This window comes from Ovis canadensis, chromosome 9, assembly GCF_042477335.2.
Source record: "Ovis canadensis isolate MfBH-ARS-UI-01 breed Bighorn chromosome 9, ARS-UI_OviCan_v2, whole genome shotgun sequence".
Classification (NCBI taxonomy): domain Eukaryota; kingdom Metazoa; phylum Chordata; class Mammalia; order Artiodactyla; family Bovidae; genus Ovis; species Ovis canadensis.
The window spans coordinates 84960619-86104463 of record NC_091253.1 but is presented as its reverse complement, the minus strand read 5'-3'; the positions used below and the strand labels follow the sequence as shown (position 1 = coordinate 86104463).

Below are 1143845 nucleotides of genomic sequence, written 5' to 3'. Positions count from 1 at the left end.
ACCATTCTTTTTGTGATTAGGATAATTAAAGCTGCTAGTCTTTTTTTTTTTTTTTTTAATTGGAGAAGGCAATGGCAGTACTCCAGTACTCTTGCCTGGAAAATCCCATGGACAGAGAGCCTGGTAGGCTGCAGTCCATGGGGTCACGAAGAGTCAGACACGACTGAGTGACTTCACTTTCACTTTTCACCTTCAGGCGTTGGAGAAGGAAATGGCAACCCACTCCAGTGTTCTTGCCTGGAGAATCCCAGGGATGGCGGAGCATGGTGGGCTGCCGTCTAGGGGGGTCGCACAGAGTCGGATACGACTGAAGCCACTCAACAGCAGCAGTCTTTTAATGGGTTTCTAGTAGTTTCGGGCAGTTTTTCCTACAAGGCATCCTAGAACACATGCCACTTCAGTTCAGTTCAGTTCAGTCACTCAGTCGTGTCCGACTCTTTGTGACCCCATGAGTCGCAGCACGCCAGGCCTTCCTGACCATCACCAACTCTTGGAGTTCACCCAAACCCACATCCATCGAGTCAGTGATGCCATCCAGCCATCTCGTCCTCGGTCATCCCCTTCTCCTCCCGCCCCCAATCCCTCCCAGCATCAGAGTCTTTTCCAATGAGTCAACTCTTCGCATCAGGTGGCCCAGGTATTGGAGTTTCAGCTTTAGCATCAGTCCTTCCAAAGAACACCTAGGACTGATCTCCTTTAGGATGGATCTCCTAGGTTGGATGTCCTTGCAGTCCATTATTGATAAGCAATTTATTCCAAGAAAGTAACTATTTAGCATAAAATGGTAACTATTAATACAGACATTTTTATAACAACAGTGGTTAAAATAATAAAAAATTATGATTAACTTAAATGCTCAAAAATGAGGATATCCATCTAGCAAAATAACTGTACAAATGCTGTTTGGGGACCTCCCTGGTGGCACAGTGGATAAGAATCTGCCTGCCAGTGCTGGGAACGCTGGTTCGATCCCTGATGCGGGAAGATCCCACATGCCTTGGAGCAACTAACCCCCAGGTGCCACAACTGGTGAGCGCTCACTCTAGAGCCTGGGAGCTGCAGCTACTGAAGTGTGAGTGCTGTGCTCCACAAGAGAAACCACCGCAATGAGAAGACTGAGCACCGCAATGAATAGTAGCCCCTGACTCGCCACACCCAGAGAAAGCCCTCACAAAGCAACGAGAACCAGTGCAGCCAAAAACAAAGAAAGAAAATAATTTAAATGCTGTTGTGGAAGAATTTGCAAAGGCATGTATGTAAAGATATTTCCATTTTTATATGTACAATAACTATTCCTTGGTTAGATAGGTTAGTACTACTCTGAACAAATCAAAGGAGATTATGCTGCCAACATTTTATATCTGAAGCTACCTATATTACTCAGAACTTCTTTTGCTTGCAGAGTAAGCTCATGGGATAAGAAAGGTCTTTCTTTCCCTCATTTCATTTAACAGTATTAAAATATTTTAATACCTCCTGCTCCCTCTCCCCCTCCCCTCGTTAGACCCTGTGCTGTGCTTAAAGTTTGCTCAGTTGTGTCGACTCTGTGACCCCAGGGACTGTAGCCTGCCAGGCTCCTCTGTCCATGGGAATTCTCCAGGCAAGAATACTAGATTGCGTTGCCATGCCCTCCTCCAGGGATCTTCCCAACCCAAGGATTGAACCCAGGTCTTCTGCATTTCAGGCAGATTCTTTACCATCTGAGCCACCAGGGAAGCCCCGTTAGACCCTACATGAGGCCAGGTTTGTGCCAGCCGCTCTGTTAGAGACTGCAGAATTTTTTTCATTCACTCATTTTGTGAATGTTTACTGAGTGTCTAATGTGTGCTGGGCTCTGGGGATAAAACAGGGAAAGAGACAGGAACACTCCTGTGCACAGAGCTTGTAGCTTAGCCGGGAAAGTCAGACAATTAAGGAGGACAGCAATTACAACAGATTGTAACAGTGCTATGATAAGGTGCCGTGGGGGTCCCCAAACAGGGCCCGGGCTTGGTCTAGAGGTGTCAGGGAAGGCCTCCGAGAGCAAATGCTGCTTGTTTAAGGCTGGCTGGGCTCAAAGGTTGAGTGGGACTCAGCTAAGGTAAGGAAGAGAGAATGGAGAAAATGGGATTCTGAGTGGAAGTTCAAGCACGTGACTGCCTGGGTATTCAGTATGGGGCTCTGCGGGGCTGAATGTTCCTATGGCTGAAGCGTGGAGCTGTGGAGAGCGGAGAGACAAGGGAAGCCAGGGACTTCTCAGTTCTCTTCACCCCTTACACACACACACACACACACACACACACACACACACACACACCTTTTGCTGCACTGGGTTTTCACTGGGGGTACTCTGGATTCTCTACTTACCTCCACTAGACTTGGTTACTCCTCAACATGTGGGATCTTAGTTCCCCGACCAGGGACTGAACCTGTGTCCCTTGCACTGGAAAGCAGAACCTTAACCACTGAGCTACTAGAGAATTTTTAACAGAAAAAATTTCCAGCATATGCTGAAATAGAGAGAATAACATTATAAACCCCTAAACTCAGCATGCAGCTTCAGTAATTATCAGCTCATGGTCAGTTACGTTCTCAACACATCTTCTGCTTTACCGACTTCCCCCTCCTTCACCCCCGGGGTTATTTTGAAGCAAATCTCAGACATTGTTTCATTTGTAAGTATTCTTATATATATATATATATATGTGTGTATATATATATATATATATTTTTTTTTTTTTTCCTGTATTGCTTCTTCTCCAGCTCCTGGTACAGTATCTGCTCAGGGTAGGTGCTCAGCAAATAAATTGATTCATTGGCTAAACCAATCTACAGTTGCATGGACAGGCAGGTGACGAGTTTGGACTCAGTTCTGCAGGCACTGGGAAGGCCTACAGGGTCTTGAGTCAGGGAGTGACATATAACGGTCACTTTGCTGAAAGTGGAGGGAGAATCTAGGCTGGATGTTGCCACATGAGGAATTTTTAGGAAGCTGTTGTACAAAACCCAGCAACCAGATTACAGTTATGTGTGGAGAGAGAAGAAGCTGGAAGAAGGTAGGGAAAAACAAGGCAGAAAGAAAAACCCAAAAAACCCAAACAGAGGAAGAGGAAGGAAAGTAGACAGTGAGACAGAACAAGGAAGCAAGTCAGGGAAAGATGAAGGCACAGTATAAAAGGGGAGGATGCTGAGAAGAGCTGAGGGAGGGGGCACACAGGGTGGCTGGGGGCAAGGGGTTCTGATGGGGGTCCTCGCTGGGCCAGGCCAGGCTGGTGCCGGTGGCAGGGCACATTTCCTGCCAGCTCTCTTTGCTGCTGTGGGTGAAGTGCCAGCATCGCTCAAGGCGAGAAGTCTGGCTTCAGTAATTGACCCAAGGAGAGAGGAGCAGGGAGGGGGCGGAGGACGGACAGAAGGGCTGCATGGTGGTTCTTGGGGTCTCCTGGGTGTCCAAGGAGCAGCCAGGCAATGTGGGGGGAGGGAAATGCAGGCAGGAGAAGAGCGGGCAGAAAGCAGGCTGAGAGGAGAGCATCTCCGGCCAAGTCCTCTCCCCAAGGGAGCTGGAATGGGAGCCGAGCACCGGGGCTCTGGGCAGATGACCGTCCTGGGCACGTCCAAGTGAAGAAGTGAAGTCACTCAGTCATGTCCACCTCTTTGCGACCCCATGGACTGTAGCATACCAGGCTACCAGAATTTTTCAGGCAAGAGTACTGGAGTAGGATGATGCCATTTCCTTCTCCAGGGGATCTTCCCGATCCAGGGATCAAACCCAGGTCTCCCACACTGCAGGCAGATGCTTTCTTGTCTGAGCCACGAGGGAACCCCGGGCACATCCAAGTGCTGCTTAATAGAATGTCAGTATCTCAAGGATACCCCACTCCAGTACTTTTGCCTGGAAAATCCCATGAACGGAGGAGCCTGGTAGGCTGCAGTCCATGGGGTTGCTAGAGTTGGACATGACTGAGCAACTTCACTTTCACTTTTCACTTTCATGCATTGGAGAAGGAAATGGCAAACCACTCCAGTGTTCTTGCCCGGAGAATACCAGGGACTGAGAAGCCTAGTGGGGTGCTGTCTATGGGGTCGCATAGAATCGGACACGACTGAAGCGACTTAGCAGCAGCAGCAGCAGCAGCAGCAGCTCAAGGATACCACAAACAGTGGTGGCAGCAAGGGAGGGGGCAGCCACCCTGCCCCCAGGACACACGCCCAGTGCAGGAGTCCAGCCAGACCTTCGGGCTCAGGCCGTGGGAGAAGCAGATCTTGAGGTGAACCACCTTTCAAACCCAAAGCTTGGCAGGCAGGGTACCCAATATTTGAGATATGCCTATTTTCTTTCCATTTCTTTCTTTCTTTTATTTTTTTTTTCCATGCTGTGTGGCAAGTGGGATCTAGTTCCCCGACCAGGGTTTGAACCTGTACCCCCTCCACTGGGAGTGCAGAGTCCACTAGACCACCAGGGAAGTCTGAGGTATCCTGTTTCCTAAACTGGCAAGATTTAGTAAGGGCTGGGCTGGAAGAAGCACAAGCTGGAATCAAGATTGCAGAAGAAAGATCAATAACCTCAGATATGCAGACGACATTACCCTTATGGCAGAAAGTGAAGAGGAACTAAAAAGCCTCCTGATGAAAGTGAAAGAGGAAAGTGAAAAAGTTGGCTTAAAGCTCAACATTCAGAAAACGAAGATCATGGCATCTGGTCCCATCACTTCATGGCAAATAGATGGGGAAACAGTGGAAACAGTGGCTGACTTTATTTTGGGGGCTCCAAAATCATTGCAGATGGTGACTGCAGCCATGAAATTAAAAGATGCTTACTCCTTGGAAGAAAAGTTATGACCAACCTAGATAGCATATTCAAAAGCAGAGACATTACTTTGCCAACAAAGTCCGTCTAGTCAAGGCTATGGTTTTTCCTGTGGTCATGTATGGATGTGAGAGTTGGATGGTGAAGAAAGCTGAGTGCCGAAGAATTGATGCTTTTGAACTGTGGTGTTGGAGAAGACTCTTGAGAGTCCCTTGGACTGCAAGGAGATCCAACCAATCTATTCTGAAGGAAATCAGCCCTGGGATTTCTTTGGAAGGAATGATGCTAAAGCTGAAACTCCAGTACTTTGGCCACCTCGTGGGAAGAGTTGACTCATTGGAAAAGACTCTGATGCTGGGAGGGATTGAGGGCAGGAGGAGAAGGGGACGACAGAGGATGAGATGGCTGGATGGCATCACTGACTCAATGGACGTGAGTCTGAGTAAACTCTGGGAGTTGGCGATTCATGGGGTCGCAAAGAGTCAGACCCAACTGAGTGACTGACTGAATTGAACTGAACCTTTGTGAGTATTCATTTTCAGTTTAGTTCAGTCACTCTGTGTCGGACTCTTTTCGACTCCATGGAGTACAACATGCCAGGCTTACCTGTCCACCACCAACTCCCGGAGCTTGCTCAGACTTGCGTCCACCACTTCATTTGTTTGAGGGGTTGACAAACATGGGAGCCAGATCCTGTGTTTGAGCCAGAGACTGCTGGGGAGAATTTCCCTCAGTACAGCTGCCCTCTTAGCCCAGCTGTTCCTCTGGTCTGAGGTGAGCGAGTCCTTGGAGAGTGGATGGCAGTGGTTGGTCTGTGTTCATTTACTGGGAGGAACGATCTCCCACAGCTCATGAGTGTGCGTGGATAGAGTTTGTTCTTGGTTTTCATTTTCTTTTCAGATCGGCTGGAAGCTGCCACCTGGAAATCTATTTGCAGATGCCATCTTCCCCTGGAGGGGTGGCGGTGGGTGGACCTTGGACTGGAGTTTGCAGGCCCAGAGCTATGCTCCCTAACCTAGCTTGTATCAGCAGCAAAAGTGGATTTGGTTTGCTCTCTGCCCTTCTCCAGTCCAGAACTTGGGTACTTGCTCTTCTTGGGCCTGGGAAGAACTGGAGAAGGCTACGTGTAGGCAAGACTTAGCCTCTAGCAGAAGATGTCTTGGCTCCCTTAGTGACTTGGTTACTCTCTCAGGGATGGTGGTGAGATCCACTGACACTGGCTTCTTGGCGACACACACAAGTTTCTTATTTGTGACATGCACACACAACTTTCTCCCGAGCTCTGTGGGGAGACATTGGGATCAAAAGAGAAAATAACAGGAATAGAAAACCAAAGGGGCCCTAAGCAAGGGCTTGGTGGATGTCATCTGTAATTCCCTCAGTGCAAACCACATATATCTAGTAGGCGAGAGAACAGCACACTTAGTTTTTCTCGCTCAAGAATGTTGGGCATAATCTACTGTGCACTTCGTTTCTGTAAGAACGACGGTCTGCGACATTGTAGGTGCCAGGAGCTTCAGGCTGCTCTTTGACGTTTTTGCTGCTTCTCCCCTTGTCCCTCCAGATGGGGCTAGATCAGATCCAGGGGGAACCTCTGCTCTGTGGTCTGAATGTCTGTGCTTCAAGCTGGTGCCCCTAATGGTGCAAACAGTAACAGCTCATCAAGCATTAGTGGAGAATGGTGCTAGAGAGGGAGCTTTTCTCTGAAACATGACAAATTCCTGAAATTTATAGCTTGTAGCCATTCTAGAAAGAAAACGTTCAACAACATGTACTCATTCAGTTCAGTTCAGTCGCTCAGTCGTGTCTGACTCTTTGTGACCCCATGAATTGCAGCACGTCAGGCCTCCCTGTCCATCACCATCTCCCGGAGTTCACTCAGACTCACGTCCATCGAGTCAGTGATGCCATCCAGCCATCTCATCCTCCGTTGTCCCCTTCTCCTCCTGCCCCCAACCCCTCCCAGCATCAGAGTCTTTTCCAATGAGTCAACTCTTCCCATGAGGTGGCCAAAGTACTGGAGTTTCAGCTTTAGCATCATTCCTTCCAAAGAAATCCCAGGGCTGATCTCCTTCAGAATGGACTGGTTGGATCTCCTTGCAGTCCAAGGGACTCTCAAGAGTCTTCTCCAACACCACAGTTCAAAAGCATCAATTCTTCGGCACTCAGCTTTCTTCACCATCCAACTCTCACATCCATACATGATCACAGGAAAAACTATAGCCTTGACTAGACGGACTTTGTTGGCAAAGTAATGTCTCTGCTTTTGAATATGCTATCTAGGTTGGTCATAACTTTTCTTCCAAGGAGTAAACATCTTTTAATTTCATGGCTGCAGTCACCATCTGCAATGATTTTGGAGCCCCCAAAATAAAGTCAGCCACTGTTTCCACTGTTTCCCCATCTATTTGCCATGAAGTGATGGGACCAGATGCCATGTTCTTCGTTTTCTGAATGTTGAGCTTTAAGCCAACTTTTTCACTCTCTTCTTTCACTTTCATTACTCTGCCTTAGTTAACAGAATGAGTGAAGCATAATTTGAAGTTCAGTTAACGTAGGATTGCTGTTGATACCCTGTTCTGCCTGTGGAGAAACACGGTCTGTCTTTTCCCTGAATTCCGAGAGATTACCTCCACCAGTCGAAGCAGCAGCCATCTTTGTCCCTGCTTCTATTTTAGTCGTTTAAGTTTAGCAGTTTAAGCTTAATAGCTTAAGAGTTAAGTTTAAGACTTTTGCATCAGTCTCCCTTTAGTAGGCTCTCTAAACCTCCAGATATTCATAGAATGAGAATTTTTAGAGCTAGAAGCAAATGGGAGCCTCTAGTCTTTGACTGTTACTGAGGGCAGAACTGCAGGTTGCCAAGGAAACCAGAGAATTCAGTGTTGTTTGTAACACGAAGTTGAAATTGTTCTCTGTGCATCTGAAGGAATAAAGTATCAAGACTTTGTCACAGTTGCCATTGTTGTGGTCAGAGTCTTTTAAGCTAATTTACAGCTTATTTTCATGGCCACTGTAAATCTGGAACCAGGCCCAGATTCTTCGCCCTTTGTAAGGGAACAATCTCTGTTCCCATCTAAGTCTAACAAGCCTCTGGAGTCACTGTCAGATGCAGCCATAGGTAACTCTGGGTACTTAGGAGCTTATCCGAAGTAGTCCAAGTGGAAGATTGGGGCATTATGATGGGAAGAGAGGCGCACTCAGATTCACCAGACATTCCAAAGTGAGGATTGGTAGGTTTGGTGTCTGGTTTCTGAATAAAGTGGGGTGGGGCGAGTTGTCCCAGATAAGCCAGCAATCTAACTTGGCTATGACACAAACCAGCATTTAAAGCACAAAGATAAGAGCTCCTGTAAAAGTGCAAATAGTAGGCTTCTCTTTGTATGTGGGTTTGAGGGGACATGCAGGGAAAATACGTCATCCCTGGCTTAACAAGCTTTCAGATCACAGCAGTTCTAAAAGATATTTAAGGAACTGCCCTGACTGTGAAGATCAGGAGGTGGAAAGACACGGGATGTTTGTTCTCTTGGGGCCACGTTCTTCCACTAACCAGCCATGTTCCCTTAAGCAGGTCATAGTTTTCTGGAACTTCCATTTGTTAAAAAGTGGCTAAAAAGAATATTTTCTAAGTGCGTTTTAACTGTGATATCTATGTGCTTTGATTTGCTCCATCTCCTTTTCCAGCATGGTGTTACTTATTTTTTTCAGTCAATATGTTTGTGCATACAAAGACAGCTGTGTCGATCTGTCTCACGGATTTCTCAGTCAAGTTCATTAGAAGCCCGTGACTCTGTCAGTATGCTGCTTTCCTGGTAGGGATCGAACCTAGCACATTGTGTTTCTTTCTATTTTTGTGATTTCTCTTTCTGGTACTTCGTTGTTAGTGTAGAGAAATGCTACAGATTTCTGTATATTAATTTTGTATCCTGCAACTTTTCCAAATTCCTTGATGAGCTCTAGTAGACTTCTGGTAGTGTCTTTAGGATTTTGTTTGTTGACTAAAAAAAAGATGTACAGCTTGAGAGTTGTGAGTTAAGTTTTATTTGGGGCAAAATGAGAACTGCTGCCCGGGAGGCAGCATCTCAGATACCTCTGAGAGACTGCTGCAAAGCAGCAGTGGGGGAGAGACACTATATAAGGTTTTGGTGAAGGGGGGGAGTTCAATACCATGAAGCACTTGTTTTACAAAAGGCTTTTTGTTAGTCAAGAGGATCTGATGTCACCATGACAGGATGTAGGGGTTCTCTAGACATGAGGAGATGCAAGGATTGAGATCATAAAACCTGTTCCTAAAAATGTCCGACTATCTGAAGACCTGTCCCATCAGATTCCTGGGAGCGCAGAGCGCCTCCCTCCACCCTGAACCCCCTCAGGGGTTGTTGGAGGGAGCAGATATCGCAGCGTGGGGTTCAGTCTCCATAGAGGCAGGTGGCAAACGCCCTTGTGGTTCAGTAATTGGCAATGCTCTTGGTAAGTGCCAGTTTGTAACTGACATGTTACTTTCTAAAATAGTGACAGGACTAGAGCCCTATGCTAGGTCACTTGCTAAACTGTCTCTGGGGCTTATTTGTTATTACACAACCTTAGGAAGGATTTTTTCTTTTTCTTTGAATTGTGGTTAAAAAAAGAACAACATCATGTAACATGAAATTCGCCATTTAACCATTTTAAAGTGTGCAGTTCAGTGGCTTCTGGTACATTCACAGTGTTGTGCAGTCATCATCATTATCTAGTTTCAGAAGGTTTTATCATCCCCAAAGGAAATCCCAGCCTTGTTAAGCAGTCAGCCTCCATTTCCCCCTCCCCCAGCCCCTGACCATCACTCATCTGCCTTCTGTTTCTGTTTGTCTGTTCTGGACATTTTATATGAATGGAATCTGTGCAATATGTGTCCTTTTGTGTCTGGCTTTGGCTCAGATGGTAAAGCGTCTGCCTACAATGTGGGAGACCCAGGTTCGATCCCTGGGTTGGGAAGATTCTCTGGAGAAGGAAATGGCAACCCACTCTAGTACTCTTGCCTGGAAAATCCCATGGATGGAGGAGCCTGGTAGGCTACAGTCCATGGGGTCACGAAGAGTCAGACACAACGGAACGACTTCACCTCACCTCTTTCACTTTAACATGTTTTCAGGGTTCACTTATCTTGTAATGTGTATCAGAACTTCATTCCTTTTTATGGCTGAATAATATTACATTGCGTGACCTGCCATATGTAGTTTATCCATGCATTGGTTGGTGGACATTTGAGTGGGGCCCACCTTTTGGCAACTGTGAGTAGTGCAGTTATGAACATCTGTGTACAAGTTTTTGTTTGAACACCTGTTTTCTTCAGTTCTTTGGGGTATACAATTGGGAATGGAATTTCTGGGTCACGTGGTAATTCTGTGTTTAACTTTTTGAAGAACTGCCAAACTGTTTTCCACAGCAGCCAAACCATTTTACACATCTACCATTTTCCTCTTTGTGCTGTGAATGGTTTCCGGCACAGCCAAGTTGGAGTGCTGGCTTATCTGGGATGACTCGCTCCCCCCTACTTCACCTAGAAACCAGTCATTTAACCTACCATCCCACCAGCAATGCGGGAGAGTTCTAGCGTCTCTATATTCTCACTAATACTTATTATTTTTGAATTTTTTGATTATAACCATCCTTCGGGGTGTGAAGTAGTATCTCATTTTGGTTTGGATTTGCACTTTCCCAGTGACTAATGATATTGATTATCTTTTCATGTCCTTTTCAGTCATTTGTATATCTGTCTATTGAGATCTTTTGCCCATTTTTTTTCATTGAATTGGTTGCCTTTCTGTTGTTGAGTTGTAAGAGTTCTTTATATATTCTGAATATTAACCCTTATTAGATAAATGATTTGCATATATTTCTCCAATTCTGCTGATAGTCTTTTCATTTACCTAACGGTGTCTTTTGATGCACAGAAGTTTTTAATTTTATCTATTAACATTATCTATTATCTATTAACATTATCTATTTTCCTTTGTTTCTTGTGTTTTTTGGTGTCACATCAAAGAAATCATTGCCAAATCCAAAGCCATGAAAATGTACCTTTTTGTTTTCTCCTGAGAGTTTTATACTTTTAGTTTTTATATTTATGTCTTTGATCTATTTTGAGTTAACTTTTGTATATGGTCTGAGGTAGTGGTCCAACTTCTTATTTTCCATGTGTATATGTAGTTGCCTTGGCGACACATGGAAGGTGTTTACACTATTGGTTTAATTCCACAGAGGCTGACCATATTAACGGTGTTATGATTTACATACATGTGCCCATGTGTAGTGAATTATTATGATTTACATACATGTGCCCATGTGTAGTGAATTATGATTTACATACATGTGCCCATGTGTAGTGAATTATGATTTACATACATGTGCCCGTGTGTAGTGAATTATGATTTACATACATGTGCCCATGTGTAGTGAACACGATTGGTTTTTTGCTAGTATTATTCCTTCTTTCTTTCTGATGGAATCCTATTTTTGGTTAGGTATCTATTTCTCTCCCATGTGATTCAGGGTAAAGGTTCCCTACCTTGTGCTCCGATCCTGATGTTCTCATAGTATTATCCCCAGGACCCCTTCAGTCGTTTCTTGAGATCAACCATTTTCATAACTATACAAGGCATCATCTGCTCTTTTCATTGTAGCTGACATTTGCAGGGATGATGCGTAAACGTTGGTGGGTAAGACTGCTGGTGCTTTAGTGCCAGTCATGTCAGTGGCACTTACTATACACACCGTAGTTGTATTGATGTATTCTTGCATTCCACCATTTAGTTGCAGTGGGGAAAAAAAGCAACAGAAAAACCCAACCAGTTGCATAAATGTCTTTCTTTTGGGCCATGAGGCACAGCTTATGGGATCTGAGTTTATCTACCAGGGATTGAATCCTGGGCCATCAGCAAAGTGCCAAGTACTAACCACTTGGACCACCAGGGAATTCCCTTAATGTCCTTAATGAAGTAAAATAATTTTAATCCTATTAAAATTTGGTCCTTGGACCTACTATATAGCACATGGAACTCTGCTCAATGTTATGTGGCAGCCTGCAGGGGAGGGGAGTTTGGGGGAGAATGGATACATGTATATGTATGGCTGAATCCCTTTGCTGTTCACCTGAAACTATCACAAGACTGTTAATCAGCTATACTCCAACATAAAATTAAAAGTTTAAAAAATTTGATCCTTGAATACACATTTTTTGATACCTGTAAGAAAAAACCGACAAGTATTCATAAATCCTTTTTCTGCATATGATGATCACCTTGAGGGAAAGCACTTGTGTGATTGTTGGGTTATTGTGAGTTATTTCAGCTCTTTTTTACTTGAAAAAATGATGAATAAACTATGGTTACTTATACTTGAGTATTTGGTGGATATTATCTGGAATTTGAACAAACTGAACCACTTCAGGGAAAGCAATGGATAGTATTTGCTATCAGTGATAAGGTCAAGCTTTTGAACAAAATTAGAATTTTGGAAAATTTGCTTATGTACTTGACAGCTTCCCAATATTTGCTGATAGTTTCCCAATATTTAAAGACTTTTCTAAGACCAGTGGTGATATTAACTAATCTGATGATTTTGACATGGTGTAATGAAATGTCTCAAAGATGTGCATAACTCAGTCAACTAATATTTTTGAAATGACCAATGACTTTACAAAATCATACATAGAATAAAGATCCATTTGGGATTCCCAGGTGGTGCTAGTGGTAAACAACCCACCTGCCAATTCAGGAGACATAAGAGATGTGGGTTCAATCTCTGGGTCAGGAAGATCCCCTGGAGGAAGGCATGGAAACCCACTCTAGTATCCTTGCCTAGAGAATCCCATGGACAGAGGAGCCTGCCAGACTACAGTCCATGGGGTTGTGAAGAGTTGGAGATGGCTCAAGCTACTTAGCATGCAAAGATCCATTCAAGATGTAAGATATAGACCAATGGGTATTAATACCATATGATAGAATATAAAATGCTTTTGATATTGTTTCAGATCCACATTATAACTAATCTTCAGGAAACTGGTCTTAAATTTGAGTGTACTATCAAAGAACATCAACAATTTTATGTAAAGGCTATTAAAATACTTTTCCCTTTTATAACAAAGTATGTTTAAGACCAAATGTCTCCCATGTACCTCTTCCAAAACAACATTGAATATTCCTCTGTTTTAGTTTTTACTACAACAAATATTAATAAATATAACCCACATAACCAGTGTAAAGGGATCCTAAGACCAAAAGTTTTAAGAATTGCTGGTCTAAGCCATAACGGTATCATTGAATCAGTAATTTTACTATTCCTAGAGCTTGCCCTAGTTCTGTTTATCTCATTTAGAATCATATTAACTTTTTAAAGTTTCCTATTGCTTACAGTCTAAAGCATTCTAAATGATACAGCATAGTACATATTTTAAATCAATAGATTATTTTTCTCTGATGACATTGTATCTGATATTAAATATTTTTAGCTATTTTTGCTTTCTGTGTTCTTCAAAGGTATTTCATCATGTATTTCTGTAACATAAGCAGCCTAATTATTTAAGTCTAAGTAATTTAATTCTTATTATCTACCTTCTACAAAATAAGGTGAGCTGAAGACTACATTTACTTCCTTCTGGTCAGCTCCTGTTTTTCTCAGCTTCTTCAAGATGTTATGGCTAATGTTTTTATCATTCTATCTGCATCTCTCAAATTCTTCCAATTCCTGAGCCCTTTTGGAGTAAGGCAAAAAATAGCTCATGAACTTAGCTTAGAATCCAGTGGGGTCTATAATAGAAAGATATTTGCTGCTGTTTACATGGAGTTGGTGCGTTGTGGTGAGTTCTGGGCTTTAAAGAGCTTTCCTTGCTGTTATGTTCTCTGACTCTGTCTCCTTGTTGGTTTCCTGTCTAACTCATCAGTTTCCTATGAATCCAGTAGTGGTCACCCAAGCTTTTTTTGCCTACTAAGCATCCATACTGCTGCTTCTAGAAACAGGTTAGCAGCATTCTGATTTTCCTTTGAGAAACCAACTCTTCACTGAATGCATGCATTTTTCTGGGGACTATTATTCAAGGTACTCTGTCCATCATCTGCCAAAGTGAAGGTGAGTGGCCCAAGCTACATCATCAGTCTCTCTCTCTCTCCTTGGAAACTGAATCTTGGTTGAAAACAGAAAAGGAGAGAAAACTGAGAAGTTGACACTGGCAAGAGATTTTTCCCTTTGTTCTTGCCACGTGAATTCTCAGAATTGCCCAAATTCCTCTCCCTTCTGAGGGCTGAATGTTCTCACGTTTTCCATAGACTTGTGAACCACCTGTGTTTTTAGTAAATTATTTTTTGCTTAAGGGAGCTAGAATCGGGATCTGTTGCTTTTGACCAAGAACTTGGACAGAGATATGGAGAGCTGCTCTGAACACGCTCTTAATTGGCTGGGACTCTGATGCTCTCCCTATCTTGCTGGGACTCCTGTGGCTCTCACCTGTGGATCAGGGACTTATGAATGACATTGTCAATGGACAGTGGATGGAAGTTAATTAACTTCCAACTACCTGCCTGGTGAAACATTCAGCATCCATCCATCGGATCACATCACTGTGAACATGGATTTCCTCTCTGGGCCAAGCCTGCTCCCTGTGTTCAGTCAGAGAGTGTAAGGTACCAAATTGAATGTCTCCTTGAGAACTGAGTACAGCCCAGCCCCAATTCCTTTCCTTCCCCACCAGTTCTGTGCTTATGAGTCCCAACATTCTTCAGACCCAAGACATCAATACACTTATAGTAGAGAAAAGATGCATACCTGTTTTATAAACATCTTCAGCGTTGGAAAGAACATGGGACCCAGCCCAAGAACGCTGATGACCCTGCTGGTCGCTCAGTCGTGTCCAGCTCTTTGCGACATGGGGAACACATGTACACCCGTGGTGGATTCATGTCAATGTATAGCAGGACCACACACACACACACAAAAACACTGATATGTTAGTTACAGATGCACAGCAAAGTGATTCAGTTATGCCCATAGCATGAATGCTGGAGTGGGTTGTCATGCCCTTCTCCAGGGAATCTTCCCGACCCAGGGATCGAACCCACGTCTCTTACATCTCCTTCATAGGCAGCCTGTTCTTTACCACTACTGCCACCTGGGAAGTCCAGTCATGGCCATACAAGTACCCATTCTGAGTTTCAAAGGATCAGATCTGTCTTTTACCTGCATTCCAAGTATGTAGTGTGACACCTAATTCATAGCAAACACTTTCCATGTGTTGGTTGAATTAATCACTTCGTGTGAGAGCTCAATGAGAATCTGGGACTAAACCGGCGATAGATATTGAAGAGCAGATCTGGGAGCATGGGCTTCATTGTTCTGTCGTCTTCCTTGTGGGCTCCTCTTTCAGGGCCCTTTATAGTTTTTGCCACACTGAAAACCTGAGGTTTTTCCCCTCACCCAGTTGCCAGTGAAATCGAAACTGCCTGAAAGAACAGCTGAGCAATTCCTCAGGCTCTTGTGGCTAAGAGGGAGCTGCTGGTCCAGTCTACATGGGATTTCTAATGACACACAGGCTCCAGTGGGGCTGTTGCGATTTCACGGTCACACGTTATACGGACATCATTCTAAGCCTGCATGAAAGATTTCGTTAAGCCCAGTTGTCTTGAGCTTTGCATCAGCCGTTTGGGCAAACTGCCGGCCCCTCTGCCACATTCTTTCCAGACCACAAAGATTGTTGAGTATCCCTCACAGATTTTTCTGTAGTGAAACAATCCAGCAGATAGAGGTATATGTGTCCTTGAACTGAGGATAATGGAATTTTTGTTGCTAATTAAAATTTTAGTTTCATCCAGGTAAAATTTATATGCAATAATACTCAGAGATCTTCGGTGTACAACAGGATAAGCTCTTTCAAATGTGTATACCTAACCAGACAGTAACGGAGAAGGCAATGGCACCCCACTCCAGTACTCCTGCTTGGAAAATCCCACGGGTGGAGGAGCCTGGTGGGCTGCAGTCCATGGGGTCGCGAAGAGTCGGACACTATTGAGTGGCTTCACTTTCACTTTCATGCATTAGAGAAGGAAATGGCAACCCACTCCAGTGTTCTTGCCTGGAGAATCCCAGGGACGGGGGAGCCTGGTGGGCTGCCGTCCATGGGGTTGCACAGAGTCGGAAACGACTGAAGCAACTTAGCAGCAGCAGCAGCAGCAGCAACCAGACAGTAAAGTATCTCAGACGGTAAAGCAGCTGCCTGCAGTGCAGGAGACCTGGGTTCAATCCCTGAATCGGGAAGATCCCCTGGAAAAGGAAATGGCAATCCACTCTAGTATTCTGGCCTGGAGAGTTCCACAGACAGAGGAGCCTGGCCGACTATTGTCCATGGGGTTGCCAAGAGTTGGACACCACTGAGCAACTAATACATGTACACATATACCTAACCAGCTCCCCAAATAACATATAGGACATTTCTGTCACCCCAAAAGTTGTCTTCTGTTCCCTTCAACTCCTGCCCCACCCACTACGCAGCAATTTTCTTATCTTCTGAAACCATCCGTTAGGTTTTTTTGTTTTCTAGAACTTCGTATAAATGGAATCATGCAGTGTGCCTTTTTTTGATCTGCTTTTTTGTGTCTGGATTCTTGTTTTTGAGATTTATCCTTGTTGTTGCATGTATCCATAGCTTATTTTAATTGCTGACTAATATTTCATTGTATAAATGTACCACAATTTGTTTATCCATAGTTTTTGAGATATATTCTTGTTTTTGTGTGTATCAACCTTCTGCTATTTTTTATTGTTGAGTAATGTTCCATTGTGCAAATGTATTGTAATTTGTGTGTCTCTTCCCTCGTTGAGGGACATCTTGAGTGGTTTCTAGTTTTTGGCTTTATGAATAAAACTGCTTTAAAGATCCCTGTAAAAGTCTTTTTGAGGAAGTATCTTTTACCTAAGAGTAGAATTGCTGGGTCACACAGTAAGTGTCTGTTTAACTTCAGAAGAAACTGTCAGACCTCTGTAAATCATAGTTGTACCATTTTACATTCCTGCGTGCTGTGCTGTGCTAAGTCACTTCAGTCGTGTCTGACCCCATGGACTGTAACCCTCTAGGCTCCTCTGTCCATGGGGTTTTTCAGGCAAGGATACTGGAGTGGGTTGCCATGCCCTCCTCTGGGGAATCTTCCCAGCCTAGGGATCGAACCCACATCTCTTATGTCTCCTGCATTGGCAGGCGGGTCCTTTACCATTAGTTCCACCTGGAAAGCCCTTTACATTCCTATCAGCACTATATAAAGCTATAGTTGTTCCACATCCTCGCTTACACTTGTCTTTCACTTTAATCATTTTAGTGGAAGTAACATGATTGGTATCTCTTTGGGTCAGTGAGGTTTTACTGGAATTTTGTATACTGCTACACACAATTCTAGGCAAGACAGATGAGAGCAATAGGAGGACCCTGGCGGTACTCAAGAGTCTTGGTACTTCACACTCACTGTATCCCTGCCCTTCACCAAGTTCCACTAATTTTTCCTTCATAGGCTCCCCCACATCTGGCCTTTTTCCATTTTCAGAATTATCACTACAGTTAGTGCTTTAATGGTTTCTATTTTGTGAGTTAAATCCCTGAACCCAGGCCAAACTCCAGCTCCTGTCCAGGAGAGAGGGGATCCTTGAGGGAAAATGACGTTCAAAAAAGTGCCTCCCTCTCACCTCCACCTCATCTCGGGCTTTTGGCCTCCTTCAGGATTATAACCTCACTGGAATACACAAGAGAGAGCAGACACATGGTTGTTCTATCATGTGGAACAGGGAGTTCTTTGGGTATTGAAGTTGAGTTCCAGGAATCAGAGAACTTAATCCGGTTATCATCAGAGCTTCATCATAAAAATACAGTCAAGGATGACTTCAAGGTTTTGAGTTTAAAAGGCTTTCTGTACAGACCCTTAGACTTTCATCTTTAGAAAACTGTTGGTTTATAGGAGCTCTCCAGGGTACTGGACTTCTGCCTGAAAACATCTCTGACACAGAAGACTTAAGGTTCCGTGCCTGCATGTAACTAATATTTCTCTTTGATGTGAACATTGTGCTCCTTATGTGTGCGAGCATGCACGTGTGTGTGTCTGTCACTTCAGTTGTGTCTGACTCTTTGTGACCTTATGGCCTGTAGCCCGCCAGGCTTCTCTATCCATGGAATTCTCCAGGCAAGAATCCTGGAGTGGGTGGCCATGCCCTCCTCCAGGGGGTCTTCCCAACCCAGGGATCGAACCACGTCTCTTACGTCTCCTGCCTTGGCAGGTAGGTTCCTTACCACTAGCGCCACCCAGGAAGCCCTCTCCTTCTGATTCCAGCTTTTAATTCTAGTGCAAATTGTGCATGCCTGTGATTATGTGTAAAATATCCCTTCTACTTTTCCATCTCCCAGCCACTTTGTTCGGCCAAGCTACCATGGTCTTCCAACTTAGAGCTTCTCAAACTTTAATGTGCAAATGAATCACTTGGGAATCTTGTTAGAATGCAGATTCCAATTCCAGGCTTGGGGAGGGACCGACATTCTGCATTCCCAACCAGCTCTCAAGTCAGTTTGTGCTGCTGATCTGTGGACCACATGAGTAGCAAGTCTCTAATTTTCTCACTTCCACCCTTGCCTCTCAACACTAGTTATCATTTTGAAGACATAAAACCTTTCAGTGACTTCTTGTTATACTTAGGATGAAATCTAGACTTGTTATTGTGACCAGAAAAATCCTGCCCTGGGGACTAGCATGTTTACCTTCCTTTCCACATTAGATGCACCCTTCCCCTCAGTCTCTACACTACAGCCACAATGGATTAAAAAAGAAAGTTTATTTTTATTTTTTTATTTGGCCGAGCTGGGTCTCAGTTGTGGTATGCAGGATCTTCAGTTGCAGCATGCAAGCTCTTAGTTGCTGCATGTGGGATCTAGTTCCCTGACTGGGGATTGAACCCACACCCCCTGCACTGGGAGTGTGGAGTCTTAGCCACTGGACCACCAGGGGAATCTCAGTCACATTGGACTTACAATGTCCTCTGCACTTACAGAGGACCACGTTCATCCCAACCCCAGGGGTTTGTGCATGCCATTTTCTCTCCATGGAACCCCTCCTCTCTTGTGTAAGACTGCCTCTTCCTAATTCTTTAGGGCTCAGCTTAAAGGTTCCCTTCTTAGAAACACCCAACCAGAAGGTAATCTCCATGGCATTGAGACATGTCTATTTATTCACTGTTGTACTCCTACCATGTGGCACACATTCAATAAATATTTGAGTAACTAAGTAGAAATACCACAAACTTTACCAAACTAGTCTTGGTTAACTCAGTGTTTCATCAGTTACAAATAGATACCTTGGTTTTCTGTCTGATACACCAGTCACTGATTAACGTATCCCTGAACACTTGCCCGTAGCTTTCTAACTGTATCTCTAGAATTTCCTGCTTATTCAATCATCATATTCTCCATCATCAGTAAATGAACCGGAAGCACCTGAATATGTTTATGTCCTAATGCCCAGAGCCTCTTATTCTGGTGCCGCACATGGCAAAAGGGATATTGCATATGTGACTAAGAACTTTGAGATGGGAAGATTTTCCCAGATTATCTACGATCAGAGTCAAAAGAAATGTGATGACAGAAACAAAACTAGAGAGAGAGAAAGAGATTTGGAGTTGCTTTGAAGATGGAGGAGAAGCGGTCATGAGCCAAGGAACGCAGATGGCTTCTGAAGTTTGAAAAGGCAAGGACATGGATTACTGTCTAGAGCCTCTGAAAGAATACAGTCCTGCTGACCTATTTTAGACTTCTGACCTCCAGAACTGTAAGATAAGAAAAACATGTTGTTTTGAGCCACTGTATTTTTGCAATTTGTTATATCCGGGGCTTCCCTGATGACTCAGATGGTAAAGAATCTGCCTGCAATTCAGGAGACCCAGGTTTAATCCCTGGGTTGGGAAGATCCTCTAGAGAAGGGAATGGCAACCCATACGAGAATTCCACGGACAGAGGAACCTGGTGGGCTATAGTCCATGGGATCGCAAGAGGCGGACACAGCTGAGCTGCTAACACTAACACTGCATCTGCAATAGAAAACTAATACAGTTAATAACACCAGGGGCACTCCAGAAACCAAGTTCCCATCCAAGGGGCAGCTCTGTGAGCAGGTCCTTCTAAACAGAAATATCAAGCCAGCAACATTAACTCTTTCTTGCGCAAGCCAATAGCCAGCCAATTACCAAACAGATGTGAGAAACCAGCCAAGATTAGCAGAGCTGCTCATCCAATCCACTATGACTGAGCTCAGCCAAGACAAAAAGCACTTCGTGGAACAGTTATTATCATGGGCAAAAGTAAGTGCTTATTAAGTCACTGAGTTTTATGATGATTTGTTACACAACAATAGCTAGCTAAGTTATATGCCATTTAAGGTCTTCGATAGGAATTCATGAGCCCAAGCCACACATCCCATCTTATATCTTGTTTAAGAACTGTTGTATTTATACTGGTCTATTTCATGTCACCCAAACAAACCTTGTTCCTTCCTGTCCCTGTACTTTCCTCCATGTGATCACTTTATTTGGAGAGCCTTTTCCATTCACATCTTTGCCTCCTATTTCAGAATGTAATTGACAAGCACTTGGCATGTACTTTCTTGAGCATCTGAGCTTCCAAGTCTAGTCAATTGATTGCATTTGGAATTTGATTAGGATCATGCAGTGTGTTACTAGTATTAAAAAGGTTTTTAAGGCATTGCCATCTGTAGGCCCTCAAAAGAACAAATACTTAGAAAACACTTTCTCTTAGGTGAGAAAGTAGAATTGGTGAGAGAGCTTCCAAAGTTATTTCTTTCTGTTATTGAGAAGCAGATTTATTGACTTTTTAAATGCTTTGTTGTTTTCGTTCAGTCACTAAGTTGTGTCTGACTCTGCGACCCCATGGACTGCAGCACGCCAAGCTTCCCTGTCCTTCACTGTCTCCCGGAGTTTGCTCAGGTTCATGTCCACTGAGTACTTATGGAACTCTTGTTTCCTAGGCCTCATAGGCAAAGATTATGGTACTCTCACTGGCACTTTATTATTGTATTTATAAAAGCTATAAGTGCATGTCTGGCTCAAAGTTAGGCAACTTGTGACATTTTGTTGGCATCTTAAGAGTTAAGCTAGCTACAGAGTCTTGAAAGCAGGTAAGAGCTGCAAATCTTTTTGACAATCACAAAATTGCCCGTCGGCAAATGCTCTCATTGGGTTGTAAAAAAGAAACACAACAGCTAATATTTATGGAGTGCTTACTCTTCACCAAGCCTTGGGCTCACTCATGGGGGTACAGAAGTGAATAATACAGAAAAAGTCCCTAACCTTGTGGAATTTGTAATAGAATGTAAACACAGTAATAGTTAAAGTCAGAAGGAAATATCTCCTGAGGTCAGCAATGACATATAAAGGCATTTGAAGGTGAAAAAATCAGATAATTATTGTGTAATACCAAGAATATCCTTATGTCTTTTGTATAATAAAAACTACTTCTAAATTTTGTGTCAGTATTCCTCTACACAACAAATATTTACTGAGTGCTAATTATATTATAGGCATCCTATCTGACACCATGAAGACATGGAAAAGACCAATACAATCCCTGCCCTCTTGTATTGGATTCCGTCTAAACATTAACAGCACCGGGTCAAGATATCTGGGGCCATAAAAATGTGGTTTATAGTGCATTATTTGTCTATTTTGCTTTATTGAAATTTGTATATTTTGTTAAATCATCTGAAAGTGAAAGTTGCTCAGTCATGTCCAGCTCTTTGCGGTCCCAGGACTATACAGTCCATGGAATTCTCCAGGCCAGAATACTGGAGTGGGTGGCCTTTCCCTTCTCCAGGGGATCTTCCCAAACCCAGGTCTCCTGCATTGCAGGCGAATTCTTTACCAGCTAAACTACCAGGGGAGCCCCATCTGACATACTCCTAAAACTTAGTTCTTTTCTGGCTAAACTCTTTGATAGAGAGACATGTATATATATATATATTATTTAATTGGAGGATAATTGCAATATTGTGATGGCTTTTGCCAAACATAAACATGAATCGACCACAAGTATACATATCCCCTCCTTCCTGAACCCCCTTCCAACCCTGTCCCTCCAGGTTGTCACAGAGCACCGGCTTTGGGTTCCCTGCATCATACATCAAACTCCCACTGGCTATTTTGCATATGGTAATATATATGATTCAATGCTATTGAGACACATACATATTAATCAGATGGTCAGAATTAGATTATGAATGAGCTGCAAGAATAAAAGAGCTAACCCTGGGACTTCCAGTGATGTTTTCAATGGATTCCCCATGTATCTCACTATTTGTTTGGTGAATGTTGTGAAAGAGTTCTGGACTTGAAATCCAGAGTTCTAGTTTCCATTTTTCCATGAAACAAGGCTGTATAATTTAGGGGCAAATCACTTCACTTCTTGTCTCCTAAGAGATAGGAATTTTAGCTCTGCTCAGCCCCAGTGACCCATAGCTCTCTGAGCCATTTTCCCATACAGGTGTTACCTGTATTTCTCTGAAAGTTTAAGTTTGTTAGAGAGAACCAGCTATTCTGAGATAGCACTGCCCTGTGAGGTTAACATCGTGTCTTATGATCACTCATTTCAACAGCAAGAACATAAAGCAACAAAGAAGGCTTCTTTTTGTTTAGACAAGCAAGGTTTAGGGTACAAGCCACAATCCACGAGATCTCAGACTGTGAAAGCCTGTTCTAACCCCTGTCTCAGAAAGGACACTTGGCTTTGATTTCAGGATGTTAGCCCTGACCTGGGAACCAGTACAAAGAGGGGTGGGGCCAGGGCATGAGAAGCTTTGGTCATTCTGCTCACCTACAGACCCATGGGCAGAAAATGGTGCATGGATTTGACCTTTGAATTTCTTCTCTGCTGTGGAGCTGGAATCATTCAGTTTTAACAGCCAGGAACCTCTGGGGGCTCAGGCTTGGCAACTTATAACAGCAGCCACCAGGGGTAGGTTAGGGGGATTTCTTAACTCGAAGACGTAAGGAAGAATCAAACCAAATGAAAATACGATACTATTCTTAAAATCCTCTGAACTAATAATGCTTTAAGAGTTTAAGGATCCTGGTTAGAGGGAACCCGTCTGATTGCTTCTCACTAAGAAATCTTGCATGTAAAATTTCTGACAGCACTAGACTGATGGCTCATTCCTTAAACTCTGCGTGAAGAATGATGACATGCGTGCTCAGTCACTTCAGTCGTGTCTAACTCTGAGACCCTATGGACTGTAGCCCGCCAGGCTTCCCTGTCTGTGAGATTCTCCAGGCAAGAATACTGGAGTAGGTTGCCACACCCTCCTCCAGGGGATCTTCCCAACCCAGGGATGGAGTCCGCGTCATCATTGACAGGTGGGTTCTTTACCACTAGTGCCACTTGAGAAGCCCAAGAATGATGACAAGGGGAATAAATATTCATGAGACTATCTGGGACATCAGGATGTATGGAGAACCATTAATGCATTAAATTCAGAGGGCCGTTTTTCAAGTCTTTTTTGAATTTGTTATTCAGTTCAGTTCAGTCAGTCGTATCCGACTCTTTGCAACCCCATGGACTGCAGCACACCAGGCCTTCCTGTCTATCACCAACTCCCAGAGTTTGCTCAGAGTCATGTCCATTGAGTCGGTGATGCCATCCAACCATCTCATCCTCTGTCATCCCCTTCTCCTCCCATCTTCAGTCTTTCCCAGCATCAAGGTCTTTTCAAAAGAGTCAGCTCTTCCCATCAGGTGGCCAAAGTATTGGAGTTTCAGCTTCAACATCAGTCCTTCCAATCAATATTCAGGACTGATCTCCTTTAGGATGGACCGGTTGGATGTCCTTGCAGTCCAAGGGACTCTCAAGAGTCTTCTCCAGTTTGTTATTATATTGTGTCTATTTTCTGTTTTGGGTGTTTGGTCATGAGGCATGTGGGATCTTAGCTGACTGACCAGGGATTGAATCTCCCCCTGTCTTGGAAGGAGAAGTCTTACTGGACCGCCAGGGAAGTCCCTTGACAGGTGTTTACAAAGCTATTGGCAGGGCTAAAGGCTTAAGGACAAGGGAGATAGCAGCGGGATGGGGCTACTGACAGTATAACCATGGAAGGGGTTTACAGAACCCAGAAAGTGGGTTGGGGGGGCTGTGTGGGGAGGCCGCCCTCACAGGAGCTGTGGCCGGGTTGAAAGAGGACTAGTCCACAAGATCGGAAAGGCAGGAGCATCAGACCCTGGGGAATAAATGCTCCCCCATCACTTCCCTTCTCTCTCCCTCAATATCCTGCCAGTACCTCCTTATGGCTGAACCCAACTATAAACAAACCCATTTTTACAGCTTGTGTGGGTCAACACGCCAGGGCCCAGAGCAGGATGGAGAGACAAAGCAGAAAGTACCCAGTAGAGTCAGTAGTAAGATCTCTATTCCAACTAGCTGAGGAGACAACCAGTCAATCTAGGCTAGAAAGACCTCTGAACCATCAATCACCCAATGGAGACCCAGCGTGGGAAACAGGCGAGTCCCCGGGTGGTTCACCTCAATAAGTAAATATGAAACCACTTCCAACTAGTAGCTCAGTTTTATGTAGAGAGTACTTCTAAACCCCCAGAGAGTTTGAAGACCGTTTGTTCTCTTTAGTGATGTATGCTTTCTCTTTTACAAAGTCTCCTGCATTGGCAGGTGGGTTCTTTACCACTAATGCCACCTGGGAAACCCATATTAAACTCGTGGCCCCTTAAAAAAACTCTTAGCACTGGCATACACAGTGCTCAAAATGTAATGCCTATGTTTTGTGGTTTCCCACTGGGAACAAGAAAAGATGTCCATTGTGACCACCATCTTGAAAACTCCACCACCTCTGTCTCCCACAGTCGCTCAGCTCCATATTCCTCTGACCTCTGGGGAGGGGAAGCAATAACAGAGGCGACCACAGCACCTCCGTTAGCAGTGTCCCTGCCTTTGCTGTAGGTTTAACCACAGTTTCCCAGCTGTGCCCTACCTCAGCTGCATATTTTTAGTTATTACCCCTGTTCCTCTTTGCAGCATGCATATTCCCGAAGAGCAAATCCAAGGACATTTCTCAGTCTTCATCCTCCTTGGCAAGAAGCATGGTTATTGCATGAAGAAGACTTAGAGCTGTGTGATTTAAGAAAAAGAATGAAAATGATGAATTCATATCATTTGTACATATAAAGCATCTGCTTTCATCAAAGCAGAAGGTAAAAGAACATTCCTAATCTGCTTCAAATTATTTGAAGTTCTATTCTTATAACAATAATAGAGTCAAAAGATTTGCTTATAATTCATTGACCAAGTTCTACTCCATTTTAAATCAGCATTTCTCGAACCATGCTCTGTGGAATACCTTTTCTGAAGACTGTTGGGAGTTAACACAACATTAAAAAGAATCCCTTGCTAGCAAAATAGGAGAGAAGGTGGGCTTAATAAAATTTAAACTGTAGGACCTCTCAGAGCTTTGAAATGAAAAGTATATACTGCAAATCTCTAAGGGAGGTTGTGGCATGCATTATTTTCCAAATTAGTTTTCAAGCTCTGTTTGTGAGAAACATCTGCTAGGACTCGTGTTCTTCTAAATGCACTTTGAAAAACAGATATAAACCCAAGGAAGATGAAACCACATTTACAGTGGTTCTGTAAAATGAAAAGGGAAAGTAAAGCTGAAAATGACATGGTTGAGGACAGTCAGAGAATCTGTCCTGTTGCCAGAAGGATCCTTAAGAGGGAGGAGAGGATAGTGGTTAGTGATGGGCCAACCAGTCAAATGGGGGCAGGTCTGGGGACAAAGCTGCACACATGTAGAGAACTTTTCTGCTGTGGATGCTTGACATGGGAAGGGAAAATAAAATGTGCCTAAACAGAATCTACACCACACAAACGCGGCATGAGGGAGCGGGTAAAGTGGGGTGTGTGTGTGTGTGTGTGAGAGTGGTATATTCCTCTGTTTAGATTTTTGGAAATACGATAGAACTGTGCAAAGAAATTAAGCCAGTTCTATAAAGTATTAAATAAAAAGTCCAATTATATATTTCTGCAATAGTATACAAAAACCACAAAATATTTAACCATGTGGAAAACAAAAAAGAAAGATATGAGCACGTCACTTATGCCTTATTTTGATTGATCACTACTAAATCCGCATAACTTGTACCTCTTGCCCAGGCCCCTCCACATTTCAGTCAGGCTGTCCCAACATGTGCGACCTTGTTACTTGCTTACCGATATTTACCTTCACTTCTGTGTCTCATCCCGAATGCAGATAAGCTATATCATTTTATTTAGGGGTATTTCACTTGCCTATGGCAACAGACAAACAGAATAAAAATTAGAAACAAAGCCTGGCTTGACCAAAAAGGAAATGTCTTGTATTACCTGAAGTTCAGAAGAGTTTGGTTTCAGGCACAGCTTTGAGAGGACCTCAAACACTGTGATCAGGGCCTAGGTATTCTCCCCATCTTTTAGCTCTGCTGCCCTATGTGTTGACTTTATCCTTTAGCTCCACAGCCCCGCGAGATGGCTGCAGTTGCTCCTCACACTCCTCCAACTCCAAGTCCACCAGATAAAGTGGTCTTTTACCCAGAAGTCCCTGCAATGGTCACCACTGAATCTCATGGACTCTGATTGGGTCCAGTCTCTGGGCTTAGGGAATGGGGTGCTCTGATTGGTCTAGACTTGGGTCACATGCTCCACCACTCCACCCAGAGCAGAGGATGAGACTGGAGAAGGAACTGATTTCCCAGAGGAAAATCAGTGCTCTATTTAAGTACCAGGAGAGAGCAAATGACTGCTGGAGGGCCCAAACAGGGGACATTCACCATATTAGCCTTGAGAGATCATATAGTGCTACAGTCTGAATGCTTATGTCCACCACCCACCCCCAAATTCTTATGGCGCGATCCTAGCTTCCAAAGATGATGGTATTAGAAGGTAGGCCCTGCTTAGTTCATGAGGGCAGAGCTCTACTGACGGGGATTAGTGCTTATAAAAGTCTTCAGCGAGATTCCCAGCATCTCCCACCATGTGAGGGCACAGTGAGAAGTAGGCAATCTGCAACCCAAGAAGGGGGCTTTCCTTTGCCAAATACAACCCTGGCAGTACCATGACCTTGAACTTCGAGGAGTAAATTGCTGCTGCTTATAAGCCACCTGGTCTGTAGGATTTTGTTATAGCTGCCCAAATGGACTAAGACGTTTACTGTACAGGTGGTCCCCGATGTATGATGGCTTGACTTGGGGTTTTTTGACTTTGAACGGTGGCACCTTCTCAGCTCCAGGCCTCCACGCTCTCTCAGCTGCCTGGCTCGCCTGGTCAGTGTCGAACCCCCTGGTTCTGAGAGAAGACTCTGATTGGTCCAGTTCATCCAATCCTGCTAGGTCAAAAGGGAATTCTTTTTCAGAGTTTTCTTCCCTGTGAATTATAAACGTCGAAAGGAAAGAGACATGATGCTCTCATTCACCACTCTGTCCCCAGTACACAGAGCTTGGCACGTGGTTGGGCCTCACAAGGTAATTGCTACCTGAAAAGATGCCAGCTTGTGGAAGCATTCCCTTCATCTGGTCGGCTGTGGACATGAGGGACAGTGGGCTCAAGAGGGTAGTAAGGGCCCTGGACACAGACAGTATCCTCTGCAGAGTCAGTAGGCATAAGGCGCAGTGACTGACATCTTTAATGTCTGTGAGATCATTACATCACTGGCTTGCTGGGTTAGTCTTGGTAGCTATAAAGCTGGTATCTAGATTTGGGGTTTAATTTTAGCAACTATCTTCAGTTTGCGCTTCCCTGGTGGTTCAGACGGTAAAGAATCCACCTGCAATGCAGGAGACCTGGATTCAATCCCTGAGTTGGGAAGATCCCCGGGAGGAGGGCATTGCTACCCACTCCAGTATTCTTGCCTGGAGAATCCCATGAACAGAAGAGCCTGGTGGGCTGCAGTCTATGGGGTCACAAAGAGTCGGACACGACTTAGCGACTAAGCACGCACGCTCACACATCTTCAGTTTAGATTTTTCCTAGACAAGCCTTCCTATCTGTCTGTTCCTTGGTTGACCTACCACTGTATCCAAAATTTTATGAATTTTTTGTTAATGATTATTTCAATGACCCATTGCCTGTGTGTCTTTGCGAACTTCCTATATCTTTAAAATTTTTTATTTATTTTTAGATTCTATTTTTAAAATTTGTTTTATTTATGTTTGGCTGTGCTAGGTCTTTGCTGCTTTGGGCGGGCTTTCTCGAGTTGCAGCGAGCGGTGGCGCTGGCCTCTCTCTGTCGAGGTGCACGGGCTTCTCATTGCAGTGGCTTCTCTTGTTTCGGGGAATGTGCTCGAGGCCCTCAGGCTTCAGTAGTTGTGGCACACAGGCTCAGTAGCTGCCACTCTCGGCCTCTGGAGCATGGGCTCGGCTGTTGTGGTGAATGGGCTTAATTTCTCCCCTGCGTGCAGAGTCTTCCCAGAATAGGGGTCGAACCTGTGTCCCCTGCATTGACAAGTTGTTTCTTATCCACTGTGCCACTAGTGAACTTCCTTTATCTTAGAAGAAGCTATAGATCTTAACAAAATAATACCAGCCGTAAATAACAGGTTGGAGACAGATGATTCAAGGCCATGAAGACCGGAGACTCTGCTTGGTTTGAGGGGCACACGAGAGTGACTCTACATGCCAGGCCCTGAAGGAGAGTGAGGGCTGTCCCCTTCCTTCACCTGCAGGGGATGTTGGGCTCTGCGGGTCAAATCTGATGCAAACAGAGTAAACACAGGCTCTCTGATCAAACTAGTAGTGGAGCAGAGGCGGGTGCTTTCTCCTAAATACATTTGTCTCCTATCTGATCTTTAGAATATTCTAAAAACCTTCAGTTTTACCTTTCAACCACACGCTGGGGGTTCATTATAGGATTAACCAGGCTAACACGCATAATGGCTGGCGTGAATTTTGTGGCTGGGACTACGTTCCGGATGTTCTCATTCTGTGCCAGTGATATTCTGGATCCAGCCTTCACCTCGCAAGATAGCTCCTGTCCCCTGCTACCCCAGACTCCCCAGTTCACCAGCATCCCTGTCCTTCATCCCACCTCGGCTCATCTTCTGTGCCTCCCCTCAACCCTCCTCCTGACTGCCTTGCACCCTCTAGGAGTGCATGGTGTCTACTGTCATGGTGGCTACAAACTTTTTATTGAGAACTATACTACTGGAGCTGATGGGATCATTTTAATTTCTTCCAGTTTCTCTGAAAGAGAAGTTCTACCCCAGGTAGAAGGGACATGCCAAGTCTCCTTTGCAACTGGATGGCAAATATGACTTTAGCAGGATCGCATTCCCAGGTCATGGGATAAAGCCCTGGAGACAGGAGATGCCCAGGATAAGGGACCTGAGGCACCAAGGTACCATGGTGTACCACCATGTGGTAGGGTTCCCCTTAGAATCTTCCTGGCCATTGGTGACAGGGTACTGTGTTGTTCCTGCAGCCTCTTCGGAGGAAGCCTTGGAGAGATGCGCCCATCTCTCCCCGACCCCCGTCCCGGGTCCCCCTGCTGGCAGCACGGCATGGAGACACATACGCAGGGCAACCCGCACCCACACCATCCCGTTGCCTTAGCAACGAGACTGAGAAAGTTGGGTTTCCTGGTATCCAAGGCTACACTGTGTTCAGCCAACTGCTACATACTACACGTACGTATGGCCCCACAGTTGGTTGGATGAGAGGAAGTTTAATTGTACACAGGTGTATGCTGGTGACTCATCGAATCTGGGGCTGATCACGAAATTTCCTTTCCTTTATAAAGAGAGCTCAGGGTGTTAACTGGGAACATTTTGCAATGTTTCTTGTGATCTTCCTCAGTCAACAGAGAGAGCTTTCTCCCCAGGAGGATGGGAAGTGGGTTCTTAAAGGCAGGGATGAGAAGTGGGGAGAGGGTGGGTTGAGAGAGAGGAGGAATGCTATTAATTACTTTTTAAATTCATTAACATGGACTTATGAAAGAAGAGGAGGGAGGACCTTAGTACCTTACAGTTCATAGCCCCAGGTGCTATTCCTACGGGTCCCACAGAGCATCTCCCCCACAATAGCCAAGGTCAAATTTGTAGTTCAAGGGACACACAGCTCATTCCAGATCTTGGGATCTGAGCAGAGGCAGCAGGCCCTCAGCCATGAGCTGCGGTCCTCAGCCATGAGCTGCGGTGCTCAGCCCTGCACCACCCTCCCAGATTCTCCTGCAGCGAAGGGGCCGCCCTGAGCCCCGGCCTTTCTGTGCCTGTGGCCTCTCAGCCTAGCTCAGCTACACAGGCATCTCAGCCAGGCTCCTGTCCAGGTTCTTGGGCCCTCGGGTTCAGGGCACCTGGCTCCCAGCTCAGTTCACAACAGAACAGCTTCACAGACATCACATATGATCTTGCAAAAATTCAAGGGGGAGGAAGGTATTTTCAGGCTCATTTGGCAGGTGAGGCAACAATGCACTTGTTAGCTTGGCGCCTCAACTGGACCTTGGTGCCTCAGGTCCCTTATCCTGGGCATCTCCTGTCTCCAGGGCTTTATCCCATGACCTGGGAATGCGATCCTGCTAAAGTCATATTTGCCATCCAGTTGCAAAGGAGACTTGGCATGTCCCTTCTACCTGGGGTAGAACTTCTCTTTCAGAGAAACTGGAAGAAATTAAAATGATCCCATCAGCTCCAGTAGTATAGTTCTCAATAAAAAGTTTGTAGCCACCATGACAGTATTTCCAGACTCAAATCTAACACATGTGGTCTCCCCAAGTATTCTTGCTAATATCTCTGAATTTGGTTTTAATGAAAAAGAAAGCTCATAAAATTTAAATCTCATTGAGCTACGCATTTAACCAACTGCCCTCAGTGGAAAAAATAAAATGACTTGAATCAAGATTATCCAAAAACTCTGAGACAATTGAGGCTGTATTTATTATGCTATGTGGTATATAGCCATGCTTACTATTTTAATAATAAAAAGTTCTCTGTGGAAGGCTAAAGTGATTTATAAACAACTTCTAGTAATTCTTTTGTGAATATGGAAATTCAGTTCAATAGAAATTGGTTGCTTATTAGATTTCTTCAAAGAGATCTGTCAGAAATAATATTTAAGAGGAACTGTAGGATTCCGATGGTTAATTATACTTTCTAAAAAAATTTTTTTTTAATTCAGATTAGGAAATTAGCAACTGTTCAAACTTGAAAACAAATGTGACCTTTGATTTATGTCATGATCCATTTTCACATGTTTTAAAGGAAATTTTATTCCACTTTTCAGTCCCTGCCCCATCCCCCTGCTCCCCTGGTTTCCTCCCAAGGAAGTTTCTGAAGGATTTAGTAAACATCTAGGTCAGGTAAATGCCTGGAATTTCTTCCTTTCTTCTTTTTAAACATTTATTTATTTGGCTGCCTCAGGGCTTATCTGCAGCATGAAGGATCTTTAGTTGTGGCTAGTGAACTCTTAGCTGTGGCACGTGGTGGCTAGGTTCCTGATGAGGGACTGAACATGGGTCCCCTGCATTCTGAGCGCAGAGTCTTAGCCTCTGGACCACCAGGGAAGTCCCCTGTCTGGAATTTCTAAGAATGAGACTGTAAATCGTTTGCTACCAGAGCTCTCCTTAAAAGGAAATCTGGCAATGGCAGTGTGCCAACAACTTTATTTTATGGCAGTTAGAAATAGTGAGATTTTAGTGTTAATTTGATTAAGCTCAGCTCCAGAAACACCAGCAGCCACATATTTCTTTCAGGTTTTAAAATGAATAAAGACGTAATTGCAGTACAATTTGCTGACATTTCTACCTTGCTTATAAAATTATAATTATATAAATATGGGAATAGACTTCGTTAGTTGAGTCTTCCCATTTTATGCCGCTCTTGGAACCATTTATCCTCCATTATAACAGTAAGCACTTTTAAGTTGCCTATTTTACAACATCAATAAAATTAAACTCCCTGTTTGTCTTAACCTAGACTAGTTTGCAGGAAGCCACTCTTAAGATTTAGTGAGTGTTTTACAATTTAAAGGAAATCTAAATAAATAGAGTCACATGATACGTTTTAAAAATAAGATTTGCATTCTCTCTCTGCAGGTGACTATAAAAAAAATAAAAAATAAAAACCAATGAAAACTTGGAACCATAGCAAGTGTTATAGTCGCTAAAGCTACACAGTGCCTTCCCACACTCGCCTGTTCTTGCTTAACCTTTACAATCGTAAATTACCAACCGCTGTGTCCAGTGGCACTCATGGCCACGTGTCCAGGAGCTTAATTTTCTTCCACTTTGGAGATGCCTTGTGTGGAGCTTATTTACATCCAGGTTCAGGACTCGAAAGGCGCCTGTGGCTACAAAGTCAAATCCTTCCTTGCATCTGATTGATGTTACCTGTTCTCACTCTGAACAGGAGAGGCACATGGTCTCTTCCTGGTTGGGGGCAATGGAGCTTTAGTAACCACGCACCAGAGAGAAACTGACAGAGAATGAGATGGTTGAATGGCATCACTGATTCAACGGATGTACGTGGACAAACTCCAAGAGATGGTGAGGGACAGGGAAGCCTGGCGTGCTGCAGTCCATGGGGTCGCAAAGAGTTGGACACGACTTGGCAACTGAACAACAGCAACAGAGAGAAACCTGGTACCAAACATCCAAGTGGAACTGGATTCTAAAAACAGCCACCACATTTGCCCAGATTTGACTCTGACACACACGGCCAGCTGCAGTTAAAATGGGTCACAGACACGGCTTGTGTTACAGCAGCGGCCAGGCTTGGGCACTGCACCAGCGTCTTCCTTTTCCCTTTTCTGCTCCTTGCTTTATCTCTTGGCCACAGCAAAGTCTCCACACCAGCACAACTGGGCCTCTGTTTGGCTGCCCACCCAGCAAAGTCAGTGGGGCTGCCAATTCTTGTGTTTTTCCTCCATCTGCACAGAAACAGCCCTCCTCCTAGTCTCTAAATCAAGATTCATGCCGTGGGCAGCAGCTTTTGCTAATAGAACTTGAACTTGAAGGATGAAAGAGGAAACAGAATTGAGTTGTCTTTTGGAAGGTTAATTGAAATTAATCCTGGGTGGAATGAATGGCTTGAATGTCATCGCTCTCTTCTTCCCCACCCCAGCCCTCTCCTGCCCCACACTCTGTCCCCAAGGCTGGGAGGCCTGGCTCTAGACACACAGTCCTAATGCCAGCTTCTCTCCAGAGCCTCTGCACAGCACATCCATTCTCTCCAGTCCACAGTTGCCAGTTCAGTCAGTCATTTATGAGTTTAGTACTTTCCCTAGGTTTTCCTATGGACCAGGCATTCCGCTGGGAATGCTATCAATCACTTATCCATATTTGTTAAATGACTCTTAGGTGATCTAGGTATCAATTACACAGCAGAAAACCAAACAGCCTTCATGGAGTTTATAACCTACAGGGAAGGTGATGGAGACTGAGGACCAACTTACACACATAAATTTAGATTATGTTAGAGAAATGCCTAAAGGGAAATACTGGGAGACGTACGGGCTGTGTTTGGTGGGGCATCCAGAAGGCCACACTGCAATGATGACTTAAATAAAGACCTGCGGGGGGTGACGAAGCATGCCATGTAGACATCTGGGGCAGAACTGTCTAGACAGAAAGCCGTGCAAAGGCCCTGAGGCAGATTGTGCTTGGTGCGATCACTCAGGAGTCGTTAACATGGCAGGGGCTTTGATTGTGAGGAGGGCAGTCATAGGAGATGAGATCAGAGAAATAAGAGGTGGAGGTAGGTAACATAGGTCTTATAAGATACACAAAAAACTGTGACTTTACCATCGAGTGAAATGGGGGCCATCTAGGGGTTCAGGGCTGAGGAGGGACAGATTTGCTGTGGTGACAATCGACTGGTTGGGGTGGGAGGGAAGGGTATAAGCAAGACCAGAGCAGTGATACAAGGGAGAGCTGATGGGATACAGGCATCCCAAGTCTGGGTAGGTTTTGAGGAGAGATCTGGTGGGATTTTTTTTTTTAACTTTAAGTCAGCATTATTGTTGCTTTTGAATCCTCCAGGAAAAAGATGCACCCCTACTGCTTACGGGAGGATGGATGCTCCCACTGACCTTTTTCCTTTGGTGAAGCATTGGGTGTCGCCATTTGTTTGACCAGGATACCTTAAAGATAGGTCACTGATCTTTACTTAGCAACCATGGTTTTGGTGGGATTTGCTATGGATCGGATATGGGATGTGGGAAAAAAGAGAGGGGCCTGAAAGCTGAGAAATAAGACTGGGATATGATACCTGCCCCAGAAGAGCCTACAGTCTAACAATGGCCTCGTGTGCTGTGGGAGATGTTGTGTAGGATGCTGGAGAGGGTGCGGAGTAGGCACTGAGCTGAGCTGTGAGGCAGGAGCAAGAGTGAGCCAGGCTGGCGAGGTGTGGAGGAGCGTCCAAGCCGAAACCCCACAGAAGGGCAGGCAGCTCCGGGAGCCCTGTGTGAACCCCACCATGCTGGGCAGCGAGCAGGGGGCCTCCTATGGCCTTAGCGGTCCCAGGATGACTGGGATCCTCCTCCCCTCACATCTTAACCATGACTGCACAGGCTAGATCCCCACCTTAACCGTGTCCGTTGCAGGTGGGAGTGACCAGGTGACACAGTTCCAGCCAATGACACGTATGCTTGTATCTGGCTGGGGTTTGCAACAGAAACACACGTTATTCTCCTAACGAAGGAGACAGTCGTGGCTACTGATGGGGAACTCGTATTCCTGTATTCTTGTCCTGTGTTCCTCGAATACAGTCGTGATGTGGAGCTTCAGCAAACAGCTTGCAGCCTTGAGGCAATAAACTCACCTGCAGGGAGGGGAGTGGGAAGCGGGGAGGAGAAGGAGTCTCGAGGGCGAGCCGCTGGTCCAGCTCCAGTCGCCTCCATCCAGACCACCCCTGTGCTTAGTCGCTCAGTCGTGTCCGACTCTTTGTGACCCAGGGACTGTAGCCCGCCAGGCTCCTCTGACCATGGGGATTCTCCAAGCAAGAATACTGAAGTGGGTTGCCATGCCCTCCTCTAGGGGATCTTCCCAACCCAGGGATCGAGCCTAGGTCTCCCGCACTACAGGTGGATTCTTTATCATCTGAGCCAGCAGGGAAGCCCAGACCACTCCTGTGTAAGGTAGGAAGTGTCCGTCAGCCTGTGCGAGTCAGATGTGCGAGACGTGTGCCAAAGATTCCAGAGTCCTAGGGTCAGCGTCCCCTTGCAGATTTCACTGGGCAGATCTGACTTGTGGGTGGGGGGAACCACTGAAGGGATAATGAGGGACTTTTTATTTTAGAGAAATCCCTCTGGCAACAATATGGAGCTGGATTAGAGGCTGGAGGCAGGGAGGCCCAGGAGGAGGCTGCCTTGCCTGATCAGCTGAGCTCAAGGTCGGGGGCTCGAGAGGAGCTTCTCGCCATCCTGCGGGCCTGTCCTCTCCAACCTCCTGCTCTCTGCACTCCCCCTTGTGCGGGGCTCTCCCTTGGGCTCCCCTGCGGTCCACCCAGGAGGAGGCGGGGGCTGCTCTCCTCTCCCATCTGGGCCACTGACCCTTCCCGCCTTCTGCCGCATCCACCCACACTGGGGACTGTGGAGCAGAAGGTCCTGCTAGGAGGCCAGGGGGCCGGATTCCAGCCCAGGCCCTGACCTTATTGTGCTGAGGAGCCTCCCACAGGCTACTCTGCAGCCTGAGTGCCTTTTGCTTGTTTATTTATCATTTGGCGATGCTGGGTCTTAGTTGTGGCATGTGGGATCTAATCCCCTGACCAGGGATGAAACTGGGGCCCCCTGCATTGGGAGGGCAGGATCTTAGCCAGCCCAGGCTTTAACCCCTGGTGGAGCCAGAGTTGTGGAGAGCTGGTGCACAGGAAGCTGGAAGATACTTAACCTCCAGGCCTCCTCCTTGCCTTCTCTAAGTGCTGTCTCTACAGGTAGGGGAAACAGGAAAGGGCCAAGAAGAATTCTAACCTCTGCCCTTTCTCACTGAGGTAGCTTCTAGGCTGCATAACAAACAATTGGGCTGACCAAAAAACGTGTGCGTGGGTTTTTCCATAAAATGGTACAGAAAAACCCAAACAAATTTTTTGGCCAAGCAAATACCACAGACATCGCAGTTTAAAACCATACCCGTTTATCATCTCGGATGGAGCTTCTGTGGGTCAGGGCACTGTGTAGCCGAGGTCTCTGCTCAGGGGTTCACCAGGCTGAGATCAACACGTCGGCTGGGGCCACAGTCTCACGAGCTGGGCATCCTGTCCCGTGCTCATCCAGTTTGTTGGCAGAATTGAGTTCTGGGGGGTGCAGGACTGAGGTTTCTGCCTTCTCGCCCGCGGCTGCCTGGAGTGTCTCTCAGCTCCTGGAGGCCTCCGTCAGGTCCTGGACACCTGGCCCCATAGGCAGTCCTGCACACAGCAGTGTGCTTCCCTCTTGGAGGGGATGAGATGGGCACACATCCTGGAAGTGGAAGCTTGGGGGGCCACATAGAACTCTGACTCCTCTCCCGCTGTCGTCTCCCACTCTCGTCTTCCCCCTGATCTCCACACTCTCTCAGGACTTCAACTTTATGTACTTTCTGCCTCTACAAACAGGTGAGTCATAGTTTAGGATAGGAATTTTATCATCAGAAGGGTGTTTGAAGTGAATCAAAGGATTTCCAATAGAACTGAACCTCCCTTGTCGGCTGATCCGAAGTCTACTACCAGATTTACTTACTGAACCAGGGTATTCACTGTGTTCTAGGTATTGCTGTCAAATGCTGTGTATACAGACGTGATTTTATTGAATACCCCCCCCCCCCGCCGCCAACATGAGGGGGCATTGGTGCCCTCATTTTACGGACGAAGAACCCAAGACTCAAAATGGACTGACTCAGGCCCCCCCAGGTAGCAAGAAGAGGAGGCAAGCCTGCTTATGTTGCCTCTGGCTGCCACCTCCCCAGGGGCCGCGCGGAGAGGGTGGGGTGAGGAGCAAGACACCTCTCAGAGTGACATAGCTCCTCGTACTGAACAGGAGACTGCGCCGCTTGCAGAGCCATACACGTCTGGGGCATCAGACAGCCCGCTTTGGCCTCTCTTTTCATAGCTGATGGAGTCTGACATTTTCCAATTAGCCTTCAGGCATTTTCATTAGAAGCACAACTTTGAATAAGAGAAGAATAATCTTAAACCTCAAGAATCAGAACAAAGGGACTTCCCTGGTGGTCCAGTGGCTAAAACTACAAGCTCCCAATGTAGGGGACACAAGTGGTTCGATCCCTGGTTAGGGTACTAGATCCCGAATGCCACAAAGCACCAAGATCCCATCTTCTGCAACTAAGACCTGGTGCAGCCAAATAAATATTTTAAACAACAACAACAACAAAAAGAATCAAAAAGAAGAGACTGTGTGTAGATTAAACCCGAGGCAGAGCTTCCAGCTTTCAGGACTTGTATACATTCTGGCTAGAAATCAATGGAGCGTGAAGCAAGAATGCTGAGTGACCTCCAAGCAAAGTGCACCCCTTCCCGAGGCTGACTGCCCGGGTCTCTGCACCAGCCAACAGTGCCTGGCATTGCTTCCTTAGAATCTAGCTTGTGATCGGTTGTGGCGGGGATTTTGACCAAAGCTTACAAAGGAGGCAGGAAGCTACTGGCACAAAACGGCCACATCACTTTGTTTTAGAATCTTTGTCTACACTCCTGGACCAAGAGAACACCGCGGGAAGCAACTTAGCACAGTGGTTAAGACCAAAGATGTTGGCCCAGCTTCTGTGTTTAAATACGAGCTTTCCTATCTGATAATTGTTTGACTTAGGGAAGTATTTTTTTTTAATGTTACAACTTTATTTCATTCACTGTTATACTGCTATAAATATAAAGTGAGTACCGATCTTTTCTTTTATGGACATATAATTGACATATAACATTATATTAGTTTCAACACAGGGACTGGGTGTTTAAATGTGTTGCAAAGTGATCATCACAGTAGATCATCACGGTAAGTCCTGTTAACATCCATCACATACAGAGAAACAGATTTTTTTTGACAAGAATTTTATGACTTTTTTTAAGCACCTATCACATATACAGTATAAATATATATATTTATATTGACAGTTGCTAAACACAGTTTTAAAAGTTCTCATCGAGATTTAAAAAATCTGTTACTTTATATGTGATGGATGTTAACAAGACTTATCATGATAAGTCTTTGCAACATATTAAACACACTTTTTTACTAACTGTCAAATATCCAATATAGTAATATTAACTATGGGGCTGCCCAGGTGGCACAGTGGTAAGAACCCACCTGCCAGTGCAGGAGGAGGAAGAGACTCTGGTTTGATCCCTGGGTCAGGAAGATCCCTGGAGGAGGGCATGGCAACCCACTCCAGTATTCCTGCTGGTAAAAATCCCATGAACAGAGAGGCCTGGTGGGCTACAGTCCATGGAGTTGCAAAGAGTCGGACACGACTGAGTGATTAAGAATACACACACAATATTAACTAGAGTCACTGTGCTTTACATTCATCCCCATTTAGGGAATTTTTTTTTTTTTAACCCTCTTTCAGCCTCAGTTTTCTTATCTGTAAGCTGGGCACAGGAATACCTGCCTTGGAGGGAATTTACATGAGCTATTAAATTCCCTAGCCCTCTTGTACTGTCCCTGCCCGCAACAGTTGTTTGATAAGGGACAATATATGTTATATCGCTTTTGCTGCTCTGTTTTCCTGCTCCGCATTGTCTGCCAAATTCTAGCAAACTTACTTCCATGCCCCAGTGGCAGCTTAGTCAGATTGCAAGCAGGAAGTGTCACATGGCCTAAGAAACCTTCTTTTAAGTGAAGCTCCTAACCAAGCCTGGGGGTGTCAAAGAAACTTAGTGTTGGAGGAGGCTCAGAGATACACTGCTGGATGCATAGGAGTCAGCAAAAGAACAGAGTACAGAGAGAGGCTCCAGGGAGAAGGCGCAGCAGGAGCGAAGATCCGGCAGTGAGTCACGGGGCATCCGTCATGCTCCGTGCTTTGTTATTGCCAGGACTTAAGTCTCTGTGTTTACCTGCCCTGATGTCAGAAGAATGTGTGTAGGAGTCTAAAACTTGTGCAAATGTCACCATCTATATCACTTAGAGATTTGGGTGTTTGAAAAATTTTATGTGTATGTGAGCAAGACACACACATACACACAAATATAATTACTTCAGTGGCTCAGACAGTAAAGACTCTGCCTGCAATGCAGGAGACCCATGTTCGATCCCTGGGTCATGAAGATCCCATGGAGAAGGGAATGGCTACCCACTCCAGTATTCTTGCCTGGAGAATTCTATGGACAGAGGAGCCTGGCGGGCTACAGTCCACAGGGTCACAAAGAGTCAGACACAACTGAGCGACTAACACGCATAATCAAGGGAACGTTCTCCAGAAGTTCAGTGGCGAGTCCAATCTTAGGAATCAACCTATTTTACAGACCGGGACCCAGAGAAAGCAATCCCACTGCCCTTTTATGCAGCTACCCTTGGGAACAAAACTTCTGCTGCATTTTAAAGTAGCAAACCCAAGATCCAGGCCCTGTGGACGGCACTTTACCTGTGTGATGCCAGCCCTGCTATTGTTCATCTGTTTTCCCTTAACACTGTCTGTAGGCCATTTCCTTTCCTGGGGACACAGACCATTTCGTGGGGAAGAGCGTGCCTGATTTGGCCACCAGGGATGCTGCTGTTTGTTTATTGCTCTTATTGTTTCTGAAGCCTCTTGAATGGAGGCTTTTTGTAGCCATGGCCTTGTGACCTGGAAGGGACAGTGACCAAAGGACTGTTCGCACCAGTGAAGGGGACAGGATGCTCTTAGCCTCAGGATGCTGCAGCTATTCATATCCGACTCTTTGATTTCATCCCTGTATCATATTTTGCTTTGTTTGCTTCCTGTCTCTTTCAAAAGATGCCACCGAATGATGTCATCTGAAAACAGAAGAACAAAAGAAAGAAAGAGTTAGAAAGTGCTTGTGTCAGTCAAGTGAAAACCAGGGCAATGTCACTGTTCTTGGACCTCCAGGCTCTGTAACTTACAGGCAAATACAGCTGCAAAAGAAACCACAGACCACCAAACCCTGAGGACCCGGATCAGACCCTCCTGGCAGGGCCAGCCCTGTGGCCAGCCAGCCTGGCCAACCAAGCCCCTCTCTCCACACACTGCTCTGAAGCTTTGGGACTTCTGCATTTTCATCCCCTTCTCTCTGGAGTCTGCTGTTCACACGCAGGGGTTGCTATGGTAATAGAAAATCCCTGTTGAGTTAGAAATTTTGTAGAAATATAATTTAGGAAGAAGCGTGAAACTGGTGTGTTTATCTTTTTATGGGAATTGGAGCCTGGATCCTGAGTTTCCAGGGGAGTTGGAGGAAATCTGGTCTGAACAGAGCTGTCTAAGCCTCCTAGGTCATCATTTGGGCCATTGGGCCAGAATGGACTGTCAGACCAGGGTGAAGTGGAAACAGCTTAGAGTGGGGCAGGGGCCAGCAGCCCTGAGCCTCCCTCCTCTCAGTAAACTGTCAGCCTCCGGGTGTGCTCATCATCCCTGCACCTGAGAAATCTTTACAAGTGAATGAATGAGAACTGAGATTCGGGGGCGGGCCACAGGGTTAAGTGAGGCACTTCCCTAGTTGTCCAGTGGTTAAGACTCAGTGTTTCCACTGCAGGGGTATGGGTTTGACTCCTGATCAGGGAACAAAGATACTGCATGCCACTAGATGTGGCTAAGAAAAAAAAAAAAAGAATAATTAAACACAGGGCTTTACTTTCTGTTCATCTCCACACTCTCTCTTTCTCCCCTGAAGAGTGATATGGGGGGAGGAGGCTGGATACAGAGCTTCTAGAGACCAGGGCCTGAAGGTTACTTGGCTTTCCCTGCCTCTTTCCCTATTCCTCATCCAGCCCTCATTCTAGGCTTAGTGGATGCTTGATAAATATTAATACTTCTGTTGACTCTCCCCACCGCCCTGGAGACGAGGGAAGAAGGTCTCAGCAGAGCTGTGAAGGGAGTCAGGCACACAGACAGCCTCCTCTGCAGGGAACACGTGCACAGAGCTCCCAGGACGAAAGGGGCTTTGGGACAGCTCGTGAGTCTGCAGACATCGCTCTAGAGGGGCTGGGAAAGTGACCACCCCCTCCTCCCCCAAGCAACCCAGGGCATCTCGCAATGACTCTGTTACGCAAAACATTTCTGTGACTCACGACAGAACCACCCAACATATCTCCTCCACCCCCAGTCCCCCACCTTCCCCCATTTTTAAGGCTAATTATCTTTTCCTTTGCTTGGCAGCATGAATCACAGGGAAGAGGCTGAGCTGTTCACACCAGCATTTTGTAGAAATCATAGTCTCACGGAACGTAAGCATTGCCACGGATCTGGGAGGTTACCTGGGTCATTGACAGTCTTCTTTCCACCCAACACTCTACAGGGATGAGATGCACTTCTGTCCGCAGGAGATCTTCTGTAGCAGTGATTCGAGCCCGGATGGGACCAGGAGGTCACACCTGGGATCTCAGAGGGTGGGGGAGGGGGGCCTGTCAAATTTGTTTTCTGTCATCTAGAAGGTAGAGGTGACATAGGACTGCTGCTGCTGCTGCTAAGTCACTTCAGTTGTGTCCGACTCTGTGTGACCCCATAGATAGCCCACCAGGCTCCCCCATCCCTGGGATTCTCCAGGCAAGAACACGGGAGTGGGTTGCCATTTCCTTCTCCAATGCATGAAAGTGAAAAGTGAAAGGGAAGTCACTCAGTCATGTCTGACTCTTCGCAACCCTATGGACTGCAGCCCACCAGGCTCCTCCGTCCATGGGATTTTCCAGGCAAGAGTACTGGAGTGGGATGCCATTGCCTTCTCCTGACATAGGACAGATACCTTTTAATAAAGGTGATCAAGAATAGTCTGGACCACACAGTTGGAAAGAATCCTGAATTCCCTACATCCCATGATTCTGATACCCTTTTTTGTTTATGTTGAAAATCACTGATCAAGCCAACATCTCTTTTTTAAAAAAAAATTTTTTTATTGGAGTATAGCTGATTTATAATGTTGTGTTAGTTTCAGGTGTACAGCAAAGTGAATCAGCTGCACATATAAATATATTCAAATATCTGTTTTTGAGGTGTGGGAAGCCAGGGAGACCCAAAGACATGAAGTAGGAGGGAGACTTCCCTGGTGGTCCAGTGGGTAGGGCTGTGCACCGCCACTGCAGGGAGCCTGGGTTCCATCCCTGGTCTGAGACCTAAGACCTCCCACGCCATATGGTTTGCCCGAAAAGAAAAAGGGAAAAGCCAGAAATACGCAGTTACAGACAAGGCTGTGTGTCAATCACGCCCATGTGTCCTAACTCCCAACCCAAGTCAGGATGTAGCACAACACCTAACCCTCTAAAATAAAGAACTCTGCTTTCTGAAGGAGAGGGGAGGGGGGTAAAGGACATTGATCTGCTCACTGATTAGATTAAAATATGGGACGAAGGAGGAGCCAAGGACGTTCTTGAAAAGAAGCTGAAGAAGGCGGAGAGCCTGGGTGCCAGCTAGAGGCAGAAGAGCAGGACGGGTGCTCGGACGGAGGAAGCCTGCTGTGTGTGTGAGCGGGGGCTGCTCTGCAGGATTAGGGGCTGGCAAGGGGGGTGCAGGCATGCTGGTCAAGGCTTAACAGAACTTCCTGCGATGATGGAAGTGTTCCAGATCTGTGCTGTACCTAGCGATATCACTTAGCCACAGGTGGCTATGAAGCTCTTGAAAGTGCTTGAAATGTGGCTCGTGTGATTGCCAAGCTGACTTTTAAATTTTTGCTTAATTTTAATTTATGTTTGAATAGCCACATCTGGTCTGTGACTATTGTATCAGCATGTGTCTAGGGCAGCCTTTTTAGCACCAGGGACTGATTTTGTGGAAGACAGTTTTCCCATGGACCGTGAGTGGGGGCAGGGGATGGTTTGGGGCTGATTCAAGCCCATTACATATATTGGGCACTTTGTTTCTATTAACAATCTAACACTGTCACTGATCTGACAGGAGGTACTGGTCTGTGGCCTGGAGGTTGGGGACCCTTGGTCTAGAGGACAATCCGATCTTTTTGTCTCCTCTTCACAGACTTAAAATGTATTCTGACTTGTCATAAACCAAAGCGTGCATGCACGCCAAGTCCTTTCAATCGTGTCCGACTCTTTGCGACCCCATGGACTGTAGCCTGCCAGGCTCCTCTGTCCATGGGATTCTCCAGGCAAGAATACTGGAGTGGGGTGCCATGCCCTCCTCCAGGGATCTTCCTGACCCAGGGATTGAGACGTCTCCTGAATCCTGCATCTCCTGCATTGCAGGCGGATTCCTTACTATTGAGCCAGGGGAACCCATAAACCAAAGGTTGAGGGCTAATAAGGAAACAGAGTAGGGTGAAAACCCAGACTTTTGACAATCCCCTTTCACCTGTTTCTCTGGAAGAAAATCGTGAGGTTGGAGGATCATGTCTCAAAGCAGATGCCATTCATAAGAGAGTCCCACCTGCAGGACTCACAAATCACAGATTTATAAGACTTGTGCCACTCAGGATGCTCAGAGATCTTGTAATAAGTCCAGATAAAATTATTCCTTTTTTTTTTTTTTGGTAAAGTCCTTCTAAATCCAAGCTACTTTAATACCCCTTGCTCTTCTTTTAGCCACATGTTCTTAGAGATGCTATTTCCCTCAACCTTGAGTTTATAAGGTCGTCATGAGAGGTTGAGAGCCATATCCTTTGGAGGGGACATTAAATACACTCTCCTAGGAGAGAATGTTGGTTAAGAACTGTTTGCGGTGTGGGCAAAGAAATCACGATTTCTTCTGCATAAAGGATTCAGTCAGGCTGTCCACACCGACGGACAATTATGCAGTTTTTCTGCTGTTGTTGAGACAAAGGGTGCAGGTTGGTGACAGACTAGAGCTTGGGCTTTGAGGCTGCCTTGACCTGGACTGGATGCCTGTGTCTTCCTCTATGCGGCTGTGAGACTTTGGGTTCATGAGTTGATCTTTTCCCATGTATAAAGTAGGCATAATAATAATAATATCTAAGGACTTCCCTGGTGTTCAGCAGTTAAGAATCTGCCTGGCAGTGCAGGGGACACGGGTTCATCCCTGGTCCGGGAAGATCCCACCTGCCATGGAGAAACTAAGCCCGAGAGCCAGAGATGCTGAGTCTGCAAGCCTGTGCTCCCCAAAGAGAAACCACTGCAATGAGAAACCCCTGCACTGCAGCTGGAGAGAAGCCATCCCTGCTCTCTGCAACTAGAGAAAGCCTGAGGGCAGCAACGAAGACCCAGGGCTGGCATCAGTTCAGTTCAGTCACTCAGTTGTGTCTGACTCCATGACCTCATGCACTGCAGCATACTAGGCTTCCCTGTCCATCACCAACTAACTTCCAGAGCTTACTCAAACTCATGTCCATTGAGTCAGGGTGCCATCCAACCATCTCATCCTCTATCGTCCCCTCCTCCTTCCACCTTCAATCTTTCCCAGCATCAGGGTCTTTTCTAGTGAGTCAGTTCTTCACATCAGGTGGCCAAAGTATTGGAGTTTCAGCTTTAGCATAAGTCCTTCCAATGAATATTCAGAACTGATTTCCTTTAGAATAGACTTGTTGCATCTCCTTGCAGGCCAAGGGACTCTCAAGAGTCTTCTCCAACACCACAGTTCAAAAGCATCAATTCTTCGGCACTGAGCTTTCTTTATGGTCCAACTCTAACATCTATACATTACTACTGGAAAAACCATAGGTTTGACTAGACAGACCTTTGTTGGAAAAGTAATGTCTCTGCTTTTTAATATGCTGTCTAGGTTGATCATAGCTTTCCTTCCAAGAAGCAAGCGTCTTTTAATTTCATGGTTGCAGTCACCATCTGCAGTGATTTTGCAGCCCCCCAAGATACTTTCACTTTTCATTTTCTTGCATTGGAGAAGGAAATGGCAACCCATTCCAGTGTTCTTGCCTGGAGAATCCCAGGGACAGGGGAACCTGGTGGGCTGCCGTCTATGGGGTCGCACAGAGTCGGACACGACTGAAGCGACTTAGCAGCATCAGCAGCAGCAAGATAAAGTCTCTCGCTGTTTCTATTGTTTCCCCAACTATTTGCCGTGAAATGATTGGACTAGATGCCATGGTCTTAGTCTTCTGAATGTTTAGTTTTAAGCCAACTTTTTTATTCTCCTCTTTCACTTTCATTAAGAGGCTCTTTAATTCTTCACTTTCTGCCATAAGGGTGGTGTCATCTGCATACCTGAGGTTATTGATATTTCTCCCAGCAATCTTGATTCCACCTTGTGCTTCATCCAGCCTGGCATTTCTCATGATGTACTCTGCATATAAGTTAAATAAGCAGGGTGACAGTATGCAGCCTTGACATACTCCTTTCCTAATTTGAAACCAGTCTGTTGTTCCATGTCTGGTTCTAACTGTTGCTTCTTGGTCTGCCTACAGATTTCTCAGGAGGCAGGTCAGGTGGTCTGGTATTCCCATCTCTTTAAGAGTTTTCTATGCTGGCATAAATACATTAATATTTAAAAAATAAATTTTAAAAAAGGTTAAAAAAGTAACACCCGTTCCAGTGTTCTTGCCTGGAGAATCCCATGGACAGAGGAGTCTGGTGGGCTACAGTCCATGGGGTCACAGGGTCAGACACGACAGCAACTGAGCCCCACCTGTCCTGTAGCAGTGGTGTCAAGAGTAGATGAAGCAGTGGAGGGACAGGCCAGCATATGCCTGGCACTTAGCAGATATTATTGTCTTCACATTGTCATCGACAGATCCAAGTTCCATTTCCAGCTTGGCCATTTACTAATTGAGCCACCTTGGCCAAGTTGCTTAACCTGTCAGAATTTCCTCACTTTTACACTGAAAATATTATCGACCTGGAAAGACTGTAAGAAAAATAATCTGCAGGCAGTCCTTGGTATGCAAAAAGTACTAATTATGTACGTCAATGATTATTATAACTATTTTTCCATCTAGTGATAGTCACGTTTGAAGAATGTAACAAATACTTCAAGACTTAATTTTTCTTTCTCTCTGTTGAAAAATACCAGGTCTCTCTGAAATCACTTTAGTGGACTCTGAAAGGTGTGCAGTGTTCTATGAAGATATGTCAGGGATATGCTCTAATTTGACTTTAAAACAATATTTATTTACTTATTTACTTTTGGCTGTGCTGGGTCTTTGCTGTGCTTGGTCTTTCTCGATTTGCAGAGAGCAGGGGCTACTCTTCCTAGAGGTGCGTGGGTTTCTCGCTGAGGTGCCGTCTTTTGTTGTAAAGCATGGACTTTCTCAGGCATGTGGGCTCAGTAGTTGCAGCTCTCAGGCTCAGTAGCTGTGGTACACAGGCTTAGTTGCTCCTCAGCATATGGGATCTTCCCTGACTGGGGATTGAACCCATGTCTCCTGCACTGCAAGGTGGAGTCTTAACCACTGGACCACCAGGGAAGTCCTGACTTCTTGTTTTTACAGACTGTAGTGTCAGGGATAAATTGTGTGTGTTAATTTCACTCATATTTGGTGCATACTCATTTCCATTTCGGAGAAGGCAATGGCACCCCACTCCAGTACTCTTGCCTGGAAAATCCCATGGACGGAGGAGCCTGGTGGGCTGCAGTCCATGGGGTCGCTAAGAGTCAGACATGACTGAGCGACTCCACTTTCACTTTTCACTTTCATGCATTGGAGAAGGAAATGGCAACCCACTCCAGTGTTCTTGCCTGGAGAACCCCAGGGACGGGGAAGCCCGGTGGGCTGCCGTCTATGGGGTTGCACAGAGTTGGACACGACTGAAGCGACTTAGCAGCAGTAGCAGCATTTCCCTTTCAGGGATGAGGAGTCTGGATGAGGAATAAACAAACACTATTTGAGCATTTTGTGTCCAGCACTGGGTCCAGATTTACCTGTACAATCTTATGTTGTCTTCACAGCAATCCTTTGTTATTCTTCTAAGAGGCTATTATCACACCCATTTCACAGACAGAGAAACTGAGGCAAAGAGTTGGAAGTCACACAAGGCAAAGCCAAGTTGCAGAGCCAGGCTGTCTCCCTTCAGACTCCCAGCAGTTACTTCATCAGTCTGCTAACTTCCTGCACTTTTCTCTCTTCCTCAAGAATCTCTACACTGATGAAACTTTATCAAAATGAGTCTCAAAAACATACATCAAACAGCCCTGGCCAGGCTGAGGAGGGTGAGTGGAGGTGGGCAGACATCCCTGCCCAGGGTCAATCCAGGGTCTGAGTGAGGCCTCCCCTTGGCCAGGCCAGACTCAGCCCTCCTTTGAGTTCCTTTGCTCTCTTCCCCTTGAACCACAGGGTCCCAGCAGCAGTTCAGGCCCCAGGCCTCCCTCCCGTCAAGGTCTAGGCGGATGGCAGTTGTCCCTACTTGCCACCCCATGGGGACGGCCCCCGTGCTTGCTTTTCTGCAGTTCAGAGCTCAGTAAAGCGTATAATGTGATAATGGATTTTCAGTTGCTTTAGTAACATCTTGGTAAATTGATTTCCTGGTTCGGGTTCTACCACAGGCCTTTGCCATTGTGATGAAGACCAGGTGGGTGAAGATGGGTGGATAAGTGGGAAGGCAGGGTGATTGCTGTGTGTGAGGCAGGGGGTCAAAAGCAAGGTTGCAGGTGGGTCTAGTCTTTGTCTGTCTCTCTTTTTCTTGGTTTCTCTCTCCAGCACACTGAACATGTTGCAGGAAGTAGGACCCCTTCCAGGGCCTGAGAGTGGGCTCTTGTCTAACACTCAGAAATGAATTGTCCAAGGAGACACACGAGCTGACAAAGCAAGAGACTTTCTTGGGAAGGGGTGCCTGGGCAAAGAACGGGAGGGTAAGGGAACCCAGGAGAACTGCTTGACCGCGTGGCTCAGGTTTTATGGAGACGGAATGAGTTTCCAGATTGTCTCTGGCCAATCATTCTGACTCAGGGTCCCTCCTGGTGGTGCACGCATTGCTCAGCCAAGATGGATGCCACTGAGGATTCTGGGAGGTGGTAGGATATGTGGTGTCTCCTTTTGACCTTTCCTGAATTCTTCTGGTAGGTGGTGGCTTATGAGTTCTGTGTTCCTTACCAGGATCTCCTGTCGTGAAATAACTCACAAGGTTACCATGGTCCCTGGCCGGCATGGGCAGTCTCAGTCGGTGTGCTTCCCCTAACAAACACGTGTTATTTCATGAACACAGTTGTTGCAATATCCCTTTTTTTTTAAAAAGCAAGATGGCTGCTATTTCCAGGCTTGCTACAGTGGGTTGAACAAGAACCACCCATGGACTGGGTCCTGCCTGCATGCAGGTCACATAATTTGCATTTTAGCTTCCTGAGTCACTGTCGTTACCTAACCTTCCCAGGGAGCCAACAGCGTGTGGGCGTAGATGGACAGGAAATCAGATAAGGCCCATCTGTGTGCACATCTGCTCGGGGACCTCTTTTCCTGATTCTGGGCAAAGAGCTTTGCATTGCAAGCAATATGACCGAAAAATTCTTGCCTGAATTTCTAAATCCCTTGCTGGAGAGTCAGTGGACGTTTCTGGACTGGAAGACACAGGGCTGCCGCGAAAGGCTGGATCAATCTGAAGGCAGAAAGCTTCAATCCAAGACCTCTTTAACTGGAGTGAAACATCAGAGGTCAAACTAGTCACTGGCTGTAAAATTATTCTCGGAGAGAGACTCATTCTCCAAATCTAGTCTTCATTCCAAACCCATTCTTTCTCTTTGACCTCACAACTGTTGGGAGATTCCCCTTCAGTACCCGCTCCAGCCCTCTTCCAATAGGAAACTTACTCTCGGAGGTTATCCTGGAGTGACAGAAGATGTCACTGGCTCCTCTCCCAGCTGCCCCCATGACCTCTCCCTTCATCCGTGCCCTGCTGGTTTGTGTAGAAAGCCTGAATACGAAATGAGCCTGTGAGGGTTTTCCAGGTGGGCAGAGAGGATGAGATGCATCAGAGTGGGGGTGTCCATCACACCCCACAGTGGTTGCTTTGTGAGGTCCAGGTTTAGGATGTTTTGGGACACCCGTGCTCTCCTGAGGAATTCATTGGCTTCTTTCCTCAGGGCCCTGTCAACTCACTCCAGGGTCACAGACTCAAACGTCTATGAGAAGAAACCTTTTCCCTTCATGGAGCCAAGTAACTCTATGTTAGCACCAAACATACATTATTTTCACTGGGAATCCATTTTTTATTGCACGTTCAGATGTCCCTCTCTGCTTTTTTGTAACATTAACTGCAATGATGTTCTTCTTGGAATGCATGAAAATATAATTAAAGGAGATTTTTAACTATATTAAACAGGTGCGGAACGTGGGGTGAGAAGTGAGTACGTCAGCTCCAGCCGGCCGTCGCCAGGTGGGAGGGCAGGCCCAGTGCTCCTCCATCTTCTGAATTTTTTAGTGGGAAGCCAGAAATACTTTTGAACAACCTTAAAATAGCCACCCCCCCCTCCTTTTTTAAGATTGGCAAGCAACCAACTGAAAAATAAACAATCCTGGAAAGGCCCAAGTAGAATTTATTCACGGGCTGCATTTGGCCCACAAGCCACCACTTGCAACTTCTGGCAAGACTTCCTTGCCCGTGCTAAGTCGATTCAGTCATGTCTGACTCTTTGCAACCCTATGGACTGTAGCCTGCCAGGCTCCTCTGTCTGTAGGATTCTCTAGGCAAGAATGCTGAAGTGGATTGCCATTTCCTTCTCCAGGGGATCTTCCCGACCCAGGGATCGAACCCCGGTCTCTTATGTCTCCTACATTGGCAGTCAGGTTCTTTACCACTAGCTCCACCTGGGAATCCCAGATCCCCCCTCCCCCCCTCCCCGCCCTGACTGCTAAGACCATGTTGCTGACTCCTTTGCAAGCCCAGAGGAGGTCATGCTGTGCATTTTTTTATACTTGATCATATTTTGAGCTTCCTTTCATGTGTCCTTGGTTTTTGTTTTTGTTGTTTTGCTCCATCCTCATCACTTAATCCTGTTAAATATAATCTTATTAAATTGCACCAGTCACTGAAGGGGGCTTTTTGTCTTTTTTTTTTTTTTTTGGCTGTGTTACTCAGCATGCAGGGTCTTAGTTCCCTGACCAGGGACTAAACTCCTGCCCCTGCCAGGGGTCTTCACCACCAGACTGCCAGGGAAGCCCTCCAAAAGGGAGCCTTTTGGAATAAGAAAGGGGAGTCATCAATTGCTTATCTGCAGCAGGCCTTTCTTTCCTGCACTTCCAGGCCCATCTGTTTGAACCGGTCTTCAGGTGAACGCTGATTAGCCTAAGACAATCCATGCCCCTTGCCTGGTCCTGTGACATAACTCTGGCCAATGAGATGTAAGATAAAGTCTGGGGCAGGGGTGTGCACTCTGGAAAAGTTTTCCTTGATGAAAAAGGTACCGAGTCTTGATGCCATCTTGAGTCTCAGAGCTAGACTCCTGGACCCCCTGCCTCTGCCCCTCGCTAGCTGAGATAATTAATTTTCCTTCTTATTCAAGCTAATTTTAGTCTGGTGTTTCTGTTGTTTATAGTCTAAAATGCTTGAACTGATAGAAAAGAGAACACTTCTCGGTCTCTAACTATGCTCCACTCATGAGATCAGGCTATTCACCTATCAGCAGGTATGGCTGGCTGCCCCTCTTGAGGGCCATTTTATCAAGACCAACTTGAAGGGCTTCCCTGGTGGTCCAGTGGTTAAGAGTTTGCCTGCTGGTGCCAGGTATACGGGTTCAATCTCTGGTCCGGGAGGATCCCACAGGCTGCAGAGCAACTGAGCCTGTGCGCCACAGCTACTGAAGCGCATGCGCCTGGAGCTGGTGCTCTACGACAAGAGAAGCCACCGCGGTGAGAAGCCTGACCACTGCCATGGGGAGAAGTCCCTGCTCGCTGCAGCTAGAGAGAGCTCATGCACAGTAACGAAGACACGGCACAGCCAAAAAATAAATCAAAATAAATCTGTTTTTAAAACCCCTCATTTGCTTAATAATTATATATATGTATACACACATATATACATATATATGTATACACACATACACATATATGCATATATAAATATATGTGTATACATACGTGTGTGTGCTTACATGTACATATATACATATGTATGTATATGTACACATATATTATATAAAGAATGCTCAAACTACCGCACAATTGCACTCATCTCACACACTACTAAAGTAATGCTCAAAATTCTCCAAGGCAGGCTTCAGCAATACATGAACCGTGAACTTCCTGATGTTCAAGCTGGTTTTAGAAAAGGCAGAGGAACCAGAGATCAAATGGCCAACATCCTCTGGATCATGGAAAAAGCAAGAGAGTTCCAGAAAAACATCTATTTCTGCTTTCTTGACTATGCTAAAGCCTTTAACTGTGTGGATCACAATAAACTGTGGAAAATTCTGAAAGAGATGGGAATACCAGACCACCTGACCTGCTTCTTGAGAAATCTGTATGCAGGCCAGGAAGCAACAGTTCGAACTGGACATGGAACAACAGACTGGTTCCAAATAGGAAAAAGAGTACGTTAGGGGTGTATATTGTCACCCTGCTTATTTAACTTCTATGCAGAGTACATCATGAGAAACGCTGGACTGGAAGAAACACAAGCTGGAATCAAGATTGCTGGGAGAAACATCAATAACCTCAGATATGCAGATGACACCACCCTTATGGCAGAAAGTGTAGAGGAACTAAAAAGCCTCTTGATGAAAGTGAAAGAGGAGAGGAGAGTGAAAAAGTTGGCTTAAAGCTCAACATTCAGAAAACGAAGATCATGGCATCCAGTCCCATCACTTCATGGGAAATAGATGGGAAAACAGTGGAAACAGTGTAAGACTTTATTTTTTGGGCTCCAAAATCACTGTAGATGGTGACTGCAGCCATGAAATTAAAAGACGCTTACTTCTTGGAAGAAAAGTTATGAGCAACCTAGATAGCATATTGAAAAGCAGAGACATTACTTTGCCGACTAAGGTCCATCTAGTCAAGGCTATGGTTTTTCCTGTGGTCATGTATGGATGTGAGAGTTGGACTGTGAAGAAGGCAGAGCGCCGAAGAATTGATGCTTTTGAACTGTGGTGCTGGAGAAGACTCTTGAGAGTCCCTGGACTGCAAGGAGATCCAACCAGTCCATTCTGAAAGAGACTAGCCCTGGGATTTCTTTGGAAGGAATGATGCTAAAGCTGAAACTCCAGTACTTTGGTCACCTCATGCGAAGAGTTGACTCATTGGAAAAGACTTTGATGCTGGGAGGGATTGGGGGCAGGAGGAGAAGGGGACGACAGAGGATGAGATGGCTGGATGGCATCACTGACTCGATGGACGTGAGTCTGAGTGAACTCCGGGAGTTGGTGACGGACAGGGAGGCCTGGCGTGCTGCGATTCACAGGGTCGCAAAGAGTCGGACACGACTGAGCAACTGAACTGAACTGATGCATACATATATATACGTATATGTATGTATATATGTATATGTGTGTATATATGTATATGTATGTATATATATGTGTGTGTGTATGTATATGTATGTATTTGTATGTATATATGTATGCATACCTATATATAAGACCAAACTGAAGTCTCTTGCCCTCTCCTGTTACTGCCAGTGGTGGAAACAGATGACAGGCGTCTTTATTCCATAACGTCTACTCAGTACCCACAAGGGTAACCTTCGTCTCCAACCGCCTCCTGGCTGTAAGCTGTATTTAGTGACAGCCTCGCAGAACTCCAGAGACAAAAGCTGAAGGGAGTGATGGTGGGAAAGGTCACATTTCCATCTCATAACCTGTCAGGCAGGATTCCTGAGCTGTCAGGATTTGTCCTTTTTTTTTTTTTTAACTTGTTTTCTTTCATCAACATTTCAACTCTATTTGACCCTCTTACTCCCCAAAGAAAGAAAAAAAGTGAAGTCACTCAGTCATGTCTGACTCTTTGTGACCCCATGGACTGTAGCCCACCAGGCTCCTCCATCCATGGGATTTTCCAGGCAAGAATACTGGAGTGGGTTGCCATTTCCTTCTCCAGGGGATCTTCCTAACCCAGGGATCAAACTCGGGTCTCTGGCATTGCAGGCAAATGCTCAACCGTCTGAGCCACCAGGGACAAGAAGCTAGGAAACGTGATCTGTGACACCAGCAGAGGCCCCAGGGACTCGGACACCCTTGAAGGCTGTACAGTGAGATGAAGTGGAGGGTGTTCACTACGTTCCCAGTGGCCACTGTGCCCAGAGGCGTGTCCTCTGGTCTGGGAGCCTCTTCTCTAGTTCTGGGTTCCTTCCAGCACATTCTATTTCTTGAGCCCATCAAGGCTGCAAACATGACTCATGATAATGATGATGATGGCAGGAGCCAACCCACACTGACCTGGCGTCAGACACTGTTCTCTTGTTTCCGGCTGCACTTGGTCTTTGCTGCAGTACATGGACTTTCTCTGGCTGTGGTATGGGCTCCAGATCCAGAGCTCAGGGGTCAGTAGTTTTGACGTGTGGGCTTAGTTGCTCCAAGGCATGCAGGATCTTAGTTCCCAGCCCAGGGCTTGAACCTGTGTCCCCTGGGTCAGAAGATGGATTCTTAACCACTGGACCACCAGGGAAGCCCCTAGATGCTGTTCTAAATGCTTTACGTTTATTAACTAACTCTCACAACAAACATGAGGTGAGTTATCCTTATTTTACAGATGAGGGAACTGAGGCCAGAATCTCATAGCGGGTCCCCCAGCAAAGCTGGGAGTCAGTGCCAGACAGTCTGTTTCCAGGGTTTGTGTCAGCAAGGGGCCTCCCTGCGTGTTGACAGTGCGCACTGCTAGGCATGGAAGGAGTGGGTGAGGGGGTGTCTGCCTCTCAGCCTGCATTATTTAGAGTTTTAAATCTTGAATCTGTACTACTTTTTGCCGAGTTAAAAGTATTAGATGTGACAGCCAGCACATACTCTTGGGAGTTTTTGTCTAAAGACTATTCACCAAACCTCCAATGTGCCATCCCTCATGAAAGCCTCTGTGTCTCATGCCTATAAACCTCCACCTCTCTCCCCACTCACCAGAGGCTGGGAGACATGAAGGGTGGATTCTACAGTAAGAGTTTGGGGCCTTCCTGTGGTTCCTGGGTAACCCCAGCTGCAACACCTCTGACTTGGAGGAAAGGAGAGAGAAATCAGTCAAGACAGGGAGGCGAGTTCAGGCGGGGGGTTTATCGCGGCTACTAGATTGCAGGACTTACAATACGAGACTTGGGGCTGGTGATATTTTTACAAAATGAACATGCGACTTTCTGGGTTGGATGTCTTTCTTCATTAGATGACATTGGGTGCGCATGTTCCAGCAACTTGGGCTGTGTGACCGTTTGCCCCTAAATTTAGTGGCATCAAACAGCCATGTGTCATACTCATGGGTTCTGTGGGTCAGGAGTCTGGTCAGGGCAGAGTGAGGATGGCTGGCTTGTGTCCACTTTACAGAGACTGAGCCTCAGCTGGAGGCCTCGAAGCCTTGAAGACGGGACTGGCACCTTCTGAAGGCTTGTTCTTTCACACGACTGGTGGTGGATGCTGGCTCTTGGCTGAAGGCCTCTCTTGGCTTTTCTCCTTCTGTCTCTCTGCCTGAACTAGTTTGGGCTTCCTCAGTACACAGAGGCTGGTTTCCCAAGGTGAGCTTAGAAGGTGGTGGGGAGAAATGTGAACATTAGGTGGAAACCATGACCTTCTTCTCCTGTAGCCTCTGAAGGCCCATAGCATCACTCTCAACATTTCTCCAGTGGCTCCCTAGGCTAGCGCCTAGACTCAAGGGGAGGAAAAATGGGCCCACCTCTCAGTGGGCGGGGGCACCAGGCACATGGTGAGGGAGCCCACGCGTGAGATAGATAGCTCCATCCTTGGAAAGTAAGGTCTGCCCAGCGTGCGGGCAGTGGCCGCCGTGGAGGTAATGGCACCTTGACCGTCCTTCCCACATCTACCAGAGACTACCCACCCCTGTTACAGTCTGGGAAAGACCCCCAAGGCTAGTTTTAACAGCGGCTCATCCTGTCTATCTCTTTCTATCACAGCCTTGTTCTGAGCCGGTTGATCTGAGGAACCGTGTCTTCCTCATCCCAGGAGACACGTTGGCAGTTAGCAGGAAGAGACGTGACCACTTCGCCTGGAAAGTGACTTCACCACGGCCCCAGAGGACGAGAGTGGGCACCAGTGGCTCTCTTCTGGTGCCCGTCAGTTCACACTGAGTAGGTCGCCACCTGTCTCCCCAGACGCAAAGGTGGATCTGTGTGACATTCCAACTAAAGCAAGTACCTAAAGCAAGCAAAGCAACTAAGTGCAAGTACCCCACAACATGAACTTGGAGGAGTGGTTTATTTTCTGGGTGAAAAATCTCCCTTTGGATCTGGAAAACAGTATCATGATGAAAAAAATAATTGTGTTTGGGTAGTGGAACTAAGGGTCATTTTTGTTCCCTAATTTTCTCCACTTCCTTTTTTTCTCGCCATGTGTTTGCATTATTTTTATAGTAAAAATTTTAAATTGTTATTTTTTAAATTTTCATCAGTAAGAGACCGGAAAATGGTAAACCTGGGCTCCAACCTTCCTGCGTCACTATCCGCGGGTAACATCTGCCAGGACCCTTGGTGGCTTTGTGGCTTCATTTCCATAAATGCCAACGTTGGAACTGCCTCACAAGACTGCTGTGATTATCTTGTGAGTGAGCGGATGCAAAGCATTTGGGAAAAGGCATCGTCTTCAAAAATTGCTTTCCAACATTGCTAGTTTCTGCTGTACACAAAGTGAATCAGCTATATGTATATATTTATCCCCTCCCTCTTGGACCTCCCTTCCACCCCACCCCATCCCACCCCTCTAGGTCATCACAGGGCACTGAGCTGAGCTCCCGGTGCTACGCAGCAGCTTCCCACGAGCTATTTCACACATCGTAGTGTACATAGGTCAAACCTAATCTCCCAGTTCATCCTCCCCTTCCCTTCCTGCTCTGTATTCACACATCTGTTCTTTACATCTGCATTTCTTTCCCTGCCCTGGAACTAGGAGAATGGAAAAAGGCATCATTGCCTTTGCTTTCCAAAAAAAACACCTTGACTTCATCAAAACAATGAAAGTGAGACCAAGTTGCTTACTTGTTTACTCTAACAGGCAAGGCCATTATGCAGCAAAATCTAAGGCTGGAATGTAGGATCCACAACATGTTTTGAAATCCTGCCCCTGATGTCACGAACAAACACACACACACACATTAGATGTGATACATGGTTAATGGAGAGAGGGTTTCAAAGACACCACACTCACGAACAGAAATTTCCTTTAGCATTTTCTTCTCCAGCCTTCCTGACATCTATCTCAGAACTAGACGTGGCACCTGTGAGCTAATAAATAATGTATCTGAAGAATTCTGCAAATCCAGAGTGGTCGCTGTGTGTGCATCTGTCTGGCAAGGGAAATTTTTGGTTCAAACCAAGAAAGCAAGTTTATTTTGGGGGCGGATGGCTTAGAATAAGAGCTGCAAAAAAAAAGGTGGGGGGGGGGTGGATAAAGAGCTGCTACTTAATCTTCTTTCTAAATAGTCATTCAAAGTCCATCTTTGATCAAATTTGATTGGTCTTAATGGGCAAAATCTTGCCAGATGGGGCCAAGGAGACAGGGAAAGCAGAGAACCTGGAGTCCGGAGCTGCTGGATATGTACAAGCACTGGTTAGGAGCTGAGGGTCGGCCCAGCCTACAGTGGGGGGGCCTCAAGCCCCCCTTGCCTGTGGCACACCTCAGGACAGGAACGATGCTGCAGAAACCAGGGCCACTCTCCCCACCCCCTCCTTGGCTCCCAGAGCAGTCCTCATGGAGGCCCTAAGCCCCGTGTGGAATCCACCCCCATCCCCAGGCAGGGATGGGAGGACAATGACTGACTTCAGCCCCAGGGTCTTTTTTGTTTTTTTGGCCGCACTGTTCTTTGTTCTGGCAAGTAGGCTTTTCTCTAATCGCAGCACTCGGGCTATAGAGGGCAGGGGTTCAGTAGTAGCGGGCGGGCATGCCAGCTTAGTTGCCCCAAGGCACATGGAAACTTAGTTACTGACTGGGGATCACATGTCCCCTGCATTGGAAGGTGAATGCTTAACCACGGGCCATCAGGGAAGTCCCCCCACTGTTTCTCATGAGGTTCACCCCACTGATCCCACCCTTAACCCCAGCTCCGGCCAGCCTGTCCCCGCCCTTCCCATGACCTTCCACAAGCATCCTCGACATAGACGCGTCAGCGTCCCCCGAGGGAGATAACGACAGCCCCATTCTCTGAATGAAGGAACTCTAACTTCGAGAGAGGTCCAAGGACTTGCCAAAAGCCCACCCAAGTGGTTGAAGCAAGCAGCCTCGGCCCCAGTCCCTCCCTTGAGATGTTGCTGTCCTCCTCCCCTAGGCTTCTGTTGACCCCCTACCCAGCCACATGCTCGTCTCAGCCCCACCACGCCCTGCCCACCTGGGCTCAGGGCTGGTTTGCAGGTTCACACCCTCCAGGGCGCTTCACTGATGCCTCCTGTGTCCTGTGGCTTAGACATTTTGGGGGCATAATCGCGGGGTGCCAGTCAATTTGGCCTTGAGATATTTCACCTTTGTCGGAGGAAAGGATCCTTCCATCCTTTCCTCAACCAAAACAAACAAAGGTCATGGCTGGGGTTCACAGTATTGGTCCTTTCCCTTTCTCTCCAGGCCATGGGACTCACTTGGAGCTCGGGCTGTGGTTTCAACTCCTAGCCCAGGCCTTCAACATCGGGCCCAGGGCACAGCCTATTCCTTGCATAACCAGGGCCCCTTCTAGGGAAGCTGGCTCCCTGACCTTGGAAGAGCCTGTTACCCCCACTTACAGCGACTACCACAAGTGAAAAAACCTCAGACAGGGAAAAGCTAAAGCCTGGGCACCACTGACCTCACCTTCCTCCAGCGTGGTGGTGGTCCCACGGAGGTGGAGCCACGACAGGTCCGATGTGTGTTGCTTTCAAATGCCTGGGTTTCATCTGTTTTCAGTCAGAGTAGCCTAGTCAACCACAAGCAAAGCCTCACCTGGCTAAAAATGTATGCAAATGCCCAGCCAGTTTTTAAAATTCAAAATTGGACAGTCGGCCCAGAAATCTCACTCTACTAGGGAAGAATGTGTGCAGCTGTGTACCTGTCTCAGTACTTGAGAACAGACTCCCAGATCTTAGAGCCAAAGGCCTCGGATCCCAGAGGCTGCACTGGTCTGGCTCCTGACAACCCTTGGATTTCAGCTGCTGATCTGTTACAGGCCTCACGGTGGACAGACTACACTCAAAATGTCTTCAAAGGCAGTGTTGTAGCATTGCACGGGCTGGCTGTTTTCTAGACTCAAATTAACTGCTTGATCGCGTGAACTGTCCTCCCTAGAGAAGCAGAGTTATCCCACTCCAGCTCTTTCATCACTCTTTGGATTAGGCTTGATCAAACTTTCTGAAGGGCAATTGATTTTAAATTAGCCATAGGCTCAAGTGAAGTCTATGAAACACACACTTACTCCACTGCTGTGGGTAAGCACACATAAAACTGTGAGTGGCTCAGAGAAGGCAAGAGAGTGGAGGGTCAGCTCAGGACAGGAAGAGAATAATACACCGGTCCACAGATTACATAATCCACAATTACATAATGTATTAGAAGGACCACATGAGATCCCAAACTCTTGTGGAGGAAAAAAGTAATTTGTTTTTCTTCTCCCTTGTCATTTTTTCCCCTCTTAAATCTGAAAACAAGTTATGATGAAAAAATCAAATTACTTTAAAACTGGTAATCAACACCCACACTTGGAGACAGTGTCCAAACAAGCAGGGAATGAGTGAGTGTCCTCCGTTTGATTCCTCCCGTAGTGCCGTTGCTATAACTACCACTAGAAACTGTTACATCGGAATAGGCGTTCTCAGATTACAAAGCTTTCTTATTCCACCTGTCACCACCAACAGCTCTGGAAGGCCTCATTCCCATTGTGCCTGCTTCAGGGATGAGTCACCGCTTTATCACTATGGGGAGTGGGGCGGTCCCCGTCCACGCCCTTGGATGATGCTCTGGACTGGGATTTAAGGATGGTGCCCATTTCCACCCTCGACCCACCGGAAAGCGGCTGGTGCACAGAGGACGTGGGACACAGTCTCTGCCACAACTTGTGGAGCAGGAATTCAGGGAGGACTTGACCGGGTGATACTGCTGCTGCCCGTGGAGTGGGCTGGGACATTGGTGGTATTTGGTTGGCCACTGGGCTGGTCTAGAAGGTCCGAGGCAGCTTGCTCACACACCTAGTGCCTCGGTCAGGCTGCACTCAGTTCAGCTTCTCTCCTCTCGGTTACCTCTGGGCCTCTCCATGGGTCTCTCCAGCAAGGCAGAGAGAGACACTTCTTGTGTGGAAGATCAGGGCCCCCAGGGCCAGCGTTCTGAGAGACGGAAGCGAACACTGCCTGACTCTTGAGGCCTGGGCCTGAGGGATGGCAAATGTATCCAATGTCTGCATGGCCCTGTGAAGCCAGGCAGGGCCTGAACAGATACCATCTGATGATTACAGCAGATGGAATACCTGTCTAGAAATGGATGCTCACAGTTTTGAAGCTTTTCTACTCTTAGGGAAGGGAAGAATACATGTTATCTGCTTTGGGGCCCACAAATTCCTGCCCTTTGATAAATGACCAGCTCTGGGTTTTGCCGGGGCACAGTGTATGTAAATGTCCATTGAACATCCCCAGACAGAAATTAAAGGGGCTTCCCTGGTGGCTCAGTGGTAAAGAACCCACCTACCAAGGCAGGAGATGTGGGTTTGATCCCTGGGTCAGGAAGATCCCCTGGAGAAGGGAATGGCAACCCACTCCAGTATTCTTGCCTGGGAAATCCCATGGAGAGAGGAGCCTGGCTGGCTACAGTCTATGGGGTTGCAAAGAATCAGACATGGCTTAGTGTCTAAACAACAACAGGAAGACTTTAAGAGAGGAGACAGTTCTGAGGTGGTTTGTGAGGCCTTGATTTCCAGTAGTTCATTCCTTCCTTCCCAGGAAAGGAATTCAGAATTTTTCAACCTCTGAGAAATGTCTGAGTCCTAGTTCCCTGAAACTGTGCATGTCAGCACTCATGGCAGGAGAAACTTGTAGATGTGTTTAGGGTAAAGATGTTGAGATGAGGAGATTATTCTGGAGTTCGATATAACCACAAGCGTCTTCCTATCAGGGATACAGGAGATCAGAGTGGAGAGTAAAGCTGTAATGACAGGGCAAGAGGTCTGAGTGACGTGAGGAGGGGCCATGAGCCAAGGAATGAAGGCAGCCTCTAGAAGCGGGAGAAGGTGGGGTTGAAGTTCTCAGCCAGAGCCTCCGGAAGGAACCATGCTGGCCAACAACTCGATTTTAATTCTGTAAGACTCATTTTGGACTTCTGATCTCTAGACCTGTAAGACAGTAAAGCTGTGTTGCTTTCCACGTGTGCGGTGCTTTGTTACAGTAGCAATAGAAACTAATACACTGCCTAAAGCATCGCTAAGAAATTGCCTCTGACACCCTGTGGGTTTTACATCAACAAAGGGCTTGACCTGGTAAATAATACAGTGCAGTGAAACCTCTTTCTGCTCAGAGATAAATTACAATACAGCATCCTGCCTCTGACTACATCCCAGTGAACACACTTTGGTTTTTTGCTTTCCTTTTTCTCTCCTCTTTTCTTTCTAAGTGAACAGCTTCCATAGAAAAAGAATCAAAACTAACCAAGAGCTGGGGACTTCGCTGGTGGTCCAGTGGTAAAGAATTCACCTTCCAGTGCAGGGGACATGCGTTCAAGCCCTGGTCAGGGAACTAAAATCCCACACGCCAGGGAGCTACTGAATCCCCTTGCCACAACTACTGAGCCCACGTACTTTGGAGCCTACGCAAAGCAACAAGAGAAGTCCACACATTGCAGTGAAGACCCAGCAAACACACAAACAAACAAAAAAACTGAACAACAGCTAAAGGCCATCCTCTAATGACTTCTAAACTCGAAAGAGCAGTTTAATGCTTTTTGGGGGGCGGAGGAGGTGGCAGACACTGTTTTCTTTTAAGAACAAGGCCATGAAACATGAAACGCATTTCTTCAGAAAGATCTGGGTGGTTCAGTTGACTTCACATCAGAGAACCAAGCTCAACGAATAACTTTTTTTTACAGGGGAAATACTGGAGGTTTATGTAATAATGTTTATTTACTTTTGGCAAGTATTTTCACAGGCCTCTCTCTGTGAATTTTGAGGCTCCTAACCAGCAAGCTTGCCTTTCCTGAGGCGACGTTCGTCCAGACCCCAGACAGTCACAAGGAGCAGATCTGGGTTGAATCTGAGCCTGAGACTCACACGCCTTCCGCTAAACCTCTCAGGTCAATGTCAAAGGGAAACCTCACCTACTTCCCTGCCCTCCTTCCAACAAGAAAGGTTGGGGAGTTGAAGTGGGTTAAATGGAAAATCAGTAAAGGGTATATCAAGTAACAATCTGATCTCAGTTTAAGAGAAGTGACGTCTGAGATACAGAAATATGAGTATGAGCTAATGAGGTATTTGTTGTTGTTGAGTCGCTCAGTCATATCCAACTCTTTGTGACCCCATGGACTGCAACACGTCGGCCTTCTCTGTTCATCACCAACACCCAGAGCTTGATCAAACTCATATCCATTGAGTCGGTGATGCCATCCAACCATCTCATCCTCTGTCGTCCCCTTCTCCTCCTGCCTTCAATCTTTCCCAGCATCAGGGGCTTTTCCAATGAGTCACTTGTTTGCATCAGGTGGCCAAAGTATTGGAGCTGTTTCAACTGCAGCATCAGTCCTTCCAATGAATATTCAAGGTTAATTTCCTTTAGGATTGACTGGTTTGATCTCTATGCTATCCAAGGGACTGTCAAAGAGTCTTCTCCAGCACCACAGTTTGAAAGTATCAGTTCTTCGGCGCTCAGCCTTCTTTATGGTCCAACTCTTACATCTGTACATGACTACTGGAAATGTGTATTAGAGGATAAAGAATTGGTGGTTGGGAATCCCCTGGTGGTCTAGTGGTTAGGACACAATGCTTTCACTGTCGGGGCCCGGGATCAATCCCTGGTCGGGGAACTAAGATCTGGCAAGCTATGCAGCATGGCCAAAAAAAAAAAAAGAAAAGAGAAGGACTTTTATGCTGGCTATATTTAAAAGTTCTAAAAGTTTGATATCCCTCTGACACATTTATGTGTAAAATGATAAGTTGTCTGAAATGTGCTTTAAATTTGCCACCCTTGCCCTCTGGAATTAATGACAAGAGATGACATAAGATTGGCAACTTGTCACAACTGGGTGAGGGGGCCCATGGGGCTTCACTTTACTATTCTTTCTATTTTTGTATATGAGTTGAATTTTCCATGATTAAAAGTAAAGAGAAAGAGAGAACCGTGGCCTTGGGTGCCAAGATGAATACGATGGCGACCCCATTACACAGTCTCTCCTCCTAGCATGTCTGTCCCAGCTGGGATCCTCAGACTGGCCTCCTTCAACATCTCGGTGCCTGAGAGCAAAGACCTTACCTGGACCAGGAGCCTGAGGGAGGTGGAGGGGGAGAGTCACTCCCAGTCAGCATTTCAAAGAAGGGGGAGGACAATGTCCAGCTTGTCTGAAAGAGAAACAAGGAGATGCTCATGGGCAGCCAAGCATTCTCTGTCCCCCGCTCCCTGTCAGGCGCCCATGGAGATGGCCCATCTGTGTCCCCACGAAGGCAGAGGTTGGGTTAGCAGCTGAGGGCTGGAATCCCTCAGGCTCCCCTGTGACCACTCATGACGTCCCAGATCTAATCTGAAGACCCCACCCCCTTAAAGATCCTTTGATGAGTTCCAGAGGAAAAGGGGAGAGGCAGGCAGCTGAGGCTCAAGGTCAGAAGAGAAGCAGCTCAAGGGGGTCACCCTGGGGAGAAAAAGGGTGCTCCTTACACTAAGACATAGAAATGGGAGGACAGCCCCTACTTCTGGGCAGGCCGCTCCAGTGGCCCCATGCAGGGGCAGGATGGGGCAGTGGTCATGCTTCCCCTGATCCTCAGAGAAGCGGGGCGGTTCACCAGCCCTCCACCAAGTGTCTCCTGGCTGGCTCAGTGGGTTCTGCTGCCCAACTTGCCTGGGTTCCGGGTAGCAGCCTGGGACAGGGCCTCCATCAGCACCAGAAAGAGTCCCTTTTCATTTAGCTTTGGGATAATTCCCTACCAAGGGGCATGCTTTTTTGCTTAGCTATTTGGAATTAAGGGTTATCAACGCTGGCTATGCACCAGGATTATATGAGAGACTTAAAACCCCCAGTGCCCGGACCCCACCCTGACCAGTTAAGTCAGCAGGCTCTGGGTGGGCCCAGGCTCCAGTGTGGTTAAGGTGTCCCAGATGATTTCAAGGTGCGCCTGAGGCTGGAGCCACCTACTTAGAATCATTCAGGCCTCTGCTCACGGGTCGCCTCCCCAGAAAGGCTCTCAGACCTGCCTGCTGAAAGAGCTGGCTTCGTTTTCCTTCTGAGCACATGTTAGAAACAGCCATTACATGACAGTTATCATTGTTTTTACTGGACTTCATCTAATCATCTGTTTCGCTCAGCTCTCTCTCCCCAGCTCTGAGAATTGTGCCAGGCACATGGGAAGCACCACTGAGCTGTTGCTGAGAATGAATTCCTCAGTGGGAGGCAGTTTTATGCATTTATGATCTACGCCCAGGCTTGTGGTCGATGCATAATGTCTTGTAGATTGCAGGGGAGAATGAATCAGAGTGGAGACTGGTCCTAACTCCAGGCTTTGGGGGGTCACACTCTTCTGTTTGAGGGTTGGTGTTGAGTTGCTGATTAGTCTCTAAGTAGTGTCCCACTTTTGTGATCCCATGGACTGTAGCCCACCAGGCTCCTCTGTCCATGGGATTCTCCAGGCAAGAATGCTAGAGTGGGTTGCCATTCCCTTCTCCAGGGCATCTTCCTGACCCAGGGATGGAACCCAGGTCTCCCGCATTGCTGGCAGATTCTTTACCGCCTGAGACCCCAGGAATGGGCTCCCAAGTGGCGCTGGTGTCAAGAACCCGCCTGCCAATGTAGGAGACGTTAGAGACACGGGTTCGATCTCTGGGTCGGGAAGATCCCGTGGAGGCGGGCATGGCAACCCACTCCAGTATTCTTGCCTGGAGAATCCCATGGACAGAGGAGCCTGGTGATCTACAGTCTGTAGAGTCGCAAAGAGCCGGCCAAGACCGAAGCGATTTAGCGGGCAGCGAGCACGTTGCTCTACAGAGCGTGGTGCACAGCGCCATCTGCTGGATAAAGTGTAGAACTGGGCTTATTTTTCTAAGCCGGGAGGGTTACTTCCAAGCAGCTCTTCTCGGGAAAGAGCCGCAGGCAATCCTCATCCTGGACAGGTTCGCTAGTTTGGTTGCAAGCCATTGTGGATGTGAGTGTGAGTGTGTGAGTATACTGTGTGAGTGAGTGTGTATGAGTGTGTGAGTATACTGTGTGTGTGTGTATACTGTGTGTGTGTGTATCAATGTGTGTGAGTATACTGTGTATGTGTGTCTGTGTTTATGTAGATGGAGACAGTGATTGAGATTTTTTACCTAATGCCCAAAAGCAAAGCCACAAACCCCACTATTCTTTAGGATTGATCCAGGCAATGAAGAATCTCCGGCTGTGCCAGAAAAATACAGACTTAAAAAATCATCAAATAATTCTAAAGACTAAAAAATGCCAAGCCTTGAACTCTGTGGGAGGCACCGCACTCTCTCTGTCTCTCTCAACATTTATTGCTCTGAGGCCAGACTGAGGTGACCACATAAAGGCTTATTTTCGGTCTTTGATCAGTTTCCTAGAGCTCAAATGACACAGGACCCAGCTGTGAGAAGAGCTATTCCAAGTATTTAAGTGGGTTTCCAAATGCTTACCTTATGTTCATTAAATTTTAGACTGCTTTGGGTTTTTTTTTTTTTAATACTGTAACCTGATCTTTAGAATGGAACCTCCATAAAAATGGAAATTCCACAATCTCTGTATCTCACTCTCTCTCTTATACACACACGCAGGGTTTAATATATGGAGACGATTCTCTTAGATCCTTACAATAACTTTTTTTCTGGTTGCACTGGGTCGTGGTTGCTTCAGTCAGGCTTTCTCTGGCTGCGGCGAGCAGGGGCTACTCTTCCTTGTGGTGCCCAGGTTTCTGATCGCAGCAGCGTCTCTTGTTGCCAAGCACAGGCTCTAGGCACACAGGCTCCAGTAGCTGCAGCACATGGGCTCAGTAGTTGAGGCCCACGGGCTTAGTGGCTCCGAGGCATGCGGAATCTCAGACCAGGGAGTGAACGCATGTCCCCGGCACTGCCAGGCGGATTCTCCTCCACTGTGCCACCAGGGAAGTCCTAGACCCTTACACGAGTATTGTTTCCTCCTTCAAATGGAAAACACTGGACAAGGCTAGAAATAATCCCTGGGACAACTGAGGGAGATTCAACCCAGAGGGGAGAAAACAGATTTAACAAAACTTCAGATGAAGAGCAGGCCTCAATTAGGTAGAAATAGGGCTGAAAGGCGCGAGGCTAGTTACACCATTGGGGCGCCCGCTTTTCGGGGTTCTGTTTAGGAGACATCGGCTACGTGTGTTAGCAAATGTCTTGTGACAGAGTTCTGAGTTCTATCAAGAGTCGTTGCCCTGAATGTGGGCGCCCACTGTTCTCCAAAGTACGGAGGTGGCGCCACCAGTACCAAAGTAAGCTGATAAAGTGGCAGGAGGAGCTAAGTTAGACATCAGGAAAACGTCTTACTAGCATAGATTCTAGACCAAGTCGTGGAGCGGAGCTGTGAAATACAATTTTCTGTGGTTCTTAGGAGTTGGAGGCGATAAAAAATTAAGTAAGCTCTGCAGTCATTTAGCCAGAGAAGGAAATGGCAACCCACTTCAGTGTTCTTGCCTGGAGAATCCCAGGGATGGGGGAGCCTGGTGGGCTGCCGTCTATGGGGTCGCACAGAGTCAGACATGACTGAAGCGACTTGGCGGCAGCAGCAGCAGTCATTTAGCAAATATTTAAGGAGTACCTGGTGTCTGTCAGGCCCAGTCCTGGTCTTTGGGGGCATGCAAGCTTGTCCTGGACTAGTCCTGCCCCCTTGGGGGTGAGGGTGGGCAGGGTAGTGAGGAATGATGCAAATAAGTGTTAAACAAACGCCTCAGGAGAGTGACCAGCTTATCCTTGACTTGAGCCTGGAAGGACAGCTGGGAGCAAGGCGGGGCAGGTGCAGACAGGCCAAGGCGACGCTGAGATTGAAGACCCAGGCCTAGGAATACACAAGTCAGCTTGAAAGGATGGTTGGTGGGTCATTTGGGCTGGAGAAGAGCTGTGTGGCAGGAGGCGGTGATACATGAGTTGGGAAAGGTCGTTGTGCATGGCCTTGAAGGTCAAACTAAGGAATTTGAACTTTGTTCTGTGAGCAACGAGATATTTGTTCTGCCCTTCAAGTTACCAAGGGATGGTATGACCCACATGTTCTGAGTCTGTGTCTTATTCTGCTGCGTGTTGGGTCTCCCCAGGGTCCCTTCTGTGTCCTGGTACATCTGACGACAGGCGCAAGGGAGCTGACCGGGACCTCCTTCAGTAGACTCGGTCGCTGGGACACAGGAAGAGGCGTGGTCCGCCAAGCACGCCTGAAACCAGCTCAGAAGGCATAACCTAATCAGCACTGCATGAAAGCGTCATAAACCGATTTCTACTTTATTATGTTTGTAAATTATAATCTTACCCAGATAATAGATCTGCTAACCTAGAGACTGAGAGATCTACAAACCTCTGACTATTTTTCTAGGTGGAATACCTTCCTTTGGTATTTTGGGAAAGGCTACCCTCTCCAGTATTCTGGCCTGGAGAATTCCATGGACTATAAGTCCATGGGGTAGCAGAGTTGGACACGACTGAGCGACTTTCACATTCAACATTCAAAATTATCTTCCTTATTTGAGATTTCTACCTATTGTATCGGCTCCCTCTGATAGACCTGGTGCTTTTTGGAGACATTTAAAAAACTGAAGTCATTTCAGTGTTTCTGGGATAACAGTAACAAAGTGGTTAAAGCTGGGCTTTGGAGTCAGACTTCCTGTGTTCACAGGACTTCCCTGGTGGCTCAGTGGTAAAGAATTTGTCTGGAATGCAGGAGATCCAAGTTTGATCTCTGGGTCAGAAAGATCCCCTGAAGAAGGGAATGGCTACCCACTCCAGTATTCTGGCCTGGAGAATCTCATGGACAGAGGAGCCTGGTGGGCTACAGTCCATGGTGTTGCAAAGAGTTGGACACGACTGAGTGACTAACACTTCCTGTGTTCACATCTTAAAAAAACCATATTGTGGGCATATTGCTTATGCTCTCTAGGTCTAGGTTATCTCATGTGCAAAATGGGCATAATAATGGTTGCTGCTGCTGCTGCTGCTAAGTCGCTTCAGTCGTGTCCGACCCTTAGCGACCACATAGATGGCAGCCCACCAGCCTCCACCATCCCTGGGATCCTCCAGGCAAGAACACTGGAGTGGGTTGCCATTTTCTTCTCCAATGCATGAAAGTGAAAAGTGGAAATGAAGTCACTCAGTCGTGTCCGACTCTTTGAGACCCCATGGACTGTAGCCTACCGGGCTCCTCTGCCCATGGGATTTTCCAGGCAAGAGGACTAGAGTGGGGTGCCATTGCCTTCTCCATAATAATGGTGTTACTACCTGAAAAGTGATAACCACGCATAAAGTGATTATAACATTACCTTACACAGAGTCAAAGCCCCATAAATGCTTTTTCCATGATTTTACTTCCTGTCCTTGGGTCAGCCTGTCTCTGTTAACGTTGTTCCTGGCTCTGAGCTGGCTTGGGGCTCTGGTTCTTGTCACAAAGCCCTCTCCTGCCAGCCTCCTGCACCTCCTAGACCTCAGGTCCCACCTCTTCCTTTATAGTCCTCACTTGGTGTTACCAAACTCTGCTTCCCTAGACACGTGCGCTCCTCCATACTGCCATGCGTTTGCACATGTCTTCAGGACTTTTAAGTCTCCTCTCTGTCCTTCCAATACAGCAGAGGCCATCTTCCCCACGGGCAGGGCTGTCCACATCACCCTTCATCACGGCACACTGCACCACACTGCCCCAAACCTCAGGCAGGGTGGGTGTGTCATCTGCGGCAACAGCCTGGGCTTCACTCCTATTCCTATCACTGCATCCATTGCACTGATGGGGAAGTACATCTTTACACACCCGTCTCCCCAGTGTGCTGTCAGCCCCCTAAAGGCAAGGACCACGTCTTCTTCATTCTGTGTTTGTAAGCCCCAGCCAAAAGGGAGGCAGAGCAGTCGCCTTAGAAGCGCTGTTCACCCAAACTAGGTCGTGCTGAGAAGATTCACACGCAACCTGTGGCTCCTAGTGTGTAGCAAGGGCTGTCTCGGGTGCTTTGAGGGGCACACAAGCTCAATAATAGCGTTCCGTGAAGCCGATGGATGCATTACGGACTTCTTAGATCTGTAGATGACAAGGCTCACAAGAAGTGAAAGGACAAGATAAATAAGCACAAAATCGAGTAGGGCCGAGCAAAACCAGGCAAAAGTAACTGAAGGTGAGATGGGGTCAATCTGAGGGTGGAGATGAGGGAAGCAAAGACTTAGGTGGTAAAGGCAGGGCCAGTAGGATTCTGGGTTAAGGATGGCCTTGGAGAACCACGCATCTCAGAGGCAGGTCAGTAACCCATGAGAGGAGCCAGGGGAAGCCAGGCCTTCGAAGTAAGAATTAGATGGGGAGGACTAACCCGTACATTCTTTGGCATGGGACTGTCTGAGACACGCCTTATTCTGCTAACTGTCGGGTTCCTTTAATGTGAGCCTTTAGTAATTGGTTGTAGAGTGAACCGCAAGGAAGGGAACAAGATGCTAAAGAAAGAAGATGGATTGCGCACTCAAACACCCGGGTTCGGAGCCCATCTCCACTGCTTGCTAGTTTTCCAGTCGTGTTGCTCACCTTTCATGAAGCCCCGGTTTTCTCACCTGTCAGTTGAGGATGATACAGGCTTCATTTTGGGGTCAGGTCAGTTTTATTGAGCTTTCACTTGCATACAATAAACATCCACCAATTTTAAGTATTCAATTAGGAGAGTTTTATCCTGTGTTTGTAATTGTGTAAACAGCACCGCAAGAAAGGTATTGAATGTTTTAATCTTCCTCCCAAATTCTTTGTGGCCTGTAGTCATGTGCGTGTGTGTGTGTGTGTGTGTGTGTGTGTGTGCTAAGTCACTTCAGTCGTGTCTAACTCTTTGCGACCCTATGGACTATGGCCCGCCAGGTTCCCCTGTCCACTGGATTTTCTAGGCAAGAATTCTGGAGTGAGTTGCCATGCACTTCTGCAGAGGATCTTCCCATCCAGGGATCCAAACGACATCTCTTATGCCTCCTGCTTTGGCAGGTGAGTTCTTTACCACTAGCACAACCTGGAAAGGCCTATAGTCAGTCTTCGTAAATTTTGATGAACTCTCCAATTTATTATTATTTTTCTTTTGTTGCTCATGTTTCTTGCGCCCTATTTAAGAAATCTTTCCCCAACCCAAGTCACTAAGATATTGTCCTGTGTTCTGTTCTAAAGTTTTTATAGCATTAGCTCCTACACTTCGGAGACGGCAATGGCACCTCACTCCAGTACTCTTGCCTGGAAAATCCCATGGGCAGAGGAGCCTGGTAGACTGCAGTTCATGGGGTCGCAAAGAGTCAGACACAACTGAGCGACTTCACTTTCACTCTTCACTTTCATGCATTGGAGAAGGAAATGGCAACCCACTCCAGTGTTCTTGCCTGGAGAATCCCAGGGACGGGGGAACCTGGTGGGCTGCCGTCTATGGGGTCGCACAGAGTCGGACATGACTGAAGGGACTTAGCAGCAGCAGCTCCTACACTTAGGCCTCTGATCCACTTGGGTTTACGCTTCATATACAGTGTGCAGTAAGTGTTAAGATTCCTTTTCTTATGTAGGATAACCAACTGTTCCAGTACAATTTGTGGAAAAGATTGTTCTTTTCCCATTATATTTCCTTGGCTTCTTTTCAAAAAGCAAGGGGTCGTATATGTGTAGAACAATTTCTGAACTCTCTAGTCTGTTCCATTGATCTATATACCTATCTTTATACCAATACCACTATTATTTTTACATGCAACTTTTTTCCATTATGATTTATATTCCAAGCTAGAGCCTAAGTTCCTTGAAGATACCACTCTGATAATCAGTTCGGGAATATTATGCAGATTAAATTAAGTTACGTGTGAAACTAACCAGCCCTGAGTTTGGTGTCTACAGATGCATAACAGATGTTCATTGCTTGTTTACAAGTTCATGGTTTTTTCTGTTCATTTAGTAAGTGTCTACTTGCCCGGCACCATAAAAGGAATCGAAAGGCAAGAGTCTCAGACAGAGCTGACGTCTAAGATGGTAACTGAGATATGTCATCCGTGTAGCAACGTGAAGTTATCATATTTTAAACTCTGCAGTTCTGCTGGCAAGTGGTGGTATTTTTGCCACAGCCCACATCAAAGTCCAGATGGAGTGAGGGAGGGATGGAAATGGGGCCCCATAACCCCCAGGAACTCTTGAGATTTCATCTCCTAAGTAGTATGGTCCATCTGTTTCTGTAACTTCCTTAGCAACTTAGCAAGTAAATCCTTTAATAGTAACTGCCAGCAATATTTTAGCTTTTAAAATTTCTTCCTAGGTGCAAGAGCTATGAAGGACCTGTACCACTCTTGGAGTTGTCTGCTCCTCTGGACCCACATGCCCCCCCTTTTGTCTCTAAAGGGAGATCTAGGCAGATGAGCCAATGCTCACACACCCTTTGTTTCTGCCAGTCGAGCACCCAGTACCCCTTCCTTAGGCAGCAACTCCCTGACTTTCCTTGGGTCCCCTTCCAATCTCAGACTACATGGTTTGGGTGAAGATGGTACCCCTCAGAGAACTGTTCTGAGAAGCACATCCCCTTCTAAAAGAAATATGTAACAATAATGTTTGTTCTTTCGACTTTGATCTCCTAGATGGTCCTACCTTTGAAGAGTCTTCCAAAAAAAAAAAACCTACAGAGAAAATATTTTGCTACCCATTGAGGTTTGATTGGAAGTCTTCTGGCCAGGTCTGGGAGCTGGATGAGTGTGTTCAGACATCAGACTTCTTGTCTTAGATGATGTTTTTCCAATCAGAGCTTTTTTTTTTTTGCTTTTATTTGATGTTTCCTTTAACATGACTCAGCCTGCAGTCACCACCGGAGTGTTTACCGTTCAAACTCCGCAGCAGCTAGAATCCAGCCCTCGGAAAGTATGAGCGTACCCACACTGCCCACCACCGAGGGGTGACCCCAGCTGACTGGACCCAGAGCCTTCATCTTCTTCATCTTGGTTCTCAGCACATGTGAAGCCCAGAAATGATGACCATAGAAATTTCAGATGTTTCAGTCCTGATTTTAAAAATGCCCTTTGTTACCAACCGTATCTGGTCAACCATCTGCCTTGATGTTTGGGATTGGGATCTAAAGGTTTCATTGTAAGATACACTTGGTTTCATCACCTGGATTCCTGGCCCCCCCATCCCACCTCTCCTCCTTGCGTCCCTCTTGCTCTTCCTGCTTCTGGAGTGTGGGTTTTTTACTTTGGGCCCTTCTTTTGGGAAACCAATGAACTTCTATCTTGACAATCATTGTAATAGGCAATGCCATGCTTTTTCTGCCTCACCTTGGGTCTCTTTAAAAAGTTATTTTGGTGTGCTCTTAATCACACAAAGATATACACAACAGTGGAAGTGCTACGGAGTATCTGTCCCCTCCTCCACACCCCCAAGGTCATTAGACTGTCAGTGTGGGAACACGAGAGCCCAGCTTGGCCTGGGACAGCTCTGAGATGATGCTTATTCTCACAGCTGGGACAGCTCTGAGATGATGCTTATTCTCACAGCTGCCCCGAGGGGTGAGGCTGCAGGAGCCTTTGCTTGGTGTAGTGGGTTGAATTTTGTCCCAGCAAAATTCACTTGTTGAAATACTAATCTCTGGTATCTCAGAATGTTTATTTGGAAATAGGCTCATTACAGATATAATTAACAAAGATGAGGTTTTACTGGAGTCAGGTGAGCCCTGATCCAATATGATTGGTGCCTTTATAAAAAGTTTGAACACAAATTTAGAAATTTGGACAGAACTACATACACACACACACAGTACGTGAACCAAGAACTTCCAGACGTTCAAGCTAGATTTAGAAAAGGCAGAGGAACCAGAGATCAAATTGTCAACATCCACTGGATCATCGAAAAAGTAAGAGAATTCCAGAAAAACATCTACTTCTGCTTATTGATTATGCCAAAGCCTTTGACTGTGTAGATCACAACAAACTGTGGAAAACTCTTTCAGAGATAGAATACCAGACCCCCTGACCTGTCTCCTGAGAAATCTGTATGCAGGTCAAGAAGCAACACTTAGAACCAGACATGGAACAATGGACTGGTTCCAAATTGAGAAAGAAGTGCATCAAGGCTGTATATTGTGACCTTGATTATTTAACTTATATGTGGAGTACATCATGTGGAATGCCGAGCTGGATGAAGCACAAGCTAGAATCAAGATTGCCCTGGAGAAATATCAATAACCTAAGATATGCAGACAACACCACCCTTATGGCAGAACTGAAGAGCCTCCTGATGAAAGTGAAAGAGGAGAGTGAAAAAGCTGGCTTAAAACTCAACTTTCAAAAGACTAAGATCATGGCATCCGGTCACATCATTTTACAGCAAATAGATGGGGAAACAATGGAAACAGTGAGACTTTATTTTCTTGGTCTCCAAAATCACTGCAGACGGTGACTTTAGCCATGAAATTAAAAGATGCTTGCTCCTTGGAAGGAAAGCCATGACAAACCTAGACAGCATATTAAAACGCAGAGACATTCTTAACTGACAAAGGCTCACATAGTTGAAACTATAACAGTGGTCATGTATGGATGAGAGAGCTGGACCATAAAGAAGACTGAGCGCCGAAGAACTGATGCTTTTGAACTGTGGTGCTGTAGAGAACTCTTGAGAGTCCCTGGGACTGCAAGGAGATCAAGCCAGTCCATCCTAAAGGAAATCAGTCCTGAATATTCACTGGAAGGACTGATGCTGAAGCTGAAACTCCAACACGCTGGCCACCTGATGCGAAGAACGGACTCATTGGAAAAGACCCTGATGCTGGGAAAGATTGAAGGCAGGAGGTGAAGGGGATGACAGAGGATGAGATGGTTGGATGGCATCACCAACTCAAAGGGCGTGAGTTTCAGCAAACTCCAGGAGATAGTGAAGAACGGGGAGCCCAGTGTGCTACAGTTCATGGGGTGGCAAAGAGTCAGACATGACTGAGCGACTGAACTGAACTGAACACACACACACACAGAGAATGCCATGTGAATGTTAAGTCAGAGGTTGGAGCGATGCACCTATAAGCAAAGGAATACCAAAGACTGCCAGCAAACCAGCAGAAGCTAAGAAAGAGGCATGGAACCTAACCTGCCTGGACCTTGGACTCCTAGCCTCCAGACTTGTGAGGCAATACATTTCTGTTGCTTACGCCACGTGCTACGAAGATGGCAGTGCTTTGTTATGGCAGTCCTGGGAAACAAATCTACTTGCTTCTCATCCCTCCCTGTTCCACTTCCCACTCCCTTCTGGTCTCCCCCTGGGAGTGTTGCCATGGTGAACCATTCACATGTGGGTCCTTCTCTCAGCGCCTACTTCCTGGGAACCTTAGACAGATGTGAGACAGAAGTCATACATCCCTCGCCAGGCTGGATCTCTCTGCAGACTGCAGGACTAGCTGCCAACTGAGCCCCTCCACCTGGACAGGCCTCAGATATTTTATTTTGAAGTTTTTTTGTTGTTGTTCATTGTTTGGTCATTCAGGGATGTCCAACTCTTTGCGACCCCGTGGACAGCAGACCACCAGGCTTCCCTGTCCTTCACTGTCTCTTGGAGTTTGCTCAGACTCATGTCCACTGCGTTGATGATGCCATCCAACCATCTCATCCTCTTTACATTTTTTTAAAGGTTTTTAAAAGTATTGATTATTTTTGGTCATGCTTTGTCTTTGCTGCTGCCTGTGGGCTTTTTCTAATTGAGGTGAGCAGGGGCTACTGTCTAGGCGGGGTCTGTGGGCTTCTCATTTCGATGGCTTTCTTGTTGCAGAGCACCAAGCCTAGGGTGCACGGGCTTCAGCAGTCGCGGATCGCATGCTCTAGAGCTTGGGCTCATAGTTGCGGTGCAGTAGCCTAGTTGCCCATGTGGAGCCTTCCTGGACCAGGAATCGAAACCATGTCCCCTGCATTGGCAACCAGACTTTTAACCACTGGACCACCAGGAAGTCCTAAGGTCGTTTTTGTTTTCTTGATGTGGACCACTTTTAAAGTCTTTAGTCAATTTGTCACAATACTGCTGGTTTGTGTCCTGGTTTTTTGGCCACGAGGGATATGGGATCCCAGCTCCTCGACCACCTCAACCTCCTCGATCCAGCCCACACACCCTGAATTGGAAGGCGAAATCTTAACCACTGGATGGCCAGGGAAGCCCTAACCCTTAGATATTTTAAATTCAAGATGAAAAAGCCAGACTCTTCACTGTTAAAGTCTCCACGTTCTGCAACCTCGCTCCTTGAAGGTGTAATGGCACCTTTAAGCTTCACATGGCTCATGTCGGAAATCCAACAACTCCCCTTGCCCCCTCTCCTCTCTCCCTCCACTGACGCCTGTCATTGTTCAAAGTCTGTCGGCTTCCCCTTAGCCTCCAAGTCCGGGCTCCCGACTCCTTTCCAAGTTGCTGGCAGTGGGGATGAAGACTCGGACTTAGTTGTGTCTCTTGGATCATTACATTCATCTTCTCTCTCCAGCCTTCTCTCTTGTGCCCCCCTCAAGAATTTTTCCATGACACAATCCAACCATGAGACTCTCCCTCTGAAAACTCATCAATGGCTCCCTATGCCCTGGAGATGAGATCCAAGCTCCATAGCAGCACAAGCCCGTTCCCTGCCCCACACGGTGCCTTCCTCATGGGCCTCCCTGAACCACCAGCACTTTCCCAGGCCGTAGCTGTGCTCTCCCCTGCCTGCCTCCTGCTCTACACTTGTTCTCAAGTCTAGGAGCTCTCCCGTTTCACCCCCTGGCTCCCTAACTCCCAGTGGCCCTCCAGATCTCTCCAGCAGCTCAACCCACTCCATGGAACCTCCCACACTCCCCACCCAACTCCTGTGCGTGGATGCCTTGGCTGTGCTCAGGATGCAGCCCATCACTCCAGGCTGTATTTCTCTGCCCACCGGATGGTGAGCTCTGTGAGGAGCAGAGGAGAAAACGCTGAATCAGGGCGAGGGGGCTGGGTGGAGCCCGGAGGAAACCTTTCCAAGACCTGCTTTCGCTGTTGGCTTGAAAAGCTCCCGGGAGAAGCCTGAATTCCGTGAGAGTGTCACAAATTTGCTTGAAAGGTAAACCAAGCTCTTTGTTATCGCACCAGAGGTGTTTTCTTTTTCTCTTTTTTAAAAATAATTTCATTTTTAAATTTATTTTTGGTTGTGCTGGGTCTTCGTGGCTGGGCTGGCTTTTCTCTAGGTGTGGCAAGTGGAGGCTACTCTAGTTGTGGTACGCAGGCTTCTCATTGCGGTGGTTCTCTTGCTGCAGAGCATGGGCCCTCGGACTCAGTCTTCGGTAGTTGCAGCTTTCGGGCTCAGCAGTTGTGGAATACAGGCTCAGTTGCTCTGAAGCACGTGGGATCTTCTGGACCAGGGATGGAACCCATGTTCCTTGCATTGGCAGACGGCTTCTTACCCACTGGACCACCAGGGAAGTCCAGAGGTGTTTTCTTTGACATAACCTTGCTAAACATCACAAGTCTAGAATCCATCTCATCCCCAGGCCCCTCTCCTTCCCTCTAGTGGTGCCAGCCTTTGCTTGGGACAGGTCGACAATCATGCCCACTGCTCTCTTGTGGCAAAGGAAAGACAGACTTCCTTCTACAGCCTCAGGATTACAGCTGCCTTCTTGGGTGAGCAAAAGGGTTGCAATCAGAACTCAGGAAGGTGAGATTAAGCTCAACTGTAGCCCACTCATCTTCTACTTTCTTCCTCTTGTCTACTGTTTTAATGTAAAGGGCTCATCCTTAAAGAAATAGAAGTTTTCTGGACTTAGAAGTCTCTGGTTTAGAATGTAGGTGATCAGTGTCCTCAATGTTCTACTCATATAAAAGGCACTTGAGTCAGAAAATATTCTGACTCAGACACTCCATGTATAGGGAAGAAATTGGACAGATATAAAGATACATAAGCATATTCATAGTCATGTTATAGTCAAGAAACTGAAAAACCTTTTAATAGGGAATTCATTAAGTGAGTTATGATATTAATAGAGTAAAACAAGTTAATAAATTTTTTAAAAAGGCATTTTATTTTTATACTCTCAGAGTTACACTGAAAAGTTTGTCTCCTATGACTCTCTGACACAATGATCATTTACTTTGCAGGCATTTACTGAGCACCTGGGCTTCCCTGATAGCTCAGTTGGTAAAGAATCCACCTGCAATGCAGGGGACCCTGGTTTGATTCCTGGATCAGGAAGATCTGCTGGAGAAGGGATAAGCTACCTACTCCAGTATCTTTGGTCTTCCCTTGTGGCTCAGCTGGTAAAGAATCTGCCTGCAATGCGGGAGACCTGGGTTCTATCCATGGGCTGGGAAGATCCCCTGGAGAAGGGAAAGGCTACCCACTCCTGTATTCTGGCCTGAAGAATTCCATGGAATGTATAGTCCTTGGGGTCTCAAAGAGTCGGACACAACTGAGCGACTTGAACTTCACTCACTGAGCACCTACTATGTTCTGGGCACTGGGCTTGATTCTGAGAATACAAAAGGGACGAAGGAGCTGTACGTCTGCACGCACAGACACTGAGACACAGAAGGGAAGTGGGGTGACTGGCAGCTGTCCATTTGTTCCCCAAGCTCCCTTCTCCCCTTCTTCACAGGAAGAGTTTCTCAGCTTCTCTGTGTCCCCGGGGCACAGAGGGAGCCTGGAGCTGGAGCTCTGAGAAGCCGGGAAGAAGGAGGAAGGGTGTGGTGGGTGGTGGAAACAGGGGTAGTTTCCAAGAGCAGAGAGGAAGGAACCTTTGCAGCCATAACGCGTGACCTAACTGCAGGTCTTCAGACCCATTCCATAAGTGCTGGTTCAAGTTTATTTTACAATCCTAAATTTTATGCTTATGAAAGGTAATGGGGCAAGTTTGCTTGGTCATGAGAATGACCCACAGATTTGAGTTTGTTCTATAACACAGTGCAGCCCAGCTGAACCATCCAGGCCTCGTGTTTATGGCAGATTTGTTAATAGCTTTAAAATAAATAGAGACATTGGCACTTCAAAGGAATATGAATTCTCAGGGTTCTCCTAAAACCTCCACCTAGACTTTCTTCCTTTAATCTGCCCTGTGCTGAAAAAAAAAAAAAAAAGAATTTGTTTCCAATACCAAAGCCTTCCTCTGAAATAAATTGCTAGTAGCTATTTTGTGGTCTCTATTCTGTGATTTCAGTCTGGGTTTCCCAGTCAGTCCTCAAACTCTTCAGGCTTCAGTATCTTCCTTTATTTCTTCTAATTTCTTCTAAAATGAATAAAAGAGCAGTTGGATCTTTGAATGGAGGTACCTCTCCTCCAAGTTAAGGCATCTCCATCTCAGGGAACTCGCGTTCCTTGCCTCCTGTGATTTTCCTAGTTGAAACCCATTTTTAAGCTCCCTGTCAGGGTCATATTCCTGCCTCACTCCTCTTCAAGTCCAGGGATTCAGAAGTGGAGAAGCATCTCCAAGAGGCCATCTACTCCCTCCTCTGACCCCCACTCAAGCTGCAGGAAGCAAATCCAGAGAAGAGATATTTCGTGCTTTCTTTTTAGTTTAAAAAAAGTGCTTTCTTCTTCATTTTAATTTTCATTTAAATGCATTACAGTTTCACTATCTGAGGCTTTGATTTAACTGTACTTCAAGGCTATTCAGGATTCAAAGGCTAATCTTCCTGTCTCCTGTTTTTGTTTTACCATTTGGATTAGTCAGACAAAGCTCTTTCCTTCTAAGGAAATTATCTTTATAACTTGGGGGCTAGTCATCTCCTAAAAATATTCTTGGGACACATAAAAAGCTATAAATACATGCATGATATGCTCAGCTAGTAAATACAGAACCACGGAAATTTTGCGTGTAATTTCCACCATCCAACTATTTACAGGTTCGTGGTTTCTTATTCTGCTTTAACTTTCATTCATTATACTACGGAAACTCTCATTTCTTTCAACGACTGACAAATAGAGTTCCTAATGAGTTGTTTCTCTGAGTTACGTGAAAGTTACCAAAATGGTATCAATGATGATCAATGTCCAAACAAGCCCATAATATAATACATAACCCTAGAACCACCCAGAATATTCTTGGATCTTTCTTTGATGATTCAGAAATTCTCAGTTTTGCAATGTACTCAGGGTATGTTCTGCTGATTATCCACACTGGAAGCAGTATCTCAATTAGTTGAGCTTCTTAGAAGTTAGCATTCTGGATGACTACAAGTTTATTCTAAAACATATCAGTAAATGTGTTGATGTTTAAATAACCACATTTTAAACAGGTTAAATGTTAACAGATAAGGAATGATTTGTCCTTATAATAGAGAAAAAGAGTTACAGATGATTAGATCGAATTCCTTTATTTTTCCTTTTTAGGATGGAAGGCAGGAAGAAGTGCAACCAGTTAGCCATCTAAACTCTGGAGTCCACCTTCACTGTTTTCTGAAAATTTTAAGTACAGACACTATGAGGTCAGCTTATAATTATCCTGGCTACTCATTTATATATTCCATCTTCTAAGAATGTTTAGTGCTAAAATTGTTCTGATACTATGTCTGGAATCTTCAGCTGACATCCCTGCATGGCCAATCAGCTAATAGTCTTTCTCATTTATGGGATATATGTTTTGATTAGCTGGGCTCATGACATACAAGTTGTTAAATATTTTGAGTAACATCCTTGCCTTATAAAATTGTAATAGGATCAGTTCAGTTCAGTTCAGTTCAGTCTCTCAGTCGTGTCTGACTCTGTGACCCCATAGCCTGCAGCATGCCAGGCCTCCCAGTCCATCACCAACTCCCAGAGTTTACTCAAACCCATGTCCATTGAGTCGGTGATGTCATCCAACCATCTCATCCTCTGTCGTTCCCTTCTCCCCCTGCCCTCAATCTTTCCCAGCATCAGAGTCTTTACAAATGAGTCAGCTCTTCATATCAGGTGGCCAAAGTATTGGAGTTTCAGCTTCAACATCAGTCCTTCCAATGAATATTCAGGACTGGTTTCCTTTAGGATGGACTGGTTGTATCTCCTTGCAGTCCAAGGGACTCTCAAGCATCTTCTCCAACACCACAGTTCAAAAGCATCAGTTCTTTGGTGCTCAGCTTTCTTTATAGTCCAACTCTCACATCCATACATGACTACTGGAAAAACCATAGCTTTGACTAAATGGACCTTTGTTGGCAAAGTAATGTCTCTGCTTTTTAATATGCTACCTAGGTTGGTCATAACTTTTCTTCCAAGGAGTAAGCGTCTTTTAATTTCATGGCTGAAGTCACCATCTGCAGTGATTTTGGAGCCTGAAAAAAAAAAAAAAAAGTCTGCCACTGTTTCCACTGTTTCCCCATCTATTTGCCATGAAGTGATGCCATGATGGGACCAGATGCCATGATTTTTGTTTTCTGAATGTTGAGCTTTAAGCCAACTGTTTCACTCTCTTCTTTCACTTTCATCAAGAGGCTTTTTAGTTCCTCTTCACTTTCTGCCATAAAGGTGGTGTCATCTGCATATCTGAGGTTATTGATATTGCTCCAGGCAATCTTGATTCCAGCTTGTGCTTCATCCAGCCCAGCGTTTCTCGTGATGTACTCTGCATAGAAGTTAAATAAGCAGGGTGAAAATGTACAGCCTTGACGTACTCCTTTTCTTATTTGGAACCAGTCTGTTGTTGCATGTCCAGTTCTAACTGTTGCTTTCTGACCTGCATACAGATTTCTCAGGAGGCAGGTCAGGTGGTCTGGTATTCCCATCTCTTTCAGAATTTCCCAGAGTTTATTGTGATCCACACAGTCAAAGGCTTTGGCATAGTCAATAAAGCAGAAATGGATGTTTTCCTGGAACTCGCTTGCTTTTTCCATGATCCAGCGGATGCTGGCAATTTGATCTCTGGTAATAGGGTAGTGGTTTGTAACAGCAACAAAAGTTTGCATGTTTTTTCTTTTCTTTTCCCCTCGGGAATCTCACTGTGCTCTTGGTACTTCCTTAATCAGTTTACAAGAGTATCATACTGTTTTATGAGACAGTGCAGGTTAGACTATGCTATAGGAACAAACAGCTTCAAAAACTTCAGTGGTTTAACACAACTACAGTTTATTTCTAACTCATGCTACATATCCAGGGAGCATTAGTGAAGATCTCTGCTCCACACAGTCACTCAGGGATTCAGAGATGCTGTTGTCTGGTAGCTGCACCATTGGGGTGCATGTGTTCCTAGGCAACCACAGCAGAAGAGAACACCTGGGGGGTTGCACATGGGCAGGAAACTGACACTCAACACTTGTGCTCACATTTCAAAGCCAGAACTAGTCGTGACACCATCTAACTGCAAGGTGCTGGGAGAGACAGGGCATCAAGTGGAAGTTTACCTCAGGGAAGAGAAGACCCAGCAGAAATTTGGAGAAAAGAAAAAAAAAGCCAGCTGAGTTTCAGAATAAACTATCAATATATATGTAAAAATAAACCCTCACAGACACAGAAAACAAACTTGTGATTACCAAAAGAGGGAGGGAAGGGGGGAGGGTTTAATTAGGGGTATGGGATTAAGAGATACAAGCTACTATGTATATAATAGATAAGCACAAAGATACATTGTATAGTATTATATATACATTATATAAGTATATAGGTACTTATAGTCATTAGCTTGTAATAATCTATAATGGAGTCTATTCTGTAAAAATAATAAGCATGTAGCACACAGGAAATGAATATCATTCTGTAAATCTCCCTCAATTAAAAAAAAATAAGCTATCAACATATTTGGTAATGAGAATACCTTGGGGATAAAAAGGTATGGAATTGCAAGCACCCAGGCACTGAGCCTCAGAAACCATACCTAAAGAACTCAAGAAAAAAAAAATCCATAAAAATAGACTGAGAAGGACTTCCCTGGTGGTCCACTGGTGAAGACTTAGTGCTTCCACCGCCGAAGGCCTTGGGTTCGATCCCCAGTCAGGGAACTAGGATCCTGTATGCTGGGTGGCGTGGCCAGGAAAAATATGTATATGGAGAGAGAGACTGGAGAGACCATAGGTGAAGAGTTCTAATGATTGCTGACCAAGAGATGATGATAGGTATAGAGGAAATTTGGTGAACGAGTGTATATTTAGTTAACAGAATGGTTGGTCTCTTAATGAAAGGAGACTAAACCAAGGGATGTAGTAAATTACTTGTGCTATGCACCATCTGTAATCTATTTATTTTGCAGGACTTCACCATCAGTATTCTTGTTTCCAGTGAACAGATGAGGAAACTGAGGCTCAGATTTACACAGCTAATGGGAAGGGGGGGATTGTGACGCCAGGTATCTCTCATGATTTCTCTAACTGTGTTTATCACTAGATAACAAATCTGTTATTTTCTTTCTACAGTTCTTATTTATCAACTGTAGAAGTCAAAGCAAATTAAACAATAAAGGACAAGTTCGTGGTTTCTTATTTTAAATAGATGTATCTTTCTGAAGAATTCGATAAAGGAAATGTAATCAGAAATTGCTGCTTTCCTGGGTGATGTTGCGAACTGCCGGGCTTATTTTGGATTGGAAGACACGTTGCAATAATCTGTGTTTAATTTAAAGGTGGTAGCTAATACATATTCTGCTCACAATCTTTTATGCACCCAGTTGCACTGTGATGTTTTAGTCAGCAGGTGGCGATGTTGCGTCACAAGGGACATCCAACGTTCTTTGCTGATGAGGTAAATGGTGATTTTATTTCCGTATCAATAGCTCTATTTTAAAATAAGACAATGGGCTACGGTCTGATAGCTGGAATCTTGTCTCTTCACAGGGACAAAGCAACACAGATATTTCAAGGAGTTCTTTGGGCGCGGTGTTCAGACTTTAGCAGCCGCCGGTGATGAGGAATGGGACCTGCCTTCTCAGCCTCAGATCTTCCGTGTTCTGAGGACGACTTCCTGCCTCCTGAAAGCAGGTGCTAGACACAGCGTTGAGTCAGCTAGCAGAAGGGTAGGTTCTTCTAACGACGATGGATATTATAGCCACTTCTCACTTTGGAGATCCCCAATGCAATTATTTCAGCTCTCAAGATCCCATTCAAAAAGTGGAATAAGGTCGGGGGGTGGGGGAGCATTTACAGCAAAAGAATTGGTTGCAGAACTGATAGAAACTGTAAGTCGTTCAGTCGTGTCCGAATCTCTGGGACCCTGTAGTGCGTAGCCCCCAGGCTCCCCTGCCCATGGAATTCTCCAGGCACGAATAGTGGAGTGGGTAGTCATTCCCTTCTCCAGGGGATCTTCCCCACCCAGGGATCGAACCTGGGTTTCTCACATTGTGGGCAGATTTTTTAGCCTCTGAGCTGCAGAGGCAAATTCGTGTAACTTATGCTTGAAAGAGACACAAAGCTTTTTTTTTTTTTTTTTAATTAGGGGCTGTTATCATTTTGGACATAATTCTAATCAGGCTACTTAGTTTTCTGCTTTATATGGATTGAAAATCAGCTGTTTGGAAGAGGGGGAAAAAAGCTAAAGTATAATACAAAGATGAACTTGAGTTCAAAACTCAGGGTAGTAAGACGGAGCACGGAAACATGAAGAAAATAAGGACTTAAAAGCCTGGGACTGCGGTGCAGGGACAGAGAGTGCCCGGGGGCGTCACTGTGGCAACGCTCGGCCTGCTTGTAAAGGAGACCCCGAGCCTTGATCTGAGTTAGTAGCGCATCATCCATAAAGCAAGCAGGTGCATAACGAGATGGAGATGAAGAGGTTTCTCCCAGTGGAGGGAGTACAAAAAGATGGTTTGCTGCAGAGCACAGTTCCAGTGACTGGGAAAATGAACTCCTGGCCCGCTGAAGAGCAGCTACAAGCTCTTGGGCTCTGGAAGCAGACAGACCTGAACGCAGATACCAGCTGACATGTCTTACAGGAGCATCAGCAGGTTACTCAAGCTCCCTGAGGCTCAGTTTCCTCATCTGTAAAATGGGGATTAAGTGAGGGTTTGGGTGAGGATACAGAGAAGGAAATGGCAACCACTCCAGTATTCTTGCCTGGAGAATCCCATGGACGGAGGAGTCTGGTGGGCTACAGTCCACTGGTTGCAAAGAATCGGACAGGACTGAGCGACTTCACTTTCACTTTCACTTTGAGGATGCACAGCGCTGAGCCCAGGCCAGACACACGTCAATCCCTGGTAACATTTTTTTATTCCAGGTAAAGTGAAAATTGAATGGTTTTTCCAGTAGTCATGTGTGGATGCGAGAGTTGGACTATAAAGAAAGCTGACCACTGAAGAATTGATGCTTTTGAACTGTGGTGTTGGAGAAGACTCTTGAGAGTCCCTTGGACTGACTGCAAGGAGATCCAACCAGCCCATCCTAAAGGATATCAGTCCTGAATTTTCATTGGAAGGACTGATGCTGAAGTTGAAGCTCCAGTACTTTGGCTACCTGATGCGAAGAGCTGACACATTAGAAAAGATCCCAGTGCTGCAAAAGATTGAAGGCAAAAGGGATGACAGAAGATGAGATGGTTGGATGTGATCACCGACTCAGTGGATATGAAGTTGAGCAAACTCTGGGAGACAGTGAAGGACAGGGAAGCCTGGTGTGCTGCGGACCATGGAATCGGCAAGAGTCGAACACAACTCAGTTGAACAGCAACAAAAAGTGAAAAGTGAGCGTGTCACTCAGTCGTGTCCGACTCTTTGCGACCCTCTGTCCGTGGGATTCTCCAGGCAAGAATACTGAAGTGGGCTGCCATTTCCTTCTCCAGGGGATCTTTCCGACCCAGAGATAAAACCTGGGTCTCCTGCATTGCAGGCAGATTCTTCGCCATCTGAGCCACCAGAGAAGCCAAAGGGTAAATGTGTCATGACTTCTACCCGTGTTGGGATACGAGGACCACAGACACATCTTGGGTTTCTCTCTGGGTCCCACCTCTGGGTGCAAGATTCTGGCTGTAACCCACAGCACACTGTGCTTGCCTCAAAGGGGTGCCGCCCCACCTCTGACCACACAGCCGGTCTCCCCACCACCCACATCCCTGGTCATTCTGCCCCCACCGCGTTCTCTCTGAGTGCTTTCTCCACCTTGTGCCTGGATCTTGCCATTCCAGCCCGCCCGCAGGGTCCTCACGGAGACCCCACATCACAGAGCCTGTGCTTCCAGCGTCCAGCAGCGGCTCAGCAGAGCAGTATCACAAGATGGAGCCGAGACTCACGGACCACACTGACCCCAGGATGAGTGCTCCCCGCCCAGGCTGGGCTTGCCCCCTTCTTTCTGTGATCCTTCATCCCCCACATCACCCTTCCCTGCTTCCCCAGGAAAGTATTTACCTGCTGGCTTTGATGACAGCTCGGGGTTCCCACACTGTACAGTCCAACCCTGGGGGTGCCTGGTTCCTCCCAAATCTGTGGTATAACAGATTCCCACAAGTTCGGTGGCTTAAAACAACAGAATTTTATTCTCTCAGCTCTGGAGTCAAGGTGTCGGCAGGGCCATGCTGCCTCTGAAGTCTCCAGCGGAGAATCCCTTTTTTTTTTCCTCTTCCTGGATTTCTGGGGACTCCATGCAGCCTTTGTCTTGTGGCTCATTCTTGCCCCCATCTGCATATGACCTCCTCCTCCTGTGTGTGCACGTCCTCTCCTCTGTCTCTTATACAAACACTGGCGACTGGATTTAGGGCCCTCCAGGGCAATCCAGGGTGACCTCAACTCTAGAACCTGAACTTAATTACATCTGCAAAACCCATTTTCCAAATAAGGTCACATCCATAGGTTCCAGGACACTTGGATGCACCGTGTCGTGGCCGTCATTCAACCCACTGTACACGCAATGCCTTGATGCCACCGTTCAGCCCACTACACACACAGAGCCTTGATGACCTCTGAAGGTGGCGGAGAGCCGGCGGAGAGCCCTGTAGGGTGGCTCTGAAGTTTCTGGTTGTGGATGACTTCCCCGGGCTTTCACACAAATCCCCTGGAGGCACCTTCTCACCCTTGCACCACCCCACCTCCCTCTTCCTCCTCGGTGGTAGTGTCCCCTACCAATCCAGACTATCTTCACACACACGCTGAGAACTGATTGGAAAGATCTTTAGGGGCTTCCCTGGTGGCCCAGTGGTTAAGACATGTACTTCCAATCCAGGGGCATGAATTCCATCCATGGTTGGGGAACTAAGATCCCACAGGCCACAGAGTGTGGCCAAAAGAGAAAAAGGAAAGTTCTTTCTAAAAAAAAAAAAAATTTTAATGGAAGGATAATTGCTTTACAGAATTGTGTTGGTTTCTGCCAAACATCAACATGAATCAGCCGTAGGTGTACCTATGTCCCCTCCCTCTCAAACCTCCCTCCCACCTCCCTGCCCGTCCCACCCCTCTAGGTTGTTGCAGAGCCGTGGTATGTGGACAAACACAGAGAACAGACGTGTGGACATGGAGCGGGAAGGAAGGAGAGCGTGGGATGCACGGAGAGAGCGGCCTGGAAACATACACTACCACATGCAGAAAAGAAAAGGAAAGATCTGCCCATGGGAGACACTCTACAGCCACCCTCATCCCACACAGTTTCCCCAAACCAGGGCCTTGTGAGTTCCGCTAGGAAAGCCCCTGCCTCACCCTGCAATGCCTTTACCCTGAACTTGTGAGGCTGGGCTGAGGCCCCAGTGCCCTTCCTTGGACGTTGACTTCACCCTGTGAACATCCAGCTGCAGCTCCTCAGCCTCTGTGTATCAAACCAGCCCCACCCGTTTCAGTTCTATCAAAAGTCCTTTAGCATCTAAAGTGTACTCGTCACACACACACACACACACACACACACACATACACACACACACACCTCAATGACTCAAACTGGAATGTAGCACCATTAATGCCCACAGGTATTTTCCTGGGAAAGATTGAAGGCATGAGGAGAAAGGGATGACAGAGGATGAGATGGTTGGATGGCATCACCAACTCGATGAACATGAGTTTGAGCAAGCTCCAGAAGTTGGTGATGGACAGGGAAGCCTGGTGTGCTGCAGTCCATGGGGTTGCAAAGAGTCGGGCATGATTGAGCAACTGAGCTGAACGGCTTCTGAAAGATTATATCCAAATCAGAGACTGATTTTTCTATTTTCCTGTGGATTTTCAATATTTTAGCGATGATCCTGTCTCATTACTTTTCTCATAATTTAGAAGTTTCTGTGCAACTCAAGATGTGACTGTACATATTAAAGTGAACAGTCAAAAGTCTTTCAGGAGGAGGGACTTCCCTGGTGGCCCAGTGGCTAAGACCCCGAACTCCCAATGCAGGGGGGCCTGGGTTCAATCCCTGGTCAGGGAACTAGATCCCACATGCCATTACTAAAGGTCCTGCACACCACAGTGAAGACCCGGCACAGCCAAATAAAGAAATAAATATATATATATATATATTTTAAAAGTCTTGCAGGAGAAGAGACAGTTTTTTGGACTGACACACACACTGTAGAATGTCTCTGCCCCTCCCCCACTCACACGCCAGCAGCCCCTCCCCATCAGTGATGAGTGACAGCCAAGGGCACCTCTGTGAGCACAGTGGGACAGGCAGTAGGCCCAGGAATGAGCTCCTTCCCTCCGAGGGAGCAGGTGAGACATCCTGTGTGCAGCTGTCGGGACCAAGCTCCCAGAACTCCCCAGGGCTTGTATTGGTTTCTCTGAGTTTTTTTCCTAAGAACCATTTCTAAGAGGACTCCATACTATTTAGATAACTGCGGACCGTGGTTCTCCGATGCTGATCTTGATGTCTGTTTGTTGGCTGTGCTGATGGGTGCTGAATAGTCTTTGGTGTTTATGTTCAGTCATGCTCGACTCGTTGCAACCCCATGAACTGTAGCCCGCCAGGCTCCTCTGTCTGTGGGATTTCCCAGGCAAGAATACTGGAGTGGGTTGCCATTTCCTAATCAAGGGGATCTTCCCGACTTAGAGATTGAACCCTCTCTTGTATCTCGTGCGTTGGCAGGAGGATTCTTTACTACTGCACCACCTGGGAAGCCCCAAATAGTCTTTAGGTTTCAATCTGACAATAATCTGAAGGTCTGCTAGGTCTTTATGTTTATATATATGGAAATTTACCTGTATGCAAATGACCACATCTGCTGAGCCCAAATGCAAAACAACTGTTTGGATCTTACAAAGGCTTGGGGGAGCCTCTGAAAGAGTTGGATAAGCAAAATCCACAGATCTTTGCCTCAGGGAGAACTGCTGGGTGCTGTCAGATTTCTAACTCCGCAGATCAAGATGTCTGGGGGCGCCTTTCAACGAGACCCATAGCTTTGTTTTTCAAAGTGCATCGCTAATGACCCAAATTCTCAGTGGGGCTGTGTACCCTTAGAGTTTGGAAGAGCTCTTAGAATTTTCACTCTTTGGAGCAAGATTATCAATCTACCAGCAACCAGCTGATCCCAGACTTGCCCCAAGGAGCCTGCTTTCACCACGCCTTGCTCAGCCAGCCAGACACCCAGAAGCTGTAAACAGGGGGGAAAACAGAGCTCTTTCCGCTGGGTAAATATTGATTTGTGGTTTGGTATCCTGGCCATCAAGGCCTCTCTTGTCCTGGCCTGCCACAGGCGGGACCCCCTTCTACACACTGCCCCCCGCCATTCTATTTCACAGACCTTTACATTTTCCATAGTAAGCTGAAAATTAAGGATTAAAAAAAACCTCTATATTGTTCCTTTGAGTCTTCTGGATTCTCTTTCCTCTGCTTTTCAGCCTGGCAGAAGCTTCCTCCCACTTCCAGGCCTCAGGGCCCAGCCTGGCTAAGACTCTGCCCCACACAGCATCACTTCCTGCACAGTCTAAGCAGGACCAGCCTTCCCAGCTTTGGGCAGCCTTCCTTTGGGAGCCTGGGTGAGCTGCTCCTCATATGTGCTGCCTTAGCAACCTGGACAGACAAACCATCAAAGCACCATCTGACTCACTGTGTCACAACGACCCCTTTGCTATTGGCAAGGTTATGCACTTCTAGAGGGCAGGATCATGTTTTTGTTTGATTGCTTGCTCTTGTGACCCCAATTCTTAGCAAAGCGGCTAGCACAGAGAATATGAGCTCCACTCAAGCTGATTAGAATTTCAAAGCTGAAGGAAACGTCAGCTCCTCCAGATGATCACAGGTCCAGAGCGACAAAGTGGCTCGATTATCCTTACTATCAACCGTTGGCAGAGTGAAGGCTAAACCAAGTGCAATGAGTCAATGGTTCTAGGTCACTTGCTTTTTGTTAAGCCCTCTTCACAGCATCATGAGATCAAAAGAAAAACAATACAAAAATTTTTTCCATAAGAAACTTACACTGCAACCCACTAGAGCTAGGTCCACCGATTGTATTGCAGGTAACCCTCAACAAAGGTTTACTGATGACTCAGTGAATAGACCAATGGATGAATGAATGACATAATTTTATTACTTAACTTCTTCAATGTTAAATACACACATATACAGAAAAATGCACCGGTTATAAGTATACAACACAAAATTCTAACAAAGCGAACACTTATTTAACTACCACTCATGTCAAGAAATAAAACGAGGCCAGGACTCAAAAGCCTTCTTTATATTCTATCTCAACTATTGCCTATCCCCTCCTCTCTAAAAGTAACCAGTTTCCCAACTTAACTGTAGATTTGTTTGGCCAGCTTTTTTATCTTTATGTAAGTGGAATAATACCTTTAATGGATCAAAGCTTTGTTGTGGTGAAGTGGCCTTCATAACTCAGTGAAGCTATGAGTCAAGCTGTGCAGGGCCACCCAAGATGGACGGATCATAGTGAAGAGTTCTGACAAAATGTGGTCCCCTGGGGAAGGAAATGGTAACCCACTATAGTATTCTTGCCTAGAGAGCCTCAAGGGCAGTATCAAAAGGCAAAAAGATATGTCACTGAAAGATGAGGACCGCCCCGCCTCCAGGTCAGAAGGTGTCCAATATGCTACTGGGGAAGTGTAGAGGGCAATCCCTAATAGCTGCAGAAAGAATGGAGCTGCTGGACCAAAGTGAAAATGATGCCCAATTGTGGACATGTCTAGTGGTGAAAGTAAAGTCCAATGCTGGAAAGAATAACATTGCATAGAAACATGGAATGTGAGGTCCATGAATCAAGGTAAATTGGACATGGTCAAGCAGGAGATGGCAAGATTGAACATCAACATCTTAAGAATCAGTAAACTAAAATGGACGGGAATGGGCAACTTTAATTCAGATGACTATTTTATCTACTACCGCGGGCAAGAATCCCTTTGAAGAAATGGAGTAGACCTCATAGCCAACAAAAGAGTCTGAAATGCAGTACTTGGGTGCAATCCATAAACAATAGAACGATCTCGGTTCGTTTCCAGTGCAAACCATTCATCACAGTAATCCAAGTCTATGCCCCAACCACTGATGCTGAGGAAGTTAAAGTTGACCAGTTCTATGAAGATCTATGGAGTAAGAAATGGCAAGTCATTCCAGTATATTTGCCTGGGAAATGGAAGAGGGAGCCTGATGGGCTATGCTCCATGGGATTGCAGAGTCAGACACAACTGAGCGACTGGACACGCACAAATGAAGACCTACAACATCCTCCAGAACTAACACCAAAAAAGGGTGTCTTTTCATCATAGCAGGTTAGCATGCAAAAGTAGGAAGTCAAGAGATACCCAGAATAACAGGCAAGTTTGGCTTTGGAGTACGAAATGAAGCAGGGCAAAGACTAGCAGAGTTTTGTTAAGAGAACATACTGGTCATAGCAAACATCCTTTTCCAACAGCACAAGCGGTGATTCTCCACATGGACATCACCAGATGGTCAATACCAAAATCAGATTGATTGTCTTCTTTTCAGCCAAAGATGAAGAAGCTCTATACAATCAGTAAAAACAAAACCTGGAGCTGACTGTGGCTCAGACCATGAGCTCCTTAATGCAAAATTCAATTAAATTTAAGAAAGTAGGGAAAAGCTTAAATTGAAGAAAGTAGGGAAAACCACTAGGCCATTCAAGTGTGAGCTAAATCAAGTCCCTTATGATTATACAGCAGAGATGAAAAATTGATTCAAGGGAATAGATCTGTAGACAGAGTGCCTGAAGAACTATGATGGAGGTTTGTAACATTGTAGAGGACATGGTGTGGGGCTTCCAGGTGGCACAGTGGTGAAGAACCTGCCAGTGCAGGAGACCTAAGAGACCCAGCTTCGATCCCTGGGTTGGAAAGATCCGCTGGAGTAGGAAATGGCAACCCACTCCAGTATTCTTGCCTGAAAATTCCAAGGACAGAATATCCTGGTGGACTACAGTCCATAGGATCTCAAAGAGTCGGACACAATTGAGCAAGTGAGCACAGCACAGGAGATAGTGACCAAAACCATTTCAAGGGAAAAGAAATGCAAGAAGGCAAAGTGGTTGCCTGAGGAGGCTTTATAAATAGCCGAGGAAAGAAAAGAAGCAAGAAGCAAGGGAGAAAAGGAAAGATATACTCCAGTGAATGCAGAGTTCCAGAGAATAGCAAAGAGAGATAAGAAGGCCTTCTTAAACAAACAATGCAAAGAAATAGAGGAAAACAATAGAATGGGAAAGACCAGAAATCTCTTCAAGAAAATTTGAGATATCAAGGGCCTATTTCATGCAAGGATGGGCACAATAAAGGACAGAAACAGTAAGGACCTAACAGAAGCAGAAGAGATTAAGAAGAGGTGGCAAGAATACACAGAAGAACTATACAAAAAAGGTTTTAATGACCAAGATAACCACAACGGTGTGGTCACTCACCTAGAGCTGTAGTGTGAAGTCAAGTAGGCCTGAGGAAGCATTGCTACAAACAAAGCTAGTGGAAGTGATGGAATTCCAGCTGAGCTATTGAAAATACTAAAAGATGATGTTGTTAATATGCCAGAAAATTTAGAAAACTCAGCAGTGGCAACAGGACTGGAAAAGGTGAGTTTTCATTCCAACCCCAAAGAAGGGCAATGCCAAAGAATGTTCAAACTACTGCACAATTGCATTCATTTCACATGCTAGCAAGGTTATACTCAAAATCCTTCAAGCTCAGCTATAGCAGTATGTGAACTGAGAACTTTCAGATATACAAGCTGAGTTTCAAAGAGGTGGAGGAACTAGAGATCAAATTGCCAGCATTTGTTGGATCATGGAGAAAGCAAGGGAATTCCAGAAGAGCATCTCCTGTTTCACTGACTATGGGAAAGCCTTTGACTGGATCACAATAAATTGCGGAAGATTCCTAAAGAGATGGGAATACCAGATCACCTTACCTGTCTCCTGGGGCTTCCCTGGTGGCTCAGATGGTAAAGCGTCTGCCTGCAATGTGGGAGACCTGGGTTCAATCCCTGGGTCGGGAAGATCCCCTGGAGAAGGAAATGACAACCCACTCCAGTACTCTTGCCTGGAAAATTCCATGGATGGAGGAGCCTGGTGGACTATAGTCCACGGGGTCACAGAGACGGACAAGACTGAGTGATTTCACTTTCTTTCTTTCTTTTCCTGTCTCCTGAGAAACCTGTATGCAGGTCAAGAAGCAACAGTTAGAACCTTACATGGGATGACTGACTGGTTCAAAATTGGGAAAGGAGTACATCAAGGCTGTATATTGTCACCGTGCTTATTTAACTTATATGCAGAGTACGTCATGTGAAATGCTGGGCTGGATGAATCACAAGATGGAATCAAGATTGCAGGGAGAAATATTAGCAACTTCAATATGCAGATGATACCACTCTAATGGCAGAAAGTGAAGAGGAACGATAGAGTCTCTTGAGGGTGAAAGAGAGTGAAAAAGCTGACTTCAAACCCAACATTCAAAAAACAAAGATCTTGGCATCTGGTCCCATCACTTCATGACAAATAGATGGGGGGAAAGTGGAAGCACTGACAGATTTTCTTTTCTTGTTTTCTCCAAAATCACTGTGGATGGCGACTGAAGCCATGAAATGGAAAGATCTTTGCTTCTTGGAAGGAAAGTTGTGACAAATCTCGTTCAGTTGAGTCACTCAGTCTTGTCCGACTCTTTGTGATCCCATGAACTGCAGCGCGCCAGGCCTCCCTGTCCATCACCAATTCCCAGAGTCCACCCAAACCCACGTCCATTGAGTCGGTGATGCCATCCAACCATCTCATCCTCTGTCGTCCCCTTCTCCTGCCTTCAATCTTTCCCAACATCAGGGTCTTTTCAAGTGAGTCAACTCTTTGCATGATGTGGCCAAAATATTGGAATTTCAGCTTCAGCATCAGTCCTTCCAATGAACACCCAGGACTGATTTCCTTTAGGATGGACTGGGTGGATCTCCTTGCTGTCCAAGGAACTTTCAAGAGTCCCACAGTTCAAAAGCATCAATTCTTCTCCACTCAGCTTTCTTTATAGTCCAACTTTCACATCCATACATGACTACTGGAAAAACCATAGCCTTGACTAGACAGACCTTTGTTGACAAGTAATGTCTCTGCTTTTCAATACGCTGTCTAGGTTGGTCATAACTTTTCTTCCAAGGAGTAAGTGTCTTTTAATTTCATGGCTGCAATCACCATCTGCAGTGATTTTTGGAGCCCCCCAAAATAAAATCTGCCACTATTTCCACTGTTTCCCCATCTATTTGCCATGAAGATATAACCATTGGGTTATATCTTCACCAACATTTGATATTGTTGGTCATTTTAATGTCAACTGCTTTATATTAAAAATTTATGTGGGAACACAAAAGACCCTGAATAGCCAAAGCAATCTTTTTATATATAATTTCACTCACTCATTTATTTATTCATTTTTGGCTGTGTTGGGGCTTCATTGCTGCCCTCTAATTGTGGCTAGTGGGGCTACTCGCTAGTTGCAATGTGCAGGATTCTCATTGTAGTGGCTTCTCTTGCTGCAGAGCACGAACTCTAGGGCACAAGAACGGAATAGTTGCTGCTCCTGGGCTCTAGAGCACAAGCTTAATAGTTGTGGCCATGGGCTTAGTTGCCCAGTTGTATGTGGGGTCTTCCTGGATCAAGGATGGAACCTTTGTCTCCGGCATTGACAGGCAGATTCTCTATCACTGAGCCACCAGGGGAGCCCTGAAAAGGCAAAGTAATCTTGAGAAAGAAAAACAGTTGGAGGAATCTGACTCCCTGACTTCAGACTATACTACAAAGCAACATTAATCAAAACAGTATCATACTGGCACAAAAACAGACATATAGGTCACTGGAACAGGAGAGATAGCCCAGAAACAAACCCATGTACCTATAGTCAATTAGTCTATCACAAAGGAGGCAAGAATAGACAATGGGAAAAGGTGGTCCCGTCACTAAGTGGTGCTGGGAAATCTGAACAGCTACGTGTAAATGAAATTAGAGCATTCTTTAAGACTTACCTAGTGGTCCAGTTGTTAAGAATCTGCCTGCCAAGGAAGGGGACATGGGTTCAATCTCGGATCCAGAAAGATTCCATGTGCTGTGGGGCAAATAAGCCTGTGTTCTAGAACCTACAAGCAACTGGAGAGTAGCCCCCACTCTCTGTAAACAGAGGAAGCCTGAATGCAGCAGTGAAGACCCAGCACATCCAAAAATAAAACAAAAATAAATACAAATTTTAAAAATAGCATTCTTTAACACCACATACAAAAATAAACTCAGAGTGGATTAAAGACCTAAATATAAGACTGGATATGATAAAACTCCTAGAGGAAAATACAAGCATATATCTCAACAATATCTTTTTGTATCCTCTCTTAGAGTAATGGAGATAAAAAATAAATACATAAGTAAACAAATGGGACCTAATTAAACTTAAACGCTTTTGCACGGCAAGGGAAACCATAAACAAATGAGAAGATAGCCTACGGAATGGGGGAAAATATTTGCAAATGATGTGACTAACAAGAGATTAATTTCCAAAATAAACAAATGGCTCATATAGCTTGATATTAAAAAAAAACAGACAATCCAATCCAAAAATGGGTAGAAGATCTAAACAGATATTTTTCCAAAGAAGACACACAGATAGCCAGTAGACACTTGAAAAAATGCTCAACACCAGTTATTAGAGAAATGCAAATCAAAATTACAATGAGGTATCATCTCATTCTGGTCAGAAGGGCCATCATCAAAAAGTCTGTAAATAATAAATGCTGGAGAGAGTGTGAAGAAAAAGGAACCCTCCTACACTATTGGTGGGAATGTAAACTGTTACAGTCACTGTGGAGAAGACCCTGGAAGTTCCTTAAATAATTAAAAAGCAAAGCTACTGTATGAGCCCCTGCAATCCTACTCTGTGCATATATAAAGAGAAAACCATAATTCGAAAAGATACATGCACCCTAATGTTCATTGCAGCACTGTTTACAATAACCAAGACATGGAAGTAACCGAAATGTCCATCAACAGATGAATGGATAAAGAAGATGTGATGTATATATATGTAATGGACTAGTACTCAGCCTTAAAAAAGAATGAAACAATGCCATTTTCAGCAATATGGATACACCAAGAGATTGTCAGACTAAATGAAGTAAGCCAGACGAAGATAAATATCATATGTCACTTATTTGTAGAATTTGAAAAAAAATGACACAAATGAACTTATTTATGAAACAGAGGATCAGAGACATAGAAAATAAACATATGATTACCAAAGAGGAAAGGGTCGGGGGAGGGATAAATAAGGAGTTTGAGATTAACATATACACACTGATATATATAAAACAGATAACCAACAAAGGCCTACTGTATAGCACAGGGAACTATAGTCAACATTTTATAACAACCTATAAGGGAAAAGAATCTGAAAAAGAATCTATATATGTATGTGTATATATATATATATATGTATATAACCAAACCACTGTGCTGTACCCCTGAAACTAACATATATTATAAATCAAGCACACTTAAATGAAAAAAAAATGCAGAAAAAAGAAATGAGGTGAATGAATTTAAAAAAAAGTGAAATAATGCCATTTGCAGCAACATGGATGGACCTAGAAATTATTATGCTTAGTGAAATAAGTCAGACCTGGAAAGATAAATACTGATGAGATCACTTATATGTGTAATTTTAAAAGTGATACAAACAAATGTATATGCAAAACAGAAGCAGACTCACAGATATAGAAAACAAAGTGTGGTTATCAAAGAAGAGAGAGAGGGGGAGGGGCAAGATGGGTTATGAGGTTAAGAAATAAAAACTACGCTGTATAAAATAGAGAAGCAGCAAGGATAGATTGTAGAGCATAGGGAATCCTAGACATTATCTTGTAATTATTATAATCTGCACAAGTACTGAATGACTATGTTGTATACCTGAAACTAATATAATATTGTAAATCAGCTATACTTCAATTTTACAAAAAGAAATTAGGCAAACTACTTTTAAGTCATTTCCCCACCCAGTCTTCCAACACGGTGAAATTATTTTACAATTTGTTTTTCCAAACAATTCAGAGAAAACTGACAGTGCTAGGCAGCATATATGTATCTTTCACTGATGAAAAAAGTATATTTATTATTTGGTCATAATGCATACAGGAAACATGAATACATGATATACAGGGTGCCAAATCTACACCATGGTTCACCTATAGATTTGAGATAAGGTTTGAAGATAAAATTTTCTACTTTTAACTGTTCAAAGCCTTACCTCTGTTCTGCTTGACTCTTGGTAGAACTGTAGATTTTTTTCTTTCTTTAAGGTGACAGTTTAATCATTTTTGCTTATGAATGTAGATCAAAAGGGACCAACCAGTATACCACAGGGAAATATATTCAGTATCTTGTACTAATCTATAACGGGAAGGAATCTGAAAAGGAATATATAGCATAACTGAGTTCCTTTTTAAAAATATGGACAAGCCAGTTCCCATCATGTTGGAATTTGAATGTGATTTCTACCACATTCAACCCACAAACCATGCTCTGGGTAATGACTTCCAGTAATGGTAACACAGTGGACATAATTACATGCTCATAATATTCATGGGCTACATTTTCCATGATACTGGTTTCTTATTTTCTCTGGGGTTATAAGGCCCCATGTCCATGAGGTTCACCTTCTGTCTCAAGTACTTTTGTGCTTGGCTAAGTCAGCAGTGGGCCTGGGCCCTCCACCTCCCAGCTCAGTAGGAAGAGAAGGTGTGGAATTCTGGTGCTGTCTCCAGGGCTACAGCCAGAGGTGCGCTGAAGCCAGATTATGACGGCTTGTTAAACCCAATTACACATATCTCTTCCCAATTCCGTGTTTGGTGATCTCACGTTGATAGCTTGAAGATTGGCCATGGTGGGTTTACTTACACCGAGGGAATTTTCTTTTTGAAGAGACTGATGTTAAACATTAACCAGCACAGCACTGGCTGAAGTCTTTGGAGCTGAGACCACAGCCTGTTAGGAAAGGAGAGGGGACCTTGAAAAGGCTGGGCTGACCCCTTCAGCCATGACTTACCTGGTTCCACTGCAGGAAAGAATCCAACATAAGGATCGAGCTGGCAGGACTGTTCCAGAGAGCCCAAATCAGCAGCTTGGCTGATACTTACAGGCTAAGGTCGAACTAGATTTGTTAAGTATGATTTCATTTCCCACCCAGCTGTTTGGGGGAGAACAGAAGCACTTGAAGCAGACCTGGCCCTCACGAGGGCTAAAAAGATGTCAGTGTGTCCTATAGTGAAAATAGATCCCTGTTTGTTTTTTTTTTACAAAAATCATATGATCCCTTTTGATATTAGCTATCATTTGTGATTCTTCCATGTCTAAACAATGAAAAAAAAGATTAAGTGAGGAACGAAATTTTCCTTGAAAAGAGTAGGAAAAAGCCTGAATCAAACGTTTGTTATGTCTTTATCATGCTATGAAGCTGTGACCTTAATTTTCCCCTTGCCTTTGCATGTGTTTGTGTATCCCAGCAGAAGGCATAAATGAAAACGGCTATGAATGTTACAAGCACTGTCACTCTTGGTGGATTTGGATGGATGAATATGTGCTGGTTAAATAAATGTTGAAAAGTCCTGAGTTAAATATTTATTGGATACTCTGTCCTTGCCGTTATTACCTCCGCTGATTTGAAATCTAAATGTGCTGCTCCCATTCCGGCTGACATTATCAGAACCAAACAGAGAAGATGATGGATTGAAGCCACTTAGCCAAATGACATAGACAAAGTGATACCCAGAAATGTGTAGTTTTAAATAGCTTTGTCTGAAAAAAATGAAAGAATTCTTTTTTTTCTTTCAAAACTAATATCTGGTTTCCAGACTCATTAAACTATCATTTTTTAATCCAAAACTGAGATCGCCAGTCACATCAATTTTATTCACACTTAAAATTGTGAATGTTGAAAAAAAGTCACATAAAACTCCCCCTTCAGAAATGTCTGGAGATTTTTTTTTAAATTTCAGTCTAAATATGTATGGAGAAGTGTTTGGGCTAATAGCTGTAGGAGTGTGAGAAATAGATAGCATTTAATTAAGTGTTTTCTGGGTGTTTGGAGAAAACATTTTGGATTTATTCCGTATTTCCACAGTGGCCGTCTTTGCAGCCCACAGCAAATGTTGCTCTCTGGAGAAGAAAGCCCCTAATCTCAGAACATATTAAATGCTAAATACCTTGCTGGAGGAAAGATAGAGGCTTAGAATGTCAATTCCAAAATCATAAAATTCTGGAGTCCTCATGGCAATGTCAATTTGCTCTTACATTAGCATTTTAACATTAGTGAAAGTTACTGCTAACAGACTGGGATGAGGAAGCTCCGTCTGAGTGGTGTTGGATAAGCTCATCTTAAAAAAAAAATTATTTATGTATTTTAATTGGAGGCTAATTACTTTACAATATTGTGGTTTTTGCCATACACTGACATGAATCAGCCATGGGTGTACGTTTCCCCCATCCTGAGCCCCCCTCGCACCTCCCTCTCCATCCATCCCTCTGGGTCGTCCCAGGGCACCGGCTTTGAGTGCCCTGCTTCATGCATTGAACTTGGACGGGCAATCTAGTTCACATACGGTAATATACGTGTTTCAATGCTATTCTCTCAAATCATCCCACCCTCACCTTCTCCCACAGAGTCCAAAAATCTGTTCTTTATATCTGTGTCTCTTTTGCTGTCTCGAATATAGGGTCGTCATGACCATCTTTCTAAATTCCATATATATGCAGTAATATACTGTATTGGTGTTTTTCTTTCTGACTTACTTCACTCTGTATAATAGGCTCCAGTTCCATCACCTCATTAGAACTGATTCAAATGCATTCTTTTAAATAGCTGAGTAATATTCTATTGTGTATATGTACCACAACTTTCTGGGTACGCTCACCTTAATTAAACTGGCTTCCTCCATTAACTGGCTCGACTCAGAAAAGAGTTCACTGGCGTGACAGAACAAGAAGTTGAACTGGGTAGACACCTATGGAAGCATCCAGAAGACAGAAATGCTCCTGGAAAGGCTCTGAGCTCACAAGGGCCATGACCACCATGCCAGTCATGTATCATGAAGCAAGTCAATGGCAACCGAATTTTATGCCTGCACCACCCACAGGAAGTAAGTGTCCTTGGCACTCTGAGGGGCTTGGAATCCCACAGCCCAGAGTCTGCTTTAGTGTGGATTAAGATGCAAAGTTTTGTTCAATGGGCCTTAATCCCTGACTCACTCCTAAACGATGGCTAATGCCATTGGTTTCAGATCTATTCCTCTGTCCTGCTTCCAGTTGACCATTAATATAAAACTGCTAAAAATGGCACTCAAGTCAATGGCTAAATCTAAAATAAACCTTCCAGGGACTTCCCTACTGATCCAGTGGCTAAGACTCTGTGCTTCCAATGAAGGAAGCCCAGGTTCAATCCCTGCACAGGGAACTAGATCCCACATGCCTCAACTAAGAGTTAACATGCTGCAACTAAGACCCAGTGTAACCAAATAAATAAATAAATACTAAACAACAACAACAAAAAAAAACAATGAATTTTCCTTTCAATGCAGGCAACACAGGTTCAATCCCAGGTTGGGGAACTAAGATCCCACCTGCTTCACAGCAGCTAAACCTGTGTGCCACAACCAGAGGAACCTGTGAATCGCAGCAGAGACCCAGAAGAGCCAAGACAAATACATAAAATGATAGAATGAAAGAAACCTTTGAGATAAATTGATGCAAGTATCTCAAAATCGACCTGGACAGGTTAAATGCCCAAGTCACCAGGACCGGGGCTTTGTTGGTTCCCCAGGCCTTGCTGGTTAACTGTATGGTTCTGGACCCATCCTTGAAATCTCTAACTTGGATCTCATGTGAAATAGAGACAATGATACCTATTCCATATGTGTTTGCATGTATGAAATACAATGAAATAATGAATTATAAATACTTAATCAGGTATCTGGCCTAAAACATTATGATTTATTCCCTCAGACTTCCTCCCATTCCTACCCTATGCCCTCTTCTGCCTGGCTAGATACACATGCTGTTTGTTCTAAAAGGATTTTAAAGGGAATGCTTTATACATTGTTTTTGCTTCTTTCTCTTCCTATCTTCAAATTCTTTGTTTATCTGCCAACCTAGGGTTTCTTGTTTGGAAAGAACAACAACAACAACAACAACAAAATGTTGTTAAAATTATGTTTGACTGGCCAGCATTCCTTACACCTAAAGACATCCGAACTGCTACTTCTGCATCCTTTGAACCCATAAAGCATTTCTACTGGGATCAAATCCAAGCAATTACCAGTGGTGGGTTGGTGGTTTGCTTGTTTTTTAACTTTTTAAGGAGTGCAGTTGATGAACAATGCTGTGTTAGTGGACCTCCCTGGTGGGCCACTGGTTGAGTCTGCCTGCCAATGCAGAGGACATGGGTTCGGTCCCTGGGCTGGGAAGATCCCACACACCACTGGCATCTAAGCCTGTGCGCCACAACTGCTGAGCCCTTGCTCTAGAGCCTATGAGCCTCAACCATTGAAGCTTTCAGGCGGAAGCCAATGCCATGGGAAGCCCATTCACCACAACAAATGGTAAGCCCCACTCCCCGCAACCAGAGAAAGCCTGCACACAAGAATGAAGAGCCAGCACAGCCAAAAATAAATCAAATTTTAAAAACGGCAACGTTGTGTTTCAGATGTATAGCAGAGTGACTCAGTTATACATATACATTTATTTATTCAAATTCTCTTCCCATTTTTTAAACTTTTTATTTTGTATTGGAGTATAGCCGATTAACAATGTTGTGATAGATGAACAACGTTGTGATAGTTTCAGATGGGCAGCAAAGGGACTCAGCCATACATACACATCCATTCATTTTCCCCCAAACTCCCCGCCCATCCAGGCTTCCACAAAACACTGAGCAGAGTTCCCTGTGCTGTATAGTAGATCCTTGTTGGCTACCCATTTTAAGTAGAGCAGTGTATATATGTCCATCCCTAACTCTCAATCTGTCCCTTTCTCCCACCTCATCAGAAGCATAAGTTTGTTCTCTAAGTCTCTGAGTCTGTTTCTGTTTTGTAAATAAGTTCATCTGTATCTCTCTCTTTTTTTTTTAGATTTCACATATAAGCATTATCACATATTTCGCCTTCTCTGACTTACTTCACTCAGTATGACAATCTCTAGGTCCATCCATGTTGCAAATGGCTTTATTCCATTCTGTTTGTTTTTCTTTTCTAAAAATACTTATTTGGCCGTGTGAGGTCTTGGGTGTGGCATGCAGGATTGTCGTTGCATCATTCGGGATCGTTCTTTGAGGCACCCGGACCCTACAGTTGTGGCTCTCAGGCTCCAAGGCACGTGGGCTTTAGTAGCTGCAGTGCACAGGCTTAGTTGCTCCACACCATGTGGGATCTTAGTTCCCTGACCAGGGGACCAGGGATCAAACCAGTATCCCTTGCATTACAAGGTGGACCCCCAGGAGAATCCCTATTCCATTCTTTTTTTTTCCCTACACTGGGTCTTCATTGCTACATTCAGGGTTCCTCTAGTTGTGGAGACTCGGGACTACTCTCTGGTTGCGTGGGCTTCTCATTGCGGTGGTTTCTGTTGTTGAAGAGCTTGCAGACTTCAGAGCTGTGGTGTGTGGTCTATTTTGTTCTTTTTAATAGTGGCGTGTCAGCGGTGGTTTGAGTATATTCCTTAGAGAACTAATCATGGGCAATCCATAAATTAATGAAGTGATTCTCCACCACGGCCACACATCATGATCCACCAGAAGCTTCTAGAAATACTGATGCCTGTATGAATCAAGACTCTTTAAAATTTTCACAGCATGTGACTTGGAAATTCCACCTCTAAGAATCCATCTGTTTTCAGAGAGTAGAGATGTGGACAAAAATATATGACCAAATCATCTCATGTGTGTTTTCTTTAAAGAATCTTCCAAGTTCAGTTAAAGGACGGAGAGGGTTGATTACATTAAATATGATACATTCACAAACTATTGCAGCTCCATTAAGGATTATACTTACATTACCATTTGGAAGTCAGGATACCATTACCCTTGAGGTAGGGATAGAACCAGGAGGTGGTATATAGGAGGAATAAAGGGGGCTTATGGGGGCTGGTAATATTTCATTTCTTCACACAGGTACTAGTTATACAAGTGTGTTCACTTTGTAAAAATTCATCAAGTTGTATATATATACATATATATATATACTCTTTAAAAATTGTGGGACAATACACGTAACATAAAATTCACTGTCTTAATGATATTTAACTATATACTTCATTAGGATTAAGTACTTTCACATTGTTGTGCAACCAATTTCCAGAACTCTTTTCATCTTACAAAACTGAAATTCTATACCCATTAAACAATAACTCCTCATCTGCCCCTCCCCTCAGTCCCTGGCAACCACCACTCTACTTTCTATATGTAAGAATTTGACTACTCTAGGTACCTGAGTGGAATTGTTAACACTTGTCTTTGTATTTTTGTGACATGGTCCTTATTTCAGCTTTTGCCAGGACGAGTGCATAAGACTGGTCTTTCTACCCCTGGAACAAGTAGGTAGACGCCTTCATGATAAGAGTGAAGGAATAGCCAGGAGGGCCTCCCCAACACATACATAGAAAACATTGCTCCCCGTAGCTTCTCAAAAGTCTTCTCTTCCTTTTGCATTTGTATTTAAACCATATGAATGCTTGCCAAAAAGTGAAAACCTCTTTTAAAAACCAACTGAACCTGGAAGGTTATAAGTAGATTATCAGCCATTCAAACCATATTGTGAATTAGTTCAAATAGATGCTTTTCAATCACACAGCTATGATGTCAGTACATGCCAGCAAGGTTTTCAGTTTCAGTCCTGGTGACATTTTGGGCTGGATAATTCTTTGATGCGGGGAGCTGTCCTGTGCCTTGTCGGGTGTTTAGCAACATCTCTGACCTCTACTTACAGAGGATGCTGGTAGCATTCCAGTCCCCAGTTAGAATCACTACGAATGTCTCCAGATACTGACAAATGTCCTTTGGGTGCAAAATCCCTTCTACCTGAGAACCACTATACTGAAGGAATGGGATTTTGATGGAAGAAGGGAGGAAGAAGATATTTTGCAACACAGGAAGGTTTAGAGGAGGCCAGGCCTGGGGAAGTTTGGGGGTAGATGTTAATACCCTCTTACTTCTCATGGTCCACTTATATCTCAGCCCCAGAAAACCCTCCTCACTGGGTGGGAGTCAGGTCGCCAGGAGACACAGGTGTGCGCTGAAGACCAAGCCCCTCCGCGTGGACTAGCACCTTGCGCCTGCGTGGGCTCTCTGCCTCCTCTGGTGGCCTGTTGTCTCCTCCTCACTTCCTTCCTGCTGCAAAACATGAAATGTTGTGCAACTGAGGTTTATAAAGGGATCCACCCTTCCCTGCCCCCTCACCCTGAAGAAAATATTTCCAGCTTTTCACGACGACAAAGCTACCTCTTGTGGATGCCATAAATATGGTTCATGCATGGACACGACATCGTGTCCTTTTTCACGTGTGAGACCTCAGGACGCATTCCCAAGGTTCTTTAGTTCTCATCTGCCCAAACTCTGAAGGCCTCTGTGGTGTGGAAGCGACAGACAGAGAGGCATTGCTGGCCAAGGGTGAGACCTGCTTTCCAGAGCGACCAGGACCCTGAGCACACCACTCTCTTTTTTCTCAGGTCCTTTCCCCACCTTGGAACAAGAATCTTAAAAGCTATTTACAAGGCCTCTCGCTGACAGGGCGTGTTTTATGCCTTTTGTCTTTCCATTGTGTTCTCTTCACCTCAGGTCTCCACTTTGTTGGGGTTATAGAACCCCAACCCCTCTCTGCGAGGGACCTGCAGTCCACGCGTTCTCAGCAGGCAGCGCAGCCAGCACCCCTGCGGACGCAGGCACCGCCCCTCTCCTCCGCTTTCCCCGTCCCCGCCCCACCCAGCTAAAGGGGCGGCCATTTTGCAATGAAAGACGCTGAGTAAACACAGCGTCGGCCTGGGGAGATTGGCTCGGACTAAATAGAGGATGTGTGCAGGCTTTCAGGGCTCCTCGGCCCACAGGCTTTAACCACTGTTCAAACTGATTTAGAACACTAAAGCCCGACTGTTTGCTTAGGGCCTGTGTTGACTCAATTCCCGCCTCCAAGGCAGGTGGCCTCCCTATTGAGAGTTCCTTTCTTTATTTCACTTTCTGCCCCTTGAAAAGCCAGGCAATCAGTTCATGCTTGCCGGTGTAGTGTTTCATTTTAAAAGAGGCATATTTGACTGCAGTCAGAATTTTCAGTGTTGAGTTGGGTTTGTTGGGTAAGAGGGACTTTTCTAATTTCCTCTTGGAAAGCAAAGAGCTGATTTCCTGGTGACAACACTTGCCATTGTTCTAGTACATTAACTCTTCCCAACCCTGGGGCCTCTGGCTAACGGCTTCCCAAGTGCCCTAATGTCTAATCAAGTTGAACCAAAGAGCTTCTACAGACCTCCAGTAGTGCCTTGTCTCCACTGTGAGAGCTGTGAATCTGACCCAAAGTGGCAACCCGGAAGAAAGAAATGGTGATCCTACTCTTTCAGTGGAACAATAATATCATCTATTGAGCATACAGTTTGTGCAGAGTGCTGTACATAGGTTTTGTTTTTTTTTTTTAAGATGCATTTATACTTTTGATAGTCCCCATAAGCTTTTGTGCTAGGTACCATAGCACATTCCTTTGTCAGATGGGGAAGCCAAGGATGGATCCATTAAACAGCTCACCCACAGCTCTTAGTGTCTGGAGGCAGAGCAGGAATTTCAGCCCCAGTCTGTTTGACTCCAAGGCTGCTCCCTCTCTCTGCCTGACCACTTCCCTCTTCACCTCCCTTGGACTAGAAGAGAAGGAAACCCCACAGGACCCCAGGGAGGGGCAGCACTCATGGGAGTGGTCCAGGAAGCCAGGTGGGTGGTGGCCCCAGTGGGTTTGCTCTGCTCCCTCCCTTCAGAGTCCTCTTGGCACAGAGCTGACCTCCTCCCTCTCCGTGGCCAGCGCTGTCCTTGGACAGCTTCCTTAAGCTTTCTCATTGGAGGGCAGAGCTCAGGTGTCACTTGATCTGGCTGCCAGTAAAGCAAGTTGGGAGCAGCACACAAACTCACACATTCACTCGTGGGCACATGTTCAGTAAGACACACATAGGTGCACTCACCCCTCCCCCCCCACACACACATTTATGTGCACACACATCCACATTCGTTCAGACACACATCCACACACGTTTACTCTCAATACTTTCACTCATACACTCATTCACACTCACACACACACACATGCATATATACACCTTCACATCCATCACCCACACACGCTCACATATGCATTCATGGGGTCACAACACCTCCGCTTACGTAAATTCATACCACATGCTCACATGCACTCACACACGTGTGCATATGACTCACATGCACACTCACACAATGCACACTCCCACACTCACACACATGTACTCCTCTCACTTCCTGTGGAGGAGCTGAGGACGCCTGGTGGTGTGAGGTCAGAAGGCCAATACCCAAGACAATAAACCCCGGGGATGGGCGAGAATTATGCTGTGGGATTTGATGACTGCAAAGCCACTTGAAATAAGTGGAGGGCTTACCGCAGGGACACCGGATCTGCCCTAAGGAACTGGAGGCTCTAGCCTATCTTTAATTGCCCTCAGTGTTCATGAGTCAGATTTTTGGCACCAGGCCCTTTGTTCAGAACATCTACTTTGGAGCCTCACACACGAGCTCTGTGACCTTGGGTGAGTAACTTAACTTCTCCTTGCCTCCATTTCCTCATCTGTAAAATATTGCCTGTCTTAGGGAGTTATGCACTATCTGGACTGAAACACATGAAGCTCATAAACCAGTTAGGGCACGTATGTGTTCAGGGACAGCGGGTCCTTAGTGGCTTGGGTTGGCTCATCATTAACAAGTGAGAAGGTGACCAAAGGTGGACATCAGTTTGGGATTTTGATATCAAAATGGGATCCAAGAAGAGATTTACTAAGTTTTAAGTTCTTTTTTTTTTTTTTTTTTGCCAAAATGGCTGCAATTTATAAGCCTTTACACTTAAAAACCCTTCCAGGCAGGGGACAGCTATCCTTTTTCCTTCCCAGGCTCAGAATATCCTTGACTCCTTAGGTCAGCAGGTGATAAATTCAGTCCCCTGGGTTAAATGGGCAGCATCTCAGGTTTCTACAAAGGCCAGGTCTGCACCTTACTGTCCCTGGTCCCCTCAGTTAAACTGATCCTCATCTTGTGAAAATTTTGCTCAACCCAGCTGGAGAAGAAGCCATGCAACAAATCAGAATTTTATTTTTATGCTCAGTTTCCTTGTAAACAAATAGAGTCTAAGAATTAGCACTTTTAATCTGTGGTTCCAAGACATTTCTTTAACATGATAGAAGAAGTTGAAATCGTGTTAAGTAAAAGCAGTTAGACCAACGACACACTATTTTATTCTATTTCTTTTCTTTGGTCACATCCAGGATCATTTTTCAAAACCTTCAAGAATTCATTCTCCCAGTCATCTTGCTTTTCCCTCAGGCCCCCTAGCAGTTTATTGCTTTGGCAGTAATGCAGAGGCATAATTCCTCTTCCCTTCTCTGCTCTGTGATGCTCTACATCTTGGCCCTTTCTTTCCTTGAGAAAATCCCCAAGGGGAACTAGAAGCTGTTCCCCACCTTCCCATCCCACCTCCCCATCCCACCTCCCACCTCCCACCTCCGACCTCTGAGTTAGGCCTACTGTTTGATCCAAAAGGCACTATTTGCCTTAGAATTCCAACTATTTTGTTATCAGAGCACTCATCTCATCAGGGGAAGGACCAGAAAGAGGCTCTTTTACAATCTCTGAGCACAAGTTCCTCTCTCTCCTGCACCACAGAGATGAGCAGAGATCTCCCAAGCACGTTCCTTTGTCATTTGTCTTTCAAGTTTGCACTCGTGTTTACAAAATAATTCCTGCCCCTGCCTAGAGATGTGTTGGAATGAAAGTTTCTTAATGCTCATAACGGGCTTCCCAGGTGGCTCAGCTGAAAAGAATCTGCCTGCCAATGCAGGAGCTGCAGGAAACTCGAGTTGGATCCCTGGGTAGGGAAGATCCCCTGGAGGAAGGCATGGCAACCCACTCCAGTATTCTTGTCTGGAGAATCCTATGGACAGAGGAGCCTGGTGGGCTACAGTCCATGGGGTTGAAAAAGAGTTGGATACGACTGAAGCAATTTAGCATGCACACATGCTCATAACAGTTACTTGGGGGAAGTGAGATGGGGGTGATTTTTATTTAATATATTGATTTTCACTCTGTACTGATCTGTATCAGTTGACTTAAAATTGAACACACATCATTTTTGTAAAAAGAAAAGGCATTTTGAGAGGTTTTATAAACATACGGAACAATTATGACAATGCTATTTTTCAAATGCTTTGAAATGTGGTGGGTTTTTTTCCCATGGTAGTTTCTGAACACGCTGCTCAGCTGCCCAGTTAAATAGCACCTTTCTGAGCTCTGCTGAAGGGGAGTTTTGAGTTGCAAAAAAAGTTACTCTGAACATGGAGCCAACACTTTCCTTCATTTTGGACGGCATTGTTGAATTATCAGCTCATAAATCTTTTGTAAAATGTGTCTTATGGGCTTATCTTTTTTATTGATCACATTTTATTGATCACATGTGTTTAAAGACAACCAAAATGGTCAGTTGGGAAAAGAGTGTTCAGAGGTTGCAGTGTATGGGCTCTTTCCAGTGTGTGGGCACCTCTGATAAGAAAGGGAAGTGAAGTGAAGTGAAACTCGCTCCGTCAGTCCAACTCTTTGCGATCCCATGGACTAAATAATCCATGGAATTCTTCAGGCCAGAAACCTGGAGTGGGTAACCTTTCCCTTCTCCAGGGGATCTTCCCAACCCAGGGATCGAAGCCAGGCCTCCCACATTGCAGGCAGATTCTTTACCAGCTAAGCCACGGAGTCCTTTGGGAAATGTCTGTCTCCCTTAGTGAACAGTATCATATATATTTGGTCTATACATCCTTGGAGTTGATTTTAACTTTTCATTGAAATCTAGTTTCTTTCATTTAAACTCATGAATCTGAAATCCATTGATTTTTGGGTGTACTTGTAGATCACTCACTTTCTGTGCTACTAGGATTCTTTCGTGTGACCATAAGATGATTCACTTATCTGTTCTACTGTGGATGGTCATTTGGGTAGTTGCCTGTGTTGAGCTGTTATGATCCATGAGATGATCCATGAGGCTTTCATGATTCTAGTACATGTCTTTTGATAAACATATGTTTGCTTTTCAGTTTGGTTTGTGTATAGGAAATAGGATGTGGAAATATTCAGCTTTACTAGGTACTACTAACTAGTTTTCCAAAATGGTTATACCAGTTTGTATTCCCAACAAGAAATATGAAGATTTAAACAGTTTTTTTTTCTTGCAAGATTTGTGATGGATGATAACCCTGGAGATAAATATTTGCTTGAACAAACAGATGCTAATGCACATGAGTCTTTCCAAGAAGTCCAAGGCGCCATTCATTTTTCACATTAGTTTTCAGAGCAAGTCATCCCTGGGAAATAGATATGTGTTATGCCATTTCCTCCTGAAGCTAAGGAAATATACAGAAACAACTGAAATGCTTTTTCTAAACCCTGCTAAGCTCCATATCATCTACTCTAGCCTTAGAGCTTAGCTTTTAGGTTCAAATGCCTACTCGTGAATTTGTTACGGAAATGTCACGCTCATGCTAGCGTTTTTGCATTATTAGTTTCAAATAACAAAGCCTAATGCCATGAACCTTCATAGAGTTTTCCAGGCAGTCGTCCAGCAAAAAGGGGGATGTTCATAAGCTCTCAGGCCTGACCTTGAAGGTCTTTTGACCGTTTTATAATGGAAAAGAGAAGCCTGTCCAGATATCCTGGCTTGGCTGCTCCTCAGATTCACCTGGGCAGCTTTTCAAAATACAGAATTCCCACCCCCACTCTGGGCTTCCCAGGTGGTGCTAGTGGTAAAGAACCCGCCTGCCAGTGCAGGAGACATAAGAGACACGGGTTCGGTCCATGGGTCAGGAGGATCCCCTGGAGGAAGGCATGGCAACCCACTCAGTATTCATTCCCGGAGAGTCCCATGAACAGAGGAACCTGGCAGGCTGCAGTCCACAGGGTCGCAAAGAGTCAGACGTGGCTGAGGTGACTCAGCAGGCATGCAGATGTCCCCCCTCCAGAATAATTGGATTGATTTGCTCCCTGTTGGGACTTGGAAGTCTGTATATTTTAAAGTTCTTAAGTGATTCTGATTCAACTGGAGATCACTGGTTAGTCTCTGGAATCACTGTTGTCCCTAGATCAATTTAAAAAATGACAGCCATACAAATACCAATACAATAGCAAAATCCTGAAAATAAGAAGGAAAAGTGAGTAAAAGATCAGGCTTTTCCCCCTACTCCAGAATATTCTCTCAAAGTACAATGTTTTGCCAAATGAAACAGATGAGAGTGTTCTGATGAACATGGCTGATTCCCCGGTGATAATACCTAAAGTAACGATTATGTGGTACTTATTTGTTGAATGGTGTCACATTTATCATTTCACTTACTCAAGATTTCTTTAAGGTAGAAATAATAAACCCCAATTAAATGGGAGTTAGTTGGCAAACCCAAGCTTCCTGCTTCCAATCGTATTTCCAATCATATTTCTCATTATGCCCCAGGACTCCAGGAGACAAGAAGCTACCTGAAGGTCAACAAGAGTTAAGTGTTTCAACAATTCTGAATGAGGTTCAGGAGTCTTTTTGGACCACTTCCCTCCTCCCTTTTCTATTCTCCTTTCCTTCATTGTGCTTAAAAAAATTTTTTTTTACTTATTTATTTACTTATTTGGCTGTACTGGGTCTTAGTTGCCATACGTGGAATCTTCAATCTTCCTTGTAGCTTATGAGATCTACTTCCCTGACCAAGGATGGAACCTGGGCCCCCAGCACTGGAAGTGCAGAGTTTTAGCTACTTGTCCCCCAGGGAAGTCCCATCCTTTATGCTTTTAATGTCTCCCATGCTACAGGTAATCTGCAGTATACTAGGGAATCAGAGATAGAAAGAAAAGTCTTTACCCTCAAAAAGTTCACATTCCAGTGGAGAGATTGGACCAATCACTGTGCGATGATGCACTGAATGTCACAGTCATATGCAGTCAAACGACAGAGGTGGGGAGAGGAGATCCAACTGGGATGTGGGTTCAGAGTCTCCACTCAGACAGAAGGTCCAGATCCTTAAAGGCAATAGCTTCTCTGATGTATTCTCACTTCAAAGGGGGACTGTTTTGTTTTGGAACAAGCCCCACGGCCTCCAATATTTGTTAGCACCCTCTTCAAAATGTGTCTTCAGATCTCTCGTCTACATTCTATCACACGTGTTTACCTTTTCCTGACTAAACTGAGAAGTAAGCTGTCTAACTAGTGGTTCATTTATATAGTCTTTAAAGAATCATCAAAAGAGGTACAGAGACCTTAAATAAGTGTAGGGAGGGACCCAGGGGATTCCCTTCCTGGGTTGGTGCATAGGGAAAACAGCTCTTGATATACCAGGAAACAGCTTTGTTTATATTCAGCAACTGGGTTAGATAGAATGGGGTAGGTAGGGTATTTGTATTCACATGTGTGTGGCTGAGGTTGGTGGCAGATGGATTTCTTTAACACACTATTTCATTCAGTTCAGTTCAGTTCAGTCACTCAGTCATGTCCAACTCTCCGCGACCCCATGAATAGCAGCATGCCAGGCCTCCCTGTCCATCACCAACTCCCAGAGTTCACTCAGACTCACGTCCATCAAGTCAGTGATGCCATCCAGCTATCTCATCCTCTGTCATCCCCTTCTCCTCCTGCCCCCAATCCCTCCCAGCATCAGAGTCTTTTCCAATGAGTCAACTCTTCGCATGAGGTGGCCAAAGTACTGGAGTTTCAGCTTTAACATCAGTCCTTCCAATGAACACCCAGGGCTGATTTCCTTTAGAATGGACTGGTTGGAGCTCCTTGCAGTCCAAGGGACTCTCAAGAGTCTTCTCCAATGCCACAGATCAAAAGCATCAATTCTTCAGCTCTCAGCTTTCATCACAGTCTAACTTTCACATCCATACACGACCACTGGAAAAACCATAGCCTTGACTAGACTGACCTTTGCTGGCAAAGTAATGTCTCTGCTTTTGAGTATGCTATCTAGGTTGGTCATAACTTTTCTTCCAAGGAGTAAGCATCTTTTAATTTCATGGCTGCAATCACCATCTGCAGTGATTTTGGAGCCCAAAAAAATAAAGTCTGACACTGTTTCCACTGTTTCCCCATCTATTTCCCATGAAGTGATGGGACCAGATGCCATGATCTTCGTTTTCTGAATGTTAAGCCAACTTTTTCACTCTCCTCTTTCACTTTCATCAAGAGGCTTTTGAGTTCCTCTTCAGTTTCTGCCATAAGGGTGGTGTCATCTGCATATCTGAGGTTATTGATATTTCTCCCGGCAATCTTGATTCCAGTTTGTGCTTCTTCCAGCCCAGCGTTTCTCATGATGTACTTAGTGACAATAAATTACTGACTTTATTTTCAAACACCTAAGACTTATTCAGCGGGCTTCCCAGGTGGTTCAGTGGGTAAAGACTCCACCTGCAGTGCAGGAGAGCAGGAGACATGGGTTCGATCCCTGGGTCTGGAAGAGTCCCTGGAGAAGGACATGGCGACCCACTCCAGCATTCTTGCCTGGAAAGTCCCACAGACAGAGGAGCCTGGTGGGCTATAGTCCATAGGGTTGCAAAGAATCAGACACGACTGAAGCAACTGAGCACAGCGCATAACACAAAAGACTTATTCAACAATAATAGGGCTTCCCTGATGATCCAGTGGTTGGGAGTCTGCCTTGAAATGCAGGGGACCAGTTCGATCCCTGGTCCGGGAGGATCCCACATGCCACGGGGCAACTAAGCCCATTTACCACAACTACTGAGCTGCTTGCCCCAATTACTGAAGGCCATGCCCCCTAGAGCTTGTGCTGCAACAAGAGAAGTTACCCCCCTGAGAAGCCCGCATGCAGCAATGAAGACCCAGCACAGCCAAAAATAAAAATTAAGAATAAATAAAAATAAATTATTTTTTAATTCACTTATAAAAAAGCAATAATAAATGAGTGTCAGATGCCCAGTGAGTACCGAAAGCTTCTTAAGCCCAGGGTCCACAGTGACAAAGGAGGCAGATACATTCCTGCCCCTGCTCCCTGATTTCTGAGTAGACTGCTGATGACCTGTGGATCATTTCTGGAAGAGTGGATGTGAGCGTTGCTCTGGAATCTGATGCTTTATATCATCATTTAATCCGCTCGACATTTCTGAAGCAGTGCACATTTTGTGCACGTGTTCACCCTTTGGTTCTGTGCCAGTTCTCATTTTTCTGAATGCTTGGTCTCCTTCTTGTCTTCATTATGTCTCCTCTGGACAGCTGTGGCTTCCTCTTCCCCTCTCTCCCTGCTCCAGGATCTCCAATTTATGATTTAGTACTCTCTTTCACTTTTTTTTTTAATTGAAATAGTCTATATCGTCAAAGTTACGGTCTTTCTGGTAGACATGCACAAATGTGAGAGTTGGACCATAAAGAAGGCTGAAGGTCAAGAACCAATGCTTTCAAACTGTGGTGCTGGAGAAGACTCTTGAGAGTCCCTTGGACTGCAGGGAGATCAAACCAGTCAATCCTAAAGAAAACCAATCCTGAATATTTGTTGGAATGACTGATGCTGAAGCTGAAGCTCCAATACTTTGGCCACCTGATGCAAAGAGCCAACTCACTGGAAAAGACTTGATGCTGGGAAAGGTTGAAGGCAAAAGGAGAAGTGGGTAGCAGAGGATGAGACGGTTGGATGGCATCACTGATTCAATGGACATGAACTTGCACAAAACTATGGGAGATGGTGAAGGACAGGGAGGCCTGGCGTGCTGTAGTCCCTGGTGTTACAGTCATGAGGGCATGACTTAGCAACTGAACAATGACAATAACAAATACTTGATTTATAATATTGTATTAGTTTCAGGTGCACAGAAAAGTATTCAATAATATATACAAATATTTTTTCAGATTACCTTCCATTGTAGGTTAATATAAGATACTGAATATAACTCCTTGTGCAATAGTGTACCCTTGTTGCTTACCTATTTTATGTATAGTGCTTTGTATCTGTTACTCTCATACTCCTAATTTAACCTTCCCACCTACCTGTCTTTCTCCTTTGGTAACCACTGGACCAGCCTCAGTACATACAGCTGGGGTTGGTAAGACACCATGCCTATCACACAGAAGGAAGGTACGCATTTAAGTGTTTGTTGATTCAGACAGTGTCTGAATCTGTGTGTCTGACTTTCCTATGTCTGTGAGTCTATTTCTCTTTTGTGTGTAGATTAAAGTGAAAATGAAAGTGTTAGGTGTGTCCAGCTCTTTGCGATCCCATGGACTGTAGCCTGCCAGGCTCCTCTGTCCATGGAATTCTCCAGGCAAGAGTACTGAAGTGGGTTGCTATTTCCTCATCCAGGGGATCTTCCCAACCCAGGGATTGAACCCAGGTCTCTTGCATTGCAGGCAGATTCTTTACCATCTGAGTCACTAGGGAAACCTGGTGTGTAGATTAATTTGTAATATTTTCTAGATTCTACATCTAAGTTCATCTTTCACTTTTTCACTAGACTTATGTGTTTTTTTTCTTTCCAACTCTAAACAATAATAATTAACAATAATATGGGTTTTAGAAACATATGCATAGAAAGTTCCATCCATTGTCTGAATCAACAAACACTTAAATGTGTACCTTCCTTCTGTATGATAGGCATGGTGCCTAGTACCAACCCCAGCTGTACGTATGAGACTGGTCCAAGATAACACAACCAGGATGGGGCAGGCTCAGACACAGTCTTCTCATCCTTGACTCTGGTTCCTTTCAGCTCTTGCAAGGTGGGTCCCTAGGAAGCAGACCCTGAGATGCCACTTAGTGTACAGGAACACTCTTGGGACCAGAGCCTGTAGAAGAGGAGGGAAGGAAGCAGGATTGGGCAGAGGAAGAAGTTGAATGACATTGCAGTTTCAACAGAAACTTAAGTTAAGATGGCATTCCAGAACTGCTTGCTTTTGAAGTAAGACTGATAACTAAAGGTTGTCTGACTGTAGCATTCATATCAGGGTGAGGAGAGGGGGAATTGGTGAGTTCTGCAGTCATGAAGCGAGGGACAGGCTGGGGGCATTCCAGTGTTCACCACACCTCTCATTGCTAATGTTCACTGGAGATGACCAACTTGATTTGCTGGCTTGAGCCTTAGAATAAAGGGATCAGAGCTCATGGAGAAAGAGCCGAGTTCCTGCAGCCAGGACCTTCGCCCCACATTGTAGCAGAGCAGAAAGAGGGTGGAATAAACCTGGTCAAGTCCCACCAGACCATTGAACAAAGGCCAAGGTCATGTCAAGAAAGCCAACTCTACTTCCTGCCTCATGTTTTCCTTTACAGGGACTGTCCCTTTGGCCTGGAATGTTCTTCACTCAGTGTCTCTGATACATGTGTCATCCTTTGTGCTGTCTCCTTGGGCCCAACCTAAATAAAGATCCTGGAGATGCACTTGCTTAATATCCTGAACTTGACCTTTGTCACACTATTCTGAGCTTGACCTATGGCCAACTCACTCTATGGCCTGTTGGGGAACCATTTACTCAATATTTCCTTTCCTATTTTACTGAAAGCCTCATAAAGGCAGATAGTCTTTTTTTTTTCACTGTGTAATCCCCTATAACTAGTGGGGGTGCCTGACACATAGTAGACCCTCAGTAAGCACGTTTAAACTGTTTTAATCAAAACGAAAGTGGGAACACATCAGGTTTCTTTGTTTGCAAGCAACAGAAACTGACACTGGCACAATTAAGCAAAAAACAAACAAACAAAGGGACATGGAAAGAAAGTGGGGAGCCCCACATAGAGACCAGGGGTTTAGGGAACACCATCAGTTCTGAGAGTGAGGGATTAGGGAGAGAGTGGGAAGGAGTGCTCATGAGGCGGGAGCTGCTGGACAGAGCAACCATTTGTGATTTTTGCCATTCAGTTCAAGAGTCAATTTCCACTGGGAAAGTAAGGGTCTACTTGGTTCGATCTGGCTCATATGCTGGTCCCCTGGCTGGGAGGGGACAACTGACAAAACTCCCATGAAACTGTATCCAAAAGAAAATTGGAGGAGACTAAAGATATTTCTGTTTTATTGACTATGTCAAAGATTTTAACTGTGTGGATAAACTGTGGAAAATTCTGAAAGAGATGGGAATACCAGACCACCTGACCTCCCTCTTGAGAAACTTGTATGCAGGTCAGGAAGCAACAGTTAGAACTGGACATGGAACAACAGACTGGTTCCAAATAGGAAAAGGAGTATGTCAAGGCTGTATATTGTCACCCTGCTTATTTAACTTATATGCAGAGTACATCACGAGAAACGCTGGGCTGGTGGAAGCACAAGCTGGAATCAAGATTGCCAGGAGAAATATCAATAACCTCAGATATGCAGATGATACCACCCTTATGGCAGAAAGTGAAGAACTAAAGAGCCTCTTGATGAAAGTGAAAGAGGAGAGCGAAAAAGTTGGCTTAAAGCTCAACATTCAGAAAACAAAGATCATGGCATCTGGTCCCATCACTTCATGGCAAACAGATGGGGAAACAGTGGCTGACTTTATTTTTCTGGGCTGCAAAATCACTGCCGATTGTGCTTGCAGCCATTGAAATTAAAAGATGCTTACTCCTTGGAAGGAAAGTTATGACCAACCTAGACAGCATATTAAAAAGCAGAGACGTTACTTTGCCAACAAAGGTCCGTCTAGTCAAGGCTATGGTTTTTCCAGTGGTCATGTATGGATGTGAGAGTTGGACTATAAAGAAACCTGAGTGCCAAAGAATTGGTGCTTTTGAACTGTGGTGTTGGAGAAGACTCTTCAGAGTCCCTTGGACTGCAAGGAGATCCAACCAGTCCATCCTAAAGGAGATTTGTCCTGGGTGTTCATTGGTAGGACTGATGTTGAGACTGAAACTCCAATACTTTTGTCACCTAATGCAAAGAGCTGACTCATTTGAAAAGACCCTGATGCTGGGAAAGATTGAGGGCAGGAGAAGAAGGGGACGACAGAGAATGAGGTGGTTGGGTGGCATCACTGACTCAATGGACATGGGTTTGGGTGGACTCTGGGAGTTGGTGATGACAAGGAGGCCTGGCGTGCTGTGGTTCATGGGGTCGCATAGAGTCGGACACGACTGAGCGACTGAACTGAACGAAAGATATGAGGGCTTCCCTGTTGGCTTTGTGGTAAAGAATCTGCCTGCCAATGCAGGGGATGCAGATTCAATCCCTGGGTGAAATGGAAAGTTCTTGGTGAAAATGAAAAACACGTCTTTTATTTTTACTTTAAAATGGAAGGAATTTTTTGGCCAACCCAATACATTAGTTTCAGATCCTGAAGGGCTGAGAAGGAAGTGGCAATCTGCTCCAATATTCTTGCCTGGGAAATCTCCTGGACAGAGGAGTCTGGCTGGCTACAGTCCATGTGGTCGCAAAAGAGTCAGACATGACTTAGTGACTAAACAGCAACAACCAAAAATAGGAAGTGGATTAAGGGGAGCACTTCCCTGTAGCTCAGACAGCAAAGAATCTGCCTGCAAAGTGGGAGACATGGGTTTGATCCCTAGATAGGGAAGATCCCCTGGAGAAGGGAATGGCAACCCACTCCAGTATTCTTGCCTGGAGAATCCCATGGACAGGGGAGCCTGGTGGCTACAGCCCTTGGGATCACAAAGAATCGGACACAACTGAGCGACTAACAATACAATACAGGACAACAAAGCAAACAAAAAACATTTCCATATGTGAGCCAGAGGGAGAAAGGAGTGTCCTGATTACCTGGGTTATCAGGGAAGAATCTACAAAGGCAGGTGACCTGGTCTACCTCTTTCCCAGTGTGAGTGTTATAGCCGCCATCCTGCTTCTAGTGATCTACAAAGTTCTGAGTCATATGTCTGATCTCTTTGAATACAGTCAGCACACTTCTCGTAAAATCTCCAATAACTTCATTTTCTGTATCTCCTCTGATTCTGTTTCTATCGTCTCATGTGTCTCATGGATTTTAGTAATATAATCCGGTCTCACTGTGTGACTGGTCGTTTTTTGTTAAGTTTCAGACATTGTATATGCACGATGATGATAGGATAATTTAAGGACTATACGGAGGCCATCTTTTCTCAGAGAGAATTTATATTTGTTTCTCAGAGGGAGTTTAAAGTTGTACCAATCAAGGATAACCTAATCTGGTTTTAGGGTTGGAGATGATTGGAAGCTGTGTTCTGTGTGAAGACTCATCCATCTCCACACTAACTGTGCAAGTTCAGCCCTTCAGGATCTGAAACTAATGTATTGGGTTGGGCAAAAAGTTCCTTCCATTTAAAAGTAAAAATAAAAGACACATTTTTCTTTTTCATCAAGAACTTTGCTGAATAGTGTATTCACTGTTTTGTTCCACTGAGTTGAATTAGTTGTTCAGTAATGCCCAGCTCTTTATGACTGCAGGGAGTGCAGCCCATGAGGCGCCTCTGTCCATGGGATTTCCCAGGCAAGAATACCGGAGTGGTTTGCCATTTCCTTTGTTCCACTACCTTCTGCCATTTTTCAGGCAACTTCATAGTTCCACCTTTCCCAAACTTTTTATCTTTTTGAGCAAAGAACTTTTCCAGGTGCCTTTTACAGTCTTCCAGGAAACTGATTTTTTTTTTCCATTAAGAGAATTTCGTAAAGATTAAAATAAATGGAAAGTGCAATGTCTGGTGAACACAGTGGATGAATCAGAACTTCCCAGCCAAGCTGTAACAGTTTTTGCCTGGTCATCAAAGAAATACATGGTCTTGCATTATCTTGATGGAATATTATGTGTTTTCTGTTGACTAATCCCTGACACTTTTTGTCAAATCCTGCTTTCAGTTGGTCTAATTAGGAGTAATTTTTGTTGGAATTGTTTGGTTTTCCAGAAGGAACTCATAGTAGAGGACTCCCTTCTAATCCCACCGGACACTCAACATCACCTTATTTGGATGGAGACAGGCCTTTGGCGCAGTTGGAGGTGGTTCATTTCTCTTGCCCACGATCTCTTCCATTCCACATTATCATACAGTACTCACTTTTCATCGCTCATCACAATTTGCTTTTAAAATGGAATGTTTTCATTATGTCTAAGTAGAGAAGCACCTTCAGAAATATAGTCAAGAAGATTTTTTTGCTTAACTTTTAAGGAACCCAAACATCAAAGTGATGAATATAACAAAGCTGGTGCAGATGACTTTCAACACTTGATTTAGGTATTTTGAGTGTATTGGCTCTCTCCCATGTGGCATAATGTTGATTGTTCTCAGCTAGTGTTTTCGTTTGAACTCTATAAATTTCAACAGGTCTACACAACCATGTAGCACTATCCAATGATAAATCTCCAGGATGAAACTTTGCAAACCACTTTTTACACATTTGATCAGTCACAGCACCTTCTGTATTCACTTCACAAATCTTTCTTTGCACTTTGATTGCTTTTCTACCTTTCTTGAAATAACAAGGCATCATATGCTGAAAATGTTGCTTTTTTTTCTTCCACCTTTAATATTAAAATAGCTACACAAAAATTCACCAATTTTGATAAGTTTTTAAAAGTGCATGCTGATATGACAGCTGTCAGAGTACAATCTTAAAAAAATGTTTTGAAGTTAAAGACAGCTAAGTGCTACTAGAGCCATCTTGTGGAAAAGCAGAATGGACTTTTGGGCCAACCCAATATTAGCACGTAACTAGAGGCTTTCCTTCTCAATTATTCTTATACTCCAATATTTGTTCCTTTAGCTCCACAAGGCTCTCACAGTGGTGCTGTATGCAACCCTACCTGTGAGATACCTCCTGGAAACATCTGAGAGTGGGTTCCTGTGTTAGATCAGGTATTCCAGAAGCAGTGTGTGTGTGCTAAGTCACTTCAGTTGTGTCTCTGGACTCTTTGAGGCGCTATGGACCATAGCCTGCCCAGCTTCTCGTTCCAGGGGATTCTCCAGGCAAGAATACTAGAGTGGGTTGCCATGCCCTCCTCCAGGAGAATCTTCCTGACCCAGGGATTAAACCCACATCTCTTAAATCTCCTGCATCAGCAGGAAGGTTCTTTACCACTAGCACCACCTGGGGAGTCCCTTCAAGAAGCAGACATCCTGTCAAAGTTAAACCTGTAAGGAATTGATTGAGGGCAATGCCCTCCAATGAAGGTAAAATCCTTCACATGGACATGCCTGACCCCTGTGAAGTAAGAAAAGTCTCAGACTTCAGGCCAGGTCTCAGGTGGTTTCAGCCAGGCTGATGGGGAGTCCTGGGGCCAACATCTGCTGGTTGGGTAGTCCCATGTCGTGCCCTGCTAAGAACCCCGCCATGTCCATTCCCTGGCTGGGAGTACCCATGGGAAACAGCCAGGATACATACGTGACATAGACACACAGGGGCAACGTTGGAGTCTTCAGACAATCATCCTTCCATGGAGAGAGGTCTAAGCAGTTCATCTTCGTGGTTACCACGGCGCTATACCAGCTGATGAGGCCAGCATAGAGAAATATCATTTGTTACAGTCTGTGAGATCATAATCTTAACCCCACATTTTAACCCCAGGCTGATTTATCTACATGGAGAAATTTGGGTTGCAGTGGTTACAAACTGCAGAACTCTTCTGGGGGTTCAAGAGTTATACTTAGTTTTCTGGGCTCCTTTATCCAAAACTGAGGCGCCTCTATAGTGGAGGGCACTATAGATAAGGTCCTATAGAGGTCCTGGAATTGTCAACAACCTATGCAACGCTGGTCAAAATGAGATTTTTTTTTTTTTTTAGCCTCAGAATATGGAAAGATAACAGATTGTTTGCATTTCTTTAAATGGGTATGGAGTTAACTAGAATGATAAAGGAGAGACTATGTGAAGGAACCCGAGTAAGAGAGGGGGCACAGCCAAGACCCCCTACTCCAGCTGCTTGGCCATCAAAGGAATTAGAAAAACTACTCGCATGCCAGAGATTTCAGAACAATGGTGAGAGGAAGGGCTTTAAGGGACTGAAAACCTGAACCAGTGTGCATCTGGGGTGACATCACAGGTCAGGGGCGGTCAGTTCAAGAATTATTTGTTCAACTGGTGCTTCAGGCACATCAGGTTGAGCTTGTCCCCCAGCTGGCAACATCTAGGTGACCCCGGAAAGTGCGAGATGTAAATACAGGACAGAGAAAGGAAGTGGGAGTGACTTACTGAACTTGTTCTGTCAAGCGGTGATGACAACCGCTTGACAACAAAAACACGAATAGCATCTCTATTAGAAAGTTTAGCTAAGTTCATGCCTGACAGATCACTAGCTGGGAGTTGAGGGTGCCATGCTCTGATCCTTTGAGGGTGACATTGAACAGATTGTCCTGTTTGTCTCTCAAACAGAGGCCTCTGCAAAAGCCAGATTGCTGGATCAGATGTATGATGGTTCTGACTTCAGTATTTTCAAGTGAATGAATGAAAGACAGTGAGGGAATTCTAAGGCAGCTGTTTACTCCTGTGGTTGTGCTGCCTTCAGAGCACTTCTTTTTTGTTTTTTAAGCTTTTTATTTTGTATTGGGGTATAGCCAACTAACAATGCTGGGATAGTTTCAGGTGGGCAGCAAAGGGACTCAGCCATACAAATACATGTATCCATTCTCCCCCAAACTCCCCTCCCATCCGGGCTGCCGTATAACCCTGATCAGAATTCCATGGAGCATCACAGTTCTGTTAGCGGAACAGACTCTTCAATCCAAAAGACAAATGTCATGACAAATGGGCACCTCCCAGGCATCTTCATTTGCTCAGCTCTAGAGCAATGGCACCCCACTCCAGTACTCTTGCCTGGAAAATCCCGTGGATGGAGGAGACTGGTAGGCTGCAGTCCATGGGGTCGCACAGAGTTGGACAAGACTGAAGTGACTTAGCAACAGTAGCAGAGGACCCTGAAGGCCACCCTGTTTGTGAGTTTCCTCTCACGCAAGATGTTAAACAAGAGGCTGGACCATCTAGCAGAACCGAAGTTGTTGCAGCCTTTTTCAAGCAGGGGGTTCTAACCTGTGGAAAGGGAGCAGCTCTGATTGAAGTGATGGTGGGGAGAGGACTGGGGGCTGAGTGCAGACAGCAGGTGGCCTGTGCCCATCCTCCTTTTCTGTCCTCACTGAAGTCCCTGTGAATGGACCTTCTCCACTCATCAAACCAGATGTCTGGTGCCACTGTGACAAAGGAAATCAGTGTATTTTGAGTTGGACTGGGTGATCAGGGACACCCATCCAGGACTACATGTTTGACTGTGTGATTATGAATACCACACCACACATGGCAGTCAGAATTCTCTGGTGATGGCAGACAGACTTCTCAACAAGGTGACCTGCACAGAGCAAGAGCTTTGGAGTCAGAAGACCCGGGTTCTAGTCTTGACTTACTAGCTTTGTGACTTCTGCGACTCCAAGTCTCAGTTTTCTGGTCTTTACAATGGGGAGAATAAGAATCCCCACCCCACCACCCCACCCCCCAAAGAACTGTATGGAAAAGGAAGGACCAGCTGGGTTGTCTTGGCCTAGAAAGGGCAGTCCTGCTCACACAAACCTTCTTCAGGAGCTCTTATCTGGTTTTCTGATGGCCCTTTGTGCTTTGATTCCCAGCATTGCCCCCAGGCCTCCAACTTTGGTAACCGACTTGGAATACACATTGAGCCCCAGTGTCAGTGTTTCCTGGGACCCAATGCTGATAGTCACCCCTTGACTCAGCCTATACAACCATGGGTCCAAGATATCATGTCACTCCTCAGACTGGCCTATCAGGACTCTGGCCGCTGGGGGTAGTGGGGGGACGGGGGTGTAATGGCAGGTAGGCTCGAGGCCCTAAGGCCTGCTTGGCTTCTGATCTGGCTCAGAGTCACCCTTTCTCCTGGGACTTGGGTTCTGGGCCCAACTCAAGCTGAAAGAGCCTACAGTGACTCCTCACGCTGTACCATAAAGCCTTTTGCCAGTCAGACTTGGGCAGCCCAGTTCTTCAGCCAACGAAGCTCCTGTGCTGACCGCAGGCCACTGTGGGCTGTCTTTAGGTCTGCGGAGGATGGCAAGCATGCAGGAGGCCAAACAATGGCCAGGACACAAGGGTGAGCAGACAGGTCGGGCTCCCCAGATGAGTCCTGGCTGCCCAGGACAATCAGAAATGGCACTGCGGAGAATCCACTACAGCCACCATCAGGAAGAGCAACAAGAGCTGTAAGAGGAGAGGGGTAGTGGCCTGAGAAACAAGAGACCCGGGCTCTGATCTCAGCTTGGGTGGAATTCAGTTGTCACCATACTTCATGGTTTCCTCATCAGCAAAAAGAACACCTTTGATAAAAAGATCCCATATGTTCATAGGAAAGAACATATGTGTACAAGAGCTTGAGTCACATGTGTTATTTACTCCCCAGCAGCCCCTATATGGGCACAGGAAAGATAAGGCTTCCAATCTGGCTTATATGGAGAAGAGACCCTCAGTTCCTAAGAACTCAACTGGAAGCAACACTTATCATACTTGATGCCTTATCACACCTGATGCTAACCAGTACCTCGCTGATCTCTATAACACATGTGCTCGTAATTCCTGACCTCAGTGGATAGGACACCTTCTGCTTACTGTGAAGGTGTTAGCAGGCGTGAAAGGGTGTGGGTAGCCAGCCTTCGGAAAAGCAGGTTTGTCAAGCACCATCACCGTGGATGCCTGGTAATTTAATCTTCAGAATATCAAATAAGCAAACAAATCTCTTAATGGGAGGAAACAAAGTCTGGGCTCAGAAACCAAGAAGGGAGAATGGGCAGCTATTAAAGAGCCCTTTCCTCTCCAGAGGCCATCGTTTCTATCTTCTTGCTGATAAAGAGGAAGAATCAGGCATTTAATTCTACCTGGAAGAGGACGCGGTATTTCAACCACGTGTTTCAAATGTGGAGAAGCCTGACAGGAAACCAGCATCACGGAATTTGGCAGAAAGGAGGTGGGAAGACAAGAAGCAAGAATCCCAGGGATTCAGGGAGAGAATCAAAGCAGCCAAACATACGCTGCCTCTGGGCTTAGCGTGGTGGGCTTTGGGGCAGGACAGGGTCCCAGCTGGTGGGAAGGGCCCATGGGGAGCATCTCCACAGTCTCCCTCCAGCCTGCACCTGGTCTCTCCTCAGTGGAGGAATTTCATGACAATCCAAGCCCATTTCACCATCATTTGATCAAATTGCTTATGTGAGAATTCTTTATATATGTCTATGCCAAGTATTGGAGAAGGCAATGGCACCCCACTCCAGTACTCTTGCCTGGAAAATCCCATGGACGGAGGAGCATGGTAGGCTGCAGTCCATGGGGTGGCTAAGAGTCGGACACGACTGAGCGACTTCACTTTCACTTTTCACTTTCATGCATTGGAGAAGGAAATGGCAACCTACTCCAGTGTTCTTGCCTAGAGAATCCCAAGGATGGAGGAGCCTGGTAGGCTGCCATCTCTGGGGTTGCACAGAGTCGGACACGACTGAAGCGACTTAGCAATAGCAGCATGCCAAGTATGCATGTTATTAGGCTTACTGTTTCAGGCCTGTCTTCAGAATATTTTTGGATATTAGGGAACCAATGAATAATAATAATGAAGAAGATGATGATCAGTTTAGTTCAGTCACTCAGTTGTGGCCAACTCCTTGCGCCCCCATGGACTGCAGCACGCCAGGCCTCCCTATTCACACCAACTCCCGGAGTTTACTCAAACTCATGTCCATTGAGTCCGTGATGCCATCCAACCATCTCATCCTCTGTCATCCCCTTCTCCTCCCCCTTCAATCTTTCCCAGCATCAGGGTCTTATCCAATGAGTCAGCTCTTCGCATCAGGTGGCCAAAGTATTGGAGTTTCAGCTTCAGCATCAGTCCTTCCAACATGATGATGATAACAGCTGAATACTGAAAACTCTCCCAAGCACTTTAAATACATTTCCTCACCAAATCCTCACAACTGCCCCCTTAGTATAAGAGGTATTGTTCTCACTATTTTACAAGTAAGAAAACAGAAGCTTAGAGTTGAAGGAAATTTGCTCAAGGTTTCAAGGCTACTTAGTGGTGAAGCTAGAAGTCAAATCTAGAACTGCTTGCACTCAAATCCACACTCTCAGTTAATATGCTTGACGATGTAGCCAATGGCCGGCAGGAGCATTTAATAAACACTGGTGTACAGTACTGGCAACCCACTCCAGTGTTCTTGCCTGGAGGATCCCAGGGACGGGGGAGCCTGATGGGCTGCCATCTATGGGGTCGCACAGAGTCGGACACGACTGAAGTGACTTAGCCGCTGGTATTGCAGGCCATGGTGTTGCAGAGTTAGACACAACTTAGCCACTGAACAACACCAACACCACCATGAATGCTCAGCTCTCTCCAGCACTGTGTCTCAATTTGGTGTTGCTGTTTAGTCGCACAGTCATGTCTGACTCTTTGTAACACCACGAACTGTAACACACCAGGTTTCCCCAGAGGTTGCCCAAACTCATGTCCGTTGAGTCAGTGATGCCATCCAACCATCTCACCCTCTGTTGTCCCCTTCTCCTTTTGACTTCAGTCTTACCCAGCATCACGGTTGCTTTCCAGTGAGGCGGCTCTTCGCATTGGGTGGCCAAAGTATTGTAGCTTCAGCTTCAGCATCAGTCCTTCCAATGAATATTCAAGGTTGATTTCCTTTAGGATTGACTGGTTTGATCTCCTTGCAGTCCAAGGGACTCTCAAGAGTCTTCTCCAGTATCACAATTCAAAAACATCAGTTCATTGGCACGCAACCTTCTTTGTGGTCTAATTCTCACATCTGTACATGACTATTGGAAAAACCATAGCGTTGACTAGACGAACTTTTGTCAGTAAAGTGATGTCTCTGCTTTTTTTTTTTTTTTAACTTTATTTTACTTTACAATACTGTATTGGTTTTGCCATGCATCAACATGAATCCACCACGGGTATACACATGTTCCCAATCCTGAACCCCCCTCCCACCTCCCTCCCCATACCATCCCTCTGGGTCATCCCAGGGCACCAGCCCCAAGCATCCTGTATCCTGCATAGAACCTAGACTGGCGATTTATTTCTTATATGATATTATACATGTTTCAATGCCATTCTCCCAATGCCACCCTCTCCCTCTCCCTCTCCCACAGAGTCCAAAAGACTGTTCTATACATCTGTGTCTCTTTTGCTGTCTCGCATACAGGGTTATCGTTACCATCCTTCTAAATTCCATATATATGCATTAGTATACTGTATTGGTGTTTTTATTTCTGGCTTACTTCACTCTGTATAATAGGCTCCAGTTTCATCCACCTCATTAGAACTGATTCAAATGTATTCTTTTCAATGGCTGAGTAATACTCTATTGTGTATATGTACCACAGCTTTCTTATCCATTCATCTGCTGATGTCTCTGCTTTTTAATATACTCTCTAAGCTGGTCATAACTCTCCTTCCAAGGAGCAAGAGCCTTCTAATTTCATGGTGGCAGTCACCATCCATGGTGATTTTGGAGCCCAAGAAAATTAAATCTGTCACTGCTTCCACTTTTCCCCCTTCTGTTTGCCTTGATGTGATGGGACTAGATGCCATGATCTTAGTTTTTTGAATGTTGAGTTTTAAGCCAGATTTTTCAATCTTCTCTTTGACCCTCATCAAGGAGATTTTTACTTCCTCTTCTCTTTCTGCCATTAGAATGGTATCATCTGTGTATCTGAGGTTGTTGATATTTCTTTTGGCAATCTTGATTCCAGCTTGTGCTTCATCCAGCCTGGCGTTTCACATGATGTACTCTGCATATAAGTTAAATAAGCGGGGTGACAATATACAGCCTTGTTGTACTCCTTTCCCAATTTTGAACCAGTCAGTTGTTCCATGTCTGGTTCTAGCTGTTGCTTCTTGACCTGCATACAGGTTTCTCAGGAGACAGGTAAGGTGATCTGGTATTCCCATCTCTTTAAGAATTTTCCAGTTTATTCTGATCCACACAAAGGCTTTAGTGCAGTCAGTGAAACAGACGTAGATGTTTTTCTGGAATTCTCTTACTTTCTCTATGATCCAGGGAATGTTGGCAATGTGATCTCTGGTTCTAAATGCTCACATTAGGGACTTTCCTGGTGGTCTAGTGGTCTAGACTCTGTGCTTCCAGTGTAGAGGGCCATAAGGTGGATCCCTGGTTCAGGAATTAAGATCCCATGGGCCTGTCAGCAAGGCTCCCCAAACTATTAAATGTCCACAGCAACCCATAGCTGTACTATATTTGTCATTATTTTAAAAAATATTGTTATTATTACAGAAGAAAGCAGTGAGACTTGAGAAGTTCAGTAACTTGCCTGGGAAATTCAAATAGTAGATTTTGGATGCAACCCCGGGGCAGCCTGACTCCCAGGCTCACACTGTGACACTGAGTCACATTTAGGATGTGCCCTGACTCATGGACCCAGTGGAACACACACGGTGTTGCCAATAAGTGGAATTTCCAGGGTAAATTCTATCTGTTTGGCAAGTTCAGTTTTATGTGTTAGCTGCCTAGAGCCTTTCCCACATGAGTAATGCTTGGCACCTGTTGATCACCAGTAGTATAGATCTTTCAGTTTCTCCTCTCTTGGGCTTGAAGTATTTTCTGCCCATCCCTAGGAACTCCCCAAGTGACAGCCCTGTGTGAATTAAAGGATAATGAGCTTGACACCCTCCCACTCCTGCCCCCATGAAACTTTGTGTAAACCTTCCTGAAATCACTCTGTGGCCAGCTGCATACCTTGCTCCTGTTTACTACCCCGTCAGGATGTGAGCCTGTCACTAGTAAGGGCCAAGTTCTCAGAACAATGCTAGTTTTTGTTTTTTTTTTTTAACTTTTGACTGTGGCCGGTCTTAGATGCAGAAGTTGGCTTAGCTTTCCCGCGGCACGTGGGGTCTCAGCTCCCTGTTGTTGCCTTTCAGTTGCTCAGTCGTGTCCAACTCTTTGAGACCCCAAGGACTATAGCATGCCAGGCTTCCTTGTCCTTCCCTGTCTCCCAAAGTTTGCTCAGACTCATGTCCGTTGAGTTGGTGATGCCCTCCAACCAACTCATCCTCTGTCACCCCTTCTCCTGCCCTCAGTCTTTCCCAACATAAGGGAAAGATTCTTTTCCAGTGAGGCAGCTCTTTGCATTAGGTGGCTATATCATTAGAGCTTCAGCTTCAGCATCAACCCTTCCCATGAATAATCAGGGGTATTCACCACAATTCAAAAGCATCAAGTCTTGGGTGCTCAACCTTCTTTATGGTCCAATTCTCATATTTGTGCATGTAGTCAATTCCCTGACTGGCGATCAGACCCATGTCCCCTGCACTGGAAGACAGATTCTTAACCACTGGACCACCAGGGAAATCCGGATGCTGGCTATTCTAAGTCAAGACTGTTCTAAAAGGCTTTGGGATTTTCTGACACCTGGCCTCCATTTGTCTGAAAGTTCCCATCTCTCCCAGGTTCCCTTTCCCCAGTCACAGCATTGCCTCACCCCTCCCAGACCTCCTACTCTTGAAAAGGCCACTAAAGCGTTTCTAATGTCCGCCTCCATTTCCTGCAGCATGTTTGAATGTGAGTTTCCTGGAGTCTTATCAGCATGAAGAATCTGAAGTCTTTTCTGGTGTTCTCTGCCTACCTCCCAAATCCTCATCAAGCCCTCATAATTTGACTCCAGATTAAGAAAATAGCAATTTTGCCACACAAATGAAGGCAGTGTACCCCCAGGGTGTCACAATTTCTTTGTCCTTGTCTTAAATGCATTATCCTCTGCCATTTGAGGAAGAAATTCCTTTTTCATCCTTAATCTTTTGTTTATTTTTCATTGTTTTTGTCCCTTTGGATGCTTCCAAATGGCCATTTACTTTCTTTCTATAACAATGTTTTTCCTTTTTGAACCAGGACTTGGCTAAGCTTTAATTTTCTCATCTGTTAAGGAGTTGGACTAAGTCAGGGCCAGAAACCTTTTCATGCAAAGGGCCAAATAGTATTTTTGGCTTGTGGGCCATGAGGTCTCTGTTGCTGTTTTTCAGTCGCTCAGTCATGTCTAACTCTTTGCAACCCCATGAACGGCAGCTTGCCAGGCTTCCCTGACCTTCACCATCTCCCAGAGTGTGCTCAAACTCATGTCCATTGAGTTGGTGATGCCATCCAACCATCTCATCCTCTGTCGACCCTTCTCTTCCTGCCTTTAGTCTTTTTCATCATCAGGGTCTTTTCCAATAAGTCATCTCTTCGCATCAGGGGGCCAAAGTGTTGGAGCTTCAGCTTCAGCATCAGTCCTTTCAATGAATATTCACAGTTGAGGTCTCTATAGCAACTGCTCAAGTCCGCCATTGTAGTAGGAAAGCAGCCAGAGACAATACAGGAGCAAGTGAGTGTGGCAGTGTGACAATAAAACTTTATGTGTGTCACTGAGATTAGAATTGCATATAATTTCACCTTTTATGAGATCCTCTTTTGCCAACCAGGTAAAATGTAGAAGCCATTCCTAGCGTGAGATGTATAAAATCAAGCAGTGGGCCAAGTTTGTCTTCAGACTAGATGATTCTGTTTCCTCCTTAATCTTAGCACTATGATATTTCAGAATTGGTGGGTGGGGGGAGGGCTTTAGTTCAGCTCAGTTCAGTTGCTCAGTCGTATCCGAACCTTTGTGACCCCATGAATCGCAGCAGGCCAGGCCTCCCTGTCCATCACCAACTCCTGGAGTTCACTCAGACTCACGTCCATTGAGTCAGTGATGCCATCCAGCCATCTCATCCTTGGTTGTCCCCTTCTCCTCCTGCCCCCAATCCCTCCCAGCATCAGAGTATTTTCCAATGAGTCAACTCTTCGCATGAGGTGGCCAGAGTACTGGAATTTCAGCTTTAGCATCATTCCTTCCAAAGAAATCCCAGGGCTGATCTCCTTCAGAATGGATTAGTTGGATCTCCTTGCAGTCCAAGGGACTCTCAAGAGTCTTCTCCAACACCACAGTTCAAAAGCATCAATTCTTCGGTGCTCAGCCTTCTTCACAGTCCAACTCTCGAATCCATACATGACCACAGGAAAAACCATAGCCTTGACTAGATGGACCTTAGTTGGCAAAGTGATGTCTCTGCTTTTGAATATGCTATCTAGGTTGCTCATAACTTTTCTTCCAAGGAGTAAGCGTCTTTTAATTTCATGGCTGCAGTCACCATGGGGAGGGCTTAGAAGCTATCAAATCCAAATGCCCTGGGTACCACAGAAGGAAAGAGTGGCCCAGAAAGACAAAGTGACTGACCCCTGTTCACACAGCTCAGGACCACAGTTTGAGTCTCTTGGCTCACAGTCTGGGTCACTGCCATCCCTGTGCACTGCCCCCCAGGACTGAAACAGATACTGGGTTCCATTTATTGGCAGAATGAGATCATTTCATTTATTTATTTATTTTTTTAAGTCCACCAATGGGGGGAAAAAAAATTATATTTGGCTGCACCAGATCTTTGTTGTGGCACTCAGAATCTTTAGTTGTGGCATATGGGATCTTGTTCCCAGACCGGTGATCGAACCCTAGCCCCCTGCATTGGGAGCATGTAGTCTTAGTCACTGAACCACCAGGGAAGTCCCAGAATGAGATAACTTCAAAGAGTTACAAGTTTGGGGAACACTCCTTGCTCTTGCCTGGAAATTTTATACCCCAACATTTAAATAAAAACGTGATTGTGAACACGTTATTTGAATGAACATATAAACTACTTGCATCTATAAAACACTAAAGAGTTTGCTTTTTTGTGGTTGTTATGATTAAGGTCAATTTAGACAATGGCTTAAATTGACTCAGAGCAATTTACAGATACTCTCAACTTATGACACGTGAATGAAAAAAAAAAAAAGTAAAGTCAATGTACCTAGAAAATTTTCTGGGATGAATTGGATGGAAGTACTAACTAAAGAATAATCTCACATATATATAAGCGCACAAAAGGAAAAAAATTGGTACATCTCCTAAAAGACAGGTAAAATTAGCACAGATAGGTTAAAAGCTGCCCCTAGATGAGCTGTGTACAGAGTATGCCTCTTCCATCCTCCAAGAAGTCCTACAGAGTATTTGTGACAAGAGCCTGATTCTGAAGCAAGATTGATTCAATCACAGAGCAGCCAGCTTAAAATATGAAGCCCTATTTCAAAATTTAACAGTCTTCATCCAAATGGATTGACCAGGCAATAAAGAGGGAATTCCCTGCTGGTCCAGTGGTAAAGAATCTGCCTTTCAATGCAGGGGACATGGGTTTGAGCCCTGGTCAGGGAACTAAGATCCCACTTGCCACTGGGCAACCAAGCCCACACGCCACAACTAGAGGGGCTCTCAAGCCACACTGAAGACCAATAAATGAATAAAATTGTTTTTTTTAAAAAAAAGATAGGTTATCGAAACCCCTGTCCTTTCCTTTCCCTGTTTATCTGCTAACAATGGGTTTAGGGTTTTAGAAGGGTGTGTGTGTGTGTGTGTGTGTGTGTGTGTGTTCACATGGGGACTGGGCAACTGCTTTAAAAATTCAGTGCTTCCATTACCATCCGTAAAATAGATAGCCCATGGGAATTTGCTATATGACTCAGGGAACTCAAACTGGGGCTCTGTAACAACCTAGAGGGGCGGGATGGGTAGGCAGGTGGGGGGGAAGTTTAAGAGGGAGGGGACATGTGTAAACCTCTGGCTGATTCATGTTGATGTTTGGCAGAAAACAACACAGTTCTATAAAACAACTATCCTTCAATTAAAGAAATACATAAATTTAAAATTAAAAAAAAAAAAGAGGAAGACAGAGACATTAATCCCTTCAACAGTGAAAAAAAAAAAAAAAATCTGTGCTTCTCCTTCCCTTTTTGGTATCCAGGCAGGATAAGAAGGAATTTCATTTAAAGTAGCCCATGATGACGAGTTTTAGACAGATAGTAGAAAGAGAAGAAGGTGGCCCAGAAAGAAAAGACTGTTCCAGGATTTCCATCTGGAACTCGGTTTATGCTTCCTAAATCTTCACACTATTTCTGCAGTTTCTCAACTTGCAGGAGAGTCCCTGCCTTGGCAGCCAACTCTGGCAAGTGGTCTAGGGAGAGACACTACAGCAAAGAGAGCGCGGGGAGAGAGACTGCGAGGAGCTTTCCGGATGGCTCACTGTTCCCCTCATCACCCTGCTGCGGACGGCTGGCTCCTCCACCTTCCCGAACTCTTCCCTGCGCCTGTTTGCACGCTCGCCTGGAAAGAAACGGAACTGCCTCTGGCAGCGGCAGCGCCAGTGATGCAAGCTCGGGTCTCTACCTACTAGACTCAAAGCTGACCTCGATCCTAGTCAGCCAGATACACGGACGCTTCCAGCCAGCACTTGGGGTCCCCCCATGTGTGAACCTGCTCTCGCAGGTGCCAAACTATTTCTTCCTCTCCCTGGAGCTTTCAGGAGTTCAAGTCTCCATCTCACAAAAGAAAAGGAGCTGGGCTTTTTACTTTGCAGAGGAGGAAGTGAGTGGCTTGACTTTTCCTCTACGGGTAAAGAAACCTTGACCTTGGTTTATCATCTCCTTCTGTTTCCTTAACCACACACAACACACAGTCATCACCTGGAAGGTGGATTTGGGCATCCCACGTCCACTCAGGTAGAAGTCCTAGACATTCTCATTTTCTGTTCACCTGGTCCATTCTTGGGCATGTTTGACTCCTGACCTCTCAGTTTTATCCCCCTTTCCCTACCTATCTCTAGATCTTTTATACACGTTTGTTAATTAATTAATTTATTTCTGCCACCAGTATTGGGTGCGGCCATGTGCAGGCACCGTGCCAGAGCTGGTGAAGACAAGATAAAGGTCTCTGTGTGCCTGCGACTTGAGATGCGACAATGAACAGGGTAGTCGAGAAATAATTACCTAAGTATCCATAGCCTTACTGGGTGGTGAGCGCTGTGAAGGATATTTGCTCACTAAATATTTGTAAGGAGCTACTCATGCCAGGCTGGGGGCACAGTGCTGATCATCAAGAGACACCCCCTGCCTGTTTTCATGGAAATAGATCATCAAGCTCACAATCGCACTCATAAATGCTACAGTTACAGTCTCAGGATATAATAGGGTAGTCAGGGGTGGCTGCTGGGAGGCAGTGGTGTCCAAGCAGAGACCTGAAGCCCAGCTAACTTGCTTGGCTTCTCTGCCATCTACCCAGGAGTGGGTGTGATGCCCTGGCCTTTTGCTGTACCTGGTCTTCTTGCCAGGGAACCACTCGGACTAATCCAAGCCTTCCCCTGGGACCACCCCAAGGTCCCTGACAGTGGGTGTCTGACACGTGGACCATCCAATTGCTTCAGCTTTGCTCACCACCTAGCACAGGGCCTGCCCATAGTAACCATTCACTGAATATTAATATTTCATATAAAGTAAAGAATTTCCATTTCTTTAGTAACTAGCTCCACCCCTCTGTGGTTGGAGGTCTCCTCTCACCTTATTTTCACATTCCTTCGCCCTCTGGGGACAACTAGTGCTAGCTGACTTCTAACTTCTGTAATCATCGTGTTGTTATAGTTGTTCAGTCACTCAGCCGTGTCCGACTCTTTGTGACCCCATGGACTGCAGCACGCCAGGCCTCCCTGTCCTTCACCATCTCCCAGAGCTTGCTCAAACTCATGTCCATTGAGCTGGTGATGCCATCCAACCATCTCATCCTCTGTCATCCCCTTCTTCTCCTGCCCTCAATCTTTCCCAGCATCAGGGTGGTTTTTGTTTTTTTTTTACTATCTGCCAACACAAGGCCAATTGCTAATTTACATTTCAGCCTCTGGGTTGGGTGTCTCATCACTTTGATGAACTGAAATCCGTAGCAGTCCTTCCTTCCTGGCCTCTGTCACACTTGCTTCAGCAGCCCCTAGACTTCCTGGCCTCTGTTTGCACAGCTGGAAGATTAAGCGGGAGGAATAGGCATGGCTTCAAGGGTTTGCAACAACAGGAGGCTCAGAAGCGTGACTGCTCTCTGGGGTAGAACTTGGCTCCCCAGTTCTCATCTCCTTTCACTACTTATTCTTCGCTCACCTGAAGCATCAGCGGGGCCTGGTGAACTAAGAATCGTTCAGAGCCCAGGAACACAAAGTTCTGATTGCAGGCCTCCTCCCAGGGGGCATCTGAGCAACTGCTTGGCAACCATTGCACCTTGGCTACAAGAAGAGCCAACCAGCCCCGGAATGGAATCCTCATTAAGACACTTTGCAGACACTTAGCAGAGTTGAAGTTCAGGGTCAGTGCTCAGCGTGGCTCCTAATAAACGTCTTGGAGCTTTTAGGAGAAGAGCTGCTGAGGAAGGGCGAGAGCTTCAGGGCCCTACCGGGGAGGGGCAAGGGAGGGCAGTGCTGGGCGGCTGGACATTTGCCATCACTGGGAGGACACGGCCTAGCCTCACTGGCTGTTTTGAAGCTGTTTCACGGTGTTATTTCTGCAGTGGTAGCAGGCTGCCAGATCTGACCCTGTGCAAGTGGTCACCTGGTTCTCCTCTTGGGCGTGATGCAGGGACTGTCATTCATGGCCCCAGCTGGCGGGTGGGTGTCGCCTTGATGCCAACAACCACTTTCCAATTAATCCTCAGGTTGACTCTTTCCTTCCTTTAAGGTATGTGATCTGTGATGACTCGAGGAGCTCCAAGAAACTGCTCAGCCTAGAGCTTAAGGAGAATTGTTTAAAATCATATATATAATATAACCACATTTTCGCAATAAAATAGAAAAAATTAAGGGAAAACACACATGATCTTGTTAACTTGACAATTTACTCCTGTTGCCATTTTGATGTGTTTCCTTCATCTTTTGCAAATGCACTTTTTTACAATGCTTTAATAATGTATGTTAAAGTCAGTGTCCTGTTTTGCTTTTTTTCCTATCCAGTCTTCATAATAATGCCTTTGATTGGCTAGATACTATGTCTTGAAAGACTAGCTCAGAGTTATCCTAATTGTCCCTTACAGCTTTAGATTTTCTTGCATCCAGTGTTCCCACTGGCGGAATGGCTCTGGAAGCCATGTTTTTATACAGTATCCACGGTACAGTCCTAGGAAACAGCTCATGTCACATGGCAAAGTAACTCTCTCTGCTGAAGGCTGGCTTAAGTGAAGGAGGCCATCTGGGATATCTGGACTGAGGCTAACTGTATATCAGTCAGGCAGTGCTCCATATGGTAGATGAGACTCTGTCTCAGATCCTGGATTTGTAACCTGTCTCATTTCTATCTCTACAAACACCCAGTTCAACGCTCTCTCCACTTCCATGAACACATGATAGATGAAACATGGCTATTCCTGAGCTCCTGGGTTCAAGTCACCTTTCAAGAAATTCTGTCTCTTAATCCTCATTCTAAATTCCACACAGAGGGAATCTGAAGGCCCTATTAGGCTTGGTCTAGCTCTCCTCTCTTCTGTCAAACACAGTCAGGGAGGTAGGGTCAGCTAGTACCCACTGGAAACCCACTCTATCACTGTTACACATGATATATCCTTGCCCCGATCGAAGGCTACCCCTTCTAACTGTGCCCTGCCTCCCACTCCCTCTCACCTGCTCAAGGACAGGACTCCTGCAACTAATCTGTTTCTCTTCTGGGTCTCAATTTCTCCCATCTTTTATACCCTTTTGTTTGTCAGCAAACATGTTCAGGTATCTTTCAATTTAAGGCAAATAAAAAACCTCCCCTGACCCCGTGTCTTTCTCCGTTTAACACCCAATCGCTCTGCTTCTGTTGACTGATAATCTCCATTTAACACCCAATCGCTCTGCTTCTGTTGACTGATAAGATTCTCAAGCGAATAGTCTCTACCCTGTCTCCAGTCAACCACAGACGGGCACTTGGCATGGGCACTTGCCATCCACCTCTCCGAGGGTTAGATCAAGTGCTGCTGCAGCTGCCGATCTTCAATAGCCCCTGAAGGGAGTTCACCGTCAGGAATGAGGCACTCTATACGCTGGAAAACTGGCGGAACAGGTCTTCGGATCAGTTTAGTTGCTCAGTCGTATCCGACTCTTTGCAACCCCATGGACTGCAGCACGCCAGGCTTCCCTGCCCTTCACACCTCCCTGAGTTTGCTCAAACTCATGTCCATTGAGTCTATGGTGTCATCCAACCATCTCCTTCTCTGTCGTCCCCTCTTCTCCTGCCCTCAATCTTTCCCAGCATCAGGGTCTTTTCCAATGAGTCAGCTCTTTGCATCGGGTGGCCAAAGTATTGGAGCTTCAGCTTCAGCATCCGTCCTTGAGGATACCATCTATAATTGATGCTCAGCCATGCTACCCAGATTCCCTAGCAGAACTAAGGAACTGCTTCCCCTAGTTGTTAGGCATGTTGGTCCATCTTGGAATTGTCCTCAGAAGGGCAGACTTGCTTTGTCCTTCCCAGGGACAGCCCATAGCCAAGGACTGGTGGATGTGAGGATACAAAGCATCAATGTGAGACAATGCTGAAGGACTCCCAGTTGGCCTGGACACGTGGAGGCTTCTGCTGCAACCACATCACATTAGAATTTCTCCCTCTGCCCAATCCTGCTTCCCTCATTTCCTCCCTTCAAGGTGCTGTTCCTGAGATCTCCCAAATCTATACCTCGGAATCAGCATCCAGGGGACCTGACCTAGGACAATAAAGTCTTCCGGTTTTCCTCACCTCATTCTGCCACCTGACTTATTAGAAGCTCCTTCCTGATTTCTGCCACAGCAATTTCAAAATACCCCTTTCTCTCTCTCTTTCGCTCCTTCTATTCTCTCTTTAGCCTTTTTTGTTTGTTTGGATTGTCTGGTTGTTACAGGTGCTTTGGTAAGCTGATAAGAAAATCATCCCACTCTTAACAGTTTTCCTTAGAAATAACCACGCTACCCAATGACTGTCTACAACTCTTCTGAAATCTACGGAAGAGAGAGATTACAGGATGGATTTTATCCACTGGGTTAGATAAAATAAATGCTGCATTATCTGTTCTCTCGTAATTGGTTAGCTAAGAAGCAAATCAGATCAAACCAGTGAGGTGGAATTAGGTACTTAGGTGCTATTTTGCTGTAAGTATATTTTATTATTTCTCTTAATTCAGTTCTAAAATAACAAAGTAAACGACCAAAAGTTTGGGTTTGCAACAGCTGTAAACTTCCCAGCAGAGCAAAAGGGGACTGAACACTTTTTCACAAGAGTTTCACAAGGTGAGGAACTAAGAGGCAATTGAATTCCTAGGTGCAGTGGTAAAGAATCCGCCCACCAGTGCAAGAGGCACAGGAGACACCGGTTCGATCCTGGGTCAGGAAGATCCTCTGGAGAAGGAAATGGCCACCCACTCCAGTATTCTTGCCTGGGAAATCCAATGGACAGAGAGGAGCCTTGTGGGCTATAGTCCATGGGGTCGCAGAGAGTCAGACACGACTCAGCACATACACACTGGGTCAAGCCGCAGAGCTGGTTGTTGTACATAATCCAGACTACTACGTACAAATGAGATCATCTAGAAAACCAGAAAATGTTCATTACCTAACACAGTGCTCATATATTAAAAGCACCTCTACAACCAACGTTGACCTCTTAGTTTTGGCACCTGAACTCTGGTTATGTAAGACTTCAGTATTAGGAGAGGACAGGGGAGCTCCCTGCCCTGGCCCTGCAACTTTTCTGTAAATCTCAAATCAAAAGCTTAAATAGAACACAGTTTAACATGTCAGCCCAATTTGATTAGCAAGCAATTGAGAAGAACCTCTGTATGCTGAAACTGGGTATTTGATGATGCCAGTCATTCAGAGTATAGCTCTGAACACTGAAGTCAGACAAAAGGCCTTTGAACCCCTCAAAGTTCTCAGGAACTCTTAGGTAAGGCAGGCCTGCTCAGAGCAGTTGTGCATGAAGATACTGACAAGACCAGAAGCTGCCAAGCCATCCAGACTATGGCAAGTAGTGCTAGAAGGAAAACTAATAATACATGCACAGCTGGCTGGGGACACGATGGAGAGGCAAACAGAGCCGGGCATGTCACGGAGTGTGATGGGCCTATAATGCATTTCAACGGAGGGCATTCGTGGTGATGTTTTGGGGTGACAAATAAAGGCTGCATTTATTTTTGGCTTAGGTAGGAAAGACTTCTTAGAATTCCTGCTCCTCTCCGTCCGCATACCTTCCTTCCCAGGAGGAAATGCAGTGGAGGCAGAAGAATATGAGCTTTGGGGTCCACATCCCACACTGTTCCTTCATCTTTCTGAGTCTTGGTTTCTCTGCCTATCAAATGAGAACACTGATAGGTATCCTGCAAAGGTTGCCATGACGATTCTGTATGAGACTCTATGAAACAGCAAAAGCCTGGCCCTCGGCGGATACGAGGGGTTCTGGGAGGTAATGGATGCACATCTGACTGAGATTGGATCCTGCTTCTCAGATCACCCTGCCAGTTGCAGCACTTTGAGGCTCCACTCTGTTCTGTCTCTGAGCACAAGACGGGCCCAGTCAACGACCTTCTTAAGCCCAAGCAACCAGGATGAAACTTATGAGTTGAGGAGTGAAGAGTCTCGAGGCTCCAGCACCTTTGTGGTCTTGGCCTGACTTTGCGTCATCATATTTCCGTGTTCTTTCTCCTCCCAGAAGTCCCCATGAGGCTAGCAGAGTGGATGCTTCTGGGGCTGCCGTTACTCTCCATCTCCAAGGTGGTGGTGCATTGCTCAGGCCAGCTCTGCTCTGAGCTTTAAGGAGAAGTCATCTTTCTGTATGGACTTTTCTTTGGATTAACCATTCCTGACCTTCTCAACCTAAGAGTGATAAGCTCCAGAAGGCTAAGATCAGGGACCAAGAAAGCCATTAGCCTGGTTTAAATGTCGGTCAATAGGGCCTGTCTATTCGAGTCCTCTCAGTCCCCTGTGATCCACCCTCATTCATCAGGGACAAAGGCTTCCGGTGGTCATTGGAACCAGTGCCTAGAACAGGATCTCCTCCACAGAGCTCTCTCAGCAGCCTCAGTGTAGGAAACAAGCGAAGGGTTCTTTCATGACTAGTAAGGTCCCTGGAACTCCCCCTAATCTGCAGCCATTATTTGAACTTCCTAGAGGGATGTCCTGGGCTTCCCTGGTGGCCCTAGTTGTAAAGAACCCACCTGCCAATGCAGGAGACATAAGAGATGCTGGTTTGATCCCTGGTCAGGAACATCCCCTGGAGGAGAGCATGACAACCCACTCCAGTATTCTTGTCTGGAGAATCCCATGGACAGAGGAGCCTGGCGGGCTACAGTCCATAAGATTGAAAAGAGTCGGACAAGACTGAGCGACAAACACACACAGAAGGACATTCTGGTTCAGGGAGTCCTAGGTTTTAGCCACCGTGTTTCCATGGGCTGAGAAGGTGGGGTTCACTGAGGCACAGCTGGCCTCCTCCACTTTTCTGTGGGGAGAATCCTCTCAGGAAGGTTACTTGCAAAGTAGGCTCTCCTATTTCACTACCTGATATGTCTATGACTTCCTGCCCCTAAGACCTGCTGTGATTACACCAGGGGCCAGCTGACCCTCTCCTCAACACTGGACTAGAATCCTCTAAGAAGACACCAGGACATTTCTTCAAGAGTATTCTATACAAAAGCTGAGCATCTCATAAAATGGCAATTCCACCCTTCCAGTTGCTCAGGCTAAAACCTTGAGGAGTTCGTGATGATTCCTTTCCTCTCACATCCCACTTTCAGTCCATCAGCAAAGCGTTTTTGTTCCAGCTTCAAAGTGACCACTTCTCTCCATCCCTGTATCACTGCACCTCATCCAAGCCACCATCATCCCTCACTGAGAGTTTTGCAGAAGGCTCCTAACGGGTCTCCTGGCTTCCACGCTTGCCCTTCAGCGACCTAGTCTCAGCACAGCACTCAGTGGGGTCCTTGGCTACCCATGAGCAGCACTCCTTTGCTACAAATGCTCCCAGGGCCTCACCAGCCTCTTTCCTGCTTCTCAAAGGCATCAACACCCTTCTGCCTCAAAACCTTTGCTCTTGCTCTGCCCTCACGGTAGGACACGCTTCCCTCAGAAATTGATCAGCTCCATCCTCACCTCCTTCCTGCCTCTACTGATAAGGCTGCCGTATCAGGAGAGTCTTCCCTCGTCACCCCCTGCCAACCCTGGCCCAGCTTTCTGGTTTGCTTTCCACCTCTCTGGCTCATGTATTTAATGGCTTCGTTTTGGCAGTCTCACCCAGTGGAAGGCTAGCTCGGTGAAGTCAAAAGCTTTGTCTTTTTTATTTGCTGGTGCATTTCCAGACGCAGGGACTGGAGGTACTCAGGAAATACTTTTGAATGGCTGAGGGAACAGAAACTATTAATAATTGGGAGGGAATTCCCCAGTGATCCAGTGCTTAGGATTCAGTGCTCTCACTGCGGGGGCCTGGGTTCAAGCCCTGATCAGGAAACTAGGATCCCACAAACCACATCGCACAGCCAAAAAAATAAAATGAAAGAACTGAGTTGGGGCACTGTGGAGTATAGTGAGGTATGGGGTAATCTAGAGCCAAAACTCTGGTTTTCAAGCCTTCCTTAATTTCAGAAGTCTTTAAGTGAAACCAGAAGGTTGAAGGGAGAGGGATCATTGAGGAACGGGGGGCCCATTCTTGGGACTCTCCTCCTGCTCTTCAAAGAAGTCCCTGACATACCATGGCTGAACCTGCAGGCAGCTCAGCAGCACAAATAAAGGCCAGTGATCCAGCAGCTCATTTTAATGTTGTAGCTCATTTTAGTGTTGATGATGGTTTAGAGAACTTTTGGTCCTTTAACTATCATTTTGGGTCTGCATATGAGTTCTTTTAAGATATTCTCCAATTGAATCCCTTTACCTCAAAAGATTACCTTCCTTCTCAGAAAATATTTGTATCCATCAACTTTATGATACAGTTTTCTGGAATATTATGCGGTAAAAAGCAAAGACTTCTTGTGATGGCATTTTGGCCAGGCATCATTGAACCAGGAAATGTTTAGACTTCAGTATTTGGTGATAGGTGAAGAATAAGAAACTGAGATATTCATTATTCGAACAAACATTTACAAAGTGGCTGTCTCATACCAGGCACCTCTAGATGCTGAAGGTTCTGTTAAGAACTAGAAGGGATCCATGCCCATGGCGATTACATTTGAGAGGGCCAGGCTGATAGGAAACACATAAAAGTGACTTGTTTATTTTCAGATATTATTACAGGTCATAAAGAAAATAAACGAAGACTATGTCACAGAGAAAGACTAGGGCTTTGTCAAATAACCATGGTCTTCTTTGCTGTTCAATTTTCCCAGAGAATTAATCAAGCCAATTTCCTTATTTCAAGACTGAACAGTGAAATTTCGTGTTTAGAATGATTGTCCAGAATATATGAAAGATTAAATTCTATTCATTTTTAAGAAAAGAAAGAGAAAATATAGGAGGGAGAAAGGAATAAAGGAGGAAAAGAAGGATATAACTATGTTCTAGGAAAAACTCCTTAGGTGAGTGAAAAGGCGGTGAAAATCCAACTAACCAAAACATGCCATTCCCAAAGAATCTCAGCTAATCAAGGATCCATTGACTCAATTAGAGTTGTATCTTACCACTTTGACTATTTGGACTGAAAGTCTAAGAAATAGTGCTTATATCTATTTATTTTCCCTGACTTTGAAAATTATCTTCTCTTTGTCCTGGAGAGAATCCTGGTGTGGTGTTTATAATTGCTGTTTTGATTTCACATATCTCTCACTCCATAATCTAGTTCCTTTTGGATATAGGAATGACATGAGTCATCTGTGGTCTTTATATAACTGGGAAAAAATATGTCTGCAAAAATGACAGGAAGAAAGCTACAATATTTTTTAGATCAAAGCAGTTCAATTTCAAACTGATTCAGAACATGTAATTACTGACCTTGGAAAGGGCTCAGGGTCCATCCTGGACCACATGATTGTTTCTGTTTTCGATCAACTAATAAAAGGCAGATACATCCTTCTCAGAGTGAGTCCAGTTAAACTGACCACAACACAGGCAGGGCCTGCATAACTGAGATTCCCTTCCTATCTATAAATACAGCTTATAAAGTCAAGGAAAAAGGACATGTTGAGGCACTCTGGAATGTTCCTGGGCAGGGTGGCACCAGTCTAGACAGATGTACAATCAGAACAGTGTAACTAGTCAGGTCTGGAGTTTTGAATCACGGTTCCAGGGGAGATGCCTGAACCATGGTTGAAAGTTGATTTATCCTTTCTTCTACCATCAGACCCTCATATAATAACTGCTAACTTTGGAGAAGGCAATGGCACCCCACTCCAGTACTCTTGCCTGGAAAATCCCATGGGTGGAGGAGCCTGGTAGGCTGCAGTCCATGGGGTCGCAAAGAGTTGGACACGACTGAGCGACTTCACTTTCAGTTTCATGCATTGGAGAAGGAAATGGCAACCCACTCCAGTGTTCTTGCCTGGAGAATCCCAGGGACGGGGGAGCCTGGTGGGCTGCCATCTATGGGGTCACACAGAGTCGGACATGACTGAAGCAACTTAGCAGCAGCAGCAACCTCTGGGTACACAGTAGGTGCCTCTGTTATATTCATTAGCTCATGCAACTATTTTGTCATATGTATATCATTATTATGTCCATTTTGAAGATGCAAAAAATTGAAGCTTAGTCAGATAATTTGCACAGTCTCACTTGCTAGTAACTGAAAGAGTCAGAATTTCAACTGAGGAGAATGACTCTAGAAGATGCATTCATAAACACTTTTCTTTGATACCATCATGCGTTGGCATTTCTTGGACAGTTTTGTTAAAAGAGAAAAAATGGATTAGGTTGTTATAACAAACCACCCACTCTCCAAACCAGGCTTAAAGACCACCCACTTAGAGTAATCAGAGCATCTCTATCTTGCCGCTGTACCTGGCAAAGGGGTAATTGTAATCTGCAGAGAGGTTGAACCTTTGTCCTAGGAAAGGGGCTTAGAGCCTTCTCAATGAGCCCAGACTCCTAGATAGATGATAATGAAAAGGAGGAGACGGTGGCAATGATTAATAGAAACCAACCCCCACATTTATTGAGTGCTTGCTCTGTGCTAGGCATTAAGGTGTTATGCTAAGCTCCGTAGGTGGATTATCCCCATTGATCCTTCCTCAAACCTTCTGAGTCAGTACTGTTATCATTCTGAATGTTAAAAGGAGGAAACTCAGATTTAAACTGTGTGCTCTGCCTAAGGTCATGCAGAATTCCTAAATGACAGATATTTAAACCTTCATCTACCTGATTGCAGCGGCTGGATCCTTAACCACTAGACTGTATGCAGCCCAAGGTCAAGCCAAGCTGAACGTTGGGGTCAGGGGAACTGCCTGAGTCAGAAACGGAAAGATGAATCAGCTAAGAAGGAAGTGGAGTAAGCCTACATGCTCAGATGTGTCTGACTCTGGGAACTCCATGGACTGTTGCTCGCCAGGCTCCTCTTTCCATGGGATTTCCCAGGCAAAAATACTGCAGTGGGTTGCCATTTCCTACTCTGGGGGGGTCTTCCCAACCCAGGGATGGAACCTGTGTCCTCTGCTTTGGCAGTTGGATTCTATGCCAGGGAGCCTCCTAGGAAGCCCAAGGCTACAGCAATTTAGAATGTATTCATCAAGCCATTGATTCACTCAATTCTTTAACAAATATTTCTTGCACGCTCACTATTTGTTAAGCTCAGCTAGTTCCACTCATGAGCTCTTTAATTTGTTCAGTAAACATTTACTGAATGCTTCATCTTGAAGAGATAAAGATAAATAAGTCCCTGTCCCCAGAAGCTCCTGTTTAGCAGAGAAGTTGTATTGACAAATTGCTAAGAAAAAAAAAAAATCACTTACCCAAACAAATAAATCGACCCCCAACCCCCAGGGGCTTGCTTTCTGGACCACCCCCACTCCATTCACAGAGTCTGGCTGCACAAGGCGCTTGCCCCTGCCTGGGGATGCAGGAAGCTGGTTTCAGAGCACCTGCTGCTCATGTGCGCTGCCAAGGCGGGTGGATCTGTGGAGGCAGCACTGTTTTATTCATTCATGAGGCCTGGATATCCAAAGACAAACCCAGGTCTTAGTGAGGGGAGGTAACCCAGACTCAAACACAGGGACAGGATGGGAATGAGGGGGAGGGGGGGCGATGCCTGGTGGATGAAGAGAGTATATGCAAATACTGATATGCCTCAGGGTAAGATAAGCCCTGTCTCAGGGCAGATATCTAAGGGAGCTCTCTGTGGGCTATAGCTGAAGCCAAGGAATAGTTGGTAGAATTATGGAACACTGCTATTTCATACATACTTTTAAGTGGCTGCCTACATGATGCTTCAAAGCGAAAGCATGGAAGTGTTAGTCCCTCAGCTGTGTCTGACTCTTTGGGACCCCATGAACTGTAGCCCGCCAGGCTCCTCCGTCCATGGGATTCTCCATGGATACTGGAGTGGGGAGCCATACCCTTCCAGGGGATCTTTCCAACCCAGGGGCTCAACCCAGGTCTCCTGCCTCGCAGGCAGATTCTATACCATTTGAACCACAAGGGAAGCTCATATGGTGCTTGACTGCAGTCTAGTCCTTCTCTTCCTGAAACCACTAAAAGTCCGGAATTCTACTGTTACCTTTGGGAAGGAGAGAAAAGAGCTGCTCTGAGGATCCCACAGGCAGCAGGGAGGCTGGATGCCGGCTGAGTGTGGGACCGGCAGCACCCAGATAGGCTCAGAAACGCTGGGCCAGGAGTTGAACTTGTGAGTCTAAAATAGACAAGGAGGCTGTGGTAAGGATCCAGAGTCAGGAGACCTGGGAGAGCGGACTCAGCTGCTGAGGCTCAAGTACTTCTGAAGTCCAGTTGACTGGGGTGACTTTGCAGACACTACTACCCTGGGGATGAGGGGAGGCAATTTGGGCTATAAATAAAGGACGTTGGGCCAGTGCAATACAGTAAGAGCTAAAAAGAGATTTTCCAGGGAGGAGACATAAGAGACCCAGGTTTAGTCCTTGGGTTGGGAAGATCCCCTGGAGAAGGGCATGGCAACACACTCCAGCATTCTTGCCTAGAGAATCCCATGGACAGAGGAGCCTTGCGGGCTATAGTCAATGGGGTCACAGAGAGTTGGACACGACTGAAGCAGCTTAGCATGCACGCACGCATGGAACCTAGAGCCTTTGTGGAAGTGGGGGCTGGGGCACAGGGCAGGAAGGTTTCGCAGCCCAGCATTTCCTGGGTGAGATCATGCCTAGGCTGGACCTTGGGGACAAGTGAGAGCTGCCCGGTAGAGTAAAGCAGCATGGGCATTCCAGGCAAATGGAAGAGAGAGAATAAGGCAGTGGGCAGGGAGAGCAAGGTCTGCGGGAGAAGTGTAAGAGCCCCTGGTTCCAGATGGGCTGGGTGGGAGGTGGGAGGAGTGGTCGGTGGAAGAGGTCAGGGCCGGAAGGTCAGGTCCATCCACAGGCCCACGGTTCCCAGTCTGCCATGAATGGAGTTTTCACAGGTCCTACTGAAATGAGAAGAACACGGACATCTGTTTCCTTTAGGACTTCTCCATCCCCCTAAAATATAGTCTTCTTCCTCTTCTTCTTTTTTTTTTTTTTAATTCTTTGGTTACAATGACCTTTCTTTCATGAAAAGATAGCGATCATTAAATGATTACTGCTTTCGAATGACTTATTTGGCAAAAGAGAAAGTTGGCAGCTCCAATATTATTCTGTGTAACGTATATTTTGTTTCATTTCATTTCATCGGTTTAATTTATTTCTTTTAAGTCACCCTGTGGAGTCCTGGGTAGAGGGAAATGGAAAGGCCTTTAGCCAGGGAGAGACACAGATGTGCATTTTGGAGTGAAAACTGATCGGGATATGAGGATGACGTCAGGAGGATGGGGCGGTGGCTGGGAGATGAGGAGCCTGGAGCTGCAGCCAACGTGTGGCAGAGGCTGAGCCAGGGCATGACAGGAAGGGCAGGGTGCAGAGGGTAAAAGAAAGACACACATGGGTGGTAAGGCTCCAGAAGCTGAAGAGCTTGTTGTATTGACCTCCGGAATCCAGGTGCCTAGTGCAGCTGGTGACCAGTGCAGCTTGTGGATGAATGAATGGACTGATTAAATATGGAAGTGAGAGACAGAAGGGCCAGCTGTATTCCCGCTTGTATGGCTGGGTGGATGGTGATGCCCAAGACTGAGATGGAGGAAACTGGGGAGGAAGGCAAGACTGGGGTGATGACAACTGCTTTCAAGGTGTTGGGTGTTAGGGGCTTAAGGTACATCTGGGCATGTAAGCGTGTATGACTCTTTGCCACCCCATGGACTCCCACCAGGCTCCTCTGTCCACAGAATTCTCCAAGCAAGAATATTGAAGTGAGTAATCATTCTCTTCTTCAGGGCAATCTTCCCCACCCAGGGATTGAACTCTGGTCTCCAGCACAGCTGGTGGCCCATCACAGGCTTGAGTTTCTGGAGAGAGATCCAGGCTGGACTTGAACCTGAGACCAGTCCCTGACGCCCCGAGGGTGTAGCCATCTGGATGGGGAGAGAGAGGGAGTGCTATTATGGGATGTTGAAGGAGCTTTCTGACATGACTCTAACTCTGCCAGCTGACTGAGTCTTCCAGAACACATCTGTATAGAAATACCCGTCATACTCAGTTTTGAAGTGCACCCTGGTGGCTGTCACTGCTGATATATGGGGACTTTGAGATGTGCCTGCTATCCCTGCCCCCATTCCCTAGGATCATCTCTATCAATGCATCCTTGGCATCACTCAACAACCTGCAACAAGCGTCAGTGTCCCCTAATTTTGCTTTTTATGAAATTCAAATATTGAATTTTCATGGAAACTTTACAAAAGATGAGAAGATATTTTAAATAATTAAATCTATACTTCATAGGCTTCATCAGACACATAGTCTAACAAGGTTGGGAAATAAAAAGTTGAGGTTATTCTTTCCTTTCCTCCCAAACCCAGACCTTGCATGTTAACCCCAGTTTCTTCTGCCAGGCTTGTGTGAAATTGACTCTAACCTGGTTTTATTGAAAATGTTGGCAGAAAGAAACAGATGAGTGACTAATGGCAGGGATGAGGAAAGATGCCTTCTTCAAGGGCTTGATGGTTGGCAGGCACTGTGCTGGGCACTTGAAAGAGACTCTTTCATTAGTTTTTGCAAGTGCCCTGCTGGGAGGCGACATCAAGCCTTACAAAACAAGGACCAAGGAGCAGAGCAGCTTGACCTCAGCCTTGCGGTCAGGAAAGTAGTAGAAATGAGATTTGAACTCAAGTCTGTCCAGTTGTAAAGCCCTTGGGATGGGCCACCATACATTCTGATTTCCCCTCTGCCATGGCCTCAGGTCCCATAGGTAAGTCCCAGATCCAAAGAGAACTCTGCTCTGGGCTTACAAGGTCTTGATTTGAGAGGTCCCCTGAAGGGAATCTTCTCCCCAGCCCCTCCACCATTAGATTATTTTACTGAACTCCAAAAAGAGGAGGAGAGGGAAAGAGAGAAAGTCTGTGAAAGCCGACATGTTTAGTGCCCAGCCTCGCAGGACACTGTGATCGTCGCCAGGCCAGGAGCCCTATAGAGGGCAAAGACTGGAGCAAAGGTGACCTGTCCAGGCAGGTGGGCGGGGCCCCAGGGAGCAGTCGGGGAGGCTCTGCAACCACCATCCAGACCCAGCTGCCTTCACCGGATGAAGTAGTAGGGGAAGGAAAGGAGGGGCTTTCAAAGGAACTACAATGAGGCATGTGGCCAGCATTTGCAGAAATGTTGAAAACCTGGACTCCAAGGACAATAGAAGCTGTCACTATGGAGCCTATTTACTCATTTCTTTCCTTTCATTCCTTTTTCTATTGTCTATTTATTGAAGGATAGCAGATTTGCAATGCTGTGTTAGTTTCTGGTGTACAGCAATGTATTCATACATATTCTTTTTCAAATTCTTTTCCATTATAGGTTAGTGCAAGCTATTGAACATTATTCCCTGTGCTATACAATAGGACCTTGTTTTTTTATCTGTTTTATATAGAGTATCTATCTGTTAATCCCATCACCCTTGTCTTTAACAAGTGTTTTTTGTGTGTCTATTTACGGCTGGCAGTGAGACCACTAGTGGTGAGTAAAACAGACATGGACTTTTGCCTTTGCCAAGTTTATAATCTGGGAATGGATATAGAAGATCGGTACATAAGTACAATGGAATATTACTCAGTCATGAAAGAAAGAATAATGCCATTTCAACAACATACATGGACCTAGAGATTATCATACTTAGTGAGGTAGGTTAGACACAGAAAGACAAATATTAGTATATATGATATCACGTATTGATGGAATCTTAAAAAAGGGTACAAACACACTTATTTACAAAACAGAAGAAAAGTCACAGGTTAGAAAACACACCTACGGCTCCCAGGGGATCAGTGGGGGAGGAATAATTGAAAGATTGGGATTGACACGTACACACTAGTCTGGCACTGATGGTGGAAGAATCCAGACTTGCAAGTTAGCCCAGTTTCTTCTTCTAGGCTGGTGTGAAATTTACTCTAACCTAGTTTTACTGAAAATATTAGTGGAAAGAAATAGATGAATGAGGAATGACAGGAGACATGAGGGATGTGGGTTCGATCCCTGGGTCAGGAAGATCCCCTGGAGGAGGAAATGGCAACCCACGCCAGTATTCTTGCCTGGAGAATCCCATGGTCAGGGGAGCCTGAAGGGCTACAGTCCATGCACTCGAGAAGAGTCAGACACGACTGAGCAAACATGTCTACATAAAATAGGTAACTAATAAGAACCTACTGTTAGAAGAGGGAATGCTACTCAGTACTCTTTAATGGCTTCTATGGGAAAAGAATCTAAAAAAGAGTGGACGTATGTCTGTGTATAACCGATTCACTTTGCTATACACCTGCCACTTGACATAAGATTGCAAATCAACTAAATTCTAGGGGAAAAAATTTTTTTAAACTACAGTCTAGGGTCTTCCCTGGTAGTCCTGTGACTAAGACGCTAAGCATGCTGCAACTAAAGATTCCACATGTTGTGACAAAGATCAAAGATCCCAAGTGCCACAGCTAAGACAAAATGCAACAACAACAAAAAAAACAACCAATAAAAAGTCTTTACAAAAAAAGTTATGGTCTGGAAAAGAAGACCTAGATAATAAACAAATCCAAATTATAAAACTGTGAATTATAATCATCACTCTGGAGAGACAGTGGCACCAGAGGTCAGGAGTCATCCATTCCGGTCACGATCATTGGGAGGCCCTGTAGTGAGGGGCGTGAGGTACCCTGCAAGGCTTGCTTGAAAAGATAGTTTTGTCAGAACCAGCTCAGCTGCCTGAGCAATCATATGTAGGTGACAGTTTGTGCTAAAAGAGATTGCCTTGGAGGAAACAGAAGGTGGCCTGAGAAGACACTGTTTGGACCCTGGGGTCTGGGGGAGTGTAGGTAGGATAGATGGAGCTGGAGTCCCCAGGCTGTTCTTAGGCTGTTCTCAGGGAAGGACAATGTTCATGAACTTTAGGCAGTAGATTAGATGGCTGGTGGTGACGGGTGGTAAGGGAAAAACTGACGCTTTTGAACTGTGGTGCTGGAGAAGGCTCTTGAGAGTCCCTTAGACTGCAAGGAGATCCAACCAGTCCATCCTAAAGGAAATAAGTCCTAAATATTCATTGGAAGGATTGATACTGAAGCTGAAGCTCCAATACTTTGGCCACCTGATGAGAAGAACTAACTCATTGGAAAAGACCCTGATGCTGGGAAAGATTGAAGGCAAGAGGAGAATGGGACAACAGAAGATGGGATGGTTGGATGGCATCACTGACTCAATGGACACGATTTTGAGTAAACTCTAGGAGTTGGTGATAGACAGGGAGGCCTGGTGTGCTGCAGTCCATGGGGTTGCAAAAAGTCATATGACTGAGTAACTGAACTGAGATGGCTGGTTGTTCGAGACTATTCACTCCTTCCATCTCCGTGTTAAGCACCCATTTCCCTGTCCCTTGACTTTGGGCTCAGCTGTGAGACGCTGTGGTCAGTGGGTTGTGAACAGATGTCACGCAGACCCAGACAGTGAGACTGGCCTCCTGCTCCTCTGTCGTAGCCATGAACAGAGCTTTCCCTGGATAGCAGCTTCCCTTCAACCTGGGCTGCAGGGTGAATGCACAGACCAAAATCCAACCCTTGCCAAGGAGCCCAGCCCACCCCAGCCGGAGCTCATGCAGTCATGTGACCCACAGAAGCCCCCGCAGCCTGGCGAGCATGACAACAAGTGCTGGCCTGGGAAGCCCTGAGGTCTGCAGTGGTTTGTTACACAACGTTATGTGGCAATAGCCCAGTGATATAACCAGTTACAGTGCCAAGGGGTGGTTGGAAGAATCAGTCCCCTCTTGCCCAAGTCACCCCAAAACAAGCAATCTAAGCGAAAACAACGAATGTACCCTGCAAATGCAGCATTTAAAAAGTCCCTTAGTGATGGCCTTCCTACCGTATTCCAGCTCCCACGGGAATTCTGGAGCGGCCAGTCTTGACCACAGCCTCTGCCTCTGAAAGTGGGCACTGCTGCTTGGACAGGACTATCTCCAGGGGCACCGCTGACTCTTCTTCATGCCAGTCCTTGGCCTCATGGTGGCTCTGACTTTCAGATTAAAGGCAGAAGCTTTCATTCCCACTGTGATGTGATGTGTTTGAATCCCTGCGGGGGATAAGCCAAGGCAGGTAAAATCCATCCAGGTCTCACCTGCAGTCCCTGAAGTCCAAAGGAGCTGTCACCTCCTGGCCGAGTGCTGCTAGCTGCCAAATCTCTCGTCCTGTCCCGGAGCAAGATTTGGAATCTGCTGTCTGGAACATCGCAGATGATCTGTTTCTCTGGTTCTCTGTAAGTATCCATTACCTCCTTCTCATCCAGTGTATTTGTTTCCTCTGGCTTGTGCTGCATGTCTCTTAATCTGGGCATCTGTCTTTCTTTTAAAATTATTTATTTGGCTACACTGGGTCTTAAGGCATACAGGATCTAGCTCCCTGACCAAGGATTGAACCCGACCTCCCTGCCTTGGGAGCATGGAGTCTTAGCTGCTGGACCACCAGCGAAGTCCCCTGGCCATCTCTCTTGCTGCTTCTTGTCTCCTACCTTTCTTCATTTCCCCCTTCTCTTCTTTCCCTCCTCTTCTTCCTTCTCTGTTCTCTCTCTCTCTCTTTTACTTCTCCTTACCTCCACACTGGCATCACCAACTCAATAGACTGGAGTTTGAGCAAGCTCTGAGAGATGGTGAAGGACAGGGAAGCCTGGCGTGCTGCAGTCCATGGGGTCGCAGAGTGGGACACAACTGACTGAGTGAGTGAGCAACCCCCACATTCACTGTGAAGGGGCTCTGATTGGTTCTATGTATATCAAATGGACATCTCTGGTCCAATCAACGGGGCCCAGCGTGCACAACCATGTTGACTAAACATTTATTTATTTGAATACATATATATATTTTTTTAAATTTTCTTTTGGTTGCTCTGTGTCTTTGTTGCAGTGCACAGGCTTCTCTAGCTGTGGTGCTCGAGTTTCTCTTGTTGCAGAACACAAGCTCCAGTAGTTGCAGCATGCAGGCTTAGTTGCCCTGCCACATGTGGGCTCTTAGTTCCCTGACCAGGAATCGAACCAGAGTCTCCTGCATTGGAAGGCAGATTCTCAACCATTGGACCACCAGGGAAATCCCTTGATGAAGCATTTCTGTAAGGAGCCGGCTTTCTGTGAATGTGTGAAGTTAAGGGAAAGTTAAGGGGACACTGAACTTGGGCAAAACTCCGCAGAGCAGTCTATCCTGGGCAGGGCCATCTCTGCCATTCCTTCATGTCTACATAGCATGTTATACAGCGCTGAGCACACGTGTGATCTGTGGAAGCTGCAGGCTGATTGATTGATTACTGTAATGTTTTTACACTAGGAAAGAAAATCTACCACAGCAGTGACAAGGCAGTATTAGGGGATCAAGATTTCTCAGCCTCCCCAAGTAAAATGGGACAAACAGCCAGTTAGAGGAACAGTCTCAATACTCAGACCCACGCTTTTCTCCTTTCTCTTTCTTACTCCTCCTTTTCCCCCTCTTTTTACTTCCTATGTTTCAGCATCTACCCTTCCATTTTTCATTAACATTTTTGCTTTATCTCTTCCAAGCTCCGCAAGTCAGAGTTATAAAGGGGAAAAAAAAAAAAACTAAAGCAAATCAGTGGGCAGAGTACTAACATGTTAATCTAGTTTTGGCTTTAGCACAATCTAGTTGTGTGACCTTGGGCAAATTACTGGATTTCTCAGGGCTTTTATTTCCTCAACCATAAAAGAGGGAACATGGTGGTTTGCAGCTTGGAGTCTTAGGGGTCAGCTGAAGTGCATCAGGGGCACTTCCTACAGGGTAGGAAGGCTGATGGAGGGGCCCAGCCTCAACTCCAACTTTAGGTTTACCAGGAGGCATAAGATATAGTTGCTCAGTCATGTCCGACTCTTTGTAACCCCATGCACTGTAGCCCACCAGGCTCCTTTGTCCATGGAATTCTCCAGGCAAGAATACTGGAGTGGGCAGCCATTTCCTTCTTAGTGATCTCTCCTACCCAGGGATGGAACCCAGGTGTCCTGCATTGCAGGCAGATTCTTTACCATACCGTCTAGGCCATCAGGGAAGAGTTCTGCTCTATACAAACTAGTTGACCTCAAAGATTCTTTTCCATATTAGGTAAGAATTTTGTTTGATAGCAAGGTAAATGGTTACAAGGACTTTAAAGAGAGAGGAGGTGGGCCACTTTTCTGTCATGTGAAAAGAGAATGAATGGATTTCAGGGTCAGGACGGTTGCTCCACAACATCAGTATTGACCTTCATTCTTCCTGCTCCACCGTTCTTTGCACTGGCTATTTTAAAAAATATTTATTTATTTGCCTGTGATGGGTCTCAGCTGTGGCATGCAGATCTTTGATCCTTGTTGCAGAATGTAGGATCATTAGTTGCGGCATGTGGGAACCAATTCCCTGTCCAGGGATAGAACCCAGACCCACTGCAATGGGAGCTTAGAGTCTTAGCCATTGGACCCCCAGGGAAGTTCCAGCACCAGCTATTGCTTCCCATCCCATCACAGGTGCTAAACATTTACTAAGCACCTGTCTATAAGTGGGGGCTTCCCTAGCGGCTCAGATGCTAAAGAATCTGCCTGCAGTGCAGGAGACCTGGGTTCGATGCCTGGGTCAGGAAGATCCCCTGGAGAAGGAAATAGCTGCTCACTCCAGTATTCTTGCCTGGAGAATCCCATGGATAGAGGAGCCTGGTGGGCTACAGTCCACGGGGTTCCAAAGAGTCGGACACAACTGAGCAACTGGCACACTTGTTTCTAAGTGCTTGAATGCTCACATGCATAGAAGAGACCTCCAGGAGCCCTGCCCTTGACATCTTCCACTGGCAGAATTAGTCATTCCCACCTCTGCTGCCCATTCCACTTTGTTTATATATGCCGAGTACTGTGTCTACCGTATTGTGTATTTGTTCTCTTTCTGTATGCTGGACAGATCTGGGCTGTTGATAGCGGGCCCCGTGTGTTACTCCTCTTTGGTTCCCTGGTGCCTAACCCAGTGCTCGGCATCCAGCAGGAGCATGGTGTTTGGGGAATGGACGAGCAGATGCGTGAGCCAATGCTTCATTCCATCCTCAGCTCCCACAGCCCATCTCTAAGGACTGAGGAGTAGATTGTTTGGGCCCGTTTGTGTCCCAAGGGGAAAAGGAGAGGAGGGACAGGACACAGCTGATTATCTACAGGTCTGTGGCTCCAGAAGACCGCTAAGCTGGAGGTGCATTTGAGAATCCTCAACAAACATGTGGAAGTTCAACCGACATGATGGATCGATTGAGATCACAGAGTGGGTCAGTGGAGAGAAGAAGAAAAGGGGGCTCTAGGGAACATCCATAGTTAAGAAGTGGGAAAAAAAGAGGCCCCAGCAAGGGAGACTGAGCAGAAATGCAAAATTAGGAAGAGAACTGAGGCAGGGGAGAGCTTCGGAAGGAAAACATGGTCAGCACTTGAGAGATGCAAGGAGGTCAAAAGCCTGTGTGGTCCTCTTTTGACAAGTCTCTAGAATTATAGGGGACCCACAGAACTGAACCCCATTCTCACTCTCAATCCTCTCTGCAAAAGGGCCATTTTCCAGAATATCAGAGGAATCTATTCTCAGCACCCAGCTCCCTCCACCATCACAACTAAACCTCCTTTGCTATAAAGTAATTTTATCTATAGCAAAAGCCACTTACCACTAATATATATATAAGACAGCTCTTGCTGTAGAGGATTTATACATGGATAGGCATAGCTTGGGTCTGTCCTGGGATAACAAGGTCAAAAATCAAACTGTGAGTCAAGGGAGCAATCAGAATCTGAGCCAGTCCTCCAGGCTGGTGTTAACAAATAGAGCAATGTTTCCCAAAGTCAATGCCAAGACTGGCCTCCCTTGTTATAGGGAGATGATGAGAAAAATAACAACAAAATCTTGATTAAATAGTAAGAACCAGGAGGTGAGATTGAGCTTGCTGAGCCAGAGACTGGGAGGGAGAAGCTCAGAATCAAGAGAGAGAGAAGAAGCTCCAGAGCTGGGGGTCGGCCAGTGGGGCAGCAAGACAGCCCTGCCGGGTAGAAATTGTAAGAGTGATCGAGATGTCTCTGGTGGTCCAGCATTTCAGGCTGTGCACTCCCACTGCAAGGAAGTGTGAGTTCAATCCCTGGTCAGAGAACTAAGGTCCCACATGCCACATGGCCAAAAAAAAAAAAAAAAAAACACAACTACCAGCAATAGAGTGCTGAGCAAGCCCTGGGGAAAGAGAGATGATTCATACCAGGGACTCCAGGACAACCCCCAGATTGGGAGGGGCGCCGAGCAAGCAGAATGCGTTCCTGCAGAACCAATAATGTAAGGCGGATTTCAGCTGCACTTGGAAGAATGGCAGCTGCAGAGGTGGGAAAGTCACTCTGGGCAGAAGACAATACCTGAACAATCAACAGCCTGATCTGAGGTTAGCTCTGCTCCACATGGTTGGAAAGGGGGAGAAAGGGTAAGCCTTAGCTCTGCACAGTCTCAGCAGCTCCCCAGGGAAGGGAGAGCTACTTTCAGCCTCATGCTGTTTCAGGGCACAAGCTCTGGAATGAAACCAGACCCAGCTCCCTCATCAATGCTGGCTTTTGACTGAGAGCGGCCGAGACCTGGGCTAGGCAGCCCAAATTCCCGCCTGGACAAAGCGGGCACCCGGACTCTCCTGGCCTGCCACCTGCGTGGGGCGTGTTCAGTCGAGCGCAGAGTCCCCATTACTCCACGTTGCAGGCTCCCAGGCAGCGTCCCAGCCGCTTTGTTCACGCTGCTCCTCCGAGTGAGGACGGCGACGCTGTATCTCCTCCCAGACTCTCGCTTTGTTCAGCCGGACAGCCCCGCCACTGTGCGCTCTGTCACGTTCTCAAGCCTCCCTCCTGGTCCAGGCTCCAGGCCAAGGGAGCAGGAGGTGCTGTGTCCTCAGTTTAAAGGGCTTGTGAGCTCTTGGGTGGGCAGAGAGTGCAGAAAAAAGTACAGAGTGAGAACATCGATATATTGGGCAAAAGCCCAGCCCCGAGCCTTCTGGATAGACCTCCACTGAAGCCTCACATTCATAACACAAAACAAAAATAGAAAACAACAACAAAAAAAGGAAAGTTTAACAGTCGCTTTATGAGAGACTGAAGAAGGCGGCTACTGCTGCTGCTAAGTCGCTTCAGTCGTGTCCAACTCTGTGCGACCCCATAGACGGCAGCCCACCAGACTCCCCCGTCCCTGGGATTCTCCAGGCAAGAACACTGGAGTGGGTTGCCATTTCCTTCTCCAATACATGAAAGTGAAAAGTGAAAGTGAAGTCGCTCAGTCGTGTCCAACTCTTAGCAACCCCGTGGACTGCAGCCCACCAGGCTCCTCCGTCCATGGGATTTTCAGGTGCAATTGGAGGCCTTAATTAAAGAGTCAGAATCATTTTCCAACTTCCTCTGGTGCTGACCTTTAATTCCTTGGTAGTCCTATTAAGCTCCTAACAGTTTTTCCTGCCTGTAAAATGGGTCACCTCGGCCCACAAGTCCTCGTGCAGCTATTGTGACAAATAAGGAAAGTGTCGATAAAGACACTGAGAGGGTGACGATGTCTGGTGAAGACTGAAACAGATGAGCTAATTCCTCCATCCTACTTGATCCTCCCAGGGAGTGAATCGCAGCTGCTTGCTAGAGATAAGCAGCAGGTTACTTCAGCAGGAAATCAGGGAGACTCTCTGGGCTGCAGCCTTGGCCTGCCATCTACCTGCTGTTCAAGCTAGGTCAAAGCATCAGTACTTAACTCAGTATCTTCTTTATTTAAATGGAGATAATCACATCTACTTTAAGAGTAGTTGTGAAGAGTCAGTGAAATAAAGGGTATGAAGCCTAGCATCTGAGAAGTGCTTGAGAGCCATTAGTCACTCAGCGTGACAGTCCCTCCCCTCCACATCAGGGCTGTCTCTTTACACAAAACAGATGGGAACACGCATTCACAGACCTCGATCCGGTAATTCCTCTCTCAGGAATTCACCTTAAGTAACTCTATGCCCAAGAGGAAATGAGATACAGACATAATTTTATTCTTTACAAACTTAATAACACAAAATAGACTGGAACAGTTAACTGATGAAGTGCATTTATTGTATAACATCCATTTTATGAACTATTCTGCAACCGTTAAAAATTGTCACAAAGAGGGAATTCTCTGGTGGTCCAGTGGTTAGGACTTGACACTTTCACTGCCCAGCTGCATAGGGGTTTAAATCCCTGGTTGGGGAACTAAAATCCTACAAGCCATGAGGCATGGCCAATATATATATATAGATATATAACAAAGAATAGCCAAAATAATCTTTAAAAAGAAAAACGTTGGAGGATTTGCACAGCCTGATTTTAAGACTTACTTTAAGGCTACAGAAATCAAGACAGTACGGTATTGGCATAAGGACAGGCGTGAATGAATCAAAACTGGGATTCCGAAAGTTAACTGTTACATTTATCAGTTGATTTTTTTTTAATTGGGGTATAATTGCCTTACAGTGTTGTACAACAAAATGAATCAGCCGTATGTGTGTGTATATATATCTCCTTTCCTTTTGGGCCTTCCCCTGCACCACCCATCCCACCCCTCTAGGCCATCACAGAGCACTGAGCTAAGCTCCCCGTGTTAGACAGCGGGTTCCCACTGGCTATTTTACACACACCTCACTCCTAATCTCCAGTCTCCGCTTCATTCTACCCTCTCCCCGACTAGTCCACACATCCACTCTCTTCATCTGAGTCTCTGCTCTTGTCCTGCAAATAGGTACCATCCGCACCATTTTTTTCTAGATTCCACATGTATGCATTAATATATGGCATTTGTTTTTCTCTTTCGACTTATGAAAGTGTGAAGGCGATTTGATGAGGGAAAAGTCTTTTCAACAAATGGTGGTGAGACATTGGCTATCCACATGCAAAAAAATAAAAGAACAGAACAAGAACATAGACCTCATAGTATACTAGACACAAAAATTCACTTTAAATGGACCACAGGCCTCAAAATAAGAACAAAACTGTAGGATATCACAGAGGAGAAAAATCTTTGTGACTTTGAGTTAGGCAAAGATTTCTTAAGCATGATGCTAAAAGCATGATCTATAAAAGAAAAATTTTGAGAAATTTGACTTCATCAAAATGAAAAACTTTTCCTCTTCAAAAAAAATGTGAGAGTTGGAGCATAAAGCAGGCTGAGCATCGAAGTACTGATGCTTTTGAACTTCGGTGCTGAAGAAGACTGAGAGTCCCTTGGACTGCAAGGAGATCACACCAGTCAATCCTAAAAGATATCGACCTTGAATATTCATTGGAAGGACCCATGCTGAAACTAAAGCTCCAATACTTTGACCACCTGATGCAAAGAGCCAGCTCATTAGAAAAGACCCTGATGCTGGAAAAGATTGAAGGCAGGAGGAGAAGGGGATGACAGAGGATGAGATGGTTGGATGGCATCACTGACTCAATGGACATGAGTTTGAGCAAGCTCTGGGAGATGGTGAAGGATAGGGAAGCCTGGCGTGCTGCAGTCCATGGGGTTGCAAAGAGTCGGACACGACGGAGTGACTCAACAACAACAATGAAAATAAAAGTCACAGGTTGGGAGAAAGTACTTGCAAATCATCTCTAACAAAGAACATAAGTTCAGGCTATATCAAAAACTCTTACAACTCACTAACAAGACAAACAACCTAATTTTAAAATGAGCAAAAGATTTGAATAATTATTTCAGCAAAGGCTTCCCTGGTGATTCAGATGGTAAAGAGTCTGCCTTCAATGCGGGAGACCTGGGTTCGATCCCTGGGTTGGGAAGATCCCCTGGAGAAGGAAATGGCAACCCACTCTAGTACTCTTGCCTGAAAAATCCCATAAGTGGAGGAGCCTGGTGGGCTACAGTCCATGGGGCCGTAGAGTCGGATACGACTGAGCGACTTCACTTTTCAGCAAAGAAGATATAAAAAAGGCTGCTGCTGCTGCTAAGTCGCTTCAGCCGTGTCCAACTCTGTGCGACCCCATAGACAGCAGCCCACCAGGCTCCCCTGTCCCTGGGATTCTCCAGGCAAGAACACTGCAGTGGGTTGCCATTTCCTTCTCCAATGCAGGAAAGTGAAAAGTGAAAGTGAAGTCGCTCAGTCATGTCCGACTCTGCGACCCTGTGGACTGCAGCCCACCAGGCTCCTCCGTCCATGGGATTTTCCAGGCAAGAGTACTGGAGTGGGGTGCCATTGCCACATGAAAAGATGTTCTACACTAGTTAGGAAAATACAAGTTGAAATCAATGAAATACCATTTCCCACCCACTTTGAAGGCAATAATCAAAACGAGAGACAATAACAAGTATTGGCAAGGATGCGGAGAAATTGAAAACTTTACACATTACTGGCAGGAATGTAAAGTAGTGCAGCCTCTTTGGAACAGTTTAATTGTTTCTTTAGAAAGTAAAACGTAGAGTTACCATATGACTCAGCGATTCCACTCCCAGTCATCTGGTCAAAAAAGATGAAAACATATGTTCCCACAGACATGCCATTCATAGCTGCAGTATTCATAACAGCCCCAAATTGGAAACAATCCAAGTGTTGATCGCTTGGTGAGTCCTGTATGGTATAACCATTCAATAGGATATTATTCAGCAACAAAAAGGAGCAAACGATTGATACATACTACAACAGGGATGATCCTCAAAAACACTTTGCTAAGTGCAGTAAGCCAGACCATACACAAATTTACATAAAATTTCTAGGAAATACAAAGCTGTGGCAGAAAGCAGTTTCCTAGGATGGGGGATGAAAACCCACGAACTGCAAACAGGCACAAGAAAATGTGGCTGAGAGGTGATGGAAATAGTCTAAAACTGGCTTTCCAGCAGTTCTATAAATTTACTAAAAGTCTTTGGGTCACTAAATTAAGACTAAAATGGGCTAATTTTATGCTATACAAATTTACGTGAATATAATACTTTAAACATGAGTTTGAGCAAACTCTGGGAGATGGTGAAGGTCAGGGAAGCCTAGCATGCTGCAGTACACAGGGTCACAAAGAGTCAGACCCGACTTAGAGACGAAACAACAATACTTTAAAAACTGTTATGAAGATTGTGTACCAACATGAACACACTATACAATAGACATCTTAAGGAAACACAAACAAGCTAATGCAAAATACGTAAGTATCAATATTTAAAATACAAAGTAGGTAAATGATCATAACCATGGATGGATGAGAATAAAGATGAAGAAACTGTGGAGCACTCAAGGTGCCATATTAGCAAAATGGAGAATTTTCTTTTTTGTCTTTTTAACAAAATGTTCTTTAATCTTGTTGTTGTTGTTGTTATAGTAAAACAGATAAACACCTAAGGCAGACTGTTCTGTGTTTGGTCTTTTAGGTTTGCATGTGGTGGCGGGGGGGAGTGGGGGAGATTCTAACACCTGCTAGCTTTCCACTTCTTTACTTCTGCTTTGCTAGAGAGCTTTACAGACATTAGCTCATTAATCCTCAACAATCCACCAGGTAGCCAGGGAATAATATTACCTCCCCCACCTTGCTTATTCTGGTTCATTTAAAGGTATAATTGTTTTGAATTTATAATGAGGGCTTTATGTGAGGCAAGCTATAATCATATTTTTACATGTTATAAATCCCCGCAGATGTACGCACCAGAAAGAACGGATTACATTTTAACCACCACTTTGGAACTAGGTTATGTCTCCTCCACTCTCTTTGTGCTCTTATCCGTTCGGAGCTTAGGCTGAGGAGTCATGTTACCTTAGCTCCCAAACACAAAACACTGGGCCTGCTAAATGCTTCTGGTGGGCCAAAATGGGAATTTCTCTTTTTGTGTTTTATCCTTCCGTTCTCCAGACAGTAGGAATGCATGTCCAGGCACTAGCTTATCGAGCTGATTAATGGCATCTCGCTTTGTTTGGTTAGGAACTTACTTTCTCTCCATCACGACCCAGGTCAGGTCCTGTGTCGCAGAACAAATGGCTCCTAGAAAACAAACCCTGAAGAATGTCCTTGCCACCCACAAATTCCACCGTGAGTGCCATCCCCTTGCCTAAGAAGCCCTGTTCCTCCTTACTTACGAAGTAATTGATCTTCCTTGGTCTTTTCAGGACTAGTATACTTTATAACCCCTCCCCATTTTCTCCTTTACGTCTCTCCCATATGGTAAAGCATTCCTTCTCTTGTGCTTTTATGGGTATGGTGCATACCTTTATTTTTGTCCTTAGCTTGGATTATAAAGTAGGGCTTCCCTGGTGGCTCAGATAGTAGAGAATCCTCCTGCAATGCGGGAGACCTAGGTTTGATCCCTGGGTTGGGAAGATCCCCTGGAGAAGGGCATGGCAACCAATTCCAATATTCTTGCCTGGAAAAACCCCATGGACAGAAAAGCCTGGTGGGCTACAGCCCATGGGGTTACAAAGAGTCAGACACGACTGTATTACAAAATATATTTGTCTATAAGCTTGTCTCCCTCACATTATGAATTCACTGAAAAAGAATTAACAGCATAATCATTTTTGAGTCCCCGCACATGGAGATGGTAATGATGATACTGATGATGTTGAAGACGATTGTATTAGTCTGTTAGGGCTGCGGTAACGAACACCACAGACTAGGTGGCTTAAAAAACAGGAATGTATTCCCCTGCAATTCAGAGGCTAGAAATCTACGATGAAGATGCCAGCAGGGTTAATTTCATTCAAGGGCTTGTCTCCTTGGCTTGTAGTTGGCTGTCTTCTCCTTGGCTGTCTTCTCCCTGTATCTTCACACATCTTCCCCCGTGTATTTTCGTGTCCGCATTACCTCTTCCTCTAAGGATACTGGTCATATTGGATAAGCACCCGCCCGTATGGCTTCACTTTACCTTAATCACATGTTTAAAGGGACTAGTTCCAAATACAGCCATATTCTGACCCACTGAGGATTGCAACTCAACATACAAATTTGGCGGGGGACACAATTCAGTCTGTAACAATGGTTACAAAGAGAATGATAACAGCTACAATTTATTGGATGCTTAATGTATTCTGTTATTGACCTTCCACCTGTTATCTCTTTCAATTGTCAATAGCCCTATAATTATAATATACTGTCATTCCTGGTTTATAGATAAAGGAGCCAAAGCTTACAGAGATTAAGTCACTTAGCCAGGGTCATAGAGCTAATGTACAATGAAAACAGGATTCAACCCCAAATTATTTTGCCTCCAGAATTACATGCAATCATGTTCTACTACCTGGTACATAATAGGTGCACAGTGCATTTTTGAAGAAAAAAATGGCCAGGTAAATGAATGAAAAAAATGCGTAACATGGGATTTCCCCAAGGGCTCGGTGGTAAAGAATCCACCTGCCAATGCAGGAGACATGGGTTCAAACTCTGGCCCAGAAAGATTCCACATGCTGTGGAGTAGCTGAACCCATGTGCCACAACTATTGAGCCTGTGCTCCGGAGCCTGGGAGCCGCAGCTGCTCTGCAACAAGGGAAACTTGTGCGCTCAGTCGCTCAGTCGTGTCTGACTCTTTGTGACCCCATGTACTGTAGCCCGCCAGGCTCCTCTGTCGCTGAGATTTTCCATGTAAGAATACCAGAGTGGGTTGCCATTTCCTTCTCCAGGGTATCTTCCCAACTCAGGGATTGAACCCAGGTCTCCTGCACTGCAGGCAAATTTTCTTTTTTTTAACCACCTAAGCCACTAAATAAATAAACAAATAATTTTAAATTGATTCATATGGGCAAGTGACATTTCAATTCAGGTGTACCATAGACCATATTGTAGTTTCCAGAAAATTTACAGAAATTGCACATAGATGATTATCCCAAAGGTAACTTTATTCTTGTCTTCTAATGCCAGATTTTTAAAGGGATTCAATCAAATTTAAATTTAGCACTTTTTTTGTTTAAAAAAATAAAAACTGAAGTCATACAGTCAACGAATTTCAGAGGTGGTAGAATTTTCACAAAATATCCAGTTCAAACTCTGTCTTTTCCAAATGAGAAAGTAAAGGCTCAATGAGATTAGCTGACCTGATCCTGTGTTAAGTCACTCAGTGGTGTCTGACTCTTTCGCTACCCCATGGACTGCAGCCCACCAGCTCCTCGGTCCATGGGATTTTCTAAAACTGAAGTGGAGTGCCATTTCCTACTCCACGGGGATCTTCCTGACCCAGGGGTCGAACTGGTGTCCCATGTCCCTGTCTCCTGCACTGGCAGGCAGGTTCTTTACCACTAGTGCCAGCTGGGAAGCCCCGAGATTAGCTGAGTTGCCATGATTTTATTAGACTGACAGCATGTTATTAGCGGTAGAGAATCTGCCGTGTCTCTTGCATTGCAGGTGAATTCTTTACCACTGTGCCACCTAGGAGAAGCCGCTGCAATAAGAAGCCCGTGCACCACAGCTAGAGAGTAGCCCCCACTAGCCACAACTTGAGAAAAGTCCGCACAGCAACGAAGACCCAGCACAGCCAAAGTGTGCTAGCGTTAAAGTGTGTTACTGTTATAACGTTGCTCAGTCGTGTCTGACTCAAGAGTCAGATACTACTGAGATACAGCATGCATGCATGCATGTGATCAATTATGCACCATTGCCGTTATTTATCATCACTGCACTCTAAGGTGTGGGGGAATCAGATCAGGTTTTCCTTTTCTCAGGATCTCTCCAGAGTAGTTGGGGTGAAATCAGCAACATTTCAAAGCCACCTTCCAAATTCCTTTGTCCAGTAGCTTTTTTTTCCACCGCAGTTCATCCAAACGAGGGAAAGGAGGTTTTTGCATTCAGATACTGGCTGGGAGGCATATTCCCTAAACATTGCTCATGAAAGGAGCAGCAAAGGCCTGCAAAGCTCCCAGATTAGGCACGTGTATCAACTGGTGCTAGAGAACCACCTGGAGCTCAAGGCCACACTGCGTGTGAGCCTGGCAATAGAATCTTAGAAAACTTACAGATCATTAGGGAGGAACTCAGAGCCTGTTGAGTCCAGCTTCTTCTGATGAGGAAATGAAATTGTAGGAGGTGAGTGATTAACCCAAAACGGATCAGCCAATTAAGGAGAGTGTTGGAACCAATCGGCCTCTTCCAGGAATGAACTGGGCATAAAGCTGCACTCACATCTAACCTCTTCCTTATCACTGAGTAGGATTTCCCAAAATGTAGTCTGCATGCCAATCATGGTTACACAAGAAGTTTTTAGTTATTTTTTTTAATGGGCCAACATTGTTTTCTGTTTATATTAGCTATGTATTGTTTCAACTGATATCAGAAAAAAATAGCCCATAAAAGCTAAAAATTCACATACAGATTTTGAAGATATTGACAATGTTATAAAAAATATTCTATTTAGATTTTAAAAAAAGTGAGTTGACAAAGAGAATAAATCAGTAAAGAATACTACAGCTGGAATGATGATATAGCAAAAATTGTGAGGCAGTGTGCAAGTCATGGGACACACTGAACTAAGATAATTCTCTTTCTGTCAATGTATTAACTAATACGTGGAGAGGAGAGAGGATCTGCTCACGAATAGGACAAAAATACTTTTACTTACAGTTGAGAGATCCTTCAAAAAAGGCAATCCCAAAGAATGCTCAAACTACCACACAATTGCACTCGTCTCACATGTTAGTAAAGTAATGGTCAAAATTCTCCAAACCAGGCTTCAACAGTATGTGAACTGTGAACTTCCAGATGTTCAAGCTGGTTTTAGAAAAGGCAGAGGAACCAGAGATCAAATTGCCAACATCCACTGGATCATCGAAAAAGCAAGAGCATTCCAGAAAAACATCTATTTCTGCTTTATTGACTATGCCAAAGCCTTTGACTGTGTGGATCACAATAAACTGTGGAAAATTCTTCAAGAGATGGGAATACCAGACCACCTGACCTGCCTCTTGAGAAACCTATATGCAGATCAGGAAACAACAATTGAAATTGGACATAGAACAACAAACTGGTTCCAAATAGGAAAAGGAGTGTGTTAAGGCTGTATATTGTCACCCTGCTTATTTAACTTATATGCAGAGTACATCATGAGAAACACTGGGCTGGAGGAAACACAAGCTGGAATCAAGATTGCTGGGAGAAATATCAATAACCTCAGATATACAGATGACACCACACAGAATAAAGTGTGGCAGAAAGTGAAGAAGGACTAAAGAGCCTCTTGATGAAAGTAAAAGTGGAGAGTGAAAAAGTTGGCTTAATGCTCAACACTCAGAAAACTAAGATCATGGCATCTGGTCCCATCACTTCATGGGAAATAGATGGGGAAATAGTGAAAACAGTGGCAGACTTTCTTTTTTGGGCTCCAAAATCACTTCAGATGGTGACTGTAGCCATGAAATTAAAAGACACTTGCTCCTTGGAAGGAAAGTTATGACCAACCTAGACAGCATACTAAAAAGCAGAGACATTACTTTGCCAACAAAGGTCTGTCTAGTCAAGGCTGTGGTTTTTCCAGTAGGCATGTGTGGATGTGAGAGTTGAACTATAAAGAAAGCTTAGTGCCAAAGAATTGATGCTTTTGAACTGTGGTGTTGGAGAAGACTCTTGAGAGTCCCTTGGACTGCAGGGAGATCCAACCAGTCCATCCTACAGGAAATCAGTCCTGAATGTTCATTGGAAGGACTGATGCTGAAGCTGAAACTCCAAAACTTTGGCCATCTGATGTGAAGAACTGACTCATTTGAAAAGACCCTGATGCTGGGAAAGATAGAAGGTGGGAGGAGAAGGGGATGACAGAGGATGAGATGGTTGGATGACATCACTGACTCAATGGACATGAGTTTGAGTAAACTCCTGGAGTTGGTGATGGACAGAGAGGCCTGGCCTGCTGCAGTCCATGGGGTCGCAAAGAGTCAGACACAACTGAGCAACTGAACTGAAAGATCCCTATCCTTACAAGCAAGTCCTGAAGTGAAGTGTTAGTTGCTCAGTCATGTCTGACTCTTTGCGACACCATGGACTATAGCCCACCAGACTCCTCTGTGCATGGGATTCTCTAGGCAAGAACACTGGAGTGGCTGGCCATTTCCTTCTCAAGGGGATCTTCTCAACCCAGGGATTAAAGCTCTGTCTCCTGCACTGCAGGCAAATTCTTTACCATCTAAGCCAATGCAAGGAAAGAAGTCCACCAGCAAGTACCAGGACGGCTCATTTATGTTTGATGGGTCATGACGACTGCCATCAAACAGAGCTCCCCTGCTTTAGATAAATACAAATACACTGTGAGAACAGCAGCTGTCTTGAACTTGTATTAATACACTCATATGGTTGGGGATGGAATAATGAACCAGAAAAGATCTCGGTGCAAATGTTCTCATGGTAAGCTGTCACTTATCAGATCCCCGTCTTTCATCTGCAAATTGGCAGATTGGACAGTAACCAGTCTACACTTGTCCTGTATAGCTGCTGCTCTGACATGTTTACTATGAACAAATACATTTTGTTTTTATAGGGTGAATAATATCCTGAAAGAGCAACTTAGGTTTCTCATCGCTCAATTTAAGCTGGCCCCCAGATCTCCTTAACCTTGAAGTAATTCCTTTCTTTATTTAAAATGCCTCATTAAATCCTCAAAATTCACAAAGCTGAGTAATGAATTAAGGTAAGGCTTTCTGCAGAGTTTTTCTGTGGTTGTTTCTGTTATTCACAAAGTTCTCACCTCAGGGATCTGTATCTGGAACATTTGTAATCAACCAGCAGAGGCTTAACCCTCCTTCGAAGAAGGATCAGTCATTAATTCTCAGATGTGAAGTGTGTGGGCCTGAAAATCTGGGCCCAGAATCTTCTTCATAATGCAGTCCCTGGAGGCTCTTGGGTAAGCCATTAAACCTCCTCCTCCGGAAGAGAGATTTGTGCTAATGTTTTCTTGGAGACACTACTCAAACTAGGAAGATTCTAGTCCAGTCCTGGGGTTGGGTCTCACTGGCATGTGAATGGATCCAAGATTACAACAAATCACGGGGAAATCCCCAGGTTGGCTTTCAAAACTTCCCAGAAACATTATTTCCAAGACCTTTCTAGAATATTCCACCCTCCCATGTGTTAAATATGGCTTAAGACATTTTCCTGGTCTTTGAAACACATTCTCTTTCTTTCTCTTGAACCTCCCTTTAGCCAGAGGTCATGAGAATATAGTGGTTAAGAATTTATAAGTTTCCAAACTAAATATAAGGGCTTTCCTGGTAGTTCAGATGGTGCCTGCAATACAGGAGACCTGAGTTTGATCCTTGGGTCAGGAAGATCCCTTGGAGAAGAGAATGGCTACCCACTCCAGTATTCTTGCCTGGAGAATTCCATGGACAGAGGAGCCTGGCAGGCTACAGTCCATGGGGTCACAAGGAGTCGGACATGACTGAAGTGACTAATGCTTTATGCTTTCAGGAATTTTATACAACACATCTGAAGACCCAGTTACTTCAAGTCAACATTCAGAAGGGAAATTTCCATCATCTCATAGGAGATCTTCAAGGGAAATCCACAACCTAAAGTATTTGGGTTGGAAATACAACCCTTGTTTGTGTGAGTGTTAGTCGTCCAGTCATGTCTGACTCTTTGTGACCCCACGGACTGTGGCCCACCATGCTCCGTGGTCCATGGGATTTCACAGGCAGGAATGGGTTGCCATTTCCTTCCCCAGGGGATCTTCCAGATCCAGGGATTGAACCTGGGTCTCCTGCTTTGCAGGCAGATTCTTTACCGTCTAAGCAACCAGGGAAGCCTGATATACAACCCTTGGATATTCTCTTTTAAGGACTGGAAGAAAACGGTGAGAAAACATACTTTGAAGGAGATGTTTAATCTATAAGGATATATCTTATATTTTTGTATCATCACAGGTAAAATGTCTCCTACCAAATTTTGCTAGTTTCCTAAGCAGTCTCCATCGCCTGCTGAGTGGGCAATAAACCAGGTAAGCCTGTCCCCAGACTCAGCTAGCTTTTTATACCTGGTTAGGACCCAGATCTCAGGGATGGGCCAATGGTAGCAAGTGGCATAGCCTGGCTCAATGGCCAAGTCAGTCGAATTCTTCTCTGAGGATTTAGGTAAAAATGTCGAGAAGGAAGTTTAGTTATGGTTGTTGAACCTGGAAGGTCGTGCATATCTGGAGACTGCAATGGCCATCTGGAGCCATGTGTAGAAAAATAACCAGAAATAGCCAGGTGGCAAGGAAGAAGATACAGGAGGTGATATATAGAGCAAGACTTTGCTGTGAGAACAAGAGTTAACAATGTAAAAAAAGCATATCACAGAGCTGCCTTGATACCTGCCTTTCCTGAGGCTTGTTTTTTTGGTTCTTCCAAGACTCCCATGCATACATGTCCTTTCAATAAATCCCATTATTTCTGGAACAACTTGAATGAGTCTCTTTTTCTGATAATGACAAAACCATGGTGGAAGCACTGAGTAAATTAGCCTTGATGGACACTAACCTGAGTGACCACCAGAGCTCTTTTCAAGGGCAGGTTGATTAGTGACTCTAGGTTAGTGTTGACTTGGACACCAGCCCAGGGAATGGAACCCATCCATGTTGAGCCCTCACACCAAGACTCTTGCCTCTGCCATTTTGGTTTAAAGGATCTCAGTTCAGTTCAGCCACTCAGCTGTGTCCGACTCCTTGTAACCCCATGGACTGCAGCATGCCAGGCTTCCCTGCCCATCACCAACTCTCAGATCCTACTCAAATTCATGTCCATCACATCGGTAATGCCACCAACCATCTCATTCTCTGTTGTCCATCCCCTTCTCCTCCTGCTTTCAGTCTTTCCCAGCATCAGGGTCTTTTCTGATGAGTTGGTTCTTCACATCAGGTGTCTAATACACTGGAGTTTCAGCTTTAGCATCAGTCCTTTCAGTGAATATTCAGGACTGATTTCCTTTAGGATGGATGGACTGGTTGGATCTCCTTGCAGTCCAAGGGACTCTCAAGAGTCTTCTCCAACACCACAGTTCAAAAGCATCAATTCTTTGGTGCTCAGCTGAAGGATCTGCACATCCTTAAACCTCTCTCATATAGAATCATAACCTCTCAACATGGGAAAGAAATGAGGGCATCATATCCAACCACTCTCTCCATAGTTGAATCATCCCTGTAAATCCCTGGACTGTGATTTTCGAGTTCATACTTGAATACTTCCTGAGACAGGAAATTATAATCAAATCATTTCCATAGCTTCCATTGATTGCACACCTACCATGTGTATTTCTCTTCACAAATGCTCTCTCATGTTATACACTGAAACCTCCCGGGATTATTTTCAAATGAAGGAACCGGGGCTCAGAGGGGTCAAATTGTTTCCCAGACCATAGCCACAGATCTAGATTATGGCTGTATCGGTTAGGATATCTTGTTCACAACAGGAAAATGTTTCTATTAACTTAAAAATAGAATTTACTGGGGAGACAGAGGACGCTCAAGAAATTGAGAGGATGTTGAAGATTAGGACCAGGGAGGATAATTATTCTTCAAGGGCAAACCACATTGTAAGGAATTTAGATTGGAGGTATAATCCTTGGAGATTCTCTTTAAAGACTGGATGAAGATGGTGTGGAAATTGAGCTAGTAGGGGATGTTTAATGTATAAGAATGTGTCTTGTATTTGGTATCTTCATTGGTCAGGGCACTATTCAGGGAAGAGTCCCCTCCAGTCATCTTACCACCCTCATGTGACTCTATTCAAAATAGAGCATCCTGGGAAAAAGAATCTGACTGGGCCAGCTTGGGTCACACATTCAAATCCTGGGAGAGGAGTGAATAGAACAGCTTGAAAGATTATCCCACCAAGACAGTTTGCAATGGGGAAATGTTATTTCCCCAAAGACAATCAGGCCATCGCTTTCTGAATAAAGAGGAAAGAACCCTGGAAAGCAAAAACAGCAAATGCTTACCGCAGTGATGGGACTGGCATTTCAACTGTCCTTCCACTGCTTTCCAGTTAAAGGGATAACAAATTCATCTTTATATGGATCAAAATCTGTTTCTTTCCAAATTCTTCTTATTGGTCCTGGTTTTCCAGCTTGGGGCTACACAGCACTAGCATGTTTTGACAGCCCTCCAATTATTTGAAAGCAATTAGCATACTCTTCCTCCCCGGTCCCTAGTTCTATTCACTCCTGGCTATTCACTCCTGTTTCTGGTTCCTTAAACTTTTCTTCACATGACATGCCTTGAGTGTCTTTTCCACCCTGCTTGTTCTTTTTTTAAAATTTATACATATTTATTTGGTTGTGCTGGGTCTTAGTTGTAGCATGTGGGATCTAGTTCCCTCATCAGGGATCAAACCCAGGCCCTCTGCAACAGGAACCCAGAATCTTAGCCACTGGACCACCAGGGAAGTCCTCAGGTTTTTCTTTTTAAAACCTGCTTCAGATTGTTTCTTTTCCAACGTAAAGCACAGTGATCAGAGGAGCCCAAGGTGACATTCCTGATATGCTTTGTTTAAAGCAGGGTAGACTAGAGAGCATCTTGGAATCAGAAAACCTTAAAGACTAAGTGGAAATTTGCTTCCACCTCCTGCCTGAGTCAGGCTCTAGCACCTGATGGGTCTAGTTCTGCACCTTAGCATTGCCATTTTTCAGCTTCATTGATGCTTTGTGAATAGGCTTCTTCACCGTTACCTGTAATCATAAAATGTACTTACCAGTAAATGGCCTGGGAAAATCCCGTGAATCCCATGAACAGAGGAACCTGGTAGGCCATGGTCCATGGGGTCACAAAGAGTCAGACATGACTAAAGCAACTGAGCACACACACACACACACACACACACACACACATGGCCACTGTAATTATTAGAGGAGAGAACACATGTAGACCGTGTGGCATGGTTTCTGGCCCATCGTAGGCCCTCAGTACAGTTATCACCATTGCCATGTGCCACTATTATTCCTCTACACCAAGTAAGCAGCCATTCAGTCTTTCCATGGCCACTGAAGGTGGGTCATTGCCAGAGAAGCCGTATCTGTCCTTTAGAGTTTGCTCAAAGGCACACAAGGAGTGGCCTGGTCGAAGAGCACAGAGTTCGGGATTTGTACACACCATCAGAAGGAAGTATTATCATTTGGGAAATAAGAATGACCTTGCAGGTAAGTGTAGTGCTGCAGGGGAAGGAGACCGCTTTGAGGGACTTCCCTTCGCGTAGGTAAAGTGCAAGCTAATTTTGCTTTTTTTTCTCCAGGATCTGAAGGAAGCAGTCGTTATGTCTGAATCTGTGAAGATCAGTGCAGTTATCAAGGGGTGAAAACCAACACACAAATATTTGTTATTGATAAGATACTTAGTAATCAGAGTGGCTTCTTACACCCAGGGTAAGCTCTGCTCACAGGGCTTTTGAACTTGAATTTGCTTCTCCCATGTTAATTAGGCAAGTGAGACAATGCAGGCCTGGAATATACATAAGTATATGGCCACCGTCCTTTGCAGCACCAAAACTCTTCTACTGAGAGTGTCTCAGCCTGGCTGGGGCAAGGCAGAGGTGAAGGTCATGGTCTCTGGCATGGTACTCAGTGGCATCAGAGACAATGACAGACTTCAAAATATGTGCACCACGAAGAGGCTGTCTGATAGTTAAGAGAACTGGTATTGGAGTCAGAAACAATCAGATCTTCCTTGACTTATGATGGGTTACATCCCAATAAATCCATTGTAAGCTGAAAATCACGTAGGTCGAAAATGTATTTAACATACTAACCTAAGGGACATCACAGCTTCTTCTCGCCTCCCTTAAAATGTGCTCAGAACACTTACACAAGTCTACAGTTGAGCAAAACCATCTAACATAAAGTCTATTTCATAATAAACTATTGAATATCTTATATAATTCACTTAATAGTGTGCTAAAAATGAGAAACAATGATTGTCTGGGGACAAGATGGTTGTCAGCATATCAGCCGTTGATCCTCATGGATCACGTGGCTGACCTGGAACCAAGTTTCAAGGTCACTGCCTGACCTCACCAGGGAGGACCACAGCACACACCACAAGCCCAAGGAAAGATCAAAATTCATATTTTAAAGTGTGGTTTCTACTGAGTAAGTATTGCTTTTGCACCATCATAGAGTAAAAAAATCAAACACTGAGCCGTCATAAGTCAGGGACCGTCTGTAATCAGATTCTGTTTAGTCCAATTTGTCCATGAAGGACCAACCCTAAGAGTTCCTCTTGGTCTAGTGAACCCCGGCACTGTGCCTGTCTCGGAGTGGGAGTTCAGAACTAGGAATGAATGAGCAAAGTACCTGGGTTCAGATCCTAGCATGGCCCGAGGCAAGTTCTGGAACCTCTCTGTGACTTCATCTCCTGGACTGTAAAAAGGAGAGCATGACACTTGCTGTCTCAGGATGGTTGTGGAGATGAAATGAGAAAATACAGCTAGTCAAGTACAGCACAGAGCATATAGCAAGAGCTCAGTAACGGTAAGTTGTTGTTGTTGTGACTTTTCATTATTATTATAACTTACCTTTGATTAATTCTGATAAAAGATCTGTACACAATAACTTTCACATTTACATAAATACCCAGAGAGTTAAATTGCCATATTAGCGGCTGTCTTACCACCACCAAGAGTCAACAATGAGACACCGAAGCTTTTGTTTGCTTGTTTGTTCCTGGCAATTGAATTTTAAGATCTCCAGCTTCCCTATAATTAACTCTTTGAACTGGCTAGGTGCTTGCAGGGTAATCACCAGCTGCCCAGGTCTTGCCTGCCTCTCTCACCACACTCCCGGGCCCGCGGTGATGGTATCCTGGGCTCTGCCTCGGGTCGTCAAGGCGCTGAGAGCACAGAGAGCAGTGGGAGACACCTATCTTTCATTTGGAGGGACTCGAATAATTTCTGCACTGAAGAGAGCAGAGGAGAAAGAGATTTTATTTTTTAGAAAACTAACTTGGTAAAAGCAAAGCAAAACAAAAGTGTGAAAGTGTTAGTTGCTCAGAAAGTGTTAGTCGCTCAGTTGTGTCTGACTCTTTGTGACCCCATAGACTGTAACCCTCCAGGCTCCTCTGTCCTTGGAATTCTCCAGGCAAGAATAGTGGATTGTTATTCCCTTCTCCAGAGGATCTTCCTAACCCAGGTCTCCTGGATTGCAGGCAGATTCTTTGCCGTCTGAAACAAAATATAAACCCTTGGGATTCCCTGGCAGTCCAGTGATTAGAACTCCACACTTCCACTGCTGGAGGCCTAGGTTTGATCCCTAGTTGGGGAACTAAGACTCCACAAACCGTATGGCACAGCAAAAACAGAACAACAACAACAACAAAAAACTAACTTGGTAAATGTTTTAAAACTGGAAATTTTCAAAGAATTTTGAGTTTGTTTGAGCAATGCTCCCTGCTGCTGCTGCTGCTAAGTCATTTCAGTCCCTATAGCATCACAATTTTCAGGTCCCAATCTCCCTGGACTTGGTTTCCTCCCTTCTCATCAATGATGAATATGATACAGGAAGTTGAAGTGATCTATCTCAAATCCCAAGTCAAAAAGAAGTCACTTTATGTATGTGGGTTTGTGCCCAGGTAGATGCTCCATTATACTGTATATTATGTATATGATATTATTCTAATATCCTATTATTTTAAACACCAGATTACCTTCTTTAATTATATGTATTGAAACTTTTAACTTTCAAAAAATATACATACTGCGTACAATTCATGGAGGGAAAAAAAAAACCCGGAACTTTGCACTCCTGAGTGTCTTCCGCAGCTGTACAAAGAAAACCAGCAAACATTTCTAGACTGCCTTAAGCCAGACACCACGCTTCTAGGAGCCCATCTTTTGCTCCCAATAATATTATGATCTCTTTCAAAAGGAAAGGTCAGGACAGGGGGTGTGACTCTTCATTCTATTATCTTTGGTGTTTTGTACCAGTCTGGGGTTTCTCAAGTCTGGAGACAAGAAGCACATATTCGCTTTAGACATTAAAAAAAAAAGAAGAAGAAGTTCTGAATGCCTTTGCAGTTTCTTCCTTGAGCTGTCTAGAGGGAACTATTTATTTTGCTTCTTTACCTTGCAAATAGCTAACGGCTTCCAGCCAGGGCTCAACCCAACCCTTTTGTGCCCTGCAGTCATCGCTGCGTCTTTAAAAGAAAAGCGATCCGTTGGAATGCTGTGCGTGCACATGCCTGTCGGACTCAGCGGGCCCCACCTGCTGAGCAGGTAAACCAGATCCTCCGACCGGCCTCTGCAGCCACATTCCAGCCAGGCAAGCTCCTACTCTCTAATTGTTACCTGTCAAACAGGTCAACCAGGCACTTGGGTCTGGTCCAAACATGCGCATGTTCCCACGAAACCCTAACCCTGCCAACCTTTGACCTTTCCGTCGTTCCCAAGTTCCCCTGATGATTTCAACCGGGGCTGATGTCAGTGCGAGTGATGACTTTTTAACGGGCACACAAGTTCTTTTTTTCTCCCTCACTGTGGATAGTAAAACCGATCACACACAGTTTGGGGTTTCTAGACTAGCACACTGGGGTCACTCAAGATGACCCCGGAAGGCATAAGGTCAGGGTAGCTAGGGCTTCTGAAATGAAATCCACAAGTCCTAAATCACTCATGGAAATTGCAAGCTGTCCACCCTGACTGAATGGAGAGTTCCCTTGAGTGGATAGAATCAGAGGTGACTCACAGTTGGCAGATCCCCTTACTCTCCTCTCTGGCACTGACCAGGGTCAGTGGGCTCAGCCTCAAGCCTGCTTACAGGTAAGACCATGAGCAAGTCACGTGACCTGTGTGGGCCTCAGCATCGCCCCCCCCCCCTTTCCCCACCACCCAGCAAAGAGAAGCAAGGGGAACTACACAGACTGTAAGGCCTATTCCAGCACCATTTCTATTTTCTTTCCTTTCATTGCTGCCACTCAAAGTAGGGGGATCATGTAAGAGGAATGCTGATGCTTCTTCACCCTTGATATCTAGGGCTGGGTAGGGTGCTTAAGCACTGCTGGAGGGACCCTGGTTGAGCTGAGGGCCCCTTTTGATTAGCTGCCCAGGTCTAAAGATTTCCCTCAAGTGTGGAAAAACCCTGGGCTCCTCCTCTGGAGACATCTGGATAGAATACAGAGAATCCATCGTAACCTCAGTTCCCCTTCTGTATCTCATCCAGTGAGTTCAATCATTTTTATTGGGAAATGTGGTTATTTTCTGTGTCTGGGTAGCATAGACTATCCTTGTTTATTCTACTGATGAGGAATACAGAATCCAAACTACAGGCTCACTGAATCCAACCACTGCATTTTACAGACCAAGAGCCCCCAGGGAACGGGTGTGAGCTGCCATACATACATCCTGCAAGGAGTCAGGCTTCTTGCTTAAGCGACCATGGGAGTTGGGGAACACTGTGGGCTCCCTAAATCGTTGCCAGAGCAGTGACATCAGAAGATGCTCCCAAAGGCCGCTCCAGTGAGGGAATTTCAAAACTCCAGGCCAAGAACCCGAGCTCTGGAGCAGGTTTCTGAGATGGGCGGTGCTGTCAGGCCAGTTTGCTGGGGGAGGGGTTTCTCCTCCTGGGCTGGACAGGTTATTCTACAGAAAGCTCAGGATCATCGCGTGGAGAGCAGGAACTGGCACTTCCTGCTCGTTCATCCAGCTCAGACTTGTCCACCAGAGCCAAACCGTTGGGGCCAGGCTCCAGGAGAGAAACTTCCTCGGGGCTGTGGGACGGTGGAGTCAGGCAGTCTGCAGGCCTGCTGAGCATCCTTCTCATGGGCTGTTCACTCTAGGGAGAGCCAGGTGTAGAGCGCCTGGGCTCACGGAGAAGAAACTCAACCAGAAGCCTGCCTGGCTTGTTCTCTGGGATGCCATTAACTCACAAGGGCTGGCCTATGCCGTGGGGGGCCATGACCCCCCCCCCCACCACCACCACTGAGGGGCTGGACATCCTGGAGAGGCCTTCAGAGGGCAAACTGGATAAACAGGCGCTTCCACTTATGAAGCCCTCTGGGAACATGGAGATCACAGTGTGATTACTTTAAAACAGATATCAAATGGTATTTACACAACACACCTGATTAGCATTATTTTCTCATTATCAAACACCAAATATTTGACAAACAATAAATTGTTTATAGCTATCAGCATCTATTCAACGCAAACATCCTAATTTTCATGCTCTTCCCTTGGTTCACTCCACCACACATTGGCTGTGGAGTAAGCTACATTGGCTTTCCGAACCTCAACTTTCTCATCTGCAAAATAGGAACACTTGTCCTATTTTTCTCGAGGCACCATTTGTAGAATAAGTGAAATAAAGTTCCTGGCCTGCTGTGGGGCCTCGCATATAACATACATTTAACATCAACTATTTTGGTTGCTATTATGGATTTTTAAAAAAGCGTATTAAAATAGTGACTCACATGACCCAGTTGCAGAATGGTATTCTGATGATTAAAAGTAACTTCAGAATAACTCAGGGTTCTTTATTCATTTTCTCCAACATTGTGGGGAAAATGGTTCTGGTTCTTCACACAGCATAGCTGTTGCCTATTCTTTGTTTTGCTGTTGTTTAGTCACTAAGTCGTGTCTGACTCTGCGACCCTGTGGACTGTAGCCTCCCAAGTTCCTCGGTCCATGGGATTTGCCAGGCAAGAATACTGGAGCAGGTTGCCATTTCCTTCTCTAGGGGATTTTCCCAACCCAGGGATCGACCCTGTGTCTCCATTGCAGGCAGATTTTTTACCACTGAGCCACCGGGGAGGCCCTCTCTGTTCAACTACTACCTTAAATTCTAGGCTCCATCCCTTGTCATTCCTCATACTTCTAACTGCCTCCATTTGCCACTTGTTGGTAAAGATTCAGGGGTTTAAAACAGATTTTAGCATCATAGAATCCACAGCAAGATTAGAACAGGTAGGGGGCTTCTCAGGTGGTCCAGTGTCTAAGAATCCACTTTGCAGGGCAGGTAACCTGGTTCCATCCCTTGTTTGGGAAGATTTCACATGTCCAGAGCAACCAGGTCCATATGCCGCAACTCTTGAGGCCCCACGCCGCAACTAGAGAGTCCATGTGCCACAGTGAGAGATCTCTCGCATGATGCAATGAAGCTCTTGCGTGTTGCAACTAAGACCCAATGCACCCTAATAAATATGCTAAAGAGAACATCAACAGACACAATGTGGTTATGAGAAGAAAGTACCAGAGAAAAATATTCAAGGAAAAAAATAGCTGAAACTTACCAGATGTGATAAAAATCTGCACACCCAAGAAGCTCAAGGCAGGGGGGTGGGGGGGAGATTAGAACAGGCACTGTGAAGGAGAGGGTACTTTTGGATTATTGCTCAGGAGTCTTTTCCACCACAATCCCCCTCCACTGGCTCAGCTCATTCAAATGACTGGATGGCAGTAGTTACGCTGTTGGTAACTATCTCTCTCCAACCATTTCTTTAGGTCACTGATTACAACGCAGGCTTTCAAAGAAAGATGAGTCTGAAGACAGAGAGAATCTACTCATCAGCTAATTAACTCCCAAATCCTCAAGTGTTGACAGCTCTCTTCAAAGTCCTGGCTTTTCTAAAACAGGAATAGCCCAGGGCCACCCCAGACACACTCGGCACGGCCCGCCCCCAGCAAAAGCAACCTGGGCCCTGGGGACGGATGAGGATGGACCCATCGAGAGAGGCTTGCTGGACATTTGGCCTAGAGGTTGATAAGCAGTCAAGCTTCTGCAAGGAACTGATGGTGTCCTCAACAGTGGTTGAATCCTTTCTGACTAAACCCAGGATGTCCAATGAGTCACCAAATCCTGTCAACTCTACCTCCTAAATCTCGCTTAAATCCATTGACTCCTTCACATCCTCATTGCTTTGTCTCCGCTTTAGAGCACTCGGGCTTTGCATTTGAATTAATGAAGCAGCCTCCTAACTGGTCTGCCAAGAATGGTTCACGGAGGCCTTTGATTCTCTCCAGCCCCACTCCTGGCCTCGCCCCCTCGGTGCTCCAGGGCACACTGCACACCTGCTGTTCCCTCTGCCTGGAACACGCTCCCTGCCCAGCCCTCCTCAGCCTTCAGGGACCTGCTTAAACAGCCATTTCTACAGTGATGACTACACTACCACAGCCTGTCTGTAGCCCCCTCCCAGGCCCTAAGCATCGCGATGACAGGCACGCCTTCCTTACTGGTCCCCACGGCAGCCTGTTCAACACGCTGTTCAGTGTGTGTGTGTGTGTTCTCATTTAATTTGCACGAATGCCCTAGAACACACCTAGGACCACGCCTATTCAACAGATGAAGAAACCGAAGTTTCAAGACGTGAAATAACTCACCTGTGGTCACCCAGCTCGGAGAGAGGCAGAATCTATGTTTTAATCCAGGCCTACGAGTTTAGCTTCTACAAGAAGCTGCCCCTGGAATACTCTGTTCACTCCATAATTAAACAAGTCAGGGGTCAAATAGTTTAGTTAATGAGGTTCTGAGTCAGTAATGAAGGGAATCAAAAGGTGCCAGCTCCCCTCAAATTCAAATTCAAGCAAACCTGTGACTTCTCAGAGGCAGGTGTGCAGCACCCCCCTGGGAGCAGCTGCTGTTTGAGATGGAACCATTTTTACCCTCAGATGTGTTTAAAAGACTCCTTTAGGGCCATATTCTGAAAAATGTTTCTATGATGGTTGAAAAAGAAGTTTGAATGCAGATACGCATTTTGCTTTCTGCTTAGACCCTGAGCAGTAAGCAAGTTTTATGTAAGAGTGAGGTCTGAAGGGGAGGTCTCCAACTGCAGAAATGTTGGGGGTGGCCTGGAGTGGCCTCAGGGAAGAGACAGCCCTAGGGACAGTAACAGCGGAAGAGCTCTGGGCTGGCAGTGTAGAGAGGATGCAGGAATGCAAACAGCCTCCAGAAACCCCCAGAGCTCCCGACCTCGGAGGAGAGACACTACTAAACTTAGTGCAAAGAAAACAAGACAGCCCCAGACAGGTGATGGTTAGAGAGATAGCAGAGGGAGCTGGGGCGGGGGAGTTTTAGCCAGTTTGGAAAGGACACCAAAGGAATATGAAGCAAAGGCTCCCTAGGTCTCACCCAGGGACTCCTGAGAGGGTATCAGGATTGAATATCTGAGTTAAAAGTCATGAAGGACAGGAGGCCATCAACTGCTGTGACCTCCTACACTTGAAGAGAAGGAGAGTCAACAGTATTTGGCCAAGGACTTTCATTAGATGGGGCTTCCCCAGTGGCTCAGTCAGAAAAGAATCTACCTACAATGTAGGAGATGTGGGTTTGATCCCTGGGTCAGGAAGATCAGGGCATGGCAACCTACTCCAGTATTCTTGCCAGGAAAATCCCATGATCAGAGGAGCTTGGCAGGTTACAGTCCATAAAGAGTTGGACACGACTGAAGCAGCTGAGCGCACGTTTGGTTAAAAGTAAGTATGAACAGAAGCAGATGAGCTTCTGAGTGCAAAGGGAGCCAGACCCATTTGCTCCAGCTCCTTCCCTCCTGCCTCTTTGTCCCACGGCCATCTCCTGCCTCACCTCTGGTTCTGCTCAGGGGAGGGGAGCATCCAAGACCCTGAGCCATGGATAAGATTATAAATTAGAAACTTACAGAATGCAGTCAGATGTGAGAGAAAAGGACATTTTTCTTCAACTAGCCATCCTAAGTCCTTTCCAGGACAAGCTAAGGTACAAAACAGTGAAATAAAATAAAACTTAATATTGAAAGTAAAAAAGGAGGGTGGTGATGGTGTTTATAAAAATTCCTAGAGTATATGAATATAGAACTAGAATCCACCAAGTCATCAGTAGCACCCACTGGCTAGCTAAAGAAAAAAATCATGGGACTTCTCTGGTAGTTCAGTAACTGAGACTCCCAGCTCCCAGGGCAGGGTTTCATCCTCGGTCAGGGAACTAGATTGCACACGCTGCAACTAAAGATCCTGCAGGCTACAGCTAAGACCTAGCACAGCCAAAAAAAAAAAAAAAAAAAAATCATGTCAGAAGGGGAAACAGTCTCTTTTTATTGGGAGTATATTTGCTTTTCAATGCTACGTTAGTTTCTAATGTACAGCGAAGTGAACCAGCTATATCTATACATGGAACCCCTCTTTTTTGGATTTCCTTCCAATTTAGGTCACCACAGAGCACTGAGTAGAGTTCCCTGTGCTGTACAGTGGCTTCTCATTAGTTATCAACGAAAGGGGAAACATTCTTTACAGGAAAAATGATGAGGAGCTGCAAAAATCAGTTCGTGCTTTAAGAGCGAGCATCATACAGGAACTCGAGGGCCACATGCCCAAGTGGAAGGTATTGCTCCTGTTTATGGAAGCTATATGTCCAAACTTGAATGTCAGCAAACTAGGTGAATCAATTAGCGGCTGAATGAAGCAATTGAAATGCATCCAACTTCCTACTTGGAAAAGGCAATAATGTTTCATAATAATGAATGTTAATAACCTGTGATGGTATGTGAATAGACTGGCCAGTGTCAAAGAGAAGGGCTTTGTGTTTTTGTTTTGTTTTGTTTTTTTAATAAACACATATAGCCACACGTACTCTCTCACACACACCCATAAGGGTTTGTGCACTTCAATTACTTTAACAGGAAGTCCCTCCATGGAAAAAGTAATAGGACTAAAGACCCATCTGCGTCCAAGGCAAATCAATGGTGACCTCATTGGGACCTTTGGAGAGAAATGAACCATATCATGGAGTTAATTGGCTAAAGTCAGTTATAGAGAAACACTAGTCTAACTTCTCTGCGGAAGGAAATGTTACCCTGCCCGGGTTTTCATTAATACATTTATAGAACATACTAAGAAAGTACAATTCTTAGGTTAGCAAAATTTCAAAGAGACTTTATGATTTCAAGCAGAAAAAAATATTCCTACCAGTCTGTTGTGTATCCTTGAACTTGCCAAGGACTTTCTGAGATTAAGGAAATAGAAGGGACCATCAGTTCCCTCCAATTTTTAATCTAATTGGGTTCAGTTCAGTTCAGTTCAGTCGCTCAGTCATGTCCGACTCTTCGCAACCCCATGAACTGCAGCACACCAGGCCTCCCTGTCCATCACCATCTCCCGGAGTTCACTCAGACTCACGTCCATCAAGTCCATGATGCCATCCAGCCATCTCATCCTGGGTCATCCCCTTCTTCTCCTGCCCCCAGTCCCTTCCAGCATCAGAGTCTTTTCCAATGAATCAGCTCTTCGCGTGAGGTGGCCAAAGTACTGGAGCTTCAGCTTTAGCATCATTCCTTCCAAAGAAATCCCAGGGCTGATCTCCTTCAGAATGGACAGAAGAAAGACAAATTAAAGCAATGGGAAAGTGAAGGAAATCTGGGGAAGCTGGGTTGCCTGGGGATGCAGAGTCAGCAGAAGAGCATGGGCCATGAAACTAGCCAGACAGGTTCCATAACGTAAGAGAATCTTAAGATGCTACTTGGACTGGACGTATCCCAGTTCTGACCAGGATATCCAAGTAAACCATCACGAGGACACTTGCTGAGGATCTCCAGGGCTTATTACATTGTAGGACTTCCAATATGCAAAGTACTTGATGGGTGTCATCCCATTTAATTCTCACACAGCCACCAAAGGCAGGTTCAAACACCATCCCAGTTTTTCAGATGAGGAAACAGAAGCACAGAGAGGATAACTACCCTGCCCGAAGTGACAGAACTAGTAAGGAGCCTGCAATATGGAGCACTGCTCTCTACTAGCTGGACAGCAACTGCTCAGTAAATAAGGAGGCTTCTGGTCAAGCAGGAAAACTCTTGCAAGTGTTAGGTTTAACCTCAAGACTTCCGCTAAAGTAACAACTGCTTTAAAACACGAAATTTAGCTTGGAAATCTCATGGATATCAGTGCATCACACAACATAGCTACTGTACAAAGGATTTTCTGTGATCTGCTACCACTCAGGATATTTGCCAATCAAATACTGAAGTTTTCTCTAAACATTCCATTCGGCTTACAATGCTGATTATAAAAAGCAGAGTTTCAGCAAAATTTCATTCTTTACCAAACCAGGACATCTGATTCTGCCTGGTTTTGTCAACAGAGGTTAGGCTTAACGCATACAGCCTGGTTTCTTGAACCAGATTTAGTGTTTGCTCCGATTGAACTCATTAGAGGTTCAGCTAAGATCGACAGAATTGAAAGTCTTACCCAAAGGCATTTTGGAGCAAACCAAGACTTATGTATTCACTGAGGTTTCACTCAGGGTGATCTAATGGTCCCTGCTGGAGACCACTTCACCTGTTAAAATTTAACCTGATAAGGAATTCCCTGGCAGTCTGGTGGTTAGGATTCACCCATTCACTGCTGAGGGCCCAGGTTCAATCCCTCACCAAGGAACTAAGATCCTATAAGCCTCATGTAATGGCAAAGGAAAAAAAAAAAAAAAACTCAACCTGATACAGTATAGGGATTAAATGACACTGAGATCCTAAGATTCCTAACTCTCTCAGAGGCATTAAGGGTATATTAGATTGTTTACTTATAGCCACTTACACATATGACTTGGGCAACATTATTAAAGTCAATGTATTACGAATCACTTGGATTTTTCTTTTTTGTGTGTATTGCTGTGAAAGTACCCATCATGTAAAAACACATGAGCAATGAGACATAAGGGGCTTCCCTGGTGGTTCAGTGATAATCTGTGAGCCAAGCTGAAGATGTGGGTTCCATCTCTGTGTCAGGAAGTTTCCCTGGAGAAGGAAATGGCAACCAACTCCAGTATTCTTGCCTCGTAAATCTCATGGACAGAGGAGCCTCTCGGGCTACAGTCTATGGGGTCACAAAGAGTCAGACAATGAGACCTGAGGGATACAGCTAATAGATCAGAGGGTATGCTTATCTCAGATAAGTTCTCACACAGGACACGCAAGGAGACATTCACAGGGATGGATCCTGCAGTGTGAGGGTCCTGGGGAGCTGGGAGCAACGTGGGTGAATATCACTGGGGGTGGATGGGAAAATGTGGTGGAAGCACGGACTGGGAGCCTCTGCAGGAGTTAGGAACACCAGACAGGATGTACCCAGAGCAATATGGTAGCAGTGGTACTGTTAGTTGCTCAGTTGTGTCTGACTCTTTGAGACCTCGTGGACTATGGCCCGCCAGGCTCCTCCTCCATCAGTGGGATTCTCCAGGCAAGAATACTGGAGTGGATCGCCATTCCCTTCTCCAGAAGATCTTCCCGACCCAGGGATCGAACACAGGTCTCCTGCATTGCAGGCAGATTCTTTACCGTCTGAGCTACAGAGAAGATCCAAAGCAACATGGATGGAGTGAAAAAATTAACAGTCAGAATGAGTCAAGAGCACAATACATTTACATAAAACAAAAGTACAGGTGTAAAAACCAGTGAAACACATTTTTACAAAAAGGTACATAAACACAAGCAAATATTGTATATATATCCAATGTATTAGGATGGTTGTCTGTAGTGGGGGACCCATTCCAGTATTATTGCCTGGAGAATCCCGTGGACAGAGGAGCCTGGTGGGCTGCCGTCTATGGGGTCGTGCAGAGTCAGACACGACTGAAGTGACTTAGCGTGCATGCATGCATTGGAGAAGGAAATGGCAACCCACTCCAGTATTCTTGCCTGGAGAATCCCAGGGACGGGGGAACCTGGTGGGCTGCTGTCTAAGGGGTCTCGCAGAGTCAGACACAACTGAAGGGACTTAGCAGCAGCAGCAGCCGCTGTGACAGTGAAGAGACGGCTTAGACAAGAGGGCCTTGCCTGGGCTAATGAAGGCAATATGCTTGGACTTATGGATCTGACCAACTCAACTCTGCCTCTGAGGTCCAGAAACTAGCAAAGACAGACATTCAGCCCAACAAGGTTTTCATCATAGGTGCTTAGCCCCATGGCTCCTGAACGAGGTGTTTAAAGAGTGAGGTTAATGATTGCCAGGTGGGTTTCTTAAGCTCGGTGGATGTGCTTGGATGCTCCTTAGGCCAGAGACTCTCAACCTTGGCTGCACCTGAAAGACAGCTGGGGCAAAGTAAAAACATCCCATTGCTGGAACTCAACCCAGAGATTCTTTTTAAGAAATCTGGTGAGGCCCAGGCATCAGTATTTTTCCAGAGCTCCTCAGGTGATTTTACTGACATCCAGGATTGAGAACTGTTACATTAGGTTTTTGCATTTTTCATTCTAGTTGCAAACATTGCATTCTTTGGCATTTGAAAAAAAAACCCACAAAATCAGATTATTTTCCTTTTGCCAAATATAAATTCACTGATTAGCAGAGAGGACCAAAGATAGTATAATATATCTACTTGCTGGATCATACAGTTAAAGCTTTCAGCTGAGCCACATGTATGTTTTGGTGGGCACTGCATAATTCTGTACTTAGTTGCTCAGTCATGTCTGACTCTTTGCAACCCCATGGACTATAGCCAGTCTCCTCTGTCCATGGGGATTCTTCAGGCAAGAATACTGGAGTGGGTTGCCGTGCCCAGGGATCCAACCCATGTCTTCTTCATTGCAGGCAGATTCTTTACCATCTGAACCGCCAGGGCGGCTCCCCCAAAGTCATACCTTTCCTGACCGGGATTTGGACTCTGGCTGTGGCAGTGGAAGTTCTGAATCCTAGCCACTAGACCTGTGTCCACAGTGTATCTTATGCAGATGGAGCCCCTTGGAGCTGATCAGGGCACGACCTGTTCTGTGTACACAGCAGGCTGTTCTAGTCCCACCCCCTGTGCTGGGCTGTGTCTTGGCTACACTGGTGACAAGACGATGTGGTCACAGACCTGGTGGAACACCTATACTTCAGGGAAGGTGGTCACATGCAAGGTTTCCATGAGGTGTGACTGTGCTAGGGTGGGAGGGGCACTTCAGGAGCTCAGGTCAGGGCCCCTCACTCAGTCCAGGGGTCAGGCAGGACTTGCTAGAAGAAATGAACATGAGCCCAAACCCAAGAACAAGAATGGAGGGAGGTCTGGAGGTGTAGTAGAAGGAGGGTGCTGTCCACCCAGAAAGAACATCCCAGAAAGGGCAGAGAAATTTTACCGTGCTCATAACAGAGCTGAAAGAAACTCAGAAGGGGTGTGATGGGCAGGGTTAAGAAATCCGGACTCCAGGACTTCCCTGGTGGCTCAGAATCCGCCTGCCAATGCAGGAGAGACGGGTTCAATCCCTGGTCCAGGAAGATTCCCATATGCTGTGGAACAGCTAAAGCCCCTGTAACCACAGATTTTGAGCCTGTGTCCTAGAGCCCAGGCTCCACAACCAGAGAAGCCATGGCAACAAGAAGCCCATGTACCAGAAGCAGAGAGCAGCCTCCGCTCCCTGAAACTACAGAAAACCCACTTGGCCATGAAGACACAACACAGCCAATAAATAAATAAAAATTGATTTTAAAAAAAGAAAAAAATGTGGACTTCAAAGCAAAGTCTAGTTGCAAAGGCTGCTGCAGGCCAGCTTAAGAAGTCTAGCTTTACGATATGGCAATGGCAAAGGAGCTCATCGAACATGAGCATGCTGGCAACAAGTGGAGCTGAGGCTGCAGAGAGTATGGAGGACCAGTCATAGGATTCCGTGCTGATGGGGGCGGCTGGTTGAGGGTGGCCTGGGGAAGGAGGGACATGTATGAAAGATGAACAGACATGTCTGAAGGATGTCCGGGAGAGACAGAATGTAGAGAGTGCCTGAGGGCGTGGAGGTGCCATCCACTGAGGTCAGGCATGAAGCAGAGGGCTCAGGAGGATGACAACTCTGCCTTGAACATGCTGGCTTTGGGGGGCTAGTCTTACAGGTCGAGTTCCTGGGAAGCAGGCTCTGAGACGCAGTTTAGTGAGCAGGATAGTTTTGCAGGTGTGCTTTTGATGGCTACGTCACAGACGGGAGGGGAAGAAGACAGCAACAGGCGGAGGGAAAGATGGAGATGCAGGGCCCACCTATGGACACGCCTGTGGCCGTGGCAGGTCATACTCTCCCAAGCTGGCTGCACCGACTTGCACCCCAGTCTACGTGTTCTTCTTACAGTGTGATGCTGATGCTCCTCCGTGGAGAGGCGCACACTCCACACTCTTGAACCTGGGTGGACTCCTATAACTGCTCAATCAGAGTGCTGCTATACGGCTTTGGAGGCTAGGTCACGAAAGGCAATATGGCTTCTTCCTGGCTTCTTCTCTTGGGGTATGTACTTTGGGAGCCCCGAGTCACCAAGTAAGAAGCCTGGCTCTCCTGGTGCCTTTGTGCCAGAGAGGGCATGTGGAGAGGTCATACGGAGAACGAGATGCCCAGGAAGCCAGGGGTTCCGGCCCCCAGCAGTGTGAGTGTGCACGGTCCACACGCCAGACACGTGCGTGAGGCAGTGAACTTTGCATTGTGTCCAGGCCCAACTCCAAGTCAGACCAGCAGACACCGAGTGGAGCAGAGACGAACGACCTCTTTGTCCACTCTCCTACCTGGTACCTGGCCCAGATGCATCAGCAAAGTGAATGTCGTTGTTTAAAGCCATATTCCATTCTGCAGTGGTTTATGATGCAGCAAGAGATAAAGGGCACATCAGCTCTCCCCTCTGGGAGTCCCAGAATGTGGATGGCCTTTCAAAGCTCTTCCAAATAGGGCCAGAAGGCTGAGCCTTTATATTCCTGCTCTGATCAGTGATTGGACTCAGGCCGCCTCAAGAAGCCACATGAACTTGGACAAGGAGGTTCTCTCCAGCTGAGGCCATCCTGGAAGGGGCTGACAGCCGCGTGTTGGAGGCAGATAGAATTCCCTGCCACTGAAGCAGAAAGGCCTTTCCCGAAGGGAGTTCTGGGCAGCATGCCTGGTGACGGCTGCAGTCAAAGGAACAGAAGCCGCTTCCATGGTGGGCAGTTGGCAGTTCCAGTCTGGAGCTTGGAAGGGCTCAGTATTGGGGGATATCAGCCTATGACACAGTGCCCCATCCTGTGGTGTGAGACTCGGGGGACGGCCTGCACTAAGTCATCAGAATGCAGCGCCTCCCGTGAGCAGAATCAGGAGTCTGGGTCATCACCAGGCTCCCTCAGCCCAGCCTCCTGCCCACTAACATCAAGAGGCTCTGGATAAAGATGAGGTCAAACCACCAGGCAGTGGCTGAGTGCCCAGGGAGACTCCTAAGGGTGAAATGACAGCCCTGGATCACCACCGTTTGGGCAGAAGAGGCTGCGAAGGAGATGGGCTGAGGGAGGAATTGGGGGCACAAGGGGTTTCCGGTGGGAGTGGTCACTAGAGGCAGATTCAGACTGAGTCCAAGTTGGATGAGAACACCTAGCACCCCCGAATTCACAGTCATTCACAGAGTGACTGTGAATGATATGAAACAGCCCTGGTGGTGTTCATCCTTGGCTGCTTCTCAGCTGAGGCTCCTGGAGCAGAGGAAGGAACTAGAATGCAGAAGGACCCAGGAAGACTAGATGGAGTTGTCTTGAAGTGGGCCCTTCGCTCAGAGCAAAAAGGAAAGGACTGATGGGACAAGGCAAGGAAGAGTAAGACAGGACAACGTAAATGAGTAAGAAGCTGAAAGGAAAAGAAACTACCTACTAGGGAGCCTAGGGACCAGCTGAAGGAGCAAAACTCAGCCCAACGTTCACTCAGCAAGAACCCTCCGGTCTGTACAACCCACACGAGACAACATAGGGGAGGCACTCCATTGGATAGTCTAAATAGTCGCTTTCATAGCCATGAGAGCAAACGTGTTTGGAATCAATGGATTTGGGTTTGGTTCCCAGCATCACAGAGGAGTATCTCCTTGGAAAGCATTTCAGTTTTCTTTTTAAACAATTTATGTATTTATTGTTGGTCGCGCTGGGTCTTCACTGCTGCACTGAGGCTTTCTCTAGTTGCAGTAAGCTGAGGCTACTCCTCGTTGCCATGCTCGGGCTTCTCATTGCCACGGCTTCTCTCGTTGCAGAGCGCAGGCTCAGTAGCTGGGGCACACAGGTTCTAGTTGCTGCAAGGATGTGGGATATTCCTGGACCAGGGATCGAACCTGTGTCCCCTGCATTGGCAAGCAGATTTCTATTCATTGTACCACCAGGGAAGTCCCCATTTCAGTTTTCTAAGCATCCAGTTCCTTATCTGTAAAATGAGATAATAGTGCCTCATTTGCTGCTTTGCTGCAAGGACCGTACCTCATTCATTCATTTATTCAATGAGTATTTAATCATGAGCCAGACATAACGCAAGATATGGTGATACAAGGGCAAACAGCGCAGACGCGGCCCTTCGCCTCCTGGAGATAAACATTAAATAGATTATAACGTGAATGACACCTCTACAACTGCTAGAAGGGAAAAGAAAGATGAAGCATGTTAGATACTAAATATGTAATACCCGGGACATAGTAGGTGCTGAAGAAATGATATTTCTGGGAAGATATTTAAAGGGATCACACACAGCACAATTGTGAAAAGAGATACTCTACATTCAGTATCCACAGTTTTCCTCTCTCTGCTGTTTTCCTCTCCTGAGGAACTCTGGCATTTCAAGTTTTTCATATCAAAGTTAGCACTTATCTGGCACCATTAAATAGCTCCAGGAAGAAGTCAGCAGAACTGGGGGAGAGGGGGCATTGTTTCAGGGTCTTCAGAACGGCTCTTTGTGGCAACAACCTCTGAGAACACTGGTAGCCTACACTGTCATTCACTACATCCACTCACTCTTGAATTTCTTACACATAAAAACAAAGGTTTGAAAAGCATTTTCTCCTCAGGCATTAGAAGCAGCATAAAGGTGCTTTCTTGCGAGGGTAATCTGCGTAGTATCTTGGCACCTCTTTTGTTTAAAAAAAAAAAAAATTTGGAGCAATAAGGACACAAAGCTGACTCACTTGGAAGTAAAGGTTGCCAGTAGGAATGAGGAGTCAGTAGGAGAGGCATCTTACAACTGGTAACAACGCTGTCGGGACAGCGTGTTCACATCCAGCAGGGGCTGGGACGCCGCACGACTCCTGACACGTACCTGCAATAGAGCGGCTCACCCGGCTGGACCCAGGCCGGGCGTTTCCCAAAGCCTGGCCCACCACAGCGCACTTCTGCACAACAGGACGAAACCAGAAGGGGGCCACAATGTCGGGGGAGGGGGACGCGGCTGGGAGGGGCCAGACCCAGGCTCCCGCCCTTCATCTCAGCCCGTCTTCGGTGAGCAGCCCCCAGGCCCACGTACATACAGGCGTTGACTCAGGGCCCAGTGACCAGGCTCAGAGGGAAACCAGGAGGCAGCGGCTAAAGGAAGCCTGGGCCTGGGAAAATGCTGCCAGGCCAGGCCTGGAACAAAGGCGGGCAGGTTAGTACAGCTGCAGGTGCTCTGCCAGAAGCATTTTGTGCAGGTGAGAGAGAGACTGAGTGTGTGTGCGTGAGAGAGAGAGAGGGAAAGTATGAGTGCATGTGAAGGTGTGGATGTGTGAGTGTTACGTGAGCTGGTGTGTGTTTTTGCACATAGGCAGCAAGCGTGTCATCAGCCAGAACGTGTTCAAGGGTGCATGTGTCTGGGGGCACGTGAGAATGTAGGTTGTGTGTGAGACTGTGTGTGTGTGTGAGAGAGAGAAAGAGTGAGAGAGAGAGGTTGCCTGTATGAAGAGTCCACCTGAAGATGTTTAGAGATAAAGCAGCTTTAGCTGCCCTGGGTTACAACTCTGAGGCACGCCCAGTCCCGATGAGCAAGCACACTACAATTGTCATGAATTCTCGTTACGGGAAAATCTGAAGCAGCAGAGTCCCAGAGTTCCCTGAGCCACTTATCCCTGGGAGTGAAATTCCTACACACCAGCAGGTATCATGTAGAGTCTTTCCCAATTAGCAATCATAACACCTGAAGCTTTGAACAGTTGTTGTATGTTTATCTTTCTCCTCAAGCTCACTCTGCTGGCTCTCATAACCAAGTTCAGACAACCTTCTGTCTGCCAGCCACAAAGACAACGCCCACAGCCCCCACGCCAGATGGAGATCGGAGCCATTTCCATGATCGCGGTGTGTGTTCTGCCGCCTTTTTATTTAATTGTGCTTTATGATGTGCCTGCTCCCATCAAGGATTTGCAGAGGCTTACAATATTAAAAAAAAAAAAAAACACACACATCCAACAGAAATGTTTCGGAAACACCCAAAACTCAGAACAAAACTCAAGCCATAGGAAGGGAAAGATGTTCCAACGTGTGTGTTCCATGACTTAATTTTTCACGTGTGGTAAAACAGAGTCATGAGAAGCGCAATACGGAGTAATAGCTAGGAAGGTGTCTTTAGGAGTTTTACTCTGTCTGGATTTTAATTATTGTGCTGTTTGCTTAAATTCTCCAGGTCTCACTCTTCCCATCACTAAAAACAAGGACAACAGCCCTACCTCATAGGATTGAGAACAAAGTAAGATAGTACATTAAGTGCTTAATACACTGCCTGGCACACAGCAAGCAATACGCTGAGTGGTGCTGTTGTCATTTTCTTTTTTTAAATTCTTTTTATTGCAGTAAAAGTCATATAATATAAAACATACTATTTTAACCATATTTAACTGTATAGTTCAGAGGCACTAAGTACATTCCCATTGTTGGGAAGCTCTCACTGTCATCCATCTCCTGAATTTTTCACTTTCTTAAACTGAAACTATGGCCCCATTAAACATAGACTCCCCATTTTCCCTCTATCTCCCACACACCCCACTTCTGGCATTTACCAGTGCACTTTCTGACTCAATGAATTTCACTACTCTAGGTACCTCGTATAAGTGGAATCCATGTTGTTGTCATTGTCACTGACATTGTAGGATTTCACTCACACCCTAGTTGCCCCTCTTTGGGGCTGCTTGCACAGATCAAGGGGAAACTTTCCGCTCTCTGGTCTAATGCAAAGAGCACTGAGGTGAATGTACCTGCACTCCTGGCATTCAGAGCCCAGGAGTGGGCGCTGCATGGCCCACTGTCACCCACGGCAGCAAGGTTCTTCAGGCTGCACGGGAGACTACATGACTCGGTATTTCTTTCATTTCCTTTTACAGTTTTGGTTTTGTTTACAAGCTCTGTTGGACATTTGCATGAGCTGTTTGGCCTGTGGGCTCTGTGATCACCAGGCATGGAACTGAGCTGAGCTGCAGAGAAGCCGTGTGCTCAGCTGCAGGTCAGGCTGCACTGACACCATGCCAGGGCTGTGGAGGACCACGGGCCCCCGTGGGGCAGCCGGTCTCAGAGACTGCTGCTGGCCTATTTGATGGACAGGGCCAATAGCTAAAACACCTCCATGTGGGTTCTCCACTCAACCCAAGATACCTAGACACAGGATACATCCACTCTTCATGTCTCCAGTGGGCAGGTGAGAGGGGCTCCATGCTCTCCTCAAACAGCAGTCAATGCTCAAGAGAATCCCACTGAGCCCTCTTACCTGTTCAAGAACTATGCTCTATCTCCCAGCTTTCCCTTGGCATGGGCTCGGTTTCCCAGGCTCCTGAGGAGTGCACCATCTAGTCGGGACTGTGCTTGGGACTTACCTCGAGAGCCATCAACCTCATCTTGCCCAGTATTTGTTTTCCATGTGGATGTCGATCTTCCGTCCTCTTCCTCCACTCATCAAAGTTGGTTCAAAGGCTGCAGTGATTCATTGTTTATTTCTGCATCTCCCTCCTCATCTCTCAGCCCAGGTCTACTTGGTGCTCACCACCTAAGTGCCTTATAAATATTATATTTATAAATATTTGTAAATAGGTGCTATGCAAGTATTATTGGGTCAGAGCATGAAAGTAAGTGAACAAAGGAATAAAGCATTGCACAGAATGAGAAAGATGTTGAGGCAAAAATAAACCTTGGAGCCCGTTTGATGAAGCACCCACATATAATAACAATCAAGGAGACGGAGGTGGCAGCTCCCTGAGACGCGGTGAAACTCAGCGGCAGGACGGGAGTCCAGGCGTCCCACTCCTGCTGGACCCCCTGATGCTTCTCAGTTCCTCGAGGTCTTCATCGACCACTCTTCTCCAGGAGTCTCCCAGGGTCTCTGTCAGCTCCTCCTCTCGCTGAATCGCTAGTTCATTAACCAGGGTACAGCTCAGCCCCGCCTCACTGCAAACCAAATCAATAAATATTGATTGAGTGCCTACTATGTCGACAGCCGGGTGCGAACGAGCGAAGGCAGGAAGCACAGGATAGAGAGGCAGTGTGCAGCTTATCTACCTTATTGATGGTCAGTCTGACACCCAGGTCACGTCCATAGCACAGTCCAAGAAGGCAGCAGACGTGTGCGGGCTTTCAGCTGGAAAAGATAAGGGGCTGGGGGAGGGTCTCTACGGGCTCCAGAGAAAGCCCCTTTCTCCCTCGGGCAAGAGGGAGAGGAGAATGTTGTGTAAATAATGAGTGCATACTACACTCTGTTCATGCACAAGAATTCCAAGAATGATTAAACTCGACTGTGGCTCTAGGATAAACAGAAGTTTAAGGCTGCTTAGTGTACTTTGTCTCTCTCTGTTGCACATGTACTCACACACACACACGCACACACACACACAGTAAGCACATCTGCTACCTTATAACTGGTTCATAAGGAATGCAGTTTAGTCTGATGGAAAAGAAACAGTAGGAGCAGCCAAAAGACTTGACATTGTCTGTGCTCAGCAATTCACTCACTGTGATCCTGGATCTATCAGTTAATCACTCCAGGCCTCCACTTGTCCATTTATAAAAAATATTTTACTAATGTCACTGGCTATCTGCTTTACAGTGATGCTGTGATTACACAGATATAAACAGTCCTTTAGAAGTTGAACTACTGTCGGCTTCACACAGCTGAAGTATTCTTCAGAGCTGACTTAAGGATTCCATATCCCATTGAGATCACAAGGAAGTAGAAGACCTTAACAACACTATAAACCAACTAGATCTAACAGACATCTAGAGAGCACTCTACTCAACAAGTATTCCAAGCACACATGGAACATTCTCCAGGATAAACCGTATGCTAGGTCACTGCTATGGACTGAATTATGTCCAACCCCAAATTCATATCTTAAATGTCTAACCCCCCAAGGTAGGCCTATTTTGGAGTCAGGAAGTAATTAAGGTTAAATGAAGTCATAGGTGGGGCCCTGATCTGATAGGATTAGTATGTTTATAAGAGGAAATACCAATGTCAAAGAGCATATTGCCTATATTTTTTTAGAAGTTTTATGGTTTGAGGTCTTATACTTAAGTCTTTAATCCATTTTGAATTTGTTGCTGTATATGTTGTGAGAGATTAACTCTATTTGAATCACATACATGCTAATGTCCACTTTTCCCAGCACCATTTATTAAAGAGGCTATCTTTTCTCCATTGTATAGTTTTGCTTCCTATGTCACAGATAATTTGCTTATATAAGTGTGGGTTCATTTCTGGGTTCTCTATTCAGTTCCATTGATCTGAGTATATTTTTGTGTCAATACCATACTGTTTTGATTACAGTAGCTTTGTAATACAGTTTGTAAACAGGAAGCATGATACCTCCAGCTTCGTTCTTTCTCAGGATTGTTGTGGCTCTTGTTTTTCATGGTTTCATACAAATTTAGAATTATTTCTTTTAGTTCTATGAAAAATGGCATCGATATTTTTGATTGCATTGAATCTGTAGATTGCCTTGGGTAGTATGATCATTTTAAAGATATTAATTCTTCCAATGCATGAATATGGTATGTCTTTCCAACTGTGTTGTCTTCTTTCATCAACGTACAGGTGTTTAACCTGCTTACTTAGATGTATTCCTAGCTATTCTGTTCTTTTTGATGTGATTGTAAGTAGCACTGTATTCTTAATTTATCTTTCTGACAGTTAGTTTGCTGTTAGTGTATGGAAGTGCAACAGGTTTTTGTATATTAATTTTGTGTCCTGCAAGTTTATTGAATTTGTTGATGAATTCTAGTGTTTATTTATTTTTTTGTGGTGTCTTTAGGGTTTTCTGTGCATAGCATCGGAGAAGGCAATGGCACCCCACTCCAGTACTCTTGCCTGGAAAATCCCATGGATGGAGGAGCCTGGTAGGTTGCAGTCCATGGGGTCGCTAAGAGTCGGACAGGACTGAGCAACTTCCCTTTCACTTTTCACTTTCATGCATTGGAGAAGGAAATGGCAACCCACTCCAGTGTTCTTGCCTTGAGAGTCCCAGGGACGGGGGAGCCTGGTGGGCTGCCGTCTATGCGGTAGCACAGAGTCGGACATGACTGAAGTGACTTAGCAGCAGTGCATAGTATCATGTCATCTGTAAACGGTGAGGAGTTTCACTTCTCCGTTTCCAATTTGGATTCTTTTTATTTCTTTTTCTCATTGATAGTATTAGAAGCGGCTAGGACTTCCAATACTATGTTGAATAACAGTGGTGACAGTGCATCCTGTCTTCTTCCTGATCTTAGAAAAAGCGCTTTCAGCTTTTCACTGTTGAGTATAATGCTGGCCATGGGCTTGTCATATTTGGCCTTTACTGTGTTGTAGTATATTCCCTCTATACCCACTTTGTTGGACATTTTTCCCAACAGGCCCATGAAAAGATGCTCAGTATCATTAATCATCAGGGAAACACAAATCAAAACCACAGTGAGGCATCACCCCACTCCTGTCCTAATGGCTAGGACCCAAAAGACAACAAGTAACAAGTCAGAGAGAATGTGGAGAAAAGGGAACTCTCGTGCACTATTGGTGGGAATGTAAATTGGTGCAGTCACTATGGGAAACAGTTTGAAGACTCCTCAAGAAATTAAAATAGAACAGCTGCATAATCCAGCAGCTCCATCCAAAGAAAATGAAAACACAAATTTGAAAAGATGTAAGGAGCCCTATGTCCACCGCAGCATTATTTACAGCAGCCAAGATAGGAGAGTAACCTAAGGAGACATCGCGTTACATTGCTCAGTCATGTCTGATTCTTTGTGACCCCAGGGACTGTAGCCTGCCAGGCTCTCCTGTCCATGGGGATTCTCCAGGCCAGAATACTGGAGTGGTTTGCCATGCCCTTCTCCAAGGGATCTTCCCAACCCAGGGATCGAATCCAGGTCCCCCAAGTTGCAGGCAGATTCTTTACCATCTGAGCCACCAGGGAAGCCCACAATAGAGTATTACTCAGCCATAAAAAATAATGAAATCTTGGAACAACACGGATGGACCCAGAGGGTGTTATGTTAAGTGAAATAATTTAGGCAAATATTGTATGATTTCACTTACATGTAGAATCTAACAAAGCAAAACAAATGGACAAACATAATCAAACAGAAACAGTTATAGATACAGAGAAAAAACAGCTGGTTGCCAGAGGAGAGGAAGGTAGAAAGAGAAAAAAAAAACAGATGAGTGAGTGAGATTAAGAGGTAAAAATTTCCAGTTGCAAAATAAATGAGTCATGGGAATGATATGTACAGTGTGGGGTATGTAGTCAGTAACAATGTAATATCTTTGTATGGTGACAGATTGTAACTAGACTTATTACATGATCCTTTTGAAATGTACAGAAGTATCGAATCACTATGTCCTGTGCCAGGAACTAACATAATGTTATGCTTCAAAAACAACAAAAAAATAAACTCATAGAAAAAGAGATCAGATTTGCGGTTTTGAGAGGCAAGGCATGACGGGAGGGGAAATTGGATGAAAGTGGTCAAGAGGTAGAAACTTTCAGATAAATATAAGATAAATAAGTACTAGTAAGATAAATAAGTACTAGGGATATAATGTCGGAGAAGGCAATGGCACCCCACTCCAGTACTCTTGCCTGTAAAATCCCATGGACGGAGGAGCCTGGTGGGCTGCAGTCCATGGGGTCGCTAAGGGTCGGACACGACTGAGCGACTTCACTTTCACTTTTCACTTTCATACATTGGAAAAGGAAATGGCAACCCACTCCAGTGATTTTGCCTGGAGAATCCCAGGGACAGGGGAGCCTGGTGGGCTGCCGTCTATGGGGTCACGTAGAGTCGGACACAACTGAAGTGACTTAGCAGTAGCAGTAGGGATATAATGTCCATGATAAATATAATTAATACTGCTGTATGTTATCGATAAGAGTTGTTAAGAGTAAATCTTAAGAGTTCTCGTCATAAGAAAATGTTTTTCTGTGTTTTTAGTTTTGTGTCTATATGAGATGATAGATGTTCACTAAACATACAGTGGTCGTCATTTCATGATGTATATAATTCAAATCATTATACTATGCACCTTGAAATTATATAGTGCTGTTTGTCAATTATATCTCAATAAAATTAGAAGTAAAATAAAAAGAAATGCCTGCAAGCTGGCGCTCTCTCTCTCTCTCTACTGTGTGAGGAAGGTGGCCATCTATAAGCCAGGGAGACAGTTTTCATCAGGAACTAAACAGGCTAACTAACACCTTGATCATAGATTTCCCAGCATCCAGAACTAAGAAAACAAATTCATTTTGTTTTAAGCTACCCAGTCTGTGCTATTTTGTTATGGCAGTCACAAAACAAACTAAACAAACCTCAATACACTTAAACGGAGAGAAATCATACAAAGTATGGCCTCTGACTACAGTGAAATGATATTAGAAATCACCAGCAGGGAAAAATTGGGGAAACTCAGAAATATGTGGAAATTAAACAGAATACTCCTAAATAACCAATGGGTCAAAGGAGAAATCAAAAGAAATCAGAAAATCCTTTGGGATGGATGCAAATGAACACACAATGTATTGAAATGTACAGAATTCAGTTAAAGCCCTCCTTAAAGGGTGATGTAGAGTGACGAATGCTTACATTAAGAAAGGAGAAAGATCTCAAGTCAGTAACCTGAACTTCCATAATAAGACACTGGAACAAGAAGAACAAGCCTAAGCAAGCAGAAGGAAGGAAATAATAAAGACTAGAGTCAAAATTCAATGAAATAGAGACAAGAAAGATCATAGAGAAAAATCAATGAAACCAAAAGCTGGTACCGAAAGACCAACAAAAAAGACAAATACTGGACTTCCCTGGTGGTCCAGTGGTTAAGAATCTGCCTGCCAATGCAGGGGACACAGGTTTGATCCCTGGTCTGGGAAGATTCCACCTGTCTTGGGGAAATTAAGCTCATGTGTCACAACTACTAAAGCATCTGGGCTGGGCAATGAGAAGCCACTGCAACGAGAAGCCCCTCACACCACAACTAGAGAAAGCTTGCTGCAACTAGAGAAAGCCTGTGAGTAGCAACAAAGATCCAGTGCAGCCAAAAGCGTAAATTAAAAAATAATTAACTTTAAGAAACAGACAAATGTTTAGTAGATTGACCAAAAGTCATGTCTAAACAGACTTCACTGAGGAGAGAGCCCTCAGACCACCCATCCTATAAAACAGCCAAAGAGGTCGAGGCTTTAAGCCTGGGCAGTAAGGACAAGGCAGAGGCAAGACTGGAAACCAAATAGGCTGACCCAACCTGGGGCTTCTGATGCTTGCCAAATGAATGCTCGCATACCAACCTATATTTGAAAGACAATAGGAAAGCCAAAGAAGAGAACTGTGCTATGTCTTAAAATAAGAAACCCTTGAGTGAGTCAATCATTGCCTCCTACTTTGTCTTCCTGCATGAATCAAAAAGGGTTTTATTTTGACTCACTCGAAGTAGGGATTCCTCCAAGCGTTAGACTTGTTTTCTCTGGTTTCAGAAGAACAATCCACAGCTGTAATAGATGTGGCAGGAGAGAGGTGAAATCTTACTTCTATAAATGGTCATGATGACTGTTTCAGAATTATAATCCTGGATAGGAAGACAAATGGGAGGTGGAAGAGCCAGGGCACACACTGCATTAGAAAACATGGTGGGTCTTGGAATCAGGATTCCCCAGACCATGCCCTGTGTCTCTTGTAGCATCGTAGAAGCGCCGAGTGTGTGGCAGAACCTGAGGTGATCCTGTTCTAGGTGATTTTAGAGAGAATGCTTGTTTCTCTCAGGGAAAGATGAGTCTAAGGACACAATTAAAACCTTAGGATAACACTCTTGTTTTCTTTTTTTTTTTTTAATATTTATTTATTTGGTTGCACCAGGTCTTGGTTGCAGAAGGCAGAATCTTTGATCTTCACTAGAGCATGCAGGATCTTTCATTGCAGCATGTGGGATCTAGTTCCCTGAATGCGGATTGAACCTGGGTCCCCTGCATTCAGAACTCGGCGTCTTAGCCACTGGACCACCAGGGAAGTCCACATTGTTCTCTTTCTTGAGCAAGCAGTTTATGGCAGTCCCACGTGGGGGCATGACAACTCACACATCTAGATTTTGCCGTCCTTAAGATTTTCTCACAGGATTCCAGCAACAGACTTGCCTTTACAACACCAGTTGAGCTTGCTCTTCCCCTCGATATAAATTTCATTCAGCTAATGGGATAGTAGGACCTGAAGGTAGAGAGGTGTTTTTGGTTGTAGTTAAATGAACTGAAGTAAAAAGGAAGAAACCTTGCAATCACAATAATAACAGGTAATATTTATTGAGCACTTGTAGCCAAGCAGTGTTCAAAGTACTTCACATGGATTAACTCATTTAATCTCAAAAATGTTGTGATGCTGGTACTATTACTGACTCCATTTTACAGGTAAGAAAATCAAGGCAGTTAGGTAATCTGCCCAAGGTCACAAGAGACTGAGCTCCATTAAGTCTGTATTCTTATCCAGCCCCTTCAGGGAGTCAGCTTTAAGATTCGGATCTACAAAGTGCTGTTATTTATTATTTATCTACTTATTCAGCCTTTTTCAAATTCCTACATAATTCCTCCAGCTGTAATCCTCTTCAGGAATTTGAGTGATAAACAAATTCAGGGTCATAATATGCTAGAAAATAAAAACTGGGAGAGATCTTTGAAAATACATAATCTAAGCCTCTTCCATTCAGTGGAGACTGAGGTTCATAGTTTCACACAGTATTAATGGTAAAAGAATTATTTAGTTAAAGCACAACCACATAGTTCTAGTTTCAGTGGAGACCACTAAACAACAAATCTATTTTTTAGATTCTTCTAAACTAATTCTGGATCTTCTTGGGAAAACATAGAGCCTGCCCAAGAAGTCTAGACCTGCCCACGGATTAGAATCACCCGAAACACTTTTTACACATACTTAAGCTTGGGCCCCTTGAATCAGAACACCTGGGGCAGAGTTTGGACAATTATGTGTTTCTATAATTATCCCAGGTGAACCCCGTGCATAGTAAAAGAAGAAAATCATTTATTTAGTCAACATTTGATGTGCTCTTGGTGATGGTGGAATCGCTTTTCATTCCATAGGGAGTCCTTCCTACAATAGTCTGGGCATCTTAGAAAGGCAAAGACAGTGTGGCTGTTCCTTTCTGAGTTCTTTCTGTGAGTCAAGAATCACTTTCAGGACTTTCTTGGTGGTCCAGTGGTTAAGAATCTACCTGTCAATGCAGAGGACACAGGTTCAATCCCTTGTCCGGGAAGATCCCACATGCTATGGAGGGGACTAAGCTTATGCGTCAAAACTACGGAAGCCTGCATGCCTAGAGCTGATGCTCTGCAACAAGAGGGGCCATTGCAATGAGAAGCCTACGCAGCACAACTAGAGAAAGCCTGTGTGTAGCAACGAAGACCAAGCATACCCAAAAATAAACAAATAAAAAGTGAATCACTTTATAGCATGTAACTATGCTATGAAACGGGCTTCCCCGGGGACTCAGATGGTAAAGAATACTCCAATGTGGGATTGGACCCTGGGTCCAATCCCTGGGTTGGGAAGATCCCCTGGAGGAGGGCATGGCAACCCACTTCAGTATTCTTGCCTGGAGAATCCCCATGGACAGGAGAGGCTGGGGGACTACAGACCCTGGGGTTGCAAAGAGTCGGACGTGACTGAGCGACTAAGCACAGCCCAGCACGTGCTATGAAATTCCCAATATTCCATAAGCCTGGTATTAAGTTTAAGGAGATGAGTGTGCTGGAGAAAACACAAGCTTTTTGAAGTTGGTTAGTGTGTCTTTGTCTAATCTAGAAAAGCATCATCTGATGCCTTTATGTCTGATAGGTATCCACGCACAAGCCAACCTTGGCTTTCCCTCCCTTGGCATGCAAACGCCTGAGGGTCCCAGACCAACTCTCTAGCCTCAAGCTAAAATCAGGCTAAAATCTAAAGATATTTAGTTATTAAAAAAAAAAAAAAGAGGAGGATGGGGAAAGAAAAAAAGTAAAGTGTGGATCAAATAAATGGCAGATTGTCTTCCCACAGAAATAATCAGCTCGCCTGCCCAGAGAGCAAGTCCTAAGGTCCAGGAGCAAGTCCTGTGGAGTAAGTGGGAGGCGACAGAATGCCAAAGCCGAAACCTGCCCCCTCAACCACCCCCACTCCCACCCCCCACCTGTCAGTCTTCCTGCACTAAATAAACAAACATCCATTTGAATTACTTTACTTCTTTCTATGCTGCCCATCTCTATACCAACTCAATGGATGTGAGTTTGAGCAAACTCCGGGAGAAGCTGAAGGACTGGCTTGCTGCAGTCTGTGGGGTCGCAGAGTGGCACACAACTTTGCGACTGAAAACAAATAGTGTTTTGTGGCAAGAGTTGTGTAAAACTGCATTTTGTTAGTTTGAATAAGTCAATTTGAATGACTCAATTTTTGTTTTAAAGCCTGAGATCAAACAGAGGTGAAGGAAAGAGGGGGCTGGGGTGGGGTTAAATGGTGCATTTGAGATGTTTGCCTTGGGGGATACGAGAGGGAAAGGAAGGAAAGCAGGCCATGAACCACGGGGAGGTGCAGGGCTCCCCCAGCCCCTGTAGCACCTTACAGCAGAGAGAGGCACTGCGTTAGCACCAATGAGGACTCAAGGAAGAGTGCTGGAATCCAATGCTGTTTTCTAAGATAGGAACAGCCAGAAGATGTGAAGTAATGAAAGCTCTTTGATGAGCAGTGACTAAAGCATCAGGGTCCGAAGAAAAATTGCAATTGGAAAATGTAGCCGAAATTGTTTCCTAAACTGGTAAATAAAAGCAAAGCGTGTGCCGAGAACGTAAATACCTTAGTGAGCTGTACCTGTAATCAGCTTGTATTGATGAGAGAGGGTCGGAGAAGGCAATCGCACCCCACTCCAGTACTCTTGCCTGGAAAATCCCATGGGTGGAGGAGCCTGGTGGGCTGCAGTCCACCGGGTTGAGAAGAGTCGACTGAGCGACTTCCCTTTCACTTTTCACTTTCATGCATTGGAGAAGGAAATGGCAACCCACTCCAGTGTTCTTGCCTGGAGAATCCCAGGGACGGGGGAGCCTGGTGGGCTGCCATCTATGGGGTCGCACAGAGTCGGACACAACTGAAGTGACTTAGCAGTAGCAGATGAGAGAGGGTACTAATAAAATGACCACAGTAAAAGAAGGCTGAGCATTGAACAATTGATGCTTTTGAACCGTGTTGTTGGAGAAGATTCTTTAGAGTTCCTTGGACAGCAAGGAGATCAAACCAGTCTATCCTAAAGGAAATCAACCCTGAATATTCATTGGAAGGATTGATGCTGAAGCTGAAGCTCCACTGTTTTGGCCACCTGATATGAAGAGCCAACCTGGGAAAGACCCTGTTGCTGGGAAAAAGGAGAAGAGGGGCAGCAGAGGATGAGATGGTTAGATAGCATCACCAACAACAGACATGAATTTGAGCAAACTCCGGGATAGTGAGGGACACGGGAGCCTGGTGTGCTGCAGTCCATGCGGTCGCAAAGAGTCAGACATGACTTAGCGACCAAACAACAGTTCGGTTGCTGAGTTATCGATCTTGCTTGGATTCTTGAAGAGAATGCTTCTGGATTCTGAAATCAGGGTGGATTTTTAAGAATTGCCCTCTTTTTTTGCACATTTCACAGCATGCTGGAAGACCAAGCTACAATCCTGCCATTCCCCACTCCCCAACCTTCCTCCTTCCTTTTAAGTTTTGGTTTCTGTGCTAATGACAAAGGGAGCCCCTAGACGGAGCTTATTCAAGCCAAACTCCTTGGGTGCCCAGCATGGGCTGCAGTCAGAAGGAGGGGATTCACCTCCACTAGAGACAGAGCGTCTCAAACAGGAGCCTCTGCCTTTTTCCTAAGATGGAAAGCCCTGGAGATAAGGCTGATCTTAAGAGAGATAGGGATGCCACTGACCAAGCTTTCTTAACTTGTCTTTATTTTTGGTTTGCATATTCACCAACAAAAATCCTCATTGTTACAAAGCAGTCTGAAACCTTTTGCATGCATTTAAGCAGAGTGAATTTGCTTCCTTTAATCCCCAGGAAGAAGGAGGAGAATCAATATTTATTAAATGCTTAATGTAAGCCAAGTCCCTCACAAACACCCTCATTTTAAATCCTGTAACTACCCAATGAGTCAGTTTTATTTGTTGCCTATTATACTTAACCAAAACTAAAGCTCAGAGAGGGAAGGTAGCTTTTCTAAGGTCATACAGTAAAGCCGCAGTGGAGCCGGGTTTCAAGCCTAAGTATCCCAGGCTCCAGGATCCTCACTCCTGTTCTCAATGCTAGGCAGCCTTCCTCCTGCCACTTTCTCTTGGCCCATCATTATCTTTCTCTAAATCTACCTCTAGTTCTGAAGGATGGTTTTACCAACAGCATCTTCCCCCACACTCTTCTTATTGCTAAAGACAGGGCAGGTGCCTCTGACTCCCCCAAGGACATTGCTAAGAGTGTGGGAATTTCTGAACAATTTCTTGTGACATTTTATGACCAAAAGAATCAACAATAGACTCTCTTCTGATATTTTCACCTTGCATTTTTCTAACTATTCTTATGCTCCTTGATGTTAGGATGACATTTCTTTTCCATCTTAGTACAAACAGGTTAAAAGCCTGGGCTCTGGGATAAGAGAGAGCTAAAGTAAAATGCCCTAGGGGGCTTTGTGTGAGTGATTTCAGGGTGTAAAATGAGGGTCTGCGTGTGTTAATCACTCAGTCGTGTCCAGCTCTTTGCGACCCCATGGACTGTAGCCCGCCAGACTCCTCTGACAATTTTCCAGGCAAGAATACTGGAGTGAGTTGCCATGCCCATCCCCAAGGGATCTTCCCAAACCAGGGATCAAACCTGGGTCTCTCTTTACAGTCTGAGCCACCAGGGAAGCCCCAAGAATCCTGGAGAGGGTAGGCATTCCCTTCTCCAGGGGATTTTCCCAAACCAGGGATCGAACTTAGGTCTCCTGAATTGCAGGTGGATTCTGTACTGTCTGAGCCACCAGATAATCACCCATTTTTGTGAGTAGTATGTGAAATAACGCAAAGAGCTTAGAGAAGTGACTGGCACATAAAAGGTACCTCTGCAATATTTCTCCTCATTCTCACTTCTTTCCTCCTTCTTCTCTTTATTATTGCAACTATTCCCCCTAGAAATTGGAGGCAGAGCAGGATGGCACAATTGCGTCAGGCCCAGGCAGGTCTTGGCGATCAGCAGGCTCTCAGGGAAGCTAAGCAGGGGTCAGTGGAGGCAAGCCCTCTTGGTTTTGCCATTTTTTACTGTCTCCAGAGATCTCACTGGTAACAGGAGTAAGAATTGAGGGTGGAGACTGGAGGGCTGGAGGAAGCAGAGCAGATGGGGCTACCGCAATTGGAGCTTATGTGAAATACAACAGTATGAGGCACAGTGAAAATCATGTGGGCTTTGAATCTAACTAAATATGCTTGAGTTTGCCTCCACTGCTTATGAGCTCTTTGTCTTTGGGCACATTAGTTCGCCTCTCTCAATCTCAGTCTCTTCATCTTAATGTTTACTGAGCTGCTACCATACGCCAGGCACTTTGTTGAATATATAAATATATGTATGTATTTTGTATACTATATGAAAGGGTATTCACATGCACTCTGCAAGGTGTTATTAGCAACCCAGTGTATTTCACTCCTGTGATTCTTATCTCCCTGTTTAGCCAATATCTATGAAGCCATGTATAGGGCTTCCCTGCTGGCTCAGCAGTAAAGAATCCATCTGCAATGCAGCAGACTTGGGTTTGATCCCTGGGTGGGGAAGATCCCCTGGAGAAGGAAATGACAACCCACTCTAGTATTCTTGCCTGGAAAATCCCCTGGACAGAGGAGCCTGGCAGACTACAGTCTGTCCATGGGGTCACAGAAGAGCTGGACACGGCTTGCAACTAAACAGACAAATGAAGCCACATACTGTGCTGGGAACAGTGATACACTAAGTGAAGAATGGGACTTGTATTCTGGCAGTAATTTGAGGTATGCGGGGTTGGGGCTGGGTGGTCAGCACGCCCAGCACATATGCATCTTCAGTAAATGTCAGTTCCCTGCTCCTGTGTCCTAATTCATCCCATTGTGCTCCACAGAGGTCAGCTATTCCATTGAATCACATACAGTGGACATTTTTAGAACAAAAAGTGGTTCAAAAGCAGTTGCATGTGATCCAGCAGAACCCAGAAGGGAGGCAGCCTGCCTGGGTTACCGCAGGAGCAGCCACCTCCCAGTGGAGGCTCGAGTGGGCTCGTTTCCCTTGACTTCCCAGGAAGGCAATTCCATTCCTTACCTTGTTAAACCCCGTTCTAAAAGCAAAGCATTAAAACAGACTGTGGCATGCTCACTGAGGTAGAAAACCAGCACCCAGCAGCAGTGCCCCTCACCGGGAGTCAATGGCTGGAAACAAGCGCACACGAGACAGCAGAGGAGGCAGGCGAGGAGGCTGCCCCGGAAAGACTGATGGTGGCCACCAGCCTTTCTGTCTCCCCTCCCACCGCCGGGCAGGGGCATGCTGCTGGGCTCTCTCCTTTCCTGAAGTCAACTCAAGCAAGAAGATACTCCCAGCTGGAACTCAGGCAAAGCACCACCATCAAGGGGGACACCCAGAAAAGGAGTACTCTGCCCAAAGTCATTACTTTGCAAAGACTGGGCGGCTCAAGGAATTCGACCCCATTAATATCTGAATGCCTCTGAACAACCATTTGACTATCTCATCTCATTACTAGGGGCTCTCAGCTCAGTTGGTAAAGAATCCGCCTGTAATGCAGGAGACACCGGTTCGATTCCTGGGTCGGGAAGATCCCCTGGAGAAGGAATAGGCTACCCACTCCAGTATTCCGGCCTGGAGAATCCCATGGACTGTACAGTCTGTGCGGTTGCAAAGAGTCGGATACGACTGAGCGACTTTCACTCCACTTTCACTTGAGGACAATCGCTTACCGTGATCGATGCCTTACTCATGTTGATTAGGATGATGATTTCCAGTATAAATGGCTTCCCTGGTCGCTCAGTCGGTAAAGAGTCTGCCTGCAATGTGGGGGATCTGGCTATGATCCCTGGGTTGGGAAAAGCCCCTGGAATAGAGAATGGCAACCCACTCCAGTGTTCTTGCCTGGAGAATTCCATGGACAGAGGAGCCTGGTGGGCTACAGTCCATGGGGTCACCAAGAGTTGAACACGACTGAATGAGTAACTTTATCCAGTATAAATAAAGTCTTCACTAATTTCAGTTGTGTACAATGAACAGCCCTTTTTTTTTTTTTAATTTCCCTCTTTTTTCTCTTTCCCCCTAGGCTTCTTTGCCCTGAATTAACTCTGGTTCCTGAAGTGTGGAAAGAGTAAACAAGGTTTTGTTTGGATTCTACCCTTAGTTTCTCTGGACTGAAACACACAAAAGTGCCAGAATTATCCCGTGATATGATAATAGTTTCACAAAAATGTTATACAACAACAACAAAAATTCCAGAGGTTTTACAATTAAAAAGATAGGGGTGCAGGTAAACTGTTCAGTCTATTTCCAATTGCTGTGTATTTTCATAAAAGCTAAACAAAAAATTCATGCTAAATGAAATCAACGCAAACTCATTTTAACTTTAGCCAAATGAGTATCCAGGTCATTGAAAACAGAATCCCAAGTGGTAGATTAAATATTTCACATGCTCATATCAAATTCTGATATAAGAACTTAAAATAATCAGTATAAAATTTCTGAAAGATGAGATAAAACAAATATTAAGGACTTAAAAACACACAAGAATACACACAAAAAAACACAAAGAAACAAAACCACCTAAATAAGTGATCTTAGTCTTTCTTTGTGGCCCTTACGGATCCACTTGAAGGAGTTCAGTTAGTAAGGTGACTTACCTGTGTGAACTGTGCTAATTGTTCCCAATGTACAGGTGTCCCTCACGTGACAACATCAACTTGTGTCTGGAGAAGCTGCCAGCCAAGCAGTCAGATGTGGGCTCCAGGCCTGGATTATGGAAACAAGAACATCTCCCTAGCCTGTTCCGAACTCTGTTTTGGTTTGGTGTGTGTGTGTGTTGGGGGGCGGGGGTGTTGTTTGTTTTTTTCTTTGGTTTATTTATTTTTGCCTGTACTGCATGGCTTGTGGGATATTAGTTCCCCAACCAGGGCTTGAACCCATTCCCTTGGCAGTGTAAGTGAAGAATCCTAACCACTGCACCAGCAGGGAATTCCAAAAGGCATAATTCTATTTTTTGCGTGGCCGTGTCACAGAATCTCAATTCCCCAACCAGGCACTAAACCCAGGCCAAGGCAATGAAAGCCCGGAATCTTAACCACTAGGCCACCAGTGAACTCCTGAACCCTGTTTTGAGGCTAACGCAGAGCAAAACTTATGAAATGGTTTGAAGATCTAGGACAGAAAATAACTTGAGACAAAAATGCCAACAGTTGAGTGGTTAGATTATGAGTGATTATTGTATTTCTTTCTCTCAACAGACTATTGAAATGAATCTCATTACTTTTGTAGTACAAATAGGAAATTAGAAAAAATATAGTGCTACATAAGGTAACTTAAAAAAAATCTTATGTTAGTCGGCCCACTTATGGGGGGTTTTATAATGGTTAATGGGCTTCTCTTGTGGCTTGGCTGGTAAAGAATCTGCCTGCAGTGCAGGAGACCTGGGTTCGATCCCTGGGTTGGGAAGATCCCCTGTGGGAGGGAAAGGCTACCCACTCCAGTATTTTGGCCTGGAGAATTCCTGAACTATACAGTCCATGGTGTTGCAAAGAGCCGGACACGACTGAGCGACTTTCACTTTTACTTTCATAATGGTTAATTCTATTTCTATTTGTTTATAGAAGCTTGTATAATGCATGGTAGACCTATAAAGGTACTCCAAAAATCTATAAAACCTCTCTTCTATCAGCCATTATAAGGAAAAAAACTTTTCCCCTTTTCTAAACCTCTTTTATTAATAAAATCCTTGAATATTCTCTCCAGTACATTCTTAATAAATACCAAAAATATACAGAGGGTAAATAGCATGCAAATAAACCTTTAAAACATACATTTCCACCTTAATTATAAAAAGGAATATAAGGAATTCCCTAGTGGTCCAGTGGCTAGGATCTGTTGTTTACATTGCTGGGGTCCAGGTTCAATCCCTGGTTGGAGAACTAAGATCTGCAAGGTACATGGCGAAGCTGGAAAAAAAAAGTGAAAAGTAATATAAGCCCTTGTAAATGCAGGAAACTATAAAATAGAACCTAAAAAAAAATTTACCCCCAAACCTACCAATTGGAATCAACCTTTGTCCATATTTCTGTGTAATAGGCAGGAAGCCACCACTGCTGGGGGTTCCTTTCCAGAAGACTTGGGGCTCCTCAGCTGAGTGGCACGCGTGTACTAGGGTGAGCAGTGTTTGTCACCATACTGCTTATGACCCTTATAATGGAAGTGATTTACTTGAACACCACATAAATTAAGGAAATCTGAGTGAGAAAACAAAGAGAGTTGTTTCTTTTCTTTTTCTAAGAGAGTTGTTTCTATGCGAACTAGATTGAAGGCTTCGGAAAGATGCCATAGACAAGATTTTTTAAATAAAAGGGGGGAAAAAAAAAAGAAAAAAAAAAGGAAAAATAAATAAATAAATAAAAGGGTTCTGCCCTCAGGAGGCCTTGCAAGGGTCTGCCCTGAGTGGTGCTGTCCTAGGTGTGTGTCTCACCTTCTAGGACCATGCTGGGCAGGGTGGGCACAAGGGGCGGACGCAGCCACGTGGCTCATCACAGGCTGGCTGCTTCCATCCACTAAATGAGGATCCGGAAATGAACACTGTGTGACTGACCTTGTGTTCTCTCCCTTTGAGACAGGACCACTGGGCTGGAAATCTCCAGAGCTAAAGGACTGGAGACTCTCAAGGAGACCTGTGAGTTCCGTACACTGTGAGGCTATCCTCCGTCTGGGTCCTCAGGTCAGTGACTCACGGGATAAATTGGCTATAGCGTTAACTAAGCACCAGCTCAAGTTTCCCCTGCTGCCCCAAGGAAAGGACCTTGCTTTTCCTTCTGGCTTCCGTGATTTGGAATGTGCCCCAGGATATTTAGGCATCAGTCAGATTCAGCCAAAACTGTGTTGGTTAAGATTCCCATCTAGATGCCCTATTTAAGAAGGTCGGGGAGCAGGAAGCACTCCTGGATGGAGTCCCAGCTCAGTCCCATGGCTGGAGAGGCCTCTGTCTGTCCCGGGTGCCTGCGTAGGGAGCTTCCCATAAACTTTTGGGCAAGATGAATGGCCCAGGCAGAGGCCACCTCATTTACCATCCACCTCACCACCGGCATCACTGCCCTGACGGTCCAGAGGGCTCTCGCATTGGGCTCTGTTGTCCTTGCCTGTCTGGACTCATCCCAGCATTGCTGTGGGGACCCCGTCCTCATCCCACTGGATGCCCTTTGGTGGGACAATCCATCAAGGTGTGGGGGTGGGAGGCAGGGGGCCATTTGACCAGAGTGAGGCCAGTGAGAGGCCTTCTCCTGGGATCTGAATTTTGAGCTAAAGGCAGAAACTGGTGGGACAGCATCCGAGGGAGACCATCCCCTCATTCCTGCTGACTGTGAACCCGAGAGCAGCCCCAGCTCCTGTCCCTCCTGAGCCTGGAGGTTTAGATTTCTCTTTGATTCTGTCAGCTACCCATAGGTTCCACTGAGATGTGTTTGTGTTAGAGTAGCCAGAGCTAAGTACTTCCGACTGTAAGCGAAGAATCCTGAGGGACATAACTCACAGTAGTGTGTGTGTGTCTGTATGTATGCAAACACGTGTGTGTGTTCTGCCCTGGAAGCACAGCTTGGGTCTGCATTTTCAGCACCGACCATGCAACACATGTATATTCAGTTTACCACATATATTTCTTCCACTAATATCTAGGCCATTGAGTTAGTATACAAAACAAAAAAGGGAATAAAATTCAATACTTTGTTTCAGGGCTATGGCGTGTATGTGTTTACACTTAGCCAGGAGGAAAATCACCCCAATATATTACACCACATCTCGTGAACACCTGTTGGATTATGAGCCAAGTCCTTCCATATGAGTGGGGTGGTGGTTGGTGGTGAGGGGTTGGATAGGGAGTATGGCTGTTTCTCCTGCATGCCCTTGCCCACCAGCAAACAACTGATTGTTCCACAGGGTCAACGCTGATCTAATCTAGGCCAATCATATTTTTCTCCTAGGCACTCAGAATGGGGATGGGGCCAGAGGGGAGGGCAGGGCTGGAGAGAGGAAGGGAGAAAGACAGAGAGAAAGGTGGAAAGAGTCGGTTTCCTCCAGGTGCTCAACCATGAACACTTGAGTGGGGTGGGAAGCTGCCTTCTGCCCACCAGGGGTCAAATAGCCAAACCATGTAGTCTGTTAAGGAAGAATGAAGGGACTGCCAGAGAGAAACCAGAGAGGCAGCCACCCACCCAGCTGCTGGCCACAGCTTTCTTTTGGTACCCAGCTGCGTGCCTGTCTTGGGATTCTGTGAGAACCTTGGGTCCTAATAATGTATTCCTATGTGTATAACCAGCTCAGGGGGGTTTCTGTGCTTGCAACTCAGAACCCAACCAATACAAGCATAAATTCCACGTGCTGTGGAAACCCAACCTACAGAATGACCTTCTCAAGGAGTAAGGAGAGGTTCCAAGGCCCCTGCAGAAAGGAGGGACTTCATTCCTCTTCCTTTAGAACCACATCATTCACCATTCCTTAAGCACCAAGATGCTTGTCTCAGGGCTGTTCAGTTCAGTTCAGTTCAGTTGCTCAGTCATGTCCAACTCTCTGCAACCCCATGAACAGTAGCACGTCAGGCCTCCCTGTCCATCACCAACTTCCAGAGTTTACCCAAACTCAAGTCCATTGAGTCAGTGATACCATCCAACCATTTCATCCTCTGTCATCCCCTTCTCCTCCCGCCTTCAATCTTTCCCAGCATCAGGGTCTTTTCAAATGAGTCAGTTCTTCGCATCAGATGGCCAAAGTATTGGAGTTTCAGCTTCAGCATCAGTCCTTCCAATGAATATTCAGGACTGATTTCCTGTAGGATGGACTGGTTGGATCTCCTTGCAGTCCAAGGGACTCTCAAGAGTCTTCTCCAACACCAAAGTTCAAAAGCATCAATTCTTCGGCTCTCAGCTTTCTTTGTAGTCCAACTTTCACATCCATACATGACTACTGGAAAAACCATAGCTTTGACTAGATGGACATTTGTTGGTAAAGTAATGTCTCTGTTTCTTAATATGCTGTCTAGGTTGGCCATAACTTTCCTTCCAAGGAGCAAGTGCCTTTTAATTTCATGGCTGCAGTCACTATCTGCAGTGATTTTGGAGCCCCTCCCAAAATAAAGTCTGTCACTGTTTCCACTGTTTCCCCATCTATTTGCCATGAAGTGATGGGACTGGATGCCATGATCTTAGTTTTCTGAATGTTGAGTTTTAAACCAGTTTTTTCACTCTCCTCTTTCACTTTCATCAAGAGGCTCTTTAGTTCTTCACTTTCTGCCATAAGGGTGGTGTCATCTGCATATCTGAGATTATTGATATCTCTCCCGGCAATCTTGATTTCAGCTTATGCTTCATCCAGCTCAGCATTTCTCATGATGTACTCTGCATATAAGTTAAATAAGCAGTGTAACAATATACAGCCTTGACGTACTCCTTTTCCTATTTGGAACCAGTCTGTTGTTCCATGTCCAGTTCTAACTGTTGCTTGCTAACCTGCATACAGGTTTCTCAAGAGTCTGTATCTCCATTGAATCTTCTAAAGGAGATTAGTTGAATTCTATTTCATAGCAGGAAACAACTACATACAAATATAGGTGCCTATTTTTATATTTAGGATAACTACTCCCAAGAGACTCACAGAATTAGATATGGAGAAGGCAATGGCAACCCACTCCAGTACTCTTGCCTGGAGAATCCCAGGGACGGGAGCCTGGTGGGTTGCCGTCTATGGGGTCACACAGAGTCGGACAAGACTGAAGCGACTTAGCAGCAGCAGCACTCCCAAGAGACTCACAGAATTAGATATTCTAATATTAGCACATGACGCTTTGGTAGACACATCGTACTGTGGTTCAACAGCTTCCATCAGCCTGTTCCATGAATGGAAAACATGTTACCATCATAGAGGAAGATATGAAGCAAGCCTGACATGGTCCTGTCCCTCACACGAGCACCATCAGAGGTCACACTTAGAGAGTTTTACTGGTGTAGACTTATTACTGGACAAAGTCTTTTCCTGTCAGAGTCGCCATGTCTGGGACTCCCCTAGTGGTCCAGTGGTTAAGACTGTGCTTCCAATGCAGGTGACCAGGGTTCCATCCCTGGTTGAGGAACTCTGATCCTGCATGCCATGTTATGAGGCCAAAGGAAAACAACAACAAACCAAACCAAAGACCCCTCCGTTGCCACGTCTAAGAATTCTAGGCTCCCATCTAAGATCTCACTAACGTCATGGTAGAGCTAATTGAGAGGCATTGTTTAGACCTGTGTTCTTGTCCCTAGGGCACACCTTTAGTGATTTTAGAGTGACTTACCTGATTTGAAAATGTGGGGAGATTAACTAAACATGTTATTTCAGCTTCTCGATGTCTTTCATCCCCTTGAACAGTACTGTGGGCAGAACTGGCTTTCTTTGCTCTTCCATAGAGCATTTTGCAGGCCTGGGACCAGGTGGGGACCAGAACTCAATTCAGGTTGCAGGCCCAATTTCATTCTTCCACTAAGTCACAAACTTGTGTGTACCTCTCTCATAGGAGGGATGACATTCGGCCTCCACCTTTAACCTTTATTTTGTGTCTCATCTTGTTTAGAACCTAGGTGAAAAAAAGCAGTGTAATTTAATGGGGACCTCTTTGGAGACCTCAAAAACGGTTCCTCCGATTTTCCCAGTGCTATCTTGTACATGCTGAGTTTCACTGTATCCCAGCTGCTAGTAAGGGAAGATATAGTTTGCTATGTTCAAGAGATGCTTTAATAAAACCATCATCTGTAAAAGATTTAAAAGTCCTGACATAAAATTCATAATATCATTTTGCAGCAACTTTATTCACTTGTAAAAATGAACTCTTTGACATGTTCTTCTTTTTTCAGTTTGATAGCATTATCATTCTTTATCATCTCATTTATCTTAGTTCTTATTATGTTTTTTATGACAATTATTCATTTGTTTTTCAGATAGTGTCATTCTTTTTCTTCTTCCAGTTTTACTGAGATATAATTGTCATATAACACTAAGTTTAAGGTGTACAGCATAATGATTTGATTTATATACCTCATGAAATGATTATCACAATAAGTTTAGTGAACGTCCATCATCTCATATAGATATAACATTAAAGAAATAGAAAAATATTCCTGGGATGAGAACTCAAGATTTACTCTCAATTATTTTTATATGTAATATATAGCAGTGTTAGAGGAGGGCATGGAAACCCACTCCAGTGTCCCTGCCTGGAGAACCCCTGGCGGGCTGCAGTCCATAGGGTTGCAGAGTCGGACACGACTGAAGCGACTTAGCATGCACACATGCAGCATGAATGCCTCAGTGTTAATTGCATTTGTCATGTACATTATACCCCTAGTGCTTATTTATCCTGTAACTAGAAATGTGTACCTTTGGATTGCCTTCATCAGTTCCCTCTCCTCCAACCCCACATCTGGTAACCTCAAATCTGCTCTTTTTCTATGAGTTTGTTGAAGTATAATTGACCTGTATTATGTTAGTTTCAATCACAAGACAGTGATTGAATTTTTCTATACTTTTCAAAATGATGACCATGATAAGTCTAGTTGTCACCTGTCATCATTCAAAGATAGCATATAATTATGGACTATACAATCCACAGTGTACATTTCATACCCACGGCTAATTTATTTTGCATCTGGGGGATTGCATGCCCTAATCTTTCTCACCTAATTCTTCTCCTCCCACACCTCCCCACACCTCTTCTCTCTGGCAATCATCTCTTTGTTCTCACAGACATGAAAGTCGCTCATTTGTGTCCAACTCTGTACAACCTCATAGACTATACAGAATTCTCCAGGCCAGAATACTGGAATGGGAAGCCTTTCCCTTCTCTAGGGGATCTTCGCAACCTAGGGATCGAACCCAGGTCTCCCGCATTGCAGGCGGATTCTTTACCAGCTGAGCCACCAGGAAAGCCCAAGAATAGTGGAGTGGGTAAGCCATCCCTTTTCCAGGGGACCTTCCAGACCCAGGAATCAAACTGGGGTATCCTGCTTTGCAGGAGGATTCTTTACCAGCTGAGCTTCCAGGGACACTCTCTCACAGATATAGTCATTATTATTATTATTATTGCTGTGGGATCTTAGTTCCCCAACCTGGGATTGACCCAGTGCCCCCTGAATTGGAAGCATGGAGCTTTAAACATTGCACAGCCAGGGAAGTCCCAATCTTTCTTTACATAATAGACAATATTTTTTATTTCCACAGAGAAATAGACTCAATACTTTTCTGAAAATTGGTGGTCTTCTCAGTCTAAAATTTTCCCCAACTTACGATAAAGGCATAGGAGCAAAACAATATTAGAAAAATAGTGGAAGAATGATTAGAAATGGCAGCTGACACTAAGCCCGAGGGTTGTAGAGATGCAGAACATGAGTAAACAGGAGGCAACGATCTTTGCTTAAGGCCATTAAGGCACATGGGCCCAGAGCTGCCAGGTCATCTGATTTCCAAAGTGAAGCTGAAATCACATTTTTACATTAAATTTCACTAAAAAATAAAATACTACCTCAATTTTAAAAAGAATCACTGAGCATATCCACAAAATACATTTTTTGGCAGAATCCTTCATAATCCCATTGGGGCTGCCAGTTTATTATCAGAAGTCACAGGGAGCTTCTAAGGTGGTTGGACATAGCTGACTACCTGTGTTATGAGATCTGTTTGGGGAAGACTGGGCCCCTCTTAGGAACGGGCTGTCTTCCTCTGTAAGGGCTGAGACGCTTGGAACAGGGGACAGAGCAGGTGGGGATGGTGGGATGATCCTGGCTAAACACCTAGTTTGCTTTTAGCCTGGGGCAGCCAAGGCTGCAGGTGACTCCCCAGTACTTTCTTGGAGATTCCAAGCTGACCATGTCCACTTGCAGGCTTTCTTTCCCTGAATTTTTCTTTCCTTCCAACCTGGCCATTCTCACTGCTTCCATTGAAAACCAGAGCAGTTCAGCTGCAGTTTCAGGTTCTGGAGATTGGTGAGTACTTGGTAAATTTTAGTCACTGTGGGACATGGCTAAACAGCTGGACCAAGGACAGCAGTAACTAACCAGAAAGGCAGAATATCTGGGATGAAATATAGCAGCCGGAAAAAACAGAACAGCATTTCATTTGCTGTGGAGAAAATATAATCATTCAAGAGCCCCAAATGAAGACTACTACTTTTTTTTTTTAAAATCTTTTGTCCACTCTCTGTGGCATGTGGGATCTTAGTTCCCAAACCAGGGATAGAACCCACACCCCCAGCATTGGCGGCACGGACTCTTAACCACTGGACTGCCAGGGAAAGCCTGAAAACTACTTTTTATGAGAAACATGTAGAACACGTTGTGCTCTCCTCTAAAACTGAGTGGCCTTTCTGAGAAGATGTGTACACATAATACACACTTAACACGTTACACACTGTTTTCACGCAGGTATACTATTTTAATAAGACTTTTGTTTTAATAAATTGTATTAAAAATATGTTTTTGAGTACATTTCTGTTAAGTGATTATTTGGATATCCACTTTTGAAAAATTGCTTATCCAAGTTTATTGGGTCACATCCAATTGCATTATCTTTTCTTATGGATTTGTAGAAGTCTGGATTCTTTTGTTCTTTCTCTCTCTCTCCCTCTTTTTTTTTTTTTTTTTGGTGTGTGGTCTACTCCAAGGTCAGGCTTTCCTGGGTCTCAGATGGTAAATTATCCATCCGCCTGCAATGCTGGAGAGGCAGGTTCCATTCCTGGGTCAGGAAGATGCCCTGGAAAACCATGGCAACCCACTCCAGTATTTTTGCCTGGAGAATTCTGTGGACAGAGGAACCTGCTGGGCTACAGTCCATGGGGTCATGAAGAGTCAGACACAACTGAATAACTAACACACACACTCCAAGGTCATGCCGATATTTTTCTGTTATCTGCTTCTGGAAGGTTTACTGTTTTACATTTAATATTTAAAACTATAATCCACTTGGAATTAACTTCTTGTGTGTGAGGTAGGGGTCAAGTCCTTCTTTGCTTCCTTCCCTTTCCATGTCCCTTCCTCCTTCATCTGGACATCCTATTGGCCTAAAGTCCCTTACTAAAAAGACTGTCCTGTTCCCACTACACTGTATATAACTTTGTCATAAAGAAAGATGTGTGAGTCTATTCATTTTTCAAGTTTTTTTTAAAAATAATTTTTTGTAAGCTTTAAAACCCACCCATATGCGGTAGGTAGTCTCCAAGATGGCCCCCAAAGCTCTTACCTCCTGATATTTACACCCTAGCGTAGTTCCCTCCCACATTGCACCAAGATTGGTTTGTGTGACTCATAACATACAGCAGAAAAGATGGAAGGTCACCTTCAAAATTAAGTTATAAAAGATACCAAGATCTCCCTCTCTCTCTCTTTCTCACTTGTTTTTGGGGAAGCCAGCAGTCATTTCTGAAGGATACTCACACAACCTTGTGGAGAGATTCACATGGCAAGTAATTGAGCCCTTCGTCCAACAGTCCATGGAACAAGCGTTTGAGTGAACTCGGGAAGAGATCCTCTGGCCTTCAGGTACTGTGGACCTGGCTGACGGCTTGACCACAGCCTCGTAAGAGACCACAGCCAGAACCACCCAGCAGAGCTGCTGCCACATTCCTGACTCTCAAAACCAAGTGAGACAATAAGTTTTTGTTGTTTCAAGTCGCTAAGTTTTGGGGTAGATTGTCCCACAGCATGCATGTGTGCTAAGTCACTTCAGTCATGTCCGACTCTTTGTGACTCCCACGGACTTTAGGCCCCTCCCAGGTTCCTCTGTCCATAGAATTTTCCTGGCAAGAATACTGGAGTGGGTTGCCATGCCCTCCTCCAGGGGATCTTCCCTACCCAAGGATCGAACCTGCGTCTCCTGTAACTCCTTCATTGCAGGCAGATTCTTAACCACTGAGCCACTGGGGAGACCCTGTTACACAGCAATAGATAACAAATATATCATTATTCCATTTACAAATATGTTTACATATTCAAAAATACAAGCAGAGCTCCTAAAATTTTCACTTTATTATGAGTTCTTGAAATGATAAAGGCACTTGTAAAGCAGAGGTTTCGGTTCAGTTCAGTTCAGTTCAGTCACTCGGTCGTGTCCGACTTTTTGCGACCCCATGAATCGCAGCACGCCATGCCTCCCTGTCCATCACCAACTCCTGGAGTTCACTCAGACTCACATCCACCGAGTCAGTGATGCCATCCAGCCATCTCATCCTCTGTCCTCCCCTTCTCCTCCTGCCCCCAATCCCTCCCAGCATCAGAGTCTTTTCCAATGAGTCAGCTCTTCGCATGAGGTGGCCAAAGTACTGGAGTTTCAGCTTTAGCATCATTCCTTCCAAAGAAATCCCAGGGCTGATCTCCTTCAGAATGGACTGGTTGGATTTCCTTGCAGTCCAAGGGACTCTCAAGAGTCTTCTCCAACTCCACAGTTCAAAAGCATCAATTCTTTGGTGTTCAGCTTTCTTCACAGTCCAACTCTCACATCCATACATGACCACTGGAAAAACCATAGCCTTGACTAGACGGACCTTAGTCAGCAAAGTAATGTCTCTGCTTTTGAATATGCTATCTAGGTTGGTCATAACTTTTCTTCCGAGGAGTAAGTGTCTTTTAATTTCATGGCTGCAGTCACTATCTGCATTGATTTTGGAGCCCCAAAAAATAAAGTCTGACATTGTTTCCACTGTTTCCCCATCTATTTCCCATGAAGTGATGAGACCGGATGCCATGATCTTCATTTTCTGAATGTTGAGATTTAAGCCAATTTTTTCACTCTCCACTTTCACTTTCATCAATAGGCTTTTTAGCTCCTCTTCACTTTCTGCCATAAGGTGGTGTCATCTGCATATCTGAGGTTATTGATATTTCTCCCGGCAATCTTGATTCCAGCTTATGCTTCTTCCAGCCCAGCGTTTCTCATGATATACTCTGCATAGCGGTTAAATAAGCAGGGTGACAATATACAGCCTTGATGTACTCCTTTTCCTATTTGGAACCAGTCTGTTGTTCCATGTCCAGTTCTAACTGTTGCTTCCTGACCTGTATATAGGGTTCTCAAGAGACAGGTCAGGTGGTCTGGTATTCCCATCTCTTTCAGAATTTTCCACAGTTTATTGTGATCCACACAGTCAAAGGCTTTGGTATAGTCAATAAAGCAGAAATAGATGTTTTTCTGGAACTCTTTTGCTTTTTCCATGATCCAGCAGATGTTGGCAATACTTAATGACTAATGACTTACACTTCTGCTTCATTGACTACGCTGAAGCCTTTGACTCCGTGGATCACAACAAACTGTGGGAAATTCTTCAAGATTTTTGGAGTATAAAATACCAGACCACCTTACTTTCCTCCTGAGAAATCTGTATGCAGGTAAAGAAGTAATAGTTAGAACTGGACATGGAACAATAGACTGGTTCCAAATAGGAGAAAGAGTATGTCAAGGCTGTATATTGTCACCCTGCTTATTTAATTTGTAATGCAGAGTACATCATGTGAAATCCCAGGCTGGATGAAGCACAAGCTGAAATCAAGATTGCTGGGAGAAATATCAATAATCCCAGATATGTAGATGACACCACCCTTAAGGCAGAAAGTGAAGAGGAACTAAAGAGCCTCTTGATGAAAGTGAAAGAGGAGAATGAAAAAGCTGGCTTAAAATTCGACTTTCAAAAAACTAAGATCACATCATCTGGTCCTATCAGTTCATGGCAAATAGATGGGGTAACAATGGAAACAGTGACAGACTTTATTTTTTTGGACACCAAAATCACTGCAGATAGTGACTGCAGCCATGAAATTAAAAGACATTTGCTCCTTGGAAGAAAAGTTAAGACAAACTAAATAGCATATTAAGAAGCAGAGACATTACTTTGCCAACAAAGGTCCATATAGTCAAAGCTATGGATTTTTCATTAGTTATGTATGGATGTAAGAGTTGGACCATGAAGAAAGCTGAGCCTCGAAGAACTGATGCTTTTGAACTGTGGTTTTGGAGAAGACTCTTGAGAGTCCCTTGGACTGCAGGGAGATCCAACCAGTCCATCCTAAAGGAAATCAGTCTTGAATATTCATTGGAAGGACTGATGCTAAAGCTGAAACTCCAAAACTTTGGCCATCTGATGCGAAGAACTGACTCATTTGAAAAGACCCTGATGCTGAGAAAGATTGAAGGCAGGAGGAGAAGGGGACGACAGAGGATGAGATGGTTGGATCCATCACTGACTTGATGGACGTGAGTTTGAGTGAGCTCTGGAAGTTGGTGACGGACAGGGAAGCCTGGTCTGTTGCAGCCCATGGGGTCTCCAAGAGTTAGACATGACTGAGCCACTGAACTGAACTGAATGCCTTACATGTCACAAAATCACAGGCAGTTCTGACTTCAAGCCACCAGAGCTATAGAAAGTATGCGGCAGCCAGAGATAGAATGAGAAATGCAAGATTAAATCTGGGATTCCAGGATAATTTCTGTGGGTCCCTCCTTCTGGACAATTTATGATTCTGGTAGAAGCCAAAGAACTCTATTTCTATAAAATCCTTAAGATAAAGAGTGGTCACCTTTCTTCTCTCTTCATTCCTACAGCTGTCTTAAGTTATTAAATTGCTTTAAATACCAGCTGGAAAATGCAATGAGTATTTAGGATACAATGTGCAGTGCACTTTGCCTGGGGCACATAGTCAATGAAAGGAAGTCTTAGGAGGTAAAACTGAGTAAGCTTAAGTCTTTTTGGTAAATTGATGTCTTTTTGCTCTTGGCCATTAGAGCTGGGAAGAGCCATACAGCAGCCATGCACCAGCTGGCCCAATGAAGTGGTAGATTCCTAAAGGCAACCTTATAGTTCCTCAGGCCTGTGGTCTTGGTACCACTGTTTGCCTGTTGTAAAAAAAAAAAAAACCCTGGGCATACGGAAGGGCGTGTTACAAATACAGATTCCTGAGCCTCACCTCAGGGCATTCTAACTCATTCAGTTAGAGGTCGGGTCAGGAAATGTGCATTCGAGACAGCCTCTTATGGAGATTCTATGGACATCCAGGTTTGAGAACAAGTTCTAAGAGATTCTCGGTGGGCTGGCTCTGTTACCTCCTAGTCTTACGTGCTCATTCTCTCTATCTCTCAATCCAAAGCCTCATCATAAAACGGTCCCTGATAATTCCTGAGACTCTTTGGTTTCTGGGGACCTACATGGCTTTGGGGCACCTTGTTTCTTATAGAGTTTCTGCTCTTTTTGCTTTTTTGGTTTGGGCATCACCTGGTATTTAGGGAAAGAACTTCCCTACTCCAAACTTGGTCCTTGGGAACTTCACCCTCAGTTTGGTCCTCACCAGCTCCCAGGGAAGAATCATATCATTTTGCTTAAATGTCATATTTTAAAACTGAGTGCCTCCCTCAATGCACACACACACACACACACACACACACACACATACACATACACACTTGCCACGCTCTCTCCCACCCAGGCAGGGGCCAGTGGAGGATGGAGAAGCCAGCTGGTTCCACATTCAGGTTCTTGAAAGCCTTGTCTGAAGCCTTCCATACTCACTTCCATCCGTCCATTCCCTTCCCTGTAGTATCACGGTCAAATGAATGTGGACACTGAGCTCTGGATTTTGTTGCTTTCAAAAACATTTTTGGGGGTACAAAAAAAATTAAACTCACACAGTAAGTAGAGAGAACAATACAACGAATCCTCATAGACCCATTCACCCAAATTCAGTAATTATGAACAAATTTGCCACATTTACTTTATCTACTCTTTTTCTCCCTTCTGTTGAATTCTTTCCTTTCGAGCCAGCTTCAGACATTTCAGACATCTAAACTGGGCAATACTATGAGGCTGTCTTTCTGGTAAATCTTCTGTCTTCCTGTCTGGAAAACTACTACTTGAGAGACCAATCATGGCCTCCTTCATATGCTTCTGCATCCAATGCCCAAGCCCATGATGTCAATGTGCATCTCCATATTACAGTTTACATTTCTTAAACATGTTTCTTGTCTAAATCAAGATCCAAACCAGGTCCACCAATTACGTTTAGTGGTTTGTCTTTTATACCCATTTTAATGTAGATTTCTCCCCACCCCACAAGCCGTTGACTTGTTGCAGTAATTAAGTCTGTTTCCCACAGCCTTCCCAACATTCTATTGTGTCGGTGTGGCTCCTTTGGAGTCATTCAACTTGCTTCCCTCTCTTCCTTGTTTCCAGAGGCTTGATTAGGTTGCTTCAGTTTTTTAGGCAATAGGTGATGCCACAGGCTTTTTCATGGAATACCTCAGAAAGCCTGTAGTATCTGGTTGTTTTGCTTTTAATGATGCTAAGATCGTTCAGTGGCTTTAGGGAATGACCAACATGATAGCTCATTCTAAACTTTCCCAGCACCGGTTCATCATGTTAGTTTCATCCATTGACAATCCCAAGTGAGTTCTGAAGAATTCCTGCTGCAACAGCACAACTGATCCACTGGTTAAATTCACCTACAGTCATCCATTGTACTTCTTTGATCTGAACCTCCAGGAGATGCGGCTTCCTCTCATGACTGCATCGCCAAACTCTAGAAAACTGCTTCTTAAACCTTTAATGTGCATATAAATCCTATTAAAATATAGGTCTAATTTAGGAGGCTTGAGGTTCTATATTTCTAACCAGCTTCCAGGCTATTCCAATATTGCTGATCTGTGGCTATGCTTTGCTGAGCAAGGCCCTAGGGCATCTCTAATAACTAAAATCCCGCAGGAACCAGAAGGAGCTATGTACAGGCCACTCAGAGATTTTCAAGAAACCAGCCCTGAGAATCAGGGAGTACATCTAAACTGGGCAACGCTATAGGGCTGTCTTTCTGGCAAATCTTCTGTTTTCCAATCTGGGAAACTGCTACTTCAAGACCAGTCATGGCCTCCTCATATGTCTTCTGCATGCCAATGCCCAAGCCCATGATGAGGCCCTTCTCACTAGGCTGGACCACTTAGATTTAGCCTCTTCCTTCTCCTCTCCTTGTGCATATTTCTGCTCTTAAGTTCTGCAACAAGAGATGGAAAAAGTGCAGTTAAAAGTGTTCTATGCTCTGGTTGTCTCCAGAACGTAGTATACTGGGAAGTACATGGACCAGCATGTGCCATAGAGGACTGTCTGCTATCTCCAGAGTACCTTGGAAAAGGTCAGGGCCTTTGGCCAGACCCCCCTGGAAGAATTGACAACTTGTGATGCAGGGGAGGGAAGGGGCTGTACCAAGACCAGGGTAATAAAAGCAAATTGTCCCCAGCAGAGAAAGTCGTCTGATCCCATAGACGACTGCCCTAGAGATTTTGCTGTCCAAATCTCAGTGCTTCCAACTGGCATCCACTCACTCATATCTCTTGGCTTGATGTCCTAGATCATGTACTAGTTTTGAGATCTCCTAAGGCTTCTCTGGTGGCTCAGATGGTAAAGAAACTGCCTGTAATGGGGTAGACCCATGTTTGACCCATGTACAGTTCTAAATTGGGCAACACTATAGGGCTGTCTTTCTGGCAAATCCTAGGTCAGAACGATCCCCTGGAGAAGGGAATGGCTACCCACTCCAGTATTCTGGCCCGGAGAATTCCATGGACAGAGGAGCCTGGTGGGCTACAATCAACCTAATTACAAAGAGTCGGACACAACTGAGTCACTAACACTTTAACTCACTCACTTAAGCTTTAAGGTCCTTCCAGATATCCTCTCTGGTATTTTTGGATTCATCTTCCAATTTCATGCATGCTTTATGGCTCTGCTTACACTTGTGATTATGGTGGGGGGATGATCACAAGCCTTGGACAAAGACACCTCCCTCCTACATGTCGCCCTGCACACTCCACATCCGGCCATTTTCAACTCAGGTCTCTGAGTGCAGAAGACCAGTTGGGATGAATTGGAGCAACTGGAGTTAGATTGGGAAACATCTTAATTCCTAGATGAGGTTGCCCTGTGTGTACTGAGGAACTGCTGAAGGTTATGAAGCAGGAAACCAGCAGTTCCGTGATATTAGGTTATTTGAATATGTTTTCCAGGTTGAGACATTTTTAAGAGTATTTTGAGACATCAACAACATGCCTCATTAAAAATTTCAGAACATTCTGTCTTCCTGTAGCCCAGCCATGGTCTCTGGGTTCTCACTGTGACATTTTCCCCCAGGTAAATGTCTTCTTGTCTCAGTTTATTTATAGTTCATTTAGACCATCAAAGCAATAATAATTCCCAAAATAGAGAGTGATGCTCTGATGATCAATGGGATATATGAAAAGCAGTTTAATATAAGAATAAAAATGAAAAGGGTGTTTTTCGTGGGTTTTTTTTTTTTTTTTGGCTGCACTAGGTTTTCATTGTTGCATGGGTTCAGTAGTCAGGGAGCTCTGACTTAGTTGCCCTGTGGCGTGTGGGATATTAGTTCCCTGATGAGGGATCAAACCCATGTCCCTTGCATTGTAAGGTGGATTCTTCTTTTTTTTTTTTTTGTAAGGTGGATTCTTAACCACTGGGCCTCCAAGCAAGTCCAAGAGAGTGGTTTTAATATAACTAATAACTTCCCTCTCATTCACTCCATCAACTCAATTTGTATTATTTCTTTCAAGACCATGCCTAAAAAATGTTTCTTCTGTGAAGCCATTCCTGACTAAATCTACCACATCTTGAATCAGAAAGAACTTTACATTTAAAGCTAGGAGGTATCATGATACAGACTTTAGAATAAAGCAGATAAAGATTTGAATCCCAGATCTGTTACTTACATTATCTTAAATGAAGGTCAAAATTATCATCTGTATTATGAAGCTATCAATTCTTTGTTATCTCTATTACCATTTATTTTTAACTCAGTGGCAGTCTCCCACTACTTTCTTGTTAAGATAACCCAGATCTATTCCAATATTGAGTGAAGATTTCTTGATCTCATGAAAGATGGATCCAGCTCCTGATTTGTATGGACCATGTGACCCAGTTCTGGCCAGTGAGATACAAGGTGAAGTCTGATGGGGGCTTCTGGGAAAGATTTTCATCCCTAAAGTACATGCTCTATCTTCCTTCTTCCTGCTTTTAAACTTGGTTGTGTAAGAACATGAAAGTTTCTACTGTGAGAGGCAGATGAGTGCCAAGACACTGACTCAGAACTCTGAGTTATGAAACTGCTGACCAAATGCCAGCAATGGTATTAAGTGCTGGGGAGACAATGAAGAGCCAGTAACAGATATCATCTCCACCCTCCTGAAGCTCAGAGTCTAGTGGAAGGCGATGGCCAGCGATCAAACACTGTGCAAGTAAATATGAAATCACAACTGTGACAAGTGTTTTCAAAAAGAGGAACATTTTTAATCATTAATCTCCTGGATTAATAAATCATGGAGAAATATATCTTCCCTCTACATGATCTGGGAGAGTAGATGATGCTTCTCTGGGGATGAAATGATAGAGCACGATCTGAAGGAAGGTTAGGAGCTAGTCGGATGAGGGATTAAAGAGACCAGGAGGTTTAGGGATACAGGACAGCAAATGCAAAGACCCTGGGAAAGAGGGAACATGATATATTTGCAATTGTACTTTTATTTTTTAATTTAATTTTATTTGATCCAAGTTGTATATTTGTGGATGTAAACTATAATGCATATAAACTATATGTAGTTTTAAAAGTCAAATAATTACCTTCAGTTGATGCTTTTGAACTGTGGTGTTGAAGAAGACTCTTGAGAGTCCCTTGGACTGCAAGGAGATCCAACCAGTCCATTCTGAAGGAGATCAGCCCTGGGATTTCTTTGGAAGGAATGATGCTAAAGCTGAAACTCCAGTACTCTGGCCACCTCATGTGAAGAGCTGACTCACTGGAAAAGACTCTGATGCTGGGAGGGATTGGGGGCAGGAGGAGAAGGGGACGACAGAGGATGAGATGGCTGGATGGCATCACCGACTCGATGGGTCTGAGTGAACTCTGGGAGTTGGTGATGGACAGGGAGGCCTGGTGTGCTGCGATTCATGGGGTTGCAAAGAGTCGGACACGACTGAGCGACTGAACTGAACTGAACTGAATAATATTGAAAATGATACAGGTTAATATCATTAAAAAAATCAATCCATGCCTCACTCCTCCCCACTTTCCAATCCCACTCCTCAGAGGCAACTGTTTTTCATCATTTAAGCTTTCTTTTTCAAATTCTGTCATTCACTTCTATATTTCTAAGTAGTATGCTGACTGGCCAACCCAGAACACAGTTCTGTGACCCAGGTCTGGCCAATGAGATCGAGGCATATAGGAGGCTTCTCGCGTCAGTGCTGGCATTTCTTTCTTCATAAATGACTTAGTTGAGGTAAGCAACACCCTCTCCTCCTCCTTACTGTCTTAAGCATAGATGTAACGGCTAATGTTGATGGGGTCGTCTTGTGTCCACATGAAAAAGGCCAAGAGACTCTCAGAGATACCACAACTGAGTGTTGGGACCAATGCTAACTTTCAGACCTTTTTTTTTTTTTTTTCCAAATGAGAAAAACTAAATCCTATCTTTCTAAACTACTGTTAATCAGCCTTGATATTACTAGCAGCCAAAAGCATTTCTAATTGATGTTTAGTTGCTAGTTTCTGATTTATGAATTTTGGGCAATAAGTATTGACTTTCTGTTATAGAAGATGACTATTTTGAGCTTCCCAGGTGACACTAGTGGTAAAGAACCCGCCTGTCAATGCACAAGATGTAAGAGAAGGGGGTTCAGTCCTTGGGTTGGGAAGATCCCCTGGAGGAGGGCATGGCAGCATAATCCAGTACTCTTGCCTGGAAAATCCCACAGACGTGGGGCCTGGTGGGCTGCAGTCCATGGGATCGCAGTGAGTCAGACATGACTGAGCGACAAAGTACGTGTGCAAGCAGATGATAATTTAACTCTCACAATCTCCCTCATCGTCGTCACCCACCCAATACCAGTATCTTCCTCCTTTCATCTTCCCAGTTTATCACCAGTTTTAGTAAATTATCATCCAGAAATTCTATTATGAAGATCATATGAATATTATTCACTGTTGAACCAAGTATGTAGTAAGATTAATTTGATAATATTTCCAGTCTTGTATAATTTTCCCCCAGAGTTACTGAATGTTAAATATTTAGTTTTCTCTGTACCTATTCCTAATACTTTTCATACCCTCAAAGAGCATCTCAATATAATTTTCCATAATGTTAAACTTAATTGTTGGGTTCAACCCTTCACCCCCACCCCAAGACCTCTGTTGGATGAGAGAATTTAGTTGCTCTCTAAGCCTGCTAAGCCATTATCATTTTCTGCCATCCCTCTAACTTTCTCCTCTGTTGCCTCCTCTCTTTCCTGAATCTTAAGACTATCTCTTTCTTGGTTCTTTCTGTTTTTCCATGTCTTAATAGAGTACATTGTCTAGTATTTTTTTGAGAAAGGATGCAAGGTTTTAGAACTTGAGCTTCTGGAATTGAATTTTATTCTACTTTCATACTTCACTGATAACTTGTCTAGGTATATAATTCAGCATTTAAAGGTTTTTGTCCCCACTAATATCTTGATTATACAGTGGAAGTGACAAATAGATTTAAGGGACTAGATCTGATAGAGTGCCTGATGAACTATGGACTGAGGTTCTTGACATGGTACAGGAGACAGGGATCAAGACCATCCCCATGGAAAAGAAATGCAAAAAAGTAAAATGGCTGTCTGGGGAGGCCTTACAAATAGCTGTGAAAGAAGAGAAGTGAAAAGCAAAGGAGAAAAGGAAAGATATAAGCATCTGAATGCAGAGTTCCAAAGAATAGCAAAAGAGATAAGAAAGCCTTCCTTAGCGATCAATGCAAAGGAATAGAGGAAAAGAACAGAAAGGGAAAGACTAGAGATCTCTTCAAGAAAATTAGAGATACCAAGGGAACATTTCATGCAAAGATGGGATCGATAAAGGACAGAAATGGTATGGACCTAACAGAAGCAGAAGACATTAAGAAGAGGTGGCAAGAATACACAGAAGAACTGTACAAAAAAGATCTTCAAGACCAAGATAATCACGATGGTGTGATCACTCACCTAGAGCCAGACATCCTGAAATGTCAAGTCAAGTGGGCCTTAGAAAGCATCACTACGAACAAAGCTAGTGGAGGTGATGGAATTCCAGTTGAGCTGTTTCAAATGCTGAACGATGATGCTGTGAAAGTGCTACACTCAATATGCCAGCAAATTTGGAAAACTCAGCAGTGGCCACAGGACTGGAAAAGGTCAGTTTTCATTCCAATCCCAAAGAAGGGCAATGCCAAAGAATGCTCAAACTACCACACAATTGCACTCATCTCACATGCTAGTAAAGTAATTCTCAAAATTCTCCAAGTCAGGCTTCAGCAATACATGAACCATGAACTTCCTGATGTTCAAGCTGGTTTTAGAAAAGGCAGAGGAACAAGAGATCAAATTGCCAACATCTGCTGGATCATGGAAAAAGCAAGAAAGTTCCAGAAAAACATCTATTTCTGCTTTATTGACTATACCAAAGCCTTTGACTGTGTGGATCACAATAAACTGTGGAAAATTCTGAAAGAGATGGGAATACCAGACCACCTGACCTGCCTCTTGAGAACCCTATATACAGGTCAGGAAGCAACAGTTAGAACTGGACATGGAACAACAGACTGGTTTCAAATAGGAAAAGGAGTATATCAAGGTTGTATATTGTCACCCTGTTTATTTAACTTCTATGCAGAGTACATCATGAGAAACGCTGGGCTGGAAGAAGCACAAGCTGGAACCAAGATTGCTGGGAGAAATATCAATAACCTCAGATATGCAGATGACACCACCTTATGGCAGAAAGTGAAGAGGAGCTAAAAAGCCTATTGATGAAAGTGAAAGTGGAGAGTGAAAAAATTGGCTTAAATCTCAACATTCAGAAAACGAAGATCATGGCATCTGGTCCCATCACTTCATGGGAAATAGATGGGGAAATAGTGGAAACAGTGTCAGACTTTATTTCGGGGGGCTCTAAAATCACTGCAGATGGTGACTGCAGCCATGAAATTAAAAGACGCTTACTCCTTGGAAGAAAAGTTATGACCAACCTAGATAGCATATTCAAAAGCAGAGACATTACTTTGCTGACTAAGGTCCATCTAGTCAAGGCTATGGTTTTTCCTGTGGTCACGTGTGGATGTGAGAGTTGGACTGTGAAGAAAGCTGAGCGCTGAAGAATTGATGCTTTTGAACTGTGGTGTTGAAGAAGACTCTTGAGCATCCCTTGGACTGCAAGGAAATCCAACCAGTCTATTCTGAAGGAGATCAGCCCTGGGATTTCTTTGGAAGGAATGATGCTAAAGGTGAAGCTCCAGTACTTTGGCCACCTCATGAGAAGAACTGACTCATTGGAAAAGACTCTGATGCTGGGAGGGATTGGGGGCAGGAGGAGAAGGGGATGACAGAGGATGAGATGGCTGGATGGCATCACTGACTCGATGGATGTGAGTCTGAGTGAACTCTGGGAGTTGGTGATGGACAGGGAGGCGTGGCATGCTGCGATTCATGGGGTCGCAAAGAGTCGAACACAACTTAGCGACTGAACTCAAATGACTGAATATCTTGAAGCTGGCAGTATTGTTGAATGAGCTAATATATTCTGATTCTTCTTTTTTTTTGGCCATGCCCCACAGCTTGTGGGATCTAGTTCACCGACTATGGCCACTGCAGGCTGTGGAAGCTCGGAATCCTAACCACTAGACCACCAGGGACTTCCATTTTTTCCCCTTTCTTTTTTTTTCTTATTGTTGATCTTTTGTGTCTGAGCAGTTTCCTCTTTGCTTGCTTCATTTTATTTTCATTTCATTTCTCTGGGCTAGAAAGATCAGCCCAGACATTTTATGATAATTGCTTCAATTTACATCATTTAGAACCGACTGTGCTGACCACTGTGTGGGTCATACCAATTAGAAGACTTAAAATACTTAAGCTCTTTAAAAATTATATTTTGTCTTTTCTCTGATAATTTTCTTCCCAACGTTTTTCCATTCTCTTTTTCTGAAATACCTATTAGTCATGTATTAGATCTACCTGTCTGACCTTACAATTGTTAATTTTTTTTCTCTTTTACTCTCTATTTTGTCTTTTTTTCCTACTTTATGGGAGATTTCCTAGATTCTATCTTCAAATATACCATGGAAGGCTCTTTTTAGGCTTTCTTTTTAGGCTCTTTTTAGGCTTTCATATTGATATTTTAATGTCTATGAGCCCTTTTTGACTCCCTGATGGTTGTTTCATTGTTTTAAATAGTATGCTGCTCACTGCCGCAGCACATATGCTAAAGCTGGAACAATGTAGAGAAGATGAGCATGGCAAGTGTACAAGGATGACAAGCAAATTCATGAAGCATTCCATAAAAAAATTTAAAAAAATAAGTAGTACGCTGTTCTTATTTCATGGATGCAATGTTTTCTCATATTTTAATTATACAATCTTTATTCCATCTTTGTACCATCTGTTTTTCTTAAAATCACTCTTTTAGTTACATTTTGGTCAAGTCTTCATTTTGGAGGCTTTTCTCAAATGTCTGACCTCTAACCTCTTATCTATATTTAAGAGTGTAGCAGAAAGAGCTCCTTAGAAAATCTCTGTATGAAGGTAGGACTTGTTGACTGATGGACTTTGTTGAAAGCAGATGTATTAGAGAATGGCCCTCTTTTTCCTTTCTTTCTTTGCTTTCTTTCATTTCTTCCTTCCTTCCTTTTCCCCTCTCTTTTCTTTCTTCTCTTTCTTCTTTTTTTCCCCACTCTCTCTTTCTTCCTGATTGGGAAACACGCACATCAGTATCTGCAGATCTTTTCTCTAAGACCTTACAATTAATCCAAAGAAAGATCTTCTGATCTCCTGCTTTGAGAAAAGGCGTGGCTGCTGGTGGGATAAGCTTGGTTCCTGGCTCACTGGGCTGGGTGGAGGAAACCAGGAGATGGTATCTCACTGATTAGCATATGGCCTTCACAAACTCTCCTTGTTATAGGTCCAGTGCCTCACTCCTGATGATTCCCTCGATACACCCAAGTCTGCAGTCTTCCTGGTTCACTTCGTCTAGAATACACTCCTGTCTCCTGCCAGAATGAGGAGGGATGGTGTTACGGGCTGAATTGTGCCCCCCACCTAAATTCATAGATTGAGGTCCTAACCCTTGGCAGTGGCATACTCCATTTTATTGCACTTCACTTTATTGGGCTTTGTGTGCATTTTTTTTTTAAACAAACAGAAGGCTTGTGGCAACCCTGCATCAGGCAAGTCTGTTGGCACCATTTTTCCAATGGCATTTGACCACTTTGTGTCTCCATGTCACATTTTCACGATTTTTGCAATATTTCAAACTTTTCAATTATTATTATATTTGCTACAGTGATGCGTGATGTGCTCTTTTAAAACTTCTATTTATTTATCTATTTGGCTGTGCTGGGTCTCGGTGCTGCGTGGGCTTTTGTCTGGTTGCAGTGAGCCAGGGCTACTCTTCCTCGAAGTGCATGGGCTTCTCACAGCAGTGGCTTCTCTTACTGCAGAGCACGGGCTCCAGGCACATGGGCTTCCATAGCTGCGGCATGGGCTCAGTAGCTGTGATTCCCAGGCTCTGGAGCAGGTTCAATAGTTGGGTGCTTGGGCTTGATTGCTCCGTGGCACGTGGGATCTTCCCAGACCAGGATCGAATCCATGCTTCTTGCATTGGCAAGTGGATTCTTTACCACTGAATTGCCAGGAAAGCCCAAAAAGTGACCTTCAATGCTACTATTGTAATTGTTATGGTGGCACCATGAACTGTGCCCATATAAGATGGCCAACTTAATTGATAAATGTGTGTGTGTTCTAATGTCTCCATTGATGGGTCATTCCCCCATCTCTCTCAGGCCCCCCTATTCCCTGAGACCCAACAATATTGTTATCAGGCCACTTAATAACCCTACAGTGGCCTCTAAGTGTCCAAATGAAAGGACAAATCACATGTGTCTCATTTTAAATTAAACCTGAAAATTATTAAGTTCAGTGAGAAAGGCATATAGAAAGCTGAGTCAAGCCAAAAGCTAGGCCTCTTGTGCCAAATAATTAGCTAAGTTGTAAATGCAAAAAAAAAAAAAAAAAAAAGAGTTCCTGAAGGAAATTAAAAGTGCTACTCCAGTGAACACAGAAATGATAAGAAAGTGAAAAACTTATTGCTGATATGAAGCAAGTTTTAGTGGTCTAGATAGATCAAACCAACCACCACATTGTCTTAAATCAAAGCCTCCTCCAGAGCAAGGCTCTGCTGCTGCTGCTGCTGCTAAATCGCTTCAGTCGTGTCCAACTCTGTGCGACCCCATAGACGGCAGCCCACCAGGCTCCACCGTCCCTGGGATTCTCCAAGCAAGAATACTGGAGTGGGTTGCCATTTCCTTCTCCAATGCATGAAAGTGAAAAGTGAAAGTGCTCTAATTCTCTTCAGTTCTGTGAAGGCTGATGGAGGTGGGGAAGCTGTAGAAGAAAAGTCTGAAGCTAGCAGAGCTGGTTCATGAGCTTTAAGGAAAGAAGCTGTCTCTGTTACATAAACGTGCAAGATGAAGCAACAAGTGCTGATGTAGAAGCTGCAGCAAGTTATACAGAAGATCTAGCTAAGATAATTATCAAAGACGGCTACATTAAACATCAAACTTTCGGTGTAGATGAAAAACCCTTATATTGGAAGAAGATGCCATCTAGAACTTTCACGGCTAGAGAGAAGTCAACAACTGGCTTCAAAGCTTCAAAGGACAGGCAAACTCTCATAAAAGAGGTTTATACAGCTGGTGACTTGACGTTGAAGTCAATGCTCATCAACCACTCTGAAAATCCTCAGGCCCTTAAGAACTATCCTAAATCTACTTTGACTGTGCTCAAGGAACAAAGAGCTTGTATGATTGCATATGTGTTTACAACATGGCTAACTGCATGTTCTAAGACTCTGTTGCAGAGAAGGCAATGGCAACCCTCTCCAGTACTCTTGCCTGGAAAATCCCATGGACGGGGGAGCCTGGTGGGCTGCTGTCTATGGGGTCGCACAGAGTCAGACATGACTGAAGCGACTTAGCAGAAGCAGCAGCAGCAGCAGCAGCAAGCCACTGTTGAGACCTACTGCTCAGATAAAAAGAGATTAATTTCAAAATATTGATGCTCACTGAAAATGCACCTGGTTACCTAAGATCTCTGATGGAGGCATACAAAGAGATGAACGTTTCATGCCTCCTAAGACGATATCCATTTTGCAGCCCATGGATCAAGGAGTCATTTCAACCTTCAAGTCTTACTAATTAAGAAATACACCGTGTAAGACTAAAGCTGCCATAGACAATAATTCTTCTCATGAATCTGGACAAAGTAAATGGAAAACCTTCAGGAAAGGATTCGTCATTCTGGATGCCATTAAAAACAGTCATTAAGAACATTAAGATGAGGTGACTCACAGAAAAAAGGTCAAAATATCAACATTAACAGGAGTTAGGAAGGACTTCTCTGATGACCCAGTGGTTAAGAATCCGCCTGTCAATGCAAGGGACAGACATGGGTTTGATCCCTGGTGAGGGGAGATCCCACATGCTGTGGAGTAACTAACCCTGTGTGCCATGACTACGGAAGCCCACACACCTAGAGGCTGTGCTCTGCAATAAGAGAAGCCACCGTGAGAAGCCTGCACACCACAGGGAAGAGTATGCCTTGCCCACCACAACTGGACAGAAGCCTGTGAGCAGCAACAGAGACCCAGCGCAGTCAAAAAACAAAATTAATTAAAAAACCAAAAAACAAAAACAGGAGTTGGGTAAAGGTTGGTTCCAACCCTCATGAATGACTTTGAGGCATTCAAGATTTCAGAGAAGGCTCTTTGACATAAATCACAGCAAGATCTTCTTTGACCTACCTCCTTGAGTAATGGAAATAAAAACAAAACTAAACAAATGGGACTTAATTAAACTTAAAAGCTTCTGCACACCAAAGGAAAATGAAAACAAATATGAACAAAATGAAAAGACAACCCTCAGAATGGAAGAAAATAATTGCAAATGAAGCAGTTGACAAAGGATTAATCTCCAAAATATACAAGTGGCTCATGCAGCTCAATATCAGAAAAACAAACAGTCTCCAATCAAAAAAATGGGCAGAAGACCTAAACAGACATTTCTCTGAAGAAGACATACAGATGTTCAACATCGCTTATTATTAGAGAAATTCAAGTCAAAACTACAATGAAATATCACCTCACATGGTCAGAATGGCCATCATCAAAAAATTTACAAACAATAAATGCTGGAGAGGATGTGGAGAAAATGGAACCCTCTTACACTGTTGGTGGGAATGTAAATTGATGTAGTCATTATGAAGAACAGTATGGAGAATCCTTAAAAAAACAGGAATAAAACTACCATATGACCCAACACTCCTACTACTGAGCATATACCCTAAAATAGCTCAGTCATGTCCGACTCTTTGCGACTGTACCCTATCAGGCTCCTGAGAAAAACCATTATTCAGAAACACACATGTATCCCAACATTCATTGCAGCATGGCCAGTACAGGGAAGTAACTTAGATGTTCATTGACAGATGAATGGATAAAGCAATTGTGGTACATATATACATTACAATATTACTCAGCCATAAAAAGGAATACATGTCAAAAAAAAAAAAAAGGAATACATTTCAGCCAGTTGAATTGAGATGGATGAACCTAGAGCCTGTTATAGAGTAAAGTCAGGAAAACAAATATCACATATTAATGCATATGTATGGAATCTAGAAAAAGTACTGATGAACCTATTTGGAGGGCAGTATGGAGATGCAGACATAGAGAACAGACTTGTGTACACAGTGGGGGAAGGAGAGGGTGGGAAGAATTGAGACAATAGCATTGAAACATATGCATTACCACATGTAAAACAGATAGCTGTTGGGAAGCTGCTATAAAACACAGGGAGCTCAATCTGGTGCTCTGTGACAACTTAGACCAGTGGGATGGGGATGGGTGGGAGGGAGGTTCAAGAGGGAGGGGATATATGTATACTTATAGCTGATTCATGTTGTTATATGGCAGAAACCAACACAACATTGTAAAGCAATTACTCTGATCAAAAACAAATTTAAAAAAAGATTTCTGTGAAGGAAATAACTGCAGATGTGCTGGAAATAGCAAGAGAATCAGAAACAGAAGGAGAACCTGAAGATGTGACTGAGTTGCTGCAATCTCATGATAAAACTTTCATGAATGCCGAGTTGCTTCTTATGGTTGAGCAAAGAAAGTGATTTCTTGAGATGGAATCTACCCCTGGTGAAGATGCTATGAAGATTGTTGAAATGACAAGGGTTTAAAATATGACAAAAACTTAGCTGGTAAAGCAATAGCAGGACTTGAGAGGATTGACTCTAGTTTTAAAGGAAGTTCTTGCTATTAAACAGTACTGCATGCTACCAAGCAATTTCTTTGGGAAAGGAAGAGTCAATTGATGTAGCAAACTTTACTCTTGTCTTATTTTAAGTCATCACAGCCACCCAAACCTTCAGCAACCACCACTCTGATTAGTCAGCAGCCATCAATACCTAGGTAAGACTCCCCACCAACAAAAAGATTACTTAATGAACGCTTAGATGATGGCTAGCATTTTAATAATAAAGTATTTTTTTAAGCAATAAATTGTGGTATTCTACATGAAAATAAACAGAGAAGATGATGGCAGCCCACTCCAGTACTCTTGCCTGGCAAATCCCATGGATGGAGGAGCCTGACAGGTTGCAGTCCATGGGCTCTTGAAGAATCAGACATGACTGAGCGACTTCACTTTCACTTTTCACTTTCATGCATTGGAGAAGGAAATGGCAATACTCCAGTGTCCTTGCCTGGAGAATCCCAGGGATGGGGGAGCCTGGTGGGCTGCCGTCTATGGGGTCACACAGAGTTGGACACGACTGAAGCGACTTAGCAGCAGTAGCAGCAGCACATGAAAATAAAAGGTACAAAACGTCTTATTTCAACATAAAAACTAAACTATTTTTTCTGGAGTACGTCTTGATCTGGGAAAAGGATAGATATGCTGGAAGAAAAAAAAAAAGAAAAGAAAAGACAACCCATTCTTTAGTCCTATGCTGTTGAGCAGCGGATGACTTCAATGAAGTATTTTTTACTTAAAAGTATGCACATTGTTTTCTTAGACATAATGCCATTGCACAATTAATAGACTACAATATAGTGTAAATGGAGCTTTTGTATGTACTGGGAAACCAAAGAATTCATGTGACTTGCATTATTGCAATATTCACTTTATTGAGGTGCTCTGGAACTAAACCTCCAATAACTCCGAGGTACGGCCTTACCTCCGAGTGTGACTGTATTTGGAGACAGGGCTTCTAAAAAGGCAATTAAGGTAAAATGGGGTCATATGGGTGGGCCCTAATTCAACATCACCAGTATCCTTATAAGAAGAGACGATTAGGACACGTGCATGTTCACAGTGAACAGGCTCTGTGAGGATAGAGCCAGTGATGGCCACCTGTAAGTCAAGCAGAGAGGCTTCAGAATGAAGCAAACCCTGCTGAAACCTTAACCTTGGACTTGTAACCTCCAGACCCGTGAGAAAATATATTTCTCTTGTTTAATCCACATGATGTGTGGTATTTTTTATGGTAGCCCTAGCTTTGCCAACAAAGGTCCGTATAGTCAAAGCTATGGTTTTTCTAGTAGCCATGTACAGATGTAAGAGTTGGACTGTAAAGAAGGCTGAGTGCCAAAAAATTGATGCTTTCAAATTATGGTGCTGGAAAAGACTCTTGAGAGTCCCTTGAACTGCAATATCAAACCAATCAATCCTCAAAGAAATCTACACTGAATATTCACTGGAAGGACTGATGCTGAAGTTGAAGCTCCAAAACTGTGGCCACCTGATGCGAAGGGCTCACTCACTGGGAAAGACCCTGATGCTGGGAAAGACTGAAGGCAGGAGGATGATGGGGGTGATGACAGAGGACGAGCTGGTTGGATGGTATCACCGATTCAATGGACATGAGTTTGAGCAAACTCTGGGAGATGGTGAAGGACAGAGGAGCCTGGCATACTATAGTCCATGGGGTCACAAAGAGTTTGACATGACTTAGTAATTGAATGACAAGCAAATTAATACAGATAGAAGCTTGATTATACCAGGGGTGGGGGGGGGGGGGCAAGGGGACCTAGAGGGTCTAACAGCTTTGAATTAAAAATGTTAATCTATTCCTCTGGTTTCAGTCCTTCCACTTGCTCCCACCTTCAATGACAATTAGAAACTTGATTTTCTATGTCTTTATGAGGTTCTATAGCCTAAACAGGCTTGATCCTGTCTACAGATGCTCTGGTTCATCTTTCTCAGTTCAGCTAAATCAGTGTCTACTCCTTTAGTCACTTTCCACTTTTTTTCCACCTTCCAAATTTTGTTATCTTGAACCATCTCATCTCCTTTCTTATTCTTCCATCAATGGGACTTCAGGAAGAAGTAGAGATAAAGATATGTATTCAATACAGTATGTTTTAACAGGACCATCTTTCTGTTGAAGAGTTACCAATGACCAGCCCAAGAAACAGAAACCTTCACTTCCCTGAAGGAGATGTGCTTACTTCAGGCTACTAGCTAAAGTCCACACTGCTAGTTTCAGAGTCTTCATGGAAGCAGTGTCAATGCAAATATACGTATCCATACAACTATGGAAAATAGAAGTGGCCCCAAACAGTAAGAAAAGTGCCATTTAAAGCTTAGTTGGTTAAGTTATATATGTCTATGTTGATTTCAAATTCAGACACCCAGGTACATTTCATTCTTTACAAGGTTACTTCTTGGGGATAAAAGCCAAACAAAAAAACAGTATTTTTATAGTGTGAAGCAACCTAGGAGATACCACCAGTCATCTACCACAGTAGATTCAATGTGCTTTAGTGGCTCTGTATATGACATTCAGTGGGTGAAAAGCAGCAAAGCAGATTCAACTGATGGTTCCTAGAAACCTGGTATTTTTAGGAACTTCTTGGAGAAGGAAATAGCAACCCACTCCAGTATTCTTGCCTGGAGAATCCCATGGACGGAGAAGCCTGGTGGGCTACAGTCCACAGGGTTGCACAGTCGGACACGACTGAGCGACTTAACTTTCACTTTCACTAACTCTGGTGGCCCAGTGATTAAAAACCATCTTTCATGTAGGGGACACAGGTTCAATCCCTGGTCTGGGAACTAAGATCCTACATACTGCAGGGCAACTAAGTCCATGTGCTGCACCTAAGACCTGATGCAGCCAAATAGATAAATATAATACATATATTAATATATATAAATTATATATATGTATATACATACGATTTAAAAACAAACTTGGTATTTCTGCCCATATGCCACAGAAGCAGCATTCTTCTCCTCACATCTCATTATAAGAGATTTAACATCGGATGGCTGTTCTTCTCACTCCCTGGAGCCTTAGGTAGTGGGTTTTAATACATCATATATCTAAACTGACTTGTCTTCACTCAGGGCACTATGGGGATGAGTTGGCTATGGGGTAGCATCTACTGATTTTTGTGGAGTCAAAACAACCGAGGGGGGAAAAAAGACATAATAAAGTAACAATTTGGTAGCAAATACTAAAGTTTTAATTTAGGAAAATGGCATTGGCCATTATAATAGATGCTAAAAATCACCATTAAAATTATAACAGAAGTAAACATTAAAATGATAATGGAAGTTTTTCTCCCCTAGAAATTTAACTAAAACTTTAATCTCATAAATGAAATAGTTTAAAAACACTAGCTTTTTCTTATCGCTAGCTTTTTACATGAGAATTTACTTTGTTGCTGCCACATAAAATGACATCAGACACTAACCTGTGCTGAAATTCCTAAAGGTATGACAAATAATGTAGGAGATCACAGGCTGTTTTTAAAAAATGCACTAACTGCTCCAATTTAGAATAACAGTCAACCATTATATAAACAGTCACTAGATTAGGAATAAAATAATCCAGACAGGTAAAATCGACTGCCTACCCCATGGTTGCTACATGTTGCTGGAAAACTCCAAATTCAGCATAATTTACAATGATGGCTTTCAATGGCTGCTGAGGTGCTACTTCCTCCAATCAGCATTTGGTACTGATGTGTTTCAAACTCTAACCTGCATCAGAATCACCTGGAGGACTTGCTAGACACACAGACTGCTGTCCACCTCCATGAGTTTCTTGAGGCCTGGGGTGAGTCGGTGAATTTGCATTTTTCACAAGCTCCCAGGTAATCTGATGTTGATGGTCCATCCAGGGACCACACATTGGGAATGACTGCTGCACTTAAGAGTTTATGGAGAAAGATGTTTGAGAAAGAGAGAGAAGTACATTCTCATGTTGGGTGTGGCAAGGTTTCAGAGTCACTTAGAACTATTTTGCCAACAGAATCAAAGCAATTGGGTAACCTGAGGCTTCCTTGGTGGCTCACTGTAAAGAATCTGCCTGCCAATGCAGGAGACATGGGTTTGATCCCTGGTCTTGGAAGATTCCACATGCTTTGAAGCAACTAAGCCCGAGCACCACAACTTGAGCCTGTACTCCAGAGCCCAGGAACCGCAGCTACTGAGCCCACACATGGGAATTACTGAAGCCCGTGTGCCCTAGAGCCTGTGTTCCTCCACAAGAGAAGCCACCGCAGTGAGAAGCCCAAGCACCGCAGCAAAGAGTAGACAGCCCCCAGCCCAACCCCTGCAACTAGAAAAATCCCGTGCAGCAATGAAGGCCCAGCACAGTTAAAAATAAGTAAATAAATAAATAGTATACATATGGCTGAGTCCCTCCACTGTTCACCTGAAACTATCACAACATTGTTAATACCCCAATGTTAATACAAAATAAAAAGTTTAAAAAGAAATAAAAATTAAAAAAAAAACCCTTCAATTGGGTAACAGAGTTAACTTCATGGTTGATGATTTTAAATTGTTCACGAGGACCTTCTCCTTCATGAATCTAACCAAACAATATAGCAGTAGGTAGTCAAACAGGGCATACTAAGCAATGCAGTCAAGGCTGAGTTGTTAGATATTGGTGAGAAAGAAAGGAATCTTGGGCACCACTGATCAAGAAAAGGCATGGTTGGCTCATAAATTCTAGTTTTGTTTGCACAAACAAATTTGGGACAGTTTGGTAAAAGTTCTTTTGACATGGATGGTTTTGGAAATGGCTTCAGATTAAAGATGGCAGATGGACCCATACTTGTTTATGTTCATTGTCTCCTGAAAAGGACAGTAAAGGAAAGTAAGAGGATAAATTCACAGGGACAAAGAGGATGGAGGTGGAGTCATCTGCAAAAGATCTGTCTCAACACAATTCTGGAAGATGGGGATGAACGGAAGAGTGGAAATTGGTTTAACAGAATGTCAGAAGCTACTCTAATGACATCCTAGAGGTCAGTATAGAAACAGCCCAAGAGATTCTTCTATAAAACATCGGATTAGGCCGGGTCTTGGAGATGCCAGAAATCATGAGAGAGATGCTGAGGAGAGGGCGCAGGATCTCAGAAGTGAGAGGGAGGCGAGAGGCTGAGTGAGCGAGTGTGGATATTTGGGCTTGTTAGAGCCTCAGGTCCCCTGTCCCACTTCTTGCAGCCAGGTGATTACAGTGACGGTGGGAAATACAGGAGAGAGGCTTGTACATCCGGCAGAAAGAAGGGCAGGAGTAAAATACCTACAGGAAAGAAAGAAGCTGCATGCTGAGCAGTGACTGCTCTGGATCTCTTCTGACCTGTTCTGAGAATACCAGCAGCCAGGTGAATGTACCCTCAGTCAAGGGATGGCAGATATTTCTCTTGAGATGCTGAAGAGCCCACCAGAAAAGACATCTCATTTATGATATTTGGGGAATCTTCCTAAGGAAAGATGAACTTTTAACATGACAGAGAAATGGGGCTCTTACTCTGGAGATGACGGATTGTTCCAAGATGACAACTGAGTAGCAGGTCCAGAGGGGAACTCATCTCCATTGGAACAAAAGGGCAGTGGACTTTCGGAAGGATGTTTGGGGGTGTTGGGGGTAGGATTGATTGATCATTTGAAAAATAAATGTGACAGTCATTTGATAGACATGTAGAAAAAAAATATCAGACCGGAAACATCACAAACTAAGTAAATAGATAAAAGCTTGTTTTAAAAATAAGAAGACAAGCATAGTACAGTAGCTGGTTCTGTTGTGACTAGTATTTGCACACTCACTGACTACTTGCTGTGCCTAAGCTGTGAAAGAGATACATTGGAAAATGGTGGAAGATGAAACTGGACAGGGTTTGAAAGAGCTAAGTCCTTATCTAAGGCAACAGGTGGTCAAAGCACCTGTTATCAAAATTGATAAATCAAGGGATAGCTGTGTAAATTACTAGAAATAGGAAGGTAATGACAGAATAGACAGCTAAAAGTGGAATTTGGTAGCCTCTAGACAGGAGGTTAAGAAGGTACATGAAAGTAGGTATTGCATTACCTTAAAGTATTGTATTATCTTAAAAAAGATAGTGTGTATGCTTATACTGTATTTAAAAAGAAAAAAAAATCCTGAAATTCATTTGTTGAGAATGAAACATGGAGCAGCCAAACCTTGCCTCATGATATCATATGCAGGAAATATATGATCCATACAGATTAAAATGGAAGTTGTTTCATCTCTGCCAACATAGTAATAACTCGAAATAAATTATGATAAAATTTCCATGCCCTCTTTATTTCTACAATTAATATGCATGGGCTACATTACTGTCAGAATTTACACAAGTACTCATTGGAAGGATTGGTTATAAATTACAGGTTTGCAAATTCGCTGCTTTCAACCAGGGGCAACAAAACTGCAAAAAGTCAGTTTCATCCTGAATTGTTTCCGTAGCAACCATATTAAGCTGGAAGGATAAAGCACCTTTGTAGTTGCTGCCTCTATTGAATTACAATGTAAATGTTGATGCCTGCCTGGAAACGTCAAATGACAATAGGTTTATGGAAAGGATTCAGTGGTTTGCAGCTCTGCAATCCTGGGCTGCAGAATTGAGATGGAAGAGTTGCGCTTGAGCCATTTGACTGTTCAACCAAATTTCTTCATCCCGTCAAAACCAGCCACTCCCTACCCGCCGAGGTCAAGAAAGGATGCTGTTGCTGCTGTTCGGTCGCTAAGTCGTGTCTGCTTATCTATTTATAAGTCTAGCCGTCTACCATATCTTTTACACATTGGGACATGACATGTTGTTTGTTGTGGATAAGAATGTTAAAAATGCAATTACGTAACAGACTTGGCGATCTTTGCGCTTTTCGACCCCTCGGAGCACAACGTAAACTTCAGTCCCGTACTTTTCCGACACTGTCCAACCTGTCCTCTTAATGTGGATATTAAAAGCCTCGTGGTTGTGCTGCGCATTTGATTCCGGTTGGCTTGGGACACCTGAGTTCAGCTCTCCTTAGTCCTTCCGTTCGACCCACAATCCCTAGTGGTTGCAGGTGTTGGGTTGTATTTTTTTCCTGGTTAACTTCTCTCCTTCAAGGTCCCCCAACCCCTCACCCTAGGCCGGCCTCCGGGAAGAAGGGAAACAGCACGAAGTCTGCTCCAAGCACCGACCCTCAGCTCCCACGGCCCGCCGCTGGGCCGCAAGCGTGCCGCCGCTCCACTCAGGTAAACTTCGGAGTGAGTTACCTGCACTTGGAGAAGGGCCTTACCTGAGCACGCCTCTGCCAATGGCAGCTCACCTGAGGGAGCCCCGCAGCCAATCACCGCGCAGCTCGTCCCTCGGGCTCGTACCCTTTAGTGAAAGAATTCAGCTCCTTGCGAGAAAGTTACCTGTGGCCGCCCAAGTCCGCCACTTTCTGCTCTGTGGCTGCCCATTGCCACCATTCGGGAGGGACTCCGCGCCGCCCGGCCGCCTCCGAGCTCGGGCCCCATGTGAGGGGGCCCCCCCCTTATCCCACCTTTCCGGCTAGGTGAGGGCGCGAGCGGGCGAGCGAGCGAGAGTGGTGAGGGGGGACGGAAAAGCAGAATTACCTGTAGCTCTTGTTCTGCCATCTCGGGCGCTCTCACACACCTTCACCTGCACAGACTTGAAAGTCCAGTTTCACCAGAGGCTGAGGCTCCAGGAAAAGGGGAGCGAGTTCATTGGATCAAACATGTCACAAGAGTCGGACAAGTAAGTGGATCACACGCGCCGGCTGCTGCTACTACCACTTTGGGCTGATGGCAACTGGTTTGTTATTTTTTTTTTTTAAGTTGCTATTGTTGGTATTTTTTTTTTCTTTCTTTTTCTTTTTGGTGTATCCAGACTTTTCCAGATTATGTTTCTACCCTGGTTAAGGGGAGAAACCCTGCAAGAATGTGAATGTTTAATATCCCCTTTGGGCCTTGATAGTAAAAATAGGTTTTCCTCTTTCCTTCCTCCCTTTACGAATGATCTCAGCCCCGGTCTCCCAGGACGAATCCTTGGATATTGGCAGAGGTTTCGGTAGAAGGGGGCGGGAGGCCTCTTATTCCCCTTCTGTTTTAGTCGCTCCCACCGCTTCGGGCTCCCAGGGCCATTTGGAAAATTCAGCTGCGTTCCTTCGATTTGCCCAAAGGGCCTGCTGGAAAAGCGGGTCTTGGCGGCTTTTGTGTGAGCGCAACAAAGAGCCTTTATCCTGAAAGCAGAAACGGCCATCTTCCCGCACCGGGCCGGACGGTGTGCGTGTGTGCGCCCCCGACGGGAGGCCAGACGCCGGCCGGCCGCGGTCTCGGGGGCCACGGGCGCCAAACCCACCCGCGTCCCCGGGCCTCCCCGCCCCTCCTGCCCGCCCCCGCATTGTTTGGCCACCTTACGCAGGTGCGGGAGGACGGGGGCCTTTCGGAAACGAGGGGGATCGACTTGAGGCCAGAGTTTGTGCCACGGTTGGGCGCGAAGGGGCGCGTGCGACTTAGGGAGTCCCCTCCACGCCCGGCAGGCCTCCGCCGCCCCGACGGCCGGGGCGCCGCGCGCTGGAGGCCGCCACCTCGGGCGTGGCTAGCGGGACGGCGCGAGTGCGCCTGGCCTCCCCGGGGGACTGTCGCCGAAAAGGCGGGGGGCCCGGCTTCCCGCGCCTCCTAAGGCCAGCTGGGGGGAGCGTCCGCCCCGTCCGGGACTGGAACTGGAGACGCGCCGGGTCACGGCGGCCGGAGCCGCGGGGCGCCGGGCCCCGGTCCAGTCTCGTCCGGGCGGCCTCCCAGCAGGCCTGGCCCCCGCCTCCGGGCCGGCTTTGTGCAGGCTGGGGGAGGTGGGGCCGAGGGCGGGAGCGAGGGGGAGCCGGAGGTGGGTCCCGCGGCCTTTCCTGGGATTCGGTGGCGACACTCCCTTCCCCCTCCTGTCGGGCGCGTCCCCGGCTGGGAACGGGCTGCGTCCTATTGGAGTGCATAGGGGCCACCTTCCCGCCTTGCCCGGTCGTTTTATCTCGGCGGTGTGGCCACCTCAAGGAGACCTTCCTCAGGGCGCTTCTCCTGGCAAGGTGGCCCTGGACCTTCTCGGATTGAGGGACCTTGACTGGGGAGCGCGAATGCCCCGCGGACCTATCGAGGGATGGAGGGGACCGTCCGCAAAGTTAAGCCCCGGGTAGGGTAGGCGTAGTTAACATCACAGGCTAGCATATTTAAAAAAAACAAAACTAGGTATTAGTACCACTTTACTCATTAGTGAAAAATAAGCTGCTGCGACTACATACACCGGAGGGTTGGACCTAGTTGCAAACGATGAGAAGAGGGCGGGAGAAGGGTAGGACCGGGGTAGTGATTGAGTGTATTCTCGTTTCCTCCCCCTAAATTCTCTCTAACCTTTAAGAACTCACTACTCTGAGTTTGAAAACTTCAGTAACCAAAAGCCGAGATGGCAGCAGGGTTTTTTGTTTGTTTTCATCTTCTTGTCAAAAACGGTCGCAAATCTAGTGAATATTGGATAAGACTTACTGTAATTCCTTAATTAAATCATATAAAGTTGGTCGCACCCCTTTGTTTTGTGATACAACGGGACTCAAAGGAATTTAGGGTGAAATCAGATGGGCTTATATTTTAACCGGTTGTACTTAGCACCAATAAAGATAATTTATTTAGTGTTGAAGATAAGTTCTAATATAGTCAATAATGTTGTGTTAACTTTGGTGACGGACAGGAACTACATTTATTGTTCGGATAATTTTGTAACGTATTAGTCCACAGGCTTCCCAGGTGGCTCAGTGGTAAAGTGTCCCGGTGCCCATGCAGGAGACTCAGGAGACATGGGTTCAATCCCTAGGTAGGGAAGATCTTCTGAAGGAGGAAATGGCAACCCGCTCCAATTTTCTTGCCTGTAAAATTCTATGGACAGAGGAGCCTGATGGGCTGCAGTCCATGGAGTGGCAAAGATACAACTTAGCCACTGAGTGTGCAGTATGTAGACATCAAATCACTGCGTTGTGTGCTTGAAACTAATACCATATTGACTGTGAATTATATGTCAATTAAAAATAAATTTAAAGAATAAGTTCAGAACACTAGCAATCTAGTCTATCGCTGTGATACATTACCAAATTTCTATGGAAAAAACTATCTAGGGTTATATATACTTACATTTAATGAAAGTAACTTTTATCTAGTCATGTTTTCCAAGACTTCATTTTGTTTCCGGGGAAAAGAAATACTAACAGTACCCCAAAGAGACTGTTGAACCCCATTCGCCTCTCTTTGCTGGGACTATGGAGAAATGCTTGACATTAAAAAATGATCTTTGGATCGTTTTTGCAGATTCTAGCCTAGTTTTCTTAATGTTAATATTCTAATGGAGGGCTGTCAGGATGGGTCTAGGTTTTTATGAGCTTGAAGCTTATGCAATTGTGTGTGTTAGGTGGAGTAGGGGTGAGGTCTCAAAAGAAAAAAAAAAAAAACAACCCACACACATTAGCCTGTTTTCTGGAGGTTCCTGCCAGAACAAACGGGGATCCTGAAGCTTGAACTTGATCAGCTTCACGGTAAATCTGTGTAGGAGGCCTGTCTGTATTTTCTGGAACTAACCTGAAAGAATACACACAGGATTTTTTTTTTTTTTCTATAAACCCATCAAAGTGTAGGTAAGCTTTTGGATAGCACAGGAAGATAATTCCAGTTAGCAAGTCTGGACTGAAGTAGCATCATCTTTTTTATAGCTGTGAACTTTTCAGATGCAAACGATCTACTTTTTATGTTCTGCAATGTTGATGCTATCGCTATTTAAAACAAAGTATTTTTAGGACAGTTTGTCTTTGTACATATTTAAAATTTTTCTACTCCCCCTTTCTAACATTTTATGAAGATTTATGGTCTTTGTCAACAACCATGTATGTTCTAGCAGCAGAGTGATGGATTTAGAAACTTTTACATTACTGCCAAAATATTCAGAATATATATGATTTGAAACTCACAGGTGTTTTTCATTACCTATATGTGTTTTCTGATTACTTACTATTTGCAACACATTCAGATAAGTATATAGGAGAATAAAAAGATGCATAATGTGGGCTATGTCCTCAAGGGACTTTCACAATCCAGCAGAAGATGAGACTTGAACAGATATTATAAAAGTCCCCCTTCTCTCTACCCACCCCACTTTAGCTTTAGGGCAATTACCTTTAGTCTTTCGGTGCATTTTATCTAGGGAGTCCGGCCATAATTCTAGAAAGAAAAATAAATTTATAGATGCCTTATGTGGGTGGGTAATCTTTCAATTAATGGAGTGAAACATTTTAATTAATCTTTCTACCTAGATAGCATATTCAAAAGCAGAGACATTACTTTGCCAACAAAAGTCCGTCAAGTCAAGGCTATGGTTTTTCCAGTAGTCATGTGTGGATGTGAGAGTTGGACTGTGAAGAAAGCTGAGCGCTGGAGAACTGATGCTTTTGAACTGTGGTGTTGGAGAAGACTCTTGAGAGTCCCTTGGACTGCAAGGAGATCCAACCAGTCCATCCTAAAGGGGATCAGTCCTGGGTGTTCTTTGGAAGGAATGATGCTAAAGCTGAAACTCCAGTACTTTGGCCACCTCATGCGAAGAGTTGTCTCACTGGAAAAGACTGATGCTGGGAGGGATTGGAGGCAGGAGAAGGGGATGACAGAGGATGAGATGGCTGGATGGCATCACCGACTCGATGGACGTGAGTCTGAGTGAACTCCGGGAGTTGGTGATGGACAGGGAGGCGTGGCGTTCTGCGATTCATGGGGTCACAAAGAGTCGGACAGGACTGAGCGACTGAACTGACTGACTGACTGACTCTTTGGTTTTATAAATGTATATGTTCCTATTTGGCTATATACTTTTTTTTTGACCATGCCATAGGGCTTGCAGGATCTTAGTTCCCTGACTAGGGATAGAACCTGGGCAAGGGCAGTGACAATGCAGAGTCCTAACCACTGGATTGCGAGGGAATTCCCTAAAATATCTTTTAAGATCACAAACACCAAGTTAACCATATCTTCCTCAAAGCACTATAAATACCCACTCATTTATTCAACAAATATATCTTGAGTGCCACTATATACTGAACAATGCCATTGATCCTGGCATTGAGATTCATTAGCAAATAGAACAAACTCCTTGCCATCATGGTGCTACCATTGTAGTGCCAGGAAACAGAGGAAATCTATAAAGAAGTAAATATATAACAAGTTAGACGATGATAAACGCTACAAAGGAAAGCAAAGCAGGCTAAAGGGATTGCAAATAATGGGAATTATGTTATATAAGGTGGTCAGGGATGGCCTTTCTGATGAGATGACTTTTGAGCAGATAGCTGAAATGAGGGCTCAAGCACCGAAGATACTTGGGATAAGAGTGTTACAGGCAGATGGGAGAGCAAGTGCAAAGGCCCTGAGGCAGGAGAGTGCTTAGCATATTCTAGGATCAGAAAGGAGACCAGTGTGGGTGAGTCAGAGATGTAGACAGACAGCGGTCCCATTAAATAAACTAACATAATCAACTCCTTACTTAATAGTCCAGACACTTGTACACTCAAAACCAGACAACACTATACTTATAAATGGTCGTGGCAGTCAAGGGGGTAGTAAATAAAGAATTAGCCAATAGTGTCAAGTCTTGTTTCTTTCCTCAGATATCACTAGTTTAATGGCTAGAGTCCATTCCCTGCAATGGATTAAATCTTGCACATGTCTTAATTTAGGGATGAAAAAATGTATACGTTCTGGATGACCCCAGGGAATTAGAACTGAAGGAGAGGGTCCTGCATGGTATTGCTCTGACATTCCTGTCTAAACCTCGTATTTTAAGCTACCACCCGTCCTGGCTATCTCAACCCTAAACTGTGTATGTGTGTTAGTCATTTATTTGTGTCCAACTCTTTGTGACCCTCTGGACTGTAGCCCGCCAGGGTCCTCTGTCTGTGGGATTCTCCAGGCAAGAGTACTGGAGTGGATTGCCATTTCCTTCTCCGGGGAATCTTCCTGAGCCAGGGACTGAACCCTGGTCTCCTGCATTGCAGGCAGATTTCTTACCATCTGTGCTATAGAGGAGTCCCAACCCTAAAGTAACCTCCAGCGAAATAAGGCCTGCCCTTTCTCTTGCCCTCATTCAATTTCTGCAAGCCTGTATCTGTCAGAAAACAGACTGGTCCACTGTGTTCTGAAGTGAGACACTGCAAACAGTGTGCTTTCCTTAGTTTTGCATCTTCGGTGAAATAAACCAATATACAGGCAAAATTAACCTACCTGAAAAATAAGAAACTGCTAGACAATAACACAAAAGTCTAGATTGATTGGGGAAAAAAGGTTGAAGATAATCATGTATGTGCTTAGTAACAGGAATGTCCGTAGGAATTCTTTAAATCACTGCAAACTCATCTGATCACAAAAATATCACCTGAGGCACTTGGTGAAACTACATTCCATGTGCCCCACCCCAGAGCTGTGGGGAGAGGGGCCAGGGCATCTACACTGGATTATTTAACAAACTAATGCTTTAGTGAATACTTTAATAAATTCGATTCATAAGCAACTTTTCAGGTGTATATTCGCTTATGTGAAATGAAGTCTGTCGGCTTTGTTTTACCTTCAGTATTACTGCTTCTAAATGATTAGCTTCTAACATTTTAACTTGGGTTTAAGAGTTTTTTGGAGAAGGAAATGGCAACCCACTCCAGTATTCTTGCCTGGAAAATCCCATGGATGGAGGAGCCTGTGTAGGCTACAGTCCATGGGGTCGCAGAGTTAGACATGACTGAGTGACTTCTCTTTCTTTCTCTTTTCTAAGAGTTCTTCATTAAGAGTTCTTAGGCCTTCTCTCAATGTCATTCACTTTCATTGTTTTGCTGAGCTGTCCCTTCTGGAAGAATGGGACCCTTTTGACAGGTCATACATTTCCAGATCTGCTAAACACCTGATTTGGAGTGATGTCACCCCACGGGGTCTTCTGCCAGGCCCAGAGCTGAAAGGTCAAGCTCAGATTTTAGGCTGGATCCCACTCACTAGGGAGCTGAGTTGGAGTTAGAAGGCCAACCTCATTCTTCCATAATTTCACATTACAGCATAAAATTGGTGTTCATTTTTCTGGGCATAGTTATTTTGTTAAAATTAGGTCTGTTTTATAGCACAAAGTCAAAGATAACAAGTTCTGATCTGTATGATCTGATGTTGGTCCTTGGTGAAATATTTAATGGGATGGTGGCTGCAGTTTCATTTCTAGGGCTGCTTTAAGTATTTAAGTAGGCTGCTTTAAGATGGTAGCTTTAAGTATTACCTTGATAAGATGGCACTAGGCCCTCTGTTGATCTGTAATTAGATCCTATTTTAAACTGACTGCAGAGACTAGGTCACTCAAATGTACCCAGTGCCATCTGATTTAAAGGAGGATTAAAAGTCAGTGCTAGAGCAGTGCTGAAGAGCTGTATCTAGCAATTTGTACTATATTCTGCAAAATCAAAAAGAGAATTTAAACATATAGCCAAGTAAGTCAAACATACATAGAAACATTTATGCACAAACACAAAGAACCCCACAAAGTATTTGTTTAAAATCTACAGATACTTTAAACAAGATTATTATTTTGATGTTAGGTTATTAAAACTAGTTGTTAAGAAGTCCTAGGTAACTCAAACAAATGCTTTGGTTCCTCTCTGTGACTTTGATACAACTAGGCATACATTTCAGGTTAAAAAATAAACAATTTGGTTAAATAGTATTTTCCCTCTTATTTCATCCTGAATCTGACACAATATTTTTTCCCCATTTTTCCCTCCTTTGCTCCCTTCTTGGTCTGTCTCCTGATGCCACTTTCCTGATTTTTTTTTTTTTTTTGTGATAGGAATTGTCACATGCATGTCTTCTGTGCAGAGAGATAAATATGAATCTGATTTTAAACGTTCCTTTAGTCAGTGAACTTTGATGTGTTCTTTTAGCCTTGTAAGCATCAGCAGACCATCCTTGTTACCTGAGCCAAGAGTTAAGATGATGGCTGTAGATGATGCCACCCAATCTAGTTCAAGTCAACTGAGTTTAACCTTGGGAAATGTTTACTTTTAACTTCTTCTTAGTTTAAGGCAAGCCTTGTCCTAGAGTCCTAACTCATGATCCCTGCCATTCACTTTGGGGTGTGTACACTCTTCCTTTTCAAAAGGTATTCAAGGATTCCTGCTCAATTATAAAAACATTAGGTCTAAGCTGAAACAGGGTAGTGATTGGTTTGGCAAACGTGTCCAGGAAAAATTCCTTAGCGAGCAGCAACAGGCTGAATAGGAATTTCTGCTTCGGGCCACGAGGATGAGTGGGTTGCTTAGTAACAACAACATATACGTAGGAGTCCCTCAGACAGCTTCACAAGTCTTCAAATTTAGGCCTCCAAGATTCAGATTCATTCTCCCCATCATGTGCCCTGTGTATTTCCATCCACTAAAGTAGCCCTTAGTTCCATTTTATTTATTTATCTGTCCATCCATCCATCCTATATCCATCCATCACCAGAAAATTACATTTTGTGCCATGTCTTTTAATGGTCTATGGTAAAAAGGACTGGAGTATAAAGGGGCAGGTTGGATAGAAACAGAAAGTACCACCTTGGGGATTTACCCCCACATCCCACCCCCATTTATATTGGGAAAAGAATTAAGTGTTTTAGCTTGATGTATTCTGGGGAGTAACAGGATTAAAGTAATATTATTTTTAAAAGCATATTTTGATTTATTACTTAAAATACCCACCAAACAAACATTTTTTGAGTGCTATGGAAGGCACTAAAAAAGCTGGTGCATTTCAGCGGATTTTGATGTACATTTTGACAATCTGTTGGGGTTATGGAGATTGACCATGTATTTGAAATGGGCATTCAGCAGAAAGCCATCGCTGCCTGTGGCGATGAAGAGGCTTTATTTTACTTTGTAATGAACAGGGCAGTGAACTTTGTGGGGTGCACTTTTAAAGTGATCTGACTTCACATTCACTCCCAAGGAAATGCTTCCTTTACAAGTGTGAATGCAGACACCCTCCAGAGCAGAAAAGGACAGCAAGATTCGCCTGTTGCTTCTTTTTATTTTGATGCCTGCCTTTCTTCCCAGTGCTGAATGTATATGTATAACAACCCTCCTTCCCCAGAGTCTCTTTTTTTAAGACTCCTGAGTTTAGATCGAGATTTTAGAAAAGGGGGAAAGGTTGAAGTGAAGGGGAGAAGAATGGAGAAAAGAGAGGAAGAAAAAAGGAGCAGAAGGAAACCGTGCTTTAGCCGCTACTGAGCTGCAGGCTTTTCTCAGTAGATGAGAGTTGCCTGGCTCAGCCTGCAGAGCTGGGGTCTAGGAGAAGATGACCAAGTGCTGTTTGTCTTCCTGGGCAAGTGATTCTTACTTGATGCCTTGAATCTGAGGTCTAGGATGAACCTTCCAGATCTTACAGGTGAACCTTCCAGACCTTATAGGATGAACCATCCAGGTCTATGAGTACCCAAGTGTAGGATTTGGAGCTAAAAGTTTGGTTTGAAGATAAAAGAGCCTTAATTCTTTCTTGAGTGTTGCATACCAGTGTTGTAAGAATTGAAAATCTGAGGTTTTGATAAATTAAAAAAATACACTGCTTTTTATGGGTAGGGAGATTGAGAACAGGGGAGGTGTCGCCTATTTGCTTCTTAAAATATGAACATGACTGTATGAAATACCTAGTTAAGATTTCGACAGCGTTTCTGTTAGAACACTTTCCTTCCCACACTCACCCCAAATCATTGGTTTTGGTTCTCAGTTCAGTGAGCCTCAGAAAATAACTGCTTTCTGTACTTCTTGGATCTAACTTTTCAAAGAAGCAAGGAACAAAGGTAGCTTTAGCCTCTTTCCTGTATTGCCAGTAAGATAATTAACATAAGATCAGAGGGTTCTTCTTTCATTATTTTTCACCTGTAAAATGAAGTTGAACTAAATGATCTCTGAGGATAATCACTTACTCCAACATTCTGCGGGTTTCATTTTTTCCCTTCCAGAGGGGTCTGGGCTGCTGGCAGCTCACAGAAAGATGACGTTAACAAGATAGGAGAGGACCCAGCACAGTGGGACCTGCTTCTGTTCCCATGCCCTCCCCCACTCAATCATTTTATTTTAGCAAAATAAAAGGTGGTTTAAGATGACAAACAGACTTCTGGCAGGCAGGAGAAATTCAGAGAGCCACGCGGAATTCAGAAGGGCAGCTAGGCTGTGAGATCAGTGGTTTACCAAGTGGACCCCTGAACAGCCTCAATGGGCAGGTACAAGAAAATCAGATAAAAAGCGCTGGTAGTTTCTCGGAGAACTCTCTTGCCAGAGAGCGCCCAGGAAGTGGTGTATTCTGTGCAGGCTCGTGGAGTGAGAGGTAATGTTGGAATGCACAGGACACTGAATAAAATTTAGTAAATTGCAAACAGCAGCAAAAAGGACAAAGGGGTCTCCTCTTTGCTCTTCCTGCCCTTTCCTCTCCTCCCCATCCTCCTCCTCCCTCACCCCTCCTCCCCCCCTCCCCCCCCCCCGCCCCCACTTCCTGATTCCTCCTCCTCTTAATAAGACATAATTCAGGGAAACCCATTGTCAACCAGATTGCCAAACCAGTGGTTTGATAAGAGTTCAGAAAAGGTATTAAATAATATACGGACAAGAATAGCACCTGCAGTTTCTCCTCGATTATAAGACAATATATTATTTCACTCCAGGGCACACAAATGACTATTCATTTAGGTCAGGAATAAAATCTCCTTTTCTGGTATCCTATTGTGTTATAAGATTTAAAAGTCTCTGAAGTTCATTGTCTCTGAAGCCAGTATTGGTACCAAGACAAAATGGACTATAGCCCCTGGAAGATTCTCAGGGTGGAGGACTTCTGATAGGTTATAAGGCCCTGTGAATACATTTATGCTTCTTGTGAAGACCACGGTTTTTAGCTGTTTTGGCATCTTGGTGGCTAGTTTTAAAACTATGTCTATCTTATACATAGTTTTGAAAACATTTTTCAAAAGAACACATGTCGCAATGGAAATATGGTCCATAACCATGAGTAGACAGTTCACAAAAGCTACAAGCAGTTAATAAGCAGATGAAATAATATTTAGCTTATTAATAATCCAAGAAATACAGATGATAGAACAGGGAAGCTCGAGGTTTCCCTGTCAAATGGGCCAAGATTAACAAAATTGGGTTTGAGTGAAATACATTTCTAGGAGGATTATAAATTATTACAAACTTTGTGAGACAGTTTGGTTAAAGTGGTTGAAATGGGGCTATCTTTTGACATCTGAACTCCGGTTTTAGGGCTTTATTTTAAAGATGTAATCAAGGATATTAATTGTAGAAATATTTAAAAAGAAATATTTTCCTGAAAAATCAGGAAAGCTCCAAGTGTCCAGGTACAGAGGATTGGTTTAAATCCTCTGCTTGGACATGTTAAGCATTATAAATCATGTTATGGAAAAATATTTAATAACGGAAAAAAATGTCATGGTGTATTATGTTAGAATGTTTACAGGGTTAGAAAACAAAATATAGTAATAAAACCACAATAGGTTAACAGTGGTTTGCTCTCTGCATGGAGAAATTACAGACACTTCCGTGTCTTATTTGTGCTTCTCTGTATTTTTCTAGTTTGCAAAAAGTGAGCTTGTACTGTTTTTGTAATTAAAGAGACCCGTTTAAAGGTTCTTTCTAAAGAATAGTCATTTGGCCATACAGACGTGTAAAAATAGCACACACATACCCTAAATAAAAGGGGAGAGAGAGTCAGCTTGCTTAGCTGTTGCAGGTAGAATTCATCCGCTCCCTCCCTCCTATCCAAGCATGCCGCTCTACTCATCACGGCTGGTACGCCACGTGTGTCTTGCACTATGCCTCACTCACCTGGACATTTTTGGGTTGGTCTCAACAACCCTGTCTCTTTGGGTTGGCCCAATTATCAAGTCCAACTGTTTTTCAAAACAGCACAAATAGGTGTGGGAGTTTCCAACCTCTGTGTAACTTGGAGCTGGGGGGGTCGAGGGTGACTAAGCAGAAGAGAAACGTTTTCATCTACTCAGTAGGCTGCCTGCGCGCCTGCGCAGTTTCCCTTGGAGGAAATTCTCTGTGGGCGGGGCTGCCTTCCAGGCCTTCTCAGACCTCACTGAGTGCGTGTTCTTGGGAGCGACTCGGTGGTGGGTCCGGGTGTATGTAATCTTTTGCAGGAATAAAGAGAACCCAGAATATGACTTCCTTTGAAAACAAAAGGTAGATGTAGGCACGGTTGAGTTTTCATTAATTTTTTTTTTAACAGCAACTTACTTTTTCCATAACATAGACTTGCTTTTTCCCTGGAGGGCCGAGCCTGTGACTCATCTACCTGCTTCTACAAGCTGGTTCATAGATCATGCCAGACGCGAGCTGGAGTCTGTTAGTTAAGCTGTGGAGAGATTGCATCACTGGATTTCCTGCAGGCGTCTTTCAGGGTGGTTTTGTCGCAGATGTGAAGTTATTTACTTAACATGTCCAAGGAGCATCCACAGCAGGGAACAAAAAGTACACGAGGTGAACTTGAGGGAGAAAGTGGCCTCACAGAATCACTCAAGTTGCCAAAAATATGTCAGGAAAAGCGGGGTAGGGGGGGTGAGGGGGTTGGAGAGGGCGAGGTTTAAAAAAAAATGTTAAACTTTGCCTTCGTGAACAAAACCTAAGCATCGTTAGCTTGTGGGAATCAACACCGTTTATGACACAGGAACTCTAAAGATACATACTTCTTGGTTGTGGGTTCCACAGTGAAGTATGCCGTTGTTCCTTTCTCTCCCACCCCAGCCTGGCTTCCCCTTGCCCATACTTTTCTTCTCATATTGCAGAAATTCATCAGGTCTTAAATACTGTACCTTACATTTTCAAAAATCATTATCTTTGGACGTTGGAAGTCTAAAGGTGGACATCTTTGTAGGTCTTGTGAGAGGGAGATAAGGAAAGGCTACTTTTTTTATCCTGTGTTTATCTGCAGTTTCCAGTAAACATCGGAAAAGGTGTGGTTTGTATTCAGCCACACAAAACCACAAATTTGCTTGTTGAGCCTGCCCACAAATCTTGGGACACAGTTCATTTATCATTTCTAGTATCCTGAAGTTGAATTGACCAGTGGTTGTAGCTGGTTCTCTTATCTTTTCCTCATTTAAATGACCCACACACACATGCTATTTTTTGGTTTCCTGGTCCTTCTTAAACAATAAAATGCCTGTGTGGTCAATACCCAGGACGAATTTAATTGCAAATTGGGAGTTTTCCTCTTGCAGCATAACCCATGGTTAGCCAGGTGAACCGAATTGAACGTGCTATGCTAAGCTTTCAGGACTAACCAGATTTTGCTATTTTTGTGCCAGATATTCCTGGAATATGGAAGACATTATAATGTTTTTATGATTCTCAGACTTCTTTTTTATTGTACTTAGTATTTGATGGATTATTTTATAAATCACTGTTTTGAAGCATTTCGGAATGGCCTACCTCACTGCTATCAACACTATGGCGCAGGCTGACTTTTGCTGCAACTATTTTATGGTACAGTTTTGTATTTGTAGTGTGTTTTCTTTGTAAAGCATCATATCTTGAGGCTTTTTTAAATGATTATGAAGATAATATAAGTTCACAAGTGAAAAAAACTGAAAACTAGAGAAAGGTATAGAGAAGAGAAGCCACTCGTAATTCCTGGGCCCCGACACTTCATATGGGCTTCCCTAGCAGCTCTGTGGTAAAGAGAGTCTGCAGTTGAAGAGTTGTGGGTTCCATTCTTGGATTGGGAAGATCCCTTGGAGAAGGAAATGGCAACCCACTCCAGTATTCTTGCCTGGGAAATCCCATGGTCAGAGAAGCATGGAGGGCTACAGTCCATGGGGTTGCAAGAGTCAGACATGACTTAGTGACTAAATAATAGCAACACGTCATATATTTCATGCAGTATCTAACATGAATATGATTATAAAAGTATACAAATTATGATCTCCCATTTTTATATCATTCATGCTGTTCTGCATTTTCTACTTAATGCTGTATTATTGGTGTTTTATTAGTCTCTGAAGTATTCTATATATCATTTAAAGATGAAATATATCATCTCTTTTTTTTATATTTAGGTTGTTTTGCTTTTTCATTATTATAAATCATGATTGTACATAAATCTTGGTATCTCTGGTTATTACTTTAGAATAGTCTTCTGAAAGTACAAGAACAAAAGATAAACATTTTTAGGTTCTTGATTCATACTTTGAAAATGACTAGTAGATAGGTTGTAAACATTTATGTTTTCTACCAACAGTGTTTCAGTGTGTCTTTCTCACATCTTGTCACCAGTATATGATAATTATAATTTTTTTTGGTCAACTTGAAAAGCAAAGAAAAGGTACAGTTTTGTTTTAGATTGCAGTCTGATAATTAATGAGGTTAAACGTTTTCTCAGATGTTTGTTGATCATTTAAATTTCTTCTTTTACCAAAGTTCCTGCTTTTGCCTTGGCTACTTACTACATATGGGTGTTTTGCTGTGTCCTGGTTGAGGGGACCTTGGGGCTGAGAGTCAGCTATGCTTCCCCTTGGCTGCTGCCCAGGGAAAAGAGTGCCTTCCCACATCTGTACAAATGCACCATATGTGTTAGAAGTGGTCTGTTCTTAATTTTCACTTTTTTAAAAAAAATTGGGATGCTGATATTTTTATGACTGATTTGTGAGAGCTTTTTTGTTGTTGTTTAGTCACTAAGTCGTGTCCACCCAGGGATGGACTGTAGCCCATCAGGCTCCTCTGTCCATGGATTGTCCAGGCAAGAAAACTGGAGTGGGTTGCCATTTCCTTCTCCAGGAGATCTTCCCCACCCAGTGATCGAACCCTTGATTGTTGCATTGCCAGGCGGATTCCTTATCACTGAGCCACTTTTACACACCTAAAATGATTAACTCTTTCATCAAAATTCTGCTTATAATTTTCTCAAATTTTTGGTTACCACTTAATTTCATGATTTAAAAAATGTTCGAAGCTTTAAATTTTTTCAAATATATTATTCTTGTTTTTTCAAATATATTATTCTTATGTGTGAGAGTGCTTTCACTGCTTTCAAATGTAGAAAGTTTGAGATCAACCTTTATGGATTTAGCTCATTAAATTTTTTCTTTTATTTTAGCCTTATTTTTATGGTTCTTTAAAAGACCCTTTAAAGATGATTAATTCATACTTAATTTTCAAAAACATTACAGAATGCAACTACTCTCCAAACTACCACTCAAAGATGTTAATAGTAACATTGCTAACAATTTGATATCTATATTTTCACTTTTTTCTGTGCCTGTACATATTGTGTATACAGAAATGAGAGTAATTTATTTATATACTGTTTAGCAACTTAATTTTTAAGTTAATATTGGTCACAAAGAGCTTTTCATGGTGGTAAATATTTTTAATGGCTCTGAATTTTACATTGAATGGAAATGTCCAGATTGATTTAACGAGTTCCTTGTTGAATATTTAAATTTTTCATGTTTTTACTATTAAAGTCAATATTTGGATGGCATATCTGAATCTTAACATACTTCTTAGTTGTGTCTTTGTAATAAATTCCAATGAATAGACATCCCTAATCAAAAGGCGTCCTCTTTTTAAAATTATCTGGTTCGTATTTCCAAATTTCCACCCAAAAATCCTCTCTTCATTAACACTCCCACAAACAATGTATTTGAAGGAGGATTTCACCTCCCCAGCAATTCATAGTATCCTCTTTATTTTTTAAATTGAAGTATAGTTGATTTGCAATGTTGCATTAGTTTCAAGTGTACAGCAAAATGATTCAGCTTCATATATATACTATTTTTTTAAGACTCTTTTTCTGTAGAGGTTGTTACCAAATATTGACTGTAGTTCCCTGTGCTATACACTAGGTCCTTTTTGGTTATCTATTTGGAGTGTGTTTATGTTCTTCTTTTTAGTTTTTGCCAGTTTGATAGGTGAAATGGTAACTTGTTCTGAATTTACTTCCCATTTACTTAAATTGTATTTTCTATTTCAGGAGGACATAATATATATTTTTTATATATATATAGTATTTTGATATCTTAAAAGCTCTTCTTGAGGTTTCTAGAGTTCAGTGTTAGTAAAACGAGTTTATCAACAAGAGGCCCAGCCATGGTCTCTTCTGTGGGTGCAAGTCATTGGTTCTGAGAACTGTCCTTAGTTCACAGCTTCCATCCTTTGCCAGTGAGAGCAGTGACTCAGGCCTTCACTCAAGCTCCCTAATCAAAGGCCACAAGTTCATGGAACTTACTCATCCAAATACTGACATGAAAAATTCAAATGTTCGACAGGGAACTGGTTAAATTAATCTGGATTCCATTCAATGTAAAACTCAGGGCCAGTATGTCCAAGCTGCCTGGTGATGACTAAACTCAGGATGAATATGTCCAAACGGCAAATGAGTGGTCACCACACATATCTGTTCCACTGCTTTACTGAGTGCCTTCAGGCCTGGTACAGAGCCGGCCGGGCACCATGCCAGGCACAGAGAGCACAAAGATCAGACAGACTACGAGTTTAAGGTTTGAGAACCTTAAACAATATAATTAGGTGAAACACAATTTACTTTAGAAACTGCACATCCATCTTTCATTTCTGAGGTAATTAGTTGTGGGAGAAATAGAGGCAGGCAGGTCCAAAATAAGACAAAATCCTGTGAGTCTTCAAATTTTCTGCTTTATGTTGATTTGAAAAAATCTGCCACTGTTTTTCATTTCTCAGGTTTGGTTAGGCTTGCATCCATTTCCTCTCTCCCCCCACCACCCCCACTCCTTTTTTGGTCTATTATTAGTGGTTAAGAAACACTGGTCATTTATCTAAATAGTAGGACTATTTGAAGTGGCATTACTTTTCAAAGATAAATCTTCAGCACTCTGTAATTAAACTTTGTATTAAAAACTTTTCTAGAGCTATCGATTCAAACATCTGTTTATATTCCTTCTCATACATATATATATTGCTTGTAGCATTAAAAGGGAACATCTGTGGAATCTGGCAATTTATGAAAAGTAATTTGGTACTTTTCTAAACTGAGATATAAAATTAAAACATCTAGGACAATGAGAAATTTATTTTTAAAATGTTGGTGACATTAGAGCCAGCTGCATTAATCGGGAACTCATTATCTGGTCTGTGAATTATCCAGGCTGTTTTCTTCAGCCTTCCTCTTACGGTTAACCTTTTAGATATATAGTTTTTTTTTCTCTCTACAGATCTAACAGAGAGGGCGTGAAGAGGAAAGTTCAACTTAATTAGACTACTGATTAAAAGGAAAAAAAAGTATCTAATTCCAGTAGAAGTTTGAACTCATTATTTAAAATAAATTCTTGGCTTATCTAAAATTTCATGTGATACATGTTACACCTTCTCCCTTTTTCTCGAATGTTCTTGAAGCTGTAAATTTAAGGATTGTTTGATTAGGAATTCCAGAATTTGCAAGGTGTAAATAATAGTCTTTCCTTATGAAACCTAAAAAGTACAATGCCAATGAAGGGAAACTTTTAAGTAATTGGTCATATTGCATATTTTTCTTTTTCCCAAACAAATTTTATAATATAAATATTTGGCCATGATTTTATGATGTTTTTCTAAATAATTGAATAGCTGCAGAGCATGGTGTGCTGTGGATTTACTATCATTGACTTCCATTTAGGTTTCATGTAGTTGGTTGCCATAGTTTTCACTATTATAAAATCATACTTAAAAGAATTTTTTAATCTTTTGGCTGAGCAGCATGTGGGATCTTTGTTCCCCAGCCAGGGATCAAACCCACGCCCCCTGTATTGGCAGCGTGGCGTCTTAACCATTGGACCACCAGGGAAGTCCCCAAATCATACTTTCTTAAAAATCTTTAGACTTAAAACCTTTCAAGGTTTTAGATCATTTTCTAGAACAAGTTTCTACAAGTGGAAATTTCTGGATTGAAAGTCACAAATATTAAGAAAATTTTGTTAAATAGTAGCTGTAAATTTATGGAGAAAAAGAATAAACACCTCTTTTATAATTCTTTGTCTTCTATTATTTTCAGCAGAATTTTGACAGTTTACTGGATAGCCTTCTAGGTGTGTTTCTAGGTATTATATCCCATATGCATGTGTATGTAGTTGAGAATTTAAAAAATTTCACAGATTATTTTACATATCTTGTTTTATGATTTTGATTGTTCTCTGCAGGTAATACCAAATCATCTTTTTGGTTACACAGTATTCCACAGTATGAATACGGTGACTAAAGGATATCTTTATAGAAGTGGAACTTCTGGGGCAAAGATTTTTCGTATTGAAATCTTAGATTGTTCTCCAAAAATGCGACTTTTATTTATACTCCAATCAATAATGTTAGCATATGCTTATTTCTGCCAACCCTGCGTCAATGATTTTATCAGTCTACCAAGTTTTTGCCTACATGAAAAATTATTCACATAATTTACATTTCTAGAATTCTTTCCACATATTTAAAAGCTGCTTGTATTTTTCCACAGTGTGGACTGTGAATGTTCTTTGTCTATTTCTCTGTTTTGTTGTTGGCCTTTTAATTTATTTATGAAAATTTTTACTCGTTTTACGCTGTGCTAGGTCTTTGTTGCTGCATGGGTTTTTCTCTAGTTGCGGTGGGTCATGGCTACTCTAGTTGCCTGTGGGTTTCTCACTGTGGTGGCTTCTCTTGTTGCGGAGCACGGGGTCTAGGAAGTGCAAGCTTCAGTGGTTGCGGCACGTGGTCGAGGCACGTGGTCGCTGTGGCTCCCGGGCTCTAGAGCACAGGCTTAATAGTTGTGGTGCAGGAACTTAGTTGCTCCGCAGCATGTATGATCCTTCCAGACCAAGGATCGAACCCATGTCTCCTGCATTGGCAGGTGGATTCTTTGCCACTGAGCCACCTGGGAAGTCTCCATTGTTGGCCTTTTTAAAGAGAAGTTTTATTTATTGAGGTATAATTAACACACAAAGAAGTGCATATATTTAATGTGTGCAGAGAGTTTGTACTTATGCAAACACCTGTGATTCTATCATCACAATCAAGGTAATAGACATGTTCAGCACCTCCCAGAGTTTCCCGGTATCCCCGTGTGTATGTGTTTGTGTGTATGTGTGTGTTAAGAACACTTAGCATGAGATTTACCTTCTTAGCAAATTTTGAAATGTGTAACACTATATTAACTGCAGACACTCTGTTGTACAGCAGGTCTCCAGAACTTATTCATCTACCATAACTGAGAGTTTAAACCCGCTGTATAACAACTCATTTCACTCTCTCTGCAATTGCTGGCAATCACTATTGTATGCTCTCCTGTGTGAATCAGTTTGACTACTTCACATCCTTCACAGAAGTGGAGTCCTGTGGTATTGTCCTTCTGCATCTGGCTTTTTTCACTTTAACATAATGTCCTCCAGATTCAGCCACATTATTGAAATTGGCAGGATTTCCTTTTTAAAGGCTGAATAATATTCCACATTATGTGCATGCCACATGTTATCTATTCATCTGTCGGTGGACACTGGGGCTGTGTCCATATCCTGGCTATTGTAAATAGTGCTGCAGTGGACATGGGAGTGCAGACATCCTTTTAGGATCCTGATTTCTGTTCTTCCAGTTACTCAGCAGTGGAGTTGCTAGATCATGTGGTGTTCTTGGTCTTTCCTTGATGCTTTTTAAGAGATGTGGTTGTACTGAGAGATTAATTAGCCTGTTGTCTACCAGTTTGTTGACATTTGACTATGTTGTATTTTTGCTCTGTAGAGGTTTTAAAAATTTAGGTAGCCAAATTCAGCTGTTTTCTTAAGTGGCTTCTAGGTTTTCTGTCTTACTTAGGAAGGCTTTCTCTGTTCTAAAGTTACAAACAACCTCTACCCCAATATTGTGTGTTAGCTGCTTAGTTGTGTCTGACTCTTTGTGAGTCCATGGACTGTAGCCTGCCAGGCTCCTCTGTCCATGGAATTCTCCAGGCAAGAATACTGGAGTGGGTTGCCATTTCCTCCTCCAGGGGTCTTCCCAACCCATGGATCAAACCTGAGTCTCCTGCATTGCAGGCAGATGCTTTACTGTCTGAGGTACTAGGGAAGCCCCTTCTCCAGACCCCAATATTAACTTCTCTCAAATTGTATTCTATCTTTCTATGACTTAAGAGTTCACATTACCATGGAAAACTTTGATCCATTTGGAATTTATTTGATGAAGAAATGAGGTAGGCTCCTTAATTATTTTTTTAGATGGTTCCCCTATTTTGTCCATAGTGTTTATTGAATAATACTGTTCCTACTATAATAATATTTATTGCACTTATTTGAAATCCAACCCATATCATATATTAAATATCTGTATATATTTGGGACCATTTCCTAACTCTTCATTACATTACATTGATCTACCTATTTATGTTTCAAAAGCAGCTATCTACCTAACTTATTTATTTATCTTTCTAAAATGTTTTCATCTCTGAAAGTGCTATGCCATCTCATTACTCCTTTTTTTAAAGAATATTACTGGTTATTTTTCCTTTTTTTAAAGTATACATTTTTGAATCAGCTTTTGTAGTTCTTAAGAAATCCTGATTTGAGGGTGGGGAAGAAGAGAGGGAATACATTAAATTTTATGAGTAACTTTGGTATAGAGTTGATATATTACTATTGTATCTTCCTATTTAAGAACAGGGTGTGTTTTGCTCTATTATTTAAATCTTTGATGTTCCTCAATATCGTTAAAACATTTTCTTCATATAGATCATGTACTTTTATTGTTAAGTTTATTAAAAAAGTTTGTTTACTCAAAAATATGTTATCTTTTCGGTACTGTTTTAAGTGGGATATTTTTTTAAAAATATGTTTTAGCTAATTCTTTTTGAGTAAGAAAGGTATTGACTTTAAAATATTATTTTGTATCCAGCCACCTTACTTCATTTCTCTTTTAGAGGTTATAGTTGTTCAGTTGACTCTCTTGGGGATCAGCCTTGCTGCCATATCGTGTGCAAATGCTTTTTATTCATCTCTTCCAGTTTTTATACTTTTATTTCATTCTCATCTCTAAGTGTATCAACCTATCACTATCGAAAAATGTTAGTTAATACTATTAGGTGCGAGAGTAGACCTTCTTGTCTAATGTCCTTAGGATTTCAGCATTAAATATGATCTGGTCTTTGAAAAGCTTTTGGGTTTATATGATCTTCTATCTGACCACCCAGCTGAACTCCTCTGTTCTAATATCTATCTAGCCATTCATCTCCCTTTCCCCTCTTTCTCTTTTATTGAATCTCAAATTGTCCAGTAATTAGATTGTCTACAAATAATGATTATTTTTTCTCCTTTCTAGTATTTAGATTTATTAGATTGTTCTCTTTTATTATATAGCTCAGGATGTCACGTAAATGTTGGCAAGTAGGATGGCAGAGGACCTTCCGTGAAGGAAGTGGTATTAATGTCTCACTTTTAAAAGCAATGGTATTGTAGGTTTCTTGGCTATCAAGAATGATTTTCATGTTGGATTTTTTATTCTCTAGATGTAATGATATTCATAAATAAATTTCCTAATTTTTTTCAGAGCAGTCTTGTATTCCTGGGATAAGCCTTATGTGGTCATGATGTAAAAACATATCAATAGATTCAGTTCATCTGTATTATTTTGAGGAATTTTATATCTGTATTCATCCCAGTCCCACCTGCTTACTGGTGACATGACCTTGGGTAAGTTATTTAATCCCTCTGTGCCCTTAGTTTCCCTCTATAAAACAGAGATAATGGTAAGAGATCTTATTTCCTAGTATTGGGGTGAGGTAGATAACTTGTATAGAACAGTCTGTGGTACACAGAAAACACCCAATAAATGTTAGCTGTCATCATTATTGCTATTTGTGTGCGGGTGTATGTACGTGGATGCTTGCTATCTGTGTTGTATTTTGATATCCATGTTATGCTAGCTGATTAAAATGAGTTGGGAAACTTTCCATGTCATATTATGCTCTGCAGTAATTCAAACAATGGTGGAATGATCTATTCCTTGAAGGTTGCCTGGGCTCAGTGAAGGTCCTTGACTAACCTTTCAGTTTCTTCTATGCTTCCTTTGTCTCTTTATTCTTTATACTCCAGGCAAGTTTGAGCATTTATATTTTCCAGGAAATCATCAGTTTCAGATTTCCTTTTTATCTGTGGTTATTATGTTGCTCCTTGGAAGAAAAGTTATGACCAACCTAAATAGCATATTAAAAAGCAGTAAAAAAAACCTTTGCCAACAAAGGTTTGCCCAGTCAAAGCTATGGTTTTTCCAGTAGTCATGTATGGATGTGAGAGTTGGACTATAAAGAAAGCTAAGCCCCGAAGAATTGATGCTTTTGAGCTGTGTTGTTGGAGATGGACTGCGAGGAGGTCCAACCAGTCCATCCTAAAGAAAATCAGTCCTGAATATTCATTGGAAGGACTGATGCAGAAGCTGAAGCTCCAGTACTTTGGCAACCTGATGCAAAGAGCCGACTCATTAGAAAAGACCCTGATCCTGGGAAAGATTGAAGGCAGGAGGAGAAGGGGACGACAGAGGACGAGATGGTTGGATGGCATCACTGACTCAATGGACATGAGTTTGAGCAAGCTCCGGGAGATGGTGAAGGACAGGGAAGCCTGGCGTGCGGCAGTCCATGGGGTCATAAAGAGCCAGACCCGACTGAGTGAACAACAACAACAGGCGTCCTAGAGCTGACAGGTGCAGAGCTGGGATTGGAACCCCTGCGGTCAGACGTCACCATCTGAATTTAGTCATCATGCTTTCTTGCCTGACCTCCTTCTCAAGAGATTCCTCACCTACTTTCTCTTGCCAGAAGCTTGGTGGTTCAGTGGGTAAAGCTGGCCATCATTGGCTACATCTGGTCTCGGATATATTTCAAAGGACCCAATAGTATCAATATTTTAACATTTATTTTGTATTTTTAGCAAAGAAATGTATTTAGTTTAAGATGTATCTAGTTTAGTTTAAAATGTATTTAGTTGAAAATTATTTAATACAAAAAAAGACTTATGAAAAATAGTGGTTTCCTGAGCCCTGCTCCACTCCCTGGTTTCCATCTCCTCTGGTCTCAGAGGTGGCTATGCTCCTCTCTTTTGTACTTATTCCCATACGTCTCAATGCTAAATACTGTCATTTCTCCATCTGCCCATTTAAGACCTTAGATATTGACTTCCCAACATGAAGATAAAGATCTTTTTCTTTTGCTAACCAAAAAAAAAAAAAAAAAGGTTATTAATTCTTGTGTCTCTGAAGCATGGGATAAAAGGGAGAAAAGAAAAAAAGGAAACTGCTCTTCTCACATTTCAGTCCCGATTCAGGTCAAGGGGCTGATTGACCCTGCAGGCAGTAGAGGCCCAAAGGCCAAGTCAGGCCCTCTCCCAAATCCTTTGGCCTCTTTAGCTGTCTTCTTTTTTTTTTTTCATTTTCTAAAAATTTATTTTTAATTGGAGGATAATTGCTTTACAATGTTATGTTGGTTTCTGCTGTACAACAGTGTGAATCAGCTGTAAGTATACATATATCCTCTCCATCTTGAACCCCCCTCCCACCCTCTCCCCCATCCCACCCCTCTAGGTTGTCAGAGAACGCTGGGCTGAGCTCCCTGTGTTTAACCATCATTTTTTTTTTTTAGTTTTTAATATGTATATATTTTATGTAGTTGACTTATGTTTCAGATGCACAGCAAGGTGATTCAGTTGTATATATGCATTATTTTTGAGATTATTTTCCTTATAGGTTATTATAAGATATTGACTGTAATTCCCTGTGCTATACAGTAAACTTTTGTTGCTTGTTGCGTATATATATTTTTAAAATTAGAAATCTAGCATTTTATTCAAGCATTTACAAGTAGCATTTAACAAAGAGAATTAGAATGTCATAAGTTTTTTAGTTAGGGAAAAATTCATAAGCTTTCTAAAACATATACATACTATTTATATTTATGTATAGAAAAGCTTTTCTCCTATGCCTAATAAAGGCTTGAGAAAGAACATCAGAAAAAAGAAGAGATGGAGAAATTGGGAAGCACACACTAAATGAAATGGGAGCACTGAATATGAAATAGAAAAAGTGAAATAAGCTAGATAAAAAGTAAAAGATCATCACATAGTCCAGTTGTTTTTAAACATGGCTGCTCATTAGAAACATATCTGGAGCTTTGGCGAAAAAACCTGGGCATTTGTATTTTTCAAAAAATTTCAAGATAATTCTGATATACATCTGGATTTTTGAACGTGATTACTGGTTTTTGTATTAATAGCCATCACTTTAATGGGGTTTCAGCAAAGATGTTCGGCCTGCCGCAGCAACCAGAAGTGTCTGTGTACTGTCACTGTGAGAGGCCTTTGTCTTTTTTTTGTTTGGTGTTCTACTTCAGCAACACTTATCTCCATATTTGTTCCTCTTTGTCCCTGATTATCTATTGTCTAATGCTTGTAATTTCTCTCTTTCTCTTCTGCGATCACTGTGATTATCTCAAGCCTTTCCTTTGTCAGTAATTCTGTTTTCAGTTCTGGCATGCTGTTGTTTCGGTCTTTCTTTTCTTAGCTCTACAATTTTCCTTTTTTACCTAATTCTGTTGTGCCGTCAACTTTGCACTTTTTGTTTTCTTGAATTCATGTTTTTTATGTTTTATAGTATAAAACAAATTCTGGGATTTGAGAGGGTTAATTCAATCAACTATAGTTAATTAATTTTGGTTAATTTAATTTTCTTATGTGTGCTATGTTCTTTAATTATTCATCTGATTTCCGGTAGTATTTTTGCTCTATTGCTGTGCCATTTCTTTTTGACTTGTTCGTGCTTGATGTGTTCTTGTCAAACCTCCTTTTGTTATGCTGCAGTCAAAGCGAATGATTTCTTTACCGTCTTTCTGCCATCTGAGTCGTGTTTGCTTGCCCTTTCAAGGTTGGCTTGGAGCCTGGGCATTTGAAGATGGGGCAGCATGGGAAGGCTCAGCTGGCCTTGTATAGCCTCTGAGTGACTTGGTTAAATGTCCTGTATCAAGTTCACGCCCCATCTGAAGGAGGGCATTCTCTTTCCTGCCTTTGGGTTTTAAGTCTGTCCCCTACTTGACCTTGGGGTCGTGGGGCTTCCACTTCTGCTGGAGACAGTCGCCTTGGTTGATCATGTCTCTCCTTTCCTTTCTCACTCCCATCAGTCACTAGGGTTGAAAGAAAAGAGTGCCTGAGAGTGTTGGAAAGTTGTCGTTCACACTGGAAAGTTCATCTGGAGCTTTTGACAAGCTTCTGCCTGCCCCTTCCTCAGTTTCCCCTCCTCTAAAGGGTCTTACTGTGTTTACCTATCATTTTGTATCTATCATCAGTTCTGTTTTTCCTCACTGCTGGGGATATTTAGTGCCAGCTACTTCTTCCACTCACCCTCCCTTCTCTGGCTGGACCAGAGCAGTCAAGATAAAGATGGTGGGGAGTGTCCAGACAGCTGCTCCTATAACCCCACCGAGTCTCAGAGACCACCGAGACCACGGGTTATGCTGTCACTCAGTGGCTTTCTCTGCCAAAAAAATCAGGCTGCTCACTGTGTCAGATTGGGCTCTGCAGGACACTTTTATTGGGCAATATTCTAACATTTGTTGGGGAGTCTGTAATTTTTAAAAATGCTCACTTTCCTCAGAGACAAAGCAGACAAAGGTCAAAGAAAGTCAAATAATAGAAAAAAGTACAACACCGATACTTGTTTCTTCTTCAGAGTTCCAAGAACATTTGCAGCAGTCTGATACAAGCTTCAAAGCATTGCACTTAAATGACTGATTCCTGGAAAATTTTCTGCCTCTTGCAATCCCACCTCTCTTTCTAACAGGTTTAAGCACAAGTTCGGTTAGTGTCTGCTTGGTGTGGCTGAGGTTGGGAAATAGAGCTGCATGTTTTCATGTGGTGAAACCAGTTAGAAGAGGCAAGGCAACAACTTGGGTTCCTTAATATCTATGACCTTATCACACGGTCAGCAGGAGAGTCGACGTGCTATAGAATCCTAAATGTTCTAGACCTTTCAGGCTCAAGATAGTCTTCTTTACTTACAACACAGGCTCATCCCTTGTGATGGGCTGTGTCCAGATTACTGCATGGCCCACTCTGAACTGTCCTGCACATCTTATGCTATTGTGGGGACACCCACATTCCATATTGCCCTCCTCCTAATTATTACTTATTATACTTACATGTCGGAGAAGGCAATGGCACCCCACTCCAGTACTCTTGCCTGGAAAATCCCATGGACGGAGGAGCCTGGTGGGCCGCAGTCCATGGGGTCGCTAAGAGTCGGACACGACTGAGTGACTTCACTTTCACTTTTCACTTTCATGCATTGGAGAAGGAAATGGCAACCCACTCCAGTGTTCTTGCCTGGAGAATCCCAGGGACGGGGGAGCCTGGTGGGCTGCCGTCTATGGGGTCACACAGAGTCGGACACAACTGAAGCAACTTAGCAGCAGTAGCAGCAGCATACTTACATGTGACTTTTCCTATTATACAACTAAAAGTACGGCTTTATAAGTGATGCCCTCACAGCATCTCCTCTTCACTTGGTTCTGTCTTTCCTCCTCTGTTTGGTCACGAGAACCCTTCTGCAGGCTCCTGGTCCTCTTTAGGATGTTTCTGCCAGTGCCTCCTTGCTAGTCACCAAGACAACACATTACCCTTCTATTAATGTCCCTTCAGTACAGAATGATGCACTCGTAGCCAATGACAGATACCTCTACATGGTTGAGATCATTTTGTGTCTCCTGTCTTTTCTCCCAGACTACAAAGATCCCAAGTTCTTGCCGTTTCTCCTGAAGTCTGATGGGGGAGGTACTGATTTTTCTCAAAGGGTTTTCCTAAACCGTTATTCAAGCTGTATTTGTATATGTGGTTGAATATTAAACATAAGTAAAGAGTTGCTTGGGATTTCTTGTAATAGTTTCAGGTAAGAATCTTATTTAAATAAGTAAGCACACAAATGAAACCCAACACCTTAACTACTTACTCCAGTATCGTTTATTGGAAGAGAAATTCTTTCGATTCCCTTCTTTCCTTCTTCCCTCCCATCATCCCTGTCTCCTTTTTGTCCTTCCTTCTTCCTGTAAAATTTCTTTACATGTACCTAATTTTGCACACACACACAACATATATAAAGTATGTAAATTCATAATTTATATAAATGCACGAGTGTGATCATATTATGCACAACGTGTTTGGGTACCTTCCTCTTTCCATTTCTTGTCTCTTCTCTCCACTCCTACTCCCTGTCACCCACCTCACACATTCTACCACCCCAGCCCTAAGGATGTATATGTAAAGATTTATGTATATGTACATTCTTACATTCATATACACTCACATAGCAGGTACAAGTTTAAGATTAATTTTTAACTTCAAGCACAGATCTAAGGCCAAAGGAATAACTTTGAGTGCTTTTGATTATTGTCTAGAAGAGGAAAAACAAGTATGTAACCGACTGTTATTTTCCTGATAGAGTTCTCAGAAGCCCATCTGAATTCTAATAAGGCAAATTAAAGCTTAACTGGTTTTGGTTATTTCCAGCAATTTTGTTTTAGGTCAAGTTTATTATAGAGCAGAGCCCATTCATATGCCCTGCTTTGTTTTGCAGAAGGAACTTCTTATTCAATCATTACGTTTAGTGTGGATTCTGTATGGGCTTTTCCATTACTTCATTGTGTAACCTTTGTGGCTATCTGATTTATTTCCTTATATACTGGAGATTTATTTCCTTATCTACTGAAGTTGGATTCTAAGGTTTTTATCAATGAATATTTCTGCTAATATCGGAAAAAATAGACTAACTCACATGCTATGTATAATTACAAATTGAGTAAGACATAATAGCCACTTGCATAAAGATAGTAGAAGTTAAAACTTGTAGCTGAATAAAGAGTAAGGCATAGAATATTGAATGCCTTCAGATAAAGAAATGGGCTATGTACTCTCAAGGGAAACACTATGAAAATGATTTTTTTAAGCCTGTTTCCTAATCTCCTAGTATTCACCCCCTGCTCCCCCCACCCAAATCCATCCACTGCAGCCACAGTGCCCTTTTTAAAAACACACATTTAACCAAGTTGGTCTGTTGCTAAGGATCTTGCCTGCCTTTCCAATGCATTAGAATAAAACTTAAAATCCTTAAAGTGAATTACAAATCTTTGCATAATCTGGCCTCTGCCTATCTCTTAAGTTTCATCAGACACTGCTATCTTCCTTCTTAAAACATTATGGTCCAGCTACACTGACCCTTATTTAGTTCCTCAGTTGGACAAAGCTGCACACTGCCTCAGGGGCCTTGCACTGGCTGCTCATGTTATTCGCTGCTTCGCCTCTCCATTTCTTTTCCACCTGACTAATTCCTCCTCCTTCAAGTCTCACTTTAAGTGTCACTTCCCCTATAATCCACTCTTATGCAGCCCCATCTCTGTCTAAATTAGACCTGTGTTAGTCTGGGCTCTCCAAGCTAAAGACTCCACCATGGGATTAAGTTGGCAAGAATTCGGGCTCCCCTGGTAGCTCAGCTGGTATGGAATCTGCCTGCAATGCAGGAGACTCCAGTTCAATTCCTGGGTTAGAAAGATCCCCCAAAGGAGGGTGTGGCAAACCTCTCTGGTATTCTTGCCTGGAGAATCCTCGTGGACAGAGGAGCCTGGCGGGCTACAGTCCACGCAGTTGCAAAGAGTTGGACACGACTGAGCGACTAAAAGCACATCGCATAGCACAGCATGTATGATGTATTTTTTATTAAGTTTTAATTTGAAATTTTTCCTTGCATTTTTTTAATCTGTATTTGGAAGAGTATCTTATAATTTCTAAACATGCAATGTTTAACGTTCATCTTTTTGTTATTGGCTTACAATTTAATTATAATGTGGTCAGAGAATTTAGTCTGTTTCATAAGAATTCTTTGAAATGGGTGGTCTTGCTTAATGGCTTGATACAGGATCAATCGTCTTATGTATGATGGGTGCTTAAAAAGAATACTCCTGTCTTTTTAAAATTCAGCTTGAAAAAAATCTCTTAAAAGTAGAGTTAACTCATTTTCACTTATTGCAGTGCTGAAATTATGAGGTCTTATTTTTCACAGGTTATTTTGTCATTTTTATTTTTGCTTACTTCTGTTTCATTGATCAATATTTCTTTTTTTCCATTATTTTTCTCTAGTGATTTTCTAGTAGAGTGATCTTCAAACTGTTTGTTCTCAGAATCCCTTTACGCTCTTAAATTGTTGAAGTCCCTAAAACATGTGTTTGTGTGAGTTTTATATGGACTGTAGTCTGCTGGGCTCCTCTGTCCATGAGATTGTCCAGGCAGAGATACTGGAGTGGGTTGGCATACCCTCCTCCAGGGGATCTTCCCAACCCAGGGATTGAACCTGCCATCTCATTATGTCTCCTGTATTGGCAGGCAGTTTCTTTACCACTAGTGCCACCATATATATATATGTGTATACGTATACACACACATATATATATTACAATTTACCAATCTAGAAATTAGAGATGAAAAATATAAAATACATTTTATTATTCAGTTAAAATAATGATTATAAACCCACTGCATATTAACATAACATTTAAAAAATGAAAAGTAATTAAAATTTCCAAAACGAGTAAGTTAGTGAGAAGTGCTGTGTTGTGCTCAGTTGCTCTGTCCATGGGACTCTCCAGGGTTGCCATGCCCTCCTCCAGGGGGTCTTCCCAACCCAGGGGTCAAACCCAGGTTTCCTTCATTGCAGGCAGATTCTTTACCGTCTGAGCCACCAGGGAAGCCCCTTAGAAGAGTGGTATTGATTTATATTTTTGCAATTCTCTTTAATGTCTGGTTTCATAGATGACAGCTAGATTCTCATATCTGCTTCTTTCAGTGTGTTGCAAAATGTTATTTTGGTTCAAGTATATGTGAAGAAAATCCTGCTTCACACTGATAGTTGGAAAAGAAAGATGTATCTTCAAAGCCTTTTCAGATAATTGTAGATACTTGGACACTGCATCAAAACTTGGCAGGTGGGCTCATTCCTAGGGTGGACTGTTCTCTTAAATGTAAGGAGTGCTCAAGGGTGCAGAGGGTATCTGGAGGTTTCCTTTGCATAGGTACAGGTGAAGTGCAGGGGGGCAAACTGAAGGTAGGACTCAGTGGCGGATTTCTTGCTGTTTTAAAGCTGAATTTCCCTCTGTGCTCCTCCCACAACCCCCTTTGTTTCATTTGGTAATTTGAAATTACTCTAGGCATTTTCCCAAGCTGTTTTTCTCTCTGGTTCTAGGACCCTTCCAAAGACTGGTCCTTTCTGTATTCAAGAAGTGAACACGTAGCTAGTTGGTATGACTGGCTTGGTTATAGATGCTGAAGACTCTGAGTTAGAGTTTTCCAGGCTCAGTGGGAAAACCAGTTCTCACTTATGCAGTAAGTGGGGGTGCAGCGCTCCCGACTTTGGTTTCTCCTCTATTCCAGTCTTCTGCTTTCTGTCTTCTAAAACTGCACAAAATTTCTGTTTTCACATTGACTACACATTATTACGGGTCTCAGTTCAGGGAAACCTTTGAAGGAAAAGTAAACACATGAAATGCTCATGAGAGAGAAATCTGTCCTGCAGCCTTTTAAGAGGCTCTTATTTATTTTTTATTTTTTTCCTGCTGGAGATTTGAGCATGACAAGTGTCTCTAAAGAACTGATTCTCTTTTTAATTTCTGAAACTGATTTGGCTTTAAGATGATTTTTTTTGTTTGTTTAAAAATTGAATTTTGGTCACTATTGAAATATAATGTTTCTAATATTTCCTAATTAATTTAATGTATGTTTTTATTATGTCAATTACTTAACATTTTCTACAGGATATTTAAAAACAGATGGCCTCTAACTGTGTCACACTAAAGATGGATAAGGTGTAGTAGTGATTCCCCTCTCCATATGCAGTTTATTTGTGTTACCTGCCTAATACGCATCCCACAGAAAATTTCAGCACCTTGAAATTCTACAGATAATTCAGACACATAACCTCTGTCTTCAAGGAGCTTATAGACTTCCACTTTGTGCAATATTTTTAGAACTGTGGATTTCGATGTTGTTTCATTTACTTCCACGTAAGAAAATCCCCTGTCACATGGGTCTCTTGTATCTGGTCTGTTTTCTAGTTCCTTCTTTTCAAGTAACTCTTTGGATTGTGAAAGTAGAGCGTAGTCAAGAATTGAAAACAAGGAAGAAGAATGCTTAAGAGCTCAGGCTCTGGGATGCCATCCTGGTCTAAGCTGACTGCTACGTGACCCTAGGCATGTAACTTAGCACTTTGTTCAACGTCCCTGTCTGTGTAAAGGGCTTGGTTACCTTGTCCGACTTTATGGCCCCAGGAAAGAATAAATGTACTAACTCATGTCAGAGGCTTAGAGCACTATCTGGCATATAGTAGGGGCTCAATAAGTGTGTGTGCTGCTGCTGCTGCTGCTAAGTCACGTCAGTCGTGTCTGACTCTGTGTGACCCCATAGACGGGCAGGCTCCCCCGTCCCTGGGGTTCTCCAGGCAAGAACACTGGAGTGAATTGTAAGTATGTGTGACTTATTAAAGACTATTTGAAAAGTGAAAAAGAAAAATTCACCCATAATCCCTGTTAATATTTTGGATTTTGACTTACATACACACAATTTTAACCACTTTTAATTATTTCATAGATTGTAAACTATACAAATTCTCTCCATTTAAAAAATTATTTTCTTGTCCTCTTTCTTTCGCTTTCCATTTTGGTATCTTTTTCCTCCTGTTTGTTTCTACTGCTTGATGATGCTTCTTAATTACATCCCTAATCCTCTAAGTCCTTGATTAATTAGTAGGTGGACGAAGGATGCGTGTGTGTGTGTGTGTGTGTGTATACTCCGCTGCTCAGTCGTGTCTGAGTCTCTGTGACCCCACGGACCGTAGCCCATGGGCGCTAGCAAACCTAGGCCCCGGGCGAGAGAGACCTTCAGTCAACGCATCAGTGTATTCTGCAGCTAATACATTTTAAGTGGAACTATCTTAATTTTAATAAACAAGCTTTGTTTTAAAATCCACTTATTTTTAAGAACTGTGCATTTTATATGGTTTATATGCATTTTATATGAGAACATTATAATATTTTCACTGAATTAATCAAAACTCTCTTTGTCCAATATAAACCATCTTCAACATAAGACTATCGATGTCACCCCAGACTTTTGGATTCGTTTGATTTCCTTTGACTTATATATGGATTTGGTCAAGGGCAAAAAGTTAGAGTCATTAAGGACAAATGCTCAGTGCAGAAACTTCCTAATCAATTTCAACCCTTGTTCCAACATGGAAAGTATCTGTTATCTCTTGTGATTTGCCTCTAGCAAGCACCAAAAGGAGGGATTTATTGAAAGTAGCTACTAGTGAAATGACTAACATCATTGGCATTTAAATTGTGACATTACCCCTGGTCAGGATGGTTGGTTCATTAGTTTCCATTTGAAACTCATATTCTGTTACTGGAGAAAATGCCAGGATTTCCAAAGAAAGAGTGACTGTCAGTTCTTAAATCTTGCCCTTAAGTTTAAGATCTGAATATAGTCTTTTTTTTTTTTTTGTCTTTTTGGCTGAGAAGCTAAAGTGATTGATTATATGTGAATAAGCAGTTATGTTAAATCAGCTGCAAGAAATTAAAGTGGATGAAGATTAAATTCCAAGTGCTGAAGACTCAGTATAAGAAGAGGCATTCTATTTAGAAAATAGAATTCATATAATCTCAAGATAAAGGTTGTATGTGTGTGATAGAGACAGACAGACAGATAGTCAGAGAGAAGGAGGGGGATATTGAGACAGAGAACATAGCGTGAAATCCTGAGAATCATTTTAAAACGTCACTTCTTTTTTTAATTGAAGTATGGTTGATTTACACTATTTCAAAGCAAAGTGTTTCAGTTATATATATGCGTGTGTTTGTGTGTATAATATACATGTTGCTGCTGCTGCTGCTAAGTCGCTTCAGTTGTGTCCAACTCTGTGCGATCCCATAGACAGCAGCCCACCAGGCTCCCCCGTCCCTGGGATTCTCCAGGCAAGAACACTGGAGTGGGTTGCCGTTTCCTTCTCCAGTGCATGAAAGTGAAAAGTGAAAGTGAAGTCGCTCAGTCGTGTCCGACTTCGAGACCCCATGGACTGTGGCCCACCAGGCTCCTCCATCCATGGGATTTTCCAGGCAAGAGTACTGGAGTGGGGTGCCGTTGCCTTCTCCATAATATATACACACACACATATATATTCTTTTTCAGATTCTGTTTTGTTATAGGTTATTACTGTGCCATGCAGTAGGTTTGTTTATCTATTTTATATATTTAGTAGTGTGTATCTTTTAATCCCATACTTCTAATTTATTCCTCTTCCCCACGTTTCTCTGCTGGTTACCGTAAGTTTGTTTTCTATGTCTGCGGGTTTATTTCTGTTTTGTAAGTAAGTTCATTGTGTCATTTTTTTAGATTCCATATGTAAGTGACATCATATGGTATTTGTCTTTGTCTATCTGACTTACTCCACTTAATAGGATAATCTCTAGGTAAAACTTCACTTTTTCTTCCTTTTGGCTGTGTTGCAAGACATGCAGGATCTTCCCAGGGATGGAACCTGTCTGCCCTCCGCACCCCCGCCCCCACCCCAACACACACAGTGGGAACAGAGTCTTAATCACTAGACCAACTGGGAAGTCCCAAAACCTCACTTCTTAAAGAGAGGTGAAAAAATTCTTTTGTCTCCAACTCGGAAAAGGCAATGGCACCCCACTCCAGTACTCTTGCCTGGCAAATCCCATGGACAGAGGAGCCTGGTAGGCTGCAGTCCATGGGGTCACTAGGAGTCGGACACAACTGAGCTACTTCACTTTCACTTTTCACTTTCATGCACTGGAGAAGGAAATGGCAACCCACTCCAGTGTTCTTGCCTGGAGGATCCCAGGGACAGGGGAGCCTGGTGGGCTGCTGTCTATGGGGTCGCACAGAGTCGGACATGACTGAAGCGACTTAGCAGCAGCAGCAAGTCAGTACTGGGAATGATAGACAACAGGTGGGAGGAGGAGTCATGCAATCGCAGACCTTTGCTGGGTAGAGCTCAGTCCTCTAGTTTTGCCTCTGGTCTCCAAATAAGTCTGCTTGATTTCCTAGTGTGTAGCTCATATTTTGGGGCTTCCCAGGGGCACTCGTGGTAAAGAACCTGTCTGCGAATGCAGGAGACCTAAGACATGCGGGTTCAATCCCTGGGTTGGGAAGATCCCCTGGAGGAGGGCACGACAGCCCTCTCTATTCTTGCCTGGAGAATCCCCTGGACAGAGGAGCCTGGTAAGCTTCAGTCCATAGCGTTGCAGAGTTGCACACAACTGAAGCGACTTAGCCTGCACTCACGACTCTTATTGCAGGAGAACAGAAGAATGAATCCTCATTTTGTTTAATGTGAAGGTGAAAATTAAGAGTTGAGAGAAGGACACTTTAGGATCAATACTTGTTAAATTAATTTTACAATTCTGCTTCTTACAATTAAGGCATCTTGCATTTGTGTAGCCCTTTACAGTTCACAACCAATTTACAAATATACTATAAACTGATTTTATCAAAATGGAAAAAATAGCTCCCCAATCCCTTCATAGTACTTGACTCTTTACTTTTTAACCTTAAAAAAAATTAATTTTTATTGGGGTATAGTTTATTTACAATGTTGTGATCTTCGTAGTACTTTAAACTCCAACTTACACTTCAATTCTTCAGCTGAACTTTTATTCACTCATTCAACAAATTTAATTGAGTGGCAGGCATCGTTCAATGCTTGTGATACATCCATGAGGGGGAAAAAAAAAAGAATCTCCATCCCATGGAGCTTACTTTCTCATGGGGGTAGATAGACCATGAACACAGAACATAGTAAGTAGGCGACATTGTATGAGCAGATGGTGACTACCAGGGAAGAAAGGAGAAAGGATTTCCCTGGTAGTCCAGTGGCTCAGACTCTGCACTCCCAATGCTGGAAAGGGGGTGATGGTTTGATTCTTGGTTGGGGAGCTAAATCCCACATGCCACCCCTGGGGATCCTACATGCTGCAACTAAGACCCAGCACAGTCAAATAGATAAATACTTTTTAAAAAAGAATAGAAGCTGTATAAGGGAGATGAAAAGTTTGGAGGAATTGAGATTTTTAGGGCAGGTGGTATCACGACTCAGTGGACATGAATTTGAGCAAACTCCAGGAGATGGTGAAGGACAGGGAAGGCTGATGTGCTGCAGTCTTTGGGGTCACAGAGTTGGACGTGACTTAGTGATTGAACAACAACGAGGGTGGGTGGAGGCAGGTCACTGCATTAATAAAGGTAGCCAGGATTAAGTCTCACTGTGGTGAGATCTGGGGAGAAGTTTAGAGGCAGCGAGAGAGTTATGCGGGGATACTGGGGGAAAGAGCATTCCAGAAAGATGAAAAAACAGCTGGCGCCAAGATCCAAAGGTAGAGACATGGAGACCCAGGAAGAGGATCAGAATGAGGGCGGAGGATGACAAGGGGAGAGAGCACCAGGAGGAAAGCTGGGGGAAGTAACGGAGGAGAGGTTCTGTAGGACCTGGAAGGCTGCGGGAAGGACCTTGACCTCTAAGGAAAATGGGGATAATATAGGACTAAGGATTGGAGTAGCCTGATCTGATTTATGTCTTAATGGGATTTCTCTAGATGCTGCTTTGTTGAGAATAGACTGGAGGGAAGGGGGGGACAATGGTGAAAGCTGGGAGCTTTATTCAGAAACAGTATTAGCTCTCTGTTGCTGGGTAACATAATATCTAAAAACTTAGCAGCTAACATTATCTTACAGTTTCTGATGGTCAGCAGTCTAAGAGGAGCTTAGCTGGAGATGGCTGTGGCTCAGGGTCTCTGTAAGGCTGCACTCAGGCTGTCATCTGGGGCTATAACTGATTTCGCACTTGACTTTGACTGCAGGGTGTTCTAAGCTCCCTCATGGGTTGGTGGTGGTCTTCAGTTTCTCACTAATTGTTAGTCAAGGCTTCAGTTCCTCACCATAATACGGCAGTTTGGTTTCCCCAGAATAAGCGAGGAGGAAGAGAGAGAAAGAGAGAGACTTACCAAAATGGAAGACTTTCATTATCTAATCCTAGGAGTGCCATACTGTCACTCTTGCCATCTGCTATTGATCATATCAAAGTCTGGTACAGCGTGGATGGGCACTCCACAAGGCTGTGAGTTCTAGGAGGCAAGGACTGTTGGGAGCCCATAGTGGAGGTTGCCGACCTCAGAGACGATTGCGGTAATCCACCTAGAAGATGATGGCGGCTTGCAGCAGCATACTTGCAGTGGGGTAGTGAGAAGCGGTCACAGTCTAGGTATATTTTGAAGGTAATATCTATAGGATTTTTAAATGAAGTGGATGGAAGAAAATAAAGGTTCACGGATGACTCTACATTAGCTGCCTTTTAAGAGATAAGTGCCTAGGGCCAGTCCAGGTGTCTAGGTGTTCTCCTTGACTCAGGGAGGGGTGTGTGTGTGTGTGTGTGTGTGTGTATGTGTGATAGAGTGGGGACTAGTGCTTTCGAAAGAAAGCCAGTGCAAAGTTGGAGAAGAGGGATTCGCAGATCTTTGAGTGAAGTCGGGCAGGCTGGGAATCCAAGGCAGGTCGGGGATGTGGTATAGGATAGACTGGACTATGTACGGGAACTCCTGGCTTTTTGATTAACAAATGCTACTTTCTTGGAGTAGTTGGTGGCTCTAACAGCTGAATAACAGTGTTCTCTCCATAACTGGTATTCTTTGCATAGTAAAAATTAAATGGTAGAATATGTAGTAAATGGGCTTCCCTGGTAGCTCAGCTGGTAAAGAATCTGCCTGCAATGCAGGAGATCCTGGTTCAATTCCTGGGTCAGGAAAATCCCCTGGAGAAGGGATAGGCTACCCACTCCAGTATTCTTGAGCTTCCCTGGTGGTTCAGATGGTAAAGAATCTGCCTGCAGTGCGGGACCTGGGTTTGATCTCTGGGTTGGGAAGATCCCTGGAGGAGGGCATGGCTACCCACTCCAGTATTCTTGCCTAGAGAATCCCCATGGACAGAGGAGCCTGGTGGGTTACAGTCCATGGGGTCACAAAGAGTTGGACATGACTGAGAGACTTAGCACAGCACAGCACATATAGTAAATAGTATACATACTGTAGGAGTTTGTAGTATAGGAAAACCCTTAAAAACTCAAATAGGAACAATCAGGGAGTATTTTCTGCAAGATGGGATGTTGGAGCTGGACTTTGCTAAGAGTAGAGTTTAGATGGAGAGAAGCAGGAAGGCAATTTCAGGCAGGGGAACAGTCTGAGCAAAAGCATGGATACAGAAATGGGGCTTCTTTGCGGAATTTCAGCTAAATGGTTCAACTCCTTATGCTAAGCAAGTAGGAATAAATTTTGAGAGGTAGGTAGGGGCCTGATAATGGAGAATCCTAAGTATCAGATGAAGGATTTTGGACTCGATATTACAGGTGGTGAAGAAACATAGAACACTCTTGAAAGTAATTAACTATGAAGGTGATTCCATAGGGCTTCAGTAGAGATTGAACAGGGGGAGAGCTGAAGGATAACGAGACCACTTGGAGGCGTGAAGAGATAAGACTAAAACTGTGATCATGGATATGGTGACTGACTCCATAGAAAGTATAATAGCTAACACACATGCTACTTTTATACTGTGTCAATTTTAATTCTGAGAAAAACCTAGAGAGTGGATATTATTATTCTGTTTCATTTGAGAGTGCATCTCAGTTGTCCCCTCCCACCTCCCTGCCCACAGAGTCTATATTTTAAACCAGTACATAAGATTTGGCTCTGGATAACTAGGGACAGGTGATGATGAGTTGTGCTCAACTGAGAAATGATGGTTACCTTAGTTCTGGACTGAGTTTAAGTTGACAACGGGCATCTAAGAGAGAAGGCAGAACCGGCTCTTAGGTGATACATGTCTGTTAGACGTGAAAGTGGAGGATGAACGAAAGCCGTGTGGATCAACAAGGGAGAGAAAAGAACCAAGGGCCCAGGAATGATGAGAGTTAGGGAACAGGAAGAGGAGAGTAGACTGTAGGCTTTGCAGGTGGCGCTCGTGGTAAAGAACCGCTTGCCAATGCAGGAGATGTAGGAGATGGGGGTTTGATCCCTGAATTGGGAAGATCCCCTGGAGAAGTGTATGGCAGCCCACTCCAGTATACCTGCCTGGAGAATCCCATGGACAGAGGAGCCTGGTGGGCTACAGTCCATAGGGTTGCAAAGAGTCAGACATGACTGAAGCGACTTCTCATGCCCGCAGAGTAGCAATTGGAAAAGAATGTTTGGCTGCAGAGGAGAACTGCCTTGGTACAGTATCTTAGAAGCCAGGCCAGGCAAGATTTTACAGAAGTGAGAAATGGCCAAGAAAATCCAAGGAGATTAAGAACGGAGAGCCGTCTGTTGGATTTTGAGTGGAGGTCATTAATAGAATCCGTTCTAAAGAGAATACTTCTAACTATTATTTATTGAAGATCTGTAATGTACCAGGCTCATTGTATGTGAATATCTGAGTTTACCTTTAGAACAACACTGTAAGTCTGATATGATACAGAGGAAGAAACAGAAGCTTGAAGAAGTAAAGTACCTCATCCAAATTCACAAATTGACAGAGCTGAGATGAAAACTGAAGTTTAACCATTCTCCCCCTAGATTAAGGCAAAAAGCTCCCAAACAACCCTGCCCACAAAGAAAGACTACAGCTCTTCTAGGAATTGTTTTTTTTTAAAGAATGGTAAGAAATGAATTGAAACTGATAATTTGACGTGAAAACTTCACTGTCCTGGTTTTTTGTGCTCCCAAGTGAAATGAATTTATGTCTGAATTTGTTGACTATTACTGCACATATTTTTAGGAGGTGAAGGCACTATGTGTTAAGTTCTGTGTGCTTCTCCCCAGCAAAGCATTCCCTCTGTTCCTCTTCCTAATGCCCCAGGGCCTGGTAGGTTGTGGTGGAGTGATCTGGAGTTTTTCTTGACCTGTTGGTTATGATCTCAGTCTCATGAATGCTCCACCTCTTTCACTACTTCAGCTGATGACTCACTCATCTGTTAGTTTTTCTCCCAGCATCAACAAAATGAAGTAGTGGATTAAAGAAACAAATGAAAGACAAAAAAAAAAAAAAATCTATGATCTAACAAGGCCTTTAGCCTTGCTGGGAATACTCAGGTGCTAATGTAAACTTTCCTCCAAGGAAGAACAGGGATCAGGTTTATAGTTGATGTAGTCTGTGTTCAAGGCAACTCAGAAAATTGCACACCTAAAGCTACTGAAAGGATATTTAAAAAGCTGACCGGTGCATGATTAGAACTTCCATTCCAAAAAAGCAATGATGAAACTCACCTTCAGAGAGTGTTGCAAACTTTGGTAAAAGCTGTTCTGTGAAAACTTTCCTTTCTTTACAGGTCTACATTTTTGCTCAGTGTACCAGAGAGATTGTTCTGTTTTTATTAAACCAAGCTTTATTCAACAGTGCTCTGTACTGGAGAGATTATAATCTAAGGGAAAAAAAACCAAAGTCATTATGCAGTTAAAGGGAAGAGCATAAAACTCCTTTAGCCATCAAAAAATGTGAACAGAAACAGCTAGCAAGGTTGTACTATCCCAGAATATTTTTTTCTATTGATCATGTAAAGATTCATCAAACAGTTCTTCATAGAAAAGCTGATAAATCTAGATTTATGAGTGAACGTTTGTGCTGGGAACATATGAAATCAGCAATCCAGGGGACTCAGCAGGATGGAGAAAAAGGAAGACTCAAGGAGCAAAATCTCTCCAGTGAATGAGGACGCTACTTAGTGTAAATCAAGAGTTGGCTCTTATCCTTCACCCTGGGGCTTCCTGCTAAATTTTGGAAATTAGCCAGTGTTGTAATTAACACTCCACCCCCACCCTACCCCCACCCCGCCTCCCAGCTTTTCTTAAGTAAGGAGAGTCAAATCCCCATCTTTTTCAGTGGTGAGGTCACTACAAGTAACATAAAGCTCTTCCTTCCTGCTGGGTGGTTTTAGGAAGTATACACGATGTGTGGGCACTCCTGGGCAGCAAATAGGATTCAGATTCCTCTGTTTTGCCCTCTAACTGAAGGCTGCAGAGTGGCTTCTTCTAAGCGACTGGGCTGGGGGGGGGGGGGGTGGTAATGGCACTGCCCCATGGCCCGCCAGCACAGCCTTCCTTCTTGGTCCTCCCAGAGACTTCATTTCTCCCGCTTACAGACTCTTAGGAGTCCGCCAAAATTCTGTCTCTAAATCCAACTCCTCTGTGATTAGTAATGTCCACAACATGGAAATGCTGTTTTATCATTAAATCAAAATGTGTAAATTTCTTTTTTTTTTTACATTGAGGAGTAGTTGATTTATGATGTCGTATTAATTTCTACTGTGCAGCGAAGAGATTCAGTTATACATATACGTACACATTCTTTTTATATATCCTTTCCCATTATGGTTTATCACAAGATATTGAATATAGGGCCCTGTGCTATCCAGTAGGGCTTTGGTGTTTAGCCGTTCTCTATCTACTAGTTTGCATTGCTAACCCCAGACTCCCACCCCATCCCTCCCCCACCTCGCCTGCCACTAGCAATCACAAGTCTGTTCTCTGAGTCTGTGAGTGTGTTTCTGCTTTTGTAGATAACTCCATTTGTGTCATATTTGAGACTCCACACATAAGGGGTATCGTATAGTATCTGTCTTTCTCTGACTTTCTCACTTAGTATGATCGTCTCTAGGTCCATCCGTGTTGCTGCAAATGGCACTATTTCCTTCTTTTTTATGACAAATACGCCATTGTATATAAAAAATGTAAATTTCCTGGACTCTCCAAAATGAATACAAATGTGCTCCTTTTGTCGGATAATCCCATTAGTTTGCATTACCAATACACTCGTCACTTAAATTTTTTTTTTCTCACATCTGCCCATTTCACCCCTGACCAGCACTCTCCTGCCTTTCCTTCAGGTCTTTGTGGAAGCTTTGCTTCCTCCTGGGTCCTCTGGCTAGGTTAGTCCCCTCTGTCATAAACCCTCACTCATGACCCTGTTCATTTCTCACGCTCATCACTCGTGTAACACTGGTGCTTGCTTTCCCTCCCTGGAGGCTACGTGGGCTGCAGGGCAGTGCCCATGTCCTTTGCCATCACACCCTCCCCATATAGCATGATATTTGGTGTCTGTTGGGTTCTTATGGAAAATAGCTAAGTAAACAACTTCAGACTCCCTTAATTAAGCATTTCTACCTTGAGCACTTCTATGTTATAACCAAAAGTTGCTATGCCCTCAAACTTTATAGGAATATAGAACTGTGCCGTGAGAGTAATACTTGTTGTTCAGTTTACAGTTGTTTTATCCATTATCTTATTGAGTTCTCACAGTCATACTGTGAGGTTAGTAGGGTAGGCATTGCTGTGCTTGGTGTTTTAACTTTCTGTTTTATATTGGAGTGGAGTTGATTAACAATGTTGTGTTAGTGTCAGTCGGACCACAGAGTGATTCACTTATACAGATACATGTCTCCTTTTTTCAGATTCTTTGCCCAGTTAGGTTGTTCCATGATATTAAGCAGAGTTCCCTGTGCTAAACAGTTGGTTCTTGTTGGTTATTCATTCACATCAGTCAGATGGCTGTCATCAAAAAATCCAGAAGCAATAGATGCTGGAGAGGGTGTGGAGAGAGAAGGGAAGCCACCTACACCCTTGGGGAGAATGTAAATTGGTGCAGCCACTAAGGAAGAAGGGCTTCCCTCCGAGCTCAGTTGGTAAAAGAATCCACCAGCCATGCAGGAGATCCTGGTCCGATTCCTGGCTTGGGAAAATCCCCTGGAGAAGGGATAGGCTACCCACTCCAGTATTCTGGTCTGGAGAATTCCATGGATTATACAGTCCAAGGGGGTCACAAACAGTTGGACACAACTGAGCAACTTTCACTCACTTCACTAAGGAAAGAACAGTCTGGAGGTTCCTTAAGAAACTAAAAATAGTGCTGACTTTATGTAAGGCATGAAGAAACCGAACCTCAGGCAGCATTCCTCTTCAGTAAACAGTGAACAGAGACTCACTTCCAGGGCCTGTGCTGCTCCACGTCACCACTCAGCTGATTGGGTAGAAAGGCCTTCCACCAGGGTTTTCCCGTTTACTTCCAGAAACTTGGTTTTTACCCTTTTAATTCAGTTCATGTACAGTTGGGTCATTATTTTCTCTTTCCTCCCAATCAGTTCCACCAAGCCACTGGCACAAAGAGTTCAAACCATCTAAAATTTGGAGACCATCTAAAGTTCCACTCTGCTCAATGTGGATTTCCCGCCCCCCTCCCCCCAATATATGTCACCAATGTCAGTGTTATTTTCTGACCCTCCGTCGATGCATGACACCATGCCTCCACACAAAGCATCCTCAACACAGCCTTTGTTGTGAGTTCACACCAATCTTCCACCACAAAGTGAGCTGGAAGACCATCTACCATTAGAGGGCCCTGCAGGAATATCAGCAAAAAGGTTTGTCTTTACTGAATGACCGTCGGAAGGCTCTTGCTGGATGCATTTCCACTGATTGGCATACATGCTGCCTTCGCAGTCCTGCCACTTGTCTATGTCACGTTACCCTGAGTAGACCCAGGTGTTACTGAAATACAACGTCTCATTATTACTTTCTGATTTCATTTCAATGAACAAGGCTGGCGTGTGCTGCTGAGGACTGTGGTGGTTTAAGGGTGAAAGTGAAAGTCATTCAGTCGTGTCCAACTCTTTGCAACCCCGTGGACTATAGCCCACCAGGTTCCTCTATCCGTGGAATTATCCAGGCAAGAATACTGGAGGGGGTAGCCATTCCCTTCTTCAGGGGATCTTCTCGACCTAGGGATCAAACCCGGGTGAGTCACCTGCATTGCAGGCGGATTTTTTACCATCTGAGCCACCAGGTACTTGAGTTAGTATTGAATCCTCCTTAAAAAATTGCTTTGATGGTCACTTGCTGCTTTACCTGAGTGGCTTGGTTAGGACTGACAAACAACTCTAACCCCTCTTGTCTGCTGAAGATTCTCCAGGTGCCCTCCTTACTCTCTGTGATGACCTTTTATGATCTGTAGCTTCGATGTCCTTTAAATATGGTAGGATCCCATGGAACACAGGACTCATGTACAGAGTTCATCTCTTTCCTGTTGCTTGCCACCCGTATGATGCATCATATCTGCAGGACGTCTTGTGCCTTGTTTCTGTAGCTTCTATTGCCTTTTAAATTAAAGGACTTGGATTGGTCTATAGACCAATTTGCTAGCAGATACAGTGTGAATTACACTAGATGAAATTATTTTTTAACCGCCATTGACATGCCAATTACTTATAATGTGTTGCACATATTTATGCACTAGAACTTACAGCATTAAATGAAACGTGTTCCCTCCCAGGGTTTCATTCTAATATATATGAATGAAGGATAATCAAAATGAGTTGGCTCCTGACCTGATTGGTTATGAAAAGCCGAGTGTGAAAGGAGTCAACTTACACTACTTCTACACTACCTTTTAAAGGCCATTATTACCTCTCCTGGACAGTAAAGAAATAAATCAGTGGCTTTATCAGTGTGACGTGGCCATTACCTTGGTCTCAATCTTCCTTCTCTTCCATTCTGGGGAAGCACAAGTGAACCAAATCACGTGCGCATTTGTATTCCACGTGTATATTTAGTGGGAAAAAAGAACACTTCTCTGATCAGGAATCTCGCATTTCTCTTGCTTTCGCAGTAATAAACGACTGGTGGCCTTAGTGCCCATGCCCAGTGAGCCTCCATTTAATACCCGAAGAGCCTACACCAGTGAGGATGAAGCCTGGAAGTCGTATTTGGAGAACCCCCTGACGGCGGCCACCAAGGCAATGATGAGCATCAACGGAGATGAGGACAGCGCGGCCGCGCTTGGCCTGCTGTACGACTACTACAAGGTAGACCGCGGAGCCCCGCCTCCCTCCACCCTCGGCCCCTAGGACCGCCCCTCTCTGTGGGCAGAGAGGACAAACTTCGTTCCAGGCCAGAGAACCAAGGGTATCTCCACACTCACCGTGGAACTCAGCCTCTTCCTTGTCTCATTGCTCCCCTGCTTTCCCATCTATGAAGCCCAACTTCAGCCCTGCTCAGAGGGAGTTTTCCTTTTCGGATACTGACTCCGTGCCCTCTGTTTACAAGCATACATAGTATCTACATTTAATGCCTGCAAGGCCAGAGACCTGTGTTTGATTCCTGGGTGGGGAAGATCCACTGGAGAAGGGATAGGCTACCCACTCCAGTGTTCTTGGGCTGCCCTTGTGGCTCAACTGGTAAAGAAAAGGCCTGCAATGCAGGAGACATGAGTTCAATCCCTGGGCTGGGAAGATCCCCTGGAGAAGGGAAAGGCTACCCACTCCAGTATTCTGGCTTGCAGAAGTCCGTGGGTTGCAGAGTCGGACACAACTGAGCGACTTTCACTTTCACATTTAATTCCTGCTTCACATCATATTGCAGTACTTTGCTGCCATTTTTACTTTATGACTTTTGGTGAACAAAGAACATTACATTGTGTGGCTGTATCGTAATTTAGTCATTGCTGTTTTGGGGCATTGAAGCTGGTTTTATTTCTTATTTTATTTTATTAGTATTTTTAAATTAATTAATGTGGGACTTCCCTGGCAATCAGTGGTTAAGACTCTGTGCTTCCATTGCAGGGGGCGTGGGTTCCATCCCTGGTTGAGAAACTAAGATCCCTCATGATGCATGGTGCAGCCAAAAATAAATAAATTAATAAAATGAAATAAATAAATGGAATAATGAGAACCTTGATGTTTTTATTTATTTATATTTTGGCTGAACCCTGTGATGTGCAGGATCTTAGTTCCCCGACCAGGGACTGAACCCAGTCCCATCAGTGAAAGCAGCAGTACAAGTCCCAAGTCCTAACCACTGGAGTGCCAGGGAACTCCCTAGTTTGCTTTTAGATATTCCATTTTATAAGAAACATCAGGATTTCTAGATTTTTCACTTTTGTAAGAAATATACCAATGAATGGTCTTATGGTAGACTTTTGCAGCAATTCCAAAATCTGTCTCCCTTTGTTTCACCGGGCACTCAGTATTTATTTTGAAAAATCCTTAAAACAAAATGAATGTAATTCACTTGCATTACAAAAATACTTGTCATAGGTACCTTCAAAACAGGAGTATTTCAGGAAATCAAACGACAAACATTGGTCTGTCTCTACTATAAAGGACTATATCTGGTATGACCTGCTTCCTTAGAACCATTGAAATGTAAAAAGTCAACAAGTATTTACTGATTGAGGATATTTATTGCCTGATTTGATTGTAAACACCTGGGCTTATGCTGGGATTGGCACAAAGGTGAAAATGGCTGTGTTTATTTTGCTGGTTGGGCACCACTCTTTAGAATAAGAACTAAATCCTCCTCTTGCCCTCTCCCTCCATCAGGAGAAAATCATACAGGAGGAATTTTTCTTTTAGTTAAGTCAGTCTCAGTTTCCTGCTTCCTTCCTGCATCCCAGTTCCTGTTTCCTTCCAGCAGGCTCCAGCATTGCAAGTTGTGCTGCCTCCTGTGTCTCTCCTAAACCAGAATTTTCATGCTTTCCAAGGATCAGTGGCAACCCACTCCAGTACTCTTGCCTGGAAAATCCCATGGACAGAGGAGCCTGGTAGGCTGCAGTCCATGGGTCTCTAAGAGTCAGGCACGACTGAGCAACTTCACTTTCACTTTTCACTTTCATGCATTGGAGAAGGAAATGCAACCCACTCCAGTGTTCTTGCCTGGAGAATCCCAGGGACAGAGGAGCCTAGTGGGCTGCCGTCTATGGGGTTGCACAGAGTCAGACATGACTGAAGTGACTTAGAAGAAGGATCTCCCACCAACACCAATACCAGTACCAACCCTGGCACTGCCCGACCACCCCCAAGCCTACTCTTTGACCAATGTTCTCTAAAATTACTCATTCCTTTTCCAGCTTCCTCTAATTTTCTCTATTAGAACACTAAGGAGGGCTCCCTCTGTGGGGAGAGAAAATAAAGTCAAGCCAAGTTGTGCTTGTTAGCCTCTCAGCTGCGTCCGACTCTATGCAACCTTATGGACTGTACTGCCAGGCTCCGCTATCCATGGAATTTTCCAGGCAAGAATACTAGACTGGGTTACTGCTCCCTTCTCCAGGGAATCTTCCCGACCCAGGGATCAAACCCGGCTGGGTCTCCTACACTGCAGGCAGATTCCTTACCATCTGAGACACCAGGGAAGTTCCGAGTTGTGCTTATCAAAGATGAGATATTGGGCTGGCCAAAAAGTTGGTTCGAGTTTTTCCGTAAGCTGTTACAAGCAAACATTTTGGCCAACCTGATAGGAGGTATGAGTCCTGTATTAAAGGTAGTGTTTTAATAGAGATAGTTTGGCCCATCCAGGCTATTTTAAATGAGGATATTATTGACTCAAATAAATGCATCTTTTATGGTTAGAAAGTGCTGGAGAAATAAAGGAAAGGCATTCTACTTGCACCCTTGCAGTCTAGGTTGACTTCTCCCCCTTACTAAGAGAGCTGGAATTGGCAGATTTCACAGCTCTCTTGTGAAGGTGTACAATTCCCAACATGACTCCTGACTTGGCAAAAAGGGGCTTTCACTTTGGGAACTGGGGTCCACATGAAAGGATGTAGGGGCTAATCTCCATTTCATGCAAGTAGGGCAGTTTCCTACACTGAAAGGAAGCACCTGAAAACAACTGAGCCTGAAAACCAAAGATGCTTTCTTGGCAGGCTTTCGTTTCTTCTTTTGTTTGTGACTGTTTTATATATTTTGACTGAGAAGCTAATTTGAAAAACACAAGGATGATTTCTAAACGTTTTGGGGTGAACCTTTTCAGAAAGTATTGAGGATGGTACAGAACTTATCATGTTAGACTGTTTCCTGTTCTAGGCTATTTCTTGAGGGTTTCAATTTATTAGACTTTTGTGTTAATACTTAATGTTTGAAAATGACCTCATCCCTGGAAAGAAATTGCAAAGCTATTTTTATCTATTATAAAAAATAGTTAAGCTTGACACATTAAAATCTGGTAACATCATTAAAGTGACTATGATTTAATCACTTGGGTCATTAAAGCTTTTTGGTAACCTTTATAACTTCATTAAGCAGATATGTTAGTTTTATAAGACTAGGAAGAAATATATTAAGATAATTTTGAAGAAATATATTGTTCTTATTTTTTAAAAACAGATTTTATTCCACTACTGTGAAATGGACATAATTTCAGATATTTTTATTAGATGAAAGTTCTTTCATATTAATGAAAAAGAGAAATATACCTTGAAACACAACTCATTAGTAATTTGGGAAAGAATTTAATTTCCCATAGACTCCAAGGGTAAAGTATTGGTAAATATGGTACCTAGATTACCTCTCCTTTTGCACATTATTACTATTAAAAGGAAAGTTGAAATTCTGCTTAAGATACAGAGTAGGGAGTTTACATAAAACTCTGTTTGAGGATATGGAGAAAATGGAACCCTCCTATGCTGTTGGTGGGAATGTAAATTGGTTCAACAATTGGAAAATGGAGGTTTCTCAAAAAACTAAAAATAGAACTACCATATGACCCCACAGTTCCACTCTCATATATTAGAAAAAACCCAAAACACTAATTCACAGATATGTGTACCTCACTGTTCATAGCAACATTATTGACAATTGCTAAGATACAGAAGCAACCTAAGTGTCCATCAATGGATGGGTAAAGATGTGGGGTGTGTGTGTGTGTGCGCGCGCACACACACACACACACAGTGGAATACTAGTCAGTCATAAAAAATGAAAATTTGCCATTTGTAACAACATGGATGGACTTAGAGGATATTATGCTTAGTGAAATGTTATAGAAAGACAAATGCTATATAATGTCACTTATATGTGAAATCTAAAAGATAAAAATACACCAGTGAATATAGCAAAAAAGAAACATACTTAGATATAGAGAACAAATTGATAGTTACCAGTGGGGAGATGGAAGAGAGGAGGGGCAAATTTGGGGTGGGGATTAAAAGTTATAAACTACTATGTATAAAATAAATAAGCTACAAAGATCAATTGTATAACACAGGGGATAGCACCAATATTTTATAATAACTAAATGTGGTATGATCTTTAGAAACTGGAAATTACTGTGTTGTACACCTGAAACTTATATAACATTGTACATCAACCAGACCTCAAATAAAAAAGTAAATAGTCATCACTACTTGCTCCCACCCCCCCAAAAAGAACCCTCAATCTATAAACAAGTCTAAACTCCTACTGTTGAATTTATATTTTCCTAGATTAATTTATTAATTTAGAATATAAAATATTCCAATAAAATGTTTTCTAAGACTGCTTGGACTAGCAGAGTTACATAGCTCATTTATTTCCCTCAAGCTTCACTATATTTTTGCTTGAAACTTTAAACATTAAAGAATTAGCCTTGTTTCTAAAAACTCTGTGTGCAAATGATCATTTTCAGGCCTCAGCCCTCTCTTGTTTACAGTTTGTATACGCTGGTAGTAAAGTTATAACAAAGTTAAATCTACTTTGAGAATGGACTTTCTTTCTGTAGTAAAGTGTTAAGGGAAAAAAAAATATAGATTCTATTTTTTTGAATATAAACTTGGGGAAGTCAGATTACTGTAGCTATTGCTACTGTGGTATCATTTAAATTCTGTAGACTTTTTATACCTCTTTGGAAATAAAAATCGATCCTTTTTGTAAAACATACCGTTTTCCCCTCACTGCTGAGGCTGGAGTACATCACCTCTCTGGACAGTAGAGAGAGGAATGTGTGTGACATGCAGCAGGCATTCAAAAGAAATGGTGGTCCCTGTCCTTGGAAACTGCACAAGTGTAGCTTGGTGTAACACTTTTTTCACTACAAAGTCTTTCCACCTGTATTGTAAAACTGTCCCCATAGGATCACTGGAGTGAATCCAATCAGGTCTTTTATTTTCAGCTCAGGCAACTAAGTGGAATTTGCAAAGGTCCCAGGGCAATCCTGTACATGCCCAATATCTATGTCATTAGGCTGTCTCAGTTAGTCTTCTTGGGCTGCTGAGACAGAATATCACAGACTGGGGGCCTTAAACAACAGAGATTTATTTTCTTACAGTTCTGGAGACTAAAGTCCAAGACCAAGGTGCTGACAGCGTTGGTTTCTGGAGAGGCCTCGCTTCCTTCCCATCTTGCAGATGGCTCCCTTCTTGCTGTGGCCTCACGTGGCATTTCCTCTGTGCACACATGCTCCTGGCATCTCTTCCTCTTCCTAGAAGGGCATTAGTCCTGTCGGATTAGGGCCACAGCTTTAGAAAGTCATTTACCCTTAGGCGCTCAGTCTCTCAGTTGTGTCCAACTAAGTAGCCCCATGGACTGTAGCCCCCCAGGCTTCTCTGTCCATGGGATTTCCCAGGCAAGAATACTGGAGTGGTTTGTCATTTCCTACCCCAGGGGATCTTCCTGACACAGGGATCAAACCCACATCTCTTGTGTCTCATGCATTGGCAGGTGGATTCTGTATCACTAGCACCACCTGGGAAGCCCCATTTAATCTTAACCACATTGGAGACTAGGGTTTTAACATACAAACATTGGAGGCATACAGTTCAGTCCATAGCACTCTACCCTGTTTAAAAAATGCTTTAATGGAATCCATTTGAAAATATGCTCAAAACTTTAAAATATGCATTTGAAGCTTAGATGAAATCTATTGTAAAAATAACCAAAATGCTAGACTTTGTCGTAATTTAAAGACTCAGATACTAGCCTCGTTCTCTATTGGGTTTAAGCGACTCACCAACAACAGCTCTGAAGTCACTTGTGACCTTTTGATTAATTTCAGGCATGACAGAAAAATATGACAGATTTCATTTGTTATTTTTATGCGGTTTGATTTACTCTGGCTTACTTTACTTTTCCCCTGAAGAAGCTGTTGATTCGTAATCATCTGATTCTAGCTCTGGTGAAAATGTTCTTCCCCGGCCAGTTGGTTCCCCTCTATTCTGTTGACCTGGTGCTGATGGACACCAAGATGTTTGTTTGTCTAACCATTGGTCATCCATTTATTCATCCATCCATCCAACAAGTGCTAATTCACCACGACCTTCCAGCAATGGTGATAGATACTAGGGGGGTGGGTTGAGTATCCAAAGGCAGATGGGACCCAATTTAAGACCTTGGTGAGGTCACAGTCCAGGACCTCTGTAACAGTCCTGTAAACCTATAACCACAGTGCATGGCAGTAAACACTATGAAGGTGATGTGCTCCAGGTGCAGTGAGGAGGGTGTGCCAGCCTTCCAGAGAGCTCAGGTTTTCCAGAGCTGTGCTCAGTCGCTCAGTCATGTCCAACTCCTTGCGACCCCATGGACTGAAACTGGTGGTGCTAGCTGTAAAGAACCCACCTGCCAATGCAGGAGACATAAGAGATGGGAAGCAGTGCCTATTCTACGGGGAAGCAGAGGAGAGTTTTTCAGGTAGGCATACAGAGAGGGAGCATTTTAGGCAAAGCAAACAGGAGACGAGAAAACGTGGGAGGTCAGACTCCAGGATGCATTCAGTGAAATCCAAGGAATCAGCCTTGCTGCACTGTGGAGGTGAGTGAGGGGGAGGGCAGTCAAGGTTGGTTAGGAAGGCAGCGACTCCTTATGGAAGTGACCAGGCTGGTGGGCTGGGCTTTATTCCCCCAAGAGGGGGTGCAGGGCTAGGTACATGGCCTTGTTTTTTTTTGCTCGATGAATGAGTGAATAAATTATTTAATAAATATTCATAAGCTTTAGAAATTTTTGAAAAAAGTCTTTATTTTTAATTTAAAAATAAAGCCTTTTGTTTTCATTTTATATACAGTGTAGAAAATGGATAGAAGCTTAAAGAAAATGAAATTTCCTGTAATTTTTCTATTATATTCTTTGACATCATTTTCTCTATTACTGAAGGATTTTTGAACATTGGCCTGGTAGACTGGAGACATGATTTACACATGTTATAGCAACAGCAGCCGCAGGGAGATGGATTATGAGCAGAGAATCCAGTGAACAGGTTGTTGCGATTGTCCAGATAAAAAAGAATGAAGCCCTAAAGTAAGACCTAATGGTAGCTATTCCCTGGATCAGCATTTGTGAGCTTCTTTCTAAATCAGCCACTCTACTTAGTCAGTCACGGAACACGGAAACAAAGCAGTATGTTCAGGAGATCACTGAGTATTTGTTTGGATAAAAGTTGGCAACTGATTCTGTGTGTGTGTGTGTGTGTGTGTGTGTGTGTGTGAGAGAGAGAGAGAGAGAGAGAGAGAGAGAGAGAGAGAGAGATTTGATGAGAGAACTCTTTAACTAGGATCATAGTAGCTCAGCTGATGCTCAAATTAACCAAGGCGGAGTACAGAAGAAGCGCTTTGGGGAAAAGGATAATTGTATGTTGAGTCTGAAGTGCTTGTAGGATATTCAGGTAGGGATGTACAGTGGTGAGTCTAGACTCGAGGAAGGGGCCTGAGTTCAGAGGTCTCAGTTTCTCTAAGAAGGACAATCTTTGGGAAGCCAAAAGTTAACATGGTTCAGGGTGGCCCAGATGGGAGGGAGAAAATCTGAAGGCATGGTGGGGTCCGACTGAAAGATCACTCTGGTTCTTCTTAATGGAGCCAGATGGATTTGCAGGGACTAAGTGAAGGAGAGGAGAGACCAGTTAGCTGACGCAATAACCCAGGCAAAAGAGGTGGGGGGCCGAGCCAGGAGGCAGGCCTCCACGGGGAAGCGGATGGATCCGAGTCACATGGGATTCAGAGGGATGTCTTTAAGACTCAGTCATATTATAGCATGTATCAGAATGTCATCTTTAAGACTGAATAATATTCCATTGTGTGTGTGTGTGTGTGCATAACACATTTTGTTTATTCATTCATCTGTAGATGGACATTTGAGTCATTTACACCTTTTGGCTGTTGTGAATTATGCTGCTGTGACCGTGGGTTTGCTTGGTATTAAAATGTTGTGATTATCTGTCACCTTCAGTAGATGATGGTTTTGTTTTACTCATTTTGTTTCTTGTTTAGCATGTAGTAATGCTGCTACTCTGTAGACCCTCAACATTGATATGTTCATGAAGGACTTAAAATTGATTTACTTTATTTTTATTTAGCAGACGCTCATAAATTTCCATGCTAAGTGCCTTTAAAAAATTAACTCTTCTAATTTTACTGAACACCCTGTAAGGTATAGAACCACCACTATTCCTTTTTTACAGCTGAGGAAACTGAGGCAGAGTTAGTTTGTGGTAGAGCTGAGATTTGAACCCAAACGATCAGGTCGAGGTCTGGACTCTTAGTCACTCAGCTGTGTTGCCTCTTTCACCCAGCTGGCTGGGCTTGCAGACACATTTGGGTGAGTGGAAACCATCCATGAGGACTGCAAGAGGAGTCCAGAAAAGAGAGACTTCTCATAAACACTCTTTTATGTCAAAATAGTACAGGGTGCATTTTCAGTGCAAAGGTGTGTGGCTAGAAGGAAGATCTGGAGATTTAGGGAAAAAACAAAATTGATTAAAAAAAAATCAAAAACATCCAACCAGCCAAACAAATCTAAACCCACAGTTCATGTATTGGAGAACTGTGGTAGAGATAGAAAAGCAATCCATAGTGCCGTCAGGTGATTAGATGATGCTCAGAAACACAGCTGGTCAGGGTGTCCCTTCTCTCAAGTAACGCTTTTTCAATAATCTTTTAGGTAATGAGTTGGCACTGTAGTTGTGAAGTCCATAATAAAAGTGCATTAGAAGAAGAAGGGTGGAAGGCAAGCCGTGAGCTATGTAGGGAGGGTGGATAAAGGTGGCCCAGGTATTAGATGTTGCCTCATCACTGAACGGTGCAGCCCACTCCCCAGTTTGCCCCTCTACATGTCAGCATAGAGTCCCTCATCACAATGGAGGGTCAGTCCTGTTCCTTAATGGGATACTTGTAGCTCCAAGATGCTTTCTGTCTGCTCCAGAGTACAGATACCCTTTCCCCTCATCTGTGCCGAACCAAGGAGGGGAGGACTCAAGAGGTGCTCAGGTCCAGCGATAACTGCCTGTGTCCGCAGAGCACAGCACAATCAGGAACGCTGTGACCTTGCATCAGTCATCACCGTTTTGTGTCTGGTCCACTGTCATTGCTACTCAGGCTTCCCACCTTTAACCATCTCCTGGCCATTGCAAATTTGCCACCTTTCTCCAGAGAATGTTCCGTTTCATTTTCTTTGCTTATGCTGGTGTCAAGCTCTCTGCACAAGGTCACAGTTGCGTCTATGTAAGTCTGACTGATGGTTGGTCATGATTTCAGGTTCCTCGAGACAAGAGGCTACTGTCTGTAAGCAAAGCCACCGACAGCCAAGAAGACCAGGATAAGAGGTATGATGATATATACAGGAATATGCCTGACTCTCCAGATAACTCCTTTTTTGTTTTTGACAATAATATTAAACTATAACTTTTGTTCTTGAGAGGATATGAGAGTTAAGAAGCTTAATGTCTGCTCCCTGTCTTTTGGAGCCTGGACCAAAACTGGATTTCTCAGTTGGGAGAGCAAATTGTAGTTTTTGGTTTTGCAATTTGCAGAGGTTCATCAGTGTCTTCCAAGGAGGCTGCAAATCTGAAGAGACAGAGGTGATATCCTGGCAAGATAGCCCACTGCTAGTGTGAACTTTTCTGTTAATTCAGTGGCTGTGTAACTGTGATGAGGCTCTTGAGGGAGTGAGACATTTGAAGATGACCTTTGGTAAGGGGGAGAGGAAGGAGGCCAGGCTCATCTCAGTCCAGGGAGGAGCTGGTAGGGAGCCACGGGTGGCAGAGGACACTGTCAGGGGCAGGAAAGATGTTAGGAGACCATAGGTAACACTCTTTCCCTTCAATCCTGAATTAAGAACCAGTTGTAAAACAAGACACAGATTGAAATTAAAAAGGAGAAAAAAATCAATTTTATTTCTGATGAAGCTAATTAGAGAATGTGATTTTGAACGGGCAATTTGTAACGTTATCAGTACTGACTTAGATATGACCTATCATCCAGTCCCAGGCAGGACTTCAGGCCTCCCTGAAGGGACGTATGGCCTGGCCAAGGTGACTAGAGTGTCTGTCCCCTTTCTTTGGCCAAGATGATCCAGACATAAAGGAGGACCCATAAAAGTCCGAACCATCTTGCTCAGCTACTTTTCCCAAAGTAGCTCCCAAACACAACCAATCAAGTATATCTCTTCCCCTGCAGAGGAATGGAGAAGCCACAGTGCTTCTGTTGAAGGGTTTTCTACTTGGAAACATAAAGCCAAGAGAAATGAAGTCTCCTACTAAAACAGATGTCAGAATCTTTTCTGCCCTTGATAGGAACTGCTTGTGACCCTGTGATCTTGTCATGTGACTAGCACTGGAGACCACCCCGCCAGCCAGTGGTATTGTGCTGTGTGTCAACTCCAGGGCATACCCCCAGCAGAAGGTGAAGGCTGTCTGCATAGGATTTGCTGTTCCAAGGGGATCTTCTGGAACTTTATGCTGCTTTGGGGACCCGGGCACTAGTTAGTAGCAGTGATGACAGGGAGAAAGAGGCTGATACTCTTTAGGTCTAATAACTTTTCCTCCATCCAGTCAGTATTGAATAAGTTAAAGAAGTTTAAATCCTACACCGGTAATCACAGAAAGATTAGGGACGCATGCAGGAGGTGGAGATGGGGAGAATGAATTTAAAATGTGTGCTCTGTATGTATCATAATAGATACAAGAGGCCATGTTTTGGTAAAGTATCTTTTAGAGCAACCCTAAAGACCGACAGCTGCCCATTGTACTTTAAAGGCCGTTTTTATGATATATACAGAGTGCCTTAAAAAAGCTGGCAGTGAGGTATAGACAAATTACCTTGTATAGACTAATTATGACTTTGTAGACTTCTGGTTAAATGTAATTTGGAAGGATATCATTTGGTCTGCAGTGTACTCATGAATTAAGGTGCCGTGGGCTGGCATAATATCATTACAAATGTTTGTATACAGAAGTCACCACTTTGAAAAGTAATCTCAAGGACAGGAGTCCAGTTTTGTTTTTTTTTTTTAAGAGTATATTTTCATGCACCATTCTTAGCATTGCATTTTTGCCTCAAGTTATAATGTTTGGTTCAATTTTAAATTCTATTTCAAGTGAGTCAGTATCTTACAATTGCTCTTAACTTTGTTCAGATCACCCATTTTTGGGGATGACTTTCAAAGTTCTCTGGCATCAGCTTTTAAAGTCAGTGCTATCTGCAGAGGCACTGTTACACATTATAGGACAGTGCTGAATCTATTATTTCCTTGTCTCGTGGTAAAGAAGATTCAACTATATTGGCATGACTCTATTCACTTGCTTATTTATTTATAAGAATGCCCAAAATATTTTGACTTGTGTTTCTTGTTTAGCATCCAAGTGTTTTACATGAAATACAGACTTAAGAAATTGGGACTGAAATGGACTCTGACAGTAGAGGAGTTGATTAATTTAGAATATTTTGGCCAAGTCAGTAAGACCATGCTTGTGCAAAGCCCAGAAGTGTGAAAAAAGTAGATAATTGCTTTGGTAGCTACTGAACATAGACCAGCCCTTCTACACTCAACTTGCAGGATATTATCCAAAGGGTACTGCATAAAACGAGTTTGAGAGATTCTGGGTTCCAGTTAAACATTTGGAGGAACCCCTTGGGGCCCTTACTGTGTTCATGGCTGTGACCCACCAGGGTGGTCTTCTTGTTGTGGCAATAGCTGTTTTTAAAAAAAATATTGATTTTTATCATGGACTCCTTTCTTGAGGAACATGTATTAACATGCCATGTGATGTTCTAAGCAACAAGGTTTAGGAAATACTGATATAAATGGGTGGTCTGGGTTTTGGCATCATCTGTTCACTGGATTCAGATTAAACGTAATATCTAATTTTCACTGTGCCTTAGACACAGATTCATTGTATTGATTTGGCCACGAAAGCAGGTTATTACTGAAAGCCAGAATGTTTATAGACTTGTGATTTTATTCTCTAAAGGATTCCTTTCTAGAGTGGTTTCTTTAGGTCTGTGACTGACTCAGAGAGGTTCAGGTATTTTTCTGTTGGTTTTGCTCATGAGGAGCCATTTTCTCCCCAAGCTTCCCTTTGAAGTTTTATCTGAAAAATCAAAGCTAAAAATACCAAGCCCTGTTTGAGAGTTAGGCAAGTTCAGAGGCCAGTTGACTTCCTTTACAGAGAGGAGCCAGAGAGCTCAATTCTTAGAAGAACCAATTTTGTTCAAATATTTCTCCTGATGAAAAATGCCTATAAACCCGAGAAAGCCCCTGCTGGTTTAAAAAAAGCAGACACCAGGGACAGGGCTGCATACAAAACATGCATTTTCTTTCTGTCATTCAGGATAATCTATAAATAAGTAAGGGATGGCCTCAAACCTTACTGACTACTAGGACTTTGTTAGTAAAATCATTTTGCTGTCAACAGTGCTCATTTAGTAAGAATTTCCTCTTTGCTTCTGCTCTCACTCAAAATCCTGCAGTATAGATGCAAATGGTTCATCCTATCCTGGTAAGAATTAATTTTCTAAATCCTTTTTTTCTCTTTGTACCAGTCAGAAGGTGTGAGATCTGAGAGCTCTTGTCTTACATAAGCCCAGTTACACCACTTCCTTAAGTCCTGATAGTAATTCAATGCTAAGGATATCAATGAGCTCATGCTTTTTCTCAATTTAGTGAAAATATTTTAATGACAAGTTCTCATAATCTTATTTTTATCTGCAAAGGGTTTAGCCTGCAGAACAGTGAAAACTATTCTTCCCAATCGTCTCCTTCAACCTATTGTTCCGCCCCTATTTTTAAAATTACTGTGAATTTTTTAAAAAATATTTTTAATTGAAAGATAATTGCTTTACCAGTATTTACCAAGACCACAAAACCAGTATTGTATTGGTTTCTACCAAATCCCTGTGTTTTTAAAAAAGGCTATTTAAATTTTTTTTCTTTTGAAAGCTTTTAAACATATTAAAAAAAATGGTGATATAATGAACCCCCAAAGACCCATTCCATCCTCCAGATTCAGTACTTGATAACTTTTCCTTATACCTATTTATTCTTCACCATTTCTTTCTTTCCCTTTTTTATTTCTTTAAAAAATTTTTTTTATTGCAATAGTATTTAAAATAAGTTCCTGGCTTACTTTATGTCATTTCACCTGTGACATGACATATTTAGAGGTCCATATCCATTTGATATGGATCTCTAAATAAACAAGTACTTTTTATTACATAATCTCAAAATCATTATCATATCTAAGTGAATGAACAGTACTTCTTTAACATCAGCTAACTTTCAGTTCATTTTGATTGTCTCAAAAATCCCATTGCCTCACAAATACCTCTTTGGTTTTTTAGATCGGGATCCAAACAAGATCTGCTCATCTTATGTGGTTGTCATGCCTTTTAAATCTCTTAACCTAGAACAAGTCTCCCACCTTTCTTTCTTTTTTCATGCCTCTGACTTATTGAGAAAACCAGGTCAGTAAGATGTGTGATATTCTGGTTTGTGTGATTGTTTCTTTTCAGTGTTGTTTAAATTATTCTTCCAGCTCCCATACAGCCTAAGAACTGGAAATTAGATATAAAGCTTGGTTTGATTTAGAGTCAGCATTTGTTTTTTGTTGAGCATTTTCTAGGTGGGGCTGATTGCATGTTACCAGGAGGCACATGGAGGTGCTTGTCCTACTTCTAGTGATGGAAAGATCCATTTCATTCCATTGTAAAGTTCACCATCATTTCCCCCCCCCCCCCCCCCAATGCATTAGCATCCACTGATTCTTGCTTGCATCAGTTATTAGGAGTTGTGAAGTGACGACTTTTCTAACTCTACCCTGTTGCTGGGGGGCGGGTTTCAATACGCAGAAACTGTCTCGGCACAAGTGAAGCCCAGAGTAATTCGAGCGGAGGAGAAAACCGAGCTCAGGTCCTGAAGACTGCTCCAGTGAACCTTTGCCTGAATCAAGGCCACCTGGAGAATTCTAAGCGGGAGCAGTACAGCACGAACGTCCCCGAGAGCCCAGCCATCATCCCCGTGTCAGGAATCACAGTGGTGAAGGCTGAAGAGTTCACCCCGGTTTTCATGACCCCACCTGTGCACTATCCCCGGGGAGAAGGGGAGGAGCAACGCGTGGTTATCTTTGAACAGACTCAGTATGGCGTGCCGTCCATGGCCGGCCATAGCACCTACCTCAAGGACGACCAGCGGAGCACCCCGGACAGCACTTACAGCGAGAGCTTCAAAGATGGAAACGCAGAGGTGAGTTCCTGGCTCTTAAAAAAAAAAAAAAAAAAGTATTTATTTCTTTTCGGCTGCACGGGATCTTCATTGCTGCATGCTGGCTCTCTCTAGCTGCGGTGCCTCGGCTTCTCATTGCGGTGGGCTCTCTTGTTGAAGAGCACGGGCTTTAGGGGACCCAGGCTTCAGTAGTTGCAACGAATGGGCTCTATAGCACAGGCTCGATACGTGTGGCCCCTGGGCTTAGCTGTTCCACGGCACGTGGGATCTTCCTGGACCGGGGATAGAACTCCTGTCTCCAGCATTGGAGATGGATTCTTTACCACTGAGCCCCCCAGAGAAGCCCTTTATTTGCTTTTTATGTGGGATGAGTGGATTCAACTGTGAGTTCATGTTTTTTGTTTTTTTAAAAAACATGTTTGCTTCCTTCTTTATAAACAGATTTTATTAAAACATTGGTTGTGTGGAGGAATATTCCCATTTTCCTGACTCTGAGATGACAGATTCCTCTATTGGCTTTAGTTTTACAATCACATATTTGTGAAGAACAGAGCTGTTTGTGTGGAAGTTTCCTACTTTTTAAAGTTTTCACCTTGACTTCTAGTTTGTAAGCTTCCAAATGGCAGCCAAAGGTGTTGCCTGCTCATCATTTTTTAAAAACAAAGCAACTCTTCTTTAAAAACTTATTTATTTTTAATTGAAGGATAATTGCTTTACGATATTGTGTTGGTTCCTGCCATACAGCGGCATGAATCTGCCATAGGGATACATAGGTCCCTTCCCTCTTGACCCTCATTCCCACCCCACGAGGCCATCACAGAGCACCAGGTTTGAGCTCCCTGAGTCGTACAGCAGATTCCCATTGGTTATTTTACATATGGTAGTGTATATGTCGGAGAAGGTGATGGCACCCCACTCCAGTACTCTTGCCTGGAAAGTCCCATGGACGGAGGAGCCTGATGGGCTGCAGTCCCTGGGGTCGCCAAGAGTCAGAAACGACTGAGCGACTTCACTTTCACTTTTCACTTTCATGCATTGGAGAGGGAAATGGCAACCCACTCCAGTGTTCTTGCCTAGAGAATCCCAGGGATGGGGGAGCCTGGTGGGCTGCCGTCTATGGGGTCGCACAGAGTTGGACATGACTGAAGTGACTTAGCAGCAGCAGCAGCAGCAGCAGCAGCAGTGTATATGTTTCCATGATACTCTCCATTCGCCCCACCCCCTCCTTCCCCCACTGTGTCCACAAGTCTGGTCTCTATGTCTGCATCTCCATTCCTGCCCTGCAAATAGGTTTATCAGTACCATCTTTCTAGATTCCATATATATGTGTTAATATACGATACTTTTTTTCTCTTTCTGACTTACTTCACTCTGTATAATAGGCTCTAGGTTTATCTACCACATTAGAACTGACTCAAATGTGTTCTTTTTATGGCTATGTAACCTTAAATAATAATATCTTAAAATAATAAGCATTTGATGAGCACTTACTCTGTGCTGGGCATCATTCTATGTAATATGGACTCATGTAATCCTCCCAAAACTCCACGAGGTAGTACTATTATTGTCATCTCTATTTTCCAAATGAGATGCATAAGGGCAGCTGTGAACATACCACAGTAAGTGGCAGAGATGGGACTTGCCACAAGCTGTTGGTCTCCAGGGCCAATGGCCTTGACCCTTACCTCTATACTCAGAGACAACGTGGGGCCTTCTGGTTCCCAGGAGTTCCGTTGCTGAACATAGTACCTTACCCAGATGCGTTCATTTTTTAATCTGAGTGTTCTTTATCCATGTCGTTAGCTGTTTCTCATCTTTCATATGACAATGAGAGGGACAAAAGGGGCCAGCTCTCTTCAGCGTTGGTAGGGGCTCACAGTAGACAAGTCACGCTAGCAGCCCTTCCTTTCCTGGCTCATCATTCCTGAATGCCTGCTGCTTTCTATGAGCTTGGGGAAAGAGCAGAGCAAGACGGGATAGATTCGCTGTGCTCATCAGGGTTCCATATTTTTTGGGTTCTGGTAGCTCTACATCAAGCATTCAGTGTCCTTGTAGTGACAATGTTATCTTCAGGTTTGCTTCTTTGCTTCCTGTGTGGCTGAAAATCATCCACACGCTTCCTCTCCCCGCTCCCCTCTCCTTCTTTTCCTGTGGTTACTGGCGCGAGCGGGGGCCGCTTCCTAGCTGCGGTGCCTGGGCTTCCCCCTGCAGTATCCTCTCTTGTTGCGGAACACGGGCTCTAGGCGCGCAGGCTTCAGCAGCTGCAGCAGGCTTGGCAGTTGTGGTGCATGGGTTTAGCTGCTCCGAGGGTTATGGCATCTTCCCAGATCAGGGATTGACCTGTATGCCCTGCATTGGCAGGTGGGTTCTTAACCACTGGGCTACCAAGGAAGTCCCCCTTCTTCTTTTCTTTTCTTTTTTTTTTTCAAACTGAGCAAGGGATCTTGTAGGGTTTTGGTATTGTTGAATATTTGATTTGCCCTCGAGCAGTCAGGGGTGCTTCTGTAGGCAAAAGCAAATCACTCCACAAAGGAATGTGAGGTGCATACTTTTTCACTAAAGGGTTGCTACTAATGCTTTTCTCACACAGTGCAGAAATATTCCATTAGTCACAGAAGAGTCCATGGATGTGGTCCAATGTCAACGGAACCGTCACCCTATTTGGGGGATGTGTTATCAGTTGTGCTTGTGTTGTAGATAAAGAGGCTTATGAAAGGAAGCTATTGTATTCGGGGTTTTATTTTGAAGTGAAGGAGAAAGCAACTTACCAGAAGCTAAATGTGAAAATTATTTCCGTTGAATTTAGTTTAGGTGCTCTCCTAGTCTTGGAAATCAGTGTTTACATTGCATAAGGTATTTCAATGTGATGTAAATTAGTTGAAATGATCTATGGTGATCTTCAGCCATGGCATTGTTAACAAGTTATAAGATTAGGTGATTTCAGAGTGATTTCACTAAGTAAATTTCACTAAGGAAAATTTGTCTAAAACCTAGTACTTCCTTTAGGCAAACTGTTAAAATCCCTACTACTTGTTGAATTAGCAAGTTTCATTTGCTATTACAGATGACTTCTTCTCTCTCTATATGTGTGTGTGTGTGTGTGTGTGTGTGTGTGTGTACTGATACCAAGGAAGGGAGCAGTTTCGTTCAATTCAAGCCAGTAGCATTAAAAAGTTCTTTAATGAATTTATTTAGCTAATTTGATTTATATTTTATTCTATATCCTCTTTGTAGTCACATTTGGTAAATATTTGTTTATACTGGGTGTTAGGCATTTTGCTAAATGTGGGAGTAGAGAGAAGGGGGTGTGCCTTGGTTTCTGTGCTCTAGAAGGTTACTATATAATCTGTGAAGAGACATAACAATAGTTGCTGTTTATTGAGTACTACTGTGTGCCAGGCATTGTGGCTTACACATTTTATTTAATATTTATTATACCACAATTCTGCAAGGAAGGTATTATTTTTTCCCACTTTACAGATGAAAAAAGCAGATGCAGAGAGCTTATGAATGTGCCAACTGCCACACAGCTAACAAGCAAACAGTCGAGTTGATAAATACAAATCAGGGTAGTATTGACACCCATCGGGTTTCTAAAGCGAAAGTGAAAGTCGCTCAGTCGTGTCTGACTCATTGCAACCCCATGGACGACTATACAGTCCATGGAATTCTCCAGGCCAGAATACTGGAGTCGGTAGGCTTTCCCTTCTCCAGGGAATCTTCCCAACCCAGAGATCGAACTCAGGTCTCCTGCATTGCAGGCAGATTCTCACTGCAGGCAGAATTCCCTGCAATTCCCTCATTGTAGGGAATTCTCAGATTCCCAGCTGAGCCACAAGGGAAGCCCCAGCAGGTTTCTAGGAAACCTGTAAAACTTGAGAGAGGGAAGAAAGAGTTTTTATAGAAAAGTCATGTGTATTGTCCTTATAAAAATCAAAGAGGAAGAATGAATTTGCTTATTCTAGTCTACAATTTTGTTTAAGTCAGTTAACAGAAGTCTAACTAGCTGTAGGAATGAAGAAACTCCAGATCTTAGTGATATGAGACAGTGAAATTTTATTTCTTGCTAATAATCTTGATACCAGTCTATAGACCCCTCTTCTGATCAGGAATCCAGGTTCTCTCCATCGTGTGATGTTACCATCTCTGTATGTGACTTCAGGATCACCCTGGCTGGGGAAGAGAGACCATGGAGATGGCACACTGGCTTGTAAACACTTTGATCTGAAAGTGGTACTGCTCCCCCTGTTCGCATTTCACTGATTAGAACTAGTCGCATGGTCTCAACTAACTGCAAGAGGGCTGAGAAGTCGATTTCCCATTTAGTCCTCCAGTTTGCTCAGGAGTGAGAACCATTGGGTTAGCCAAAAACTTTATTCAAGTTTTCCCATAATATCTGAAAATATAAAATATGAACATATATTTCATATAATATATTAAATATTTCATGTAATATATCAATAATAATTATCATTATATCAATGTATATAATAATTGATATCATATATAATATATATTCAGATTTCCCCATAATATCTGGAAATTTATAAATATGGAAATACAATATATATTATATAACTTCCCTGGTGGCTCAGATGTTAAAGCGTCTGCCTATGATGTGGGAGACCTGGGTTTGATCCCTGGGTTGGGAAGATCCCCTGGAGAAGGAAATGGCAACCCACTCCAGTATTATATGCTGCTGCTGCTGGGGCTGCTAAGTCGCTTCAGTCATGTCCGACTCTGTGTGACCCCATGGACGGCAGCCCACCAGGCTCCCCATCCCTGGGATTCTCCAGGCAACAACACTGGAGTGGGTTGCTATTTCCTTCTCCAATGCATGAAAGTGAAAAGTGAAAGTGAAGTCACTCAGTCGAGTCCGACTCTTCGCGACCCCATGGACTGTAGCCCACCAGGCTCCTCCGTCCATGGGATTTTCCAGGCAAGAATACTGGAGTGGGGTGCCATTGCCTTCTCTGATTATATTATATACATGTATATAAATATAATGTCTTATGGAAAAACCTAATGAACTTTTTGGCCCACCCAATATTTACAGGGAAGATGAGATATCTCTACCTTGTATTTCATTACTTAGCCCTTGGTAAGTTAATTGTCAAATTAATGTAGTTTGCAGAGAATCCTGTAATGAAATCAAAGAATTATTATTTGTCATACCCAACAGACTTATGATGGTTATGTCCATTGATGTCCTATTCATCTGTAGACTGATACAGAAAGTTACCCTGGATCTAAACACTGTCTAATGTGATTTTTAAATGGTAGTTCATTTCCTCCCCTAACTGAAGAATAAAACCTTCAAAATGTTGATTCAGTTACTACAATGGATCATGGCTTTGCTTTTGATTAGTGCAACCAATTTTATTACTTTTTATTTCAAATACTCGAAATAGTGCATGTAGTACCACTAAAACGTCTATCATTTATTATTTTGTTCTTGAACCAAGAAAAATTTTGGAAAATCCTTAGAATGCAAGTTTTATACTTTGGGAAGATTTAGGTTTCTCTGTATGTGCTGTGCTGTGCTGAGTGGCTTCAGTTGTGTCCGACTTTTTGCAACCCGATGGACTGTAACCCGCCTGGCTCCTCTGTCCATGGGCAAGAATACTGGGACTGGTGGCCATGCCCCGCTCTGGGGATCTTCCCAGCCCAGGGCTTGAACCCGTGTCTCTTACATCTCCTGCATCAGCAGGCGGGTTGCTTACTACTAGTGCCCCCTGGGAAGCCCTTAGTTTTCTCTGTTTGTAGTCAAAGTTGATGAGAATTGGATGTCGCGTTATTCCGGCCCTTGCTGCTGCTGCTGCTGCTAAGTCGCTTCAGTCGTGTCCGACTCTGTGCGACCCCACAGACGGCAGCCCACCAGGCTCCCCCGTCCCTGGGATTCTCCAGGCAAGAACACTGGAGTGGGTTGCCATTTCCTTCTCCAATGCATGAAAGTGAAAAGTGAAAGTGAAGTTGCTCAGTCGTGTCCGACTCTTAGCGACCCCATGGACTGCAGCCTACCAGGCTCCTCCGTCCGTGGGATTTTCCTGGCAAGAGTGCTGGAGTGGGCTGCCATTGTAGGAGCCCTCTATCCAACTCTTGCATAGAATGGATCTGGAAATCCCCTTTCTGTTAAAGCTGTTACTTGGCAGCACCATTTGATACTTTGATACTTTACTTGCCTCTTGAAGAAGTTTTTGGCTTTATGCCCATAGCTCAGTTACCATCTATGCCCTGAATACTTTGCACACTTTTTTCTCTAGTCCAGTTATCTCTGCATCCTATACCTTTGTGCCCAACTGCCTGTTTGACTTTGAAAAGTAAAAGTGAAAGCTGCTCAGTTGTGTCCAACTCTTTGTGACCCTATGGACTATAGCCTACCAGGCTCCTCTGTCCATGGAATTCTCCAGACCAGAATACTGGAGTGGGTAGCCATTTCCTTTCCAGGGGATCTTCCCAGCCTAGGGATTGAACCCAGGTTTCCCACATTGCAAGCAGATTCTTTACCATCTGAGCCACCAGGGAAGCCCCTAGTTTGACTTTCCACCTATACAAAACCTGGTTTGCAAATTATTTTCCACCCTAGTGGAGTGACACCACCATCTTTCTGGTGTTTGAAGAAACTAGGGTTTTTTTTCCTGCATACTTGCTCTCTTATCATCCTGGTCTAAGTCATTATCAGTTCTATCAACTTCTCTTTTTTTAAAAAATATTTTAATACACTTATTTGGCTGGGCCAGCTGTTAGTTGAACTTGGGCCCTTTTTAGTTGCATCTAGCAGGATCTTCCAGGTGTGGCATCTGAACTCTTAGTTGCAGCATGTGGGATCTACTTCCCTGACCAGGGATTGAACTCACACCCCCTGCATTGGGAGCACATAGTCTTAGCCACTGACCCACCAGGAAAAGTCTCCGACTTCACTTGCTTACACCTCTCTGAAATCCTTCCTTTGTCTCCATTCTGCTTCCACCTTACTGACTCAAGCTATCATTATCTCTGGTCTGTAAAACAGTCCCCTTTTGTACACTGTACCTGGAATGGTCTTTTCAAAATTATAATCTGATCATGACACCCTCTTATTGAAATCCCATTGTTTCTAGGATCAAGATCTAAATCTGTAACTGGGCTTCAGGGCCTTGCGCGTTCTGTTTCTCCTCCACCTTTCCCGCCTCCACCTTGCCCATCTTTGCCCTTGGTGCCCTCTGCTCTGAGCTTCATTCAGTTCTGTGAGCCTAATATGCTCCTCCTGCCTCAAGACCCCTATGAATGCTGCTCCATGGTTCAGATCTGTGCTGTGCAGTAGGTACTGTAGTCACTAGCCACGTGCAGCTATTAAAATTGGATAAAATTTAAAATTTAATTCCTCAGTTATCTCCATTCTAAGTGCTCAGTAGACACATGTGGCTAGTGGCTGCTGTATCAGACAGTGAAGATATACAACATTTCCATCTTTGTATAAAGTTCTGTTGAACAGTGTTATTTCTAGAATATTCTTTACTACCTTCCACACCCTTCCTCCTGTGTGACTTTCTTAGGGAAGACCTCCTTGTCCTCTCCTTTCAATTTCTAGTAAAATCAGTTTTATTTGGATCTAAGTCCACCAGCCAAAGACTACCACAAACATATTTGTAGTCACAGTTGCATTTATTTAGTCTGTTTCTGCAGGGGAGCCTTAGGGACAGACAGCTCATAAGAGAGAATTAGGAGGAGCTCTTGATAGTGTTTGGGCTTGTGCTGGATGAATCTAAGAAGGGATCATGGAAGTGACAACTAGTTCTGGACTGTGTATATCAAGATGTTGGGGGCGGTCTAGAAACTGGGTGTCTCTGTTGTCACTGTTCAGAGGAGGTGATGAACAAAGCGAGGCTGAGGATATCTTTGCTAGGAAAGCATCAGTCCCACAGGAGGAGGGAGCGTTGCTCACTTGTGTAGCTGTGTTGCTGTCTTCTGGGCTTCTGTTGGGAGCACTGCTTATCTTCTGTTAGTCTTCTCTGTTGTGCCACTGGAAACAGTACATCCTGTTAGAACCATCTAGGCTGGTTGTCATGGGGCTGATTTCTACTTTCTCAGTTGTGATGTACTGTCCTAGAACTCTGTTGCTGTTCCTCAGAGTGTTTGCACATGGTTTATAAATTTTTAAATGAATGATTATTTGGCTAATATTTTCCATCTACTAGACCAGAAGCTTCATGAGAACAGGGCCTGCATCTTTTCTTTTCCACCGTGGTATCCATAGCACCTAGCATGGTATCTGATACAAAGTAGATGCTCAGTAAATATTTACTGAAAGAGTGGATGAATGAATACATCAATAAGACCTAAAAATTGGTGACTGATTAAAGACATGGAATTATATAGCTATATCTGATATACATATAAACTGTGATGTAAGGGTCCACTGTGTTCTAGAGATGGTGGTTGGAAAATAAACCACCATCCTAGAGATAGTGGTTAGAGATGGTGGCTGGAAAATAGCTGGGGCTAACCCTTTCTTGGGGATGACAGAGGATGAGATGCACGGATAGCATCACTGACTCAATGGACATGAGTTGGAGCAAACTCCCGGGGATAGTGAAGAATAGAGAAGCCTGGCGTGGGGTCGCGAAGTGTTGGACGCAACTTAGCAACTGAACAACACCACCAAACCCTTTCCTGAGAAGGAAATCTTTGAATTACTTGTCAAAGAATGAACATTTATGACAGAGAAAGGAGAAGCAAGAAGGTTGTTTCTTAGAGAGACTAGAAAAAAGGCCACAGTGGAAGGTCCAAATGTATGTGATCCACCAAGTGCTTTTTCTTCGAAGTTCTGTTATATTCACTTTAGGATCAAGAGTTAGCGCTTTTGTGCATCTGCTTGAAAAGGTTCTAAAATGTAGTAAAATGCATCCAACTTGCACTAAATATACAACAACTGATGTCTGTGAACCCAAACCTCCTCATGTGTAATATTATGACTTAGAGTTTCCTCTGCAGACTCACCCTTAACAATGTTGCGATAATGAAGATCTTAGAGAAGGGCACCAGATATGGTCAAGTGGTCACTACAGAACAGAATTTCATACAGGTAGATAGAGCTCGCCACATTCCAGGAACTGTTCTTACTAGTTCACTGCTAATAATGCAGTTAATTCTTCTCATCACTACAGCTATGCATTTTCCAGCTGAAGAAAATATGGCACTTGCCCCAGTCTACACAGGCAGCAGGTAAAAGAACTAGAACCTGACTCTAGACAGTCTTGCTCCCGAAACTATGCTCCTAACACTCTCAATAGGGCTTATGATATGCTGTGTGGCCTCCTTGTATTCAGTGTTCCATTAACTCAGAATTCGTGACTTTTGGAATAGTGTTGGAGATAAGAAAATAGAAGAGATGTTTAAATGTTTGAGGAAACAGTTTCCAGTACCTGAAAGCACCTGTGAATATGTGAAGAAAAGTACCAATACATTTTATGTTGAATATAATTGTCAATGTGCAGGTACTATGTCAGTTCTGTATACAAATGGTAACTATTTTCACTGTAGTTGAAAACACAATACCAAAAAAATGTGTAATTTTCCTTTCTAAAACAAGGAAAAGACAATTTGGATACCTTTGCCACTTTGGTGTGGGGCGGGGAGCATAGTGACTCACCTATTGGTTTTAATTTTGATGACTTTTTGTATTTTGCAGAAATTCCGGAGTGCTTCAGTTGGGGCTGAGGAGTACATGTACGATCAGACATCAAGGTAGGTTTCCAGGAGATGCCCCTAGACACTGATGCACCAATAACTGTTTAAATGTTTCTTCAAGTTATACTTCTGCACCTTTAAAATAAAGTCTTCTTCTCTGCACAATGACTTCTTAATTATTATTTCCAATCTTGATCAGTTTTCTGAGGCCCATACTCTTTTCTTTGTCCTTTAGTTGGCTAGATATCCCTTCTTAGGTGTTCCTCTGAACATCAGACACTTGGGCCTCCAACACAACATGTACATAATGGAACTCTCTTTTTTTCTCCCCTTTTCTCCTTCCTTTTTGACTTCTTTCACATCTGTCCTTCCACTTTTATTCCCTCTTTTTAAAAATTAATTAATTATTTCTGTTTTTTGGCTGTGCTGGGTCTTCATTGCTGCGTACAGTCTTTCTCTAGTTTTGGCCAGCAGGGCCTACTCTCTAGTTGCCGTGTATGGACTTCTCATTGTGGTGGCTTCTCTTGTTGTGGAACATGGGCTTCAGGAGTTCCAGGACACAGGCTTCCTTGCCCTATGGCATGTGGGATCTTCCTGGACCAGGGATAGAGCCCATGTCTTCTGCACTGGCAGGCAGATTCTTAACCACTGGACCAACAGGAAGTCCCGCTTTTGTTTCTTGTTATGCGTAATGATGTAGCCATCCTCCTAGCCACACACTCCAGAGGTGCCTGAAGACGGGAGAGAAGGGCGTAAATGAATGAATCTCTCCCATTTGCGAATCTTACCAGCGATTTCACCATTTCAGATAGAATAAAACACAAATTCCTGATGAAGGTGGTTAGAGCCCTCCATGCTTTGTAAGCCTCCTCTCCCACTGTGTTTCTTGACCCTTTACTTTTATATGTATGACCCTCTTTTCTTCTGTCTGTTTTCTCTTAAAGTCTTTCTGCTCCTTCAGGGTCTTGTTCCAACCTTAGGCTCCCCAGTCATCCTCTCCAGATTGTTCCAGACAGAAATTGGCTGTGCAGTGGTGGCGGCGAAGGGTAGGGAAAAGGCAGAGAAGAAAGTTTCGAATCAACTTCTAAAATATGGAAATGCATGGGTAATTTACATGCTATCCATCCAGATAACCATGCAACCAGCTATTGGGCCATTAAAAAGCACTGACCTACCGTTTTCCTGCCCTGTTTTCGCTTTCTGCTGCTGTCATTGTCCCCTAGAGTGAGTGAGTTTCTCAGCCTCTTCTCAGCTGTGAAATGAAGAAGGTGGTTCTTATCTTGTGCTGTGGATCAGCCTGGGGGGCGTGAATCATTTGTGTTCATATGTGCTTTTATCTGGGGAGAAAGTTCACGGATTTCTTCATGTTTTTCAAGCAGGGATTCCTAATATCCTGTCTAGGTCTCAGATTTTCTGATTCAGTGGTTATCTCAAAATTGCTTTTTCCAGGCAAAATGACAGTGGAATAGATTCTATCTTGAATGATTTATTTCCCACCTTATTCTAAGACGCATATTCTGGAATTTACTTTGTTTATCAGCTTTAACCTAAGATTTTTTTTTATCAAATAAGAGAAATATTATTTTGTCCTTCAGATTTATTTTTCATTATATAAGCTAAAAGATATGAAACATTGCAGAAATATTCAACATAGAAAGCAAGAGTCCCCCGTAATCTTATAGGTAGATCATTTTAGGAAGCAAACTTTGAATCTTTTTGTACCTAGTCTTTCACAGACTGAAATTTAAAGGGCTAAAAAAATAGACACAGTGAAGAGTTTCTGATGATCCAGAAAACAGACAAAGCATTTGCAATTGGATCATCATCTGTGCCATCCTGCAGGGTGGCAGAAATAAATATTCTGAATGAGCATCTTAAATAAAAAAGATGGTGGTTCATATTTGTTGCTCATTTTAAACAATGGCTATGTTTTTCAAAGTTGGGAAAGTCTGTTTTCATTTTACAAGTTAAATTATATTTGTCAAATATTAGGGAAATTATTACGAGCAGGGATCTGCAAACTTTTTTTCTGTAATAGGCTAGATATTAAGTATTTTAGTTTTAGAGAATTACACAGTCTCTGTCGAAACTACTCAGCTGGGCTATGGCAGTGCAAAAGCAGCCATGAGGAGATAAAAACAGATGAGTGTAGCTGTGGGCCAGTAAAACTTTATTTACAAAAACAGCCAGCCAACTGGCTCTAGCCCAGGGACCATTGTTTGCAACCTCCTGCTTTAGAGCAGTAACCTTGTCGTGAGTTCTTCTGCAGGCTTAGAAAACAAGACCCCCAAATCAAAAAATAATCCCTATTATGAAACTAGATTCCCTAGAGGTTTCAGTAATGAGTGTTGAGTTCTAGATTTTTATATTCTGAGATATTTTAAAGTGGGATGTAGTTATGTGCAACACCTCAGTTAGACAAAAGAAGGTTAAGTATATGGATCGATTGAACAAATGTACTCACACCTATGGCTTATTGCTAGCATGAAAGAAGCAAGTCCTGTCTAAGTTCAGGCATTGCAAAGTGCCAGCTAAAACCTAACAGAGGCTCCCCTGGCCCTGCCTGGCTCAGTGGGATGGGCATGCCGTGGACTTTCTCCCTTCTTAACCATCTGGTTTATGGGCCACTAATAGAAATGTTATGTGCCCTGTACTAGCAGTGACCTTTGGTATGGTCTCATCTCTTTTGCCACATGCTGTGTTTTGTCTGTGAAATGGAGTAAACGTTGGTTAATGTTCATACAAAATGTTATCGATGTGAAATTGATCTTAAAGGCAGAAATGTCTGAGTGAATCTGACCACTATTTGCTTTCTGTTCACAGTGGCACGTTTCAGTACACCCTGGAAGCCACCAAATCTCTCCGTCAGAAGCAAGGGGAGGGCCCGATGACCTACCTCAACAAGGGACAGTTCTATGCCATCACGCTCAGTGAGACAGGGGACAACAAGTGCTTCCGACACCCCATCAGCAAAGTCAGGGTAGGAGCCTCCTTTCTCAAATAAAGCATGGAGGGATCAGATGAAAGCATTGTTAGTTACCAGCCTTGTGGAAGGGCATGGAAAAAAATTCCAAAGTAAATAATTCTAGAACAAATGTCAGAATTGGGGCACAAGAACTTATTGGCTTGCAGTTTATCATTTTAATCAGTAACCAATAAACCCCAGGGAACAGACATGGTGGGAACATGCTTTCTGACTGTATCCAAGGAATTTTCTCAGCTTCATTCATTGCCCACGTGGTATCTAGTTACTATCATTATTGTTTTCAATCAAATGATGTTCATTTTTCCAGTAAGCTTATCTGTGGGTGGGAAAGAGCTGGGCTTTCTTCTGTAAAAGAGGGTGCAATTCATATGTGTCCCTAGGCCCTTTGCAGCCCTGCTTAAAAGCCTGCTGCAGCCCAGTGCTTACTAAGGAGTCAAGGGGTCCAGTTCAGTCGCTCAGTTGTGTCCGACTCTTTGCGACTCCATGGACTGCAGCACTCCAGGCCTCTCCTGGAGCTTACTCAAACTCATGTCCATCGAGTCGGTGATGCCATCCAACCATCTCATCCTCCGTTGTCCCCTTCTCCTCCTGCCTTCAATCTTTCCCAGCATCAGGGTCTTTTCAAATGAGTCAGTTCTTCTCATCAGGTGGCCAAAGTATTGGAGTTTCAGCTTCAGCATCAGTCTTTACAATGAATATTCAGGACTGATTTCCTTTAGTATTGATTGGTTGGATCTCCTTACAGTCTAAGGGACTCTCAAAGAGTCTTCTCCAACACCGCTGTTCAAAAGCATCAATTCTTTGGAGCTCAGCTTTCTTTATAGTTCTACTCTCACATCCATACATGACCACTGGAAAAAACGTAGCTTTGACTAGATGGACCTTTGTTGGCAAAGTAATGTCTCTGCTTTTTAATATGCTATCTAGGTTGGTCATGGCTTTTCTTCCAAGGAGCAAGCATCTTTTAATTTCATGGCTACAGTCACCATCTGCAGTGATTTTTCGAGCCCCTCAAAATAAAGTCTGTCACTGTTTCCATTGTTTCCCCATCTATTTGTCGTGAAGTGATGGGACTGGATGCCATGATCTTAGTTTTCTGAATGTTGAGTTTTAAGCCAACTTTTTCACTCTCTTTTACTTATATCAGGTCCACCATAGTTTGGTCTCAGGTCAAACAAAAGGGAGGGAACACAGCCCCGCCCATCAACAGAAAATTGGATTAAAGATTTACTGAGCATGGCCCTGCCCATCGCAACAAGACCCAGTTTTCCCCACAGTCATTCTCTCCCATTAGGAAGCTTCCATAAGCCTCTTATCCTTATCCCTCAGAGGGCAGACAGAATGAAAACCAGAATCACAGAAAACTAATCAAACTGATCACATGGACCACAGCCTGGTGTAAGTCAGTGAAACTATGAGCCGAGCCATGCCATTTAGGGCCACCCAACATGGGTCATGGTGGAGAGTTCCGACAAAACATGCTCCACTGGAGAAGGGAATGGCAAACCACTTCAGTATTCTTGCCCTGAGAACCCCACGAACAGTATGAAAAGTCAAGGAGTGGGCATGATATGATCCCTATCTGGAGTGACTTGAAAGAATTTTCACATCCATGAGGGTTAGTTCTATTTGTGGGAAATGAAACTGTCTTGGAAGTCCGCCAGCTTCTGGCATTCTTAACCCTGCCAAGAAGGGCGGGAACTGGTAATGCTTCTCTACTGAAAAGGAAAATTATATACACAAGAGCTCTGAAAAGAGGTTGAAGGACTTTCCTGCTCTGTTGTAAAATGATTTATGCTGCTGTGTACGTGCCTCCTTATTTTATCATAACTGCCTCCTCCTAAGCTGCTTCTTCAGTACACTGAGAAAGGAATGCTGTGCTCTGCTGGGCCCAGTTCACCCCATCTCAAGTTCCCATGCAAAGGGTAAAACATGGGGTTGCAGAGAAAAGCATATCTGGGCACCTGCTGGTTGACTTGCCTGTTACTAGCTTTAGGTAAAATCATTACAGTGGCGTGCTCTTGAATCAGCCAGGTTTTATGACATTGTTTCCATGAGAAAGGCAAGGAAGAACTGCTCCTCCTTTGTCCAATAGGCCTTCCTCCCTTCAAGACTGTCCTGGTTCCAGATTGGAGCTTCAGGAGACAGGGCGGTTGAGAGTGAAGGGAAGGATGGAGAGGGAGGCTCTGGGACTAATGTCCTACCTGAGGCTGCACTCCGGGGCAGGTGCAAAGGTGCCCAGTGTGCTGTGTGCCTCCAGGGGGCTTAGTATGTCCCAAGCCTGTGGTCAAGCCTGTGGTGGAGGGATGCCGTCCTTATCCCCATCGTCCCAACAACCAGATCCACAATAGAACAGCTAGTATTTATTGTGGGTGTACGTTGAACACTGTACATAGAGTAACTCTCTGAAACTAACAACAACCCTATGCCATAGGCATTACTTCTATAATGTTCCAGATGAGGAAACTTGGCCTTTCAGAAGTCAGCAACTGGCTAAGGTCACACAGCTCAAATGTGAGGGAGCCAGGTTCTATCCCAATCAGACTTCTAACCTACTCTCTTAACACCCAAGTGTACAGTACTGAGTAGCATGGAGGCCTGAAAGGCGTAGGCTCCACCTCTGGAAATTGACCCTAGTGTGCCCTATGCCATCATATATGAATGCCTGGTGAGGAGACGCTGGATACCTCTTCTTTTTCAAAAAAATCTTGCCAATTACAAGGTAGTGTATAACTCATATATACCTTGGTAATAACAGCATTATCATCACCCTGAAAAGATGACGTCAGTAATCTAAGGCCATGGCAGCAGCTTGGAGTACAGCGACTTTTCCAAGAATTTTCTTTCATTGAAATCATGAAAATAATGTAGTTTATTTTATCTCCTTTTGTTCCATTTTGCCTAAAACAAAGAGCCTTCCTTCTTTTAAAGTCTTCAATCTAACAGCCTTGGAGAGCAGGATGGTCCTTCTCGAGTGGGTCTTTCTTACTCCTCTTACTCCTCACTCTGGGAGAGCAAGCCGCCTGGAGGAACGAGGGATGCACTTAGAATCTCTGAGCACTGATTTCTGCAAACAGGGCTACATCCCAAGTCAGAGCCTGTAGCCTTGGTAATAGCAGTTTCAAACTGCCTTTTTCTTTATCACTGAAAAAATACATTTCCATACCAAGAATAGGCCATAGCTTATGCTAATTTAGTCATTGTCTAGAAAAAAGTCCCCCGAAACATTATTTTTATTTTGGGACAGACAGAAATAAACAGCAGGAGGCTGTGCAGTGAATGTTTACAGAGAAATAGAAAGACCTGAGGAAGGGGAAGGGGGAAGGATGGAGGGAGGCCGAGCCCGGGTTCCACCAGCACAGCCGATGGGTCCCTTTCTCGTCAGCTCTCCTGCACGCCTTTGTGAGTCATGCTGCTTGTGGGTTCGAATAATATGGATGCATTGTTTCTAAACCAGCTTTTCTAACAAACCTCTGCTTTTTTTGTGCGACAAATGTTTACATACCACTGGGAATAAGCCAGATCTTGACTTGACACTACGGGTACTATCAATACTTGGTATCTCTTATTTGTCAGGCACTAGGGACACGGTGAATTATACGATATCCCCGCCCTTATTAACATAAGCCACTGCCGTGGACTGAGTAACTGTAAGTAATTAGGTAGATATGTGTCAAATGCTACAGGGGACAGGGCATTAAGGAATAAGAGTCGATGACTATTCTCTTGAAATAGCAGAAAATTGTCTATGAGGTATTTTGGATATGGAATGAAATGGAGAGTATATTCCTGGATACAGTATTCCTCATGCTGTAATTAAAGGGTTGTAAGTTGGTTGTTGATTTTTTTTTTTTTTTTTTTTGGTTTGTTTGTTTGGTGATTTTGGGTACCTTCTCCATCTCGTAAATGACCATGACTTAACATATTTAGTTTAGCAAAACAGTTTGTAACTTAGAAGTGGAAGTCATTTGGGATTCTTATTTCTACAGATATAATTAGTTTCATGGGCTCATTTAAAAGTATATCCACATATTTAAGGAAATCATATGGTTGACTTTGTATCTTTTGGTCCGTGATGTATCTTTATTTTATATCATTGTTCATCAGTGTGAGCTCATCTTTTAGAATTTCTCTCAGTACCATCACCGATCCAGTCAGAGGCACTTAATTAGGCCAGAAACACATATTTGCTCTTTTACAAAAGCACCAAATTCTGTGTTTAAGGATATAACATTTCAAAAATGGCCTTGTATTCAATGAAAGAAAAAAATCTTTTTCGGTATTCCCACTCACCTCACAAAATAATACATTTGCTGATAAATTGGTTAATCCAATTGTGTTAGTCATGGCAAAGATAAGGTAGCATTCTTTTTTATTCTGTGCTGTTTTCATTTCCCATTTATTTTCTAAAAAGTAGGCCTATTTTGAAACAAAATAAACCCTACAACTGAGCTTATCTAAAGCAAGAAAAGCAAATTTATAGAAATTAAGGCAACACACCTCTGGTAGCATTCCCAGAACTGGACACTGTGGAGCAGGAGGGGCTGAATGGAAAGTAAGCTGTGTGGTTCTCCCTGCCCTACAGAGCGTGGTGATGGTGGTCTTCAGTGAAGACAAAAACCGGGATGAGCAGCTGAAATACTGGAAGTACTGGCACTCTCGACAGCACACTGCAAAGCAGAGGGTCCTTGACATTGGTAAGTTGACCTTGACCTTGACCTTCTTTCATGGTCTTTGGTAAACCTCCATGTTGCCTTGATGCAAAGAAGAGCCCAGAAATCACAGCTGAGACCTACATCACTCCTGTGATGTGCCTGGCACTAGTCTGTGCACCTTTCCAATATTTCAGTACATTTAGTACAAATAAGGCTGAGAAGTCAAGATCAGGCTAAGCTGAGAGCAAAGCACTTTGTGTCCCATAGAAGTCAAGTGTGTCTCATATAATAATAGATTTAGATTTACCATGGCCATGCCAGTTTCTGAAACATATTTCCAGGCCCTCTTGTGTTTGAGCCTAATAACTGGCAGGCAGGCCAGAGGAACTCTTTTTCCTTCCTGTAACACAGGTAACCTGGGCTCATTTGGTTCTAAGGTACTCGTGACGATCACGGGACTAGATAGAGCTTTCTAGTTCTCTAATTTTCCATCTTGTGTTCCGTCCATCCAAACACACATCTAGTGCAAAGAATGCTAGATGACCAGACTAACGCAGAGTTCGAGAGAGCGTTCTTGGCAGTAGAGAAGGAATGACCTGCCCAGTGCATTTCCTGGAGTCTGTGTATTCCTAAACATCATGCTGTTCTTTAGCTGTTCTTTAGAGATTTGGAGCCCCCTGGGTGGGACTCAAGAGTCCAGTCAAGAGAACAGAGCCCATACCAAGTGGTTCCATGGAGAGGATTCATTGCCAAGGTTGGGAGGGTGGAAGGCCCCATGAGGCCTTGAGAGAGGAGCCACAGCAAGAACTTGCTGCTAGTTGCTGGAGGGCCGAAGGATCAAAGGAGAAGGGGTGGGGGTTGGGAGAGCCCCCAGGCAGGGACAGGATCAGCCGGAGCCACAGCTGGGACCGCGGAAGGGGCAGCTGTCTTAAAGCAGTGAGAACACGGACCCCAGAGGGAGCAGGTATCTTAGAATAGCGAGAACTGCAGAGAATCTGCCAGAAACACCCCTCAGTGTAGAGCGGGGGGAGATGGCACGCCCTGCCCCCCAGCCTCCCCTAGCGCTTTCCATTGACCCCATTAGCCCGAAAAGGAGGGCACACCTCCCTGGCACATGCACTTTGCAGGAATCAACCTCTAGACGCAGAGCAAAGCAGGGGGTGTCAGGGATTGGTCTTAAAGTGTCTAGAAATAACTTAAGACCACAGTAATTATATGTGTTTATAAATAATTTTAACAGTTCATCTACATCCTGCTTCCATAAGAAACTATTTCTCATTTATAGGCTTTATTTTCACGTTTCCCAGACCTCGAGGCACAGTCCCAGTGAGGACAGGCCAAGTCCAGTGAGGAAGGTTTCTGCTGTGTTGGACACCAGAGTTGATAATGAACCGCTAGAAGGATGTTTACTTTGATTTCTTTCACATTGTAACAGAGGACTTTTTCAAACCTTTTAGCTCACACTTGCTGGGACCCTTTGACCAATAGTAGAGGAACTAAGGTAGGGTTGGAGACTCGCTGTAGAAGATATGGAAACTAATTTGCTGGTTTTTCTTGGAAAATGGCTACACCACTCCTTATGTCTACCACAGATACACTCACACACGTCTCCTTTCAACTAGTCAAACGAATTTATTCAATAAACAAGGAAACCAAGGCCTACTGACCCACCTTTCCTTTCCTCCCATAATTAGTGCAAGAATTAGTGCAAGCGCTGGAATAAAAGCAATCTTCCTCACCCAGGTCACACCCTGAAGCCCCAAGATCGACCAGCTGGGAAGAAGGGTTTGGGAATACTTGCTGTAACCTGCTTTGGAGGCAGTCTGCCCAGAGCAGAGGAACAATTTTATTTTATTTGAAAAGTTAGCCTTATAATTATTGCCCAAGAAAGGAGCAATTAAGTAGAAATGTGGCCTAGGTCCAAATAAGGCAAATAATAAACACGTTTTACTGGCATACCTGTGGGTTCAACTTTGATGTTGTTACAGGGTTTACTTTTCTTAGCCCAGAATGATCTCTCAGGTCTCATAGGATTTCAGATCTTATCTCTCTTCTTTATCACCTCCTGGCTGCTTTGTCTCCCTCATGTAACCCTTTGCACATGTGTGTGTGCACACAAACACATACACATTTATCACTGAGATTTGTGACTTTGACTCAGTAGCTTCATGGCCACCTGGGCTATTTGCTGACTCTGAGATTAAGGCATTGAATCAGCCTCTTAGGTTCAAATGAAAAATCAATCTTCTGACCATAGTCTCTACCCCTCACCTCAATCTGACAGGATGAGGAAAGATGGAAGAAATTCCTCTAATTCATTCTTGTACCAGATTTTTGGAAAGTCAAGCAACTTGTTCCTCTGTCAGTGGGCGGTTGATACCATTTCCAATAGAAAGGGTGGGGGGTGAGGTTGCTGTGGCGACTCCATCCGTGTGCTGTGAGCCCTCCTGGGGGTAACTCTGCAGGGCTGTGTCGAGAACGTCTGTGAGGCTGCACCTGGGCTCAGCCAGGGGGTTACCAATGCCTGCTGAGGGGGGAGGAGGCCCAAGAGTGCGTTTATGCTATGCCTTTGTCAGTTTGGGTGGAGAACCTTCTAGTGGCTGGCCTGCAAGAGAAAAGGAAAAATCCAGAAGTGTTTAATGTGTTATTTTTCTTTACCTGTATGCACTGGAGATTAAAGCTGGGTCTCCCAAGTTGGAGTTCCCCAAGCCTCTCCTAGCCAATGTGGTTAGCAAGTCCAACTAAAGCCTGTAGGTAGTGACTTTGAAGTTGGCATTAGAGACTGAGATGAGGACCTTTTTCGCTAAAACGAGCGTTCGTAACCTGAGTCCTTGGGGGTCTGTGGGTGGGCTTTGGGGAGCCTCCACTCCTCAAATTCTGTGCACTACCACTCTGCGTTTGGATGTACAGGTCCTTTCACCTTCTTTCCAGGGGTGCCCAGGACAGCCCTACCTCCCTCAATCTCCTTGCTTCCCTTCCAAGCGGCACCCAGTGGAGCTCTCACCTCTCTGTGTCTCCTTCTTCAACATCCCCTCAGAACTCGCGTGCTCAATCGACTCTCGCGACGCCATGGACTGTAGCCCACCAGGCTCCTCTGTCCATGGGATTTCCCAGGCAAGCATACTGGAGTGGCTTCTATTTCCTTCTCCAGGGAGCTCAGCACTCATGCTCGAGGGCCATCCTGTCTCCTCTGGGCCCTGGTATAATCGTGCCTGGAGAACATGCTCCATCTTTCCCTACATAAATCGTCTCCTCTGGACTAGACTGTCGGTTGTTCTTTGTGGCCCCGCCTCATCGCCCACGTACTCCTGCTCCTCTGAGTAACCCGTGTGTGCCGGCTGCCTGATGGGAGAGGACCCTCAGTGTCCCTGTTGGAGTCCCCATCTGTGGAAAGACCATCCACGGAAAGTGGAGGGCCAGGGGACAGAGCTGCTTTTCAGAGCAGGGGGCACCTCAGCTGCCAGCTTCCTGAGTGCTGAGCAGAGTTCCTGGCGAGGCCCTTCCTGCCTCACACCAGTCACATCCCTCCCTGGGCAGACACTCATATGTTGCCTGACTTGTTCCCTCACTTCTTGGAGGCCTTTGCTTGTCGTCACCATAACAGAGAGACCTTCCCTCTCGTCTCACCCAAACATCATGCCCTCGTCACTCTCAAGCTCCCGTATCTCTACTCCACTGCAGAGCCCTGTCGCCACCAAACATGTTATGAATGCGTGTTTCTGTTTCTTCTTGTGTCCCCCCTCCTGCTACACTAAGCCCCAGAAGAGACGACACTTGTCTGTTTTCTTTTCTGCTCCAGGCCCGATGTCTCTCACAGAGCCTGAGTCACCGTGAGCATTTGGTAAATATTTCCTGAAGGAATGAATGGATGTATGAATGAATGAATGAATGACCACACGTAAGGATGACACTCTTACTGCAGTGATAGGAAGCTGGCTTTCAAAGGCGCGGACTGTGTCTTAGTAACAGCTCCCATGTGTCTGTTGCCTTTTGTGTACCGGGTTCTTTCTATACATCAGACATAAGCATTTTGTCCTTCATCCTGAAAACAACTTATTTTATTGCTGAAAAGCTGAGAGGGTGAGGTGTGAAGAATTTTACCCAGAATCAAAGCCCTGGTAAGTGGTGAAGATGGAAATTCAGGCTTGCTGGACTGTGCACGCCTTGTTTTTTAATTATTGTGTGTCTTCACTCCACTGTCTCTCATCTTTGTATCTTAACCTCTAGATAGTTCTGGGCCCCCCGCCACCCCCAATCACATGCAGAGTAACTGCAAGCTGTCATGAATTGACCTAGCGTTGAGGTCCTGCCTCTCCCTTCTGCGCCTTCCTTTCCAGATGCTGAGAACGCTTTGCACTCTGGGTGGCAGGACTCGGCTGCTGCTAGTTCTGACATTTCTAAAAGCCAGTTCAGATGTGTGGTTCTTGTACATGAGGCCATAAACTATGCTGGTGGGGAAGGAAACATTAGCAATTAGCTCTTGCTGGATATAAGTAAAACAAACAAACCCCAGCCCAAGTGCACTCTGCTGCTCTCCAAAGCACATAAGTAGAGTTCTCCAAGTTACACAAGTTCTTTCTTGTGAGCTCATCAGATAACAACAGTTAGTCTAGGTCATCAATATGTTCACATTCTGCAGCCCAAAGAGTTCCCGCACTGATTGTACCTACTGTATGGAATCACCACTTTGATGGTATTCTGTCCTTTGCTCGTCTCTGAGTGTGAAAGCCCCTTTCTCAAAGGACATGGAGTCAGTGTTGATCCCATCTTAGTTACCACCAGCTTGCAGAAAGACAGAGCGATTCCACATTCACTCAGCAACCGACCCTTCATTAGGAAATGGTGATTCAGAGATAAATAAGTAAGGCAGAGCCCCATCTTCAAGCTGCTCCAGACTGGAGGCAAGAAGATGACTGGCTGATGTTATCACATGGTGAGAGGCAGATGGGAGAAATATTTGCTGTAGACGTTTCTAAGTCCCCTCTGAAAAGATAACCAGAATATGTGAGGAGGTCAAAAAGGTGGGGGAGGGTGCTGCGAGCCAGGGAAGCAGCCCATGCAGAGGTATAGGAATCAAGACAGGAAAACCAAAGTGAGATTGGTATGCGATTTTATAAAATCTGATAAAACTGTTGGCAAAAATGGGAGGGGTGGAAACTCTCGTGCATGCTGGTGGGAGTATCATTGATTCAACTTACACAGTGGGTGGGGAGACAAGTAAACTGGGAATAAACTGGGCTGAGAAAAGGAGCTGGAAGGCTGTGGGAGTTGTGGAGAGGCTTGATTTTTAGGGGAATTTTAGAGTAACCTGGTGGCTCAGTGAAGCATCTGCCTGCAATGCAGGAGACCTGGGTTCGATGCCTGGGTTGGGAAGATCCTGTGGAGAAGGGAATGGTTACCCACTCCAGTATTCTTGGCTGGAGAATCCTATGGACAGAGGAGCCTGGTGGGCTGCAGTCATGGGGTCACTGAGTCGGACATGACTGAGTGGCTAACACTTTCTTAGAGTGACAGGGGTAGGAAGTATAGATGGGATTTGCAGGTCTCAAGCTGTAAGAGGAGACCCATGTAAAGCTGTTCCAACGAGGTACAGATTGCAGCTCTGGGTCTCCCATGGAGGCTGAATGAGCCCAGCAGGGTGTTTTGGGATCCAAAGCCCAGAAAGTTCCTGGTACGAGAGGGCTGTTGATTCCGACCATACGTATCCTGGTGGTCAACTCAGAGCTGCAGGCGCAATGCTGGGGAAATGCTCTCAGGCCGTTGGGTGGGTCTTTGCAGAGGAGCAGCACCACACCAGATACTGAGGGGATCTGAGCTCAGAGTTTCTCGTCTTCTGCCGCTTTGGCACTAGCTTGGCTCCACAGAACCTTGCTTTGCAGTTTTGTTGGGGAGATTTTCAAGATGTGTGTACTTATGCTTTTTTTATATTGAGGTGTAACATGCATAGTTTGTTTTTCATTAATCCATGTTTTTCTCTTGTTGAACAGAGTGGGCTTCAGAGATGCAGGAATATATAAGTGAGGGCCCATAAAAGATGTCACTCATCCAGGGGAGTGTTCCATTTGCCCATCGGTCCTCCCAGAACTCTGACAAGGGGGAGACTGGGCAGAAATACAGGCAAATGGAATTCTGTGATGAGGCGACATTTCTCTTTATTGAGTTGCAGGGTTTGATTTGGGAGACTTTGCTCAGCTGCTGAGGATTTTCAGCAGGACAGTGGTATCTGTCTTTCAGAGAGGTGGTTCTGGGCCAGGGTCCAGGTGGGATGAAGTGAGGGAGAGACTGGTTATAGCTGGGGAGAGACCTGGAGGAGTAAGCTGTAAAGGAGAGATGCAAAATTAACTCAGGAATGAGAGATGAATTCTAGAACTGGTAGACTTTCAGAACTGACTGGCTGTAGGGATAAAGGAGAAGAAAAAGATCACAGAAAGAAAGTGCAGCTTTGCCAACGGGGTAGGGGTTGGGAGTAGCAGCAAGCATGGTACCCCAGGTGCCAGGGGAGTGGGGGCTGACTGATGCTGAGTCCAGCCAGGGGCACAATGACTTTTAGGCACCGTTTACACATTAAACAGGCTGGGAGTTCCCCGGGGACTCATTTGCACAGTGGAGAGATCCAGTTTTGCCCCATGTAATGACTTACCAGCAGCAGCGGCCGCAAGCCATTTAAAAAATATTTGAAAAGGACTACCAATCACAAAATGAACCAGAATGCGTAGCAAGTCTACTCAAAGCATGAATAATTACAGAACCACTTTCTTGGGAAGGAATGTTTTTCTGTTTCCTTTCAAGCAAGGAAGGAAAATTATAAGACATTCAACAACTGACATTGATTTATAGAATGAAAAATCAGAAGCTACAGCAGATACATTGAGACTCATTCAAATATAGTGTCTCTCTACTGAACAGAATTAAGAATTACTTGCTTGCTTTACAATGCAGCTTTTTCAAAATAATGAGCATCACAGTTTTTGCAGTTTCCGAAAGGGTGGTATGGATGGTGACGTAATGAGACTAATTCCCCAAGCACATCCGAATGAGCAAAATTACTTGATAGTCACATCTAATGTAATCGGTATTGACATCATTTTGCTGTTAATTGTGAAACCAACCATTTGCTCTTTATTCAATCTGTCTTTGATTTTGGTTCCCAGAACGTAATCTTTCCCTGTATTAGTACGTATTAAATTATTAATATTAATCCCATTGTTTTCCATGGTAATTGACAGGCAGTTATAGTCTCCTTGGTTATTAGTATGTGATTATAGGATTTTCATCTGTGCCCTAATACAAATGTATGTCTTTCTTTTAAAATTGTGCTGTTGATAGCAATCTTGTATTAAGATAAATTTTTCATGAATCCTTAAGTTCTGATGAAATCAAAACAGTTTTTCAAGTTTAGGTCTTGATAGTTTTCTTTGAGGGTCAAAGAGAAGCCTTTCGGGAGATTCTCAAATACAGAATTTTGTTGACCACTGTGACTTACTCAGCTTGGCTCATCTGTCCAGGGCTGGGAGCTCTCTTCTATGTGGAATTGTACTCCACTTTCAATAGGAATTGCGAATAAAATGAATTTACACCTTTAGTTTTTCCTTTGAGCTTTCTAGAGGAGCCTGGCTTTGGATGTGCCTTACAAGTGTGCTTTCTTGCAGTTTTTATAGTCAAATGCTGGCTTGGGCTACTCAAAGCTGTGCAGAAAAGTTTGGGCGGGGGGGCTGGTGTAGAGATTGGTGGGCTGGGAGAGGCATCTGCTGGTTTTCAAGAGGTCAGGTAGCCAAGTAGTCAGCATGGATCTGTGGCCCAAATGGGCCTCGATTCAGGCATGAGTAAGATGTGGGGTAGGAAGTGACTCCTCTTTCAAGAAACATGGATGGAAGGAAAGGAAGGAAATCTGCCAGGACCAGGGCCTGGATGTGTGTTCATTTGGTGAACTCTGACCTCGTCCTGGCCCCTTCCCTTGTGGGGAAGGCTGGGGGAACCCCAGATCACCGCTGGGTGCCCTGCAGCTTGCCACTCTCTTCCCCAGGGTTGCCCACTCTGCCACAGAGTTTTGTTCTGTGGTGAGCTCTCCTCCCCCAGCACTGAACAAACCTGCCCTCTCCCAGCAGTTGGGAGAGTGTGGGACTTCCCTCCTTTAAAAATAACTCAAGGAAATGGAATTTTAATTTTTGATATTTCCTAGACTCTTTCCACACTTCTGAATAGATATGAAAAGTAAATTTGATTCAAAACCAAACCAAACCCCTTGAGAGCCCTCAACTTAAAAAATAAATAAATAATAACCCAACCCAGGGCTGGTTGGTGAGAGTCAGGGCAGTGAGTGAGTCAGAGCTGAGATGGTGGAGCAGCCTTGACCCCTGCTTCCTGCACGGATTGGGGCAGGGAGGAGGGGGTGGGGGTGTGGCCCCGGCTCTGCTCCGCCTATTGTTTGATCATCAGCTCTGGTTGTTGCTACAGTCACAGGCAGTGCGAGGCACCCTCTGATTTACAGAGAAGCGCTGTAGACAGCTACTGGACAACTATTTTCATCAGCAACTTTGGTTAGAAAACATGGCCGTGATAAAAATGGTAGGCGGTTAATGCTCTGTATTTAAAAGATGATACACTGCAAATATTCTTTAAACTTTAATCTTAGTTCAGGCAGAACATACTCATTTTCAATAAAAACTGAACCACTGTGAGTTTTTCTTTATTGCATGCGTGTCTCCATATGAGTGTTAGGAGCTGATTCTTTTGGGGACAGCACCTCTTGGGAGAATCATTTCCTCCTTGGCGTGTGTGCCTAGGGTGATGGAGAGTTCCCTCAGCCTTCCCCCGAGACAGGGCCAGAGTTCACCAACTGTCCACACATCCAGGCAGATTTCCTTCCAAACTATTGCTGGGTCTTTGTCTTTCCTTACAATCCATGTTTCTTAAAAGAGGCATCACTTCCAAACCTCGCATCTTACTCATGTCTGAATCCAGCATAATCTGCCTTTTATTAAGATTTCTTTTTTAAAAAACTGGAGTATTGTTGCTTTACAATACTGTGTTAGTTTCTGCCGCACCACGAAATGAATCGGCTGTATGTATACATATCTCCCTCTTTTCCGGATTTCCTTCACATTTGGGGGCAGAGAGCACAGAGTAGAGCTCTCTGTGCTGTGCATGCCCGTTAGTTATCCATGTTAAACACGTAGTGTGTGAGTCAGTCCCCGTCGCTCCATCCCATTGCCTCTCTTCCATCCTTGGCACCCTTATGCTTGTTCTCTACATCTGCATCTCTAGTCCTGCTTTGCAAATAAGGTCCTCTGTACCATTTTTCTAGGTTCCACATATGAAAGTGAAAGTCGCTCAGTCGTGTCCAATTCTTTGTGACCCCATGGACTATACACTTTTTGGAATTCTCCAGGCCAGAATACTGGAGTGGGTAGCCTTTCCCTCCTCCAGGGGATCTTCCCAACGCAGGGATTGAACCCAGGTTTCCCACATTGCAGGCAGATTCTTTACCAGATGAGCCACGAGGGACCCCAAAATATGTGTTATATATTTATTTTTCTCTTTCTGACTTCACTCTGTGACAGTCTCTTAAGTCCATCCATACCTCTGCAAATGGCACAATTGCATCCCTTTTAATGGCTGAGTAATATTCCAGTGTGTGTGTGTGTGTGTGTGTGTGTGTGTGTGTATACATATATGTGTGTGTATATATATGCCACACCTTTATCCACCCCTCCATTGATGGACATTTAAGTTGTGTCCATGCCCTGGTTATTGTAAATAGCGCTGCAATGAACTTTGGGGGGTGTGTATCTTTCTTAATATTCAAATTTCTTAATGCCACATCTGTAGGTCTGTTTCACCCCTAGGTTACTTCCAACCTCCCCTTCATTTCTCCTCTAGGGCTCTCCTTGCCTAGAATGGCCCTTCCTCCCTCCTTTCCCTGGCAGTCATCTCACTCCTAAGACCTTGTTCCACAACCTACTTAGGTGAGATCTTCCTAATCTTTCAGACATCAGCTGCTTCCTCCACAGATTTTAGTTTGTACTTAGACTGTACCATTGCTGGGTTTCACTTGGTTTATCAGTTTGCATTCTGTCCATTCCGCTAAATGCCAAGCTTCTCGAGGGGAGAGAAAATTTTTTTCTGTAACTTTTGTATGAGCAGCACCTGGTGCAGTGCCTGGCACAGAAAAATGCTCAACTAGTGCTGACTAGTTGATGAACAAACTTCCGTGTATTGTTCTGTGTATGTAGGTAACACCATGGTAAGGGAATATGTGCCTTGTTAACAGGGAAGTCAGGGTGGGGTTGGGCTTTGTCCTCTTCTGTGATGAAAGAATCAGTATTGGTCGTATTTTTCTGGATCCCAGCTAAATGTGCATTTGGTACTTTGATTTCTTATATTTTAAAAATTGTTGCATTATTCTATAGACTTTTTCATGAACCATGATTAACTCCAAGACTTAATTGCTAACATAGAAATATAATACTGACATTAATAAACCAAGGGGGAACTTCTCCTTTTTAACTTGGGGGCTTCATTAATAAATTTCTCCTTTTAAACTTAACTGGAAATTATTGTTATTTCCCTGAAACAAACAGAAATTTGTTTTAAAGCAAACTTTACCAAGAAAAAATTTGGAAATTAAAAATTATAATTAATCTGGTCTTTAATTTGGGTTAAATTTTTTTTTTTTTCACTGCTCCTGGGAAATGTGTTTGCCTGGTTGTAGGCATTATTAAGAAACCTTTTCTGCAGAAGTACTTGCCCACTGCTGGCAATTTTAAAACCCTGAGTGGTTAACCAGAAGGAATGTTACAGAGAAGATTAAAGTAGGAATGGGTGCTTGCAGGGCATCTATTGAGTGGATGCTCTGAGAACCTGTTTCAGTGAAAGGCTGAAACTTTCTCATAACGAGATCGTGGTTTACATGATGAGCTTTCAAAATGAACACACACACGCACAGAGCTAAAACCACTCAACAGACCTATCATATTTAATACTGTAAATACTTTAATTTCCTGTCTTCCACCGTTTTCTTTTTCCCATTTACTGGATGCCACATTGCTTTCTCCTACTGGGTCGGACCTTTCCTGTATCTTTAGCTATATTTGACCATGACGTCATCTCAAACATGTAATCTGTGCTCTCTATTTGATTTTATGTCTTTAAAAAATATTTATTTATTTGGCCCCGTCAGGTCTCAGTTGCAGCACCCAGGATCTTCATTGCAGCATGCAGGCTTCTCAAGTTGCAACCTGCACGCTTAATTGTCCCCTGGAATGTGGGATCTTAGTTCCCCGACCAGGGATCAAACCCATGTCCCCTGCCTGGGAAGGCAGATTCTTAACCGCTGGACCACCAGGGAAGTCCCTGATTCATGTTTTTTGCTTGGGGCCTAATTATTTTCTTTCTTTAGAGATGCATTTAGTGAAACCTCGGCCTAATAGTCTCACATTTTTTAGTGTTACTTGGTTGACTTAAGAGTTACGAAAAAAGAAACCCTGGCAAGACAGTCTGATAGTGTCACGAGACTCATCTAATTACTGAACAGAACTACAGAGCTGGTCTTTTCAGCCACGCTCCAGCAGGGACTGGAAACCTCTCTCTCACCCTGCCTTTCAGCAGGAACAAATGCATGTCTTCCTTGTCTTTGCAGTACCCACAAGTGTGGAATTAGGCAAATGTAAAGTTTTTCTTCCCTGTTTACAAAATCTAAAACTTGCCAAGAGAAAGTTTTTTCTGTACAACAGAAAAAACAGAGTTTTTTATGCTGTGAGGCCAGCACTGTGTTATCTCCATTTCACAGATCAAGGAGCCAACTTTCTTTTCTAAGGTGGCTGTTGATTTCCTCTGGGTGCACACCTGCAGTCCTCAGATGCTGTGATTCAGCATCTCCAAGGAGAATGGTAACAGCAGGAACTGCATCCCTCCTTTGAAGGACACATTTATCTTCTTGAAGAAATATATGTAAGAGAATTGGAATTTCCATTTTGAAATAATATGTAAATCCTCTAATAATTGTTGAAAAATAAGTAAACAGGAATAGCAACGTGAGTAATTCTAATAGTTGCTGCTACTGCTGAGTCGCTTCAGTCATGTCCAACGCTGTGCGACTTCAGAGATGGCAGCCCACCAGGCTCCGCCACCCCTGGAATCCTCCAGGCAAGAACACTGGAGTGGGTTGCCATTTCCTTCTCCAATGCATGAAAGTGAAAAGTGAAAGAAGTCGCTTAGTTGTGTCCGATTCTCTGCAACCCCATGGACTGCAGCCCACCAGGCTCCTCCGTCCATGGGATTTTCCAGGCAAGAGTACTGGAGTGGGGTGCCATTGCCCTAACTGCAGTTAATGCAAAAATCCCTCATATAACAAACACCCCCCACCCCCATCGTCCGCATAACAAACTTACCTTCCTTTATCTGTAGACCAGTTTGGTGAGTGACTGGGCAGCCAAGGGCTAATGGGAAAGTTGAAAGTGGAGGTTGCTTTTAATGCATCTTGAGCTACTGAAAGAATTGGGTTTGTAATTTCTGGTTGATCAAAGAGTAATCCACGTGAAGATTGACAGTTCTTGCAGTGTGTCTGTGTCCTGCACCCCCAGTTACCAAAAATTCATTTCCTTTTTTTGAATCTATTCAACTCAAAAGGGCAGTTATAGGTGCTGGAAAATCATTTCTGACATTGAGGGCTACTAGATACTAGAATGAGACTTTGAGAGAGACTGGAATGTGTTAGGACAGAAAAGCAATTCTAAAGACTGTTGCTAATAATAAAGTACCATCGTTTGAGAAAGAGTTCCATTGTCCTTCATAAATTAGACTTGGTTTAACTAGGAAAGTGTCATACTTTCCGGAAATGTCAACTGACTTGGGGAAAGCTTGGGGACTTGTCCTAGAGGAGGGGAGCCTGGTGTGTAGGTCTGACATGATTTTGGCTGAATAGCCACTCTGGGCAGTAACTTCTAATCCTAGATGTCTATAACATCTTGTCCTCTGCCTTCTTCTAAGAGTGTTAGCATATTAAGTAATGAAATAAAGAATGGAAAATTGAAATAAAACATGAATAGTTCCCACAGTACACAAATAAATTATATACCAAAGCACTACTCCTGTCTTCATTCATTTAGTGAACTGTCAGGATGTATTAGGCACTTTGGTGTTTTCACAAATTTAAAAGACACATAGTTTAAAAAGACATAATAGGTAGATTGAATTTAAATCTCACTGAGTAACAGATTGCTGAGAAGAGTTTAATTTTAAGCCCATCCCAGTTGATTTAAATTCAGAGCTAGAAGTCATGTTGTATGTGTGTATGGGCGTGTGTGTGTGTATATATATATATACATAAAAGTGAAAGTATTACTCAATTGTGTCCGACTCTTTGTAAACCCTTGGACTGTAACCTGCCAGGCTCCTCTACATGGGATTTCTCAGGCAAGAATACTGGAGTGGGTTGTCATTCCCTTCTCTAGGACATATGTGTATGTGTGCCTACAAACAGAATATGACCTACTTTCAATCTGAAGTCAAGTTTATGGGTCAGGACCAGCATTCTTTTTCCCTGTTTTCCCATTATGGTTTGCTAGGCTTCCCTGGTGGCTCAGATGGTAAAGAATCTGCCTACAATGCAGGAGACCTAGGTTTGATCCCTGGGTCGGGAAGATTCCCTGGAGAAGGGAATGGCTACCCAGGATATTGAATATGGTTCCCTGTGCTATACAGTAGGACCTTGTTGTTTATCTCTTTTATATACACTAGTTTGCATCTGCTAATCCCAAACTCCCAGCCCTTCGCTTCCCCAACCCCCTCCGCCTTGGGAATCATAAGTTTGTTCTCTGTATCTGTGAGTCCATTTTTGTTTGGCAGATAAGTTCATTTGTGTCTTATTTCAGATATATGTAAGTGATATCACATAGTATTTGCCTTTCTCTTTGTGGCTTGCCTTGGTTAGTATGATCATCCCTAGGTCCATACATGTAACTGTGAATGGCATTATTTCATTCTTTTTTATGACTGAGTAATATCCCATTGTATGTATAAACATCGCATTTTCTTTACCCATTCATCCACTGATGGATATATAGGTGGCTTGCATGTTCTGGCTGTTGTAAATAGAGCTACACTGAACATAGGGGTGTATGTATCTGTTTGAATTATAGTTCTGCCTGGATACACGCCCAGAAGTGAGATTGGTGGATCATATGTCCCTTTTCACCACATCCTCTCCAATGTTTGTTATTTGTAGACTTTTTAATAATGGCCATTCTGACTGGTGTGATACCTCCTTGTAGTTTTGATTTGCATTTCTTGAATAATTAGTGATACTGAGCATCTTTTCATGTGTCTGTTGGCCATCTGTATGTCTTCTCTGGAGAAACAGCTTTAGGTCTTCAGGACCAGCATTCTTAAGTAATGAAATCAAACAGAATAAAAATATTGGGTTGGCCAAAAAGTTCATTTGGGGTTTTCCGTATCATTGGGGTGGCCAAAAAGTTCGTTCAGGTTTTTCTGGATGATGTAAAAGTGAACGAACCTTTTTGCCAACTCAATACTAGCATATCTGGAATGCAGTAACGGGTTGCACTGTAAATGCTTTTCTTATTCTATGTTAAGGGCAATTGAAAGCTATCTCACAGGCCTGTATAATTCTTTCTCTAGGAATAGAAGGGTGAGTCAAACAAATAAAATATTAGGCTTCTCCTAATGGGAAAACTCCAAGAAAGAGTTCATCTTAAATGATATATGAAGGGTAAACATCATAACAATATTAGTAACTCCAGCTTTAATAGTGCCAAAGAGTCACTCTACACCAGTCACAATTCTGTGAGTCATAAATTTTATTTTCATAATGTCAGACCCTTTTGTTCTGGATTATATATGGAAAGGTGCTCATTGTAAAGGTTATATACTACAGAACTTCTTAGGTTTCAATCCTACCTTGTCCCTTTCAGAACTAAGGGACTGCCAGGAAGGGGAGGTACTTGATGCATTTGCCCATTATACCAAGTAGGAATAATTTTAAAAAGCTACTAATCAGAATTATCTGAGGTTGTGTTCATGAAATATGTGTATTTAGCACACACTCAGCTCTCAAAAACTGGTGACTGTTCCTAACTGTTTGCTCAGGACCCAGTGGTGGAAATACATTTAGTGCCTCTAAAAATCAGCTCAAGTGTCAACACCCTTAAGGAAACCCAGGTCACCTCCAACTTGGTAAAAATATACAAAGGAAATCATGAACTCAGATTTCTTGTGAGTCATTCAGATTTTAAGAAGCTGATTCTTTAGTTTTGAAAACAGAAAAAAAAAAATCTAAGAACTTACTTCAACTACGGTTTATTTATTTTTCATATTTCAAGTCAGAGCGAATACCCTTAGAATGACCCTCGACTGTTTCCGAAATTTGAACTGATCCCATTTGTCATTGCAGATAGAGGGACACAGATGTTTGAGGACAGAAGGGATGGGGGAAAGTAGGGACCAGCGTTGTTTCTGTCACCGACCACAGGACCAGTGAGGTCTGTTCTCTTAGACATTGTCTCTCTTTAATGGCTGAGGAAATACAAGTGCAGTAATTCACTGGCGGTCTCAGGCTTTGGTGAGAGGAGGATAAATTTAATTCAGGTCTAGGTGTCTCCCCTGCCAGTGTTTTTTCTCTCTGTGCTTTGAGCACCACTGTATAAATGGACTCCTTGTAGCATCCTGACCCCAAATGTGTAAGATGCATAGACTACCACAGGTCCTTCTTGGCTTTTCAAAAGAAGCATCTTCCTGGGCTGTGATGTATTGCACACTGAGTTGGTACTAGTGCCTTGAGCCATTTTCAGCATTCTGGCTTCATTATTATACCAGTCCAGGCAGAATGCACACCTTTCAAAAGAGAAGCAATTTTTGCATTAATTATACCACTTCTTTTAATCTCCAACAATATATACAAAAATAATAAGGAGTAGTTATAATTTACCAAGCACATGAACTTAATTAAGGTAAAGGAATTACTAGTTCCTTTGACAGCATTCCAGAATCACACTCACACATACAATCAGTTTGAAGAAAACAACAAAAGTCTGAATTTAAAGACCTTTTGGGACTTCCCTGGTGGTCCAGTGGTTAAGACTCCTTGCTCCCAAAGCAGGGGGCCCACGTTCGATCCCTGTTCAGGGAACTAGAGCCCACATTCCACAACTATGAGTTTGCATGCCACAGCTAAAGGATCCTGCTGCTATGACTGAAGACCCAGAGCAGTCAAATGAATAAATAAATGAATAAACAAATGTTTTTTAAAATGAAAAAATAAAGGCCTTTTAACAGACCAGTATTTATATGCAAAAATATAAAAAGGACATAACAAAGGAATTCACTGGTCTGCTTTCCATAGCAATTAAAATAGAGTGGATACCTATAATATCAGCACAGAATATAACTTGCCAAAAACATATGGAAACTATTGCATATCCATGCTTGTCTAGCAGTCTTTTGCTGATAACACTGTGAAGTTTGTCATCTCCCCCCTGGTGGCTCAGATGGTAAAGAATCCACCTGCAATAGGTGAGACCTGGGTTCAACCCCTGGGTTGGGAAGATCCCCTGGAGGAGGGCATGGCAACCCACTCCAGTATTCTTCCTTGGAGAATCCCTGTGGACAGAGGAGCCTGGCGGGCTAGAGTCCTTGCAGTCACAGAGTCGGACACGACTGAACAACTAAGCACACACACCTCCGTGGCTTTCTTAGAGGGCTAATTTGTGAGCTTTCTTTCCATCCTCCCAGGGTCTGCAGGGTATGGAGATGTGTTCTTTGCTTTCTCTTCACTGCAACATCCCTGACTTTGTCCTGGTTTGTCCAGGCATTTGCAATGGTCCAAAAATGTCCAGACTCTCCTCCTCATCAAACTTCTGTCCTCCAGCACTTCTCTACCAGCTAGTTTCCACATAGGCTATGCTATGAGTTTTCTCTGTAAGATGTTAGAGTCTGGTGGCCATTTCTTGTTTAATTTGCAAGATAAACTTACAAGATAAATATAGGTAGTGGTTAAAACTATGGCTTTTGGCATTAAACAGACCTAGATTCAAATCACAGGTTGTTCTGATACCAGCCAGGTTGCTTTGCACAAGCAGCTTAACTTCTCTTTAGAAGAGAATGCTGATACCTATCTCCTGGAGCTGTGGTGAGGATGCTTCCCTGGTGGCTCAGAGGTTAAAGCGTCTGCCTGCCATGCAGGAGACCTGGGTTCGATCCCTGGGTCAGGAAGATCTGCTGGAGAAGGAAATGGCAACCCACTCCAGTGTTCTTGCCTGGAGAATCCCATGGACGGAGGAGCCTGATGGGCTACAGTCCACGGGGTCGCAAAGAGTCGGACACGACTGAGCGACTTCACTTTGTGTCAGGAGAAGGTTTGGCATTTGGTAAGAGCTCACTTTACGGCAGGTATTCGTGTCCCAAGAGCACTTGCATTTTCATGTCAGGAGATGACAGTGTTTGTTCCCAAAGAGAGTCCTAGGATGGGATTCCAGGCCAGTAGAGGTCTTGGAGCAGGTGGGCCCCGGGTCTTACCATGTAGGTAGCTGCCTGGTCCTCTTGTATGTATGTGGTGTTGGCATCTACCTAAGAGGGGAGACTTGAGGATGAAGACTGTCTGTCTCATGGACATCATGGATAATAATGTGGGACATCACTGTAGATGGAGTGCTTTCTAAGTCTATATGTGAAATAAATTGAATGCACAAAAAGGATTCAGTCATTTCAATTTGCTGTAGATCCGTGCTACCCAGTCTGGTCTCCAGACCAGCAGCATCAGCCCTGCCTGGGACCTCATTAAAAAGGCAGCTTCTTTGCCACATCCCAGACCTACTGAATGAAAATCTCTGGGAGGTGGCTCAGTCATCTCCATTTTACCAAAGTTCTCATGGTGATTCTGATGCACCCCAGCACTCGAGAGTCACTATAACAGAATATCCGCACAAGGCTATAAACCATGAGAATCCAGAAACTATCGGTCTACGTCTTTGGAGGCTATCCTAACAGGCCCTAGAGAATCTTCATGGCTGTGCGTTCCCATACGCTTCACTTTGACATTTCAAGGACACACCCAGCCTGAGAACAGACCCTGGAAAGTTTGACTCTATTACCAGACATGACATTAACATGAGATCAACATCACCCTTAATTCATCAGATTCTCATTTCTTCTTTCCATGGTTTTGTTCTTTTTGATGCTTTGAGCTGGTTGTGTACTTTAGGGCTATCCCTTTGCATGTAAATCACTAAGATTAATAAGAAGTACCTTCTTAACTCAGATGCATTTGACATGCATGTGTTTGTTTTTTTTAGAAACCTGTTTTAGCCACTTGTAGTTTTGTTCCATCATGCCAGTTTTGGGAAACATCTAAGCCATATTTCTATTTATATCTCCATGCTCATCAAGTAGATGTTTATATTCTATAGATATTTACAAACTAGTGTACAAGTAGCTTGTGTGTTGCCTCATCATCTTTTTTAGGAAAGTGCATTCAGAATGTAACACAGTGTTTTACTGGGCTTCAGTTTCTGGTGCTTTACAGATAAAGCTTTTTTAAAAATTGGATGTTTGTGGCAACCCTGCGTGGAACAAGTCTGTTGGCACCATTTTTCCAGCAGCATCTGCCTATGCCACATCTTGGTAATTTTCTCCATATTTCAGACTTCTTCATCATTGTTGTATTTGATATGGTGGTCTGTGATCAGTGATCTTTGACGTTGCTATTGTGATTGTTTTGGGACATCACAAACCACATCCATATACGATGGCAAGCTTAATTGATAAATGGATGTGTTATGATTTCTCTACCAACAAGCCATCCCCCCATCTCTCCCTCTCTTCAGGCCTGCCTGTGCCTGGAGACAAAATATTGAAAGTAGGCCAGTTAATACCCCCAACAGTGGTCTCTTAAGTGTTCAAGTGAAAGGACAAACCTTACCTCTCTCACTTTCGTTTTCTTTTTTCAAAATTCTTTTTTTTTATTTTTTAAATTCTGAAAGTATGATAATACATTTACAGAAAAAAATTACATATAGTCCCACTATATATTACAATTATTTTTACGTAGTAAATTAAAATTTTAGTTGGAGTTTCAATATCAAACTCTCAAAAATTAATAGAATGAACATACAGAAAAGTAGAAGGGTACAGTAGACCTGAAAAGCATCACGAACCAAGTCAACATAGTTAAGACTTACACAATTTTCACACAACAATGAGATATACATCTATCCAAGTTCTCATAGACTATAAGCTAGGAGACACCAGAACATATCCAGGGACATAAAACAGGGTGCAAAAATTTCATGGTTTAAAGATATTGAAAGCATACAGAGTCTGTTCTCTTATCACTGTGTTGCTGCTGCTGCTGCTGCTGCTGCTAAGTCGCTTCAGTCGTGTCCCACTCTGCGACCCCATAGATGGCAGCCCACCAGGCTCCCCCATCCCTGGGATTCTCCAGGCAAGAACACTGGAGTGGGTTGCCACTTCCTTCTCCAATGCATGAAGTGAAAAGTGAAAGTGAAGTCGCTTAGTCGTGTCCAACTCTTAGCGACCCCATGGACTGCAGCCCACCAGGCTCCTCTGTCCATGGGATTTTCCAGGCAAGAGTACTGGAATGGGGTGCCATTGCCTTCTCCATCACTGTGTTAGAATTATCAAAAGATAATTATGCTACAAACAAATTATCAAAGAGATTTGAAAATAACCCACACATTTTCAAGTGCAGTGTGACATTTACCAAGAGAATCATGTCTCTCACTAGAAATCGTTAAGCTTAGTGAGGAAAGCATGTCAAAAGCCAGGAGAGGCCAGAAGTTAGGTCTCTTGCCCCAAGCAGTTAGCCAGGCTGTGAACACAAAGGAAAAGTTCTTGGCGGAAATTAAAAGTGCTAATCCAGTGGGCACACAAACGATAAGAAAACAAAACAGCCTATTGCTGACATGGAGAGTTTTACTGCTCTGGGTAGAAAATCAAAACAGCCACGACATTTCTGTAAGCCAAAACCCAATCAGAGCAAAGCCCTGACTCTCTTCCATTCTATGACAGCTGAGAGAGGTGAGAAAGCTAGGGAATCAGAGTTTGAAGCTAGCAGAAGTCAGTGTATGAGGTTTAAGAAAAGATGTCATCTCATTAACTTATAAAATTGTGAGGTGAAGCAGCCAGTGCTGATGTAGAAGCTGCAGCAAGTTGCCCAGAAGATCTAACTAAGATAATTCATGAAGGTGGCTACACGAAGTGAAAGTGGCTCAGTCGTGTCCGACTCTTTGCGACCCCATGGACTTTACGGTCCATGGAATTCTCCAGGCCAGAATACTGGAGCAGGTAGCCTTTCCCTTCTCTAGGGTATCTTCCCAACCCAGGGATCAAACCCAGGTCTCCTGCATTGCAGGCGGATTCTTTACCAGTTGAGCCACAAGGGAAGCCTAAGAATACTGGAGTGGGTAGCCTATCCCTTCTCCAGCAGATCTTCCTGACCCAGGAATTGAACCAGGGTCTCCTGCATTGCAGGTGGATTCTTTACCAACTGAGCTATCAGGGAAGCCCCCAGTTATCAATGTAGATCAAAAGAAAATGCCATCTAGGACCTGCATAGCTATAAATGCAACAACGAAGCCTGGATGACAGCACATGTGTTTATGACATGGTTTATTGAATATTTTAAGCCCACTGTTGGAACCTACTGTTCAGAAAAAAAGACTCCTTTCAAAATATTGTTATTGTCCATTGACGATGCATCAGGTCACCTGAGAGCAAGGACTGAGAGATACCACAAGATTATTGTTATATTCATGCCTACTAACACAACATCCATTCTGTAGTCCATGGATCAAAGAGTAGTTTCAACTTTCCAATCTTATTATTTAATAAATACATTTTTAAGACAATAGCTGCCATAGATAGTGATTCCTTTGATGAATCTGGACAAGATTGATGACCTTCTGGAAAGGATTCACCATTCTAGATGGCTTTAAGAATGTGGTTCGTGGAAAGAGGTCAAAATATCAACATTAACATGAGTTGGGAAGATATTGATTCCAGTCTTCATGGGATACTTTGAGGGCTTCAAGATTCAGTGGAAGAAGTAACTGCAGATGTGGTGAAAATTGCAAGAGAATAGAAGTGGAGCCTGGAGATGTGACTGACTTGCTGCAATCTCATGATAAAACTCTCATGAATGTGTAGTTGCTTCTTACGGATGAGCAAAGTATGTGGCTTCTTGAGATAGAATCTGCTCCTGGTTACGATGTTGTGAAGACTGCTGAAATGATAACAAAGATTTAGGCTATCATAAAAACTCAGTTGATAAAGCAGCAGGAGGGTTTGAGAGGATTGACTCCAGTCCCGGAAGAAATGCTATTGTGGGAAAAATGGCACAAGAGTGTTGTGCTCTGCAGCACAGCATTGTGTGCTACAGAGAAACCATTCTTGAAAAATAGAGTCAATCAGTTCGGCTCATTTTAAGGAATTGTCTCATTTTAAGAAATTGCCACAACCACCCCACCCTTCACCACTCTAATCAGTCAGCAGCCATCAACTCCAAGCAAGACACTCCACCTGCAAAAAGATTTAAAAAAAGATTATAACTCACCGAAGGGCCAGATGATGGTTAGCATGTTTAGCAATAAAGTTTTTTGAATTAAGGTATGTAATTAACTGTGTTAACTGTATGTATTAACTGTACCTGAATTAAGGTACAGTTTTTTAGACATAATGCTATTGTGTACTTAACAGACTACAGGGTAAATGTTATTTTTATATACACCAGAAAACCAAAATATTGGCATGATTCCCTTTATTTCAGTATTTGCTATATTGAGGCTTTCTAGAGCCAAACCCCATAAAATCTCTGAGACGTGCCTATATGTTCACCATGAAATGCTTTAAAAGAAAGTGTTATGACTTTTTAGCTACAGTGGCTCTCATACAAGAACAAGCTATGCATTCAAATCATAGGACTTCCAATCATAGGAGGGAATCGCAGATACAGGGGTTGATGATAACTCTCTCAAAAATTATATGTTCATATCCTAAGTACTAGATCCTGTAAATACGACCTTGTTGGGGGAAAAGGTCTTTGCAGGTATAGTAAGTTAAGTATCTCTAGATGAGATCATCCTGGATTATGGTGGGCCTTAAATCCAATGACAAATCCTTAGAAGAGAATAAAAAGGGGGAAGAGACACAGAAACACGGAAGGGAACGCCACACACAGACAGAGGCAGGTTAGAATGCTGGGTCTGCAAGTCCAGGGACGCCAAGCATTGCCAGCAACCACCAGAAGCCAGGAGAGCTAGGAACCTTCAGAAGGTGCCAACCCTGCCAACACCTTCACTTGGAACGTCTGGCCCCAGAACTATGAGAGAAGAGTTTCTGTGGTTTTAAACTTCCAAGTCTGTGTTATTTGTTATAGCAGCTCTAGGAATATAAACTCATGACACCAGCTCATGACACTCCCTTTTTTTGCAGCTACCAACACTTATAAACCTTAGGTTCGGGACACTTTCTTGAGGAAATAGATTCAGGAAGAGTAACAATAGGTTTGTTGCTGTTTAGTCACTAAGTCGTGTCTGACTCTTTGTGACCTCATGGACTGTAGCCCGCCAGGCTGCTCTGCCCATGGGATTCTCCAGGCAAGAATACTGGAGTGGGTTGCCGTTTCCTTCTCCAGGGGATCTTCCCGACCCGGGGATTGAACCTGCGTCTCCTGCATTGGCAGGTGGATTCTTTACCACTGAGCCACCTGGGAAGCCCCTCTAACAACAGGTTGCTGAGGTTTTATTCCTGCACCAAGGATCATGAACCTTAAGCCAGCAACACTCATCAGAGGACATTAAGACAGTGTTCAGAAACAGGAGACATATGTATTAGCGTTCTGTTTATTGGACTGACATGCATGTGGACAAAGCAGTATCATTGTGTATAAGTCATGTCAAAACTTTGACTGTCAGCATGTGATAGCAGGGCTGTTTTGCCGTCTATAGGTGAATGGCTTAGAGACGAACAACAAAGGGAGTCAAGAAGAACAGGTCTTTCTTGCATAAGGTCAAACAGGAGTGTGTGACGCTGGTGTCTTAGTTTTGTTTTTTGTTACACTATTCATGGAACCATTATTCATTTTTTACTTAAACAATTTATGAAATGAATCTTATCTGGATAATGTCAAACACCGAGAAGGCAGCAGTATTAATGACAAGTTCCTTGCCTTCGTGTACATGTGTAGCTAATGAGAAATGATAGTGATAAATAAGCAAACAAAATATTGATGTGTGGTATGAAGGAAATGAGTAAATAATTTAACAACCTAGTAAAAGGTAGCCTTGCCAGTCTTGTTTTTGGCATAAAGTGAAAGTGAAAGTCGCACAGTCATGTCCAACTCTTTGCGACCGCATGGACTGTAGTCCATAGAATTCTCCAGTTCAGAATACTGGAATGGGTAGCCATTCCCTTCTCCAGGGGATCACCCCAATCCAGAGATAAAACCCAGGTCTCCCACATTGCAGATGGAATCTTTACCAGCTGAGCCACCAGGGAAGGCCGCCCCCTTTTCTTTGAAGCATATTAAATATAATGGTGTAATGGTGTTGTTCATTTATTTATTAATCTACTTAATTATATTCTGTCTCCTTCTGAACTGTAAGCACCACGAGATCAGGGACCTCGTCTTCTCTGCTGATCTCAAGTGTAAGGATGCTGCCTGGTATATAGGGAACACAGAGCAAATATTTATTCAATGTATTTGTGGACTGAGTAAGGGAAATTGGATTCCCAGGCAGCTCAGTGGTAAAGAGTTCACCTGCAATGCAGGAGACTCAGGTTTGATCCCTGGGTTGGGAAGGTTCCCTGGAGAAGGAAATGGCAACCCAGTATTCTGCCCATGGACAGAGGAGCCTGGTGGGCCATGGGGTTGCAGAAGAGTTGGACAGGCCTTACAAGAGAACATGATGGAGAGAAACTGGCAGATTCCCTGGGCAAAACTAGGGGACCCAGAATGAATTTTATTTGTATTTGTATTGCCTTTGTTTTTAAAATTCTTTACTTTTCTAAGCTAACATTTTTTTAGGGGAGAAATTTTTCAGGTAGAGAAGGTATGGAAAAATAAAAACTTGTAAGATCTAGAATAAGTGCTTGACCAAACCACTTTTATTTATTTCTCTTTATTGCTAGATATGGTATTTGTTTTTTAAATTTATGATTGATTGATGATTTTTAAAAGGCTTGTAAGACTATTTTTTAAAACAGATAGCATGAAGAATCAGGGAACTCTATTTGTTTAAGTTCAGTGATCTTTCCTCATTTCAAAATTTAAGAAATTGGCCTGCTGAAAACACAGGTTTGTGTTTAAAATCATCTGAAATATAGTCATAAAGACTTGTAAAATTTTAGGATATAAAATGGTTTTCCTTTGATTTCTGTTTTATCTCTTTAACTTTAAATATTTACTTTAAATCAAGAAAATTTGAATTCCCTTAGAGAAAAATGAGCAAAAGACAGAATAATAAACTGTTGCAATAAATGAGTAAAATTTAAAAACAAAGAGAAAGAATATAAAGAAACACAAAGAACCAGAAGCCAAATGGAAGACTGTTCTATTCTTTAACAATCAAGGAACTGCAAATAAAATAATGTAACCTGCTTTGCATACCAACTTGGAAAGAGACAGTTTGAGGAAACAGGAAGTCATACAGTTATTGTGAATATAAACTGTTTTAACCTTTCCAGGAGCAATTTGCCAAATGAATTATAAGCCTCGAAAATATTTTGCTTTTGACCTATTAATTTCACTTCTGAGAGTATATATTAATGAAAAAGTGAAGTATATATGGCTATTTGGCCATGAAGATAATTAGATGAAGTGCTATTTACGGTAGCAAAGTATTAGACATCATTTACAAGATCAAGAAGAGCAAATAAAGTTTATAGCATTTTATCTTAATCCAATATAATAGTACTTAGCCATTAAGACTATTATCAACAAGTTTATTTAGTGATGTGGGAAGATGCTGAAGATGTATTACAGGGGGAAAGTAGCAAATTAAAAAATAATTGTTACAATATTGTATAAAATATTTACATATTTTAGAGAAAGGGAGACAGAGACTGAGGTAGGAAAAATGAAGGCTACACAGATGTGTTTGTAGTGGGTGAGAAAATTATGCCTGCTTTTCAATATTTTTCTTATTTGTTCATGGTCTGTGACTTTCCTATGGTGATCACACAAGCGTCTATGTTAAAACGTGTGTGCTTTATTTAAAATGTGAAGATCCATAGTCTTGCCTTAAAGTTTCCCCGGAGAAATGAATAAAATTATGGACAAAGGGCGTGAATAGGCAGTTTATGTAAGGAGATACCTGCTTGGCTATCCTGGATGTGAAGAGATGCTTGAACTCATAGGTGATGGAAGAAATGCAATTGTAATGTCATTGAGATACCACTTTGTACCCATTGAATTGGCCCCCAAAGGAGAAATTTGGTGAGAAAGAAGGGAACTAGAATTCTGGTCAGAGTCGAGATCAACATTACCCTTTACAGGAAATGCATCCAAGGCCATTCTGAGAGCACATCGAGGTAGGTTTTCCTGCAGTTAACCATCAATCCAGGTCCCAGTAATAATAAGAATTTTTTTTTTCTTTTAAACACAAAAGCAAACTGACTTTGTTATATTCTGGATTATTTTGAGCTCATTAGTATTATGGACTTTATTTTATTCGGAGAAGGCAATGGCACCCCACTCCAGTACTCTTGCCTGGAAACTCCCACAGATGGAGGAGCCTGGTAGGCTGCAGTCCATGGGGTTTCGAATAGTCAGACATGACTGAGCGACTTTACTTTCACTTTTCACTTTCATGCATTGGAGAAGGAAATGGCAACCCACTCCAGTGTTCTTGCCTGGAGAATCCCAGGGATGGGGGGAGCCTGGTGGGCTGCCGTCTATGGGGTCGCACAGAGTCGGACACGACTGAAGCGACTTAGCAGCAGCTGTAGCATGGATAGAAAAATAGGAGTCTTACTTCTCTCAGTCTAATTCACACAAAGTCTGTTGTATGAATAAGAAAAAGTAAGTAAAATTTTGTCAAGTGATCACATGAATTTAGATTTTGTGATAAATGAGGAGAAAATGGTTTAAACGATCAGATATATGAATTTTAGGAAAGCAGACTTCAAAAATTTGCAGCATTCACATAGAGAACTTGCTGAAACCTCAAGAAACCACCAACCCTCGAGTCGCAGAGCCACTTAGGACACAGGTGAGGAAATGACCATTTGACTAGAAACATGTCAGATATTATAGACAAAGAATGCTTTATACACCCTGAAAGTCAGTCATCACAACTCACTCCTAACTTAGAAAAACATTCGCAAAGATTTTATAAACAAAAAAGACTTCAGTACGGTCAGCATTGTGCCTTGCTCTGACCCCCACTGTGGGGCCGGAGTATGAGCAGAGAGAAGTATGCAGGGCCTGATTGTGAAGAATAGTGTAGGTCATGGTGTATGTTTTAGCCTTAAAAAATTATTAAAAGCATGTAATTAGAGTTTTCATTTTAGAAAATAATTATAGAAATTTAGATTAAAAGAACATACATGATTAGGTGATCAAGCTGTGAATGAAACAGATCTCAAAGAAAAGCAGATGGGCCTTACCATGATGCCAGCCAAGCAAGACGTGGCCGGTGTTTATTTCGTACACAAGAGATGGAGTGAAGGTAGGCTGTCATATCCAAGGAGGCCAAGAGTAGAGGGAAAATCCAGATGGTGAGCATAAGCTAAAGCCTCAGGAAGTAGTAGTGGGAATTAAGAGTAAGAATATCATGTCTACCCCTGAAGACCAACTAAGGCAGTGACAGTACAGACAGAAGACCAAGGATTTTTATCACAGTGTTGTCTGCGGTCCCGGAGAGCTGGAAACTACTGAAGGCTCATCTCTGGGGAGAGGGGATAAGTAAATGTGGTTGACGGTCACCATGGAATTCTGTGCAGCCACAGCCAGGATGAGGCACGCAACCAGTAAAGTGGTTACATCGGGAAAGGCCCATAGTGAGGGTTGCCAGATAAAATGGAGAGTTAAGTTTGAATTTCGGACAAACAACAAATACTTTTTTAGAGTATGGTCCAAATATTTGCTAAATCTGGCAGCCCTGGTCATAGCATGGCACAGTTTGTGAAAATGAAAGCTATGTACACAGACAGATCGACCCAATGTATTTCATAAGGATATAGAGCAAACATGTCAATAGCTATTGTGGGGGCAGGGGGACAGAGGAGATAAAAAGGAATAAATAAATATTACATAAATAAATGAGAGGGCCTTAAGTTGACAGGTGGATGGTAATGAACTGAATCAGATTCACTCAATTCTCTGTACCTAAATCCAAAAAGAAGTAAAAAAATATAAATTTTTCTGCACTCTCCTGGATTTCTTTACTGAAGCCCTGAAGACACTGCCTGGCTGATAGATTATTCTGTCCTGCAAAACGATCCCTATAAAATAGTCTGGCATTGCTGGCAAAATTAAGTGGCAGAAAAGAGAGTAGGAGAAGGAGTGGGTACGTGACGAGGGACTCGGGGGGAAGAAGTTTATAAACCAAATGAAAAATGAAACTAATGAACAAGTCATTTAGGAACACTGCTTCTCCCAGGTTTACCGTTTTAATACAGGAATGGGCTCACATTCTTATAGAGTAAATAGTAGTAAAAGATTATCCATAAGCACAAATCCTTAACTGTTGCCATGGCAACAGTCAGCCGAATAGACAAAGTTGCAATTTCCCCATTGGAAAATGATGCTTCAATACATGTCACCAGTAACACTGACTCTTAATTTTTTTTTTTTTTTCATGTCACAGCTGATTACAAGGAGAGCTTTAATACGATTGGCAACATCGAAGAGATTGCCTATAATGCTGTTTCCTTCACCTGGGATGTGAATGAAGAAGCAAAAGTGAGTGAGAAAGTAGCATTGACTCATTGGTCATACCTTTTAAGTATCACAGCCTTTCTCTGCAGCGGATTCTTTGACAAAAGCCTCTGTGAGTAGAGAAAGATCTGTTAACTTGAGCCAGAAAAACGGGAAAAGAACCTATTGGATTTCTCTAGAAGTCACACACATTCAGTTACCGAGAAGCTAAATCAATTGCCTTTTGACAGGCAAAGGGGTGTACCTGTTTCTCTGGGGCCTCCCGCTGAAAGGGCCAGGCCCCTTGTCCCTCCCAATTCCTCCAGGCCCCCAAGCTCCATTTTATCACTTGGGGCTGACAGGACCGGGCTTAAAAATCTTTTCTCCCTGTACTGAAGTTTCCCCAAACACCTCTGCAACTGCCTCCTTCTTCAGAGGCAGGATGGCGTTCAGAGCTTCTGTCTGCACAGGTAAGCAGCTGGACGATCCCACCCTGACTCCTGCCCCTTCCAGGCTTCACCTGGTCAAGGGAAGAAGCAGGGCTGCAGGTCTCTGAACTTCACTCCCTGAGAAAAAGCCATCACTGTGACCTTGAGCCATTTCTTTCCTGTTGACCTTAGGCTTTTCTTATTTCTCTCTGGTGCCAGCACAGTTAAGAAGGGCAAAGGTAAAAATCTCTGGAGGATAGACATCCACCATTGCATGGATTTGGGTAAAAAAATGCAAGAATTGCGGATACTCAGACTTGCTTTCCAGCCATGAGTCTCTGAGTGTATGGATACTGAACTTTGTGGCTGTGCCCACACTTCATCCTGGGTTCTGTACCTTCTGATTCTCAAGCTTCGTTTTGCACCAAAGGGAAGGTTTCAGATGAACCCTAAGCTGTTTTCTGCTTCGGTTACTTACCATCTAGGCAGGCGTTAGAAGACTTTGTCTTCGAATTAATGAAAAGGTCAACGTAAACAACCGCTTTCAATGCTTCATTGTCTGCGAGCAGGGGAAGGCCGGGTGAGAAAGGAAACTGGATGGGAGTTCGTGGGCATGATTTAGAGATGAAGATGAATTGCTCAGTGTCTCATTTCACTCAGGTATAAAACAAAGTAAATGAAACTGGCGTTAGGCCCAAGAAAGGTGACCTAAATGGGCAAGCAGAAACAGAGCTCCAGAGCGGCTGAGGGAACGTTCCGGGGGCTCGGTGCGTCCGAGGGAAGGAGGGAGGCCTTGCGATGCATTGGGAACTCAGGGACCTCACAGAAGGGCAGGAAGAGCTTTTCCTCAAGGCTTTCCTCTGCTTCCGCTTCAAGTTCCTCACCCGAGCCCGGGGCCTCCTCCTTGTGGTCCTTCACTTCTCCCAGAGGCTAGATTACTGGGCTGGGTAAGGGAGAGGCAGCCTGTGCGGTGGTGTCAGGGCCTGGAGTTGGAATCCTTGGCAAGGCATCTGACCCCTCTGGGCTTCAGTTCCCTCACACAAAGCAAAAACAAAACAACTTTTCCGATCGTCTCTGCTGTACCAAGCATGTGCTTGGGGGGTTTGATGTGTGAAAACTCAGCCTCCGAGGGAGGTGGGGGTCAGCAGTGTGTGAGGAGTGAGAGGCAGGTCCAAGAACAGCCATCCACTGTGAAGACAATGGGATCCCACCTTTGGAATACCTTGTCAAGGTACAGCCAGCTGAAACTGCACCCCTCATTTTCCTTTTCATGGAATCTGATAATAAGTTGCTAGAATGTGCATGTATTAACTGTCACCAGTCAATAGAACCTTTTAAAGAAAATGTCGAAACCGGAAGGGACATCTTAAATGATGGTGGCTCTCTGGTCAACCAATGAGATAATTAATTTGGTGTAGCTGACTCTTCTTTCATTCCCCATAGGCAGGGCTCACTTGTCTTGTTTAAATATGTGTGTTTGTATGTGTGCATTGCTCCAGGCTGACACATTTACGCTCACCTATGCTTTGACAAATGGCAGTACTTGCTTGTTGTAGCATAATTTGTTTCTTTAATACATATTTTTAGTAGCTATTATTTGGTAGTTGTAATCGTGTACAGTCTGGATAAGTAATAGAAATAGTTCCAAAGGATTTTGCTGAACTAGTGGGAGAACTTTTAAAGAAAAACCATAAAAGTTAAATTCGTTTCTTTAGGTAGGCTGAGAAGATTTCTTTTTTCAGGCTGCAGGACATAAGGTTTTTCTTTAAATATAACTGATTTTATAATAAGCAGGCTGCAAAAATAACCCCACAATTACACAACTGGGAAAAAGTTTTCAACAAAGCAAGGCACATAAAGGGCTTCCCAGCTGGCTCAGTGGTAAAGAATCCACCTGCCAATGCAGGAGAGGCAGGAGACGTGGGTTTGATCCCTCATTTGGAAGATCCCCTGGAGAAGGAAAAGTCCACCCACTCCAGTATTCTTGCCTGGGAAATCCCATGGACAGAGGAGCCTGCCAGGCTTCAGTCCACGGGGTCCCAAAAGAGATGGACATGACTTAGTGATGAAACAACAACAAAGCAAGGCATGAAAGGTGTCCCTCTCACGGTGGAATTGTTTATAATTCATTTTGTGGACTTCTCAGAAGCAGTTGCCTTGGCCTACGAGTTCCTGTTGGTAACAGCCACACAGAAATCCACTGGAGGCTTCGGGATCGGTGCCCCATTCAATGTCACCTGCTGCTTTGGTTATGGTGTGGCCAGAGGACACAAATTTGTGACCCACCACCTTCATATGGTCCACATAACATAAATGTATGTGGGTTTCATGCACTTTAAGTACTTTTATTCCAAATTTTAAAATATTTTGCCCGCGTTTAATAATCAGATTTTTGTTTTTTAAATCCAAGTTTCCAGATTCTTTTGGACTCTGGCAACATTAGCCTGAGTGTTTGCAAGGCTGTGAGTGGCTCTTGTGAGGCACCAACTGTTCTCTTGAATGCTTTCTCTGCCTTTCTCCCTCCTGGAACTTCCCTTGCCTGGTCCTCATGAACATTTGAGTTTCCATGCCTGAATCACACCCGCTCAAGCAACCGAATATGCAGTTTACCTCTTTATTGGCTTTCAGGTTTAGGGGAAGCAGTGACACAGGGAGGTTGACACAGGGAGGAACGGGGCAGTCAGCAACGCCATCACCCTCCGCTGGCTCCTCTGGCAGCAGGTCGCACAGAGGCTGAGTTGGTGCCCGTACAGAGAGTTGCAGTGCCTACCTTTGGAACACACACAGTGTAGTAAATCTTGATCTTTGAACGTATTAAAAAAAAAATCAGAATCACTTGGGTCCAAATGTAAATATATACCAACAATTTGAATAATACCATTTCAAGGGTAAAAATTATATATATATAATTTATTAAATTTATATATGCCTATATAAGTTTACATATACAAATACATATATATACACAAACACATATACATACACATATATAAATATACATATATACATGTATATATAAGATATGCATGCAAATGTACATACATACATATAAATAAATATACACATATAAATTGACATATACATATACAAATATAAACATACATACATACAAATATATATATATTTGCACAAGACCAGCTTTGAAGTATGCTATATCTGAAGAAACGTTACGAATGTTCTTTGAGACATGTAAGCATCATTTGAGAAAACCATGTGTCTTCCCAAGGTAGCTTTTGTTTGGACATTTGGCTTCTCTGGTGGTTCAGATAGTTAAGAATCTGCCTGCAATGCTAGAGACCGAGGTTCAGTCCCTGGGTCAAGAAGACCCCTGGAGAAGGGAATGGCTACCCACTCCAGTATTCTTGCTGGGAGAAACCCATGAACGGAGGAGTCTGGTGGACCACAGTCCACGAGTTCACAAAAGAGTCAGACACGACTGAGCGGCTTTCACTTTCACTTTTGGTTTTGGTGCATTTACTAAAAGAACAGAATAAAACAGCCTGATATTTGGTAGTCTCCCCACGCACACATCATCAAGACCTGATGACAAAATTTATGGATTTTTTCCAGAACACTGCTCGTCTTTTGTTGCCGACCCACATTCTGTTCTTACCTCTCCTGTAGTGGGAACAGAAGTAAAGAAAGAACGTGAAACTGTAATCACTTAGTTTAATTTAATTACAGGGGAAAATTTGGCCAGGGAACGTGTTAACACTGTTCGTTGCCAGTCTCAAGGGCAGTGTGGTTCTGGCAGAATTCCTGCAGAGTTTTTCCTCCCAGAACCGGTTCTGCTGGTTACACCACAGTGTCTCTGCACAATGACGCCTGCTGGCCAGAGCCGTTTCCCACTGTCTAGAAGCTCTTGTTGGAGAAAGAAATGGCAACCCACTCCAGTATTCTTGCCTGGAGAATCCCAGGGACAGAGGAGCCTGGTGGGCTGCCGTCTATGGGGTCGCACAGAGTCGGACACGACTGAAGCGACTTAGCAGCAGCAGAAGCTCTTGTAATGTGAACGGGTGTCCCAGGGTCCCTGGGAATGACCTAGGTGGCATCCAGGTAGGTGAGTTCTGAGCATCCTTGCAGTCACAGTTTGGAAATTGATGGGGCGGGGCACAGGATAATAAAGAAGATAGAACACTGAAATGGGGCTCAGGCCGCCAGGTCTCCGGGCATAGGAATAGCCGGTTTTGTGTCTTCCCCCTTCTTAGCTTTAGCTTCTCAGCTGGAAAATGACAGGAAGGGGAACCGCACAGGGCTGACAAAGTATTAAAGTTCCATCCTTGTGATTCTAGTGGAGGACTACAGGGCTAAGTTTCTTCACGTGACTCCCACTTGCAAGGTCATTTCAGTGTTTCTTTCTCCCCACAGCCAATCCAGTACCTACAAAGTAGATTTGTTGCTCACTAATTCCCAAGATGAGAAATTCCCAGGCAAGCCCCTATTGAATTATTAAAGAGCGGTAAGCTCTGATTCCTGGCACCGAACGCCGGTGATGACATCATCCCAGAGCAGGAGCTCACAAACCCTAATTACAGGCTCCCTTTTCTCCCTAATTTCTAAGGAGATTCTTGAAACCAGGCCCCTTAGTTTTGTCCACAGCCCTTTTCTCGGTTCACAGTGATTTCAAGATGAAACCAGTCTCGATGCGCTACAAAGGCCTCTCTCATGTGACCACAGAGAATTACCTGAATGTTAAGATGCTGCTTAGTGCTCGGAGGAACAGGTTTCTATTTTGGTCTTTTCACTGGAATCAGTTCAGTTCAGTTCAGTCACTCACTTGTGTCTGACTCTTTGTGACCCTATGAACTGCACCATGCCAGGCCTCCCTGTCCATCACCAACTCCTGGAGTTTACTCAAACTCATGTCCATTGGGTCGGTGATACCATTCAACCATCTCATCCTCTGTCGTCCCCTTCTCCCGCCTTCAATCTTTCCCAGCATCAGGGTCTTTTCAAATGAGTCAGCTCTTCGCATCAGGTGGCCAAAGTATTGGAGTTTCAGCTTCAATATCAGTCCTTCCAATGAATACCCAGGACTGCTCTCCCCCAGGATGGACTAGTTGGATCTCCTTGCAGTCCAAGGGACTCTCAAGAGTCTTCTCCAACACCACAGTTCAAAAGCATCAATTCTTTGGCGCTCAGCTTTCTTCACAGTCCAACTCTCACATCCATACATGACCACTGGAAAAACCATAGCCTTGACTAGACGGACCTTTGTTGACAAAGTAATGTCTCTACTTTTTAATATGCTATCTAGGTTGGTCATAACTTTCCTTCCAAGGAGTAAGCATCTTTTAATTTCATGGCTGTAATCACCATCTGCAGTGATTTTTGAGCCCCCCCCCTCCAAAAATAAAGTCAGCCACTGTTTCCACTGTTTCCCCATCTATTTGCCATGAAGTGATGGGAACAGATGCCATGATCTTAGTTTTCTGAATGTTGAGCTTTAAGCCAACTTTTCCACTCTCCTCTTTCATTTTCATCAAGAGACTCTTTAGTTCTTCTTCACTTTCTGTCATAAAGGTGGTGTCATCTGCATATCTGAGGTTATTGATATTTCTCTTGGAAATCTTGATCCCAACTGTGCTTCATCCAGCCCAGCGTTTCTCATGATGTACTCTGCATATAAGTTAAATAAGCAGGGTGACAATATACAGCCCTGACATACTCCTTTTCCTCTTTGGAACCAGTCTGTTGTTCCATGTCGAGTTCTAGCTGTTGCTTCCTGACCTGCATATAGGTTTCTCAAGAGGCAGGTCAGGTGGTCTGGTATTCTCATCTCTTTCAGAATTTTCCACAGTTTATTATGGTCCACACAGTCAAAGGCTTTGGCATAGTCAATAAAACAGACATAGGTGTTTTTCTGGAACTCTCTTGCTTTTTCCACGATCCAGCAGATGTTGGCAATTTGATCTCTGGTTCCTCTGCCTTTTCTAAAACCAGCTTGACCATCTGGAAGTTCACGGTTCATGTATTGCTGAAGCCTGGCTTGGAGAATTTTGAGCATTCCTTTACTGGACATAATTGGATGTGGTCCGTGTCATGAGCTGCTTCATACTGTGAGACATAAATAAAGCTCTCGTATTGGGTGACTTGCTTTTGTCACGTGAGGTCCAGGTTTCTTCCTTTTCTTCCTGGGTGGGTCAGCCCTTTCTCTTTCCAGTGCTGTCTTTTCCAGGTACAGCCAGTGGTCCGCTAGCCAAGCGTGGCTCTACTCCATGTACTCCTGATGAGAAGGAAACCAGCCCCTCAGGTGAGATCCTCAGGTCTCAGTGTTGGTAGCATCAGAGACAGGATGGTGCCAGTGCCAGGGCTGTGGTCACAGCTTATGAAAAGGCAGTAAACTGGAGGAAATGCAGGTTTTCTAACCTTCTTGAACCCTGCAAATTGTTCAGTCTTTGTTAAAAGTAAGGTTATTGAAAGACTTTTAGCACCAAATCATGGCAGAGCTATTAAAATTGTCCCCAATTTATCTCACCCTTCTTCCTTTTCTCTTTCTCTCAACACTTGTTTTTTGTCTAAACATTTAATCAGTTTTTATGGGGCTCCACTGTGTGTCAAGCAAAGCGCTTCGGAAAGTTACAGTTTCGATAGTCTTGATGAATCATGTCTTCCAAGGGGATGCTTCCGAATGAACTGTGTTCCCTTCCTACCAAACTCTAGTGCCTGATACCAGGGAGAAGGGGAGATGTGTAAATACTGATTTGAGGGATTAAAAGGGAACCCAAAGAACTGGTCAAAGGAAACCACACTCCTGAGTGTCCATGGGTTCATGATCTAGTTTGCTTCCCTGACCCTGACCTCCTGTCAGCAGTCCAGGGAGTCCTCTTTCTGCGTATCAGACAGTCCAGGACGAAATTGAGTTGATGGATATTACTAATTCAGAAAAAGTTGCATCTTAATGTGTGTGCATGTGTGCTCAATTGAGTCTGATTCTTTTTGACCTGCCATGGACTAACCTGCCAGGCTCCTCTGTTCATGGAACTCTCCAGGCAGGAATCCTAGAGGTGAGTTGCCATTTCCTCCTCCAGGGGATCCTCCTCCAGGGCATCTTCCCAACCCAGGGACTGAAACCATGTCTCTTGTGTCTCCCGCATTGGCAGGTGGGTTCTTTACCACCAGCGCCACCTGGAAAGTCCCTTATGTCCTAATGTTTTGCCTAAGTAGAGCCCAGGTTTCAACAGGTCATCCTATGGAAGAAGAGAAATATTATAAGGCATCTTCCTTGGTCTCCAAAGTAAACAAAGTATTGAGAGGCTCCTGGGAGGAGTCTTGAGGGGCTAAGATACACACTGCAAAGCAGGGCAAATGGCATTTTTATGTGTTTGCTGGGGCGTGGTGTGGATGAAGGCAGCTTTAAAAGGGAAAGGTAAACATTTGCTGGAGTCTTTGTTATTGAACTTCAACAAAGCCATACCTTTGTTCCAGTTTTATAAGGTAATGGATGGCAGAAAAAGCTATAAAGCTGGAGTTAAGTCACATTTGGAAGGAATAATCTTTGGAAAGCATCTCACCAGAGCTATCAACAGCTTGATCTTTTGTTAGAATGTGGAGTATCCATGGCTTTTGGCCTGAATTCTGCTGAGGGCTCGTAACTCACATGCATGAACTGTTGTGTGCATGCGGAGAGTGAGACTGCAGACAGATTTCATAGACTGATATGTGTGTGTGTGTGTGTGCACCATGGTTAATATTTATTCAGTGCTTACTTATTGGTATATACCAGGCAGTCTGCCAGTTGTTTATATGCCTTATGCAATATTCGTATTTTAAGTGGCTATTATTTTTCATTTAAACAATGAAGAGACTGAAGTCCACAGAGCTTACACGGTGAATGCATAGTAGAGCGGAGACTCCCACCCTGGGAATGTCTGTCTGAAGCACGTGTTCTTTCCATACTGCCTTTTTGTCTTGGGAGGAGTGGTCATAGTGTCTTCAGCCTTGTCTCTGGTGAAGGGGCTGGCATCCCCTTGAAGCAGCCTGCTTGCTGTGCGTCACGTGCTGGGCCCGGCAGTGGGGATTTACAGGCAAAAAGCCAAGCAGGGTGTCTGCAGCTCTCAGAGGCCATCCTGGCTGGGCTGAGGACTCAGACACCTCTGTACATGACTGTCAAATGAGGAGGAAAGCGACAAAGCCTCTAGTAAAAACAGAATTAAAGGGTGAGGAGAGTTCTGGACAGGACGGTAGCCCTGATGTTTTGGGTTTTTTTAAATCACAAAATTAAAAATTTTTCTTGAGCACAAATAAGTATCCACAAGGATTGTTTGCAAGTATTCTCTCCCATTCTGAGGCTTGTCTTTTTGTCTTTGTTTATGGTTAGTAGCCAGGAACTTTTTGGTAACTTAATGTTTTAAGCCATTTTTTGGAAACTGAAGTATAGTTGATTTACAATGTTGTGTTAATTTCAGGTGTATAGCAAAGTGATACAGTTGTATATGTTGTGATTCTTTTCAGATTCTTTTCTAATTCTTTCTAATAACCATTATAGATGATTAGAAAATAGTGAATATAATTCCCTGTATTATACAATAGGTCCCTGTTGATTATTTGTTTTATATATGGTGGTGTGTATATGTTAGTCCCAAACTCCTAATTTACACCTTCCTCCTTCCCCTTTGGTAACCAGAAGATTGTTTTCTATGTCCATGAGTCTATTTCTGCTTTGTAAACAGTTTCATCTTTTAATTCGTTTTATTTTTATAAAAGCATTTCTATTACATTTTTAATTTAAAAGTTCCCCCAATGTCTTATTTTAAAAGCTTGCAAATGAAAAGTTGAAAGATATTAATACAGTTATGACCACATACCATAGAGAGGGTAGACAGGTAGAGAGGGTACCAGCGGTGTGGGATCAGGGAAGACCCAAGGGAGGGCGTGGTGCGTGAGCGGCATCTGAGAGGGGGCCGGGAAGGGGCTCCAGGTAGCAGGACAGGGCACTCGCAGGCGCAGAGACTAGGCAGCACAGCGCAACCTGGAGCGGCGGAGCTCCACGCGAAGTGGCTGTGGAGGGGCGCGAGAGACGTTGCAAGACGGGCGAAATGCCGCGGGGAGGCTTGGAGGGTGGATGAAAGAGGCTCAAGGTGGGAACTTTAGACCCACCCATTAGGGGACGTGGAGGAGGAGGAAGCAGAGAGGGACGGAGTGGTCAGTAAGGACAGGACAGAAGGGTACGGGAGAGCAGGACAGAAGGAGGAAGTGACCGGGGAAGTGGGTGACGCAGGCGGTGGTTTCTCACAGCCGGAACCTCTGAAAGCAGCAGCAAGTTGGGAAATGGTTACAAATGCAGATACTTGGACCTCCCACCTGGGACCCAGAGGGCAGAGTCATGACAGGTTTGAACAGCATACCCCTGCTTGTAAGGATGCTACCTGGAGGGAAGCAATCTCAGTGAAGACCGAGGTCAGGTTAAAACTGTGGGGGTCAGGCCTTTACTTACGGTCCCTAATTTATACGTGCTCATGTTGAAAGCTTGCATTGCAGCATGGTTTACAAGATGAAGAGGCTAAAAACAGCCTCGTGTTAAAGAAATTGTTACTCCATATTCATGGGTTTTTGTTTTTTTTTTTTTAAAGAGAAAGAAAGGACTCTCTTCAGAATGTCCTGTCAAGTGAAAAAAAAAAAAAGCAGGCTGCAGAACTGTGTTGACCATGCTGCCATTTGTGTTGGAAAGAAAAGGATATGAATTTGCATAGAAGGTTTCTAGAAGGATACACTAGAAACTGTGACGGATACCCAAGAAACTGTTGGTTGGGGAGCAATGCTGATAGGGGAGGGGGTGTGGTTTCCACGTTTTACCGTTTTGAATTTTGTGCTAGATTCAGCTATGACAAACTCAAAACAAGTTTTCAGTGTTAAACGCGAATAGAAGAGGCTTAAAGTCATAACTGATAACCAGAAATCTGAGTGAGTGGCTCTTTCAGTCTGTTTTGCTTCTTCCTCCCACTGAGAGCTCATTATTTATGAAACAGCCCCGCCCGTTGTTACACAATATCCAGATTCTTCCTTGTTCTGAGGTGCTGCTTCACAAGACCTGTTCAGGTGACAGAGCCGAGTGGCCGAGACTGGCCGTCTGCAGAGCCACGAGGGTTCTGCTCCGGAGGGTACACCTTCGCTTTCTCCCCAGCGAAGCCTGCGACTCCTCCTCTCTGAAAGGGTCACACAGAGATAGAGTTTGTGCTTTCCAGATCAATTCACCTTCATAAAATATCTCTCTGTTCAAGTTAATGTGAATATAGCCACTCTGGAACCATTTGGAATCAAATGCCTGGAGAGAGTCTGGACAGGGAGCTCTTGGAGTGGTCTGGTCGGAAGGAGGGCTTGAACTGGGGACTGCAGTTGCAGAGGGTGTACGTATGGGGCAGTACTTTGTGGACTGTGCTGTGGGGGCGAGGAGGAGCTTGGAGTCTCTGAGTAGGACTGGCAGGGTGACCAGGAATCTGAGAAGATGGAGACTGTGGTGGTCATAGGAAGTTGCCGAAGATTTTCATGGCATCTTATAGTTGAAAAATGAGACCTCAGTCTCCATATCTGACTGAGATCGTGTACAGCAGAAACTAGCACAACCTTGTAAAGCAGCTATACGTGCATAAAAATTAATTCAAAAAACAATACATTTTTAAAAACGTGATCTTGAAGTATCACAGTATTAAGCTAGAGATTGTTATACTTATTTAAAAGAAGAGGCCAATGAGGCCCAGAAAGGTTCAATTGTTAGTCCAAGGCCACAGAGTCAGCATTTGTACCAGGGACATAATTTTGAGCCTCTTGTACTTTTTTTTTTTTTCTTTCTTGCTGTGATTTCCTCTCATTTTGCCCTCCAGCGTCATAGAAAGCTCCTTCTTCTCAACAGAACTTCACCTGTGAGCTGATCCCATTTAATCCCTGTTTCCAGGACTCTCAGCTCCCACAGGGCCTCCTTCCACAGCCTTGCAGCCTTCTGTTCCTCCTCTCTGCTGTGTGACCACCCGTCCATCCTGGGAGAACACCTCTGCATGGCCCCGCTGCGCATGCTCCTGCCCATCCTGCTTCTGCCAGACTCCCCAGCTAGGTGCTCCCTCCCCATCTTCACATCCTGGCTCCCTCACCCCAGCAAACTAGCTTCCTGTCCTTGCCTCCGGAGGTCTGGCCTCTGGAAGGGGTGCAGACCCTCGATTTCTGATCCTCCTGGTCTTTTCTCAGCCTTCACTCTGTCCTCTCGGTAATTTGGATGTTGGATACTGTGGCCACAGGTCTATCTGCCCTTGGCCTCAGTGATACACACTTGACTTCATCAAGGGTCCGTGACTCGATCACAAGGATACAGACATCTTGGTTGGTGTCTTCCCTCCCCAACTGCCTTTTCTCAGGCTCCTTCTGAACCTCCTCAGCACTAACCCCCCTCTCCCATTAGCCTGGCCTCTTTCCTCTTTTGAGAACAGCATGCACGATCTTCTCCTCCATTTCTCTTCCTTCTAGCTCAGCACTCCTATAGGAAATCCTCCCTGGTTGAGCTGTCTCCTTCTTTTTCAGGTTCTCATAGTATGTATACCCTGAGATATTCACCCCAGTTCCTATTTTTATACACCCCATCACAATGAGAATGTTGTAGCTGCCCTTTTCCTCAAGGGCAATGCCCCACCTTAGATTTCTGTTTCTCCTTTAACATCCATGTGCATCATCTTCATTAGCTTGTATACATGGACATACATGATATGTACATATATACATTCATACTTGACTATATAGTTGGGGCTTGATTTGGGTTTGTTGATATACAGCTAGATAACATTTTTTTTGAGGATAAATCTGGTCAGAGCAACCAACTCTGCTGCATTTTATCTTGACAACTTCAGCTACTCATTCAGAGCATTCTTGGCTCTTAGAACATTTTGCTTATGAAAGCAAGAACACTGATAAAGGAGGAACTGTGTATTTAGAAAAGTAATTTTCTCTTAATTTGTTAGACAAATATTTGTTGAGTATCTTCCATGAGCCTGGCGTTGGGAACAGAAGGAGCTTGAGGCAGACAAGGCCCCTCCTCTTATGGGTTTAGAGCTGCATGGGGCAGACAGATAATTAAGTACTAAACAGATAAAAGACAAGATAAATCCAGATAAAGTTCAGTACTGTGAAGAAACCAAGAAAGAGCAGCATCCTAAGGTGAGCTACTCGTTGTGGGAGGAGGAGAAGGAAGACAACTCTAGATGGTCAGGGCGGCGATTTCTGAAAAGTTGGCATTGGACTGAAATCTGAATGAGAGGAAGGACAGGCAGTGTGATCATCTATGGGGTCAGCTTTGGGGGTAGAGGGCACTGCCCATAGCAAAGTCTGGCAGCTGGAAACAAGCCTGGTATATTCTGGAAATGGAGAATATTGAGTACTAAAGGAATATGGAAGATGTGGTAGAATATGTGAGTAAAGCAAAAATGTATCTGTGCCTACTCACGGTATCTGTAGGAGAAAATAAAGACATATTTATTCAGGTTGTAATCATTTCCTAAAGGTGTTATATAAATGGAGGCATCAGGAAATCTAGGAGTTTCATAGATTCTCAACAAAATTGCAAGCTCTCTGAGAGCAGGGAGTCTGTCTCAGCATTCTTATGTTCCGCCTCGTAGCATAATGGCAGACACAGGGAAAAGATATTCAGTAAATATTTGATGAATGAATGCATAGAGGAAACAAATAATTGCCTAAGACTAAGATTTCACATGTTAATATTATTTGCTTTCAGTTTATCTTTGTGTCTCAGCTTGGCATTGCACTTGCACCAGATGCAATCATATAAATGGGAAAAAAATGCTAAGACGTAAGAAAACCATCTATAAGGTCGTTAATAATTCTAAGAACCAAGAAGAAAAGAGTAGAGAAACTGGCAAGAGCACATTTAACGCGTTTATATATTCTTTGTGTTTTATGGTGAAAATATGGATTTCTTGGTGTATGTCGTGTCCCTGTAATTTGGAGGCTAATGTGTGCAATTTCTTGTAAAAGAGCTCTTTAGAGTCTCAACCTTAGGAAATAAGTAGCTTTCTTGGTCTCTAATCAGGGGATCTTGAAAACACAAAATACAATTATTTAAAGAGGAAAATAAACACTTTCCATCAAACCATAGACCTTATGATTTTTTAAGTCCCAAATTGCTTTGTAGATCAAGATTGGCCTATTTATTGTAATGGCAAGCTCTCGGAAAAATCTTGGAAGTTAATAATCAAGTTAATGTAGCACTTCTACAGCACACTAATTCTTCATTTATTTTAATAAATCTTATTATACCCATGATACACAACAGAGAGGTATTATAACCCAGATAAAGTCACTTTTCTTGTGTAGGAACTACAAAATGGGAGTTGTAATTCATGTGTCAAAAAGTGACTTTTATTAAAAATTGTCAATTGTCATGAGACTGCTTCCGTTTCTGAAAAGGTCTTGGTACCTTTCCAAACGATCTCTCTGTTGGAATCAATCTTTGAACCAATGACAAAATTAAAATTGTATCTATTATCCGCCTGGATACAGTTGATTCAGTTAACATTTTTCTAAAAAATAAATTACGTGCTGTAAGAATTATAGGAAAACAACATTTACAGCTCTTGGTTGACAGACTAATTGTTCACAACATTTCTTTACATAATTAGGGCTTCTACTAAAGTTAAAAAGAACTTTCTGTGCTTGACATTTGGATTAACATTTAGTGAGGGAAAGTGTACCTTTTCCCCAAGTTTCTGTAATACACGTTTACAAACGGTGCTTTGTAGATAAACTTCCAAGAAATTCATTGTCACATTTGCCTGCTGTGTCTAGAGCTGGGACATGGTTGGGTTTGCAAGATGAAACAAATGAATGCTAGGTTTTCATTAATGTCCTTCCATGCTCCCCTCCCACATTCTACCACCCACTGCAGTTAAAGTTCAACCATTCGGGTTTTAAGTGCAGCACAGCGAGACCTCAATTGATACCATCAAGCACACAGAGCGTGCTTTGCTAGCGGGTCAGACAGCCAGGCAAGAAGAAAGCAGTGCCAACCCTATTATAAAATCCCTACTTGTTAGGATAATTCTGGTAACATAACACAGCAGAAAAAGAAGGTAGGGTCTTGTGTTGTTTACATTTTTGTAGAACCAGGCTGCCATGAATCAAAGAGGGCCCACTGGATCTTCTACTAAGGACCTATCTCCTTGAAGAGGACCTAAGTCTAACTGTCTCCTGGTAGGGTCCAGGGTGCTGTAGCTCATTTCACCATTAAGACCTTCTCTACTGGGTGGCTCGTTGTTACAGCTCCTCCAAGGACGAGTTAGTGCATGTATTGCAGAATATTGCCAGTAAGCATCTATTATTTCCATAGATCTGTCCTTCTCAAGTGGCCCGTGTAAATATACATATTTCATCAGCTAAGCTTTCTTAGCCCAGACCTTGGGCTGACAAGGCCACAATTAATACTGCTTCCTGCCTGTCTGGGTGTATGTCCATGGCGAGTAAGCATATGGATCAATCACTGAGCCAACCATGAATCCTATTAGCTTGGGAAAATACCAAATAGTTTTCTCTTCTGGCTTCTGCAGGACTCGGGAGGCTTTATGAGGGAAAGGGGAAAAAACCCAGTCTGGTTGAGGACTCTGTCAATCATAGCCACCAACAGGAAGATTTCTACATGAAATACACAGCCCCAAATTGGAACAACTGCATAGCTCACCAGAGTGAGCATTGATTTGCTGACATAAAGCTGTGTTTAGTTATACATTCTGGCCAAGAAAAACCCCATCGCCAGTAATGATAATCACAATTTAAGAAGTCAAGTGTTCCTAGAAAAGTATGCTTTCCTTTTCTGACCTAAAGATTGGTTTCAGTGAAGTTATTGTAATCTTTCATGTGTGTGTTTGCTCAGTCACTCAGTCGTATCTGACTCTTTGTAACCATATGGACTTTAGCCCTCCAGGCTCCTCTGTCCAGGGGATTCTCCAGGCAAGAATACTGGAGTGGGTTGCTATTTCCTCCTCCAGGGGATCTTCCCAACCCAGGGATCTAACCTGCATCTCCTGCATTGCGGGCAGATTCTTTACCCCTGAGCCACTGAGGAAGCTAGCCTCAAACTTCTGTGATTGCAGGGACTGTTGTTGTTGTACCTATGCTGGTACCCAGCACAGCCTCAGAGACATGGTTCCGTTCAGTTCAGTTCAGTCGCTCAGTCGTGTCCGACTCTTTGCGACCCCATGAATCGCAGCACGCCAGGCCTCCCTGTCCATCACCAACTCCCGGAGTTTACTCAGATTCACGTCCATCGAGTCAGTGATGCCATCCAGCCATCTCATCCTCTGTCGTCCCCTTCTCCTCCTGCCCCCAATCCCTCCCAGCATCAGAGTCTTTTCCAGTGAGTCAACTCTTCGCATGAGGTGGCCAAAGTACTGGAGTTTCAGCTTTAGCATCATTCCTTCCAGAGAAATCCCAGGGCTGATCTCCTTCAGAATGGACTGGTTGGATCTCCTTGCAGTCATGGTAGATACGTAAAAATATCTGTGGTGTGAGTGACTATTCTCTGCAGTCAGGACATCTTCTGTCTCCTTTTACCCTGAAAGTTCAGTAGGAAAAACCAGCATGGAATCTTCCTTCTGAGTGGTCTTCATCATTTAGCTCTCCTAAATCACTGGACTTTTGCATCTCTAGTTACTCTTTGTCTTTATCTTCCTAAATAATAAACAAGTATTTATGGAATCCCTGATCTTAGCCCAGTATCTCTGTGGGTTGTGTATTTCACTTGTGTCTTTCAACTTCAGTATTCTGTGTTCTTATGGCCTCTGTACACATCTCTGTCTGGGGAGCCCTGGCCACTCTGTATTGATCGTTGCTGGATTGCTCATCTGTCTTCCCCTTGGACTGTTAGCTCCATGAGACTGGGATCTGCTTTCTTCTGTATCCTCAGTGTCTAACGTGTTTGAACTACTGTGAGCTTGTGTTGATCTTTGTAGAATGAATGAATGAAAAGGCATGAATGAATGGAATGCCCATATTTATGGTTAGATCATCTTTAGGCACTTGTTTCCGGATGTAGCTAGAGAAGTGAGATCCTGTGTCATGGTGTCCACAGTTGTGATTAGCATGTCACTAAGATGTGTCTTCTGGGCTTGGCTGCTATTGATGTGGTGTGCTGCCTTGCTAATGTGTCTCTATTGCCAAGCAAGGGGCTCAGAAAAAGGCGATCTTTATATAAAGCGAAGTCGCTCAGTCGTGTCCGACTCTGCGACCCATGGACTGTAGCCTACCAGCCTCCTCCGTCCATGGGATTCTCCAGACAAGAGTACTGGAGTGGGTTGCCGTTTCCTGCTCCAGGAGATCTTCCCAACCCAGGGATCGAACCCGGGTCTCCCGCATTGCAGGCAGACTCTTTACCATCTGAGCCACCAGGGAAGACTCTGATCTTTATATAGATATAGCACTAACAATGAGAGATTCAGTTGTATGGATTACAAAAGGCCAACCAGGGATATGGCCTGAAATGAATTAGATCAAAAATTTGAATGACTTTTAAAATGCAGCTCCTGGAAGTGGCTCTTTGCTTTCTGCAGGGTGTTTTCTGGGGGTGTTGCTATGATATGAAAGGCTTTAGGACAAGGGTTTGAAGGTGAATAAAGATTTCAAAGGGACCAAATAAAACAAGAGTCAGATAATACATCTGATGAAATGGTTTTCAGAATATATAACTGTACAATTTTAAAACAGTGAGTTTAAAGTTTTCTGTTGAATACAAATAATACGTAGTATTAACTGAAAATAGTATCAAGGATGTAATCTCTTGTGCCTGTTTTTCCCCAGAGACTGCCTCTTCTATTCATGTAGTCACCAGATAAATCGAGGTGCTGTCCTTATATCCCTGTGTGCGTGCTGTCGCTCAGTCATGACTGACTCTTTGCGACCCGATGGACTGTAGCCACCTGGCTCCCCCGTCCATGGGATTCTCTAGGCAAGAGTACTGGAGTGGGTTGCTATGCCCTCCTCCAGGGGATCTTTCTGACCCAGGAGTCAAACTGGAGTCTGTTACATCTCCTGCTTTGGCAGGCGAGTTCTTTACTACTAGCATACCACCTGGAAAGCCCCCTTATATCCCTAGTCCTTGATAAAGTGGTATATATTGACATCTATATACTATAGAAAAGGAGGATAAATCTAATCATTTGTATTCCTCCTATTCCTCTCAGTATTTTATAATGAGATTATTATTTTTAGTTCTCCTGGGCAGTTCCATTTTTTCAGATTCATGTCGTTTTGCTTGTCTCGATACCTCATGTTGTAAGATGAGAATGCTGATGTCTTTACTACCCGTCCCTCCTCCTGTTCCATGTCTTACTTTGCCAGCTCTTTTACTTTTTCACTAAGTTCAAAGCATCTTAGCATTTATAGTCTATTCTTTGGAGAGGGTTTAAGAATGATTTAATGGGAAAATTGAAAACCAAAGACTAGAAATGGCTTGATTGAGATCTGGTTAATGTTAGAGCTGGGACTAAAACCTGGGGCTTTTGACTCTCAGTCTAGTGGGCTTTCTAGATAAATTCATTGACCTCATTCATCAGATGTTTATTGAGTGCTTATTCTCTGCTAGGCACTACATTAAGTACCAGTAATACAAAAATAATAAAAAATTGTCTCAAATCTCATACTTTCATGAAAATAAGAAAGATAGATGTGTAAACAAATAACTATGTTTTGATGCAATAAGATGCAAAGGAAGATGTTGTGTAGCTTTTTTTTTTTACCCCACAGGTCAGAGATTTTAGAAATCGATGTAATTACTAAAAGTTACAGTTTTAATATGTTGAGAGGAGATAGTGTTTCACCCAACTAACTTATGCATGTTTGGAAAATAAGGCATTGCTGATATAAAGATAAATTTAAATGGTCTGTTTCAAGTTGAAATATAAAGGCAAAACTTTTATAAATTTATAACTAGAAATTATAATAAATCAGTTTCATGTCTTCAATAAGTTTTATGTGAGACTATCCACATATTCTTTAGTTGTCCTTTTAGGTTTGTCTAATATTCTAGTTTTAAGTCTAAGGCTTATGCATTTTTTAATAGATCTTTTTTATGGTGACTTGTGACCTTTTCCCTTTCTTCCTTCCTCCCTCAGATTTTCATCACCGTGAACTGCCTGAGTACAGATTTCTCCTCCCAGAAAGGAGTGAAAGGACTTCCTCTGATGATTCAGATTGATACATACAGTTACAATAATCGTAGCAATAAACCCATCCATAGAGCTTACTGCCAGATCAAGGTCTTCTGCGACAAAGTGAGTAAAGATGACCGTTTGTCATAAAGGTGCTTTTGTTATTAGATATTACTTTTGAGGACATTTCCCCCTTGTCACATTTTCTTGTCTAGTGGTGTCCAAATAATCACTTTCCAATCACTATGGGAGTGGTAATCTTTCAATTCAGTTCTTGTGAGCTATCTAGGGAGCCATCAACTGTATTTTTTTTTTCAGTCAATCATTCTACCACTAATTTAATGACTGACATTGTCCTGTGCTATGAGTCTGATTCACATAGATATAGCTGATCTAATAGATGGATAGTTTTTAGTGGGTAGGTAGATCCTGTCCCAGAACATGCTAATATAACCTATTTTATGGGTTAAATGGGGTCTCATCTAGAACCTTTTGGAATGGACACAGCACCTTTTAAGTATGTTCATTAGCAAACATGCTTCAGGAGGACATGTAGTTTTTGAATCTTCTTGAATTCCCCTGTATGAGATAGATCAATTAGAATAGCAAAGATTAAAATCCCATGATTATGTGATGAGAGACCCTTACAAATCCCAAATGTGAATGGGACCAAGCATCCACAGTTTCAGAACCTGTATGATGTCAGCATCGTAAAGGAAAATGATGGACCCACTTCATGACCAAAGAACAGGACACCACCAAGTGGTCCAAATAGCAGAGAGTGAAGTGGGCCGTCGGAGGACATCTGGTGAGACTGGGGTAAAAGGGGATGGGTTGTGCAGACTTGAGTTTACTGGTGGGTGGGTGCAAGGGGACAAAACATTGGAGTGTTTGGAGCTCTATTAACTTGGGAAAGTTATAAATTGAAGTTCCCTTCTAGGATAAAAATCCTGCTCCGAGAAAAGGCTGCTGGGAGTAGAATCCAAGTTGAGTTAGACAAAAACAAAACAAAGGTTCAAAGGAATGAGAAGGTCCAATTAAAAAGGAAGAGGGGAAAGAAAACAGAGTAGTCAGATCTCGGGAAATCCAGGACGATTTTCTGTGATCACTTTGTGAACACAACTAAAGTAGGAGCATGAGGACCATCAAGCTAGAAGAATTATCCTAGCTTACTCATTTCACTTAGAAATGACCAACAGAAAAGTGCTGAATCCCATACAATGTCGCATGAAAAATATAACTAAGGTTAAACTAACTTCTTGTGGACCATGGATGTATGCCAGAAAGACATGCCCCTCAAACAGGTGATCATATTATATGTCCTTGTATCTATAGCCTACTGTTCCAGATGGGCTTAGAATTAACAAAATTTTAAAATATGAAGTTAACAAAATCATGAAACTTATGATGAACAACATAAACCACAATTTGAAAAACTCAGACATGAGATGTTTGGAGAACAGAATGACTGGAAAAGAGATATAGTAGAATTCAGGAAGGAATTTAGAAATGGAAGATTAAAATGTTTCAGAAGTAAAGACTCCTACAAGTAACACGGGAGTAAATAAATGTAAAAGATAATTCCTTAAGAAAAATATAAGTATAAAATGGCAAAATTTTAAAGACTTCAAATGAGGAAACATTTAAGAGAAAATAATAGATACAGAAGAGAGGGAAAGAAGATACAAAGACATATAATATGTATCTTTGTGGGAGAAAACATAAACAATGGAACAGAAGAAAAACTGAAAAAGGATAAATCAGGAAAACTTAAAAAGAACACATTTTTAAATGAACTGCCAGGCACTTGGGAACGTTGATTGAGGATAGCCAATATCAAAAGCCACTGGACTTTAAAAATATTCTTTGGGCATCTAAGAAAAATAAAATAGACAATGGGTCATTAATGTTTTTCATTAATTTTTACTGGAGTATAGTTGGTTTATAGTGTTGTCCTGGTTCCAGGTGCACAGCAAAGTGAGTCAGCCACACACACATATATCTACTCTCTTCCGGACTTTCCTCCCATATAGGCCACCGCAGAGGGTTGAGCTGAGTTCCCTGTGCTATGCAGTAGGTCCCTATTAGCCATCTACTTTATATATGGTAGACAGTGGGAATCATTTATAAGGAAACCTTTATTATCAAGCTTTTCAACAGCAATGCCTTGTCAGAAGACAATGATATTTAAAGTAACCAAGTAAAGAAAATGTGAGCCAAGGATTTTACATCCAGCCAAGCTGATTTTCAAGTATAAAGAAAACGGGCAAATAGGAAACAAAATAAAGCAAGGAAACAAATCCACCAGTGAACAAACAACCACATGGGCAAAAACCCAGGAATATTTCTGCTTGAGGAATCTATAAAAAAAACTCTGTTTAGACACCAATATGACTGTAAAGACATTGATAAAAGGACTGACGGTGAGCATTCCGTGTGTTTTTATCTTGGATCTAATGCTAAAATGATGGGAGAGACAGGAATGGCAATATGATATGTTCTGACAATAATCAAGACATAATTATTTAGCAATTGGGTAGGGTGGGGAGAGAATATGAAAAATAGAATAAGATGGCAACTGCTGTTGCTGTTATTTTAGTTTCTAAGTCATGTCCAATTCTTTTGTGACCCCATGGACTGTAGCCTGCCAGGCTCCTCTGTTCATGGGATTTCCCAGGCAAGAATACTAGGGTGAGCTGTCATTTCCTTCTCTAGGGGATCTTCCCAACCCAGGGATTGAACCCGAGTCTCCTGCATTGCAGGCAGACTCTTTACTACTGAGCCGCCAGGGAGTTGGCTGGATGTGAAAGAGTAGGAGTTCAGTTAGATCCTGGGGAGAAGAGAGAAAGGGGGAAAAGAGGTTAGTGGCTGATTCAGAACTGCCAGCGCTCTTAACGGTGCTGCAGTCAGATGGAGATCAAAGAGCTACAGGGCCATTAAAATGTCTGAGTTGTCGTTTAGCAGAGTTGGAGAGGAGGAAGAAGTGGGCATCTGTGAACAGAAGGCAGAGATGGTCATGAGACGAGAGAAGGAAGCAAATTAACTCGAACTGCACTGAGTTTAGGGACATGTGGCATAATGGAAAATGTCTCTAAAATCTCGATAGCGTTTCAAGTTGCAATGATTTCAATCAGTGCTACTCGTCAGAGCAGCACAGCCCTCTCAGGCCCAGTTAGGCAGCTTCCATGATATAGAGGCAGCACAGTTAGGTCGGTAGACACAGCTGTTATGTAGATGAGAAAATTGCCAGTGAGCGCAGGTAACCCACCAGAGTCATGCGGTGAAAAAGCGGAGTAGCTGCATATAAATCCGTGTCTGATTCCAAACTCATATTTCTTATATCTTTAATTCAGCATATTAAACGTTAAGAAAGCATTTTCAAATGAGGTACAAGGTGGAATTTTTAAAGTACGCATGGGAGAACAATGAAATGATTTGAATTCCCTTCTTTTATTCCAGAAGTTTCAAGGGGAATAGTAGAATCCCCCTCCCTGAATCTCCTTCTTGGAAGGAAGGAGGAAGATTAGGAGCAAGGAGAAAAGGAAGGAAGGGTGGAACGGAGGCCCTGGGCCATCTGTTTACCTTTATGTCACAGCTGGAATTGAAAGTATGAAAAAGAAGGCTTAAGGGATGCTTGTATGATTATTTGTTTCAAGTGGTGATATAATAAATACTAAAATCAAAATAAAGCATAAAATGCAGAATAAACAGAATGTGCCATATTGCTGTTCACTATGCCCTAGAATGAGAGGAACTCCAAGGAACTAGTGATGTAAAGAGTCTCTAGAGGGTCGTTTTTTAGTTAACATGATGATGAGGATCAGGAAACTCATAGGGAAGGAATCTCATGAGATAAGCAGAGTATGTTAATCTTAACTGCTCTTAATTATTCCGATAAGCTAAATGCAAAATCTTTTGCTCTGATTTGTCATTATATTTGTAGCCACGATTTCAAAATACAGGCAAAACTCACTCCTGGGACATTTTAATTCTTGCACTTTCAAGTGGGTGTGTAAATGCAGAAGATTAATTTGAATCATCCTCTAAAGCAAAAGAATTAAGAGCTACTCCATTTTAAACCTGTGAATTTCCCACAGTTTAGAGTTTTAAACAGATGGAATTTTGTACTATTTATATTTCCCCAGGTTGATTTCTAATTAATGCACCTGTAAGATTGCAGATGAAAATAAAGGACTTCTCTCCCTTTTTTTGATATTAAAATTTCTTTTATTGAAATACATATGTTTATGAATTAAAAATTCAGGATCTGCTATATGGCTATATCTTTATCAATACTTTTGTCTGTATTTTTATGGGCGCAGTCACTCAGTCGTGTCCAGCTCTTTGTGATCCCATGAACTGTAGCCAGACAGGCTTCTCTGTCAATGGAATTTTCCAGGCAAGAATACTAGAGTGACTTGCCATTTCCTACTCCAGGGGATCTTCCCAACCCAGGGTTTGAACCTGCGTCTCTTGTGTCTCCTGTGTTGGCAGATGGATTCTTTACTACTACGCCACCTGGGGAGCAGATATCTTTATATCTGTATTTCATTCAGTTATCTTTCATGAAAAACAAGAATCATAATTACTGCAAAGAGCAACTATATATTGTTCAAAACTTGAAAATAAAGCCACCGTCTTGTAAGAATTCCCCCCCCCCCTTTATTAATTCTTGCTTAGAATTATCTTGGAGATTATAAAAAACTAAAGATATTCTTCCAAAATACCTTCTTGGTATCTTGGCCAACTTTAAATAGGTTAAGGCCACATTCGCTTTAAGTAGCAAATACAAATGTAAAGATAGCCATCACCTCTCAAGAGGCAGCAAAGGTGATCACAGTATAATCAGGAAATCCTCTGGCATCTTTTTTTCTTTTTTGCAAATTTAACACTTCATAATGAACATCTAAGTGGGGGAAATTATTTTCAAATGATAAATTTGGTATTTGTAGCAAATTATACCCTTCTGGAAGAAGCAGACTTTTTAACATTTTAATGAGAGTGAAAATATTTTCCAGAAGCTTTGGGTCACAAATAATCAAAAAAAGGAAAGGAATTCTTGGAAGGTCATATTCAAGGATGCGTTCTTCATCATAATTGAATGTATCAAAGCTGCCCTGGGTCACTGTGAATCAAACCATTATTTTAAATGAGGATGGTGGCCCTCCTAAGTTTGGATACTATCAGAACTGTTTTGGAGTGCTGATATCTGGGCCTTCTGGGACGGAAGTTTCTTACATAGATGTGGTACCCAGATTAGGCTCTACGGAAAATGACTCTGTGTTTTATGTTAATCCTTCAGGTTTGGCATATCAAAGAATACCTGTAAAATAATAAGCAGGAGACTTTATTTCTTAAAAATTGACATTGAACATATATAAATCTTGGAACGGTAATTTCAGAACTTTTCTTCACATAAATTGTACAAGACAAAGACTAATTTTAAAATAAAATTGCTCGACAAACTCTGGGATGTGTCTTCAGTGAGTTATAATTTATGTAGGTATATTTTGACTTACATACAATACTATATTGTACAGAACTTCAAATACAGGAAAAAAGTCTTACATGGACACAAGCACAAATAAATAAGGGCCTTTTGCTTATATATCACACCCATTTGAACAAAGTCATGTTTGTGCATTTAGCACTTTATTTTTTTTCTGAAAGTATTATACCTTATCTAGACAAAAATCTCTATAAAACTTTTAGTATCTCTTGAGGACACTTTCCAAGGAAATATTTTTATATTTTATCTCCTTCTTTCTATGAAATTTCTATGGGTTATAAACATCAGTGACAATTTAAAACTTAAAAATAGAGCACTATAAATGATTAGTCTCTTTTTGGAGTAAGAAGCTTTTTGACATAAAAATGCTTATTTATAATATCTGTTTAAACTATTATAAGCATCCATATCTTACCAACGTAAAGTTCTTAGAACTCTCCTGGCACCAAGGAAGTGCTATATCTGATTAGCTGTCGTCACTTGTTCATCAAGAATTAGCTCTAAAGCCGCGTCCTTTACGCTGCATGCCTTCATTGGCCACATGGCTCCATTGTGTCATGGCCTTACTTTGGCCAGAATTGGGAATATGTTGTTTTTTTTTGTTTTAAAGCCAGTTTGATAAGCAAAATCTATATTTTAATGTTTTACTTCTAAACCATTAGCGTGTCCCTTTCTGTGAATTGCCTTCATGACTCTTGTCCATTTTTTAACTGGTATGTTAGTTGCTGTTTTCTTTTTAAATTTGAATCATTATTTATATGTTATTGATTTAACACTTTATATGAGATTTTATGGGCTTCCCTGGTTGCTCAGGCAGTAAAGAATCCGCCTGCAATGTGGGAGACCTGGGTTCGATCCCTGGGTTGGGAAGATCCCCTGGAGAAGGGCAGGGCAGCCCACTCCAGTGTTCTGGCCTGGAGAATCCCCAAGGACAGAAGCACCTGGCGGGCTACAGTTCATGGGATCACAAAAGGTCAGACACGACTGAGTGATGAAGCCCAGCCCAGCACAGCACATGAGATTTATATAGCAAGTATTTCCACCAACTTGTCCCTTCCTTTTTAATCTGTGTGCGTTTTGCAGAAGGATTAAATTGTATATTCTCAGATCTATCTCTTGTGTGTGATAACTTGGGGATTTTCTAGGGGTAGAGTTTTCTGACCAGTCCATACTTAGCTATTTTTCAAATGTGCTGCCACAAAGGGCAGAAATAGTCAATGTGGATTTGAAATGTAGGGGAGGAGTTTAGGCTGGGAGAGTCTATCTGGGTGTCACCTGTCTAGAGCACCTTGGAAATATGGGTATAGATGGACTTCTCTGCCACAAGAATGGAGAGAGGGAAAGGAAAAGGGAACTAAGTTGAAATGTCTGTATTTGGGGCGTGAGAAGAGGAAAATGAGTCAGCAAAGCTGACATCGAAGGGTGACCAAAAAGAGAAGAGGGTAATCAAGAATCGTGGAAGACCAAGAGACGTGGGTGATGGTCAGCTGGTTAATTTGGATGGAGTTGGCAAGAGATGCCAACGAAAAAGTCAAATTACAAGGAACAGGAGCAAAAAGTCAAATTGAATGCCATTTCCAAGAGCATATGAACATATTAAGACAAAACCCCAGACTGTACTTGTATATAGAAAATCTCACACCCTGTGTAGTTTGCTTCAGCCTTACCTCATTTCCCCTTCTGTAATAATTTTTTAAAGTTCCATACCAAGGAGCAAAGGAAAAGTTCTATAGGAAATTCACACTCAACTTTCATGCCCAACACGCCAATGCTTCATCCTACGACATTTTATTTTAAATAAATATCACTAAAATTACTTAACCGGCTTCACTGGGATAGGGAACTGAGTCTGGCCTTTCTGTAGCAATTCAAAATTGGAGTTGTTTAAATAGGCAAGATACCAAAAAAGGGGAGACTTTGGGAGGAGTGGGGTCCCTCCCTCCCCCAGGAGGTCAGCAACATTGGGTAGGCTAAGAGGCGGTCGACCTCGCTGGAGGATGGAGCCGCGGCTGCCGGCCTCCCCTCCCCACGTTTAATTTCTTATCCCTGTGACTTGGGTGCGCGCAGTTGTTTTGCACTCTCTGGTAACATGCCTGGCATCGTGTGTATTTGTTTTTCCCTGTCAGGGAGCAGAAAGAAAAATCCGAGATGAAGAGAGGAAGCAGAACAGGAAGAAGGGGAAAGGCCAGGCCTCCCAGACCCAGTGCAACAACTGTGAGTGTGTCTGAGAAGGGGGGTGGGTTTCAGCCGGGCCAGGGCCACCAAGGAATGGGTGGAAAGAAGTGGGTTGCAGGTAAAATATGCACATCCAAGTTATGGCTGGGCTTCCCTGGTGGCTCAGACAGTAATGAATCCGCCTGCAATGACAGAGACCTGGGTTCGACCTCTGGGTTGGGAAGTTCTTCTGGAAGAGGGCATAGCAACCCACTCCAGTATTCTTGCCTGGAGAATCCCCATGGACAGAGGAGCCTGGCGGGCTTCAGTCCATGTAGTTGCAAAGAGTCAAATACAACTGAGCAAATAAGCACAGCACAAGTTATGGCTAGGCATGGCGATGGGGTGAGCCATCCCTGTGAAACGCAAATGGAATCATTAGAGCTAGGAGGGAGGTTCTAACACTCCAGAGACCAACATCCTCCTTCTCCAGACATGAAATCTAGGGTGCAGAGAGCGACAAGAGGGCACCCCTTCAGGAGTGTTCACTCCAGGTCCACACTCTTTCTGCTGGTCTGGTGATGGGAGAGGGGAGGCTTTTAAAGTGTGTTCACATATATGGCATTTGGGAAGCTTCTTAGGAGACCATTGCAAACTTTACCCAAGAGCTTACAAGTGAGAGATCTTAAGCCATCCATGACCCTTGCGCTTATGGGTTTTGTGATCGTGTCCAGCCTCTGATGGGAAGTTGGCAGCGATACCGTTGCAGAAGAAGAGTGACATCACCTACTTCAAGACAATGCCGGATCTGCACTCCCAGCCCGTCCTCTTCATACCTGACGTTCACTTCTCGAACCTGCAGAGAACAGGACAGGTATGGCCGACCCGCTCACATCCACCTGCCATCCATCCACTCACCAGGTAGAGCCTTAAGAGACCATCACTTCAGGAGCTATTGACCTGAAAAATAAAACCCATACGTTTGACCAAAAGCCAGCCACTTCCTACAGAAAATGTAATTTTATAGAAAGGAATGTCTCAGGAGAGGAAACCAACTTACTAAGGGGAAGGCGAGAGTGAGCTGATAATAGTGAAGTGTTGACAAAGCAGTGAAAGAGGAAGAAAGTAAGAAGGCTGATAACCTGTAAGGCAAGTTTTGTGAGTTTTGTTCTGTGGGATCCGCATGATGCAATAGGGCTCCATCTAATGGTGGGAAATTGAACTGCACCCTTTGGAAAGTTGCTTAAGAGGAAAATTCTTTGATTAAATAAACTCTGGTAAAAACTTTTTCTTAGTAAATTGACAGTTACTGTTGAATAGGTAAATTATTTTAAACCAAAAGAAAAATGAGATTGTAGACAAGCCTTTTAAAAGATAATTCCTATCTTCTAGTTCTAGTTACAAGTGAAATTATAGAGATAATATTATAATACATAAACATCCAATAATTAGCTCCTTATGGTAGCTCACGGTAATGATATGTTATGCAGCCACTAAAATTATAATTAGGAAAACTATGTAGCACATAGGAACTAGTTATCATAACGTTCAGTGGGGAAAAGGTAGAGTATTCATTTGTGTCTATACTGTGATTCCAAATACTGGGTTGGCCTAAAAGTTCATTTGGGTTTTTTGCAAGATGTTACAAGAAAAATTGTAATACTTGATCAGTAAGCTTAAGAGATGGATAATTTTTTTTTCTTTTTGTAATGTCTTAATATTGTCTATTTTATGTGATAAATTAAAATTGTGCGAAAAAAATTACTTCCCTAGCTTTAGCCAGAATTGTCTTTCTGTTGAGAAATAGGTGCATACTGACACATTCAAGTTTTTCTTCCGTTCTAGTGTTCAGGTACTCACTGGAATTGACCTTAGTCTAGGAGCAGAAATTATTATTGGCTTAACTTTCTTTTTCTTGAGAATATTTTGTCCCTGGGCCATTTCATTTTGTGTATGAGACAAAACAGTTAAACAACCAGGACTTTTTAGTTGGTGTTTTTCACGCCAGGGGGTAGCAGAATGCCCCCTAGCTCTTTTTCTTAGAGTGCATCACATTAAAATTTAGCATTCTCGTCGCGTCTTACTTGTCTGATAGGAAAAAGACACAAAGATAAAAGGAAGAACGTTATGATTTGTTAAGACATGAGTGCCAGCCCCTAATTTTATTTTTTAATTCCCAAGAACATGGTGATTTGTGTATTTACAGCCTTTGTAAATACATGGTATGTTTTGAAGCTAGGTAGTCACACTTTTAGGAAAGCGGGGATGGTTGAGTTAAATTGCTCTCATTGTTTACTGTTGGGATTCTGGCTTCAGCCCTGTGTCAAAGCTGACAGCCTGACCTGTTCTCTTGGCAAGATTTCTCTGAAATACACAAAGCTGTAAATGAATCTTAAGAGGAAAACTGACCAAAGGGGCGGCTTGTGACTGTCTCTGGCCTCACGTGCCCCCTCGGTGTCCTGAGCGGGACTCCTAGCCCGTGGCTGGGCAGAAGAAAAGTGTAGTCTTTCCCATTTGTTGGTTTCAGCAGTTTGCAAAGCAGCCCAATCAGTATCGCCTGAGGCATCAGCAAAGTTAAGTCCTGCTGTCCTTGAAGAGCCTCAGGCTTTCCCTGTGGCTTTGGAGTCAGAATGTAGGGAGTCGGTGAGGGAGCCTGCCTGAGCCCCGGGTGACAAAGGAACGCACTCTTCTGTGCCCTGGGACAGTGTGCGAACATCCCGTATTTGATCAACGTGCTTGGCTGAAGGAAAAGAGCACCTGCGGTAGCTGGTCAGGACTAGAAAGGCTGCCTTTCCTTAGAAGAGTTAGGAGTTTTAGGGGATGAGTCCAGAGGCAGGAGGGAAGAGAGCAGTGCTGTGATGTTGGAAGTGGGCAAGGGACAGAGCGTGGCGAGCTTCGACAGGCCAAACAACAGCCAGCTGTGGCAGGTCGTGAGCTGGCCCAGTTCTCCCATAAAGGAGCAGAGATGGAAGGGAGGAAGGCAGGTGATGGTGTGATGCTCAGTGACCGCTGCTGCTGTGGACCTGGCAAAGTCAGCCGCGTGGCAGCCCTTCAGCTGCAGAGCAAGCCGCCGGCTAGCTTTCCCTGCCAGCCCACATGTCCCCTTCTCCCTCACTGTCTCCTTGATTCACTCGTGGGTTGAAATAGTCACCGGGTGGTTATCAAAAACTCACAGGAGGACACTGTTACTGAGTCTGTGCTCACTCCGCCCCCTGCACCACAGGCCAGTAAATCAGAGACGAGGAATGTGGAGGCAAGGATACGACATCGTTCAGAAAGCAAGAAGGTGGCAGAGCAGTATCTCCAAATGACCATCTTCTCTGGGCCTGGATGCCAGTTTCTGTTATAGGACAGAGATGGGGAGGAGGTGAGGAAGCAAAACAAAAAGGTCATAAGTCTTGCCAGTATCTCCTGGAATGGCCAGCCTGAGGGGGGAAGTGGGATGGGGACAGGTTGTGTTAATATCTTCTTTTTTTGTAAAATTCAGGCAGAGGGGCAGGGTTCCCCAGGCAGGACTTTTAGTAAACAGAAGCAACGAGGGGGAAGCAAAAGGTAAAGAAACAGATCCACTATGGAGGCAGATTTTGTTGTCCCCTGAAACAGCATGAACCCAGCGTGCAGGCACTGTGGAGGTCTTTGGTTTCCCTCTCCTCGCATTAAAGCCCAGAAGATCCAACCAGTCCATTCTAAAGGAGATCAGTCCTGGGTGTTCATTGGAAGGACTGATGCTGAAGCTGAAACTCCAATACTTTGGCCACCTCATGCAAAGAGTTGACTCACTGGAAAAGACCCTGATGCTGGGAGGGATTAGGGGCAGGAGGAGAAGGGGATGACAGAGGATGAGATGGCTGGATGGCATCACCGACTCAATGGACATGAGCTTGAGTGAACTCCGGGAGTTGGTGATGGACAGGGAGGCCTGGCATGCTGCGATTCATGGGGTCGCAGAGTCAGACACGACTGAGCGACTAAACTGAACTGATGCATGGTGACTTTTGTCAAGAACCCTTGAAAAAAGAAGTGATAGAGGAGCTTGGGAGAAATTGTGGGATGCACAGGCATCATTCTTCTGAATCATGTGTACTTGGCAGGTACCAGCCTTCCTCAAGGCACCTGAACCCAGGGAGGACATCCCTTCTCCCTCACACCCTCGAGAACTGTCTCCCTGACTTGTGGCTTGTCAACCACCTCCACTCAAATCACAGGCGTTCTTGATAAGAATTCAGGTTCCCAAGGTTCATTCCAGATCTTTCAAATTAAAATCTCCAAAGGGGAGCCTGGAAATTTGTGTTTATGAGAAGTTCTCCAGATCGTTTTTATGTATTCCGAAGTTTGAGAACACTATCTAAAAATTAAATTTGTGCAATAAGCACTAGGGCCGACTAGGAAGAAATGGTGGGTCACCCTGTGAGGAGGAGGAGAAGTGGCAGTGCGGGGAGGCGCCGGGGGCAGCGCAGTAGAGGCTGCGCAGGGAGCCAGGGGGACACTTAAGAGAAGGCTGCTTCTGGTTCTGGGTCACCAGGCACCTTCACAGAGAGCTGGCCGTTAACCCTACCTGGGCAGTGAAGCAGGGTGGGTGTGTTATGCCACATTTAAAGAAAGCAGCAAAAAACCAAGTCAACAGCAGGCACTTTCCCCCAAATCTAGTCTTGAGTCCAGTGCTGTGGCCCAGGCTCCCTGGCTTATGTGGGTCCCTCTTATACATCTAAATAAATAGTCCATTATGAGCATAACCCAGTGCTCCGATGCCACACGGAAGCTTGGGGCGTGGGGAGGAAACGTCTTCCCTTCATTGCCTTGTGTTTAAGAAGAAAGAATACAGTACAACCATAGACATTAAAAAGTTTCAGAGGAAAAAGTTCCCCATGGAAATCTCAGCTAATGGCTAATATGACTCATTCCCGAAGAGTTCCAGGTAACGAACTCTGTTGTATAACTAAGTCTGGGCTTGGCGGCATCCTGGAAACTGGCACGAGCCTTTGAGAAAGTTTATACAGAGGGTGTCATGGCTGGGGCAGGGACATTGATGAAATGGACTGGCACCCAGAGGTGATTTTTGAAGTTAGTTGGATACTAACTAGTGTCATTCTTCACCCAAATGAAAATGATCCTGAAGCACATAGTTAAAGCTCTTGAAAGGCCCACAATTAATTGCCATAAATAACTGGGTGAAGAGAACTTGACATACACGGCAGCTCCCCCTCTGGATTTCCAGAGATGCATAAAACAATAAGGATGCTTCATAATGTCTTTAAATCCGATTCGGCCTGTTGCCATGCTGACTGCCTAAAGAAGTCTCTTTCCCTTCTGGCCAGAACACCTCTTATAGCCAGAAACACCTCCTAGGGCTAGGTGACATTTCCTGGCCTGAAGATAGTCGACTCCTAGATTTTTGTGGTCATGGGACTAGGGTAGCCCAAGTCCCTTTGGGAAATAAACAAAGGCCTGGGCTTACTCCCTGGAACTTGCTTCCCTCCCTTTACCAAAGTATACCAGTCTGGAATCAGCTCACCTGTGGACTGGATGGGATTGGTTACTTACAGGCCCTGTGCCAAGACCTTTCTAAGCGATGATTTTTAGATCTTGCTAAAATAGTTCCTTAATGTGTAAAGCAAGGTTTGGCTTTGAGCTATAAGGTAATCTGATCAGACTGAATTGAGCTAGAAATAGTCAGATTTCTAATTTTAGTTCATTAATGTCTAAGAATTAACCCTAGGAGACTGTTGAAGAGGTTAAATTTGTATTAGACACATACAAATGATTAAACAGATTTGTCTTTTTTAAGAGAGAGTATAATGTCTTAGGAAAGTCTGTGCATCACGTAATATATTTCCATTTCTTGTGCCTGACCTACAGTAAATCTGCTGTTTTGTTCCACAGGTGTATTACAACACAGATGATGAACGAGAAGGGTAAGACACTCAGGCTTTTCACTTCAACACCCAAAGTCAGTTCCTGTCAGTAGAGATGGGTTTCCAAGCACAGGGTAATGGGACAGGGAGTGGGCACGTCCTTTCAGCCCCCAGACTCAGAGCTAGAAAAGCTTTGACTCCAAGGATTGTCTGGGAGAAGCCTGGGGAGTACCATTCTCCTTCCAAGTTTCTCTCTTTTTTATTTTTATTTTTGGCCGCACCTCACAGCATGTGGGATCTTCTCCAACCAGGGATCGAACCTGTGGCCCTTGCATTGGAGGCATGGAGTTGTAACCACTGGACTGCCAGAGAAGTCCCCAGGTTTCTCTTTACCCCTCTCTCCTTCCTGTGATCTGCCTTTGAAGTGGTGCATCTCTTTGATTCCACCCTTTCACTGCTAATCCAGTTACTGAAATCTTTGGCCCCAACACAAGATCGAGTCGAGCTCAAGGCAGGAGCCAAGGAGACAGCCTGTCCTTTCAGTGCTACCTGGACCCCCCTCCCCACCCCGCACATCCCTCACGCTGGGGAGTGAGCTGCCTGGGCTCATGGCGAGGCTGGTTTAGATGGAGGCTAGGAAGACTGAGAACCTTGTCACTGTCTTCAGGACTGTAGGGAAGAGAGGGTTTACACAGGGGCACTGAAGGCTCCCAGGGTCTTGGGTATCAAGTCGCTGCATACTGCTTTTCTGCTCATTAACTCATTGTATAGACCCCTAGAATTTTGGAGCCAAAAAGGAACCTTCAAGGTCGTTTAGCTGATCATATTCCCAGGCAATACAGCACAATATACCACATCCTTGATAGGGGGTCAGCTAACTTCCACTTGAATGTTCCCAGTGATGGGAATATTCTGAATATTCTCATTTTAGGAGGTAGCTCATGACACTATTGGACAATTCCGGGTCCAAAAAGTTAGTTTGCTGAACCAATGTTGCCTTCTTTTGACTGATATGCATGGGCTGTAGTTCTTTCTGGATAAGTCTCAACCTTTCCTCCTCATTCACATGTCATGTTACCTCTTAACATCTTAATTCTCCCGCCAGGGGGTACCACCAGATTTGTTACTGGTCTCCTTAAAATTGGCTCTCAGAAGTACACGTGTTCTGAACCACCTGAGTTGGAGATTATATTGAGATCATTTCTTCTTGCCACCTGGATGCTGTTTGTCTCTTTAAAGCAATCTAGAACTACATTCATTTTTCATCATGTTACACCACTTACAACTAAAATCTTGGTTTGCACTAATTACATGTGTATAACTAAACTCTCTAGATCACTTTTTTTCAAACTATGGTCAAACCAGGGCTTCCCTATTCTTAGGCAGCATTTTCTTGTGCAACATTTCAAAATGAAGTCAAGTGGAGCAGATAGTCCTGGGTTCTCTTCCAAAGCGGAGCTTGGCAAACTGTAGCCTAAGGCCCAAATTGAGCACCCCCCGCCGCCCCCACAGTGCGGCACTTCTTTTTGCACTGTCTGCATATTTTCAAATGGTTGGAAAAGTCCAAAAGAAGGATAATATTGCCTAACATTGGAAAATTATGAGATTCAAGTGCACACAGTCACATTTAATTGGCATGCAGCCACATGAACGCCTCCAAGTCTTGTCTCTGGCTGCCTTGGTGCTTCAATAGCAGAGCTTCAGCAGAGCTCAGTGGAGAGATGCTGTTGCAACAGAGACTGTCTAGCCTGGAAAGCCTAACTGTTTACTTCCCAGCAGAAGTGTGCCACCCTCTGTCCTAAAGGATAGAGAATCTCAAAAGAGCCTAATAATTCCCAGTTGGTCAGGAACAGAGCCTCGTCCAGGATCTGACCTCCAAATTCGGAGTTCCAAATTTTCTAAATACCTAGTTTGATTGCTCTTTTCATCTTGGTACAGAGGTTGTATGTTCCAGCAGCAGGAATGAACAGAAACAATTAGCACCAATCAGTTTTACTCTGTTGTTCACTTGGTTCACAAAGGACAGGGTGGCGTCATGGAAGGAATGATAACTCTGAGCCAGGAAGCCCACGTTCTCCTGGGCTGCTGCTCCCCGGTGGGAAGCCTGGGGCTGCACCCTGACCTCTCGACTTTGGTGTTCTCCATTGTAAAAGGAGGATTTTGTAGAAGAGGATCTGTGAGACCTCTCATGAGGAGACTGAGGATCGGGGGATCTAGTCTCCATCTCCATCTGACCCCTAGTTCCTGGAAGACCCTTCTTGCCTTGATCCTCTGTGCACACTCATCCCCACTGGGATGCCCACCTTCCAACCTTCCGTGAGGTCCCCTCAAGTCTTGCATTTCTGTGGCTCACACACTGCATTCGGGATACAGGGTTTCTTGGTGAATTTGGGCATCCTTAAGTCTGGAAAAACAGTGATTTCCCTGCAAGAACTTGCCATCCCCTAATGCCACATGGGGCACTCAGACCGCAATCCTTTCTAAGAATTTCTCTTATTTTTGCTTCTTCTCAAAGGCATGCCACTATCTCCTTTGGGCCCATCTTGTATAATCCCCTCAAAGGCTGGTAGGTAGGTTTAGTCCCTAAGTCACACCCGACTCTTGAAGCCCTATGGACTGTAGCCCACTAGGCTCCTCTGTCCATGAGCTTCTCCAGGCAAGAATACTAGAGTGGGTTGCCATTTCCTTCTCCAGTGGATCTTCCCCAACCAGGGATCGAATCCATGTCTCCTGCATTGCAGGCAGACTCTTGACTGATGAGCCACCAGGGAAGCCTTAAAGACTGAGTCTTTAGGAAAATGAAAGCCAGAAGAAGACAAATGTAGAGCACAGCAAGTCTGACTTTGGTTCCATCGCAGCTCAGAGAGTCAGCTCTCCAAAGTGACTTCACTCAACCTCTGAATGACTGGAGCAGAGGGCCATGCCTTTCCTCTCATAGATGCTGTCAGACCAAACCCTGAGCTTGGTTACTTGGTGTTGCTGAGCAAGAGGCAGTTCTGGGTGGTTATCTTCCACCCAGGACACTTTGGCCAAAATTCAATGCACTTTGGAGATGTTAGAGATTGTTGACCAATCACCAGTGAGTACATTTAATCAGCATAATATTAAACCTAAGTATTCATCACACGGTGTTCATCAGCACAAAATAAAGTTCTTCTAGAATTCTGCCCTATTTCTCTTAAAGGAGCAATTTCCTGGAGGACCAAGCACTCTTTTTGGATAAGGTCCTCAGGGATGCTAAGCAAACCATGAGCTATAGGACATGGTGGGTTATGTCTTAACCACATATACACAGGTGATCACAAATACAGGACAATTTCCCCAGGAGAATATGAAAACATAAGCTTTGGGGCCACCTTGAATAAGTAAACTTTTTTGAATATAGCCAAAAGAATCAACGGTCTGTTGATACTTTTTTTGTTGTTGTTAATTTACTTTGTTTAACATGCATTTAAAATACAACATAATTTAGACATATCTCACATTTTGTGAAACTTTTATTCAAATTCTTCACAATTCATGACATCAGTATCTTTCTCATCCTTCAAGTTACTTTTTATGTCATCTCATACTATTTGTCAAAGCAATTCTTTGCTACCTTCAAAGTTGAGATACAGAACTTAGAAATTCTGTCCTGCTGCTGCTCCTAAGTCACTTCAGTCGTGTCCGACTCTGTGCGACCCCATAGACAGCAGCCCACCAGGCTGCCCCGTCCCTGGGATTCTCCAGGCAAGAACACTGGAGTGGGTTGCCATTTCCTTCTCCAATGCATGAAAGTGAAAAGTGAAAGTGAAGTCACTCAGTCCTGTCTGACACTTAGCGACCCCATGGACTGCAGCCTACCAGGCTCCTCCATCCATGGGATTTTCCAGGCAAGAGTACTGGAGTGGGTTGCCATTGCCTTCTCTGAGAAATTCTGTCTTAAGCCACAAATATTGATTCATGTAATATTAGTTATATAAGTGACTGCCACCATGTTGCCTCTTATTTTAAAATTTTGTTTTTAATTAAACCCTTTTATTTCAAGATAATCACTGATTCACATGCAGCTGTAAGAAACCCACCCCCTTTTCTTTTATGTTTTTTTTTTTTTTTTTGCCGCACTGCACAGCCTGCAGGATCTTAGTCTCTCCAATAGGGATTGAACCCAGGCCCATAGCAGTGAAAGTGCCAAGTCTGAACCACTGAACCACCAGAGAATTCCCAGGACCATCTCCTTTTCAATGGATATATTTTTATTTTTACTGATAGGTATTGCAGTGAAAATCCACCCAGTAATATTCAAATCTGCATCAGATTCACAAGGGAGATTTTTAGAAAATATTTAAGAAAATGAAAATCTTCTTTACCATCCATTAGAGTAGCAGATTTTTATCAGTTTCTTATATTAGTTCCACTTATTCTTATATACCTGTTAGACATTTTGCAAATTGGAAGATTTGAACTAAATACTCATAAACTGCGCTTTACCTCCTTTTATGAATTTAACCTACCTTTACCCTTTCTGTTGTGCTTCATTCCTTTATTTCTGTTTTTCTTTGATATCCTTTTCCATTATTTTTTATTGTGTTTGATTTCTTTTTTCTTTATTTATTTTTAATTGGAGAGTAATTGCTTTCCAATATTATGTTGGTTTCTGCCATATAGCAACATGAGTCCGCCACAGGTATACATATGCCCCCTCCCTCCTGAACCTCCTTCCCATCTCCTACCCATCCACCCCTCTAGGTTGTCACAAAGTACTGGTTTGAGCTCCCTGATTTATACAGCAAATTCCCACTGGCTGTCTATTTTATGTGTGATAATGTATATGTTTCCATGCTCCTCTCTCAATTTGGCCCACCCTCTCCTTCCCCTCGCTGTGTCTGCAAGTCTGTTCTCTATGTTTGCGACTCCACTGCAGCCCTGCAGATAGGTTGATCAGTACCATCTTTCTAGATTCCATATATATATGACATTGGTTTTTCTAACTTACTTTACCCTGTATAATAGGCTCTAGGTTCATTTACCTCAATTAGAACGGACTCAAATGCATTCCTTTTCATGGCTGAATAATATTCCATTGTATACATGTACCTCAACTTCTTTATCAATTCATCTGTTGATGGAAATCAATCAATGTGATACACCATATTAACAAAGTAAAAGATAAAATCATTTGATAATCTCAGTAGATGCAAAAAAAGCTCTTGACAAAATTCAGCACACATTTATGATAAAAACTCTTTAAAAAATGGGCATAGAAGGAACCTACTTCAAGATAATAAAGGCCATATATGATACACCCTTAGCAAACATTATTCTCAATGGTGAAAAGCCGAAGGCATTTCCTCTAAGTTCAGGAACAAGATAAGGTTGCTCACTCTCGCCACTGTTATTCAATATAGTTTTGGAAGCCCTAGCCACTGCAGTTAAAGCAGAAAAAGAAATAAAAGGAATCTGGATTGGAAAAGAAAAAGGAAAACTCTCACTGTTTACAGATGACATGATACTATACGTAGAAAACCCTAAAGATACTATCAGAGAACTACTAGAGCTAAATCAGTGAATTTAAGTCACAGAATACAAAATTAATACACAAAAGTCACTTGCATTCCTACACACTAACAATGAAAAATCAGAAAGAGAAATTAAGGAATCAATCCCATTTACCATAGCAACAAAAAGAATAAAATACTTAAGAATAAACCTATCTAAGAATACAAAAGAGCTTTTCCATTATTTATTCATTTGGCTACATGTCCTGGGAGAGCTCACCAGCAATCCAACTGGGGCACCCTGAATTAGAAGTGCAGTTTCTTAACCAACTGGACCACCAGGGAATTCCCTCACCATTTAAAAAATTTTTAATTTTATTTACTTTTAAACTTTATTTTATATTGGGGTATAGCAGATTAACAATGTTGTAATAGTTTCAGGTGAACAGCAAATGGATTCAGCCGAACGTATCTGTATATTCACTCTCCCCAAACCTTCCCTCCCATTCAAGCTGCCACATAATATTGTACATGCTGCTATATTAAAATGGATGATCAATAAGACCTGCTGTATAGCACATGGAACTCTGCCCCACCATTTTTCAAAAACTGAAATAGAGTTGGCTTACAATGTTGAGTTAGTTTCTAAGTATTTGGCAAAGTGATTCAGTTATACATGGGCTCCTTTTTCTGTTGCCCGAAGAATTCTGTTTAATTGTTCTTTCATTGTGGAACTTTTGGCAAAGAATCCTTTCATATTTGTTTATTTGTTGTAAGCATTTTTATTTGGTCGTCGTTTTTCTAGCATATTTTTGTTTTATTGTCTTTGTCTTGTGCAGCTTAAGAATCTGGCAAAGACCTAGGAAGGGATACTGCAGTGTCTGGCTCACTTCTCTTGCTCCTCTTCTCTCTGGAAGTTTTCCCATTAGTCCTGAATACCTTTCCACTCCTAAACACCAACTTCTGTTTCTCTAACAACATGAGATTGCCCAAAGCTGTGCAGGCTTCTTTGCCCTTAAGTATGTGCATCTGCTGGGATCACCATCCTCTGCTCCCAGTTGAGAAATGGCAAATTCTTCAGGGGAAAGTGGCTCACTGACTATCAGCCCACCTCTCTGCACTTTTCTCCTCTAGGATCTTAGCTCTCAGGTTCTGGCTGACTCAACAGCAGTCTCCAATACCTTCAATAAGATTAAATATTAACATATATATATATATATACATACACACACACACATACACACAGTTACTTACGTTGTTCTTGGCTGGAACATTGCTTGGTTTGCCACAACTGCAACATCTTAGCCACAAACAGAAATATCTGTATTTCCTCTTAAAATGATCCTTCTTGGGCCTACTGACCTAATTATTTACTGCTTTCAATTGTAAGCTCTTAACTACCGTAATTGGAAAAGACTTTGATGCTGGGAGGGATTGGGGGCAGGAGAAGAAGGGGACGACCGAGGATGAGATGGCTGGATGGCATCCCTGACTCGATGAACGCGAGTCTGAGTGAACTCCAGAAGTTGGTGATGGACAGGGAGGCCTGGCGTGCTGCAATTCATGGGGTCGCAAAGAGTCGGACACGACTGAGCGACTGAAATGAACTGAACTGAACTGAACTGATCTACCGTAATTGTAACTAAATATATGTGGGGTTTGTTTGCTTTTTGACTTTGGTTTGTTTTTACTGACTGTGTCAGATGAATTCTACCAAGACCCTGAACTAGCATTGATTAAAGTCATTTGGAGATGACAGATTCTTCCCCAAAGAGTGATTTATTGTTGCAGACAAATTGAGATTCTACTCCGTTATGTGAGAGCCTTTGTGAGGACTTGAACATAAGAGGACCTCCATTTTTCTGAGGCCAATAAAGGGTTGTGGTGGTGTTCGTCTCTCAGTTGTGTCTGACTCTTTGTGATCCCATGGACTGTAACCCACCAGGCTCCTCTGTCCATGGGTTTCTCCAGACAAGAATTCTGGGGTGGGTTGCCAGTCCCTTCTCCTGGGGAATCTTCCCGACCCAGGGAGTGAACCTGGATCTCCCACATTGCAGGCAGATTCTTTACCATCTGAGCCACCAGGGAAACCAACAAAGGGTAGGGACATTCATTTCTTTAGGGCGGATGTGGTCGCCAGCCTACATGGGCCATAAGCAGAGCTGTGAACTAGACAAACTGCCTCCATGGTGCCGGCAGCTCCTTTCTGGGTTTTATTCTGACACCTCCTCACTAGGTACTGATGTCTGGTGTGACTCAGCCTGACAGGTAGGGCTCAACATTGCCAAGTATGTCCAGAGACGCAGACTTCAGACCCAGGCACCTTACCAGTTTTTTTCTGATGAAATAGCTATCCTTTGTTTATACCTCAAGGACTGGCTGTCCCTGAAATTGACCCCATAAAACAATAGCTTCATAAGTTGCTGGGTCTGGAGTCTCTCCACACGTTAACCTAACACACTGTGCCCAAAAGGTGTGGGTTGAAGGAAGAAGATTGGTGTCAGAGAAAGCACCTTCTCCTTGTTCTCATCCTTTTGCGGAGCAATCTGCTGTAATTGAACAGGACATCAGGAGACCTGAAATCTGTGCTCTTTCCATCTATCAACTGGGCAGTCATTTCTGCCCTTCTTTTCTCACCTTGTCTTGAAAAGAAATGAAACCACTGAATTCAGACCACACGAGCTATTGACTCCCACTGGGTTTATAGATTTGGAAGTATGAAAAAGCATTTCTGAACTACTAAGAGAAATGTGGTTTATCCAAGATGTTATTTTAATGACAAAGTTTGTCATGGCTCAGAGTGAGGTGCTGTCAAAAGTCAACAGAACTGGAAAAATATAGATAAATCTTCCTTGGTGAGAAAAAGAAAATTGCTAGTTAAGGAACCCTGACACCGCGTGAGTGTCTGGTGATATTTCAGGCTGTTTACCCATTATTAACCTCCTGGTCACTGACTGTCAAGTCAATGAATTTTTAATCTTCTGCTTCTGGTCAGGCCAGATTCAAGACATGACAGAATAATATGACCCACTTTTATGATTTTAAAGAAAAGTGAGGGGAAGATCGAGGAAACAGGGCTCTCTAAACCTATTACCACCCTCAACTGGGACTTGACCTTGAGTTTTTCCTCTAGCTCTTTCCATGATTTGATTACCATGGGATAAAACAGAATGCTGACTCTTCATATCATTTCCCATACTCTCACTCAGTGTTATCTCAGTTTTATTGGGTACTTTATCATGAGGTTGTCCCTCAGAGCTGGGTTCTCTTAACAGTCTGACTCACTGTTTAGCTGCATTGCCCAGCATAAGACACGGCAGCTGTGCCTTAGTTTGGTCATCACTGAGTAGGGATAAGATTAGTTCTCGCCCTGCTGGCTCACAGAGTGTTCAAGAGACTTAATTTATTAAGGAGATGAAAAGTGCTTTATAAAACGTGGTCTTCTTAAGGGCTGGTACACATAATTTTGGACCATCTAGAGCAGCAATCCCCAACCTTTTTGGCCCCAGGGACTGGTTTTATGGAGGATGATTTTCAATGCATCTTGGAGGAGGGGGGATTGGTTTCAGGATGGTTCAAGCGCATTATACCTATTTGTACTTCATTTCTATTATATTGGCTCCACATCAGATCATCAGGCATTAGATTCCGGAGTCTGGGGACCCCTGCTCTAGAGTGTGATCTAGTTGGCTTCCCTGGTAGCTCAGTTGGTAAAGAATCCGCCTGCAGTGCAGGAGAACCCAGTTTGATCCCTGGACTGGGAAGATCCCCTGAAGAAGGTATAGGCTACCCACTCCAGTATTCTTGCCTGGAGAATTCCATGGACAGAGGAGCCTGGCGGGCTACGTGGGATTGCAACGAGTCAGACACGACTGAACGACTTTCACAGTCACAGATCTAGAGTGTGAGATGGTCAATTAAAGCGTTGTTGGTTTAATAATTTAAACCATTAGAATTAATAGAAATGCTGTTTGGACAGTTTTATCCCATGTGCTCTTTCTACCACTGGATCCCACCATTAACTTGACTTGAGAATTGATGAAATAAAAGCTTCTTAATGACAGCGATGCCAGTAGAGGTTTGGTTTTGGAACAGAGTTTTATATTATTAATATCTTGGAGGCTTGGGATTGATACAGTGTCAATCGCCAATGCAGGAAGTTTTTCCAACTTTAGCCCTTAATTTGGACCAGAGAGGTAGTTTGGACTATTTGCTATATGATGGTAAATAGGAACTTTGAGCTTTTTCAACTTATCTGCCTTCTGTCCTCTGGCCCGTATCTCTCTTCCTCAGATCTCTCCCTCGTTCATTCTTATGATCATCATGACGGATCTCTAATAACACTTCAGTCCTTACAGTGTGTCAGACAGCTGGGAGTGCTTCACATACATTGAATTCATTTACTCCTCTCAACAGCCTCCTTTTAAAGACAAGCAGGCTGAGTCTCAGGGCAGCTGAAGGACTTGTCCATGCTTCCAAAGCTAGTAGATTGCAAAGCACGGGGTTATTATTTTTCTTAATTTTTATTGAAATATGGTTGATTTATTGTGTGGTGTTAGTTTCAAGTGTCCAGCAAAGTGATTCAGTTATATATATAATTTTTCAGAATCTTTTCCATTGTAGGTTATTACAAGATATTGAGTAGAGGTCCCTGTGCTCTATAGTAGGTCCCTGTTGGTTATCTATTTTAGATTTTAACCCCAAATTCCTAATTTATTGGCCCCCCTTGCCCCTTCGGTGGCCATAAGCTTGTTTTCTACGTCTGTGAGTCTGCAAAGCAGGGGTTTAAACCATGGTGGTCTATACCCAGGGTTCGTGTCTAGACAATACCGCTGAGCTGCCCATCTGTCATTGCTTCATGTGCCTGGGTCCAGGAATCCCCAGAGATGAAAGTTTTCTGAAAACATGCACCCGCTCTCTTGAGGGCTTAAAGGACAGTAAGACGCCACGCAGGACCATTGGCTCGGTGTTTTGGTCAGTTTGGGTTGCTGTAACAAAACACCGTAAACTAGGTAGCTCAGATAGCAGAGCGTGCGTCTCACAGTTTGAGAGGCTGGAAGTCTCTAGAAGGAGAGACTGGAAGAGATCAGAATGCCAGTGTGGCTGCCGTCTGGTGAGGACCCTCTTCTGGCCTGCAGACCACCATCCTCTTGCTGTGTCCTCACATGGCAGAGAGAGGGCATCCGCTCCTTAAAAGATGCTCCCATCATGCGGGGCTCCGCCCGCAGTGTCTAATTGCCTCTGAATGCCCTTCTCCTTGGGGCTTGGGTTTCAGCCTCTGAGTCTGAGGGGACACATGTGCCGGCTGCGACTCTCAGCAGCGACGACTACTGTTCTTCCGGGTTCCTTCCTCCCGAACAGCTCTCCCTTCCTTAGAAGGCCCGCAGTGGACAGGGCCTTGGGGAGGAAATGTGGAGCTACCAGAACTTGCTGACTGAGGACCTGTGGGCCCTCAGGAAGAGGGGCTGAAACCCTCTCCTGGAGGAAGGGAGGGCTGGATCTAGGAACCCTCCACCACTGCAGTCTCCTCTGTCGCAAGCTGATGGAGCCGTGGAACAGCAGGGTCTGAGGGCGACCTCATAACTGAGACCCACTGAGGCAGGCCTGGGGCCTTCCCAGGTGGTGCCAGAGGTAAAGAGCCTGCCTGCCAATGCAGGAGACATAAGAGATGTGGGTTCGATCCCTGGGTTGAGAAGATCCGCTGGGGGAGGACATGGCAACACACTCCAGTATTCTTGCCTGGAGAATCCCACGGACGGGGAGCCTGGCGGGTTCACAAAGAGTCGGACACGACTGAAGTGATTTAGCACGCACGCACAAGGGAAGCCTGTGCCCTTTCCAGACAGAGGTCATGCCGTGCCCTCGGGGCTGGTGAGAGGGTGCAAGACACCCAGATGCTAGCTAGCTGGGAGGGGCTGGGTAACTTGGAGGCCATACAGACACAGGGCTCACATCGCCTCCCTAATCCTAGACATTTGAACAGGAAGGGGATGATGTGCAGGACAGAGTGGGTGAAACCCAGGGGTCTCCCCTGGCGGATCCATATTTAGGACAAGGAGAATGTCTCGGGGCCACGTGGTAGAGACATTGGGGTGTGTGTTCTGTCCCACACACCCACTCGGGACCTGCGACCCGAAGGCGGGAGGTTGGTGCATGGATCCAGTTGTGACGAGGGATGGTATACACAACGGGAAAAGATTTTTGTTGGCACCCCGCATACTTTAATGAATGAACACTTTCTCATCTTTTCTAGCAGCAGTGTCCTTGTGAAACGGATGTTCAGGCCCATGGAAGAGGAGTTTGGTCCAGCACCCTCTAAGCAGATGAAAGAAGAAGGGATGAAGCGAGGTACCGCTCGCCCTGGGGCCCTGCCCTCCTTGGCCTCGCTGTCATGAGGAAGAGTAGGGGACGATTCACGCAGAGAGCTCACATTCTGTCTGGGCCCTACGGTTCCGTGCTGGCCTGGAGATGCTCTTATTGACACAGGAAGTCCACAGTATCCTCCTTAGCTTTCAACCTTGCCTCTTTAAACACCCTAAGCAAACATTTATTCTTTCTGGGAGCTGGTTCTTTCCTTTACCTTGAGGGCAATGTAATGAATATATTGACTCATCCAGCAGTGAGATAAAAAGTTAAAAAGAAACCGCGCTGTGTTTGACAGTAGCCTCTCATGAGCACCAAGAGCTGAGACTTGTTCAATAGACGCCAATGATCGATCATGGTACAAGTAAATGAATCTATTTTCTGTGACATCACAACTTAACTCATTTTCTCTTGGTCAAGGATATTATTCCCCTTCGCCAAGAGGGTAAGAAAGGAAGCATGGGCATGTTAGTGTCTTGTTCGGTATCTCAGTGCTTTGCTGGCCCACTGTCCTTCCTGGGAGTAAGAGGAAGGGGTGAAGGGGGCGTACCCTGCACACTCTGCTGTAGCCAACACCATGAGCTTCCAGGACTTCCGGCTTATGCAGCACTGGACTGTTAATGAGGCAGGTTGCTGTACGCCCACCATCTGCACAGGCTTGAGGCTTTTGTTATTGAGAATTTTTCCCCTATTTGTTAAAATGGGTTTGTATAGTGGAAAGAGCCTCCCCTCTGCAGCCTCCCTCAGCCTTGTCACACTGAATGACCTTGGGAAGGTCCTCTGCGCATTGCAGTCCTCACTTGTAAAATGGGGACCACAAGGATACCTGCATCACAGAGTGAGGACTGAAGAGTCAGTGTACGTAAAGCACTAAACTCAAGTGCCCAGTGCATAGTAAGCACTCCATCTTCACTATTATTAGTTTCGTTTTTAGGCCTGGATCTAGTTAAGGTGTATCATCATAATTATGATTGAGTAATGAGCATTTCAGAATTCAAAGAGCATAAATAACTGAGTAGTGTTGGTTGCAACAGTAATACTCAAACCTTTAAAGGGTTTTCAGATTTCCCAGGCTCACCATCAAATATCTGAGTCCATTTTGAGCTCGGTTCCTGCATGCCTTTTATTTCTCATCCTTTAAAAGGAGGGCAGTGTTGAATGGAAATCAAGAATCACACAGGCCAAAGTGATTGCAGCTTAGATCCATAGTTAGTGAGTGTGACTGGTTTAAAGTTTGTGTTTTTCAAATTATTTTGAGGTGGTGAAGTCAGCACAAAAATTGCCACCAGAATGTGTATTGGGCTGTGACGAGACACGGTTATGGCCTTTGAAACATCTCAATCGTAGGGACACATGAGGGCGCTGCAATCTTCCAGCAATAGAGAACTCCCAGGAGTGGCTTGTCTTTGGAAAAGGACTGTGGAGTTCCTGAGCCCCTCCGCCAGGACTCCTACTCTTGAGCTGGGCTTTGATGAGCACAAGGAGCCAGGGTCAGTGATGGTGCCCACTGTTTGTTAGAAGTTCTCCAGGAAAGGGAGTGAGCATAATTATCACCAATGCCGCTGTTTGCTGCTTTGTCTTTGTAGCCACTTCTCAGGGTGGCTCCCTTGGAGTCACCAGGGGCTGGCCCCCCCCGTGGCTGGCTGCCTTTGTCTGTAGGAGGTCTTGGATGTGCGGTAATGGTTATTGCTATCATTAGCGGAGTGATTATTATCTGCAGACACACAGTTAATGAGAGCTGTCTCTCTGGGCAAGCCGTGGGGGTGAGCTGTAAGCCCAGCACTGCCAGTGTGGCTGTCAACAAGCCCAGCAGGAGACGGTGGCACAGTTTGCAGCCGGTCAACCTGCCGCCACGCCCCCTTTAACCCTTTCCAGGGACTCCTGCAGCAGGAGCGGCAGCTGTACTATCTCAGATCCGGTGGAAGTGGCACTCACTTTAATAGAACATGGTTTGGGGTTTCCTTAGGGTACTGGAGATTGTGTTTTTCTGTTGAGGGTCCATGGGAAGAAGTTACAGAACGTTCATCTGTAAGATGCACTGGTGGGGATTTTTGTATTTTTCTGTTTTGTTCTTTTTTACTTTAATTTCCCCCATCTAGTAGTAATTGAGGCCCTGTGGTCTAATTATTTCTCACTGTGCTGCTAACATTGAGTCCTCTTACGGTAGCATTAGGTCACTAGATCATTGTAGCTGAAATGGGGGCTATCCAGTATTGGAGATACTATTCCCCAATCTATTTCCTTGGTATTTTATTTTTATACCTGATGAAGAGAAGAAACTGCAGTGCTTAAGGTTTTGTTTTTTTTCTTTCTGGAGTGTCATACAGAAACTGAACCTCTGGCTGCAAAAGGAAAATGCGGGCAGAGCCTGTGTGCACCCATAGACGCTGCTGTTACAAAGCAGCAACTTTAATGATGTCCCTGGGCACTGGGCAGGAGGAGAAGAAGGGGTGGGAGTTTGGATTAGAGCTGATTTCATTTCCCAGCTCCAGCTTCACTCTTTCAGGCTGGTGGTGACCGCGGCTCCGTGGGTATCTGACGGCGGTCAGGATCCGGGCTCAACAGGGCTTCTGACCTGTGCATTCTTCCTGTCGTGGCCAGGTGCATGGGGCTTCAGCCTCGGCCCCTTCCTTCCCTCTGAAGGTAGAAGCAGGAGCCAGGTCATCACCAGGAGGAGGGAACGAAGGGGCAGGCAGTTCACGGGGCCTGGAGAGTCGCATCTGAAGAGCGCTCCCCAGTTCTTCCCTGGAGCTAAGCCTGGTGCGGTTGCTGTAAGGGTAGGTCTGCAGTAACTGTGTCTTTACCTCCCTGAGGACCCCTGGGGTCCCTGCCATCTCTTGTATTCTGTGCATTGCTGGATTCAGTATGTTAGGTTATAGAGGAATGAGCAGAAAACTGCATATGCCTTCTCCGAGGGAACCAGCACCATCACTACAGTTGCTTTATAATGACCCCAGAGATGGAGGAATTGGGGGTGCCGCCTGTGTGCCTGGTGCCCACGGCTGCTGTTTCATTCAGCCGTCTCAGCAGCCCCACGAGGGAGGTATCGTCCTCAGCTTGGAGGTGTTGGACGACCAGGGCCCCCCAGCAGGCTGAACCGGGCTCAAAGGCAGATCAGGTTCTCAGCTCCTCCCTCAGCTTGCCTCTGACTTGCCCTGTCTCCCTGCGGGCCTGTTGGTCTGTCCACCTGGGGGTCGCCTCCCTGTCCTCTCTCTCCCACTCTCCTCACTCCCATGGCCTGCACTGATGCGTCTACACCCTCCACAACTCAGATCTCTCCTTCAGAGTAGCCTTCTGGGAGCCCTCCCTCCCCACCCCCTTGAAAAAGCTCAGGCCTTACAAGCCCCCGCTTATGGTTCTTTTCCTTCATACCTCTGACACCTGTCTGCTCATCTGAGGAATGCCTGCCTCTCTAAGTGGACTACGGACTTCTGAAGGGCAGGCTCTGTCTTAACTCATTACTGCAACCCAGCTCCTGTCACACCGCCTGGGGCCTTGGGCCCAGATGGATATCCAGTAATATTTGTTGAATGATCAAATAAAATAGAAGATAGAGGTCACAGAAAGATGGGCCATAAAGAGATCGTGTGCCCGCCTTAAAGGAATTCAAATGTGATGGGTGTGATGTGACGACGTCTTACACCCTACTGTCGGCTTCTTTCATTGAATCCTCATTAACAGTCCCTAGCTGTAGGCGCCTTGTCACCCGGGTGGGCTGTCGTGTGGGTCAGGGGTCGCATGATGGCAGCCTCTGACCCCTGTGTGAGGGGAGCAGTCTCCAGGGCAGCCGCGTGGGCTCTGCGGTCATGGCTTCCCGCCCTTCTCTTGCAGTGCTTCTGTACGTGAGGAAGGAGACAGATGACGTGTTTGATGCCTTGATGTTGAAATCCCCCACCGTGAAAGGCCTGATGGAAGCGGTAAGCATGAGCCCCCTTCAGCCCCCAAGAAACCAGCATGCAGTCTCCTATGGGCTGGAATCCGTTTATTAAAAGGCAGACTTCGAGGTTGGCTCTGGAATGAGCTTTATGTAAGAAAAATGAAAAGTGGAGATTTATGGAGACACTGATTTCTATCCTTAAGGAGAAGGAAATTGAAAAATGGCCAATTCCCTGTTAGTTTAAGGCTAATCAGAGTAAAGATGCCATAGAGGAAGGTTAAATTGTGGGTTTCTATCAGTCTCTTTGCGAGAAACCAAATTAGATGTGCTTAATTTCCAAATATGGGCTTCCCAGGTGGCACCAGTGATAAAGAACCTACCTGCCAATGCAGGAGACGTAAAAGATGAGGGTTCAATCCTGGGTCGGGACGATCCCCTAGAGGAGGGCATGGCAACCCACTCCAGTATTCTTGCCTGGAGAATCCCATGGACAGGGAAGCCTGGTGGGCTACAGTCCATAGGGTCTCAAAGACTCAGACACGACTGAAGCGACTTAGCGTGCAACTTCCAAATAGGTACGGAACAAAACTAATTAGGAAGTGTCTCACCAGCTGTGATAGTGTAATCCAAAATAAATTATGACTTCTTTTGGTTAAGGAAACAATACATATTGCATAGTTATAATAATTTAAGTAAGATTCTAAAGTTCCTCCCTCCCTTCTCACCCCCAATTTAAATGAAGATATTTTATATTTTATGTATTATCTATGTGAATGTGACTCTACCTTGAATATGATTTCTGACTCCCCTGTACATTTATGTTATAGAAGATACAGATTTTTTTATAGTGGTGGAGTGGAGGAGGAAATGGTAACCCACTCCAGTATTCTTGCCTACGGAAGCCCATGGACAGAGGAGCCTGGCAGGCCACAGTCTATGGGGTCCCAAGAGTCAGACACGACTGAGTGACTAAGCACAGCATAGCACATAGTGATGGAGACAATAGGATTGCTAAGGGCCAGTCCAGAAGTTTAGTCTGGAAAACTGCTACATTGAAACAGCATTTTGGGCTATGGAGTAATATGTCAAAATGTATATATAAAACAGTGCCTGTGAGTGGAATCAGGCAGTGTGTTGTCTTTTGTGGAAGGCTTATTTCACTTAGCATGTTTTTGAGGTTCATCAAGGTCAGTTTTCATCCCATTCCCAAAGAAAGGCAATGCAAAGAATGCTCAAACTACGGCACAATTGCACTCATCTCACACTCTAGTAAAGTAATCCTCAAAATTCTCCAAGCCAGGCTTCAGCAATACGTGAACTGTGAACTCCCTGATGTTCAAGCTGGTTTTAGAAAAGGCAGAGGAACCAGAGATCAAATTGCCAACATCCGCTAGATCGTGGAAAAAGCAAGAGAGTTCCAGAAAAACATCTATTTCTGCTTTATTGACTATGCCAAAGCCTTTGACTGTGTGGATCATAATAAACTGTGGAAAATTCTGAAAGAGATGAGAATACCAGACCACCTGACCTGCCTCTTGAGAAACCTATATGCAGGTCAGGAAGCAACAGCTAGAACTGGACATGGAACAACAGACTGGTTCCAAATAGGAAAAGGAGTGTGTCAAGGCTGTATATTGTCACCCTGCTTATTTAACTTCTATGCAGAGTACATCATGAGAAACGCTGGGCTGGGAGAAACACTGGGCTGGAAGAAACACAAGCTGGAATCAAGATTGCTGGGAGAAATATCAATAACCTCAGATATGCAGATGACACCACCCTTATGGCAGAAAGGGAAGAGGAACTAAAAAGCCTCTTGATGAAAGTGAAAGAGGAGAGTGAAAAAGTTGGCTTAAAGCTCAACATTCAGAAAACGAAGATCATGACATCTGGTCCCATCACTTCATGGGAAATAGATGAGGAAACAGTGGAAACAGTGTCAGACTTTATTTTGAGGGCCTCCAAAATCACTGCAGATGGTGATTACAGCCATGAAATTAAAAGACACTTACTCCTTGGAAGGAAAGTTACGACCAACCTAGATAGCATATTCAAAAGCAGAGACATTACTTTGCCAACAAAGGTCCATCTAGTCAAGGCTATGGTTTTTCCTGTGGTCACGTATGGATGTGAGAATTGGACTGTGAAGAAACCTGAGTGCCGAAGAATTGATGCTTTTGGACTGTGGTGTTGGAGAAGACTCTTGAGAGTCCCTTGGATTACAAGGAGATCCAACCAGTCCATTCTAAAGGAGATCAGTCCTGGGTGTTTTTTGGAAGGAATGATGCTAAAGCTGAAACTCCAGTACTTTGGCCACCTCATGTGAGGAGTTAACTCACTGGAAAAGACTTTGATTCTGGGAGGGATTGGGGGCAGGAGGAGAAGGAGACGACAGAGGATGAGGTGGCTGGATGGCATCGATGGACGTGAGTCTGAGTGAACTCGGGGAAATGGTGATGGACAGGGAGGCCTGGCTTGCTGCGATTCATGGGGTTGCAGAGTCGGACACGACTGAGTGACTGAGCTGAACTGAATGTTGTACTATAAACCAGTACTTCATTCTTTTTAATGGCTGAGTAATATTCCATTGTATGAATATACCCATTTCATTTTCCCATTCACCAGTTGATGGACATTTGGGTTTTCACCTCCACATTTTAGCTATTGTGAATAGTGCTGCCATAAGCATCCGGTTTTTTTTTTTTTTGAATACTTGGTTTTTTCAATTTTGGGGGATATATATGAGGAATGGAATTGCTAGCCAGACACAAAAGATCACATCGTATGATTCAATTTTTAGGAAATATCAAGAATAAACAGATCCATAGAGACAGAAAGCAGATTCGTTGTTGCCAGGAGTTTGATGAAAGGTCAATGAGGAAAGACTATTTTGTGAGTTTCCTTCTAGGCTGATGAATTGTTCTGAAATTACATAGTCCTGATGTTTGCAGAACATCGTGAATGCCCTAAATACTACTGAATTGCACACTTGAAATGATTTAAGTGGGGAATTGTGTGACATGCAAAAAGAATTATTTGTTCACCTGAAATTTTTTTTAAAAAGCATAAGAATGTTACCGATGCACACTGGCCCCCTGTGGTTGGCATTGTTCGGCAATGCAGAGCAGGGCATGGAGGACCTCCCTCCAGGAAAACACGTGAATGCCCGGCTTGGTAGTCTCTTCTGTTCTCAGGATTTGCCATTGGAATGGAGTTTGTCGTTGCTGAATCTGCCCCTGTAAAGGGAAAACACATCCAGAAATGAACACAACAAAAAGTGTGAGCTCTACCTCTTCAAAAGAACCAAGATTCTTTAAATGACCCTAAAATCACTGGAAGATTGATTTATGAACTAGAGGGACCCTTTGGATAGAGTTCATACCCTTCATACCCTGTGTGCCTGCATGCTAAGTCGCTTCAGTCGTGTCCGACTCTGCGACCCCATGGACTATAGCCTGTCGGGCTCCTCTGTCCATGGGATCCTTCAGGCAAGAATAGTGGGTTGCCAGGTCCTCCTCCAGGGAATCTTCCCCACCCTGAGATCAAACCTGACTCTCTTATGTCTCCTGCATTGGCAGGGGGATTCTTTACCACTAGCGCCACCTGGGAAGCCCTTCATACCCTTACTGCTGCTGCTACTGCTAAGTCGCTTCAGTTGTGTCTGACCTTGTGTGACCCCATAGATGGCAGCCATTCAGGCTCCCCCGTCGCTGGGATTCTCCAGGCAAGAACACTGGAGTGGGTTGCCATTTCCTTCTCCAATGCATGAAAGTGAAAAGTGAAAGTGAAGTCACTCAGTCGTGTCCGACCCTCAGCGGCCCCATGGACTGCAGCCTTCCAGGCTCCTCCGTCCATGGGATTTTCCAGGCAAGAGTACTGGACTGGGGTGCCATTGCCTTCTCCGTTCATGCCCTTAACCTGGCCTTTAAGATCATATTACTGAAACTGACTTAGCTGTTTCAAGTGCACAAACCTAGACCTCAACCCAGATTCCAGTTCTGCTGAATTGGAGGTGGGATGGGGATGGAGCTGCAGGAAACTATATTTTTAACAGTTCTTCAGGGAATTCTTAGATCAACCAGTTGTGAGAACCACTGATCTAGACCAATTCTAAACTGATTGATCACACCTTTTCCTTGGTGTCTTCCTTTCCTGTCTGTGACATCTGTTCAGTGCTGCAAGTGTTTGGTAGTTGTGGTCTCGCTGGATCACAGTGGGGCTCGATATCACCTTCACTTCCACCCGCACTGTGACTAACTCTGTTAATTTGTTTCTCTCTTCCCCAGTGGAATGTGAAGTTCTTGAGAACAGGGACTTTGCTCTTGCTGTCTTCTGTGTGTCCCCAGGTCTTTAAGCATAAGTGTTATGCTTGATTGACTGAATCGAGCATGCCGCCATGCCGAGTACTATGGGTGGCGCATATTCCACGTGCACTGTTCTCATTTGATCCTCAGAATATCCCTGTAAACTTGGGAGGTCAGATGTCATCACCATCCTTTACAGGTGTGGGTGTCCTGAGAGGTCTGATAGCTCTACAGAGTGGCAGAGCCAACTTAAGCCCTTGAGCAACTTAAGTCCACTTAGGGAGATGTCCACACATGCAAAGTTATTACAAGAAGAACAGACATTCCAAGCCACAGCTCACATCAACTAAAGGAAAGAAGCTTGGGCAATAGTGAGCCATCAGGCAAGAAGTGTGTGTGTACTGCTTTGAACCACACAGTCAGGGTTCAAGTCCTGGCTCTGACACTTCAGGGTAGTGGGCAAATTTCTCAGCCTCTCTCTACACCCCAGGTTTATCACTTCTGAAACCAGGGTAATGATAATATGGCCTATTATTATGAAGATAATGATAAAACGAGATGTAGAGTTGTTGTGAGGATTAAGTGAGTTCATAGCCGTGTTTAAAGCAACACGTAGAGTACTCGATAGGTGAGTATTTATGTATAGCAGTTGACTGTATGTGCTATGGGGTGGGGAGGCAGACAGCATCCCTCTAACCAAAGGGGCTAAAAATAAGGGTGTTCTTCCATGGTGAAGCTGGCTAGGGTGCACAAAGAAAGGAGGGTTCATGAACCTGGGAGCACCCACTTCTATGCTGCTGACTCATTCATGCATGAAGATACAAGCCTGTCCCCCCTGATTCTATTGACATCAAATGCAGTCACCTAGAAAGTATCTGCAAGCAAGAGTCACCGGGTTTTAAAAAGTGCATCTTAGAGCCCACACTCAGCACTTTACAACCCCACAGAAAAGTCACTGGCTTCCAGGACTGGCAGCTGTGTTAGATGCCTCTAGACCAGGCAGATGGAGTCCTGCATTGGTGAAAACCAATGGGGAATTTGTTCCGCCTGTCACAGGTCAGAGGTTTCTGGGAAAACAGAACTCAGCACTGAGTGAAAGTCTAAATGTTCCAGACCATCAGGTAGCCAGTAACATGTTGATGAGATATGTCCAGGACCTGGGAGCCTCCTGGGCGCCAAGGAAATCTTGTGTGTGTGTGTGTGTGTGTGTGTGTGTGTGCGTGTGCTCAGTCGTGTCTGACTCTTTGTGACCCCAGGGACTGTAGTCTGCCAGGTTCCTCTGTCCATGGCGTTCTCTAGGCAAGAATACTGGAGTGGGTCACCATGCCCTCCTCCAGGGGGTCTTCCCAACCCAAGGATTGTGTCTCCTGCATCTGTCAGGAACCTGCATCTCCTGCATTGGCAGGCGGTTTCTTTACCACTAGCGCCACCTGGGAAGCCTGCCAAGGAAGTCTTAAGTGAAGTCTCTCAGTCGTGTCCGACTCTTTGTGACCCCACGGACCGTAGCCTACCAGGCTTCTCTGTCCATGGGATTCTCCAGGCAAGAGTACTGGAGTGGGTTGCCATTTCCTTCTCCAAGGAAGTCTTAGGGATCCTTAAAAATATTCATCACGGGCTTTTAAAAATGATGGATGTGTTTGGGCAGCTCAGACGACTTGAAAAACAGAGAAAAAACTAAGCACTCTTAATGCCTTGCTCTGAGAACTGCTGCAAAGCAGACGCTTTCCACACACACGGAAGGGGGATGCTGCGGTGAGATCACCCAGCTCCTGGGCAGAACGATTCCTTTCTGTAACCTCCCGACAGATGGCCAGCTTCCTCCACATGCTATCCGGCATGGTCTCGCTTCTTTCCAGGCTTCTGGGTTTGGCAAAGCACACTTCCTTGCCTGGCGTGGAGGCAGAGGATGCAGTGTGAAGGTGGCATTTTATCCAGTTGCCTTTGCCTTTGATGCTTGCACAGAGGCCAGGGCTTTGCCCTCCTGGAGACTATTGCCCTTGGCACCCTGATGCCCGGGCCCACTTTGCCAGTCTCTTCTTGGAGCCCTGCTCCAAACAGTTCCAACATATGCCTCTTTTCTCTGTAAGTTTAGAATCCAAAACCAGACTGCCAGACTGTTACCCTTTTAAATCTTGTCTCTGTCACTTCTTAGCTGAGGCACCCTGGGCAAGTTACTTAATGACTCTAAGCTTGAGTTTCCTTGCCTGAGAAACAGGTCTCATAAAAGCACCTGTTCTGTTTCAGTGATTCAAGGACTGAGCGAGTTAATAGATACAGAGCTCCCCATGCCCATATGCTAAGCACTTAGTAAGCACTTGGAAAATGCAGGCTGCTGCTGCTGCTCCAGGCAGACCCAAATCGAAACTGGAGTAATGCAGATTTATGCAAATTTCCTCACTGTTATCAACTGATTTGTGAGCTGAGTATATGCATTCATGCTTTGGAAACTGGGAGTCAAACCCCTGAAAAGGGAAAATCCAAGAATCAGATTCACTTCTCTTTCAGAAAAGATGTGAACTTGCTGATGTTGAGGAGAAAATAGAACACCTTTTCCTTTATTTATCCATTTCATTTTAAAAACAAGTTCTAAATGACACCAACCAAAAGTCAAAACCCAACGCTAGCAGGTCAAGCAACTCATAACGAAAAACTTTTTATTTATTTATTTCACTTTGTGGCTTCCTCTTTCTGTTTAGTTTTGCAGCTGGATTAAATCAATGTTTTCCACCTTTTCTTGGAAATTATTCTTTAGTTTAGTATAGTCGCTCAGTCGTGTCCGACTCTTTGTGACCCCATGAATCACAGCACGCCAGGCCTCCCTGTCTAGCACCAACTCCCGGAGTTCACTCAGATTCATGTCCATCGAGTCCGTGATGCCATCCAGCCATCTCATCCTCTGTGGTCCCCTTCTCCTCCTGCCCCCAATTCCTCCCAGCATCAGAGTCTTTTCCAATGAGTCACTTCTTTGCATGAGGTGGCCGAAGTACTGGAGTTTCAGCTTTAGCATCATTCCTTCCAAAGAAATCCCAGGGCTGATCTCCTTTAGAATGGATCTCCTTGCAGTCCAAGGGACTCTCAAAAGTCTTCTCCAACACCACAGTTCAAAAGCATCAATTCTTCGGCGCTCAGCCTTCTTCACAGTCCAACTCTCACATCCATACATGACTACTGGAAAAACCATAGCCACGACTAGATGGACCTTAGTCAGCAAAGTAATGTCTCTGCTTTTGAATATGCTATCTAAGTTGATCATAACTTTCCTTCCAAGGAGTAAGCATCTTTTAATTTCATGGCTGCAGTCACCATCTACAGTGATTTTGGAGCCCCCAAAATAAAGTCTGACACTGTTTCCTCATCTATTTCCCATGAAGTGATGGGACCAGATGCCATGATCTTCATTTTCTGAATGTTGAGCTTTAAGCCAACTTTTTCACTCTCCTCTTTCACTTTCATCAAGAGGCTTTTTAGTTCCTCTTCCCTTTCTGCCATAAGGGTGGTGTCATCTGCATATCTGAGGTTATTGATATTTCTCCCGGCAATCTTGATTCCAGCTTGTGTTTCTTCCAGCCCAGCGTTTCTCATGATGTACTCTGCATAGAAGTTAAATAAGCAGGGTGACAATATACAGCCTTGATGTACTCCTTTTCCTATTTGGAACCAGCCTGTTGTTCCATGTCCAGTTCTAACTGTTGCTTCCTGACCTGCATGCAGATTTCTCAAGAAGCAGGTCGGGTGGTCTGGTATTCCCATCTCTCTCAGAATTTTCCACAGTTTATTGTGATCCACACTTTTCCTAAATTGTTTCCATCTCTTCTCCTTATTGTGCTGTGATTTGAAAATAAATTTTCAACTGTCTTCTGAACCCCTGCTCTCTAGCTCCCCGACCCACTGGGTGAGAGGAGTCTTCTAGAGCCCTGAAATGTTTACCGCGCACTGCCCCCACACATGCCAGGCTTCTGGATGTTCCTAAAGTAGTTTATTGCTTTCTCTCTAGGACACGATTAGATTTTCCCTCCCATTGTGTTCTTTTCACTTCAAGAACCCTTATTTAACACTTATTTCACTTCCCCAGTCCATTTACCTGTGTATGTATATAGATACATCTATCTATATATATATGAGCTTCCCTGCTGGCTCAGATGGTAAAGCATCTGCCTGCAACGTGGGAGACCAGAGTTCGATCCCTGGGTGGGGAAGATCTCCTGGAGAAGGAAATGGCAACCCAATCCAGTACTCTTGCCTGGAGAATCCCACGGACGGAGGAGCCTGGTGGGCTACAGTCCATGGGGTCACAAAGAGTCACTGGTATGTGTGTGTGTTAGTTGCTCAGTCATGTCAGACTCTTTGCGACCCCATGGACAGCCCACCAGGCTCCTCTGTCCATAGAATTCTCCAGGCAAGAATACTGGGGTGGGTTGCCATTTCCGTCTCCAGAATATATTATATACATATCTATAATTCTATATCTATATATGAACTATATATATGTATATAAAGAGTTGTGTATAGAGAACTATAGTTATCTAGCCATATATAATATATATAGATATATGGAGTATGTCTCTCTCAATGTGTGTAAGTGTGTATATATATATGTATATTTTTTAATTTAATGGTATAACACTGGTCACTTGTTTCTTCCCCCTTTGCTTTGCTGAAGTCTTCGTTCTTTTGTGTGTTCTGTTCAGCTAGAGATCTTATGAGTATTTTCTTCAAATGGGATTTTTGGAATGAAATGTGTTTGTTAAATGCCATTCTTTAACCTGAGTGTTGAGGGAGAGCTTGTCTGTGTACAGAACTCGTGGGGTGACATCCCTTTTTTCAGTAGGCTGTAGTGGTTATTCCACTTTGGTTTCCAGTTTTGCAGATGAGAAGATTGAAGCCAGGTCCATTCTTTTTCTTTTCTTTTTTTAGTATTAGTGTTAATGCTAATAACTTGTACTTTCTGTCTGGGAGGTTCCAGGGTGTTTTATTATTATTCTTACCTTTGGAGATCTGGCACTTTTCAGAATGGCCAGACACATGGCTGTTTTCTCACTGATCCCTTCTAGGATTCAGGATACCTCTCCTGTCTAAAAATGTGGTCTTCTATTATTTAATTGTTTTCTCATCTCCATTTGCTCCTTTTTCTCTGCCTGGTACTTTGAAAGTTTGAAAGTGTTAATTTTTCAGTCGTGTCTGACTCTTTGCAACCCCATGGAGTGTAGCCTGCCATGCTCCTCTGTTCATGGAATTCTCCAGGCAAGAATACTGGAGTGGATAGCTATTCCCCTCTCCAGGGATCGAGCCTGGGATTCCAGTGTTGCAGGCGGATTCTTTACCGTCTGAGCCATGTCCCTGACATCTGATATGGTTGCCTCTATTCTTCAGATCTCCCTCCCTCCGTCCCGCTCTCCTTGTATTCCCTTCCCGATTTCTGTCTATGCTGTGTGTCTTTGCTTTGCACTTGAAATGGTTTTCCTAATTGACCTTTCCTAACTCGATTGGTTTGCTGGATCAACCACCTAGCCTTCAACTCATTTACTGAACCTGCAGATCTTTTAGTTCAGTCATATTTTTAGATCAGGATTTTGCACGTGTGTGTGCTATACAGCAGTCTTCCTAAGTGCTCTTTTATGGTCTGTTCACATGGATGCCTTCCGCACAAGTTCTGTACATGTTCTTTGCCACCCCACAGGCCAGGTTCTTTTCTGTGCTGGGCTCATGTGGGCTCCAGTGCGGCCATGGGGCAGTCCCATCAGTGACGGCGCGGTGGGGGCCACAGGCGGGCTGTTCGTCTCCCAGTCCCCCTTTGCTGTCTCAGCCCTCAGCCCAGCTGTCCTGCGCCTTTGGAGCTTGGGGGGAGGGGGGGAGGTCTTCCTATGTATGAGGGATGGGCAGGTGGGAATCTATGATTCTCTGGAGAATAAGCTCTTCCCAGGAGACAAAGCTATCCCACCTTTGCCCCGGAGCTATTTGGGCTCTTTCCCCAGGCCCTGCTAGACCACCGGGTAGTCAGAGTCCCAAACCTCACCAGCGCCAGCCGTTTGTGCACCGCGCCAGCCACTGGACTCGAGAAGTGGGTGGATTGGATTTGGGAGAGAGAAAGTATTTTGAGTAAGTCTCTGCGGAACGCCGTCTCCAAGCTACTGTTATACTGTTTTATATTTATGAAGATAAGTCACAGTCACGGTAAAAGCAAACAGGACAGAATTATGCAAAGTGAAGAGAAAAATAATCTTGGTTTTGTCCATTTTTCCAGGGTAGCCACTGATAATAGATCGATGGGTCTTTCAGATGTTTTCTGTTTACTTACATGTGTGCATGCGTGCTAAGTCACTTGAGTTGTGTCCTACTCTGTGCAGCCCTGTGGATTGTAAGCCCTCCAGGTTTCTCTGTCTATGGGATTCTCCAGGCAAGAATACTGGAGTGGATTGCCATGCCCTCCTCCATGGGATCTTCCTGACCCAGGGATCAAACCTGTGTCTCTTATGTTTCCTGCATTGGCAGGTGGGTTCCTCACCACTAGCACCACCCAGGAAGCCCATTTACTTACACACATATTTTTAAAAATATACAAGCAGGATCATACAATATACACTGTTTTTCTATTTGTGTTTTTTCACTTAATATGTTTCCATGGGGTCGCAAAAAGTCAGACTTGACTGAGCAACTGAACTGAACTTAATATGTTAAGGACTTCTTTTTGTTTTTCATATAGGCATTGTGCATCTCTTTGATTATATGACTTCATGGTTTTTAACTGAGCAAATATCAAAGTGTGCTTAATGGATGTTTTCTGTGTTATGAACAGCGATACTTTCAAGATATATGTACTTACATACATCTGACTGTATTTCTGTAGACCTGATTACTGGATGTGGACTATTTGGGTCAAGCGATATATGCCTTTGAAACTTCAATATCTTCCGCCAAACTTGCCTCCAGAAAGGTGGAGCTCGCTGCTCTCCTGTTTACGGACTAAGCGAGCTGCCGTTCCTTCCCCTCCGGCTGCCACTGTAGTATCACGCTTTCGGTTTTTGTTGCCCTGATAGAGAAATCTTCCGGTTGCTTTACTCTGCATTTTTAAGTTAGTGCGGTGGTGCACTTTTTCATTTGAGTATTGTCCTATTGCATTTATCTGAAATTACTTATGTTGTTTTCTTCCTTTTTTTCACTGAACTGTCTTTTTTTTTTTAATTGAAGCATGATTGATTTACGATATTATGTTCGTTTTAGGACATTTTAGGTGTACAGCAAAATGGTTCAGATATATATCTTTTCAGATTATTTTCCACTATAAGTTGTTATAAGATGTATTGAATATAGTTTCCTGTGCTATACAGTCTGTCCTATTGTTTATTTTATATACAATAGTATATATTTGTTAATCCCAGACTCCTAATTTATCCCTCCCTCTCCCCTTCTCACTTCCCCTGGTAACCATCAGTTTGTTTTCTATGTCTTGGAGCCTGTCTCTGTCTTGTAAATGAATTCATTTGTATTAAAGGATATGGACTGACTCAGGAGCCTGCGTATCATCCTTGTGCAGGGGCCGTGCTCATCTTTTCTGTATCAATTTTAGTGTGGTGGTGATTTCGTTGCTAAGTCGTGTCCAACTCTTGCAACCCCATAGATAGTAGCCCGCCAGGCTCCTCTGTCCATGGGATTCTCCAGGCAAGAATACTGGAATAGGTTGCCATTTCCTTCTCCACAATTTTAGTGTATGTGCTGCCAAAGTGAGCTCGTGTGTGGTATGCTCAGTGGCTCAGTCGTGTCCGACTCTTCGAGACCCCATGGACTACAGCCCGCCAGGCTCCTCGGTCCGTGGGATTCTCCAGACGGGAATACTGGAGTGGGGTGCCAAGCTCTCTTGCAGGGGATCTTCCTGACCCAGGCATCCAACCCGAGTCTCCTGCATTGGCAGGCGGGATTTTTGCCACCAGCGCCACCTGGGAGCACATCAGTCCTCCATCTATTTGTTTTGGCTGTGCTCGGTCTTCCCTGCTGCACGGGCCTTTCTCCAGTTCCGGTGACGGGGGAGCCTGCTCTTCCCGCAGTGCACCGGCTTCTCACCGCAGTGACTTCTTTTGTTTCGGGGCACAAGCTCTAGGGCACTCAAGCTTCAGTAGTTGCAGCTCATGAGCTCAGTACTTGTGGTTCCTGGACTCTACAGCTCAGGCTCAACAGTTGTAGCTCACAGGCTTCGTTGCTCCGTGGCGTATGGAATCTTCCCAGATCAGAGGTGAAACCTGTGTCTCCTGCGTTGGTTAGCGGACTTCTCACCCCTGAGCCACCAGGGAAGCCCTAGCCTTTTGCTTGCATTCCTAGATGTTCTTTCTAACTGAAGGACGTTAGTTCCACATCTGTCATTTCTGTTGCCCACAGAAATGTTTCCCAGTGTATTGTCTGTCCTCAGTTTTTTAAAAGGTAATTTTTGCTATACCGGTATTTTAAGTATTATGCTGTTTTATCAACGTTTTGGCCTTTTGTCTTTAGGTTTCGTACTTGCTTGGAAAGACCTTCCTTATCTAAAGAGAATATCCATACAAAGAACTGATTCCTGGTTGCTTCTTGCATGGTTTCATCTTTCACATGTAAATCTTTGATGATGTTTATTCTGATGGAAGGAGTAGAGAAAGGATCCAGCGTAACTTGTTAATTTTTTTTTTACCTATTTAATCCAACATCATGACTACAGTCCATCTTTTTCTGACTGAACTGAAATGACACCTTTATCATAGATCAGAGTCTCGTGGGACTGAATCTTTTGCTGATTGCTTTGTGGTGTGTCCAAAGGGAGAGCCTTGCAAATGAGTCTTTCTGAAAAGCTTGACTCGCGAGTGAAGGCCACTGGCACCCAGGAACATCTGCAAGGACAGTGATGTTGGAACTTTCTCTCTTGCTTCTGCTCGGTTCCCCTTCCACACTCATCTGCCTTTTTGTTACTGGTTGCAGATTTCTGAGAAATATGGGCTGCCCGTGGAGAAGATTGCAAAGCTTTACAAGAAAAGCAAAAAAGGGTAAGAAAGAAACCGAATTTCAATTGACTTCTAAATCAGATATGTCTACACAGTGCCTTTATGAAAACAAGATGGCACCCTTCTTTTGTTAGTTCTGTTGTTCGCCTTTTATAAAAATTGTGTGTCATCTTCCCGGAGGAGTGCTGAGCAGCCTACCCATGCCGAGCATTTTCAGGATCTTTAATGGGAGAAAGAGGAGTGAGAGTGTGTTGCCATGGTATCAGCTGAGATGTCCCCTCCACGACAGCATTAGTGGGTAGAGCAGAGGGGTAGGAAGTGGGGAGAGTGGCCCTTGGGCAGAGAGCCAAGTTTGTTGGGAATCACGTGCTGCCCTTAAGCTCGGTCTCGAGGCAGCACAGTAGGAATACAAAGGATTCAGGACATCAGGGATTCTTCTGGGGTCGTTATTAACAGAATGATCGAAGTGATTACTGAACCTGCTTGTTCTCAGTGTTAAGAACAATAGCTCTCAGTTATCTCGTCTTCGGTAGGTTCTGGGTCCCCTGCTAAGTTCTGTTATTCCTTTTCACTCAGTGAGGTAGATTCTTATCCCTAATTTACTTCTGAGGAAATCGAGCCAGATGGAGGCTAAGCATTTTGCCCGAAGTCTCGTGTTCAGTAGGTGAAATGCAGATTTAACCCAAGTAAACTTCCGTGGCCCCAAAGCCCAAGTGTTTAGCTTGCACATTCTACTGTCTGCTGCCTCCAGCCCTCTTGGGGCCTCCTGTGAATGAAGCTATAAGCATAGTGGCCGTGGAACAGGGTTTAGTACTGGAAAAGGGTCTCCAGTGAGTCAGCTTTTGGATCCATTTTCTTACAAAAAGCAGAAAGTTGACCTTTAAAGTCTTCTCTGGGCCTTTTTTCATAGAAGAAATTGATGATCTGGGATACTGGGGACTTCCAAGTAATGGGGTCTCTCAGTTAATTTGCAGTCAAGCGGGAAACCCTTTCCATTTGAGCCCTGGTTGAAAAGCTCACTAAAACGCATGTTCTTTCCAAAGTCACTACAAGAGGCTGAGTGGATTCCTTTGATGGTGAGATCTGAGTGGTGTCTCAGGGTCTCATGCTGAGCAGAAGCCCTGAGTGCTGATGTGCATGCGATGGTAGCATTTCACTTCCACGGGGTCCGGTGTCAGGCCCTGGGCTAAATACTTTAATCCTAACCACAACCCTTTAAAGCAGGGTTGTTATTCTTATTTTTGTGGAAGAATAAACCGAGACTCTCAAAGGCTAAACAACTTGCCTGATGACACATAGCTGTAAAATGATAGTCACTTCTCAAACGAAGGTCTGTCTGACTTCAAAGAAGGGGATTGGCTCAAGGACTTGTCTCATGGACAGGCCCTGAAAGTTGTTGGTTTTTTTAAGATGAAACCCAGCTCAGATGGTTAACTAAGGGCTAGGTCCCATGTGATAGAGTATGAACTTCACAGTGAGGCAAAGCTAGTACCCAAACCGAGCTCAGCCTTGAACCGGCTGAGTGAACTTGAGGACATGATCTAACCTCGCTGAACTCAGGCTACTCAATTGCAACGTGGCGGTGATCGCACCTGCCTCCCTGGTTGCCGTGAGGACTGAACACAGGTTTGCGGAACAGACTCCATGCTCGAGGAAGGGTAGCCGCAGCTCTGGTTTATTTTCCTCTTGTAAGTGCAGAGGAAAAGATGTTTTCAAGAGGCAATATGGTTTAATAAAAAGAGTTAGGAGACCTAACTCTTTAGATCCAGTCTCCGTCAATAGTTAGCTCTGTGATTTCAGGCTCTGTTAACTTTTTCTAGGCTTCAGTTTACCAGTCTAGAGAGCCAAAGGTTTGAGTTGAATGATCTGTGACATCCCATCTCATAAGAAGTTCTGAGAAATCGAGGTTTTACTTCCCTCTAACTGATTTCTGGGAAAGAAATACGGTGAGGGCCTCTCTCCCTGCCTGTCCCCTCTCCCTTCCACCCCCTACCCACCTCCTTGGCCTCCCTTGTGAAAGAATGGCTGAGGGGACCCCAGCCTGGAGCCTGCCCTTCACTGAGCACCTCGGTCATGGCATCTTTGTTTCTCCCTGCACTCACCCCCGCAGCATCCTGGTGAATATGGACGACAACATCATTGAGCACTACTCGAATGAGGACACCTTCATCCTCAACATGGAGAGCATGGTGGAAGGCTTCAAGATCACACTCATGGAAATCTGAGCCCCACTCTGGGCTGCAGCCCTCAGGGCCTTCCTCCCCGGGGAAGTCGGAGGCCCCGGCCCCCAGGCCCCGCAGGCCCACCTCACCCACCGACGACTGCTGTTACACGACTGCGCTGGGGAGCGGGGTGAGGCCCGAAGACCTGGGCTGGGATCCCTGCGTTTGGGCCACCCAAGCCCCTCGGGACAGGGCCTTGAGCCTGTCACATCCTTATTTATTGTCCACCTTTTCTCCGGAGCCCGGGGCCCAGGGCCCACCAGGACTCTGCAGGTCACTGCTGGCTCCAGCTGACATGGGCCGGAGCTCTCCCTTTCAGTCCATTGATCCTGAAGAGCCTGAGGGAGCTCCCTCCTGCCATCTCACCCCCGACGTCTCCTGAGTGGCTGGACAGAACGAGCCGCTTCCTTTGTCCAAGGTGAGGGGGGAGGTGGACACCCCTTCCTGATCAGAAGCCTTCAGTCTGCTCTGAGGAAGGTCATTGGCAGGTACCCCCAGGGGTTCCTAGCGAGGCCGTGTACAGGAAGACATTTGGCCACCGTGTAATTAGTAAGTAACCCCGAAAGTGTGCCTGGCTATCATGTACATAGTGTTTATAATATCGCAGTAATATATTTTACCTGTGGTATGTGGGCATGTTTACTGCCGCAGGCCTGGGGGAGGCGCATACCTGGAGAACCCCGCTTTCTCCAAGAGGTTTCTGCCTCCATGCTGTTCAGAAGACATGCTGGGCGAGGGACACGGTCTTGAGGGTGTCAGGCAGTGGGTGCCAAGATGGTTGCCCCCCGTGGGCACACCTGAGGCACCACGTTCCCTCTCTATGGGTACTACCTGCCCTGAAGGCCCGCTGAGTTTGTCTCATGGCGATGAGCTTTGCCTGACTCTCCCTCTGAGCTATCTGTGGGAAAGGTCGGATTGTCTGAGGTCCCACCTCTTCCAGCTTTGGGGTTGGTGCCGCCTGAACTTTCTGGAGAGGCCACAGGGACTTGCCGTCAGGGTTCCATCACTGGGTCTGCCACAGAACTCCTGGGCTTTTGTGAGGACCCGGCCACTGTGCAGCGTCTCACAGTTTACAAGCACATCCTCGTCTCAAGTGGCTCCCTGGAGGCCCAGCTGCAGTCCAGAGAGTGGCGCCAACGGCTCAGCTCTGGCCGCCAGGCTTGGGCTGCCTTCTGGGGCTCAGCCGGCTCGTAGAGGCTGGGCTGCGGATGCTGGATGGGTGTGAGAAGACCCCGGGAGCTCTGGCGCTTCTGAAACCAGCGTCTGGAAGATGGAGAGAGAACGCTTGTCCTCCTACCGGGTGTCCTGGCAGATGAAGAGGAGGTGAAATGCTTCCCCAAACAGTCGCAACATCATGTACCATCTGGGCCACAGTTCTCTTTGAGGGGACAGGTACACGGTCTAGGGGTTCGGGTTCAGCTTTGTGAGCTGAAGCACAGGTTTCTGGTAGCCACACTCCCTAGGAGGTCCCAGATCTAGGGCAAGTTCTATAGAAGGGCCCAGATTTGTTTGTGAAGCACTTTGATGTCTTACCTGGGGGCTTTCTCTCCAAGGGCTCCCTGCCTCCCTGCCCGCCGAGGCCCAGAGTAGGACAGAAGGGCTGCTTTCAGCCCAGCTCTCTGTCCTTGAGGCTGCAGAGGATTCAAATGGGCTGGAGGGCAGGTGCATGCCCAGGAAGATCCCTAGGTGTGGTGAGGGGGCACCTTTCTGTGTGTCTTCTGGACGCGTTACTCCTCCCTGCGGTGCCAAACGTCGCATCCCGGATTTAGCTCTGCTCCAGTCTGTCCCCTCGTCCTCCACTCTGTGACTGTCACATCCTGGACCAGCATGTGGTGCTGATGGGACTCAGTATTGGAAATGCATGATGTCCAATGTGCCACCATGCTCCTTGCCTAAGGGGTGATTTCAGACACGATTGCCAAGCCCAGTGGTAAATACTATCAGGCCAGGGCGTAGGACTCCAGAGTAGGGAAGAGAGAAAATCTTGGGCAATCAGACATGGCTTCCCTGACCTCTCCCCAGCCTCTGTGGACAAAATGTTTCTGGTCCTGCCTCTGTGGACAAAATGTTTCTGGTCCTGCCCTAGGCAGAAGATGAACCCAAGATACTTTTGCCTTTGTCCTAGGGCCCTGGGCAATCATTGTGGTGGCCACTGCCAGAACAAAGTATATGAGGTCAGTGCCAGCAAAGGGTGGCACACAGTGTGCCCTCCCATCCAATCTGTCCCCATCTCACCACGTCGTCCTCTCTGCACTCAGCGTGCCCGTGGCTCAGCTTCGCTGTGGCCTTCACTGTGTGTGAGCAGAGCTTTGATGAGCAAAATTGTCCAAGGGGAGAAAAAAAAAACACTCCAGAGAAATGGGAAAACTTGCCCTTTTTTTTTTGGTTTCTTAATCAGACTCAAATAAATAAGCTTTAAAAATTCCATGTAAGATGAGGGCCATATGCATCAAGTGTTTTTCTTATACTTACCCCAGATGCTTAGACTTTCTGGGAAATTGGGTCCAACAGAAAAATGCAGTCAGATGTCATCTTGGAATTGGATCCTAAAAGACTAAGGCATGTCCAAACCCAGAAACTTAAGAAGCATGAACTGAATCAAACATTTATTTTCCTTCTTATTTAAAATTATGAAAATGCAACAGAAGCAGGGGGTTTGTGCCAAATTCTACGAACAGCCCTTTCGTAAAGACAAGCAAAGGAGATTGCGAGATGGACAATTTGTGCTCATGTTTTTTTTTTTTTTTTAAAGGCAAATGTAACTTAATAGTTTTGTAAATGGGAGAGGGGGAATCTATAAACTATAAATACAGTTATTTTATTTTTTGTACATTTTTAAGAAGAAAAAAATAAATATTCATAATGTAAGAGTAAACTTCAAGTGTCCCGTGTTTTCTGTGAGGTGGGTGTTGGGGCTCTTTGTCTGATTGGGAAGAAGCCTCTGTGTGCCCTGGGAAGGTTCTGGGCTCCAACACAGCAGGCATTTCCGGTTGCCCCATTGTGCCTCCACCCCAAGGTTGAGAAGAGGCTGAAGATGTCACCACGCCTCCAGTGTGACCACAACAGGCCACAGGACAGCTGTCCTTTCAGTTCCTGGGGTAGGGAGCAGGCTCTGTCCGTCGCTTGTCTTCCTCACTCCCCACTTAAATTACCACAAGAACCTTTCATGTCCTTTAATTCATCGTCACCCACCTTTTCACAGATGCTAAAACCACGTGGCTGAAACACCAAGCTCATCACAACAGTCTTTTGCCCTGGAACCCACCGCCTCGCTAGCATCCGCCAGCTCAAATCCCAGTATTTCTCGGCATTTCCTCAGTGGCCACCCACCCACTGCTTCAACTGTCCTCCATGATCTCCCAAGAGCCTCTCTGTTCCAAACAAGTAGCGGCTTCTGTGTCTTCCACATCTCACCTTTTATGTCCACAGCTTTCAAATCTTGGCTAAACATCCACCTTGGGAAAGCTTTCTCTGACCAACTTCAACCCTGTTGGCATCCTTGGCAGCCTCCACACCTGGACCACTGGGCATTAAAGAGGAGGCTGGGAGAAGCGCTTGTTGAGGAGGCTTCTGGAGGGATCATGGGTCAGAAATGGGCAGGCCCCTTTGCCGTGATCTGTGTTCCCCAGTATCAGTAGGAGGTCTCTGAATGTGCTCCCCCCACCTCCACCCCTGCCCGAGAACGTCCTGCCGGGCATTCGCTAGCCTCGCCTCCTCTCCTGAGGCAGTTCTCCCTGGACTCCTGGCAGCTCTGGTCCTGCTGTGAACGCAGCTCCCCACATGTGGCACCCCACCCCCACCTCCCTGTCCTGGGACTCTGGGTGGGCGACGATGGCCAACTGTCAGGCCCCAGGGTCCAGGACTGGCTCTTGCTCTCATCTTCATCTCTACACCAACTCAGCTCAGTTACCATGGGCCAGCCACTGTGCCTGGCGCTGGGGACGGAGAGGCAGGTTAGATGCAGTCCATCCTCAGAGGCCGGGATGTGCCTGGCATCATCAGTGCCAGGATAGCGGTTCACTTTCAGAGAGGCAGGGCTTGGCAGTCACCCCAGTCCCAGGGCATACAAGCCCCTCTTACCCTTAGACTTCCACAACGTGATGAGAGGTCACCAAACTCTAACCTCGGTTTGGGAAGGTTGCCCACTCAAGTGTCTGCACCCCTGTGTCTGAGGATCGATGGCATCTTAGCAGCCAGGGCAGCAAGTGCCCAGGACCTAGACACATAGTCATCATTCAAGTGTAGAGAAATCTGAAATGCATATATCATTGGTTAGATACGAAATAGATCATTGGCTCTTGGCGTGGACATCTTTTCACTCTACAGTAATCTTTCTATTGTAGGTGGGTTTGACTGATACTCTGCTGCCTTGGCAAATACAATATTCTCTCGTTTCTTCATCCACCTGAAAAACCAGAATACTTCAGGAGAATGCAGGCATATGCCTGACAAAGACGAGAGGCTTGTTGAAGCATCTCCATTTTTCCTAAAGAAAGCAGTCGTGATTTCCCCTTACCTTGACTGAGAACACACGGACTCCTTCTTCCCTGGCCAGTGGCTCCCTCCCCACACCTGAACTAGACTGACAGGGAGTCCAGGGTTGGGTTGGGGTGTTGGAACAGTACCCTCAAGATAGGCGTTTCAGGCCTGAACATTTGCTGGAAATTAACCAGTTAACCTCTAACAGGTGTGCGAGTGAAGACTCCTCATCAGGTTGGAGGGTCCCAGCCACCTGCTCACCATCACTGCCATGAATGACATGGTGTTCCTCATGCTCACGCGGTCCTCATAGGCATCAGGACCACTGTGGAACCATAAAGAGAAACTGAGGTACAAAAGGACTCTCCTCCAGGCCAACTCACTCCAGCATGAAGTCTGGTCGGCCGATGAGACGCCTACTATAGCTGACTTTCAGTCTCTTTTTCCTACATTCATGACCCCTGTGCTGGAGGCACAGCCAGTGACAGCAATAACAGACACCGTGATTGGAATTGGCTTTGAGGCTGTGGGCTCTGTATCATGTCATCTTTTCTATCAACTCTTCTCCAGACAGAGAGGTCCGGGGGTTGGGGGGGAGGATGCTAATTTCCCACTGAAGAGGAAGGTGCCTCCGTTTCTCCGTCCATTGCACCTAACCTTGAGACTAGAGTTTACAGCTCCAGTCAGTTGTGAGGAAGAAGAGGTAAGAAGAGAGTGAAGGCCATGAGTGGAGGGAAGTAAAGACGCCCACATGTAGCCCTAGGATGCACTTGGACAATGCTGTAGGCCCACAGACCCTCTCATCCTCTTTCACAAACCCTGCTTCCTTGTGCTTCCAGGGCTGAAACCGTACCCAGAAGGAGGCCAGCACAGCATCCGGACCCTCACTCAGGCACAGATTCAGCTGGAGCAGTTTAGGCACAGAAAGCTCAGGTCCCAGACAATCATATTAAACAATCAACATGCTCGAATGCCAAGCTAGAGAGACCCAAAGTCAACTGATGCGGGACCCACTCCATAGGAAAGGATTCATAAATATATCGATATACATAGATATAGATATATATTATTAAATTCCCCTGTGGAAAGTGTCCCTGGGGTGTATCAATGTGATGGGACTGCACCCTCAGCATCCCTTCCCCATCCTAAACAAGGGTATGAATAGTCGACCAGTCTGTATCATCCTTCAAGTCGTAAACCACTTTATTCCAGTCCCTTGAACATCACAGGCTGAGCTGCTTTCAGACAAAACAGACTCCATTTCCAGAGGTCCCTCAACACAGCAGTGACAATGAACAGCCCAGCTCAGGAGTGACATAAGCGTTTAGGCATTCAGCCTTTGGGTGCTGCTGAGTCCCTTGGCCACACAGTGCATTGGATCAGACATACAAAGGCCTGCCTAGGAAGGAGAAAAATGAGAAAAACAACCCTCAGAAAAACACAGTCAGGGTCAGTGGCAGGCCAGGACAAGGACTACTTTCCAACCAGCCCGGGCATATCAGCATTCATCAGCCCTGTGTCTGTTCTGTTTTTTAACAGCTGGAGATGTGCTCCCCTGCTTTTTACCCCAGCTCTAGGCTCTAATGAGCAGTGTGAGTCCGGCTCAGTAAGATGTCATGACTTAGGATGGAGTCCTAATGGGCTTGCCCCGACATTAACCAACTCTACCATTAAGGAAAACTAAAGGAGGAATTAGGTCTTCAGTCAAGATCAGGAGAAAGTGGGATGCAGCTCACGAACATCACCTGTAGAATGCTAGGTCCCCATGCCACTGTGCATGCCACTAGGTGAATTCCCTAGTTTTCAAAACCAGATTTTACCACTTGGCCAATGGAGGAACTCCGAAAGTCTCAAGGTGTAAAACCACTGTTAGAAAAAGCTGACACTCAGAGCAAGAGGATTATTTTACTAAGTCCAGGTCTCAAAATTTCACCTAGCAAAGTTCGTTCGTTTTGGTCAACAACACAAATGCAGATTTTTACTATCAGTTTAAATGGAACTGAGTAATACCCAGGAATCTGGAGGGTAGAACAGGCTCAGCATCGTTTCCCTTCGAAGTTTATCTTTGTGTGGTTCATGGTCTGTAGACGTAGCTGGGCTGCAGCCCAGGGAACCTGTCTGCCTTCTCCTGGGGCAAGATCTCCTCATCTACACCCTTGAGTGCATGGCTTCCACTTGCCTACTGCTTGTGAAAATGTGACTTACCTGAGACCAGCGCCTTGGACTCCTACCTTTCAACACAAAGGTCATCAGACCAAACAGCAACTCAAATTTGTGTTGTCACTTCTGGAAACAGAAATCTGCTTTCAGAGAACACAATGATGGAAAATATTTTTTGGATTCTTTATAGTGGGCCTTGGAAATCAGATACAGTGGCTTATGCCTTCTTCAAGATGAACCAGATGACTGCCTAACCTCTGACTCTCTTAAGGGTCACTGGGAGCATGGAAAAGTCAACATTCCAGCTATGGCTTCCTAACTATACATGTGGATTAAAGCATCAGGAAACCCCCAGAATTTATGCTATTTGGGGTGAGGGAGGGTGGGAAAATCTACAGAACATCACCTGCTCAGAAAAGCAGCACACCTCCAATCCAGTACTACAGCAGTGGGCTGCTTGGCTGGTGGGCAAACACACATCTCTAGATAAGAACCTTCTGGCGCTCCTCTTGACACATTCCACTCAAACCTGCCCCACTTCTGGTCCCTTGGCAGTACACTGGAAAAGCACTCAAAATTAAGCTCGGGCCCTGGTCTGGTTACTTTGTACTTTTCTGGAGTATATAAAATATACCTGCTGATGGGTGCATTTGTGCAAAGACAGATATGACTTTATAATAAGACATAGACATTCATTACAGCTGGCTGACTTTACAATAAGCTACAGAAAACAGTCTTCTGTAATAAGATTGTATTAGTGCTCACTAAACATGCATTTAAACAAGGCAAAACAATTTGGTCTGCAATACCCAATATTTTATATACAGCAATCTTTTTTTTTTTTTTTAAACCACAATAGGCAACAAGATGGGTCTGGTTTTGGAATATGTTACCATTTGCATTTAATTTCCAAAGAAACTCAGCTCAACTAGTGTAAACCTGGCAAGAAATAGCTGAGCCATCTTTTTCTTCTTCTCTATGAATTTACCTTGAAATGTTCACAGCTTAGAAACTACAGCCTATTTGGGAAGAGGGTGGGGTGGGCCTCTGGGGGGGATCCCCCAGGTCCCTTTAAGAGTCTGGCCCCAGAGGATTCCTGGTCCCTGGGGAATCCAGGAAGTGGTGCCACCACCCCTAGGGCATGTATGACTCCAGACCCAGGTGGCAAGTTTTGTTTTTCCAACAGGCCCCTCAAGTTTGCAACAGAATCACTTGACTGGATTGTTTTCCCTTCCCTCACCTCCCCGAATCTTCATTAGAACACAGACTTTCGAATCAAAGGAAAAATAATAATAATAATGAAGATGAAAAATCGTCAGAACAACAAACACCAAAGTCTGTGCACGACAGCGCTGTCCATGCTTCCACAAGCGCGGGGGTCTAGACATTCCCACGAAGCATCCACGACAGAGAAGCTGAAGGCGGCACGGAAGGAGGCGCATCCGACCACAGGGGGAACAGCATCACTGTCAATATCTTTTGGCCAAAGGGGAAAAAAAAAAAAATCCAAAGGGAACACAGGCAGCTCTACAGTTGGTGGCGCCGGGCTCAGAACTGGCCGGCGCTGCTCGGGTCACACTGCAGGAGGCGCACAATGGACGGGTCGCTCTTGGCCCCTCGGATGAACTCTTCCAGGGAGAGTTTCCCTGAAAAGCAAGAGGACCGGTGAGTGTTGGCCGACGGCAGCCTGATGAACCGGGTTTTCCCGATGCATCTCCAGGGCGGCGGCAGCGCACCCTTTCCCCGGGTCTCACACCAGCCGTGAGCCCCACCTTCTGTCTTTCGGAGCTGAGAGGCACCCCACCCCCGCCCCGGGGGCCGTGGGTCGTTCAGCATTGCACAGCCCAGCACGCGGCTTACTGAGAGCTCACCGTGTGCCCGGCCCTGGCTCTGGAAGCCGGTGGGGTGGGTGGGTGCTGGGTGCCCCCAACGTGATCCCTGCCCTCGTGGCCCTTCCAGCTACAGGCCACCGCAGGGCCTCAGCGTCCATGGAAGAGATGGCGCTAGCGCCTTTCAGAGAGTGAGCTGGGTTCCTGCTGCACATCCCACGGGGTACTACTGGGCCCTCAGGGCTCCTTCGGGTCATCTGGGTACACCTAGGTTGGCCTGTGAGCAGAGGGGTCTGAAGAGACACGTGGGGTGAGGGCCACTTCTTTTGGACAAGGTGTGAAGAGGGCTGCCCTTCCCACCCGCGGTGAGGGAATTCTAAAACAGAGAGAGGACTCCTCAGTCTGGACTCTTTCCTCTTACCCCGATGGGCTGCGGGAGGGAGACTGGCTGGCTGAGATTCCACTCCTATTCCAGGTCCTTTTCCTTTCTACCTAGGCTAGAGTATGTATTAAGTTTCCTTCCAGAAGTTTCCTCAGTCATACTGCCAGTGGGGAGGCAAAGCTTCTCTCCATTTCTGGGGGTGGGAGGTGGGGGCAGAGCGAAGCCTATATTCAGCGAAGTCTTGCTTCCTCCAGTAACCTGCGAGCTTCAGAAATGGCTTCGGAGCTAACTTCCTGGGGACCCAGACTTTTCAAGTTACAGGCTGGGTGGTAGATGCAAAGAACTTCTTCAGGAGGAATCTAACCACCGGAGACTCTAGATGAGGCCTCTGCTCCGGGCTCCAGCCTTTGGGTCTAAAAGCCCAGGGCGGAAGCACCAAGTCTCCTGGTTGGGCCGAATCTGACCCCCTGCAGACTTAAACCCCTCCCTTAAACCCCTCCCTGTATGGCTCTGGGGCTTCCCTCATAGCTCAGCTGGGAAAGTATCCACCTGCAATGAAGGAGATGAGGTAAGCTGGAGAAGGGATAGGCAACCCACTCCAGTATTCTTGAGCTTCCCTTGTGGCTCAGCTAGTAAACAATCTGCCCACAGCGCGGGAGACCTGGGTTCAGTCCCTGGGTTGGGAAGATCCCCTGGAGAAGGAAAAGACTACCCACTCCAGTATTCTGGCCTGGAGAATTCCATGGACTATACAGTCTATGGGGTCGCACAGAGTTGGACACGACTGAGCGACTTTCACTGTATGGCTCTAACTTCTCCTCCCCATCTTTTTCTTAATCAAGGCTTGCCATTAGGAAAACACAGGGCTTTTAGCAATAAGATGCATTTGAGTAATGCAGACCCTGTTGGGGCTCTGTGAGCCCACTGTGGCCAAGTCCCCTAGCAGAAGCTCTCACTTCTGGCAGGGAGGGTTTGATCCTGCATGTCTGGATCTTCTCCCATCCTTCACCTCTACTCTAAAGAGGAGGCCAGGTTACAGGCAGGACACAAGCCCCCTGTGCTCCCTTGGAACATTAGGAAAATGTGCAGTTTAATGTCAGGGCCTTTACTCTTCTATTAAAAGAATCCTGTTTGTTTAGTCTTTGCAAGACAAACTATTAGCTGTGAATCAAGGCACACAAAGAAACAGGATGTAATGGCACCTTTGTGAAGGAACAAGCAAACAAACAGATTAGCTTGTACCCTGCAAACCCAGATTCTCACGCCACTGGTGCCCCAGAGGGCACAGGTATAGAAATTGAGGCTTGCTCTGACACAAAGCCTTCATCAGGGCTATATGAGTAACTTAGCTCATATATTTGATAAGAATTGCTGGGATGCCCAGCAGAACAGGCAAGCTGGAAATAACAGCAGGAGCCAGAGATGACTCAGGGCTTTTTATGGGCCAGGGTCTGTGTCAACTCAGGTATTACATCTAACTAGGGTTGTCAGCGGAGAAGGCAATGGCAGCCCACTCCAGTACTCTTGCCTGGAAAATCCCATGGACGGAGGAGCCTGGTAGGCTGCAGTCCATGGGGTCGCTAAGAGTCAGACACAACTGAGTGACTTCACTTTCACTTTTCACTTTCATGCATTGGAGAAGGAAATGGCAACCCACTCCAGTGTTCTTGCCTGGAGAATCCCAGGGACGGGGGAGCCTGGTGGGCTGCCGTTTATGGGGTCACACAGAGTCAGACATGACTAAAGCGACTTAGCAGCAGCAGCAACAGGGTTGTCAGAGGGGCATCCCTGGTGGTTCAGATGGTAAAGAATCTGCCTGCAATGCAGGAGACCTGGGTTCAATCTCTGGGTCGGGAAGATTCTCTGAAGACGGGAATGGCTACCCACTCCAGTATTCTTGCCTGGAGAAATCCATGGACAGAGGAGGCTGGCAGGCTACCATCCATGAGGCTGCAGTTAGTCGGACACAGCTAAGCAATTAACACACATACACACACACACAGGGCTGCCAGATTTGGCAAATAAAATACATGATGCCCAGTTAGCCTTCAATTTCAAATAAACAATAATTTTTTAGTATGTTTCAAATATTGCATAGGGCATACTTATACTAAAAAAATCATTTGTTATATATCCAAAAATCAAATTCAAGTGTACCTCTTTATTCTATCTGGCAATCCAGCATCTAAAGGTCCACTGTTTTCGAGTCTGAAATCCATCTTTCCTTTCATTTTAGTTTGCTTTGTACCCCCTTGCTGGGTTTGAATTGTGGGTGGCTCTCTTGGGGTGAAATCTGCTGGCCTAACCCCTTAAAAGCTGAGGGGCCCCACTTGGTTCTGGGAAACCCTACACTTTGGAGCATGTGCAGGAAACCCCCTGGGCAGGCTAGGAGGAAGCTTCCAGGGTCTGAGTGGATACCAAGCCCCTCCCCTTTCTGATTAGCTAGCCTGCAGGATCCAGCCTACTGCGAACCGCTCGGGTCCTCCTCTGTCCTCTTATTGCAGGGAGCATGCAACAAGAGCCACTTTCACCAAGGACCCTGAGCCAGATCCTGTGGCCAATAAATTGTCCTCGAGTGGCATTTCCATGCCTGGGTGATCTAGACCCTCCAGCAGTCCCCACTCTGAGCAAAACCAAGCAAAGTAGCCGTGGCCTCCTACCATCTCGATTGGTGTCCATCTGGCGGAAGATCTTTTCTGTCCGCTTCTCTGGGGTCGACTCGTCTTCAGGCATTTTCATTACGGAGGAAACCATCTTATAGATCGCCTGGGGACAAGAAGCAACAAGGTGGGGAGACGGAAACACGGTTTGGTTTTGCACCCAACGGCCCTATTATTAAACCTCCCAAAGGCAGGGGGAAGGGAGTGCCTTCCCTTCACACAGAGAGCAGGCTCTGTTCTTGCTTCTTGCTTGTTGTGGAAATCAGGCGTGAGAGCAGCCAGACCAGCAGAGCGTGTCCAGGGGTAAGGACCTTCAGGACCGACAGCTGACCGGAAGATCCACTAACGCACCCCCTAGTCCATGTCTCTAATCTCATTGTGCATATGAACCCCCTGGGAATCTTGTGAGAAGGAGAAGCTGACTGAGTAGGGTGGGTTGAGAAATGCGGGTCATAAGATTCTATATTTCTAACAGGGATCCCGTGTGATGCTGTTGCTAATTTTGGGGTTCCCACTCTCAGGCTGTAGATGACATTTCTCGGGCCAGACAGACAGGTCAGGGTCTACTCCCTGGGTCCCTGGAGGATGATAAACACTGTAAGGGCCTGCCCTCCTCCAGACATTACCAATCCATCCCAATGCCCTCTCCACTTGTGTGTGGCAGTCGTCTTGCATCCCTTGTCAGCACACTGTCAGTTATCCCCCAGGATGGGAACCATCTGCCACTTGAGCACTGGATGAAATAAACTGCACAATAAAAGTAAAGAAGGCTGGATCTTAATGAAGGCTGAGCCCTGAAGAATTGATGCTTTCGAATTGTGGTGCTGGAGAAGACTCTTGAGAGTTCCTTGGACTATAAGGAGACCAAAACAGGCAATCCTAAAGGAGACTAACCCTGAATATTCACTGGATGATCTAATGCTGAAGCTGAAGAGTCAATACTTTGGCCACCTGTTAAGAAGAGCTGACTCATTGGAAATGACCCTGTTGCTGGGAAAGATTGAAGGCAAGGGGAGAAAGGGATGACAGAGGATGAGATGGTTGGATGGCATCACCAACTCAATGGACATGAGTTTGTGCAAGCTCCAGGAGATAGTGAAGGACAGGGAAGCCTGGTGGGCTGCAGTTCATGGGGTTGTGAAGAGCCAGATACAACTTAGCAACTGAACAAGTGTATAATCTCTGCTTGAGATAAACTGAGTATGTCTGAAATCTGATGATCAAAAGAGTTTTTGACTGAAACCCTGAAAAACTGAAGAGGTTTTTGAGCAGTACTGAAACTATCTCCCCTAAAACCTGTGGACCCCACACCCCAACCCCAGATGCTCAGGGCCTGGAAGACCTCAGCTATCAGATGTTTTTATTTTGGAAGAATAATGTAAAGTCATTGTTTTTATCCCCAGACCATGGTTTTTGCTACTCAGATTCACTTTGGGAACTTTGGCCCTGGGAAGGAGTTTAAGAAAAAGTGGAATTTCCCAGAGGGTGGAGGGTGGGGTAGAAATCTGGAAAGTTCTGGAACTTTGGATGCAGAGGGAGGAGAAAAAGGAAGGCAGCTGAGGGAAAGTAGTCTCCAAAGGGGAAATGTGGAAACAAAAAGGATGGTAGAAAGAGATAAAGGCTAAGCTCTGCTGCTTTACAGTCTTGTTCAGATCAACCTGCCTGAAGTTCCTAAAATAGTCTGGAGAAATGGAGATAAATATTACAATCTCAGTTGCTAAAACAGGAATGAAAATGGACTCAGCCAGTGTGCTGACTCTTGGGCTGATCCCACCCCACAGGGACCCCTTAGGCCAGGCTCCCCTAGTCTGACTTGAACCCACCCAGAGCCCTTGCTGAACTGAAGGGCTGCCTCCACAGTGACTCTGGGAGGAAGGGCAAGCTGGAAGTTGTGGCTCTGCCTGGGGGTAAGCAAGCTGGGCCACAGACAGCTATCCCAAGAAGCACTCACTGAAGTGCGCTCCACAGGCAAGAGGCAAATCTCACTCTGTCTTCCTCATGGTCCCCTCGAGCTATCCCCTCCAGCCCGGGACTACCCTGCCATCTGTGCTGAGATTATAGAGCCACCTGCCAAGCTGGTGGGGACATCTGCATCCTTGGGGGAATTAGAAAAGGCCATATTACTACTACTACTACTACTGCTAAGTCGCTTCAGTCGTGTCCGACTCTGTGCGACCCCATAGACGGCAGCCCACCAGGCTCCCCCGTCCCTGGGATTCTCCAGGCAAGAACACTGGAGTGGGTTGCCATTTCCTTCTCCAGTTTTCCTTTAAAACTGGAGTAAGTTACAGTGAGACTTTTTTTTTTTAACAAATGGGAAAACAGAGATGCTGAGCTTTCAGGTCCACATGAATATTTAGTAACAAAAGCAGATAGCAGGAGACTCTCCATACCACCTACGTCCTGAGGTCTAGCGCCTCTCCTCGGCTTTCTTTGCTCCCACGTGGAAGCTTTTCTGTAACTCTTGACCCAAAGAGTATCTGGTGGCACAAACGGATGAACATGCACACACACACACACCTCACCTGGATTTCAGACTTACGCAATCTGAAATATTTTGTGAATTCATAAGCCCAGGTATCTTTTAGAACAACAACAAAATAGTATCTATTTGTCAGTATCTCATTAGATCCCAGGTACACCCATTTAAAGGTGTAAGAACTCCACAACATTTCAGGAGTTATAGAGGTCATGAGGGAGGGGCATAAGTATTAAGTTTAGTTTTAGCTATTTGCTGTTGTTGTTCAGTTGCTCAGTCGTGTCTAGCTCTTTGCGACCCCATGAACTGCAGCATGCCAGGCTTCCCTATACTTCACTATCTCTCAAACTCCTATCCATTGAGTCAATTATGCCATCCAACCATTTCCTCCTCTGTTGCCCCCTTCTCCTCCTGCCCCCAATTTTCCCCAGCATCAGGGTCTTTCCCAATGAGTCAACTTTTCGCTTCAGGTGGCCAAAGTATAGGAGCTTCAGCTTCACCATCAGTCCTTCCAGTGAGTATTAATAGAAGCCTTAAGGATGTTGTGTAATCAACCTTCTTTGGGGCTGAGCTGTTCCTTCCCCTGGTCTTTTTGGGCCTCAGTAAGGTCCCATAGTAGCAAGGATAACCCACTGGTTTGGAATACTCCTTGGAGCTCTCAGCCTATAAGACTTGAGGCTCATGAAATTCTCCTTCTTGGGATCCTGAAGGGACGTCAATGATATGATAATCTAGAGATCATTCTCTTAATACTCTGGTTGAATAAGTGAATGAAGGACCAAGCCAACAGATGACTGTGTGTTTGAAGTAAAGGTTCTTGTACCCAACAGAAAATCTTCAATAGTTTAGTCTTTGGCTGTCAGTCTAAAGGAGTAGGGCTGGGGCCAAGAAATGAGGATGGGTTAGTACGAGAAAGAACCCATAAGCAAACAAGAATTACAATGTCTGAGTGTACGGAGGGGCTGAAGAGGAAGAGAGAGCACCTTTAAGAGGCTCACATTTCTAAATAGCTCTTTCGTTGCATTCAAACTAGATTTCCCCCCCCTTTTTTTGTATGTGCACCAACTCACAGAAAAGGATGAATAAATTATTCAGAATACCAGGTCTATGAACATGGGTGTACTAGGGCAGGGAGCAAAGAGACAGGGTGACAAGTCCCAGGGGTCTTAAGAGTGAGTGGGTGGGTGACATCCCTGCGACACCTCAGCGGGGTTAGGGTTAGTGTTCTTGCATGGTCTCCGTAAGTCAGCACTGACTGTGTTGCATCTAGGACTCCACAGAGCAGGGGGAGAAAAAGCCCAGACAGCACTTGAAACAAATCGTGTCGTATTAGCTCCAGTTTCTGTACATCCCCCCAACCCCGCCAATTTAATGGGATTAAATCATGAAGAGGCCAGGCTATTTCCCTACTTTATTTTTAGCAATGTCAGTGAGAGGCCCAGCAGGGACATCCTGTTTTCAATTAAACTTGAAGAGCCCTATTCTTGTCTGTGTGTAAATACAAAGCTATGAGACACCCAGGAGTCCAGCTCTGGCTTGACCCTAGGCAGACCCAGGACAGCACCACCTGTGGCCGGGGGTCTTACCAGCTTCCTCATGGCCTAGGATTTTTTTTTGTTTTTCTTTATCCCTCTGAATGAACCACCTCTCAGAATGTTGCAAAGGAAGGCCTCAAGTCTGAACTGATAAAGGTTGTGGGATTAACTGAGGGCAGGCACAATTCCAAGAGCTAAAGTTCACTCTTCCCTCTGAAGGAAACCAGGCTGACTTTTCATCAGAAGACATAGGGTTTTCTAACAGGACACCCAAGCCCCACAACAACCCACCAAGGGCAAAAGAAGTTAAGTGGCATAGGGCAGTTTCTAGGTTATCGGTAAAGAAGAGCACCCTCCTTAGAAAGACACTGCATAGCAGGAAAGGAGGGTAGAAAGAGGCCAGGAGGATCTTTCTTGTAAATGCTCTTAAAATGGTATCAATATCTATGTATCAGCACTTTCTTGTTTAGAGCTAGAAGAATACAAGAAAGTCAGTAAATCCATAATGTTTACCAAAGTGCTCCCTGCCTTTCACAGACAGGGAGGGCTAGGGGAAAATAAGGGCCCTACCCCTTCTTTCCAGCAAAGCAGCTCCGTTCTTATATTAGTTTTCTCAGAAGATTTCATTAATACTTGAAACTCATTACTACCCAGTCCCCCTGCCACCACTCGTTTGTTTGTTTCTTGGTAAATAGCCCTACCATCCACTATCTGTAATCAACTCAAAGGCATCTTTAATACCTCTCTACCATCTGTCTCCACACGCAGGTGGTCAATTAGCCCTATCAAATCTGCTTCCGTAATATTTTTCTTAATTTATCATTCTTGCCCATTCCTCCCTCCACTGTCTTGTTTCAAGTCAATGGTGGTACCCCTCATTTTTAGATCTGGGCAATTACTATTTGTTTCAGTCTTATATGAAGCACTCTGCAAAGGCTGCTTCAAACAACCCCTTCCAAAGATCCCATTTCCTCTCCTAAAAAGGCATTCTGGAGCTGCCGTGCTTTAGGACTTCACATTTTGGGGGGTGATCCTGAGTTTGTTTCTGGAATGTTTGATTGTGAGGTACCACTGCAATGTCTTAGTGGAGAGAGATGTCCATTAACAGCTGGACAGAGTAGAGGTGAAGGCCTGGAAGTACTCTGTTTCTTCATCCATAAAATGGGGCTAAGAAGGTTATCATGAGGATTAAATAAGATAATACACAGGTACCAGGTGGACCAATGTCCTGCAAAAATTCATGTTCACTCAAAACCTGTAAATGTGACTTTATTTGGAAGTAGGGTCTTTGTAGAAATAATCAAGTTAAAATGAGAGTCTACTGGATTAGGGTGGGCCCCAATCCAATGATGTATCCTTATAGGAAGAAGAAATTTATACACAGATACACAGAGAAAATGTTATGTGATGATAGAGAAACAAATCCCCAAACACCAAGGATCGCCAGCTACTGCCAGAAGCTAGGAGAGAGGCATGGAGCAGATCCCCCGCCAGCCCCGCCAGGAGTCTCTGGAAGGAACCAACCTTGCCCACACCTTGATGTTGGACTTCTGGCCTCCGGAACTATGATAGGATAAATGTTTTGTTGTTTGAAACTGCCTAGTTTATGGTAATTTGTTACAGTAACCCCAGGAAACAGCATGAAAAATACTTAACCCAATGCTTGGCCCATAACAAGCACTGAGAAGATGAGATGTCCCAGAAGGAAAAAAAAAAGGAAAAGAGGGCTAAGGCTGGAACTCTGCTTGGGAATATCTTTGTTTAGGGGACAGGAGAAGGAAGAGTCCACAGAGGAGACCTGGACAGCACAGCCCAGAGGGGGCCTTTGGTTAGTAGGCATTCGTTTGTCTTGCCAGATGTATAGCTTCAACTCTTAAACTATAATGTGGCTTGCCATGGTATGATTAATGCCCGCATGAGGAAGGGATAAGCCAAATATAACTGATAAACAAACACTAAGGTTAGTTCTTAGAGAAAGTCACTAGCCTGGACAAATGCTTTAAAGAATTTTCTTTCCTGCAGAAAATGAAGTTGAATTTAGTGTAACATCTGTGGTCCACACTTGTAATTGAGTATTAGGCCAGAGTTTGGTGCTGAATCCCCAAGGGCCATGTCAAGATGGACTAGAAGCTCTCACTACCACCCTTACTTCCTTTTTTTTTTTCACAATCAGAAAAGAACAGTGTTTCAGGTCTTCAAGGCACATATTACAAATGACTTGGTGTCTACGACACAAATTTAGAAAGATCTTTGGGAGAAAAAAACCACTCAGGAAGTGGTTCTAGAAAAAAACGTAACCGAATCTTTCTGGCCCTGATTTAGATATGTTGTGACACAAATACGCACGATCTGGTTTGCCTGAACTGGTCACAGTTGGTGCTCTTGAGACTAGGTCAGATTAATTTGTGAGTCTGTTTGGTGTTTGGGGACAGCAACCCTTTGTATGACCAACACCACAATCTCCCTTCCTCTTCATCTCATTGCTGCATAGAAACATGTAACTTACTCTGATGAGTGCATCAGGAAAAAAAATCCCCATGTTGAGAAATAAACAAAGCAGTGCACTCTTCCTAGACTGCCAGCATAAGCCCACTTCCTTCCTTTCGTTTTCATCCATTCAAAAGATGTGGAGCTGTAGACTAGGGTGTTATGAAGCTCACTCGCCTCCATGAAAAGAGCCAATCAACCTTGAATCACAACTAGGAGGCAGAGTCTGATCCTAAGACAACACGCATTTGAACACCAAGTAGTGTAAAGCCATCATTACCATCCAAGGAATGAATATGCTAACTAGAAATTATTCCAACCTGGTCATTAAAGTGAGTTCCCCGAGAACTGCTAAGGGTAACATTGTGTTAGCCTCTATATTCCTCTGGGAAAGCCTCTAGTTGGAACTTGAGAATGAATCCAGACTCTGTGCCCCAATAGTCTGAATGTATGAGGTGCACCCATGAACTCAGGGCAACAGCTGAGATTTGGGGAATTCCTGGTGCCAACCACACTGTCTCCTGGAATGGTAGCTCTTTCTGTTACTTAAATCCCATAAGCATCAGAGCAGCCCAGAAGTTTTGGTTTCTTCCCAGCTGGGCTCATGTTTGGTGAGAAAGACAACAGCTGAAGCAGCCTAGGTGCTCCTAAAGCTATCTGTACAAGCACATCTCTTCTGTGGGTTCCACCCTTGTTTGTGAACATACAAACCCAACTTGCATGTTGGGTTTGTGAACATACATTTTATGATGAGGTAAACTTACCATGGCATCTGGTCCCTGCCCTGGTGGCTCAGAGGTTAAAGCATCTGCCTGCAATGTGGGAGACCTTGGTTCGATCCTTCGGTCAGGAAGTTCCCTTGGAGAAGGAAATGGCAACCCACTCCAGTATTCTTGCCGGGAGAATCCCAAGGATGGAGGAACCTGGTGGGCTTCAGTTCACGGGGTTGCAAAGAGTTGGACACGACTGAGTGACTTCACTTTAAACTTACCATAAAACTTAATGGAAGACTCTGTAACTTTGTCCTTTGAATGGGAAATGACCTCCCTTTATTTTGCATGGGAACATCCTGTCCCAGCTCTACAAACTTCTATAGAATAGCAGTAGCCAGGATTTACTGAGTAATACCCTATGAGAGATATTATTATTATGGTTACCCTGTTTATTTAAGTTATATGCAGAGCACATTTTGCGAAATGCCGAGTTGGATGAGTTATAAGCTGGAATCAAGATTGCTGGGAGAAGTATCCAGATATGTGGATGATACCACTCTAATGGCAGAAAGAGAAGAGGAACTAAAGAGCCTTGATGAAGGTGGAGGAGAGTGAAAAATTCGACTTAAAACTCAGTATTAAAAACTAAGATCATGGCATCCAGTCCCATCACTTCACGGCAAATAGAAGGGGGAAAGGTGGGAGCAGTGACAGATCTCCTCTTCCTGGGCTCTAAAATCACTGCAGATGGTGACTGCATGAAATTAGAAGATGATTGCTTCTTGCAGGAAAGCTATGACAGTGTGTTAAAAAGCAAAGACATCACTTTGCCGACAAAGGTCCATATGGTCAAGGCTATGGTTTTTCCAGCAGTCACTTACAGATGTGAGAGCTAGATAGCAAAGAAAGCAGAGCACTGAAGAATTGATGCTTTTGAACTGTGGTGCTGGAGAAGACTATTGAGAGTCCCTGGACAGCAAGGAGATCCAACCAGTCAATCCTTAAAGAAATCAGCCCTGAATACTCTTTGGAAGGACTAATGCTGAAGCTGAAGCTCCAATACTTTGGTCACCTAATGCAAACAGCTGACTCATTGGAAAAGACCCTATGCTGGGAAAGATTGAGGGCAAGAGAAGGGGACGACAGAGGATGAGATGGTTGGATGGCATCTCCGATTCAATGGACATGAAATTAGGCAAACTCCAGGAGACAGTGAGAGGGAAGCCTGGTGTGCTGCAGTCCATGGGGCTGCAAAGAGCTGGACACGACTGAGCGACTGAATAGCAACAACAACCCCGTGAGAGGCGCGGGGTTGTACCTAGAAAAGTACTCTACTTGTCATAACTGTTCTACGATTACTCTAGAGGCAGGTGCTATGATTAGTTCCAGTTCACAAATCATGAGGACAATGTACAGAAAGGTTAAATAACTTACCTGAGGAGAAGAAGGAAAAGGAGACAGAAAAACAAGAGAGAGAGAGGCAAGATGATACTGACCCACCTTGCCCAAGACACCAACTCTCACATGCCAATTCTTCCCTTCCTTTATCTTTAGTTGGGATACAGGTGATCAATTTTTTTCTAAGCTTGTGATTTTCATTCAGATAAAGAGTAAAGCAATACAGCTTGTGTACTCCTACCTAATGACAGTCCTGTAGTTATTGGATTTGTTTGGATTGAATTTGTTGAATTTGGATTGAATTTGTTCCTTCAAGGGTCCTAGCTACTTTTTGAGAGCAGAAGAGAGTCAGTTTCACTCCCTGTTCTTCCTGCATTCTCCCCTGCTCCCAGGGAGGGCTGTGGTCCTGTCGACGAATCTCCAAGTTCAAGTTCCTTCACCCCCAAGATCCAGAAAGCATCTGAACATTCATGTTAACTGGCAATGCTACTTACATGCTCCCTGGCCCGTTCCACAAACACAGCCTGTTGGACTGGGTGTGGGTGTTTAGACCTGCCTCTGGTTGGGCTCAGGGACAGAGAAATATGTGAGGCCGGAAGGCTTCTCCTTCTTGCAGTGATGAGCTGACACCAGTGCCCCCCTGAGGAGAGGATCTGCTGTCACAGGAGGAAACTTCAGAACTGTGATCTGGCTTGAGACTCATGAGAGATGGTTTTGATGGAATAATAAAATATTGGGTCTAAATCATGTTCCTAAGTTTGCTAATTAAAAAAACAAACACATAGACATGAAAATCTTTATGTAAGATTCTAAAAATAAATCTGTATGTGGCTTTTTCTTTTTTGCCCAGATGTTGATATAGCACAAAATAACTTTTTTGGAAAAAGGAACATAAGTGCACTTCGACATATGCAGTAGGCTGAGTAACAGCACCCCCCCCCCCCCCCCCGCGATGTGCCTGTCCAAGTCCCAGAAACCTGTAGATACATTACCTTCCAGAATAAAAGGAACTTGAGCTGCGGGGGAGGGGACTATTCTGAATTATCTGGGTGGTTCTAGTGTACTCACAGGGCTCTTTATGAGTGGAAGGGAGAAGCAGAATGAGATACCCAGAGAAACGGCAACATGAGAAGAACTCAATCCATCGCTGCTGGCTTTGAAGATAGATATAAAGGGTTACAAGTCAAGGAATGTTTCAGAAAATAGGAAAGGCAAGGGAACAGACTTTCTCCCAAAACCTCCAGACCGAATGCAAGTTGTCCTACACCTTGAGTTTAGCCCAGTGAAACCGCTTTCAGATCTCTGACCTCCAGAACCATCAGATAACAACTCTGAATTGTTATAAGCCACTACACGCATGGCCCTTCATTATAGCAAAAAGAGGAGACTAATAGTGTATTTCAGTGTCACAAAGCCCACCACAAAATCCTTCCTACCAATGCCAGGAGAAACCAGGGGATTCCAGTCTGTTAGCACCAACAATACTCAGTGGATACCAAAGTTAAACCATGGAGAACAACATTAGGAAAGAAAAACTAGAAAATTTATGGGGTCCCAATCCCCATTCCCTAGGATAGCAGGGAGATCAAACCAGTAAATCTTAAAGGAAATCTACCCTGAATGATCACTGGAAGGACTGATGCTGAAGCTCCAATACTTTGGTTACCGGATACAAAAGAAAAGGTCATTGGAAAAGATCCTGATCCTGGGAAATTTTGAAGGCAGAAGGAGAAGAGCACAGCAGAGGATGAGATGGTTGGATGGCATCAATGTCCACGGATTCAATGGACATGAACTTGGGCAAACTCCAGGAGATAGTGAGGGATAGGGAAGCCTGGTGTGCTGCGGTCCACGGGGTCTCAAAGAACTGAACATGACTTGGTGACTGAAAAACAACTACCCTCATTCATTGACAAGTCTATTATAAACTTGTTTGGACCCCAATCTTCACCCTGACCAATTATTAGTATTTGAAGGTGAACATCATGAATTTGCATTTTACACTGCTGTTGTTTAGCTGCTAAGTCATGTCCAACTCTTTGCACCCCCATGACTGCAGCACACCAGGTTCCTTTGTCCATGGGATTTCCCAGGCAAGAATACTGGAGTAGGTTGCCATTTCCTTCTCCAGGGGATCTTTCTGACCCCAGGGTGGAACCCACGTCTCCTGCATTGACAGGTGGATTCTTTACCACTGAGCCACTGGGGCTTCCCTTAAATGGCTTGAATTTCTGAGTCTTGGAGGGACAAAAGTTCAGCCAGGAATTTATGGGCTGATACTTGTAGCTGAGCTGCAGTTTCACTTACTTGAACAAATACAACCTTAATTTCTGTAGGATTCTGTTGGCCCACAGCTTGCCTCCATCTCATCACTTTCAAATAGATATTTTCCCAGATCCCTAAAGGATATCTACAGTATGTGAAATGTGAACTTCCAGATGTTCAAGCTGGATTTAGAAAAGGCAGAGGAACCAGAGATCAAATTGCCATCTGCTGGGTCATCGAAAAAGTGAAAGAGTTCCAGAAAAACATCTACTTTTACTTTATTGATTATGTCAAAGCCTTTGACTGTGTGGATCACAACAAACTGTGGAAAATTCTGAAAGAGATGGGAATACCAGACCACCTGACCTGTCTCCTGAGAATCTGTATGCAGGTCAAGAAGCAACAGTTAAAACTGGACATGGAACAACAGACTGGTTCCAAATAGGGAAAGGAGTACGTCAAGGCTGTATATTGTCACCTTGCTTATTTAACTTATATGCAGAGTACTTAGCAGCAGCAGAGTACATCATGAGAAACTCTGGGCTGGATGAAGCACAAGCTGGAATCAAGATTGCCAGGATGAATATCAATAACCTCAGATACACAGATGACACCATCCTTATGGCAGAAAGCAAAGAAGAACTAAAGAGCCTCTTGATGAAAACTACGATCATGGCATCTGGTCCCATCATTTCACGGCAAATAGATGGGGAAACAATGGAAACATTGACAGACTTTATTTTGAGGGGCTCCAAAATCACTGCAGATGGTAACTGCAGCCATGAAATTAAAAGATGCTTGCTCCTTGGAAGAAAAGCTATGACCAACCTAGACAGCATACTAAGAAGCAGAGACATTACTTTATCAACAAAGGTTCGTCTAGTCAAAGCTACGGTTTTTCCAGTAGTCATGTATGGATGTGAGAGTTGGACTATAAAGAAAGCTGAGTGCCGAAGATTTGATGCTTTTGAACTGTGGTGTTGGAGAAGACTCTTGAGAGTCCCTCGGACTGCAAGGAGATCCAACCAGTCCATCCTAAAGGAAATCAGTCCTGAATATTCATTGGAAGGACTGATGCTGAAGCTGAAGCTCTAATACTTTGGCCACCTGATGTGAAGAGCTGACTCATTAGATAAGACCCTGATGCTGGGAAAGACTGAAGGTGGGAGGAGAAGGGGATGACAGAGGATGAGATGGTTGGATAGCATCACTGATGTGATGGACATGAGTTTGAGTAGGCTCTGGGAGTTGGTGATGGACAGGGAAGCCTGGCCTGCTGCAGTCCATGGGGTCACAAAGAGTTGAACGTGACTGAGCGACTGAACTGAAAGGATACCTAAAGCAACTGTAGCGTCTGCTAACATGCATTTTCTTAAATGGTGAAGACCAGCTAGAACCAAATAATGAGAATACCCATAGGGCTCCTTGGGACGGTAACAAGGCCTGGCGTGTAGACTTTCACAGAAGAGGGGGTGGAGAAAGGAAAGGAAAGTAGGGAGTTTAGTAATATCCTACAGCAAATTCCAATTCATCCAGAAACAATGAAAACCGGGGGATTAGCATAAGAATAAGATAGAATACATGAATTATCAGTTTGCAATGCAGCAGAATGGGATAAAATAGCCCTTAATAGGAAAATGGTTCTAAATTTAATTTAATCTCACTGACAATTTGAAAGGTGCCTCACGGGGCTGCAAGGTTTCCTCTCCACGATCATGAATATTAATCATCAGGGTGCGTTTGCATTACTATGGAAAACAATTCAGGAAATTTGAACTTCCATTTGCAGGGTGCTTAAGAACCCTGAATATGAAAGCTTTATTAAGGAATCTGTATCCTTCCAATTATGACCTGCAGACTGACCGTGGGCCTGCGAGTAGAGGGAGCTGCTTTATAGTAGAGAAAGTACCTTGTTAGGGGGAATGCCCCTTCATTTTTGTGGTCACTTTCTGAACACAGGGTCAGCAAGGGCTCAGCAAGTGTCTACCAGTACCTTTTGCGCCTTCTCTGCTGCGTTCCAGCCTCCCTTGCAGAGTGGGTTCAGTAGCACAGGGAGTGTCTATTTTCCTCCTTATATTTTTCCCCGGTGCTGACTATCTAGTAGGTATTTTACCACAGGTGTGGAAGGAGTTTGTGAATAACTCTTGATTTCTATAATCCCAGGTAATGGGGACCATCCTCCCTGGCTGGGGATCTACATCTTCAGTACTGGCCACCACACCATTGCAGCCAGGAGAACTGTGCAAAAAGTGTTAAACACGTGAAAACAAGATGGTTGATGGGAAAAAAAAATTTTTTTTCTTAGATCTCAATCAGGAAGCAATTCTCTCCAAAAAGAAGGTACCCATCCCATTCACTGCAGGGAGGCAGGGACCGAGGGCAGAGCACCACACTCCCAGGTAAAAAGGAGAGACAAAAGAAGGCTAATTAAAATTGCATGCTCAAGCAGTCGTGTCTGACTCTGTGACTCCATGGACAGCAATCCACCAGGCTCCTCTGTTCATGGAATTTTCCAGGCAAGAATATTGCAGTGGATAGCCATTTCCTTCACCAGGGGATCTTCTAGACCCAGGGATCGAACCTGCTTCTCCTGCACTGGCATGCAGCTTCTTTAACACTGAGTCACCTGGGAAGCCCAAATTAAAATTAAAAGCCACATTTTAAATTTGAAGTTTTGTTTAAGCAGCAAAGGTTCAGAACAACTGGAGAGGTGCAAAGATAGGGGGCACCCTTCACTCACTTCAGAGGTACATTTGGAAAAACAATTTGGCAGACTGTCTCAAGAGTCTTAGAAAGAAATGCTTATTCCCTTTGGCCCAGTAATTGCACTTCTGGGAATCCATTCTTAGGAAATAATCCTAAATATAGAAAAAGCTTCATGCATAAGAATCACGTATTTGTTATTTCATTTTTAAAGCTATAGTGTTATGTATAACAAAGACTGGATACAACTTAAATATCCAATAAGGGAAAATTAGGTACGTTATGCTATGTTGTATGACTATTATGCAGCCTTTAAAATGTTTGTATTGAAAGTTTCAGTAGTATGAGAAATGCTTATGTTTTAATTATGTTAAGTGAAAAATGGCAAGGTATAGAATTTCACATGCATTATGAAATCAATTAGATATTTTTAAATACATGGAAATAGAACCAGGAAGATATATTAGAAAATTATTAGCAATGATTCCGTTTGTAGGTGAAGTGGGATTATGGAGAATTTTTCTTTTTCTTTTCTTTTCTTCTATACTCCTTATATTTTTATGTGAGTGTGTGTGTTGGTCACTCAGTCATGTCCGACTCTTTGTGACTCCAAGGACTGTATATAGCCAGCAAGCTTCTCTGTGCATGGAATTCTCCAGGCAAGAATACTGGAGTGGGTAGCCATTCCCTTCTTCAGGGGACCTTCCCGAGCCAGGGATCAAACCCAGGTCTCCTGCATTGCAGGCAGACTCTTTACTGTCTGAGCCACCAGGGAAGCCCTACATTTTTATAGTAGACATTATATTTTTCATATATTTATCCTTGGGGAAAGAGAGAAATCCTTTATTCTTTAAGATTCTTGTCTCTGGGGGATCCATTCAACACAACTTATTCAGATAGTTACTGTTTGGGGGCGAGGGAAAGCCACTGGTGGCCCAGGCAGAAAGGAGAGGGGGCTGGAGGATCTGGGAGAGCTCGTCTGGTTTCCTGACTGCCCCGGGGGTCTCAGTCCCACTCCCAGGAGCAGACCCCGGGCCTCAGCCACAGGCTCAACAGCAGGTGAGTCTTGTTGCTCTCCCCCAGGCTCCGTCCTCAGTTCCTGTAACTCAGTTCCATTTTCGATGGATCCTTAAAAGCAGGTGTCACACAGCTCCACCCTCATCCCCTCCTTACTGTAATGTAGCTGAGTTCTTTCTGTCCCCTGTCTCTTTGTATTACACCCTCTGCCACCGTTCCAGCACCCACTAGGTCTCCCGGGGGCCGCAGCTCTATCTCTGAACCCAGCCTGTCCTGGGATGAAGTCTCCGAGATGAGCCCTCCAGGAAGCCAGATGACCACTTTCTTGTGCCTGCTACTTGCTGCCAGATACTTCCTTCGTGTGTCCTACACACCTGCCAAAATGCAGCCTCCTCCCTGGGCTGCTTGCCCGCGTAGGTGTTTCTCCTGCAGCCGAGGCTCTTCTGACCCCGCCTACGCTGTGTTTCAGTCTCCTGAGCTTGGTCTCCGGGCCCCACCCTCTGCTGACGAAGCTGTCGCTGCCATGCCTGTGGCTCCTTCAGCTCCTCCTCTGCAAAGCTTGCTGGGACCCCAGAGGAAAATGTGGCCAACACTAGGGCCCCTTTTCCTGTTCTTTTAGGAAATTCACTCTGCGTGAGTGGTTTGGGGAAATAAAATGGAGAACTTCCCATTAAAGTGATGGAGGCCTTGATTCTGCACTGTTCATATCTCTAATGAGACAGAAACTAGACTAGAGATCTCTACTTTTATTCAAGAGTCTAGGGAATTCCCTGATAGTCCAGAGGTTAGGACTTGGCAGTTTCACTGCAGGGGCTTGGGTTTGATCCCTGGTCAGGGAATTAAGATCCCCCAAACTGTGCCGTGTGACCAAGAAAAAAAAGTCTAATAAAGTTGGAAATTAATGCCGCTGCTGATAACTAGTTATATATATGTATATAACTGGCACTGTGCTAAGCACTGAACAAGGAGAATCAATCTAAAAATAATCCCACAGCAGTGGGTACTTTTGTGGTTCCATTTTACAGATAAGGACACTGAGGCTTACTTAGGTGAACTAACTTGGTTAAAGTCACAGACATAGTGACTGAAAGAAGTAGGATTTGAAGCCAGGTCAGAGTTTGGTCATAAACATTACTCTAGGCTCTGGGTCCAAGCAGGTCATTGCAATGAGTGGATGGAGTGCCCCCAGTGATCACGACCACCTGAGGAGTGTGTGTCCCTCAGCAGGGGAGAGTCACCACAAAGCCCCTGGTGACCTATTCCAGAATGTGGGTCTAGTGTTGGCAGGGCTCCTGAGTTCCTAAGAGATGCTAACCAGTCTGCATTGCTATGTGTAATCTCCGGGTTTCATATATGGGTTCCACATTTTCAAAGACTCTGGCTAGCCGAAATTAATGCCCAGGCAGGCCACCAGCTTGCAATCTCTCCACTAAGCTGTACTGTGGGCTTTCGAGTGCTTCCTGTGACTCGCACTCTCCCCTTTCTAAAGGGCAGGGTATACGTACCTGCACAATCTCGAGCATCTCTGCCTTGCTGATGTAGCCATTTCCGTCTAGGTCATACATGCTGAAGGCCCATTTCAGCTTCTGCTCCAGCTTCCCCCTTGACGTTACGCTCAGGGCTATGATGAATTCTCTAAAGTCTATCGTCCCATCTCCGTTGGCATCGAAGGTGCGGAAGACGTGCTCTGCAAACTTGGAAGCATCCCCGTAAGGGAAAAAGTTCCCGTAAATTTTCTTAAACTCCTCCATTGACAAGTGTCCGCTGGGGCAGTCTCTCAAGAAGCCTTTGTACCATTCCTGGATCTCGTGCTCCGTGAAGTCCGTGCTTTCCAGCAAGTCTTGCATGACCTCTGGGCGCAGCTTGCTGTTCTGTTTTCCCATCTTGACAGCAAGAATTCAGCTGCAGACAGAAAAGAATACAATATAGAGAGTTTCCTAAACCTGTTCTTCAGAGGCACATTTTATAATCTGTGATTATTCTTTTGGGAAAAAGAAAAGAAAGTGTGACTTCAATAACATTGTCTAGGGCTTTCCAACCTTGTGGTCAGCCCAGCAAAATGTAGAAAAAGGGGCTGGCAGAAGATGCAGAGCAGAAATATCAGTGAAAACTGATACTTCTTTGACATAGAGCCAAATAAAAGACAGGAGATTTATAATGAAAAAGAAACACACACACACACACACACACACACACACACACACAGAGAAATGATTACTTAGTGCTGCCATATCTATTTGCAAGAGGTTGAGCCTGGCTTTAGAAAGACCAGGGTTCTAATACCCAAACCAAGTATTAGTAGGGGGAATTAAAGGAAAGGATCAAAAAGAGAGAGCAAAAGAGATAATGTCACATGCTTTAGAGTATTTGCAAATAAAGTGCTTGGGTATTTTCTGAATATTATAAAGACAGACATAAGTAAGGGAAGTAGAAACTCATCTAATTCCATGAAACGCTACCAAGCTTGGTCAGTTATTTAAAGCCAAAAAGTCAAATCACTGTCAACATTGTGTTTATAAAGTAAAGATGATGTTTCATAAGGTTATGTCCTATGGTTGTGGCTTATGAAACCGGCCAAATTTTTCTTTTTAAGATACAAAAAACTTATATCACGGTAATAGCACATCCATAGTAAAATAGCAAACAACACAGCAATACACACAGGAAAGTCAGCATCATTTCAAATCTTAACACTTGAACATTGCCAGCAATTTGGTGTGTGTCCTTCTAGATTTTTCATGTGTACCCTTATCTAAAATGCTATTAATATATGTTTTAATATGTTTATATTTCAAAAAACAAGAAAATATACCCTTTGTTACTTATTTTAAAACTTAATATAAAGTAGGGAATAAAGGCAACTTTTATTAGAAAAAACCCTGTAATTACCATCTTCCCATTCACAGAGCCAGTCGATATTAACCACATGCCATATATCAGGGATGTTTCTGGCACTGTGGATGCAAAAAGTAAGATGCGACCCTCCTCCTTAAGGGACACCCAGCTGCCTATATCTGGAAGAGGACAGCACAATAAACATTCAAAAGGCGGTATCAGGGGAATGGACGTGGTGCTGTGAAAATACATGGACAGGACCCCCAAGCCAAAGGGGGATCTGCATGCTATCAGGGAGGCCTTCTTGGAGGAGGTGAGCTTAGTTCCCATATCCAAAGTCTTATGATATAAGCATGGTAAAGGTAAGTCCCTTCTAACAAAGGGGCTCTACACTTGTATTTTACATTTTTCTTGTATTAGAGACTTACAGAATATATAAAAGATTTTAACCCCCATTTTAATAACGACTCCCAATTTCTTTGAGATTCTCAAATTTGTGGTGTTTGTTTATGTCTGCCCCTCTCCCAATGCAGGGTGAGCCCCTTGAGATGGAGTCTTGTTGAGGTTACTCTGTCTCCCTAGGGCCCACCATATATAACTTAGGTGAATGAAGAAATGACTCAGATAAATAATTACAACATGGAAACATGGAACAATCTTCTTGGAAAAGGAGTCTTTTTGCTCCAAACATGAGGCCCTGGCTTTCAGAACGTTATTTGAGACACTAAAGCTATTTGGTAGTTAAGACTCGGTCTTGGGATCGCTTTTCTTCACTTCTCCACTAGTTTTATTGAGACATAATTGACATAGAACATTGCATAAGTTTAAGGCATATGACATAAGACCCGATATACGTTTATACTGGGAAATGCTCACCACAGTAAGTCTGGTTAACACACATACCCTCACATGGTTACAGAAATTTTTCTTCTGTTGAGAACTTTTAAGACCTACTCTCTTAGCATCTTTCAAATATACAATACAGTACTGTTAATGATGCTGGTGCTGAAGCTGAAGCTTCAATACTTTGGTCCCCTGATGCGAAGAACCGACTCATTGGAAAAGACCCTGATGCTGGGAAAGATTGAAGGCAGGAGGAGAAGGGGACGACAGAAGATGATATGGTTGGATGGCATCACCCACTCAATGGACATGAGTTTGAGCTAACTCCAGGAGATAGAGAAGGACAAGGAGGCTTGTCATGCTGCAGTCCATGGGATTGCAAAGAGTTGGACACAATTTAGTGACTGAACAACAACAAATTGTTAACTGTAGTTACCATGCTGCATGATGCATGCCCAGAACTTATCTGAGGCTTTTACTTGTTGACCACCTTCAGTGAACTCCCCCTCCCCTCACCCTTGGGATCTGTTAAAACTGAATTGCCTGTGTGCCTATCTGTTGCCACCACTATAAATTCCTTGAAGGCAAGGAAACTTCTTTTATTATATGCACAGTTCAGGAAATGACAAGCAATCCTTGTGACTTGCCAAGCTGATTGATTTTGCTCCCTGAGTTCTGCACAGAGCAGAATCAGCCCTGCTCTGTCTCTGAGGCAGGTGCCCCAGGAAGGGTGGAACAACAATTCTGTTCCCATCAGCATGACCAACAGCTGCCTGAAGGAGCTCACTTTCAGAGGTGACACTCTACGGAGAATCAGACCAATGTCATTTTACGTAAGAGCAAACGTAAACCACAGCTCCAAGCACAACACAAACAGAATTTATAAACTGAACCTTTGAATAACTTTCACTTCCCTCTTGCATCTTTTTTTCTCCCCACCTTGAGAAAAAAAGTGAAGCAGGAGAGACTGGTTTGTATTAGAATTTCAAAACGGCATTTAGTTGCTAAGTTGGCAATTTGCCAGAGGCAAGAATTCAGAAACACAAGGTAATACATAATACATGGATTTATAGAGCTCCGAAACATTTTATGGAATTTACAAGTAATGCTGAGTTTTCCTTTTGGGGAGTGCTTTAGAGAAGAGCCTTTTGGTGTGGCATTCAATCAAATCACTGTGAGAACCCTTTGGTTCTGTGCAAATCACTGAGTGCAAGGCCTTGGGAAAAAAATGCCACTTTGATATTAAAATCTGCTCTCTTAAAGAATGATTTATTTCCCAGGATGTAGAAAGCACTGTTTCTTAAAAACCAAACTTGAGTTCCTTTCCCAATGTTTAAAAAGTGTGTCTCATTTATTAGCTGTTTTTGCACTAGAAACAAATTGCTTCAACATTTTGGCTAAGGCTCCCACTGAGACTGATCTGTGTGCAGCTATTTTTCCCGTAAACAGTAATTAAACCGCATTTACAAATTCATTAGCACAGAAAGGCCATAACACAAACAAGGCAGAAGAACATGGAATAAGTTATCTGGGAAGCGGGTGTTTGCAATTTAGGCCAGAATTTGTTTCAGTAGATAACTACAAACACTTTACTAAGTATGATATCCGAACTTGAGGGAACCATCTGGACATGGTTAGGCCGTACAACAAAAATCTCCGGGGACAAAAGATACCGTTTCTTCCTTTGAGGGAGAGAGGGAAGGATAGAAAATGCCTGACAATACCTTTTTCTTTTGGAAGACAGGAATTTTGTTGGAGTTGAAGGATTGGGGAGGGGACCTTAAGGGAAATGCTACATTAATTAGCAGTCTAAAGAAAACAAATCATCCAGAGAGAGAAGTTTCACCTCAGGTCAAATCCTTTTAATTGCTCCATTTGGTCATTAAAATGTTTATTTTGTGCCAGTAGAACAGGGCATGGAATAAAAATGCTCGGGTTCAAAGACTGGCTCTATTGTTGACCAGCTCTTGGGTAATTCCCTTCAATTCTTAGCACACTTCAGTTTTCTCATGTGTGAAATGAGGTCAGTTGTCCGAGTTCTTATCTCACTGATTCTATGTGAGAATTAAACGAGACAGTCATATATGTAAACCTCCAGCGTTGAGTCAGGGACAGATGCTCCAGTCAGTGAAAATTACATCTTACTCCTTTTTTTTTTTTAATGAGTGAATTTAAATATTAAAGGTAAAGTGGTGTGAAACTAGAATTTGTTTTTTTTCTCTGTTTAAGAGGACAACATTTTTATTTTATTATTATTAAACTTTGCATTTTGTATTGTAGTATAGCTGATTAACAATGCTGTGATTGTTTCAAGTGGACAGCAAAGGAACTCAGCTATACATACGCTATATCCCATCCCTGACTGCACCTCATACATCACTCTACTGAGCCTTCACAGCCACTCTGAGGGATAGGTAGGGCAGATTCCACTCTTTTATGAGAAAGAGAGAGAAAGAAGAAAAGGAAGAAAGAAAACTCAGAGAGGCACAGTGACTTGTCCTGATTCCCACAGCTTGTGAGTGAGGGAGACAGACAGGAAGCTCAATTTGCATGCGACTGTCAAGTGTCATCTTTTTTTTTTCATTGTGTCTGACTAGCTTCAGAGACAAGCAAATATAGAAATTAAGACAAAAGCTTTATAAAATGCCACGAAGCAGTAGTTAAGAGGGAAGAAAGTTGCTCAGTCGTGTCTGTCTCTTCGCGACCCCATGGATTGTATAGTCTGCCAGACTCCTCTGTCCCTGGGATTCTCCAAGCAAGAATACTGGAATAGGGAGCCATTCCCTTCTCCAGGAGATCTTCCTGACCCAGGGATTGAACCTGGGTCTCCTGCATTGCAGGCAGATTCTTTATGGTCTGAGAGAACCTGCAATGCCAGTGCAGGAGACGTAAGAGATCTGAGTTGGATCCCTGGGTTGGGAAGATCCCCTGGCATCTTCCCAAGTGTGTATGGCAACACACTCCAGTATTCTTGCCTGGAGAATCCCATGAACAGAGAAGCCTGGCAGGCTACAGTCCATGGGGTTGCAAAGAGTCGGACATGACTGAAGCAGTTTAGCACACAGGCCATCAGGGAAGCCCAAGAGGAGAGAGATAACACACCCATTCCACAAATATGGGCAAAGTGTCTATCAGGACGGAGGCATGGCTCAGGGCACTGGGGATTCAGCTGGGAACAGACAGGCAAAACTCCTGTCCTCGTGGAGACTACAGCCTCTTGGGAAGAGATACACAGTCAATAAGCGAAATATGAGATGTGCCACGGAGAATAGCAGAGTGGGTGGGGAATGCCAGGAGTGGATGGGTAGGTGTTAACAGTTTAAAGAAAAAGCCCCATTAAGAAAGTGATGTGTGAAAAAGACCAGGGAGGTAGGGATGTAGCCATGGAGATGACTGGGAGAAGACTATTCCAGGCAGAGAAAACAGCAGATGAGAAGGTCTTCACGGGAGAGTGCTTAGCACACTCAAGGACAGGGCTGGAACAAGGGTGGGAAGAAACAAAGGATATGAGATCAGAAGAGCAACGAGGACTAGATGATGTGTGACCAGGAGGGAACCGTGAGCTCTGGCTTGCACTCTGAGTGAGATGCAGCCGTTGCAGGATTCTTAGCAGAGAAGTGCTAGGAGAGATTTATATTCTAACAGGATCTTGCTGTTGTGTGGACAGAAAGCTAAAGAAGGATAAGGGCAGCAGTGGGAAGACCACTGCAATGACCCAGGCCAGAGAGGATGGTGGGTGAAGCCAGGGGAGCAGAGGAGGTGAGAATTGCTGGGATTCGGCACCGCTGGCAAGGTGGAAGCTGACAGTTACTGAAATAAGAAAAATGCAGGAGAAGCAGGGCTTAGGGGTGAGGTAGGGGACTTCACTGTGTGCGTCTGTTAATTCTCAGATGCTGACCCGAGATGTTGAGCAGGTAGTTGGATGTGTCTACAGTTAGAGAAAGTGGTCCAGGAGGCTGTTTACATTTGGGAGTCGTCAGCATATAGATCGTATTTACAGCCAAAGACTGGAAGTGAATGAGGATAGAAAAGAAAAGAGGATAAGCACCAAGCCCTTGGTCACCCTGCCATTTAGAATCTTTGCCAATAGAAAGAGGAGAAGGCACCAGCAAGGGAGAAGGAGAAGGACGGGCAGACACAGAGGCTGAGACCACATTCTCCACTGTTCCGTCCTTCACGCCAGCTCAAGGGGGCTCATGAACGTGCTAAAGGCAGCCGCACAGGAGGGCTGGGCTCCTGGTTTCCTCTGGACCTTGTGCTGTCTCCTCCACCCCAGCCTGTCCTGTCTCCCTAAAGGTTGTCATCTTGTGCCCAGTTGTTCACTCCCAAACCCAAGGACTCACCCGTGATTCCCTTCACTTTTGTTCCATAAGCAGGAGCTGTCCAAACTTGCCTCTGTCTCTAAAATTTGTCCCAGATCCATTCACTTGCACATCTCTACTGTCATGCCTCAGTCTGAACCTCCATCACCTCCTTCTTGAACATCTATAACACCCTCTTCTCTGGATTCTCTCTTCACTTTTATCCTCCTTCTCCCTGCCTGGCTGTCCACTCAGATCCCCAGAGTGAGTTTATAAAAACATAAAACAGACCAGGTCCCTCCTCTGCTTAGAGCTTTATGTGGCCTTCCTAACACACAGAGAACACCAACCCAGACTTCCTCCTGTGGTTCAAAAGCTCTGAGCTACCCTGGCCATCCCTGACTTCCTTTCAGTCCCCCTTACCCAGGTACTCTGACCTCCTGCATGCTCCAGCTTTTACCTCTTAAAGACTTTTCTTCAGAGCCTTGAAGAATACATAGATAGGTGTGTATAAAGTAATATATATATATGTATAATTTTTTACTTTTTATACTTTCTTGACTTCATATCATGGCCATCTTCATTTCATCTTCCCCATCTCACGTGGGATCTCATTCACCAACCAGGGATTGAATCTGTGCCCTCCTACACTGGAAGATCAGAGTCTCAATCACTGGACCACCAGGGAAGTCCCTCGAAAAATACTTTTACGTAGCAATTGGGTCCTCAGCCCTTTCAAGTTCATATACCCTGTAAGATCATTCTATGTACCTATCTACTATAAGATACATATATAATATATATTCATCTGTGTTGAATCTCAACTGCATTTTTTTTTCTTTTTTTTTAATTTTTAGTTTTTTATTTTTTAAATTTTAAAATCTTTAATTCTTACATGCATTCCCAAACATGAACCCCCCTCCTACCTCCCTCCCCAGAACATCTTTCTGGGTCATCCCCATGCACCAGCCCCAAGCATGCTGCATCCTGCGTCAGACATAGACTGGCGATTCAATTCACATGATAGTATACATGTTAGAATGAAACACACATGTATTCTATTAGACACCGGCATTCTGTTATTCAGTAGTTTAACCTGAGATGGGCAATGTGAAATTTCCCAACTTATTTTGGGAAACATCCAGTCATCCAGTGTCCAAAATATAAATCTGGGGTTAATATTGACCACAGATGACAAAGGAAAAATACACAAGACACCAAACCACCAACAAAAGACCACGCACAGGAATCTAAACTATGAAATTAACTTTCCATCTAAAAAGAACTAAAAAGGGAATAACCCTAGAAATGATGCCGCAGGGAAAGGAAATGGCGAGGAGGATCAACCTTTCGACATGCACATGCTCCCGTCTATGTATTTTGTATCTGGGGAGTGGAAAGAGCTGCAGCATTTCATTTCTGCCATTCCTCATAAGGTTCCAAAACTCGGTGAGTTAATTCTCAACCCCCAGAGTTAGATTTTCCAGGGAAAAAGTCCATAACTTAACCTGGACAGTCTGGTTAACCTCAGAGGAAGTTGCAATGCAAACTGCACTGAGTTCTTCTAAAATAGAATTTACAAGAAATTAGCAACTAAAGTCACATTTAGCTGCAGCAAGGAACATAGAGCTCACAGTGGTTTCCGAAAGAGGCCAGGTTAATTAAAATGTTTGCCTCTTTGAAACATGTAACCTTGTCCTCTAAGAGTTGCTTTGAATTTCCAACCAATGGAATGTCTAAATTATGAAAACATAACTAAAAAAAGGCTCCTAAAATGTAAGGAAGGAAATGATAAAAGTTATAGGTTAATGGGAGGAAGCATTCATTTACCATGACCGAGACATCATTGTTTTGGCCATCTGAATTTTACAGGCGGCTAAAATCCAGCAAATTCATTTCAAGGTCAGTTGTCCTTACTTCTCACTGGGAGAAAAAAAAATGACTCAATAAAAACCTGAAGAGCACAATGCTTCAGAAATTTCTCTTCAGTGGAATTTGCCTCTCAGTGGGAGTTTGAAAGGAGACCGTATATATAAACTGACATATTTATATATAGTGAGCAAATTAGGAAATGAAACGCAGTGGGGCAGAAAGAGAAAAAAAATTAAAATATTACAGAAGGAGAATTGAAGTTATGTAACACCCACTCCAGTACTCTTGCCTGGAAAATCCTATGGACAGAGGAGCCTACGGGGCTATATAGTCCATGGGGTCGCAGAGAGTCGGATGCGACTTAGCAACTTAAAAACAAAAAAACCAACACTCTCGATAGCTTAGTTGCCTTGACCAGAGAATGCTCTGCCTGCCAGTCTTTGGTGAGATGGGCTCCTATGAGGAAGCAAGACGTCCTTCTATACCCTCATCTGGATCGCAAAATGGCTTTGCTGGAACTGCCTGAAATCTGTCATGAAGTCACTGCCTGCAGGGAGGCCTTCTTCCTGAAGAGAATGGGGTGTTTGGACCCACATCTCCTGGTTGTCTTGTCATACCTGTAACACCTGGTCACACACCTGCACTCGCTCCCCCCGCAGAGAGGTGACAGGCGTGAGATGAGAACTTAACTGGTTCAAAAGAGACTGTGAGCCTAGAGCCTTCGTAGGCTCTGAGATAAAGCCCACAAAACCCCTCCAGTCTTCCCAGGGTGCGCAGTGGTCACGGACTCTGAAGTATCTGGGCCCTGGTTCTACAGAGCCTGAATTTCAGACTAGACAGGGCCTGGCCTTGGGCTTTTTTTCCAAGTTTTATTTTCCATAAAAAATAAAGTACAACCCACATTATTGCCAATAAAACACATATTTCTGATAGACTCTGAGTAGAACATTATCCAATAACAACCCTTTCCCTTGTCTTCCAAAATGGAAATATTTTTAGTTCTGCTGACTGCTAAAGTACTACATTACTATTGCAAAAAATGTAAGTAATAAAGGGATACCAAAACTAGAATGTGAACACCCTCACTCTGATCCAATAGTAGTCCATAAGAAATAACCACTACTAACAGTTTTATGGAGAAGGAAATGGCAACCCGCTCCAGTGTTCTTGCCTGGAGGAGAATCCCAGGGACAGGGGAGCCTGGTGGGCTGCCGTCTCTGGGGTTGCACAGAGTCGGGCATGACTGAAGCGACTTAGCAGCAGTAGCAGCAGCAACAGTTTTATGTATATATAACAGTTTTATAAATATATACATATATAAATTATACATTTAAATGCATATATATGAAATCTGTGGGGCTTCGCTGGTGGCTCAGTGGTAAAGAATTTGCAGGCAATGTAGGAAATGCAGGTTCAATCTCTGGGTCAGGAAGATCCCCTGAAGAAGGAAATGGCAACCCACTTCAGTATTCTTGCCTGGAAAATCCTATGGACTGAGGAGTCTGGTGGGCTACAGTCACAAAAGAGTTGGACACGACTTAGAGACTAAACAATATGAACTCTGTACACACCAACCATAAACGGGATTGTTTTCACTTAAAAATATATTGTGGATATTCTTCCATGTGGATGTATCTCATTTTTTAAAATTGTTGAATTTTGATTAGTTGATTCAACAGATGGTATTGAACACTGACCTAGGGCCAAGCATTGATCAGCTGACAGGATACTTAGTAACATGAGGCTCACAGTTCATTGCACGACATTTACTTAACAAAGCACCCCGATGGTCATTCTGGTTGACCCCATTTTTCTTTGATTCCCTCGGCATTTTACCTTGGTCATGGTCCTGGATTCCTCGGGCAGTATTTTTTACAAACAGGTTCTTGATGTCATTGACAAGTACCATGATCTCTAGACACTCCCTTATGGTTTCATCAAACAAGCCTTTACATGCCAACCATGTATTCTGTAAGGGCTGATACACCAGCTAGGATTAGAATTGAATCGGATTTGGAATTGGAGTTGGAATTTCACCCCACCCCCTCAGCCTGTGTTACAGGCACACACATGCAAGTTTGACATTAGTTATTCTTGTGCCTAGGAGGCCAAGGCCACGTTCACCCTGGTCTTTAAAGAGTGCTCTACTGTCACCATGTAAATGCCCCCTTTTAGCCTAAAGACTATTTTATGCACACAGCACTCTAAATCCTCCCCTGGTCAATACTTACCTCCTGACTTTTCATGCCCACTCCTTCCTCCTTACTTCAAGTCCAGCTAATGGCTGACTCCCCCGACACCCCTCTCAGATTGCCAGCAATTGGAGGTGAACTTACATTGCAAGCTTAAAGTGCCCTTAGGTAAGTGGCCTTGAGTAAATGGACAGGGGCCATACTAAACCACACGCAGAAACTACAAAGCTGATCCAACAAAAGACACTGTCCGAGTGCCTGAAGTCAAGGGCTTCAGATGAAGTGCACGGGTCCCCTTGCCATCAGCACACTTGGCCAGCAGACCACAGCATCAGAGCTGCCTGTCTGGGCCACCTCGTGCCAGACGCAGGGAGGAAAAGAGGGGGAAGCTCTGAGGGCCCCCATGCATTCTCCAGGGCTGTACAGGCTAAGAGCCTACCTTGGCTGACTTCCATGGAATTCCTAATGATACATTTCTGCTTAGCTAGATGTACTAAGTTTTCTCTTATTTATTTATTTATCTGTCTAGCTATTGGCCTTGTGGCATGGCAGGCGGGATCTTCCTTCCCTAACCAAGATCAAACCTGTGCCTCCGGCAGTGGCAGTGTGCAGCCTTAACCGCTGGACTGCCAGGGAAGTCCAATAGTCTCTTATTTGAAAGATAAGAATGACTACTTTGAGTTTTGATAAGACCACAAAACAGAAGACTGAGCCAGCAAGGACTCCGGAGGCCAAACGGATCAGCTACAGGGATCCAGGCCTCCTCACATGACCCGCAGCCAGAGGCACACAAGCAGCTCCAGTCTCCATTTGTAGACATTCTCCAGGGGCCACAAATGCATTCAGCTAATTGATGCAAGCGCCTCCACGGAATCCAAGAATAGTTCTTAATTCTTTTTTATTTATTCAGCAAACATGTGTTTAACATCTACTGTTTCCTGGCTTGAAATGAATATTCCTACAAAAATAGCATCCTACATAAGATAGGGAAAGGAAGCGAGGGAGTCTGGGATTCCAGTTGCAGCTCAGAGCATTTTCATTAATACTGCATCTTTACAATTCTTCTGTGGAGTTGATGAGAGGGATGTTATATCTTGGTTTTACTCCAAGGGGCTAAGAGGGGCTTTGAGAAGCTAACCATAGTGACAAATTCATGCAGCTAGTGGCCCCAGGGGAGTAGTGTGGGAACCACCCTCCCCACTTCCATCCCTCCCACATCTCTGGCTAGGTCACTTTTGGTGCTTCTGTTGGAAGGTACTGATCCATCAGTCTGTATCCTGGCCAATGTGGCTGAAATATTGATGCTCGTCCATCAAACTTATGTACAAGTAAGAAGTTCAGTAACTGAATGACAAGGAGAGACTGTGAAGTACCTTTTCTTTACTTCTTGCAACTTTTGCATCCCCCAGCAAGACGTATGGAAAGAGAATTGGATTTGGTAGCAGAGGAAGTGAATTGAAGTCCTTATTGCAGTCCAGTGTTATGTGACTTTGGAAAAGTCATCTGACCTCCCTAAGGCCTCATTCCTCTACAGTAAAATAGACATAGTGATACCTCTTCATGCGGCTGTTTGGTGAAAATACGAAATGAGAAAAAGAAAGCCTCATGAGTGAGGGAAAACTCAGCACTGTGTCTGGCATCTAGTAGGTGCTCAGAAAACATTGACTATTAATCTGAGAGAGATAAGGATTCAGCTTGGTGGGCTGTTTACAAAGAGGAGCCGTCCAGAGCTCGGGACATTATACCCCTTGCTTTAGCTTCATGAAGAATTAGAACAAAAGCAAGAATGTGACACGAGAGAATGAAAGAAAGAGAATGACTGCTAGCTTTATCCCTTGGATCACTTGCCAGATAGGAAAGACATTTGGGATCTGCACCCAGAGAGGACTCCTGCCAGACCCCTGGCTGAATGTTTTCTCTGCATAGCAGTCATTATTCTAACCAGAAATTAAGCAAAGAAGTCCGATTGGAGAAGCAGCTGATGGTGAGTAGGACACTTTTTTTCTCTGGTTTCCTTCCTGAGGCTGGGACGTACAACTGGGGCAGAATCCTCTTCAGAGGAGCCCCATGGCAATGGGACGATCAGCCTTCCTGCAGTGGGATGGTCTGGCTTGTGCAAGAGGGACTTGTAACCTGTTCTCAGGGTCTGGCTAGATAAGAATGTAATTTTCAGAACTGGATACCACTGAAAAAACAGGATATCAATGACTGATTGAATCAATTCTTTTTTACCTGGGGGAAGAAATGATTCTTTGTTGCTTTATTACTTTTTTTTAAAGCCATCTTTTCTAAGATCAGAGGTGAAAAAGAAATAAATTGGTTTTTTTAAAAAATAAAACCATTTATCATTAGGGCAGAAAAAAATGGCCATAGGAAAATCCTTGTCTCGCAACTTATTTCCAATTACTGCCACCATTTCTTAATGCAGACCTTACCTCTCATCTGAATTCAGAAATATTAACTGTTCTCCAGTCTTAAGACTCTGCATCTGATTATGTCATTTCTCAAAAATCTTCCATGTTCCATATTGATGACAGATTAGAGGTGAAAGCCCATTGCTTGGTCCTCAGCAGCCTTAAGGTTGTACCCCAACCTCATCAGAACCACAAAATTTGTCATTCTAACCCTCAACTTGACACATTTATTTTCACTCCAGTCCTCACAGTGGTCCAGGGAATGAAGCTTACGAGAAAATAAAACTTAAACCCTTTGTAAACACTGAAATATTTCAAGTAGTCACTATTATGATTCTCTCCTTCTCTACTTGTTGATATCTTACTTGGTGTCAGGTGGAGATTATTGTAATACTTCCTACACTCAGCCACCCTTTCTCTTCTAAGTGAGTGTGAGGCCTATCTATGGAGTTTTGTTGGGGCCTCTCTTTACAGCTCTGAGAATGATGTTGGCATGTGGTAGGTGCTTAAGAAACAATGGCTCTGTTCTGTGGAGCTTATTTTCTGTCGATCCTAGAGGGTATTGCATTGCTTGTGTAACTTTAAAGAACGCCACTAATGTTTACAGAACTCCAGGTGCACGCAGGCCACTACACCAGCGGCCCAGTGCCACAAACTAAATAAAGCACAGCCTGCCTGCCCCTTGCATGTTTATGGGGCTTTCAGCATAATGTTTCAGCAGATCTCTGAAATACTGTTGAGAGAGGAAGAGGCAAGATCACTTACTTACAATAAAGAAATTGAGGGTGACGATGTAAGCATTTCCCCAAGGTTCCAGGGCTGATGAGTTTCAAAGGGGGATGCAGGACACAGGGCTTTGTCCTCTGTCCTCTCAGCGCAGCACCTCATGGTGGGAGACAGAGCAGAGCCTCAGGGAGGATGCTGCCAGGGGCGGCAGGCTGTGTGCATGTTTGTGTGCTCAAGAAAAGCCTTCCTGTCTAGTTATTTACACTCCGGTTACTATTTCCTTTTCTTGCTCAGAGACAGTGAAAATGGAAGCGTAATCTGAAAAGAGGGAAGGTGAAAATATATCCACAAAGTGATAGCAATGCAATAAATTCAAACAAAGGATCCAACCAGCTCTGAGAGAGGGTCTGTGTCCGCCCAGGTCAGCCCCCTCCTTGTTTGGGCTTTGCAGGCGGTGCTAGTGGTAAAGAACCCACCTGCCAATGCAGGACATATAAGCTACAACATAAGCTCCCTGGATCGGGAAGATCCCCTGCAGTAGGAAATGGCAACCCACTCCAGAATTCTTCCCTGGGAAATCTCATGGACAGGGGAGCCTGGTGGGCTACAGTCCATGGGCCACACAGAGTTGGACACGACTGAGTGACGAAGCACACACACCTCCTCGTTTAGACTGTGTGTGCCTGGGTGGGTTTTCTAACTTATCCTGCACACCCTACCCCCTTGCCAGTGGGGACCCTCCTAACCTTTTCCCTATTTCTTTTTAAAAAAATATTTTTATTTATTTGGCTGCACAGGGTCTTAGTTGCATTATGGGGGATCTAGTTCCCTGACCAGAGATTAAACCTGGGCTCCCTGCAATGGGACTGTGAAGTCTCAGCTACGGGACTACCAGGGACATCCCTTCACTATGTCTAAATTCTGATCAGAGTGGCTCACTTCTATTGACCTTATTTTACACCTTATATTATAGCAAACACTTAAGACCAGTGTAGTATCAGTGTAAAAAACGTTCACAAAATATGCCAAAGTTGTTCAAAAAAGCTGGCAGCATATTCCTGGCGGGTCAGTTGCCGCGAGAGGGTCAGGGGAAGCAGTATCAGGTTGACCCCAGGTGATTACCGTGGCGAGGACAGCTGAGGCGGCATCCTGTGCCCCACGCCGTGCACACGCACAGAAGCCCACTTCACAGTGCCAGGGCCGCCAAACCAGAGTGTCCTGACTTCATCAGCAGACACTATAAAGAAAATTACCTTCTGCCTTTTCCTGAATAATGTGACTTCTGGCCTTTCCTACTTATTCTTGCAGCACCGAAGGGCTTATTGGTACACAGAGCTTAGTAATTATGGCGACAGCAAGTACAGCCTCAGTGTGAAGCTGCAGAGATGAACTAAAGAGAGGAGACTTTCGGGCTATGCATTCATCATGGGTCACTAGCAAAACACCTTATATTTATGAAACAGGCAAACCTGTTTCATAACAAACATGTTTCTGAATCCAAACAGCATGGATTCAGAACTATCAATATATAACAAATGGCTGGATCTGACAACCTAAATTTTTCTCGTTGATGACAGATCCAGAGATTCAAATATGCTTACTCCTACATAAAATTTGGGCTTTGTGGATGGGGTTGGAACAAAAATGATTATAGTAAAAAAAAATTAATGAAAATCTGAAATTTACCCAAATAATTTCACTGAAGGAGAATGCAATAATGGAAGAGTGTTGTACTATATGTAACTGTTCTATTTGAATAATGATGAAGATAAAATTGCCAGTACTCCTCTTTCCCTTCATTAACAAATTATGATGTGCAGCAGTGTATAAAATGATAGAGAACGTTATTCCAATCCTTCAAGCCAATTGCTTGTTTCTTTAAGAGAAACATTTCCTACTATAAGAAAATTATGCAAAATTAGAATTTGATTGTATTCATACAGGAAGTGATAACAAAAGAACATGGAAGTGAAGTAAAAGCACCAGAATTAACACACTTCAGTAATCAAAACTGAGTTGGATCCATTTTTATATAAAAGCCAAAAATAAAGACAAGCATCTAAATTTCAACAGTGATGGGCATGTAGTTTAAATCATTTCTTTCATTTAGATTATAAGAATTTTAAATATGCATTAAAATGTATATTTTTAAATGTTTAAATTTATCCCCAGTAGATCAAATAATGCAATTGAGAACTTAGAACAAGCACTATTCCTAGAATAAAACTGTGAGTTGGGTATCTAGGAAAAGCTTAGAGTAATGTCTTCATTCAAGGAGGTCCTATCTCCTTGTGAATTACTTCGCCAGAAGTGAAGTCCTTGTGCCTAGGACTGTGCAAGATATGACAATGGATTCAAAGAATAATATAGGATGAAATGGCAGAGAGACTAATCAGCTGGCAAACTAGATAGACTATTATTCCACATAAAAGACATGGTCTCTATACTCAAGGAGCATTATCCAAGCAAGGTAATAACACGTCACATGTAAACAATAAGGACAGGTGTTCTTTTCACCGTGTGGTTGGGTTAAGAAGTATTTAGAAAGACTCAATTTTGCCTATAACCCTACCTGTTAAAAGACATAAAGGTGATTTTATGGTCACATGGGAAGTAGATACAGGTGAGACAAAGAGAAAGTGATGCTTTTCTCTTGAACCTTCCCTGCCCTTCATTCTTCTGACTGTCTCCAAAAGCTCTGTGCTATAAAGGGACACTGTAAATTCTGAGGCTGTTTTCATTAGTCTTAGACACCAGAAGAAATAGGATGACAAACTAATTTCTTCTTAGATTTACAAAGACATCATATCAGATTAAAACTATAAATGTGCCCTGAGGATGAAGCTAAAAGGTAAAGCTCTGGAAATAGTATCTCAAGACCAAATTTCACGTGAGATCTGTTCCTCTCTTCTTGGGTGGGAATGCAAATAGGGTGAATACTTGGAATAACAACAGTAAGTGGGAAAGGATCCTTTGGACCAAGATGTTGGATGGGAAATCACAAAGGAGTGTGAGTCCTCACTCAACTCCTGAAAGAAGGTAGAGAGCACGTGGCATTGGCTTGGAGGAAGGACTCACATGCTTCGCAAGGAGAATATGGATTGTTGGTGGACGGGTCAGAGACCCACCAAGGCTCAGACCAGGATTCACCACTTTGTCTTCATCTCCCCTTTCTCTTTTCTCAACTCCTACCTTCCCTGGCATTAAGGTTCCCCACGATCATTCTCTCAACTCCCACTCCTCCACCCAACCTTCCTTCTGCCATGCTTACCACATCCCACCACTGTTCGCCTGCTGGAGGCAGTGTAGCATGGCAGTTGTGAACCTGATCTTTTTGGATAGATCTCAGTTGGAATCCTCGGAGAAGGCAATGGCACCCCACTCCAGTACTCTTGCCTGGAAAATCCCATGGACGGAGGAGCCTGGTAGACTGCAGTCCATGGGGTCGCACAGAGTTGGACACGACTGAGCGACTTCACTTTCACTTTTCACTTTCATTCATTGGAGAAGGAAATGGCAACCCACTCCAGTGTTCTTGCCTGGAGAATCCCAGGGACGGGGGAGCCTGGCGGGCTGTCGTCTATGGGGTCGCACAGAGTCGGACATGACTGAGCAACTTAGCAGCAACTGGAATCCTAGCTCCGCTTCACCAGCAAACTATCCCTTACCCCACTTCTCCCCAAAGCAAAAAAAAAGTTAGCTTTTTGAAACTAGAGCATTTTAAACAATTGCATTTCCAAAGAGAACCATGGCTTTACATTTGCACAATTCAGACTTCACTTGGGTGTTTTTCATAGTCAAAGAAACAAGCCCAAAGTAATAGAGGAGCTCCACCTCTAGAAAGACAGGTTGTATTTGCAGATTTTCAAGTAACTTAAAAAAAAATCTGCCTGCAATGTGGGAGACTTGGGTTCGATCCCTGGGTTGGTAAGATCCCCTGGAGAGGGGAAAGGCTACCCACTCCAGTATTCTGGCCTGGAGAATTCCATGGATTGTAGAGTCGATGGGGTTGCAAAGAGTCAGACACGACTGAGTGACTCTCACTCTCACTTGAAAAATAAAAGCTTTTCCCTATCAAGGTTTAAAAAATCTTAGGCTCAAAGTTTCAGGCTGAGCAGGGATCCTGTTTGACTACTAGTTTATCTACCACATGTCTGCATTTTTAGGGTCAAGCTCAGTCAAGAAATACCGGTGAGAAGTTCTACTCAGGTCCTGCTGTGGAGGCAGGACACAGGGATGACTTCAGTGTCTCTTAGCACCCTGGGAGAGGACACTATTTATGCAGCACCCTGGGGATGGTAGATGAGGGTGCTGGATGGACACCTGTGCCACCGGGAGGACTGAGGAATCAATGCCACACCACCCACAGCTCACCCATGGGCCCCACACCTGGGCTTAGATGATCAAAGTAAAATTTACTAATTGTAGGAAAGAGGACATCTCATGACTCCATTACGAATGCCTCACCACTGACTTAGAACTCGGTTGTTTTTCTTCTGATGGGACACACTTCCCCATGTCAGGCTGTTGTCCCTTATTGTTCAAAATGCATATATGCCCAGACTCATACTTACTCATCATGCGCTAGCAAATTGGATAGAAATGGACTTTGAAATTTGGTCACCGAAATTTAGAGGAAGACAATCAGTCATCAGAATATTTTCTTTTCATCTCACAGCCTGACCCATGTGAGTCAAGTTTTCTTTCAATATACAAAATCAGATCTATGGAAACCGGGGAGTATAGCACAGCAGTCTTTCTCTGCACTGGGCAATGGCTAGAGTTCATTAGAGTCCGGTATAGCTAGGGCTCAGTCAAAACAATTCTTTTGTGGGGAAAGACCTAATTACAAAGTGATATCATGTGAGTTAGTGAGACGATCCTGTTCCCATAAATCTGTTCTTTCCCAGTCCTTTGGCATTATCACAATCACTTGCTGTGTAATCAGTCTCCAACTCATCAAGGACCTCTTAGTGTCCCCAGGCCAATGATGCCTCCACATGATCAGGTTAGATGTCCACAATGTGTAAAAGCATATTACCTCATTTAATCTTGATGGCAATCTTATGGGGCCTTCTAGGTGGCGTTCGTGATAATGAATCTGCCTGCCAATGCAGGAGGCCTAAGAGATGAGGGTTTGATCCCTAGGTTGGGAAGACCCTCTGGAGGAGGCATGGCAACCCATCTCCTGCCTGGAGAGTCCCATGGACAAAGGAGCCTGGCAGGCTACAGTCCATGGGGTCACAGAGTTGGACATGACTGAAGTGACTTAGCATACACACGTGCACAGCAATCTTTCGAGAGGAGAACAACTCACCCATTTCACAGATGAGCGGACTGAGGTTTAAGGAGAATAAGTTCTCCCAGTTCAGGCAGAAAATAAATGGTGGAGCTTAGTTAGCATCCCCAGACTCTCAGGGGATTTTATCATTATGCAGCACTGTGTCACATTTAAAGAATGGCAGCTAGTGATGAGGAATAACCCTCACTTGTGTAATACTTGACAGTTTTACAAATGACTTTCACATCCATTATCTTACTGAAATAACTCTGCAAACTATTGTCATCCCCACTTTATAGATAAGAAAGTTAAGGCTCAGACAGGGAATCATTGAGCCAGAAATCCAGAGAAGCTTCAGGTCTCCCATGACAAGATGAAATTCGGAAATAATGACATTGAGGTTAACACTGTGATATCACTTTGCAACAGTGAGATTGCATGATGGTAAGGTATGAACATGGACTTAGAGGTCAAATCTGTGCAATCTTGCTGACTGCTCCTAGGTAGCTGTGAGCATGCCAAATCTGAGATGCTATGACCCCCTCCTAGAACTTCAACCTGGTTGTAGAATAACTCCTGTTATTCCCGTGGATGTTAATGGGATAAGAGATTCATCTGAAGCAATGAATATGTGCTGAGTAACAGATGTGATTCAATCTCAACGAAGTCAGTACAATATAGCACCCACAGCAGCCAACCCTACAATAACCAACTGAAGTTGTTTCAACGGGATCCGGCAAGAAGCCCCGTTTAGACACCTCTACTTTTGCAAGTCACCGAGGCACATACTGTTGGATGCATACCCAGCAGCTCTGTCCTTGCTCCATGCCAGCAGAGCCTTGCTATGGTTCTGATGCCTCCTCCTCTTCCCCATTGTAAGTTGAGCAAATTCTGACTAGTCTAAGCCAATGGCGGCGGTTGTATTCCTCATGCACAGAATTGATTGGGGAAGGCATGAGCCTCAGTTTTGGCCAGTGAAACGTTAGTGGAAGGCTGCAGGAAGCTTTGGGGACAGGCTTTCCTTGCTGACAAAACGGGCGCATGTTAAGTTGCTTCAGTCCTGTCCAACTCTTTGTGACTCTATGGAGTATAGCCCACCAGCTTTCCCTGTCCACGGGATTCTCCAGGCAAGAATACTGGAGTGGATTGCTATGCCCTCCTCCAAGGGATCTTCCCAACCCAGGGATCAAACCCACATCTCTGATGTCTCCTGCACTGGCATTTACCACTGGTGCCACATGGAAAACCCGATAAAATGGGGGAACAGGAAAAGAAATGGTCTTCTCCCGCAGCTTCATGTGATGGTGGAACCTGCTGTTGTCATCCTGTGACCACAAAACATGAAGATAATGTGATACTGAGGACACGAGAAAAGAGAAAAATCCTTGAGGACATTATTGAGCCGCTCACTGGGTTGTTGCCCATAACTTCCAGTGGAGTGAGATAGATTTCACCTATGGCAAGCCAGGGTTGGAGCTCTTGAGACTCACGGCTGGCAGCATCCTAACTGGGCACCAGGAAAACAATCACAGTTCTATGTCTCTGCAGATGCCTTCCTGCTACTGCTGCTGCCCAGTTGCTCAGTTGTGTCTGACTCTTTGGGACTCTTTGGACTGTGGCCCTCCAGGCTCCTCTGTCCATGGGATTTTCCAGGCAAGAATACTGGAGTGGGTGGACTTTTCCTTCTCCAAGGTATCTTCCTGATCAGGGATTGAACCTGCATCTCCTGTTTGGCAGGCGGGTTCTTTACCACTGAGCCACCTGGGAAGCCCAGATGGTTTCCTCCTGAAGTCTATTTTCCAGGAGCCCCTTTTCCCACTGAGCTTGGGGGAATATGGTTATATGCTAATAGCTGTATTTTAAAAAAAGCTTGCATTTGAAGGATGTGCCACCAGCAACACAGACCTTCCTCCTCTAATGAAATGAGACATGTCCACTTCATGAAACACCCCAAAGGCATGGGTTTGATCCCAGATTGTGAAGGAGGTCTGGCTAGCTTCCTTTTTGTATGTCCCAGTGGCTTGTGAGAAAGTGAGAGGACACGCCAAAACAGAATTCCAAAAATCGTGATGTACTCCAGGTACTCATGTTTAGCAAATTCATGCTTTTACGATACTTGTAAAAATTCAAAGCTCTTTAATTATACTATTTGGAAGTGAGTTGGTTGGTTGGTTTAGTTGCTAGGTTGTGTCCAATTCTTGTGACCCCATGGACTGTAGCCCGCCAGGCTCCTCCATCCATGGGATTTTCCAGGCAAGAATACTGGAGTAGGTTACCATTTCCTTCTTCAGGGGATCTTCCTGACCCAGGGATTGACTCAGGTCTCCTGCAGTGCAGGCTGATTCTTTACCCACTGAGCCACCAAGGAAGCCCCATATTTAGAAGTGAGTTACAGGATTCATAAAGAATGTTAAATCATAGTGCACCATGGATGCAGTGGTCCAGGGACCCCATCAAAGTGGCATTATGAACTTCCCATCCATCAGTCTCATCAGTCTAACTCTGTGACTTAATGTGTAAACTGAAGTGGGGATAAATGATGACAAGAGTATGAGTGTATGATCCTTTGTAAATATGAGGCCCAGATTATAAAAAGCAAAAACAAAACACTTTCCCCCACCTGTCTCCTCTCTCACCCATGGCAGGCTCTGGTTGGCTGCTGTGATATTTTGTTACACACCATATTTCTATAGGGGCTTCCCTGAGAACTCAGTGGGTAAAGAATCTGCCTGCAGTGCAGCAGACCCTGGTTCAATTCCTAGGTCAGGAAGATCCCCTGGAGAAGTGATAGGCTACCCACTCCAGTGTTCTGGGCTGGAGAATTCCATGGACTATATGGTCCATGGAGTCACAAAGAGTCGACATGACTGAGCAACTTTCACCTTCACATTTCTATAGAGCACCCCCAATGGATCAGTGCTTTACACACCCTAGCTCATCTGATCCTCAGAACAACCCTCTGAAGGAGGTCCTACCATCATCCTCACTGTACAGGTGGAGAAACTGAAGCGAGAAGTTAAGTTAAGTGAGAAGTTAAGTGAGTTATTCAAGACCACACAGCTAAGAAGTGGTAGAGACAGGATTAAGATGCAGGTCCACAGCTCCAGAATTCATATTCTTAACCAGTCTGTTATGCAGTCTCTGTGCTGATACAACCAAAAAACCATGGGGGTTAAGAGAAGTGAACCTGGAGGGAAGAACTGGGTAAGGCTCTCTCAGTGCTAAAGAACACGTGAGCTTTGTTAGTGTCACAGTATAATCACTGTGTAAGGCGGATGTTATGGCTCAGCTGGTAAAGAATCCACCTGCAATGCAAGAGACCTGTGTTCAATCCCTGGGTCGGGAAGATCCCCTGGAGAAGGGAAAGGCTACACACTCCAGTATTCTGACCTGGAGAAGTCCATGGACTGTATAGTCATGGCCTCGCAAACAGTCAGACGTGACTGAGTGACTTCCACTTTCACTTCTCTCAAGGTGGCTGTGGTCGCCTCTGCTCCTTTCGCCCTGGAGTGTGTGCACACATGTATTGCTCCTGTGTGTTTTCTGCACACCAGGCATCAATGGAATTGTGTAGCAGCATTGTCAACTATGTGGGTTTAACTCCCTAAGCTCTTACAATCTCCTCAGTGAAACTTTTCAAAGCCACTGTTTTGCTAACAATTATTTCTAACCAGGCTTTGACTGTGGCATAGAAAGAAACCCTTAAAATAATTACATTATCCTGAAATAAGGTCATTTGTCTTTTTCTTTTAAAGCAATTTTCATGTTATAATCACTTCAATTGTTTCTAAATTAGGACTCATAAATGGTTCTGTAGAACGGATGGTCTCCGTGGTCAGAAATGCTTCCCCAAAGAACCAAAGTGAATTACTGGAATTGACAGGAGTGACCTTCTCCCCAGTGAACAGGATCAGGAAGAGGGCGGATGAGGACAAGTGCTGTAGGGCCTGTGGTACTCTTTCTAGGGCCAATTTTGACAAAAGGAGTATTATGGAATAACTGTCCGACTGCAGACCATGGTGTCCAACAGATCTAGGTCCAATTCGTACTCTGGCACTCAGTGTACGGCAGGTCATTCATGGACAATCTCAGAGCCTCGGTATCATCTCTGCAGAAGAGCGCTGATAACAAGTGTGCAGTGCGGGACACACGTTATAAAAGAAATGTGTACAAAGGACCTTTACACACAGAGAAGGAGGAGCAGTTTGCCCTCTCTCTGCCTCTATTTGGGTCCCTCCCCAGGAAACACTAATGTCACTGGTTAAGTTTCCAGCTACTAATTTGCCAAAAGCCAGGAGCAGTTTGCAGAAGTTCAATACATTCTCTCTGCTCCTTGCTTTGCCCTGGCTCTAGAGATAAGCAGAAACCTCCAGCACTTTCTCTATCATCCCTCTGCTTACTCATAGTACAGTGACTATTCCCCCCAGCTCAGGAGCTGAGAGGGTGGAGGAGGCCTCACCTGGGCCTTGAGCTCGAACCATCTACTCCAACCTGATCACCAGAGAGACCTGCCCTTGTGTCCGGCTAGTGATAAGAGGCATTTTGATTTCCTGAGGTCTGTGTATTTATAGGTCTTCCCAGGTGGCGCTAGTGGTAAAGAGCCCGTCTGCCAATGCAGGAGACAGGAGAGACGTGAGGTCAATCCCTGGTTGGAAAGATGCCCTGGAGGAGGGCATGGCAACCCACGGCCAGTATTCTTGCCTGGAGAATCCCATGGACAGAGGAGCTGGCAGGCTACAGTCCATGGGGTCACAAAGAGTCGGACACAACTGAAGCGACTTAGCATGGAGGCACATGTATTTATAGCTCCAGGGAAACCCCATGTGGGAGGAGAGAGGACCTGCAGGACAGGATTTGGAGACTTCCAGGTCTCTGGCTACAACGTCAGCTAGCACTACCTCTCGGAATACAACGGCAGCCAGCACACACCAAAAAGAAGCCCCTCTCTCCTGAAGGAAGACCGTGGAAATTCTCCTCCGAGTTGCTTCAGTTCCAGAGATAGGGACACTTCCACTCTCCTTTTAAAAGTCCTTTCCTAACAGCGAGCAGACAGTCCTTGGCTGGAGTTTTCTGACAGACACTCAGAAGCCCTTCTTGCCTGGGAGTGTCTGGTGGGAAGAGGGTGGCCCCTGCTTCTGGTCTTTGCCAGGCGATGAGGCAGGGCTCTTTCCTGGGAGGTGTTTGCACTTGGCTCGGAGAAATAAATACCAACTGTAAAGAGGTCTCCACTCAGTGACACCCTCCCACGCTAGCAGGCTCTCTTTTCTAGCACGGCAGTCAGACTTCTGTTTTTGGTGATAACATCTAGGTTTCTTTATTTCATTAGAAACAGATACAAATGCAGAAATGGCCAGAGCGTCATCACATGTTCCCACGCTCTATTGAAAACTACACATAACCCAAAGGCAGAAACAACGCAGACGCCCATCATCAGATCCGTGGATAAGTAAGACATGCTTTACATATGCAGTGGAATATTATTCGGCCTGCTGTTCCATGGATGAATCTTACAGACATTATGATAAATGAATGAAGCCAGACACAAAAGGACAGAAACTGCATGATTCCACTTATATGAGTACACAGAAAAGGTGAATTTCCAGACAGAGAAAGTAGAATAGCGGTTACTAGGCTAGGAGAAAGAAGGTGAGTGGGGAATTAGTGCTTATGGGCATAGCAATGAAGCAGGGGCAGTGAAGAAGTTATAGATGGACAGTAGCTATGGTTACACCATATTATCAGTGTACTTAATGCCACTGAATTGTACAGCCAAGAATGGGTAAAGTGGTAAACTTGATGTTACGCATATTTTTCTACAATAGAAAGAGATAGAGAAAGGAAGGCAGGGAGGGAGGAAGAAAGAGAAAGAAAGGAAGAAAGAAGGAAAGGGAAAGAAAGGACCATCAAGCAGGCCTGGGATAACAAGTCCTTAGAAAGGGAGGGTCCAGCCCTGCTTCCAGATGTCACAGGCACAGCGCTTTTCCGAGTGACCAAGAGAAAAATCAAAGCCAGAGGAACCACTGCTCTTGACAAGATCAGGCAAAAGGCACTTACGAAAGCAGTGCTCCTGACAAAATAATGGACTCTGCAATTTTTTTCTGTTCATTTGTGGGGTGGGGTCAGCCTGCCCCAGAGGTGGGGGTGGGGCAACAGGACTCCCCTTCCCAAGGCCCCAAAGCCATTCGACCAGATAGTAACCAAGTGAGCCTATTGTCATTTTCAGCACATGATTCGTGAACATAGATATTATTCATTTCTAAGTTATAACTGTTAAGTCCTCCAGCCATTTCTTAAAAAGATGACTGTCTTCAAACAATGGCATTTTCCAGCTGCCATAACTGTAAAATTCAATTCCCTCATTTTTGCTCAAGAAATTAAAAAGTTTCTGACTTCACTGTTCCATTGTAAACAGATTTCCTGCTAAATATTTTCTGGAATGTGTTAATTTCTTGGCCTTCTAAATAATCCTAGCTAAGAATACAATAAATAATAAAAATATGCGTGTGTGCATGCATGCTAAGTCACTTCAGTCCAGTCCGATTTTTTGTGATCCTTTGGACTGTAGCCCACCAATCTCCTCTATCCATAGGATTCTCCAGACAAGAATACTGGAGTGGGTTGTCATTTAACCAAAATGTATCCAACACATTTGAAATGATCATTTCAATATGTAATTGATTTAAAAATTATTAATTAAACATTTTACATTCCTCCTTTTATTTGTCCTAATTCTTAAAATTCAAAGTATATTTTGTACTAAGACCACATTTCAGTTTGGGCCAGCCATGTTTCAGGTGGTCACATGTGGCTAATGCTACTACTATATTTTGGACAGAGAGGAGAGCGAGGTATAGAAAATATATGAAAAGCTCAAAAGCAAGATTGCTCCTTAGCAGGGATATAAAGAATCATACATAAAACATCTGGGGCATTTCAAAGAGGTGGTTGCATCTGAATTGACCTTTGAGAATTTTTAAGTTAGGAAATGCTATACTCAGGCATTATATGAAGAGCTGACTGGAAGCTGATTGGATGGTTGGGAAAAGGATAGAAGGATTTGAGAGTCTAGGCAAGAAAGTCGGGAACTGGGGCAAAGACCACGGTGGATTTAAGAGGTCCTTTGGAGGTGGAATTAGGACTAGAAATAGAGTAGAAGACACTGTAGGCGGTCACCCAGCAGCCATTTCTTTTTCTTTCCTGTTAACAAGAGATTGATTCTGTTCAGGTGCTCTGTATCCTCTGCAATATCTTGTTATTTGTAGGGCAGCAAGGGGCAATGCAATGGCACCCCACTCCAGGACTCTTGCCTGGAAAATCCCATGGATGGAGGAGCCTGGTGGGCTGCAGTCCAGGGGGTCGCTACGAGTTGACTGAGCGACTTCATTTTCACTTTTTACTTTCATGCATTGGAGAAGGAAATGGCAACCCACTCCAGTGTTCTTGCCTGGACAGTCTCAGGGACGGGGGAGCCTGGTGGGCTGCGTCTCTGGGGTCACACAGAGTTGGACACGACTGAAGTGACTTGGCAGTAGCAGTAGCAGGGGGCAATGAGAGGAGAGAAGAGGATAGGATTCCCAGCCCCAGGAGAGTGGATCTTGATGTTGTTTCTTCACTAAGTCACGTCCAACTCTTGTGATCCCAAGGACTGTAGCCCCAACAGGCTCCTCCGTCTATGGGATTTCCCAGGCGAGAATACTGGAGTGGGTGCCATTTCCTTCTTCAGGGGTCTTCCCAACCCAGGGATGGAACCTGCATCTTGTGCACTGGCAGGTGGATTCTTTACCACCGGGCCACCAGATCTTGCTTAGCATAAGCCAATTATAGTTACTTTATCATTGACTGGCTTAGAAATGGACATGGAATCCAGTTTTGGCCAGTTGAGACTTACTGGTTATACTGCAAGGAGGGACTTCTTAGCTATTAAGGAAAAATGCAAGGAAGAGACGATTTCTTTCTGCCTCTCGTGTGTGATGAGATGAGGAGGTGGTATCTGTCATCCTGAAGTGAGTCCGCTGACATCTGAGACAGGCAGGGAGGAAATATGGACTCTTGATGACATCATCAAAGCACAGAATTAGCCAATCCTGGAAACACTCCACCTCTGGACTTGTTGTTTTGTGAGAGAATATTTTTACTGATTATTCAAGAACCGTGGGGTTATCTCTTACTTGTAGGTTAGTTTTCTAACAGATAAGGGAAAAAGTCAGATAATGCCCCAACCACTAGTAACAGCCATAATATCTTTCCTTTGTTCAGCAGGATGTATAGTATGTGGAGCTCTTGCACCTAATGTCTTCACGGAATCCCTCTAACAGCCCAGGGCGATGTTTAGGCAGATACCATGGTCTACTCTCATCCATCTCTCTCTCCCCAATTTTCCTTTGCATTCCCAGAAACTAGTACAGTACCTGGAACAATAAGAATAATCGCGATCATTTCTCAAACTTTTTCTATGTATTTGAAATGGTTCAATATTTTATATACAAAATCTGACTTTACTTCCTCACTTACAAGAGCTTACCACAGCTCTATGTTGGGTTATTATCATCACACAACAGATGAGAAAACTGAAGCTCAGAGAGTTTAAGTGACAAGTTCAAGCCTCAGTTAGTGACAGAGCTGCAACTTGACCCCAAGTATGTCTCTGTAAAGGTTTTGTTCTTTACCCCTGTGATACAATGGCACAGAGCAAATCCTTGTGTTTACTGAATGAATCAATCACTCAATTCAACAAAATAAATGGCTGCCCAAAGAGAGTAAGTGCCTTGCATAAAATCATCCAGTTAAAGATAAATCCATGACTTAACACCCGTGTTCTGCCCTCAAGGCCATTGCTCTTTCTACCAAAGCCTATGACTATCATTTTTCCCAGCTTTGTTGAGGTGTCAATGACAAACCAGGACTATTATTTATTTGGTGCTTGGTTAGACATTATGTTAAATGATTCCTGGCAATTTCTTTGTGTGTGAGTCTTTTCTCTATGGCCGATTGTCAGTTCCTTGAGGTGGCAGTTTTTTGGTTTTTTTTTTTTCCAGCTCCCACAAATATAAGAACAATGCATTTTCATAGTTAATAGCTCAATTTTTAAATATAGTGTTAGTGTTGTGATGTTGGTCACTCAGTCATGTCCGACTCTTTGTGACCCCATGGTCTGTAGCCTGCCAGGCTCCCCTGACCATGGGGATTCTCCAGGCAAGAATACTGAAGTGGGTTCCCATTCCCTTTTCCAGGGGATTTAAATATAGCATCTTCAAAATATAGATCTATCCTGGTTAGGATAACCATAACTCTTGGTGTGCCTATAATGTCCTGGTTTACACCTGTTACCCTGGCTTTATCAGTAGTAGAGTAATATTAATACCCTCCAAAATAGTCCTGTTTGGACAATAAATTGCCATGATTTATGGTAAATCCGAGCTTAGTTTGTCCTGTTTAGCTATGCTTTGTCAAGCACACCCAGTACCACTGCCTTTAGATAAAGGAGGATCCAACAGCCGTCAAGGTTCATATTTAACAGAGAGATTTCAAGCACAGCACCTATCACACTTCACCACCCCTTCTGTCTACCACTCATCCCATTCTCTCCTTTCTTTCAAAAATCTCTTTTTCTTTATTTTACTGGTCTCCTTTCCAGCAGCCTCCTACCAGCCTGCATCTCACATCGTAAGTCTTGCTGGCAGAAATGAGGTAATAGGTTTTGAAAAGCTAGGGAAATACATTACTGGCTAGCTTCTATTTTTGGCTGAAATCCTCTTCAACTAAGGATCAGTGTGGAATAAGCAAACCTTTTATGGGTAACCTTTTGGCCTCTATGTCCCATGCAAGATTGTTATGTTTGGGAATGTGGGGCTATGTGGCAAACTGGAGTTGTTGTGGTTGTTGTTTTAGCCAGTGAACATGTACAGCAGTGGCAACAAGAGACTCTCAGTATGTTAATCCCACTATGGTCTAAGCTTGAATTATGAATCCTTTGAATTCTGGAATTATGACTGACATGCAGAGAGTAAGAAGCAAACTAATTCTTAAACACACTATACAAACTAAGGTGTCTTACAGAGGAGATCTGTTGGAGATTAAATGTTTGTTCCCCCTCTTTTTTTAAAGATGAGTTCCTGTCAGTTATTTTTTTCAATCTTTTTTAGTTTTTTTAATTCTAGTCTTTTGGGGCTATGCCATGCATCATGCAGGGTCTTCATTCCCCAACCAGGGATCGAAGCTGTGCCCTCTGCATTGGGAGCATGGAGTCTTAACTACTGGACCCCCAGGGACGTCTCTCTCCTGCCTCATTTTTATTAAGACAAATGGAAAAATCAGATCAGAAGTGGCCTCATTTGTGAGTATAAATGGAGAGCTAGTGGCCATATTGTCTATGGAAAGAAGTATTTCAAGATCCTTCATGCTGAGGATTTAATAGAGGAGCAGGTACTCTATTTGGGTGAAAGACTTGAGAAAAAGATGCCATGAGGTGGTAGATGCTTAGAGGCTTTGACTCAGCACAACTGGGGCTGATCTGTGTTCTGAAGAGTTTTCATAGGTGCACCTTCTTGGTTGGGATGCTCTCTTGGCCTGAGTGATCAGCAGGAGTAGCTAGGATTCCCCACAGCAATGGACAAGCAGAGACTGTCAGACTGCATGGGACCAGCGTTCGACATCACCACTGTGTGACAGTGAGAAGCAAGAACACAGCAGGCCAGTGAGTCCTCAGCAACCTAGGTGAGGCACGTGGAAGATGAGCAGTGCCGTGGAGCTGAATGAGCCTTGGAGAATGTTGAACAATTAAGGGAAGGGGTCAGACCAAGAGAGATATACTGATTTGCCTGCTAATAGGGTGTATGAGAGTTCCAAAGATTTAAGTAAAAATCAGGAGGAATGCAACTTCACTTAAACCCCAGTTTGTAGAATAATTCTCACTAGTTACAAATGCATCTGATGAGAAAGAATCTGGCTGGCTGAGATTATCCTGGTAAGAAACTGGCTCAAACACACACTCTACAAAGTGTGTTTTCTTTCATGATTATTAAATGCATCCCACTAGAAACTTTACCATTTAATATATAAGTTATATTGACTCTTATTCACCCATGACAATAAATTATGCCACATAGCCATCTTTCCAACAAAAGTGTTGCTAGTAACTTCTGGAAGAATTCACAAAGTCAAAGACAATAGACTCATATGTCTCTGTCTTCTTTTTAAGATTTTGTTATTCTTTCGTGAACATCTTTCCAATGAGCAGAAACTATCTCACGCTGTAATTCTTTTTCCTCTCCTTGTTTCCTCTTAGGTTCCATCTAAATATTTACACATCACCACTCCAGCTCCAACTGTTTACCTAACATAGCCTTCAGATTCCGTCCTCAACATCTCATCAGATAACTTCATGTTTTCCGTTATCTGATATCACGTCTCATAACATTTCCACCTTGATGAGGAAAACAACCTTCCAAAGTCAAAATCTGGTCTCTCTTTTAAAAAGAAAATTAGTTAAAACATTCAAGGTGTCATGAGAGTATGGTCCAAAGCCGTTGATTGCTTTTTCACGGGTCACTCCGTTTTCATGATCTCTTTGGGAGACAATATAGAACCTGACTTCACCCCCAAAGGCTGCTGGACCAGCTGCTCAGAGAGGGCTTGCCACTACTGGCCCCTGCAATTCACCGCTTCCCCCCCCCCCGTCCCCCCCCCCCCACCACCAAAGAGTAAGATGGAGGGGAGGAGAAAGGCTAGGAGAGAAATGGCTGTCTTTCTTTCCTAGTGCTGATGAAGTATGTTTGAATTCCAGGGGTCTGAAAGATCTCATTTTCCCATGAAATTATTTCTCACTTGTCATTCGCCATCACCTTGTGTTCCAAATAGTCATCAGTTCTTATCAGTTCTATCTCAGAAAAATGTATGAAATGTATGGCATTGTTTTCTCTTTCTCTATCTTTTGGCGACTCTGGCTTTATTTGTTCTCAGAGAAATGCCCAGATGCAGAGGCTTTCACCAAGTACAAACAGTGAATGTGAACGCAATATCTTGCTTGCACTAGTGTATTCATTTCCTAACGAGCTTCCCCTCTAGACTATTTCCCCTGCAGCTATCCGATGGCTATCAGCTATCAGCTAAAACTCACATCTCTATGCTGCCTTCTTGCTTGCAAATAGCAGTGACACCCTACTTTAATGTCAAGTCTAATCCCTCAGTCTGACATTACAAATCGCTGAGCAATCTGGCCCCAACCTGTCTTTTCTAAAGCTCTCGACCCTCTCTCCACTCACTCCTGCCCTCCTGGGAGGAGCAGGCTCTTTTTACGTGTCCTGTGCTCCCATCTCACCTCAGGTGTCTCCTGCATGGTCTACGACTCTTCCTCATACTGCCCAGACACCTACCAATAAAGCCTGAATCAACTGCTTACTCTTAAGCTACAAATGAGTATTCATGGGGCGTGTTCTAGGTGTCAAACACTGTTGGGAACACATTACATGCCATTCTAATGTTCCTTTGAATCCCAAATAACAACAGTCAGGCTTTAATTCATTCACTAACTTGTTTACCCAGTTGATAATGACATCTGGAATCAAAGGTCAGGCGCTTGTACTCTTCAGGTATATGATATCCCACCCACCCTGTCCCATTGCCTCCCCCACCATATGCCTCCAGCACATATCTTTGCAATAGTGCTTTCAGTTCAGTTCAGTTCAGTTGCTCAGTCGTGTCCGACTCTTTGCGACCAGATGACAAAGAGAGCTGCAGTTGACTGGTGAATGCTCTCTGGAGGAATTATGAACACCTCAATAGCAAGGCTGGTCCTTACAAATCTGCATATCTCTAGTGCTTAGCATACTGCTGGCACGAAGGGTGTGCAGAACACTTTTTTTTTTTTTTTTTTTGGTAACTGAATTTGAATCTATGCATCCAATAATACGAAAAAGCTCTGTCCCAACTGAATAGGGTAGTCAAGCCATATGTAGCTCTCAGAGTTCTTTTACCTAGAAAGAATAATCCAGTGACTCAACTGGATAATAAGGAAGCTTTCTCCACTTTTATCTGTAACCTATTTCATAAATATTTTTAACTCACCTACAGGAACTTGGCGTTGTCACATTCATGGCAACCATCTGCAATTCAACCAAGCAGGCAAGCAGAAACTGCCCACACTTTCAATATCAGCATTGCTTAATCTGAAGTACTTTTTGGAAGACAAAGAAGCATTCATAAAATGGAACAGCAGTGAAGGTTGATAATGAGAAAGTTTTACGACAAAATGTCTTGCTGACTTCCACAGTGCTTCCATGCCACTGGCTAGAAGAAATTTTTACAAAGATTCTCTCTGCAAAGCATAGGCAACACGCCAGAGAGGTTGTCAGAGTCTTTAAAAGACAAGAAAACTGAGGGACAGAGGAGAGGACAAGAGAGGGAGGAGGAAGGGAGAGGCAGTGGGAAAGACTTGCCTTTAATCCCCTGCTACAGACGGGAAATTCTAAGCAGGAAAATGAAGACAATGCACCGTTTATTCTCCTGTTAGGAGCTCTCATCTGAATTTCAGGTGGGTCTTGAGAAAATACCAGGTGCCTGCCTAATCTCAGCCAGGGACAGCAATGTCTTCTTTTCTACTCTTATTTTGATTCAACCATGAAACAAAGCGTTCTGGAAAGCAAGCAGCAGAGTGCTAAATGCACATTCCCAAGAAGACCAGAGAAAGTCGCTGAAGTTTCAGGCCGCCCAGTTGAATTTCCAGGTGCTACAGCCACTATTATTTCTTTACTGTGTATGGAAAAATGTGAAAATGTATAGGTACTCTCAGTGTATGACTTGGGCAGCAACATCTGATGCTAATGTGTGCACATCCATGCTCAGTCACTTCAGTGATGTCCAACTTTGTGCGACCCTATGGACTGTAGCCCGCCAGGCTCCTCGGTCCATGGGATTCTCCAGGCAAGAACCTTGGAGTGGGTTACCATGCCCTCCTTCAGGGGATCTTCCCGACCCAGGGATTGAACCCAAAGCCTCCTGAGTCTTTTGCATCGCAGGCAGATTCTTTACTGCTGAGCCACCAGGAAAGCTGCTGGATAAAAATGTATCATCAGTAGACCACATCAAAGGAGAGAGACTGACCTGGTCCCTGATTAAACAGTTCCCAATACTTACTCTCCCTTATAAATTCAATAAAGGGCAACCACTCCTGCCTTCTAACTGAATTTCCAAGGCCAGACCAGACCTCAGTCAAGATGGTGGTCTGTAAACAAGGTCCCATTAGCCCGATCCTGAAATGAGTCTCCAAGAGCTACTGACTGATAATACACAGATTAGGCTTGGTTAGAGGACAGCTTATCCCGTCTCTACCAATGGAACACCTCAGATACTGATAATTTGTCATGCCAAGAACATGTAACCTGGATTTTCCACTCCTCCTATGCTGTTTGGCTGGCCTGGCTAGCAATGGACTTTATTTTTACAATGCTTATCACTGTGGCTTTACCCCTCACCAGCAGGCTCTGAAGTAGCCGGAAACAAGAGCCAGCTGTGGGCCCAGCTGAGCAGCCAGCCACTTGGAACCCTTCTACACTGGCAGAAGAAAGGAATTGGCCAAAGGCCATACTGCTAAACACTCTGGGAAGAATAGATGAGAAAACAAGGGGGAAGGAACCTCCATTCATCCTAAAGCAAATGCAAACTGACATCTAGATTAAGGATAACTGAGGTTCCAGGAGAGCGTCTGGTTAACTTAGCCAGACACAGTCAACTTCTTGCTAATTCAGATAAATGAAGAAAGGCCTGTGTGCATTAGTGAAATTCCAAAACCGTAGAGCAGAGGATTTTTTTTTTCAAGTCCATAGAGCAACTGAACTTTTATTTTAACCATAAGTTTCAAAGTAAGGTGTGGCGGAGCCCTCTGCTACTGAATCTGCAGCTCATTTGGCATAAGTAGCAGTCATTTAAATTCAGTCATTCATGAAGTTAAGTCCTGCAAAGCTTTGCTCTCATGAATATGATAAATATCACCCTTTACACTCCTGTTTACTATTTATATACCCAGCTTGGCCTTCCTTCAAAGGCATCATAGAGATAAACCCAGCCCAGTTCAGGTCGAATGAGCATAAGTTGTTAGCAGAGTACTAGTAGATGAGGTTTTTCCCTGATCGCTGGGAGCCTTGGGCTCTGTCCCCTCCCTCATGGGAGCAGTGAAAAGTTTGAACAGATGTTCAGATTCAAGGGGGGGGAACGCTTTATTGCTGCTCTATTTACTTCCTCCAGGAGGATCTGCTTTCACTTCCTTATGGACCAGAGAGAACAATTCTACCAGCTTAACTGCTACCTGGGGGAGGGGAAGGCTGGGATTCTGGTTCCCATGAAGCATGATGAATTAAGAAAGGAATGCAGTCTGCCATGAAACCACATTTACCTCTGGTTTTTTGTTCCCAAAATTAGGTCAGCAAATTTGCTGAAGCAGTAGCTTGATCTCAGGGTGCATTAATGAAGCAGCTTCTCGGCTGGAACACAAATCCTTTTTAGTCCGAGTCTATCTTCTGCATCTGTTTTACAACAGGCGGCCTCTATAGCTTAACTTGAAGGGGTGTTTAAGTGTACAGAGAGCCAATCTATGACCATGTTGCCTTCTGACATTTATTTTCCTGCAGTATTTACCCTGGGATTGAATAGTGTTTGTTCTGGGCATTATAATAAAAGCTCTCTGCAAAAGTCTCTTGGATGAAAGTGCATGAACCAAATCATCCAATCAACAAACATTTATTGAATACTCACCATGTGCCAGGTGCTGAGAATGTGAGATTCAGCCCTGCCCTTTAAGACCTTATTATATAGTCAGTGACAGAAATATTTACAGATTTGTCTGAGTGAGGACTTTTATTTGTCTTCCAGTACTCCAGTACTCTTGATAACAGAAACCGTCAAGCTGGACATATGGCTCCCCTATAAACTATGCTTCTTGACTTATCTTAGTATGGTCATGTGACTAAGTTCTGTCCAATGGAATATGAGTAGAATTGAGCTGTGCAACTTCTGAGTCATATCCTTAAAAAGAATCCATTGGCTCATATTTCCTACTCCTCCCTTCCCAGGACCTGAAACATGTATGTGGGAGTGTTAGCTAAATTCTGCCATCAGGAGAGCAGTACAACAGATGATGGTGGGAGAGCAGTATGGAAGGAGCTGGGCCCCACGTGACATCGGGAGACAATCTTTTCTCTCGGTTGTTTATCAGCTGAATGAGGAGACAGAGATGGGCTGGGGGTGGTGGTGAAAGGCAATCCTTCTATCTTGTTTAAGGCACTGTTATTTAGTCTCAAAGCAGAGACATTACTTTGCCGACTAAGGTTCATCTAGTCAAGGCTATGGTTTTTCCAGTAGTCATGTATGGATGTGAGAGTTGGACTATGAAGAAGGCTGAGCACCAAAGAATTGATGCTTTTGAACTGTGGTGTTGGAGAAGACTCTTGAGAGTCCCTTGGACTGCAAGGAGATCCTACCAGTCCACTCTGAAGGAGATCAGCCCTGGGATTTCTTTGGAAGGAATGATGCTAAAGCTGAAACTCCAGTACTTTGGCCACCTCATGTGAAGAGCTGACTCACTGGAAAAGACTCTGATGCTGGGAGGGATTGCGGGCAGGAGGAGAAGGGGACGACAGAGGATGAGATGGCTGGATGGCATCACTGACTTGATGAATGTGAGTCTAAGTGAAATCCGGGAGTTGGTGACGGACAGGGAGGCCTGGAGTGCTGCGATTCATGGGGTCTCAAAGAGTCGGACATGACTGAGCGACTGAACTGAACTGAACTGAAGAAGCCAAATCAATATTCCAGTAATACACACACATTTTCCCTAACAGACCAAAATTTTCTGGAAGCATCTTCAGTTCTCCAGCCCAATCATGCAGCCACATAGAGTAAGAGCTCACCTCATATTTGCAGATGATGATACAAAGATATATATAGTAAAAACTCACTTTTGCTCTTGTGAAATAATTTGATACCATTATAAGTATTATAAGATAAAAACATTAACTTATAAGGAAAGCTCAAAGCAATGCCTGGCTTGGCTTCTTAAGGGTCAAAAAAAAAAAAAAGGCATGGAGTGACATAATGTTAATCTATTAGTGACTGAAAGATGGAAATATTTCACAGCAAGAAAATTTTATCAGATGAATGAAAGGCAATGAGATAAGAATAGAGAATAAGCCTTTCCCTATGGTCAAGCAAAATCATGTAAATTAGCACTGACCAATAGACATTGCTATCTAAATAAGGTCTGTTTTTCATAAAAAATGGAAAATAGATGTCTAACAACCATTTGCAGAAAGTTGCCTAACCTCAGGGCTTCATGCCTGTGACTCTGTTAAGTACTGTTTTTTTGTTGTTTTTTTTTAGTTTTTTATTTTTTAAATTTTAAAATCTTTAATTCTTACATGCGTTCCCAAACATGAACCCCCCTCCCACCTCCCTCCCCATAACATCTCTCTGGGTCATCCCCATGCACCAGCCCCAAGCATGCTGTATCCTGCGTCAGAAATAGACTGGCGATTCAATTCTTACATGATAGTATACATGTTAGCATGCCATTCTCCCAAATCATCCCACCCTCTCCCTCTCCCTCTGAGTCCAAAAGTCCGTTATACACATCTGTGTCTTTTTTCCTGTCTTGCATACAGGGTCGTCATTGCCATCTTCCTAAATTCCATATATATGTGTTAGTATACTGTATTGGTGTTTTTCTTTCTGGCTTACTTCACTCTGTATAATCGGCTCCAGTTTCATCCATCTCATCAGAACTGATTCAAATGAATTCTTTTTAATGGCTGAGTAATACTCCATTGTGTATATGTACCACAGCTTTCTTATCCATTCATCTGCTGATGGACATCTAGGTTGTTTCCATGTCCTGGCTATTATAAACAGTGCTGCGATGAACATTGGAGTACATGTGTCTCTTTCCATTCTGGTTTCCTTGTTGTGTATGCCCAGCTTATCACTGATGAACATAGATGCAAAAATCCTCAACAAAATTCTAGCAATCAGAATCCAACAACACATTAAAAAGATCATACACCATGACCAAGTGGGCTTTATCCCAGGGATGCAAGGATTCTTCAATATCCGCAAATCAATCAATGTAATTCACCACATTAACAAATTGAAAAATAAAAACCATACGATTATCTCAATAGATGCAGAGAAGGCCTTTGACAAAATTCAACATCCATTTATGATAAAAACTCTCCAGAAAGCAGCAATAGAAGGAACATACCTCAACATAATAAAAGCTATATATGACAAACCCACAGCAAACATTATCCTCAATGGTGAAAAATTGAAAGCATTTCCCCTAAAGTCAGGAACAAGACAAGGGTGTCCACTTTCACCGCTACTATTCAACATAGTTCTGGAAGTTTTGGCCACAGCAATCAGAGCAGAAAAAGAAATAAAAGGAATCCAAATTGGAAAAGAAGAAGTAAAACTCTCACTGTTTGCAGATGACATGATCCTCTACATGGAAAACCCTAAAGACTCCACCAGAAAATTACTAGAGCTAATCAATGAATATAGTAAAGTTGCAGGATATACAATCAACACACAGAAATCCCTTGCATTCCTATACACGAATAATGAGAAAGTAGAAAAAGAAATTAAGGAAACAATTCCATTCACCATTGCAACGAAAAGAATAAAATACTTAGGAATATATCTACCTAAAGAAACTAAAGACCTATATATAGAAAACTATAAAATACTGATGAAAGAAATCAAAGAGGACACTAATAGATGGAGAAAGTACTGTTTTAGAACAGCTTTACTACTTATTAATGATGTCCCTCTGGCAAATGACTCAATTCTTTCAAGCCTCAGTTTCCGCATCTCTACAGTGGAAATTCAACTGAAAACATTTATTGCAAGTATACTTACATCTCAGGTACTGTTCTAGGCGTTCTATCAGCGGCAGAGAGAAAAATGACAGGCAGAACAAATAAGGAAATTATGTGGTATATAAAAGGCGATAAAATTGGAGCAAAGCAGAGCAGGAGAGCTGGTGGCAGCAATCTGACATGTGATGTCTACATAAGTCCCCACGAGCAAGGATGGTAGCTCCCACTGGGCTATTAGCAATGAAAGGGACCAGCTATGGTTGAATTCTGAATGTGTTTTGTAGGTAAACAGAATTTTCTGACAGGTTGTCTGTGAAGTGTGAGAGGAGGAGAAGAGTCAAGGATGCTCCAAGGTTTTTGACTTGAGACAAACTGGAAGGATGCAGTTGACAACCAGTGACAGGGCAAGGTGTGTGGAGAGTTAACTTTTGTCCCAAAGATCAGGAGTCCAATTGTTGGACATGCTCTGTGTGATGGTAAATTTTGTGTATCAGTTTGGCTGGTACATAAAGTGCCAGGTATTTGGTCAAACATTATTCACTGGGTGCTTTTGGATTAAACTAACATTTGAATTGGCAGACTGAGTAGAGCACACTGCCCTCCCAGTGTGGGTGGGCCTCATCCAATCCCTTGATGGCCTGAACAGAACAGAAAGTCTGACTTGCCCGCGAACAAGAGAGAATGGGCTTCTGTTCCTCCTGCTTGACTATGTTCACACTTGGACGTGGCCTTTTTTTTTCTGCCTTTAGACTCAGATTGAAACATCAGCTCTTCCTAGGGTCTTAAACCTACTGGCCTTCAGACAAGAATGAAACCATTGCTTCTCCTGGTTCCCATGCCTTTGGCCTCAGGCTAGAGCCACACCATCAACTCTCCTGGGTCTCCAGTTTGCTGACTCATTTTTGCAGACACCTTGGGACTTGCCTGCATCCATAATCCTTATAATACATAATACATGTGAGCGCATGCTCAGTCATTCAGTCATGTCTGACTCTTTGCAACCCCATGGACTATGTAGCCTGCCAGGCTCCTCTATTCATGGGATTCTCCATGCAAGAATACTGGAGTGAGTTGCTATGCCCTCCTCCAAGGGATCTTCCTGACCCAGGAATCAAACCTGCCTCCTGCATCTCCTGCACTGCAGGCAGATTCTTTACCCACTGAGCCAGTTGGGAAGCCCACATACGTACATACATCCTACTGGTGCTGTTTCTCTGCAGAACTCCGACTACCACACAGTGCTTGGGATGCTGACTAGATTTCAAGAGGAGAGTCCAGGAGGCAGATGGCTACGAGGAATCTGGGGCTGAATTTCAGGCTGGTAATATATATTTGGGAATCACTGGCTGAGATGGTATTCAAAACCAGAAGACTGGATGGGATCATCAAGGGAACAGATATTGATAGAAAAGAGAAACAGGTACTGAGTTCTGGGTCCCCACAATGTCTAAGGATCAGGAACTCAGCCACAGAGACAGAGAAGGAACAGCCATTGAGACAGGAGGAAACCAAGGAAGTGTGTTGTCCTGAAGCCAAGGGGAAAATCATGTCACGGAGGAAGGAAGGATCTCATCTATCAAATGCTGCAGATGTGTAAATGCTCTGGCCACTGGTGACGTGACAAGAAGAGTAGCCTTGGAGAGGTGGGCTAACCCTGCTGGAGTGGGCTTAGGAGCAGAGGTAAGGAGGGAGGTTAGAGCCACTGAGTATGAGCCCTTCTTGGAAGAGCTGCTCAAAAGGTGTGCAAGAACATGGGGTAGTTGTTGGCAGTGGAAGAGGGGGCAAAGAAAGGGTGAGCTAACAGGAAAGATTGATGGTGGGAGGAGAAGGGGATGACAGAGGATGAGATGGTTGGATGGCATCACTGACTCGATGGACATGAATTTGAGTAAGCTCCAGGAGTTGGTGATGGACTGGAAAGCCTGGTGTGCTGCAGTCCAGGGGGTTGCAAAGAGTCGGACACGACTGAGTGACTGAACTGAACTGAACAGCACGTTAGTCCTTTCATTGGAAGGACTGATGCTGAAGTTGAGGCTCTAATACTTTGGCCACCTGATATGAAGAGTTGACCCATTGGAAAAGGCTCTGATGCTGGGAAAGACTGAGGGCAAGAGGAGAAGGGGGTGACAGAGGATGAGATGGTTGGGCGGCATCACTGACTCAAAGGACATGAGTTTGAGCAAACTTTGGGAGATAGTGAAGGACAGGGAAGCCTGGCATGCTGCAGTTCATGGGGTCGCAAAGAGTCAGACATGACTTCACAACAGAACAACAACGGCATGTTGATAGTATCGTTAGCTGCCGTCTGTGGAGCACTGCACTGATGCTGGGTGTTTCCTTATTTAACCCTCCCAGTGGTTTTGCAGTGTAGGTATCACTACCTCTATCTTTCATGCAAAAAGACAGTTGCTAAGAGAAAGTGAGAAACTTTACAAAACCACAGTTAGTAAGTGGCTGTGTCAAGATTTAAACCCAGGTTGTTTGAACTTGAAAGCAGAGACTCTTTCCTGCGCAGAGTCACTGCGTCCCATAATATAGCCCCCCTTCCCCCAGGGCTCACACCACGGGGGGCCGGCCGCACGCACACGGCCCCCCAACTGCCGGACGCCCGGCGGGGCCCAGCGGGACCCTCCCCCGACGCGGAGGGGGGAGGCGCGGGCCGCAGTAGGCAACGAGCGGCACACGGCCCCACCGCGGGGCCGGCGCACCCAACTCCCTCCCCTCCCACGGAGGGCGGGGGGAGTTCTGCTCTGCCCACGTGCTCTGGCAGTCGCCAGAGCAGGCCTGTGAATGCATGGACCAACGGCAACTGTCAGGTTTCTCATCAGGGTATATAGGAAGCACTTAATTGGGCAGAACAGTGTGGCAGGCAGATTTGTACCACCTTCATGCAACAACTGGCTGCAACCTTTAGGAAGGAGGTGTAAGAATGATACCTTTACACTGCCTGCTCCATGCAAGTGGTATTTACATCCTATCCAAGGAGAGGAGCAAACAGCAATGTGCAAATTCTATATTCAGATCAGGCAAGGTCTAAAGTCCTTTATTACTTAGCACACTGGTATGGATGCAAGGAGCTTCATTTAATATTAGCTGCTCCTGCAACTGTTACATTAAACAGAAGGGCACACGGTTCTGGAGATGGGATGGAAGAGGCTCACTGCTGTCCTTGGCAGTGAGGATAAGTGGGGTGTCCAGCCACATCAAATCCCAACATGTAAAAACAAACAAACAAACAAAAAGCCCTATTGAACCAAGACCTCATCACGCTGCATATTACAGATTCCTTACCAAAATGCATGATGAATTTTTTTCCCCCTTACTGGAAAGTAAGAGGCTCCCGGTATCTGTTCATGTTTGGAATACAATTTGATTGTAAAGCAGTATGGAAATTCCCTGCTCTGAGGAGACACGGGGCGTACATGTGGGGAAAGGGTAGGAAAGAGGAGAGAAAGTATCTTCCAAACTCCATGTCACTGTGGAAGCTTGTTAGCCTGTCACCCCAACGCAAAGGAATGGCAAGAGTGAGCAGCGAAGAGCTTAAAGAAAATTCCCTCGGTTAAGCACAGGGCGCCCTGGAAACAGCCATTTCAATTAGTGCCAGACTGACTTGAAATACAGATTAAGAGGTCATTTCAAACGATGCTGAAGGATAATTTGCTTAGCATACAGATCTCTCCTACAGCATCCTTGGCTCCGCTTCTCTGCAAGGTAGCATTACCCTCACTGACCGTTCAGGTCTCACAGAGCACACATCACTAGTCCTAAAATCCAGTGAGTCCTCATGTAAAGCACCCCACCTATGCCTCATGCACAGGTCTCCCTCATTCACAGTGGCAAGCGTGAATAACTCTCAGAAATGCTCTTTATGGCTCCTCTTCTCATAGCTCTTTATTTTCAGTCATTCGTAACTTTTACGGAAAGTTTCTTTTTTGGACAAAATAGCCCATTCTTTGAATTTTTTCAGAGGTCTATCAATCATCTCTAGGTTATGACACAGGAAAACATTAAAAGCCTGATCATCAAGAGAGAAACAAGTAGTAAATTCCATTTTAAACTGGAAACAGTTTAACTTCACTTATAACCTTAAATTTTTTTCTTGATTATGGGAATAATGCATAGTCACTGAAAACAAATTCAACCTAAACAGAAAAATCATAAAGGATAACATGAAAGGTATCTTACAGTCCCATCTGTCAAAGAGAATGTGTATATCCTTCCATATTTTAAAAATATACATGTTATACATATATACACACACACATTCATAAATATACATACACACACATATATGAAGTAAAGTGAGCTCAGTAATGTCTGACTCTTTAAGACCCCATGGACTATAGCCCTTCAGGCTCCTCTGTCCATGGGATTCTCCAGGCAAGAATACTAGAGTGGGTAGCCATTCCCTCCTTGAGGGGATCTTCCTGACCCAGGGATCGAACCTGGGTCCCCTTCATTTCAGGTGGATTCTTTACCATCTGAGCCACTAAGGAAGCCCCAAAATATATTTAATATATATATTTTAGAGATCCTTAACCTAAACTTCTTGAAATTGTGTGTGAAATTTTGTGTGCATATAGGTATATATACTTTAAAGGAAAAGGAATAATAAATTTCATCAGTTTCCAAAAAATTTAAAAATATATATGTATATATAGAGAGAGCTACATATAACAAAGTATAACATACTTATATAACTATATATATTCCTATGTAGCTCTCTCTCTCTCTTTCTCTCTCTCTCTCTCTATATATATATATATATTTCCTATGTAGTTTACGAAAATTTAGTCATCTACATATAATTCAGCAATTCACTTTTTTCCATTTATGGACATTTTTCCATTTTAGAAATACTTTTTGTTCTTGATGTTATTTTATTATCACTTGGTTTTTCTCCCTTTAAATTCCAGAATCCAGGCTTGGAGACAGAAAGATCTGGGTTGGACTCCTGGCTCTACCACTTACAAGTTCTGTACGTGTAGCAAGCTACTCAGACTTTAGAAGTCTGCTTTGTCATCTGTAAAACTGACTAGAATAATAATAGAGTTATTGCAAGGAATGAGTAGTAAAATGTATTCTAGGCGGTTGGCACTTACAATGACTGGCATAGAGTTAACATCCAAATAAATATTAGTGCTTTTTCTAGATAGAATGCACTTGGTCCAAATTCACATATATGACAGCATCTGGAGAAGGTTTCTAAAATCAGGATTTAGTATGACAATCAAGTGGATTATTGAGAATAAAGCTGAAGCCACAGTCTGGGATAAGATGGCATTATCCATTACTTAAGAGTAAGTCAGCAAGCAAATGATGATTTATACAGCCGCAACTATTATGGAGGATTGGATGTCAGTCCTAACCAGCATGACCAAGGAAACTGCATTTCTCTTAAATCCCAGTCCTCCTTTTCTATGATACTGATCAGGTCACAGTCCATACCATTCTTTGCTGGGGTCTGCCTTCCCATTCGGGGTCTTATTACTAAGCTCTAAGACTTTGCATCTGCAAACGGTGCAAGTCCCCTCGATGGATCCACAGAATTCCATTTCCCTTGAGGATGCTGGTGGTCTGCCTCACTTATTAACACAGAAATAGCTGTGGTCTCAGGCTGGACCTGCAGCTCTCTCCCCTCCAGAGCTCTCTGCCTGGCTATGTCCACTCTTTACCTCTGGGGTCCTGGGCAACCCAGAGCGAGCACCAGGCATGGTGTGAGGTCCTACCACAGCCACCACTCCCGGGGGGAACAACTATATGCCAGGCATGTGCACACCTGCACGTTTTATTTTTATTATATCATAACAATTTTGGAAGTCATCTCTTTTAGTACAGAAATTAAGGTTCATTAAAATAAGATGTTTGTGCAACATTACACACTTAGTAAGGGGCAGATTTGGAATTTGAATTGCTTTATTCCACAGTCCTGGCACTGCTGAAAGCTATCACAACAGCTTTTGGTTCTGTGTAGTGAACTACATGTTACACTTGGAAGACTTTGGTGAAAACAGAAAAAAAAAATCAGCTTGGTACCCATTGGGAGTTTCCCTCGGACACAGCAGATTCCTAAGCACCTGAAGGCCTTCCTGGTAGGAAGCCCTGTAGCGGGACGGCACAGTCAAATTCCCAGTCCACATCTGCAGATCTTAGCTAAGATTTGGAGAAGAAAATGGCACCCTGCTCCGGTATTCTTGCCTGGAGAATCCCAGGGAAAGTGGAGCCTGGCAGGCTGCAGTCCACAGAGTTGCAAAAGAGTCAGACGCGACTTAAGAGACTAAAAGAATAAGCTAAGCTGAACTCCTACAGCTTTGTTGGAGGACCAGTGAGAAAACCGATCAGAAAGGATAAATTATCTGTGGTAGGCAGAATAACTACCATATGGAACACCTGAGTTACAGCAGTAGGCAGCCGCTATGACTTTGTGGAAGCTTCAGGTATATATACCTCTATACCTATACCTCTTGGGGAAGATGGTAAGCTGCACCGATCATGCCAACAGTTAAAAGTGTTGGGAGTGAAGGTGCTGGGGTGAGACACACCCCCAATACTTGCATGGTTTTGAACACTGAGTGCAGCACCTCCGCTCATGCGTGAGTCTGACCCCAGACTCTCCTGTTATAAAGCGAGGTGTTCCTTTATCTTGCCAAGCACCTGACTTAAAAGTGTTCTTTGACTTTGGGCACGGGTTGTTCAAGACAGCAGTGTTCTCAAGCCTCACAGGAGGGAGACAGAGTCTGCTTGTTCCTTGTTTCAGCCAAGGGCTAGAGGCTTCAGAAAGTTTGCCCCAATGATGCCAGCTCCACGGTATCCTAGCTGCAGACACAGTGAGTGGCCTTGGGACTTTGGAGGACAAGAAGCTCCCCCAGAAAGTTCACTAGTCCAAGGATCCCTGCTCACTTTTGGGCTCTACCTTAGCACTGACAATAATCCTTTCTTAAAAGCGTTTCTCTGAGAACAAGCAGGAGGTTACCAGCTCAGAGACAGCTGAAGGAGGTGGCGTCTTGGCAGTTTCTGCATGTGTGCTGGAGTGTCACTTGGGGGGGGAGGAGGGGCAGAAGTGGCGTCGGTGCTCTAGAGACACAGAAACGGCCACAGCAGGAGAGCCCGTGGATTCTGGAAGAAACAAGCACTAACTCCTCCTAAGACCTGCCAGGACTTGCGGGAAAGGCGGTGCTCTCCTCCTTCAAGAGGAAGGCCTGTTGATTCAGGAGCATGGAGTCTGGCATCCTTCAGCGTATCTCTCTTCTGGATTCAGGCAACAGCGTGAGGGATTTCAGTGAGGATAACTTCACATCAAACCGTCTATTCTCATGTAATTAGAGTCGGGAACCATCTATGTGGCTCAGTGGGTACAGAATCCACCTGCATCACGGGAGCCGTGGGTTCGACCCCTGGCCGGGAAAATCCCCTAGAGGAGGAAATGGCAACTCACTCCAGTATTCTTGGCTGAAAAATCCCACAAGCAGAGGTGCCTGGTGGGCTACAGTCCTGAGGTCTCAAGAGTTGGACATGACTGAGCGGCTAAACAATAAAGGACAAGGCAGAATAACAGCCCCCAAAGGCGTCCACATCCTGATCCCTGAAATGTGTGATACGTCACCTTATATGGCAAATGAGACATTGCAGATATGACGAAATTTAAGGATCTTGAGCTAGGACGGTTGTCCTGAACGATCCAGGTGGGCCCAGTCCCATCACAAGAGGGAAACAGGACTGCTGGAGTGATGTGGGTGACCTCTGGTAGCTAGAAACTGTGAGACGGCCCAGTGGTTAAGACTCAGTGCTGCCAATGCAGGGGACATCGGTTTGATCCCTGGTCAGGGAACTAGGATCTTACTTGCCAGGTGGTGTGGCCAAAGTTTTAAAAATAGAACAAAAGGTGAGGAAACAGGTTCTCCCCCAAAGTCTCCATAAAGGAACTCTTCCTTGCTGACCGATTTTAGACTTCTGACCTCCAGAACTGTAAGGTAACAAATTTGTTGTTTCAGGCACTCAATTTGTGGTGACTTGTTATAGCAGCAACAGGACACTAATACAGTGCCCACATCCCAAGTATGTCACAACAAATATTGTCCTATTCTTTTTTCTATTCAAAAATAGTGATTGATTTAGGGCACATTGAAGAGATATTCTATTAAACGTAAAGTTCTACACACCATTTATCTAAGTTCCTAAGATTAATGTTTCCTGATATTTCAAACACCCCCTTAATGATGTTCTGATTGATCTGATTCTCCCTTTACATAGAGAAAGTGAATTCTAATTTCTGACCTGGGAGCTTTGATGTGAACATTGCACTGAATACCCTCTGCTGCTGCTGCTGCTGCTGCTGCTGCGTCACTGTGCGACCCCATAGACGGCATCCCACCAGGCTCCCCCATCCCTGGGATTCTCCACGCAAGAACACTGGAGTGGGTTGCCATCTCCTTCTCCAATGCATGAAAGTGAAAAGTGAAAGTGAAGTCGTGTCTGATTCCTAGCAACCCCGTGGACTGCAGCCCACCAGGCTCCTCCATCCATGGGATCTTCCAGGCAAGAGTACTGGAGTGGGGTGCCATTGCCTTCTCCGGAATACCCTCTAGAGGTTTCCAAAACCTAAAGGAGAAAGGCCATTTTGCTTTCCATTGGAAAATGGCCTAGACATGCCCTCCTCTGACTGACACACGTTCGCTCACTGACCCTCAGTATGTCAAATCTGAAACAGGCAGGCATGACGGGAAGGGAATGGGGATTCTCTCTTTTGCAGGGACACTTGTGAACATCTTCAACACCCACCTCCAACAGCGACTTCCATCAGCTCAATTGTACAAAGGTTAAACAAACTCTTCCTAATTTTGATTCTAATAAATGACCTGAAGAAAGGCATGTCCTTGTTTGTTTACATATATAAATTTAGAAGCACTGTGAAATCTCAAACAAAATTAGCCACCCAGGAGAAAGAAAACGAAAAAACATCAGATAACTTAATTAACCAAGGCTGAACCACGTACACTCACAGGACCCAGGGTAATGTGGGCCAGCTGGGCTGAAGCGAGGGCAGACAAGCATGGATGAAGAGCCAGAGGCCCAGGAACAGAATCCAAACAACAGAAGGAAAGGTCATCGGCTGACTGATGAGGTTTCTGTTGTCCTTGTCACTGAGCGTGAAGAAGAGTCCTGGAGCCCTGGAAGGTTCCTAACGTCATCATTATTTGGATAAGCCAGGTGACAACAGGTCCCAGAGAGGCATCCTTTGTGACCAGATGTTTCAGAGAGAAAGTTTTGGGTTTGGGAAACCAACTGTGTAACCCTGTGCTCTCCAACCGGACACCACAAGCATTGATGTTTCTGTGCAGGTGCTAGACCGCTTTGGAATAGCCAAAAGAACTCATTCACTGATTCTCCTGTATTATCCATTTCTCCCACAGAGTGCTCCGAACAGCTGAACATGCCCAGTATACTAGACTAACTCCCTTTAAGAAATTCCATCTAGAGCTGGTGTTATATGCATACAAAAATTGTCATAATTATTGTTTCCCGGATTTTTCCCATTACCTATGGCCTCCTATAAACAGGCTCTTTCCGTCTATATGATAGTAACCATTTACACGGAAGAAATGATTAAAAATGTCAGAATCACTATGCAAATGCTTTGCTGCCTTCCTGAAGAGAAGTAGGCTGGCAAATATAGTTGCTATTTCTTTACCAGGAAAAAATAAAGTTAGAGAGAGCAGCATGCCTGTGTGTGCCAGCTGTCATCTGGGACAGAGGGGCCTCTTGACCCACTTGGCAAACAGCACGATCGTCCAAGTCTCTCTTCTCTCCCAAGGCACAGGGTAGACATGGCCACAGTCCAGATTTCCCAAGGACCTGGTTTCAAATAATTTCATTTCCAACACAGAGATTTGTTGAAATCTGCATGTGGTTTAATCCTCATGCTGGTTGAAGACTGTTCACGTAAATGCTTAAGAAATAGATAAAATCTTTAGACTGGTCTATGACTCAGGGTTAAGAAAATAAGGTCACTATGTGTTCATACATTATGTGTAGCCATGACATTTAAATTTAACCCTCCCAATCAAACATAACTTACGAGGCAGAGTTTGGACAAATGAGCTCTTTTTCTTAGTCACTGCAGTTGCGGGTCTGATCTAAGTCCCAATTCCTCCTCCATCAAAGTAGCTTACTTTCCTTCTATGCACCCTTTCCAAAATATAAAAATAAAAATGAAGTGCTGTAGGGTAGGTGTAGATGGATGAGATGCACAAGCAATAACAAGCCCCAACTCTTTTCCCGGCGGTGCTTTGGTTCGGCTCTACCTGAGGCAGGCACCTCAGCAGAGTTTTTGCAGGAACCACATGAAGATCATGGCACCTCCAGATAAGCAAGTTCATGGTAGGGGTGGGTTGGGGCAGGTAAAAATTTTCACTAAAATGCATCATTCCTCGGGTGCAGCAGCATAAAAGAAACACAACTGATTTGGGAAACTGCTTAAAATAAACACTACCCACTATAAAAGAGCTAAAAAAAGATAGCCCATTCTTGTTCCATCTCCCTTTTCCCTTTAAGCTTGCAAAGCCTGTGGTTACAAAACATACTTGGAAGCAGCCTTTGCTTCCATATGCCTGCATTTTCCAAAAGGTTCAGACTAGACACTGAAGGGCCTGTGTGCCTACTCAGTTGCTTCTGTCCAACTCTTTGTGACCCTATGGACTGTTGCCCACCAGGCTCCCCTGTCCATGGGATTCTCCAGACAAGAATGCTAGAGTGGGTTGCCATGCCCTCCTCCAGGGGATCTTACCAACTCAGGGACTGAACACACGTCTTAGTCTCCTGTATTGGCAGGTGGACCACTGAGCCACCAGAAAGCCCCGCTGAAGGGCCCAGCAGACCTTTAATAGCTGGAACTGAGCCTTCCCTGGGGTCCAGTGGTTGAGACTCCACACTCCCAGTGCAGGGGGCCTGGGTTTGATCCCTGGTCAGGGAGCTAGACCCTGTGTGCTCCAACAAAAACCTGCTGCAGCCAAAGAAATAAATAATAGAATAGCTGAGACTAATTCCAACAGAAAATATTAAGAACATATTTTATATCTGTGGAGAGTTTAATTTTTGCAAACTATTTTCATGACTGTTTTGAAGTATGATGGGCAGGATTATTACAAGTTTGGATAGGTGAAACAAAAAAAGTACCAAGTTAGGACAAGCACTCACATCTCCTGATTCTTAGTCTTACACAAAATCACCTCAGCAATCACTTTGTGTCAGTTGAGTACTTAATTCTGAACATTCAAGGTACTATCTGTACAGTTTGGCATAACTAGATTCATGCATTCACTTGAAGAATAGTCACTCACAAATAGACAGTGTTTGGGGCCCCAGTGTGTGCCAGAGAGAAGTAGACAAGCAGGGGCCCCACCTTTATGCTGTCTACAGCCTCATCTTATGCCCCTACATGAGCAGTCGGGGCCTGGGAATGAGGCCACGTGCCACAGACGGTTCTACACACCCCTGAGAAGTGAGGTCGAGGTTTACAGCAGAAGCTCCAGGAGTAAAGAAGGCAAAGAGCCACAGGAGGTGGGACTTCTTCCCAAGGAGAAAAGGGTCCATGATAAAACCAGTTTGGGAAACCAATCTTACCATATTTTCTCTTAGAAATATACATGCACATTAAAAATAAAAAGTTCTTCAATCAAGAACGTACCAACTTTCACTTACCCAGCAAGTCTGTCTACCATGGGACAGTGCTAGCACAAGCCTGGGGGACATGCTCACAGTCTTAGAGTGGAGTCAGCAGGTTCTGATTTAGAAAACCTATTTTCCCAGTTGCACCCATACTTGTCCATATGACCCGTGAAGATACTCACTTCTGAGACCTCCTAGGCTTAAACAACTCTTGAAGCAGCCGGAGAACAAGGCCCTGCTGGTTCCCAACAGTGAACGCTGGAAGGCTATTCCAGAGATGGCTTCTTCAGCCTTGGGCACCTTCTCTAGTTTCCGGGTCATGTATTTTTTGACCTCCCAGCCTCTGTAACCTCTGACTTGAAGCTCTCTGTGCCCTTTGAGCTGAGTCCTGTCACAATCCCAGTTAGCTTCCTGGTACCTGTTCTAATTCTTTGTGTGTGTTAGTCGCTCAGTCACGTCTGACTCTTTGTGACCCCATGGACTGTAGCCTACCAGTCTCCTCTGTCCATGGAATTCTCCAGGCAAGGATATTGGGGTGGGTTGCCATTTGCTTCTCCAGGGGATCTTCCCCACCCAGAGATCGAGCCCAGGTCTCCTGCATTATAGTTTAATTCTATCCTGTTTGTGCCACCAGGGAAGTCCTCATTCTTTAGCCCAAGGATATTGCCTGACCCTACATCTCTGAGGCAAGGAGTTCCCTTGTTAGGTCTTATCTACTCTCACTTCAGAGTCAACATATTAAGTCACAACCATAAATCTAACCTTGCACTGCCTTGTGAGAATCAGTTACCTTGAAGGAGAGGGTAATGGTCCATCTCCATGTAAACCAAGAGAACTTAACAGTGATCCACTAACCCTTGAAACGCCAGGGGCCTCAGATAACTGTATCACATATTACCTCATTGCACTACCCCAACAAATGATGAGGTAGTTGCAATTTCTACCTGTTTTCTAATTTAGGATACTGATCCTCTGAGAGGTAGTAACTTGCCCACATCACAGAGCTAAAGTATCAGAGCCAGGATTTGAACCTTCACAGTCAAAGCTATGATTTTTCCCATAGTCATGTATGGATGTGAGAAACCATAAAGAAGGCTGCGTGCCGAAGAATTGATGCTTTCGAACTGTGGTACTGGAGAAGACTCTTGAGAGTCCCTTGGACTGCAAGGAGATCCAACCAGTCAATCCCAAAGGAAACCAGCCCTGAATATTCATTGGAAGGACTGATGCTGAAGCTGTAGCTCCAATACTTTGGCCACCTGATGCGAAGAACCAACTCACTGGAAAAGACCCTGATGCTGGGAAAGATTGAAGGCAGGAAGAAAAGGAGAATGAGATGGTTGGATGGCATCACTGATTCAATGGACATGAGTTTGATCAAGCTCCAGGAGATGGTGAAGGACAGAGAGGCCTGGCATGCTGCAGTCCATGGGGTCACAAAGAGTTGGACACAACCGAGCGAATGAGTAACAACCAAAGTCAGCCCTCAGAGAACATGCTGGTCTGAGCCAACAAACCTCCCTTAATCCCTGACTCTTGCAAAAGTACCTGTTCATCTCCCAGAATCACTGCTCAGGAGCATGGCATTCCTCTGGGGTCGGGATCCTGGAGAAGCCCTCGGCGCCCAGCACCACCCCTCCCCCACTGGTCAGCATACTATATGCCCTGGCTTTGTTCTCCTCTCCCCGCCCCTCTGTCAGAGCGATGCATTTCTACTGGAGTTAACCCTGTGCTAATGTTTCTTTTCTGGTGACAACATGCTTTAAACCCAGGCTAAATGTAGACTTTAATGGTAAGATGGTGGAGACCTACATGGGGAGACTGTTGAGTCAGGTGTGGAACTTAGCATCCCATGATCCCCTGCTCACTTTGCTTGGCCCTCCCTGCACAGAAGCATCATGGAAACTTTTCATCTGTTTATCTAATTATCTATCTGACAAAAAACTTATGTCCAGGTCACACCACAAACCAAATGATTCAAAATCTCCAGAAGTGGGACCCTAGTACTGGCATGTTCTTAAAAAGCTCTGGGTGATTTTATAACAGACTAGAGTTGAATACTCCTATTTTAAATATGAAGCTAACCATGTAAACAGAAACCCTGTGTCTAAATTTTGGTCTTTGTACATCCCACGAAGGCTGGTGAAAGATGGCAAATGTGTTTTCTCAGAGGAGGGAAGAGGTTTTAGCATCCCGGGCCTGATGCTGATTACCACATGTTCTTGGGCCAGAATCAACTTCTTTAGGGTTTGGTTTTCTGATCCAGTAATGAGGGGTTAATGCTAATTTGCCTCAAAGGTGAATAATGAGAAATGACTAACTCAGGCGGCCATGAGGTATGACTTAGGCAAAGTTAAAATGCTTTTGTGCCAAGCAAGGATCTGAGTGATTTGCCCCTTAAACACTGTCAAGACAGCCCAATAATTATAAATAAGGAGCCAGCTTGAAGTGCAATGAAGCAGGCAGCATGGGCTCGCTGATGGTTGCTTTTCTTTCTCCCAGTAACATCTTCCCTCTGGATAGCAATTTGACAATAAATCAAAAGTAAAGAACATAGTATCTTGAAGCTCCTTTGGCACATTCCCACAAAGCCAATACTGTCCTGCTGACAAACTGTCTCCTAGAAACAGGTGTGCCTCAACTTCGAGAAAGTGGATCTACAATGAAAGAAATAACCAAAGTGTTCTTCTACTTTAGAAAGCTTTCTTGCACTAGGAATCTCCCTTGTGCATAATTCATTAAATTATTAGTCTTGGAAGAAAAAAAATCAATTCAAAATGGAGATATAGCTCTGAAATGACAATGTTAACCAGTGGGCAAATGTGCTTTAATTTACAAAACCTTTACAGTAACTCATGATATTTAAAGTGAGGCTTATTGCCATGAAGCTATAAAGAGCTGAAAGAGGAAAAAGACTTATTTATACATACCATGTTCAGCCCTTTCCAATCACCAGCTTTTCTCATAAGGGATGGAGTGATGGCAAGCTTGGTCAGTGGGTCAGGGTAGAGCCAGTCACCACTATGAGGAGTTTACCATGGCATGCCAGTTCTACTAGGCAGGCTCTCCCCTCCTACAACTCTGAAGTGGCCAGCACTGAGGTTAGCCTCCACTGAACCATTTAACACTGACACCCCACCCCCTTGCTATGTGTCTATTATAAGCTGAGTGCTAGTCTAAGCTTGCTAAGGAAGGTGAGAAACCTATATGCAGGTCAGGAAGCAACAGTTAGAACTGGACATGGAACAACAGACTGGTTCCAAATAGGAAAAGGAGTACATCAAGGCTGTTTATTGTCACCCTGCTTATTTAACTTCTATGCAGAGTACATCATGAGAAACGCTGGGCTGGAGGAAGCACAGGCTGGAATCATGATTACTGGGAGAAATATCAATAACCTCAGATATGCAGATGACACCACCCTTATGGCAGAAAGTGAAGAGGAACTAAAAAGCCTCTTGATGAAGGTGATAGAGGAGAGTGAAAAAGTTGGCTTAAGGCTCAATATTCAGAAAACAAAGATCATGGCATCTGGTCCCATCACTTCATGGGAAATAGATGGGGAAACAGTGGAAACAGTGTCCGACTTTATTTTTCTGGGCTCCAAAATCACCACAGATGGTGACTGCAGCCATGAAATTAAAAGACGCTTACTCCTTGGAAGGAAAGTTATGACCAACCTAGACAGCATATTAAAAAGCAGAGACATTACTTTGCCAACAAAGGTCCGTCTAGTCAAGGCTATGGTTTTTCCAGTGGTCATGTATGGATGTGAGAGTTGGACTGTGAAGAAAGCTGAGCACTGAAGAATTGATGCTTTTGAACTGTGGTGTTGGAGAAGACTCTTGAGAGTCCCTTGGACTGCAAGGAGATCCAACCAGTCCATTCTAAAGGAGATTCTGGGTGTTCACTGGAAGGAATGATGCTCAAGCTGAAACTCCAGTACTTTGGACACCTCATGCAAAGAGTTGACTCACTGGAAAAGACTCTGATGCTGGGAGGGATTGAGGGCAGGAGGAAAAGGGGACGACAGAGGATTAGATGGCTGGATGGCATCACCGACTCAATGGACAAGAGTTTGAGTGAACTCCAGGAGTTGGTGATGGACAGGGAGGCCTGGTGTGCTGCAATTCATGGGTTCACAAAGAGTCGGACACGACTGAGCGAATGAACTGAACTGAACTGAAGGAAGGTGAAAATAATAGGGCAAGCTCCCTGCCCCTCAACTCTTATCAACTTATGGTGACCAAATACCCAAATCTGATAGCCATGATCTTTTAAGAAGTATCCCTAAATAAGCTTAGAGGTAGGACTGAGAGCTAAAATATAAGGTGGTTAGTCAAATCTGAATTTCGTATAAACAACCAAAAATGTTTTAGCACAAGTTTGTCCCAAATAAGGCTCCCCAGGTGGCACTAGTGGCAAAGAACCCACCTGCCAATTCAGGAGACATAAGAGATGTGGGTTTGATCCCTGGATCGGGAAGATCCCCTGGAGGAGGAAATGGCAATTCACTCTTGCCTGGAGAATCCCATGGACAGAGGAGCCTGGTGGGCTACAGTCCATAGGGTCACAAAGAGTGGGACACGCCTGAACACACACACTTGTATTTTTATTTGCTAAATTTGACAATTCTATTTAAGGGATCTGCAGACTTTCATGTGAACTTTGTGAATTAGTCACACCCTTAGGTTGCTCCTCACAAATCAGCAATTTGGCGGTGTTTTCCAACTGTGGTAGTCATCCCTGGGCCCTGACTTCCTATTTGCATCAGATCTCTTTGTGACATGCAGTCACAACAGGAGTCTTCAGTGATAGTAGGTGGTCCTACTGGGTTGAGGGTACAAATTATGACTTCACAACTTACTAACTCCTAAAAGTAAGACTTGTCTTCAATGCCTGAAGCGGTGCATATGTTCTAGAATTACTTGTTAAACACAAGGACACAGAACTTGCCTTTTCAAATTATGTACTGACCAGCCACATGTGTGACTGCAGTTTCTGGTGCTGGGCAGTCTGCAAGAGATTCCTGGAGAATGAGAGGATTAGGAAGTGCAGGTAGCTCTCACAGTTTAGCTGGTGTGAGTTAAGAATCACCTAGAAAGTTGTGTAAAGAGGAAGACCCCAAGCCCCAGCCCTCTAGAGTCCCAAGTTCTGAGTTCAGTCTCAGGATCTGCATCTGTGATTCTACCCCCCAGAGGCCAGGAATCTGTGTTTAGACCTTATGTCTCTCCCCTCAGGCTTCTGGGATGATTCTAGCCAAGTGCCCTTGGGGGTCAGTTTGGGCTGCTTTCCCTCTCCACTGGCCCAGCAGCTCAGATCCAGCTGGAACTTTGAACAGTGAGAAGACTTGAGCTGCTCTTCCTGTGTGACGTTCAGGCAGTCACTTCTCTCCTGATGTCTCCAGCCCTCACTATGGCAAGGGCTGCCAAAAATGTGTCCCTTTTTGCCAGTCACCTTACACTGTTAGCATTCCCCAGACCTCATTTTCCTATGAGCTTGGCCTGGCATTTCACTGATGATTGCCAAGGCAGCTCCCGAGTCAGACCACTGGGAACATCCTGCTGTATACACTTCACATCCAACCCTGGACCGCCGAGGGGCTGCCCAGCTTCACTCTTAACAACAAACCCAAATCCCTTTCTGACTTGCTTCACACCTTTTGATGCTGAGAAGCTGGTGTGTGATAGATTGCCCTTTGAGTCAAGGTCTCTGCCACGAGGAACAGCACATCCCCTAGACGATCCTGTGTTATGGACAAATAAAAGGTCCCTGCTGAGATGTCTTCAGTGACATTCTAAATCCTGGAGTGAATTATCTCACAAGACAAGAGATGGATGGTGTACACAATACATGATGACTGAAATGGAAAGAATGAGTGGCCTGCAACCAAAAGCAGATCCCTTCACTCACTGGGGACAGTTTCCAGCAAATGTGCGCCTTCACTCTAATTTCATAAAAGGCGAACCCCATCTCTCCTTGAAGGTTTCATTCATTCCTTCTCCCCATTGACAAATATTTAAGGAACACCTGCTATGTGGGTAGAATAACACATCTCAAAAATTGAAAGGCTCATGTTAACAAAGCAGGAATTGAGAGCCTACTTGCTTCTGACAACTAGTAGTTTTTAATTAAGTACCAGACATAGGAGGTGAGGCCCTCAGACCTCTGGGGAGGACTTTTAGGTGGCGACTGGAGTCAGAGGCATTAAAGGAAGTTCTGCCAGGAAATCACGGAAGCGTGATTTCTGTAACTTCAGTTCTGTGCTGCACCAGTTTCCAGCAGGCTTCAAGAGTCTGAGGATGATGGCAAAGCTTCATTATAAGTCACCTGGGGTTTCATCTTGTTCCGGTGAAATGAAGGCTCCATACAATTCATGATACTTAATACAAATATAAGCAGATCCTTTAGTGTAAATGTGGGAAGACCTCATTGGTGCAGTTTCTAAATCATGATTGTGAAGCACATTTATTGACACCTAAGGAACTGAGGCACCAGTGTTTCTGCTAAAACACAACTGTTCCCATGAGACCTGTACTCACTGAACAGGCAAAGGTTGAAGAACCCTGGAATCAGACTGTAATCAGAACAAAAGGACAAGGGAGAGATTAGAGACTGAATGTGGATGAACCTAATATCTACAGCCCTCTGGGAACAATCTCCATCATTCCCCCCAAAAGTCATGTCCCAGCTTGCCTTCAAGCTTTCCTCCCATACTGCTCTTTCTGCCTGAAACAACCTTCCAGAGCTTCTCCTGCCGAATGAGCAGGTCAGTGGCCTCATTTTCATCAAGGAAAGATGACACACCTGTTTCCAAGGTCAACATCAAGCTTGCTCATCCCCTTGTTTATGCACTCAGTTACTTGGTCATTTGATCTGTATCAGATACTTAATGCATGCCAGCCCCTGTGGAGTACAGTGAGGATGCAGACCTGAAATGTCACCTCAGTTACCTTCAGGGAGCTTAGAGTTTAGCAGAAGAGACAAATAGGAAATTGTAGAGAGGTGTGGCTAGTGTTGGATTTCCCAGGTGGCACTAGTGGTAAAGAACATGCCTGCCAATGCAGGAGACATAAGAGATGCATGTTCGATCCCCTGGTCGGGAAGATCCCTTGGAGGAGAGCATGGCAACCCACTCCAGTATTCTTGCCTAGAGAAGTTCATGGACAGAAGAGCCTTACGGGCTACAGTCCATAAGATCACAAACAGTCTGACACAACTGAAGCGATTTAGCACACATGCACAACTCTTTTAGATTTCCTGGTGGCTTAGACAGTAAAGAATCCTCCTGCAATGCAGGAGTCTCAGGTTTGATCCCTGGGTTGGGAGGATCCTCTTGGAGAAGGGAATGGCTACCCGCTCAGTATTCTTGCCTGGAGAATTTCATGGACAGAGGAGCCTGGAGGGCTACAGTCCATGGGGTCACAAAGAGTCAGATACGACTGAAGTGACTTAGCAGGCACACATGTGGTTAGTGGTACAATCGGGGTTTGTATGATGTAGGAGTACTGGGGAACTTAAGAAGGCTTCTTAGAGAAGGGGGGCCTGAGCAGTGTCCTGAAGGATGAGGCAGGACCTGCTGGAGGCAGATATGGGTCTCGTGATGGAACTGGCAAATGTAATCCATTCTTTTACTTTTTGGTGGCAGTTTAGTTGTTCAGCCATGTTTGACTCTTGTGACCTTATTAACTTCTTTGTAAAAATGATCTATGTTGATCATATGGTCAACCAGTGTTGGGAGTGCTGTCCAGAGCCATAAAAGAAAAAGAAATGGCCTTGTGCTGAGTAAGATGTGTGCCACAGCCTCAAGCTGATCAAGGACTAACACGCTGGGACAACTACTCCGAATGGGCATACAGTCTCACTTTAAGATAGCAGACTAACCTTGCAAGTTTAGCTATCCTACCTCTATTTTTCAACTATGAAGACAAAATGAAGAGCTACAAAGATTTAACTCTTCTGCCATTTTGAAAAAAATAATTAAAAGATTTACTCCAGCAAAATTGAAAATGAATCCAAGGAATAGGGAAACCTTGAAACAATGGAAATAATCCAGTTCAGATGAAAAGAAACCCTAGTGGGACTGCCTATACTTAATCCAAACTGGAATAATAGAACAGAGTGCCTGGCAAAGAACATCTTCAACAGAGCAAAAGGTTATCAAGACCAAACTGGATGCTTAAGAATCAAGAAGTAGACCATAAGTACTGAAGATTCAAGTTTCTCCAGAGGAGAAAAAGATAGTTAGAAACTCTAGAAAGATAAACATACATAAAAGAATTATGGTCTAAATACGAAGCAAACTAAAATACAGTTTGTATTTAGACAATTAATGGAATATAAAACCATTGATGTATGAAGCAAATAAAGTCAACCTTTTATGGTCAAGGGAGAGAGTCAATAAATACAGTGAATTCCTCTAAATTCTCTGCAAGTTCTAGGCCACTGGGTAAAATATCTGCTTCTCCATTGTATGACTTTATTTTTCCATTTGAAAGTGGTTTTGACTTTATGGACTGTTTTCCTTACATATTATCCCTTTTATCTCCTTCTCCCTGACCCAGGAGAAGGTGACTTCTGGTTAAAAACCTTTTATTTTCCCCAAAGGCATTTTTGCTTTATTATTCCTAATCTTTTCTGATCTTTATAAGACAGTTAAGTAAGCTTTGCCAACTGAAAATATAAACCTAAGCTGCTGTGCTGTACCTAGTCTCTCGGTCTTCTCTGACTCTTTGTCACCCCCATGGACCGTAGCCCACCAGGCTCTTCTGTCCATGAGGATTCTCCAGGCAAAACTACTGCAGTGGGTTGCCATGCCCTCCTCCAGGGGATCTTCCCAACCCAGGGACTGCACCCCGGTCTCACGCACTGCAGGTGGATTACTGACCAACTGAGCCACCAGGGAAGCCGAAATCTATACCCATTAAGAAATAATTAGTTTTGAACAAACATTGATTCCTCAATCTCTTATTGCTTGATTGAATTTCAATTTTTAATTGGCAATTCAATTTAGTTAAAAATCATTAATTCCTGTTTTAAAGAAACAGCTACCTGAAGTTCACATGCTTGAGTTCATTTCAGAGTTTGTTTTTTTCTTCTATTGAAGTAAAGTAAGATGAAATATAAAGTAAAATGAGATACATTGCTTTTTAATTTTAAAATATTAATAGTGATTATTTAGGCAGTAATATTAAAGGTAGGTTTTATTTTCTTTATAGTCTTTATTTTTCTGAATGTTCTCTCATAAACATGTACTGATTCTATACTTAAGTTTCTTAGAACAGAACACTAATATAGGACTATTTGAGTATATTGCTGCTGCTGCTGCTGCTGCTAAGTCTCGTCAGTCATGTCCAACTGTGCAACCCCATAGATGGCAGTCCACCAGGCTCTGCTGTCCCTGGGATTCTCCAGACAAGAACACTGGAGTGGGTTGCCATTTCCTTCTCCAATGCATGCAAGCATGCATGCTAAGTCGCTTTAGTCGTGTCTGACTCTGTGCGACCCCATGGACAGCAGCCCACCAGGCTCCTCTGTCCATAGGATTCTCCTGGGACCAGAAAATCTCAGGTTCCATGGCTTTCTTTTTGACAAGGGAGATGGCAAAGCTGAGTGATAATACAAAAATTGTATTGACTATGGTTTAAGTAAGTGAGTTGAACACATTTCAACCCATCGTCTCTGTTTTATGTCTGAAATCTCTATATCATGGAACTCTGCGTAAACTTTGCCCACTTGTAAAAACCTAAGAAATTTCCAATTTTGGAGGGACTTTTTCAAATATAATTTTGTTTCTTTATTGCTGGCCGTGCTGGGTCTCTGTTGCAGCGGGGGCCTTTCTCTAGCTGTGAAGAGTGAAGGCTTCTCTCTAGCTGCAGTGCTCGGGCCTCTCATTGCAGTGGCCTCTCCTGTTGCGGAGCACGGGCCCTAGAGCACGAAGGCTTCAGCGGTTGCAGCTGCAGGACTAGAGCACAGGCCCAGGAGTCATGGTGCGTGGGCTTAGCCGTTCCGCAGCGCATGGGATCTTCCTGGATCAGGGATTGAACCCGCGTCTCCTGCATTGGCAGGTGAATTCTTTGCCACTGAGCTACCAGGAAAGCACCTATTTGGGGACTTTGAAAAAGGACTTTACTAATTGAAGACTTCAGGCAAGAGAAAGAGGAACTGTAGGTTTGTTTTAAACTTCCTGAAAATGTACCTTAAGAGAAAGTACAGTGATGGTTGCCAGGGACTGAGACGGGGGCGAGAGCGGTGGGTAAGAATGGGAAGTTAGTGTTTAATGGACACAGAGTTTCAGTTTGGGAAGATGGAAAGAGTTCTAGAGACATATGCTAGTAATGGCTGCAAGAATGTACTTAATGCTACTGAATGGTACACTTAATACGGTTAACATGATTAATTTCACATTATGTATATTTTATCACAATAAAAAGTCCCTATTTCTTAAATCTAGATGTGATTCAGCATGACTGCAATGAGCTCTCTTCTTCTACAGAAAATGTTATGAAGGATTGAATTTCCAGTTGGTTTGGGTTTTATTTGGATGTGACTTTGTTAAATAGATTATATATATTTTAAAATATGAAGTTAACATAGCTCTCCCAACAGGTATCACCCAACTAAAGTTAAAAGAGCCATCTACACAGTATTGAGGGCAAAACGGAATTCATATTCTTAAAAAATATTTGTTTTAATTTATTCGACTGCATTGGGTTTGAGTTAGGTCTTAGTTGTGGCATGTGGCATCTAACCCCCTGACTAGGGATTGAACCCTGGCCCCCTGCATTAGGAACAAGAGTCTTAGCCACTGGACCACCAACAAAATCCCTTACTTTTTTTTTTTCCCCCATTTAAAAAGTTAGAACTTTTCTATGAGGAAAATGGAGGAAAAGGAAACACTTAACATATATTCACAATTAAAATAAGTTGTCTAAAGCAAAGGGAAACAGGGTTATTAAACTATTATAACATCACATGACACATGTATCACTTACCTGCTCCCAAAATTTCACTAGCTTCTTGTTGTCAGATCAAATCCAGTTTGTTTTAAATTGATAAAATCTAGGTCCTTCACAGACCTACCTTATGGTAGGTCTTTTCCTTTTCCCAGCTATTTTCTTGATCTCAGATAAGTGAGTGTATATTTCTGTTACTAGTAAAGTATTTATGATGTTTCTTATTCATGGGCAATCCTTTCACTCCTGGGTCATGCTAAATATATATCCTTTGAAGCCCAACTCATGGTTCACTTCTGCTCCGAAGTCATCTCAATGCCATATACCTATACTTAATCTATTCACTAATCACCTACCAGAGATTTAATGAGTGGTTATTATGTGTCCAGCTCTACACTAGGCACTATGAGAACTGGTACCCAACACGGAAGATATAGTTCTAGATCTCAGCTGCCGATGCTGTCCAGCCTCCCCAACTGGACTGTAGCCCTTTCAAAGACTAGCTGCTCCTGTGTTACCCTACTTAGGTGGGACATCCTGGGTGAGGTGGGACGTGTGCTGGTCATTGAAAGGTCTAGGTGACTGGACCACATCTGCCTGGTGTTAGTGGTGAGCAAATGAGAGACAACTGGAGGAACCTTACCAGTCCCTGAACACAAAAGAAATCTTTATACTTAGGTGCCACTATATGGAGTGAATATATATGAATGAATACATCAAGGTGAACATATCGATTAGCCTTCTAGAGGGAAAACCCTCACGATGAGGTGACGTTTAAGTAAGCATGAAGAAAGTCAGAGGTATCGATTTCTCTGCAGTAGTAGAGACAGAGACTGCTTCTTTGCGTCAGGACCTAAGGACTACATTTCTGACGATTTCAAGTACTGGCTTTGACCAACACGTGGGGCTGCACACCAGTGGGAGGGCTGCCATTCTGGCAGCTTTGTCAAGAGAAGAAAAGACGGCTGAATGAGCTAAATCTTACCTGGCCAAGAGAAATTCCCTAGCTTTACTATAAATCATTAGAGCAGAAAAAATAGGTTTAGAAGCATTGGAAACAGGCCAAAAAAGAGAGTCAAGAAGATAGCAGGATCTAGCAATAGAAAAGTAGGCAGCGGATTAGACAGGGTAGGTGTGAGAAAGAGACAGAAGCAGATAGACTAAGCAGTGACCTGGGAAAATGGCACAAGTCCTGCTGTCCACACGAGACTGTCCTGTAGAGATGGGCCCAGCCAGCAGGAGGCAATGAGGGAGATTCCACTAATGCATACAGACCATCTCTGTATGGAGCCCACATCTCCTCCTAGAACCAGCAGTAGCCTTACTATGTAGGGTCATTCTGCCAAATTTATGAACAGGCTATGTACCTAAAGCCCATTTGTAATTTAACTGGCCAACAGAGGTCTGTCTAGTCAAAGCTATGGTTTTTCCAGTAGTCATATATGGATGTGAGAGTTGGACTATAAAGAAAGCTGAGCGCCAAAGAATTGATGCTTTTGAACTGTGGTGTTGGAGAAGACTCTTGAGAGTCCCTTGGTCTGCAAGGAGGTCCAATCAGTCCATCTTAAAGGAAATCAGTCCTGAATATTCACTGGAAGGACTGATGCTGAATCTGAAACCCCAATACTTTGGCCACTTGATGCGAAGAACTGACCCATTTGAAAAGACCTGATATTGGGAAAGATTGAAGGTGGGAGGAGAAGAGGACGACAGAGGATGAGATGGTTGTATAGCATCACTGACATGAGTTTGAGTAAGCCCCAGGAGTTGGTGATGGACAGGGAAGCCTGGCGTGCTGCAGTCCATGGGGTCACAATGAGTTGAACACGACTGAGTGACTGAACTGAACTGAAATATATTTTTCTCCATAAAATATTTTCATTAGGTCAGACACTTATGCCAAATCCCCCAAACCTTTTTAATCTATATATACCCAAAGTCCACATAGGTACAGGTATTTCAGTAATTTCTAATTACCCCATACATTCCAGTTACTCTGGTTGCCTAAGAAATAACTCTAAAATATACGGACTTAAAGCAACAGCAATTTTTATTTTGCACATGAATTTGTCGTTTAGGGCAGGATTCTGCGGGGATCCCAGTATAAAGAATCTGTCTACCAGTGCAGAAGATGCAGGAGACACAGTTTAGATCCCTGGATCGGAAAGATCTCCTGGAGTAGGAAATGGCAACCCACTCTGCTATTCTTGCCTGAAAAATTACATGGACAGAAGAGGTTGGTGGTCTACAGTCCATGGGGTCTCAAAAGAGTCAGATATAACTGAGCGACTAAACACACAACACAGCTCAGCAGAGAACCTGTCCAGAGAACTGGACAGTTTCTCTCCAGTTCACTTGGCATCAGGAAGGGCAAGGGGGACCTGGGGCTGGGGCCTGGAATCCTTGGGAGGCCTGCCCACTCACACATCTGGTTGCTGATGCATGTTGTCTGGCTGAGATCTTAGCTGGAGGTGTTAGCTGAAACCTACATGTGGCCATGGTCTGGGCTTCCTCATAACATGGTGGCTGGTTTCCAAAGAATAGCTGAGAAAAAAAATAAGTTGAATGCTTTTTATAATCCAGCCTTGGAGGTCACCTGGCATTGTTTCCATTGTGCTCTATCAGTTGGACCAATCACAAAGCCTGTGTGTGTTCAAGAGGAAGGCAATACACTCTATCTCTTGGGGAAGATTAGCAATACTCCAGAAAAGCTTGGGGGATGGATAGGGTAGATATAACTACAGGGCCATTTTTGGAGAGTATAATCTGCCACAACATGTAACATTACTTCTAGGGAAAAATACTATATGTTTGCATGCATGCTCAGTCGCTTCAGTCTTGTTTAACTCTTTGAGACCCTAGGGACTATAGCTCATTGGGGCTCCTCTGTCTGTGGGGATTCTCCAGGCAAGAACACTGGAGTGTGTTGCCATGACCTCTTCCAGGGGATCTTCCCAACCCAGGGATTGAACATGGGTCTCCTGCATTGCAGACAGATTCTTTACCATCTGAGCCACCAGAGAAGCCCCAAAATACAACATATTTCAGCTTAAAAGGTAATACAGCGTAGTGACTCTAGAGCCAAATACTTCAAGCTCTGGTATATACTGTGTGTTATGCTGGGCAACCGGCTCAAGCTCTCCTTTCCTGTTTTCCTCATTTATAAAACCAGGATGTGGTGAAGGGAAAAAATAGTTATTTTGAAAAGAGCTGTCAACTACAAACTGGCACTTTCCATCTACCTCTACGAGCATTAAATCACGTGCTACTGCAGTTGCTGACCTTCAACACCCCCAACAGGAGTTCAGGGTGGTACTTCAGGGAAACACTATTTTCTTTTTGGGGAAAAATGGCAGAACAGGTCTTTGGATACTTAGATATTCCCAGGAACTGATTTTATGAGCCCAATTCTTGAATCTCCTCATATCTAGCAAAGCACTAAAATCTCTCTCGGTGACTTATGACTAGCAAAAAGCTTCATGAGACTAACAGAAACCTTCTGGAAAAATATGGACTTGATTGCATGTACTTTCCCTTCACCAAAATCACATATATGTTGACCTACCCACCCCACGCCCCAATCTCTTGAGAGCTGAGGTGCTGTCTCCTGGGCTGCAGTCCTCATTTTGCCCCAAATAAAACCTAACTCAAAACTCTCATGTTTTGCTTTTTTTTTTTTCTAGGTGCCAGAGCTTAGAAGACTGTCTACCTCCCTAAGTGTCAGCTGTTACCATACCATCGGGATACACCTTCTCTAGATTTGGCACCAGTGCTTCCTGGTTCCTGGGGGTACAGTGATGGTGGCAGCGATAGAAAATGAATCATACAGTTCACATTATTGTTACCTAACACTTGTCAGTTACCATGCCAAATAGGTTGACTTCAGAATCTATGAGGTAGGTAGTAGTTTAGTCGCCAGGTCGTGTCTGACTCTTGCGACCCCATGGACTGTAGCCCGCCATGCTCCTCTGTCTATAGGATTTTCCAGGCAAGAATACTGGAGTGGGTTGCCATTTTCTTCTCCAGGGGATCTTCCTAACCCAGGGATCAAACCTGCGTCTCCAGCATGGCAGGCAGATTCTTTACTGAGCCACCAGGGAAGCCACATAAGGTAGGTACTAATTACTATTATATTAGCCAGGTAAGAAATTGTGACCTTGGTAATTTGCCCAAAGTGACTCCTGTAAGTGGTAGAGATAAGATTTACCTCTAGATCAGTTTAACTAGATGGAAGGAGCCTGAATCCCTGGATTACTGTGTGGAGTGGAGCCTTTCTCCCAAATCTAACTCATGGGTGACCGAAAAAGGAACAATCCTGCATTATGCCATTGGGATTTGGGGCCATTTATTGGAGCAGTGAACCTATCTTGACTGGGTTAGTACAGGAAAGACAGTATTGATACACTCGAGCACAACTAACTTAAGGATTTCCTACACCCGTGGTGGATTCATGTCAACATATGGCAAAACCAATACAGTATTGTAAAGTAAAATAAAGTAAAAATAAAAATTAAAAAAAAAAGAAAAGATTAGAATAAAGCCAAAAAATAAAAAAACTAAAACTAAAAAAAAAAAAAAAAAGATGAAATGGCTCTTGCTATTTGTATAAGGCAGGGTATGTGCATAAAGGAAAATTATTCTCTAGGTCAGTCCCTACCAGTCTCATATCTTCTCAACCAGGAGGACAAGTAGACTTTGGGAACAGGGCTGGGCACACTGATGTGGAATCCTTGACACTGATATGAACAAGTGCCTGCAAATTAGGCTCAGTGATCACCAACTGAGGAATGCTTCTTCTAAGGTTTGACTCTGGTATAAAATCCAGTGGTTCCTAGGTTGTTTGTTTGTCTCTTTTCTTTTGATTTTTTTTTTTTTTTTTTTTTACCTTACAGAGAAGATTCTCTTTTTGACTACACTGGCCAGCATGGCTGTGAAGGGGAAACCTTGGTTGCTGTCAACACTTAGGTCTCTGAGCAGGTCCCCTGTATAATTAGACTGTAAGTTCCATGATGGTGGAGGCCTTGTCTCTCTTGTTCACCACGGTATTCACAGTGTCTAGTCTAATGCCTGGCACACAGTAGATGCTCAAAACTTGCTGAATGCATGAAAGACTACAGGTTTGAATAAAAGCTCAAGCAAGCAATAGTTAGAAGTCCATAAAGTACCTTGGGCTCTTTATGCCAGTGGCAGCTATTACTCAAGGGCCATTGAGGGAGAAGCCCAAAACGCCTGCTATGAACTGTGGGTTCAGCAGCCACTTACTAAAATGCTTGCTGATTGAGTGATGCCGCCTCATGCTGAACCTGATCCATGGTGAAATGTGGGAAGGCATAGGATCGGATAACCACTGTGGGATGCTATTTTTTAATTTATCTCCTAGGATGTCGTAAATATGGTCGTCACAAAATTCGTTGTGGTTTTAGATGTATGAATCAGATGAAAGTCTGTGGGAGTCAGCAGAGCAGCGAGCCAAGGAATACAACACTCTTCTCAGCATTTACCTCTAATGGATGGGGTTTAAATTCATCAAAGTAAAAAAATTCTAGGACAAACCTTCAAAGAATTCATCTTTGCATAAAAGCAATATGCAGTCTGGTTTTTCTACACTCATTGGGTTCTGGAGAAGGAAATGACAACCCACTCCAGTATTCTTGCCTGGGAAATTCCATGGACAGAGGAGCATGGTGGGCCTCAGTCTATGGGGTCACAAGGAATTCGATACGGCTGAGTGACTGAGCATGCACTCATTGGGACATAATTCAGAAAATATGGACAATTCTCCCATTAGGACAGGCAGCAGCTGGGTTATCTTGCAGACTACAGATTTCTTTTCTTGAAAATCAAATATTGAACTTTAATGTAAGTATACTATGTTTTCCATTAGTGCCAACTAAATTTTAAAGGGATGCTATGTCTCTAATTAAAGGCATTTATAAAAATATGTCCCCCAAATCCCTAAAGCTCAGTAAAAAATAATAAGCACAGACTGCCTTTGGTTTAGAGTATGTGGCTCCAGTGAATTTAAATATTTATCACATAATTTTTTTTTATCAATGTGTTAATGAGCATTAATTTTCATGGCATCACTTCTGGAAACAATAAAAAATACTATACTTTGGAATGCTATTTCTGGTTGGATTTCCATCACAGGGCACCATTAAAATAAGGGTTGATTTGATGAAAAATAATGGCACATTCCTTTCTAAACTTGAAATTTCAAACACCAGCCATGAAAGAAGCAACAATACAGCCTGGAGTCAGAGATTTTCGACTTTTTTTCCAAGTTTTTTATCAAATTGCCACAGAGACTCAAAGCCCCCAAAGCAGGTGTTCTTTCCTAGTCCAAAGAATAAGGAATGTTTGAGAAAATCCTCTTTTGTAATTCCCCTGAGAATACATGAAGAAACATTGCTAAGCATCCATTTCAAATGTTAGGGATTTGGATTGAGTTTAAACACCAGCTTGTACATAATGTCGTAGCTCCAATTTTCTTAGGCTAGGGTGATGGTGCTGATGTAACAGAAAGGATGGCTGGGACTAAACACAGGGCTGGAAACACAATAATACATGACATCAGCCAGCTAACTGCAAAGGCACTTAGTTAGTTGGGGAGGAAAATTAGGCAGTATCTTCTGCAAATTTAGAGTGACATGGGAAATGAGGTAATTCTTATATAAGTAACTCTAAACAATAATATTAATATCTCCAATATTGTTCTTGAATATCCAATAAATCAAATAAGATTCTGCATTCAGATTACTTGGGAAGTATCAGCCAGCATCCCCTATTTCATTTTGAATGTGTCCTGTTCTAAGAACCTCTGATAGGTGAACCTGCAGGCTATATTCAGAGTAACTGAGATTTACATTACAACTGATCAATTTACACATGTGTGTGCTTTATATCAAACTGAAAAGTGACATAAGTTCTCTAATGCTCATTTCAATTGTCATGAGCACACAGAGTAGCTTCTAGAATATTCCTGCAGCTACGATCAATTTCTTATAACATTCTGCATTCTTCATCTGAATACTATCGCTTGTTTTCTTTGACTGGATAAAAGTCCCTTTGTAAATAGCTATAGTCTTACTTCTTTGGTCCACGGCTTTAACTTGTATAAATTGTATTAACACTGTAAATTTTCCCTCTTAACCCCTATTTAACCAGGCAGGAGGTCAGTCCAAGTATACAAGACTACTTAAGGATTAAGGAGGAAAACAAAAGAAATTTACAGTTTGGTAATTCTGTGGATACCATCCCTTTCAGAGAGAAATTAGAGAATACTGTGAAATTCACACACTCAGAGAATAAAATCAGATGTGGTGGAACTGATATGAAACAGTGGTGTGGGTTTTGTCCAGTGCGGTGCCAAGACCTTTCAGCATCACCAGCTTACATATCATTTAACTCAGAGCTGGATAGACTTCACAGGATCCAGGAACTTGGACGGGGAAAATATTATATCTTTAGTTTCAGTAACCTCAAACTGAAATTTAGTATCTTTCAATTAAAATGTAGGCCACAAACCACCTACCACCGTTCCTGTGATTTTGTTGCCAAGAGAAGTCACAGATAGTCTCACATCCTATTACAGTCACTGTAGCCATCTCAAAATACCTTTTACACCATTACTACTTCACAATTATAGTAGTTATTATAACTCCTGCTAACTTGGTTTATTTAATAATGAATTATTAACAACACACATTTCACAATTTTTAAAAATCTGGTGAATGTATTTCAATAAAAGTAGTTTCCTTTGTAATCCTGCATACTTTATTATGTATTTAAAAACATCACTCTAAAAAGAAACCATAGGCTTCGTCAGCCTGACAAAAGGTCTATGACATCCAAAAGGTTACAGTCCCTGAAACTGAAAGTAGTTGACAGGCAACATCCAGGTTTCTAGAGTAAATCATTCCTTGCCAGTATCTTTTGAAGACGAAGCAAACTTAACCTTGAAATCAACACAGTCTCAATGCTGTAAATAGATGATTCTGATGAGAGTCCTTCCCCCCCACCTCATTTTGCCATAAGGAAAGACCTGTAGATTCTGAAGTATCTCTGCTATTATTAGAAAGGCTGCTTTCTTCTAACGATAAACTTTGTCATTGACATTTTGCCAATCAACGTTGAATTGTTTACTTATTTTGTGTTGCTGAAATCCAATCTGTTTTATGACGGCATTGAATACAATTATCTTATAACTCTAAAGCATATAGAGAGCATCAAGAAAATCATTGCTTCCTGGAAAAACTATAATGATAATTCCTAATTTTGAGTAAGAGAGGCAAACATCAAAGTACCCCATCAAAGATACTGCTTTTAAATGACAGTATTGCTGGCTATTGGTCCTATTCATACTTACTGGAAGTACTGCAAATCAATGAACACATTTCTAGGAGCGTTAAGAATATGACCTCTGAGTTATTATGAGAGAAATTAAACAATGAGATAATGCCTCAGTAGTTGTGCCTGGAGTGTAAGCACATTAGATTTTTTGGAAAATCCTCCATGGAGACTGGCCAAAAATAGACATATCGAATGCCAGCAAGTCAAATGAGTATTCACTCACTGAAAGGTATTGAGAAATTATTTGTGCACTCACAACTTATTTTTGATGCTAAATACTGTTTAAAGTGTTCATCTCTAAGAGTTAAATAAAGGTGATCAGAATTCAGAAACTAATAAAGAATACAGAAAAGAACAATACTATTCTTGCATTAAATTGATATATAGCTTACATACTATAAAATATGTGTTCTTGATTTAAATGGTCAAATCATTATTTTCTATTCATCAGTAGGTATATTAAATGTGCTGCTCTAAAATTTTCTTTTTTTCCAGTTACATCTGTAAGATTTAGCTAGCTGGTTATAAATCTAGGCTTCAATTAACTTCAATACCAGAGGTTTTATTTGAATTACAAGCTACAAACATCATCCAACTTGTATGCAATGACAGAAAATTCAAAATTATTCAACCTTGGAAAGAAATGAACAACAGCAATGCAAATCCCCCATCCTCCAATTTGCAGTACATATTGTTATAGGAATAGAGATAAAAAGCCTTATTAATCACAGTTATCAAATTACTCATTCAAGCATTAGAACAATTTTTGCTGACTATTTTTATCTGTGTTTGAATTAAAGTAGATCTACCCGGATAATTTAGTTTTAGGGCTATTGCTTTCTTCTCTAGGTAATTATTTCAATTTTGAAACACAGAATTAGCTTACATGATGCCTTAGTGAAGACCATCCAACGCTTTCCTTTTCACAGCTGAATTTGCAGAGGAAGATACTGCAAATGTGCACGTTTGCTCAAACAACCAAAAAGCAACTGCATGTGCACATGTCAGGGGTTCCACCCCAACTTCCTTGGCATAATCCAGAGTATTTTTGTCTAAACAGGAAGCTGTTGACAGTTTTCCCTGGTATTTTCAGAATACTTGATTTACTAGAAAACCCTCAACTTTTGTTTCAAACTATAATGTTCTTTACCACTGTGCCTATTGTTGCTCCTTATGAGTGCTACGAACAAGACCGAGACCAAATTCTGAACTATTCTAGGCTGATTCAGAATACGGTAGCAAATACACACACACACACACACACACACACACATATATAAAGGCAAACTTAGCCACATATTGCCAAGCTATGCTGGCGTCTTTAAACCCGAAACAATACTGCAGGGGAGATTCCTGGAATTCAACGGGGAATATCTGGCTCAAGCTGCCAAGTCTGTATCCCTAAACTATGTCATGTTAGCAAGTACCGAACAAGGGAGGCGATTATATTTTAACCTACTTCCCAGAACATGAATCCAAATTTAACCAAATGCCAGAGATTCCGCCCCAAATGAACAACTAGAAGCTGCTTCACATTTTTTTCTCCGGGTACAACAATAATTGCTCATGAAGACAAACTTGTAAGAGGTGAGAGAGAGGGGAAAGCCACTGTGATTTATAAGCACGTCTTACTGTTGTATACAAAGCAAACTGATTACCTCTCAGCAGAAGTGCAGGATTTAACAGTCCATGCTCCGCAGCCCCTGGGACGCAGAAGCAGCAGCGTGGAGGGCAGCGGCGGCGGCCAGCACCCACCCAGCCTCTCACAGGCCTTTGACTGTGTGGACTCAGCCACAGGCTCTGCCTCTAGCTGACGTCAAAGTCCCTGTCACATGGCCAGATGAAAGCCAAGAGAGCATTGGTTGTCGTAGCAACCACAGAACAGCTCTGAAATTATTTCAATAGGTCATCTGTCACTGTGGTGTGTATGTGTGTGTGAGTGTGTCTGTGTGCACACCCCACCACCCATCACGGACAGCTCCCCAACAACCTCAGCCCTTGAAGTGGTGACTGCAAAGTGCCTACAACTTTCCTCTTCAGGGCTGTGGGGGTCTGTACTTTACAGTTCCCGGCAGGAAAAGGCATGCCCCTCTCGAGTCCCACTAGTCCCACTGTTACCAGCGTGAAGCTCGTGGCTCTCTCTCTCTCTGTAGAACAGAAGGAAAGAACTGAGAAATTCTGGGAGTAGTATTCCAAGCGAATTAAATCTGTTTGTCAGTAAATGGAATAAAAACTGAAGCTCAAAAGGGAGCTGGAAGAAAAGATATTTTTTAAATGATCTAAGAATCCACATCCTTGTTCTGAGACCATGCTAATCATGGCAAGACAGAGAAGAAACATGGGGTGTGGTGCCCCCGAGTCAGATCCAAGTCTGCTGAGCCTCACATCAACTAGGATGGGGAATCAGGTGTGATGAATTCGGGATCCATATATCGTGAACTGTCTGTGCAGGAATGAACGACTGAAAGAGCTTCAGAGCAGTGCTGCTTTAAAATACTTGACACTGAAAACTTTTTTTGGACTTTTACTTTAGGGGTCACCATACAGTTGCCAAATTCTCCCCTTCAAAACACTCTTGTCCATGTCCCCTTGGGACTCAGCATGGAAAAAAATGGGTAAGTGTCCTCAAACACAAACCTCAGTGAAAGTCTAGGGTAGCAGAAGAAAAGGACAGCCTTGCCTGTTTCCTAACTTCAGCTTCATTTCCCTTAGGACCAGCCTCACTTACTTCTAATACCACACACAAGCTATTTCCAGTTCCTTCTCCCTTTTAATTAACAGGAAGTCCATTCAATAAAATGAAATGAAATCCAGAGGAAGTTCTTCTGAAAAATACATTCAGAAAATGTATACACATTCAAAGAGGAAAGAGATTAAAAGGCAAGGAGAAAAGATTGCTCTCAAAACCTGAAGGATCTTCCCATGCTAGAGTTATTGGGATGTCTAGTCTGGCTTCTTTAAGCAGGAAAAAAAAAGTCTAGGGTGCTACAAAATACAAGTGGAAGTTAAGCCAGCTGAGCAGATTACATTTATGTCACTGCAAAAGAATGAAATTTCTTTGGTTCCAGTCAGGAATTGCTTCTAGAACAATAAGACTAATGTTCAAATTGTCTGACCATAGAATCCTCCTACCCATCTCTCTCTTCCTTTATTTCTGTCCCAGCTCCAACTGGGAGAAAAGATACATTTTTATTTGAAAAGATAGCTTCCTAATGCTATTATTAGCTATAGCACTGCAAAAGTAACATTAAAGTGTAATGCTGCAAGGAAAGCTCCCCCTTGCATTTCAGATAATGATAGCGGGAAATTTACCTATTAGCACCAGCACCATTGGCTCATTGACTCCAAGGTCTATCTCAATGCCTCAGGATGTTGCACCAATGGCAGATTTAGACTGCAGTCACAATTCACAAATTTGAGCTTTGTTCCAGTGGAGGGTTCTGGTTTTCTGTCAGAAATGCATATCACAGCGATGAGGGGAGTGGGAGGAGAGGAAAGAAAGCATTTCCTTATAGACTTTGAGGGCCCCATGTGCTCTGAACCGCCTGCTTTAATCCTCAGCTTCCTGATCAGCACTTCCTTTATGCAGACAGACTGCAGTACCACAGTTTGCCTGTAGGTGATGTCCTCTGAAACAAGAAGTTGCCAGTTCTAAAAATTCCTAAAATTCTGGCCTTAAATTAGTTTAATATTCAACCAATACCCAAACTTTTTCATTTTGAATTTTCTATCACTTTTAAGACTTAGAATACTTTATTGTATACTGACTTAGGCACTCATTGTAAGTTAAAATTATCAGTGGACTGACCTTCAAGATGAAAAGTGGATAGTTGTCATTCTTTTCTCTGTAGCATGCTTCCAACCTGCCATCACTGATTTACCTTTGCAAATCATCTAGAATTAGAGATTCCTCTTACAGCAAAGTAAGTTACTGGTCTTCTGCAGGGTTGAAATTGTGGTACTGATCTCTTTGGAGCTCAGTGAAAGTGTTGTTCGCTTAGTCATGTCTTGTTCTTTGCGACCCCGTCGACTGTAGCCTGCTGGGGTCCTCTGTCCGTTGAATTCCCCAGGCAAGAATGCTGGAGTGAATTTTCTTCTCCAGGGGATCTTCCTGACCCAAGGATTGAACCCGGGTCTCCTGCATCGCAGGCAGTTTCTTTATCATCTAGGCCACCAGAGAGTCTAAAATCATCGTGCGTGCATGCTAAGTCACTTCAGTCATGTCAGACTCTTTGTGATGCTGCGGACTCTAGCCTGGCCAGCTCCTCTGTCCATGGGATTCTCCAGGAAAGAATACTGCAGTGGGTTGCCGTACCCTCCTCCAGGGGATCTTCCTGACCCAGGGATCAAACCTGCGCCTCTTTTGTCTCCTGCATTGGCAGGCGGGTCCTTTACCACTAGTGCCACTTGGGAAACCCCAGGTTGCTACCAGTCTGGCTAATTAATCCAAATGTAGCTGAAAATATCATAGGAAATACACATGAGGGCCTTCTCCAACACAACCCACCATGTTGAAGAGAATATGAGTCATTTTTTTTAAACAAAAACTCACTTTTTTAGGTGAACATGATTCACTGAATTTGAAAATACCCCTTCCAAAATAGCACTGCACCATAGCTTTCACTTGCTATATGAATGTCAAGGTTGCCTATTATTAGTTTGACCACTTTGCCGCAAATAACTGGTAAATGCCACTAAACAAGCAGTCTAACTTGGGTTCACACACTTGAATTAACAGGTGGTTTAGACCATGAGTAGACCACTATAATTAGCCTTTTATTTCCAGGTAGAAATGTTGCTGTGTCACTATCTCAGCATTAGTGGGAAGGCCATAGACTTTCCCACTTTTAGAAGTTTTTAGAAGCACTGGGTTCAAACCTCATCTGGGCAAGTTACTCAATGCCTACATCCTAAGGTGGTTATGAGGATTATAAAGTTAAGGTTTTCTAAAATTCCGACACCCTGCCACAGGGTAAGTGGCTCAAGGTATATGTCAATTCTTATTTATCTGTCTGATTCTGATAAGTTTACAAAGACTTTCAGGAAAAAGATGAATCTGACTCATCTCTACAACTCTGTGGTTAGCACAGGGCCCAGAACACAATGCGTGCTCAATAAATGTTGGTGACATCTCTGTGCTCAGTCATGTTGGACTCTTTGCAACTCCATGGACTGTAGCCCGCCAGGGTCCTCTGTCCATGGGGATTCTCCAGGGAAGAATACTGGAGTGGGTTGCCATGCCCTCCTCTAGGGAATCGCCCCAACCCAGGGATCAAATCCAGGTCTCCTGCATTGCAGGAGGATTCTTTATCAGCTGAGCTACCTGGGGAAACTTCCCCTACTGGGAAATAAATGCAGAGAAAGAAACAGTTCTTTTTTTCTTTCTGCTAACAAAGGAGAGCCTCCCTTCAACCCCCCGAAAAGGCCAAGGAAGAAAGAAAAAATACTGAGTAATCACAAAATTTTCTAGCAATGAATGAGTTTAAGTAAATTTGTCAAGTAAATCAAATTTATCCCTACTAAATCATGTTTATTATAAGTGCACACAAGTTATATACTGATATATTTTATGGGTATTGCTGTTGATATTGGGTAATCTTTTACATTAACTGATCAGTTGAGCACCCACTATATCTGGAGTATCTTTCTAAGTGCTATAGGTGTATTAAATCATTTATTATAGTAACTATGAGGTAGGAGGTATTCTTTTCCACATTTCAAAACTAAAGAAACTTAAGCATAGAGCAGTTAAATAACTTGCCTGTCTAGTACATGGCAGAGTCAGTATCTACACCCAGGAAACCTAGCTCCATAGATTTTGGAGATAATTTATATTTGATATATTTTTGAAAAGCATTGGATTATTTCTTATGGCTATTTTATACTTGGGGGTTGCTTTATTTTTAATTTCTTATGAGTGGCGGAAGCCCAACTGATCTTTTTTGCACTTGAGAACTCTGCTTATCTTAAGTTAGCTTTGGCCTAAGGAGTAATATGGGCTTCTCTGGTGGTTCAGACAGTAAAGAATCTGCCTTCAATACAGGAAAACACAGGTTCATCCCTGGGTCGGGAAGACCACCTGGAGAATGGAATGGCTACCCACTCCAGTATTCTTGCCTGGAGAATCCCCATGGACAGAGGAGCCTGGCAGCCTACAGTCCACGGGGTCACAAAGAGCTGGACAAAACTGAGCGACTAACACACACACAAAAGGAGTAATATGCCAAGAAAGCTTAATCCAGAAGACTTGAATCAAGGAAAATGGGCAAAGTAAAATACTGAAAATATCCCAAATAAAATCACCCAAATTATTATACTCTTAACCAAAGCAAATATTTGGGTCTCACAGGCTTCAGTAATTTTTGTTTCACAGTATAAAGGAGTTTTTTGTGTTCAAACTAATATCCTCACTGAGATAATAATGGGTAGATTTTTTTTTAAGTGACTGGAAGGCATCAAAGAGTAGAAAGGGCAGCAAAATCTTTAAGTACCAAGATCTCAGATAAAAAGAAAATATATTGATATAAGTCCAACAATCTCCACATTATCTGTTATGTTTTCCCTCAAACTATTTGATAATCCCCAAGTGATACGGGACTCCTAGCATTCTCAAAACTGGAGAGACAAACTTTGTGTATCTTGATGTGTTAATGTCAATATCCTGTTGTAACACTCTACTACAGCTTTGCAAGATATTACCTTTAGGGGGAAAGCGAAGAGAGAGCATATGGGTTCTTCTTGTATTGTTGCTCACAACTGCTTGAGAATCTACACTTATCTCAAAATAAAAGTTTAATTAAAAATTTTAAATGAAAGTGACATAAGACATTTCGGTCAAAAACTGAGGTTATTGTTTCAATAGGGTTACATACATATCTGAAGCATTGTTTAAGCAGAAGAAAAATGATCCTAGATGGAAATATAGAGATATAGAAAGGGCAGATATATGAATTTAAATGAATACTAACTTTATAAACCCCAATGTATTATAGGGGTTAACATGTGTATAGATTCAAAATATAGGGCAACATTAGCACAAAAGGTAAGAGAAGATGAGAATCAAAGTTTTCTAAACTTCTTATATTCTGGTCAAAATCCTAATTAATGTGCATACAGGCTAAGTCGATTCAGTCATGTTAAACTCTTTGTGACTCCATGGACTGTAGCCTGCCAGGCTCCTCTGTCCATGGAATTCTCCAGGCAAGAATACTGGAGTGGTTGCCAAGCCCTCCTCCAGGGGATCTTCCTGACCCAGGGATTGAACCCACATTTCATTGCATTGGCAGGTAGGTTCTTTACCACTACTGCCATCTGGGAAGCCTGTCCTAATTGATAATAGTCTAATAAGGTAAGGTGCACAATGTAATCCTTGTAGTATCCATTAAAAGATGAACAAAAAGGATGTTTAGCTAACAAACTAATACAGCAGGAAAATAACTTTAAAAATTACTTGATTCCCAAAAGAAGCAAAAAGAAAAAAAAGGTGGGAGAGAAGAGAAAATGATAGGATAAATTGGAAGAAATAGTAACATTGAACAGTTGATCATAAACACACTTCAATAATTATTATGATTGCTATAATATATAAACTGACTAAATATTCCAATTAAAAAGCAACAAACATCAGACTATATTAATACAAAAATTCTAACTCTTTACTCCACATATTTACTCAATAACTTATAGAATAAGTAACAAAAGAAGGTAAAGATAAAGAATATTTTAATGATGCAACTAATTGATGCAGTTAATTGACAACACATGACGAATGATAATCTTAAAAATTACAAAATACACAACTTTTCCTCTCAAATATATTTAACAGTATTGACTATGCTGGCCACAGGAGTTTTTTCCAACACATTATAAATTATCAAAATCACAGAATATACTCTTTGTACATAGGGGAATAAAGCTAGGACTCGATATTAAGAAGATGCATAGAAAATCTCTAAATGGAAACCAAGCGATACATTTCTAAATAATCCATGAATTAAAAAGACTTACATTCCAATGTAGAAATATTTTGAACCAAACAACAAAAATGTAATATACCAAAATTTACATGCACTATTTCCCTGGTGGCTCAGCTGGTAAAGAATCTGCCTGCAATGCAGGAGACCTAGGTTCTTTCTCTGGGTTGAGAAGATCCCCTGGAGAAGGGCATGGCAACCCACCCCAGTATTCTTGCCTAGGAAACCCCATGAACAGAGGAGCCTGGTGGGCCATGGTCCATGGGGTTGCAAAGAGTCAGACATGACTGAATGATCAAGACTCTCTCTCTCAGAACCATAACTGTCTTTGCTGTCAGACACTCTTGCACATTAATAAACCTGACTTTTACAAATCATCGAGGATTAAGGATTATATTCCTTCTTACTGCCAAGAATTAAAGAAATAGACTCTAAAGCATGAGGAATCTAGATGCTTTCTTGTGGTGCTTGTGTTGAAATGCAATTCCTATAAAGAAGACTATGGCATCAGTCCTGAAATTTATCTGCAACCACAAGTCAAACATTTTGCTGAGTTTTTGTCCAAAATGTTGAACATCAAGGATTCCTGGTGTATTGCGATTGAAAGTGTTATGAACTTTGGAATCGGGTACACTCAGATTTAATTGTGGGCTCTCCAAATATGACTTTTCATCTCTGTGACTTTGGACAACTTACTTAACCTTTCTGAGTCTTCATTTGATTATCTGTGAAACAGCTATAACTAATGACCTTGCAGGGTGGTATAAAGGCTCAAGTTTAGTAGTGCCTCTGAAATAGCTACAGAGAGAGCTAAACTTCACAATTAGAAAGAATAATTAAGAAATGTGCTAATTAGGGTCCATTTTACCCTAAGTTTATGCTGTCTAAAGAATACTTACATGAAGTGATTTCTGATTTTCATGGAATTCCTTAGTAAGTAAATTACAATAACTCTTAATATCAAGAGAACTATGAATTTGCATTTATATTTTCATAGTCTATATTTCCACTTAATAGCATTTCAGTTCAGGTCAGTTGCTCAGTCATGTCCGACTCTTTGCGACCCCATGAGTCACAGCACGCCAGGCCTCCCTGTCCATCACCAACTCGCGGAGTTCACTCAAACTCACGTCCTTCGAGTCGGTGATGCCATCCAGCCATCTCATCCTCTGTCGTCCCCTACTCCTCCTGCCCCCAATCCCTCCCAGTATCAGAGTCTTTTCTAATGAGTCAACTCTTCGCATGGGTTTAGTGACAGTTAAAAACCACAGTATAGAATCATAGTTAGCCTATTAAGTTATTCATTTTCTATAAAAGAGGGAAAATAGGATTAAACTTGCCATTAGCTTCTCTTCTAAAAAATCCATCCCTAAAAACGCCTGCATCACATACTTCAAAAATGGCAAATTCCTGGTTCTTTTATTAATGTGAAAACTCTTCTACAATAACCCTCACACAGACTTAATAGAAAACAAATGTGTTAACAATGTAAAAGATGTGAATCTTGCTTTAATAAAATCAAATGTATATAAATCCTCATGTACAAAATGATTAACTAGGACAGTCAAAGCATAACTACCTTCCCTGGTGAATATAAAAGGCAATTCAGTTATGGAAAGGGGGCTTCCCTGGTGGTTCAGACAGTAAAGAATCCGCCTGCAATGCAGGAGACCCGGGTTCAATCCCTGGGTTGGAAGAACCCCTGGAGAAGGGAATGGCTACCCACTCCAGTATTCTTGCCTGGAGGACAGAGGAGCCTGGCGGACTATAGTCCATGGGGTCGCAAAGAGTCAGACAAAAGAACAATTTATTACAACTTTTCAAAAAGACATTTTGTCTCAAGGAGACTGCCATCTTCTTGACTTTTGCTCTAATAGGCTACTGATTTCAGTTATCATGTTTGGGCAACATGATTAATGCTCTCCTCCCCTGCTCCTGAGGTGTCCCTGCTTTAATCCCAGAAAACTCTGAACTTGTCATCCTATGTGTCAGTGGTGAATTAAGGTTGCCAGTCAGGTCACTTTAATATAGGGAGATTATTCTGGAATATCTAGTGACACCAATGTAATTATGAAGATCCTTAAAAGTGGGAGAGAAAGGTAGAAAGACGGCAGCGTGGAAAGTTCTTGGCCTAATGTTGCTGGATTTGCGGGTGGAGAAAGGGCCATGAATCAATCAATCTTTCTTTAGGAGCTGGGAAAGGAAAGGAAATTGCTACATCTGAATGTTTGCATCCTCCTAAAATCTGTATGTTGAGAACCTAACCATTAATGTAATAGTATTAGGAAGTAGGGTCTTTGGGGATTGTTTAGGTCTTGAGAGTGGAACCTTCATGAATAGTATGAGGTGCTTATAAAAGAGGTCCCAGAGAGCTTGCTTGGCCCTTCCACCACGTGAGGACACAATGAGAAATCTACGACCTAGAAAAGGACCTTCACCTGATCATGATAGCACCCTGATCCTGGACTTCCAGGCTCCAGAACTGTGGGCAATAAATTTCTGTTGTTTATTAGCTAGCTGGTTTATGGTATTTTTGTTATAGCAGCCTGAATGGACTAAGAGAAGTGAATCCACTCATAGAGCCTATAAAGGGAACACAGCCCTGCCTACATCTTGAGTATAGCCTAGTGAGACCCATTTAGATTTCTGACCTCCAGAACTGATAGATAATAAATGTGTATTGTTTTAGCCACTAAGATGGGGATAATTTTTCATAGCAGCAATAGGAAACTAATACAGGCAACAGGTGTGTACTGGGCATGTCTCCCAAGCGTAACTTTGCAGGAGAAATGAAGATGAATCCAGCCTCAAGCAGCTAGCAGGGCAGAGAAAAGGAGAAAGCAAATATCCCAAGAGAAGTACAGCAGAGTACTACAGAGCTTCAGCGGGGGGAACTGTCCTTCCCAGCTAGGAGCAAACCCACTACCAGAAAATCTACGGCAATATCTTCACATCCTACATTCCAGAAGGCCAAGGGCTGCCCTTCCATCAAGTCCTCTGATTCCAGAATTTCCATCTATAAAAGGACTTCAATTGCAATAACAATATTTTCAAGGACTGGGTTGACGTTCAAGTCAGAGAATGTGCTAAACAGCAAGCAAGGAAAGAAACTGACGGACCACACCGCTCTCTTGCTGTCATCTTCAAGTAAGATGTATGTATTGCAGGCAAGAGTGTATTCTCTGGCTGAGTGGAATGGGACGGTTTTGGTTTGTATAAAAACTTTTAATTTTCTATTGAGATATAGCTGATTAACAATGTGGTGGTAGTTTCAGGTGAACAGTGAAGGGACTCAGCCACACATACACATGTATCCATTCTCCCCCAGACTCCCCTCCCCTCCAGACTGCCGCATAACATTAAGCAGAGATCTCTGTGCTATACAGCAGGTCCTTGTTGGTTATCCATTTTAGATATAGCAGTGTGTACCTGTCCATTGGAATGGGGTGTTTTATACCCAAAGCTATCCTGGAGATCTGTCCTGTTAAACCTGCCTTGAGGATGTTTTAATTTCCTGTACTCTTATCTGTGGAAAGCAAAAACATTTTTCATATATTTGATACCAACCAAAAAACCAAAAGTAAGATCTCTCTGAAGAGGCAGTGTGATCATTGAAACGGTGATGCATAGAGACCCCAGGGATATGGCTCCTGACCACCAGGACAAAAACAGCCTGAGAGTTAAGCTCATTGCCAGAGCTTTTAGGATCTTGATTTTTTTTTTTAACATGTAAAATGAGATATTCAATGATTGAGTTTCCCATAGTGTACAGCTGTCAGCATCCTCAGGGCTCAGGCATGAGATCAGTAACTTTACCAAATAGAATTGAGAGCCCACAGTGCTGGGGAAACTTGTGCCAGGGCTGGAGGGACTCAGAGAACTTCCCGGAGCAGCCAGATTCGACAGTGGCCTTTTCTCCAAGAAATTTGGTTATGAAGAATTTCACCATGAAACACTCAATTGCCAGTAAAGAGAGCTTAAACAGGAATGGGAGTAGAGAAGCAATTTGGCAGAGGGCAGGGAGATTGAGGCGACCCTCCCCAAAGGAGGAGAATCATGAAGTCAAGATGAAACGAAGATTCCTGACTCATTGAGGCTGTTCACTTGGGAATGAGTAACATTGGAACCTTCTAAACAAGGATGAGGGGCTTGAAGGCTGAGTCCTATAGCACAAGTTCCTGGCTGAGTGTCTGAGCTCCACAGGCGTCTCCAGTTCCTCCAGACTCCTTGGGGTCTATGAGCACCTCAATAGTGAATGAATAACTTCTCTTTTTGCCTCGCCAGCTTGAACGGATTTTTGATCTTTTGAAGCCACTGAGCTCTAATATAAACATCATTAGCACATCTTTGTCCTTCACAGAATTAGTGTCACTGATTCCTCAAAATGGAAAAGACTTTTTATCTAGATTCACTGATATCTGGCCTAGATATCCATGATATCTGCATTCATTTGCTCATCCATTCACTTTTACTCACTTATTCACCTAACAATCTTCAATGAGCACTCTCTCTGTGTGTCAGGGGAATAGCAATGAATAAGAAAGACTCGGACTTTGGTCTCCTGGAGTTTATAGTTATTGAATAACTACAACCTTCAGTAAATAATGAGTGATACAGAAGGAGAGCTACCTGGTGCCCACCACGGAGGACCTAACACAGTCTGGGAGTCCACAGAAAAGGTCTCAGAAGATATGACCCTTGAGTGAAGAAGAAAGAGCGAGTCGTTGAGGAGCTGGGAGCAAGTCAGTTCACTGAGCAGAGAAAAAAGTGGGTTTAAAATCTCTGAGATAGATGGCAACGATAACCCTGTATGCGAGACAGCAAAAGAGACACAGATGTATAGAACAGTCTTTTGGACTCTGTGGGAGAGGGAGAGGGTGGGATGATTTGGGAGAATGGCATTGAAACATGTACAATATCATGTAAGAAACGAATTGCCAGTCTAAGTTTGATGCAGGATGCTTGGGGTTGGTGCACTGGGATGACCCAGAGGTGGTATGGAGAGGGAGATGGGAGGGGGGTTCAGGACTGGGAACACGTGTACACCCATGGCAGATTCATGTTGATGTATGGCAAAACCAATACAGTATTGTAAAGTAAAATAAAGTAAAAAAAAAAAACAACAACCTCTGAGATGAGAGGGTGCATGGCATGTTTTAGGAACTGAAAAAGGGGCCAGGATGTAGAGCACTAAGAGAAGCAAGTGGCACACAATGAGCGAGCTGGCCGTGCGCAGTTTATGGAGGGCTTTGTAGATCTGTGTAACCAGGTAACGGTTAACAGGTGGCAGATTGGGTCCTAGGTTCATCTGAGCTTTAATACAAAGACTGATGAAATGTTTTTAAAGTAATGTGTTTTTTTTTTTAATTCCTGATTCTGAAGGTATACAGAGTATGATTATGCAGAGTATGTATCTTCTGTTGGCACAAAAAGCCCTACGCAAATGGTCCCCAGGTTACATATCATCAAGCAATCATCTTCAACAGATCTGTTAATCCGCAGACACTAGACAGCTTTAGAATGCCTCTAATTATAGGATTTGTCCAGATTGAGCCCCAGAAAAGTCTCAGGATTAGGCTTCAGGGTAAAAATCTGTCCATTACACAGAGGACCCCACACTCTTCCCCGTATTTCAGCTGCTGGCCCATTTTTACTGCATGAAAATGTAGACTTGGAGATAATCGAGTGACTATACTCAAAAAAAGTGAAGTCGCTCAGTCGTGTCCAATTCTTTGTGACCCCATGGACTGTAGCCCACCAGCCCCCTCGATCCATGGGATTTTCCAGGCAAGAGTACTGGAGTGGGTTGTCATGTCCTTCTCCAGGGGATCTTCCTGACCCAGGGATCAAACCTGGGTCTCCTGCATTGCAGGCAGATGCTTTACTGTTTAAGCCACCCGGAAAAACATCTGATAAACTATATTTGCACATTCCTGGTCTCTTCGTGGCCTGGTCTCCAGAAAGTCTCTGTCCATTTCAAAATCAGAAGATGCTGTTTTCATCATTCAACCATAAAAGCTCTGAGGATGTCCCCACCTCTCTCCCCACTGCCAGCAGCTCCAATTCCTTGGTCAAGCTCAAACAGCACTTCTTATAAGGATTCATGTACCAGGATAGAAGAGCTTGCCTAGTGGCTCAGTAGTAAGGAATCCACCTGCCAATGCAGGAGACCTGGGTTTGATCCCTGGATTGGGAAGATGCCTTGGAGAAGGAAATGGCAACCCAGTATTCTTGCCTGGAAAATTCTATGGACAGAGAAGCCTGGTGGGCTACAGTAAATAGAACTGCAAAAGAGTCGGACACAACTTAGTGACTAAACAACAACCAGGATGGAAGCATCTTGTTCTGCTTCCTGGGAAGGCTCTGCAAGGAGGCTCTAAGGAATCAACCTTTCCCTCCAAGCTGGAGTGGCAAGTGGACGAGCCCCGCAAAGCCTGGGCAGTGCTTAATAAAGATGTCATCCTTTTCGCAGTTAATTGGCAGATTGTTTTTTAGAGTTCATGCCTTAGAATTTGTACTTTCTCGATTGTCATCTTATTTCCCTGCCACCCACATTAAAAGAAAAGTCTCTTTTGCCTGTCTTTGCAGTTCCCAAGCCTAATAATAATCACGGTTTCAGCCTCTTGCCTTGAGTTTCTGACAGCATAAATAATGCAGGTGCACCAAAATAAAATGTAGCTCTGCTGGCTTTTACTTCTTTAGCCAATCAGCTATCAAAAAAAAAAAAATGTAAAGAGACTGAATTGATAGAAAGATGCATTTTACTGTCCAGCCGCCAAGAGGGCATTGCCTCCAAAGAGGATTTCGGAATAATAACCCTAAAGAGAGGAGGTTCAGAGCATCCCATTCACTGCAGCCACAGCCTGAAAGACACATTGTTCCTGACGGGTCAGGTGGAAGACCCCTCCCGTGAATGCGGCATTCTGAGGAAATGCTAAGCCGTCCCATTTTTAAAAAGACCCTCTGACTTCAGAAATTTCAACCATGATTTGGTTCTCAGGGAGCGATCTCATATCCTCACAGGTGTGGGATAATCAGGCATCTAAGAACAGCAGCTTCTCCAAAAAGAGCTCCGGAAAGGATGAAGATACAATTGGTCCATTTAGAATCTGTGCGGTGAACTCCCAGGCTTAACGCTTGCATTCTGAGAGCTGTGGCAGGGTTGAGAAATGCAGCTTTCTAGCTGATGGAAAGAGGAGGACCTCTGATAGGAGGACTTAACCCCTGGGGGCATTGGCACAGAGAAATACATTTTCTAAAATGTCAACATATAAAACATTATAAAGGGAAATGCTCCAAAATAACATATTCACTCATTCCATTATCCTGCTTAAGAACTTTACCCCAGTTTTTTCTCATGCTCTCTTCTAACCTTTAATGTTGACAGAAAAAAAATGACCATAGTTACGATGATAATATTTAGGTATGATTCTTTTAGGGGGGCTTGTTTTGCATTTGGCATTGTGCTGAGTGCTTCATGTGAATTACCTCCTTTGATTTTTCAATAGCCCCATGAGGTAAGTACCATATAGACATGAGGACACTGAGTTTAGAAGAGTGACCATCCCCTACCTGAGATGCCTGATTTAATCCGTGGAGTCAGATAATTCACACAAGGGCTGGCACTCAAATCCAGAAGCCAAAGATTTCCCCTTTTTTTCATTAATTGTGGGCTGATGAATACTTTTTAAAGCCTTCAAAGCCTCCATATTCATCCTTTTCAGTTGCTATATAAATTCTAATGAAATGATGTGCCACAGTATATTTAATATTAATTCTCTGATTGCTACAGTTTACTTGCTTCTAGATCTTCTCTATTATAACTAGCAACATATAAACATCTAAGACATGGGTTCAATTCCTGTGTGGGGAAGATCTCCTGGAGGAGGTCATGGCAATCCACTCCAGTATTCTTGTCTGGAGAATCCCATGGACAGAGGGGCCTGGCGGGCTACAGTCCACAGGGTCACAAATGTTAGCGTATACTGACCCTTGACCTTCAAACTTCTCCAAAACAATACACTTGAAAATATGCAGCCAGTATTTGAATTATCTACATTAGTACCAGCTTTCTAATGCTTTCGTAGCAGGAAGCAGCAAACACCCAGGTACTTGGGAAAGCAACAGGGAAGCAGGACCAAACAGGGACATTTTAATCCTCAAGTGTATAGAAAATTCATAGCAAGTAAATCTGCAAGTGAAATTCCCAAGGAGAGTTTTGTAGAGGAAGTGAATAACACATGTGCAAGTACACGAACAAGAGCATACACACATATGAAGTGATTTATCCACTACCGTACACTGGTGTCCCCCTGAAATTCATATGTTGAAATTCCAACCCCCGATGCATAGTGTTAGGAGGTGGAGATTTGCGGAAGTGAAAAGGTTGTGAGGGCAGAGCCCTCAAGAATAGGAATAGGGCTCTACTGAATGAGGTTCTGAAGAACTTCTGAAGAGCTCCTCCTCCCTTCTACTATGTGACAGTCCAAGAAGGCAACCATCTGAACCAGGAAGTCAACTCGCACTAGACACCAACATGCCAGCACCCTGATCTTAGATCTTCTAGGCACTAGTCTGGGAGGAATACATTTTTGCTATTTTTAAGCTATGGTATTCTGTTATACTTTGGCCACCTCATGTGAAGAGTTGACTTATTGGAAAAGACTCTGATGCTGGGAGGGATTGGGGGCAGGAGGAGAAGGGGACGACAGAGGATGAGATGGCTGGATGGCATCACCAACTCGATGGACATGAGTTTGAGCAAGCTCTGGGAGTTGGTGATGGACAAAGAAGCCTGGCATGTTGCAGTCCATGGGGTTGCAAAGAGTCAGACATGACGGACCAAATGAACCGAACTGAACTGATTCTGTTATAGCAGCTTAAATGGACTGAGGCATCTAAATCTGTGCTTGAAAACACAGATCTCTTCAATTCAACCAGTTGCTTTCCGCCCCCAGAAAGCTTCTTAATATTCAACATATAAATGAGTTGTCTTTCTTATTTCTCATTTACAAATCTTTTCAAAAACCATTTAATGTATTTTTATTGCAATCTGATGAAACTGATTGTTATTTTTTAATATTTATCTATTTAGATGGTAAAGAATATACCTGCAATATGAGAGACCTGAGTTGGATTCTTGGATCAGGAAGATGCCCTGGAGAAGGGAACACAACCCACTCCAGTATTCTTGCCTGGATAATCCCATGGGCAGAGGAGCTTGGTGGGCTAGAGTCCACGGTGTCATGAAGAGCTGGAAACAACAGAGGGACTAACAGTTTCAGTTTCACTTTTATTTGGCTGTGAGGGGTCTTAGTTGCAGCAGGCGAGCTCTCTAATTGTGATTCTGTTGGCTCCAGAGTGCGAAGGCTCAGTAACTGCAGTGGGTTGGGTTAGTCGCCCAGTGGCAGGTAGGATCCTAGTTCCCCAATCAGAGATCAAACCCTTGTCCACCCACATTGCAAGGCAGATTCTCAACCACTGGACCACCAGGGAAGTCCTGATTGTTATGTTTTTTAACCAGTAAAAAGTGTACAATAGTAAACTGGTATTTATTAAGTACTTAGCATATGGTAGCGACAGTGTCAGAAACTTTACATACATGAACCAACATATTTTTACAATGATCTTTGAGGTGTAGGTGTAGGTGGTCTTCCTTGGTGGATCAGACAGTAAAGAATCTGCCTGCAACGTGGGAGACCTGGGTTCGATCCTTGGGTTCGGAAAAGCTGCTGGAGAAGGGAATGGCAACACACTCCAGTATTCTTGCCTGGGAAATCCCATGGACAGAGGGACCTGGTGAGTTACAGTCCATGGGGTCACGAAGAGTTAGATACAACTAAGCAACTAACACACATATGGAAGAGAGTATAGAAAAATTAGTAACCTTCCTAGGTCACATAGCTAGTAAACAGTGAAGAAGGATATGAATCAAGTCTCTGAAGATTGTGATTCCTGTGGCTTGGTCCTGCATAGCCCATGAAGAGGGCAGGACCTTCCAAACCCACAGTTCCATAGCCACACATTTCTTGACCTCTTCCTAAGTGGTAGGCCTCCACCAGGTCTGGGGTCCAGAGATGAATGTGACCACCACAGCGGTCCTTAAGGTGCTTACAATCTACTGGGAAGGAAAGACAGAAAAGCAAATGAATACTATACAAAACATACTGAAACCTGTGTTATAAAGAGATTCAAGCAAAGAGCTCTGGAAATTCAAGACAAGCACCAGTATGCACTGGCATATACACTGATTCTTTGAGCTCACAGAAGCATTACAGTAGAAAAAACAAACAAACAAACAAATTCAGCAACCTATTTACAAATCCTGTTTTTCAAGATCTCTCTTGGATTGCAAGTAAAAAAAAAAAAACCACCATTTCTCCCCCAGGCTACGAAGCTCCCGTGTGCTATCTGGAAAGCATCAGGCAGAGTTCTTGTCTCAGCTCTGGAGAGGAAGAGCTGTGAAGGTTTTTCTGAGACTCTGCTTTTAGGAGGTGGGGTGGTATATATAAAAGTAAATCTTATTTCATAAGGCTATTGTATGTATTAAATGAGAAATATTTGTAGACCAATGAGCATTTTGTGAAAACATAAGCCAAAGCTGCCTTTCTCCAAAACAGGCTAAGAAACAAATTTCAAAAGATAAACTACAGGATGCATTGCTTGATTTTTTTTTCATTCATGTTCCATCTTTAAATATTAAAAAATGGAAGCTATTTAAAATTTAAAATATTTGGGGAAATGGAAAGAAAGCCAAGTGAACATTTATCAATTCATGAAGTTGGGAAAGGGGGTGTGGCGCTGCGCTGTTGCATGTCAGAAGTGCCTAGAACACGTTTCTCTTCTGTGTGAAGGACAGACATGAGCTGTCGTTTGCCTGTTTGTTCTGAATTCTATTCCTTCCCTTCCTCAGCTCAGCTCTGTTTTGCAGGGAGCTGGACCCTGCCAGCTGCACTCCCCAGAATCCTGCCAACTGACTATCTATTAGATCCCGGCAGGGGGACACACTGGCATGTGTCTGGAAGGTGGGAGGGGGAGAGAACCCATTGCGCATCCTCTTTCTGCTTCCGGCGCCATGCCCAGCAGTGGAGGCAGCAGGCGGCTCTGGGCTCCAAAGGTGTTGACTGTTCCAGGAGCAGCAGCCTTGAGCGTCTGTGGCTCCAGGAGCCTTTGCAGTTCCAGCGGCAGCAACGGGAGGTCCAAGAGCAGATGCAGACGTGGACGGTTCCAAGGAGAGCACGGCTCTGGGGCACTACCTCGGTTCTTTGTTCTTCTGGTGGTAGTGGCTGTGTTAAACCACCATCCCTTTTGTGTTCCTCAGCCCTTACTTTTGAAAACAGTCCCCTATTTTAAACCTCCTTTGTTTGACATACCTAATGTGGTTTCTGTTTTCCTGATTAAACCTTTACTGATATGATTAGTCCAAAAAAAAAAGTCCTTTTCTGACAACCAGGATCATATTCAACCCAAACAAAACCCATAAAATGCAGTCAAATTGTTTTTATAAGCCTTGTCAGGATATAAAAATGTCCTTTGATATTTTGCATCTATGAGAGTTCAAAAGTTTTCTGATGACAAATGGCATTGCTTCATAGGATGCCAGAATAGTTTTGGCAGCTAGTTACAGTTTTAGAAAATTAAAAATATAGTGTGCATGTAGAATGTGAAAAAACTTTCTCCCTGCTGTTAGCAAGGCTATGAAATGTTCTGGTTAATAAAAAGAGAAGAGAAAGGGCTCTTAGTACTGGCTAAAAAACTAGGTCCTGGAAACCTCTTTTTAAAAGGCTGCAATTTTAAGAGGCACCCATATGAAAGATAAGAGGGATCCTTCAATGTTCTTCCTTCAAGTTTAAGTTTCTGCACGTAAGGCCTCCCCATTGGTGAAAATCACTCCCACCAGTGTCCTGAGTTTGGCCTGCCTTGGAATTTCACAGCACTTTTTAACACAAAGGTACTAAAACAGTATTTTTGGCCAAACCTGATGAGACTTTCAGGAAATAAAAATGTAAAAACCATTAGTATCCAGGCTTCTTAAGGTCAACAGCATGGGGAAAAACATTTCCAGAAAAAGGGAAGGTCAGTGAATGTTCACATGTTAATGGGTTCTCAAAATACTAGGAAATTAAAGACTGTAGTCAAATATATTGTTCTTTAACTAGAGTTGAGGCTCAGAATACAGGAAAGCCCTAGTGAGAAGCCACAAAATTCTCTGAGTATGATGGACGTTGACAACCCACTGGCAGCATCAGTGGAGCAATTATATAGGGCAGCGCCAATTGAGGCAGTGGAAAAGGAAAATTCTGGAAAAAGCCCTCAGCTTGCCTTCCAAAGTCCTAGGAAGAAAATTAAATGCAGCAGCTTACTTATTGATCTACATGGGGGCAGTCTGCATTGCAAATTTTCATTTCCTTTTGATCAAATGTCAAAAGGAAACATGTGAACCCTATAATTATTCTGAACAAAATGTCATTTAATTGTCATGAAACTTCTATATCCAGTCAATTGTTTCTTTGTTCTCATCTCAAAGAACAAGGAAAGGAAAAAATAATCTCTGTAAGTAGAGCACAGAACCTATGCTCTATTCTGTCATTTTGGCCCATTCCCAATAGCTGGAATGCGCTATTATTACTGGCAGACCTTGTACTGATCAGCATCAACCTCCCTGTCTACTGAGGCATCCTCCCTCAATTTCTACTGGCCTTCTGTACCCTGGTCCTGAGGGGACCCAAAGCTGTGCCCATAAACTACTGCTGTTCTTACACTTTCAAATTACAAATAAAACCACCATGCTATTGCTGCTGCTAAGTCGCTTCAGTCGTGTCTGACTCTGTGCGACCCCATAGACGGCAGCCCACCAGGCTCCCCCGTCCCTGGGATTCTCCAGGCAAGAACACTGGAGTGGGTTGCCATTTCCTTCTCCAATGCATGAAAGTGAAAAGTGAAAGTGAAGTCGCTCAGTCATGTCCGACTAGTAGCGACCCCATGGACTGCAGCCTACCAGGCTCCTCTGTTCATGGGATTTTTCAGGCAAGAGTACTAGAGTGGGGTGCCATTGCCTTACTGAGGTACAAAGAGGTGCAGACCCTTAATAACTCACTATAGATATATCCTCTTATTTTTATATAAGTTCTTACAAGTTTTTTTTTTTTTTTTGGCTGAACCACTGCTCCCACCAACAATGAGATGGTAAGCTCATTAAATTTACCCCAAGCATAAGATATTGTATGTTCAGTTCTAGACCATCACAATAAGGGGAATATTGAAATCAATCAAGTCGTCTGGATTTTTTCATTTTCCAAGGCATATAAAAGCTAGGTTTATGCTATAGTGTGGTCTATTAAATGTGCAATAGCATGACATCTAAAAAAATGTACATACTGTAATTAAAGACACTTTTTGTAACCTTTTGGCTGATGGAGGGTATTGCCTTAAGGTTGATGGTTGCTGACTGATGGGAATGGTAGCTGCTGAAGGTTGGGGTGGCGGCAGTCTCTTAAAATAAGATGACAACAAAGTCTGCCACATCAATCGACTCTTCCTTTCACAGAAATTTCACTGTAGCATGCAATGCTGTTTGATGGCATTTAACAAAAATAGAACTTCTTTCAAAATTAGAGTCAATCTGCTGTTGCTTTATCAACAAAGTTTATGTTATATTTGAAATCCTTTGTTGTTATTTCAACAGTCTTGGCAGCATCTTCACCAGGAGCAGATTCCATCTCAAGAAACTACTTTCTTTGCTCATCCATAAGAAGTAACTTCTCATCCACTCAAGTTTTATCTGAGATTACTACACTTCAGACATATCATCAGGCTCCACTTCTAATTCGAGTCCTCTTTCTATTTCCACCATATATGGAGTTACTTCCTTCACTGAAGTTTTGAACCTCTCACAATCATCCATGAATCAATTTCTTCCAAACTCTTATTAATATAGATATTTTGATTTTTTCCTGTGAATCATTCAGATACCTAAATGACCTTAGGTATCTAGAAGGTGAATCTTTTCTAGAAGTTTTTTAGTTGACTTTGTCCATATCCATCAAGGGCTTCCCTGGTGACTTAGATGGTAAAGACTCTGCCTGCAATGTTGGAGACCTGGGTTTGATCCCTGGGTTGGGAAGTTCCCCTGGAGAAGGAAATGGCAACCCACTCCAGTATTCTTGTCTGGAGATTTCCATGGACAGAGGAGTCTGGAGAGCTATAGTCCATGGGATCGCAAAGAGTCGGACACGACTGAGTTACTTTCACATATCCATCAAAAGAATTACTTATCTATGGCAGCTACAGCCTTTGTTTCTTAAATTTTAAGACTTGAAAGCTGCAATTACACCTTGATCTCTGGGCTGCAGAACGGATACTGTGTTAGCAGACATGAAAACAACATTCATCTAATTGTATAGCTCCATCAGAACTCTAGGATGAGCAGGTACATTGTCAATGAGTAATATTTTGAAAGGATTTTTTTCCCCTGAAATTAGTTATCCAGGATGGGTTTAAAATATTCAGGAAACCATGCTGTAAACAAATGTGTTATCATCCAGTCTTTGCTCCATTTATACAGCAAGTCAGAGTTGACTTAGCATAATTCTTAAAGATCCTAGGATTTTTAGAATGGTAAATGAGCACTGGGCTCAGGCTCAAGTTACTAGGTACATTAGTCCCTAACAAGAGAGTCAGCCTGTCCTCTGAGGCTTGGAGCCAGGGATTGACTTCTCCTCAAGAGCTATGAAAGTCCTGCTGCTGCTGTTGCTAAGTTGCTTCAGTCGTGTCTGACTCTGTGCGACCCCATAGACAGTAGCCCACCAGGCTCCCCCGTCCCTGGGATTCTCCAGGCAACAACACTGGAGTGGGTTGCCATTTCCTTCTCCAATGCATGAAAGTGAGAAGTGAAAGTGAAGTCGCTCAGTCGTGTCCGACTCTTAGAGACCCCATGGACTGCAGCCCACCAGGCTCCTCCGCCCATGGGATTTTCCAGGCAAGAGTACTGGAGTGGGGTGCCATTGCCTTCGCCAATAAAAGTCCTAGATGATATCTTATTTCAATATAAGGCTGCTTCAGCTAAACTAAAAATCTGTTGCTTGGTGTAGCCACCTTCATTAATTATCTCAGCTAGATCTTCTGTATAACTTGCTGCAGTTTCTACATCAGCACCTGCTGCAGTACTCACCTTGCACTTTGATGTTATGAAGATGGCATCTTTTCTGAAACCTCATGAACCTACCTCTGCTAGCTTCAGACTCTGACACCCCAGCTTTCTCACCTCTCTCAACCTTCACAGAATGGCAAAGAGTCAGGGCCTTGCTCTGGACTGGGTTTTGGCTGAAAGAAATGCTGTCACTGGTTTGATTTTCTGTCCAAACCAGTAACACTTTCTCCATGTCAGCAATAAGCTGTTTTGGTTTCTTATCATTTGTGTGTTCACTGGAATAGCACTTTTAATTTCCTTCAACAACTTTGCATTCACAATGTGGCTAACTGTTTGGAGCAAGATGCCTAGCTTTTGGCCTATCTTAGCTTTGACATGCCTTCCTCATTTCTAGGTTTTTATTAAAATTGAGAGATGTGTGGCCTGTCCTTTCACCTGAACACTTACAGGCCACTGTTAAGATTATTCATTGGCCTATGTCAATATTGCTGTATCTCAGGGATCAGGGGGGCCCAAGGAAAGGGAGAGAGATAGGGGAACAATAGGTCAGTGGAACATTCAAAGCACACAATTTATCAATTAAAGTTTGCCATCTTATAGGGGCACAGTTTGTGAGGCCTCCAAACAATTAAAAGTAACATCAAAGATCAATGATCACAAATCACCATAACAAAGACAATAATGATGAAAAGATTTGAAATATTCTGAGAATTACAAAATGTGATACAGAGACATGAAGTGAGCAAATGCTGTTGGAATAGTGCCAATAGACTTGCTGGAAGCAGAGTTGCCGCAAACCCTTAGTTTGCAAAAAAATGCCCTATCTGTGAAGTGTAATAGAGCAAAACACAATAAACTGAAGTAGGGCTGATGCTCTCCCTGTGAATTTTCTTTAGCTCAAACATAACACCAGCTGAAAAAGGCAAAGATTTGAGTGACTACTATTTGCTTGTGCTAAATGCAAAGAAATAGAGGAACACAACAGAATGGGAAAGACTACAGATCTCTTCAAGAAAATTAGAGATACCAAGGGAACATTTCATGCAAAGATGGGCTCGATAAAGGACAGAAATGGTATGGACCTAACAGAAGCAGAAGATATTAAGAAGAGGTGGCAAGAATACACAGAAGAACTTTACAAAGAAGATCCTCATGACCAAGATAATCACGATGGTGTGATCACTCACATAGAGCCAGACATCCTGGAATGTGAAGTCAAGTGGGCCTTGGGAAGCATCACGATGAACAAAGCTAGTGGAGGTGATGGAATTCCAGTGGAGCTATTTCAAATCCTGAAAGATGATACTGTGAAAGTGCTGTACCCAATATGCCAGCAAATTTGGAAAACTCAGCAGTGGCCACAGGACTGGAAAAGGTCGGTTTTCATTCCAATCCCAAAGAAAGGCAATGCCAAAGAATGCTCAAACTACCACACAATTGCACTCATCTCACACGCTAGTAAAGTAATGCTCAAAATTCTCCAAGCCAGGCTTCAGCAATACGTGAACCGTGAACCTCCAGATGTTCAAGCTGGTTTTGGAAAAGGCAGAGGAACCAGAGATCAAATTGCCAACATCCGCTGAATCATTGAGAAAGCAAGAGAGCTCCAGAAAAACATTCATTTCTGCTTTATTGGCTATGCCAAAGCCTTTGACTGTGTGGATTACAATAAACTGTGGAAAATTCTGAAAGAGATGGGAATACCAGACCACCTGACCTGCCTCTTGAGAAACCTATATGCAGGTCAGGAAGCAACAGTTAGAACTGGACATGGAACAACAGACTGGTTCCAAATAAGAAAAGGAGTACGTCAAGGCTATATATTGTCACCCTGCTTATTTAACTTGTATGCAGAGTACATCATGAGAAATGCCGGACTGGAAGAAACACAAGCTGGAATCAAGATTGCCAGGAGAAATATCAATAACCTCAGATATGCAGATGACACCACCCTTATGGCAGAAAGTGAAGAGGAACTAAAAAGCCTCTTGATGAAAGTGAAAGAGGAGAGTGAAAAAGTTGGCTTAAAGCTCAACGTTCAGAAAATGAAGATCACGGCATCTGGTCCCATCACTTCATGGGAAATAGATGGGGAAACAGTAGAAACAGTGTCAGACTTTATTTTGGGGGGCTCCAAAATCACTGCAGATGGTGACTGCAGCCATGAAATTAAAAGACACTTACTCCTTGGAAGGAAAGTTATGACCAACCTAGATAGCATATTCAAAAGCAGAGACATTACTTTGCCAACTAAGGTCCGTCTAGTCAAGGCTATGGTTTTTCCAGTGGTCATGTATGGATGTGAGAGTTGGACTGTGAAGAAGGCTGAGCACCGAAAAATTGATGCTTTTGAACTGTGGAGTTGGAGAAGACTCTTAAGAGTCCCTTGGACTGCAAGGAGATCCAACCAGTCCATTCTAAAGGAGATCAGTCCTGGGTGTTCATTGGAAGGACTGATGCTGAAGCTGAAACTCCAATACTCTGGCCACCTCATGAAAAGAGCTGACTCATTGGAAAAGACTGATGTTGGGAGGGATTGGGGGCAGGAGGAGAAGGGGACGACAGAGGATGAGATGGCTGGCTGGCATTACGGACTCAATGGACATGAGTTTGAGTGAACTCTGGGAGTTGGTGATGGCAGGGAGGCCTGGCGTGCTGCGATTCATGGGGTTGCAAAGAGTCGGGCACGACTGAGTGACTGAACTGAACTGAAGTTGCTTTAGTCATGTCTGACTCTTGAGACCCCATCGACTGGAGCCCACCAGGCTCCTCTGTCCACGGGATTATCCAGGCAAGAATACCAGAGTGTGCTGCTATTACCTCCTCCAGAGGATCTTCCCAACATAGGGATTGGACCTGTGTCTCTTATGTCTCCTGCACTGGCAGATGGGTTCTTCCCACACCACTAGCACCACCTGGGAAGCTTCCTTAGTGGCGCACACAGTAAAGAATCTGCCTTTAATGCAGGAGACCCAAGTATAATCACTGAGTTGGGAAGATCCCCTGGAGAAGAGAATGACTACCCACTCCAGTATTCTTATCTGGAGAATTCTGTGGACAGAGGAGCTGGGTGGACTACAGTCAATGGGGTAGCAAGAGTTGGACCCGACTGAGTGACTATTTGCCTAGCAGTGTAGAAATCTTTATATTAACTCTTTTACTTAATCTTGACATGAACGCTGTGAGCCAAAAATAGTATCCCCCTTTTATAGGTGGTAAAATGAACAAATAGTATTTAAGATCATGGCTTCTGCTTTGCTTCAGTGATTATGTGAATTTATGACACCCGCCCCGCCACCGACCCAACAATGGCTAAAGACTTCTCAAAAATATAGATAGAGACATATCCATAAATCAGCACATCGCACCACTTCAAGGATCCATGCTGCATTTTGTGGGAAAAGTGTGTACAGGAATTGTGCAATGCTGTGATTCCAAGTACTACATCAGACTGAAACAATTTTGAGTCTGACTCAAAGTCCTAGACTTGTATTGGGAAAGAAAGGATTTCCTTAAAATCAGCCTCTACGACCAAGAATATATTCCCCCAAACATCCTCTTTTTCATAATAACCCAGTAGCAACCACTTACTTCTCTTTTAATCCTTAAATAAATTACCTTTTCTACCTCTCTCCCCTCTTATTCACAGGTTGAGGTAATTAGTTTTATACAACCCTCAAAATGAGAATAGTTCATTCCCCAAAAGGAGCTACTTCATGATTTTTATGAATGAGGCATTGTGACAGGTGCTGAAAATGCACTATACAGGTGGAGGAGAGAGAAAAAAAAAGTAGATAATCTCAATAGAGTGTGATGGCTGAGAATCCAATCACCTCTTACTATCTCTCCTCTGATCCAAGCCACCTCGGATCACTTTCTGCCCTTGATTACTGTCGTATCTCCTAACAGGGCTCTACTTCTGTGCCTGTCTCATGTTATGGACTGAATACTTGTGTCTCCCCACCCCCTGATGGCTATATTGAACCCCTACCCATGATGTGATGGTAATAGGAGGTGGGGGATGGTGCTGGTAATTAGGATGAGATGAGGTCATGAGGGTGGGGCCCCCTCGATGGGATTAGTGTCCGAGTTCCCAGAGCACTCGCTTCCTCCCTCTGCTCTCTGAGTCAGGAGACAGCACGATGCAAACTGGAAAAGAGCTCTCATCAGAGCCCAACCATGCTGGCACCCTCAACTCACACTTCCAGTAGAATGGTGAGAAATAAATGTCTGCTGTTTATAAGCCACCAAGTCTATGGTACTTTGTCAGAACAGACTGAACAGACTAAGACGCCCCCATTTAGTCTAGTCTCTATCACACACCCAAAACAATCCTGTTAAAACATAAGTCAGACCAAGTCATGTCCTCCTCACAGAGCCCTCTAGGGTCTTCACTTTACACTTGGAATAAAGCAGAAATACTTTCAAGGCTCTGCACAGCCTGGTACTGCCCTTCTCCTTTGACTTGTCACCTCTCTGACCTCAGAGCTTCCTCCCCCATCACTCATTCAGTTCCAACTAAAACCTGAAGCACAATCCTCCTTTGGGGTTTTTGTCCTTACTGTTCCCTCCACTCAGTAAACTGTCCAGAATCTGTAAGACTCTCTGCTGCTCATTTAATAATGTGATATTCTCAGTGATGCTTTCTCTGATCATTAAATTAAAAATTGCAGTGTTTTCCCTGGTACAATTTAATTTCCTGTTCTCCTTTGTTTTTCCCCATAATATTGATCATTATCTAACTTATATATCTTATTCATTTTTCAAATGATCTATTTTTCCCTCCTTAAGATGTAAGTTTCATGACAGTTGGCAGTACTGATAGCTTCATTAATTGTTTTGTAATATACACCATCTAGAATGCTGACATCTGGTAGTTGATTAACACATATTTGTGGGATGGATGGGTAATGGATGGATGGATGAATGGATGGATAGGTAGATGGAAAGGTGGGTCGATAGGTGGGTATATATGTACACAGGGTATTATGGGAATGCAAAGAAGAGAAGTGTTCTTAATTTAGCCTGAGGTGATGGGCACTGGAAAGACAAAACTGTAGTTGTCCTGGTCATACCATTCATGGATCAATTAGTCAATGAACACATCTCCTTCCCACCTTCATTCTTCATGATGGTTTTATAGGGTTAATTTTTATTTTTTCAAAAACTATTTTCTAGACAGCATAATTGTCATAACAAAAAAAATCAACTTCTTTGGGTCTCATCTTCTTAGAAAAATAAGTGAACTCATTGTAAGTTCAACAATTCCTTTAATATTTTGACAGAATGTAACTTACAAGGAAACCCTATGTGTTACAGAAGATTTTCATAGTCACTATCCATCTCACTGGGCTTCCCAGGTGGCTCAGCGGCAAAGAATCCACCTGCGGTGTATGAGACCTGGGTTTGATCCCTGGGTCAGGAAGATTCCCTGAAGGAGGGCATGGCCACCCATTTTAGTACTCTTGCCTGGAGAATTTCATACTGAGGAGCGGCTGAAATGACTGAGCGCGTCTCATCACACAGCGCTTAAAGACCTCACGTTATCTGGAAGGTCTTGTGTTTATAATGTCCCCCAATGGATGACATCTGTAACACTCTGTGTGGCTCCAGTATTAACTACTTTGTTACAAAAGCTTTCCTGTGTATGATGCAGGGAATGACTTTCATCTGCCCCTATCTGTCTCAGAAGTCATATTTACCCTGGTTTTCCATGAAATATTTTTAATTAAAGAAATAACTGTTGAAGATATATCATTTCCAGTGTATTTTCTCATATGTGGTATGCACACTGGCAAAACACACACACACACACACACACACATGCATTTAAAGTAGTCCTTTAGGTTCTAGATTATTGAAACAGAATCTAGCAAATACTCTGAGCTGAAACACACTGACAAAATAAACCCTTTTATACAACTACATAGCCAACACCCTGCACCGCACCACCTGTTCTAATCCTTGCTTCTTCAGACATTCAATAATATTTTCTATTTCTATTTCAACAGTGTCAGCTGACAAGAAAGGCATTTTGTTTGTCCCTAAATATATTTTAGGCAGTATTTGGGCCATTTTTTACCAGCAGTAAGAAGAACAGATATTTACCCAGTCATATGTGGCTTTTTCACTAATAAGTAAGAAATCTCGAAAGAGAATTTTAAGTATCTATCAGTAAAGTTGGCAAAATTTTAAAGTACTGTTGAGAATTACATTTCTTTAACCACCTTTAGGGGAAGGAGGGGACTGCAGAGTTTGTCTTTAAGTCTTAGCTATATAGCATTTAAATGAATTGCTAATCAGGATGGCTTCCTAATGTCCTTGCACTTATATTAAGGCGCAAGGGATACCTGGATGACGTTCATCATCAAGGACAGTGAGTGTAATTCACATTTCAATTCACCTTGAAAATATTTCGCCACTGGTTAGCTCAGATGAGACTGTTGTTTTCAGTGCCATATTGTGGCGGAGAAGGAGAGCATAGCAAGAAGAACAGAAACGCTGTCTCTGCTGTTTGCTTGACTCGGTGTGTGCTTGCATCGCAAGTATTATCCCACTTGTTTTCTCTTAGCAGGATTCATTCTAAGTTGCTTGTCCTCTCTGTCAGAGGAAGGAAGAACCTGAGTCTATAAATGCATTTCACTACAGGTGAATAAGGGGCACCATGAGGCAGTGTGCTGAAACTGAACAAGGAAGCGGGGTGTCACTCTGACCCAAGATGTGGGAAAGCCCTCAATCCTCAGGAGACCACACTTGAACAATGTAATGTGGGGCTGTCTGACATAAAAACTGACAAAACATGTCAAGCTCAATCTGTATTTTTAACATTGATAAAGCCAAATTTCTGTCTGACTTTTAGGGGCAGAAACTCTAAACAGTTTGTTTTTGCAAGCAATAGATTTATCCTGTGTACCCTCCAGGGTATAGTAGGCTGTCCGTTTTACAAGCCACTGATCTAGCAGAAGAAGCACTAGCCTGAGAGGGAAATTCCTCACTCCACTGTCATGAGAATGGTCTAGAGACTGAAAATACATGCTGGAAGTAAGAAACGATTATTACTTAAAGAAACGGGACCTAATCAAACCTAAGAGCTTTTGCACAGCAAAGGGAACCATAAACAAAATGAAAAGAGAACTTCTGGACTGGGAGAAAATATTTGCAAATGATGTAACTGACAAGAGCTTAATTTGTAAAACATACGAATAGCTCATACAGCTCAATAACAAAAATCCAAACCAATTGAAAAATGGGAAGAAAACAGACATTTCTGCATAGAAGATATGTGTTATGTTGCATCAGTCATGTCTGACTCTTTGCAATGCTATGGACTGTAGCCCATCAGGCTCCTCTGTACATGGGATTCTCTAGGCAAGGATATGGGAGTGGGTTGCCATGCCCTCCTCCAGGGGGTCTTCCCAACCCAGGTATTGAACCCACACCTCGAAGGTCTCCTGCACTGGCAGGCAGGTTCTTTACCACTAGTGCCACCTGGAAAGCCCTGATAGAAGATACAGAGGTGGCCAGTAGGTACATGAAAAGGTGCTCATCATTGCTAATTATTAGAGAAAGGTATATCAAAACTACAATAATGTACTACCTCATACAGGTCAGAATGTCCATCATTTAGAGTCCACAAATAAACGTTGGAGAGGGTATGGAGAAAAGGGACCCCTCCTATAGCACTGGTAGGAATGTAAATTGGTGTAGCCACTATGGAAAACAGTATGGAGCTTCCACAAAAAACTAAACATAGAGTTGCCATATGATCCAGCAATCCCACTCCTGGGCATATACACAGACAAAACTATAATTTGAAGAAATACATGCAACCTTATGCTCAAAGCAGCATTATTTACAATAGCCAAGACATGAAAACACTTAAATGTCCATCAACAGATGAATCGTTAAAGAAGACGTGGTACCTATATGTAATGGGATATTCCTCAGCCTCAAAAAGAATGAAACAATGCCATTTGCATCAACATGGATGGACCTCGAGATTATCATACCAAGTAAGCCAGAAAGAGAAAGACAAATACTATATAACATCACTTATATGTGGAATCTGAAATATGACCCAAATGAACATACCTGCAAAACAGAAAGAGACTCACAGACACAGAGAACAGACTTGTGCTTGCCAAGGGGAAGGGTGGGTGAGGGAGGAAGGATTGGGAGCTTAGGACTAGCTGATGCAAACTAGCATACATAGGATGGATAAACAACAAGGTCCCAGCATAGAGCAAAGGGAACTGTATTCAGTATCCTGTGATAAACCAAAATGGAAAAGAATATTAAAAAAGAATTATAAATGAATGACTTTGCTGTACAGCAGAAATTAATACAACATTATAAATCAACTATATCTCAATAAATTTTTTTTAAAAAAATGACTATTACTACCCAGGAAGGCCTACTTGTGTCATTTGGATTTTCTTAACCTAAATCCATCGCCTTGCATGAACCCACTCTCAAACTCATCTTCCATTCCCCGGCAAAACAGAACTGTCATAATCTGATAGAAGAAATTGATGAAAGGGTATCTGAAACTCTAAGACTGTTGCCCCTCTGGCCCTTCCCCATTTTTGTAACTGTAACTATATATTTTCCTTGAAAGAAAACTCGGATGCGTTAGACAGACTTTCTTTCCCCTTAAGCATTTTGGGCTCATTGTCACCTTTCCCGTGAACCCTGAGAACCCTCTTCTGAGGTTGCTCTGCCTCTCCCTAGCATCTTCTCTCCTGCCCCGAGCGTCTCAGCACAGCAGCTGTGTCAGAAATGCCATATGCCCCCTCTGACTTCATCTGGAATATTCCAGATCTAGTCAAGCATGGATTGTGATTGGCTCCACTCCCATCAGTTTACATTAAACCCACAGACAGCCTAGTCCCTGTTAGGAAACCCAAATTTCTCCTGACCTTAGAGGAACGGAGACTGCATTTGCTGCTACTGTTCTCATGAAGCAGCTGTGATTCATACGGCTGTTCTTTTATTGGTAACAATGAAGACGTTCTCCTGTATGTTTCTTCACTACAGACAAAGCCGTCTTGAGCAAACCAAATCTACCTCTGGGTCTTGCCGGGGCTGTGTTATCAGTGCAACTCTCTGTAGGAAACAGGGAAGGGTCTGAAGAGAGAATGTACATTGACTGGCTCCTGGACACCAGATTTGGTGATCTGTGTTATTCAGGTGTGTTATAGCTAATTTGATTATTTGTTATAGCTCATTTGATTATAGCTCATTGATGCTTTTGAACTGGGGTGCTGGAGAAGACTCTTGACAGTCCCTTGGACTGCAAGGAGATCCAACCAGTCCATCCTAAAGGAGATCAGTCCTGAATATTCATTGTAAGGACTGATGCTGAAGCTGAAGCTCCAATACTTTGTCCACCTGATGTGAAGAACTGACTCATTGGAAAAGACCCTGATGCTGGGAAAGATCGAAGGCAGGGGAAGAAGGGGACAGAAGAGGATGAGATCCTTGGATGCATCTCAGACTCAATGGACATGAGTCTGAGTAAGCTCTGGGAGTTGGTGATGGACAGGGAAGCCTGGCGTGCTGCAGTCCACGGGGTTGCAAAGAGTTGGACGTGACTGAGCAACTGAACTGAACTGATAGCTCATTTAAATGCATCCAGCCTTCAAAAGAGATGGAGGTCCGATCCCTGGTGCAACTAGACTGAACTGATAGCTTATTTAAATGCATCCAGCCTTCAAAAGAGATGCAGGTTCGATCCCTGGGTCATGAAGATCCCCTGGAGAAGGGCATGACAACCCACTCTGGTATTCTTGCCTGGAGGATCCTGTAGACAGAGGAGCCTGGCAGGCTTCAGTCCATGGGATCACAAACAGTCGGACTCAACTGAAGCGACTGAGCACAGCACACACAGCACAGCCTTCTAAACACAAAGGAATGCAAATCCTCCTTTCTGTGCCTCCTCCAGCCGAGAGAAACCCTCCTTCTCTCCGTTCCTCTCTCCAGATCCACAGATCCATGCGATCATCTATTGTCACCTCTAACAGCCTGATCCTCTGCTTAAGGCAGGGAGTTCAGACCTATACCTGTGATGGGGCATGTTAACTTCTTCCTCTCCCATCAGAAATACATGACATTCTATTCTCTCCACCCTGGTTTCTAAAACGATTCTTTTCATTGCTTTCCAGCACAGAGCAACATTTGACAATCAGGAACTATTTATGTTTCATAATGACAGCAGAATGTTAGAATGTATACACATGGGTGACCAATTTTATTGAATTTCTAGCTCTGTTTACAGTGAAAACTGTAGTCCCAAAAAACTAAGCTGCCTAAGGTAGTAATCACATCAAACCTGAAACATGAGACATAGGTCATGTTTATTGTTTTAGAGGAACACCTGACTTCAGGGACCTGCTTAATAATAGACATGCTTGGGATTAGTGAGGATGTTTCCTTATATAAACAGTGAAAATTCCAACATAAATATTGTGGGTTCTGACCTCCTGCTTCCTTATAGAGCATACAGCCATGCCAGGGGCTGAATAGATGGAGACTCACTACTTACCTGTCAGGTCTGAAATGGCCAAGTATGTGTGTGTGTTAAGTTGCTTCAGTCATGTCTGACTCTGTGACACTATGGATTGTAGCCCACCAGGCTCCTCCGTCCATGGGATTCTCTAGGCAAGAGTCCTGCAGTGGGCTGCTGTGCCTTCCTTCAGGAGATCTTCCTGATCCAGGGATCGAACCTGCATGTCTTCTGTCTACCTGCATTGGCAGGCAGGTTCTTTATCACTAGCACCACCTGGGAAGGCCCCTGAAATGGCCATGTTATATCTATCCCACTGGGGTACCTTTCACAGTTATTTTTAGAAAAGCATCCACCATGGAAGCAGCTCTAGAACACTCTCTCCATGACCATGTTTAAGTGTGATTGAAAGGGAATCCGGTCCCATGACTTCATGGGAAATAGATGGGGAAACAGTGGAAACAGTGTCAAACTTTATTTTGGGGGGCTCCAAAATCACTGCAGATGGTGACTGCAGCCATGAAATTAAAAGACGCTTACTCCTTGGAAGAAAAGTTATGACCAATCTAGATAGCATATTCAAAAGCAGAGACATTACTTTGTCGACTAAGGTCCATCTGGTCAAGGCTATGGTTTTTCCAGTAGTCATGTATGGATGTGAGAGTTGGACTGTGAAGAAGGCTGAGCACCAAAGAATTGATGCTTTTGAACTGTGGAGTTGGAGAAGACTCTTGAGAGTCCCTTGGACTGCAAGGAGATCCAACCAGTCCATCCTAAAGGAGATCAGTGTGGGTGTTCATTGGAAGGACTAATGCTAAAGCTGAAACTCCAGTACTTTGGCCACCTCATGGGAAGAGTTGACTCATTGGAAAAGACTCTGATGATAGGAGGGACTGGGGGCAGGAGGAGAAGGGGACGACAGAGGATGAGATGGCTGGATGGCATCACTGACTCGATGGACGTGAGTCTGAGTGAACTCCGGGAGTTGATGATGGACAGGGAGGCCTGGTGTGCTGCGATTCATGGGGTTGCAAAGAGTCGGACACAACTGAGTGACTGAACTGAACTGAACTGAACTGAAAAGGAATATCACAGAGATTTCAGTCACCCCATAAGCCTGTATCTGGGGAGATGGAGATGTTGTGGCAGCCTGCTTTAGCGATGCAGCCCCCAGTCTTTTTAAAAAAGAATTTTATAATTATTTTTTAAGAATCATAAAAGGGGAAGCCATGGCTTCTCCTGGTTCTCTGAGATGCTGAGAACCTGCCTGGGCCTCAGTTTCCTTATATACCAAATGAAGGAGTCTGACTAGACAAGTGCATCTCAAATTTTCATGTGTGCACAAATCACCTGGGGGGCTCGATGAACTGCAGATTCTAATTCAATAGGTTGGGAGGGGCCTAAAACCCTGCATTTCTAGCAAGTTCTAGGGGGTGAAGGGGAAGGGCAATGCTGCTGACCAGTCCACGGGCACACTTTGAGTAGCAAGATATTATATGATTTCTAAAGAAACTTTTCATACTGCATTTTTCCCTTATTCAAAATGATGTCAAAAGGTTAAGTCACAAATGTTGCAACATAATAATGATAAGAAAAGCTAAATATCTAAAGATTGAAGTCTTGACATTAACCCAGTTCAGCAGACTCTCCACAGTTTAGTTTGACAAAGCACATGTGTACACATTTCTTTACTTTTTTTTTCACCACGAGCAATTAAGATGAATTTTTCTTTTTCTTTTTTTTTACAACGCTGTTGACTCAGGATAATGCAACAATTAACCTCCAGCTTAGACATCCTCATGCCTGAAGTTTAATTCCAAGACTGTTATCCAAACTGGAAGAAAAGGGAGAGAGAAGTATTTAAGATTGGTGAGTCTCCCAAATTAAAATAAAATTTGTAATTCCCAAAGAGTGAGGAGAATTGCTTCCTTTCTTCCAATTTAAGTCTTGTCTGGAAAGACTAGTTAGCACAAGAGAGAAACAGCAGCTCCAAGTGAATCTGGCAGTGGTAAGGCAGACAACTCAGCCTTCCCTGGTGGGTGAGAGTCTGCCTTCTGCTACCTGTGAGAATTTATAGAAACTTAACCACCTGGGACAGCTGATCATTGTGTATAAAAACCCCAGGGAAGGTGAGTCCATACTTCTCCCCATTTGTTGTTGTCAGTCTCTAAGTCATGTCTGACTCTTTGCAAATCCATGGACTACAGCACACCAGGCTCCCCCGTCCTTCACTATTTTCCAGAGTTTGCTCAGACTCATGTCCACTGAGTCTGTGATGACATCCAACCATCTCATCCTCTGTTATCCCCTTCTCCTCCTGCCATCAGTCCTTCCCAGCATCAGAGTCTTTTCCAATGAGTCGGCTCTTCACATCAGGTGGCCAAAGTACTGAAGCTTCAGCTTCATCTTCAGCATCAACCCTTCCAATAAATATTCAGGGTTGATTTCCTTTAGGATTGGTTTCATCTCCTTGCTATCCATAATGGGTAAGAAAAAGCGAATAAGGGACCGTATCATGGGGGTCTTCTGGGGGGAATTTATGAATGCAGTAGTACCAGGGCACATGGTCAGAACTGGCTCAGGGGATAAAGGGACGTGGAGCAGAGGAAGGAGGGTGTAAACGTGTGTGCAGGTGCATTAACTGACACGTTCACCCCATAGCTTCCTCCAAAGGACACCTCTCTCCCGTGGAAAGAGGTGCCAACACCTCTTGCTGGGACCTGCCTCACCCAGATGCCCCAGGCATGGCTGCAAGCTCAGCACGCCCAGGGCCTGAGCCAGAGACTTCTCCTAGAAACATCTTTTCCATTAGCAAGTGGGCTTGTTGCCCACTCAGGGCATGGACTAGCTGTGCCTGGGCCACCTGGTGGACCTTCAGTCTTCTTCTCCTCCCAGCCAGAACTCTGCACTGGCCCAGCTTTGGGGACTTATTTACTTGGGACCCCATTGAACAACACCTTTGAAGAGTGAGGCAAAGCTTTACTCTCAAATAGTGACTCAGATGATAGAACACGATGAATAGGTAGAAGAAACACAATGGAGGAGTAACTGAAGGTGCTTTAATCCACTCACACTACCCGTAGGACTAGGCTGACATCAGTGCAAGTCTTGGCCAAGTTGAAGTGCACCAAGCTTTGGAGAGAATGCTATTTTTCAGTGTAGCTGGTTTGATCATCTGTTTTGATGGGAAAGGGTCAGTGGTGGGTGACCTCTGGTTAAGTCGCTGGATGCAGCCTCTGGAGGCTTGAGTCCTGGGCCTGTATCTGCAGTCACTGCACATCTTTGTACCTGGTTCTACAAGAACCACTCCTATAAAGAAAAGAGGCCCAATTGGGTCCAAAGTTTCCAAGGATTTTGTCCAGTTTATTATTTTTGAGGGAAACCTGTCCTTCTTTAAAAAAAATTAATTAATTTGGCTGCACTGGGTCTTAGCTGCATCATGTGGGATCTAGTTCCCTAACCAGGGGTTGAACTCAGACCCCCTGTGTTGGAAGCTGGACTGCCAGGGAAGTCCCTGAAACCTTTCTTTAAAAGAAATCTGGTGTAGAAGCCCAATTTGCAAAGCAGGTCGAAGTACTGTGTCTGGTTAGATGTCACCATATGCAGTCACAAGCATACCTCGCATTTTCCACAGCTGATAATCAGATACAGTCATTCTTTTCTACTTCACAGTGATGCTGGGACCCCTGCTTCTTCCATCAGTGCATCTTTAATGCTCCAGGCAGTGGTTCTCAGTAGCGATCATTCTGTCTGCACTCTGTCCCCAAGCACGGGACATTTACTTGGTGATGTGTAGAAACAACTGCGGTTGCTACAGCAGTGGGGAGGCGCTACGGGTATCAGGCGACCAGAGGCCAGAGATGCTGCTGAACTGCCTTCAACGAACAAGATAGTCTCTCACACCCAGGAATCATTCAGCTGCAGATGCTAATGGGCTTCCCTGGTGGCTCAGATGGTAAAGAATCCACCTGCGGTGCAGGAGACCTGGGTTCGATCCCTGGGTTGGGAAGATCCTCTGGAGGAGGGCGTGGCAACCCACTCTAGTATTCTTGCCTGGAGAATCGCATGGACAGAGGAGGCTGGCGGGCTACAGTCCATGGGGTCACAAAGGGTCGGATACAGCTGAGCAACTAATTGCTGCAAATGCTAAAAGTGCTGAGCTTAAGAAACCTTCGTCTAGGCCCTGAAATTCTGTATATTCCGCCAACAGATATGGAAAGAGCGCATAGGAACACTGCATGGAGTCTGATGGGCCAGGTCTAGGAGTGGCGCGTGTCACGACCACACTCAGTTCATGAGCTGAACTGGATTATGTGCCCTGAATGGTGTGTGTTGGAGGGTGGGGGAGGGGAGGGGAAGAAATGTGGTTTCTGGTTGAGAAGCTACTCCCTAGAAACAAACCCTTGCTACACAGATCATGGAGAGCTGGTGGAGAGCTAGCCACCCAGTCTTCTCAGTGAACACACCTAGTAACAAACAGCACACTAGATGGGTCTAGGAGAAGGCAATGGCACCCACTCCAGTACTCTTGCCTGGAAAATCCCATGGACGGAGGAGCCTGGTGGGCTGCAGTTCATGGGGTCTCGAAGAGTCAGATACGACAGAGTCAGATACGACTTCACTTTCACTTTTCACTTTCATGCATTGGAGAAGGAAATGGCAGCCCACTCCAGTGTTCTTGCCTGGAGAATCCCAGGGACAGCGGAGCCTGGTGGGCTGCCATCTATGGGGTCACCCAGAGTCAGACAAGACTGAAGCGACTTAGCAGCAGCAGCAGATGGGTCTAGAGTACATACGCAGTGGTAAAGCAGAACCGGGTGGGGCGTCACTCCCCAAAGTGTGGCAACATCTGGGAATCTACGAAGGACACAAACTCCCCACTCCCCCCACTTCCACCGCTGCCCCGGGGCTCATTAAAAGCACACGAGAGCCAGTCAACTGGCTGCCAGGGTCACAAGGAAGATGCAGGGAGAAACCCACTATCTTTGGTGGAACTGCGTTTTTCCACTGCAGGGAGGGCGCTGAGCTTCACGGAAGGCTCTCTTATCTATTTGAAAAGCAAAGATGAACACAGTCAAATACACTAAGGGGATTAAAAATGACACAGTGGACTTAACCTCTTTGCTTCTCAGCCCAGGACAGTGCAGCCATTCTTTCCCCAGTTATTATCACTAATCAGACAGTGACCTAGTTTCAAAGGGCATGGACATTCGAAACACAGGTGAAAAGACATGCAAATTGTGGTAGGGAGATTTTGAGAAGAAAGGTCAATGAAATAAGTCAAAATATCTGAACTTGACACTTTTCTGCTTCTGACAAGCAGTATCTCGGGGAAGACACTGACAAGCCTGGGCCCTTGTGCTCTCCTTAGCAAAACACAGAGACAGGCCCTGAGTAGCAATTTGCAAACTCTTGTCCTGGGGAATCCCTTGGAGATACAATCAGAGAAAGTCAGTGGGGATCAGTCCCATGTCCAACTCCACTCTTGTTTGTCTGACATACTACACATCCATGTAAAGTACTGTTTACAGCTTTTGAAAATCCCTGATAGAGCATATCACTTATTTCCAGTTCTAACAGTCTATGATTAGTTCATATGACCATCTCAGTAAAAACCTCTATTCATCTCATAATAAATCAATTTTTTTCCCTCTGAATTTTAAATTACCATAGAAAAGGCAAAATTAGCCTGGCCCAATCCTTTGGTTTTTTGTGTACATTAAAGTTAGCCTCGTGTAGAAGACTACACAATGAAACCCCACATGGCCTGATCAGAATCTTGGTAGATTCTAAATAATTATTAGTTAAATTGAATTTTTACATATCAACATAAGTAACTCTGATCTTGGGCTGCCCCGGCGGCTCAGTGGTAAAGAATATGCTTGCCAATGCAGTGGACACGGGTTCTATCCCTGGGTAGGGAAGATTCCCTGGACTAGGAAATGGCAGCTGACCCCAGTATTCTTGCCTGGAGAACCCCATGGACAGAGAAGGCTGGCGAGCTACAGTCCATGGAGCTGCAAAAGAGTCGGACACGACTTAGTGACAAAGCAAGAACTCTGACCTCAAAAATCTACAAGAAATTTGGTTTTTGTGTGACTTGTTTCCAAACTCAGGACTTACTATATATTATATTCAGAAAAGCCATACAAAGAAATCAGCCCTCAGTGGAACTACATAAAGGGGCTTTCTATGAGGGGAATGATCTATCGCTCTGCCATACAGCGATTCAGGGAACTTTGTACTCCCCTCCCCACCAAGTATGCACGAGCTTAGGCACAACTGACTCAAAAAGAAAAAATACAATAAAAACAAAACATGTTCACCCAGCAAACATTCATTCAAGACAAGTCCCCTAGCCTTCTTCCATATTGCTCCCCTAAATATGTAGACCCCTTCATGGGTTACAGCCTTGTCAGGGCAAAGGGGCCTGTGAAACTCACTGAAGCTATGAGCCATGCTATGCAGGGCCACCCAAGACAGATGAACCATAGTGAAGAGTTCTGACCAAATGTGGTCCAGTTGAGGAGGAAAAGGCAAGCCACTTCAGTATTCTTACCAGGAGAACCCCATGAACAGTCAGAAAGGCAAAAAGATATGGAACTGGAAGATGAGGCCCTTAGGTCAGAAAGTGTCTAATACGCTACTTGAGAAGAGTAGAGGGCAATTGCTACTAGCTCCAGAAAGAATGAGGTGGCTAGGCCAAAGCAGAAACAACGCTCAGCTGTGGATGTGTCTGGTGGTGAAAGTAAAGTCCAGTGCCGTAAAGAATAATATTGCATAGGAACCTGGAATGTTAGGTCCATGAATCAAGGTAAATTGGATGTGGTCAAGTAGGAGATGGCAAGATTGAATATTGATATCTTAGGAATCAGTGAAGTAAAATGGATGGGAAAGGGTGAATTTAATTCAGATGACCAATATATTTTCTCCTGTGGGCAAGAATCCCTTGCAATAGATGGAGCAGCCCTCATAGTCAATAGAAGAGTCTGAAATGCAGTACTTGGGTGCAACCGCAAAAATAACAGAATGATCTCTATTCATTTACAAGGCAAATCATTCAACATCATAGTAATCCAAATCTGTGCCCCATCCACTGATGCCTATGAAGCTGAAGTTGACTGGTTCTTTGAAGATTTATAACATCTTCTAGAACTAACACCAAAAAAAGATGCCCCTTTCCTCATAGGGCACTGGAATGCAAAAGTAGGAAGTCAAGAGATACCCAGAATATCAGACAAGTTTGGCCTTGGAGTATAAAATGAAGCAGGGCAAAGGCTAACAGAGTTTTGTCAAGAGAACACGCTGGTCATAGCAAACACCATACAAGCCCATACAATTCACACTACCGCACAACTGCGCTCATTTCACGCGCTAGCAAGGTAATGCTCAAACTGCTTCAAGCTAGGCTTCAGCAGTACGTTAAGCAAGGACTTCCAGGTGTACAAGCTGGGTTTAGAAAAAGCAGAGGGACCAGAGATCAAATTGCCAACATTCATTGGATCACAGAGAAAGCAAGGGAGTTCCAGAAAAATATCTATTTCTGCTTCATTGACTGTGCTAAAGCCTTTGACTGTGTGGGTCACAACAAACTGTGGAAAATTCTTAAAGAGAGGGGAGTACCAGACCACCTTACCTGTCTCCTGAAAAACCTGTATGCAAGCCAAGAAGCAACAGTTAGAACTGGACATGGAATAATGGACTGGTTCAAAACTGGGAAAGGATTACGTTAAGGCTATATATTGTCACCCTGCTTATTTAATTTATATGTAGAGTATATCATGAGAAATGCCAGGCTGGGTGAATCACAAGCTGGAACCAAGATTTCCAGGAGAAATATCAATAGTCCCAGATATGCAGAGGATATCACTCTAATGGCAGAAAGTGAAGAGGAACTAAAAAGTCTCTTGATGATGGTGAAAGGGGAGAGTGAAAAAGTTGACTTGAAACTCAACATTAAAAAACTCAGATCATGGCATCAGGTCCCATTACTTCATGACAGATAGAAGGGGAAAAAGTGGAAGCAGTGACAGATTTTATTTTCTTGGGTTTCAAAATCACTGCAGACAGTGACTATAGCCCTGAAATTAAAAGATGCTTGCTCCTTGGAAGGAAAGCTATGACAAACCTAGACAGTGTATTAAAAAGTAGAGACATCACTTTGCTGACAAAGGTTCATATAGTCAAAGCTATGGTTCTTCCAGGAGTCATGTATGGATGTGAGAGTTGGACCATAAAGAAGACTGAGTACAGAAGAACTGATGCTTTTGAATTGTGGTGCTGGAGAAGAGTCTTGAGAGCCCCTTGGACTGCAAAGAGATTAAACCATTCAATCCTAAAGGAAACCAACCCTGAATATTCATTGGAAAGACTGATGCTGAAGTTGAAGCTCCAATACTCCGGCCACCCGGTGCAAAGAGCCAACTCATTGGAAAAGACCCTAATACTGGGAAAGACTAAAGGTAAAATGAGAAGAGGGCGGCAGAGGATGAGATGGTTGGATAGTATCACTGACTCAGTGGGTATGACTTTGAGCAAACTCTGGGAGATAGTGGAGGACAGAGGAGCCTGGCACGCTGCAGTCCATGGGGTCGCAGAGTCGGACACGACTCTGTGACTGAACAACGACAGTAACAACAAATGTGTAGAAACTCGGGAGCTTCCCCAAGGGCTTCCACAGTCCATCAGGGCGGGTTTGTTGCTGTTTAGTCGCTCAGGCATGTCTAACTCTTTCATGACCCCATGGACTGTAGCCCACCAGGCTCCTCCGACCATGGGATTTTCTAGACAAGGACACTGGAGAGGGTTGCCATTTCCTTTTCCAGGGGATCTTCCTGATCCAGGGATTGAACCCCTATCTCCTGCTTGGCAGGCCGATTCTTTACCACTAAGCCATCTGGGAAGCCAAAAAGTAGGTTTGTTAAATGAGTTAAATGAGTCTTGAATAAAGTGGAAGCTACAAGGTGGCTTGCCTTGCCTTTTCAGCTGTGGTATCATACTAGAGATAGCTGGGATAATGAGGGACACTGAGGTCAATGAAGGGAAACTGTCTGGAAGCTTGCCTTGGATTCAGTCTCTGAGGGCAAGCAGGGGTCTCATCAATTAGCTCCAGGCTCCCTGTGGCATAAGCTGTACATATTGGCAGTAAAATAACTGAGAACCTATTGTGTCACTCCAGGCAGTGCTAAATTAGATGTACAGTGTATCTTCCACAGCTATTAATAGCAAGGAGCCTGGAGTCAATTAGAAATATGGCCATGTAATAGGGAACTGGAGTGCTCTTAAATGTGTAAAACATCATTATCTGTCATCCATAGGCAACGAAACAGAAAAACACAGCTCAAGATCATCCTCAAACTGAAGGAATATTCCTATGAAGACCCTAGGTGTATAATAGGGCTGACTGAAGGATTATGGTTTTTTCTTCCAGACACTTGTAAAGAAGAAAAAAAGACGTAAATGCAAAATTGTATGTGAATGCATAGGAGCACATCCAAGTGGATATATTAGTGGTCATTCTTTTAGAAATGAAGTCCAAGGCGAACTCCTAGTGAACTGATGAAAGAATGTTTAAGCAAAAGTGCAGCTTGGGTAGCTCTGTAAACCATAACCTATAAAGCAGAAAATGCTTTGCAGTTTAAGTTAATTGTGCTTTCTGCTATGTCCAAAGCTGCTACATTATGATAAATAAACTGATAAAAGTAGGTGCATGGTCACTTTTAACAAAACTGGACACCAAGAAACTTAGCTAATTTGGCCAAAGTCTTCTATGTCACTCGTTTCATTTTTATTTCAGGGAAAAATGTCATCTTGCAAATAGAAGCCATAAAGCAAACAGAACAAATTCTATTTATAAAGGAAATTGCAGGTCATGGTACTGATATTTTTTTAATCTAGCCACCTTTGTAGAAACAAGTACAAATATATATTATTCAATATATAAACCACCTTTAAGAAAAGTTTGCAAAGAAGCTTAAAACTGTTGAATTATTATTTAAACCATAAATATATTTTATTACATCATTTCTTATTTACCACAAAATGTCAAGATGGATGGATACAAAAAACCTAGTTATTGATTACAATGCTTAAAAGAGCTACTCCTAGAAATTATGAAGTTAATTTGGATACACCAATAATATACCAAAATAAGGTTATTAACACATTTTAAATATTAAAAGGCATTAACTGTACATGGTAACTAAGGCATTATTCTACTCAGAGCTTGTAAAGTCTAGTGATTAGAGTGACAGGGTACCATATCTTTATATTTTTAGTCCTATTTGTGTGTCAGACTGTAGTCTCAAAGGATCTAAATAGATGTACTTAAATTCATTTCCAAATCATCATCTGTTTTCTTGCTTCTCATTTTAGTCCGCACAAACCTTTCTGACTCACTCAGCTCTCTGACATTCAGTTGTGGACCGAGGGATGGTGGCTGGCCGGATCAGCTTCCATCACTCAGGGCAATGTCGCCTGCAGCTGGCTGGACAGCAGGGAGGCGTCGCAAGAGTAGTTCCATCTGTGACAGGTCTAAAGACAACTATTGGTTTCTTCCCCACAGTCCCCTCCCCCGCCCCTCTATCACAGGGTTCCTCAGTCTTGCGCTATTGACATCCAAGATGGATACTTCTTTGTTGTAGGGACTGTCCTGTGCATGGTAGAAGGTTTCATTTCATCTCTAGTCTCTATGAAATAAATGCCAGTAGCAATACTCCCCCCCAAGGTTTGGTAATCAAAAGTGTCTCCAGACATTAGCTGATGCCCCTTGGTTTGGAGGCAGGGGGCAAAATCTTCCCTGGATGATAACCCACTCTTCCTACAGAACCTGTGTATAATCTGGTCCCCATCATTCTATGAGCATCGATGAGGTAAGAAAGGCAGTTTCCACTCCCAGCCAAAAGAGGTGAATCTTGACTGGCCAGATCAGTTCTGATAGACCCATTCCTCTTCTCAACCACTGGTTTACAAATTGGGCATGTGAAGGCTGCTGAGGGACCGCAACTGAATTATTACAAAGTAGCACAGATTAAGTAGCTTAAAAACAGAAATAGGCAGACTAACATAGTTCCAGACTGTGATTCCTGCCCCTATGCCATCATGGGCCCTTAAAACTAGGGTCCTTCTAGGTCAAAGGGATGGGGGCCTAGGAAGTCATCCATTCCAGAGCCAAATTATCCTATAGAATTTCACTTTTTCCCAACCTACCTTCAGTTGATTTTATTAATCTGCCATGAACTCAGCTATGAATTTAAAAGTACAGTTAAAAATATTTTCTAGCATGTTTAGTGTTCAGTAGCTAGGCTAGTGAGGTTTCTCTGTGCAGAAATGGCATGTTAGACAGGTAGACATTGATTTTATCATGTTCAAATTCCCCTCCTAAAAGACTATGCCCATATTCTAGTACAAAGCATGATACTTTTCTTTTGAACACTGTGCCTAATATTTCCTATTTGAGTGAGTGAAAGTTGATCAATCTTGTCAGACTCTTTGCAGTCCCATGGACTGCAGCCTGCCAGGCTCCTCTGTCCATGGAATTCTCCAGGCCAGAATACTGAAGTGTGTAGTTATTCCCTTCTCCAGGGGATCTTCTTGACCCAGGGATCAAACACAGATCTCTCGCATTGTAGACAGATTCTTTACCGTCTGAGCCACCAAGGAAGCCCAAAGATTTCCTATTTGGTGGTTTATTATTATCATTATTGGTACTACTTTGATTGTTTACATTACTTCTATTGGATTCTGTTTACTGTTTGAGAGCTAATTAAAACAAATAGGAGTAACAATGTATTCTCTCACAGCTCTGGAGGCTAGAAGTCCAGGATTAGGGGTTATTAGGGTTAACTTCTTCTGAGGTCTCCCTCCTTGGCTTACAAATGGCCATCGTCTCCCCATGTCTTTACATGGTCTTTTCTCTGCACCTTTGTATACACGTTTCCTCTTCTTTTAAGGACATCAGCTACATTGGATTAAGATTAACCTTAGCAATTACACTTTAATTTAATTACATCTTACAGACCGTATCTCCAAATACAGTCACATTCTGAGGTACCAGAGGTTAGAATTTAAATCTATGAATTTGATGGGGATTGGGGAGGGGTCCACAATTAATCCCATAACAAAGAAAGAAGAAAAAGGTAGACAGATGAGAAGACCGAAACAGGGGGTTGGGTGGGAAGAGAAGTGGGTGTATCAGTTGAGAATGGTTTCCTCTGAAGGTGACAGAAATGAACAGTATATTAAAATAAGGTTTTGCTTTTATCACTAACATTGTCTGAATATGAGTGGTTTGTTAACAGTGGTTCAGCTGGTCAAAAATATTACCAAAGACCAGGCTCTTTCACTATTTCTACTCCACCACTTTTGGATTTTTCATCCTGATTGCCTCATGGTCACAAGATGGCTGCTGCAACCCCAGGTATCATGTCCACCTTCAAGACAGAAATAGGCTACACCAGTAATCTCTCTCTTGCTCCTGTTCCCTTTATATAGGAGCAAAACCTTTCAGGCGACTGCTCCCCCCAACCCCACCCAGCATATTTCCACTTATGTCTCATTAGCTGTAACTGGGTCATGTGGCCAGCTCTGGCTGCCAGGGAATCTGGCATAGCAAACATCTGGCTTTCCAGAACGTTTGGTAGCACACAGCAAGGAAGAAGCAAGTTGAGATGACTATCAAATTAGTCAATCAACCATGTTTATCCAAGGGAGGGAGAGACGAAAGAGAGAAAAGAAAAGGAGAAGACTGGGGAGAAGACAAAAAGAGAAAAGGAAAGTTATCTGTAATCATTACAAATTACCATCTACAAAAAAGCAAAGTTTTCACACACAGCCTTCCCTAGGGTGTTCCCCCAGCCTGCTGATTAGCTATTATAATATCCAACAGCTTGCTTCAGTGTCTAAGTGATTGCTCATCTTTTGGTATAAACATAAAATGTACTTAATGAATGATTGCTTCTTCATAAGGAGTTGTCAGTTACATATTTCCAGCATAATACTTGGCACATGGTAGGTACTTACTACATATCTACCAAATACATGAATCAAACCAATGCAGATCATTGTGGGAAAAGCACATGATGCCTACTCAACAAGACATCGTTAGGGTTTGTTTGGAAGTTGTTAGAAATGCAAATTTTCAGGCTTCACCCCAGAGATACTGAATCAGAAGTAGGAGAAGTTAGTAATTTGTAGTTAAAACATCCTACAGGGGATGCTGATGTGTGCTAAAGCTTCTGAATACATATATACACACACACATACAACTAAGCTGTGTGTCCTTCATAATTTTAGGGCCATGAATATTTAATTTATTGCAGTTTCTCTTCCATGTTTCATGATCATCTGAAGATGCAATTCTGTTCTCAGGATATTGTTTAACTTTTTAAATGTTAAGTCACAAAATATTAAAAGGTAAAGAGAAGTGGAGAGAAAAATATAAACCAGCCAGGTACATATTCCTAGGATTTGCCAACTGTTAACATTTACCATAGTTGCTTGAATGTCTTTTTAAAGTTGCTAGGCCCAGCATGGTTCCCTCCCATTCTTCCAATCCTCTCTGACAGCTCATCTCTATTCCTAAGCAACCTGCCTCTTCCTGCTGCTTCCTAAATCCTTAGGTTAACAAACCGTGAGCATCTGATGGAGGCACATATTCTCACTGATGCTCCCCCAGAGGCTGAGTTAATAGCAGTTTTCATGACCTGGAGCTTCAGTAGCCCTTTGCTTAGGTTCCAGGGATACACTGAGAGCGGCTGCATATTCAGATGTCTAGGAGGGAGGTTGGCCGCAAACCGAATTGTCAATATCATGTGTTTCTCATTCAAAATGTAACTGTAAATTCTCTTTCCTTTTCTTAAGTTCAACAGCAGTACTCTTTCAGAGAGGACTATCAGAAAGAGAGAAAGAATGAAGCAAGTTCTGCTCACGGCAGGGAAGCCAGGGAGCGGTGGGTTTTAATTCGGCAAGTATCATCATCTCCTCGTTTTCTATGCATCTTCTATTCTAGCTAATGGAGGAGAGAGAATACTACCTGATTCTGTAACATAATTAGGTTTACAAAGTACATCCACACACACTTGCCCATTTGATGACAACTGATACCCTCACAGACTGCCCTGTTGCCCACTGTGTCCCCAGTACCCAGCATGGTACTTGGTACACTGTAGGCACCAAATAAATGTTTGTTAAAGAAATGATGGACAGAAAGATGCCTAGAATGGCAGATCAAGAATTTCCAGAAAGGAGCCAGGGTGGCTGTTTGGTTGGACAGGAGCTATTAGAACAGTGCTTCTTAAAGAAGCAGGTCTTCATTAGTTTCTCCCTGGCACTGATATGTTCCTTAAGAAAATCAGTATGAAAAAAGTGTCAGTTGAACTAAACAGTGAGCTTGGGGCCAACAGGGCCAATACAGTTGGCCCTGTTCCATCTGTGGGTAGTTCAATCTACAGACAGGGAAGCAGTGGATAAGGAGGGTTAACTCTACTAGGCTATTTTACACAAGAGACTTTTGAGCATCTGTGGGTTTTGCTATCCGCAGGAGATCCCGGAACCAACCTCCTGCCATACTGAGAGAGAATGTACTTGACTTACATTCGAGTTCAAATTCTTCATCTTGTTTCAGACCACTAGCAAACAGTTATTGTATTGGATCCCCCTGTGAACCATGCGTTAGGGAGGTCTGGACCACGAGATCCAACTCAGAGCTGCCTGTGCTCTGTGAGCATTTTTTTGCATAATTGCATTAGTTAGCTTTGGGTTTTTTTGAGGAGATACACATGGATATTATAGGATGACTAAACCCCCCACCCAAGCTACCTTTTAGTGGCTCCACTGAAGCTTAAGAACTGTACAGTTCAAATAATCTTTAATTACAAACTCCTAGAGTAATGCTCTGCTGCTGCACAGGACGGAAGCCCTTCTACTGAGTAGGAAGGAGCATGGCCATCTGATGGGAAGAGGTCTTTGGTGCTTGCTGGCACACTATAGTTCATTAGTAGCCTGGTTCTTTCACACAGTGTTTTCTTCCATTTCTTCTTGAAACCAGCAACATCATGACCCTGGATTGTTCTGGCCCTGTCTGGGTGAGATTGAATTGTTTTGTAAAAACTTCCAGTGGCCTAGCTTGGCCACTAACCCATCCAGCCTACACTGGTGATGTCAGGACAGGAAGAGCCTGAGAGGCTGGGCCTCCATGCATGGTCACTCTGGGTCAGTGGGCCTCAGACTCAGCACACGTCACAATCTCCTGGGAGCATTTAAAGCAGATTACTGACTGCATTTTCTTATACTTCAGTAGGCCTGAGGTAAGGCCTAAGAATCTGCATTTCTAACAAGCTCCTGGGGGACACTGATGCAGCCGGTCTGGGGACTATACCTGGACAACCACTGTTCTGGGAACTCAGCACAGTCCGTTTGTTGGGGATGGGGAGTCTCTCCTTCCACCCATAAGCAGCATCCTTGCCTACTTAATCTGGCCAAGATCTTAGGCCACCTACCAAATATCTATTATCTCTTGCTTCTTTCCTAGCTGAACCCCAGTTTTATTAACAACAACATATCCAGGTTCAAGAACACTGCATTTGCAGACTCCTTTCAGGTATAGGTGTCCACATAACCCAGATTCACCAATGAAACGTATGTGTACTCACTGGAAATCACCTCTGGGAAAGTCCAGTAAAGGAGGTTGGTTGATCGCTGCTTTCTTGGTGTCTTCCACTAACAACTTTGTCTATCACAGATTGCCCTTTCTCCTTCGCTTTCTTCTTTCCTATAACGTGGACTTGATGCTGGAGGAGCTTCAGCCATCTGGGCACCACAGGCAGCAAGCAGACGCTAGGGATCTTGAACGGACAAAGGTGCCTGAGTCCATGATGACGTAATGAGCAGTCATGCCAGCTCTGAAGTGCTCCCTTCTACAGCTCTAATTATGTGAGAAAAGGAAAACCCCTAATGTATTCAAGCCATTTTTATTTGGAGCCAATGGAATTCTTAACTAATACACCTTGCATATTAAAGACCAATGCTTGATGTGGAGATAGAAAAATTCACTGTGTTTTCTACCCTAAAGGAGTTTATAGTACAGCTATGAAACTGTACTAAAAACAGCACTGCTCCTGGGTGAATGTGAGACTCAAGGAGCTGGAGAGTTAACAGCAGCCAGACACCTCCAGGCTTTCTGCAAAACCATTTTAGAGAGACTTAGATAAGAGAGTAGAGTGCAGGGTGAGGTTTGAGGTTGAACTTAAGGATCTTGAGATAAGAGAGTTTACCTCCAGGCTTCAGGCTCATGAGAAACAGTGATCATTTGTGAAAAGAGGATTCTGGGACATGTATGGGTCTATCACAAGGACAGGGAATGGTAAAGAACTGTCCATGGTGCAAAGGGGAATCTAGGAGGAACAATCATTACAAAAGGCTGAGAGAAGCAATGGCTCAAGAAAATAAGGAAATGATCCAAAGCTGACATAAAGAGACTTTGGAAGTTGAGAGACTAATACTGAGCAAGATAAGCCTGCGGTTCTGATGAGGCAGAACAGGAGTTTGTAAACATTTTAAAGTCCTGGACCCCTAATTTCAGGAAAGCATCACAAGAAAAATGCCCCAAATGGAGTTCTTTTGACTATATACATCATAAGAGAACCTTAGTCATCAACTTTTCTTTTCCTGTTACATCTCGGGGTCTCCATGGACCACCAAAAGCTACAAGGACCAAATTATGGGAAAGAAGTTGAGGTACAGGTGGAAAATGGAGTGGTTTAGATGCCATGAAATAATTCAGAGGAGAAGGGGCAAGAGAAAACTTGAAAAGACTATCGTTTGGGGTTCAAGACCTCTTGATAATGTTTTAGATGTGCTGAACGATTAACTCTCAGACTGATACAAAAAAGCTGTTGGACCTCTTAGAAGCTCCCTGTTCAAGGTGCTTTCCAACCCTAAAAATGTTTTATCCTAAGTTTGGAGGAATTATATTTAGAAAAGAAGAGGTCATGGCTTTCAGAGGCTGTAGATTTTACACAAAGAGTTTCACTGAAATGGTCCTAAGATTTTTAATGTTCAGTTACTCTTTGCTCTTGAAAGTTAAGGTTTCTTTAACTGAATCCCTTCTCTATTTTCTGTTTTAAAGGAATAAAACCACTATATTAACTTTGAATTTTTACATGAACAAATAAAAGAGAAAGATAAAATCCAGCCTGGAAAAATGTTGTTCTACATCACTGCTTCCAAAATTTTAAATGAATAGAATTTGATATCAGATTCAAAGTATTTGAGAAGAATTAGTGACTACCTTTTTGCTTTAAATAAGATAAAAATTCTATGCTGATACTTAGCATGAATGGCGCTAGTGGTATTCGCCTGCCAGCGCAGGAAATGTGGGTTTGATCTCTGGGTCTGAAAGACCCCCAAAAGGAGGGTATGGCAACCCACTCCAGTATTCTTGCCTGGAGAATCCCATGGACAGAGGAACCTGGTGGGCTACAGTCCATGGGTTTGCAGAGTCGGACATGACTGAAATGACTTGGCAGCAGCAGCATGAATATGGAGCTGTTAATCTGTAAAGTGTTCTATGATGAATTTTTGTCGACTATTCATAATTTCACACTGTAAAAGGTCTTTATTTCTCTGCCCATTTTCCAGATAGGAAACCAGAAAACACACCAAGGTGAAATTCACTTAATACACCTGGGTGATGGCAGCGACTTGCCTGACTGCACTTGCACCAGGACGGAAGTCTCTTGCATCCTAACTTTTCTAAAATTAGCCACAGCAGCCACTACGATGGAAAGAATCATTCATTTTGTAAGCCTGTCTTGGACAGAATTATAAGCGGGCAGAAACAAGCTAGTGCTAGCTTTCATCTTCGCTGCTGTGACAGACGTGGAATTTGAAAGGGCTCTGAGCAGGGCAAGGTGGTACATTCACATTAAAGACAGACACCCTTTCTTGTGGCTCTCCAACTGTTCACATCATTCAGGAAGTTCTTCCAAATTCAATAAAGCCAATAAAGATGTAAACAGTTTCTTTTTAGACGACATTAATTCAAAATACTTTCCACTACTGTCTGTGGAAGTAGCCCTGTCACAGCCTCTGGACCAAGCATGTACACAATCCAGCTCAGATGTCACTCAGAGAGACAGGGTATGGTCCCTTGGAATGCTTGTCACTGAAGAAGCCCTAGTCTTTGAAAGAGCCAAACAGGTGTCTCAGGCCCTGGCATCAGCCCCCAGCCCTGAACTGGAAACCTCTTCCTACAGCCAAAGTCCTTTCTCTTCTGGGCTAATACTCCAAAGGACATCTTCCAGGGAGCATCGCTCAGATGAGCCCTGAGTCAAGGCATTTCCAAGATACAGTGAGATGGGTGCCCACATATACAGTCAGGACATACCAGCTGAGTTGCTGAATAAATGAATTTAACATAGAACACACTGCTTTCTGATGGGTCATATTTTCCATAAGTAAATGATGAATAAGAGTGCAAAAATAAGCAGTCTATGAAGGGAAAACCATGCTAACCACCTGTTTTAAGGAAGAACTTGTGTTGTGTTAATGTTTCCTTGAATGCAAAGCCCACGTTGGGAAGAAAAGGAATATGCAGATTTGTGAGTTATTGGGGGTCTCTTAAACGTTTGGACAAAACAATATTTTGAACCATAATAAGATACAAGATAAAGTGCTGAAGGTCTTGGAACAACTTTTCTGTACATTGTGCATGAGCTTTCCCATTACACAGCCTTATATCATCTTTAAATATTTGTGAAGCAGAGGGTAAAAGATATGCTTTTTTGATTTTCCTTTTGAAATTAAATCTTTGAGAGTTAGAGAAATCTATAAATACAGACTACAACACCTTCAATGAAAACAGCAGCAGCAATAATTCGTTCAGTTTCAGGGTTAGAAAGTCATGTACTGAGTAGGCCTAGATCAACACCTCTCCAAATGTATCCAGCAGGGTGTTAATGGGATTTATCCGAGAGACAAAAAGTTCCATGGTGCAGTCCATTTGAGAAATATTTAATTATTTTTTTCAATTTCAAGGCAACAGAAAGCCTTGTATGTGTTTTAATATGTACAGCAAATCTCAAAGCAGGAAATAAAATATGCAGCATTCCCCAGATGTATTTACTAGACCACAAAACTCTTTTCTGGAGAATTTGGTGGGACCAGTTTTCTTTGGTTTACATTTGAGGACATGCTGCAATAAATGAAACAAATTTGTGAGCTGCTGTAAAGAAAGAAGGGAGTGGAGAGAAAGAGAGGAAAGAAATGACAAAATGCAAAGTCTTAAGTGATTTGAAGTCACCAGCATCTTATGGAATCATTTTCCATGCAATATTTCAAGATGTAAAGACAGAGGAAAGTGTATGCCATTTGAACTAACATTTTAAAAAAAGACACAACTAGTGTGATTAAAAAACACTTAGCATCATTACCCACAGGTCTACTCTAGCTCTCCCTTCCGTCCCATTTACTTTTGAAAATAAAAATAAACTGAAAATAAATAAATACACTAAAATAAAAATAAAAGAAATGATGGCAACACATTATTAAGGTTATAAATAATTGATCTTTGTCTTGGATTTGTCCTGAGAACTGACTGGACCCATCCATACCCCACGCACCTGCTCTGCACAGAAGCAAACTGCAAATACCCATTAGTATTCTCAGCAGTCACCCGGGAGGCTCCTGGGTGCTTTGAATTAGCACGGATCACGCCAGGCATCAAGCTAAGCACTCAGGGTACACTGTGTCATGTAATCCCTACACCAGCTCTGTGAGGCTGGGACACTGGTTTCCTTACGTGGAGAAGGAAGTGTAGACTCAGTGGACATAAGTACCTTTTCCAAGGAGCCGTGTCTGCTGGAGCTGAGCTCCCTCTCTGTTGTTACATTGTACTGTGCTCTTCTCTCTTCCTTATTCTCCTAACACTTTCCGTGCCCAACTCAGAGCTTCTGGCCTTTGTGATGCCCATGGTCCTCCAGACCTAGGACTCATTTTGGCCTTGGAACCTTGCTTTTCATTATTAGACACAAGTTTGAAAGTGAAAGGTGCTCAGTCGTGTCTGACTCTTTGTGACCCCATGGACTATACAGTCCATGGAATTCTCCAGGCCAGAATGCTGGAGCAGGTAGCCTTTTTCTTCTCCAGGGGATCTTGCCAACCCAGGATCAAACCCAGGTCTCCCGCATTGCAGGAGGATTCTTTATCAGCTGAGCCACCAGGGAAGCTGCAAGTTTGACATATCCAGCTCACCATGGGAAATCAACCCACACCATCAGCCACTTGGCTAGAACTTTTTCCAGAACAGTAGGGATTTGGGACCCCAGGCCAGAGGGAGTGACTCACTCCCTTTCAGTTTTTATCTCTAGGATGAGATTAACCACTAGACATAACTTATCAGAAACCCAATTACTGGGAAAAGTGAGGAAATTAGATGTCTAGAATGTTAAGCAATTCATTTTGGACCTGGCCCTTGCTTTTGGAGCAGTGTACATACACAGCAGCTAGACTAGCGATCACAAGCTCCCAGGCTTGGAGGGTCACACGGAGCATTTCACTGGACACTGTGGTCTCCCCACTGTGATGGACACAGTGGTAAGCTGAACTGTGGAGCCTTGTCTGCTCCGCCTGACTGTTCTCAGCTTCTGTGTAAGTTGGGAATGTAAACGTAATGATGCCTGGTATCCCCATTTTCAAAAGAAATCAGAAGATCCAGACTTCTATGTATGTTTTCTGAAACTTCGGATTGTGGATGAGCCATGTAAAATACATTTGTGGACCAGTCTACATACTCTGATCTAGACTACTGACTGGGAAGGTAAGTTGCTTGAGAGTCTGCAAAGTACGGTAATTAACATGGACTTTAGAGCTGAACTGCCCATGTCTGAGTCTTGGCTCCGTCACTCACTGGCTGTTCTGTAACCTTGCCTCAGTTTCCTCATCTATAAAGTGAAGATTACAGTAGTACCTACTAATAAAGTTTAATGAACATTAAGTAAATGAACATCAATAAAGTGCTTTAAATGGTAGCAGGCATTTCGTTAAATGCTAAATAAGTGGGGCTTTTTTCTTGTTTTTGCTTTTTTTTTAGTTCTGAAAAAATATATATATATGCCAAGGACCCAGGCCAGCTTTGGAACTTCCTGGATGGCAGATATATTAAAATGTCTCACTCAGGCTTAAGCTTACCAGGATAGAGAAACATTTGGGGATCAAAGATGCCACAAAAATAGAGGGGGGGGGGGAAATAGAGGGGGAAAGGTGAAGAAAATGCAGAATAATATTTCTGGGGACATGGCCTAAAAAAGGAGGGACTTAATAGAATCTGATGACTTGACACAAAAACGAGATATGCGTTAAGATGTATTTCTTTGTGGGCTTAACAAACCTCCATAAGACCCGGGCAAATTTGAAAGACAGAAGGCAAATGGTTCCTCCTATACACAGGAAGAATGGAAAACTCATTTAATTTCTGGATTTGGAATTCACCCCAAAAAGCTACAACCAACCTAGGCAACATATTAAAAAGCAGAGACATTACATTGCCGACAAAGGTCCTTCTAGTCAAGCTATGGTTTTTCCAGTAGTCATGAATGGATATGCGAATTGGACTATAAAGAAAGCTGAGCACCAAAGAATTGATGCTTTTGAACTGTGGTGTTGGAGAAGAGTCTTGAGAGTCCCTTGGACTGCAAGGAGATCAAATCAGTCCATCCTAAAGGAAATCAGTCCTGAATATTCACTGGAAGGACTGATGTTGAAGCTGAAGCTCCAATACTTTGGCCACCTGATGCAAAGAACTGACTCATTGGAAAAGACTCTGATGCTGGGAAAAATTGAAGGTGGGAGGAGAAGGGGACGACAGAGGATGAGATGGTTGCATGGCATTACTGACTCAATGGACATGAGTTTGAGTAAACTCTGGGAGCTGGTGATGGACAGGGAGACCTGGCGTGCTGCAGTCCATGGAGTTGCAAAGAGTTGACTAGACTGTGAGACTGAACTGAACCGAAGTTGGCCTTTAGGTTCTGGGTGGGGGTAGAGTGGAAGGTGAGGCACAGTGGTTGGGAGATGGATGCTTATTCTGTGCTAAGAGGCAGAACGGGAGCTGCTGACTGTGGGGTGAAAGCTCAACAGCTCCCTCTCTCCTCAAGAGACAATTAACTTCTATCTGTTGAAACCTCCCCGCTCCGATACCCCTTTTAACCTCCTTCCATCAACCAGTATGAAGCTAAGAAAACCAAATCCATCTGAAATGTAAGCCCTTATACATCAAAAGTCATGGGAGAGGACTGGCTGACCTGCAGGTCACCATAGGAGACGCCAAGAAGCAAAAGGGGACATTCAGGAACAACTGCTGTTTCAAGGATTATAAATCAGATTATTAACATCTGCTTTGGCCCAAGAACAAGCTTGAGCCGCCTAAGATGAAGGATATAAAGTACATTTAAAAATGAAACCTAAAAAAAAAAAAAACCCTCTAGTGCTATGCACTGTTTACTTAGAAAGATAAAAGCATTCCCTGTGCCCAAGAGGTCTCTGTGAGTGGTTTGAAATAGGGCAGCAGGTGCTGCCTGGTGCCCTTCTGAGGGTCTGGACCTGGAGCAACATTGTCTGTTGGCCCCAAGAGGAGTGTCAGTACGTGAAGACAAGCAGACTCCATTAAACAGATCAAATGATTCTCGTGACAACAAGGCTGGAGCCTCTCTACTTCCAATCTGGTTTCAAACAATTTGGATGTGCGTGCGTGTTCAGTCGTGTAAGGCTCTGTGACCCCACGGAGCACAGCCCACCAAGCTTCTCTGTCCATAGGATTATCCTGGCAGGAATACAGAAGTGGGTTGCCATGCCCTCCTCCAGGGGATCTTCCCAACCCAGGGAAAGAACCCGTGTCTCCTGCATTGGAAGGCAGATGCTTTACCACTGAACCACCAGGGAAGCCCCAAACAAATTGGTTGCCTGCAACCTAAGACATGGGAGAGCATTTGGGGGAGTGGGCCAGGGTGGTAGGCCTGTAATCCTGAGCGCACAGGACACAAAGGCCCTACACTCACTGTCCCACTGCCTGTGGACTTTTTTCTCCCCTTCACTGTCTTTCCTCTTCCCCTCGTGGCCTGCATTTTACTATTCAGCTTCTAATTTCCCTGGTCTTCCCTGGTAGCTCAGACAGTAAAGCATCTGCCTGCAATGCAGGAGACCAGGTTCAATCCCTGGGTTGGGAAGATCTCCTGGAGAAGGAAATGGCAACCCACTCCAGTCTTCTTGCCTGGAAAATCCCATGGACAGAGGAGCCTGGTAGGCTACAGTCCACGGGGTCACAAAGAGTCAGACGTGACTGAGCGACTTCACTTTCACTTTCTCTGGTAAGCCTTTTCTTATTCTCCATGCTTCATTCCTTATAGCCCAAAACCAACCATTGACCAACAGTTTATTTAAATCCCAAACTGTATTTTACAGCTGAATAATAAACATATGGCTTTTCCAGTCTGCCATGAAGGAAGACATGAGCCTCATGCTTCAATGCAGGGTCAGCACAGCTATTAGAGTATAACAACAGCTTCTTCTATGACTTTCTAAAAAAAATTTCATAAGATAACAGATTAAGACTGGGCAGCTGAGTCATTCTTTTAGGAATTTACAACATTTGTTCATTCATTGCACACAGCAAACCTTGGTGAATATTCACATACACCAAGCACTCTCAGTAAGGGAGACGGTGAGATTCATGACATAACCACTGAGCTGGTCCAACCCGGAGACCTGTGCGTTCCATGCAAGCAGAGCAGTGGGAGCAGGGGGGGTTACAGGGATGCACAGAGTGCCTTGGAAGCAGGGAGCACTCATGGCTTCTTGCAAGATCTCCTAGGGACTGAGTGTGGCTCGAGCATGTGGGAAAGTAATGAGAAATGACGCCATGCAAGTAAGTCTTCACCAGTTAGATCATGAAAGATCACAGTCAGGGAATACAGTTTATAAAGAAGGAGATGGAGCCACTCAAACACTCTACATCTCTCTGGAGGCAGGAAGAGGGTGAATGGAAAGAGAACCAGATGGGGAGACAGGTCACTTGTTAAGGAATTATTGTTGTAACGGAAGTGAAACATAATAAGGATCCAAATGAAGACAGTGGTAATGGGGATGGACTAGAAAGGTGGTTGGAGGAGATATTTAGAGGAAATGAGCAACAGTGCCACTGGGCTAAGTAACTTCTTATATGTAGCAAGTGAAAGAGAAATTTAGGATGATCCTAGCTATGTGACTTGATAATATGGTAGAAATTTCTATTGTTCTCCCATGTCTGGGTCTCTTTCTCCAGGCATGTAGCAGGACAATACCCCATTCCCTTGCTGTTAGATAGGACTACATGGCTAGGTCTGGTCAATGGACTCTGAGCAGAAGTGATACGTGACATTTCTGAGCCAGATCATTTGATTGCCAATGGAAGATGCTCCAGTTTTATCTTTTCTTGGAAACATGCTGATAAGAAGGTTCTGCAAGATGAGACGCAGTCTGCAAGGCTGAGCATACGCACTGAATGAGCTACCCTGGAGAGTCACTTGGACACATAATGAATTGTATGTGGGTGAGAAATAAACTTTAGCTGTCTTAAGCCAGAGATTTGTAGGCTTGTGTGGTTTTTTTTTTAATAGCAGCATAATATAGTCCATCATGACAGAAATAGCTATATTTAGAGAAATGGATGCACTTAATAAATGGAGGCTCAAGTATAATTACCTTTTAACTTCTTTTCCAGTTTAAAAGACTTATTTCTTGGTATTATTTTTATTCTTATTTCACATTTGTTTCAAGTTTTAACTGGTATGGAACACTCCAGCTCATTCCTGTACTTGCCACTCAAAAACTCAGCCACTCTTAGCTACTTTTGGCTACTTAGAGATTGAATGTCTACTTCAAAACCCTCATAGTTTTATCCATTAAGTTATATCCTCTTATCTCAAAGCTCTCTCCCAGGAAGGCTTTCCTGTCTGTGTGGGTGAAAGGGAATGATCACATAATTTTCAAAGCACCAACATCCTTCATCATCCATTTCACCAGAATAAGAATGTATACGATAATAGGACCTACTTTCACAAAGCATGACCTCAAAACACTGCAAAATATGTCTTTATTTTTTGAGTTTTATTAAGGTATAATTTAAAACATTGTAATATATTTAAAATGTATATGATTATTTAATACACATATACATTGTGAAAGGATTCCCACTGTCAAAGTAATTAATGCATCCATCATCTCACACATTTACTTATTTACTTACTGTTTTTCTTCATTGTTTGGTGAGAACACTTGGGTTTTACTCTCAGCAAATTTCAACCATAGCACTACATTATACACTATGTTATACATCTAATCCTCAGTTATATTCATTTTGCAATTGAAAGTTCATGCATTTTAACCAGGTTTTACCTATTTACCTTAGCTTCCAGCCCCTGGCAACCACCATTCTACTCTGTTTCTCTGTGTTTGACTTTTTGTTTTCTATTTCTGTGAAAAATGTTATTAGATTTTGATAGGGATAACACTGAATCTGTAGATTGCTTTGGGTAGTATGGACATATTAAGAATATTAATTCTTCCAATCCATGAGCACAGACATATTTCCTTTCATTTGTGTCTTCTTCAATTTCTTTCATCAATATCTCATTGTTTTCAGTATACAGCTATTTCACTTCATTGGTTAAATTTATTATTGGTTAAAATTATTCATCATCCATTTCACCAGAATAAGAATGTATACGATAATAGAACCTAATTCCACAAAGCATGATCTCAAAACACTACAAAATATGTCTTTGTTCTAAGTATTTATTCTTATACTTAACAAGTATTTATTCTTTTTGAAGCTGCGGTAAATGGGATTTTCTTAATTTTTCTTTCTAATAGTTGGTTGTTAGTATTTAGAACAGAGAAGGCAATGGCACCCCACTCCAGTACTCCTGCCTGGAAAATCCCATGGATGGAGGAGCCTGGTAAGCTGCAGTCCATGGGGTCGCTAAGAGTCGGACACAACTGAGCGCCTTCACTTTCACTTTTCACTTTCATGCATTGGAGAAGGAAATGGCAACCCACTCCAGTGTTCTCGCCTGGAGAATCCCAGGGACGGGGGAGCCTGATGGGCTGCCAACTATGGGGTCGCACAGAGTCGGACACAACTGAAGCGACTTAGCAGCAGCAGGAGCAGCAGTATTTAGAAACAGTAATTTTTGTATATTAATTTTGTATCTGCAACTTTACTGAATTCATTCCTTAGTTCTAACAGTTTCTTGGTGGAGTCTTTAGGGATTTCTGTATATAAACATCATGTTATCTGCAAACAGAGAAAATTCTACTTCTTCCTAATTTAAATGACTTTTATTTCTTGTTCTCATCTGACTGGTCTGGCTAGAACTTCCAGTACTATGTTGAATAAAAGTGGTGAGGGTGGGCATCCTTGTTTGGTTCCCGATCTTTGTTGTTGTTCAGTCACTCAGTTATGTCTGACTCTTTGCGACCCCATGGACTGCAGCTCGCCAGACTTCCCGGTCCTTCACCAACTCCCAGAGCTTGCTCAAACTCATGTCCATTGAGTCAATGATGCCAAGCAACCATCTCATCCTCTGTCATCCCCTTCTCCTCCTGCCCTCAATCTTTCCCAGCATCAGGGTCTTTTCCAGTGAATTAGCTCTTCGCATCAGGTGGCCAAAGTATTGGAGTTTCAGCTTCAACATCAGTCCTTCCAATGAACACCCAGGACTGATCTCCCACAGGATGGACTGGTTGGATCTCGTTGTAGTCCAAGGGACTCTCAAGAGTCTTCTTCAACACACAGTTCAAAAGCATCAAGTCCTGATCTTTGAGGAAAAGCTTTCAGCATTTCACCACTGGGTAAAATGTTGAATGTAGGTTTGTCATATGGCCTTTATTCATCTATACCCACTTCATTGAGTTTTTATCATGTTGAAAATGAATGTTAAATTTTGTCAAATGGTTTTTCTGCATCTATTCAGATGATGCAGATGACCCTTTTAATACACTGTTGAATTCAGGATGTTAATATTTTGTTCAGGATTTTTGCACCTGTATTCATCAGAGATATTGGCCTGCAATTTTCTTTTCGTGTCATGTCCTTGTCTGACTTTGGTATCAGGGTAATTCTGGCCTCATAAAATGAGTTTGAAAGTGTTTCCTCCTCTTCTATTTTTTGGACTAGTTTGAGGAGGATTGATATTATTGTTTAAATGTTTGGTAGAATTCACCAGTCTAGTTAAAGGTGTGTCAATTTTGTATAGCTCTTTAAAAACTAGCTCTTAGTTTCATTGACCTTTATATTATCTTTTTAGTCTCTATTTTATTTATTTCCACCCTGATCTTTTTCCTTTCTTCTAATGACTTCGGGCTCAGTTTGTTCTTTTTCTAGCTCTCTGAGGTGTAAAGTGAGGTTGTTAATTTGAGATCTTCCTTGTTTCTTAATACAGGCATTTATCACTGTAAACTTCCCTCTTAGAACTGCTTTTACTAAAATAAGCTTGAATATGTTCTGTTTCCATTTTTATCTTTTAGTATTTTTAAATTTCCTTTTGATTTCTTCTTTGACCCATTGGTTGTTCAGAAGCATGTTGTTAAATCTCTACATATTTGTGAATTTTCCAGTTTTCTTCTTGTAATTGATTTCTAGTTTTATATCATGGTGGTTGAAAACATGCTGATATGATTTCAGTTTTCTTAAATTTATTAAGGTTTGTTTTGTGGCCTAACATATGATCTCTCCTGGAGAATGTTCCATGTGTGCTTTAGAAGGAAAGTTTTATGTTTATCTATAAAGTTCATTCAGAGAAGGTGATGGCACCCCATTTCAGTACTCTTGCCTGGAAAATCCCATGAATGGAGGAGCCTGGTGGGCTGCAGTCCATGGGGTCGTGAAGAGTCAGACACAACTGAGTGACTTCACTTTCATGCATTGGAGAAGGAAATGGCAACCCACTCCAGTGTTCTTGCCTGGAGAATCCCAGGGACGGGGGAGCCTGGTGGACTGCCGTCTCTGGAGTCACGCAGAGTCGGACACGACTGAAGCGACTTAGCAGCAGTAGCAGCATTAAGTCCATTGGTCTAATGTGTTGACTTAAATGTGTAGTTTAAATCCAGTGTTTCTTTACTAATTTTCTGTCTGGATGATCTATCGATCTATCTACTGTTGAAAGTGGGGTATCAAAGTCTTTTTTTTTTTTAATTTTTGTAATGGAGTACAGCCAAATAACAATGTAACAACATTGTGACAGTTTCAGGCAAACAGTGAAGGGACTCAGCCATACATATACATGTATCCATTCTCCCCCCAAACCCCTCTCCCATCCAGGCTGCCACAGAACATTGAACAGAGTTCCATGTCCTGTGTGTACATGACCATTCCAAACTCCCTAACTATCCTTTCTCACCACCCAACCCCGGCAACCATAAGTTTGTTTTCTAAGTGTGTGTGAGTCTGCTATTATTGCACGGCTGTCTAATTCTCCCTTCAGAGATGTTAATATTTACTTAATATATTTCAGTGCTCCAGTGTTGAGTACATAAATATTTAAAATTGTTATATCCTTTTGATGAATTGATTCCATTATTTTTATATAATGACCATCTTTTTTCTTATTAAAGTTTTTGGATTAAAATCCATTTTGTATGACATAGGAGTACCTTTGTTCTCTTTAGATTTCCACTTACATGGAGTACTTTTTCCCACCCCTTTACTTTCAGTTTAAGGGTGCACTTAAAGCTGAAGTAAATCTCTTCTATGCAGCAAGCAGTTGAGTCTTTTTTAAAAATCTATTATGCTATTCTGTGTCTTTTGTTTGGAGAATAACCCATTTCCACTTAAAGTCAATTATTGACAAGAATGGAATTGCTACTGCCATTTTTTGAATTGCTTTCTAACTGTTTTGTACAGTGACCCTTGAAAAACATGGGTTTGAACTAGGTGGATCCACTTACATGCATATTTTTTCAAGAAATACTACAATACTACACAATCTGCAGTTGATCAAATCAATGGTTGTGCACACATAGACAGAGAAACCACAGAAATAGAGGGCTGACCATAAAGTTATATGTGGAATTTCCACTACCCAGGTCAGTGCCCCTAACCTCCATGTGGTTCGTCAGGCAACTGACAGGTAACTCCTATTGTTCCTTTCTTCTTCTCTTGCTCTCTTCCTTTGTGATTTAATGATTTTTCTGTAGTGGTGTGTTTTGATTCCTTTGTCTTTATCTTTTTTGTGCATATTATAGGTTTTTGTTTTGTAGTTACTGCGCATATTACATAAAACACCTTATAGTTATAGCCATATATTTTATGCTGATATTAACTTTGAATGCACACAAAAGCTTTACATTTTTACCCTCCCCTCCATATTTTGTTTTTGATGTCACAGTTTACATCTTTATATACTGTATATCCATTAACAAATTACTGTTGTTATAGCTATTTTGAATACTTTTGTTTTTATATTTTAGAGTTATTATAAGTGATATACCCACTATCATTATAATATTAGGGTATTCTGAATTTAATTATATATTTACTTTGTCAGTGAGCTATATCTTCATATATTTTCATATTATTAATTAGCATGTTTTCATTTCAACTTGAAGAACTCCCTTTAACGTTTCTTGTTAGACTGGCCCAGTGGTGACAAAGTCTCTTAACTTTTGTTTGTCTGGAAAATTGTATCTTTTCCTCAGTTCTGAAGGATAATTTTTTCAGTTAGAGTATTCTTGGTTGGTAGTTTTTTTTCTTTCTTTCAGCACTTTGAATGTATCATCCTACTTTATTCTAACCTGTAAGGTTTCTGCTGAGAAGTCTACTTATGGTCTTATGGGTGTTCCCTTGTACATAACAAATTGCTTTTGCTGCTTTTAAGATAATCTCTCTTTGTCTTTACCTTTGCACAGTTTAATTATAGTGTGCCTTGGTGCGGGTTTCTTTAAATTTATCTTACTTGGTACTTTTTAGACATCCTGGATCTGGATGTCTCTCTCCCCAGATTAGGGAAGTGTGCAAACATTTTTTCTCTGAATTAGCTTTCTACCCCTTTCTCTATCTCCTCTCCTTCTGGGATGCCTAAAATACATATATTGGTCCACTTAATGATGTTTTATAGATCCCTTAAATGATCTTAACTCTTTTTCCTTTTTTCCTTTTATTTACTGCTTTGATTGGGTGAATTCCACTGCATTTGCGGACCCCTTCTTCTGCTTACTTTAACCTGCTTTTGAGCCCATTGTTGCATCGTTTAGTTCAGTTACGGTATTCTTCAACTCTGTGATTTCTGTTTGGTACTCCTTAATATTTTCTCTTTGTTGAAATTATCATTTTGTTCATGCATAGTTTTCCTGACCTCAGTGACTATCTTTATGATCATTATTTTGAACTCTCTATTTGATAAATTACTTATCTTCATTTCATTAAGATAAGTTTCTGGAGACTTACCTTGTTCATTTGTTTAGAATATCTTCCCTTGTTTCTGTATTTTCCTTGATTCTGTTTGCTTCTGCACATTAGGTGAAAACAGCCACCTCTTCTAGTTTTGATCTTGAGTAGGAGATGAACCTCATCAAGCAGCCTGGCCCAAGGTCCTAATTGCCTCTCAAACCTTTGCAATTGTCTGTTATTCTCTTTGTTGTTAGTAGCTCCCAGGAACTGAGGGTACATCAAGACCCATCAGTGTCCCAAAGAAAGGATTGCAGTCAGGACCCAGGCTAATTAGAAGTCCAACCCTCAGATAGCAGGCGGGAAAGTATGCAATCAAACCTCTCCAAGGAGAAACTGGAAGGCAGGTACTTTGCCTGCCTCCTCTGCCCTGTGAATGCTCAAGTTTAGAAAGGAAGATACAGCGTTTGACAAGTTAAGCTTGAAAATTTGGAAATAAAAATGACAGTGGTTTCTTAGAAGTCCAATGCTCTTAAAAGTCTATTGCACTGTTGATGCCACATTACTTGTTTCTAATGATAAAATCTTAGCAATAATTTTCACTTCTTTCCTTTGAAGCCCATAGATGACCAAATGTTAATATCTTCGTGAATACTCACACTTCTTACTGAGACATTCTTAGGGTTTCAACACAAGCAGAGTCACTGCATTTCAGTCTTTTCGGGACACTTGAGGCTGCCTAAAGGCACCTTAAGGATCAGAAAAGGTGAAGAACGGGATCTAAATCCCATCCCTGCAATATATACAACAGCAATTCTATCTTATTCATTTCTATATTGAGCTTTCGTGTACATTTTTATTTGAAGAAAGAGTTCTGCTATTAAGAAAAAAACAAAGAAAACTGCTGGTCTAGGTGAAACAAAATTCCACAGTTTTTGAAATATAAATATGAAATGCAATGGGATAATTAATGAGTCAAAAATTATTCTCTGGGGTAGAGAATCCTCCTTGTTATCAAGGTATAAGGGGCCCTTGGAAGCCAAGATCACCCTACATTCCCAGCTCTGTAGTTTCCCACCAAGCTAGACACACTCTTCAGACATATCATAGCTTGTCAGAGTACTGTGTCATGACACACACACAGATTTTTTATATAGGATGTCCTGACTCCTTTGTCTGCTGGCAAGTTCCTACTTTTCTTTAAGAAGTCAGTTCAATGTTTATCTTTAATGATCCCTTCCTTAAATACTTCCCCACTCCTCCCATAAGTTATTCCTTCCAGTCTGCTTAAAATTATAGCACTTCACTAACATCTCCATCATAATCTGCTTTATATGTATATATACATATAATATATATACATATTTATATATATACACACACATATATATACACATATATGCATATCCCCACACAGGCCACCACTGGTATGATTTTGGGCTTCCCTGGTGGCTCAGATGGTAAAGAATCTGCCTGCAATGCAGGAGGCCTGGGTTCAATCCCTGGATTGGGAAGATCCCTGGAGAAGGGAATGGCTACTTCTCAAGTATTCTTGCATGGAGAATTCCATGGGCAGAGGAGCCTGGAGAGCTGCAGTCCACGGGGTCGCCAAGAGTCGGACACGACTGAATGACTAACACTATATATATCTTTAAAGATTTATTTTGATGTGGATCATTTTTAAAGTCTTTATTGAATTTTTTAACAATATGCTTCTGTTTTACATTTTGGTTTTTTAGCCACTAGGCACGTGGGATCCTAGCTCTCTGATCAGGGATCAAACCCACACCCCATGTATTAGAAGGTGAAGTCTTAACCACTGGACTACCAGGGAAGTCCCTGTTTTATATATTTTTTATTCTCTTCTCTACCATGCTGCAAGCTCTTTCAACTCTGGGTCCAAGTGCCTCCTTGATTTAATAAATGAAGGCAATATCAAAACTGCTTATGAGCCAAGCACTGCTACCATATGGTTCTAACATAGCAAAACACAGAATAAATGATAAGATGCCAGAGGATGTGATTTAATTTTAACTTGCCCTTACTACACAATGTCCATCTTCCTTCTCAAACTCTGTCTCCTTTTTGATTTATAGTTCTTTTGGATGACAGAGTTTTAATAAGACCTACCTGGATAATAAGATTCATTTTCTCTTTGGCATACTGAATTTCCAACACGGCTCCCATCCCAAACACAGTATGACACTGACGGAGCCAAGATAATAGGTGCGCATATCTGCTCATTCAGGGATTTCTCTCTTTTATAGAATTCTGATCTTTCACTGAGTTCTAGTCTCCAAGAACAAGTCCAGAAGAAATAATGTAACACTGACTTCGGATTTTTCTGCTAATGTCATTCATCTGGCTTTTATACTTCTTGTGGCATCTCTAATTTGGTCTAATTTCTATTTCCAAAAGAAAAGGGGGAAGGGATTTACATGCAGAATAGGGTAGAGAGTCAAATTCTGTTGTCTCCTGAGAAAATGGAGACATGGAGGGAATGGCGGTGGAAGAGGCAGGACATGATTTACTTCTTTTTCTCCCATTGTTAGTAACTATCTCTGCTGCAAAGAGGTTGGAGAAATCATGATAAGTTAGCTAAATTAAAGAAATCAGTAGGGAAACGAATCCTCTTTGGTTTGCCAGTTTTATTACTAAATATTCACATCCCAGAAAACCCTTTTTTGTAAATATTTTAATTTTTCTACAGTGAAACAACATAATCTATAAATGAACTTAATGAATAAAACAAGTTTTGTTTTTTTTTAAAGGCAGGCTAAATACTTGAATACAATGATTCTCAGCTCTAGTGTTTGTAATAATCAGCAGAGAAACTTGTAAAGACGTAGTCCTGGGCTCTGTTCCCAGACACTCTGATTCTCTGGCTTTCATAGAGCCCAGGGTTTTTTATTTTAACCAGCACTGAATTCCCTCTGCCTCCGGCCAGTGATTCTGACACAGCTGTCCTGAAGGTCACACACTGGGAATGACTGCTCTAGGGAAGGTGTGGAGGCAGAACAATGCCCCCTCCCCACAAATGCCCGCTTCCTAATCCCCAGAACCTGACCTGGGATGGAGTCCTGGTTAGGTCACAGACAAAGAGGAATTAAAGTTACATATGGAATTAAGTTTGCTCATCAGTTTCCCTTAAAATGAAAAAATATTTTGGATTATCTGGGAAATGCATCCTTAAAAGCCAAAGAGAGAGGCAGGTTTAAAAATAAGAAAAAGGTCCAAGCAGTATGATAGGAAAAGGACTCAAGTCACTGTCACTGATTTTGAAGATGATGGAAGAGAACTGGGAGACAAAGAATCCGGGGACCCTCTAGAAGTGGAAAAAATGAGGACACAGATTCTGCGCTAGAGCCTCCAGTGGGCACCAGTCCTGCCTACACCTTGATTTTAGCCCAGTGAAATGCGCTTTGGACTTCTGACCTCCAAAACTGTAAGATAATAAAATTTGTGTTAAGTCATTAAGTGTGTAGTAATTTGTTACAGCACCAAAAAGAAACAAATACAGGAGGCTGTGGTTTTCTCGGCTTGTTTTAGTTATCGGAGCTGAGGAGTCAAGAGACTGTGCTAGCCTTGCCCTCAGGGAAATTCACTGAGGAGCTGGGTAAACTCTTGCCCCTCCCTCTCTGGGTCACTGGGGTTTTCAGCCCCCACTGGGTAGTCCCACCATGGTTCTTGATGGAAAAGCACAATACAGACAGATGCAAACAGCAAGGGTTGAACATCTGGATGGGAGGAGTAGAGGAACAAAGAACTCACAAAGAAACTTGAAAACAGCCTGAGCAATGCAAAACCAGGATTTTAAGACCACAAGTGTGATTATCTTTTTAAGAAAGAAACCTAATCGAAGTATATAAGTGCTCTACTTGAAGAAAATTGCAGTGTAAAATAACAGATACATTAAATGGCAATGAATCATTGGATAAATGGGTGAGTACCTGCTGAAAATCCTAAAGGAAATCAATCCTGAATATTCATTGGAAGGACTGATGCTGAAGCTGAAGCTCCACTGTGGCCACTTGATGCAAAGAGCCGACTCATTGGAAAAGACCCCGATGCTGGGAAAGATTGAAGGCAGGAAGAGAAGGGGCAATGGAGGATGAGATGGTTGGATGGCATCACCAACTCAATGGACATGAGTCTGAGTGAACTCCAGGAGATGATAAAGAACAGGGAAGCTTGGTGTGCTGCAGTCCATGGAGTCCAAAGAGTCAGACAGGAGTTGGTGACTGGACAACAACAACCTCCTCCCATAAAGACAACTTTAGACTCCCACTTTCTTCTCACATATTTGACTGCATTTCTCACATATGTGACTCCATTTGAGATTCTTGGGTTTCATGGAAAGAGAGATGAGAAAATTAGTGTTCACCAAAGTAGAAACCATATATACAGCAAGTTAGTTCTTAAGGCTGCATGTGTACCCAGGGCATGGCTTCCTGAACAGGTGTTTTGTTTTTCACTGTAAGATACTGTGATAGATAGAAGATACAATTCTTGCCCTCAAAGAACTTATAATCACTTATTATCTCATAATTACAGAATTTGTCATTACAAAACAAACCCTCTCAAGTTTCCAAAAGGGTTCATTACTCCACTGGCCTTAAATAGTAAAGAAGACCATTGTGTTCTCTGATATCACTAAGTATTCATTTATAGGTTTTTAATTACTACACCTAACAGAAAATTAGAAGTTACTGTGAATTAAAACCTATCAGAAACAAGACATCTCACAGATATTGTAAGTTAATATTATAAGCTAAGTGAATCAAATTATAAAAATTTGTTTCAGGCACTGCTGTACAGAAACATAGTTACTGCTAACTATAGTAACATGGAAACATATATTACCGTATGTAAAATAGATAGCCAGTGGGAATTCAAACCAGGGCTCTGTAACAACCTAGAGGGGTGGAATGGGGAGGGAGGTGAGAGGGATATTCAAGTGGGAGGGGACATGGGTAAACCTATGGCTGATTCATTTGATTTTTGGTAAAAATCGATGCAATACTTTAAAGCAATTATCCTTCAATTTAAAATAAATAATTCAAAAAAGTTACATATAAATTACTGTTACATATAAATTAAAATATATCTGATTAATAATTAATGAACTACTATGCAATTGTGACATACTCTAGGAAACAGCGCATTTCTCCTAACCAAGTTATCTCTTTGAGGCCATAGATACAAAGTCTATCATGTGGGGACTGGTTTCAGATAAGTAGTGTTTTCTTAATTATGACCCATGAAGCCTTTCCTCAGCTTGATCTAAGTTTTAGACAAAAGTTAGAAAATGTTTAACATCCACTTTTTCTAAAAGTAAACTACTCTGCTGCTGCTGCTGCTGCTAAGTCGCTTCAGTGGTGTCTGACTCTGTGCGACCCCATAGATGGCAGCTCACCAGGCTCCCCCGTCCCTGGGATTCTCCAGGCAAGAACACAGCAAGTATTAACTAGTGGTTAATTTTAGTAACATAATAAGGATAGAACATAATTTGGATAAAAGTTTTTAAATGAAAAATACTCATGAACAGCTTTGCCCATTTCTCATAACTTTGACTACTGTAACTTTCTGTTAAAATCTAACACACACACAGTGTTTAAATCTAACACTGTGTGTGTATATTCTCAGTCATGTTCGACTCTTTGCAACCCCATGCACTGTAGCCCGCCAGGCTTCTCTGTCCATGGGATTCTCCAGGCGAGAAAACTGGAGTGGGTTGCCATTTCTTACTCCAGGGGATCTTCCTGACCCAGGGATCGAACCCATGTCTCTTGCGTCTCCTGAGTTGGCAGGCAGATTCTTTACCATTGCACCACCTGGTAAGCTCAAAATCTAACACTTGTTTTCTCTAATGAGGGCAATAAAACCCTTATGGTATTTTAGGAAGAGTCAAGGTCTGGTCACATGTCTTGCTCCTGTGACTAACAGCAAACTTTTTCAGCTTTCTCTGGAAGTTTGTACTTTTAAAACAGCACTAATAAAAAACAATTTCCTACCATATAGCACAGAGAACTATATCCAATATCCTATGATAAACCATAATGGAAAAGAATATGAAAAAGAATGTATATATATATGTATATATTCAGATAGATATATATCTGAATCACTTTGCTACATATCAGAAATTAACACAACATTGCAAACCAATTATACTTCAGTTTTTTTTTAAGGAATTAATTATAGTAGATGCTTGTAAGCATTTGCTATTTCCCAAGTTGCTGCCAACTTTCCATATTTTTTCATTTAACTTTCCAATACTCCGATGAGGCAGGGCTCTTGTTATTCCCTCTGTGCAAGAAGTGAAGGCTCAGGAAGGAAAGTCAGGACTGTTAAGTCCTCACAGCAGCTCAGCAGTGGGCCTGGGCTCAAGTCCACACAGACTGACCCTGGACCCTGCTCCCTCTCCTCCCACATTGCCTCCTTCTCACAATCACCAGGCTCCTGACCCCCACTCCAAAGACTCTCCTTGCCTTATCATCACGTGTGAGACATGACAGGGATGAATGTGGCATCTCTGTCTCTTACGACCATTTTTTCTCAACTCTGAGGTTTTTCCTAGAACAGTCGGATTGATTCCCTCAACCTGGATATTGGTTCTGTAACTACAGGGATGAGACTTCCTGCCATTTGTCAGCTTGCCTTCTGCCAAAGATCTGCTTTCAATTTTTAGAAGATTGGATCTCCTCTTTCTTCTTTTTGGAATGTCTTAAAGCCATGTTTCTCACTTAAAAAAAAAAATTCTGGCTTCCTCTATCATCTGCTTTACCCCAGCGGCCAGGAGAGTTTAGGCTAGCATTCCATTCTGTGGTTCTTAAAAAGAGTGGGGGATTAGAAATTTAGGCATGATGCATTGGAGGGCAGGAGTCCATTACTCCATGGAAATGGAATTCAACTCCTTATCATCCCACATAATATCAGTGTCATGACGGGGAGCCATCTAGCGCTTTGTAAAACACAAAAGCACTTTGAGGAGACCTGTGACTTTAATGTGCAATGGTACAGAGACGTGAACTACACGAATCTGTGATCAGAACACTGCCTGACAATCAGAGAGGACTGTGTACTTTTGTAAGCGTTTTCACACACTTCCTAGAACCTCAATTGACCTTATAAGACACATGAAGCAAGACTTCTTACTGCCATATGGTGGTTCAGGAAACATTTTCAGGAAGCTTTTTGCATCAGATCACCCACGAAGGCAACTCTGAGCTCCAGCCTCTTTCTAAGAAGCTAACAGTAAAACGCATCTACGTGCTACACATGGGTATCAGTGACCTACGAGAAGACAGGACTGTGACCACCTGAAGCCCCCCTTCACACTAGGGTGCTGGAATGTTAGTGCTGAGTGAGGCTTATGGGATGAATGATACACCTGTTGTAAGACTGGACTCTTAAATGCTGACGGAGAAAAGATGAGCAACCAGAAGAGGGAGGGGAGTGAGCTAGACAAGTTAAAGTAATAAAAATCAGATTATTATAAAGATTTGACCCAAAAATATCTGCATATGCCCTATAGGATTGTTCTAATTTCCTAGAAGGACAAAGAGTACCTTTATCTACTTTGAATGCAGGACTCAGAATTGTTCATCAGGTAATCACAAAAATCAGAGTGAGTTAACTCAATTGCTCCCATCTGCAAGTGGGACTCAAGGACTCAAAAACAAGAAGTCAGGGCTTCTAGTTTCTCCCTGATCAACAGACCTGTACACATAAGCATCTAAAATTGTGGCTTAAATACTCTAAACCCACTTCCTGATTTCCCAGCATAAGAGTTTGAATAATGAAAGTTCACCATGCCTAATCAAACTGATACCAAAGAACTAACCAAATACAACGGTTTGAATTTCCTTCCCTGATGTATTTGGTGGGGCTTAGCAATGGCACCCCACTCCAGTACTCTTGCCTGGAAAATCCCATGGATGGAGGAGCCTGGTGGGCTGCAGTCCATGGGGTCGCTAAGAGTCAGTCACGACTGAAGCGACTAAGCAGTAGCAGCAGCAGCAGCAGCGCTATGGAAGTCAAAACCCTTTTCCTAATTTTTGCATTTATGCGGGAACTCTTGGAGAGAGATTCCTAACCTCTCTCCTCCCTGCCTCACTGTCCTAGAGAGAAGCAATGCTTTCTCCAATCAGACGCCTGGGGACAGGAACTGGGCATGCGCAGCTTCAGCCCTCTATCACTCGCTCCTTCCTCGTGGTAGCACCAACTGCCCGCAGGAAGCATGAACTCTTGTGCACTCTGCTCTCAGCATATGCTTAGGGATGCAGAGCTTATCACTGTGAGGTGTTCTTTCTCCTCTTTCTGATGGTAGTGGTGGTGGAGGTGGGTGTGTATTTCTCCCATTGAGTTTGAGTTCACAAGTCTTGGTCTCCATTTTGTTGACTTACTGGATTTTGTGAAACAAATCAAGCTTTTCTCCAGCTACCTCCTTCACCGAGTGTCACTGGATTTCTGCTGTAGTATTTGGCAATACTAAACACTTGGTTTGGGGAATATCCTTGCGCCTTTTGTAGTTTATTCAGGAACCATGGACTATCTTGTTTTCTTATTTCATGTATATGAAGCCACCGCTATAATACTTTCAAGTATTATACCATCAACTCCTCAAATTTACTAAAAAGCAACCACTTGGATGATTTTTGCCTAACTCTACTACTTAGAACATTAATACTTGAAGAAACAACATCCACGGAAGACAGTCAGCCTATAGTTGCTGAAGGAAAACCTCAGCCCCACTCAGGCATCAGTGTCCATCAGTTTGGCGGAGGCTACTCTGATCAAAGTCCCTGCAGACTTCCATGTTGCTACATCCAGTGGGCAGTTCCTGATACTCCCCCTCCAACCTCCCAGCAGCATTGGACACAGTTGCTTAGTCCTTTCTCCTTGAAATAAATTCTTACTTGGTAGGTTTCCTTTATAGCTTCCCAGGTGCTTGGCCCCATTTTCCTTTGCTCTTTCCCCATCCCTGCCATCTTCCCGATCCCTGTATTGGAGTTCCCAAGGCTTAGGTCCTAAAATTCTTCTTTCTGTCCACATGTACCTTCCAGGTGACCTCATGCAGCCTCATGGCTTTAAGTAAAATCTATATAGTGATAATCACCACATTTCTATCTCCAACTTGGCCCTTCTCCCTTGAACTCCAGACGTCTATGTTCAAATGCCGGCCTATCTACTTGTGCATGTTCAACAGGCACCTCATATATACAAAACTCAGTATATACAAAACTGGCCCCTTGATCTTTGCTTCGAAACCTCCCTCCCTCCCATTCTTTCCCAGTCTGTTAATGGCAGCTCCACTCTAGTTATTCAAACCAAAAGCCATGGTGTCATCCTCATCTCTTTATTTCACACTCTAGACAAATTAGAAAATTCTGGTATCTAGATCATCAAAATATACCCAGAATCTAAACCTCCCTTTCACCACTGAGTTTAAACTGCAAATCACTGCCAGGAGTATCACAATGGCCTCTTCACTGGCGTCACTGCTTCTGCCTTTTATCTCCTTTAGCCTCTTCATAACACAGTGGCCAGAGGGGGCTGACTTGCACTTGCAGTCAGATGATATCACTTCTCCCCTCAAAATTTTCCGGCGCACTCATCGCACTGAGAGGAAGTGCCCAGGTGCTCTGCAGGGCCCTATATGACCTGGCCCCCATTTCCTCTCTGATCACCACCTCCTGCCTTCCCCTCTGCTCTCTGCTCTGGCCACTCTGGACGTCCGCTGCTCCTCAAACGCTCCAGGCACACACCTACTGCAGAGCCTCGGTCTTTAAACTCCTTGTACCCAGCACGACCTTCCTCCAAACTTCTGCCAGGCTACCTCCCTCATAGCCTTCAAGTTTTACTTAAAAGTCACCTTCTCCATGAGACCATCACTGGCCTTTCTCTAAAACCCTAAACTGCTCTTACTCCCAGTTTCCCTAATTTGTTTTCTCCTTAGTAACCATCACTGAAATGTTATAAATTTTACTTATTTGTGTTACCTTAAATATAAACTCCATAAGAGCAAGATGTTCTTATGTTCTGTTCACTGTTCTATCCTGAGTATCTCATACAGGGCCTGACACATAGTAGAAGCTCAATTATTATTTGTTGATTGACTAAATGATTGTGAAGTAATTTCTTAGAAATTTCTGAAGTGATTTTAAACATTGCCTTAATAATTAGGGCTTTGAGTCCTTTGAGGTTTTAACTCAGAAGAGTAAAAGATTTGGATTTTGGATCTTAATTCCTTGGGGCTTTATTTTGGCATTTTAATTTATAGACTTTACTTTTTTTTCTATGAAATTCATAATACAAAAAAAAAATTATACCAAATAAAAGTCATTACCTTATTGTTGGCACTTCATTAATATCTATCTTAATAATGTCATTTAAAGTCCCTGCCACATTTCTGACGAGCCTATTGGACAATGTGGCACGATGAGGGATGAATTTTTCAGCTTTGAATAATTTAATTAATGCATCATCTCTGAACTTAGCACTGATGTTTATTGTTCATTCATTCAACATAGTTGTCTATTCCTAGGGATTCTGTGCTTTTTCCATTAAACCAGAGGTCAGTCATAAAGTGGAGAGTTGAATGGCCCTGGTGCACATTTTTTTGTCTCGTGTCATGTTTAAAATAAAACAGAAACAGATTTCTAGTTTTGTTCAAAATGCTCAGAAGAGGTACCAGCACTGGGCCGCCTTCCTCTGGGACAGTGTATGTGCTGCCCTGTTTAGCAGGGTGGACAGTCTCCCTTTTCCCACAGTCCCGCTCCAGCCACCCTATTCTGTCACCTGTCTGGCTGCTGGAGGCAATGCTGCTTATGGATCTGAACAACGGGCCCTGTTCTGAGCCTCTAGCCCTAGAGAACCCTACTCTGGCCTTCTCTGGACCACATTCCTCCTTATGGATCAAGGAATCTGACAGTCAAGAGCATATGCCTACATTGAGCTTGTACTGACCTTCTCCTAACCAAGACCACATTCCCACTGCCCAAGATCCCAGACTATCCTATCCAGCTCGTCCAAGCCTCCTGTAGGACCTCTGTGAACCCTTGTCCAGGTTGACCTTCCCAAAGGCAGACAGAACATCCCTTGTACATGCATGTGGAAGAGGTGGTCAGAGGACAGGGTTTGAAAACACAAGACTAGAGAGATCATATGCATGGTGGCCCTCCTGAAGGGCTTTACCTCCCGGTCCCCAGAGTCTGTAAACATGCTGCCTTGCATGATTAAAGGACTTGACAGACATATGAAGGCAAGGACTTAGGCTGCAAAGATCATGCTGGATTGGCTGGGTGGGCCCACTGTAATCATAAGAGCTCTTATAAGATGGGGGCAGGTAGATAAGAGTAGTAGAAAAGAATGACAAAAGCAAGAGGTTGGAATGATTGAGAGAAAGGGGCCATGGGCCAAGGAATGTAGGCGGCTTCTGAAAACTAAAAAAAGTAAGGGAATGGATTAGTCCCTCAAGGTCTCCAAAAGAAATGCTTCCCTGCTGAGACCTTGACTTCAGACTTCTGACTTTCAGAAAAACAAGAAAGTAAACTGACCTGCTTACAGTTTGCTTGCATGGAAGGCCTCTCCTGAGAGGCTGGAAGATGAAGGGCTGTACTCTTGTCTCAGGCAGCCTCAAATATTAATTTATAATAAATAGAATCAAAAGATATTGTTTTGATAAAAGACTTAAACCTTTAAAAGACTTAAACCTGTAGATAAAAGTCTATAAAGGCAATCTAAGTTTTATGTGTCTCATCTGTGCAGTAGTAGCCTAAATGCCAGGTATTTTTAGCACAACAGTGTTTAAGTAATCCATCCACTTACGTATTAGTCATAAAATTATTTAGGAGTGGGCTACAAAGAAGAATTTCATCAAATCATAATAAACCAGATGCAAGCAAGAATGGTATTTTATTGGGGCTTGATTTCATGCATCTTTTTGACAAGCTTCAAACCAAATTTCCCTGTATCAAATTTCTCAAATATTTACTTGTGTTTTCTGTTCCCAGGAAACAAGACACTTTGATACATTATTCTACAGTTGAAAAATTGAGGAAATTAAAAACAGAAAATACAACAGGCCATTGGCATGGGCATGATGCTAATCCATGAAAAGCAGGGAGGACTAAATTAATGTCCTGATCTGTTCAATTTAGACTCCTACAACTCCCCTCAATTCATACACTTAAAAAAATTTTTCCTATCAAAAATGTGATTGCTATAGTGGTTTAGATCTACAGAACAATAACTCTTTTCCAACTCCTCTCAATTCATACACTTAAAAAAAATTCCCTATCAAAACTGTGATTGCTACAGTGCTTTAGATCTACAGAACAAAACTCTTTTCCCAACCAGAAAGAAGTGCTAGAAATGAGTGTTTGGAGGATGGGCAAAACAAATACCTAATAAAATAAACACTTTCCCACAGTTTCTATTTTATCTTAGGGGATTCTCTTTAAGTTTTGACTTGATTGTATATATAATCACCACAAGTTACTTTGTTCACATAAAGTTCATACGAAACAGACAAGAAACAAAATCATATGAAAGAATCTGCTTTTAGTTTTCTGGTCCAATAATCTAAGCTATTACTTTGCTTGAATCATCCAAGAGCCAGCCAAGGGCAGTGAGCTAAGCTGTCAGATGCACAGGAACTCAGAGGCCCACACCATAGGCTAAATGTTCTTCTGGAAGAAGCCAGCTTACCATGGCTGTTGCTGAGGAAGGTTTGTGAAGTGAAAGTCGCTCAGTCATGTCCAACTCTTTGTAACCCCATGGACTATACAGTCCATGGAATTCTCCAGGCCAGAATACCGGAGTGGGTAGCCTTTCCCTTCTCAAGGGGATCTTTCTAACCCAGGGATCAAACCCAGGTCTCCCACATTGCAGGTGGATTCTTTACCAACTGAGCTATCAGGGAAGCCCATGAGGAAGGTTTGACTTGGTCCAAACATTGACATATTCTTGAAAATTCTGAAATGACAAGGTATATACAAAAATGGCCTCTCTTTTTCTCTTTTTTTGGAGGTGAAAGAACTGGAGAAGATGATATCCATGGGTCTACCTCTAAAGAGAACCCACTGTAAAACAGAGAAGAGAAAATAAGTAGGGAAAGAGATAAGAGGACCTTCAAGGGACAATATTCTGAGCAAAAAAAAAAGAAAGAAAGAAAGAAAGAAAAGAAGAAGGAGAGGTGAAGAAAACTGAAGGGAAATAAGTTGTCATACATTATCTAAAGTATTAATACATCTGGCAGAAGTTGACCTGAAAATGTGATTTTGGATGAATGTTCTCCTAAGTCTGGAAAGAAACTGAAACTTTATTATAAATATCCCACTTGATGTTTTAGAAGGGCAGTATATAAGACTGCATGTCATGTGTTTTGAGTGCAGTTTCATTTGAGGGCTTTTCCTAAATTCATCTATGGAAGAGGTAATCAATAGCATTCTTGGCATAGTTTGACAAAGACTGTCTTGTCTTTTAACCGTATCTGTTCTTTTGGATATATAGACCATACCCAGTCTTCTCAGAGCCTCTCAGTTCCTGTCCTCTTTTGGAAAGGATGGAAACCGTATCAGCACTCCCTCTCAGACAGCACAATTCTAAAATAGAAAAATCTGGAAAGACACAAAATAACATGGAAATTTTTCCTAATTGGCCCTTGGGCAGCTGACTTGGCTCCTAATATACCCCTGACCCCCAGCCCCATCCTCAATTAAGATTCTGTGGTACAAGGATCATCAGCTTCTACTGGAGTCCAGTCATACGCCTGCTGTACCCCAGTACTATACCTCCACCCATCAGGGCTGTGACCATCTGCAGACACTTACTTCAGCTGTGTGCCAGGGAAGATGTTCCCAAACAGAACTATTTTAATCCTCTGGAATTTAGATTTTGGAAAAAAAAAATTTACTCTAAATCTAACTGACCCTTCCAGATGTGTGGGTTTGAATCAAGCAGATCTGTATCGTGATACAGGCTAAGGTCCTCTCCTTTCTTTCTGAAGTATGAAAGGATGCCAGGGAAAATCTAGACTCTTTGCTAACCCCGTCTATCTGACAGTATTAAATCTATCTCTTATGCCAAGGTCGCATGTCAAGGAGAAACGAAACTGTACAGAGCCTGATTCCATTATCAGGAAGTTTCTTGGACACTATGATCCCTTTGGCCCTTCAAGCTGGCCTGCTGGTGTATCTAATCGGTTCTCACACCACGAGTGAGTCTAAAAGTTAAAAAGGATGAAAGATGCCAGGACCTCTACAAAGTCTCTCAGCTTTCATTTTACACTCTGCCTCTTTGAAGCATTGAATCTGAAGCTTCAGTACTTTGGCCAACTGATACGAAAAGTTGACCCATTGAAAAAGATGCTGATGCTGGGAAAACCTGAAGGCAAAGGAGAAGAGGGAGACAGAGAATGAGAAGGTTGGATGGCGTCACCAACTCAATGAACATGAATCTGAGCAAACTCCAGGAGACAGTGAAGGACAGGGAAGCCTGGCATGCTGCAGTCCATGGGGTTGCAAAGAGCTCGACACGACTTAGCAACTGTGCAACAACTCTTTGACCAGCCGCTTTTCCCTCCGGAGTTTTCCCTCATCACCCTATTGTTTTCCTGATACTTCGTCTTACTCCAGTTAATTGCTCTTTCTCTCCAGCCCTTTCTTTTGCCACTGACTTCTATTTTTTAAACAAACAAACAAAAAAAACACCTGTTTTTCCCTCTTTCCAGCTCCGTTTGGGCTTTTCCCTCAAAGAGAAGGCTTAGTCACTCCTATATTTCATTCCAAACCAAAATAAAATGAGGAGTCCCCAGTGTCCTAGAATGGGATCCCCAATATTCTCGCTGATCAGAAAAGCTTTTTAAATCATCCCAAGTTCTAAGATCTTGGGAAGAAAGTCACAGATGGCCCTAAGACCTCTAGGGCTCTTCCCTTCACTTCATGGAGGGGTTTCCCAAAGTGTAGAGAGCATTTGGGGTAGTACCTAGTTATGGTGGATTTGTATTGTGTAATTATGAAATGCACATTAGAAAAAATATAGAGGGCATATCAAGTCAGCAATTTCACAGCTATTACTGTGAATGCAAGTTAAAATGTAAGCAATTGTAAGTTAAAATATAAAGTGGTTAAAAAAGATATTAAGTAAAAAATAGTAGTATATATGGATATAATAAAAATCATGAAGATAGAACATGAATGATTAAAGCAGGAGAAGCACCATTTGATGAAAATGACTTGTAACCAGAGAAAATGGGGCACGAGGTCAGCTTCTGGATATGCTTCCTTCTTCCTTGCAAAGCCCTGAGCTTGGGACAGAGAGTGGGAACACAGCTGTTACCCAGGCGAGGATTCACAATTTCACACTAGGGACCAAACTATGCAGAATTTTTTCTGAATGGATAAATCAAATTCATATCCTTCTGTAACCAAGGATAACATTGCCATCGAATTTACAATTAGAAGCATTCTGGCTCAACTCTTTCTGTTTAGAGGCTAAAAAGCCAGAAAAATCACATGACTTGGCCCATATCTCCCCAATGAAGAGCAGCAGAATTAGAACTCAAACCCCAAAGTTTACTCATTCTAAATCTTTCTACTACATTACTTCTGCTAGATTAGTCTCTCCAATGCCCCAAAAGTCTTATCTATTCCTAATTATATCTAGCTATATTTAACAGAGGGCTTCCCTGGTGGCTCAGTGGTAAAGAATCTGTCTTCAATGCAGAAGACACAGATTCGATCCCTGGGTTGGGAAGATCCCCTGTAGAAGGAAAGGGAAACCCACTCCAGTATTCTTGCCTGGGAAGTCCCATGGACAGAGGAGCCTGGCAGGCTACAGTCCACGGTGTCTCAAAGAGTTGGACACGACTTAATGACTAACACAACAACAACAATATTTTTTTTTTTCATATTTGATAGCAGCTTTTTTATTGGTTACAAAACCTAAGCCCATATACAAAATTAGGAATACATTTAGATGCCTCTTTTGAAAGAACGTTTTAGTCTTCTTTAACTGAGTTTAAAAAAAATAAAAACAATGCAAATTTTCAACACTGTTTTGAAAACGTAAAAGTGCAGCAATATACTTAGTTTCCTTTGTCTACGAAATGGTGCAATTCCAATTCCAAACCGATAGGTCACAGCAAACTGGATCAAGCCAATGCACACGGACGTCTGCACTATTTGATGCTAATGTTCACTTATGTTAGTTTGCACTTAAAACACACAGGAAATAGGAGTCGGCACAGTAGAGGCCCAATTCAGTCTCCATGTGTGCAAAATTTAAAAGGTAACTGTCAGTAACTATGGGGAGTCCAGAAGGAAGTAAACTGGAAGGGGTATAATTCACAATATCAAGAAGATTTGGACTTTAAGGGTTTCACCGAAGTTTGTGACCTTGATTAGCTTTGACTTTATTATTCCTACTTTTAGTGAACACCACACAGTTTCAAAAATTTAGACCATGGTGTCTGAACAGGATGCAGTTACCATATGAAGCTTTAACTCAAAATTTGGATAAAGAAAAAAAGGCACAATGAACTTCAACTCAATTTTATGTGCACAAGAGTTGAAAAGTCTGAGCCACCTTAAAGAGAAATTGATTCTAAAATTTATAAAACCTATAAATAATCAGAGGCCAAACCACTATATTAAAACAGATTCTCCAGCAAGTAAAAATCTTGCGTTTTAAACATACGCTTGTATCCACTTTAGATACAAGACAAAACTCACTCTTTAAAGTGGCTCCACCTTGGCAGATACACATATTTGTAATGAATGCGCACCTGCTATGTGTTAACAACAACAATATTTAAGAGAGTAGTAGCAGATAAAATCAGAGGGATAACAAGAATATTGGAAGGGAGACACTGTCAGGATTTCAGGGCAGTGTGAGGACTTTGTGGGGTCCAGCCCAAAGAGGGAGCTGACACCTGCATCTTACCTAGACTACACAGCCAGAGTAAGTGATGTAAGCACTCAGAACCGTCCCTGGAACAATCTGATATTATTGCTATGGGATTCTCCTCTTAGAGCCTTCTTTTTTTTAACTTTTTTGGAATAGTTTTAGACATACAAAAAAGCTGCAAAGGTAGTACAGAGAATTTCCCAGCTTCTCCTATTTCTAACACCTTTAATTGCCATGGCATATTTATCTAAACTAAGAAATTAACATTGGTACAATACTATTAAGTACATTATGGGCTTTATTTGGATTTCCCCAGTTTTCCCATTATTTTGTTGTTGTTGTTCCAGGATGTAACCGAGGATACCACAGTGCATCTGTCTCCATGTCGCCTTAGTGTCCTCCAATCTGTGACAGTTTCTGGACTTTTCCTTGTTTTTCATGACTTTAACACTTTAGAAGAGGTCAGGAGTTATGTACTTTCTGTCAGTTTGAGTTTGTCTGGTATTTTCTCATGATTAGGTTTAGGGAATTGGAGGAAGGATATCACCAAGGTAAAGTGCCCTTTATTTCAAGGATTAGATGCTATTGCTTATCAACAGTGATATTCATCTGGACTCCTTGCTTAAGTAATATCTGTGAAGTTTACCACTGGAAAGTTCTTCTTTCATACTCTACATCTTAGAAATATGTCACTAAGTCCAGTGTAAACCCAAAGAAAATTAAGCTCCACCTCCTGGCTGGAGAACTATCAAACAATCTGTGCATTAAATGAAAACTACCACAGTAATCAATAAATCTTTGGGAGAGAGACTCTGAGACTATGCAAGCATCCTTTTTCTCCTAAAGATTTGCCCATTAATCTTAGGATTCATCAGTGGATCTTGTCTGCAGCAACTTCTCTGCTTAAGTGTTCTAAGGATGAGGTGTTTTTTTTTCCCCTCATATCTTCCACATTTGTAGTTTGAATTCTTCTGTAAGAAAGATTTGCTTCTATTTATTTATTCATTCTATCATTTGTTTATACCAGTATGGACACATGGGTGTATTTCATTCTTTTGTTTATAACCTATACTAATACTATCATCATCTTTCTTTCTTTCCTTTTTTCATCCACGCCATGCAGCTTGCAGGATCTTGGCTCCCTAACCAGGGACTGAATTGTGCCCCTGCAGTGGGACCTCAGAATCCTAACCACTGGACCATCAGGGAATTTCTACTTTTCTTCTTTTTCTTAAATTAATCCAGCTTTGGCTATAGGGAGCTTTCAAGTTGACTCCTGTATCTTTTGACATGCTCTATCCTTTAAAAAAAATATCACTTTTAAACATTCTAGCACTACAGGGTACCCCAAATTCATCTTGTATTTTTGCCTGCCTCAGCTCTAAAATCAGCCATTCCTCCATCTGGAGAATGGTATTTAGAAACCAAGATGTGGGAGCTGGGTGTGTTCCTTGTTACTGGGCATCACTGCTTCTAGATTCGTTCAGTAGAGCTAGAAAATACATGTATGTACATGAACCCATCAATACATAGATATCAATATTAATTTCTGTATCTATTTATCTGCATGTGTATATAAATATGTATATGAGTATATGTATATGTGTGTGATATACATATACACATCTACATATAAGAACATAGTTGTGTATATATACATACATATATGTCTATCTATTAATCTATATATCAGCTTAAATACAAGATTTACTGATATCCTCAGATATGACTCTGTGACTTTGAAACAACTCACCTAATGTTGACACCCAGGGTCACCTTAAAGCCTCTACCTTGCGTCTAAAATCCTAGTGAGAATAAATAAAATCCTAGTCAGTATTGTGTCTCCTCAAAAAGATATGTTGAAATCTTAATCCTCAGTATCTCAGAGTGACCTGATTTGAAAATAGGGTAGTTGCAGATTTAATTAGTTAAGATGAAGTCAGACTGGAGCAGGATGGAGTCTTAATCCAACATGATGGGAGTCCCTCAAAGAGAAGACAGAGATACACAAGGGAGACTGCCACGTGAAGACAGAGCTAGAGACTCAAGTTATGCTGCCACAAACCAGCCCCTGGAACCTGGGCTACGAGAAGTTGGAAGAAACAAGGCAGGCTTCTTCTCTAGATCCTCTGGGGGGAATATGGTCCCGACAACACCTTGATTGCAAACGTCTAGCCTCCAGAACTGTGAGGGAATAATTCTCTGTTGTTTTAAGCTGCCAGTTTATGATACTTTGTTATGGCAGCTCTGCAGTTCAGTCACTCAGTCATGTCTGACTCTTTGCGACCTCATGAACTGCAGCACGCCAGGCCTCCCTGTCCATCACCAATACAGCACTGATCAAGTTGTACTGTTTTTACCCTGTATATACTGGTAATACACAAATTATCCATTTTCCTCCAAAACGTTCCTTGGTTTATATCACATTTAAGACTGCCTGGATCCCTCCTAGACCTCTGTCGCTGGTGGCAAAGACAGCATCTTCTTTGTTGTACCCCAACCACCCGTTGCAGTGCCAGGTGCAGGGTGGGTGCTCACTAAATGCTTGTTGACTTGAACATCCACAGGCCTTCTCTGTCAGTCCATTAGAATAGATTAGCCAGGAGGCCTCCTTTCTAAGACATTTTGGTTTTGGCTTCAAGCTCTGCTGGGTGAAATTCATCTGTCCCTCCTTCTTTCCTTCCTTCCTTCCCTCTTCCCTCCAACAAATACTCACTGGACACATACATGTGCGTGGCATAGTTCTAAACACTAGAGAAATAACACCAAACAAAACACTAGAGAAATAGCAGTGAACAAAAGCGACAAAAATCCTTGCTATCTTGAAGACTTTCATTCTAATGGGGAAGAAAAGTTTGGAATCTGAAATTGCATATCACCTGTGTCTAAATGACATAAATAGCAGCAGAGGCTAAGAGAATGCACTTTGGGAATGGTTTCCAGGGGTTATTTGGCCAGCTGTGGTCTGGGGGCCTCCTTTCCAATAACCAAAGGCCACAGCTGAACAGCTGCACTTTTCTCATCCAGTTTTTAAAACTCCTCTTCTTCCCTAAGAGGAAGAATGAGGTGGGGGTGAGGTGGGGAATAGGGGGTAAGAGGGAAAACCAAACTGGCCAGGAGGAGAGTGGAAAAGACAGAATGGGAATAATGCTCCTCCTATCATGCATTATAAAGCCAAGCCTTCCTGAGCTGTGCCAGGCTAAGCACCTTACCTGTCATTAATATTTTTACTGTTATTAAATCATTATGTTGAGAACATAACTGCATAACAATAATGGCGAGCCACTACTGAGAGTTTGCTGTGTGCCAGGAAGCGGTCTAGACACTAACCAATTTGCTCCCACTTACTCCTCACCACAATTCTGAGACAAGTACCATTATTTTTCACTTCACAGATGAAGAGCTGGATGCTTAGAGAGGTAAAGTCATCTGCTCCAAATTCCACAGCTAGCAAATGGCAGAGTCCAGACACAGATGTCAGGATGTTGGACTCCGAAGTCCTGGCTCTTTCCCTGTTCTCAGGGAACACTCTCCCTTCTACTTGCCCAATAGGAGGCATTAACTGACTGGAGCCACCCAGACTGTACAATCTTCAGACAGGATTTCCATCCACAAAAATGTTTTCCTCAACAATGGATGGTCTTGCTGACCGTGTCCCCTTTCATCGCTTCATTGTGTGTACTTTATATGGCCCTGTGGTCCCAGTGCTCTGTCTCACCTGTTTACTGGTTTACTGGGGTTACAGATACCAGCTGTGATACTTGCTGAATTTCCAATGGTCACGGTCTCTCTATCTTTCCCAGTACCTCTCAGCCTTTTAATTCTCTCTTCATTATTTAAGCCAGCACGGAGCAATTTTCAAGACATCCAATTAGCAAAGTGCACAGAAGGAACTGGGTCCATAATTAATTAGTGATTCTAGGACACAACATAACAAAAGCCAAGCCAAGCCTGTGGAAAGCCCTGCAAACTGAAACAAGAAGAAAAATTACACATTCCAGGACCCTTTCCCAAGAGGGACAAAGAACTGAACAATATGCTCGCTTGAATTCCAAACTTCTCCATCTATCTTGGGACCAAACAGTCATTAATCAATGGATGACAATCCAAGTAGAACATCTCCCCGCTCCGGGATGAACAGCTGCCTCTGTTCCAGGGGTGAACTGATTCTTTCCCCACTGTCTTCATGTAGGAACATTAGCTCCTCTTTCCTCCCACAACTGTTCAAGCCACTTTAGAGACTCTTTCCTTTAAGATGGCCTCAATCCTTGGAATTTCTTGCTCATCATTAGAGCAGAAGTCAAGTTAGAACACTGTAATTTAAGATACCAAGATAGGATGACTTTGGGGCCAGAGAAAGAAAAGATAGTAGAAGAATGCCAGGATTCTCAGATGTACAGCTACGCTTAATTTGAAGATGAAAGGAGGGCTTGGGTAAATGACAGGGGAATGCTAGCACTGTTATTAGTGAAAGCATTACATTTTTATTAGGAGGAAACATGGATTATGTTTGCTTTTAGTTATGGATTCTGTCAGTGCCTGGAAGATCAAGGCCAACAAAACAATAAGTCAGAAGAGTATTTCAGCAAGTTCCCACATCTTATGGGAGTGATATCACTTACCATCACATACTTGCCAGGAGTGAAAATTAGGAGCCTTGGTGGCTCAGAGGGTAAAGCATCTGCCTGCAGTGCGGGAGACCCGGGTTTAATCCCTGCGTCAGGAAGATCCCCTGGAGAAGGAAATGGCAACCCACTCCAGTACTCTTGCCTGGAAAATTCCATGGACAGAGGAGCCTGGTAGGATATATAGTCCATAGGGTCCTGAAGAATTGGACACAACTGAGCGACTTCACTTTCACTTTCACTTATATAGAACATTAACCTGGAGTAGGAAATGGCAATTCACTCTAGTATTTCTGTCTGGAAAATCCCATGAATAGAGGAGCCTGGAATCCACAGGGTCACAAAAAAAGTTGGACACAACTGAGAGACTGAGCACTCAGAACATCAGAGCTGTAGGAATCTTTTGCTCCTTTTTCTTATCTGCAGCCTAATTTCTTTTTGGTTCTATTGGTTTAAAGCCAGCTTTCAGGGTTGATCTCTGTACTTAAGCGAATTTACCAAAATCAAGCCCCACCAAGCTGCAGTCTAAGCACTTTGCTAATACCAGGACAGTGGATACAAGCAGTGTTAGTTGGAAAGGAAAATAAGAATGCCTGCCAGGACATCGATAAGACATACCAGGTCCTTTTGCTGCTCCTGCTCAAAAGAGGAAATACTATGATGCCTGTTGCTAGGCAATGTCTCAGTTTCAGTCCTCAGTTACTCCATTAGTAACATGGGATGCCTTACTTCTGTGAATAATTAGCCCCAGCAGCCATGGTTTCCAACACAAAGCAAAAGTGATTACTACAAATATTCATCCTTCTGATTCAAAGATAACACTGTTTTGGGGGATCCTATGTGAAGTGACAGACTCTGTAGGACAGTCCCCGACCTTGTATTGACGACAATTCTTTGGTTTTCAAATGCTAGAAAGTTGCTCAGAGTAAGCAGATAACTTTTGTACCCCTTTCCCCCAGTTACCCAGCATTCCCTGGTCACCCAGGATTCCTTGGTTACTCAGAATTCCCAGTTACCCATCATTCATAGTCATCTAGCATTTCCCAGAGAGAGTCAGCAAGAAACTAAACTCTTCAGCAGGATTCTACCAATGCAATCTCTACTTACAGGAGCAATGCAGCACAAGACACTACTCTACGAAAGAGCACAGAATCTGGGGCCAGACTCCCTGAGGGGAATCTCAGATACACAATTTCTCATGGAAGCGATTTTGGCAAATTAATGTCTTCATGCTGTTGTTTTCTCCCCTGTTATTGCGATGATTAGATAAGTTGATGTGTGTAAAGTGCTTAGAACAGCACCTCCTTCTGGCACCTTCTGGGTCTAGGGCAGAGCTATAAATGTGTTTGCGAGTCTTCAAAACAATATCATAGTTTGTAAAGGAGGGAAAAGCTGACTCCAGAATTCACCCTTAGGATCTGTATTCACTGCTTTTGCATTTCAAACGAAAAAGTTAGAAATTGCCAAAATCTGATTTCCTATAACATCAAATTGTTACTAATTATGGTTCTGGTCATACGCCACATGTTTCCCAGAAATAACAAACATTCCATGGAAAACTTGGTGGCTAATAAGGGTGGGGAAAACATATAGTAAGTGTTCATGTTTTTCTTGACTGTCAGTTTTAATACAATGATATAGTCAATGAAAAATATGAACATTCAATTACAACTACTTACCACTTCAGAAAGACACTCTTGAACTACTAAAAGTTAGAAATCTATGTCCAAAAACAGCATTGTCAAGTATTCTATATCTCTTAAATTTTAAAATTTGAAAATATGACTCATATGCCAGGTGTTTTCCCCAGTAGAAAATTACAGTGGTAGATGTTAAACTAACTCCATGTGATTCTCATTTTCAAAACTAAAATTTTGGACTATTTAGTATCCCCTTGAGGTGCCATTTTGATTTCAAATATAGTTTTCTTTTTGTGGGTTTTTTTCCTACAAGAAATACATTTCTCTTAGTTTTTCATACTGTTATTTAACAGGTGAAGTGTTTTAGATTTCTTTTTATCTGCATTTATTTCACTTAAATTAAGTTGAATGCTGCAGTGAGTTTTTACAACTATTTAGGGAAAGAAAATGAAATCATTAAGTGAGCTTCGTTCTTAAATGCTATACCAGCACTAGCAGGTTGGATATTCCATTTTAATAGATTTTATACTAAAGAGAATGTATGTTTAAAAGAGAACAGTCTGATATACTCATTCATTTCTATTTTCAGTCTGATATTTCCTATTAATACAGGTTAGACATAATCATCCTGTAAATGCTAAAAATTGATCAAGATCTGATCCAAGCTACTTCGGTACTTTTATCTGTAATATGACACTTCTATGTGGAGTAAGTGTGCTTACCATGTGATGGTGATGCCAGATGCTAGGGTAATAATGATGAAAAAAGCAGACATGTGCCCTGTCTTGCAGAGCTTATCATCTAGGGCAGAGCTATTTAAAGTGTAGTCTCTGAACCAGCACCACCTCATGAACTATTTCTCATCAGACAGCAGCAGAACCAGTACAGAGATTGTGAGAAATTGTTTAGACACATTTACAGCATTGGACATAGCTGCACCATTAAATGTGTGATCAAGTGGACTTGGCTCTTTGAATGGTGTCTAGACAGTCCAGATATGTGAATTTTACATGGGGCTATCTCAGTACTGGTCATAGACAGGAGAATACATATTGGCCTGTAACAAGTAAGAAATTTTGAAAAAACCTAGTTCTTCCCATAGAAAATTTGAAAAGCACTAGTGTAGTGCTTTCCAATGGAGAAGGCAGTGGCAACCCACTCCAGTACTCTTGCCTGGAAAATCCCATGGGTGGAGGAGCCTGGTGGGCTGCAGTCCATGGGGTCAGAAAGAGTCAGACACGACTGAGTGACTTAATTTTCACTTTTTACTTTCATGCATTGGAGAAGGAAATGGCAACCCACTCCAGTGTTCTTGCCTAGAGAATCCCAGGGACGGCGGAGCCAGGTGGGCTGCCGTCTATGGGGTTGCACAGAGTCAGACATGACTGAAGCAACTTAGCAGCAGCAGCAGCAGCAGCAGCAGTGCTTTCCAAATATTATAAGACACACAGAGAGATTAATTCCAACGGAGAAAATTTGGGAAAATTTCATGGAAAAAATTCTGAAACATGGATTGGAATCTGTGGAATAGAGATCATAATATGAGAAAAGCTATAAAGGCAGAAAAATGCAAGGATGTCCTGGGCAACTGAGTTCATTGCCGCTGAAGTGTGATATGGAGACGAGCAAATGGAGGTAAAGGAGACAAATCTGAAAAGATGGATTGTTGCCCAGTTAGGAAAGGCTTTAAGTGCCATGGAAAAGAGTTAGAACTTTATTTTTGACAGTTGGAAGCTCTTAAATATTCCTGAACATAATAGCAACATAAAAGAAAGTTCTCTTTAACAAAATAACATGGGTCTCATTTGAGCCCTGTGAAACACTTTGAGTCAAGAAGCCTTTAAGCAAAGTAAATAATAACAGTAAAAAGGAATTCAAAATAAAATTCTCTTAATGGTGTCATATATTAGTCATGAGTCTAAGTGAATTTATGCAATCTGTGTCTCCCCAGGCACCACAGCATAGTAAAATCCACTTTCGAAGATTCAATCATATATGATTAAAGTGATCTGGAAATGCCATTTCTTAGCTGAACAATGACAGAACACACATTTTTCCCATTTTCAGAAACTCTGAATAAACCACAGATGTTAAGGGAACATTAAACCAATATGCTATTGTAATAACTTACACTAAAATGTCAAGAACCATCACCAGAGGATACAAGGGTGGCACTTTTTTCTCTCTGCTGTTTTCAATTTCCCATAAAACCAGAAAAACTTGTTGAATGTGCCTCATGTAAGTTTCTATGTATCACCAGTTCAGTTCAGTTCAGTCACTCAGTCATGTCTGACTCTTTGCAACCCCATGGACTGCAGCATGCCAGGCCTCCCTGTCCATCACCAACTCGTGGAGTTTACTCAAACTCATGTCCATTGAGTCGGTGATGCCATCCAACCATCTCATCCTCTGTCATCCCCTTCTCCTCCGCCTTCAATCTTTCCCAGCATCAGGGTCTTTTCCAATGAGACAGCTCTTTGTATTAGGTGGCCAAAGTATTGGAGTTTCAGCTTTAGCATCATTCCTTCCAATGAATATTCAGGACTGATTTCCTTTAGGATGGACTGGTTAGATCTCCTTGCAGTCCAAGGGACTCTCAAGAGTCTTCTCCAACACCACAGTGCAAAAACATCAACTCGTTGGCACTCAGCTTTCTTTGTAGTCCAACTCTCACATACATACATGACCACTGGAAAAACTATAGCCTTGACTAGACAGACCTTTGTTAGCAAAGTAATGTCTCTACTATTTAATATGCTATCTAGGTTGGTCATAACTTTTCTTCCAAGGAGCAAGTGTCTTTTCATTTCTTGGCTGCAGTCACCATCTGCAGTGATTTTGGAGCCCTCAAAAATAAAGTCTCACTGTTTCCATTGTTTCCCGATCTATTTGCCATAAAGTGATGGGACCAGATGCCATGATCTTAGTTTTCTGAATGTTGAGCTTTAAGCCAAATTTTTCACTCTCCTCTCTCACTTTCATCAAGAAGCTTTTTAGTTTTTCTTCATTTTCTGCCATAAGGGTGGTGTCATCTGCATATCTGAGGTTATTTCTCCAGGCAATCTTGATCCCAGCTTGTGCTTCATCCAGCCCAGTGTTTTTCTCTCTCTCTTTTTGTTTTTGTATTTTATTTATTTATATTTTTCATATATTTTTATTTTTTTGGTTTTGCTTTGATTTTTCTATTCTTATTTTTATTTATTTATTTTTTTATACTCTGAAATATTTATTTATTTATTTATTTTACTTTATTTTCCTTTACAATACTGTATTGGTTTTGCCATACATTGACTTGAATCCACCACGGGTGTACATGCGTTCCCAAACATGAACCCCCCTCCCACCTCCTTCCCCATAACATCTCTCTGGGTCATCACCATGCACCAGCCCCAAGCATGCTGTATCCTGCGTTCGACATAGACTGGCGATTTGATTCTTACATGATAGGATACATGTTTCAATGCCATTCTCCCAAATCATCCCACCCTTTCCCTCTCCCTCTGAGTCCAAAAGTCCGCTATACACATCTGTGTCTTTTTTGTTGTCTTGCATACAGGGTTGTCATTGCCATCTTTCTAAATTCCATATATATGTGTTAGTATACTGTATTGGTGTTTTTCTTTCTGGCTTACTTCACTCTGTATAATCGGTTCCAGTTTCATCCATCTCATCAGAACTGATTCAAATGTATTCTTTTTAACGGCTGAGTAATACTCCACTGTGTATATGTACCACAGCTTTCTTATCCATTCATCTGCTGATGGACATCTAGGTTGTTTCCATGTCTTGGCTATTATAAACAGTGCTGCGATGAACATTGGGGTACATGTGTCTCTTTCAATTCTGGTTTCCTCGGTGTGTATGCCCAGCAGTGGGATTGCTGGGTCATAAGGTAGTTCTATTTGCAATTTTTTAAGGAATCTCCACACTGTTCTCCATAGTGGCTGTACTAGTTTGCATTCCCACCAGCAGTGTAGGAGGGTTCCCTTTTCTCCACACCCTCTCCAGCATTTATTGCTTGCAGATTTTTGGATCGCAGACATTCTGACTGGTGTGAAGTAGTACCTCATTTTGGTTTTGATTTGCATTTCTCTAATAATGAGTGATGTTGAGCATCTTTTCATGTGTTTGTTAGCCATCTGTATGTCTTCTTTGGAGAAATGTCTATTTAGTTCTTTGGCCCATTTTTTGATTGGGTCGTTTATTTTTCTGGAATTGAGCTGCATAAGTTGCTTGTATATTTTTGAGATTAGTTGTTTGTCAGTTGCTTAATTTGCTATTATTTTCTCCCATTCAGAAGGCTGTCTTTTCACCTTGCTCATATTTTCCTTTGTTGTGCAGAAGCTTTTAATTTTAACTAGATCCCATTTGTTCATTTTTGCTTTTATTTCCAGAATTCTGGGAGGTGGATCATAGAGGATCCTGCTGTGATTTATGTCGGAGAGTGTTTTGCCTATGTTCTCCTCTAGGAGTTTTATAGTTTCTGGTCTTACATTTAGATCTTTAATCCATTTTGAGTTTATTTTTGTGTATGGTGTTAGAAAGTGATCTAGTATCATTCTTTTACAAGTGGTTGACCAGTTTTCCCAGCACCACTTGTTAAAGAGATTGTCTTTACTCCATTGTATATTCTTGCCTCCTTTGTCAAAGATAAGCTGTCCATATGTGTGCGGATTTATTTCTGGGCTTTCTATTTTGTTCCATTGATCTATATTTCGGTCTTTGTGCTAGTACCATACTGACTTGATGACTGTGGCTTTGTAGTAGAGCCTGAAGTCAGTGAAGTTGATTCCTCCAGTTCCATTCTTCTTCCTCAAGATTGCTTTGGCTCTTCGAGGTTTTTTGTATTTCCATACAAATCTTGAAATTATTTGTTCTAGTTCTGTGAAAAATATGGCTTGTAGCTTGATGGGGATTGCATTGAATTTGTAAATTGCTTTGGGTAGTGTACTCATTTTCACTATATTGATTCTTCCAATCCATGAACATGGTATATTTCTCCATCTATTAGTGTCCTCTTTGATTTCTTTCATCAGTGTTTTATAGTTTTCTATATATAGGTCTTTAGTTTCTTTAGGTAGATATATTCCTAAGTATTTTATTCTTTTCATTGCAATGGTGAATGGAATTATTTCCTTAATTTCTTTTTCTACTTTCTCATTACTAGTGTATAGGAATGCAAGGGATATCTGAATGTTTATTTTATATCCTGCAATTTTACTATATTCATTGATTAGCTCTAGTAATTTTCTGGTGGAGTCTTTAGGGTTTTCTATGTAGAGGATCATGTCATCTGCAAACAGGGAAAGTTTTACTTCTTCTTTTCCAACCTGGATTCCTTTTATTTCTTTTTCTGCTCTGATTGCTATGGCCAAAACTTCCAGAACTATGTTGAATAGTAGCGGTGAAAGTGGGCACCCTTGTCTTGTTCCTAACTTTAGGGGAAATGCTTTCAGTTTTTCATCATTGAGGATAATGTTTGCTGTGGATTTGTCATATATAGCTTTTATTATGTTGAGGTATGTTCCTTCTATTCCTGCTTTCTGGAGAGTTTTTATCATAAATGGATGTTGAATTTTGTCAAAGGCCTTCTCTGCATCTATTGAGATAATCATATGGCTTTTATTTTTCAGTTTGTTAATGTGGTGAATTACATTGATTGACTTGCAGATATTGAAGAATCCTTGCATCCCTGGGATAAAGCCCACTTGGTCATGGTGTATGATCTTTTTAATGTGTTGTTGGATTCTGATTGCTAGAATTTTGTTAAGGATTTTTGCATCTATGTTCATCAGTGATATTGGCCTGTAGTTTTCTTTTTTTGTAGTATCTTTGTCAGGTTTTGGTATTAGGGTGATGGTGGCCTCATAGAATGAGTTTGGAAGTTTACCTTCCTCTGCAATTTTCTGGAAGAGTTTGAGTAGGATAGGTGTTAGCTCTTCTCGAAATTTTTGGTAGAATTCAGCTGTAAAGCCATCTGGTCCTGGGCTTTTGTTTGCTGGAAGATTTCTGATTACAGTTTCAATTTCTGTGCTTGTGATGGGCTGTTAAGATTTTCTATTTCTTCCTGGTTCAGTTTTAGAAAATTGTACTTTTCTAAGAATTTGTCCATTTCTTCCACGTTGTCCATTTTATTGGCATATAATTGCTGATAGTAGTCTCTTATGATCCTTTGTATTTCTGTGTTGTCTGTTGTGATCTCTCCATTTTCATTTCTAATTTTATTGATTTGATTTTTCTCTCTTTGCTTCTTGATGAGTCTGGCTAATGGTTTGTCAATTTTATTTATCCTTTCAAAGAACCAGCTTTTGGCTTTGTTGATTTTTGCTATGGTCTCTTTTGTTTCTTTTGCATTTATTTCTGCCCTAATTTTTTAGATTTCTTTCCTTCTACTAACTCTGGGGTTCTCCAATTCTTCCTTTTCTAGTTGCTTTAGGTGTAGAGTTAGGTTATTTATTTGAATTTTTTCTTGTTTCTTGAGGTATGCCTGTATTGCTATGAACTTTCCTCTTAGCACTGCTTTCATAGTGTCCGACAGGTTTCGGTTGTTGTGTTTTCATTTTCATTAGTTTCTATGCATATTTTGATTTCTTTTTTGATTTCTTCTGTGATTTGTTGGTTATTCAGAAGTGTGTTGTTCAACATCCATATGTTGGAATTTTTAATAGTTTTTCTCCTGTAATTGAGATATAATCTTAATGCATTATGGTCAGAAAAGATGATTGGAATTATTTGGATTTTTTTGAATTTATCAAGTTTAGATTTATGGCCCAGGATGTGATCTATCCTGGAGAAGGTTCCATGAGCACTTGAGAAAAAGGTGAAATTCATTGTTTTGGGGGTGAAATGTCCTATAGATATCAATTAGGTCTAACTGGTCTAACGTATCATTTAAAGTTTGGGTTTCTTTGTTAATTTTCTGTTTAGTTGATCTGTCCATAGGTGTGAGTGGGATATTAAAGTCTCCCACTATTATTGTGTTATTGTTAATTTCCCCTTTCATACTTGTTAGCATTTGTCTTATATATTGCAGTGCTCCTATATTGGGTGCATATTTATAACTGTTTTATCTTCTTCTTGGATTGATCCCTTGATCATTATGTAGTGGCCTTCTTTGTCTCTTTTCACAGCCTTTGTTTTAAAGTCTATTTTATCGGATATGAGTATTGCCACTCCTGCTTTCTTTTCGTCTCTATTTGCGTGGTATATCTTTTTCCAGCCCTTCACTTTCAGTCTGTATGTGTCCCTTGTTTTGAGGTGGGTCTCCTGTAAGCAGCATATAGAGGGGTCTTGTTTTTGTATCCATTCGGCCAGTCTTTGCCTTTTGGTTGGGGCATTCAACCCATTTACGTTTAAGGTAATTATTGATAAGTATGATCCTGTTACCATTTACTTTATTGTTTTGGGTTCGTGTTTATACACCCTTTTTGTGTTCCCTGTCTAGAGAATATCCTTTAGATTTTGTTGGAGAGCTGGTTTGGTGGTGCTGAATTCTCTCAGTTTTTGTATTTTATTTATTTATATTTTTATATATTTTTATTTTTTTGGTTTTGCTTTGATTTTTCTTTTTTTTAATATAAATTTATTTATTTTAATTGGAGGTTAATTACTTTACAATATTGTATTGGTTTTGCCATACATCAACATGAATCTGCCACTGGTGTACATGTGTTGCCTATCCTGAAACCTCCTCCCTCCTCCCTCCCTGTACCATCCCTCTAGGTCATCCCAGTGCACCAGTCCCAAGCATCCAGTATCATGCATTGAACCTGGACTGGCGATTCGTTTCTTATATGATATTATACATGTTTCAATGCCATTCTCCCAAATCATCCCACTGTCTCCCATTCCCACGGAGTCAAACAGATTGTTCTATACATCTGTGTCTCTTTTGCTGCTTTGCATACAGGGTTATCTTTACCATCTTTCTAAATTCTATATATATGCATTAGTATACTGTATTGGTGTTTTTCTTTCTGCCTATTTCATTCTATATAATAGGCTCCAGTTTCTTCCACCTCACTAGAACTGATTAAAATGTATTCTTTTTAATCTAATATTCCATTGTATATATGTACCACAGCTTTCTTATCCATTCATCTGCTGATGGACATCTAGGTTGCTTCCATGTCCTGGCTATTATAAACAGTGCTGTGATGAACATTGGGATACATGTGTCTCTTTCAGTTCTGGTTTCCTCGGTGTGAATGCCCAGCAGTGGGATTGCTGGGTCATAAGGCAGTTCTATTTGCAATTTTTTAAGGAATCTCCACACTGTTCTCCATAGTGGCTGTACTAGTTTGCATTCCCACCAACAGTGTAGGAGGGTTCCCTTTTCTCCACACCTTCACCAGCATTTATTGCTTGTAGACTTTTGGATAGCAGCCATTCTGACTGGCATGAAATGTTATCTCATTGTGGTTTTGATTTGCATTTCTCTGATAGTGAGTGATGTTGAGCATCTTTTCATGTGTTTGTCAGCCATCTGTATGCCTTCTTTGGAAAAATGTCTATTTAGTTCTTTGGCCCATTTTTTGATTAGGTCATTTATTTTTCTGGAATTGAGCTGCAGGAGTTGCTTGTATATTTTTGAAATTAGTTGTTTGTCATTGCTTCATTTGTTATTATTTTCTCCCATTCAGAAGGCTGTCTTTTCACCTTGCTTATAGTTTCCTTTGTTGTTCAGTTCAGTTCAGTCACCTTTGTTGTTCAGAAGCTTTTATTTTTAATTAGGTCCCATTTGTTTATTTTTGCTTTTATTTCCAATATTCTTGGAGGTGAGTCATAGAGTATCCTGCTGTGATTTATGTTGGAGAATGTTTTGCCTATGTTCTCCTCTAGGAGTTTTACAGTTTCTGGTCTTACATCCATTTATGATAAAAACTCTCCAGAAAACAGGAACAGAAGGAACATACCTCAACATAATAAAAGCTATATATGACAAATCCACAGCAAACATTATCCTCAATGGTGAAAAATTGAAAGCATTTCCCCTAAAGTTAGGAACAAGACAAGGGTGCCCACTCTCACCACTACTATTCAACATAGTTCTGGAAGTTTTGGCCACAGCAACCAGAGCAGAAAAAGAGATGAAAGGAATCCAAATTTGAAAAGAAGAAGTAAAACTCTCACTGTTTGCAGATGACATGATCCTCTACATAGAAAACCCTAAAGACTCCACCAGAAAATTGCTAGAACTAATCAATGAATATAGTAAAGTTGCAGGATATAAAATCAACACAGAGAAATCCCTTGCATTCCTATACACTAATAATGAGAAAATAGAGAAATTAAGGAAACAATTCCATTCACCATTGCAATGAAAAGAATAAAATACTTAGGAATATATCTACCTAAAGAAACTAAAGACCTATATATAGGAAACTATAAAACACTGGTGAAAGAAATCAAAGAGGACACTAATAGATGGAGAAATATACCATGGTCATGAATAGGAAGAATCAATATAGTGAAAATGAGTATACTACCCAAAGCAATCTGTAGATTCAATGCAATCCCTATCAAGCTACCAATGGTATTTTTCAGAGCTAGAACAAATAATTTCAAGATTTGTATGGAAATACAAAAAACCTCGAAGAGCCAAAGCAATCTTGAGAAGGAAGAACGGAACTGGAGGAATCAACCTGCCTGACTTCAGACTCTACTACAAAGCCAAGTCATCAAGACAGTATGGCACTGGCACAAAGACAGAAATATAGACCAATGGAACAAAACAGAAAGCCCAGAGATAAATCCACACACCTATGGTCACCTTATCTTTGACAAAGGAGGTAAGAATATACAATGGAGAAAAGGCAATCTCTTTAACAAGTGGTTCTGGAAAAACTGGTCAACCACTTGTTAAAGAATGAAACTAGAACACTTTCTAACACCATACACAAAAATAAACTCAAAATAGATTCAAGAACTCAGCTATTTGTATTTAAATCTCTTCATTGCTCCCCTCCTCCTGCCCCCACCACTCCAAGAAGAGACAGTCAGGTGCCGGTGGGCAGTGCTATCACTAGCTTCTCAGAAACAAGAGCAAATACAAATCTCTCAGCTTCTTTCTCTTAGTTTTTTAAGACAGAGGTGTCTTTCATTTTCATTTATTTATTTCTGGCTCTGCAGGGTCTTCACTGCTGTGCAGGCTACTCTCTATTTGTAGTGCTTGGGCTTCTCACTGCAGTGGTTTCTCTTGTTGTGGAGCACAGGCTCTAGGTACTCCAGCTTCAGTAGCTGTGGCTCCTGGAATCTAGAGCTCAGACTCAATAGCCATGATGCACAGACTTAGTTACTCCACAGTATGTGAGATCTTCCTAAAGACCAGAGATTGAATCCATGTCCCCTACATTGGCAGACTGAGTCTTTACTACTGAGCCACCAGGGAAGCCCTCCTCTTATTTCATTTTCTTGGAATTTCTCTAAAGTCTTTGACTGTGGATTGAGTACTCTGAAGAACACCTGTGCTGACTGTGGTCCTAGCTCTGCTAGAGGACATAACTTTATTTAACTAAACAGGGGAATAACCATACACAGATACAATTTAATATATATTTGAAATAATTTTTTAAATTCCATCTAAAGACCACTTACACCATTTATTCATAGATAAAACATTACTATAAAACCTATATATTTGCTTCCTGTCATATTGTCTGCTTGTTCAACTAGAATTTAAGATCCATGTGAACAGGGAATTTTGTCTTGTATTTACTGGCCGAATGAGTGAATGAATCAATGAATACTTTCTCCCAAATAGCAGACTCATTATACAGTTGCAAACTCCTTTTTATTTTCACTCTAACGACAGGAGACAACAGGACTAATCCATGGTATGTTCATCTGTCTGTGCATGCATTCATGCATTCATTCATTCTCTACCAAGTCTTTCATGATCTGCCCCTGCCTCCACTCTGCTTTCCCTCACACCTTGCTCCCTCTGTTCTCTAGCAACACTGGCCTTGGTTCAGTTCCCAGTAAGCTCCAAGCTCCTTCCTACCTCGGAGTCTCGGCCTCGAACACTCTTCTCCCCACTGTCCACCTCTTCAGATTTCTTCAGCGAAGACTTCCCGATCACCATGTCAACTAGATGTAGTGCCTCTATTTTATAGTCTTGGTTTCCCATCTTTCTTTGTGCTCTCTCCTCCCATCATAGTATTGATCACATTTGTAAAGAATATTTCTGTAATTTTTTGATTAACATCCCTACACCACTCAACTGGAGACAGAAACCGTACCTGCTGTGCTCTCCATTCAAATCCTCATCATTTAACACAATGCCTGTTATTAAAATACAGCAAGCACTCAATATTTACTGAATGGGTAAATGAATTAGGTTTCTAGGAACATGATCTGTTATTAAATATATGAGTCATGTTATACTATATCATTCTCCACTAAGGCTCAAGTTAATAGGTGTTTAATCAGTGCATACATGTGTGCTAAGCTGCTTCCGTTGTGTTCAACTCTTTGCGATCCTATGAACTACAGCCTGCCAGGCTCCTCTGTCCATGGGATTCTCCAGGCAAGAACACTGGAGTGGGTTGCTATGCCCTCCTTCAGGGAAATCTCCTGACCCAGGGATTGAACCCAAGTCTCTTACATCTTCTGCGTTGCAGGTATGTTCTTTACCAGTAGCATCACCTGTACTTTTTGGTTAATTGGAATCACCAGTTATCTACTACAAACAACATTCTCCTAAGTCTACATGATACTCAAAGAACTTACTGCAAAATTGCTGAGAAGTCATCTACACTCTATTCTTTTTTCTAAAAAAGCGTTGACTTTGTTAGATGTTTTGGCCTTAAAAACATGACTGAATGGAAAATCATTGCAGGGAATCAATTATCTGAACAATCAGTATTTGTCTCTATTTGAAAACATATGGATGGATACTTAATTATCCTCTAGATATGTGGTATCCTGTGCTCTTACCTCTAAGATAATCTCTCTCCATTACTACTCCTGAACAAAAGATATGCTATTGATGAAGCAGATTTTTTTTAATAAAAGAGGATTTATGCGACATTGAAACTAAAAAGTAGTAAGCTCCTAGGCTAAAAGGATTAAAATAGCATTTTTTAAGAGGAGGAGGAAAGAGGTCTTTAGTGCAGAAAAATGTAGAAAAATTAAAATCCATGTAACTGAGAAGTTAGTTATATAGGAAGCCTTGGAGAAGATTATGAACTTCCTGGGGATCCAGACAAAATAATTCTAGCTAAGGGAGATAAAGAGAGCTACCCAGACAACAGCAAATCAAAAATGATTGTAAATCTAGAATCTATTCATACACTTCACTTTCAGATAGTTTTTACATATGTCTTTCCTATCTATTGTTGTCAGGAACTCTGCCCCTAGGTGACTTTTACAACAGTCTGGAATTCTTGAACAAAACTCTAGAAAGCCCAGGAAATTGGGTCAATGTTTGCTACCTTAGGCCACTCTTTTGGAATGCTTAGAAAGTTTAATCTCTATTCAAGAGGTCATCCTCACCCTTGCCTTGCCTTCCCCCTCAAGCCAACAGTAGTGAGCTGGAAGTGGTTCCTTCACTACCTCAAGAACTTTCCAGTTAATTTCTTATTCAGTCCTCCTCCTTTGGGTCTGGCAGATGCCTCAACCTCTGGCACAAACTCAACCTCTTGTTGCTCTGCATAAACCAGAGATAAAGTAAAGTATATTTGAGGCTCACTCAAGAAGGAAACCATATTCACAGAAAACTAGTCAATCTTATCACACTAGGACCACAGCCTTGTCTAACTCAATGAAACCAAGCCATGCCTGTGGGGCAACCCAAGACGGGTGGGTCATGGTGGAGAGGCCTGACAGAATGTGGTCCACTGGAGAAGGGAATGGCAAGCCACTTCAGTATTCTTGCCTTGAGAACCCCATGAACAGTATGAAAAGGCAAAATGATAGGATACCAAAAGAGGAACTCCCCATGTCATTAGGTGCCCAATATGCTACTGGAGATTAGTGGAGAAATAACTCCAGAAAGAATGAAGGGATGGAGCCAAAGCAAAAACAATACCCAGTTGTGCATGTGACTGGTGATAGAAGCAAGATCTGATGTTGTAAAGAGCAATATTGCATAGGAACCTGGAATGTCAGGTCCATGAATCAAGGCAAATTGGAAGTGAGATGGCAAGGGTGAACGTCGACATTCTAGGAATCAGCGAACTAAAATGGACTGGAATGGGTGAATTTAACTCAGATGACCATTACATCTACTACTGCGGTCAGGAATCCCTCAGAAGAAATGGAGTAGCCATCATGGTCAACAGAAGAGTTCGAAATGCAGTACTTAGATGCAATCTCAAAAATGACAGAATGATCTCTGTTCATCTCCAAGGCAAACCATTCAATATCACAGTTATCCAAGTCTATGCCCCAACCAGTAATGCTGAAGAAACTGAAGTTGAATGGTTTTATGAAGACCTACAAGATCTTTTAGAACTAACACCCAAAAAAGATGTCCTTTTCATTATAGGGGACTGGAATGCAAAAGTAGGAGGTCAAGAAACACCTGGAGTAACAGGCAAATTTGGCCTTGGAATGCGGAATGAAGCAGGGCAAAGACTAATAGAGTTTTGCCAAGAACATGCACTGGTCATAGCAAACACCCTCTTCCAACAACACAAGAGAAGACTCTACACATGGACATCACCAGATGGTCAACACCGAAATCAGATTGATTATATTCTCTGCAGCCAAAGATGAAGAAGCTCTATACAGTCAACAAAAACAAGACCGGGAGCTGACTGTGGCTCAGATCATGAACTCCTTATTGCCAAATTCAGACTTAAATTGAAGAAAGTAGGGAAAACCGCTAGACCATTCAGGTATGACCTAAATCAAATCCCTTACGATTATACAGTGGAAGTGAGAAATAGATTTAAGGGTCTAGATCTGATAGATAAGAGTGCCTGATGAACTATGGAATGAGGTTCGTGACATTGTACAGGAGACAGGGATCAAGACCATTCCCAAGGAAAGAAATGCAAAAAAGCAAAATGGCTGTCTGGGGAGGCCTTACAAATAGCTATGAAAACAAGAGAGGCAAAAAGCAAACGAGAAAAGGAAAGATATAAGCAACTGAATGCAGAGTTCCAAAGAATAGCAAGAAGAGATAAGAAAGCCTTCTTCAGCGATCAATGCAAAGAAATAGAGGAAAACAACAGAATGGGAAAGACTAGAGATCTCTTCAAGAAAATTAGAGATACCAAGGGAACATTTCATGCAAAGATGGGCTTGATAAAGGACAGAAATGGTCTGGACCTAACAGAAGCAGAAGATATTAAGAAGAGGTGGCAAGAATACACGGAAGAACTGTACAAAAAAGATCTTCACGACCCAGATAATCATGATGATGTGATCACTAATTTAGAGCCAGACATCTTGGAATGTGAAGTCAAGTGGGCCTTAGAAAGCAACACTACGAACAAAGCTAGAGGAGGTGATGGAATTCCAGTTGAGCTGTTTCAAATCCTGAAAGATGATGCTGTGAAAGTGCTCCACTCAGTATGCCAGCAAGTTTGGAAAACTCAGCAGTGGCCACAGGATTGGAAAAGGTCCATTTCATTCCAATCCCAAAGAAAGGCAATGCCAAAGAATGCTCAAATTACCGCACAATTGCACTCATCTCACATGCTAGTAAAGTAATGCTCAAAATTCTCCAAGCCAGGCTTCAGCAATACATGAACCGTGAACTCCCTGATGTTCAAGCTGGTTTTAGAAAAGGCAGAGGAACCAGAGATCAAATTGCCAACATCTGCTGGGTCATCAAAAAAGCAAGAGAGTTCCAGAAAAACATCTATTTCTGCTTTATTGACTATGCCAAAGCCTTTGACTGTGTGGATCACAATAAACTGTGGAAAATTCTGAAAGAGATGGGAATATCAGACCACCTAACCTGCCTCTTGAGAAATGTGTATGCAGGTCAGGAAGCAGCAGTTAGAACTGGACATGGAACAACAGACTGGTTCCAAATAGGAAAAGGAGTATGTCAAGGCTGTATATTGTCACCCTGCTTATTTAACTTACATGCAGAGTACATCATGCGAAATGCTGGACTGGAAGAAACACAAGCTGGAATCAAGATTGCTGGGAGGAATATCAAGAACCTCAGATATGCAGATGACACCACCCTTATGGCAGAAAGTGAAGAGGAGCTAAAAAGCCTCTTGATGAAAGTGAAAGAGGAGAGTGAAAAAGTTGGCTTGAAGCTCAACATTCAGAAAATGAAGATCATGGCATCCAGCCCCATCACTTCATGGGAAATAGATGAGGAAACAGTAGAAACAGTGTCAGACTTTATTTTTGGGGGCTCCAAAATCAGTGCAGATGGTGACTGCAGCCATGAAATTAAAAGACGCTTACTCCTTGGAAGAAAAGTTATGACCAACATAAATAGTATATTCAAAAGCAGAGACATTACTTTGCCGACTAGGGTCCGTCTAGTCAAGGCTATGGTTTTTCCTCTGGTCATGTATGGGTGTGAGAGTTGGACTGTGAAGAAGGCTGAGCACCGAAAAATTGGTGCGTTTGAACTGTGGTGTTGGAGAAGACTCTTGAGAGTCCCTTGGACTGCAAGGAGATCCAACCAGTCCATTCCAAAGGAGATCAGCCCTGGGATTTCTTTGGAAGGAATGATGCTAAAGCTGAAGCTCCAGTACTCTGGCCACCTCATGTGAAGAGCCACCTCATTGGAAAAGACTCTGATGCTGGTAGGGACTGGGGGAGGAGGAGAAGGGGACGACCCAGGATTGGATGGCTGGATGGCATCACAGACTCGATGGACATGGGTCTGAGTGAACTCCAGGAGTTGGTGATGGACAAGGAGGTCTGGCATGCTGCGATTCAGGGGGTCGCAAAGAGTCAGACACGACTGAGCGACTGAACTGAACTGAACAAGAAGGAAAGGCCTTCCTTTGTGGCTCAGATGGTAAAGAATCTGCCTGCAACAGAGGAGACCTGGTTTCAACTTCTGGGTCAGGAAGATCCCCTGGAGAAGGGAATCGCAACCCACTCCAGTATTCTCATCTTGAGAATTTCATGGACAGAGGAACCTGCTGGCTAGTCCATGGGTCACAAAGGGTTGGACATGACAGAGTGACTAATCCTTTCAGGAAGGAAATCTGCAGTGAGAAATCAACTGGCCCTGAGATCACAGACCCAGAAGAAAGACTTGGACCTCCCTGACAGTGCAGTGGTTAAGAATCCTCCTTGCAGGGGCGGTCTGAAGATGGTGGAGGAATAGGACAGGGAGACCACCTTCTCCCCCACAAATTCATCCAAAGAACATTTGAACGCTGAGCAAATTCCACAAAACAACTTCTTAATGCTGGCAGAGGACATCAGGCACCCAGAAAGGCAGGCTATTGTCTTCGAAAGGAGATGGAGAAGTCTTGAGGCTACTGTAAGAATAAGACTGAAAACCAGAGGCAGGAGGCTTAAGTCCAAATCCTGAGAACACCAGAGAACTCCTGACTCCAGGGAGCATTAATCAATAGGAGCTCATAAAATGCCTCCATACCTACACTGAAACCAAGCACCACCCAAGGGCCAACAAGTTCCAGAGAAAGTCATACCACACAAATTCTCCAGCAACCCAGGAACATAGCCTTCAGCTTCAATATACAGGCTGCCCAAAGTCACTCTAATAACATGAACATCTCAAAACTCATTATTGGACACTTCAGCACACTCCAGAGAGAAGAAATCCAGCTCCACCCACCAGGACACAGACACAAGCTTCCCTAACCAGGAAACTTTGACGAACCACATGTCCAACCCCACCCACAGTGAGGAACCTCCACAATAAAGAGGAACCACAAACTGCTAGAATATGGAAAGGCCACCCCAAACCCAGGATGAGATGGCTGGATGGCATCACGGACTCGATGGACGTGAGTCTGAGTGAACTCCGGGAGACAGTGATGGACAGGGAGGCCTGGCGTGCTGCGATTCATGGGTTCGCAAAGAGTCAGACACGACTGAGCGAATGAACTGAACTGAACTGAACTGAACCCCAAACACAGCAATATAAACAAGATGAAGAGACAGAGGAATACCTGGCAGGTAAAGGAACAGGATAAATGCCCATCAAATCAAACAAAAGAGGAAGAGATAGGGAATCTACCTGATAAAGAATTCCGAATAATAATAGTGAAAATGATCCAAAATCTTGAAAACAAAATGGAGTTACAGATAAATAGCCTGGAGACAAAGATCGAGATGATGTAAGAAATGTTTAACAAGGACCTAGAAGAAATTTTAAAAAGTCAATATATAATGAATAATGCAATAAATGAGATAAAAAAACACTCTGGAGGGAACCAACAGTAGAAAAACGGAGGCAGAAGATAGGATTAGTGAGGCAGAAGATAGAATGGTAGAAATAATGAAACAGAGAGGAAAAAAGAATTAAAAGAAATGAGGACAACCTCAGATACCTCTGGGACAATGTTAAATGCCCAAACATTCAAATCATAGGAGTCCCACAAGAAGAAGACAAAAAGAAAGGCCATGAGAAAATACTTGAGGAAATAACAGTTGAAAACTTCCCTAAAATGGGGAAGGAAATAATCATCCAAGCCCAAGAAACCCAGGAGTTCCAAACAGGATAAACCCAAGGTGAAACACCCCAAGACACATATTAATCAAATTAACAAAAATCAAACACGAAGAACAAATATTAAAAGCAGCAAGGGAAAAACAAAAAATAACACACAAGGGGATTCCCATAAGGGTAACAGCGGATCTTTCAATAGGAACTCTTCAGGCCAGGAGGGAATGGCAGGACATACATAAAGTGATGAAAGAAAATAACCTACAGCCCAGATTACTGTACCCAGCAAGGATCTCATTCAAATATGAAGGAGAAATCAAAAGCTTTACAGACAAGCAAAAGCTGAGAGAATTCAGCACTAGCAAACCAGCTCTCCAACATATGCTAAAGGATCTTCTTTAGACAGGAAACATAAAAAGGGTGTATAAACTCGAACCCAAAACAATAAAGTAAATGGCAATGGGATCATACTCATCAATAATTACCTCAAATGTAAATGGGTTGAATGCCCCAACCAAAAGAAAAAGACTGGCTGAATGGATACATAAACAAGACCCCTATATATGTTGTCTACAAGAGATCCACCTCGAAACTAGGGACACATACAGACTGAAAGTGAAGGACTGGAAAAAGATATTCCACACAAATAGAGACCAAAAGAAAGCAGAAGTAGCAATACTCATATCAGATAAAATAGACTTTAAAACAAAGGCTGTGAAAAGAGACAAAGAAGGACCCTACGTAATGATCAAAGGATCATCCAAGAAGAAGATATAACAATTATAAATATATATGCACCCAACATAGGAGCACCGCAATATGTAAGACAAATGCTAACAAGTATGAAAGGGGAAATTAACAATAACACAATAATAATGGGAGACTTTAATAACCCACTCACACCTATGGATAGATCAACTAAACAGAAAATTAACAAGGAAAGACAAACTTTAAATGATACAATAGACCAGTTAGACCTAATTGATATCTAGAGGACATTTCACCCCAAAACAATGAATTTCACCTTTTTCTCAAGCGCACACAGAACCTTCTCCAGGATAGATCACATCCTGGGCCATAAATCTAACGTTGGTAAATTCAAAAAAACTGAAATCATTCCAAGCATCTTTTCTGACCACAATGCAGTAAGATTAGATGTCAATTACAGGAGAAAAACTATTAAAAATTCCAACATATGGAGGCTGAACAACATGCTGCTGAATAACCAAAAAATCACAGAAGAAATCAAAAAAGAAATCAAAATATGCATAGAAACAAATGAAAATGAAAACAAAACAGCCCAAAACCTATGGGACACTGTAAAAGCAGTGCTAAGGGGAAGGTTCATAGCAATACAGGCTTACCTCAAGAAACAAGAAAAAATTCAAATAAATAACCTAACTCTACACCTAAAGCAACTAGAAAGGGAAGAAATGAAGAACCCCAGGGTTAGTAGAAGGAAAGAAATCTTAAAAATTAGGGAAGAAATAAATGCAAAGGAAACAAAAGAGACCATAGCAAAAATCAATAAAGCCAAAAGCTGGTTCTTTGAGAAGTTAAATAAAATTGACAAACAATTAGCCAGACTCATCAAGAAACAAAGGGAGAAAAATCAAATCAATAAAATTAGAAATGAAAATGGAGAGATCACAACAGACAACACAGAAATACAAAGGATCATAAGAGACTACTATCAGCAATTATATGCCAATAAAATGGACAACGTGGAAGAAATGGACAAATTCTTAGAAAAGTACAACTTTCCAAAACTGAACCAGGAAGAAATAGAAAATCTTAACAGACCCATCACAAGCACAGAAATTGAAACTGTAATCAGAAATCTTCCAGCAAACAAAAGCCCAGGACCAGATGGCTTTACAGCTGAATTCTACCAAAAATTTCGAGAAGAGCTAACACCTATCCTACTCAAACTCTTCCAGAAAATGCAGAGGAAGGTAAACTTCAAAACCCATTCTATGAGGCCACCATCACCCTAATTCCAAAACCTGACAAAGATGCCACAAAAAAAGAAAACTACAGGCCAATATCACTGATGAACATAGATGCAAAAATCCTTAACAAAATTCTAGCAAACAGAATCCAACAACAGATTAAAAAGATCATATATCATGACCAAGTGGGCTTTATCCCAGGGATGAAAAGATTCTTCAATATCTGCAAATCAATCAATGTAATACACCACATTAGCAAACTGAAAAATAAAAGCCATATGATTATCTCAATAGATGCAGAGAAAGCCTTTGACAAAACTTAACATCTATTTATGATAAAAACCCTCCAGAATGCAAGAATAGAAGGAACATAACTCAACATAACAAAACCTATATATGACAAGCCCACAGCAAACATTATCCTCAATGATGAAAAACTGAAAGCATTTCCCCTAAAGTTAGGAACAAGACAAGGGTGCCCACTCTCACCACTACTATTCAACATAATTTTGGAAGTTTTGGCCATAGCAATCAGAGCAGAAAAAGAAATAAAAGGAATCCAGGTTGGAAAAGAAGAAGTAAAACACTCACTGTTTGCAGATGACATGATCCTCTACATAGAAAATCCTAAAGACTCCACCAGAAAATTATTAGAGCTAATCAATGAATATACTAAAATTGCAGCATATAAAATCAACACACAGAAATCCCTTGCATTCCTATACACTAATAATGAGCAAACAGAAAGAGAAATTAAGGAAACAATTCCATTTACCATTGCAACGAAAAGAATAAAATACTTAGGAATATATCTACCTAAAGAAACAAACGGAGAAGGAAATGGCAACCCACTCCAGTGTTCTTGCCTGGAGAATCCCAGGGATGGGGGAGCCTGGTGGGCTGCTGTCTATGGGGTCACATAGAGTCAGACACGACTGAAGTGACTTAGCACCAGCAGCAAAGAAACAAAAGACCTACATATAGAAAACTATAAAACACTGGTGAAAGAAATCAAAGAGGACACAAATAGATGGAGAAATATACCATGTTCACGGATCAGAAGAATCAATATAGTGAAAATGAGTACACTACCCAAAGCAATCTGTAGATTCAACGCAATCCCTATCAAGCTACCAGCTGTATTTTTCACAGAGCTAGAACACATAATTTCACAATTTGTATGGAAATACAAAAAACCTCGAATAGCCAAAGCAATCTTGAGAAAGAAGAACGGAACTGGAGGAATCAACCTGCCTGACTTCAGGCTCTACTACAAAGCCACAGTCATCAAGACAGTATGGTACTGGCACAAAGACAGACATATAGATCAACAGAACAAAACAGAAAGCCCAGAGATAATCCACGCACCTATGGTCACCTTATCTTTGACAAAGGAGACAAGAAAATACAATGGAAAAAAGACAACCTCTTTAACAAGTGGTGCTGGGAAAACCGGTCAATGACTTGTGAAAAAATGAAACTAGAAAAAATGAAACTTTCTAACAACATACACAAAAATAAACTCAAAATGGATTAAAGATCTAAACGTAAGGCCAGAAACTATAAAACTCTTAGAAGAAAACATAGGCAAAACATTCTTGGACATAAACCACAGCAGGATCTTCTATGACCCACCTCCCAAAATATTGGAAATAAAAGCAAAAATAAACAAATGGGACCTAATTAAAATTAAAAGCTTTTGCACAACAAAGGAAACTATAAGCAAGGTGAAAAGACAGCCTTCAGAATGGGAGAAAATAATAGCAAATGAAGCAACTGACAACGAACTAATCTCAAAAATATACAAGCAACTCCTGCAGCTCAATTCCAGAAAAATAAATGACCCATTCAAAAAATAGGCCAAAGAACTAAACAGACATTTCTCCAAAGAAGACATACAGATGGCTAACAAACACATGAAAAGATGCTCAACATCACTCATTATCAGAGAAATGCAAATCAAGACCACAATGAGGTACCATTTCATGCCAGTCAGAATGGCTGCTATCCAAAAGTCTACAAGCAACAAATGCTGGAGGGGGTGTGGAGAAAAGGGAACACTTTTACGCTGTTGGTGGGAATGCAAACTAGTGTAGCCACTATGGAGAACAGTGTGGAGATTCCTTTAAAAACTGGAAATAGAACTGCCATACAACCCAGCAATCCCACTGCTGGGCATACACACTGAGGAAACCAGAATTGAAAGAGACACATGTACCCCAATGTTCATTGCAGCATTGTTTATAATAGCTGGGACATGGAAGCAACCTAGATGTCCATCAGCAGATGAACGGATAAGAAAGCTGTGGTACATATACACAATGGACTATTACTCAGCCATTAAAAATAATACATTTGAATCAGTTCTAATGAGGTGGATGAAACTGGAGCCTATTATACACAGTGAAGTAAGCCAGAGAGAAAAACACCAATACAGTATACTAATGCATATATATGGAATTTAGAAAGATGGTAAAGATAACCCTGTATGCGAGACAGCAAAAGAGACACAGATGTATAGAACAGTCTTTTGGACTCTGTGGGAGAGGGCAAGGGTGGGATGGTTTGGGAGAATGGCATTGAAACATACATATTATCATAAGTGAAATGGATCGCCAGTCCAGGTTCGATGCATGATACAGGGTGCTCGGGACTGGTGCACTGGGATTACCCAGAGGGATGAGATAGGGAGGGAGGTGGGAGGGGGGTTCAGGATGGGGAACACATGTACACCCATGGTGGATTCATGTCAATGTATGGCAAAACCAACACAATATTGTAAAGTAATTAGGCTCCAAAAAATTAATTAATTTATTAATTGTTAAAAAAAAAAATCCTCCTTGCAATGTAGGGGACACAATTTCTATCCCTGGCCTGGGAAGATTCCACATGCCACATGGCAACTAAGCCCATGTATCATAACCGCTGTGCCGGTGCTCTAGAGATCGTGCTCCACAACAAGAGAAGCCACTGCAATGAGAAGCCCATGCACTGCAACCAAAGAGTAATCCCTATTTGCCGCAATTAGAGAAAGCTGCAGCACTGCGACCAACACCCAGTGCAGCCATAAACATGTAAATAAATAAAAAATTTTTAAAAGAGAGACAGACTTGGATGCTTGAGGAGGGCCAATAGCAGACATACTGATTCTCCACACCGTCACATTAAGAGGAAGGGTCCTTATGTGGGATCATACACATGCTTTACAGTCTTTAGGGGCAAAAATACACATTTCTCTATTATTCTTTAGCTTGATATCACAATGATCCAAGGAATTAATGCAATGGCTACTACCATGTTTAGGGTTGTGATCCATAAGTACTTCAGAGTATCTCAAGTTGCCTGATTACTGCCAACTTAAAAGCATAATTCTTTCCTGGCCTTCAGGAGAAATGTGTTGACATTGAGGCTTAGTTATCAATGTTATGAGAAAAAAAAAACCAGTAGATATTGACTAGCTTGACTTCAAATATTTTATTGCTGTCCTATAGCTTTCATTAAAAGAACTGGCTTTATTCAATTTGGAATACAATTGGAAGTGAAAGGCTTTTCACTTTCACTTTCTCATTATATCCAGATGAGCTATGTTACTCATCTATTAATTAAACTATAGAGAGTTAATGGAGGATGAAGGAAATGGGATGAAAAAGAGCTAAATACATATAAGTTTCATTTATATTGACTTATCTCCTTTCCCTGAAATATCAGCAAAATACAAACTAAGGTTCTGTTCTGGCCCATGTTCACTTTAATGTATTTACCATTTGGTCTTCATACAGAACTATTTGGTCAAGTAAGTATTCATGCCTTCTTCGCAAACAGTCACAAGAAGCATTACCAGGGCTTAAGCCAAATTACCTTGTCTACAAACCTTGGCTGGCTCACATCTGGAGCAATTAACATATTTTGAAAATTGTCCAAGAAATTCATAAATCAATAGATTTCCCTTCCTGAAAAGCCAATTTCCTAAACAGTCAATGAGATGGCTTTTGAGACCCACACCAACTAAATAGGAAAGTAATACAGTTCCTATCTTAACAGGAAACTCATGATTGTGGGTGCTGCTGCCCTCATTATACCATAATAGGATTTCAAAAGAATCTTTTCTGAATTAAAAAATATTCCATCTATTTGCTGTGCAATATCCTCTTCAATCTTTCATACTAAATGATAGATATGGAAGTAAGGAGGGGCACATATTGTCCTTTTCTCCAGGAAGCAAGTCAGGTTTTTTATTTCATTATCCCTTCTTCTACTTGGTTTTTTTTTTTTAATTAAGTAAATTTCTATTTAATCAGAGTCACTACAGAAAAGAATTTTTTTTTAAGTAAAATGGTAAAATAGTTTTTGGTAACAGAAATTTATCTAGAGTTAAAAATGGAAATGCATCTTCATGACAAAGCTTTAATGGCAGATATAAGCTAGCATTTTCTATTTACCAAATACCAAAAACATTTAACACACACCAACTTAACCAGGATGCAACATCTTTGCATTCTGAATCATGATTTACACAGTTCAAAACCCAGGCATTTGAAAGGTTAAAAAAGTAACTCACAATATGCAGTCACGCAGCGTCCCGGGTCTCAGAGCCTTCCACAGCTGTAAGGACAGATTTGCTCGCCAGCAGTTCTCTGGCCCTGCAACTGAGATCACTCATAATTAATGAATAATTTACTTGAACACTTGACAGCTCAGTAAGCGGTTTGTGTAAGGCTGTTACTTTTACTTCTTCTGTAGTTGCCTTTGCAAACAGGAAACAGGAAACACACCTACAAGAACACTGACAGACCTCAGCCTAATTGGTCTTTTCTCAAAGAACTCAGTGGAGAGTCTTGTACCACAGACATGATATGTCCCTAAAAGAACAATACTCAAATCCTTCTATTGCAGAGTTTAAAATCTTTTAGACAGGTGCCATGCAGGCAATTTATTACAAGCATTTTAGTAATATTCAGGCCTTATGATCTTAATCCTGGAAGGACTATAAATTTTAATATATATAATATTTATAAATATATACATATCAACACATGTTTATATATAAGTACAAATATCTAATGCATTAAGCAATATATTATTTAAATATAGATTATTTAAAACAATAAGCAGCATATTAAAGTAATATATATAATTTTCCTGGAATATATGTGGAAACTATCATTTAGGAATCTTTTGTCTACATGTAACAGAAAACCCAGCTCAAAATCCCTTCAACAAATAAATAACAAAACAAGAAAATATTTTGGTTTATTGAGTTGGGAAGAGAAACCTGGATATAGGGCTGGTTTTAGGAAAAGAGTTTCACTATGTATATCTCTTAATTCTCTGCAAGTCTCTTAGCATGGTATTTTCTGTAGAGTGACTTCACCTTCTGGCTGCCTTTCCTCTTGGTGCAAACAAATAACTTCAGTGGTTCAAGATCACACATCCATCTTCCAAGAGGGCAGTGTTAGCGTGCTGCCAGTCTCAAGCTCTGAAGTCATTCTGATTGCCCATCACTGAATCAGTCACTGTACTTTGCTGAATGGCTTTAATCAAGCCTTATCCTTGTGAGAGGTTACAGCCTATCTCTCTCTCTCTCAGTAACTCAGTCATGTCTGACTCTTTTTGACCCCATGGACTGTAGCCCTGCCAGACTCTTCTGTCCATGGAATTTTCCAAGCAAGGATACTGGAATGGGTAGCCATCCTACTCCAGGGAATCTTCCCCTGAGTCTCTTGAGTCTCCTGCATTAGCAGGCAGGTTCCGTACCACTGGTTCCACATGGGAAGCCCAGAGATAAGGGTAGGAATTTCTAAAGAAAAATCACATGGAAGGGCATTCAGGTTACTAAGAGGAAGGGACAAGGGGGAAAGGAATATTGGAGGAAATCAACAAATGTCCACCATGACAATGTTTGGCAATAATCCAAAGACTGGTATTTGAGGATGTGTATCTATGAAAATACTGGATCTTGGGTTATCTAAAGATGTCTGAAAGAGAATGAGCTGAGGTTCAAGAGATATTGATTACCCAAATCTTTGCATCTAGTAAGATTTTCTATTAACATTATGTTTTTATGTCTCCTAAGAAAATAGTTTCAGAATTTCTCCACTTTGTTTATGAAACACATAAATAGTGTATAAAGTGTGCTTGCACACGATCTTCCACCTTGTTATTCAAACAACCCTGCTAGGTAGATAGATAACCCTGGTGGGAGCTTAGAGAGCAGGGTAGATATTGCGCTTAACTCTCCAACACTCAGTCTACTCTTTGTTCTAACTGGACCTTGATTTTACTCAGGGCAGCAATTTGCCCTGTTTAAACCATAGCTAAGGATGGGCAGGTGAAACACTTTGGGCCCTGGACATGTAAGCTGAAAGTACTAGGTAGAGCTTCTGGAACAGCTCTATTAAAGGGCTCTGGTGTTTGCTTTTTGCCCTTCCCCTTCCAATGCCTGAAACACCAATAAAATGCCAGAGGTGGAGCCATATCTGGCAATCACGGAGTGGCAAGTGTACCACATGCTGGGACGACCAAATTGAAGGAGAAGCCACTATACCGGGCCTTGTCTGCCTCCTCCTGGGCTATTAGATGAGAAAAACCTCTATACTGTTACGCCACCATAGAAGGGATCTTGTTCCGTGCAGCTAAACATACACCTATACAAAGAAGCTTAACAATCTGGTTATGACAGATCAAGGCTTAACCCCAGGTTTCTCAACTCTCTGTGTTGCCTCTCCATAAGCAGAATCCATACTCTGAATACCATACAAACAGGCATTTTAAATTTATGCTTTCTTTTTAACAAAGAGCTTGTTTAAATGATCTGAGTCATAGCTATGATGCCAAGAGGGGATTCTCTCACCACTCTTCTGGTTTTGGTTTCTTTAACTTTCTAACATGTAACACTCAAGCACTTGCAAAATTTCTAAGACAAGAATGCCTTAGCCGCAGAAAAACAAACCTAGGGTCATTTGACCAAAATTTCTTTCAAGACTACCTAAGGGAGAATTGACCATCTTCCCAGATTTAGCCAGGGATGAGTTTTCTCCCTAGACTTTCTCACTGACTTAGTTATTAAAAAACAACAGAAGACTTCTGGTGTCTGGCTCCATGTATAAGGAGCTTGGAAGTCACCACTCTCTCTTAACAACAAATAGAAATCAACAACTCTTCTTGGATTCACAAACCGCTGCACCCAAGATTGGAGAGACCAGCAGGGGAATACAGGAGTCTCAGAGACTTGCCAGCAGAAACCACCGCATGAAGCCCTGTACCAGGGAAAGAAAACCTGAACTTTGGTTGACTAATAGCTGGGGTCTCTGTGAGGACAACTCTGAGAGTTCAACACTGCAGGGGGACACAGTCATGATGGAGGGCAGTCCTTACACTACTGTGAGATTCCCACAGTAAATACCAAAGGAAAGTCAGTTCAGGTTTCTGGAACAGACTGGGTAAAAGAGCATTTTGAAATATGCCGGAGCACTCTGTTCTTGCCCTCAGGGGAAACTAGTTACCAGAGACTGACCTGCAAGTGCATACTCAGAACCCAACTGACCTGGAGAAGTGTGGGGCCCTAAATGGGAAACCTTAAAAAAGATGGGTTAGCTTTGGGGTGGGAAACTAAGATGGCACCTGGCCGAAGAGATCGAGGGTGGTCTATGTTAAAGTTTTTGATTGGCTCTCTTGATTTCCGTGCACGTGGACACTGCATGATCACAATAGACTCCTGTTATAATGAAGGCACATGATGATTTGACCTTTAACGAGATTGGTGCAACTATGGCATATTACAATCTGACCTTTAACGTGATTGGTGCAACTATGGCATATTATGATTTGACCTTTAACGTGATTGGTGCAACTATGTAAAGTCCCTCGCAAAACCCCCTGCTTGCCTATATAAACCAAGAGCTTGTGGCAATAAAGCGGAACTGCTCAGATGGAACCCCTGTTGCCTCTGATTTTCTCTCCCTCGACAAGGGGCTGGGTTGGCGGACAGCAGGCTCGCCTCTCCTCAGGACCCCTCCGCTTTGCTGAGGGAAGTTCCACTGCCTCTCTCTTTCTGCGGAGCGCCTCCTGCAGAGAAGAGCAATACTCAGCTCAGACTCCTCCAGGTATCCACTATGGGAGAAGGGCAATACTCAGCTTCAGACTCTTCCAGGCATCCACTATGGGAGAAAGCACTACTCGACTGCAACCCACTCTAGCCATCCTGTACCACCTACGTGAGGAGAAAGAGCTGAGAAACACTCATGAAGATCGCAGCCTAGAGCCACAGGCTCACCAAAATACTGAGTGAGACCTGATCACAGGATACATAGAATATTTCTTTTCCCTGAAAACTCATGACCACATTACTGAGAATCTATTTACAGCAGTTTCTTTTACTCACTACAACATGTCTGGCTATCAAGAAAAAATTACAAGGCTTGCCAAAAGAAAAAGAAAAAAAATGCCCACAGTTTTTTTAGAGACAGAGAATCAGAACCAGCATGGCTGGGAAGCTGGAACTAAAAGATAACAGAGCTCTCACGAAGGTTGGAATCATTTACTGAGCAGAAAGTCAAGGAGGAGCCACACCTAAAGATCAATTCCAGAGGGATTAAGGATTTAGCTGTGAAAAGCAAAATGTTAAAACCTGTAGAAGAAAATATAGGAGAACATCCTTCTGACCTCCCAAAGGGGAAAGAGTTCTTAAGGCACAAAAGAGCTAATCACCAAGGGATAGACTGATAAATTTGCCTGCTCTACTATCAAGATTTTGTTTTTCTAAAGGTACAATAAAGAAAGCATAAGACATGCCAATAAATGAGACAACTTTGCAACATATGAGATCAACAAAAGACCAGTATTCAGATTATATAAAGACATGTTACAAATCAGTAAGAAAAAGACAATACAATAGGAAAATGATCAACAGAGCTGACATACCATCCCAGAAGAGAATAATATGAATGGTGAATGAATGGTTTTCTTTCTTCCTTTCTGATCAGACTTTTATTTTCTCTTCTTACTTTATTGCATTATTTAGAACTTCTATGTTGAATAGGAGTTGTGAAAGAGGGCATTCTTACCTCGCTCCTAATCTTTGAGGAAAGGATTTCGTCTTCCACTGTTAAGTATGCTATTAGCTGCAAGTGTTTCATAGATTTTTTTTAAAAAATCAATTTTAGAAAGTTTCCTTCTATTCCAGTTTTTCTGAAAGCTTTTATTTTATCATGAATGGGTGCTGAATATTGTCAAATGATTTTTCTGCTTCAATTAGTGTAATTTTGATACTTTTTCTTTAGACTGTTTATATGGTAGATTACACTGCTTTTCATACTGAGTGATCTTTGCATTGCTAGAATAAACATCACTTGATCACAATACATGATTACTTTTGTATACTGCTGAATGCTATTTGCCAATATTTTGTTGAGGGATTTTGCATCCATCCTCATGAGTCATTAGTCTCTAGTTGTCTTCTTGTACTGTCTTTTTCAAGTTTAGTTATTAGAATTGCTTCTTATAATGAATTGAAAAGTGTTCCCTTCTCTGACATTTACTGGAAGAGATTTATAGAATTAATGTTTGTGAACCATGAACTTCCAGATGTTCAAGTTGGTTTTAGAAAAGGCCAGAGGAACCAGAGATCAAATTGCCAACATCCTCTGGGTCATCGAAAAAGCAAGAGAGTTCCAGAAAAACATCTCTTTCTGCTTTATTGACTATGCCAAAGCCTTTGACTGTGTGGATCACAATAAACTGTGGGAAATTCTGAAAGAGATAGGAATACCAGACCACCTGACCTGCCTCTTGAGAAATCTGTATGCAGGTTAGGAAGCAACAGTTAGAACTGGACATGGAACAACAGACTGGTTCCAAATAGGAAAAGGAGTACGTTAAGGCTGTATATTGTCACCCTGCTTATTTAACTTCTATGCAGAGTACATCATGAGAAACGCTGGGCTGGAAGAAACACAAGCTGGAATCAAGATTGCCAGGAGAAATATCAATAACCTCAGATATGCAGATGATACCACCCTTATGGCAGAAAGTGAAGAGGAACTAAAAAGCCTCTTGGTGAAAGTGAAAGAGGAGAGTGAAAAAGTTGGCTTAAAACTCAGCGTTCAGAAACGAAGATCATGGCATCCGGTCCCATCACTTCACGGCAAATAGATGAGGAAACAGTGGAAACAGTGGCTGACTTTATTTTTCTGGGCTCCAAAATCACTGCAGATGGTGACTGCAGCCATGAAATTAAAAGACTCTTACTCCTTGGAAGGAATGTTATGACCAACCTAGACAGCATATTAAAAAGCAGAGACATTGCCAACAAGGTCCATCTAGTCAAGGCTATGGTTTTTCCAGTGGTCATGTATGGATGTGAGAGTTGGACTATAAAGAAAGCTGAGTGCTGAATAATTGATGCTTTTGAACTGTGGTGTTGGAGAAGACTCTTGAGAGTCCCTTGGACTGCAAGGAGATCCAACCAGTCCATCCTGGGGGAGATCAGTCCTGAGTGTTCATTGGAAGGACTGATGCTGAAGCTGAAACTCCAATACTTTGGCCTCCTAATGCGAAGAGCTAATTCATTGGAAAAGACCCTGATGCTGGGAAATTTTGAGGGCAGGAGGAGAAGGGGACGACAGAGGATGAGACAGTTGGATGGCATCACTAACTCAATGGACATGGGTTTGGGTGGACTCCAGGAGTTGGTGATAGACAGGGAGGCCTTGCTTGCTGCGGTTCATGGGGTTGCAAAGAGTCGGACACAACTGAGACTGAACTGAACTGAACTGAACTTCTTTAAATATTTGGTAGACTTTTCCAGTGAAATCTTCTGGAGCTTTCTGTTTGGCGCGTTTCTAAACTAATCCAATTTCCTTAGTTGTAAGGCTATTTAAATTATCTATCTTCTTAACAACTTGCGATTGTGCTTTTCAGGAAGTTGGTCTGTTTTACCTGTTGTGAAACTTGTATGTGTAGACTTATTTGTCTGAAATATTCTTTTACTATTCTTTTTATGTCAGGAGGTCTATGGTGATATCTCCTTTTTGATACCAGATATTGGTAATTTGGGGCTTTATAGATGGCACAGTGGTAAAGAATCTGGCTGCCAATGCAGGAGACACCGGAGACTCAAAGAATTCTATCCGTGGGTTGGGAAGATTCCCTGGAGGAGGATATGGCAATCCACTCCAGTATTCTTGCCTGGAGAATTCCATGGACAGCAGAGCCTCGCGGGCTGCAATGGGGTTGCTAACAGTTGGACACGACTGGGCATGCAAGCATGCAAACTGGTAATGTGTCTTCTCTTTCTTTGATAGTGTTGCTAAAGATTGATCAATTTTGTAACCACTTTCAAATAAGCAGTTTTTTGCTTGATATATTTTCCTTATTATTTTTCTCTTTTCAGTTTCATTGATTTCTGGTCTTATCTTTATTATGTTCTTCTTTATGCTTGTTTTAGGTTCATTTTGTTCTTTTTTTCCCTATAGTTTCTTTAAAAAAAATTCATTTCTAGAAATGGTAGCTTATAGTATTGATTTGAGACTTCCCTCTTTTTAAAGTAAATATTTAGTGCTATAGATTTCCTTTCAGATCTGCTTTAGCTGAGTCTCACAAATTTTGATATATTGTATTTTCATTCACTTCAATGTATTTGCTTTTAAATTTCTTTGCAACTTCCTCTTTGACCCACAGATCACTTGGAAGTTTGTTGGTTTTTTTTTCCCAAATGTTTAGAGAATTTCCTGTCATCTCTCTGTTACTGATTTCCATTTTGATTCCAATGTGTTCAGAGAATAATACACTCTTTACGATCTTAGTTTATAAAAATTTGTTGAAGCTCGTTTTTATGGTTTATGGTATATCTTGGCATGTATTTTGTGGCTTGAAAAGAACATCTTTTCTGCTGTTGTTGGTTAGATTCTATAAATGTAAATTAGACCTAGTTGATTGGTAGTGTGGTGTTCATCTCCATGACTGCTAGTTTTCTATTTGTTCTATTAATTGCTGAGAGAGGTATATTGAGGCTTCCAATTCTAATTGTGGATCTGTCTATTCTAGCAGCTTTTGCAATTTTGTTTTACATATTTTGTTCTGTTGTTTGGTACACATTTAGGATTTGCATGCAAAATGTGTATCTTTGCTGTCTTTTTTGACTCTTTTGTCATTATGTAATGTCTCTCTCTGTTCTTGGTCATTTTCTTTGCTTTGAAATCTTTATCTGATATTAGTATAATCATTCCTTCTTTCTTTTGATTAATGTTTGCAAGGTATATCCATCTTTTTACTTTCACCCTCTATACTATTATATTTGAAGGTAGTTTCTTGTAGATATCATACAGTTAGGTCATTTTTTTAGTCAACTGTGTTAATCTCCATCTAATAAATCATTTATTTAGACTATATTTAATTATATTCTTGAGCTAAAGTATGTCATTATATTATTTGTTTTCTATATGTTTTCTATTTTCTTTTTCCAATATTATTGTGGATACTTGAACATTTTCCAGAGTTCCATCCACAGTGTTTCTTTCATTGTAAGTCTCTCTCTAGCTTATTTAATAGCTGCTCTCCAAAAGATTTGGGGACACGGTGGGGGAAGAAGAGGGTGGGACGAATTGAGAAGTAGCATGGAAACATATACATTATCACATGGTAACTAGTGGCAAGTTGCTATATAACACAGGGAGCTTAACCTGGTGCTCTGTGACAACCTAGAGGGGTAAGAGAGAGGTTCAAGAGGGAAGGGAGATATGTATACTTCTGGCTGATTCATGCTGTACAGCAGAAGCCAACATAGCATTGTAAAACAATTATCCACCAATTAAGAATAAATTTTTATATAACAAGGAAATTAAGATACCAGCATAAAAGTAAGAGGAAAAAGCCTTTTCACATTTCCCTTTCTACTGCTTTCCCAGTTCCATTTTCACTCCAGTCTAACAAATGCATTTTAAATAAAATTCACACACACACAAATTGCTCTCCATATTACATTAAACATACATAACTGAACAATGCATTGTTGTTGATGTTATATCAGTTAAAGTAAACCCCTTACCTCCCTTTACATCCCTTTACTCTCCCTCTTTCTAAATTAATTTTTTAAAAATCTCCTTGCATTGAAAATCATATCAGTCAGTGTTACAAATTTTGCTTCAATCATCGAACCTAATTTTAAAAACTTAAGGATAAGTTTATAATACTTACTCCTATTTTAATACTTTATATTTTTTTTTCTTCCTTCTTATTATTCCAAGAGACCTTCTTTTATCATTTCCTCTTTGTTTGGAGAATTTTCTTTAGCTATTTTTTAAAGATAAGCCTGTTGGTGACAAATCTCTATACTTTTCTTCAACTAAGACTGTTTTAATTTCCTCTTCATTTCTGAAGGATATTTTTACTGGATATAGAATTATGGATTGACAGTTCTCTTTCAGCATTTGAAAACTATTCTGCCACTTCCTTCTGGCCTTCATGATTTCTAATGACAAATCCACTGTCACTCTGATTGTTTTCCCCCCACAGATAAGATTCCAATTCTCTCTTGCTATTTTCAAGATCTTTTCCTTGACTTTATTTTTCAGAAGTTTGGCTATAATATCTTAGTGTTGATTTCTTTGGGTTAATCTTAGTGGGATTTCACTCAACTTCTTGACACTACAGGTCTGTGTTTTCTTCCAAATTTGGCAAATTTTCAGCCTAAAAAACTACCTTTTTTACCTTGTTGTCCTTCTCTCCTTCCAGGATGCTGATGGTACATTTGCTAAACAATTTTCTGTTTGGTGGGGGAGGTGGTAATTTCCAACATTTTATCTGTAAATTCACTGATTCTTTCCTCTGTCCCCTCCAGTCTACTGTTGAGCCCACGAATTGATTTTTTTTTTAACTTCATTTATTACATTGTTCGGTTTCTAGGTAACTGGAAAATGATAATAAAATTTCAAAAAAAAAAACACAAAGAATCAAGCAAAAAAAATTTTTTTTTTGAAGTTGCTGAAGGAAACAGCTGTCTTCCACTTCCTAAGAAGTGAACACTTTGATCAGTAGGTAAGGGGTCTTGTTTTCATTCAATAGCCCTCTGTTAGAACATGCTCTGTGGTTTTCTCTCCAGAGCAATGTAGCTGTTCTGGGCATGACTACCTCCAGGAGACAAGACAGGCAGTTGAGGTAGGAACAAGCAGTATTTCAGCAGTGTTTACCAGTGCTATGAAGTCTTCCTCTGACATCTTCAGTCCAACCCCACCTCATGTCACTTCAGTCCTTCGGCTCCCTCAGACCCTACACTCTGCATGGATTTTTATATCTTTCTGTCCTCTGGCATACTTTTCCTCTGGCATCTGCTTGTTTACCTGGTCTCTTATCCACTTTTGCTTGCATTATGACATTTCATGCATGTGTGGGTTCCCTGACCCACCTCCTTGACTGGTGCTCTTGACCTAGCTAAGCACCACCTACACATTTCAATGGGTTTACTTTAATCAGTACTTATGTTGCTCTCCAAAGCTAATGGAATCCCGATCTTTCTTTCTTCTCTTCAAGTTGGGGGCGAAGGAGGCTGATTTTAAAACCCCATAGTCTCCTCTCTCTAGGATTTAGTTCTGTGAGATCACCAGCTGCTCTTGATACATGCTCCTTCCATCCCAAGCCCCACAACTAGAGGCAGGAAGAGAAATGGTGGGAGGACAAATTAACACTGAAAAGCTTGATAAATACTAACAGCAAACACTAAAAATAACTAGGCAGAAGTAGTCTACTTTTAGGAATTTCATTTGTGCCTTTGTGTTGGGGGCGAGGAGGAGGGGGAGACACAGCACTGTGGAGAAGGGGGCTGGGGATGTTAATGCTCTGGAGGAGAAGGCACTAGGAGCTTCCTCAGGCAGACAGTACTACCCAACCCTCTCCCCAAAATAGCTCCTTCTCTCTCTCAGCTTTCTCGGGCTTCTGCAGCTCTGCAAATGGCTCCCTCCCTGTGCTGCAATCAGGCATCCCTGCTCTTGCCAGCAGAGAGGAAAAGCAGCTAAGAGATTGCAGGCTGCTTCGCTCCTCGGCCTCACCCTCTCCCAACTGCCGACTATCCGGGCCATCTTTTGACTTTGGCTCCTGGAGATTAGAGGGTGATTGGAATCAGAGTGAGTTGCCTACATATCAGCAAGGCCTGGTATGCTAGGTGTGACATGGCAAAGTCATTAACTCCACATGACACAATATGCATGGTGGAGACAGAAAATCACAGACTAGGAATTTTACGTGTCCCCAGAAATGCTGCCTAGGACTGGCAGCCAATGTCACTTCTAAGACTGTGCCGTGGATGAAGGACCCTGATCATTCATTCCATGGCTAAGATCTCATGATTTAACAAAATGGAGAAGAGCAAGTCTGTTCAGTTCTGTTTCTGTCATTTTTCCCTTCTCTAGTGAGAAATTCAATTATGTTATGAATCAATATGGATCACTAGAGCTGGAGGAAAATACAATGTGAGGGAAATCAATGGTTCCCACTTAGCTGAATTACATGCAGTGTTGAGCTCTGCATCATATTTGTCCTGTGCAACCAGCAAAAAAGGGAGTATCTCAAGCCTGAATTTTTCCCCACTGCTCCCCTAACCCCTCCTTCATACCACACACTCTCAATAGCACAGTTGGACAGCAAAAACAAGAAATAAAAGGTGTTTGTTTCTCTTCCCTGCTCTCAAAGTTTCCACCCGTTTATCCAACAACCCCTCCTTCCGTCATGACTTGGATGGAGAAGGAGCCTCCTCCATGCAAAGGCTGATCTCTCTATTTATGTCCACATTCTCTCCCCACCTCCCAGCATCATCCACAGCTTGATCCATCCTTATCCCCTTCACTCCTCTTATATCTTCAAGATGCTACTTCCTTCATTTCCTTCTCTGAAGCTGAAAAAGCTTCAACCTCTCTAATCCTATAAATCTGCCTTCTAGTTTGTTACCCTTTACCAACCCATTTCTCTCCTCCTCTTCTTTATCATGCTTCCTAAAAGAAGGGTCTACACTGATTATTTCCAAATCCATTCCTTTATTTACTGCTTAACCCAAAAAATCAGACCTTCATCTGCCTTATTCAAAGTGCCTAATGACTTCCAGGTTGCCAAATGCAATGACCTTGATCTTTCTGCTTATTTATCATGAATCCCACTCTGCGCTCTGATGCCATGATGGTACAGCATCCTAGCTTTCCTAGGACCCATCTGTCCATTCCTAAGCTCTTCCACTATCTCCTCTTCTGACCATCCATAAACACAGGCAATTCCCATAGTCTAGGGTTTCCAGATTTAATAAATAAAAATATAGATTGCCCAGTTAAATATGAATTTCAGATCAGCAGTGAATAAATATGTCCTAAATATTTCATGGGATAGTCTTATATCAAAACATTATTCCTTTAACCAAGCATCCTGTATTTTACAGACAACTCCACAGTATTTATTTCTTTAATGCTCATCACAAATTTCCTCCCGCTTTCTATGTCCTTGTCCTCATGATTATCTTATCTCAGATCATTTCTAAACCTTCATCTCTAGCACCAACCCCCTCCCCTGCTTCCTCTCTTTCTCTCTTCATCTGATATGTTTCTCTGTTTTGCCTTTGATATTATATAGCATTTTCAGTTCATTATACATAACACTGAACTTATTATTTTAGACCTCAAATCTACTTCTCTATCTGGCTTCTCTATCTCTAGTAATATCTTCTCCAGCCTTTGAATCACCTCAGCCTTAAATCTAGTAGCCTTCCTAGTCAACTGGATGAATCTTCGTCAATTTTGTCCTCACCAGCTTTCTTAGATCTTTTTCCCCGTTTCCATGGATACTGCTAACTTGTAGTCATTTCAGTATGACTACAAATCACCCAGGCTATCCAGGTTATTGAAATCACTTTCTGATTAGTCCCCCTAATTCTATTCTCATCCACCTTTCATCCCTCCACAAACTGTCACTCAGTTAACATTCTAATTAAAGTGCCAATATGGATATGCCACTTTATTGGTCAAAGAAGCTCTCTGCTGGTTCCTGGTTAAAGTTCAAGTTCCCTAGCCAGCATTTAGGGACATCTATGAGTTGACTTTTCTCCTCTTACCTCCTGTGGTCGCCTCTATGCACTCTAAGCTCAAGGCATATCAGAACACATTGTTGGGGCCTTCCTATCAGTTTGCTTACACTTAGTAGACTACTTTGAGGGCAACTCTTGCAGTTTCTGCATAAATATATGCTCACTAAATGCTTGTTGAATCTGTGAAGTATTAGTCGCTCTGTATTGTTTGACTCTTTGCAACACCATGGACTGTAGTCCGCCAGGCTCCTCTGCCCATGGAATTCTCCAGGCAAGAATACCGGAGTGGGTAGCCATTCCCTTCTCTAGGGAATCTTCCTGACCCAGGGATTGAACCCAGGTCTCCTGCATTGAATTTGTGAAGTCAGTTCTAAATTATACACATCAACAGGATGAAGTAATTAAATCTACAAATCACTTATATGATAATGCGAGTGGATGTACTTTTCCACAAATCCATTGCTGGCTTACTTTAAATAAATGGGTGATGTCAAGCTCTCATAAGCATCTCATATCCTTTGATGTCAAGTCACAGCTGGATTTTGATAGGACTCTGGGGCATAGACTGACACAGACCCCACCCACTCTTGCTCTCAGGAGCTTCTCTTGATTTACTTTTTAAACTGAATTCTTCCCCATTTCTCTCTTTTCTTACACATGGAAAGTTATAATATTCTCTGTAAACATCCTTGAATTCTATTACATAAATCTCCAAATAACTACATATTCTAAATTGCTGCCAACCCCACATGCTGATTCAAAAACATCTGAGCACTTTAATAATTTAAATCAGGGGTCTTCTATGGGACAGATAATAAACATTTTCACCTTTGCAGTCTCTGCTGCAACTACTCAATTTGCTATCGTGTCAGAAGGCAGCATTGTTGACACAAAAACAAATGAGCCAGTCTGTATGCCAATAAAACTTTACCTACAAAAATAGGCAGCCAGCATGTGGGTCATTGTCTGCCAACTCCCAACCTAAATCAAGCTTCTGGTGAACAATTGACTTCATATTTTCCTTACAAACTCTTTCATTGTGGTCACTTGATTAGAAAGAATACTAGAATTTCACTTGATATGATCTTTTCTTTTTCACAAGGTTACTGTTAAATCAAATTCAGGACCCTGATTGAGTGAGGGGACATAAGAAGTGGGCACTGGAAGCTCTCTCTGAGACTCTCCCCCTTGTGGATACTACCCCAGGATTGGGGCAGGACAAGGCCAATGGACTGAGGAACTCACTCTCCTTGGGCACAAATTTTCAGGGGGCACCATAAAGCTTAATAATCAAAATAAATATTTTAATGCAGTATTTTTAAAAGTCAACATTATTTTCAATGTTGTTTTGTTTATCATAGATTTTTTTCTTTTTTTGCATTAGTTTTGATTTTTTAAAAAATAGTGCATTGGGATTTCCCTTGTAGTCCAGTGGTTAAGACTCCACACTCCCAATGCAGGGGGCCTGGGTTCAATCCCTGGCCAGGAAACCTGATCCCACATGCTGCAGCTAAGACCTGGCACAGCCAAATAAAATAAATAATATATACACATATACTCACAAACACATTGTATTAGGCATTATTTATCTCAATTACAAAATTTCATCGGTATATGGTGTCCTCTTTAATTTGGTGCCAAAACGAGTGCCCTACTCATCTTCTTCCCCATTCCTTAGCACCAGCTCCATGTCACCCTGTGGATGTATTATCAGCACCCCTCCTCCTTTCAGAGAACAATGTACATCTATTTAAGGTTACCTTTGGACTAGATCATTCCTCTGAGCAGCTTTGACATGACTTTGGTTCCTGGACCTGCCTCAGATACAGGCAGGTTTGAAGCATACGGACACTCTTGTACCAGCTTCTTTAGAGTCACTTCTTGAGGAACATGTTAAGGTGAAAAGGGAATTAGAGTTTTGCATAACACACACTAAGTCCCAAGTGACACTAGCGTAAGGAACTTCATAATTGTTCATGGCAAGTCAATGTGGTTTTGTAGACATTCTTTTGTATGAATAAGGAAATGGAGGCTCAATAAACCGAGATTATTGAAAATACTAAAGCCAGGCAGAAGCTTCAGGAAGCTTAAATCGTGTCCTACTCTTGAGACCCCATGGTCTCGTCAAGAAGCTAACACTGTGGACATGGCATTTTCTTGCCTTCCAGCCTTGCGTTTGCACAGAACCTCTCTCATGTATAGGGACAGTTCCAGTGCTTCACCTCATTTGAGCTTCATGATAATCCTGGGAGATAAAAGTGTCATATTTAAGACATGCTAGTACAGACTCGCCAATTCTATTGTATTGGGCACATTCAAAATGTTAAGTAATATAACCCAAGTGAAGTGAAGTCTCTTAGTTATGTCCAACTCTTCACAATAGCCCACCAGGCTTCTCTGTCCATGGGATTTTCCAGGCAAGAGTACTGTAGTGGGTTGCCATTTCCTTCTCCAGGGGATCTTCCGGGCCCAGGGATCAAACCCAGGTCTCCTGCATTGCAGGCAGACGCTTTACCTGCTGAGCCACCAGGGAAGCCCAATATATAACCCAAGGTCGCCAGCTAGTAAGTGTCAAAACTAGAATTATAAACGCAGGTCATCTGAGGCCTGGTGAGTTTCGTTACATTTCCCCTACTATAGAGAAGCACATTCAGTATACGTATCTTTGACCTAATACCACCCATATTTATATCACAGAGAAAACCCAAAAGGAATAATGTCTGGGACTAGAAATTTTCATAGAAGGAAACTCACACATAAGGGAAGGAGCCTAAGTATTGAGTGATATCTACCCTGATAAGGAAGTCCTGAGATAAATAGAGGATTAGGTCGAGAAACAACAGTTAGAACCAGACGTGTAACAACAGACTGATTCAAAATTGGTAAAGGAGTACATCAAGGCTGTATACTCTCACTCTGTTTATTTAACTTCTGTGCAGAGCACATCATGTGAAATGCCAGGCTGGATCAATCACAAGCTGGAATCAAGACTGCTGGGAGAAATATCAATAACCTCAGATATGAGCTGTCACTCTAAAGGCACAAAGTGAAAAGGAACTAAAAAGCCCCTTGATAAGGGTGAAAGAGGAGAGTGAAAAAACTGGCTTAAGACCCAACATTCAAAAAACTAAGATTATGACATCTGGTCCCATCACTTCATGGCAAATAGATGAGGAAAAAGTGGAACCAGTGACAGATTTTATTTTCTTGGGCTCCAAAATCACTGTGGATGCTAACTGCAGCCATAAAATTAAAAGATGATGGCCTCTTGGGAGAAAAACCATGACAAACATAGACAGCATATTAAAAAGCAGACACATCACTTTGCCGACAAAGGTGCATATAGTCAAAGATATGGTTTTTCCAGTAGTCATGTACATATGTGAGAATTGGACCATAAAGAAGGCTAAGCGCCAAAGAATTGATGCTTTTGAACTTTGGTGCTGGAGAAGACTCTTGAGAGTCCCTTGGGCAACAAGGAGATGAAACCAGTCAATCCTAAAGAAAATCAACCCTGAATATTCATTTGAAGGACTGATGGTAGCTCAGTTGGTAAAGAATCTGCCTGCAGTGCAGGAGACCTGGGTTTGATCCCTGGGTCAAGAAGATCCCCTGGAGAAGGAAATGGCAACCCACTCCAGTATTCTTGCCTGGAGAATTCCATGGACAAAGGAGCCTGGTGGGCTACAGTCCATGGGTTCTCAAGAGTTGGACACGATTTAACAACAAAACCACTACCACCAAAGCTGAAGTTCCAATACTTTGGCCACCTGAATCAAAGAGCCAACTCTGGAAAAGACCCTGATGCTGGAAAGACTGGAGGCAGGAGGAGAAGGGGGCAACAGAGGATGAGATATTTGGATGGCATCACTGATTCAATGGACATGAACTTGAGCAAAAGGACAGGGAAGCCTGGAATACTGCAGTCCATGGGGTCACAAAGAGTCAGACTTAACTTAGTGACTGAACAGCAACAGAAGATGGAGGCAGGAAAAGGCTCAGACGGATAAGGCCAACTTTGGCCTGCTTCACCACTTCACAAAGGGTCATCCTCTTGGTGCTAAGAACTGGTGTAATTAAAGCAACTTCTGCCCAAACTCCCCGGCCTTTCTGGATTCTATGGATCAAGAAAGCCAAAGAACAGCTTCCGAGTCCCACTTGTCCCAGGTGCCACCATGATTTTGTGATCCGAAGGAGCATCATCTGAACACAGGGCACAGAGGAAACCATTAAGATGGGAGAGAGGGATTGGACCAAAGTGAAGACAGGATGCAGGAGCAGAGGAGAAGAACAGGAGCTATGGGGACATCATTTCCAACCCAGTGCTGGGGAGAAAAGTGGCAGGTGCTCCATTTTGGAAAGAAATCACATTTCATGTTACTCCAGGCAACTTCCAGCGAGGCATCAACCCTCATGAGAAGTCACACCTGGTATTGTATCTCTGTAATGAGATGTACAATGGGCACTTTCAAGCATTTAAAGTGCTTGAATGTGCAAAGCTTCACAGTTGGTCACAAGTTCATAACAGCTATGTGCCTCTTTCATTGGGGAGCCACCAAACCATGCTGGGATTCCACAGGGCTGCATGGCTTCCCCATTCTTCAAAATAGAGCTGCTCAAAGAATCCTCTGGCAGTTTTAACTACACAAGAATAGAAAACACCCCAGGCAGAGTGTGAGAGACTAATCTTGTAAACAGCAGGATGGCAAGGTAAAAATAAGAATGAAAAGAAAACATACAGCTTTTTTAAAAAATTTCTTTTGACAAGGACAATAAGATGGGAATAAATTCAGCCTCGTATATCTGGAACAAAAGCTCAGAGAAGTGTTAAATCACAAGCTAAATGGCTGTAGGAACTCACAATGATCCATTCCAATCTGCTGACTCAGCCCTTTTGGAAGCAGGCTTGTTATAACAGACTCCCCTTTCAGTTTTATAAGCTTGGGTTTTTTGTTTGTTTGTTTGTTTCCTTTTCTTTCATGCACCACAACCAACATTTTTAAGGCTGTTGCAACTTTCCTAAGTCACAACTTTTTTGGTCTCTGACACCACAAACAATGTTGCTTCGGAGAAAGAACCACAAACCGCAATATTTCCATCTTTCATTTGACCGAGTCATCCTTGCATGCAGGGAAAACATATTCTCATACTTGCACTGAGTCTTGTGTTGCTAGATGAGGTAGCATAGCAAAACGCCAGCATCTCCTATCCTTTTAATCTTTCTACCAATAATTAAGTACCCAGGATGTGCTCTCAACAGTGACCTGGGGATACAGGGATGAACTGTCAGAACCTGGCTTTGAGGACCACACAGTCCGATGGAGGAGGGAGACTCAGGAGCAGACAGTTAAGAGAAGGGGTGAAGATAGCTGCACCTCCACTCTATGATACTGGGCATGGGTTCTACTCAGACTTTTTCTACTTCCTAGCACCTTGCTTCCAGGCCAAAAAATGCCTCTGCAGACCAACCCATCAGTGGATCAGGTATCAGTGGCTATACAAGCACAGATACTGGACACTCACGTTCTCCTATGATGCAAGGAGGTGCTTCCCAGGAAGCTCTCCTCCATCCTCCTCCACCTCCATCATTGCCTTGATCAACACACCTCTTCTCAGCCTCAGATGCCTTACCTGGACTTACACTCCTCCCTTTCTTTAGTTATTATTATCACTGCCACCCACGCCATGCATATATACTATGTGCCCCAAATGGCCCATACATTAACTCATTGAATTTTCATGACTTCCTTGGGCTTCGTTATCCTGGAGTTATCAATGAAGGAAATGATCTCCAGAAAATTTCAGAAACTTGTGCCAGGCCACACAGCTGAAGAGTGGAACAACTGAGATGATAAGCCAGAACTGTGTGATCAGAGAGACTCTTAAACAGTACACTGGTGTGCGCCATAGGCACATGTGGTCCAACTGCCCTGCTAGGTTGTTTATACTATAAGAACAGAGATCAACATTTCTATTCTTTTAACAGTCCCTAGTCTGGGTACACCTATGAACAAGCAGAGTAGGCATCTTCCTGTGTGGTGCTACTTAAGGGAGGCCACACAAGGATGGGTTAAAAATATCTTCACTGTTGCTTATCACAGTGCCTGGGATTTCACCACTGGAGATATGTTACTTTGGGTCTTGACATCTTTCTGGTTTTCAGGATTTCTCTATTAGACAAGATGGCCCTAGAATGTGTCATACTCAGCTGAGACCTCAGGGCCTCAGAGAATGAGCCACAAGAGAGATGCCTAGAAAGGAGCCTGGGATCTAAGAATGGCAAAGCGGTCCTGAGAGGAGAATGAGAGGTCCCAAAGTCTGGGGTGATTGTTTTGGTTCATTGACCCCACCTCTGTAGCCCCCAGCACAGGATGAGGCAAACAGAACATATGTTAAGTCTCCTGATTTGAGGAAGCACTGTTCTGAGCAGCTTTAGGAGTTGGAGGCATGGGGTAGGGTGGTAGGAGGTCATCAAGTGCTCACGACCCAGAGCACTGTGAAGACACAAAAGACAAGAAGGCAGAATCCTTGCCCTCAGAGAGCTAACAGTTTCTTTTGGAGAGAAAAAGTATCCATAGCAAAGAATGGGTAAATAAGACAAGACGGGAATGACCAAGAACAGAATCCACGTGTGACAGGAAACTCAGGGAAAGGAGAGGTCAGTGTGGGAGGGGTGGTGTGGGTACCCACAAGGCCCCAAGGACAGAACCAAATAGAGAGATACAATGAATGAGTTGCCTGTCTTATGCCAAAAGACAACCCAGGTGACCATAACTAATTGCCACTTCAGTACTCCCGAACAAGGAAATCCAGCTTGTATTTGATCACCGTAATGCAAAATGATGTTAAGATGGTCTAGAAACAAAACAGATATAATGTACAGAGATATTATTTAGAAAATATTCTACTTCAAGTTAAACTCAGGTCTTTTGATAAAAAGATCTAATGGTTGCTTCTATCATATTACTAAAAAATCCAGAATTTCAGTAATAGGTGAAAGTGCCAGATTTATATATTATGATAAATGGTGAATAAATCTGAAATCATATGGCAAGACTAAATCCCCCTAAAACTGGGAGAAACAGATCTGATGATCACCACAGGCTAACAACATTGGCGAATTCCAAGATCTTCCCCTAGCTTCAGCTCTGATAAGAGTGCTTTATCCTGTGACCTTCCAGTCAAAGACAAATGTTCTTCTTCTAAGCTTTCATTTAATACTTCCTTATTTTGTGTAGTATTTTTTAAAAAGGTTCCTTTATTTAATTCCTGCAAAGAAAACAACTCCAAGGGAGAAAGGAAGGAAGAAAGCAAGCACGCTTTGACCTTTATTTGCTAAATGAGTTATTTTCCCAATAGCTGCAAGTGATTATGTTCTCACCATTCTGAATAACAACTCTTTGTACCCCTTGGCATAGGAGAACCAACAGCTACAGCCTAAGGCGTGGTTGTGAGTGAGCAGAAAAAAGAAACACAGGCAGAAAAAGACTTGAAAAGGTGGTGAAGGGTGGGGGAGGGGCCACAGGAAATCATTTCTCTTATGAGTTTCTTAGCTAAATTATTGCAATACATATTTTCATGTCAACTTGGCTGCTAATGAGCTTCATCGCCTGTTTTCTTCAAGGTAGCTGCATATCCGAGACATAAACAGCAAAGGTCTCTGATTCAGTCCACTAATAGGTTTGCATTAACCTCCGTGGAGGTGCACAGTCATCCTATTATCCAAACCCACAGTTTGGATAAAGGGTCTAACAAAGGATGCTTGTGTTTTATTTCCAGATGCAAGCAGCAGCTTGGCAAACGTAGTTCCAATGGCTAAATTTTAGGATTTCTGGGACATTTTGGTGTTAAAAGGAGCCATCAGGGGAAAAAAAAAAAAACCTGAGTTCCTGAAAATCTGGGTGGTGATTAAAAAGCTGAAGCCAAATGACAATAGCAGAATTTCTGTATTTAATGTTTTATAAGAAAAGGATTCAGAACCCATAAAAAGAAATCAGTGAAAATGGATATTTAATATATTTAAAATATACAAATGTCTGAGCATCATGTAAAATGTAAAAATTATAAATTAAACAGTTGTTGTTCAGTCACTCAGTGGTGTCCAACTTTTTGGACTGCAACACACCAGCCTTCCCTGTCCCTCATCTCCCAAAGTTTGCCCAAGTTCATGCCCATTGCATCAGTGATACCATCCAACCATCTTATCCTCTGACATCCTCTTCTCCTGATTGGGGTAGTTTTAATTTTTTCATATGGTAAATTATACAGTACAATCCTATTAATAATTATTAGTAGGCAGAACTTAAAAACATAAGTATTAAGAAACTAAACAGTCTCAAAAATAAAGAAAATTAAGTCATGAAATGTTGAAAATGAGATCATATTTTTGGACTTTCATAATGAGAGTTCTCAAAGCACATAAATGTTGTTGCCACTGAGAACATATTTTTATGCAAATTTCTTCACTGCTAAGGAAAAAAAAAAAAACTACTCCAATTAGGAAAATAGTGATGTATTTATGAGCTATTTCCAAATATTTTCTCTGACTCCTTCATCTTCAAATACTCCTCAAAACTTAGAAATATTCCTCCAAGTTAAACATAATGTTGTATATTTGTAGGGGGGAAGCAAAATGTATTCAGTTACCTTAAGTTGTAGTTTACTTGAAGGCAAGAAGCAAGCATTTCTGATTTGTTCTCTTATTTAGTTGGCTCATATATGCCCAGCTGCCTGTGTCTGTTTCAGAACTCTCCTGTTGTAGTGGACAAACCCTAAAGTGACTGCCCAGTGAGTGCAGTCCCTGGGATAATCCTTTCCCCTTGAGTAGAAACACCCCCTATACTCCCAGCCTGACTTGCTCCCAGCCAATAGAACAGTGCAAAGCCATAGGGGATAGTCACTCCCTGATTAGGTTACATTATGCAAGTCTCTATCCTAGCAGACTGGAGTCCAAGACCCTCCTGCTGGTTTTGAAGTGAGTAGCCATGTTGTGACTGGGCCTGTGAGAGGCAAATGGCCCCATGGCCAGGAACCTCGAGCGATGCCTGGGAGATGAAAGCACCCCAGATGCCAGCTAGCAAGAAAACAAGGGACCTCAGTCCTACAACCTCAAGTGAATCCTACCAACAACCACATGAACCAAGAAGAAAGAAAGAAAGAAAAAAAAAAGCTTGTAAAAGGAACACAGCCTACTTGTTGTGGGAAAGAGAGTAGGGTACAAGAGGATGGTCACATCTCAGGTCACATCTGAGTCCCTGGGAGAGCTGCCAAGTGTGAGCTCTTGGCTTCACAAAAACAGGCCACCTCATAGGGCAAAAGATGGCAAGATGTGGCGTTATCAGTTTTTGTAGGGGAGGATATTTCTTAGGCTAATGAGTGGGAGGAGCATTCCAGCTATTTGGGGGAAGAGGTGGGGATTTCTAAAAACTGGCCCATTGCCCACTTTTTGACCTTTACGGCTGGCCTTGGAATGAGCATGGCGCCTGTGGGTGTGTCATCTCGCTTGCTGACGTGTAACAGTGGAAGCTGACTCGTCCGCCATCTTGGACCTATTTGGTTCTAGTCAGTTCATGACGTGTTCTTGGATTATGTCATTCCTTTAGTGGTTGCGCCCTGACCCCTTGTCTCATGACCAACATCTTGATTAAGACCCTAAGCAGAGGACCCAGCTAAGATACACCCAGATTCTAGATCCATAGAAACTATGGAATAGGAATTATATATTGTTTCAAACCACTAAGTTTGTGGTAATTTGTCATGCTACAATATATAACTTAATGCACATATGATAATCTCCTTCAAACTCCAATAACAATTATCCTTGCAAAAAAGGTTTGTGTTGCTAGTGCTATTTTCTTTCTCCATTACAGGAGAGAATATAACAATGCTTTATAAAGGTGTACAACTCTATTTTAATTCAAAACTTTAATGTAGAATATAATTCTCCATGTATGAGTCTCAAAACATAAATTAGTTGCATTCAACGCATGTAAGAATTAAAGATTTTAAAATTAAAAAAATAAATAAATAAAAAATAAAATAAAATTTAAAAAAAAAACCATTATCTTGGTACTTGAAAATTGAAGAATATGCCCTCCCAAATCACTTCATTATTTTTTTAATAAAGATTTTAGTTTTAAAAGTTCAGAAGTACAAAATTATTGTGAAGCTAATAGAGAATTACTGTATACCCCACTCCTAGTTTCCACTGTTGTTATATCTTATATTGGGGTGGTACATTTTTCACAATTAGTGAATAAATATTGAATATTATTATTAACTAATAAAAGCTTCCCTGGTGGCTCAGATGGTAAAGTATCTGCCTGCAATGTGGGAGACCCAGGTTTGATCCCTGGGTTGGGAAGATCCCCTGGAGAAGGAAATGGCAACCCACTCCAGTACTCTTGCCTGGAAAATCCCATGGATGGAGAAGCCTGGTAGGCTACAGTCCATGGGGTCACGAAGAGTCGGGCAAGACTGAACGACTTCACCGTCTTTCACTCTCATTCTTAACTAAACTTTATTCACATTTCCTTAGTCTCTGCCTGATGTCCTTTCTCTGTTCCTGTATTCCATCTAAGATGCCACCTTACAGTTAGCCGTCCAGTTTCCTTAGACTTCTCCCGGCTGTGACAGTTTCTCAAACTTTCTTTGTTTTTGATGAGCTTGGCAATTTTGAAGGAGACTGGCCAAATGTTTTGTAGGATGCACCTCGATTGAAAATTGTCTTGTGTTTTCTCTGTCCATGAGACTTCCCAGGCAAGAATACTGGAGCGGGTAGCCATTTCCTACCCAGGGGATCTTCCCAACCCAGGGATTGAACCCACATCTCTTGTGTCTCCTGCATTGGTAGGCAGATTCTTTACCACTGAGCTGCCTGGGAAGCCCCTACTGTAAGTTACTCTTTTTTAAAAAAAACTTACTGTTTCTATACTGTACTCTTTGGAAGAAAAAAACTATGTGTAGCTCCACGCAGAGTTATGCTTTACCTCCTAGAAAACAGAGTATCTACATACACTATTTGGAGAGATTTGTCTATTTTCCTCACATATTTATCCAATCATTTATTTACACCAGAATAGATAGTCATCAAATTTGGGTAATACCTCAATATTGCTTATTTATTTTGTGGCTCAAACTGTTCCTGTTTTGGCTGATGGGAGTACTTTAAGTTGGTTCCTGTAACCTTTCCACACACATTGTGTCATCGTCACCTTTATGAGATTTTGGTTTTGTTTTCATCTTTTTTCTTTTAGCACTTCCTTACTTTCTGGCACTATAACATAATCCAGGCTCTTTTTGCATATTTCTTGCCCCAGCCCTTGGTCATTTCTCTGATATTTGTTGTGGGAAAATAATATGGAAACAAAGATTTGAGTGGCAGGTGTATTTATTGCTCCTAGGGCATCATTGCTTCTAAGGTCAAACCAGTTTTTCAGTCTCTAAATCTGGAACCTTGGAATATCCCTATATGCTTAATATATTTTAATTTATTCAACAAACATTTCATAAAGATTACTATTATGCCAGGTATTAATTTAAGCACTTTATAAATATTTATAATCACCTTGTAATATTTATAAAAACCTTGAGGTTCTTATAATAACCGTATAACAACAAAAGAGGTAGTATTATAAACCCCACTTTGTGATTGGAAAACCCCGGGCCCTGAACAGTTTGGACCTGTGCTCAAAGTCACACAGCTGGCAAGTGGCAGGGACAGGATCTGAACCCAGCGTCTAGCTCCAGTTTCAAGGCACTAACCAGTGCCCCACACTGCCCCACACTGCCAAGGACCTCACAGAGCATAAAAAGTGATGAATGAATTAATCCATCAGTCCATTCTCCTGCCAATTTCTATCATGCGCCCATTAGGTGCTAAACTCTCTGCTAGATGTTAATTGGTGACGAAAGCCATTTCAGACACTTCTTGGGCTATGGCCCAATTTAAAACAGAAGAAGAGGCTGTTGTAATGTGCCCCTTGAGAGGATTCTGGCAGCTGCCTGTGATGAAGATGGTACATAAAAACCACTCTACTTGGTGGCTGCAAATATACTTTATTGTGCTACAGGCAATAGTCAAGGGTGATAAGCAGTACTTTTTGTAATTTAATTTCTATCCATTTTCATCCTATTCACAAAGTTTACAGAGGAGGTTTATTATCTTTCCTATATATGAAACTCCCATTTATTATACTATATTCACTGATAAAATATTTGAATGAAATTGTTTCTGGTGGAAACCTCTGAACAAAGCTGATATTTCCGTCAACAACTGATTGAAACAAAGTTTAAAATGTACACTTACTTTATGACTGTCGCTAATGGGTGGTGCCAGGGGACCAAAGCTTGAGGTGATCTAAACGAGAACACATAAAATAACTATGTTGATCGAAAAAACATCTTAAAGGATTTTTTTAAAGTGATTTATCCCCAGGTATTTAGTAGAAGAGGCTTCCCAGGTGGCTCAGTGGTAAAGAATGCACCTGCCAAAGCAGAAGACTCCGGTTTGAATCTTGGGTGGGGAAGATCCCCTGGAGAAGGAAATGACAAACGACTCCAGTATCCTTGCCTGGAGAATCCCATGGACAGAGGAGCCTGGCAGGCTACGGTCCATGGGGAAGGGAGTGCATGTAGAGATGAGGATCTCCAGAAGGGACTTGCCTAGAAAAGGCAGCAGAAGCTAACACAATGGGAAGTCTGTCACTGACCTCTTGATATTTATAAACCCCTTGGCAAAGAATACAAATCCAAGGGAAGGGACAGTCAGGAGCAAGCACCTTTTTCAGTTCAGAGCAAGCACCAAATGAGCCTCCTTTTAGACGTACCAAAGTTCAGGTACATTCCAAAATGAATTAGCAGACACAGTGCCACGTAACAAAAAGAAATCACAATAAGCAGACAATTCAGATTATTGTCCCAACTATCTAACCAATAGTGTACTGGTTAGATTCATAGTTCAGAAGAAAGGAAGGATCAAAGGTGTTGGTTAGCCTGGAGGAGATTGTAGCAGAAAGAGCCTGATTGAGAAGGCCTGGAGTAAGGGGGAAGGCGGTGTGTGGTCTAGTGAACCCCATCGCCAATGGACACAAGAGAGGGATGGTCTCTCAGATTTTGTTTCTCACATTTATAAGCTCTCTTTGAGAAAAAGTGGATTTTAGAACCTCTGTGAGCCACTGGTCCAAACAATCTAATTAGCCTACTACTACAGTTTCAAAATGATGAACAGGGTCAAAGCCCTCTCGGGAGATGTGTAAAAAGAAAGAAAAAATATCCCAACTCATATAATTTAATTCTTAAATATCAGAACATTACTTTCATTAGGAATAAATACTAAGAAATGCACAATTTGGGGGTTTTAAAAATCCTCCTTTTATTAAAAAAATCTATTGGAGTAATTCAAGAAGAAAAGATGTTCCAATGGACATGTTAGGAAAATATGTAATATTTCACCGACTTCTATGTATTTGACGATGTACTAATCATCTCAAAAGGTATCTCAATCAATAAACCAAGGACTCATATTCCTCCAAGCATTTACCAGGGAACTGAATACAGTTAGAGCAGAACAAGGAACTTTACCAAAGAATTAATAGATTTGCCCCTTTGAACATAGAGAGAAGCAATATATTTCACTGGTAAGGAAATACTGAACCTCTGGATATCCCACAAACAATAGTTATTAGGCTATTTTTAGTTCTGGTAATATAAGAATTCCGATCTAAGACAGATTCTTAATTTTTTTCTTACCCATAATAACCTGTACATTTTAATGATACAAATCATTATATAAAAGATGGGATTCCCTGGTGGCAATGCAGCAGACCTGGGTTCTATCCCTGAGTTGGGAAGATCCCCTGGAGAAGGGAATGGCTACCCACTCCTGTACTCTTGCTTGGAAACTCCCCATGGACAGAGGAGCCTGGTGGGCTATAGTCCATGGGGTCGCAAAGAATTGGACAGGACTGAGAGACTAAGCACAGCACAAAAGATACTTTGACTTAATAAAATGCAATTTTTCCAAGCATGACTTTTTAAAAACTGAAACAAAAAAAAAATCCATGAAATGGTTTTTGTATCTTTTCCTTTATCTCATAGTTACTTTGTTAACATATAAGTACATTACAATTTGAGAAGTGATATTTTTGGCTTTTTCATTGTTAAGATGTGGAATTAAGTCAAGTGAATTCACAGGGTTTTACATGTTAAAATATATCGGGTTGGGCAAAAAGTTTGTTTGGGTTTTCCCACAACAAACTTTTTGACCAACCCAATACATAACTAACTCTGTTTCAGAGCTTTAAATTGTACTGAAAACAAAACAAAACACAGATGCTGAGTTAAAGTAGCAAGAGGAATAAATAAGCAGCTTGCCAGAAATAGGACCCCTGAGGTTTTCTGTAGTGTCAGAGTGGACAGGCCTTTAAAAACCACGCCTATTGCTGGCATCCAAGTCAAGGGGATGAGACCAGGAGAAGAGCATAGTACCTGAGAAGTACCAAAGCTCTGTCCGTTCTCTATGCCACCAGACAAGTTTCACTGATCTGCTCACAGAAGCATACTGAAACAGCCTATCTTACCTAGCTTTTCTCAGAGATTTATTTTTTTAAAAAAAAAGATGGAGGTGGGGGGAGGAAGGAGGACACATGGGAAAGCAAGTGTAAATAATCCACAGGATATATATATATATATACACTGTTATTTATATAACAGCTACTTTCATTGAAACTGAGATGGAAGAGAAAGTCTGCAGATTACATGCATATCTTGCTAATTCAAATGATCGTGTCAGGGAGACAAGAGGATAAGGTAGAAAGAACACAGGTGTAGGAGTCAGGATTCCTAGGGTCTAACCCCAGCGTGACCATTAGTTAGCAGTGGACTAACTTTGGAGCACTCATCTGCTATCACTAGATCACGATACTTGGGGAATTTGTGTAATCACAATAAAATCTCTTTTGATATCCCTTTCAAGTTGGTTCTTTTCCTTCAAGATCTCTATCAGGAAGTTTATGGCTTATGAACAAATAAATAGAGCCAGCCAAATTAGCTTTTTCAGAAGGCTGAAGTGAATCTTTTTTTAATGGTGATAGTGCTTAAAATAGTCACCGTATATATTTTGGCATGCATACACAAACTTCAAGGTCTATGATATGAAAAGTCTGAGAACATTTGGATAAAAACTGCTTTAAAAGTTTTTAATGTTATATAAATATACTGTACAGCTACCAACACCATTTAACCATTATTTCTAACTACCTGATCATACGATCTATCGATGCTAATGATGAAAGATATGGTTTCTGGTGTCAGTTTTTGCATCTAGTTTTTTATCCAAAACATCACATTTTCATTGAGTGGTATTCTGTCAAGTGTTTATAAATAGAATCAAACAGCTTTTTATATTTCATTTTAATTTGACTTAATAAGTCTGGTGACTTGAATTTCAGAATCGAACCCTGACTTTCCTCTGGAAGTGAAAAAGACTTGGTATTTATTCATCTGGAAAAAAGCGTACCATGCTCCAAAACATAATTAAACTGGAAACAGATGATATTCATTCTCTCAGGGGCATTTAGCATAAGCTAAATATATTCACAGCACAGCTGACCATTTATAAACACAGCTACCATCGCAACCAGAGAGCTGTGTCAGCGGCAGTCCACCCGCTGGTCTGAAGTACAAAGGCATGAATCCTGCTAGAGTGGAGGCCACGTTGGAACATCTTGCATTAACACTGCTCTACTTTATACAAATGTTTAATAAAAATATTCTAAAGCACTTCATTGTCTTGTCCTCTACTTTTAGACTGGGTACTTAACTGAGGATTAATTTAGTTCTTTCCATGTTAGGACATTAAGTACGGAGGGAGCAGATTTAATAGGAATCCAGTTTCCCTTAGAGGACCATTGCCATCGCCCCTGTGTCTCACGGCACAGCCTCATTTGGCCTGGGTGCTCTCCTGAGCTTCCTTCAAACGCCACACTTCATGGCGGATGTCATGACTCTGAGACTCAAGTTGTGAGGAACAGAGGTTTTTCTCCTTTCTTTCTCAGACTTGGTCTTAAATTCAGAAAGCATTTTTTAAGAAAATAAAAACTATAACACAAAGAAACCAACTTGATTCCAAAGAAGAGAGATCCACTAAATAGGGATTAAAAAAATGTCTTATTCAGGGTCTTCCCTGGTGGTCCAATGATTAAGAACCTGCCTTCCAGTGCAGGGGATGTGGGTTTGATCCCTGGTTGGGGAACTAAGATCCCACATGCAACTAAGCCTGCACATAGCAACAAAGACCTACGACAGCCAAAAAAAAGAAAAGTTTTATTCAGCCAGTTGGTCAGTCAACAGCAGAGAAACAACAAGGGCAGGAATTTCAGGTCACCTCCAATGCCCCACTTGGAAGAATGGCTGGCTGGTTGGCTGGTTCACAGCAGAAACATACAGTCATCCGACAGCCACACCATAAGGGGTGTGCTTGTCCATTCATTCAACAAGCTCTAACTCAGCACCCACAGTGAGGCCGAGGCTAGCTCTAGAAATGAATGACATGCCTTCACCCCTGAGGTGCTTGCTGCTAGGTGGGGAAGCCAGCTAGTCACTTATGACAGACAAGTAAGCAAATAAAATAATCAAGATGTGAGCAGGTGAATGACAGCCTCGTATACACTTGGCTAACCCATCGGAGCAGCGCTTTGGCACACACCTCGCTCCTCCCTTTCCCTGTCTTACAGTTGTTCTCATTAGTGATCTGAGCAAGCAGTGGTTGCTCTCACTAGCCCTATTGCCACTGGATGTCATCTGTCTGTTGTTTATGTTTAGTTGTCTGCCTCCCCCCAAGCCAACTCAAATAAGTCCTCGAGGGTGTGGGATTTCTGTGGCTTACTGAAGTAAAGCAGCCCCCAGAACAAAACCTGACACCAGCAGGTGTTCAATAAATATTTGTTTTACTAAATCAATGTATGAGTGAATAAACACTGCAGAAATTAACTCAAAAAAAAGTAGGGGGGGATGATTGTCTAGAAAGATGAGAGGCAATGAGGTTGAGCTCTTATGAAAGGCAATTAAATTTTGGCAAATCAGAAGCTGAAAAGTCAGTTGAGAGAAACTGGCTTCGCAGGTCCTCAGAAATACCCACAATAGATCTACAGAGGACAGGAGTTTTGTCTGCCCCGTGTCCTGTCTTCATGGCTTTGATGGGGCAGCCCACCCCAGACTTCCACTCTTCTTACCACAGGGGAGGGCTAGACTCAAGCGGAGCCATTGGACTCCCCTTCCCTGGGCATTCCGAGGCTGTGCCCCTAGAAGCAGCAGCACCTCAGAAGATAGTTTACTTGTTTTTGTTTTGAAGACCCTCCGTTGCCCTGGTTCCCGCATTCCCCAAGGCCTCTTCCCTAAGTTCTATCAGCTATTTATAGCCTTCCAATAAACTTTTTTTTTCAGGCTCCAGTAATCTCTGTTTATTTCTGTTGATTACATCCAAAGCTCTCTATGACCACAGGGTCTGATTAAAGATAAATGTGGTTTGCAGGGCTTCTCAGTAAAGAATTTTCATTGAACAGTCATCCGGTGCAGGCACTAAGCTGAGCTCCTTATAGGAGTTATCCAACTTAATCACTAGACGTATTTCTATGAGTGCCTATTTCCATTTAAAAAATGGGAACATTGAGGTTTACAGGGCTCTCCAGGTGGCACTAGTGGTAAAGAACCCACTTCCCAGTGCAGGAGACAGAATAGACTTGAGTTCAATCCCTGGGTCGGGAAGATCGCCTGGAGAAGGAAAAGGCACCCCACTCCAGTACTCTTGCCTGGAGAATCCCATGGACAGAGGAGCCTGGCGGGCTACAGTCCATAGGATCTCAAGCAGTTGGACACGACTGAAGCAACTTAGCACGCACGAGGTTTACAGATGTCGAGTAAAAGTGTCTTAGCTCCTACTCTATCAATGATTCCAAAGTCATTTGACTCCAAAGACTAAAACCTTAACCATTCCTCCCTCTGTCCTCCTGAGAAACACAGGTTTTGGTGTGTGAGAAAGAACTGGAGAGGCCTGATGAGTCATGGTGGTTTAGGGAGGATCAGGTGGTGGTGGGTGTCCTTGGGGAATGCATAGACTTAAGGGAAGTATGACTGGTTTCCAGTCATGATGCTGGGCTGCTCCCCCCCAACATTCCAAATTATGTTATGGGTTTTTTATCCATATCATGCAAGGAAATCAGAACAGCTGGTTTCCCACTGAGAGCTGCTAAAACAGGCGCCTGGAACAGGTGGTTCCACTCTCTCTTCACACAACAGACACTGGCCCTCTTTCTCCCCTCTGGCTTCCCCTTTCCTTCCAGCGATTGCTGGTTTGCAGTCCTTGCCCACCAAGTGTCAGATCCCAGCCAGTGTATTTACTCTCAACTCTCGGTCCTCACCCTGCCATCCTCTGTCACCCACCCATGCTCTGCCTCCCACCTCATTTTGCCTTTTTACCCATTTATTATCAGTCATTCAGAAAATATGTGAGGATCTGAAGTCTTCAGGCTCTTTACCAGACATAGAGAGGGTCCAGTAAATAAGACAGAACCCCTCATGGAAACCCAGTTAGAGGGGGAAATAGACAGACACGCGCTAACACAAGCTTCATCTAACAAGCGCACACTGTGTAAGTGTGACGGGCAGAGACGCAGAGTCTCACAGAGAAGGGCGACATCAGAGGACGTGTCTGCTGAATGGAGGAGCAAAGGCTGGAAAGGAGACAACCCGACCCAGGGTTAGACTGGTCCCCAGTGTAAGGAGAGGAACAGCTCATGCACAGGCCCAGAGGTGCGCAAGGGCTGGCACGTTCCAGGGTCTGAGCAGTGAGTAAGGGGCAGGGGGGCACAGGGGAGCCAACCAAGGGAGTCAGGGCTCGATGGAAGCCTGGATTTTATTCTGAGTACAACTTATTCTCCTCTTACTCCCACAAGTAACGGATCTCCCATAAGAAAATATATCAAAGAAAATAAACCTTAAAAAAGGGAAATATTTTAATAAATATCTTCTTGTCTATTTAATGCCAAAGCAGCTGGCAAAGTGCTACACTCCTGCAACACTGGGCTGCAAATTGAAGCCTGGAACCAACTAGAAAACGACCCTGCAGAAAGCCTCACCGACCATCTCTCCAAGATCTTAGGAGGTAGATCTTGGACCTACCTTCACATCCTCAAATATTTCCTCATTGTATATGAGGAAAACGAAGCTCAGACAGGTCCGATAGCTAATCAGGTGGAAGAACCAGGATGTATGATCAGGACTCTCTGGTCCTCAAATTCAGTCTTGACCATCATGTCACACTTCCCCCAAATTCCATCAGTTTAATAAAATACCATGGTGTTTGATCAATAATACTTAAGAATGATGTAAGCCTCCCATACCACAGGAGATTTTTACCAGATTCTGGTAAAAACAACAACAACTTAAAATACATACTTTGTTGGATGAGAATTTTTCACATTTTCTGTACTTTGTATTATCAAATGCTCATGTTAACCACGTGAACATCAGTGACTTCATGTTGCTGCTCTCAAGCACTTTGAAATGTAAACATCTATCTGCTCCTAAAGGAAACGGGCTTGTATTACAGATTCAGGACTCTGTGTTATTATTTGTGTTTCCTTTGTTTTATTCTTTTCTTCTCTTTATTCACTTTTGAGACTTTATTTCTTGCAATTTTCAGTGTGGCTCCCTCTTGAAACTTTTCCTTGAATATTAACATGGTATTTGTTACTTACTTGGGATTCAGAAACCTGACCACTTGATTTGCTAGCATTCCTAGTAAAAGAAGAGTAAAGAGAAGCCAAGAGAGGAATATTAAACTCAAACACACAACACTGTGGTAGATAATGTGTCTTGGGGGCCTGACTTCAAAGGGCAGGTGTGCAGGGTATCCTCAGAGGAGGCCACAGAATGAGCTGGAACCATGAGTAGAGGCCAGGCCATGTAGGACACAGATTATCCAGAAGGTCCTTCCAAGATGGTAGCTTTTAACTCAGGGCACACTCTTCTATGGGAATAGCATTTTACATGGTGGTTTGGTTGTCAAACCATTCTATAAAATCTAACACTCTATTATACACATGAAATATTTCCCCCTTGATTACCTGAGGAAGTGAAACAGGAGCAATAAATCAAAAAGTCAGGTAAATATTGTAAAGTCGTAGCCTCTAAAAGAAGGAGGAGGAGGAGGAGGAGGAGAAGAAACAGGAGGAAGGAAGGGAGGGGGAGGGGGAGGAAAGCAAAGAGGGAGAAGAAAGGAAGGTAGATCCAGGTTTGTGGTGTTAGAAGCCCTTTTTTAAAAAAAAAAATACAGATGATAAATACAAAATTAAACATAAATGGGAATATTTTTTAGAATGAGAAAAGTCATTATGGAAATTACAAATTTTAATAACTGAAAAATTGCTTAATATCATAATATGTTTGGTAAGCAACTACCAGACACATGTATATATGGAAGTGACTGTAAATTACACAAGTAAATCTGACTAAGGCCAAACAAAATGTATCCCCAATTCAGCTTCCCCATAGACTGATCCCCAATATGCCTCTGGCTATGCCAGCACCTCTTCATATGAGAACAAAGGCAATCTCAGTGGAAAGAGTCAGTGTTCTTAACCCATTGCTGTAGTCAGAATCTCTGTCTTCTGAAAAAAATCTTACAGAAACATATGACCACATGAGCCCAGTGCAAGAGTACCTCAAGCATCTGAGTTTAGGGTGGATCCTGCTGTTTTCCCTCCTCCAAGTCTGCCGTATTCCTGTGATCAGAAGTTCCTCTGCCTCCCACATCAGCACAAAGAAGAAGCAGAAGAGAGTCCACGTTCCCGGTTTAATAAGTCAGAAGTGCTCGGGTCCCCTGGTCCAGACTCATCAAAATGTGCCACCTCCCACAAGACACACATGGGAAGCTGTGCTTCAGGATGATTAGCAACATGGATCCCACTGGAGTTTTCTGGAGCCTGAGGTCTATGTCATTTGATGAGACAGTCATCAACATAGCCACCACTGAACCATCTTTCTCAGCACGAGTGTGTTCCTGCGGGGGGTGCGGGTGAGTGTCCCTCCACAACTAGGACATCAAGCGCTCTGGCCGTGACTTCAGCTTTTCCTGTTCCTGGGAAGTGGTGACAGGGCTACTCTGGCAGCCTCTATTTGTTTCTACTGCAAAGCTGTACAACTCCTTTTTGGGGTGTTTCGCCCATGACTTTGCCTTCTGAACTAGAAGCTCCTTCTCAGTGTCATATAATCAGGAGCAGGCTGTGTCCCCAGCATCACTGTTTCTGGCATCACTGAGCCTGAAAGCAGCATGGACCATTCCATCGACTTTCTTTATGGGCCTCAGGGGTTAACCAGCCCACGGCAGATTCAGTATTATCTGTATCCCAAGGATCAGTGAACAAGCGAATGTCCACGCCAAGGTGAAAAGGCCATTTACTCTCCAGCGGTGATTTAGACTTTACATGAGAACCTGGTTGATGACCTGCAGTGTCTGAGGTCTGGCTGAGAAGCCAGGACTCCTCTCTTAGGCTGGTCAGGTCATGCTGGTTAAAGCACCCTGTGTGCATCTGAAGTCAGAACCTCCACCAGAGAAATACCAAGGAAGTGGGGTCAGGAAGCAGAAAGAACTTTGGGCCAGGGACTTGAGTGAAATGTGTGTGACTACATATCCTGAGCTGCAGTCACAAACATTATCTGGCAAGAAACAGGAATATGCATGACTGTATTTCATAACACATGCCTCACGTGATAATAACCTTCCTTTTCTTCTGATTTCTCTTCTCTTCTATTTTTGTTGGGTTTTTGCTCTCTCTCTTTTTCCTTTTTAGTACAATTCCTCTCATTTTGGATATAGGCATGACCCCAAAGCTATGGTTTTTCCAGTAGTCATGCACAGATGTGAGAGTTAGACCATAAAGAAGGCAGAGCACCAAGGAATTGATGCTTTAGAATTGTGGTGCTGGAGAAGACTCTTGAGAGTCCCTTGGGCAGCAAGGAAATCAAACCAGTCAATCCTAAGGGAAACCAACCCTAAATACTCATTGGAAGGACTGGTGCTGAAACTGAAGCTCCAGTACTTTGGCCATGTGATGTGAAGAGCCAGCTCACTGGAAAAGACCCTAATGCTGGGAGAGATTGAGGGCAGGAGGAGAAGGGGGTGACAGAGGATGAGATGGTCGGATGGCATCATCAACTCACTAGACATGAGTTTGAGCAAACTCTGGGAGATGGTGAAGGACAGGGAAGCCTGGCGTGCTGCAGCCCATGGGGTCGCAAAGAGTAGGGCACAACTGAGCAACTGAACAACAACAACAACAACATGCAGAGTACCTCCCAGATCAATATACTGTCTCTTTTACTTCACATTAAGTCCTAAAAGTCACAAGGGCTTCCCTTGTGGCTCAGCTAGTTAAGAATCACTCGCAATGCAGAAGGACCTGGGTTCGATCCTTGGGTTGGGAAGATCCCCTGGAGAAGGGAAACGCTACCCACTCCAGTATTCTGGCCTGGAGAATTCCACAGACTGTATAGTCCATGGGGTCACAAAGAGTTGGACATGACTGACTTTCACAAAATCCTAAAAAGGAGAAACCGGTGTTCTTATTCTACACATTAGGGAACAGCGGCTTTGGGAGGTGACAGCTGTATTGACGAGTGTGATCCCATACCTGCCTTACTCACTACAGCCCAGGCCTGTTCTATAAGGAACACTCAGCATTTTTTTCTTGATAGACAGATGCATCTCAGGATGGAGTGGAGGGTCTTTCCTCAGCAACCATGCGTCACATCCTGCCCACCCCTCTGCCTTCAGCCATAGCTGGAGGGCGAGTGGTACAGATGCAGGCTCCTCTGGGGCTAGCAGTGCCCTCCCAGGCCTCTCCCTGGGCATCTGCTGACTTTCTGTCTCCAGTCCTTCCCTGGTGCTGGGGACCTACAATCTGTAGGTGCAGCCAGGAAGCACTGGAGAGGAGCCCCCCAGGACAGTTCTCAGCCAGGGGAGAGTAAGAGCGGGTGGCTGCACTTCCTGCAGTCCTCTTTATACAACCCTGGGAGACATTCTACAGTAATCACATCCCCATTTGCCTGCTCAAAATCCTGCCTCAAAATTTGCTCCTGGGGCAAAACCAAACTAAGATATCTTCCAGTGATCCTCTTAATTACATTTGCCTTGTTAGCAGACCCTCTGATTCAATATACATGCATTTTATATGGCTGTCAAGCTTCCCAAATGAAGGCATTTCTTATCATTTTTTTTTCATTAACCAGTCATTTCCCTTAACCACAACTCCTTTGAAAGAAAAGCATGCAAGAGAAACAAGCATGCTGTAACATCTCTCTCCTCCTTTCAGAGTCCTGAAGCCCAGTCTCAAAGTCCCATTAGGAGCAGAGCTCATCAGAGCTACTGACAATACCTTCTGCTCTGTTCAGGTGGGAAGCAGACAACTGAACACACAGTAATAAAACAAAACTTAAATGATGATAATCTGACAAGTTAATCACTTAGAAAATATAATTTTGCTTTCAGATATTTAGGCATAAATCAGAGGCAGTTCATATAAATGACTCTTCTAAGGTTTATTGCTTTCACACACACAAAAAAAAAAACTTTAGAATTTTTCCCTTTGGCATTGTTAGTTTTCTATTACCTAGAAACAGCATCAATCGCACCAGTTTTCCTTCCATCACAGACACACACACCCCCGACCTTCATACCTGCTGAAAATCAGTGATTCTGGAGCTCCTCCCATTACAAGTGGAGAGACTTTTGTTTGTGTCTCCCCTCTGATTCTGGACCACTGTTGTCGGCTGAATAATGGCCCCTCGTGAGTGCTAAGTCGCTTTAGTCATGTCCAGCTCTGTGAGACACTATGGACTGTCGCCCGCCAGGCTCCTCTGTCCATGGGACTTCCCAGGCAAGAATACTAGAGTGGGTTGCCATGCCCTCCACCAGGGATCTTGCCCACCCAGGGATGGAACCCGCATCCCCTGCAGCTGCTGCTCTGCAGGCGGATTCTTAACCGCTGAGCCACTGGGAAAGCCCAAAGCCCCTTCAAATAGGTCCTAATTCCAGCACCTGTGTCACCTTATATGGCAGAAGGAACGTTGTTGATATGATTAAACTAAGGTTCTAGAGATGGAGAGATTATCCTGTATCATCCAGATGGGCCCAGTGTAATTACAAGAGGAAGGTCCTTATAAGAGGAAGCAGGAGGGTCAGAGTCAAGGGAGAAGGCAGAGAGACTGGAGTTCGCTGTCAGGAGCCAAAGGAGAGCCAGCAGTCTCCAGGAGCTGAAAACAGCAAGGAAATGGATTCCCCACCCAGAGTCTCCAGAAGAAACCGGCCCTGCTGACATTTGGATTTCAGCCCACTGAACCTGATTTCAGACTTCTGACCTCCAGAACTATCAAAGAATCAATCTGTGTTGCTTTGAGTCTCTAAGTTGGTGGTGTTTTGCTACAGCAGCCACAGGAAACCGATACAACTGCATTTTCATTCTCCCGCTGCTTTTCTATGCTGACCTCACCAGCACCCTCTTGCTCGCCTCCTTTAACCTGCATACAACATCCAAGTGAGGAATTAGAGAGTATTTCTTCCTCAATCAACCCTGAAAGACATGTCATGGGTGTTGGAGACATAACCCTGCCCTATGAGGACAAGCAACCCTTGCATACAAAGGGTAAGATGTACAGGAAGAATTCAGTTAGGACAGCAATTGTTTAGTCGATAAGTTGTGTCTGACTCTTTGTGACCCCAAGGACTGTAGCCTGCCAGGCTCCTCTGTCCATGAGATTTCCCAGGCAAGAATATTGAAGTAGGTTGCCATTTCCTTCTCTAGGGGATCTTCCAGAGAAGGCAAAGGCAACCCACTCTGGTACTCTTGCTTGGAAAATCCCATGGACGGAGGAGCCTGTAGGCTACGGTCCATGAGGTCGCTAAGAGTCAGACACGACTGAGTGACTTCACTTTCCCTTTTCACTTTCATGCATTGGAGAAGGAAATGGCAACCCACTCCAGTGTTCTTGCCTGGAGAACCCCAGGGACGGGGGAGCCTGGCGGGCTGCCGTCTATGGGGTCCCACAGAGTTGGACACGACTGAAGCGACTTAGCAGTAGCAGCAGCAGGGGATCTTCCCAACCCAGGGATTGAACCCATGTCTCCTGCATTGCAGGTGGATCCTTCACCCGCTGAGCCACCAGGGAAGCCTGAGGACAGCAGTAGCGGCTACAAAAATGGATTTAGGCATCCTGGGCACATAGATCATGACTAAAGTCAAACCACAGCTGGACCATATAAACATGTGATAGTGTCCTTGGTAGAAACGGGACGTGGATCAGAGGTTTAGTCTACCAAAGATCCACAGAAAGTTAACAAGAGAAAATGTGGTCTGGAGTATAATTTTCACAGATTTTTCTTGAGCTAAAATGCAATCTCAGATAGCTAATGAAGAGGATTATGTCTTATTTGGAGAAAAGCAAGCCTCAAAGAAAGCTCTTGAGTTCTGTAGCAGGCACAAAGATAAAAGTGCGGTCATAGTTCCTACCATCAAGGAGATCAGAGATAATTCCGTTATAATGTACTCAGTGACATGGCAATGGTGTCACCAAGTGTTAGGGGGGCGGAGGGTACAGTTGGTCCAATGTGCAGACTGAAGAAAGTGCTACTGGAGAAGTAATAACTAAGAGGAGTTTTGAAGGATGAAAAGGACAGGGAGAAGGAGGGGGATGTGCAGGGTGGAGGAAACAGCACGAAAGAGTGGAAGTGATGTGAAGGTAGTTAAATGAGTAGGTGAGATCCCCCAGGAAGAGGCTGCACAATGACGGAAAAAAAAAAGAAGACAGAGCCTTGGAGAGGAGGAAGGATTAGAGAGAAGGCACAGGAAAAGAAGCCCAGGAATTAGTTCAAAAAGAAAAAGACGAGTAGGAAGAAAGTCTGGGGGCAAACTGCTGAGGATAGAGAGCTTTGGGTGGGCGGGAGCTGAGGAAGACGAGTGCTAAAGGGACCGGAGGAGGCCAGGAGAGAATTTCCTCAGAGCAGATTCATTAGATGATGAGCGTAAACACCAGACTGCACGGGGGCTTTCAGGTAAGTGGAAATAACGAAGTAGACGTCGACGTGGCATGCTCAGCCTACAATTTCCAGTATCTTGGTTGAGACAGGAATGAGAACCATTCCCTGCTTGTCAGAGTTTTAAACTTGGGAGACCAAAATAGGCTTTATAAGCTGCCACTAAAAAGAACAGATAAGATTTAAATACACAAGGAAAAGATAAGAATCAACTTGGACCATCCTCCTTAGACTTGGGCAAAGCTATACTAAGTGGAAATATCACCACAAGAACAGTGGGGGCAAGCTGACTGGGGAGAAGAAAAACATTTTAAAAGTATGAGACTATATATTTAAAAAACAGTCAAAGAAGCCTCACATTAAAGATCCCAAGAAGAAAATAAGGAGATCTGGAAATAGATGAACTAGAGAAAAAAGTGGGACTAGATTAAGAAGGTGAAGACAAAGCAGTGGATTCTATATCAAAGGGGGGAAATTGATAAGTTAAAATAGTATGAAAACTACAGGGTAAAAAATAGAAAAATAACAGAAGAAAATAACATCTTAATTGATAATATGTCTGGAATGCAGACCAGTTTTAACGAGGCGCGCTTTTATAAATCACACAGAAGCTACTGCACACAGAGCAGTGGTGAGCCTTACTAAGAAGGGTCTTAGTTCTGAAGAATTAAGACACAGCGCCAACGCAGGAGACAGAGGAATATTTTTTTTAGTCCCTAATGGTAAAGAATCTTTCTGCCAATGTAGCAGACACAAGAGACACAGGTTTGATCCCTGTGTCGGGAAGATCCCCTGGAGGAGGGCATGACAACCCACTCCAATATTCTTGCTTAGAGAATCCCATAGACAGAGGAGCCTGACAAGCTACAGTCCACGGGGTCAAAAAGAGACGCGACTGAAGCAATTTAGCACAATTTCTTAGCACACTTTCAAATTTAGCAAGCATTTCCTAAGGACAGAATAACATTTATATAATAATGTAACTTAATAGCAATAAACAAAGGATGGAAAATTGAATTTAAGGATGTTAAAATGCTCTTTTCATGCAACTAAGTGGCCAGATAAGATGCTGATGGATCTAGTATAAGAGTAAAGAGTTTAAAATCCACAACCAAAAACAAGTGATTAAAATGGTCAAGGAAAATAAAGAACAAGAGGAAAGGAGTCATTTGTGGTGTCAAATCTGTTGACAAGCCCAGTAAAATGAACACTGAGAACTAATCATGCCAGTGAGCAGGACAGAGGTCACTGGGGACCTTGACAAAAGGTTTTGGTAGCTTTCTGGCTACACATATTTGGAAAATCTTGGGAAGAAAAGATAAAATTTATAGCATCAGGATGTGCAGGCAAACAGAATGATCCAACACAGTCTTGTCATTTCTAATCATTTCCTGATAGTAATTTCTTGGCCAAATAACAAAGAAATAATAGTCAAATTTGCAAGTGGCAATAGAAACATGCAACAAGTAACCACATCATGAAAATGTCTAAATAATGATAATGACCCACAGTGTATCCTCAAGCCTGATGTGGAAGTCAGACCTTCAACTTGGGCTGAGCATAAGCACATGACCCCACCGATCCCTGGTGATACCTGTGATTGCCCATGTCTGTCTGGCCTTGCTAAAGGGCTGGGTCATCCTTGTATTCACTACTGAAAGTCAAATCAATAAATCTTTTTTAAAAATTTATTTTTTACTGAAGTAGAGTTGATTTACAATGCTGTGCTATTTTTCGATGTACAGCAGAGTGACTCCATTACCTATGTATATTGTATGTATACTTTTTCAGATTCTTTTCCATTATAAGTTGTTACAAGATATTAAACATAGCTCCCTGTGCTATACAGGAGGTCCTTGTTGACTTTATATGCAGTAATATATATCTGTTCATTTCAAACTCCTAATTTACCCCTCCCTGTCTCCCCCTCCCCCTTTGGTAAGTTTGTTTTGCAAGTCTGTGAGCCTATTTCTGTTTTCTAAATAAGTTCATTTGTAGCATATTTGTGATATCATATGCTATTCGTCTTTCTCTGATTTACTTCACTTAGTATGATCATCTCTAAGTCCATCCATGTTGTTGCAAATGGCACTATTTCATTCTTTTTTTATGGTTGAATAATATTTTTATTATTTATAATAAAGATTAATATTCTTTATTATTTATCAAACCCAGTTCCCCTGCATTGCAGGCAGATTCTTTACCACCTGCAAAGCAGATGTCTTAGAGGAGGAAATGGCGACCCACTCCAGGATTCTTGCCTGGGAAAGCCCATAGACAGAGGAGCCTGGAGGTCTACAATCCATGGGGTTGCAAAGAGTCGGACACAACTTAGAGACTAAATCATCACATATCTTCTTTACCCATTCATCTGCTAATGGACACGTTGTGGCTATTTTAAACAGCGCTGCTATGAACACTGAGGGGCACGTACCTTTTCAAATCAGAATTTTCTCTGGATATATGCCCACAAGTGGCATTGTTGGATCAGATCATATGATAACTCTAGTTTTAGTTTTTTAAAAAAAACGCTACACTGTTTCACATAGTGGGTGCACCAATTTACATTCCCACCAACAGTTCCCTTTCCTCCACACCCTCTCCAGCATTTATTATTTGCAGACCATCTGATGATGGCCATTCTGACCAATGTGTAATAATTAACTCTTGCCTTTTCCTTACTCACTCAACAGATGGAGTACAACATGTAGGTGATGACATTATTATACACCCAGTTAAATCTGGTATCTACCAGTGCTGGGATCTGACAGGATTCCCAAGTAAAAGAAGAAAGCACATTTTTATCACTAGACAAGTTTGTACCCTGATGCCTGAAGAAAAATTCTTCTGTAATTGCAAACTGGGTCATTGATTGGCTGTTAATAATTATTCAATGAATTAATGAAGATATAGGAAAGAGGAATGCAACCATAACACATATTAGGATAAGCCAATAAAGGTCTCTCCTACACTCTTGGTGAAGAAAGACAGTACTTTACTTAATGTTCCACTTTTCCAGTGTTAGAGAAACATATAGATTCAGATTAATTGAAAGGAAAGCACATCTTAATTGATGAGATGTCTGAAACGCAGATAAGTTGCAAAGAAGGCATGCATTTGTAAATCACACAGAAGGTAATTGCACAGGAACCAGTGGCAAGAATTACTAAGTAGGTTGTCTCTCCAACCCTTTCAAATGACTTAGATAATGATTGTTTTTAATTAACTCTTTCCCTTTATCTGCAAATAAGAGTTTCTAAAAGCTTTAAGTAGCTTGACTTTTTTCCTCATCACCATTCTTGTTTAAAGAAAAAATTAGTTAGCAAATCCCCTCTTCTTAGTAAAAAAGAAAAATAAATAAATAAATTCTGCTTAGCCCTGTCTGAACAGCTACACATTCTGATTCAATTAATGATTCTTTGTAATAATCAAATTCCATATACTTATCCACATATAACCTGGCAGTTTCATTGCATCAACAAACATGGCCAAGAGAAATTAACATCGTGGAATGCCTGCCATTTTCAAGGCAGTTTCCACTTGATGATGTCATTCAATCCTCCTGACAATTCCATGAGGCACCTATTATCGCCATTTTACTGATGCTGAAATTGAGATTTAGAGTCTTGAAATGATGGCCTTATGATGAGACAGCTAGTAAGTGGTAGCAACCAACATGACTCTAAGTCAGTCTTACTTCAAAATCTGTGGGGTCCATTCCAGGTGACACTAGTGGTAAAGAACCCTCCTGCCCACGCATAAGATGGAAGAGACCAGGGTTCAATCCCTGGGTCGGGAAGATCCCTAGTGTAGGACCTGGCAACCTACTTCACTATTCTTGCCTGGAGAATCCATGGATGCAGGAGCCTGACAGGCTACAGTCCATGGGGTCACAAAGAGTCAAACACGACTGAAGCAACTTAGCATGGATGCATGCCTGCATTCCTCATCACATTGTAAAATAAGATCTGATTCTCTGGGAGCTGACTCAGTGTATAAAAGGAGCTTAGGAGAGTGGCAGTCAGCATGCATTTATTGCTATTTTTCATCACAACATTCTTTTCAAAGTTGAAGTTGTACTCTGAACTCTTAACACATATCTTAAGGGCACTGGATTTCCTTTCATTTGCAATTTTGAGAGGAGTACCTGGAAGAATATCCTGGACTTGACATGTTGAGATGAACCTCAAATACTTTTAGAAAATTCATTATTAAGGCAGAGAGCCAGGGATAATCGGTTGCCTTGGGTAGCAGTAGGAAAATATTGGGTTGGATATCAAGGAGCCCTTCCTGACAATAAGACAAGATAAACGCTGAGATGAACCAAGGGAATTTGGTGACACGCCTGGATGAAAATACAGAACAATCAGTAATCCATCATCTGTCAGAGGAAATGTGTATGGGAGCAAAAGGATGATCCATTTGAAATGACCCCGACGTGCCCTTATCAAATGTTGACACTAACAGTTAAAATACAAACTGTCCTGTGTTCTTTTATATGACAGTTAGTCAAGTGTGGCCGCAAGAGGAGACACAGGGGAGGCTGAGGAAAACAAAAGTGTATTATAGTCACAGGCCCTAAAAACAGGAGGCAGACCAGGTCACACAGGGCCACGTGGGGCAGTCTCGGGGTGGTCAGAAGGGAGAAAGCAAGAGAAAGAAGGACGTTTGGCCAGAGCCTTTATAGAGGTTTCCACAGGATGTCAAGGCAGGGCAGAGTAAACAGTTTTAAGACTGGCTAGTTTTAATAATTCCTGCAGGCTGGGCTTTCGCTAGGTATAGAGGTGGTCTCTTGCAGGCCCTGGGGTGATTCAAAGCAGGGAAAATATTAGCTTGGGGTGAATTTGACCAATGGAGGAAGTAAGACGCTGGGTAAGTTGTGTGTGTGTGTATGCTCAGTCCATGCCTGACTCTTTACGACCCCAAGGACTGTAGCCCGCCAGGCTCCTCTGTCCATGGAATTTTCCAGGCAAGAATACTGGAGTGGGTTGCCATTTCTGACTGGTTAGTTTTCATATCAAAGGTATGATCCCACAGAGCCCTCTGCTATCTCTAAGAATTGGCTGGCAGGCAGCCTTTCCCAGTCAGAAAGGATTTAAGGTGTAAAACCAACATAAGATACAGAAAACAAAAATATAAACCACACACAAATATACCAAAAAGCACTAGATGTTTGAATCTGGATAGAGCTCTGCGATCTGCTTAACCTTCAGTGTGACAGCCTCTGCCTCCCCCACTGAGCCTGTGCAAACAGCAGTAGGCACAGCTGGTTTGGGGAACTCGGAGGGCAAACACTGTGTAATGAACACAGCTGTTAAGCCAACAGACAATCCAAATCCTGAATGAGACAAGCTCCAGGCTTGGACCAAAGATACTCTGAAGCATTACAATACATTGGATAAACTTCACTGAAACTAATCAGTTGGCTGCAGGAAGGAAAACACAGACGGAAGCTGAAAGGTCTGTCGGCTAAAGGCACACCGTGCAGAACAGCCAAATCCCCACTGCCAGAGAACACACTGGGATAGATTCAGAGGTTTCTGAACAGAACCCATCTCCAAATCTATAAAGTATTTTGAGATAAAATATTACAACTGTTATTTACAAGAGCTTTAAAAAAAATTTTTTTTGAAAGAAGGGCAATACCAACTTTTCACCAACAAACAAGGCCAACACATTTAAGAGTTTAATTTAATCTCAGATAACAAATAAAATGGAGAAACTCTATTAGATAAATTTTGCTCTGCAGTCTAACTTACGTAACATTTTAAACCACAAAAGCAGTCTAGGCTTCTTTAATCAGAAATCTAATGTAACATTCATTCATTCCCTATCTATACAAGCTAACATTTATGATTGTGTGTTCTAAGTTTCCTCAGTCATGTCTGAAGACTGTTTATGACCCCATGGACTGCAGCCCACCAGGCTCCTCTGTCCACGGGATTCTCCAAGCAAGAATACTGGAGTGCGTTGCCCTGTCCTCCCCCGGGGGATCTTCCTGACCCAGGGATCAAACCTGCATCTCTCATGTCTCCTGCATTGGCAGGCAGATTCTTTACCACTAGCACCACAACATAAACTTCTGAATCACACTGCAAAAATAACATCCGAGTGTCTTTCCAACTCAGGCGACAAGCAGGAACTCACATTGGGCATCTGTGGAGCATCTGCCACGTGTGAACCTGCACCTGCAAAGATGCTTATGAAGGGGCAGGATGACAGGCTGGCATGGGGTGTTGACTGAACGCACACACCCAGCCTTAGCTTCAGCGATTTCTGCAGTAAATCATTGTTTGCTGTCTTTTACAGTCATTAATACATCATAAGCATAGATGAAGCCGTTTCAAGGTAGAAAAAAGATCTATGTCTTTTCACTTAGGGGAAGCCAAAAACAGGAAGTAGTAAATCGTTATGTCTTGTCTTTTTCTTTTATTTCCCAACATCTCAAGCCATCAGCTTGGGGAGGGAACACAATTAGCCATCATCAGAATGAGTCATCTTTTGGATGAGGCAGCTTTCACAGCAAACACTTCTTCATGGTGGTAGAATTCCAGTTTGAATCAAGGCTATGAAAGCCACATTCGAAACCCAGCAAATGTTTTACATAAAGGGGAGTTAAATGGAGAGATGTCAGGAGAGGTGCCAAGTCTCACTATATATCATTCATTTCTAACACTGTCTAGAGCTCACCTACAGACTAGGGGAAGACCCGTCTCAGCACTAGAATTCACGCTCTGACTCTGCACTTGGTAAACTGTGTGAACTGATGAGGGGAGGCAGATGCAGCCAAAACCAGAAGCCTTAACCCATCTGCTACTGGCCTCTTGCTGAACAAAGAACTTCACTGACAAGCTATCTGCATCAGTCCTGAGCCAAAAACCCTCGCTGAGGTCTGGTAATTTTTTCTTTTAGCCAATCTCAAACATTTATCAATTACCTGCTCTAGCCTGTAAGAACCTCAAAGCCCAGTAGGTAAGATGGAATCCAAATGATGAGAACACAGGGCAAAAACTGCTAACAGAGGTATGACCTGTGCCAAAAAAAATTGATGCTTTTGAACTGTGATGTTGGAGAAGACTCTTGAGAGTCCCTTGGACTGCAAGGAGATCCAACCAGTCCATCCTGAAGGAAATCAGTCCTGAATGTTCATTGGAAGGACTGATGCTGAAGCTGAAACTCCAATACTTTGGCCACCTGATGTGAAGAGCTGACTCATTGGAAAAGACCCTGATGCTGGGAAAAATTGAAGCTAGGAGGAGAAGAGATGGAGAATGAGATGGTTGGATGGCATCACTGACTTGATGGACATGAGTTTGAGCAAGCTCCAGGAGTTGATGATGGACAGGGAAGCCTGGCATGCTGCAGTCCATGGGGTTGCAGAGAGTCGGACATGACTGAGCAACTGAACTGAACTGAACAGCATACTGTGGGAACACAAAGAATGGACAATCTCTCCCTGGCATGTTTGAGAATAAGAAAAATTCACCACAACTGGCACCATTACTTATTGAGAACTGACTTTGGCCAGGTATAATTTCAATGCTTTGCATGTTTTACCTAATTAATCTTTATCCTTAAAAATGAGATAGAAAAATAATAAACTACAACAGTCATTAAGGGTTACCAAAAATGGGGGGTACTGTTCTAAGGGCTTTTTCTTTAAACTCACTTAATCCTTACAACAAATCTATACAGATCTGATCACCTTCATTTTACAGATGAAGAAACTGAGGGAATGAAAGGTCCATTCACTTTCTCAAGGTTATACAGCTGGTAGGGGGTTGACCCAGCATTTGAAGCCAGGCAGTCTGGCTCTGATGCCTTTACGCTGAACCACTGTAATTTGCTGCTGCTGCTGCTAAGTCGCTTCAGTCGTGTCTGACTCTGTGTGACGCCATAGATGTCAGACCACCAGGCTCCCCCACCCCTGGGATTCTCCAGGCAAGAACACTAGAGTAGGTTGCCATTTCCTTCTCCAATGAATGAAAGTGAAAAGTGAAACTGAAGTTGCTCAGTCGTGTCCAACTCTTAGCGACCCCATGGACCACAGCCTACCAGGCTCCTCCATCCATGGAATTTTCCAGGCAAGAGTACTGGAGTGGGTTGCCATTGCCTTCTCTGACTGTAATATGCAGCCTCACCCATATACCACCCTATGTTTGTTTAAGAAGAAATCCGGGCCCTGATGAGAGACCAACTAGAGACAAACTAGGTCTGACTGCAGAGCCTCCCCTCATGGGCACTACTATCCCACCCTGGGAGGCACTGGAGCAGAAACTTGAAAGGCAAGATTTTCACTAAATGGAGGTCAAGGGCAAGGGTGTTCTCAGGAAAGAGTGTGTGCAGAGAAGCAAGCAGCGTGGAGATTCCAGACATCGACAGATGGGCCGGAATGGCTCAATGAGTAACCAGGGTGCCCAGCTGGTTCTCTTCTTCAACAGGGTAGCACAGAAGACAATCCACACTGGGGAGACATGAGCATTCAAAGAGAACAGCGTCCTGGCCACCAATCAAGGCTGCCCTCTTGGAACTTTACCAACAAACAATTGCTGTCATTTTTCATAAACGTGACTTTCAATGTAATCCAAAATGCCAGAAAACACTCATTTCCTATTTGCAGGAGGTTTTGCAGAACTGATTATGACTAAAAGGCATCATGCCCTGTTTCTTTTATCAGGGACCTCATTGACAGAGTCATTTACTTTTTATGAAGACAGATGAATATGGTTATTCTGATTAGAAGCAGAACAAGAACTGGACTCTGAGCACAACATCTAGGGCAGGACAATCCCAGAGCCGGGGAGGGAACTGAAGCTTCATCACCAAGAGGGGATGAGGCACACATGATAGACCCAGCTGACACAGGCAACTGGTTGCCTGTTCACAGACTCTAACAGTGAGCATGAGCTGATCCCACCCAGCAACCCAACACTGATATTATTAGCCTTCAGAAGTGATGATGGCAGCTTCTCTGGTGTCTCAAATGGAAAAGACTCTGCCTGCAATGCAGGAGACCTGGGTTTGATCCCTGGGTCAGAAGATTCCTGGAGAAGGGAATGGCAACCCACTCCAAGACTCTTGCCTGGAAAACTCTATAGACAGAGAAACCTCACGGGCTACAGTCCATGGGTTGCAAAGAGTCAGACATGACTGAGCAGCAACACATACACACACATGCAAGTGAGGATGGTCATCTTCGGGGTGACAAAGTACTGGATGTGCAAGTTGGGTTCCAGTCAGACTGTTTCTTCTGAGGGATTGCACCCCATAACCAGTTTTGAGAGATTTTTCATCACAGGCCCTCCTGCTTTGCAGCTAATTGAACCAGAGGCATGTGTGTGACCCAAGGACCACCTTCACAGGCTGCCCTGAGTGCCCTGTCCAATATTAGAGGGTAACACCATTAGATATTCTCTGGAGGAGTTTAAGCGCAAGACACACAACAAAAGGAGGAGCAGAGGAGCAGAGAGGCAGATGCCATAGACGGAAGTCAAGAGACATCGGGCGTGCAGTGGACTAGCACGTGGGCGCACAGAAGAAAGCTCATCATAAGCAACCACTCTCTATTTAAAAGGAATTGCTCACCAAAAATAGCGTGTGCACTAGCTTTTCTCCTGTTCCCAGTCCACCCCCTGCCTTCCGAGCTGCAGGAGGCTGGCTCCACAGGTCCCTTGCTTCCTCGCTCTCCATGGGGCTGTGCCCAGTGGAGACCCAGCAGGAGCTGAACGGGAAGGAGGAGAGTTTGGACATCTCATGTTCTTCCCTTCCCGTCTCACACTGTCTCCGGATAGTGACCTCAGCCTTCTTTACAAGCGTGCCTCCGGCCAGAGCCATACCCCAGGCCTCACCAGCTCTAGCTTTTATCTCCAGGCCAAGAATGCTAACAGCCTCCCACTGTTGCTGGTCCTCAGAAGCTCCAGTAACATGTTGGTCCCCCTGCTCTCGCGCACACCTCTATGAACAGTCCTTTTCAGAAAATCTTTCAAATACAAGCCTCAGAGCCTCTTCTATCAGTTGGGGCTGAGGTGTGAGAGAACATACAACAGAGGACACAGGAACCCCAAACCAGTGAAATGACCGTGGGACTCGCGCGTGAGGTCCATGCTTTCCACGAGATCTGCTCAGAGCTCTTCATCCTCTACCCGCTGCTCTATTGCAAGAAACCTCTTCACCTGAGAAAGCAGAGCAGGTTCCCCTGCTGAGCCTCGAGTTCCTAGGGGGAGGTCAAGGAGTTGCCCACAGGCCTCACCTCTTACGATGGTCACTCAACCAGTGAAGTTTTACACAAGCATTCACTGAAATGGCAACCCACTCCAGGAATCTTGCCTGGAGAATTCCATGAACAGAGCAGCCCAGCAGGCTGCAGTCCATGGGGTTGCAAAGAGTCAGGCATAACTGAGCAATATCACTCGCTCTCTCACTGAGCCCTAGTGTGTGCTAGGCAGCATGCTGGGCTGGGGGACCCAGGTGACAAAGTCTTTGCCCCCGTGAACCTCACGATGATTGGGGGGTGGATAGGGGCTGAAGTAGGGAAGGGAGCAGACAGCAAACAGACAACCACGCAGATAAGCAGAGAATTACTAACCCTGAGTAGTGATTCCGAGGAAAACTGGAAGGCGCTAAGAGACTAACAGGGGATCTCATTTCCGCATTTAGAACATGGACTCTGTTTAATGACTGACATTGCTATTGGCGAAATTTGCCATCTTATGGATGAAGAGATTGATAAAAAGGAAACCTAGCCACAGGGAATATGGAGAGGAGTGTGAGATAGCCTGGGCTAATTCTACAAAGCCACCTCAGCCCCGTCAGCGCGTCTTCTGTTGCTGAAAACAGATGATGCTGGGGCTTGATAACTATGCTCCATGGAAGACAGGTTTTTGTTTTGTTTTGTTTCAGGACAGGTTTTATGATGGTCACAGTTAGTCTCCAATTCCTGCTTTCAAAGCTTCCTGTCTCCAGAGAACCTGTCTCTGAAGAGAAAAGGAATTGTAACTGAAGAAGTGTGACCCAGGGCAAAGCCTGGCTTATTCAGTTTATTCAAACTTCCTTTACTCAGTTTGGGGAAAAGTTCATTCTCCTTTCTCTGAGGGCACAAAGCATTTAGAAACACTCTCCAGAACCCCTCCTACCTCACCCACTATTTTCTCCTCATCATCTCACAGCTTCCCCCGGGCGGAAAAGTAATCTGAGTTAAAAAGGCAACAGAATTTCTAGGGGGAAAAAAAAAAAAAGAAGGAGAAAGAAAGTCTTACTTTCATTAATTCCCCAATGTCTTGAACAACCGGGAGCAAAGATATGTCTTTAGCCACCTTCTTATATGGTGATCCATTAGGGATAAAGGAGCATTAAACTCGTGGGGAGGTAGTCCTATTTAGGAAATGGAGTAATTTATAATCTTTGATGTTTTATATAATATTTGCTAATATTTAATGAATAATTACTGAGTTTCTATTGTGTGCCAGTCATTATACTAATCTCAGGGGATACAGTTTATGAGCTAGACCTACATGACCCTTGCACTTAAGGGATTTCTGGTGTAGCCAGAGAGACAGACAAATAAACAAGCAATTGCAATGAATCACAGTGTTACACAGGATACTCAGAAGGCATTTAACATAGATTAGAAAAGTTAAGGAAGGCTTCCCAGAGAATGTTCTTACTTTAAGTTAGTACCCAAAAGATGAATAGGAGCTGGGCATAAAAGTATAGTGGGTAAGGGATTGAGACTGACCTAGGCAGAAGATACTTCATATGCAAAGGCACTGTGGTGAGCAAGAGGTGTGTAGAGATGCTGAAGGATGTTCAGCTGTAGGAAAGGACACAAGAAAAAGAGAGGTGGGGACTGGCACTGGAATCATAGGAATGACCAGCCTTGGAAACCAAGTTTAGGATGCTGGCCTTTATCTTAAGATCGCCAGGAGTCCCTTGAAGAGTCCTAAGAAGGACAATATATGTTTTAGAAAGACCATGAGGACTACTGATGTAGATAAGGACTGCAGGATTGAAGACTTCAAGCAGGGAGAATATTTAGCGAGGATGTTACAAAATAATCTAGATGAAAGATGATGCTGACCTCAATGAAGGTATTGACCCAATCCAATAAGTCACACACATGGACGCGCTACCCAGGTGGCTGAGTTGGCAGGGCTTTGTGATGGTCTAGATGGATATGGAGGGTGAATGAGGAAACTCAAGGATAATGCCATGCCTCTCCTCATCATCTCACGGCTTGCCTAGGGTGACTGCCCACCCTGATGAACAGACCTGCCAGACTGAGAAGAAACAGACTTAGTGGATAAGAAGGAAAAATCATCAGTAAAACTTTTGGTATAGAGGTTTGGTGGTCATTTCAAGGTATCCAAGGGAAGACACTCTGTAAGTAGTTGAACAAACCTTTCTGGGTGCCAAGAGAGAGATCTAATCTGACACAGAGATGGAAGTCCTAAGCATACAGAGGGAAATTAAGCAATTGTTCAGGGAGAGAGTAATGAGTGAGATAACAATAGAGCCTGAGAGAGAAGTCTGAAGAACATTTCGTGGGCCACCAGAGGAAGAAGGCCCCAAAAAGGAAAGGCTAGAGAGAATGGGCAGTGTGGCTGAGGCCATTCCACCCCCACCCCAAGTGTAGGGCTGCTCTTACACTGCAGACCGTGGAACCAAGCTGTCCGTGGGTAGGTCCTGGCTCCCCCAGCAAATGACATGACCTGAAGCAACTTGCTTAACCTCTCTGGGCCTCAATTTCTCCTATTTTAAATTGGTGATAATAAAATGTATAGAGTAGATTTCATAGAGCTGTTCTGAGGATTAGATGACCTATATGTTAAGTGCTTAGAACAGAGCATGGTATTTACCAAGTACCCATCATGTTTTAATTTTCATGAAGTGTACCTCATAGTGAACATTTGCAGAGTTCATCCAGCTTTTCAGGACTAATGTGTTCCAAGTAATGAAAGGTACATAGAAATAGATTTATTATTACCCATCCACTCTGTGTAAACTACTTATATTCATAACTTTGCCCAACCTAGATAGCATATTAAAAAGCAGAGACATTACTTTGCCAACTAAGGTCCGTCTAGTCAAGGCTATGGTTTTTCCAGTGGTCATGTATGGATGTGAGAGTTGGACTGTGAAGAAAGCTGAGTGCTGAAGAACTGATGCTTTTGAACTGTGATGTTGGAGAAGACTCTTGAGAGTCCCTTGGACTGCAAGGAGATCCAATCAGTCCATTCTAAAGGAGATCAGTCCTGGGTGTTCATTGGAAGGACTGATGCTGAAGCTGAAACTCCAGTACTTTGGCCACCTCATGTGAAGAGCTGACTCATTGGAAAAGACTCTGATGCCGGGAGGGATTGGGGGAAGGAGAAGGGGACAACAGAGGATGAGATGGCTGGATGGCATTACCGACTCGATGGACGTGAGTTTGTGTGAACTCCGGGAGTTGGTGATGGACAGGGAGGCCTGGCGTGCTGCAATTCATGGGGTCCCAAAGAGTCGGACACAACTGAGCGACTGAACTGAACTGAACTGATCCCTAAATAAAACTTGTATTGAATAGAACCTTTATTTATCAAAGAGCTTTAGTTGTCTCCTGTCATTATTCCAACAATTCCAAGGGTAAGGAGACTTGTTTTCTCATCGAAGAGATCCAGAAAGTTATCCAAGCTTATACAGAATGTAGGGCTTCCCAGGTGACGTTAGTTGTAAAGAACCCACCTGCCAACGTAGGAGAGAGAAGATCCCTGGACGGGGAAGATCCCCTGGAGGAGAGCAGGGCAACCCACTCCAGTATTCTTGCCTGGAGAATCCCATGGACAGAGGAGACTGGCATAGGGTTGCACAGAGTCAGAGAGGACTGTAGCAACTTAGCATGCATGCACATACAGAATGTAAGAAGTGGGGTCAGGAGTTGATCTCCGGTTTTCTGATTCAAGGTTTGCTAATTGTTACAGATCATTTTTCTCTCTTCCTTCCCTGCTTGGAAATGCATTTGTAGATCCATATCTGGATAGTACTCCGAAATATTTCCATTCAGTTTTGAGATGATTTTTACCTGCGATAACTTTTTCTGCAATTCTGGATGTACACACCCAGAGCTGTTAGAGAGGTTGTGGGCAAACAGTTTAGGATGTAAATGTTGTTACTGTCAGAGCACCCTTGTCCTCAGTCCTCCCATCCATCTGCTGGGAAGCGCTAATGGTAAACCAACATTTGGAAAACATGAAACAGTTAATCAAACCATGAGTTACAGAGTATCTTTCCTACCCCTACTATTTCCCAGGAACAGATAGGAAAAGAATGAAAGCAATAAAAATAGAACAGGTAGTTGTTTTTTGTACTCTTTTGCATTTTAACTTAATATAAGAAAATCCGGCTTGCTACTATGTGGTATACGTGCATATCGTGTGTTTATGTGTATGCACACGTTCAATTGAATGATTTTTTTTTAATTGGAATATAGTTGCTTTTGGTGGCTCAGATGGTAAAGAATCTGCCTGCAGTGCAGGAGTTCAATTCAGTTCAGTCGTTCAGTCATGTCCCACTCTTTGCGATCCCATGGACTGCAGCACATCAGGCCTCCCTGTCCATCACCAACTCCCAGAGTTGACTCAGATTCATGTCCATTGAGTTGGTGATGCCATCCAACCATCTCATCCTCTGTCGTCCCCTTCTCCTCTCACCTTCATTTTTTCCTAGCATCAGGGGCTTTTCAAATGACCGGTCTTTTCAAATAGTCAGTTCTTCACATCAGGTGGCCAAAGTATTGGAGTTTCAGCTTCAACATCAGTCCTTCCAATGAACATTCAGGACTGCTTTCCTTTAGGATGGACTGGTTGGATCTCCTTGCAGTCCAAGGGACTCTCAAAAGTCTTCTCCAACACCACAGTTCAAAAGCATCAATTCTTCAGCGATACAGGAGACCTGGGTTCAATCTCTGGGTCAGGAAGATCCCTTGGAGAAGGGAATGGCTACCCACTCCAGTATTCCTGCCTGGAGAATTCCATGGACAGAGGAGCCTGGTGGGCTACAGTTCACGGGGTCACAAAGAATCAGACATGACTGAGCGACTAACACACACACGCAGACACACATAGTTGCTTTATGATGTTGTGTTGGCTTCTGCTATACAAGGAAGTGAATTAGCTATGTGTATACATATATCCCCTCCCTCTTGGACCTCCTTCCCTCCCATGCCCACATCCCAGCCCTCTGGGTCAACACAGGGCACCAAGCTGAGCTCCCTTCACTATATGGCAGCTTCACACTAGCTACCTATTTTACACATGGGAAGGTATACACGCACATATGCAGCATATATATGCTAATCCCAATCTCCTAGTTCATCCTATCCCATCTTAACCCATTGCGTCCACATGTCCACTCTCAACATCTTCATCCCTCTTCCTGTCCTGCAGACAGGTCCATCTGTACCTCAGGTTCAGACCAAAAACAGGGCTGCTATATATTTAAGGGCTCTGAAGAGTTAGATGATTTCTTGAAATGTATCTGTGTTTACAGACACAACATTGAGTCAGAAAGGGTTACTCCACGGCTGACACTGTGTTCCAACAACCAGCCAGACTGAGAAGTGAGTCATCACCCCATCAGACACTCCATCAAAGTTCCTCTGCTTGGCTGTCTCTGGGAAACAAGGGGCTCTGAGCTGCATGTAATTAAAGCCAGAGGAGCTGAAGAGGAAGGAAGGCTGATCATTAAGGTGTCAAGAAGGAGCCAGGTGGGAATCGTGGTGGATTGAAAACACACATTTAGCCTTACTCTCTCCCCAAACCCCATGAAAATGACAGTAAAAGATTTTATTACAGGCATAAACCCACAAAGACAAAGAAACACAAAGAGACAAAAGCAATGAAATTTTGGAAGCTGGAAAGCAGATGGGCAAGTGGTAGCTGACTTAACAAATCTGAAAATATGACTCCTAAGGAGGTGGTGGGAAAGGGAAGCAGCAGCCAGATTTACATAGTGTAACCTGCACACAGCTCAGGAATTGGCAGAACCAGGGGTTTCTGGAAGAAGGGGATGCTGCTGGGGCTAAAAGCAAGAGGATCAACTGAAAGTCTTCTCAAGAGGCAGTCAGACACCCAGACATCCCTCCTACACAGCAGGATAGCTGGAGCAAATTTATCTCCTCGAGTTTTCCTTCCTCCCTCTGCCCCATGATTGTACAGTTGTTTCTACTAGAAAGACAGCTTGGATGTCCGTCTCACTGATCTCGTGCTGGCCAATGGAGGGTGGGTAGAGGTGACTGTGACCGAGTTCAGAGCCGAGCCCACACCGCTGTGCACTTCTGCTTATCCCTAGTTTGGCGGTGGCCGTGAGAGGCTACGTCCCCAGGAGCCTTCTGGTCCAAGAAGAACGGGAGACATTGGAACGGAACAGAGTGGATCTAAGCACTCAGCCTGGATTCCAGGCCAGTCAAGCCAGCTGACCTGCAGTCACAGGAGTAGACACAGTGCTTATTGCTGTAATATGCCACCGGTACTCTGCAGTGATCTCTTCCTCAACACAGTTGGCTGAGACCATAATAGGTCCATGCCAACAGATGTGTGTTAATAAAACTGAAGTATGTGGTATCAGCTTTGGGGACAGGTCATAGGTGGTGAGATATATATATACACACACACATATATATATTATATATCTTACATATATCTAATATATATATTATATTGCAATACATGTATTTTACATATTGCAGTATTTTTATATATTGCAACATATATATTTTGAGAGCTAAAAATTAATAAGGAAAATATTGTAGGAGCTTGGAAAACGGTGCCGCATGTTCTGTAAAGGCAAAAACACTGGCTTAATTGTTATCTAAAGTAACTTGGAAAGGGGTTTCCCTGGTGGTTCAGTCGTAAAGAAGCCACCTGCCAATGGAGGAGACACAGATTCAATTCCTGATCCAGAAAGAACCCCTGGAGAAGCGAATGTCTACCCATTCCAGTATTCTTGCCTGGAAAATCCCATGGGCAGAGGAGCCTGGTGGGCTACAGACCATAGCATCACAGAAAGCTGGACAAAACTAAGTGACTGAACAACAGCAAAGTAGCTTGGAAGATAGAAAAAAATACCTAACAAACTCAGTCTCGAGCAAGGAGGTTTCTAGGCAGAATGTTGACAGAGGTGACTGGAGCATCCTCAGCAATGTTGGGCCAAAGCACGGAAGGAGCAGACATGTATACAAGGATTTGCGGGTGGATGTGTGGCAGGTGGCACAGGGAGGGAGGCTGCACTCGAGGAATAAGACAGTGCAGACCCCAAACTTCCACTTCCCTTGGTTGGGGCTTCAATGATGTTTCCAGCTCTCAATAGAGGCATCTTGTTTGAAAAGACTCCTTTGCCGGCCACTGAGCATGACCAGAACATGCTGGAACTGCTGTCTCCAAAATACTCTATGGGTATCATATCTGAACATCCCTGCCAGTGCCTAGTACTCAACACATGTTTCGTGAACAAATAAATGCTCTTCAAAAGTCACTAACAAACCCCCCACCCCAACTTTAGTTTCCTTGGTTTGTTCCAGTGCTAAGATGCCACAATGGATATTTGTTCTAATCCTTAAGCTATAGGGAGGCCTGGTGACTGCTGGGAGCCGTTGGTTGGCTTTTGATGGTCCCTCAGGTATCTGCTGGCAGGAACCAAGCAGTCAGACTCCTCCATGCTGGGCTACTGCTTCTTCCAAAGTCAGGGCACCACAGCCAAGCTTGACTAAGAGAGAGAGATGGATAATTATGTATTGTTAAAGGCCTCGGGTCTATTCCAGCCACCAAGAATTTTATGGTTATTTCAGCAAAAAAAAAAAAAAAAAGCAGCAAGTTATTCAGAAGGCAGTGTTGGATCCAAGCACTTTTTAGCATCTCTGGAAGATCTGGGCAGGAGGCAAGTGAGAACCGGTCGCTGCACAGATCTGGGAGAAAGTCAGGCAGCTGGGCCTCACCGGCCTCTGTTCCTCAGGCAAACGGAGTGAGTCAGGTGTTGTCCGTGCAAAGAATGCAAATATCAGCTCTTCCAGACTCGAGGAAACCACTACACAGCTCACATCTTCACAGGCTCACCTCACACTGAAACAACTGAAAGTCGATCAGGCGGACCCACTGCCTCTCTTTGCCAAGCTCGGGTACCTCCTTCTCCTCTAACGTCTCTCTCGCTCCCTGACCTATCTTCCACAAGGCCGGCTGGTCTCTCGGCCACAGGCACCAGGCGAGGCCGTGCAGGCGGCACCGATTAGACACGCTGCGGCCCTCATTCCAGGGGAAACGTTCCGAACATCCACTCCCCGGGGCCATCTCCCGCGGCCCATCTCTGAGCACAGCTGCAGAGCCCACGTGTTATCAGTGGGTTCCTGACGGGTTTTCCTCACGAGCTCCAGAAGCACGTAGAGGCTGCAGGTAGAGCGTGGGACCTCGCAGGCTGAGGGGAGGCAGACAGGAAGGTGGGGACACACTGGGCATGCGTGCTGCGATGATGCGAGAGATTTCAGTGTGGATGGCCGGGAGAGGTTTCCTGGGGCCAAGTCTTTCCCGGGGAGCAAAGAGATCTCCACCATGTCAAGCTCCCCACGCAGGCTCCACCCACCGCTGGGAAGTTGCGTCTGACAGAGCCGGCTGTCAGCAGACCGCAGCGAGACTCTTCTCTTTAGAAATCACACCTGGTCTTTCCCAACTTCCCTTCTGTCTTCCTTCTCTCCTCCATCCCCACGGTTTCTGTGGGGTGACTGGGGTGACTGCACATGCCAGATCTCTCTAATGAGCCTGGATTTCTCCCAGGAGGCCTTCTGCTGCTGGCCCAGGAGACCAACTTCTCACTAAGGGGAGAGGAGCTGTCAGGACAATCACGTGTTCACGTTTCAAAGGGCCGCAGCGTCTCCTCCAGCCTGAGGGAGACGTGGGGCCACGGCTGCCCCTCTCTCACCCACTTCATCCGTCACCAGGGAGGAACAGCCTCTGCTGATGGGCACCTGGGTGTATCTGACTGCTGGGCTCTTGCCCCGACTTGAAGAACATTAGAGGAAGTGCAAGGTTGCCGCAGACCCTCTGAAGTTTTCATCAAAAACACTAAGGGTCCACGGGTGGCTATTAGGAGCCCGGCCTTTATCCAACCACCTCTGTCAGGATCTCTCTTGTCTCCAATTTGGAGAGACATTGAGAATTGGGTAAAAATCTGCTTTGTGCTAAGCAGTTTGTAAAATAAAGATGTCAGGTCAGTTAACACTCTGCCCTCTTCAAGAGCTGAAGACATCTTGCTGTTTTGAAATGAAGGATCAGAGGCCTCAAGGAGTTCCTACAATAAAAACAGTTTCAGTGAACCATTCACGTGGAGAAACAGGCCTGGTCCAGGGCCTTTTGCAGGAAAGATGCACGCTGCCTTCGATGAGATGGAAGGAGGGTAACTCAGGTTGTGGTGCTTTTTATGAAATGACCATGTGGATTTTAGAGGGCACAGCCTCTTTGTCTTCCAGCCTTGTGGTTGGCTTACCTTTGGTTAGGATACAAAGGGTTTTGGAATAATCACACCTGGAAAACCATTTGTGAAATACTTGCCTTGTGCCTGCACTTCTGGTCAAAACCTTTCCATGGTTCCCTACTGCCATGGAAAATAGGGATTAAGTACTGTCAACTCAAGTGTTCCATAATCTAACTCCATTGGCTCTTGGCTGTCTGTCTCCTTATGTTCCCTTTTCTCTTCCATGTGCAGAGCCACATTAAGGGGCAGGTCAGCTACATATCCAGTCCGTAAAGGGTACATGAAAGAATGCAAATTACTTCATGCAATGTCTCCATTCTCCATAAAAAGCCTTGGAGTTTGACAAGACATGACATGGCAGAGACTGGGGGTCTACAAGCTTGGAGCAAAAGACTGAGAGGCCTGGGGAAGGGAGATCTGAGAAGGGAAGGCAGGGAAGGGGAAGGCTATATGTGGGAGGGGAAAATGGAGAGGTAACTCAGCAGCTGCAAGGTGGAGAACCAAGGCTTGAGGGAATAGCCAAGCAATTTCAAATCGAAGGATTTAAATTTGTCCCTCCGGCTCCTCTTTGAAATGGTGAGTAACGATGACACCAGGTAACACTACATCACATACACTGTGTGCCAAAGCAGTGTTGTGATCTGTCTATAGAAGCTTGTTTGATTCATATAACAAACAGATACATACTATCATTATCCTCACTTTACTGATGAAGAAACTGAGGTGCAGAGGGGTTGAGTGGCTTGTCTAAGGTCACACAACAGTACATAATGGAGTCAGGTCCAGACTCCTCTAGTCTCCATGTCCAACACCAACCTGTTCTGCCTTTTCTGTCCACCCTACATTGCTTCCAGGTTGCTACAAGTTGTGGAGGTAGAAATTTGGAGACCAGAGGAAGGGAGAAGTGTCAGCTGACATATGGACTCAAACATAAAGGAAGGGGTAAACGGCTCGTATTAATAGGAAATTGATTCATGTCCTCACTCACTAAATATATGTTGGAAAAGTATCTGCTCTAAATTCTGAATACATTAAAAATGCACAGCTTTTTTGTATGTCTATCAGATCTCAACAAAGTGGTTTATAAAAGAAAAGAAAGAAGAATGGGCTCCCCAAACTGACCAGATGGAGAAAATTAACTGTGGCTTTCAGTTCAGTATTATACATCACAACCTCGTGTCTATCTGCTCTTAAGATACTTGAGCTTACTGATCTAGATTAAGGCAGGGTTTCATTTGTATCATTCCAAACTTAGCTTTTGTTTGAGACTTGGATTCACATAATGAACTCTCATGCTCACCTGAAACTTTGATTATGTCACTCTTGATGGTTTCTCAGACCATGCCTGAGTTTACACTGATGAGGTGGCTCATGGTGGGCCCCTGGGTGGTTTTAGGATGGGATAGGCCAGGCTGGAAAACCAACTGTGTGATTGGAGGGTTGGGCCTTTGAGCCACACAATATTCATCTGACCTCCAAGGAGGAAAAGGAAGTCGGAAAAAGAGTTTAATCACATGATCAACAATTTACTCAATCGTCTTGCATACTGCTGTCCAGTAAAAACTCTGGACACCAAAGCTTGGCTGAGTTTCCTGGTTGGTGATGCACATTGATGTGCCAAGAAGATGATGCATCTTGAGGATGAGAAAGCTTTGTTTTGGGGAACTTCCCAGACCTTACTTGATGCATTTCTGCACTGAGCTGGTCCTGCTCTGTGTCTTTTATAATAAAGCCATGATCATAAATGTAGAGCTTTCCTGAGACCTCTGAATCATTCAAGCTTATTACTGAACCTCAGGGCATTGTGCAAAGCCCAGAATTCTCAGCCAACTGGTCAAAAGTGCAGGTGGCCTGGGAACCACAGAGCTTATGGCGAGTGTCTAAAGTGAGGGAAGTCTTGTGGAAGACTGAGTCCTTCACCTGTGAAGTCTGATGTAGCCCCAGGTAATTAATGTCAGAATTGCATTGCAACTCTGTAGACACATATTAAGAAAGCCTGGCCCTCATGGGGCTCACAGCCTAGCCAAGATGCCAGACATAGAATAAGCAACTCACGTGAGAAAACTGTGAAGTAAATCATAGAGCATGGTGGGGTCTGTGGCAGAAGGAGCCCCTGGCACCTACCTAGGTACATAGCAGTGGAACTGTCTCTTACTCATTTACAGTTTGCAAAAATTAGAAAGATGACTTGGCCTTCACAGGTGTTCAATAAATTATTCCTAAAGTGAATGTAATCATGCAACATTTTGTTCAGGATAGAACAGTTTCTACTTAGAAAATTCCTAGGTGAGCGACCCCTTTCTCATTTGCCCAGATGGGTCAGGCCACACAGAAATATCCCCACCCCTGACAGCCTCCTTGTTTTTCCTGACTTCTTTTGACTTGTCTGCCCTTTTCTTTGCTTTCTTTCTTTTTTACTTTGGCCACATTGCACAACTTGTGGGATCTTAGTTCCCTGACCAGGGATCAAGCCCAGGCCCCAGCAAAGAAAGCATCAAGCCCCAACCACTGGACCACCAGAGAATTCCCTGCCCTCTGTTTCTCTTTTCCTTCTCAACCCATCCCCCCCCCACTTCCCCTTTCTCTTCATTCATTCTCGCTTTCTCTGTGTGTGTCACTGTCTTGCTCTCGCTGGCTCATCAGAGAAAACAGTCTCACTTAGGGGAGCAGCAATTCTCCTCCTCCTTCAGTTTCAGAAATGGCTACATTGTTCTGCACTAACAATCAATAGTGATAGGAAGAAGAGAGAACAGGGACCAGTATTCTCCCCACACAGTGCTCCAGGCAGGCACTGCAAAGTGATCCCTGTAGCACCTGAAATGAAGCCTGCCTTCACCACTTCCGGTGGTATACATAGACTAGAAGTTGTACTACAGATACTGTAGAAATTAGACTCGCCATCATCACCATAAATCTAAATAGTGAGTCTCAACTCATGCTAGGCATGGTTCTAGAGTAACAATTAACGTTTTCATAAATGATTATTCCAGAAAGATTAACCCTTGCCCCAGGAAGACAAGAAGTCTTGTCTCTTAAATAGTCTGTCTACAGCTTCATCCATGTCCTTGATCCCCTCTGAGCCTCAGTTCTTTATCAGTAAAATGAAGCTTAGACCCATGTTCCAAGATCACACAAACAGCCAGTGAAGGAGCCAGGACGTGGCTGAGATCCTGTGACTCTGAGCCCAGAGACCTTTCAACCACACCGCAGCTCCCTCTGTTTCTTTCGAATCACCCCTGTCTTTTGTCAAGTGGCTAAATGGCAGGAACAATAAGTGTCATGAGAGAGAAGAAAAACTTTAAAGAATAGGTGTCCGCAGATGCCTCATATAGTTAGCTAAATGGGAATTTAGAGATGGACCAAAACAATCTCTGCACCTACTTTCATGGTTTTAATGGGAAAGAAGATGTGGATTTGGGGAAATATTAGGGAAATGCTTTACATGGATCCCCAACCTATTCCCTTTTGTAGAGAAGGCAAATTGAGTACATACAGCCTCACAAAAAGTTTAGACTTACTGGGGATACATCAGAGGCCACAAAGAACAAGAGGTAAACTGAAGCATGAGAAGCTACCTTCATGAAAGAAATGGTCACAGTGATCAATAATTAGAAAGCTGAGACATCCGGTATCTAAAATTGGGCTTTTATCCATTTGTTCATTTAGCAAATACAGGCAGTGAGTTAAGGATCTAGGCAATATAAAGTTTAATAACACAATAGGCTCTGCCCTTAAGAAACTTGGACTCACATACTTATAAAAATTTCTAGTAAAATGTAAAGCTATGCTTTAGAAATCAAACAAGTCTTATTATAGTTTCAATTTAATTAAATATGATAATGAGAGAGAAATGGTCAAACACAGAGGTAGCAAAATCAAAAGTCTGTGTTTTAAAACACAATTGATTTTTAAAATAATTAGAGATGTTGAGACAATTGACAAAATTTATACCTAGTCAGTGGATTAGATAGTTCAGTTCAGTTCAGTCGCTCAGTCATGTCCGACTCCTTGCAACCCCATGAACTGCAGCACGCCAGGCCACCCCGTCCACCACCAACTCCCAGAGTCCACTCAAACCCATGTTGAGTCGGTGATGCCATCCAGCCATCTCATCCTCTGTCATCCCCTTTTCCTCCTGCTCCCAATCCTTCCCAGCATTAGGGTCTTTTCCAATGAGTCAACTCTTCACATGAGGTGGCCAGAGTATTGGAGTTTCAGCTTTAGCATCAGTCCTTCCAATGAACACCCAGGACTGATCTCCTTTAGGATGGACTGGTTGGATCTCCTTGCAGTCCAAGGGACTCTCAAGAGTCTTCTCCAACACCACAGTTCAAAAGCATCAATTCTTCAGTGCTCAGCTTTCTTCACCATCCAACTCTCACATCCATACATGACTACTGGAAAAACCATAGCCTTGACTAGATGGATCTTGGCTGTCTGGGTTGGTCATAACTTTCCTTCCAAGGAGTAAGCATCTTTTAATTTCATGGCTGCAATCGTGGATTAGATAGTAGTCCTGTATTAATGTTAAATTTCCTACTTTTGTAACGTGGTTATGAAAGAGACTGTGTTTAATCTTAGAAAATACACACTCAAGTATTTAACGGTAATGGGATGTGATGTTTCCCAGTTACTGTCAAACAGTTCAGAGAAAAATACAGACACACACACACACACACGTGCGGAAAACAGGAAGAGAAAGAGACAAAGCCGACAATTCAAAATGTAAACATATGTAGAAAATGGGTAATAGAATTAGAACTACTTGTACTATACTTGGGCTGAATAATGGTTCAGCTGGTAAGGAACCTGCCTGCCAATGCAGGAGATGCCAGAGACATGGGTTCAATCACTGGATCTGGAAGATTCCTTGGAGAAAAAAAATGGCAATCTGCTCCAGTATGCTTGCCTGGAAAATTCCATGGACAAAGAAGCCTGGCAGGCTACAGTTCATGGGGCTGCAAACAGTCAGACACAACTGCATGCGCACAGACGCGCGCGCGCGCACACACACACACACACACACACACACACACATATACATACTATACTTGAAATGACTGGATAAACCACAGATACTAATGCAGCATCACCTAACACCAAGGAGGCTCCTTCTGGCCAGTGCTAGGCCTGAAACACGGTTTTTCCCATCTTGTGCAACAAAAACACAGGGAAGTCTCAGGCTGGCTGCACTCAAGCATGGAAAGGTGACATGTTTTAGAACGTGGTTAAGTGAAACGATAAGCAAGGTGAAAAGACAGCCTTCAAAATGAGAGAAAATAATAGCAAATGAAGCAACTGACAACGAACTAATCTCAAAAATATACAAGCAACTCCTGCAGCTCAATTCCAGAAAAATAAATGACCCAATGAAAAAATGGGCCAAAGAACTAAACAGACATTTCTCCAAAGAAGACATACAGATGGCTGACAAACACATGAAAAGATGCTCAACATCACTCATGATCAGAGAAATGCAAATCAAAACCACAATGAGGTACCATTTCATGCTAGTTAGAATGGCTGCAATCCAAAAGTCTACAAGCAATAAAAGCTGGAGAGGATGTGGAGAAAAGGGAACCCTCTTACACTGTTGGTGGGAATGCAAACTAGTACAGCCACTATGGAGAACAGTGTGGAGATTCCTTAAAAAACTGGAAATAGAACTGCCATACGACCCAGCAATCCCACTGCTGGGCATACACACCAAGGAAACCAGAATTGAAAGAGATACATGTACCCCAATGTTCATCGCAGCACTGTTTATAATAGCTGGAACATGGAAGCCACCTAGATGTCCATCAGCAGATGAATGGATAAGAAAGCTGTGGTACATATACACAATGGAGTATTACTCAGCCATTAAAAAGAATACATTTGAATCAGTTCTAATGAGATGGATGAAACTGGAGCCTGTTATACAGAGTGAAGTAAGCCAGAAAGAAAAACACCAATATGTATACTAATGCATATATATGGAATTTAGAAAGATGGTAATGATAACCCTGCATGTGAGACAGCAAAAGAGACACAGATATATAGAACAGTCTTTTGGACTCTGTGGGAGAGGGAGAGGGTGGGATGATTTGGGAGAATGGCATTGAAACATGTATTATATCATATATGAAACGAATCGCCAGTCCAGGTTCGATGCATGATACTGGATGATTGGGGCTGGTGCACTGGGATGACCCAGAGGGATGGTACAGGGAGGGAGTAGGGAGGGGGGTTCAGGATGGGGAACACGTGTATACTTGTGGCGGATTCATGTTGATGTATGGCAAAACCAATAAAATACTGTAAAGTAAAAAAAAAAAAAAAGATTATGTTTAAATGAACCAACTCAAACCAGCTTTTCGAAGAGTTTATCCAAACACAATGGGTAGAAAGAGATACCTTAATCAGAGTGGGATTGTCCAAGTCACAGAAATTGTTAACCCCCAACTGTCCTTAAGCTACAGCTGCTGTGGCAAACATCCACTAACTGCATTGTCTTTGAAATATTATAGCAATGTGGGTGTGTATATGCATACACAGAATATACAGGCTGTGAGGAGGAGGGAAATAGAGAAAAAGAGAGTGGCAGAGAGAAAGAAGCATCGACTCCTATGGACTATAAGATAATGCTTACTTGGATGACAACCAGGAAATAATATAGACAAACAGCTAAACTTTGTAGTCTCCTACTTCATAGGACTGAACGAGAAAAACGACTGAAGATCATTCCTCATAAGGCTGAAAACCTTTCTACCTAACCCACTCCTTCATGCCCATCTGGAAGGACAGAATCAGGTAACATGTAACAATTACACTTCATTCTCAAAATACAATATACCCATATTTCACTGTGCAGCTTAATAAAATATAGAAATACCAATTGGGGAAGAGCTAAATTCTGAACAAGCCATATTTAAATACAAATTCAGTGCTTTTTTTCCCCCAAAGAAAGAAATGAAAACAGGAAAGATTTCCTCCTTAAAGAGTCTCAGAGATAAACACAGACACTATCGCTAACCCACTGGGATTTGTGAAAGTAATTTTAATTCTTGAATTATTGAAAAGGATCTAGTTCTGGCATACTCTAAATTGTAATTAAACAAACAAGGAAAAAAGTTATAAAATGAACAATGCCATCAGATATAGACATTCCATTTAGACACAGCAATGCTAGCATAACAAGCAAGTTAAAAAAAGGGAAAATAATTATTAAACAGATGGGTGGTGAAAATAAAAGTTTTTTTTTTTAATTCACAAAGCCTTAATCTGAAGCCAAGTAGAGATAAAGATAAACAAGTAGCTGCCTTTCACAGCCAAAGAGCATCCTACCCATGAAATCAAGTGAAATCGGTCTCAATACTGACTGCAGTTAGCATGAACCTAGTATTCTGATGCCAAACAAAATATTAAAGCAAGTTCCTTGTTTTTAATGCTTTGTATCTTGGTGGTTGTATGAATCAAGATGTATCTTGGAAAACTCACTAGCAGCTGGAGGATATTAGTTTTCTACCAAAAATAGTCGGAGTCTCCTAAACTGTGGCATAGACATAAAGTGATCAGAGCACTTGAGGAATCTGACTCCACTGTTGAATCAGAAAGATGGGTCAGGGGTTCCAGGCTGAGAGCCTGACACCTTACAGAAAGCTACTGGACATAGTGCTGGCCATCAGAAAATGAGGCGGCCCTTTGTCTTATGGTCTGTAAGGCACATTATATATTATACTGAGAAAAGGTTGGGGTTCCAGAGCTGATACCTTACTAGGTTGTCAGAATGGATCCCCCAGCCTGGAATCTAGTAGGTCAGAGCATCCTCCCAGCAGAGGTCCCACTTAGAATCTGGTAAATTCCTCCACTGTCACTTGAAAGATGTGCCTTTCTCCACCAGAAACATTTTCTTCCTTCTGTCATGGGACCCCACCATAGCCCAAACCATGCTAACCAGCGTGTCACCAGCGATGTGACCCTATGTGGGGCAATTGTCACTTTTCAGGACCTCAGACCACTCACCTATAATATGAGAGGGTTGGGTCCAGCGACCTCCAAAGGCCATGGCAGTTCTAAAAAATGGAGTTACAATGTTCCATTCTAAATTCCAAGCCCAGAGAAACTAATTTGGGACCCTCCACAATCTTGGATGGGGGTGCTAGCAATCAACCTACTTTTATCTGGCCAAATCTCCCAAGTATGTCCTGTTGGCCAAAGATGCACCATAAGTCTCCCCAGCAGCTCTGAGGGAGCCTATAACCCTGTCACCATAATCTCAGAATGCTTGTAGATATTTACTTTTAGAGCTTAACTGGTCATATAAACCGGAGTTTCCTTATGACACCACTGAACACAGGGAGCTGCTGCTGCTGCTAAGTCACTTCAGTCGTGTCTGACCCTTAGCGACCCCACAGACGGCAGCCCACCAGGCTCCCCTGTCCCTGGGAGTCTCCAGGGAAGAACACTGGAGTGGGGTTGCCATTTCCTTCTCCAATGCATGAAAGTGAAAAGTGAAAGGGAAGTTGCTCAGTCATGTCCAACCCTTAGTGACCCCATGGACTGCAGCCCACCAAGCTCCTCCATCCATGGGATTTTCCAGGCAAGAGCACTGGAGTGGAGTGCTGTTGCATACAGGAAGCAGTTCAGTACAAAAAAGGACCTTCTTGAAGCTTATTCAAGGAAGTTATAAAGGACTGAGGAGAATAAATTACATAGATGTTTTAACACCTTAAGGAATAATAAGAATAGTAGCTAGCATTTGTTGACTATTTACCTTATGCTTCCTGTCCATGGGGTCGCTAAGAGTCAGACACGACTGAGCGACTTCACTTTCCCTTTTCACTTTCATGCATTGGAGAAGGAAATGGCAACCCACTCCAGTGTTCTTGCCTGGAGAATCCCAGGGACGGGGGAGCCTGGTGGGCTGCCATCTATGGGTTCGCACGGAGTTGGACATGACTGAAGCGACTTAGCAGCAGCATCAGGACCTATTCTTCGAGCTAGGCTTCAACCATACGTGAACCAAGAACTTCCAGATGTTCAAGCTGGGTTTAGAAAAGGCAGAGGAACAAGTTATCAAAATGCGAACATCCACTGGATCACAGAAAAAGCAAGAGAATTCCAGAAAAACATCTACCTCCGCTTTATTAACTACACTAAAGCCTTTGAGTGTGTGGATCACAATAAACTGTGGAAAATTCTGAAAGAGATGGGAATACCAGACCACCTTATCTGCCTCCTGAGAAACCTGTATGCAGGTCAAGAAGCAACAGTTAGAAGCAGACATGGAACACCCGACTGGTTCAAAATTGGGAAAGGAGTACATCAACGCTGTATATTGTCACCCTGCTTATTTAACTTATAAGCAGAGTACATCATGTGAAATGCCAGGCTAAATGACTGACAAGCTGGAACCAAGATTGCCGAGAGAAATACCAATAACCTCAGATATGCAGGTGATATCACCCTAATGGCAGAAAGTCTCTTGATTAAGGTGAAAGAGGAGAGTGAAAAAGCTGGCTTCAAACTTAATATTCAAAAAACCCAGATCATGGCATCCAGTCCTATCACTTCGTGGCAAATAGATGGAGAAAAAATGGAAACAGTCATGAACACTATTTTCTTGGGCTCCAAAATCACTGTGGATGTGACTGCAGCCATGAAATTAAAGGCATTTTAATGTATTATTTAGTGTATTTAGTGTATGAAAAAGCAGAGGCATCACTTGGCCAACAAAGGTCCATATAGTCAAAGCTGTGGTTTTTCCAATAGTCATGTACAGATATGAGAGTTGGACCAAAAAGAAGGCTGAGCGCAGAAGAATTGATGTGTTCAAACTATGGTGCTGGAGAAGACTCTTGAGAGTCCCCAGGACTGTAAGGAGATAAAATAAGTCAATCCTAAAGGAAATCAACCCTGAATATTCTTTGGAAGGACTGATGCTGAAGCTGAAGCTCCAGTACTTTGGCCACCTAATGCGAAAAGCTGACTCATTGGAAAAGACCCTGATGCTGGGAAAGATTGAAGGTAAAAGGAGAAGGGTGTGGCAGAGGATGAGATGGTTAGATAGCATCACCAACTTAGTGGACATGAATTTGAGCAAACCCCCAGAGATAGTGAAGGACATGGAAGCCTGGCATGCTGCAGTCCATGGTGTCACAAAGAGCTGGACATAACTTAGTGACTGAACAGCAATAGAAACCCCTGCAGCCAGGACAGTGGCTGACACATAGTAGGTGTATAATAAATATGGATGACAGAAATAAATGAGTGAATGGCAGCTTTTTATATGATTTTATGAGTATTAAATGAAATAATAAAAATAAAATATTTATCATAGAATCTGGTATATAGTAAATCAACAATCTGTGGTATAATTAAACTATCAGGGGCCCCAAGTTCTAGTCTTGGCTCTTTCCTCAACCAGCAGGATGATTTGGGGCAAGCTATACATTCTCTGAGCCTTAGCATCTCATCTTAAATCTTGTGTGATGGACTAGAGCATCTCTGAGGTCTCTTCCAGAATTTAAAGTTCCACAGTACTGAATATCTAATGGTCAAAATTTCTAGCCTTGCTCAATGGTAGCTGAACTACTGTTGCCTTAATAGCAACTCAAAAACGCTAGTTGTGGCCTTGCTTTAGTATTTCAGTTTCCATTTGCTAACTATACTTTTAGCTCAAGTTTACAAGGAGTTTCTAGGCAACTCTGCAAAGTTCTTGCATTTTCCACTGCACCTCAACTCTTTTTCCTATCTTAATTTCCAAGCACTAAACAGAAGATGGCTTTAGTTTAACAGTCATCTGACCTGGACTATAATGAAAGATTTCTCAAAACAGAACTCTGGAAAATTTCAGAAAGAGCAGTAAATGCTGATGTTTCATCCAGATATTCCTAGTGGAATTTCTGGACCCTGGGTAGAAATGTAGTCTTGGAGACATCAGTTTATCTCCAAAGAGAGAGCACCTAGAAGCATTATTAAAGCCAAAAACCAAACTGTGAATCATTCATCTTATTTTCAAGAAAAACACAGTAGCCTTTACCACCTACTCAAAAGTCCATGATGAGAGGATCTCCTCAGTGACTCGGAACGAAGTAATTTAGTTCATCCACCCTTGAGAAATGATTCCTGGGCAACAGGCTAAAACAAAGCAATGTGTCTCATAGACAAAGCTGTGTCCTGTCAGAGTTGCTAAATTCAAGTTGGCAGCCGCATTCATCTCTTACCTTGATAGTCCGATAGAATACATGTGTGTGGGTGCTGCTAAGTTGCTTCAGTCGTGTCTGACTCTTTCTGTCCCTCTGGACCATAGCCCGCCACGCTCCTCTGTCCATGGGGATTCTCCAGGCAAGAATACTGGAGTGGGTTGTCATGCCCTCCTCCAGGGGACCTTCCCAATCCAAGAATCAAACCCGAGTCTCTTACCTCTCCTACACTGGCAGGCGTGTTCTTTACCACTTGTGCCACCTGAGAAGCCCAATAGAATATATGATTTCTTTGCAAACAATGGACCCAAAAGAAAAAGGATAAATCTCAAATTCAGCTTGCTCTCATTCCTTGATTGCTTATGTCAATCAAGCCAGTTTGGCTGCTGTTCTGCTTGGTAACTGGCTTCAATCAAATCACTTTTAGTGCTTCCAGTAGTCTGCTGCCACGGTTAACACCTGGAAAACCTGCTTCATTTAACTGACTTAACCAAAGTCAGTTTCCCCAGCAAGACCAGACTTGAAAAGCATGGCTCCCCATCAAAACATCATCAGGAGAAAGGGTCTCTCTGATTTAACACTTCTGCTGCATACTACTAGCCCCACTGTCACCTTTTCTCTTGCAACGTATTATAACAGTTAAGGGTTGACGGTTTGTTACCCAAAGTCCCTAGACCAATGCCTTTGAACTTATTAGAAAATTTAGATCTTAGACACTTATCCAGAGATACTGAATCAGAATTTACGTTTATAGGATCCCCAGGTAATTGACATACACACTAAAGTCTGAGAAGCATTAAGTTAGAATAATGGTATTTGAGATATTTATTTCAAATGAAATAAACATTCCCAGTCAGTCTTCAATCATTTGGGAAGAAGTGGAATAAATTATTAGGCTTGTTTGCCTTACAGCAATAAGTGATAATTAACCTTATGGGGGCTTTTTGTAATATTATTTTGGTCTTAGAATTTGTTTTCCCTTTTTATGTAATAGGATTTCTCATAATCCTGGAGCAGGGTAAGAAAACCAGATGTATTAAGCAATAGCCGGTGGTGTGCTAGTAAACTGGTTTTCTGGAGGGAAAATCCCTGATTTGTACCATTTGTCAATTTCCATGGTGTAAATTGCTCATTCATGATCAATTTAAAGCTACCAATGATTTTAACAACTGCCACAGAAAATTCTAGAAAATTTAATAATTGGCTTTTACAAATTGTTATGAACTACTCCAATACCACCGGAAGATCCTCAAAAACGAAATCTCTTTTCAAATTATGGCCACTCCTTGCTTGAACCTATGAGATGACGTCAGGCTAGACTTCCTAAACATTCTTTTCCTTCCGTCATTCACACCCCTGCTCCAGAACTGAAGAAGGTTCCCTATCATTCACTGAGTGCACACCTCTAACCTCTTTTTCTGTTTTTCAAAAACCCCTTCTCATTCCTCACACTCTATTTATCCCACTGCGTTTTCTAGCTCTCTTGAACATACTACATACTTCCCACTTCTGTTTCCTTCAACCCATCAGTTTTTGAGGTCATGATTGAGGAAGCAGGTAACCCCAGCTATTGTCAGCATCTAACTTCCAACAACGAGGGACAGGACTGCAACGGGGTGGAGCTAACACAGAGAATGGCAGGCGGAGAAGTGGGAGGACCTGAGTGTTGATAACATCTCTGAGTTGCTGAATCAACTTTCCCTGAACTCACCCTTCTTACAGACTTTCCGGTACAGAAGTGAATAAACATCGAGATTCTACACCTGCAACTGAAAGCGAACCTAACCAGGTGCTGAGAGATAAAGTTCATTGACGGAATGACAAGCCACATCAGTGTGAACCCAAATGAGGCCGTCACCAGCACAGCCTGCAGTGGTTCCCGCCAGCCTTGTAATCAACTATCTGGAAGACACCAGTGAGGCGCTGATCACGGCAACAGCAGGTTAGAGCACTTCACAATCTCATCCAATCTTGGATATGGAAAGGATCTTAAAGGTTTTATAATCTTACTTCCCACCAAAGGCATCCATGACAGGCCATTATCAGCCTTTTAAAATAAATGTGGATTCATATTCTTCCAAGGCAGTATATTCTATTTTATTATTTATTCTACTTATTATTCTTAATTCTTTGTGACAAGCTAAAATATGCCTTGCTGTAATTTCTAGTCACTAGCCACAATTCTCCTCTCTTGAATCACATGCAAAAAGACCTTGAGATATATGAGACTATTGATTATGGCTTATCTGTCCTAAATATCTTTATTCCCCCCTTTTCAGACCTCTCACCACCTCTTATCCATGGGTAGGACAGAGTCCAGTGGCATGCCTCTAAACAGATCCCTACACACTGACGTCAGCCCACAGCAATCTATTTTCTTTGCATATGATGTTTCAGTCCATAACAAATCTGAATTTTATCTAACCTGACTACAAGAATAGAGTATTAGCCAAGGTTATACCAGTTGCTGTAACGAGATTATAGTTTATTTATTTCCAATACAAGTTTATTTCTCCTTCACAAAAACTCAAAAGCAAAGTTCTCACTGATCTCTTCAGGACTCAGAGTCTCAGGATCTTTCTCTTTTGTGGCTCCACCAGCTTCAACACCAGCTTCCAAAGCAACCATGGAAGCAGAAAGAGCAAAGAGGATCCAGTGAGAGGTGTGGTTATGTCCGAGCCTGGAAGTGGTGCCCATAACCTCTCCTCCCATTCCATTAGCCACACCCCAGTGAGACGCCACGTGTCACTCAAAACACACGTGAAAAACATATTTAGCTGTGTGACCAGGAGGAAGAGGACACAGACTTGGTGAACAGCCTGTCAATTTCGGCCACAAATACCATATGAAAACATCTGTCTAAATGTCTATTTACAGAAATCCAAATTATCCGTGGAGACAGACAAGGATTTGCCTAACTCGGAAAGACAAAAAGTGGAGTCCCACAGGAAAATAGGTATGACAGCACAATCTGCTTATTTCATAAAAATAGAAGATATTTTGGCATGGAATGGGAAACATGTTAAAAAGAGTGCTTCCCAATGGCTTCCTAAAGAGTGCATTAGGGAAACTCATTTCCTCCAAAGCATAATAAAGGAACAGTAGCAAATCAGAAGTAAAAACATTTATTTTTAGAAAATACTTTCTGTGCCTGAATTACTTATAAGGAACAACAATGCTGTGCTATGTTATTCTCACAACATTATTCTTATTTATTCATTAATTAACAATATGAAGTAGAAAATCATAAAGAGTAAATTCATAGATGTGACTATGTAAAAATTAACCTTTGGTATATCAACAAACAGTTTCAGTCAGTCAGTCAGCTCAGTCGCTCAGTCGAGTCCGACTCTTTGCGACCCCATGAATCACAGCACACCAGGCCTCCCTGTCCATCACCAACTCCCAGAGTTCACTCAGACTCACGTCCATCGAGTCCGTGATGCCATCCAGCCATCTCATCCTCGGTCGTCCCCTTCTCCTCCTGCCCCCAATCCCTCCCAGCATCAGAGTCTTTTCCAATGAGTCTACTCTTCACATGAGGTGGCCAAAAAGTACTGGAGCTTCAGCTTTAGCATCATTCCTTCCAAAGAAATCCCAGGGTTGATCTCCTTTGGAATGGACTGGTTGGATCTCCTTGCAGTCCAAGGGACCCTCAAGAGTCTTCTCCAACACCACAGTTCAAAAGCATCAATTCTTCGGCACTCAGCCTTCTTCACAGTCCAACTCTCACATCCATACATGACCACTGGAAAAACCATAGCCTTGACTAGATGGACCTTTGCTGGCAAAGTAATGTCTCTGCTTTTGAATATACTATCTAGGTTGGTCATAACTTTTCTTCCAAGGAGTAAGTGTCTTTTAATTTCATGGCTGCAGTCACCATCTGCAGTGATTTTGGAGCCCCAAAAAATAAAGTCTGACACTGTTTCTACTGTTTCCCCATCTATTTCCCATGAAGTGATGGGACCAGATGCCATGATCTTCGTTTTCTGAATGTTGAGCTTTAAGCCAACTTTTTCGCTCTCCTCTTTCACTTTCATCAAGAGGCTTTTTAGCTCCTCTTCACTTTCTGCCATAAGGGTGGTGTCATCTGCATATCTGAAGTTATTGATATTTCTCCTGGCAATCTTGATTCCAGCTTGTGTTTCTTCCAGTCCAGCGTTTCTCATGATGTACTCTGCATAGAAGTTAAATAAGCAGGGTGACAATATACAGCCTTGACATACTCCTTTTTCTATTTGGAACCAGTTTGTTGTTCCATGTCCAGTTCTAACTGTTGTTTCCTGACCTGCCTACAGATTTCTCAAGAGGCAGGTTAAAATTAAGAAAATATGTGCAGTGGTTGTGACAGAGAGCTAACATTCCTAAAATATAAAGCATTCTTGCAAATAAGGAAATAAAGACACGTAAATACATTGATGTATTTAAACAAACGAAATGAAGAACAGGATTAGACAATTCACCAAATATGAACTATCATTACAATATGTTTGATTCAATAGCAACTAAACAAACAAAAAAAAACCTGGGGAAAGTTACCCATTTGTAACTGATTTTTTTAAAGATTAGTATCTGTGTTCACAACAATGTGCTAAACCTAGCATTCTCATCTAGAACTGTTTGCCACAGGCATGACCAGGCTTAAAACTGCTTTCTGATCCACAAAGTTCATATTTGGGAGTCTAGTTTTAAGGGATAATCAGAGAAAATCACAGAATCCTCTCTGTTGGGATATACATCATAGCATTATTTCTAATAGTGAAAATGAAACTATCCATTGCTGAAATAAACTATGGGGCATCTACATAAGAAAAATAAAAGCACCCATTAAAGGTTATTCTTCTGAAAAATATTTAATAACACAAAATACTGTTATGCAGAAAAAATAAATTAGGAAGCAAAATAATATACATTGCAGAACCCTAATTTTATGGAATATATGAGTATGGTCAGTAGTATATGATAACATCTATATAACAAGTAGTTGGAATGCTTGATGAAGAAAAAGAACTAGTGCTTTTGAAAATAACTGCTGAAATTTTCTGGAACAAACTATTTTCTAATTATTTCTACTTCTTACCTATTAGTTTTAACAGTGCTTACTTTGATCTTAAAACCTTAAATTTTTACCACTGGGTCTTGAACAGCATTATAAACCACAACAGAAGGTGCTAAGGATATGTACTGAATTCTTTCTCCAAGAGGAGGGAGCAGATAGAATCAAGGAATTGAAAGACGTTTACGGGGGAACACTGAAGCGCTTCTTTAGCACATATTGGTGTGAAAACACAATGACTCCAGGATCATTCTTATTATGGTAAGGTCTTTCTCCCTGGGAACTCTCATCTGGATAGGACAAGAATCCTGAGGACCCCTATTCAATCCATGCGGTCAGATGTAGTTACTCTTCCTTTGTGGAGGAGGAGATAGACGGTTGGATCTATTGGTTGAGATGCCCAGTCTCTGCCACTGTAGACAACCCACGGCTAAAGCAGAATCTAGTGCCCTTGCTAGGGTCTGTCAAGCAGCGGCTGGCCTGGAACCCAAGGGCTGAAGAGTTCACCTATGCAAGTAAGAACTATGGGAACTGAGGCCAGTAAGAACTATGGGAACTGAGGCCAGTAAGACAGCTGGAGGTAAGGACTCTCTCCCAGCCTCACTTTCTTGGATACTCCCCTCTAAAGCAGGCCTGATCTCTCAATATCAGAGCAGCTTATTGATAGAGCTCTTGCAATTTATACACACACACATACACAGAACCATTTTCAGGTTCTAGCATCAGAAACTCCCCTCTAACAACTCCAGATTAGAATGGAATCCAGATTGCAAACCGAGAAAACAAGTTAAATCCTCAAAGTGAAAGTGTTAGTCTCTCAGTCTTGTCTGACTCTTTGCGACCCCACAGCCTGTAGCCTGCCAGGCTCCTCTGTCCATGGGATTCTTTAGGCAGGAATACTGGAGTGGGTTGCCATGCCCTTCTCCAGGGGATCTTCCCAACCCAAGGATTGAACCCAGGTCTCCCACATTGCCGGTGGATTCTTTTACCGTCTGAGCTACCAGGGAAGCCCTAGATCCTCAAAAGGAACTAGAATATAGACAGTGACTCTTGAAGCGGCTTTATGCAAATCTGCCCATCACTCCACCCAGGAACCTTTCTGCTCCACATAACAATGAGTGTTGGAGAATCTATGACCACCTCTATTCATCTGACTCCAGTTTTTCTCCAAGCCCCAAACTCTCCTGCTACCGTCTCAGAAGAGTAGGTTGGTATTTGGTTTATAGCTACACAACTGAAGGGGGCTACTCAAGTGAGTCTTTGCAGAATCACAAAGTTTTCTTTCCAGGTGAAGAACCAAAAAAACTGAAAACAGAAACAGCCAACAACTTTAAAGGACCAGTGTGTCTTGCTTAAAAGAATAGATTTAAGTTCCCCTTCAGCAGGTCCCCTGTTGCTTAAAGCAAACTTTTCTGGATATAGCAAGGAGATCAATACATAATTTTGGTGACAAATAGACTTTTCCATGCAAGAGTTTTAGCCGCCTAGGACTAAATCATGGTAATTGAAGGTCATCTCTTTGAGGTCAGTGGTTGGGACCAAGACACTGACTAGACTGCTGTGCTGTTAAAGCCATCTACTTAAAGCTGTTTATCTGCAAGGTGAGTCATAAGGCTACCTGCATCATGGGACGCTGTGAAGATTCACCCCAAAACCCTCCATACCCTTTCATGTAAAACCACCAACCAAAAAAAGCCCAAATGAGATATGCTTTCTACAGGGTGGAAATCAGTGATTTTCCCCACCAAATAAAATCTCAACAAACCCTCAAAGTGTAAACAGAGAGAACTGGTGAACATGTTCCTGAAGCAGCTGGCTTGATGCTCTACAACCTGATGAAAGAGACCTGATAACAGCATGCAACTGAAGCATCTCTGGGCCCCCAGGTTGCTTGGGAATACAATCCTGGATGAACTGTGATTGAATTCTACTGTGTTCACAGGCGGGACAGCAGGTTGGAGCCTCCATTGGCTCATTCACTTAACCACCCTGGAATCTGCCAACATGCGCTTTCTCTGCACGTGAGAAAAAGCACCCAGGGTGAAGCGGAATACACCACCTGTCTCACTAGCTCTGGTGACATACAGAACCATTTGTTCCTTGCTGTTCTCAGCACACAGCTGAAGATATTTTTAATTAAAAAAAAAAGATGCCATCCAAACGATGTCTCCATTTTTATCTAAACCTAGCTCTTCGAATCCATTATCACATTAAGGAAAGAAATCTCCTGCCTGCAGGAGCTGATGGATATACTGCCCAGAAGAGACAGGTGAGTCTGGGTGGTTTGTCTTATTAAAGATGACATTCTCCTGTTTGAACTGTCTCAGTCGGATTCCCAGACAACTAGCCATGATGATAATGATATTATGTTATCCAATATAATTTTTAACTTTTCAAAGCCCTTCAATGCTTATTTCATTTGGCCCCAAAAGAAATCCTGAAAAAGACAGGTAGGGGAAGGTATTAATTACATTAATTATCATCTCTTTTAACAAAGATATACCAAGAGCTGAGGTTTGCCAACTCCTAGGTGGGCTGACTGGCTATGAGAGATCAGGATGGCTTCCGCTGGCAAAGAAAGCTTCAGGACAAACCCTGGGAGGACTTTTAGATTTCTTCCAATATGAAGTTTCATCCTTCATAGCTACCATCAGAAAATGGATGATACTTCATTACATTTTGTGACCCACCTAGAATTTACTGATCACTTTTGCATATTAGATTGAATCATATGAAACTGCCAATATTTGGGTGTTTTTGATTTATAAAAGCAATTCCATATGATTTGACCTAATATTTTACAACTTTCAATCTTCTGTAGCATAAATAGGTCCAAGCTCTTAGCTTTATTTCAGGTCTGGGAAATGTAAACAGTAGGAGTCAGTCTAATTATACGTGTGTGTTTATAGACAATAAAGTATAAATCATCTGACTTGGCCATTTAGGTACAATTTCCAAAATGCTCTCAGAATATAAATAAGTAAGAAGCTATAAATATTAAGTACCTTACCTCAAACTTCATTTCAGTTCAGTCGCTCAGTCGTGTCCAACTCTTTGCAACCCCATGGACCGCAGCAGGCCAGGCCTCCCTGTCCATCACCAACTCCCAGAGCTTACCCAAACTCATGTCCATTGAGTCAGTGATGCCATCCAACCATCTCATCCTCGGTCGTCCCCTTCTCCCCCTGCCCTCAATCTTTCCCAGCATCAGGGTCTTTTCAAATGAGTCAGCTCTTCGCATCAGGTGGCCAAAGTATTGGAGTTTCGGCTTCAGCATTAGTCTTTCCAATGAACACCCAGGACTGATCTCCTTTAGGATGGACTGGTTGGATCTCCTTGCAGTCCAAGGGACTCTCAAGAGCCTTCTCCAACACCATAGTTCAAAAGTATCAATTCTTCGGCTTTCAGTTTTCTTTATAGTCCAACTCTCGCATCCATACATGACCACTGGAAAAACTATAGCCTTGACTAGACGGACTTTGTTGACAAAGTAATGTCTCTGCTTTTTAACATACTGTCTAAGTTGGTCATAACTTTTCTTCCAAGGAGTAGTTCAGTTCAGTTCAGTTCAGTTGCTCAGTTGTGTCCAACTCTTTGTGACCCCATGAAGCACAGCATGCCAGGCCTCTCTGTCCATCACCATCTCCTGGAGTTCACGCAAACTCATGTCCATCAAGTTGGTGATGCCATCCAGCCATTTCATCCTCTATCATCCCCTTTTTCTCCTGCCCCCAATCCCTCCCAGCATCAGAGTCTTTTCCAATGAGTCAACTCTTCACATGAGGTGGCCAAAGTACTGGAGTTTCAGCTTTAGCATCATTCCTTCCAAAGAACACCCAGGGCTTATCTCCTTTAGAATGGACTGGTTGGATCTCCTTGCAGTCCAAGGGACTCTCAAGAGTCTTCTCCAACACCACAGTTCAAAAGCATCAATTCTTCGGCACTAAGCTTTCTTTATAGCTCAACTCTCACATCCATACATGACTACTGGAAAAACCATAGCCTTGACTAGATGGACCTTAGGTGGCAAAGTAATGTCTCTGCTTTTCAATATGCTATCTAGGTTGGTCATAAATTTTCTTCCAAGGAGTAAGCGTCTTTTAGTTTCATGGCTGCAGTCACCATCTGCACTGATTTTGGAGCCCAAAAAAATAAAGTCTGATACTGTTTCCACTGTTTCTCCATCTATTTCCCATGAAGTAATGGGACTGGATGCCATGATCTTCATTTTCTGAATGTTGAGCTTTAAGCCAACTTTTTCACTCTCCTCTTTCACTTTCATCAAGAGGCTCTTTAGTTCTTCTTCACCTTCTGCCATAAGGGTGGTGCCATCTGCATGTCTGAAGTTATTGATATTTCTGCCAGCAATCTTGATTCCACCTTGTGCTTCATCCAGCCCACCTCAAACCTGCCTCTTATTAAACTCATTTTTCTAATCAAGGGATTATCTCTACAGGTACTTAGCTAACACAAACCATTTCCACATGCACCACCAGATACTCAGAATGCAAGAAATAACAACTTCCTTTATGCCTTTTATTTCTTATTCTTAACAAAGAAACTATGGAGGCTTATTCACTTAAACTGCTGATTTCTACTTTTCCTTCCAACCTCTTGGACACTTTAACTGTATTATGTATTACATTGTATTTGTGTTGTAATAATAAAATCACTCCATGCTAATTTCCCATCACTGCTACCTCTTACCTCTTCCCACAGGGCAGATTTTTACCATTCAGAATCTGGACATTTTGCAGAACTTGTGGGATCCCAACCAATAAAGCTCTATCTGCACCCCCCAAATAGTTTTACAAGCTGTGTGAAATAACCATATTCTAGCAGCTTGTTCCTCTATATACTTGTTAAGTTTCAGGGCTCAAACTTGACATATGGTTTAAGAAAAACTAGGCAGTTTTTAAGAAAGCATATTATAGAATTCAACTTCTACCAAGGTTCTATCAGGCTTGCTTTAAAAAAAAAATTCAGAAGCCCATAAACCCACTAAGTTGGATCATCTGTGCCTGTTACAGCATTGCTTAAATTTTTCCCCACTGCTGAGATCATTTCCCTGAAGATTTCTAAAGGTACACAGCATAAGGCTTCAGTGTCCGTCATGGTTTTCCACTTAATTTCCACTCTGTTTTGCAGCATCACCCCTTCCCTCAGAGTCCAAAGCTTAGGTGAAAGTCCACAGTGGAATTGGACCTGCGTGGCAACCGATCAGTCTTGCCTCTGCTGTTTACTGAAATGTCTTAATAAAAGATGGAGGCCCAGGAAGGACTGACCTGGCCCCCGACTTTATTTTTTCCCACCTGATCCCAGTCATGCTCCCTTCACTCTTCATCTTATAGTGACTATGCATTAGAAAGCTGGAAAGGTGTGAAAAAAATATTTAATGGATCAAAAGAAAGCCTGGCCATCTTCTGCAGCTGAGAAAGTGGACTCCTAAATTTGTCATGGGTGGGAAGAGAATCATGTCCAAATAGTCTTTCTATGTATTTTTACAAAATCCCCAGCAGGAGTCAACCAATTCAGTAGGGGTATGTGAGGAGGGAGAGAATGATAATGCTGATGAGTGTGAAGACTAGTGTGCAAATAAATGTTTCTACCTCTGGATGGCACTGGCAACAAGTTAAAGCTAAAGCCAAGCACGTGGACAAAATCCAGGGCCCAGTCAGTGGCCCAGGCAGCACCTCTGGGGGGACTGGGTAAGGAGGCAGCCCCATGAGAAGAACGTTGGCTTGGAGGGCAGGCAGTTCTGGGCTCCAGACTTGGCTGGGCCACTCACAGGCTGCACCACTCGACAAGTTCACTCATCTAAGCTCCCTGGGCTAAAATGGGGACAAAAATACTTAGTTCAAAATGTAGAGATGAAAAGAGATCACCTGAACTCTGCTCTAGTAAAATGAGGATAAGTATCCTTTCCCTTTTCCCTCCCTTATTTTTCTTGGAATGACCGTGAGGAAGGTAAGAAAACCTACTTTGCAAACTGAGAATTTCTACAGAAACAATGAATCCTGGAAGCTAATGTGAAATCTGTTATTCAGTGATTGTAACTTAAATCCAGAGAATTCATCAACAAGCACATTTCTAAAGTGTCCTCGGTGTCTGACTACACGGAAAATTACTTTTTCCCAACCTGCTAGAATAGTTTAGAAACATTTCAATGTGAGCTTTGCTGAGAGAATCATGTAATTAATACTGAGATAAAGTTTTGAAAAAGAGCAAACCCATTTCTCCACATGAACATTCCACCCCTGGGTGCAATTCATCTGTCCTGAGCTAGGTCCCACTGATAGACTGGGACCCCAGAACCCCCAAGGACTGTGTAGAGTGAGCAGGATCTGGGCTGGGGCACAGCAATCAATGGAGTCCGTTTGTTTGTTCATTTGCAGCAGAAAGAAACAGTAATTATAACTTCAAGAGCGTCTGGATGAACTATCGTGAAACAAAGAACCCCCAGCATGCTCTGTGAAAGGATGACTGGGGATCGGTGAGGGACGCATTTAGAGATGCCAGGAAACAGGGAGGGCGTGAGGAGGAGAAAGGTGGGGATGTGGATACGAAGGATGCTGGGGGCAGCACCTTGATAGGGAATGCAAGGGGGAAACTGGCAGAGAGAAATATTCTGTTCCAGCTAAACAACCAAGCAAACGTTTTTTGATTACCAGACTTTATTTTTTAGAACAATTTTAGATTTATGGAAAAATTGAGCAGATGGTAAAGAGAGTTCTGTGTACCATATCCCATATAGTTTACCATTATTAACATATTACATTAACAGGGTACATTTGTTACAATTAATAAACCAGTATTAATACATTGTTATTAAATAAAGTCCATAGATTATTTAGATTTGCTTCAGTTCAGTTCAGTCGCTCAGTCGTGTCCGACTCTTTGTGACTCCATGAATCGCAGCACGCCAGGCCTCTCTGTCCATCACCATCTCCCGGAGTTCACTCAAACTCACGTCCATCGAGTCCGTGATGCCATCCAGCCATCTCATCCTCTGTCGTCCCTTTCTCCTATTGCCCCCAATCTCTCCCAGCATCAGAGTCTTTTCCAGTGAGTCAGCTCTTCTCATGAGGTGGCCAAAGTACTGGAGTTTCAGCTTCAGCATCATTCCCTCCAAAGAAATCCCAGGGTTGATCTCCTTCAGAATGGACTGGTTGGATCTCCTTGCAGTCCAAGGGACTCTCAAGAGTCTTCTCCAACACCACAGTTCAAAAGCTTCAGGTCTTCGGCGCTCAGCCTTCTTCACAGTCCAACTCTCACATCCATACATGACCACAGGAAAAACCATAGCGTTGACTAGACGGACCTTAGTCGGCAAAGTAATGTCCTTGCTTTTGAATATGCTATCTAGGTTGGTCATAACTTTTCTTCCAAGGAGTAAGCGTCCTTTAATTTCATGGCTGCAGTCACCATCTGCAGTGATTTTGGAGCCCCAAAAAATAAAGTCTGACACTGTTTCCACTGTTTCCCTATTTCCCATGAAGTGATGGGACCGGATGCCATGATCTTCATTCTGTTCCAGGTACCTTGTTCCATTTAGGTGTTATGTTTCCATAGACCCTTCTTGGCTTTGATGATATTCTGGACTTTCCTTGTCTTTGACGACCTTGAGAGTTTTGAGGAGGATTGGTCAGGCATTTTATAGGATGCCCCTCTATTAGGATTTGTATGATGTTTTCCCCATGATTCGAATGGGGTTATGAGATTTGGGGGTGGGTGGGCCGGTGGGTGTTAATGTTGACCTTGATCACGTGTCAGATTTCTCCATTATAAAGTCATTCTCGCCCCATATTTTCCATATTGTCCTTTTTAGAAGGAAGTCATAACATGAAATTAAGAAAGTAGAAGTGATACACCCCAGGAGAACTTTTTAGAACAAAACTAACATTTAATCCTAAATTATCTATGTGCTGCTCTCCCCCAACTAGTATTTCTGAATAGTGAGAAGTCTGCAGCACACCAGTGCCAGCTATGAGACTTACTTAGGGGAAACCAAAGAGAGGGGGCTGGTAACTATATGTGGATCCACTCGGGGCAGAGAAAGAACAGTTACAGATGAGCCACACATGTGACCAAGAGCTCAGAAGCAACCAAAAACCAGAGCAAAACAGGGCCCTGAGACTGTAAACCACCAGGACTTCAGAGAACCTAGGGTGGAGTTCAAGGCCATTTTATGTACATTTCACAGAACCAGGTGAAAGAGGTAACAGCTGAGTTACACATCTATCTACACTAAAAGGTGGGCATTGTACTAGGTACAGAGTTGCTAGGGGAAGACACCAAGATAAAGAAACTTCAGGACATTTAAATACTATTAGCTTGATAATCCTTACATTCTTGTACGTGCTCAGTCCTCTCACTGTTTTTTGGGTTTTTTTTTTTAACCTTCACAATATCCCAAGAGCTACACCCAGAAATGGGTAGGGGAGACAGATTGAGATGGTGGAGTAGGAAGAAGACCCTGGGCTCACCTCCTCTCCCAGGCACACCAAAACCACAGCTACTTATGGGGTGACTACCTATGAGAACGACCTGAAGCCCAGAGGAAAACATTTTCCACCACCAAAGATATAAAGAAGGAGCCTCCAGGAGACAAGCAGGGAGGATGGAGGAAACTTGGGCTAGTCTGGTCCCCCTGGGCCAGCGACCCGCAAACAGGAGGGATATCACAGCCACAGAAGCCCTCCCTGAGGAGTGAAGGGGTCCCCACTCCACATCAGGCTCCTCAGCCCAAGGGTTCGCCACTGTGAAGATGAGTGCCCAGGAGGCTTGGCCTGGAAACCAGTGGGGCTTGTTGTTCAACTGAGCTGGAAGGCTGTAGGGAACAGACTCTGCTCTTAAAGGTCAAGCACAAATCTCACGTGCTCTGAGTCCCAGTAGTTTGACAAACCTCCTGTTGTTCTTGGAAGACGTTCCCAAAGAGGCAGAAGGCAGCTGGGACTCTCCCTGGGCACTGAGACACCGGCAGCAGCCATTTGGGGAATTTTGATCAACCGTGCTAGCAATGGGGCTGGCATGCGCCATTTCGGAATCCTGCTTCTAGCCAATTAGCACTAGGGTGCTGCCCCCAGCAGCACCTGCCAACAGGCCCACAGCAGTGGCACCTCACCAGGCATCAAAATAAGACATGCTGGAGACCTGTCCTGCCCACCAGTGCACTGACAACAGCAACTGCATGAGACAGAGCCTCTCACCAGCCAGGCTGGAGGCCAGCTCTGCTTGCCAGCACACTCACAGTAATCAGCCCTGTCACAACGGAAGCACAATGGAGCCCACAAAAGGGACACCCCCAGAGCGTCAAGCTCTAGTGACCAGAGGGAAGAACACTGCTGGGCCCCACAGAACATCTCCTGCGTAGGCCACTTCCCCAAGCCTGGGAGATGTAACAGGCCTACCTAATGTACAGAAACAAAGAGATTTCTTTTCACTTTCTTTCAAGAGACCAAAGAATACGTTCCAAACAAAGGAACAAGACAAAAAACCTCAGAAAAAGAGCTAAGCAAAATGGAAGTATACAGTCTACCCAGTAAATAGTTTAAGGTAATGGTAATAAAGGTACTTGCTGAACTCAGGAGAACAGATGAATACAGTGAGGATTTCAATCAAAAGTTAGAAAAAAATATTTTTTTTAAAGAATCAATGAGAGATGAAGAATATAGTAACTGAAATGAAAAATACCCTAGAAGGAATCAACAGGAAATTAGATGATACACAGAAATGGATTGTCCATCTGGAAGACGGAGTAGTGGAAATCACCCACACTGAACAGGAAATAAAGAAAAGGAATTTAAAGCCTGAGGATAGTTTAGGAGAGCTCTGGGGCAACATTGAGTGCAGTAACAGCTGCACTGGGAGTCCCAGAAGCAGAAGAGAGAGAGAATGAAGAAAAAACAGCTAAAAACTCCCCCAGCCTGAAAAAGGGATCAGACATCCGGGCCCAGGAAGCACAAAGAGTCCTAAACAAGATGAACCCAAAGATATCGAATATTGTGATACTGAATGGTTTGCTTTGGAAACAAACAGAGACCATTCTGTCATTTTTGAGATTGAACCCAAGTACTACATTTCAGACTCTTTCACTGATTATGATGGCTACTCCACTCCTTCTAAGGGATTCTTGCCCACAGTAGTAGATACAATCGTCATCTGAATTAAATTCGTCCATCCTCATCCATTTTAGTTCACAGATTCCTAAGATGTCGATGTTCACTCTTGCCATCTCCTGTTTGACCACATCCAACTTCCTTTGATTCATGGACCTAACATTCCAGGTTCCTACGCAGTATTGTTCTTCACAGCATCAGACTTAACTCTCACCACCAGGCACACCCACAATTGGGCATCCTTTCCGCTTTGACTCAGCCCCTTCATTCATATTTCTCTGCTCTTCCCCAGTAGCATTTTGGACACCTACTAATATGCTACGGGGGGCGGGGGGTGTCTCATCTTTCAGTGTCATATCTTTTTGCCTATTCAAAGGTTCATGGGGTTCTCAAGGCAAGAATACTGAAGTGGTTTGCCATTCTTTTCTCCAGTGGGCCACGTTTTGTCAGGCCCTGACCAGCAGAGACATGCCCTTCAGCCACTCCACATAGCCAGATGAGATGCCTGGCACCCTGGTTGCCCCACTGCTGGTCCTCATTGAATGTGTAAACCTTCACTGGCCACTGGATGTTGGTCAACATGCCACCCAGGGGCCAAGGCAGAGGCCCTGCTGGAGTTGCCAGGAAGGGGGTCCGGGAAAGGCTGGAGCTGATATCGGAGGACACCCAGGAGAGGAGGGCACCCCAGCCTCTCCGCTGCCACTGCCTGCCCTGGGGCCAACGTACTCAACATAATAAAGGCCATATATGACAAATCTCTAACCAACATCACACTCAATGGTGAAAAACTGAAAGCATTTCCTCTATGATCAGAAACAAAACAAGAATGCTCACTCTCACAACTTTAATTCAACACAGTATTGGAAGTCCTAGCCACAGCAATCAGGCACACAGTCACACACATATATGTAATCCAAATCGAATAGGAAGGAGTAAAACTTCTGTTTTACATCTGTCTGCAGATGACATGATACTATATATAGAAACCCAAAGACTCCACTAAAAATTTATTAGAACCAATAAATGAATGCATACAGTTGCAGCATACAAAATTAACATACAGAAATATATTGTTTTTCTATATACTAGCAATGTATATTATCAGGAAGAGAAAAAAGAAAACAATCTCATTTACAATTGTCTAAAAGAATAAAACACCTAGGAGTAAGTCTCACCAAGGAGGTAAGAAACTATATTTTGAAAACCACGAGACATTGATGAAAGAAACTGAAGATGACATTAACAGATGGAAAGATACGCCATGCTTATGGGTTGGAAGAATTAGAAGATCACACGACCCAAGGTAATCTACAGATTCAAAGCAGTCTCTCTCAAAATACCACTGGCATTTTCTACAGAACTAGAACAAATAATTTTAAAATTTGTATGAAATCAGAAAAGACTCCAATTAGCCAAAGCAATCTTCAGAAAGAATGAAGAACAAAACTGGAGATATCATGCCCCCTGATTTTAAACTATACTATTGATACAAAGCTACAGTCATCAAAAAAGTACGGCACTGGCGCAAAAACAGACACAAAGATCAATGAAACAAAATAGAGATTGCAGAAATAACCCAGTGCTTATATGACCAATTAATCCATGACATAGTAGCCAAGAACATACAGTGGGGAATATACAGCATTTTTGATATATGGTAATAGGAAAACTGGACAGCTACATGCAAAAGAGTGAAGCTGAAGCACTTCCTCACACCACACACAAAAATACACTCAAAATGAATTAAAGACTTTAAGACTTGAAACCATAAAAACCTTACAGAGGAAAACCTAGGAAGTATTTGCTCCTTGATATTGGTCTTAGCAATATTTTAGGGGATCTATCTTTGCTTTTCGCAAGGGAAACAAAAGCAAAAATAAACAAACTGGATCACATAAAACTAAAACCTTTTGCAAACTGAAGGAAACCATCAACAAAACAAAAAGGCAGTCAACTGAATAGAAGACAATATTTGCAAACAATGTATCTAAAAAGGTTTACTATCTAAAATACATTAAGAACTCATATAACTCAGTATCAAAGAAACAAACAAATCAATTTTAAAAGGGGTAGAGGACCTGAATAGACATTTATCCAAAGAAGATATACAAATTATCAATAGACACATGAAAAGATGCTGAACATCACTAATCATTGTGGAAATGCAAATCAAAACCACAATGAGAAACGATCTCACACCTATAAGAATGGCTATAACCCAAAAGACAACCAATAACAAGTGTTGGCACAGAGATGTGGAGAAAAGCAACTCCTAGTATACTGTTTGCGGGATTGTTTGTTGGTGCAGTCACTATGGAAAACAGTATAAAATTTCCTCCAAAAAAATTAAAAACAGAATTACACTATGATCCAGCAATTTTATTTCTGGGTCTTCACTCAATAAAAACAAAACACTTATTTGAAAAGATATATGTATCTCTATGTTCACTGCAGCATTTTTACAATAACCAAGATTGAGAGCAACCTAAGGGTCCATCAGTAAATGAATGGATAAGAAAATGTGGTATATATACTAAATGGACTATTACTCAACCGTAAAAAATGAAAGTTTGCCATTTGTAACAGCACGGATGGATCCAGAGAGTATCATGATAAGTGAAAAAAGTCAGAGAGAGCAACACAAATATTGTATAAGCTCACTTATATGTGAAATCTGAGCAACAGAATGGGAAACAGGGACTCCCCTGGCAGTCCAGTGGTGGACTCCACACTTGCACTGCAAGGGTCAGCAGTGCGATCACTGGTCGGGGAATTAAGATTCCACATGCTGCGGGGCATGGCCAAAAAAGAAACAAAACACCCAGAACAAGTGCACAAACAAAGACATATTGATACATACAGAAACAATGAGCGGCTGCCAAAGGGGTAGGCAGTGGGGAGTTGGGTGGAATAGGTGAAGGGGATTAAGAGGTACTAACTTCTGGTTATAAAATACATAACATACAGCATAAGGAATATGTTCAGTAATAAATTTGTATGGAGACAGATGGCTACTAGACTTATCATGTGATCATTCTGTAATGCATTTAAATGTCAAATCACTACCTTGTTCACCCAAAACTAATAGAATATTGTACATCAACTATATTCAATTTAAAAAATGGCTGGGGGCAAAATTTTAGTCCCTTTTGCCCCAATAATTTCTCCTCAAAAGTCAATCTAGAAAAATACTAAAAACCCCACAGAAAATATTAGAATAAAAACAAGATATTTTTATCAGACTGGTAAAGATGAAAAAGTTTGGTAATAGGTTAAGTACAGTGGGTGAGAGTATAAATTACTGCAACAAGCTTGGACAACAATTTGCAATATCAACAAAAAGTTTAAATATTAAAAAAGTCAATCTAATTTTAAAGAGTATTCTTTGATATAATTAATTGCCATTTTATTAATTTTTCCACAGTGTAAACAAAGCATTTTTGGACATTTTTTAATTTTATGAATTTTGATATACAAACTAAGAAAATAGTGTGTGCTTGCTTTACAAATTTGCCCTCAAGAAAAATAAGTCCTCATTCTACTCCCTACTCTCAGCAATATGGTTACTGCCTCAACTCTTCTACACAGAAATTCTGGACCCACCACACATAATATAGACAGGCAATATATATTATTATGGCTTTTTGACAAATAAGAAAATGCAAGCATAGAAATGATGGATGATTGCCCAATCTTTTGCATCTGTAGGCCAAATACAGAGCCAAGATTAGAACAACTCCGAGCCTGCCCGCTGAACCATACCACTTTCTATTTCTAAATATTTAATAGCCTAAAGCTAACATGGACAGCTCAGACACAAGAGCTGATGCAAACAGAAGTGCACTAACACCTTCTGCAAATTCTTTGTTTTCAAAACAGCAATAAGAGATAACACAGCTAAGGACAGGCTGCCAAGAAGCAACCGCCATTCTGGAAATCACACATGCATTCAGGGTAGCAAGGCATATGGGCACACCCCTATAGCTGAACCACAAAGTGCAGGAAATGGAAAAAAGCACCTCTGGCCATAAGTCAATGCTAATATTTTGAAATAAAATATGCATCTATATAAGCTATAAATATAGATTCCACACACATTGCATTGATACACAGCATCATGGTGTATTTGAACAAGAGGGAATAATCTTAGATTATCTCAAATAGGGGTTTTCAATGCTTCTTTAGTCTTAGAACTCCGTGTTCAAATGAAGTATTATAAAAATAATTATTTTAGTTGAATGGATTGGCCCTCTGACGCCCTTGGCTCTGAAGAGGATCAGATAAACAGTGCTTGAAAAAATCTTCTTTAATCCAATTTCCTTATTTTACAGGACTCTTTGAAAATATGCCAAGATTAAGATAAAACTGTGTGAACCGCAGTAGTGAGTGTGCATGACTGTGTGTATTTTTACGTGTGTGTGTATATTACTCACAGCCCTGAGCTTATTTCTTCATGTCCCAAAAGTTTATAATACATATCTGCTAAAGTTTCTCAAGCTTAAGCCCGCTAGGAATCGCCTGGAGAGTTGTTAAAACACAGCTTTCTGAATCCTAACCCAGAGACACTGATTCTAAAGATCAGGGTGTGGTTATGGATTTGCATTTCTTTCTTTAAAATTTTTGTAATGGGATATAGTCAATTAACAAACAATGTTATGACAGTTTCAGGTGAACAGTGAAAGGACTCATCCATATACATGTGTATCCATTCTTCCCCAAACTCTCCTCCCATTCAGGCCACCACAAAACATTGAGCAGAGTTCCAAGGGCTATACAGTAGGTCCTTGTCGGTTATGCATTTAAAAATAGCAGTATGTACAAGGCCATCCCAAACTCCCCAGCTATCCCTTGCCCCCATCCATCACCCCGGCAACTATAAGTTTGTTCTCCAAGTCTGTGAGTCTCTTTCTGTTTTGTAAGTTCATTCATATCATTTCTTTTTAGATTCCACATACAAGGGAGATCATACAATTAATTCTCCTTCTCTGACTAAGTGTGACAATCTCTAGGTCCATCCATGTTGCTGCAAATGGTGTTATTTCATTCTTTTCAATGGCTGGGTAACATTCCGTTGTATATATGCACTACACCTTCTTTATCCCTTCCTCTGTCCATGGACAGTTAGGTTGCTTCCGTGTCTTGGCTGTCATAAACAGCGCTGCAGTGACCACTGGAGTGCGTGTATCCTTTCAAATCATGATTTTCTTAGGATATGTGCCTGGGATTGCAGGGTTGTATGGTAGCTGTTTTCAGTTTTCTAAAGACTCTCCACACTATTGCCCATAGTGGGAATGTAAGTTGGATTTACCTTTCTAACCAGCCTCAAGGTGCTCCTGATCTGGGAACCTCATCTTGAGTACCTGCATTCAAGGACAGCCCACAGATACAGCCTTGCACTATTGGAAAATGAAGGCATCTGAAACCTCCCTTACAAGCAAGGTGCTTGCGAATACTTGCTGAACGGATGACCAGCCAGTGAGATGGCTAGGATGTAAAGTCAGTTGCTGTACTGAGCAGCTCCATGGCACTGGATAAAACAGTTCTCACTGGAACAGGATGACACTCCAAAGACCTAACATAAATAACCTCACTTCATTTCAGGGTTTCTGTATCCTCCGTCGGGTTTCAGTGAAGAGAATGCAGCCGTGTCTTCCATCTCCTTTACCTTTTATCTCTCTTCGCACCTCATATGCATTCTCCAGCCTGCTTCACTTGCTCCTTATGGACTGACTCCTTTATCCCCTGACTTCCGGTTGAGTTATATCCATAGAAGGCACTGGCAGGAGGTTAGGAAGTGGGAGAAGATGAGGATGTTGTTTGCATTGCCCCAGCTTCCTTCCTGCCAAGATGCCATGGGCTGGCCGTGCTCCTACCAAAGGGCACAGCTCCTGTTGGGGGTCCCTCTCCTTCCAGACACCCTCTGTGGGTACTGCTAACTCTCCATCTCCTGACCTTGCAGGATTAGTGGGAGTAAAGTCTCTGAGTTGTAGCTCATCCTGGGGTACTTAAGTATCTATCAATAGTTTCTATAAAGCCCTTGCCTTACTTTCATTTTGCTAAATTCTGCTCAAATTGCCAGGTCAAAGTTGTCTTCATATCCTGATGGGACCCCAACTGGTTTATAACAATGTTTCTTTGACTGCTGTCATGGAAGACCAGGACTTGGGGACCCACCTGCATCCGTGACTTACTAGTTGTAATTCAGTAAAACTATCTACCCTTTCTCTGCCTCACACAGGGATGAGAAGATACAATAATTTATTTGAAATCAATGCAGACTTTTAGAAACTCAAATGTTCATATCCAACTTAGTTGTAGCATTTGATATATATCATGGCTTAAAATTTCAAAGCCATATACAACACAGGTCTCACATGACTTTTTTAGACTTCGCTGTTTTTGTTGTTGTTCAGTTGCTAAGTTGTGTCTGACTCTTTGCGACCCCATGGACTGCAGCATGCCAGGCTTCCCTGTCCTATCTCCCGGAGTCTGCCCAAACTCATGCCCACTGAGTCAGTGGTGCCATCTAACCATCTCATCCTCTGCCACCGACTTCTGCTCCTTCCCTCAATCTTTCCCAGCATCTGGGTTTTTTCCAATGTGTCAGTTCTTTGCATCAGATGGCCAAAGTACTGGAGTTTCAGCTTCAGAATAAATTCTTCTAATGAATATGCACAGTTGATTTCCTTTAGGATTGACTGGTTGGATCTCCTTGCAGTCCAAGGGACTCTCAAGAGTCTTCTCCAGCACCACAGTTCAATAGCATCAATTCTTCGGTGCTCAGCCTTCTTTATGGTCCAGCTCTCAGATCTGTACATGACTACTGGAAAAACCACAGCTTTGACTACACACAACTTTTATCGGCTCTGCTTATTAATACACTGTCTAGGTTTGTCATAGCTTTCCTTCCAAGGATCAATGCTATTTAATGGTTGCAAGTATTTTGAGGCTGATTCTTTCATTAGCAAGAAGACAGTTATTCAATAAATGTTAGCTACCACTCAGAATATAAACTGAGCTTCTGCAATATGCCAGTAACTGGGCCAGGCCCCGTGAACGTCAAAGGGAACAGGGCAGTCTCGTCTCTTGCCTTCATGGAGATTCCAGTCTTACAAAAAAGGGAGCTACCCTAAAACGAATTACCATATTTATTCCTAGACTATTACTATGATAAATGCTATGCAGGAGAAATGCCAATGCTAAGAGTCCAGGAGACAAAGGTGCAGGATGGAGGAGGAGATGGTGGGGGAGGAGAGGGTTGGCAAATTGAGGGAAGGTAGCCGGACCAAGCTTAGGAAATAGCAGGTTTATGCAGACATACTTTATCTCACTACAGTCTTTTCTGGGTCTTCTCCTAATGGAAATATACAATGAAAGAAGAAACAAAGACACACAAAAGTCCCTTGAAGAGCTGAGGAAGAGAGTTAGAAGATGGCGAGAAGGAGAAACAACTGTTTGCCCAGCGTGACATATACTCAGAAACGGTTAAGATGGAAAACAAAAATATTGGGATTGTTACACTTGTTTTCACACCAGGAGAACAAGGCTCTATTTTCTATTTTTGTCCCAAATTATTTTTATTCAATATTCACACTCTACTATGTTTAGATACCTCTGCTGAAAAACAAGTATTCTAAAAGAATTAGGAGGTTTTTATTCTTTCCTTTAGGACATTTTTTGGTCAGAATTGCGGTTTCCCAAAGAGTCATTCATTCTAAGTGCTCAAAATGCTAAAAAGCACTAAAAGAATAATGAATGAATTTTCACAGATGCTGAATTTTTCAAGCAACAAACTTGGTGCTAATGAGCAGACTGCAATATAGCCCCTCAGACACCAGTTTCACAGCAGGTGCTTCCCTCTGGGGCTTCCCACAGGCAGACCCTGCCCTCCCTTTCTGACCCTGACTGAGGTCCTCTCAGAGTGAGATACGTAGAATTTCCTTCCTAGTCCAGCACGGAGCCAAAGGGCCTATTACTCACTTTCATGTCATTTATGGAAGGTTCTGGTACTTAAGATGGTCTTCAATTATTTAAAGACCAGGCTAGAAAAGCTACAGGCAAGTCACAGTAAATAGAGCAGGAAATGAGAAAGCCCCTGGGCTTTGTCCTCTCTTCCTTCTCTGTCTTCTCTGCAGCCCCTCCCCAACAAGCCCCTCATCTTTTCTCAGGAGCTTTTTTGTTACAGGAGATGGCAGCCACATACACAGTGACCAGTGACCCAGATACGAATATGCTGCCCCCTCCCCAGAGAAAAGCATGTGCATGCTTGTCAGGCAACATGGGCTGATCTTTTGCGTTCCAAAAATATGATTACTCTACTCATATATATCCCAATTATGCTAACCTCATTTTCCTTTCTGTTAATTTAAATAGGTCCTATTATCTTGGTCAAGAAGATAGAGATTAAGAGTATGTGTATCAGGGGACTTCCTGGTGGTTAAGCCTCAACCTTCTGAAGCAAGGGGTGCAGGTTTGATCCCTGGTTGGGGAGTTATGTGCCTCACAGCCAAAAAAACAAAACATAAAAAATAGAAACAATATTGCAGCAAATTCAATAAAGACTTTAAAAAAATTGTTCATATAAAAAAGTCTTTAAAAAAGAACATATGTCAAACTATTTCCAAATGCTCCATCCAGGCTCCAGCTATAATCACCATCTTCATTCTCATGACTATCATTTATTAAGAGTTAGATCCTGTCCAAAGGGCTTTAAATCAGTTGTATTTCATTTCACCATCCCACAGTTTCTGTAAGGTGAATAATCGTATTTTCCCCCTTTTACAAATGAGGAAACTAAAGAGAGATTAAGTGTTTGGGGCAAGGTTGCCCAGGTAATAAATGGAAGACCTGGGAGGTCAACCCAGACGTATCTGATTCCACAATCCAGTCTCTATTTCATAATGATGTTTGTTAAAATAGAACTTAACCCTCAACTGAAGCATGTCTTCTGTGTGTGTGATGGAGCAGGGTGGTAAGAGGAGCATTGTTTTTATTGGCTATTTCTCATAAACCTTCATGACTGTACACTCTGAGAGGGCAGACTTCCTATTTGTCTCATTTTCCACGGTATTTCAGAACCTAGCATAAGACTTGGCACAAGTCTTTCAACAAAAGCCGGCTGAAGAGAAGAAGGGATGGAGGTAGAGGGGGAGGGTGGGAGGAAGCGAAGGAAGGAAGAAAGGAAAGAAGGAGGGTGGACTCTCAGAGAAAACAGCATGTGCTTGGTAAAGCAGATAGAAACATGTAAGGGTCTGTAGCTCAGCTTCTGGATCTGAATGCCATGGCCCCTTGAGAAATAAGGAGATAGTTTTCCAGGTGTTCAGGGAGATAGAAGAGGAATGAATAGGACTGGCAGCAAGATATTTGTCATATGATAAATAAGGCACTCAGAACAATTGGTTTAAGCCACATATAAATGTGCAAAAGTACTACTCAGAGAGCAAAACCCCAAAGAAGCACAATGCAGTGGGCAGCTTTTCATTCCTGAAGATTCCAGTGGGGATGGGCACATGACAGCTGAGCCTGAGACACTAGGAGCAGCCACAGGGACCGGTAAATCACCAGGAGGGTGTCTTTTGGATAGCACTCATTCTGGAAAGTTTTCCTCTTTTTGCTAAAAAACTACTGTCCTGCAGCTCACAACAGAAGTACTAGGAAGTGACAAGTGCCTTGCAGAGAATTACAATGGGATGCTGGAGGCTGTTAACAGTGCTTACCACAAGTCAGCAACTGACTGTGAGAAATATCAGTACAGGATAAGGGCTCTGCAGAGAAACCACGCGATCAACTTAAAATGACACAGATGTAAAGTAATTATCCTCCAATTAAAATAAATAAATTTAAATTTTAAAAAATACTAAAAAAAAATAAAATGACACAGAATGAAAACACGAAGTCGTTCTGAGTTTTCTCAATAAAGTCAAGGGCTACACCTACTCCTCTCTGAATTTCAAAACAGACTTTTCCTGCCAGGATGCTGGGATAAGGGTAGCGAGTTGGACCATAACAGCTCAAATCATTATTTAGACAGAGCAAAAACAGCAAATAGAAAGAAGTAAATCAAACTCAGTCCATACAGAGGAAGGGATGGATTTTGCAAGCCCCAGTTTATCTTTCTTTCTGGGAACTAACCTCCTTTCCCAGCCAGTGTAAATGTCATAAAAGACCTGCTAGCTTCATGGAGCAGTGAAAATCAGAAACTCAGCCAGCATAGCCTTTGTGTCACACCAGGGCCTGAGAGCCCTCATAAGCTCATGCTCAGGACGGGGTGGTGGTGGCACTGCCTTGGTCAAAGGCTTGGCAGCCCTGAGGAGCAACACAAAGCACTGGGCTGAGGCCAGAACAAAAGGAAGACCTGGCAATTGCATGTCAGCTTTGGCATCCCGGGAAGCCACATGCAATGCCAGGATCTTACAGCTCTCAGCCAATGGCCTTGATCCTTCACCAAAGGAAAAATACTCCAAGGGCAAAATCTCACCCCACTCCCTCACTTCCCTGCACCAGGAACCTTGACTGGGCTTAGCTGAATCCACTCCCAGGAGAAGTGGAGGCAGGAACACATCAGATGCTGCACTCCCGTGATGCTGTGTCTTCCGGTTAAGGTGGCGTTTTACAGAAGGAGGAACAGGGTACAAACATTTCGGGTTCCTAGTGGGGAACTATGTCACAGCTGCTGGGTAAACCAGAAGGTTTTCAACAGTGGAGTGATCAGATCCATGGTCTGCTGGAAAAAGATGGATTGGTGAAGGAAGCGTCTTAAGAAGCCTAGAGAAAAATGACCAGGATGGCAAAGTATCAGGAAATGATGATAAATGAGAACCTGAGGGTGGGGTGGGGGCGGGGGCGGGGGGGAGACCTAGTGGATATAAAAGAATCCTTTTTCATACTTATAAAGGCTCTCATATGGAAGAGGGATTCAGAGTTCCCTGAAAGAACTCTAATGGAAGTTGAAGAGTTGGAATATGGAAGGGATATAGATTCCACCTGAAACCAAACAGAAGAACTTTCTGATGACTAATGCTAAGCAAAAAATAGAGCAGATTACCCTTGAAGGCTATGACTCACTGGTGGTGTTCAAGTAGAGTCCAGGCTACGTGACCATGAAGATCTCTGTCCATTTTATGCTCTATTATTTCATGATTTCCTCCTTCAATGCCCAAGACCATTCTAAGTCTATCGATTCATAGCTGCCCTGAAAAACCAACTCAAGTTCCATCTCCAAGTCACTCCAGGCCTTTCCCTAATCATCTCTCCCATTTCTGAATAAGACACTTATTACTTGTACCATTTATCTGGGAGATAAGCGTGTACAGCTTTGTGACATTGTTTCAACTAAACAGTTACGTATTTCTTGTATATCAGTTAGTTTTCATGGGTTTTATCTCTGCAATTAGACAACAGCTTCTGGAAGGCAATGCTCTCATCTTATATTTACAGAACAAGTCTTGAGCCTTGCACGTAGCAAATGCCCAGCCAGTTTATTACCAAGACTCCTCAGTGCCTACCCTGTAAAAATTCAGGTCTCAGGATAAATTTCTTATGTGCATCCAAACAAGAAAACTTGTGGGTTCTTTCAAATGTCTAATCCTGATTATTTCATTTCCTAATTATACCCAGTATTTTAGTTTTATTGAACTAAATATTTCTTCCAATTAAAACAATATTCTTCCAGAGCATATTTTTAGAGAACAGGGAGAAAAAGAATGAAACTTTTAACTGAAAACATTTTAAACCTTTCTTTCCTCACAAAATAAAAGGAATGGTTCTGCAGCAGAAAATGTCATCCAGAAAACCAGCCAATTATGAAAAGCTTAATTTTTCTCATGGTTGAGTTAAACAAGAGCAATTAACACTACTGATTTATTCTCCCACACAGAAGTTGTCTTTGCGAATATCTGAATTCAAGAACAATAACAAGGGATTAACTGGCAGTCCAGTGGTTAGGATTTCACACTTCCATTGCTGCGAACGGATTCAATCCCTGGTTGGGGAACTGAGATTCCACAGGGCACAGTCAGAAATCAATCAATAAAATCAATAGGGAAAAAAAACGACTCCTCCATAAATGATGTTGAGACCACTGGGTATCCACTGGAGAAGAGGGAGATTACCAACTCACACCACAAACAAACAAAAAGATCAATTAACAAATTAAGGTGACTTTCAAACTGAATGACTGAAGGAACTTTTCCGCCCTTTTGAGTCTTTACCACAGCTACCCTGCTGAATGTGGTTCCTTCCATAACCTACTTAAGTGATCATTTCTTTTTTTAAAAGCAGCCTTTGATATATGCATGCTTCTAGTATCTGAGGGTCATTCACGTCAATATCTTGGAATGAACTTTTCTTTGGAGAAGAAGCCAAAGCCTCATAGGCTGAAATCACCCCCAAGATGCTGCTTTTGAGCAAGCACCATGAGCTTGCCTTACACCAAGCCCTTTGAGACTGGAGCAGATTGAGAAATATCACAGAGCCACGTTCTATGTTGAGAGCCACTGCACATGCAGTTAGGCTTCTTGTAAAAGGTTATAGCCTTGAAAACCCCTATGATGTCTTCTACATAAAAAGTTGCACATACTGTTTTCATGTAATGGATTTTCCATGACATCACATAAATTAACATACACTGGAAACTGTCAAGGGCTCTCTGCCCTTCTACTTCCAGCCAGCTTCCACACTAACAGACAGGACCCTGCTAGGTTTGCAGAGTTAGACAATTCTATTTTTAAAAGAGAAATAGACCATAGTGTGAACGGTTCTAAACCCCCAAATGGCCAGGCGCTACCCCATAAATACATCTCTGAGATAGAGGCTGAACGCTTCCTGGAACTTGCTCTCCTTTCTGAGCACATTTACCACAGACATTTCCCTGCCTCTGAGGTCCTGCGCCTCTGCCACCAGACAGTCAGGGGTTTGCAAATCTAACCAACGGGCTTGTTTTCTCTCCACTCCCCCATCCCTAGTCCTCTCAGGGGCTCTGCCAAAGAGTTATTGTCCTAGTCCAGAACCAAAATCTCCTCTTCTTTAAGAAAGTTTAGTTCCAAATACCTTAGCCCACCTCTGCTATCAACCCTCAGAACTCCACCTCCACAACAGGATCTGAACAAAACCAGAAATAGCAAGCCTCAAATTTCCCTGTGACCCCAAGCTAATGAAATGGGAGTGGGGATGGGGGGTGGGGAGGGATTTTATGCATCTGAATTTTCACCCTTATCCTATTGGAGGGAAATAATTGTATTGTATTAAATTTATATTATTGTATATTCATATATTATATTGTATTAATATTGAATTGTATTAAATTCATCAGGCAACTAGGCCCACCCGATGAGCATACTTTTGTAAACACAGCTGACAAACCAAAGCTGTAGGGTTGCATTTATCTGCTGTAATGGCCACTTTTCATTGGCCTCTTCAAGTTCACTCTCTATCCTTCACCCTGCTCGAAACCCCAGGAGGCTACCTTTTACGGAATGCAGCCCTGGGCTTCTTGCTGTCTCCCTGGGTTCGGGCTGGGGTCCGCAATGGAAGGCCTCAGCCGCTGAGCAGAAGGAAGAGAGGCTGGAGGGTTTGCCGTTCAGTCTTCTGCAGGGAGAGTTTAGGAGTGGGGGGTGGATGTGCTCCTCCGCCCAAAGCACAGCGCCACCCAGCGGCCTCTCCCACCTGCAGTTCGGTTCCCCCTTTCTGTCCCATCGGGCCCAGGTGTGGTGATGGCCCCTCAGAGTGCTTTCACTGTGCTTTCCTGGCTCCCCTTCACCATGGCTACACTTCCGGTAATAGATCTCAGTCGTGTCCAACTCTTTGCGACCCCATGGACTTTACAGTCAGTGGAATTCTCCAGGCCAGAATACTGGAATGGGTAGCCTTTCCCTTCTCCAGAGGATCTTCCCAACCCAGGGATCGAACCCAGGTTTCCCACATTAGAGGTGGATTCTTTACCAGCTGAGCCACAAGGAAAGCCCAAGAACACTGGAATGGGTAGCCTATCCCTTCTCCAGCAGATCTTCCCCACCCAGGAATTGAACCGGGGTCTCCTGCATTGCAGGCGGATTTTTTACCAGTTGAGCTGCTCCCAAATTCTTTGGAACTACTTGGTTGAGTGTGCCTCTGTTTTCTGCCTGGACTCTAGCAGTATTTTAGTCTCACATTCTCCAGAAATGCCTCCACCTGCAGTTTCTAAACCATGAGCATCTAAGAAATAAGGTCAGAGGAAAGAAACCAACTAGTTATACATTGTTCATAAAAACGACTCATTCTTTGGACAGTTCTGGAAGTCTTAACCTTTCTAAAGGTTTTAGAGCAAACAAAACAAAAGAAACAGAAAGCTCTGCTTAATTAAAATGTCATCTACCACCATTCCAGGCTCTGCATCCAGTGGAACAAATTTCTGCTTCTAAAACCAATGGTATAGACACAGCCCTGTTCCAGCATATGGTTTTCCATGACTCAAGGAACTTTAATAAATATCAGTACAACAAAATATATCATTATGACATCAGATGGCATTATTTATAAGAGAAATGGGCAAAGCCTTTAAGAATAAGAGTGAAAAATCTGCTCTGTAGGACAGCTGACTAATAAATGTTGGAGCTCTTAAGTGAAAGGAGTTTGCAATTTAATACCAAAATTGCTCAGCTATTTCGAAATGACTCAAAAACAACTCCTGGAAACCTAGGAGATCAACAAGCACTGAAGCATGATCTTTCCATCAGTGGAAAGGGCTTAAAGTTCTCTCCAAATAACATCCGCTCTCTCCTGTATTTGAAACCAAAGGCAAGCCAGAAGCTATCAAGTGTAACTTTAGCCACGCAGAACCCATCTAAAGAAAAGAGAATACAGTAACACGCTCCTTTGTTTCTTTAAGAACAAGGTTAAAGGAGTGGTGAAAAACCACCACTTTTTCAAATCACGGAGAATGGTATTTCAAGATTGAGTCTGTGACTTGCTAAGATAACTCTACCCAGAGAGTTTCCACCTTCATCTCAGATCAGGTCTTTATGGCTTGGTTTCTCATCTGTTCTGTGACCTCAGGCATCCCATATACTTTGGGGGCTGGAGTACCACAGAAACTCCAGCTTTCTAAGTACCCTGTGGGAGCAGACACCAGAGTCAGGGACATGGATTCTATGGAACCATGTAGCTGAAGGGCCTATCCAAAGATTATCTCCTCCGTTAGAGCGTAAGATATCTAAACAAAGTTAGTCTAATGTTCCTTTAAGCCAGCACCTGCCCCACGTTGAGAACTTGTCATTTAAACACCAACTTCAAGGATGAAGGTCATCCCTCCAAAGGCATGTTTCTACTTCTGACCCATACGTATTATATCATCCCCTTTCCTGCCCTTAAAAAATAATCAAGAAGACTCACTGAACAACAAAAAACAGTCTAGAGGGACAGAGTGAAGTTTACTTCTGCCTCTCTATCCAGCCAGAAGTTCCAGACTTGGGAGGGTGGGTTTGTCTGCTTCACAAGAGGAAATTTCTCTCCTTTACATCACGAACCCCACACCCTGCCTCACTCACAAACGTGACCTGTCTGGCCCTGTCCGAGGCTTTACTCCTATGAACATTTAAAGATACAATTAGGGCTTCCCTGCTCGCTCAGTGGCAAAAAATCCATCTGCCAATGAGGGAGACACGGGTTCAATTCCTGGCCCTGGAAGATCCCACGTGTCATGGAGCAACTAAGCCCGAGCACGGCAACCGCTGAGCCTGTGCTCTAGAGCCCATGCTCCACAACAAGAGAAGCCAGCACAGTGAGAAAGCCATGCACTGCAGCTGGAGTAGCCGCTGCTCACCGTGACTAGAGAACAAGCCCGCAGAGCAATGAAGACCCAGCACAGCCAAAAAAATTTTTAATGGTTCAGGATGGGGAACACATGTACACCCATGGCTGATTCATGTCAATGTATGGCAAAACCACTACAATATTGTAAAGTAATTAGCCTCCAATTAAAGTGAATAAATTTATTTTAAAAAATTTTAAGATACAATTAAAGAGAGGGGAAGATGAACTGGTATGGGGCAGGTTGGGGGGTGGTGTGGAGAATCCTATGGATACTGCAGTGGTTTTACCAGTTGTTGGCAAATCCTGGGATACTTCTCAGAGGTGGATTCAAGTTCCCCTCCTCTTGAAATGACTTACTCCCACCCACCAAACAAACTGTGGTAGAAGCTGTGCTGGTAACTTGCAACTTTAGATCAAAAGAGCAATAGAGCTTCTGTCTGGCTCTCATTCTCTCTCTTTTTCTCATTCAGGATTTTTACTTTTGGAATTCAGCCACCAAGCCACGTGAAAGCCAAGCAGCCAGGGTTCTCCATCCCAGCCTTCTGGCAACACCCTCGCCTCAAGTTTTCAGCCAAAAACCAGACCCAACCTGCCAGCCAGGAGAGGGTGCCATCTTAGCAGTGGGTCCTCCCACCTCCCTTTGATCTGTCCCAACTGATGTCATGGAGCAGAGACGCACCTTCCCCACCAGCCCAGCTCAGATTAGATCAGCAATGCATGTCAATGATTGCTGGGCCCCTAGGTTTGGGGGTGACTGGTTATGCAGCAATATCAGAACAGACACTTAACACTCTAAAACTTTTGGGTAGCCTTTCCTTTCTCCAAGGTGTCTTCCCAACACAGGGATCAAACCCAGGTATCCCACATTGTAGGAGATTTTTTACCAGCTGAGCCACAACACAAAGGAAGCCCAAGAATACTGGAGTGGGTAGCCCATTCCTTCTCCAGTGGATCTTCCCAACACAGGAATCGAACTGGAGTCTCCTGCCTTGCAGGCAGATTCTTTACCAACTGAGCTATGAGGGAAGCCCAATTCCAGTATAGAACCTATTAAATATGTCCTCCAGTGAGAAGACAGAGAAATGAGAGAAAAGGCAGGTTCTATAGCTTCTATATTTCTTAAAACCATGAGAAGTTAAATATAACCCACCCCCCCCCCAAAGGCACCTCTGACTTTTTACAGTTGACATTTTACCCACTTTTAAGGGAGAAGGGAATGGCTACCCACTCCAGTATTCTTGCCTGGAGAATCCCATGGACAAAGGAGCCTGGCAGGCTACAGTCCATGGGGTTGCAAAGAGTCGGACTGAGCGACTCACACACACACACACACACACACACACACACACACAAGGGGTAGAATAATTAGAAAAGGAAAGAGGACGAATGCTAGTAATGCTGGGATTGGAGAACTAGAGGTGAGTGGGCATGCCAATCTCTGTCCCTTCACTTTAAAATCCCTCATATACTTTCTTTTTCTTCCCAAGCTGCTCATTTTTGCTGGCAAGATTATTTATAGTCAACCTTTCTTCTTAGAAGGACATCAAATCAAATTCCAAAAGCACTCATTCAATAACATTCGTGGGGTGAGGGTGGAAGCTCTGAAGCCTTAGGGTATGTTTTTTTTCCTGAAAACTTTTCTGCACAGTCCATCACATGAAGTTCCTGAAATTTGCCCAGCAGCTTGTCACTCTCTCATTCAAGAATAACGAGTGCTCCCTTTGACTTACTGTATTAAGTCTAATGTTCTTTGCCTATCTTTTATCAGTATCATGGCTTCACCTCATATATTGAACTGTGTTTCCCAGTCTGCCTCGGTTATTCCCACCTCAAAACTTTGATTCATGCCAAGTCACAGCTCCTTATCTTTGTCTTTTTTTTTTTAACCAGTCAACTGTCTTTCAAAGCCATACTCAAGCCTAACCTTAATTCTTTTTTAATTGACAGCAATGCAGCTGACGGCAATCCCTCTCTCCATTTGAGATCTTACAGCACTCAAAAGCCACAGGGCTCATCTGATATTTATATAGATCTTCCGTTCCTCACCACTCACACTGAGCCCTTCAGCTCCAAGACCATAGGTTATTCATCTTTACATTCGTCTCCATCATTCCAAACACACCCAGTGCCCCACTCAGCATCTTGAATATCTTACGTGCTCACTTATTGCTTATTGGACTAGTTAAATGAGCTAATGCATACATGCATGCTGAGTTGCTTCAGTCATGTCCAACTCTGTGCAACCCCATGGAGAGCAGCCCACCAGGCTCCTCTGTGCAAGGGATTCTCTAGGCAAGAATACTGGAGTGGGTGAACTAAATAATATGGCAAATAGCTTATATAGTTCCATCTAATAATATTTTTATTTCAACCAGTGCCTAATCTTAAAAGGAAATGGCAACCCACTCCAGTATTCTTGCCTGGAGAATCCCATGGACAGGGGAGTGTGGTGGGCTACAGTCCACAGCATCACAAAGAGTCAGACATGACTGAAGCAACTTAGCCTGCATGCATGCAATCTTAAGGAATGGAGCTTTAACTGGGCAAGTCTGAGCCTCGGCCAGCCAATGAGGGTTGGTAAGCATTTTGGGGAGAGGGGTTGGGAAACACTCAGATGTGGAGGTGGTTGCCGATGTTAGAGCTGACCAGGGAAATTTACGCATGAAGAAAGGTGCAAAAATTATTTAGTATAAACCTTCCATTTACAGATGAAGACAGTAAGATGCAGAGAGGATAAGTAATAGTCCCAAAGAAGCTGGTTATCAGCAAAATTGACATTGATTTCAAGTCTCCTGAATGTTCCAGCATTCCTTCCACTCCAGAAAACTGGAGGACTGTTGCATCTCTCAGTGAGCACTCCTCTTTGAAGAGCAGACTATAGACAGTTTCAAACTGAACATTTAAATGATCTTTTTAAAGTCGATTTTGACTGTAAAGAGTGACCTAAATTGCTAAACATTTTCTTTTCAAGAAAAAAAAAAAATCTGCTTTTTTATTCCTCTGACTGAGAAAGATACATTCATGCATCTAACTTGCAAGCAATTTTTTCCAGAGGAGAAGGGGACTCTTATCTGAGCACTGCATCATACAGCATCTCTGGGATGAAAACCATGAACCAGACCAGGTAATTGGCATGGATAAGAGAAAAATATAAAAGATGAAAGCTGATGCATTAAAAGCAAACCCAGAACCTAGGCAGGATGCATGCATTTACTTGAAAAATTGATAAAAAGCAACTTAAATTACAAACCCTTTTCTTTAAGAGGCTCAGCAATCACTCCCTGTTAGTATACCAGCAAATCTTTTTTTTTTTTTACTAGATTTATCTTCCAGATTCTAAGATAGATTAAATCTTTCCACTGACCTTGTCAAAACAGGCCTTTCTCATAAGAAGTAACAAAAGCAACACCATGGCCCAGATCAATAAGATCAGACAGGTAGATTGAGACAGCAGCATAAAGTCCCCAAGTGATTTTTAATTTAGAAAAACTAACTCATAAGAAATGAAGACTCCACTTTGTCTTCAAATTCTGGGTCTATATTTTGATTAAATAAGGAAATGTAATTTATCCATAACTATATATATATATATAATGTATACATATTTGTCTCTATATATGTTAAAATAGAAATTTAAGGAATATAGCACAGTAGATAAAAACCCACCCTCTAAAGCATGCGTGTGTTCTCAGTCACATCCGACTCTGCAACCCCATGGACTGTAGCCCTCCAGGCTCCTCTGTCCATTGGATTCTCCAGGCAAGAATGCTGCCATTTCCTTCTCCAGCCCTTTAAAGCCAACCAGCTATTTCAAATTCCAGCTCTGTCATTTCCTTTATGATAGTCAGAAAGTCACTTAAAATATTTTCTAGTTCAGTGTCTTGATCTAAAACATGGCTTTGATGTTATTAGTTAATTCAAAAGGTTGTTACGAGGAATCAATGACAATACATGCAAGGTACTTAGAAAAGTACCTAGTGAACACTTGTAAATGTTAGCTGTTATTATTACCTGGAACAGGGACAAAAATATTAATATGTGACTAGGCATGGTCTTTGCTAATCCCCTCCAGCTTGTCAGGTCAGCTCCAGGGTTTTCTCATGTTGCATTAAGTCTGAGTCCGGGTATAAGAAAATTCACCAGAGAACATTCAGACTATATCTCCCAGGGGAGGTTCTATATATGAAAAGAGTCATGGGTCCGGTGTGTGGGCTTGAGGGAAGATGGCTAAATTTATGAGCCTGATGTTATGTGTCAGCAGAAAAGGAAAAGCAAAGCCATTTAGAAATGAGATGGCAATATGAAGACAGAGGACACCAAGCAACTGCAGCATGAAATAGAATTTAAAAGAAGAGGTAGATTTAAGAACATGAACATGTTCATCTCATGTTCTTTGAGAATTACAATAAAGATAGGAATTAGTAGCTCAGACGGTAAAGAATCTGTCTGCAAGGCAGGATACCTGGGTTTGATCGCTAGGTCAGGAAGATTCCCTGGAGAAAAGAATGGGTATCCACTCCAGTATTCTTGCCTGGAGAATTCCATGGTCAGAGGAATCTGGTGGGCTAGAGTCCATGGGGTTGCAAAGAGTCAGATATGACTGAGCAACTAAACACTTTCACTTCCACAACAATTTTCAATTTTTTTGTAATTGCCTTGGACTGTTGGACGTTGTTCCCTTGGACGTGAGGCTATACTGAGACTGAGCCTCCACAATACATGGGTGCAGATGAGTTAGAGAGATAGAGACACGTGCAGCCCACGGTTTCAGATTTACAAGGACAGACTATCACAAAGTGGTAAACATCACTGAGCAGAGCACACAGCTTTCAAAAGAAGCTAAAACACTCCCTAAATGTATTCATTACAGCCCTTTAAAGAATACTTTAGCCATAGGTATCCAGAGCCATAAAAGCATGCATCCCCCTCGGTATAGTACTAATCCATCCTAAAGGGGAAAAAATGTTGTACCCAAGAAGATGCTCATGGCAACATTATTTATAACAGGTTAAAAAAAAATGGAAACAATCAACTAAAATAGAGTGCATTGATTTAATAGAATAATATGACTTGGTTTAAAATGATACTGTTGAAACTTAGAAAATTTTTTAAAAGCCCAGAATACTGATGCTGATCCTGGAACTGTCTGCTTCCAGCTTCAAGGGCACAGAAAATAGCACTGTCCTTCGAATTACGGGCTATAGCCCTGCTTGCTGATTCTTTCTGGCTAACTCAGGCTTCTCCAGGCTTTCAAAACTCCTTTATTTTCCTCAGATGAAATGATTTTAGGAAATTATACCCAACGAACCTAGTATCTGCAACTGCCCTTCCAGTTTAAAGAGATCTGGACATGGCCCCTCTCTTTTCTCCTTAGTTCTAGAACAAGAATAACAAGTAAAAGCTTTTGCATTTATTCTTCTGACTTTGAAGCTTTTCAAGTTTCACCTTCTCTGATGATTGGATTCAGAGGGTTAATAAAGCCTCTGATAACACATTGCTTTAAATAACAGTCTCAGCATGCCTGGAACAGTAAGTAGTGTCCTGGGAAGAAGGCTCTTGCTGAGAACCTGTGATCTCTGCCACATTACCTGTAGAATCAGACCTGGTTTTTTATTTAAGGAACTTGCAAAAAAGGAGAAAAACATAGCATGTGAATGCCATTCATTCCTTCACTGTTTCTTTCCACAAATGAGCATCAGCGACGTGCCTGCCAGAGACTATCGGGGGTACAGATTATGTCCCAGTCCCAAGTTGCCGAAGATGCACAGAACAGGGAATTCTCAAAAAATGTGATGGGGGCCTTGAGAGAGGAAGTGTGGGGAGCCTGAGGAGACACAACTAACCCAGCTGCAGGAAGGCAGGAAAGTGACAGTAACATCCTCCCTTAACTCAATCCTGAAGATTTCAGATCAATCATGTAGGGAAAAATGGAGAAACAGACCCAACGTTCGGACTCTCTATTCAATACTTAGACTCTGTTTCTAAGCCATATTCTTTCGCACTGTCTTGTCCTTAGGGCAAGTAACATCCTCCTGAACAGCGCCTCCAACTCTCCCTTCAAAAGCAGACGCCATGAATAATCTGAAGAGCAAAGTCTCCTCAGCAAACAGCAGGTGAGCTACTATCTACAGCCCGCCGTGGGCCAGGCCCTCATCCAACTGCCAGTCCTGCCATTTTGATCTTCTCTGTCCTGGATGAAAATATTCCCTCTCTCCTTCCTGGTACGGTTTTAATTTAGCTCCGCGAATGACGGTGGAAGGAAGTAGTTTATTCTGGTGTTAAGTAGAAAGGAAGACATATTTTGTTATTTTTTAAGAGTGGCAAAGGGCATGCTGAATCATCTTTTGCCTGGCATCATGTAGACAACACGCTATTTTTACAGAAAAGATGCGTCCTCCCTAATCCTGACGGTGTCCTGAGCAGCCTCGGTGTGACAAGCCTGAGGAACCACACACTGACACAGGCTAGTCCGTGTCCCACATATCAGGTGCCCCTCACCTCACATGGAAAACCACCAATGCTGTTTGTCCTCCTGAGGCTGAGGCGTGTCCAGCTTCATGGAGAATGGGAATTTGAGAAGAAAGGGAGTCAGCGCTGATCCACCTCCATCGTCATCCCATTAGTACAGAAACCATAGCCTTGAAATCTGATTTTAGCCTCTCCAGTAAAATTTCAGGAGAAAAAAGCAATTCTGAAACATGCCGAAGTTTGTAAAAGTTATCTACGTCCCATAAATAGTACCAACTCGAGTGCCTGAATTCTTCCCCCAGGCAGAGGGGGTACAGGGGGAGTTTAGGGAGGCCCAAGATAGACTTCCCTGGTGGCCGAGAGGGTAAAGCGTCTGCGTGCAATGCAGGAGACCCAGGTTCGATCCCTGGGTCGGGAAGATCCCCTGGAGAAGGAAATGGCAACCCACTCCAGTATTCTTGCCTGGGGAATCCCATGGACGGAGGAGCCTGGGAGGCTATAGTCCACCGGGTTGTAAAGAGTTGGACACGACTGAGTGACTTCACTTTCACTTTCAAGACGGGCAACAGAGAGAAAAGACAGGGCTGAGGAGACAGGGAAACAAAGAATCCAGCCATAGACACCTGGTACTGATGAGCCTATTTGCAGGGCAGGAATGGAGATGTAGACATAACGAACATGCGAACACAATGGGGAGAAGAGTGGGACACATTGAGGGAGTGGCGCGAGGTATATACACACTGCCCTGCGTAAAGCGGATGCTGGTGGGAAGGGGCTGTAGAGCGTAAACCGGATGCTCGTGGGAAGGGGCTGTAGAGCGCAGCTTGCTCAGCTCGGTGCTCTGTGATGACCCAGGGGGCGGGGTGGGGGCGCCAGAAGGAGGCTCAAGAGGGAGGGGATATAGTTATATACTCTTATAGCTATGCAGCAGAAACTTAACATTGTAAAGCAATTATCACTCACTTAAAAGAAAAAAAAAAAAAAGAATGCAGCCAACCATCAGATGCAAAGAGCTTGATAAAAGGGAGATGCAGTTAGCGAATAAGAGAGAACCAAGGAGAATGGAGCAAACCGGGAGGTGCTCATTACAGGGTGTCTGTGAGGCAGGCAGGAGCCGGGGAGGACCCAGAGCCATTTCAAAAGGCACAGGCAATGCAGCTAAAACCATGGCTATGCTCCTCCCAACAGCTCCCTGCCCACCATCCTGGGCAAAAAGGGTCTCTTGAAGAGGCAGTCCGCTTGAAAGTCCCTCAGGAAGATGTCTCACTGGGGTCTCTTGTCGTGTCACTTGTCAAAATTTCCTGCAGTGCTAGTTTTGGCTCTGATGTGGAGTAAATCTTTGCTTGAGCACCAGCTGAACTAGCAGCCTTATTTATGGGCCATGTGGGATGAAAAGTGTGTTATTAAACCTCTACATGGCAAGATGCTCACATCATGTAAGTCATGTGAGAGGCGAAGCCCTCTGAGCAAAGAAAATGGGTGGTGACCTCCTGATGAAGGGGCTGGTAGAGATGCTGGTGTTGTTTGGGGAGTTTTTAAAATTATTTGCTTATTTACTCTCTTTTTGTTTGTGCCGGGTCTTATGTTTCTGTGCACAGCCTTTCTCTAGCTGTGGGACAAAGGGCTGCTCTCTACTTGCGGTGTGCGTGGCTTCTCTTGTTTCGGTGCATGGGCTCTAGGCACAGAGATCCAGAAGAGGCAGCTCACAGGCCCTGATGCAGCTCTTCATCAGGGGCTTAGCTGTTCTAAGGCAACTAAGGCCTAGACCAGATGGAATCTTCCCGGACCTGAGATCGAACCCAGGTCCCCTGCATTGGCAGATGGATTCCTACACACTGTACCACCAGGGAAGACCAAAATTGCTGGTGTTATTCAAATGTCCAGTGGGCTTGTTCTCTTTCTCCCCCTGTTCCTCCTTCCCTCCCTCGATCCTAATCACAGAGAACTCAATTATGATAAGAGACTGTATGTCACTTTCTCCCAAGGTCAAGTGAATTCATGCATTTCCATTATTAAGCTAACACCTCCTATCTATAAAGGAAGAAAATATAAACTGCTTCAAAAATATTAAAATATGTAAGGACACTGAATGCATTATGGGTTGATAAAGAACATCAAACTCTCAAGGAGATCTTCCCTCCACTTTGTGATTGACAGGAAAGACTCTACACCATAATAAAACAAATGGCCAACATCCTAGCCTTGCCACTTGCCAGCTGGTGCAACTTAGGCAAGGTAACTAACAACTGTGCCTAAGTTGTGAGCAGGATTAATAATAGATTGTTGTGAGGATTAAAGAGTTAAAACACATGAAGCCCTTGGAGCAGCTCCTGGCACAGGGTCACTGCCTTGCACACCTTGCACACCTTCTGGGTGACATCCACAAGATTGTTTATGAGGCAGGTGCCCCCAGGAGCTGTGTAATGCACAGCCCATGCCCAGGCCTGCTCATTCAGTATTTGCTATTCTTCTCATTACTGGGTTTTCACTATGAACTGAATAATGCGCCAAGCAATTTTCAAAGATTTTCTTCCCGAGTCTTCAGAATAACCCTAAAAGGTGTGCTCAGTTGCTAAGTCCCATCTGACTCTTTGTGAGCCCGTGGACTGCATCAGGCTAGGCTCCTTTGTCCAAGGAATTTTCCAGGCAAGAATACTGGAGTGTGTTGCCACTTCCTATTCCAGGGGATCGTCCTGACCCAGGGATTGAACCAAAGCCTACTGTGTCTCCTGCACTGCATGCAGGCAGATTCTTTACAGCTAAGTCACCAGAGAATCCCATAAACTAAGGTGTGTGTGTGTGTTAGTTGCTCAGTTATGTCCAACTCTTTGCAACCCTATGGACTGTAGTCCACCAGGCTTCTCTGTCCACGGGATTCTCCAGGCAAAAATAATACTGGAGTGGGTTGTCATGCTCTATCCAAGGGATATTCCTGACTCAGGGATCGAACCTGGGTCATCCTCACTGGAGGCAGATTTTTTACCATCTGAGCCAACAGGAGCCCATAATCTAGAAGTATCAGGATTCAAATCCTAGGGGACTAACTAGAACTCAGGCTCTCTGACCACACCTCCTGGCCAGGCAAGGAAGGAGCCAGGTCGTTCTTAGATTAAATCTGCTAGTTTATGCATTCTCTACAAATATACTCTACAGGGGAAACATGCTAAATCACTCCCTTCATCTCCAGAATGTGCAGTACAGGCAACATTAGCTCCCGCCACCACCTTTCCCCCATGCTGTGGATTGGACTGACATGCCCGAAATTAACAAGGATCACTTGTCCAGAAATGACAAAGATTTTTCTATGTCCACAGCTCCTAACAAGGGCACAGGCTGTTAGTTAAATAAGCAAACCATTATGTTGATAATAATAGAAAGGTCAACACAAATATATCTGCTAATCGGCTGATATGCCTCTGTCCCAGCAAACTGGAGGCAATTTCACTGCACAGGGAAGATGACAATTTCAGGTGTCAGCTTTGTGGACTCTTGCTGTCCAAGAAGTAACACTGGTGAGGATGCTATTTTAAACCAGCAAGTTCCAATGATGCAATCAAAGAGAACCAGGGCTGACAGTTCAGGAGGCATGGATGAAGTGCCAACAAGCGCTCCTGGTCTCGCCACTGTCCTCCCCTCTCCTGACTATCAGCTCTTCACGGCATTTGGCTGCCTGTTGCACTGGAGACAATCTGCATTTCACAGCTAAAAGGATAGACTTCTTGAGGATGCAAATGGGCTTGGAATCAGTCCAACTGGGTTGAAATCTTGGCTCTACCACCTCCCACTCTGTGACCTGCCAACACCCCAAGAGTCTTCTGAGCCTTGGTTTCCTCATCTGTACATTTGGAACATAAATAATATCTATTTAATGGGGCTGGTTGAAGATTAGAAGCAGGTCAGCTTCCAGAACTTCCATAAATGAAAGCTGCTATTCAAGACTCTGGATTGACTGAAAGTGGTGACATAGTTTTTTCTTTAGTTTACAAGGAGTGTGCATTATGCTCTCCGAAGTAACTGCCTTAAGAATATGTCTAGGCAGCATTTTTCCCCCTACAGTTTCCTTTGCTTAACACGTCTCTGGCAATTCCCTTGGGAACTGCCTCCAGCAGGAGCATCTTTAGTGATGACCAATCTCTTTCGTTTGGGGATACATTATGACCAGAATGATCATTCAGAGCCAAGCACAGTGTCAAGAAGAAAAGCATCCTTCCAGTCAAATGTGAGAGGCAACTGAGAAGATCTCATGTGGTCCTAATATATGTCCAGACTGCCTCTGCACTAGACCTACTAGACAGTCTTACCCACAGCAGTTGCTCACAGAAACTTATTCACTGGTTACTGATAGAGATTTCACTCTGTCAGTAATAACTGGCTGAGAGTTTCTGAGCACAGGCAGATCCTGATAAATATGAGAGTCTAAGAAGCTCACGTGACAAGAGCAAGGAAAGCTCTTTGCTTTCCTTCTCCTTTCTGAGCAGGCAGGTTGTCTCAATAACCAGACCATTAGGAAGGTCCTTGCCTATGGGGGTGACCGTGGGGAAGGAAACAGATCTGTCTTGCAGAGCCGTTGACTAACTGAACCTTAGGGCATGTGGAGGGCCCAGAGTTAAAGATGCAGCCGTATTCACCACCATAGCCATTTGGAACATGATCCTGACACAGACAAGAAGAGCTGCCAAGGACAGAGATGATCCTTCCATCAGTGTTGATCCCTATTATCACAGGGTCCAGGTTCTTAGGTTAAAGCAAGCCGGCATAGTGTTGCATCAACCACTACTTACCTGCCCTAACCGGAGAAGGCGATGGCACCCCACTCCAGTACTCTTGCCTGGAAAATTCCATGGACGGAGGAGCCTGGTGGGCTGCAGTCCATGGGGTCGCACAGAGTTGGACACAACTGAGCGAATTCACTTTCACTTTTCACTTTCATGCATTGGAGAAGGAAATGGCAACCCATTCCAGTGTTCTTGCCTGGAGAATCCCAGGGACAGGGGAGCCTGGTGGGCTGCCGTCTCTGGGGTCACAGAGTCAGAAACGACTGAAGCAACTTAGCAGCAGCCGCAACCTACCCTAACACTGCACAGGCTAGATCAGTAGGGTGAAAAGGTCTTTGTAGCCACTGAAAGTCACTGATTAAAACAGCTTATAGATCCTAGCTGCTCAAAGCCATGACATGACTTCATAAGGCATAATCGACAGATTTTTTTTCTCTAGCTTTGCTCAAAATTGCAACAAAACTCATTTATGCTATGAGAATCAAAGACTTTTGAACTTTAAGCCAACTGGCCACAGAATGAATAGCTGAGGATCATGTTTTTTTTGTTTGTTGTTTTTTGCTTTTTACTTTTTTATTTAGCGTTTTCACGATTATAAAGAGAACAGCCAATATGACTGAAGACAAAGCCAGGCCAAACATTTTTCCAAGCTAGGGAAAAAGGGAATACAGTCGAGGCTGATAACAGGGAAAACTCATTAACTGATATAAATAAAACCTTTAAAGAGCATGATTTTATTTTTTTCTAGAGCCTTTTAGATGAAGGTAACTTTGCCCAAGAATCCATCACAAATATGGAAAGGAAAAGTGGAGCTAATGAAATAGGACAAAAGATCACAGCAAATAGGAGACCGGCAGCCTCCACTGTATCATATGTAAAGATTTGATATAAAGTATTTCACAGAGATAGTCCACCAGGAAAAGGAAAAATCAAATATGAATTTATTTTACCAAGAATGCAATCTTCTGGGCACTGCCGATTCATCACTCACTAAAAACCCTCGGCCAAAGAAAACATTTCCAGGTCCCCTTGCTGAAATTGCTGCAACCGATCTATTTTCAGCTCTGTTTCTCTGAGTCTCACAGCAGAAGCTCTGAAATGATCCTGGGGCCAAGTTCGGTTAAAAGTTGCCAGGTGCATTTAAGATGGTCTTGTTGCTTTGCTTTCATTTTGAAATAATCTGCAACTGAGGGTACCCAGCTAGAGTGAATTATTTCCCAGAAGCGGGCCTCGCTACCTCTTGGTCATCTGGGTCTATTTTCATTAAATAATCATGCACAAATAATCAATGAACAACTGGAAATGATTGTTTAGTAATTACATTTAGCTCCAACAGAAACAGCCTATTAAGACAATAAGAGCATACACATTATGGTGGCCATCTTTAACTCTGAAAATGCCAGTGTGGACAATCAACAAGGCAAGCTATGCTGGTGACTGTCCTCCTCCAAGCTGTGGACATCAAATTCAGGCCTCATGTCATGGTGAAGGTAACGCCTTGCTCACCACACCATGAGGCTAAGAGAACTGGAGAAAATCTGGGTCTATGCACTAAGAAACTTCAGAACGGGCTAAGGGAGTAGCAAGTTTCTAAAACAATAAAATCAGCTCTGTTCAATACACTGTAATAACCTAAAAGGGAAAAGAAAGAGAAAAAGAAAAGATACATCTCTATGTATAACTGAATCACTTTGCTGTACCCCTGAAACTAACATGACATAAACAACTGTACTCCAATATAAAATAAAATAAAATTTAATTTTAAAAAATGGCTCTATAGAAAATGGATTTGCTCATTAATTTCATGTACCTATGTTGAATTTCCTCTAAATATAATGTCACAAGTAATCATTTCAGGGGTTCAAATAGCGAAAAAACCCTTGCCAGTTATTCCCCACCCCCCTTCAAACACCCACAACCCTACCCCACCTCTCCTGCCCGTGTCAGCCATACTGCTGGCTTCCTGTTGGGTTTAACTAACGGGGGCACCAGACAAAGATGGGAGAGGTGTGGCGAGAGCAGTGAGGTGTTGCTTTCCCTTCTCTCTCCCTGTTTCACTTCAGTGTCTTTACAGCTGTGTTTCCTGTCTAGTGATCCTGTTGCCAACCCTCACCACTGTTTGCCCCTTTTGTCCCTTGCCCTGGAGATGGCAAGGGCTTCCCATTGCTACTGGTTCCTGGAAGCTAGGCCACCCCTCGTCTGTTCTCATAACTCTGCCCATAGGTTTGCAATAGTCCCTTCATTAAACTCTTCATTCAAATCCTCTGAAGTGAATACTGTTGCCTGCTAAGATCCCAATGCAACCACTCTGCAAAATAAATACAGCAGTGCTTGCTTCCTCACTGAAGACGATGAACAAACACCAAAGACCAGAATGTAGGAGGGAAAGTACATAAGCAAAACAAATCTCCACCAAGCTTTCTGTTTTGGCAATCTTGATGTATTTAATGTCACACTTAATGTCAAAAACAGCACAAGTTGACTATTATTTCTCTGTGCTAATTTATACTCCTTTTCTGAAATGAAGGGAGAAAAAAATCTCACCCATTCACTTCCATCATCAAAAACAACCTCCACTGGATAAACCCCAGGAAAGCCTACTCCTAAAGACGAGTGATTCTCCAGAAGTCCCATGGATGCTTAAGAAAGATAACCTTTTTTTCCCATTCTTATCCTTTCGCAATTGCAAAAAGAAGAGGACCATTTTCTGAGTCTTTTTCTTTGGTGCCCAGAATTTAATTATCTATACTGCAGAAGGGGTGATGATATGGTCTTTCACAAACTAGAGCCAAGTATAACAAAATGGGTGGGGTGGAATAAAAGCACTGTTTTATCCAAATTGTAGAAGGCTATATCTCAGATGGTAGTTCTTTTTCTTCAGTATAGATATTTATTTATTTAGCTGGAGGCTACAGTTCTTTTATTTTCATTGACCTACCTAAAGAATGTTTGTGGAATTTGCAACATATTGATCAATTGTACAGTTTCTGAGTCTAAATGCAATGCTTTTGTTGCATCCTTTTTTTTTTTTTTTTTTAAGCTACAGGGCCCTGCTAACATAGGAGCTATGAAATAATAAACAGAGCACATGTTTTAACCCAGGCACAATTAACTAATCAGACTCTCTCTCCTGCATTTTGCTTTAACACAGGACTGGTTATTCTCACCTCACCCCCTCACTATATCCATTCTCCAGATCCATTCTGCGTCCTCTTCTTTTTCTCTGCCCAGCAACTGTATTGTCCATCCCCTGCCCTCTGGCTTCCGGTGATGTCTCGCCAATGGGAGGCACCATCAGGAGCTCCAAGGCAAAGACAAAGACACATGTCCTCCGCACACTGGGGGCTGACATTCTGGCAGTGACTGGTTTTCCAACTACACACTCATGACTACTACTGCACCAGGTCACCCATCCCAAAGAGAGGACAGCTCTCCACTGCCCAGAGCTCCCAGCTGCCTTAGTATCTCTTACCTGTTTCCTTCACCCTGCCTGCATCTCTGTAAATAGCACTTTGGCTAAATTCTTCCCAGGCTCCTCCAGAATGTGCCTTCGGTTTGGGGCTCTGTCCCTGACTGACAGGATGAAAAGCACAAGGTCCCCCCTTAGGCAAGGGGAGGTTCCCCAGGTTTCTGAGCACTTGTTAGGTGTGCCTAGGGTTCATCCCTGGCTTTAGAAGAACAGTGGGTTTCGTGTTCTAGTGTCTGAGAACCACCTGGGAGCTTATTAAAAATGCAGGAAAGACTAAGAAACCATCACAGATAAGACAGGATTAAGAAGACCGGATAACTACATGTAATGTGATATCCTGGATTAAAGAGAAAAAGGACAACAATGACAAAACTGATGAAATTTGAAAAAAGTCTGTAGCTTTGTTGTTAATTTATCAAATACATTCTGGTTATGTAAGGAGTTAACATTCGGGTAAGCCAGGCTCAGGAAACACAGGAAGTTTCTGTACTATTTTACTTTTCTATACATATAAAATTATTCCAAGATATCAATAAACTGCTTATTAAAAAAAAAAAAAAGGCAGACTTCCAGACCCTGCCCCAGACCCCATGAATCAGAATTTTGGCAGTGGATATTTAAAGCAGATGGCTTGAGGACTAAACTTTGAAAATCACTGCCCCTAAAAGACTTGGAAACTATTATCTCAGGTTGAGATAAGGATGGAAACAATTGTTTACAATGCCAAATTGCAGCATAATTACTTGACTATTTAAAGAAAAGAGCCAATTGAAGCTTTGTCAAAGTTCACCTTCTATTCCTGTTAATTGGAATGATTCATCCTTCGACCAGTCTCCCTGTTTAGTTTCCTGCATGAAAACACTTGAAGAGGTACAGCTAATTACAGGACCAAACAAAGAGTGTGGCAGTGAGGCCTTTCACTTCCTCCTCCCTCTAAGGCTGTTGTTTTGTTTTGTTTGTTTGTTTGTTTTTGCAGCATGCATCCTTTCTATTTTCCCCAACTTTGAGTTTCCAAAAGGGCAGGGCCAACCAAACAGACTGCTGAATGGTGATTTTCTGCATCTTTTTCACAGTGGGTTACCCTGTTGCTCTAAGCTTTAAGTTCCCTGAAGGCAGGGACTCTATTTTCAGTTTCTTCTGTGTTTTTCTACAGCTCTACTGAGGGTTCTTCATCCACTATTTGATGGATTGACAACCTGCACTTCCCCACTGTTCTCATATCTTTGCCTACTTATTTTAGATATAATTATTATGCCATTAGAACATATAAGAAGGGGATGGGTGAAAATGAAAATATGGCATTATTGCATATTAAGTCTCTTCAGTCATGTCCAACTCTTTGCAACCCCATCAACTATAGACAGCCAGGCTCCTCTGTTTATGAGATTCTCCAGGCAAGAGTACGGGAGTGGGTTGCCACTTCCTTCTCCAGGGGATCTTCTGGAGCCACGGATAGAACCCCCATCTCCTGCATTGGCAGGTAGATTCTTTACCACTAGCGCCACCTGGGAAGTCATTATTATTACCTGCCTAATCAACAAAAGTAATGCTCAAAATTCTCCAAGCCAGACTTCCACAATACGTGAACCGTGAACTCCCTGATGTTCAAGCTGGTTTTAGAAAAGGCAGAGGAACCAGAGATCAAATTGCCAACATCTGCTGGGTCATCAAAAAAGCAAGAGAGTTCCAGAAAAACATCTATTTCTGCTTTATTGAAGGCCAAAGCCTTTGACTGTGTGGATCACAATAAACTGTGGAAAATTCTGAAAGAGATGGGAATCCCAGACCACCTGACCTGCCTCTTGAGAAATCTGTATGCAGGTCAGGAAGTAACAGTTAGAACTGGACATGGAACAACAAACTGGTTCCAAATAGGAAAAGGAGTACGTCAAGGCTGTATATTGTCACCCTGCTTATTTAACTTATATGCAGAGTACATCATGAGGAACGCTGGACTGGAAGAAACACAAGCTGGAATCAAGATTGCCGGGAGAAATATCAATAACCTCAGATATGCAGATGACACCACCCTTATGGCAGAAAGTGAAGAGGAACTAAAAAGCCTCTTGGTGAAAGTGAAAGAGGAGAGCGAAAAAGTTAGCTTAAAGCTCAACATTCAGAAAACGAAGATCATGGCATCTGGTCCCATCACTTCATGAGAAATAGATGGGGAAACAGTAGAAACAGTGTCAGACTTTATTTTTTTGGGCTCCAAAATTAGTGCAGATGGTGATTGCAGCCATGAAATTAAAAGACGCTTACTCCTTAGAAGAAAAGTTATGACCAACCTAGATAGTATATTCAAAAGCAGAGACATTACTTTGCCGACTAAGGTTCGTCTAGTCAAGGCTATGGTTTTTCCTGTGGTCATGTATGGATGTGAGAGAGAGTTGGACTGTGAAGAAGGCTGAGCGCCAAAGAATTGATGCTTTTGAACTGTGGTGTTGGAGAAGACTCTTGAGAGTCCCTTGGACTGCAAGGAGATCCAACCAGTCCATTCCAAAGGAGATCAACCCTGGGATTTCTTTGGAAGGAATGATGCTAAAGCTGAAACTCCAGTGCTTTGGCCACCTCATGCGAAGAGTTGATGCTGGGAGGGATTGGGGGCAGGAGGAGAAGGGGACGACAGAGGATGAGATGGTTGGATGGCATCATGGACTCGATGGACGTGAGTTTGAGTGAACTCTGGGAGATGGTGATGGACAGGGAGGCCTGGCGTGCTGCGATTCATGGGGTTGCAAAGAGTCGGACATGACTGAGTAACTGAACTGAACTGAACTGAATGAACAAAAATGTTCATTGAGAATTTACTACGTGTTAGGCACTATTCTAGGTACTGGCTATCTAGCAGTGAATAAAATAATCTCAGGACTGCCCTAGTGGTCCAGTGATTAAGACTCCATGCTTCCTGCTTGGGGCTGGTGCATGGGGATGACCCAGAGAGATGTTATGGGGAGGGAGGTGGGAGGGGGGTTCATGTTTGGGAACGCATGTAAGAATTAAAGATATTAAAATTTAAAAAATAAAAAACTAAAAAAAAAAAAAAAAGACTCCATGCTTCCAACTCACAGGGCATGGGTTTGATTCCTAATTGGCTAACTAAGATCTCATATGCCATGCAGCTTAGCAAAAAAAAAAATTTTTTTTTAAATCTCCACTTTGGGCAGCTTAAAGTCATACCAGGGAGATAGACTATTAAGCAGATAATTTCCAAACAAGCTATCAGTTCTCCCTTGCCATCCTCACACTTTGCTTATCACGATAGAGCAACCTGAAGAGGAATTAGGAAGAGGAGGGTAGCTTCTAGTTCCTGGTCTACCTCTGCCAAGAACTGATTTTAAAGGAGGCACACATCTTTCTGAGGGCTTCCTTGGTGGCTCTGATGGTGAAGAATCTGCCTGCAATGCAGGAGACCCAGGTTCGATCCCCTGGTCAGGAAGATCCCCTGGAGGAGGGCATGGCAACCCACTCCAGTATTCTTGCCTGGAGAATCCCATGGACAGAGGTGCCTGCAGGCTATGGTCCATAGGGTGGCAAAGAGTCAGACACGACTGAAGTGACTTAGCACACACGCTTACATCTTTCTGACCTTCAATACACTCATTCCAAAAAATGGGAATTAAAAAAAAAAATCTACCTTCCGGGGGTCATTAAAAAGCTCAAATAACAATGGATGTGAAAGTGTTTTGAAGACTATAAAGCATTATACAAATGTCAAGCAATAGAAAGTAATGACTTAAGCAGTCCCTGCTTACTAACTCTGAAGCAAAAGACTAGCAGTTCAGTGGTCTTTCCATTAAGCAGAAATCTCAAACAATAAGAATTTATAAAAGGCAGTCCTTTCAAAGGTCGAAGCTCTGTTGCTTTGGCGTTAGCAATTAATGAGAATTACATTAACATCAAAGAATTCGGTCAGAGGGAAGAAGTCGCCTGTGAAGAAAGCAGGCCTGGCATCTTATTCACAGCAGACCCATTCTGGCTCCACTCTTCCTGAATAAACCGGGCTCAGTTACTGCAACTCTTGTCTGAAATCCAAACGGATTTCTTAGCCAGAGCCATTCAACATTTCTATTCAGAGAGAAGCTTCCAAATGAGAAATGAAAGAAAAGCTTCTCCAAGTCCGTGCTAGACATATAAACCGGTGAAGAGTTTTCCGTGAATGTCTTTGAGAAGATGATGCTTGGAGAGAAGTTTTGGAAATGGGATTTGCTGTTTCAGATACACACAGTGTCTATTCTGAGTTTCTAAGGTAGAAAATGTCCTCCCGGAGCAGTTTTACCATCTTCCTGTCTGGAGAAGGGCGCTCTTCAGATGCCATGGTAACAGCACGATGCTGGTCAAGTGCGTTGTGTCTGGGGTACAGCTTAAGGAGCTCCAAAATGCTGCCTGAGAACATTCGCACGAGAGCCCTATTGGTATGCTTGAACTGGATGCACAACACAAGCTTTTCGGGGACACACACACTTGTAAGCCTTGACCGGGACAGTACTGGGGCAACCGGGTGACTAGAAGACATATCGCCAACAACTCTCAGTGGGCGTGATCCCCAGGGAGCCGCAAGACTATTCAGGGGTGATACAGTCAAGTTTTAGCTTTGTTTTTTTTTTTTACTTATTTATTTTTAATTGAAGGAAAATTGCTTCACAATATTGTGTCAGCCTCTGCTACACATCAACATGAGTCAGATCTAATGAGGTGGATGAACCTAGAGCCTATGACTCAGAGTGAAGTAAGTCAGAAAGAGAAAATCACATATCGTATATTAACACATATATGTGGAATCTAGAAAGATGGTACTGATGTACCTCCTTACAGGGCAACAGTGGAGACGCAGATATGGAGAACAGACTTATGGACACGGGCGGGTGGGATTGGGTAGGAAAGAGAGGATGGGACAAACAGAGTAACACGGAAGTTTTAGTTTTTATTCCAAAATTTAAATTTTATCATCTAGTTTTTACTGTGACTTCAAGTGTGGAAGTCCTTCACAAAGATTACTTCAGCTAAATATAGACACGAGAAAAAGTCGACAGTTGACCATGGGGACAGCAATGGGATCAGAAAGAAGTTTAAGCGGTTCATTTGGGCCTTCAAATGCACATCACCTGCAAAATCACGAAGGTGAAAGGGGAAGTGTTGGCCTATGAGAAGGAGGAGTGTTTGGCTTTCTGGGTAAGGTGGAATCACATCCAGCACAGGGGATTCTCGAAAGTCTCCTGAGGCCATCGCCCTAAAGATGAGATACTTTCCCTTCACCCCGAAGTACTGAACACGTGTCAGATGATGGAGACTTCCCCTGCACTGTGGTTAGTGTACACCTGCATGGTTACACTATTGTCAGATTATATCAGGAGTCACTTGGGAGCTTGCCATTTGCATGAACCAATGACCCTCCCCCCATCATTTCTATATATGTGAAAGAAATTTGATCTATGACTCCAAAGAAAGCCCATGAGTAAGCTGGACTTCTTCAGGAAATATTTAGGAAACACATGCTCTGAGCAACATGGTGAACCAGGAGCTGAAGGAGAAACAAAAAAAACATAATACCTGCCCTTTTATACCCCCTGGTGGAGGAGACAAGACAGACTCACTGAAAAGAGTCTAGTAGCATTTTGTTCTCTTTCCCTTGCCTCTTAGTCGCTCCCCATTTCTTTATTGGCCTAATGGAGTCCTCTTGGCCTCAGCTTCCATCCATCGTGTCCATGAACCACTTTCTCCAACTTCATGATACCCCTATCCGACCCCACTCACACACCTTGGCCTCCCTTCCTTCTGTACCCAACATGAGATGATTATGCTCTCTCCATAGACCCCTCAATATCTCTGTTCTCTTTCCACCCCAATCCTGGATAATCCTGTATTCTGTGTTCTCTGCTCTAACACTCTTAGAGAAAAGCCATGTAACCGTGACGATGCCTTCAATGAAATGATGAAGAAAGGACCACTGGCGAATGTTGACTCCCTAATTAGAATGTAAATTCCTTGAAGGAGGGACTGTGTCTCACACTGCTTTGTTAAGCTCAAGGACACCTCAGCAGGCGCAATAAATCCTTGCTGCAATGAATTGATACAAAAAAAAAAAAAAATCGGAAAAGAAGGGTCCATACTCATACTCGCACAAATAGATTTTTTTAAATTTTTGCACATGGTTTATATGCAAATAAACACAGTTATTCCAAAATTAAGCACTCAACCAAAGAGCCTTAAAAAATAGCTGCCAAAAGTTAAATGTGGTGGAGTTCAGAGCTGTAAATCTCTTCAAACTTCTTTTATAATTCAGAATTGTTACAACTTAACATGGTTCTTTCTGGTAATTAAAGCAACGTAGTAAGAGCTCACTATACTGCATGGCAAACCACCTCTAATACTTCACCAAGCAGGTTGTATCTGTATTTTTCCCAGGGGAAAATGAAAGGGTGTCTCCACATTAGCCAGAAAGGCAAATATCAAAGAAATCCTGAAACACCATGTTTCAAAGAGAAGACAGCATCCTATGAGGTTCCCTGTGAGGTGTCAGATTTCAATGGGATGTTGCTGCCTGAAGGGCCCCCAGTGAACCCCGCAGTCTTCGAGGCCTCACTGGGAATACAGAATGCCCTTCCCTCCCACCAGCAGCAGCACTGTCTCAGAGCCTGGTGGGGGACCACCGCTCTGCCAAACCAACTGCACCACAGGCCACGATCCTCACACCAGCTTGGCAGGACCAAGCCCAAATGTCACCCAATGATCCCACAGATGTAATAATATCTGGCAAGAGGCTGATTGGACAGCACACGATGTCACTTCCTCTAATTAAGAAACACTCGAGAAAAACCAAAATAGCCACAAAGCACTGTCAGCAAAGCAATTAGCAGCAACAATTAGCCGTCAGCTCAGTCCTGAGCTGAGCTTTGCGGAGGGAGCAGGGAGGGAGCAGAGCTGGTGGTTATGAGAAGAGCAGCCCGAACGGACCCTGCTGCACACTGAGGGCTTCTGCAGCAAAACCCTTGGGCTGGGAGCGGAGGTGGGGCGGGGGTGCGGGGGTGGAGGCGGCAGTTTGTTGGTTGGTTTTTGTGCAGCAGTAAAGGGGCCATCATAAAGAATCCTGCAGCAAGCTGCCCAAGCAGCTAGAAGTCTGCTGGCTGCAGCCCAATGCTGTTTACTTGCCCTGAATCACCCTTCTTCTTCTCAACCTGAAACAATTCTAAAAACCTTTCAGACCTCTAAGAGGTTCATCCCCATCTCCTTTTCAAGAGTTTCACAACATCAACACATGTGAATTCTCCCTTTTCTCAACTATTGCAAGAGATTACTATCGATTTTACAAGGTCATTAGAAGTAGGCGTTGGGGGAAATACTGGGTTGGCCAAAAGGGTCATCTGGGTTCATGACATCTTATGGAAAACATGTTATGGAAAAAGGTGTTTCCATAAGATGTATCCATAACATCTTATGGAAAAACCCAAACAAACCTTTTGACCAACCCAATATATAAAGAAATAAATATAACACAATTGTCATAATATATAATAAGACAGTGTGTGTGTGTGTGTGTGTGTGTGTGGCACAAATGTGTATTTAACAATTATTAGGAGGGCATCATTCTCTCCTTCCCAGCATTCCTGCCTGGGCACATAAAACAAAATTGTTTGTCTTCTTAAAAGTGTTAGAAAGTGACCTCTACACTTCACGACATCCCTTCATTCCTCCTCAAGGGAGTAGCTTCTTGGATTGCTCAGACTGAGTGAGGGAAAGTGCATGGAAGTCTGGACAGCTTCCCTTCTCTCTATTTCTGGCTTCAGCAGCATGTATTTTTCTTTCCCATGAAAGAAATCTTCAGCAATAAAAGTAACAGGATACCTGATTCTAGTTGATCTTGTCCATAATTTAAGCTCATCCTCCAATCTAGGATTATCAGGAGTGAAGCTGAAATTTAGCTCCCTGTCTGATAACTGCATCTAGTTCTCTACCCATAGCAAACCCAGCCCTGACTTCTTTTGCACCAACAATATGCCCAACTCTAAGACGTATTTCCCAGGCTCCCCTGCAGCTAAGGGTGACCACTGAGATTAAAGCATAATTCCTGGTCCCAGGAAACCAGGGCAACTCTTCACTTGGGCTCACTCAGCTAAGAGGCATGATCTTGTGCCCCTCTCTGTCCATTTGCTTGGAATACTTCCATGATGGCTGCAAGTTGAACAAGATATGTTAAAACAAGTTAATGATATAGCCAGAACTCTTTGACTTGATGTCTCTCACGAAGGCATGTGGGGTTGGGGTCGCAAGGAGGAGGCAAAGGGAGGGGAAGGGAAAGGCCTCACAATACTGGGATACAAAAGCAAGGTAAAGACAAAAGGAAAGCAGATGGTATAATCCAGCAATCTTGGCCAACATTCCTGATGAAATCAAAGGAAAGACAACAAATTAGGAAATAGGATAAATGTAAAATTAAATGTAAAATTTAAATTTATATTTAATTAAGCTTAAATCAATTAAATGTAAAATTTATTGCAAGTTGAGAAAAAAACAGAGAAAACTAAAATTCTGGTAGCACAGCCCCATCACTGCATCAATAAAACACTCAAAGTTGGAAAGATTCAAAAGCTGAGGGTCTCTTGGCAAGAACTTTGTCAGAGGGGTGGGTCCTTACTAGAACCCTTTAGGTCAGGCTGTGAAGCATCAATAGAAATTTCATGGAGCAACTGTTGTTTGCACTGAACCCAAGGTGGAGAGGAAGACAGAACTGCCCCTAGGAGGCAGGCTTCAAAAATCTAAGAAACCCCTTTTTATAAGAGGAAGCAACAGAAAAATCCCTGCTACAAGAAAGACTCAAGGTTGTTGAGTGCTAGGAACCCAAAGCTCAAAAAAGTATTTGAAACTAAGAAGCTTTAAATATGCATATCAGTGGTAATTGTTCAATTAAATTCAATAATTTAACTAGAAAAAAATTTAAATGTTCTAATTTAAATATGTGTGCACCATTCTTAAATTTAAGTAGGGTTGCTTTCACAATATTTTGACTTTGAAGGATCTTAATCTCATTATGAAAAACACAGTTGACAAAAAAAAAAGAAAGAAAAAGCAGAAAGAAGGTAAAGAAACAGTGATTGTGTGAAACACCCCTTCTCAAAGTGCACATGACTCCCTCAAGGGATCTCGTCAAAATGCACATCCTGATTCATCAGGTCTGAGCATGGGACCTGCGATTCTGTACTTCTAACAAGCTCTCAGGTGATACTGGAGCTGCTGGTCCTGCTCTGATGACAGAACAAGGGACTCTCAGGCCTAGGATCCTGCACTGACACAAAGAAGTCTGCTACCATTGCAGGGAGCTCTCTCCTACCCAAGCCACCTACAGAAGCAAGCAGACACTGAAAGCGATGAGGAGGAACAGGAACACAGGCAAAGCCCCAAGGCCTGCCAAGACGGAGGGTGGACCAGAAGAACAGGGAAGCCCCCAACGTGGCCACAGCGTTGGCCTGAGTGTGGAGGGTCCGCTGAAAGCTGAGGACAGAGTCTAGATGGTGAGAAAAACTCTCTGGCACACCAGGCCACACACTAAGCATGAGGTAACTTCAGTTCACGACTGGAAACCTTTGCAGTCTAGTGGGCAAGAGAAAGTGACAATAATCAGAGAAGTCCTGCTGCGGCTGCTGAGTCGCTTCAGTCGTGCCCGACTCTGTACAACCCCACAGACGGCAGCCCGCCAGGCTCCCCGTCCCTGGGAGTCTCCAGGCAAGAACACTGGAGTGGGTTGCCATTTCCTTCTCCAGTGCATGAAAGTGAAAGGTGAAAGGGAAGTCGCTCAGTCATGTCCGACTCTTCATGATCCCATGGACTGCAGCCCACCAGGCTCCTCTGCCCATGGGATTTTCCAGGCAAGAGTACTGGAGTGGGTTGCCATTTTCTTCTCCACAGAGGAGTCCAACCCCACCCAAACTCCCAACAGCTAATCTTATCAACTGCCAACAAAGGACTAAACCACTGTTACATTAACCATCTTGCAAAAGAAGTGCGCCCATTTCTGGGTGGCAATATTATCAATTTTATTACCTACTGCTCTTCTACAAACAACATCCAATCAAAATTAAGAAGACATTCAAAAGACCAAGGTAAAGCAACTGTTTGTTAAAATAAAGCCACCAATGGAACTAGACAGAGAGATGACCCAGATAGTAGAATAATCAGAGACTTTAAAATAGCTATGATTGGGGCTTCTCTGGGGATCCGGTGGTTAAGACTCTGAGCTTCCACTGCAGGGGGCAAAGGTTTGATCCCTGGTCAGGGAACTAAGATTCTGCATGCCAGGGCCAAAAAATAGAAAATAAAATAAAAATGTCTTCTCCAAAGAAGATACACAGATGGCCAGTAAACACATGAAAAGATCTCAGCATCCCTCATTACTAGAGAAATGCAACTCAAAACTACACTGAGGTATCACCTCACACGGTGTGAATGGCCATCATCAAAAAATCTACAAACAATAAATGCTGGAGAAGATATGGAGAAATTTGCATTCCCCTCCTTGCACTGTTGGTGGGGATGCAAATTGAGACAGTCACTATGGAGAACAGTATGGAGATTCCTTAAAACCTAGGAATAAAACTACCATATGACCCAACAATCCCACTACTAGGCATATGCCCTGAGGAAACCATGATGAAAAAGACACATGTACCCCAATGTTCATCACTGCACTGTTTACAATAGCCAGGACATGGAAGCCTGGCATGCTGCAGCCCATGGGGTTCCAAAGAGTGGGACACGACTGAGCGACTGAACTGAACTGAGGACATGGAAGCTACCTAGATGTCCATCAACAGATGAATGGAAAAGGAAGTTGTGGTACCTATTCTCAATGGAATATTACTCAGCCATACGAAGGTACATAAACACAGTGGAATATTACTCTGCCATTTGACTCAGTTCTAATAAAGTGGATGAACCTCGAGCCTACTATACAGAGTGAAGGAAGTCAGAAAGAGAAAAATAAATATCATATATTAATGCATATACATGAAATCTAGATGGTAGTGATGAACCTATCTGTAGGCAAGCAATGGAGACACAGACCTAGAGAACAGACTTATGGACACGATGTGGGAAGGAGAGGGTGGGATGAATTCAAAGAGTAGCACTGAAACATAAACATTATCATGTGTAAAATTGGACAGCTGGTGGAAATTTGCTGTATGACACAGAGAACTCAAATCCAGTGCTCTGTACAACCTAGAGTGGTGGGATGGGGTGGGAGGTGGGAGGGAGGTTCAAGAGGGAGGGGACATACATATATCTATGGCTGATTCGTGTTGATATATGGCAGAAACCAACACAACGTGCTGTGCTAAGTCGCTTCAGTCGTATCCAGCTGTTTGTGACCCTATGGACTATAGCCAGGCTCCTCTGGCCATGGGATTCTCCAAGCAAGAATACTGGAGTAGGTTGCTATTTCCTCCTCCAGGGGATTTTCCCAGCCCAGGGATCGAACCTGCATCTCTTACATCTCTTGCATTGGCTGAGGTTCTTCACCACTAGTGCCACCTGGGGATTGTAAAGCAATTATCCTTCAATTAAAAATAAACTAAAAGCTTTTTAAAAAGCTATAAAATTTCTAAGGGGAAAAAAAAAAAGAACATCTTTGTATTTGGGGTTTTAGCAAGGATTCCTTAGGACACACAACTGCTATCCAGCAAAGAAAAAAATGGATAAACTGAACTTCATGAAAATTAAAAATTTCTGCTCTTTGAATGATGCAATCCACAAGCTGGGAAAGGGTATTTGAAAAGCATGCATTTGATAAAGGATTTGTATCTGGAATAATATTTTATTGTAGCTCAAAAATGAAAAGATAGATGACTTTATTTTTAAAATGGGTGACTGATTTGAACAGATACTCCACCAAAGAAGACAGGCAGATGGCAAAGAAGCACATAGAATGTTCAACATCGTTAATGATTAGGGAAACAAGAACCAGAGTTATGAGATACAACTACATACCAACTCATATTGCCCACATTACGGAGACTGACTATACCAAGTTCTGGAGAGCTCGTGTGTGTACTAAGTCACTCAGTCGTGTGTGACTGTTTGCAACTCTACGGACTGTAGCCCACCAGGCTCCTCTGTCCATGGGATTCTCCAGGCAAGAATACTGAAGTGGGTTGCCATGTACTCCTCCGGAGAATCTTCCCAGCCCAGGGATCGAACCCAGGTCTCTTATATCTCCTGCATAATTCTTTATCCCTAGCGCCATCTGGAGAAAGACCATGGGGCAACTAAAATATCATGTATTGCTGAATGGAATGCAAAATGGCACAATCACTTTGGGAACAGCGAGAGGGATTTTTCTGTATAATGTTAAATTAATGTTAAATATATACTTGCTACATAGTATATGACTCAATAAACCTACTCCTAGTAATTTACCCAAGAGAAATTAAAACATATATCCATACAAAGACTTACAAAGTGAGCAATTATAATAACTTTATTCATAAGAGCCAAAAACTATAAATAATCTACATGTTCATCAGCTGGTGAATGGATAAACAAATTGTGTTCCATCTACACAATTGGAATTCTACTCTAAAAAAAAAAGAACAAACAACTGGTACTGCAACACAGGGATGAATTTTTGAGATTCTTTGAGATTTTTAAAAAAGAAATCTGAAACAAAAGTCTACATACTCTATGCCTTCATTTATATATCCTAAAAAAAAGAAAAATCTAGGGACAGAAATCAGATGAGTGATTGTTACTACAAAGGAGCATTCTCTCAGAGATTGGGTATGTTCTGCATCTTGATTGTGGTGGTGGTTATAGAACTGTTCAAACTTATCAAACCATCAATTTCAAGAGAATGAATTTTACCGTGTAAATAACAAACAAATAAATAAACAGAGCTGTAACCAAAGGATGGCTCCTGATCAAGTGCACGTCCACACGGAAAAAATTCATCTTGACCCTCTACCTCCCATCATACACAATCAAACCAATCCAGATGTATCGTGGCTCAAATGTAAAAGGAAAATAATATAACTTTCAGATGAAAATGTACAACTTCTTTGTGATCTTAGAATAAGGCCAAGATTTCTTAAATAAGTACAATAGTACCAACCACAAAAGGGAAAAAATGGATAATTTACACTATTTTAAAGGAATTTCTGTCCACAAAAAGAGTGAAAAGGTAAACCACAGGAAACAAAAGTAGATATTTACAATATATATATTCTAACAAGACTTCAAATCCAGAACACATATTATTAAAAATATCTGTAATTCAATAAGACAATTCAACAAAGCAACCCAATTTTTTTTTCCAGAAGACCTGAATAAGCACTTCCCTCTTTTTTTTTTTTTATAGACTAGAAAGGGCTTTTGACAAAACAAGATATTCAAATAGTCAATTAACATATGAAAAAGTACCTAACTTCATTAGCCTACAAGCAAATACAGAACTACAATGACACTGTAATACTTCACATCCACTAGTACAGACTAAATAATCAAATAAAACAGAAAATACCTTGTGCTGAAAAGGATACAGAGCAATCAGAACTCTCATATACTCCTGCTTAGCGTGTTAATTTTAAATCAATACAACCATTTTGAAAAACTGATATTATCTGCTAAAACTGAATGTATACTTTCCCCCCTGATCCAGAGATTCCCTTGCTGCATATATACCCAACAGAGAATGAATATATAACCAAAAACAAAATTTGTCAAAACTGACTCAAGAAGAAATCAGAAAATGTAAATAAATCAGAAATTAAGTGAGCAGGTAAAAATTCTCCTTTCAAAGAAAACAACAGGACTCAAATGTTTTACTCCTTTATCATCAAACATTCAAGCAGCAAGTAATTCCAATATTTTGAAAACCATTCCTGGCAAGGAAAATACCAGAAAGGAAAACTGTATCCAATCTCAGGACTAAAACTAAATCTTAGCTAAAGATAGAAAAGATAATGCATCATGACCAAGTTGGTTTTATCTTAGCAATGCAAGGTATTTAATATTAGAAAATCAATTAATAGAAATTACCATGAACAGATAAAGAATAAAAATCATTTTAACAGCTTAGTAGATTAGAAAAGCATTCAATAAAATTCAATACCTGAAATAATTAATTTGCTTTTAGCAAATGAGGAATAGGGAAAAAACTTCTTAATCTCATAGAGACTATTATTAAAGTAACTTCATCAAATGATTTAACAGTTTGCCTACTGTTGGATATTTCAGTTCTCTCCTCTTGTTTTGCTTTATCTGGCAAGTAGTTTATGGTGTGATGAACACCTCTGCGCATGTTGATCTAACTTCCCTGTGCAAGCTGTCTAACTTCTCTATGTTTCAATTTCCTCCTGTATAACATGGAAATAAACCTAACTTAAGGGTTGTTGCAGGGATTAAATAACATGTTGGATTTTGGTCTCAGGAAATCTTAGGAGAAAGTCATGGTTTATAAATCTGAAGAAATTTGTTCTGCATTTACCTGGTAGAGGATCTCTCAAAGCACACTGCAAGCTCAAGTCAGAAGAAGTCACTCTGTCAAAAAGAAAGAAACTTATTGTTATAGGTTATCAGCAACTATGGATGTAATATCTGAGGAAAGCTGTCAGTGATGGGGACTATTGTTTGGTACAGGATTCTCTTGCATCATTTGGTATCTTCTCTCCCTCCCAGCTACCACATCTCTTGTTCAGTGAAGATGACTACTACCACATTCCTTTCATCTGCCCTTGATCTACAGCATTCCATTTTTGCACGGCAGCCGGAGCGAAGTTCTAAAACTTGAGCGTGACACACCACACCCCTCCTGAAACCCCTCCCATAAGCTCCTCTTATCCATGGGATGAAGGCCAAGTTCCCTGGCATGACTTGTAAGGCCCTTGGTCGTCTGAGGCCTGCCTGCTTCTCTAGCCTGTCTCTCATCTCCGTACCACTGTCTGGGCCCCACTGCACTGGACTTGCTTCCGTCTCTCCTAGACAGGTCCCAGCTTTCACACGTGGTTCCCTCTGCCAGGACTACCCTCCCCTTCCCCAACTCACCTCCACCTGGCTAACTCCTACTCATCTTTCCATTCTCCGCTGAAGCGTCACTTCCTCACTCAGGCCATCTACTCCCCTTGACCATGTTTTAAGCTCCTTTGTTTATACTTCCAAAGAAAGCTGCAAGTCTTCTCTATGATATCATACACGCAACTACCTATCCAATATATCTGGTCTTCCCTGTGAGCCCAGTGATCATATCTGCTTTGTTCACGGCTTGTACCCTCATGCCAATCCCAGTGCTGGTCTCACAGTAGACATTTAATAAATATTTATTGAGTCAAAGGATTACTAAACTCATTCCTCAGTTCTTAGCTTTCCAACTCATCTTTTGATTCATAATGATAACTTAATCAACTTCCTACTTCATTACCATATTTCATTGATTAAGATTCACTGGTTGAGAGAGATAACACTATTTTATGTAACATTAGGAAAGAAAAAAAATGGTTGCAAATTAAACTGTGATACAATAGTAAGATTAAGAATTCTTATCTTGTATTTACTGAAAAGGCTCTATTAGGCTTACTAAGAGGGTAAGTGGGTTTTATTATACTCATAAAAAAGGAAAATATAAAAATATTAGTGAAATAAATTGGTTGGGTGCTCCAATTTAATTTGATTTAGACACCACATTCAAAACCCACACTTCTGAATCACTTTTGTCACAGGGTCCAATAACTGTGTTTTTCCACACAATATTGTCCTCTGTGCCACCAAGAAACTCAGTGATGTAGTGTGTCTTAAAAGAGTACTGCATTTGGGATTTCCTTTTAGGTTTTTGATGCCTTTCCACAGTGTTGATGCTGCCAAGAAAATCTTACTAACAGGTGCCAGCAGAAGACTTCACTAAGCACCTAGGACCACATCCCTCTCTCTGGTGATCACAGAATGGACCATGGACTGAAACAATGAGCGGTTTCTTGTGCCCCCAGATCTACCAAGTTCACGTGCACACGGGAGACAGCTGCAGCGCAGCCATTGCCTGTCCAGCTGCAACAAAGGATGCTTTCAGTCTCAGACACAGCCGGGTATCAGAGCATTAAAATGTGAGGAAAATAAAGCATGTCTTAGAAGCAATGAAATATGGGAGGGCAAAAAAGACTCTTCAAGAGAACCTGGGAAAGTTACTAAAAGGAAGAATGTGAATTCATTCTTTCCCTCTCCTTCCCTCTCTCCTTCCCTCTCTCCCTCTCTCTCTCTCACACACACACATACACACACACTCTCACTCATGGTCAGAGGCATGACCAGCAGCTCTGATTCCTCGCCTGCTGGGGCTGGGAGGGTGCAGGAGGCATGAGCTGAGGAGCGTGGGCAGAGCCCACCCTCATCCCCAGCCCCGCCCTGCAGCAGGTGCTTCCCTGCTGGAGGAAAGAGGCATTTCCTTCCTTTCTGCCAACCCGGCCGCACCCCCATGGACAGTGTCCTCCCAGAGGGACTCCATTCTCTAACTACTTTTTAACCTATTCAAATACCTTTTGTGCTTATCTTTTCTGGTTAAAAAAAATAACACCATGAAATTGACCTTCTTAAAATTTTAACTGTGTAATACAGTCTGGTTAATCACTGGCACGATGCTGTAGAGCAGATCTCTAGAGCTCATTCATCTTGCATAACTGAAACTTCACACCCCCTGAAAAGCAGCTCCCCTTTTCCTTCTCCCCCAGCCCCTGGTTCCCACCACTCTGCCTTCTGTTTCTATGAGTTTGAACGTTTTCATGGCTTGAGTAAGTAGAATCATGCAGTACTGGCTGATTTCACTTGGCATAACATCATCCAGGATCATCCATGTATTGCATCTGACAGGATCACCTTTTTTTGAAGGCTGAATAATATCCCATTATGTGTATACACCACATGCGTGCGTGCATGCTCGGTTGCTTCAGTTGTGTGTGCCTCCTGCGATCTTATGTACTGTAACTCGCCAGGCCCCTCTGTCCATGGGATTCTTCAGGCATGAATACAGGAGTGGGTCACCATGCCCTCCTCCAGGGGATCTTCCCGACCCGGGGATCAAACGAATATCTGCCTATGTCTCCTGCATTGCAGGCTAACTCTTTCCCCACTGAGCCACCTGGGAAGCCCCATATACCACATAAAATAACACTTATAAGGACATAGCTTTTAAATAAATGGAAGTTTCTTAGAAACGTGTTATCACATTAGAGCAGAGCAGACTCCAGTGTCAGAGGTTTTCTCATTCTCAGCCCAGCATTCCAGGGCCTCAGGATCTCAGCTTGTGAATACTTGATCATGGCTGAGAAAAGGATGAAGAAAGGGACACCATTTGAAAAGCCTCTCTGTGCCTCAGTTTCCTCATCTGTAAATGGTCACAGGATTAAACAATATAGCCGTTCACGGTCCTAGCAAGAAAGAGATCACATACTCAAATGGGAGCTTTTATGAAGGGGATTATTTACAAGATGTAGACAAGATTAAAGAAACCACCAAGGGATGGTAAAGCAAGACCTCTTACTGGCCAAATACATGATTGATGTGGTGCATGGACACTAGCCTCCCAGGACCCAGAACAGCATGGAGAGGAGGGGAGAAGGGATTTGGAAGAACAGAGCATGTCCATCTCGGATCATCTCTGAGTTGCCACAGAGCTGCAGTATCCTATGGCCTTTTTCTTACAGAATTAAGTTTGCCATAGCAAGAAAAAGTCTATTTACTCTAAAGATTGGAGAGAAATCCACCAGGATGCATTTTCTCACCATTCTCTTAGCTCAGAGAGCAGCACTCATTTGCTGCTTTTGGAAAGAGCTCAGGTTGAGAAGATCACACTCAATGGGCTCTGTTTCTCTTTCACCAAGCTCTTACAAACGTAGTCGAATCGTGTTTTGAGCTAGTAATTGTTCTTTCTCCCTCCTTGTCTTATCCCTTGAGATCCTTCCCTCTTTCCAGAAGGAGGTTCCCGCAATGTCCACTGCCTCACAGAAGAGACATTCCAGCAGGAGCAAAATAAAGGCTCTTGGCTTTCTAAACCCAAGCGCCTGGCATCTCAGAGCACCCACAACACGAACGATCCAGAGCAACGCTGACCACCTGCTCCTACCCACCAGCCCACACCCAGGCCTGAAAGTCTGGAGAGAGAGCTGGGACTGAGTAGACATTGGTGAGCCTGAGGAAAGGGCCCCTGAGTCTTTCCCCCACAATGCTGAGGCTGTAGATGGTCAGAACCACACAAGCTCTTTTCCCCTCCTCACTCACAACTCATCTTCAAACCTCCCTTCTCCCCTCCCTTGGCTGCGCTGAGCTCCAAGAACCGCCCATCTGCCCAGCAACAGCAGCCAAGTCCCAGGGGTGCTCAGGACTCCCAGGGGTGCTCAGCCCCCGGATGGCACTCTGAGATTTTTAATTTTAAGAATCAAGGATCCCTCTGAAGGCTTGATAAAACAGTTGCTTTTAAGGAAGTTCCCAGGATCACTCAGCCTAAAGATCCAGGCCACGGGCTGGGTAGCATACTGTAGCATCCATCCCTTCCAGAGTTTAGAGACACTGCCGTGGCCCCAAATGTACGAGCTTTGGCTGCGACTGTTGCACAGATGTCCAGCTGGGCAGCCGTGGCCATTAGAGAGACGTCATGCAGTGTGGTGAAAGCTCTCTCAGAATACAGGGGAGTCACACCGCCTTGAAACAAACATCCATTTGGAGAAAAACAAAAATAAGCTTTCTGAGTAAACATGTTTTTTCTTCTTTCAAAGGAGTTAAGACTATTTCCCAGAGGCTTTATAAAGTGAAGAAAGACTTGAAGTTCTGGCAAATAACAAACTAAAAGCAATAGAGAGGCTGCCCTCCTGCCCATTCTGAACGAGGAGGGGAGCTGAGCAGAGGGTTCAGTGCTCAGTTGCTAAGTCATGTCCGATTCTCTGCAACCCTATGGGTTGTAGCCTGCCTGGCTCCTCTGTCCATGGGATTCTCCAGGCAAGAATACTGGAGTGGGTTGCCATTTCCTTCTCCAGGGGATCTTCCCGACCCAGGGATCAAACCCACACCTCCTGCGTCTCCTGCATTGCAGGCAGATTCTTTACCGCTGAGCCCCTGGGGAAGCCCAATGAACTGATGGCTGCGGCCAAATTGCTTAACCTCCCTGCATCTCGTTTTTCTCATCTGTAAAAATGCCAGGGGTTTGTGCTCAGTCACTCAATCGTGTCTGACTCTTAGCGACCCCATGAACTACAGCCCTCCAGACTCCTCTATTCATGGGATTTTCCAGGCAAGAATACTGGAGTGGGTTCCCATGAAGATAATTATCGAGGCCCCTTCCATCTCGTACAGTATATGACTTTCAAACTAGGAAAGGAACTTTCCAGCTCAGGGTCCAAGGTCCATTGACAAATGAAGCAAAGAAGGAAGAATTGTCATCATCAGCCAACTGGGCTCTAGCCTGACAAATAACAGAAAAGAAGTGCTCTGCGGATTCTGTCATCCCAGCCCGCATGCATGCGGGCTACAACTCATCTCGGATGATACTGCACAAACGGGCTATTCCATGCATCTCAAGAATGCTCCAGCCATATTAGGAATTCTCCTAAGTGGCTTCTCTGAAACATGGCACAGTGTTGCTCCTGACACGGACATTTCAGTCAGCCCCGAACTCGACTCTAGACGAAAATATTACAACTGGATGACTGTCAAGTGCTCAGTCTAATCACTGCTATTCTTTTCCCAGAGTCCTTAAAAATAAGAGTACCAGATGTTATGCTTGTATATTTAATGGGAAACTGAACGGGGAAAAGCACAAAATGCAGCAAGCCTGGCTGTAATATTTAACTGTTTTTGAAAACCCACCATCTAAACATACCCAAGTAACATATTTTCAGAACTGTGACAAAGTCAAATGTCTTTCAAACACACACACACACACACACACACACACACACACACACACACACAAAGCCTGTCATGAGTAATTCAAAATAAAGCAATCTGTCAGTTGTAAAATTCAAGAAGCCTTTCCTAAGTAGTTTGAATGCGTCCAACTCTCTCAATAGATACCATATTAACATATGAAAACTATTCCGAGAATTCCATCAACTTTAGAAAATATTAACTAAACAGTTACTTAGTTAACATCAGGCTGGATCTCCTACAGGTACTTAGTGCTTATCAGAGTGTGTGCTAAGTCGCTCAGTCATGTCCGACTCTTTGTGACCCTATGGACTATTGCCCGCCAGGATCCTCTGTCCATGGGATTCTCCAGGCAGGAATACTGGAGTGGACTGCCATGCTCTTCTCCAGGGGATCAGGGACTGAACCTGAGCCTCTTACATCGCCTGCATTGGCAGGCACGTTCTTTACCACTAGCACCACCTGCGAAGCCCCAGCACTTATCAGGAACAGACCTAACTCGTCACGTGTTACCCAAACCAGTCCCCCTCCTGCTATCCTGCTATCCCTTCTTATTAATCACACAAACGAGGAACCTGAACATGGTCCGCTTTCTCTTCTCCTCAATAACCAGATTCCATAGATTGTGCTTACAGAGTGTCTTTGTCTTACTCTGTCTCTTTACTGCCGCTATCTCAGATCAAACCTTCATCCTGCATCTGCTGAACAACTGCAAGGCTTTCCAGCTTTTGATGTCTTCAGTGAATTCATTCATCCCAGAGATTTTCTTTCTCAAACACACAATTGATATGTCACTCCCTCACTCATACCACTCTTCAGTGCCTCCCTGTTACTTAGAGGAAGGACTCAGTATTCAAGGTGGTGTCTGGCTTCACACTCCACACTCCAGCCTTGTCAAACTCTGTGCAGTTCTCCGCTGATTGGTTTCCATTGTGATACTCAGGTCTCCACGTCCTAACTGATCAACACCTTCCCATCTCACCTTCTACAAGGGCCCATCTAACAACTCTACTTCTTTCAAGATGAAAATTCCTTGACCCCACCTGGCACTACCCTCTTCCTCCACTGCTGAGCTCCAGCCAGATCCCTGTAGGGTCTGTTGCCCTCCACTGGGTCTCAAGTTCAAGATGATTTCCTCAGAGAGATCTTCCTTGACCCCCAAAAGAAAATTTTATCCCTCTCTGATGTACTTTGTAACCTGCTATTCCTTGCCCTTTTTGCATTTATCACAACCGACAGCTGTATGCTTATTTTTGTGGTAGGTTAGTTCAAAGTTCACCATCCTCAGTGGACACTTACCTCTGTGAATTAGGAATAGTTTAGATCCAAAGTTAATCCCCAGAGGCCTAGCACTCAATAAAAATTTTAAGCCAATGCATGGTATCTCTGGCCTCATTGCTTCTATGAATAATTTTCCACTCATTACCACCAAGCAATTAAGGATCACTTCCTCTCTTGCAGCTCAGACAGGTCCCTGAAAACACTTAAGTCAGAGCATCCATGATGCCTCATACTCTTCCACATCGTTCTTCTACTGCAAGCTCCTCGTATTGTTCCTTGCAAAAGCCGTGTCATGTCTTTGAGGCAATTCTTCTTTAAGGCAGAATAAAGAGAGTACACAGGGGGACATATGTTTTCAGATATTAATTGTGAAGGTGCCACAAGAATGGCAGCAAGATAATTTGGTACTTCAATTGGCATTTAATTGCTTTTTTTTTTTTTTTTGCAGCACCAAATAACAAACATGAACTTACTATGCTTTTCCTTTATGCTCAATTCTAACCAAATATTGTATTGCTCTTAGGTACCAGGTATCCCACTCAGTGTCACTGATCTATCCCCAGCATCTAGCATAGTGCTTGCATGCTGTAGGTACTAATAAATGATGAAAAATGAACAAAAAACAAATAACAGAAAGAAAAATGAACAATTCTTATCTTGAAAGAATTTACTACTTAAAGAAATAAGCAGCAGAGAGTCGGACACGACTAAGCGACTTCCCTTTCACTTTTCACTTGCATGCATTGGAGAAGGAAATGGCAACCCACTCCAGTATTCTTGCCTGAAGAATACCAGGGATGGGGGAGCCTGGTAGGCTGCCGTCTATGGGGTCGCACAGAGTCGGACACGCCTGAAGTGACTTAGCAGCAGCAGCAGCAGCAACAGCATGTCCAAATTTTAAACTCATTATAGACAGCTCATGAAACTGCAGCTTTTATAAGAGTTTCATATGGTTTAATCTAATACTTATGCAGAGTACTGTACGTGCATTCATTTTTCCATTTTTCCATGTTTATTTTTAACTCATCCATTTGGACAAGATAAATTGTGGTGCAAACAGCAGGTGTATATAATCAGGTTAACCATATATTTTGGTTTGCCTGACACCAACCTGATTTAAGCACATGGCCTGAAATAAATATTTTCATTATCAATAATTATTTCATATTCACTATAAATGTTTCACTCTCAAACGTGTCCCAATTTGGATGACGAAACTCTGCAGTCTGCTAAAATCCTCTTAAGACATTCTAAGGCTTATGACCACAGCCATAATAAAGCTTTCTCTCTCTCTGGGTGTTAATGCTTTCTCCTTTGAAGAGCAAAGATTGTGTATGAGCAGAATAAATACTGACTTCCCCTGAAGCCTCATTCTGAGGGGATGTCAGATTCAAGGAAAACAGAGTCCAAAAGTAACTAATAAACATAATCTTTCCTGGTTCTGGAAAAATACTAAAAAGAATCTAATACATAGCTCACAGCAATATTTCTTCCAATTTCCTTCCGCTCCTCTCCAAGGCCCCACACTTCAGAGCTACAGGGTGGGTGTGGGCCACAGGAGCGGAGCTTGGGCCTTTCTAAAGCCTCAGGACCAAACTCCCGCCTCTCACTCACTCCAGCCCATTAACCGATCTTTAGAGTCTTCATCAGGGAATTCTAAAAAGCAGAGAGCAGATCTGGCAACTCTCTTTAGAAGAGAGAGGAGGAGGAAGAATCTGAGGAAAGGCAAAATTCTTTCAAGGGTGAGGGGGGGAAGGATTTCAAACACTGTATGTCAAAAATAAGTTACACACAGACCAAAAACAAGCACAGAGACTACACAAGATTAAGAGAGATGAAAGAGACATAATGGGTCAAATGGATTCAAGGTCCAAAACTTGTTTGAAGACATTTGAGTATGGACTGTATATTAGATGACTTTGTAGAATTACTGTTAATTGTCTTGGGTGTAATAATGACATTGTGGTTAGTTAGAAGAATGTCCGTATCCTTAAAAGAAACATGTGGAAGTATTTAGGAGTGAAGTACCATGATGTACTCAAACTATATACAAATGATGCAAAAAGAGAATGTGGACATTTATACATACATCGTACTTAAACACAAACTTAATCCGACGTGTATAAATATGAACTAAGCGAGAGAGGAAAAGGTCATGTAGCAAAATGAAGGGACTATCACTATGTACAATTCTGTTGACTTCTCTGTAGGCTAATTTTAAAAATGAAAAGAAATGGAAAATAAATAAATAATAAGTAAATAAACAAAGTCCTTTTCACATGCATATTCAATATTCCACACAATATCCGAGTATTCTTTGAAGCTCCAACTGCAATGATCCAAGGAGGAAACAATGCCCACAGCTTTTCATGTTGGGAGAGACTGTTTATTAAATCCTCAGGGAATCTAACTTTCTGATGGGAAAGTAATAGCTCCAGGCAGTGCCATGAGGAGGACTAGCTCTGGGAGGAGTCAAAACTGATCTCTAGCATTTCCTGATGGCCTCTGCAATGTGGGCCCTGCCCCAACACAAGGCAGTCTCCTTTCTGTGAACTTTGTTGCCCCTTTGCCCACCGTATGTGGGTTCCATCACCCCTCCTGATAAATGAGCAGTTCAAGAATGAGTATGAGGCAGCCCCAATCCCCCAGTGACTTATTCCATGGGTGACTACTTAATTCATCACTCAGATCAAGATACTCTGGAGAAGGCATGTACATCCTAGGTCACTACAATCATGTCTGACTCTTTGCAACCCTATGGACTGACAGACTCCTCTGTCCATGGGATTCTCCAGACAAGAACACTGGAGTGGGTAGCCATTCCCTTCTCCAGGGGATCTTCCCAACCCAGGGATGGAACCCAAACCTCTTCCGTCTCCTGCACTGGCAGGCAGGTTCTTTACCACTAGCATCGCCTGGAAAGCCTAAGAAGAAGGCAACAGGGAGTTAACCAGACAGGGTACTGGAACAGCGCATACTCTGAGACTACCCAGGAAAACTGGAACTGTCTCAATAACATTTGGGTATATGTCCATCCTACTTATATCCCATAAGCACATGTATCAAACAAATATGTAAAGGATGCCAATAGCAATCTTTAACCATATATCAAAACAATATGAAGCAACTGCATAAACAAATTGCTTGGGAATTCAAAGGAGGAATGAAGTAATTCCTTTGGAGGGATCAGGAAGAGAATCCTGGGGAAAAAGGAATTTCAAGCTGGTGTTAAGATATTACAGTAAGATTTCTGCAGTTAGAGATGGGAGGCAAGGTCATTCCAAATGGAATTATGTGAGCAAAAGCCAAAGTAGGAAAGCATAGGGTATGCCAGGGAAATGGAAACCATCTAATACAGCTGATCTAAAGAGGTGCCCACAGAAAAGCCAAGGAGATAAGCCAGGGGAGGTAAACAGGAATCGTAGGAAAATTGCATGCTCTGTCCAACAGGCAATAGGGAGTCACTGAGTGTTCAGAGGGAGGATAGTAGTAAGACTGTGAATGACCTTGACTGTCAGGCTAAAAACTTAAGCCCAGGGAATCAGACAGACTTTTTCCAGAAGAGTCTTATACAATAAAAATACCCATAAGTATAAATCCATATTCTCTATCCTAAAAACATGAATGATATAAACCAAAAGTGGTAAAGAACCCACCTGCCAATGCAGGAGACATAAGAGACGTGGGCTTGATCCCTGGGTCAGGAAGATCCCCTGGAGTAGGAAATGGCAAGTCACTCTAGTATTCTTGCCTGGAGAATCCCATGGACAGAGGAGCCTGGTGGGCTACAGTCCATGGGGTCATACAGAGTCAGTCACAACTGAAGCGAAGGGACATTTTCCAGAAGAGTCTTACACAATAAAAATACCCATTTTTGTAAATCCATATTATCTAGCCTAAAAATATGAATGATATAAACCAAAAGAAAACTGTCACAGGTGTTGATGCCATAAGCTTCTCAAAACCACCTGTCCTCTCCCCTGTGGGAGGTTCTCTTTTGTATGCTGGGTCAAGTATCCCTTCTTCCATCAGATGTTTCCCCATCAACTTCTCACTTCTGTTGCCCGAAAACCACTGTCACAGAAATAGAACTGAGAGAATTAAAAAGTTCAGAATGTCCAAGCTTGAGAGGATGAAGACAGAAAACACAGCATTTGAACTAAAGGAAAAGCAAGTTACCCAGAGGCGAGGGATGTGATAAATTTCCACTGGGCATAGGAAATTACATTTTTAAGTCACAGCACATTTTGAAATCAAGTCTTCTACTGCACCCCAAGAAGCCTGAGGCAGTCTCACATTTAATAAGATTAATTTATCTTTCCCAAAGGTTAATTTACAGATATTTACTGGATTACATAGGGAATTTCAGGGGAAGAGCAGTAAAAGACAGTTTTTCAGCTGTTTTTAATACTATCGTAGGTACATTCGACTAGGCAAGAGCACATGCCTCATAGAAGAACAAGTCATTCTGGAGAAAAACTATTAATATCAAATCTTTCCGGAAAAGGTGGACAACACTGGCAAAGCAATCTCCTTTTCAGAGGAGAATGGCCCAACAGGAAGCCAGTGCTCCAGGCTCTCAATACAAAGCCAGGAATATTTGTAAACAGAAAGCACATATTCTCTTTCTATAGAGGGTGTGCCTGCTCTTCAAACATATTCCCTGGTCAGTTAAGGCCATAAATGAATGGAGAAAAGGCTGAGCTAGAGAAGTTGTTCTTGAGTTTTCAGTCCATGGAGTTTATATCTACAAAGGACATCCGGGAAAAATAAACAGGAGACAACTTTAAGAGGCTTCTATCAGGCTTTGAGGTTTCAAAAAGATAACTGCAATTAAATGGAACACATCAAATATGCTTAAGTCCACAAAGTCATATGCATACTATTGGAAGATGAAAGGGAATCAGATTCATGATTTTGATGCTTGGTAAATAAAAGAGTCAAATATTTATCTTGTCCCTCCTATGTGAATAGCACCACTGGGTAATCAAAAAGTAGATGAGGGGAAGCAATTCTTTATCAAAGTAGTCCATCTGATAAATGAAAAAAATAAGTCTAAAATAGAATATAACCATTTTGCCAGCCCCAATGAATAAAGGAATCCAAGCACTGAGCATCAGCAGGAGTTAACATCACAAAAAAGGACAAGACAGATATTACATGCTTCCTGATGGAAGAACACTCTTAGAATGTTGCCAAAGAAATTATATCTGAGTCTGATCAAGCCTCTAAATCCAGCTACCACATTACAGGGCTACAGAAAACAGAGGAACAGTGGAATGTGTCATGACCGTGAGAAACTCTACGGGTCAGCAGACTGGGTTCATCCACAGATAAACTATAAGGAAAAGAAAGAGATGGAGCAGGAACCTATAGATTAAAAGAAAGCTGTAGCTTTTTTTTTTTTTAATAAGCACACTCATTTTTTTAAAGCTGCTAAACTATAGGACCTAAGGATGCATATTTGGGTGATCACTGTTAAAGCATAGGTAATGGTTACTTGTGAAGGAAAGTAAGGGGTTGTGATTGATACAGGGTACATGGAAGGGACTTCTGGAGTGGGTTTTAATTTTTACTTGCTGAACTTTGGTTGTAGTTACAAATGCTTTTGCCTTATGGTAATTGACTAAGCAGGACTTCCCTCATAGCTCAGTTGGTAAAGAATCCACCTGCAATGCAAGAGAGTTCAATTCCTGGGCTGGGCAGATCTGCTGGAGAAGGGATAGGCTACCCACTCCAGTATTCTTGGGCTTCCCCTGTGGCTCAGCTGGTAAAGAATCTGCTTGCAATGTGGGAGACCTGGGTTAGATCCCTGGCTTGGGAAGATCCCCTGGAGAAGGGAAAGGCTACCCACTCCAGTATTCTGGCCTGGAGAATTCCATGGACTCTATAGAGTGGGTCACAAAGAGTCAGACACCACTGAGTGACTTTCACTTTCACTTTCTAATTGACTAAGCTATATATTTCACTTGGAAGAGGGGATCTATCAGTTTTGTTTTACAACAAAGTAACTTGATTTTTCAAAAAAAGAAGATACTTCTAGCAAACTCCTTGCTGCTGCTGCTGCTAAGTCACTTCAGTCGTGTCCGACTCTGTGCGACCCCATAGACGGCAGCCCACCAGGCTCCCCTGTCCCTGGGATTCTCCAGGCAAGAACACTGGAGTGGGTTGCCATTTCCAGTATGAAAAAGGATCTAAAGAAGCTTCTGATATTTTCCAAATGGGGAAGTATGATAGCTAAATAATGCAACAATGATTTATATTTGCGGAAGGAGAGTTAAAATATATTTCTATAATCAATATTAGAATAATTCCACTAGGAAGAAATATAATTCAATGAAGAAAACGTGAAAGGGAAGATGCTGACTGGCTATGGCCTCCATTCCCAATAAATTTCATCGTGATTCCCTAAAAGTGTTATAGCTTATCCCCCCACCCCCCGCCAAAAAAGGGAATAATTTAACAATCATGGGGCAAGCCCTATATAAAAATCAAAACTTAGAATACTAATGTTTTGGAAAAACATCAGGCTTTTCTGCTGGTTTTCTCCCTCAGAGAAACAGCTGCTGATTTTTCCCCTTGAAAGCACATTCCTAGGCTCTTGAACTCCTGGCCTTGGACACTTGATGACCACATGAACAAAGGTATCCACTATAAACTAATTGTGTCATTTGATCCTCCATACCACAAAATCAGTTAATGCAGTCAGTCTGTCAAATATATATATATATATATATATATATATATATATATATATATATATATATATATATATATGATAGGTCTACAGAAGGTCTGGAAGTTACTAGCTATATAAGGTTCTAAGTTATATAATTAGGTGACTCAGCTTCCTATGGCCACTACTTGTGCTACACTGCTTTCCCTTTCTCAGCCCACACCCACGACTTCATAAGGAGCTCCCTGTAACCAGTTAATGATCAAAAAAGAGATTCATTAGATGAATTGTATGTTCATGATATTACCAGCACTAGCTGGAAACAGACTGGTGCATACTCACTCAGAGTGGCCCTGAAAAATAGTGGAGAAAGAAAGTCCTGCCCATTGGTAGAACGTCACGGTACATCTGAATAGCCGTTTTGTCTAGGCTGAAAATTAGCCAGAAGTACCAATCTATACCAGCTCATAAGTAGTAGTTAATGATTTAGCCAGATGGTCAGAGAATTAGAAAGGATGGAATTGGAAATTTGGTAAAAAGGAGGACTGTGAAACAGCTATGTGGATGATCTTTTGGAATGGGGAAAGGGTATGAAATATTTGTGTGTGTGTGTGTTCACACTCAGTTGCTCAGCCGTGTCCTACTCTTTGTGACCCCATGAACTGTAGCCCACCAGGCTCCTCTATCCATGAGATTTTCTAGGCAAGAATACTGGAGTGGGTTGCCATTTTCTCCTCCAGGGGATCTTTCCAACCCAAGGATCAAACTTGCATCTCCTATGTCTCCTGCATTGCAAGCGGATTCTTTACCACTGAGCCATCAGGGAAGCCCCATGAAATATTTGAATCCCATGTGAATACCCACAACAGAGCACCACTGCAGAGGCTCTCAATGATAAAGTGGACAAGATAACATTCTGAGGATGTCATATGACAGTCAGCCTTTTTTCCCCAGTGCTTTCCCTGTGCTTTTTTTTTCCAGTGCTTTCTCCAAAGATTTGTCTTCAGAGTATCAATGGCAGCATCAAGCTGGCTGTGCAAAGGGCCACCAAGGCAAATCTTGCTACCAGCATGGCTGAGTTCGCAGCTTCCCAACAGTAGGAGCCAACAATGAGCCCTGGTGGACCAGCTAGCCAATCTGATTGCCTTCGGTTGATGACCTTGATCTCCTTCCAGAAAGAAGGAGGGGAAGATTTGTCCTCCCTGGAATAAATACATTCTGGATATGGATTTGCCTTTTGCAAGCACCACCATCCACATACTTATTGATCATCATAGTACCCATCACAACATTTCTTCTGACCAAGGCACTAATTTCTCAGCAAAAGAAGTACAGCCACTGGCTTATGACCATGAAATTCTCTGGTCTTGCCACACACTCCATCATCCAGAAGCAGCTGGCGTGACAGAATGGTGGAATCACCAATTGAAGGCTCAGTAATGTCACCCACTGGGAGATAACACCTTGAAAATTTATGGCACTATCTTATAGCCTGCAGTATATGCTTTGAGTCAACAGCCCATATAGAGTATTATTTCTTCCATAACTAGGACACTTGGATCTGGAAACCAAGTATTAAAGTTATAGGGCCTGCTTTTATTATTATGCTTAAACAAAAATTTTGCTTCCCACTCCTGAGATTTGGGGCTCTGCTAGTTCCATTATGGGCATCAAAAAATGGTTCTACCATACTCAAATTTGAGATTTCCTCCTTGTCATTTCAGATTCCTTGTGCCATTAAACTAATGGACAAAGAAAGGTTTTGCTGTCCATGTTAAGTTGATTGGTCCCAAATGTAAAGATGAAAATAGGACTGCTGCTGAACAATAGGGGCCTGAAGAGGGTTATCTGTAATTCAGAGGATTCTCTGGGGTTCTGTTTATTACTTCCATGTTCAGTATTAAAGTTGATAGAGGATTTTACCAGCCCAATAAAGAAAGAACAACTAGGGACACAGACTCTTCAGGAATGAAGCCACAACCCAGCAAAGAAAGAATCCTCACAAACCAAAGGACTAGTTAAAAGGAAGAGGTACATGAAAGTGGATCAGAGAAGAAGAAAAGCTACAGATATAGTTTCATATTGTTGTTGTTGTTTAGTCGATAAGTCGTGTCAACTCTGCAACCCCGTGGACTGCAGCACACCAGGCGTCCCTCTCCTTCACCGTCTCCTGGAGTTTGCCCAAATTCATGTTCATATGCAGATCCTATATCTGTCTGCCTATCACTATATATCTGTTACAGCCTTGTGATCAGCTAGAGAAGTGAGATCTGCAGCAACTATGTGTATTTTCTTCCTTGTGTTTTTATGTACATATTTGTATAAAGAAATCACTTCCTCCTTTTTCCTTTCCCCTGCTCTGTCATACAAGGGATGCTGGTTGATCATTTAACTTTAGAATTTAGCCTTGTGGGTTATACAATGGGATTTTGACTAACCTGTGAGAGTCACTAAGATCATTCAAACACGGATGCACTGACGGATGAAACTTTGTTATCTCCCTTATTGGGGAAAAGGGGAGCATGCCTTCATTTGTTAAAGGGATAGCTGTATCAAGAGAAGCACCGCAGTGCTGCTGGGGTTGTTTCATCAAGTTTATGTGTGGATAGAAGGCTGTGAGTGGATGCAGAAGGGACAAAGGGCTGGACTGTGCCTAACAGCACCTTCCTCGCTCAACCCCACAGCTTTCTGTGGACATTCTTCCTTTCTATGTACATTCTATGCACACCACCTTTTTCAGACTAACTCAGCAGCTGGCTTCCTATTGGGTTCTATCATCTGGGGCACTAGCAGGAAATTGGAAGACAGCAGAAGGGAGAAGGCGTTCTGTTTCTTTGGATTCCTGGCTGTGCCCACAGAAGCAAGGGCAATGATGCCATCATAACTGGCTATTGAGGACCCTGGCCTGCACAGCCACCTCACTTCTCACAGAAGAAAGGAAGTGAACCAGCTGAGAGCAGGGACTGTCTTGAACTTATGAGTCCCCTACAGTGCCTGGCCTAGAGCAAAACTCATAGCACTCTCATGCCTCTTTGATTTTGATAAAACAAATATACAGAAAAATTACCTTCTGGACCATTTTTAGTTGTACTGTCATGTTAAGTATGCTCACTTTGTTGAAACAGATGTCCAGAACTTTTCACCTAGCACATCTCTATACCCGTTAAATAACAAGTCCCCTTTCCTCCTCCTTCCAACCCCTGGTAACCACCACTCCACTTCCAGTTTCTATTAGTTTCACCACTTTAGAAAAATAGGCAGATGATTTCTTTTAATTAACATAATTGTAGAATCTCCAAGTTGGAAAAAACCTTAGAAGTAATCTAGTTTAGAAGTTACCTAGTGTATGGTCCCACCTTTTCCATCTTAAATCCAGTAACCATTACTTTTTAATCATTTGATCTATGCTGGAGAAATCCCAGTGACTGCTTCAAAAAGGTGAGGAGACATACTATGAGGAGACACTTTCTGAGATTTTTAAAAAAAAAAAAAAAAACAGTTCTTTCTTACATTAACAGGAAATGTTGAACTTATCCCCACTGATCTTGGTCTATTTTCCAGAACAGAACAAGTTTAACTTCACTGAAGTTTACATGTTTTTGTGGTATTTTAAAAACATGATTTTATCACGTGTTTTAGCCTGTAAGATTTACATGGAGAAAATCAGGAACACAAATTAAGACCATCAACTGCTGCTGATACTCAACACTCAGCAACAGCATACCATGTAGCCAGAGGTCTCCATAGCCAACGGGAAGGCAGAATTCAGGAGCTAATTTAAACAGTGAATAAATTCTTGTTCCTGAGACCCATTGCACACCCAGGCCTTTAAAAACAAATCTTCCTCCACATGTTCACAGGATTACTGACAGTTTCTCATTAGATGACTACTTAGCTCATTAATAAACCAAGAGATTCTCTCCCAGGTAGTCACAATATCTGTGGGCTTCCCTAGTGGCTTAGACGGTAAAGCGTCTGTCTGCAATGCAGGAGACCCGGGTTTGATCTCTGGGATAGGAAGATCCCTTGGAGAAGGAAATGGCAGCCCACTCCAGTATTCTTGCCTGGAAAATCCCATGGACCGTGGAGCTCATTAATAAACCAAGAGATTTTCTCCCAGGTGGTCACAATATTTACTGCAATGCAAAGACGAAAACTGTCGCTAATGAAATCTCATTCAGAAAAGTGCATCACCTCAAGATGACTTCTTTTTTTAAATTTTTTAATTAATTTATTTATTTTACTTCACAATATTGCATTGGTTTTGCCATACAAGATGATTTCTGAAGTTACAGAGGCAGGATACGATCCTGTTCTTGCAGTGTTTCAAGCAACATTCCTGGCAACCTCTTCCTCAAATAACTGAAGCATAAGTTCTTTATACCACAAATTTATACTGTTGCTATGTGCTCAGTCGCTAGTTGTGCCCGACTATTTGTGACCCCATGGACTGTAGCCAGCCAGGCTCCTCTGTCCATGGGATTCTGCAGGCAAGAATACTGGAGTGGGTAGCCATTCCCTTCTCCAGGGGATCTTCCTGACCCAGAGATCAAACCTGGGTCTCTTGAGTCTCCTGCATTGGTAGACGGATCCTTCACCACTAGCACCACCTGGGAGGCCCCAAAGAAATATAACCAAATAATAATAATAACAAATTTGAAGAACATGGAGGCTATGATGAAATACCTCTGATGGAAGATCAGGAGCTGAGTGAGCCTTGCACAAGAATTTGACTATAGGAGGTTACTGCCTCTGAGATGTGATATATGCCTTGGGCAACTGTCTTCATCATCTTCATCATGATTATTGTTAAATGCACTCAGTATGCCTTGGATATACTAGAAGCATTTAATGTCAGTTTAAGAGAGAAATGTAAGAATTGGTAAAGGCCAGGAAGCAATAATTTATAAAGAATAAATGTAAATTATAAATAAACATATGGAAAAATCTCTCTGGCTTATAATCAAAGAAATGGCAATGGAAACAACGTTAAGATACTGTTTCTGTCTCAACACTGAGAACAACAGACATTCTCAGTACTATAGACATGTAAACTGGTACAACCTTTCAGAGATTAATTTGCTAATATGTAACAGAAACCATAAAAATATTAATATATTTTCATCCAGAAACTTTATTTCCTGAAATAAAGAAATAACTTTTTAAATGGGCACACAAAAAGTGTGTACCAGGGTTTCACAATTTGTAATCATCAAAAATCAAAAACATCCAAATAGCACGCAATGGATGATAAATAAGTTATGAATTACCCAGGAGATGGAATTCTATGCAACCATTAATAAAAACAAACATTACACAGCACTTACCATGCAGCAGGCTCTATTCTAAGCAATTTGTAAATATATTAACACATTTAATCTTTACTACAATCCTATGATGTAAGTAATATTATTGCCCCCATTTTACAGAGAAAAACTCAAGCAAAGAAGTTAAGTAACTTGCCCAAGACCACTGAATTAGATGGCGCTGAGCTATTCAAACTCAGAAAGTCTGTTCTGATGCCAGAATTCTATACTCTTAACCATCACACCATTATACTATAGAAGAATATCTAATGTCACGTTAAAAATCTCAAAATATACTTGTAAAAATATTTTAAACAAAATTATATCAGGTGTGTGTGTGTGAAAGGTTGCTGCTGCGAGCCAAGTACTACACCAGGATTTGTGACCTCCAGAAGAGAGGATTTTGATCTGGGGTCAGAGACGAGGCTTGACTACTTGGAGCCTTTTGTGTAGCGAAGTTTTATTAAAGTATAACAGAGATAGGGAAAGCTTCTGACACAGATATCAGAAGGGGACAGAGAAAGTGCCCCCTTGCTAGTTTGCAGCAAGGTGTTTTGTCTGTTAGAAAGCTATTAATCCAGTAAGAGAGACACCTCAAGGCTGACAGAGGTTCACCAGGCCCCTCTCCCAAAGTATGCACTTTTGAGATAGGATGGCACAAGGTGTGTCATCCCCCAGCCATAAAACCAATGACAAGAATACTGGTTTGTTGAGCCATTATCAGCCCAAGGTTTGAGAAAACAAAAGTTAGTCTTAGGCAGAACCATTCTGAAGAAAGGCAAATTCCAAAGCAAATACACAGCTTCATTAACCTAAGAAAACACATACTGGTTAGCTCAAGGCAGAGGCAGGTGTCGTCGACACAGAATTAAAAGAAGCCTCTTCTAATTCAGTGTAGAGAAGGAAAAGAAGCGTCTGCCACTTGCAGTCTCTTTCCTCCTGCCGCCTGGGGGCCTCGGCCTCCCCGCCTGTTACCCTCTCATGTGTTAATATGTGTCCACACGTATGGCAAAATACTGACTGTTACTGAAATCATATACAATTTTTTAAACTTTTTTCTTTCTTCTATTTTTCTAATTTTATTTTTTTGCCAAGAAACACATGTTGTTGGCCTTCTGGTTCCACATCCATGGATTCAACCAACCGCAGATCCACAGAAACCTACCCATCCAAAGAAACCCACTGGTGAAAACCATAGACACAAGAGCCCACTGCACTAGGCAATTTTATACAAGGGACTTGAACGTCTATGGATTTTGGAACTAATCTCCCACAGAGGCCAAGGGATGACTGTGTTACATTAATGAATTTCAAAATAAAAGAATGCTCTCAGTACCATCACTGAAAGATTCCTGATGGCCACTGCCCTCAGCCTAGAACTGGAAGGGACCCAGTTCTTAGCATGACTGTTTGAACCCACTGGAGTACTTCACATCAGTGTGCCTCCTTCTTTCTTGACCATGAGATACAGCTGTTGTTTTTAAATCTTCAAGAAAACTAAATAAAGGATCTTAACCTGAACTGATAGCACTTTGTATATATACATATCTCTTTTAACAATAAATATTTTTATGATTTCAACACCTGAAGTTTCAAAGCACTCAACCTGTGCCCAAGTAAAGTCGCTCTGTGCTCGGCCTTCAACCCTGAGCCATCTGAGTTTATCAGTGAGCATATACTTAACTTTAGCAACACAATTTCCAGCTGGTGAGGACACTGTTGCTTCTTATGGGGTCTTCTAGGACCTCTGACTCACCGAAATTTCCTAATGGCCATTGCTTTATGGTACTACACTGATCCTGGATCTCTTCCATGGTAATTCTCAGCTGAACCCATTTGGGGATTTAAATTGCCTTCAGGGAATGGGCAAACAAAATATGACAGAAATCAAACCAGCACCAACCACACAGACTCTGTCCACACCATGTGGAAAGAAAACAATTGTCTGTGGGCCAGTGAGACAGAGGCAATAATTACATTCTGTCAAAGAGCAATCCTCGCTCTGGACATCCCTCACATAGTACTGTGCGCAGGGTTTGCAAAGTGTGTAACAAGCAGGGCGAGCCTGTGCGCCTGCAAAGGGTGCTGCAGCAACTTGCATCAGAATCAAGCCCACAAACTCCCTGGCAGCTCTCCCCACCTGGCATTGGTGGCCTCGATTATTCCCGTGGCAGAAAAGCCCCTCAGAGACCTAAGCAGAAGGCTCAAGATTCTATAGCATCAACCAGAATAGCACATAAATATGTTGAGGGGACGTATCCCTGGGCACTAGTAACCCATTCCACAATTTTCTAACATCCACTTTGGCAGTGTTGCTGAGATCCCCCTGGGCTCCAACACTGCAACCGAGTGGGCAGAATTCTAAGATACCCCCAAGACTCCATCACCCAGGTTGCATCCACCTGTATAATCCCTCCCCTCAAGCGGGGGTAGAATCTGGAACTGTGATGGGAAGGCCACTTCCTCAATTAGGTTACACTATATGCTTCCCCAGTGGCTTAGATGGTAAAGAATCTGCCTGCAATGCGGGAGACGCATGTTCGACCACTGGGTCAAGAAGATCCCCTGGAGAAGAGAACGGCTACCCACTCCAGTATTCTTGTCTGGAGAATCCCGAGGACAGAGGAGCCTGGCGGGCTACAGTCCTCGGGGTTGCAAAGAGTTGGACTTCACTGAGCGACTAACACTTTCACTTCCTTTCATATGACCAGTAGTGACGGGACAGCCACTCCATCCCAGCCAGCTAGAGAGAGGTGAGCTCCTCCTGGCCTGGAAGAAAGCAGACATCTGGGCTGCAAACTGCCTGTAGGAGAGACAACTGGCAGGGAACCTCAGGAGTTCTTGAGAGCTGAGGGTGGTCCCGGCCAAAGGCTAGCAAGCAAAGAGGGATGTCAGTCCTACAGCCTCAAGGAAATGAATCCAGCCAACAACCAGTGACCTGGGAAGACAGCCCTGAGCCTCAGATGACAGCCCCAGCTGCCACTGGATTTCAGCCTGGGATGACTTTGAGCAGGATCCAGCTAGCCTATGCCAAACTCCTGACACCCAGGAACTAAGAGATAATAAGCCTGTGTTATTTGAAGTCCAAGCCCCCAGCAATAGAAAACTAATGCAATAACCGTCTTGGTGACATTATCAGCACATGTGCTGCTGAGGTTCTTTCTCATACTTCTACTCTCTTCAGAAGGAATGCCTGTCCATAACATTCACCCCCTAAGGAACACAGAGAGGGATAATTGATATCTGTTTAATACTGTGGAGTTCATTGAACCTTCACATGCAACCTCACTTGAATTTTTCATCATTAATCTGAAGGAGTCCAGGCAGTGATGATTAGAAACAAAGATTCAGGAGCCACGCTGCCTGAATTCAACTCCCTCTTCTCCCCCACTTACTCACCAGATGAGCTCAAGCCAATTCCTTGACTTCTCTGTGTCTCAGTTTCCTCCCCTGTAAAACAACAATATGATAAAAGCCTAGCTCCTATTAAGCACTGGACAAGTGTTTATTGTTTTTGTAATCAATGCTGGAATCTAAATACACCACAGAAGCACAACTAACTTTGTTTCCTGCTATACTACATTGCAAGAACTGAAGCCTATGGTTTTAGCAGGTTCTACAACACTGAATGAAAGTCACTCAGTCGTGTCCGACTCTTTGCAACTCCATGGACTATACAGTCCATGGAATTCTCCAGGCCAGAATACTGGAGTATTCTGAATGAACTCCAGAATTCCAGAACACTGGAGTGTGTTTTCCTAGAGAAAAGTAACCCACATCAGGGAAATAACAGATTTCCACCATTTACCTATTGTCCTGAGTAGAATATTAAGGAGGCTGGGGTGGGGAGGATGAATGTAGGCGAGAAAGAATGAGCTTTCTGCACCCCCTAGAAATGACCACAGCTCCAGGGGCAAGCAGGAGTGTGACCAGGTAAATCAAATCCTGGTTCCAACAGAATTCTGGATTTGAGATGAGACCACAGATGTAAGTGGGTTCATGACGCTATAATGAGACTCACACAGCCCACATCACACACACTCTGGAGCATAGACGGGCTGCCATGTTGACTAGCTGCAACAGGCGTTCCTCCCAGGTAAACTCAGTCACAGAAAATCCATTAAAAAAACAGTTGGCGAGGGGTTGGCAATGCCTCCCAAGGGGCTGCCAAATCCATATGTAACAACAGTGGTCTTGCCACTGGGATTGTTCAAGGTGAGCTGCTCGAGTATCCACCATCATAATATGGAGACAGGCCACTTTCTAGTTCAAAGAGTACCCCACCAGGCTGTCCCATAGGTCAGGGCTGCTGTGGACACAAAGGTGCTTTAGCTTGTGGGCACCTCTCTGGTTATACTCTGGAGAAGTTTAAGGGATAAAGGCATATTTTCCCAATGTGTTTTGGTCCCATGATATCACTGACTAAAGGCCTACTTAGTCATCCCTCATCTTCTTGACTAATTTCTCAATTTAAGTGTTAAAGAACTCTTGTCAGTGTGGAGGGAATATGTGAGTATATCCTTTTGTGTGTGTGTGTGTGTGTGTGTGTAATAAATGCCCCTCTTTTGTCTCTCTCTGTGCACAGCCCTCACCTGAGCAGCCTTCATGCCGCAGAGAGATGAGGCCCTTCATTTCTGATACTTTCCCATCACTCCTCTCAGGGCTTCCCAGGCGGTGCTAATGCTAAAGAACCTGCCTGCCAATGCAGGAGATGTAAGAGACACAGGTTCAATCCCTGGTTCGGGAAGATCCCCTGGAGGAGGGCATGGAAATCCACTCCAGCATTCTTGCCTGCAGAATCCCATGGACAGAGGAGCCTGGTGAGTTACAGCCCATGGGTTGCAAATGGGGGTCACAAAGTGTCAGACAAGACTGAAGCGACTTAGCACGCATCACTCCTCTTCCCACTAAACAATCAGTCATGGACAAAGGAAATGGGAAACTACAGAAAGGAACTTTACCTTATCTCCTAATCACTCAAAGACATATTGATTCATTTCAGAGCATTTACCTTAATTCACACTGGAAGCTATCCCGAAAGATCCAAAAGGAGGCAGTAAAGCTTCAATGCCTGCAGGTGCGCACAGTTAGCCCACAGCAACTATGTGATCTAGGTTGAAAGGAACAAGCCTAGATGACTCGGCTTTCAAAACACTGTGCAGACCTACCAGCCAAACAAACATCTCACCAGTGGGCCACGGGTGGCTTGGGGCCACTTCTGTAACGACCCTTGACCTAGAGAGTAGGAAGTTCTTTCAGAAGCCAGTCTGATAGGAGGAATGCAGACCCCCAAGCAAAGACAGGAGGAGCTCAAATGAGAAAGCCAAAGCAACTAGAACTGCTCTCTGAAAACTGCCAACCCAGCTGATAGGTGAACTCAGAATTCTCCACTTGGCGTGGCCTGGAAGTCTAGGGGCAGGCTGCAGTGACACACCAGTCTAAACACAGAGGGCTGCAATCAAGAGCAAATGCCTCCTTGCTGGAACCCAATTACTCTTGAGATTTTGATCAAAGAAAAACATTTCCTCTTTCTAATAAAAAAAAAAAAATCCAATCACTACTATGGTAGAGTGGGTTTCAAGCCATTTAGCTCCTCTAATCAGGGCATTACCCAGTGAGTAGAGGTCTTTTTCCCGGGAAGAACTCCCTGCTAAAATCCCTTTGAGAGCACATTTCGCCCTAGCAGAGCTTGGTCTAGGCCTAACAGTACACACAGTCCTCAGTGAGTGTAGTCTGTGGATTACGTGTGTGGCAACGTGTCAAACTGAAAACTTTTCTCTCAGTTTAGAGATGATAAACCCATGGCAAACTTTTAGTGCCCAATAACTAGTGACAGAACGCAGACCCCTCACCTTCAACAAGAATATCAAAGAGAGAGATGAGAGGGAGACAACTGAGAAAAGAATTTGTGAGAAGGATTTATTTGGAGAGAGCTATACTTTTAACCCCTGGGAAAGAGGTGAAGGCCAGTTAGTTCCACTTCAAGCCTGGTGAAGGGCAGTTTACTCCTGCATTGCAGAAATCACCTTGGATTGAAAATCCTACAAGGTGGGAAGCAGACTTGAGTGGCCGACCTGAGTTCAAGGACGTATTGGAATCAGATGGGCCTGCACTCCCAGAGCTCATCAGTGCAAAGAACGCTTGCATATTTCCAGTGATAAAGTGGACATGGGGCTGTGTGAGGGCTGGTGTGAGGTCACGTGAGGGCCTTCTAAGTAGGGTCTCCTAGATGCTTGATGAAAGCTAGAGGTGACTCTAGATTCCTTGGGATGAAGAGGGAGTAAATGAAGAACCAAAGAAGAGACAGTGCATCGTCTGCATAAACAGAACTACACTGGGGAAAGGGCCTCAGTGATTAGAGCCGCAAGCAGGGATTGGGGTGGGAGTGTGGGGCTGGGGAAGTGGGTAGTCTCTGAAAAGCCTATAAAAACACCCAGGAGGAAAAATGTTAGCCTTAAATTCCTGCCAGGTCCAGAGACTATAAAGCCGTGTGACAGCAATGACACCAAGTCAAAACTTTCTGGCTCCCTTTATCTTTCCATTCTGACAAGGAGGATTCGACCAGCCACTGGGATGGGAGGAAAAAGGAAACACACGTGATGGGACCAAGCACACCCCTTCTCTGTGTGCGCCAGGAGAGGACCCCCGGCAGCAAAGTGCCCTGCCAACGAAAAGATTCCCTGAGACTTATCTTAGATTTACTAGATTTCATCAAGGTATTAAAAGTGAAGTATAAACTCACCTCCCACACAAGGAATTCATTTTGGTCACACCTGCCTATTCTTGTTTAAACTTTTCATCACATAATGATGGGTATCTAACTGGATTCCTCAATTAGCATATGGCCCACGTGAGTCCTTTACTCATTTCCATTTGAGGATAATATTTTTCTGAAGTTTAAGTTTCGGAATCACTGCAGATGGTGACCGCAGCCATGAAATTAAAAGATGCTTACTCCTTGGAAGGAAAGTTATGACCAACCTAGATAGCATATTCAAAAGCAGAGACATTACTTTGCCGACTAAGGTCCATCTAGTCAAGGCTATGGTTTTCCCAGTAGTCATGTACAGATGTGAGAGTTGGACTGTGAAGAAAGCTGAGCACTGAAGAATTGATGCTTTTGAACTGCGGTGTTGGAGAAGACTCTGGAGAGTCTCTTGGACTGCAAGGAGATCCAACCAGTCCATTCTGAAGGAGATCAACCCTAGGATTTCTTTGGAAGGAATGATGCTAAAGCTGAAGCTCCAGTACTTTGGACACCTCATGCGAAGAGTTGACTCATTGGAAAAGACTCTGATGCTGGGAGGGATTGGGGGCAGGAGGAGAAGGGGACGACCGAGGATGAGATGGCTGGATGGCATCACTGACTCGATGGATGTGAGTTTGAGTGAACTCCGGGAGTTGGTGATGGACAGGGAGGCCTGGCATGCTGCAATTCATGGGGTCGCAAAGAGTCGGACACAACTGAGCGACTGAACTGAACTGAACTGAACTGAAGCTTCAGAAAATCTTCTCTAATGAGAAAGAATTTAGAGGGTTTGGTGGGCTTGTTTTGTTGGTGGGTTTAGTTTTATTTTTTGATGTTCTTCCTGCTGCTTCCTATATTTCTAATTGTTCCCATAGAGTTTATAGTTATCTTGTCCTTAATCTAGCAGCAAGTATCTGTACTATTGATTCAACATTACTAGGTTGTCATAGATTGAAAATCTGGGTGTGAGCAAATTGCTGTAAAAATAATTAAAGTCTGAGGATTGGAGGCTTGGACAAGGAAAAGCCAAAGAAATGGTGACAATTAAGTAACCTGAACTTGGAATTAAAATGTAAAAGGCAAAATGTCAGGAGGTTAGCAAGCAGCTGTTCTCTCCATTTCTATCACAGATAGAATTTTTTTTTAATAAAAAAATGCAGCTACCTACGTTGTACTAAATCAGGTTGGAGGCAGAAGGAGAGGTTAGAAGGGGAATGCTTTGTAGCTGCTCATTTTCTTTGCTTCCTTGTCCCTTCCTGAAAAGCCAAGCCAGAAAGACGACACCTGGCTGCTACTCCTAAACTCTAGGACTTTGGCTGCATCACTGCTGGGAGGAAACCTGATTCTATCATTGGTGCAAGGACTCCAATTTGCTCAAATGACTGATGGCAAAATACTATCAGAATCTCTGAGTTAACACGCAGAAGTATGTTAAAATCTCAATATATTTTCAGTTACTTGCCATCAGCTATGGCCTTAAGTAGAACATGTTAAAACAACATATGGAAAATTGCTATGTGAGTCATTTTAAAGTAATTCTTTTTTTAAGGAATTTAAGTCTAATTAAGTCTGATAAAATACTAGAAGAGAGAGAGAAGAGGAGTTTGGGAAGATAGCTGGAGAGTCTGTAGAGTTTTTTATTTACAACTTTAAATAATGAAGAAAGTGACCCCAAAAAAAAAAAGGAGTTAATCCTTGCTAGGGAATTTGAGGATTCAGAGAAGTGGGTTCAGGAAGGGAAGAACATTTGGGAAACTGCTCTCCTGGGCTGAGGAAAAAGCTTAGCATAACTTCTACAGGCATGGGAGGGAAAGGACCACACCTCATCCCACAAATGGAGTTGGCAGGGAGAAGAGGGATGGTTGACATATTGAATACATGTTTCTATAAGTTAGAAAGAATTTTCGTGACCAATCAGAAGGGACTCCGAACGGCACCCAAAGAGTTGTATAGGGGAAACTTAAGAAGGATTCCTTTAACATTTGGAGAGGATCTTTACTATCAAGTGCATAGCCTTGGAGCAAGTCTATATGAGTTGGATTGTAGCAATGTCAGTTAGCAGCTGTGTGAGTCTAGGCAAGTTACTGGTCTTCTCAAGCCTTCAGTTTTGATACTAGTAAAACAGGGATGCTACCAGAATCTACTAGGTAAGGTGCTGTGAGATGTCAGTGTATTAGTACATGAGAAGTGCTTAGAACAAGGCCTTGAACAGAGAGGGTACACTGAAGTACACAGGTTTCAGGAGACAACAGCTCTACCAAACAATGGATGAAGAAAACAGAGGAGAAAACCAAGGCTCACAAAGGTTAGCAACTGTTTAAAATCAAACTTAAGTCTCTGTTCCTAAACTCAGGGCTTCCCACCATAATGCACTGCTGCCGTGAAACCAAGGTTGTTGGTGGTTTAGCTGCTCAGTCGTGTCCGACTCTTTGCGACCCCATGGTCTGAAGCACGTGAGGCTTCCCTGTCCTTCACTATCTCCCGGAGTCTACCCAAACTCATGTCCATTGAGTCAGGGATGCCATCCAACCATCTCATCCTCTGTCGTCCCCTTCTCCTCCTGACCTCAATCTTTCCCAGCATCAGGGTCTTTTCCAGTGAGTTGGCTCTTTGCATCAGGTGGCCAAATTATTGGAGCTTCAGCTTCAACATCTGTCCTTCCAATGAATAGTCAGGATTGATTTCCTATAGGATTGACTGGTTTGATCTCCTGGCTCTCCAAAGGACTCTCAAGAGTCTTCTCCAGCACTACAGTCTGAAAGCACCAGTTCTTTGGTGTTCTACCTTCTTTATTGTCCAGCACCATATCTGAAAGGGACCAAGTCTAGCTTCACCTCCTTCTGCTTCTATGGGCTATACTCTGAGGGAAGGTCATTGAGAAATGACCAAATGATGAGTACTGTCTCATTCAAAGGCATCTTGAAAGAAAACATAGTGATTCTAGTCCACTGACCCTGGAGACAGAAAGTCTTGGCTCAAATCTTAGCTCAATTTCTACAGCAGCCCTGTGACCCTGAAAAAGCACTTTAACCTCACTGAAACATAGCCTAGGAGTATTATGTGCCCACCTGAGTGAGTATATGTGAGAATAACATTAAAAATTCTTACATTTTATTCTTTGTTACATAACTGAGTTATATGTAATGCTTTACAAATAAAATGTGATTTGTGTAGAAAAATAAAAGCACTGATACATGGTAAGCCTTCAGATTTTACCTGTGCTTGTCATCATCACCAACAACAGGGCTCAGCTATCCAACTGATACTTGAATTTCCTCTACAGCACTGACTTTTCAATTTCCTCTCATCATAACTCACGGAGGGAAAAAAAATACTAGCCACATGTGGTACTGAGCCCCTGAAATGTGGCTAACGCAACTGAGGAATTGAAGGTTGACTTTTATTTTATTTTAATTAACTTAAATTAAAAGTCACATGTGGAAAGTAGCCACTCTACTAGTGTATATCTAGAACTTATCACGGTACATCTTAATGACTTTAATGTAAAGAAAATGATAATAAAAGGTGCCATTACTTGAACATTTATCGGGGGTCAGACATTAGTCTAAGCCCTTTCTATAGGCATTATGTGATTTACCTCTCAGACAATTCAACCTGGGAAGTACCATTATTATGTCCTGTTTTCGACTGAAGAAACTGAGATCACAGCTAGTACGTCATGAAGTTGAGGTTCAAACCCAGGTCTGCCCCCAGAGCACAGAGCTGAGCTGTATTCCTTCCCACAACAATATCCACTGGCAGTGTGTGTGTGTCTGTTTTTACTTTCAGTGGGTAGGAAAAAGCTGTATGAAAGACTTGAGAATAAATGACTCTTTCTCTATCCTTTAAAAAATATCCTCTACTTAGTGCCCCAGACTGGCCTCTAAAAGAAGGAAAATTCTGAGTGAGGACTCTTCCAGTTCTAAAAACAAATGTCTCTGTGGCCCATCTGAAGCTATGATACTATTTTTACACTTACTTTAGGTTTTTTTCTTGCCTGTTTCTGAGAGGATTTGAGGGGGATTATAGATTAAGACATTTGAAGATCATAAAAAGCAGAGGTCATTTGGAAAAAAATTAATGGGTTAAAGATTTTAAGCACCTGATTTCTGAGACAGAGGACTGACAAAAGCTTTCCAGCTAAGGCAATTAATTTATATTATTATTAACAACTACTTAATAAAAATGTGGAGGCATTAGGTTATGCACAGGACGTGTTGTTCTTTTTTTTTTTCCAGACAATGAAATCAATCAAATTGGAATATGGTTTTCATTAAAGACACGGGTTGCTCATGTAATTTTCATCTCTCTTTCAAACAAACAAAAAAAAATAGTTAAGACTGCAGGAAAATATAACTCAGTGAAGGCAGTTCTCTGAGAAGAGAAGCCACATAGCTCAGGAGCTCATTGTTTGAGAGTGTGAGTGTCCTGCCCATGTCTGTCTGCACTAATTCAGACATGGCTTGCCTGCCGGGTCCTCTCTGAATGGCCTCTTCTGTCCATTGTTGCTGATAACCACTCAAAACTGGACTAGGGGTTAATAGGTCCCTCCACTACCATAAAGGATGAGAAATGTGGCCACTTGGCTCTACAAGTATGTTCTTTCATGTCAACGTGGGAAATCTTTATCAATTTAGAACTGCCTGTTGTCACTTACTTGCAGTTGAACTGAATTTTTGAGTGCATGTATGTGTAAAGGTTTAAGTGTATTGAATTTGTGGTTTTGTCTCATTATTTGAAGAAGAAAAATAATCATAATAATCACACACAGACACTAATTTGAAACAATAACATCTATGGGTATTTTCTAAAGAGTGATGATTTGTCTTTATCAGATCAAACAGTTAGAGAGGTTGGTTGTCTCTTACCCCTCAGCACACAGCTGCCTCTAACCCACTTTTTCCTTCCTATTTTCCTTGAGCTGGTCATAGAGAATTAAGTTAAAGAGGATAAGGAAATGCAAAGCCTAAAAAAAAAAAATAAAAATAAAGAAATGCAAAGCCTTTGACAGCCTCACTGTACTCTCAATTCCATAGAGAAGTAAAAGAAAAACTTCATCTATCATTTTTGTTGTGAGGTGCTTTATATGCCTAAATTTAATCCTCATGAGTCTCTCAGTGGTAGGGATGATCCATAATAGAAATTAAAAGCGCAGGTAAATCACCCAAGATTTCACAGCCTATACGTGTCGCAGCTAGTATCAAAACCAAGATGGTCCATCCCAAATATGGCCAAAGTCTTTAAACTGTTAGTCCCTGACAGAAGGGACCCTGACTACACTGAACATCTGTGTACTGGCCCCAGCACATAGTAGCATTCAACCAACACTGGCAGACTGACCAGCTGAGTGTTCCTTACTCCTGCTTCTTTTTGGTTATACCACAGCTGCGCTCTAAATTGGTAACTTGAAAGGAATAGAAATTCAAAAAAATCTTCCAATTATTGCTAAACCATCACTTCCTTCTTCCAAGAGTCTTCTTTATCTTAAGGATAAAGGGATCCATCAATCTGTTCATTCTTCTATACTACTTTTATCCAGTCAACAAATATTTCAGTGCAATGTAAGCAACCGTGGGAATATACATGCTAAGAACTATGTCTCTAGGTTATATAAAAGTGGCCGAATTGCTGTTCTTCCATAAACAGGACTGAGTTTCAAAAAATTAATGAATGTTAACAAGAGTGGAAATTGATTAAGACCTAGATGTTGCAATCATACACTACCTATTTGTTTTTAATTAACAGACTTTTGCAGAGCAGCTTTTGGTTTACTGAAAAATTGTACAAAATCCCCATATACATCTCTCCTACTCTACTCAATAAATTCCCCTATTATTAAATCCAATGTTAATGTTGTGCATTTGTTACAATTGATGAGTCAATACTGATAAATTATTTTTAACTAAAGCTCATGGTTTACACTAGGGTTCACTGTCTGTTATACATTCTATGGATTTTGACAAATGTATAATGATAAATATCCAGCACGACAGTAACAAACAGAACAGTTTCACTGCCCAGAAAATCCTCTGTGCTCCACCTATTCACCCTTCCCTCTATCCTAACCCCTGAAAATCACTGACCATTTTCTTGTCTCCATAGCTGGGAGACAGTTTTCCAGAGCATCAGTATAGTTGGTATCACACAGTAGATGGCTCTTTCAGATTAGCTTCTTCCTTTTAGGAATATGCATTTATTGTTGAGTACCATTCCGTTGTATAAATGTACCAGTTTATCCATTCACCTACTGAAGAACATCTTGGTTACTTTCAAGTTTGGACAGCTATAAAATAAAGCTGCTATAAACATTTGGAGGGACATATGTTTCTAATTTATTTGGATAAATAACAAGGAACGTGATCCTTGGGTTGTATGGTAAGAATGTGTTAAACCTGCTAAACTGTTTTCCCAAATACCTGTACCATTTTGCATTCCCAAGAGCAATGAACAGGAAGTGCTATTGGCTCACATTCATACCAACATTTGATACTGTTAGGGTTTTGGATTTTAGGTGTGTAGTGGTATCTCATTGTGTTTTCACTTGCGATCTCTAACGGCATATGAGGTTGAACATACTTTCCAAAGCTTACTGTCATCTGTATCTCTTTTTGGTTGAAGTCTCTGTTAGCTCTTCTGTCCATTTTTTACTTCTTTGTTTTCTTATTATTGAGTTTTAAGAACTTATAATCATTTTTCACTGTTATAAAAACATAGAGCCTTGCTCTCTGCTCTGTAATTTTCTTCTTGATTTTGTCAACCAGATCCTGGAACTCAACTGCTGCTTTTCCAATGTCACCAAGTTCTATGTCAACATCAGAGTTAAAACTCTTATTCAATGCCCTGTACTCCACAGGGCTACGGGGAAGAAATAAGGGAATCATCTCAACAACGCCTTGAACAGTCTCAGCCCATGACCAAGCCATCAGAACAAAGAAGTCAAAAACCACAATGCACCATGCAAAATCCAAACTGCAGTGCATTAGGTTAACACAATGCCCCATTATTTCAGTATTTTTAAAACATAAGACATCCTGAAGGTATTATTACTCTAGTGAGTTCATTCCAAACACTAATGAGCTATGTCAAAAAAGAAATTTCAACAAAAATTTAAATAAAGAAGGTCTTCAAAAGGGTAGAAGAACAAACTTTCTAACTTGCCACAGAGAATTAATACCTACCAGAATTTTTCTGTCTAAAAAGTAACCGAATTTAATGTTCTTTGGATTTTTATCAGCAGCAAGGTAAACAGGAAGAATCACTCAGAAGCACTTTTATGAAGTTATACAAAGAAATAAGTCTCAAGCATTTCATGGTTGGCAGCTTAAGATAATTTTTCATATTTTTAAGGGAAAAATTTCTTAGTTCTTTTGACATGTTGATAATGTACCACAGATCTCAGTAATTACAGCAGATAAACCCTGATGAAGCAGTTGAGAAGATTATAGCCTAAGAATATCAGGACAGAAAAGGAAAAACACTCCCACTGGGTTGTGCCCTTTCTCTCTAATGCATTTTGACCTAAAAAATTTACAGATTACAGACCTCTATTCACAGGCTCTCTTTTGATTGCCTAAGGATCAGGCCCACCTGCCAGGACAACCTTCTGAATTCAGCCCTGAAGACATTTACCTTTCTCTCATCCAGCACTCTGGGAGAAGGCCATGGCACCCGACTCCAGTATTCTTGCCTGGAAAATCCCATGGGCTGAGGAGCCTGGTAGGCTGCAGTCCATGGGGTCGCTAAGAGTTGGACACGACTGAGCGACTTCACTTTCACTTTTCACTTTCATGCACTGGAGAAGGAAATGGCAACCCACTCCAGTGTTCTTGCCTGGAGAATCCCAGGGATGGGGAGCCTGGTGGGCTGCCCTCTATGGGGTCGCACAGAGTCGGACACGACTGAAGTGATTTAGCAGCAGCAGCAGCAACATCCAGCGCTCTGCTGTCTCTAAACGTTCTCACTTGGCACTGCCTCAGAAGGGAAGGACAGCTTAAAGTAGTTAAATCCACATATAATTCAGGAATTTTATTTTACCTAAAAGCTTCTGCCTCTGGCCTCACTTGCTAACAAGTTCCAAAACGAACAAAGCTGAATCGGACCTCTCTGTTTTACCACGTTTGGAACTGGACAGGTGCCAGCAAGCTTTCCTAATAAAGGGCTAGGTAGTTACTCTTTTAGGTTTCGCGGGCCATGCAGTCCCCGTTGCTATTACTCAGTTTGAGGCAGCGCCACAAAGGCAGCCGCGGACAAGCTGAAAAGGAGTCCATGTGGCTGCGGATTTTATTTCAATAACTCTATCCATGGACACTGAAATTCGAATTTAATATAATTTTCATGTCATGAAATATTACACTTCTTTTGATTTCTAAATGTAAAAACCATTCTCAGCTCAAAGGTTACACAAAAACAAGCATCAGGCCAGATTTAACTCACAAGTCCTAATTTGCCTTAAAAGAAATCTCAAAAAATGTGATAGTCACAAAACAAACAGGAGCCAGGTCCTTATATTAGAACAACCTGAGGAATCCTATGAGGAGACAAGCTTCCCAATGACAATAGAAACAACAATATGCCTCAGAAATTTGGGGTATGTATATTTAAAAAGTCATCAAATATACTATAATCTCATTTCATATGTGCTACAAAATTCAAGAAATCTTAAAAATTTAAAGAAATCTTGATTTCTTTAAAATCTAATTTACAGCATCCTCCTTATTTAAAAGTTGGTAAAATATTAAGTATTTAAATACTAATAAGAAACATTAATTTTTTAATATTGATTTTAAATCTTAAACACTCAAAACTGGGATATTTAAACATATTATCTCTACCCTTAACTGGCTATTTAAAGCAGCATATTAAAAGAGAAATATGAAGAGAGTGCCACACTGCTTGACCTCTTACTCTACACCAGGCACTAGATTAACTATTTTCCATATGTAATTCATTTAATCTTCACAGAAACTCTAGAGGTTGATCACTGTTATCCCCATTTTATAGTGGGGGAAACTGAGGCACAAAATTAATAAACAGTGGAGCCAGGATCCAAACCTAGGCAGTCTAACTCTGAAGCTGGCATCATAAAACACCTGGAAATACTAACACCTGTCAGCTTGTTTAGATGTTATTTCTCTTTGATTCAGTAATATCTTAGGGTTTAAATGGCCTCTCATTCTTTTAGGCATTTATGTTTTACTTTCACTGATACATAAATGCCTATTTTTAAAGGCCCCTCAATCATAAAGCCATGGATTCACCAATTAAGAAAAAATATAGATAAGGACTCCACCCAAGCATTCACAGAAGTTTAACTATCTATTCACATAAAAATTGTGTTCTTCCAAGCTCTATCAATATGCAATTATTACACAAATTGAGATTCTTTAAAATCTTGCTTCCAAAGATATTAGAACATGGTAACTATCATTTTCTCACCCATCCTTATGGCATCTCCTATAGATAATGAGCTAATACATCTCTCTTTCAGTCATTCCTTCAAACATTCATTCAGAAATACTTCCACTGAACATGCTTACTACATGCAAGGCATTGTCCCAGAAACAGAAATGTTTAATGGCTAACTTTATGTGTCAATTTGGTCAAGGCACAGCACTCATATATTTGGTCAGACATCAGTCTAGAGGTCACTGTGAAGGCAGTTTTAGATGAGATTAACATTTCAATCAATAGACTTTAATTAAAGCAGATTCCAAAGAATAGCAAGAAGAGATAAGAAAGCCTTCTTCAGTGACCAATGCAAAGAAATAGAGGAAAACAACAGAATGGGAAAGACTAGAGATCTCTTCAAGAAAATTAGAGATACCAAGGGAACATCTCATGCAAAGATGGGCTCGATAAAGGACAGAAATGGTATGGACCTAACAGAAGCAGAAGATATTAAGAAGAGGTGGCAAGAATACACGGAAGAACTGTACAAAAGAGATCTTCACGACCAAGATAATCATGATGATGTGATCACTAATCTAGAGCCAGACATCTTGGAATGTGAAGTCAAGTGGGCCTTAGAAAGCATCACTACGAACAAAGCTAGTGGAGGTGATGGAATTCCAGTTGAGCTGTTTCAAATCCTGAAAGATGATGCTGTGAAAGTGCTGCACTCAGTATGCCAGCAAGTTTAGAAAACTCAGCAGTGGCCACAGGACTGGAAAAGGTCAGTTTTCATTCCAATTCCAAAGAAAGGCAATGCCAAAGAATGCTCAAACTACCACACAATTGCACTCATCTCACATGAGTATAGTAAAGTGATACTCAAAATTCTCCAAGCCAGGCTTCAGCAATACGTGAACCGTGAACTCCCTGATGTTCAAGCTGGTTTTAGAAAAGGCAGAGGAATCAGATCAAATTGCCAACATCCACTGGATCATCAAAAAAGCAACAGAGTTCCAGAAAGACATCTATTTCTGCTTTATTGACTATGCCAACGCCTTTGACTGTGTGGATCACAATAAACTGTGGAAAATTCTGAAAGAGATGGGAATACCAGACCACCTAACCTGCCTCTTGAGAAATCTGTATGCAGGTCAGGAAGCAATAGTTAGAACTGGACATGGAACAACAGACTGGTTCCAAATAGGAAAAGGAGTACATCAAGGCTGTATATTGTCACCCTGCTTATTTAACTTCTATGCAGAGTACATCATGAGAAACGCTGGGCTGGAAGAAACACAAGCTGGGACCAAGATTGCCGGGAGAAATATCAATAACCTCAGATATGCAGATGACACCACCCTTATGGCAGAAAGTGAAGAGGAGCTAAAAAGCCTCTTGATGAAAGTGAAAGAGGAGAGTGAAAAAGTTGGCTTAAAGCTCAACATTCAGAAAACGAAGATCATGGCATCTGGTCCCATCACTTCATGGGAAATAGATGGGGAAACAGTAGAAACAGTGTCAGACTTTATTTTTTGGGGCTCCAGAATCACTGCAGATGGTGATTGCAGCCATGAAATTCAAAGACGCTTACTCCTTGGAAGAAAAGTTATGACCAACTTAGATAATATATTCAAAAGCAGAGACATTACTTTGCCAACTAAGGTCCGTCTAGTTAAGGCTATGGTTTTTCCTCTGATCACGCATGGATGTGAGAGTTGGACTGTGAAGAAGGCTGAGAGCCGAAGAATTGATGCGTTTGAACTGTGGTGTTGGAGAAGACTCTTGAGGGTCCCCTGGACTGCAAGGAGATCCAACCAGTCTATTCTGAAGGAGATCAACCCTGGGATTTCTTTGGAAGTAATGATGCTAAACCTGAAGCTCCAGTACTTTGGACACCTCATGCGAAGAGTTGACTCATTGGAAAAGACTCTGATGCTGGAGAGACTGGGGGCAGGAGGAGAAGGGGACGACCGAGGATGAGATGGCTGGATGGCATCACTGACTCGATGGACGTGAGTCTGAGTGAACTCCGAGAGATAGTGATGGACAGGGAGGCCTGGTGTGCTGTGATTCACGGGGTCGCAAAGAGTCGGACACGACTGAGCGACTGAACTGAACTGAAAGCAGATTACCCTCCTTTGAGGGTGCGTCTCATCTCATAAGTTGAAGGCCTTAAGAGAAACAAATAGAGATCCTCTCAGAAAGAGGAAGCATTCTGCTTCCAAGACTGCCTTTGGACTCCAACTGCAATACCAACATTGCTATGGGTCTTAGTCTGCCAAGCAGCCATGCAAATTTCCAGACTTGCCAGCTCCACAAATTGAGCTGGTTCCATAAAATAAATCAAGCTCAACAGATAGTAGATAGATGCCAGACTGATAGCTAGATATATATATGAATGTGTATCTATATCTATCTAGCTATATAGCATGAATAAATGCATATGTATATAAACATCCTATTGGTTCTATTTCTCTGGAGAACCCTGGTTATTACACATCCCTTATATCCATTAAACTGGGAGCGGGGGGCGGGGAGGCGGAAACTAAAGTTCACCAAGAGTTGATGATCTGTGACAAAGGGAGCCCTCCCATGCTGCTGGTGGGAGTATAAACTGCTTGACCACGGTGGGGTATAGCCAGTTGCATCTAGCAAAGATACAGGTGCCCTCATCCTATGACCCAGCCCCAGAAGAACAGCCATGTAGCATCGCCACCTAGGCTCCCTGGGAATCACCTCTTAGTTGACTAAAATAACTGTCAAGTTTATAAAGAAAAACTGTACTTAGTGTGATAGTTTCAAAACTATCTCAAATCATTCAAGAGAAATCTAAGTCACATTCATCACAAGAAGCTGAAAAAAGCCAATGGAACCATGTCTAACACTTTCGGACCCCACACCTTTTACAGACAGTAGTAGCAGCTTCTCACACTGACCAGGCATCTACAAATGGCCTGTTGTTCCCATACCCCAAGGTGAAAAGCCTGTATTAATGACAGAAAGAGAAAGCCCTGGAGCAGTGTCTGCATACAACAAGTGCTAGCTAAACATTAGCCATTATTAAGGATATAAAAATACACATTTACTTGTTTTCCTTTAAGTGACTTGCTAAACAAAATGCCTGCCTTCTCCCTGGCACTTCTACTCTGTATATGCATGCTCAGTCACTTCAGTCATGTCAACTCTTTGTGACACCCTACAGACTGTAGCCCACCGGGCTCCTCTGTCCATGGGATTCTCCAGGCAAGAATACTAGAGTGGGCTGCCATGCCCTCCTCCAGGGGAGTCCCCCAACTCAGGGATCAAACCCATGTCTCCTGTATCTCCTGCATTGTAGGTGGATCCTTTTCCATTAGCGCCACCTGGGAAGCCCTACTCTGTATATGGCAGTACCAAATAAGCCCTGCGGATAGAATCATCCCTTTCTGTTGAATAATCAGTTTACTAGTGGCAGACTTTATTTTGGGGAGCTCCAAAATCACTGCAGATGGTGACTGCAACCATGAAATTAAAAGATGCTTACTCCTTGGAAGGAAAGTTATGAGCAACCTAGACAGCTTATTAAAAAGCAGAGACATTACCTTGCCAACAAAGGTCCATCTAGTCAAAGCTATGGTTTTTCCAGTAGTCATGTATGGATGTGAGAGTTGGACTATAAAGAAAGCTGATGCTTTTGAACTGTGGTGTTGGAGAAGACTCTTGAGAGTCCCCTTGGACTGCAAGGAGATCCAACCAGTCCATCCTAAAGGAGATCAGTCCTGGATGTTCATTGGAAGGACTGATGCTGAAGCTGAAACTCCAATACTTTGGCCACCTGATGCGAAAAGCTGACTCATTTGAAAAGACCCTGATGCTGGGAAAGAGTGAAGGCGGGAGGAGAAGGGGACAACAGAAGATGAGATGGTTGGATGGCATCACCCACTCAATGGACATGAGTTTGAGTAAACTCCGGGAGTTGGTGATGGACAGGGAGGCCTGGCGTGCTGCAATCCATGGGATAGCGAAGAGTTGGACTGAACTGAACTGAAGATGTGGCCGGATTGATTCACTCTTCAGCAAATTAATGAAGAGCAGGAAATGATTAGTCATCTGTCAGTCAGCTGGTGTGAACTACACCACCTTACTCTTAAACACACAACACACCATTGTCTGAAATTTCACAATGAATAGCTGATAGAACAAAAGTAAACCTAAATCTAATCTCTCTCACCTTTCTGCTGCTCTTTTTTTAAATTTCTGGGTAGATCTTGGTAAACCATACTCTTATTAGAACCTCATTTTCCCCGCCTCCTGTTGTTGTAGAATGAAACAGAGCCCCTGAGCACATGAGAGGCACAAGACAAACACTTAGATCTGAGTTTAATTATATCCTTAGTTATCTTTTAGATACAGATTTGTATGGAGAACATATATTGGGGGGAGTAACTCAGTACTCTTCTAGGAACTCAGTATGCCAGGTACATTTTTAAAGCCTTAACATTCTGTATACTTTTTAAGCACTTACACTTCTCAGAAATTATCCAAAAGGGAAAATAACATCATAAGACATATGAAAAGATGTAATTATGCTGTTCATTTTCTGAAATTTTTACAAAGAACTTGTGTCACTTCCCTAGTAAGAACAGTGGGGTTTATGCTTGTTTTTGTTTTAAGAGGATGAGCTTTGGGATGAAATAGCCCTGAGTCAGAACTCAGAAACTGCCCCCTTAATAGCTACATGACCTTCAGGAAGTCACCTAGCTTCTCGAGTGCCAGCCTGGAGATCTGTGAAAATAGGGATAATGTACACCTCCCTCAAAAAGGATTTTGCATCAGTCCAGAGAGATAAAGTTCACTATAGAGCCTCGCACACCTACATTTCACTATCAATAAATGCAGTAAATGTACTTTTGAAAGAAGGGATGGATGAGTGAGTGAATAACTGAACAAACAATCCCAGAGGCTCTGTGTGGGGCTGGTCAGTGCTAGTGAGAAGAACAGATCAATAGGGAATAGTGAAAACCATAAAAACTCTAAATCGACACCATCAGAGAGAGTTATCAGTGCATCTTGTCTTGAAAATATTCACCAGTGAGCATGAGCCTGACCACTTATATTTCAGGGCAACCTCAGCAGGTCAAACCAAAGACCAAACCCAGGTTTCCTTGAGATCTGACCATCTGGGTAACCAGCTTCTAAGATGGCCCCCATCTCCTCATATTCCTGCCTCTGTGCAATTCTCTCCCACATTAGTCCAGGGCTGCCTCTGTGACCACTAGGATATGCAGAAGTGATGCTATCTCCCTTCTGCGGTTAGATTATGAAGGACTGCAGCTTCAGTCTGGGGCTGTCTTCTCTTGGATTCATTCTGGGGGAAGCCATGTCATAAGCAGCCCTATGAAGAGACTCATCAGGGAAGGAACCGAAGCCTCCTATCTGTAGCCATGTAAGTATACTTAGAAGTGGGTCCTCCAACCCTACTCAAGACTTCAGCCCCACCCAACAGTATAACAACCTCATGAGAGATTCTGAGCCAGAACCACCCAACTAAACCACTCCTGGATTCTTGATCTTAGAAACTGTGTAAGATAAGTATTTGTTGTATGAAGCTTCTAACTTCTGGGGTAATTTGTTACACAGCAATAGGTAACTAATACACCAGTACAAGTAGAACAAGTCTTCAGACTTCAGTATTATTATTGGACCCATTTTACAGATAATGACACTGAGGTACAATGAGGTCAAATAACCTTCCTAATGGCTACCCAACTAAGAAGGGTAAAATGAGGACTTGAACATAACTTTGCCTGAGTCCAGAGCCAGTGCTTTTTAACCACCACACTATATATATTCTTCCACCTCCTCCTTCCCATCCCTGTCTACCGTAGTAGCCATGTGATCCTATAGCATTCCATAGTTCCTCTGTCATAGACAGCCCTTACATCATATTTTAATTTTCTGTTTGAGTCATTCTTCCTTCCACCAGACTGTAAATTCCTAGAGGGTAAGAATCTGTCTATATTCATTCAACCATTTGACAAGGGTTTATTGAGCCTACACTGTACTGGGCAGTGGGAATACAATGACGACCATAGTCAAAACCCCATCCTTGGACAGCTCACAGTCTAGTAGAGAAGATAAGCATCTCTCAAGTGAATAGAAAACTACAAGTGCAAATTGCTACACACAGGCTTTGCGCTGCATTTTCCTAGTAAGACTCCTGAGAGGTGATCACTCTGAATGAGGCTGAAGTGAAAACTGTAGCAGTTACCCAGAGGAAAAGGACAGGCATGAAGGAGCCCCCTCATCCTTCCAGCAGAAAAACCACATACCCCAGGTTCTGAGATGGAGGGGAAAGGCCATTTTTGACAAACTGAAGGGAGACCATGGGAAGAAGAACAGAAGCCCCGGGAGAGGGTCATGGCAGGAGAAGAGGCAGGAGGAAGTACCTGGGGTGAACATGGGCTGTCATCTGCAGACCATGTTCAGGACCCTAACTGCCCCGAAAAGCAGCGGGAGCAGTGGCAAGGGCTGGGGCTGCATGGGTCACGGGGCACAAGAGCATCCCTGCGGCAGCAGTGCAAGGCACAGCCTGGAAGAAGGCTGGAGTGAAAGCGGGCAGATCCTTCGGAGGCAGTTGCCATAGGCAGCAGCGAAGTGATGGAAGCACTTTCATACTGGCCCCTAATGCCTTGCACAGCATCTTGCCTGGCACAGGGTCAACCCTCTGTACATAGTAACGGAAATGAAGCACTTGTTGAAAGAGGAGAGCATGGTAACCTGCTGCAAACGAGAAAGAAACAGCACATAAGAGCTCTGAGACCTTCAGCCCCTCGGGAGTTCATAGAAATCGGCTTTAAAAAGGGAGGTGCAACATGGTTCAAAACACTCAGCGTGGAAGCGTCTGTCAATATTGCCTGGTACATGTCAGCCTGGTATGTCAAGTTCTTCTTCCAAAACTCACTATATGTAAGTCACCCCTCCTGATTACATGTAAAATAAGAAACAAATAAGGACTGTCTGAGACATGAAGCACTGTCTGGGCAGTATTTAAGCCACTCCAGGAAACATGAGTGACTGCCATTTAGTCAAGACAACCCCAGAGACCATTTTCTAAAGATGAAACAAATCATGAAACCAGGTGAGGCTGGGCAACTCTACAGTGTATAAACTTTGTGATGCCTTTGCCAGTTTTATCGAAACCACAGCAAAATGAAGAGTAAGCTTTAAAAGCTTTAATTTTATGCTTTTTCCTTAAAAGTTCAATATTCCACAGTCACGCATATGAAAAAGTTATCTGTTGTTTATAAATGCCTGTGTGCTCAGTCATGTCTGACTCTTTGCCACCCTATGGACTGTAGCCCTCCAGGCTCCTCTGTGCATGGGGATTCTCCAGACAAGAATACTAGAGCGGGTTGCCACGCCCTCCTCCAGGGGATCTTCACAACCAAGGGATCAAACCTGCATCTCTTTCACCTCCTGCACTGGCAGGCAGGTTTCTTTACCACTAAGCCACCAGGGAAGCTATGAGATTTAGTTACTGATATGCTAAAATCTGAGACTAAGGTGAATTAAAAGGATTTTTTTTTTTTAGTGACAAAAAAAAGGGTATGTGATGTAACTTCCCACCCCATCCCTGGACTTCATCATGAAATCTTCAATAAAATCTAAGCGGGCTCTGTGGAGGTAATGCAAAGACATGCCAAGGCTAGCTTCACGGGTGGCATGAGACAGGACAGGGGCTGCCCTGGGATCCCAGCAGAAGCGGTTTCTTCTTTGCTGAAACAAGTGGTGAAGTACCCGACTGATAGCTCGCCAGTGGTGGGCAGCGGGCTCCACGCTCTCATCTCCACAGATGTGCCTGTATCCTCGGACCGTGTGTGTTCCCTGGTCCTCTCCCCTCTGCCCGAGAGGTGGACACATCTTATATTCCAGCTCTGCCTGAGATGGATTCAGAAGAGGGAATCCACAAACCCGCAGAGCCTCGTGTTTAAAGCCTGATGAAAGTGTAGCAGGTTTCCCTGGGGGCTCAGTGGTAAAGAATCCTCCCGCCAGTTCAGGAGACGTAAGAGGCCCAGGTTTGATACCTGTGTCAGGAAGATCCTCTGGAGAAGGAAATGGCAACCCACTCCGGTATTCTTGCCTGGAAAATTCCATGGACAGAGGAGCCTGGCAGGCTACAGTCCATGGGGTCACAAAGAGTCGGAAACAGCTCAGCGACTGAGCACAGCAAAAATTAGATTGACGAATCTGGCTTTAGACTTGAGGTTAAGCTGGTTTAGATGTGAGGCTAATTATTTTCATCTGTCTGCCTCCTGTGTCTCTTTCTTAATTATCTCCAAACTCAAGCAGGAAAGAGTGCTATTTATAGAATTCCTCAATTTCAGACCTCAGCCGCTGTGAGTATACTGAAGAAGGTTTGGAAGAAAGTACAACTAGATGTTTAATAAAAGTTATTTCTGTGTAAGTTTGACTATATGTTAAGGTTTTCCTGTTAGAAACATGTATTGCTAAGATTTTCAAACTCTGGTTATTAAAGCAGTTGTCAAAAAAAAAAAATAGCTGTTACATTTTACACTTCCACATGTCTTGATGAGCCAGGATTTAAATTCAAGTCTGTGTGTCCTCCAAGCCCACACTCTTGTATTAATGAGTTTCTCCCTACCCTGACCAACTATTCTCAGTTTGGGTGAAAATTATTTCTTCCAAATCCACACCATCTACATTTATTTCTCAGATCTGTCTAACATTCCCTGTCAGATTTTATTCTCTTTTATCTCTTCCCAATGGTGAAGTATTAAGGGAAAAATTTTTAATAAAAGTGACTTACATTCAGGACAGTTTTGCCACATGAAGAACTTGAAGACCAAGCTTTTAAAATCTGAGCTTTAATACAATAAAACATTTGATGGAGATTGGAATGGAAGAGGGTGTGGCGTTTATGGCCAACCTAAAGCCCATTATTGCTCATAAGTATTCAATAAATATTGGCAATGATGATCTGAAAATGCAGTCTAGAGCGCACTAAGGAAGAGTATTTTCTAGCTAAAGGACTTAAGTATTAGGGACTTTAATACAGTCAGCAAGGTCTCCTTTTGTGATATACCATCTTCACCCAGGAAAGCAGCTGAAAGAATAAGGACACAGGTCAAATGTGGTTAGAAAGGAAAGTGAGCAAGATTTACTGTTATTTCACTCCAGAGGGACACTCTGTCCAGCCTGGATGTACCCTCAGGTACTGTGAATATAAAATTTGATTTTTTTTTTAAACTATAGCTAGCAATGTAATGCTAGTTTTCACTGGAGAGCAAATATATTGTACCAAAACTCCTGTGATTCACAGTGGCTTACCTAATAAATTTCTGGTGGGTGAGACAGATAAGTAAGAAAAACTAGAAAGAGAAGAAATGGAATTTGTCTACCTACTTCTTTTTGATCGTGTAGCCAATATCCATTTTTTCTTTTACAAAGAAAGGAATTCTTTTTTTGTAAAATAGTAGTGACTGAATTAACTCAGTCACTAAAACTTTAAACTCGGGCCTCTGCTGAAAGCATCTCTGGTTCATCCTGCCACACACATGTTTTCATTTCCATTCTCAAAAGCACTTTCTCCCTCACTCCTGGACATAGAGCAACTACACTGGGTTTTCTTATTCTTTCTAAAATAGTCTCCACACTCAGGCATCCATGCTGTGCCCTGGGTAGGCAGAACAATGGACTCTGAAGATGCTCTAATCCTCGGGACATGAGACTGTTACTTGACATGGCAAAGGGTCTTGCAGATGTAATAAGGTTAGCGACCCTGAGCTGGGTATCTGATCCTAGATTTTCCAGGTAGGTCCAATTTAATTATATGAGTGCAAATACACAGATAGGTGGCAACATGGGAAGGATACCATCTACCATACCTGTCTCTGAAGACGGAAGAAGGATGCCACACACCAAGAAATACAAGCAGAAAAGACACAGATATACACTGTCCCCTAGGAGCCTCCAGAGAGAAGTGGATACTGCCAACACCTTGATTTTAGCCCATGTCAGACTTCTGATCTACAGCATAATAAATCATTTTGTATGGCTTAAGCTACCAACTTTCTGGTAATTTCTTATAGCAGATACAGACCCATGTGTATTCCCTCCACCCAGAATATTCTTACCTATCTTGACCCCCTGGTAAATGTTTTGTTCCTTTGGGTCTCTGTTCAAATGCTGCCTTCCCTGTGAGAACTTCCCAAAGGCCAGCCTTCCTTCAGGTCCTGTGGGCCACTCCAGCCTCTTTGCTCCCAAGTTTCTTCATATTCACTTCAACTGGGCATGTTGTGATTTATGTTAGACATCACATCCCCACGTTACCTATTCTCGACAACGGAATATGAGCTTTAATATATAACAGGGGCTCCATGGTATTTGAGTGAATGGATGAGTGACTGAACGAGCGTTTAAAAAACTGAAGTCATAGACCTGAGTTCTAAAAGAATTCAGGGCAAACATGAAAATAAATCAGGCTACAAAAATGTGTAAACCTACAAGTAAAATATCAAAATATGGTTGTAACACCAATTTCTCTAAGTTTGCAATGTGCCATGAATCCCTGACATGCTAGGGTAACACCTAGGGGAATAAATGAATGAGTATTAAGTGATCTCTTACAAGTGACCATTCTAGGACTTCCCTGGTGGTCCACTGGCTAAGAATCCGCCTGCCAATACAGGAGATATGGGTTCGATCCCTGGTCTACCACATGCCTCAGAGCAACTAAGCATGTGCACCACAACCCCTGGGCCTGCACTCTAGAACCTGCAAGCCACAGCTACTGAAGCCCATGCTCCCTAGAGCCCATGCTCTGGAACAAGGGAAGTCACCACAATCAGAAGCCCGTGCACCACACCTAGAGAAAGCCCTCACTGCGCACAGCGATGAAAACCCAGCCCAGCCGATAAATAAGTAAATTTTTTTTAATTGCCATATTTTAAAAAGTGACTATTCTGCTAAATGTGTTAACTGATATCAGGGGAAATCTTTTTCATGATGAGCCCTGGATGGCCCCCCTCCAACCCTGAGTGACAGATTTGGGATCCCTGATGCTCTTTTTAGGGCTGTGATTCTTCAATTTAGGGTCCCCAGAGGGCTTGTTAGAACAATCTGTCTGGAGCTCCATCCCCAGGGTGTCTGAATCAGCAGCTCTGGAGTTGGGCCGTGATGTTTCTAATAAGTTCCCAGCAATACAGAAGATGCTGGTCAGAGAACACACTTTGGGAACCACAGCTCCAGGACAAGGCTCACCCCAGACCTCTGGTTCCAACCCTTTCTCTGACAGTCAGTCTTAGGAGACCTCACTTCCAAGTCCAGGCACTGGCCAGTATCACTTGGCCTAGGCCTTGTTGGAGGGGAGTTTAGGTAGATAAACTTTCCCAACCAAGCACATGGAGGTCTTTCTTACGAAACCAGACTCTCAATTCAGGTTCAGTTACTTTAGCACTTAATGCTTCCCTCCAGTCATTGCAACACCTTGATCATGAACACAAACCAGTCAAAGTGTCCAGGCCCTGGGAAACGGCAGGTCGCCAGAGAACCGGGAAAACTCAACAGCCTTGAGAGCAGATCCTATGAGATCACGTTACAATTAGGCATCTATGTCCTGAGGCTTAACTCAATCAGGAGGAAATCATTCATGTCTTAACCTAGAAATAAAGCATTATATCTAAATGACTGGAAAAAATACCCCAGTAATACACTCCACATGCTTGCAAACCATTCCCTCCTTACTTCCTCCAGAAAGACAAAACAGAGGTTCTAAGAAAGTGCAAGGAACACCACCCCAAAGATTATGGTGAGTTAAGTTTAGCCAAGAGTATGACTACCTATAGAATGGACAGAGAGGGAAGCCAGCTGCTCTCAGTAAACTAGACTTTCACCTACCAATGGATCCCCAGGATGGAGGGAGAAAGACCTTTCACGCTCTGATGGACATCCAAGTACTCCATGTCTGTCAATAGGGTTACCCCGCCCTAGCCAACTGACATTTGAGACCTAGACAAAAGGGAATTGAACATCAAAGCTAAAAACATCAAACTTCACCACATTCCAAGTGGAACTAGTCATTTTTCAAACTGCCTGGTATTTGCTACTATCTATCTAGGTGGCAGAGGATGAGATAGCTAGATAGCATCACCGATTTAATGGACATGAACTTGAGCAAACTCCAGGAGGTAGCGGAGGACAGGGAGACATGGTGTGCTGCAGTCCATGGGGTCACAAAAGAGCTGGACATGACTTAGCAACTGAACATCAGCAACAACAAAATCAAGGGCTAACCTGGACAGGCAAGCCTTACATTTCTAGAGTTAAACCCACCCAAAATGGGCCTTTCAGCTTTAAGGCCTCTGAGAATTTAATACATACAGCTGCATTTCAGCTCTGCTCTCCATGAAACAAGAAATGTGAATTTTTGCTACTGATTCCCAATAGTCTCCAAAGTCGTAAAACTGAACTTTTCCATCATTTGAATAATATTTTTAAATGTATTCAACATTACATTCAAATTCCCTTCCCAGGATGATGTTTTCATTCCAGACCAGCCACCACAGACCTCTGCAGTCGGCAGAATTTTCAGACATGCATAAATATAAGCACACACACAGCCATTTACCCTGGTGAAATTTCACGTACGCAGGGAGATTATTTTTAGTTATGGAACCCAGTCAAAACTTGGTATGAAGTAAAATCAAGCAAGAGCAAAATTGGTAGACAAAGTGATGATGCTCTTATTTTTCCATCTATTTTTATATTCTTTTCTAAACACTTCTGGCCATGAGTCAAGAGAAGTAAATGCCTTAACAAAGGCAGTTTTGATGATAATGGTGGCAACATCAAGTAGTCAAGTTATTCCCTGACTTTTCTGTTTCAATATATGACATACATATGCAGATAACACCACACAGGTAGACAAAATCCCCTCTATCCAGATAATGGTCACTTTGCAAACATGTCAGTGCAATGTTAGTTTGCCCTGCTGGAAAAGGGAAAAAACAAAGCATTTATCAGATCCATAAATAGTTGAGAAAAATTATTGAACATCCACTAGAATATGCACTCCCTAAGGGCTGAGACTTGGTCTGTTTTTTGAAGACTTCCATAGCCACAGTACCCACAGCAATAACTGGTACATAGTGTTCATTAAAATCCAAGAGTATTATATACATGGAATCTAGAAAGACAGTACTGACAACAATCTGATGTGCAGGGCAGCGAAGGAGACACAGACATAAAAACAGACTTTTGGACGCAGTGGGAGAAGGAGAGGGTGGGATAATTTGAAAGAACAGCATTGAAACATATACATTACGATATGTGAAATAGATAGCCCCTGAGAGTTTGATGTATGACGCAGGGAACCCAAAGCCGGTGCTCTGTGACAACCTGGAAGGAAGGGACAGGGAGGAAGGTGGGAGAGGGGTTTAGAGGGGAGGGGACACGTGTATGCCTATGGCCGATTCATGTTGATGTATGGCAGAGACCATCACAATATTGTAAAGTAATTATCCTCCAATTAAAACAAATAAATAATTTTTTTAAACCCAAACATATACACTCTAGTGCTAACTAACCAATGTGCTAGACCATATCAATCAGTTATCACTATTATAAAACTGTGTTGCAAACCACCTCGGAATATCATGCAATAATAAGCAATTATTCTCTCAGTAAGCAAGAAGCAACAATTTCTCTTTTGCTGACACATCTGTTGGTTGGCTAGAGTTCAGCTAATCTGGGCTGGGCTCAGCTGAATTCCAGTCCGCTCCACGTGTCTGTCATTCTCTTCCGACCAACAGCACCTAAGTCATTATCCTCTCCCAGAGAACAATAGAAAAAGGAGAGGCCAAACTGAAACACCAGCTCCTTTCAAGCCCCTGCTTTCTGGCTAAAGCAAGTGGCATGACCACACCCAGCATCCCTGGGGTGGGGAAGTGTATGTCTCCCATGGAGATGGGATGGGTTGTGGGGCAAATGTCCCCCACAGACCAGCATTTCCAAAACCTGAATAAGAGACTTTTCCTTTTAAAGAAACAAAATTCCTCTAGGACCTCCAGAGTTGACCAAAGCTATTTTTTATTTTAATTTGCTTAAATAGATAAACATATAAAAGGACTTTACATTTGTAAGTGTAGATCTATCTCTTATGCTGGCAATCTCATACCACTATAAAAATAAATGGACAAATTAAACTCAGACAAAACTGCAAAGCCAATAAAATTCAAAATACCATTAGTGCATGTAAAGGATTAGGTTGTTTCGTTGACACTAAATTGCTGCTTTCAATTTGCCCGCGGAGCTAATGGCTGCGGCCCCATTTCCCTTGCATTCATCACGCCTGTGCTGCTACTTGCCGTATGAAAACACCATTCCCCAAACATTTCTCTCTCTTCTAAAAACAGCACTCTGTGATATCATTTGGTCTGCACTTGATGCAAAGATTATTTTTATATTAAGCCTGCTTCTATTTTTCTCTCATTAGACCATGACAGTTAATGAATTTCTATCAGAGCCAGAGCTTCAGAAAACCCAATGCCCCAAAAATGAATACAGAAGGAACTCAGCACTTGTGGTGTTACGTATCATCAGCTGATCCAGAATAAGTAGATAAAGGGACCAATTTTTAAAATTATTATTGAAATGAAACTTCCCATTTTTGAAGTTCTCTTTGAGAGTCCTCCAGGGAAATGCAGACCTCCATTAGAGAAACACTGAGCCTGCCCACTGTCTCCACTCTATGGCTTCCGAACCATAGTGCATCATGAAGCCACTTATGTGCAACCTCCCATTCTGGGGTCCATAGGTCCACCCATCACCTCCTGGACCACAGGTCCATCACCTCCTGTTGCTCATTCAGAGTTACCAGCATGCCCAAGCCATGCACTAAAAGATCAAAAGTTTTCTTCATAGACTACCTATGACTAAATAGATCAGAAATATTGGGAAGTGGGAGGCCTGAGAAATATACCATCGTTTTATGGCAAGAGTGGCTATCTGTCAGTGTCTGCCTTCCCAGCATCCACCAAGAGGAACCCCCTAGCTCCTTGCAGTCTCAACCTTCTGAGAAATGGATGGGCAGAATGACCCAGCCAACTCGCTCTTCCAGGAATTTGAGTCTCCAGGGAAAGAATGTCAGGATGGAAAATGACTGCTGTTGATTGATCCCAACGCAAGTCCTGAAAAGCCATCCCTCAGTTACCCAATATTTAGAACCTTAGAACTGTCCAACTTCCTTTCTGAGGCTAGGTCACGTATTTCATCCCTTTCCTTCAATTCTAAGAGCTGCCTGATAGCCTTCCAGTGGAATCCTTTCTGGCCTAAGTAGCCAGGGTTGGTTTCTTTACCCCAACTGATAAATATTCCAACATGACTTTCTAAACATAAACAACCTCAAACAAGGCCGTGATTACACGAACAAATGCAACTGTGTTTGCCTTTAGGTTCCCAAAACAGAAGTGATCTCATCCTCAGTCGCTTTTATGCTGTAGATTCAGCTGCAGCAACCCTGGTGTTAACCCTTCGTCTTCCAACCTCCAACTCCAGAACTCTGAGCATCTTGAATCGAGAGGAGAGGAGACTGACGAAGGTCACTCCCCCACACTGCCAGGGTGCAGGGCAAGTCCCTAGAGACTCATGTGAGACACGTTTATGTTCCTCTAACCCAACCCAGACCCCTCAAACACATGCCACTGGGACAAGGAGGACTGAGGGAGAACCAGTGGGTGGCTCCCACATCTCCATGGCACAACTAGGCTTAAGCCTTCAAAATACAACCAACATCTGCTGAATCACTGTATATTCTCCCACTCTCTGTGTGAACACTGTTCTCTCTTCATCTGTCAAGCCATTTCTACTTCTACAGTTGATGCAGGTCAAAAACAGCATTCCACCAACAGAGGGCCCCTTCGGGATATGGATGGACTTCCCTGGTGGCTCAGACGGTAAACAATCTGCCTTCAGTGCAGGAGACCCAGGTTCAATCCCTGGGTCAAGAAGATCTGGAGAAGAGAATGGCTACCCACTCCAGTATTCTTGCCTGGAGAATTCCACGCATAGAGGAGCCTGGTGGGCTACAGTCCACGGAGTCACAAAGAGTCAGACACAACTGAGCAACTAACACTTCGGGATAAGGACTAAATCTTACTGACCTCCAAAACCTCTGGGTCAAGCACAGTGCCTACATGGAGTACTTGCTCAGTGAATCTGTTCATGATGCTAGATGTCTAAATCAATTACTCGATCAGTCCCAGGATATACACAGACATTTCTGGAATATCATCATCATCATCACCATCATCATCGCAAACATTGATATACCAACTCCTCTGTGTCAAGTACTGTTCCAAGAATCTATCTGAGAGACACAATAAAATGTAATAGATATTAAGACAATGCTGACATTACCTTCTTACTTCTGGATGACATGAGAATATTTATTAGTTTCAATCTTATGTCTAAAAATAGATCAAAGGGAGAATGTATAAACACCCTCCTGCAAGACGATGATGCATTTGAAGAGAAAAGGCTTTTCATTAATTGTGACTTACAGACGGGAACTGAAACAGAAACTTCAACATTGCTTAAGTCAGTAATACTGTAACTAACCAATTAAAGGAAAAGCTAAATCAAAAATCACTCAGTACAAATTAATAGACAGATATATTTAAGAGATTAATCCTACAGTATTTTAACTTAGCAAAGTTAACAAAGTTAACAAAGTTGTCCCTTAAGAGCAAAAGGAATGAAAAGGAAAAGATAAGGAGTTTTGTAAATATTAGTGTTCCTTAGAAATAAAATATCAAAATTAAAAACAATTCTAAATATCCAATTTCTTTACCCCTTACTTGAAATACTAGAAAGAGCCAATACTTCATTGGTCATGAGATGCAATTCAACAATTCTTGGATTTCATTTCTCTCAGTTGTCCCATCCCAGTAAATTGCCAAACACCTGCACAGCTGCTGAAGCCAGCAGAGGCACAGAGAGGGGAAAATACATTTATGAATTTGTGTGTATCTATGTATATGTGTATGTAGGCATGTGTTTATGTATGTATGTATGTATATCACATATCTGTGATGTACATATGTGTGTGTATAAATACATATATATATGATACAGATAATCATTGTCTATAGCAACTAAACAGTTTCTGTTGTATTGATGTTATGAAATGCACAAAAATTATATACCACACGGGAATCCAAACTTTCTGTCATGGATGTCTGAGCCAATGTGCAAAGTTATGTGGAGAAGGCAATGGCCCCCCACTCCAGTCCTCTTGCCTGGAGAATCTCATGGATAGAGGAGCCTGGTAGGCTGCAGTCCATGGGGTCACTAAGAGTCGGACACGACTGACCAACTTCCCTTTCACTTTTCACTTTCATGCATTGGAGAAGGAAATGGCAACCCACTCCAGTGTTCTTGCCATTGGAAAATCCCAGGGACGAGGGAGCCTGGTGGGCTGCCGTCTATGGGGTCGCACAGAGTCGGACACGACTGAGGCAACTTGGCAGCAGCAACAGCAGCAAAGTTCTGTGGTGTCAGTGGAAGTGCTCTTGCGAAGTGCCCACAATGGAATTAGTCTCTTAATAGAATTTCATGCTTCATTCTTTGGTGCTTTGTTCTTTTTGGTATGTGTATCCTCATTTAGTCTTGCATTCACTCAATATGGAGAACCCAGCCTGCTTCAATCTGAGATTCTTGTAATGGAGTCCAGCCTATGATAAAACATCAGGTTCAACAATTCTTCTCATCCCAGGCAACTGAGAAACCCCAGGCAAGAAACTCCACAGCACTGGAAAAATGAAAAAGCTAAAAAGCAGAAGGGGCTTGGAGGCCTGAAAGGGGGAGTGAAAAAGAAGAAAGAAACAGTTGGAAAGATGTTCTCCAGACCCAAAATAGAAATGCTGAGCCGAGGCAACAGATTTCAATCTGCTAATCTGAAAAGTCACATTACTTTGCCCTGATGTGAATCAGTGAGCCTTTTTTTTTTCATATCCGTCCCTGTATTTCCACCGCCCCATACACAGGCACCACCTCCCAGCGAAGGCCATCTGCAGCTTCCTGTTTCCTCGGGGTCGTGAGGGGGCGGGGACAGAGTGACAGTGGGTGGGGTGGGGATGTGAACAGTTCCAGGAACCACTCAAGCCCCTGTCCCAGCTACTGGCAGATCCCCAAAGAATGTTCCCATCAAACCTTTGAGAGGTTACTCCTCCATTTCAAAGGCATAAATATAAAGCTGAGGCCTTTACTGTCATCAAAAGGGTAGCACCAAAAGCAGAGGCAATGAGCCTTTTGTTTTTTGTTTGTTTGGGGTTTTTTTAATTTTTTATTGGCGTATGGTTGATTTACAATGTTGTTTTACTTTCTGAGGTACACAAAGTGAATCAAGTATACATATACTGTGTATACACCCACTTTTTTTTACTTTGTTTTTCCATATAGGTCATTACAGAGTATTGAGCAGAGTACCGTTATGCTATATAGTAGGTCCTTCTTAGTTATCTAAAGTTATCTATTTTAGTTGTGTGCCTATGTCAATCACAGTCTCCCAATTTATCCCTCCTCCTCTTCCCCCTTGATAGCCATAAGATTATTTTCTACATCTGTGACTCTATTTCATTTATAAACAAGTTCATTTGCACCATTTTTTTTTTTAGATTCCACATGTAAGTGACATCACATAATATTTGTCCTTCTCTGACTTGCTTCATTCGATAGGACAATCTCCAGGTCTATCTATGTTGCTTCAGACAGCACCACTCTATTCTTTATTTATGGCTGAGTAGTATTCCACTGTATATATGTACCACATCGTCATTATCCATTCCTCTGTTGATGGACATTTAGGTTGTGCCATGTCCTGGCTATAGTAAATAGTGCTGCTATGAATATTAGGGTGCATGTATGTTTTCAATTACAGTTTTCTCCAGATATATGCCCAGGAGTGGGATGGCTCGATCATATGGTAGCTCTATTTTTATTTTTTTAGGGAACATCCACAGTGGCTGTTCCAATTTATAGTCCCACCAGTAATGTTCAGCTTTTTACACCCATCACCTGCATCTTCCCTTCCAGGACCTAATCTCCAATGGTAGACTCTTCTTGCAGTATGGGAGTCACCTCTTGCAGCACCAATATTATGAATACCACCACTGTCCTCCCAGCCCTCCCAAACATCTAGCACAGTTACACCCTAACGTATTTCCAAGGAGATAAGATTTCGGGGGTTTTCTTGGCAGTTTTTAATAATAACTTTATAACTATATACAATTTTATAACTATATATGACTCTCAATAATTTAAGAGGAGACAAACAAGTCCTTCAAAAACCCACCCAAATTCTTTGAGGTCTTAGTTTCACCTTCCTGACTCAACATACAGTTGCTAACAAGTAGCAAAATGAGTCATTTTTCTTCACACTTCCTTTTCCTCTGACCATGAGGCCAATAAATACTAAAATGATTAAAATGCAGGCTCCCCACAGAAGTCCAAAACATGGCCGCTTGTATGTTCTAAGAGTATCACGAAGACACTGAACCAGAAAAAATTCTCTCCCCAAGGACAGCTCCCTCCTCACTTACTCTTCCTAAAATGTATTTTCTGTATTGGGTTCTCGATTCCTAGGACCTTATTTATTTAGAAGATCAACTAAAGCAGGAACTTCCCTGGTGGTCCAGTGGCTAAGACTCTGTGCACCCAAAAGCCCAGGTTCCATCCCTGCTCAGGGAACTAGATCCCACGTGCTGCAACTGAGAGTTCATATGCCACAACTGAAGACCCCGCATTCCGCAGCTAAGACCCAATGCAGCCAAATAAATAAATACTTTAAAAAAAAAAGACCAATTGAAATTTTCTACCTAAGGTAAGAGAAAGTTTGTGTCTCTACTATCACTTTGCAGTTAATCAGAGCTTGTTCAGTCGCTCCAGAATCTTCATGGCACCCCTACTCTGAGTGGCATGGTGCTGGACCTGCAGGACACACCACAAACAAGACAGAGTTCTGGCTTGTAAGGCCTGGGGCACAGCCTAGGAGGCAGCCATTAATTACATAAATAGCCATTTAATTACAAGTGTGAAATAGTTTTAACAGAACACCATTTCCTTTCAAGACATGGTTAGGCAGGAGAGGGAAAATCAGCAGTGAGAAAGGCAGATGTCCACAGGTTAACCTGGACTGTGGGCCATCTCTGAAAAGGAATGCCACCTCATTTTTTTCTCAAACTCTGAGAAAGCAACATGAGCTTTTGCACCCCAAGTCATCAGTGCAAAACACACAAATTTATGTTAAAATAGTGGAGTAAAGTCTTCAATCGAAGCACCACATTTCACAAAGGAAGTCGAGTTATGAAGGAGGCATTCGGCCTAATGCTTGTCTTTGATGTCCTTCCCTCAGTCCCGTCAGCACCATGTCCCATCCCGCTCGGACCTCCTGCAAGCCTTACCGCTGTCCATCTGCCCCTGCACACCGACCCTTCAGCCCATTTCCACTAGTTCCAGCAGAAAAGCTAACCTACAATGTACGCATTGGGTGGTCATGGCCTGGCTCTGAATTACTTGCATTTTAAAGGAGGACTCCTGACGACTGAAAGCAATCTTTCTGATTCTAGAAACTAAAATGATAAAATGATACTGTTTTCTGAACCCATCAAACCTCCCCCAAACTGCTGCCTGGTCCTAACCCACATCAAGAAATGAGCCCACGCTGTGAGTTTTCCCCTCAACTGTGCAAACCCTGGGTCATTACCTATTTCTATTTCTGCTTCTTTCCAGCACACCGATTCTGGGGCACCTAAAATGACAGGGAAACACATGAAGCCATTTCAAAACAAAAAATAAATCTAAATCTAAATCTTCAGACCATGTCAGGATTAACTCAGATCAGGTATCTCTGAAAGAAAAATACCATGTAATTCAAACATTTAACTCTGCTATGACTTTTTCTTATCCTTCAACTGTGTACTTTTAAGTGATACAGAATCAGCTCAAACACACACACACAGATACCAATTGTCCATTTATGACCTTGACATAATTTCCAGGAAGAGAATCTAGTAAAGTACCAGTAGGGGTTATATTTCTAAATCACCACAACTGCCTCTGGATACCATAGAACATGGGTATCTTTGAATTTTGAAATAATGCAAACCATATTCAAAAAGTTAAACATGCACCGTTTAAGCAGACTAAGCAGTATCAGTTGTACATTCTCTTTATTGAGAATTTTGTAGCTCAAGACCTCATTCCAGATATTGTTGTCTTAACACACCTCACAATTCTGCAGCAGGAAGCAGGAGCCCATAGAAAGAGGGAGTGGAGAATAGAGACCGGAAGCAAATCATGGCTAGCAAACAGACTTCCCCTTTCATATTACATGGGGCCTGTTTTTCCTTCTATCTTTCATAGTCTAATAACACTATTTTCCATCTGGCTTCCCAATGCCAGAATCCTTTTCATCGCATGCTCCACATTTGCTCCCTTCTTTTGAATTACAGTTACATTTCCAGTCTTCCAGTGTTATCATTCCTGTTCTACACAATTGGCTTTCTCTTCCACTCTTTCACCCAAAGACTCACATGAGAACTAATTCTGTGGTCTACCATGTATCCCATGAACAGTATGAAAAGGCAAAAAGATAGGACATTGAAAGATGAACTCCCCAGGTCAGTAGGTGCCCAATATGCTACTGGAGATCAGTGGAGAAATAACTCCAGAAAGAAAGGAGAGACAGAGCCAAAGCAAAAACAACACCCAGCTGTGGATGTGACTGGTGATGGAAGCAAAGTCTGATGCTGTAAAGAACAATATTGCATTGGAACCTGGAATGTTAGGTCAATGAATCAAGGCAAATTGGAAGAGGTCAAATAGGAGATGGTAAGAGTGAACATTGACATTTTAGTAATTAGTGAACTAAAATGGACTAGAATGGGTGAATTTAATTCAGATTACCACTATATCTACTACTGTGGGCAAGAATCCCTTCAAAGAAATGGAGTAGGTTTCACCAGTCAACAAAAGAGTCCAAAATGCAGTAATTGGATGCAGTCTCAAAAACGACAGAATGATCTCTGTTTCCAAGGCAAACCATTCAATATCACGGTAATCCAAGTCTATGCCCTGACCAGTAATGCTGAAGAAGCTGAAGTTGAATGGGTCTATGAAGACATACAAGACCTTCTAGAACTAACACCCCAAAAAAGAGATCCTTTTCATTATAGGGGAATACAAAAGTAGGAAGTCAAGAAATACCTGGAGTCTTAGGCAAATTTGGCCTTGGAGTACAAAATGAAGCAAGGCAATGGCTAACAGAGTTTTGCCAAGAGAACACACTGGTCATAGCAAACACCTGCTTCCAATAACTCAAGAGAAGACTCTACACATGGACATCACCAGATGATCAACACCAAAATCAGATTGATTATATTCTTTGCACCCAAAGATGGAGAAGCTCTATACAGTCAGCAAAAACAAGACTGGGAGCTGACTGTGCCTCAGATCATGAACTTCTTATTGTCAAATTCAGACTTAAATTGAAGAAAGTAGGGAAAACAACTAGACCATTCAGGTATGACCTACATCAAATCCCTTATGATTACAGCGGAAGTGACAAATAGAGTCAAGGGATTAGAACTGATAAACAGAGTGCCTGAAGAACTATGGATGGAGGTTCATGACATTGTACAGGAGGCAGTGATTGAGACCATTCCCAAGAAAAACAAATGCAAAAAGGCAAAATGGTTGTCTGAGGAGGCCTTACAAACAGCTGAGAAAAGAAGAGAAGTAAAAGGCAATGGAAAAAAGGAAAGATATACCTATTTGAATGCAGAGTTCCAAAGAATAGCAACGAGAGATAAGAAAGGCTTCCTCAGTGATGAACGCAAAGAAATAGAGGAAAACAACAGAATGGGAAAGACTAGAGATCTCTTCAAGAAAATTAGAGATACCAAAGGAACATTTCATGCAAAGATGGGCTCGATAAAGGACAGAAATTGTATGGACCTAACAGAAGCAGAAGATATTAAGAAGAAGTGGCAAGAATACACAGAAGAACTATTGAAAAAAGATCTTCATGATCCAGATAATCACGATGGTGTGATCACTCACCTAGAGCCAGACATCCTGGAATGTGAAGTCAAGTGGGCCTTAGAAAGCATCACTACGAGCAAAGCTAGTGGAGGTGATGGAATTCCAGTTGAGCTGTTTCAAATCCTGAAAGATGACGCTGTGAAATGGCTGCACTCAATATGTCAGCAAATTCGGAAAACTCAGCAGTGGCCACAGGACTGGAAAAGGTCAGGTTTCACTCCAATCCCAAAGAAAGGCAATGCCAAAGAATGCTCAAACTACCACACAATTGTACTCATCTAATATGCTAGCAAAGTAATGCTCACAATTCTCCAAGCCAGTCTTCAACAGTATGTGAACCATGAACTTCCAGAGTTCAAGCTGGATTTAGAAAAGGCAGAGGAACCAGAGATCAAATAGCCAATATCCATTGGATCATCGAAAAAGCACAAGAGTTCCAGCAAAACATCTACTTCTGCTTTATTGACTATGCCAAAGCCTTTCACTGTGTGGATCACAATAAATTGTGGAAAATTCTGAAAGAGATGGGAATACCAGACCACCTGACCTGCCTCTTGAGAAACCTGTATGCAGGTCAGGAAGCAACAGTTAGCACTGACATAGAACAACAGACTGGTTCCAAACTGGGAAAGGAGTACGTCAAGGCTGTATATTGTCACCCTATTTATTTAACTTATAGGTAGAGTACATCAAGAGAAATGCTAGCTAGGCTGGATGAAGAACAAGCGGGAATCAAGATTGCTGGGAGAAATATCAGTAACCTCAGATATGCAGATGATGCTACCCTTATGGCAGAAAGTGAAGGACTAAAGAGCCTCTTGATGAAAGTGAAAGAGGAAAGTGAAAAAGTTGGCTTAAAGCTCAACATTCAGAAAACTAAAATCATGGTATCTGGTCCCATCACTTCATGGTAAATAGATGGGGAAACAATGGAAACAGTGAGAGGCTTTATTTTGGGGGGCTGCAAACTCACTGCAGATGGTGATTGCAGCCATGAAATTAAAAGATGCTTACTCCTTGGAAGAAAAGCTATGGCCAACCTAGACAGCATATTAAAAAGCAGAGACATTACTTTGCCAACAAAAATCCACCTAGTCAAAGCTATGGTTTCTCCAGTTCATGTATGGATGTGAGAGTTGGACTATAAAGAAAGCTGAGCACGAAGAATTAATGCTTTTGAACTGTGGTGTTGGAGAAGGCTCTTGCGAGTCCCTTGGACTGTAAGGAGATCCAACCAGTCTAACCATTTATTATGTTAAGCACTGAGGTTCACTGGTTGGTTGCTTTAAGAGTTGTCCACCATGGTCAGCACAAGTTAGGCAGGGTGGGAGACACAGAGAGAGGAGGACCTGGCCACCCCCAGATAACAATGCCCTGAGGATGTGGTCAAGCATATGTGCAGTACAGCTTGGAAGTCTGGACCCTGCATCCAGGTCCAGGTTCTACTGTTTTATAATTAGAGACTTTCTGCCTGTATTCCAAGTACTTTAGCCATAAGCCTCCTCAATTCTAGTGCAACCCTGAGAAGGAAAGGAACCTCAAGAATGACTGAGATTACACTCAGAAGATGAGATGTGCAAGTCAAATTTAATTTAAAATTTTAAACGTATTATTTAAAATAAAATAAATAAACATATTATTTCTTATATGTCTAAATTTTTAGCCTGAAATTTCTACCTGCTCCTTTAGTCAGGAAGGTCCCCTGAAGGAGGGCATGGCAACCCACTCCAGTATGCTTGCCTGGAGAATCCCATGGATAGAGGAACCTGGTGGGCTACAGTCCATAGGGTCACCTAGATTCGGATACAACTGAAGCAACTTAGCACAAGCTAATTGAATAAGTAAATCAATAGCGAGTACCAACTCCACAAGGATCAGAAAGCAAAAACAAACCAAACACTCTTAACAACAACAACAAAAAAGTATAAAATTCATAAAATTCAGTCAATCACTAGTTCCCCAATGCCACAGCAGGGAGAATTTCTTGACTGAAGCAAATATAATATGGAGGGAGGCCGGCCAAGATGGCAACGTAGGAAGATCCTGAACTCACCTCCTCCCCCAGACACACTGAATAGAACAATTTCCTCTGAAAAAGACCTTAAAACCGGCTGTGCAGGGGCTTCATGTCTACAAACAAGAAAGGAGCCACATCAAAGTGAGCAGGAGAGGCTGAGCCGGGGCATTGCCGTAAACCCCACCCCAGGGCAGCGACCTGCAATCCTGATGGGAACTCACAAAGCCAGAGCATCCCCCTGAGGAGAGAGGGGTTCATACCCCATATTTAAGACCTACTGCTGAGAGACGAACCTCCTAAATATTTGGCTTTGAAAATTAACGAGGCTCACATCCACAAGACTTGAAGTGCTGTAGTGAACTGAGAAAGGCCTCTCTAAGGGCACAGACTCACTCACTCACCAGGGTCCAGTGCAAAAGCAACTGTTCAAGAAACAAACAGACTTTACACCAAAGAGATTCATTTGCAAATCTTATAGCATCAGCCTGAGGGGCTGGGGCCTGTTGGGATCCTGGTGGGCACCATTTCAGCACTCTCTCTCTAGGTAAAGCCATATTGATTTTTTTCTTTTCCCTTGGAAGGTGTCATTCTTGCACTCTCCAGCGCTCCACAGCACCACTGTCTCCCAGAGAGGAGCTTTTACACATGTCTGGTGCCTGGTTTTTAGGTCCAGTGTCCCAGCTTTTACACCAAGTATCCTGGGTTTTGCAGCTTCCACCCAGGGAAATCCCTGGAACACCTCACTCTAGTGACCAGGGAGGCTGTCCTCGATGGTCCTATGGGACTGTAACAATCAGAGAGACAGTTCTTGGCAGGCTGCCCACCCAGGATACCACACAGACAGCAGACCAAAATACATCCTCTCTCCAAAGTCTCTCTTTGAAAGAGGCCTATTTGCTTATTATGGAGCTTCAACTTGAAAGGCAGGTTTCAGGTTGGCACACACTTGGAGGCTACAGAGGGGCAGTCAGGAATGTAATCTGGGGGACCCCATCTTTTCACTCTCCGTCTGCCTCACTATGAGACAGCATATTAAAAAGCAGAGACATCACTTTGCCGACAAAGGTCCATATTGTCAAAGTTATGGTTTTTCCAGTAGTTGGATACAAGAATTGGACCATAAAGAAGGGTGAACATTGAAGAATGATGCTTTTGAACTGTGGTATTGGAGAAGATTCTTGAGAGTTACTTGGACTGCAAGGAGATCAAACCAGTCAATCCAAAGGGAAATCAACCCTGAATATTCATTGGAAAGGCTAATGCCTTCCAGTGCTGAAGCTCCAATACTTTGACCTCCTGATACGAAGAGCGAACTCATTGGAAGAGACCCTGATGCTGGAAAAGACCGAGGACAGGAGGAGAATAGGGAGCAGAGGATGAGATGGTTAGATAGCATCACTGACTCAGCGGACAGGAGTTTGAGCACTCTCTAGGAGATGGTAAAGGACAGGGAAGCCTAGAGTGCTGCAGTCGATGGGGTCACAAAGAGTCAGACACGACTTAGGAACTGAACAACTGCCTCACTACAGCCCACCAGGGTCTCCCAGAAAGGAGGTTATATGCTTTTCCAGAGCACTGATTTCTGTGACTGTCACCCAAGGGACACCTCCAAACCACCTGGTCTGGTAGCCAACTGGGTTTATGCTTGTGGTCCCACAGGACTGTCTATTATTGCATAGTTTAAGAGCTGCTGCCTGAGAGTCTGGCATTCAGTCAGGTGCTGACCTAGGTGCTGACTGAGTTCAAAGTAATGGTCATAACTCATTGTTGCCAGCGGGGAAGAATGGGAGAAAGAAAAAGGGAGTTTGGGATTGATGTGTACACTCTGCTATATTTAAAATGGATAACCAACAAGGTCCTACTGTGCAGCACAGGGAACTCTGCTCAATGTTATGTGGCAGCCTGGATGGGAGATTTGGGGAAGATGTATATATCTATATGTATGGCTGAGTCCCTCCACTGTCCACCTGAAACTATCACAACATTGTTAATTGGCTATACTCCAATACAAAACAAAAAGTTAAAAATAAATAAATAAAACAACTGATGGTGTTACAGTGCGCGTGCGCGCGCGCGCACACACACACACACACACACACACACACACACACATAACAAAGTAATGGTCATAAAGATGCTCACCGATTTGGAAGAATAGATGGAGCAAAGATGCTGTTGTTCCTCAGACTACTTTATCTGTATTCCTCACACACGTTTGTCAATTACAGTGGACCCTTGAGCAACATGGGTTTGGACTGTGTAGGTCCACTCATATGTGGATGTTTTTTCACTAAATACTTACTATAGTTTTACATGATCTGCAGTTGGATGAGTCCACAGATGTGAACCATGAATTGGAGGGTCAACTGTAAGGTTATAGGGGGATGTTTGACTGCCTGGATGGTCGGTATTCCAGTCCCCATGTTGTTCAAGGGTCATCTGTATTAAACAATATTTATTGAGCACCTACTATGTGCCAGATGTTTTCCTACAACCTTGAGATATATAGTGGACAAAGCTAACCAAAATCCTTCCTCTGTGGAGTTTAAACTCAAGCAGTAGTAAATATATATGTATATCACATACTGTTTTTAGAATAGACTGAGTTAATTTACAGAACTGAGATGATAAGTCTTTGTTAGATCATAGTGACTTTCTAATGTTACATAAAAATAATCCATATTATTTTCTAATTGTTAAGTAAAAGCTCCAATTGCCAAATTAAATGTACCATTTTTGATTAAATGTACAAATACAAGCCAGACAGAGCTCCTAGAAAAGTAAAAACTAAGAAAACTTGACATAAAAAAGTACAAATTGTTGCTGTTCTTAGATGGGTAAAGCAAAAATAACATATATAAAGGGAAGCACATTCTGAGAGCAATTTTGACAGGGGGAAAAAGTGACCAAATGAAATATTTTTGTTATAAGGCGTCAGCTAAGAAATGCAGTTCTGAGGGAGACTAAGATTTCAGTTTTAGTTGAAAATGTTAAATGTAAAGACTATAGCCACACAAAAAGTTCAAGGGAAAATAAACCAACCCCTGTCCAGAAAAGGGAACCCTCCTATACTGTTGTTGAGAATATATAAATTCATACAGTCACAATGGGAAACAGGATGGAGGTTGCTTAAAAAACTAACCATAGAGCTACCATATGATTCAGCAATCCCACTCTTGGCTATATATTCATAAAAGACACAAACTCTAATTCAAACAGACACACGCACCCCAGTGTTCATAGCAACACTATTTACAATAGCCAGGATATGAAAGCAACCTAAGTGTCCATTGACACACGAATGGGTAAAGAAGGTGTGGGGTGTGTGTGTACACATACTGCATATATAATGGAATATTACTAAGCCTTAAAAAGGAATGAACTACTGCCATTTGCAGCAACATGGATGGACCTAGAGAGTATCATACTAAGTGAAGTAAGTCAGATAGGGAAAAACAAATATGGAGTCTTAAAAAAAAGGTACAAATGAACTCATTACAAAAAAAAATCGACTCAGACATACAAAACAAACTTATGGTTACCAAGAGGAAAGAGGGGAAGGGATAAATTAGGAATTGGGGATTTACAGATATGTACTCAGTTCAGTTCAGTCGCTCATTCATGTCCGACTCTTTGCAACCCCATGAATCGCAGCACGCCAGCCCTCCCTGTCCATCACCATCTCCCAGAGTTCACTCAGACTCATGTTCATCGAGTCTGTGATGCCATCCAGCCATCTCATCTTCTGTTGTCCCCTTCTCCTCCTGCCCCCAATCCTTCCCAGCATCAGTCTTTTCCAGTGAGTCAACTCTTCGCATGAGGTGGCCAAGGTACTGGAGTTTCAGCTTAGGCATCATTCCTTCCAAAGAAATCCCAGGGTTGATCTCCTTCAGAATGGACTGGTTGGATCTCCTTGCAGTCCTAAAGGATTCTCAAGAGTCTTCTCCAACACCACAGTTCAAAAGCTTCAGGTCTTCGGCGCTCAGCCTTCTTCACAGTCCAACTCTCATATCCATACATGACCACAGGAAAAACCATAGCCTTGACTAGATGGACCCTAGTCGGCAAAGTAATGTCTCTGCTTTTGAATATACTATCTAGGTTGGTCATAACTTTTCTTCCAAGGAGTAAGCGTCTTTTAATTTCATGGCTGCAGTCACCATCTGCAGTGATTTTGGAGCCCAAAATAAAGTCTGACACTGTTTCTACTGTTTCCCCATCTATTTCCCATGAAGTGATGGGACCGGATGCCATGATCTTTGTTTTCTGAATGTTGAGCTTTAAGCCAACTTTTTCGCTTTCCTCTTTCACTTTCATCAAGAGGCTTTTTAGTTCCTCTTCACTTTCTGCCATAAGGGTGGTGTCATCTGCATATCTGAGGTTGTTGATATTGCTCCTGGCAATCTTGATTCCAGTTTGTGTTTCTTCCAGCCCAGCATTTCTCATGATGTACTCTGCATAGAAGTTAAATAAGCAGGGTGACAATATACAGCCTTGATGTACTCCTTTTCCTATTTGGAACCAGTCTGTTGTTCCATGTCCAGTTCTAACTGTTGCTTCCTGACCTGCATACAGATTTCTCAAGAGGTGTGTGGTCCACTGGAGAAGGGAATGGAAAGCCACTTCAGTATTCTTGCCTTGAGAACCCCATGAACAGTATGAAAAGTCAAAATGAGAGGGTATCAAAAGAGGAACTCCCCAGGTCATTAGGTGCCCAATATGCTACTGGAGATCAGTGGAGAAATAACTCCAGAAAGAATGAAGGGATGGAGCCAAAGCAAAAACAATACCCAGTTCTGCATGTGACTGATGATAGGAGATCTGATGCTGTAAAGAGCAATATTGCATAGGCACCTAGAATGTCAGGTCCATGAATCAAGGCAAATTGGAAGTGGTCAAACAAGAGATGGCAAGGGTGAACGTCGACATGCTAGGAATCAGCGAACTAAAATGAACTGGAATGGGTGAATTTAACTCAGATGACCATTATATCTACTACTGCGGGCAGGAATCCCTCAGAAGAAATGGAGTAGCCATCATGGTCAACAAAAGAGTCCAAAATGCAGTACCTGGATGCAATCTCAAAGACAACAGAATGATCTCTGTTCGTCTCCAAGGCAAACCATTCAATATCACAGTTATCCAAGTCTATGCCCCAACCAGTAACACTGAAGAAACTGAAGTTGAACGGTTTTATGAAGACCTACAAGATCTTTTAGAACTAACACCCAAAAAAGATGTCCTTTTCATTATAGGGGACTGGAATGTAAAAGTAGGAAGTCAAGAAACACCTGAGTAAGAGGCAAATTTGGCCTTGGAATGCGGAATGAAGCAGGGCAAAGACTAATAGAGTTTTGCCAAGAAAATGCACTGGTCATAGCAAACACCCTCTTCCAACAACACAAGAGAAGACTCTACACATGGACATCACCAGATGGTCAACACCGAAATCAGATTGATTATATTCTTTGCAGCCAAAGGTGGAGAAGCTCTATACAGTCAACAAAAACAGATATGTACTACTATATACAAAATAAACAACAAAAACCTACTGATTACCACAGGGAACTATATTCAATATCTTGTAATAACCTATAATGGAAAAGAATCTAAAAATAAATATATATTGTATATATATTTACAATTTACATATATCATAATTTATATATCACTGAGTCATTTTGCTGTACACTTCACACTAATACAACATTGTAAGTCAACTATAATTAAGTAAACAAATATTTTTTTAAAATAATAAACCACCCTTTCCAGTAGGCCCAATGTCATGGGTCATCTCCACAGGAGACCACTCCCAAGGGAAGAAGGGAGATTTAAGTCAGATCAGAAAAGTGTGTCCGTGTGCTCAGCCGCTCAGTCGTGTCTGACCCTTTGTGGCCCCATGGACTGTAGCCTGCCAGGTTCCTCTGTCCGTGGGATTCTCCAGGCAGGAATACTGGAGTGGGTTTCCAGTCCCTCCTCCAGGGGATCTTCCTGACCCAGGGATCAAACCCTCGTCTCCTGTATCTTTTGCATTGGCGGGCAGGTTCTTTACCACTGGGCCACCTGGGATCCCTCAGAAAAGCATAGCAGCCCCCAGATCAAGAATCTATCTGATTAAGGAAGAATTTATTCATCTCAGGTTTGAAGTAAATGCCTTTTATTGTCTTTCTGATTTTCACTTTATTTCTACTCCCATCAGATAGACCCCTTCCTCTTCTCTCTCTTTTATTCCCAGTCCCATCACTGAGGCGGTTACGATTATAATCTATCATACATTAAAGACTTCTGACTCCACAAAAGACCTCTGACTCTCTAAACAGACCCCCATCCTGAAAACCATTTGGATGTCTCCTTGGCATCTCCACTTAAACGTCTCACAGAGCACATACCTACGGCATCCGATCTGAGGCGACTATCCTCCAGCACCAAGCCTGGACCTCCTTTGGTTGTTGGCCTCACTGTCCACCCAGAAACCCCAAGTCTGCCTGGACATTTCACTCATTTCATTCCCTTTTGCATAAAATCAGTCCCCAATTCAAATAATCTTCCCTCTGAAATTCCTTTCACATCTGCCCACTTTTCTTCATCTGCATAACCAACACTTATCTAATAGAGGCCAAAACTGCAAAACTCAACCATGCCCCACGTCCCCAGGGCTCCAAGGACAAAGTCCAAAATCATTTACCTAAGCTATGAGCCTTCTTCTGGTTCCTGAAGACACCCATTCTCATTCCAGTTTTCACGTATGAAACTCCCACTGCACTGGTTTCTCCCACCTGGCCAGCTCCTCCTTGTTCTTAGATCTCAGCTCCTGGCTCTCTCAACACACATCAGAAGAGGTCCTGATATTATACATCATTGCACAGTGTACTTTTTCTTTCTATCATTTATTATAATAAATACAATTAATTAGTTGTTTAATTATTTGTATAGCTCCCAATTTCCCTAAAGGAAATCCTGAATATTCATTGGAAGGACTGTTGCTGAAGCTGAAGCTCCAATACTTTGGCCACCTGATGAAAAGAGCTGACTCATTAGAAAAGACCCTGATGCTGGCAAAGATTGAAGGCAGGAGAAGGGTTCGACAGAGGACGAGATGGTTGGATGGCATCACCAATTCAATGGACATGAGTTTGAACAAGTTCCGGAAGATGGTGAAGGACAGGGAAGCCTGGCGTGCTGCAGTCCATGGAGTCGCATAGAGTCGAACACGACTGAGCTACTGAACAACAACCCGATTTCCCTGTTCGATAGTACATGTCAAAAGTGAAGCAACTGTGTCTGTCTTGATCCCTGTTTGACACACAGTAGGAACTTGCTAGGTAACTGGAGAATGAATGGACATACAACCTCATTATCACTCACATTGTAGAATTCTCTCGCCTCTTACCTTCAGGTCTTGGCTCAGCCTGACCTCTATGATGGCAGCATCTCATTCTCAGCACTCCATTAGCAATAAACAAACCCTTCAAGAATCCTTACCCAACTAACCTGGAATCACTCACCAACCCCTCACAATCCCAGAATGATCTGGGATTCGGCTCCCTCATTTTGATGTCCCTCTCCTGGAAGGGAAGTTGGGCAAACTCCAGGAGATAGTGAGGGACAGAGAAGCCTGGTGTGCTGCAGTCCATGGGCTCACAAAGAGTCAGACGTGACTTGGCGACTGAACAACAACTCCTGGAAGGTAATCTGCATGTAATCCATGTATACGAAATCAGTGTTAACGTTAAGATGAACCTCCTCATTCACAATAATGCCTGATTACTATCTGGTATTAAATCCATTTTAATGCATCACCCACATCATTTAGCTTATTATCCATAAGGACACTTAGCAAAGTAGCTAAATGGCTTGTTCAAGATTTCAGAGTTAGTGATGAAGCTGAGACTGAAGTCCCGTATCCTAGACTCCCTGCCCAGACCTCCTATGACTGGTTGAGTCAGTCCTATGCTGAGGCCTAGGGGAAAGAGGTTTATCCTAGAAACACCCTACAGAGGTAGGTCACGGTCACACCCATCACCATAACTCAAATTTTAGAAATATCTAGAGAAGGAGGCTTAGAGATAGAAGATGTGGGTAAATGGAATTCCTCCTCCATATCACCATCTTCTCCTCTCCTTCAACACCAAGTTCAAATGTAACTTCTCTTCTAAACACTTGCAGGACTATGCTGCCCGTTTCAACAAGTAAACATTGACTGGGCACCAGGCCCTGTGCTGGGATCCAAGGAAACAAAGGCAGCAAGGCCCCTGGTCCTCCTATAGCCCATGGTCTCCACCAGTGCCCATCTCATTCTGCTCCAACACATATTAAGTGTAACACTTGTCTGTCTCTCTCACTAAACTGACAGGGTTTCAAGGGTAGAGACTCCCTCTGTCCCCTCACTCCACACTCTTAAGTTCAGAGGAAGCATCACAAAAGGGAAGTGATGAAGGAAGAAAAGTAACAGTCAAAGGTAAGTCATACAGTTTCATATCAAACCACCGAGCCCAGTACACTGACTGCTAGTTTCCTCCATAGTAGGGCTGACTTGGTGCATTGTAAACTACAGTTAGTCCTAACTCTCTACTCCTTAATAAGATCCCTAAGGATTGGAGTTATTGCTGGTCTGATTGCTAGAACCAAGTTTATCTCATTTGCTCAGATAGTACAATGTTCCATGTATTTTGCAGAACTTAATGAAACTCTAACCAACATGTTAGAAACAATTTACTAGCATAATACAGGCCTATGAAATCACAGCAGGAAGCACACAACCCCACATATAAGAATTGTTTAAGTAAGATTAGCTGCTTTTGCATATTAATGTTAAAAAATTTTGCAACTTCCTGTCCATTCATTTTGTTATGTCACTAATGACTCTAAATTTAAGAGCCTGTAGATGAATGTTCATCACTTAATTGAGCACTTATTTACTTATTAGCAATTATTACATGGGAATACCAGACCACCTGACCTGCCTCTTAAGAAATCTGTATGCAGGTCAGGAAGCAACAGTTAGAACTGGACATGGAACAACAGACTGGTTCCAAATAGGAAAAGGAGTACGTCAAGGCTGTATACTGTCACCCTGCTTATTTAACTTCTATGCAGAGTACATCATGAGAAATGCTGGGCTGGAAGAAACACAAACTGGAATCAAGATTGCCGGGAGAAATATCAACAACCTCAGATATGCAGATGACACCACCCTTATGGCAGAAAGTGAAGAGGAACTAAAAAGCCTCTTGATGAAAGTGAAAGAGGAGAGTGAAAAAGTTGGCTTAAAGCTCAACATTCAGAAAACGAAGATCATGGCATTCCATCCCATCACTTCATGGGAAATAGATGGGGAAACAGTGGAAACAGTGTCAGACTTTATTTTGGGGGACTCCAAAATTAGTGCAGATGGTGACTGCAGCCATGAAATTAAAAGACGCTTACTCCTTGGAAGAAAAGTTATGACCAACCTAGATAGCATATTCAAAAGCAGAGATATTACTTTGCCGACTAAGGTCCATCTAGTCAAGGCTATGGTTGTTCCAGTAGTCATGTATGGATGTGAGAGTTGGACTGTGAAGAAGGCTGAGCGCCGAAGACCTGAAGCTTTTGAACTGTGGTGTTGGAGAAGACTCTTGAGAGTCTCTTGGACTGCAAGGAGATCCAACCAGTCCATTCTGAAGGAGATCAGCCCTGGGATTTCTTTGGAAGGAATGATGTTAAAGCTGAAGCTCCAGTACTTTGGCCACCTCATGCGAAGAGTTGACTCATTGGAAAAGACTCTGATGCTGGGAGAAATTGGGGGCAGGAGGAGAAGGGGACGACAGAGGATGAGATGGCTGGATGGCATCACGGACTTGATGGACATGAATCTGAGTGAACTCTGGGAGTTGGTGATGGACAGGGGTGCTGGGGTGCTGCTATTCATGGGGTCGCAAAGAGTCGGACAAGACTGAGTGACTGAACTGAACTGATTATGTGTATTCTTTGTACCCAGAACTAGAAAAATACAGAGGAATTAACATAGCATTTTAAGGCTAAAAGGACCCTGTTCTAAAGAACTTTATATACTGGTGTCTGGTGTTGAATTCTGTGCCCCAAAATTTCATATGTTAAAATCCTAGCTTCTCAGAATGTGCCCTTATTTGCAAATAAGTCATTGCAGATATAATTAGTTAAATTAAAGTGTGGTTGTAGTGAAGTATGGTGGACTGCTAATCCAATATGACTCATAAGAAACACTTTAATCTCTGATTTCTGGGCGCTAGAACTGTGATACAATAAATTTCTGCTGTTCAAAGTCACTCAATTCCTGGTACTCTGATATGGCTGTCCCAGCAAAGCAACACCCCTGGTTATGACTTATTGCCTCTTAGGTCCAAGCCAAGCATTCTCTTTTCTGCTCTGTGATGTTGAGGATGGGACTCTGCAAAACTGATTTCACTAACTCCCTTGTCAGCCGGCTTCCTGGAAGTTTCTGCCAATACAAGGCACTAGAGAGAGACTGGAAGGTAAGTGGAAAAAGAAGGGACTTCCTTCCGGTTTCCAGTTTCTGTTGGCAATCAAACCAACAGCCATACAGGGCTGGCCTCAGTTCCCAGTTTCTCTCTGCAGTTCTAGCACCAGCCACCTGGTGCCTCCCGGGATGCCAGCAGCTGGGCTACACCCTCCTGGCAGTCACCTCACCAGACAGGCTTCTCCCTCCTCAGGCCCAGCCCACTCACTCCCGGGCCCTCCCCACACTGCCCAGGTCTCATCTTCCTACCTCTTCCCTGCTGCTTCTTGCAGTTACTACCTCTGAGTGACATCAGCATTTCCTTTTTGTACTTTCAGATTTTCAATACATGTGGAACCAATTCCACGTGTGAAATCTCTGCTAGTTGAAATAGTTGGTGTGATATGGGGTTTTCTGACTGAATTCTGACTGATACAGCTTATAACCCCCACAAAGAGACAAATATATAAAAATTTAGAAATGTAAACAGGTTAAGATTCACAATAAGTAGTGTTTGCAATGGTATGGGTAAACACTCCCAATATGATATAGATGAGAATAAAAATTAATTCAAATTTTCCACACGCAAGTTTGGCAAAATGTATCTAAAGGTAAAATATACATAAGACTGAGTCCTAGAATACCCCTGCCAGGATTGTATCATAAGGAAATAATCAGATAAATGCTCAAGATTTTATGTATAAATGTGCCCTAGAGTCAAAGTTATTATTTTTTGAGTAGTTATGTATGGATGTCAGAGCTGGACCATAAAGAAGGCTCAGTGATGAAGAACTGATGTTTTTGAATTGTGCTGGAGAAGACTCTTTAGAAACCCTTGGATAGCAAGGAGATCAAACTAGTCAATCCTAAAGGAAATCAACCCTGAATATTCATTTGAAGGACTGATGCTGAAGCTCAAGCTCCATACTTTGGCCACGTGATAAGAAGACCCGACTCATTAGAAATGACCCTGATGCTGCAAAAGATTGAGGGCAGGAGGAGAAGGAGGTGACAGAGGATGAGATGGTTGGATGGCATTACCTACTCAACGGATACAACTTTGAGCAAGGTCCAACAAACAGGGAGGGACAGGGAAGCCTGGAGTGCTGCAGTCCATGGGGTCACAAAGAGTCATACACAACTTAGCAACTGAACAACAATGCCCATTTCAATGTCGTTTACAATAGTAAGAAAAAAAAGTTTTAAAGATGTCCATCAAAAAATGGACTGATTAAATTATTTTTAAAACAAACACACATACACACAAACTCGCATACACACAAAAAAACCCTAAAAAGCTATTAAAATAATGCTGCTCTTGTTTAGTCCCTAAGTTGTGTTCAACTCTTTTGAGACCCCATGGACAGTAGCCCACCAGGCTCCTTCTGTCCACGGGATTTCCCAGACAAGAATACTGAAGTGGTTTGCCACTTCCTTCTCCAGGGGATCTTCCCAACCCAGGAATCAAACCCAGGTCTCTGGCATTGGCAAGTGGCTCTTTTCTTTTTTTTTTTTTTTTTACCACTGAACCACCAAGGAAAGAAGCCCATTAAAATAATGTAGCTCTATATTTCTGACATGGAAATACACCCATATCACAGAACATTAAACGGCAAAAGCAGGTTTCCAAGCAGCCGGCATAAGCAAGGACATGGAAAATAATTATAATCATTTCATAACAAGTCAGTAAAAGCAGTCATTATTTCTGGGTGGTAGGAATTCAGGTGATTGGACAGAGTGCCAGTTGCCTTGAAGCAAAGAGAAGTGCTCTATTAATAACAGTCACATAGCCATGCAATGACCTAGCCCTGCCCTGGGCCCTGACCCAGAACCAGCCCCATGGCTTCCTGGTCAGCTCAAAGAGTCCTGTGGGAACACAGGCACACCCTTCAGCAAGTAGGCAGCCACCTAGTGGTGGCTTCCCTGGGCTACACAGGAAGCCTACTCTGCAACCAGAGGCTCACAGCCACATATTAGGCATCACAGACAATCAAGACAGGAGCCAACCCTGCCTACCAGTGAGCCAAAGTAGTCAGCCCCTCCACTACAGAAGGGTACACACAGCCCATAGGGGGCACCCCTAGAGCAAATAACTCTGGTGACCAGAGGGAAGTGTCCTGCTGAGCCCTGTAGGGCATCTCCTAGATAAGGCCATTTCTCCAATATCTGGAAACATAATTGACCTGCCTAATACCTAGAATTAAACACAGAAAATTGAGCAAAAATCAGGAGATAAAGGAATATGTCCCAAACAATGAAATAAGACAAAACCTCAGAAAAGGAACTAAATAAAATGGAAAGAAATAATTTACCTAATAAAAGAGTTCAAGTGAATGATTTTAAAGATGCTCACCACACTTGGGAGAAGAATGGATAAACACAGCAAGAATTTCAACAAAAGTTAGGAACAATAAAGAAGACACAAACAGATCTTAAGAACACAATAACAGAAATTAAAAATTAAGCTAGAAGGAATCAACGGTAGATTAGATGATACGTAAAAATGGATTTGGAAAACAGAATAATGGAAGCCACTAAAACTGAACAGAAAAAATAAAAAATAATTTTTAAAAATGAGGATAGTTTAAGAGGCCTCTGGAACAACATCACACATACTAAAATTCACATTATAGAGGTCCCAGAAGGAAAAAAGAGAGAGAGGGGAGCAGGAGAAATAATAACTGAAAAATTACCGAACTTGGGGAATAAAATAGACATCCACGTTTAGAAAGCACAGATAGTCCCAAACAAGGTAAACCCAAAGAGGTACACACCAAGACACATTAAATTAAAATGTCAAAAATTAAAGATAAACAATCTTAAAAGCAACAAGAGAAAACCAATTACTTACATACAAGAGAACTCCTATAAGACTACCACCTGACTCTTCAGCAGACACTCTGTAGGCCAGAAGAGGGAGCATAACATATTCAAAGTAATAAAAAGGAAAAAAAAAAAAAAAACACAACCAAGATTACTTTACCCAGCAAGGCTATCTTAAGATTTGAGGAAGAGATAGAGTTCAAGAGATAAACAATGCTAAAAGAGTTCAGCATCACTGAAATGGCTTTGCAAGTTTAAAAGTTTTAAAAGGACTCTCAAAGTGAAAAACAAAAAGGCCACAACTATAAATATGAAAGGAATAATGAAATTATGAAAGGAAAATCTCACTGATAAAGGCAAATATACAATAAAGGTAATATTCAATCACTTATAAAGCTAGTAGGAAGGTTAAAAGACAAAAATAGTAAAATGATCTATATCCAAAATTAGTAATAAAGGGATATGAAAAACAAAAAGATGTAAAATATGATGCCAAAACATTAAATGGGGGGCTACAGGAGTAAAATGTAGAGCTGTTATGATACATTCAAACCTAAAAGATCATCAGCTAAAATAACAATTCATATATATAGATTGTCATATATGGACTGTAGCCTACCAGGTTCCTCCACCCATGAGATTTTCCAGGCAAGAGTACTGGAGTGGGTTGCCATTTCCTTCTCCAATGAACCTCATAGCAACTACACACCAAAAACCTAAAATAGATATACAGCCACACAAAAGAGAAAGAAATCCAAACACAATACGAGGCAGTAATCAAACTGTAAAAGAGAGTGAAGGGAGAGGAAAGGAACAAAACAAGAACAAGAAAAACAACAAGAAAACAATTAACAAAATGGCAGTAAGTATGTATGCATCCACAATTCCTTTCAAAGTACTAGATTAAATACTCCAATCAAAACACACAAAGTGATGAATTAATTTTTTAAAGGACCCATATATATGCTGCCTTCAAGAGCAACACTTCAGATCTACAGACATACATAGACTGAAAGTGAGGGAATAGAAAATGATATTGCATGAGAATATAAACAAACAAAACAGATTGATGATGATGTGGAGAAAAGGGAACCCTCAAGCACTTTGGTGGGACTGTACACTGATACAGCCTGTATGGAAAACAGTATGGAGGTTCCCTCCAAAATTAAAAATAGTACTATCATATGATTTAGCAATTTCTCTTCTGGGTATTTACCTGACAAAAACAAAAAAATTAACTTGAAAAGATATATGCACTCCCAGTGTTCACTGCAACATTTATAGTAATGAAGATATGTAAGCAACCTAAGTTGCTTACATCTATTGATGGATGAATGGATAAAGAAAATACATGTACATATACACAATGGAATATTACTCAGCCATAAAAAGATGAAATTTTTCCATTTACAACAACATGGATACACCTAGAGGGTATTATGCTAAGTGAAAAAAAATCACAAAATAACATATGACCTCACTGACATGTAGAATCCGAAAAACAAAACAAGCAAACAAAGCAAAATGAAAAGAGACTCACAAATACAGAGAACAAATAGTTATTCACTAGAGGGGAGGGTATGAAAGGTGGGGAAAGAGGTGAAAGGGATTAAAAGGTAAAACCTCCAGTTATAAAATGAATAAGCCATGGGGATACAATATACAGTGTAAGGAATATGGTCAATAATATTTTAATAACTTTGTTGATTATTACAAATCTGTTACTCTGTATGGTGACAGATGGTTATTAGACTTACCGTGATGATCATTTCATAACGTATGCAAATGTATGCATAACGTATGCATAATGCAAATCATTATGTAGTATAGTGAAACCAACATAATAGTGCCTGTCAACTACATTTCAATTAAATAAATAAATAAATATCAAAAATACTTCCAGAAGACTGGTTTAATGTCAGTATGCAAATACTTGCATGCATGGGTGCTAAGTTGCTTCAGTTTTGTCTGATTCTGTGCAACCCCATGGGCTGTACCCACCAGGCTCCTTTGTCCATGGGATTCTCCAGGCAAGAATATTAGAGGATGTTGCCATACCCTCCTGCAGGGGATCTTCTCAACACAGGGATCAAACCTGCGTCTCTTAGGTCTCCTGCATTGGCAGGCAGGTTCTTTACTACTAGCATCACCTGGGAAGCCCCATGTAAACGCTGAAGAGAACCAAATATATTCTTCAAATAGTTGAAAAATTCAACTATTTGAAAAAAATCACCCCACATTTATATTAATCCAAATTCACAAGGGTATGCATTCTTTTATTTTTCTTTTTTCTATTATTTCTATCATTCTTATCTCTTTCAAGTTGTTCCATATTTATTCAACAGCAAGAATATAGTCAGTTCATTCATATGCTAGTTCTCTATCGATGTGTGAGCCTAATCAGATACTAAAATGTCAACCAGTATGGAGAAGATCACAGAGCAATCCGCGTGGCATCAACTCAAAACTGCCTTAAACATCTTATCAACCTACTGCTTAAATTTCTAACAGCATCTTTGCTGCTTGCAAAGAAACAATAGAATTAGCTCCTTAGAAACAAACTTATCACACAATGGAAAAAACATCCTTTACCAGCCACAAGGACAACAGAATGCATGAAAGAAATGGCTACTGCAACCAGAATGCAAAGATGGGTATTAAAGTCCTATCACTGTTTTTCCTCTGGCAGTTGGAGTCATCTCACGTCCCAGGCTGCCATTTCACCATCCTATGAATCTTCAGAATGGGCAAAAGCCACGAGTACTGGGAAAAGACCACTGCCCACTCACAGGAACTCTCATCCTCACTCCTTGAGTTCACTCACAAACTCCAAGTGCATACTAGAAACCTAAAAATAACACTGCTCCTGGAATTTAAAGGCTCAAAACTGAAAATTTCCCAGGCTTCACTCCAGTGATATTGAAAATGCAGATTTTTTTTTCCTACACCAACAGAAGCCTGGGGAATTGGGACGCGAAGGCAATGAAGTCCAGGAATCCATCTGCTCTGTGATATCCTGGGGAGAAGCAGTCACTGCTATTTTACAAGTCTCAAAATGCTTAGCAAGAGTCGTATAATAACAGGAACATAACCTCTGAGAAGCATCCTAGAAATGGGAACCACAAACCAGGCAGAATGACCTGGAGACTCTTCAGACTACCTGTAGTAACCCTTACAAATCAAGACGTACCAACTCACAGAAGTGGGTTTTAACAAACATCATTTTTCTTGCTGGTGGTTGTTTACTGATCATGCAGAATAGTAAATTATAGCTTTAATTTCATTATTTTCTCCATTGTCATTTGAATAGTCAACCAAAATTCTCTTAAATACCATGTCTCTACCTCAAAGAATCTTGCCTCAAATAGCTTACAGTTTAGTGGGGGGAGAAAAAAAATGTACAAAAATTTTGCAGTAGGGCAAGAAATTTTTTTAAATAAAAGGCATAAATATTAGAAAGGAAAACTTATTTATTAGCAGATGACATAATTATGTTCCTAGAAAACCCAAAGGAACATATTTACAAACAACTATAACAATTAGCATGTGAATTGAGAGAAGATACAAAACTAGAATACAAAACTCATTTGCATTTCTATATTCTAGAAATCAACAATCAGAAGAGAAAATTTTTAAAGTAAAACCATTTACAATGTCATAAAAAATCAGACACACAAGAATAAATTTAACAAAATATGTGTAAGAATTATACACTGAAAACATCATTGAGAAGATGAAAGACAACCTAAGCAAGTGCATTGTTAAGATATCGATTATCCCAAACTGACCTATAGATTATCAGTAGAGTCCCAATCAAAATCCTAGCAGGCATTTTTTTTTCTTTTTTCAGAAACTGACAGGCTTATTCTCAAATTTATATGGGAATTCAAAGGATCCAAAATAGTCAAGACAATTTTGAAAAACAATGTTGGAGGGCTTAAACTTCCAGACTTTAAGACATATTATAAAACTACTGTAATGAAGACACTGGGCAAAAACTTGAACAGGCCCTTTATGAGATGATATCTAAATAAACAAAAAGTATAGGAAAATGCAGGCTTCCCTGGTGGTTCAGATGGTAAAGAATCCTCCTACAATGCAGGAGACCGGAGTTCGATCCCTGGGTCAGGAAGATCCCCTGGAGAAGGGAATGGCAACCTACTCTGGTATTCTTGCCTGGAGAATCCAATGAACAGAGAAGCCTGGGGGGCTACATGGGGTTGCAAAGAGTCAGACACAAATAAGCAACAAAGCACACAAGCAAGCTGATATGAAAATGTGTCCAATATCATAATTCATGTTGGAATTAAACTACATGCTTTATTGAAATCACAATGAGATACTTCTACACATACGATACAGTGGAAAAGATGTACAGCATCAAAAGATGATGAGGATGTAGATCAACTCTTACATATTTCTGGTAAAAATATAAAATCAAGTAACCCCTTTGGAAAACTGTTTGGTGATTTCTTGTAATGTTAAACATACATACCCTATGATCCAGCAATCCATTCCTCGGTATACATGCATGAGAAAAAGGAATTTGTTCAAGAATATTTATAGTATCTTTATTTATAATTGTGAAAAACTGGAAACAACCCAAGTTTGCCAACAGGGGAATGTATAAACAAACTGTTATACAATGGAATTCTACACAGCAATAAAACAAAAAGGGAAATTGATAGACACAATAGCATGGATGAAATTCAAGAGCAATATCTTGAGCAAAAGTAGCCAGACACAAAAGTGTACATAGTATATGATGCCACTAATTAGAAGTTCAAGGACATTAACATTAATCTATGAGGACTGAAACCAGAGCAGATTACCTCTGGTAGCTGGCAGTAGTCAATAACTGCGAAAGACCGTAAGGGAACTTACTGAGGTGATGGAAATGTTCTGTCTTCATCTGAATGGTTGCTGCCAGGAATATGCATGTGTAAAAATTCACTGCGTTGTACAACTAAGATTTTTTTCATTTACTCTATACAAATGATATCTCAATAGGAAAGAAAATATAGAAACAACCAGATGGCGGGAGGATAAAAAGTTCCAGAAAAGATGTGCATGTAAAAGGATATTAGACATGAAGTTTCTGAGGTTGTAGTGAAGAATGGGGATAGAGGCACTATATTTAAAATGACCCTTGAAAGAAGGAAAAAAATTTGAGCCTAAGGAAATGTAGAGTGAAGGTGAGAGAAGGAAGACAAGATTGCAAGAGAGAAAACACTAGCATTGCGAAGGTCTGAGCATTCGTGTTTTCTCCAAATTCATATACTGAAGTCCTAATCCCCATGATGAGTATTGAGAGGGGAGGCCTTTGGAAGATGCTAAGACCATGAGGGTGAAGCCTAATGAATGGGATCAGTGTCCTTAAGAAAGAGACTCCAGACAGCTATCTTGCCCCTTCTACCATGTTAGTACACAGTGAGAGGGCACCATCTATGAGGAAGCAAGTCCTTTACCAGACACAAATCTGCTGGTGCCATCATCTTGGACTGCAGCCTCTAGAACTGTGAAAAGGGAATGCCTGTTGTTTTATGAGCCATCTAGTTTACAGTGTCTCTTAAAGCAGCCCAGGCCCACTAAGACATGATAAATGAGAATCGGAACTGAGGTAGATATAACAGGAACACAGAAGGTGTGAAGAGTATTACAGAGCCAGTGTACCTGATTTGCCAGCTCATAAAATACAAAAAATGGAGCTCAGGAGAAAGGTCAGAGCTAAAGATGATTCAGGAGTGAGTCATTCTTAGAGGAGTGACACGTATAGCTAGTTAATAATTATGTGTTGGACGGATGGATGGACAGATGGAAGATGGATGCATAGAAGGAGACTGAAGCAGATTGTCAAAAGAAATAGATCAGATTTAACTATATAAAGTTGCTGGTATTTGGCCATTTTTCAACCTTCTAAAAATTGTCATTTCATATGGCCCAGTCTTAACACAAATGAAAATGGGAGTTAAGAACAGCTCTTGGGAACATTCCTTTATTTAGGGAGAGGAAGAAAAGCCAGAGAAAGAGCAGACAGGGGAAAACACAAAATAACAGTGATGATGATGATGATAAGCTCTAGGCATCTGGGGAAATGTGCTGCCTTCCCTGGTGGCTCAAACGGTAAAGCATCTGCCTGCAATGTGGGAGACCTGGGTTCGATCCCTGGGTTAGGAATATTCTCCTGGAGAAGGAAATGGCAACCCACTCCAGTACTCTTGCCTGGAAAATTCCATGGACGGAGGAGCCTGGTAGGCTACAGTCCACGGGATTGTAAAGAGTCAGACACAACTGAGCAACTTCACAAAAAAAAAAAATTAAAAATTATCTAATTAAAAACTCTTGCCCAAGGATATGAACTGACAATTTGCAAAAGAAACACAAAGCCAGAATGCATATAAAAAGTAGTCACCATCACAACAATCAGAGAAACGAGCACAAAACCAAAAGATACCATCCCAAAGATTTCTTGTTTATAATAGTAAATATTTCTGGCAAAGGCTTAGGGAAACATTCTCACACATTTCTTTGAAAAATATAAATTCAGGACTCCATTAGAGGTACAGAGGTAAGAATTTGCCTGCCAGTGCAGGAGACATGGGTCTATTCCCTGGTCCTCAAAGATTCCACATGTCATGGAGAAACTAAGCCTGCGTGCCAAAATCACTGAGCCTGCCCCTAGAGATCTCAAGCTGCAACTACTGAAGCCTATGTGCCTAGAGCTCCAGGAGGAGAGAAGCCACGGCAATGAGATGCCTGTGCATCACAACTGAAGAGTGGCCCTCGCTCTGCACAACTAGCGAAAGCCTGTACACAGTAACAAAGACATAGTGCAACCAAATATAAAATATTTAAGTAATTAAAATATATATGTGTAAATTCATAAGATTTTCTAGACAGCAACCAACACATACGCACAAAATTCTTCACATTTGTCATGTGTCGTGGTCATTCAATTTCTTTGAATTTATTATGTGCATAGTAAAAAATGCATATACAAATATATGTTGAAGGATGTTTAGCACCTTATTTATAATAGAGAACATATTAAAATAACCGAAATGTTCAATAATAGAGAATTTTAGAATGTTACACAGTTATTTTAAAAAGCAACTATTTTAGGGACTTCCCTGGTGATCCAATTGTTAAGAATCCACCCACCAATGCAGGGAACACGGGTTCGATCCGTCCGGGAAGATCCCCATCCCCTGGAGCAACTAAGTCTGTGTGCCACACTACTGAGCCCACACTGTAGAGCCTGCGACCCACATCCTGCAACTTCTGAAGTTTTCCTACCCTAGAGCCCATTCTCTGCAACAAGAGACGCCACGGCAACGAGAAGCCCACGCAATGCAATGAAAAATAGCCCCCACTCACTGCAACTAGAGAAAAGCCCATGCACAGGAAGGAAGACACAGAGAAGCTAAAGTAAATAATAAGCAAAAGAACTTTTTAAAGTAACCATTTTTTAGGGATATTTAACAATATGCAAGAAAGCACATCATATAACTAATCTTCAAAATAACATATTGAAGTTGTCCCCTTTTGCAGATGAGGAAACAGAAATATATATATATATTTATATGTGTATATATATATATATATATATATATATATTCAACAAGAATATCTAAAAGAAAATACAAAATCCCCACGTAGTAAGATAACTGCAAATTTAACAGTAAAATTTTTTTTTAATTTTAATTTTCTTTTTTTGTTTTTAACAGCATGGATCACCTAATTTCAAAGCAAACTAAACATTATTTGGGGCTTCCTCCATGGCTCAACAAGTAAGAGTCTGCCTGCAGTGCAGGAGACACAGGAGATGTGGGTTCGATCCCTAGGTCGGAAAGACCCCCGGAGGAGGAAAAGCCAACCCACTTCAGCATTCTCGTCTGAAAAATGCCATAGACAGAGGAGCCTGGCTGGCTACAGTCCACAGGGTTGCAAAGTGTCGACACAACTGAGTGATTAAGCAAAACATAATTTAAGTTCTAAAAAATTATTGCCCTTAAATTGTCTGGCAATGCACACAGATGGGTTTGCCAGGAAGCTAAAGAAGCTGCAGCTTCAGGACCCTTTCTGAGGGCACAGGGCCTTTGTTATACTCTAGGTAGGTTCCTAACAGTGCACCTACATTGTTATTTCTTTGTTTGTTTAATTTTGCTTAAATAAGTTATTTTAACAGAAATTGGTTAAAACCATTATCTCAACCACAATTTCTCCTTCATCATACTCTGTCTCACTTTAGGTGGCATTGGAATTGCCCTGGACATTTTGGGGTCTGGATAAAAGGAAGTTGCATTAGGCTACATTTGGTTTGGGGCGTCACAGGACGTATTAATAAGGTTTATAATCATTTCCAGGTATAGTTAAGGTATTGCTGGCTGTCCCATGGTAGATGTGGTTTTCTGGAATATTCCCACCATTCCCTGCTCTGACTCATCCACTGTCAACTAATGAGGAGGTGAGGCCAAAAGATATGAACACATCTTAGGACCCTAGGTACCTCACGGTGCCCAGAACTGGAAATATGTAGGCTGGAGGAGAAACAAGTTTTGAAACATACAGAGCCAGAAGCTGCTTCTGCTGCTGGTGCTAAGTTGCTTCAGTCGTGTCTGACTCTGTGCGACCCCATAGACAGCAGCCCACCAGGCTCCCCCGTCCCTGGGATTCTCCAGGCAAGAACACTGGAGTGGGCTGCCATTTCCTTCTCCAATGCATGAAAGTGAAAAGTGAAAGTGAAGTCATTCAGTCATGTCCGACTCTTAGCAACCCCATGGTCTGTAGCCTACCAGGCTCCTCCGTCCATGAGATTTTCCAGGCAAGAGTACTGGAGTGGGGTGCCATTGCCTTCTCCCGAGCCAGAAGCTAGTCTATAGAAAAAATTCTTCCCATCACCAGAGGTGTAACAGAAATGTCAGTGCCCACTGACACCTGCCCTCGTTTTTCAGCACTCCCCGGGCCTCTAGCGCCACTAAGGCAGAGGAAAAGCAAGTGGACAGATTCTAGTGGAGGAAACGGCACCAGAAGTACAGCCTAGTGTCCACTCTACGACACTAGATTCTGGTCATAATCTGTGAAGCTCTCCCTGCCTTTAACTTTTACCTCAGAAGTTCCTGACCTTGGTGTAACAACTCATTCTGAACCCCTAAGAGTCTGACCTGACTTCCTGTTTGTTACCCTTACTTCCTTTGAGATCTTAATCCTTGTGCCCCAAAGCCAGACGGGTGACCTGTACGCTTCCTCATTGGTCTCTGGGTCTCAGGAATTAAGCTCCACAGTCTCCTGACTGAACTTGCATCAACAACTGTCAAGTCAGCTCCACAGGAAATCCTCAATCTCTTACTACGGGCATGTTGACTCACACAAAATATATTTATGATTTATGGGAATACAGATGTATGCATAACTCTTTCTACAAAGAATGTGAAGAAGTTATAAATATATGCATAAGCTAGAATGCCTTTTAACCAATTATAGGCATTTCAGTTATGGTTACATTTAGCTGTGAATCTTTGATTACTGCTGCTCCATATTCCTTATGCATGGGTTTTTTCCGCTGTTCATAAGATGGCTGCCACACCTCTCACCATCAACTGCGTTCCAGGCAAAAGGAGAGAGGAAAGTGAAGTCACAGCACCACAGGCTTCTACTTAACCTCTTTTTGCTCAGAACTGAGTCCCATGGCCACCTTTAGGGATTACGAATTGAGTTTTTAACAACATCCACTGCTGCCCTGTGCAAAATCAGGTTCTGCTCGTAAGAAAGAAAGGGGACACGTAAATAGGCAACTAATAGCAAGTGCCACACCAAGGAAGTACAAACCATGTAGATGTTACCAGAGCCTGTATGGTTCAAAAAATTTGTTTTATGTGCTTATGAATATTTATATAATATTATATGTTTATGGGCTTTCCTGGTGGCTCAGTGGTAAAGAATCCGCCTGCCAGTGCAGGAGACACAGCTTCGATCCCTGGCCTGGGAAGATCCCACATACCACAGGGCAACTCACCCCGTGCGCAACTACTGAGCCTGTGCTCCAGAGCCCAGGAGCCACAACTACTGATGCCTGGACACCCTAGAGCCCGTCATCCGCAACAAGGGAAGCCAATGCAATGAGAAGCCCATGTATCACAACCTTAAAGTAACCCCCACTCGCCACAACTAGAGAAAAACCTGTGCAGTAACAAAGCCCAGCACAACAAAAAATAAATAAATAAATTTTTTTTTAATTGAGTTAAAAAATAAACATGCTGTCTCAGTTTGTCATGGCTTTACTTCCAAGGAGCAAGTGTCTTTTAATTTCATGGCTGCAGGCACCGTCCGAAGTGATTCCGGAGCCCAAGAAAATAAAATCTGTTGCTGCTTCCACTTTGTCCCGATCTATTTGTCATGAAGTGGTAGGACTGGATGCCACACTGTCTCTCCAGGCATATCTCTCTAACGCTGCTGTGCATGTAACTGTAATTCCATGCAGCAAATGGCTTGCCTTCCTTTTTCAAGGATGCACACTCTCAGCTGTTTTTCTAATGGTGATGGTGGGTTTGTACAATCATCTACACTTTTTGCTCTGCTGTATCTGTGACCCATTTATGATGCAGCTGATACTCACATTCGCACAACCTGCTGGCCAGGATGGAGAATTCAGAGAATGGGGAGAAGCAATGTTACACCAACTTTCCCAAACACCCACCTCCTTAGAGGACCCCTCTGAAATCATGTTGAGTCTCTTAACCAAGTTCTGCTCAGAGCATTCCCGAACCTGCTCTCCATCCCTTCCCTAGCTCTTTTCTGAGGGGAACCTGGAATGACTTGGCACTATTTGGGTGAAAGATTTATTCTGACAGAACCTGAATTAGGTTGGGAGAATCATCTCACCACTGCCTGAAGAAGTGCTGATTACATCGGCGGCCTCAATATATGGTTCCTCCAAAGGGTACAAGTTACCTGGGGTTATGGACACTTGGTTGTGTTCCTAGAAGTGGACATGACAAGGAATTTTAAAGGTGGACCAAGAAAGGAGAGAAGACAAAAAAGTGAGAAGAAATCCAGATGCTAGTGGTACCAAGGACCTCTAAGAGCCTTTGGAAAGTAAAAAACAGAACTAGTAAAAGTCTGTAAAAGGGAGATAAATTAAAAGAAAGCTATGATGAGAGAGACAAGTAATATCGTAAGAGTCTGTCTACAAAACGTCCATTAGACTTCAGGCAGGTTTTAGAATCTCCAGCTTCCTTTCTCCTTTCCTCCTTCCCTGCACTGGCTTCAGGAGACGTCTGCTTCAAGCACACCGACAGCACTGAATCTAGGGCAGAGACTGCAAAGCTACCGGCTGCCCGTTGTTTGTTCCTTTTCTAACCTTCACAATGCTCCCGGGGAGTGAGCTGGACAAAGAGGATATTCTGCACAATCATAATGCACACAAACAATACCATTTTATAGGGAAAGAAGCTGAAACCCAGAAGTATACGTGTCTTTCCCATGACTTTTCCAGTCCCCAGCAAAGTCACAATTTGAAGATAGGATGGATTAACTCTTCTTCTCATGAAACATGATCCCTATTCCCAGGACATGGAACCCACTCTTTTGAAGACAGTCACAGCATTACTCCTTGGAAGAAAAATTATGACCAACCTAGATAGCATGTTGAAAAGCAGACATTACTTTGCCAACAAAGGTCCGTCTAGTCAAGGCTATGGTTTCTCCTGTGGTCATGTATGGATGTGAGAGTTGGACTGTGAAGAAGGCTGAGCACCGAAGAATTGATGCTTTTGAACTGTGGTGTTGGAGAAGACTCTTGAGAGTCCCTTGGATTGCAAGGGGATCCAACCAGTCCATTCTGAAGGAGATCAACCTGGGATTTCTTTGGAAGGAATGATGCTAAAGCTGAAACTCCAGTACTTTGGCCACCTCATGCAAAGAGTTGACTCACTGGAAAAGACTTTGATGTTGGGAGGGATTGGGGGCAGGAGGAGAAGGGGACGACCCAGGATGAGATGGCTGGATTGCATCACTGACTCGATGAACGTGAGTCTGAGTGAACTCCAGGAGTTGGTGATGGACGGGGAGGCCTGGCGTGCTGCAATTCATGGGGTCGCAAAGAGTAGGACACAACTGAGCGACTGAACTGAACTGAACTGACAGCATGAAAGCCTTCACTTTCCAAAAAAGGAAGAACAGAAACAATTCTGCCACCCAGGATGCAATTTCCATTAAATTAGGAGGATTTAAAGCTACAACCGTGCATTTCTTTGAAAGGTTATGGTCTAAGAGCTGTGCTGTGTGCTTAGTTGTTCTGTCGTGTCTGACTCTTTTCGAGCCCATGAACTGTATAGCCCGCCACGCTCCTCTGTCCATGGGATTCTCCAGGCAAGCTTACTGGAGTGGGTTGCCATGCCCTCCTTTAGAGGATCTTCCCAACCCAGGGATCGAACCCAGGTCTGCCGCATTGCAGGTGGATTCTTTACTGTCTGAGCCACCAGGGAAGCTTAAGAATACTGGAGTGGGGAGCATATCCCTTCCTCAGGGGATCTTTCCGACCCAGGGATCAGATTGGGGTCTCCTGCATTGTGCAGGCAGATTCTTTACCAGCTGAATTACTATAATAGCAATGGGCCCTATCTACAGAAACAACTGTTGCTGTTTTAACAGTCCTTTTCTCACGCATCTCTTACTGCTAATCACTTGACAGCTTTAAATGAATATTAACTGCAATGCATAATTAATAAATTGGATTACTTTCTCTTTGCACATCCAAACATACAAAGCAATCTGCCAGCAATTAAGGAAATCCCATCATGCCATGAGGCATTAAATCAAAGTTAAATAAGTGAAAAATTGAGACACAAAGATAATGGCAAACTTGCCCAAATATTACAAAGCACAGCCAGCGAAGTGCCACAGCAATGAGGCAGGAATACTGCATCTTCTGCCTCCGATTATTCACGTCTTGTCAGATAATAGGAAAGACCTGCTTGCAAACACATACAGCTATTCCACTGCACTTCTCAAACCTTTTGAATAAAAATAGATCCCTGGTACCACCCACCTTCTTTTAAAAAAAAAAATAATAATAATAATCCACCCCCGAAACATTCATCTCTCTTCCAATCAGCGACTTCACATGAAAGGTTCGTGGTGTGGTGTGCTCCAGCAGCCAGCAGTGTTTGCCATTTTTACTTTTCACTTAAGAGCTCCATTATTCTGAACAATCCCAATACCTTTATTTAAACTACCCCCAACCGGCCTTTATAGCCTAATACTAGGTTCATCTTGACAGCCTCCTATAAGCATTCATCTCAAGACCGGCCTGCAGAAGTATCCAAAAACAATCTACCATGTCACATGGCAGGCTTTCAGAGAGCACGAAGGCAGCAGGTAGGCATGCTTCACTGAGGATTGTAAGGGTTGGCTCCTGAGCATATCATTGTTCTCTTCCTGTCAGAGCTGCTCATGGAACTTCAGGGGACCTCAACCCAATGGCTTAATATGTTCTTGTCAAAGGCTCAACAGGGAAGGGAATTTAGCAGGTGAAAGGGAAGACCTCAGAATCATTTTACTTGGAAGGAAAGCTCTCAGACAAAAGTATGGGCTCCAGGGAGCCTTTGGGGCACACTGAAAGTCTGTGGCCATTCTGCACAGTGGGCGTGAAGGGCTTGGGGCTCCCCCAGAAACTGCAGTCACACAGAGAAGTCAGGACTGGTGCAGGTTCATGCCTAATCAAGGTTCTCAAATTACATACTGCCAGTGGGGTATGAAGGACCTTCGCTGAGCCTAGGTCTTCAGCCCACTCACTAGGCATTAAGGCAAAGCTTCTAAGAGCATACAGACTTTACAGGTTTGAGATATGGGACAAGTTTTGATATTAGAGAGGGCTTGGGGTTTTTTTTCTTTTTGTTTGTTGTTGTTTCTCCCCCCAAGTTTGGTGTCCAAGCTACCTGTATCATAATTACCTGTGTTGTGGTGGTGGTTTAGTCACTATGTCATGTCCGACTCTTGGAACCCCATGGACTGTAGCCCGCCAGGCTCCTCTATCCAGGGAATACTCCAGGCAAGAGTACTGGAGTGTGTCGCCATTTCCTTCTCCAGGGGATCTTCCCAACCCAGGGATAGAACCCAGGTCTCCTGCATTGCAGGCAGTCTTCTGCATTACAGGTAGATTCTTTACCAGCTGAGCCACCAGGGAAGCCCTATAATTACCTGTGATATTTGTTAAATATTTCGATTCATGGGCTGCTTTCCTTACGTTCTGAATCTAAATCTAGGGGCTTCTTGTCTGCATTTTATGCACACTCCCCAAGTTTGAGAACTGCTCCCTGAAAAAGAGAAGCAATAAATGGGGCTCCTTTATGACCCCTTCTCTTGGTGGTTCATCCCTTATTGTCAAAAAAAGAACAAATAAAAAAAAGATAAGATATTGAACAGAAAAAAAGATAGAATATCATTTTCACAGTGTTAGAAAATGTACTGTTTACAGGGTCAATAAATCACAGAAATACAATATGACCCCAGGCTAAACCAGCTCTCTTTAGAATTCAAATGCATTAGCACATTATTTTTGAGGTTAAGCCTCTAATGAGTCATTTGGTTTTCACTAACCCAACAAAGCCCTTTTCATACAGAAAACTGCTCTTTAATATTATTAATATCACACTGATGAAAAGAGGAGTACCCTGTGAAACAAATAGTCCCCGGGCTTAAAAATAGTTTAGCCCATTCATGCCTATTATCGATTTCATGTTGAGGAGCTTTCAGATAACGGGAAGGTAAAAACATCTATTGGTTTTCCACACAAGCACACTCTCTCGGCTCTCTGAATCCACACTCCTTTTCCATTATTTCTCCTGTTGGCTCAGTCAGTCGGCCAGCTAAGGCTCTGTGCCCATACTTTTAACTAGATATCATGCTGATATTTGAAGACCATCTCCTTTTCATCATTAGAAGAAAAACATTTAGAACATTGTTGTGGCCTGAGTGTTATGTCTCCTATACATTGAAGCCCTAATCCCCAATGTAATTGTATTAGGAGGTAGGGCCTTTGGGAGGTAACTAGGTTTAGACCTAGTCATGAGGGTAAAGCCCCTATGGTGGGATTAATGCCCTATAAGAAGGAAAAGAGAATTCTCTCTCTTCATGCATACACCAGGCACACACAGAGAAAAGGCCCTGTGAGTACACCGCTAGACGGCAGCTACGGTAACCAGAAGAGGCCCTCACCAGACGCTGAATCTGCCAGCACTTTGATCTTGGACTTTTCAGCCTCCAGAACGCTGAGAAATAAATGTATATTGTTTGAGTCACCCAATATATGGCATTTTGTTATAGTAGCACCCAGCTAACTAACAGAAATCATTTGAACATAAACAAAACGATTGCTTTAACATAACAATTTAAAAAACTGAAACACTCAGCTGTAAGCACTTTACCAGGCCTTATAGAAACACTCAGCTGGGCACAGCTAGCGTTTTCTCCAACACTAAGCCTCATGGAACCCACCGGTTGCTGGACAAATCCTAGAGGCAACAGTTTAGTCTATGGATGGAAACATGACCTAGTAGTGGCTAGCAGTCACTGAATATGTGTTGTATTTAAATTGCCTTCCTAAATGTAACTTCATAACCCAACACTCCCACCACAATAAGAAAAATTCCTTATTACCACTAACATGATGTCTTCACAAAATATTGCCAGTGAATCATCAAATGCATTAAAAAGAAAGTGTGAAGATGATGGTGACAATGATGATAATGGTGATAATGACAATGATGACTATGACACCTTTTCTTGGTGCTTAGTATTTTCAAATAATTGCTCTGTAGACGGGCAGTTATTTGAGAAGCAAAGCTCTCTTCGGAGATATGGTGGACACAAGTTCTCTGTCCCTACCAGAAATTGATACAAATTAAAAGACCCCTTCAAACTGCAGCTTCTCCCCAAATCCTTGTCCACCTAACACAGATATGGAGCACCCATCCCCCTCCCAACTCTCATTCCAAAGGGCCTAAATATGCAGCATCCATAAAAGCCCCACAAAGAAAACGTATCCCTATGTGTTGTTTAATATTTAAAATTATTGTTCCTCGATCACTGCAGGAATCATTGCCTTCATGTTAGAGGCATCCTTAAAGAAATCAAAAACTTTTAAAAAAATAAGAGGAAAGGAGTTTTCAAGACACCATATGGTTGAAGGAAGTTCAGAAGACTTCCTGGCAATAAGAAAGTGAGCGCTCCCTCCCAGCACGGTGCATCTGTAATGGAACTGCAAATTCATGGGAGCTTTTGGCCTGCCTCTCAATCCCTGGCTGAGGCCCTTCCTTCTATGGCTCTCATTCAAATCATTCCCCAGTCCATAGGAGAATACAATAGAGACCTCAATAGAAAACCAAGAATTACTCCTGAGATATGAACATCTCCTCTCCCTTCTTCTGAAAGGACAAGAGAAAAGTCAATGTATTCCACTGCTTTTGTTTATTAACAATGACTTTTTCTCTTTTGGTGCATAAGGAACAAAAAGAAAAAAAAAAACTTCAGATGATAACACTCATAAAAGAGAAATACCGCCTAAGTGTCTCCCCCACTGATGAGTTAATAAAGTCTGACTCAATCCCAAAACAGCAACAGCCCCACAACTTTAACACAGAAGTTGTCTAATGAAACACATTCACGCCAAGACTAAGGGCTTCACAGGTGGCGCCCAGGTGGTAAAGAATCCACCTGTCAATGCAGGAGATGCAAGTGACACGGGTTCAATCCCTGGGACGAGAAATGCCCTGGAGGAGGAAATGGCGACCCACTCCAGCATTCTTGCCTGAGAAATCCTGTGGACAGACAAGCCTGGTGGGCTACAATTGATCCATGGGGTCACAAAGAATCAGACACAAGTGAGTGACTGAGAACACACAAGCCAAGAAGACACCTTCCTTTAACTGAAATAACGCATGAATAGCAGACCAGTATTTCAAGTTGACTCAGCATGATTTGGGCTTATCTTCTGCAATAAACAAGCCATTCTGGAGGCCTTTATAACCTTCCCATAACCAGTCACAGATGGCTGCAGTCATGAGTATAAAAGGAAGGTGCAGTTCCTCTAGATGGGGACAGCTATCCTGTCCCGTGCGGCAGCTTAGAGTCCAACTGTGTGACCCAATATAAGGCTAAAGGACTCCTTTATTCTTTTTATCTTTATTAGACTCATATCTTTAATCAAGGTAACATTTGTGTATTATTTTAAAAGGTCAGATCGAACTATAAAGCTTAGAGGAAAAGAGAGCAGCTTGTTACCCCACCCCTATCCACTCCTCAGTCCCATTCCCCACAAGTAACCACTCCCAACCCTTTTTAACTCTTTCCTATGATCATAACCTCCATATTTTTATATTAACTTCTTCATTGCTATTTCTTGTTTCCTTTTTCTATGTGGACATTATCGACAACTTCCTACTATCAAATATTAGAATTTAACAGATACATGACCTCCTCCCATTTCTCTACCCTACCATTATCTTTATATAGTAATGTCACTCTTTTGATTAAAGCAATACAGTATTCACATTGTTATATTATCAACCCCAACTGCCTAGGTTCAAACTCTGCCTCCAACAGGCACTAGCTATGTAAACTTATGTATCACTTTCCATATTTTCAAAATAAAAATAGTATTAATATCCACTTCATGGGGTTGCTGTGAGGGTTAAATAAGTAAATATGTACAAACACTTAAAACAATGCCTATTACAAAACCGGTGCTCTCTAAATGCACAATCAGAATAGATTTTTCTTGTCCATCCCCTTTCCTTTGTTTTCCCCTCATTTTTCATTTATGTAATTTTCTATATAACTTTTACCAGTGTATCCTGAAAACTCCCACAAAACTAAAATTTCTCCCATTGGAGATATTATTGTCTGCTTTCCTTAAAAAATATCCCTCTTTAGCATTGAAATATACACATTACCACATGCAAAATACATAGCCAGTGGGAGTTTGCTGTATGGCACAGGGAACCCAAAGCCAGTCTCTGCAACAACCTAGAGGGGTGGGAAGAGGAGGGAGTTGGGAGGAGCAGTACAGGAGGGAGGGGACATGTGTTATCTATGGCCAATTCATGTTGGTGTATGGCAAAAACCATCAGAATACTGCAAACTAATTACCCTACAGTAAGAAATTTTTTTTTTAATTGAAATGGAAAAAATAGTCCTTGGAGTACTCCATCCTCCTGCTACAGTCTGCCCAAACACTGAGGGCCTGATGCACACTTTAAATCAGGCATAAACTTCTTCTTTTACTCTGTGTCTTTGGCACAATCCCGTGCCCCAGAATTTTCTTCCTCTTAATCTATATTTCTTTTTGATGGATCCCATCCCTCCCATATTGCTAAGACAAGGTATGCATGTGTGTGCACTCAGTTGCTCAGTTGTGTCCGACTCTGTGCAACCCCATGGACTGTAGCCCTCCAGACTCCTCTGTCTAGGGAATTCTCCAGGCAAGAATACTAGAGTGTGTTGCCATTCCTCCTCCAGAGGACCTTCCCAACCCAGGGATCAAACCTGTGCCTCTTTCATCTCCTGCACTGGCAAGCAGCTTCTTTACCACTGAGCCACCTGGGAAGTCCAAGACAAGGTATATAGGAGGTAAACTCCTTCAGTTATGTAAGTTTAAAACTGTCTTCATTCTACTTTTACCTGTGCCTGAAGCTCCACAGAACAGGGACTGCTAAGTGGATATCATTTTCCTCAAAATGTTGAAGGCAATGCTCTATCAGCTTCTAACTTGCAGTGTTTCTGTTAGAAAGCCTAGTGCCCCTCATAACTGATTTCTTTTTCTGTCTGATAGCTCATAAGATTTTCTGGGACTTCCTTGATGGTACAGTGGATGGGAGTGACTCAGGTTCAATCCCTGGCCTGGGAGATTTCCACATGGCGTGGAGCAACTAAAGTCCACATATCACAACTACTTGAGCCCATGTGCTCTAGGGCCTGCAAGCCATAGCTTCTGATGCCCGTGCACCTAGAGCCGATGCTCTGCAACAGGAGAAGCCACTGCAATGAGAAGCCTGCACATCGCAACACAGAGTAGCCCCCACTTGTGGCAACAAGATAAAGCCTGTGTGCAACAACAAAGACCCAGCACAACCAAAAATGGTAAATAAATAAATTGGTTTTAGAGTTTAAAGATTTCTAAAATCTAAAATAGATTTCTAAAATCTATTTTCGAAAATAGATTTTCTGCTATTGCTGGTTTATGGTTTGCATCTCTAGTACTGGCTAGTCAGAAGACCCTTTATTCTGGAAACGCATACCCTTTGAGGAAATTTTCTTGTATTTTTTCTCTTCTGGTTTCCTTCCTTCCTTGTTCTTCCCTTTTAGCTGGATGTTGACCCCCTGGGTTTTCCTCCATTGCTCTCTTCATTCCCCATCTCTTGATCTTTCTGTTCCACTTGCTAAGTCTTCTTCAACTGTACTTTCCAACACTTCATTTTTATTTCCACTCTCATATTTTAACTTTCCAATAACTTCTCTTGTTTTCTCAATATATCTCTCTTGTTAATAGCATACTGTTCCAGCTTAAGAAGTGCAACAGCATCTCATATCTCTCTAGAAGTACTATAATCAAGTCATTTTTGTTTACTTCTGTTTCTTGTGTTCTCTATTTTTTTCCTTTTATCCCCCTCCATTTTTCTCACCATTTTTCATTATGAGACTGTCCTCAACTATCCATGTGGCTCTCTGTTCGCATTTAAGGCAGTCTCAAAACTATGAATAAAAAGTTCTTGGAGAGTGGATGGAACTCACAGTGGGTGACTGGCAGAGACTTGGAACCCTGGGAGATTTACAGATGTCAATGTCCTTCTCCTTGCTGGTCAACTTCCTAATAGAAACATTCTCCCATCTCCTAAACTGCCTGCGCATGCACATGTCTGCGCTGGGTGGGACGGCAGGGAATCTCACCCTCGATTTGCACTTAACTCAGAATTTGTCAGTGTTAGTGGTAGCTGCTCAGTCATGTCTGACTCTTCGCAACACCACGGACTGCAGCCCACTAGGCTCAGCACTATTGACATTTTGGGTCAGATGGTCCTTTGTTGTGGTGACTGCCCTGAGTATTGTGGAATATTTAGCAGAAGCTACCCACTAGATGCCAGGAACAAACTCCTGCCAAGCTGTGACAACGGCAAGAATTGCCAAGTTCTGTTGACTTGTCCCACAGTCTGGGAGCTCCCCAGTTCATCCTCCCTAGGCAGTAAACTCCCATCTGCACAGAGCAGAGGAAGGGTACCTGCTTGGCCTCTCGCCTAGAGGGCGGGGTTCCATTTTCAGCTAATCCTCCCATCAGCCCCACCTTCAGAGGAATCTAGTGCCACCAGTATCTGAGCCTGTCTGGGGTTTTGTGGTACAAATCAGCCTTCTTATTGTTGGCTGTAGGTTTTAACCAAGCAGAAAAAAAACTAAAATCCAAGACAGTTATTCATCCATCTGCTCTCCATAGCTCAAAATTGTGTTGGTCTCTTTTGTATTCAGTCACTCCCCTCCCCATTCTCTTTGTCCTTTTTTGGAAATGCTGTTTAATCCCTTTTCTGACATTTAGTGATGTTAAACATGAGGGAGAGTCCAAAACAAATGCTGCATTTGGGTACCATGTTTAATATGAAACCTCCCAATTCAGTTCTCAAATTCTGGTGAATGAAGAAAACTAACAAATCTCAAAGGCAAGGAAAACATCATCTAAGCATCTCTCATCTCAGTGTACAAGAACCTACACATCTTTAGGATTAGAAAAAATACATTAAATCATGAATATTTTACTAAGATCAAGCCAGGACCAAATCTCACCCCAACTCAGGTCTGCTGAAGCCTGGGTTAATTTGAATTTGAACAAACCTCTAGAACAGAATCCTGTGACTACCAATAAATTTAATGCAAACATTTTCTCTTCTGTGTTAATGCTTTCTACCTGGAGCAAGGATCTCAGAAAGACTCAGCTGGACCATTATCAGACCTCAAAAGTCAAATGGCTCTTAGAACTAGTGAATTTGTATACTTCTTTTCATATCTACAATTTCCATCACTCTGGATCAAACCACCATTATGTCTTATCTAGGCCCCAGTCTGGTCTCTCTGCCACTATGCAATCCAGTCTGGTTCATTCTCCATCAGAGTAATCTTTACAAAGAGCAAAAGGGATCGTTTCACAAGCCCCTAGTCTCCACCCTTACCTTAAAACTCAGTGGTTTCTCATTGCTCTTGAAGGAAGAGTGAAATCCTTAGCATACCTAACACAGCCCCACATGGCTGGTCCTTGCTCACCTCTCAATTTGCTTCCTCTTGCTTCTTGTGGTCCAGCCACACTAACTAGCCTTTTTCCCATGGTCCTTCCACCACTGGCCTTCATCTGTACTATTCCTTCTTTCCGGAATGCTTGGAATCCCTGGAATGTTATTTACCCACATACCCCCTTCAACTAGGTGTTTCCTATTCATCCATCAAATTTCAACTTATCTATGGAGTCAGGAGCCTTCCCTATCCCTATGACCAAGAGAGATTTTCTTATTGTATCTAAGACACATCATTCTTTTTCATCACAAATTTTTCTTATCTTTACAGGACTCTTTGATTCCCTGGACTATAACTAGGAGAGAAGGGACTGAGACTACCTGATTCATTGCTCTATCCTCAAGCTTCAAAACCTGCCAGATATTTAGGAAACACACAGACTTACACACAAACACACAATCTATTGCATAAATGAATGGCTTCATTAATTCCCATGAGTTAAAGAACTGTCCTAGGTACTCTAGGTACTCTTTTAGTTTTTAAAGTGACTCTTTTTATTGCGATTGATAATTTTGGTTGAGTAGTAGGAAATGCATTTTAATCATGAAGGGGATGAACAAATGAGTTGAGGGAGTTGAGTCAGAGATTGTTAGCTGCCAAAATGTCAGTTCTCTCCTATCTATATCCCTGAGTGACAAAGTATACAACTAAAAATACTTGCATTTCAGAGGAAGGAATACTTCCAAACCCATTCTATGAGGCCATCATCACTCCGATAACAAAACCAGACAAAGATATCACAAAAAAGGAAAACCATAATTTGAAAAGATGCATGCACCACAATGTTCACTGTAGCTTATTTAAATAGTTAAGACAAGGAGGCAACCTAAATGTGTATCGACAGCCGAATGGATACAGAAGATGTTTTTGTTAGCTGCGAAGTCATGTCCTACTCTTAGTGACCCCATGGACTGTAGCACACCAGGTTCTCTGTCCTCCACTATCTCCCAGAGTTTGCTCAAGTTCATGTCCACTAAGTTGGTGATGCAATCCAACCATCTCATTCTCTGCCACCCTCTTCTTTTGACTTCAATCTTTCCTAGCATCAGGGTCTTTTCCAGTGAGTCTGGTCATTGAATCAGGTGGTCAAAGTATTAAAGCTTCAGCTTTAGCATATATTCACATATGTATATATGCTATACACACACACACACACACACACACACACACACACAATGGAATATCACTCAGCCATAATAAAGAATGGAATAATGCCATTTGCAGCAAGATGGTGGACCCAGATTTGCCAACTATGTGAAGCAAATCAGCCAAAGATAAATATCATGTGATAGCACTTATATGTGGAATCTAAAAAAAAAGATACAAATGAACTTATTTGCAAAACAGAAACAAACTCACAGATATAGAAAACAAACTATGGCTACCAAAGGCCACATGTGGAGAGAAGGGGCGAATTAGGAAGCTGAGAGTAATATAGACATACTGTACTGTGCTGTGCTTACTTGTGACTGACTCTTTGTGACCCCATGGACTGTAGCCCACCAGGCTCCTCTGTCCATGGGATTCTCCAGGCAAGCATACTGGAGTGGGTTGCCATGCCCTCCTCCAGGGGATCTTCCCAACCCAGGGATCGAAACCAGGTCCACCGCATTGCAGGTGGATTCTTTACCATCTGAGCCATCAGGGAAGCCCAAGAATACTGGAGTGGGTAGCCTATCCCTTCTTCAGGGAATCTTTCCAACCCAGGAATCAAACCTGGTCTCCTGCATTGCAAGGGGATTTTTTTACCAACTGAACTACAAAGAAAGCCCTAATATATACACAGTACTATATAATAAATAGATAACCATCAGAGACCTACTATAAAGCACAGGGAAATGTACTCAATATCTTGTAATAACTTATAGGAGAGAAGAATCTGATATATATGCTTTATACCTGAAAATCACAAAACATTGTAAATATTGCAAAAATTGTAAACTGCTTCAATAAATAAATAAATTTAAGAATAAATTTAAAAAATGCTTGCATTTCTCCAGCCTCCCTTACATTATAGATAAGTGTGGCTAGTGAGATTTACAAAACAAAACAGAAGGTAAAATTTTGTGTAAGAATACTTAAAAGGGCTGGCTCAGAGGGGAAGCATGGCCATTGGCCTTTTGCTTATTTTCTCTACTTTTCTAACTAGAGGATGAATGTGATGGTTCCAGTTCCAGTAGACATCCTGGACTATAAGATTATCTTTTCCTTTCTTTCTTCCAGGTTTATTGAGATATAATTGACATATAGCACTGTGCAAGTTTTAGAGTGTAGAAAGTGATGATTTCTATATACATATATATTGTGAAATGACTCCCACAATAAAGACTGTTAACACTTCCATCACCTCATACATTTACCATTCTTAGTGAAACAGTTTAAGGTCTACTCTCTTGGCAAACTTTCAAGTGCACCGTTAACTAAATTCACCATGCAGTATTAGATCCTCAGAGCTTATATTCATCTCATAACTGGAAGCTTATACTCTTTGACAACATTGAAATTAAAAGGCACTTGCTCCTTGGAAGAAAAGCTATGACCAACCTAGATAGCATATTAAAAAAGCAGAGACATTACTTTGCCAACAAAGGTCCATCTAGTCAAAGCTATGGTTTTTCCAGCAGTCATGTATGGATGTGAGAGTTGGACTATAAAGAAAGCTGAGTGCTGAAGAATTGATACTTTTGAACTGTGGTGTTGGAGAAGACTCTTGAGAGTCCCTTGGACTGCAAAGGGATCAAACCAATTCATCCTCAAAGAGATCAGTCCTGAATATTCATTGAAAGGATTGATGCTGAAACTCCAATATTTTGACCACCTGATGCAAAGAACTGACTCATTTGAAAAGATCCTGATGCTTGGAAAGATTGAAGGCAGAAGGAGAAGGTGATGACAGAGGATGAGATGGTTGGATGGCATCATTGGCTCTATGGACACCAACTCAATGAGTCTGAGCAAGCACTGGGAGTTGGTGATAGACGGGAAGCCTGGTATGCTGCAGTCCATGGAGTTGCAAAAGAGCCAGACATGACTGAGTGACTGAACTGAATTGAAAGAAGGACAATACCAAAGAATGTTCAAACTACTGCACAACTGCTCTCATTTCACATGCTAGCAAGATTATGCTCAAAATCCTTCAAGCTAGGCGTCAGCAGTACATGTACTGAGAACTTCCAGATGTATAAGCTGGTTTAGAAAAAGCAGAGGAACCAGTGATCAAATTGCCAACATTCACTGAATCATGGAGAAAGCAAGGGAATTCCAGAAAAACATCTACTTTTGCATCATGAACTTCTAAAGCCTTTGACTGTGTGAATCACAACAAACTGGAAAATTCTTCAAGAGTTGGGAACACCAGACCACCTTATCTGTCTCCTAAGAAAACTGTATGGGAGTCAAGAAGCAATAGTTAGAACTGTACATGGAACAGACTGGTTCAAATTGAGAAAGGAATACAACAGGGCTGTATATTGTCACCCGGCTTTTTTAACTTATATGCAGAGTACATCATGCGGAATGCCAGGTTGTATGAATCACAAGGTGGAATCAAGATTGCTGGGAGAAATATCAACAACCTCAGATATGCAGATGATACCACTCTTATGGCAGAAAGCAAAGAGGAACTAAAGAGCGTCTCTTGATGAGAGTTAAAGAGGAGGGTGAAAACGTTGGCTTGAAACTCAACATTGAAAAACTAAGATCATGGCAACCAGTCCCGTCACGTCATGGCAAATAGAAGGGGAAAAAGTGGAAGCAATGCAAATTTTCTTTTCCTGGGCTCCAAAATCACTGTGGACAGTGACTATAGTCATGAAATTAAAAGACATCTGCTTCTTGAAGGAAAGCTATGACAAACCTAGACAGTGTATTCAAAAGCAGAAATATCACTTTGCCAACAAAGATCCATACAGTCAAAGCTATGGTTTCTCCAGTAGTTCTTGCTGCAGAATCCATGGACAGAAGAACCTGGCGGGCTACCATCCATAGGGCCACACACAGCTTAAACAACTGAGCACGCATGCACACAGCCACTGTGAAAAACAGCATGAAGTTTCCTCAAAAGATTTTATATATATATATATATTTTTTTCTTGGTATGTGTATAAATATATCTCTTTTTATTCATTCATCTGTTGACATTTAGGTTGTTTCCATGTCTTGTTTATTGTAAATAATGCTTCACTGAATAACAAAGTACTGGTATCTTTTCAAAACAGTGATTTTATGTCCTCTAGATATATACCCATAAATAGAATTGCTGGATCACAGAATAGTCTTATTTTTAATCTTTTGAGGCACCTCCATGCTGTTATTCACAGTGCCCGTGTACATGCATACTCAGTTGCTTAAGTCATGAGTGACCCTATCGATCGTAGCCAACCAGGTTCCTCTGTCCATGGATTCTGCAGCAAGAATACTGGAGTGGGTTGCCATGTCATCCTCCAGGGGATCTTCCCGACCCAGGGATTGAACCCACATCTCCTGTGTCTCCTGCACTCCAGGTGGATCCTTTACCCACTGAGCCACCTGATGGCAACCATTCTAATTGGTGTGAGGTGATATCTCACTGTGATTTTGATATGTATTCTCTTGATTAGTGATGTTGAGCATATTTTTATGTACCTGTTGGTCATTTGTATATCTTCTTTGAAAAAACATCTACTCAGTCCCTTTGCCCATTTTTAATCAGATTATTTGAGTTTTTGCTGTTGAGCTTTATGAGTTCTATATATATTTTGAATATTATCTCCTTACCAGATATATAATTTGTAAATACTTTCTCCCATAAGAGCCTATGGGAACAAAAAAATGTGCATTAATGATAGAAGAGAAAACTGGAACAGTCCTGAATTCCATGGACCAAGATGCATTCGCACCTTCCCTAGACTATTTCCAGGTATTTTTTATAAGAAACAAATAATAAATCCTTACACTTTTGAGCCACTGAAGTCAGCTCTGTTCCCAGAAGCCAAACACAGTTCCTGTCTGATGTGATATTTAATAAAAATCAACAAATTCTACCCCCCAAGAACCTCATAGATTACTGAGGATAAGATAGATGGGCCCAGAGCCAGAAGGCTTCCCTGGTGGCTCAGATGGTAAAGAATCCACCTGCAATGTGGGAGACCTGGGTAATATCCCTGGGTTGGGAAGAACCCCCGGAGGAGGGCATGGCAACCCACTCCTAGAGATTCTTATCTGGAGAATCCCCATGGACATAGGAGCCTGGTGGGCAACAGTCCATGGGGTTGCAAAGAGCTGGACATGACTGAGCAGCTAAGCACACAGAGCCAGAAGAAATCATCAGGGTTAATCAACTCCAACCTAGTCCCTAAGCCAGTTGTTTCTAAGTGAGCTAGGGCATCTGATTATTCATAAAGTTGCCAGTGATGGACATTCCACCAGCCCCTTCATGATGAAAAGCAATTTCCTACTGCATTTCCAAAATAATCAGACTCCCAAAAGAGTCACTTAAAATACAAAACTTGGATAATGTTCAGATTGGCCAGTAATTTCAGCACTGGGTGTATGCTCAGTCATGCAGTCATGTCTGATTCTTTGCAACTCCATGAATTGTAGCCCTCCAGGCTTCTTTGTCCATGAAGTTCTCCAGACAAGAATACTGGAGTGGGTTGCCATTTCCTACTCCAGGGGATCTTCCTGACCCAAGGATCTTCCCAATCCAGGGATCAAATCCATGTTTCTTTAAGAGATTCTTTAACCACTCTGCCACCTGGGAATCCCAATCTCAACATTAGTCATGTAGTTATTACAGTTCACTCTTGAATAATACATGGTTTTTGAACTGTACAGGTCCATTTATATGTGTGTGTGTTTTTCCAATAGTAAATACTACAATACTGCACAATCTGTGGTTGGTTTTATCTGCAGATGCAGAGCCTCTAAAAGCAGAAGAATCCCCTCTATGGAAGGCCAACTGCAAGCTTTTGTGACTTTCGGAGGGCTGGCACCCCTAACCCCCAGCACTGTTCAAGAGTCAACTATACTTTCGGATTCTATGAAGAGCACAAAGAAATTTGCAAATTCATTCATATGAAGTCAGTTTGATTCTGCAAATAAGTGAAAGAGGACATTAACTGCACACTCAGTCTGTGCCAGGCACTGTGCTTTATATAAACCATCATACATGAACCTCATAATAGCTCAATATGATAGATATGTTAGGTAGGTATAACAGGGAAAAGGAGTCCAAAATGGCGGTGGCTAAAAGACAAGGAAGGAAAAAGAAAGGTCCGAGGACCAGAGTGAAGGCTTCAGGTACAAGAAACAGCACTCCTGGCTAAGCCCAATTTGCATAGGGCAGGCCCAGGTGGAGGAAAAACATACGAAAGGAGGAGCGAACGCGCTCGCGCTCTCTCTCTCTCTCTTCCTCTCCTGCATGTGTGCACTCTTTCTCTCTCTCTCCCCCTCTCTCTCTCCCCCTCTCCCACGGGCTCCTCCACTCTCTTCTCTTCAAGTCTTTGGGTTGGCATGCCCTCACGCTTCAAGGATGGATTCTCCTGCTATCTTCTAAATAAAATAGAGCTGTAACACTGATTTGCCTAAGAGCTATAACATGGTTTGTCCAAGACCTGAGAGCTGTGACGCGCGGGGGCTTTAATGTCCGTCGCTCCAAATCTTTGTCGTGACGAGACAAAGAACAGAGGAACATACACTCGCGTGACAGATAGTATACTCATTCTAAGTGGCTTACCCAATGCTGCTCCAAAACAAGCAGTAGGGCTAAGATTTAAATACATCCGAATACATCCGTCTCCACATCCTGTACTATTTTCACTGCCCCATTCTACTTTGTATCTCCTTACCGCCACCGTTCCTGACCTTCAACGTGGGATAGCTCCTCTAGGCCCTCCTGTGCCTGCGCAGCCACCACTCCTCAGGTTGCTCCTCCCGGCAGCCGGCCCTGGCATCGGGCTCGGGGTGGCTCCTCAAGGTCACCGCCCCTGGCCTCGGGCACAAGGTGGCTTCTCCTGGCCACCCCTGATCTCGGACGTGGGGTGTCTCCTCCCGACCGCCACTGGCCTCAGACATGGGGTGTCTTCCTCCCGGCCACCACTGGCCTCGGACACGGGGTAGCTCCTCCCAGCCGCCACTGACCTCGGACGTGGGTACCTCCTCTCGGCCGCCGCCCCTGACCTCAGACGCAGGGTAGCTCCTCACGGCCGTTCCTGCGCCGTCGCAGCCTGGCACTCTAGGCCGCGGCCCCTGACCTTGGACATGATGTAGCTCCTCTCCGCCGCGCTTAGTGAGCCGGCTCGCAGCCGCCTGCGCTTAGTGAATGGTAAGGAGCAGCCATGAAGAGATACCCCAGGCCCAAGGTAAAAGAAACCCAAGTAAGATGGTAAGTGTTGCAAGAGGGCATCAGAGAGCAGACACGCTGAAACCATACTCACAGAAAACTAGTCAATCTAATCACACTAGGACCACAGCCTTGTTTAACTCAATGAAACCAAGCCATGCCTGTGGGGCAACCCAAGACTGGCGGGTCATGGTGGAAAAGCCTGACAGAGCGTGGTCCACTGGAGAAGGGAATAGCAAGCCACTTCAGTATTCTTGCCTTGAGAACCCCATGAACAGTATGAAAAGGCAAAATGATAGGATACCAAAAGAGGAACTCCCCAGGTCATTAGGTGTCCAATATGCTACTGGAGATCAGTGGAGAAATAACTCCAGAAAGAATGAAGGGATGAAGCCAAAGCAAAAACAATACCCAGTTGTGCATGTGACTGTTGATAGAAGCAAGATCTGATGCTGTAAAGAGCAATATTGCATAGGCACCTGGAATGTCAGGTCCATGAATCAAGGCAAATTAGAAGTGATCAAACAAGAGATGGCAAGGGTGAATGTCGACATGCTAGGAATCAGCAAACTAAAATGGACTGGAATGGGTGAATTTAACTCAGATGACCATTATATCTACTACTGCGGGCAGGAATCCCTCACAAGAAATGGAGTAGCCATCATGGTCAACAAGAGTCCAAAATGCAGTACTTGGATGCAATCTCAAAAACGACAGAATGATCTGCTTGTCTCCAAGGCAAACCATTCCATATTACAGTTATCCAAGTCTATGCCCCAACCAGTAACGCTGAAGAAACTGAAGTTAAATGGTTTTATGAAGACCTACAAGATCTTTTAGAACTAACACCCAAAAAAGATGTCCTTTTCATTATAGGGGACTGGAATGCAAAAGTAGGAAGTCAAGAAACACCTGGAGTACCAGGCATATTTGGCCTTGGAATGCAGAATGAAGCAGGGCAAAGACTAATAGAGTTTTGCCAAGAACATGCACTGGTCATAGCAAACACCCTCTTCCAATAACACAAGAGAAGACTCTACACATGGACATCACCAGATGGTCAACACTGAAATCAGATTGATTATATTCTCTGCAGCCAAAGATGGAGAAGTCAGCAAAAACAAGACCGGGAGCTGACTGTGGTTCAGATCATGAATTCCTTACTGCCAAATTCAGACTCGAATTGAAGAAAGTAGGGAAAACCGCTGGACCATTCAGGTATGACCTAAACCAAATCCCTTATGATTATACAGTGGAAGTGAGAAATAGATTTAAGGGTCTAGATCTGATAGATAGAGTGCCTGATGAACTATGGTATGAGGTTCGTGACATTGTGAAGGAGACAGGGATCAAGACCATCCCCATGGAAAAGAAATGCAAAAAAGCAAAATGGCTGTCTGGGGAGGCCTTACAAATAGCTGTGAAAAGAAGAGAGGCGAAAAGCAAAGGAGAAAAGGAAAGATATAAGCATCTGAATGCAGAGTTCCAAAGAATAGCAAGAAGAGATAAGAAAGCCTTCTTCAGGGATCAATGTAAAGAAATCGAGGAAAACAACAGAATGGGAAAGACTACAGATCTCTTCAAGAAAATTAGAGATACCAAGGGAATATTTCATGCAAAGATGGGCTCGATAAAGGACAGAAATGGTCTGGACCTAACAGAAGCAGAAGATATTAAGAAGAGGTGGCAAGAATACATGGAAGAACTGTACAAAAAAGATCTTCACGACCCAGATAATCATGATGATGTGATCACTAATCTAGAGCCAGACATCTTGGAATGTGAAGTCAAGTGGGCCTTAGAAAGCATCACTATGAACAAAGCTAGTGGAGGTGATGGAATTCCAGTTGAGCTGTTTCAAATCCTGAAAGAGGATGCTGTGAAAGTGCTGCACTCAATATGCCAGCAAGTTTGGAAAATTCAGCAGTGGCCACAGGATTGGAAAAGGTCAGGTTTCATTCCAATCCCAAAGAAAGGCAATGCCAAAGAATGCTCAAACTACTGCACAATTGCACTCATCTCACATGCTAGTAAAGTAATGCTCAAAATTCTCCAAGCCAGGCTTCAGCAATACGTGAACCGTGAACTCCCTGATGTTAAGCTGGTTTTAGAAAAGGCAGAAAAATCAGAGATCAAATTGCCAACATCCACTGGATCATGGAAAAAGCAAGAGAGTTCCAAAAAAACATCTATTTCTGCTTTATTGACTATGCCAAAGCCTTTGACTGTGCAGATCACAATACACTGTGGAAAATTCTGAAAGAGATGGGAATACCAGACCACCTGACCTGCCTCTTGAGAAATCTGTATGCAGGTCAGGAAGCAACAGTTAGAACTGGACATGGAACAACAGACTGGTTCCAAATAGGAAAAGGAGTACATCAAGGCTGTATATTGTCACCCTGCTTATTTAACTTCTATGCAGAGTACATCATGAGAAACGCTGGACTGGAAGAAGCACAAGCTGGAATCAAGATTGCCTGGAGAAATATCAAGAACCTCAGATATGCAGATGACACCACCCTTATGGCAGAAAGTGAAGAGGAGCTAAAAAGCCTCTTGATGAAAGTGAAAGAGGAGAGTGAAAAAGTTGGCTTAAAGCTCAACGTTCAGAAAATGAAGATCATGGCATCCGGTCCTATCACTTCATGGGAAATAGATGGGGAAACAGTAGAAACAGTGTCAGACTTTATTTTGGGGGGCTCCAAAATCACTGCAGATGGTGACTGCAGCCATGAAATCAAAAGATGCTTACTCCTTGGAAGAAACGTTATGACCAACCTAGATAGTATATTCAAAAACAGAGACATTACCTTGCCAACTAAGGTCCAGCTAGTCAAGGCTATGGTTTTTCCTGTGGTCATGTATGGATGTGAGAGTTGGACTGTGAAGAAGGCTGAGCGCCAAAGAATTGATGCATTTGAACTGTGGTGTTGGAGAAGACTCTTGAGAGTCCCTTGGACTGCAAGGAGATCCAACCAGTCCATTCTGAAGGAGATCAACTCTGGGATTTCTTTGAAAGGAATGATGCTAAAGCTGAAGCTCCAGTACTTTGGACACCTCATGCGAAAGAGTTGACTCACTGGAAAAGACTCTGATGCTGGGAGGGATTGGGGACAGGAGGAGAAGGGGACGACCGAGGATGAGATGGCTGGATGGCATCACGGACTTGATGGACATGAGTCTGAGTGAACTCTGGGAGATGGTGATGGACAGGGAGGCCTGGCGTGCTGCGATTCATGGGGTCGCAAAGAGTTGGACATGACTGAGCGACTGAACTCAACTGATTCTACTTTGTGCTTTGTGATTTTCAGCACGAAATAAATATTTGGCCTTCCACCCAGTTCCTGGCAAGGAGATCTTAAAGCCCTTGGAATTTCCTAAGTGATAAGCGCAGAGGTATCTTTTGTTATGAAATCCCCTAGGTCACCTTATGGAGAAGGGAATGGCAACCCCGTCCAGTATTCTTGCCTGGAGAATGCCATGGACAGAGAAGTCTGGCAGGCTACTGTCCTTGGGGTCACAAAGAGTCAGATGTGACTGAATGACTAACACTTCCACCTTTCTTTTAGGTCACCTTTGAATGGGAGCTGGTCACCAGAGGAACCAACCATGTGAATAGAGGGTTCAAATATTCAGTCCCACTGCGGACCTCTGGGGAGAGAGAAGGGGCTGAAGATTGAGTTCAATTGCCAATGGCGGATAATTTATTCAGTCACTCCTGTGGGATGAAGCTTCCATAAAACCCCTAAAGGATATGGTTCAGAGAGCTCCTGAGTTGGTGAACACATGGAGATGCTGGGAGAGGGGCACCCACAGGGCATGAAAGCTCCGAACCCTCTCCACATACCTCACCCTGCGCAATTCTTCCACCTAGTTGTTCCTGAGTCACACCCTTTTAAAACAAACCAGTAAGTGAAAAGTAATCTGGTGAGTAAAAAGTTTCTCTAAATTCTGTGAGCCTCTCTAGCAAATTAATTAAACCCAAGCAGGGGGCAGTCACGGATATCTCTATTCTCTACCTGATCAGTCAGAAGCACAAGTGACAACCTGAATTTGTAATCTGGAGGGAGAGGAGGTCTTTTAGGACCAAGCCTTTAACCTGTGGGATCAGTCACTATCTCCAGGTAAGTGGTGTCAGATCTGAATTAACAACAATGGTGTGGGGAAAAAACACACATTGGAGGTGGTATCAGAATTGGAGCCTTGAAGCCAGCCATTACTATTACCTGGAGCACGTGGTTGACTTCACTATGTCCTGTTCATGAGCTAATGCTCTTCTTCAAAGGATTTATCAGTTCTTATGGGTCGAATTGTGTCCTCCTCAAAAGATAGAAGTCCTCACCCCCAGTACCTGTGAATGTGACCTTATTTGGAAATAGGGTCTTTACAGATGTGATCAAGTTCAGATCAGATCATACTGAATGAGAGTGGGCCCTAATTCAATGACTGGTATCCTCAGAAGATGGGAATCTGGACACAGAGAAACACAGAGAGGAGAACATCATATAAAGATGGAGACATTGGAGTGATGTGTCCAAAAGGCAAGAATGTAAAGAACCACCAGCAGCCACCAGAAGCTGGGAAAAGGCAAGGAAGAATTCTCCCCTAGAGCCTTCAGGGGCAGAACAGCCTTGCTGACATTTGGATCTCAGGCTTCTAACCTCCAGAACTGTAAAGAAATAGAATTCTGTTGTTTTAAGCCACCCTGTTTATAGTGGCCTTTTACAGCAGCTTTAGAAAATTAACAGCTTCCCAGGGGGTTTGAGTGCTAGATTCTGCCTGCCAATGCAGGAGACACAAGAGACTCATGTTTGATCCCTGGGTCAGGAAGATCCCCCAGAGTAGGAAAGATCCTAGGAAAGATCCCCCTACTCCTGTATTCTTGTCTGGAAAATCCCATGGACAGAAGAGCCCAGGGGCCTATAGTCCATGGGGTCGCAAAGGGTCAGACATGACTGAGCACACAAGCAAACACATTAGGAAATTAAAAGTTACCCTGTTAACTTTTAAGGCTGATTTGGCCTTAGCAGTCACATGGTTGACTGAATGTGAAGTTATGTCCACCACATACGATGTGGGGGTGATGAACTGGTCAGACGGAGCTGAGAACGTGTCCAATACTTACTCCTGCCAAGTCTCAAGGCGCTGAGAAGGATGAGAGAGGTGGCGGGTGACAGATGGAGTGAGGGAGGCAGGACCGGGTGTGGTAGGCGGCTTGGGCTTAAGAACTGAGCTGGGCCAGTGGGATGCGAACAAACAACAAGTATTCAGGGTGGCGATGCAGGAGCCCTCCTCATTACTGCATCCAGGGACCTGGAGGACTTCATTTTTTCCACTTACCCAGAATGGGGCTATGAAAGGTAAACCAATTTAGTCCTATGTTTAGATTTTAAACATCTGTTAGGCTTGACCCAGCTACAACCCACTGAACAACAGCTGGCTCCAATTGTGTATCTTATACAATGCCAAAGACATTGTTAGTGGGTTCATTAAAGGGTCCAATTAGCTGAAGCAAATGCTTAGAATCATCAGGGAGATAATTACTCAAAATGTACATCCTGAGATGTATGAAATTTTTAATAATACAAATCCGAGCCAAGAAAATATTTTAAGAAAAAAAACTAATAGGAAATAATGGAACTGGAAAGAATGCATCTCAAACTTGCTTTTCATTATTAGGCTTGTTTCATGGTAGAAGCACCCATTTCTAGATAGCTTCTAGCAAAAAAAGATGAGCATTCCCAAGACGATAATATGAATACCATAGCTATAACCTTCTCTTACCAATCACCTTTCAATGAAGTAAATAAATCTTGCCAAAGGTTCCCTCTTATTAGTCCCAGTTTGCCTGAAAATGTCCTGGTTTTAATAATAAAAGGTCCCACATCCTAGAAACCCCTCAATCCTGGGCAGAGTGGCAGTTTGTCACCTCCCTCTAGTGAACCACAGAAATGTTCATGTGAGCAAGGACCTCAGGGCAGGAAATCTGCAATGATCTAAACTGTATTTTGAAAGAAGAATCTCATAAGGTGAAGAGGCCCAAGGAATGGGTCTGAAGGGAGGCTAATAGGCTAAAGATCAAAGGTTGCTTTCCAAGCACACCATACTATATATACCCAGTGACTTCTCACTGACCACGCCCTGTGCTCACTCCTCACACTCTAGCACTCAGCCACAGGCCCTCTTTTCCTTTCCTTCCTCACTCCCACATCATCTCATTTAGCCCAGGACTCTAACTACACCTTTATGCCGAGGACCTCCAAATCTCTCATTAGTTTTCCATCTCCCCCAGGACCACACACGCAACTGGCGTGTGTCCACGCGACTTGTCCCCGCTGAGTGTACCTGGCATTTAACTTAACATATATCAGATTGCTAGGGCTGCCTTAACAAAGCACCACAGACCGGGCAGCTTAAACCAAAGACATTTATTTTCTCACAAGTCTGGAAGCTGGATGTCCAAGATCAAGGTGTAGGCAGAGTTTTTTTCTTTTAAGCCCTCTCTTCTCGGCTTGCAGATGGCCATCTTCTCCCTAAGACTTCCCGGGTCTTCCTCTGTGTGCGTCTGTGCCCTATTCTCTCTTTATGAGGATGCCAGTATTGGATTAGGGCCCACCCCAATGCCCTCATTTTAACTTAATTACTTTTTTAAAGACTCTATCTCCAAACACAGTCACATTCTGCAGTACTAGGGGTTAGGACTTCCACATATAAATTTTGTGGGAACACAATTCAACACATAACTTTGGTCCACCAATCCACTCCCACAATATCTTCTCAAGATACCCCTAGGCTTCTCCAGCTCGGAATAAAGGACACCACCATCCACCAAAGTGCTATAAATAAAAACCAGGAGTCATTCCTGAGTTCCCTCCCTTCCCCAAGTCTCTCCTTATTTTATGCCACTGTTACATTGCATGGGCTCTCTCTTTTCTTCACCTCCATTACAACTACAGCTCTTTTCAAGCCACCACTATATCTTGGGTTACAGCAAAACCTAATGAGTCTTCCTGCTTTATCTCCTACCCCCTACAGTCCATTCAATCAAAAGCAACCATTTTAAAAAATGTAAAAAATCTCCCATTTCCCTGCATAAAGCTCATCAACAGCTACCCACTGCCCTTACGGAATCTCCAGACTTCCCTGGCTGCCAAGCCCCCATGCACTTGGGCAACCTCAGCTTCAGCATGTCCCATTTGCCCTCTAGGTTGACTATCTGTTCCTTCCATACATCAAACTCATTCCCATCCTCAGGTTTCTGCACAGGCTCTTCCTTCATCCTGGAATGTTCTTTCTCGGTTATTCTCATGACATGTTCCTGTTTGTTATTCATAATTAAGTTTAAATCCTATTTCCTCAAAGAGGTTTTTCCCTAACCACCAAACAAAATGTAATCCCATCATCATTCCACTCTATGTGAGTGGTCACATAATTCTACTTTAATTAGCACCGTACTTCTAACTCTCTTCAATTCTACTTCAATTCTGTTTTCTTGAGGGTGAAACTCTTGCCTGTGTTTGAACCCTCCATATTCCTAGTGATTGAAGAGTGGGTAGCACAGAGCAGGTGCTTTGGAAGTAGCTGCTCTCAACTGAAGCAAGTTAGGTGCATGTCCAAGGCAGGGGTGCTACCTCTCCTCCCGAATGATTTAGAGAAAAGACACACCAGACACAATGGACTGGTTCACTGGTGATTTCTCACCTGAAAACACAGATGGAGCCAGAAGTCATGGCAGTGTAGGGATCTGAGAGGACTGGCAGTTCCCACTTAACTAACCTAAGCTCCACAGTCTTAGCCTACCTGAGGCCCACAGTCTAAGACATTCCCAAAAGGTAAGACTAAGAATTAGTAACCAAAAGGGAACTACAAGCACGGGGGATGAGGGCGAGGGGAATGGGTCCATTCATTACACCTAACATTCATATCACATTGACCAGCCGTATTTCCCACATATTATTTCATTCACCTGCATAACAAGCCTATGAGACAAGGTTCTTAAAACACAACCAGCAGGCCCCAGCCCCAAGTGCAAGGTGATTTCATTATCTCTTGCTGCGGTATTGGGCCCTCTCTTGCACAGTATTACAAGATGTTTATTCCAGATCCCTTACTCCTAATAAGACTGACACACAGAGATGCCATTTCAACAGAAGTTGAGTCAGCTGTGAAGGCCAAGACAAGGAGTTCTAGATGAGACTGGATAAAACTTATCTGTTAAAACTCTCTCTCCGACAATAGTCAGTAACCTCTCTTCAAAGTACCTCCTTTACCCCAAAATCAATACTCTGTAATGACCTATATAGAAAAAGAATCTAAAAAAGAGTAGATATATATAAAACTTCAAGTGTGAAAGTGTTAGTTGCTCAGTCATGTCCAACTCTTTGTGACCCCATGGACTGTAGCCCCCCAGGCTCTTCTGTCCATGGGATTCTCCAGACAAGAATACGGGAGGGCTGCCATTTCCTTCTCCAGCGAATCTTTTAGACTGAGTCTCCTGCATTGCAGGCAGATTCTTTACCATCTGAGGCACCAAGGAAGCCACAGATATGTATGTATGTATTTATTTATTTATATATACATATATGTATATATATCAGAGATACATATATATGTATAATTGATTCATTTTGCTGTACAGCTGAAACACAATATTGTAAATTAACAAAACGTTAATAAAAATATTTTGCTTAAGTACCTGCTTTCTCTGGACTCTCATCAACTTATCCCTTTATTTTACTACTGAAACGATAGTCCTCCTGCTCTCTGCTCCAACCACATCTGTCTGATAATCCATGAAAGCAGAATCCGCAGTCCTGACAGTTACACAGACCATTATTTCCAAATTCAAAATTATGGCATAATAAGGCTTCACGCTGCCTGTTTTCTTTCCTTGGGCCACACCCTAGTCAACACAATTCAGCATGCAATGCAAAGGCAGGGCCACAGAACGAGGCGTGCGTTGCATGATTTCAAAGGATGCTATTCACGTGATGTGAATGGTGCTTCTCGCACAGACATCTGCTGTACCCCTGGCAAAGGCATGTGGCACAAGACAGTAAAACAAGTATAGTCTGTGCTTGGGGTATGAGTCGGAGGAGGGGGATGAATACAGATAGGAAGATCTGCATTTAGATAAGGTCTGAAGAAGACTGAGAGTGAGAAAGAAGCCTGGGGGGAACCTCTATTTGTCCTTCTGGAGCCTGATCCTCACGTACTAAACGAACTGGGCTCTCTTGTCCTCTGACTTTTCCATGGGCTCAAGCAATGGGACTGTGAGAGAGATCAGGATGAGAGAAAGAACAGGGGACTCATTCTCCCCATCTCTTCCTCACCAGGCCATCAGTTGACAGTAGTGCTTTCCTCCATGCACAGTCCTGGGCTCCTGTCAAGCCTCCCTCTGTCTCAGCCACTGTTCTCTCTGATTCCAGGAGCTATTCCTCTCATTATTCCTCTAAGTCTGAGGATTCGAACAGCTTCTGGCCATTTCCTAATGATTTCCCTGACCTGGTTTACACCCTATAAACAATTCTTTAACTAAACTCTCATCAATTCATAACTGAGTTCTGTTAAGGTTGGGGAAGGCTTACAAATAGCTGTGAAAAGAAGAGAAGCAAAAAGCAAAGGAGAAAAGGAAAGATATAAGCACCTGAATGCAGAGTTCCAAAGAATAGCAAGGAGAGATAAGAAAGCCTTCTTCAGTGATCAATGCAAAAAATAGAGGAAAACAACAGAATGGGAAAGATTAGAGATCTCTTCAAGAAAATTAGAGATACCAAGGGAACATTTCATGCAAAGATGGGCTCGATAAAGGACAGAAATGGTCTGGACCTAACAGATGCAGAAGATATTAAGAAGAGGTGGCAAGAATACACGGAAGAACTGTACAAAAAAGATCTTCACAACCCAGATAATCATGATGATGTGATCACTAATCTAGAGCCAGACATCTTGGAATGTGAAGTCAAGTGGGCCTTAGAAAGCATCACTATGAACAAAGCTAGTGGAGGTGATGGAATTCCAGTTGAGCTGTTTCAAATCCTGAAAGAGGATGCTGTGAAAGTGCTGTACTCAATATGCCAGCAAGTTTGGAAAACTCAGCAGTGGCCACAGGACTGGAAAAGGTCAGGTTTCATTCCAATCCCAAAGAAAGGCAATGCCAAAGAATGCTCAAACTGCCACACAATTGCATTCATCTCACACGCTAGTAAAGTGATACTCAAAATTCTCCAAGCCAGGCTTCAGCAATAAGTGAACCGTGAACTTCCTGATGTTCAAGCTGGTTTTAGAAAAGGTAGAGGAACAAGAGATCAAATTGCCAACATCCGCTGGATCATGGAAAAAGCAAGAGAGTTCCAGAAAAACATCTATTTCTGCTTTATTGACTATGCCAAAGCCTTTGACTATATGGATCACAATAAACTGTGGAAAATTCTGAAAGAGATGGGAATACCAGACCACCTGACCTGCCTCTTGAGAAACCTGTATGCAGGTCAGGAAGCAACAGCTCGAACTGGACATGGAACAACAGACTAGTTCCAAATAGGAAAAGGAATACGTCAAGGCTGTATATTGTCACCCTGCTTAATTAACTTCTATGCAGAGTACATCATGAGAAACGCTGGACTGGAAGAAGCACAAGCTGGAATCAAGATTGCCAGGCAGATATGCAGATGATACTACCCTTATGGCAGAAAGTGAAGAGGAACTAAAAAGCCTCCTGATGAAAGTGAAAGAGGAGAGTGAAAAAGTTGGCTTAAAGCTCAACATTCAGAAAACGAAGATCATGGCATCCGGTCCCATCACTTCATGGGAAATAGATGGGGAAACAGTAGAAACAGTGTCAGACTTTATTTTTTGGGCTCCAAAATCACTGTAGAGGGTGATTACAGCCATGAAATTAAAAGACACTTACTCCTTGGAAGGAAAGTTATGACCAACCTACATAGCATATTCAAAAGCAGAGACATTACTTTGCCAACAAAGGTCGGTCTAGTCAATGCTATGGTTTTTCCAGTGGTCATGTATGGATGTGAGAGATGGACTGCGAAGAAAGCTCAGCACCGAAGAATTGATGCTTTTGAACTGTGGTGTTGGAGAAGACTCTTGAGAGTCCCTTGGACTGCAAGGAGATCCAACCAGTCCATCCTAAAGGAGATCAGTCCTGGGTGTTCATTGGAAGGAGTGATGCTGAAGCTGAAACTCCAATACTTTGGCCACCTCATGCGAAGAGTTGACTCATTGGAAAAGGCCCTGATGCTGGGAGGGACTGGGGGCAGGAGGAGACGGGGACGACCCAGGATGAGATGGCTGGATGGCATCACTGACTCGATGGACATGAGTTTGAGTGAACTTTGGGAGTTGGTGATGGACAGGGAGGCCTGGCGTGCTGCGATTCATGGGGTCGCAAAGAGTCGGGCACGACTGAGCGACTGAACTGAACTGAACTGAAGGTTTGGGTCAACTAACAGAAACAAGGATGAACAGAACTGGTCCTTCCCCACAGAGAGATTTCAGGACACCTAAACAATGGACGTGAGTTTGAGTGAACTCTGGGAGATGGTGATGGATAGGGAGGCCTGGCCTGCTGTGACTCATGGGGTCGCAAAGAGTCGGACACAACTGAGCGACTGAACTGAACTGAAATGATATCCTGGGCATCTTTATTCTTTTGACACCAGACCCTGTCCTTCCAATGAGAAATTCATCTCAAACACTTGGAATTTAACCAACCACTCCCAAGCCCCCGATACAGTGATAACCGTGGGGCACAGGCCTGGCCAATCACGGTGTTCATCTTCCCACCATTGTGATTGGTTCAGAGATGGCCATATGACCCAGATCTAACCAATCACTCATTACGCTTCCACCTCAGTAATTGGCTCAGAAATGAGCACGTGATCCAAGGCCAATTTCATCCCTCTCGTATTTCTGTCAAAGGTTCTGTAGTTTTCTCTCTTTTCTAGGATGGCTAACTGTGAGGGTGATGTATGCCTGGAGCTGCGGGTGGGCATCTTGGCTTCCATGTGGAGAGAGCATGCTGCATGCTGAGAATTAGATCAACATAGATGAAAGCAGAGATGAGAAGTAGAAAATGTAAAAAAAAAAAAAAAACACGCAAATTCCCCACATTCTTTGAACATCATAAATGGGTCTCAAGTCCACTCCTGGAATTTTCAGTTATTTGAGCTATTTTGCCCAAACAATTTGAGTTAGGGATCTGTCATTTGGAAATAAAGTAGTCCAGAGTAGTAAAAATAGCTTCCATTACTAAATCCATGCTCACCAATAATCCAAGGCACTCAAGACTTATCATTGAAAAGTCAATTCCTTAGAATCATTACAAATAATATCTTCAGGGGGAAAGAGTCCGGGCAGTCGAAAAAGAACATTCCAAACTACAAGATACTTAGATAAGAATCTTGGATCTTAACTTTGAAGGAATTTCTCCTACATGTCTTAGAATTTAAATGTATTAGTTTTAAAACAAGTAAATACAAAGAGACAAGTCCTTATCAAGAGACAACAGATCTATATTAAGATACAAAATTTGTCCTTGAAATGTGACTTAATGGTTAAAGCCAATTAGAAATTTTAAAATGTGCCCACACACATTGACTGGCATGTTTTCTTAAAACTGCAAGCACACTGAAAAAAATAAAAAAACAATTATAGCAAAAGTTAGTAATTGAGATAAGAGTTTACTGTATTAGTTTAAAAGTCTAGATTATAAAACACTTTTAAAGAAATGTAATCATAAAACTTTCAAGAAAACACTTAAGCAAACCAGGCTCTAAAACAAGTTTTATGTAGTAGGAAAGTAACTATAAGGATCCAGCTTTAATGAAAAAGATTTGTGATTTTTATGTCAAATTTTTGTAAACTCATACTTTTAAAGTAAGTACATGAAAACAATTTGTTTTCTTAAAGAGTTTAATGTTCTCTGTGCAATACTAGTTACATCAAAAAGTTAAGTCCAGAACTGCATTAGACCAAAATGCTGAATAAATATCAGCAACTCAAATTCTGGCCCAGTGCCTACTTAAATAACTGAAATTCCAAGCTGACATCGAGATTTTGTTCACATAATAATGAAATGGAATTGCCATATGCCTGTGTCAGATAATGACATTTAGGCTGATGTTGTCATTAACAAAGAGCAGATCAGAAATAGTACTCTCTCAAAAAGATGAGCAAAAACTTATTTTGACCTTTCCATTTAGCACTCAGTGGGGGGGGGGGGGGGGGGGGGGATTATATTTTTCCTAGCTTAATGAACACGAAAATTCAGAAATAAAATCTAAATCATTTTTATATTTCTCATGTATCAGCACCTACAAGAAGAAGATCTCATTAGCATACATAGCACACCGAAGCAAGATGAACAAGCTTCATTCAGATCAAGAAAACCAAATACATTGCAAATTTCCTCCCCCAACAGTTTTCATAGCTAAAATCAAGACTGAATAGATCACAAAATGTTAGGTATTTTTTAACACGACATTAAATTTTGAAAATCCCACAGAAACCACTTTTTACAATTTTAAAGAACTTAAGTCATTTTCATGAGCTAACTCAAAGATTTTTCAATGCTTCTCAAAAAAGTTAATTCATTAAACTGAACTGAAGTCAGTCCCTTGCCTTTGGAAGATGAGTGAAAGAGAGGAAACCTGGAGCTCTAAGAGCATAGAAGGAAATTGGTCAAGAAAATTATCCCAAACAAATGTAAATGTTTAAGGGACTGGTAGCTCAGATGGTAAAGAATCTGCCTGCAACACAGGAGACCCAGGTTCAATCCCTGGATCGGGACAATCCCCTGGAGAAGGAAATAGCAACCCATTCCAGTATACTAGCCTGGGGAATCCCATGGACAGAGGAGCCTGGCGGGCTACAGTTCATGGGGTCACAAACAGTCAGACATAACTGAGCAACTAACAATTTCACTCTCAAGGGACTCAGATATCTGAACACCCATGTTCATAGCAGCATTATTTCACCAAAAGATGGAAGCAATCCAACTGTCTACTGTCAGATGAATGGATATACTGTGGTATATACATACAACAGAATATCATTCAGCCTTAAGAAGGAAGGAAACGTTGACATCTGCTCCATGGATTAACCTTGAAGACATTGTCCTAAGTGAACTAAGTCGACCACAAAAGGGCAAATATTGTACAATCCCATTTATATGAAGTACCTACAGTAGTCAAATTCATTGAGACAGAAAGTAGAATGATAACTGTCGGGAGCCGAGGGGAGGGGAAATGAGAAGTTGCTGGTTAATGAGTAACGGTTGGGAAAAATGAAAACATTCAGAAGATGGATGGTGACAATGGTGGCACCAAAATGTAACGGTACTTAATATTTACACTATTGAACTGTACACTTCCAAATAATTAAAATGGTAAATGTTATGTCATGTATATTTTACCATTTAAAAATGCAAATACACTTCCCTGGTGGTCCAATAGTTAAGACTCCGAACTTCCACTGCAGGGGGCACAGGGTTCTATTCCCTGTCAGGGAACTAAGATCCCACAGGCCACAGCCACCCTCCCACCCCTCCCAAAAAAGAGCACACCTACAAAGGCAAGCCGACCTGTGGGTGGGACAGAGCAGGTCAGGGTTTGTGACAGTAGGAAAGTAGAGACTCGTATCAGTGAGTGTGACTGGGTGCTCTCTAAAGACAGCAGGCGCTGCTCAGCTTGCTGATGGCGGCCATGTGCCATTTTAGAGGCAGATATGATGACATTTCAAGAGAAGTTTGAAATCCACATTTTTGTGAGACATATTCTACTCTCCTTTTTAAGCTGGCAACAAAATTTAAGTCATAAAAATGCTACAGGTCAACTAAAGCATGTCAGCGGGCCTCTAGGGTACATCTTTTGATTTAGAAAGTGAATTGACGCGGGGGAGCAAGCTGAGTCCTGAGCAGCATCAACTCCGGCAGAGGAAGGATTCCCAGTCTGTGCTGCTGGCCTATGCATTCAGGAAGGCCGGCACACGAATACATCACAATCATAACCTTATTCTAGGAAGCTAATAACACATGGAAAAGGGGTGTTTTATACGGGTTTTGTTTTCCTTTTGTGATTCTGAAATGGGGGACTTCAGAATTCTCGCACATATAAAAACAGGCTGTCCACTGATTAGACAGCTTAATAGATTCTCACATTAGTCTCAGACAAGAAATGAATCCTCCATCGACAAAAGGGTAGAATAAAGATGTGAGCAGCATTTATCCAAGTCACATGAAGGACAACTTTGCAGTATTAACACCCTTAATTCTTGCCAATAAGGCTGCAGGAGGCTGAATTTTAAAACAAAATTATTGTTTGAGTTTTTCAGTTTCATGATTTTGGGGAGACAGGGGTGATGATTTCAAAATGATACAATATCCTAGAATAAACTAACATGAGTCATTATTAAATAAATGCACTCCAGAACAGAACTAAGAGCCCTCACAATGCATCCTCTGTTCTTTGAAATAACCAGTTTTATTTTTCATTTGTGTTTATCTTATTATTACCATTCTGTAGATGGGGCAAATAATATCTTTTTTTTTTTGGCAAATAATATCTTTAGTATAAGAATGCAATTTGAATTCATTAGCTGTTAGGCAGTAAAATTCAGTTCAATTTAACTAGTCTTTATTGAGCACCTTTTAAATGCTCAGTGATGTGATGGGCATGGTGAACAATGAGAATTGTGTCCATTGACTTTCCCCACCATGAAGAGCCCACCCACACAACCTTGCTTCATTTCAAATGGGCCAAAAAGGAAACAAACATGAGACAATCAGAAGGCAGGACAGAGTCGAGTCTACCTGTAGCTCATCTTGGTTTGCACATGGAAGAAAAATATAGTACCATAAAATATCCCCAGCCCTTGTTGGAGTCATCTTATTAGGGCCTCAGGATTACAGCCAGAAGAGAAACCAAGAGGGCATTCAGCCATGTTCTGCCTTCAGTAGGGAAAGATCTATCATCATAGCACAGATAAGGCATGTGAGGCTCAGTGAAGGGATTTGTCCAAAAGCGCACAGTAAGTGGGAGAAGGGACCAGAACCCAGACCCCTGCTTCCCAGGTGTGAGTCCTCCTGCCCCAGTTCACTGCCCATTGAATCACCAGCAGTGAGTACTCTTCATTAGCCCAGCAAGCATTTAATGGACATCTTCCTTCCTCATGCTATGTTCCTGCCCAGTCCCACCAGATATTTGGGGTTCAGTCTGTCACACTGTTTAAAAGTTTAAAGGCCAGAGTAAGCGGGAGGAGAGAGAGCGGTGGGCAAGTTCTCTGTTTGCAGCTGGGCCTCACAATATCTGTACCTCCAAGGGGTCACTGCAGGTCCAAGGCCTGGTCGTCAGCTCTGCACATTCAGGAATTTGATTTTATCAGTTCCCTGAGGGGTGATGAGACTCTAGGGGACTGACTCCAGGCACTGATTGATAAACCAGAAGACCAATTTGCTCATGGACAATGAGAAACACTGTCAGGCGGGCCAGGATATGCTTCTAGGCTCCTTCAAAGCTCCTTTCGGGAAACCTCTTCCAAGAAAAGACTCCTTAAAAAACACAGACTCAGAAAAAGGGAGCCGGACTGAACTGGGGCTCCAGACAAACCACGCCGCTATTCACAAGATCCATGCCATGGCCTCCCTCCACTGTTCACACACTTCTTCAGACTGTGATTGTCGTCTTTTTCCTCTGCAAGCACACCCTACCTCATTCACTGCTGGTTCAAATAATATTGATAACTAATAGTAATAATTTACTGAATGCTTATCTCTCAAAATAGTTTCACATGCATTGTCTCATTTAATCTCTTCCCCCAATGTTGTTACTACCTATGATGACAATAGGTACTGTCATTATTCTCCTTTTTGGAAAAGAAAAGCTCAGAAGGGCTAAGCAACTTGGCTATAGTCACACAGCCAGCAAGCCAGCACAGGGATTCAGTCGCAGGAAGTCAGAGCCCAGAGCCCACGCTCTGAAACCCGCAAGGCACTCCAGCTCGCTCAGTGCCCACTTCCCGTGGCACTGTCTCCGGTGGAGCCTCTCATGAGCCCCTGACGAGCTGTTCTCTCATCCTCCTCGAGGCCCCACAGCTCCTCTACCTTCTGTTGCATACGTAACTTCCATCCCTACCTTCCTATTCGGGATTTAAGGCAAATGGACCCACAGTCGTCTGCTCAGGCTGCTGTCAGGCTGCTGTAACAGGACGCCTCAGGCTGTGACTTCAATAACAGATACCGATTTCCTCACAGTTCTAGAGGCTGGGAGTCCAAGACCAAGATTTCAGCCGAGCTGGTTTCTGGTGAGGCATTCTTCTGCACCAGGAGAAGAGTGGCTTATAAATGATCACCTTCTCACAGTGGCCTTTTCTCTGTGCATACACACAGAGAGACAGTTGTAGAGCCCCACCCTTATTTAATCTTACATATCTCCCTACAGGACCTACCTAAATACCATCACATTGGGGAAGAGGGCTTTAAGATACGAATCTGTGGGGCACACAACTCATCTAATCATGAATTATGCTGTAAAGCAAACCATGTTATTGGAAGTTTCAGTGAACATCTTTAAAGCTTCTATTTGCAACTAATAATATTCATTTCCTGGTTTATACCAGGAGTGTGTCCATGGCAGAGACACAAGTAAATGCCACTTCCCTCACCAACACTGGAGAATTCATCTTCGAAGGGGGCAGAGGGACAGTGTTGTGGGCTCAGGAGAGGTCCGGCCATCTCTCCAACATATACTACTGATGAGGAAAACCCTCAATTCAGAGTGCATGCTGCTCCAAAGACATTCCTGCAGAGCTGTTAGAGAAGCAGGCTCTGCAGTGGACTTGGGTTTGAATCACTTACAGGCTATATGACTTTGGGTAGGTGAATTACCTCCTCTGAGCAACAGATGACTCATCATTGCTTTTCAGAGCCATTTCCTGCCTTCACGCAGGGAAGGGATGGAGACTGATTTAGCCAGTACTGATGAGGCAACCAAAGGCAGTAAAGAGGTGAGTGTGGAGGTTTCCACTTGATGAAAAGTAATGAAACTCCAGTATGGCATTAGGCCAATGGTGGGGGGAGTGGTCCTTCCTGAATTCATTCAAATTGTGCTCAGTAGGGAACAGGACTACTGTTAGATGTCAGTCACTATTTTAGAACAATAACTATATAGAGGTTCAGTTCAGTTCAGTTGCTCAACTGTGTCCAACTCTTTGTGACCCCCATGGACTACAGCACGCAAGGCCTCCCTGTCCATCACCAACTCCTGGAGTTTACCCAAACTCATGTCCACTGAGTTGGTGATGCCATCCAACCATCTCATCCTCTGTCGTCCCCTTCTCCTCCTGCCCTCAATCTTTCCCAGCATCAAGGTCTTTTCCATTGAGTTGGCTCTTCACTTCAGGTGGCGAAAGTATTGGAGCCTCAGCTCCAGCATCAGTCCTTCCAATGAACACCCAGGACTGATCTTCTTTAGGATGGACTGGTTGGATCTCCTTGCAGTCCAAGGGACTCTCAAGAGTCTTCTCCAACACCAGAGTTCAAAAGTATCAATGCTTCAGCGCTCAGCTATCTTTATAGTCCAATTCTCACACCCATACATGACTACTGGAAAAACCATAGCCTTGACTGGGTATAGAGGTAAGAGTAGTAATTTGTCATATTGTGTGGCCACAGCATTTTTTCGATCACTCCTCCCACATTTGAGAATCTTCCTACCTTCTGAGTCCATATCTTTCCAAGAAGTCAGGAATGTGCATCCCCAGACTGCTTTGCACCTGGAGTCCAGGCATGTGACCTGGGCTCCACCACTCAGCCGCCTCCATGCCAACATTCTCAGAAGAGAGCAGGGGTACAGAGGCATGCACCATGTGGAACTCAGCATGGCGGGGATGGGTGGAGCGTGGCAGAGAGATGCCCGGCTTGCAGCTGCAACAGGTCCCACCACAAGGACTCACTTGATGGTATGTGCAGAGGGACCTATGCTCTGCAGTAGCCACACCAGGGTCTTCGCTAGAGCTACCAGGGGCGTAATCTGTATAGTATTCCTGGCTACGTGGCCTCCAAGTCTGACTGATCCTCTGAGAAATTCTGTGAGCTCTTCAATATCATTTTACAAACTCTCTTTCTGTATAAACTAGCCAGAGTGGGCACTGATGTTTGCAACTGAAACTTAAAATCAGTATGAAACCAAATAATAGCTGCACCACTAAATGAAGGTCAAGAGAGAAGAAACACATTCTGGCATATGAGGGAACTTTTTTAACCCCACTAATATAAAAAAAAATTTTTCTTTGGCTGTGAGCCTTCTGAGATCTTAGTTTCCTGACCAAGGATTGAACCCACGAGTAGTGAAAAACACCAGAGTCCTAACCACTGTACTGCCATACAATCCCTAAAATTTTAAATAAGTAAAATAAATTGAGGCAAAGGCCTGCAAAACTTTGATAGTCAAAAGCAGCTGATCATTTGTTCCCAAAGACATCTGGGACCATTGCAGCAGGTATGGTAAGCAAAGAAATACAGCAATTCTGTCAGCACAAAGTTATATCTGCACACACACACACAAACTCAAGACTCAAAGTTGCATAGATTCAACTTGCATCTGCTAGCATGGAGACCTACTAATTTAACTTCCTCTGGCCTTGAAGTTCCTGATTTATGAGACAGTTAAAAACCAAGCAATTATTTCCCAGTGGGTATTAAGATCATGGATATATTAACAGGACAATTTAATCATTACCTTGATAAACTGGGTCTTAGAGTCTAGCACTGCTAAAGGTTTACACAAAGCCTTTATGTATTTCACCAAAGTCATTTCAATGCCACAACAGATTAGACTTTAAATAGAGGGCACCCAACAAGAGCTCTTCAAGTCTTATCCTCTGACTTAATCAAAAAATGGAGACAAGGCCATCCTGTGATCGGTTTTCTCAAAAGATGTAAGACTTAATAATAATTTTGGTTGATTTAATAGCATCATTTTTCAGGATTAATGACTGAGAAAATATAGGTGATCTACACCTTTCCAAACACTGGATTTCCTAGGTCTTTGGATTTGTCACATACAAATAATAAAAGTCAAGGACCTAGGCTGCTTACCCTAAGCCCCCAAATCTTGATTATGGATATCCAGTTTTTTATGATATATCTGAAAATCTTTCCAAGTGGACATGGGTTATTTTTGTCTGAACAGCATCCACTGTGATTTCTTCAAGTACTAACATCCCACTTAAGGGGTGGTTTAACCCCTCTCCATGAGTGGGCAATGACTCAGGCCTAACCTATCAGCCTGGCTGCCAGGTTTGGTTGAGAGACTGGCAATCCAGAGCAATGAGATTCAAACCTGGGAATTTTGGTGTAAATTCTGCTATAAAGAAAGAGACCCTTCCCACTGGGGCAGCTCAGCTAACGGATAAGCCTGGAGCTGCCAATGGGGTCTTGAGGTCATGAAAGGACAACTGCCTGAGGATGAAACCACTTCAGATGAGCGCGGAGCCCCGTGACAGCAAGAGATCCATTTCTGCTGTTACTGTCTCAGACCTGGGTCCAGCCAAGCTTCTGCCTACACCGTTATAGAACCAATTAAATTTGATGTCTTTCTAAGTCCCTTGGAATTCAGTTTCTTTCATTCTCAACCTGAAGAGTCTGAACAGATACCGATTCTTTTGACTTGATTCTTTACAAAGATAGCAAATGTGTTAAAGTATTTAAAAGTATTAAAGTATAAAATGAGCTTATACCAGATGTTAACTTCCTGCTCTGAACAACTTCCCAATCTTACCCACAATCGCCTGCTTGGGAAAATAGTGCTGGAGAAGTCTGTGCACGAGGCAATCCCCAGTGAACCTGGAATGAACAGGCAACCCAAAGGCAGCTAATATTTTCCCTAGCCAGGTTGCAATGGCTGTGTAGCCTGGCTCAGTGAGCTGGACCAATAGGAAACTCTCAGTTACAAGTTTCAGCCAGAAGATTCTGAGCTTCCAGGCTGCAGCCTTATGGGCTGGCCATTGAGAGACCGTGAGTAAAATGAAGCAACAGAAGAAGATAGGAGAGAAAAGGGGAGGGGCCAACTGAGCAGAGACCACACAATCTCTGAGAAAGATCATGACTCCATTCCCAATTTTCCGGTCCTTTGTTTTGGCTCCCAGGAGACCCAGCTGTTCTTTGCTTCACAGGCTCAGAATCCTTTCAAGGGGCAGCACAGTCCAGTGGTTAGAGAATAAGGTTCCCAAATGACCACCTGGGTGTGAGTCTGGATTCCCGCTGACCATCCACATGCTTAGGACACATTCTCTAAGCCTGCTCCTCCTCAGTGGAATGGGAATAACAACACTCTACCCCCAGGGTAGGGCAGAAGAGTCCGCGTGATAATACACTTGGGACAACGTAATGATAGTTGCAGTCGTTACAATGAGCCTCTTGTACTTGAACTTATTTGAGTGACATCTTATCCTTGACCAGAGAGGGCCCAAACTAAATCAACAATTTATTAAGTGATTAACTTGAATAGAATGGAGAAGGCAATGGCATCCCACTCCAGTACTCTTGCCTGGAAAATCCCACGGATGGAGGAGCCTGGTAGGCTGCAGTCCCTGGGGTCGCGAAGAGCTGGACATGACTGAGAGACTTCCCTTTTACTTTTCACTTTCATGCATTGGAGAAGGAAATGGCAACCCACTCCAGTGTTCTTGTCTGGAGAATCCCAGGGACGGGGGAGCCTGGTGGGCTGCCGTCTATGGGATCGCACAGAGTCGGACACGACTGAAGTGACTTAGCAGCAGCAGCAGCAACTTGAATAGAAATATATATTTTTATGCAATACATATAGAACCATCAGCATACGGATATAACTACAGGGGAGATCCTCCTTAATGGGACAGCCTGAGCCATGGGTGGCACGTGAAAGGGGCCACGCTGTCTCTGTCCTCATCTGGTCCTGTGCCCTGTTCCTCTTGGGACCTGCACTGACCCCTCGGGACTAGTTTATTCCTTTGCATGCCTGTGTGCTAAGTCGCTTCAGTTGTGTCCAACTCTGTGGGACCCTACAGACCGTAGCCTGCCAGGCACCTCTGTCGATGGGATTCTCCAGGCAAGAACACTGGAGTGGGTTGCCATGCCCTCTTCCAGGGGATCTTCCCGACCCAGGGATCGAACCTGTGTCTCTTATGTCTACTTGCATTGGTAGGTGGGTTCTTTACCACTAACGCCACCTGGGAAGCCCTTACTCCACGTAGCAGGGCTGATATGCCAACTTCTCAGACTATCCTCCCTCGGCAACTGCTCACAGTGCAGCCTCCTCTTCTGTTGCATTTCTACAGCTATTGCTTTGGCTCCGCATTCTTGTTGAGCAGGTGCCTGTGGCCAGTATGTGGATGCTGTAGGAGAGCATCTGTAGCCTGACCTGGCTTTCAGCTAAGCCAAATCCAGAACCTTCTCTCATTACTCAAACCACCAGCCTGTGATTACTTCCTATTCTGAGTGGGCCCACCCCTTCTGAGGTTGGAAAAAAAGTTGGGGGAGGGGAGGTTTACTCTTTAACTGTTTTGTCCCTTCTGTGAAAATTACACAAGCAACTGTACAGACTTTGTTCCTTTTCTAAATAAGTGTGTTTAATCATTCTGCACTGCTGATCTGTCCCTTCCAACCTTTAAAAAAGATGGATTTTGCTAAAGAAAGGTGATATAAGTCATCTTTAAAAAAAAAAAAAACTCCTTATTTAGAAAAAAAAAATTCTCTATTTCTCCAGGAAAAAAAAGATTCACAGAAATACTCTTCAAATCTGTTCCCCCAAATGCATTAAGGATGAGAAGCACACAGGAGTTCTCAGAAAGGAACAGGAGTTTCATCAGCATTTCTCTAAGGAAAAAAAAAAATAAGGGCCCGCCCCAAAGACCCTGGTGTATTTGGTTTTGTAGAAAGAAAAAAAAAGTGAAGTCACTCAGTCATGTCTGACTCTTTGTGACCCCATACACTGTAGCCTACCAGGCTCCTCCGTCCATGGGATTTTCCAGGCAAGAGTACTGGAGTGGGTTGCCATTCTTTGCCAAAAGGTAATAATCAAGGAATTAAATCTATCTTCCAAAGGACTTTCTCCCTGCCTTCTTTTGGTAGAATCAGGATGCAAGTTTTTCAGCACAATTGCTATTCTAAAAATCAGAGGACTAATGAATTCTGACAGCTACAGAAGAGGGCCAGGGGAGAGAAGGGCTAACACAGTGTTTCAAGCAAAGGGCCATTCCCATGCAGAAATAAGCCACATTTTTTAGTTTAAAGCCAGTCCCTCAGCTTACAGGCTGATCACGTTCTAAGTTTCTCCCTAACCTGGAACACTTAGACTGTAGGAGGTATTCTCTAAGAACAATGTTCTAAACCCTGCCTGAGGTCACCCTAACAGAGCCGTGCTAACCTCAGATTTCCTCAAGAATCACAGACTTTTGTCCTGTGGGCCCTGCATGGCTCAGACACAATTTGGACCTTCCTTTATGAAAAGTCATTCAGACCTCCAAATAAGACATAGCGCTACCATGCTTCTGAACCTACGGCACTGTCATAGGTGCCAAGATGTCAGTGGCGGCCAGGGCCTGCCCTCCTGGGGTGAAGGGACTCACCCTGCCCACGCTGACCAGACAAGGGAACCCAGAGGGGTAAGGGCAAGGGCAGGAGGGGTCCTTCCTGTCCCTCTGTCTGGTCCCCACTTGGCCACCAGCCGAGAAGGCAAAAGCAGGAACTTGAGGCCAGCAAGGCGGGCCCCAGGGCCACAGACTCACAGGGATGGGGGAGGGAAGAAGAATTCTCCGAGGCCTCAGCTGGCTGATTCCTCCAGCTCGGCCAGGACTGGCTGTGCTCTTAACTTTCATTTCCACTGTTGGTTGCTAAGTGCTATACATAATGCAAAAGTAAATAGTAACACAGTGCAGTTTGGGAGACACAAAAACACACATCAATCAGCCAAGAAAGAAGAAGAAGAAAAAACTCTCAAAGTTTCTAGGTTTATTTTTAGATCCTGGTTGACCACATGAGTAACCTAAATGCCCAAAGGAAGAGAAGCTGGGACTGAAAAGTGTAACCCAGATACTGCAAGACCTCCGGGTCTGTCTTAGCTCATAAAAAATGCATCAGTCAAGTCCTCAGGCGTGTTAAGTACCTCACAGGAATTCCCTGAATAAGATACAACATCCCATGCACTCTACTCTCCAGACTTGCGAGATAAAAAAACATCTTCCCCAGGGTTTCCAGACAGTGGAGCAAGTGCAGCACAAAATATTGATAGCCTTTAGTAGAGAATGCAGTTAAATAAAAGTTACTAAAACAGTACTAAAGACGTGAGTGTAAATCCATTGAGGATAGGAAAAGTGTGTTACTCACCTTGTATTTCCCATGACACTTGGCATTATCTTTTTTTATTAAAAGATATGTTTGATTTGTTTAAAAAGATTTAAAAGTCTTCATTGCTTCTGTTTTTTGTTTGTCTGTTTGTTTTCGTTCTTTGGCCGAGCTCCTTGACCAGGGATCTTAGCTCCCTGACCAAGGATCAAACCCACACCCCCTGCACTGGAAGGCGAAGTCTTAACCACTAGACCACCAGGGATGTCCCTGGCATTGTGTCTTGGACAAAGCAACACACAATAAATATTTGCTGAAAAAAGTAATATTAATAATGGTTCTGGAAGAGCCTTCATTTCTAAGCAAAACTACCATTATATGACCTTCCTGAGATTCCCTATGTGGTAATCAAACTAGCCAAACACACCTCAAGTTTCAAAGATAAATGTATCACTTTAAAGCAGATTCAGAAGGAAGAGCAGAACAGCTAAGACTCATAAGAAAGAATGAACTATCAGACTGGAAAGCAGGAATAACCCTGAATGAATCCTGAGATTTGTTTGACCGTTTCACATTTAAGATGAGATTTATGTCTGTGGCCCTACCATCTCTTGGCAATGCAGTAGAGGCAGATGAGAACTCATTAGTGCAGAGCTGCTCAGACTACACCCATGAGCAGTATCATGACGGTCAAGTTACAAGGCAAAGATCTAGGACCTGAAGGGACCAGGTTATCCTCAGTGTAACTCCAGGTAAATGCAAAATCTTCTTTCCTTAGTAAAGACCCTTCTGATTATAATACCATTGTTTTAACTTGAAAAAAAAAAGGCACAAATAAGAAAAGACACTTGTTTTATGGCAAGTTAAATAAACAATATCATTCAATAAAGAGTACTAGGACATCTTTTATCTTTTTAAATGTTCAAAATTTCAACCTATTAAATCCACTGGATATAACCTCACATCAAGAAAAAATTAATGTACAAAAGTGACAATAGCAAAAAAAAAATTAGATTTGTTATCAAATGAGCAATCATGGAATGCTTAAGTAACCGGTGGTGTATCCAGTCAATGGAATAGTATATGACCAATTACATATTATCTGCAAAGAATATAAAATAAAATGTAAAATTTCTAGAAAAGGAATTCTCTTTCTTTTACTCTCAATACTTCACTTCTGACACCAGCAGGTGAGGGTTTTTTCCACACCAAGCAATTCTCTAACCCTCTGGGCACCAACTAGGTGTCCTAGTCCTCAGCTGCTGCTACTAATGACCCAGAGTTAACGCAGACCCCTCAGGGGAGGGACTCAGTTCCACAAGACTGCTCTCCACCTCAAACACCAGCTGCAAGTCCTAGGGTGTCATCTGTACTCCTGGCCAATCAGCCATAGATCAGGGGTTCCTAAGACCCCCTCCTCAGGTTTAATAATTTGCTAGAAGAGCTCACAGAGCTCAAGAAAACAGTTCACTTATTAGAGTATCAAACTGTTGGAAAAACAGACAACTAAGGAGCAGAAGAGACGTGCACCCCAAGGTGCCAGGGAAGGGGTGCGGCACTTCCCAGCTCTCTCCAAGCACGCCACCCTCCCAGCAGTTTGAGGTGTTTTGCAACCTGGGAGGTTGCAACTGGGAGCAAAGACCAAACATATATTTCTTATTATATCACAATATCACAGCTTGGAGTATACAGTTAAATTAAAAATAATTTTAAAATTATATACAAACATGACTATGCAACTAAGAAAAATCTCTCCCCAAAATAATGAATGTCCAAATACTAACTTTGCCTTTGACTATACGGATTATTATTTCTTCTTTATAATTTTCTATAATCTTCACATTTTATTTCATGAGAATGCCTTTCTTTTATAATGATGAGGATTATGGTATGAAGGAAACAGCACCCAAGCTCTGGGGAACATATTCTTTAAGTGCCTGGATTAGAAAACAAGGCGCAGTCTTCCTGTTGCTTTCCCCAGAAACTTCAGAGGTCAGACTTGACTTCTGATTCTCACCGCTTGCCTTTTCATCTCACATGGAAAAGGCTGTCATATCTTCCAAAGGGTGAGGTGATGGGAACTCAGCATCACAGACTTCCCACATCCCAATTTTTCCCTTCCGACAAGGCACAGAGCAAAATCCCATCAAAGAGCTCTTACTTTAAATATCCTACTAGAAATTTTAGGTCACAAGTCTAAAGAGAAGTGTGCGTGTATCTGTGTGTGCGTGCGTGTGTGTGCGTGTGTGTGTGTGTGTGTTTCTGTCTGTACGTCTGCTTCCTCCCTCCTTCCCCTGTCTTCAAGGATAGCAAGACAAACTCCAGGGCAATGATTCAGCAATCTGCCTCATTCGTCAACTCTGATAAATCTGCTTAGTGAACAATAAATCTATGTATCAAAATAAAATAACAATGCAAAAGAGTGAGAACCAAAAGAACTCCAGCCAGGAAGACACTCCAATATTAAATCATTTTAAATAACAACAGATTAAAGTCTATCCCAAAGGGTCGCAAAGAGTGGGACATGACTGAGTGACTGAACTGAACTGAAAGTCCATCCCACTTCTCAAACTTGCCATAAAATCCAAATTAATAATCTCAGATCCCTATTGGCAGTATTCCAGGCCCTAACACTGAATCAAGCTAAATCTTTCCCTTCCAAGTGCATATAACAACCAGATAAGCATTCAAAATCCCTTACTACACAGACACATTCTGTTGTTTTCCTCTATTTCTTTGCGTTGATCGCTGAAGAAGGCTTTCTTATCTCTTCTTGCTATTCTTTGGAACTCTGCATTCAGAGGCTGATATCTTTCCTTTTCTCCTTTGCTTTTCACCTCTCTTCTTTTCACAGCTATTTGTAAGGCCTCCCCAGACAGCCATTTTGCTTTTTTGCCTTTCTTTTCCATGGGGATGGTCTTGATCCCTGTCTCCTGTACAATGTCACGAACCTCATTCCATAGTTCATCAGGCACTCTATCTATCAGATCTAGACCCTTAAATCTATTTCTCACTTCCACTGTATAATCATAAGGGATTTGATTTAGGTCATACCTGAATGGTCTAGCGGTTTTCCCTACTTTCTTCAATTTAAGTCTGAATTTGGCAATAAGGAATTCATGATCTGAGCCACAGTCAGCTCCTGGTCTTGTTTTTGTTGGCTGTATAGAGCTTCTCCATCTTTGGCTGCAGAGAATATAATCAATCTGATTTCAGTGTTGACCATCTGGTGATGTCCATGTGTAGAGTCTTCTCTTGTGTTGTTGGAAGAGGGTGTTTGCTATGACCAGTGCATGTTCTTGGCAAAACTCTATTAGTCTTTGCCCTGCTTCATGCTGCATTCCAAGGCCAAATTTGCCTGTTACTCCAGGTGTTTCTTGACTTCCCACTTTTGCATTCCAGTCCCCTATAATGAAAAGGACATCTTTTTTGGGTGTTAGTTCTAAAAGATCTTGTAGGTCTTCATAAAACTGTTCAACTTCAGCTTCTTCAGCATTACTGGTTGGGACATAGACTTGGATAACTGTGATATTGAAAGATTTGCCTTGGAGACAAACAGAGATAATTTTGTTCATGTTTGGGAACGCATGTAAGAATTAAAGATTTTAAAATTAAAAAAATAAAACAAAACAGAGATCATTCTGTCATTTTTGAGATTGCATCCAGGTACTGCATTTTGGACTCTTTTGTTGACCATGATGGCTACTCCATTTCTTGTGAGGGATTCCTGCCCGCAGTAGTAGATATAATGGTCATCTGAGTTAAATTCACCCATTCCAGTCCATTTTAGTTTGCTGATTCCTAGCATGTCGACGTTCACCCTTGCCATCTCTTGTTTGACCACTTCCAATTTGCCTTGATTCATGGACCTGACATTCCAGGTGCCTATGCAATATTGCTCTTTACAACATCAGATCTTGCTTCTGTCACCAGTCACATGCACAACTGGGTATTGTTTTTGCTTTGGCTCCATCCCTTCATTCTTTCTGGAGTTATTTCTCCACTGACCTCCAGTAGCATATTGGGCACCTAATGACTTGGGGAGTTCCTTTTTTGGTATCCTATCATTTTGCCTTTTCCTACTGTTCATGGGGTTCTCAAGGCAAGAATACTGAAGTGGCTTGCCATTTCCTTCTCCAGTGGACCACGATCTGTCAGACCTCTCCACCATGACCCGCCCATCTTGGGGGCATGGCTTGGTTTCATTGAGTTAGACAAGGCTGTGGTCCTAGTGTGATTAGATTGACTAGTTTTCTGTGAGTATGGTTTCAGTGTGTCTGCCCTCAGATGCCCTGTTGCAACACCTACCATCTTACTTGGGTTTCTTTTACCTTGGGCATGGGGTATCTCTTCACGGCTGCTCCAGCAAAGCACAGCCGCTGCTCCTTACCTTGGACGAGGGTATCTCCTTACTGCTGCCATTCCTGACCTTCAACATGGGATAGCTCCTCTAGGCCCTCCTGTACCTGCACAGCCACCGCTCCTCCTGATGCTCCTCCCGGCAGCCGGCCCTGGCTTGGGCTCGGGGTGGCTCCTCGGGTGCGAGGTGGCTTCTCCCGGCCGCCCCTGCCCTCGGACGCAGGATAGCTCCTCCCGGCCTTTGCCCTTGACCTCGGACGCGGGGTAGCTCCTCTTGGCCGCCGCCCTGACCTCGGACGCAGGGTGTCTCCTCCTGGCCGCCGCCCCTGACCTTCGCCGCCCCTGCCCTCAGACACGGGGTGTCTCCTCCCGGCCGCCCCTGCCCTCGGACGCAGGATAGCTCCTCCCGGCCGTTGTCCCTGACCTTGGACGCGGGATGTCTCCTCCTGGCCGTTGCCCCTGACCTCGGACGCGGGATGTCTCCTCCCGGCCGCCCCTGGCCTCGGACGCGGGGTAGCTCCTCTCGGCTGCCGCCCTGACCTCGGACGCGGTGTGTCTCCTCCCGGCTGCCGCCCCTGACCTTCGCCACCCCTGACCTCGGACGCACAGTAGCTCCTCCCGGTCGCCACTGACCTCGGACGCGGGGTAGCTCCTCTCGGTCGCCGCCCCTGACCTCGGACGCAGGGTCGCTCCTCTCAGCCGTTCCTGCGCCTTCACAGCCTGGCACTCTAGGCCGCTGCCCCTGACCTCGGACCTGGGGTAGCTCCTCTCCCAGCCGCCTGCACTCAGTGCGCCGGCTCTCGCAGCCACCTGGCTCTATAAAGGACAGAAATGGTATGAACCTAACAGAAGCAGAAGATATTAAGAAGAGGTGGCAAGAATACACGGAAGAACTATACAAAAAAGATCTTCACAACCCAGATAATCATGATGATGTGATCACTAATCTAGAGCCAGACATCTTGGAATGTGAAGTCAAGTGGGCCTTAGAAAGCATCACTATGAACAAAGCTAGTGGAGGTGATGGAATTCCAGTTGAGCTGTTTCAAATCCTGAAAGATGATGCTGTGGAAGTGCTGGACTCAATATGCCAACAAATTTGGAAAACTCAGCAGTGGCCACAGGATTGGAAAAGGTCAGGTTTCATTCCAATCCCTAAGAAAGGCAATGCCAAGGAATGCTCAAACTACTGCACAATTGCACTCATCTCACATGCTAGTGAAGTAATGATGAAAATTCTCCAAGCCAGGCTTCAGCAATACGTGAACCGTGAACTCCCTGATGTTCAAGCTGGTTTTAGAAAAGGCAGAGGAGCCAGAGATCAAATTGCCAACATCCTCTGGATCATGGAAAAAGCAAAAGAGTTCCAGAAAAACATCTGTTTCTGCTTTATTGACTATGCCAAAGCCTTTGACTGTGTGGATCACAATAAACTGTGGAAAATTCTGAAAGAGATGGGAATACCAGACCACCTGACCTGCCTCCTGAGAACTCTATATGCAGGTCAGGAAGCAACAGTTAGAACTGGACATGGAACAACAGACTGGTTCCAAATAGGAAAAGGAGTACATCAAGGCTGTATATTGTCACCGTGCTTATTTAACTTCAATGCAGAGTACATCATGAGAAACGCTGGAATGGAAGAAACACAAGCTGGAATCAAGATTGCTGGGAGAAATATCAACAACCTCAGATATGCAGATGACACCACCCTTATGGCAGAAAGTGAAGAGGAGCTAAAAAGCCTCTTGATGAAAGTGAAAGAAGTTAAAGCTCAACATTCAGAAAACGAAGATCATGGCATCCGGTCCCATCACTTCATGGGAAACAGATGGGGAAACAGTAGAAACAGTGGCAGACTTTATTTTTGGGGGGCTCCAAAATCACTGCAGGTGGTGACTGCAGCCATGAAATCAAAAGACGCTTACTCCTTGGAAGAAAAGTTATGACCAACCTAGATAGTATATTCAAAAGCAGAGACATTACTTTGCCGACTAAGGTCCATCTAGTCAAGGCTATGGTTTTTCCTGTGGTCACGTATGGATGTGAGAGTTGGACTGTGAAGAAGGCTGAGCACCGAAGAATTGATGCTTTTGAACTGTGGTGTTGGAGAAGACTCTTGAGGGTCCCTTGGACTGCAAGGAGATCCAACCAGTCCATTCTGAAGGAGATCAACCCTGGGATTTCTTTGGAAGGAATGATGCTAAAGCTGAAACGCCAGTATTTTGGCCACCTCATGTGAAGAGTTGACTCATTGGAAAAGACTCTGATGCTGGGAGGGATTGGGGGCAGGAGGAGAAGGGGACGACCGAGGATGAGATGGCTGGATGGCATCACGGACTTGATGGACATGAGTCTGAGTGAACTCCGGGAGATGGTGATGAACAGGAAGGCCTGGCGTGCTGGGATTCATGGGGTCACAAAGAGTCGGACACGACTGAGCGACTGAACTGAACTGACACAGATATATGTCATATATATATTGCATAAATGGTAAATTATGTGAATAACCCAAAATATAAACTCTACTGCCTTTGAATTATAGTAATAATACTACAGTTATATCCCTAAAAGTGTGAGGGTACATTAGATTTTTTATTTCAGTACTAGAAAAAGCACACTCAGTGGTGTGTTCACCATTAAAGGAAATTCTCTGAAATGTTTACTAAAACAAAAATCATTTTAGTAAAGAATATAGGGACTTCCCTGATCCAGTGGCTAAGACCTCAGGGTCCCAATGCAGGGGGCCCGGGTTCGATCCCTGGTGAGGGAACTAGATCCCAGATGTCACGACTAAAGGATCCCCAATGCCACAACTAAGACCCAGCACAGCCAAACAAACAAATAAGTAATTTTTAGAAAAAGAATGTAAGGATCTCCCTAATTTATCTCATTGGTATATTTGAGTATTTTTAACTTCTAGTCTGAAATGAAGGGGATGCACTTGCACCTTGGATATTGAAGAGCAGCCCCAGTGCCCCTGTGAGAAGCTCCACCTCACACTCACACATGGTGCCCACCTACCCTTCTCAAGCTTCAGAGCAGCCCCAGGAAGCGGGACCCTGCACCACACAGTTGTCACTAAGATATCAGCTCCAGGTATACAGCTGGCAAGCAGCAATGCTAAGACTGAAGCCAGGTTAATCCCACTCGGAGATGGGCTCTGTCCTCTATGGAGCTACAGACTGCCTCCATATCCCCCTTCTCTTCTACCAAAAATATCCTTGGCCAAGCCTGGCTTGGACAACCTGTAGGAAAAATAACTGGTGTCAACTAACCGAGCAGACAATCAATACAGACCTTGTTGTTGCTGTTCAGTCGCTGGGTTGTGTCTGACACTTTGCCGCCCCACGGACTTCAGCACACCAGGCTTTCCCAGAGTTTGCTCAAACTCATGTCAGTTGAGGCAATGATACCATCTAACTGTTCATCAGTACAGACTCAGTAATGCTGAATGGAGAAGGTACTGAACTACTATGTCAATTTTCAAAAAGTTAATCAACCCTCAAATTAGAACCAGAGAAAGGAAGCTATACATGGCCTTCCAATAATGGAAACAGAAAAAATAAACCAGTTACATAGTCTGGTGAGGGGAAAAGAAAGGTATACAACCGCCTAAAAATAGGCTACTATTTAATAATGTTATCGCTACTTTAATAATAGCAGAGTAGCACACATTCTCTTGGAAATGTTACCTAGGCAACCAGAAATACAAAGACAGAGATGTTCAGAAAAATAGATGTATATTAATCTGTTTTGCCATCTTTTAAACGTAAATGATCACTATTTTTGTCCAAGAAGAACAAAAATTAGGAGACTAAATAGGGGGAGCAAAAGTAGGTATGAAGAAAGTTCTGGAAGCAAGTGCCCAAAATCAGGTAGAATCATAAAGTATAAACGTAGGCCTCTATTTGTATGAGCAGTGCTGACCTATGGTCTCAAATTTGGGCCAAGAATCTACTAGGAGTGTTCACTCTATATAAAACAGATAACTAATGCATAGCACAGGGAACTCTGCTCCATGCTTTGTGATGACCTACATGGGAAGATAATCCAGAAAAGAAGGGATATATGTATACACAGAGCTGATTCACTGTGGCTGTTTCATTCTGCTGCACAGCAGAAACTAATACAACACTGTAAAACAACTACACTCCAGTAAGAAATTGTTTAGAAAAGAACCTAGTAGGAGTGTCAAACACATTCTTTCTATGTCATGGAAATCTCAAGTTTTTGCTTCATAAACCAAAGGCAGACCAACACAAAAGAGGGTAGCCTGGCAAACTTTAAAACCCGTTTGGAAGACTATCGTAAGGCTCACTTAACTAGGAGTATTACATGTCCCTGTTTGCCTGGATTACCTAGGACATCAGTGTTTGTGCCTGTTGTTTTGTTATGAACATTAAAAAAGCTGTCCTTGTTCACACTCAAAAGTGTCCTGGTGTGAACAATAAACTATATGGTCACTGTATTTAGCCCAGACATATTTCTTAACTGTTTAATGATGTGCTAGCTACTAAGTTGGAAACTTAGATTAGTATCAAGACAGTTCTGGAAATAGAATCCCCAGCCTCCAAAACACTGCCATCTCATTGAAATAGACAGAAATAACTCGAAACAACAGGGAACCAGTGAAACTTGATCATCATGGGTGTAAGGGGAGGCTGTGGCACCTTGGTTCAGATCAGAGGCAAGGTAGACAGCACATCTCCTCGAGGGGACACTCCGGAGGACTAATGGTAAAAGCCACCAGACCTCATGAACACCTACTGCAGAGCAGGCACTGTGCCAAGCATGATGCCCACGAGACGTCACTGCATGCCCAGAACAACCCCAGAGTGAAGAACTATCATTATGCTCATTTTGCAGATGAGATGACTCACCCAACATGATGCCAGGGGATTCATACGCCTGCCTCCCGGCACATGTTCTCCACCACTGCGGTGTGGACACTGCTTCCTGACTGCCCTGCCTTCCCAGGAGTTGAGGCAGCAGTCACATGTTATCAGAGCCATCAGCCGCTCTTCCAGCTCCGCAGCAGTGCCAGCTGTGGTCCAGCCCTGGCAGAGGCTTGCCAGCCCTGTTAGGGCCCAGAGGTCTCTGTGATTCCAGGAAGGATCCTAGGGAGGAGGCTACTGAGAAGACAGCAGTAAGGGGTTCGAGAAAGCAGTGAACACTAGGCTCGCCAATAGCAGGGAGCATGACCATCCTAGGCCTGAGGGCCCCAGGGGAGGAGTGACTCAAGGCACCCGAAGAGGATAGCGGTAGGGAGAGGCTGTCTGGATGGAGGTGTGGCCTTGGGCCACAGATCAGCCACCCTGCAGCATGAAGCCAGCAGGAGGGAACTCAGGAAATAACTTCTCTACCTCCTTCTCCCCTCCCACTCCCGGCAGCGGCTGGACCCCCCAGAGGCTGAATTACACTAGAAATCAGAAGACAAGGATGGACATTGATACTGGTGATAGAGACCAGCCTCTCAGGGCACAGAGGCAGGTGGATAAGGGAGGAGAGAGACGCAGAGGAGACTAGAGATGGCTAGCCTGCTCACTGTCTTTGTCCATACAGGAGCATCTGCTTCACCTGGCCTGGTCCCTCTTTGGGGGTCAAGAAGATGCCAATAAGTTGGAAGATGCTAGTCTAAGCATCTATGTGACTCCAGGCCAGCTTCATGGGCAGGTGACCTGTGCAGTCACGCAAGCCCTATGCTCAGAAGAACCCTGGCTTGGTCTAAGGCTCACTGACACCATCTTGAAATTCTTTATAACTTTTTAACAAGGGCCACCCATTTTCTTTTTGCACTGGGCCTTGTAAACTGTGTATCCAGTCTTGTGCAAGGCAAACCATTTTCTTCAACTGGTGAGACCAGACTTTCTAAGTATCTCAGTACTTCAGGTATACTATTCAAAGCAAATAAATCATAAACTAATATTAACTAGAGTAACAGTGTTACAGCAGAATACATAACATAATAACGTGAAGGGGCAGTTTACCTTCTTTTCCTTTCCTCTTTCTCTTAACTGCAGCCAAAATTCGCTGCTCCCTGGAAAGAAACACCTCCTCATATTACAGATACCTCCACATAACACAGAGGGTCTGTTTCATAAGTTTGGCTCTTACCCAGTTAAAGTGATCAATACACACAAACAAATGGAATAATTTACACCCTGGGGTGTAGACTCTCTTGATACAGTCCACTTGATGAGTTATAGGTATCGAATTATCCAGGTAATGGCCAGAGTTACCCTTGACTTCACCCTGTGTGCCTGGTGTACACAGGCCCCAGTTTCAGGCTCAGTACTGAAAACACATGCCTAAAAGTCTTGTTGATGGGCTGGCACCATTTACAAAGCACATTTCTAAGCCAATGCCTTCTAAAAAACTAAACCTTGAACCTTTACTTATTCTGCTTCGTGTTCCTGAAAGATACTAACATCTGAGCAATTACAATTTTAAAAGCATCCTGCAACCCCAGGTGAGAAGCCAGAACAGGCCCAGGGGCTGCTCTTCTCCCATTCACTTCCTCCAAGGCCACTGGACAAAGCAAAGCACAGAAAACTTCCAGCAAAGGCAGAGCTTGAACTGGGTTTTGACGGCCTTTTTCACTCACCACTTCATTTCAGAAAGAAGTGATGGCACAGATTCTAAGAATTTTGTTTGCTTTGTCATTTAAAGTTAAAATAAAATTTCAATAAATCAAATCAAAAGCATGTATAAGATCCAGGGGGAGGAACTGATAGGAACCAAATCTATGGGCATCTTGACAGAATCAGAGGATCAAGAGTTACAGTGTACACTTGAGCTCTGTTGTGGGGCGCCTGGTGGATCCCCCACTAAAGGTGTGTCCACATCCTAGCCCCAGGAACAGATGGATGTGATCTTATTCGTAAAAAGGGTCTTTGCAGATGTAATAAGATCTTGAAATAAGATCATCTTGCAAAATGCAAATTAAAACCATAATGAGATGGCACTTCACCACTGTTAGAATGGTCATCAGTAAAAAGACAAGAGATCACAATTGCTGATGCGGATGTGAAGAAAATGAAGGGAACCACCGTATACTATTGGTGGGATTGTAAACTGGAACTCTGGCCATCTGATGAGAAGAGTCAACTCATTGGAAAAGATCCTGATGCTAGGAAAGATTGAGGGCAGGAAGAGAAGGGGGTGAAAGAGGATGATATGGTTAGATGGCATCACTGACTCAATGGACATGAATTTGAGAAACTCTAGGAGATAGTGAAGGACAGGGGAGCCTGGCATGCTGCAGCTCATGACGTCACAAAGAGTTGACACGACTTGGCACCTGAACAATAAACAACAACAACAGCCACTACGGAAAATAGAATGAAAGATCTTCCAAAGTTAAAAACAGAACTACCCTATGATCCAGCAATTTCATTTCTGGGAATAAATCCAAAGAAAATGAAAATACTAACTCAGAAAGGCATCTGCAACCCCATCTTCATGGCAACATTATTTACAATAGCCAAGACAAGGAAACAACCTATTCAACTGATAATGAATGGATAAAGAAGCTGTGGCATATATACACAATGGAATATTACTCAGCCATAAAAAAGGAGAAAAATCCTACCATTTGCAACAACATGGTTGGACCTTGAAGGCATTATGCTAAATAGAATGTCAGACAAAGACAAATATTATATATTACTTACATGTGCAATCTAAAAACAAACAAATTTTTTAAACCCCACAAAACTCATAGAAAAAGAGATCAGCTTTGTGGGTTCCAGAGGCAGAGGATGGGGGAAGAAGGAATTGGAGGAAGATGGTCAAAAGGTACAAACTTCCAGTTATAAGATAAGTAGGGGCAGAATGTACAGTATGATGTGGGGTGATGTATGGGAAACATGTTAAACGAAAATAAATCCTAAGAGTTCTCATCATTAGGGGAAACATTTTTTTTTCTTCTTTCTTTTAATTTTATCTATATGAGATGATGGATGCTAGCTGAACCTTTCTGGTGATCATTTCACACTACATGTAAATCCAACCATCCTTCTGTATGTATGTACACCTTAAATTTACAGTGACGTATGTCAGCATTTTTCAGTAAAACTGGGGGAAACAAATTATCTAGAATTACTATCCAGATGAGCCCTAAACGCAATGACAAGTGTCCTTATAAGGGACACACAGAGGAGAGGAGGGGGCCAGGCGATCATGGAGGCAGAAGTAGAGGTGATACAGCTCCAAACCAAGGGACGCCAAAAGCCACCAGAAACGAGAAGAAAGCAACACGCTCTCCTCCAGAGCCTCTGGAGAAAGCCTGGCGCTGCTGATAACTTGATGTCAGACCTCTGGCCTCCAAAACTGTGAGAAAATGAAGTTCTATTATTTTAAGCCACCCAGTTTGTGGTAATTTGTTATAGAGGCCACAGGAAACTAATACAAGCCCTCAGCCACCTCTCTCACTGTGGCCTCAGCCTCACAACCTCGGGGAATGGAAAATATGAGGCCTTGCAAAGCAGCTGGCTGTTTTCACAGTGAGCCTAGTTCTGGCCCCAGAATAGGTCTTTTCCCCAGTACTTCACGTATTTGGAAACCATAATAATCAGGCTCCCACAGAGCTTTTTCTGGCTAGACAGCCCCTCAAGCCATGCCCCAGGAGAGACGGGCTCACACCCACCCCACCCCACCCCACTCCCATCCCCCCGGGCTAGACTCTGCCCTCTGCACCAGAATAGCAGGGAGGGAACTACCACCTCCCTTATCCTCAACACTCTTTCTTCCAATGAGGCTGAAATCTCATTAATGTTTAAGTAGTCAGGTTACACTGTCAACTCTTTTGAAGCCTTCAGTTAAAAGTAAAACAAAACAAAACAAAAAAAAAGTAAAACAAAACAAACTTGTGTCTTTTTCATGTGTGTTTCAAGGACATATTGTCACCCCCATCAACTGTACAGAAAGCTAATCATATTTATTATTGAAACATAACCAATCAGCTATGAAACCTATCTACAAAATACATGTTGTTATTTAGGAAAAGAAAGTGGGGAGGTGATTTCTGAGCAGTCACTCTACATTTTGACAGTTGAGCAAATCAGATTATTATCAAAGAATCAAAACACACAGGATTCTGAAAACCCTAACATTTCAGGACCAACTGGATATACAGAAGAAAAACATGTCCATGGGTTGAAATCCCAGCTCCACAACTCACTAGCTACCAATCTAGGATAGTTCCCTCAGCCTCTTGATGTTCCCTTACCTGTAAAGGATAACCGTAATGCTCCCTGGTGCTGAATTCCCTCTGCTTTGTCCCTCCAGATCCACCTTCCTCCCTTCTCCACTCTGCTCTCAGCCCTGAGAGGCTGCTTGCTATGAAAAAGGTAGTCCTCACATTTCCGGCCCTCTGGCTTCTGGATGGTTTGCCCAATTGGACACCAGCAGTGCGGAGAAAAGAGTGGCTGAGACTTACTCACCTGGTGCCTCCCGGCCAGGCCACAGCCTGGCAAGTTGCTGTATTCTGCTGAAGAGCAATTCCAGAAACTGCTCTTTCATGTCGCCCTTTCAGGGCTGGGCAGTAAAGGCCTGCACACTTGTCTAGCCAGTCTATGTGATTTCCCTTAACGTAACCCACAACTTTCCAAACACAGTGGTCCCCTCTTATCCATGGGGAATACATTCCAAGACCCCAGTGGATGCCTAAAACCACAATAATCCTGAACCCTGTATTTACTATGATTTTTCCTGTACATACATAGCTATGGTAAAGCTTAATTTATGTTAGGCACAGTAAGAGATTAACAAGAACAAATAAAATAGAACAGCTATAATAATATACTGTAATAAAATTATGTGAGTGTGTTCTCTTCCCCTCTCTCAAAATATCTTATTGTACAAATCTGATGCCTTTTCCATCTTAACTAAGCATTTATCACGCACTGGTGCCACAACTTTTGCAGTTTGAGGTACGACAGCAAAAACATACACACTAACATATGTGAAACAGACAGCCAGTGGGAGTTCGCTCTGTGACTCAGGGAACTCAACTGGGCCTCTGTGACAACCTAGAGGGGTGGGCTGGGGTGGGAGGTGGGAGGAGGCTCAAGAGGGAGTGGACATATGTATCCCTATGGCTGGTCTGTGTTGATGTACCGCAGAAACCAACACAATATTGCAATTATCCTTCAATTAAAAATAAATAAATTTTTAAAAACTAACATGAATTCCTTCTTCACAATTCCCCGGATAGAAGATTCATCTTACCATAAATCCCACCAACCTTAGCATAAGATTTTTTTCTTTCCTTGTTAAGTCAAGAACCTTTACCTCTCATTTAAAGGAAGCACTTACGGCTTATCTTTGACATACCCGAATTCCCAGCACCATTACTGTTGCATTTTAGGGCCATTATTAAAGAAAATATGGGTGACTTGAATACAAGCACCAAGATACCGTGACAGTGGATCTTCTTAATGCCTAATGAACGGGATTCTCTGGACAAAAGGATTCGCCTTGTCTTGGGCAGGGTTGGAGCAGGACAACGTGAGATTTCATCACAACACTCAGAACATCATGTGATTTGAATTATTTCCAGAATTTTCCACTTAGTATATTCAGACCATGGTTGACCACCAGTAACTGAACCCTTAGAAAGCAAAACCGAGGTTAAGCAGGGACTACTACTATAGTCCCTTCATTTAGGTTTTTTCAGTTACACCTTTTTTTGTTTTGCTGGCTGTGCTCTGCAGCTTGCAGGATCTTAGTTCCCCAACCAGGGATCAAACCCATGACCCTCGCAGTGGAAGCGAAGAGTCTTAACCACTGGACCGCCGGGGAAGTCCCCACTTATATACCCTTTTGAGTGTGTCATCTGCTGTGCAGTAGGACTCTGGTTGATAAACCTTTTATAGGGTTTACGTTCATAGCAGCATCACTCAAAATAGCCAGAAGACGGAAGTCATACACATGTCCCTTGAAAGAAAAATGGATAAACAAATGTGGTATATCCATACAATGGAATATTATTCAGCTTTAAAAAGGAATTCTGGCATGCTACAATATAAGTGAATCCTGAAGACACATTAAGTGAAATAAGCTAGTCACAAAGGGACAATGATTGTATGATTTCACTTATAAAGGGCATCTGAAGTAGTCAAATCCATAGAAACAGAAAGCAGAGTGAAGGTGGTGGCCAGGCACTAGTGGACAGGCAGAAAGGAAATGCTTTTGTCTAACGGGGAAGGAGTTTCAGTTTGGGAAAATGAAAAAGTTCTGGGGATGCATACTGGTGACAGCTGACTTAATGCCACAAACCTGTACACTTAAAAATGGTTAGAATGGTACACTTAATATTTTTCACCATCATTTTAAAATGTATTTAAGAAATGTTGCTCACCTATTGCACAAACTACACCGGGGATACACAAACTGGAAGATCACTGTCCCCATCAAGGGGGCGTAGCTCCTGTACCTCCCCGCCACATACCCCTTCTTCTAGCAATTTGTTCCCTTGTTATCTCTTGCACTTTCAAGCTGGAATGCAAATTCCTTCAAGACAGGGGACTAGCTCATATTCAGCTAAATCCCTTGAACCTACCAAAAAGTTATGCAGAAAAACTCCTCAAAAATATTACTTGAATTAGATAACTGAGTAAATATCTGGCCAAAGATGTCTATGTACTTTTCTTCTTGAGTCTTCCAGCCAGTCAGTCCTTAACATTTCTTGACATTATCTACTTACATTTTCAGAAATGAAAAGAATAGAGTTCCAGGCTAAACTCACTTTAAATTGTCACAAATAACCCTACTAAGTGCATCAATTATGGGTTTCAAATCAGAACTCCTTTGTTTGCCAGCCATGTATCCTCCAGCAAGTTACTGAGTGCCCCTAAGCCTATTTCCCTCATCAGTTAAGTGGGAATGCTGACACTACTGTAAGTGAACATCTATTGGTTTTCAATCCAAACTCTATGGGTCAGTCTTCTGGAGACAGTATAACAATGTTCTGCTGGAGAAACACCCTTGCTCCTACTTCTTAGCCTGTGGCTCAGCAGTGAAATCTGCAACCAAGCCCAAGCCCTAGACTGGCGTGGAACTCCAGCCACAAAAACAGGCATGGGACTCAATCAGAGCCAATGGCCACAGTCTGCCACTGTGAGGAATACTGGGATATTCAATCATAGTGATAGAGAGAGAGGGATGGTGAGGACCAAGCCTAGCTGTCATTACTGACAGACATCCTGACAGACATCACTAATTGACCATAGCACTATTTCCTACTGAGCCTGGACCCAGCCTTGGATTCCTCTTCACCTCAGCTCTCCAGGCAGCCATGACCAATCTATCAAAGATGACAGGCAAAATGAAGCCAACTGTCTTAGCTTGAGACTAGCAGCTGGTAGTTTTTCGGTAAAGAACTCTGTAGTAAGTATTTTAGGCGTGGTCTCCATTACATATTCTTCTTTGTGTTTTGATGTGTTGTTTTTTCAACCCTTTAAAAACCTTAAAAAGCATACACGCCGTCTTACCTCACTCTGCAGGGCTCCTGGGAGCTCAGTCCAGGAGCGCTTGGAAATGCTGCCTCAGTCAGAAGCACACCCACAGAACCCACTGAATGGTCTGAAAAGTACAGAAGAGCTTTGATGACAGGAGAGTTTCTGTTCTCATCATACCAATCCCAGGGCAGGCTGACACCCACTCTCTGGGGCGCCCGCCCAGGAAGGGCTCCAGAGCCCATGCATGTAGTGACCTTCATTCTGCCTTCAGGACCTAATTCATTGCACACCTCTCAGACAGCCGAACCCCCATTCCTCGCAGCCAACCTGAGGAAAGTAAGAGCTCAAATGACTACATTTCTCCACTGCCAGTCTGACCCCTTACAATTGAAAAAAAAATCTCTGAAATTGTTCCACGAGAGTCTACCACATTCCTTTTGACAAGCTTTTGAGTCCCTTGGACAGCAAGGAGATCAAACCAGTCCATCCTAAAGGAAATCAAACCAGAATAGTCATTGGAAGGACTGATGCTGAAGCTGAAACTCCAATACTTTGGCACCTCATGTGAAGAGCCAACTCATTGGAAAAGACCCTGATGCTGGGAAAGATTGAAAGCAGGAGGAGAAGGGGACAACAGAGGATGAGACGGTTGGATGGCATCATTGACTCAATAGACATGGGTTTGGGTAAGCTCTGGAGTTGGTGAAGGACAGGGAAGGCTGACTGCTGAAGTCCATGGGATCGCAAAGAGTCAGACACGACTGAGCGACTAAACTTTGATTCCTTAATATTTTCCAAAGTTTTTTTTTTTTTTCTTAAATTGCAGAGTAATAAAGTCTGGTTTGGTCTTCCTCTCTATTATTTTCCATGTTTGCTTTGTGCGTGCCTGCTAAGTTTCTTCAGTCGTGTCTGACTCTGCAACCCCATGGACTGTAGCCCGCCAGGCTCCTCTGTCCATGGGATTCTCCAGGCAAGAAGACTGGAGTGGGTGGCTATTCCCTTCTCCAGGGGATCTTCCTGACCCAGGAATTGTCTCCTCTGCTGCACTGGCATGTGGATTCTTTACCACTAGCGCCACCTGGGAAGCGAGGGACTTTGGTTGACTGATGTTCATTTATTCATCCAACTTATATAACAATCCACTTGTCAGGCCCTTGCAGTTAGGGACGATCTATGTGGATGACGCAGAGAGATAAGGGGCGTATGTGCGTGGTGCAGCTGCAGCATGAAACAAGGGTAGCTCGGTCAGCTGCGGAGGAGGTGGGTACCCAGAGGTCTGCTGGAAGGCAATGTCACTGCAGCTGAGCAGGGAAGAATGCATAGGAGTCGACCAGACCAAAAAGGATGGGAAAATGGCAGGTGCTGAGACTCAGTGACTTGAGTCAAGGCTACACACAGGGAGGCTTGGGAGATGAAGCTTGCAAGGAGACAAGTGTACAGTCACGAAGGTCTTGGAGTCCAAACTCTACCCTGAAAACCACAGGAAACCTCTGAAGGAATTAGGCTGGATGACTGGCTTAGATTCCTGTTTTCAAAGCAAGTTTTTTTTTTAATTAATTTATTTTAATTGGAGGCTAATTACAATTTTGTGGTGGTTTTTGCCATACACTGACATGAATCAGCCACGGGTGTACATGTGTCCCCCATCCTGAACCCCCCTCCCACCTCCCTCCCCATCCCATCCCTCTGGGTTGTCCCAGTGCACCGGCTTTGAGTGCCCTGTTTCATGCACTGAACTTGGACTGGCCATCTATTTCACATATAGTAATATATATGCTTCAGTGATATTCTCTCAATCCTCCCACTCTCGCCTTCTCCCACAGAGTTCAAAAGTCTGTTCTTTATATCTGTCTCTTTTGCTGTCTCGTGTATAGGGTCATTCAAAGCAAGCTTTCTAGTTGCAATTTAGAGAATCGACTGAAGCAAAAGTGTCCTGATTTGGAGCAAGAAGCCCAGTGTGAAGGCAACTGGAGCAATTCAGGCAAGAAGTGGTGAGGTTATAAACTAAATCAGTGACAATAAGAACTGACAGAAAGCGGCAGACATCAACAAATGTAATAAGAATAATGAGTTCAAACTTTATAAGTCAACTATATACTTCAATATAATATATATAATTTAAAATTTTTAAAAACCCATCTCATCCTCTATTACCCCCTTCTTCTCCTGCTCTCAATCTTTCCCAGCACCAGGGTCTTTTCCAGTGAGTAGGCTCTTCGCATCACATGGCCAAAGTATTGGAGCTTCAACTTCAGCATCGGTCCTTCCAATGAATATTCAGGGTTGATTTCCTTTAGGATTGACTAGTTTGAGCTCCTGGAGTCCCTGGGACTCTCAAGAGTCTTCTCTAGCACCACAGTGCGAGAGGATCAATTCTTTGGTGCTCAGCCTTCTTTACGGTCCAACTCTCAAATCCATACTTGACTAGTGGAAAAACCATTGCTTTTACTATATGGACCTTTGTCGGCAAAGCAATGTCTCTGCTTTTTAGTATTTGTCAACCTCACATCACAGATCAGGAAACACAGAGAGATTAAGAAAGGAGCCCTCATCCTGAGAGCTATTCATGTCCCAACCAGAATTCATATCCAGCAGTCTGGCTGCAAAGTCCACACTCCTCACAGCCCACTCTCCTAAGCACATTTAAAGAGAGAGAATATTCAGGATGGGTGCTGAGTGACTGAAATGGGGAGACTTCAAGGCAATCTCCAGAGGTCTGGCTTGGGTACCTTTGAACATTTGGATTTCAGCTTCTTAAGCCTCTTCTTCTGAAGGAAACCCCATCCCCAAGTCTGTAATTAGCCCTCAGCTAGCCTGCCCTGGACATCCACACTCTCCCCTTTGCCATACTATCCATTTCTCTTTTGCTGTTGCCTTGCATACCACATCAGATCCTAGAACACCATTTCCCAGCTGGACAGAAAAACCTCACAAGCCTTTTCAATCAAGTCTGAGAAACCAGGACAGCAAAGTCTGCTCTTGGCAATACAGAAGCTTAGGTCTATCATTTTCAAATCAGCCAGAACTGGGAAAACTTTGAGCAAGCCTGTGTGGTTTCCTTCTCTGCGAGTGAGACCTCGGCAGCCCTAGTTTTGTGTTTCGCACCAGTTGCCCGGCGGAGCAGAACAAGTATCATTATTTGGGTCCTACACTCAACAACAGAAGCGCACGCGCTGGGCCTGCAGCCCCAGACAGACCCGCAGGAAGAAAGTGGCCCTGCGGGGAGACCTTCAGACAGCCAAATAGCTTTCATTTCTCCAGGCATGAAAGTTAAAGCAAGCATCTGCAGCAAGAAACTTGTGTATTTCCTGCGGACAGGGAGACCTCCTGCCCCTCCCGGCTGATACAACCCACTTTGCACATCCTGCTTCTCTGGGAGCTAAAAATAAATTGGTATGCACTGAAAAACACTCAAACACATCTCCCCAGCACACCCCTTCCCGAGTCTCCGAGGGCAAGAGACACAAATCCTTCGGGTCCTGAGTCCACAATGCAGACCACTTCCTCATCGGGGTTCCCCGGCGCCTTCTGGTGGTTCCTAAAGCCCCCTCTCAGGAGCCCACCCCACGTACACGCCCACTGCGGCTTCGGAGGGCCGACTCTGAGGCTCCCCACGGAACCCGCGAGTGCCTGAGACCCCCACCTCTTCCCCCCGACCCCCGGAAGGATGCTTCTGGTGTCCTGGGCCACCAGGCGCAAGAACGCCCCCTTCTGACCCAGCGCGCCCCCATCCTGCCTGCCCTGCGCGCCTCTGCGCGTCCCTTAGCAAAGTTGCTCTCTCCTTTCCTGCCACTCTCCTCGGGGGCTTTGGTTTAGTTTTATCTTCCCTCAGAGGCGTTGAGGGGAGGACAGGGGAACTGACAGAACGAGCTGCACCCGGGAAGGGCAGCGGGGACCGGGTGCCCAGGACCGCGCGCCCCTCGCGCCCACCCCTGCGCCCGCAGCGCCCCGAGAGCGTCGGCTCCCGCGGCGGGTGCTCTTGGCGCCCTCGCACCCGCACACCCGCCCGGCTGCAACTCTGGCTCCGCTCCGGCTCCGGAGAAGCGGAGGGAACGCGCTGCGACTCACCGCCTCGGCCGCTCCCGGCGTCTGTGTCGCCGCGGGTGAGGCGGCGGCGGCGGCGGCAGCGCCTTCCCTCCGCCCGCCTCCCCCTGGACCGCGCCACCGCCAGCCGCGCCCCCCTCCCCAGCCTCGCTCGCCGCCTCCCTTGTAGCTGCCGCCAACCCCAGCTCCGCACACCCACACACTGGGGCCCCCCAGGCAGCCTCTCCAGGGTGGGCAGCCGGCTAGGGTGCAGGGGGCCAAGCCGAGGCGCGCGTGGGGTTTGCAGGTGCAGTGAACACCCCGATTTTGCTTGGGTGCAGCCGCTAGACTTATCCCCGTCGTACTCCCTACTCCTAGCTCTCTGCCGAGCTTCTAGCCAGGCTACACTGATACTTTCCAAGGGACACCATTTGTTTGCCTGTTTGGGCCGTGGGAAGGTCAGGTTCAACACAGAGCATCTTCTGGGCGTCGACCGGGAGATACTCGGGTCTCCGCCACGCAGCAGTGAAGTTCAGGGGAGCCTTAGAAGGACAAACCCACAAGGCGGTGATGGGCCACCTTGCCTAATCAGTGTTTTTTTCTCTACCAGAACTGAACAAAAAGGTGGAAAGGACATCTAAGGGATCTCTTCCTCACCAGGTTCCCCCCACCTCCTGTAGCCCACCAGAGAATGTCACCAAATCGCCCATCTCCACTGCAGATGAGAAGCAGCAAATGTCTTATCAGTTTATTCAACCAATATTTATCAAGTGACTGCCACCACAATTCCTGTCTTGTGTTGGTCACTCATGACCTCTCAAAAAACCACCATAACTTCCTGTACTTGTCAACGTTTCCAGAACCCACAGAAGAGCAAATCAAATTCATTGATTAAAAAGCTTGCTGATAAAAATAACAAAAAGGCACCATGCAAAGCTGTAAAAGCACCATGACTTGCTCTTACTTGTTCTGATTATGAAATCTTTTAATATGACTAGTACTTAAAGAAATGACAGTAACATTTAGATTCAGACATCAACTCTGATTTGAAAAGCAGGTAAAATGTTCACCTGACCAAAACCACAATCTTAGTTCTACCTTCCATTTCCACTCCTTCAGGCAAAGCTTAAGAAACAAAGCTTACCAGAGAGGCTGTTAAACCATTATTGGATACTACAGTTTGCTCTTGAATTGAATTAGCACATTAGCCCAACTGTTTCGCCCCCCTGGATACCCTTTGGAACCTAGAGAGTTGGATTTTTTTATTTGTTTTTTAGTGGTAAGCCTGCCTGACCCCATAGATTCCAGTTTAATTGGGTTGCAGTCTTGCTTGCAGACATTTTACAAGAATCCCAGGAGATTCCAGCAACCAGGACTGGAAAACCAGGAATTGGCCAATCATCCAGCTGAGCCTGAGGCAATGGAATGACAAAAAAGTTCTGATGCTGGGAAAGGTCTGCGCAGGTGTTGCAAACTCAAATATCCCAAAGGGATTAAAAAGAAGTAACAAAGAAGTGACTCAGGCTGGTGACACAGGGCCAAACAGGGAAGGACAACAAGCCCTAAAAAGGACAGTCTCATTTTTCCGCGTGGAAAATACAGGTCCAGGGTGGCCATCGCACTGGGATTGCTTATTTTTTATTTTGTTTCGTTCCCCCCCGGCCCCACCCTGCATGAAGAAGCCAAAAACCCATATTTAATGTGAACTCTTCTAATTTTAAAGTGTTGACAGCTTAAAAAAAATTTTAATGCTCTGTGTACTAAAAAAAAAAAAAAAGGAAGAAGAAGAGCTGGTAGGCCACAAAGTGTCCCTAGGTCATCATTTGGTAACCTGTGGTCTGGACCATTGAGGTCATTGCCTACAGACTGCAGGAAGAACCCTCATGGGTAGAAGGTGGCAGTGCTTGGGGTGGGAGTGTCTCTGAGAATGATTTAAAAACCCACTTTATCTAGTTTTAATTTTGTTTTAACAGTCTCTGCTTTAAAAAAAAAAAACTTTGTTAAAATACAACTTGTATAGCATACAATTCACCCATTTAAAGTATACAATTTGATATTTGTAGTATATTCACAGAGCTGTACAATTATCACCACAATCAATTTTAGAACTGATTTTCATCCCCTAAAAAAGAAATGTCATGCTTATTAGCACTCATTTTCTTTTTTTTCCCAACCCTCAGCCCCTGGGAACCACTAATCTTTCTCTATAGATTTGCCCATTATGGACACTTCATATAAATAAACTCTTCATACAATATGAAATCTTTTATGACTGCTTTCTTTCACGTAAAGCATAATGTTTTCAAGGTTCATCCATGTCAACTGTACTTCATTCCTTTTTATGAACAGATGATATCCTATGGTATGTTGCTGCTGCTGCTAAGCTGCTTCAGTCATGTCCAACTCAGTGCGACCCCATAGACGGCAGCCCACCAGGCTTCCCCGTCCCTGGGATTCTCCAGGCAAGAACACTGGAGTGGGTTGCCATTTCCTTCTCCAATGCGTGAAAGTGAAAAGTGAAAGTGAAGTCCCTCAGTCGTGTCTGACTCTAGCAACCCCAAGGACTGCAGCCCACCAGGCTCCTCCTTCCATGGGATTTTCCAGGCAAGAGTGCTGGAGTGGGGGTGCCACTGCCTTCTCCAATCCTATGGTATAGATATCTTCTTTCATCCTTTTTTTCAGTTGATGAACATTTAGGTTGTTTGCACTTTGAGGCTATTTTAAATAATGCTGCTGTGAACATTCATGTATAGGTTTTTGTGTGGATGTATGTTTTTTTCTCATGGGAGTCTATCTCGGAGTGGAAATGCTGAGTCACATGGTAATTCTAAGTTTAACATTTTGAGGAACTGCCACACTGGTTTCCAAAGCAGCTGCACCATTTTAGAGTCTCACCAGCAGTGTGTGAACATTCCAATTTCTCCACATTCTTGCCAACACTTGTTCTTTTGCCATTTTTCAGGTTTATACCATCCTAGTGGACGTGAAATGGCATCTCATTGTGGTTCTGATCTGGCACCTTCCTAACAGCTAATGATGTTGCTCATCTTCTCATGTTCTTATCCTCTTTGGAGAAATGTCTATTCAGATCCTTTATGCATTTTTTAAACATGGTTGTATTTTTTACTTATTATTTATTATGATTTATGATTCAGGCATAAGTGTTCTTCACTTCTTCTAGGTATAAGTCCCTTATCAGACAAATACTTTGCAAATATGTCCTCTCATTCTGTGGGTTATCTTTTCATTGTCTTGGTAGTGTCCTTTGAAGCACAAAAGCTTTTAATTTTGATGAAGCATATATTATCTATGTTTTCTTTCGTTGCTTGCACTTTGGGTGTTACATCTGTAAGGTATAGTTTGGGCTGAGGCAGAAAAGGAGAAACGACCTCAACGGAGGTAGGTTACCTTTATTCAGGCAAGGAGGGGTGACAGCTGGCCTAATGACCAGGCTGAGCATGAGAGGGATCAGAGAGGCTTCATATTTAAAGGGAGGTTTCTGGAAGTGATAAGGGAAATGTTAGTCAGATGGGACATTTTGGGTAATGTTTAGTTGAGATGGCATTTGTAATTGAACAGGGGGTGGAAGGTTCTGGGCAGGGGGTGATAAGTCTCAGGTAGATGCAACCGGCTCGGAGCATCAGGGCAGGACCTAAAGTTCAGTTTTGTTTTCCCCACAGTTAGATGATTTAGCAAGGGCCTCTGAGACCGTTGTTTTCTTTTCTAGGCCCAAGGACTCCTTCAATATCTAAAAGGCTTTACCTAGCGTGAAGCCGGTCCTTGGTGTTGCTTCTGCAGCTGCCATTGACCATTGATGATCGTTCTTCTCTTCCTTTGGGAGAGTAAGAGGGGGAGGACACCATCTGAGTGGTTTCAAGAAAAAAAAAAAAAAAAAAAAGGCTTTACCTAATTCAAGGGCACAAGGATTTATGCCTAAACATTGGGCCCTCCTTTTTATAATGCTCTTTAACGGGCTGATATTGGAAACTGGGTACACTGGAACAACTGATCTTGAGCCCATGGCCAGAGTCTTTTACTTCCAGAGTTCTGATGTGCTGGAAAAGCTCCTACCGTGGCATCTGGTCAGTTTTGGGTACTGAATTGCAAGTTTTTGTCAAGGAAGCAACTGAATGTGTAAATTAGGGGCTAGCTAGGTCAATGGTGGCATACACTCATTCATTCATCTCCTCCACAAATATTTCCTAAAGCCTCCTAACAAGGCTTTAAACTATTCTAGTTTCTCAGGATATAGCAATAAACAAAGCAGACAAGATTCATATTCTGGTGGGGCTTCTAGTTTAATGAGAGAAAAAAAAAGATAGATAATAGATATACAGATAGAACATACAAGATCCACATCAAATGAGTGCTATGTCAAGAATCCACATAGAGTGATAAGCTGGAACAACTAGGGAGAGAGCCAAGCAGAAGAAACACAGAGCCAAAGCTCTAATTTGAGGGCAGAAATACACAGCTTATTCTGGGAACACAAAGAAAGGGAATGTGACTGAAGCTTATTGGGTGTCTTTGGCTGAACTGCCTAGAAAGTTGAGCCCAAGCAATCGGTTAGATGACAAAACTATAGGAAAGTGAAGTCTCAGGAAAGGATGGAGAGAAAAGAGGAGTCAGGAAGACAGAGAGTGCTGCTGCTGCTGCTGCTAAGTCTCTTCAGTCGTGTCCAACTCTGTGCAACCCCATGGATGGCAGCCCACCAGGCTTCCCCGTCCCTGGGATTCTCCAGGCAAGAACACTGGAGTGGGTTGCCATTTCATTCTTCAATGCATGAAAGTGAAAAGTGAAAGTGAAGTCGTTCAGTTGTGTCCGACTCTGAGCGACCCCATGGTCTGTAGCCTACCAGGCTCCTCTGTCCATGGGATTTTCCAGGCAAGAATACTGGAATGGGTTGCCATTGCCTTCTCCAACAGAGAGAGCAACTACAAAGAAATGAGTTACACAGCTGGTGACTGTGCTAGAGGCTACAGGAAGCATCGTGGGTTTGTAGGAGGCAGCATAGAGGCATTAGCAAATAAGCTAAAGAAGGAGTCGAAAGGGAAGATGTTGATTTCTGGTCTACAGAGAAGCAATATGATGCTTCTGAAGCTTCAAACATCTGTCAGGGTCAGGGGAAACAGTCCTGGTGTGGAAGGAAGAGAACATTCACTTGCAGGCTCCTTTCTCACGTTGTTCCATGTTAACTGATCAGCACTACAGGTTGCATGTGAGTGTGGCCCCCACACAGGTGTCTGGGTACTAGTAGGGAAGTCCCACGGAGAAGGCAATGGCAACCCACTCCAGTACTCTTGCCTGGAAAATCCCATGGACGGAGGAGCCTGGTAGGCTGCAGTCCGTGGGGTCGCTAAGAGTTGGACACGACTGAAGCGACTTGGCAGCAGCAGCAGGGAAATCCCAAGGTGGAAGGCGCAAGGCAAATGGTGGGAGGTGAGACACTGTAGGACCATACCCAAGAGCAACTTGAGAGATTCAATCCGAGGTAGTGACAGAAGGTGTGGCCACCTGGCTCCACAACCACAGTAACAACACAAACCATTGCTGGATTTGCTCTAGCAAATTGGTGTCTCATCATCCGTTGAGTTGATGCATAAAATGAGTTCTGTCTACTGGGCAAGAGGGGAGAGTGAAAGCCAGTGTGGCCAGAGCGACAGGGCCAGGTCACACATTGCTTTGCAAGTCAGGATAAAGAACATAAAATTTAGTCTACCTTGGAATTTATTCTAAGAATGCAAAGCCATGGACGGCTCTTTTTAAATTGGTTTTTTAAATTAATGTACAAAGTTCCTTTTTTAAAGGGACCATGCTATAAATTTTAATAAACCCATCACCACCATCAAGATTCAAAACGGTGCCATCACTCCAAAAATGCTGCTGCTCCTTGTCTCTATCAAGCCCTGCCCCTGACCCTAACACGTGGAAACCATCGATGTGTTTCCTGCCTCACAGTTTTGTCTGTTCAAAATGTCACAGCAGAGGGATCATACAGTATGTAGCCTTTCAAGACTGGCTGCTTTCAGTGAGTACAAGGCATGTGAGATCAGTGTTGTTGAGTCCATCAGTGGTTTATCCCTTTTTATTGTGTGACTGTACTATGAGTTATTTATCCGCTCACAGTTGAAGGAAGCTTAGGTTATTTCCAGTTCAGGGCAATTATGAATCAAGCAACTGTAAATACTGGCCTACAGGTTTTTGTGTGAATAGAAGTTATTGTTTCACTTGGGTAAATACATCAGACTGGGTTTGCTGGGTCCCAGAGTGAGTGCGTGTTTCCCTACCTATAAAAGAAACACAAATTGCTTCTGAAATTGTATTCTCAACAGCAATATATGAGCGCTTGGTTGCTCTGTAGTCATTCCAGGACCTGATATGGCCAAGTTTTTGTTGTTTTGTTTTGTATAAAGCTATTTTAAATCATGTGTAGTAGCTTTAATTTCTATTTCCCTAATAATAACTGATTTCAATCTTAAAAGAAATTAATCCTGAATATTCATTGGAAGGACTGATGCTGAAGCTGAAGCTCCAATACTTTGGCCACGTGATGCGAAGAACTGACTCATTAGAAAAGACCCTGTTACTAGCAAAGATTGAGATATTTATTATTTTTCTGGATTATAAACTGAACACTTTTAAGATGTTAATTTTCTTCAAAGTGATCTATAGATTTAATGCAATCAATAAAAATAGCAGTAGGGATTTTATAGACATTGACAAGATGATTCTAACATATATATGCAAAGGGGAAGAAGGGGACAACCGGGGATGAGATGGTTGGATAGCCTCACCAACTCGATGGACATGAGTTTGAGCAAACTCCAGAAGTTGGTGATGGACAGGGAAGCCTGGTGCGCTGCAGTCCATGGGGTTGCAAAGAGGCAGACATCACTGAGTGACTAAACTGACTGAATAACTGATGATGTTGAGTATCTTTTCATGTGCTTATTTGCCACCTATGTAATTCCATTGAGGTATCTTTTCAAAAAATTTTTCTACTTCTTAATTGGTTCATTTGCTTACTTATTGATGAGTTTTAAGTATCCTTGTTATATACTGGATACAAACCCTTTGTCAGTTAGGTGCTTTGCAAATATTTTTCTCCCAGGGGGCAGAGTATCTTTTCATTCTCTTACCATGATCCTTCACAGAGCAAAGTTTTCATTTTGATGAAGTCTGATTTATCCATTTTTTCCTTTATGTACCATCCTTATAGTATCACATCTAATAACTCTTTGCCTAGTCCCAGGTCACAAAGTTTTTCTCCTAAACGGTTTATAGTTTTAGATTTTATATTGAGGTTTATGATCCATTTCAGTTCATATTTGTACTAAGTATAAGTATTGGTCAAGGTTCATATTTTTGCTTATGGATATCCGATAGTTCCAACATAATTTATTTGAAAGACTTTTTTCTCTTTGTTTCATCACCTTGCACCTTTACCAAAAATCAGTTAACCCTATATTTATTTCTGACTCACATGTCCATTCCAATGATCTATGTGTCTATCCTTTTGCCATTATCACACTCTCTTGATTACTGAGAGTTTTTAATAAGTCTTGAAATCAGGCAATACAAGTCTTCCAACTTTGTTCTTTTTCAAAATTGTCTTAGCTTTCTTATTTATTTCTTTTGCCTTTGTACATGTTAGAATCATCTTGTCAATGTCTATAAAATCCCTACTGCTATTTTTATTGATTGTGTTAAATCTATAGATCACTTTGAAGAAAATTAACATCTTAAAAGTGTTCGGTTTATAATCCAGAAAAATAATAAATATCTCTATTTAAGTATTCTTTTCTTTATTGTTTTTTAGCTTTGAACACAAGCATCCTGCACATTTTTTTTAGTCCTGTAACTGTATTTCTTTTCCTGTGTGCTTTTGAACATGTAAATTTCAATATTTGCTTAAGGCTTACATATAGGAATATGGTTGCTTTTTGTACATCAACTTTGTATCCTATGACCTTGATAAACTCACTCACTAGTTCTAGGAATTTCTTTGTAGATTCTTGGAGTTTCCTGTGAAGACAATCACAGCATTGGAAATAAAGGGAGAGTTTTATTTCTTCTTTTCTAATCTCTATGGCTTTTATTTCTTTTTCTTATCTTATTGTACTTGATAGAACTTCCAATTCCATGTTGAATGGAAGTGGTAATAACAGACATCCTGCCTTGTTCCTAATTGTAGGGAGAAAGTGTTGAGTCTAATTAGGACAGTATTTTGGGTTATGTCCCAAGGAGGTCATAAATGGTGTATCCTCTCTGTATGCTAGAATCAGTATTCTTAAAAAAGAACTCCCCTCACACACACTCAATCCACAGGTGATTCTGATGTCCAGATACATTTTGAGACCATCAGTCTGTAGACCACTAGTCTCTTTGCTCCCACTGGCTCTTAAATTCTATGAGACCAGCTCTTTTATTCAACAACATATACTTATTAGTGTTTTCTATATGCCAGGTAGAGTTTTAGACCCTCTATACACAGAGATTAAAGCTCAGTGCATGCCCTCACTACCTTAAGTCTAGAGAAGAAGATGTGTGCATCAGCCTGTGTTACAGGATGGTGTAAACGCTCGGATGGAAGTATGTGCTTGCTCTTCCCACTCTCAATTTCCTAGAATCTCCTTGAAGAAGGAGAGAATGTCTGCCTACTGCAATCCACCTAAAAGCCAGCTTTTTCTGGATTTTGCCTTCAGAGAAGTCTTTCTCTTATGTAGCCTGAGAATTTGTATACTCCCCTTGAGATACTTTGAGCCTGTCATCTTAATTAAGACATTTTAATCTCCCGCCAGATCTCATTTTTCCTCTTCAACAAGCTCTGTAAAAGGATCTTATCTCTTTTAAGTGTCTCTTCCCTCATTTCCAAGCAAAGTGATCACATCTTTATACTCTGAATCCAGATCATGTTTTTAAACTCCTACATGAGCATTTAAGAATATATCTTTATTTAATTATAGCTCATGCCCACTAATTAGGGCTTCCAAGTGGCACAGAGGTAAAGAACCTGCCTGCCAATGCAAGAGACACAAGAGACGCAGGTTCAATCCCTGGGTTAGGAAGATCCCCTGGAGTAGGAAATGGCAACCCACTCCAGTATTCTTGCTTGGAAAATCTCATGGACAGAGGAGCCTTGTGGGCTACAGTCCACAGGGTCACAAAGAATCAGACATGACTGAGCAACTGAGCATGAATGGGCATATGCCCACAAGCCAAGGATATGCTGACATACCCCACCAACATCACAGTAGCATCTGGGAAGAAAGGATATACAAGTTTTTATTCAAATGGTTTATTCACTTCTGCCAACACAGTACTACTTCAATATTACTCTATAGCTCCAAAGCACATATGTGAAAAAGTAGATCAGTCATTTGGTAATAGTGATAACTGAATGATCAGTTACTTTCTCGATGTTCTCATTAATAATGACTTTCTAAAATAAGTAATTTTCATCAGTTAATGCATGTAGTGATAATATTTTTGTTTAATCTAAACATGTTCCATAAAAGACAAACAGTAGGATGTCCCAAAAAGTTTGAAGAAAATGTTGTTGGAGAAAATGATGCGGATGAGCTAACTTTATCCGTGACCTACTGTGGAATTTTTGGTCCAAAAACAAAATGGGATCAAAACCACTTTTCACTCTCAGTCGTAACACATTTCAGCCCAGTCTTTCACTGGGAAGCCTCTTCTGTCCCAGGCAGGAGGGACTTACAAAGATACATAAGCTAGTCCCCCGAGTGTCAGGGAATTCTATTTGATAAAGAGACACCTAAACAGAGGGTGACTTTGCAGTGTGGGGTGTGCTGTGGTCAGGAAGGACAGGTTTCTGTGGGAGCTGAAAGACGGGGCTCTGATCCAGAGCCAAAGTGAGCAAGCATAATGAAGGTCTAAAATGAAACTAGCTAATATTCACTGAGTGTTTGGCAAGTGCCAGGCACTCTTTTCAGCACATGGCACATATTATTACAACTGATCATCACCAAAAGCCCACAAGGAAGGGACTCCTATTACTCCCCTATCTAATGAGCCTTTTTAAAAGGTTAATGGCTTGTCCACAGCTGCTGCTGCTGCTACTGCTAAGTCACTTCAGTCGTGTCCGACTCTGTGCAACCCCATAGACGGCAGCCCACCAGGCTCCCCTGTCACTGGGGTTTTCCAGGCAAGAACACTGGAGTGAGTGGGTTGCTATTTCCTTCTCCAAAGCATGAAAGTGAAAAGTGAAAGTGAAGTCGCTCAATGGTGTCCGACCCTCAGCGACCCCGTGGACTGCAGCCTTCCAGGCTCCTCCATCCATGGGATTTTCCAGGCAAGAGTACCGGAGTGGGGTGCCATTGCCTACATAGCTCTAAAGATACTGGATTGGAATCCAGAATGAAGTCATTAAGCATAATAATGGCCTTTCAAAGATGTCCATGTCCTAATCCTCAAGACCTATTCATATAAATATGTTACCCTACAGGGCAATGGGGAATGTAAAGATACAGATGGAATTAAGATTACTAACCCATTGGCCTTAAACAGGGAGATTATCCTAGATGATTCTGGTGGACCTATTTAACCACGAGGGTGCTTAGAAGTAGAACAGGGAGGTCAGAAGGAGAAGCAGAAGGATATCTGAGCTACGGAAATCAGTCAGACAGAGACACAGCTCCAATGGCTTGTGAAGATGGAAGGAGGGATTCCTATGTGGGTAGCCTCTCAAAGCAGGAAAAGGCAAGGAAACAGATTTTTCCCCAGAGCCTTCAGAAAGGAAAACAGCTATGCCCACGCCTTGATTTCAGCCCAGTTGAGTCCCACTCCAGATTGCTGAACTCCAAAAGAGTAAGATAATAAGTCCGTGTTGTTTTAAGCCACCCAGGCTGCGGTAATTTGTCACAGCAACAATAGGAAACTGACACACGTGCTCGGGTCTTTCTCATTTAAGAGCGCAAGGCTTTGACTCCAGAACCTTGTCCCCAAGTTTTACCTTAGAAGAATGTAAGCCAGTATCTTTGCATGTATGGCTTGAAACATTTGCCCCTAAATCCCTTACCTCACTCTTACCCACTGTGAGAGGCAGAACCAACCTTCCCACCCTCATGCACCTCTCAGGGAGTCCCCCTTCTTGTCCTTTCTCTCTATCTCCTCAGCATTTCTCAGAGCATCTTTGATTCATCTTCAAACTACTAGGATTCATTGTGCACTGATTTTCTCCTAGAACATTGCCCCGAGTGCCAAAGAAGAACCATACGCACAGAGCTGTGATCAGAAGGGAGCAATGTTTTCGTCAAACACCATGATTACTGTCAGCCAGGCCGGCCCTGCCGCACGCAGTATACCCAGACCTGCAACTTTCGTAGAGGGTGGGAGACAACCTAAGGGTAACCAGTGAACTTGACAGGAGGCAGAGGTTTGCTGCTTTCAGTTATACCTCAAAACATACCTGGTTTCCTTCAAGGCAAAAAAAAAAAAAGAGGGAGAGACAAAAATAGCTTCCCTCCCTGCATGTCTAGGCTGCTTCCTTGCCTCCTCAAGAATGACTGAAGAGGAGGGACATCCCTGGTGGTCCAGTGGCTAAGACTCCACGCTCCCAATGCAGGGGGCGTGGGTTCGACCCCTGGTCAAGGAACCAGATCCCACATGCCACCGCTAAGAGTTCACTTGCCACAACTAAAGATCCTGCATGCCACAACAAAGACCAGGTACAGGCCAATAAATAAATAGTTTAGAAAAAGAATGAGTAAAGAGGAGAAGCCAGCTCAGCAGTTTGCTACCCATTGTTGGCTTCAGAGAACAAGTGAAATGGAGGCTTTCTCCCGCCGGCTTACTCGGGCGCCAGTCATTCCATCATCTTCGCAGCTCCTCTCACAGCCTTCAACACGTTCTCTGGGTCTCTTGTCAAGTGGCAACCAGAATGAAGTGCAGTTCACCAGGAAGATGCTCTGACCGGCAGCCGCAGGCTATGGGCACCAACCTGGAGGTCACAGCTGTGTGTGGGAGTCCCCAGAACTGGTCATTAAATAGGAAATGTGGCAATCCAGGGGAATTATTTATACAGCAGAAACAGACAAGGCTACAAATTCAGATTTCTCCCCTCCTCACTCCTGACCCCCCACGAAGCTGGGTTATCAGGACACCACTGGGTCATGGGCTGTATGCATTTTTAGACATTGTATCTGTTTGCTTGTTTTCAAAACCAGCTCCACAGATTCATGCCATTCAGCTTGTAGGCCATGAAGAAGAAAAGACAAAGGAATTTAAAAAAAAAACAACAAAGGAATCACCAGGAAAAATACAACTTCCACACCCCAACCCTGCTCTTCAACAATTCCTTACATCTCCAAGAGAGCAAGAAATCGAGTTACTGAATATCTACAACAGAATTAGGGTAAAATCCTAGGATGTTACACTGGTCGGGCAGAAGCTCTCGCTGGGGTCCAGGCAAAAACGAGGATATTTGGCTAAATCAGAGAAGTCTTCGTTAGTTGGATTAGAATTAGTTGGGGCTTTATTCCTTGTTTTATCTTTAATTACAGAGCACTTCCCATGGGCAAAATCCTGTTCTAGGTTCTGTGGGACACAAAGATGAATCTGGATGAGGGCTGTCTCCTAGAAAAGCTTGTGACCTTGAGGGACCTCCACGAAGGACCCCCGTGCATCCAGGTTCTTATCCGGGAGCTGTGCCAAGATCGCGTTCCTTGATCCCAGCTGCTCCCCCATCCGCAGTTTTTCTGCCCCTTGACACCCTAATCTGACCTGTTCCTTGGCTTCTGTTTTCTGTTCCTCAGATATTCTGGACTTCCTGTCACAGACCCCAAGCATCCCACCCCTCTTGGCTCGTGTGCCAGGCCCGGGCCTCGCCGTGCCCTAACGCAGCCTCCAGTTACACCATTTGCAAATGAACAGATGTTGGGAGGTTGGGATTGACATGGACACACCACCATTTATAAAACAGGTAACTACTGAGAACCTCCTGTACAGCACAGGGAACTCTGCTCAGTGCTCTGGGGTGACCTAAATGGGAAGGAAATCCAAACAAGAGGGGATATAGTATGTGGATAGCTAATTCACTTTGCTGCACAGCAGAAACGGACATGACACTGTAAAGCATAAATACTATACTCCAATGAAAAAAAAGTATACACAGAGGTACGGGTACTCTTTATCACCTCACTCACTCTATTTCTTTTATGGCAGTTTTCATAATCTGCACTTACATCATTTATTTGTTCACTTTTTTACTGTCTGTTCTACCACCACCGGGCTTAATGGCAACCCACTCCAGTACTCTTGCCTGGAAAATTCCATGGACTGAGGTCCATAGGGTCACAAAGAGTCGGACACTTTCACTTTCTACCACCACCACCTCCCACTAGATAAGTTCTCTTAAGGGCAGGGACCTTATCTGTCCCATTCCTTCCCACCATATCTCTAATACCTATTGCCACACCTGTGCATTCAACAGTAAACATTTAATTAATTAATTCCTTGGTGGCTCAGATAGTAAAGAATCTGCCTGCAATGGAGAACTAGGTTCAATCCCTGGCTCGGGAAGATCCCCGGGAGAAGGAAATGGGAACCCACTCCAGTATTCTTGCCTGGAAAATTCCATGGACAGAGGAGCCTGGAGGGCCACAGTCCATGCGCTCGCAAAGAGTCAGACAGACTGAGCGACTAACACTTTCACTTTCACTTCACAATACACATATAAATGAAGGGCAATGACTGGATTTCAGAGAAGGGTGTGATTGAACCCAACCGGAAAGATGTTACAGGTAAGAGGCAGGTTTTGAGCTGAACCCTGAAGAATGAGTAGGTCTGGGGAGGCACAGCAGTGAACACAAATAGTGGAGACCAGCGGAGGAAAAGATGGCGAGATTCCTCCAGAGAAACTGGACACGCAGCCATTGCCATCAGCTCAACTGTGCATTCAAAACCTACGATTCTGGACAGAGAAGAATTTGACAATGTTTCTCTTCTGAAGACAGTGATTTCAGCCCTGAGCTCTACAGAATCCACTTCCTGCACAACTTGGCTGCAAGTGGGGTGGAGGGAAGAGTCTTTATTTGGACTTACCTTCCCCACCTCTCTCCCCTCCCCCAGTTCCCACGCGGTAACCAGAACTCTGCTTTAATCTATTGTTATCTGTGTGCTTTTATGTGGGGGCCTCCCAGGTGGTGCTAGTGGTAAAGAACCTGACTGCCAATGCAGTGCTTTTATGTAAGATTTGATTTGGGGAAAAGATCCCATCTTTTTCTATCTTCCTGTACAAGGACATATTTCTTTATGTATCTTTTGTTTTGTTTTCTTTTCTTTTCAACTCTTATAGGAAAAATACACCCTTCTCTTTTCTTCCTTCTTCAGTAAGATTTTTTTTCAGAGATTGCGATCCCTTACCATATATAGATTTTGCAGAGTAAAGATTCATTCTTTCGAGAAAACAACACTTCTGAAATAATAGATTCTTCCTTCTTTCCTATAGATCCTATGAGCCCTACATAGATGTATTTGCAAAGTATGTTTATAACTATGTTGAAAGACAGGACTGTATCATGGATGTGTCTAAAGAAATGGAAATGGAGAAAATATATTTAAATATCTAGGTAGGAAGATTGCCTTCTGTGTACTAGGACAGCATACTCAATTTTGAGGCTGTATTGAAATAAATGGAGCAGCTATAAAATATTCTCAACTGCATTCAAAAAGATAATTATTAAAATTCAAAGTACTCTTATCAGCTCTGACACTTTTATGTTGCATTCTGCCACTGAAAGATTTGGGTCTTCTAGTAATTTATTTCAAATCAAAAGGAGAATCAATACCCACCCCTCTTCTTACCCTGTGATTCAAATACCAATTTCTGCACAGACCACATCTTTTATTTCCATTTAAAAAGCACCCCTATACAAACCTTTAACTTCCGTGGCCTGATCAAGAAATATGTCATTTTATCTATGTCTGGTATTAAGAACTTTGGCATCCAAAAAGATTCAGAAATACTCCTGTTGATTAATCCTTACATGTATTAAGAGGTTGAATGCCTGCTACAGTAAATTCCAGGGTCATTAAAATTGTATGACGACAAGACTCTTTCATCTAGGAGCCCATTTATTTCAAGAAATTCTAATAAACAAAATAACTTGGAGTTCAGTTACAATGAGATTTGATCAATATTTTTAATATCTTGATGAAAAGTATGGGAGTAAAACTGACAGTGTGACTCAGAGACACAAAATTTAGGACTAAAGATCATGATATTTCCAGGATTCTCTTGTCCTGTCAAGCAGTACAGTCTCTCCTGCTGGAGTCTCTCCTGCTGGTGCTGACATTCATAGTAGAATGCCTTAGTTTCTAACTCTAGCAGATTATGAAGTGCAGCAGTGGACACATGCCCATGAAATCCATACACACCACCACTCAAAAGCAGCTGGCTTAATAGAATGGTGGAATGGCCTGCTGTAGACTCAACTGTAGCACCAGTTGGAAGACAATTCTCTGAATGAATAAGACAAGATGCAGTTATACTTTGAGTTAACAACCAAGATAAAGTGATGTTTCCTCAGTGAGCAACACATACAGGTCCAGGCAGCATAGAATGAAATGTTGGCATTTGCAACAATATGAATGGACTTGGAAGGTATTATGCTAGGTGAAATAAGTCAGACAGAGAAAGACAAATATTGTATGATATCACTTAGACCTGGAATCTAAAAAATACAACAAACTAAATGTACAACAATATACAAATATACAACAAATATACAACAAATATACAATATACAAATATTGTATTGTATAGACAATATATATATTATTGTATATTGTATATACAATATACAAACATACAACAAATATACAACAAACTAAAAATACAACAATCTAAAAAATACACAAACTGCTTCTCGTCTGTTATTTTCACAGACTCAGAGATACAGAGAACAAACTAGCAGTTGCCAGTGGGTTGAGGGGAGGGTGGAGGGGCAAGTAGGGATACAGGATTAAGAAGTCCAAACTACTATGTAAAATAAAGAAGCTACAAGGGTATATTGTACAACAAGGGAATATAACCAACTATAAATGCAGAAAGAATAACCTTTAAACATTGTGAATCACCATGTTGTACACCTGAAATATATATAAATCACAAGCCAACTACACCTCATTAAAATTTATTTTTAAAAATTGATTCAATGACTTTGAAAGTGTTTATTTCTTCATTTTGGGGAAGCAGTGCAGAATGTTTTTGGGTGTACAAAATTTAGTGGATTTAGCAAGATGAAAACGTGAAGAAGTTTTTCCTTATTGTATGGGAATTTGAACATGTACAGAAAGGAGGTTATAAATGTTGAGTAGCCAGAAGAATGAACTGTGTCAGTTCATTTAGACTATTGTCTCTCAATTCGACCCACTCTCTATATTTTACTGTTGGGAACTACAACACTCCTCTCTCAGTAATTAATAACAAAATAGTAGGCAGAAATTTATCAAGAAAATAGATGTCCTAAAAATAATACTATTGAGTTGACCTAACTGACCTACAACTCTTTACCCAACCCAACAACAGCAGAATATATACTTTTCAAATGTACGGAACACGAAACATAATAAACCATAATACAAGTTTTAGCACTTTTTAAAGAACTGAGAGCTTACAAAGTGTGTTCACTTCTCAGAACAGTATTAAACTCGAAATCAACAGCAGAATGATAGCTGGAATACTCCCAGGTATTAAGAAATTAAGTCCCCAAATAATTAGAAATTAAATAATGCATTTCTGAATTACATATTGTTTAAAGAGGAAGTTTCAAAGGAAGTTAGAAGAATTTTGAGAGAGATGCATTGGTATCTCTGACTATAATTGTGAATTTATCTATTGGTCCTTAGAGTTCTCTAGGTTTTTTTTTTGCTGTGTGTATTTCAAAGTGCTATTATTTGGTATAAAAACATTTAGGAGATTTGTGTCCTCTTAAATAATACATCCAGTTAATCATGAAGAAATGATTCTAAGTATCTCTGGTAATAGTCTTTGCTCTGAAATCTATTTTGTCTGATATTAATGTAAAGACTCTACTTTCCTTTGATTAGTAATAGCATGGTATTTTTGATTCCTTTATTTTTAACCTATTTGTATCTTTATATTTAAAGTTAGTTCCTTGTAAGCAAGATATAGTTGGGTTTTGCCTTTTATCCAATCTGACAATAGCTGCTTTTTGATTACAGTGTTTGGGCCACTTACATTTAATGTGATTACAGATATCTTTGGGTTTAGAAATTTAGAAGCAGAAGTTATTCAGTCATCTTATCCCTATTCAGGAAGAGCCTAGCAGAAAATAAAACCAACACAGCAGAAATCAGAGCTATGAGATGGAGAGAAACCAGGTCCTGCTGACATTACCTGAGTCACTGAATCTGGCTGTCCCTGTGACTGCAGAAACCCTAAATCTTCAACAATTTCTATAAATTCCATTTTTACTTGATTGAGTTTCCTATTCAACCTCAATGTCTACCTGAATGAGTCCTAGCTGATATAAGAAGTTTTCTCTCTCTGGATAGGGATCATTTGAATATGTTTGTAGGTTAAGAGGAGACTAGTTAAGTAGAAAATTATTTAGGAGAAAAATAACAGAATATTCTACTTCCATTTATTAATTTAGCCAGGGTAGTACAATGGTGTCTTACCTTTTATTTTTTGTCACGTGTACATTCCTATTACCATCCAGAGAAAGGGACTCTGAGGCAAAGTAAGGGCTCAGCATTCAAGAATGACTAAAGGCTGTGGTCTACTTACTAAAGGGAAAAACGCCTTATAGAAGAAGTGAAGTGGCTCAGTCGTGCCTGACTCTTTGTGATCCCATGGACAGTAGCCTGCACCAAGCTCCTCCATCCATGGATTTTCTAGGCAAGAGTACTGGAGTGGGTTGCCGTTTCCTTCTCCAGGGAATCTTTCCCACCCAGGGACTGAACCCAGGTCTCCTGCATTGTAGACAGACTCTTTACCGTCTGAGCCACCAGGGAAGTCCCCGCCTTATAGAACTCCTTTTTAATTCCTAGAACTCCCTTATCCAGCATTTGTTTATATGGCTAGCTCCCACTTAGGCTTTAAGAATCAGTTCAATGGTGTCAAACTCTGGCAGGGCGTTGCCGTACTCTTTCCTTAACCCTATCCCACTTATAAGCTAAATTAAGGCCCTCTCTTTGATGCCCCATAATGTTTCCAGCATATGGGTTTCAGAGCCCTTTTAACCACCACGTGGCCACTTGATTATCAGAACCATGAGGGCACCTTCCGACTGTGGCGAGGTCCAATAAATCATAGGGAGACACAATAAACACAGGAAGATGAGAGCCGGGAAGGAACTAGGTAACTGCTACTCTCTCAACTCTATGTACGCTAATGAATGAGTCTGTAATTTGCTGCTCTGAAATCATGAAAAGCATCAGAAGAAACTCACTTTTTCTTCATGCCTAGGGTCTGCTTTTATTAACATCCTTTTTGGTCTAGCTACATTTACCAAGCTTGGAGGCTAAAGGGAAAATAAATTGCACCTAATTTATAGGAAGTTAGGAGCTTTTTTAACCGCTTTCATCTGACTGCACACAGCATTGCAGAAGGAGAGAAATAGGCACGTACATGCAATTATTTCTCTTCTAGGTTCCTATTAATTTAAGGGAAAAAAAAAAAACCCTGCCACATTTCTGAGTTCTTACTTCCGCCTGGTGTGCTGCTGAAAATCAGAACTGATTAAAGAAGGAAGGGGTCTGTGCCTTTCTTTGTCTGTGGGTTGCTCTTGCAGCAAATCCCCTGCTGTTTTCACTGAAAAGAGATGGCACAAATTGCAAATCACCACGGCAGGATGGTGAGATGGGATACAGGTAAAAGCTTTTTCTGGACCACAACAGAATTTCACTCAGTAAGTGTGAAAATTGTCCATTTAAAAAAAGTATTTTCGCTTCCTCCAGCTAGTTAATGTGAACAACAAACAGAACAAACGGCCAGATCCATATTCAGTCATTTCCTTCAGATTCTTTCCTTAGTCATTCAGTTTTAACCTCCATTGCCTTCAGCACAGACTTTGAGAAACTGAGGGAAGATGTTCAAAACATGACCGAACATGACACAGGACAGTATGTGAAACTGACTATGTGAATGATCGAAAATGAGTCATGATTCTGTCTGTTATGCTAAAGTACAGTCCTTAGAAATTGTTTGTTAAGATGGATGCTAAAAGCAGATACATCATGAATGCCATCTCTCCAATGCCCAGGCTCTCTAGGAAGATGAGCATGACCCAAGAATTAAGCTATGGATGTTTTCTTTGAGAGATGCAAAGCCCAGGAGGTAAGGATGAAAAAAAAAAGTGGAACTGAGATAAAGATGTAGAGTAATGCTGCGTGATTCATTACCATGTTGGCTAGTCCTTTACAATAAGTCACAAAGAGATGAAGCTGGTCATTCAATAGGTTCATTTGCTGGCGTTGTGGGACCTTTCTAGAAGGAGTGCAAAAAGGAGCTGCATCTCAGAAAATTCTATAGAGGGAGGAAAGGAAGTGGGATTTATCTGTCCATCTCACTTCCATTTCCCACTTCCTCTTGGTTAACTTTTATTCTTCTGTACCCACAGGTTGTGTCATCCAGCCCCCTAGCGGTCACTGGGAAAACCAGATTCCTGTAGAACAGCACTCTATCCAGATGCAGACGGAGGAAGGACTTAGTGTAAATGAGCTCTATATGAGGAGTGTGTGGTCCACGAAATCTGGGGCTTCAATCCGGGGCCCTGCAAAGATTCTCACTGCTTACCATTGAGATGTGTCCCTGATCAAGACTGTATCAGGGGCAGTTCAATTTGGAAAGCATGCCATCAATAAATACTAAAAAGGAACACTGATTAGAAATTTGGTATTCAGTGAGGCTCTGTGATGGCTTCCCTGGTGGCTCAGACAGTGAAGACTCTGCCCACAGTGCAGGAGACCCAGATTCTATCCCTGGGTCAGGATGATCCCCCGGAGAAAGGACTGGCTACCCACTCCAGTATTCTTGCCTGGAGAATTCCATGGACAGAGGAGCCTTGAGGGCTGCAGTTCATGGGGTTGCTAAGAGCTGGACATGACTGAGCAACTAACACACTGTCACTAGGCTCTGTGGAGGATACAAAGAAGCTTATAACTCAATCCTTGCCCTTAAAATATCCAAACATACATACAGATTCAAGTTCTGGCTACTAAAGCCATTGGAATTTCCAGGGCAGGGTACCTGAAAAGGGGGAGCTGCACAGAGGAGGGCCCAGAAGGATAAATAAATGTTCATCATATCTCCTTGGCCAAGGATTGACAAATTAGTTGTCTATTTCTACATAACCCCAAAACTTAGCAGCTTAAGACAACACATATCTATCATCTTGCAATTTCTGCGGCTCAGGAAACCATTCATGGAGCCTCTCCTTCAGAACTTTCACAAATTAACTTACCTGTTTGTTGGTAGGATTCAGTCCCTTGAGAGCTGTTGGACTGAGGACCTCATTCTTGTTGGCTTTCAGTTCAGTTCAGTTGCTCAGTCGTGTCCAACTCTTTGTGATCCCGTGGACTGCAGCATGCCAGGCCTCCCTGTCCATCACCAACTCCCAGAGCTTGATCAAATTCATGTCCAATGAGTCGGTGATGCCATCCAACCATCTCATCCTCTGTTGTCCCATTCTTCTCCCGCCTTCAATCTTTCCCAGCATCAGGGTCTTTTCAAATGTCAGCTCTTCACATCAGGTGACCAAAGTATTGGAGTTTCTACTTCAACATCAGTCCTTCCAATGAATATTCAGGACTGATTTCGGGTTGGATCTCCTTGCAGTCCAAGGGACTCTCAAGAGTCTTCTCCAACACCACAGTTCAAAAGCATCAGTGCTTCGGAGCTCAGCTTTCTTTATAGTCCAACTCTCACATTCATACATGACCACTGGAAAAACCATAGCTTTGACTAGATGGACCTTTGTTGGCAAAGTAATGTCTCTGCTCTTCAATATGCTATCTGGGTTTGTCATAGCTTTTCTTCCAAGGAGTAAGAGTCTTTTAATTGCATGAGTACAGTCACCATCTGCAGTGATTTTGGAGCCCAAAAAAATAAAGTCTGTTACTGTTTCCACTGTTTCTCCATCTATTTCCCATGAAGTGATGGGACTGGATGCCACGATCTTAGTTTTCAGAATGTTGAGCTTTAAGCCAACTTTTTCACTCTCCTCTTTCACTTTCATCAAGAGGCTCGTTAGTTCTTCTTCACTTCCTTCCATAAGTGTGGTATCATCTGCGTATCTGAGGTTATTGATATTTCTCCCGACAATCTTGATTCCAGTTTTTGCTTCATCCAGCCCAGTATTTTGCATGATGTACTTTGCATATAAGTTAAATAAGCAGGGTGACAATATACGCCTCGATGTACTCCTTTCCCAATTTGGAAGCAGTCTGTTGTTCCATGTCCAGTTCTAACTGTTGCTTCTTGACCTGCATATAGATTTCTCAGGAGGCAAGTAAGGTGGTCTGGTATTCCCATCTCTTTCAGAATTTTCCACAGTTTGTTGTGATCCACACAGTCAAAGGCTTTGGAATAGTCAATAAAGCAGAAGTAGATGTTTTTGTGAAACTCTCTTGCTTTTTCAATGATCCATCAGATGTTGGCAATTTGATCTCTGGTTCTTCTGCCTTTTCTAAATTCAGCTTGGCTATCTGGATGTTCTTGGTTCACGTACTGTTGAAGCCTGGCTTAGAGAATTTTGAGCATTACTTTGCTAGCATGTGAGATGAGTGCAATTGTGTAGTAGTTTGAACATTCCTTGGCATTGCCTTTCTTTGGGATTGGAATGAAAACTGACCTTTGCCAGTCCCGTGACCACTGCTGTGTTTTCCAAATTTGCTGGCAACTTGAGTGCAGCACTTTCACAGCACCATCTTTTAGGATTTGTTCATAGTGATGCTTCCTAAGGCCCACTTGACTTCTCATTCCAGGGTATCTGACTCTAGGTGGGTGATCACACCATCGTGGTTATCTTGGTCATGAAGATCTTTTTTGTACAGTTCTTCTGCGTATTCTTGCTACCTCTTCTTAATATCTTTTGTTTCTGTTAGGTCCATACCATTTCTGTCCTTTATTGTGCCCATCTTTGCATGAAATCTTCCCTTGGTATCTCTTAATTTTCTTGAAGAGATCTCTAGTCTTTCCCATTGTATTGTTTTCCTCTATTTCTTTGCACTGATCACTGAGGAAGCCTTTCTTATCTCTCCTTGCTGTTCTTTGGAACTCTGCATTCAAACGGGTATGTCTTTCCTTTTTTCCTTTGCCTTTAGCTTCTCTCCTTTTCTCAGCTATTTGTAAGGCCTCCTCAGACAACCACTTTGCCTTTTTGCATTCCTTTTTCTTGGGGATGGTCTTGATCACTGTCTCCTGTACAAAGTCTCCAACCTCCCAGAGGTTACCCTCAGTTTCTGTCCACATGGGCCTCTTCATATGGCAGCTTGCTCATCAAAGCCAGCAAATCCACTAGCATCTAGAAGTCATGACAAGCTACAATCTAATCACAGAAGTGATATGCCATCACTTTTGCTGTATTCTATTGGTTAGAAGCAAGCAACTAGTTCTAGCCCACACTCAAGGGGAGAGGATTATATAAAGGTATGAATACTAGAAGGTGGGAGACCACTGAGGGCCATCTTAGAAGTCAGCCTACCGTATTTGGACTGCACATATGTGAGACAAAATTATAAGGCCTTGCAGAGACTGAATATTAAATGGCTGAAAACTGGGAAAGCTAGAATGGAGAGGCCTCAGTGGAAGCTAGAAAAGCCCCAAGTATTAGGAAATTAAACAATGCACTTAATATCCCAAGAGAAAAAAAATCACAAGTAAAATTAGAAAATATTTTAAACAGAATGCTAATGAAAATACAACATATATTAGGTCCAAAAATTTGTTGGACCTAAAGATTGTCATACAGAGTGAAGTAAGTCAGAAAGAGAAAGCCAAATATTGTATATTAACGTATATATGTGGAGTCTAGAAAAATGATGTGTGTGTGTGCGTGTGCATGTGTGTGCACCCGGTCACTTTAGTCTTTGTGACCCCATGGCCTGTAGCCTTCCAAGCTCCTCTGTCCATGAGATTTTCCTGGCATGAATACTGGAGTGGGTTGCCATGCCCTCCTTCAGAGGATCTTCCCAACCCAGGGACTGAACCTGTGTCTCCTGCCTTGGCAGGCGGATTCTTTACCACTGAGTCACCACGGAAGCCTGAAATAGCATAGATGATTTTATTTGCAAAACAGACATAGAGACACGGAGGTAGAGAACAAAGATATGGACATCAGGCGGGGAAAGGGAGGCTGGGGTGGGATGAATTGAGAGACTGGGATGATTGACATGTACATGGCAGATAACTAGCAAGGACCTACTGTATAGCTCAGGGCACTCTACTCAGTGCTCTACAGTCACCTAAATGGAAGGAAATGCAAAAAAGAGCGGCTATGTGTGTATGTATAACTGGTTCACTTTGCTGTATACACTAGAAATTAACACAGCCTTGTAAGGCTACTATACTTCAATAAAAATGAATTTTAAAAAATAAATAAACTAAAACTCTGTTGGCTGAAACTAAAGCCTTAATTGAAAGAAATGTTATAACCTAAATGTTTATGTGAGAGAATAAGAAAGGTTTAAAATCAGTGATGCAACTTAACACCTAAAGAAAATAGAAAAAGATAAGCAAATTAAGCCTAAAATAAGTGGGAAGATAAATATGATAAAGCTATAACAGAAATCAATGAAATAGAAAGATAATTGAGAAAATTAATAAAATCAAAAATCAGTTTTTTGAAGAGATCACAGCTGATGAATCTCTAGCAAACCTAATCAAAAGAAAATTAGAGAAAACACAAATTACCAATATCAGAACTGGAAGAGTGACTAGCACTACAAAAATCCACAATATTGAAAATATAATAAGGGAATAATATAAATTCTATCCCAATAAATTCAATAAGAAATGAAATGGAGAAATTTTTTGAAAAACCTGAACTTAACCAAGTGATGGAATTGGTACATGTAAGAAGATTTCTTGCCCCCTGTTTGCCACAAGATCTTAAACAGCAGAGGGAAAGTTATAAGAAATGCTAAAGGAAATGCTTCAGAATAAAAGGAAATGACACCATATGGTAACTCAGATCTACAGGAAAGAATGAAGAACACCAAAAATGGTAGTATATGGATGAATAGTAAAACTATGTATTTTTCTTTCTCCTAATTTGTATAAAAGTCATATTTGACTATTTAAAGCAAAAATTATAAAAGTATTGTTAGGTTTAAAATGTATATAGATATCACATCATTCCATTTAAAATAAATGTCCAGAATAGGAAAATCTATAGAGATAAGAAGTAGGTGAGTGATTGCCAGAGGCTGAAGAAGAGGGGAAAGGAGAGAGGCTCCTAAGGGGTTTCTTTTTGGAGTGATGGAATGTTCTGGAATCAAATAGTGGTGATGGTTATACAACTTTTTGAATATATTTTTTAAAACACTTAATTACATAGATTAAAGGGATAAATTTTGTGGTACGTGAACTGTATCTCAAAAAATGTATACAGATGTAATATATTTATGGTACAAAGAGCAAAAAGAAAGGGAATAATGCAATTATATTATTACAAGATTTCTACATCATGAAGTAATTCAATAAAAAGTCTAAGAAGATCGTGATAATTAAAGATGCACAGTGTAATTACCTAGAGCAACCAAAAATTAATAAATCAATAAACAAAAAGAGCACAGGAGAAAAGAAAAACTAACAACTGGGCCCTATACTTATCCTTCGGCTTTTTGCCTAGAGGCATAGGGAAGATCTCCTGGAGAAGAAAATGGCAACCTACTCCAGTATTCTTCCCTGGGAAACTGTGGACAGAGGAAGCTGGCAGGCTACAGTCTACGGGGACAGTCTCAAAAGAGTGGGACAGAGCTTGGCAACGAAACGGCAGCAATTTCACAGTCACTGATACAGCTAGGGGAGTCAAACAGAACCTGTGGCCTCAGTGAAACAGATACGGAGTTGGAGTCTGGGGAGAGCAAGGCAGCTAGGAGCTGTGGGCCTGGGATCTGCCCTGGAGGGGGCGATGCAAGAAGACTCAGTGATTCGCTCATGGTCTGCTCAAGTCTTTGATGCGTGCTGGGTTTGGCAGGCATAGAGTAGAATTTCACAGAGAAGCAAAGGATAGCCCAAGAGCTGCAAACATGAAGTTCCCCCAATATAGCCAATATTTTATAATAACTGCAAATGGAACATCATCTTTCAAAATTGTATGGTTAATTAATTTAATTTCCCAGAGTTCACATCTAGTTGACAGACAAGAGATCTGACCAGCCACGGTGTAAGGTCCTCAGTGATCACCCAGAGAATCCTTAAATATGATCTCAATTACTGTGTCTAGCTTGGTGGGTAAAACCTAAACATCTAGCAAAAGAATTAATCCCAGTGTAAACTGTTTCCACCTTAGGAAACTAGATCTTTCTTCTCTTCTAATATATAGAAACTCTCACACATTGCTGGTAGGAGTGAGTCCAGCCACTTCAGAAGACAGGCTGGTGGTTTCTTACAAGATCAAATATATTCTTATCATACAGTCTGGCAATCATAACCTTTGGTATTTACCCAAAGGAATGAAAACTTAGGTCTACACAAAAACCAACACATAGATATTTATAGCAGCTTTAATCATAATGCCAAAACTTGGAAGCAACCAAGATGTCCCTCAGTAAGTGAATGGATAAATTAACTGTGGTACATCCAGAACAATAGAATATTAATCAGTACTAAAAAGAAATGCACTAGCAAGCCACAAGAAGACATGGAAATACCTTAATCATAGTACTAAGCAAGAGAAGCCAATCTGAAAAGGTTACATACATACTAGTGACAGGACATTCTGGAAAAGGCAAAACTACAGGAACAGTAACAAGATCAGTGGCTGCCAGGAGCTGGCAAGGATGGCAGAGATGAATAGGCAGAGAACAGAGATGACACCACCCTGATGGCAGAAAGAAAAGAACTAAAGAGCCTCTTGATGAAAGTGAAAGAGGAGAGTGAAAAAGTTGGCTTAAGCTCAACATTCTGAAAACTAAGATCATGGCATCCGGTCCCATCACTTCATGGCAAATAGATGGGGAAACAGTGGAAAGAGTGACAGACTTTATTTTGGGGGCTCCAAAATCACTGCAGATGGTGACTACAGCCAAGCAATGTAAAGACGCTTGCTCCTTGGAAGAAAAGCTATGACCAACCTAGACAGCGTATTAAAAAGCAGACGTTGCTTTGCCAACAAAGGTCCGTCTAGTCAAGGCTATGGTTTTTCCAGTGGTCACGTATGGATGTGAGAGTTGAACTATAAAGAAAGCTGAACACAGAATTGGTGCTTTTGAACTGTGGTGCTGGAGAAGACTCTTGAGAGTCCCTTGGACTGCAAGGAGATCCAACCAGTCCATTCTAAAGGAGATCAGTCCTGGGTGTTCTTTGGAAGGAATGATGCTCAAGCTGAAACTCCAGTATTTTGGCCACCTCATGCGAAGAGTTGACTCATTGGAAAAGACTCTGATGCTAGGAGGGATTGGGGGCAGGAGGAGAAGGGGACGACAGAGGATGAGATGGCTGGGTGGTGAGTCTGAGTGAACTCCAGGAGTTGGTGATGGACAGGGAAACCTGGCATGCTGCAGTCCATGGGGTCACAAAGAGTCGTACACGACTGAGTGATTGAACTGAACTGAACTGTGCAGTGTCTTTCCAGGATGTACAGGATTTGATAAGTCAGAAAGGAAAGCGATCAACCCAACAAACAAAATAAACTATATAGAGAAAAAGTAGAAATGGGAACTAGTAGCATGTCGTTTCTGAAGCAAGGCAAATAAGTCATTCAGTCCCCCTGAGTGTGACTCTGGGCAGACACAATGGGATAACGATCCCACAGGTGGGATGACTGATCAGGACCGGAATGTAAAGGATAGGTGGATTGGACTTACTCTGGGAGGCAGAACAAAACAGTGAGAAAGATTCTGGCAGGGAAATGACAAGATGAAAGGCAAAAATATTTTTGGAAGATAAATCCAGCCAAAGTATGGGTTTAACCTCCAGGACATGAGTGCACAGCTGCCCAGGGTTTAGCAGGTTAAGAACAGCAGAAAACAACTAGAGTTATTATTTCCCACTTAAGGGAAACATGAAGGTAGCAGAGCTTGGCAGGGAGGCCTGAGGCAGAGGCCCTGAGCTAGAGGAGGAGGAGCTAAGAACGGGGGCAGGAGGGGAAGTCCAAGGCGAAGACCCCAGAAGAAAGGAGGGTGGCTTTCTCATCCCATGCCACTGGATTGGAAACCTGGCCATGCTTCCAATTCACCTGAGAACTCTAAAAGTACAGATCCTGAGACTTCTTAGTGGTCCAGCGGGTGACACTCTGGACCCAATACAGGGGGCCCACATTCGATCCCTGGTCAGGGAACTAGATCCCACAGGGTTCAACTAAGAGTTCACATGCCACAGCTAGGAAAAAAAAAAAATCCATGGCCACAACTAAGACCCAGTACAGTCAGATAAATAAATAAATAAAAATACAGAATTTCTCTCCCTATCTTAAATCTTCTCAATTGGAAGTGGAGAGTGGGAGAGGCAGTAAAAATATAGATATTTATGCTATCTCCACCACTAGCCATCATCTCCCACCAAAAATAGGAAAGGCCTGGGCTGGTCTCCACATCTCCATCCCTGCTCACCTTCCCCCCTTGTCTACGGTCTTCCACTGGATAATCCGAGTGATCCTTTAAGAACCAAAGTCAGATCTTATCACTCATCTGCTCAAAGCTTTCCATGCCTTCCTATCTCACTCAATGTAAAATCCTAAATGCTTTCAGTGGCCTCCAATCCACAGCCAGCCTCCCACTCCCTCTTTGTATTTCCTAAGTCTCCTCTATCCTAACTTGCTCCTCTTTAGTTGCTGGCCTCACTGCTGTTTCTTTAAGAAGAAGAAGAGGGAAAGAAAGTGTTTTCAGGACCTTTGCACATGCTATCCTTTCAGCATGTTCATGCATGCTCAGCTACTTCAGTCATGTCTGACTCTTTGCAACCCTATGGACTGTAGCCCACCAGGCTCTTCTGTCCATGGGATTTCCCAGGCAAGAATACTGGAGTCAGTTGCCGTTTCCTCCTCCAGGGGATCTTTCTGACCCAGAGGTTGAACCTGAGTCTCCAGCATCTCCTGCATTATAGGCAAATTCTTTACCACTGAGCCACCAGGGAAGCCCCATTCTTTCTGCATAATGGTTAGTTCAGATATCTCCCCTCCCAGATATCCATATGCCTTCTTCTCTCCCTTCCTTAAGTCTTCTGTTCATATGTCACCTTATCAGAGAAGTCTCCTGGAATCATTTGTCCAAAACAACATCCCATTCTGTCCATGACCCTCCCTCTGCTTTATTTCTCTTCATAGCACTTGTGATCATCTGACATATTATTTATTTATGTATTTGTCTATCACTTGCCTCCCCACACTCAATGTAATCTCCACATGAGCCAAACTTTGTTTTGTTAACTGCTGCATTCCCATGTCTGGGGTACATTTTAGAGACATAAAAAATATTTTTGAATGGATAAAATTGTTTACATGCTCCCCCAAGTGAGTATTATGCAGCCAGCCTGACGTGCAAGTACTGGTGTAGCTAATGTAAGGTAAATTCTCAAATATTAAAATGAGGATTTGATGCAGCGTTTTTCTCAGCAATGTTTTCATTGACATCTAGGGGACAGACATTACCCAAGTCTTGTCTTTTAAAACTATGCCTCCCCTTCCTATGGAGTCAGGCATCAGCTTTGGGTGCATCATGGAGCAGAACTTCTGCTCATTTTGTTCCCTGTCTTGTTCTCCATGGCAACCACATCTTCTGTTCTCATCTGGTTGGGATCAAGACAGCATCCCTGCAGACTTGGTGAAGGGAGATAGGCCAGCTTATCACAGGAGTCACAGAGAGCTTGAAGAATTCAGAGCTTGCTGGGTGCTACTTACTTTGATTGTGAAATTTGTCTCTTTTGATTTTTAATTATCTAATTTGATAGCCTTAGAACTTAAATGACATATCAGGAGTAACGCAACAAGAATAAAATCACACTGAATATCAGTTAAAGGAACAACCAGATTAATAATATTTTCTATGTAACTGGGGCTTCCCAGGTGGCACTAGAAGTAAAGAATCTGCCTGCCAATGCAGGAGATATAAGAGACGTGGGTTCGATCCCTGGGTTGGGAAGATCCCCTGGAGCAGCAAATGGCAACCCACTCCGGTTTTCTTGCCTGAAGAATCCCATAGACAGAGGAGCCTGGCGGGCTATAGTCCATGGGTCACAAAGAGTCAGACATGACCGAGCATCTGAGCATGAAGAGCATGTACCCAGAGCCTTCTTGTTTACAAAAGGTTTCCACATATCTCATTCCACCTTGAATCTTGCAACAGTCCTGTGATGGAGAAAGTACCCACATCAAGGCCCCCATTTTGTAGATAAGGAAACTGGGGGTCATAAAAGTTGCTTGCCCTCCTCATTAAAAATAAGCCAAAGTCCCTGGGAATTCCCTGGTAGTCCAGTGGTTAGGACTCTGTGCTTTCACTGCTGAGGACCTGGGTTCTGTCTTTGGTCAGGGAACTAAGAAACTACCAGCCATGCAGCAAACATAAACGAATAAAAAGTAAGCCAGAGACCTTAACAAACACTTCATCAAAGATATATAGGTGGCAAATAGCTGGGGTCAGTGGTAAAGAACCCGCCTGCCAATGCAGGAGATGCAAGAGACTTGGGTTGGACCCCTGCTCAGGAAGATCCCATGGAGAAGGAAATGGCAACTCACTCCAATATTCTTGCCTGGAAAATTCCATGGACAGAGGAGCCTGGTGGGCTATAGCCACTACCCTACAGGAATGAGTCCTAACCTGCTCTTTGAGGTTCGTCCTTGCAGCTTCACGTCACTCAGCTGCATCCCCACCGTGGTGTCACCAGACTTCTCTACGCCTTCTTACATCATGCTCTTTCTGCTTGAGGTGCCCTTAACTGTCTCCATCTGGCAGACTTGAACTCACGTGGACCAGGAGGTATAGTATAGGTTGTGCTGTAGAAACAAGTGATAAACTCTGGGTGACACAAAACTACACTGACATCTCGGCGACATCACACTACATGCTGATGATGGGTCAGCTGGGGGCTCTGCTCTGATTTCTCCAACACCCAGGCTTACAGAGCAGCCCCCATTTGGAGCATTGTCAGTCACTGCAAAAAAAAAAAAAAAAGCGATGAATTGTGCATTGATTTTTAAAGCTTCCATTCAGAACTAACACACATCCATCCCAATCACTTTCATTGACCAAAGCAAGTTCAGGCATAGAGTCAGCACATATTGAATTTGATTAGGTTTGGGATGCACCAGGAGAGTGCGATGGAGGAAGACAGCCAAGGGAGGAGTGTTTGAGATGATGGACTTTGGTGTCTCACCTGGATAGGGAAAAAAGCTCATGATGAGATGTTTGACAGTGGTGGGGGTCAACCGACTGGGGACCTCCATAAGACTGAAGATAAATGGTCTTGGGAGGAACTTCATGTTTGTAAGGAAGGATACATGTAAACACACTTGGCAGGCAGGCACAATTCAAACCACGACTACTATTTTCTTAGTATTTACATATATGTATATACATATATGTATATTTAATTTTCCCCAATTAGAGTGTAAGCTGCACAAGACTGAGGACTTTGTCTTACTCATCATCTCCATCATGTCTAGAACAGAGCCCAGCACAGAGTAGCTGCTCAGTAAAAAGCTGATAATGAACAAGTGAATGAATGAGCAGTAGGTGTCTTCTACATCCACAGCACTCCTGAGAAAAGCTGATAAATGACCTTACCGCCCTGGCATGATAGATAGACTCCAGAGACGGTATTATTAGTTCTCCCCTCCTTGTGCCTTTCTCCCCTTGACTAGTAGAGTTTATTTTTCCTTCTTTCAACTCTAAGAACAGCCTAGGACTGCTCTGACAAGCAGAACACAGTAGAACTACATTCTGGGACCACTCAGCCCAGGCCTTAAGACTAGAAGCTTCTATCCCTTACTCTTCGAATTCAGTTGTCATATTGCATAAATAAGCCACGTGGAAAAACTATATGAAGGAGAAGCAGGTCCTCTGACTACTACAACTGACAGCCAGCACCAACTACCAGCCACATGAATGAAGCTTCTTAGACATACCAGCCCAGTCTAGCCCAGTAACACCCTAGGGAAGAAAGCAACCTCACAGCTAAGACCAATAAACCATCACCTTCACACACAAAAAGTATAATGGTGGTTGTCTTGAACCACTAAGTTTGGGGTGATGTGTTGATTTGTTACACAGTGATGGATAACTGAAACAGCAATTGGCACCCAGTAATGCTGACAAAGGTCCGGATAGTCAAAGCTATGGTTTTTCCAGTAGTCATGGATGGATGTGAGAATTGGATCATAAAGAACGCTGAGCACCGAAGAATTGATGCTTTTGAACTGTGGTGTTGGAGAAGACTCTTGAGAGTCCTCTGGACTGCAAGAAGATCAAACCAGTCATCCTGAAGGAAATCAATCCTGAATATTCATTGGGGGGACTGATGCTGAGGCTGAAGCTCCAATACTTTGGCCACCTGATGCGAAGAACTGACTCATTTAAAAAGACCTTGATGCTGGGAAAGATTGAAGGCAGGGGGAAAAGGGGACAACAGAGGACAAGAAGGGTTGGATGGCATCACCAACTCAATGGACATGAGTTTGAGCAAGCTCCAGAAGTTGGTGAAGGATGGGGAAACCTGGCATGCTGCAGTCCATAGCGTTGCAAACAGTTGGACACGCCTGAGCAATGGAACATCAACAATGCAATAATGCTATAAGAAAAACCTAGAACATGTAGTATTGGTTTCAGTGGATAGAGGCCTGAAGACTTTTTTAAAAGGACTATTAGTAGGCTGACAGAGCAGTGAGATCACTACTGATTGCTAGAGTGGGGGGGATGCCATGTATATACCAAAATAAATTTTACTGAAACTGTTGCCTGTGGTAACATCACAAATAGAAAGGATGCCTCATGAACTTGTGGAGCTGGCTCAGGAGATCTCCAGGCAAAATATAGGAAATATCAATTGGCCTCTTTTAGCTTCCTGTGCTAGGATAAAATACAAGAAGAAAGGGATGAGTGAAATAAAGAATCATTTGCGCAGAACTTAGAGGAAATACAGATGGTCCCGGGAAATCTCGGCAGCAAAATGAAATCAAAGTAAGCGACAGCCTTAAGGTAAAGATCAGATCTAGGATGCTGCCTGTAAAATACAGCTTCAGTGCAAAATTCAGATCAAAGGTGCAGCTCCAAGATCTTTTGCAAAGACCTTAGAAAAGATTTAAAGTGTGACCAAGAGACCCTTAGGCCAGACAAAAATACTTCTAAAAATCTTAAGGGCATGACTTGTAGACCCCCAACAACAGAGCTTCTAAAAATGTTAAGGTTGTTTTTCCTCAGCACCTCAAAGCAACTTTGATGCCACTGTATATCAAGTAAACAGGCAAAAATAATTAATAACATTAACAATCCAATGTGGATGTGGCTTCAGGGAAGCGTAGTGTTGATAATGGGTTGTAAAACAGTTTCAATCTTTTTAAAAAGCAGCCTGGCAACAGGTAACAAAATGTTCGTGTCATTTTTCCAAATAATTTATCTTTAGAAATATTGACCTAAGGAAATGACCCCCAAGAGATAATTTTAAAAGCCATTGGTCTAAACAATCTTTCACAGTCACATTATTTGTACTAGAAAGAAACTGGAAACAGCCCAAATGGCCAAAAATGGAGATATGGATGAGCAAACTGTGGCATATTTACACGATGGATGGCTCTATAATCATTAAAAAGACAAGTTTATGGATTGTGTTGATTCAAGGTTATGTGGGCTTGAAATATTATTAATAACAAGCAAAGTACAAAATGGTAAATGCAAAGAGATTTCAACTCCATAAAAATAAGTACTGTCTATTTTTAATAAAATATGGAAATGTACATGTAACAATTGAAGGTTTAGTTTGTTTTAAACTTAAAGTGCTTGATACCCTAGCTTGAAAGGGGAAAGAGATACTTTTGGTAATTACTAGGAAAAAAATTAAGGGAAGTTCAGTTTAGTTCAGTTCAGTTCACTCAGTCGTGTCCAACTCTTTGCAACCCCAGGAACCGCAGCATGCCAGGCCTCCCTGTCCATACCAACTCCCGGAGTCCACCCAAACCCATGTCCGTTGAGTCGGTGATGCCATCCAACCATCTCATCCTCTGTCGTCCCCTTCTCCTCCTGCCCCCAATCTTTCCCAGCATCAGAGTCTTTTCATATGAGTCAGCTCTTCGCATCAGGTGGCCAAAATATTGGAGTTTCAGCTTGAGCATCAGTTCTTCCAATGAACACCCAGGACTGATCTCCTTTAGAATGGACTGGTTGGATCTCCTTGCAGTCCAAAGGACTCTCAAGAGTCTTCTCCAACACCACAGTTCAAAAGCATCAATTCTTCTGCACTCAGCTTCCTTCACAGTCCAACTCTCACATCCATACATGACTACTGGAAAAACCATAGCCTTGACTAGATGGACCTTTATTGACAAAGTAATGTCTCTGCTTTTTAATATGCTCTCTAGGTTGGTCATAACTTTCCTTCCAAGGAGTAAGCGTCCTTTAATTTCATGGTTGCAATCACCATCTGCAGCAATCTTGGATCCCAGAAAAACAAAGTCAGCCACTGTTTCCACTCTTTTCCCATGAAGTGATGAGACCAGATGCCATGATCTTCATTTTCTGAATGTTGAGCTTTAAGCCAACTTTTTTACCCTCCTCTTTCACTTTCATCAAGAGGCTCTGTAGTTCTTCTTCACTTTCTGCCATAAGGGTGGTGTCATCTGCATATCTGAGGTTATTAATATTTCTTCTGGCAATCTTGATTCCAGCTTGTGCTTCCTCCAGCCCTGTGTTTCTCATGATGCACTCTGCATATAAGTTAAATAAGCAGGGTGACAATATACAGCCTTGACGTACTCCTTTTCCTATTTGGAACCAGTCTGTTGTTCCATGTCCAGTTCTAACTGTTGCTTCCTGACCTGCATACAGGTTTCTCAAGAGTTAAGATGTGTATATTTATGTATATGAGACGTGTTTACTATTTAAGAAACATTGAGAGGGACCTACATTATATCAGTCCTTAGACATAGTAACAGAACTAGTGAAGAGTGAGATATGATCCCTGGGCTCATTAACATTCAATAAACAAATTTTTAAAAAGTAGATTATAGTATAGATGAGTTTTGTTTGTTTGTTTAATTCTGTGGAAAATACCAAAGGGATTTTTTTTGGAGGGGGCGGGGCGGGTGCTGTGCTGCAGAGCAGGCAGAATCTTAGTTCTCCCACCAGGGATTGAACCCATGTCCTCAGCAGTGAAAGCCTGGAGTCCTAATGATTAGACTGCCAAAAGGATTTTTTAATTGCATTTTTTGAAACTCTAAGTTTTATAAATTTTGTTAAGTTCTGTGAGTATTTTGTACATGGAGTTAGGCTTTAGGTAATTTTGTGAAATTACAGATTTTTAAACTTTTTTATTTGAAAAATGGTTGCTTTTTACATATTGTCTTTCTTTTATGATGTTCTTTAAAACATTTGAGCATTATGGTGAAAAAAGTAAAGGAGAAAGTAAAAAACATCTCACCTAAAATCAATCCCAGCCCTGAGAAGTAATTATTGTTGACATTTTGTAAACATCATTGTAATCAGGTTCATTGAGTTAGGGTTCAACCAGAGAAGTAGAACCAGTGGGAGATATATTTTCACAGATTTATTGAGAGGAAATTGCCTGCACAATTGTGGGGCTGATGAAACAAGTCTGAAATCGATAAGATAGGCCATCAGGAAGGGCAGAATGCAAGTCTGGGGCACAGACCAAAACAATCGCACACAGGCAGAATTTGTGCTTCTTCAGGAAACCTCAGCTCTGCTCTCAAAGGCCTTTCAGCCAAACCAGGCCCACCCAGATTATCTAGGAAAACATCCTTAAACTTAAAGCCAACTGATCATACATTTTTATCATGTCTGAAACGTATCTTCACGGCAACACCTAGATTAGGGTCTTACTGAATAACTGAAAAGTTTAGCTTAGTCAAGTTGACCCTTGTCAACCTGGCCCCTGTACACACCTCCTTAAACCATACTTAACCTCCAGATAAACACAATAGCAAGTCATCCTTCTGCTTAACATGCTGCATCTGTCATGTGTGCAACCAAAATCAAACTAATCCTTTCCTACTCTTCTCCTATGGTAGTCTATAACTTGAATACTGGGATATAAATTTAACTTTTACTAATATAGCTTATGTTTGATGATAAGGGGATAGAGAGGGAAGAAAAAATATATTTACTTAACATATATACAAACATATTCATAGAAACTAAGGAAGAAACACTTAAAATAAGTAGCCTTCATTCTTGCAACTGGTCACCCAATCATAGTATTTATAACTATGTTCTTCAGCTTCCCATTCCACATTCTCTTTGCCCTCAGCAAACACCTCAACTGGACATGGTTCTTTACCTGGTGGGGTGACCCAGGCTTTCTTTCCTAAAGGGTCGGGCATTAGCAATCTAGCCTGAATGGGTTGTTTTAGTTTCCCATTTACCTTGATTACAGAAGTGGTAGTACAAAGAGATACCCTTAATTGATCTTTTGATTCCAGGAATAACCTTTCTCAGCTCTCTCATGTAATGGATGCTCAATTTCTCCATGGTAATCAGAATCAATTATCCTTCTTTGCCTACTGATCTGGATACATGGGGACCCCAAAATGACCAGGTGACAATCTCAACTTTCAGTTCAAGGAAATCATTGTGTCTCTTGGTAGAACTATACCTCCCTTTGGAATTTACATCTCTAGACCAGCAAAGCCTAAAGACATAGGGATGAGAAGAAAAAATCTGCTAGTGGATTACCAGCCACTCACATTTCTACCCTTTGATAGACTCGTGAATCCTGGCTATAGGAGATATAGTCTCATATATTGGACACTGCTTTAGAGCATAATCAGAAACCTAGAGGTCTTTTCCTAGCCCTACAAGGTATTGTCACCTACTGGTACTTTAATTGAGTCTTCAAAAGTCCATTCAACTATTTTATCAAGACAGCTGCTTCAGGAGGATGGATACTGGCAGCAAAATGGTGGCATTTAATCTCCAAAGGCAAGGTGGACATGGTTACCATGATGGACAACAAGTCAAAGCAGTAATCAGGATAGTCTGACTCACAGAGACCTATGAGTTTGATTAGTTGATCATGGGGTCACATGGAGCAGATGAGTAGTTGCCAGAGGCTTGCGGGGGAAAGGGGTTGTGGAGTGAGTGATAATGGGTGCAGGGTTTCTTTTGAGGGATGACAGAAATATTTCGGAAATTGGATAATGAAGGTTATTCAAAACTACCTACAAAATCCCTAAACTGTGCACTTTAAAAGGGTGAATTTTATGAAATGGAATGAATGATATGTGATCAAGTAAATAAATAATTTATAATATTTTTATTTATTTTACTTTTTAAAAAAGATGTATCAAATATAGGTTCATTTTAGAAAGGAAGTACAAATAACATAAAAAAGAAAATAAAATCACTTGAAGATTAAAATAAAAAGACAGAAGAATGAAGCATAATTTTAACTTTGAAGGGACTAGTATTTTGTTACTCTATATCTTAATACACAAGCTAAATGCAATATGATGCAAAAAGCACTATTAAAACTATGACCAGTATAGCTCAGGGATTAAGTGTATCTGGATATTCTTTTCCCAAATGTGCACAGATGGCATAAATTGCCTGCTAGCTTCCCCACCTCCTGCAACCATCCATTATAATTAATGGAAAAGAAGCTAACAGTTGGTCCTATCAGTGCAGATCCACCCTCTGGCAATGGCCCATGCCTTGAGTTGGCTCTTGGAGTGGCTGCTAAACCAGTAGGTGATCTAGCAGAGAAGACTGAGCCGAGAAATATCAATGAAACTAACTTTAGTCAAAGGACTTTGCTAAAGCACTTTTGCCTTGAGTCATTTTTGTTTCTTCATCTATGGTGTTCAGTCATCCCCACTGCTTGAGTCTGCTGCTGCTACCCAAGCTCTGGGGGAAGCTCTAAGGACAAACTCTGCAGCTTGACAGGACCTCCTCCACCTTCTGAGGTATTCACAGCAATCATGGCCCACCTGGCAGCTCTCCTGATGGAAGGCACTTTAGCGAGGCCTGCGGAGTATCTACCATTGTCCAGGATATCTAACGACACTGTTCACAGATGGCGTCAAGTCAAACGTCCTGCTAGGTCACCTTAGAGACTATTGTGGAGCCTTTTTCTAAAATGGCAAGGAGATGTTCTGGAGCTTCAGAGACTTTCTCTCCAGAGAAGCTGAGAAGAGATTCTCTGGGATCACTTTTCTCTCTTCTCTCAATGTCCTCCCCTCTCTTTCTTCAACGGCACAAAGTTCTCCCAGCAGCTACCACCGTGTACAAATATGTGGGAGGCAGCCTGCAAGCAGTTCTCTATCAAGAACCTTGGGGTTGACTTATACACACTGTTGATACTGTGTGTAAAATAGAGAGCTAATAGATAGCTACTATACAGCACAGGGTCTCTGCTCAGTTCTCTGTGGTGACCTAAATGGGAAGGAAATCCAAAAATGAGAGGAGATATATATACAATGGATTCACCTTGCTGTACAGTAGAAACTAACAACTATACTCCAATAAATATTACATTGAAAAAAAAGAACTTGACGATTTAACTGTGCATTTTCAACAGAGGATGCTGTGCTCATGATTTTGTTTTCTGGTTCACCCTGCTTTCACGTGGTATGAGAACGTATCCCTTCCTCTGTTCCTTGAAACAGTTTTTTGGTTCTGATGGGTCAGCTAAGCACAAGGAGAATTAATTGGCTTTTCATCATGCAAAACTGCGTTACAAAAATTTTAATCAAGTATTATTTGTAGCGAGAAAGAAAAGAAGAGAGAAGTGGTATGGCATCTCTGGGAGGAGGCAGGAAGAGGCCAAACCTCCAGGCTTCAAAGCCCTATTTCCTAGTATTCACTTCCCACTCATTGCTTTAAATATCTATTCTTTTGTGTTTCTGCATCCTTGTAATCACTCCTTGTCAGTAGCTGTACTGCGAATTCACACCTTTAATTCCTAGTTCTGTGGCTAGATGAGTTCATAGAACCTAAAAGATAAACCTGAATAAGGTTCTAAGAGTAAAGATGGGGATAAAAAGCAAGTGAGAGACAACGGGGTGGCCGTCCCCGAGGGAAGGAACCGACTTAGTGCCACGTCAGGTCTAGGAGAGGGTGGGATGTTCAATGCGCGTGTGTTAGTCGCTCAGTCGTGCCCAGCTCTTTGTGGCCCCATGGACTGTAGCCCACCAGGCTCCTTTTTCCATGGAATTCTCCAGGAAAGACTACTGGAGTGGGTTGCCATTTCCTCCTCCAGGGGATCTTCCCGATTCAGGGATCAAACTCGGGTCTCCCGCATTGCAGGCAGATTCTTTACTGTCTGAGCCACCAGGGAAGTCCAATACCCCTAATAAAGTTAGCAAGTTAGGGTTCTTGTTGGGATGTCAGTTACACGCTGGCTGATCCCATAGAGCTGTCAAGACATTATGTTCAGGGTAGAGATACAAGCAGCCAAATCAGACCTACTCTTAGTAGAAAGGGTCCAGCAATTGGACTACTTTGCATCAGAATCCCTAGGGCAGGCTTTTAAATGTTACACACACACACAGATACTCCAAGTGATTCTAGAATAGATCCCGGTACAGAAAGAAAGCAAGAGTGGTTTGCAAATCTCCCTGAGTTATCCTGCTGTATGACCTCATCCACAGCCCAGCCATTTCCCTGGCTTAACCTACAAAGCCACAAGAAACTCTCTTTTCCTTCTCAACCACAAACACTGCTTCAGTCAAAGTACCATTTACCACACTAAGCACACTAAGACGGCAGGCTCACTTGAGCGCGTGGTTCAGGCACAACCTGATCTAAGACTCAAACGATGCTCTCCATTTCGGTCTCCACCTCCTTGACCTGGGTGGTCACAGGTGGCCGCAGCACGTTCCAGCAACCACATCCTTCTTTTTTCACATCCAGTGGGAAGAGAGTAAGCCTTTTCCCCGGGATTCTTAGTGACTGTGTCATAGTACGTCGTTGGCTCATTTCTGAACTGATCACTGTAACCAAGAGCGTGTGATCTGCTAACTAGCCAATCAGCCCACCTCTCCACCTGGGCTTTGAAGTCAGTGCCATCCAAACTACACAGCCGGGAAGAGGAGAGGTAATTTCCTGTGAGAAATCCAGGATGATTTTGTCAGAAGGAGAGATGGATGCTAGGCATCAAGTCACTGGTGGCTACTGCATCCCACTCCACCCTCCGTCACTCTAAGTGTGCAGTGAACCAAGGCAAGCATCTCAGGGATCACACACAGCACGGTCAGACTGGCCTCATCTGGTCCTGTATGATGTACCATTCTTCTGACACACTGATGTAAGGCTGACAGAAGACAAACGTAAAGGAGACATGCCCCTTGGCCTCAAGCAGCTTACACTGTAGTCAACAAATATGTTTTTACTTTATAAATAAGAAGAGAAAAAAAAAAAACTGGTCCATCTAACTGGATAGTTCCTTTCCTGGAGTTTAATTCTTAATGTCACAGCAAAGTTCTGGAAGTAAAAAAATATTTTAAGGAGCTATTTTCTTCAACCAGGCATTTAACATCATTCATTTCAAATTGTCCCTCTGAGATTGCCCCCTGTTAAAACTATGTGAACGACCTCCACAGAGCCACCTGATGCCCTCACTTTCATTTGAGGACATCTAGTGATGGGATTCCATGGACAGAGGGGACTGGTGGGCTACCGCCCACAGGGCATACAGGGGGACACTGCTGAAGTGACTGAGTGTGAGCACAGAGACAAGAGCAAAAAGCAACAAACTTGAGGCAGAAGACCTGGGTTCTACCCGCTTCTTAGCCATCACTAGTGAAGGCACGCTGGGTGAGTGGCTTTGTTCCCTGACTAGGAAACAGTTTTTAAAACTTCATAACAATATGGAAATCAAGGGATTGTTCCTCTTAAGTAGTGAACCTATTCCAGTTTACTCTTAAAAGAGCTGCAAGAAGAAAGGGCCTGCTACTTTCAGAAATATAAAGAAACTTGTCAATATATAACTGTTGAGCACCCCTTAGGTACAGACCCAGTGCTGGGCTCTAAGATTAGAAAGATACAAAAGGTCTAGCTGCTGTGCTGGATGAATGCCCAGGTTGATCAGGGAGACAGATGGGTAATAAACAATTACAGTGCCATGTGCTTCATGTGAGATTGAAATCTACACAGGATACTACTTGAATTGAAAGGTAGGACGTGAGTCTTGATGGTTGAGAACGAGTTATTATGTGAACAAGGTGCAGGAAAAGGGATAGGGTCAGGTAAGCCTTTGTTGTTTCCCTTTCTTTTTAAAAAAGATATTTATTTATTTATTTGGCTGCACCGGGTCTTAGTTGTGGCATGCAAACTCTTAGTTGCTACATCTGGGATCTAGTTTCCTGACCCGGGACCAAACCCGTACCCCCTGCGTTGGGAGCACAGAGTCTTAGCCACTGGACTGCCAGGGAAATCCCCATGTAAGGCTTTCAAACAGAAGGAAAAGCAAGTAAGTGCAGGGGCTCACTGATGAAGGTGTGATGTTTATGCTCATATTGATTGCCTCTCCAGAGCCACTCTCTACCCCTTGCTCTGTGCCTGAGACCGGCCTCTGCAGAGTGCACCTTCAGAGCTCCCTTGCCTGCTGGCTTCTAACGAGTTCAGCCAAACAGGGTACACCAGGTGCAGGATGGAGGCAAGTGGGAGACAGTTCCCATCTTTAGCCCCCAGCTCCTTCCCTGCCCAGCAGCAGTGAGGCCACAGCTCTAGCCCTGAGATGACCCAGCTCATCTAGATCCTGGGAACAGCTCTCTCACACTGGCCCTCTAGCCCTAGAAGTGTAATGACCTTCCATTCTTGTTTCCCCTCACCCTGTCTGCACCTTTGTAAATAGTCTAGTAAACTCCTCAATTACTGCTCTTGTGTGTCTCATCTATTTCCTGCCAGCACCCTGACTCATAAGTGTGTGGATTTGGTGAAAACTGTAGGGCTAGAACACAGCCCTACATCTGCACGTGTGAGTGTGACGAGGACCCAGCGTTGGCAGGAGCTGGGTCTTTGAGGATCTTGGATTCTCTGGGCGGAGGGAGTGAAGGTTTTATCTTGATGGTAATGGGAAGCTGTTTTCTGAATCATTAAATTACTTTTAGAAAAGTCATTTGTCATCATCATGGGTAATACATGCACTACGCACAATTCAAAAGCAGCTACTTGCCTGCTATCAGGCCTCAAGTGGGTCAGAGTATCTTCTCTTAGTAGAGCTGGAGCATGGAGCAGCAAGTGAGCACACAGCCAGAGCTGCCCATCATGAAACAGGCTCTGTCAAAGGTGAGCAATGCATCCTAAGGGGGAAAGATCAGACAAACCAGAGCCCGAGGCTACAAGGAAATGGCAGAAGCAGAAGGCCCTGAGTCCCTCTACTTCTGTTCATGTTTATGGCTACATGGAGGAAGAGGGAGCCTTGTGACCAGGTGAAAGGGGAGGGAAATGGGCTGGTCTTGGTTGTTGGATGGGTTGGCTGGTGCTATGGGCTGAATTGTTCCCTCCCCCAAATTTATGTATTCAAGCCCCAGTGTGATGGTATTTAGAGATGAGGCCTTGGAGGAGTAACTAGATCTGGTGAGTTATTTATCGTTTAATGTATTTGGCTGCCTTGGCTCCTAGTTGCGATGTGAAGACTCTAGCAGTGACGCATGGGCTCAGCAGTTGCAGCGTATGGGCTTGGTTGTTCCATAGCATGTGGGTGGGATCTTAGCACCTCTACCAGGGATTGAACTTGTATCCCCTGCACTGCAAGGCAGATTCTTAACTACTGGACCACCAAGGAATCCCCAAGAAGTTACTAGATTTAGATGGTATCATGAAGGGCTTCCCAGGTAGCTCTAGTGGTAAAGAACCCTCCTGCCAATGAAGGAGATGTAAGAGACAAAGGTTCAATCCCTGGGTTGGGTAGATCCCCTGGAGGAGGACATGGCAACCCACTCCAGTAATTCTTGCCTAGAGAATCCCATAGACAGAGGAGCCTACTGAGCTACAGTCCACGGGGTCACAAAGAGTCGGACATGACAAAAGCGACTTAGCGTGTGTACATGCGTGAAGTTAGGGCCCCCATGATGGGACTGGTGCCATTAAGAGAAGAGACGCCAGAGATCTTACTTCCTCTCTTTCTCTCCACCCTGTGACAAAGCAGGAAAGCAACTGTCTGCAAGCCAGAGAGCCTTCACCTGAACCCGACCATGGGCACCCTGGTCTCCGACTTTCAGCCTCCAAAACTGTGACAACAAACTTTCTGTTGTTTGAGCGGCCCAGTTTGTGGTCATTCATTATGGCAAAACTGAGTGGACTAACACAGCTTGACATATTGATGTGAATCTGCTGCTGACTTACGACACCATTTAGTAATGGCTCCGAAAGACAGGGAAGCCCTCTCATGGCGCAGCATTCCAAACAGTGTGCCCGGTTGCCCATTGTATGTGGATAGAGAAGAGATCTGGGGTAAGAACATGTACAAATTCATCGGGAGTGGCCACAGCTTGACTGGCTGGTCAGGAAACTTGAAAGAGAGCAATTAGAATAGCAGGGTCTCAATCAAAAAATGGGCCAAAGAACTAAATAGACATTTCTCCAAAGAAGACATACGGATGGCTAACAAACACATGAAAAGATGCTCAACATCACTCATTATTAGAGAAATGCAAATCAAAACCACAATGAGGTACCACTTCACACCAGTCAGAATGGCTGTGATCCAAAAATCTGCAAGCAATAAATGCTGGAGAGGGTGTGGAGAAAAGGGAACCCTCCTACACTGTTGGTGGGAATGCAAACTAGTACAGCCACTATGGAGAACAGTGTGGAGATTCCTTTAAAAATTGCAAATAGAACTACCTTATGACCCAGCAATCCCACTGCTGGGCATACACACCGAGGAAACCAGAATTGAAAGAGACACATGTACCTCAATGTTCATCGCAGCACTGTTTATAATAGCCAGGACATGGAAACAACCTAGATGTCCATCAGCAGATGAATGGATAAGAAAGCTGTGGTACATATACACAATGGAGTATTACTCAGCCGTAAAAAAGAATTCATTTGAATCAGTTCTGATGAGATGGATGAAACTGGAGCCGATTATACAGAGTGAAGTAAGCCAGAAAGAAAAACACCAATACAGTATACTAACACATATATATGGAATTTAGGAAGATGGCAATGACGACCCTGTATGCAAGACAGGGAAAGAGACACAGATGTGTATAACGGACTTTTGGACTCAGAGGGAGAGGGAGAGGGTGGGATGATTTGGGAGAATGACATTCTAACATGTATACTAGCATGTAAGAATTGAATCCCCAGTCTATGTCTGACGCAGGATGCAGCATGCTTGGGGCTGGTGCATGGGGATGACCCAGGGAGATGTTATGGGGAGGGAGGTGGGAGGGGGGTTCATGTTTGGGAATGCATGTAAGAATTAAAGATTTTAAAATTTAAAAAATAAAAAACTAAAAAAAATAATAAAAAAAAAAAAGAATAGCAGGGTCAGAAGAGCTCAGAAAGAGACATATGAGCTTGTGGGAATGGAAAAGTGTATCAGTGTAGCGTATGCTGATACATGGCAGAGACCATCCACAGTGGAAAAGGAACTAAACAACCAGACAGAATGACGGGCCAAGGGTCATCAGCCAGCCTCCAGCATCACCCATCCCAGTGCTGATGCAATGGACTCATGAATGACAGTCCTGCTGGTCAGGAGAGGTTATGCCCAGAAGCATGGACTTCTGTTTACCAGAGCTGAATGTCCAACCAGCCAGCCACACAGCTAAAGCCCTTGAATAGAAACTATCTCTCACAGAGAGCAACTATTCCCCCCCTTGGAGAGAGGCAACAAGTTGTATTGATGGACTATTTCAGACATAAGTTTGTCTCTGCTTCCTGCAGAGCCGTGGCCCAGAATCACCAGCCAAGGACTTGCCGAGGAATTTGATCCACCAGAGCATTAAAATGCCACATAATATTGCCTCAGAATGACGGACAGACCCTTCCGAAAAGAAGGTAGAACAATGGAAACACGACCGTGGATGGCACCCATTGGTCTTACCACTCTACACACCACCAGAAGCCATCAGCCTGAGCAGCAGAAGGGTCTCTTAAAGACACAGCTGAGGCGCCAATTTAGAGATAATAAACCGAAAAGGGTTGGGTGCCATTCCCAATCAATGACTGCTATATGAAGCCTGTCTCAGTTGGTAGGATTCATGGGTTCAGGAGACCAAAGGATGAAATGGGGAGTAGCTCCACTTATCCCCACTCCCCGGAACACAAGACCAACCAGAATCCCATGAAAGCTGCTTTGAAGTGGGGCAAACTTACTGTAAGAAGCAAGTCGATAGGAACAGTGCAAGCACTGGTTGCTGTGGGTTCAACAGTGCCCCACCCAGATCTCCTCTTGGAGGCCATTCCCCCAAGCACCTCTGCCCTTATTCCCCCATCTGCTAATACCAGCCACCAGCAACTCCCGGCTGTAGCCATCACTGAACACTGTCCCCAGCCACAGGGACAAGGCTTGCTGTGCCTTGCTCAAGGCTATGCCACTGCCCAGAGGGCAGCCCTCAGCTGTGACTAGTTGATGCAGGTATGAAGGCCAGAGCCTTTGCCTCCACGTGAGACAGTTACGAAGGGCCTCCCCACCTCCAGGAATCCACAAAGAAAGAGCTGAAGCCTCAGCCATAACTACATTGCTGGTTAGCTTCCAACTCTAATCAGTCCTGCCTTCCTCATGTGCTGACAAGTATGCGTCTCACAACAACCCCCCCAAATGCAAATCCTTTTGCATTCAACTCCTTGTCTCAGAATCTGTTTCCAAGGGAACCCAATATAAGATCTGAAACTTCCACTCAGCTTAACAAAGCAAACACAGTGGAAAAGAAAACAGGGAATTGCTTTAATTTCAGGTTAGTACTAGGTACAATTAGACTTTCATTTCAAAGTTAGGCAACTTCGTTGCTTTTTAAAGGGAAATGTTATGCATAGTAACTATGTGAGATGGCCCTATGTCCATAGAATTTTCCAGGCAAGAGTACTGGAGTGGGTTGCCATTCCCTTCTCCAGGGGACCTTCCCAATCCAGGGGATCTTCCCGACCCAGGGGTCGAAACTGGCTCTCCCATAGTGACTAAAATTTTCACAGCCACCTGTACCTGCTCTTCCTTGACATGCTAGGCTCCATTAATGTTGTTCAAGCCATCTAATCAATGGCATTTCATTATGGCAGTCTACACTAAGAAATACAGGCATCCCAGAGACTAGCCTGAAGGGTTATCAGAAATATCCCAGCATGGAAAGAACGCTTGTTTCTAGCCAGCAAGAGAGAAAAGAATGTTGAGAATCTGTATCCATATGGGTTTTATTATATTAAATTCAAAGTCTACTGTTGATCATCACTAGAAATTTATTTTGTGGCTGCCTCTTCCCTAGAGAGTTTTGCAGTGGCAAATGACAGCGGGTATGTATCGGTAATGACAGGGGAGATGACACCAGGGCAGTAAACAGCTCTAAACACCTCGGTGGCTTACAACAACAAGCCACCTTGTTTCTCCCTTATTCTACTTGTCGAGTGAGGGTCAGCCATTGTTGTGACCCAATTAATAGAACTTCGGGACTCAGTCTAATGGGGAGGTCTCACTGTGGAACTGAACCACACACACTGTCTCTCACAGCCTCTGCTCAAAAGAGGCCCATGTTAGATAGGCCAAAGCAAATCTCACGGCCACTTCTGAGTTCAACAGGCCAGGGACATATAATCTTCCCATTGACAAAGATATCACACAGAGGAGCACCAGAATTATAGATAAACAGTAATACAGTCTACCTCAATAAGGTGGCTTCTTTTGCTCTTTAAAGACTGGTCCGTATATTCAGAAATCCAATCAAAGTAGGCCTGTAACCATAGTGATCTATATTCCTGAGATTTAAAGATGAACAATACAGACATTTAATCTAAAGACACCACTTTTTTTTTGGATGTGTGGTAGGTAGCCTATGATTTTTCTCCTAAAAGAGCATTCTTTTATTGTCTTAACATGTGATAAATATATTTTTATTTCTCATGATCAGAAAATTTGAATCTCAAAATTTGAACTGTAAGGGGACAAGTTAGTTAGATATACATATTTTTCCTGTAACATCTCCCTAATTCTTAAAAACATAAAGGGAGAGAGAAAAAAAGAGAAAAGGAGGGAGGAAAGGAGAAAGAAGGAGAGGCCTAGCTAGAAAGTCAGCTCCATGTCTAACACCAGAAAGTCCTCCTTTGGCTTGGGAGTTCTTCAACGAACCACCATGGACAGTTCCCATGGTGGGCTTCGGAGGCAGAGAAAGCAGCCATTCTTTAATTGTTGAGAGGTGCGCGGTCCTGGGGTAAACTTTCCAAGTGGGTAATTTATCAGCTTTCCAAGTAGGAGGACCATTTGAGTCCTGGAAAGTCACCTCTAGTATCTAAGAATCCGAATATACTTGGGATAAAAGCAGGGTATCTCCAAGTCACAAGGATTTTGACAGAGCTGCAAACAATGCTGTATCTTCAGATATCAGGGAAATGCCTGCAAAGTGATCCTGACAAGGCAGAGGATATAAAAAGGTCTTTGTCTGTGATCCTACCTTGGCTATGTCCCTAGAATCAAGATGTGAGATTCAGTCCTGTTGAGTAGCTCAAAAACTAATACAAGATTGTGAAGTTACGCGACTTGGTCTGGCAAAGTCTTTGAAGTCAAGCATACCTAAATCTGAATCCTTTGTGGGACACTTATTATCCATGTGACCTTGAATAACCTAATTTCTCTGAGTCTTGGATTCCTCATCTGTAACAGGAGGATAATAACAACTCTTATTCACAGAGCTGTGGTAGAGATGAAAGGAGATAGTACTCCTGACACATGATAAACTCTTAATAAGGTATAGCTATCATTATTGAGCATCATCAACTTCATCTTCATCATCAATGCAAAGAGCCAATCCATTGAAAGAGTTAGAGAGGTATGGAGATAGCTCAGTCACGAGACACTCCACTCACTGGAGAGGCGATGTTTGTTTTCACAGATATGTTCATACTGTAATTACAAATGCTAGATTTATGATTTCAAAAACGTTGTGATACTACGTGTCCATGAACAGATAAAGAAGATGCGGTACACACACACACACACACACACACCCCATGGAATACTGTTCAGCCATAAAAAGGAATGAAACAATACCATTTGCAGAAACATCGATGGCCCTAGAGATGGTCATACTGAGTGAAGTAAGTCAGAGAAAGACAAGTGTTGTATACACTTACATATAGAATCTAAAAAAAAATGATACAAATGAACTTATTTACAAAACAGAAACAGATCAACAGACACAGAAAACAAATTTAAGATTACCAAAGGGGAAAAGGGAAGGGGAGGGATAAATTAGGAGTTTGGGATTAGCAGATACACACCACAGATATAAACCAGCAAACTGCAAGCTCCTGCTGGATAGCACAGGAAATTATATTCAGCACCTTATAATAAACTACAATGGAAAAAGAATGTGAAAAAGAACATACCTGAATCACCATGCCGTACACCAGAAACTAACATAATATTAGAAATTGGCTAAACTCAACTTTCAAAATTTGTGATAAATCTTTCCAGCAACCATTAATTAGCCATTAATTAACTGGCTAATGACTGAATGCTCTGTTTAAAAGGGTTTAGGAAAATCTGTGTATTACAATCCTTATTGTTTCTCCCATTAAATTTAGCATCACTTGCTGCTCCACAAAAATGAGCATCTTCATAATCCAACTATTTCCATTCTCATTAAGAAGTGTCCGAAATTTGTAATTTCATGAACTGAAATGATTTCTTTGTCCTTCTTCAGAAACAGAAAGCATCTGCTCACTAATAATAATGCAATGAAAAATATTACCACAGAAATCAGTCATTTAGTATTTCCTCCTTGGATATACTTGCAAAACTTTTAACTTTGTAGGGTTCCCTCAAGGGAAAAGACAGATTGAAATTCATCAAAAAAAAAAAAAGTTACCTTCTTAATTTAATTGCTCTTAAGTTGTTTTATTTGCATATGCCAACGGTACTGGGTGAAGCACAACCTGTGGGATAATGTTTTTCAGAAAGGCACAGGGAAGAATAGTTAATTACAGAGCTCCAGAGTTCATTCAGCCAAGCACACAGAAAATATACACTAATAAGTGACTAATGGGACTTCCTTGGTGGTCCACTGGTTAAGAATCCACCTTGCAATGACAGGGATGGGGGTTCGATCCCTGGTTGGGGAACTAAGATCCCACGTGCCACACAGCTCGGCCAAAACAAGAAAAATGGTTACCTATATTAAAAATAAACAAATAAATTGGCTTTAAAAAAATAAGTGACTAAGATTCATAGAAATATGAGTATTTCCCTTCTTGAGATAGGAATGAGTTCTTCTTAGGTGCTTTGATAGTCAGGGGTATATAATCAGGATACAGTCCACAAATGGATAGGTCATTAAGGCTTCAAAATGCCATTCTATGTCAGTTCTCTGTGTGGCCACTTCACTAAGAGTTTAATATAATTTAAAACTTATTTCTTACTTGAAAAGACAAAAATTGGAGACACATCCCTCATTAGCTCCCTTCTCTTACCATAATACCCCAAGAGAGTATTACCTAAACATGGACTGCTCATTAAAGAGAAAATACAGCTAGGAAAAAAAAAAAATCTGAAGGCATATTCAAAGAAGAACAAATTTTAGAAATTGTGATTTTACTTACTTGTATATTTATCACTTTAAAAATATACAGCCAATACTGGCAAGAATGTTGAGAAATAGTTTCCCTTATCCACTGTTGGTAAAACTGTAAACTGATTTAAAATAAAGAAAATAACTTTTTGAAAGGTCAGAGCTATGTCTCCACAACCAAGAATCTAGAAATGTTATTAAAGGCAGGTTCAGACCATGGGCTCAAGAGTGAAGCTGCTGTATAGTGGAGGGAGCTCAGCTCTGTGCTCTGTGATGACCTAGAGGGCTGGGATATGAGGGGAGAAGGCTCCAGGGGGAGGAGATATATATATACACATACATAGAGCTGACTCACGGGCATCCCTGATAGTTCAGCTGGGAAAGAAGTCACCTGCAATGCAGGAGGTCCCTGGTTTGACTCCCCAGTCAGGAAGATCCCCTGGAGGAGGGCATGGCAACCGACTTCTTATTCTTGCATGGAGATTCCTCATCGACAGAGGCATGGAGCCTGGTGGGCCACACAGTCCCGGGGTCACAAAGAGTCAGACACAACTGAGCAACTAAGCACAGCACAGCATAGCTGATCCACACTGTTGTACAGCAGAAAAGTATGACATTGTAAAGCAATTGTACTCCAATTGTAAAAAAAAAAAAAAAAGAAGAAGAAGAAGTCATAAGATCTGGCTTTTTTTTTAGTTCCTACTCATCACCTACTGTGTGGCTCTGGGAGTATTTCTCAACTTCTCTGAACCTCAGAATCCTCATGTATAAACACTGGAATAATATCATAAACTTCCTAAGGCTGTTGTGAAAATCAATTGAGATAATATCTGCAAAGTATTTATTACAGAGAATATTAGTTTTCTACTGCTGCATGACAAATTACCACAAACTGTGTAGCTTACAACAATACATATCTCTTATCTCAGTTTCTGTGAGTTGAGAGTCTAAGCAAGGTTTGCCTGGGTCCTCTGCAAGATTTTAATCACGGTGTCAGTCAGACAATTTTCTTCCAGAGGCTCAACTGGAGAAGAGTCTCTTGGCTTTTGAATGAAAGACTTCCGCAGCCCTATGCCACATGGACCTCCAAATACAGCCACTTACTCTTTCAAACCCAGCCAGGGAGAAAGTCTCTAGAATGAGTCAGCTAGCAAGATGACACACACGACATAATAACCATAATAACCATTATCATATCCTATTGGGTAGAAGTCACAGGCCCTGCTTATACTCAAGGTGAGGAAATTACGCAAAGCCATAAATAAGTACCAGATTTAATACCAGGACAAACACCAGGACTGCAGATTATGGGTGTTATATTAGGGTCTAACCACCACAGAGAGCCTGGTAACAAATGTCAGTTACGCATGAAGAAGTTCAGCACAGAATTGTTTGTGACTTTGAAAAATGGGAAACAAACAGCTAACATTTAAGAAAAACAAGCTCATTGTGGCTGGAGCATACTGTGAACTGCCCGAGGAGAGTGGAACTACCCAGCCAGAAGGGGCACATTAAAATTCTCCTAGCTCCCCCACTAATACTTCCGGACCGCAAAACACATACCATTTTCTGAGAGTTGGCCTGGGTGTAACGGTAGCACACTCATCCAGTAGTAACAGGAGAAGCGATAATAGTAATGTAAGTATAGCCTTCTTCACACACAGCTACACCTGTCTCCTTTCCTTTTCACTGACATCAAACCTCTTTTTCCATCACTTCATTTCTTGAGGATGAGGGACTTCTTTGAAGTCAGAGGCCAAAGTTCTGCTCTGCAATTCAGTGCTGTTATTATCCTCAGTTCCATCAAGATCGGAGCAAAATACCCATCCAATACCCTGGCTTCATAGAGCCTTCGATTCTCACCACTTCAGCCATCTTATGGCTGGGCTCTCCACTCTGACAGCATCTTGTAAATCTCATGTTTCATCTCTTCCTCCCCAAGCATACTGGTTTATCCTTCCAGTTCCTCAACGTCTCACTCCCATTTCACCAACCTTCTCGTCACTAAGGCTTCCACAGACTGGGTCTCTTCTTTACCTCCTACTGCGTTAGATTCTTTCTGTCTCTGTAACTTTCCCAATCCAACCAGGTCCAGTGGCCCATTCCATCAGACACTCTCTCAACTCTGACTTTCTTGTCTTATTTTTACTTTCATATTGCTATTATTAAAATATATGCGTATACCCACTGGTTATTCTCCTTTCTTCCTCTTGCACTTCCAACCCCCAATCTTCTCCACTCTTACAATATCCATGTGCCTGGATGGACCTGAAGGGTGCTGTGCTCAGTAAAACAAGTCAGACAAAGAAAGAAAATTACTGTGATATCACTTATATGTGGAATCTAAAAAATTAAACAAATGGATGTACCATAATCAGACTCACCCACAGAGAGAACAAACTAGTGATTACCCATGGAGAGAGGCAAGGGACGAGGAGCAAAGAGAGGGATGGAAGATTAAGAGGTATAAGCTACTATGTATAGAATAGATAAGCTACAGGGATATATTGTACAGCACAATATATACATATATAGTTACTATTTTGTAATAACTGTAAATGAAATATAATCTATAAAAGTATTGAATCCCTGAGGTGTTACACATGAAAGTAAGTAATATTGTAAATCAACTGTATTTTAATGATATATAGATAGATATCCATGTGCCAAAACACAAGAGGAGAGAGGCAGATGAAAGGGAGAAAAAGAAAAAATACTAACTGAGCTCTCGGTAATGCCTGGCAGAGTTCTCGGTCTTTACATGTATTACCTTATTTAATCCTCACAGCAGCCTTGCTTTTATTTCATTTAACACATGAGGCACAGAGGTTGAATAATCTCAGTATCACCCACCTAAGTGTCTGAGCTGCGATATCAAGCCAGACGATTGGCCCAAACTCCTTCTCTTTCCCACTATGCTATATTACTTACAAAGAAGGGAGGGAAACAGAACCACTGTATCCGTAACCACTCATATCTCAGTAACAGTGGAAGCCTAAAACCTCTTCTTAAAGCAATAGATGCCCCAACTTTTTAAAAAGAGACTGACAAAGGTTTCAGATGGAGGGCTCGTGACACTGACTTTCCATGCGATACAGGCCTGTCCAACCCAGGCTCAGCTCCACATCGAAATGGCCACGCTAGCCCTAAGGTCATGTGTATTCATTCAACAGCATCCTGGCACTTATCTATAGAATCCCCCTTACAGAGTAATTTAAGTCACCTAGGAGGGCGAGGTTATTCATAGAATATTTTAAAATAACATGGCATTTCTTTAGCCATAAACATCATTTCTATCAGTCATAGCAGAATTTGGCTCTGAAATAGTGGTTCTGAACAGAGAAGAAAGTTTATAAAGGGAAACAGCAAGATATAATAAATTAAGCATCTGTTCGGTGGCAAGAGGGACAGTCTTCTTAACAATGCTCCATCTCAAAGGTATTTTTTTCCTGCCAGAGATGATGGGATCAGTGTGCTGAGCATGTAGAAGTAAAGAATAAACAAAGCTTTGCCTTGTGTTTTGATTTTATTTTAACCGTTACAGAAGGGAAGACAGAGGACTGGTATTTCACATACCAGAAATTAGAACATGGTTTTTAGAGTGTTAGAACAGGGAACTTAGCTTTTGGCAAGAACAGAATTTAAAACTCTCGGGAAGGTTTATTTTAAATTCAATTATATCTGATTTGACTACCAAGCATAGTTAGCCATTATTATCTCCTACACCAGTCGAGTTTTGTGACTTCTCATAATTATCTGAAACATACTTCATGGTTCCTGAGGGGCATAAACATATGGTAAGTTTACAGATCAAATGACTAAAAATCTGACATCAAGAGAGTCTTTACACTAAAGGGCAAAGAACTTTACCACCTAGAGTAGTAAAACCAAGTTCATTCAAGGCCTTGCCTCCATCTGTTCAGTGAGTAAATATTTAGCTCTTGAAGGTAAAAAATATACCAGCTCCTCTGGTTCTTCTTATTAGCAAACAGAAAAGAAAGCAACTTACAAGTGGTGCTAGAATAAATAATTTCTGTCTCCTTCAGAGTTTTCCTATTAAAACTGATCTCTTTCTTAAAGGAAGGCTCACATTCCTGTTTCCTATTGAATACTTGTCTTTCTCAAAGAGAGGACTAGCATTGCTCTGTTTCTAGAGAAGATAAACATACCAACAGACAAATGGGGAAAGGCAATTAGAATAAACCGTAGGTATGTGAGGAGCTTCCCGGGTGGGGCTAGTGGTAAAGAGCACACCTGCCAATGCAGAAGACGTAAGAGGCACAGATTTGATCCCTGGGTCGGGAAGCTCTCCTAGGGGAGGGTACGGCAACCCACTCCAGTATTCTTGCCTGGAAAATCCCGTGGACAGAGGAGCCCATAGGGTCGCACAGAGTCAAACACAACCGAAGCGACTTAACATGCACGTAGGTATGGGACCTAAAGGGCAGGAACAAGAATACAGATTCCTGGTCTTTAGGTCTGAGTGTCACCTGAGATTCTGCATGACTAACAAGCTCTCGGGTAACATCTACGCTGGTGGTCCGAGGACCACACTCAGAGCAGAAAAGGTGTAGGTGGTATGAAGCCAGAGTTGGCTAAGAGGCTAAGCTGAACGAAGTGGGACAGCAGAGCCCAGTGTAGTCAAAGTGGTAAGCATGACCAGAAAGGGCTGGGAAACCAGTACAGACATTAACTTCACGGCCGTGTGACCAAGGCAGGCTCTACCAGAGCAGAAGACCCCACAGTCCCAAGACACTGGCCCCTTGACCTCCAAGTGACTGGAGTCCCAAGCCCCACCCTCTGCAGCCTTCACTGGGCCTCCATATCCATTCCAGCTTGTCGAAGTGGAAAACAAAAAATATCATTTTCTTGGTATTCCGTGATTGGTAAAAGGTTGGGTAACAATTCTTTAAAGGTCTGAAGGCTGAAGATGTGGCTTTTATGAAGATGTGCCTAATAACAAGTCTTCAGAGGCCATGCAGAGGGTATGTGAACAAAATCAAGCCCAGCAGGAGAAAGGCCAGGGAAAGCCAAGACTAGAGGTGCTGCATAGGAATGCGTGGCAGCACCGTGGCCTTAGGAGGTAAACATCAATGTGAAATTCTAGCAGTGAACACAGGCCAGGACCAGAATGACAGGGTTTGGAAAAGGTGAGCTAGAATCAAATTTGAGATTAGCTCCTTATGGTTAGAAGAATTTGCCAAAACCTCTAGAAGGAATTGAAATTTAAGCAAAAAAATCTATAACATATATTATATTTATTATTGACGTGCGTAGAATACTCTTTTTTTTTTTAAAGCAAACTGTATACCATTAATCCGTAGCTATGTTTTTGTTCTCAGCTAATTCCTTTTATTGTTTCCAAAGACTGCATGTGAGCTCAGTCATGTCCGACTCTTTGTGACCCCATGGACTTGTAGCCTGCCAGGTTCCTCCATCCAGACAATTTTCCAGGCAAGAATACTGGAGTGGGCTGCCATCTCCTACTCCAAGGGATCTTCTTTTCAGAGGGCTCAAACCCAGGTCTCTTGCGTCTCCTGCATTGGCAGGTGGATTCTTTACCACCGCGCCACCTGGGAAGCCCTTCCAAAGACTGGAGCATTAAACCATGTCTCCAGGACTTCCCTGGTGGTCCCATGGTTAAGAGTCTACCAGCCAATGCAGGGGACACGGGTTTGAGTCCTGGTCCAGGAAGATGCCATATGCCACAGGGCAGCTGAGCCCAGACACCACAATTACTGAAGCCCACGGGCCCTAGAGCCTATGCTCCACCACAGGAGAAGCCACTGCAATGAGAAGCCACAACTAGAGAGTGGTCCCCACACACAGCAACACAAGGAAGCCCACGCCCAGCACTGAAGACCGAGAGCAACCAAAAACAAATAGACAAACATTTTAAAATGTCTTCAGACATCATAAACCAGTCCTAGGTAGTGAACTCTGGACAGATCCAGCCAAGCACCTGGTCTTAATCTTGATGTCTTGGGTAAGGACTCTAACTAGGGTAGCCATGTAACCGGTATTTATCAGGGATCTCAGCATCTGGTTGCCAGCAGCAAAGGATCTAAGGACCAGCACTTACATTCTCCTTCCGCTTTTCCCTAAAGTCCTCTACCAAATTGAATCTATCCAGCCACCAGTTCCTGCAATGAAGACGGCAGCATTGAGCCACGGTATTTGTTATGCTTAGTGTGACGATTCTATTCCCTAGAGAACCTCATCATCGCTCTCCCATCAGTTGGGCTCTTTTCAGGGGTTCAAGTTTATCTTTCTTTATTGCCTTCCCCAAATCCTCCTTGATTGCTTGTAACTATTCAACTTAAAGTCCCACTACATGAATTAAACCTGTTTGCTATATTTTTCCAATATAGACAACTGTTCAAATGTGTAAGGTCAAATCATTCAGTTCAACCCACTTAATATTTCAATCTCTGCTTTCTGTCTCCTTTATATGTCGTTGCTGCTGTTTTAGTCACTAAGTCTCATCCGACCTTTTGCATATGTTAAACAGGCACAAACTGAATTGCAATCAAACTTTTTGTCACCTCATGACCTTTTACAAATTAATTTCATGAGCATACTCTTTCCCTGCCCCTGGATGAAAATTTTCCTATTCCTTGGATTATACCCTCTCCCAGCGTCCATAAATCGCAAATCCAAATCAACCCAGTGATGTTCAGTCTAAGATATTAATTAAAACTTCTAACTTGATTTAGCATAAAATACACCAAATACACTTCTTCCCCTCCCCCACCCCCCAGGTCAAACGGGTTTTCTTACAATTTTGTCTCAGGATCAACACTTAACAAGTGTGCAAACGGAGTGCTGAACAATGCCGAGGGGGAGGGCCACCATCCATATTCACGGTCTTTGATGGGTTAGTCGCTAAGTCGAGTCCAACTCTTGCAAACACAGGTTCGTCCATGGGATGCTCCAGGCAAGAATACTGGAGTGGGGTGCCATTTCCTTCTTTCCCCTAATTTTCACAAAGAAGCTGTTGGGCAGGGCACTTATGGCTCAGTCTCTCCCTCTCCCCCATCCAGGGAGGAAGTGTGGTAAGGAACTGGAAATTGCTTCCAGAAATTGGCTCCTCCCTCAGTTAGATTGGCAGCTGTTTAACGCTGGCTCTTTCTTTGTGGAAGTCTTCTGAAGACCTGGGGAAGAGTCCCTCCTAGGGGACTACGATTGTAATCCCACAGGCTAAGGGATGCGGCCTTCCCCTATTTGGCAGCTTTCATTTACGCCCCCATTCCACCACCACTACCCACCCCTACCTTGGATGGCTTCTGCTTTCCTGGGGGTCCATCCCACACATACCCTCACTGTTGGTGTGCCCTTTCTTCTAGCAAAAACCATCTTGGGTAAAACTCAGGCAGATCCAAGACAATTCTTTCTTCCTGGCCCATAGGAATTCCTGCAAGTTCACTCCAACATAACCACCTCAATTCTGAGCCACTGCACTTGCGTTCTCTCGCTTATGAACATAGATCCCTCCCCTGTGTTTCTCAAGTGCAAAGAGAACAGGTCAAGCTTGCCAGGGAGTCCCCTGGAAGTGCCCTTGCTAGCCTTGAAATGGAAGTTCCTTCCCCTCTCCCTGCAGAAGAGTGGGGCTCATAACAGAATAGCATTTCTCTCCGAAGAAATCCATCCAATTTGCCTCCTCATTCCACCCCAATCCCTATCTTTCATATGATCAAGCCGCCCAAGCATCAAACAACTCTGCACGATTCCCTATCCGGATGCTGCCTATGGGGGATTGAGCTTGCATTCAATTGGGCATCTGAAGGCCACTGTATTGTGACCTTTTGAAATTAAGCCCCCATTACATCCATTTTAGAGTCATTCCACTTTTTCCTTCCCTTCCTAACAAAATCATTGAGATAACTTTCAGAGAAAGCCATGATCCTCCTCTTAGATACAATAGGAAAGACAGCAGCAGAATTCGCTGGATAATGAAGCTTGTCCAGATCCCTACAGAGCCCGCTGGGCAGCCAAACTGAAGGACAGCTTGAGATTCTCTCGGACACCAGCTCCATGAAAGGCAGGCTGTCCTCTGGTCCAGTATATGATGTGATTCTATCAGGTTGATTATTGTCCCAGGGCTAAAGAACCAAGTGTTTTTTGTTTGTTTGTAGATTTTTTAATGAAAGTATGATAACATACTTAGAGGAGACTTGGAAAACACAGAACAAAGTTACATATAATTCTACTATATGTTACAATTATTTCAAGAAGATAAATATTTTAAGTAGATTTTTAGTTGTAGTTTTAATACCAAACTCTCAAAAATTAATAGAATGAATATACAGAAAAGTAGAAAGATATAGTAGACCTGAAAACACTGTGAACCAATTCAACGTAATTAAAATTTATACAATTTTCACACAGCAGTAGGATATAAATTATCCAAGTTTCCATATACTATAAACTAGGAGACACTGGAACATATCCAGGGACATAAAATAAGACACAAAAATTTCATGGTCTAAAGGTATTGAAATCAGAGAGTCTGTCCTCTTATCACTGTGGAATTATGTTAGAAATCAGTATTGTTCCTGGGAAAAAAAGAAATCAATTGCCGGGGTCCAGCCCCGGTGGATCCAGGGAATTCGAAGGGTGGACGGCGTTGGCGTGGAAAGACTTGTTTATTGATTGATATAAGATTAGATTAAGAAACTATAGTGTAGTAGGAAGATTAAGTGGAGGAAGAGGGCTGAATAGCTTGGTTTACGCGGAAGACCAATAAAATTCCAGACAAGGAATTTGCACCATCTACGTTGGGCCACCGGCGCCTGCTTGAATATCTAAGGGTGCCTCGCCTTAAGCTCCCTTTCGCGCGGGTCTTAACAGCCAGGGCAAGTAAGTAGACCTGGCGAGCCTCCGCGCCCCAGGTGGAGATTCAGCCTGAAGTTAAAGTAAAGAGCAGAGAGAAGGAAAGGGAGAGAAGAAGAAAGAGAGAGAAAGACACGGGGGGAGCCAGAGCCCCAAGAAACCAGGCCGAGAGACTAGTTCAAGAAACTGGTCCGAGAAGCTGGCCCCATCCTTTATTGTTTAGAAGGCCTTTTATACTTTTGATAAAACATGGAGATCAATGGGTAACACAAAATTATGTAGGGTTCGCAGCCCAGACTCTTTCTGTATATCATTTTGTATACAAAAGGTCTCAGGTGATTTACATTATCTTCTGGCCAAGAGGCTTGTTAACACTTTTTGGCTCTCTTCCTTAATGAATGTTAATTTTGTTTCCCCTGAAGTGTTTTTCTTTAATCTGCATCTCCTTAAAGCATTAAAGTTACATCTCTATAGAACAAAGGTGCAGTGGGATATAACAAAGAAGGTACTTAACTCAAAGATCTAATGTTGCTAATACCAGGTCTACTGCTTGTTTTTCTATATACCAACTATATCTAAAAATAAAGGATATGAAAATTTGGCAGCAAGCATTGATTCAACAAATGAAACTTTTAATCAGTCCTATTTTAAAGATTTTGACTCCTCGGAAGCTCCTGCATTCCTGGGATGTTTTAAGCTTCCTGTGCCTCCTGCGGTCAGGAGGCCTCAAACAATCACATGCGCAGCTGTACGAGTCCTGCAGGCAGGCTAGAAAGCCATCAGAGGGTTTTTTGGATTGAAACACTCTTTCAAATGCAGAAGACTAAAGCCCTGAATTGACTTTTTCCAGAAAATGTCAGAAGAGTGGAAAAGCAGAGCACAAAAGCCGGCAGATTTTTGTTGGGGTACATGCTTAGGAATTTCCAGAGGGGTCCCTGAAGTCTGAGCACGCCTTGCGTATGTCAGCTTCCTTCCTCATGACCTTGTCACGGGCGGGATTCCTCACACTGGCTCCCGGCAATCAATAGCAAAAGATACTTGAAAATAACCCATGTATTTTCAAGGGCAATGTGATATTCACCGAGAGATCATTGACTTAGCTGAAAGGCTTTGATCTAACTCAATGAAGTTGGAAGACTGATTGCAGACAGTGATTGCAGAGGAGAAAGCATTTAAATGAGAAATTAATATCAAAATGAAAAATTAATACTATAGATACTTTAAAAACCCCATGTATTTGTAAATTCAGTGTCCACTTTTAAATGATGGGTGTATCTAAGAAGCCATAAAGAGGAAAATTAGAAAATATTTGTAAGAGAATAAAGATGAAAAGAGAATTTACCAGAGAAGAACCAAGTGTTAAAACGCCAAGTTGAAAACAAAACAAACACCCTATGAGTGAAAGAACACATACTCCAAAGCGTTTAGCTACGAGATGAAAGCAAATTCTTATAATTACATTTTTATTTAACATTTTTAAAAGTCCCACTCAGACTCCCCTTTTTAACCACAGAAATATCTCCAAAAAGTATCTCTTCTCTGGTAGTGCAAACTTCAGCATCAAAGGGCTCCAAAGAGGACATCTGTGCTCAGAACCCTATGATCAACCTTCCTGGGTGGATCTGAATTTGCAGAGCAGACTTACCAGCTGTTCTCAGTTGCGAGGGGGCCTGTGTAGGAAGGAAAGAGAACTCTGTGGCTATACTAGCGGACAGTGGACAGGGAAAAACTAAGGTCGGAGTCTTTGTGTTCTGCGTGTCCCTAGATACCAGCTGTCCTGGTTTAGTCCCGACTGAAATCTGGAGTCTGGATCCTTGACAATTTCATGTACTCTTTAGGTCTTTATTTGCACCGGTTGGTAGACCTAAGGGGCGTGTGTGTGGTGTGTGGTGTGTGTGTGTGTGTGTGGGGTGTGTGTGTGTGTGTGGTATGTGTGTGTGTGTGGGTGTGTGTGTGTGTACTTCAGTGGGGCTTTGCTTGTGCCCACAGACTGACTTGGCCTTGATTTCCCGACAGCCAAGAAAAAGCATTTACAAAATGGGGTATTTGCAACAGTTGAGCCTGGTTGCAACATGACTCACACTACATGGATTATTCTGGGATAAAACCTGACTAGAAATAAATCAGTACTAGAAATAAATCAAATATTCAAACCTTGGGGGTGCATAACAAATTACTTCCAGAGTCTCTCTAAGCATGTGAATTCTGGATCCACCCTCCGAAAGTCTAAATGAGCAGGTCTGAGCTGAGGTGCAAGAATCTTCTAGCCAGTCACCCAGGCACTTCCCAAGCCAGTGAATAAAGCCCCATGTTTTGACAAACATTGGCTTACAGCTGTACACCACGAGGCTTGCCACATAGCCAAAAGTTGGGGACATTTTCACTTCCATACTGCAAGTAAACAACATACCTCGATTGCCGGTAAGGCTCACCAGCCAGGCCCGCTCCTCACACAAGTTACCTCTGGTAGCAGGAATAACCTTTGAAGAAAATGATGCTGCTGTGAGTCTCAAAGGTAACAAAAGTTCCACCTGGCTGCCAGGTGAAGAGCTGTCCTTTTTAAACAGCAACTTCTCATCAGAGGGCCTTGGCAACTTCCCACAGAGTTGCATTTTGATTAGAACGAGATCACGGGTGAAAGGATCCTGGAACAAATGAAGTAAGCAGATAAGCCAGGTGCCATTGCTTTGTTCTGAGGGTTGGATGAAGAAGATGTAACTTTGGATTTTCCTGGCAGTCCAGCGGTTAAGACTCTACACTTCCACTGCAGAAGGTGTGGGTTCAATCCCTGGTCAGAGAATTAAGATAAACCACACACTGCAAGGTGTGTACAAATAATAAGATGTTTAAATTTTAATTTAAAAAAAGAAAGAAAACGTAAGTTGCCCCATGGCAGGGAAGACAGAAAGGGGAGACACAAGGGAATTTCCGGTGATGGGAATGTCTGTGTAATCATTTCCATGAGCTTGTAAGAGGGAACTAAATGTTCAAGGTGCTAGGCCTCCAGGATTTCAGAGATGCAGAACCAAAATTCAGGGTGACAGGCAGGAGGAGGCTATCTAGAAAACAGTGTTACCAAACTGAGGGGCTGGTGTCTGCCTCAGCTTAGGAAGGAGCCAGAGTACATGAAGGGCCAGGAAGAGGCACTGGAAAGCAAGCCAGGCAGAGGCCCAGAAGCCCTAGATGGCGGGGCAGGGGCCAGGCAACAGCCCAATGGGCAGCCCTTGCCAAGATGCCAAGCTAAGTTAAGCTAATGTGCAGGGCATGCTATGTGAAGCATGTCTGGCTACATCACAGCTAACTTCCTGCCATTATTTAGCTAATATTCCAACATTCTCTGACAGGCATAAATTATTGATTTACCTCTATTCCATAGTCTGGTAATTCTCAAACTTGGATGTGCATCAGAGCACCTGGAGAGCTTGGTAAATCTCAAATCTATGAGCCCCTGCCCAGGTTTTCTGACTAAACCAGGCAGGGCTAGAGAATTTGTGCCTCACAAGTTTCCAGGTGATGCTGATGCTGCTCATCCAGCTGCCATACTTTAAGAACCACTGATGGGGGGACTTTCCTGGTGGTCCAGTGGTTAAGACTGGGTGCTCCCGAGGTTGGGGCTGCAGGTTTGACCCCTGGTTAGAGAACTAAGATCCCATGTGCTGCAGGGTCTGAGGCCAAAAAAAAAAAAAAAAGGTAAATTTATTTTGTAAAGCAACTATACTTCAATAAAAATTAATAATAGAAAAGAACCACTGATTCAGTCCATCTTTCCCTCAAACAGATGAAAAGAGCAGGACGGTAGGAGAAAGAAAAAAGAGAAAAGGGCCTGAGAAGAGGGAATATGTGACAATGTGGGCAGGGCAGTTTACTCTGTGGATACTGCGATTTCAGTGGCCATGGAAAAGTTAATTTTAAAAAAGTTTGTACCAGCTGATTGACGCAATAAATTTCATATGCAGAATTTATTGCACTGATTTGACAGTAAATACTTCTGTGAGAAAATACTCAGACATCATCAGTCTTTTGCGCTTTATTGTGAACAAGCTTAAACATTCATATCTATATGTAAAATTGTCAACTGTGAAAGAGACAGTTTTACCTCTTTATCTCCAATTTGGATGCATTTTATTTCATTTTCTTGCCTAATTACTCTGGCTGGAACTTCCAGAATTATGATGAATAGCAGCGGTAAAAGCGGACACCCTTATCTTGTTCCTGAGTTTGGGAAGATTTCTACTGAGTATGAGGTTAGTGGTAGGAAAATTCATAGCTGAGAAAGTTCAGAGGGTAAGGAATGGTGGGAGGGCATGAAGGGTGGGGATTGCCCGAAATTTGTTCATTTTACCCTTTGTGGGCTTGAGGCTGAGAGCTTTAAAAGTCAAGTTATCAAGCAAGATTTAAAGTTAAAACTAATTGCCTAGGTCTAGTTCCAGTTATTACTGCTCTAACTTGCAACAGCTGTGAAACCTTGAGCAAGGTTCTTAACTCTTCTGAACCTTAGTTTCCTTTTCCAGAAAATAAACCCGTGGGTGGTATGAGGTTATCTTGAGAGTAACACAGCTTTAAAGAAGGCCTAGCCTAACCACACAGGAGTCAGCCACCACTTTAAACTATTCAACAGTTAAAACCCACCACCACCTGCTAAGGCCCAAAATGAGACCTGACTCCTCTCCCACCTCAGCCCCCTTCCCTTTCTACACCCAGATCAGATCCAGGTTCCTTATTTTACTTCAGTGAACTGTTCACCTCATACTCTTATAAACCTCAAATCAAAAGGCATCCCCAGGATTTCCCTGGTGGTCCAGAGGTTAAGGCTCCATGTCTCCAATACAGTGGGCACTGGTTTAATCCCTGGTCGAGGAAACTAAGAGCCCACATGCTGTGTGATGCAACCAAAAGATTTTTTTAAGGCATCCCCACTTTACAGATAGGAAAACTGAGCTGTGGAAGAGTTTAAACCACTCATCCAAGGTCACATGGCTGATCAATGGTGGATCCAAGATCGTTCTCATCTGTCTGACTGAAGTGTTTCATCTTTCCACTTTTCTTTGTGATTCCCAACCCAGTAATTTTCACTGCACCACATGCTGGGAACCTTGATCTCTGCCAAGTGCACCCGCGATATCTCCACCCGAGCCTCTGCCTGGCCTTCCACTCTCTCCTTGCATATCCAGCCCCAGACCAGGAAGGGGGCATTCCTTACCAGCCTGCCCCTTCCCACTCAACACAGCACATACTCCCACAGCCTCCTGCTAGGCCGTTTGGGAAAGGTCTAAGCCCTGTAATTTATTCCTGTCACAGGAAACTTGAATATTAGTTAAATCACAACAGGAAACCAGCCATTCAGGGGTAATACAGTCAAACATTTCACTCAGTCCAAACATACCTGCGGAAGGGAAAATGATTCCGGCTGTCTTTGAAAGAATCCTTGAATTCTTTGTATTCCAGGCACAAGCACCTTATGTACTATTTTCAGAACAAAGGTTCTGGTTTGCACATTAAGCGTTTCTAACACGGTCTCAGTTAGAGGCAGTGGCACAGAGATCCCATCCACCGTGACCTCCTCCTCAGGAAGGAAAGGCACTGGGCTTCAGCCCCCAGAATGAGAAGCATGCAGGGTAGCCCAGCACCAGGATCCAAGAGTGCCTTGCACACCCCTTCTGGCCTTGCTGCCATGGGGAAATGCGGAGTTGGCGGGGTGGCTGGGTGAAGCCACAAGGAAGATAGCTGACTGCTCAGAGCTGCCTTCTGTCCTCTGCCAAAAGGTGGAAAAGCTGGGTGGAGCCAGAACTGGAATGAACATTAGTGAAGGATGCCAGAATTGTTGAGAAAGGGACCTGGGTGTCTTCACCTTTTTAAATGTTTTGTAAAGAATGTAATCGCAGTGGGAGTATTGAGACCACACTATGGGTAAGGAATGCAGGATGAGAGAAGAGGAATAATGATCTCATTCTGAAGTGTTTAAAAAAGCAAAGCTTTTTCAGTTAAGATACAGTTGTTATAAGTAATAGAAGCCATGGGCTTTTCTGGTGGCTCAGATGGTAAAGAATCCGCCTGCAATGCAGGACACCTGGATTCGATCCCTGGGTTGGGAAGATCCCCTGGTGGAGGGCATGGCAACCCACTCCAGTATTCCTGCCTGGAGAATCCCCATGGACAGAGGAACATGGCAGGCTACAGTCCATGGGGTCGTAAAGAGTCAGACACGACCGAGTGAATAAGAGCATGATAGAAGCCGTGATTAAGAATAGCCCAGGTCATCCTGATACTCATAGAACAGAACATAGGAGGTAGGACATGGCCTAGACACGTAACAGCACCTTCAAAACTCAGGCGTCTTTTGCCTTTTACCTCTTCCATCACCAAAATCTCACCCTTGCTGTTTTTCCACGTGGGTGTTGCCTTGTGGTCACAAGACGGCTGCCGCTGATCCAAGGATGCGATTCTTTGAAGGTAGGGCACAAAGAAGTATTTTTGGCAGAGCTTTTCTTTTCATAAGACTTACTCTCAGTGGAGAGGAAAACGTTCTCTATAAAACCCCAGAAGGTTTCCTTCATGTTTTATTAGCCAAACTTGGCCAGTTAGCCATGCCTAGCTACAAGGGAATCTGGGAAAGGAAGTACATGGCTTTTCAATTTCTGTCATTGAAAATAGGCAAGGGTTGGGGATGGCTTTGGAGTAGACAGCTAAGACTATCTGCCATAAGAATAAGTAGAAGTGTGGTTAAATAAAAATTCCCCTTGTAAGGCCAAAGAAAAGGTTTTAGAATATGTCTATAGTTTTAGTTTTTAACAAAAGGAAGTTTTGTATATCTCTATTATTTAAGGGAAAAAAGACAGACCTATGTATATGTGCATATTTCACGTCTATACAGTTTTTAAAAGCAGGACAGCTTCAGAGTCCTGCATTTCTTTGACACAATTTGTCCCAGGGGAAAATCATAAATATGTATAAAGTTGTATATGGATGTACCCATGTATTAGAGTGTGGTATGTGTGTGTATCTACAAGAGCAAGAAGGAGGAACAACCTGGCACATCCACTTTTTACTGCTCTGCCAGGCACCAAAGTTGGCTACAAGTTGGCCTGGAAGGGGCCCTGGACCTCTCCTTTTTGCGTTCTCCTTGGTGTGGTTTGCATCTTAACATGGACAAGATGAAGCCACTCTTTCTAGCTCTACCTTCATCCTTGTCCTTCCTGGGAGGGTCTGATTCATGCCCTCCCTGATACATTCAGAATCTCTGCCTTGTCTCAGCACTTGAGTCAAACCCAGCAGACCTGTCTCCTCCTTGCCCCAGGGTTGATTCCCTCCCAGGAGAACCCATACGAGGAAACTTCAGTTGAGTCACCACAAAAGTTCTCTCAAAATACCAGTCATTCCCCCCATTGATAGGGCCTCTCAAACTGAGATCCCTACTACAAATGAAAGCCAGTCTGAATCCCAGCTGGTGCAATGAGCGGCTTCACAGGCCAAGGAGCAGCAAATCTGGACCCTGAACCTCTCAATCCAGTTGAGGGAACAGCAAGGGAATAATCTCGTGGGACTGAAGTCTCTTCTTAGAGCCATGATATATCACGGCACTAAAGTTACTTGACTCTGCTGCTTGTAAAATGAAATGGGAATTATTCATTATGAAGGCTTGTGATTTGTTCATTAGCCTTAAAAAGGAATGTTAGTAAAAACAGCAGTTCAGTTCAGTTCAGTCGCTCAGTCATATCCGACTCTTTGCGACCCCCCCATGAATTGCAGCACGCCAGGCCTCCCTGTCCATCACCATCTCGCGGAGTTCACTCAGACTCACGTCCATCGAGTCAGTGATGCCATCCAGCCATCTCATCCTCGGTCGTCCCCTTCTCCTCCTGCCCCCAATCCCTCCCAGCATCAGAGTATTTTCCAATGAGTCAACTCTTTGCATGAGGTGGCCAAAGTACTGGAGCTTCAGCTTTAGCATCATTTCTTCCAAAGAACACCCAGGGCTGATCTCCTTTAGAATGGACTGGTTGGATCTCCTTGCAGTCCAAGGGACTCTCAAGAGTCTCCTCCAACACCACAGCTCAAAAGAATCAGTAAGGGTTCCTAAACCCATATAGGTGATTAAAGTGAACTACGTTTCACTTGCTCCTGATGTTGTAGGCAGAGTAAAGCTATCTTATTTGCTAAGGAAACACACAAATATATTTCCTAGCCAACTAAAATGCTAGATACTAAGATCATTTAGAGATTTATACTAAAAAAAAACAGTCTGTACAATGGAAATGAAACCTAGCCAGTGATGAAATTATTAAAGGTGACATAGCCTTGCAGGAACTATTGATTTTAAGGTCTCTCTAAGCTAATGAGAATGTTCCAAGCATAGAGCCAGAATTTTAGTGCTAGACGGAAGCTTTGAGATAATAGCATCGCTTGTCGAGTGCTTACTACGTGCTGGGTGCTGTCTTGGGTGTTCTGCATACTTAGGCAGCAACACAAGAAGTCCACACTGTTTTTCTTCCCACTTTTACAGATAGCGACTTGCCAAAGTCCAGCCAGTAAATGGTCAAGCATCAGGATTTGAGTCGAGTAGTTTAACTCTAAAGCCTGTGCTCTCTCACACCTCACAATAGCACAGTGTCCCACATTTTGAGGTGCTTTCTGCAGGCTGCAAACGAGTGAACTGGGTCAAGACAGATTTAGGCCAGAGAGAGGATTGCACAATGGTGTCCGTCAGTGTCTATGTCCTCAGGGAGAGCTGCAGTCTCCAGGAGCTCTCCAAGACTAGCAGATATTCCACCAAATTCCACCAGGAGTGGAATTTCCAAATGCAGATTCTTGAGCTCTTGCACACGAGAGAAGCAAGCACTGGCAGGCCCAGCACCCTGTGTTTTAATAAGCTTGTAGCTGTGCGGCAGGTGTAGAGGGTTGTCAGTGGGGCCCTGCTCTTTACGGGGAGTAATAACACAATACTGGACACAGATTCACTCCCCAGTAATAAACCTAGAGCCTCAAAACTAAAATTTGTTAAGGAAAAAAAATTAGGCTTCATAGGATAAAGTATCATTCAATGGCCCCTAACTCTCAGGAAATCTGCTTCCCATAACCTGAATTGTGAAAACACCCCCATCCTGCCCCAAATGTAGGTATCACCCTCCTCAGACCAAAGTGAAGGAGAGTTTTGGGTATCCAGGGCCAAAGGAACACACGTGACCTTTTCAGGCGCAACAGACAAGAGCTAGTACATTGCCTCCATCCCCAGATCCTCCCAGAAGGGGCTAGAGGGTCAGTACCCCCTTTCTGCCATTCCCAACCCTCCCCTCTCCACCACCCCCTCCTCCCAAACTGACGGAGAAGCAAACAGTCACAGGTGACTCTGTGACTAGTTCTGGGGCTCCTGATATCTCATAAGAGGTGTGTAGTTTGTCAGTTGTGTTATAACTGCATGGCATCCGTTTATAGAATGAGGTTTCTCCTCTTTCAGTGGCTACCAAAATTTGCACAGCCCCCTCGACATTCGTCTCTATATAGTCAGCCAGCACTGAAATCGCTTGTGGGCTCCTGCTGGGAGTTTGCCCTTCTAAAGGGCCAGAGCTGAGCGTGAGTTTCTTGCATGTTTCTGGGCGCCACGCTCCGGCCAAGCAGCAGAAGCTAAACTGGAAACAGAATCATCCTTTAAAATCTAACTCCTCAGCTCCTGGGTAAAGCAGCAGCACCTGAGCTGAGAAACCAGTGGCTCAAGGGCTCCACCATGAGGAAGTCAGGAGATGTGACCCCAGGCAAAAACGTTTCCTGAATCTTCCAGAGGGGGTACCACCCACAGGAAGCCAAGGGCTTCTAGCAGTAGAAGGAAGAGAATTTGGGTGCACTCAGTGAAAAAATGGGATTTAAAGCCACGACAGCTGGGTTGGAGTCCTGCCTCTAACTTTTACTAGTTGTGTGGCCTTGGGCAAGTAACTTAACTTGTCTGAGCCTCAGGTCACTTAAAAACTACCGGTTTGGCTGAAAATTTCCTTCAGGTTTTTCGAAAACCCCAAAGAACTTTTAGGCTAAACCAATATTACTATGATACAGTAATTCCGCATAAAATCAGGGAACCAATGAAATGATTGCAATAATATGATTGCAAAAATCACTTCAGTCGTGTCCGACTCTGTGCGACCCCATAGACTGCAGCCTACCAGGCTCCCCAGTCCCTGGTATTCTCCAGGCAAGAACACTGGAGTGGGTTGCCATTTCCTTCTCCAATGCATGAGAGTGAAAGTGAAGTCGCTCAGTTGTGTCCGACCCTCAGTGACCCCATGGACTGCAGCTTTCCAGGCTCCTCCATTCATGGGATTTTCCAGGCAAGAGTACTGGAGTAGGGTGCCATTGCCTCTTCCTATAAATGCTAAGGTATGTACAAAGAATATTTTATTAAGAATTGTGTTCAAAATACAGTGAAGCACACATTTTTCCTCTTAGAACCTGGACACCGTTGTTACTGGTGAGGCACTGTCGAGAGCATACTCACACACACTGGAGATGCTTTTTTCCTGATGTGTGAACATACCAACCTGGAGAAATGAACAGAGAGCAGCTATGGTTGTGAGAGGTGGCATATGGGGCAGAAAGCCCAGATGCACAAGTCACCTAAAAAGGTCATGTAAAGCAAGGACAGTTGTTTTTTCTTTTTTTCTTTTTTATTGCCGACTGATCACAGGCCACAGACACCACATTCTTTTGAAACAACCATGCTCTTCTGAGACTCACAACTCAGCTCAGCTCCTTGCTCCTCCTTGTCACCTTGTCCTCCAGACAGTACTTTCCTTTCACTGAAGACTCGAACACCTGGCTCTTGGGGATCACCCAAGGTGCAAATTCCAGACTGTCAGCTCCTGGATTGAAACACACATAAACACCCAGGTTCTTTCCTGTCACTTGGTTTTGTTTCCAGAACCATTTTCTGCTTTAACTATGGTCCTTTTGGTTGCAAATCAAGAAGCCTGGGCTTCCCAGGTGGCACTAGTGAGGAAGAATCTGCCTGTAATGCAGGAGACACAGGAGACACGGGTTCGATTCCTGGGTCCGGAAGATCCCGTGGAGGAGGAAATGGTAACGCACTCCAGTGTTCTTGCCTGGAGAATCCCATGGACCGTGGAGCCTGGGGGGCTACAGTCCAAAGGGTCACAAAAAGTAGCACAAAAGACTGAGAGACTAAGCACACACAAGAAACTTACCTTGAACTATCTCAGGCAAAATATACGCATTTATTACCTGCACAATAAAAAGTTGCGAAGAATTGGGATAGGGTTGGACTTTGGCATTAGAGGTAGGACCTTTTTTCTAGCTTTGTTATTAGAATAAAAGTGAACTTTTCCCTTTAGTTTCAGTTGGAAAACACCTTAGGTAAGGACCTGGCCCCGCGCAGATCACATTCATAATGCTGTGCCCAGACAGATGCGGTGTGCTTTGTGCAAACGAAGGAGCTTTGGCAGCGCTGTGAGAATCACGTGGTGGGAACAGAAGCAAGACCTCCCAGGATTAAGTGGCTGTTATTCCCGGAAGGGAGAGCAGAAGAGATATTCTCCTCAATCCCTCTCAGCTTGTAATCAAGCAGAAATCATGCATAGAAATTTGTATCCTGGATTCTACTGCCAACTTCTTAGGTTCTAGATTGTCAATTTTTTCTGCCGAGAATCTCTCTTAAGTGCCCATAGCTCCAAAAGAAAAAATACATGAGAGTGGTACCTCTTTGGGGAGCAAGGGTAGGAGCAGAGTGTGGAAACTGTGAAAAAGCAGTTGTGGAGAATGGAGAACAAGTTTACTGGGAAATTGTACTATGATTGTCAGACAGTGCTGACGTAGGTGCTAAAATTGTATGTTTGGGTCCCACCAAAATTCATATTGAAACCTAGTCCCCAAACAAAAAAAAAATTTTTTTTTAAATGAAACCTGATTGCCAGTATGGTGGTATTTGGGGGTGAGGTCTTTGGGAACTGAGTGGATCATAAAGGCAGAGCCCTTATGAATGAGATTGCTGTTTAGTTGCTAAGTCATGTCTGACTCTTTTGTGACCCCATGGACTGTAACACACCAGGCTCCTCTGTCCATGAGATTTCCCAGGCAAGAATACTGGAGTGGGTTGCCATATCCTTCTCCAGGGGACCTTCCCGACCCAGGGATTGAACTCACGTCTCCTGCATTAGCAGGCAGATTCTTTAATGAACCGCATGAGGGAAGCCCATGAATGAGATTAGCGCCCTTGTAAAAGAGCCTTCAGAGAGCCCCCCTTCATGTGAGAGCACAGCCAGTAGGCAGCTTTCTATAAACCAAGAAACAAGGTTCACCAGACATTGCATTTGTTAGCATCTTGATCAGAGAAGGCAATGGCACCCCACTCCAGTACTCTTGCGTGGAAAATCCCATGGACGGAGGAGCCTGGTAGGCTGCAGTCCATGGGGTTGCTGAGAGTTGGACATAACTCAGTGACTTCATTTTCACTTTTCACTTTCATGCATTGGAGAAGGAAATGGCAACCCACTCCAGTGTTCTTGCCTGGAGAATCCCAGGGACGGCGGAGCCTGGTGGGCTGCCGTCTATGGGGTCGCACAGAGTCGGACATGACTGATGCAACTTAGCAGCAGCAGCATCTTGATCTCTGACTTCCTAACCTTGAGAACTGTGAAAAATAAATGTCTTGCTTAAGCCACCCACTCTACAGCAGTTTTTGTATAGTGGCCCAGATGGACTAAGACAGTAGGTAATCACGAATGTAAAGGAGATCCAATTTGTCTTATATGACTTTTTCTCTAGCAGTATTTGGCTGCGGGGGTACAAACACGGAAAAACTCGATTGTTGTTTCATAACAGAATGGAGAATTGCTTCGAATTGTCTACGTAGGGTAGAAAACACAGATAAAGAACAGAGTTCAGGGTATTGATAAGAATGTTACTACTGGTAATATGATATATTGTAGAATCTCAGCTGGATTCAAAGAGACAGGAAGAAAGGCTCATGGATTAAGAGAAAGTAGATGAGAGACAGCTGAAGGGGGTGCCACTTGGGTCAAAGAGTGGTAGGAGGAATGAAGTAATACCAACATGTGTTTATCTGCATACACAAATAGAAAATACATACAGTCCTTCACTAGGATAGCCCCTGCACTTATAAAGAAACATTCTTACTCAAAAGGCCATACACCAAATGACAGAGACATGATGCAGTTTATTTCCACGTACTAAGGCAAAAAAACGAACAAAACAACTTATTTCTTTGGAAAAAATCAAATTGTATATTTGCAGGGTTGTCTTGTTTCACCATAATGTAAAATACATTAAAAATGTTTGCATATACCACATTCAATAAAGCTTTCTATGTACATAGTAGATACTTGCTTTGCTAAATGACCAGACATTTGGAAAAATCAAAACACAGTTGTAAAACAGAGTCAAATATATAAGTTAAGATTCTTGTAAACTTAGAAAAAGACTGAATTGTTATATTTTTACCTGTGTAAAAAAAAATTCTTCGGTCTTTCATTTTCACCTGTATTTTCTTTAATACAATTAAGCCCCAAATTTGAAGGCTTGAATTCTTTCATCCTAATGCCTTGGGACTATCAGATTTTCCTTTGAACCTGTAGTTGTCTAAAACAGGAGCAGACCATTTAAAGGAAGGGAAAAATAAAGATATCCAGATTTCCGATCTGTGCCACTCATGTAGATTATGAAGAGTTCCTGAGTTGGCTACCCATTCACTCATCTTAGTTCAGAAACATAACAGCTGGTTACAGGATTAAACTGGCATTCCTGCAGCCCATCAGCTTTCTTAATCACAGAAAATTATTGACATGTGGCCCTTAGCTTAATCTGAATAACTGTAATTTAGGAATTCTATGACATGTTGTTAACATATTTAAATGTAAAATGCAAAATTCTAAATATTAAAGAATTTATTTTTTAACTATACAAGATGGTATGTTTTCCATGAACAAATGAAAATCAAAATGGCAAAAGAAGCTGAAACATCTGAATGTTTCAAAATGAGTGAAAGGAAACATTTCATATATAAAAACATGACTGAGGTAAGCTTAAATTGTAAGAATAGTTGTTTATTTTATTTTCATATGTAACTGAAACAGCAAAACAGCCCTGTCTAAAAGCACTGGAGCAAACAGTCTTCCTGAGTCCTTTCAAGTCATGATTCTACATGCTACAGCGAAACATTTTTAATAAATGCAATTTGTCATTGAATGACTAATTTTTACATTCTTAAATAATAAACTTAATTTTAACTACTATAGCAATGATTTAAATACATGTGCTGTTAAAACAAAAAAATTATAAACATGTTCTGAATTATTTTCTTTGCTTGTGAGATAATATTAAAAAGAGATTCTATAAGTTCTTGACTCCCTAAGAACTAAGAACCAAAATACTGAACATAATAAATAAATATGAAACCTGGAAGCTCGGAAAAGGGGATAGAGTACTGAATATAATAAACCAGTGTATTAAAAACTCCAGTATTTCAGTATTAAAACTTCATCTCACTACAGTTAGGTAGATGCTACGATAAATAAGCTTCATATTAAGGCACCTGTCATTACCTATGAGAAAGAGGTGGATTCAAAACAAAGGGAATATGCAATATAAAACTTTTTTCATTTATTCTTATGTCACTACCGATATATTATCAACTTTAAATGTAAGTTTTTGTATTAGCAGTAGATGAATATCTTTGAACATATTACCTGAATATAGTTATAATGTTTATGATACAATAATTAATGTATGTGATATCTTAATTGAACTATATGATACTTTAATGGGAAAATAGGCAAAATCTAGTCAAGATGGATAGCAAGGACTAAATATTAGAAACATGGTAACTTCTAAGAAAAAAACAATGCATTGTAGTGACAGTGACTACGAGCAGATCTTGGCCAAGCCATTGAACCTGACTGAGCCTCACCCCCTCTATCTATAAAATTTCAATCCTGCCTGCTCTATCAAACTCATAAGGCTGTTTTGAGATCAAATGAGGTGATATAAAAACACTCAGCAAACTCTGAATCTTTGAATAAGTATATGGTATTATGATAGGCCAAAATAGCTCATTTCTGATATTCTCTCTAACAGATAAAGTCATGGCCTGTTCCTTTTGTATCCACTTGAAAACTCCCCGTTGTAATGCATTAGGTAGTTGTGGACTGAATGGAGCAAAAAGTTATGCAAAGAGAAAATCTCTAATCCTTATTAGCCAGAATTGTACACAACAGTTTGCTGTGGGTGGGGAAACCCATTGCTTGCTTAGGCTCAGGCTACCTCTTGACACTTCTCTCCCATACAGGGAGCAGACTTCTCAGAGACCTTGTGGGCTGGCCTTGCCTCAGTCTCCCTCACCATCTGCTATCCTGTGACGTGCATAGTTCCAGAAAAGAATTGAATCTCAATAACAGCATAAGAGAGTTTTAGGAGTATAAGAAATATAGCTGCAGTCAATTACAGGGACACTTCTCAGCTTGGCACAAAGTGGAAATGGCTCAATAATCCCCACCAGGCCCTCCCTTGCTTGGACCACAAGCCCTTCTTCCATGTAGAAAATAGTTCTGGGGCAGCTTTTTCCAAACTGTGTTCTGAGGAACATTAGGTGAGATGTTAGGTGAGATGTTAACAGGTGGAAAACAGGTCTTTGTTAAGTATGTCTGGAATATGCAGTGTGGTATACGTTGATGTACTGCAGAATTTCTCAGTGTTTGATGTACCAACTTCACATTCCAAAGAGGAATGGAGCATACAACATTTCCCAAACTCATTTGACCACAGAATCTTTTTTGTTCTCCCCACAAAAGACCTAGACAGGCTGACAGCTCTTATAATACTCTTTGGGAAATACCATTCTAGCTAATTCACCCTGGTTTTAAACATTTCAGGGCTACATCTGGCTAAAATGATCCTTTTAATTTCTAACAGAGCAGAATCATTTTGCTTACAAGGTCAACTATCATGAAAACTTCAAGGATTCCACTCTTAAGTATTCTGCCCAAAGCAGCTAAGAACCAAATTTCCTTAACTATAACGCTGAGAAAGTCAAAGAAGTTATTCTCATGTTAATGACAAGTACAATCTTTTTGAGGAAATATTTACATTCTTCTAAAACATTAAAAACACAAAGATCTAATTCTAGATCTTAGGACCTAGAATCACAGTTACTTTGAGGAGACGGAGAATTTTATCACATCACTGCAATTAACACTATTAATAATAATAATAAGAGGAGAGGGAGAAGGGGGAGAGAGAGAGGAGGAGGCCGCAACAGCAGTATTGGCTGAGAACCCATGTCGTGGGATTGAGATCCTCACACACACTATGAATTTAGGACCTGCTATCACATTCACTTTAGGGTTTACAGTCATCTGAGGTTTAGACAGATTAACTGACTTTCCAAGGGTCACACAAAGTAGGACAGAATCTCAAATTCTATCTGATCCCTCACCCCATGCTCTTAACAACTACAGAATGCCATCTTATATTTTAGGGATGAAACAAAATCATTTGGAGGTCATACTCTGACTGATAAACAGTAAATTAAAGGATATTTCTATAAAATCAACTTGATTGATATTTGGTTTCAGATTTCCTTTTGAGCAAACTCCTAAGCCCTAAAGGAGATATTTTGGGTTGGTGTTTCATTTTTAAGAAGAGAAAAATAGGCTGCTATTTACCAATGATTAGTTTCGATATGGGGAGGGTTTTAAAAATCTGCGTCTAAGGTGAAGACATTATCTGTAGTTTCTGCCATAACTGCAAAACGCTGATACTCTGAAACTCGTTTCTCAAAGAAATTTGTTTTCCCCTCTAAGGAAATGTTTTCCATAAAATCAAAGGGATTTTCTGCTTGAAAAACCTGAAAAGAAAAGAAATATTGTTAGACATTCTGAAGAAGCAAATTGCATCACATAAGAAGAGCAACAGATAACTTGGGTCTCCCAACACCATGTATCATCACCTGGAGATCACATATTCCCTAGGGTCCTATGACTAAGATCGCCTACTAGCCTCTTAAAGGAACTATACTAGCAACTCTGGTGTTCTCACAAATTGAAAGGAAAAAAAAAAGATTATTTCACGAAATAGAAGATTTAATACCAAACTAAAATGTTTTCACAGCTGGAGAACTCTAAAACACCAAAGATATTATAGGCATTTTCCACAGGTATTATTACTATGTGAAGAGCCAACTCATTAGAAAAGACCCTGAAGCTGGAAAAGATTGAGGGTGGGAGGAGAAGGGGGCGACAGAGAATGAGGTGGTTGAATGGCATGACTGAATCAATGGACATGAGTTTAAGCAAACTTCAAGAGATAATGAGGGACAAGGAAACCTGGCATGCGGCAGTCCATGGGGTCCAAAGAGTTGGACGACTTAGCAACCGAACCACCACCACTAGGCTGTCACATCTACGTGATACTACAGAATATTACGTTATTAACAATGTTCTGTGGACCTAAATGTTTCTCAGTTCACAGGAGACGTGTAATCTTCAGATTGCTGCTAAGGAACCATGATCAGGGAAGACAGACTAAATGCTGTCTATTGTAACCCCAAACAGAAAATGGAACGCAAGTTGACAGGAAGCTTTTTCACTGCTTCTGAATTCAAGAAGCAGGCTTGGAGATACAGCTTGACGGAAACTGAGACATATTGATGATTCGTGAGGAACAATAAAAGAGAATTCTTTAAATTTGGAATATTCAGAGAGTAATTATGAATACCAGAGAAAAGAACATATTCAAATAACCCAATTAGAATGGACAAAGGATCTGAATGGATAAATGCTTCTCTAAAGAATACCTACCGAAGGTCAATAAGTATATGAAAAGATGCTCAAAATCATTATCCGTTAGGGAGATGCAAATCAAGGCCACAATAAGATACCATTTCACACCACTTCACACTAGGATGGCTGCTGACACTTCCCTGAAGGCTCATATGGTAAAGAAATCTGCCTGCAATGCAGGAGACCTGGGTTCAATCCCTGGAGAATCCCCTGGGAAAATCCCCTGGAGAAGGAAATGGCAACCCACTTCAGTATTCTTGCCTAGGAAATCTCATGGACAGAGGAGCCTGGCAGGCTATGATCCATGGGTCGCAAAGAGCTGGACATGACTTAGCGACTAAACACACAGGATGGCTGTAGGTGTGTAGTAAAAAAGACAACTTATTGTGGTTATCACTTCCTGATGTATGGAAGTCACACCATTATGCTGTGTACCTTGAACTTAAACAACACTATATGTCAATTATATCTCAACAAAACCAGAAGGAAAAAAAAGACAGTAAGTGTTAGTGAGGATGTGGAGGAACTGGAACCCTCATATACTGCTGGTGTTAATATAAAATAATGCAGTCTGGTAGTTCCTCTAACGATTAAAGATAGAGTCACTATATGACTCAACAGTTTGTTTTCTAGTTTTGTATCCAAGATAAGTGAAAACATTTTCCCACAAAAACTTACACAAGAATGTTAATAGCAGCATTATTCATAATAGCCAAAAAATGCCACCCAAATGCCACCATCAACCAATAAGTGGATAAACAAAATTAGGTATAATTATACAATGCAATATTATTTGGCCATAACAAGGAAAAAAAGTACTGATACATGCTAACGTGAATGGAACTTTAAAACATTATATTGACTTTGTATATACCATGTACCAGTATACAGTATGCACTATATATTGTATGATTCCATTTATATGAAGTGGGAATTACAGAACAGGCAGATCTGAAGAGACAAAAACTAGATTAGTAATGCCTAGGCTATGGTGGGGGCTTCCCTGGTGGCTCAAGGGTAAAGAGTCTGCCTGCAAGGCAGGAGTCTGGGGTTCGATCCCCGGGTTGGGAAGATCCCCTGAAGGAGGGCATAGCAACCCACTCTAGCACTCTTGCCTAAAGAATCCCGTGGACAGAGTAGCCACACAGGCTGCAGTCCATAGGGTCACACAGAGTCACACACAACTGAAGCAACTAAGCAGCAACAGCAGGGCTACGGGGGGATGGAACAAAGGTAAGTGACTGATTGCTAACTGGGAATAGAATTTTTTTGTGGAGGGATAAAAATGTTCTCAAATAGATTGTTGTGACAGTTGTACAACTCTGCAAATATACCAAAAACCATTGAATTGTACATTATTAATAGGCATATTGCATGTTCTGTCATTTATATCTTAATAAAGCTATGTGTATTTTTTTCCCAAAAAAAGCAGACCTGCTGGGTGTGGTTGATGTAGTGGAACTCTGTGAAACTGTGTCAGAAACAGTGTTAAAAGGCAGTAAAAATGTGAGCTTTCACTCATGGCAGGATACAGTGGAAAGTGCATTGGACAGTGGTCATAGGGTCACTAGATTTTAAAACTGAGCATCTTCCAAATCACCCACCGCATGAGCAAAACAGCTAAGGCCAGCCTCAATCAAGTAGCTTGGTTTTGACACACAGAAGTACTTGAATATTTATTGACTAACCCAAAACTAAGTTGAAAACAGCATTAATGTGGCTTCTGTTTGGAATTCTGTATAAGCGACAACCATTTGCTAATTTAAATAACCTCTAATTTTACCAAAGTGTGTTGGTCCCTCAGTCGTGTGCAGCTCTTTGCGACCCCATGGACTGTAGCCCGCCAGGCTCCTCTGTCCATGGAATTCTCAGGCCAGAATACTGGAGTGGGTTGCCCTTCCCTTCGCCAGGGGATCTTCCCAACCCAGGGACTGAACCCAGGTCTCCCACATTACAGGCATATTCTTTACTGTCTGAGCCACCAGGAAAGCCCAAAAATTATCATTATAAAAATAATTTCTTTTCTAGCTCCTTGAGTTCAAAGTTTTTTAGCTCATGCATTTAAAATTGTCTCGCTTTCTTAATATATGCCTTGAAGGATACAAATTTTCCTCTGGGGATCCGTTTGGTTGCATCTACAAATTGTGATATACAGTAATCTTATTGTCATTTAGTTTATATTTTCATTTTTAATCTCATTTTAAAGGACACAGTTTTGACTTCTAAGTAGATGGAACTTTCTGGTAATCCTTTATTATTCATTTCTAATTTTATTGCATTAAAATCTAAGAGTCAGTATAATTTCTGCTTTTTGGAATTTACTGAGATAGTTTGAAGGCCTGTAGAGACTGAGGTTTTGTACTGTGTCCAGATTTTCTTAGGAGGCATGTTTTGTATACCTACAATTAGCAAACTTTCCAAGGAAAACTAGACCCACAGGTCTGTAATTTTCCAATAAGTAGAAGGAGGATGTGTGGGTGTAAACATATGGTGGTGGGTTAAAAGATAGTGAGTTCATTTTAAGGCTTTAAGGAAGCAAATTAATTTTATTATGATAAACATGTAACTTAGAAAGAGAAACAATTTCTTTTAACACACAATTTATAAATTTCAGAGGTCATATCTTTATCTCATTAATGATCAGCAAAAGAGAGGATCTTGCACCTAAAAAAATATAAATGGTGATATTTTACAATATATAGTTACCAAAAACCTTTGTCCCATCTGATTCTCATCACAATATCTTTGTAGTTATCAGAAAATAAGTGCATTATCAAGAGAGTTAATGATTACCCACAAGCATCATGGATTTTATAAGGCTTCTCAATAACTTAAACTTCTATTCCCATGAGAAATCAGAACCTAACATTTCTAATTAACAGTATAATATTGATACACAGGAAACCGTGATGAGTGTCACACTTATGGTGAATACCACGTGGCCACCGGGTGCTCATTTCCTGCATGTGTGACACTATTCTAAGCGCTCTAGGTGTGCCGGCTCATCAGCAGGCGTTTGCGGCGCGTGTGCGCTCTGTCGTGTCCGATTCTCTGTGACCCCGTGGACGGCAGCCCACCTGGCTCCTCTGTCCATGGGATTCTCCAGGCAAGAACACTGGAGAGAGCTGCCATTTCCTTCTCCAATAATCTGTGGTAAGGATCACTGCTATTATCTTCATTTTACAGATAGGAAACTGAGACAGTGGTTAAGCGATTCGCCTAAGGTCACATTGCTAGCAAGTGGTGGAATCGGGATTCAAACCCAGGTAGTGTGGCTGCAGTCTCCACCTCATGTGAAAGACACCCATGAAAATTCAGGTACATTATCTCTGATAAACAAAATGACAGAAATAACTTAAAGACAACTGACTTCAAAGGGTCAAATTACGACAGCTAATGTCCTCCTAATAATGATTTCCTACTTAAAAGTATTAAGCCTCAAATTACAACAGAGACACATGGGGATTTACCTCAGGGTAAACACATATTGGCATGTTAAATCCAATTACTTAAAGATGGTCCTAGTAAATAGATACCTACAACTATTATAAAATAATTTATTGAGCTTATTAGTTCTATGATTTATCAGCCTCCTACTTCTGTTAATGAATTTCATTTTAAGTTTCATTTAAGGATTTTGCAAAATCAACTGGTTCAGGTAAAACAAGCCTTTCATGGACAATTTACAAAATAATATAGTTTGGGGAAGAATGGATACATGTATATGTACGGCTGAGTCCCTTTGCTGTTCACCTGAAACTATCACAATATTGTTAATTGGCTATACTCCAATACAAATTAAAAAGTTTAATGTTAAAAAAAAATAGACTAGTGTGTTACAAACGCTTTCAGTGAAATATAGTACGTATTTTAGAGTCCTTACCTGACTATAACATTTTAGCTAGTAGTAATATGTTTGAAACACCTTACCTTTGAGAATCCAAGTTCTGTAAGCAATCTGTCAGCTACAAACTCAATATACTGTTTCATCAGAACGCAATTCATTCCAATGAGGCCAACTGGCAAGGCTTCTGTTAAGAACTCCTGAGACATAAATAAAAACAGAATAAAGTACAAAGAAAGAGCAATAAATAATATATATTTTCCAAAGAAAAAGAGGGTTTTAGCTTTCTCAATCTTCTAAATCACTGATCTTGTTTGAGGAAAGCACACTAGCATTAATTCTTGCAACATGGCCAACAATGCCCATTTGCTTAAAAGGTTTGGGGTGCTGCTATTCACACTATTTCACATTCTCAAGTAGCCAAAGTAAACTGAAACTAACTACTACATTACTGGTATTTTTAAAGTAGTACTTGTAGGACCCAAATTTATATGCTTTCTCAATAGAAAGAAAGGAGATATTTTGTTGTGAAATATCTAGAAAAAGATTCACCTAAGATGATTGCTGTGGTGAACATGACTTAAAAGGGAGCTGGGAAAGAAAAAACAATTAACAGAGAAAATGAGAAAGTATTAGAAATGGATCTGAGCATTGAGAGACAAACTGAACTCCATTGTATTGAATGACAGCGAAGTGAAAGTCGCTCAGTTGTGTCCAACTCTTTGCAACCCCCACAGACTATAGCCTGCCAGGCTCTTCTGTCCATGGAATCCTCCAGGCAAGAACACTGCAGTGGATTGCCATTCCCTTCTCCCAGGGATCTTCCCAACCCAGGAACTGAATCCAGGTCTCCTGCATTGTAGGCAGATTCTTAATGACAGTGGTGAAGTGTTAATAGAGGAAAAATAAACATATTAACCATTTGGATTTAGTTCTAAAAGTGATACAAGATACCAAAATCTGGGATTTCCCTGGTGGTCCAGTGGTTAAGAATCTGCCTTGCAATTCAGGGGTTGCAAGTCTGATCCCTGGTCGGGGAAGTAAGATCCCATGTGCCTTAGAGCTACTGAGCTCTCGTGCACATGCTGCACCTAAGACCCAATGCAGCCAAACCAATAAATAAATAAACAGATAAATTTTTTAAAAATACCAAAATCCATTTAATGACTTTTCTCTCTTCAAATATGAAAACTCTTTTTTAAGTGTAAAAACTTACTTATTTTTCAACTAGCTCTTTCAAATGATAAAAATACATTCTAAGTGAAGCATCTGTGTCTTTCTATTTAGAGATCTTTACATGCCCATAAATCACATTTTACTATTCACTAATTCATTTATTTCTTCATTCTATGAACATAGGATGCATGCTTAAAGCTAGATATCTTGCTAGTTTTTTAAGAATACAACCAACAAGGACCTACTGTATAGGAAAGGAAACTCTGTTCAGTGTTATGTGCAGCCTGGATGAGAGGGGAGTAATAGGGGAGAATGGATACATGTACATGTATAGCTGAGTCACTTTGCTGTATACCCGGAGCTACCACAACATTGTTAAGCAGCTATGCTCCAATTTAAAATAAAAAGTTAAAAAAAAAAAAAAAGGAATTCAAAACAAGAAACCATCACTGCCCTCTAGTAGCTAAAAATCTAGAAATCTAAAGCTAAGATAATTAGAATAGTTGGGTATGGCATGAAATTTGATATATAACTGAAATTTTAAAATAGTCCTGAAACAAATTTTAGTATACATAAAATCTTAATATATAATAAAGACTGGCTTATAAGCCAAATTTTAACTTGACATAATAATTGTAATACATCATCTATTGGTACTGCCAGGTTGACCATAGAATATTTCTGATATCTATTTTGACCTACAAAATGGCAATTTCATGAGTCAATCTAAAGCAGTCAAACATCAAAGAGAGATGTGCTACTTATATAAGCATCCCTGCTTACCTGCTCAATTTCAACGGCATTAACAATGATCTCTCTAACCCTTTCTTCTGAAGGCTTATTTACCAAGTATTGAAACATCAGGCAAGCAAAGTCACAGTGAAGCCCCTAAAACAGAAGAAAAATACCACTGTCAAAGAACGTTTTATCAGTTATTTTCACACAGTGATATATTAGGCTTTATATAAGCTAGGAATGCAACACTGAACTTCTGGAAGATGGAAGAAGGATTAACAGGGCCAGGATCTTCTTTTCCCCAAATCTCATTAAAATGCCAATCATAATAACCTATGATGAAAAATTTTCAAGGCCAGCGAATCTCAGTTAATTAACATGAAAGAAGAATTAACGAACAACAACAAAACCAACAAATCTGCAACCAAAAGCATTTTGGAAAGGAAACCAAAGTAAGAAAAACCAAGAATTAAATTAATTTATTTTTAACTTTTTAAAAATTAAGACAGATTGAAAAACTCAGATTTCAAAAACACAACAGTTATATTAAACAAGAATGGTTCAAGATAAAAATAAATTCAGTGCGAGGAAAACGGAAACTGAAGAATTAAGGATACCATCTGAAGCTGTGTAAAGCAGAAATGACACTGCATAAAACTCAAAGACAGAAGTAAACAAATTTGTGAAATACCTTGAGAATAGAATTGTTGTGCAAATACATGAAATGTTATAGAATCTTAAATAATTGGAAAACAGTGCAAGGAGACTCAGCCTACAATAACTGGAATTTCAAAACACAGAACAGATGGTATAAAGCTGAAAACAACTGAAAAATTTTTCAAAAAGTCAAAACAAAAAAGAGAAGGTGGTCAGAGACATAGAAGGATGATGGAGTTCTAAACAAAATTAACAATTAGATACTGACAACAAGGCAGAGTCAATTAACATTTCTAAACTACACAGAAAAAGAAATAATTTTGTAAGCCAACAAGGGAGGAGAGGAAGGAAGGAATATGCACTTTAGAGGATTAAACAACACAGCTGTTTACCCTTTTCTAAAAGACTCAACAAAAAACCAAAGACAATTGAAAGATGAGGCTCAAATCAAAGGCTGTATTCCAAGGATTATTTTCCTAGTTAAATTGTCATTCCCAGAAGAAATCATTAAAAAAAAAAAACAAGAAAAAGCCTCTTTAAATAACTAATTTTAGAAATTTTACTAGTAAAACATACCCCTCCCACTCGACTCAAGAGGATATTTCAAATGACCAAAGGCAGAATTTCAGATATACTGCAGATAGGTGATAATGTAAATATCGATTAGAACCAATAGCTAGCTACCAATTACAGAGATGAGTATGAAAAAGGAAGGCACTTGTAATTGTTAAATCAATAAGAGAATAAAATTAATTTTGAGGTTTAAAGCGACTCCAATCAAAATCCCAGTGGGACTGTTTTTAAGTTAAAACATTAATCTACAAGACTAAATGAGCAGAATCTTTCAGGAATACTTTAAAAGTTTTGAGATTTAGCCTACTAATTTTTAAAACATAAAAGACTATAATGATGAAAATAGTTTGTTACAGCATGAAATTTGTCACACAGGTTAAAGGAAAAGCCTTGAAACAGGTTTTAGTATACTTGAATCCTTAATATATAATAAAGAAGATATCAGAAGTCAATGGAGAAGGAAGGATTACTTAAGGAGAATTGGAAGAACTTCCCAATTGTGGTAGAAAAGACATATTCATATATTGTTAGGTGGTGCTACAAATTGTTATTGTATTTCTGGAAAGAAATCGACAAGTAAGTATGATGGCCTTTAAAATGTTATTGTTCAGTCACCTAGTCATGTCTGACTCTTTGCAATCCCACAGACTGCAGCAGGCCAGGCCTTCCTGTCCCTCACCATCTCCTGGAGTTTGCCCAAGTGCACGTCCATTGCATTGGTGATACCATCCAGCCATCTCAGCCTCTGTCGCCCTCTTCTCCTTCTAATTTCAATCTTTCCCAGCATCAGGGTCTTTTCCATTGAGTTAGCTCTTTGCATCAGTTGGCCCAAGTATTAGAGCTTCAGCTTCAGCATCAGTCCTTTCAAAGAGTATTCAGGATTGATTTCCTTTAGGATGGACTGGCTTGATCTTGCTGTTCAAGGAACTCTCAAGAGTCTTCTCCAGCACCGCAGTTCGAAAGCATAAATTCTTCGGCACTCAGCCAAGGGATTGGGGGCAGGAGGAGAAGGGGACGACAGAGGATGAGATGGCTGGATGGTATCACCGACTTGATGCACATGAGTCTGGGTGAACTCCGGGAGTTGGTGATGGACAGGGAGGCCTGGTGTGCTGCAATTCATGGGGTCGCAAGGAGTCGGACAAGACTGAGCGACTGAACTGAACTGAAACGTAGAAATGCAGAAAATAGTCTAGAAGGAAATATCAATACAATATGAAAGGCGTTTTGAGACTGAATGATTTTATTATTTTAATTCTCTGTAATAATCATACATGACATTAGTGAAAATAACTAGAAATTTAAAGACATGAAACAACAAAATGTAATTACACAAAGCATTTTGCGGCACTTGAAAAGTACTTTCATATATACTATTTCATTGCATTTTAACAAAACCCTGTTAAGATGTATAGTTGAAGAAACTGAGGCTCAGAGAAATTAAATAACTTGACAAGGTCAATATGGAAATAAGCTAAGAAGCCAGGATAAGTCAATCAATGTGAGCAGAATGGCTGTAACCGTCTAAACCCTGAGAAAAGAAGATCAATGAAAAGGTTTCTGCACTTGAGCTTAGAGAGACAAGTACAATATACATTATGGAACCTAAAATAGGGACAAGTTCAGGTTTCAAAGGTATATGCAAAAGAAAGAGTGGTCAGTTTTCCTTAATTGGGTCAGGAAAGTTTTAAGTGGCAACTTGTGAGAAGGTAATCAAGAGCTGGAAAAAAGGAGGTGTAGTAAAGATGGAAAGAGTGTTGCAGACAGAGAGACAAGATTTAGTTACTGACTCAATGTGGCTAAAAAAATAAAGAAGCAATCTAAAATGACTCCCAGATTTCAAATTTGGATGATTGGATAGAAGATAGCTTTGCTCAATGACATAGAGAAAACAGGAAGAACATAATTTGGGAGAAAATGATGAGTTTGATTTCCTGAAATACTAGGCTTGAGATATCTGTGGAGCCTTCCAGGAGAAAATATCTAAACATGCACGTGAATATATGGGTTTTGAGCTCAGGAAAGAATAACTGGGCTAAAGATAAAGTTGTAGTTTTTACAAGCACCTAAGTGGCAGATGATTCCATGGGAATAAATAAGATCAACCAGGAGGCCATGTAGAGGGAAGGAAAGAGGCTAAGGTGGGAACTCAGGAGTACTTTGATGCATAAAGATGCACAGAGGTTGAGAAGAAACACTAAGAGAGCTAGGAGGAAAACACAGACTTAAAACCCAAGGAAGAAATGATTTCTTATTTCAATTACCAGGATATCTGTGTCACCATAAGCATTTTCAAGGGAAAGAAAACTAAATGAACACCAGCTAGGAATACAAATAGAACTAGAAGAAGACTTTACTCCTTACTTCATCTCTGCTGATGAGCTCATTGGAAAAAGTGAGTCCAGGCATGAGTCCTCTTTTCTTTAGCCAGAATATAGCAGCAAAAGATCCCGAGAAGAAAATTCCTTCTACAGCAGCAAAGGCCACCACCCTTTCCCCTAGGGGAGAAAAAAGTAGCTTCACTTTCTGAAATATTAATATATACTGCAGACATGTTCAAGCTTACCTATGGATAATATATGTTTTTACTTATATATATTTTTAACAACCATATCATAACTGTTTTGCCAAAAATAAAATCAACAAGACAGCCAAGTCTTCGATGGAAGAAATTTGCTACTTCAACCTACTAGAGCAGAAAAGCACCTCTACTTCAGGTGCTTTGTTCAACACTGGACTCCTGCAGGTCTTGAAATCTGGAAAGCCTTCCACACTCAAAAAAAAAAAAAAGTGATTTATCTGTGCCACACATGCCTATGGGTATGGGTGCAGGTAGATGTTTTTGAATGCAGTATGTATATACGTGTATGTTTGCATACTATGCTCGGTTGACCCCTTTGAAAACAAAAATAGCTCTTCAGACTAGTGAGCTGCTTGTTTTAGCATGGAGCTTTATCATTTATTTACATAGATTACTGTATTTTCATCTTACTGTTAATAAGAATGGATAGTTAAAATGGAGACATTTTTAATCAACATAAATGTGATATCACGTGAACATTTATTTGTAAGGGAACAAGACTATAATTTTATACATGTGTGACTAAGAGGAACATTGTCATTTTAACTATGCTATGCATTCACATGAATGCTGCTGCTGCTGCTAAGCCACTTTAGTCGTGTCCGATTCTGTGAGACCCCATAGATGGCAGCCCACCAGGCTTCCCTGTCCCTGGGATTCTCCAAGCAAGAACACTGGAGTGGGTGGCCATTGCCTTCTCCAATGCATGAAAGTGAAAACTCAAAGCGAAGCTGCTCAGTCGTGTCCAATTCCTAGAGATCCCATGGTCTCCAGCCTACCAGGCTCCTCTATCCATGGGATTTTCCAGGCAAGAGTACTGGAGTGGGTTACCACTGCCTTCTCCACACATGAATGCTACAGAATGAAAATCAAAACAGAAATAATTACAGAAGGCTATTCTTTTTGGAGAGGATTATAGGATGATAAGTAGTGAAGTGAAGTGAAGTCGCTCAGTCGTGTCCGACGCAAAGAGTCAGACATGACTGAGAGACTTCACTTCACTTCACCCCTTATCATCCTATAATCCTCTCCAAAAAGAATAGCCTTCTTTTCTTTTCCTTTTTTTTTTTTTTACAAATTTTCAATAGATGTGAACCACAAAGAGACTTTCAAAATGCTTCTTATAAAAGCTATGATGAATTGCAAAGGCATCATGATTTGTCTTAGAGATACGGAAGCATGTATTTTTAATATACAGCTAACCTCTATGATGCAATGCATTAAGACTGTAGAACTTATACTTTTTTGTTGTTTGAACGTAATTTCATTACATATATTAAAGTTTAATCTGTATATTTAATGTTTTAAAGTTCTTTAAAGATATTTTTAAAGTAAGCGGTATATGACACTTTTTAAAAAACTAAGCAGATTGCCATAGGATGACTGCTGCCCTCCTGTATTTTCTCTCTTTCTAGGTTACTTCTCTGGTAGTGTCATGAAAACATGCTTCCTGCGAGGCACACCATAATTTTCCATCATTTCCTAGACACACTGATCTCTTCACTGCATATTGAACACTTATGTTTCCCTTTGTTTTTCTCTAAAGCCAGTTTCTCACCATGTGCCTCTCAATCAATTTTGAAATAATTCAGTTCAGTTCAGTTGCTCAGTTGTGTCCGACTCTTTGCAACCCCATGGATTGCAGCACACCAGGCCTCCCTGTCCATCACCAACTCCCAGAGCTTACTCAAACTCATGTCCATCAAGTCGGTGATGCCACTCAGCCATCTCATCCTCTGTTGTCCACTTCTCCTACCCCTAATCCCTCCCAGCATCAGAGTCTTTTCCAATAAGTCAGCTCTTCACGTGAGATAATTAGCTGGGTATAAAATGCAGATCACTCTCTGGTGAGAACCAGGAATCTGCAGAATTTTTCCAAAATTCTCCAGATGATTTTTATGCACATTGAAAACCACTGCTTTTCTCATTATCAAAATGAACTCAAGGCAATGCCACATATGTGTTTCTTCCCTGATATACTAGTTACTTGTCCACATCTTACACTGAATCACTGGTTCTCAATGTGTTAGCCAGGAATCCCTGGAGATCCACAGACCAGGAGGTCTATGAGGTGAAAACAATTTTCACAGTGATACTAAGGCATTACTTATCATTATTACCATCATTCTCTCATTAATATAGAGTGATGTTTTTCCAGAGGCTACATGACACATATCACAACAATCTGAAAAACCTGGTAAAATACTCCTCCCTTTTGTAACTACATATCTGAATAAGGCTAGATTTTCTTCATATACTTCAACCAAAACAACAGTCTGCAACAAATTGAATGCAGAAGCAGATATAATCCAGCCATCCTCCTATAAAGCAGACATTAAAAAGATTTGCAAAAATAAAAAACTAGGTTATTCTGAATTTTTTTTAAATACAGTGTTTCTTTGCATAAATATACATTATTTATTTTAAAATATAATGGATTGTTACTGTTAATTTAATATCTGTTAATTAGTAAATATTTTGAAAGTTTCTTGGTTTTAATTTCTAATATGTACATGTCTGCAGGCTACTATGTTCCTCCGTCCATGGGATTTTCCAGGCAAGAGTACTGGAGTGAGGTGCCATTGCCTTCTCTGCCATAGATACAACCATATAAATAAAATCACTTTGGAGCCCTCAATAATTTTTAAGAGTGCAAAGGAGTACAAACTGAAAATTTTGAGATCTCCTTCTGCACATAATGAATAAAACCAGAAAGTAAAGACAATCAATTGTGAAATAGATAAGAATAAGAAAGGTACTTAGGGCTACTTATATTAAATACCTGAATATTTTAGTTAAATGTAATAAATGTTTATTGAGCAACTACTGTATATGAGACAATGTTAATTCTTTCCTTAAAAAAATGTTATTGGATCTCAATTCATCCCACAAGGTGTCTGCATTTAACTTATTTGAAAAATAAGCCTGTTACTGCAAACTGTTCTTGCCTTAATTGAGTGCACTAATCTATATATTTGTTTCTGAAAAATATTAGGACTCTGACTTGCTTTATTTTAGGGAAAAAAATAAACATTACTCAAAGCATATAGTCTTGCTCTAATATTCTTGTCCGAGTCTATGTGACTGATTCTTTGATTCTTCTTTTTTTAATTAATTTATTTTAATTAGAGAATAATTACTTTACAATATTGTGATGGTTTTTGCCATACATCCACATGAATTGGCCACAGGTATACATGTGTCCTTCCCACCTCTCTCTCCACCCTATCTGTCTGGATTGTCCCAGATATTCATCTTTACCTGAAATTATGCACTGACCTTTTAATCTTTCAACTTTTAATTTAATAAACAGAATATATAACAGATTTAGATTATTTTTTCACCAGCTTCCAACTAATTCTTAGGAATAGTGACATTACACCATGTAAAATAGTATTGTATAACCTAAGCAAATTTGATCAAATATAAATTAAAGTTACATACCGAAAGTAGATTTTCTATCTGCGATCCATCGCAAGGCCCAATCTGCTTTCTTCTTAACATATGGCATTGTTTCAATTGCATTAAATAAAAATTCTCTGTAAAAACAGAAGAATTAATGGCAAAGTTATTCACTTGGGTTTTTTGTTTGTTTTCATTTTTGGCTGCACCACAAGACTTGTAGGATCTTAGTTCCCCAACCAGGGATCAAAACCTGAGCCCTGAAACGGCAATGAAAGTTCCAAGTCTTAACCACTGGACCACCAGGAAATTCCCAATTCACTTGTTTTTAATCATACTATATTTGATTCTGTGCAATTTATGGTATGCATAGTATCTGGAGTTTCTCTGTATTTTGGCAAGTCCATAAACTATAGAAGTCAAAATAAAACTCAAATTAGTGGTTTGAATCTGGTCTGACACAAAACTGACTAAATTAGAATATTTAATTTCTAAACAAAATGTGCTGATGAACAGTTTTTTAAGTTATAATTTCCAAAGATTTATTGGTCCTATGCAAGTTTTTTTTAACCCAACACATTACTGAGTAATAGAAAATAGTGTATTCCTAAACTTCCATATTTGAATAATCTTTCCCTATATTTAGTTTCCTAACATCAACATAACCAAGTGATAGATAGAGCTTTGTAAATAAAATCTCAGCAGTAATACCTTTTCTTGGGATCTCTGATGTAAGTGTCTATTAGCAAACTGTACATCTCTGAGTGCACATTCTCGATGAGAATTTGAAAGCCATAGAAACAGCGAGCCTCTGGAACCTGTACTTCCTGACTAAAGCGCTCCACCTAAAAAAACAAGGGAAACAAATATATCCGATTCTACGGGCTCTCATTAAACACTGTATATCAGAACCTGAACATTAGAATTATCACATAAGAATCACCTGTGATGCCACAAACAGGTCAGAAAGACCTTATGAATTATTCTAAGTGGTACTGTTTAATCCATTAACCCACCACAATTAGTTGCATACTGTATTCTTAAGCAATTAAATAAATTGACCTGTAAGTTGGAAATACTACCTATAAAGCCAAATAAATTTTAGAACATCTACCAAAAACAATTATTTTGCTTTGTAGAATTGACCTTAAGTAGATCTACTGAAGCCCCTACCAGTTGATAACGAAAGTTTGCATCTTCCCATTCTTTTTAGTAAGAAAGCATGCCTTATAACCAATCATAATACAGTGGGAGCCAGACCCAGTGTTCTATTAAAGAGCTCTGGAAAGGTTATTAAGGTGCAGATTCTTTATTGGGATTACTATCTAAGACTAAACACAAACTCATGCTTATGCCTTGTAAGCAGTCGTTATTGGTACAATATGCTTGGTTTCATGATATTTGTGGGGGGTGGGGTCAAATACAAATGAACACTTGCCTTTGACACTTCATCAGAAAAAATTTTTCAAGAGTTAAGCTTCATTTGATAAATTTCTTAGACATTTTTCAGGTTCAGTCTGATTATCTTACTGCCATCACTGTCATTTAACTGCTGAATGAGAACAAAAGTAGAAACCAAAATCTCACCAAATTTTCATTCACAATTCCATCACTGGCTGCAAAAAAGGCTAAGATGTGAGAGATAAAATACTTCTCTTCCGACTTAAGCTTGTTCCAGTGAGGAAGATCCTTTGATAAATCAACCTGAAATAAAAAGATTTTCAAAAAATTTAACTTAAATTCTTCTCAAAGTATAGAAAACTGACTTCTGTCCCAACGTTAAGTGGGACATCTTTGCAGCAAAATGTGAAAAATGAAAAAAGTTATTACTCTTGCTATCAACTATTTGTGCCCACTCAAAATCCATACTGAAACTTAATCCTCAATGTGATGATATCTGGAGGTGGAGCCTTTTGGAAGTGATTTGTTGTTGCTGTGTAGTCACTAAGTCATGTCCAATTCTTTGTGACCCCATGGACTGTAGCCCACCAAGCTCCTCTGTTCATGGTATTTTCCAGGCAAGAATATTGGAGTGGGTTGCCATTTTGTTCTCCAGGGGATCTTCCTGACCCAGGGATTGAACCCACATCTCCTGCATTGGCAAACAGATTCTTTACTGCTAAACCACCAGGAAACCCTGGGAAGTGATTAGATCACCCTTATGAATGGGATTAGTGCCCTGATATAAGAGACCTCAGAGTACTCCTTTGCCCCTTCTGCCATGTGTGGACATAGTAAGAAGACATGAACCAGGCAGCAAGCCCTCATCAGATATCAAAACTGTAGGCACCTTGATCTTAGAATCTCCAGCCTCCAGAACTGTAAGAAATAAATTTCTGCTGTTTGCAAGCCATCTACTTTATGATATTATTATATCACATCAGCTCAAACTAACACAGTTACAAAGGAACACAACAAAATCAAAACATTATGAAGAATTCTATCTTTTAGCTAATTGAGAAGCTGGCCAGGATGTCCTTTCAAAACATTAACCTAATCTATTCTAACCACATAAAAGAAATGGCAACTATGTGATGGGATGCAGGTGTTAACTAACACTATGGTGGTAATCATTTTGCAATACATAAGTGTATTAAAGCAATATGTTGTATACTTTATAACTATACAATGTTATATGTCAATTATAGCAATAAAGTTGGGAGAAAAACTGCAATCTAGAAGAAATGAAGGAAGGGGCAAAATGGAAAGAGAGGCTAGAAACTGGTCAAGAAGGAACTGAGGTGAATATACTAATGATTTTCAGCAACCAGGGCTTTAACATTTTATACAATATTTACCAACGTGTTAGATAATTAGACACCTGTTAAGCAGTTGTACTTGCTACTTTACTGCTAGTTAATCTACTTTTATACCCAGAGGTAATGTCAGACAGGTAATAATCTGGGTTTTAAAACAATTTATAGGTACAGCTTTCTCTGGGAATAGAAATATTTTGGAAAATGTTTATTGGAACTAGTCCTTGGAATTAACAGTAAAGTACTCTAGAGCTTGGTAGAATCTACAATTTTAAAATTGTCTCTAAATGTACCTTGTAGATTTTGTCTCTGGAAGATCTCTTACAAATGTTTCATAATAATCTCACAAACATTTGAAATGTGTTTTGTCAACAGAGGTCCATCTAGTCAAGGCTATGGTTTTTCCGGTGGTCATGTATGGATGTGAGAGTTGAACTATAAAGAAAGCTGAGCGCAGAAGAATTGATGCTTTTGAACTGTGGTGTTGGAGAAGACTCTTGAGAGTCCCTTGGACTGCAAGGAGATCCAACCAGTCCATCCTAAAGGAGATCAGTGCTGGGTGTTCTTTGGAAGGACTGATGTTGAAGCTGAAACTCCAGTACTTTGGCTACCTAATGCGAAGAGCTCATTCATTGGAAAAGACTCTGATGCTGGGAGGGATTGGGGGCAGGAGGAGAAGCGGACGACAGAGGATGAGATGGTTGGATGGCATCACCGATTCAATGGACATGAGTTTGGATGGACTCCGGGAGTTGGTGATGGACAGGGAGGCCTGGCGTGCTGTGGTTCATGGGGTCGCAGAGTCTGACACGACTGAGCGACTGAACTGAACTGAATTGTCTTTTGCTCTTTATTTATTTATTCTAAAAAGCCCTAATCTCTTTGACTATTCCAAAAAAGACTAAAGTTTCATCTCTTCAATCATTTGTGTTCTTTTCCAAAATCCTTTTCCCATTACTTTATGTTTTAAATGTTTACTGAACACCAACTACATGACACGCACTGTGCTGAATGTTGGGGATACAATGGAGCAGAGAGGAAATATTTGCATGCATCTTTTAAAATATGCAAGCTAAAAGTCAGGTCCTATTCTATAATGTTAAGAGTTCACTCAGGTTAAGCTGACATCTTCCTGGTTTTTGTGTATTATACTCCTGACACTATATTTTAATATTACAATATGCTTACTCTTAAATATTAAACTTATCTACATTATTTTCCATTCCTAAAAGGTAAATTTTTTTGCCCAGCTTTATTCACTTGAATAAATTCTCAATTTCACAATCTGAAGATTGATTGCAAACTATTGGTAACAGAAATGCCTGCTGCTGCTGCTAAGTCGCTTCAGTTGTGTCCGACTCTGTGCGACCCCATAGACGGCAGCCTGTCAGGCTCCCCCGTCCCTGGGATTCTCCAGGCAAGAACACTGGAGTGGGTTGCCATTTCCTTCTCCAATGCATGAAACTGAAAAGTGAAAGTGAAGTTGCTCAGTTGTGTCTGACTCTTAGTGACCCCATGGACTGCAGACTACCAGGCTCCTCCATCCATGGGATTTTCCAGGCAAGAGTACTGGAATGGGGTGCCATTGCCTTCTCCGACAGAACTGCCTAAATAGCTTTAAGGAAAAAAAAAAACAAAAAACAGAACTTTGTCTTCTGAATCAAGTCTTGAGCGATCAGTCATATTTAAGAAAAAAGGTAAATCACTGGTAAAACAATGAAATCTAAAGATAATTAAACTGTAACTTACATAATTTGTTTAAATGAATAATATATGGAACTAAAAATGTGTTTGACTTCCCAATTAATTATGTATTTGAATCTTCCTATCAGCTGTCTATAAAAAATATACACGCATGCCTGTGTGCTAGGTCGCTCAGTCATGTCTGCCTCTTTGCAACCCTGTGGACTGTAGCCCACCAGACTCCTCTGTCCGTGGGATTTTCCAGGCAAGAATACTGGAGTGGGTTGTCATTTTCTCCTCCAAGGGATCTTCCTAACCCAGGAATCAAATCCACATTTTCTGCATTGACAGTTGGATTCTTTACCACTGAGCCACCTGGGAAGCATAAAATATGTACCAACCTGTATATTTTAATTTTTCAAAAGTAGTATTTTTAAGTCATAGTCAACACATAGCACACTTCTTAAAAGATCCAAGAAATTTCTTGATGAAATGTAATTCCACAAGTATCACAAGTACCTTTTTAACATGATGAATGAAAAAGCCACCTGTGTAACCTATTGTTCTCTTAATGACATTTAACAAAAAGCTTTCTAAAAATCACAGTTAGGGACCATCAGGTGTGCCTACCACTATGGCTCGATATGAAAATACTGGGTTTTTTGTTTGGGGGTTTTTTTGCTCTACATGCTAACTACAATATAACAAAGATGTTAATAATGTTAACAAATATAAAGTAACAAAAATGGGTGGGTGGATAAAATTAGTGTAACAGAAGCTTCAAAAATTGGTGCCTTCTGATATCTAGTATCAATCTCCTCCATTCTGTATAAACTAGTAGCTTGCATTTACTTGGTTCTCACTACATGCCCACTAACATTCTACACAGCTAATGAATCCACACAACCACCCAATGAACTAGGTACTATTAGCCCAGTTTACTGACGAGGATACAGAGCGGCTTCCCAGAGCAACTTCCCCTGTGGACAGCTAGTACGTGGTAGACCCAGGATTTGTATCTCAGCTGGCTCCAGCACCTGCACTCTTAACAGTGTATATAAAGAATCAATTTCTCAACAACAAAAAAAGGTAAATAAACAGATCCATAGATACCAATAGATGGATAGATCCAAATATATCTACACAAATAGTTATATCTATATGCAGTATACAGGAAAATATGCACACCCAGAGAACAGAGTGATATACAGGTATCATCCATCACATTCAAATATGAAGACAATGATTATTTGCAGACTATGGAGCAACTGCTTGCATGACCAACTGTCCTTACCAAACCAGAGAGCATTTTCTAATTTGCTGTGTTCAATTCATTTCCTAGGGGAAATTGCCACACTAAGAGAAAACATTCCACAGCTGTCCTGTCTGCTCAGGCAGTTATGCCAGGTTTGATGTGGCTGAGGGCAGAGCCAGACAGGGAGGAGCATGGTGAATTCCGGCCAGCAGTTCAGAAGTTGAGTACGTTGCCTGGGCAAATTCCTTGTGTGGCAGCTCTTTCAGCACCATCAGCTATAGCTGCAAATTTATTGATTTATTTGCTTATTCGATGGACTGGAAGTAAAAACTAGTCTTATTTGATCACAGCAAACCAAAAGTCTGTTCAAAAATGGAAAATGGGACTTGCCTGGTGGTGGAGTGCATGAGAAGCTGCCTGCCAGTGCAGGGGACAAGGGTCCGATCCCAGGTCTGGGAAGAGCCCACATGGTGCGGGGCAGCTAAGCCAGGGCAGCACAGCTACTAAGCCCACGTGCTGTAACTCCTGATGCCCAGGCACCTAGAGCTTGCACTCTGCAACAAGAGAAGCCGCCACAACGAGCAGCATGCGCGCCGCAGCAAAGAGTAGCCCCCGCTCACCTCAACTAGAGAAAGCTCGCATGCAGCCACAAAGATTCAGCTCAACCAAGAATTAAAAATGCCAAAAAAAAAAAAGGACAATGTTCGAAAACATATTAGAGGTAAAAATCTGGCAGACTGAGATGACATTTTTGCAGAAGAAAACATGTTTGTAGGTAGAAGTCTAAACACAAAACATTGGAGAACGCTGTATTCAGTCTCAGGATTTCAAACATAATCATATACAACTGATCTTATCCAGGGTACTTTACAATGTACGTTCAAAAATGTTAATATCCTGTAATAGAAAATGTGAACACTACCCTAGAGAACATGTTTGCTGATGACGGCGATGCTACTTACCTCTTCTGCTGTCCAGAAGGATGCCTGTGCCTGCTTATACATTTTCCAAATGTCAGGGTACTGGATTGGGAAGATGACAAATCGACGAGAACTCTTTCTTAGGAGCGGCTCTTCATCTGACTCTGCTCCATTTTCATTGGGATCTGAAGATAACCTCTTTGAAAAATAAAGTACAAACACCCGTTTTATGTAGAGATTCCCCTTTATTCACATCTAACACACGTCGGGGAGAGTTAGGGAGACAGCACAGTTTGGGAGCCAGTCTCCCCAGCTCGAATCCTTACTGTGACCTGGTAGCTGGTCAATGGTGTTTGCTTAAGTGAGTGGCTCTAGGAAGTTCCTTAACTTCTCTGAGTCTCAGTTTCCTCATCAGTAAAATAACACTTGCCTTAGAGATTAATTTTGATGATAAAAAGGCTTTAAACAGAGCCTGGTGCATAATAATCACTCAAAATATTATTGCCGTTATTGTTACTCTGAGGATAAGTATAAAAAACTAGAGCCATAAATGTCACGGGGGGCAAATTTCTAAAGTTGTGGACAAAATGTCCCTTCAGTGCCTCTCACCGAGACAGAATGCTGGCATGAATGCTGCTGCTGCTGAGTCGCTTCAGTCGTGTCCAGCCCTGTGCAAGCCCAGAGACGGCAGCCCACCAGGCTCCACCGTCCCTGGGATTCTCCAGGCAAGAACACTGGAGTGGGTTGCCATTTCCTTCTCCAATGCATGAAACTGAAAAGTGAAAGTGAAGTCGCTCAGTCGTGTTCAACTGTTTGCCACCCCATGGACTGCAGCCTCCCAGGCTCCTCCGTCCATGGGATTTTCCAGGCAAGAGTACTCTGGAGGAGGTTGCCATTGCCTTCTCTGGCTGGCATGAACAGGCTACTATTATAAGCTGCTTTTTAATTTTAAAGTTTTCTTGTCTAACCTTAACTGAAATATTATCATACTCATCTGAAAACTCTTTACCAACAACTTAGCAGTCTTTGTCTGAACCTTCCCATGTACCAATTGGTTTTTGCTGTTTACATGTTAACATTTCTGTATGGCATATGGTCTCACTGGGACTGTCTCAAAGCTTTGTGGGATAAAGAAACACATACCTAAATGCATACTGCTTGGAAAGAGGATGGCACTCTAAAAGGGGAAAAATGCCATATACATACATACATACATATATGTATATATATTAATAGTCAGCAAGAATGGAGACCAGTTTTTTACATATTGTGGTATTTCGAGAGTACTGTGTCAAGTAAACATTAGTTTCCCCGGTGGCTCAGCAGTAAAAAATCCACCTGCAATGCAGGAGCTGCAGGAGGCAGGTTCAGCCCCTGGGTCAGGAAGATCCCCTGGAGGAGGGCATGGCCACGCACTCCAGTATTCTTGCCTGGAGAATCCCATGGACAGAGGACCCTATGGGCTACAGTCCATAGGGTCGCAGTCAGACACAACTGAAGCAACTTAACACCCGTGCACAAGTAAGTGAATAGACTGTTAATCTCTGTTTATCCTGTGCTCTGATTATTGGATACCTTTAGATTTTAAAAAATTTAACATAAGACCACAATATATCAGTGAAATAATTTAAAACTATTCAAATCAAGCCTCCTCTGAGTACCCTCACAAACCCCTCCCCTCAGCACACCAAAGGCCTTGATTATATGCCTAAGATAGCATATAGCTCACTGCAATTTAATTATCTGTCTACCGTTTCCTCTAGACTCTACTTCTTAACAGTAAAAAACAGATTTATACTTGTGGAATCCTTAAAGCTTAGCATACAGTTTGGCATTTATTCAATATTCATTCCACAAATATTTAAGTAAATTTCTAAAACGGAAGTGGTCAAGTTTTTTGTTTATTTGTGCCACCATTGAGGACTTTGCTCAAAACTATAACTTGTACTCAACTTCTGGAATCAAGATTACCAGAAGTATCAATAACCTCAGATATGCTGATGACACCCCCCTTACGGCAGGAAGTGAAGAAGAACTAGAGAGCCACTTGATGAAAGTGAAAGAGGAGAGTGAAAATGTTGGCTTAAAGCTCAACGTTCATAAAACTAAGATCACGGCATCTGGTCCCATCACTTCATGACAAATAGATGGGGAAACAGTGGCTGACTTTACTTTTTAGGGCTCCAAAGTCACTGCAGATGGTGATTGCAGCCATGAAATTAAAAGACGCTTACTCCTTGGAAGGAAAGTTATGACCAACCTAGACAACATGTTAAAAAGCAGAGACATTACTTTGCCAACAAAGGTCTGTCTTTTCAAGACCATGGTTTTTCCATATGGATGTGAGAGTTGAACTACAAAGAAAGCTGAGCACCGAAAAATTGATGCTTTTGAACTGTGGTGTTGGAGAAGACTCTTGAGAGTCCCTTGGACTGCAAGGAGATCCAACCAGTCCATCCTAAAGGAGATCAGTCCTGAGTGTTCATTGGAAGGACTGATGTTGAGGCTAAAACTCCAATACTTTGGCCACCTGATGTGAAGAGATGATTCATTTGAAAAGACCCTGATGCTGGGAAAGATTGAGGGCAGGAGGAGAAGGGGACGACAGAGGATGAGATGGTTGGATGGCATCACTGACTCAATGGACATGAGCTTGGGTAAACTCTGGGAGTTGGTGATGAACAGGGAGGCCTGGAGTGGTGCAGTCCATGGGGTCGCAAAGAGTCAGACACGACTGAGTGACTGAACTGAACTGAGGACTTTGCAATCTCAAAAAAGCTGTAAGATTCTGAGACACTGCAGTTCCAGGCTCCATAACAGGAGGACACATAAGAGCACGTCCCCTAGGTCTGGCACTGAGGCTGCTTTTGAACTGACACCACACAGATGTTTTATATACATTTACTCTGCTTCATCTGTACAACAAGTTAGTCAAATAGTTATAGTATTCTGATTTTACAGATGAGAAAACTAAATCTTGAAGTAGGTAAATAACATATCCAGGATTCCACAACTGGTAACTGGCAGACATAAGATTAGAACTGAGATAGGTCGGAATTCAAAGCCTTGCCTTAAACTACATCTCTGTATGTATGGATGGCAGCTAGATTAGGGCCAGTGTGACGTGAAAGTGTTAGTCCTTCAGTTGTGTCCGACTCTTTGCAACCCCATGTTCTGTATGTATCCCGGCAGGCTCCTCTGTCCATGGAATTCTCCAGGCAAGAATACTGGAGTGGGTAGTCGTTCCCTTCTCCAGGGGGTCTTCCTGACCCAGGGATCGAGCTCAGGTCTCCTGCACTGCAGGCAGATTCTTAACCATTTAAAAACCTGAATTCAAAACAGTGAGATAAACTAAAGTTAAAAAGAGTGCATGCATGCTCACTCAGTGGTGTCCATCTCTTTGTGACCCCATGGACTGCTGCCCACCAGCCTCCTCCATCCATGGGATTTTCCAGGCAAGAATACTGGAGTGGGTTGCCATTTCTTCCTCCAGGGGATCTTCCCCACCCAGGGATTGAACCTGTGTCTCCTGCATTTTCTGCACTGGCAGGTGGATTCTTTACCACTGAGCCATACCCTAAAAAGAGTATACACTACAATTAACCCTTGTGCAACACAGGTTTGAAACACATAGGTCCACTTATCTGTGGATTTTTTTAATAATAATAACAATACTATTCCATCTGCAGTTGATTGAATCAGTAGATGCAGAACAGTGGATACAGAATGCCAACCGAAAAGTTATATCAGGATTTTCAACTGCCAAAAGTCAGTGCCCCAACCCCCCTGTTATTCAAGGACCAATTGTACCGTTTCCTGCTAAACAAATGGTACTGATGTAACTAAAGCAGTCAATCTTAAAGGAAATCAACCCTGAATATTCATTGGAAGGACTGATGCTGAACTGCCAATATTTGGCCACCTGATGCGAAGAGCCGACTTATTGGAGAAGACTCTGATGCTGGCAAAGATAGAGGGAAGGAAGAGAAGGGGGTGACAGAGGACGAGATGGTTGGATGGCATCATCGACTCAATGGACATGGGTTTGAGCAAACTCCTGGAGATGGTGAAGGACACAGAAGCCTGGCATGCTGCAGTCCATGGGGTCGCAAAGAGTTGGACACAACTGAGCAACTGAACAATAACAACAGCTGATGTAACTAGTGGACTGACAGGAGGACATCATCAAATATGACTTTAGGAAAAAGTAAAAATAAAAATGAGTTCATTAGAAATAGAGTTGAAAGAACCAAAGTGATTTGAAGCTGGTGAAAACCAGCCAAACTGATAAGGCTTAAAGCAGTGGTTTTTAACTGGTACAAATAGCATAAAACTCAAAATAGAGTAAAACGTTCTCAGAATGCATTCGCCTTCCCCTTCACCAGATTAAAGTCACCATGTATAATGAGATCATGAAGTATGTTGTTGAGGAGGATGTGTTTCCCAGGTGAATGATAAGACAGTAAAGATGAGATTAAAAATCAGCATTTTGGACACTGCTACCTCTACATCAGATCATGAAGTAAACCAAATGACCATATTTCACTCCACAGTGTATATTATAGTACAAAACTGTGTTCACTTACAGTAAGCACTTAATATTATTATTCATGCTTTCAGGCAAGTCATTTAATCTGATCATCATCACCTGTAAATTAAAGACTAACATTTGTCCTACTTGTTTAAAAGGAATGTTATAAGGATCAGAGGAGCTAATATAAATAAAAGTACTTTGCATATTCTCAAGTGTTACAAACTTTTTAAATTGTTATTGTGTTACTATTAACTCTTGGGATGTTTCTGGCCTTAGAAAGGTGGTCTTCTATAATTCATGAAGTAATTAGAAAATTGCTGGAAAGGGTTAAAAAGTGAGCTATTCAAATCCCAATTTCAAAGGTTGGGATCTGCAGTCAATGAATATTTCAAACTTATCTTGGCCCACATTGTTCTTCCTTGAGCTCTTGTAGACTGCACTTGCTTTCATCACCACTACGCAGCATTTTGAGATGGTTTTGCATTTCTCTTTTTGTTATGTGTTTTGTCCCGGGGGTACAGGTCTATACGCAGAGCGAGACTTCTTTACTTTCACTGTTTGCTGTGTGCACCATACTGACAATTGGGAATGACATCATAAGCAGCAACCCTTTGACACCAAGCACCCTTGCTCTGAATGGAGTTTGAAAATGCTGATAATTGATCAACATCTGGATCTGCAAAAACTGCTGACGACAACTATCTTTAAATGATGTTCAAATGAAAGTCACATTTGAATACATATATTCGTCCTGTTCCATCATGGTAATATGTGGATTGTTAAGAAGCCGAATTAGGAGGCTATTGGGAAAGATCCTGCCTTGTGAAGAGAGGGGCTTTAACAAACACAGACCTTAGAACTGGGCTAGAGATGATAATACTGCTTATTTTCCTGATGATAAAAATCCACACACATTTTAAAATACTGTCAAGAGGATCATATATCCCCAAATTCTAGGCTCTCCAGGGTACCCTCTGTGGATGTGGGCTAAGAACTCATATCTTAGGAGTAAAGAACAATATGAGAAAAGTCATGATGGCATGGGCCATTTTTAAGAACTGGAAAACTTTCTAAATGTGGGGGACAATGGAAGAAAATAAAACCAGAAGAAGGCAGAAAACACTTCACAATTTTTCCAAGTGTGCTCTGAAGAACCGTGTGGTCTCTCTAATGTCAGAAAGTGCTCAGCACCGGAGAATAACTGAATAAATCAGACAAAAACTCTTGCTTCTCACATTACATGCTTAACAAGAATTTCATCTGAATAAACACCCCCACCAACCCAAGTCATTAACAACAGTAAGAAGTTAACAAACACGAAAGCTTTTAAAAATCAATTTGATCAATAAAGAAGATAAGGGGCTCAGTTTCAAGACATCAAGAAGGAAGCTGAAAATATAACACTATGGTAGGTAGAGCACGCTCTCCACTCCTCTCTCAGGGCGTGAAGATCCTATTAGTAGTTGCCAAGAGGATGGATGCGATTATTCAGGGAGAAGATACAAAGCAGCAGCACAGCTGAGAGCACAGACCAGGGATTGCAGGTATTTCTCCTGACAGAGACGGAGCAGGTGGAAGAGGCAGCTGGGATTAAAAGCGACAGAAACGGCCATAAAGCAAAGGCAGAGGCGACCTGACTCGGCTAAAGCAAAGGATCAAGATGAGATGAAGAGGAATTCCCTAAAGTATCCACTTTATGGGTATCAATGGGACTAAGGCATTAGGAATTTCCTGGGTCAAAGATTTTCAAACATCTGGGGGAGCTAGGAGGCTCAGACTTCAACTCTTCCCACTTGCCCCCAGCCCCAGGTGCTGGCATTCATTGTGGTGCACAGTTTAAAATCAATCCTATGGAGAGTCATGGAAAGTTTCTGAGTAGGAATTAATATGAACACGGGTACCATGAGAAAGAGAAATTGAATATCCATGTGTAGGCTGAATTAGAAAAGAGAAAATCCTAGGTTTTGGTAGCAATGATAGTGTCCATTTCAGAGGTGGAAATGACAGCCTGAATTAAGATGTAGTGGTTAACATGAAAAAGCTGCTTTGCCAGGGCAAAGAGCTGGGCAGTTTGGTGCAGGAATTAAGACCCTTTGGGGAGTATTTATTTGAGGGAAGTGGCATGCAGGCATAGGTTTACTGATGGATTAATTTGGCAGTGGTAAACAGGATTGGACAGCTGGTAAGACTGAAAGTAGACAACTAATTTGTTGTAACTGCTGTTTGCAAATGCTCAAGTGAGGAAAACGTGAAACAGTTTCTCATAAGCATTCCTTGGTAACTTTCCACTGTCTTTTTCAGAATGGTGCTTCCTGATTCTGGACACCTGGTCCCAAGAAGTGCCAGGACATGCGAGGGCAGCCATCTGGGTTAAGACTCCCCAGCTAGCATTCACCCTGCACTGATCTAGACTGGCATTCTACACAGCCCCTTCCTCCCATCCACCTCCAATTACACTACTTTCATTTGCTGGCCTTCAACTCTCTCTTTCTCCTTGGGTGAAGTAGAATGTTTGGATGCTGTCAGAGTTATACACTATTCGTAGGTGTTTTCATTTTCATTTTCCTATTCCCACCAAATCTGACAAAACAGGTGTACTACTGGTCCAGGAGTGAGAACTTGGTTTTAAACTTGAGTTGTATGGTCCTGGGCATATCATTTTGAAAACAGGGACTATCAGTTAGATTAATGATAGTTAATTTGGGGAAACTATCAAAATTTTGGACCCCCTTTCTCTAGAAATTCACAGCTGCACATATAAAACCTACACACTTCAGGAGATTCATAAACCCCCTTCAAGCTCATCTATAAATTCTTCAAGACAGTGTTCTTAAAATATGTGTCCCATGACCCAGTGGTTAAGACTGTGCTTCCACTGCAGGGGACACATGTTTGACCCCTGGTAGGAGTAGTTTCACATGCTGCTTGGCATACCCAAAACAAAACTGTGTACCAGGATCATCTGAAGTGCTTGTTAAAAATGCAGTCCCAAACCCATCCCAAGAGACTTTGATTCACTATATCTGGGGCGTAGACCCAGATATTTACATTTCTCACAACATTTTCCAGGTGATTCTGATGCAGGTGGCCCAAGCTGCAACAATATATCTATAGAAATAAAGTACTTAAGGCATCCTTGCATCTCAAGTTAAAAACTGTGAAACAGGTGCTCACTGAACTTCACTCTAGATCTAAAGTTCTGCCTCTGTCTTTGTGGGTCTGTACCAAGATAGGGGTAACAAAAATTAACTTCCAGGTCTTAAGTCTGAACTGTTGGAGCTACCACCACAAACAAAAATATCTGAATTGTCCCATTAGAGTAGGACAATGTTTGTTTCAAAAGAGGAAGAGAAAGTTTGAGGTCTATTTACAATTTGCTAGTTACTAAATGTTTACAGAGTCAAAATAAAGTAAAATCCCAAATCTGGAATCTACAACTTTCTGAAGAAATGTAAGAATCTCTGTGAATCTGAGAGCTGAATCTCTGTGAGCTGAAACTCTATTAAAAATAATCAAAGATACCACACACAGCAATAGGTTTAGAAGTGTTTACAACATAACAGGCTAAGAAAATTATAGCACAACAATTTTAACTACCCTACAGCTCTATAGACTCATGAATCCCAGTGTGCCGACTGCTGTAACGTACCTCTACTAATATAGAAGGGCTTCCCTAGAGGCTCTGACGGTAAAGAATCTGCCTGCAATGTAGGAGACTCAGGTTCCATCCCTGGGTCAGGAAGATCCCTTGGAGAAGGGAATGGCTACCCACTCCAGTGTTCTTGTCTGGAGAATCCCATGGACAGAGGAGCTTGGTGGGCTACAGACAGTCCATAGGGTCGCAAAGAGGCAGACACGACTGAGCGACTAACACTTTCACTAATATAGAAGCCAAGAAGATGAACACGGTTAAGGTAGGTTTTATTAAGCACCCACAACTTCCGTGGCACTTTGCATAAGGCACTTAATTCTTTATGAAGGAAGTATCATTTCCACTGCAGAAATTAAGAAAGTGGTACCCCCCCAAAGATTCACAGCTCGTTTAGCGGGGTCTGAGTAAAACTGGTCTCCTAACCTGATCGTTGCCATTATTAGGAGGATTTCCCGAAGCCTTTCTACTGATCAGCTAACCCCATCCACTTGTGCTAGTTTCTACACGCTTCCTTCCAAGTCCTATTAACCATCCCAGAGATGGAATGCATTTCTCCAGTAGAGCCACTAGTCCTTGGCTCTGGCCTCAACCTCCCCTGCCAGGGCTCCAGAACAGGGGAGGATGGAAGAGGGCGCGCCTTGCCCGGATGTGAAGTCTCAGAGCACTGCCCTCGGGTCGCCCCGGAACAGAGCAGTGGAGCAGAAACCCGGCTCCCTCCTCACCCCTCCGAGGGGATGGCCTTCAGAGCGCTCGAAAAGACGAAACCAGGCTGCAGCGAGCGCTCGAGGCCAGGCCTACCCTGGGTCTCAGGAGGCAACGAGTAAAATCTACTACAGAGATCCTGCACCTTGCAGGTCCCCGCCGCAGCCCGCAACCAGAGGCCCGGCGTGACCGCGGGGCGGGAGAGGAAGCGACAGCGCTGTTTACCTCCTCTGGCTGGGGCCTGGCCGCTTCCGGCCTTTCCGGGTCTCCCATCGCGCAGACTCCGCCAGAGCTACCGGAGCAGAGGGAACCGAGCGCCTCGGGCCACTCCAACTGGGACAGGACCAGGTGGCCGGCGGGTGCTCTGAGTAGGCCCCGCCCCCTGGCGCAGGGACCGCTCCTACTCCGGCCGGTCCCGCCCCGCTCCTCGGCGCACGCCGATCCCCGCTTTCTCGCCTGCCCATTCAGGACCTGGCCCGACTCGGGCCTGGCCCCGCCTCCCCACTCACACTGGGACGCGCCCACTCCGACTGCCGGCCCCACTCCTCCGCGCCGACCCCACCTCCCGCCGCAGCAGGAGTAACAGAGTCTCGTCAAACTTGGCCCAGCGCCACTGCGCGGGCACCGCCTTCCGCCTTCTCAGTTAAGGTCGCTCCTTGAGCCTGCCAAACCCCGCCCACTGCACCTCGGGCCCCGCCTCCTCCGCTAGGTCCCGCCTCTCCAGCCGGCCCCGCCTCCCCTCCCGGTCCGCTGCCTTTGGCCCCTCCCGCGTCGCCGTCTTCTAGCCTCTCAGTGCGGGAGGTCCCCGGACCTCTTACTATCGAAACTGTCCAGCTAGTCTTCGCAGTGCGTTAGGAACACGGTGTATGTCGAGCTAACTCGGCCTAAATTAAAAGGCACTTGCTCCTTGGAAGAAAAGTTATGACAGCATATTAAAAAGCAGAGACATTACTCTGCCTGTCTAGTCAAAGCTATGGTTTTTCCAGTAGTCATATACGGATGTGAGAGTTGGGCTATAAAGAAAGCTGAGAGCTAAAGAATTGATGCTTTTGAACTGTGGTGTTGGAGGAGACTTGAGAGTTCCTTGGACTGCAAGGAGATCAAACCAGTTCATCCTAAAGGAAATCAGTCCTGAATATTCATTGAAAGGACTTATGCTGATACTGAAACTCCAATACTTTCCCTACCTGATTTGAAGAACTGACTCATTGGAAAAGTTCCTGATGCTGGGAAAGATTGAAGGCAGGAGAAGATGGGGACCACAGAGGATGAGAGGGTTGGATGGCATCACCGACTCGATAGACGTGAGATTGACCAAGCTCCGGGAGTTGATGAAGGACAGGGAAGCCTGGCGTGCTGCAGTCCATGGGGTCGCAAAAAGTCGGACACGATTGACCGACTGAACTGAACTGAATTCGGCCTGTCCTGAGAGGCTGCGGGATGGCGGTCGGACCGCACACTGGAGAAGCTAAAGAGGAGAGAGCGAGCTCTTCGAGTGTGGAGCGGTGGCAGAGGGAAGCCACGCTCTGGGTGGGAAAAGGGGACGTCCCCGTGACACCGCGAGAGAGGAGAGCTTTTCTCTGAATCTCCCGAGAAGCAGAGGTCGGGGGAAGTGTGCAGGACGAGGCGCGGGGCGTGCGGAGGAGGGAGAGAATAACGGAGGCCCTGGTGGACCTGGATCACCAAACAGCCTGTAGTGACACTTGCGAGGCGCCGCGCGCGCTGTGAGCCGGGCCGCAGGGTCCCGGGACACCGCTGCGCCCTGCACAGCGACGCCCCCTCCCTCGGCCGGCCCACCAGGAGCTCGGGCTTCGGGTGAAAGACTGAGGTTACCCAGCCCGAAGTAGAAGGCGCCCGGGATCCCCGCAAAACGCTCTTTTCCAGGCGCAGAGTCGAGGAGCGGACACAGGGACAGATGCTGGGGTGCCCATGGGCCTGTTTCTCAGGGGAACTGTCTACAGGTAACTGCCCACAGAGAGAAAAAATAGTGGGGTCAAAAACCAGCACTGAGGCGAAAGAGATTTGCTTAAGTCGTTTGAAGCTGAAATGTTGAGGTAACCCTTGTCAGGCCTTGACAACAGGCACCTGCTTCGTGATTAGCTGAGGGAAATGTGGTTCAGACAGGGTAGATAACTGAGCTTTGAAAATGATGGTTTATTCTCAATCCTGCCCTAGAGTGGGGGATGAGCAATATCCATTCTTACTTAGACAACTACTAGGGGCCACATGCTGAGTAAAAAAATTCCCACAGGTTAACTTTAAATAATAGTTAAATAAGTTCTGTGAGGAAACTGAGTCTTAAAGAAGCTAGAAATTTTATCACAGGCATGTGGAAAATAAACTAAGCAAAGATTCTACCATTTAAGTCATCAGACAATATGTCTCCTGTTTATCAAGCATTTTATGTGTATTGAACATGCAAAAGTAAATGAGTCTAGTGAAAAAGAATGTGGATTCTAGAGCCCTGTCATCTGGGCATGAATTCTAGCTCCCTTATTTATTAGCTGTGCTGCCTTGGACAAGTTACTTAGCATCTCTGAGACAGTATCCTCAGTTCCTTCTGCATAAGACTGTTGCATGGATTTACTAATATATTACATGTAAAGAACCTACTGGGGCAGAAAATTACAATGGTAGCTTTCAAGTACACTGCTTATCAGACTATCCTAGAGGTCATAGAACAGAAAGGCTCAACTGAGTCGCTTGAATCACATGGTTAAATTAATTGGAAACATACATTAAGGGGAACGAGATGGAGTAGCTAACCTATGTAAGATGGGATTCAGAAAGGGAAGGAAGTGGAAGGATCATTCAAGTTAATCATTCATACTCATATATCTTGTCTTTGTTGCATCCGCCTTCCCAGCTGGTGGAATAATTACAAAGGCCAGAGTTGAGGATGGGCATGAGGGTCTCCACAGTAGAGCCAACATACCCTTGCTCTTTTGGAGGGACGCAGAAGCTAGTAGGCCTGGTGGTATTTTCAGTTGTCAGTTTTCTGGATCCAGCCAGCCTGGGGTCTAGTGCTGTTGATCAGCATGCAGTTAACTTCCTCCACCTGGTTGGGATTTTAATGTCTGCAGAATAACTACAGGGTTTGGGGCTTCCCAGGTGCACTAGTGGTAAAGAGCCTGCCTGCCAGTGCAGAAGAAATAAGAGACATGCTTTCGATCCCTGGGTTAGGGAAGATCCTCTGGAGCAGGGCATGGCAACCCATTCTTACCTGGAGGATCTCATGGAAAAAGCAGCCTGGCAGGTTACAGTCCATGGGGTCGCAAAGAGTCAGACACTAATGAAGCAACTTAACACATGGCTCAGGATATTAACTACAGCCTTTGAGAACAATTAAAGGTCCTCAACTTTGTTTAATAGCCAAATTATTATTTTGTCTTATTTGCCTGCTTTCCTTTGTTTCTGCATTTTCTTGCTTCTCTTATTAAATCTGCTCTTTGAAATGCAGGGAAGGCCTAGGAGACTAAAGTTTTTCTACCAACAAGAGTCAAGGGTCACAGGAGTTCTGTCCGTTAGAAGGCCCTGCAGGGTCCTGCTTGGTTTCAGAAGAATTGCTGGATCATATGGTAGATCTGTTTTTAAGTTTTTGAGGAATCTCCATACTGTTTTCCATAGTAGTTGTATCAATTCACAATCTCACCAACAGCACACAAGGGTTCTCTTTTCTCCACATCCTTGCCAACATTTGTTATCTCCTGTCTTTTTTGGTGGGCTTCCCTGGTGGCTCAGACAGTAAAGAAGCTGCTTGCAATTCAGGAGACCCAGGTTTGGTCCCTGGGTTGGAAAGATCCCCTGGAGAAGGGAATGGCTACCCACACCAGTATTCTTGCCTGGAGAATCCCATGGACAGAAGAGCCTGACAGGTTACACTACATGGAGTTGCAAATATTTGAACATGACTGAGCTTTTTGATGCTATTTTAACAGGTGTGAGTTGATATCTCTGTGGCTTTGCCTTGCATTTCCTGAAGGATTAGTGATGTTGAGCATCTTTTCATGTACCTTTGGCCACTTCTATATCTTCTTTGGAAAATTGTTTATTCAGGTCCTTTGCCCAACTAAAAATTGGTCTGTTGGCTTTTTTGCTGCTATTTGAGTTTACTTACTTTGGGTAATAACCCTTTATTAGATATATGGCTTGCAGATATTTTCACATTCTATGGGTTATCTTTTCATTTTGTTGATCACTTCTTTGGCTATGCAGAAACTTTTTAGTTTGATGTAGTCCCACTTTTTTTTTATTTGCTTGTGCTTTAGGTGTCATATCTGAAAAATCATTGCCAAGATCCATATCAAGGAGCTTTTTTCCTATGATTTTTTCTAGGAGTTTGATGGTTTCAGATCTCACATTTAAGTATTTATTAACCCATTTTGAGTTAATTTTTGTGAGTGGTGTAATATTCTAGTTTCATTCTTTCACATGTGAATATCCAATCTTCCCAGCACCATTTATTGAAGAGACTTTTTCTCCCTTCAGTATTCTTTCCTCCCTTGTCAGATATTAGTTGACTGTATATGCATGGGTTTATTTCTGGAGTTTTAATTATGTTCCATTGGAATGACTGACTTTTAACAAAGAGAATACATGGCTTTTAAGTCTAGTACATAAAGAACAATATGAACAGCTTTTGCCTGTTTTTTTCTACCTTTTGGAAAGTTTGCCTTAGAACTTAGGTACCATTTTACAGGAATCCAAAAACTAGCCTACAAAGCAAGATGACATAGAGAAGCCATAGGAAGGAACTGAGGCACCCAATCAATAGGTACTATCAACTTCTTGATGTGTGAATGAACAAACCATTAGAGGATTCCAGCTAGCAGCCATCAAATCTTCCTTCCACTTGAAACCCTGGACATCAGAGAGAAGCCATAACGATCTGTCCTGCACAGATTCCTAATACAGATTCCATGAGCATAGTGAATGATTGTTTTATACCACTAACCTTGAGGATAATTGGTTGTGCAAACCTAGTAATTGGAATAGCCTCCATTCTACTTACAGAGATTTGTGTGGTATGACTAAAGAAGGCAGCTTAGCCTCTGGTACAGAAAGTGTGTAATTTCATGCTACTATTGGCTTACAGTGTACCAGTAAGATGCATAGACCCTCATTTCTCCAACTTGATGATGTCTTAAATTCTTTTAAAATTTTAGTATGTATTGTTTATAAAAAAAATGATGTACAAACATAAGACAAGTTACAGACTATTTCATTATTCTATGACTATGGTATTGTGATTTATAACAAGCAGTATGTATTTGGTCTTTTATCCGTTTCTGGCACGGAGCTCCCCAAATCCTCAGAATTTCCTAAATAAAAATAATAATAAATAATAATAAAATGACTTTTTGGACCACTCATTAGGATAGATTCTGGTTGCCAGGGGCACCAAGCAACTTTCCCTTGAACTCCCTGTGGATTGGCTGTTGGCTGTTGGTTTAGTTGCTAAGTCATGTCCAGCTCTTGCAGACCCCGTGGATTGTAGCCCACCAGGCTCCTCTGTCCATGGGATTCTCCAAGCAAGAATATTGGAGTGGACTGCCATTTCCTCCTCCCTCCAGGGGATCTTCCCAATCCAGAAATCAAACCCAGGTCTTCTGCATTGCAGGCAGATTCTTTACTGAGCTATAAGGAAGGCCCTATGGGTTGGAGGTTGAAAAAATCACCAGTGGCCAGTGATTTAATCAATTATGCCTGTGTAACGAGGCCTCCATAAAAACCCGGGAAGACTGGATTCAGTTTCAGGGTTGGTGAACACACAAAGTTGCAGAGACAGGGCATGGAAGTTCCACACCCTTGCTCAGGCTTTGCCCAGTGTTTATCTTCCACCCACCTGTTCCTGAGTTATATCCTTTTATGCTGTCTAGTAAGTACAATGTTTTTTGAGTTCTGTGAGCCACTTCAGCAGATTCATCAAACCCAAGGAGGTAGTCATAGGAACCCGATTTATAGCTATTCAGAAGTACAGGTGACAACTCCAGCTTGCAATTGGTTTCTGTAGTGGAGGCTGGGGTTTTGCCTTGAAATGTGATGCTATCTCTAGGTAGACAGTGTCAGAACTGAGTTGAATTATAGGATCCCCTGGAGAAGGGAAAGGCTACCCACTCGAGAACTCTGGCCTGGAGAATTCCAGAGACTATGGTCAGTCCATGGGGTCGCAGAGTTGGACATGCCTGAGCAACTTTCACTTTTCACATGGTGTCAGCACACTGCTTGGTAGTTTGAGGGAACCCCTCTCCATATATACACACCTACATATTGGAACTGGGTGCTCAGGACCTTTAATGACCATGACCAACTCACTTAATTATAATCATACATTCCAAAAACTAGTGTACCTGATGTTTGGGAATGCAGTCTCCACAAGGGCTGGAGACATCTGACTTCAGCACTTACCAGTTCTGTAACCTTGAGCAAATTAGTTTAATCTGTGCCAAATTTCCTGTGAGGATGGTAACAGTGCCATAGAATAAAATGACATAAAAACGCATTTGATAAGCTGCCTAGCACACGGTACTCAATAAAAGAGAGCTTCCATATTTGCAAACAATCCAGTGATTTTTAATTTTATGAGGTAATTTAAGATTCTTTGCTTATATTGAATTCATGGTATTTTCATATGACTAAGTCACATTTTAAAAACACTTCTGTATTAATCAAACGATGTTTAGGGGAAGAATTAATCTCTATGTTCATGCCTATCTTTAGGTTAATGTAAATAGTGTAAATCTTTTTACCCAGGCACAAGAGGAAGAACCTAATCCAGGAGTAGATGATTTAAAAGTACTTTTCCATAAGAAGGAATAAGAAGGAAAGGTTTGGCCTGGGGAATTTACCAACAGGGGGCTTTATATTGATGAACAGAAGGAGTGCTCTGGACAGTGTTTCAGAGTCATCTGGGATGCTGTTAAGAATAACAATTTCTTAAGTTGAAATGTGATTGAGAGGATGAGCAAAGCTTAGGAATTTGCATTAACAAGCACGAGACAATCTGCCTCAAGGGAAGATCTCAGTTTTAGACCTAAACATTGATTGATTACCTCTAAATAGACAAAAATATTATCTTTAGGAGATAAATTTATCTTTAGGGGCAAGTACTAAATAGTGAAATTGCACTACTTAAAAACCCTCTCAAGTATTCCCCAGGAAGCCATTTATAGGGAACAATCCTGATATTCAGATAATTCGGGGTTGGGGGGTGGTGGTTGCAGGGAGTAGCAAAATTTTGAACACCTTCAGTAAAGTTCATTCTTGGTCTTCACTTCCTAAATTTGTTTTCAAGTCCATTAGATTTAAACACTAAACAAGACCAAAAGAGAACTTTATTTTATATGACTTTATTTTACATTTAGAACCATTTTATGCTTTACTTTAAAAAAAAAAACAAACCTCACTCTTCTTTTAATATTCCTAAAAGCATTTTAACCAAAATCTTGATTTAGGAAGACTTAAGACATTGTGCATTATGTTAAATACTTTCATTCTTCCAATAACTATTAAAAATAAGTTCACAATTAGGTTTTCAATGTCCTAATCATATCTAGTTTGTTCTCATTTTTTATCAATTCCATCATGTGCATACAGAAGTTTTTCAGACACACTGATGAAAATCAGTTCTTAATCTAATTACTATTTCATTTATTCAGAAATAGCATTTAGACATAAAAACCAATGTCTCATTTTGTAAAATAACCTTTGGTTAATTTACACATCTAATACATCATATTAAGTTTTAAGTAGTACAATGAGTTTCATCACTGTTGCTTTAGTTTTTAATATTTATTGTGTCAGCAGGGCTGAAAATAATGTGGTTCAGTCTTCTGAAGGAAGTTTGTTTATATATATATATACATATATATATATACACATGTATAATAAAGCACAGTGCCTTTGAATGTGAAAAACATCCCAAAGGCCAAGAGTCCTACAAAGGAACGACAAAGAAGGAGAGACTCCAGACTCTCTCCTCATTTTCAATATGTAAAGTGACTGGTTTAAGTCACTTTATTGAAGACATGGTGAAGAAAAGTGTTCCTTATTATGCCACTGAATAAAGCTACTAAAACCACAAAAATTTAGAGATAATGATCCTAGGCTACACAGTTAATGGATCATCAAAAAAGAACTTCTCAGTTATTAAATATAACTGGATTGACTTCTGATGCCAAGTAAGGCTCATTTTACTTCCCCCATTTGTATAAAAGAAAACGTGGCCTGGCCAGTGCCATTCAGGATTCTCTGCTAACTGTAAAATGTGGACCAATTTCCTTCTGTTTCTTACAGTCCTTGTGTACATTCAGTTTTTTAAAACAAAATTTTTATGCACATAACCGTGTCGGATACTGTATTGCCCTTAGTTTAAAAAATGTACAACTACATAAATAAAAACTATTGTTTCTTCAGTATTACTTGACATTTCTTCTGTAATTTATTTAAAAAAGTAAATGTAACAAGATACTTAAAAAAGGCTAGATACAAAAGTAGTTAAGCTGCTCACGAACATTTAAAATTTTCCAAAATGTATCTTCAGTAATCATGATCTTATAAAACATTTTACAGTTATCAGAAAGTGCCCAGGCTGAGTTTACATAACTGAAATGCCTTAGTACAAATGTCTAGTTAGAACTGAAGTGCAGTATACCTGACTGACTGCTCACTGAAATAGGGATACAAAGAAAAAAGTTGACTGTGATAAAGTACTGTGCATTGGCCCCCATCATATGTACAAAAAAGTGCCCTCAAATGAACAAATTACATGCAAAATATTAGTGATATCATTTAGTATCCTAGAGCTCAATGCAGTCAAACCGCAACAAAAGTGGTTTTTATAGGTAAAGTGATTTCATTTCTTAAGATCTGAATGTTCAGAACTTTTTTATAAGTTCCATATACGATACACAACCGCAGCCAACCACAAATTAAACACCATAAAAAAGTTAAAATGAAACACAGAACATACTTAATTTTTTATTTTGAAATTCCCTATTCCCTCTATACAAGAACCTTTGCTGAAACACTTTCCACAAAGGCAGCAGTGAGTTTTCAGAACGTTTTACATTTTTCCCCTCAGCAAAAAGGTAAATCACAGTGTAAATTATGTTGTTCTGCTGTCATCTTTGGCTGGGGTTAGACCCAGAAGTTGTTGACTAGCAAACCATTATAGTCAAATGTTGCTAGTGCTCCTCAGGCCTTTAAGCTACAAACTCAGCAAGGAATGTTTGCATTCATCTCTTTAAGGTAAAGGTACCACAGGGTATGCGACAGCATCAACTTCCATAAACTCTTATAGACAAATGGGAAAAATCTACAAAATTAGCGAGTAATATTACACAGCAATACACACGTTTTATACTCTACACAAAACCAAAATTCTTGGTCTTAATGGCGAGTAGCAATTTCTGTTTGAGAATTTGTTTAGAGGAATAGAGTGGGACGTAAAGTCGAGAAATGCAAGTATTTGCAGTAGGAAGGTGTTGGTCATCTGGTGGTCTTATTGTGATGGAGGGCATAGGCTGAAATCCTTCTTCACTGGCTGGTAATGAAGGGCTTGATGTCCAAAAGTAAACCTAAACAGGAGTATAATAATTACAAGTTTGGCTTTTAAGAGATTAACATTCAACCCTTAATTCTGGCAATTATACATACAGCCCCATTCTTTTGGTAAAACCTACAAAGGGGTATTATTTAGAAGTGTCTTTTAAATTTCTTATATTGAAAAGGAAAGCTTCAGGGTTGGAAAAGAAAGAAGTGTCAGGTATGTAGAAAAGTGACTATGTTTCAATGCCTCAGCTTCTCATTTGCAACATGAGGCTACTTGATCAAATGCTGTCTAAGGGCCCTTCCTGTTGCTAAATTTCGCAGGGCATCTCTTAGTGGGAATAAGGCACAAGGTCTCTGAAAAAGGTTCAAAATTCACAGAGGCTATCAAAAAGTTATTCTGCATTTTATCTACTAGCAAAACCACCCAATACTTTTCACTGGTGCACTGTATCATACACAATAATTTTGTAACAGTAATTAAGTGTCAGGCAGCATCTGCTGTACATCAAAATCCATGCAATAAGCCATGCTAACACTGAGTTTTAAAACACATCTAATTTGTGTAATAGAGCGCAAATTACTTTTTCTTTAAATATAACCAAAGATATACTTTCCTGAAATATTTTTATTAATACATACCCTTCCTCATTGATACTAGACAGTGACTATCTCTTAAGGTAAAGCTTTTAAAATCTTGCATTTATAGTACACAACTAAACAGACAAATAAAAGGGCTTCCCAGGTGGCGCTAGTGGTAAAGAACCGGTCTGCCAATGCAGGAGAGCTAAGAGTTGTGGGTTCAATCCCTAGGTCGGGAAGATCCCCTGGAGGAGGACACGGAAACCTACTTCAGTAGTCTTGCCTGGACAATCCCACGTACAGGGGAACCTGGTGGGCTACAGTCCACAATGTCACAGAGTCAGACACGACTGAAGTGACTTAACACATACAAACAGACAAATATATTCATTATCTCAGAGTGACTAGGAACCCTAAACTAGTTCCTGAAGCATAGTTATGTGAGAAATCTCATCTAGAATTCTATAGGAGGAGGCAGGGAAAAACAAAACTTTGCAAGTGTCAGGGTCTCCAAAATCTTCAAAGAATTTATAAAAGGGATGGAAGGTACTGTAGACATAAACCTGGCCCAACCTACTCATTTTACAGGTAGAAAACAAACAATGTAAAGTGTTTCTCCAAGGATAAATGTGGTTACCCAGAGCCAGATTACTACACTGCTGGACCTCCACGAAGTTGGAAAAAGATAAATACGTAACAGAGGACTTCTCAAAACTTTTACCAGTGAACTATGACTTTCCAAGAGGGAAATGTACTATGTATGTAGTTTTATGGCATAACCCTAGGACTAATAATTCAAGGGAGAAGAGTTTAGGAAAACCCTCTTATTTTCTTATGTCCCTGAGACACATATGGAAAAGCCTACAAGTATGTGAAGGATAACCTCCCAAAAGAGGGAGGAGGTAGAAGACACCGTGATATACTGCTGCTAAGCTGCTAAGTCGCTTCAGTCGTGTCCAACTCTGGGCAACCCCATAGACGGCAGCCCACCAGGCTCCCGTGTCTCTGGGATTCTCCAGGCAACAACACTGGGGTGGGTTGCCATTTCCTTCTCCAGTGCATGAAAGTGAAAAGTGAAAGTGAAGTCACTTATTTGTGTCCAACTCTTCGTGACCCCATGGACTACTGCAGCTCCTCTGTCCATGGGATTTTTCAGGCAAGAGCACTGGAGTAGGGTGCCATCGCCTTCTCCGATATACTGCTAAGCCCAAAGAATACGGGAGTTTAAGGAGTGAAGCTCACGATTAAAGCTGCTGCTGGACATGTTGAGGCCCCCACAGAGGGAGGTAGTCTCTCTCTTTTTGTAAAAGACTGAATAGTTGGCAAATTTCTCTTCTAGGAGATGGCAGAAATGCAGTGAGATTTTAACTTGACTGACTAGACAGGACACACTGGTTTTGCTCTGAATCCAGACTGACTACAGGAACCCTAATAAGCAACTCAGGTACTCCTAAAACCAACAGGTGCAGATACAGTATCTGCATTGGTAGGGACTTCAGGATTGGTCTACAAGTTTGTGAAAGTCAAAATACATGGAATTATAAGGAATGAACCTAGGGATCAGCCTAGGAAACTACCAGATGGCTACATTAAGAACAAAAACCACCTGACAGCTAGGACTGCTGGACAACCCATCTTGCTACAGTAGGGAAACACTGGGAGGCGCCTGGGGCCACGTGAAGATGAAGGAATGCTAAACGCGTGGCCCCCTCCCCACAAAAAACAAGTTACAAACTACCTTTAAAGGTAAATCAGAAACTGCAAGCTTTGTGCTTTCCTGCCCAACTATTTCCCCCTCTCAAATAAAATTGGGGGATATAGCTAGAAATTGTATCATTTTTTATACATTCCATAGAGGTTTGGTTTAGAATACTGGAAACTAAGGCTGGTTCAACAGGGGAAATGTCGCAGGAACTATGAGGAATATGAATAGAGATTTTCTGGATAAGGAATGTCCCTCAAATTTCTACAAGAAAGTCTAGAGGAGACTACCTTTTAAGGCTACTGGACAGGCTGATTTGGATATACTCACAGTTGGACATAAACTCCACAGACTTGACAGACTTCAATATGATCAAAGTTTATACTGTCTTAACTTATGATTTATTAATTATGTCTTAATTTATTAACTTTAAGTTAATAAGTAATAAGATTAAAATCACAGACCATTCCATTCTCCAGGGGATCTTCCCAACCCAGGGATCGAACTTGGGTCTCTGGCATTGCAGGCAGATTCTTTACCATCTGAGTGACCAGGGAAGTCCTAATACTTTAAAGATTAAAATCACAGACCTAGTACCTGTAATTAAGTTACTCTATTCATAGTATACAGAGCAATTATGATTCTATTAAAAAATTTTGCAAACACTTGCACCTAGTCAAAAAGATTAAGGATGGATTAAAGAGGCCGCTAACATACATTAGCACTCACTATAGGGGGAAAAACAGGTCTCAACAGTAAGCTGGTATTATATCTTTGGGACTAAGGATAGCATTTTAATAGCTAAGATGTACTTCACTCTGTTTATAGTTTTACTCATACTTCAGACGTCCTATTATAGAGAAACAAAATTGACTTTTATTTCCTTAGCCAAAATTAAAATCATTACCAATTTAAAACAAAAGGCTGTCTTTCATACAGTATTTAAGGTTTTTAGTTTTTTCTACAAATTTTATGAAAACACTTACAAGATCTTGTCGTTCTGTCATGCTCATCTTCTCTACAATTGACCAGAACCACCGCTTGAACTGCAAGAGCTTCTCAGCATTTTCTCCTACAAATAAATATAAATTCAATAAATATTCTGCATCAGTTGTATTTTTAGAATACTATTTATAAAATTAAAATGTGAATGGGGGAGTCTAATCCTAATACAAGAAATTAAGACCATTTGTACAATGTGAAACTTCTATAGTTCATTAGCCTATCCCAATGACCAAGACAAGAAAACAAACCACTAGCCTCAAAAATCACATGACTTTAATTCCATCACTAAGTCATGATTCTTCTCATGATGTTAAACCAGTGCTTCTCAAAGTTTAATAAGTTTACAAGTCACTTGGGAGATCTTCTTAAAATGCAGATTCTCACTGATTAGGTATGGGGAAGAAAGCAGAAAGAAACCAAAGATTCTGCATTTCTAAAAAGCTTCCAGATGATGCTGATATTGTTGATTTGAGGATCATACTTGGAGTGTCTTTAGATATTTTTTCCCCTTCTAGGTTTGTGGTTTATATCAATAAATAAACCAAATTCTTATGTCACGAATATTGAAAACTATTTTATTACTTAACACAAAAACTATTATGCAGTGATCTGCATGTTACCAAGCATGAAGGAAAAACAAGAAAATTTACCCAAATTTAACTTACTATAATTTGGCTGAAGCTGTTTGCAAAATATGAAGAATAAAAGGGAAAAAAACTGGTACCCTCATGTATGGCATTAATCTTGGACTAGAGGTATGGTCTTCTCATGAATTTCTTGGAAGTTCCAGTATTTTATTGTATGTGTTAGTCACTCAGTCTTGTCTGACTCTTTGGGACCCCAGAGACTGTAGCCCACCAGGTGCCTCTGTCCATGGAATTTTCCAGGCAAGAATAATGGAGAGGGTTGCCATTCCCTTCTCCAAGGGATCTTCCCAACCCAGAGATCAAACCCTGGTTTCCTGTACTGCAGGTGAATTCTTTACCATCTGAGGCACCAGGGAAGCCCATTTTATTGTCTAGTCACAGCTAAAAAGTCTACTCCTAGAATATGGGACTTTGAAAAGAAAAAGGTGCAACAAATTAAGCACTGAAGACAAATGTTATTCTAGGATTATCACTACCTCTTGTTACTCTTTCTAGATTTTTCATGTGGTTGTGTGTCATTTATCTTTCTAAGTGTGCTCTGAGTTCAGTTCTGAAGTTCCAAAAAGTGAAGTTCTGTATTTTTGAGCTTCTTATTAACAAATTCAAAAGAGAAGCAGAAAGGAAAAAAGGCTACATCATGCAATCAAATTCTTCAGAGGGCTTACCAACAGAATTGTCATATGGATTATTTTTTTCTAAATAAATAAAAACCCTTTCAACACAGTTGTTCACCACAAAGAATTTTTACTATTTCATACTAAACCATTCTTTAAAATATAGAAAAATAAAGCAATAAAAGAATTAAGAATAACTAATAATAAGCTATCATAGTTCAAACTAAATATTTTAAGATATTTTATATCTTAATATAAAACCCTGAGTAATAAACAGCATTTCTAAGTCCCTATAAATAGGTTAAGAATTAGAAACCCAGAAAACTGACTGATCAAATTATCTGTATAGTTTATTTCTTATGTAAACATTTAATAAATTTCATACCTGATTCATCATTGAAAGAGGTGAAACTGATCAGCATTTGCACGTTAACCTCACCACAGCCATTTACCAAAAGCCTAAAGTCTTCTGCTGTTAAATCTTCTAATGAATTTTTTGGAAGCACATCCAGCAGACCTTTCCTCATTGCCTAGAGGATTTCAAAAATTACCTATTTATTACTATCAGTACTTTATTTTCTATATAGCAGTTATTATCATTAAAGCCCAATGTCTAATTTTAACAGCCTAAGAATACTAAATACTACTAAAAAGTGAAGTTCTGTATTTTGAGTTTATTCACAAATTCAAAACACAGGCAGAAGGGAAAAAGGGCTACAGGTTCAACAGTAAAGGAGTATTATTTTATCTCAGGAGTTAAACAGTATTTAAAATTATGTTAGTAACAGACTGGTCATTAAGAAAGAATCTGTTAATCATGTTATCCTGTCAATATCCTAGGAAAAGTATGATGATGACAAAAACCAATATCCCTGACACAAACTTACTGAGAAATGCCAAGAACTGTTCTAAGCACCTTATATATGTTAATTAATTAACATTAACCTCATCCTCATTTTGCAGAGGAGGGAACAAAGGCACAAAGTACTTGAGTTGTTTGCTAATGTCATACAGCTAGAGCAGGCTGCAGTCATGATTTGAACCCTGACAGTATTAATTCCAGAGCCCACACAATTATTCCCAGCACAGGGATCAAAACCACTTCATAAACATTTTTCACCAGGAGGGGAAATAGTTAACATAGTGGGCCTGATGTTGTTCTTTAGAAGAGTCTGATCGGAGATGGTCCTTGACAGGCATCTGGAAACTAGGCTTTTGGAATGCTCCCTACATTATTCCTAACTGATGTGGCAATAAGCTCTGCTATAACAGCTTGCCTAGACTATCTGTGCAAAGGTGATTTATGATGAACATGTGTTTTTCCTCTGGGAGTCTGACAGGACTCTGATATTTCCTCTGCTAGTAGGACTGGTGTCCAATAAAAAAGCTGGGCCCCGACTCTTAAGTAGGCCCTAAACACAACACTGCATACACACTGCTGTAATTCACTGCTGGAGGAAGAACATACTGTTCTTTTGTGACAACTCATACCCCCAGAAAGAGAACTTTGAAGCTTGTACCTGGATTCCTCCAGACTCTGTCTGATGTAACTCTCCCCTTGTGAGAGTCCTTTTGCTATAAACCATACCACGAACTGCCTCTGAATCTAAGGAGTCCACCTAGTGCGTCACCAGAGGCATGGATGGTTGCAGGACTCTAGAACGATGAGTCCCATAAAGAATCCTTCCCAAATTTTTGCTCACCAGATCTACTTTCTGATGATTACATGGTTTTTCCAAGTAGTTTTACCCAAAAGAAAGGAGTTGGTCTGGACTCAGGTACAATTTATACTGTACATAAACTCATTTTGGTTTTAAAAATTTTGACCCTTCATAAGCAAGCTGAATACATTGTAAGCTAGTTTAAAACACAGAAGATACCAATAGCCTCATCAGATCAAGTAACATTTTTTGGAAAAAACTTACATGTAATGGCTGTTCTGCAACTACCAACATTCTATGTTCAGCATATTTCCGCACATACTCATAAACATTCTGAGGAGTGACTGGTATATTTACACCATTAGGAATAAGTTCAACCTGTGGGAAATTTAGCAGTGCCATTTAAAACCAATTTTGACAAAGCAGGAGTAAGTTAACAGTTCATAAAACAATTTCCTAAAATTTTAAAATCTAAAGACAATTCTGTATTTGACAACTAAGAAATGCAGACATTCTAGGCCTAAGTAACTATAAACTCTTCAGCCTCTCAATCTGTCTCACTGACTCTCCATCCATTCATATCTTTCTCTCCATCTCCTACTGTGTCTTTGTGTGTGTGTGTGTCTCTCTCTCTTGCTCTTTCTTGGTCCCTATCTATCTAAATTGATTTTCTATGTACCAAGCACAATAGATTAACCAAATTCATTTGTTTTACCTGTCCTCCACCTTCTTCTTTACACAGGTCAATTGCAAATGCCAAATCCATTGCTGAGAAAACAGCATCAGCATCTGAACTCTGAGAAGCAAGAATAAGTTGCCGCAAACTCTCGTACATCACAGGGTCAAAAAAAGCAAAGTCGTGCCAATTGACCTAAGAGAGTAATCATATGAAAATGAATTATGAACGAAACATCTTAATTGAATTTGTTAGTTAAGTTGAAATCTATGATAAAATTTTATCTAATTTGAAGATACAAATACACTGATATAGAATGATCTCCCACTAATATAACTGATCTAAAGAGGTAAAGTTTTAATAAGTCTTTGGCTCTGATAATACATTTAATTTTCAAAGTATGAAAAGTATATATTTTTTTAAAATTTAAAGCCAGGAGTGTAATAGCTTTAAGTTCTAAATTTTTTGCAGGAACCAGCACTAATTATTAAAAAGTGATTATGCTGAGCAGCTGATCCTAAATACACATCCTGTAATTTCAGATGATAAATCTAATGCTCAAAGGAATTCAGTAACTTGCTGAAGGTCCTATCATTGGGTTGTAACTTGAGTCTGATTGATTTCATGACCTTTTCCATAAACCTTGTTAAAGGCTCAACAATTTCTATGCTGCTAGCTTTTAAGTCCAGTTCTTTCTCTGCACAAGAGCATTTTACCTCAACACATTAAGATGTCAACAGAGTCAGCATTTTTTTAAAAAAAGGAAAAAATACATATCATAGTATGAAATGCTATAATAGAAAACAATATTCACCAGTGGGTTTGAGCAGAGAAAATTATTGATAGACCACAATGTTAACAATGATAACTCATATTAGATGGGTGGTGTGCATCTGTAGCAAAGACCATATAATATTTTGTTGTTTATAGTGTATCATTAGTATTATGCATTAATTTAAAGAATGTGTTTTTCTCCTCCTACCTTCCCCATCATAAAGGAATGTACAAGCTGTCAAACTATCAAAACACAAAAGAAAATAAGCTAATTCTGTCACCAAGAGATAATTATCAAGAATTGCTGAGCTAGATGTTCTTACCTTCTTTTCTCCCTTCTACCAACATACATCTTACATACAGTTTTGAAGCTAGCAGTGCTCTTTTCAATACAATGTTGCTTCTATTGCCATTACTTGCTAGAACAAATAATAATAAAACTTACTGAGCACTTACTATGTGCCAGGCACTATACTGTTGTCTTTACCACTGTATAAATGAGAAATAAATGTCCAAGGATCTGTCTGCAACGGGATCCAGGTCCGTCAGTCCCTCTAAACTCACCTCTGTGTCACTCATTCTCCTATGCTGTCTCCTCCATGTATTGCGATTTTTCCCCATGTCATTAAATGCTTGAAAATGACTTTATAATGACTAGAATGCCTTAAAATTGAATATTAAGTTAATGCCATAACTATATATTTTATTTAAACAATTTTGCAACTGTAAAAGCAGTTAGATTCATTAAAATCACTTACTTTCCTACCAAGCAACACTTTAATCACATGTCTATTCAATGTGATAGGACACAGTTCATTCTGTAATAGACACAGTCCAAGAATCCTAAAAATAAAAACAAGCAAATAGTAATTAAATTTAAAAATTCTAGACTACATAACCCCATATACATAATATACACATTTAAATAAATTTTTATAGTAGAACATATATACACACATTTTACAGACTAAAATATTTTAGAAAAATTTCATAAACTGAAATTTAAAAAAGATTCAAATATAAGATTAGAGTGATTTTACCTGCCAATATTTCTGAAACAATTCAATCTTGCTTCTGTGTTTTTGCCAGGCCTTGGAGTATAAAATCCTCTTTTTCCAGGTTGGTAAAACAAAGGAGCGTTGTCATCACCATCATCTGTATCATCTAAATCCATATCTACTACACTTCGACTAGAACCATGACGCTTTCGGTTTTCCTAATAACAGAGTATCAGAGATCAAGTCCCAAGATTTTATTTATATTTTAGTGTATGTGTATACAAGAGAATATTATTTAATAACGCATACATACTGGTTCTCGTAAATCACTTAAATGTAAAGATCGATAGGTAAAGCAAGTTTCATAGTTAAATATAAATCAACTTTAATTCATTCTTTCAGAATTATGATATACAAAGCTTCTGCCTGTTAACTTCTCGGTCCATTTACGTAAAATCACTCAATGAAACTCTGGTAGCTTCCTTTACGTTGATTCCTTAAATTTATTTTCCCTTGATAGAATTCTGGGTTGACAATTTTGAAGGCACTGTAAGGATGCTGCTGCAACTGTCTTCTGGCCCTCTGATGAGAAATCCGCTGCCTTGCACATTCCTGTCTCTGTGTAAGGCACGATTAGTTTCCTATTAGTTTCACAGCAGCTTGATTATACCTAGTCATAGTTTTCTCTCTGTTTATCCTGTTTAGGGTTTACTGACCTCCTTGAATCTGCAAATAAATATGTTGTACGCCAAATCTGGGAAGGTTTCAGCTACTATTTCTTCAAATATTTTCCTGTAGCAATCTCATTCTCCTCTTCTGGGCACTCCAATGACATTAATGTTTAACATGGTCCAACAGGTCTCCGGAAAACTGTTGTTTGAGATCTTTTCTCTTTCTATTCTTCAAAATGGATAGTTTCTATCTTCAAATTGACTGATACTTTCCTATATCATCTTCATTCTGCTATTGACCTATTTAGTAAACTTTTTAATTTTTATAAGTACTTTTTATAATTTTCTCTTGGTTCTCTTTTTCTATTCCTCTGTTGTGAATCTTTACCTTTCCATTCATTTGCTTATCTTATAGAACATGAGATAAAGTTTTTGATAATTCCAACAAATGGGGTCATCTCAAGGTTAGTATCACTTGGTTCTTTTCCCAGAATTGGTGAGTCTCTGCTGGTTCTCTGTATGTTGAATAATTTTGGAGTATATCCTGGACATTTTTTAAATAGGTTACAGAACTCTGGGTCTTGTTGAAATGATATGGAGAATGCTAAATTTTTTGGCCTTGGTAGTTAATAACCTGGTTAGGTTCAGACTGGAAGTATCTTCTGTGTGCAGTGGTCCTAGTGGCTGCCTCTTTGTGACCCCATGGACTGTGGCACTCCAGACCCCTCTGTCCTCCACTATCTCGTGAAGTTTGCTCAGATTCATGCCCACTCAGTCAGTGATGCCATCCAACCATCTCATCCTCTGTCACCCCTCTTCTCCTCCTGCCCTCAATCCTTCCCAGCATCGGGGTCTTTTCTAATGAGTTGGCATCAGGTGGCCAAAGTATTGGAGCTTCAATAACAGTCCTTCCAATGAGTAGTCAGTGGTTCCATCACTAACAGCCTTTTAATTCTACTATGGGTCTGTTCTGCATATGCACCATGTGGGACAGTCTGGTAGTATAGTTTACTTAAAGCATGTGCTGTCTTCCAGTTAAGATGGAGCAGTGGGGATCAGCTTTACTCTCCTGCCTGAAATAATGCCCCAAAGGTTGTTTTTCAAGTTTTGACTTCCCTCCAATCTGTGTGCTGTTTACTTTTCAGAATTCTAAAGCAGTTCCTTTCTTAATTTTTTCCAGAGTTTTAAGTTGTTTTCAGTTAAAGAGATATGATTGTCACTGACACTGATATTTCAATTTGTAAGCATGCACAAATTGAAACACAGCATGCCCTTAACAGACAAGAAAGACTACCAGAGTGGGTAGCCATTCCCTTCTCAGCAGATCTTCCAGATGCAGGGATGAACCTGGGTGTCCTGCACTGCAGGTGGATTCTTTACCACCTGAGCCACCAGGGAAGCCCACAAAACATCCCTTACCTGTACTTTTTCTGAAGAGTCTAATAATCCAAGATCCAGGATACTATCGGCTCCATTTTCCCTAAAAACAAACAAAACTTTTCATATTCCAGATAACTGAAATTTCTAGAATTTAGTGTAGAAAAAACCATATGCATTTAAATTTTTAAGACTTCATCAGTATATTTACATTTTGAAGTGAGTAAGTATCTAGGACACTTTACTAGTCTAAACGCAGTTCTAGGAGCAGAAATGTCAATAATATACACAAAGATACTACATGTACGATCCAAGACAACGAACTAAAGGCTACCCGATTTAAGACAAAATAAGTGCAGTCTTCATGGGGGGCTGAAATTTGAGCTCAGGGAAAACACTGTAAAAGAACAGGAAAAAGTTCAGAAGGCAACCACAATAGGAATCAAATGTTCCAATGTATTTAATTGTTCTAGAATACTAACAAATCCACTGTTCAATCCATAAAGGCAGGTGAAAGTAGTCATATATTCTTGTATTCAACAGGAAATCCTACTAAAATAGCAACCCTTACATATATTTACAAAACGTCTTCCCCCTCCCCCCCCAAAAAATGCACAGTATTTGCAAATGGGCTAAGCTATATTAGTGTTGCTGTATCCAGAAATGAAGAAGAGGAATGAAAATGTAGTACATAAAAGTCAAGAAATGAAAAATAGTTAACAGCAAAGAAAAGAAACTTCTAGCAACAGTCTTTGGCTTGGACCATTCAAAGGCTCTGAGAATGGTAAATAGCTAGAATAAATTAAGTGGCTGTTTACTTCAGGATTTAGCCAACTCACTTATCCATTTCTAGGAACATATCTAATCTTGAAGTTCCTCATTCAATATCATGACTAGGAGGGAAAAACAAATAAACAAACATATCTTCATTTAAAGTAACACTTCAAAGCCTCAAACTGGATATTAGAGTAGCCCCAGGATGGAAGGGCACAGATTAAATGTGGCATCAGATTAAATGTATCTTCTTATCACTTTAACCTGTCACTTGGGGAAAAGAAGGGTAAGTAATTTAACTGTTAGATATTTTTAAGTTTTATATTAAAACAAATAATTGCACAATAAAAGCAAACACTTGCATGATTTCCAAGATAAATCAGGATGCCTAAAATAAATTTCTTATTTACTACAAAGACTCAGGGATTACACCCAATTCCTTGAGGTATCTGGCCTTTGCATTAGAGGTATTCATGTGGAGAACGAGATGTACTTCTTATAAGTTAATTTCTTTCTTTTTTTTTTTTTGTTTAATTTTTATTTTTACTTTATTTTACTTTACAATACTGTATTGGTTTTGCCATACATTGACATGAATCCACCACGGGTGTACATGAGTTCCCAAACATGAACCCCACTCCCACCCCATATCATCTCTCTGGATCATCCCCGTGCACCAGCCCCAAGCATCATGTATCCTACATCAAACATAGACTGGCAATTCGTTTCTTACATGCTAGTATACATGTTTCAATGCCATTCTCCCAAATCATCCCACCCTCTCCCTCTCCCTCAGAGTCCAAAAGTCCGCTCTACACATCTGGCTCTTTTGCTGTCTCGCATACTGGGTCATCGTTACCATCTTTCTAAATTCCATATATATGTGTTAGTATACTGTATTGGTGTTTTTCTTATGTTAATTTCTAAATAAGGTTCATAAAATTTATCTTCAAACCTAAAGTGACTGCTAAAATTCAGCCCTTCTAGTAACATGTGAAACCTGACTGTCTCACTCAGGTTTTTAAGCCATCTCCTAAAATTAAAACCATTCAAGTCTTGCACTATTTAATATAGATTATAAGATATGATAACACCTGTATCCTAAAAATAAAGTAGCTAATGTTTAAACTAAAACGTCTTCCCAAATGTGCATATTACCGTCCATGTGCAATAATGAGTTCCATGGCTTCATCTACTCTTGCTCTCAGAGAATCTTCACTTGCTAGAAGCAGCAGCAGCTGAGCTGGGGATAACTCCAACAGCATGCCAGTGATTTTACTTGCAAATGCCTGTAAATGACAAACAAATGTTACTCGCCTCTACTCTCTGAAACCTCTTGTCTAAATTAGCAATGTTTTATCAAGGGGGGGAAAAAAAGAAAATATAAGATACTCAGGTAACAAACAGAAAAATTTCTGAAATATTTTCTAATTGGAATCTATGAAGAAGAGAAAGGGAGGAGACATTAATTTTCTTAACCTGATAAGGGACATCTATGAAAAAGGCCACAGCCAACATGATACTTGATGATGAGAATTGTAATGTTTCCTCCCATTTGACATTGTACTGCAAGTTTCAGTTAGTACAAGAAGGCAAGTAGAGAAAATAGAAGTAATCCAGATTGGAGAGGAGAAGTAAAACTCCTTGTTTATAGACAACAGATTCTCCATGTAGAAAACAATGACAGACTCTACAAAGAAGTCACTAGAATTAGCAACACATGAGTTTATTTTATGAGATTAGAAGCTTAATTATAGAAAACTTTGGTAGGGAACAAGTAGTCTATGCATTAGCAGTCTTATTAAAGCTAGTTTAATATTTATTTGTTGACAAGCCTTTTTAAAAGACTTCTGATATTCATGAGTAAACATAAAAATATTCAAGGTCCATTTTTTCCCCTTCTTCATCAGAGGCCTGGAAACTTTTTTTTTTCATTTAGTGTAGGAAAAAAGAGAGGGAAGAAGTGAAGGAAGGAGAAGCAGAAAGAAAAAAGATGCCCACATTTAAGGCTAAGGATTTACTGAAATATAATTCATTTATTGTTTTATTATTCTTTTGCTCTAGTATGTACATGTAGTTATGTACAAAGACAAAAAAGAAAACTAGGTTATGTTTCATATTATATGAAAGAAACCCCTGACAGAACATTCAAAATAAAACCTTCCTGTCATATTTATGAAGTGAAGTACACTATTTGCAACATGTTCCAGCTACAAGCTGATAACAAAGTTAGCTTTAAAAAGCAACAATAATTTGTACAAATAAATACAATGCACAGACAATTTCTTAGCACAAAAGGAAATTATTAGGTAGAATGTTAACCTGGCATATATAGTAAAATAAACATCAAGCTATATACAATTACTCTCCAGTAAGTGTTGCTTCTTTCCCTCCTAAGCTTCCTTTTTTGGCAGTCCTCAAATCACATGGCTTTCCAGTAGCTGACAACTTCTTAAGGTATCAGCCTTAATTCAAAACCTAAAATGGCACAGCCAGTTAAGAGGTAGCTAAGCACGCCATACGTACTGGTTGCATTGCTTGTACACGGGGGTAAAGTCTCTCTCCGAGCGCCTGACGATGTGCTGGCAGAGGGTCAGGGTCATCGCTAGGATTTCCTTCAGAGGCTGGTCTGAAGGGCCTAGTGTCGATGGAAAGCTGTCTTCTAAAATCCCTGAAAGATGAACAAAGCTATGATGACTTCATTCCCCTTGTCTGCAAAATGGAAAATATCACTGCAACAAAGTGGGAAATCAGGGCATATAGTTAGTTAGCTCCAGTTATGGTACCAGGGTGGAAGAATGCCTAAAAAGAATGATGCTTGGAAAATAAAATTTATCTAGATTTGGTCACTTGAGAATCTGTAAGTCTGCAATGCATGTATTAATTTGATTCTAAGGGAACAGGACCTTAAAATACCAGAAATCAAGAGCCCACCCATATTTCCTGGAAATTTTAAGACAAAAGTAAAATGCCACTCATTCTAACATGTGAAAAACTGAACGTTTTAAGTAACACAATTGCCACAAGTTAAGATTTTTAAAACAAATTTAGGAACTTGGGTGATAAATAAAAAGCCAATGTAATTTCAACTGGCCCTGGGTTTTTAAACCAGAACATACTAGTTAACAGTTGGTTAGACTATTTTAGTTACAATGCATCACTTATCCAATTATTAACTTTCATTTTCTAAAAGTTAACAATTGAGACTCTTATTTTCAGGCCTACCTCCAATTCATCCAAAATGATGGTACTCAATAAAAGATACAAAATCATCTCACCTATCCCGGTCTCTCCGAGAACCCGCTCGCAAGCCACTACTCCTCCTCATTTCCCTTTCTCTCTCTCTTTCCCGATCCCTCTCTCCTCTGTTCCTTAATCTCTGCATTAAACCTGGAAAAAAGTGAAATACACTTTGTTTAGATGAATGTAAATACAACTACTTTAAATGTTAAAGTCAATGTGAGGAAATGAGACAACACAGTAAGAACATAACAGCTGAAGATCATTTTCCTTAGCATCTGTGTTAGTGCCTTTCTGTTATTCTCCCAATGGTTTTGAGCGTTGGGAGTGATTCTGTAGAATGAATTTATCTCCTTGTCATGTCAGAGCTATGAAACAAAATGTAGCAACCAGGACTGTGTTAGTTCCGACATAAACAATGCTGGTATTTCTTACATATTTGAGTATCTTCTCTATTCTTAGTTTTTGGGATTAAAAACATTTAAAGACACTCAGCTATTACTCTTTAAAACCTTAAGCGTAAACCAGGGTATGGTTTCCTAACAACTGTGCAGAAAAATTATTTCTGAAATGTCATGACTTCCTAGGTTTCCTCATTCACATTTTACAATTTTTTAAAAAACTATAAGACTATAGAAAGTCAAATGGTTAAACTAATAATGAAAGGCTGGGGTATGCCCCCCATCTTTTCATCCTTAATTCTTTCCAGAGCTTGTTCAGCTTCTATGGTGCAGTTTACAGAACCACAGTAAGATACAGCTATAGCCTAGGTATTAATAAAACACAGGACTCTGTTAGTTAACTCCTCCTCCCTCAATTACTGTATCCATTCACCTACGAGACTGACAATTTCCTAACATGAATCCCGAGGTTCAACCTTTTGTAGTTTTCACATTTTAAAATACACTATCATAATCTTGAAAATCAGGTGAGAATTCTAACCCCAAAGTGGTGATCATTGGGGAGGCAGAACTTGCACCAGGATGTTGACATAGAAAATCTTTATTACCAAAAAACAAAGTCTTGCTAAATTAAACAGTGAAGTTAGTAACTTCACTGTTTAAAGGTAAAACAGCCAATTTACCTTTGGTTGCAGAATCTACCTCCCTAGAGACTGGTAGAATCCGTGCAAATCATACTTTAAAAAGCACTGTTCTAGATAACAGCATTTTCTTCTCAGTATCTGTACTCATTGGGAAATCCTGCAGTTTGCTCTTTGAATTTTTTTTTACCTTAAACCTCCCATTTCCCAAACATTAAAATTGAGATGAAAAACTCAATCGTACAATCATAACCATTTATGAAAACGAATGGGGCAGTAAAAGAGCCAACCGGTAAACTGCCGATTAGAGTAGTTTGAACAAGGTTAAGTAATTGATCTAAAATAAAATAGTATAAAAGTGTAAATATAAACTTCTCCAACTAAACACACATATAACCATGATCATTGTTTCAATCAAACAAGGAAATAATTTTTATGAGCTTGTTACTACCTCGAGTACTTACTTGTATGAGTGCCTTTGTTGGCATTTTGAATACAGTCTAAATTTGGCAGTTTTTCATTTGACAAAAAAGCTTGTGCAATGGCTGTATAAAAGCTTCGTGCTACACCACTGCCCTCTCCTGGTTCATCCTTAAATGTGACTTTTACTCTGTGTACAGCCATAGGTGTAGTAGCACATCTTCGACCAAAGTGATTGTTAAGTTGCCTCATGGTCTGCTGAATAAGAAGATCTCTATCCCGGTCAACCTATTGAAACGCAACAAAAAGCAGTAAATTCAGTGCTGGAAAACACCTTGACATTTTTCTGTGTAAAATCTGAAAATCTAATTTTTGCTTTTCCTTGACAGTTGAAATAGCTACAAAGTATCTGGGTTCTCAAAAGCTTATATATTCCAAATAGGACTCTAAATCACACAAGAACATCCTACATTAAATCAAGATAATGGAATTTAACTCAATTAGAACATTTTCTTAAAAGATCTACCAGAACACAGCTATTCATCCAGTTTGGGTATATAGCAAGATAAATTGCAAAAAGATCAAAGTGTGAAATTTTTTAAATAGCATATCCTTAAAAAGAAAGATAGGCTATTCCTTTGCTATAGAATACCATAGCAAAGTAAAAGAAAAATGACAAACTGGGAAAAATATTTGCACCTTCTATTACCAACAAAGATTCATGAATAGTGTGTATGTATCACTTAGTGCTTCTAAAAAAACTGAGGAAAAAACAACAGGAAAAATGGGCAAAATATGTCAACATACATAATAGTTCCCAGAAAAAGAAGCAGCCATGGTACATGAAATCTATGTAACAATGTTTAACTTTGATCAAAATAAGAGAAATACAAATTAAAATTATACTGCCAATCAGATTGGCAAAAATCTAAAAATCTGACAACAAACTGCTGGCAAGACTTTGGAGAATCAGGCACTCTTGTACTGATGCAGAAAATGCAAAAATATACAGACATTATATAGGAGTATTTGCCAATATTTGACAAAATTATATATACCCATGTCCTCTAACCCATATCTAGGATTCTATCTCAAAGACATGCGAGCCAAATAGAGTAACACACATAAACCAATTCAGCACACCACTATTTGTAACAGCAAAAGACCAAATGTCTATCAACAGGACACTGGTTGAAAAAAAAACTGATAAAGTCATAAAATGTGGTACTAAGACTACTAGGTAGTTAGAAAACAGAGAGTAAAATAGAACATTTCTCTCTTTATAGCCACGGTTTTCTCTCTAGGATATAGTGTTAATTGGAAAAATCAAGATGGAGTAAAATGTGTAACATTTTACTTGGGGTGTAATGCTTGGGGTAGGGAGTGAGGGACAGAGATGAACACATATGCACGATTATATTTTTTAAAGGTGGGAGGGAAATAAGCTGGGTGGGGGGATCAAAAAGTAAAAAATCCCAAAAGCGGGCAGGGGCAACCCAAAGTAAAGAGATAGGAATGTGAACTAGATTTCTCTGAATATAAACTTCTACAGACTTCACTTTGCAACTGTAGATATTTTACATTATGAAACAAAACAAATTTAAAAAAAAAAAAAAGGAGAGCAATCCCTAAAAAATGAAGGGAAAATGAACCAAAAGACCTTAACTGTGTGGAGATAAGATGGTAGGTACCAAAACCGCACAAAAGAAATGATGTCAAGTGACTTTAAAACAATGTAATTTGACTACAAATCTCCAATTGGAAATGCTCTAAGAACGAAAACCGCAAGTAAATCTTAACTCTATTTTCAATAATCATTTTGTTACTAGTAGTGTTGACATTATGATTCTAAGACTGCTATATGCATGCGGTGGGATAAAGGCAAATGAGTAATTTTAGTGGTGTTGCTGGAAAGCCGGATATTATTCAGTTCAGAAGAAAGGAAGACTAAAGGGTGAAAACAAAACTTGTATTTCTAAATCTCGAATATGAAACAGCAGTATCAGTGTGAACACATGGTATAATTTTCTTATATTTTTTTAAGAAGCAATTCCTAGTTCTATCCACTAAAAGGCCTGGAAATAATGACCAATGCTATAGGCAGGGAACAATTTAAAGTCCAGATTATAATCTCAAAATACAATTTCCTGTTAAAAGGAATGGCTGATTTAAAGTCTGTGACAGAAAATAACAGAAAATGAGACACATCAAATAGTAGGGAAGTTACCAAAGATTGGACGGACTCTCACTACAGTGAGTCTCACTTTCTCAGCTAAAGAAAACAGTTTGAGCATCACTGAAATGAAGCACATCAACAGTTTAAATCTGTGTATTCACGATACTTAAACAAACCCACTGTTCCTCATTACATGATAATGGGAAACCAACTGCCAGAGATATCCACTACTCTAAATTCGATGACTACCATTCATTTGCTTTAAATTTTTAATTACATAGTATGCATCTAGTATTTTTGTTTTCAAACTTTATATAAATGCTACATGTATAGTATTGAATAGTATACTATATGTATATTATAAGAAACTCTAAATACCTTTACCTCTAGTGATAAATCTCTTGACTGCTGATTTCTCAGTTTTTCCATTTCTCTACGGAATTTTGATTCTTTTACCTCAAAACCACCCAATTCAGTTAGGATCTTTTAAAAGAAAAGGAAAAAAAAACACAAAATGAAAAAAACCCATAAATATATGACAGAACTATTCTCTGAATATGTACTTATCAGGCAGAATAGAATGTAAAGTGTTCAAAATACATACTGATCCAGGTTCTGCTCCAACATCTTCCATGAACACCCGGCCAAACAGTTCTAAAGAAAGGCGCCAACGTCCTAGCAGCATATCATGGGAAATTACCATTCCCATGAAGCTACACTGTGGCCTGTGAGAAATTTGAGGGGAGAGGAAGAGCAACTTAGCCAACTCTTAAAAATTTCCTGGTTTTTGGTCAATAACAGTAACTTACTTGGTCTTTTAAAATTCTGAGATCTTAATTTATAACCACATACTCTCTAATGGAGAGTATGACTATAATTTTCCTATTACTACTTGTTCCTTACAGAACTTCTCATTTTTACTCTATTATTCCTTCTGTCCTTTATGTAAGGATACATCCTCAGGCTGCCTCCTATCTTTAATTTACCTCCTCTCCTTAAGTCCAGTGTCCATCTCCACTGGGTGATTCCCAGACCCCTCTTTAGTTCAAACTTTCACAGTGGACCAGAATTTCATTGCGTGAAATATATCCAACTTCGATCACACTTAACTCATGCTCAGAATTAGTAAAACTGTGCATGGCCTCTTCACTACAATGACACTGCCTCCTAATTTCCTCCAAAAGTACTGCCTATTTTTCTGTTGCACAGACTTCAACAAACTTTATTCTTCCCTCGGTTCTTCCGGAATGACAAGCCCTTCATGAGTTTCTTTTCTTACCCCATGGTTTCCTTTCCATCCCCAAAGACAATATTCTACTTCTGTCCCTTTTTCACCACTAGCCAGAATGAATAATGGCTTCTCTACCTCTAATTCTTCTCTCCTTCAGTCTATCTGCTTCTACACTTTCTAACCATCTCAGTTCAAATCATACTGTCTCTAGGAAGCTGGGGCCATCTCAGTCCACAATTCTTGTTTTTTTTTGTGGTTGTAGACTGCTAGACTGTGTATATAGGATGTACATAGTTTCCTAAACTAGCTTAACTCCTAGGTAAAAAAAAAACAAACAAAAACCTGACATTACATAACCAAAAAACCAAAGAGCATAAAACAGTTACTAAACAGATCATTAGGTGATGAGCCATACCGAGTCACACTATATACTAGGGCAAACTTTTACTGGGAAAGCAAAGAACCTACCCTCTTGTTGCAAGAGAATTACTAAATGTGAACTTGGCAAAGGAGTGAAACCAAGCAAATGTGTAGGTCACAAACCTAGAAACTCCTGTTTTTAACACGCCATCCTCTCCCCCCAACCACCACATCTGAGCTCCCGCTAACAAGTGTGTAACTGGCAATTTGATGTGGATATATACTTTAACTCAGCACTGAACACTAAAAACAGAGTCAGAATTTCTTCAATAAAGACAGAAAATCAGAACGCCAATCAGTGACAAAACAGTCACAACCCCCTCCCCCCAAATCGAGAAAACTCTTTAATATTTTAAATATCTGATTACAAACTAGGAAAACAAAAATAATATTTCATCCTATTATTTATATACAAATGAAACACATAGATTATAAATTTCCTAAAGAAAAATTCTTATAAAAATTATAGTAGCCATAAATGAATAGCACAGAAAAACTACCTTCACTTAACAAATACCTGAAAGATGTAAGAGGTGGCCCTTCACTTTCGGTCAGTCCTATTTCTGCCAGTAAACTGCTTTTCAACTGTGCCGCGAGGTCATGAGCAGACGGGCCTGGCTTTGAACTCTCAGCTTCCTCTGGCACCACAGTCTGTTCTTCTCCTTCCTTTTTTTGACGATTTTGCATGTTCATTACATTTTTCAAATTGGCAGCGTAAGACATTTTAGTTGGAAGAACCTATGAATTGTTACATTTAAATGTTAGATATTAAGAACAAATTGACTATAATTTCCTTTTCAACAGAAATCACATGGAAGTTCAATAATACCTTTCTGGTACTTCTAGTTAGGAACATGCAACCTATTTCTTGTCTGAATCCCACAGCTGAGCACCAATTTCATGCATTTACCACAGCAGCCTTAGAGAACTTTAAAAGGCATCTTTATAATATTTAAGGTTACTTATGTACATCAAATCCTCCCTTGTCACTTAGATAATGAAGAAAAGTCCATTCAATTCCATTCTTCTATATGCCTGCTCTTAAAGACATTATCACTTTTTCATTGGAGAAACAGGACAGTGTAAGTTCAGGCTCAAAAACTAGATCTGTCGCTCCACTTGTTGTCTAACAATAGTCATCCCCACATGAAATTCTTGCAACCTTTCTTTGCCTTACCCATAAAATCAGGATAATAATGTTTTCTACCCAACATGGTTACAAAGACTAATTGAGACAGTGCCCGGGAGATAGAATTTTTCAACAAATATTAGGTATCATTATTAATATTACTTTATTTATTCCCATTCTAGATTCAAAAAGAAAAGTTACAAGTCAATATATATGCTCATATATGCAAAAAAATTAAATATTCAGTAGTATTACAACAAAAGACCCTGAAATAGGTGAAGCACATAATGAAACTACCATTTTACAGGTGCATTAGCCTGACATACAGCAAGCCTCAAAGTAGACTAATAATAACTGTTGAATTCGTAAGGAAAGAATTTCTGATACTTCTATTTGGGTAAATACAATATTTTGAATTAATGCATTTCCAAAAAACTGAATGCCTAGGTAAGTGTTCAGCTTACAAGTATCATACTGCAATGATTTGTTACTCTCTTACCTCAAGGCAGTTTCTATCCACTGTAACCTCCATTAAGCATTTCCCACTGCTGGCAGATGAAGAATAAAGACCCTGACTTGGGCGGCCAAAAAGATCCTCCTTTCTAGCATTTGGCTGGAATTTTAACAAAAATACTACAGTTACACTGAACACTTAAATAAGTTCAACCGAAAAGAAACCTTAAGGCTAGTTCATTTAAATCACCTGCAACAGATGTGGCTGATCAGCCAAAGGGATGGCTTCAGCCAGAGGCACTTCAAATGGATTTGGGGGTATACACCCAAGGAACGTCATGGAGTCTGAGCGTCGGAAAAACGGATGGCTTTGGCCAGTTTCTGCGGGAAGAGAGTCATCATCCTTATCATTCAAAGTAGCACCTAAACACGAAGAGATAAAATGTGTTCTTTTTAGAAAATTACCTATTGGGGAAGGGTAAAAGAATCTTCATCTGCTCAATCCAAAAATCCTATTATCTCTTGATAAAATTTTAATGTCACTCAAAAACAACAGTCTAAACTTGTGCTGATATTTTAAAGTGGTAATTCAAAATACTGGTTTTAAATTATTACAGTGATAAAATTTATGTGTATTTCAATATAATAAAAACTTGCAAAAAATATTAGCAGTAACAAATACTGTTCCGTTTTGCATTGGATGGACACCTGCCACATCTACCTCTTAGCTCCCTGGAGATTCAGACCTGAATACAGCCAATATCCTGAGCATATTCAGGATCTGGCACACTGATGACTCCAAAAAAAGGAGAAAATACGGAGCTAAAATTTAAGCATTTGCTTACTTCTAAGTTCTGCTTCCTATATAAGCAGATAAAAAGAGAAATGTCTGGGCAACTCAAGTAACCCAACAGGAAATCAGCCCACCAACACCAACTCCCATTAAAGGAATAAAACTTTTGTCAGTGCTTACAGTATGATGTGAAAATAACAGTGAGCTATGGCTGGGTTCTCAAAAAGCAGAAATTAAAGGAAAGCTGTCTTTCCCAGGGCTGAATAAAGTAATAAAGTACAAGGTGATATTAAATAACAGGTAAGTGGGCTGCACTAGGAAAGTATTTTAATTATACTTGAAATAATGTCAGAAAACTATGAGTGCAGAAGGTCCCAAAATTTCTCAAATTTGGAATATTTTCTCTCTTTTAATCGCATTAACTGTTAAGTTCCAATGAAATTTATGAGTTCCATTTTCTTGACACACGGTATTTTGCAGCAATATTAACAAAAGTTCTGTTAAAATTCTATTTAAATGTATGTATTACCAACACAAGTAAAAGTAAACATAAAAGATGCAAAGGAGAGATACAAAATCAAAACAAAAAATATCAATTATTAAAAAGTTCATTAATTCTTATTTATGAAGTAATTAATGCAAGAATGTATAAGGGAAAAATGGACAGAAAATGCAAGAAACGGGACATAGAGAAGAAAAGAGGAATCCCCACCCAGACAGAAAATAATGGAGTTAAAAAGCTTGGAGGGGAACACTGAGGCAGTCATCTCTTGAAGTGGGGAGCAGGTGTTCTGTGCACTAACTTTGATTGGTGTCGTCATCATTCTCATGTTCTGAATCTTCGTTATCAATGCCAAGTTCCAAGAGCTCTCGTGTCCTTAAAAAGACAAGTGAGTCATTTTACATGAAGTACTTCATGCTGTATGAACAGGAGCAAAGGTGATACACAAATACTGAAGAGGTCAGTTTAGTACCTAACCAATTTTGATTAGTGCGATAAAAGTTTCAGATTCTAGGGATGGCAGACTGATCAGCCAAATGTACTACAATTACAAAATAGGCTCAAAAGAAGCAAAAGGCTAATCACATCTAGAAATAGTGAGTCCTTAAACAAACTCAGAAACATGATAAACAAATCAGGACAAACTATCTCAACAAAAAGCCTAAATGGATTCTTAGGTTTCATAATTTAAGTGAGGAGTAGCTATAAAGAAAGGCTAGATGGACTCAAGCCAACCTACCTACATGAAATATTCCTGTACTATTTCTCCCTACTCCAAAAATCAGACAGTGTACTAATAAAGATCACACTGATCAAGTATTTCTTATATCAATTTCACAGCAGGTTTGAATACCTTTTGCGTTCCAGTTGAGGTGTATCCAATGTTGTCTGCTGATTCATCGCTTTAATCCAATATATAAGTGCTTGAAAAACATATGCCACATGCTTCAGTGAGCAGACATCCAAAACTGGAAGAACGTCGGAATGCTCATCATTATGAGACCTCATTAAAGACAGAGCGTAATTGAGGAAGTCGCCTCGAGCAGACATCATTCCCTGACGGGCACTAAGCAATGTGGCTCGTCTACAAGGATTAAAAAAAAATAGAAAATGTTTACAAAAAGAACAGAATTGTGAAATTTACCACTGTTATAAACATGCAAAATCAGGAACTGAGACTATCCATAAATAAAAGCTAATTACGCCTGGGCTCTACTTTAGAAGTAGAATCACTGAGTATTATTTACAGTTTTGTACATTTATAAAGGAAAGAAATTCCCATGTCCTCTGGATTGCCAGGAGGTACTCCTTCCCTAGAGACAATGGATCTCAAACTTGTGTCCACCAAAATCACTTGGAAGGGTTGTGAAAACAGCTTGCTGGACCCAGCCCTATAATGTCAGAAGAATGGGGTGGGACCAATAATTTGTATTTTTAACAAGCTCTTAGGTGATCCTGATACTGCTCTTCTGGGAACCATACTCTGAAAACCACTGCCCAAAATGACACCAAAAGCAAAAGAAAATGAAGAGCACTAGATTTTACCCAAATTAAAAAACATGTGTCCTTCAGAGAACACCTTAAGAAAGTGAAAAGACAACCCACAGAACAGGACAGTTTCTGCACATCCTGTATCTCATAAGGAACTTACATCCAGAATATATAAAGAACTCGTAAAACTGAGTAACAGCTTGGATTATAACTTGTTTTGTTTCAACTACACAACAATTTAAAAGAAGTAACACAAGGCATGTATTTCCTCCTTTACAACAGAGGGGGCCTTATATAATGGCAATCAAAAAGCTCTCAATTTCTAGGCTAGAAGGTTTCTGTCTAAACAGACAAAGAATTTCATACCGTCTGCCTTCAAGGGTTCGTAAACTAGCCTCTTCTCGTGCGGTCATCCTTTCTCTTCGAGCTGAGTTCTGAGAAGCATGGAGAGGGTGATTGGGATGTCCTGGATCACCAGCAGATGCTAATGCAGAACCATAACGTAATTGAGCTTCAGTAGAATCCATAATACTGACCATCCAGTTCCAAGTGGGAATAAGCTTTTCTTCTACATAGTTCTACAAAGACCAAACTAAAACAGTTAAAACTACCCAGATAAAGTTAAATTTGATAGAGTAAATATGATATAGACATTTAAGTACTTGTAACATTCACTCCCATCATACTGGAATTCTCATAACATATGGCCAAAAAATATATTTGAATGAGTAATTTTTCAGTGGTTTCATACCTGTAAATTTACTGCATCTTGGTAAGTCAGCTTCACAGCTGCTGGAATCTGAGAGTAAACTAGGTGATTATACTTAGGAATAAGGCCCATCAAGTCCGAGATTTGTCTGATGACAATGCTATACGCCCTGGCTAAACTGCTTGCAGATGTTAAGTAGCTGCTGGCATTGCTAGCTTCCAAAGCAGCTGCTGCAGCGGCAGCACTCGTGCTGATGGTGCCGCTCCGGCGTAGGTTGGAAGGATCGATATAAATCAAACCCGCTGAACTTGCTATCAGGAAAGAAAAAACAACAATAAATTAATGTCACTTGCTAACAGTGTTTCTCTAACACAAGTAAAAGGTTAATTACATTAGTAAATATGGTAAATGAGCATTTCCTTTAAGCCACACTAATTTGGGGAAGGGAAGAATTATTAATACTGTAATGTTCTCAACTAGGGCAATTCTGCCACTGCCTCCCTATGCAGACACAGGCAGGGATGCAGACATTTCTGGTTGTCACAACTGGGGAGAGAGTGCTCCTGGCATCTAATGAGTACAGGTCAAGGATGCTTCTAAACACCCTACAGGGCATGATCATAAATTAATTATTCAGCCCAAGGTAGCAATGGTGCAGAGACTGAGAAACCCTGCTATAAGCAATAAGTAAATAATTCTGTATTTGAACTCAGCAAAACAAAGAAAAACTATTATGAAATTATTTAATTTGTTCTTTAGAGGAAAATGTGTAACTTTTAAACCTGTTTAAGCACTCTCAGGAACACCAAGTTTACAGACTTGCCTGCTGGAGTGGATGTGCTAGAAGGCGCTGTGCTAGCTGCCCGCTGGTGCTGGGTGTTGCGGACAGCCCACTGCATGGACCGAGGAGCTTGGGCAGCACCATTGGCATGTGAGCTATTTGTGGTTCTCTCCAACGGCTCATCCAGCATAAATGTCTCTTGTTCTATGTCGTCACTCTGACTACTGCTGCTATCAGAATCACTTGAGTCATTTGATTGCGAGTCATCTTCAGAAAAGAAGGCAGGAACACTGCTCGCACCTAAATTTTTAATTTTTAAACCAAAACCACTGTGAGTTTGTTTGTATTTAAAATTACAGTGTACTCCTCATTTAGGAAAATATATTAAACAGAATGCCAGACTATGTCCAATATTTCACAAAACCCATCACTGAAATATTCTGGAACTCTTCAGTGAACCTTTAATTCATTATTTAAAAATCAGAAAAATGAAACAGAAAAAAGAGTCACTGAAATAATAATCTTCTTCACTAATATCTCTAGAGAAACAAAGTTTTAAAAAAAGGGTTAGCCACCCTTGGGAATATCATACTGAGCAGTTTAACCAATTCTTCACACACAACCTTAGTGTAAGCAAGAAAACTGCTAGAAAGAAGGTAACATACCTGCTTCTGAGCCAGCAGTTGCTGCAGTGACAACACTTCTACGCCCACTAGCATTATCTTGGTTGCTATGGTTACTTTCACTGTCACTTTCTGTTTCAGCTGCTGCTAACAAGTCCAGCTCCATGTCGCTCCCTAGCAAATATATTTAAATAACAAGAAAATAAGGTACAAACACACTATCGATCAAGACAGGCTGATAAGACAGAATACTATAAGGGTGGGAAGGGAAGGGAGCGGGGCAGAGAGGACTGATAATGCTAGAGTATGCATAACTGCCCACTTAGCAGAAGAATGACCAGGTAAATCATGGTACTCAGTGAACACAGACACAAAATTTGGCCTGCATAGCCTTAGGTAAAAAATATTAGGCAGGAGGACTTCAACAAGTGGACAGAGCTCAGGGTTAGGGCCACTGCTTCATTTTCATCAATTTTACATATTGGGATTCCAAGAGGGGAAGAAGGCTAATAAACGTGTATCCTTTGTATCTCACTGTATATACACAAATGTCGTAACATACTAAGTTATGAATTTTCAACATGTATAGTTTACGGCATGTCAATTAAACCTCAATAAAGGTGATCCCCAGAAGCCTATCCTATGGCTATTAAGAAGGATGACGGCTATGGAGCAAAAAGGCCTACATGAAAAATCAAAATAAAAAATTTACACATAATATGAAAGACACGCATGAGAATGGGGCAGTACAGGGGAGGACTGAAAGTAAAAACTGTTAGCGTCTGGGTGGGATTATGGGTTGTCTTCCCTTACCTCAATTTTCAAATGTTATGTTGGTTATGATTATTTTGATTTTAAAAGACTTTTAAGAAAATAGAAAGTGTAAACCAAATGGTAAATGGAGAGATGATAAATTATTTTATACATGTAAACATATAAAAGTCTATACATTGGGTTGGCCAAAAAGCTTGCTTGGGTTTTCTGAAGATGTGGTAAAGCCCAAGTGAACTTTTTGGCTAATCCAGTATTTATATTTCTGTATGTAAAAGTCTGTCAGATACTACAGAATCCCCTGGCAGAAGTATGCTGAACGTTTCACTATACATTAAGTACTATTTCCTCGGTATTAGTACCTCTTTAAAGGCACCCGGTTTTCTCATACAGGTAATTTCGCCAATAACCTGCTTACCGTCTTCATCATGCTCATCGTGCTGTCCCTCTGCCTCAGCATTTTCTTCGCCATGTTCTTCCTGTTCGTCATGGTGATCCTCTTCTCCAGCCACACCCTCCACCACCTCAACCTAAATCCAGATCTTATTTGTAGACAATCAAAGTACATAATAAACCCACATCTCTACCAGTATTCCCCCACAGCATTTAGTAACTAAAATACAAAGATCACTAACTACAGGGAACTGTAACACTAAGTAGTTTTGAAATTTTTCATTTGCTAGCAAAAATTTGGTATAAAAAATTATGCCAACATATCCCAAAGTTTGATTACTATCCATACACAAAAGCTTAAAATTAGAAATATAAAAACTGTGTGGGGAATATATGTTTTTTAAACTTTGGCAATTATAAAATTTATATAATAAATATGCAGCAGCCTCTCTACCTCTGAATACACTGCACAAAACTACTGAAACATTTTTAACATTGAGAATATCTTTTCTGTGAACCCTTAAGTAGAGTTACGTTTATTTCTAATTTCTCATTAGCCAATGAAACAAGGATTACTAACATATTTTAATATGTGTAACTACAAATGAGAACATATAACCGAAGTCTAAAAGGTAGAAGCACACACATGTAACAGTGGTAAGCTACCGTTAATAAAACTTCTAGTGACTACTTTCCCCTTCCCTCCCAAATAAAAGCCTCTCATGTACCACAGTTAGAACAACTGAAACCACCTCTTCCACATCTGCTGAAACGATGTCATCCTGTTCTTCATCCCGGCCGCGGACAGGCTGTGACTGGCTGATGCGCCTCTGCTGTGGGTTCCGGATGATGTAGGACGACTGAGACTGACTGGAGCTGTAAGGAAGCAGCTTGTGAGCACGCTGCGGCCACCACCCTGACAGACAGCGCAGACCCCTCAGAGTTATTCAATGTGGTTCACAACCTGCTCTTTCCAATCTGACCGAATGTTTCTTGGAAAGCAACAATAATTAATCTATGGTATATCAGAAAATGTGTAGCCCCAAAGAAATCATCTTACCTAAGATTTAACTTATAAATCTCAGAATGGTTTTTACTTTTTAGTAGTAAGGCATTTCCAGTCTGTGTTAATGCATACTTTTCCCCGTTCTCCCCACTGAAATATTTCTACAGAGACAATGTTTCCTTTTCCATTGCTAAACCTTTCAACTTCCAAAGGCTCTGGTAGCAGCATTCACCCACTATGGAGAGTCCCTTATTTACAAGTAACCTACTCTTTAAGAGACTTGACTAACATGACCTACTTTGCATCAGCTTATTAACCACTGACTTGCTGATGAGTGTGGGGAAAAAAATAAGTTCAGAAGTACAATTATAAAATAAATCATAACAAAAGATGGGGTGGCAAAATACTGGGTTGGCCAAAAAGTTCGAATTTTCTGGCCAACCCAGTAATTTTGCTTTCTTAAAAATGTGACTCGGAAACAGCCAAGAATGGACAGATGTCTCCATTATAAAAGATGTTTAAGACGTCTCTTGCACATCTTAGAAACTCTGCAACTCAAAAGTGCGGCCTTGAGAGCAGCAGTACTGGCACGGTCCTATCTGCGAGTCCACAAGCAATACAGACTCTCAGGCCCCACCCAGACCTCCAGAATCAGCCTCTGCATTTTAGTAAGACACCCAAGAGTTCTGCATGCATGTTAAAATTTGAGAAGCACTGTGATAAAAGACATCAGAATATTTCAGTTGCTAAACACTCTGACTCAGCCAACTTAGAGCCTAGTTAGGTAAACTATTAAACAAATGGAAAAATGAGATTTAAGATCAATGCTGTAACTAGAATTGAATTGTTTTAGTCTTATCCCATAAGAAGGATCCCCGAACCTCAGAATCAAATGTGGGATGGTCTGAGGTGGAGTTATGTAATAATAACAGAAATAAAATACACAATAAATGTAAAGTGCTTAAATTATCCTTACTCCAGTCCACGGAAAAACTGTCTGCCACAAAATCGGTCCCTGGTGCCACAAAGGCTGGGGACCACTACTGTATGAGTGCACAGAATATTTTAAAATTCCATCATTCTATTGTTATTTAGATTATATAATAACCTGCCCCCTTGCCCAAAGCTTTGGACACAGAGAAAGGTAAGACGTCTTTTCATTCTTCAGCTTGGCCTTCTAGCACGCTATATTTAAAGGTAAGAAAAAAGACAAAAGTAATGAAGCACAGAAGCCTAAAGTAAACTTTCTCACCTGATTACTTTTTTGGTATAATAAAAAGTGCCATTCTGAACAAACAAACCAACCAAATCGCACCCCCCTCCATTATATGTCTATTACTTTAAATGTACAGACATATAGTTTTTAAAGTGCTTTTCACATGTTCCAAACAAGATAAAATCTTTACCATTTGTTAAACAAATGATCCTGTACATAACCAGAATGCCTATGCCTCAGGTTTAGTTTAGTTTTAGATTTTAGTAACATCTGTAACTTGCAGAGAAATAATTATTTGCAGAGAAATAATCAGAATGTGTTACCAGATAGAAATCTACCTGCTAGACTGATCAGATGATGGCCGTGGTGGCAGTGGCTCCACTGAAAATAACTCCTCACTGCCTTGCATGGCATCTATGCTGGTGCTTGCCAGAGTAAAAGGGGCAGTTGGACGAGCAATACCCATTCTGACAGGAACGATCAGTGACTCTGCCACATTGCACAGTTCTTCCACTGCGTAAGGCAGCAGTGCTTGGAATACACGCTTACATTTTCCTATTGGCTGTGGAATAAAGTTGCTAGAGCAAAAAGGGAAATACAGAAATCTTCTGAATCTTTTCATATACATAATTTTATCATTAACACAAAAAATGTGCGTAAAAAATACAAAAGCCAAAATCAAAAAGAATGCCTTACTTTTTCTTTTTAGATGAAGCCATTTCCACACTGAGAATGACAAAAACTCTTGCAACTGATCGCAAAAACCTCATTGTCACAGCAATCGCTTCTTCTCTACGTCCTGGTGTGTACTTGTTCTGGAGTTCTTTTACTAGTGTACCTAGCAGAGTATCTAAAAGCTTTAAAACCAGTAATCATTCTGTTAATGTTGAGACATCTTGTAAGATGTAGGCATTCATAAATAAAAATTTCTAACATGTTTTCAATATTAACATTTCATGATAAAAATGTATTGAATCAATACAATGCCAGTGATTAACTTTGTGCCACATGCCCACTACTATGCTTGACTTATAGTGGGTCTCAAATGTCTGATTTCTTGTTTCTTGCCTTAAACTCCTATGTGTAACAACTAATATTTAGAAGACCAATACCTAATATGTCCAATCAAAGAAAGAATATACTTCACTCAATATATAGAGTACTTAAAATAACATCAAAGTAGACTCAGATGTTTATTTTAATGAATTCATAATCCCATCCATTTCATATTGTTTTATGACACAATATTTCTCTTTCTCATACCATAGATAACTTCTTTAGGACAGTTTCTAAGGGCAACGTTAGTTTTATGGCTCCTGACACTGCCAAGTTGTTTTCCAAAGGAGTACCAAAAGAAGGGTCACCTCATCAGTGTACAAGTATGTTCTTTTTGCCATAATCTCTCCAGCAGTGGGTTTAACAGTTTACACTCTTTTCTAAATTCACAGCAAAAGGAGATATTTTTAAAAAATCTGCACTGAGTTATTACTAATTTAGAACCCTGCTTCACACATTTTTATACTGTATTTTTAATACACTCTAGGATTTCTATTTAGAATGAAAAAAAGGAGCTCTCACTGATTAATTTAAAATGAGAAATTTAAATCACCTCCAAAATTCCATCCCCCTTAATGTAGTATTTAATGAGTGCTTACTGGTACATGGGAGCTCGAATTAGTAAAATTATGGGAAACTATGTAACACATACCTTTTTCATGTGCTTGTAAATAACCATTCAAAGGACTTACCAAAATGTCTGCTGTACACTTGACTATAAGGCAGTGAGTGAAACAGTCCAACCGAATTGTGCCACTTTGTTGATTGAGGTACACTTGCTCCTCTGGCAAAAGATGGCCTATCCTGCTGCTGGCACTGAGACTTGAGGGGAAAGAAAGAATGCACTGTAACTGCCTACACTAACACAGGAAATGAGTCTAAAAAACTTTCAATGGATACATACGGGTCTTTATTCTCCTGTGACCCAAACATGATCATAGATTTCAAAGCATTCCAGTCCTGCAGAACACGCTCCAAAGCAAGCTGGGCAAATCTTGGGGGCTCTAAATCATGGTCAGGCATATCTGAATCTACAAAGAAAAGAAGAAATTGTGGGTAATTCGTGTGCAGAAATACACATACTGATTTTCCTAGGTGTCATAAGTGTCAAATCAACTCACCTTCAGGACTGGCTGTTTTCCGGTTACGATCCTCCCTGATTCGAGGAGGTCTGTACTGGCAGTGCTCCACCGTCTGCCTCGCAACTGTCTGCACTAAAAAAAGTAAGAGGTGCTCTCCTCTGCAAGACAGAACATTGTTATGAGGAAGAGGGCTACTTACCTATGCTGTGCTTTCACAACTTAATTTATGTCCTAAAAATCCCACGACTTGCCTGCTATTTGGCAGAGTGACCAAATTAGTAGCAGTGAGCAGGCGATAAAGTAGATCAAGACGAGCAGATTTCTGTCCAGCAATTAGAGTTTTACATTTACATTTCTCCCAACAATCACAATAGGCTGTCGGTGATGTACGTTTGAGTCTAGAAAGAATTCATATACAAGTACAAACACAGAAATTTTTTAAAAATACAAAGGTCTATATTGATATTACAGAGGCCTAACTCATTAAAACTCAAGAGAAACCTTGTTAACTTTCAAATAATGCAGCAAGGATCACTTCAGTGGTATAGTCTGTAAAGCAGTATGTGAGAAGAGGCATCTTAACTGTTTTGTCCACCACCACGTAGCATCTAGCACAGTGACGGCACTTGTTAGTAAGCAATCAATAAATAAGCAGATTATCACTTTGAGATATTTAAATAAGATAAACATATTAGCCAGAATTCTTTTAATAAAAATTATAAGTATCAGTATAGTATCTGTAAAAAATTTCCACTTGTCCCATGTAATTATTTATTTTAAAGCACAATAGATGGTTTTTACAAACCAATTCTCTATTAACTATTACATCTATAGCACAGCCATAGGCGATGTCCCTACTGAGACCTAGAGGCACTGCAAACGTTAGTGCTGGGGTATTTTATGCTTCTTAGGTCTATGAATGTGAAAACTAACAAACTAGCCATAGCAACTCTATTGCTAGATGAAGGTTATTACATTTAGTTTAAGAAATAAACAAGGCACAGGCCAAACCATGACTCTCTTAATGCCTTAATGCCAGCTAACCAACTGCGCTACAGGGGACCTGTGACTTTGGCTGGAGAATACAGACAAAAATATTCTGTATATATATGTTTCCTAAAAGACTGATCCTAGTTACAATGTATGATCACATATTTCTTGCATATCAGGCTATTTTTAATATGGCAGTATGAATCTAAGTAGTTTACAGCATTAAGAAACTAAAATCGCACTCACTTGCAATCATGACCTTTATGACAAACCCTTGCACATTCCGTACAACAACAGAGGGACTCCAACAAGCCACAAGTACGACACTCAAAAATATCCTAAAATTAAAAGGATATACTTTTTAAAAGAATGATATGTATACCTCAAAAGGATTATTTCTGGTATTTTCTAAATTCAATCACAACAACAGTAGAGCAAAATTAATATGCTCTGGAAACAGTCACAAATGGATACACCAATGGGAATCAAAAATTACCAGAAGAGCGAAAATAATTTATATCATCCAAAAAAAGTAGCATAATTAAACAATAGACTTCCATTTCCAAAGCTAAGAGCTGTAACTCCAGTGATGGTCAAAGAGAAGAAAAGAAAATCTGAAGATAACACAAATATAGGTAAATGTAAAATAACTTACCTGGTTAATGTGCTCTGCTCCAGTCCATGTAAAACTGCAGGTATCATTACAACATAAGACATATAAAGGAGAGTCATCAGGGTTGGTACCTGATGGGCAAACCATGCCCATGAATACATCTTCCTCTTTTTCACTTGAGGATACTTCAGCTAAGATTAAAAATACAGTAGTTCATACATCAAGAAAGAACTTAAGCACTACTTTCCTCAAATGGAAAAGTTCTAACATTTACACAGTATAAATCAGAAACTACTACATATTAATAAAATAAAATGACATACAAAGGTAACATTGCAAAGAAATCCAGTCAATTCTGGTGCAAAGTAAAGCAAAGTATAATTACATCATAACCACACAAGAGAACAATACAAATACATCAAACATCAGCCATCTAAGTGTTCACCTCTACATTATGCAGTTAAGATTCAAGTTCTAGCTCTATTTAACAAATTACAGATAATCACATAAATTATTCATAGCCACTATTTTTCAAAAGATAACTACTCAATCTTTTAAAGGCTGGATGGCAAGAACTGATATTCCTTAACACTTTCTATTAGGCGGTAAATCCCAGTCAGAAAGAACAATAAGACATCTGGTCTGTTCTTTCCATAAAATTTTATCACCAATACCAGTTAACAGGCTGACAGAATATATGCTTGAAAAAAGTACATGAATTTTATACATATACACAAAAGAATTATCTTGATAGCTTCTAATCAATTACAGAAGAGAATCTCGTCAAATTAAAAAATAAGCAACTCATTTAGAACTTGAAATAAATTACCTTTTGCAATTTTCTGGGCTGTTTCTAAGATGGTAATTGCAGCAGGATAAGCTCGGCCACTTACAGCAGACATAAATGGGGTCATACCTCTTGCATCCCTAAAATAAGAAAAATTGTACATAAAAATAATATCAATTATTTTCCTTTCTGATATTATAAAAGAAAGATATGTTCAAGATGAAACAAAAAACTAGTTATGTTTTAGTAAATAATGTCAATGCTCAAAGAAAATCATTGGTGGTATTTTCTGGTCTCATATTCTATCTTAAGAAAGTCACTTCTGTGGAATCTTTGTGTCTCTAAACCATGCTTTCCTTTCTTGGCTTTAGGAACTTTAAAGACTACGGCAAGGGTTCTGGAATAAACTAATACTTTCTAGATGTGGGCATAATAACAGGCTCTATCTCATATAATTTTGAGGAAGAGTAAAAGAATTATTACTTCAATTCAACAGACTCCTTAGCAAAAAACACGTACTCAGTAAGTGTTAGCTATTATTATTACTAAGAATTTCCACTTTAAAATGTACTTTAAATATTCTTCACTGAATTTCTATTCCCTTCTAGACCCTTGCATTTTCCCAAAAGTCAGTTTCTCAGCCATTTGTACCTCCCTCTCTTCCATTATAGCAACTACCACTTCTCTCACAATAATTCAGTTCCAACATCTACACCTGCATATTTGATAAGCCTATTTAAGATTTCCCAGGGATACTTTCCACTCCAGTACTCTTGCCTGGTAAATCCCATGGACAGAGGAGCCTGGCAGGCTGCAGTCCATGGGGTCACTAAGAGTCAGACACAAATGAAGCGACTTAGCAGCAGCAGCAGCAGCGATACTTTACATTCAACATATCTAAAACTCAAATAATTTTTCTCTTCAAAACCGCTTTCTACCTAACTTATCTATGTCATCCAACAGTATCACTGTCCCAAGTAACTTCAGACAAAAAAATGTGGATTCTTCATGAAGTCTTTCACCTAAACCATGTTTTAATGCATCTTTCTTTTCCACTTTCAACAACTCTGTAATTCAGTTTATTGCAACACACATATTAAAGTCTATAACAGACATATAAAACATACTTGACTTGACTCGCCTTTTTACTCATGCCTATTTTAATCTTTTATACCACCATCTCATTACTATTCTTATAATCCCACTTTGATAATATTACAGTCTAACAAAGGCAGTTATTCAGAGCACTGAACCCAAAGAACAGAGACCAAAGTGGTGATTTTGACCTATTTTTTTTTTCAGATCCACTCACAATTGTTCTCTTCTAATCCTTCACTCTGAACTAGATGAATTATGATTTCTTAAAATACTGATACTTCTCCACGTTGTTGTTCCTTCTCCCTATTTTTCATGGTTCTACTCAAACTTAATCTTCATAAGGCTGCTTTCTGTATAATGAACACATTTCTCCCTCCTGTTACTCCAAAGTATACTTATGCGTCCCTTTAGCCAGAGTCAACCAAGGAAAAAGTTCAGATAAGTAAAATCAGAATTCAAAGAGAAGTTACACCAAACAAGTAACAAAGCATCGTAAGAGACTTACTACCAACAACTATACACCAATAAAATAGACAACTTAGAAGAAATGGATAAACTGAGAGACATACAATCTCCCAAGACTGAATCAGAAAGAAATAGAAAATACGAACAGAATGATTATCAAGAATGAAACTGAATCACAGGATTCCCTGTTCTAGTGGCTAAAACTCTAGATAAGATACCAGCAGGCCAAATCCAGCAATACACTAAAAGGATTATACACTATGATGAAGTGTGTGTGTGTGTGTGTGTGTGTGTGTTGGGGGGGGGTGGGATGTGAGGATGTGTGTGTGTGTGCGTGTGTGTGTGTGTGTGTGTGTTGGGGGGGGTGGCACGTGTGGATTTATCCTAGGATGCAAGTACTGTTCAATACCCACAAATCAATCAATATACTATATTATATCAACAAATCATAAAATAAAACAGTATGATCATCTCAGTAGAAATAGAGAAGGACTGAGACAAAATTTAACATATGATAAAACTCTCTAGAACTGACAGGCCCACAGCTAATATCATAATAAAAGGTGAAAAGTTGAAAGCAAGTCCTCTCAGATCAAACAAGGATACCCACTCTCACCACTTTTATTCAACAAGTATTTTAAGTCCTAGCCACAGCAATTACACAAGAAAAAGAACAAAACAGTATCCAAATTGGAAAGAAGTAAAATTACCACTATTTGTAGATGATATATACTACATACAGAAAATTCTAAAGATGCCACCAAAAAGCAATTAGAACAAATAAATGAATTAAGTTGCAGGAAACTAAAGTAATATGCAGAAATCTGTTGCATTTTATACACTAACCACAAACTATCAGAAAAAGAAATTAAGGAAACAGTCCCACTTATAATCAAAAATAATAAACTACCTAGGAATACATCTAACCAAGAAGGTAGAAGACCTATACTTGGAAAACAGTAGGACACTAATGAAAGAAATTTAAGATGACACAAACGGAAAAGTTAACCTTGCTCATGGACTAGAAGAATTAATATTACTGAAATAACCATACTATTCAAAGCAATCTACAGATTTAATGCAATCTCTTATCAAAACAGACATGACATTTTTCACAAAATAATAAGACAAAACCATGAAGGATCCCAAACAGCCAAAGCAATCCTGAGGAGAAAAAAAATAACAAAGCTAGATTTACCATGTCCCCTGATTTCAAACAGTACTAACAAAGCTACAGTAATCAAATGGTGTGGTACTGGCCCCAAAACAGACACATTCTGTCAGTGGAACAGAATAGAGGACCCAGAAATGAACCCACACTTACATGGTCAATTAATCCACAACAAAGAGGTAAGAATATACAAAGAACAAAAGACAGTCTTTTCCATAGATAGTACAGCTAACAGCAAAAGAATCAAACTGGGCTACTTTCTCACAACATATAATGAACTCAGAAAGGATTAAAAACTTAAATGTATGACCTGAATCATAAAACTCCTAGAAAAAAAAATGCTCTTTTTGGTCTTAAGTTTTTTTTGGCTCTGTCTCTTCAGGAAAGGAAACAAAAGCACAATCAAACAAATAAGACTACATCACACTAAAAAGCTTTTGAATACCAAAGGAAACCATCAATAAAAGGAAAAGGCTGCCTACTGAATGGGAGAAGATGTCTGCACATGGCATATCCATTAAGGGGTTAATATCCAAACTATACAATTTAACATAAAAAAAAAAAAACCCAATCTGGTTAAAAACTAGGCAGGAGACTGAACAGACATTATTCCGAAGGATATATACAACAGACGGCCAAGAGACCCATGAAACAATGTTCAATATCACTGGACATCAGGGAAATGCAAATCAAAACCAAACTATAGTAAGACATTACCGCATACCTGTCAGAATTGCTATTACCAAAAAGACAACAAATAAGAAGTGCTGGCGATTATGTGGAGAAAAGGGAAGCCTTGTGCAGAACAGACTCACAAATACAGAGAACAAACTGGTGGCTGCCACAAGGGAGTGGGTTAGAGGAATGAGTGAAATAGGTGAGGGAGACTGAGGTACAAGCTTTCAGTTACAAAACAAGTAAGTCATGAGGACCTAATGTACAGCATGCTGCTGCTGCTAAGTCACTTCAGTCGTGTCCGACTCTGTGCTACCCCATAGACGGCAGCCCACCAGGCTCCCCCATCCCTGGGGTTCTCCAGGCAAGAACACTGGAGTGGGTTGCCATTTCCTTCTCCAATGCATGAAACTGAAAAGTGAAAGTGAAGTCGCTCCGTCATGTCCGACTCTTAGCGACCCCATGGACTGCAGCCTACCAGGCTCCTCCATCCATGGGATTTTCCAGGCAAGAGTACTGGAGTGGGCTGCCATTGCCTTCTCCGAATGTACAGCATAGGGAACTATAATCAATTATACTGCAATAACTTTCTGTAGTGGGAGATGGTAACTAAACTTATGATCATTTTGTAATGTGAAAAAAATATCAAATCAGTATGTCGTATACTTGAAACAAATATAATTTTAAGTCAATTCTACTGCACTAAGAAAAAAAAACAAAACTGAGTTATCTCCATGGTAAACAATACACCACACAGGAAACTGTGTTAGCAACTCTAGAAAATTCTCCTATATTTGCAGTATAAAAAAAGCAAAAAAGGGCCAGTTTGATAATCTCTATACTTCTCACCTAAATGTAAGCAAAAGAACACCACCTCTCTTAATATCAGCTTACTAACACATCAGTTTATTAATCTGGTGTTTTCCAGATATATATTTTCTTAGATAAAGAGGAAAAAGTAAATCGTTGTGAGGGTACTAAAATAAAGGACTAGCGAAAAAGAAATTAATTGTAGAAATACAAGATGGATTAATAACAAAGAGAAAGGGAGTAAGAACACAGAATAACTTTTCAGACACCACCACGAGAAAATGATAAAAAGATAATATGCTTAAAAATACCATAAATGCAACAAAAATGACAACTGAAATAAAAGCAGAAAGATATATGTGTGTCTATATATATATATTTTTTTATCTGTGCCTCAAGCTACAAATTAGTAAGATGCTTCTGTAGTAATAACTTTATTTACAATCCAAAGACTTATCTTACTAATGGGGCAGCCTTCATTAAAGTAACCAAAATTTCATAAATGTGGTCATTTTCATCCTAAGAGTAGTAAGGCTTAAACAGGAAAACTCCCTTGCCCTCAAAAATACAAAAAACTCCAAACATCTTCTTGAACTTAAGTAGGGAAAGTGGCATAAGGGTCATAACTGGGAATTTCAGTTCTGTAGTAAAGACACAGACGAGGTCTGGAATTCCAGCTATGCCACTCACTAGGTTTTGGGATCCTGAGCAAGTTAATTACCTCTAAGCCCATTGCTGCAAACTATCTAGTCCAGACAGTTATATCTAGAATAAAAGAATTAATGCAAGTAGAATTTGGCACAGATTAATAACTATTATATAATCATTATGAGTCTGTAAAGGAAGATAAACAAGCATAGTAAAAGTAGAGATGTAACCTATTAATGGTTAATGAGCATTTACAACAGAATATTTACCAAGAAAGTCATAATTCTAGTATAAAGCTTGGGAAAGAATCTGTATCATTTTTAAAGTTCTCCAGGTGACAGTGATATAACTAACTTATGGATTCAACATTTACAGGTAACTATACTGTGATCTTTTTAACAAATAAATATATACCCTGATCAAGCTAACGTATAAAGATACACCCCGTATTCACTTAGTTTATCTGTATTATATTCAGAAGATTTTTTTCACTAAAGAGAGGTTAGTAACAGAGAATACAATGCTAGATGGTGATAAATTATCTTAAATTCAATTAAGATAATTGTTGTTCCATACACTGCAAAAAGACTGACCTAACAACAGAAAAAGGAGTTAAGCCAAATCTTAATCTCAAAAGTATATTAAACTTCTTACTTGGCAGAGAGCAGTTCTCGAAGATAGGGCTGCAGAACAACACTATCACACAACAATTTTAATATAAAATGAGCATTGGCCTTTCGATCCTTAGATTCTACTACAGCTGGCTCTGTGGAAGGACCTGTAATTAAGCACATCCATTTGGTAACAAAAAGAGTATACAAAACAAGAGTTAAAGACTATTCTAGAATAATATACCAAGGATGTTTAAAATATACCACCAGAAAAATATTCTGGTATTAGTAACAAGTTAATAACTTCATGACAGAAAATTTAAACACACTAACACATTTTACAAATCTCAACTGATGAAATGCATGCACACACACACCATAACTTCACTGACATATGGAAGGTAAGTCAGAGGATTAGACATATTTCAAGCCAAGAAAAGTCTCCTTGAGATAGAGTGTAGATCTCTAGAAATATATATATACAAAGTGTGTATTTTATCTTCCAAATACACAGGTAGATAGAATAACAGAGATTCTCACCTGGAATGGTGGAGGTGCTTGGTCCTTGACCGGTGCCAGTCGCTGCTGTGGTAAGAGATCCCACAGCAGGGGCCAGGATAAAATCAATGTCACCATCTTTCAGTAAACAGAACAGCAGGATGTACATCATTATAGGAAACATATCCCTACCATGTTCATTTAACTGGCCTTAAGGCTTTTCTCTGCAAGCCAAAGGTCAAATCGGACAGAGGTTTCAGTGGAAACTTTTTTCCCAAACTGTAAGAGGATGAATCCACTAGACAAATTATTGACTTGATATAATACTAATTGGCTTATCAGTATAGAAATATATACTTCAGTGGGAGAGGGCTATCTAATGAGACTTTCTAGAATTTTAATTTTTAACTTACAAACACTTTAAACCAAATCTTCCTAGACTAGTTATAATACTCTTTATGGCAATTTTTAACTATTTCAGATTTCTCAATACCCCACTGAAATGTTTCTTTTCTTTCATGACATTATCTTTTTGTTTAACACTAAACAAAATAATAGGTCTTACCAGGATCCATTGCAGGAGGGTCAGGAACCCAACTAGGGGGAGCTATGGGGGGTGAAACTGGATCTTGGTGGTCACTGGATGAAGCTCCAGCTTCATGTCTACCCAAACCAGCTGCTCTCAATGAACGTCTCATCATTTCCCGTAATCTCAAACTAGAAGAACATGGACAAAATCAGAGCTCACTACTATGTCTAAATTTAACAGTAAGGTGCACAGAACTTCTCATCTGAGATCAAAGTTTGTTCTACAAGCAAATACTCCAGGCAGGAAAGTGACACAAATGCCAATTCTGGAATCACGAAATAAGTCAGCAAGGAATAGAAATTCAACTGGGGGATCCCAGAACGGAGTTCAGCACTTAAAACCACTGTATTAAGCTCCCACACAAACTTAAGCACAGGGAACAAAAGCTGCAGTGAAGTAAAATTAGAAATAATCTTTTATACAGTTAGGATAAAGGAACACCTGAACATTAAAACAAAAAAAATTCTGTCCCCTGTTTATTACCAGTAAGAATTAAGTTTAATATATACATTAACAAAACATACGTATTAGCACAAAACCAATATTATTAGCCCACTAAATCCCTTTTCTGTGCAAAAGCAAGTGAACTAATATCCACACAGTAAGTAGTTTTTCAAACAAGACCAATTTAGATTTAATTTTTTTTACAAAAAAAATTTTTTAACAATACATCTTCATCCCAAGGAAATTAAATAATGAAATTGGAGCTTATAAAATTATGTTATTAGAATACTGTCTGGGCATGGATATATTTTTCTTCCTGCTATACAGAAAAAAAATATGGCACAGTTGTGCACATCACTAAAAAATAATCACAAACACAAGACTTCATTAGGGGAACTAGTGTATTACCTGTACAAAAATCTGTACCTCTGAATAAAAGCTTACAAAGGCTATAAAATTAATACATTAAGAACTAGCAGCAATTGAGAGAGCGCATAAGGCAAATCCCTTCACTCGGCCACAATTTTAGAGCTTTTAAATGAATAAAAAGAATTCAGTTTTAAGGGCCAGGCCACACATCAGGGACTTCTTTCTCCCAGGCAGATTTAATCCCAAAGACATGACATTTCTGATGTGAAAAACCTAGCATCTTACCACGTACACATTATATGTCTGCAGATAAGTAATTCAGAGTAATTTATATTAATGCTTGAATTTAATCCAAGGGTAAATGTGTTTCTCCAGACCAATACACTTTCAGTTTCATAAAGAAAAAAAATTTTTAAAGCATTTACCTAAATTTCTTTTAGAAGCTACCTTCAGGAACATACCTAATTTATAAGGCTTGTGTATGAAAATATATCTTTTGTTAGAGTAACTTTTTTGGAAGATTCTGCAAAGTAAATTTTAATGTCTAAAAAATGTTAGTCATTATAGTATGCACTATTAAAAAATACCTACGGTTAATTGTTTTATAGTAACATGTCTTCTCTCTCCCAATTTAGAAGCTTTTATAATATGGAGGGGAGCAGAGCACAGTGATTTATTTCAGTCAAGGTCACTTCCTGTCCAAGACATGACCCGCAGAGCATGGCAGTGCTACCCAAACAGCACTGCCCGGGTGGCTGTTCACACTGTGATGCTCCAACACAATCGTAATTAAGCTCAACACAGATATTTAGTGTCCTGATGTGTCTTACTCAAAACACAGAGAGAGACAAAGAGTCAGCAATAATTGGGAAGCAGTGCAAATCACCTGAAAATAAATGCATGTTTTGGGCTTATCAAGAAGAAGGCTTACACCAAGGTCACAAACGCAATGCCTACTGGGCCTGGAAAGTAAAATAAATTGAGCAAAGGACAGTTAGGTGTAAGAAGTAGGGGGTCATGGCAAACTAGAAGTGTGCATGCTCATCTAAAGGCATTCAAATGTTAAAGAAAAAAAAATTTTTAACATTGCACAGGCCAAACAAAACATATGGGCTATTCTCCAATCTCTAGCTTAGAGCAGATTAAGAATAAGTATGAAGATAAATTGAGACCATAGTCTCATCTTGAACTTGCAAACTCCCAACTTTGTTGTTGTGATGTAGTCAATTCAATATTAAATGAGGGGTCACTCCTTGTCATTTAAAAAAATTGTCCTTAACCTCTTTTCTTCATTGGGTCTTGGGAACATTTTTAAATACAATGCCCAGCTCCTCTTACCGATTCTTTCAAAACAAAAAAAAACAAAAAACAAAAAAAAAAAAAAGAAAATTATTCTTCAAGATGTTGTACACAATTCATGAAGATTCACCTGTATCCTCAGTGGCTGAGGACAATACTGAGGAGATACCACCTTGGCTGCTAAGATTCAGAGTTTTGACATTTCTTCGTATAGGCTTGCCTGGAGTCATCGTATTTTCTGACAATATGGAAGAATTCAAGGATGATGTAATTTCCTCTTTGTAAGCACGTTATATCCATGCTACAGAAGCCTTAGAATCCAGTCATGTTCAAACATACCACTGTGACAAAAAAGCGAAGGTCATGTGTCTTCCAGATTAATAATCTCTAGAGTACATACACCTGTAATCAGATGCATCAATCAAGCCTTCCACTAAATCTGCCCTTTGAACTCAGGCACTATTCAGTCACATAACAAAACTTCTCAGTCAAATCATCATCTGAAGGCATTTAACAGTACTCCATTCAATATTGAAACTGCATCGGTTTTGAGCTTACAGCTCATGAATCCCAGCCTGCATACTCATCAAGGGGCATCGCCTAGAAAATCCATTGTAGGCTAGAGGAGGGTTTCACTTCAATGAAGCAGAGTCTGTGGACTTCCTACTGCCCGGCGTGGATAATAAGACTCCTGTGCTTTCATCTGTTCAACCGGCAGCCCTGAGTTTGAACTGGTTAAGAGCACTGCAGTGAAATCTTCGGCAAATGCCTCAAAGGAGCTTACTCTGCAAATTATTTCTGTGAGCAACACATCACCCACTCTTGAAGCTCCTTTTAGTCTTTGCCTTCAAAATAATCCTTACATGAAAAAAAGATGGCAGCACTGGTATTGGACCAACCATATCAGAGTCCAACTTGATTTCAACCTGTATTTTCCCTGAGGAAATGAAATACCTGAAATAATTCAGACACTAATTTCTTCATGAAGAATTTAAGTCACTTTCCATTTTAGACCAAACACTTTGTCTGCCTAGTGAAGTCCTGAATAAATAAGCTGGTGATAATTTCCATTTTGCATAGTCTATATAATGTTTCTGTATGGTTTTAAATTATAATTTGGTCATCCATAAATAGTTTTTGATAAATCTCACCTCAATGTTTTTGAACCTGGGAAGCTCTCAGGTTGGAACCAATTTTAGAAGAATCATTTTTTAAAGGGAAAGTTGAATATAGAACAGCAAATAGGCCAAGAGAGTCTTCATTTTAAGTTGACTTTACAACATGAGCACAGTAAGCAGTGCTTCCACATTAATGATTTGTGAAGCATCCAAGAATTCTGGCTCTCATGTCTAATTAAATGTGCTTTTTCTCTTCAGGAAAAATAAGAAACACCTATATCCTGAATTCTTTATAGTCTTCATCTATTCAAACATCTAGTAATGTTTAATGTGTTGTAAGTTTTGTCCATCCCAGAACTCTGAAGGCCTGAAAATCTTAAATACCGAACATTCATAATATACACCAGCTTTTCTTTTCTTCCCAGATCATTAGTACATCTGAGAGACTGAGCTAAGTAAACAATCTGAAAATAAAAGATTGAGGTTCTTTCAATTATTATTTGTTCTCCAACTAAAGAAAATAACTTCCTAGGAAAAAAGAATGATGAAAAATTTAAAACACATTCAAAGAATCAAGTTTAAACTACTTGTCTAAATTACCTCAAATTTTTTAAAGATCCTAGGTCCTACTATTCTATACTTAAATATGAGATACTGTCAAATATTTTTCCCAGACTGATATTGGTAGGAACAAAACAAAACAAAAAAAAAACAAAAGGACCCACCAATTCATGCATATGAGAGATAACAGATATGTTTCTTTCTGTACTTGGATTACATTTCCATCAACTGAACTTCCCTGGTAAAAATCACATTACCTTCGGCTACTTGATGATCCAGCCCGATTACCTGGGCCATTACTTGAAACAACTGATATTGCATTTGCAATGGCCTCAACAGCAGAAAGTCTTTCTGCAAATGTGTTTCTTTCAGAGCGCTCTGCTTCTGAAACATAAGAGAGAAAATCACAATCAATTTTAAACTTCAAAAAATAACTAAGAGTTTAAGTATGTACAAGCCATCAAATGCTACCTGCTGTTTTAGTGTTCTAATTCACATACTAGGGATAACAGCTTAATTTTGCCTCCTTGGAGGAATAAACACTTAAGCTAGGTTGAACTATGACTTTTAACACGAATTATTTCCTTACTCTGCCTTATTTCTCAACCCCAAAGATAAAAAGTATTATTCACAAGTAGGCTGAAATGTAGCTCTCACTACCAAGGAAGAAAAGACTGACATATCAGTATCTCAGTCTTAGTTTCTACACTACTTATAATCCTTTAGTCAGTTAATGATAATGAATAAGAAGTCAGAAACTCACAAACCACTATTCAAAAATGTAGCTACCAGAATGTCATCAGTAGAATTCAAAATAAGGAAAACCATTATGAATTACACAATTGCATGTCAGGTTTTCAGTTTCCCCCCTTTAATCAGCAAATTAAAAACCTTACGGCAAAAAGAAAGGCTTATTTTCTTTTCCAAAAAATCTAAAAACTCACTATTTCATTTTCTCCTCTACATTCTAAAAACTGGGATAAAAGTTGCCTCCATATAATTCGACTTAACTTGCTAAATAAGTCCCATGGTAATAAAAGTTACCTGCAATTATAAAACCAGTAAGCTCTTAAGGATTCTATATATATAGTTTTGTACTAAACAAAGAGAAGAGAATTTAAGACAAAAGAAACACACTAATGAAAAATTTACTTATTCATGTTATATACTCATCCTATCAAGAGAACAGGCATTTTTACCTTTTGAGAATGTTACCTTCGGAAACTCGAAGATTTTACAAAGCCAAGTGAAAACACATATACAAAGCCATACACAAATTCTTTACAGTGATTTTCTTTTCTTTCAGTAATTTTTGTATTTTCAAAATTGCCCCAAATTCCTTTTAAAGATCATGTTATAGTTCTTAATCTCACCCTCTTCTTCTTTAGTTTCCTTATTGCTGGTTGGAAAGCAAACGGATACACAAGCATGCAAAATATTTCGATTTCCATCACATCTGTGGCTGATGAATGTCTGCAGCATCTGTAGGTTCTGCTCTAAAACCACCGCTTGCTCAAGATTCATAAGATATTGTCGACAGGCCTCATAGTCACAGCGCAGGATGTGCTGCATCAAGGTTTGTTTCTGTGCTCAGACAAATTAGGAAAAAAACTTCAATGTATTTGCATACCACAATACATGTGTCAAAAATTTCACATGGCCAACACAATAATAAAATCAGAAAGTAGTTTAAGGTGACCTGGCACAAGGAGCTGAACTTAAAGATACCCTTAAGCGGAGACAACAACTGACAGGAGTGAAGAGTGACCTGCAAAGGATCAATACACATTTTCAGCTTCTGCAACTAACTCAACTCAGTAACTGCAGCAGGCAATCAGTCAGATATACAATGTGCAAATGATGAATGGGAGGGGCTGGAATGGACCTACAGATCGCAGTTTGTGTGTGTGCTGTTGCTTCAGTCATGTCCGACTCTGTGCGACTCTATGGACTGTAGCGCGCCAGGCTCCTCTGTCCATGGTTTTCTCCAGGCAAGAATTACTGGAGTGGGTTGCCATTTTCTCTTCCAGGGCATCTTCCCAACCCAGGGACTGAACTCGTATCTCTTAAGTCTCCTGCATTGGCAGGTGAGTTATTTACCACTAGCACCACCTGGGAAGTCCCACAGATCGTAGTTTACAGAACCCTTATTTACGTCATATACAACTAGCAACCTAGAACCCTACTGTCAGCCAATTAAGCTCAGGGTATACATTTCACTCCAAGCTTATTCTCATCCTCCTGCGCTCTCTAAGGTTACATCACACTATGAAAACGAAAACCTTTACCTCCCCAGAAATCACAACATGTGCACTTCCCCAAAGGTGACAGCTAAATACACACTTCATTGTCAAAGACAAGGTAGCAAGGATAAATTATTTATGGATCATACCATTTTCTACCTGAGAAACAGCATGCTAGGGACTGAGTATTTGCTCCCTCCCAATTCATGCTGAAGCCTAATAATCCCCAAGGTGATGGTATCTGGAGGCAGTGCCTTTGGACAGTGATTAGGTCATGAGAGTGGAGCCTTCATGAAGGTGATCAGTGACCAGGGGCCTCAAGAGACCAGAGCTCCCCTCTAGCACTGTGTGAGGACACATGGCCATCCATGAACCAGGAAAGAACACACATCAGACCCCAAATCCGCCTTGCCTTGATTCTGAACTTCCCACCTTCCCGAACTATGAAAAGCAAATTTCAGTTAAGTCACTCTGACCTTAGCAGCCTAAACAAAGACACAGCATTAATATATCAAAGAGTTGAAATGTATCTTTTCAGAATGTAAATTGTAGTTATAGGATACTTACTGGACTGAATGTGAAGCATCAGTTAAGGAAAACAAGAAAATTTGTTTAACTAAAATTAGGAACTGGAGGAAAGCAGGTGGGAAAAGAATATATGGAAATATAAAAAGAAGAGAGATGCTTCTGAACTTGCCACCTCTTTACAAATTACAAGAAAAACTGTTTTCAGTATGTGACGCATGTGAGACAGGCCATTTGGACTGCAGAACTAACTATGGCTCTGAAATGACCCCACAAATTACAAACTCCAGTTCAAGAGCATGAGGTGGGCCACATAGGACTAAATTTGTCAAAATCTAGTGGTAGATGTGCATTAATCAATACATTGAGAGAATATGTCAAAATCTCTCCAAAGAATAAAAAGCACAGTATATTTTGAAATAACTAAAATTAAGATATTTTGCCGCACATGGCTATGATATCAAATGTTTTCAAACAAATCAGTCGTCTGGTTGGAAGCAGCTACTCTACAGGAGCTCTCATCTCCAACCTGTTAGACTATACAGGGGCCATTATGCTGACAGTATCAATGCCACACTTACGCTGTCTGAGTGAGACAGTTTATTCTGCATCACTATATGCTGTCAGTTATTCTCATAACAAAAGGCAGCATGTGTGCATGCTCAGTCGTGTCTGACTCTTTTACAAACCCATGGGCTATAACCTGCCAGGCTCCTCTGTCCATGGGATTTTCCAGGCAAGAATACTGGGGTGGATGCCATTTCCTCCTCAACTCAGGGATAAAACCATGTCTCCTGTGTTTCCTGCACTGGCACATGGGTTCTTTACCTGAGTTACCTGGGAAGTCCAACAAGGCACAGAGTTTGGCAAAAATTTCTTGCATGTCTACTGTGCATCAAGTCCTGGTAAATGAGGTACAAAGATAAATGATGACACACTTCATCCCTACCCCTAGGGTGATGGCATGTTTTATCTTTACCATTGAGACGCTGACAAAGTGCAGGGTTCATGGAATTATTAGGCCTACAGAAGCACTTGAAATAGTATAAAATGAATGGAGGAAGCTGGCTGAAAAAAAAAGGTAACATAAACCACGTAATAAATGGTGACTAACACTGAACGCAGAGCAACAAATTTTAAACATTCTCTGCGATGAACTGGAGAGACCATGCATAGCCCCCTAAAAGGAGCAGATTAATATTCTGTGATGGCCCAATGTTACCAGGTCTTCTAATTTTTTAAGAGCAACTGAAAATCTGGATTTTAAATATAAATCCTGTGACTTGGAATGCTGGCAACAAATCAAGAATTTTTAAACGATGTGAAGGCTCACTGGCCTACAGCATCACATGATACACTTGAACAACACATCCTGCTTGACATATGCTCTTGGCTTAGCTTCCAAGACAACACTCATTCTAGTTTTCCTCCAACTCCTTCTCAGTGCCTTTATACAGGTTCCTCTTTATCTCTTGGCATCTAAATGCTGAGACTATTCCAATGGCTAAGTCCTTAGGTTTTTCCTTCTCCAAGACTTTAGTAATCTCATGCCATTTAATTCGTCTTCCAACTTTCACACCCAACTCTCTCTTCACTAACTCCTCTTAGATAATCTAATACAAAACTTAGAGACTTCCGTGGTGGTCTAGTGGATAAGAATCTGCACATTCCATCCTGACTGGGAAACTAAGATCCCACATGCTGTGGGGCAATTAAGCCCGAGCTTCACAGCTCGAGACAGCTTGTGTGCCACAACAGAGACCCAGTGCTGCCAAAAACAAAAGAAACTTAAACAAACAGGATGTTACCCTCCTGAACCTGCTTCATTCATCCTTAGTGTCCTCATCTTGATAAATGGCAACATCATTCTTCAAAACCGTTCTCCCTCTTACTTCCTCTATATGACACCCTGTATTTAGCCATAAGTAAATCCTGTTGGATCTACTTTAAAACATTTCTAGTATATATAGAGTCTAGTCACTCATCATTCTACTTCCTGGGCCAAGCCAACAGCACCTTCCACCTAACTGGCCTCCTTACTTCCAACCTATCCTCCATGTATTCTCAGCATGTCAGCAGTGGTATTCTGAAAATGTTAGGCAAATCAGGTCAATCTCTGCTCAAATTGCTCCAATAACTTAGAGCAGTGTTGCTTCCACATCTAACAAATAAAAACATCTCAACCACAGTGTGTTCAAAACTAAACTCATCTCGCCTTATCCCATTTGTTTTTCCTATTTCTCATCTCCCCAACAACCACACCTAAATCGAAGCTTTAATAACCGCTTCCTTCCCTTTACTGCTGCCATCCTGTCATCGAGCTTTAAAGCTTCTACTTCCTTAAGATCTCTTAAGTCCATCCCCTCCTCATTTCCAAGACTTCAAGCTTACTTTGTTTCTAACATGAATAATTACATTAGCTTTTTTATCTGGTCTCTAAACTTCTGCTGCATCTCCATCCATTGCTCATTTTCTTTAAATACAAAAACAAAAAAATACAGCAGCTTAAAACCCTCTCCTCCTAGCTTTCAGGGGAATGTTCAGGTCCCGTAGATTAATACAAAAGGCACCTCAATCCCTTTCCCTGCCTTATCAGTTGCCACTCATAGATCCATATGAACCCTATCTTCTAGTTTTAAAGAATCAAAAGAATGTATAAGTTCTCCCAATATATTACTGAGATTCACAAAGGCTGCTCTTCATGCCTGGAATAACACCTCCTACCTTTCTCCTGTGTCTAGGAAACACCTATGTGACTATTTCAAACTATGTCCGGGCAACACTTCCTCAGAGAAGCCTCTCCAGTCACAGTCTAATTTAACCCCTCCCTTTTGTGCTTCTACACCTTTGTCCATGCCTTACCCAACACATGTATCACACTGTGACCAACGGCATACTCCTCTCTCTTATCCTAATACACTCTTAGCTCCTGTAGGGAAGGGGCAATGAATAATCTATTGAAAACTGTTTCCCTAGACTCCAGCAGAGTCTTCTCAATTGAAAGGCCAATTAGTTTAAAAAACCAGATTACCTCTACAGCCATGATGATAATAGCAGCTTTCTTTTTGATTGTTGAATTGGCAGGAAGATTTATTAAAGAATGTACACCCATTCCAAGACTACTAATAGGTGGAAGATCAAGCCAATCAGGATCCCTTATTCCTCCCATGCAATCTTTGGCCATTGGGTAGATAGTACCATTTCCATCTCGAAGAATAATAGGAGACTCCTGTAACAGAGGGGAAAATAATAAAGTTTGGCTCCCAATCAAATACATGTCTGACTTTTACAAGAGGTGTTATTTATTTTCAAATTACATTTTACATATGCTTGTAACAGTGACCAAACAGAAACTTAATATTAAAAATGTGCTGAATATTCTAAATTCTTCTAGTTCTTCTCATTCTTCTAATTTAATAACAAGCAAACTAGAACCAAACTCAGTTTCAATACATTTTCAAAAACAAAAATAAGCCTCTTTACCTGTCCAGCAGTGAAAATAGCTACATTCCTCTCATTCTGACCAAGGAAAGCAATGCTGCTTGTAGGGAAATTATTCTCCTGTTCGGCTTTTCCTGTGGCAAGATCAAAGATACAGTACCGTACCCAATTTCCAGTCTTCAAAACAGCATGCACACCTTCAGAAATACACAGATGTTAAAAAAAAAAATTGTTATACATCTTTAGTAAATGGCAAGTACCCACCAAATTATATACCCCCAGTCACATTTCAAATACAGACACATTTCATTCCATACTGTTACACTTTATAGAGTACGCCAGTTGGAAAAGTTACAAAATCTTTACCTTTGGAATCCACATTCACTGCTAGTATTTCCGTCTTCTCAGGTATACAAAGCTTCTTAGGAGTTCTTTGGAAGCAGTCAGGAACTTTTGGTGTTCCACCAGTTTTGACAACCTGTGTGACACAAAAATGAATTTTGCTCTCAAATCTGTAATATGCTCAAGGTCCCCACATTCAACTGGTGAGTGGGTGACTCCTCCATACTTACCTGCAGTTCATCAATTCTAAGTAACCTACAATCCTGCAGGAGAGAAGAAGGGTCAGCATCTGAACCCGAGCTGCTCTGACAGGTGGTATTGCTGGATGTTCCTGGAAACTTTACAGCAACATAGGCTCCGTCCACTTTTAGCACCTAGAATGCAGGCAGATATGATAAATATTAACACTAGCTCATATGAAATCAATATGCAAGTTACATTGAGCAAATTTAACACTGAAGGCATTAAATCCCTTATGAGTATATTTCTTCAATGATCATCAAGTTATAAAATTAATCTGAACACACTCACCAAATTTATTGTTGATGTCTATATCCAAGACATATTTTCCGTAGGAAAACTGACCCACACAGCCAGTGATTAGTGTGTGGATGTTTAGCAATCAAGCACAATCCACAAATTCCTCCTACCCTCCCTCATTATTAGTTTAGAACTCCACTGTGCGAAAGAACTTCTATGATGATGGTCTGACACTCTATATCTGTGCTGTCCAACATGACAGCCATTAGCCAGAAGTGGCTACTGAGCACAGGGAGCTGATGTGACCAGAGACTGACGTTTTAAATGTTACTAATTTCAGTAAGTTTAATTTGCTACATATACCTGGCCAGTACCTACCATAATGGACAACATAAGAGTGAGCAATGCACAAAAAGCTGAGCACAGCACTTGAAATCAGAATACCTGAGTCCCACTTTTGTTACTTACTTCTTTTAAGCCAGTGGGCTCTTCTTAGGAAAAAAAAGGTGCCCATAAACTACAGTTCTATTAAAAAAATCAAATGGAATAGTATATGAGAAAGGCCTTTGTAAAAGGCAGGACATAAGTTATCGGTCCTTTAAGTATAAAGGAAAGACCATCACATTAAAGAAAGTAAAAAGCCATCAGGAAAAGATTTACATTGCAGATACTCTATAGCTATCATCCCATTTTGTATTAAGAATGTGTGAAGACAGAGGTGAAGTTAATAACATTCCAGCTGATGAACTCTACCCACTTGGCTTCTCAGAGAGCAAGACCCTCTCTAGGAAGAACAGAAGAGAAAGTGGAAGCTTAAAGATAGCAGTAAGACTGATAAATGTTATGAAAGATCAACTCCATGAAAACGCTGTATTATCAGTCCCAAAGAACAGACTGTACCAAAAAATGTTATCTATATTCAATTTTTCTGTAAATCTAAAATTATTTCAAAATAACATTTTTTTAAAAGCAGCCTATCACCATTAATGCTCAAGGACCGGCAGCATCATCATCAGTTCCTCTGTCAGGGACAAAGGAGACAGGTGCATCAGGTGGGAGGATGGGGCCACAGAGATCAGAGGTGACAGACAAGGCAGCCTGGAGGAAAGGGCTGATGAGCACTCACCAACCATAAATTCCTTGATAATCGATACCACTAGAGTTCACTTAGTAATTAATTCTTAGACATTCTGAACAAACCTTGCCCACAGGAACATTCTTAACATCTTCCACAAAAACGACTTCCCGAAGAGACCACTGCTCTTCGTTCACCTTTTCCTCTTCTTTGGGGGCGGGGGTGGACCGTCGTCGTTCTTAGACAACAACAAAATGGTAAGTACCAAAAAGAAAATGTGAAAGAGACTTTATAGATTTTATCTAAATATATGAAAAAAGATCATTTGTAAAGGGATACATATTTGAGATATCTGAATGTATTTCACAAACTATTGCCTTCTGAATTGAGGCTTCGTGACTAACTTTCACTTAGATGAACTCATGGTTTAAAATTAAAAAAAAAATCCATTAATGCTTAACGATATTAACACATAGTTGCTGCTGCTGCTGCTGCTGCTGCTAAGTCGCTTTAGTTGTGTCCGACTCTGTGCAATCCCATAGACGGCAGCCCACCAGGCTCCTCCATCCCTGGGATTCTCCAGGCAAGAGTACTGGAGTGGAGTGCCATTGCCTTCTCCGAACACATAGTAAACAACTGCAAAAAATTTAAAAACTTAAAACTTGTTTTGGACCCTCAAAATTAGGGCTATGGGACCAAGGTTTAAAAAAGGAAGATATGTTGGGCTTCCTTAAAATTAACACAAGACTATTAAAATGACTATTAACTTTCAATTTCAAGTATGAAGCAACCACAACTAAAAAGATACATTTTGGAAAGCTTAAAAAAAAAAAAAAAAAAAAAAAACTTCTATATATCCAAGGTGCCGTAGCAAACCTCAGTTTGCAAATTCTACAAATTCTGAGCAAAAGTTGTGACCAGGCCATAACCAATTTACAATAACAGTCTCAACAAAGATAGGCAGGTATTCTAGAGAGTGGCCGTTATTTCCTTCTATTACTGCAGTGCATTTTATATACTGTGGAAAATTATAACTCTCAAAAATAAGAATAGTCAACACTATAACTATTGCTAATACATTTAAATAAGACCACTGGACTTCCCTAGTCATCCAGTGGTTAGGACTCTGAGCTTCCACTGCAGAGGGCACAGGTTTGATTTCTGGTCAGTGAACTAAGATCCTGCAAGCCCCATAAACCTTGTAGTTCAGTAAATAAACAAGTAAATATGCATATTTTAAAAAATCAAACTAGCAGAAGCACAATTTAAACTAAAAGATTTATACTAAAAATAGTCTGAGCTGTCTCCAATCAGAAACACAAACTGAACACAGCTACACAGCTGTGTGCCTGGCACCCAATTTTGACCAATGTATACTACACATAAAACTTACTGTATGGCATTGATGCACTGCTGGCAATGGAAGACGCATCACTGCATGTAGATGCTGGAGATGGTGGGGGACCCATTTCTGTTTTCACTGGTTCCTGCTTACTTTCAGGCCTGCAGTTAGAAACAACATTCTCTTTACAATTAGGAAAATAAAACATTAGGAACTTATCAAATGGCTTATATAGTAAGACTCAAGTTTATTCTCAAAAGAGAATGAAATAGTAAAAACTTGTACAAACTGTATTATTCTCTAATATGCAAGGTACTAAAAAAAATACACAGTACACATCTCAAATTTTAAATAATGTTTTAAAGCAGGAAAGAAATGCACTATGTGAAGCTGTCAACAGTTTGGAACAATGATTCAGATAAGCCTTATCTAGGAATAACAACAGAGCTACACTCAATTTGTCTACATAGCTTTATCATAAGCCTCTTGAGCAAACAAGTTTCACACTTTACCGAACCCTGACTTGCATACAGCAGTTTAACTGAAAAGATGATAAAGGCAAATAAATAAAAGGTCCTCCAGATCATTAATTTCCTAGATTTCAAAAGAAAAACTCTACCTGCAGTGGTTTGTTAAACACCAGACAGTTCAAGAATAACCACCTGCTGTAACTGAAATGGAAAACTATAGTATTAATAAACTATCCCTCTTCCTTCAGTTATTTCATTAATGCTATACTTGAGAAGATAACTACAGCAACTACAGATGATAAAAAATAAAACATTTTCATTCATTAAATGGCAGAAGTCAATTTTTACACAGAAAAGCCATGTATTACTCAGAAATTTGTCATATACAAGTCATTCTGGTATATATTATAATCAGGGCCATCATATTAATCCTCTCATCTGCTATTATTCCTGTCAGGAATTTCACCTGAGTTAAAAAGAAAACAGTCCAGGGAAAAACAGCATTATGTCCACAAGAATCTTAGCAATGTGTGCCATGCACGTATACATGAATACTCATGGCTGCTCTGCAAACCTCGTGATGGTGGGAGCCAGCCAGTACTGACTCATCACTAGCACGCTTCAAGTCAACACATTTCCATGACTAGAAGAGTCTATTGACATGAAAATGATTATCGTCTTAACATTTAATTTCACCTTAGCTCTTTTACTAAGTATATTGATATAGATGGCAAATTTCAAGGAAGATTTTGAAAATCTTAATAAATCACAAAATATAAATACAACAACTTATTTTAATCTCATTTTATGCATATCAAAAAGATTTCAAATACCCTTTACAAAGTTTCATAAATGCTACTTTTAAGATTTTTTAAAAAAATCAATATAAGCAGAGGGAAAGTTTATAAATCTATTTTAAAAACAAGGCAGAGTCTAAAGCACAAAACAAAGCAAAATATCTTAATTAGGCATGAATTACAAAGAATATTTTTAAAATTAGCAGTAATCCTTATACAATCATTATATTCATTTGAACTAAAAAGTTATAGAAATATAAAACCCTGTATGTGTAGTATAGTCCCAATCACTTCTTTTCAACTGCTTGTACACATTTAGAACAAGAGTACATCAAAATATTTAAAATGTTATTTCTGCAATGTGATATTATTTTCTGTATTTCTATAATGTTCATGTATTTTTATAAAATTAAGAAAAAAGCTATTTTGAAACTTTATTAAAGCTCAAGTACCAAACAGCCAAATTATAATACACAGTATTTTTAAAGATGAGTAGATGCTTCTAAAAGTACAGGTGTTAAGATCTGTACATGGCTCCCAAATAGTAAGCGAGCTCCAGAATGTAGGTTTTATATAATTCAGTGATATTTCTGTTCGCATTATCCCCCACCCTAAAATTCACAAAAATTCTTTATAAAATTTCCCTCTCCAGTACATTAACCTATAAAACCCTTCCAGTGATCAAGATGCAGGCAAGATATTAGGTAGAAATTAAGATGATTACACAAGAGGAGAGTAGGAAAAAGTCTGCCTAATATACCACTGCTATGTACCACCTTCAAAGGATACACTCTAATGATCAAACAAAGACATTAAGAGAGAACTCTACATTGGCCCTTCTGGCCATTAAACATTAAGAATAACTGTAATATACAAATATTAACAAAACTGCAAATAATAAATTTTACCAGTTCCTGTCAAAACTCATATGGATCTTAACAAGACCCCACATGTTAACACTTTTATAAGTCACCGTACACCTCTCTTAAGTCTCCCTTGATTATCCTCCTTCATATACAGAGCAAACTAGAAAAATCAAGATTAGTTAAGACACAGTACTTACTTAGCTTCAGTAGTTTTGCTAGCTTTGTCCATGCTTTTCAAGCTCTCAGGAGATCTAAGTTGAAATCTACAACTATCATTCATATTCCAAACCGACTCCATTAAGACACCAACTTTAGGAATCCCAGCACTAATTGAAAATGCAACTGCTCCAGCATGATAGAGAGGATTATTTCTTAAGCATACCTAGCGAACAAAAGAAAAATCACCATCAGAATGACATAATTTTTAAACAAACTAGAAGAGTTATGTGTTCCCAAAATCAAAGAGCAGGAATAATTTTAGCACACTTGCTAAAAACAAACTAAAATACCCTGATACTGAGAAAGAGTGAAGGCAGGAGGAAAGGATGAAAAGGCTGGATGGCATCACCAACTCGATGGACGTGAGTTTGAGCAAGCTCCAGGAGGGGTCATGGTCAGGGAAGCCTGGCGTGCTGCAGTCCATGGGGTCACAAAGAATCAGACACGACTGAGTGACTGAATTGAACTGATATTTCATGTAGCAAATATCCTGACCATTCTGCTATAAGGACATAGAAAAGAAACAGCACAGAAGAAACTACAAAGGTTATTAAAAGTAAAATGTAAAAAAAACAATTTTTTTTTGTTTCTTATAATTTGAAATTATTTTCTCCCTTAATTCATGATGCTATATATAGGCTCCATCATAAACTTCATCTCTACAGGTATTTGTTTCCCTCAGAAGACTGTTTTCTATAAGCTAGAATTTTAACTAGATAATGTAAGTTTTCTCTAACATTAAAAAAACAGAATATGTAGACATTAATGTTAGAAGTTAACTGAGTTCAAAAGTGAAAAACCTATAAATTCTTATTCTTAGAGCACCCCCAGGTCATTAGTGTTAGAAGTTAACTGAGTTCAAAAGTGAAAAACCTATAAATTCTTATTCTTAGAGCACCCCCAGACATTAGTGTTAGAAGTTAACTGAGTTCAAAAGTGAAAAACCTATAAATTCTTATTCTTAGAGCACCCCCAGGTCATACTCTAAAACCAATAACTTGTAACATGGCCCTGCCAAATGCACCAACAAAAGCTACTACTGTGATATGAACATTATTTCTGGAAATCTCTTTTGATTTCTAAAGTAGCCCAAAACTTACTGACATTCTGTTCAGTCATTCAATAACTAATGATTACCTTATATACTTGACAGTGGCATATATAAAGATTTTGGGGGTGGGAGTTATAATTAAATATAAGCCATACAGAAGAAGGTAGCACACAGGAGTATAGGAACTGGAAATACTGACAAAGAGTAAAAACTCTGTTGTTAAATACAATTCTGTGGCACAGAATGAATAGTTAAGAGACAACTTCTTGAAAGGGTATGCTTAGCTTGACTTAAAAGAGAGGTTTCATCCATAAATTTTCAAAAAATGTTGGTGAAAGCTTAAATCCTGAAAAAGGATCAATAAGGCTATAATTATAAAAGAAATATGGCAAACTATATTAGAGAATAAGTTATTAATATCTTAGAATAAAAATAAATGCACCTTAAAGACAAGGAGGTATATATCCAGTACATAACAGACATGCAAGGAACATGTGCTAAATATATTACTCTCAACAGTTAAAATCTGTGAATGCAGATGCTGCTGCAAACTCTTAGAAGTGAAGCCGCTCAGTTGTGTCCAACTCTTTGCGACCCTTTGCACAGTAGCCTATCAGGCTCCTCCATCCATGGGATTTTCCAGGCAAGAGTACTGGAGTGGATTGCCATTTCCTTCTCCAGGGGATCTTCCCAACCCAGGGACTGAACCCAGATTTCCCGCATTACAGGCTGATGCTTTACCGTCTGAGCAACCAGAGAAGTTGATCAACAATTCTTTCTGATGCAAACATATGAATGCTTTCCCCATTCTGTGGCCAATGGCTGCCTTAATCCTCCTGCTTCCTATACTTTAAAACAGAACCTTAGTTCTGCACTAAAGTATTGGAATATGCTCTTTTCCAGCAATTCAGTGCCAAGCTATTTTGCTTAAAGCTTTCCTCCGTGCACATTTAAAGGATTTTTTCTTTCCTCCCTGTCTGCAGTAATGTCATCCTACATGCTAATAAGGCATCTGCTAGGATATCTGGCTAATACATGAGTTGAATAAATAAGGAATTTTGGAAACGTAAGAGATCAGTATGTGAACTGAATAAGTAAAGGGTAGCTACTCTAAGTGAGAGATCTGTCTGAAGCAACTGACATTAATAATTAAGACTAAACAAACAAATAAACAAAATAATGGGTCATCACTAAAAACTTCCTAGCTGGAAGGTTACAAAGGAGCCGGAACAAGACAACCACGAATAGGACAAACAAAGAAAATGAAGCCCCAAACAAAAATAACAAATACATTATTAAACTGAGTTTTAGACAAAACTAACAGCTAAACTAGTAATTACTCTGTAAGAAATAGGTAATGTAAATGATACCATCTTATAGTGAAAAAGCTGATTTGAAAAAAAATGTTACATGAGGGAATTAGTGCCATGTCATGCAACAAAAAAGATTTAAAGTCCTTAAACAACCACTGCAGCACTTGCTATAATAATATAAACATCAACTTTTATCCTGAAGATAAATTCCTATAAAAATCTAATGAATCAAAAGTATAACAGTAGCTCTTAAACTTTTTCGGTCTCAAGACTATTTTACCCCATTAAATATTACCAAGGACCCCAAAATGTTTTGTTTATATGGGTTATAGTTGGTATTTAACATGTTAGTAATTAAAACTGATAAACTTTAAGTATATACTTAAAATTAATAAACCCCATGTTAACATGCATAATTTATACAAAAAAAAACCTACATTTTTAAAAATACTAGCCAAGAAAAGTGGTACTGTTTACATTTTTGTCGATCTCAATGTCTAATTTAATGTAAGACACCTGGAGTCCCAGGTATGCTTTTTGCATTCAATTTGCCATGATATGTTACTTTAGCTAAAGTATATAAAGACAACTCAGCCTTAACAAAGATAGGTAGCTGGAAAAAGGAGGACTCTACAGATCCCCTGAAAGGGCTGAGAAGGCAGCAGGAGTCCTTGGATCACACTTTGAGAACCACTGGGATACTAGAAACATCACCTTCCATCAGATATATATGAGCCTAAAACTGAGGTAGAAATTGTTAGGCAGTGTAGGACTCTATGAGACCTTGTTTTCAATAAACATCTCCCTCCATTAGCGTAAAGCTGTACCCAATTCCTGGAATGTATCCTTGGTCTGGGTTCCCAGGTAGTATTAGTGGTAAAGAACCTGGCTGCAATGCAGGAGACATAACAGAGGCGCGACGGATCCCGGGGTCGGGAAGATTTCCTGGAAGAGGGAACGGCAACCCATTCTAGTATTCTTGCCTGGAGAATCCCATGTACAGAGGAGTCTGGTGGGCTACCATAGCATTGCAAAGAATCAGACACAACTGAAGAGATTTAGCAATTAGCACTATGTTCTTGGACTGATAAATTATCAACACTCAGATCCAGGGAACAGCAGTAATTTACTTCTGTTTCATATGCTGAGGGAAAAACAACTGGTGATCATTAATCTTAAACCCATACATTTGGTCCATTATAAAATGGCCAGTGGGCATGAAGAAGGGTGGTGACTTAACCCGAGGATCAAGAGAAGCCTGGACCTTTAAATTGATTGATTAAAAATAACGGATTTTAAGGACAGGAACCAACCAAAAATGTACAGATTAATACTGGTAAAGATATAGTTCGGTTCAGTTCAGTCACTCAGTCGTGTCCAACTCTGCGACCCATGAATCGCAGCACACCAGGCCTCCCTGTCCATCACTAATTCCTGGAGTTCACTGAGACTCACATCCATCGAGTCAGTGATGCCATCCAGCCATCTCATCCTCGGTCGTCCCCTTCTCCTCCTGCCCTCAATCCCTCCCAGCATCAGAGTCTTTTCCAATGAGTCAACTCTTCGGAGAGGTGGCCAAAGTACTGGAGTTTCAGCTTCAGCATCATTCCCTCCAAAGAAATTCCACAGATGATCTCCTTCAGAATGGACTGGTTGGATCTCCTTGCAGTCCAAGGGGCTGTCAGAGTCAAAAGCTGAGGCAATCCCCACATTTTGGAGGGACTCTTTACCCCCTTCCTCTCAGTGTCTATGCCGAGAGCTTTGTACTTTCCTCCTCTCTAATAAATCCTATTCACTTTCTACTGTGAGCATTTGTGTGTTCATGGATTTCATTCTTTGGCTTCGTGAACAAGAACTCTGATTCCTGCTTCAAAACCATCTCAGAATCAAAACATCAGAAACTAGCAGAAGCACAGGGATTTGATGAAGCCTCCCGTCTCATGCTGACAGTATGACCAGAGAGCAAAATCTTTCAAACTGCTTGGTTGTTAAGAACCATCTGGTGTTTGTTAAACACAATGAAGCCTGGGTCCTACCACCATCCAACTGAAGGAATGTTTCCGGTAAGCAGTTCCTGGCTATACAGTTAAGTACAGAATGATTCCTAAAATCAGGCAAATCTAGGATCCTTGCCCCACAGGAAAACCAACTGACAGCAGGGCAAGATCTATGCGTGACTCAGTTATTGAACAGAAAGTGATGTGGCCCATACATACTACTGCGACTCGGTCCTTCAAGTGACGTTCGTTTATAAACTGTCTATAGGGGAATTAACTACAGGGAAAGAAATTGATTTTGAAGAGCAACAATGTCCCTTAAGATAGACTTAATTCTAATCACTTACCTGGGTACCAACAGTGATGTTCGGCATTGAAGAAATACCAGCACTCGATTTGGGTTTCTTGTTTTTTGCTCTAGCTTTCTCTAACATTTTTTTCCTTTGACTAAAAGGCACTACACCCCTGAAAGTGAAAAGCAAAAATTGGACAAATAAGCAGCAAAGAAGCCATTAAACAAATCTAAAATTTCACACATTGTATTTAACTATTACTGGTATTGAAAAGTGAAGTCACTCAGTCGTGTCCAACTCTTTGCGACCCCATGGACTGTAGCCTACCACGCTCCTCTGTCCATGGGATTTCCCAGGCAACAGTACTGGAGTGGGGTGCCATTTCCTTCTCCAGGGGATCTTCTCGACCCAGGGATCGAACCCAGGTCTCCCGCGTTGTAGGCAGACGCTTTACCGTCTGAGCCACTATTCCTTCTCTAATATTTTTGCCTCAGTATAGTATTAATGTGTGCAATTTATTAATAATAACTTGATCGCAGGTCTAACAGTATATAATTGGACCAACTTTTATTATTAACCCTTATTTAATCATTAAGGATTAAAATTTACAGGAAATTCATCATTTGACATTTTCTTCTGTTTAATTAAATTTAACTAATTTAATTCTGTTTTAATTAGTAGATCTCCCTATGTTATTTTTACCACTGCAAAGTTGCTGATTTCTTAAAACACAACAGAAAACATATTTAAAGTCCCTTTTGAAAATTAAAGGAATAAAGTGAGGCACAGAATACTCAGGCAATGAAATACTTTAATAAATTTCTATTTCATGTTACTGTTAAACGAACGTTAACAGTAGTTATATTCAGGTTGTAGGATTATAAGTGATTTTTATTTCTACTTATACTTTTTAAAAACTTCACAATTATAGTCACTAAGTATATTTTTGTAACCTTTTTTTAATCTTAAGGTTTATTTTTAATGTTACTTTGCTCCAAGGTGAAAATTTCCCTCTGTATAAGCATCTTTTTTAATTGAAGTATAGCTGATTTACAATGTTGCATCAGTTTCTGGTGTACAGCAAAGCGATTCAGCTATACATATACACAGAATAGGAAAAAGAATATATGTATAATATGTATATAATATGTATATAATCCTTTCATATTCTATTTTTTATTTACCATTATGGTTTATTGGGATTTTCTAGGCAAGAGTACTGGAGTGGGTTGCCATTTCCTTCTCCAGGGAACTTCCCGACCCAGGGATCAAACCCAGGTCTCCCACATTGTAGACAGATGCTTTACCATCTGAGCCACCAGGGAAGTCCATGGTTTATTATAGGTTACTGAATATAGTTCCCTGTGCTATACAGTAAGAGCTTGTTGTTTACCTATTTATAGTAGTTGCATCTGCTAATCCCAGACTCCTAATTTATGTTCCCCTTGCCCCCTTACCCCTTTGATAACCCCAAGTTTGTTTTCTATGTCTGAGGCTAAAGCATTATCTTTCAACCGACCTTCTCTATTGCTTTGACTACTTAAAGCACCTATCTATGTACATAAACATCACCAACTCAATGGACATGAGTTTGAACAAACTCTGGGAGATAGTGAAGGACAGGGAAGCCTGGGGCACTTCAGTCCATAGGGCTGCAAAGAGTCAGATATGACTGAACAACAACAACCATAATGCACATAAAAGCCTCCACTGGTAAGAAATACCCCCTCTGTGATACTCACCACCAGTATAAATTGTTCTCCAGCTGTGCACAGGTGTAAAGGGCACAGCAATGTAAAGAAACAATTCGTTCACCTTGAAGTTCTGAGTAAGTCTGGGCCGTGTGCTCTAATTTAGAAGCCACAGAACTTAAAGTTTCATCCACCCAGGTAGCAACCTGAAGAATAAAATATCACAAGCTTAAGTAAAAACACGTAATCTTTTCAAAGGGACTGTGGTCAAAACAAGGGCAAGGAATATCTACACTGTGGACCAGAATTCTACAGGATAGAAAAACGAGTAATTAGGAAAAGGTTCTTAATGAGACTAGAAACTAAATTACTTCCTTTACACTCAATCAAAATAGTAGATACTGAAATAGATGGTTCTAAGGCCTTAATTGAAAATAAACATCTGCTCCAACAATTTTAAAAAGAATTTTGTGACTTTAAAGTCAAACTGATAATCTGAGGATAGTATAATAGCTATACTTCCTCTATCTATTATAGCTCTTCAGTATCTCCTCATTTGTCAGCACTTAGCTTTAATATTTTTATTCCCTTAAAGTAGAAAGATCTCTCTGAAACTGAATTATAAAATAGAGATAAAACAGAAAAGATTATACACTGGATTACAGTACTAAGGCCTAAGACACTTGGTATTTGTAGGTTTAAGTTAGATAGAAAGATAGAAATGAAAAGATGGAAGAGGCGCAGGGAGAGGAAGAAAATCAAGAATTTAAGAAATGTTTACCACAGGATGTCTTACCTTGTTGTTTTCTGTAGCTACAGTTGCTCTTATGCTATTTGCAGACAGGAGAACTATCTTTTCATTGGTTAGCCCCAAGAATGTTGCTCGTGGGTGATGTAAGGAAGGATTCTTTGAAAGCATAAGAAAAATGATTATCATTTTGTATATTGATTTGGAGAGCTACTTAAAGCAAGATTTAATATAATGAAATACCTGTGCATTTCTGTAAGGCTCAGATTCATTCCACTTCCACTGATAAAGTTCTCCTTTACTGCTGACAGCCAGAAGCTCAGAATATAGAGCCCCAATACAGATGAATTTTGTTCCATCCTATAATGAAGATAACATAGTAGTATAAATATAACAACTGCCAAACCTGATGATTTGGATATAAAACATTAATTACTACATCTAATCTGGATTGATATGTGAACATAGGAACCACTTTGGCAAGGACCCCGCCCCCTCCCCGCCTTTTCCAGCCACACTGGTCTTCTCCCCGCTCTTGCCAGGACCTCCTTACTGGTCCTTACTGGTCTCTCAGCCTGTTTTTCAGGTGACTCACTCTCTCTCTCTCTCCTCAGTCAAGTTTGCTCAAGTGAGATCTTCCCTGACCACACTGTCTCCAAAATCAGCACTCTAATATTCCATCTCCTTACTCTGCTTTCCTTTTGGTTCATAGCATTTCACAACTTGATAGATTATATTTACTCATTTATTGTCTATTTCAGGCTTCCCTGGTGGCTCAGTGGTAAAGAATCCACCTGGAATGCAGGAGACGTGGGTTTGATCCCTGGGTCAAAAAGATCCTCTGGAGAAGGAAATGGCAACCCATCCTAGTATTCTCGCCTGGAAAATCCCATGGACAGAGGAGCCTGGCAGGTTACAATCCATGGGGTCGCAAAGAGTTGGACACGACTGAGCATGCATAGTCTATTTCACTCAGATATAAGCTTTGTCTTGTTCACCACTGTATCCCCCATTCTTAGAACAGTGAACATAGTAGACACTTGATAAACATGTTGAATAAATGAAGAAAAAACAGACTAAGGCACTGAAGCTAGGAAAGTCGAGTATCAAAACAGAAGACTCTGTCCCTGGAGGCCATTCCAAGCTCCTGAAACAAGTGTCCACATTGCTTTTAAAGATAAAAGCTCACTTAGTTTTAAAGAATGTACAAGTAATAAGTTGGAATGCAACTAAATTTTCAAAAGTTTAAACAATAAGTGTAAATAAATATCAATGATAAAGTGATAAATTTTTTAACATTAAGGCCAGAGAGATCAGTCATAAAACTACCCTGAAATCTCACAGCAAAACTTGCCAATAACAGATTTTATGTTGTATTTTTTTGTTTTTTTTTTTTGTTTTTTGTATTGTGTGTTTTTTTTTCTTTATTTTTTATTTTTTTTTTAATTTTAGTTTTTTATTTTTTAAATTTTAAAATCTTTAATTCTTACATGCATTCCCAAACATGAACCCCCCTCCCACCTCCCTCCCCATAACAACTTTCTGGGTCATCCCCATGCACCAGCCCCAAGCATGCTGCATCCTGCGTCAGACATAGACTGGCGATTCAATTCACATGATAGTATACATGTTAGAATGTCATTCTCCCAAATCATCCCACCGTCTCCCTCTCCCTCTGAGTCCAAAAGTCCGTTATACACATCTGTGTCTCTTTCCCTGTCTTGCATACAGGGTCGTCATTGCCATCTTCCTAAATTCCATATATATGTTGTATTTTTGCTACTGCAAAACTTCTCTGTTCAATTTGAAATTCTGGCTCAGGAGCACATGGAACTAATAGCATCTTTAAAGTTTCTATCAAATTCCAATCTCAGATGCGTTATGGGACTCAGCTACAGCCTACCAATACTGATAACAGGCCACACTTCAGAGCCATACAGAAAGAGTGCTAATCTGTGACCTTTCATCTCACCCTGCCAGTCAGCTCTACTTCCAAGTCGCATCTGCCACACCTACGGAGGGGTGCAGAAGAGGCCAAATTTGAAGTTTTCCAACTTAGCAACGATGCTCTTTCCTTCACCGTAGGTATCTCAAAACCCCTGTCTACTTTCTCCAGGATGACTGCATCAAATTTTAACACTTCTAACCTCATAATTCCTTCTCAACCCCTTGGTTAAAAAGATGATGGAATTGGACCAAATGACTCCCTATCTCCCAATATACTTAATGAAAAAAAATACCATTCTCCCCTCCCCACAATCTCAGAGAAAGCAGTGTCCCTCTCTACTGCTTAAGGATAACACAGACACAGTGGATGCAACTCACTCTTATCACCCCAACAGCCATCCGAACTCGTCTTCCCCTCAGTCTTACTCACAGTAAAGTGAACTATTACTCGGCACGCGCTCCACCTCACTGGCTTTCAGTGACAGTGACACCCGGCCTTGCGACAGCCACATCAATGCGCCATGTGTCAGGGAGTTAGAATAGGAAAAAGGACTTCAGAACGGCAACAGCTAAAAGACGGACAAAGAAAGGGAGAAGCCCAAGAAAAAGGAACAAAGGAAAAATCCGTGGGCCGGAGTGAGAACCTGAGGTGAAACAAACACGCCTTCTTCCTGGCTAGCCCTAATTTGCATAGGGCAAACGGGGGCAGGGTGCAGGGAGTGGGGAAAGAGACAAAACTATAAAGAGAGGACGCTAAGAAGAGCTGACTCCTTAGAAAAGACCCTGATTCTGATCTAGGAAAGATTGAAGGCAAGAGAAGGGGACTACAGGGGTAAGATGGTTGGATGGCATCACTGACTCAATGGATGTATGAGATAGAACTGAGAAAATCACACACTCTTCCAACACATGCACTTACTCAATCAGTCCATCTTCTCTTTAAACTCTGAACCATGTGAGCCTACGCACCACAAGTTCTAGAACCTTCCCTCTCTCTTGTTCATGGGTCACTACTGTCACTACTCTCTCTGGTCTTCCTTTAATCTTCGTGATTGTTTTCTCCATTTCCTTTGTACCATCTTGTACTCCCTGACCCAGATTCTGTCCTTGTCCCTTTATTCAAATTATGCTCCACCCTAAGGTTTATATGTGACTGGGCACCATGCTGTTCAACGTGTCATTCTCCTATCTCCAGACTAACCTGCAGACTAAACTACCTGTAAAAGCAACATAACACCTCCAAAATGAATTCACCACCTCCTCCAAAGCTGCAGGCCCCTTGCAGTCCCTATCTCCATGAAGGACATCCACCCACCCACCCTGTAATAGGAAAGCCACGAAGGAACCTGAGCCCTCTCTTCAACTTCTCTCTTCTCAACCATATGGTGATTAGCAAACCAATGCTAGCCTTGTCTCAACGTCCCCTCAGATTCTTCCCTTCCTCTGAACTCACTGTCACTGCTTTGTTCGTTCAGTTCAGGGGATCAGTTGTGTCCAACTCTTTGTGACCCCATGGACTGCAGCACGCCGGGCCTCCCCGTCCATCACCAACTCCCAGAGTTTATTCAAACTCATGTCCATTGAGTCGGTGATGCCATCCAACCATCTCAATTCCCCTCTCTATAAACAACAATTCTATCAGTCTCTTAACTGTTAAGAATAGGCATAGAATTGTTCCTATTCCTATCTTTCTCCTATGCCAATAGTGCTTGTCTCCTTAAAAACACACCAAACAAAACCCCACCAATCTCATCATGTCATTTCTCTAAGAACATTGTGGGCAGAACAACATCCTAACTTTTCATCTAGGGCCCTCTGGTGTTGCTCCATCTTGCTCTTCTCCTATTCCCACCACACAGCAGTAATTCCAAATTTCTCACTGTTCCACAAGCACACCCTGTCCTTTCCTGACTCTAGGCCCATATTGATATGCTTGGAATGCTTTTGCATCTTGGTTAACGCTCACTTAGCCTTAAAAACGCTGCTTAAAAGTCATCTCCTCTGTGAAGATTTTGCCGAATCTCTCAAATCTAAATCTAATACCAGGGGACACTAGTCGTTCCCCACTCTAAACCCCTAAATACCAGATTCCCAGCTTCAACCTAGGACTGGTGGTACTGTGAACACATTTCATTGTATGTCAATGTTTGTCTTCCATACTGAGTTCCGTACGGGCTGCTGCTGCTGCTAAGTCGCTTCAGTCGTGTGGGCTGCTCTGGAACAAATCTACCTCTATAACTGTGGCTCAGATCATGAACTCCTTATTACCAAATTCAGACTTAAATTGAAGAAAGTAGGGAAAACCACTAGACCATTCAGGTATGACCTAAATCAAATCCCTTATGATTATACAGTGGAAGTGAGAAACAGATTCAAGGGACTAGATCTGATAGAGTGCCTGATGAACTATGGTATGAGGTTCGTGACATTGTACAGGAGACAGGGATCAAGACCATGCCCATGGAAAAGAAATGCAAAAAAGCAAAATGGCTGTCTGGGGAGGCCTTACAAATAGCTGTGAAAAGAAGAGAGGCGAAAAGCAAAGGAGAAAAGGAAAGATATAAGCGTCTGAATGCAGAGTTCCAGAGAATAGCAAGGAGAGATAAGAAAGCCTTCTTCAGCGATCAATGCAAAGAAATAGAGGAAAACAACAGCATGGGAAAGACTAGAGATCTCTTCAAGAAAATTAGAGATACCAAGGGAACATTTCATGCAAGGATGGGCTCGATAAAGGACAGAAATGGTATGGACCTAACAGAAGCAGAAGATACTAAGAAGAGGTGGCAAGAATACAAGGAAGAACTGTTCAAAAAAGATCTTCACAACCCAGATAGTCATGATGATGTGATCACTAATCTAGAGGCAGACATCTTGGAATGTGAAGTCAAGTGGGTCTTAGAAAGCATCACTACAAACAAAGCTAGTGGAGGTGATGGAATTCCAGTTGAGCTGTTTCAAATCCTGAAAGATGATGCTGTGAAAGTGCTGCACTCAATATGCCAGCAAATTTGGAAAACTCAGCAGTGGCCACAGGACTGGAAAAGGTCAGTTTTCATTCCAATCCCAAAGAAAGGCAATGCCAAAGAATGCTCAAACTACCATACAATTGCACTGATCTCACATGCTAGTAAAGCAATGCTCAAAATTCTCCAAGCCAGGCTTCAGCAATACGTGAACCATGAACTCCCTGATGTTCAAGCTGGTTTTAGAAAAGGCAGAGGAACCAGAGATCAAATTGCCAACATCCGCTGGATCATGGAAAAAGCAAGAGAGTTCCAGAAAAACATCTTTTTCTGCTTTATTGACTATGCCAAAGCCTCTGATTGTGTGGATCACAATAAACTGTGGAAAATTCTCAAAGAGATGGGAATACCACACCTCCTAACCTGCCTCTTGAAAAATCTGTATGCAGGTCAGGAAGCAACAGTTAGAACTGGACATGGAACAACAGACTGGTTCCAACTAGGAAAAGGAGTACGTCAAGGCTGTATATTGTCACCCTGCTTATTTAACTTCTATGCAGAGTACATCATGAGAAACGCTGGGCTGGAAGAAGCATAAGCTGGAATCAAGATTGCCAGGAGAAATATCAAGAACTTCAGATATGCAGATGACACCACCCTTATGGCAGAAAGTGAAGAGGAACTAAAAAGCCTCCTGATGAAAGTGAAAGAGGAGAGCGAAAAAGTTGGCTTAAAGCTCAACATTCAGAAAACGAAGATCATGGCATCCGGTCCCATCACTTCATGGGAAATAGATGGGGAAACAGTGTCAGACTTTATTTTTTGGGGCTCCAACATCATTGCAGATGGTGATTGCAACCATGAAATTAAAAGACGCTTACTCCTTGGAAGAAAAGTTATGACCAACCTAGATAGTATACTCAAAAGCAGAGACAAAATCACTTTGTCGACTAAGGTCCGGCTAGTCAAGGCTATGGTTTTTCCAGTGGCCATGTATGGATGTGAGAGTTGGACTGTAAAGAAGGCTGAGTGCCGAAGAATTGATGCTTTTGAACTGTGGTGTTGGAGAAGACTCTTGAGAGTCCCTTGGACTGCAAGGAGATCCAACCAGCGCATTGTGAAGGAGATCAACCCTGGGATTTCTTTGGAAGGAATGCTAAAGCTGAAACTACAGTACTTTGGCCACCTCATGCGAAGAGTTGACTCATTGGAAAAGACTCTGATGCTGGGAGGGATTGCGGGCAGGAGGAGAAGGGGACGACCGAGGATGAGATGGCTGGATGGCATCACGGACTCAATGGACATGAGTCTGAATGAACTCCGGGAATTGGTGATGAACAGAGAGGCCTGGCATGCTGCATTCAAGGGGTCGCAAAGAGTCGGACACGACTGAGTGACTGAACTGAACTGACTGATGTTCCCACAGGCTAGCTTGGCACCTGACACACAGTAGGAGCACACTGATAACTGAACAAACGCATCTCAACTCAAACTTTCTGAGTAAAAGCCCTGCCAGAGCAGTACAACCCTGAACAAGTCATGGTATAGCAACAGTATGGTATGTGAGGCTCTCTCAGAACTGATTGGCCTGCATCCCTCAATGATGGGCCAGGGCTCCTCAGCTCATGAGTCCTGAGGTAAGTGAATCCCAAAGACCCTAAAAATCCACGATGGACAAATGTGGATGGACAGCACAAACCACCAACCAAAGGAAGATGGAAAAATCACCTATTGTTTCTCGCCTAATTGAGATGAGTTTGTAGAGAAATACACAGCAAACAGTACATACAGTGGCACAGTATTTTAGCTCACACACTTCAGAATGTCATAGAAAACAATGCTTTTATTGTTTTAATGAAATACTAATGGCTGCTGCTATGTAAGCTAGTGCCTGTTTCAACCTGGAAAAGGTGGATATGCATATTTCCTTAAAGATCAGTAGTTTCTAGCTTTTTTATTTGTAAACAAAATCAAATCATTTAGAAGGTGAATCTAATCAACAAATTTGCAATTCTTTAAACAATAAACAAGTCATCACCCAAATGAGCATTCTCTCCCAAAGTGGATGAAAAATGCTAAAAATATAACAAAAATTACCTAGTGGCCAAAGTTTAAATCATTAAGCATACCAACTCAAACTCGTACTAATTTTGACTTCTGTTTTTTAAAAATTGGTCTTATTACTCCTCATTTTCTCCCCACAAAACTTGTGTGTTTTTTTTTTAATTTTTTACACTTTCCTGTTATCAACAAACACTAGTTTTCCAACTTAAGTACTAGCTCTAACAGCAGACTGTACTGTGCACTATGGCTGAAATGGACAGTACACAACTACAGGCTACGTGGCTCAATTTGATAACTGTCCTTATCCACACTTCATTTCCCCTCACCTATCTCTGTTTCCATTTTCTCCTTAGGCCTGGTTTCTTTTCTATTTTATGATCACTTCTCCCTTTGCTCTTACTTCATTATTAAATTACATTTGTGATACACTTACCTAACTTTTGGAGAATTTTGAGCATTACTTTACTAGCGTGTGAGATGAGTGCAATTATGCGGTAGTTTGAGCATTCTTTGGCATTGCCTTTCTTTGGGATTGGAAGGAAAACTGACCTTTTCCAGTCCTATGGCCACTGCTGAGTTTTCCAACTTTGCTGGCATATTGAGTGCAGCACTTTCATAGCATCATCTTTCAGGATTTGAAACAGCTCAACTGGAATTCCACCACCTCCACTAGCTTTGTTCGTAGTGATGCTTTCTAAGGCCCACTTGACTTCACATTCCAGGATGTCTGGCTCTAGGTGAGTGATCACACCATTGTGGTTTATCTGGGTTGTGAAGATCTGTTTTGTACAGTTCTTCCTTGTATTCTTGCGACCTCTTCTTAGTATCTTCTGCTTCTGTTAGGTCCATACCATTTCTGTCCTTTATCGAGCCCATCCTTGCATGAAATGTTCCCTTGGTATCTCTAATTTTCTTGAAGAGATCTCTAGTCTTTCCCATGCTATTGTTTTCCTCTATTTCTTTGCATTGATCGCTGAGGAAGGCTTTCTTATCTCTCCTTGCTATTCTTTGGAACTCTGCATTCAGATGCTTATATCCTTTCCTTTTCTCCTTTGCTTTTCTTTTCCTTTTTTTTCCTTTTCTTTTTCGCTTCTCTTTTCACAGCTATTTGTAAAGCCTCCTCAGACAGCCATTTTGCTTTTTTGCATTTCTCTTCCATGGGGATGGTCTTGATCCCTGTCTCCTGTACAATGTCACGAACCTCCATCTGTAGTTCATCAGGCACTCTATGTATCAGATCTAGTCCCTTAAATCTATTTCTCACTTCCACTGTATAATCATAAGGGATTTGATTTAGGTCATACCTGAATGGTCTAGTGGTTTTCCCTACTTTCTTCAATTTAACTCTGAATTTGGCAATAAGGAGTTCATGATCTGAGCCACAGTCAGCTCCCAGTCTTGTTTTTGCTGACTGTATAGAGCTTTTCCATCTTTGGCTGCAAAGAACATAATCAGTCTGATTTCAGTGTTGACCATCTGGTGATGTCCATGTGTAGAGTCCTCTCTTGTGTTGTTGGAAGAGAGTGTTTGCTATGACCAGTGCGTTCTCTTGGCAAAACTCCATTAGACTTTGCCCTACTTCATTCTGTACTCCAAGGCCAAATCTGCCTGTTACTCCAGGTGTTTCTTGACTTCCTTCTTCCTGCAAGGAGATCCACCAGTCCATCCTAAAGGAGATCAGTCCTGGGTGTTCATTGGAAGGACTGATGCTGAGGCTGAAACTCCAATACTCTGGCCACCTCATGCGAAAAGTCAACTCAATGGAAAAGACCCTGATACTGGGAGGGATTGGGGGCAGGAGGAGAGGGGACGACAGAGGCTGAGATGGCTGGATGGCATCACCGACTCTATGCACAGGAGTTCGGGTGAACTCCAGGAGTTGGTGATGGATGGGGAGGCCTGGAGTGCTGAAATTTATGGGGTTGTAAAGAGTCGGACACAACTGAGCAACTGAACTGAACTACCTAACTTTTAACAAACATTTCCTGGTAGCTTCTAGATGACAATTTAAATCCACCACCCAGCTTTCACTTTTAGAACCTTGAAAGCAAAGCAGCATGATCAAAAAGTTTGATCAACTGTTCCCAACAGTGAAGCTGCTCCAAATAACCTAAGGAGCCAAATATCATGGGACTGTTTCCTCTCAACACCATTCAAGGAAAATTTAGAATAATGTACAACTCTACAATTTAAAAGGCTGGTGGGAAATAAATTTTATTATTTCCTGTAGACTCTATGAAAACACACCCAGAACAGTAAGGGATATGACTGTAAGTTAACAATACTGACTACTAAATCAGTTATTTCCTCATCACCCACCATACAATCTTCATCAAGTTCTTCTCTTGATGAAAGAAAAAAGAAAGTCAAGTATCTCAGTCGTATCCGACTCTTTGCGACCCCATGGACTGTAGCCTATGAGGCTCCTCCATCCATGGGATTTTCCAGGCAAGAGTACTGGAGTGGGCTGCCTTTCCTTCTCCAGGGAATCTTCCCAACCCAGGGATCGAATCCAGGTCTCCCGCATTGCAGGCAGACACTTTACCACCTGAGCTATCAAGGAAGCACTTCTTCTCTGGGAGCTTACTTAAAATAAAGGCTGTGTGCATCTCTTAAACAGAAGGTTTGTTTTGTTACAGAGCACAATGTGGAAGTTCTTATGTTCAACTTCAGCAGACTGACTTAGCGTGAATTACCCTGCAATTTTTCTCCACCCTTTCACCTTCAGCATTTTATCACTTAGCTCTTATCTTTGCAGTCTTATGTCTTTGCTACTATTGGAGATGCATTTTTTTATTCCCTTATAAGTCACTTTAAGATTCTTACTGTAAGTAGGTTGGTGTGTGTATACACACACATACATATATATGTATATACATACATATATATATGTATAGTTACAACTTAAATGTAGGCATTCAGCAACATAGAACTAAATTTCTAATCAGAGAAAAGTAAATTTCAAAAATGACCAAGACATGAAAACGGATCCATGGTAATGGAAGTAACTCTTAGTAATCACTGTGGCCTCCTGTGATTCCCCAAAGCCTCTTATACCTAATTCTCTTACAGTATTTATGCCAGAGTATTTAACATTGTTCTGCCTTCCTACGATATTGTCACCCTAACACCTGAACAAAAAGCCTAAAACACAATATGTACTTAATCAAGGCTACTCAGTTACTCATTGGATGACTCTCACTTCTGCCTTCACAGATCTTTTAACATCTCTGTAATTAACAATTATGCTTATTAAAAAAAAAGATGCTGAAAAGTTAATAAGGGGGAAAAAATTCATTGATTTATTTTTTTCTTTCTATCTTTTAATCCCTTCACCCATTTTCCCTACTTCCCATCTCTGGCAACTATCAATCTGTTCTCTGTTATATAGGATTCCTTTTTTTTTAAGATTCCACATTTAAGTGCCATCACATGGTATTTGTCTTTCTCTCACTTCATTTAGCATAATGCCCTCAAAGTCTATCCATATTTTCAAAAATGACAAGATTTCATTCTTTTTTTTATGGCTGAATAATATTCTTGTGTGTGTGTGTATGTGTATCAACCCACTGATGGACATTTAGGTGGCTTCCATATCTTGACTACTGTAAACAATGTTGCGATGAACATGAGGGTACATGTATTTCCAGTTAAGTGTTTTCATTTTCTTCAGATAATACCCAAAAGTGAAACTGCTAGATCATACAGTGGTTCTATTTTTAATTTCTTGAGGAATCTGTTTTCCATAGTGGCTATACCAATTTCCTACTCCACATTTCACCACTGAAGCATCTTTATTAGCCTAGAAAATGGTGAAACTGTGAAGAAGTAGCTGTTCCTCTAAATAGGTGATGTGAAAGTCAAGATTATTCCAATTAATTTAACAAAGGAATTTCTCAGGTACCCTAACAAAAGAAGGAAAAATACCATGGACACTAACCAAACTTACAATTTATAAATACTGAATTAGGTCATTTCTGAAATTAAGCTAGGACAACTCCTTTTCCCTCCTACCACAAAAAAAGAGCAAAAAAGAGAGACAATTTGCAAATAGTGTGTGCCGACATCCTGTATCTCCCTGCACTCTCCATCTCCTATCAAGCACCCCCTGAAAACCTTTTCTACTCCTCAGGGATCACCATCTCCAACTATAGAGGACAAATATGGACCCCCATAGTGCCTATTTCTTCATGTGGAATTTATCCTATGTCCCTGTATGATAGTTTTGCACATTGTTCCAAAAGCAAGGTCTTTTCCCCCTTAACAACTCTGCATTCTCTTTCTGACTATAGCATTCAGCCTTACAAATCATCTTAACGGTTTGCTAAAAACCAGGATAATACTTATCAGTTTAGTTAGGCTTATGCTATTTTCTTTCTCTGAACTGAAATTTTTGATGTCTAAATTTCAGTCACAAGCTAATAAAAAGTAGTTCTTATTCAGTAAAAACATTTTAAATTAGGTTTTTCTTTATTGGAAAAAAAAAAGGTATAGGTAGGGCATACTCTGTTGCACATACTGCTATTTCTCCTTCATTCAACGTCTGAACAAATCATGGAAATATATGCCAAGTAAGGCCTATATGGTGTCAAAATTTTATGATGAACTTAGTAACTGCCTCTAAAAAGTTGTACTTAAAACTATGCCTATCAGTAAAGACCAACTAAGACTGGCTAACTCTTAACAAACTGTACACTGGCCAGGAAAAAATCCTGCTAAACTCCAACTGCTCAAAACACTTTCAAATACATGCTGAAGAAGACTGGACTAATATAGATGTGATGGCATTATTACAACAAGATTCAGGAGTCCTCCATTACTTCCTGTCAATATGAAGTAGATGCAGCCCTAATTCGATCAAGGCTCTCTAGAAACAGGAAACAAAGAACAATGTACAAAAAAAAAAGGGAAAGAAAAAGCCCAGTGGTTTAAGTCACCTTCTACCAAATGAGGTAAAAGCAGAAACTGGAGCATTTCTGGTTTTATGGAAATAAGTAAGAGAATGCAATTCAGAGAAACTTTGTCAGCTGCCAAAGAAAACAGAATAACCTTTTGCTCACAAAGAGACTGATTAAAATTCATGTTCCTTCTTGCATTCAAGCTTTCCACATGAGCTGAATACAGAGGAAAATTAACCACATCAAGATTCACAATAACTATAAAAAATAAACAAATTCAGAAAGTTAAATAATATTTTCCCTTTAATATTCCAAATTCAACTTCAAAGAAAGAAAAGAAATGCACATCAGAACGTCCTTATCTGTTACAGATAACCAAGTTCTTATCTTCTTTTACTTCTACTTAAAAGAACCTCTCATCCAACTGGCTCTGGAAATAAACAGGCACTCCAAGAAACACATGGACAGCATATGGCCTCCTATAGGAACCTGCAAAAATGAACCACCTGTCTCTTAAGACAATGAAACCTACACACCATCAACAGGATGTGTCCTTGCAGCTGTGATGGATTTTTAAAGATTCACACCACTTAAGTCCTGGCTGCTATCTAGAAGCCCGCCATGTACCACTCCTCAGGATGCAGAGCATCACTCCCCCAGTTTCCTCCTGTCCAGCCTGCTTTGTCTCCCACAGTTTTTAGAGCAAAGAGCCTGTCAGAATTCGCTGACATCAATCGGGAAAGCTAACTAATCAAAGAAACACAGATTTCTAATCTTGCCCTCACATGCATGTCTATCAGTGAAACCTTCTCTGCAGACACTGGGTCCATTCGACAGCACAAAACAAATCTCTATCAAGAAATATACCATCAGTTACTGGTGAGAGCATCACTAGAAAAGAAATCCTGAAACAGAATGCTTATGTCTTATCTGAAACTGCCATCCCGATGCCTCTGATTTACTTCATTAAGTAGAAAAAAAATAGCACCACTGAACACATCTCGTTAAAATGATTCCTGCAGTGTCAAATCAAGATTATTTATATTTTAAAAGAAACAAAAACATCACTTTATGTCTGCATTTTAAATGACAGTACAGAAACCTGAAATAAAACAGAAACCTTTTGCGGGGGGGGGAGTGCAGTAATGTGTGTGCCAGGAATCCATTTAAAATGGAAGAGATGGGGATTTTTTTCAAATACCTTATCAGGCCACCACTGCAAATCTTCTCCAAGAGACACAGGACTCTGAACAGGCGTATTCTTCTTATCCAAGTTTGGCTCTCCTTCCTTGCTGGTAGAGCCCCTTTCATTATCAAATGAGGCTCCATCAAGCCACCTTCGCTCACGTAAACGTAAAACGGATTCACGTTCACGCAACAGCTCAGAGTCTCTCTCTAAGGGAAGAAGGAGAACTGGTATGCAATTGGGTCACACCAGTGGGATAAAAGTAAGCCACTCTCTAGTAAAGACCCTTCAGGATGCAACTAACAGCAGTTTATCCACCCACAAGAATTGAATGTAACTATTTATCTAATAAGCCTGACATGCAACATTCAAAACATTTAACTCTTTCAAGTGAATGTATGAAAATGGTAAACTAGTTCTTTAAGCATTTTTCTGAATTCCAAATAGATGCTTTTAGAGCAGAATTGCTTCAAACTAGATTCTGGACATTTTACATGGAGTTCTAAACTTCTAGTTTTCATTAAAAATGCTTATCATAACTTTTGAAATTTATCTATTAGAAACTATTCATAAATTAAAATTTTGACATGTTAGATAGATACATAAACCAAAAAATAGCATTTGTTAGAGATTCTACACATAGAGGGGGGAAAAAACTTTAAAGGGGTAAAATAAAAATCCATTAACTGTAAAATTTTTGATAATATTTGTTTAGAGTAATTTTACAGACCAGATTTTTGTGATAAGTCTTATTTAAAAAATTCTGAGAAATTCAGAATTTTTTTTCTATTTTAAGAATCTTTATAGAAAAACTATTTTATAAAAATGCTACCACTGAAACTGGCTTACCAACTTTTTAAAACAAGTTTTCAGGTTGCTCACACGTTACTGTTTTAACTAGGCAATTAAACTTTCTAAGACTTGGATATTGAGGATTAAAAACAATATTAAGTTGAACCATATAAAACTGTCATCCATGCAGGTCAAACATGGTCAAGTACCACCAATTTCATATGGTTCAGACTGAAAGAGATGCCCACATAGAATGCCCTAAGGAAGAGCAAAAGGAAGAAATTTAGAAGGAGCTATTTGTTAGATACTGAATATTTGAAATGTAATTCTTGATGCATTTAAGGCAGTAAAATATTCACTTATTTTTAAAGAATTTGTAAGCTATTACATAACAGTTTCAGTATACTAAAAGATTATTGTAAGACTGTTGTTTTAAAACTGCTTCCAAATAGTAGGCATTTGCAGTACAGTCTTAATATAAAATGGCATCTTTTCCAGTTTACTAATGCTAAGTAAATAATACAGCTGATTCCTTCCTGTTATTTGAATCAAGGAGTTTTACTTTCTGAAAAGTAAATATACTGCCTTTAAAAAGTTAAAATGCCAATTAAATGTATGTCAACACATACAGAGAAAGGCTTCTGTTTGTACGATTTCATAATCTTTCTAAACTCTACTATGAACTAAAGTTCTTCATGATTTTAACTTCTGAAAATACTATTTTAATAAGCTAAGTATTTATATATATTTATTATGGATCAATCTCATTCCAATAAGTTTTTTTTTGGATTTAAAATGAAGAAAATAATCACCTTATTTTAATCAAATAAACTAGAAAGACTTATTTTCTGAATGCTGCATGTCACTGTTAAGTAGAATTCTGCTTTTAGTTCAGAATCCATATTCCTAAATTTAAAAATATAGTTAGATAAAACATAATCCTTTATGTGTGTTCTATAATGCATTAATAGATAAAATCATCTCTAAAGTTCTACTGTGGCTCTTCAAAAATCAAAAATAATCATTTTAATGCCAAAGCATCCAAGAACACTAATAAATGATTTCATCTAGTGTAATATTAAAAGTTCAAATACAAAGAATTCTACCACTAGCTCTCCAGTCAGCCAATAATCACCAAGAAATAAATGCACAATTACCTCGAGATGAGCCTAGCCTGGAAAGTGACGACCGACGAAAAGAAGGGTAACCAAAATAGCTAATGTCTTCAGAAAACATGGCGTCTGCATCGATAATGACACTTGGGTGGGCAGAATGAATGTCAGCATCAAGAAGAGACATAAGATCCTCTATAAAGTGAAACAAATATAAATGAAACAGGTACAGAGAAAAAATCTGTAGACCACTGAAAAATCCCTTAAAGTTAAAACATTAAAATCAGGGGCTGACTACTGACATAACCTAAGAAGAGAAGCAGTAACTACCTAAGAAATAAAGTTAACATCATTAACACAGAGTTTAAAGAACATCAATTGCATGATTATTGCTTGGGCTACATCCTAAATAATCACAAGAAAAAAGGATCATTATTTAAGATTCTTGTGACATCACAGAGATGATACAGTCAAAATCTAAATGCAGTCCAGTTATTACATATTCAGTAATAACAGCATCAGAACAACATTCCAGAGGCATCTGTCAGTCAGCAATAAAGCTATGCACATACATCCATGCCTTTATTAGGATGAAACACAAGTCCACTGAGCAGAAACAGGTCCCTATTTTCCCTTAAAAAAGATTTTACAATCAAACCCTTTAGGGAGAAATACCTACCACCTTGAAAAGAACAGTCAGAAAACCCACTGCACTTTCATTTCATTTCATTCCCCAGTCAAAAAAAAAAAAAAAACCCCTCTCCCTAGAGATGAGAGAACCATGATGGTGATCCACCAACCTCCAGGCAAATAAGATTCACTAGCTGTATCATCACCATCATCTCCATCTTCATCATCCCGGCTAAGTAAATTATTTACAGCAAGGTTTACATCAAGATTTGTGCGCTGAAGTTCTCGAATAATGACACTTCTGGATTTGCCTTGTAAAACAACCTGGGCCTGAAATAAAAAATAAGGAAGAGTGGTACGTTAATTTTCTTTTTCGTAACTTTTCTAAAAATCAAAATGAGTTTTCTAGGATCAAAAAGAAAAGCAGTATTTCACAACTCATGATATAAATCATGGCTACAGCCCACTATATTTGGGCTTCCCTTGTGACTCAGCTGGGCTTCCCTGGTGGCTCAAAGGGTAAAGCGTCTGCCTACAATGCAGGAGACCCAGGTTCGATTCCTGGGTTGGGAAGATCCCCTGGAGAAGGAAATGGCAACCCACTCCAGTACCCTTGCCTGGAAAATCCCAGGGACAGAGAAGCCTGGTAGGCTACAGTCCACGGGGTTGCAAAGAGTTGGTTGGACACGACTGAGTGACTTCACTTTCTTTCTTTTCTTGTGGCTCAGCTGGTAAAGAATGCACCTGCAATGCAGGAGACCTGGGTTCGATCCCTGGGTTGGGAAGATGCCCTGGAAAAGGGACAGGCTACCATAAATCATGGCTACAGCCCACTGTACTTAGTTATACCTCACCCTGTCCTGCTTTTATGTTAAGTGTTCCACAGGATCCATACCTGTGAAATCAGCTCCTCTGGAATCACAGATGCTGGGATAACTGGCTGGGGCTGGCTGCCCAGAAGCCCAGATCCCCGATCCCGTCCCGTTCGAATTACTCGAGTCTGTCGGCGAGAATCTCGAGCTCCAGCTGATGACCTACCAGAGGATCCTCCTCCACTTCCACCCACTCCAGAACTCCAGCGACTTCTAAATTATCGGAGAATTTATAGAATAAGCATTTTAAATAATCATTCAGAAAGATTCCTCCAGGTCTCATTTTCACTCTCTTAGGACATGATAAAAGCTATTTTTCTAATTGACATGGTATGTTACAGTAATATTCTGACAGAACAAGATAATAGAACTGAGCTTTAAAATAACAGTTCTAATTTTTTTTACTGCTTAAATATAACCTCACTTTTAAAAGATAAATACCACGTGCATTTTTTTAAAGAACCACATACCTAGCATTTCTAGACACAACTCTAAAATGAGTTATAATACATTTCCTCTTTGCATGAATGACCTATCAGACATAACTACCAACAGTCTGTAATGCAAAAAGTAAAATTCAAAGCTTAAATTTTAAAGACACAAATAAATGGAAAGACATCTGTGTCCATGGCTTGGAAGATTTAATATTGTTAAGATATCCAGACTGCTTAAAGTAATCTACAGATTCATCACAATCCCTAGCAAAATCCCAGTGGATTTTATGCCTCAAAGGACATAATCAACAGTGAGGAAGGAACGTACAGAATGGAAGAAAATAGTTGTAAATCATGTATCTAATAAGAGGTTAATATCCAGAATATATAAAGAGTTCTTACACTCAACAACAAGAACAACAAAAATCAAATAACCTGACTTAAAAAATGGGCCACGTGCATTTTTTTAAAGAACCACATACCTAGCATTTCTAGATACAACTCTAAAATGAGTTATAATACATTTCCTCTTTGCATGAATGACCTATCAGACATAACTACCAACAGTCTGTAATGCAAAAAGTAAAATTCAAAGCTTAAATTTTAAAGACACAAATAAATGGAAAGACATCTGTGTCCATGGCTTGGAAGATTTAATATTGTTAAGATATCCAGACTGCTTAAAGTAATCTACAGATTCATCACAATCCCTAGCAAAATCCCAGTGGATTTTATGCCTCAAAGGACATAATCAACAGTGAGGAAGGAACATACAGAATGGAAGAAAATAGTTGTAAATCATGTATCTAATAAGAGGTTAATATCCAGAATATATAAAGAGTTCTTACACTCAACAACAAGAACAACAAAAATCAAATAACCTGACTTAAAAAATGGGCCAAGAATGGCCAAATAAGCATAAGTTCAGCATCACTAACCATGAGAGAAATGCAAATCAAAACTATAACATATCACCTCACACCCATTAGAATGGCTACCATGAGAAATAGAAACTACAAGTGTTAGCAAGGATGTACAGACACTGGAACCCTCATGCACTGTTGGTAAGACTATAAAATGGTGCAATGCTATGAAAACAGTACAAAGTTTCTTAAAAAATTAAAAACAGAACCATCGTGTATGACTCAGCAGTTGCATTTCTAGGTATAAATCCAAAAGAATTGAAAACGGAGTCCCAAAGAGATATCTATATACCCCTGTTCAAAGCAGCACTATTCATAAGAGCCAACAGGTACAAGCAACCTACTATCCAATGAAAAATGAATGGTTAAACAAAATGTGGTATATACACATACACTGTAATATTATTCACCATTAAAATGGAAGGAAATCCTGATACATGCTACAACATAAACTCTGAAGATATTAGGCCAAGCGAAATTAAGCCAATCACAAAAACACAAATGATATCCAAAGTAGTCAAATTCACAGAAACAGAAAGTAGAATGGTGGCTGCCAGATGCTAGGGAGAGGGGTAGAGGGAGCTGTTTAATGGAGATAAAGTTTCATTTTTACAAGATGAAAAAGTTATGGAGCATTCCTTCACAACAATATAACTATATTCAATACTAACTGAGATGTGCAGTTGTAACTGTAAAGATGATAAATTTCATGTAATGTGTTTCTAAACATGATTTTAAAAATATAAAGTCATGTGTTATCCAAAAAAAGCTATGTTCTAGAAAACAGACATGTTTTCAACTTATATGCTTTGTGACAATTATGCAACAGAACATAATAAAGGACCAATGAAAGATACAAATAGATATTAAAATAAAATATTAAATCAGCATTTCTACTTCATGGTTTCCTGTAAGCTGTCAAAATTAAGTCAGGTGGAACTACTCTTGTAGAAGTTTTTAACAGTCAAAAGCTAAATTTATTATCTCAACTTGAAAACAGGAGGAACCACACTAGAGTCTTAAAAAGATTTAACTAGTGTAACTGTTATGTCCCCAGTTTGCCTGAGATACTACCAGAGTCAGAGTACTGTCTGAGCCTATTATTATTTTCACTCCCAAATTTCCCAGTTTGGACAGTAAGTTATATGGCCAATTTGCAATCTCTGTTACACAAAACCTCAACTGAGGTTAGTTGAAAGACAAAGGTCAATGTATCTCTGGCTTGCCCATTCATTAACCTGACTGTTACTATGGAGGATACCACATTTTCCTACTCACACCCACAGTGCAGGATTTCTTCTGCTGGAACCCAAACAACCTACTAGACTTCCTACCTCAACCGATGCTAAACATTCCTCTATCCAGCTTGCTGTCCAGAGAAAGAGCAAGGTGTTTGACTAAATATACTATGATTATAGTGAGCTCTGCCTCTCTTTCTCGCTATATATATATACATATATATATATATGCTAAGTCACTTCAGTTGTGTCCAACTCTGTGCGACCCCATAGACAGCAGCCTACCAGGCTCCCCCGTCCCTGGGATTCTCCAGGCAAGAACACTGGAGTGGGCTGCCATTTCCTCCTCCAATGCATGAAAGTGAAAAATAAAAGGGAAGTTGCTCAGTCGTGTCCGACCCTTAGCATGGACTGCAGCCTACCAGGCTCCTCCATCCATGGGATTTTCCAGGCAAGAGTACTGGAGTGGGGTGCCACTGCCTTCTCCGATATATATATATAGTGAGACATAAATATTTTTAATATTAAACTCAAAAATAATGTAAAAACCAGTTTCTACTACCCACACCTCACTCATCAAATTAATCCTACAATTTGACCCCATTATAATATTCAAGATACACAAAGTGACTCCAATCAACTGGGAAAATCACCCATAATATGGAATTAATCCAGTTTGCAATCTTAATACCCATGGGATAACAATCTTAATACCCATGGGATAAGTCCTGTCCATATACTTGGCTAGTTTAAAAAAAATGTACAGCATCAAAAACAAGAAAAGTCTGAGAAACTGTCATAAACAAGAAAAGCCTATAGAGAAATGACAACTATCCACTGTGGTATCCTGGATGGGATCCTGGAACAGAAAGGACATTAAGAAAAAAATGAGGGAATGTGAACAACCTACAGCCTTCAGCAGATGATAATTTATCAACATACATTAACTATAAAAAGTGTACCAGGCTTATGTTACATGTTAATAGTGAAAACTGGGTATGGAGCATACAAGAATTCTCAGTACTACCTCTGTAATTTTTCTGTAATCTAAAACTGTTAAAAAACATGAAGCTTATTTAAAAGAATATATACATACACACCTGCATACAAACATATGCTTACATACTAGATAGGCATGTGTGTGCCTGTGCATATGTACACATTTATTTCCACGGAAATATTAACTAGTTTCAACACTTAAGTCAGAAGATTTCCCATAAAAAAACAAGTTTGCAGCTTTTCTTAAGATTAAAGGGCGGGGGATGGGAGAGAAATGGAAGTTTGCATTTGGTAACAATGGCCCTGTAGACTTCTATGGTAACATTAACTGTTTAGCTGCCTCCTTTAAAAATGGGTGATAACAAACAATGGATAAAGAGACTTTAGAAACTAATATTTCCATTTTAAACATTCTTTAAACACACACTCTCTTTCTCCAAACAAAGTTGGTGTTCTTCCCCTTCAAAGTTGGTGTTCTTGACCAACTGAAATGCGCTTAACAAAAATATCCTGGAGATTTTTAAAATATCTCCCAGGATAAATCTGAGTAATTATGAAAGAGAAAAAACAGCAGCTAGAAAGCCTTAGCACACTGCCAATTAGCAAAACCCCCAAGGGAAAAACATTAAAAGTCCTAGAAACATTGACTGTTATGTATTCCTAAGAATGATGAGTTATAATACATAATCAATTCTCAATTACCCACACTGACAGCAAAGAAAAACAGTATTAATTATCCCCAAATCTTTCAAATGCAGTTCTCAAACAGAGACCACCTGATTCACAATACCTCTATGAACCCAAAGGGAACAAGCCAGGACTCTGAAGGAAGGGGCTGGAGACCAAGGTCTGTGGGGACAGTCTTTCATATATGACTGCACCTGTATATCCTAGATTCTCTAATAAATAGCAAGCTTCTTTAAAGTTTACTATTTCAACACAGGAATGTGGGGGGAGGGGGGAACTATACAACTCAGAGAAAGAAAATGTATTATGAAGGGTAATATTTTTGACTTTAAAATTTCTTAATTTACAGAATACTGGTTACAATTTTTCCATCAACAAACTGAGAAAAATGTTCATACAGGCCAAGAGAAACAATCAGCCTTTAAGTGCTTACATTTTGTGGACATCTGCAAAACCAAATAAAGGTAAACATATGGCTTAGTCAGTGGGAACACTGTGACGTTTTTCAGAATTGCAATCATGAACCCAATGCTAAAACACAGAGTCTGTTGGGGTGGAGCAGGTTTATAAAAACATGATTCAAAAAAGGAATATAATCAAGCATAAGCAAGAGGAACACAAAAAACTAATGATTCTCCCTGCTTTCTAAAGTCTTAAAATTAGCCTTAACCTTCTTTTAGAGCAGGTCTACTAAGGTTTTTATCCAAGCTCAAATGTACTCCTTTATTATCATCTTTGTTGTGTATTTCATTACCAAAGACATAAAATTCCACTACTCTCTTTCAGTCATCTTGTCATGCAGTCTATTATAATTGGTTATATCCAATTATTTAAATCTAGGATAATTAAGCAACAGAAACAGCAATGGATTACAAACCGTAAAATAAAACAAATATCCATGAGACCATAATAACATAAATAACTCAACAGTAACAGAATAAAATAGAATAAAAAAGAAATGGGAGAGGAGGAAAAGTTCTTCCTTACAGTCAAATTTCAATTAATGAGTGTAAAAGAAATAATAAAAACATATTTTAAAAAGCACTACTTGGCCAACACCACAGTAATGAAAGAAGAAATTATCAATGGATTCTACAGTTAATGAGCAAAATTATGATGGAAAATGGACTATTTACATAGTCAGGAAGTATCCAGCTGAGCCACCAGGGAAGCCCATCTCCCCACAAAATACATTATTTTGTGTATTAATATAAATACATTAATACAAAGGGGGAAATCTTAATAGTAACTTTATACTTGAGAAGCCTGGCAAACCTCACTTTTTAACTAAGTGGTCAGGGATAACCACCATGGTAATGAGACAAGTCAATATCATGTGCCTCCACATATGATGCAATGAGAAGGTCACATCATCACTTCTGCGGTATTCTTGCCAAAAATGCATCATCTGTAATCCCAATCAAAATCCCACCACGTTTTTTGTATCAACAAACTGATTCTAAAATGTATAGCGAAAGGCAAAAGATCTAAACAGCCAGCACAATACTGAAGAACAAAGTTCTTCTGACTGATTGGACCCTAATAAAGGAACAGTAATCAAGACAGTGTGCTACTGGAGAAAAAAACAAATAGATCAAGTATACAGAATAAAGAGCCCAGAGACAGACCCCTATAAATAATACATAAATACTAATATTTGACAAAGGAGCAAAGGCAATACAAAGAAGCAAAGACAGCTGATTCAATCATTGCTAGAACAACTGGACATCCACATGGAAAAAAGACACAGACCTTCACAAAAATTAAAACGGATCATAGACCTAAATGTAAAATGCAAAACTATAAAACTCCGAGAAGATAGCAGAAAAGAAATCTAGACAATCTTGGATTTGGCAATCACTGTTTAGATATGACACCAAAGGCACAATGAAATAAGTAACTGATAAGCTAGCCTTCATTAAAGTCAAAAACTTTGGCTCTGTAAATGATGCTTGTCAAGATAATGAAAGACAAGTTACAGACTGGGACAAAATAACTGCAAAAGACATTAGCTGATTAAAGAATGGTTATCCAAAATATATCAACAATCTGATGGAAAAATGAGCCAAAGACCTTAAAAGAAAACTCACCAGAGAAGAGCTACATTGGGCAAATAAGCATACAAAAAGGTGCTTCATATATCATCGAGCAAATGCGAATTTAAAAAAAACAAGCCACCACTACACGCCTATTAAATGACCAAAATCCAGAACGTCAAATTCAGCAACTGTGCTCCTTGGCGTTTAATCCAAAGGAGCAGAAAACCTACATCCACACAAAAACCACCACACAGCTTTACTCATAACTGCCAAAATTTGGAAGCAACCAAGATGTCCTTTAGTAGCTGAATATGTAAATCAACTGTGATACATCCATACAATGAAATACTATTCAGCACTAAAAAGAAATGAGCTATTAAGCCATGAAAAGATATGGAGGAACCTTAAATGCATACTACTAAGTGAAAGAAGCCAATCTGGAAAGGCTAAACATTGAATGATTCCAACTATACAACATTCTAGAAAAGACAAAACTATGGAGATGGTAAAAAAAAAATCAGTGGATTTTTAGGACAGTGAAACTACTCTGTATGATGCTGCAATCAAAGATGCATGTCATTATAAACTTATCCAAACCCAGAGATGGTACCACACCCAGACTGAACTCTCATGGAAACTATGGACTGTGGGTGATGATGTGCTGGTGCAGGTTCCTCAGCTGTAACAAATGGACCACTCTGGTGGGGAGTACTGATAACAAGGGACGTTACACATGTGGTCATGGGGAATATGAAAATCCCTGTAGTCAGTACCTTCTCATTTTTGCTGTGAACTCGAAAACTGCTCTTAAAATATAAAGACTTAAAAAAATGCATCACCTGGGTTTAATCATGAGGAAATAAGAGACAAAAATCAAACATTCTACAAAATAACCAGTTTTCAAACTTATCTGGAAAGATTGAGAAACTGTCCCAGATTGGAGGAAACTACAGAAGCATGACAACAAATCCAACAGAGGATCCTGGACTGAATCCCAGAGCAGAGCAATGTGCTCGTGGGACAGGTGATGAAATCTGAATAAACTCTACAGATTAAGCACTGATCACTGTTGATTTCCTGATGTTGATAACTGTACTATGATTATGTAAAACGTTAACATTTGGGGAAGCTGGGTAAAAGTTTGCAATTTTTAAAAGTCAAATAATTTTCAAATGAAAAGCTAAATTTAGAAATAAAGAGTACAGCATTAGGAACAAATGCCACTATGGTAAATGAATAAACTAAAGCAGGGATCAGCAAACTGTGAAGTACCGAAAAGTAAATCATTTATTTAGGTTTTGTAGGCTCACCAGTCTTTGTCATGGCAACTCATCTCTGCTATTTTAGCACAAAAGCAACCACAGAGAAAGCATCAAGTATAGCTGTCTCAATGAAAATAGGAGGCAGTCAGGACAGATTTAGCCTGTAGGCTACAATGTGACAACCCCTCAACTAAAAAAAGAACTAAATTTTAATCTTTAAACAGGTAAAGTCTGACATAGTATGATACATAATAGCATGCTTTCTTAAATAAAATCAAACACTTTGCAAGTTTATCAGATAAAATGGGATCTCAACTTTTAAATGTAACTTTAGCAAGAGAGTCAAAATGTTTAAAACCATCTTCCTCTCCTTAATTATATTTTGAAACAATTTAAATTGCTTCTATTTCTGATTATCTTTTGAACACACATGCTAACACCACTGCTTTGACATTATCAACCACTAAATGGGTAATTTCAGAAGATCTAGCTATTCAGAAATCAAGGTATAAAATGAATAAAACCATCTGGCTTGGAATTTGTATATGATTCTTTTAGTTCAATGACATAACAGCTTTAGAGAATATGGAATTAAGAGGTATCTGACGTAAAAGTAAAAATTTTACAAATAATTTAAAAGTAAAAATAAGGTACAAACTTTCAGTTATAAATGTCACAGAGATAAAATGTACAGCAAGGTACTGTATATTTGAAAGCTGATAAGAGAGTAGATCTCTAAAGTCCTCATCAAAAGAAAAAAATCTGTAACCAGATTTGGTGATGGGTATTAAATAACTGACTGTTTCATTTCACACTACAGTTGACCCTTGAACAGCAGAGACTTTAACTGTGTGGCTTCCCTTATATAATTTTTTTTTCAATAAATATATTGGATTTTTTTTGGCGGCGGGGGGGGGGGGGGGGGGGGACTAACAGGAATTTTAAAAACTCACAGATGAACCACGAAGCCTGGAAAAACTCCAAAAAAGTTAAGAGAAAGTTATGTTATGAATGCATAAAATATCTGTAGATAGTAGCCTAAGCTTACATAGGCATAAGGTGAGTGATATTTAATATAAAACTAATAATGTTAGTTTTCTTACTGTTGCTTGCTCAATGACAGTTTTCTTACTGTATTACAACTCTGCTTTCGTAGAATTACATTACCACACAGTACGTCTCTTTCTCTTAATTAGACAAACAGCGTTTCAGTCTATCATCACAAGTAAGTAGTTTCTTTTTAATGAATGTTTCTAATGTCATATGATAAATATGACTGTAATACTACATGCCATAAAGTTTTTATAACCATTCATTCATTAGTGTTTAAATTAGGCTCCCATGAAGTAGTCATATTGCTGCTTCTTCACTATCAATGCATCAATCACTGTATCTGTAAATACAATAAATATGAATCGCCCTTTCACATTATCTTCCCATTTTTGATGTCTAGTGTTAGTAATACATATACCATCTAGAGTTTTATATCATATAGGAATGACAGAAAATTCATTTTGCAAATAGATGGTACAAACTTACAGTATTGATAAGAACAGTACTGTAAATGTATTTTCTTTTTTACTTTACAATATTGTATTGGTTTTGCCATAGGCTTCAGCAATACGTGAACTGTGAACTTCCAGATGTTTAAGCTGGTTTTAGAAAAGGCAGAGGAACCAGAGATCAAATTGCCAACATCCCCTGGATCATGGAAAAAACAAGAGAGTTCCAGAAAAACATCTATTTCTGCTTTACTGACTACTCCAAAGCCTTTGACTGTGTGGATCACAATAAACTGTGGAAAATTCTGAAAGAGATGGGAATACCAGACCACCTGACCTGCTTCTTGAGAAACCTGTATGCAGGTCAAGAAGCAACAGTTAGAACTGGACATGGAACAACAGACTGGTTCCAAATAGGAAAAGGAGTATGTAAAGGCTCTATATTGTCACCCTGCTTATTAAACATATATGCAGAATATATCATGAGAAACGCTGGGCTGGAAGAAGCACAAGCTGGAATCAAGACTGCTGGGAGAAATATCAATAACCTCAGATATGCAGATGACATCACCCTTATGGCAGAAAGTGAAGAGGAACTAAAAAGCCTCTTGATGAAAGTTAAAGAGGAGAGTGAAAAAGGTGGCTTAAAGCTCAACATTCAGAAAACAAAGATCATGGCATCTGGTCCCATCACTTCACGGCAAATAGATGGGGAAACAGTGGAAACAGTGTCAGACTTTATTTTGGGGGGCTCCAAAATTACTGCAGATGGTGACTGCAGCCATAAAATTAAAAGACGCTTACTCCTTGGAAGGAAAGTTATGACCAACCTAGATAGCATATTGAAAAGCAGAGATATTACTTTGCCGACTAAGGTCCATCTAGTCAAGGCTATGGTTTTTCCTGTGGTCATGTATGGATGTGAGAGTTGGACTGTGAAGAAAGCTGAGCGCCAAAGAATTGATGCTTTTGAACTGTGATGTTGGAGAAAGGCTCTTGAGAGTCCGTTGGACTGCAAGGAGATCCAACCAGTCCATTCTGAAGGAGATCAGCCCTGGGATTTCTTTGGAAGGAATGATGCTAAAGCTGAAACTCTAGTACTTTGGCCACCTCATGAGAAGAGTTGACTCACTGGAAAAAGATTCTGATGCTGGGAGGGGTTGGGGTCAGGAGGAGAAGGGGACGACAGAGGATGAGATGGCTGGGTGGCATCACCTACTCGATGGACTTGAGTCTGAGTGAACTCCGGGAGTTGGTGATGGACAGGGAGGCCTGGCGTGCTGCAATTCATGGGGTTGCAAAGAGTCGGACACGACTGAGCCACTGAACTGAACTGAACATGAGTCCGCAACGGGTGTACACGTGTTCCCCATCCTGAACCCCCCTCCCACCTCCCTCCCCATACCATCCCTCTGGGCCATCCCAGTGCACCAGCCCTGAGCATCCTGTAACATGCATCAAACCTAGACTGGCGATTCATTTCACATATGATATTATACATGTTTCAATGCCATTCTCCCAAATCATCCCACCCTCGCCCTCTCCCAGAGTCCATAAGACTGTTCTATACATCTCTGTCTCTCTTGCTATCTCGCATACAGGGTTATCGTTACCATCTTTCTAAATTCCATATATATATGTTAGCACACTGTACTTTGGTGTTTTTCTTTCTGGCTTACTTCACTCTGTATAATGTATTTTCTTTTCAATGTTTTATTTTTTCTATCTTACTTTATTATAAGAATATGGAATATAATACATATAACATACAAAATACATATTAATGAACTGTTTATGTTAACCCTAAGACTGCCAGTCAACAAGAGGCTATTAGTAGTTAAGTTTTGAAGGAGTCAGAGGTTACAAGTGGATTTTTGACTGTACAGGATCAAAAATGTGCCCTAAATCCCACATTGTTCAAGGGCCATAAACATTTATATACATGTATACACAAATATTGAATTGTTATGTTGTGCACTTGCAACTGTTATATGTCAAGTAAAGCACAATAATTTCTTTAAAGTGAAAAAGATTTCATTAAAGGCAGTAAAATTTAGTTACATAATAGTTTGAAGCCTCACTAAATTTATTCAGAAAGAACCACCAGATTTGGATACTAGAAAGAAATGTTACAATTTTTTTTACCCAAGAATTAATCAAAAATAAGACCAAAGATAATATAACTGAAATTTAAAAAACAACATAGATGACATAAATGCATATAGCCACTATACATTTATAAAAGATCAAAAACCTAGGTTAACAGTAATTAGCCTATGTGGGCTCTTTTAAGTCATGGTGGCTCATTCTGAGCAACAGAAGACCTTGCCCAGAGGTCCCTGGCTTCGTCACTAGGTAACACTGAGACGACCACTCGCAGTGACAGCACTCACAGACCAGTGGATGCATCATCAGGCCACAGCTTACCCCAGGGTGTTGCCAGCCAGCCTGCCCAGAGTCTCAGAACCTGAGAGAAACCACGGGGAGTCGCTTGTCCTACCAGGTCTCGATGTCCTCCCTGCCCCAGAGCTGCTATTCAACTTTGACCTGGGAAAAAAACAAGAGGTAGAAAAATCACGGAAAAGTCCCCCAACTGCCTAGGAATTCCAGGCTTCACTACATAAAATATCAGCTTAACAATTCTGATGACTCTCACTGAGATGGACACTTCAGAACAAAGAGCAAATCTAACAACTTGTAACCTGGTAACAATCCCACTCCTGTCTGACTTTTTCATGGTTTAGCTGCAAACAAATTATTTCTTAGATTTTTAAAAGTAATCATACTTTCCTCAGAAACAGTCAATTGAAAGTCATCATGCATTATCTAGCAATCTTTTTTACATGTCATCCTTTATAAAGACTAAAACTTTGAAGACTTCATTAATTTCAAATTGAGTTACCTGATTTGGGAATATTAAGGGGGGAAAAACATGATCTGAAAAGGCAGTTCACTCAAAGAGTAAATCTGACTTGGAACCTACCAAATACATATCATACTTCTGGTAACCTATTCTGTTAAGTGATCATTGATTCCTCTGCTACTTTTAATGTGAATATTTTAGTTAAAAATCACTGCTTACATAAAAATTAAAATCAAACTACAAAGTAACCACTGCATTCTATTTTAAGCATCTGGTTTTCTACAATGCTTTTTAACTTGAAGGTTCCCAAAATCAAAACACAGATGGAATATTATACCTTTAAGAATTAAATTATTTATTAAATAGAAAGGACATAATGTCTTACCCATCATTATTGTCAGGTTTACCCAATTCCAATCGGTCTGGCTGAACTGAAAAACCAATCCTGCAAACTCTACCATCCTAGAAGCAAAGAAAATAGAACTTTCCCAAGTAAAAATGTGCATTAAAACTTGAGTTTATTCAACGAACAGATTATGTATCTATCACTGTCAATTCAAAAAGCCAAAATATAAGCTCCCTTCCAGAAGGCACTCATCCTGAAGCCAGAAGTATGTTTTATATGCGTTCCCATGAAACCAGTAAAGATAATGTAAAATATCTTAATCTAACAGAATTCAGAGTAAGAAAATAACTGGGTATCAGGAACTTTTCCATTCTCTTACTAACTAGTTTCAAGCTCTAGTAAATCATTTACACTTTCTCTGGGCCAGAGAATTTATACAATAAGGAAATGGAACTGGGTGAGCTCTGAAATAACTATCATAAGAAACTGCTCTTTTCCTCGTTCCTTCCAAAAGGAAGACATGGGATGATGCACAGTTGTATTTTGACACTCATCTTCACTTCTCTAACTAACTTAAGAGTAAACAATTTACCTCAAGAAGGAAGGCAGCGTGATTCGGTCCCACCACACACTGTTTAATAGTAGCCTGCTCCAGTACATTCAAAGGGGGGTGGCTGGGGAATAAAAAAACACATGCAAGCAAAGTTATTATTTCTCTTTCCTCCAAAGTCATAGTATTTACTAGAAACTATTACATGGTATACACATACACTCATCATATATGTGAGTATGTGTGAGTGTATGTGTATACCATGTAATAAAATCATACATATGTGTGAGCGTGTGTGTGTATATATATATAAAGTGAAAATTATAACACCCTATCATTATGATGAAAAGCCACAAGGAATTTAAATAAGAAAATTATTTTTTAAATGGCAAATACACCCTTGAGGGTTTTTGCAATTTCAATTAACCAAAGAATTGCTGGCAAAACTCATTTTTAAAAAAACTAATATTTATATATTTTAAAGCAATAATTGAAATACATTATCTATAGTCATTATACCTCTTTGGTATGGCAGATTTTTTAAAAATCAGTATGAACACAAACTTTAATTCTAATGAACTCACTCATAAAAAGCTGACAGCTAGATTAAAATATACTTAATAGCTGCTACCTAAACATGAGTACGTTTTCCTAATTTTTGTTTTTTAAAAAAGCTATTCTTTTCAGGAAACACAAAATATTTAAAAACTCTCACCTGTTTAAATTGTATTTGTTCAGTTTCTCTGAAACTTCTCGTAACCTTTAAAAATAAAACAAAGCATGAATAAACAACACATACAGAGCCTTTGTAAACAAAAGAGTTCCCGTGTGTGTGCATTCAGTCATGTCCGACTCTTTTGTGACCCCATGGACTATAGCCTGCCAGGATCCTCTGTCCATGGGATTTCCCGGGCAATACTGGAGTGGGTTGCCATTTCCTTCTTCAGGGGATCTTCCTGACCCAAGAACCGAACTCACATCTCTGGGTCTCCTGCATTGGCAACTGGATTCTTTACCATCGCACCACCACAAAAAATTTACTAAGGCAAAAATGATTTGTATATAATCTTTAAGTTCTGTCTCTAAAAAGCCATAAGTCAACCCTGCAGTTGCCTTCCCTCACCACCTCATTTGTAACTTTAGTCATCATCTTATTTTACAGAAGAGGAACAGGCTTCCAGATTTTAACAAACTAGCAGTAGAACTGGCAACTGAATCAATGCCCAGTGGAAAGCCAATTCTTCAAACACCGTCCTACATACGCTGAAAGAGATTCTCGAAGGTACAGGTATACCACGAAGTGAAACTATTTGGAAAGTATGTAACTGTTAAAAGAATTTAATATAACAAGGCAGAAACAATCCAGAAGCCAAACTGACTTAAAGTGAGAATAGTCTCAAAAGTTCTGGAAGAAGGGCCTTGTGACACACGATAGTACAAATTAAAACCTTGGTGCCCAGGTTCGTGTTCTTGTGGAGTTGCGAAAAAAAAAAAAAAAAAAAAAACAACCACCTTAGTGACCATATCTGTAAAACAAGGACAACACTTGACATTTTTAAGTTATTGAATATGCTTAGAAAAATCTCAAAGGGCTATCTAACAGAGATATTAACTCATGTTATTTATTACCATTTTGCTGTTTCTCTCAAAGAAACAGTCTTGAGTTAATATAAAGAACTGTAATATTCACTTAAATTAGGTACTTCTGTCAACCTAAGGAAGTCATTTTATAATAGAAAGATGTAATCAAATGTAGAGATTTTAAGAGTTCAGTTCTATTAAGTTACCTAAACAAATGCCTGATCTTTGAAAACAGTATTTGTTTTATTATTATTAATAACTGAAAAATAATTTTCAGAAATTATTCTTTTAAAAATAAACTGAGAATTTTAGAAAACGGGAAAAAAACAGAACAGTAAATCAATAGGAAATTTCATAAAGTTTGCTTTGTAAAGAGTGACAAAAATACATAAAATCAAATTTCAGTCATTTGTACTAACAACTGATGAAAGTGGTATAGATACTCAAAATTAAACATACTTAAAGCTAGTTTAGGATTTAAAAGCTACCACAAATCATACAATGTGTGGGCAAATAAGCTAATTATCTGATAAGAGATTCTACTAGGTACCAACTGTCCTTCAACTTTATCTAGTAAAGCTCTATCCTCTGTTCTTTACAAGGAGCATCTTTGAAACACTGAAATGTGTATAAGCAAATGGTGCTGTGCTAAGCCACTTCAGTCGTGTCTGACTCTTTGCAACCCTATGGACTGGAGCCCCCAAGCTCCTCTGTCCATGGGATTCTCCAGGCAAGAATACTGGAGTGGGTTGCCATGCCCTCCTCTAAGTATAACCAAATGTCCAACACTAAATCATATTCCTAAGCAAAAATAGGGCTTCCCAGGCAGCGCCTGGGAGCTCGCCAGCCAATGCAGAAGACATGAGATGAGGGTTCAATTCCTGGGTTGGGAAGATACCCTGGAGAAGGAAATGGCAACCACTCCAATATTCTTGCCTGGAGAACTCCATGGACAGAGGAAGCTGGTGGGCTATAGCCCATGGGGTACCAAAGAGTTGGACACGACCGAGTGACTAACACTTTCAAGCAAAAGTAACTTTTGAATGATGTCATACTTAATTTTCACTCCCAAATAGCATCTGATCATCTCTGATTTGGCTCTCAATAAAATAATTTTCATTTTCCTAGTCTTTCATTAACAAAAAATGTTTTCTTCAGTCCTCTGAAGTCAAGCTTTTTTACCATATTTCAGTCTGCTCATTTACAATGCACATATCTGTGCTCCAAGACAAGAGAAAACGGAAGAGTAATACACTGTGGAACTCATGAGCTCTGGAAGAAGGCTGACTAGAAAATGGGGAGAAGAAAATAAACTGGGAGGCTCTGTTCTGGGCAATAACCACAGGCTCGAGGAGACCCAGCAGGGAGGCAGGAGCTCTCTCTCCTCAGCCCACATTCACTCTGAGCCATGTATAAAACTCTTCAGCAGATAACAGAGCAGAGAGACTGTGAGATAAGGCCAAGGAAGGCTTCACTTCCCAAAAGCCACAGTAGTGACACTGTCAAAAGATACTTGTTCACCAGCATACAACTAAACCCCTCATTTCCATTCCTTTTTTCTTAGCCCAACACTGTTGGCCAAACTCTCCAGAGTTTTCACAAAGCATAGGGGAGTGAGTGTTCTCAAAACTGGACAACTGGGATTAAGAATTAAAGGATGCTTTCACGGCTCCAAATACCACCACAGGTAGTATCTCCAAATACCACCACAGGTAGTATCTATAAAACTAAAGTAGGGTTTGAGGATATCAAAATGCTAGAAATAAAGAGAAATAAAATAACAATTCAAGAACTCAAAAGCAAATTTCACGTTAGGAAGGGGATAGAAGAAATGGTTACAGACATAAAACTTTCTATTATCAAAAATCATAGTGGACTCCTAACTGTATCTGAAATGTACACCCATTTGTACTGGAAATGATACCCACTGCTTGACAAGAAATCCAGGCTTTACTCCCAGCTCATCTACCACTAGTAGCCCATTAAGTTTTTGGTCTCATCTATGTGAAGGAAGACTCATCAGTCCTCTCTAGTTCTTTTCAATCTTGAAACTGTTAAGAAGGTATGAAAAGCAAATACATCAGTGGAAGATATTTATGTTAATGTTTATATTGAAACAGTATTTACTGTCATATTCAATTTCATCTTACCCATTTGAAACTTTCATACACAAACTGATTTTACATAGACACTTAAGAATGCATCTCTAAATATCAAATTTGTTTAATTTCTTAAATTCAATCCCCCAAATTTATAGAAAATATATATCATTTTTCAAAATTTCAAGATAGTTATTTTAACTAAATTGGCCCCATAAACCTTTTTCTACATGGATCCCAGATAACAGTAACAAAGAAATCTTCAAAGCAAAAAAAAAAAAAGTACTAACTACAAAATACGGAGTACTTTGTTCCCCTTAATATTACAGAATCCTGGGCAGACATGCAAAACTCAGAATCACTGCAGGCCACTGATCACATTCATTTAAATTTACTAAGTTACTGAATGTTTGTCCAAAATTATCAGGCACTCATCTACATCAAAGGATCCTCGTCCAAAAGCTTACAATGCTTAGTTATTAACTGTTCAGTTCAGTTCAGTTCAGTCGTATCTGACTCTGCAACCCCATGAACTGCAGCACACCAGGCCTCCCTGTCCATCACCAATTCCTGGAGTTTACCCAAATCATGTCCACTGAGTCAGTGATGCCATCCAATCATCTCATCCTCTGTCCTCCCCTTCTCCTCCTGCCCTCAATCTTTCCCGGCATCAGGGTCTTTTCAAATGAGTCATCTCTTCACATGAGGTGGCCAAAGTACTGGAGTTTCAGCTTCAACATCAGTCCTTCCAATGAACACCCAGTATTGATCTCCTTTAGGATGGACTCCTTGCAGTCAAAAGGACTCTCAAGAGTCCTCCAACATCACAGTTCAAAAGCATCAATTCTTTGGCGCTCAGCTTTCTTCACAGTCCAACTCTCACATCCATACACGACGACTGAAAAAACCATAGCTTTGACTAGATGGACCTTTGTTGGCAAAGTAATGCCTCTGCTTTTTAATATGCTATCTAGGTTGGTCATAACTTTCCTTCCAAGGAGCAAGAGTCTTTCAATTTCATGGCTGCAGTCACCATCTGCAGTGATTTTGGAGCTCAAAAAAATAAAGCCTGCCACTGTTTCCCCATCTATTTGCCACGAAATGATGGGACCAGATGCCATGATCTTCGTTTTCTGAATGTTGAGCTTTAAGCCACCTTTTTCACTATCCTCTTTCACTTTCATCAAGAGGCTCTTTAGTTCTTCACTTTCTGCCATAAGGGTGGTGTCATCTGCATATCTGAGGTTATTGATATTTCTCCCGGCAATCTTGATTCCAGCTTGTGTTTCTTCCAGTCCAGCGTTTCTCATGATGTACTCTGCATATAAGTTAAACAAGCAGGGTGACAATATAGAGCCTTTACATACTCCTTTTCCTATTTGGAACCAGTCTGTTGTTCCATGTCCAGTTCTAACTGTTGCTTCTTGACCTGCATACAGGTTTCTCAAGAGGCAGGTGAGGTGATCTGGTATTCCCATCTCTTTCAGAATTTTCCACAGTTTATTGTGATCCACACAGTCAAAGGCTTTGGCATAGCCAATAAAGCAGAAATAGATGTTTTTCTGGAACTCTATCTTTTTCCATGGTCCAGCGGATGTTGGCAATTTGATCTCTGGTTCCTCTGCCTTTTCTAAAACCAGCTTGAACATCTGGAAGTTCGTGGTTCACGTATTGCTGAAGCCTGGCTTGGTGAATTTTGAGCATTACTTTACTAGCGTGTGAAATGAATGCAATTGTGCAGTAGTTTGAGCATTCTTTGGCATTGCCTTTCTTTGGGATTGGAATGAAAACTGACCTTTTCCAGTCCTGTCGCCACTGCTGAGTTTTCCAAATTTGCTGGCATATTGAGTGCAGCACTTTCACAGCATCATCTTTCAGGATTTGAAATAGCTCAACTGGAATTCCATCACCTCCACTAGCTTTGTTCATAGTGATGCTTTCTAAGGCCCACTTGACTTCACATTCCAGGATGTCTGGCTCTAGGTGAATAATCACACCATCATGATTATCTGGGTCAGAAGATCTTTTTTTGTACAGTTCTGTATATTCTTGCGACCTCTTCTTAATATCTTCTGCTTCTGTTAGGTCCATACCATTTCTGTCCTTTACTGAGACCATCTTTGCCTGAAATGTTCCCTTGGTAACTCTAATTTTCTTGAAGAGATCTCTTGTCTTTCCCCTTCTATTGTTTCCTCTATTTCTTTGCATTTCTGTATTTCTCCCCATTGTAATATTAACACAAGTTTCCTGTTTTTAAAAGAAAAGATAAGCCACCCTGGTGGTGGTAGTGTAGTTGCTCAGTCGAGTATGACTCTTGCAACCCCATGGACTGTATGTAGCCCACCAGGTTCCCCTGTCCATGGGATTTCCCAGTCAAGAATACTAGAGCAGGTTGCCATTTCCTTCTCCAAGGAGTCTTCTGAATCCAGGGATCAAAACCACATCTCCTGCACTGCAGGCAATCTCCTGCATTGCAGGCAGATTCTTTACCACTAAGCCACCAGGGAAGGCCACCTTAGAGCTCACCAGGCAGATTCTTTACTGCTCAGCCACCAGGGAAGGCCACCTTAGAGCTTACCAACTTCCATTTCAGAATAAATCTTTACATGTGATTGTGATGGGAAACAAGTTTAAGAACACAGCATAACATTACAAAATAACCTCATAACTCAGCATTTAATCTCATTTGGAGACAGGCAGGAAAGTCTTTGTGAGGTGGCTGTAACACACAATGGATAGGTTAGCAGTATGTTTCTGACAATCCTTAGTACTCCAACACCAAAGATTTATTCTGTATTCCGAATCAATAATCTATTCTATTCCTTCAGATTTATAGACAGATTTACAGAACCACAGGCTGGAAAATTTTCAAGCACCAAGGAAAGGTAACAGCAAACCAGTATTAAAAGAGAAATAAGTATAACAGTACCTGCTAGAAAGTTAACATATTTCATAGCTGACCTTGAAATTCCCTACAATTTCAGTCTCATCTTCCCTAAATTTAACATTATAATTTCTACAACCCACAGCTGACAGTAGCACTTAATGTAGGGTCTTCAGTTTTATAATTCTCTGCCCTAATCCTGAATCCCCTGCCACCTGTTCAATAAACACATCCCCCAAATGAATGAAACCTGCTAGATTCCTAGTTACATTTCTAAATGTAAAAAATTTAGGTGTGTCTGGACCCCTAAAAGGCTCCAATTTTCCAGCATGTATTTCCTTCAGTCCACCTTCTACAAGATGATGTTCTTCTTTACCTGGACCTGTAAGACCAGGGATACCTATCCATGATTCATGTTTATCAGTACTCACTTTAGTGGTGGAAAGTGGCCTAGCTCTTCTGCCACCCATACATTTCCTCTGGTCTCGCTCTTATTTCTTCAGGCCCAGCTCAAACACTACCTCCTCTCCGTGAAGTTTTCTGGTGGCTCTAATTTTCCTCCCAGATAAACCTACAGCTTCTTCCTCATACAGGACCCTTTAATGGTCTATTTGACATTCTACAGTCACTTGTGTTTCCATCTAAACGGGCTTCAGACTTTAAGCAAAGAAGAGATAAAACTTACCAAGTATTATTTCCCCACTCTTCCATTTCTTTCCAACAGTGAAAATGTACAATAATACTTGTTACAATACATTTCAGGAGCAGAAAAGATTTCTGATCTTAAACTAAACAAAACTACTCCTCAGGTCTTCTACCTCAAATTGAAGTTTAGAACAAGCAAGAAAAGTGTGAATGAATATACAGATTTTTTTTAGGAAGGTTGCCCATATTAACTCATTAACAGACCAGTTAACACAGTGAAAACATCTGATAATTCACCAGTTACCCAATAATCATATTAGCAAACTACCTTTAAAGTGACCTCACTCCACTCTCTAGATATCCATTCATGGAAATAAAACTTTTACCTATCCATATAATTTTATTTTGGAATATAGGGTTTAATAATCCATATGAAGAAACAACAGTAAATCAGTGAAAGGCTACTTACAACACTAAATCATAAGATTCCTACAGAAAATGTCTTAAAGAATACCTGTCATCCACGTCAGAGAAGGCAGGTACTGCCAAAACTTAAATGCACCCAGATAAGCTTTTTGTAGAAAAAGAAATACTGTAGGAATATTTCTGGCATTTCTCCAAAAGCAAAACTCTCTAAAGCTTAAAATTCAAGAGGCAATCAAAGCGCACTTTTTTTTTTCTTTTGCAGCAATGGCTGTATTACCAGATTGATGGCAGAGAGAGGAGTCAAACCCTCCTCCTACCACAGAACATGGTCTTTGCACTGTATCATCACACACTTTCCTGAGTATTGGGAGTCCCTCCACAACACAGTTCTTTTATACAACTATTGCACCACACCATATACACTGCCACCTGTGAAATGCTTCCTTGCATGCCAACTGTTCACATTATCAATAATAACAATAAATTCAAGCTATTACATGGTGGTGCTGCCTGGCAGCAGGACTGTAACTGGGAAAAAAGAATATACTTTCGGCAAAGGTGCAGGGAGCATTTTGAGATGGTCATTTACTTGTGCCAGCATTTAGTAAGTACATTCCCACCCCCAACCGAAGGCCTGGAGTTAGCTTCTTCAATCCTGTACAGTGGGTATCCCAATCCCAAGTCCCTTTTCACACAGTCCTGGAGCAGGCCACCTGCTCAAGGGGAGCCCCTTCAGGGAGTTTTGGGTGTCAAGACTGAAGTGATAACCAAGTCTCCTCCTCCTGCTGCACTGTGGATTTGTTTATGGGTAAAGGAGATGAAGTCTTTCAGCCTACCTGCCCACTGTGTTGTGACTTAAAATATTCGGAACTACCTGGACCTGTGGGCCTCAGAACAGCTTAGCGGAATTAGGGCTGCTTTGGCCCAAACAAGCAGGAAGATCCCCTGCAGAAGGAAATGGCAACCCACTTCAGTATTCTTGCCTGGAGAATCCCATGGATTGAGGAGCCTGCTAGGCTACAGTCCACGGGGTTGCAGAGTTGGACACGACTGAGCGACTTCACTTCACTTGGCCCAAACAAGAAGCACCAGCACTTAGGGGTGATTCCCTTCATCTCTGTGATTATGAAAGACTCTCTTGCTATATGTCTGAAATGTGACTTCAAGACATTCAATTTTCAGATACAGTTTTTAAAAATTCATTCTGTACTGCTTCTATCTGAATTTAACCCTGATCATGCATTCCTAGCTTCAGAATTTCTCAGGAATTGGGGGTGGGGGGGGAGGGGTAGATAATGAGAGAAGCAGTACAGGTATTTAGACAATACATACATAGAAGAAAAAAATCACTACACCAAAACTCAACAAGTGATGGTTTCTAAAAGGTTGGTTACAATGGAGGGTCTGAAACACTGTTTATGAACTCTTAATACTGTTAAAACTAAAATCCAGGGGCTTCCTGGTGGCTCAATGGTAAAGAACCCACTTGCCAATGCGGGGGACACGGGTTCCATCCCTGATCTGGGAATATTCCACATGCTGCAGAGCAATTAAGCCCACGAGCCACAACTACTGAAGCCAGCACCCTAGAGCCCATGCTCCACAACAAGAGAAGCTAATATAACAAGAAGCCCAGGCACTGCAACTAGAGAAAAGCCTGGGCAGCAACAAAGACCCAGCAGAGCCAAAAATCAGTTAATCAACTAATTTTTAAAAATCCACTGGTCTATTGTGCACTCAGAATAAATGTATCCATGCATGATTCTCTAGATATAAAATAACATGGTAATGCAGCATAAAGCATATGAAAAATGTAACCCTGCCTCCATGATAGCATTAAACTTCTCATGAGGACTAAAGACTTATTTCAACAGGGGAAGGCAAGGCAGTAGAGGCAAGGATCAGAAAGAACTTCTAAGATTTACATGCAAAAGCTATAGTCAATCAGTAAAAGGGGTGGGGAGGGGGAAGGCTTTAAGTCTAAGTCACAAACTGCCAGCCTACAGGTGTAAACATGAGGTTGAATCACATGGCCATTTAAATTTTTAAAAGACTCTTAAAGAACTTGGCCAACATGTAAAACTGGAAAATTTCAGACAGGTACTCAGATTTCTAGCTTCTCTTGAAAAATGAGATCTAACAACCAAGCTCCTATTGACTAGTGGTGACAAGAGGTGCCCTTACCTGCCTAGCACCTGGAGGCGTTTGCATGTGAGACCACTGACACAGAAGATTATTCCTCCCACCCTCTAAAAGAGGGTATTTCCTCGGGAAGAGTACTCTGTTCAGTTTTATAATGCAAATCTCAGCTTGTACTTTGATCCATAATATATCTTTGCTTAGACATAAGTCTTAGCCATGTTTTCTTTAGATTTGAGTTGACTTTTCTCTTTTTTGCCGACCAAAGAAAATGGTGCCAGACGGCAAACACCTTTTTTTTTTTTTTAATTTGGCTGCACCAGGTCTTAGTTGTGGCACATGGGATCTAGTTCCCTGACCAGGGATTGAACCCAGGCTCCCTGCACCGGGAGCAGTCTTAGCCGCTAGACCACCAGGGAAGTCCCCTGACTTTTAAAAGACTACAAATCACCCAAATGATGGCTTTTATAAATGGGGAAAAAACCCTTCTGTCAGCTTCCCGAGTAACCAGTTATAGGTAGGATTTCTATACACTTTGTGCTTATGGAGAAAACGAATGCCTGTTTATATAATGTGTTCATTTTACCTTAAATAAACACAAGATATTCAGCCTCAAGATACATTCAAGACCAAAAAAAAAGTTTCCAGATAAATACAAAAAATGATACAAATTTTAAGCGGGAAATTTAATTCTTACTCCTAAAATGGTTCTCAGTTGAAACAGCTCAAACATTTCTATACAACTGAGAAAAACCCCACGTTATAGAAATACTCTGCAACTACAACAAAGAAAAAGACATTATACTTACAAATAATTTCTTCCCTTAACATAGGAAAATATTCTAGTTAGAAATTCCTATATAATGCCATAAGTAACATTTTTCATAACAAAACGAAAAGGAGACCAAAATTCCAAAGTTTTTACTGTGCCATTCAAAAGATAAACACATCTCTGAGAAACTAGCACAAGAAAGTGAGTCATTTTCCTTTAAAGCAAAACCATCCACTTTATTTTCAGCTCCATTCAAAACAGGAAAAGGGAAATACACATGCCAAATGGACAAGAAATTTGGTAGGAAAAGATAAAGATTTGGCCTTTACACATTAATTCTTCTTTATGATTTCCTGTGTCTTTGTCTCACCTAATTTCAATTTCTTAACAGTAAGACTATATATACGTACAAGAGTCAAACTTGTGTTAACTTGCATGCTAACAGAGTAAGAAGACTTCTTTAGTGCTTCCGTTCCAAAAATGTAGCATCCAGCCAAAATTTTAAGAGAAAAGTCTTGGTTTTTCTTCACCCTTAGGCCATATCCACATTCTGAATAACTGCAACATCATTCAATAAAGTATCTGCCAAATGCATATAATGTATTCGAACTGTTACAAACCCCATTTTAACTCCACATACAAATCAAACGTCTCATGAGAAACTAATGCACTTCATAATATAAATACTGCTGTTCAGCAAGGTACTCAGTTTTTTAAATAGAGCTATATACCTATGATTAAATCTGATTTTTTCCCAAACAAGACTATCAGGAGGTTAGGTTCCTGACCAAGGATCCTGATGCCATTAGACTGAGGAAAGCTTCTTTAAATAACAGATAATGGGATGGCTTCTTGTTTGCCCTTTTAGTGAAATAGTAGTTTTACTGCCTCTGAAACGGCCACTGGACATTCTTGAGCTGCCATTCCGTCTGCTCCAGGAGCCATCCTGCAGTCCTGGGGGCAGCATGGTGGTAGGGAAAGAAGCGGCTGTCAAACAAATCAACCTGGGTTCAATTCCATCTCTTCCATTAACTGGTTCTGCAACCTTGGGCAAGTTTACTTTAACCTCCCAGAGCATGGAAGGTTTCTTGCTCTGTTAAATGAAGATCAACCACTTGTTTGGTAGTGCTGCTGTAAGGATTAAAGGTAATTTTGTAATGTACTCTGGAAAGAGCCAAGCACTTAAATGCTCAATAAATGGCAGCCATTATCATTATCACTGAAATATATTTTTCACCCTTGGATAGCTTGCTCTATAGATTGCTGTTTCAAATAGGCCAACTTCTAGCTTGAACCGGTTGCCAAATTAAACAAGGCCCAATTTGAATCTGGAGATCTGGTAGGAACCCGAAGAACCAGGGAATGACAACTAAGTCTGGGAATTCCTGGAATCAGAAATCTGTAGGCACACTAACTCTTTGTATCCTGTGCCTGGGCTTTTATTTCACAACAGTAAGAGATTCTTTCTCTTCTCTCCCCTACTACTTCCAGTCTCATCTCCTAACACTTCCAGAGCACTGCATACTCCAGATATCACTATGCTCTCCCAAGTTCTTAACTAGATTATATTTACAAACTACTCTATTTTTCTCTTTCCTTTTGGCACTCTGTGTAGCTTATGAGAATTCCCCGACCAGAGAGAGAACCTAGGCCACAACAGCAGAAGCACAGAATCCCAACCACTAAACCACCAGGGAGCTCCTTACTTTATTTTATTTGTACTCACCCATTCCTTCAGTCTAGAATAAACTATACTCTACTGCCCTCTACACATCTATAGATACTAATCCCTCAAGGGTTGGCTGAAAGAACCTGTGGGAAACCTTAACTCATCTTTCACTCCAGGCTATACTAGGTATTCTTCTGACCCCCTGTGGCATACTTCCTCCACTGTACTTATACTGTATAACTACTTGTTTGGTGAAATATCTCTTTCCCAGCCTATGTGTTATGTGCAGAATACATCATGAAAAATGCTGGACTGGATGAAGCACAAGCTGGAATCAAGATTGCCGGGAGAAATATCAATAACCTCAGATATGCAGATGACACCACCCTTATGGCAGAAAGCGAAGAAGAACTAAAGAACCTCTTGATGAAAGTGAAAGAGGTGAAAAAGTTGGCTTAAAACTCAATATTCCGAAAACTAAGATCATGGCATCTGGTCCCATCATTTCATGGCAAATAGATGGGGAAACAATAGAAACAGTGACAGACTTTATTTTGGGGGGCTCCAGAATCACTGCAGATGATGACTGCAGCCATGAAATTAAAAGACACTTGCTCCTTGGAAGAAAAGTTATGACCAACTTAGACAGCATATTAAAAAGTAGAGACATTACTATGCAGACAAAGATCTGTCTAGTCAAAGCTATGGTTTTTCCCCTAGTCATGCATGGATAGGAGAGTTGGAATACAAAGAAAGCTGAGCGCCAAAGAATTGATGCTTTTGAACTTTGGTGTTGGAAAAGACTCTTGAGAGTCCCTCGAACTACAAGGAAATCCAACCAGTCCATCCTAAAGGAAATCAGTCCTGAATACTCATTGGAAGGACTGATGTTGAAGCTGAAACTCCAATACTTTGGCCACCTGATGTGAAGAGCTGACTTTCTTGAAAAGACCCTGATGCTGGGAAAAGATTGAAGGCGGGAGGAGAAGGGGATGACAGAGGATGAGATGGTTGGACGGCATCATGGACTCAATGGACATGAGTTTGAGTAAGCTCCAGGAGTTGGTGATGGACAGGGAAGCCTGGCATGCTGCAGTCCATGGGGTCACACAGTCGGACACAACTGAGCGACTGAACTGAACAGCCTGTTGCGTTAGTCACTCAGTCGTGTCCAACTCTTTTCGACCCCATGGACTGTAGCTCACCAGGCTCCTCTGTCCGTGGAATTCTCCAGGCAAGAACACTGGAGTGGACTGCCATTTCCTTCTCCAAGCCTGAAACTCTACAAAGGCAAGAATCATGTTTTCACTGATTTCCAAACCCCCAGCACCCAACACACAGTAAAACCCTTCTGTGCGCTGATGGATGGGTGGCTGAACAAATGAGTAGACGTTCATATCCCTGCGCTAAGTCCTACGCTGACTCAAAATGGTGAATTCATAGCTTTTAAAATTCTTTTCATAGTCGTTCTTAAAAGATTTTAGCTTTTCTGCTATGAGAATACTCTGAAGAATTTGTCTAAACTCTTTCTTTGAGAATCATCCCCAGAAAGAGTTTACCAGACAGGAAAACCACTTGGTACTGTAAGCCAGGGATCTTCTCCTAATCCCTCCACTTAGCGAACAGTCTTCTTTCTCCCTCTATCTCTCTCCCTCCATCTTTCCCTCCTCCACAGTGTAATTCTGGTTGGTATAAAGGAATGTACTGAAGGGGCCAAAAGGAAGCTGGAAACAAAGGGAAGAGAGGTCAGCCATCAGGAAGTAAAAGTACAGATAAAAGTCTGTGTGCAACTCACATGAATATAAGTGCCTGAAATTGACAACCTGAGTCTAACTGGTTAAGCACCTTAAAACCAAACTAGAGAAAGTCTAATTCCTAGCTATTTTTTGGCAAGTAATGCAGTAAAATAAACATTTTAATGCTATACCAAAATAAAAATTGGATATAAATACTCATATAATTTTTTTATTTGTTTGGGGTTTTTTGGGGGGAAGGGGGGTTGTTTAGCCAAATATCTGCATTGTAGCCATGAAAAGGCAAAATCAGTGCCAACCCAAGTCCTACCTAGATATCAAAAAAGCCCTGCCTTTTTTTTTTTTTTTGAGTCTCTGCTCCACCATTAAAAGAGGAGCATGACCTTGAACAGGTCATTTAAAAATCTGCTCTCATGTTTCCTCCTCTGCCAGAAATGGTGCCTACCATAGCTGCTTCCTAGTCATTTTAAGAACTGGAAAATATGTCACATGCAAAAGTAATGTGTACCATCTAAAATAATAGTGTCTAAACCTGGCTAATCATCCAATCTCTAAGGAACATTTTAAAAGACATAGTACCAGACCCCACCCAACTTACTAAGTCAGAAATCTCCAAATACAAGACTCAGTAATTTATGTTCTAGCTAAATAAATTATGACACATTCATAAAATATCTCTGGAAGGAATAACATTAGTCATCTATGAGGAAAGGAAGTAGGCAGCTAGGAAACAGAGCAGGAAGGGAAGTTCTTCACTGAGTGCCAATATACACTTGGTTAAATTTAAATCACATAACATTCTATCAACTCAAAATTGAAAAAAAAAATGGTCTAAGAAACCCAAAGTGATGCTGATGATAAAATAAGTTTGGAAATCACTACTCTAAGAAACCACAAATACATGTAAGCATTGCTTAAAATAGTCCCAAGATTAATAGTCCATGTAGGACCCTACTATTTCAAGTTTTGGAAATGCTGCTTAGCAAAGTCCCTCCTTAGAAATTCACAATCCACATACCTCTATTAGAGTAACTCCTAAAATAAAGAAACCTGATTAACTATGCTTAATCCTGTGTTTTCCAAACTGAAGTGAGCACTGTTTGGGGAAACACTAAACCTGGAACACAAACAGGCCATTCTTTCTAGCAAGGTTTTAGGGAACCAGAGGACACTGATTTAATATCTAAACTCCCAGAAACAGAGACCATGTGTTACTCATCTCTACCCCCACGAAAGCTACGGCTCAGTAGTGACAAACTGCCTTTCCTTTTTTCTTTATCTAAACAAAAGTGATTTTCCAATTTCCTTACTTTTTAAGCAACTTCAAGGATTAAAAAGAGAAACAGCATAAACAATCTTACTCTACATAAAATTACATCAACATATATCACAGCAGACAGTTTTTTAAATCCAAGTAACATGGCAACAGCATTTCTATTTCTCTAAGTAGAAAAAATTAAAGATATTGAGCTATGATTCAAACAAATCTACTTTTAGGAGACAGCAATAGATTTCATTATTTTCCTTCTGCAGCGTAAGTAGACCATGCTGGGCATCTTTATTCCCATGAAGCCAGACTAACCAAGTGGGCTTTACACAACAACCTTGCTTATTACCTGAAGCATTATCATCAGTGTACCCAGAGGGGATCTGAAAGTTGTATCGAATGCTTCTTTGAAATCTGCACCTACTAGGGTTCTTAACACTGGGTCTCAAGCTCAGAAAACCTGAAGGAAGGTTTTCTGAACTAGAAATTCAGATACAAACTGAAATTATTTAAAAAAAAAAAAAAAAAAAAGGTCAGAACTACAAGCCACCACAGTCAAATTTAAGAGCTCTACCAGATTTCTTTTATCACTATGGAGCACTGCTGCTGCTGCTGCTGCTGCTGCTGCTGCTAAGTCGTTTCAGCCGAGTCTGACTCTGTGCGACCCCATAGATGGCAGCCCACCAGGCTCCCCCGTCCCTGGGATTCTCCAGGCAAGAACACTGGAGTGGGTTGCCATTTCCTTCTCCAATGCATGAAAGTGAAAAGTGAAAGTGAAGTCACTCAGTGGTGTCCGACTCTTAAGCAACCCCATGGACTGCAGCCTACTGGCTCCTCTGTCCATGGGATTTTCCAGGCAAGAGTATTGGAGTGGGTTGCCTTTGCCTTCTCCATGGAGCACTAATGAACACAAATCTCTCCTCTCTGGCAACACAGCAAAGGGCTGCCTCCCCACCCCTGTTTGGCCTTCAGAGATCTACCAATAAAAGTTTCCAATTCTTCATCTAACAATAAATACTCAACCCAATATTAGCAGACACAATAGGCAGTCTCTGATTTACAGACTGACATCACAGATAGAGAGGGCTCTCATCCCATCTCAACCTCCAACCACTTAAAAAACAAAAGCCAAACATGCACACACACATACACACACAAATGTGGTGCTTTTAGACAGTGTGTGGATAACTAAAGGCAGAGAGCTAATCCTGAGAATGACCATGAAGGACATCAGTCTATCGAACTGTCAATCCTTAATTATCACTCCTAGACTGCTAGTTTCTTTCCCATGGTTTAAAAAAAAAACAAAAACTCAAAAATCACTTCCTAGTCACAGATACAATATTCTCAATATTGCAGCATCCAGAACTAACAAGTTTACTGGTTTAATTCTCTCTTTGTAACTAACTTCAACCTCTTGAAAAAGGAAGATGGTGGAGCAGAGAGCGAGGCAGAGACAAACACTAGCCTCATTTCCAGCCTGGCACTCCTGTAACAGGCACCATCTCAGAGACTGTCCTAGCAAAAACACTAGGCAGAAGAGGAGTGCTTCCCAAACTCAGTCACCGTTATCATAGTGGCAACACAGCTACATATAGCGCAGCTCTCCTGGTTCCCACAAAAGTAACTGGCATCTGTAGTGTTGACAGAGCAGACGAGTTAACAAATATAACAAAATGGAACCAGCCTAACAATGAGATTACTATCAATAAATATCACCAATTCACAGTAGGACTCGAAAGCTGCTTCATCCCAGACTAACTACGTTCTCAACGCCTCCTTTCTTCTCTTAGCACTGAACACTCCATCAAATCTGGTGTGGGGAGCCAATGAAAAGGTCTTCCACAGGCTTGGGTGGGACTGTTCCCTCTACTTTCCTTCCCATATAAAGCCGAAAAGAGTAAAGCGAGTAAACCTAAACCAGAAGGAAGAAATGTGTAAGATATGCATCAATTAACAAACACTGACTGAATATTTTGTGCAGCTATGCATATCAGTGGGCTAGAAGAATCGCTGCAATAGAGTTGGTGTACTTTGCTCTCTCTGAAAAACCTCTCCTACTCTTAATATACAGCCATGAAAGACATCTGTAAAAAAGAGAAACTCAAAAGACATAGCTGAGATCAAATAAAAGACAAATACCTCCACAGATGGGAAATGATGCTCAAAGTGCTCCCCAGTGAGAGACTGGGTTCATCCTGGAAGCTGGAGTTAGACTCATGGTTTTGTTATAAACGTTGTGACGGAAAAGCTTAATAGCAGCCACTAGAAGAGAAATAACAATCTATGGTTTCCAGTCAAAAGCAGAGGAAAAAAAAGAAAGAAATGCAGGAAACTAGCAATCTCACAAAGGAAAAAAGGCAGCGAAATAAAAGGTTCAGAAAATATAAAATTCAGACAGCAGAAATAAACCTGCTTATTCAAATGGTTCATCACACATATTAAAAGTCAAATATTATCAGATTGGAGGAAGAGTAAGTATGATAGAAGGGATGAGAGACATTACATAACATTAAAAGGAATAATCCACCAAGAACAAGTAACATGCAAGAATCTGAATGCTCCTAATACTACATCTCAAAAATTATCTCTAGTAAAAACTGACCATTTGAGGAAATGTCAACACCAACGAGAAATACACTTCTATCAGAAACTGATAGTTCAAGCAGAAAAAAATATCAGTAAAGACAGAAATTTTACTGGAACCTTACTGAAAAGGAACATTAACAAGGTTAGTCTAACAAATAAATATACAAAAATCTGTCCCCAAACTGGGCTGCCACAGGTTTTAAGGCATAAAGAATATTCTAACTTCTAGACTTAACAGACAAATAAAATCTCCTTCAAATTAAAGGAATAAATGTAAGGTTGCCAACTTTTCATCTTGCCAAGATTAAAGGAAAAAGCAACAAACTAGTGGTACCAATATTTTATTGAAAGATAAATTTAAAATTTAAAAAGAAAGACAAATCGAAATTTAAAAATGTTCTAATACACAGAGTGTGAAAAATTTCTTAGAAACTGGCACCAACACAAGTGTACTTAATTTGATACTGTTTTATTTGATGTCATAATAACAAGTATACAGATTTTTTTCATTTAATATAAAATTCTTGATGTAATAGTCTCTGTTTTCCATGAGAAAACAAAAGACTACAAGAGGTTGATTTACCCGTAATTACTCAAATAAGAGGTGAAAGAGAGGAGGGGAGAAAAACCTCTTGAAGCCTCTGTTCTTGGCATGGACACTTGCCATGGGTCCAATTCAATCAACAAATACCTCCTGACAGCCCAGAGGTAAGTATTACAGGAAATAAGCTGCACTACATGATACACTGGGAAGAAAGGGGAGACAAACAGCACCACCTGAGGGGGTCTCTACACACTTGGGAAGATCACCTTAATTATGAACCACAGCTATGGAAAACTACGCCATCTACCCCTTAGGAAGCCTGCGCAAGAAAGAAAAGTTGAGAACCACTAGTTCAATCCACACATCTCAAGTAGTGTACTATAATCTACTTGTAAAAACAAAAGGCATACATAGGGAAACAAATAAAACACTAAACTGGGAGCCAAGATAAGCGCTACAACCAAAACTTACTAAGAGAAGGTGGCATTCATTTCAGGTTAGAAGAATCAGTGAATGCCAGGGCTTCTGGGGAGTCAGGATTTTGAAATGGGCCTTGAAGGGTGTTGAGATTCATCATCTCAGAAAAGGGGACACATGTCAATGAAAACATAAGTATTTGTCTACTAAACTAAAAAGAAATGGTTTGCCAGTCTATGTCTGACGCAGGGTGCAGCATGCTTGGGGGCTGGTGCATGGGGATGACCCAGAGAGATGTTGTGGGGAGGGAGGTGGGAGGGGGGTTCATGTTTGGGAATGCATGTAAGAATTAAAGATTTTTAAAAAATAATAATAATAAATAAATGCATAGTATATTAAAAAAAAAAAAAGAAATGGTTCTTATACAAATAAAAAGGCTATGGTTACCAAAAAGTGAAAAAGATCCTAAGAAACGGAAATTATTTTTCTTACAAATTATCTAAACAGTCGATAGTGCCAGAGTGTCCGCAAAAAACAACAAATTGTATACCACTTCCTGTGATCAATTATTATTCTTTTAGGAACTGAATCTCCCTTCCAAGTAAGGGTGAATAAATATAAAAATGGACTTCCCTGGTAGCTCAGTGGTAAAGAATCTGCCTGCAATGCAAGAGACCCAGGTTCTATCCCTGGGTTGAGAAGATCCCCTCTCTGTAGGAGGGCAAAGGACCTCTCTCCCATGGACAGAGATCGGCAGGTTACAGTCCATGGGGGTCACAAAGAGTTGGACACAACTGAAGCAACTGAGCACGCATGCATGTGCTGCAAGAAAACTGATAAGAAAACAGAAAAAAAAGGAAGTCCAACATACTTCACAGATGCAGATCTCATTAACTGGACAGCAGATACAAGATCTGACAATCTTTCCACTTTGCTACCTCTTGTGGACAAATCAGACTCAATGAAGGCTTCAGAGAAGAACCTCAGCACTCAGAAGAGAACCTTAATAAATGGGGAAGCACAGTGAAAGGACACCTTTCTCCCTATTCTTCACTAGATGGAGAAGAAAATGAGGAAGAAAACATTTCAACAAAGGTAGTAAAAGAAAACACAAGCCCTGACTACAGTAAGTTTTAAAGAACTTTCCCCATGCCTGAAGAACAACAGAGGCTTCCAAAGATTAAATTTTGAGACAGGCTTTAGTCCATTTTGGAAAGTTGTCAAACCTGCACATCCTGGGACATTCATTTTCAGGAGGAAACTGCAGGATCACTGCTAAGCCAATAGCAAGCTTCAAACCTCCCCTGAGAGCGATAAACCATAATGGAAAAGAACATGAAAAAAGAACATACATACAGAAAAGTATAACTGAATCACTCTGCTGCACACCAGAAACTAACGCAACATTGTAAATCATACTTCAGTAAAATATTAAATTAAGTTACATCGAATTTTAAAATAAGAGAAGAGAAGAAACAGGACAAGAGCTTGCTTCCTCTTCCATGGAAGAATACAACAAGTTATCTACAAGTCAAGAAACAGGCTGTGACCAGAACCTGACCACTATGGCGCCCTGGCCTGGGAATTTCAGCCTCCAGAATTGTGAAAAATATTATTAGGTTGGTGCAAAAGTAATGGTTTTTGCAGTGTGAAATTTGTCATCTGATATTGAAATACATTCTTAATAAATGTGGCTATATTATATATCATTTTAATGCACACTTCTTGCTTTATGTTTTTTGCTAATGACTTTATTGCTTATATTTCTTTCAGACTACAGAAATATTAGACAAAAAGCAAATTTGAGAGATTTCCTTATTCGAGTTCAAAATGGACTGTAAAGCAGCAGAGACAACTTCCAACGTCGAAAATGCATCTGGCCCAGGAACTGCTAACAAGCATACAGTGCTGTGGTGGTTCAAGAACTTTTGCAAAGAAGACAAGAGCCTTGAAGATGAGGAGGGCAGTTGTCAGCCATCAGAGTGTGACAACAACCAATTGACAGCATCATCGAAGCTGGTTCTCTTACAACAACATGAAAAGTTGCCAAAGAATTCACCATTGATCATTCTACGGTCATTTGGCATTTGAAGCAAAGTGGAAAGGTAAAAAAGCTCGAAAAGTGGGTGCCTCATGAACTGACGACAAATCAAAAAAAATGGTCATTTTGAAGTGATATCTTCTCTTAGCCTATGCAACAATGAATCCTATTTCTTAATAGGATTGTGATGTGTGATGAAAAGTGGATTTTATATGCCAACCAGCGACAACCAGCTTAGTGGTTGGACCAAAAAGAAGCCCCAAAGCACTTCCCAAAGCCAAACTTGCACCAAAAAAAAAAAAATAGTCATAGACACTGTTTGGTGGTCTGCTGCCCATCTGATCCACTACAGCTTTCTGAATCCCCGCAAAATCACTACATCTGAGATGTATGCTCAGTAATCAATGAGATGCACACCAAAAACTGCAATGCCTGCAGCCAGCACCAACCAACAGAAAGGGCCCAATTCCTCTCCATGACAACACCAGACCACCCAGCGCACAACAAAGTAAAACGAACTGGGCTACAAAGGTTTGTCTCATCTGCCACATTCACCTGACCTCTGCCAACCAACTACCACTTCAAGCATCTCGACAACTTCTTGCAGGGAAAATGATCCCACAACCAGCAGGATACAGAAAATGCTTTCCAAGAGTTCATCCAATCCTGAGGCATGGATTTTTACACTATAGAAATAAACTTATTTCTTACTGGCAAAAACGTGTTGATTGTAATGGTTCCTATTTTGATTAATCAAGATGTGTTTGTGCCTAGCTATAATGATTTAAAATTTATGGTCTGAAACCCTAATTACGTTTGCACCAACCAAATAAATGTACCACTTAATAGTACTTTGTTACAACAGCCCAGGCAGGTTAAGACAACTGGTATGGAGAACCAAGAGTATTCAGAATTAAGTAATTTTCTTGTACAGGACTTCTAGTTAAACATGTGTGTACCTCCATCACCTCCTACAACCTCCTAAAATGACAACAAATGAATGTCTGAAGGCTACAGCACTTAAAAGCAAGAGATGGCAACAAAATCTGGAACGCAGACAGAGAAGTGGCAAATGACTTAACCAACAAGAGAAGGCTGAAAGCTAAAGTCTGCAGAAGTAGGAGCCAAAAAGGAACAGGTTAACTCTGAGAAATTGGGAGGCACCAGGTACCTCTGAAGCCTGGGGGTGATCCCAAGCAGGAAGTTTGCATAAGGAACAGGTAAGTTCCCCACTCTATAGACAGGAGACTGCCCCTCCCAGACCCTGACAGAACTGTTCTGTACTTAGAGAAATTCAACCAGAATAACAGCCTAGGGATATCAGGCCAGGCAGGTTTGGGCACACTAGAAGCCATAAAAGCGGTCTGCTGAAATAAGGAGTCGACCTGTCCCCAGACCACAATGCTCGCAGCCATGCTCTTACCTTTCAGGATTCCTTTCCCTAGAAAATAGCCCAAAGGGAGAAAAAAGAATCTTCAGCACAACATTAAACAAAAAGTCAAAGCGATAGACAACAAAAGAGAAACGATAAATAAATCAGAGTGGCAATAGAGGGGTCAAACATCCAACTCCTAGGAGTTTCAAAAGAAAGAAAAGAAAAATGAGAAAATGGATGAGAGAAAAATGTGTGACAAAATTTCCTAGAACTAAATGACAGGAACTTCCAGAATAAAGGCACCTTCCAAGTGTCTGGGGCCCAAAATACAATGAATGAGAAAAGGACCTACTACGAAGAGGCACATCAGTACGAAATTTCTCAGCACCATAGACTGAGAAAGATTTTCCAGGTGGGGGCGGGGGGGGGGGTGCGCAAGGAGGATGGATGCAGGTCCTGTAAAAGGATTAGGAGTCAAAATAGCACTGAGCTCCTCAAAGTGAGCCCCGGCGGACTGGAGGCCATGTGGCAATGAAGCACCGCCTTCAAGATCCTGAAGAAAAAGTATTCCCAGCCAGAAATTTTATACCCAGCATATAACAGTGAGGTCAAAAATTAAATGTGCTTTCAACTAAATACAGTAACAAAATGGCACACCAAAGACAGAAAAGGGATAAGCTTTTAAAAACTAACTTTAAAACAAACTATCAAAGCTAGATCCAAAAATCTTAAAATTTCAGGAAAACCGTTAACTAAATTAGAAACAAAAGCAATTTACCCTCTCCTGCCTTTTGGGATACACAAAGTATGCAGACTCACTTCTCCAACCAACCTCACAGCAGTGGATAGAAAAATAAAGGTACTATTTGTGTTTTAAAAGTATACATGCAACTTGAAACATCTTTAAATATTCTCAAGATTACTGAATGTCCAGAGACAGAGTCTGGGATGAGGGAGAAGGGCAGGTAACAGAGAAAAGACCAACAGCAAGTAAAGAAATGGTGTGTGTGTGCTGGGGGGGTGTGTATGTGTGAAATGCTGTGTGTGCTGGGTGTGTGTGTGTGAAATGGTGTGTGTGTGTGTGTGAAATGGTGTGTATATGCTGGGGTGGGTGGATGGGTGTGTGTGTGTGTGTGTGTGTGTGTGTGTGTGTGTGAACAGACCCCCTAGGGACAAAATTTTCTTTTTAAAAATCTAAGGGACGCTCTATTGAGCTTGTGCAGGAGTTTCTTGCATGCTCTCCCTGAAGCCAGCAAGTTTAAAGGGCCTTGACCCTAATTTTTCAAACTCTATTAATGGTGTCTCAAGTTATTGGCTTGCCCACAGTATATAAAGTAGTCAAGCTGGCCGGAAAAACCTAACCACAACAATCAGAACTTAAAAGCCTGACCTTTAAACTAAATCAAAATTTTTGATCTGAAATACCAGAAAAGACTTGAGTCCCTCAACACATCCAGTAAATAATATAAACCATAAATTCACTTCCATGATGGTAAAGTTTACTTACACACTGAACCAACAGGGTACCATAGCATACAATCTGCTTAGTACAGAGCCTGGTGCAAAATATTAGAGGCTCCTGCTCTTTTTGCTGGCATTACCACTTCTGACTGAATGTGAAAGAAAAGGAGCTGCTAGGTAACTGGTGGAAAAGGAATTTGGGGACCAGAGCCACTGGCAGGCAGTACCACTGTGAAGAGGGCTTCCCCAGTGGCTCAGTGGTAAAGAATCTGCCTGCAATGCAGGAGACGCAGGTTCATCCTTGGTCAGGAAGATCCCCTGGAGTAGAAAAGGGCAACCCACTCCAGTATTCTTGCTGGGAAATCCCATGAACAGAGGAGCCTGGCGGGCCAAAGTCCATAGGGTCGCAAAAAGTCTAACTGAGCGACTGAGCATGCGTGCACCACTTTAAAGACAGCAAAGAATGACTCCAAATATCGACCGCTGTACCCCATTAAAAAACACTGAAAGACATCTGAAACAGATCTTGTAACTAATACAAAAGACCAACTAGACATAAACTGAAGCTCATGGATGAAACTGTACTTCTTAGCTCACCTGTACTGCAAAAATCATGTGAATCCACAGCATCTATTAAAATCCTGGTTATCTCAACCTTCCCAAATTACATTTAGAATTACCTCTATCCTAGCCAGTTATACATCAAGCAGCTACAGAAAGTGTAATTAAGATACTACGGCCCAGTGGACACTTTGTTTGACTTTCTCCAGAACTTCCTATCAGTTCTACTCAATTTAGCAATTAGTCATTTGCTGCTTTCTCTCTAATACCGCTATCCTACTTTTTACATTTCTATTTTATTTTTTTAATGACACAGTAATAATCACCTTAATGATAAAAACCTGTGACTTAGCTTTTGCACATCTGGGTATTTAGTACATTACAGATATCACACAGATTGACCTAAGATACTAGCATATTACAAAAGCAGAGACTAAGGGTTCACAATCCTTCTCAGCCAAACAACACACCAAGGATGGAAACGATTTACTGTCACTATGGTAATGATTCTAATGTGTCCCCAGTCCACCATCTCACACCCTAGTGTGTCCAGATGGAGAAAGGAACAAAAGCTGACTCAACAGGAACCAGCATACTGGCTTCAGAAATGAACAACAGTCCTAGTTTCCACACTTAACACAGACACGATCTGTCACTTGATGGCCCTCGTTCCTCCATGAAACCCCAGGCAGAGGAAGAAAAGACACAGGAGGAAGAGCCTACATCCTCTGCAAACGGATCAAGATCTCAAAGCCATGAAAAAGCTGCATTCATGCAGGCACAAGATAACATTAATGTACTGCCTTCAAATCCTGGAGCACAGTCCTTTACTATGACACTTTGATTTTATCTACAAATGTTAAAACTTCAGTTCACATAACCCACGAGCCTCTGCAGCAGACGCTGTTAATGGGCCTTAATAAGGAAGGGCCTGTGCTCAAAGACCTACCACCCCACAGCTGTGCGGCCTGAGAGCCACGCTCAAACGCCTTCAGCACAAACTGCCTCTGCAACAGCGCTGCCAGGCTGCCAACATCTCAGAGCTGCTAAACGAGATGATGTTTCCAAAATGCAGTGCTTCATACATGGGTAAGGAGTAACAATGCTAAAAATGTTTAAAATGAACAAACTGCGTAATTTTCCGAGATCAGCCTCTAAATATTACATAATTCTAACCCAGAAAGTTACAATCCTCAATTCCCATAGAGGGGCCTCCACAAAACAAGGATTTCTCATTATAACTTCAGATTTTATGAGTGCTCACTTTAGTTATAAAGAAAACTTCTGTGTGTACTATAAAATTCACTGTTCATTGGGTTTTTAGTAGCCCTAAATGTAAAAAAGATTCAGTAAAAAATGAATCTTAGAGCATGATTAAGAAAATGTTTCTCTCTGATGTAACATGATAAAAGTTAATTTTTTAGCCACTGCTTTAATCGTGGCTTGCAGGAAGTCCAAAATATGATTCAACTCAAACTGACACTTCACTGACATTTCCTACTACCTTTCTCATCTAAAACTTCCACCCACTCTCCTCCATGCTTTCAGTCCTGGGAAGGCCCTTAGAAACTGTCCAACCCCACATCTTCATTTTACAATAACAACAATAAAGCCTCTTCTGGCTCGAAACAGAAAAAAACAACAAAAGGTACTGCAGGCACAAAAATAAGATGCAGGGTCTTTCTTTTTCACATTCACACAAAAGTTACTGCAATTTCCTCACATATTCCATTTAATAAAAACTGCAAAACACCAAGAAAAATGGTACATGACCAATATCACTTTAAAACTGACCACAAATAATACACCTAATAACAAGATTTATTTCTAACAAATTTTACATACAAATAGATGTCACCTTCATATTAACCTTAGTGGTAGCCTACACATTTATGCCAACAATAACCCTACCCAAAAGACTTAGAACTCTCCTCTGAAACTGTATAAAGCTTCTTTTAAATGCCACTAACTAGGCAGTAGTTAGTACAAGGCCTGGTACGTAGTAGGTATGCAAATAAATGATTATTAAAATAAATAGATTCTGCAGCAATACCTAGTCATTTCAAGACAGATGTGGCTCTGGATATAGCAAAACATTCAGTCCTAAAGCTGACTAATCAAAGGGATGGTAAAGCTGAGTAGTTTCTGTCCTAAGAAATTTCTGTTTCACAGGAAATACCCGCTGCATTTGAACAGTCACAGTGAACAACTTATCACTGGCCCACATTTCAATCTTAAAGTCTCAGGACACAGCAAATGTTTCACATTTCCTAAACTATGCACCTAGTCAACCACTTGACTCTAAGTGGAATACCAGTATTCTGGCCTATAGTCCATGGGGTCACAAAGAGTTGGACACGACTGGGCAACTTTCACTTTCACTTTCAGTGAGGTCAAAGAAATACATTTACCTTGGTTCCCCTTATGATTCTGACCTGGATATTCTGGAGAGAGGTCTATGATATTAAGCTGTTTAACTGTCTAGTTTAATACTTCGGTCTGGAAATATTATGTGCACTAGCAGCTACTACTGCCATAAAATGCATTTTGTCCAGCACTATAAATGTCAAATCTTCATTGTTTCTGTTGTCAAATACATGGTATCAATCTTTCCTAAAACTTCCAATGTACCCAAATCTCCTCCTGAACAATTACACTTTACTATTAGTTTATCATTGTTTTTAATGGTTGTGGTAGTCTTAAAAAAAAAAAAATCCATAAATTCTTTGGTACTCATGCCATCAAGAGGTGAAGTCTAATCCTTCTCCTTTAAATATGGGCCTTATGATTTGTTTCTTGAACAAACATCTGGGCTGAAGAAATACTGCATGACTGCTACGGCTATGTCAGGAAAGGGCATTCTAGCCTGGCTGTCTGTCTCTTGGGACAAGTGTCTGTTAAACTTTGCACTACCTGGGAGACCTCACAAAGGTAGAGATGCCTGAGAAACATCAGTATTCCACATCCCAGCCATCTGAGTCTTCCAGATGACTCCAGCTACCATCTGATAGCAGCTGCATAAATCTAGTTAAGAACCACCTAGCTGAGTACTGTCAATCGCCAGAAATAATAATAAATGAGCACTGTTTCACACCATTAAGTCTGGAGTGATTATACAATAAAAAACCAGAATGACGATCAAAAGAAATCTCAGCATTTTCTTTGGTCCTAGTTCCACTAGTATATGAATAAAGCCTCGTTTTTTATTCATCTCTGATAATCTTCCTACCAGTTTCCTTTAACTGTGCCAAGTTTAAAAACCAAAACTTTATATACCTACACCTGTGAACTGTCTTAAATGTTTATATCACCTATCTTATTTATAAATCTATTTAATCTTCAGTTCAGTTCAGTCGCTCAGTCGTGTCCAACTCTTTGCGACCCCATGAATCGCAGCATGCCAGGCCTCCCTGTACATCACCAACTCCCAGAGTTCACTCAGACTCATGTCCATCGAGTCCGTGATGCCATCTAGCCATCTCATCCTCTGTCGTCCCCTTCTCTTCCTGCCCCTAATCCCTCCCAGCATCAGAGTCTTTTCCAATGAGTCAACTCTTCACATGAGGTGGCCAAAGTACTGGAGTTTCAGCTTTAGCATCATTCCTTCCAAAGAAATCCCAGGGCTGATCTTAGACTCACCTTAATAGTAAATCTTTTCTCAAAAGCCAATCTTTACATAACATCAATAAAAACTCTATACTTCTATATACTCTAGTAACTAATACAACGTTGACTAGCCAACTCTGTCAATCACCCAGTAATATATACTGGTAGAATGTTCTCATGTCCTCATTCCTACAGTTCAGAGACCACATAAGGAAACAGAAGTGGGCAAGGCCAAAACCTTCACCATCTACTGATCTCTTATTAAAGTGGTCTCCAAAAACCCCTGCAAGTTTTACAACTGCACAGCGCCCACACCTTTTGAAGTCAAGCTGGTGCTAATCATAGGATGTTACCTGACAAACAAAATGTAATCCAATGCCAGACGTGCAGAGTGAAACTGCAAATCTTGCAAAAATGCATGACTGCACCAGATCTACAGAAAGCAACACTGAGAAATTCATTAAAACACACACTGCTGATAAATGAAAATTATATACACAGACCAATTAAAAGTTCATAAAAATTGGAAACAATGACACAGCTATAAACAGAATAATTTTAGTATTTCAATAATTAAGTGAGGCCCTTGGAAAAAAAAAATCACAATTTTTTTTTAATGACTCCTGACAAAATTCAAAAGAAGCCAATACAATGCATGGGCCTTGACTGAATCCTGGTTTGAAAAAACTAAGCTAAGTATACAGACATTTTAAAGACAAGTGGAGAAAAGCTAAGGTATAAAGGATCTTTGTTAATTTTCTAAACTGAGAATGATGGTTGTACAGAAGAAGATCCATATTGTTGGTAATGCAAGTCCACCATGTATTTAAAATTTAAAAAAGCACCATGATGACTGCAACTCCTAAACAGCTCAACAAAGTCATTTATATATACATGTGTATTCTGCAAATCTGGAAAAAATAATTACCAAAACAACAATTACTGAATGGATAAGGTAAAAACTCCCTGTTACCTTCTTTCAATTTTTCTGCATATCTGAAAATGTTTACAATAGAATGTTGGGTGGGAAAAAGAATATCCGCCTCACCAAAATTACATACACATATACAGTCAAGACTTCCTCACTGAAGGAAGGTCTCCTACATGAAAAGAAATATGGGGGGAGGGTGGAGGAAGGGGGTATCAAGTGAAGTTATACTGTGGTATCTTTCAATGTTACTAAATCAGTACATTCAAAAAAATCCATACACTAAATTCATTCCTTATTCTAGAGATTGGAATATAGTTCTACACTAATTTTTATTAAAATAAACTACTTTATTTTGCTTACTTTTGAAGTTCAGATTAATTTAACAAAAATATGTACTAACATATGTCAAGCACTAGGAATGCAGAGACCACAATCAGCCTGTCTTCAAAGAGATGATCACTCAGCTCCCCGGATGGCACTCACAGGCTCAAACTGAAGGAAGGACAATTTAAAGAGTGGTTCTGCAGGATAATGAGAATGTTAAAGAAACCATTTAGGGATACCCCAAAGAATAATTTGGTGGGCTTTCCCATCATTCCTAGCTGATTACATTTTTAACAGAAATACATTTCAAATAGATGTGACACGTGGAAATTAAACACCACACATTTCAAAAGAAGTGTTTCATAACTCAAAGAGTGTGTCACTATCTTCAAGGGCAAGACTTTGGGCCTCTTTAGTTCACTGATATAGCCCAAGTATCTGGCCCAAAACAAGCCCTCAGTACATATTTGTTGACTAATAACGAATGAATGAATGAAATGAAGTTGAATTTCTTTTCATGTTCATTTATAGTTAAATTATGGTGAAAATTCTGGTCAATTTACTAGGAGGAAAAAAGTGCTTAAATTTTTTATCACAATGTTTTTGCCTATCTTCTCCCTGGGTGATATCTGAATATAAAATGGAAATGGTAAGCTTTAGCCCCAAATCCAAAAGTCTTTCAACACATACAACTTCTTTGAGGCATGGCTGTGAATAAATATTCTGTAAACTCAAGTCAGAAATTATGTCCATATATCTGATGTCATATATATGACATATATTATATGACATAACATATATGTCATATATTAATGGCTCTGTTCAATATCAAAGTTCAAAACAAGTTTTAGAAATAATTATTTGTAGAATCATTCCTCAGTTTTACACAAAGAAATTATACTTCATGTAAGAAGTTTCTAAAGAAAAAACAAACTTCAGTGAAATTTCCTGCTTTACATGAATAGCTAACTAAAACACTTTCCTAGGGATTTATTCTTTTTCTATTATTAAAATAATATATACTCACATAGAAATATGTACAACACTAAAACATACTGAAAAGACATCAAAGCAATCGCTCCTAACCCGTAAACAAGCACGCTGTCTTTTTCTTTCACCACTTATGAAACTTTTATTTTTTAACCTGGTTAAGACCATGAACTGTTTAACATAGAAAAATGCAGTCTTTTATTTCTCTCAGTGATATTATTGGTCCGTTTACAGGATTTTCCCAACAGCATTAAGGCATTGAACTAAACCACCTATCCAAGCTTGTTTGTTCCCATTAACATTAACAAATACCAACAACTTGGCTGGAGAGAGGTTTAAGGGTGCTATTTGTAGCCACAAAATCAAGCAGCTGGCCAAAACGAGGATGGAATTCACACCCTTAACTGCACTGAACTGGTTTAGTTGCTGTATGTCTAACCCACTACATAAATATAAGAAAACTATTCAACTGATGTGAATCCCTATGTAGTTACTCTGATCATTCTCTCACCTTAGGGGCTTCACACATGCTGTTCCTTCCACCTAGGAAGCTCTTCTAGTCCTCCAGGCCGTATCCTACATCACACATATCCCCACCAGCTCCTCAGCCTACCCCATCTTCAGAATCCTGTCCTCCTATTAAACATTTCTCCTTCCAATAAGCTTTCCTTCTTTGCAAGACTGGGCCATGTGCCTTTGGTGAGGAATCCTTTACTTCTTCTTTCCCTGTATCATCATACTGCACTATAATGGCCTATTTTTACCACAGACTAAGCTCTACTACCATATACCCAAGGTTAGAACTAGCATGTAGCAGAAGCCCCACAAAATCTGCTGAATTAAACAATAAGATACTATTTAATGACACACATGTGCAAACATACACAGTGTATACATACTAATATTTAATTGCATATGTGCATATATATACACACACGCACACTAAAAGGTGTGCGTGTGTGTATATATATACTAACAGGTATGTGTGTATCAGAAAAATAAGTTACTTCCCATGTCCATTCCAAGAAGAAAATAAAAAGCAATAAATTACTGTATTACTGTAACGCTTAGTCTGCCACTTCACTAATCATCTGGGCATGCTAGCACTCAATTCCCTCAGCTGTAAAATATGAAAATCCTAAAATCCTCCTTGATGTAAAATTTTGAACATCTCAAAAATGACTTTCTACTCAGCAAAGTCAAGTAGACTTGTAATCTACTCAAGTCAAAAGGGAGGATCAATTATTATAGCCTACCATACAGCATAATAGGTACCTTAGAAAACAGAAGATAAATTCCCACTGAGCACTTAAAAGGTAGCAGGATTGCTCAAACAGCCTCCCCAAAGAGAAAAGCCTCAGCCCACCCCAAACCAAAGGTGAGCACACACTCCCAAGCCCAGGAGGTATAAGCCATCAATGAGCTTTTGCTTTATCACACGTTATTTCAAATAATCTTTTGCTACCCAGAACCTTCCCCCATTAAATTTATATGGAAAGTATAATGAAATGATTACATAATTTTATACTAATTAAATTTACTCATGTCAAATCAAATACACAAGCCCCATCAGTTAAAAAATTGAGGGGAATAAAAAACAAAACAGAAGAGTTGGGCTGATTTTCAAGAGATCCACTCCAGTTAAACAAACAAGGTGTTCAGAGTTTAGAATGTCCACTGCTTCTAAATAGAGGCTTCCCAGGTGGCTCAGTGGGTAAGAATCCGCCTGCAATGCAATGCAGGAGACATGGGTTCGATCCCTGAGTTGGGAAGCTCCCCTGGAGGAACGAACGGCAACTCATCCCAGCATTCTTGCCTGGAGAATCTCACGGACAGAAGAGCCTGGCAGGCCACAGTCCACAGGGTCACAAAGAGTCAGACATGACTCAAACAACTGAGCACTGCTTCTAGATACCCATTAGAATGAGTTGAAAGAACAGAACAGAAGGTCTGAGGCAGGAAATAAAAATGAAATCTTAGAAGAGCAAAGCTGACCAATACGTATTAAATACAATTTATAAAACAGTATCTAAAGACCAACAACCACACAGACTCAAAGAGATGAACTTTCAGACGTCACATTCATCCATCCCCTCATCTTACAAATGAGTAAACTAAAACTCACTGCAAGGAAATGACTTGCCCGAGATTACATGACTGATAATAGAAGAACCAAATGTCTCCTGACTCCAAATTTAGTGTCTTCTCAGTTTTCAGAGCTCCTTCCCCAAAAGGGCATGCCTATCAAACACAAAAGTTTTTCAGAGACACATAACACTGTAAGAACTGTAATACTTGATAATGAATGTCATTATCACAAAACAAACCTTTTGAAAACAGATAAAAATGAGAAAACTTAAAAGATTAAGCACATACATCCAAATTCAGAAATGCATTTTTGATTATTATTTCATCTCACCTTCAGGTCTTAAATCCCGTGTGAAATGCAAAGCCTGTAAAACTGATCACGAGTATCTAGAACCATAAATCATCTTAAAATATTCACTGGCAGTGTACTACATGAGACTGTCATCTTAAATGACAGTAACAATGAAAGCATCAGGGAACACCAGGTTGCATTCCGAAGTTTCTCTGTGCTCCGACACTGCTCTCCTGGCAGCATTCAAGGCAGCCACAGTACTCTTGCCTGGGAAATGTCATGGACAGAGGAGCCTGTAGGGCTACAGTCCATGGAGTTGCGAAGAGTCAGATACAACTGAGCGACTAAGCAACAGCATCAAGCCCAGCCTGTGTAGGCACAAACAGAAAGGAGCACAGACTCCCCACATAAGCTCTTCAAGCGTCCCCTAGACCCTCCCTGCCACTTTCCAATATCTCTTCCACAACTAATTCAAAACACTAGAAACTTGTTTTCACACCCCAACAGGCCATTAATCTCTTATGTTTTTAATCCCTAGACAGATCTTTTGCAAACAAAAAGCAAAGGAACAACAACAACTGAAAAAAAAAAAATAAACCCCACTGTCTGTATGTAAACTGTCCTCAAAACAATTCGACAGTTCTGGACTACTATTTAAACTCTTATTATCAGTATCAAATACAGACATCTATGATGAACCTCTGGTTGCTACCGGCATCTTCAATGACTATAAATGAAAACTCTTTAGGCTCAAGAGAATGGAGGTTGAACCAGTACCCACACCCTGAAACCTTGTCTTCAAAGCCTTTTGCAAGCACCAGGTTTAATCATCAGATCCTTCTTCTCTGTCACTTACAGTCTCCCTTAGCACTTAATTCTTTATTTACATGCCTGTTTCCCCATTAAACTGAAAGCTCCAAGCGGGCAGAGGCCATCATCTTTGCATCACAATGTATATAATTTAAATAGTCACTGAATTGAGCAAAAGAGTAAAATCTTCCCACTTTGCCTCTTTTTTTCCCCATTTATCAACAAAATTTAAGTAAAAGAAACCATGGACAACCTTAGACCCACAGTCCTTTCTTCCTCTGAGCCATTCTACAATACAAAAATCCTTTTCCCTATCACAATCCTAAGAGCACAGAAACTGGAGCAGAAAAGTCCAAAATAATCTGGTCCAATTCTCTCATTTTACAAATGAGAGTTACAGCATTTATTCATGGTCACACAGCCAATTAGTATCAGACACACACGCAAACCAACAAATCCCCAACTGCTTCCTCCAATTTATATCCCATTATCATTGTATCAAAAACAGACTGATTGCCTACTGTGTGTGTGTGTGTGTTAGCCACTCAATTGTGTCCGACTCTTTGCAACCCCAGGGACTGCAGCCCTCCAGGCTCCTCTGTCCATGGGATTCTTTAGGCAAGAATACTGGAGTAGCCATTCCCTTCTCCAGTCAATCTGTCCCAACCCAGGGACAGAACCAAAGACCGCTGTGCAGGAGACTGCACAGCAGGCAGACTCTTTACCGTCTGAGCCACCAGAGAAGCCCTGACTGCCTACTGAATATCCCATCAATTCAAAATCATCTAAGAATACCAAGTTTTCTTTGTGTCTTTTGTTTGTGTCTTCTAATCTATATTTTCTTAACAGACAAAGACTTCTCAAAAATGCATATGCAGAAAATACATCTTTGCATTTCTAGTACTTTGACAAGGATGTGAAAAATACTTGGCACAATCAAGATGTTACCATTGGGAGAAGCTGGGTTATGAGTACATGGATCCTTTTCTGCATTATTTTTTCAACTTTTTGTGAGTCTATAATTATTTCAAAGTAAAAAGTTAAAAATAAATCAACAAACATGGCCCACCTACCTGATGTCACTCCAGGACCCACTAACCTATCACCTCACTCTTCTACAAACTTTCCCAAAAGAGCTAGAAAAAGTTCCAACTGCTTCTCAACCCAAATTCCAGGAAGGGCTGGTGCAGCTACCCCAAGCCTAGCACAACATTTGAGAAGCACACAAACATTTACTGAAAAGGGAAACTCACCTAACATTGTTCTCGACTCTGTGCCGGCAACACACAGCAAATATTGACACAGGCCAAACTTCTGCCAGTCTGTCACAGTTTGCTACTCGCCCATGGGTCAGTGTCACTCCCCTAAGACTGTAAACCTATGAGCACTGGCATGCGTTTTTAAAAAGCTATCCTCTCAGTGTCTCACAGTTCTGGGGAAGACCTGATTTTTATGTAACTTGTTTCAAATTTTTTTAATTTCATTTGTAAAAACAGAAACAAAAATTACTCTAGCCTCAGACAGACGGTTAGAGAACCTATGGTCTGATGGAGAAAGGATGGCTGGGGGCAGTGAGGAACTGGCAAGTTTGGCCCTACTTGCTGTCGTCGTCGTCGTTCAGTCGCCAAGTCGTGTCCAACTCTGTGACCCCATGGACTGCAGCATGCTAGGCATCCTTCTCCTTCACTACCTCCTGAAGCATGCTCAAATTCATGTCTATTGAGCCAATGATGCTATCTAATCATCTCATCTTCTGCCAGCCTCTTCTCCTTTTGCCTTCAATCTTTCCCAGCATCAGGGTCTTTTCCAGTGAGTATTCTCTTCACATCAGGTGGCCAAAGTATTAAGAGTTTCAGCTTCAGCATCAGTCCTTCCAGTGAATATTCAGGGTTGATTTCCTCTGGTCTGACTGGTTTTGCTGTCATTGATGAATTTTAAAACAAAGAAATGTGGATAAGAGCCTTTTATACCAGGATCTTCATACTTTTTTGTTCCTGATGATGGCAGTCCATTTAGATACTATGAGAAAAACTGCTTTAAATCAAAAAACCTCTTAATCAGAAAAGGCTACCAGAATAAATGTTTTTACATCTGGTTAGGTTATATTACTTACAAAACTTTAACACTATTGCCAGAAAAACTTTCTATTAAAAAAAAGATTTTAAATATATCATCCTCAAAGATAAATGCTATCACCCCTCAAGAATGCCCTTGAATTAAAAAAAAAAAAAAGAGAGAAGATTGAATCTTCATGTCAACTGAAAGCTTTTTACATTTCCAAAGAGACTTCTGAGGAATCAAGAGACCCTGGAGAAGAAAAGCAAAAGACCAACTAGCCTAGAATCCCTACCATTCCACAGAGTTTTATGAAACCAAAATCATTCCGGATGGTATGGAGAGGCTGCTAATGACACACTGACTCCTGTCTCTGGAATCAGGTGTTGTATTTCTTTTTCAGTATCTCTCTGCTCTCCGAAGTGGCAGAAAGATGAGCAACTGCCAACAAAATCAGCCCCCATGCCATCTCTGACCTGCAGACGACGGGCCGCCAACCTCCCCTATAGAAGAGAGCCATTCCTGGTTCTGTGTCCCTTCGGCAGTGACAGAAACCTAACAGAAAATCAGTAGAAACACGTGGAAGCAATTTGGATTCATCCCTGCTGGCAACTGCAGGAAGCAAAAAGTAGTTCCTATACTCTCCTAAAGAACCACCACAGCAACTGTCCACAGCATCCAAGGACGCCCTCCCCCTCCATATTCTTGATCTATAATGATCACAACACGTGATAAGCAGAAAAAGGCAGTTACTTAAGGAAAACACCCAAGGACTTCTCAAAGATGAAGTTTAAAAATGAAAAAGTTTAAAGTGAAGTTTAAAAACTACTAAAAATAAAAGCATACGAAGAGACTGAATGTTTAAACTAGATTTACACGCACACACAAAAAATCACCTGTCTGGTGCTTCCCTTAAAGTTTCCATATGCAGATGATGACACAGAGCAACAACTGGACTAGGTCAAATTCCCTTTGGACAGGAAGCAAAGTCACTCCCACAACAGAAGAATGTAGACAATGAACTACACAAGTTCATATACTCCTCCCCTCAAAGCTTTTCATATAAAACCCTATTTTCATCACTGAGACATCAAAATAACCCTACCGTATTATATCTGCTCTTTTGACATTCTTCATCAAGTTAACTTCCTGATCTCAAATTTGGCTTTTTCTAAAAGCTTACAAAAACCCATCGTCCTCCACTTTTCACATCACAGCAGCAGGCTGTTTCTCCACAGGAAAACACTCAGGTAAACCTCCACCAGGCCTCTGAGCAGGTCTTAGAGCAGGTCATAAAGAGCTACACCACCTTGTCATATGAATTCTGGAATGGCATATTCATGCTGGGGCAGAGCCAGTTTCTTGAAATGGTAGTTTCTCAACACTTTTCCTTTTGTACTAAAAAAGAATGGGGCCTGAACTGATGAAAAAGGAAATAAAATTCTATCTATTCATTCACTTCACAGTGCTCCCTAGACTGGACACTGTCATAATCTTTATAACTGGTGATCTAGAATACCACTATTACTAATGAAACTCCAGACTACATAATCTCTTTTATATATGTGTGTGTGTGTATATATATATATATATACACACACATATATATTAACATGAAAATTTGCTATCAAGAAAAATGTACGTTTGAGTAGCTTTTTCCTATGAAAAATAATGTAACGTGGAGTCAAGAAAAATTTCAAATACATAAAATTATATGCAGCATGATCACAACTATATTTTAAAAGAAAAATCCATGTATAGGAAAAAAGAGACCAGAAAGTCACCAAAATACTACCAGTGATGGCACCCTTGCTAGACTTTATAAACTGTGTTTTCTGAATCTTGTGTAAGAATGCTTTTTATTTTTTATATAAATTTATTTTAATTGGAGGCTAATTATTTTACAATATTGCAGTGAGAATGCTTTTTAATAGTAAGGAATTTTTAAAAACTATTAACAGTCAAAAACTTGAAAACAGCTCCAATTTCCATCAGCTAGAAAACAGATGACAATATAGCGATTATCCAAACAATGAAATACTACTACCACAATCAACGTGGCATCTGGTCCCACAATTTCATGGCAAATAGATGGGGAATAAATGGAAACAGTGAGACTTTATTTTCTTGGGCTCCAAAATCACTGTGGACAGTGACTGCAACTATGAAACTAAAAGACACTTGCTCCTTGGAAGGAAAGCTATGACAAACCTAGATAGTGTATTGAAAAGCAGAGACATCACTTTGCCAACAAAGGTCTGTACAGTCAAAGCTGTGGTTTTTCCAGTAGTCATGTCATGAATGTGAGAGTTGGACCATAAAGAAGGCTAAGCACCAAAGAAATGATGCTTTCAAACTGTGGTCCTGGAGAAGACTCTTGAGTCCCTTGGACTGCAAGAACATCAAACCAGTCAATGCTAAAGGAAATCAGTCCTGAATATTCACTGGAAGGACTGATACTGAAGCTCCAATACTTTGGCTACCTGATACGAAGAGTCAACTCATTGGAAAAGACCTTGATACTAGGAAAGACTAAAGGCAGGAGAAGGGGATGACAGAGGATGAGATGGTTGGATGGCATTACTGACTCAAATGGATATGTGTTTGAGCCATCTCCAGGAGATAATGAAGACAGGGAAGCCTGGTGTGATGCAGTCCATGAGGTCCCAGTCAGACACGACTTGGTGACTAAACAACAACAACCATAATTAACAAAAGAAAAAAAACTGTTACATGTGCTAAGGAAAAGTCCCCAGACACATGATCCCTTTTCCATGAAATTCTAAAAAAGGCCAAATTACAGTGAGAGAAAGAATAGCTGTTTTCAGGAGCGTGGTGGGAATAAGGGGCTCAGAAAGCAAAAGGGCACCAGGGAACTTTTGGGATCATGAAAATATTCTGTATCTTGATTGTAATCATGGTTACACAACTATACACATTTGTCAAAACTCAAACTGTACACTAAAAATGGGTGAATTTTACTGTATGTAAGTTAAACTTCAATAAAGCTGAGTTACAAACTAAATAAGAATAGAGAAAGTTAAAACATTTTATTAAGGTGAATGATACCACTGGAAACTGAACAAATAACATTACTTTGCTGTTTAAGCTTATATTTTTATTTACATGTGAAGTAACATTAATTTGTAACACTTTATTCAATATCCTGACAAAAATGAGGATATCAGAAACCACAGTTACCTAAGAATTTATCATATTTCTCATTTTGAAGGGGTTTATTACCACTACAGTGATCTTATCAAGAAAATAATATAAAATATGATCTCATTAGAGGATAATTTCTAATAGCTAAATTCAATTTACCAGTAATCTTACCTCTATGAAAGTGTTAGTCGCTGAGTTGTGTCCAACTCTTTTGTGACCTCATGGACTGTAGCACACTAGGCTCCTTTGCCCATGGCGTTCTCCAGGCAAGAATACTGGAGTGGGTTGCTATGCCCTTCTCCAGGGGAATCTTCCTGACCCAGGGATAGAATCTGGGTCTCCCACATCATCGGCAGATTCTTTACCATCTGAGCCACCAGGGAAGTCTTACCTCTATATTAAGTTAGAAGAATGCAGTAAACTTTTCACATGACTTTTGCCTCAATGTGCCCCACTTTCAAGAACTCTGTCTTTCCATCATTATTACAAGCAACTTGCTGATCAAATGTTATCACACTAGAGGTTAAAGATGTGACAACATCTGTCAGGAATATTTCCAATGTAATGTTGCCTATCCATCTAAGGCTATTATCGAACAAATTTCTCTTAAGAATGTCAAATTTTATAACATGTTAAAATTTAATTGGTTTTATTATGTAAAATCACAAAACGGTCAATCATCAAAAATAAGCTTTCATGTAACAACAGGAAAAATCTAAACAGACTGAACTCTGAGATTAAGACAATTTTTTTAAAGCTTTCAACTTTGAGATATATAATGAATGTATATCAAATATATGATCTGAGGGAAAGGAATAAGAGGGAAGACACTTTAAATCAGGTTGTTGAAATTGGGTGCTCACTATACTATCCTCTTTACTTTTGTATATGTTTTAAAGTTCATAATAAAAAGCTTTAAAATAATTTTCAGAATAAAACTTAAAAATTATTTTAAAAACAAATCAACATTTCAAAATTACAGTGAGCCAGGAGACAGGCTGTTGTCATTTGCTCAGAATGCCAAGGTGTCAAAATGACAGAAACAGACTATAATTAGAGTTTGTTTTCTTAACTAGAAATACAGTTGGCCCTGTGTCTCTAAGGGGTACTGGTTCCAAGAGTCCCGGCGGGTACCAAAACCCTTGGCTGCTTAAGTCCCTTTATAAAATAACTAGTACAAATAGTTAGCACTTGGTATCTGTGGATATGAAACCTGTGGATACCAAGGGCCTAGTGTATGTATGATGAAAATGGGGCACAAGGACATTAATACATTCTCCTATCACATAAGATTATTCCCCTCAATACACTCTGCAAGATCTACTTACGTGTAATTTGACACAGTCCTCAGTGACTAAACTTTCCTTTAAAGACTATTTCCTAAATAATGTTAATTGTTAAGGAAAAATCCTCACCTTTTCTAAAGTTCATCCCATGATTCCTAGTTGTACTCCTGTGTACTATGTAATTGCCTTCCCAAGTATCTGTTTACTCCTAGACCTACAATTTACTCACTGATTTTTTGATTTATAAAACTAATCTTCCCTTGTTTGTTTTCATTTTCAATTTTTTGTTTGGCTATTCCATACCCTGTCTTTAATCTTACTTTCCTTAAACAACTTAATCATTTTTGAGGCTTGCCTGGACTTTCTCAGTAAAGTCACTCTAGTATTATTGTTTCTAGGTAACTATCTCAATAATCAAATAGTCAGATTTCCCACTGGTTTGGTGACATGATGCTCTATTCCACCCTAATACTATGTTTTTTTGGTGTAGCACAATGAAACTTTAGGCAGCTTTCAACTATTATAACCTCTACCCACCACAATCTTTGTTCAGCTCCACATACTCCCAGGCCTCTTTTCTGGATCCTACTGAAGGGATGAGGATATGGCTGAGTCTTTAAAACCCAACAGTTCCTAATAAAATAAGATGCACTTACTAAATGCCAGGTATTGTGCAAAAAGCTCTTTCTGTGTCAACCCTGCCCAACAGAATTTGCAGTGATCATGGCACTGTTCTGTATCTGCACTGTCCGAGCTACTAGCTACATGTGGGTACAGAGCACTTGAAATGTGATTACTGTTACTATGGAACTGACTTGTTAATTTTATTTCTTTTCAACTAATTTCAATTTAAGTAAGTCATGTCTTGAGACTAACTTATATTGCTTGAATTTTTCATAAATTTCCCTTTAGTTTTACATCTGTATATATTCAAGATGATCTATGATAGAGTTTCTGAACCTCACCACAACTGACATCATGGATAGGTTCATACTTTACTGTGGGGCTGTCCTGTGCATTGCAGGGTGGTGAGCACCACCTCTGATGTCTACCCAACCAGAGGCCAGTAACAATGCCCCAACTGGGACAACCAAAAAATGTCTCCAAACACGGCAAACATCCCCGGGGGTGGGGGTGGGGGGGTGCGGGGAGCAAAAACTACACCCAATTGAGAACCACTGGTCTAAGACTAACAGTCTGGATTCTGCACTCAATGCTAAGGATATTCTAGTGCAATTCCTCTAGTGCCTGTTTTCCTATTTGGAAACCAGACAAAATGTAAAAGCTGTAAAAAGTAACTATCTCTTTATAATATTTTCCACAGAACCTATAATATTGTGCTTTTCCACCTGCTATCTCAACTATTCTTCACCAACAAGGGTACTACTATACCTGACTTAGAAACTGAGTCTGGAGGGGTGGGGAGGAGTGGCAGGGAATGAGACTGTAAGTGCTTAAACGACTTGCCTACCACAACATAGTTAATAACTAGCAGGGCTGAGACAAACCAGATTTAGGAATTCTTAATTTTAAACTCCTATCTACACTACCTTACTCTGTAGCCTTATAGCTTCTAAAGGGGGAGCTCCTTGGAGAAAAACCTTTTCAATGTAACAGTCTCAACCCAGATTGTTTCTGGTCACACAGCACATTATAATGCCTAAGAGCAAAGCTCACAGGAAAATTCCACATCCAGACCAACAACGTGAACTGCGTTGCAATGTAGCCAACCTGCATCCCAAAGAGTAATTCAAGACAGGGACTAGTCTCAGGAACACATATCACCTTAAAAGGCCTCTCCTGACCTAGTACTAGGAAAGCATTAAGAGGTTCCACGCTCTGACAAAAGGCCTAAATCAATCTGAAGTGCAGGAGGGAGGCGTTGGGGAGGAGAAATCAAAACTCTAAGACAGGTGGCTGCACAAAGGCTGGGACACCTCAGAAAGCAGAGATTTCCTAGAATACAGGCCATGTGGGACAGTGAAGAGACCTGGACTTCAAAAATTAGAAGACCCACCATGTGGCTCTCATCTGTCAGTACCCTGGATAAAGTCGGTAAACTCAGGGCTGGTTTTCCAGCGCATCTATGAAAAGAATGGTCTACTGACTTCTTCAGCACTTCCCAGGATTTGTTGAGTTGCACTTCCAGCTCGCCTCTCAATCTCAAAATGCAGTACCATGTTCTTGGTATGGTTTTTACTACTGATTATTTCTTGAGATGTTTTAAGCAGGAACATAGCACTAACTCAAGGAATTTGCTAGAAAGAAAATCAAAATGTCACACAAGTATCTGAGCACTGAGCGGTTTCAATTCCATACAAAGAATATTTGCTGAGGGGCCAGCTCTCTGCACCAGGGACCTTGTAATCACTCTGGAAATCCACAACCAATATCCTAGGCTCTAGGAATGCCTAGCCATCCCCACCTGTATTCAACTACTGCATTATTTGGTCTCCCAGGGCCAATAATTAAAGATGTTAACCCAATATACCAAGACTGTCACAGAAATGCATGAGTGCGTGCTTAATCACGTCCAACTCTTTTGTAACCCCATGGACTGTAGCCCATCAGGCTCCTCTGTCCATGGGATTTCCCAGGCAAGAATACTGGAGTGGGTTGCCATTTCCCTCTCCAGAGGATCTTCCCAATCCAGGGATCAAATTCATGTCTCCTTCACTGGCAGGATTCTTTACTGCTGGGAAGCCCATCACAAAAATAACAAGCATAAAAACACAGAGGAAACGCACTCCAGTATTCCTGCCTGGGAAATCCATAGATAAGAGAGACTGGTGAGCTACAGTCCACGGAGTGGCAAAGAGTCAGACTTGACTTTAGAGACTAAACAACAATTTTTAGCTTTAGCTTTTTTGCCTCCACATCACCCTGTTAGTATCATTCTGCCTTCTGTTTACCATTTGTTTTGTTTTGCCTGCTTCTTTTATTCCTCCTGCTAAAAAAGAAAAAACACAGAGGGAAAAAAATCAGATTTTTTTTTAATACTGAGTACATTTTAAATGCTGACATCACATTTCTACACTACACAAAATATATGACTTCTAATAGGATGCAGCCATTTTAAATAGAAAACTTTATTTGTACAGCACAATATTGGTGTTTTGAGGCGTTTTATTTGACTAAGCAATTTATTTTCAATACCATGCTGCCAGTCCAATCTTACTGCTTTTTGGGTAAATACTAACGTCTATGTATTTATATATATATTTTTTTTTTTTTTCACCGAAACTATCAATTATCTTTTTGTTAGATTTTTATCTAAAGGCAAAAATTTTCTGGGCTCATTCTAGTTAAGTTAAAAGGTTCCAGAGAAAGAGTCTCCTGTGGGGAAAGATTTCCCTTAAACAATGCAGCAAAGGGTTGATCTAGTATTTTGCAACAAGGTATGCATACAGGATCTTCTTCTGAAGGGGAGACACAGAACAGCTCCACAAGTCAACTACTTCAAAACTGGAAAGCATGACTATTTCAAGCGCTGCTTTCATAAAACAAACCAGACATTCTACTGCTATGAGATACAACTACAGGTTCCTAAAATTTTATCTACAGCTGTTTTTTTTAATATCTACTACATTCTTGATGCACATATTTTACAGTCTCATTTTCGAAACCACCTGTCTTTCTTTCTCATGAAAACTGAAAATGATCCAAATAGTCTCAATATTGTATACTGAGAGTACAGGAGTCAAAGCTGATTATTTGTTTACACCAAGAATGAAAAAAGAAAAGGTAGCTTTAAAAAGGATACATGTAAATTTCTAGACTAGCTGAAAAAAGAATGCTCAAAAATTATTCAAAGTGCCGAACAAAACCGCAAAATAGGTTTTGGCATGCATGATCAATTGAGTAAATTAGTTAGGATTCCTGGTATATAAAGTTAGGACTAGTATAAAAAATACACCGTGTATGTCTCTTCTGGTGCAATGTAACAAGTTCCCCCACAAGCACGGCCAACTGGATTCTATGAATGACAGACAGTACAGCTATCCTCACTACTAGCCTGGTTCTAAAATTTACCCCCCCCCAAAAAAAACCTTATGTAAAAGTCTTAACAAAAGATATGTAATGAAATAAAATCGGAATAAGACTGCATTATAAAATAAATGACTTAAAACTTATTTTCGTACTTAAAAGAACTATGTGACCACTCCAAATGATTAGTATTTTGAGAAAGTATTCCAAAAGTTCTACAGACATGTGAAATACAATATGGCTACAACAGCAAAGATTAGACAAATCCGAACCCAATGCCAGAAACCAAGCCTCCAGCTTCCCGGATTGAAAGGCTGTCCGCCCCACCTGAGGCAGTTAGATTCCCCGAAACAGAGGCCGGTATATCAGCAGAAGTTAGGCCTCCTCCTCCCTCAGGGAAGTGCATGACAAACAGGGCTTCATGCAATTTATGTCACCCGGTCACTTAACAAAAATCATATCTAACTTCTAAACGTGGGCCCTGACGGCCTTCTATATTTATGAGGAAGAGAGAGCAGCGAAAGTGTTGGTATAGAAACTTCAAATGCCCCACTTTCTGACCCTGTAAAACATTTAGCCCATCATTCGATCTGAGTCCTAGATTCTCAGCCTTGCCTAATGGAGGTTTCCCTCAACCTTTTCGGAATCTCTGTTTTGCAACAGTGAAGGAACTTTTCCTGCTTTATCTCAGTTCCCTGAGAGCATGCGGCCTTGCAATTCAATATCCTAAACTGGCAGGGAACGGTGGAGGAGGGAAGGGGAGGAATCCGGAGTCAAAACAGCCTCCTTATGAAAGACCAAAAAAAAAAATCATAATGCCTCCTCCGCCCATAGCAAAACCCATCCCAGAAATTTACAGCGTGTTAAGAAAAGCAGCACTGCGAACTGCAAACGTAAGAGTTTTCCTTTGACTCTACGCACGATTTTCAGCTGTCAAATTACAACTCAGGAAAACACTATCATTAGAATAAAAAAAGGAAACAAAAAAGCTCGCACCACAGGGACTGGGAAACAGGAGCTGCCAGCACCGTTTCCAGAGAAAACAGAGCAAAGGGAACCCAATCCACTTCCCTCCCCGCCCCCCACCCTCGCCTAAATTCATCCCCTCCCCGGACCGGCAAACCTCACTGCAGGGGCTCAAATTTAATAATAATAACAATAATCATGGCGCTTCCTCCCTCCCGCCACCCCACCCGCGATCTGCAGGGAATCAGCTTCTCCCACCCAGGTCCCCCGACCCCACCCCGCCCCGCCTCCCCTTCCCCCAGGAGCCCCAGGCCCTCGCCGGTCCGACCACCCCACCGGACACAGCTCCCGGGAGCCCGGGCGAACCCAGCCTACCACGGGGCCCCTCGCCCGGCTCCTCCGCTTCCCTCTTTTTTTTTTTTTTTTTCAACCTCCACCATCCCCCATCCGCATTGTCTGTCTCAATTCAACTTTGACTAATATGGATTCCTCGGGCCTGGCCCGGGCGGTGATGAAGCTCCCCGCACCGGGAGCTGGATACCCACCCGCCGCCCCCACCGAGTTGAACGCGGCTCCTCCGTGGAGGCGGGGGGACCAGGGGGCGTTAGAGGGTGCAGTGCTCTTCCCCGTCCACAGCTAGCTTCCCCCCACACCCCCCCGACCCCGCGGCCCCGGTCCTTGGGACCAGAAGTTTGCCCCGGAAGGGGCCTAGCCGGGGGGGCAGTGAGGACCCCCGCCCTCCCCACCGGCCGTCGGTCCGGCGCGGCCCCGTGGGGGAGGGGAGGGCGGGGAGGCGCCCCTCCCCCCGCCGCCCGCCGGCCGGCCCTATTACCTGTCATTGAGCTGGTCCTCGGTGCCCGGCAGCGGGTGAACCACGAAATGGATGGACGTCATGGTGCTTCCTTCTCGTCGTCCTCTCGAGGACGGCCCCCTCCCGCTCGGCTCCCCCCACCCCCGAACCCCTTCCCCTCGTCAAAACCCACAGCCACAGCCGCCGCCGCCTCCCGGTCCCCAAATGAGAGAAGCAAATGCGCAGGGGCCGCCGCCGCCGCCGCCGCCGCCTCCCTGCCGGGCGTGTGTCCGAGGCGCGGCGGTCCGGCGGGGCGGGCAGGAGGGCGGATCAACACGCCACCCCGCTCCCTCAGCGACAGGGCGCAGGAGTGCGAGGCCGGCGGCCGGGACCCGGGGCGCGCCGCCGCTGCCGCCGCCACCGGCAGCCGGACGTCGGGAGAGAGGGGCCCGACTGAGGAGGGGAGGGGGACGGGCTGCGGGCTGTGGGGCCGGTGTGTGGTCCCGGCGGCGGACGGGGTCCGGACTAGGGAGGTGGGGAGGGAAATGAGCCCGCTCGGCGCGTCACTGGCGAGAAGAAGCCGCCGCCGCCGCCACCAGCACCGCCGCCGCCATCTTCACTTCTGCCCCAGTTTCTCCGTCTCGCAGGCTCCGCTCCCGAGCGGAGGGGGAGGGGCGAACGGGAGGAGGAGGAGGAGGGAGGAGACCGGCAGGCGTGGGGCACGGCCGCGAGGGGGCGGGGCTCCGGGAAACGGGCGGCGAGGCCCTGCCGATTGGGCGGCTCAGCCACGGCGCTGTAAGGCGCGCGCCGATTGGGCCGTTCGGCTCCCGAGCCCGGCCCCCCCCCCGGGGGGGTGGGCTCGCTCCCGAGTGAGTGTCCCGGAGAGCACGTGTTCGGGACAGATGAGGCGGAGGGGCGAGCCGGCTGGGGCGGGGAGTCCGGGAGAGAGGCTAAGTGTGTGTCCCCGGCGCGGTGGTGGTGGGAGGGAACAGGGGCTCCTCCAGTCTCGCGCTCTGATTTCTCTTGGGGCAGCCCTAATTATTTTGCGGACCCTTAGGGGTTTTCTGTTGTTGTTTCTCGTCCTTCACATCCGCAGTTATATTTAAAGTGGAAGTGTAGAAATCTGTTAAGGGGCAAGAAACGGACAGCGTTTTATTGGAGAAGTAAGGTAGTTATGTAAGGGCCTTTCCAGAAGGTCCAATCGTAGGATTATAGAGCTGACTTTGCAGCAACTTCTTTTTATCACCCTGATTTCCCCAATCCCACCCCCCACCCCCACGCAACCGCCACCATCACGTATCCACACAAAGACAAAATGTGGAAATTTCCACCGATTTCCTGATTTAAATGACTCATGAATTTTTAATTCTTTTAAATGAAAGATGAAATATCAATTTCATCGAAGATGTTTCGTTCTTCAGCTTATGATCAGTGGGATCATAAGGGCTAATTCTTAAATAGATCTGCCTTTTTCTAGGGAACCAGTTAATAGATTTTTTTCTCAAAGGCTTCTCTGGCCCCTTCAAAAAATCAAGTACTTCTTTCAAGAAAAAAAAAAGTGAAAACACGAAGCCTCTTTCTCCAGTATGTTCCGTTAAATTAAGGGTCCTGTGAAACGTTCTTAATTTTAAATATCACTTTTCTTCTGTTACTGCATTACACATACGCACTTGCTTAGAAGTTCTTTTGAACAAAATATATGACTATTTATAAATCAGGATAGAGTAGGTACCCCTTGAGACAGATAATGGAACACTTTTGTAGGTCACCAGCTCCAAAATGGCCCAGATTAGA

General features: G+C 42.4%; 4 protein-coding genes, 2 long non-coding RNA genes, 5 other non-coding genes and 1 pseudogene across 69 annotated transcripts; 6 read left to right on the top strand and 6 right to left on the bottom strand.

The window, feature by feature from the left end:
* Positions 1 to 188021: 188021 nt before the first annotated feature.
* On the bottom strand, positions 188022 to 190394 carry LOC138445929 (uncharacterized). Its single transcript, XR_011259052.1, has 2 exons — positions 190224 to 190394; positions 188022 to 190112 (listed from the first exon to the last, which is right to left on the bottom strand). It is a non-coding gene; the product is annotated as an uncharacterized lncRNA (long non-coding RNA).
* Positions 190395 to 204277: 13883 nt separating this feature from the next.
* Positions 204278 to 239519, bottom strand: LOC138445930 (uncharacterized). Its single transcript, XR_011259053.1, has 4 exons — positions 239458 to 239519; positions 209752 to 210030; positions 205479 to 205675; positions 204278 to 205387 (listed from the first exon to the last, which is right to left on the bottom strand). It is a non-coding gene; the product is annotated as an uncharacterized lncRNA (long non-coding RNA).
* LOC138446367 (U6 spliceosomal RNA) lies at positions 226709 to 226815 on the top strand. The gene has a single exon (XR_011259302.1). It is a non-coding gene; the product is annotated as a U6 spliceosomal RNA (small nuclear RNA).
* LOC138446335 (small nucleolar RNA SNORA79) lies at positions 234861 to 235007 on the top strand. The gene has a single exon (XR_011259275.1). It is a non-coding gene; the product is annotated as a small nucleolar RNA SNORA79 (small nucleolar RNA).
* GRHL2 (grainyhead like transcription factor 2) lies at positions 239231 to 408590 on the top strand. 3 transcript variants are annotated; one of them, XM_069600433.1, is made up of 16 exons: positions 239231 to 239396; positions 282674 to 282869; positions 292274 to 292341; positions 296864 to 297257; positions 306907 to 306962; positions 309729 to 309885; positions 314477 to 314588; positions 342386 to 342480; positions 360962 to 361120; positions 368633 to 368720; positions 369395 to 369534; positions 374541 to 374572; positions 386243 to 386337; positions 390184 to 390269; positions 403471 to 403535; positions 405604 to 408590. In XM_069600433.1, the coding sequence occupies exons 2-16, from the start codon at positions 282702 to 282704 to the stop codon at positions 405716 to 405718; spliced, it is 1830 nt and encodes a 609-aa protein (XP_069456534.1). In that variant the 5' UTR covers positions 239231 to 239396; positions 282674 to 282701; the 3' UTR covers positions 405719 to 408590. The 3 variants fall into 3 exon arrangements, with proteins under 3 accessions (XP_069456534.1, XP_069456533.1, XP_069456532.1); XM_069600432.1 differs by having other exon boundaries at positions 239246 to 239599; positions 386246 to 386337; XM_069600431.1 differs by having other exon boundaries at positions 239246 to 239599.
* On the top strand, positions 331701 to 331773 carry TRNAG-GCC (transfer RNA glycine (anticodon GCC)). The gene has a single exon. It is a non-coding gene; the product is annotated as a tRNA-Gly (tRNA).
* Positions 402020 to 402123, bottom strand: LOC138446368 (U6 spliceosomal RNA). The gene has a single exon (XR_011259303.1). It is a non-coding gene; the product is annotated as a U6 spliceosomal RNA (small nuclear RNA).
* Positions 408591 to 411379: 2789 nt separating the features above from the next.
* Positions 411380 to 890268, bottom strand: NCALD (neurocalcin delta). 50 transcript variants are annotated; one of them, XM_069600481.1, is made up of 10 exons: positions 889930 to 890014; positions 874031 to 874213; positions 764898 to 764948; positions 742822 to 742874; positions 638218 to 638268; positions 613416 to 613503; positions 551393 to 551584; positions 433328 to 433724; positions 417226 to 417331; positions 411380 to 414000 (listed from the first exon to the last, which is right to left on the bottom strand). In XM_069600481.1, exons 8-10 carry the CDS (start codon positions 433703 to 433705, stop codon positions 413903 to 413905), a joined length of 582 nt encoding a protein of 193 aa, XP_069456582.1. In that variant the 5' UTR covers positions 433706 to 433724; positions 551393 to 551584; positions 613416 to 613503; positions 638218 to 638268; positions 742822 to 742874; positions 764898 to 764948; positions 874031 to 874213; positions 889930 to 890014; the 3' UTR covers positions 411380 to 413902. The 50 variants fall into 50 exon arrangements, with proteins under 50 accessions (XP_069456582.1, XP_069456583.1, XP_069456576.1 ...); XM_069600482.1 differs by lacking the exons at positions 874031 to 874213; positions 889930 to 890014 and adding exons at positions 766510 to 766608; positions 798398 to 798442; XM_069600475.1 differs by lacking the exon at positions 764898 to 764948 and having other exon boundaries at positions 889930 to 890030.
* Positions 890269 to 893531: 3263 nt separating this feature from the next.
* On the top strand, positions 893532 to 893756 carry LOC138446343 (small nucleolar RNA U3; annotated as a pseudogene).
* A 64639-nt stretch (positions 893757 to 958395) lies between these two features.
* On the bottom strand, positions 958396 to 994710 carry RRM2B (ribonucleotide reductase regulatory TP53 inducible subunit M2B). 6 transcript variants are annotated; one of them, XM_069601140.1, is made up of 10 exons: positions 994253 to 994691; positions 985182 to 985337; positions 980113 to 980229; positions 979237 to 979370; positions 978568 to 978662; positions 974907 to 975040; positions 971361 to 971465; positions 969488 to 969601; positions 964442 to 964623; positions 958396 to 958609 (listed from the first exon to the last, which is right to left on the bottom strand). In XM_069601140.1, the coding sequence occupies exons 1-9, from the start codon at positions 994298 to 994300 to the stop codon at positions 964471 to 964473; spliced, it is 1056 nt and encodes a 351-aa protein (XP_069457241.1). In that variant the 5' UTR covers positions 994301 to 994691; the 3' UTR covers positions 958396 to 958609; positions 964442 to 964470. The 6 variants fall into 6 exon arrangements, with proteins under 6 accessions (XP_069457241.1, XP_069457245.1, XP_069457242.1 ...); XM_069601144.1 differs by having other exon boundaries at positions 994537 to 994691; XM_069601141.1 differs by lacking the exon at positions 964442 to 964623.
* A 7734-nt stretch (positions 994711 to 1002444) lies between these two features.
* On the bottom strand, positions 1002445 to 1142774 carry UBR5 (ubiquitin protein ligase E3 component n-recognin 5). 3 transcript variants are annotated; one of them, XM_069600429.1, is made up of 59 exons: positions 1142094 to 1142774; positions 1097253 to 1097297; positions 1096580 to 1096661; positions 1096027 to 1096103; positions 1095206 to 1095325; positions 1083718 to 1083907; positions 1082993 to 1083152; positions 1082238 to 1082387; positions 1080304 to 1080497; positions 1067474 to 1067590; positions 1067279 to 1067389; positions 1066534 to 1066688; positions 1064846 to 1064963; positions 1060116 to 1060300; positions 1057837 to 1057946; positions 1056569 to 1056681; positions 1055119 to 1055262; positions 1054913 to 1055024; positions 1054589 to 1054743; positions 1054137 to 1054334; positions 1049711 to 1049921; positions 1048595 to 1048721; positions 1044523 to 1044674; positions 1044000 to 1044095; positions 1043503 to 1043626; positions 1038024 to 1038121; positions 1037237 to 1037385; positions 1036828 to 1036919; positions 1035843 to 1035989; positions 1035631 to 1035749; positions 1035414 to 1035540; positions 1035202 to 1035331; positions 1034150 to 1034310; positions 1033792 to 1034031; positions 1031984 to 1032107; positions 1031257 to 1031368; positions 1030110 to 1030241; positions 1029487 to 1029744; positions 1028706 to 1028974; positions 1028321 to 1028532; positions 1027317 to 1027547; positions 1026765 to 1026838; positions 1025419 to 1025591; positions 1025215 to 1025328; positions 1024104 to 1024324; positions 1022540 to 1022660; positions 1022314 to 1022418; positions 1019804 to 1020047; positions 1018336 to 1018447; positions 1017584 to 1017728; positions 1016216 to 1016346; positions 1014326 to 1014386; positions 1012278 to 1012453; positions 1011996 to 1012080; positions 1010503 to 1010658; positions 1010052 to 1010165; positions 1008512 to 1008656; positions 1006847 to 1006932; positions 1002445 to 1003605 (listed from the first exon to the last, which is right to left on the bottom strand). In XM_069600429.1, exons 1-59 carry the CDS (start codon positions 1142153 to 1142155, stop codon positions 1003393 to 1003395), a joined length of 8385 nt encoding a protein of 2794 aa, XP_069456530.1. In that variant the 5' UTR covers positions 1142156 to 1142774; the 3' UTR covers positions 1002445 to 1003392. The 3 variants fall into 3 exon arrangements, with proteins under 3 accessions (XP_069456530.1, XP_069456531.1, XP_069456529.1); XM_069600430.1 differs by having other exon boundaries at positions 1022320 to 1022418; XM_069600428.1 differs by having other exon boundaries at positions 1022320 to 1022418; positions 1080304 to 1080515; positions 1142094 to 1142713.
* TRNAC-ACA (transfer RNA cysteine (anticodon ACA)) lies at positions 1083324 to 1083395 on the top strand. Its single transcript has one exon. It is a non-coding gene; the product is annotated as a tRNA-Cys (tRNA).
* Positions 1142775 to 1143845: the final 1071 nt, after the last annotated feature.

Coding starts and splice junctions, on each gene's coding strand:
- UBR5 (XM_069600428.1), bottom strand. CDS start 1,142,155: ATGACGTCCATCCATTTCGTGGTTCACCCGCTGCCGGGCACCGAGGAC. Junction 1,066,689..1,067,278: donor TAGCTACAGAAAACAACAAG/GTAAGACATCCT, acceptor TTTATTCTTCAG/GTTGCTACCTGGGTGGATGA. Junction 1,054,744..1,054,912: donor AGTGAATGTGGATTCCAAAG/GTAAAGATTTTG, acceptor GTATTTCTGAAG/GTGTGCATGCTGTTTTGAAG.
- RRM2B (XM_069601139.1), bottom strand. CDS start 994,300: ATGGGAGACCCGGAAAGGCCGGAAGCGGCCAGGCCCCAGCCAGAGGAG. Junction 985,338..994,252: donor CCAGGCCCCAGCCAGAGGAG/GTAAACAGCGCT, acceptor TATTTTTCAAAG/AGGTTATCTTCAGATCCCAA. Junction 964,624..969,487: donor CAGAACTTGGATTCTCAAAG/GTAAGGTGTTTC, acceptor TTTTCTTTTCAG/GTTTTTCAAGCAGAAAATCC.
- NCALD (XM_069600434.1), bottom strand. CDS start 433,705: ATGGGAAAACAGAACAGCAAGCTGCGCCCAGAGGTCATGCAAGACTTG. Junction 417,332..433,327: donor AGATGCTCGAGATTGTGCAG/GTACGTATACCC, acceptor TCTTGTCCCCAG/GCGATCTATAAGATGGTTTC. Junction 414,001..417,225: donor GATGGACACCAATCGAGATG/GTAGGAGGCCAC, acceptor CTTGCTTTTCAG/GGAAACTCTCCCTGGAAGAG.
- GRHL2 (XM_069600431.1), top strand. CDS start 239,580: ATGTCACAAGAGTCGGACAA. Junction 342,481..360,961: donor ATGTGAATGAAGAAGCAAAA/GTGAGTGAGAAA, acceptor TTCCTCCCTCAG/ATTTTCATCACCGTGAACTG. Junction 368,721..369,394: donor CCAGACCCAGTGCAACAACT/GTGAGTGTGTCT, acceptor GATCGTGTCCAG/CCTCTGATGGGAAGTTGGCA.